Source organism: Phacochoerus africanus, chromosome 1 (genome assembly GCF_016906955.1).
Source record: "Phacochoerus africanus isolate WHEZ1 chromosome 1, ROS_Pafr_v1, whole genome shotgun sequence".
Taxonomy (NCBI): domain Eukaryota; kingdom Metazoa; phylum Chordata; class Mammalia; order Artiodactyla; family Suidae; genus Phacochoerus; species Phacochoerus africanus.
This window is the reverse complement of record NC_062544.1, coordinates 264,947,706-266,101,138: the sequence shown is the minus strand read 5'-3', so window position 1 is coordinate 266,101,138 and position 1,153,433 is coordinate 264,947,706. Positions and strand designations below refer to the sequence as shown.

The 1,153,433-nt window shown below is 34.9% G+C and overlaps 1 protein-coding gene and 1 pseudogene across 3 annotated transcripts; both read right to left on the bottom strand.

Moving 5' to 3' along the window:
* Window positions 1-315,332: 315,332 nt before the first annotated feature.
* Window positions 315,333-809,537, bottom strand: NCAM2 (neural cell adhesion molecule 2). Of its 3 annotated transcripts, XM_047756284.1 has the most exons (18): window positions 809,245-809,537; window positions 526,138-526,212; window positions 521,794-522,000; window positions 519,631-519,774; window positions 512,965-513,102; window positions 479,272-479,389; window positions 475,006-475,166; window positions 471,869-472,014; window positions 446,248-446,398; window positions 421,892-422,079; window positions 417,367-417,463; window positions 402,093-402,266; window positions 365,830-365,949; window positions 363,022-363,143; window positions 350,165-350,345; window positions 322,673-322,877; window positions 319,301-319,420; window positions 315,333-316,291 (listed from the first exon to the last, which is right to left on the bottom strand). In XM_047756284.1, the coding sequence occupies exons 1-18, from the start codon at window positions 809,519-809,521 to the stop codon at window positions 316,180-316,182; spliced, it is 2,736 nt and encodes a 911-aa protein (XP_047612240.1). In that variant the 5' UTR covers window positions 809,522-809,537; the 3' UTR covers window positions 315,333-316,179. The 3 variants fall into 3 exon arrangements, with proteins under 3 accessions (XP_047612240.1, XP_047612258.1, XP_047612248.1); XM_047756292.1 differs by lacking the exons at window positions 315,333-316,291; window positions 319,301-319,420; window positions 322,673-322,877 and adding an exon at window positions 342,885-343,507 and having other exon boundaries at window positions 809,245-809,451; XM_047756302.1 differs by lacking the exons at window positions 519,631-519,774; window positions 521,794-522,000; window positions 526,138-526,212 and having other exon boundaries at window positions 315,816-316,291; window positions 809,245-809,479.
* Window positions 809,538-1,012,511: 202,974 nt separating this feature from the next.
* On the bottom strand, window positions 1,012,512-1,015,557 carry LOC125111360 (ribosomal protein S6 kinase beta-1-like; annotated as a pseudogene).
* Between the last annotated feature and the right edge of the window lie 137,876 nt (window positions 1,015,558-1,153,433).

Sequence of the window (1,153,433 nt, the reverse complement as noted above, 5' to 3'; positions counted from 1 at the left end):
CTGGTGAAGTTGAGCCTGTGCAGGGCAAGAAAGAAAAACAAACAGAAAAAAAAAAAAAAAGAAGGCTAAGAAAATGTCAAAGTTAAGAACTCTAAAAAGCAACTCACATAGAGTTGGGCAGCAAAGAAATATACCTTCAGTTTGTGTGACTGTATCCATGAAACAAAAAAGAGCAGGAGAATATCTTGACTAGCACTAGGTTGAAAGAAAAAAAAAAATTGTCTTCTCAGAAACTATAACAAGTTAGCCCTACATGGATTTTGAACTGAATTCATTCTACTTACAGATCTGAAAATATAAAGTGAAGAACTAAAATGTTAGGTGGTTGATAACACTTCTGGCAAGAGGCAGAAAAGGATATTCTATTTTGAGGGACAGTTTTAATTCACACCTTAAGTAACTGCCAAAAGCAGTGGCTCTAGAAAAAAAAATCAACATGAGTTTAAAAATTACCAAATAACAAAATATAAAGATGTAAAGAATCTTAATTACCAAGGGATAAAACAGACATCATTATTAAACCCACGAAGTTTTCAGAATTCAGGTTTATTAGAAATAAAATGTAAAATAAAAATTTAATCCATTTTAAAGGATAATTATTAGCTTTGAACATATGGAGAAAGAACTATTTCTACAAAAAATAAAACAACAATTTTAAAAATAAATAACGCAATTTTGAAAGAATAATTGCAAAATTAAAAATCCAAGATATAGTGAATTGGTTAGTCAGCATGTTAAATATTATTGAAGAAATTACTGACCTTAAAGATAGTACATTTGTACTTCAAAAAGGACATACAATCTATTCTGCTTATGTAAAAAAGATAAAATTAATTACCAGGAAATTTGTAGACAAGTAACTATTAAAACCATGGGTTATTGGTTGTGGGTTAGTGAAAGTGAATAAATATAGACTGTGTTAATTAGGTACATTAAAATATAAGACAAAGAATAGAGTTCCTGTTTTGGCACAGCAGAAAGAAATCTAACTAGAATCCATTAGAATGTGGGATCGATACCTGGCCTCGCTTAGTGGGTTGGTGATTCGGCATTGCCATGAGCTGTAGTGTAGGTCACAGACGTGGCTCAGATCCTGCATTGCTGTGGCTGCAGCTATAGCTGTGGCCAGCAGCTGCAGCTCTGATTTGACCCCTAGCCTGGGAACTTCCATATGCCATGGGTGCAGCCCTAAAAAAGCAAATGTATGTATTCGTCATATATATGACAAATAAGACACAAGAAGACAAATACAATATTAGAAATAAGCCCCAATAGATAAGTAATTGCAATAAAAGTTATTAGATTAAACATTAAAAAATCATAAATCATAATAAATAAACTAAACACGAAAGCCAAAGATTTTCAGAATGTAAACAAAAAGAAAATTCAGCTAAGCTTGCGAAGGAAACATTCCTGAGTTAAAGAATTTTAAAGCAAGTTTTCAAGGTATTCTTGAAGTCCAACCTCACTCCCAGAAACTAGGGAATATTAAACTTTCCATTCTGAAGATAAAAATTTCAGGGTCTTATTTATACATGAGAACAACCTAATACTCTCTCCAAAAATGTCCTTTAGGCAACAGCTGAGGAAGGAACTTATGATATTTAGGCAGGAAAGGTGAGAATTCTGGGAATTCAACACATTATTAGATCCTGTTTTTATTTACAATTGGATATTTTCTTCATGATAGATTTTTGTATTACTCTTCATTTTTAAAAATATATGGCATTCAAATGTTATTTACCTAGTTAAATAATGTATCTAAACTTTTAGGCATTCTCTTAAATTTTGCACCCAACACTCAGACCACACTTGTCCCACCCTACCCCTGCCTGGCTTCTGGACACAGCTAGCCCACTCTTAATCTCTAGGCTGAAGCTATCACAGATGGTAGTGATTGTGACATATGAATGGCTTTCAAAGCTTTCACAGTCTCAGGTAGTAAGTATCATTGACGTGATGAAGAGTTAAGCAAGTTTTTTTTTGCTGATGGTGGGTCTAATATGGTTGTTGTTGATACTCCTCCTGATTCAGGGTGCAGGGCAGACTTATATGAGTATCCAATATATTTCACTGCTCTATTCTGCCATGGGGATGCATGAAGGAATGCCAAAGGGTCTAGCCCACCTGTGGGCAAGGAGTTTACTGTATTTCATGTATGTAATTCCTTTGCATGAATTCAGTCCTCCAGCCATAATGATTAGTGTTAAGGTGGAGTACAGTGTTAGTGTATCAGATAGGAAGTATGCTAAAAGGATTTTGGTATTTTGTGATTTCTTGACAATAAGATAAAAACTTAAACTGAAGTGGGTAAGAGGCCTCCAAATTCAGTTTTACTCTGTTACTTGCACAGATTTCTTCATATTGAAAATAGCACAAGCAAGGCAACATAAGACATGAGAATATCTATTAACTATGAGACCCCTGTCCTCTCTACTATATATTGTATAAAAGAGCCACACAAAACATGGAATGAAGAAACGTTAGATACAAAAGACTAAAGAAGATTTTAGTGAGCAATTACCAACATAAAAGCAAGAATAAACATACCACTTTTCTTAAAGATGATAATAAAATGTTATCAATCACCACTGAAATAATGTGTGTTTGTACCTTTTAGACTTTAAAATATTTTACTGTTTCTCTTTAGAAAATCTTTCAATGACAACACACCCAAACACAATGTCAAAGGCATTCAATAGTACATATATATTTAGCTCATGAGTCTATATGTCAGTTATTTAACTTGGCTTGATCGTGTAGAATTTCTGATCTCAAATTTGTTTGCTCTTATAACTCATCATCAGCTAACTGCCAGCTGGTCTGAGTAGTCTTACCAAAATGTTTCCAAAAGATTAGCCAGGGCATTATCTCAGTAGATGGCGAACAGCAAGCACAAATAATGAAGCACTGTTCAAGTTCATGTCATGTTTGCTAAAAGTCCATTGATCAAAGAAGACAAAGGTCAGATTCAAATGGGAGGGCACTGTGAGGTATTATAAGGTACACAACAAAGAGTGTGGACTCAGGGAGAGATGAAGATTCAGTGTTATAATGCATCCAATCTACAGCAGTTATATAAAGCACCTACAAGAGAAAACCAATAAGTTCTCCGTTGTGTGCAGATATTTTAACATATTCTCTAAGTAATTGTTAGATCCAACAGAAAAAAATAATAAATGAAATATTTGTATTCCTCATTTGTTCGGACATTTGTAGAACGTGGAAACATTTACATTCTTACCCAGAAAACATGAAATATTTACCCAAAATTCACATATGTGAGGCCATGAAGCAAACCTAAACAGAGTTCAAATAATGCTGTCTACAAGTCTATAATAAATTTAGAAATGTACAAAAATATAATTAACTATACTGAGTAGGTTGAGTTTTTTTTTTTTAATGCGCTCCAACTCATTTATGGTTTAAAGAAAAATTCACAATGGAAATTAGACATTACTTAGAACTGGCATTCAAAATTTATCATGTCAAATCATAGGAGTTGGAACCAATGTGTACTTAGCAGAAAATTTCACTTTAAGATTTAATTTAGAGAAGAATGACTCAAAATTAATTCACAGAATAATTAAAAGCTTAGAAAAGGATCAAAGTAAATACTCAAAAGAAGAAAGAAGAAAAGGAATAACCAACTAAAAACCTAAAAAAAGGGGGGATATTAAGAGAGAAAACACAAACGCATTAAAAGAAACCAGAGAAGTATAAAACATTAAAATTCAATTATTTGAAAAAATGAACAAAGATTAATCTCTAGATAAATTAAGAAAATTATACATATATATTAAAAGTAATATATGCAGAAGAGATTTTAAAAAGTGGACACTACATAAATTTTATGCAAAGAAATTTGAAAAGTGTTGAAATACATAGATTCTTAGAAAATGAAAACTACCAAAATCAGACTCAGTATGAATTAAATAGCGTAAAAATTTTTGATAATTTAGGAGTACTAAAGCTGATTTCAAATATTCCATGAGGGGAAACAAACAAATAAACAAACAAAACCCACCACATTCAGTCTGACGTTTTTGCACCAGAGTTTTACTTAATGTTCATAGAATTGCTAATTCCAATCATAAACAAACTCTTCCAGAAATTAGTCAGAGTTTGTCCCTAGAAACCTGGCATGAATCTGGTATACACTTGAGACTGAAAGGAAATGTGTATGTTTTCCTCAAAATACTAAATCAAAGGAAAAAATGTTCTAGGTTAATTGCACTCCAAGCTGGGTGACTCTACCTACCTGTGTAGATCTTTTTTTTTTTTCTAGTTCTTCAAGCAAAGACAGCCTGGCAAGCAGTCTGTCTGGGTTTCTATTTCCTGAGTATTCACCCTATTGTTTATTCTTTTCTTATAGCCTAAGGGGGAAAAAGCATAGACATTAAGCTTAATGGCCCCACATTTATTCTAGCAAGTTTTATATCATAAAAACAGATTATTAAGAATCTGGCACATTGTTTATGTTATAGTAAGTATTTTTATATGTTTTAGTTTTTAAAGTATATTGACAAATTTATTAATATAAAATGCTATATTAAACTTACGTATTTTAAACTCTATCTTATTTACATGTGAACACATATTTTTTTACAGTATTTGAAGTCTTTACAAATATTTCAGATTTAATAGTAATTTGGTGTTATTCATATCTACAGAAACATCCTAATATGAACTGACCATGACACAGTAAATATTGCTATTTTAGATATTTACTGATTTCATTGTTTTGATAGTTAGTCTTTATGGTATAATTCTATTTAAATAATCAAAGAGATAATCTGAATTTTTAAACTGATTATACTCTGTCTATTTTCAATTTCTTAGGTAGATCATTTGTCCATTTTAAATGAGTCAAGGGTTGCCACTAAGAATATGTTTACTCAACAGATAGAAAAGTAGAGCTTGAAATTACTTGGTTAGCTGACAATCGATAGAATACAAGCATTAAAGTGAATTGAGGATGAAGGCGGTGCTAAATTGTCTGTTTGGTTATGGGTATTGATCATGTTAATAACATAGCTGCAGAATCCCTACTTCCTTCTCTAATATACACATTCAATTCCAAAGGTTTTTAGTTAATTTCCTCCTTCAAGAGATGTGCAAAGGCTATGTGATGATCACTTTCTCTTCAAAAATTGTGTATCCCTGAGAAGCATCGTAAGATTTTATTTGTTCTTTTCTGTTTTACGCTTACTTCAGGAGTGACTCATTGTTCAAGACTCCATTTTTCTACTTTTTTTTCCCCACTTCTTTTTCCCACTTCTTGATTTAGTAATTCCTTTTCTATTTTGACCCCTTACCTTGTTTGCCTTGATTTCTCTTATGGTGTCCTCATGGTTTTCACACTATACTGAAGCCCTTTCCCATTCTCAGTAATTCCTGTTTGTTGGGACCCCATCACAAAGAAAGTGAAGGGGCATTGCTATTTTGGCTACGACTAAGACCCACCACATGATTAAGGCAAAGCTAGCGATTTCTTTGAAAATGCAGATCTCTTCACTCTTGCTATATTCTACATTTGTAACAGGGAAAATCAAAATCTCCTAACACTTGATTAAAATGGAACTTAGTTTCCTAGTTGAAACAAAAGTTCTCTGTGACTCATGATTAACTTACATGCGAGTCCTGTGATACTATACTCTACATCTACTCTGTGACTGCAATTTTCAACTTTTTGTGATATATATATATACATATATATCACATATATATATATATATGTTTTAATTTTGCCACACTGCTCCCCAAATACCAAAGAACAGAGAAGCTTTATATTTCCTCTGCCTTCTGATTTATTAGAAGGTTGATGAATATAAGCTTGGGGAAATAAAACTACAGTGAACGGAAAAGTCCCCTGGCATGTTTTCAACTTTAGAAATTTTAACGTTTAAGTCAACCTTTCTTTATTTCTATACCACCAGGTTGAATCCCTTATGTTTCTTCACCCACATGGAATTAGAGCATAAGGTATTTTAAGAGCCTTGTAATTTATTTACAGATGTTATGTTAACAAAGGAAGAATGTTCTTTCACTTGGTTCATAAATAGGTGGTGTCCTTTTTTTAAACAAATTTTAACACGTGTTACAGTAAAAATGACATGTCAATCACAAAATTAAGAGAATATGGGGAATATGCTTATTTTCGTAGAAAAACATTCTCAAACATCTAATATAATGGTGGTATATAAATCTCTAAAAATCTCTAACTCTTAGGGGTAGAATATTTTATTCACATATTAAATGATGCATTAAAATAAGCCTTGAGTCTTTAATTTTTTTTTTTGGTCTTTTTAAGGACTTAAGAATATATTTACATGAAGGTAGAAAAAGCAATATATTAGAACTTATCTGAACCAACCCTTACAGCTTAACAAGATATTATATTTTCCTTGAGAAAGCATGCACTTAGCAGAACTGGATATTCTTGAGTTCACTTTTTCCCATTATATCCTGAAGACGTTATCTTCATTATAATATAATTCATACATAAATGTATGAGTTTCCTTAAATCCTTTTCCAGAGTTCTGCTATGTAGAATGCAGAATGTATGTGGAACACAGGTTCTTGCTCTATAAAAACCAGTTGTCATTGTTTTTTTTTAATTATAGTTTTTAATGGAGCAAGAATCTGTATCTCTTGGTTTAATTAAAACCTGGATCATAGTGGGCTATTAATACCTTGGCCAAAATGAGGTTCACCACTGCTGTCTAACCTTCAGAGTGAGTGATTATGTCACATGCTCCTCAAATGTTCAGTCTCTGGTGACCAAGGCAATTACTCCTCTTCAACTGAATCAAGTGACAATTGCTATAACTTCTTTCTCTAATCTTTACGGAATTTTCCACTTACATCCCCACAAATTTGAACATAGACTTAACCATCCATGTGTGCAAACCTCAGTTCTTACACTTCTTAGTTATGGTAATGAGGGAAGTTGATGTTTGTTTAACTTCCCTCAGTTTTACAAGTCTGCATAAAAAGAAGGAAAAGAAGAAAATCAATGTGTAGGAAAAGAAATTGATATGAAGAAGAAGATTGCAATATTTAAATTGCTAAATTTCTAATCTCTCCAAATAATGTATCATTTTGTGTACTAGGAAGAATTAGAAACATCATCGTGTTTATTTGCCATAATGCTGTGCAAGATACAGTTAAATAAAAAATGTATAAGCAGGCTATGATAGTTTAGGCATGAGCAAATTATAATTAAATGCATTTATTCTGCTTTATGTTTTCCCTGAGGAGGTAAGTCCTTTAGAGATTTTACTTAATTATTTAGGTCATAACTTTCTATTTTGATTTATAATTGAGAAAATTAAGCCAAGGCCATATGTAATGACAGAACTGTTATTCTTAGAAAGATTGAATAGTTACCAAAATATCCCCACCAAAGTTGACCCTCTGTTATTGCTATGATTATAGAATCAAGTCATTTAATTCTAGACTGAGATAAGAACCTCACAGTAATGCTTCTGCTGTGCTCAAGTTGGAAGGTCTTTACAGATGAATAAGTTATAAAAATTAATAGGTGCACTTGAACTTCTTTGGACATTGACTAGCATTTTCTCCTTTGGTTTTAAAATTAATATTTGAAAAGTTTTTTTAGGATGTATATGTAAAATATTTGATTATATGGCAAATGCTGTGTGATTATGTTTGTGAAATATAATTTTGGAATTTTTCTCTTAGTATAAAATTGAGACTAAGATCATAAATTCCTTTTGTAGGGAACTCACAATGAATATCCTCAGACAGCAGATTAAAAACTATTTCAGAGATCTGATCTCCTTGATTGCAGGTCTACAAGACAAAACTCACCTTAAGTTTGAAAATTGTGGTTGGAGCAATGCAATTTTTGGTCAATAAATATTAATATCGCATTATAATAGCCTATTAAAAAGTCTGCTTATTTCATCAAGTGTAGTTATTATGGAGATTTAAATTTTATATTTAAAAAAAAAATCAGTAACTCAGAGAGTGCTTTACTCAGTGAGGTTATAAAAACCTAAAAGTGTGAAAGATTCTATACCACAGGAAAAACTACAGTGCTCCATATTATACAATGCAGTACAAAAGATTTTAGTAGAGTAATAAAGTTATAGTTTTACAAACCAACACAAATGGTTGTGGTAAAAGGATGTCTACATGACTCAGAAATACTGTAACTTTTACTTTGTTAAGTTAATGAATATCAATGAGGAAATGTATCTTTTACCACTTACTGAAATATATTGATGATTTTAATTAAAATTGACACTAACATTTGGTTAGTGTCAAACAAGATATTTAGCCAAAAATTGGAAATTGAAGGAAAGATGTGAATGTTATACCACCAGTATTTTTACACTGTATTATTTTTGCTTTATAAGACATCAGAGGAACTCTGTGATTTTTTCTTTATTGTATACTTTCACAGCCATCTTGAATTTATCAGAGGATATGACAACATCTGATGATTTTGATCTGTTCCGCCTGAGTAGAAATATGCAGGACACAGTTTTCTAATAGCCATTTAAAACTATTATAATTTAAAAACAAGTTATTTTATAATTGAGTGCTAGTAAATGTTTACTCTATTTTCTTTACTATTTGTATTACCTTAAAAATTAACTCTTACAGAAAAAAATAATGAATTAAATGATTTATTATTTTAATGATTTATTTAAACTTGTAACCAACTTGTTGCAAGATGGTATGTTCTTACTCATTTTTACATGCATAAGAAAATTCTCTTTTCTTTCTCTTAATAAAATTATTTTAGAAATTTCTCTTTGTTTATTTTTTATTAGTTTTTCACTTGATGAAATGCAGCCCTATGTAGAAGAAAGAACATGGGTCTTGGGGACAAAAAAGTTGAGTTAATTAAACTCAATATTTATTACTAAGTAATTGTGTGGTTCTATGCAAATCATGTAAACAAAACAGGCAAATATGGGATCTTACTGAATGTTAAATAAATAATGTAGATGAATATAATTTATAAAATTAAAAGCCATTACAAAATTTTTGTTATTAAATTCAGAAAGAAATGTACTTGTTTTAGGGTTATAAAAAAAAGCTAATTAATATGGTATAATTTTAACAATTAACTTAAATTCCCAACACATCTACCCTAAGTACTCTCAGTGCTTTGATGTATTAGTCAATTAGACTTTGATTTTTAAGCACTACTCAACCAAGAACTCTGCCATATTTATGAAGGATGATTTCTGGTGTATACTTTTTTATTTGTGCAATTATTGCAATCCAGCGTCAATGTTGAGACCAACAAACCCAAATGTTTATAATAATTTTAATCTAGTTGTAAGGGTTGGAAAACTTTCTGTCAAGGGCCAAAGAGTAAATTCCTTAAGTTGCAAAGAATCTACCTAATATATGCAAAGATAGTAAATATCTTTGCTAGCTTATAGTTTCTATCACATAGTCTTCTTAATATTTATGTGTTTGCTCATTTATTTTATTTTATTTTATTTGTCTTTTCAGGGCTGCAACTGTAGCATATGGAGGTTCCCAGGCTAGGTGTCTAATCGGAGCTGTAGCCACCAGCCTACGCCAGAGCCACAGCAATGTCAGATCCGAGCCATGGCTACGACCTACACCACAGCTCACGGCAACGCTGGATCCTTAACCAACTGAGCAAGGCCAGGGATTGAACCTGCAACCTCATGGTTCCCAGTCAGATTCTTTTTCTCTGTGCCATGACAGAAACTCCTCATTTATTTTTTACAGCTATTTAAGATAACAAAACAGAACAACTTTAGTGCAAGTGCAGTTAAAGAGCAAGTGAGCTGGATTTGACCTGGGGCCATAGTTTGCCAATCCCTTGTCTAGCAGAGCTAATGCCATTTGGAGCTTCACCACCTTAAATTCACAGGAAAGAAATTACATTATACATAAGCAAGTCTGACCTGCTTATCCAAGGGCAGAATATCATTTCAAAGACCAGGTCTAATCCATTTCTCTGGGTGAACACTTATTTTAGAAAACAATTTTTTAATTTGAAAATTATATTTGAAATAAAAAATTCAGGAACCAGAGAAAATGAGATCAAATTAATGTCAATTGTTGCAAGAATATAACAATAGATTTCATAAGGCAGTAATCTAAGATTTGTATACGAGTCAATTGCCACATTTGAATATATACAAAAGTGTTTTCTCATTCCAATTTCAAGTGTTTTTAACAATATCATCCTGACAGAAGTGAGGTATATTTTTTCTGCATGCATGAGAAAGAACTAAAAGGATTCCATGCAGTGTCACCAAAGAGAAAAATAGCAAAAGTTGGAGGAGAACATGTTGTGAAATCCAGATTATACCTGGATTTAACTGTCCATCGATGCTAATTTTCAACTATATCCCAGATGGTGGTTAAATCAATAAAATCTTTCATGTGTATTTTAGAACATCAGAGAAACCATCTGGCTATTGACTGTCACCTTAATTTTTAGTGTCTCTATTGTGAATTTTACAGTCCAGAGTACCATTTTAATGCCAGGGAATGTTTTATCATCCATATTTAATTATTAAGTGCTTAAAAGCATTGCCATTTTGAAACCAGATATGATAAGACTGATTAAGATCATGTGCATACGTGACAAAGAGTGTGTCAGAAAATTCTTTGCAATTCAAGCCAAAAGACTATTGGCCTAAAATAGGCAGGTATCTTAGTTGGAAGTACTATGCAATTTGTATTATATCTCTGAGTGTGACAATTCTCCAATTCACTGTGTGCATGTAAACTAAGTTATAATATATTGTTAAGTGGCTTTCATAAAAATTCATGAGCAATAATTGTTGTATAGAAAGTATAATAGATATACTCAGGAATAAGAACTGAGAAAATGTCCTGACGAATACAAGTTTGTTATTTGAGGGTACAATATAGATAATGAAGAAGTCATCTGATGCTATTGCTATGCTCAAAAACTTAAGAATGCGATATGCTTTGGATACTAATTAAAATGTAAAGTCTGTCCTTGGCTGTAGTTTATGATTCTTATTTTTATTCGAGAACTGAGGAAAATATTTTAAAAAAGCATCTTCCCTACACAGACACAAGGTTAAGAAGTATAATTCTTTAGTCAATATCCAGAAGGGAATACAGCAGTTGGGAAATTCATTGTCACAATTTTAATTTCTATTTTGTTTATATAAAAATACCATTATTTTTGTGGTTTTTAGCATTTGTTAAGAAACCTGGTGATTTTATTGATTTATTACATAAAGAAAGCATATCAAAAAGAAACTTGTTTACAGTGATATATGCAAAAAAGCAAAGTCTGTTTTACCATTTAGAGCCTAATAACATCTACTTTTAGTCAGAGAACATGCTGTCAATACTGTGGAGAATTTACAAGAGGGAATCAGTATAAAATAAGTCACTGAAGATCTTTTGGAGAGACCAAAGTCTAGGGCCTATTTTTGCTAACCTATAAAAATTCCTGTACTCTAGAATGTCCACAATGGATCTCTGTAGATCATCCAATGGAAAAGGTGAGTGCTGGAGCAGGCTGAGGTAGAACAATAGTGAAATCATTAGTACTATTAAATAGCACTTACATTGATTTTCAATTTCATTTCTTCCACCCAAAGAAATGAATAGGTCCTTAAGGGCCGGAGTGGTATTTTACTAGTCCCTGTTTCCCCGATAATTAACACCACCCTGTGTATACTTCTAAAAGCTTAACAATCCTTGGTGAACTAGCATTTGTAATGTCTGACAACTTCCATCATGCCAGTCATCCTACCACAGCTAGTTTAAGTTATCAGTGGACATCGAAGGGCTTGTAAAATTCTTGAAAATTGAATGATTAGCTCTAGAAATTCAGTGCCAGCGAGGACCAGGACATCCAAGGCTGGGTTAAGATCAAGGAATATTGAGTTTCTGCTTATGGGACAAGTAATTACAAGAAAAAGCAAATAGATCCCAATATCTTTTGGGCATTGAATTTACAGATGATCCAAATTTCTGCGTAGAATTAGAGCAAGGATCTGAATTATTACTAACCCATATCTTTGATGGAAAAAATTTAACATTAAGACCAAAATTAAACAGAAAGAGGGATACCAAGACCACAAACATCTCTTGCCATACCATGAAGCTTAGGCAAATACTGGCAAGTAGCTGATGATTATTTATTTATTTATTTATTTATTTATTTATTTATTTTATTCTATTTTCCCACTGTACAGCAAGGGGGTCAGGTTATCCTTACATGTATACATTACAATTACATTTTTCCCCCACCCTTTCTTCTGTTGCAACATGAGTATCTAGACAAAGTTCTCAATGCTATTCAGCAGGATCTCCTTGTCAATCTATTCTAAGTTGTGTCTGATAAGCCCAAGCTCCCGATCCCTCCCACTCCCTCCCCCAAACCCTCCCATCAGGCAGCCACAAGTCTCTTCTCCAAGTCCATGATTTTCTTTTCTGAGGAGATGTTCATTTGTGCTGGATATTAGATTCCAGTTATAAGTGATATCATATGGTATTTGTCTTTGTCTTTCTGGCTCATTTCACTCAGTATGAGATTCTCTAGCTCCATCCATGTTGCTGCAAATGGCATGATGTCATTCTTTTTTATGGCTGAGTAGTATTCCATTGTGTCTATATACCACCTCTTCCGAATCCAATCCTCTGTCGATGGACATTTGGGTTGTCTCCATGTCTTGCCTATTGTGAATAGTGCTGCAATGAACATGCGGGTGCACGTGTCTCTTTTAAGGAGAGTTTTGTCTGGATAGATGCCCAAGAGTGGGATTGCGGGGTCATATGGAAGGTCTATGTATAGATTTCTAAGGTATCTCCAAACTGTTCTCCATAGTGGCTGTACCAGTTGACATTCCCACCAACAGTGCAGGAGGGTTCCCTTTTCTCCACAGCCCCTCCAGCACTTGTTATTTGTGGATTTATTAATGATGGCCATTCTGACTGGTGTGAGGTGGTATCTCATGGTAGTTTTGATTTGCATTTCTCTTATAACCAGCGATGTTGAGCATTTCTTCATGTGTTTGTTGGCCATCTGTATATCTTCTTTGGAGAAATGTCTATTCAGGTCTTTTGCCCATTTTTCCATTGATTGATTGTTTTTTTTTGATGTTGGGTTGTATAAGTTGTTTATATATTCTAGAGATTAAGCCCTTGTCGGTTGCATCATTTGAACCTGTTTTCTCCCATTCTGAAAGTTGTCTTTTTGTTTTCTTTTGGGTTTCCTTTGCTGTGCAAAAGCTTTTCAGTTTGATGAGGTCCCATGGGTTTATTTTTGCTCTCATTTCTATTGCTTTGGGAGACTGACCTGAGAACATATTCATGATGTTGATGTCAGAGAGTGTTTTGCCTATGTTTTCTTCTAGGAGTTTGATGGTGTCCTGTCGTATATTTAAGTCTTTCAGCCATTTGGAGTTTATTTTTGTGCATGGTGCGAGGGTGTGTTCTAGTTTCTTTGCTTTGCATGCAGCTGTCCAGGTTTCCCAGCAATGCTTGCTGAATAGACTTTCTTTGTCCCATTTTATGTTCTTGCCTCCCTTGTCAACGATTAATTGACCCTAGGTGTCAGGGTTTATTTCCGGGTTCTCTATTCTGTTCCATTGGTCTGTCTGTTTTGATCCCAGTACCACACTGTTTTGATGACTGTGGCTTTGTAGTATTTCTTGAAGTCTGGGAGAGTGATGCCTCCTGCTTGGTTTTTGTTTCTCAGGATTGCTTTGGCGATTCTGGGTCTTTTGTGGTTCCATAGAAATGTTTGGATTGTTTGTTCTAGTTCTGTGAAAACTGTCCTGGGTAATTTGATAGGGATTGCATTGAATCTTTAGATTGCTTTGGGTAGTATGGCCATTTTTACAATATTGATTTTTCCAGTCCAGGAACATGGAATATCTTTCCATTTCTTTCCATCTTCTTTGATTTCTTTGATTAAAGTTTTATAGTTCTCGGCATATAGGTCCTTTACCTCCTTGGTCAGGTGTATTCCGAGGTATTTGATTTTGTGAGGTGCCATTTTAAAAGGTATCGTGTTTTTGTATTCCTTTTCTAATGTTTCATTGCTGGTATAGAGAAATGCAACTGACTTCTGAATGTTAATCTTATATCCTGCTACCTTGCTGAATTTATGAATCGGTTCAAAGAGTTTTGGGGTTGAGTCCTTAGGGTTTTCTATGTATAGCATCATGTCATCTGCATACAGTGACAGTTTTATCTCTTCTCTTCCTATATGGATGCCTTTTATTTCTTTGGTTTGTCTAATTGCTGTGGCTAGGACTTCCAAAACTATGTTGAAGAGCAGTGGTGAGAGTGGGCATCCCTGTCTTGTTCCAGATTTGAGGGAGAAGGCTTTCAGTTTTTCCCCATTGAGGATTATATTTGCTGTGGGTTTCTCATAAATGGCTTTGATTATATTCAGGAATGTTCCCTCTATACCCACTTTGGCGAGGGTCTTGATCATGAATGGATGTTGGACTTTGCCAAATGCTTTTTCTGCGTCTATTGAGATGATCATATGATTTTTGACTTTTCTTTTGTTAATGTGGTGTATGATGCTGATTGATTTGCATATGTTGAACCATCCTTGTGAACCTGGGATGAACCCCACCTGGTCATGGTGTATAATTTCTTTGGTATGTTGTTGGATTCGGTTGGCTAAGATTTTGTTGAGAATTTTTGCAATATAATTCATCAGTGATATTGGGCTATAGTTTTCTTTTTTGGTGGTATCTCTGTGTGGTTTTGGAATGAGGGTGATGGTGGCATCATAGAATGTCTTTGGGAGTATTCCTTCTTCTTCAACCTTTTGAAAGAGTTTCAGGAGGATGGGCACCAATTCCTCTTTATATGTTTGATAGAATTCACCTGTGAAGCCATCTGGTCCTGGACTTTTATTTGTAGGGAGTGATTTTATGACCTCTTCAATTTCATTTCTAGTGATCGGTCTGTTCAGTTGGTCTTTTTCTACTTGATTCAGTTCTGGCAGGCTGTAAGATTCTAGAAAATTGTCCATTTCTTCCAGATTGTCAAACTTGTTGCCGTAGAGTTGTTCATAGTATTCTCTTATGGTTTTTTGTATTTCTGCTGTATCCGTTGTGACTTCTCCTTTTTCATTTATAATTTTGGTGATTTGGGTTCTTTCTCTCCTCTTTTTAGTGAGTCTGGCCACGGGTTTGTCAATTTTGTTCACCTTTTCAAAGAACCAGCTCTTGGTTTTATTCATTATCTCTATTGTTTTTTGAGTCTCTATTTTATGGATTTCTTCTTTGATCTTTATAATTTCCTTCCTTCTGCTGACTTTAGGCCTTTTTGTTCTTCTTTTTCTAATTCATTTAGGTGGAGGGTTACGTTGTCAACTTGGGGTCTTTCTTCTTTTTGGAGAAAAGCCTGTATTGCTATAAATTTCCCTCTGAGCACTGCTTTCGCAGCATCCCATAGATTTTGAGCAGTTGTGTCTTCATTATCATTTGTTTCAAGGTAGTTTTTAATTTCCTTCTTGATTTCCTCATTGACCCATTGGTTTTTTAGTAGCATGTTGTTTAGTCTCCATGCAGTAGGTTTTTTCTCTTTCCTTTTCCCATGGTTGGTTTCTAATTTCATGGCATTGTGGTCAGAGAAGATACTTGAGATAATTTCTAGGCTCCTAAATTTATTGAGATGAGCTTTGTGTCCCAATATGTGGTCGATTCTTGAGAATGTTCCATGAGCATTTGAGAAGAATGTGTACTCTGCTTTTTTTGGATGTAGTGTCCTGAAGATATCAATGAAGTCTAACTTTTCTATGGTTTCCTTTAGGATCTCTGTTGCTTTATTGGTTTTCTGTCTAGAGGATCTGTCCATTGATGTGAGGGGGGTATTAAGGTCTCCTACTATGATTGTATTCTATCTCCCTTTATGTCTGTTAATATTTGTTGTATGTACTTGGGTGCTCCTGTATTTGGGGCATATATGTTGACGATAGTAACATCCTCTCCTTGGATGGATCCCTTAATCATTAAGTAGTGTCCTTCTTTGTCTTTCTTTATGTCTTTTGTTTTAAAGTCTATTTTGTCTGATATGAGCATTGCGACTCCTGCTTTTCTGTCATGTCTATTGGCATGAAATATTTTTCCCCACCCTTTCACTTTCAATCTATACGTATCCTTTGTCCTAAGGTGAGTTTCTTGTAGGCAGCATATTGAAGGTTTTTGCCTTTGTATCCACTCAGCCACTCTGTGTCTTTTGATTGGGGCGTTCAGTCCATTGACATTTAAGGTGATAATTGATAGATGATTATTTATTGCCATTTGAACCTCGTGTTCCAGTTGATTCTATGGTTCTCCATTCTTCCTTTCTTTTTTTCTTTTTCTTTTTTTGGTTGGATGGTCTCCTATTATTATCTGCTTGAGTGTATTTTTTTTTCATTTTTTGCAAATGCAATATTTGGTTTTGGCTTGTGGTTGCCCTGTTTTTTAAGTATGCTAACCCCTTCCCATAATTGTGTATTTTAGCCTGATGATCCTGTAAGTTCAAACCCTTCATTACTATATTAAAATTCAGAAGAGAAACATACAAACAAACAAACAAACAAAAAGGGTTATTTACTTCCTAACTTCCCTTGCCCACATTTTATGGTTTTGATGACTCTTTTTTATTTTTTTCTTTTTAATTTTATTTTGTTTGAGGCCTGTTCATGATTAAATCTGTCTGCTGGCTTATTTGAGTGACTGCTCTCTGATTGCCGTTTCCTCAGTCCTAGTTCTTCCTCTTCTTCTTTTTTTTTTCTTTTCTTTTTTCTTCCCTTTCCTTCCTTTCTTTTTGGCTTAGAGAAGCCCTTTCAATATTTCCTTTAACCTGGGTTTTGTGTTGCAGTATTCTTTAAGTTTTTGTTTGTTGGAAAAAATTTTTATTTCCCCTTCTATTTTGAATGATATTCCTGCTGGATAGAGTATTCTAGGTTGCATATTTTTTCCTTTGAGCACTTTAAATATCTCTTGCCATTCCCTCCTGGCCTGTAGTGTTTCTGTAGAGAAGTCAGCTGATATTCTTATGGGGGTTCCCTTGTAGGTAACATTCTGTTTTTCTCTTGCTGCCTTTAGGATCCTCTCTTTATCACTGACTTTTGCCATTTTTATTATGATGTGTCTTGCTGTGGGTCTATTTGGGTTCAGTTTGTTTGGGGCCCTCTGTGCTTCTTGTATCTTGAACCCAGCATCCTTTAGATTTGGGAAGTTTCCAGCGATAATTTCTTCAAATATATTTTCCATCCCCTTATCTTTTTCTACTCCTTCTGGAATTCCTATGATGCGTAGGTTGGCCCACTTTATATTATCCCCTAGGTCTCTTATATTGCTTTCCAGTTTTTTGATTCGGTTTTCTGTCTGTTGACCGGATTGAGTGATTTCCATTATTCTATCTTCCATATCACTGATTCGTTCTTCTGCATTATTCATTCTGGTTTTTACTGACCTTAGTTCAGTTTGCCTCTCTGCAAATGAGTGTTCTAGTTTTTCTTGGCTCCTCCTTATATTTTCTAGTTCCTTTCTGAGGGTATCTGCATTACTGTTCCATATCTTCTCTTAATTCCTTCAGTATTTTCACTATTTCTCATTTGCACTCCAGGTCTGTCAGACTGCCGAGATCTGTTTCATTGTTGACTGTTTTAGGTGAGTTCTCCTGTTGGTTTGACTGCAGGTGGTTTCTCAGCTTCTTCATCTTGCTTGTTGTTTTCTTTCTCCTGAGGGAGTAGTACTCTCCATTATCGGGCAGTGTTTGCCTTGTCACTGCCGTGGAATATTTCCTGAGGGCTGGCGTTGTTGGTCAATCTTTTTTGAGGCAGTGTGGCTTTTCTGGAGTGTTGATGGGGCTAACAGGGTTTCTCTGAAGCAAAGGAGGACTTCCTGAGGGCAGACAGGACTGGGAGGTCCACACCACGATGGTAGCAGATTTCACTTGGTCATGCAGAGCTTGCTCTGGTGTTTTTAGGCTGTGGGGTTCTTGCAGGGGGCTGGTGGTGTTGGGCAGCTGTTCCTCAGGAGTGCAGCACCCCCTGGGGGCTGGAGCAGCTATCTGGGTCACTGAGAACCTAAGAGGCTCTTCCCTAGGGCAGCCCAAGTCAGAAGGATGGCCTGAGAATGTAAGCAGATCTTTTCACTGTCTGGCCAAGCTTGTTGCAGCTTTTCTGGGCTGCAGGGGCTCTTCTAGGGGGCTGGTGGTGCTGAGCAGCTATTCTGTGGGAGTGGGGCACCCCCTGGGGGCTTGGGCGGGTAGCAGGGCCACTGGAAACCCAAGAGGCTCCTCCCCAGGGCAACCCGACTCAGAAAGACTGTCTGAGATCTTCTCCTGGCTTGGCCAGGCTTGTTGCAGCTTTTCTGGGCTGCAGGGGGTCCTGCCTGGAGCTGGCAGTCCTATGCAGCTGGTCCTCTATAGCTTGGCACCCCTGGGGGCTTGGGTGGGTAGCAGGGCTGTTGGAAACCCAAGAGGCTCCTCCCCGGGGCAGCCCGACTCAGAAAAACCATCCGAGAACTTGGCAGATCTATTCACTGCCTGGCTAGGCTTGTTCTAGCTTTTTTGGGCTGCAGGCCTTTTCTCGGGGGCTGGTGGTGTTTGGTGCTACTCTGCGGAAGTGTAGCCCCTCCAAAGGGCAAGCAGGCCTGTGCAGGGACAGCCCCTATGGTGGTAGGCTTCAGGCAATTGTTGAGGCCAGCCCTCCTGGATGGCAGGCAGCCCCAGGTTTGGCGAGAGCGTAGGGGGTGGGGGGGGTGGGAGGAGGGGATGCACTGGGAAGCACAGCTTTCAGCTAGGTAGCGGGCCTACAAGCTTGCTGTGGCGAGGGGGGTATTCTATGGGGACCCACCCCTTCTTCTCTCCCCTCCCCAGCATGGGTGCAGACCAGGCTCTTCTCCCAGGTTCCCTCTGATGCGGCTTTCCACTTCCCCACTCCTAGAGTATTGCTCCCTTCCTCTGTGACAGCTTTGTTTTCTAGTCTCCCAGGCAGTCTCTGCCCGGTCAAATGGTTTCTAGACCTCCCAAGCAGTTTCCGCTCCGCCCCGCCCTCCCAGCCCGGGGACTAACCTCTGGAGCTGAGGATTCGGTGCCCAGCCCCCACCCAGGCGTCTCAATTTTTGGTGACTGTGCCCGTAGTTCAGATGGTCCGTTCGGTTCTTGATGGGCTTTTCCGTACTCCAACTTACTGCTACACTCTTCTCTGCATCTGGAGATTCCTCCAGTCTGTTTGATCTTTCCCCTGTGCAGGTGACTTTCCAGGGTGCAGGATCCCTTTCTCCTCCACAGTTCCCTTTCGGGAGCGCCGGTCCCGCTCGGATTCACCTTCTCTCACTCTCCTCCTTTCTCCCGTTCTGCCCCGTAATGTCACGAACTTCTTGCCTTTATTGGAGTTTAGGTTCTTCTGCCAGCGATTGGTTGCTGTTCTGTGCGAGTCATTTATTCTGTAGATGTGCTTTTTTTGTTGTGTTTGTGGGAGAGGGCGAGTGTGTCCCTCTACTCCTTCGCCATCTTTTTGTCTCTCCAGCTGATGATTATTTAAAATGAACCAAATAAAAATCAACATTCCTATAATTTTTCCCTCTTCAATAAATCATGGGGCCCCAGAAATAGTTATAAATATGAGAAAAATATGTTCCCTAAAATCTTCATTCTCTAGGGATTTGTTTGTTTTGTTTTGCTTTTTTAACAAAAAATTTACCATCCAATAAAACTCTGAGCTAAAATTTATTTTCCTAGTAATGAGTATATATTTGGGGAAGGAACATAAGTTTACTTATTTTATTTACTATCTACGAAAAATGTTCATTCTCTTTCTTCTTCTTGATAAAAAAACAAAACTGGGGACATCATGCTCCCTGATTTCAAACTATATTATAAATCATAGTAATTAAATAGTATGGCATTGGCATAAAAACAAACACATAGATCACTGGAATGTAATAGCCCAGAAAAAAACCAGACACTTATGTTCAATTAACTTATTACAAAAGAGACAAGAATATACAATGGAGAAAAGACAATGTCTTCAATAAATAGTGTTGGAAAAACTGGATAGGCACTTGAGAAAGAATGAAACATTCTATTACATCATATACAAAATAAACTCAAAATGTATTAAAACTTGAACATAAGACCTGAAACAGTAAAACTCCTAGGAGAAAATATAGGCAGTGTTGTTCCTCGATATAGGTCTTGGCAATGATTTTTTTGAACCTGACATTAAAAGGCAACAAATAGCAAAAATAAATAAATGGGACTACATACTAGAAAGCTTTTTCATAGAAAAGGAAACCATCAACAAATGAATGGCCAAAAAATATTTGCAAAACGTATATATGGTAAGAAGCTAATATCCAATGTATGTAAAAGACTCATACAACTCAATAGCAAAACAAACAAACAAAAAATCCAATTAAAAAGTGAGCAGGTGTAAAGACATTTTTCCAAAGAAGACCTATTAATGGCCAGCAGATACATGAAAAGATGCTTGACATTGTTAATCATCAGGGAAATGTAAATTAAAACCACAGTGAGAAATTGCTTCACATCTGTTAGGATGGCCATTATCAAAAATAAAAGAAATAACAAATAATGGTGAACATGTGGGAGACCTCTGTGCACTCTTGGTGTGGACATAAATGTGTGCAGCCACTATGGAAAACAAGATGGTGTTTCCCAAAAAATTAAAAATAGAACTACCAAATGATCCAGCAATTCCACTTTAGGGTATTTATTTAAAAAACACAAACAAACACTAACTCAATAAGTATATGCACCCCTATGTTCATTGCAGAATTATTTATGATAGTAAATATCAAAATTACCTATGTGTCCATGGAAGAAAGGATAATGAAATTGTAGGATACACACACACACACACACACATATACACATACACATATATATATACACACACACATATGTATACATGTATTGAATGGATGCATTTATGATTAATTGCTTCATAAAGTCATGCTTGTGGATAAGGGAAATGTTCAGGTGTGTCAGGAAAACCGCTTGTATGTCTGAACTGGGGAACCTCAAGAAATAGGCTGGATCCTATTCATTAGATTTCTTCCTTTGCACTCTCAAAACTAACACTTAGGCTTTGTTCACTAGAGATTATTTTATAATTATCTCCATTAAAAATCATATCAATTTCTAGATATTATTTTCCAGAGGTTAAGAGAATGGCACATGCCCCTTAAGTGCCTCTTCTGAAGGGTATTTGGTAGAATTCTGAATAAAATTAATTTCCAAAGGTAGTTTATTAAGTCAGGAAGTATTTGAAGATATTTTCTAAGTCCTGTAATGTTAGAGGTAAAGAATATTCCTTTTTTTGCATCATTGAAAATCAAGGGTTATTTACTTATTTATTGTAATTATAAAAAAAACCAACAAAGTATGAATCCTCTTTGTTTTTAAAACTTAGAATGAAAAAATTGCTTTCTTTGATTAGGCCAACTTACTCTATGGGGAAATCTAAACATCAGTATGGCATGGATTGCTGAAAGTTTTTATCAGATATAACTTATCTTTGACATAATGATAAAACTTGGTCAATTTACATATTCCAAAACAATGTTGAAGCTCTCTAATAATACCATATGGAACTTATTTTGGTTTTATATGATTATTTACAATCATTTCCATCTTACCATGGTACTTGGTTACCATCATTATCATGTTATTTTTTAAAACAATTTGTATTAAAACTTTCAACATTTGATAAATGTCTAACAGAGACTTCTATGGGGTTGTTATTTATAAAACGGAACAGGAGTAAACATGATTTTCAAGTCTATAATTGTTTTTCATTTGTTATGCATTTCTAAGGTAAACTGAATTATCCCTGACTTGTCAGATGCATTATGTAATTTAGGATGACATAATACATATCATCAGGGAAATATATTTATCACATTTAATTACATTGTCTCCCATTGTTTGGAGACAGCATTAACTAGAACCAATTATTGAAAATACATATGGAAATTATGTTACAGTGTACACAGGATTAAATCTTTCAGCCAAATTACTATATTTTGTTGTATTACATTTGTTTTTAGCTAATTGTATGGTTTTCTCATTGTTGTAGCTATCTATATAGAGCAATCCCATTGTAAAGTTCTAAAAACACACGCAGATATTCAGTGTGGAGAGTAAAAATATCATTTGTCATTCTTTTTGGTGGTCCAAAACATTTAGAACTGCTTCCTGGGTTGGTGAAATATCATTGACCATATTGAGAGTCTGCTGCTCCCCAGAATCTAGCAGGGCCTTCTGTTAGGATGTATTCGGCTATGTGACATGAGCCCCAGCAATTAGAAATGTAACTTGAGCCTTATATTTGTTAGAGACACCAAATAATGGCAGTGCTAGAGTTCCTATTGTGGCTCAGTGGTAACAAATCTGACTATCCACGTATCCATGAGGACTCAATGTTTCTTCCTGGCCTTGTTCGGTGGGATAAGGATCTGGCATTGCTGTGCGCTGTGCTGTAGGTCACAGATGAACATCAGATGAGTGTCACTGTGATGGTGGTGGTGTAAACCAGCAGCTGAAGCTCGGATTAGAGAACTTCCATATGCTGCCAGTGTGGCCCTAAAAGCAAAAAAAAAAAAAGAAAGAAAGAAAGAATGAAAAAAAAAAAAGAAATGGCAGCCCTTCCAGCTATGCCTCTTCAGGGTCAGTGGAAACAAACAGAGCTTCCAAAGGCTACATGCTCTGAATAGTGTCTGTGACAAAATCTGTGGTGTTTCTGCCCAGTAGCATCAGAAGTGATGGATTTGAAAAATGGTTCTGCCATATGGTTTGAGTGTAACCTCTGGTTGTATAAATTCCAAAAAATTATTCTTTTCGAGATGAGAAATCAAATATTTTTCCATACATTTATGCTCTCTCTAAGCCAAGTTTTTGTTGTTTTAATTTTTTTAATTACCAAAAAGTGAAATAAAATAGTGTTTAAACAGATTTACAACAGAGTTTTCAAACTGATGGCTCATGAAATCAATTTATGAAGTCATGGCTAGATTTATTTTTAGTAAAATAGAACAGAAACAGAGTCATATGTAATCATAACATAATTTCATGAAGCATTTATTTCATGTATACCGGTTTATATACAATATAGATTTTGTATATGAGTATGAATATATGGGAATGCATATATTCATTAATATATGTATGTATTTGTATATATATTCAGACACACCTCCATTTTATACGTCCTAGATCTCAAGTAAAATATTTTTTACTGAACTTGAGGGGGAAGAATGGCCACTGGAAAAATATATTTTGGATGAACATTTCGGGTGGTATAGCATACTTTTTAAAGGAATTTTGAAATGAAGTATTATGCAATTGTTATATAATAATCTCCAGATGAAACCTTCATATCTTTATCTCTGCCTCAAGTGATATATGGCTATACCTAAATTACAGAGCAAAACAAAGCATTCTTAGCAAATCATTGCAGATTTTAACTTTAAAACAAAATATATCACCATGCCCCATATCCAAGTAATTCCATTCTTCCTATTGTCATAATGACTTTTTCTCTTTCCAGTAGTACCTAAAAATATGTAATTGTGTTTATTCTAAAACCATGGTTTCATCTCCCGGCATGATCTTTGCTTTTACTTTATCTCAAGGTAGGAAGTTTTTAGAATTCTCTCTCGGAATGATAAGAAAATGTTGTATATCATTATATAAAAGTATCAAGAGATTCCTTCCATGAAAAGGTCATATCCAACTTGTTTAAATGAGTTCATTTTATAAAATTCAATAGTTCCTTTAATTGGTTGGGCTCTGTGGTTCTTTCTGTTTGTGAAAAAATGTCTTGACAACCATAACTACGTGACAATATTTCCTGCAGACCAAGTTCCAAGGATCTTCATATCTAGAAAAGATGCTGTCTGATGGGATGTAAATACCAGTTACAAGCATCAAAATAACAACAGCAGCCACTGAAGGAAAAAAAATTAAAGAAAACACAGACTAAACCTCAACCAGCTCATTCAGTCTGAACAGAAAATGTATGATTGAAATATAATTAGTTTTAATTAGTTAATTTGTGTTTTAGACTAAGACATAATTATGATATGGAAGTGCATTTGCAATGAGGGAGATCAGTATTATTGATTTTGACTTCTTGGGGTTATTTTATTAAAGGGAAAAAATACTAGCCTAGAAAAAATAGAATATGAGAAAATAAAATGTGTTATTGGTTCACATTTGTTTATTTCTCCCTTACTCTTGGCATGCTTCATTGAAGGAGTATTTTCTCTGCCCCATTGAGTTTGGATTTGGTCAAATAACTTGATTTGCTCAATGGTATGTGGATATACATGACATAAGTTACATTCTAATTAGAGCTGTAAGTGTATTTTTATGGTTCAGGTCTGCTTCCCCCACCCCTGCCCTTCCAGCTTCTGCTGTCAATCACAATAACTCTCTCAATATAGAAGCTGCTCCTTCATCTAAGGTTCTAGAAAGAAAAGATAAAAATACCTTGGCCCGGCCCCACACAAAGCTGCAGATGAAACATTTCTCTAACTTAATATGAATAAGAATATAATGATATCTACTGAGTTTTAAAGGTTCTTTATTGTTGAACCAAAAGCTTATTACTATAGGATATGAAGTAGTGAATATCTCCTTAGATGTTTGTCTTGTCCATAAAAAGAAAATTTTAGAAATGTAAATCACAGGGAAAACACACAAAAATTTTAAAACATCTTTGACAATTGAGAGCAGCTACTGAACCATTAGCTATTTTAGAAGCACTTGTGATCTAGATAAAGAAAAAATATCTTAGTAAAGGGAGAAACTTGAACCTGGATTTTGCTTTTCGAAAGTTTTTTTTGACCCACAAAATGATGTGCTTGCTCTACCACCTTGATTTTAACCATTTATCCTGTCAATAGGAGACAAATATTAAGTAATTTAATCTGTTGCTTGAAAGGACTAAATAGCTGTAAAATTTTAGAGTCTCCTCTTCCTAAACTGTTAAATTGGGGAAATACTATTGGTCTTAGAATTTCTTTTAGTTTAGGATCAAATGAGAAAATGTACCTGGAGCAAGGTTATAATGGACCATTTCCAATCACTATTCTGTTTTGATAATAATCCAAAAAAGTAATATTGGTAGAGAGCATTTGAGGTTCTGAATTATCTCTGATTTTCATAGTCATATATTTAACATTTTACTTGGCACTTGTAGATACACACATAATCTGAATCTCAAACATCATGTGTTCCTCATGACTCTTATCCAGGAAGCCCACTCGTACAGTCTGTAACATCTCAACTATTGCTCACTCCACTATTATATTTGCTGAAGGTGCAGACCTTGGCGCCATCCTTGACTCTTCTTTTTCTCACACATGTCCAGTTTTCAGTGAATCAGTTTGACTTTATCCTCAAAAAATACTCTAAACTTGATAACAGCTCATCAGCTCAATTGTCACCATCTCCGTACAAGTGACATTATCTCTCACTAAGATTATTACAGGGGTCTGATAACTGTTGTCTCTATTCTGGCTCTTGCCCTCTTTAGAGTAGTTACAACACAGTAATTGTAGTCACCATAGTAAAACATAAACAGAATCATTTCCAACTTTTGCCCCAGTAGCCTCATGTCTCATTCAGGGTAAAAATCTGAGTCTTTCTTAGAGCCCATGAGGCCTCCTAATGGCATAGGGTACATATGTACCCTCACCACTCTCCTCTCTATCTTCTTAACCCACCTCATTCTACACCTTGACCCTGTCTTGTGCAAAATTCCTTGAACTTCCAAGGATGTTCGCACCTCAGGGCACTTTAAACATGCTGATCATTCTGGCCAGAAAAATCTTCTCCCTTATCACCCAGGCTCATTTGCTCTCCTTATTAGGTCAAAAGTAGTCCCAGGTAGTCAAAAGTAATGCTTTTAGGGTGGAGTCCTGCCCTGGACACACCTATCTAAAATTTCAACTCCCCCTACTCATGCAAATATACTTCATATCATCTTTCCTGCTTATTTCTCCTCCTCAGCACTCATCAGCATGTAACACAGTATTATTTAATTTTTAGTTTTGTCCTCTCTAAGCTCAAAGAAGGAATAATTTGATTTCTCTTTTGTTTTCAAGTATATTCCCAGTGCCTACAGGTATCAGGAACTCAAAAAAAATAATAATAATTAATTGCCTAAAGGATGAAGCCAAAATCCTATATAGGATTTGCCAAAAAATACTAAGAAACTGTGTTCTCATCCTTAAGACCATCATGAAAGTAAAAATAAATAAGGAGCAAGAGGCTTACAGAAGGAGGGAGGGTAGTGTGGGGGAGGGGCTCTATCAATGTGCTAGATCAGAAAACCTTGGCAGAAGGAAGATTGTATTCACCTAGCTTTGGGAAAAATAGCTTCCTTATTGAGAGGTTATTAGCTGGATTTTCAGGGGATGAGGGATCCAAGAAAGCTATGAAAGGCAATGTAAGAGAAAGAACCAGATGTAATTACCCACTAAGCCAAGGCCAGCTCCTACAGCACCTGCCATATAAACGTGTAATTTCTTCTCATGCTCCGTCCATGGACCCAGCATTTGGAGAAGTGGGAACACTGGTAAATTTGTGTGTGTGTGTGTGTGTGTTTGTGTGTGCGCACGCATGCTGTTTTGGTGAGTAGGGCTAGTATATCTAGGATGGAGGTCAGAAGCTAACCATGCCTATTGTTCCATTTCTCCATCCCCAGGCTAAAGCACTAGCAGGGATGGAAAATGATATGCAATCTCTGACTTACAGAAGATGCTTTAATTCTATTTCTGAGAAAGCTGTTAATACTACCCAGGAGAAGTACAAACAGTATGTACTACAGTTGAGAAAAAATATATTGGCATTAGCTAGCAAGAGCATGAGAGAGGTTTAATGGAGAAAGATAGGGCATTGTCACTGATAAGCCAGATAGGAAGGGAGGAGTTTGGGTTTCAACGGAGAGGAATGGGGATTAAGAGGACTGGGCTAGTTTCTGTAAAATGTACAGTCACAGAAGAAAGAAAAATGTGTTTGGGGTGGACCTAGAACTTTGATGCATTTGCTCTGAATATCTGGCGACTATGTTCAACTGTCTCATAAATTGAAAACCCAAGTGTTTGCAGTTGTCATATTTGAAACAAACAAACAAAAAATCAGTAAATCAATGTTAAGTTCACAGCCCCAACAATATTAGTGATGCTGGTAAAAAGAGTCCTTGTTGATTCACAAGGATCTGTGTGCTGAGACTGGCTAGCAGTTATTATGCATCTTATGTCAGACTTTTGATGTGTAAAAGTTATGATTTAATCTCAACTGCAATCACCAGTAGCACTAAAGTGTTGTTGTTATTGTTTATATGATGGGATTTACTTTACATTTTTTTTCTGCTTATAAAACTCGCTTCCGAGTTGAAGTAACAAAAGCAATCTCTAAGTATCATTAGCTCATACTGAGGAGCCAAAATTAATGGTCATTTGTGATCATTCACAAAATAATCAGTTGAACAAGAATGTTTTCTTTTTAATGTCCCTATATAGTAATATATGCCGAAATGTAATTAATCTCTGTAGGTTTACCTGGGAGTCATACACCAGTTTTCTATAAGAGAAAGACTCTTTCTAGCTTAGTACATGAGAAAAACAAGTACGCTAGTTAGAAATAAATTAAGCCCCTTAAGTTTTATATTTTATCAACAATACTATCACATTTAAAAATGCTAAAAATTGGAAAACCCATCTTACAAAACAATAGAAATAAGAGCTAGTTTCCTAACTTTATGAATATTGTCTTAAATACATTATTAATATACCTTGAAATAAGTTGAACCCCTTTACATGTTTATGATGAAATGCCCTTTTGTATTTTTACTTATCTCTATGGATTGTTAAACATATATTGCACACAAATAATCTTGATAAAAATTTTATGAGGAACTCACATTGTGTGCTTGTGATTGAACAAAAGCTGGTTACTTACTTAAGTCTTGTCCCACAATAGTAATTTTATCTAAGTCAGGGAAGAAGCCTTGAAACCCTAGGTTATTATACCTGCAGAAAACTGCTCTCACATCTGTATATTAATAATAAAAAGTAGAAATGTAAAATTTGAATGTGCAACTATAACTCTCAAAATGATAATAGAATTAAACATGAAGGCATTATGCTCCTGCATATTTAACATTAAGCACTAGGTATGCACTGTCTCCTCAATTCTGCAGGCATATTTGCATATTAAATTCTTCTTAGAACTAGTTCACAAAGACATCACAGGATGTGATGCAGCAGTTGCTGTAACACCACAAATCACATTACCATAGAATTCCTTGACAGAGAGTATTGCTGACTCTCTAAATTTCTTTTTATTTGATTCTTTGTGGTCTTACTCTTCAGCAACTAAACTAGTTTGTTCATCGGTACAAACCATAGCATGCTACGATGGCAATTGTTCAGATCCTCTCCGCAGGTGTATCTCTGAGGAATGCACACACATTCTCATGTTTACCGCGAGGACAGTGAGTTATTTTCTGTGCCTACTTCTTGTCAGTTCCCATGACAGCAGGTAGGTGATGAAGCTCACTCTAGGGCCTGACACCCAAGCAGAAAGAACATTTCTTTGGACATTACTGAGTATGACAAGTATTTTCTATGAAACACACACACACACACACACACAGTTGATTTCCTTCTGCAGTTAGTTTGGGAATCCAGCAGAGGCAACAACACAGTTGCAATCATTCTACATCCTCTATAAATTAACCATCCTTAAATAGATTCATTCATGGTTACATAATGGGATTCTGCATCTTTCGGGAATTGCAATATTGATTGCATATCTTACAATATAAATACTACCTTAAAATTATGAATGCCTTTTATCTATCAGGAAGATAGTGCACATTCCAATTGTTATGGAATTTTTGAAGAGGATATGATGAACTGATTAAGTTGGTTAAAAGTAAGTTTAAGAAATTCTTAGAAAACTCTGGTGCTGATACTAGTTATGTTTGAGTTTTAATGATTGAGGTACATATTTTGGGGACTGAAGAGAACTATCTTTTGCAGAATTACTTAATTTTAAAATAAGATCTTGGGAGTTCCCATCATGGCTCAGTGGAAATGAATCCGACTGGCATCCATGAGGAAGCAGGTTTGATCCCTACCCTTGCTCAGTGGGTTAAGGATCCAGGGTTGCCATGAGTTGTGGTGTAGGTCAAAGATGCAGCCAAGATCCCTCAATGCTGTGGCTTTGGCATATAGGCCAGTGGCTACATCTTTGATTGGACCCCTAGCCTGGGAACCTCCATATGCCACAGGTGTGGCACTAAATAAATGAACAAATAAATAAATATTTTGACATTTTCAAAATAGCCTTCATACAATATTGAGATATGGATTTTTATTTTAATGAAGATACAAAAGTGCCCAGATCTTGAAGTACTAAAAAGCTTATTATATATCTATCCTTGTTTCTCAAATAACTAAGGTCAACAGGAAGAGATTTTCTTTTAGTTTAGACATCTTAGTCATCACCTTCAAATATAAGGTGATACAGCATGTCTAGCATAGTATCTAGGAATCTGAATTTTTTTTTGTCTTTTATCCTTTATTTTAGGGCTGCACCCAAAGTACATGGGGGTTCCCAGAGTAGGGGTCTAATTGGATATGTTGCTGCTGACCTACAGCAGAGCCCCAGCAACGCCAGATCCAAGCCATGTCTGTGACCTACACCACAGCTCATGGCAATGCCCGATCCTTAACCCACTGAGTGAGGCCAGGGATCAAACCCCAAACCTCATGGTTCCTAGTCGGATTTGTTTCCGCTGCACCATAATGGGAACTCTGGAATCTGAATTTTTAACCTCAGTGAATTAGTATCCAGGTGCTCACAAATTAAAAACTCCAATGAGGAGTATACTACAGAACATTCTATTCTCCCTTAAGTTAATAGAAACTGGAAAATGTACAATGTATAAATATATAATATATTTTTTATGTTAAAAATTGGACAAACATAAACAGGAAGATTATAATCCTACGAGGCATGTCCAGGATAGGCATCAATTAGTATGTATTTTCTCACATGTTTTTATGTCAGTGCACTTTTGGCTGCAAGTAGCAGAAAACCCTACTTGTCTGGCTTAAAACATAAGAAATAAAATATCCTGCAATCAAACAAGAGGCTAGGGATAGAAGGCTCCAGGATATAAATTTAGCTACCAACATATTTCATTAAGAACTAATGGACCTTTAAAAATCTGTGCTGCCACCCTTAGCACGTTGGCTTGTTCAGAAGCCAGTTTTTTTCAGGCCAAAGGAAATCTGCAGTGATCCCAGCCAACACATCCAGAAATGAAACAGGCCAGTGTATGTGAAGGAAAGATTTTTTTCCTTAAAGATGATAGAAACCTATCCTAGAGATTCCTGGGAAACAGACTTTTTTATCTATTTGGCAAGAATTGCTTCACAAGTCAATGTGTAAATCTATCATTAGGAATAAGAATAGGGTCTGAATAGCTGGTTCAAACAGATCAAGTATGAAACCAGAACCTGGGGATAGGTGACTGTTGAGGTGGTGAAGGATGAATACAAAATTTTGATATAGCCAAAAAAGAAGTAAATATGTGTGGTCAGGCAACCAAAAGTTTCCACTAGTGGTTATCAAGCTTTTCTTCAATTTCTAAAAATTGTATCTCTTTACACCTTGGTCCTTTCAAGCGTTAATAAACCACCTGTCCATTTTGTTCTGCTTGGGTTTTTGGATGAATAAGGCAGATATGCTTAGAGTATGAGTACAGTTCCTGTGTTCAGTTGGACTATTTTTGTTATATCATCATTTGTAAAGTCTAGTTTGAGGGATTTTTATGTTCTTTAAGAGAAAAACTTGCATTTGTCCTAAGAGTGTGTAATGTGAGTCCAGAATGCACTTTTTGTTTTTCCTGCATCACTGTTACTGTGCTGGGAGAAGAGGAAATAACTGACGAAGGCAAGAATGATGCATTATATAAGATAAAGTAATAAGGCTTTCTATTTTTAATATAATATTTCTTAGTCCCACTAGTTGCCCCATATATCAGTATTGTCTTTATGCCATTAGTCTCAAAGGATATTAAAACACTAGTTCATCACATTGCCTCTTGTCACCCCTGAAAAAATCAGCATGAATTTCACACTGCACTGGACTAGCGTGATAATAACGTGGAATCAAGGAACCTTTGGATGGTATGCTTTGTCACTTAATACCCATGACTGATGCTGTGGTTGCTAACATGGAAGTCATTCTTGCTCCCATTAACATAAGGCAACTGGAACAGAAAACTGAAGGAATATTAAAGTGGTAAATAAGCCTGTCATCTGAAAACTACACCTTTCTCTAAAATCTATTCCTAGTTTAATACACATTGTTAAGTCACAGTGATTATGAGGGTCAGCATGGTACACTAAGATTTCTCTTAATCTGCGTGTTTAGATTGACTAAGATTGGGTCAAGAACACATTGAATTAATTTTATCTGTTAAGAATACTATTTGGGTAAGAGTACCAAGGAGCTCCAAAATATGGTTTTTGAATTTTTATAGGAAATTAAAAAAAAAATCTGGGACAAATGTTGTGGCTTCAACATGTTTTCAAAGCAAACCAGTCCCTTCTGAAATCATTTGTTTCCATCCTTTTGTTTGAGCCCAATTTTTACGTTTGCAAGATGGCTGCCAGAGATCCAGCCATTAAGCTGGAATTTCCTGAAGTAAAAAGGCAAAACACACACACACAAAAGGGAAAACATAAGGGAAGTTTACATTGAATTAACCCTTAATGTCTTCCCAGTAACTTCTGCTTTTGTCACATTGATAGTAACTATATTACCTGACAACAAGAGCTGCAAAGGAAGTTGGAGAAAGTTTAGGGGGAAGAGGTTGGAGGAAGTTAACCTACAACTAAAGTAGGTTCTATAATTAGAAGAGAGGAGAGAATGGATATTGGGGAGAAACTAGCTGTTTGTCACATTTATCAGAGTGAGAGAGGCATGCTTTTAGCAACTTGCTTAACTGTTCAAAAAGGAATTACACAGAAAAAATAAAGGTTAGAATCAAGCAGAATTTGTCTGGGATCCTGATAAAATTATAGCCAGAAAAGGGGGAAGGAGTGGAAAACACCTCCCAGTCTCTCCTCCACTAGAACCTCATATAGTTCCATAGTTTCATCTATTTTTTTTCCTCAGCATTGATAACTCTCAAATATGCACATCAAAATTTTCCTTCTCTGCATCCATTATCTTATGGACAAAGATATCTAAATACCTTACTCCTAACTAATTTAAATCAAGGTGTTCCAAACTGAACCTGTTTTTTTTTTCTGATTTCCTAACTTCTGTTAATGACTTGACCATTGTCCCTCAAGCAAGATTAAAACTCTACAGTTAATTTTTATTATGTATTGCCTTTCACTTATCTCATACAATTAGCTCCCAGTCCTATAGGTCATATCCCTAAATTTCTTTAAATAACCCCTCTATCTGTCCTTACTGACATCATCTTCATTCTCATCCTGGATTTATCAAGAGCAACCTATTTTACCAGCTTTTTTCTCTTTCTTTTCTACAACAAATGGACATATGTTTCAAAAACTTGTGCATTAGTCAGGGTTCCCCAGAAAAACAGCTAATATCATTTATCTATCTATCTATCTATCTATCTATCTATCTATCTATCTATCTATCTATCTATCTATCTATGTCATCTGAAAGCAGAAGACCCAGGAGAGCCAGAGATGTAGTTCCCCCAGAGTCTGAAGGCCTGAGAGCTGGGGGAACAGATGGTGTAAATCTCAGTCAAGGACAGAAGATCAATGTTCCAGGTCAAGCAGGCAAGCATGAAACAAAAGGGGGCGAGATTTTTTCTCCTTCCCCTTTCTTTCTGTTCAAGACCTCAACAGACTGGCCAATGCCCACCCACAGTGGGTAGAACAATCTACATTACTCAGTCCACCCATTCAAATACTAATCTCATCCTCCAGAAATACCCTCACAGACACACCCAAAAAAATCTTTAATCTGGGCTTCTTTGGCCCGGTCAAGATTATACATAAAATTAACCTTCACTCCTTATGACAATCACATTGGTTCCGTAAAGAAAGTCATTGAAGAATCACAATACCTAATAAAGTAAAATCATCTCAAACTAGGTTTCTAACCTTTTCATAATATCACCCTATTTCACTTTGCCTGTCTTAATCTTTAACCTCTGGTCATGTGATACATTTCAAGTAACAAAGCTGATGATTCATTCACTGAAAAATGCCTTTCTCCCACATCTTGACTAATACTCATACTCTAACCGTTTGCCTGGGAAACAAGTTCCTAGCTATATCTGTTGACATTTTATTCTTCTTCAACTCAGGTTCCGACAAATTTTCCCCATAATTATGTTTATTTTCCATGTCATTGTAATTTTTTTAAAAGATTTTGGAGGTTAGTAGTTATTTGATTTTTTAAAATCTCTTTTAAGGCATTTAACTTAGTGTTCCTATTATTCAAGTGATTAGATAGAGTTTTATACTCTCTTCTGGATGGTATATTTCAGAATAAGTATTTATTATTAATACTAATTAAAGTCTAGAAATATAGAAATATGACTCACATATATGCCCACAAAATATACAGACATTTCTGTATTGTGAAACATGTCCCTGAAATGTTCACAGGAGCCAACTTCAATATCAGAGGCCAATATTTATCTTCAGACTAGAAGATTACCTCTGCTACAACATGAACATAGACATCCGTGTTATTCCAGCTTTAAAGTCCATATGAGTCCTTTGGGAATTTTATTTAAAACATGGATTCTAATTCAGTAATCTTTGTCAGGGCCCAAGATTCTGCATTTCTTACAAGCTTCCCTGCAATGGGGATTCTGCAGGCCCTCTAAACATACTGAATAGCAAGAGCAATAAAAAAAGGAACACTTCAGGTGAGGAACAATTGAAAGATTGTGTGTGTGTGTGTGTCTGTCAAAATCTACACGGTTATAAATGGTACACTAATAAAAATAGTGTTTTGAGCTATTGATCAGGTATTGAATTAAATTATGGCTAAGAAAATGTTTTAGAAACATCATTGCATTATTCCTTTACTCACATATCAGTGTTGAAATAGGTATATATGTTCTTCAGAGAACTGAAATTACATATTTTTAAAAAGTAAATATGGGGAGTTCCCGTCGTGGCGTAGTGGTTAACGAATCCGACTAAGAACCATGAGGTTGTGGGTTCGGTCCCTGCCCTTGCTCAGTGGGTCAAGGTTCCGGCGTTGCCTTGAGCTGTGGTGTAGGTCGCAGACGCGGCTCGGATCCTGCGTTGCTGTGACTCTGGCATAGGCTGGCAGCTACAGCTCCGATTGGACCCCTAGCCTGGGAACCTCCATATGCCGTGGGAGCGCCCCAAGAAATGGCAAAAAAGACCAAAAAATAAAATAAAAATAAAATAAATGTCCAACTGGGGACTGGGGAAATAAATTTAAAAAAAAGTAAATACGGAAGTTGATAAATCACATATATATATTTAATTGTAACCATTTAAAAATGATATTCTACTATTAGTTGGAAAAACCCCTAAAGATTTTTCTACTTTGACATTTTGATTCAATTTTTCGCATCTGAAGTCCCTACAAAGATATGATTGAATCTGTTTAGAACTGTGGATCCTGAACACATAGTTCCTAAACTATTTTAAATTATTCTATAAATTTCTATTTTATATAAGCTTTGGAAAAACTTAGGAAACTCACACTCAATACAGAGTAAGATACTTGTAGCTAAAAAGAGGATTTCTATCTACGTGGAAGCATTGTCAGTGTGTCAAACTAGCCAAGCCATTTTACAATTAGCACTCATAGGAGTTCCCCTCGTGGGGCAGTGGTTAACGAATCCAACTAGGAACCATGAGGTTGCGGGTTCCGTCCCTGCCCTTGCTCAGTGGGTTAACGATCCGGCGTTGCCAAGAGCTGTGGTGTAGGTTGCAGATGCGGCTCGGATCCTGCGTTGCAGTGGCTCTGGTAGGATGGCGACTACAGCTCAGATTAGACCCCTAGCCTGGGAGCCTCCATATGCCGCGGGAGCGGCCCAAGAAATGGCAAAAAGACAAAGAAAAAAAAAAGAAAGAAACAATTAGCACTCATAGTTACAAACTGACAACTGAATCCAGAATCAGGTTCCTCTCCTTAAATAGTACAATTGTTTATACCGATTCATGGCTTAGTCATAAACCAGGTGCTCTGAGCTTTACATATGAATTCATTTCCTGAAATTAAATCTGGAAATGTAATGAAAAAAACTGACTGTAATTGCAAAGGACACATTACATCATGACAATCGCCAATTGTAAATTATTCAAAACAGCAATTGAATGTGCCTCTAACTTACTTGACATAGATAGTGAAAAGAAATTTTTTTTTTTGTCTTTTCTAGGGCCGCACCCATGGCATATGGAGATTCCCAGGTTAGGGGTCTAATCAGAGCTGTAGCCGCAGGCCTTCAGCGCAGCCACAGCAACATGGGATCTGACCTCCGTGTCTTCGTCCTACACCACTGCTCATGGCAATGCCAGATCCTTAACCCACTGAGTGAGGCCAGGAATCGAACCCACAACCTCATGGTTCCTAGTCGGATTCACGAACCACTGAGTCACAATGGGTACTCCAGGAAGTGAGAAGAAATTTCTTTAGCTCAATGTACTCTTAGTATTTTACAGACGCATTTCTCAAAAGTATAGAGCCCACTTCCATGGCTAAAAGGCCAAAAGATTTTCTCTGTATAACAGTCCATTGCACTGCCTAACCTCAGCAGAGGTAAGTATTTTTAGTATTTAAAAATAAAAATTTCAAGATACTTTTCCAACATTACAATGAAAATTGCAGTAATTGTTGGTAAAGATGATTTCTATTTTACTTTTTCACTAAATTGAATGTTTATTTGTAGCCCAGCATGTTGGCTTTTGTAATCTTTTCAAGGTAAAATGAGTGTTTTATTGTAATTAGAGTGTTTATTTTTTAAGATAAATGGATCCAATTGATAGAATTGTGGTAAGAAATTAATTCGTCCAAATAATTAAGAAGTTATTTTGTCCTGCTTTGCACCAAAGGAATTTCATGCTTTAGAAACATATTCCTCTAAAATGTTTTATTTATATGTGTTTTAAATAAATTAAGGCATATACAACATTGGCTTATATAATTAAAAAATTACATACTTGATAACTTGATGAGTGAAAAAAATTGCTAGTGCTAAGTTTAGGTTGATAGGTTAATGCTGAGGAAAAGTCCATCCATGTTGCGACAAATGGCATTATTTTATTTATTTTTATTTTATTATTTTTTTTTTTTGGTCTTTTTGCCATTTCTTGGACCACCCCCGTGGCATATGGAGGTTCCCAGGCTAGGGGTCCATTCGGAGCTATAGTCGCCAGCCTACACCAGAGCCACAGCAATGTAGGATCCAAGCCGCGTCTGCGACCTACACCACAGCTCAAGGCAACGCCGGAACCTTGACCCACTGAGCAAGGGCAGGGACCGAACCCACAACCTCATGGTTCCTAGTCGGATTCATTAACCACTGCGCCACGACGGGAACTCCAAGATTTTTTTAGTTTTAATTCTATAATTTGTAAGATGAGAATTAAGACACACATTTAAAAAAATGTTTTTTTTTTCAAATAACTACTTCACGTAAAATATTTAGTATAGCTTTTAACACTAGGAGGCATCCAATTTACAGCTTAATGGATTCATTCATTAATTCATTCAAAAAATACTTACTGAGCACTTGCCATGTGCCAGGTATTTTTCTGGGCACAAGTAACATGCAACAAGGACAAAATATACCTATACTTCATAGTTGTATTTCACACCTTACATGAGGTATGCATTGGAGACAGGAATATCATAAAGATACAATATAATCTTAGAGGCCTATTTGGAGTATATTTCAATTTTGATTAGAATTTAGCAATGCAATAAATTAAAGTCATCCAAAATCCATGTCATGATACCCATGTATTTGTTTGAATTGGGTGGTGATGGTTTTTCCATAGCCACCACAAAAATGGAATACTCATTACTTAATTCATAGTGTTTGTAAAATGAAAACACCCTTATGTTTGAGGAGAAAATACCTAGGACTTAGTTAAATTTTCCTAAGTTTGCATATTAATGTTATAAGCAATACCTTTAAATTATGCCAGTAAGGTGTTTCCTGATGGTTCAGTGGGTTAAGCATCCAGCTTTGTCACTGCCTTGGTGAGGGTTTGATCCCTGGCCTGGAAACTTCTACATACTGCAGGCATGGCCAAAAAAAAGAAAAAGAAAAAAAAAAGGTGTAAAAAAGAAACTCAGGGCAAATCATTTTAGAGGTGTGCTAGGCAGCAAATTAATTTTAAAAAATTACAATGGTGAATTTCATATGTGAATTCTTATGATGCAGCTGAACATACTACACATTTGAGTAAAAAGGATTCCAAAAGGATCTTACTCTGAACGAGTGTACAGAGCTCTGTGGCTAAAAATTGAGGACCTGTGGGTCATAGTCCTCTTGAAACTTTTTTGACTTATTTAAAAGGTTTAGAATGAACCTCCAAAACTTGAATCTCTAGGGACATTAACTTAATGTCTTCTTTCTAAAAGATTTCAAACTTCTTTTAATAAAAATGGAAGATATGATAGCACCTAATATTCATTTCTTCCTAGCAACTTCCTGAAGTACCTGCTATTTCTTTAAATAAATTATCCAGTTTGTGTTTCATAAAATGGTCTTACACTCTGCCTGCTTTCCTGTTGGAATCTTGCAGAAACTGAAGGTAAAGTTTCCCCACTTTATCTATGGAAATGCTTTAGCGGTGTAAGAGGAAGATTTTGGCTTTTTATTTTTCAAAATTGCTCTTATACATTTTTTTTTTAACTTTTGGATAAGACGAGGAAGCACAAATTTGAGCTTATTCATTCAGTCAGGTAACTTATCCACATTATCAAATAGCTTAAGTGGATAAATGAACAGATGATCTCCATTCTGGGTTACCAGTCTTTGAAATTGGAATACAGGTTTCTTAAGACAGACTGATTCATCCCATAACTAAATATAACTCTGCTGTGATCTGAAAGTTTGTGTTACCCCCAAATTTATATATTAAAATCCTAAAATCCAAAGATGATGGTATTAGGAGGAGATGCCTTTGGAAGGTGCTTAAGTCATGAGGAACCTGTCATAAATGAGATTAGTACCTTGTAAAAGAGGCTCCAGAGATATTTCTAGGATTTCCTATTGCGGCTCAGCAGGCTAAGGACTAAACATAGTCTCTGAGAGGATGTGGGTTCTCTCCCTGGCCTCGCTCAATTGGTTAAGTAACCGGCATTGCTGAAAGCTGCGGTGTAGGTTGAGGATTGGCTCAGATCTGGCATTGGTGTGGCTGTGGCATAGGCCAGCACTCCAGCTCTGACTCGAACCCTAGCCCAGGAGATCTCAGGCACCAACCTGGAGGTTCCATGTACCACAGGTGCAGCCCTAAAAAGGGAAAAAAAAAAGGAAAAACATATGTTTTTCAGATGTATCTAACCCCTTCCAACATGGGAGGACACAGAGCGAAGGGAGAAGGTGAGCTCTCACCAGAACAAGGCCATGCAGAAATCTTGATCTTGGACTTCCCAGCCTCCAGAATTGTGAGAAATAAATTTTTTTTATATTAGCTACTAGATCTGTGGTATTTTGTTATAACAGCCTGAGTGGCTTAAGAAATACCATGTCAGTGCATTAACACAAAAAATAGAAGAGTTTATGTCTTCATGGATTTTACATTTTGGTGGTGAGACCAAATAAATTAGTAAAAAAGATGTGCTTCTAATTTAACAAGTGTTATTTTAAAAAATTAAAGGTAGTAACAGAAAATGGTGGGGCATGGGGGAATATGTATTTTCAAAGGACAAAGAAAGTCCTCTCCAATGACAGGACATAAAAGTAGTGGCATATAAGGGGTAAGTTTTGACATATGACAGTGTCTGTCACAGGCAGAGTTTTCAGGGCAACTTAATACTATGCAGATAAAGGCCCAATAATGCTACCAAAAATTATGTTGTCTTCAGAACCTTCACACAATGTGGCAGAGTGTATAAACACAAATCATTGATGGAAATGGTATGCCTGAGTCCTGCCTGCTTCTCATACAGAATATGTAGAGTTATTATAATTATGCAAGGAGGGAATTGTCATAATATTTTGGAAGGGACTAGTCACCAAGTTAATACATTAGTACATGATTTGGAAGATGTCACTCATTAAAACTGGTTACATCACACTCTGGAATTGACAACAATTGATATCAGCCAAGCAGGATGGCAGATGGAAAATGGTAAATGCTAAGGAATATGAACACAAATTATTTCACGGTGTTGACAAGTGGAAAGTCTAGACATCAGGACATATAGTATGAAATCTGGGTTTATATTTATTCATTATTTCAATGGATATTAATTGAAATACGTTTATGCGTGATGGTCCCAAACCTTAGAGGGGATGGAGAAAGAAATGAAGGGGATAATATCCAACTTTCTGTCTTTGGTAACTTGAGGGTACCAGTCAGGAAATTCAGAAGGAGGAACAGGGGAAAAGATGTGTGAACAAACCATTACCCGGCTTTGCTGGATACACTTTTCCTGCTGTTGGCTTAATGGGGGACAGAATGATAGCTTTCTAGTAAGAGTTTACCCACAAAAAAAGATATTTCAATTGGAGCTTCCTTAATGATAGATTAGGGTAGAAGAATATGAACTTCCAAAATGTTTTTGGCAGCTATTTGATTTAATGTATAAATCAGGCAAGTGAGATTTGTCCTCTGAGAGGGATGCCAGATGTGTAGGATGCAACATAATTGCCTGATAACCTGTACAATCCCACAGGTGAAGAAATGAATGCCTTCAAGTGTTCCTTCCAATCACACGAGAGGTTATGAGAATTAAAAAATTCATTTTTTTTGCATGATCATTTCAAGTCCATTTCAAAGCTCAAAGAAAATAACATATTAAATTATAATAATTTCATTCAGCACTCATGGCCTGAAACACAAATACGACATCTTAAAATATAATTTAATAATTTGTAGTGAATTTGTTATATGATAAGAAAGCAGAACACCAAAACTACAATATGTGGCATGCCCCCTTATTTTAAACTTGGTGGTAATTTATGGAACATAATATTTACATCAGCTTCAGCCATGTAACATAAGTTTCACTAGAGACTCTTTTGCAAAACCGCCTAATGCAGTGGCCAAATGCAGAATTAGTTAATGTATTAAAATAAAATACCAGCTCATCTAGCTCTTCAAGATGTGTTTTTGAGAGAAAGAAACCAAAATATGATGTTTGGTCAAATGTAGCTTTATATGTTGTTGAAAGATATGCATTTTTCTTCATAAAATTGTGCTGTGCCTTTAATAAATATTATAATATAGAGAGACATGTAATCCTTGATTGAATGCTAAGAGGAGAGATTTTAGACTTGGGCATAACTTAATATTTAATTATTCCAAAATTATCATGAATTTTCAGTCACTGAAAACTTGAGAAAACTAAAAAGTCAACTTTATAAGATCTTTATCATACTTCTGCAATTTTTAGACCTAAAATAATCTGCAGTTTTATTTGGTGTATATGCTTTCATACAATCAAAAACATTTGTTGGATTTCACTTAAGTATTCTGACTTTAAATTAAAACCACTATATATCTGAGAAAACAAGCTAGCATGTAATAATATACTTTTCATACAATTTCTGGGGAAACAATATGGCATAAAATTGAAAGTTGACTACATGTGTCAATCAATAACCTGTAAGTACTTTATTTACCCGATTGTTTCTTTTCTTCTAATTACTTTTGTAGAACCTTAAAAATAGTTGGTATTTCATCCTATAGTAATAAATAATAAGCCCTACCTTAGTTCTAAATATTTTTAATTATCCCAAATAATATATCTTATTACATAATGTTTCTTATGGGTGTTTTATAAGACTTCAACATTTTCTACATAAAATGCATTATAATACACTTTTCCAAAATTGATTTTTCTCTCTGACATAAAATAAAGTCTATTATTTTTGTAAGAATGTTAACATATGGTACTCTGCCTTATTCAGCTTTTTTTTTTGAATCTCCTATCTCCTAGGTTAATGCATTTATAAAAACATAAATTATAATGAAAAATTGCATATACCTAAAACTAGATATAATACAGGGTCAAATAAAACATGTTTATTGACTGGTACTAGTTATCAGACCTTCCTCTTTTGAATAATTGATATCTAGGTGTACAAGTCTTGTAAAGAAAGAAACTGAGACAAATGTGTCTGATTTTATAATGATCTGTCTAATCGTGGAAAGGTACCTGATCTTGGAAGAATGTCAAATTCCTATTGAAAATCTCTTTCATAAATTGTCTCCTGATTTTTTCTTTTTTATGAACATTATTTGGGTGATATATGTTCTCTTTTTCTATAAAATAAAATAAACATCTATTTCTTATAGGAATAAATTTTTTTCAATGTTTAGTAATGCTTTATTTAGATAGTATCATATTTACAGAAAAGCATCAAAAAAGTATAATGTTCCCCAATCTCTTGCACCCCACTTATCTCATTGCTAATATCTTAATAAGGTAAATTAGTCACACCTTATAAACCAATATGAATACATTGTATTAACTAAAGTACATAGTTATTCTATTATCTTATTTTGTACCTCATGTCCTTTTTCTGATCCAGGATATCATACAGGATACCACATTATATTTAGTTGTCATATGTCTTTAGAATTCTCTTGCCTACTTCTGTTCCTTGTTTTTTTTAATGACTTTGGCAGTTTTGAGCAGACCTATGTAGTATTTTCTAGACTGTCTATCATTTTTTTTTTTTTTGTCTAATATCTTCCTTACAGTTAGACTGGACTTGCAGGTTTGGGGGAGAAAGCCATAGAGGTAAACTGCCATTTTCATTACATAATTTCAAGTATTTATGGTATGAACATGATTTACCACTGATAATGTTAATAGAATTTGTTTATTTATTATTTTTTTAAATTAATCAATGAATTTTATTACATTTATAGTTGTACAACAATCATCACAACCAAATTTTATAGCATTTCCATCCCAAACCCCCAGCGTATCCCCCACCCTACAACCTGTCTCATTTGGAAACCAAAAGTTTTGCAAGGTATGTGAGTCAACAGCTGTTCTGTTTCTGCTGTGCAGAAACTTTCAAGTTTAATTAACTCCCATTTTTTTATTTTTGTTTTTATTGTCATTACTATAAGAGGTGGCTCTGAGAAGATATTGCTGTGGTTTATGTTTGAGAGTGTTTGGCCTGTTTTCCTCTAAGAGTTTTATAGTTTCTGGTCTTATATTCAGGTCTTTAATCTATTTTGAGTTTATATTTATGTATGGTGTTAGGAAGTGTTCTAATTTCATTCTTTTACATGTGGCTGTCCAGTTTTCCCAGCACAACTTATGGAAGGGGCTGTCTTTCTCCACTGTGTATTCTTGCCTTCTTTGTCATAGATCATATGATTGTAGTTGCATGGTTTTAATTCTGGGCTTTCTATACTGTTCCACTGATCTATATTTCTGTCTTTGTGCCAATACCATACAGTTTTGATGACCTGTAGCTTTGTAAGTATAGTCTGAAGTCAGGGGGCCTGATTCCTCCAGCTCCATTTTCTTCCTCAGGATGGCTCTGGCTATTCTGGGTCTTTTTTGCTTCCAAAAAAAACTTTAAAATATTTTGTTCTAGTTCTGTGAAAAATGTCCTCAGTAATTTGATAGGGGTTGCATTGAATCTGTAGATTGCCTTGGGCAGTAGAGTCATTTTGATAATATTGATTCTTTCATTCCAAGACCATGGTTTGTCTTTCTATTTGTTTGTGTTATCTTTGATTTCTTTCATTAGCATCTTATAGTTTTCAGAGTACAGGTCTTTTGTCTCTTTAGGTAGGTTTATTCCTCAGTATTTTATTTTTTTTGATGTGATGGTAAATGGGATAGTTTCCCTAATTTCTCTTTCTGATCTTTTGTTGTTAGTATATAGAAATGCAGTCAATTTCTGTGTATTAATTTTGTATCCTGTGACTTTGCAAAATTCATTGATGGCACCAATAGTTTTCTGGTAGCATCTTTAGGATTTTCTAGGTATAGTGTCACATCATCTGCAAACAGTGATAGTTTTACTCCTTCTTTTCCAATTTGGATTCCATTTATCTTTTTTCATCTCTGATTGTCATGACTAGGACTTCCAAAACTATGTTGAATAGTAGTGGCAAGAGTCAATATCCTTGTCTTATTCCTGATCTCAGCATGAATTATTTCAGCTTTTCACCATTGAGAATGATGTTAGCTCTGGGTTTGTCATATATGGCCTTTATTATGTTGAGGTAGATTGTCTCTATGCCCACATTCTGAAGGGCTTTTTATCAGAAATAGGTATTGGATTTTGTCAAAGACTTTTTCTGCATCTATTGAGAGGATCATATGTTTTTAATTCTTCAGTTTGTTAATGTGGTGTATCACACATTGATTTGTGGATATTGAAGAATCCTTGCATCCCTGAGATAAATTTAAGCTTGGATAAAAGTTCAAATAAACAACCTAACTTTACATCTAAAGCAGCTAGAGAGGGAAGAAACGACAAGACCTAAAGTTAGCAGAAGGAAAGAAATCATAAAGATCAGAGCAGAAATAAATGAAATAGAAATGAAGAAAACCGTAGAAAATATCAATGAAACTAAGCTGGTTCTTTGAAAAGACTGACAAAATTGATAAGCCCTTAGCCAGACATATCAAGAAAAAAAGTGTGAGGACTCAAATCAATAAAATTAGAAATGAAAAAGGAGAAGTTACAACAGACATCACAGAAAGACAAAGGACCATAAAAGACAACTACATACAACTATATGGCAATAAAGTGGAAAACCTAGAAGAAATGGACAAATTCTTAGAAAAGTATAATCTTCCAAGATTAAACTAAGATGAAATAGAAAAAAATGAATGGACCAATCACAAGTACTGAAGTTGAAATGTGATTATAAAACTTCCAACAAACAAAACTCCAGGACCAGATGGCTTCACAGGTGAATTTAATCAAACATTTAGAGAAGAGCCAATTCCTATCCTTCTGAAACTATTCCAAAAAATTGCAGACGGAGAAACACTCCCAAACTCATTCTATGAGGCCACCATCACCCCTATATCAAAACCAGACAAAGATGCCACGAATAAAGAAAACTACAGGCCAATTTCACTGATGAACATTGATGCAAAAATTCTCTACAAAATACTAGCAAACCAAATCCAACAATACGTTGTACATCATGATCAAATAGAATTTATTTTTATAATATTTACAGTTCCATGTTGTAAAAATTTGAAATATATTTTTAACTGACATATAGTGACTTAAAAGATAATTTCAGCCTACTAAGAGGAGATGCACATCTCAGGGAAAATGATTTTTTTCAAGTATAGAGGCTATAATAAAGCAATGATGTCATTTTACTTAAAATGAACGAGAAAAGTTTTTTGTTTATTTGTTTGTTGTTTTTTAGGGCCACAACTGTGGCATATGGAAGTTCCCAGGCTACAACTACAGCATCACAGGATCCAACTACAGCATCACAGGATCTAAGCAAACTCTATGACCTACACCATAGCTCATGGCGATGCCGGATCCTTAACCCACTGAGCAAGGCCAGGGATCAAATCCGCGTCCTCATTGATACTATTTGGGTTCATTTCTACTGAGCCATGATGGTAATTCCCAAGAAAAGTTTTTCATGTGTAAGTATACATGCATACGTGGCATTAACCAGCTCATTAGTTTTTACAGTATATGTGGATAATCAGATCACACTCAGTAGGTTATTGGTGATCATAAAACAAAGACGTGTAAACAAATTAAATATTAAGGAAAAAACGATAGAGGAGAACTGGATGTTTCCTTATCTGCCTTAAAAAGGACAGTGGAATAATTGAAGTCTCTTGTTTCAAGTCTTCTGAGTAGTGTTTGGATGGGTTTTAATCCAATTTTGCTGTATTAATGCAACATTGTGACACAAGTTTCAGTGGCTTACAATTGCCATCATTTATTTCACACTCACATACCTGTAGGTTGGCTGTGGAGGTTCTTATTCAGATATGAGGTGAATTTGGACCTAATTCTCTTGTTCTCTCATTTCAGATCTTGGGATATTGACACAGTGACACTTGAACTATTTTCTTCTTATGGTAGGGGGAAGAGATTCAAGAGACAAAGTCAAGCACTGAAAACCATTTACATAATATATTTGGATGTAAAGTGTGTTATTCTTGTTCACATATCGTTGGTCAAGGCAAGCTACATTGTCAAACTCAACATTTGTAAGTGGAAAAGTATACTCTTCCCCCAGAGGGCAAGGAGGTAGTGAATATTCGATGAAAAATTATTCAGTCTACCAGAAATGAATACTTACATTCTCCTATGCTTCTTTTGTTTCCATCGTCAAAGGGTGCATAATCAAGCATATTATTTACTTAGTTTTGCTTTCTGTTCCTCTGTGCTAGTGTATCAAACCAGGTCTTAACTACTTTTGTGCAGGTTTGAGAAGCATTTTATTTTTTAAAAAATGTCAGAAACATTATGCATCATAAAAGCTTATGTTTCTCAACTCAAGTTTTTGGGTTGAATAGTGCCTAATTGTATCTCCCAAGAATTAAAACTTGTGGTCATATCATTATACTTTTAAGATATATATTTATTCCCTCTGTCACATGTAAAGCAATTTCAAAGTCAAGATATATTCAACAATTACAAGGTAAATAAATATAATATGAAATTTATGGACCAAAAGTCACATTGTGTCACACGTCTTACATTATCTCTAAGTAAAATAACTGACTTCATTACCCAAATGTGACTTATACAACAAAATAATTTTAAATTTATGATTACTAAAAAGTTGTGCCTATTTTATTGAAAATAAGAGTAAAGATTAATATATAATTCACTGTGAATAAGTTGTCAGCTTAAAACTAGAATTTCTATGAGAATAAAAAATACATGTACATATATTTATATGTATATACTAATAAATACATTTATAGGTTCTATGTTAAAAACTCAATGGGTTGGTTAAAATGCTTATTAAATGTAGCTGAATTGAAAATTAATGATCTGGAAGAATGAGTCAAATTGCACAAAATGCTGCATAGATACCTAAAGATGTGAAATTAAAATAGAAATTAAGAAATATATAATATTAAATGAAAATGTCTAATGTACATAAAATTGCAGTGCTAGATGTATGACATATTTAACCTGGTTGGATATGTGGCTGTATCTGCTTCTTTCCAGCTCATTAAATGTCAATTTTATCCAAGTCATAACACCAGCCAGAAACGCCATCGCTACTTTTTTTCCAACCTCTGCTCAGAATAGGAAACACATTTTAGACCTTGATTTCAAGTAGTCAGTAAGGTCTCACATCTCAGGTCCTCCCCTTTCATTCCTATTACTCTGAAAAGAATCTTCTGTTTCTCCTTCTCTGCTTGTTTTCTGATGCTGAAGCTAGCAATCCTGCATATTTAAGCCCATGAGTTGCTTTTTGTTTATAATCTATTTCTTTTCACAAAAGTATTTTAGAATAAATTGAGTGAGAAGTTCCTGATTTATTCAAAAATAAAATTTGTTTGAAAATAAATAAAAATGAAGTGTTTTTCTAGCATAGAAAAGCTGAAATAAGTTATTATCACTATATGAATTACAAAAGATATTAAAGAAAATTTGTCAGGCAGAAAGAAGATGATACCAGATGAAAATATGGACTTACATCCAAGGAATGTAGAGCACTTGAAATTATAACTGCAGGGGAACATATATGAGATGCATTTATATTTATTTAGATTACTTTAAAATTAACTGGCTGCTTAAAATAAAAATATATTATAGAATATATAACATTCATACATACACATATATACATATGAATGCACAAACTGATGTGTAATATAAAAATACATACAGATATATAACAACATTTTTATAAACACTAGAAAGGAAAAATAAATTATTCTCTTTTATCGTTCTTATAAACTATATAGAGTGGTATCATATGTCTTGAAATTAAATGGTAATAAGTTAAAGTGGTTGCTAAAATACAACAGAGATAAAATGCATATATAACAATGCTCGATCAAGAAAAATGCAGAGAAAGAGGGAAAAGATCAACAAATAAAAGATGAAGCAAACAAAACAGAGTAATATGATATAAATCTTAATGTATCAATAGCATATTACATTTAATTGTCTAAATAGTTCAATTAAAAGGCAAAGATTTTCAGATTGGAATAAAAACAAAATATATACTACTAATGAGGAAAAAAATGCAACTCTAAAACTCTAAGTATTCTAAATGCAAAGAGATTGAAAACCACACAAACACTATTCAAAAGGAAGGTGGAATTACTATATTACTAGTAAACAACATCAAATTCAGATCAAAGAACACTACTAAGCATGAGGAAGACCACCTCATAATAATAAAAGTGTCAATTCATCAAAAAGAGATAGTAGTCATAAATGTTTATGCACCTAAACACAGACCTTTAAAGAATATGAAAGTAAAGCCAATAGAGTACAAGGAGAAATAGAAAATTCTGCAAATACAGTTAGAAATTTCAATTCCCCTCTTCCAACAACTGAGAACAAACCAAAAAATCAATAAGGATAGAAAAGGCTTGAACAACATTATCAACCAACCTGACCTAGTTGACAGAGAACATACCAACCAACAACAGGAACCTACACATTGTTTTTAAGTACATGTGAAACATTTACCAAGTTGCACATAAATCAATGTCCAACTCAATAAATTGAAGGAGATTGCAATCAAATGAAGTATTATTTCTGACTACAGAGGAATTAAGTTAAAAGCAAATGATGTAAATATTTATGGAAAGTACTCAAAATATATGGGAAAAATAACACTTCTAAATAACCTATGTGTCAAAGAAATCAGAGGTATTATTAGAAGGTATTTTTGACAGGATGAAAATAAAAGTAGTACATCTATCTTAATTAGCAGGATGCTGTTAAAGCAATTCTAAACAGAATATTCATGGCAACAAAGAAAATAATCTTAAATCAGTGTACTCAGCCTTGACTTCAATATACCAGAATAAGAAGAATACGTGAAATTCCCATAAAAAGTAATAGGATGGAAATAATAATGATTACAATAGAATTCAATAAATAGAAGACACAAATGGAGAAATATCTATAAAATTAAACTGGTTCTATTAGAAAACAACTACAATCAATAAATCTCTAGCCAGACCACTCAGAAAAAAAAAAAGAAAGAAAGAAATCACAGATCATTATAAGGAATCAGGAATGTAACAAAACTCTGGCTGCTATTAGATAATTATGGAGTATCATGAATGACTTTATTCTAATAAACTTTATTTATAAATTTGAAATTCAATATTTTAAATTCCTTGAGTGACAAACAAGGACCAAAGTTCACTGAGGTAGTAATAGACTTAAAAATAAAATATATCTGAAAAAAATTGTTTCATGTATACTGAATATTCTATATCATTTTATTTCCCAGAACAATATAAAAGCAGTAAGAGATGTTACTAATTTTGAGTAAGAGAGATAAACTGTATGGTTAAATTAAATGAAAAGTCTAAGCATTAAAACCTGCAATTAGTGGGAGTTCTCATCGTGGCACAGCGGAAACAAATCTGACTAGGAACCATGAGGTTGTGGGTTTGATCCCTGGCCTTGCTCAGTGGGTTAAGGAACCGGCATTGCTGTGAGCTGTGGTGTAGGTCACAGATGTGGCTTGAATCTGGAGTTGCTGTGGTGTGGCCAGCAGCTGTAGCTCTGATTAGACCCCTAGCCTGGAAACCTCCACATGCCACAGGTGCACCCTAAAAGGACAAAAGACAAAACAAAAACATGCAATTAGTGATAATGAGGAACAACATTTTTGAAAGATTTGAACATGTATCCCAAACTTTAACCAGAGAAAATAGATATTAAATCCACGTCTGAATTTTAAAAATCATAAAATAATTTTAAATGCCTATGAAAATTAAACTATAAAATCATAATTTTGAATGGGCCAGATAAAAATGAAAGTGGAAATTATTTCATGAAATTAGCATATTTAAAATAAACTTTCAAAATTAACATATAAAGTTTTAGAAAAACAGAAAGACAGGTCATAACCAAGAACAAGTACAAATGTCAGGAGTCCATAAATACAGTGTTAGGGGACCGAAAGTTTAAAATATAACTTGCAAAAAAGCAGAGGACAGACACAGAATGTCTTGGCTATATTTAGAAGAAAAAAACAAACAGAGAAGACATAAATGTGATGCTTAGAAAAAAATGGTCAAAAATTACTGAAACCTAACAAGAAAATGTCCTCTTTTTTGGGGGGGGGGGCACACTTATGGCATGTAGAAGTTCCCAGGCTAAGGATGGATTCAGGGCTGTAGCCTAGACCACAGCCATAGCAACTTTAGATCTGAGCTGAACCTGTGAACTTGCCACAGTGCCAGATCCTTAAGCCACTGAGCAAGACCAGGGATTTAACCCACATCCTCATGGACACTATGCCAGGTTAACTTGCTGAGCCAAAACAGGAACTCCTCAGTGGGTTAAGGATCCGGCGTTGCCGTGAGCTGTGGTGTAGATTGCAGACGCGGCTCGGATCCCGAGTTGCCGTGGCTCTGGTGTAGGCCTGCGGCTACAGCTCCGATTGGACCCCTAGCCTGGGAACCTCCATATGCCGCAGGAGCGGCCCAAGAAAAGGCAAAAAGATAAATAAATAAATAAATAAATAAATAAATAAATAAATAAATAAATAAAATAAACTTGGATCATCAGTCACTGGAGACATTTATGAAGGGTGCTAGAATCATGGAAGCAACACAACTGCCAAACTTAAGGCTTTCTTCCAACTCTGAGGTTATGAGTGATGGATGTATGCTGATAGCCAGTGATACTGTGTTAATCTAGGCAACTTGGAGAGAAAAAAGTAAAATCTGCATATTTGTTACCATTACTTGACACCCGGTTATAAATATTAAAAAAAAAAAAAGGCTTTACTCTAGCCATGGAGCCACTTATGCAGAGCTATAGATTATGTCATTTAAAACTGGGGAAAATCCTGAAAATATACTGTAGGGAATGCCCTGAATGTCAAGGTGATGATCTAGATGACCCAATAGTTTTAACCTACCTGTGATTTCTTCGGCACCGTAAAAAATAATCGGCACAAATAAAATATGTAGTCCATCACCCTAAATATCTATTATAGTCATCACATTGCCAAATGCAATACATTCTTTCCCATTTAATCTGTAAATCTCCATAATTAAGATCCTATTCATTACAGAAGCTATGTGTCATATATCATCTAAGGATTAAGTAGCAAAATTCTCAAGGATAATTGCTTCATCTATCTATAAAACAGCACTGTACATCTTTACTTATGAAATGTTTTCTCTCAATAAGTAAAATAACATAATGCCATCATTTATGTATATATGGAGGTTTATAATAGTAACATTTTTACTTAGAAAGTGGTAGCCAATAAACAATAATCCAAGGATAACAGTTTGACTTTAGCCATTCTGTCTCACTCTAAGCATATAATAATATTAGAAAAATTATAAAATATTCAAAGGAATAATCTAAGTTCAAAACAAACATCTTTTAGGACTAGACAAAATACAAATATAAAGCAAGTAGTAGATTTTTTTTTCATTTTTAAAGTTTTATTGTAGTTTATTTACAATGTCACGATAATTTCTGCAGTACAACAAAGTGATACAGTTATACAAGTACACAACATCCATTCTTTTTCAGATTCTTTACCCATATAGAATATCTTAGAATATTGGATAGAATATTTCCCTTCCAATACAGCTGACCCCTGTTGGCCAGTCATTCCATATACCTTAGTGTACATACGCCAATCCCAAACCCTCAGTCCATCCCTCACCCCCTCACCTGTCCCCTTTGGTAACCGTAAGTTTTTCAAAGTATGTGAGTCTATTTCTGTTCTGCGAATAAATCTATTTGTAGCATTTTTTAAGATTCTACAACAAGTGGGTTTAAATATGCAGGACTGCTAGTTTCAGAGCCAGGAAATAAACAGAGGAAAAAGGAAGCCATGTATCTTAGGGGGTAATCGGAATTAAAATTGTTCCCTTCAATGCTGGACCTGGTAACTCTTTTTTTTTTTTTTTTTGTCCTTAGGGCTGCATCTGTGGCATGTGGAGGTTACCAGGCTAGGGGTCAAATCAGAGCTGCAGTGCTGGCCTATGCCACAGCCATAGCAACACTAAGTCTGAGCTATATCTGCAACCTACACCACAGGTCACAGCCACACTGGATCCTTAACCCACTGAGTAAGGCCAGGGATCAAATCTGCATCCTCATGGATACTAGTCAGATTCGTTTCCGCTGAGCCACCACAGGAAAACCAAGACCTGGTTACTCTTTGAAACATAAATATTATATTGGTTTCCTACTCTGAATGGAGATGGGAAAAAACTGTTGTGACAAATCTGCCTAGTGTTACAACATAAGTTAGCACCTAAGGAGGTGGAAAGAATGAGGAAGATACAGCCATGCAGGCAACTATGTTTGATAAGTTCCGTCGGGATATCGCCATGGGGCAGGAACTCCAAAGTCACTATGGTTCTGCTTCTCATTGTGAGAAATATAATTATGACACACAAAATCACATTATAAAAAAGGCTGAGTACACACACAGAAAAGAGAAAAATAAAAACAACCCCTACATACTATGAACTTGCAAGCCAGAATTTGGAAATTCAAAATGATGCTAAGAAAGCTAGCAAACTGAATAATTGGAAGATAAATTTACATTACATACAATTAAAATAATAGAGAAAAATGAAAATGACTTTATAATGTAAATGTTTTAGACAATCTTAGGCATAAAAATAGAAGAGCCTCAGTAAAGAGAAAAAATAATAAAAAAGGAGAAAGTAAATTATACATATATGTGTGGATTTCAAATTAAGTTATTAGATATCTTGAAAACAAGAAGATACGGCCATTAAATTTTTTTAAAAAATGAGTGAGTAGAATCAACTATAAGCCACAAATAATTTTTAAAAATTAATGTAGCATAAGACAGTTCTGAGGAATGTGCCCAGAAAACAAATGAATGAGAGGGCCTGAAAGAAAAAGGGATAAATAAGGGTAATCAAGATTTAGAAATAGCAACACATGTCTAATAGGATTTTCAGAGGATGAAAATAGAGGAAATGTCAAAGAAATAGTATGCGATGATATAAGGAACATAGAATTTTCTCTGATTTTAAATTCTAAGAAATCTCAGATTGAGAATATATATTGAGTACTGAGCATGACAAATACAAGTAAAATAGACAAAGATCCTTTGCAGCAAAATTGAAAACCATCAACAATAAGGAGAAAAGGTGTAAGAACTGACAGTATAAAAAGAAAGAAAATCCTGGGAAAGAAATGATAATTAGATTGACAGTAAGCTTTTCCTCATCAATATATGCCAGAAGTCAGTGGAGTAAAATCTTTAAACTTATGACAAAAAAAAAAAAAAACTACCAAACATTTTCCATTCAGGGGCAATATCAACCAGAATTGGGGGCAAAATAAAGACATTTTTCGAATGTATAACTATAAAGAATGCTCCCATACAACGTACTTCTCACCTTAAAATATGCTAAAGGATAGATGTGTCAGATGTGAACTCATATGAAAGGAGCGAGATGCCCAAAAAGTGAAGAGACAGACAAAAGGAGCCCAAACATATAAAAAATTTAACTACTATGTGCAAAAACAATAATCATGACCCATGTTTATCATTAAAACACCAGAAATTAATTTCTAAATAGAACCAGTAGGGAAAGTGTGGAAAAAGCTGCCTGTTTCCTCTTGGAGTTTTGCTAAGTTTTTTTCTTTTTATAGCCCAAGGCTAGAGATATTATAAAAAATATTTACTTAAGTATGTAGTTTATAGGTAGCCACTAAGAGATTGCAAATGCAATGCTTAAATTTGAAGCCATCAGAAGAAACAATTGTTCTGAGTTTTGCATAATAAGGAGTGATGGTAGAGAAACATACCGAGAAACATACCGTAGGATAAGAAGATAATGAATTTAAAAATTAGCAAAATTAATCCCACCAAAATTACACTGGAATTTGGAGAAATTAAAGACATTGGCAAATGAATATGGCTCTTAAGCTCTGCTTTGCAGTTGGTTTATACTTGATATTTATCATTTCAAATACTTAGTGATCCTCCCAACACAACCAGTTCCATCTACCATTTATCTAACTATCTTACACACATGTGTGTCTATACATATACATAATTGTTGAAATATATATTTAAATCTAGGCTCATTTTCTTGGAAAAGTCAGCTTTTACCATTTTAAAACATAATTCCGCAGGTATTTTATCACCTTTCTGTTTACATGTCAGAATACAAAAAAAAAAACCTGCTGGTAGTGGCTACCTCTAGAGCAGTGACTAGAATACTGGTAATGGGGACAGAACATAGACATTTTCCTTTGAATTCCTTACCAGGAGAATGTTTTACTTGCTATGTAGTGATCCTCCTGTTTGCTACTTTGCATTCATCTGCTCTGTCATCTGGCCCGTGGGGCTGACTCAGTTATCATTATCTGTGGGTTCCCTTGTGCTCTGCTGTCCTAGTTGGGCTCAGTGAGTGAGGTGCTCTGAGGGGCAGCAGGGAGGGGTCAGCCTATTCACACCTTTGGTCCCTCCCTCTGAGTTAGCTTTGAACGGGCTGTGTATCTTAATTGAATGTCATTCTTCCTCTCAAGGGATCCTCTAGGGTACAGTCCTTGCCTATCAAGTTCTTGTCAGGGCTTTTCTCTTTTTCTATCTTAAGGTCGTGGTATGGTGATTGCTCCATTGCTACCAGGCCCAGGTCACTGTATTGTCACTTCATCCACATCCGAGTAAATAAATATAACTCAGGGTCTCCTGATTTGACTGTCTCATCTGGTTCTTAGAAAAACCTTCACAGGTACACTGTTGAACAAATATATATTTTAAATGGCTATAGTCTTCATATACTAAATGCAAATACGTAACCATTTATAAGTAGAGAGGTGGAGACTTAAGGAAACTATAGAAGATGAGAAGCCATCGCCCTCCTTTATTTTATTTATTTTTTGATAGGCAAGAAATAAATTTATTAGGATGGGATGCTTATGAGAGATACAAATGGGTAGGTAAAGAAACACGGCCCCAAGGATTCCGTGGGCTACATTTTTATAATCCAAGGAAAATGAGGAGGTTATGCCCTCCGTTAAAACCTCTCTCCATAGCTCTTTCAACAGCTTAACCGAAAGGACTACTTACAATATGGTATATTAACATATAATGGGAGATACTGTCCTTCTAGCAGCAATTTTTATCCTCATTATTTCTTCTTACAAAGCAAACAACAACAACAAATCTTCCATGACAGAGGCTGAAGATTGTTGAAGTTTGACTTCCCAAACTACCTGCAGAGAGATGTGATCAAGCAGCTCAGTTCTCACCTAAGATTTGTGAGAGATGACTGTTTGGGGTGAAAAACATTTGGAGAAAAGATTTTCACTTCAATAAATGTGGTGGTTGAAAGAAGGCAATGTCTGGGCTTATCTAAATGTGCAGGCACTCACCTCTCATTCATAATACAAACTTTTCCCCTCTCCAGCACGAAAATCCTCAATTAAAATAGTAACTAAATATACATGAAAATATGATAATGTTCAGCAAGTTCCATTTGTTACATAGATAATTTATTCATATTTACATTTATGGCATATTATACTATTTAATATGTTAGAGTTTATTTTCACCATCTTATTTGGTCTTTTGATTTGCCCCATATTTATAACATTCTTTATCTTTTAGAATACACATAGCGACAAGATGCTTCATTTTGGAATTTACTTTTGTCTTTATTTAATTGCACTTGAGGGAAAAGAAACTCCAGAAGAAGCTTAAAGTTCATTTCAGTAAGAAAATGCATTTTTAACACAAAGATGAAAAAGAATCTGTATATGTTAAACTGGATAAAGCACCTTAAAAAAATTAATTCTAAAGTATGATCTCAAGTTATTTGACCAAAAGACTTGGAGATAATTATAAATTTCTGAGAAATACTTTATGTTTGGGCATGTGCTTTAATCATTTTTAAAAAGTTAATGTCTCAAAAGATTTATTTTGTCATGGAATAAATAGTAAAATTGAAGAAGTATTACTATAGCAGCAATTGCCACATATGAAGTCCTTACTCGAACAAAAACAGAGTGGTCAGGACACTACATCCACTCCCTCGCTTACATTCATCAGGACTTTGGGCATATACATTGTTATCTCTATGTTACACACAAGGAATCTGAGGTCTCCATATACTCAGCATTATTGACAGAACCACAGAAAGTGCCCAAGTTATTCTAAAGCATACGGTTTTCATGGCAGGAAAACTAAAGCTTAATGGAAGAAGATGCAGTTGAAATTATTTCCTGAGGCAAAAAAATATAAGATGTTTTCAAGTGTTTAATACTAATCGTAGCATGTTGCTCTATATTGATAGAGTTCTGTAAAGAAGATACTATAATTTTAAAAAGCATCTCAACTTTAACATCTATAAAATTTCAGCAGAGATTATCTTCATTGACTCATAAATATCCCTGTCAATCTCGATTTGGGATATATTTTTCATATCTATTTATTGACCTATTTGCCAAAATTTACTCTGCTTCATCATGAAATCTTCATGTGTTTATAAATTGAACTGTATAATTGTGTTGGAATGGGATAAATGTTTCTCACATCCTGGTATGCTTTATTTGAACACCACCGTCTCTACATAACTTGAGGCCAAAGCACTATAAACAAATATTGACAAAACATGAAATAAGCATAATGTTTCAGAGCAAAGAGCAATGCATTTACTCAGAAAACTTTGAGCTTTTCATTTATTTAGGACTAGACTTTTAAACTCTCAAGGCCTCAGTATTTTTTTCCGCTATGAGCATAACACTGTCTCCACATTCTTCATTGCTGTTGCAAAGGTCAAAGGAAATCAGGATAAAATGTTGGAGAAACTGTCAAGTGCTATGCAGATAAAGAAAAATTAGACTTGTGGTTGCTCAGGGAGAGAGGAAGGGAGTGGGAGGGATTGGGAGCTTGGGGTCAACGGATGCAAACTATTGCTCTTGGAATGGATTAACAATGAGATCCCGGAGTTCCCGTCGTGGTGCGGTAGTTAACGAATCTTACTAGGAACCATGAGGTTGCGGGTTCGGTCCCTGCCCTTGCTCAGTGGGTTAACGATCCAGCGTTGTCGTGAGCTGTGGTGTAGGTTGCAGACGTGGCTGGGATCCTGCATTGCTGTGGCTCTGGCGTAGGCTGGTGGCTACGGCTCCGATTCAACCCCTAGCCTGGGAACCTCCATATGCCACGGGAGCGGCCCAAGAAATAGCAAAAAGACAAAAAAAAAAAAAAATGAGATCCTGCTGTGTAGCCCTGAGAACTATGTCTAGATACTTTCAACGCAGCACGACAATGGGAGAAAAAATTTTGTGTACATGTATGTGTAACTGGGTCCCCATGCCATACAGTGGGGAAAAAAACAATAAAAAATAAATTAAAAAAATAAAATTAAATAAAATTAAAATTTTAAAAAAAGAAAAATTAAGGTATTATTGTTAACAAAGTTACAATTTACCAGAACCTACCATTTATACTCCCCTCTAATACAGCACCTCTCACATTATCTCCCCAGTAGAATTCTTACTAAAATTTCTGGTTATTTCAGTTTTGATCCCAAAGATCCCTTCAGTTTCCTAAAACCCTGGAAATTCTTTAATTGCTTAACCTCCAATGGTTTTGCCTTTCAGTCACTCATTCTGTTTTAATGTCCCAGGCTTATTATTTCCAGCAATCACAACTCTTCCTTAATATCAGCTTTAACCATTCCATTCTCTAGCCACCACCTCTTATCTTTTCAACCACAATCTTTATTACGACAATTCCAAAAATATATTTTTTTCCACTTGAACCTCCTTCAATCCTTTGACCGACTATTGTTTTTCACCCCCAGCACGTCTTTATTTCCTTCATTACCTTACAATTTATTTCTCCCTCTCCCCTTTCTTTCTGGATTCCACTCCTTTTGAAAAACCCCAACCTTGATTAAATCTAACTCTCTACCTGTTCTGTGCCTGCACTGAGCAAATCAAAGTCACTGGAGGGAAGCTCATACCCATAGTGATTGATGTCGCTTTTAAGTCATGACCAGTAACCTCAGTTTCCTTCTTGCTCAGAGATCCTCTCAATGCTCCTTGCCTATTAACTCTCCAATTCTAATCTCAAGGATTATATCACACCATCCTTTCTTCTCAGATATCACTGGAAAAGTACAATGAATAAAAAGTAAAATACAACAAAATTCTTTGATCAATCTACCATCTACCTCTATTCACTCATATTCTAATTTTCCTCCTGGTTTAAAGTTCTTCTTAGCTAACTACAGCCAAAGCCAAATCCTACACTTCTGCAATGTAGTGATTCCCTCTCAAATCATGTTGCTGCATACTTTCTTTGTATTTTTACTATGTAAATGCACTGCTAGTTTAAAAAGCTAAATATACAGTATATTCAGAAATGTTAGGACCACATGTTCTCTGTGATATCACCAACAACATTGCCCTCCCCTGCCCTTTGCAGAACGCTCTCAAGAGTTGTCTGTATTTTGCGTACCCAGTTTATCACCTTCTGTTCTCTTTTAAACTCAGCCATGTTAGATAACTCAGTTATAGCTAAGTCCCCAATGAAATTTAGTTGTTAAATTAACTGGACAATTATTTGCCCTCATCTTGCTTGACTGTCACTGCCAATCACTTCCTTTATAGAAACAGATTTTTTTTTTTATTTTCTGTCCAAGACCCATGCCCTCCTAATTTTCACCCCGGCCCATCTTTCAGTTACTTTTGCTGATTCCTTTTCTACATTTAATAAGGCACAAATCAGTCTTCATTTCTCCAATTATATCACTCTCCCAGTGATGCCATCTAGTTTCATAGCTTTAAAAATCATATGAGTTGAAAACTTCATTTTTTTTCCCTTAGCTGAATCTCTCATCTCAAATATACCTACTCAAAATATTCACTTTTGTGCCTCTCTGGGTCATCACAAACATAGCATATCAAAATCTGCAGAATTATTTTAACTTTTCCCAAACTTACTTCTTCTTCAGTTCTGTTTATTTCAGTAACTCACAACTCCATTTTCCTGTTGCTCATTCTGAGATCTTGGACTCATCATGAACTCATATTTTTCAGTTTCATTCCATTATTAATAGCAAAAACTAATAATTATTACTATGTGATTATACTCTCCTAGCTGGTACACACATATCCGCACACATATCAACAATGGATGTTTACAATAATTAAGATGGGTAATACACTGATTCATTTTTGTACAGAGAAGGTTTTACAGTAAGTTTAAAGAGTACCTGGCTGGATAACAAACAGGCAGTTTTGGGATTTAAACCAAAGTAATTCGATGCCAGTGTACAAAATACGCTTTGAAAATAATCTGACTCCTATCAGTTCTCAAGCCTTTCGTAGTTACTGACTGTGACCCTAAGCCATCACTGTTTCTTAACTATAGCACTGCAGCCTCCTGCGAAGTAATCTCCAGATTTTACCCTTTATATTTCAAATTCCAAGTGCATTGTTTTGTTTTTAAATATCCAAATACTATCCTATGTCTCTTAAACCTTTTCATGTACTTAAATCCCTTTATGTACTTCCCATATTTCTGTCTCTCAAAAAAAAAAAAAAAAAAAAAGCAAACCACAGGAGTTTGCCTGAACGCTTTGCTGGATCTGTCCCCAAAGACCCTCTCTTTCCCTTCTGACTTCACACTCTCTCCAGCCTCCAAGCATCCTTGCCAGGTTCACTCCTGCCTTGCATTTGCTATTTACTGTTTTGTGGGTTTTTTTTTTTTCAGATGTGAATGTCCTTTCCCTAGAAGCCTGCTTGTCTTGCTCTCTCTCCTCCATCAGGTCTGTTCAAATGTCTCCTTACTTGAAAAGATGTCCCTGATCACCTTGTGGAAAATAACACCCATCTTTCTCCTTATTATGTGACCTTGTTTTCTTTGTAGCTGAGTGCTCTGTTAGATCATGGTGAGTTTTAATCTGAGCTGGTTTTCTTTTTCTTTTTCTTTTTTTTCCCAGGAGGAAAAAATACTTTTTTTTAATTACTAGACCAGTACTACATATTACTCGATACTTAAATATTTATTGAATAAAGTAAACAGTCCATGCATATAATGAAAATTTTCTAATTTTTCCAAATGCCTTAGTAGTTGAGCTAAAGTTTAAGCTAAGCAAAAATCATACTGCCCACGGTATATTTTAAATGGAAATTGACATTAACTGCTTATCTGAGTGATAAAATGCTGAATATTTTGATGTGAAGTCTTCTGGAACTTGATTGCCATATGCTCTCCAAAGATAAAGGCAGAACAGAATAACTAGTCCACATCCATGGCAACTCTGGAATTAGTCAGCGTCCTAATTTCTAAAAGCTGATTTGCTTCTAAGACAGTTTGGAAGTCTCCAGACACCATTTCAAAGGCTTGACCTGGAGTTACTGTTGTGACACAAAGGAAACAAATCTAAGAAACACTTGGTTGCACGTTCAATCCCTGGCCTCACTCAGTGGGTTAAGGATCCGGTGTTGCCATGAGCTGTGGTGTAGGTCACAGATGCAGCTCGTATCCTGCATTGCTGTGGCTGTGGCATAGGCTGGCAGCTGTAGCTCTGATTCGACCCCTATCCTGGGAACCTCCATATGCCACAGGTGCGGCCCTAGAAAAAAAGGCTTGACCTAAAAATGACACCATCTCAAAGGAGGGCTTGGTTGTAGAAAATTTTTTATCTGTAGTCTCCAATGTAATTGTCTTCAAAGTGAGGTGTATTTAGTATCACAGGATTTGAGCCAAATAATCCATTGGGATGTAAGAAGAAAATATAGTAAATTATACTTAAGCATAAAGAAATAAATTCTACTAATATTTAATATATAGGTGAATAGTGACCTTTTTACTCCATTCCAACAACAGATGGAGGATTGTCCCACATGACATAAAATGTTCCTTCAGGGAAGGACAGGAGTTCAACCAGAAGGATGGATTTACAGTGACACACTTCATTTTATCCCTTAACAGGATGTCATGCGCTGTGATGTGCCTATTTCAGGGTCAGTGAATTTCTGGATAGCATTATCTATTTTAAAAAAAACTAAGTCATAAAATGGACAGGCAGCTGAAAAATATCCCTGCAAAGAGCCACGGATTATATCTTCACTTTGCACAAGCAAACTAAAAATAGCAGAGTGTATACTTTTCTTACTTAGCAAAGTACTTGGATAAGCACTTCATCAACAACTACAGAATAACAACAATGTCAACATAAAATTTAAAGAGAAGATGACAAAAATTAAAGTAGTCAGAAAACAATTGGAAGAGCGCATTTAATCCTCATCTAAATATGTATTATGCCTGGAGGTAATTGTTAATGATAGTGTTAAGCCATCCCGGTTAACTAAACTGTTATGAACTAAGTGCAAATAAAAGTTTCAACTTTTATGGAGCAGTAAATATTAATAATTATTTCATTGAGAGTTTTCTGTGTCAACAAATAATTGATAAGATATTAAATCACACAGAATTATTGCATATTTAGTATTCTGATTTCTAAACTTCTATTTTTAAATTTCTACTTTGTGGATATTTTATAAAACATATACATAAATATCAGTATAAATATATAAACTATACACAAATAATTATCATATACTTGGAGTAAACTCAAAAATTGTAATAATAGATGTGCATGTTTAAAATGGTTTGGCAATAACTCTTAAAATATGAATGGCCCATTGTATTCATACAAATCTAAAATCACTAATGGAATTTGTTTATTCAAGCAACTGGTTAATTTGATAAGTATTTAAAATACATTAAACAGACTGTCACCATAGAGAAAAATAAAATGTTGCATTAATGCTAAAAGGCCTGTATTAAAAAATGAGAATTTGAGTAATATTTCAGCTAGTTTTTCTTACAACATATAGTTAAATTAGGCTAGTTCATCACATTATGTGGACATGAGCATAGGTTTCCAAATACAATGTGAAGAAAAGACTTCCAAAAAATAAGAAATAAAAAAAATAAAAATAAAAAAGTGTACCAGTAGTTAAAACAAATTAAAAAAAAAATAAGAGCTGTGCCTGCATTAATGAATTTATAAGGCCTTGCAACTCAAAAAGCTCATTTTCTGTATAAAAAATTGGTATATTTGACATAAACACACTATATAGTTGATACTATATATAACTAAATATTAAATATTTTAAACAAAAATGGTTTTGAATTGTAATTGTCCCCGATTAATAGAAAATACAAACATGTTTTACAGAAATGCAACTGTATATCTGTTATGAATAATATTGTTCCTTGATTATAAAATATATAAACCTGAAATAAAATAATAGTGTGTATTTTAAAATTTATACACATGCTAAATATTCATAGTTCAGGTTTTTAAATATAAGATTAGTTAATAATTCCAAGAAAATTAGCTAGGTTTTGTATTCCACTTGAAGTTAAATTTTCAAAATGATTTTAAGATGGGTTTTCTGAGAAATAATTTGTTCTTACATGCTTATTTAAATATTAATGGCATGTTAAAAAGAACTGAAAAAATAGCAACATGGATAGTAAATTATACAATCACACATTCTAAATTGTATTTGCCTAAAAATTATTTAAATCCTCAATTAGAATCAAAGTCTTTATTGTTATTTTTGATATCCTTTAAATGAAAAGAATAAAATAGAGCTATTGTACTTCAGAAATATCAAACTTTTAAAAAAAGTCTTAGAAAAATTCTTATACCAGGCTAATATATAATACTTAAATTACAATTTTAATTATTTACTTGGATAATAATGTTATGCTTTATTTGCCATTTTTTTCCTTTTAAGGCTGCACCCATGGCCTATGGAAGTTTCCAGTATTGAAGGCTTGGTGTTGAATTGGAGCTGTAGCAGCAGGCCTATTTTATAGCCACAGCAAAGTGAGATCCAAGCCACATCTGTAACCTACACTGCAGCTTGTGGCATGCTGGATACTTAACCCACTGTGTGAGGCCAGATATCGAACCCAAATCCTCATGGATGCTATCTTGGGTTCTTAACCAGCTGAATCACAATGGGAACTCTTTATTTGCTGATTTTTATTTTAATATGTGGGGAATATTGGGAAAGAAACTTTAGGGGAAAATATTTTTCTCTGAGAAATTGTAGAATTTTATTAAGTCCACTTTATTTTTTTCCCTTTAATATAGAAACTAAAGAGTAGAAGGAAACAAAAAGGAAGAAACTTCTAGTCTCAAAGAAAAACTGCTTCAAACATAGAGACATACACAATAGTTTTATTTCCAACTTCCCAGCTCAAATGGTATTTCAATTAAATATGAGGTAGTCAAGTAGGCTAGTCAAATAAATGTAAGATAATGAAAAGATGAAGTCCTCTTAATATAATCATCTTCAATTTAGTGTGCAGACAATAAAGTGAGCTGATGACAAACCCAAATGCAAAGCAGTCTAGGCATTAATATTTATCATGTTCAAGGGAAATTCAACAACTGAAGTAACATATAAGTAGGGTGAAATTTTTTAATATCTTGGAGACACAAATAGCACTCCTGTAAAAATGTTTGCATTATCTAATAATCAGGAGCAATTATAATTCACATGGTTATAAGCATTTGACCCTGAGAGGAAACTTAGCAAAAAGAAGATGCTGTGCTTTGGGTATTAAGACATAACACATCCCACACCTAAAATGCCAATTCAAGGGGTCAGTTTTACCTCCAAAACATCTGTCTCCATATCTTGCCTGTCTTTCCCATCTGCAGTACACTGTGGTTCCAATTAGGTGAAACCAGATTTCTCAACTTCTCTTTTAAAATATCCCCTTTATTTTTAATCTTGGGTTCAATTAGCCACCACTGATGCAAACTAAGTTTTACTCCTTAAAAACAAGCAAACAAAAAAAGCTACTGGCATTTTCTATTTCAAATAAGAAAAATCACCAGTAGCAAGCAGGTAAACATGTCCAAGTAAACTTCTGTTAGCTACCTGTTGCCTACCAGATAAACATATGATCCTGGCTCCTTAAATTTCTTCGAAAGGTACTACCTAATTTCCCCAAGACTAATTATTTAAGATTCATCATACTCAAAGGTCATTCTCCTCCCAGAGCATCCTATGATCGTGTTACTCTAAACTCTTTGATTGTGACTCCTAGAAACATTTGACCTGTTCAATACACTTGAACTTTATAGATTTAAAGCTTAAAGAAGTATCCAAGAAAGAGATTTTTTTAATACAATCTAAAAAGATATGGCGTTTCCTGGTGGCTCAGCAGGTTAAGGATCCGGTGTCATCACTGTTGCATCTTGGGTTGCTGCTGTGGCGTGGGTTTGATCCCTCGCCCAGAAGCTTCCGCATGCTTCAGGTACAGCCAATATATGTGCATAAAAAATATATTTCTATTCATGTGGTAGTTTTAACTTGTGTCTTCATGTTTGTTGATATTGCTCCTAGGAACTGGAGCTTAAATTCTCTTCCCAATGACCTTTAATGATGAATTCAGCTTTTGCACAGACAAATTTAGAAGCTTATGGACATTTACAGGAAGTCCAGGTGTATTTGTGAAGAGAAAAGCTTCACCAGACCTTGAACTTCCTAGAATGTTCTAAAACTGTCTATTTGATTTGAGTAAATTCAGGTTTTCCTATTTAATTTATAAAAGATAAAATCATAAAGTGAGCTGTAAAATTTATTGAAAATGCTTTTGGTTAATAATATATTTTTAAAGACTGAACTTTGAATTTTTATTTGCAGCAAGATAAAAAAGCAAAGCAATTAATAAACTTATTTTTCTTTTCTCCCAAATTTAAATTATACTTTATAGAGAGACCATTAATTTTCTGAAAAGCATAGTGGGAGAAACAGTCACATTATTTTACATTAATTTTCAGAACAAACCTATGAAATTAAGTTAAGAAACTTCCAAATTTATTTAAATCATAGACCCATAAGCACATCTAGTTCCCCTCCCTAACCTCATGAGTAACCAGGGAACATATACAGATGCTCATGGATCCAAAAGACAGTCCTGTGGAAAGTTATACAAGCTAGTATGCTGTATTGTAAGCTATATAATAGCATTTTTGTATCAAATTCTAGAGGGTTTTTTTTTTTCTCCATTTGTATCTGCAAATAAAACTACAACTGTATCAAAGTCTATTTCCTATAGTGTAGCCATCGAGGATGTAGAAAACTGCCTCTCCCTCCTAATTACTCTATGTTTGAATCATGTATATAATCAGATAGAATGTGTCCTTCTTTTCTCAAAGCTATACTTTCTCTAAATCTAATTCATTTAGTTTCTATTTGCCAAAGGTTAATTATCATTGCTTCTCTATCTCTTGTTCTTCCATTTTTTTTTTTAACTTTTTAAAATTCAGTATCTAAGCCTAGACACAGTTATAGAATCCTGATCGAGGTAGAACAGTTAAGACTATTTTTCTCTTCTTCTAAAGTTCTCCTTCTTTCTTTCTTTTTTTTTTTTTTTAATGGATGCATCCATAGCACATGGAAGTTCTCAGGCCAGGAATTGCATCTGAGCTGCAGCTGCGAGCTGAGCTGCAGCTGCGAGCTATGCCACAGCTGCAGCAATGCCAGATCCTTCAACCCACTGCTCTGGGATGGGTATCAAACCTGCACCTTCACAGTGATTCAAGCAGCTGAAATCAGACCCCTAACCCACTGCACTAGAGTGGAAACTCCTTCTATAATTATTTCATTTAATATTTCTTAGTGTCGTATTGAATTATTTTTGTCATAGTACTTCACTGCAAATATCACTGTAGATATCACCATAGATGCTCCCTTCAGCAAACTTTTTTTCTTCTAAATATTATAACATTTCCCCCAGAAATTCTTTTCTCAATTCATTCATACATTAACTGTGTCACCTACCTCTGTATCTACCCTCTCCAATTCATCTGTCTTAAGCCATCAGATTAACCATCCTAAAGTAAAATTGCTTCATTACACCCCATGGGTAATCACTCCATTAATTGTCACATTAACCCTTCTCTCTACTTTCAAGATTCCTTTATTACATCCCTGGACATGAAGGTGGGCTGGCTATACTAGGCTATAGAATTATCCCTGATAATTTCTTTTATAACACTATCTCCCTCCTCTACCATAGTATGTATAAATACTTTTTTGTAATTTTCTATTTGACTATTTGTCTTCCCTGTCCTACATCCCTGTCTAAATTCACGGAGAATTTTGAATTTGTAATGCACTATTTATCTTGACAGCCTAAGCCTAGTATTTTATCAACACTAAGACAGCCTACAATTTTTGTTACAGCATAAATTTATAAATGAATTAGCAAACATATAGCATTACAAAATTATTAAATCAATGTATTTTTAAATACTTTCATGTATATAATTTCTCTGTAGCTCATTAGACATGTCTGAATGTAAATTCTTTTTTTATTATAATTATTTTTATTTTTTCCATTATAGTTGGTCTGCAGTGTTCTGTCAATTTTTTACTGTACAACAAAGTGACATTCTTGGCGATCCTACAGAAAGGGCAAGGGTGCATGTCATCTTAGGAGTAGCCTGAGACAAAGCAGTAGCTTCTGGGTAAAGAAGCTCCTGGGTATAGAGAAGAAGAAGGAAGGGGGAGGGAGGTCGGACTTGAGGTTCCTGAACACTCACTTGGGTTACAGCTTCATCAAGAAGGTACCACAAAACTACAAAATGCTTCTAAATAAAGGACAATTTTGAGTCCAGCAGGGCTTTTGTTTATCTTCTCCTTAGGGATTCTGGACCACCTTGAAGAGAACCCTGTTCCCTATATATGCTTTTAGGAGAGGAGAAATGGTGTTTGATTTATTTAATGCCAGAGAGGTGTTTGAGTATTCCTCTTGCACCCAAGTCAATTCTTGGGTACTATGGAGAGATGGTTGAGACCCAGTATGTCTGCTGTATTGAGAGAGGATGCTGGCCCCATGGCAAAGGCTACACTTAAAAAGCCTAGGACTAGTAATGAATGAAGGACAAGTTGGAGGCCCCAGGGTTCAACAGTGCCAGCAAGAGCAGAGGTGGAGATGTGTCCACAAGGAGGACCCAGCAGGCTCTGACAATGGCCAGGACACAGATGAGTTTTCTCAGCCACAGCTTGTATCATAAATGGACACCTAGTGTTAAAGAACATCAATGCATGAGAACCCAGAAGACAGAAGTATCTCATACAGAGCTTAAGCTCAAGCTTGTCATGATGAGGAAGACTGAGCATCTCGCTAAAGCAGACTATTTTAAAATGAAGATAATGGAAAAAATTAAAATCATTAAAAAAGATAAACAGATAAAATTAATAAATACATTTGTTTAAAAAAAAAAAAAAGAGTCTCAACTTTTAACTCCAATTGTTTAAAGTTCCACTGTCCTCAGCAGAAATGGAAACTTTTGAGCCTAATGAAAAGGCTCATAACAAATAGCACTAATGGAGTTCCCTGGTGGCCTTGTGGTTAATGATACAGCATCATCACGCTCTGGCTCAGGTTACTGCTGTGGCTAGGGTCAGATCTCTGGCTCAGGAACTCCCACAGGCCTTCTGTGGGCTTTGCCAAAAAGACAAAAACAAAACAAAACACTAATGTCTTTTCTAGTGTACTGAAGGGGTGCTATGAAGAGGTTCTACACAATAACAGATAAATGGAAGGACCATTTGCTCCATTGTCACTGGGGTGTACCTATGGGAATTTCTTGCCCCTTCACAAACTCTGAATAAGCTGCATATGAAGTTAGGGTGTAAAACCTTCCCACAAACTCCAGCTCAAATTTATGGGGTGCAGGTCTCTCATCCACTTGGCCTTAATATCTATATCCCCCCACTATGGGTGGAATTGTATCCTCCCAAAAATTCTAGGTTGAGATCATACTCCCAATGCAACTGTATTTGGAGGTTGGGCTTTTAAGAAGGTAATTAAGGTTAAATGGGATGATAAGGGTTAGTCCTTAATCCAATAGCATTGACATCCTTATAAAAAGAGCAAGAGACACCAAAACACTCTTCCCTTCCACACAGAGAAGGGGTCATGTGGGCACACAGGGAAGAGGTGGCAGTCTATTAGCCAGCTCGAGAGATCTCATTAGGAACCAAATGTTCCAGCACCTTAACCTTGAACTTCTTGCTACTAGAACAATGAGAAAATTAATTTCTGGTGTCTACGCCATCTGACCTGTAATATTTTGTTATGGCAAACTGAATAGACTAATATACCACTCTAAATAATTTTTTGTAGGCCTATCGATGTCTTCACTGTGTTGCATAGTTTCCCATTTTTGTGCATTTATTCATGAATCATCTCACCTTCTTCATTTTTTTTTCTTTTCCTGCTAGTACTGATCTTTAAAAACCAGGTCAGCTTCTGCCTTCTAGGTCTGAGCACACATTCTTCTCTCTCTTATGCTAGGATCTTGGATCGGCACAATTTAGGTCTTAATTGAATCTGTATTGCTCATGTTTATTTATTAGACTGTGTTCAGCAATTAGAATTTGAATTTCTTGGGAAAGGAGGCAATGTTTACACTTCTTAAATAAATCCTAGTAGGTCAAGCAGTACATTTGATTAATGAGTACATTCTTTCATTTTATGGTCAAGGTGGAACTTCCAGGATAATTTCATTTGTAGTTTTGTGAGGTTATTTTATTACCATATATTTTAATTCCCTACTAATAATGAATTTCCTTTTAATTAATGTACAATAGTTGTTTAGACAAATTTATGGTTTTCATTTAATTTTTGCCTGTTTTTTTTTTTTTTTTTAAGATTTATCATGTGGCCACTTATTCGAAGTAGCTCTATCTCATATCTGAATATAATCATAATATGCATAAAATATTTTAGAAAAGTAAAAGGATGTGTTAGAAGACAATTAGATAATGACCTCTTTTTTTCTGCATATTTTAGCACTCTCTTAAAAAATAATAACCAGAAAAACTTGTGAAAATGTTTTTAAACCGTGAAGAACAATAAAAATATATTATCTTTCGGAAAGATCAGAAATTTTAAAATTTAAATTCTCACTAATTTAAAACACTTTATAAATACTCTAAAGCAAAATGCTGCATCATATTTTGTGTACTATCGCAAATGTCAAAGGTTTGTCAAATTCACTAATCATATGTTTACCTGTTAAAGATATAATTAATCTTTCAATATCCATGAGTCTACAGGTTCGATCCCTGGCCTCACTCAGTGTGTTAGGGATCCAGCGTTGTATTGAACGCTGGTGTAGGTCACAGATGTGCCTCGGATCCTGAGTTGCTGTGGCAGTGGCGTAGGCCATAGTTTTTAGCACCAATTCAACCCCTAGCCTGAGAACTTGCATATGCCACACATGTGGCCCTGAAAAGCAAAACAAAAAAACAAACTTTCAAGTGCTTCAATTAGCATGGCAATTCTATTGATAGCTTTGATACAATTATTTTCAAGTAAATTTGCTGTATAAGCAGTATCTGACTTTTGGTACTTACACAGTCATCATCGTCACTTTTTACTGCCACTGAATCTGTGAATTTAATTTTACTGCTTCTCTATGTCTTCCTTTGAAACAAAAGGACTGTGTGAGGCTTGAAAGAGGAAGAAGCTGTTAGAATGTGTTTGATAATGGCATAAAGAGCAAAATCAAATTTACATAATAACTTTGCCTGTGCTCCATAGGAAGACAGTTTGAATGGCTCAAAAAGAGGTAATGAGTCTCCAGGGAAACCACCACTGCCTCTGGTTGGGGCATGAAAGAATATGTTTACACAGATACACAGGAACATAAGCACACACACACACACACACACACACACACACACACACTCAATGGCTTATTTTCCCCATGTATGCAATATGCATATATGCAATATGTACTCTATTGTACTCTGAGCAAGTGCCCAAAGAGATCATTTACTCTGCCACCTGCTACTAGCCACCACCCTTCACAACTTGCAAATGTTACCAAAAAAAATTCTTGCCCTAAAAGTATCTTGTATCTCAAACTTGATTTACACATTTCCATTTCATAAACATCCTCAAATAATCATCTAAACAAGAGAAAATTTCATTATATATAAGATTCATTATATTATGTTGCCCTTTCCTTTTTTTGTTTTTTAACATCTGAAGAGTGTCTACTTTTTATAACAAAAACATTTTTTATCAGAATTAGATATTGATATGTTGGTCATAGAATACAAAAAAAAAAACCTTATTATTAAAGGTAATTACAAAGTGTAAGTAATTTCTATCTGGCTATTACATTTCTAATCAATACGAAAGTAGCCAGGAAGCATAGGAGGTAATCTATTCTCTAACAAACTGTAAACAAAACTCTGTGATTTGTTATATTTTTAGAATTTAATGTGCACATAAATATTTCAATTTTCTCACTTCAAATATATTCAGAAACATACTAATAGATATTTGGATAACCAAATAACCATAAGTCATGAGTTCTGAGGTTTTAAAATTGAATTATTATATTAAATAACCAGTGATGGAGGGCTATTTTTCTTATGAAGTATCAGACTCTCTAGTTTCAATCATCTTTTCCTCAAATAGATTTTCCCCACTATCTCCAGTGTCCTGAGTCCTACAAATGCAGAATATAGAGTTGTTTGCATCTTTAATTTTCCAAACTACTTTACTTGCATCTATTTTGTTGCTTACCACTTCCTATCTGAATTGTACGCATGTATCCATATACTGCTGTCCTATATTAGAGTCTATAAATGGTATTTGAGGATATAATATGTTTATTATCATCTATATTCTGTAGAATCTGGTACAATGTAAATATTTAATAATATTCCTGACTAGTAAATCTGTAACAGCTTGTTAAAAGAAAGTTTCCTAACTCAGTTTTATCTGAGAAATAAAATTAATAGATATTACATTCCAAAGTAGCTTGAAAGACATCCCTCCAAGGAGACATTTTATAGTAGGTGACTGAGAACAGGTTAGAGGAGTCACCCATATCTAACAGATAAACGGGTCATATTTGTCTGTAAAATTTTATGAGTAGGGTGTAATTGAAAAGAGCTGTTCCAAAATTTCAACCTGCAACATGGTGGAGAACGCAGACCCCTATTCCACACCTTCAGGATGCTGCAACACTTGAAAGTTTACCATCATTCCCCTGCCATTGGAAACTTTGGGAACTGATGTCTGACCCATGCCTGACAAATATGAGGGTGAGGGCCTGACAAGAGTGGGATTGTGGGAATAAACCACTGCTCTTCTCTCAAGCTGGTCAAAGATATTTGAATGCTACAAGGTTTCTAGTTTCTGATGAATTCTGCCAGAGATCATGATGTCCTCAGAAGAAGGAGATGGGGTCAGTCTTCAGATGTCAAAGTAGAAGGGGGTTTGGAAGTATGCAGGTAAAAGCTGGGCACAGTCAGCATTGAGAGAGCTGTGATTGAAGGGCCAGGCATAGGACATGGGACCACAGACCACAAAAGCCCAAAGACGATTTAAGATGATACCTGTTCACTAAAATCTTTTGAGTTTTCTTTCCCTTCCTCCCTTCTCTAAGACCATCTCTGGAAAGGCCAAGAATCTTGTTTTGGGAAGAGAAGGTGAGATAGAAGAGTGCAGAAAACCCCCAACAAACATCTAAAAATGTAGTTTCTCACTTGCAGCAGTTCTCAGCAGAAGTTGAGGAGACAACATAATAGTCTTTTTGTTTGTTTGTTTTTTGGCTTTTTGGCTTTTTAGGGCTGCACCTCGGCATATGGAGGTGCAGACCCCCAGGCCAGGGGTCTAATCAGAGCTATAACCACTGGCCTATGCTACAGTCACAGCAACTACAGATCCAAGCTGCGTCTGCGACCTACCCCACCGCTCACGGTAACGCCGCATCCTTAACATACTGAGCAAGGCCAGGGATCAAACCCACAACCTCATGACTCCTAGTCAGACTCGTTTCCACTGCGCCACAACTGGAACTCCAATAACATTGTTTTAAATAGCTTGCTTACTTGCTCCTTTCTTCTTTCCTTCCTTCCTTCCTTCCTTTTTTCCTTCCTTCCTTCTTTCTTTCTGTGGAAGTCCCAAGGCCAGGGATCAAACCCATGCCATGGCAACCCCAGCCACTGCAGTGGCAAAGCTGGATCATTAACCCACTGAACCACAAGAGATCTCCTTTAAGAGATTTCTTGATATTTAATTGGCATAAAGTAAACTGCACGAGTGAAAAGTGTAGCATTTAATAAGCTTGATAAATACATGCCTCTGTGAGAACATACTGTAATTAAGATGGTGAACATGTCATTACCTCCCCAGATTTTCTCTTGCTACTTTGAAATCCCTTCTTCCTTCTTATCTCCACCTCACCTTACCATCCCCAAATAACCGCTAATCTACTATTACCAGAGATTATTTTACACTTTCTTGGGTTTTATATAAATGGAATAAATTTTGACATAAATAGAATCTATTCTTTTGTGGAAGAGGAGAAGTCTGGTATATTGAATTGAACAAAATTATTTTGAGATTTATCTATGGCATTTACAATATCAATAGCACAATAATTTTACATTTATTATATTTTATTCTACTAACCAATTATCTATAAATTCCCCCCCAAACTATAAGCTAACTTGGCTCATAAAATCTCCTATAGATTGATTCAATAAACTTTTTTCAGTATTACTTTTTAAATTGTGGTATGAGGGCGGTGACTCTGACAAGCAACCACAAGATATTTCCAGTTTGATAAATTCAAGTCCTTTGGCATTACATTAGACCTTTTGCATTATTGATCTAATGAGGATGAGGCCTATAAGAATGATGATTCAGTATTAACCCTCAAAGGTAAGGCTTCAGCAGCAACCTTGCTGTCAGTCTGCCTGGATGATGGTAATAAATTGGAAGGAAATATCACTGTAATAACTCTCCTCCTAATAAAAGACAAAATGGTCACAAAGAAGTTTCTCTTTCCAATGTCCACATACACTAAGAAAGCTTAGTTCATTATTTATAGAATTTTCAATTTTTACGTTGAGAGATGAACATGCTAGTAAAGAAAAACGAATCCCAATAGTTATAATGTTTTCAGAATTGTTCAGCAGATTTCATCAGCAAATTATTCAAAAGTAAGGGTAAGATGGACGACTTTTGTTAGGTGGAAATCTAAGACATACAAGCTGATACTTCCAATTCCACACTGGAAGATCTACTGTAGTACCCCCATCCTTTTCTGTACTGTTATTCCCTTTTCCATCAGCAAATCACCTTGCTACAATTGTCCACAATATATAATCTCATTTGTCAGTCTTGGAATACATAAAAAATGCTTTTAAACTTACTAAATCACACCAATACAGAAATCTTGCTAACTAGATTTCAGAACCTTAAATTATTTTTTGTCTTTATACTGAAGGCGTGATAGACAAAATACTGTGATAACATATTTACAAGTTACTTGGGTTATTTCTTTGTTCCCCTCCTCATTCTGATTGTACAATTTGTTTGAAATAGAGGAGTTAGGTTAATTTGTTTTCCATTTTAAAGATTTTTCTCCAACCTCATTTATTTTATTTTATTGACTATATAAAACCTTAATGTGCATCTAAATGTAAAAACTATACCAAAAGAAAGGAAAGTTGAGAAGTTTTAGAACCACCATTCTTAGGTTTTGATTTTTAAAAGGTAAATCATTTCCTATTTCCTCTTCTTTCTTATGCAAATGATAGCATGCAGTATACATTCTGCTGTTTTATTTTTTCTCACCTAATATTACTAGTTGAAATCCTTTCTCATCAATTAATATACATCTTCCTCCGTTTTTCTAATAACTGCATAGAGTCCAAAGGGTGATTATATCATACTTTATTCAGCCACGGTCCTATGTTTGTGAAAATATTTTCCTCTGGTGTCTTGTACTTGTAAACAATGCAGCAATAATCTAGTGCATGCTTATTTTCATATAGTTTGAGTTTTTTTGTTCTAAAAAGCGACATTTATGGAGTTCCTGTCATGGCACGGTGGAAACAAATCCAACTAGGAACCATAAGGTTGCAGTTTCCATCCCTGGCCTCGCTCAGTGGTTTGAGGATCTGGCATTGCCATGAGCTGTGGTGAGGTTGCAGACACGACTAAGATCTAGCATTGCTGTGGCTGTGGCCTAGGCCAGCAGCTACAGCTCCGATTAGACCCCCAGCCTGGGAACCTCCATATCCTGCAGGTGTGACCCTAAAAAGACAAAAGACAATGAATAAATAAATAAATAAATAATGAAATTTCTGAATCCATATGTAAATGGATATTTGTTTTAACTTATATTAAAACATTTCTTTTGTAGGAGTTCTAAAATGTTGTATTCTTGTCAGCAATGTTTGAATATTTTGTTTCAGAGAGGGAGAGAGAGATCTGTTTCAGATATTTGACCTCTGCACTAATTTTAGACCCTATCTAAAACTAGTTAAGCAATATCTATAAATCTGTTTTCTGTGTGTCTGATGCTGGATCTTGAGGTACACAGGGGCAGGCAGCAGGGAGGGGAGGATAGATGTCAGGGTGAAAGCAAGAACTAAGTGGAACGCAAGGCACAAGCCCATGAGGAGAAGCTAACATTTATATCATTTGCTGTTGTCTCTGCCCTCAGTGACATGAATCTTCTACAGAAGCTGGGCTCTATCACAGAGCTAACACACTCACTTAGCAATTGGTGAAACCAGAGAAGGAATGAGGGGAAGATGAAGCCATTGCAGGCTTGACCAAGGCCTTACATGAAAGAGAGGAGTTAGAAGATCAGCAACAAGATATGAGGACTACACAGCAGCTGCCACTTCACTGCCATCCTCCAAATCTCTCACAAGAGTCTCTCCTGTAACCCACCCTCACCAGAAATATATAGGAAAGGAAATCACAGAAAATGTACTTTATCACAGCCAAGTTGATACATCACGAAGCCATTTTCTTTTTCAATCTCTTGAGTTCTCAGGTTCTGTGTTATATGATTATCAGAGGAAGAAGATCAGTGATGTCTCTCCACGACTTCTTTAGTAGAAGCTGACCATGTCCAGGCAAATGAAGACACTGCATTTTCAAAGAATTATAATATCTAGTGTGGTGCTTAGCACAATGCCAAAAAGCAGACGCTCAATAAGTACATATTAAATGAATGACTAGATTGGGGAAAATGGAGAAAGGGGGAGAAACAGCCTTTTGTTTTTGGTTTTTTGTTTTTGTTTTTTTTTTTGAGAAACAGTCTTAATGGATATGAGAGCAGGAGTGCATGGTGCCAGAAACTTGATGGGGAACCAAAAGAATGTCTAAAAACCAAATATTCTGCAGTGATAGTTAAAAACCTCGTGAATCAAACTCCAGATTTTCACATGGTACTTATAATATGCCAAATAGATTGTCTTTTTTGTTGTTCATTTTAAACTTCCTTTTATATTGTTACATTAACAGAGATGTTACAGAATGTTCTGTGGATTTAGTGTTTTCTGAAATACGCAGTGGAAAATTCTTGTCTTTGTTTTCTATGTCACTCATTTGCACAGAAATACTTGAATTAGTCAAGATGTTCAATTTTTTCTATTCAGTAAACATCATGAAGCAAGCAACTGTCCTTTAGCTCTATTGTTTTAAGAGCAAAGAAAATATATTTTATGGAGAATTTTGAGTATGTTGTTAAACCTTTAATTTTCTTTGGCCCATATTTTCTTTAAAATCTTTTTTTTTTTTTTTTTAGAAATTGCCCAAATATCACAGTTTGTCAAAGGAGACTTTTAGTACAAATGAGAGCTGATAATTCTTAAAATTTTATCATTAATATTAGATTAGCAAAAGAGGCCAGTAGAAATGATCAGAGGCCATTAATTGTTCTAACAGAAAATACTATGAGCTATCATTTTGACCTGGATTTCTGTTTTGATGAAGCATAAAAACATCCTGCATCAGAGCAAAGTTGTTTTAAAATCAATAGTGATAAGTGATGGATGAAAAGTGCAATTCTATCTTTGTGAGCAATGGAGTTTTTAATGGAACTAACCTAGATGGTCAAGAGAATAGCACATATCCCAGTACGAGTTCATGCAAGGTAAAAGGTGGGAATTAGTTTTTCAAAAAGGACGAAGAAAAAAATGAAAAGCTAGTCATTTTTTACCTTAAATACCATGGAGTATTCTATTCATTAGCCTTTGAAGTTTCCTGTTTTCCCATTGATTATTCAGTGTAATTATAACCAAGCATTAAACAAGGTCACCTAGGACATAACTGAATATAGTAAGCTTGAATTTTAGTTTTGGAGCCTTGCTCTAAAATGGAAATGAATGTGGTTACTTAGAGAAATAATTCTCAGACCAATTAACGTATTCCCATTGTTTCCTTTCTGATGCAAATTGCCATTAAAACACTGTGCAAAATTTTACTGCACATCACATAATGAAATAGAAAAATTCTTGCCATCTAACTTTAAGATGCAGAAGGCTTATCATTATAAGTGTTTCTAGCGTTCTGAATTGTACCTTAAACATTTCTCACCAAGTGAAAAAAATAAACAAATTAGAGGTGCCAAGTCATCCTATTATGTCTAATATGTTATTTCCACAAGGTGAAATAGGAGCATAGTTACTCAAAAATACATATAGTACACATCAACTTTTTGATCCTATTTCTTCATTCACTGAGAACTTGGACACTTACTTGAAAGACTTTCTCACTTCAATTGTCCTTATTCTGGAATACCAAATTCCATGTGGACTGTCTGTCCAATATTAGGACTTTAATTTTATGTCAGTGACCAAAACTCATTTCACTGCTAAAATCTTATTATCATGTGGAATGTTCACCCCTAAAATTTTCACTTTACAATCCATAGAATGGGATAAAATATATGCAAATTAATTGAATGACAAGGAGTAAATTTCCTAAATATACAAACAACTCATACAGCTCAACATAAAAAAAAAACGCAATGCAATAAAAAATGAGAAGATTTAAATAGACATTTCTGAAATGAAGACAGACAGCCATAAAATGTATGAAAAAATGCTCAACATCACTAATTATTAAGTAAGTACGAATCAAAACTACCATGAGGTATCACTTCACACTGGTCAGAATGACCATCATCCAAAAAATTTACAAACAATAAATGCTGGAGAGGCTGCACAGAAAAAGAAACCCTCCTACATTATTGGCGGAAATGTAAATTAGTACAACCACTATGGAAAAAAACTTGGAAGGTCCTCAAAAAACTAAAAATAAAACTACTATATGACCTAGCAATCCCATTTCTGGGCATATATTTGGAGAAAACCGTAATTCCAAAAGATATGTGCACCCCAATGTTAATTGCATCATTATTTACAATAGCCAAAACATAGAATAAATCTAAAGGTCCATTGACAGAGGAGTAGATAAAGAAAAAGTGGTATATATATATATATATTATTTCTTTTTCTTGCCTAATTGTGCTGCTAGGACTTTCAGAGCTCTGTTGAGTAGAAGTTGGAAGAATGGGCATCCTTGTCATGTTTCCAATCTTAGGGGGAAATCTCACAGCTTTTCATCATTGATTATGATATTAGCTGTGAATTTGTCTTATATAAACTTTCTTTTGTTGGGATACATTTCCTCTATACCCACTTTGTTGAGCCTTTTTATGAGATATTGAATTTTGTCAGATGCCTCTTTCTGCATCTATTGAGATGGTCATATAATTTTTATCTTTCATTTGTTAAAGTGGTGTATCATATTTATTGATTTGCATTTGTTGAAGCATCTTTGCATCTTGGAAATGAATTTCCTTTAATCATGATGAATGGTCCTTTGGATGTGCTGTTGAATTTGCTTTGCTAATATTTTTGAGGAATATATATATATATATATATTCCTCAGGGAAATTAGCCTGAAGTTTTCTTTTCATGTGGTGCTTTTATCTGGCTTTATTACCAGGGTGATGCTGACCCTGCAAAATGTGTTTGAAAGCATTCCCTCTTCTTTTCAGGAAGTTTTTTTAAAATTACTTTTATTTTTTCCATTATAGTTGTTTTACGGTGTTCTGTCAATTTTCTACTATACAGAAATGTGACCCAGTCACACATACATATATACATTATTTTTCTCACATTATCCTCCATAATGCTCCTTCACAAGTGACTAGATATAGTTTCCATTGCTATATAACAGGATCTCATTGCTTATCCATTTCAAATGCAATAGTTTGCATCTTAAGGAAGATTTTTAGAAGGATTTGTTTTAGTCTTTCTTGAAATGTTTGATAGAATTCACCTGCAAAGCCTTTTGTTCCTAAAATTCTCTTTCCTGTGAAGTTTTTGGTTATTGATTCAATCTCCTTACTCATAATAGCTCTTTGGAGATTTTCTGTTTCTTCACGATTCAGTCTTCATAGGTTGTATTTTTCTATGAGTATATCCATTTCCTCTAGGTTATCCAATTTGTTAGTGTATAATGTTCATAGTAATTTCTTATGATTCTTAGTATTTTTTTTGCATCATTGTTAATGTCCCATCTTTCATTTCTGATTTTATTTATTTGCTTTTTTTCCCCTATTTTGTTCTTGTTAGTCTAACTAAAGAGTCATACATTTTACCTTAAAAAAAAACTAAGCTGTCAGTTTCACTGATATTTTCTATTGTTTTATCTCTATTTCATTTATATCTTCTCTGAAATCTGTAACTTCCTTTCTTCTATATACTTTTCACCTAGATTGATCTTCTTTTTTTATAATTCCTTGAAGTACAAAGTTAAATTATTTATCTGAGACTTTTATGAGTATGTTTATCATTATAAACTTTCCTCTTAGAATTGCTTTTGCTGCATCCCATAAGTTTGGCATATGGTGTTTCCATTTTAATTTCTCTAAAGTTATTTTTTGTTATCACTTTTGATTGCTCTTTGAATCACTGGGTTGTTCAGGAGCATGTTGTTTAGTGCCTGCATATTTGTGGATTTTCCATTTTTCCTATTATTGATTTCTAGTTTCACAATATCATCATTGGAAAAGATATTTGATATGATTTAGGTATTCTTTAATTGTCTAATACTTTTGTGGCCTGACATATGATCTATCCTGGAGAATATTCCATGTGTACTTGAGAACAGTATAAATTCTGCTGCTGTTGGATGGAGTGTTACATGTACATTTGTAGGACATGTACACAGAGCTGCCTGAGGTGCTCACACGCACATTTAAAAACTGCCTCTTTGTTAACCATGGCCTGGTGGATCTTGTGAGTGCCAAGCCCATTGGCTCTTAGAGGTAAGTAAGATGGAAGTACATTCCTCTGGTGGCGGCCTTGTAAGTTAGGATGCTAGATATGAGAGAAAGTTCCTTCCAGGGAGAAACTAGTTACCTAGTTTTATTGTTATATCAAGATAGGTAGAAGGCAAGGGAAGCACTCACCAATTTATCTTTCAGTCTGCCAGGAACATCCTAACCAGCTCTCAGATGTAGGCTATTTAGAAGCTGGACCCTCAGGCAGGTGCTCATAAAGTTGCCAACAACTTCCATGGGAAAACTAGGAGATGGACATTTTTGCTTTCTCCCTCTCTCCACATTGATCCTGGAGGGGATAGTTACTGGAATGACTTCTGTGCACACTTGAAATCTGCTGCTTTGTTTACTATTGGCTCTCAGAGCTGGGTGTTTTGGGAGCCCATACCTCAAGTGAGATCCTTAAAATTTTGGCTTCCAAACTTATGTTTACCAAAGGGGAAACTTGGGGGAGGGAAAGATTAGGGGGTTGGAATTGATATATACACACTACTATATATAGAAAAGATGAGTAATGGGGACTACAATGCATATAGCACGTGGAAATTTACTCAGCATTATGTGGTAACCTATATGGGAAAAGAATCTGAAAAGGAATGGATTCACTTTGCTATACACATGAAATTAATACAACTTGGTAAGTCAGCTATATTTGAATCAAGTTTTTTTAAAAAGGTGTGATAAAAATAAGTTTGATTTCTACATGTGTTGTCCAAACTTTTTATTCCTCAGGGAGAAATGGAGTTTTAGATTCCCTCCCAATTGTAAGGGTCTACACCCAACGTGTTGTTTATGACCAGATTGTACCTCAGCTCTGATCTGCTTCAGTGTGGGTATGTTCTCTGTCAACTGATGTATAAAAGCCATTCAGTTATTTTCCGGATTTCTCTCAGGGAGATTGATCGACGTGTACTTGTAGGTTCAGCAGATCTGTAGGAAGAGGAAAACTTAGGTACCTCCTATTCTGTCATGTTGGACCACGCCCAAAACAAAACTTCCCCTCTAATTTCCCATTTCCTTTGTGAGTGCCTTCCCACTGTGTTTGATTTGGCCATGACACTTGCTGATGAAGTAGTAACAAATGTGATACAAGTAGAGTTTTCTAATTGCGCTTGGAACTCCCTCTTTAGACAGAAAAATTTTGACTATTCTATCACGTGTAAACAAAATTAGAATAGCTTATTAGAGAATGAGAAGCATGTGAACCAGTCTTCCCTCTTACCTTCACTAACAGCCCACCAATCTCCACACAAATGAGAAAGACCATTCAAGATAATCCATTCTCCAGCCAATGCTCTAACCGATGGAAAATACATAGGAAAGCACGGACCACACACACACACACACACACACACACACACACACACACACACACAAAACAGACAGACACATAAATTTGGGAGAAAAATGGTAGGCTGTGGTTTTAATCCACTAAATTTGGGGATGTATTTTATGAAGCAAAATCTGACAATTATATCAGAGGTGTTTCCTTTACCATCTCACTAGAATACTCTCCCCATCACTCTTTAAAATATGACTTCATTTTAAATTCTCTTCACTGCCTTTGTAACCATCTGATTTTTACTTGTTTATTTTTTTTCTGCATTTCCTCCCCTCTGGTGTAATCTCTTAGAGAGCATGTCTCACCTGACTTCACTCATTACCCCAGAGTCTATAACCTTTTAGACAGATAAGAATTCAATGACTATTGTTTGAAATAATAAAGAAATGAAAAGTGTATCTGTAATCATAGCTTCACTGTCAATACCATTCTTTAACATATTTGCTCACTCTTTATGAATTTTTCTGGAAACAATTATGAATCTTGCCAGACATAATTTAAGGTGTTTGATACATATTATCATCTTTATTCTTTGGAAGATTAATCCATTTTTGTTTGAAGCTCAATTTTACCATGTAGTGAACACTACAGATCTTTTAATTTATAGCATCTTGAGCCTCTGCATTTTAAATAAGACTAAAGGAGACTAAATATATTTGGGCAGTATGAGGTATTAAAAAGATATATTTACTACCGTTCATTTATCTTCCATTGTTCAAGCATCATCTGAGGAGTTCCTTTTTATACCCAATCTTTGGATATAAATCAGTGTCAGTCTCAGAAGCATCCTTCAGCTTCTGCCATTAAATGCTCTCCCTCTCTCTCTCTCTCTCTATGCCCCACATCTCCCTCCCTCCTCCCATTCTACCTCTCTTCTATCTCTCCTTGTTTTGAGACACGCTAGAACTGCAGAAAGTTAGAAAATTCGACAGGGCTGTCTTGGACTTTATCCCCTCCCCAGTTTTACTTTGCTTTACAGAGAAACTTATTTTACTTCCTAAGAAGTCATGCTGCTGGGATGTACAGAAAATTTATAAAATCTAAGAACTTTAAGGAAACTGAGTAACAATTTCTACCCTATTCACTTGAGCCAGGACTATGTAAGCAAAATCTCTAGGATCATGATATCACCTTGGGTATAAATCTGTCCTGAGTTTCACTTTCCTTTAAGTTTCCCAGTTTCAATTATTCCCTTCCAGGCTCAGCCTTGTGAATAAAGCTTAGGGACAATCTTCCTTGCCTAACACTTCCATTTTTTCCTATAAATTTCCCCTTCTTCACTTAGTCCTGAGGCAAGTCAGATTCTCTCTCTCTTTTTTTAATCCAATATTGTGAACACAAAGTAAATAGACCCAAATTGCCAAATATTTTTATTTTTTAACATATAGATACATATCAAAGGTGAAAATCAGGATCAAGTCAAAGAACTTTCCTCAACAGATTACTAAGTCTTCAATCAACTCAACCCCTCCAAAAATCAGCATAAATGTATTTTAGCATATCATCCAATCTAAGTGACTCTCAGTAACAAGGCATCGTAGAAATTTATAGTTATGTGTGTTGGAAATCACAGATACTATCAGTGTTTCTTGAGTACAATTCCTGATTCACCTGTAATCACCTGCCTGTGATTTAATAATGCAGACTCCTGACTCACACCCCAGAACTACTTAAGGAGAATCACAAGGGTAAAGGAAAAGGGATCTGATTCTGAATGCACTTTAAAAATGAATGCGTTTTTAAAAAGCAATGTATTTAATTCTTTTGGTGACACATTAAAAAAAAGCACTGTAAAATGTACATAAGAGAAATATTTTTTAAATGTCTAGAGGGTGCAAGTAGCCCACCATCAATTACACGTATACTTGAAGTTGTTTACATGTTGTATAAATAACTCAAGTCTATCCTTTCCTTCAAGGTAGACCATTTGCTTGCTCTAAGAAAAATGCCATCTAGGTGTCAAGAATGCAATAACCAGAGTAGAGAGATGCAGTGAAGCCTTCCAGACATTTGAACATAATATCATATTGCTATTGCTCTAAGGAATTTGGAATTTCAGACACTATTGATTATATCTGAATAATTCAGTTTACCTAATATGAGAGTTCTTATTATTAGCGTGTTTGGTTAGCTTCAAAATCTTGACTTGTTTTACTACCCTGGATTTCATGTCTTAGAAACAGATCTAATTAAAAACCTGTTTTAAACAAATCTGTGCTTGAAGTAACTCCTAAAATGGCTAAACAACTAATTCTTAATGTAATTAGGTTAATTGATCTGTTGAGATTACCAAATATTCAGTATTTTTCAACAGAATTTTTACATAATTTCAGACAAAATTGAACATTCGAAAGCATCTTATAAACTAAAGAAAGTGGTTTTTTTTTCCATGTTGGTTATCATCTGTAATGTTTTATGCTTGACTAGTTAAAAAATTGTGTTAGTCAAGGCATTACTGAATAATGCTGTTAATCAGAATATACTAATACAATTATTTATGCTTTTTTGTATGGATTAAAAAAAATGTACTTGCAACAACTCCCTGAACAATTGAATCAGCATCATTTTATTTCTGAAATGGTTTTACCCCTGTGAAACTCAGACAAAATTCTTTGAAAAAAAGGAGACATTAGAGTAGACATAAAAATGTTTATTGAGCTGCAGTGTTAATTATTTAGCCCCATTACAGTTTCTAGTTGCCCTTCATAGCAAGCCATTAGGAAATAAGTTTTGGATTCAGACTTCCTGGATGCAGACTAGCCACGTCACAATATTAAACTTTGGTAATTCTCAATTCCTAATACAGATGGTTTGAGGACAAAATAAGTTATTAGGGAAACACAGAGTTAATGTATACTAAATGATGGCTATTATTAGACCCTGGAGGTGTTTTCTTAGTTATAGTCTTTATATATTCCAAAGTAGCTAAACGTAATTTTTAATGTGGATACTTGTAGCTTTGGCATTACATGTGCATCACACATATGTCTGAGCTTTCATTGACTGTGTTCCCTTCATTTGATGTACTAAGAAACCAAAATGATGAAGATGTAATGATTTTTCAAAGGACAGAAGAGACTGTTTTAAGCCTGTTACATTAAGTTATTTTAAGGACACAATGATTATCTCTTACTGGGAATATAAGCATCATTTATAATTATTTAGGTACTTTAAAACATCTAAAAAAAAAACCTCTCTTTGCTTCAGTTTCCATTTTACAAATGAGTATCTTATCAAATAAACAATATATTTTATAAGCACATAGAGACCCAGATCATCACATCTGTGGTGACAGAGCGAACAGACACATTGGGCTACTCTGTTATCATGTAATAGGTGAAAAAAAAATCTAAAAGGTGTAATTCATCTACCTTCCATTCCGAAGTACTGGTGTGTTTTAATAAAGAACATGAGAAAGAACTATGAAATCTCCTTCTTATTAACTACATTAAAGAGAGAGAATTATAATATCAGGTAACAAGAAGGAAAAATATGATGTTCTTCAGTGAATTGTATAAAATGTAGTAGTACATATTATAATGTGAATGAGATAATTTTTTTTAACAGAGAAAAATGTAGACTTCTAATTTTGTCACTTGTGACTTTAGTGTAAAAGAAATCCTATTTTTCATTTTCCTCAGGCTATTTCAACTAACTTCTTCTTTTAATTTACCAGCCAAATTGGTTTCCCAAATTCAAATGTCTGCCTATGCTAATAGAATCTATACAGTAATGTAATTACTTAATCCATTCATTATATGGGATAAGGAGAGTATAGTTAAAATGTCAAATAGAATCAAGGCTATCTGAATGAGAAATATTTTCAATTGTAATTTTTCCTTTCCCAAAAGAGACATGAAGGTATAATTTCCTGCATGCATGAAGTATTTTATATTAGCTTCTGAAAATATAAGTCTTAGGAACCATTTCAAAATATGAAGTACTTCATATCCGTGAACTTGGACATGTTACCTAATCTTTCAGGGACTCAGTTTCCTCATCTCCAATGTGAAAATTATGATCTAAATGTCTCCTCACTACTTTATTAAATAACAGTTTTATAAGTTCAGAAAACAATCAATTTTTAAGGTAGGACAGAATTTAGTGGGATTTATCAAATTAATGGGATTGAAGCAATTACAATATTACATTGACACTGAAAGCTGAAATTTAATTAAAAAGTGTTTTAAGGTAAAAATTAAAACACAGTAAATTTATATTTTGCCTTCATATGCTTAAAGAAACTCCTCTTCCATCTCCCTCAGAAACCATGTGTTTCTGGGAAAGGATATGATCCAAAAGCAAGGAGAAGTCAAAGGGAAACAGCTGTCCAGAATCCATTCTAATTATTCTGTGAAAGTTTTCGGTGACAATATATCCATCCAGGATGGAAAGTGAGAACAAGAGAGAAAAATGAATCAATATTTTATTTGCCAAACACACACAAACGTACACACATGCACATAAAAACACAAAATAGATGTGATTTTGCCTGTCTCCATAGGCCTAATGTAAAACAATTTTCTGTAAAGCCCATCTTATGTGGAGAATCTGAAGATAAGAACCTAAATTTTGAAGGGCATATAGTATTCATTCTTTCAACAGATAACTTTAAGTGTTTAATATATTAGATGATTGGCATGTATCTGTGAACAAAACAGCAAAGATCCCAGCTCCTGTAAGGATGCACATTCTAGGATAGAAGGTAGAAATAAACAGTAGTTAGAGTATAAAAATTGTATATAAATTTAAAAGCAAATAGGTGCTTGGAAAATAGAGACAGAGACAGAGAAAGAGAAGAATGGGAGAGAAAGTGAGCATGCATAGATGAAGGGGATTGAGAATATACTCTCCAACCACAGTAAGCTGCATGCAGTATAGACATGGAACAGTCAGGGAGGTAAATTTAAACAGGCTTTTCAAAATTGGTATGTGAAACTACAAAGGGAACATTATCTAAGGATATGGGCAAAGGATGATTTTCATGGCTGATGATATGATTAAAACTAGTAAGCAAGACAGAGAAATCATCAAAGTGGTAAAGAACAGTTTAAAAAAAGATTGTGTAAAATCCATGAAATATATATTTGATGGGTCAAAGAATGACTTAAATAGGAGAATAAGAGAGAAAAGATTTATTCAAAACCTGGATCTTTACATGAAATTAAGCTTGCAGATATTGGTTATGTATAACATAATAAAGATTCTTATCTAAAGATTCTAAAACATAAAATTGTATTTCTATAAAAGAAGCAAAAACAATAACAAAATAATGTAATAGTGTTGAGTATTTTTATTAGGAAAAAATAAAATTATTAAAATCATGTCAAATGGAACCCGACACATGATGTAAACATCTTAGTATATCGTTTGCAGGTTGACATTCATCACTGTGATGACATTGGAAGTTTACATTTGGTTCCCTTACTTATATTGGCTGGCATTTTGCAGCTATGGAAACAAAGGCACAAATAAAGAAATAGCTTAGGAGTTCCCGTCGTGGCGCAGTGGTTAATGAATACGACTAGGAACCATGAGGTTGCGGGTTCGGTCCCTGCCCTTGCTCAGTGGGTTAACGATCCGGCGTTTCCGTGAGCTGTGGTGTAGGTTGCAGACACGGCTCGGATCCCGTGTTGCTGTGGCTCTGGCGTAGGCTGGTGGCCACAGCTCCGATTAGACCCCTAGCCTGGGAACCTCCATATGCCGCAGGAGTGGCCCAAGAAATAGCAAAAAAAGACAAAAAAAAAGAAAAAAGAAAAAAGAAATAGCTTGCTGATAGAGGTCCCAGGACTTAGAGATTGCCTCCTGCTAGTGCTTTTCAGAAAAAATATAAATCCTCCCTGATAGACATGTTCAATCACATCTCTGTACCACTGTTTGAGAAGAGCAATGGACATAGGAAAAATTAATAGTGATGTCTAATGATAGTTTTCCTATGCAGCTTATTTAAACTATTATTCATATAACCTATTAATTATATATAATATTTAGATACATATCAAAAATAAATCATAGGAAACTTGAGGGGATAAATTCTGAATATATTATTGTTGCTTATTTTGGTTGAAGGAGGAACTCTCAAACACCTTGAAATTGACATTTGATTAATTGCATTTTTGCCAATCTCCATAATGAAAAGTATAATTTTCTTATAACAAAGATGTCATCGATTGCTTTCCTGACAGATGCAATGGTGTCCAACTTCATGCAGTCCTGACACCCTCATTGACTAAAACACAATATATCATTTTCAAATTTTACTATAATGAAAATCCTGCAATTTTTTTTTCTTTCTGTAATGAGCTAAGTAGAGAAACTATTTTATCTCCTAATCTATAGTGAGTTTGCAATTAAAAGAATAAAGGCTAATACTGGACCTTCTGATTGAAATGCAGTTTAACTTTAGTGTCATGTTTTGAAACATACTAAAATCTTAAGCTAGAATTGATATAACTACATATTTTTTATTCAGCCCAGTAATTTTAAAAATAAAAACCAGACTTTTCCATGAATTTCAAAAAAAAAATACTAAAGTCATCAATGACAAGGTTAACATTTCAGGGCATTCAATCTGTCTTTTGAATATGCATTGTCAGACAAACCCTAGATACCACCAAAATATGTTTTCCTAACAGTAAATCATCATCACGATTGCCATTATTGATCTGTAGAGTCAGTAACTGAATCTATCCATGAGATCCAGCACCATCTATCAAGATATTATATAGCTCCATCATCCTGCCTAAACCCATTAAACTGTCATCTGTGGGTTTACATCATTTTTATTTGAGGGGCCAAGTGAAACTTTGCACTTTACTTGTATTCTAAAACACTTATAAGACCGAACTATCTCATAAGGGAAGTTTCATTGTTTCCGGTTAATATGTGTTACCAACATTGGAGGTCATAATAATTTTAATGGGATATTACCATCATCACTGAACATAGCATGGCATATAGAGTGTGCATGTTTATGTTCATGTCTGTACATATACATAAATGAATGTATAATATGATGATAATTTAAACCTATTGGAGTATGGGAACTATTATGTAACAATATCTGTCTTGGGGTACATATAAAATCAATTAAGAGTTAGTTAATACTACTTAAGGGCTGTTGCCTATCTCTCCAGAATAATTAAATAGTAATAAAGGAAAGACATTACATATAAATTATGTAGTTAATACATTTGCCTAGTGTTTAATTGAAGATATTATGGAAGTATGAAATCAGGGTTTTTAACCTGCCTTCATTTCCAAAGACTTTCAGGTTTTCATTAGTGGATATCAATGTTTGCATTATATCTTGATAATGCATGCAAAAGTTTTTATGTATGTGCCTCTCTGCTAATTGATGAGGAAAAGATCAATAGTTTTTGATATCTCAGGAGATATCATGATCTATAAATTATTAAGTGATATAGGATAAGTAGAAATAATATTTTAAATTTAAAGGATAATTATAAAAATCAATTTGCTGAAAATAAATGTGGCATACTCAATTTACACTCAAAACTTTGAAAGTAAACATCAACTATTGATTTAGTATCAAAATGAAACAACACTGTACATCTGTAGCTTAATGCTCATTGCATGAAATGTGTTGGATGTGTTCAGAGTAAACGCCTATTGCATAAAAAGAAGAAATGCATCTATACTTCTATATTGTCTATCTATGTAAAAGTTAGTATATACCCTTTGACTTATGAGTAACTTTTTATGGTTTTGCCTATGTTTTCTCTATTCCATAATTATAAATTATTTTTATACTATTATAAGTAGAGAAGTTGCTGCTACAATATAGTGCATTTGTCAACTGTATGTCATAGGTGATGAAAATTTAAATTTTTAAATCATAGAAATTGTGTGCAATTGAACATACTCTTTGTAATAATTGCTACAGATAACTGAAAATAATTATTCTCAAATTTGTTTAATATTTTCCCCACATTTATACCTTGAGAAAACTTGAGAAAACTTGCAATTAAAAGAATAAAGACTAATACTGGACCTACTGATTGAAATGCAGATAAAACAATCCTTTAACTTGATAGGAATGTCAACACTCAATCAGAGGGAAAACAGATTCTTTTCTGCCCTGATCACAAAGCTTCATCATTGTTCTCAAAACTCTAAGAGCCAAAGGGTAAAGTTTTTGCAATTTTTTTTTAAATTTCTTTAGGAAAATATAATCCTTTACACTACGGTAAATTTTCCAAAATTTGTGAAAGCACTAATAGAAGCAATGCATAAAGAAATTTAAATACACACATTGCACCTTCTTTAAGAAAATTCATGTGATATAGGGTGCTTTCCATTTATTTATAAATACATTCATCAATCATATAATTAATATACAATGCACTGGATTCTAGGAATCAGAGAGGGAAAATTATCAGTTTATCTTTTATGCCCATCTTCAAGAAACTCATACTCTGGCGAATTATATAATGAGTTCACTATAGTGATAAGATATACCCTAGGCAGTGTGAAAGTACATCAAGTGATATTTTCCTGATAGGAGCAGTGGGATGCTAGAAATATTTTTCAGGAAAAGTGGCAGCAACACTACAATGTCAACAGTTGCTTACTGATTTTCAATTTCACTATTCTGTGAGCTCTTTGTTCACAGTCACATTTTCTTGTACAACTGAATTTAATACACAGTAAATATATCACATGGCATACATCATACAGCATATATTCCTTGGCAAAGTACATTGTACACATTGGGTTTTTTATGAATACTTGAGAGTAAGTATAGCTAAGGTATGAAATATTTTATCATTTTTCAACACATTTAGGCCTAATTTATTTTTTAAACTAGACTTCACTTAAGGATTATTTGAAGATAGAAATTTAACATTAATGAAAATTATATATTAATATTTTTAAAATTTCTAAGATATTGGCCACTGAATATTATGTGTGTGTAAAGTGATGAGGAAACCGTAAAATGTGTAAACAATACAGCAAGAAATAGAAAGTTGAAAGGGATCTCAAGTTATTGGCTATAACCAGAATATAGCAAAAAGCATTTCAAGATAGGTGAGTCTTATGTATTTAAAATATATCTAAATATGTCATTAAACATTTCATGCTTAAACCATTTGAAATATTTTGTAACAAATATAAATGTGTTTTGCACCAATAGAATCCCAATTTAATACTTAAAAAACAAATCAAAAGTATTTACTGACAATGATGGATGCATTCTTCACACCAGAGATTTTGAAGAGAAACAAGAATGGCCCTAAAGCTGTGGACCTAGAAGATATCAGGAGTATTCTCAGATAAACAAGTATTTTTTGCCTAACTTAAAAAAAAAGGAACATATCACAGTAAAGTGATCATATATCATGATGGAGTGGGATTTATTCTAGGGACGCAAGGATTCTTCAATATCCACAAATCAGTGTGAAACACCATATTAACAAAATGAAGAGTAAAAACCATTTGATATTCTCAGTAGGTGCAGAAAATGCTTTAGATAAAATCTGACATGTATTTATGATTAAAAACTCTGTAGAAAGTGGGCATAGAGGAACTAACATCAACATAGTAAAGACAAACCCACAGCTAACATCATTCTCAATGGTGAAAAGCTAAAAGCATTTCTTCTAAGATCCATAACAAAACAAGGAGCTCCACTTTCTCCATTTTTACTCAACATGTTTTTATAAGTCTTAGTCAAAGCAATCAGAAGAAAAAGAAGTAAAAGAAATCCAAGCTGAAAAAGAAAACTGTCACTTTTTGCAGATGACATGATGCTATACATAGAAAATCCTGAAGATGCTACCAGAAAACCACTAGAGTTCATCAATGAATTCAGTAAAGTTGTAGGATACAAAATTAATATACAGAATATGTTGCATTTCTACACACTAACAATAAGCTAACCGAAGAGAAATTAAGGAAATAATCCCATTTACTATCACATCAAAAATAATGTAATAACTAGGAATAAACCTATCTAAGAAAGCAAAAGACCTGTATTCTGAAAACTGTAAGATGCTGATGAAAGAATTTGGAGATGATATGAACAGAAGAAAAGATATACTGTGTTCTTGGATTGGGAGAAGCAATATTGTTAAAATGATCAAAATACTCAAGGCAGTCTATATATTCATTGCAATCAGTATCAAATTAACAATGACATTTTCCCCAGAACAAGAACAAAAACAGTTTAAATTTGTGTGGAAACACAAAGACTTCAAATAGCCAAACAATTTTAAGAAAGAAGAATGGAACTAGAGAAATCATGCACCTTGACTTCAGACTATACTACAAAGCTACAGTAATTAAAAAGTATGATACTGACACAAAAACAGACATATGGATCAATAGAACAGGGTAGAAAGCTGTCAATCTATGACAGAAGAGGCAAGAATATACAATGGAAAAATAGAGTCTCAACTGGTGCTGAGAAAACTGGACAGCTACATGTAAAAGAATGAAATTCAAAGATTCTCTAACATAGCATATGAAAATAAACTCAAAATGGAACAAAGACCTAAATATAAGACTGGGTACTATAAAACTCCTAGAGGAAAACATAGGCAGAACACTTTCTTACAAAAACAGCAGAAATATATATTTTTGGATCCAACTCCTAGAGTAATGGGAATAAAAATAAAAATTAAAAAATGGGACCTAATTAATCTTAAAAGCTTTTGCACAGCAAAAGAAAACATAAACAAAATGAAAAGATAACCTATGGACTGGAAGAAAATATTTGCAAACAATGCAACCGACAAGGGATTAATTTTCAAAATATACAAACAGCTCATACAGCTTGATATCAAAAAAATAAAGAACCAAGTCAAAAAATAGGCAGAAGACCTAAATAAACATTTCTCCAAAGAAGACATACAGATGACCTATGGGCACATGAAAAAATGCTCAGTATCACTAATTGTTAGAAAAACGCAAATCAATCAACTCTGCAATGAGATATTACCACATACCAGTCAGAATGACCATCATTAAAATGTCTACAAATAACAAATGCCAGAGAGGGTGTGGAGAGAGGAAACCCTCCTACACTGTTGGTGGGAATGTAAATTGATACAACCTCTGTGGAAAATAGTAGGGAGATTCCTCAAAAAACTAAATGTAAAACTACCATATGATCCAATAATCCTATTTCTGGACAAGTATCTGGAGAAAACTATAATTAAAAAAGATACATGTGGAGTTCCTGTCATGGCTCAGTGGTTAACGAATCCGACTAGGAATCATGAGGTTGAGGGTTTGATCCCTGGCCTTGCTCAGTCGGTTGAGGATCCAGAGTTGCCATGGACTGTGGTGTAGCTCGCAGATGCAGCTCAGATCTCGCGTTGCTGTGGCTCTGGTGTAGGCCAGTGGCTACATCTTGGATTAGACCCCTAGCCTGGGAATTTCCATATGCCGCAGGAGTGGCCCTAGAAAAGGCAAAAAAACAAAAAACAAACAAACAAAAAAAGATACATGCACCCTTATGTTCACTGCAACACTATTCACAATAGCCAAGATATAGAAATAACATAAATGTCCATTGAAAGATGAACAGATAAAGATATGTGTGTGCGTTTATATGTGTGTGTGTGTATGTGTCTGTGTGTGTGTGTGTATAATATTACTCAGACATAAAAAAGAATGAAATGCCATTTGCAGAAACAGAGATGGAACTAGAAACTATCATATTATGTGAACTAAATCAGACAGAGAAAAACAAGTATTGTATGATGTCATTTATGTGTGAAATGTAAAAATAATTAACACAAATGACCTTAGTTAAATAGAAAAAGACTGGGAGTTCCCTAGAGGCCTAGTGGCTAAGGGTCTGGTGTTGTCACTGCTGTGGTGCATGCAGGTTTGATTCCTGGCCTGGGAACTTTCTCCATGCCATAGGAATGGCCAAAAAAAAACAAAACCAAAAAACATAAAGAGACTCGGACATAAAAAAATCAATTTATGATTACCTAAGAGGATAATGGAGAAGGGGAGTTTGGGATTAACATATACATACTACTGTATATAAAGAAGATGAACAACAAAGACCTATTGCATAGCACAAGGATTATAATAACCTATAAGGGTAAAAAATCTGAAAAAGAATATAAATATTATACATATATACATATACCATATATATGTTATATAGTAATTATATATTTACATATATATGTACATATACATAACATATACATGTAACAATCCCTTTGCTGTACACCTAAAACTAATACAACATTATAAATTAACTATACTTCAAATAATGTTAAAAAATAGTAATAAAAATAGGAGTAGAGTTCTCGTTGTGGCTCAGCATTAATGGAACCAACTAGTATCCATGAAGATGTAGGTTCGATCCCCGGCCTCATTCAGTGGGTTAAGGATCTGGCATTGCCATGAGCTGTGGCATAGGTTGCAGACATGGCTTTGATCCTGCGTTCTTGTGGCTGTATTGCAGGCTGGTGGCTGCAGCTCTGATTTGACCCCCTAGTCTGGGAACTTCCATATGCCATAGGTGTGTCCTTAAAAATAAAAAAATCAATCAATAAATAAAAAATTTAAGAAAAAGGAGCAATGTGTGCAAGGGCCCATAGATGCGAAAGACCCTGGGACATTGCAGACAGTGAGAGAGATTGTGAAGGGGAGTGAGTGGGGATTTGGGGTGTGTGGGGGGAGTCAGGAGAGCTTTTGTACCCCATTAAGGAACTGAAGGCATTATTCTAAAGGCAGAAGGAAACAACCACAGGATTTGTGCACAGAATCGTTTTACAAAATCTGGGTTTAGAGTGAGAAGTGGACTCAGCACACAAGAGACTAGAGACAACAGGGATTTTGCAAGGGCTGATGAGAGAGATAGTGGCTGCCCTGATTTAGCCTTTCCAAATTCTACAGTTAAAAACAAGAGCAGTCTTGCATATCCTCATTCAGTTGCATGCCAAGAGGGGGATAGTGAGAACAGTCTACTTTGAATAAAGGCAGTAAGAGTGTGGGTACTGTGGGGAAATTGAAAACAATAACAACAGTGACTCAAAGTCAGTCGGCTTTGTTTTATCACCATGACCCAACTATGCTAAACAATATCAGAAATTATTTTTTGTTAGCCTGGGTTCTAAACAACTACTGAGGTTAATTTCAGTAATATATCTTTAAGCTTCAACTTATTACATTTGTATTATTATCCTATAATAAACATTAATACAAAGAATTTCTACGTGAAAGGTAATACTGAGAAGTTGAAATTTTACAGACATGCCCCAGTACTGAGACTTAGCTACATGAGTTCATTCTGAGAGTAAGTTAGTAAAAATCATAATTATTTTACTTCAAGTGCATGTATATAATTCTTTTTGCAAGAGCTGTATGCAATTTTTCTTTTTATCAGTTATCTTTTTTCTCCCTATGTAAGTTTTAAATGAGGTTAATCAGAAGCAAAATATATTCACAAACAGCCAGAATCAGCCTTAAAAAATGCACAGTGAAAAACCAAGCTTTGAAATCATTCTTTGAAAACCAGTGCAGGGAAATTGTGCAGTAGGCCATTAATTATGCAACCACAAAAGTAAGGAAATGGAAGCCTCCAAAGAAAAGTAGATTCAAATTTCAAAGAAGAATGCATGGAGAACTGACAAAAGATGTCCATCTTATACTGCCAAAGACTTCAAAAGGGAAATATTTTATTTCTTTGACTATTTTCATCAAGAACTGCATACTCATTCTGAATTAACAAACCAATAATGTCAGTGTTCACTTTCATTTAGGCATTTTTAATAATTTTTTGTAGAGGAAAAATAACTTTGGAAGCTTTTAATAAACACAACTGAAATTGAGGAAGTATTTTGGTATTTTAAGATATTTTGGAGTTCTTGCTGTGGCACAGTGGGTTAAGGATCCAGGTTTTCTCTGGAGGAGCCAGTTCAAACCCTGACTGGCTGCAATGGGCAGACCCTGCTTGGATTTAGTCCCTGGCCCTGGGGTGGTAGAAAAAGAAAAATACAAAAAGATATTTCAGGAATAAAAAACATGATAATAGATTCCCGAGTAGGATTTTTATAATTTTTTATAAAACTTATATTTAAGACTTTTCTTAGCCATTTGTATATGTTATTCACGTGAAAGAATAATTTGAAAAATAAATGCAATTCAAAATTAAAGTTAATAGTAAAAACACACTCTTGACCAATAAGGAGAGAAAATAGATTGACAAATCTTCCTATAGTAGCTACTGGACATGAAGATCAATTTTAAACAAGTCAGTGACAAATTTGTATAAGTTAAGGCTCAAAACCAAAATTTTCAATGTTATTTATTAATTAATGCAAAGATCAATATAAAGGAATATGTTTTCCCTTCTTTCCAAAAATTATACTTAATGCAATTAAAAATTATTAATCCATTTTCCTTCTCTTTTAAATTGTTTTAAACATTTTCTGCCATAATTTCATACATATGAAGTTTGACAAAATTCTCATTTTGCATTTTTTCTGGCCATTATTGCTACTTGTTTCATCTTATTATTGTTCCCCAAAATAATTGTATAATGTAGATAAGGTGGGTATTAAAAAATGATTCACTCTGGCTATTGAATAAGCCAGGAATGCCAATGCCTTCATGAGACCCCCAAAAATCTCATTTTAAGTGTAATCTTGTGCTGACATCTGGGGAAATTTAAAGAAATTCTACGAAGAATTTATTGTATATATTCATACTAAGGAATTATAAATTTTGTAAGATATGCTAATGGCATTGAGATTATTTATGAAAATGACCATAATTTTTATAGTCACACAGTGAGCAAAAACTATGTTTGCTTAGAAATAATTCTTAATTTAAAAAGAAAAAGGAAAGGAGGGAAAAGGGAGAAATTGAAAAAAAATTTAAATTGTTAAGGTTAAACTGAATGATGCATGTTTAGAGGTCTATCATTCTATTCTCTCTGCCTGTAAAATTAATGGAAATGTCCATAATAAAAAATAGTCAAAGAAAGAGTTCATCTTGATATGTGGATTTGGATCGACACATATGTAATTATATTGTTCTGAGAGAAGCTGACCTCCAGCATGACTGAGTAAAAGAACAAAGTTTTACTTTGTTATACTTATTTCAAAGGTCAAAACTATGTGGTTGTCATTCCAGAAAAGGGATACAAACTTTGCTCTGTTGGTCTTTGCCTCTCTGTCTCTCTGTCCCTCCCCCCTCTCCCTCTTTCTCTCTTGCTCATCAATATCTTATTCTGCCTTCATTCAGAAATTTCACCTAAAAAATAAGCATATTTGAAAGTGGAAAAATACAGTAAGGGTGGTTGTAAGGCAAAATAAAAATTATGAATGAATTATTATTCATCAAGTCAGAGAGTCAATGAAATACTCAACGGAAGTAAGCAAAGAATCCAATTCAATATAGTAATATAGCACCAAAGATATGACTAGCCTCAACTAATTACTTTTTGGTTTTTGTGAATGTAAAGTTTGGTTTTTATTTGTGGATGCCCTCTTTTTAAAGTGTGTTAATCCCATCCTATATCCGATTGCTTTAGCCTGATGGTCATATAGGCTCAAACACATTATTAAAAAAAGAGCCTAGATTTTCATACTTTCCTTCCCCACAGTCTATGATTTTTAAGTGCTTTTTTAACATCTTCGTGTTTGTCCATTTTCTGTTCCTTGTGTTTATCGTCACTTTTACAGTAGGTTTTTGTTTGTTCGTTTTTCCTTTTAGATCTGTATACTGGCTTATTTAACTGATTGCTTTCCAACTGTGATTTCCTCTAACCTATTTCTTCTTTTTTATTTAGAGAAGCCCTTCCAGCATTTCTTTTAGAACGGGTTTAGTATTGCTGTATACTTTTAGCTTTTGTTTTTTGGGGGAAAATCTTTATTTCTCCTTCTATTTTAAATGATATACTTGCTGCATTTTTTTTCCCCCTTTTTAGGAACTTTGAATATATCTTGCCACTTTCTTCTGGCCTGTAGTGTTTTTGTAGAGAAATCAGCTGATAACCTTATAAAGTTTCCCTTATAATTAATGTTTTGTGTTTCTCTTGCTGCCTTTAGAATCCTCTCTTTAACTTTTGCCATTTTTATTATAATATATCTTGGTGTGGGCCTGTTAAGGTTTAACTTTTTTTGGGCCCTCTGTGCTTCCTGTATGTTGATATCTATTTTCTTTAAATTTGGAATGTTTTCTGACATAATTTCTTCAAATATATTTTCAATCCCCTTTTCTTCTTTTTCTCCTTCTGGAATTCCTATTATGTGTAGATTGGCCTGCTTTATACTATCCCATAGATCTCTTATATTACTTTCATGTTTTTTTAATTTGGTTTTCTGTCTGCTGTCCAGATTGGGTGATTTGCATTATTCTATCTTCCAAGTCACTAATTTGTTCCTCTGCATTATTAATTCTGCTCTTTAGTGCCTTAAGCTCAGTTTGCATCTCTGCAAATGAATTTTCTCATTTTTCTTGATTTCTCCTTACATTTTCTAGTTCCTTTCTAATGTAATCTGCATTACTGTTTATATCCACTCTTAATTCCTTATATTCACCCTCATTCCTTCAGTATTTTCACTATATCCCTTTTGAACTTGGTGTCTATTAGACTGCAGAGGCCTGTTTCATTATTTGCTGCTTGATGTGAATTCTCCTGTTCTTTTAACTAGGAATCGTTCCTGAGCATCTTCATCTTGCTTATATTTTTCTTTTTATGTGAGTTTAGGGAAACCAAACTGTAGTCTTGTAGGGCTATTTCCATGCAATAATGCCCCTTTGTATTTTGTGGAGGGTTACTACTTATTTTTGGCATGGGAGTTTGGATATTTGTTGTCTCTTTCTTCAGTGTGAGCATGCTGTTATCCCCAGGATGCTGAGTGTGTTTCCAGGGAGAAGGAGGCAATGGGTAGGACTAGTAGTCAGTGCCTGGTTGCTGGGATCTTGACAGTAGCAAGGACCTGCAGGAAGGTGTCACAGGCTACTCCTAGTTGCAGGGCCCTAGGAAGTGGTAATGAAACTTAGGCAGATTTAGGAAATGCCCAGAGCATCAGAGCATTTGGCTGTGGCAGTGGCAGGATATGAGTTCCCAGGGGAGTAAGAGCAAAACAGGTATTGTTTGGTTGCAATGCCCTCCTTTGTGGTGCCCTCTGAAGTGACTGGGGCCACAAGTGGTGCCTGTTCATGGAACCTAGTGGTGATGGGGGTCACAGATAACTGGTGGTTTGCCCCCACCACCTGTAAACCGTGCAAGAAGCACCCTGTCCTGCTTAGCCTATGCAGGAGGTGCTGCACAGTGTGCTCCTATTTGCAGGGTCCTGGGAATTGACAGTGATCACAGTGAGTAAGCATGTGTGGGTGCTGCCAGAGTGTTTGGCAGTGGCAGCAGCAAGGCAGGTTTTTTCCCACGGGAGTGAGAGCAACAAAGGGTGGTCTAGGTTGTAGTGCTTTCTTTTTTGCCAACTTTTGAGGTGACTGGGGTTGCAGTTGGAGACTGTTCACAGACCTCTAGTGGTGGCAGTCCATACCTCCTTCTGGTTTCTGAGATGATTGCGGTGGTTTGTCCCTGCAGCCTGTATATCACACAAGAGGCACCATATCACACTTAGCCCCCCACTGCCCTTAGCCCACACAAGAGGTGCTCAGCCACCAGTAGCCTGCACAAGAAATACCCAGGCTCCCATAGCCTGAACAGTGGCCTCTCACCAGCTGTAGCCTGTGCCAGAGATGTTCCACCTGCACCTGTACAGGGAAAGTGATTCATATGGCAGTCCAGCCCTCCTCCTCTCACCCTACCTAACAATGGTGCCGTGTTTCTCCTGCAGGCCCAGACTTCCCCCTGGGTTCCCTCAGCTGTGGTGTTCAGCTCCCCAGCCCATGGCACACCACTCTCTAGCCCCACAGGCTGTCTCCACACAGCTAATCTTAGTCCTCTCCCTGGACTGACCTCTGGAGCCTGTGTCTCAGTGCCCAGCCCTGCATAAGCATTGCAGGCTGTGGTGTCCAGGGTGATGGTACAGATGATCTGTGTAGCTCTCATTATGCTTTGCCCTCCTCAGTCCATTTGCTGTGCTTTTCCGGATAATGTTGCAGTTCCTCTGTCTCAGCTGATCTCCCCATCAGTTAGATGTCTTCCCAGGGTTCCTTTTCTCTTTCACAGCTCCCTCTTAGGAATGCTAGTCCCATTCTCACTCTCTTTCTCTCTCTCTCTCTCTCTCTCTCTCTCTTCTCTTTTCTTCTACCCAGTAATGTGGAGGATTTCCTGCCCTTTTGGGAGGTTTAATTTCTTCTGCCAGAGTTCAATAAATGTTCTGTTCAAATTATTCTACATGCAGATTTGTTTTTTTGATGTGTTCATGGGAGAAGATGAGTGTGGCATCTTATTCTTCTGCCATCTTGACCCTTCCCCTCAATTTATTACTTTCTGTAAATCAGGATGTCCACCAGCTGATTTGTGCATTCCATTTCTATTTCTAGCTCATGGAAAAAGTTAAGTAAAACCTCATTAATCTAAAGAAAGTAGACACAAAAATGTTAGCAATATGTTTGTAACATGAATGAAAACATCTGTAAAAAAAGTGAGACTATAGATTTGGAAACAGAAAGCGAGTGTCTTGAAATAAAGAAGCTGGACCCAATCACCTTATTCATCACCACAGAAAAATCAGGTCAAGCAGCAAAAATAACCTAAAATAGATAATATGTGGAATTCAGTTTAATGAAGTAACTATTTGAGTCATAAGGACAAGAGCCAATGATAGCATGAAAACAAGATGGAAATACTTTTGTATATAATTATTCAGGAACTGATCTGTGACACACAAAGCTAAATTACCCCTGTTTCTCTCCCTACCTTGTAGAAAGGTAAGATGGCATGATCAGGATATGGCCAGTAGAATGTAGACCAAAATCATGTACCTGTCTTCTAGTTCTATTGTTTAAATTTTCTTTTTTTCTCTCTCCTATTTAGGATCCACTTTCTGGATCAAGATGAAATTGATCCATGTATTTTTGAAGGAATTTTTGTTTGTTTTTATAAAGCCATACACCAGACACTTAGAGAGCCAATGCCAGTAAAAGTAGAGAGAGTTTATGCCCTTTTGTTCCAAGGAAATTATTAGCAATTCTCTGACTATTGCTACTTACAGAAGAAACTTATATTATTCTTAGATAAACTATATAAGCAAAAAAGAATCTACACTCCACAAAATGATACCATATAACCATATATGCAAATGTAGAACCTGGCTCTGAAATTATTTAATTATTAGGAACTTCTAGAGGATATTCATGAATAAGCTGCAGTTTGTTACTGTCATCCTGAAACTAAAATTCTAAGTACAAGTTATTTCTTTTTTCTGAAGAGCGGCGATAGGCCTTTCATAAAATTTTTAAATCAAAAGATCAAAAGTCACCATAAGAGTCCAGTTATATCCTTTTCCAAGTGAAGCATATGAAATGCAGACCAATGAAATGTTTTACGCAAAGTCTCAGAGGTAATTAGTTATAAAATTGAGACCAGAACAATGTTTCCTCATCTATAGCCCTTTATTCTTTCCCCTATATTATTTTTAGTATTGATACTATTCTCCAAAAAGTTGCAGAAACTATAAGAAATTTCAACTCTAATGATTTGCATATAGTTATACCAAGAGACGGGGAATGTCACATCCTCTTTTGTAAGCTCTTAAATCTTCTATTTTCTGTTGCCTCCTCTGTAAAGATGTTTGGAAACCATTCTAATAAGCATAACCTTTTATATGTTTGAGTATGGTTATTAAATCTGTCCAGGCCTTTCAGGCAAGATATTCCCAATTCTTCTACTCTTTCTTTACATATCATATTTTCCATCATTCTTGTATTTACTCTCTTATGAAAACTCTCCAAGTCTCTTCTATGCGTTTTTATGTTAAATCATCACAAAATAGAAGACAAAGTAAGCATTTTATTAAAATAGGCAATTCATGAAGCATTTTCTATTATTCTCTACTTCTATAGATATTTCAATCAAACGATTACTTCAATGTCTCTAAACTTGAAAAAAAAATGTGAAAATATTCAGATAGCTGAATACAATACTCCAAATATTTTAACACAGGTTTGTGTGAATTTTATGAATTTTTATAGCAGTGTGGTATAGTTAAAAAGAATAAGCTGGGAATTCTGTCATGGCTCAGCAGAAACAAATCCGACTGGTATCCATGAGGTTGTAGGTTTGATCCCTGGCCTTGCCCAGTGGGTTAAGGATCCAGTGTTGCCAGCAATTAATTAAATGTGTAACATTGATTATTTAGTTCTATGAGCCAACAAATTATTCTTAAAATGAAGATATTGATACAGAGATTGAAGATTTTTTAAACTAAATGTATTAAATTATTAAATGTAATGGATTTAAATTTCCTGGAATTCTTTGGAAAACTGTACTTTTTCACTAAAACTTAGTGTATCATTGAAATAAGTATTAGTATTTTTATTTAAGGCTATTCATTTATACCAAACGAAGGCACAACACTGGTGTTTAGATTTATTTTATCATTTTTTAGGCATCCTACATTTTCTTTTTTGCTAAGTTTTTATGTTAGTGTTGAATTCCACAAATAAATTACTTCAGTGTTATTCAGTCTTATTTAGCTGTGAAACTCCTGGTTCAGGGGGAATACCTGATGACTAAAATGTAATATAAACATCATTTTTATCATGTCATTTATCATTAATCATGGGTCGATAGTTCAGTATTTCATCTTCTCATTTTACCTTCCCAGCCCACTGCTATAACCCTCCACGTAATGAATTTATTCTACAAAACAGTTATTGGGGATATAACTCTTTATAGGAGGACTATGTCTGAAGTCTCTCTTAAATATAGATTTTATTTTCTACAATATTGTAATTTTTAAGATATAAAGTGTGTTTGTTCATGTGTGTATGTGTGTGTGTCTGTCTGTGTGTGGCTATGTGTCCATCTTCAACCCTAGCATACACAAATGATAATATTTACTCCCTATAACAAGTTATTTTCAGTTCCCATAACTCCTTATTATCCCATTTCCTTTGCCTAATAATTTACCTCTTAGGAATAAGTTTTTTAAAAGTTCGGGGAAGAGAAAGCAAAATGGTTTTCTACACGTATAATTGTGAATCCTTCTTCCCAGGCCTGAGGAACACAGATGATAAAGAACTGGAACACTGTTGTACAGTCTGTGCTTTGTGGAAATAACATATTCACATGTTCCAGAATCCCATTAACTTGCAACTCTTTGCTTATTTTTATTTATTGATTGCTTATTTTGCTTGTTTTCACAAGTTAATTTAAAATATGTTCACTAGTATATTATGAAGAATCCAAATAAATAATTGAAAGTACTAGTGTGGAAATAGATATATTTTGTAATCTGAAATATGCATATTACAACTTTTGCAGGAAATGAGAATACTATCTTTTCTAGATAAAGAATAGTAGTCACCTAAGTTAATGTATGAATTACAGTATGATATAGCACAAGGTAGCATAATATGTCTCAATAACAACACTGAGAAAAATGTACCACTGTGCTATAAACTTTGAATTTTTTATTGATAGCCTGGCATTGTAAGCAGGAGTATCTGGTTATAATTTAACATGAACAATGTTTCTGTAGGCATTTTAACAGTGGAACTTTTTATTGTTAGTCAAATCTAGGCTTATGCAAGGCAGATATATATAAAACAACAAAGTCATGTTATTTCGTAGTTTAGTGCCCAGTGTATTAAAAAAAATCCCAAATGCAAATAACTTCTGTGTTTGTTATGCCAAAAGAGATATAAATATTTGTCAATATTGAATTTAACAAGTGTTTTATCTTTTACATGTGATTTTTTCACTGTTGTGTAAGTGCATTGACTTTAATGATATACTTCATGCTTAAAAGATTATGTATATACATTTACATATATATTTGTATGTATTTTATTGAAAACATTCTGAATTATTTATTTTATTTTATTTTATTTATTTATTTATTTATTTTGTCTTTTTGCTATTTATTGGGCCACTCCCGCGGCATATGGAGGTTCCCAGGCTAGGAGTCGAATCGGAGCTGTAGCCACCAGCCTACGCCAGAGCCACAGCAACGCGGGATCCAAGCCGCGTCAGCAACCTACACCACAGCTCACGGCAACAAAGGATCGTTAACCCACTGACCAAGGGCAGGGACCAAACCCGCAACCTCATGGTTCCTAGTCGGATTCAGGGAACTCCCCTGAATTAGTTTTTTTTTAATGTGCTCGTTCTTGGAGGTGTATATATGTTTACACAAAGCAGTACCTAGCAAAGTGCCTGGACTCAGTAGAATTATTTCTGTCATTTTATTATTAATTTAAATTTATAATTTACATCCTATCCTTCAAAAACAATACTTTCATCTCCTGTCCCACAAATTACCAGTGCAAGTCAAAATTTCCTCCCTTATCTTCAAGTTTAAAAAATCCCTTATTCTTGGACAGTCTCATTCACTTGTCATCTCTAAGAAAATAGCTCACAAATTTTAAATGACACATATACATTTTTCATTTTCCACTTTAGTCACAAACATGCATAGCAGACATAGACTATGGTGGATATGGAGAACATAGTGTCAACAGTAAAAGTACATTTCCTGTCCTAATTGGTCTTATACTCTAGTGGAGGAATACAGAATATAAACAAATATATAACTAATAAAATTTCAGAGATTACTATGTGCTTTGAAAAACCACAGCAGAATTATTGATCAGCAAATGACAAGAGGCAAAGCTACTTGTGTAAGAAGCTGAGAAAAAAACTCTGAAGTGGGGGCAGGTCCTGAAATCTTATTGACAAGACACATAAAAATCTTGGGCAAAGACCATCCAGGCAAAGAAATAACAAGGATACCTTCTTGAGACTGGATACATGTTTGATTCGGCGAAGGAAAAGAAATCCTACAATCTTTAGTTTACATTACAGGAATGATTTTCTATTTCTATCTTGGTCATCCTACTTTCAGTTCTCTAAATAGCAGTGCTTGTTTAAAAACTTCACTGTATGCTTCACTTGTCTAATTAAAGAATCCCAGTAGTTTCTTTTCAAATGCAAAATAAATTCCATTCTGAATGGCTTACCTAGCCTGCATAGCCATATCAAACTGAATTCTGATTATCTGCAAAATATCTTCCATTGGTCTTCTCAACTCAACAAGTTTCACCCATATTGACTTGCTGGTGAAGGATAGATTGCAAGTACATATTTTTTGACCACTAAGATATGTATTGATAAAGGTGACAAGACATGGTTATATTTGAGATGTAATCATCTTATCTGCTACTCTATAGAGTTGCAAAAGAGAAAAAAAAAATCGAGTATGTGCCCAAGATTCTTGGTCTGAGAAACTAGATTAAGAGGCTTAGTGTAACGAAATATCACCTAGCTAAGCTAAATCTATTATTGACCTCCCAATCTGAAACATTTTGTCCATTACCAGGAAAGTAATTATTTGAAGTCTTTTTAGACTTTATTACCAACATTCTTCATATCTAATCAATAATCACATTCAGTTTCTTATAAGGTCTTAATGTTTTTAGTGTCTACTTTCCATACCAGCTGGTTTATAACCTTTCTTTCCATGAATTTTTTCTCTCTAAAATGCAAATCCCCTATGCCATGTCCTGCATTAAGTCTTTTGAAACATTCTACCACCTTAGATATCAAATTTAAACTTCATAGTGGGAAATATATACATCTATCCTAAGATTTTTGCTTTTACCTCCAATCTCTCCTTCACTATCAGACATCATTCTTCAGCTATTCTAAACTGGCTGTAGACCTTTAAATCTGAATGTTTCAAAGTGTTTTCTCCACTGTTTTTCTTTTAATATCCTCTGTCATTGGACACCTATTTGCCTTTGAAGACTCATTTTGAGAGTATTATCATAATGAATTTCACCAATCCCTTATTTATGGATCACAGTTTCCTTTGTAACCCATTTGCCATATGATACCCTTGTTTCTCTTTAGCGTTTTTGATTGCAAGAAATTGTGGTCAACTGGGGAGAGATGAGTATTATAAGAATACAGACAGTACAATAAAAAGGTAGTTTTCATGGGGATTTACATGATTCACAAAGCTTTCATGGAGATTAGCTGTATAGCTAGTTCTGGATTCAAGGCACTATGGCAAACTTAACAACATGATTTTTTTTCTGTTCATTCTCCATTGCTCTATATGATTCATTAACATTCTAAAACTCTCTATTTTATGGTTTTCTCAAAATTTTTCTTTATCTTCTTGGTAAAGCCCCCATAGCTTTGATAGACATAAAACTCATTAAGTCCTTCTCCAATTCCAGTGGTATTTGTGCAATCAGAAAATCGTATTTTTAGTTCAAATTTTAGAAAGACAATCTGAATAATCTAGCTAATCTTGGTATGAACCATGTCACAAAATCCATATGGGTCACAAAGAAACCTCTAAATTCTTTGCTTTTCATTATTTATTCTGGGTCTATAAGTTCATGGAATAAATCAAGGCCACCTACGTAAAATAGACTGTGAATCAAAAAAATTGGGTGTTAAGAAAGTATGAATGAAATGAGCAGAAGCCCAAAATCTGTCATCCTCTAATTATTATGCATGTCTCCATTTATCTGATACTCACAACATCAGCTATAATGATTTTGCTAAATGTGACCTAGTCATCTTAACATAACCACCATAATCATCCTCATAGCCATCTCACAAAAAACAATATCAGTAATATAACCTGTTATTAAACCTAGAGCTGAGGGGATAAAAAGACTTTTTAAAAGCACATTCTATTCTCTGAATCCAGGATTTTCAAACTGTGTTCCTTTTAATTTTCTCGTTCATGCACAACCCCATCCTGATACTATTTCCTGTGAATCACATGGAATAAACAGTAACTACAACCACAAACTTAAGTATGTTATTGAGATAAAGATGGAAAAACTGTAGTTGCAAGTCCCATTTATAAAAAGAATAAAAAAAAAATCCAGGATAGCACAATGTATAGTTGTTGGTTATTTCCATTGTTGCACACAAATATCATAAAACTTTGTGGACTAAGAGCACAGGATTTATTCATTTTGTTCATGTATCTAGTTTGGGAAGGATTTGGGAAAAGTTCAGCAAGGGGCTGAAGCAAGGTTCCACCGAAGCAATTTGCCTAGAGCAGGAGGATCTGCTTTCAAAATGGCAAATTCACATAGGTGGCAATTTTGTGATAGTTTATCAACTAGGACCTCATTCATACTGTCATCCAATACTCATGCATGGAGCCTTTCTATGGAGTCTGTATGTAATTTCAAGAGCAAGCATTGCAAGTGACCATGGTGAATGAGTGTGACATGTTTATGCAATATTTTGAGCAGTCATCAAGAGCCATTCACCTTCAAGGAGAACACAGATCCTCACATAAGTCACACTGTAGAAAGAACCCACAGAATGGAGATATTGTTGTACTCACCGTAGGAAAACTCAATATACAACAATGGGTTTTGACTACATACCTCACACTCCAAAATACATCACTGAAATTTCTGGCTTTCATTCTAAAGCAACCAACAATATGTTAGTGATAATGGATTTGATCAACTGTTTAATCACATGATAAATAACATCTTCATTTATTTCCTCATTTATAGCTGGTGTGATTTATAGTCATGCCTAGAAACGGCATGGTGAGAAGAGACTCAGTTTATATCTCCTATGAATGATCATCAGGCTTAAATTGTTTTGATAATTTAACTTTTCCCCAAACTAAGCCCATGTTCACCAAGATCATTAAGTCTTCCCAGACCTGTTTACTTGAATAATGGCATCAGTGAGGATTCTCTTGCTTAACAGTTTCCCAGGGCAACAAATCCCTGCTCACCCATCACAGTCCTCATATCCAACATGCATCAGGTACTAGTGGAAGTATTGTGCTCTCCCAATGCAGGGAAACATGGCCCATAATGCCTTCTCTAGCCTAATTCAATCTTACTGCCTTTAAGAAACTTCACCACTCAAGGTCTCTACATAGTCTTAATTCAAGTATCTATACAAGAAATTGCCCTAAGGAGTTCCCATTGTGCCTCAGTGGTAATGAATCCAACTAGTATCCATGAGGATTCAGGTTCCATTCCTGGACCCATTCAGCAGGTTAAGGATCTGGTATTGCCTTGAGCTGTGGTATAGGTCCCAGACTCAGCCCAGATCCTGCATTGCTGTGGCTGTGGCATAGGCCAGCAGCTGCAGCTTCTATTCAACCCCTAGCCCAGGAACTTCCATATGCAGCAAGAGCAGGCCTAAAAACCAAAAAAAGAAAAAAAGAAAAGAAATTGTTCTTAGGTAGTATAATCATTTTATCATTATAAGCCCATTTTTCATAGACTGTGGGTGATGTAAATTGAGTGCTTTAGTGATGTATCAACTTCCTGATGGAATCACCATGACCCTGAAATGGAAGGTCTGGGTCACATAGCATGAAGCTTGACCAATGGGGCAGATGAAGCTGGAAGGAATACAAGGTAGAGAAGAGGTAGAAACAGGAAGATTCAGCTGCAAAAGCATATGGTGAGCATACAGAATCTTTAATAAAGTTTGAAATACCCAGAATGACATAATGAAATTTGCATTTGCAATATCTGGTTTATTATATTGCATCTCTTTTGTATTCAGGGTACACTCCTGATTTATACTGAGTAGCAGGGCTGCCACATAGCAATACTCTACTAATGTTTATATATACATATATATGACAGAATAAAGGAATCAAAAGTTTATATTCTTTATTATGGCCACTATGACACTGGAAGGTTATTATAAATAGAGTTCATGTCAACTCTTATTGACAATAATATGAATCTACTCTATATAGAGTGAAAAGTAGGACAATTTTCAAGCACAAAGTCAGGCACTTTCTACACAGTGGAAAATAAATGATCTATGAAACAATTTGCTCCTATGTTTAGTTAATCAATTATTTAAATCTATCCTATTATACATAATATCGGGTGATATGAGTGCTCTCCTGCTTACTAAAGAAAGTATTTCAAGCTTAATATCTATTCAGGAGCCAGACATAACGCTTGTAAGTGCTTGCTTATTTAATGAATAACATAAATTCTCCTATATGAAACACTGAAAGACTCATATGTGAATTCCAAAAAATTAATATTTTGGAAATGTTTTGTTCAATTTGTACATACTCTAAACATTTTAAAAAGTATCACATAGCTATCTTAATTATATATGAAGTTGGAAGCACAGAGGAGTGAAAAAAGCAGGGCAGGAGAAGCTGATGGAGACAAAATGATACGGTTTTTGTGAGGAGTGTTTATTTTGTGTAGTTATATCTAAAAGGGAATATACACAATATTAGAATATTAAGAATCAAAAATTTTCTGACAAAAATGATGCACAAAACATTATGTATTTTTTTCTGTTATTTTTCAGTAAATAGCTTTCTCTAAGTAGAACCAAAAGAGTCATTGAATACAAATTATAATTTGCAGTAATGTTTCTTATAAAGATTGGAATTCTGTCCAAAGTTCGGATTTATGCAATTGGATGGTGGACATGCAGTAGAAATCCTGACCCACCACACTGTAATTGTAGAGACAATGTAGAACTAGTGCTTCTAAAAGAAGGCATGAACAGCTTCAACTTGATGGTTTTAGTTTTGTAGATATTGACCTTCCATTGAAACTTAACTTTAGCAACACAGTATTTCCACTGGTACAACACCTTCATAAGTCCCCGAGTCATCTAATTGCAGTCATAACTACTGTCCATCCCAAAGCCAGAAAGAGCCTGTGCTTTTCTCATTGTCAAGTGATACAGTGTGTTGTAAGCACTGACACTCAAGAAATGTTTGTTACTTGGTGTACCCATGAATGTGATCATTCTACTAAAATTAAGTCATCTCTGGAAAGACTTGGAGAGATGGAAGCACTTGCCTTCCTACAGAGAATTTCACATTGATCCATTAAACTTACTGTAACAAAAACACAATGTGTGAGATCATTATAACCCTGGCTTGGAATTTTCATGTTTCATGCAAATCTGTGATAGTCAACAATTCAAAAGAGAAATACCTATTTACTTCCAGATAAGGTCTCTGTCTCAGTGCCTTCAAGCACTGGGAAAATATATACACATACAAACACACACACATGTACACGTGTGTATTTTAAAAATTTGTATGTGTTACCTAGGATATTTTACATTAGTTGCTTAGCTTGAAAGTCAATGCAGCTTTCAATGTGGTATTCAACTAAGGTATGCATATATTAAAAAACACATCTAATGTAGATACTCTAAATATGACTCAGGAAGAACGATGTTTATCCGTTTGTTGTTAGAAATCCCTCTTGACTATTAATTCTTGTTATGATCTTTTATAATAGAAAGTTGAATTCTCATTCTCTTCCTAGCAATTTGATGGATGTAGTATTTGGAACATTTTTAAAAGCATTGCTCTATTAGTGTTTTCTAGAACTAAATTATGCATGTTGGTCCAGAATGTGTCAAAGTGGAGGCTTTAAAAAGATTTAGATATGACCTATTGCTATATCTCATTGTCCCAGGGTTGGGGTGGGGGACTTTCAATAATTGCCATCTCCTGGTGTTCACACCTGTGTGTATTCTCCCCTTTCTTTGTATGTGGATGCGACTTGTGACTTGCTTCTAACAAGTAGAATATGGCAAGGAATGCTATTCCCATGATAAGGTTACATAATATGGCAATGGTGATATGATTGCACTCCCATGTTTTAATCGGGCTGAAGAGAAAGATCATTCCTGGATTTAAAAGTAAGCTGCCATTTCTGAGAAAGCCTATGGAGAGGATCATGTGGCAAGAAAATAAAGGCAGCATCTAGGAACTGAGAGGAGTCCCCAGTTGGCAGCCAGCTAGAAAATAGGAAGTTCACTCCTACAAATGCAAGGAGATATATCCTGCCAACAACCTGAGACGTCTTGTCCTAGCAGAGCCCTGATGAAAATGCACCTGGAGTATGGCTTGGGTGAGATCCTGATTATAGAAAATCCAGTTTCTCTGTAGCAGGATTTCTGATTTATAGAAACTGTGAGATACTTAATGTTGTTTTAAAACACTAATTTTGTGGTAATCTGTTATCCAGTGTAGTTATTAATACACTCATACTTTAAAGTGCCTACAGCTTCAGTAGAATACTATAGTATATCTGAACCATATCAAATCACCATGATTTTTTTAAAAACTTTCAAATTTAATAATTATTTAACATTTTAAGGAGAAATATTTACCAAGGAAATTATTTCATTTCTATATGTGTGCCCTCAATCCATTACAACTAACACCAGCATAGTCAGGAGAAAAAGAACTGTTCTCCTCTGACTTAACAGTTCTCAAATGCTGTAGCTCTAAAACAGTCTTGTAAATCAGAATCACCTGTGAAAATTATTCAAAAGCTACAATAATAATTAAAACTGATTCTCAACCCTTTAATATTTGAGATGACTAAACAGGTATCTCCATGTTCTCTAGCTTGAGAAACATTGGCAAGTTAGCAAAGTAAGATCTGGTATCTTTCCTCAAATGGGAGTAGCATTTTTAAAGACAATAAAGGCAAATCTGATGTACACCCCTAATTAACAACCACTACTTTAATGGCCTTCTGGTTTCTGCAAGACAAATACGATCTGACATTCAAGGCTATTCACAAAGGGAATCCAATTACCATCCTAACATCCTGTCCTTCATTCCAGATACACCAGCTCTTTAATCAGGTGATGTAATCTAATGTTATTTGGTCTATGATCTACCTGTAATGCCCTTTCCTACCTTGTCGTCTAGCCAGTTTTTTCAGTTCCTTTCAGCATGACTCCTTATGCCCATATGAATGAAAACTCCTTTCATGCTTCAATCATGCCACAGAATTCATAATTCTTTTAGAACCAAAACATTATTCTATGATTTGTACGTATGTTTATCTTTTTCATTAGACAACAAGTCTTTGATCTCAGGGTCAATGAATCATTCATCTTTAAATAGACAATGCTTTAAATGTATATACTATATAGTTATACATTAAGTATATATGCAATAAGTACTCTATAGAGTACATCAATATATTTAACTTAAAAATATCTTTACAGGAAACAATGAGTCCTTCTGATGAAGTTTTTATTCCATAATAAGTTCCATAAATGGGAAGGTTAACTTTACATATTAATATGGATAAGCTATAATACCAAGTTCTTTAATTATACGCTAGTCTAGATTTTTTTACATAGGTAGTTAGGTATGCTACTAAAATTTACACTCGGTTGACTTAAAGTAAAGCAGATTACCTTCCATAGTATGGGTGGGCCTCATCCAATTAGTTGTAGGTCTTAAGAGAAAAGGCTGAAGTTTCCTGAAGAAGAAGAAGCAATTCTTCCTCAATACTGCAACATATAAACCTTGCCTGAGTTTCCAAACTGCTGGTTCACCCAAAGATATTGGATTTAAGACTGCAACATCAACTCTTACATAAATTTCCAGCCTGCTAGCCAATACTGCAAACTTCAGACATACGAACCCCCAAAATTACTTGAGCCTATTGCTTAAAATAAACCTTCCTTCAGATAGATATACAGATGATAGGTGGATAGATGGATGGCTATATAGATAGGCAAATAGATATATAGACAGAGAGAAGAGCTATCTCTCTTAATAGTTCTATTTCTCTGTGGAACTCTAACAATGAATAAATTTTTTATTAATGATGGCTTACTATTTACTTAAAAATGGTCAACTCGACAGGAAATGTCAAGGAACGTTCCTAATCGCTTTATTGTGAATCTTAAATAAGGTTTTGAATCTTAAATAGGATTTAGCCTTTGAAATATTTTTTAAAAATTCTATTGTCAGTGAAAACAAAGTGAGAAAAAGTGTCAGATCTATAAAGTTTGCCACGGTTAAAAGAGGAAAGCTAAAAAGCCAAGATAAATTTTACATCTTAACTTTCCTTATGTATCTATGTTAATGTGTAAATCTAAGCCTTGTTTAGACAGATGATTAAATGATTTAAGGCTGTCATAATGAGATAATCTTCTTTAAAAAAGGTTTTTGATTGATATATGGACAGGAATTTATTATGACTTTACCTGTTTTTTGGCAGGCTACCTTTATGACATGAAAATAATTATTTCTTTTAATAGATGCATGTCCCGTGGAAATACTCAGAGCAGTAGAAGTTGCAGTGTGCAGAGTAAAGTCTCCTGGTCCCCCCCCCGCTGAAAAAAATGTTCACATTCTAATTACCAGAATTTGTCATTATGTTATTCTCTATGAAAAAAAAAGATGTTGCAAATGTGATTAAGTTAGGGGTTTTGAGATATTCAGATTAGGCTGGGCCCAATTTAGTCACATGAATCCTTAAAAATAAAGACCATTTCCCATCTGTGATCAGGAGACATGCTAGGGAAGGATGATCAGGCAAATGCAAAGGCACTGGCTTTGAAGATGAAGAAGTTGCCCAGGAGCCAAGGAATGTGGGTGGCTTCTAGAAGCTGGAAAAGATAAACATATTCTCTCCACAGCCTCCAGAACAGAATACAGTAGGTGCTGACACCTAAATTTTAGGACAGTGAGACCCAGGTCAGACTTCAACAGAAATGCAGGGTAAGAAGTATGTGTTGTTTTTCGCCAACAAGTTTGGAAAAATGTATCGCGGCAGCACTAGAAAATCATAGAGACGTTTCCAAAATAATTATGATGTGAGAACATATTCATAAAATTCCAATACAAAATAAAGAAACACGGGGTTGATTTTGAATATCTTTTCCATGTTTTGCAATGTTGAACCTTATTAGCGCAATATAGGAAATTTATTTTTTATATTAATAGTTTACCTAGAACTTCCTTTCTTTGCACAGTTCAAATAAGGCCATCCAGCACTTGAGAAAGTGTTTGGTCACACCAGTGATGGTTTACGCCCAGCAGGCAATTGTGAGCATAATTCAGATGATTTAGCTTGTGACTGTGCACAGCTACAAATTCCATATTATTTTCACAAAGTAGATCTCAGTTCAGAGCTTTCGTCAACATATTCAAGATAAGGGACATGATTTGAGGAAATTAGAAATTTTGGACTTCATAATACTGCTCTCCTTCCTAGCCCACTGCAGAGTTAAATTCTTGTCTTTTACTTTTCGAGGAAGTAGCTTTGCAATGGCCTGTCTCCAGTGGGCCACATATGTAATATTGAAAGTAAAATGATAGCTTAAAAAGGCACAGTGAATTCATGGAGAAAGACAGGTAGCATGTGGTACTCCAAAAGAACAATATTGAGGGCAGCAGGTTTTTCAAAAGCATTTTGATTTTGTGAAAATAAGATAGAAATTTCTAGACTCTGTTGAATGAATGACTGAACTATGAGTAAGGCAAGGAAGAAATGTTGCCCTAAGCTGGCCATTCCCTAACTAGAGATAAATGAGTCAAAGAAAGTTAAAGATGAAATGGAGACAATGTCTGCCCTATTACAAAGGTTTATTATGAGGATAAAACTAGACAAAGAAAAAATGTTTGAAATAAATATATATGCAAAGACAAGGCTTAATTAAAAACAACAAAGCTGCTAAAGAGAATCAGAGATGAAAAAAATATTATCTCCTTTTCTAATGATAATTTATTAGAAAATTAAAAAGATTCAATAGAAAAAATCTTTAAAGCACTTTCTTCTTAAAAAAGTTTTTAGTCCAATCTTTAAAAAAAAAGTTGAGAGTTTGAAAACAATTAATGGCCGTCATGCTGTATGCATTACTATTCTTTGATGTTCTTTAATGCCCAAGTGCTTTGAAACTGGCATGTTCTATGAGAACAAAATATTAAATATGTATTTAATTTAAATTTTCTAGTAGCTGCATTAAAGGGAAAAAAGATAAAATTAATGCAAATAATATATTTCAGCTAATCTAATATATCCAACATATTATTTCAACATGGAATCAATAGTAAAATTACTATTAATGTATTTTACCTTTTCTTTTTACCATGTCCATAAAATATGGTTTGCAGAATGCATTTTAAACTAGCCACATTTCAAGTTCCTAAACCACATGTGGCTAGTGGTTAATCTATTAGAAAGATTTCTAAATACAATGCTTTTACCATCATTGGTTAAAAATGGCCATCCAGTGCAAAGGTTTATCCACTTGATTTCTCAGAAAATAACTTGATATGTTGTTATACAGTGACCATCAATCTGTGGTTGGAGATATTGACAGTTGTGAGCTACTGACCTCCCTTCACAGCTTCACAGCTTCAACTAGAGTCATTCCAGTTTATTCTAATTTGTCTTCTTATGTTTCTATGTCATTCTTTTTAAACAAACTTTTCTTGATTAAAAAAATCTCAAATCACAATGCTTTAAGGCACTGATCACAAAACATAGTGCATAAACAGAGAGAAACATGGATATCATATACTTTGGGCCTCTACAATATTTTCATGATTATTTTTCATCAACAGCTACATTTGTAGCTTCTTTAAAAAATGATATATTCTGTGCATGCATGCGCCTCAGTCATTTATATGTCCTCTGCACCTAGTATCTTATAGAAACCATCAATATTTGATTGTGCCATCTATCAAGTTACTGCAGAAAATTAAATTTTTAATTTCTGCTCTAACTAATTTAATTAGAGGTTGCCTCCAAGACCAAACTCCCAGAATATCTGCTCATATAAGTCAGCAATTACTCTTTATCCTGGTACTTTAACAGCTATTGGTCCAGAAATCTCCCATTTTATCCCAACCAAACACAAAACCCTTGCTAGATAATTGTGATAGTTGGGCAAAAAATAGTAATCTAGTTATAAGTATCAGATCTTAAACGAACACTGTCACTTACCATCTAGTATTATTTGACAAACTGAATTGATAAATTCTAAGAAAAAAATCATTGTTACACCAATGTGATTTAATAGTAGAAAGGCCCCTATATAGCTGAGAAAGTCTAGCCAGCTGATTAGGAAGGAAAACTTACACTTCTGACCATGGGAGATTAACAACGAAAGGATTTGCTCTCACCTGAAAAATCTAAAAATCAGAACAAAGTTAAGGAAAAGGTGTTTTTAATACCACTGGACATTAGGCAATGAAGGACAGCAAATGTGAGATTTAGAAACAACTAGAAGAGCAGTGCTATTGTCCTAAATCACCACCTTGAGCAGGACTCTCTTCAAGTCCAGGAAAACAGCACAGTTGCACAGAGTACGATACTTGGTGCATGTCTACTGTCACAGACTTGAGATTCCTAGTAATATTTGAGCCAGGGCTCTTGCACCTTCCTTTTGCATGAGGCTTGCAAATTAGGTCACTGGTTCAGGCTTCAGACTTTCCGTATTACAGCACAAATGGAGGGGTCCTAGTGGAATTTAGTGGCTTCCCTATTTTGAGAAGGTGGAGTTGAGAATGCAGGGAAGCAGAGGCAGCTAGAATTGAGAAAGCAGAATACCGGAGAGGAGAGGTACGCATGGACAGAGAACTCCAGAAAATCACAGATGGTCTCAATTGAGTATTTCGCAGACAGGTGAAAAAACTGCAGGAGGCTCAAGAAGGAAAAACTGAAAGAATCAGAGGAAATGGTGATCTGTTTCAGAACAGTGACAGTTCCCACCCTCCAGAGATGAAATCATCATAATTTATGTGGCTTCAGGTTGAACTCTCAGAAGAATGCTGCTCCGGTCCAAGCCAAAAAAAAAGAAAGAAAGAAAAGAAATGAAAAGTAAACCCCCAAAAGATCAGACTGTTTTCAGCTAACTTGAATGAATCTCAAAACAAAGTAAAACATTGCTTAAAGGAGTAGGAAAAATAAACTGTACAGTGCCTGGTACAGCTTCCAGGAAAATAAACTGTACAGTGCCTGGTATTCAATTAAAAATTACCAGGTATTTCCAAAATACACAAACAGCTCATACACCTCAACAACAAAAAAACAAAGAACCCAACCAAAAAATGGGCAGAAGATCTAAATAGACATTTCTCCAAAGAAGAAATATAGATGACCAACAGGCATATGAAAAGATGCTCAGTATCACTAATTATTAGAGAAATGCAAATCAAAACTAAAGTGAAGTATGACAGCACACCAGTCAGAATGGCCATCATTAAAAAGTCTACAAATAGCAAATGCTGGAGAGGGTGTGGAGAAAATGCTCTTGGTGGGAATGTAAATTGGCACAAGTATATCTCTTTGTTTGTTTTTTAGTTTCTTTGGGCGTGTTTGTTTTTAAAATTTTACTGAAGTATAGCTGACTTACAATGTTGTGTTAGTTTCAGGTGTACAGAAAAGTGAGTCATTATGTGTGAGTATATATATATCCATTGTTTCTGAGATTCCCATATAGGTATAGGATATTGAGTAGATTTCCCTGTGCTATATGGTAGGTCCTTGTTACTATCTATTTTATCTTATCTATTTTTTTATATAGTAGTGTATATATGCCAATTTCAACCTACCATTTTATCCCTCCCCCCAGTGTTTTCCCCTTCGGTAACCATAAGTTTGCTTTCAAAATAGTTGATTCTGTTTCTGTTTTGTGAATAAGTTCTTTCGTACTATTTTTTATTAGATTCCACATATTAGTGATCTCATGTGATGTTTGTCTTTCTCTGACTTACTTCACCTATTATGATCATCTGTAAGTCTATCCACATTGCGGCAAATGGTATTGTTTCATTCTTAAGTTTACATCTCCATCTATACTCTTTTTTTTTTTTTGGTCTTTTTGCCTTTTCTAGGGCTGCTCCCTCGGCATATGGAGGTTCCCAGGCTAGGGGTCGAATCGGAGCTGTAGATTCTGGCCTATGCCAGAGCCACAGCAACGCAGGATCCGAGCCGCGTCTGCAACCTACACCACAGCTCATGGCAACGCCGGATCCTTAACCCACTGAGCAAGGCCAGGGACCGAACCCGTAACCTTATGGTTCCTAGTCGGATTCGTTAACCACTGCACCACGATGGGAACTCCTCCATCTATACTCTTCATCCTAAAATCTCTCATAGCCTTCAAGACATTCATTCTGTTATCATTCCTTTTCTTATATTTTCAAATTTTTTTCTCTATATATTCTTTTTTTGGCACAGTTTTATCCACATTACATATCTGTTCCCTATCTAGGAAATGACACTCTTATCTATAAGGATGAATACCCAACTGTGCTGCACTTTGCGCAAACCTGGGAATTACAGCTGCTGTCAAAGATTCTGAATTAATTGGAATGGTTGTAACTGTACACCAAGAATCTTAAAAGTGGTTTCCAGATGGCTTCTATAAACATAAGTTTGAGAAAAACTGATCTTTATGATTTCTTAGCAGAATCTGATTTATCCTTTAGTCTCTAACTACACCATTCACATACAATTAACAACAATAAAAAATGCTGTTAATTTTACTTGTTGACTCCAGTTACTTCCTCTATACATGTACACTCCTATGTGCTTACTTGAGAAACTCATCATTTCTAAAGACTATTTTATTAATAAAACTAATCTTACTAATTTTGATCTGCTTTCTGTCAGTAAACCCTGCAAACTATTATCCAACTACTCTTTATAAAGCACAAAGCAGATATTTCACAGCTGGTCCAAAAACATTTGGAAATTCACTCTTACGTTCAGCATGAAGTACAAAATGGTTTAGCAGGATATTTGAAACTCTACTTAATCTTGTACCTACCTAGCTATTCAGTCATCTGCTATGGCATATTCCCTCCACCCCCTGCTTTGTCAACCTAATCCCTATGCTCTATCTAAGTGTAAATTCTTGGATTTTAACATTCAGCTTTTTGTAAAAAAAGCTCTTCTATTCAGTTATTCTATTTTTCAACTTTTTAACTTTCCACTACATACTCAACTGAAGTAGAACTGTTATCCTCTGCTTTTTTCCATAAATATACTTGTCTTTTTTGCATAAGATCTGTAAGTTTTTTTTTGCAATACTTGCCTACAGGTTTCATTTCATTCTCTAGATTTTAACCCCCTAAAGCCATAGATCATCATTCATCTTTGTATTATGCTATGTCCATTGAAATGGTCGTAATTGTATGAATAGCCACTATACCCTCCAAATTATTAATCCCATTTAAGAAGAGAAAATAAAATAGAAAGTAATGATTTTCTAATGAGTAAATTTCAGCTATCAGGAAATATTTTATCAATGACATCCTCAAATTAAATGACAGTTTGCCCTCATTCATGCATGTGTAAATAGCACCTATATTTCATTCAGTAAGTCTGTGTAATAACCTTCTTGGGTTCCTTCACATATATGATTTAGACCACTATTCTCAAAGTGTGATCCCTCCACCAGCAGCATCTCTTCCACCTGGGAATTTGTTTAGACATGCAATTTATTGGGGCTTCTCCCCAGGTCTTACTTAATCAGAACTTCTGGGGAAGGCCCAGCAACTCCTGTTTTAAGGAGTCCCATTTCTGACATCCCAAAGTTTGAGAACCACTATCCAGGTTAGAGAAAGGGCTAGAGTTCATTGCTTGAATTATTTTTATTCTTTTACATCATGCATGGTGATTGGAAAAGCAAGGTCGAAATGTGAATTGTAGCTAGCATGCATCATTTAGGTAGCATGAGGAAGTGGCTTAATCTTTTGACCTAAATTTTTTCATTTATGTGATGGGGTAAAATATTGCCTACCTCTAGAGGTGCTCTGAATATTAAATAAGCTAACCCATAGAAAATACCTAACACATTTCATGGAAAAAATGCTTAGCACAATGCTTGCTCAAAAATTTTAGGTGTTTTTTTTTCTTTTGATATTATTGCTACTATTTCTACTATTACTATTATTGCAATAGTATTATTTATTTTTAATATCAATATTATCATAATTATTAGTTTTACAGTTCTTAAAAAATAGCCTTGAGGTGTTATACTTAGTCTCATACTAGAGAGGTGGAAACAGGCTATAAGGGGTTGTTTAGGAAAAATCACCCAGCAATTACAATATGAAACCAGGATTAAATAATAATTAGGTCTGACAAAAAGAAAGAACACAATTTTCATAGTAAATATTACTACTTAATTTGCATTTCAAGTGAAGATGTAATAGTTATTTTAATAAATGTTTAGTACTTAAATGAAAATGAAGTTTGATCATTTTGATAAAAACTGCAGATCCTGGGTGTTCCCTGGTGGCTCAGTAGATTAAGGATCCAGCATTATCACTGCTGTGGTGCAGGTTAAATCCCTGGCCTGGGAACTTCCTCATGCCATGGGTGCAGCAAATTAAAAAAACACAACCCTGCAGATCCTGTTAAATAATGCCAGGTAAGTGGCCTTTCAAAAAGTAGTAACTTGATATGTCAAAGTAGAAACACAGTTAAAATATGGCAAGACATATACAATCCTTAAAGGGCTGTTGATTTTTTTCTTTCGACGTTTGTAGGTATGAATGTCACCACAAATTCAAGTGTATAAAAGAAATAGGATGTTTTTCCCGATGATTCAACTTAATTTCTATTTTGAATGGCCATAGCACTGAGGTTGATGACTTTAGTTCAATCTGGGGTTTTTACCCAGTGCCTAGATGTTGATATCAGTTAACCCTTGATGTAATATCTCAATATGGGAATTCTGAGATTTTCTTCATCCCATCTGTCCTTTAGTCATTCATTCAGGTCATCATTGAAATATTCTTCGTTCACATCTGCTGACTTTATTCAGATTCTATTGTTCTTGCTGCTGTTTTTACACCAACCCGAAAGCCATATGCACCTCCTCTGGCTTCTTTGTCACCCCAAGGAATAGAAACCCTGACCCTTATCTGCTAAATGCTAAAAACTTTCATTCCCAATTATGCTGGACACAGAACAGCATAAACACTTTGGCATGACAGTGAACTACAGAAAGAAGAACAACAACAAAATCAATATTTATCACATGCAAAAAAAAACTTTTAGCCACAGTTTTTATGCATAGATTATTTTCTGTAATATTGCAAGGCTTAAATCATGTCCTTAAATTCACCTTCAGTTTGTGGTCACCTAAACACTTTCCTTTGCAAAACAAATGGATGAGTAACCACTTAGCTTGTAACCTAATTCAGTTCACTGAGACATGAACTACACACAGTTTTAATATCTGTAATTTGTTTGGCAACAATGAGAAAAGTTTGTATGCACTAGCACAGACGTTAAATTTTTTACCCTGAAGAAAGATGAGAAGAAACATATGGTATTTACAATGTTAGTGATTAAATCTCAAGACTCTTAGAAAAGCAACATTAAATATTCCTACAAGATGGAATTAAAGAACATCACCAGTGGTTCTTACATTCAGGAGGAATTACACGGAAAAAATGGGTTTAACAAGAAAAAGTGAGTTGAAATTTACAGACATATCCCAAATGCCAGAAATAACTTCAAAATGCCATCAAGCCCAAGACAGCTGTTAGTTCTGAAGAACTGGCTTATAATACAATATAATAATCGGCTTGAGGTCCCCTCACACTCACCAAACATACACATACACAAAGCCATGCACACATGCTTTAGTTTTTGATAGATGATTGTAACTAAATTTAAGTCAAAGACCAGTTTTAATTATGTAGGCTCAATTTATTGCTCCAAATAATTTATTCTTTTATTTCAAATGTGTCAATAACGAAGTTGATATTTTCCTCATCTGGGTAAATGAAGTGATAGTTCATCAGATTGAACAAGCCGACTTCATGATCTGAAACTCGAATATCTGATCCCAGTGTTAAGCTGACTCATAAGACTGTACTGATTGACCCAGAAAGAAAACAGATACTTTCACAGAATTGATACTTAATGCCTATTTATTCTTAATGCATAAATGTAAAAATAATGAGGAAAGAAGAAAGGGAGAGAAGAAGGAACAAAGGAAATGAAGGAAGGGAGGGGGAGGCAGGGAGGAAAGTTGGAAAGGAGGGAAAAAAGGAGATAAAGAAGTAATGAAAAAGAATTTTCAGAAAATCCAGTGATAAATATGCAAAACTACTTCTGATATTGTCCTTATTAGTACAATTAGTAATTTCTTCCTTCAACTTAAAACTTTGTACTGTGGTTATCAGTCATTCAGAGTAGAGATGGAAAATCTTGTTCTTTTCAATATTACCATATTCTTCCATTTACTTTAGTCCCAGAAAGTATTTTTCTTTTATTTATTTATTTATGTATGTATGTATGTATGTATTTGCTAGCACCCGTGGCATGTGGAAGTTCTTGGGCCAGGTATTGAACCTGGGGTACAACCTGAGCCACAGAAGGGACAATGCCAGATCTTTAACACACTGAGCCACAGGGAAACTCCCCCAGAAACTATTTTTTAAAAGTCATATATCTTTGACATACATTTCAATAGCCCCTTATGAACAATTGATACGATCTTCTAAAGCATCCATGATTCTTTTGTGTCTGACTCTACCACCATATTTAGATTGTTATCTCAAACCTTAATGATTTCCAGACATTAGATTCTGTAGACCAACCCAAAAGGCATTTAAAAACCATAAGATTGATTTCCCTAAATGCTATCTGTTTGCTCTTACTCTTTTCAACAGCTCTTCATTTTCTACAAAATTATGTTCAAATTTGTACCTACAAACCCTTCACAATCTTCTTCTCAATTACATTTCCAAAGCTAGCTCCCACAATCCCTAGGCCTAAAAATCCTTATCTCTATCCCAGTGGACCCCTAAACTCTTTTTCCTTTCTTTTTTCTTTCTTTTTTACAGCCACACCTGCAGCATATAGAAGTTCCCAGGCTTGAGGTTGAATCAGAGCTGCAGCTGCTGGCCTACACCACAACCACAGCAACGTGGGATCTGAGCACGTGTGCAAAATATACCGTAGCTTGTGGCAACACCAGATCTTTAACCCACTGAGTGAGGCCAGGGAATAAACCCATATCCTCATGGGGACAATGTAGGGTTCTTAAGCTGCTGAACCATAATAGGAACCCCTAAAGAATTTTTTTGTGTTCCCACTTTACCTTCTTCATTTCAGAAATTCCCTAAATGGAATAGCCCAAGTACCCTTTCCTCTCACCTTCCCTTTATGAATATTATCTCCATTTCTGAGACAAGCTTTATTTACCCAGTCTAGCCCCACAGGGCTGCCTGTGTGCTGACCACAGCTACTGTCAGCACAATTATCCACCACATGTCACTCAGTGTTCAGTGTTTTTAGTTAACATTTCCCAGAAGATAGCTATCCCATCCTTACTTTAGGTGACAGTGGCAAACAAGTTTAGCAGACAGGCAGTATGGTACAGTGGTTGAGAGCATGGATACTGAAACCAGACCGAAGTGTACAGATTCTGGTTCATCACTTACAGTCAGGGGCAATTTACTTCGAAATTCTGGGTCTCAATTTTTTAACCTGTCAAATGGAATAGTTGCCATATTGACATGATAGTTGTGTTGTGAAGAGTAAATGTATTAATATGTGTAAAGCTCTGAACAGCGATGGGTCCTAGTAAATGATATATCAAGATTGACTATTATAATACTACTATAATATATGATTATTATTATCCTTATTTGAAAAATATTCACATTTTCTGAGAAATTAAGCATGATATAAACCATATGTGTGTGTGTGTATATATATATATATATATATATATATATATATATAAATAGCATTTATATAGGTATTTAACAGCATTTTATGGCTTTTAACATTCATAAACCCATTTTATTTAAAAGAAAAAAAACACCCAGGAAAGTGAATAATATTTTCTATGACACACTAATGTTAGGGGTGAAATTCAAATCCATCTCCATCTCACTTTCAAGTTCCGTTAGTAGCCCCTATGCTGCAGAGACTTGGCATCAGCTCTCAATTTTTTTTTGTTTTTTTTTTAACCAATTTTATCATCTTTTAGTAAATAATACTTAGTATAGTAGAAGACAAATTTTAAGACTCTTCCTAGTGTTTGATTTCCATAGCCCAACAATTGTTTGAGGGCTAGTTATTTTCCAAGTCAGACTATTTCTGTGACTCTCCACTATATCGTTTCCAGTTTATCAGGTCTTTTCAAGATTATTTATCCTCCCAGCATTATGTTCATCTCCGTCTATGTTGAATTCTTTCTAAAGTAGAAGCGTAAACTAATAAAGTGCATTGAAATAGTTGGATTACAAGGCAACATAAAACTAAGTTAAATATACAACTAGCAGAAATTTGCTTTATAGAAAAAAAAAATTCCAGAATTTGTCAGATAAAGATATTGATGGGTACTGGACTAAGCTTTCTGTGGGTAAAGAGGGACAAGAGTAAAATGTGATCCTAAGTACACTGCTCTTTATGCATTATGTATGACATCTTTTCTATGAAGGCATCCTTGTGTTGATGTGTAAATCCAAGGTGAGATCAGGTCTACAAAATGCAGTGATCATTACTGTTCTGTCGTTATGTAACTTCAGAGATATAAACTATTCAAATATAGCTAGACAACCTCAAGAAATGAGACCATTTTGTGTATAAAGTGGAAAAGCACAGTATATAATTTGAGAAGATTTAAAATACTTATAACATCTGTTGTCTTTGAAAGTAATATTTTATCTAAATTATTATAGTTTGAACTATTTCAAAAAGAACTTTTACTAAACCAACTGCAAAAATTACAAAACATGTTTTAAAAGACTACATTTTCTTTGGTCGTTCAATATTGTTTTATTTCTTGTCACAAAGGAATAGTAATGGTTTTACATACCATTTTCCCCTGATTTTAGCATGCATTGGGCCTTTGAAATACTTTAAACATTTGTTTTCAGCAGCATTTGTTTTCAGATAAATATATTTGTTAAAATCTTTTTATCAGTCATCATGATCCTTCCATTTTTTTCAAACAATCTGGCTCCAATCTTTTTTTTTTTTTTTCCTTTTTAGGGCCACACCTGAGTCATATGGGGGTCGAATTGGAGTTGCAGCTGCTGGCCTAGGCCATAGCCACAGCAACACCAGATCTGAGCTGCATCCGGGACCTATGCCACAGCTTGTGGCAACACAGGCTTCTTTAACTCACTGAGTGAGGCCAAGGATCGAACCTGCCTCCTCATGGATACTAGTCAGGTTCTTAAACCGTTGAGCCACAATGGGAACTCCCGTAACTTCTTGATATACTTTCAAATTGAAAACTTACTATATGTAACCATTCTCATTTTCTTCCTCACACCACTTCAACATGGCTGCTGCTTCCCAAGTTTTCGAAAAAAATGTTTTTACTACGATGACTCATTACCTCATTGGTATATTAATCAACAAAACTATTGCTTATTCAGTTTTATGTCTGGAAGGATTTCTAGAAATGAGGAAAGCAGAGAAAGCAAATACTGCTTCATATTTTTCCCCCAAGAAATGGGGGCTATGAGTAAAAGTTTTGCATATGCTGTGTTTGAATTGTCAAAAATTATGCTATTCAAATGGAAGTATATCTGAAATAAAAAAAAATGATATGTGGGACTACACACTAGCCCAGAAATCAGAAGAGAAAATTATAATTCAAATACTACAGGTGTTATTTAAACCAAGAGAGTAAAAATAATAATATTAATAATAATTACAATTATATATTACAATAAGGTTTTTTTGCTTTTTAGGGCAGCACTTGCAGCATATAGAGATTCCCAGGCTAGGGATCAAATTGGAGCTGCAGCTGCTGGCCTACACCACAGTTCATGGCAACACTGAACACTTAACCCACTGAGTGAGGCCAGGAATCGAACCTGCCTCCTCATAGATACTAGTCAGGTTTGTTAACACTGAGCCACAATGGGAATTCCAATCTGGCTCCAATCTTAACTTCTCCATATCCTGCTGGTGTCTTAATTTTGCAATTAATGAAAAATCGAATAAAGATACACAATTTCTAGTGCACAACTTACAAATATTTATGTTTTATCATGCATTTGATTCTAACTGCCCTAAACAGATAGTTTACTTTCCAAAGAAAATATCTTTATTCTCCCTTTCATTTAGATTAATAACTAAAGGATACATTTCTCAATGATTTTTAAAAATTTGATTAGGATAAGAATTCCATCATTCTCCTTCATGTTTAAGTAGTATAATAATAAATAGCATAGACAATACCTAAAGAGACAATATCTGACTTGAAATTTATCTCCAATCTACAATGTGTGGAAGTTATAAAAGACTTTTTCACATTTAAACTGTATGCTGAATGCAATGGGAAACTGAAATATTTGTATTTCAAATGGAAGTTTCTAAAGAAATTGTTAATCACAATTATACTTAGTTTATAATATCTCCAAATAGACTGTATTTACTGTCTCATGTATTAACTGTACATATATAAATATACATAACTATATATAAATATATATTTCTGTATGTAAGTATATATATTATATATATTTTAATTTTCCATATTCCTGATGCTCTGGCACTGACTATCCAGGGTTAGCTATTTCCTGGAAATATCAGTTTCCAGGAGTGCACTTTTCTCATGCAAACCAATCCAAAGCCCACACTCCTCTCCCCCCATATCCACTATCTAGATCTCACTCTCTCTGCCCTAATTGCTCTTGGGACAAGAACCCCAGAGCCTGCAGAAATTATTCAAAGTAGCCAATCCTAAACCTGCTTACCCCACCTTGCCCATTCCTTCCCATGGAAACTGCAGTAAAGGACCTGGCCAGGTTCTCCCCCCAACTCTCCCCCACCTCCTTTCTGAACTTGGCGTTTCCCTTTATTCATGCCCCTCTCCTCATTTTGGGAACTGTGTTTGACAATCTCATTTTTTTAGCATATGGAAGTTCCCAGGCTAGGGGTCTAATCAGAACTACAGCTGCTGGCCTATATCACAGCCATAGCAAATGGGATCTGAGCCACATCTGTGCCCTACACCAGAGCTCATGGCAATGCCAGACCCCCCAGCCCACTGAGCACTGAGCAAGGCCAGGGATCAAACCTATATCCTCATGCATACTACTTGGATTCATTTCTGCTGTGCCACAACAGAAACACATGACAATGTTTTTAATGATTATTAATTCTCTCCTGATCTGTTGGCCTCACCATACCTGAATTATAGTGACACATACATTAAAAAACAGCAAAAACAATAACAAAATGGTGCATTGAACAGAGTGGTTTGGTCTTAGAAAGGAATAATACACCACCGTATTGCTCTTGGCTTATACTGAGACTTAGATGGGTTTTGGTTGCAGATTTGTTTTTTGATTGGACTGCGATTTTACATTTTGGGAAAAAAGCAGAAGATTAATTCCCTTTTTCTATAGATAAAGTTTAATGCAGATCACATGGTGCTATTTAAAAAGCAATTTATAAATTACCACAAACTATAAATTATTCTGCATAAAATTTAAAAAATTCTCAGAAAGCATTTTGGTTAGCCATCATTTGAAAACACAAATAAACGAGGACTCATTGTTATAAAACATATAAATGTAGATAGTGTTTTTAGTTTTAATTATTTGTAGTAACACTTGCTTATTAAAATTGTTTATATCTAAGTAAAAAAACACATTTCAAAATTTTCATGAAATTTGTCACTTGATATTCTGGTACTTTGTATACATTAGGACAATTTTTATTTAAATCAAATGACCTGACTAAAGCTCAGATAGAATCTTGTTTCATCTAGAATCAAAGACAGGGCCTGGATGAATGAGAATAAGTAATCTATTTATGAACATAAATTTCTAATTTTTTTAGCCCCTTAATAAAAAACAATTATATTATAAATATAAAATGTTTTTTTTGTAAAATTTTATTTATATTCATCTAAAATGTATGAGTACAAATTAAATATATGCTTGTCCTTCACCTACCAACATCGCATTTTTAATTTTTGCAATATTTGATTTATCTCCCTTTATCTAAATGAACATACACAGAAGCACATGTACACTTTAAACACACACAGTAGCATACATAGTACATTGAAATATGTGAAAATAACTTATAGAACTTCTCCCAGAATACTCATGTCTGCACTATGAATTAAAACAAAGTTTTCATATTTCTTAAAGATATTAATATTTTTGAGTTCAGGCCAGACACCTTACATGTGGAAGTAAATAAAGACCACACAAATTAGAATGAGCAAAGTCTGTTTATGCAAAGAAGTGAGTCTGCATTGTTTGTGTATTGGCAGAGTCAAAGGCAGACAGAGGAGTAGAAAGCTTTATAGTACAAAAAGAGAGAGAGCTCAGATATGCCTTGACTGGAGGCTGTTAGCTTGGGGAAACTGTTAGGGGAGCTAAGTGTAAGCGGAATACCCTGTGTGCTTTGTTAGAGGAGGCAAATATTTGGCTTTCTCCACTTGGCCCTATGTTAAGTGGGGAGGCAAAAATTGTGGAAGCTGCCATTATTAACCTAGTCCTGGACATTTGGAGTTGTTACAGGGGTTATTGTTTGGCTTCCTAAATTAATTGCTAGAGAAGTGTTCTGATATATTACAAGTCTTGTGGAGAGATAGTAGACTGACTTTCTGGACTGGATGTCATACTGTTGTTAACAATTTGATTTTCTGGGCTGGTTGCTGCCGATTGTGGGTGAAGGCGCTAATTTTAATTATGGTCTCGTCTGTGAACTGGGAAGAAAAAAAAAAAAAAAGCACAATGTGAAAGCTATGAGTTCAGTTTTATTTGGGGCTTATTGAAGACAATAGCCCAAGACAGCCTCTGAAATAGCTCTGAGGAACTGCTCTAAAGAGACTGGTGAGGGAGTCAGTATACACGATTCTGGTAAAGGGGGTACTTGCAATCAAGCACCTATCTTGGTTGAAGATTGCTGTTAGTCATGAGAAGCAGATATCTCCATTAGTGATTTTATTGCTTTTCTAGGTGTGAGAAGATGCAAGAAATTGGTTTCATAAAATTTTCTCCTGAAAAATATCCAACTATCTAAAGGCCTATTCTGCCAGATTTTCCTGGAGCACAGAGTGCTTCATTCCTGATCTCTGCCCTGAACCCCTTCTAGTGTGTGTTACAGGTTGGCAACTGCAGTGGCTAGTGACTTCTTTCTTGTAGAAACAGATGGTGAGTGACATTCTTTAGTTTGTAGGTCTAACCATGGTTGACTTATATAATTACTCCCTAAAATGGAATATCACACAATCTGGATATGTGTAATCTTTCCTCATGACTAAAACGAGATGAAATTTTGTTGCAAAAAACATTACAGAGGGATGTGTATTTTTAAGGCTCTGTATACATAGGTACATAAAGTCAGTGTGTCTCATTATTTGAGTACCAGGTTGAAACACTTGGGATGGTATTGCTCTTGGGTGGTTGTGGGGTGAAAACGTTAAACCCTAACCACTTGATAGAGGTACCTAGTACTTGTCAATTTGGAGAAGGAATTTGGCAAAGAGCCTGAGACTAGTGAGGCAATTAAGTGCTTATTAAGAGAGAAGAAAGGTGCTGAGAAAGCACAGGCAGGCTTTGGGGTGGGGTGGGGGGCGGGGGAGGCAGAGACAGAGACAGAGATAGAAACAGAAAAAGGAAGAAAGAGAGTGACACATGCTTTGGAGGTAGTTTAAAATCTCTTGTATGGGGGCGGTCCTTCCAGGCTGTCTTTGGCCAATCATCTTGCTTTATCTGGCTTTGAACCCATATTTGGCTCTACACAGGACCGTCCCCTGTGTGTGTGGGCATCTTTTAGGTGGATTCTATTGCCAGAGTTTCTGGGAAGTTGATGGGATGTAGTATGGTCTGGTGCCCCTCCATTCTCTGACCCCTTGAGGAACCTTTCTGTGAGTGCGTTGTTCCAGAGGTCTACTTGACCTCAAGAATGATAAATAGGTGGTCTCTATCTTTTATCCAAGCAGGATGCAGCTCCTTTTTTCTCTTGCTATAATCTTTATCTTGAATTATGTCTTACATGGAACAGATTACTGTTGCTCAGCCTGGGACGCATCTATCTCCTGCTTCAGTACTGCCAAACAGATTTACTGATTGTAAAAAGTCTTGTACTCTGCCATCAGTAAATCATGTGTAAGGTGATACTTCGAGATGCTATAAATATCTTATAGATATTCTCTTCACCAACAACATTTTACCCAATCATTTACCCTCATTGATGAGGTAACAGGGGTAGCAAGATAGTGATCTTTCCAATCCTCTCATTCTTTCTCTGCATATTAGCTCTCATTGTTCAGCAAAGAAGAACTTTTTCTTTACCCTCATCCCCTCTTTGTTAAAACATCATTGTAGATCCCCAAAAACTTTTGTTATTTGAATTTGTATAATATATTACAGTCAATCATTTTCTTCTTTTTTTTCTTTCTTTTTTAATACACAATTTTTCTCAAATTTGGCCCATGGGAACACCTTTCAACCTGGTTCTTATCCTTTGCACATTCACAACAGAATTTGAACACATCTTTGCCTTCTGGAAAAATATATTATATAAATGTTATTAAATTTCTTTGGTAGAATATATCAGTTAAGAATTGAAAGGGACAATTTTTGTTAAGTCAGATGTTTCCTTACCAGGGATCTTTTGCAATATAGTAGTAAATAAAAATAACAATATCAGACTTTCTTTCAAATTTTTGGATGTGGGAAAAAATGCAAAAGAAGGAAAAAGTAAAGTATATGTAAACGTTTTGAACTACTTCAGGTAGAGAAAACATTGCTATTAATCATAATGAGACTCTTGGATTTAATAAGATACAAAATATTTTTTATATAAAACAAAAGATTATAAAATAACTAGATTAATTTATTTCTCTCACTACTCTGTGTAAGAATGATGTAGGATGACCTAAACAATAAACGTTTTTGTACTTTGATAAATGAGATAAAATTTAAATAATGTATAACATTTAATATCCTTGGGAGAGAAATACAGCATTACTTGGAAGAAAGTTCAGAAATCAACTAAAAATTGAGCAACTCATTAAAATAATTTTGCAATTTAAATGTGACTTTTTATCCATTATATCAAACAGATCATATATTTTGAACATATTGGACTATCAATATTACTCATGTAATATTCCTCCTAATCACATAAAAAATTCTGCTAAAGCAATAAATTATTGGGTTGCTATGAAATGAGGTTGCAATAATTTCATTGGCTTAAAGGAATTGACTTCATTTATGTTAAAATAATTATTTACTATGAGAGTTTTCTACATTATTTCCAAGTTTTACATTCCCTTTTAAAAGAAAGACTCTTTAAAAACATTGTTGAGGGAGTTGCTCCCATTGTAGCACAGAAGAAACAAATCCAACTAGTATACACGAGGATGCCGGTTTGATCCCTGGCCTTATTCAGTGGGTTGGGGATCTGGCATTGCCATGAGCTGTGGTGTTGGTGGCAGATGAGGCTTGGATCCCTCGTGGCTGTGGCTGTGGCAGCAGCTGCAGCTCCAATTCAACCCCTAGCTTAGGAACTTTCATATGCTGCAGGTATGCCCCTAAAAAGTAAAAATATATATATATATATATAGTTGAGGGTCATCATCAAAACAGCATTGACTCCAGAAATTAAATGTATGCATTTTCTTTATTTATTTTTCTTTTCTTTATTTATTTTTCTTTTCTTTCTTTATTTAATTTATTTTTTTTCTTTATTTTTTCATTTTCTTTATTTTTAAAGTTAATCCTGATTTTACTGCTAAAGTCATAAACGTGTTATATGCATTAAAATGTAAGATCAAATAACATAGGTGGTCTTCAAATTGATGTATAAAGAAAAAGAATTAAAAATTCATTTAGACTTGTTTTAATATCTGTCTGGCACATGTTAATTGATTTGAGAAAACTCTATTTCTAGTATATACTGAAAATGGAGTTGGAGGAACATCAAAGTGTGTTAATAAGAAGAATTGCACTGCACATTTACTATGTCCCTGACACACTTGTGTTTGACTAACCCGTCGATCCTTCCAACAACCCTACAAGAGACATACCACTACTGGCACATTTTGTAGAAGAGAAAACTGAAGCTCAAGTTAATAATTCATTTGTGGTCATTTAATCTTGAAGGATGGTGCTGAGGTCCAACATAGGTGATATTATTCCACAGTCTCTTATTCTAATTCATGAAGTAATAACCCTTAAAAATAGGCTCAGAAAAAAATATTTTAGAAGGAGATAGATGCAAATTATAATATTGGAATGCTTACAAATTTTAACAGAAGATATTGTGTTTGAAACTTAGAGAAAGTAATACTAACTTTTAAATTTAAGTGATAGGCAAAAAAATCCAGAAAGAATTGGGATTGCTAACAGATTCAGATTTTCTGAAATGAAATTCAGTTTTATTTTTGTAAGGACATAAACCCTATTAATAAAATAATTAGAATTCTGACTGATGAAATTAAAAGAGAAAAGATATAATAATAAACTCATAAATAATGCTTATTTTCTGTTCTCCACTTTCCTAAGTACTATGTATTTTAATATATATGATCCACAGAATAACCATGTGAAATAAGTTATTATTGCTCTTACTTTTGCAATGAAGAAACTAAGGTACAAAAAAGAATAAATATACTTCTAAAGGTCACAAAACTGTTCATTAGCAAATCCAGGATTCAAACACATGAAGTTTGGATCCAGAGTTCCTGCTTTTATGTGCAATTAAAAACCTGCATTTCAGTTTTATGTCTGGAAAGATTTTTTTCTTTTTTCTTTTTAGGACATCACCTGTGTGGCATAATGTAAGTTCCCAAACTAGGAGCCGAATCAGAGCTGCAGCTGCCAGCTTACACCACAGCCATAGCAGCTCTAGGTCTGAGCTGCATCTTCGACCTACACTGCAGCTTGTGGCAAGGCCAGATCCTTAACCCACTGAGTGAGGCCAGGGATCACATCCTCATCTTTGTGGGTACTAGCCAGGTTCTTAACCCACTAAACCACAATGGGAACTCCTCTGGAAGGATTTCTATTGCAGAAATGAGGAGAGCAGAGAAAGCAAATTCTGTCTCATATTTTTCCCCTTAAAAATGAGGGCTATGAGTAAAAGTTTTATGTTTTCCGTTTGAACTATGAAAAAGTGTGCTCTACAAATGGAAATACATCTGAAATAAAAAATAACATGTGGGACTAAACCCTAGCCCAGAAATCTGAAGAGAAAATTATCAAATACTATGGGTGTTATTTAAACTGAGAGAGTAGAAATAATATTAATGATAATAATTATCACAATTATATATCACAATAATTCATTTTTTATTCATGTTGTAGTTTACAGCTAGAGTTCTTGTCATACATATTACTTTATTTAAACTCATGCATTATGAAATTTAATGTCAGAGATAAAGTTCCATACAGAGCAGAGAAGAATTTCAAGTCAACTCAGGAAGAAATGTCAGTCAAGGAAGGCAAATGGTTGTGGAGATGAGAAGTGATCCAAATATAAACCAGACTTCGAGTTTCAGTAGTGAGTGGATGAGGAGCTGGTGAAAGTTACAAGGTGTTCTGCACTTTCAAGAGGTTTTCAGAGGAAAAAAGGAGAGAGTTTAAAGTGTTGGTCAGAACTAAAGAAAAAAATTACTTTTAGTAATTTAGGATAGGACAAACAAGAACATATTTAGATACAGGGACGAAAGAATTAATGGAGAAAAAGTGCAGAAGTAGGGAAGGGGGAGTTCACATTGTGGCTCAGTGGTAAGGAACTTGGCTAGTACCCATGAGGTTGCGGGGTTGGATCCCTGATCTCTCTAGGGGGTCATGGATCCAACATTGTGGTGAGCTGTGGAGTAGGTCGCAGCCACAGCTTAGATCCCGTGTTGCTGGCTTTGGAACAGGCCAGCCGCTGCAGCTCAGATTCAACCCCTAACCTGGGAACTTCCATATGCTTTAGGTGAGGACGTTAAAAAAATAAATAAATAAATAAAAGTAGGCAAGGGGAGTTCCCGTTATGGCGCAGAGGAAAGGAATCCGACTAGGAACCATGAGGTTCCCAGTTTGATCCCTGGCCTCGCTCAGTGGGTTAAGGATGGGGCGTGGCCGTGAGCTGTGATGTAGGTTGCAGGTGCGGCTCAGATCCTTGATGTTGTGGCTCTGGCTTAGGCCGGTAGCAACAGCTCCGATTAGACCTCTAGCCTGGAAACCTCCAGATGCCGCGGGTGCAGCTCTAAAAAGACAAAAATAAAACAAAAACAAACAAAAAAAAAGGTAGGGAAGTCATAGTGAGTAAATAGTATTCGTTGAGACATTAGAGAATGAGATCAGGAAACCCCATCTTTTCATTACAGATCACAGATACGCTAGCAGATAAGGGAGGTTTTCAAAGGAAATATAGGATAGGGAGCTAAAATATTTTGACCTGGATGGATTCAGAAAGGTAGTCAATAAATCACTACATTGAGAATAAGGAATGGGAACAGAGTATTGAGAAGGAAAAAATGGCTTAGACTCATAGGGACATGTGTTAGGGGATCAAGAAGAGAAACATTTTCAAAGTAGTCTCTGGCATCTACTGGTCAACTTCATCTCAAGCACTTTTAGTAAGAATACTGTTCTTAATCACTTCCAATTTTTCGAATTATAAAAGCTCATATTTCACTGTCGTAATATGATGATTAGAAGTTCCTTTTATTGTTGTGCTAAGTATGAGTCAACAGTAAAATCTAAGAAAGACTGAAAGAATTCTCAGGTGGGCCAATAAAGGATTTCTGTCGTAATAAAATGTTAAATGGAAAAAGATTCTTAATAGTAATTACCATAATCTACATTGGAGCTCGGAGAAGGCAGTAAAGTCAATCACTAAATGATTTATCACCAATTAATGTTTCAGTGTCCAAAGGGATGTCACTGTTACTACATCAAATATTGGAAGTTATGTGTGTAACAAATTAACTTTTAGAAATCTCATTTAATCTTGCTAATTATTTTAGTTCTCTTTATTTTATTCTTCAGCTTGTGAAGCTATTTTTCACCTCCTTGAGTGTCCAAAATATGCTACACAGATCCTGAGGGAAAACAAAATAGGAAAATCATTAAAAAATCAGGAAAAACAACTGAATACTTCCCTGTAACATCTAATTTCTTTATGAATTCTGGGTTTCATATGAAAAGTACTAGAAAAATGTAGGCCTGCGATTTTCTTTTTTTAATTTCTATGGAGTCTAGATTTTCTGTAGTGCTTATAAAAACATGTTTCTGTAATCGCCTAAAATGTTCTAGAACCATCTAGATCCAAATCCTGTACAAGAAACAAAGAGATGAGATGAAGAGGAATATCACCAGATATTCTGTGCCAGAATCACAGATGCATTATCCTTGTGCAGCAACAATCATTTTGGTTACTGCTTCAATATAGAATCATTCTATATACTGGATAGTCAGCCGGAATACGCATGAGGATTCTTTATCAAAGGTTTACCTGAGTATTATCTAAAAAACTAAGGTAACAAAGTAAAAGAACTCTTTAAAATCAAAATAAAAAATAATTCTCTAAATATAATATGGCTCTCAAGGGCAAAGTTCACAGTGGTCAATTATACAGGATGCAGCTTTTAGACAGTTTCTTATGTCTGCTATAACACATTATCACACACTTCATGGCTTAATGCAATAGAAATTTATTGTCTTACAATAGAGGTGTTTAAAGTCAATTTTACTGGGCTGAAAACAAGATGTTCACCTGGCTGAGTTCCCTGTGGAATAATTAAGGGAGAATTTGCTTCTTCTTTTCCAGCTTCTAGAGCTGTATTCTTTGACTCATGGACAAGGAATTATCAAAGTCAGCAGCATAGTTCCTTTTCTCTCTTATTCTGCTTCCCTTTAGTTTGTTCTCATAGTTTTCTTCTGTAATCTGTGTCAGATGTCTCTTATATAAGGATATACATAACAGAATTTAAAGTCCAGCTAGATAATTTAAAATAAGCTTCTTATCTCAAAATCATTATTAACTTAATAATACCTGAAAGGTCTCGGTTGCCATAAATGGTAATGTTCACATGTTCCATGGATTAGGATGTGGATATTTTGGGGGGATCCTTTATTCAACCTATCACACCATAAGGCATACAATAATCTATAATATGGTTCTAATATGTTTTCACTGTATCTGATGTATGAAAAGGAGACTGTGGGTAAAACCCTTAATAACTGAGAATGTGCATAAAGAAAGGAGCATATGGTGTCAGAAAATCATGCTTCTATAAATCCTTGGAAAGCAAAGGCTGAGTTCCAACTGTAAGAGCTCACCCACAAATCTACAAGAACTGATAACTGTGAAGACATCTCCAAGTCACAATGCTGTTCTGTCAAAAACTCTACCAAGCAAGTGTTTCCCCATGGACAAAAGAGTAGAAATATAGCAATGAAGGCAGAATATCATGATATCAGATGAAAATCCCAGTACTAGGTATATATAAAATGCAGTGAGAATAATGTTTGGAAAAAATAAAGAATACTAGAAATTGGTAGAGAAAAATTTATATATATATATATATATATATATATATATATATATATATATACATTTAGACAGTTGATAGAAATTTATATATATATATAATTTATGCACAAATTATATATTTGTATACACATGATTGTGATTGATCACATTACAAGTAAGTGTTACATGAGTGGATTAATGGTGTTGACAGTAGTATTGGCAGACAGCAATGCAGAAAATGTAAATACAGTTTACATTAAATATTTTGTTAAAATCATAGATCACTAAGAGCAGGTGACATATACATAGCTTTAATTTCAAATGATAAAGGGCAAATGTGTGTTAGCAGAGAGACCTAGACATATTAAGACATGGCTTATTGTTGCATGACAGCTGCGCAAATTCAGATCTTTACAAGTTCCTAATCAAAACATGAGACCACTAATTGGGCTATTAAATGCTGTTATATTTGTTAGTTAACTCTTCATATGTTTATATCATATCTCTGCAACTGGAATTTCCACCCATCATGGGATAGAGCATAGTTTGGGCAGAAGACATAAGCATGCCTAGCAAAAAATATTCTAAGAAAATATTGTTTGCTTTTTGACAATGACAAACCCAGGAGTTCAAAGTTAATTGTGTTCTAAAGTCACTCTTACAAAGTTTTTCATGTATATTGAGTAGACCTCGTTAGTATAACTTGTAAAAAATAATCCATACCCAGCTAAATAATTTTTTTTTCAAAATGAGCCAAAAAAAAAAAAGTAGTGCTAAGCATCAGGAAATTCTTAGCCAAATAAAACATTGTCATGTTTTTCTTTGGGAAAATAATAAGATTCAGCCATGATTTGAAGAATACACCCTCCTCATTTCTCCTCTAGCCTTCAGATTAATGACTTGAATTCATAGACATTTCTCAGATGATTTACCAGGGCTGACGATAGCTTCTCACAATGAAGGAAGGACGGTGGATATTATTACAGAGACTGTGCTGGGCACATGGCCAACCAAAATAAAAATTACATTGGTTAGTCTAGTTTTTAGGTAGGTATAGTTTTGACACTAAATTCAGAAGCCTGAAACATAAGTATGCATAACCTTTGCAACCACTCAAATGTATAAGAAATGATCAAACCCACCTCTTTTTTCCCCCTTCCTTTCTGCTGGTTGGGATGTGTACATAACAATTATAGCTGGAGAGGCCATCCTGGAGCATAAGAAATCCTTCTGAATGGAAACTATCATGGGTTAAGTCCGTGAGGCAGGCACTTAAATGGAGATTGCCATGCATGATGTTTATGATCATCCACAGTAGAAATTAAGAGAAGGAAACAGGAGACAGAGGGAGAAACTGAACTCAGATGGAGCTTCCACAATAACTTCCAGAAAATCATGAAAACTTTGGAGCTAGAATTGCCTTCAAAATAGTCCTATGGTGGGTTAAAGTGGTCATGACTTTATATTCCTGTATTAATCAGTCACTGGCTGTGGGTAACTCTGGGATGGCATAAAACCTTGGGTGAGGCACTTCTTTGCAGCTAAAGCAACTCTTCAGGAGTTGACAACTGTGTGCTCACAGCTCACCCACAATTGAGAAGACAAATCCTTCAATGGTGGCTGTCTGAAATTTTATCGTATTGTTCAACACAGTGTCCATGTCCATTAGGTAATAAAATAAAGAAGTATTATGAGTCCTGGAGTCCTGACAGAACTTTCCAGTCTTGGAATGTTAACTTCTGGACTTTGAAATGAGAGAAAAAATTCAAATTTACTCACTACAGTATCTGCTCACTAGCATAATTTTTATTACTGTCTCTAAGACTTTGGCATCCCAAATTTTATCTATCTAAATCAAGTACAAGTATTATACAGTATATGAATTAATTAACCTTTCCAATTGAACATGACTGTATATTTACTTCAACTTGGCCAAACTGAAGTAAATATCACCCCTCACCAAACAAAATTATTTTGCACTACCAGTCTCAGTATATGGCACAAAAATCCATGTAGATGTTCTCATTTCACAGTCCAAATTCTTAGCTAAGGAAGAAATTCATGAGTTAATTTGTTTATATCATCTTATGGCATCCCATCATCTATTCAAAACCCCTTTAGTTTTACCACAGGGCTATTTTCTCTTTATTCGCTAATGCTTTGTCCACACAATTTCCTCTTTCTATACTCTTATGTCCTTCTTCCCTCCAATGAACTGTTTGTAAATCAACTGTATTTGTAGTTACATATCTCCAAATAGAACATCATAATCACATTTTATTATTGTGTCTCCAGCACCTGTAAAATGCCTGGCCCACAGTGGGTCTGTATTAATACTGAATGGATGAGTGAATGCATACATGGATGAAAGAAACCCTGGTTTTGTCTCCCCTTTCCTATCACAGTCCAGTTTTCACAGATTATAATAGTGATGAAAATAAACTTGAAAAAATATTAAAATCAAACAACAGACAATGACAAATAAAGAAAAAATAAATTGGACGTAATTTATTAACCAGTATGGAGCCACTGAAAAATTATAAGAAGTCTTCAGGCAAAACCATGAGTTTTAAATTCTGGGCTCTAGTCAATTGGAGATAACCAGAATGATCATTTCATTAATTGAATTCTTACTAGAAGTGTATGGTCAGTGTTAAGCTGTGGATAACTTAACGGACTGAAATCTGAAATCAAGATGGTAGAATGTTGACTGTACTCATTATCTCTTCAGATAACATTAAAGAGGAGGAGGGGTAAAGAAAGTGATTTAAAACTAAGGGACTATGATATCGTTTTAAAGGGACCTCCAAGAGTATAAAAATTCATTAAAAAATGAATTTTTTCACAGAAAAAATTCATTAAAAAATGAATTTTTTCACAGAAAAAATTCATTAAAAAATGAATTTTTTCACAGAAAAAATTCATTAAAAAATGAATTTTTTCACAGAAAAAATTCATTAAAAATAAGATGGGGGAAATATACCTGAAGAGGGAAAATAATTTTTAAAATGTAAAAGTACAAGATGTGCAAATGTGGCAGATACATAACTACGTGTCATAGGAGATAACAAACTAATGACAATGGGTGATGCAGCTCCACGGAAAGCAAATACAGTGCTGAATTCTAAGTAGAAACAGTGCACCCAGAGAATAGGTACTGATTCTCTAATCACATTCTCAGTGTTTTGTCTGTTTTTTTCTTTTTAAATTTTTTTAACACTGCAATCAAGGGACTTTGTGAAAATGTAGGGCAAATTCTCAGAAAGGAAATATAACCTGTTAAATGGTTAAGTGATAAGTTCAATAGAGGAAGAAGAAATTAGAAGTGACCTACTGAAGGTGACTATGAGTTACATTCTGTGAAAGGTGGTTCCCAGGCCATTTCCACCAAGCTTTATAGTTTGAAAGGAATTGAGAGCTAAGAGTAACATGACCAACCTCATATGAAGGATGATTTCCTAATACTCAAAAAATAACAGTATAAATTGCTATAAAGACAAAAATAAAAATTGATTACAACATTCCTTGAGGGATTTAAATAAAATTCTACTGAAAAGGACATGATGCCTTAAATATCTTTTTGAGTAACCTTTATCTATTATAAACATTTTGATGCTATCATTCTCATCGGTTGGGCACATGGATGAAAAAGTATTATTCAGTGTATATATTTATAGTAGAGAAAATGACAGTGGTGTGGAGAAAGAGAGAGGCTAATACAGAGGCTGACGCAGTAGAATGAATGCTAGTCTCACAAGTGACCTTGAAAATAGTGATGATGGGTGTTATCATTGATTCATGATTTCTCTGCGGGGACCCATGCTGATCGCATTCTGGGATTAGTCACACTGAATTCTCATGATATTATTGATATGATTATCAATCTCAACTTAAAAAGGGGAAATTTGGTTTAACTAGATTAAGCCCACCATGCACTGGAATAAATATGTATCCTATTCCATGTTTGCTGGACACCAAAACATTATGTTCTTAACCATAAATAACACTGAAGTATTAGTCTCAAGAAAACAAGAGTCAGATTTTTTTGTGTATCCTCAGTGTGAGGCATATGGTATTTACTTACATAATGGTTGTAATAATGTTATAAATGGAAATTTTTGGAATATAATCTGAGATAAAATGGAGATGCTAAAGAATCTACATAAAGATTGTAACACATTCCTCAGTGATTGTAAGTGGGTGGTATGTGAACTGAATTGTATTTCTCCAAGATGTGTATGTTAAATCTCTAACCCTCAATGTGATTATATATGGGGATGCACCCTTCAGGGCATAATTTAAATGAGGTCATAAATTTGGGGCCTTAATCCAATAGCACTAGTGCCCTTATAAGAAGAGGTAGAGGCATCAGAGATCTTTCTCTCCCCATAAGCCCAGAGCAAAAAGGTCATACAAGGATATACCAAGAAGGTGATCACTTGCAAGCCAGGAAGAGAGTTTTCAGCAGAACCTGAACCTTGCCAGAGTGTTGATCTTGGATTATCCAGCCTCTAAAACTATGCAAAATTTAATTTTGTTATTTAAGTCACAGGTCAGTCATATTTTGTTACGGCAATTGAAAAAGACAAGGACAATGGCTTTAATTTAAAAGGACTGTACTAAAAACCATATAGTTTATAATGTCAGGTTAATAGGCTGGAGCTCAAGTACAGAGCTTGGCACCATAAAGGATGAAGTAAGACAATGGGTGATGCAGATACCAGCTGTTCGCAAGAGAGTATGACTTTGGTATTCACCTGTTAAAGGACCAGACAGAGAGATTTGTTGTTGCCATTATTACAGCTGCTATGCTGTTGTTTGTTTAAATCTGGGATAGGCATAATTCTGAATTATTTCCTTTCTTTTTATTTTGGATACATTGTCTTCCACTGGTATTAAACAGATCCGATTTTTCAATATTCATGTAATATGTATCATAATTGCACATTTTCAGGAAAAAACAGCTTAGAATTGGGACCAATAGAATATCTATTGGGGTAGAAACACTAAGAAAATCCTCTTACAAAATATTTTCGGTGTCATTGTTTTAATATTTTTTTTTCATTTCTAATATCATTTCAGCCAATGGCCTTAGTTGATATCATAAGCTCTTAGTTTTAAGAGACTAACCTGACATCTTATTTTTTTTTATGATTCAGTGCTCAATATGGAATTCAATTAATACATTTTTTTAAAAGATGAATTGGCTGTGTTTAATTAAAATTATAAACTCACCTGCAAACTGGAAAACACAAACACATTGTAATTTCATTTCCTTGATTTGCCTTTTGAGTTACTCACCTTCAGTTGCAAAAAGTTTGAATGAGTGCCCTAAATAAACAAATCACATTGAAGTTCTTTTTAAAAAGGCATTGAATGGTTAGGAGTGATTAGAGATAAAAAACATGGTCATGGACTACCTAAAAAAATCTCTCTCCAAAATATAAACTTTTGTTGACACTTAGTCTTACATTCTAATCTATTATTTGATCATCTGTATTCCTCATACATGATTTATTTTCTAAGGAGAAGCTTTATATTATGATGATCTAATATTTTAAAAAGTATTCTTCATCATTTCCTGCAGAAATAGGGTGAGAAAAAGCTGTTAAATCACTGGGAATATAGGCCTTACTAATTATAACTACAACAAAGAATATTTGATTATGAATTTTTTATTATGACTTTTTGAAATGTAATTCCCCCTACAAATACCATTCTAATTTAATTCTTATTTAATAATATTTGAAAATTTTACTGTTTTCTGACTTTAAGTGTTAAGCTTCCTTAAACCTAATTACCTTATCTATATTTTGAAAAGAAAATTTGCACCAATAAGGCAGACAGAACTGACATCGAAGCTCTTCTTCTGTTCAAACACATAAAAATCTTCATAAAAAGAACATATTTTAATTCATAACAAAGTTTTCAACACATAGCTACACAATATTTGCAATTTCACTTCAAGAGTAATAAAACATGTGCTATTTATCCTTAGATATAACATTAATTTCCATTTCAGCTTATTTGGTTTAAAATATTTCAAATATATTTCAAGTATATTCAAAGAATAGTGGGCATTTGAAGATTAAGATGCAAAAGTACATCCATTAAACCATAAAATTTATATTATGTTCTCAAAAATGGAGATAAATTTTAATAATTTCATTTTAGGATAAGGGATTATACAGAGATTCCGTACTTTATCAGAAAACTATTAGGGACATATAAAGCCTAAAATATCATTTTTAGGAGTTCCCGTCGTGGCGCAGTGGTTAACGAATCTGACTAGGAACCATGAGGTTGAGGGTTCGGTCCCTGCCCTTGCTCAGTGGGTTAACGATCCGGTGTTGCCGTGAGCTCTGGTGTAGGTTGCAGACGCGGCTCGGATGCCGCGTTGCTGTGGCTCTGGCGTAAGCCGGTGGCTACAGCTCCGATTCGACTCCTAGCCTGGGAACCTCCATATGCCGCGGGAGCGGCCCAAGAAATAGCAACAACAAAGACAAAAAAAAAATAAAATAAAATATCATTTTTAGAGTCCAAGTAAGATATCAGTGTAAAATAATTTTAAGTAGCACACTATGCTACATTCATAGGCTAAGACCATATTAATTTTTTATTAGCTATGTAGCCTATGCAAATTGATAGCTGTTTTAAAAATGTCATTTTCAAAGTGAAAATTTTTTTGCTAATTTCAAACCACAACAGCCAAATTGTTACTCAGCAACTAATCATATTTGTAGCAAATTCCATTTTTGAAATGTGCATCTGATAGAACCCCTGCAGTTGAATTTTTCTGAAGTTTTGGAACCCTTATGTTGCGTTACTTGAGTTTCTGAATCTTAATAAGCTTTTACAGACACATTTTTTTGCTGTTTGAGTCACACTCTCCATCAGTGTTAATGAATATTTTTACAACATAACTTGTAAAGAACCATTCTGTCCATTAAATTAAATGGAAGTTTTAGCATCATCTTCAAAAAAAGATGCATCAGCTGTTTCCAAGCACTTTAAAATAACAGATATATAACTTCTAGACTACAAAATGGAGCTGGCAGAATTCATATAAAAATAGGCTTGATAGTCTCATGCAGGATTTTCTAAGACCAGTGTCAATGGAGAGGGCAAATGTTAAATGAAAAAGGAAATATTTAAAAACTGAGGAAAAATACGAAGTAGCACTTAGTAAATATGTCTATAGACAGAATGTGTGGAAAATCATATTGAGCATATCTGTTTAAAGGATGAAGTCAGGTTTAGCATAAATACAAACACTTTGGGCAAACAGAGGTAAATGGATTTAAAATATGTGCTAATGCATACCTTTGATAAAGTTTTGCACTGCCTTTTCTTTCCAAGAACTTGAGGAATATTAAGGAGAGCTTTAAATATAACTAAATCTGAGAATTTTTCTTGCTGAATTGAAAGGGCTCTGGGGAATAAGTTTATGTAACTTGAAGAAAAAAAATCTGTTAACAGTTCCTGTTGTGTAAGAAAATGACATCTTTAGGTATTTTTTATAAAAAAGATAATTTTTGGTGGAAGTTTTCATTGCTACAATATTAATAAAAATAATGTATTTGAAAAAAATAAATATAATTGACATGATTCAACATTTAGCAAATCAAACTGATGGAAAAAATAGAGTAAATGCTTCATCATACCACATTTAAGTCTACCTTCCAAATATTTATTTTTATTTTATTTTATTATTATTATTATTATTATTTTGTCTTTTTGCCTATTCTAGGGCCTCTCCCACAGCATATGGTGATTCCCAGGCTAGGGGTCGAATCGGAGCTGTAGTCACCAGCCTACGCCAGAGCCACAGCAACGCAGGATCGGTGCCGCGTCTGCGACCTACACCACAGTTCACGGCAACACCAGCTCCTTAACCCACTGAGCAAGGCCAGGGGTCGAACCTGCAACCTCATGGTTCCTAGTCTGATTCGTTTGCCACGATGGGAACTCCGACCTTCCAAATATTTAAATTTAGTTACAATATAGCCCATTACATAAACAACTGAACTTACGTAATAGGCAGGTTCTTTTCCTCAATAAAACTAATGGCAAGTGAATTATGTTTTTGTGAAAGCAACTGAAGTGTCTCTGTTTCAGAAGATTCAGAATAATACATCAGAAAAGTCATGGAAAACAAGTATCTCCTGTACCATGAAGTTATGGCAACATAAAATACATGGTGAAGTCATCCTTGGGCATCAACAAAAAAATACATCAAAATGTCTGTATGTGTTTTATGTTCTTAATTCTGCCAGAAACACTTTCTACTATAAACCACCAAAATGTGAACAAGTTTTAATTAAGCATGTCTTATATTTTATGTACATTTCATTATTCAACTGGTGCTTAGATGCAAATTAGGAATAGTCAATATATTCTTCCCAAATATGTCTATCTTAAAACCTAAGATCAGATAAAACTCTGAAAAACTTAAGTTTTGTATATGGTTAGTCTCATTTTAGACTTGACAATTAATTGTCCAGTATTTTCAAAGTATTTTTATTCTAAAAACTAAATTTCTTTCTAATTCATCAAGCAATCTGACTTCACCAGATATCAAGCCAGCACAAGATATTCCTGTGAAATTAGATTGTTATAATCACTAAAAATTTTCTTTAATTTTAAAAAAATTAAAAAAAAAGATATTGGGCATTAATTTAAGGACTTATTCCACAAAGAACATTTTAATTCTTTTATTAAACTGTTCTTAAATTAAGTGACTATATTTGTGGTAACCAAAATAAAATAGATGATAAAGATTCATAATAATTTATCTGTTATTACACAAACCTCTGAAATTTGAAAATATTTTTATAACTCAATGAGCAATAATTTTTGATCTTCTTTGTATTCATTTAGTAAATGTATAAATTTAAGGTTACTTGTAGTTATTTTTTCCCACTTAGTAGAATATTGATATGTTTCTGTAAACATAAAATTATGTCTGATTTCATATACCACTAGCAGTATTATAGACACAGTATATGTGCATATTTTTCTCCAAAATATCTCCAAAATTCTAAATCCTACAAAATATCTGGTTTCATGATTTTCAGAAAGGAGACTACGGATGTGTATGAATATCGAAGGGCATTTTGATTTACATATTTCGAAATAGCTTTGCATCCAGAGATAAATCCTATTTGGTCATGGTGTATGATGTTTTTATTGTTCCATTGAATTCAGCGTGCAAGCATTTTATCGGGGATTTTTGCACCTATGTTCATCAGGGATATTGGCCTGTAGTTTTATTTACTTATTGTGTCTTTATCTCATTCTGGTATCATGGTGATTCCAACCTCATAAAATGAATAGGAAGGGTTTCCTCTTCTTATATTCTTTGAGGAGTTTAAGAAGGATTGGTATTAATTCTTCTTTGAATGTTGGGTAGAATGCACCAGTGAAGCCATGGGCACATGGGCTTTTTTTGTTAGGGTGTTTTGATTACTGATTTAAATTCTTTATTTGTTATTGGTCTGTTCAAGCTTTCCATTTCTTCTTAATTCTGAAACATCACACACACACACACACACACACACACACACACACAGGAATATTATTCAGCCCTACAAAAGAAATACATCTTGCCATTTCTAAAAACATGAATAAACCCGGAAGGTATTATACTAAGTGAAATAAACCAGATTCAAAAAGACAAATACTGCATGATCTCATTTATATGTAATCAAAATAGTCAAAAATACAAATGCAAAGAGTAGAATGGTAATTTCTAGGGAAGGGGGGGTGGGGAAATGTTGTCCAGGGCTATAAATTTTCAGTTAAGCAAATGAATACATTCTAAAGATCAACATTGTAAGTACAGTTAACCATACTGTGTTGCATACTTGAAATTTACTAAGTGAGTATATCTTACATTTTCTTACTACAAAATGAAAATAGTAAATATGTGAGATAATATTATGTTAATTGGCTTGATTGTGATGATTATTTCACAATTTGTATGCTTACCCAATCATCAAGTGGTATACTTTATACATTTATGTAAACTTTTAATTGTCAATTATACTTCAAAAAGAAAAAAAAAATCTGTAAGGACACTATTCTAGAGTAGGTGAATAAAAGGAGCCTAAAATTTTCCTTATGGTCTCCATTCTGAGCTCTTTGTACCAAGATCAGAGATATGAAGAACCCGTCTGATTTTGGACAAGCACAACTACAACTACTACTCCTACTGTCCTCCTAGGAAGTCATATCTATTTGGATTTCATTGTATGCAGTGAAGTCCTCTTTTCTTTTTTGGCTGTGTCCTTATCCAAATTTGGAACCCAGGATGTCAGCGGTGCCCTCTCTTCTGTATAAGTGAATGTTAAGTGCCCTCACATTCTGTCATTCCTGTTGTAAAAATGAGCTCTTCTGCTATAATTTGTTGGAAGGAAGAGTTGCTTTGCCTCCATAGTCAGAACTCTCCATAAAATGCAGTACCTGTTCTGACCACCCTAACCTGAACTTGGGTTACTGCAGGAGCCACCAGACTGGTCAAACTTTGTTAACTTTTGTGACTTTATGTTCTTTTCGTAATAAAGCTGTCGATGTAAGGCATGCCATTCTTTTGCTTAAAACATTGTGGTGCTTCTCCTTTCCACCCAGAGTAAAATGTGAATTCTGTCTGATGATTCAAAGGCACTTTCTGTACTGACTCACCCATCGCTCCTCTGGACTCCTTTCCTGTGACTCACTCCCTCATCCTCTCGGCTCCAGCCACACTGCCCTCTGAAGGGCTGCTTTTCTCACATAGCTAAAGAATTTTGCTCTGACTATTTCCTCTGCCTGCAGTGTTGTTCCCCAAAATGTACACCTGGTGAATTTCCTCACCTCTTTCAACTCTTTGCTAAAATATCAGCTTTTAAAAGAAAGCTTTGGCTACCCATGCCAAATTTCAAAAGTCCCCAGATTCATTCTCTGAACTCTAAATCCCTCTTAAACTTTTCCATTTCTTTTCTATTTTTTTTGGGGGGGGTGGCTTTTTAGGGCCACACCCATGGCATATGGATGTTCCCAGGCTGGGGTCAAATGGAGCTGTAGCCGCTGGTCTACACCACATCTCACAGCAACGCCAGATCCTTAACCCACTGAGCAAGGCCAGGGATCAAACATGTGTCCTCATGGATACTAGTCAGATTTGTTTCCACTAAGCCACGATGGGAACTCCTTCATTTCTTTTTCTGAGGTACATATAATCATTTTACACACCATATAATTTATTTATTTAATCATCACAATGATAATAGGAAATTGTGCCAAATTAATATAATAATTTTTGTTATACAATAGACATCCACTAAATATTTGTTCTATGAATGAATGGATGATTAAAATATGGTATTGGCATTAGCTTAATCCAGTTCTAAATTTGGAACTTGTTGGATTTTCAGAAAAAACGCTGGATAAAGAATAGGAGATCTAGGGTTCTGCTTATTGCTCAGTTTGTAATTGACTGGCTTTGGTCAAGTTACTTAGTATGGGCTTCAGTGATATCACCTGCTATAGCAATAACATAAAAGAGGGAATTAAACTAATGAATTTCTTTTTTTCATCCTCTTCTAGGAGTGTTCCATAATTTCCCATTAAAAACCTGGGAAAATGTTCCCAACAATCAATCAACCTACAAATATTTGCAATTCATGGCATGTAGCAGGGACTGAATATATAGCTGTTGAATAAATGAATATATGGATGGATGAAAATTGTTGTGTGTATCATTTTAAATATTCAAACGTTAAGCTTATGAGTGTGGAAAGTAGTTCTGGGACTTCATGGAGATTGGAGAGGCACTGCCAACTCTCCCACTGTATGAGCAGAGAAAAGGGGACAACAACAATATAAAAGTCATTGATGGATCGCATTCTACTAAGTGCAGTGACCAATGATCCTTGTGGGGGTGTGGAAAGGATACTTATGGAAGTGTGCCATGCCTGGGAAATTCTTTCTTAGTCTGAAAAGTGCCTCTGTAGTTAGAAATGGGTAATGACTTTAAAGAAATAAAAGATGACCTAAGCTTTCACAATCTTGTTCTGATGAGAGTAAGATACTAGTCTAAGCAGATATGTTGCCAACAATTAATCCATGTGCTATATTTCTGAAAATGTTGCAATTTCTATCTTTAAAATAGATGATGATGTAGTAGTACATTAATTTGTACTTTCACTACAAGCTGAAAAATTATTTAATTCTACATGCCAACAATTCATAACATCCTTGAAAATTTAGGCAAATGTTATTTGAGTCATATTGATAAAGGATTTAAAATTAATTGGATTTGTCTGAATCTTATAATCAGACATATCTTGATTTTGAATTAGTGGTTTTGCGCTAATATTAATATTCTTTCTATGGGTTAAAAAATCACTAGAGATAAATTCATTTAAGTGTATTAAATCCAGCCACATAAGAGCAATGTGTTGCACTGAGAAAAACCAGAGTAAAGTTTAAAATAATGACTTAAGTGTAAGTAGGTGTTGGGACAACAACAGAGCAGCAGTGGGGGGCTGTTAGATTGAGACAGGGAAGGAGGAAAGTTACAGCACATGATGAACAATTAATATTGTTATTGCTATGAGCATCTGGAAACAGAACCTTCTAGAAAACCTCTGAAGAACTGTGTGGAATAGACTTTAGAATTGTCCTGAAAAATAAAGCTAGGACATTTTATCCATTGACTCCCAGCCCTAGTAGACAAAGTTGTTCCCAGTAGTCTTAATGTCCTTGAATTTCTTTGAGGCACATTCAGGAGGGCTAAGCGGCCCAGCTCAACTTTAGAAAAAGGCATCAGGCAGAAAGAGAAATATCACATAGCACTTTTCAGATGGAACAGTTAGCCTACAAAGTGTCTCTACCAAGGCTGGGATGAAAATAGAAGTGTGCAGAGATGATGGGATATGGCGCATAAAAAAATATGCTACCATAGGCTAGCTCATAATACTGTATTTTAAAAATATTATAAAACCATGTTAATAAAAACATAATCTTGGTAAATTAAATGCTCAATAATATAAAATGCAAATAAATGATGGACTTTGAAGTGTGCTTCTTTATGTTCTTTTATGTAAAGCATGTTTCATAAATTTGAAGTACATTTGTTCCTTAATTTATTCACTCCCTCAACTTATATGTTTTTTAGGATAACTATAGCCAGGCACTGTTCCAGGCAAAGAGGAAAATTTTAGAAACAAGACAGATAAGGAACTGTCTTCCTTATCTAGGCTTTTATTTGATGAGAAAGGGGGTCCCAGGTCGTATATCATGCAAGAGCTAAGGAGAAGCTGGGTTTTAACCATTAATGTAATCTAGTCAATATTCACAGACTGGCAAGGCTATACAAAATTCAGTTTTCCTAAATAAAAGTTAATATGTCTCATGTTAAAATGTCTATATTCACCTATAAATAAAGAACAATGTGTGGGCAGACCATGAAATTATATTTGTTAGGTTGCAATTCATTTGATTTTACCTATCCTATAGAGTATATCAAATTAAATGTAACACATCTTATGCCAAAAGTTTGAAGGCAATTGAATGAAGGCTTCTTTAGTTTAAGTTGGAATATCAATTGTACTGGCAATAACAGCATCACCAACTGACTGCACTTATTCTACACACAGCTAGGATAAGAGAATTGATATATTGAGAACTTTGAAAGAGGTTAGATGAAATGAGAGCAGAAAAAAAGTTTAAATTAATAATGAGATTTAAAAATTGATCTGTAAAGCATAACTCCTTACTTAGACTGACATATTATATCACAAATTCCCTATACAGAACTGAGTATCTGTTGCCCTGAAATAATTTCATGAACAAAGAACTTAGTTTGGGAGTTAGACATCATAAAATCTGGGGTGCAGAGGGGCTCCCTCCCTCCAGGATGGTAATTAAGGGGGAGTCATTTTTTATGTCTCAGTTGCTTCATTAAGTAAGCAAAATGTATGCACTCAAAACAATTTCAACAGTTTTGCAATTAAAATGTTCTCCAGAAATTCCCTGTTTCTGTGAAGAATTCTCAAAAACAAAAACTTGTCAAATTGTGGCTTATATTGGTGGGATTTTGTTGGTATTTCTATAAGGTTCAAAATCAGTTTTAGAGAGCAGCAGATGATATAATTTTTAACTCTAAAGATATGACTTTATCCTTTACTTAATTATTTGTGCAATGCTAATGGATCGAGAATTAAATAGAGGTGATATTAGAAATCCTCCTGATATGCACATCAGAACTGGTCAATCAATGTGGCTTCTATTAAAATGTATAAATTTTTGCATGGTGAGCAACACTGTCGTATCTTACAAGTATTGGAAAATACAAAAAGGGCAAAACACACTTTTAACATAATTCTATCTTTATAGTTGTGAAGGGAGAAAAACAATATCTAAGTTTATATACAGCTTATGTGCCCCAAAAAAACAGGTTTTGAAAAATATAATGAATAGTTTCATGCCTTCTGAGGCTTTAATAATTCTTCATCTTGGAAGAAGTATTTTTACCTTTAATTTCAATAATGGAATTTTATGGTTCATTGTTTGAGTCACCAAAAGATGATGCCATTGTTTTAACTCCAAATACAGGACGTTCTTCTGGCCTTTGTTTTATGGTATTGGGACTGGCATCTCAGCAAGTCCTTCCTTTCTTTCTGACTTTCTACTAATTCTCTTAATAGAGAGGACCAGATGGAGATGAGAAGACAGGAGAGTCAAAAACGGACATAATCTGTTTCGTTTGCATGCTGTTTTGAACAGCTTCTCCCCACAAATTAACATTCTGCCTGGCAATAGCAGAGCAGTTGCTGGTTCCAGCTCCAGCTTCTTTCAGTCCTCCCAGGGCTAACCTCATGTGCTCTGCTCCCAGGGGTACCAGCTGCAGCCAGAGAAACCTCTCTCCAGAGTGGTATCGGCCCCATTGCCAAGGGCTCCCTCTCCACCTGTCTAGGTTGCCCTAACTCCGGCTTCCTCCAACATGCTATATATGCTACCTGAGTCTTCCTCGTTTGATATGCCAACCTCCCAACAACCGTATAGCAAACTACTCTACACGAAATTACCTCTGTTGAAACACCTAATTTGGGATTTCTGTTTTCCTGAATGAATCTCTCCTGATAAAAGATATTTTCAATAACATAATTTCCTAGCGTACTTTGTCTGCATCAGTGAATTTAACAAACATAAAGAATATTCACAAATTAAAAGTTAAGATTAAATCATGGTGACTGTTGTATAGATCCTAAATATTTAGTTTTCCATGACTTAATGTGGAAAAAAAAAAACAGACTAAAAATGGTATGTGAAGATATAAAAATAATTCCAGATATTTTGGTTGTTTTGGTGTATGGCACCTCTATGGTTGTTGATTATCAAGTTATTTAAGAAGTTCGTCGATTAACATATTAATTATGAACAAGTATACATGCACATTCACAGAAACATACTTAAACTACACATAGTAAGATGATTTTTCTATTGGCTCAAAAATATATTTGGTTATAACAGTCACAAGTATTGGTTTGTAATGCTCTTTAATAAAAATAATTTATCCAGGTACAAGTATGTTATCAGTTACTTTTTAGTATTTTAATAGAAGAAAAGTAGGAATTCGCTAGTGGCCCAGCAGTCAAGGATTCATCATTGTCTCTGTTGTGGACTGGGTTCAATTCCTGGCTTGGCAACTTCTGCATGCCGTGGGTGTGTTCAAAAAAATTAGAAGAAAAATACTAGTTACTTAATTTTCAGAAGAGTATGTATGCTTTTTAGGGCCGCAACTGCGGCATAAGGAAGTTCTCAGGCCAGGGGTCAAATCAGAGCTACAGCTGCAGGTCTATACCACAGCCACAGCAACATGGTATCCAACCTGCATCTGCGACCTACACCACAGCTCATAGCAACCCTGGATCCTTATCCCACTGAGCGAGACCAGGGATTGAATCCTCATTGATACTAGTCAGGCTTGTTACTGCTGAGCTACGACAGGAACTTCCACACACAAATGTGTTTTGAGTAGGCCAGATAATTTTGAATTTCCAGGTGAAATATGCAGAATAGTTTTTGTGATTTTTAAAACAACCATTATAAGATATTCTATGGAGAAAATAAGGAATGTATGAATCTAAATTGTGCTCTTTACTTTCTAAAATAGGAGAAACTGTCAGCATTTTGCTGATGGGTGGGGATGTGGAAGACCTACAAACAGAGACCACATCACATATTCACATTGTAATAGAAAAAATAAGTTATTTTAAAATGTTTTGTGAAAACCAAATCAAATCAGATAAACTACTACATATTATTGCCATTGGGCAATCTTTTATCAACCACTGCAGGCAAATAATTACAATAGGGATAATATAAATATTATATAAGTAATTCTTACAGAAACATCTCTTATGATATTGGGAAATTGTGTTGGAATTATAATAGAGATTTGCAGCCAAACAACTAGAAATAAATGTTATGGGAAAATGTACACGTCATTGAATGATCCTAAAATACTACGTTTTTCAAAAGTACTGGAGTTCCTGTCGTGGCACAGTGGTTAACGAATCCGACTAGGAACCATGAGGTTGCGGGTTCGATCCCTGCCCTTGCTCAGTGGGTCAAGGTTCCGGCGTTGCCGTGAGCTGTGGTGTAGGTTGCAGACACGGCTCGGATCCTGCGTTGCTGTGGCTCTGGCGTAGGCTGGCAGCTACAGCTCTGATTCGACCCCTAGCCCGGGAACCTCCATATGCCGCAGGAGCAGCCGAAGAAATGGCAAAAAGACAAAAAAAAAAAAGTGCTAAGGTAATGTAAGGTATTTGCTGGAAGGAAGAACTCTCTCCAAGATTTCTTAAGAAGGCTTTAGATGAGCAGAATCCAATTGCATGTACTTGTGGGTATACACTGTGAGATGGGCAATGGACACAGAATACTGTAGTCTAAGAAGAGGGAATGGTTGAATAGAATATAGTTGATACTATATAGCGTATTTCTTATATATTGATATGAATATATAAAATATTCAATTTAGTTTGCTTTTGAGTTTTCTGAGATCTAGTGTCAAAATGGAAATTCCTCTATAACATTCTTTCCATATATATTTAACTTGCTTTTGCTTTTGGAGAAAAATCCATATATATTAATAATAATTCAAAAATTATAAATGTTTTATAAGCAAGAAATTGGTAACTACTGTTTGATTTAGTTTAATCATGCCTTTTCCTTAAAAAAGTATAGGTAGAGTGCTTATTGAACACATTTTCAATAATATATCTAGAAAATAGTTGAACATTTAGATTTATGATATCTAATTCATGAAAAAGTGTCAAGGCAACTTTTCATTGTATCTCGTTGATAGCATTTTCAGTTCAAATAACCAGGTAAGTTCACTGTATGTCATATTATAAGTGCTCAAAATGAAGAGATATAAAAATCTGCCAACAAATGCTCTTCTAGTGTAAAAAAAATATGAAATAAATCAGAGATGTTACCATTATTTTTCCATTAAATCTCAGAGGATTTCTTTTCCTCCCCATCATAGAAAATAAGGAATGCTAAGAAATAGAGGAAGAACAGCATGACAAGCAAGAGGAAACAAGATAAGGAGGAGAAGAACAGGGGGAGGGAGAGGAAAAGTGAAGGAGAGGAGCAGGAAAGAGAGGAAGAGAAAGAGAATCTTGAACATCATCTCCCCCTTTTGCTAACCAATGTTAAAAACTGTCTTTCTTCCTACATACACTCTTCATTTTGAAAGATGCAACACTTTTTTATTTAACTTGAAATTTTCAGTCTAAAAATTTTATATCAGATAGTATGAAAAGCATTTCAATTTTCTCACAATATTTTAGCCATAAATCTGGACCTTTAGACTTTTACCCTTTGCGATAATCAGGTTGAGAGCCATGATTATTTCCAAAGTGTTTCAAAGATGAAATCTACATGTGCATTAGGAAAATTAGAAAAATGATAACACTAATGGGTTTTAGCAGTCATAGCACATGTCCAAGGCAATTTATGAAGTGAGGGTTGAGAATTTGGGGTGTAAATCAGACCCACAGAATCTCTAGGGAAATTTATTCTTCTCAATCTATCTCATTCCACCAAATTTTTTTTCAACAGAATTACTTGTTTGGAGGATGAGGGCAACATTTAATTTTAAAATAGTATAATCTTATTATATGTGATATAAGAAAAATTTTGAATGCTTGAGGTATTACTTGAATGCTGGACTTATGTATTCTTTTAATAAATATTTATTGCATACCCATAATCTGAAGGGCACTTTAACAAGTGCCATGAAGGAAGAATTTTTTTTTTTTCTTTTTAGGGCCGCCCTTTCAGCATATGGAAGTGCCCAGGCTAGGGATGCAATGAGATCTACAGCTGCTGGCCTAAGCCACAACCACAGCAACTCAGGATCCCAGCCACATCTGCAACCTACACCATAGCTTGTGGCAATGCCAGATCCTTAACCCAGGGAGGGATACAACCTGCATCTCACTTAACCCACACTGAACAAGGCCAGGAATCAAACCCATATCCTCATGGACACTATGGTAGGTTCTTAACCCACAGAGCCGCAACAGGAATTCCTGAAGGAAGAACTTTTAAAAATGCATGAATAACCCAATGCAAAATTATTTTACCTAAATAAAGCATACATACACACACATATATATATATACACACATACACTTTTTCTTTTTGTCAAGTTTTTTTTTTTCTTTCTCTTTCTTTCTTCCTTTCTTTCTGCATGCCTCTGCTTCAATTGCTACATAATCCACATCAGCACCTGGAAAGAAAATACTGAAGCAGCAGATCCAGCATCTAGTCTCAATTTTGAAAAGGCAATGGCATCCCCAGGAAAGACAAAGTCGGGTGAGCTGCTCTACACTCCTCACACACATGGTTACTGTAGGCTTCCTGGCAAACATGTTAGTGGCTTTTGCCAAACATGGCTTTCTGGGAAATGTCATGTGAACTTGTGACCATCTGAGAACATGGAGTTTGTTTGTGACAGATGGATTTTTGTGGTATTATTTATGTGGCCACAGACATTGCTTGGTAATTTCCCATTTTAACTGTGCCACAACAAACTAGAGGCCATAAGAAAGCATTAGGTGAGCGATGTTTCTATGCCTGATATCTCCCTGCATTGTTTGCACCTTGTGCTTGGTTGTATCCTTGTAATTATTAGAAAATGATAATTTTGAGTTGTTTCTAATTTTGTGAACCTGATTTCACAGTCTGATGCTTTGGGTTATTGCATCAATTTGTATTAGGCAGTGTTCTCCAGAGAACGAGAACTAATGGGAGATATATAGTATGATAAGGAATTGGCTAATGCAGTTACATAGGGAGGCTGATAAGTTCTGAAATCTGCACTCAGCAAGCTGGGACCCAGGATATCTATGCTGTAGAATCCTTTCCAGTCTGAATGTCAGCTGGGCTCAAGACCTAATTTGTGTTCACTGGCAGGAAAGAATCAATGTCCTGGCTCAATGCGGTCAGGTAGGGGAGTTCCCTCCCACTCTTGGAAAGGTCAGACTTTTTGTTCTATTAAGGCCTTCAACTGACTAGGGGAGGCCTATTCACTTTGGGGAGGGCTATCTACTTTACTCAGTCTACCAATTCCAATACTAATCTCATCTATACCTACATAATAATGTTTGACCGAATGTCTGGGCATCTCAGGCCTCAGTCAAGTTAACATATAAAATTAACCATCACACTTAATATTCAATCTCCTTTTTGTTTTTAATCTTGAAAAAAAAATACAACTTTTTCCTGAACCCTGCAAAATGACTTAAAGAATTCTCTCAACTAAACTGAAACAGTATGGATTTCTTCTTTTTAATGGCATTATAATTTTCCAAGGTGTATATATTTCCATGCTATGATTATGCTATATTTTATATGTATATTTTCTTATTGATGACAAAAACTCTAATTTTATTTTGACTTCGTTCTTCCTTTTCCTACCAAATTAATTCTTTGGTAGCTGAGGTATGTATTATTTATATTTTTTACTCTATATTATAAGAAAAATTACCAGAGGGTTCAAACAATTCACTGTATAATTGATTATTAAAATATTACCCCATTTATATTTGTCCTGAGGACAGGCCATAGAACATGTGTGTGTGTGTGTGTGTAATGTTTACATTAATACATTAAGAAAATATATTAGGAAATAACCTTTAAAGTCTTCACACTCTTTGAAGACCTTGAAATTTTTGAAAATCTTTAAGTATGTACACATATAGTTTAGAATACTTTCTTGGTATATACCATACATTTTATAAATGCTATTATTATATCCTAAAGAAGGTATCTTTAAACAGTGTAAAAACATCATACATAAATTAGTAGTTCTTATTTTTGTATCCTTTTCTTTTTTTATTGTTATTTACCCAATACAGTTTTTTTCTACTCTACAGCATGGTGACCCAATTACACATACATGTACACATTCTATTTTCTCACATTATCATGCACCATCATTTTCTTTAGTGTTCAAGTTTCCTTTGCATGAAAACCATTTTCAATTTTGTTTTCATTAATGAGATTTTACTATGTTCAATATTTAATTTGGGGGGCCCTGTGTCCATATTCAACACAAGGACTCTGAAAATATATGGAGGCATTACATTTTAAACAAAATTGGAGCTGTGGTATGGCTCACACAAATAATGATCTAGAATTGGATAAATTTTACCACAAACGATTTTGTCTTCATGACCTGTTAAAGATTCATATCTGCAGCATTTTAGATATATAGTGTTATAAGAAAATAGAAGGGTTATTTATATAATATTCTCCAGAGAAATGGAACCAATGTGTATATGCACATATAAGCATATATATGTATACACACATATGTATATATGTATTAAACATATATATGTATCATTCAGTTCCATTTCTCTGGAGAATATATATTCTTAGAATGAGCGGAGAGATCTATTATAAGAAATTGGCTCACATGTTTATAGAACTTAAGAAAACCCACAGTCAGCCTTCTGCTAGCTAGAGACCCAGGCTGTCTAATAGTGAATGTCTGAGAGCCAGGGAGCTGATGATTCACATTCCAGTTGTGGTTGGAAGACTGGAGACCCAAGAGCCTGGAGGGCAGGAGAAGAGCGATGTCCAAGCTCACTCAGTAAGAGAGCAAATTCAACCTTCCTCCACTTTTCTGTCCTGTCCAGGCCCTCAGCAGATGGGATAATTCCCACCCACACTGGGGAGGGCCATCTGCTTCTCTCAAACCACCAATTCAAATGCTAAACTCTCCCAGAAACACCCTCACAGACACACCCAGGAATACTAACCACATATGTAGGCGTCCTGTGGCCCAGTCAACTAGACATAAAAAATTAATCATCACAGGTCCCAAAAATCTTCTTTATCAGCCCAAGGTCATTCAGCGAAGACTTGAACATAGTAGAATTTTGGTTCGTAATCAGAACTGTAAGTATTTGGTCTATCTGTTATTTCTAGATAGCCAGCCTTCTAGACTCCTGGTTTTTATTTTTGTTTTTGTTTTCCCTCTTCTTCTTCTCATATTTTCTAAATTCCACAAAATGACTTATAAACACCGGACATAATGTCCTAAATTTCAATTCTGATTTCTACTTCCACCTGCTAAAATTGCAGCTGGGCACTAAATTAAAGATTGATGCAGGTTAGAGCGATTCAGTTTACCACAGATAGGGTTTTGTTTAATTATATAGGAAAAGAATAATTTGGTCCACTTTTGAATTTCAATCCATTATAAACATAGCTATAGAAATTTTTTAAAGGCTCATGGATTTATTTACTTAGCTAAATTTTAAACAACTCACAAATACACATCACATCATTGACATATTTTTATCTTCCCATTTAAGATTAAGACATTTGACATTACTTTTTACTGTCTTTTATCAGGTCAACTACAGTTGTTAGGAACTGTATCTGTTCTAAAAATTAAAATTGCATTAATGTTTATTAGGATGGAATTCCCGTCATGGCTCAGTAATTGACTAATACAGCTAGGAACCATGAGGTTGTGGATTCCATCCCTGGCCCTGCTCAGTGGGTCAAGGATCTGGCGTTGCCCTGAGCTGTGGTGTAGGTTGCAGACAGGGCTTGGATCCCGCGTTGCTGTGGCTCTGGCGTAGGCCAGTGGCTGCAGCTCTGATTGGACCCCTAACCTGGGAACCTCCATATGCTGCAGGAGCAGCCCTAGAAAAGGCAAAAAGACAGGAAAAAAAATGTATTTATCAGGATGACTTTATTGCTGCTATTTTCTGATATGTTTTTATGAAAGTAATATTTTTTTATTCTGTAGTACATTACTGGTATAAGCCTAGCCTAAACTGGGATTCAAAACTATCTGATGGGGAGGGGAGGATGAAAATTTAAATTTCTGATAAGAGAATGAGAAAAATCCTAGGACAAACTCATTGTAAGAGATAAAAAAGCTGGATATAATGAGCCATCCCTGAAAAAGGCATTGGAAGAAATGGTCATAATTTCTGTTCTCAGATTCTTCTCTAAGTCCTGGAGGAAATTTAACTAAATTCAGAACCATTTCTTTAAAACTATTCTAAGATATTAAGGCTGAAACAGCATTACGTCAGTATATTTTAAGCCAGAATAAATGATCCAGTTTGTCAAAGGCAGCTGAGGTTTCCAACATGATAAAGACTAAAAAGTAATTTTTGGATTTAGAGAAAAGTAATTTTTGGATTTAGATTTTTGACCCTAAAATATACCCCTTTAGAATAGAGCAAGTATTCAGAGGAAGGAAATGGTGACACTCTTTCAAAAATTTTTGTGCAAAATACAGGAGATGTATCCTCAGAGGTACTGAATACAGAGAAATCTCTGCTAAGTTTTGTTGAATGTGTGCCTGCTTGTTTCAACAATGGGTGGGAATTGAGCCATGTTAAATAAACAAAGAATTAAATAGTAGAAAGAAGGAAGTCAAAGATTTTGTAGAGAAGCAGTTAAATGGCAGAGTGAAGTGCCAGGAAGGAATCTAGGAATAAAAAACATATCAGATGTGGAAGATTTAGCTTTTGTCAGGAACAGAGCCTTCCGCATGTGACAGGAGAGAAGGAGAAACTGATGACTACAGATGCAGAAATTTTTATAGAATGAGCTGTCAAAATTTGAGGTTGAATGTTCTCTGTAAAGTAAGAAGTGAGTGCATTTAGTAGAGTTATGGTGTACACATGAGGAAGGAAGCACAGTGAGGCATATAAATTTGAAAGAAATAGTGAATAGTTGGAAAATATTGTCTGGAAGACACAACAGCATCTTCTGTGTCACAGTCTCTAACACTGTGGCCTTCTCACTCATCAAGAATTGAACTCCATGTCTCAACCTTCCAGAATCTAGTGACTGCTTCCACCAATAACATGCAGCTGGAACAATTTGGTGCCAGTTCCAGATATAGCCTTTCACTGGGCTCCAGATTCTGTCCTTAAAAGAAGTATAGCTTTTTAAAATATAAAAAGGCATTTTTATTAAAATATAAGGAAAGCATTTTGTCTTCTGAGGTAGCTTAGTTGCTAGAATTTATCCCCTTCCACTTTATAACACAGTCCCATGGGTATTCAGATTTGCTTTTTTTATTTTTATAATTGGGAATTAGGCAAGTTCACTTTTATATTCTCTCTTCATTTTCGGATTCTGTCCTTAAAAGAAGTATAGCTGTCCTGAGTCCATCATGCCCTTGAGAAGGCAAAGCCATGAGGAGGAGCCATAAGGGATACCATGGAGGGAGCTACAGGGAAAGAAACATCTGGGTAAGACATCTAATTTGAATGCACAGAACTCTTAAGAATTCAGACTGCTTTATCCTCAGACATTATCTATCTGCAGCCAAAAGAGACAACTACTTATCTGAGCAGAGGCAATCCACAAATTTAGAGACCTATGAATGATACCTTATTGATTTAAACCCTTAAGTTGTGCGGTGGTTTGTTCCAGAGCAACAGACAATTGGAAAATAATGCCGACCATGTTGTTTTGGCAAGTGCCAAAGTTAATCAGAGCAATATATTAGGATATATCAAGCAGTGTTGAATGCCCAAATAAGGTATTTAAATTAACTTATTTTGGTAAACTTATGTGCAGTTGAGTAACTGTATTCAGCAACAGTCATGAGCTAAGTAGGAGCCCTGACCATAAAGAAAAATACTTGGGTTCAACCTAAGGTTAAGGTTCAGCCAGGACAGGTTCAAGAAAATGAAAATCCATTAAGAGAGTAGGAGATCATGATGAATAATTATTTAAATTAGTATTTCATACAAAAGTAAATATTACATTGTCTGTGACTCTTTTTACCATTTGTCCTCAAGCTGTTCTGGAGCGCCCTGCATCTCCACCATCATCGTTATCAACATCATTATCCTATCACCTCAAAATATGCTCTTTCATTGAATCTGACCATTATTTCTCTCCATAAAAATAGTGGGTGGAAATTCCAGACTTTTTTTCTTTTGGCTGCTATATATAGTTTCTAATCTTTCTCAAATGATTGGCATTAATTATAGATCATTATTCCTGGGAGGATGCTTGCTTTTCAGCCGTCTGATTTGGCACTGGATTTTTTCTGTTCTTCCTCAAGTCGCAGCTTATAATTTAAAATCTAGAATTTTGTTTAAAAATCTTGACATAGCAGGCAGGCCATCTTAAGCAGCATTTTTCACCCGAACGAATTTCTTTTTTAGTGTTTTATTTATTTATTTTAAGAAACACATTTTATATTGTGTTACTTGGAATTATACCTGAAGACTTTATCAGAGAGTAGAGAAACAATCTGGAACAATAAAAGAAGTTCCTATAGGTTTGCTTTTTTATTTATTTATTTTTTGAGCTGTCTTGAATACATGAAATTATTGATAGTCTTAAGCAAACAACTTTATAATGATAAGTCACACATATGTCACACCTATGTTTTCACTACTCTCCTGCACTGTGAGTCACAGTTACAACTGCCAAGAAAAGAGAGCACTTTAAGTTTTAATAACTGACTTGCCCTTTTTTCTGTTTTTCTGGCTGCCAGAGAGGAATGGCTGGTCCTTTTTTATGCCAATGGAAACCAAAATAGAATGAGACTCCTTTACAATGATTATGCCAAAGGGGATGGATGTGAGAAGCTGATATAAGTGAAGTTGAAATGTTCTTTCCAGTTTTATTTATCCCTAGAAAAAAGGATTTTCCTAAGAATGCAAGAATCACACAGCAGTAATCATTTTACATTAACTTTAAAAAATGAATTAAAAATTGAATTGGCTGTAAACTCATTTTCTGTATTCTTCAATAATATGCAGTGGCAAATACTCAGTGAAAAAAATTTAACACAGCCATTCAAAAAAGTATGTAGGACCATAGGCACCCATTGGCCAAAAAATATGTGACCCTCCTTGTCCTATTTAGTCATGCAGCCTATGCAATTCTTTAGTTTGGCCATTCTACTAAGAAGTGCAGACATATCCAAGAAAGAATAAAATATAAGGAAGGCATTTTGTCTTCTGAGGTAGCTTAGTTGCTGGAATTTATCCCCTTCCATTTTATAGCACAGTCCCATGGATATTCAGATTTACTTTTTTTATTTTTATAATTGGGAATTAGGCTAGCCTGCTTATACATGGTCTCTTCATTTTCAAATGCCCTATTTAGTCAACTGTTATTGTGTAGTATTTTCCGTAAAACAAGGATCTCATACAATCATTATTTTGTGATTTCAGTACTGCTCTCTATCCTAGAACTCATGAAGAGTTTCATTCACAGATAGAAAACAAGAAGCCCATACTCTCTGCGTTGTAGTAAAACCAGAGATGCTTGACATTTCATTCCTTTCTGTCTTAGTAAACTACTTTGAAAAAGTTTAAACAAATAGATGGGCATACACATTGATACTGATTACCTTCCATTTCAAGGATACCACCACCCAGACCTGTACTGATTCATTAAAATTCCAGTTTTTGTCCATTGAGTGTGATTGAGCTTCTATTTGAACAACAAACTCTCTCTCCTAAGTTTGGGACATTGCTCAAATAGAGGTTCTCTGCCTCTGACAATTGAGTAAGAGTCGCATCTGCTACCCATAATTGTTCTCCATTCCATAATCAAGACAAGAGCGAGGCAGATGGAGGCTGTCACTGTGATTCCTATGGCGTTTTCTTTTGCTACTTAAAATTATTTCACCATCACTTAATACAAAATAGCTCTTTGGGGATTCTGCTCACCTGCATTCTTCACATAAAATCATCTCCACTTTGTTGAATAACCACAGTTTACATACAGGCAGAATTATTACATGTCACTTTTTATCAGTGAATTTGCCAACCACTGAAGTGCCATACCCAGAGGTAAAACTCCAGACACTTTGGGAAAAGCCAAGGTATTAATGTCTGGAACTGGGTTACAGGGTAGCACTGTCTTAAAGATCTCAATGTTGAATGGAGTTGGATGTCACATTGGTAATATACTCTTTCAAATTCACATATTCCCAATAAACCACAGTAGATAGTATGATCCCAGCATTTTATAATTACTCAGAACTTGAGCCCAGAGGGTGAGAGGATTTGCATAGAGCAGATAAATACGAGAATTGGGATTCAGGCTCAGTCAAGGCCATAACCATATGCCTCCATGGACAGAGAAGTAGAAAGGGAGAGAGAGTATAAAAAGAAAATTAATTTTATCCTTTTCAAAAGAAGGGAGTTAAAATTGATTTTTAATGTAGGTAGATACATGTAATAAATGATATATGGTTAAAGATGAGCTGCTCCGTTTTAGTCAACTGAAGGATTTTCTTTCATATACATTAATTATTTTACAGTAAAAACTTTTGAAATTTCCTTTTTTTTGACAATAAAAGACATGAATATGACCAAGGCATTCTCCTTTCTAAACCTGTACAAGTTGCTTTGTTTTTTCCAATTGAGCTTTGATTTTCTTATGAGAGTATAATTTACTGATTAACAAAGTCTCCTCTTAAATGATGCAGAACTTCTGTCAGATGAAACTTAGGAGAAAATGTTAAACATGGGATATTTTTTAAATGAGCCAATATTAAATATTTAAGCATAATCTTGTAGCATTAGGGTATTATAACTCACAGTGATTCTCTAAAATACAATAACACTTTCCCAGTTAAAATTTTGATTATGCATAATAACCATCAATCATTCCAAAAATAACATTTAACAAAAGATTTTTTTTGTTTTGTTTTGTTTTTCTTTTTAGGGCCACACCCATGGCATAACAAATGTATTTTTTATTGCACTGAATCTAATCAATGAAACGAGAACATTCAGGGAATTACGCTCAGAGTGTTGTATTTGGACTTTTGAATTTATTTTTTTTAATCTCTCTGTAGTACACACTGCTAGCTAAATAAGTAATTTGTTGTATTTGTTAATTTCATAATAGCTTAGATACTATAACCAGTTATAATCATTCACATATTTAAAATCAACCATAGTTTTACGTTAAAGCTAATTTTTAAAGAGCCTTTAGTAGTATCATTAACTTGCTATCTTATTATCTCGAACAGTGCCACACAGTAGAAACATAATGCAAGTGATATGTGTAATTTTAAGTTTTCTAGTAGCTATATTAAAAAAAATATAATAGGGAAAAATTACTCAGTTATTTTATATAAACCAATATATTTAAAATATTATTTCAACATATAATTGGTATATTATAAAATAGATATTTTACATTTTTTTTTGCTGTATATGAAATTCATTGTGTGTTTATATCCCAATTTGAATTAACCACATTTCAAGTGACTAGTGTTCATAAAAGACTAGTAGATGTCATATTGGACAGGCAACTCTGGAGAGCAGAAGTAGTGTCTTTAAATTGCTACAAATAAATGCATAAAAAGTTGCTTAACAATAAAACCAAAAGCTCAAGTACTCTTACTTTGCCTAAATATTAACATTGTTCTTATGGAAAATGTTCCAACAAATTAAAAAGTAGATTCCTATGATATAGTGAATCCCTTGTGTTCATCACTTGGCTTCTAGAGTTACCAACTTAAGGTCTTATTTCATCTCAATTCATATTGTATCTTTATCTCCACCCACTCCCATTCCCTATTTTTATTATAAAACAAATCAGAGATTTTAAAACACTTCATTCATGTCATTAAGTATGTATTTATAAAAAGTAAGGGTTTTAAAAAGATAATTGTGGTATTATTAATATACCTAAAATATGTGTTAATACTTTAATATCCCATATTGGGTGTCAGTGTTCAAAACATTTCATAATTTCTTAACAATGCTTTAAATGATGTTTGTCAGTTTGTGTGTGCATGTATTTCTTTTCCTCTACAAACTCATTCATTGTCTTTTTTTCTTTCTGTCTCTTCCCCTCTTCCCCATTCTTTCCTTTCATTCATTTGTGGAATAAACTATTTTTATTTTTTGTGTTATTTCCATTTTGTTTTGTCTTAAAATTTTTCTTTCTTTAGCATTTCCCACATTTTGGAATTTGCTGATAGTATGGTTGTGGAGTAAAGAAACAGCTTTCTCTGTTCACCCTATGTATTGGTAGAATAAGCTAGATTCAGTTTTGATTATTTTGGACAAGATTTTTTATAGCATTTCTGTGTGCTGTTCTGTCTTTTCAATAGAAGACACATAATTCTCATCAGGCAATGCATACCTTCCATTTGTCTTTTTATGATATTAGCAGCTATATTACATCATTGAGAACTGCAAAAGAAAAATTTGAATCCAATTGTTCATTTTTCATGTATTACTTGTAAATTTTCTATAAAAAGAAATTCCCTATCATTCCATGCATGATTACCCAGCAGTACATACAATTTCTAAGGGAAAGACTTAAATTCTGTTTTCGCTTTTTTTTTTTTTTGTCTTTATTAGATTTCGACACAGTTTTTTCCTCAAGCATAAAAAATATTTTTAAAATGTAATTAACTTATGGGTTTAAGTGTATTTGATGAATTTGTGTGTGTGTATGTATGATGTCAAGCATAAGCCAGTTTTGGCTAGTGAAAGCTCTTTCTAATACCTTCCTCTGTCCTTTTAACAGGATCCTTAGATCCTTACACTATTGAAAGCTTTTTGCTTTCTGATATAGGATATTGCAAACTCTTCTTGAGCATTACCTTGTCCATAACTAGAATGAGACATTTCTCCTCCATATCCTGGATCATTTTTGTGGAAGGCCTGTCTGTGACTAACTAGAGATGCTATGGCTAGAGGACAGACCATTATTTTGAGAGTTTTTTTAAGTAGAAAGTGCTAGGAAAATTTTGTTGTCTGCTTGCACATAATGAGTTCACTACAATATTTTTTAAATAAAATGCAAATCATGGAATTTTTACTTAATCTGTTTTACCTTTATTTGTATCACTTTTACTCATGCCAAGACGCTCTTTTCTTAAGAACATTGAGAATGAAAAAATTACTCAGTTTTTTATACTTAACAACAAATACAGCCATCTCCAAAATTAAAATGATACACCACTTAAAGCAATATAATTGTTTTAAATCAAAACTTTTGCAATACTTATTTTCATTCCACTATAAATTTATAGTCAAATTACTGTGTTTTAAATCCATTTGGCATAATTTTACCTGTGTGTGTATAAACAATGGTGTTCATATTTATATGCATTTGTTATATTTTACTTTTGATTGTATTGTTTTGGATTTTTTAGTAATTTAGAAATTATTAATTTTGTTTAATAATTATATAAAATATTTTCATGGTTCTATAGTAAAATTTACATGTAAAAGCTAAAGTAAAATATACAAAACAAAGACTATTGAAAGAAGCCTAATTTTTAAGGTAAGACAGTCCTCTCTCTCTTATTTCTTTAATTATAAATAACCTTTATTTTTATTTCATTGAATATTCTTTCATGATTTGTTTATTACAAGCAGATTTTTTCTTGTCATCTTCCTTAGATAAACTGATAGTGTAAATCACTTCATAACAATATATAGACATGAAGTGTATGATTTTTTAATATGGAAATATTTTAAGAAAAAATATAACTTTTTGTGTAAAATGAAGGAGTAAGAAACTATCTTTTGTATTTTGCATTGCCTATTGTAAACTTTCTGAAATAAAGACTTCACAGATTCAAAAAAATAAGATCTTTATCATCTCCTTATGCAAGGAATGCTACATTTTTTAAATATATTATATGCTTTTACTGGGGTATATATTTGAACTCAGAGCAGTCTTGCAGAGAAGGGAACAAAGATATGCCATAGTTGGTTGTCACTTAGAGGTGGAAGAAAATGGCCATTGCGTCTGCTTTGTTTTGAAAAATAGAGCATGGTTTCTAAAAACCTCTTATTTTTTTGAGTTTAAAAATATATCCTTCCCAGTAGGCCGTAAATATTATTTTCAGCAAAATGAAGCTATCATCTGTGAGTATCTTGCATTCAATTAAGTTCTGCTTTTTCAAGTAGTATTTATTAATATGTCTCATTGTATGGATGATAAATAAATCTAAGTGAGAACATTTTTCTTTAAGTAATGTAAACCCGTTCAGAACAGCTATTAAGTTATGATTTTGAATTGCTCCAGTCATGGCTAATTACCAAAGAACTAGTTTTGAATTCTCTCCATTTGTCTTCTCTTCTAAATTTAGAAAGAAAAAAGATGTTGATGGCTGAGGTAGTGTGTGATTTGCTCCAATCAGAGAATTTTGTCAGGTGTTCATACTTACCCTCTGCAGTGAAAGTTTGTATGTCCAAAATGTCTGGAAACAATTTTCATGTCGCCTTGAATACACATGTGGGAATTTTAAGTGTGTTCGCTTCAACTGAAATTAATATATTAAAAAAAAATAAAAAAGCACTAATTCTTGTTATAACTCATCATGAGGTTAGAAATAGCTTGATTGCTTGTATACATGCAATATATATGTTTAAAAATCAAATATCCAGCTAACTAGAATATACTTTTTTAAAAATAAATACCTAATAAATCAATTCTCCCTCAAATTTATACTCTTTTATTTGCATTTTTGTACTTCAGAATCCAAACAAGACATATCTGTTAAAAATAAAGGAAAACTCTCACCACAGGAGTGTTTCATGCCTGTGATAGGAGCACACATGAGCAGAGCATCACAGTGTGGAAGAGGAGAATGTTCTGAAAGAGAAATTAAAGGCATACAAAATGCAGCTTTTCTTTACATACAGATAATATTTATCTCCAGTGAGTAGTCTATCCTCAACTCAGAGTTACACGTTGCATTCAATTAAACCATCTTTACAAAACATTGATATCTTCAATCAGAGACCAAAAGATGGCACAGACAATGATGAATCGTGTTTTAGAAAATCCCATGAGCTTATATTGCTTTTGAGGTAAGCTGCTTTTCTGATGGCTTGATTTGGGAAAATTCAATTAAAGAAGTGAGGTTCAAGGCAATTAGGAGTCAGGTACAAAAATCAAAGAAATTATTAGTGGAAAGTGCATGTGCAGGATAGGCAATTGAATGTTGAGCAGAGTCTCTGTATTGGACTTTACTGCAAAAAAAATATATATATATATATTTACTGATTCCCTCCATATTATAGTTTTAAATTACACGCCGCTAATTTCTTCCCTTACTATGGGTAACTCAGAGCTGAGTCTAATTTAACTCTTTTTTTACATGTACCAGTAAATGATTAATTAAAGATTTTATGATATCCAAGAAAAAATACCTCAAGGCTTAAGGATAATTATAACAAAGGAAATCCATTGAAATTGGGGCAAAATGCATGAGTCAAATATCTTATTCCTCCACATTCTCACTTGTACATTGCCCTTCTAGCAATTAAGCTCCTTTTCATTCAGCTTTTGCAGATACTGAATTCTAAATATTGAAGAAGCCACATTTCATTGAAAAATGCAACACTTTCATTTTGGAATAAAAGATTTAGTTTATAAGAGATGAAACTCGAATGTGAATTTCCCTTTAAAGAGTATTGCATTTCATTATCTGGAAGCCTTATAAAATGGGAAAGATAGATTATTTTTTCCAAACTCAGGCTGTTTAGAGATTCCCTTCAAAAAATGTTAATTTACTTTTTAGATATGGAGATTTGGTTTTTGAATTGCTGCACTGTTATTTTAAGCTGGAAATTGTGTATCAGTCAACCTAATGTTCCTTTGTACATCTTCAAATGAGTTATCTCCTTTTTTCTCAGCCATTATTTCCAGATGTGTGATAGATGGCTAAATTCCTTTTTGTAGAAACTTTATGATACCTCATCTAAGGAATACAGGATCATTGACAATTGTCTTCACTGTTTTAGCTCCTAACCTTGTCTATTAAGAAACGTATTGAGGAGTTTCCTGTTGACCAAAAAAAGAAAAAAGAGAGAGAGAGAGAAGTTCATTAGTGACCCAACTCTCCCTATCTACACTGTCTTAAGTTTCAAGATAAGAGGAAAATATAATTTTAGTCAAGACACTCCATTAAACTTGCATTTGTATATCTCTGAATTAAGTGCTTACAAAAAGTACAACCCTAATTTTTAAATTACTGTTAACAGAGAAGCACAGATCTAATTATTTTCACTTTACAAATAAGGAAACTCAAGTCAAAGAAGAGTCATAAAATAATACTCAAAAATAAACAACTGATAAGATAGAAAAAAGGATTTAACATGTCTCTGGCTCCACATTTTGGGTATTTTGAACCGCAATCTCCTTGAACAAGACGTGAGGACCAGGCTTAGTAAAATGTGAATGCCTTGAAGGACACTTTGACAATTAATCTCTCTTTCCATTTTTTTTCTCCTAGTGTTGAGCATCCTGGGATTAACCCTTAGTTCATTTTTTCATGCCTATACACATTCATTCCCTTAGGCACCCATCCCTCTTCTAGTGACATCAAAAATGTTTTTAAACTTATTTGTAATAAATAAATCTGTACTTTGGCCTTGTCTTCTCTTAAAATGTTGTTTTACATCTCATGTCTCACCCTATCACATATCTCCATACAGATCTCCTGCTAATGTCTCAAAAAGATTTTTTCTTTGCTTTTTAGGGCTGCACCTGTAGCATATGGAAGTTCTGAGGCTAGGAGTCTAATTGGAGCTGCAGCTGACAGCCTACACCATGGCCACAGCAACAAGGGATCTGAGCCTTGTCGGCAACCTACACCACAGCTCACGGCAATGCCAGATCCCTAACCCACTGAGGGAGGCCAAGGATCAAACCTGCATCTTCATGGATACTAGTCTGGTTCATAACTTGCTGAACCACACAGGGAACTCCTTCAAAATATTTTAATTTTTATTTTTCTTCCCAGTTTCCCTACAATAGCCAGTAATTCTGCCATCGCCATTAAACTTTTCTGATTGTCCTTTACCCTGAACATCCTAGATATGCCAGCGTCTAGGGCTATAGGCCTTGTTAATCTTTTTCCACCATTGCCATCCTATGCTAGCACTTCAGAAAACATGTGAGATAAGAAATAGAGACCTTGGAGTTCCCGTCATGGCGCAGTCGTTAACGAATCCGACTAGGAACCATGAGGTTAAGGGTTCGATCCCTGGCCTTGCTCAGTGGGTTAACAATCCGGCGTTGCCATGAGCTGTGGTGTAGGTCGCAGACTTGGCTCGGATCCCGCATTGCTGTGGCTCTGGCATAGGCCGGTGGCTACAGCTCTGTTTAGACCCCTAGCCTGGGAACCTCCATATGCCGAGGGAGCGGTCCTAGAAAAGGCAAAAAGACCAAATAAATAAATAACTAAATAAATAGAGACCTTAACCACAATGATAAAAATACATATGAAATCAAATCAAGCATGACCCTACGGTGCTCCTTGGCACAGAAGTCTTCTTGTGTCCCTCATTTCTTGTTTGTAGGAAACAGACTTCTTCAGCCTCCACCCTCTTCCCTGAGTTTCAAAGGGCAGGTTCAAACCGCTTATCAGGAAAGGGAGGGAATGCAGAAAGAAGGCACAGTCAAGAAACAATAGTGCAGCCTTGGGGCAGGTTCCCCCTCAAGGGATACACATAACAATATCTTTGAGCTCTTCTGCAGAACTGAAACCCCCAACAAATGGAAGATGTTAACTACCTGATGAAGTAGTGTTCATTCCAGAAGAAGGTCATGGTTCAATAACCCCAAAGAACACCAGAACCCATTCTGGGACCACCTGATGCCAGCTTTGAAGAAGAATACAAGCTTGTACCCACCCAGATCTTTATCTGTGGCCCAATTTTCCACTCCTAAACTATAGGACCCTCTTCCTATTCTTTCTCAAAAGAGGGCAATTTTTAGGGCATTCGTCTACTGTGGTCATTCCAAACTATGTCTTCAAGTTTCTATTTGGCACCAGTGAACAGAGATGAGTTTTACATTAAAAGTAACTTTGAAAAACAATAAATATTTTCTTGAAAAAATGTATGCCAAACAAGTTATGAAAAATTGTCTTATTCTACCAAAAAAAAAAAGAAAGAAAAACTATGATGGTCTAACTGAACATACTGCTGATGCAATTGGACTTCTTGAAAGATTATTTCTCTGTAAGATTGTCTCTAGATCTTTCAGATTCCTCAGATGGCCAGATCACACATGGCACTTCCTAAGATGAGACGAGAACTCCTAAAGACCTTTTTTAAAAACAGCTACTCTTTTTTTTTTTTTTAAACAAAAAACAAGCAGGAAAGAAAAGGAGTTTAAGCAATTTAATTCATTTCGGATACATTCACAATTTTCATCACTCATTTTGTGTATTTTACTATTTTCATTAGAATCATTTCTTATCATCATCATTAGATAGACCTGTTAAAAAATGCCCAATTTTTAAATGTTATAAAATGACATTATAGTCAATAGTTGATTTTGCTTCATTTCAATTTTAGATAATCTTTCTTAATACTATATTCTTTTGACCAATGATCTGTGTAGATATCTTCAATAAATATTTATTGCCTTATAGACATATTTTATCATAATATTAGTCATGGAAGAAGAAAGAAGAAAACAGGAAGAGAAGAAAGAAAACTTATAATCTCTAGCCATGAAGTTATTCAGCTATGAGACTAGCAGTTAAAGAGAGCTCTCTTCCCACTCTTAAACATGAAAATGATAGTGGCTTAGTTTCTACCCAAGCATTATATCCAGTTTAAAGGACCTTCGAGAATCTAATAAACAGGAAAAAAAGGAATCACATGCTCAATTTGACCTTTTGTGTGGTTTATCTACAAAATCTGTGGACTAGAATAAAAGAAAAATATAGTTCCAAGGACAATGAAGATGAAGAAATTCCTTACTCAAACTGATCTTCCAAAGGTCTGTAACAGTAGTATCTGAATAACTGGGTTCACTACCATACTTAGTTCCGGGAAACCTGGGGTAGAAAACAATTTATCATGCACATTTTCTTTTGTACAAAGGGTAGGACTTACATTATTCATCTTCCTCAAGGAAGCATGATAATATCAACTGAGTCTTTAGAAACCAACACTCACAGGTGGCACAATGGATGACGCACCTCCATGAGTAATGATGTAGCCAGAATTAAATAAATGGTGTCAAGGAACTGGGAGGAAAGGCAATATATATAGTTTTAACGCAAACATGTTCTGAAGATCCATTGCTTTTGTACTGTCCTTTTTCAATGTATATTACATGAAATTAGCCAATACTAATTAACCAATTAGTATTGTCAACTATGTGATTGACAATAAAATACACACACACACACACACACACACACACACGCACTCACAGATAGTCCCTATACCAGTATAGGAAAAGATAGTACCTGGACACTGGAAAAATCTTCACAGTCCCTGAATAAATAAATTAACAAGGAGGCCAGGGCCTGTTTTCTATTTACTATATATATTTTTTTTGGATTTTGTGTGTGTGTACGTGCCTCATTAATGGCATATGGAAGTTCCCGGTCTAGGGGCTGAATCAGAGCAGCAGCTGTTGGCCTATACCACAGCCACAGCAATGCAGGATTCTACCTGCATCTGAGATCTGCACAACAGCTCATGACAACAATAGATCCTTAACCTACTCAATGAGGCCAGGGATTAAACCCATATCCTCATGGATTCTAGTTGGGTTCATTATGACTGAGCCACAAGAGGAACTCCACCTATTCATTATTTTAAATCTTCATTAATAAATCACTATAACTCACTTTGGTCACACTTTTTGTTGTTTGTTTGTTTTTTGGCCTCCCTGTGGTATATGGAATTCCTAAACCAGATCCGAGTGGCAGCTGCCATCTGAGTCAATGCTGTGGCTATGCTGGATCCTTAATCCACTGTGCCTGGCCAAGTATCTAACCTATGTCCTGACACTCCCAACACTTCCCAGATCTTTTTGAACCACAGCACAAACACCCGGTCATGCATTTTTTTAATAGACTTTATAGTCAAATTGTTTATATAGATTGGGCCCATAAAATATTTCCCTTGCCCTGTATACACTGTATATGACCTTGACCTACTTTCAGGTATGATCTTCTACTCTTATAGATAGTTAGCTCCATAAGGGAAAATATTAACACAGCAAGTTCAGCAGCAGAAAGTGGCACAACATTGTAAATCAACGATACTTCAATAGTAAAAATAAAAGATATCAGGTTCAAACTAAAACCATCTTTAGCCAAAAGCTCACTGTTTACATTGTTAAATTAATTGACTAATTAAAAACCTATGTCAAGTTAATTTTTACTATTCCAGGAAATTTCTCACCCAGAAAGATGAAGTTGCAAATAACACTTTTTTTTGGCCACACTCATGGCATGTGGAAATTCCCAGGCCAGAGATCAAACCTGAGCCACAGCAGTGGCCTGAGCCATAGTGGTAACAGTGCTGAGTCCTTAAGCTCTAGGCCACGAGGGAACTCCCAAATAGCATTATTTTAGGAATTTTCCAAATATCATTCTACCCAACATTAGTCTATTAAAATTTTCAGGGTAGTAGAACTCTTCTTAGAGCAATTGATTGTTATACTGTTTAAAATTCACTTCAAAACTCTCAACTTACTCTGAACACTATAAACTTTTTTCAACAAACCCTGATTAGGAATCTAATTTGAAAAATCCACCTTAAACCAATCCCAAATTAATAAATATTCTGCTTTTGACCTTTATTGCTCATATGCTATTAAAACCCTACAATGTAGTATCACTTCTTACTGCTTACTGCAATAAACTTGGGGTGATTTTAGTGGTGTCTTTGGAAAACTGCTGTTGACATACGCTCATAGCTAAAATTCTTGAATAAAAATGTGAATGAATAGTTCAGGAAATATTTATCGTCTTTGAAAGAAGAAAATTGTAAGACATACTAATAATATATTTAAACCATATTTTACAATATTTATTAGAGACTTATTACCATAAATGAGTTAATGAAGGGTCTTTGCATTTTAAAGACATTATTTATGAGGGAGGTATTCTATGTGAGTTCTCGCTCCATAATCTATATGTAAAAATAGCACTGCTACAAGGAAAGAAGCACTCTGAAAAATTTACTGCCAAATAACCACAGAAAAGTCAGTCCTAAAGTGCATATATTAATTTTTAAAAGATTATTTACTGCATAATATAAAAAGCCCCTTTTAATGCATACCAAATATTTTCAAACTGTTTCTTCTTCTTTGAAGCTATTTTAAGAAATGATTTCTAAATTTCATCTTGTTAGTTTAAAGTCATGGTAATTAACATCTTAAAATGTAGAGCTTTCAAAACATCACTTCTTCAATATTAATTTTTCCTTCCAGTAGACTTTCTAACTTAAAATATCCCAGTGTTCCTATTTTTCAGATTGACATGATTTGGTCTGTCAAATATATGTGAAATGTCCAGTCTCACTTTTGCCCACAGAAAACTGTGTAGCATCCATAATTTTTAGACTGAGGCTTTGGAAACCAGTGTGGATATAAGTAGGAATGAAACTCATTCTGTGCCCTAAAGAAACTTACGCTCAAATAGAATTCCAGAAAGGTAAACAGGAAATCATAATACAGTCTACTAAGTGTAACAATTAAAATTGATATTTAGAACTGGAAGAGCAACACTTATCCAAGACTTGAGATGCAAGGTAGACTCCTCCTTAAAAAATTTCTAGGAAACTGGATATCTTTGGACCATATTGTGCCATATGGGAGTTTATTTTGTGGACAACTGAAATATTTTCTGTCCGCCCAGTAATGACGAAAAACCTCTCCTCCAAAATCAGCAGAACATTGTGATACCTGTGACTAAATCATCAAAATACATCTTTAACAATTTTTACTTCTTCAATGGTAGATTTTTTTTAATTTTCTTCTTATAAATCACTGGGACTCACTTTGTTTTCAAATATATATTTAAATCTCAGATGTATACTTAACCTTTATCGATCTCCTCCTTTAAAAAAATAAATATTTAAGGTTTTTTTTTCAGGTGTAGATTTACTGTTTCTTTCTTCCTCCTCTCTTTCCAAAATATATAGTTAAATCATTTTCCAAGCATTTCAAGTATACACTATTATGCATTGGAATTTCCTTTATTTTTGTGTGCCAGGGCTCATCCTCCCCCTTCAAATCTCAAAATTATAATTGGAAATGTGAAACAATTTTGAATCACCCTCATAACACTGATGTGCTATAACCAGTATGTTCATCTGTTTCTGGCTGATGGTCAACGTTCCTTATTCCTTCCTGCAGAAGATTCTGACTAAACACTAAAATATATGCTTCAGAACATGAGCTCTCATTTCTTTCATAGCTTCAGTTTTATTTCTTTAAGCCCTGACTATATTAGGGGAAATTTCAGCCTCCTAAATTCCATCAACTCAAGATTGATTTAAAAAAACAAAACAAAACAAAACAAAAAAAACTAATTAATATCAGCCTCTGTCAAGATTCAGATTTACAGCATCAGTTTACCACCAATCAGATGAACTTACAAGATACTTCGATTTAGAAAAAAAGAAGCATATGTTCAACTTTGAGAAGTGGTAGTGATTGTGAGATTGAGTCCTTTCCTGTATCAGCTTCTGTGACTCTGGAAGCTTCTGCTAGAGCTTAGTGGGGGCAGCAGGAGCTGGAGTGGATTCCATAGCAGCCTGATATGCATTTCAGGAAGATTTGTTTCAAGCCTGGCTCTCCAGTCCTCTCAGTAGCTCCAAAGACTATCAAGCAAAAACAAAAAACAAAAATAAAAACCTCTTTTTCTGCTTAATCAGTAAGCATTGCATGCATTCCAAACAAAATCAATTATTATATGAATGGCTTCTGAATGGTTAAATCATAAAACCTCTGTGACACAGCAAGCTTATCTTTTAAACTATCCTTGCATTCAGAGAAGCGTAAGTTGAGAAGCACCAAGAAGTCATCACAAAAGCAAGAAGTTCTAGTTGTGTGTCAGTTATCAATGACTGAATAACACATTGCCACCAAATTTTGCAGTTAATGCAACACATGCTTCCCATATTACAGTTTCTGTAGGTATGTTGGGACAATCCAAGATTGTCCCAACAGATCCCTCTATTTCACAGTCTCCCAAAAGGGTGTAATCAAGATGCAAATCCAGGTTGTATGCTCTCACCAAAATTCTCAATTCAGGAAGAAAGCATTTACAAGCTCATCAGTGAACATTCAGTTCCTTGCAGAAAATTGCTGTTGGAATTTTGTTGAAATTTTGTTAGAATTGCAGGGCATTGGCCTACGGCCCTCAGTTCTTTGTCGGATGTTGGCCTGAGGCTTCTTGAAGTCCATACCATGAGGGTCTCTCTCATGGCAGCTTGCTTCATTAATGCATGCAAGTTGAGAAAGTAATTTGGAGAGTATGCTAGCAATACAGAAGTCAGTCTTTTGTAAAATAATCTGAAAAGTGTCATCTCCTCAACTCTGCCGTGTTCTATAGGCTAGAAACAAGGATCTCAAGGGGAAGTTATTACTCAAGGCCATGGATATTGGGAAGAGAGAAAACTGGGGCACTTTTGAAATATGCCTTTGGAGTTCCCATTGTGGCTCAGTGGTAATGAACCCAACAATTACCCATGAGGATGTGGGTTCTATCTCTGGCCTTTCTCAGTGGGTTAAGTATCTGGCATTGCCATGAGCTGTGAAGTAGGTCAAAGATGCGGCTTGGACCCTGCCTTACTGTGGCAGATGCGGTTCCCATTCAACCCTAGCCTGGAACGTCCACATGCTGAGGGTGTGGCACAGAGAAAGAAAGAAGGAAGGAGGAAAGAAAAGAAACCTGCCTAATGTGATGAAACTTTATACCAATAATCTTTCTTATGCTTAGGCAAAAAAAAGTTGAAAAATAAATCCTTAAGTTGAAAGCTGTGAAAAGTATTGACAGATAGGTAAGGTAATTCCATCTGTTAAGGTACATGAATACAGCATTCATTTGAGAGATTTAAACTTCAGGTATTTGTGTGGATTGGACAATTAGAAATTAACAACCTAGGATATATGACATGAAATTTTAAAAAATTAAATCTGTGTCATAGGAGAGGGAAAAAGATGGTTATGAAGTGAACCTTGGAAACTTCAGAAGGTATCCTGACAAACACTCTTTAATTACTGATAGAGAGAAATTACTATTCAATTGTGGACTACTGCGAATAATATCTGTCTAAAAAGAGTTTGCCTTGTTAAAAATGAGGCCAAAAGAAGAAATCCTACAAAATAAAAGGGAAAGTAATATACCCAGGGAAGGATATGATCACAAGTAGGGAAAAATTTAAGGTTGTATGTTATTTGAGTTACAAAGTTTTTTTTTTTTTTTAAGCATATGACATAGAAAATGTAGATTTTTGACTTCCCAGGAGACCATCAGAAGAGCCTATTGATCAATCAAAGCTGAGTTTATTACCTGTTGTGTTAAGGGAAATTGTCATTCTGACAGAGTTACAGTATTGCCTGGGAAAAGGGAAAATAGAACAAATCTTAAAATCTTCAGCAATAGGACTTATTTCTTCCTAGGAAACAAAGGTGAAAATCTTACTAAATAATTAAAGGATTGCTAGAAAGTGTTTTTCATTCCTAGGAAAAAACTATGTATAAACTCAGAATTTGATAAACAGATGAAAGGAAATTAGAATTCAACTCCATGAAAGTCTTAAATCACTATTAAATTTAGAGAGATTTCCGAGTGAAGTGTCAAGGGATTTCAGGGGAAAAAGCTATGCCTGAAAAGGGAGTATTGAACAGAAACCATAAAGGATCTCATTTCTCTCTTGTTGGGACTTCCAGGACTGCTGGTTATAGATATCCAAGAGTTCATCAGAGTTGACCATCAGAGTTGAGTTCATCATCCACTACAGCAAGACATCCATTTGATTAAGTCTTGGTGGTGTAGCTATGGGACAAGTAGCAACAGATTTTTAGTGTTGGGAGGGGTTAAGGTGCGCCTTTCAATGTGGGGATCTGATGCAAATGTGCAAAATTTATTTATTTTTTTTAGGATTAGGACACACTGAGAGTCTTGAAAATTAGTGTGAATAAATAAAAGGTTGTTTCTAAAGTGCATGATCTGAGACAATTTAAACAAGGGGAGTTTTTGGAGTTCCCTCATGGCTCAACAGGTTAAGGATCTGACATCGTCTCTGTTGTGGCTCTGGTAATCCCTAGCCCAGTAACTTTCGAATGCTTTGAAGGTGGCCAAGATAAATAAATAAATAAATAAGAGGACTTTTTCTCCTGAAATGGGGGCTTTTGGTTCATATGAGGTAACTCCTATTCTGAGAAGGGGGTGGCTTGAACAGGTTAGTCTTCAGATAAGTTGATTGCTGAGAAGTTCCAGAAGAAATTATTTACTGATATACAGACTTGTCTTCCAGAGAAAGAATTTCCTGGAACAAATAGAAAAAATCCAGTCAGCTCTAATTCTTAGTTCTAAACATCAGGCTATGTGTATGCGGGTAGTGTTAGTTCTCAGGACGGTTATTTCCCACAATTTCAAATAAGAGAAAATTAAGCTTTTGAGAGTTTAGTAAGTTTCCACCACATATTCTAGAATAAGGCCAAAGAGAAACAGATAAGAAAAAAATAAAACTTTAATTACTGTCAGCAGAAAGATTATTCTGAAAGTGAGATGGCATCTATTTTTCCAGCCATGAGTAGACATTTTATATATGATGCACATTTAGGTTGGTCATGAGAAAGGGAATAGAAAAACAAGAGTTTGATTTGGTGGGGGATGATGGTAAGGCAAAATGAGTTCACAGTTCTCAGGAGCACATGCCCTAGGGGTAAATCAATGGGAAATAAGTACAATCTAAGGATTGCATTGATCGATGGGTCGTTTAGTCCCCATGCTTGCAACTTTTGCAACATAAGCTTTTCAGAAAGCATCTTAATTATTTGCATCACCCAAAGTTATACAATTAACAATTGGCAGAATCTAACCAATCTCAAACACTCTTAAAAAATCTATGCTTTTAGATCATGTCATCTTATAGATTCTTATTTTAAACACACACACACATATAATAGATGATTGACATATATTTAATAGATACTTGGTGAGTAAATAAATATGCTATGATGTCTCCAGTTACACACTCTGATGAATTTTCACTATTTTTGTTGTTGTAGCCATCTATTATGTATATATGAATACATGTGTCGAGGTAAACATATGACCACGTATTTTATGTTGTGATATTCAGAAGAATGTGTGATCATGGATACATATGCTGATGATATAAAATTATTTTCCATGTCCAATCCTTTTTCTTAATAAGGAGAAATTAGATTAATTTATTATTTTCCTTAAAAAAAGAGTGTGCCTTGAACATATGTTCTACTTATTTCTTATTTAACATTATTTAAATGTTACTAGTTATATACATCAATTGAAAATTTGTATAGCCATAAATAAGAGTGAAGTACTATAGGGCAGGAGGAACTAACAGACAAAACACATTCATCTACTGATTATTTTTTCAATATATATTAAAGCTTTTCATGTGCCAGATGCTATTGAAAACAATTCATTTTATTTTTTAATTATTATTACTATTTTTTGTATTTTCTAGGGCCACACCTGTGGCATATAGAGGTTCCCAGGCTAGGAGTCCAATCAGAGCTGTAGCCGCTGGCCCACACCACAGCCGCAGCAACGCGGGATCCCAGCCACGTCTGCGATCTACACCACAGCTCACGGCAATACTGGATCCTTAACCCACTGACATGGCCAGGGATCCACCCGTAACCTCATGGTTTCTAGTTGGATTTGTTTACCACTGAGCCACGACAGGAACGCCCAACAATTTAAATCTCAAGAACTTGATTGGCTTAATGCCAATAGATACAATGTTAGATAAAGCAAGTTACACGACAACAATATATAAATACGCGTGCTGCGATTTAATATATATATGTAAATATGTACACATACTTACATGTCTATACATAAATACATAGATATACATAATCTGTCTTTCATTAATAAGTCTAGGAAATACCCTTTACATTTGAGTGCTAGTATTTGAAAAAGGGCGGAAATTATTTATGTTGTTTTCCTCACTGAGAATATTTGAATTTGTTGTACTTTGACAACAAGCATATATTACCCTATAATAAAAAAATTAAATATTTTCATTGAGGAAAGTCCTTATTTGGCAAAAGGATACTTTAAAAAAAAAGGTGTTAAAAACACTAAAATAATGATACAAATGAATTTATTTATAAAACAGAAATAGACTCACAGACATAGAAAACCAATTAATGGCTACCAAAAGAAGTAATAGAGGGAGAGATAAATTATATATTACTAATTTTTAAATTAAATAATCTTAAACAAGTAATTGCTTTTGAAATATTTTCTAGACATATCTCTTCATGTGTAAAATGTATTTCCTAGACAGGTTCTTCATGTGTAAAATGAGGCATTTATTTACTTCATTATAAGTGTCCTTTCTACTTCTAATGCACTCTGATTCTAAACAATAATCAATCATATATTCTTGAGAGAAAACTAGAGTAGGGAGGATGCAAAATTAATTGATAGCATTATGGTCAATGGTCACTAATGAAAGTTTACATGCAAAAGCAAGGATCCTCAGATTTAAATGTATGCCTTCATTTTTCTCCATGATTGTACAAAATTTATTGTCTGCCAATTATAATTTACATGACCCTAGAGAAAAGAGAATCTCTCAGGTGAGGGATCCAACTTAAATCCTAAAATTGTTTTTCTTAAACCTTGATCTTTGGAAAATTAGAAATAGAATAATTAGAAGGAGTTTATTAAACATGCAGATCCCTGGGCTGCACCCTAGATCTATTGAATTAGAAACTTACGGCAGATCCCAATAATGCACATTTTTAATAATGCAATTAACCTATTACTTCTCTTTTGTACTTGTTATTGGCTACTATTTTTCTAATTCTTTTTTTGTTTGTTTTGTTTTTGCTTTTTAGGGACACACCCTCGGCACATGGAGGTTCCCAGATTAGGTGTCCAGTCGGAGCTACATCTGCTAGCCTATGCCACAGCCACAGCAATGCAAGATCAGAGTCGCGTCTGCAACCTACACCACAGCTCAGGGCAACACCGGATCCTTAACCCACTGAGTGAGGCCAGGGATCGAACCCAAAACCTCATTGTTCCTAGTCTGATTGTTTCTGCTGAGCCACAATGGGAACTCCTATTTTTCTGATTCTAATTCTTGGTGATTTTCAGATATTTTCTGTTATAAGAATAACTGGAGAAACTTATTAAAAATGAGCATTATTGGGATCTGCCATAAGTTCATCACATCTGAATTAATACTTTTTTTAATGAATCTGCTGAGTTTGCTATTCTGTATCTGGATGACCACTGATTCCAAGTTATAGGATTATGAGTTGATAACCCTGGAAAGAATACAGCAGTAGTATGACTGGAATGAAGTTAATGAGAGATTTTCAGGGTAATAAAGAGCTAGATTTTAGGCAATGTTAGCCTCTCTATGGCAGAGCAGTGGTTTGAAAGGGATCTAAAGAAACTCCACAAGTTATAACCATTAAAATAGCAACTGATATAAAATTCTCAAAGATAGTGCAGTTATGATGACTTTCTATATACTGACTTGGGGGAAAGCATGGCTGCCCCACCACATTTCCAGAGAAGCTTTTAAAGGACAAATTGGGTATTCCCAAATGCCCCATAGTGTCTGATGAAGGGATGATTTACTATCCCCTTAAGCAGAAGTGACACAAGTACAAATGCAAAATGTGAAACTTTTAACAACTTTTGCTTAGCCACCATTTAAAGCAAACTAGTCCAAAAGATTTCATGTCAATAAACACGCTCAGCAATTTGAAGAGACACAAGTGAGTTAGATAATTGTATTTGGTGGTGGTGGGGAATATTGAGAAGAATATTACTATTCTTTTATTGGAGCAATACATTTACAATGTTTTTGGTGGTATCACTGTTTCACAAATGCTTCAAATGTCTTTTGAAATAGTGACTATATCTTTAGCAAAGTCAAAAGCTTGAGAATATGATTAAAATTTGGACTTCTCTGGAGTTCCCGTCGTGGCTCAGTGGTTAGCGAATCTGACTAGGAACCATGAGGTTGCGGGTTCAACCCCTGGCCTTGCTCAGTGGGTTAAGGATCCGGCGTTGCCATGAACTGTGGTGTAGGTCCAGACGCAGCTCGGATTCCCGCATTGCTGTGACTCTGACGTAGGCCGGTGGCTACAGCTCCGACTCGACCCCTAGCCTGGGAATCTCCATATGCTGTGGGAGCAGCCCAAGAAATGGCAAAAAGACAAAAAATAAATAAAATAAAATTTGGACTACTCACAAGCAAAGTGTGCATACACCGAGCATTACCATGTTTTCCAGACTCTCTTGGAATCTCATTCATGGATACTGAATTTTTACTTTATCGGATGTTTCTGTGAACATCGTTTAATAAGGTAACAAATATAAATTGATCTAATTAAACATTGCACTTTTCAAAGTTGGAAAAGTGAAAGGTGCATTATGATTTTTTTTTTAACTGTCAATCACACCACAGCATTGGGTAGGTTGTTCTATATATTAGTCATTTAATTTTATCTGTCAAAATGGAAAATATGTGGGTAGTCACTTGAAAGTTCAAGCAAATTTAAATGAATTAAAGGTTCAAATAAGTAATTACTGTCATTGGATAAAAGGTTACTTAGGACTAAACCTGACCACTCCATCTATTTTATAGTCTCCAGTCAATTTAGCTGGCTATATATCACTGCCATTATTTTAAAAAAGCTGACATAGGCATTAGTATGCTGACATTGAAACTAATTTTACAAGATATTTTGAATGAAACTAAGCATGATACCTGAGGTCTGAAGATACCCTATTGCTTTTTAATTCTAAGGATGAATCTCTGACAGGTGAAGTGCTGTAAATATCTTATAGACGCTGTCATGAGTGCCTTCAAATGACACTCGGTGTCCCCAAAATGCTGTCAAAGAGGAAAGATCAATTATAGGTAAACAAAAAGGGAAAGTAGCAAGAAAATAAAATTTTCAAAGAATTGTAATGGTGATTTAGTCATACTAGTCAAAATCCCCAAAGAATTAGTGATAGTTCATAAGGTCAGTTATAAGCTCTAAACCTTTGACAGAAAAATATTAAAAATGAAAATAATATTATAAATTTAAGGAAACATAAGTTATATCAAGCTTATATAGGTTATGAATAAAAATAATAGTTTGTTGAGCATCTATGTGCTAAGTATATTTTATCTATCATGTATAATGATCTCCAATTGGACAGAGTTGTATTCTCAGTTTTTTCTTACATTCAAACTAAGGAGCAGGAAAGTTAGTAAGACCGAGGTATTACACATAAGCAGAATGTGTCATGGTATTTGTTCAGATACAAAGCCAGGTCTTGCTGGTTTCAAAACATGTCTTTTCTAATAAAACAGAGATTTAGTCCAAAATTAGTTACTATTCAGATTATGTTATTAATATTGTTACTAAATTAATCTGAATGGTGTTTATATCAGTTAACCTTTGCTCCTTCACAGTGTGCACCTTCTCAAAAAATCAATTTTTTGTTTGGTCCAGTGGCTTGTTTGGTCCAGGCTGGGTGGTCTAGGATAGCTTCATTCCCATGTCTGAGGCATGTCTTGTCTTCATGTGGCCTCTCATGCTCTAAAATGCTAGCTTGGGTTTGTTCACACAGTGGCAAGAGTGAGCAAGTCCCAGTGGGCAAGCCCTTGTCAAGACTTGGGTTAACTTACTTACCTTTGCTCCCACTGGCTAAAGCAAGTCACATAGCCAAACCCAGGTCCAAACAGTGAAGAAATAGATGACATCTCTTGTTTAGAAGTGAAGCAGATTATTTTGCCTTAAACAAACAAACAAAACAACACAGGATTTCCTGTGGCTCAGTGGCTTAAGGATCCAGCTTTGTCAATGCAGTGCTCAGATTGATTCCATAGAGAGGGTTTGATCCCTGGCCGGGGAAACTTCTCTGTGCCACAGGTACAACCAAAAAAAAAGAAACCAACAACAGCAAGAATTATCTAGTAAATTTTTTACATGCTTTTATACCCAGTAAGATGGGAAGATAATCACCAAATCTTCAGTTCTGCCTGGGTCAAGATTTGAAAACTGTTTGTTTGAAATACAGGAAATTATATATTTAACATCATAAATATTGTATTTGACATATGCTTGGGTTGCATGGTATTTTGCTAACATTTAAATACGCTATTTGAAACCCATCATGATCATGTGAAAGCAGGAATGGTAGAAAATTGCTTCCCGTATTGAACAAAGAATAGCTAGGAAATATTGAATTTTAATGAACTACTTAAAGTCACAGTAATTTAAGACGGGAATCAGTTGTTGGTTTTCCTTCCAGTTCTGTGTCCAATACAACTCTCTGGAAAAAACTGAATTAATACTATGACTATGTTTTAAAGTCCCTTTAAAAAGTTCTGCTAGGGAGTTCCAGTGGTGGCTCAGTGGTTAACAAATCCGACCAAGAACCATGAAGTTGTGGGTTCTATTCCTGGCCTCTCTCAGTGGGTTAAGGATCTGGCGTTGCTTTGAGCTGTGGTGTTGGTTGCAGATGTGGCTCACATCCCAGTACACTGAATGTGGAAGGAGTGCCCCTACTCCCAACCCAGAAGAAAGCATCAAGGTGAATTGGGATACAGGCTGTTTATAAAGGCTGAGGGTGGACTTTGAGTACAACTCTCAGGAATATTACTTGAATGATTTTACAATCCAGCCCACTAATATAACTTTTAATATGTTCTTGTTCTGCTCACCAAAATCTGCACCAATTGCAGTCATATATTTTTATTTATATTAATAGACACATTTATAGGAGAAACTAACTTGATACTTAAGATACAAATTAACATTTTTCCAGATAATTATTAAATTAATTCATAAATTAAATAAAACATGATTCAACTTAATGCCACATGGTCTTTTAAAAAAAATTGTCTTGACTCAAATACCTATATCTGGGTCTTAACAAGCAAAAGCATATTGTAGTACTAACTGGATCATCTGCCAATATTTTGAGTTTAATTAGTTTTACCTAGATTTTTAGTGGCCCAAGAATTCATGCATGTCAGTAATAATCATTTGCTTTTAATTCCATTATCATCTGTAGTTTATTAAATCCCTGCTATATTTACTACCTCTATATGTGCACAACTACATATATAATTCTGCCTACACAACAATAAAGCTGTCTTATACTCAAACTGTTACAAAGAGTGCATATTAAAACACATTGCATGCTCAAATTCACATTTGTTATTAGAAAGGGTCTTCATTTACATATGTTCTGTGATAGTTAATATGAAAGAGTAACTAGAATTATGGCAATATTTCTGTAAAAATGAGTCAGCAATGAAATGAACAGTAGTTTGGGGGGGGGGAATGCTGTGTAACATTCAGAGAGAGAATTTTGTTCTTGTCTTTTTTGGTTACCCACAAGCATTGAAATTGTTAAATTTCATTTGCTGTTTCTGTGTCTACATATTCTTCCTCCTGAGGAACATATTAAAAGTTATATTAGTGGGCTGGATTGTAAAATCATTCAAGTAATATTCCCGAGAGTTGTACTCAAAGTCCACCCTCAGCCTTTATAAACAGCCTGTATCCCAATTCACCTTGATGCTTTCTTCTGGGTTGGGAGTGCGGGTACTCCTTCCACATTCAGTGTACTGTCCAGGGTATTAAGAGAAGGTTCTTGTTGTCCATGTCTTCCTGGTATTCTAGGATTTAAGTGTTTACTGTCAGTCTTGTCATGTGGAGTCACATGTTTTCCATGAGTTTCATCAGCCTCTCAAGCAAGTTCATGATTTTAATTGACTAAGACCTATGGAGAAATGGCTGAAATCACAGAAGTTCTGCAAATTGGGCTTCTTCTGGAGCTCTTACCATGTAAGTTGTAGAAAATGTACTTTGGGCTATTTATTTATTTTATTTAAAGACATGTAATTTATATTTATTTAATAGTATACATTATAAAAATTAGCTTAAAATACCTTTTAAAGACATGATCCTGTTGCAGGCCGACAGTGGCTGAAACTATTTGCATTGTGATATGCATGAAGATTTTGAATAACATTAACAGAATAACTAGTTAATGAAGTAACTGACACCTTGGCACTACTGCATCTAAGTTTATGAGTCTGATTCTCAGATGGTCAATTAGCCTCACTCTATCCTGTCCTCCAACTGCCACACTAAAGTCAAGCAGGCATTTTATAAATGATTTCATAACAACCATCCATCCTGCGGGGGAGAAACTCCAAAACTGGTGAGTTTTGGAAGTAATTCTGCCATATTTTAATATACAGCACTCATGCTAGAGATATTGGCTTATAGATACCATATATATTACACTTACAAAGAAGCTTAATTGGATGTTCCACTGATTAATGGAAGTTGAGAACAAGAAAATATTTATCATGACAAAATAATTCAATCAAAACACCTCCTTTAGTCAAAAGTTTATAATAAATATTATTTGAGCTTGGGTAAACACACACACACTTGCACACAAAAATGAGGAGTTTATTAAACCTAATTGGGGGGAATTCACTTTTCTGTGAGATTAGATGGATGGCCAAAATTGATCTCTAGTTTAGCGGTGGAATTAAATCACAGTTTAGATCATCTGATTTAGTCCTTATTTAAATTTGCGAATACGAAGGAAAATCAGGTATCTTGCAAAGGGTATCTCCTACCATTTAAGAAACTGCTAACATAAATTAAGCAAGATGAGTATATTAAAATCTCTATGTGTATCAATAACAGCACAGCTTCACTGGACCTTGGAAAACATGTTCACTTCGCTGAGGAATGAACATCAGGCTTTCACTGGGAAAATTAAAATGAATCTTACTCTCTACATTTCTAAGGATAAAGTAGTTTTCTCTAATTATAGAAATGCCAAAAGTTAATCAAATTTGCAAAGATGAAAATGGCGATACTATTGTAATATTACAGAGATTTTTTCACATTATACAATTAAAGCTTAACTTTCACACATATATAGCATGTATAAGTGTAAATTCTCCATATTAGATTTGCAAGGAAACCTTTGCGGAGTAAATGAGGACTGGGGGAAAGGGAACAATAAATGTGTGAAACAAAATACTGGTTAATACCTCAAAATACTATCCCATGGCACATGGTGTCTTTTGAGAAATGATTTACGCTATGAATTATAATTTAAAATAGATTAATGCATTCCATTAGTGATATAAACCAAAAGATACTTCACATTTTAAATGACTAATTAATAGAGTATGCATTAATATGGTTTTTTTTTTTTTTTTAGCTGCCCCGAAGCATATGGAGCTTCTAGGCCAGGGATCAGATCCAACTGCAATTGCAACCTATGTCACAGCTATAGAAATTCTAGGCCCTTTAACCCACTGCGCTGGCCAGGGATAGAACCTGCATAGGAGTTTAGCAGGACCTCCTAAAATTTTTTTTAAGCAGCATGCTTCTGAACAAGGCAGAAGAGAAGGAGAGAGAAAGCATATCCCATCAACACAGGAACTAGTAGATCTGTGATGTAGGGTTCTTTACAGTGTGCTCCCATTCTCATACTTGAGCTAAAAGATTATATGTCCCAGGACTGTGGACTATTTAAAAGAATTCTGGAGTTCCCGTCGTGGCACAGTGGTTAACAAATCCGACTAGGGACCATGAGGTTGCGGGTTCCGTCCCTGCCCTTGCTCAGTGGGTTAACGATCCGGCATTGCCATGAGCTGTGGTGTAGGTTGCAGACGCGGCTTGGATCCCCCGTTGCTGTGGCTCTGGCGTAGGCCGGTGGCTACAGCTCCGATTCAACCCCTAGCCTGGGAACCTCCATATGCCGCCAGAGCGGCCCAAGAAATAGCAACAACAACAACAACAACAAAAAAGACAAAAGACAAAAAAAAAAAAAAGAATTCTGTGAGGTGGCAACAAAACTGAACATTTATACTTAAAAATCAGGTAGTTGGGTAAATGAACTTGAGATTCACAAGATTAAGATGAATTTATACTATTCTGGATATCCATGGGTGTTTGTATATTTGCACATGGTTCTAAGATTAAAAATCACACAGTATCAAATCTGAGGCCTTCAATGAAAGACAAAATTTCACATCTTTTGTTGCTCCTCATTTGTATTAGGTTGTTTTTTTTTTTTTTTTTTTTTTTTTTTTTGCCACAGCCTCAGCATATGGAAGGTCCCAGGTTGGGGTCAAATTGGAGCTGCAGCTGCTGGCCTACACCACAGTAATTGCAGATCTGAGTCACATCTGCAAACTACACCACAGCTCATGGCAATGCCAGATCCTCAACCCACTGAGTGAGGCCAGGCATCAAACCTGCATCCTCATGGGTCCTCCTTGGATTCGTTTCTTCTGAGCCACAACAAAAACTCCAATTAGTCTACTTTTAAACTCAAGAACAATTGATCATCTTTAGTGGTCTGCTGAGAGGCAGAGAAGATTTACATTAAGGAGAAAATAGAAATTTCAGACAAAGAGAGAGAAGAAATACACAACTTTGAGTCTTCATTTATCCAACACATATCTGTTGAAGTGCCTCTCCACCATGCACACTGATTCCACATGCAGAATATTATCAGTCTCTGCCCTCGTAGAACCCACATTCAAGTGGGGAGGTGGGGGGCAACAAACATGAGCTAAATCAATAGAATGTTCACGGGTGACAGTTTTGTAGAGAATAAATAAAAGAGCATAGGAGGAAAGGCAATAGGGAGTGGAGGCAGAAGGTGCAGTAACCATTTGATATGGGCGTGAGAGGAAGCCTTTTTAATAAGGTAAAAAATGGAGCATGTAAAAAATGTCAGTATAGTGTGTGTGCAAGTTCATCCAAGCAGGTGGAAAGCAAATGCAAAGATTCTGAGCTGGGAACAAGTTTGGAATGGTTGCAAAAATTCAGAGGCCAGTAAGATGGATCAGAGTGGCTGAGGGTAGGGGTCAGAGGAGATAGGCAGGCTTTCCTCTAATCTCAGGGGACCCAGAACAAGAATACAAATGCAGCTAGTATTTCATGTCTAAATATGTAGATATATCAATCAACCCACAAACTTCTAAAGAATAACTTCTTACATTGACAGATGTATTTTACCAACAACCAACAAGGCCATTTGCACAGACAGAGAGAGCCTGCTAGGAAGACCAGTTAGGACCTGCTGCAGCCATCCACTTAAGATACTGATGTTACAGGCCTGGTTATATTGATAAATAGTAATACATGTTAAGATTCTGTTATACTGATTGGTTATATTGATAAATAGTAATACATGTTAAAATTCCATAGGATTTAATGATGGACAAAATCCCTGACATGAGGTTAAAAACAGGGGCCTTGGATGGATGCAAGATTTATAACATAAGGAATTAGAAGAATAACATTGTCCACTTTTATTTTTTCTTGTAGCATAAGGATTAGAAAGCTTTTTTGGGCACACTAATTTTTAGATGCCTCTTGGACATCCTAGTGGATATTGCAAGTAGGCTTCCAGATATATTAGCCTAGAGTTCAGGAGAAAGTTCAGGGCTAGAGTTAAGGGCTTGGGAGTGCTCTGCCGGGGGAACAAGTGGTATTTAAAGCTGGTGTACTCACCCTGTGAGCAAGTGGGTGCTCAGAGTCATGGAAGTTCTCTTTTAGATCTCTCTATTCAGTGAAATAGTAAGCAAAATCATTTTCTGTGAGCAAGGAGGATGATGAAGCTTAGGAGAATGCTTGAGGAGAGCAGGCAAAGTAGGAAATCACCCACCAGCATGGGCCAGAGAAGGGAATAGGGAGATGTGGAATTCCCACATAGCTTTAGGTGCTCCAATCCACAAATACACATCTCTCCCTGAGAACATAGATTATCTGTTAACACCCTTTGTGAACACACAACTTTGGTAGAGTGTCTAGAGCATAACATTTATTAAGATTTCACTGAATAAAACCAAAGGAAAATGAATATTGCATCATTGTGACTTATCCCTGACTTAATATATGATGTCTCTATCTGAGGTATGCATTTATCATAGGGAGAAAGTCTTTATATTTGATGCCTTGATTCCTCTTCACCGCTGATGCCGTCTTAGATTGAGTCCTGGTGTTTCACGCGTTGCACACCCTGATACATAATTTTTCTTGTATTTGTTGCTACCAGGTCTCAGGGAGGGATTTGCAAGCTTAGAGTCAGGGAGGCGTGTCCTGGCTTGAGTCCCCTCCGTGGGGTGGGAGTCAACTGAGGCGATTCTAGGAAAGAAAGCTCAGCAATTATCAAGCATTTCCTTTCAGAGGTTTTTTTTTTTTTTTTTTCCTGTGATTGCACCATTGGCCTCAATCCCTCCAGCCCTTTTTAATCACTCTACTTTCTCTTCCCTCTTTAAAGTGTGCTTTCTCTCCAAATCTCCTTGAAAACCCGCAACGTTCCACTTCTATAGAATATGTCAGTTGAGAGACAGAAAAAAAATAAATAAATAAAGGCTCCTCCATTTCTGTCTCTCCCTCCCTTTTTTTGCTTCCTCCTTCATTTCACCTCAAGGACTCATTTTATGGCATCAGAAACCTAAGAGCAGCCTGCCTAGGGGTCAGGGTATAATAATTATCCTTTATTTGTACCTCTGGGATTTTTTTTTTTTCCTGAGAACCTCTGGTGATGCTAGCTCATGACCATTGAATCAAACTGAATTGTAATTTGAAATGTCACACAGACCCTAATTTAATGTGGTAATTAAAATGACTTACAGCTTAATCATTTTTCACTAGTCAATTTAGATACCCTCCCTCACTCTCGCTCTTACTGAATGCCTTACACACTGCACTGTGCTTAGCAGAGAGGAGGACAATATTGAAATCATCCTCCTCATATAAGATTCTTTTCCTCAGGACATTTACAGTGTTAATAGGGAGACAAGAAATGTATGCTTAAGATTTTTTAAAAAAAAACCTCTGTCAAATTTCTGTCTAATATTAAACTCCAGAGAATTACATTTTTGGTATCAATGAGTTTAGTTTAAAGGGTGTCAGTTAAATGATGTCAGATGATGGAAATGCATTCAAATGGAAAAGTCCTGCAGGCAGTTGAAAATGCAGGACCTATGCTCAGAGAATGGTGAAAAGAAGAGATAAAGGTGAACTCTTCTGTTGCATAGAAGTTGGTGGATTTTAAAGAAGCTCATCTATGTAGGAAAAAAAAAAAACTAGTAGAGAATTGAGACGACAGCATATTTGAGAATTTTGAGTCAAAGAATGGATTAGAACCTGGCTCTTCATCCTTCACCTGCGTGTTATGGTACAAATCACTTGCGTTCTCTGAGACTCCAGTTCTTTATGATGTGGTAATATGAAATATATATACCCGTGCAGTGTATAAAATAGATGAAAGTTGTCAAGCTATAACACAAGTATTGGTTGCTAACACTATTAGAAGAGCAACAGAATAATCTATCAATCAAGCAAAGTTTACTGCTTCCTACTATAATAAGAGTCTTAACAGTCTTTGCTGTGTCTCGGAAGGGGATGGTCAGAGAAGGATATTGGTAAGATTTGGGGTCTGCCATAAAGCAGATTATTTCAGGTCTCTCAAAGAGGGAAATTAATTGGGTTTGGGAAAATATCGTGACATAATTTGAGACCAATGGATACAGTGAGATGAGGTGTTTTGTTTTGTTTTGTTTTACTTTGTTTTACTTTGTTTCATTTTGGGTTTTTTGGCAGTTCCTGCAGCATATGGAAGTTGTCAAGCCAGAGATGGAAACTACTCCACAGCAGCTATGCAGGCCACTGCAGCAACAATGCCAGATACTTAACCCACTGCACCACAAGGGAACTCCAAGATAGGGATCTTGATAAGTAAAATCTAGTTTAACATTGACCCGATTAGCAATCTGTTGTCTGACCGGAGACTTGTTTGCCCAAAAGAGATAACTATTTGCTTGGGAAAATACAGCTTGTAAGAATTTCCTGAAAAAAAGTACATTTGTTTATTGCTTATTTTCTTGAGTAAAAATTTCTGCACCAAACAGATAATCCATGCATTTTGGCTTTAGTTCAGTGAAACTGAATTTGGACTTCTGACCTCCAGAAATGTAAAATAATACATTTGGGTTGTTTTAAGCCACTACATCCACGAAAACTTCTTATAGCAGCAATAGTAAAGTAAAGTAAACAACTTCTAAGTTCTTCATGTTTCAGAGCTGAAACCAGAAGTCCCAGAATGGGTTTTATTTCTCTCCATGTTGGGTACACTTAGCTCTCACAGAGGAAGGAAAGTGTCTGGGATTAGGATGGACGCATTTCTACAAGCATTTTTCAAATCTAACTGCACATTAGAATTACTCAGAAAAACCTAAAGCTGAATACAGTAGGCAGACAAAATTCTTAAAATACCCAAAATTCCAGTGCCTTGGTTATTCAATCAAATACTAATCTGGTACTGCTGTAAAAGTAAGTTTGTAGGTGAAGTTATGGTTGCCGATTAACTCACCCTGAAATAAAGAGATGGCCTTGGATTAACTAGGTAAGTCCAGTGTAATCACATGGGCCTTCTGATTAGAAGAGGAAGGAGGAGAGTCAGAAGGATGTGGAAGTAGAGGCAGGAGAGATGAGGCAGAGGGTAAGTCAGAGAGATTCATTAGAGAGATTCAGCCCAGCATGGTGACCTTTGACACTAGAGTCAGTGGGTAAAAAACCAGGGGATATGGGTGGACTCCAGGATCTGGGGACAGTCCATAGTTTACCATCCACAAGGATGAGAGGACCTCAGTCCTACATCTGCAAGGAATTGAATTCTCCCGCAACCTAAACAAGCATGGGAGTTGTTTCCAAAACTTCCAGGTACAAACAGATACCAGCTCACCTTGCTTTTGGTCTCACATACACACACATACACATATAGATTGTACTTCAAAGTAACCTGATACCAGTAAATGTATCCTTAGCATGAAAATGATAAATATATATATTTAAAAGTTTACATGTTTACATGCTGAAACAAAATTCAGACGAAAAAAATCACGTCGATATAATTAATGTATCACATTGATGATGTTGAACTATATACTCTAAATAAAATTTTTAAAAAAGTAAGGTCTACAAGTGTGTACTGTTGTAATTTTTCCATTTTAAAATGATAATAAGGAGTTCCCTTCGTGGCTCAGTGATTAACGATCCTGACTAGGATCCATAAGGATGCGGGTTCGATCCCTGGCCTCGCTCATTGGGTTATGAATCTGGCATTGCCATGAGCTGTGGTGTAGGTCACAGACATGGTTCGGATCCCGCATTGCTGTGGCTGTGGCATGGGCCGGCAGCTGCAGCTCTGAGGATTTGACCCCTAGCCTGGGAATTTCCATATACCATGGGCGTGGCCCTAAAAAGCAAAAGAAAATTAAAAAATAAAATAAAATGAAATGATGATAACTAGTACTAGAAAGTCAAGTTGTTTTTGCTAAAACCACCAAATAAAACTTTGATTAGAGGAATTATAGGTACCAAAATTAGTACACTGGAGCTTCAATTTTCTTTGGGTATAACTTAAGCTATTCTTCCCCCATTGTGTTTCAGCTAGGTCACAATATTCAACAGTATTTTACACAAAAGTCCTTAAGGCAGAATATATGCATCAAAAGTGGTTACATTTCTTATTAAATAGTAACATTTTCAAATTTCTGTTCTATTTGTATATTTTATGCTTACGCTTTGAAAAAGTGAAACTCGAGGTTAGGAATTATATTCGTCTTTATGTCACATTCTTCTTCATGTATAAATAAATGATCATTTTGGCTAAATTGATTTTTAGCTCAGGGAAATATAAATATAGAATGGATATGAATATCCTGTATTATTTTTACTAAAATCTCCCTCAACCTCAATTTAGACTGACTAAATCTTGTCTTTTTAAAATCAACTTCCAAAAATACCTCAAATTTTCTTTTTTTTTTCTTTTTGAAGGACGTTTTTATTACAAATTTAAACAAGTACTTTCTGAACATTTCAAGAGTTTTTTTTTTTTTTTTATTTTCTTCCCATCTTACGGAACATCATGTAAAGTTAATATCATCTGATCAAGATGGTTCACACTTCTAACCACTCTCTAAATTTAGTATTTTATATTAAGTTGAATTTCCCATGCGTGTTTCCACAATGACATGTTCAAATGACCTGAAAATGTTTGATTTGCTCATTGTGATCAGCTTGGTCAAATTGCAAGACTGAATCTAATATGAATAAATTGGACTTTGTTAACCCTATTCCCCTTATTTTAAAAGCAGGGCTTATGAGATTTTGAAACAAGGAAATATAAAGTCACTCATACTGGTGACCTCTATGTGTTATGCCCTTGAAAAATCTTGAGTGTGGTGGAACCTCTGACTTGATGCTGCCAGTAGAATGTGGTGACCATGAAAGGATGGCCGTGCCTATGACTATATTCTGTTACATTAGACCCCCTTCTTAGCAGAGCAGAGCCAGAGTCTGCTAGTCTTTTTTTCTTTTATTCCTTTCTTTTTTTTTTTTTTTTTTTAATGGCTGCACCCACAGTATATGGAAGTTCCCTGGTCAGGGACTGAATCCAAGCTACAGTGGCAATGCTTGACCCACTGCACAGGGCCAGAGAGCAAACCCATGCCTCCACAGTGACTGGAGCTGCTGGAGTCAGATTCTTAACCCACTGTGCCACAGCAGGAGACCCCAGTCTGCCAGTGTTGAAGTAAACTGTCACGCTGTCAGAGGTCCGTGCAAGAGCCTGGGAGAGGGCCACATGACAGGAAACCATGGGTGGTCTCTGGGCACTAAAAGCAGCTCCCACTGGACAGCCATCAAGTAAAGCAGGACCACACTGGTATATAGCAAGGAGATAAACTCTACCAATAATTATACAACCATGAGAGATAATCCCAACCATGAGAGATAATCCCCACTTGGAAGAACATCTCTACCTCCAGAAAGGAATTTATCCATACTGACACCCTGATTGTGAGATCAACCCTGAGCTTGGGACTGGACTCAGCCATGCCATGCCTGGACTACTGACACACAGAAGCTATGAAATTATACACCTTCACCAACTATAGATTTTTTTATTTCACCCAACTATTATGTATAATATGGTGTCTTGCTATTTTAATTTGCATTTCTCCATGTATAAATGAGATTCGACATCTTCTATATAATTATAAGGACTTTTAATTGAAATTTGTACTGACATACTTGCAGATTCAAAGGTAATTATCAGACATTTGATGCCCAATACTTATGTTTCAAGCCAAACATGATAGCTTTATGTTGCTCTTATTTTTATAGTGTTTTATTAGTGTTTTTGTAGTGTTTTAATATTAATAAAGATAGGCTTATTTATTTGGAGAGTAAACGCACTGAAAAGAAAATAATTAAAAACTCTACTCACACAACACTGAATATGTTATGCTGAGATTTCTTTTCATAAGCACCAGTATTTGGTGACCATCTTTCCTTGATATATATACAGATCGATGGATAGCAAGAGAGAGAGAGATGATATAAATTATACCAAGCTCTCTGGTGGCAAGCAATAGAAATCAAAGTAGGATACATTAACCACACAAACAATCTTAAGTATATGGACTGTCTCATAGAATTTATAGAACAACTTAAGAACCATATCATTTTTAGAACAGAAACGGAATGAAGTCTGAGGACAGAGACCTCAGGACAGTCAATTTTAGGTGCTTTAAGATGAATCAGCTCTAACCTACATGTGTCCATGTTGCTCCACTCAAGATCCAGAAGAAGGCAGGGAGCCTTGACACTTCCCATCAGGACCCTGTTCATTACGTGTGTGGCAGTGAAGCCAGTGATAATTCTCAAAGGCTAATTAGTATGACTACCCAGAAAAAAAGATCACATGGATGTGGTTCCAGGGTCTACAACAGACATCCACTACATCTGTAATGTTATTTTAATGGCTTAGTAGTATTCCATTTAATAGATCACTTAATCGATCACATTTTTGGACATTAACTGCCTTCTAATTTCTGTCACGGTGTAAAGCATGGTGATTGACACACTAGTAGCTAAGGCTTTTGAAGACACCTCCAATGTGCTGGTTCAATAGAATGGAAATTTTTTTCAGCTAATGGTTCATCAGAAAGTTTATATAAATTTAAACTTCAACCAGTAGTTCAAGAGATTATCCATTATCTAAACATATTAGACACCTGTTTTACTTCATTACTATTGAATTTGCAGTTCTTGGACCACCAGTTAGATAAAAAATTTGGATATACTGGGGTTCCTTCTGTGGCACAATGGATTCGGTGGCATCTCTACAGCACCAGGACCTATGTTTAATCCCAAGGTTCAATCTTTGGCCTAGCACAGTGGGTTACATGATTCAACATTGCTGCTCAAATTTGATCCCTGGCCTTGGAACTCCATATGCTGTAGGGTGGCCAATTAAAAAAAAAAAAAAAAGGAAAAGAAAAGAATTTGATATACTAGTCATAATGAGTTTTTCTATTATATACTATCTGGCCTAATCATAGACAAATTTTTCCACTAGAAAGATGTCTTTTAGTGATTTATAACAGGTCTTTCAATATTTTGGTTAACTCTTCGTATTGTATATACATTGCAATTATTTGTAAGAATTTGTTGCTTCCTGTTTACCACTTTTTTTATAGTACAGTACATTACATAGGTTTTACATTTATACAAAGTCAAACTATTAAGCTTTGCTTTTGTAATTTCTGCCTTTTGTTGTTGTTGTTGCCTAATATGTTTTCTGGAAGAAATAAAGTAGGTCTCTTTTTTTATTTGTTTGTTTTTGTTTTTCTAATCATTAATTGGTTATGTCTGTGTGATCAATCCATGCTAACATTATTTAGTTGAGATAGTATATTCATCCCGTTTCATTTTTAATGTATATACCTGGCTGGCATTGGCAATGAAGAAAATCAGATAGTTTAACACTGATAGGATCCAGAATATTCACACTGGAACGCCCTCCTCTTCCTGAATTGTCAAAAAGAGGTCTTTTCCCCTGGTATGTCTTTATGTGAAATTGCCCTCAACTGCCATGTAGCAGCTCCTTTTTACCATCCCAGTGAGATGCAGAGGAGCACTGACTCTTTACCTCCTCTTTAACTTATTACTTGAATTACTCAGACGTTGCCACGTGGTGATCTAATAGGCATTTCAAACTCAAATGTCCCAAATGGAACTCGTGAGTCACTAACAGCACTCTCCCCACAAACCTCTTCCATTCATTCCAAAAATATTTGTCAATGAACCATTTCCATAGTTCTCTGCCTAATTCTGTAAGCCATAAGATAAACCTGAAATGCGATTTTGATTTAATCAAAGGCATTTTGATTTCCCTACAATAATATCTTCATATTCCAGACTTCCTATTCAAATTGGAGCTTGAAATTAGATAACATGTAATAATAATAAATTAATAGTGCCCCCTCCAAATTTGGACTAATTTATGTAATATCAAAACTCTCCATGATACTTTATTTAAAATCTACTACTCTCAACCCTTAGCCTGGGAACATCCATATGCTGCAGGTGCAACCCTAAAAAAACAAAAAAAAATATATCTATTTCTCTGGAGGTCCCTAGTTAGACGTTCATTGGTTTAAGGATCTGATGTTGTCACTGAGGTGGCTCTGGTTGATGCTGTGGCAGAACTAGGTTTGGGTCCAGGCCCAGGAATTTTGTATGCCTCGGGCACAGCCAAAAAATAAAGTAAAAAAAATAATAAAATAAAATAAAAATCTACTTCTCTTAAGTGTTCACGCCATGGCAACCTGGGTTAAGAATCTGACTACAGTGGCTGGGTTTCTTCCGAGGTACAAGTTTGATCCCTGGCCCAGGAACTTCCCTAAGCCATGAGTGTCATTAAAAAAAAAAAAAAAGAAGGTTGTTGGAGTTCCTGTCATGGCTCAGCAGCAACGAACCCAACTAGTATCCATGAGGACATGGGTTCTATCTCTAGCTTCACTCAGGGGGTTAAGCTATGAGCTGTGGTGTAAGCCACAGAACAAGGCTCAGATACTGCATTGCTATGGCCGTCATGCGGCCCACTTCAATTTGACCCCTAGGCTGAAAACTTCCATATGCTGCAGGTGCAACCCTAAAAATGCAAAAACAAAACAAAACAAAACAAACCCTACTTCTCTTAATATTTAAATACAAACGTAAAATTGACTTTTGCAGGCTACACATTAACTGAAAAAATTGTGGGTTTTTTTCTCTCGATTATATATTTAAAGGGAAAGTAGATCAGAAGTTTAAAATGACCATAACAGATACTATTTTGCAATGAGATAAAAATAGCCATTCTTTTTCGTGTTACAGAAAAGACTATATTTTGACACATTATCCATATAAACTTAGCTGAATATAGATATCCCACAAGGAAGTTCTACAAAATAGCATATCCGTTACCTGAAGGTAAGATGCTAAGAGTACTTTTGTCAAGGCAAACTGCCTTCTAGAACTGATTTGTGGAGGTTTAAAAGTACTTGAAACACAATAACCACAGTCAAACCAACAATATGAATTCCTTCGAATAGTTAGCTACTTAAAAAAATTGGTTGTAATAATTTTCATTGTCGAAATATAACAGAAATCCTGACTTTTAAATGTTAATGGGGAGTTCCTATATAGAGTTGGGCTTTGTCTGGCAGGCCTACAAGTTCTGTACTTGCTCACCTTCAAGACCAAAGAAAGAGCCTGCTGTCAGCAACAGAGACATCCATAGTTTAATAGATGGGGAATCTTGCAGGTATGAAGCAAGGTCCTGGAGCAATACTCCCCCTTGTGTAGGGGACAATGGCCAACAGGCAGGACATGGTGGCAATCTTCAAATCCAAGATGGGGGATGCTGCCAGTTATGGGGTGGGGGGGGCATCGGGTTGGCTCTCTAGTCACCAGGGAAACCAGCAGAAGGGCCATCCCCCTCACAGCCCCTTTGAAAAGGCAATCATCGGCTAGGGCCTGGAGCAAGTATATACGAAGGACAGATTTGTGAGTAGGACGCAAGTGAAGCAGGCAGGAGATGGACACAGAACAAGAGAACAGCGCTCACTCTCTCTCCCTAACCCTAACCCTAACCCTAACCCCTAACCCTAACCCTAACCTTAACCCCTAACCCTAACCCCTAACCCTAACCCTAACCCTGACTGTATAAGAGTTTAGGCACAGGATATGGAATCCCCCCAAAATTCAATTTTTAATTTACTCTTGATATTTTTAATATAAAAATAATAGGCAGTATTTTAAAATATTTACTCCTAAAAAGATAATTTTAAAATAGTAAGTTGGGAATTACTAAAAATATCATTTCAGTAGTTCCCATTGTGGCTCAGTGGAAATGAATCTGACTAGCAACCATGAGAACACAGGTCCTTGGCCTCGCTGAGTGGGTTAAGTATCTGGCGTTGCTGTGAGCTGTACTGTAGATCACAAACACAGCTCGGATCTGGCATTGCTGTGGCCGTGGTATAGGCCAGAGGCTACAGCTCTGATTCGACCCCTAGCCTGGGAACTGCCATATGCCACAGATGTGGCCCTAAAAAGACTATATAGTTAGCCAAATTCATCCAAAATATATAATTTTCATACAATTTGTGTGGACACGAAGGCATAATATTTCTTATACATCTACATTAATGCAACATAATGCAACATACATTTTTAAAAAGAAACGTGCTCTCATTTATTCCTCTGATATACATATCAATATTTATATAAATATCGATATTTATCTATATTTATATTTATATCTTATATCTATATTTTCTTATATCCTAGGAAATTCATTATGTAGGTCAGGCTTTTCCTGTAGCTAATGGTTGTCTTTTCCTTTTGTGATTTCCTATAGTTGTAACAGCAATGATATTTTTTCAGGCTACACTCCAGTCTTGATAACAACAAAGGACTTTTTAAAGAAAAAATTCTTAAGCATTCTTGTCTTCTTTTACTCTCACATAACAAAACATCATTTGATTCAGAGTGAGAACTGTGAAGCAGCAAGTGAACCAGTTTTGGAATCAGAAGGTCTTGATTTATGCTCCAGCACTCTTTACTAAAGAAGTGACCTATGGGGAAAGGAGTAAGGGACAGTGAATTGAGCCAGGGCTTTGCAGGCAGCAGGAATGCATTCAAACCCAAGTCATGTCACTTTATAGCTATATAAACTTGGCAGGTTACTGCATCTCCTTGAACCTTGGTTGTTTTTCTCCAAAACAGTGATTAATATTTTATGTGTATTGTTGCTCTGCATCTTCACCTGGAAAACTTTCTAAAAGATCAGACCCCCAAAAAACAGTTCTTGGAGTTCCCGTCCTGGCATAGTGGAAAGGAATCTGACTAGGAACCATGCAGGTTCTATCCCTGATCTTGCTCAGTGGGTTAAGGATCCGTGTTGCCGTGAGCTGTGGCGTAGGTTGAAGACGTGGCTTGGATCCCGTATTGCTGTGGCTCTGGTGTAGGCTGGAAGCTACAGCTCTGATTAGACCCTTAGCCTGGGAACCTCCACATGCATGGGTGTGGCCCTAAAAAGCAAAAAGACAAAAAAAAAATGTGTGTGTGTGTGTGTGTGTGTGTGTGTGTGTGTTTCTCCCTTTCCTCACTCCTGCACTTCAATGGCACTTCTAGCCTTGACCTTGTGTTTTATGTCACTATAACCAAATGCCCAGTTTTATCCTCTCTAGCATAGGCAGTGCCTCTTGAAATCTCGTTTTATAAAAAGGAGATGTTTGTGTTTCTGTCTTCTCCACCCTCGACCGCCTTCTCCCAATTGCAGCTTTCAGACTCAGCAGGCTGTGCTCTCATTTCTAGCCCATCAAGTTTGCTAAGGTTTATATTGCATACTAAAACCACAGTTATGTTTACTGGATTGTGTACATGAAGTGATTCTGAAAAATGAATACCAACCACAGACACACACTTTTCCTATGACTATGAATACTCCCCTGAGTTGATCAGAGGGCGAGTGTGAATTTTACATGTTACCTTTTGTGTCCAATGTCACAGCGCCTGTGTCACTCATGGAAAATGTTTGTGACACCAAGTTTAAGTTATACCTCAGCTTTGTACACCCCACACATTCCTATGATTAATCCTCAAAATTCTCAGGGTACTCAGCCATATATCCTCTCCATCAACGCTCTATTTTTACCAAGAAACCTTAGTTCAAATTGAGACATTCAGGATCATTTCTGCTCTACTTTCCTGGTTGTTCCCCTTATTCCTCTATTTATTATTTCTATTTCCTTTATAAATTCTTTAGTCCTCTCTTATGAACTTTTTCTTTTGAAAATGAAGCATGAGGTTTTTTTTTTAATTTGTATTGAAATTTAGTTCATTTACAATGTTATGCTAGTTTCAGATGTTTTTCAAAGTGACTCAGTTATACATATAGGTGTATTCTTTTCTGGATTCTTTTCCATTATTGGTAATTATTATTAGATATTGCATATAATTCCCTGTGCTGTACAGTAGGTTCTTATGAACTCTATCTAGTCTCTCACTGGATCATTTGGAGGGATCTTGAGATGCTTTGCTCCACTCTCTTCTAATCTTTGATGTTACTGATAAAATATGTGACAACAATATGATTATTCTCATTATTTTTGGGTCTTTGGTTTACCATCTGCATGCTGTATATGTCATCTATCTATCATTAAGTAGTTGGAAATTTCACAATGTTATGCATTGACTAGGTGTTTTTGTTGTTGTTTCAGTAACTTTTGAACAATCAATGGCCCATTTCCATCAGAGGCTTATACCCTAATTCAGCCATGGAAAAAACTCTTCTATTAATTCTTGGTGATTTTCCATCCTCTGCTTTCTAATTTTTCATTTGAGGAAATCCAAGTCTGATGTGGAATCCCTTTATTTGATCTCTGTGTGTCGGTTCTTTTATCTTCTACTTTTCATCTTTTATTTCCCCTATATCTAGGAGAGTTTCTTGGCTTTCTCTTCCAACTCATTTGTTTATTGTTATTATTAATTTTAGTGAAATGAAAATGGCCTTTGGTGTTCCCTGGTGGCACAGCAGGTTAAAGGATGGGCATTGTCACTTCAGGGGCTTGGATTGCTGCCTTGGCACAGGTTTGATTCCTGGCCCTGGAACTTCCATAGGCTGCAGGCAAGGCAAAGAAAAGAAAAAAAGAAAGAAAGAAAAAGAAAATGTCCTTTGCTGCCATTGGTCCTTATGTTGAACAGTGATGTTTTCGATTCATGGATGCACAATCTTCCTCAGTCTTTCTCATGGTAGAATTAAGTTTTCTTTTTCTTAGTATCCTTTGCTTTTCAATTTTTCAAATAACACTAAAGTACAATGTCCCCTCTTTATTCTTTCTGGTATTTCTCTTTCATGTTGTAAAATATTTATGCCTTTTGTTTACCTCTTCACATTTTAAAGTAAGTTTATAGAAGGTCTGCTGTTGGTGGAAGGTTAGGTAAGTGGATAGAGAGCTAAATATCTTTCTGAGGGACCTTTACTCTTCTGGAGGATTCAAGGAGGAAATAGTAGAGATAAATGCTCCATTTACAATTTTTCCATTAATTCCTATGATTTTGTCCTACCTTCTCACTACTGCTATGCATGGCATTTGCTTCCGTTTCATCCAGAATGTCCCCAAGATTTTGCTGGCAGAGTCTCCCTCTTCCAAACATACCTCCCCCCGTATCTGAGCCTATTCAAGCTACAGCTTCATTTTCTCTTTCATCTTCATTTTCGGTTGACATTCTTCTGCCTCCTCTTAATTTCTTTTATTGCTTTAAAATCTCTTATATGTTATTCCCTAGGCCATGTATTGATGCCATAGCTGTATTTTGCTTACTCCTTTGCTGTCATTTTAATGAATCTTAGGAAAAGAAGATAAATGCAGGTTTTCAGTGCAACATCCTGACTTAGTCATCTAAGAATTTAGAAACAAATTTTAAATTTTGGCTGATGTTTTTTTTTCTTTTTTTTTTTTGTCTTTTTTGCTATTTCTTGGGCTGCTCCTGCGGCATATGGAGGTTCCCAGGCTAGGGGATGAATCGGAGCTGTAGCCACCAGCCTACGCCAGAGCCTCAGCAACGCCGGATCCGAGCCGCGTCTGCAACCTACACCATAGCTCATGGCAACGCCAGATCGTTAACCCACTGAGCAAGGGCAGGGACCGAACCCGCAACCTCATGGTTCCTAGTCGGATTTGTTAACCACTGTGCCACGACGGGAACTCCCTGATGTTTTCATTTGGGCCCAGCATTCACAGTTGGATCCTCTGCAGTGATATTCCCTGAAAGACGAGATCCTATCTCAAATGCATGGAAAACTTATACACCACACAAAGATCTAGCTCCTCCTTGCTTTTATTATGCCTTCTGAGGGAAGGCAAGCCACGATTTCCAGAGAGTGGACGCTGAGTAGTTTTTGAATTAAAGCAAAATAAGGCTTGTCCTGGGGCCTCAAATAACAAACTTGAAAATCACTGAATACAAAGATTATTTCATTTTATCTGCTCAGTCAAATCTTATCTAAATACATTCAAGTCCTCCACTGCTTTCTCCATTGTTTAGCCTGTTGGCACTTTTTCAGAGTTCTAATATCAAATGGCAGGAGCTTTGTTGAAAACGGGGTGTTCAATATTTATGCTACCTCCGTTCCAGTGTGCCCCAATCAGAGAACTACTTGTTGAAAATTAGCCTACTTGCTAGTTCTGATTAAGAAACGTTGTAGTGAATCTACCACATATCTTGTTTCCCTTGCTTCCATATTGAAATCTATAACATATCTTACTATTAAGAAAACGAATGTTTAAAAACCACATTTTTATTCTAGAAATATTCTATGAAACTCTCTGATATCAAAATGGTGGTGAAAGAGCATCCCTCTTCATACGTGTAGAAATTCGCAAAAGACCAAGCCAGCAGTGAGCTGCCACATAAACATTTTAGAAACACTACATATAGATTGTTTACAAACTTGGAAACAAGAGAGCAGTAATTCTGAATACCTGGACCCATGTTAAGTTGAAATGCTAAAACTGGATGAGAATGGGAGGCCCAGCCAGGGAGAGGAGGAGTCAGGTGTATCAATAATGACGGGGGAAGGTATGAATGTTGAAAGGGGGCTCTTTGACACCAGCCTCTTTGGTCCTCTCTCATATTTTAGTAGATGAATATTTGACATCTTTTTTTCTTTTTTGTTTTGTTTTGTTTTGTTTTGTTTTGTCTTTTTGCCTTTTCTAATGCTGCTCCCATGGCATATGGAGGTTCCCAGGCTAGGGGTCTAATTGGAACTGTAGCCACCGGCCTACGCCACAGCCACAGCAATGCTGGATCCTCAATCTAGTGAGCAAGGCCAGGGATGGAACCCACAACCCCATGGTTCCTAGTCAGATTCATTAACCACTGTGCCACAATGGGAACTCCGAGTATTTGACATCTTGATCAAATCATGAGTTTATCCTGAACTATGACACTTTGTTTTGATGCTTTCTTTGCTCTCCTCTATCATAATCCCTTAAAAAACAAACAAACAAACAAACAAAAACTATGTTTTAAGGCCTGTTTCTCTTTTACTCTGTAAAACCTCACTCGGTGATTTTAATACACAAATATCAGTCCTCTTAACTCCTATAACTCTTATTAAGCCCTGAGTGTAAATTATGTGTTTTTGTGTGTGATATTTTTAGAATCATATATGCTTACTCCTCCAAACAGAATAATAGATTCACTAAGAAGAGGTCATTTTCAATGTGTGTTAGTAGTTAACATGTATAATATGGAATGCTAAATATTGAAAACTCATGGATGCCTGAAATCCAAGGCCTGGTTCTCTTCTTTTCCATCATAAAATTAAGTGCTTGATTAGCTGTAGTTGCTATAAACACTGAGAATCCAACCTTAAAGCTTTTCCATTTTATCTTTCCAAAAACTCTTTCAATGTTCTGATTCTGTTTGCATTCAATGCTTTACTTCATGGAATGTCAAAACCCCTGACTCTATGCATAGTTTAGACTAATTTAGTGAAAGATGAAGAAGAATGTGGACTTTGGAAACTTGCACAGAGTAAGGGAAATGCACAGTGACGCCTAAATTAAGGCTTGTCTGTCCTTGGCCTTCTGTTCATTTCTCTCCATGCCCAGTGTAGGAGCGAACACAGATTTTTCCAGTCTCTAGCTCTGACTTCTTGGCCCATATACACCCAACTCCACATCTATATCACTACTTCCTCCTGAAAAATTTTATACCCCCAGCTGCTTCAGGTTGTGTATATTGTTTCAATGTCATATAAATGTAAAATAAAATTTACTATCCTCACATTAGCTGCCTAGCTTTCTTCCTTTTCTTTCTGTTCATTTAATTATTGTTATATAATTAAAAAGAGAGACATAAAACTTGAATAATATTTTAATCCTTTATTTTGTTTTTTTCTAATAAGATCCTTCACATACTCTCTTGTGAAATACTTAAGCATATACCTAAATAGAAAGAACAGCCTGGATTAAAAGTACAATAAACTTGGAGTTCCTGCTGTGGCGCAGTGGTTGACGAATCTGACTAGGAACCATGAGGTTGCAGGTTCGATCCCTGGCCTTGCTCAGTGGGTTAAGGACCCAGCGTTGGCGTGAGCTGTGGTGCAGGTTGCAGACACGGCTAGGATCCCGTGTTGCTGTGGCTCTCTCTAGTGTAGGCTTGTGGCTACAGATCCGATTGGACCCCTAGCCTGGGAACCTCCATATGCCGCAGGAGCGGCCCAAGAAATGGCAAAAAGACAAAAAGAAGAAAAAGAAATAGTACAATAAAATCCCACTTTTGCCAATTTTTATTTTTTATTTTTTTCCCACTTCTCACCTCCTGGCCCATGGACTGTGTAAGTTGGTTTATGATTCTTAAATTCCAACTCTGGCTCTAACTAATAATCCCTAGGTGAGCTGCCACATCTACCTGCATTCATAAATTATGCTTGCCTAATTTTCCAGTAGGTAAAAGCCTAGATAGATTGTTATAGCAGGCCCAACATTCCACTTACCATATCTGATGATGACAAAGAGATCAAGGAGATTTGGTCATTTGCCTATAACCAATCAGACAAGAGTGTAGATAGACACACCCTAAAATAAACCAAGGGAAATTGAATATAAAAGTAGGGGTTCATTACCTATCTTATACAGGCTCCTAGGTTCCAACACTAGTCTCCCTGGACACTACTGTCATCATTTTCTATTCTAGTCCATTCCACACATTCTCTACCAACATATTTCTATCCAAGTATAAATGCCTTTGGGTTCCAGTCCCCACTTTATTATATTAATATATTTTTGCTACCATCCAGTCAGCTTTAGTCAGGCTAGAACTTTCCTCTGACACACATATACTGGAAACAGCAAATGGAGAGAGTGGTGGCTTTAAATTTATCTTAAGTTCCTTAGAAGGTGTTGACGTTATTTAAAAATTATATGAAGAATCTTTATCTTCATATGAAATATTTTATAGGATTTCAACAATAGATGAGGGAAATTATCAGCAAGATTAGAATTTCAGCATTACTGGACAGTGGAAACAAATATGCACTGTGGAAAGCAGATATTTTACATGTGTAAGTGTTTAAAAATTATCTTTTCACAGATTCCATATAATTTCCTTTTATTTTTATGACCTTCTTGACCAAAAAACATTTATACAAGTGTGCCAGCTCCTTTGTTTCATCTCGTTTCTTTTTAACCCAGCTATGCTGGCAACATCGATAGCTGCATCAATTGGACAAAAAATGGTGATTGAGTAAATGTGTTGATACAACCAAAAACATATTTTAATACATCAACACCAAATTGACACAAATTTCTTAGACAATTAGTAAATGCTTAATAATTCACCTTCATTTAAATTTTTTTCAAGGAAGAAAATCACACCATCATTAATCTTAATTATGTAAAGGCTTAAGCCCATCAGTAAAAGAACATTCAGGTTGTCTTTTCAAATACAATTTTAAATTTACAGCATTTCTCTCTTGCTGGAATGATTTCTAATTTCATAGCAACCATGTTCTGCTCTGTAACTTTCCGCCTTTGAATCACTCAAAGCAAAATTGCTACAGCGGAAAGAATTTTGTTTATCTTTCTAACATTGTTCTCTCCCGCTTTAGGTCATGTTTAATTTCTTCACAGCACTGTTTGAAAAATCAGCTTCCGACTTCAAGGGTAGAAGAACAACCCAGAAGGATTCTGTTTGCTTTATAGCTGTGTAAGACATGTTTAATCTCAGATTCCTACAAGTTCAAGATGACAATGAAGTGTAAAACACAAGGCTTTTAGGTCTTAATAAGAGCATTTGATTTCACAAAATCTTTGTTTTGCTCAATAACATGAAATATTTATTAAAATCAGATTTTTCTTTTTGTATCAGCCATGTGTTTCTACAAGATAGAGTTTCCAGAACAAATTTATCTTCTCATTTATTCTCTTTTCCCAGAGGCAGCTCATGAAAAACTGCTCTGCCCTTAGAAGTCAGCCTACATAATTGGAGACAAGTGGTGTAAATAATTTGCCCTGCAAAAGTAAAACTAAAAGATAGCATGTTAAATCTTTTTAGTTCCAATTACTAGCTAACACTGCTATTAAATTATGGAGCTCAAGGTTTCCGAAATAAATTTAGAATTACATTTGGTATGCAATACCGTTTTTGAAATGTGAAATTTAAATCATTATTCTGTCAAAATGTAGGTTTAGTGTTTGAACATGTGTGTGATCAATTTCTTGCTCTGATTGAACTTCAACCTTATAAGAACTATGGCATTGACTCAGATTTCTCCTAGAAATACAGTGTGAGAATTTAGGCCAAAATTAATAATCACCCTCATTTTTAACTTCTCCATGGAGGCATCCGTCTCATTTATTCATGAAATACTCTTTAACTTCAATGTATATTCAAAGTTCAGAAAAGATATATGGGTGCACAAAAAAGGATTACAGGAGATGTGATGGCATGCTGTGTTAATGCAACATCCGAATTAAAATAACTTTTCTTTTTTCCTTTTCAAAAATACCTTGACATATCCATATTTATTTAAAAAAAGAGAAAGGTGAGATACATGAACAAATGTAGATTTTGTTTAAAAGTTGTTTGGTGAAATTATTGAGCATAGGATTCAGATTGAAGCAAACCTACATGGATGTATCTTGTTATTTATCAATATACAGAGAAAATATTTATGTAATAGTATTTCTAATATCCCATTTCTCTATTAGAGATGAATTAATAGACCAAATTATAGATCAGTAGAAGAGAATGGATTCTGAAGTCAAACATGGTCTTGATTATTGGATTCATCAATACTAGTGTTTTATATAGCATATAATTTGCATTTTTGCTTTTGCTTAAACATCTTTGAACTAACCTTTCTCAGGTAGAGTTAAAACATAATTCACATGCATTCTAGAAATGATAAGTTTTCAGTATAAATTATGAACTATTTCCTGCTAAACCCTCATTTGGTGAATAACAATTGCCAGTTACCAATGAAGCAGGTAGGCTAATAATACACCCAAAAATCAGTTGCAGAGTCCTACTGAGAATCTGCCTTTGAATGACTTACAAGTACATTCCGATCCTGGACATCAGCAGTCCCTACTGTGTGCCTGGTCTTAAATACGAACATGACTCATTCTTTAGCCCTGAAGCTCACAATAAAACAGTTGTTAGTATTTTGTGATCTGACCATCTCTGGAATGGGATAGCAAGCCAAAAGCAAGGAGTTCTAGAAAACAACAACAACAACAACAACAACAAAACATTGGCTGGCTATCTTTTAACTAAAAATATGTATCTCACTGCTTGTATTAAATATTGTCATGCAGGCATTTATTTCTTAAATATTTTGAAGAACAATAAAATACCAATGTATAAAAAAGATGTCATTCTAAGAGTAAGTAGATACATGTTTAAGAGGGCAGAGGATTTGCTTATTTCCTGGTATGATACTCAGCAAGTGTTGATTGACCACCTGGTTCAAGAACCAAAATGCTGATGAATGCTTTTTTTTGGCGGGGGGAGGGCTGTACCCACAGCATATGGAAGTTCCAGCCTAGGGATCGAATCAGAGCTACAGCTACCAGCCTATGCCTTAGTCACATAACACAAGAGCCAAGCCTCATCTGCAACCCACACCACAGCTCATGGCAATGCCAGATCCCTAGCCCACTGAGCGGGGTCAGGGATCCAACCCACATCCTCATGGATACTAGTCGGATCTGTTTCCACTGTGCCACAATAGGAACCCCTGAGATGGATGCTTTTGATGATGAAAGAGTTCTGGCAAAATGCTTTTCTGATTGTGTTTTCAGTATTAGTAAATTTCCACAGCGTCTATCTCTGCTAGCCTTTTTTACAGACACAATATTGTATTAAAGGCTTGTAAACTCCTCTTTCCTGTGCCTAGAGCTTCTCTCACGTGAACATAAAGTCCCAAGTTTGGAACTCGCAGCCATCATGATTCTACTGACTCATCAACTTTATTCTAACTTGGTTAAGATTATGGTTTCTTAAATACCAGAGAAGCACCAAAACCCTAATCCAACGAGTGGATAAATTTGACTGATCTTCAAGTAAAATATCTAAAACAATTGTCACTGCTGGAAATCAACAAAGCATTGGGGGATGGTGGGTGATAGTTCTCAAGGAAGAGATAATTGCTGGTTTTCTGTCCAAAGATAATGCATTTTGTTTTCCTTTTTCCTCAAGACTGATTTCAACTTTCAAAAATCTAATAACCCATTGCATCACCCACAACTTCAAATTTTTGATGAAGGCTCTGCTTGCCAGACCCCTTTTTCCCTGCTACCAGAACACCTCTGTCAAAAATACATGCCTCATGGAGTTGTGATGTTTAAATAGTATAAAGTAGGTAAAGTTCTTAGCCCAGAACCCAGCATATAATAAATAAATGCTAGGTAAATCTGTTAATTATTAGTTCATAATACACATAGAAAATTGAAAATTTAATTTCTTTCAGATTGCCACTCACATGGCTGTTTTCTTTAACACGTGATATCATGGCCTGGATTTTTCATGATAAATATATCACGAGTTTAAGATAGATATGATACATTTGCTTAAAATTTTAAATGGTCATCTAATATGCCTTCAACTGTGGTCGAGGTCATGGGACAGGGAAACTAACTCTTTACTTTAGAAATGGACCTTGGAGCTTTGCTTTCATCAGCTCTTTGCAACTATCACTTGACGGTTTAAAAAAAAAACAAAAAAAAACACACAGCTGATGTTTAAAATTGCCCTAGATGAAAGGCATCAGGGTGGGCAAGGTGAAAATCAAGAGCTTATGAATACATTATAGGCTGAAAGCATTTTTGGAAACTATTTCTAAATATGTATAATGCACAATTTCTAAAATGAATAAAAGTTTGAAATAAGGTTTAAACAAGATGTTGAGGAGATGTAAGAAGTGCAGCTACTTTAATCTTAATCAATGCAACTTGTGATGAGGTAATGAAGAGCAAGCAATCAGTCAGAACCCAATCTACCCAAATGAAATCTCAAACAACAACAGAGGATTTTTTTTTTTTTTTACTTTAGTTTGTGTTAAGAGAAATGGGCAATGTAAGTGCTATGCAGATTTAATGTGCTAATGAAATCAATTCATCAAGTTTTGAATTATGAGGGAAATTAAAATAAGAAACTGTTCCGTACACAAAAGAGGCTATGTTCCCAGGAGAAACACCAGTCTTGTTAAAGAACAGCCCTAACAAATTTTAGATAAGCTTTTTAAAAAAATGTTATATATCAGCTGCATTTAAAGATTTTCTCTTTTTTTTTAAAAAAAAAGTTCCCCAGTGCATCTTCAGAATTTCTATTTAAAAAGAACCTAGGAATGGCAATCTGGAAGAAACAGCCAAGAGATCCAATGTGAAGTTGTTTGCTAGTTTATTGTTCCTCCCATCAGGGGTCTGCCCCCTGGCTTCTGGGTTCCGTAGAGGTATCTGGAGGCCTTCAAGGTTATGTGAATACAGATAATTTAGGGGAATTAATTTTCAAAGCAATGAGAGTTATTTTTGTTTAGTATTAAATCTTTGCTAGGAGCTTTTGATGGAGCTTTGGGTCCTAATTTTCTACCACCGTGTAATAAACTCCAAGTTTTAAAAGTAAAATCCTTCTCACCCAGCACTAAACTTAAGAGTTCTGATTGTTCCAGAATATCACTCATCTATGAGGCATGACTAGAGAGATCAATCAAAATATAGTTATTGGTTTTGAGAAAATAAAGAATTGTAATGACAAGGTAAAAATAGAATTGAACAATCAATGGTTTTCAACTATCTGTTTTCAGCAAAATTGGACTATCTACTTGAATTGTGAGCTGATAGGACATATAAAGAGGATATTTGTTGAAGAGATAGAATAAGACTTCTGCATACATCCTAAAAGGAGTTCAAATAATTCAATGACATTGCTAGAATAACATTCGTATTCCCCATCTACTTACCTATTTGAGCAGAGTATTTCAGTACCTATATGTATAAAGGTGAACTAAGGAGTTCCTACTGTGGCACAGTGGGTGAAGAATTTGAGTTCAGTGACTCAGGTTGCTATGGAGGCATGGGTTTGATGCCCAGCCCGGCACAGTAGGTTAAAGGATCAGCATTGCCACAGCTGCAGAGTAGGTCTCAGGTGCAACTTGGATTCCATACCTGACCCAGGAACTTCCATATGCTGCAGGTGTGGTCGCAAAAAATAAATATATAAAAAATAAAGATGAACTAAAAAAATAGAATTTATACTAAATCTGTCTCATTACAATAATAAGTAATCTGTTTATAGCTATTATATTCAATACAGTAAAAAAAAGTCCAGTACATTTCATAAAGAGATATGTTTACCATGCATATCATTTGTATAAATTATTATGTAAATTAAATAGATTAAATATCGATGGGGGTCTTGGGCATGTCTATGGAAATTTGAAGGCTTGGAAGGGCTCACCATTGGAAATGTCTATTTCTCCATTATGAAATAGATTTTTTCATTATAACTCACCTTTCAGCAAAATATTCAAAGTCAAAACTGTACTTTTTTTTTTTTTTTTAAGATTTTTAGGGCCACACCTTAGGCATATGGAAGTTCCCAGTCTATGGCTCAAAATCGAAGCTACAGCTGCCAGCCTACATCATAGCCACAGCCACAGCAACACAGGATCAGAGTCACATCTGTGACCCACACCACAGCTCACCACAACGCTGGATCTGCAGCTCACCGAACGAGGCCAGGGATCAAACCCGCAACCTAATGGATACTAGTCAGATTCATTTCCACTGCGCCACAACTAGAGCTCCAGTATTCATTTATATAATACGCTACTTTTTAGAAAATTATTGAGTACCATGTATTTTTTATGGATTATCTCATTTAAACTCTCAATAGCCCTGTGACAGCATTATACTCATTTCTGGTTTAGACATGGAGACACTAACATTTAGAATGGGAAAGTGATGTTTCCATGATCATCTAACTGAAGTGGAGGGGCTGAAATTCAAATCAAAGGACTGACTGTCACCAGGAGTTATGCTCATATCTTTTAGTTTTTGTGCTTTAGAATTTCTCAGTTTCTCAGACAGGAAGAGAAAAAAGATCTACCCATCTTTATTGGACATTTCTACTTATGAATAATATATAATAGAATGACTATACAATTAAAAGGTAGAATTGGTCATCCTTCCATTATGCTGCGATAATTTTCTTATATGTTTAAGGAAAACTATTGTCTAGATGAAAATTATGCTCATTTATTTTGTAGCTTGATGCATTGGAAAATATTTATCTTCTAAATAAAAATAATATAAATATGTCCTTTTATGATAAGTGCAGATTACTTATATCTCTAATAAGTAGAAATATATATAAAAATGATTTAGAGTGAAAAAACTAGTGAAATTATACATGTTAAGAAAAGAACTATTTTTCACTTAAATTTTTCTTAAGAAGAGTATTTAAAATAGTTATTGAATTGAGAAATTGTATTAAATTTCTGTGAAATCCTTATTACATTGCAAAGATCTTACTTTTCACAAAATTGTTTTGTGAAGACAAATGCCAATACAATGTGATATGTAACTTCATTTGCTTAAATTTATCACGCACCCTGTTGATGAATGATAAAAATTTGAACAGAGTTCACACGGATAACTTTCGAACATTGCAAATTGTCAGCACAAAAGACTGATAGGTTCATCAAGAATTAAACCTTTCATAAGTCAAGGAAGATCTATATTGTCAACACAGGTAAATAACAGGAAACTTAAATAACTTCAGATATTTTTGTTAACCACAGGTTTTTACTCTTGCTCATTAATTACATACACACGCACATAACACAGACTTAAAGATACACACATACACACGTGCCTGCCTGCTCCTAGGGCAATAAAATAGTAAAACAATGAAAGTGATATGCCTCCCCACCCGCTCCAAATTCACATGTTGAAATCCTGACCTCTCCTGTGATTGTATTGAAGACAGGGTCTGGCAGAGGTAACTAAATCATAAGAGTAGAGCCTTTATGAATGGGATTAATACCCCATAGAGAAACTCGAGAGCTCTCTCACCTGCTTTCCATCATTCTAAGGATACAATGGGAAGGTAACACTCTACAACCTGCAAGAGGGAGGGCTCTCATCCAAACCTGACCATGCTGGCACCCTGATCTTGACTTCAAGCCTCTTGAACCATGAGAAATAAATGTCTGTTATTTAGAAATTCACCCAGTCTCCTATGGTGCTATGTTAGAACAGCCAGAACTAAGACAGTACTAATATAAAAAGAAACATTACAGACAGGATCAAAACTTTTGTGATTTCCAGTCTTTGGTTTAACAATTGCCTTGTCATAGAACTCTAGTTTGTTCTCATTTTGCTTTCTTAATATGAGATACTCAAACAGTTTTTTTTTACAAATGTGGATGTTAGGAGTGCTAATTTGGGTCAAATAATTTACTAAAGATGACTTGGAAATTTTTGAATCTAGAAAATAGACTCACAATGTCTGCCTTACCATTTGTAATTTCAACTATCATCAGAGAAAAGAAAAAAGTATAGAATAGGGAGTTCCCGTCGTGGCGCAGTGGTTAACGAATCCGACTAGGAACCATGAGGTTGCGGGTTCGGTCCCTGCCCTTGCTCAGTGGGTTAACGATGCGGCGTTGCCGTGAGCTGTGGTGTAGGTTGCAGACACGGCTCGGATCCCGCGTTGCTGTGGCTCTGGCGTAGGCCCGTGGCTACAGCTCTGATTCGACCCCTAGACTGGAAACCTCCATAGGGTGCGGGAGCGGCCCAAGAAATAGCAAAAAGACAAAAAAAAAATTAATAAATTTTGGTCTGTTAAAGAGAATAATTTCTAGATCACTGTATATTAGGTGTATATATGCAAGTGCATGTATGTGTATCTAAGTGTGCCTATATCTGTATATATATACACACACATGCACACTCTTTCACACACATAACACATAGTGGCTAATTGATGACAGAGTGTACTATAATTTTCTTAAACATCTCTAAAGAGAGATGCATTAAATCTAACTGGGAATAGTTTCTTTGGCAAAGGACAAATGGCCTTCCTAATTGCTCAAAATTCCTACCCTCCTACTCACCACTTATCCTATTAGCCACCAAGCACCATACTGAAAATTATCTGCTATCCAAACCCCCTTTTAATTTCTATCACTGCTTACTAAGCTCAGGGCCTTAACATTACCTCAACACCCCTAAAGCCAGATCTTACCCAGACTTTTCACGCTTGCCAGATATTTTTCTAGCATAAATCTGATAACAGCATTCAACATTACATGTTTAATTCACTACCTATTGTCATTGACATCATACTGTTAAACATTCACTCCATATGAGAATATAGAAAAATAATTAGAAGGAAAGAAGCAAAAATGAATTTAGAGAAACCAGTTGATGGATGACTGCTGTAGTCTAGTAAGAAGCTGCAATAACATGAACCAGGAAAGAAGTGAAAGATACAGAAAATGTTTAACATGGTCTAAAGATATTTAATGAATAAAATAAATAGGACTGAAAAATCAAGTTTATATGGAAAGTAAGGAAGAGAATGGTTAGGAGAGCCTGGCTTTTCTGAACTGGGCCATTGGAAGATCAGTGATAATATGTGAAATCTGTGCTGGAAAAATTGTAGATGAGGCTTATAGGTCACTTTTGTGAGAGTCTAATTTAAGGTGCCTTTGGAGTTCCCTGATGTCTTAGTGGTTAAGGATCCTGCATGGTCACTTCTCTAGCTTGGGTCATTGCTATGGCATATGTTTGACTCCTGGCCTAAGAACTAACTTTGGAAAACAAACCTGGAGATATAAAGTGGGCATTTGAACATGTGAATATGGATATTCAAAGAGAAATCAAAGCTGGGAATCAGATGTAGAGGATGAAAAGGAGACTGTCACTATGGGAAAATTGCTTTGAAAATAGTACATAATTAACAAATTAAAGGACTGTACTTTAAGAAATATGAATAGTTGATGTCCACATAGAGGTGAATGATACTGGATAGGAGAAGGTGGAGTAATGGCAGGGAAACTGGGAGAAATGTGTTGTAAGAAAAGCCAAGAGAAAGAGTATTTTCAAGGAGAATTTTAGCCAAGATCCAAATGAGATCCTACCTCCGGTGATTGCTACCAACTGTGATAGCCCTTTCTGCAGATTAATGAGAATGTAATCCAGACTAAAAGAGCATAGTTAGAATGGAGGATGTTTTAAAAAATGAGAAGGTAAAGAAGATGAGAAAGACCAGGGCATATGTCACTATCAGTTATAAAGAGCTGGTTAAGATGCTGGAGTCCTCATGGTCAAAATTGAAATAAGTAATTACTAAGCTTTCAACAGTAGATCAAATTTCACCCTCCCTATATTTTCTTTCTAGTCTCACCTTTCAATTTTAGTTGAAGTTTATGAAATACATCTGCATGTCCTTAAAATGCGTAGAGCACCCTCAGCCTCCTGTTGTAGGATGGAAAGGCCATTAATGAATATTGGTGTGTAAATGCAAATACCTCAAAGCAAATAGAATGTAGCCACAACACAAAGATTGGAAACATTTTGCTTCATTTTTGTAGAATCACTGTCAAGTACAGAACCTTCCCAACCTAGGTATGGTTCAATATATATATATACACATACACACATATATATATGTATATATATATATATACACACACATATATATATATGTGTATATATATACACACATATATATGTATATATGCGCACATATATATGTATATACATATACACACATATATATATGTATATATATATAAACTTTATGTTGATGCAAGAGCGATATGGATTCAGTAGGAACTATACTATAATTTTTGGATTTTAATCATTTCCCAGATTAGCTATATGCAGTCCAATCCTCTATAGTGATGCTGGGCAGCTACAAAAGCCACAGCTCACACTCAGCCACTGGATCATGAGGATAAGCAACCTATACACTTAACCATTCTGCACCCATAAAATCGCTCTGGTTTTCACTTTCAGTACAGTATTTAATACATTACATGAGATACCTACCACTTTATGTTTTGTGTCAGATTATTTTGCCCAAATTTAGGCTAATGTAAGTGTTCTCAACACACATAAGGCAGACTAGGCTAAGCTATGATGTTGGGTAAGTTAGATGTATTAAGGGCATTTTCAACTTATTGATAATTTTAAATTATGGTAGGTTCATCAAGACTTAAACCTTTCATAAGTCGAGGAAGATCTATATTGTCAACACAGGTAAATAACAGGAAACTTAAATAACTTCAGATATTTTTGTTAACCACAGGTTTTTACTCTTGCTCATTAATTACATACACGCACATAACACAGACTTAAAGATACACACATACACACGTGCCTGCCTGCTCCTAGGGCAATAAAATAGTAAAACAATGAAAGTGATACATAAGCACATTAAAAAACAGGTTTCAGTAACGTGTGACATTTATATTCAAACATTCATTCTAAAAGATTGGTATGTTCTTTACATAATGTATGCATAGCAGGTGTTTCAGCCTCTAAAAAGAAGCTCCACTGAGGTGGAAATAAAGTAATTTTTCTGCTTCAGCAACTAGGAATATTTTTATTTAAGAAAGGAAGAGTAATTTTTGCAACCAAAGTAGAAATGAGGCGGCAAGATAGAGTCAGTCTTATCTTAATTATTGATAATGGACCCAAGAGGTTAACTTTCCAAGGCCTGTACAGTTTGCAAGAGTCATTTAATTAATATTAGCATGTAAAGTTAAAAGAAAGAGAGATTGTCATTTGAATGTGTTAAAATATATATTTAAACTTAAATATAAAAAATTCCAGATGATTGTCTGAATCACCAATTTATTATCTGCGTATTAGCTTGTATTTTATTTTGTTGAGACTGTAATTCCTAGTGAGAAAAAAATCAGAGGTTAGCAAAATAATATAAAATATTAAGTTATAACCTGTTTTATTTTATTTAAATGATCATTTGGATATTGCAAATGAATTATGATAGTGAAACATATTCAGATTTGTGAAGGACTAGAGTCAATAATAATGTATTTTGTATTGATCATGTTATTCTATATACTTAAAACTAAGATTTTTTTTTAAATTGCAAGAAAAATAAATGTTATCAGGGTTCAACTGATTTTACCAAGCATGAAACTCAGAATCTTCACTGAAGCAGATATAAAATGTGCTATTTGGAGTTTAGGAGTTCAGATATTGCTATATTTACAAATCCATGGAAAAAAGAAAAACATTGTTTTAAAGCCGCTTAATAAAGATGATTTTAAGATTACGTATACATTAACCATAAAGAACAACATATAAGCTTAACAAAAAATGCTGTCTTTCCATGTTTTTTTTTAATGGTCCATAAACCTGAACAAATATAAAAGAAAATAGAATGATTATACTAGTTACCTTGAATCTTAGGATAACAATAAATATTAGATGAAGGAAACCTATTTCTCTCTCCTTGATTTGAAACAGTGAATCTGTAAAATAGCTTTTACCCCAAGATTTTCAAATTATGACAAGCATCCTTTGGGTTAATATGTAAATACAGATTATTCTCTTTATTCATGGTAGGTATGTTTTAAACACTGATTTAAACACTGATTTAACAAGTGTTGCACATTGCTCCTGCAGAAAAATGCAGAGTTGTGTTGCTTTAAGACTCTGGTCACAACATTTTCATCCACCTTGCACATAACCTTGTTTTATGTGTTTCTGTTTAAAGACACTTTATTTAATGTAAATTGCTGATTCATTAATATTGAACTCACGGCCAAGAGCCATATATCTCATTCCCGAATGAGCTTATCTAATACACATATTTTCTCAGGAAGGCCCATCACAGTCTTCTCGAACTTAGGAAAATTAGACAGCACTTTAACATGATGCTCGGGGGTGATTTTAAACAGAGAAATCAATGACACACACAAAAAAAAGAAAAGATTCAGAAAATGTGGCACTAAGTAGACCTCAAAAAGAATACTTGTTTACAATTTAAAAGCTAAAACTAGAAGACAGAATGTGGCCTTGTTCCACGTCAGCTGGGAAGGTGCAGGTAAACAACTCAAATTTTTTTTTTTTTTAACTGCCCAGAGCATGTCTGTGAATGGCCTTGAAAATGCTGGGAATATGGAATTAAGGGTTTCATATACATTTTAGCAAGTAGGCAAAATTGTAAACACAAAATTTATGAATAACAAAGTTTGTATCTTTCCCTTTATGCTGCCAGTCCCTGATAACAGAGCTCTGATAGTCACCAAACCAAACCTGGGGTCTGCTCACCCCTTCACAGTAAAGCCATCCTACTGACCAGGGTTGTGGTAAAGGAAAGTGCAGTGTTTATGGCAAGGCCAGGCAAGGAGCATGGATGGCTAATGCTCAAAAGATCCAAACTCCTGGATGAATTTCAAGGAAAGTTTTTTAAAGGTAAGGTGAAGGAGAAAGTTGCAGGGTGTGTGATCTACTTGGGCACAACTGTGATTGGTTGATGATGAGGTAATCGGGTGATATCACAGGGATTAGCATCATAAATTTTCAGTGTCCAGACAGTCTGGGTTGTATGTACATGGTCATCATACTGTTGCTTCTTCTATTTGGTGGAGGTTTTAGCATCTGTAAACAACTCAGGAATGTTATCTATGTCCCACAGAGAGGAACTAAAGAGCTTGTGACTCTACTATGTGACTGATCTATTGTTGAAATTGTTACCAGTTCTCTTGGCCCACCTACTTTCTTTTGTTACTACGTGTTCACATTCTTCCAATCGTTTGTGACTCAGGAGAGGCCTGGGAGAATAAAGCTTTTCTACAAGCAAGAGGCAGGCAAAGTACATAGGGGGGTCTATTCCTAAAATGCACCATAGGGTCCTCTTAGTTATACAATGAGCATGGCCAGTTACAATTTATAAATTTGTCAAAAGCACTTGAAAAGCTTATAATTTTAAAAAATGAAATATATCCAGGTTAAGAGTAACTTACTGAGAGTTATGTCATTAATAAAGATATAAAAGTCATTAGCAACTAAAACTAAGCTACACATCTGTAAGCTTATGTCCTATCTAAATTAGATATGAGTTGGTTGTTGTGTTTTTCTTTTTTTTTTTTTTTTGCATTTGTTGGGGGGCAGGAAATGGAAGGGTTATGAAAGCATTGACCTAAGACTTGTATTGCTGGCCCATAGTAATCTGTGGGTGAAATTAATAACTATGGTACTGAATTGGGGCCACCATCTCTACCAGATGGATAGTGAAGCTGTTTGGTAGAGTGAGACCATCAAGGAGACTGTAAAAATGCTTTGGAACCTATCATTGCTCAAAGTGGCAACAGCTAAAGTTGTAATATGCTTATAGTCTTCCAGTGTGAATGTTTCCTAAGAGCATATGCCTATTAACTTATTAAGTTACCTGTGTATATTTACAGGCCACTGGTTTTAAAAGAGATTCTTAAAGTGTAAGCATCATTCTGTAATCAGTTTTCAAAGTGATTGATGGACCCTTATATGTGACTATAAAACAAGTCAGGGACATTACTAAAACCTGTTAGCAGAAGCCTGGGGACCTGAAAATCATTTCTGGGTTATTTATAATCCTTAATAAATATTTAGGAAATGCAGGGACTCTGGGGATTGTAAGTGGTGAATTAAAGGGGCAAAAATAAGTCCATGTGGGGATAACACTAAAAACGAAGAAATGACTGTAAAAGAAAAAAAAATCCTTTTAAAAAATGTTTCAAAGATTCTTTGAAGAAAAATATCTTTTCATATTCCAAAGAGAATATGGAATATAAAATTCGGAGATACAATGGCAGGAACAAAGGAGATGAAAGTGAATGGGGGAATTTCCAGATAATCAAGGTAGTTTGACCACATGCAGTGTTCTCCTCTCTAATTCAACACTGAAATATAGAAAAGAAGCTTTCAAAAAGTGAAAGTCGACATGTACAAATCCTAATGGGATTTCAACATGTTTTTTGAAGTCACCTGACTTAGCAGAGGAAGAGAGGAAACACCTTAAGTGCGAACTTCCCATCGAAGCCCAAAGAGGTTCAAAGCTTGTGGACATCAGGTACCTTGAAAACAGGGGACCTGAAGATGAAATTGGAAAGAAAAGATGAAGGGATCTAGCAGGCTCAAGAAAGAAAATTGAAATTGATAGTTACCTGATATATTTGAGCATATGGAGAATAATCCTACAAAGTGTTTGACAGGCTTGATGTAATAGATAAGTGAAAAAGAAAATGAATCATAATTAAAGGTCTATGTGACTTATTGGGGAACAGCATTGGCATGGTGTAATTATTTACATAGTCTAAGTAAATAATGACTCATAATTTGACCAAAATTTAAGGTTTGATTTGAGGAAAAGTAGAGGTAGGTGGCAAGGATTGATCCTCAAGTAACCTGACAGCAAGACAACAGATGTATGAAATTGATCATTTAAAATGAGATGGCATAAACATATTATTCAGAAATGTGGATAATATATGAGAAAAAAGTGGAAATATTAGAAAGTAATTTTTTCTACTGCTAGAATTCTTGGGTTGAGTTAAACAAAAGTGGAAAATGTGGAAAAAGCCAGTGTTTTACCATAAGACAAGTAAGGTGCTTTACTATAGGACTAGTAACATTTAATTTTTTAAAATGCACTTGCATGTGTTGCTTTGCTAAAACAAACATGAAACAAAAACAATGATGTTGGTGGCCGGTGGGGGGCACGGATTTGAATAATTGCCTGTTAATACTTCATGATATCATTGGTATAATTTTATAGGTCCAGTGGTAGGACAAAACCCAGTCTTCATATATATGTACACACACACGTTAGGGTTCTTTTATTAATTTCAATTCTGTTTTCCATTGTTTAGCTATAAGTGCTCCTAAAGCTATCTACCAACTGCTATGTCTACTAAATCAAGCCCCTCCCATTTTGGAAAACTACATCTATTTTCCTATATGAAGTCTATGTTATACAAAATTGGATTTAAAACTTTCCAATGTGGATTCTTCCCTCTGAATGTGCCATCTCGAACATTTTTTTCATCTTTTTCTCTTAATTGTATCTTAAACAGCATTCAGGATCCTATTTAAATCATTCCAAGAAGCCCCCTTCCACCATTTCAATCCTCAAGTTACTACTCCTCCAGCATGGATCAGGATTCTTTGAGTAGCTAACATCATGAATCCAATTCAAACAGGTTTAAGGATAAAAGGGATTCATCAGCTAACATCCCTGGAAAAGTCCAATAGTGGAAGAGACTATTGGCATAGCTGGATCCAGGAATACCTCTCTCTGCACCTCTCAATCCTGCTTCCTTCAGTCTTAACTTTATTCTCAGAAGGCTCTTCTTTATTGAGTGGCAAAGATGGGCACAAGGACTTATATAATCTGCCCAAAACTAGTTCCATTAACATAGTATCCTTTTTTTTTTTTTTTAGATTCCACCTACATCATATGATATTTGTCTCTCACCATCTGACTAACTTCACTTAGTATGATAATTGTTCCAGTAAATTAGGAAGCAGATTTTCATTGGGCCAGCTTGAAGCAGTGTGGCTTGGGAGAAGGATGTGATAATTAACCAGACAGGAGTCAATTACACACCACTGGACTTGGGGGTTTGTTGGGCTCTTATTTAACCACATGGGCTGAAGGGGAAGAAGTACATTCCCAAAGGAAAACTGAGCTGGAAAAAAAAAAAAGAGGTTTTTACCATAGGTCCTTGAGCCTCCTATATTTCTGGTCTATAGCATCTAATAGTTAGTGCTTACCTTATATCACTATAACTACTCTGTACCCATCCATATGTGTTTAAGAATGCATATGTGTTTTCTCATCTAGACCAGTAAGCTCTATTTTAGAGTTATTGTTTATATCCAGCAAGAGTCCAGTGATATGTGCATAATAAGAGTTCAAAAAACATTTGTGGGTAATGCAGAATTATAGGGAGGATGTCTAGTAATTAATCAGCATATGCTATGCCAACTGTGTATGAAAGCCTATGATAGGGAGGTTATTTAATACATATCACATAACTTAATATAAGAATCCCTCATGAAGAAATGTTGTGTACAGGAAGTGTAACCTATTATGCTATGGCTCTATTCTCTTAAAGACCAAAAATTGATTTAGTTTGTCAAACTGCATGAAAACAGGCAGAAAATAATTCTGACCTTATGCAACAACAGCGAATGGTATTTGTGAAACCAAAAAGTTTTAAAGAAACACATTGTCTAATAAACTGGAAACGGTGGTGACATTTTGTAGCTTAAATGTGAAATGAAAGGGCATTTCATCGACATTCATGACGTTCTAAAAACAAAGGAAATTACACTGTATAAACTGCATTAAGTAGCCAACCCGTGTTTCACTACATTGCCGATTATTCATGAAGCCTCTGGATGGATCTCAGATGGCTCATAAACTGCCCTGCCCTTCTCAACTCCACACCCTGCTCAGTAGCCTCCTCTCTCTTAATCATATCAAAGCGGCCGACCTCATCCTCTAGCTTGACCTGGACCACCTCAGCCTGCTCACAGCTCAGAATGCTCTGGCTCTGCCTTTGGCTAAGACTCAGGTTACCTCGTTCAGGTTCTGCTGTATATAGATGAGCTGGGACTGTGGTATGGGCAGAAAGCTCTTAGGTTCTATGGCCTGTTCTCTCCCATTTCAATCCAAGGCAGAATATGCCTGCAGGAAAGATAACAATGTACCTGGAGGAGACAGAGGTACAGAAGTGGTCTAGTAGGAATTGATGATCCAGCTGAAAGATAATTGGGAGGAAGTATGAAAGCCACCACCAAAGGGAGGCTGTGAGGCAGTTGAGCGGAAGAATTAGGACAACAATGCATGGAGTAGCTTCATGGCATATAGTATGCAGCCAAGGTTCTCTAAGTGTGGACTAGGAACCTTGGTTGTTCCACGCCCCTTGAATTGGCATCTGAGGTCAAGCCTATGCATTTTTGTAATAATAGTAAGTCATTGTGTGCCCTTTTCCCACTTAATCTCTCTGGAATATACAAAGCAGTTTTGGGCCTCATGGAGATGCTGTCATTCATTGGGAGACTAATGGATGGTGTGCTTATGCGTCTTGGGCTTTAAAATCTCTCAGTTCAAAAATCTAATATAGCAATCAGCTAGAGATGTAAGCTACATAAACAAAAACTCTTTGGGTCCCTCAGTCTAGGCATTTTTTGCTTGTATGGTTCTGATATTCATGAGTTCAAAGTAAGAGTTTCCTGTAATTTTAAAAGTGTAAAGGCGTCTTTAGACAAAGTCAGTAATGAAAAAATGAATCGTTCTGGGTGACTCTATGATCCTACAAAATTTATTTGAATGTTCTCTTGTTCCCTGATATAAAGAGGGTCTAAGGATCTCTGTTCAGTCTATCTCATAGATTAATTATGGGTGTTGAACCATTAAGATCATAGAAATGGAAAAAAGTTAACAAGGGTAAATCCTAATGATAAACTACCACTAAAAATAGCTAACATGTGGGTACTCCTTACATGATAAGCACAGTTCTAAGCAAGTGATGCCTACTAATTGATTTAGCCTCACTTTATCAAATAGATATGATTATTAATCACATTTCATATTTAACAAAATTGCAATTGAAAGAGGCTAAGTAACTTTTTAAAAAATCAATAACTTTACATTTTAGAGCAATCTTAGATTCATAGAAAAAATTGCCAGAAAGTATAGAGAGTTCCCATATACCCCCAGCACCCACCCCCAACAACCCCAACTATCAACATTCCCCATCAGAGTGGTATATTTTGTTCAAAAAAATGAACTTAAATTGGCACATCATCACCCAATGCCCATAGTTTTACATTTGGGTTCACCACTGGTGTTGTACATTCTAAGGGTTTTGTCAGATGTATAAGGACATGTACCCACCACTGAAATACATAGTATAGTTTCACTACACTGAAAATCCTCTGTATTCTGCCTATCCATCCCTTCCTCCCCTCTAGTCCCTATAAACCACTAATCTTTTTACCTCCTCCACAGTTTTGGCCTTTTAGAATGTCATATAGCTGGAACTGTACAGTATATAGCCTTTTCAGACTGGCTTTTTCCAGTTAGTAAAACTCATTTACATTTCCTCTATATCTTTTTATGCCTTGATAGCTCATTTCTTTTCAACACTGAATAAAATTCTGTTATCTGAATGTGCTACAGAGTATTTGTCGACTCACCCACTGAAAGTCCTCTTGCTGCTTCCAAGTTTTGACAATTATGAGTAAAGCTGCTATAAATATCCATCTTTAGGTTTTTGTGTGGACATAAGTTTTCAATTCATTTGGGTAGGTAAACACCAAGGAGGTTGACTGCTGGCTGAATCATATGGTAAGAGTATACTTAGCTTTGTCAGAAACTGCCAAACCATCTTCCAAAGTAGTGGTGCCATTGTGTATTCCCACTAGCTATGAAAACAGTTTTTGTTAAATAACTTTTTAAGTTGTCCTGTGTTACAAGCTAATAAGTGTCTGATGCAGGGTTTGAATCTAGTAGATTGATTGGCCTCAAACTTTAAAGGAAAAAAAAACAAACGAAAACATATCCTTAGTGCCCACCCCCACCCCCAATGCACATACATAAATGCAGAACTGACTCATACTCAGAGCTTCAGAGCTTTCTGACAATTTTGAAACTGCTGCTTTGCCCAGTTAGAATATACCAGAACACTCTGTAATTATATACCAGGAACAGGGTAAGAGATATTGCCTGGAAAAAGCCACTAAAACAATCCATTTATTCATGTGCAATATATTTACAAATACCCAGGAAAAAAAAGATCACAGCTTCAAAATTTCCATTAATTACATAAAATAGATTTATTTTATATGATTGTATTAGTAATCAAGGAGAAAGTTGACATAAAGTAACTTTAAGAAAGAACTTCCACCACCTAAATGTCCATTAATAGATGAACATATAAAGAAGACATTGTGTGTGTGTATACAAAATTGAATATTACTCAGCCATAAAGAAGAATGAAATAATGCCATTTGCATCAATATAGTTGGACTTAGAAATTATCATATTAAATGAAGTCAGTTAGAGAAAGATAAATATCATATGGTATCATATATGTGATTACCAAAGGGGAAAGGGAGGAAGAGATAACTTAGGAATTTGGGCTTAACATAGATACACTACTTTATATAGATAGATAATCAAAAATACTGTATAGCACAGGGAGCTATATTCAACATTTTGCAATAACCTACAATGGAAAAGAATCTGGAAAAGTATAAGCGTGTGTATATACATAGATATACATATATATATGAAAAGCTGAATTACTTTGCTATACACCTGAAACACTGTACATCAACTATATTTGAATAAAGAATAAAGAAAGAGCTTCAAATACATAACAATGATCCATGGTTTTGTATGAAAAAGAGATTGAAAGCAATGAGAGTGAGTGGCAACATTCAGACTGCCTCTCTTTGGTCTATGAAGTAAGAATTATGCATTTTATGAAGATGTCATAAAGTATTTTTGAGTCTATATACTATACATAAATATTTTATATAGCTTTTTGCTCACTTTCATTTTGTTCATTTTGTATTTTTATGTTTTTGACTTGTAGGTAATATATTCACTCCATGACAATTGAAAAGAACTATACAAATGGTTCTTGTCTTCTCTCTTTTCTTCTCTCTCCCAACATGAACATATAAATAAAATCTGCAAGAGAAAAAAAAATAGCTGCATTTCTGTTATGATGTTTGAGGAAACAATACATTTAAAGGTAGCCCCATTGTTCCCCCACTCATCAATCACCCTCCATTCCAACACAGAAAAAGCACTAAAATTTGGAGGACTCTTTGAAAATGTATTTAATATAATATGATTGTTGATATCTAATGGCCTTTTCCAGCTTGTGCTAGATGACTGAGTGCTATACCAGCTGCTCATTTTCTGTAAGACCTGGAAGTAAAAGATAATGCCTCATTCCCAAGATTTCCTTCTCACCCTAGGAAGTTTGCCTGGGCCACTTCTGGCTTCTGTCTTTTCCCTCAGAGTTTACTCTCTATTTTTCACTTTTTAATGAAGCAGTTTTATTAGTGGTTGTATTAAATAAGTTAGAAGATTTTCATAGAGTTTCACTTGCATTCCAATTCCTGCCGGAATCTTCTTCAGTGCTATGTTATGTACAGTGAATGAACAAAGTTGACCAGTGGTTGAATTTCATCGTGATCAGCAAAAACCTATCACTTTTTTCCCAGAAGTTTCCGGTGGCAGAAAATCTAAGGCTTCCTTTTTAAGGTGGGGAAATGTACAATTGCTTATAAATTGTCAAGAAACACAGTACCAAACAGATTTAAACAGGCAAGGAAGACTTTTTTCAGGACTATTCAAAGAGGGAAGAGAGGTTGAACATAAATCCATTGAAGCAAAAAGCAGGAAACTTTGTTTTTGTTTTGTTTTGTTTTTTCTAATTTTTTGGCCACACCCATAGCATGCAAAATTTCCTGCACCGCAACAGCAACCCAAGCTACAGCAGTGAAAACATCATATCCTTAATCCACTATGCCACCAGAAAATGCCCAAAAAGAACTTTTCTAGGCACTGGTGTAAACTAATGGAAAAGTACTGGAGGGAATTAGGGAACTGGTGGCATCAGTGTTTGCTAACAGTCCCTTATCATAAATTAAGATCCTACTCTCCCAGAGAGACTGAGTTAGGGGCACTATCATTCTTGATGGTTCCATTTCAAAGGAATGGCTCCCAGGTTTTTGAGAAAAATATTTCTGGGTTGTTAAAACTGGCAAGAGGCTGGGAGCAGATTTACATCTCAAAGGGACAGGGATAAAAATACAGTAGAAATATTCCTCCAGTAAATACTCTAAAAAGAGGTAGGTCAGAGGCTTAAAGTCAAGAAGAAAACCTGTCCCAAGTTTAGGCAAACTGAAGGGCCATTTTGTTCAAAATAAACATACCTGTAGACAGTAGTGGCTAGGAATAGCTAAAGCCCTTTATTCTGTCTTAGCAGAGGGAAAAGTGTGCTTTGCTACTTCCCTTGCTGGTCCCTTAGTATAGCAGCTAGTTGTATTGTTGCTTATGGCCCAGACATTGACAAGCTGCCAGACTACCAATCAATGAGGTCAGTAAGAATCATGACAAATTACAGGTTAGCTATATGTGAAACAAGTGTGGCAAATGCTACAGTGCAGTATGTAGCATTTATAGAGTAATTCATATACTCTTGATGCAAATGTTAACTGAAAATTTGATTTCTCAGTTTTCATGTCTCAAAAAAGTTCAAGGTGGTATTCCCATGGGGTTCAGTGGATTAAGTATCCAGTGTTGTCACTTCAGTGGCATGGGTTTGATCCCCGAGCCCAGAACGTTTTCTGATTTCAAACAAATCTAAAAATTATATTCAGAAATTGAAACTAATATTTAAAGCCATCATAACAATGCTGATATTTTAGCAAATTAATTTGTTTTAGAAAATGTTTTTAAAACTGGGAAGACTGCCAAAAAATGTATAAGGAGAGGATACAGTGTTGAACGTAGGGGAATATCTCACAGTAACACCAAAATATTTTATTGAAAAATATAGCTATTATGTACATAGGACTGGCTATATGCCAATTACTATTATAAATTATTTAAAATTAATTTGTTTTTTTCCTCAAAGCTTCATTCTCTACTATTTATCATGTGCAAAGAAACCAAGACCCAGAAAGGGTAAGCAACTTGCCCAAGGTCACACAGAAAGAGTCAGTTGATTTGAACACATGCAGAGTAGGACCACAATTTATGCTATTGCTCACTATACTAAAATGTCTATCACAGAAAAGAAAATAAATGAAATTAAAGTGTTTCGCCCCAGAATGAGAAAAAAAAAGTTAATGATAAAATTTTTCTCAAACAGGCTTTTATAATAATGTCTTATGCACAGTCATTAATTTCGACATATCAGGAATATTTTTCCATAGAAAAGCCAGTAACAATAGCCACAATTTAGGAGCAATTGCAATGTACCAGTTTCTCTACCAGATGCTTTCATGAGATGATATAATGTAATTTCTATTCCACTGTCTAGGAAGATATTGTCACTCTCTTGTTCTGAATGAGTAAAATCAGCAAATGTGGTAATTGTCTGTAAGTTGTATGTAAATTGCAGGGTCATGACAGTAATCCAGGTTAGCCCTCTCCTGCTTGTGTTACTTTTACACTATATTGTCCTTCCTTCAACATACACTCTGATATCAGATTCAGCCTCCTGGTGGCCTTCATTCAGCTTTGAATATGTGTAGCGATGCATATTCCTCATGCTTACTTTTCTAATATTTAGGGCTCTGCTACATGCTGATTCTAAACCCTCCTAGTGGTCCAGATAGCCTTTAATTCCCAGTATTTATTTATTTAAAGAGAAAGGAAAAGTAAACAGCAAATGTTGAACTATGTAATTGGAAAACCCTAGAATGAAAAGTTGGCTTAATGTCAAAGCCCAATAATTCTCAGTGTAAGAACCCTAATTAAATCATTGATTGTCAAGTAGCGTTTTTCTAAACCTTTCTAGGATGCACATTTTTCCCCCTGTGGAAAGAATCATCTAATTTCTCAGTGTCGTTCCCATTGTTGCAAAGGCCGTCAAAGTTTCCGATGGTGGCTTTTAGGGAAACCGATGCCATCCTCCTCTTCATTGCTGTGGCCCCGACATGACTGAGACATTAGAATCCATCACTACTTTAAAAGGGCAGTGGGTGTTCCAGGAAAGAGATTTGAGGGATCATCAACACATCATACCTGTAGTTAGTAAACGATCAACTTTGAAGCATATCCTTGAATTCACTTTAGATTCTTTTGACTATTTTTCTACATGAAAGGCATATTCAAAATTTATACTCCAGTATATAAATTTAATGAGTATAAGTTGAAATATGACTTTGATAACCAAGATAATAAGCACATGGGAATAGGATTGCTATGTGCTGTTTTCTTTAAAAATGTGCATTTAGAGAGTTCCCATTGTGGCTCAGTGGCTAATGAATCCAGCTAGGAACCATGAGGTTGCAGGTTTGATCTCTGGCCTTGCTCAGTGGGTTAAGCATCCAGTGTTGCTGTGAGCTGTGGTGTAGGATGTGGCTCAGATCCTGTGTTGCTGTGGCTCTGGCATAGGCCAGCAGCTACAGCTCCGATTAGACCCCTAGCCTGGGAACCTCCATGTGCCATGGGTGCAGCCCTAAAAAGACAAAAATACAAAAAGAAAATGTGCATTAGAATATCGATCAGTAACAGCTTGTAAAAATGTCTCCATCTCTCTCTGCTCAAACTACACACCTCTAGGCTCCTGACCAAAAGCAATAGTGAGAGTTTGCACGAAGTGAGAGTTTGTAAGAAGTGTTGTTCCTTCTCTATACCGTGGTCAGTTTAATAGTGTTTGACGTGGTCTCAGTACATAAACCTCACACCTTGCACTTGTATAATGAGAAGGTGAATCTAAAGCTCAATTCGAATGCTGAGTGAGTGTACCAATATTCCAAGACAGTTCATGATTGAAGTTTGTTGTGCCTCTCTTGATGACCTCAGATAAAGATAAAGATTACCTGAGATTTAAAATTCTAACACTAACTAGAGAGTTCCCATCATGGCTCAGTGGAAATGAACCTGACTAGTATCCTTGAGGTTGCGGGTTCCATACCTGGCCTTGCTCATAGAGTTAAGGATCTGGTGTTGCCATGAGCTGTGGTGTAGGTCGCATAAATGGTTTGGATCCCAAGTTGCTGTGGCTGTGGTGTAAGCTGGCAGCTATGGTTCCAATTCTACCCCTAGCCTGGGAACCTCTATATGCCATGGGTGCAGTCCTAAAATGACCGCCCCCCAAAAATACCAAACAAACAAACAAACAAAGCTTGCAGTGTTCTACTGCTAAAATAAAGTCTGCAATACAATTTTCTGGAAGACGGTATATCAACTGCTAATTCAGGGAATTAGAAATATAAAAACTTTGCCCAATTGGCTTATATGTGTCACCATCAGGAGCCCACACCTCTTGACTCATTTCATTCTAAGCCAAGAAACCACAGCCATTACAAAATGAAATGACATTACAAGGGACTCATTCAAAAATTACTAAGAGTTTCAAGACAGCAAGAGCCCAACATAAAACCATGAACAGGGCCCTCTAAGTTTCCACAGGTTATAAATCATGAAGCCTACGCATTTTGACCAGAGAAAGTTTTGTATAATATTTTAAATTATAGTTATTTGAATCTATTTAAAATAGGATTTTCCTATTTGGATGAAATATAAAAGAGTCTTTGGTAAACAAATAAAATCAACCATTCAAGCACACTTCTTTATTGAGAGCCATGTCCCTGAAAATCATGCAGAAAGACATGAACCATATCATGCATCTTGGAGCTGGCACGGCACGGTGTTGACAATGAACTTGAAGGAGAATGAGGTCGTTTATCAGCCAGCTTTGGCAAATTGCCTCTTTAAAATTCTTAGCTCCTTAACTGCAATAAATAGCCAGGTTTTCCATCTCTGGAACTGTAAAAGAGAGTTGTAGCCCACTGGAGGTGATTTCTTTGTTAAAAGTAAGGTAAATTGTAGATAGCCCTCTCAGGAATAAAACCCTGGCTACTAAAACGAGTAGAATGACCACTGCTTGTTCCAGCAGGGTCATTGTATATTTTGGAAGCAACAGTGTCAATAGAGACTTTAATTAATCTAAAGTCATTTCTCTTCCAGTAGATGTCCAGGTAGAGAGAGCATTGCCACAAGAAGATTCTACATGTGCTTAATAACCAGGAAGAGTATAAAAAAATCTTTATTGTGTTCTTGGATAAGTAGTATTCAACACTTATTTTCTTTGTTTTTGTAGGTAATATAGTGTCCATAATAAATAATAAATTATGTATATAAATATATGGTTTTATAAAATAAATAGAAAATATATGTAAGTATAGTTAATCTTACTTAACAACTTTTCTTTTTTTTTATTTAGTCTTTTGTCTTTTTAGGACTGCACCTGTGGCATATGGAGGTTCCAAGGTTAGAGGTCTAATCAGAGCTACAGCTGCCAGCCTACATCACAGCTCATGGCAATGCCAGATCCTTAACCCACTGAGCAAAGTCAGGGATCAAACCCAGAACCTCGGGTTCCTAGTCAAATTTGTTTCCACTGCACCACGAGGGGAACTCCTGCTATTTTTAAATTAAATCAAATAATACATTATAGAGTAATATCAAAGTATAGCTATAACTAAGCAGTGTTCAAATCATGAAAGATTTGTACCCTCAGACCAGTCTCCATGAGCAGTAAATTAATACTGTGGAACACTGCATTAAATTAACTTGATAATGTTATGCAATTATTATAGGCATTTTGCTATTTCCAAGAAGATACCAAACTGCTAAAGTTATAGTCTCTGACCTCAAGGAACGAATGCTTAACTGGATGAGGAAGAAAATATAGGAGAGTATATGAGGTTTATATCAATGTATATAACCAGTTGTAATGCATGTTAATATTGATATGCATAATAGTAATCACAGATAAAATGTTCTGGTAGAAAACATAGAAGTGATGCAGAATTCATTATGAATAAGAGAATCAGGGTAAGTCTCACAATGAGTTTGGTGTTGAAAGATAACGAAAATTTAGACAAGGAAAAAGGAAAACAAATTCTAAACAAAGAAAAGAGCTGATTTATGGCACAGATATGAAAATGTTTGACACATATGGAAATTATACACACAAATTTAAGGACTATGGCAGTTTTGCTACAGGCATGTATGGGTTATTGTGACTCTTCTCCTCTTACTCCTTCCTTATTTCTCACAGTCATTGTATGATTCATTCTGAATGAAAAAGACATAAAGAAATCTAAGGAGAAGGCAAAAAAATAATTGGTTGATGAAATGGATCTCTCTGGGATGAGCATGTGAATTTCTAATTCAGCTTACATTGTTTAAAGCTGGATTTCTCTTTATCAGATGCTCAAGGGGTAAAGGTCATTTAACACAGAGTAGTTAGCTACAATGACTTTTTAAATTATTCATTAATCAAACCATTTAAGATGCTTTAAAATATGTTCTTTGGCAATTATATGCTTTCATTCTTGTGAAATCTATTGTTTCCATTTATTCATTCTCCAGGGCCATTTAAAAACAATGTAAAGGGACCTCAGGAAGAATCACTTAAGAACTGGTTCCAGAAGTTCAAACACACTGCCTCTGAGTAGAGTTTTATTTAATTCGTTTTTTTGTACTTAGTTATCCTAATATATTCTATAAGAACTTATGAATAAAGGCTCTAAGATTTAAGATATTTGTTTTTTCTTTTATTTTTGACCATGCCCATGGCAGCTGGAAGTTCCTGGGCCAGGGATCAAACCTGTGCCACAGAAATCATAAGAGCCATAGCTCTTGACAACACCAGATCCTTAATGCACTGAGTCACCAGAGATCTCCAAGATATTTGAAAATCTTAATAAAACTTTTGGACATGAACCAACTCCTATTTATTCAAGTGCAAAGTTTGGACTCTCATTTTACACATCTTTAGTAACATCTTTAGGTTTCAGCTCGTTTGTGCCTTAGAGAATCAAATTAATGTTTATTTATGGTAAGTAAATCTTTTCTATGAAGGGAATTATCACTTCTTTCTTCTTTTGACTAGTAAGCCATTTTTTTTTCTTTTATTGTTTTTTATGGCCACACCCACAGCATATGGAGGTTCCCAGGCTAGGGGACCAGTCAGAGCTACAGCTGCTGGCCTACACCACAGCCACAGCAACACCAGATCCAAGCCGCATCTGCGACCTACACCACAGCTCACGGCAACGCCAGATCCCTAACCCACTGAGTGAGGCCAGGGATCAAACCCACAATCTCATGGTTCCTGGTCAGATTCATTTCTGCTGCACCATGGCGAGAACTCTGTAAGCCAGTTTTGAATGAAGTTCTGGATGTGGAAACCTGAGTTTTTGTTTGTTTGTTTGTATTCATCAGTTTTATTTTGTTAGTTTTCTCGGAAACTTGAGTTTTATCACCACTAATTCAATAAGTGCTGGAAAAAAAGAGGAATTTAGAATTTTAGGTTGAGCAACTCATGAGGCTATCTTTAATAGAGATAAGGGAAACTGAAAGGGAAGTGAATTGACAGTATATTGTATTCAGGCTTTTGAGGAAACACCAGATTGGAAATACTAAAGAGATAAAGCTGAAAAGGATGCTTGATTAATACTTTTTACATAAGTATGTATATGACTAAATGAGTAAATGATTAACTACAGTTTTAGATCTCAGGACACACCTCCTTGACCTCAGTATGAAGATCATGGTTGAGACTGTAAGATTAGATCATCAGGCAGATAATGAAAAGAGAGATGAGAAGACTAACAAAATCAAATCTGAAGATACCAGCAGATTCTGGTGTGTAAGAGGAATCAGAGTCAGCAATTGATCCTGAAAATGAATAGCCAGAAAGGAAGAAGGACAAAGTAAGGATGGTTCAGAAGCCGAGCGGCATCAAATAATATGAGAATATAAAAGTCACTGAGTTCAGCCCTTATAAGATGTCTAATTGATCTCAGCCTTAAAATACTGGAAATTTTTAAAAAAATCATTTTATTTTGAGACATATTTACTTTTACTCATGATGTGAAATTTTAAAAAAAAGATGTATATGACATGTCCTATTATTTGACATTTCTATTTTATTTGTTCTAATCATCTCTTGCTCTATCCATGTCCATCTTTTCCCAGCCAAACCTAACCTACTATTCCAGCTGCCCATGGCCCAAGTCCTGGTCCAAATCTGAGGGCTGACTTACAAATAGGCAGAGACACAGAGAAATGCTTAACTTTGAGCATATGTAGGCAACTGGAACTTAGTTTTAAGCTATCTACCAGCAATATTTATGTTTCCACAACTTATTAAGGACCCAGGAAGACTAAGAATTGTATAATTAATGATTATGGTCCTTAAATTTATCCTGTGGTTGCTGCCATGAGAATTGCCAGGAAAGTTTTGACTAAACATTGAGTCTGTAAATTCAAACAGACAAATCCAATTAGAGGCGGCTCTAGAAAATGTGCTGACAAGGAGAAATCACACATTATTTGTTCAAGTTTTCAGTTCACCACTTAGGAGTGATGTAGATCAATTTTGTTGCCAAGCCTAAATTCCCTTATATGTGATACAAGGATAACAGTACCTTACCCACCAACCTTACACAGCTGCTGAAAAGCGAAATGTATGGTGTATTATTTCAGCATACTGAGAACTTCTCTGGGGTATGAGCAGTCTGTTAAATTTATATCTGCGGACCATGAATATCCTCAAAGTTTAGTGGTTTTCAAGTGCATGGTAATTTATTTTCTGTATGACAATGTAACAAGTTTACCATTTTTAGGCAAAAAAAAAATGTCAAGACAATTCTGATTAAAAGTTTCTCTTGCAGAGCAAAAAAGATTACATATGAAAATTCAAGCCCTGACTCTTGCATAGAAACATCCAAAAAACAATCATATATTAGCAGTACTAAACTTACAAGATCTCCGGAAAACAGCTGAATGTCTCTACAGCAATTAAGCAAATGCTGAATCAAGAAAAAGTCACCTTCAAAACAGTAGGAAATTTTATATCATTTTTACCCACCTTGCCCCACAGATATTTGCACATTGGAATTCAAAGTAACATTTTTCACAAGAGCCAAAAAGTAGAAACAACCCTAATGCTCATAAGCAGATGAATAGATAAAACAATGTGGTACATATATACAATCAAATATTAGGCAATACAATTCCCACCCCCAACTTTTTGCAGGCCATGCCTGAGGCATACAAGAATTCCCAGTCTAGTAACTGAGTCAGAGCTGCAGCTGCTGGCTTATGCCACAGCCACAGCAACATGGAATCTTGAGCCTTGTCTGTGGCTTATGCTGAGACTTGTGGCAACTGCAGCATCCTTAACCCAATGAGGAAGCCCAAGTATCACACCTGCATCCTCATGGATGCTATGTCTGCTTCTTTTTTTGGCCACCCCTGGGGCATATGATGTTCCCAGGCCAGGGGTCAGATCATACATACAGCTGTGGCAATGCCAGATTCTTAGCCCATTGTGCTGGGCTGGGGGTAGAACCTTAGTCCCAGGGCTCCAAAGACCTGTGATCCCATTACACCATAGTGGGAACTCCTTTTTTGGGTTCTTAACCTGCTGAGCCACAACAGGAACTCCAGCATTATAATTCTGCCACATGGATTTCACTCAATGTGAAATAAGCCATACACAAAATATTTTATGATTCCATTTACAGGAGATACCAAAAACAGTCAAATCTGTAGAACCAAAGTATAATAGAGATTACCAATACCTGAGGGAGGAGGAAATGAAAAGTTTTTGTTTAATGGGTACATGGTTTCAGTTTGGGGATGATGACAGTGGTAAGATAAATCCACAATGTAAATGCACTCAATAAGACAATTTTATACTGAAAGTGTTTAAATGGTCAGTTTTAGGTTGTGTATATTTTATCGCACAAAAATCTTCCTAGCCTACTTTTTCTTTTAAGGTGTTAATGCTCCCTCTCATAGAATACTAGGAGTTAAACTTGTAGACCTATTATTAACCAGAGGGAAAGAAGCCATCAATCATTCTGAATCCACTGAGTAGGTATTAGTTATTTCTGCTGAAAGGAATTTCAACATCTCTCAATATATTCTATTAGAGAAAATGAAAGTGTGGGAGTATATCAATGTTTTGTTTTTTTAATAAAAACAGCCTTTGAATCTAGTTTTGGATTATTTAGATGTTATCCTTTAGCTTTATAAATTAATATTCATGAACTATCCAAGCACAAAAACTTGATTTATTCTAAAGATTTTTAAGTTTAACTTAGAAATACTATTCTGTTTTTAAATCTGGCATGTTTTAACCTTTAGTGTATTTCCAAATCCTGGACACATTTTCTTAACAATGGAAATTCCTTCAGTATTATAAATGCAACTAATAGTTATATCAAACTAAAGCAAATTATGCTAATTGAAGACTGTTCAGATATATATATATATATTTTTTTGTCTTTTTTTGTCTTCTCTAGGGTCGCTCCCACAGCATATGGAGATTCCTAGGCTAGGGGTCCAATCAGAGCTGGACTGCAGCAACACGGGATCTGAGCCGCTTATGCAACCTGCACCACAGCTCACGGCAACGTCGGATCCTTGACCAACTGAGCAAGGCCAGGGATTGAACCCGCAACCTCATGGTTCCTAGTCGGATTCGTTAACCACTGAGCCACAACGGGAACTCTGTTCAGATATTTTAAAGTAATTTTTAAGAGTACAACCATGGCCAGATAGGAACTGTGGACCTCATATGATTACATGAAATAAAAAATTTATGATTAAGTAGTAACCTAAAAAGTTATTAGTGTTTTTATCTTGTATTACTCTGGTTGTTCAAAATTTATTTGAACAAATTTTGATAATTAGAACATTCTTTTCAACAAACTTGTTTTTAAAAAACTAGTTAGAGTGGAAAGTAGGATTTAAAATATTATGAAAATATTGCCATAAAATAGAGATATAATTGACTGACAATATATTTAAAATTTTAAATGATAAATTTGACTGTATTAGAAAAATAACTTAAAAAGCTTATGATAAATTAAAGTACACTAATTTCTTCAGTCAATTAAAAGGTGCCATTAAATAAAAGGGCACACATTTGGAGTATTCTATTTTGACCAATTTGTTATTTTCATCAATTTATTTTCAACCAAAATATTTTCTACAAATTTAGTTTCCACCAATTTTCTGGAGCTGGTAGGTGCTGAAAGGTTAGTGGTGGTGGGATGGTTGGAGCTGAGCCATCTCATAACTAAGAGTTTTTTTCTTAGTGAGGTAGTCTTTAAGATTATCTGAGGTGAGGGGTGAGGATTGAAGAAAGCGATTTTAAGGACTTGAAGATTTGAACCTACCTTCATGAAATTAAGATAGAACTGAAAAAAAAAAAAAAGGATATTTTCAAGTGGGATCTGCAACCTTACGAGCAGCAGTACAATTAGGTAATAGTGTGACCTTTTTCAGAATTCTTCTAACCTAAATCCATGACCCAAAGAGTGCAGATTTTGACACTTGCTCTTTTCTTCCCTCTTCAAAAAACCTTAGGTATAAACATGTATCTATTTTGTACCATATCAAACATACCAAGTCTCTGTAGAGGGAAATTCTAGAATAATATCACTATTAGTTGATTACTGAGTTTGGGGAATTAAAAAGCACAAAGGTAGCCAAATTGGAATTACCAGATCAAGAAAACTCAGACTTGGACATAACCAGATCCTCTTGGGAAAAAAAAATCTAATTTATTTCCATAAATATAGACAAATAAGATTACCAGATATCCGTTTACTATAGTTCTAGACATTGTTCAGTGGACCTTCAAGGGTTATCTGATTTTATGTGTGTTTTCTCTTTTGATTTCCTTTCAATTGAATGGAGAGGATGTTAAAAACAATGTATATAGATGAAAAACTGGAAATCTATGGTACAGCATAATATTTACAGTTAACGATATAATATTCTATATTTATAAATTTTCTGAGAGAGTAGCTCTATGTTAAGTGTTTTTTTAATCACAAAAAATACAATACAATAAAATAAAAAGAGTGGTAGGAGACTTTTTAAGTGAAGAATATGTTTATGGCATTCATTGCAGTGATGGTTTCACAGATGTACGCTTATTCCCAACTCATCAAGGTACATATGTTAAATACATACACTCTTTGTTTTTATATCATACCCCAGTGGAGCATTTTTAAAGGAAAAAATGTACATAGAAATGAATTGTCAGAAAACATTATATTTAAATCAAGAAAATATAGAGTGTTAAGTGTTCATACTGGTTCGATGAAAATATATGTAATAATAAACATGAACCAGGCACTGGTTTCCATGGAAATTTTTACTGATCCATAAACATTTTTCCAATTTTATTGAGCAATAATTGGCATACATCTCTGTATAAGTCTAAGGCATACTGCATGATGGCTTGATTTACAAGCATTGTGAAATGATTACCACAATAATTTCAGGAAATATCCATCTTCTGATATAGATGCATTAAAAAGGAAAGAAAAGAAAAATTCTTCTTATGATAAGAACTCTTAGTATTCACTCTCTTAACGATTTTACTATATATCATATCTAGGTAGCTAGAGTCATGATATTGTATATGACTACTTCATTAGTATTTTTCTTATAACTGGAAGGTTGAACCTTTTGACCATCTTCTTCCAATTCCCCCTTCCCCTACTCGCTGTCTGTGGTAATCACAAGTCTAATATCTTTTCCTATGAGTTCATCTGCCCGTTTATTTTAATTTTCACATATAACTCATATCATACACTATGTATGGTTGGCTTATTTCACTTAGCATAATGCCTTCAAGATATATCCATGTTGTTGCAAATGGTAGGATTTCCTCACTTTTTATAACTGAATAATATTTATTGTGTGTGTGTCCCTCACACCTTCTTTACACACTCATCCAACAATGGACGCTTAGGTTGTTTCCATGCCTTGGCTGTCTATATATTGCTGCTTTGAACAGAGGATGAAGAAATTTTTGAGTTATTGAGTTTTTGTTTCCTTTGAATAAATTTCTAAAAATGGAATTATAATTCTATTATAATGAATATTATAATTCTATTTTTAATCTTTTGAGTCTCCTTCATACTGTTTCCATAGGGGCTGGACAAATTTGCAATTTGACCAACACTGCGCAATGTTCCATTTTCTCCATTATCTATATCAGCATTCGTCTTGTCTTGTCTTTTTGATGAAGGCCATTCTAACATGTATGAGGTGATATCCACTGTGGTTCTGATTTACATTTTACTAGTGATGTTGAGCACCTTTTCTTGTATCTGTTGCCCTTTCTATATTTTCTTTGGAGAAATATTTATTCAGCTACTTTGCTCTTTTTCAGATTTGGTTATTTGGTTTTTTTGTTTGTTTCTTTGTTTTTTGCTATTGAGTTGAATGAGCTCTTTATATATTGTGTATATTAACCCTTTATCAAATTTATGGATTGCAATATGTTTTCCTACTCCATAGGTTGTCTTCACTTTGTTGAAAAGTGAAAAGCTTATGCAGAAGCTTTTTAGTTCGATGGGGTCCCACTTGTTTATTTTTCATTTCATTTCTTGTGCTTTAGATATCATATATAGAACATCATTGCCAAGATCCATGTCAAGGAGTTTTAATCAAATATGTTACATATTCATATATTCTATTGGCAGTTGAATACTCTCTGTGGCAGGCGGAAGTTCTTGGGTCAGGGATCAGACCATGCCACAGCAGTGACCCAAGCTCCTGCATGGCAATGCCAGATCCTTAACTCCCTGTGCCATAAGGAAACTGCCACTATATTTCTCAATCACATATTCTTCTGGCAGTTTTATAGCTATAAATTTTACAAGGAAGTCTTTCATGCATTTTGAGTTAATTTTTGTGCATGGTTTAAAGTATGGGTCCAGTTTCATTCTTTTGCATGTGAATAGCCATCTATCTCAGCAAAATTTATTAAAGAGACTATCTTTTCTCAATTGAGTAGTCCTGGATCCCTTGTCAAATATTAATTGAACATGTAGGCTTGGGTTTATTTCTGAGCTCTCAATTCCATTCCTTTGGTCTATTTGTTTTTATGCTAGGACCATACTGTTTTGATGACTGTAGATTTATACTGTAGCTTGAAATCGAAGTGTAATGCCTCTTGTTCTGCCCTTTCTCAGGATTTTCTTGACTATTAGTGATCATTTGTGGTTCTACATACATTTCAGGAGTTTTTTTTAAATATGTAATTCTGTAAAAAATGCTATCGTAATCTTTTTTTTTAAATTATAACTGATTTACAGTGTGTCAGTTTCTTTTGTACAGCATAGTGACCCAGTCATATGTATATATATATCCATATATATGTATATATTCATATGTATGTATATATTGTATGTATGTGTATTTTCATATGTGTGTGTGTGTATATATATATTCTTTTGCTCATGCTATCTTCCCTTTGAGCAAGGTCAGGGATTGAACCTATGTCCTCATGGATACTTGTTGGGTTTGTTACCGCTGAGCCACAGTGGGAATTCCATTAGTGCATATTTTAGATTCTACAACTAAGTGATATCATTCGGTATTTGTCTTTCTCTAACTTACTTCACTTAGTATGAGAATCTTTCATTGCATCCATGTTGCTGCAAATGGCATTATTTGTCTTTTTTATGGCTAAGTAGTATTCCATCATATGTGTACCACATCTTATCTTTTAAATTTTTTAAATTTAATTTAATTTATTTATGTTTCTGTTTGTTTTCTTTTTAGGGCTGCACATAAGTTCCCCAGGCTAGGGGTCAAGTTGGAGCTACAGTTGCCGGCCACAGTCACAGCCACAGCAACACTGGATCCTCCAAGCCATGTCTGTAAACCAAACTACAACACAGCTCATAGCAATGCCAGATCCCCAACCCACTGAGTGAGGCCAGGTATAGAACCCACATCCTCATGGATACTAGTTGGATTTGTTTCTGCTGAACCGTGACAAGAAGTCCCACCACATCTTCTTAATCCATTCATCTGTCAATGGACATTTAGGTTGTTTCCATGTCTTGGCTACTAAGAACAGTGGTGCAATGAATATATGGGTGCACGTATTTTTTGAATAAAATTTTTGTCCAGATATACGCCCAGGAGAGGGACTGATGGATCATGTGGTAGTTCTGTACTTAGTTTTCTGAGGAAACTCCATACAGTCTTCCGTAGTGGTTGGAATCTTGATAGAGATTGCTTTTAATCTACAGATGACTTTTAATAATAAGGATATCTTAACAGCATTATTTTTTTCAGCCGCACCCATGGCATGTAGAAGTTCCTGGGCCAGGGATTGAACCTGTGCCACACCAGTGACCCAATCTACTGCACCACTAAGGAAATCCAACATTAATTATTTTAAACCATGAATAACTAATATTTTTCCATTTATTTTTGTCTTCAATTTATTTGATCAATGTCTTATAGTTTTTAGAACAGAGGTTTTTTTCCCCTCCTTAGTTAAATTTATTCCTAGGTGTTTTACTCTTTTTGATGCCACTGTAAATGGGATCAGTTTCTTTATTTCTTTTTCAGAAAATTCATTGTTAATGTATAGAACAATATACATGTTTGCATGTTAATTTTGTATTCTATAGATTTACTGAATTACTTGATTAGATCTAACAGTTTTTGGTTGGTAGAAAATTATGTTCTCTGAAAATCGAGATAAGTTTGTGTCTTTTTTTCTTATTCTTAAAACTTTAATATTTTTTCTTACCCAATCACTCCAGCTAGGGCTTCTAGCACTTTGTTGAACAGGAGTGATAAGCGTGGGCACTGTTCTTTCGTTCCTCACTTGTTCACCACTGTCTTATGTTAGCTGTGGTCTTGTCATTTATGGTCTTTACTATGTTGAGAAAATTTCCTTCTAAGCCTAATTTTTTAAGTGTTTTTATCATATATGGATTTGAATTTTATCAAAAGCTTTTCTGCACTTTTAGACATGATCAGAAGATTCTTTTTTTCATTATATTAATGTGATATATCACATTGATTTATTTGCATATGTGGAGCCATCTTTGCCTCTCAGATAAATCCCACGTGGTCATGATGCATGTTCCTCTTAATGTGCTACTAGATTTAGGTTGCTGGTATTTTATTGAGACTTTTTGCATCTATATTCATCAGGGATATTGGCCTGTAGTTTTCTCTTTTAGTAGTTTCCTTTTCTGGTTTTAATTTTAAGATAATACTTGCCTTATGAGTTTGAGAGAGTTCCTTTCTCTTTGATTATTTTGTTCAATTTTTGGAATTGTATTCATTTCTTTTGGTGGTGCCATACTTGCCAATTTTTTTTATGATGCTTGATTCCTTATATTGGTATCTGTGCATTTGAGGAACCGGGCTCCATTTCTAGACTTTACAGGTTTGCTTTGGAAGGGATGGTTTTTCTCCAATATGCTCAGTTTGGATTTTTGGATATGTCTATGGGTAATGTCCTAATGGAGGTGGGGCTAGCTGTTATGTTCTGTTTTAGGGTGAGAAAACAATTTGAGCTCTGAATTCGAGGATGAGGTTGTACCACTGGTTGAGAAGAGTTAGAAGGAATTGTTGGCTTGATTCCCTACCTGGGTGATGCTCTGTGATGGGCTCTGTGGTTGCCTGTATTCTCTGGTCAGGCTTATGGATAGTCAGGACTGGGAACTCTATTTACTAATAGGTGGAACTGTGAATTAACTTCCCTGCCCTGACAGGACAGCAGGATCAGACCCAGGGTCTGGATACCTCATTATTTGGGGACCCAGATCAGGCAGAATGTGCACTGAATTCTCTGATCAGGAGAGACCACAGATTTTGTCTGCAGATGGGGAAGTTACTGGCTGTGCTTTCTGTTCAAGTGACACTGTGTGTAGGGCTGTTGATTGAGATATGTAGCTTTCTGTGTGCTCTGGTTAGGTTCCCTGGCTGGACAGGCTGAAAGCTGCACTCAGTGATGAGCTGGGCTATGAACTAAATTCCCTGCCTGGGCCCAGTAGGAGAAGCTGCTCTATAGCTGGTCAAGCTCTTTGTTCGTTGTCTTAACTCATCCTGTTCCCTGACTGAACAGGATCACTTACTTTACTCTGACCACCTATCCCTGCATGCCCACCTGTCTGCTTCAGTAATGGGGGCTGCACAGCTCCCATGAGTTGTCTCCAGCCCTTCTGGTCAGGTAGAGCTGGAAAACACTCTCCACAGCAAGTGAAGCTGTGATTCAATTCCTTGCCTGAGTGTGAGATAACAAGGCTTTAGAGATAACAAAACTCACTTGAGGCTCTGAATCAGAGAGAGTGGCACCCCACAAATCCCCTGGTCAGAGTAGGCCCTTGACTTGATTCCACGGATGAACAAAGCCACGGGTGGGGATTTGGGCACCACAGGTATGAACTCTGTCTGCCGAGATTCCTGTGCTTGTTCTCACAAGCCCCTTCTTTCTCACTCATAGTCAGATCCCTGGTGGTTGAGCCCCAAAGATTGCCCTGCAATTCCAGTGGGGAGGGATCAGAATAGGAACTCCCCCAAATTGACCCACCATGCTGGGGTATCTGGTTGTCCCACCCCAAATTCTCGTCTACCACGGGAGGAACAGGAGCCTCCAGGAAGACGTCTCTGAATGGTGCTGGGCTGGGGGAGGGGCAATGTGGCCGACATGGAGCCACTCCTCTTACCTTCTAATGCAGTCTGTTTTGGTTCCTGAGTTGTAGGGGGGTACATCACCCTCACCCCCATACTCTAGGATCTCATCAATGTCTTGTTCTTGAAGAATTGTTAGTTATTCTTCTTGTAAAGGGGAGCAAAATCAGGAACCTATATTTCCATCTTAGTGATGTCACTAATCTATACAAATTTGACAATCTAACCATATCAACAAAAATATTAAAAGCCATACATTAAGAACAGAAAAACCTGGGTATTTATATACACATATCTTGTTAAAATAATAAAGAAAGCATTTTCAATTGTCCAATATGAGTAGTTATATATTTTAAATATATTGTTTACTCATTCGTCTACTCAATAAATGTCATCATTAAACCAATAAATGAATAACAGTAAAATACGACATAATATTCACATCTGTTTATTCACTGAAAAATAGTTACCACTTATAGCACCTTAACATTACTAAAATCATATGCTAGGATTTCCCATGCGGTACAGTGGAAACGAATCTGACTAGTACCCATGAGGATACGGGTTGGATCCCTGGCCTCACTCAGTGGGTTAAGGATCCTGTGTTTCTGTGGTGTGGAGTAGTCCAGCAGCTGCAGCTCTGACTCTATCCCTAGCCTGGGAATTTCCATATGCCACAAGTGTGGCCCTTAAAAGCAAAAATAGTAATAATTAAAAAAAATAAAATCATATGCTATCACATTCAATGCTATTTTGAAATAATTCTATAGTTTTTAATTAACCAGTGAAGTAAATAATAATAATAATAGATAATGCATTTTTAATAAGAAGGGAATTAGATGTACAGAATGTTTTAAATATGATTTTAGAGACCATGAAATATGAGCCTGGTAACTGGTTTTGAACCAGTCTTTTTGGCATAAAATCACCAGTAAAGGTGAGAATTAAACCTGTAACATGCTATTAAATTATCACATCTATTTGAATTGGGCTGGAATAAGAGTCTTTATTGTGAGTCTGTGGTTGCTGCAAAATTTTATGTTTTCTGCCAGTTCTAGTTACCTTTCTGGAGATAATGACACTTTTGTGTCTTTCATGAACTAGAGACTGCTTTAAAACACATTTTGAAAAGCTTTGCAGGGACGATGGCCATACACTTGAGTTTGGAGTGGAATTACTCAGGCTGGCCTTTCACTTTGTTCTCCCCACTCCACTTCACACTCGGCTCAGGCCCCATGGACCCATTTTGTTAGGTGCAGAGAACAAGCAGTAAATTATCTTTCCAAATAATTTTTTAAAAATAACAATGCTAGAGGTGTAAATTAGGTTAAACTCCTAGGATAATTACTTACAGAAGGAGAGGGATGGTATTTTTCTTAGTTATTTCTTTAACAGTTTCAAGTTCTCAGTAACAGTAACTTTTTTTTTTCTTTTTAGATCTGCACCTGCAGCAATGGAAGTTCCCTGGCTAGGAGTCGAAACAGAGCTATAGATGACAGCCTACACCACAAAGCCAGATCCGAGCTGCATCTGCGATCTACACCGCAGTTCACCGCAAGATCCTTTAACCCACTGAGTGAGGCCACTGATCCAACCAGAATCCTCATGGATACTAGCCAGGCTCGTTACCACTGAGCCACAATGGGAACTTCCACCAATAACTCTTGTTTACTTTTATTATCTTACCTTGGATAGTCTAACAAGATTTCAGCCTTAACATCCAATTCAATAATTCTTCTAATTTTTTATATTCTTGTATTCCACAGTTTTGACATTACAGGGCCTTCACCTGTATTTCTGAAATCCACAAAACTCTAAACACTAAAATATTTTTAATACCTCATTTAGAGCCAAACGTGACCTAAACTGATATGAATTTTAAAGACTTAATTTATTGTACTTAACGTGAATATTTATTTGTTTTGTTTCAAAATAATGTATCACCCTAGAACTTGCTAGAACTACAAAATATACCATATACACTCCCTAAATAATAATAATAACAATAACTTCCAAAAGTCTGAAAAATTCTCTATTCTACACACATCTGGTACTAAGAGTTTGAATACAAGTTTATGGAGCTCTCTTGGCTATTCCCTTTTTATCTCTGTAATTGCATAAGCTAAAAAATTACCTCTTTTGGCTCTTATTTCTTTTACTTTTTGCTGATTACACTTTCTCTGTTATCTAATGGAATCCTCTCCTGCATCAACCCTCCGTGTGATGTCTGCACCCCTTCCCCTGTATGTGTTAGCTACTGCTGCATAACTAACACAGAACTCAGGGTGGGTAAAGCAGCACTCACTTGTCATCATTCACACATCTGCAGTTTGGTTGGGTGCTCAGTAGACTTCTCCTGGTCTCTGCTTCTCACTGCAACTCTGTGAATAGAATAGAGAAGCCCAGATTCTGACTGCAGTGGGTGAGTTCCTAGGTCCTTCATCTTCCTCTGGGAATCAATAGGTTATTCTCCCAATCCTTTTTCATGGTGATACAGAAGTGCAAAAGAAGCAAAGATTTATAGATAAGCTAGAGGGAGGAGAAAATGGGTGTCAAAAAGAAAGAAGAGTAGAGATGAAAGGAGAAAATGACTGGATCTGACAGATTTTTTAACTACTAAATTTCTTTTGTTAAGTAATTATTATTATTAATTTTTTTTGGCTGCATCCATAGCACATGGAAGTTCCTGGGCTAGGGGCTGAATTAGAGCTACAGCTGAGGGCTACCTCACAGCCACAGCAACGCTAGATCCCAGCTGCATCTGTGACTTATGTAGCAGCTTGCAGCAATGCTGGATTCTTAACCCACTAAGCAAGGCCAGGGATAGAACCCGCATCCTCATAGAGACAACATCAGGTCTTTAACCTGCTGAGCCACAATTGGAACTCATTACTTTTTTTTTTTTCTTTTTAGGGCTGCACCTGTGGCATATGGAGGTTCTCAGGCTAGGGGTCTAATCTGAGCTACAGCTGCCACCCACGCCACATCCACAGCAATGTCAGAACTAAGACACATCTGCAACCTACCCTACAGCTCATGGCAATGCTGAATCCTTAACCCACTGAGTGAGGCCAGGGATCAAACCTCAACCTCGTTGTTCCTAGTTGGATTTGTTTCTGCTGCACCATGATGGGAACTCATTAAATATGAAATTTCTGCTGTTGCGTTCTCTTCCACCCATCCTTATATCTCTCTGAGTGTAGAGGAGATCATTAAATATGAAATTTCTGCTGTTGCGTTCTCTTCCACCCATCCTTATATCTCTCTGAGTGTAGAGGAGATCATAATGGTTTATGGCCTCTTGTTAGGAGACGATGAGCATTGAAACATAAGTAAAAACTGAAGAATAAATGACTCTATCTCATTATAATCTTCACCATTGGAAATAAAGACATAATGAAATTTTTACCATCTAAATAAATACTTCCTAATATGACCATTGTAACAGTTACTCCCAAACTTACACTTTGGAAACTTATTTTTCATTAAAATTTTTCCAAGTGGCAAACAAGTATTGATTGCATTCTGAGAGTCAACTTTCTATATTATACTCAGATTTGATGTAAGAACACAGTCATTGGATACATGGAAAAATTCCTTTTTTGAATGTCTCATTTTTCCGTCTATGTTAAATGTATTTCAATGTTCTATCTATTTAAATGTCACTCAGTATTCACAGGTCTATGAAATTCAGTCTTTGTATTTGAAAGTGCAAAGTCATAAACACTCTCAATTAGAATTATTCAGGAACTATGTAACAGTTATTTGGCATGGGGAAAAAATCTGCCTTTGTTTTTGAGCCATTCAAGGATTACTTCTTCAGGTTTTGAAAAGTAAAGCTCCGTTTTAATTCACTGGATTTCAAAATTACATTTCTTTAAATGAAATTCCCCAACTATTAACTTGGAGCATTTGTTAAAAGTAGAGATGCCCAGGTGATCTTATGTGGTGCATTGGGGTAAGGATCAGGCATTGTCACAGCAGCAGCTTAGGTCCTGCTGTGACATGGGTTCCATCCCTGGCCTGGGGAACTTCCACATGCTATGGACATGGCTCTCTTCTCCAAGGCCCTGTAGAGGAATTTCTAATGGTGAAAATGGGTGTTCTTTACTTTCATGAGTACTTTGGTGACTCTTAATTGAATTAATGTTAGAAGCTTTGTAATGCAAAGTATTTTTGCTCAATGCTACAATGTTTGCTGGATGAAATAAATGCACCATTGGTGTTCAAATAAAACATGCTGATTAAATCAAGGCAAGAATGAAAATTACCTTTCTCCAAATATATTTATAATTGTAATAAGAATAAAATGAGAATTAAGTAATCAATTCTATCATCATAATATACTACAGCTGTGTCTACAAAAGTTGTCAGTCATTCAGAGGAGTTTTGCTTTAGCTGGGAGCAACTAGTCCAAGTTTGGGCCAAAACACAAAGATGTTAAAAACTACATAAGAACAAAAAGGGAGTTCCTATTGTGGCGCAGTGGAAACAAATCTGACTAAGAACCATGAGGTTGCGGGTTTGATCCCTGGCCTTGCTAAGTGGGTTGAGGATCTGGCATTGCCGTGAGCTGTGGTGTAGTTCGCAGATGTGGCTTGGATCTGGCATTGCTGTGGCTGTGGTGTAGGCTGGCAGATGTAGCTCAGATTAGACCCCTAGCCTGAGAACCTCCATATGTCATGGGTGCATCCCTAAAAAGAGACCAAAAAAAAAAGAAGGGAAAAAATTCTCTTTTTATCTTAATATCTTTTCTTTTTTATATAGAGAAAAACTTCTCAATAGCAATTTTAAGAAGGGGGAAAAAAGACTACTGATTTTCAGTAATTAAATTGGCACCTGTGATAGTTATTTTATGTAAAATTATAATACTAATTCAGAAAAGGCATCCATGTTCAACTCTGATTTGGAAAAATAGGTAATATTAAAAATGTTAGGTAAGTAATGGTGCTGATACTTTTTCCATTTAGGACACATGGATTAGTCATTTCCACAATAATGGCAAAATGATTAAGAACAATTGTTTAAAGAAAACCTTAAGAAAATGGGTTTAACCTATAGTATAGCCTTGGGGACAACTATAAATAATGGTTTCCGCTATTTGGTTAATTACAGTGAAACATGACCATCAGTTTTTGTTTTCACCATCTTTTCAGAGGAAAATCAAGAATAATCCTTTTCCTCTTAATTGCTTTCCTTATTTTCTTTTTCACTTGAAACAGCAAAAACTTGCTATCAGAAAATCTTTAATAATTTTCACAGATGATATTAAAGTTTTACTATGGATTGTTTTAGGTCTACTATTATTGCATTGTGGAAATTATGTGTTTGAATCACTTCCTATTAGAAACATCAACTAAAATATTTTTAAATTAAAGAAATAGAATATCCAGCAGTTCCCATTATGGTTCAGCGGTAACAAGCCAGATTAGTACCCGTGAGCACATGCGCTTGGTCCCTGGCCTTGATAAGTGGGTTAGGGATCCAGCCATGTCATGAACTGTGGTGGGGGTTGCCAATGCAGCTCTGGTCCCATGGCTATGGCATAGGCCAGCAGCTGCAGTGCCAATTTGAGCCTTAGCCTGGGAACTTCCATATGCCACGGGCTGTTGCCAAATAATGCATGTAAAATTAAAGGGGTTACTTTCTGGTACAAATTGTAGTAGAATGATGGATATGTGAATGGGTATTAACTTTTATCTTTCCTCAGGAATTTCCTTTTTCCTGAACTGAAGTCCAAGTCTGAGACTATTGAAATTCTGAAACAAAATATGATTGTCAGTGAATGCAGAAACAAAGACAAAGGAACTCAGGGAATGTGTTTGAAGTTATAGCACAGCTCTCATCTTTCAGAAAAGAATTCAGTGACCTGGAAATTTGGTTTCACTTATATTTTGCTTGTTCTGCAGAAGCTAAACATGAGAGATAGTAAGTAAAAAAAAAAATTTGAGATATAACTAAAGAAGTTAATAACTTTTCAAGTATCTCTTTTCTTTTGCTGTAATTTATTTTTTAAAAGACACATTAATATTCACTGTAGTGTTTTCACATGATTTCTAAAGTGTAAAAACTGAGCAATGCACTGAAATTTGCCATTATAGAGATCTTGCTGTTATCTTATATGACAATGGGTATGTGTTAGGATGTAGCAGAAATTGACAAATTTGAGGTAAATGCAATCTAAATGTTACATTTTCAAAAACATACAATGATAAAAGAGTAAGCAATACATATTATCAAACATGTGGTGGCTTCTGGTTTCACTGGAAAAATGGGGATGTGGTGGTGATTGTATGTCTCTTCATTGTAAATAACAGTTTGGAACATAATTGATAGTCCAATTTATTTCTTTAGGAAATCAGTAATTATAGACCAGAGAGATAACTTGAACAATTGTGTGAAATTCTTATGTTTTCAATTTCATCATTTTAATTATTTTTATTTCATTCTTTTACATAATGATTAGCAGAGATATTCTCAAAATATTGACCTGGAGACTTCCTTCCTTTAATGGCAGCAAATAGCAGCAAGAAGTCTTAAGTCTAAAAGAACACTAAGAGGAGTTCCCACTGTGGCAGAGTGGGTTAAAAATCCCAGTGCTGCAGAGGCCATCCCAGACCAGTGGTATATTCAAGGATCAGGCCTTGCCACAGCTGCAGTATAGGTTGTAGCTAAGGCTCAGATTCAGTCTCTGGACTGGGAACTTCCATATGCCATGGGTGCAACCGTAAAAAAATAAATTAGGAGTTCCCATCGTGGCGCAGTGGTTAACGAATCCGACTAGGAACCATGAGGTTGCGGGTTCTGTCCCTGCCCTTGCTCAGTGGGGTAACGATCCGGTGTTGCCCTGAGCTGTGGAGTAGGTTGCAGACGAGGCTCGGATCCTGCGTTGCTGTGGCTCTGGTGTAGGCCGGTGGCTACAGCTCCGATTGGACCTCTAGCCTGGGAACCTCCATATGCCGAGGGAGCGGCCCAAGAAATAGCAACAACAACAACAACAACAAAAGACAAAAGACAAAAAAAAATAAATAAAATAAATTAATAAAAATAAGAAAAATAAAAGAACACCAAGAATTGGGCAATAGCAGTTTTGAAGAGAAAATGATAAACACCAGAGACCTGGGGGCCTGCTGCAAAGACAAAATGAATTTATAGGGATTTGTTCTCCAATGGCTCAGAGGGTTAATGATCTGGCATTGTCACTATTGTGACTCTGATTACAGCTGTGGTGCAGGTTTGATTCCTGGCCCAGGAATTTCCACATGCTATAGGTACAGCCAGAAAGTCAGTTAATTAAATAGTGATTTCTTGTCCTTTTTTTTTCTTTTTTCTTTTTTAAATAAGAATGTATGGGCAGCAATTTGAACCCAAGACTTATTCTGCCTGTGAAGAGCAGAAAGTGTCCTTTGAACATGTTCTGTCACTCAATTCATGCATTTTTCTTTCTAGGGCTCAACACCTTCATTTTCTATCTAACAAGCAAATGATTGAGAGAGTTTTATAGTATAGAAGACTCTTATAAGGAAAGAAGGGAGGGAGGAAAGAATGAAGGATTGACTTTAAACAGACTGCCAGTTATTTTTCCAGCAAAAATGGGTTTGCTCAGGATCAGTAAAGAATTGCAATTCAGAGTCTGCAACCATGGCAAGCCACATGCAATTCTGCCATAAGATAAAGGGAAGTCTTGTAAAGAGGGGAAAAAGAGGTTGGGAGGTCATTGCCTACAAAGAGTGCTTTGGAAGAATTGAATGTTTGAAGTATGGTGGCTTTTCATTGGCTGAATTGAGTGGGTCTCATCAGCTGAGCTCTTGCCAGGGAAGAAGAGTCTTCCTTCTTTCCATTGGGCTCTGCTATTGTCTTAGGATATGTGCATTCTTTCTTCTGCCCTCTTGAAGAAGTTTCTCTTCATTAATTTTTACCTAAGGAAGGGAGAAAGCAAGAAAGAAAGAGGTAACACCGGTGTCATAATTAGTCATAAAGATCCTGTGGCATAGAGTTGAGTTGAAGTCAGGAGTTAAAAACTCTTGGCCCTATGGGTAAGTAAGCCACTTAATTTTTTGTAACTCAATTTTTTCATTTTAAATGAGGCTGACTAATTTTCTCTATATGTTTAAAATTTGAACATTCTCTATTGTCCTTCAATTTTAGTGCCAACACTCCCTCTACATAGCTGTCTAGCCTCAGATACAAGAGACTAACCCTTTTTAGTTGTTGGTTTCTTCTTCTATAAAAATAGATTGAGTTGTCCATTATCAAGATGTTAGATCACCGGAATCACTCAAGGTAGTGGTTAGAAATACTGATTCCTTGACCCAGGGCTACATTTGAAACATGCTTTTAGAAGTCAGAAAATCTTGAGACTCTTAACTTTTTCTTTGCATACAAATTCTAGTCTCCACACAGCAACATCATAGTCCCATCAGAAGATAGGCCCATTTAAAACATGTATTTATGGTATTCACCTTAGATCCACTCAATCTTCACCTCCTAAAATGATACCAAAGGTTTGTCTTTAACAAATGTTACAGTTCCAAGGGGAAGTAAGAAATAGAAATCATTTTTTAATGCTTCCTGAGCTATAATCATGACAAAAAGATAATTTCCAGGGTACTCAATGCTATTTTATTTTGGAGCAATATTTGTCTTTAGTAAATAAGGGTGAAGCTCTCAGACATTTTCAGCATTGATCTGGGCTAACACCAGATGCTCATAACTTGATTCTTTTTCCCTTCCTCATTATTTATGGAAGAGACCACTGAGGTGAGGGATAGGAAGAAAAGAATGTCTGGAATTATGTGAGACCAAGTGGGTGATCACTATTAAGGCTTCAGATATTTTTGGTTCTCCTTTTGGAACACAATAGGATAGGCTTTTTCTACATGAAATTAGGTAGGGCCAAATGATTTGCTTTAGACAATGTAATCAGAAATGGTGTATTGTGGTGCCCACATGGGGGTATGTGTTTCCTGTGCTGATTTGAGGAATCAGTATTCACTTCAACTCTAATTAGAAACGGGGTGATTGCTGAGACCAGCTCAGCAGGATGGGGCTGAAGAATAGTTGCTGTGAAACATAAGGAAAAAAGTCAACCTAAAGCAAGACACAGAGACATTTATCTTAAGTAAAGGTGGGAACCACAGGGGGAACCAAGGTCTCAGGGACCAAGAGCCCTGCCTCAAGAAACCACACTGCTTTTATTGTGTGTTTTAGGATTATGACCATCAAGTGAGAAGGGGGTATAGGTGCAGGATATAGGGTTTTTTAAGTTATTTTAAAAGTCACATAGCCAGTTGCTGATTAAGCTTTTATTCTGACCTTTAGGCATTTAACAATCATTAGCATTTGAGAAAGCTAGGTGTCAGCTATCTATGCATAGCAGCTAGAGAATCACCATTGTGCTTCTGCAGACTGAGTGCCTATCTGCACCAACCCTGTGTGCCTAGTTTTGCACCTCATTCTCTTGGCTGATGCATATCCTGCTAAAGACCCCTCATCAACCCCTTGGGGCCATGAGGCTCCTCTTTCTCTTATTCTTAAGAGGACATATCATGCTGTGCAAATGGAGTGCCAATCTGCACAGGTCTGGCATGCCTAGACCAACACATTATGTCCTTATTCAGCTGACCCTATGAATAACTTGTGCCTTTAAGTCTTTGTGCCTAAGCTTAAGTCATTCACCAGCACTGCGACTTTTTTTCAAGCAGGAAGATGGTGTAAAGTAAAGCAGGACAAGATAGAGTTTTCAGCAAAGAGGCTAAGAAAATATTATAGAAACGTGTCTCGCAACAGGTGATAAATCAAGGCTAATATTTTCTGTTGTCATTACTGCTTATAGTAACTAAGGGCTTTTCTAGAGAAAAAAACTTTTCTATGCAAGTTCAAAAGTCTTGGACCTCAGACCTCTGGCACAGTGCCTGTGAAAGGCCAGTAGAAAGAAAATCCCCCTCTTGGAAGAGGCGACACCCCAAATCACTCACGAGAAGCGGTCTTGATGCAAACAGCAAGAGGACTTTTATTCCAAGCGCGCTGGGGCCCACAGTCGTACACCACGCAGGGGTAGAGGACTGCGGCCCTGAGTGCGGAGTCAGGATAGTTTTTATGGGATTCACAACAAAGCCCGGGGTTCACAGCAAAGCCCGCGCTTCACAAACCAATCATTTTAAAATATCACAAACCAATCATTTTAAAACTTCACGAACCCGTGCTTCGTGGACCAATTAGTTTTAATTTGTTCTGGAGTTACGTATTTGGGCTTGTACCTGGGAGGGGGAGACATATTGTCGCCAAGGTATGTTTACCAGGATTTTCAACATTTTATGGCACAGCCGATCTTACTGGGGTCGGTTTAGCGATTAACTTCCCCTCCTTTCATCTTATGCAAGCAGCTTTACAGAAGCCAAACAAGCAGTTAGGGACCCTTCTCCCTGTTATCTCAAGCAGTTTCAAGAAGTTTCATGCCTAGAGGCACGTACTCAGGGGCCTGTTTTCTCTTCTTTTTTTCCTCCACATAGTTTTGTACAGAACAGAAAGCAAGCCCTAAAACAGCAAGAAGTATGGTCTTTTACCTATAGGGAACAGGGTCTGGAATTCGAGGGCATTTAGAGCTTTTTATTAACTTTCTGGGTTCTGGGAGGGTTAGGTCGCATTTTCATCCTTTCACCTGCAATACCTTAGTATATTTGAATCATCATGCACATATTGAGCTTTGGCAAAATTAGCCATGTGAAATCAGAAAAATATACAAACATATTCGCTTAGAGAGAAAGGATTGATCTACATTAGAAGTTTCCTAGAGTGAATGTGAAATAGAATAAGAGGGGTTTCTTCTTCTCTCAGTTATTTATTTACTCATTAATTCCAAAATATTTATTAAGTGGGGCATATCCTAGCTTGCCGAAATCACTGCTGTACCAAATTAATATTCCCTGCCTCAGGGAGCTTACATTCTAGTTGAGGGAGACACAATAAATAGTAAATCTAATAAATAAGTAAATTAGGTAGCATGTTAAAACTGATGAGTGGTATTGAAAAATAGGAAAAGTGGAGCAGAATGAGGGGAAAAGAAGAGAATGATCCTGTAGTTGAAGAGTAAGTTGCAGCATTAAATCTGTGGTTTAGGTTGACTCCGGAGAAGTAATCTGAGAAAAAACATGAAAGAGGTAAGAACATGTCTTTGGAGATAGTGTTCCATGGAGAAACAGTATCTAAAACAAACACCCCAGAGTATTCTCTTGCATTTCTGATCAGTAGATAAGGCCAAAGAATTAACAGTGAATCTTAGGACCTAATATGAAGTGTATTTGCTACTCTGAATTTGGAATTGATTGCAAGCTTTTAAGCAGAAAAATGACAGAATTGAACAAATATTTGAAGAACTAATGGCAATTTGAAATAAAATAGATTATACAAGGAAAGGTCAGAGCAGGGAGACCATTTGTCAAGCAATTGCAGTAATACAAGTAAGAGATTACAGTGGCTGCAACCAGGGAGCTAATGGTGGAATGGAGTTAAGCATGGCTCACTTTCTTTCTTCTTTGCCTTGGAAGAAAAAGTGAGAGATAGAAAACAAAATAGCAATCACTGCTATGCAATCCATATTTTTAACTATAAAAATGTTTTGGAGCTGGAAAGCTTTAGAGAAAAATAAAATACATCTGAGCCCATCTGAGAGATAAAATATTCCAGAATCTTATGAAGTCTTCTGTACACCTACCACTGCTCCCAGAAATAACCATTTTTGCTATTTATAAATGCATCTATGGAGTTCCCCTTGTGGCTCAGCAGGTTAAGAACTTGACATATCCATGAGGGTACATGTTTGATACATGGCCTTGCTCAGTGGGTTGAGGATGCGGGGTTACTCCAAGCTGCAGTGAAGTTCAGGGATGTGGCTCAGATCTGGTGTCACTGTGGCTGTGGCATAGACTGGCAGGTGCAGCTCTGATTGAAGCCCCCCAGCCTGGGAACGTCCATACACCCTGGCTGCAGCCCTAAAAAGACTAAATAAATAAATAAATCCATACACCATGCATAGGCTTGATTTGCCTATATTTAGATTTTTATATAAGCGGTATCCCACTAACTAGCAAGTAGGACATGTAAATATAAGATACATTTTTAACCAATGCCGAGACCAGCTCAGCAGGATGGGGCTGAAGAACAGGTGCTGTGAAACTTAAGGAAAAAAGTTAACATAAAACAAGACAGAGAGACATTTATCTTAAGTAAAGGTGGGAACCAGGGGACTCAAGGTTTCAGGGACCAAGAGCCCTGCCTCAAGAAACCACACTGCTTTTATTGTGTTTTTTAGGATTATGACCATCAAGTGAGAAGGGGGTTATAGGTGCAGGATATAGGGTTTTTTAAGTTATTTTAAAAGTCACATAGCCAGTTGCTGATTAAGCTTTTATTCTGACCTTTAGGCATTTAACAATCATTAGCATTTGAGAAAGCTAGGTGTCAGCTATCTGTGCATAGCAGCTAGAGAATCACCATTGTGCTTCTGCAGACTGAGTGCCTATCTGCAGCAACCCTCTGTGCCTAGTTTTGCACCTCTGTTCTTCTTTGCTAATGCATATCCTGCTAAAGACCCCTCATCAACCCCTTGGGGACATGGGGCTCCTCTTTTATTCTTAAGAGGACGTATCATGCTGTTCAAATGGAATGCCAATCTTCACAGGTCCGAGTGCCTAGACCAATGCATTAAGTCCTCATTCAGCTGACTCTATGAATAACTTATGCCTTTAGGTCTTTGTGCCTAAGCTTAATCATTCACCAGCACTGTGACTGTTTTTCAAGCAGGAAGATGGGGTAAAGTAAAGTAGGACAAGATAAGAGTTTTCAGCAAAGAGGCTAAGAAAATATTGTAGAAACATGTCTCGCGACAACCAACATTTTAATTTTTAAGATTCTCCATGTAGATAATGTAGATCTAGTTCCTTTGTTTTATTTACACTGTTTTATTTTTTTTCCATAGTATGAATGAAATGCAACTATTCTTGTGATCATCAACTAGAAAATATCACTGGAATGAAGGGAAATTAACATTAAAACCATAAAAATCCACAATGAGTGCTCATATTGCATTTTGTGAAAAGTTTTTAAAATTAAGATGTTAAAAATTTAGCAAGAGTTAAAATCTACTAATACTAAACATGGAGTATTAAATTGTGGTGACTATCATTACCATTGGGTGGAAATACAAATTGCTACAGCTACTTAAGACAACATTTGGCGTAATCTGTAAACTTGAAGATTTACATATTACATAATTCCATATCTGCTTATACATTTGTGTGTATATTTATGTACATATGTGTGTGTGTGTGTGTGTATTTGGTTTTAAGTGATGCCAACATTTTAAACTCAAATTATCCCACTGTCCTCAAACTGTGACAAGTTAAAATACCCTAAACAAATAGTGACAGTGCAGGTCAAAGGGGATTGACCTGAAGTACATTCTCTAAAACTGGCTACCGGGCAGAACTCACAATGCCGTCATGTCAGGATGTCAGGGGCCTTCTCTGCAAACATAATGAGGTGGGGAAAAAGACTCTTGTTTGGGCAGGAGTTCTTCTCTTCAAGCCTCATGACTGGTCAACTATGGAGCAAGAGACCTTGGCCAAGGCCAGTGTCAGCTCCTGTCCCCAGGGAAGCAGCTCATAAAGATTTCCCTTGAAAGAAAAGAGAGATTTGCAGGAGTCGCTGTCCCATTTCTTGCTGCCTCTCATGGGGACAGAACTCCGCCCATAGTTCCCTGATGGTGGAGTACATACAGAGTGTGGATGTGTCTGAAGTGGGCAGTGTGTTCCCACTGGAACAGGTAGAGCACAGGGAGTTAAGAGAACAGCCACCTCCACCAATGGGCACAGGACAGACCTGGTGGGAGCCATCACATCTTCTACCAAGGCTCCATCCAGTAAGCCAGACAGGGCTAGGCAACAGCAGAGCAACATAGAATGTGTGTGCGTGGGTGCACACACTCACATATATACATATGTACATGTGTGTGTGTGTGTGTGTATGTGCATATATATACACATATCTATCATATATATAATATATATTTCCAATTAGGCTCTTGCATATACACACATGAAGACATATACAAGATTGTCCACTGCAGTTTGTTAGAGCAAACTCTTAGAACTCTTCTAAGTGTCTATTGACAGAGAATTCCATTTACAATAGTCTTAAAGATGGAATTTAAAGGTGGAAATATCACCAAAAGGTATGTCTCACAGGGAGAAGAAATAGAGTGAGCAAACGCATAAATTAGGAAAATACATAAATTAGGAATGTCTTGGAAAAAATCTACATCAGCTGGAATGTGAGATGTTTAAAGGACTTAATATGTGACGTTTCTAAAAAGGCTGATTAACAACAAATACTGGAAGGCTTTGTATAGCATCACATGTTTTGTCTATGGACAGTGGATAATAAAAACAGTGAGTCCAAAAACAATCATAGGCAGTAAGAAGACATATCTATTCACATCTTAAAGCCAGAAGAACCATAACAAATACTAGTGAACAAGTACTTTTGCTATTTAGTGTCACATTAAGATCAGTAGTACAAAACCAAGAAGGAATTAGTATTGTGACAACCAAAATGATTTGCAAATTTTATGCAATGATCTGGAAAGTAAAAGAAATTAAAGCAATTTTAAAGAGCACATGGTGAGGCTGGTGGATGAGCAGATGAACTCTCAGAGAATAATGGCTAAAATCCTGGGGCTTCTGACCTTGTAATTAGCATATTGCTCCTGGTGTCACAGACTTGTTTCTCTAGCTTGAGCATCTCCTGCTTAGAAAGAAGTAAATGGTCTCGTATCAGAGACATCTGCTGAAATCATAAATACCTGGTTTCCTAAACTCAGTAACAGGAAAAGCATGCTGTAACTCAGCTGTTATTGTGCTGCCATAATTAGAAAATAATATCTGATTTCATGGGAAATCAAGAAAACAACAGCAGCATGAAATACCAAAATGAAAGTCTCAACAAAGTGTGAGTTCAACATAATTGTTCTCATCCTCTCTCTCTTATTCAAAAAACAAAAGGGTCATAATCAGAGAGGTGGATACAGTTTCTATTTTCTTAGGAACAAAGTAGTTTAGATCTGAGTGGAAATATTATGCCAACACTAAACTTCATCAAAAACAGTATTAAACATCGAGAAACATCTGCTAACATATTCCCAATATGTTTTAAAATATTTTCTTTGACATTTAGCCAAATATGTCTTTCTCTGATTTACTATTTTTTGCAAGCTAGATCAGAGCCAATATTCACATAATCAACAAATATGTTCCCATATGCTTTTCAAAGTGCTGTTTCTTTAATAGAATGTAATTTGAATTTAATAATATTAAACATGACTTAAGAAGGTATAAATCACTATCATGGCTATTGCTAAAAGCCATTTATTAAGTTTCCCTCCACACGGCTTCTCTCCTGTGCACTGCATGAATTGGCACTAAGCTCCTTTACGTTTAACAACTGAAGATCAATAACCATAAAACAAACAACCCCCCCAAAAAGAGGCAGTCCATCTTGGCAAAAAGGTATATAAAGGTAATGATATTAAACTATATTGAAAGTCAGTGTCTTTATACAATAATTAAATTTAATTTTCACCAACTTCTGATGTGTTTAGCACCACTCTCCTTTGTGTCAAGGCAGAGAAACTATAGCTTATAAAACTAACAACACAGCCTGTGCAGTTAGTAGAGGATGCAAATCCAGATCTCTTTGACTCAAAACTTTGGCACTTTACATCAATGTCAAAATACGTCAATCTAGAGATGCTGGAAGCTCTCTGTGCCTTTGAGTCCACAGTCTAGAGACTATTTCTTAGGTTTGGGACTTTGAACAAGCATCTTCCCACATCCATTCTCTTCATTTATCTGACTTATATTCTTAGAGTGTTGTTTCTACGTGCAGATCGATGAATAAAAAGCCACTTTTTTCTCCCAGTAGCTATAGAACAGGACAACAATTTACCATGTTCAATCACCAGGTGGTAACGCTAACGCAGAATAACCTATGAATCAAATTTGGAAAACACTGCTTTTTATCAGGAGCCTTCTTTGATCTCTTAACCCTAGCAAAGCCATCCCTTTTGTATTTTCATATATCACTCTCTCTGAGTATTATTTATTGCTAATTCCCATCTCACTATTACTGTGATTATCCATTGACTCATCAGCTCCCTTGACCAGGTTTCAATATTCTGTGAGGCAAAGATTTATGCTATTAGTCTTTGATGACCCAGCAGTCAATTCAGTTCTTGGGGTAGAGTAGATGACAAATATTGGATGATAAATAACTAATAAATATTATTTACAAATGTCATTGATAAATGGCTGGCTAAATAAAAGAATGAAGGTCTCTAGGTTTCTATCAATTCTATCAGTCAGGTTCTTTGTTGTAAACTATAGAATCAACACAATGGTTGAAGAAGAAACATAACTAAAAGTATATTAGATATCATATAGTATCATGATGAGATCTAGAAAAACAGAGCTGAGACTCATCTAGGAATAAGATGTGGAAAAAACAGTTCTGTGAAAAAACTGTTGATGTTGCTCCTTCAACAACCCAGCACTTAATGCAAAGAACGTCATTGCTCTGCAACTACAACTGCCCCACAGGGATGGTACTTCTGTGTCAAGAACTTGACCTTTAGCACTGCTGTTCCCTAACAGTTCTACATGGCTTGCTCCAGAAAAAGGATGGCTTATGCAGATCTGTGTTTTCAAATTTCTCCCTTCAACAGAAATCTCATGACTGGGCGAACTTAGGTTGCATGCCCACATCATGGCTGTGAGGAAGGCTGGAATTTTGAATTATTTCTCTTCTATGTTGAATAACGCAGGGACTTGGACCAAAGATAAGAAGGCTAATCAGGAGTTCCCATCATGACTCAGCAGTAACAAACTTGACTAGTATCTTTGAGGTCTTGGGTTGGATCCCTGGCCCTGCTCAGTGGGTTAAGGATCTAGTGTTGCTCTGAGGTATGGTATAGGTCACAGACGCAGCTCAGATCCCATGCGGCTGTGGCATAGGCTGGCAGCTGCAGCTACCATTAGACCCCTAGCCTGGGAACTTCCATTTGCCACAGGTGCAGCCCTAGAAAAAAGCAAAAAAAAAAAGCTAATCAAAAGATGATAGGCTGATGGCATATATCTACTGCATCAGTCAAGTATTTTTTCACATCTATTATGTGTAAGATGTTGCACCAAACTGGAGGTAGATGAGAGGAATCCTCTTTACATTCAAAGGCTCAGGATCCACTCAGTTCCATAATTGCAGAGGCTTTAATGCAGTCTCCATGGTGCTGAATTTTAGAACACCTATATGTTAATGAATTGATGCATTTAGATAATCATAAGAGAAAATAAATCCTTCAAAAGTTTTGGATTAACTTTAGGAAATAAATTTGACTGGCAAGTTGGTATATAAGGGTAAAGCTCTTTCTTGTCTCCTGATAGTATTCATAAAAAGGTGAAAATAAAAACTTGGAAAGACTGATAATAAAATTTTATTGCTAGAATGAACTTATTGATATGGAAATGAAAGTTAGGTGAAAGTTATTTAAAATGAGGACAAGTGGAATACCAGATCTTCTCAAGGACAAGAAAATGCCCCAAACCTAATGCACAGAGCATGCATAACATTCTCTGAGAATTTCTGAATAAAATTTAAAATGCAGTCACAGAAATGATGCATAATTTCTTATGTTATATTTTAGTTCACACACGCACATCAATATGTTATATATTAGATTGATATGTAATACATTCCTAAATATCTCTGCCAATATTCACAAAGGTAAGAAGATTCACTGTCTATTGCTGAGTTCAATATTTTTCTAACTTTTTTTACAGTAAAATACTTATGAAATTTACCATTCTGACCATTTTAAGTATAAGCAGGGGGATTAAGTACATTCACATTGTTATGCAACTATCACCACTATCCATCTCCAGAACTTTTTTATCCTCCACAATTGAAAACCTCTGCATTAAACACTAATACCCATTCCCTCTTCCCCCCAGTGCCTGGCAACCACCATACTACTCTCCTCCTTCATGAATTTGAGTACTTTAAATAATCTCACATAAATGGAATCATACAAGTCATTTTCTGACTGGCTTATTCCACTTGGCATAATGTCTTCAAGATTCAGCCCTGTTGTAGTATGTGTCCTGAGTTGAATTCTCCCCAACAGAATCTATTCTTATTTTCCTAGGGCCATGGGTATATTCAAAATAAAAGACACGCTCCATTTTTAACAAAGCTACAAGTCATGCTTGACATATATATGCTTTTTGAATTCTTATTTGCAATCAACTGCCTTGCATCATTCTACTCAAATAACAAACTGTGTATAATAATGTGTATATATTAATTTATTTCATCAAATGATTTAGACATGTGTAGAATAAAAATTATTTTAAATCATATGTAATTAATAACAATAATTAAAATTTTAATCTCATCTTCATTGGTCCCACATTAGTACTAATCAACAAAATCTTTTATTTCTGCTTCTACGATAACATTTTAATTTCATTTTTCCTTTCTAATCTCCTCAGTCATCTCCACAAAGCAGCCACAGCAATCTTTTAAAAATAAATTGGATTATATTACAGCTTCTATGGAAAACAGTAGGGGAATTCCTCAAAAAAATTAAAAATAAATGGGGATACTGCTGTATAGCACTGAAAACTCTACCCAATATTCTGTGATAACCTATGTGGGAAAATAATCTGAAAGAGAATGGATGTGTGTATATGTATGACTGAATCACTTTGTTGTAGAGCAGAAATTATCATAAACTTGTATATCAAATATACTTCAGTAAAACTTAAAAAATAACCAAAAAAACCCCCAAAAAACTAAAAATAGAACTACTGTATGATCCAGCAATTTCACTTCTGGATATTTACTCTAAGAAAATAAGAACATAAATTCAAAAAGTTGTGCACACCAATGTTCACTGCAGCACTATTTCAAATAGTAAAGATATGGTAGTTACCTATGTGGGCACTGATAAGTGAATGGAGAGAGAAGGCATGGTGTATAAATACTATGGAATATCACTCAGCCATAAAAAATATGGGTACTATGCTAAGTGAAATAAATTAGACAAATACAAATACCATACGATCTCACTTATATTTGGAGCGGAAATACTAAACAAACAAAACGGAATGATAACAGACTCACAGATATAGAGAAGAAATTGGTAGTTACCAAAGGGAAGGGTGTAGGAATGAAGGAAATAGTTGAAAGGGATATAGAGGTAGAAACTTCCAGTTATAAAATAAACCACAGGGAGTTAACATCTGTCATAAAGTATATCATCTCTAATATTGCAGTAACTCTGTGTGGGGACAGATGGTTACTAGATTTATAGTGGTGATGATTTTAAAATGAATGCAAATATCAAATCACCATGTAGTACACCTAAAAGTAACACACTCCTGTATGTCAACTATTATTCAGTTTTTTTTTAAGTTGGATTCGCTTAATCCTCAAATTAAATCTAGGTTTCTCTATTCTCTAGGAATAAAACAGAGCTCCTTACCTTGGTCTGCAAGGCTCTTTATACCCTAGCTTCTTCTCCCCTCCCCACATTTATCTCTGGGCACTTCCAGGTTCATTCACTTCCCTCTGACAGCCCCTCAGGGCTGTAAGCCCTCACCCATCTCTCAGACATACCTCTTATATTTCTCTGGCATGTTCTTCCCAAGATTCTATCTAAATCCATGCCCCTCTTTCTTCCCTTACACAGCACCTGGTGTTCTTTTCCATGATAACATTCATCGCAATTTCACATTTCATACTTGTGAGTTAGTTTGTTTAAAACTATGTGCCAGGCACCATGTCGGTTTTGTTTACTACTGTATAGCCAGGTCTTAGCATGGTACCCGGAAGGTGACAGGTGCTCTGTGAATATTGGTTAAACGGATGAAGAATGTCATGCTATGGAGTTGAAGAAAAATTTTTTCTCTTACACACATACCGCACAATTGGTGAGGAAAATCTCATGTAGTTACTGAAATTTTGAGTCATCTCAGGCTGCAAACTACTTTAACTTGTTCATCTGAGAAATCAAGATGTGTGCATTTCCCGTTATCCCGGCCTTAACGTTGTTTTCAGTCATGGGTGAAGATGTCCTAACTGTCCACAAATTTGCTACCATTGGAAATCAGGTTCAGAAGCTTCCATCACTCTCTTTTATGCCATAAAGTTAAACCGTGAGTCAAATAAGTTACCTGGTATCAACTGATAGACAGAAGAAGAAAGGGGATAGTAAAAAGATTCATATCTTAAAAAAAAAATCTGATAAAGTCAAATTTGTTTTGGTCAAGAAATGACAAGGATTTTTAGGTAAGAATTTAATTCCAACTATGATTTTTTTTTTTTTTAAGGGCCGCACCCAGAGCATACAGAAGTTCCCAGGCTGGGGGTCTAATCTGAGCTGCAGCTCTGGGTCTACACCATAGCCACAGCAACACAGGATCTGACTTGTGTCTGTGACCTTCACCGCAGCTTATAAGAAAGGCTGGATCCTTAACCCACTGAGCGAGGCCAAGGATCAAACCCACACCCTCATGGATACTAATTGGGTTGTCACCACTGAGTCACAACAGGAACTCCCAAATCTGATTTTTTTTTTTTTTGTCGTTTTAAGACCGCACCCTTGGCATATGGAGATTCCCAGGCTAGGGGTCAAATCTGAGCTGTAGCTGCTGGCTTACACCAGTCACGGCCACAGCAACTCCAGATCCGTGCCACAAATATGACCTACACCACAGATCACAGCAACACCATATTCTTAACCCACTGAGTGAGGTCAGGGATTGAACCTTCATCCTCATGGGTACTAGTCAGATTTGTTTCAGCTGAGCCACAACAGGAACTCCTCAAATATGATTCTTAACCATAGTAAAAGTAGACATTATTCTTTGTGATTTTGCTGTCTTGAATATTAAATAAAACTATAATTTTTGCTGGAGTTATCTCCCTGGATTGTTGAGCATTAAAACAAAAACAGCATTTTACACACTTGAAAGTGCTTTGCAAATATATTATGATAATATATCTGAGTGGATGTGTTTAAGTGCTAAGTTCCTATGGGATGATAGCAGTGTAATATACTGCATACTTAAATCACAATTGCTTTTTGGCTAACATCTAGGAAACTTAAAGAAAGACTTTAGAGATTGAGATTTTTAAAATAATAGCATTGTCAAATAACGGAAATCTTACAGGTTTGTTAAAGAGGTAAATAGGCCATTTCACCGATTCTGCTGTCGAATTATTTCAGAGATAGTAGCTGAAAGCAATGGCCACATTGTGTTTTGCATGCTCTATTTCACAATATAATTCCCAGTTTTCCACTTCTACTGAGAGTTATAAAAGACTGTTTTTCATTAAAATCATGGCATATTTTGATTTTCCACTTCAGTTTTCCAGAGAGAGCATAGCTCTGAGACCAGCTGCACTCCCCTTGAGAAGCACCACTATTAATTGGAACAAAAATGTTTGAAGAGCAAATGTCACTGAATCTCTCAGGATGTCTTAAGCTTCTGCAGCTATGAGAAAACATAAAGCAAGTCATGGCTGCATTATCTGGAAAAGCTAAGGAAACAGGAGGAATCTTAAATTTTGCCAATGTGTCACAAATGGCCTGAGCACTTTGAATTCACCAGTTAACAACATGGGATACAGATCTTTCACGTGTCAGGCATTTAACCTAGTTATAAGGATACAAAGATGAGCAAGAAATCCCCATCCCTGTGGGAAATATGGTCCACAGAGGAAGAACGACAATATCAAGTCAAAGAATAATGTGATGAGTGGCAAAGGAAGAATACAATGTGCTGTTGGGCACAGCAGAGGGAATAAATCTGCATTAAGGAATTAGGACATGGACTAAATAGCTCTTGCTGTGAAAAGAATCACTCCAAAATTTAGTGGCTTAAATCAATAGGATTTATTTAGCTCTCAAATTTGCAAAACAGCTGGCAAGTGGCCTTGCTGTGGTGTCTGGGAGGAGGTGTGCTAATGCTAATGTGTCTATCACATACCTGGGGGCCTCAGTTGAGAAACTGAGTTGGCTCAATTCTGTCTGGTCCGTGTGGTCCCATATCCATCAGCCTGTTAGCTCAGACTTGTTTACAGGGCAGTCCCACAAGGGGGCACACGGAGAATCAGAAATGTGAAAGGACTCTTGAAACCTAGACATGGAACTGGCATTGTGTCAAGTCCACAAGACCCTATCTGTGAAACTGTTACCCAAAGTAGTGTCTGGCTGCTTGAAAGCCAAGACTTGAGAGGCAAGGTTGGTGGAAAGGAAAAATCACTTTATTTCAGAGGCCAGCAAGCAGGGGAGAGGGTGGACTCATGTCCAAAGGCTGACTCCTCCTTGACAACAGTGGGCAAGAGTTTTTAAAGGCAAGTTTCAGGGGGTGCACAGGCAGAGGGTGGGGGCTACATGCCGAAACAGCAGAGTCAGTTCTGACAATGATCTTGAAATTGTCATACAGTGGTCTGATTAGCATCATCTTGACTATCTTAAATATAGTTAATCCTTTTTTCCAGGGTCAGTTTGTTCCCTTTTCTTTGTGTCCAGTTCTCAAAATTGTGTCAGCCTATGTCATAGCTACAGTCTGGTCATCGCAAAATTAGTTTCTTCCGCCTGATGGGGGTTTCAGTATCTACAAAACAGCTCAAAGGATATGGCTCAGAATATCATCTACAACCCTTGAAGAAGAACTGAAAGTCCTTGACCTTTTTAATGAATAAACTATTATGTGGTTGTGTTAGACTGTTTTCCTTTGTTTCTGCATTTTCTCTGATTAAATTTTTCTTTGACTAATTTTTTTTTTTTTTATACAGACAAAAGGTAGATGGAGGACGTGGTGGGGAAGAACCATAGGGTCTTGCTCTATTTTAAAAGCATGTTTGAGGTCCAGCTCAGACATGAAGGGGTAGGAAAAAGGACTCTATCTCTTGATGGGAAGAGGTGCACATGTTGCAAATGAGCATGGATACAGGGGAGGAAAATTATAGCCATTTTTGAAAACAGTCTGCTATAACCGATAATAAATAACAAGTGATTTTGATCTCCATCTTGAAATTTGTCTATAACTTAGAGAGAAGAATATGCCTTAATATTACTAAGGATAGGGACCATCATAAGTTTAATATATTTTATAGATTCTTTCTTTTCTTCATCACACCCACACCATTAAGACTGCACAGATACAGAATCTGAAACTCAGAAAAAAAAATAAGTTACTTAAGAGAATCTGTACAGACAGGAAATTGTGAATAGTAAATTGACACAAGTTGGGTGACTGTTCCAAAACTGATACCATTTCAACTTTACTGCACCATCTCTTTACAAACATTATAAAGAATATCCCCAAATGTAATATGGTCCATATTGTTTGTTCTAAAGCTTCCTTTCCTGCTTTTTTTTTTTTTTTTTTAAACTTGTACCTCAGCTGCCACCCAAACAACTGCAGTGACAACACTGGATCCTAACCCACTGGGCCATAAGATAATTCCCTTTTTGAGGGTGTTTATTAATTTTCTTCTTCTTAGGCGTTTTTAGTTATTTATCCACTTATTCATCATTTTATTTGTCCACTTTGCATATTTGCTTATTATATATACATGGCATATGTATTTATTGTACAAGAAAATGTCAACAGCCCTCCTAGACTTTTTTTTCCTTCCTGAAGGAAACTATAATTTGTTCCTCATGTGACCCCATATCTCATGTGACTCAGGGGCTCCATCTTTAGCTGCAAAGGTTTATCTTGCTTTCTCTAAGCCAATCAATGCATGATGCTCTGATAATGACTCTGTGGTTCAAGGGAAGTCACATGACCTAAACTGAATGAATCTGGCTGAAGGCATGATATTTGGAATCTTGCCGTTTAGTAGAGCCATACAACATGTAGTTATGATTGCAACGAGCATTCATTTTGTGACAAAGGAGAAACCCAACAGATGATTGCTCCCTTGTAGGATGGGTAGAGGAATGAAAGTAATCTGATCCTTTATGATATCACTAAGTAATTGCTCTCACTTCCATGCTACCTCTCCTCAGAATTTCTAAAACGAAGACTTTTTTTGTTATAAAAATTGTTTAGTCCAGTTTTGTTATTATTGTTACTATCTGTTTGTTATTACTTGCAGCCAAAGATCTGCTGACCTAGATCTTGAAAGGTCTATTTTACCATCTCCTATTCTCTACCTCCACCACCACAAAAGACTTGTTTTATTTCCTATGGTATTCCTTTCCAAAAAAATTGACTCTTCTGATTTAATCTATTACTGACCCAAATTCATTCAGGGTCATTGCTTTTTTATTTACATTATTCAAGGCTTTGATAACCTACTCAATATCTTCCTAGAAATTCAACTTTTTTATTTATTTATTTATTTATTTATTTTGTCTTTTTAGGGCCACACTCAGGGCACATGGAGGTTCCCAGGCTAGGGGTCAAATGGGAGCTGTAGCTACTGGCCTACACAGCCACAACAACTCAGATCTGAGCCACATCTACAACTTATACCACAGCTCATTGAAATGCTGAATCCTTAACCCACTGAGCAAGTCCAGTGATCTACCCGGTGTCCTCAAGAATACTAGTCAGATTCATCACCACTGAGCCAGACAGGAACTCCCAGAAATTCAGCTTCTGATATAGCCTAGAATTGATTTCCCAAGACACAATTCAGAGCTCCCTCCTAGTAGTATTAGCATTAGAGGGATGCTAAGCAAGTTAGAAAGAAATATCAGCAAGATTAGATTAGTAAATTCAAGCTAATTTGTGAAAGGCCTTGTTTAACATTGTAAGGAATTTTTACCTCTTTCTGAAAGAGATTTTAGCACCATTATTATTAATGTGGATACAAAGAGGAAATATGATCTGACAGTGGAATAAAATTTACAATCACTGGAAAGGCAGAAGAAAAAAAAACACATTGTAGCAGCAGAGAACTGTCAGTTTGCTTCAAAGAGATAACTAGAAATGTTGACTGATGGCATCCAGAATGTAGATGATATCCTAGTCTGAGATAAGATGATCAAGAAGTAAAATATAACAGTGAAAATGGAAATAAGGAAAGAGATGTGTTTGTTGTTAGTTTCTTGTAAAATGAAGGAACTTCATAAAACTGAAATAACATACGTATGCTTTAGCTTACTTTATGTATATCAAAAGCTGTTATATCAAATCAAAACTTTCCAAAATAAATTCCATTGGATATTTTCAGTCAAATGTAAGATGACAACAAAGCTTAGATTCATGATTTATATCCTATGCAAATTGTTTATCATTACATAAATTGTCATTCAAATAAAATTTTTACCTGATATGACAAAAAGGTTCCATTTACTGCCTCTGACTTTATATATTACACATTTGTTTTCTATAATCAAGGATCAAAACTAACCATCTAGGGAGTTCCCGTCATGGCTCAGCAGAAACGAATCCAACTAGTATCCATGAGGATGCAGACTCCATCTCTGGGTTAAGAATCTGGCACTGCCATGAGGTGTGGTGTAAATCGCAGATGTGACTCCGATCCTGCATTGCTGAAGCTGTGGCATAGGCTAGAGGATACAGCTCAGACTCAACCCCTAGCCTGGGACCCTCCATATGTACTGAGTGAGGTCCTAAAAAAAAAATAATAAAAATAAACCTAACCATCTAATTACATTACATTAACAATGATACAATTTGGAGTCCCCGTCGTGGCGCAGTGGTTAACGAATCCGACTAGGAACCATGAGGTTGCGGGTTCGGTCCCTGCCCTTGCTCAGTGGGTTAACAATCCAGCGTTGCCGTGAGCTGTGGTGTAGGTTGCAGACGCGGCTTGGATCCTGCGTTGCTGTGGCTCTGGCGTAGGCTGGAGACTACAGCTCCGATTAGACCCCTAGCCTGGGAACCTCCATATGCCGCCAGAGCGGCCCAAAGAAATAGCAAAAAAAAAAACAAAAACAACGATACAATTTAACATTAACATTATGACTTCTTTAAAAAATCCTGATTAATTTGCCTACCACATATTGCAATATTATAATTAGTCAATTTAAATTTGATGAATAAAAGTGATTCTTATGTAGTGAACAACAGTGGTCAATAAATATTTTTATACACAAAACTTCAGAAATTTATAGTTTATAAATCAGGAAAAATTTAAACTAATACAAACACCAAAAAATTTATTTTATTTATTTTATTGTCACAAAAGCAATATAATTTGTAATAAATTACATTCATAAAACAAGTACAATATTATTAAAATGGGCAGTATAATCATGACAAATTTTAAATTACATATTTAAAATATCCTGGAGACTTATAATTGTTTTCCTTTAATAGTAATTAATATATTAAGTCAAACTGTGTTTCAAAAATAAATACACTGACTTAAAAATAATAATCAAGGATTCCTGTACAAAAATCTGTTTTTCAGTGGATCCAAATGTCACTCTGTTTTACAGACTTGTTTTGAAAAGAAGCTTATCAAGAATTCTCTACTTTAATTAAATTTGCATACATTTTTAAAAGCATATTCAAGCATAATACATCATTTTCAGAATTAAGTCTTACTTTTGGGCAAAGAATAATTAAAAATTAGGAGAACTGATTACAAATAACTTTAAGAAAGTGAAATATATTTCAGTAAGAAGGGAGCAAATTAAAGAAACATGACTAACATACACAAATGTTTGAATATATAAATATATGGAAAGAAGCTTAGGCTCCTTTGGAGAATAGTTGACTACGACAAGAATGCTTTGTCAGCTAAATCAATGATTTATTTAAATAATGTCTCGGAGTTTGCTTGTGGCTCAATGGGTTAAGGATCCAGTCTTGTCACTGTTGCAGCTCGGGTCACCTGCTGTGTCTCCTGGGAATGTCCACATGCCACCAACATGACCAAAAGAAAAAGGAAAAAAGAATAAAGAAGAGAAACAAAATGTTTCTTAAACATCTATTATGTTACAGCCCATGATCTCTTTTCTAGTTGGAGAGGCAGATAGACTTTACTCTTCTGCATAATACATTCTCTGAATAATAATTTTTAAGTGGAATTCCCTTATGGCTCAGAGAGTTAAGGATTTGATGTTGTCACAGCTGTGGCTCAGGTTCGATCCCTGGCCCAGGAACTTCTACATGTGTGGGCACAGCCAAAAAAGAATAAAAATATTAATTTTTAAAGTGATGTAGCAGTGAATAGGGTCAAATCCAAGGTAGTGCATGTGTAAGAAGATACATGAAGCATTTAAACATAAATTAGGGGTTAACCATAACTGAAACAAATGAAAACAATAAAATGGTTTTGCTAACATAATTAAATAACAGAATGAACCACTGGGCATTCACTTCAAGAAGAAGTCTCCTTAACTTCAAATTGACAGAATAATCATTATTCACTAATTGTCAATAAATGCTTTTGAATATATTCACAAGTGATTATAGGAATGAATATATAAGTATAATCTGATATTCTGTCATATATGACCAGGAGAAGGAGGAGCATGTAATTTCTTAAAACAGGACATCAATATATCTGTCTGCTTGTCTGCTTCAGAGCCATGACACTTCCCTAGCTTTTTAAAAGTAAATGACATAAAACTCCCAAGGAAGGAGTTCCTTGATAGACTAGTGGTTAAGGATCTCGCATTGTCACTGCTGTGGCATGGGTTCTATCTATGGCCCAGAAATCTCTGTATGCCACGGGCATTGCCAAAAAAATTTAAAAGTAACTTCCCCAGGGAAGACAAATATTCAGTATCTATATCTATCTATCTATCTATATATTTATATATGCATATATCTATATGGGCTTTTGCCAAAAACTACAAAAAAAACAAAACAAACAAACAAACAAACAAAACTGCATTCAGGAAGAAGATAGTCATTAAAAAGCAGAAGGATAAAACCAGAAGGCTACTTCACACCTTTTCTTAACACAGCACTGTTACAGGCCTTCATTTTATAAATCGGTAAAAGCCAAGCTACCTTAATGACTTCTTACTCGGCTAAGTCATTTTGGGGTCCACAGGGAAAGAATTATTACTCATAAATACACAAATTTAAAAGGATTGGCCAATAATATATACTTTAAAAATGACTGAAGTAGATACAGTTTAACAACATGAGACGCACCAGGAAATAAAATCGAATGCATATGGGTTTTCTAAAGATATTTAATATATACATTTATATATACATTTTGCAAAGATGACAGAATAAGTCAGGTCAAATATGCATTTTAAAGTGTATTGAAGGACATGCTTTGAAAACAAGGCAGTTAAATACTGTGAAACTTACATTAATTAAAGAAAAAATCATAAGTGTGTGAAAAGGAGATCCATGGTATTCGTTCAAAAGAACAAATGAGAGTTTAACATTAAGGGAGAAAAACAGAGTATCTGCTAGCAGAAATTTACATTGTTAGAATCTGCAACATAAGCGTCTACTGATTGTTGAGGAATTTAAGTATTCCTCATCATTCTTTTCTTTGTGTATACGTAAATCCACACATTTATAGCACATTCTGATTAGGCTATAATAACCCTGGATTTGGACTGAATTACACTGTCTTCCAACACTGCCTATCAGGAGCTTCAGCTTGCAGACAGAAGAGCCTGAGATTTCTCAACCTCCATAATGTTGTGTATAAATTCCTTATAATAAATCTCTTCATATATATATATATATATATACACATATCCTATTGGTTCTGTTTCTGTAAACAACCCTGAGTAATTCAGAGGTTGATCATTAGACCACCTTCATTGATTCTGGTTATTCCATCTAGTTCATCTAACAGAAGACTACAGCTCCTACATTAATATTTTAATTTTTTCCCTTTAACCCTAAACATTTTCACTTAAAGGTCTTAAAATTGTCTTTTTAGGTTTTAATTAATTAGATATATTTACATAATTTTAGTTTTTCTGTTTTTTGGGGTTTTGGTGGTTTTGCGTTTTTTTGTTTTTTTTTTCTTTTGCTTTTTAGGGCCACACTTGTGGCATACGGAAGTTCCCAGCCTAGGGGTTGAATTGGAGCTGCAGCTGCCATTCTCAGCCACAGCCACAGCCACAGCAACGTGGGATCCAAGCCATGTCTGCGACTTACACCACAGCTCACAGCATTGAGGATCCTTAACCCACTGAGCAAGGTCAGGGATGGAACCCGAGTCCTCATGGATTCTAATTGGGTTCATTATCTCTGAGCTACAACAGGAAATCTTAGGTTTTAATTAGATATATTTCACATGATATACTATAGTCACAGAGTTGTACAATCATCACAACAATTTAAGTTTTTTTTTCCTTTTTCTCTGTGTCTGCAGCATGTGGAAATTCCAAGGCCAGGAATCAGTGCCTTGTAATTGTAGTGACCAGATTCACAGTAGTGATGATGCTAGCTCCTTAACCCAATGGGCCACCAGGGAACTCCAAAAATCTAATTTTAGAATATATTTATCACTAGAACATGAAACATCATACTCATTAGCAGTGGCTCCCTGTTTTCCCTCTGTTCCCTGAAAATACTTAGCCCTAGGAAATCACCAGTCTACCTCCTATCTCTATAAACTCGCCTACTCCGAACATTTCAAGTAAGTTAAATCATACAATAAGTGGTCTTCTGTGACTAGATTCTTTTACTAATGTTTTAGGGTTCATTCTTGTTGTAGCCTCTATCTGTACTTTCTTTTTATTGATAAATAATACCCTTGTATGTCTAGACCAGATTTTGTTTATCCATTTACAAATTGATGCAAATCTGGGTTGTTTCCACTTTTGGGCCATTATGAATTCATGTACAGGTTTTTGTGTGGACATGTTTTTGCGTCTCTTGGATTTACTTAGGTCAAATAGTAACTCTGTTTAACCATGTGAAGAACTGCCAAAATGTTTTCTAAAACCCTTTGATTCTCAAAGATTTTTTTACATTCACACAAGGAATGAATGAGGCTAACAATTTCTCCGCATACTCACCAATACTTGTTATTATCTGTCTTTGATTATAAACATCTTAGCATACATAAAATATAAAATACCATCTCAAAGAGGTTTTGATTTACATTTCGCTGTTGATTAATAATATTGAATGGTTTCTTATATGCTTATTGACTATTTGTATGCTTTCTTTGGGGAAAATTCTATTAAGATATTTTGTCAATTTTTAATTGGTTTATATTCCTACTATTGAGTTGTATACATTCTTTATATTCTGGATACAAATTCCTTCTCAAATATATGAATTTTAAAGAATTTCTCCTCTTTTGTGGGTTGCTTTTTCAATTCTTTGACAGATTCATTTGAAGCACAAAATTTTATAACTGTGATAAAGAATAGTTTATCTTTTTTTTTTCTTTTGTCACTTTGTGCTTTTGGTGTCATAGCTAAGAAATAATTGCTTAACTCAAGGTCAAGGATATTTACTCCTAAGTTTTTTCCTAAGATATCTGTAATTTTAACTTCTTACATTTAATTCTGAAACATATTTTAGGTGTAAAAAAAAACTTTCAATATCTTTATTTGCTGTGTATATATCCAGTTGTCACAACATTTTTTTTTTTTCTTTTTAAGGCCGAACCCATGGCATATGGAAGTTCCTAGGCTAGGGCTGGAATCAGGGCTGTGGTTGCCAGCCTACACTACAGCCACAGCAAGGCAGGATCCCAGCCCTGTATGTGAATTACACCACAGCTCACAGCAATGCCAAATCCTTAACCCATTGAGCGAGGCCAGGGATCTAACCTGCATCCTAATGGATACTAGTTGGGTTCATTACTACTGTGCTAGTATGGGAATTCCTCAATATTATATTTTGAAAAGACTATTAGTACCTGCCACAAAACATGTTTCTACAATATTTTCTTAGCCTCTTTGCTGAAAACTCCATCTTGTCCTGCTTTACTCTACCCCATCTTCCTGCTTGGAAAACAGTCGCAGTGCTGGTGAATGACTTAAGCTTAGGCACAAAGACCTAAAGGCATAGGGTCAGCTGAATGAGGACATAATGCGTTGGTCTAGGCACGCCAGACCTGTGCAGATTGACCATCCATTTGCACAGCATGATATGATGAGGGGTCATTAGCAGGATATGCATTAGCAAGAAGAACCGAGGTGCAAACCTAGGTTGCTGCAGATAGTCTGCAGAAGCACAATGGTGATTCTCTAGATGCTATGTATAGATAGCTGAGCCAAACTTCCTCAAATGCTAATGATTGTTAAATGCCTAAAAGTCAGAATAAAAGCTTAATCAGCAACCAGCTATGTGACTCTTAAAATAACTTAAAAAACCCTATATCCTGCACCTACAACCCCCTTCTCACTTGACATAATCCTAAAGAACACAATAAAAGCAGTGTGGTTTCTTGAGGCGGTGCTTTTGGTCCCTGAGGCCTTGAGTCCCCCGGTTCCCACCTTTACTTAAGATAAATGTCTCTGTGTCTTGTTTTATGTTAACTTTTTTCCTTAAGTTTCACAGCACCTGTTCTTCAGCCCCATCCTGCTGAGCTGGTCCCAGCAATCACCCTGTTGAAGGACTTGGCACCCTTGTCAACAATCAAATGACCAGGAATATAAGGGCTCATTTCTGTACAATTCTATTTCATTGATGTACATCTTTACTCCATACTAGTACCACACTCTCTTGAATATTGCGGCTTTGCAGTAAGTTCTAAAATCTAGATGCTAGACTCTAAGATCAAGACGTCAGCAGCTTTCGTTCCTTTCGAAATCTTCCTCATTTGCTGGCGGATGGCCATCTTCTCCCTGTGGCTTCACATCGTCTTCTCTTGATGTCTGTTTGGGGTCACATTTTTTCGTCTCATAAAAACTCCATTCATATTGATTCAGTGTCCACCTTAATGATTTCATTTTAACTAAATTACCCCTTTAAAGACCCTCTCTCTAAATACAGTCACATTCTGAGATACTGAGGCTAAGACTCCAGCATATGAATTTAGGGGGGATATAATTTATTCCATAACACTTACATAACCATTTGAATTTTAGGATCAATCTGTCTCAAAATAAAAGGACACCTGAGATTTTTATATGGATTGTGTCGAATCTGTACATAAATCTCGGAATATTGACATCTTAATATTATTTTATGATCCAAAGCACAGCATATATTGTCATTTATTTAGATCGACCTATAATTTCTTTTAACAATGATTTATAGGAGTTCCCATAGTGGCTCAGTGGTTAATGAATCCTACTAGGAACTATGAGGTTGCAGGTTTGATCCCTGGCCTCGCTCAGGGGGTTAAGGATTTGGCATTGCCATGAGCTGTGGTGTAATTCGCATATGGGGGCTTGGATCCCAAATTGCTATGGCTGTGGTGTAGGCTGGTGGCTACAGCTCTGATTAGACCCCTAGCCTTGGATCCTCTATCCACCACAGGTGCAGCCCTAGAAAAGACAAAAATAAAAATAAAGTAATGATTTATAGTTTCCAGGACACAAGTCTTCAGCTTGTTTTGTTAAATATAAGTATTTTATTCTTTTTGATGCTATTTAACATGATACTGTTGTCTTTCTTTGTAAATATTTTATTGCTGGTCTATATAAATAAAATTAATTTTGTATATTAATCTTGTATTCTGTAACCTCACAGAGATTATTTATGTTCTCATTTGTGTGCATGCATGTATGTGTGTGTGTTTACAAGTGTTTATTGTTTAGAATGTATAAGGTCATGTCATATACAAGTAGAAATAGTTTTAATTCTTTCTTTTCAATTCGAACATCTTTTATTTCACTACCTTGCCTAATTTCATTGAAGAATAGTATAATGTTGAATAAAAGTGGTGAGAGCAGATGTCCTTGACTTGTTCCTGATCTTTGGAGGAAACTAGTCTGTCTTGGAACTTTCACCCTAAGTGTGAGCTTTGTCAGGGTGATTGGAGCCCGACATTTTTGGCCTGCCCTATTTTTTGTGGGCTTTGTGGAGGAAGTGAACCCTGGTCCTCTTAATTGAGTTTGCTGTTATAGATCTTCTGGAACAGAGCTTCTTAGTATAAGAGTTGCTGCTATACTGTCTCTTCCAGGGTAACACTGTAGCCCTAAGCCTAGGAGCTATGTAGATAAAGAATCCTCATCTTCTTGGCTATAGAAGCATGGTCCAGAACTTCCATCACACTAAGCTTTGGGTGGATGGGTCACATTGTGGTCAAGCACCACACACACACTGTCTGTTTTTACTATGACATGGTAGACTTTCTTTCCTTTTAAAATTTTTATTTATTTTCTTGGGGGGGGGGTTCTGTGGATTGCAGCAGCTTGATGTGGGATCTCAGTTCCCAGAACAGGGATTGAACCTGGGATGCAGCAGTGAAAGTGTGATTCCTAATCACTAGACCACCAGGAAACCCTCAGGAAGATTTTCTTGATTAACTGTTTCTCTATTTGATGTATATTCTAAGTGACATTTCTAGAGACTTCAAAGTGTTATTTTTTAAAATAATTTTTATTTTTTCCATCATATCTGGTTTAAAGTGTTTTGTCAACTTTCTACTGTACATCAAGCTGACCCAGTCACCCATACATACATAAATTCTTTTTCTCACATTATCATGCTCCATCATAAATGACTAGATATAGTTCCCAAGATTTTATACTGTTAAATGACTGTTTACCTTAGAGAATGTCAACTAAGCTCCTGATAGGGCTATTCTGCCATTCTGGAACTTCTGGCCCCATAAAAAAATACAAATGTAATGTCTTTGAACATGATACAATTTCACTCTTCTTCTATAATTATAGGATCATAATTTATTTATTTATTTATTTATTTGCTTTTTAGGGCAGCACCTACAGCATATGTAAGTTGCCAGACTAGGGTCAAATCAGAGCTGCAGATGCTAAGCTACACCACAGCCACAGCAATGTAGGATACGAGACGCATCTGAGACCCACACCATAGCTCATTTCAGCACCAGATCCTTAACCATCGAAGCAAGGGCAGGGATTGAACCCACATCCTCAGGGTTACTGGTCAGGTTCATTACTGCTGAGCCCAACAGGAACTCCATGATCATAATATTTTTTAAAGATACTTAAAATTATGTCCTTTAGATTTCAGGATATTGGAGTTCACATTGTGGCTCAGTGGTTAAGAAATCTGACTAACATCCATGAGGATGCAATTTTGATCCCTGGCCTTGCCCACTGGGTTAAGGACCTGGCATCGCCATGAGCTGTGGTGTAGGTCACAAATACAGTTCAGGTCTGTGTTGCTGTGGCTGTGGTATAGGCCAGCAGCTACAGCTCAGATGTGACTCCTAGGCTGGGAAACTCCATATGCCATGGGTGCGGCCCTAAAAATAAAAAAAAAAAAAAGAAGAAGAAGAAGAAGAAAAAGACAGAAAAGACTTTCGGATAGCTTGACTGTTTTTATGGTCCAATAAATTTGTTCCAAATCAGTAGATATGAACAATGCTTTCTTTTTTATTTACATTTACTAAGTTTTGCGATCATTTTTGTATAATAAACTAGACAGTGATTTAAAAATAACTGATGAGAAAGACTCAACTGGATTCATTCCATTATCTTCATGAACATGTTGGCTAACAGTTTTATGTGTGTTTCCTTATGGAATCACAATTTTTTTCATTGTCACTGTAACTTAGACAAATTCAGTCAATATTCTTTTCATCTAAAATTTTCCAATGTGGTGCAGTGGAAACGAATCCAACTAAGAACCATGAGGTTGCAAGTTCAATCCGTGTCCTGGCTCAATGGATTAAGGATCCGGTATTGCCCTGAGCTTTGGTGTAGGTCACAGATGAGGCTCGGATCTGGTGTTGCTATGGCTGTGGTGTAGGCCAGTAGCTGTAGCTCTGATTTGATCCCTAGCCTGGGAACCTCCATACGCTGCACGTGTGGCCCTAAAAGGCAAATAAATAAATAAATAATATATAAAATAAAATTAAATAGTCTCCACTTAGCCAATATGACCATTTGTTGGCATAGTGTCTGGGTGTTTGATAGGAACCAATTAAATTTGAAAGTTATTTTGCTCTCTGACATATAAATGCATTTTAAGCTTACTTTGGACCTTTAAACTCCAAACATGATGAATTCATTTCTGCAAGGGACCATGATTCCATTTAGCAGAAAAACAATATTGAAGAATAAGAATCTGGAATGTTTGGATTAATCTGTGGTTAAAACTGCTCCTGGAACTTTTCAATGGGTATACCTAGAAAAATATTATTTTTAATTTAATTTTAACTTGTAATGTAAAACTGACATTTATAATAAAAGTAAAAGGACATTATTCTGCTTAAATTCTTGAGTCTTTAGTTATACTTCTCCTCAAAGTCAATTTTAAAATAAATTCATTTGAGTGATAAAAAAAATGAAAAAAAAAAATCCAGGGATTTCCCCACATCTCAGCAGCTGGTAGATAAAGCACATTTACTGTAATAAAAAATAAATAAATAAAATAAAATAGATGTGGGAAAGCAAGAGGTAACTTTTGCTGTGGATTTACTTATTAAGGAAAATCATCTTTTCATGTTGTAGAGGTTCACTATCCAATATTAATTATTCCAGTGAAAGTCATAGAAATAAAGGCTGAAAACGGATTTTCAACAGTTTCAGATTAACAAAAGAGCCTAGCACAGATTATTAAATAAATCTAATACAGTTCTTCAAGAATTCTTAAAGCGAATTACTAGACCACTGTACTTTTCTTCATGATGAGTATACAATCATCGTCCAATCTTTTTTGTGTGATTGAAATCTTTCCTGAGAAAATATGACTAAAGAAGTTTACAAATACTAAAAGGAAAAACTTGTGCAAAAGCAGAAGCATTGATAAAGTATTTGACAGAGATGTTTATCAATTGTGAGCATCTATCACTAGCATTTCACAGTTTAAATCAAGATAATTTATTTGGGAAAAGAACACTTTAAAAATCAAATTAAATTGTGGTAATTTACCTTGAACATCCATGTAAAACTAAAATGAAGATCTGTAGTAGTAGAGGAAATGATTATTAAAGTGATTGCTCTTTCTTCTTGTTGTATTTTGTGATAAGAATTTGCCTCAATTGTTGTTTGATAGAGGCTGCACCAGATGTACTCCTGGAGGTTCTTAAAGCATATGAGGTTCCTGGGGGTTAATTTCTGCTTCCATGGAAACTACCCTGGCGTGCCCCAGTTTTAAATGACTTCCTGCAGGCTGACACCTGGAGGCACCTGCTCGAAGAAACACCTTTCTTAGGGCTGGAGCAATATGCAAAATGAGAGAAAAGTTTTATGTTTACCATCCTTTGCATTAAATATACCTGTTAACATTTTCAATTTTTAGAAAATGTTTTCTTCAGAATATACTTCATTATGATTAATTTAAACGTTCACTTTAAGTGCTTAGCAGCCCTGGCAGTTTAAGAACTTTTCTTCGGACATGTAAGAGATGTGGGCTGCACACTGATAAAAGAATCACCAATGGGTCATTTGTTCACTAATTACTTTGGTAAGTGTTGATTTGATATGCTTACAGGATAAGAAGTAATTAAGACACAGAAGCTGACCCCAAGAATCAGGCAATCCACTTGGAAAACAGACCTACAAAAAGGAATCTTCTGAGACAATCTGGGAAGTTCAATGAGTGCTAAGTATACAGGGTAATTTGCAGATGTGAGTACTTAGAAAGTATCTGTTATCAAGCATGGGAGAAGCACCAGTCAGGGAGACCTTTTAAGAGCAGGTTAGCAGTGAAAGGAAACGTGACAGAATAAACTAATGATGGAGAAGAGAGAGAAAACATTTTGGATATATGGAGGGTATAGCAAATTATCTGAAAGAGTAGATATAAAAACTGCAATGGAGGGAGTTTAAAAGGTGCCTGAAGATACAGATAAAGTGGAGGGTTACATAGTCCTTCTATTATGGCTTTTAGCCCATATTTTCAAGGTGAAGGGAAGCCATTGGACGCTTTACAGAAGAAAAGGAACAGTCAGATTTGATTTTTAAGTAGGTCTCTCTGGTGGCCATGTTGCAAATCGCTGTGAGACACGGAAATAGGGGATAGGAGGGGGTGCTACTGTAGGGTTCTAGACCAGCAACCACAAAAGCCTAAAATATCATAATGAATAGAGGGACAGAGAGGAGAAAAGATTAAATAGCTACATGACAAATAATCAAAAGGACTTGTTAAAGGTTTTATAGTAAGTAAGAAGTATCTACTAAAACCATGCATTCTAGGAGGTCACTGGCTATTCTAACAAACTGGCCCAGTACTGGATATGATGAGTTTGAGATGCCTGGGGATTACCCAGGTAGAGAGGGCCAGTAGGAAGGTCTGTATCTGTGTCTGATATGTGGGGATACTACTGAGCTAGATAAGGAGTCTTGGAGCTCTCCCACCTATAGGCAGTTACTAAATTAAAGCAACAAGTACAGTCACCCAGCATAAGTGATTAGACAAAGACAGCCAAGAATAAGGATGTTGAAATAGCCGTCCTGCTCCACCTTATGGAGGAAGTCAGTACAAACAGGAAAGCCCGGTGTCAAACTTTTGGTGAAAAAACATGGAATAATTGAGAGTTCAGTGGCAACAAGAGGGTTTGGGATTATCATAGTTTAGAAGTAATAGATAATATATGCATGAAAATTAAAAAGTTCTTGTCCTTCATTCTATCTTTAATCTAAATTCATAGCAGTGATTTATGTTAATGGTATTGGTTTTTATTAACTCTAGCGGATAATTTTTATGACTATTCTTCCATTTCTTAAAGGTTAACATATAACCTTAGTCAGGATGCACTAATATCCCCCTATAAAAGATGACTAAATTAGCACGTGAGTCTCTTTTTTCTGTTCTTATACTTCCAATTTTTATATTTTATGTTCTAAAATGTTTTTATATCCTATTCTAAAACTATAAGAGTCCACTTGCCAAGTTCCCTGGTGGCTCAGTGGGTTAAGGATTCGACATTGTCACTGCTGTGGCTCAGGTTCAACCCCTAGCCCTGGAACTTCCACATGCTGCAAACATAGCCAAGAAAGTAAATAAAGTCAAACACACACACACACACACACACACACGAGTCTATTCTCACCAGTAGATTGTTTCTAACATCAAAAGACATATCACTGGCATTACAACACTGGAGTTATGTAGATATTTATTATTTTAAAATCAGACTGTAGGATGAGAGCTACAGTAAAGGCAATGCAAACGTTAAACCTATATCAGTGTCACACAGAGGAAAATATTTCTTATGTATTTAAAATGGAGTCAGTTTCATTTTATGCGATATGGAAGAGTGACACAAATCAGAAATGTCAATTTTATTTTTAATTCATTATTCTTATTATTTTCCCTTAGCACACTTCTTCTTAATATTTACTCTGAATTGACATGTTTTCTAGTTTTGCCTGGAAAAGAATTACTCTTACTTTCATTGTCTGTGCCACAGTTGATCTAACAGTATCATTTCTTTCAATTCCCATTTTCCTCAACATTTCTAAATGTTGGGTTTAGCATCCTATAACAGACATGTAAGATTGTTGCACTAAGTGCAAAAGCCGACACTCTCTACTGTGCCTTATTGGGCTGTAGAGGCAGGAAAGTTAGAAACAGAACAAAACCAACAAAAACCTCACTTTTCTAAGTTCCCTTGTAATTTGGCTTCTACAAATCATGTTTCTATGTGAGCTGATTAGGAAAGATAGGATGGGTGGTCAAGGATTCATTTGCTGGTGAGAGCTGTAGCATAGACATATGTGCTCTGAAGCCCTCGGTTTCTAGTAGAAATCTCAGAACCCCTGGATCATAGCAAGAGAGTGTGGGCCTGAGATCAATAGGCAATAGTTGTTACATGGAATTTTTGCAGTTTTGGAGTTGACTAGAGACTCAATCTGAAGCCTAATTTTCTAGACCTTCCAACATTTTTCTGGTTACCAAATTCTCTGTATTAGATATTTTCTGCTTAAAGTACACAATATGATTTTTGGGATCTGCAAATAAACTTTGCCTGGCATACATTCTGTATTTTTTCAATGAAGTAAAAAATATAATTATATCATATATATATATTTAAAATGTTTAGTACAATTTTTTTGTTATTTCGATGAAACTTTAGGAATTCTGACATTTAATGAGACCTTGAGTAGGAAAGTAGATACCTGTATTCAGTAGAATATATTATCTATAAATATTCATCTTTTATTAATAATTATAAAACATATAGAGCTAAAATATATATATACACATATATTACTATGAGCAATTACACATTTTTTTACATTCTTTGCATGATATGGATTTAATATTTTTTAAACATGTGTCCCATGTATTTATCACTATGAAATCAATGTTGAAATTATGATAGAATTTGACAGGAAATATCAACTTTTGTACACACAGCCTGAGACTAATAGTTTATACTCTGTTTTAAATTTTACCCTTTAGACTATGAAGAACCTAGGTTCCCATTGTGAAAATTATTCATCACTTAAATACAGTATCTTGACAGTTTTTGGAGGATATGCAAGATCCATGACCATCTTGATTAAATGCTAATCAGTAATACTGTGTAGAAACTCAGGTCAAATAGGTTGAAAGGTGCAATTTGCTAAAAAGTTTCCTTGGACACTATCAATACCATTCTTACAAAAACATCATCTGCTCTATGGTGTATTTTTTTTCCTTACTTTTGCCAATATCAAATTTGGATTTAGAGAATATCGTTCAATATGAAAATCTTACTACCTGGAAAAGAAACACGTGAGAGATTCCCAAGGTTGTACATAATTTCACTTAATATTAATTTTGAGGTAGGCACAAGAACATATCCTAACAAGTTTCAGAAGTTGTAACAGCACAATTGGAGACATAATAAAGCATTTGGCAAGAGCTTGGAATGGAAGCTAATTCTTGTTAATGATTATTTCTGGCACTCAGTGCTTTGGTTTCAAGTTTAGCATAACAAGGTGACTATTTAGTGCTGATGCATCGATGAAATATGTGTATACACAATGCAAAACAGCATCTAGGAGGCTCCGTTTTCTGCCTAAATGAAAATTAAGTCCTTTATATTAAAATACATTCACTAAGTTTTATGAATTCCTATTTTAAAGTATATACGCTAGGGAAATAGTGCTTCAAAAAATAATGCTTGTGCTCAAAGGGACATAAAACTTAGTAGATGAAGGCATTGTAAAAATCTGTGTCAGATAAGCAGAGCCACACTTAATATTTTTAATGTTTATTTCTTCCACCAGTTTGGGTACGGTAAAAGCTATGAAATGTGGGAGGAAAAACCTGGAGGTAAAAAGCTGCTTTTTGGGAATGGGATTGCTAAAAACGAAATACTTCAATTAAAAGGTGCTCTGTCTGCGTTAGACTTGCTTATTCTTTGCCCCGTTTCAGGCTTAAACTATTTATGAATAAAAGAATGGTGGCTGGCAGCTCCCATTGTGGTGCACCGGAAATAAATCTGACTAGTAACTATGAAGATATGGGTTTGATCCCTGGCTTCACTCACTGGGTTAAGGATCTGGTGTTGCCGGTGAGCTGTGATGTGGTGTAGGTCACAGATGTGGCTTGGATCTAGTGTTGTTGTGGCTGTGGTGTAGGCTGGTGGCTGGAGTCATGTCATAATAATATAAGCCCTTTTGGAACACATCCATGGCCAAACCGGGATTGCAATTGTCTCCATCATAGGAACCACGTCAGAAAAATAAATTAAATATATTCAAATAGAAGGGAGTAGGAATAGGTGTGTGGTGTGTGTACTTTGGGCAGGAGGGTAGGTAGAGACTGGACAATGGGTGTGAGGAGAGTGGGATGGACAAGTGGAAAGGGAGGAAAGTCCAGATAACTCCACAATATGCTACTACCTTCACTTATCAGAAAGCCCTGAATATCCTCATCAAAATGAGACTGAAAAAATTCTTCTCAGCGCCCTGAAGGCCTTAATGAAACATAACACTGGTGAAGCAATCGTGGTCTTAAGAACTAAGATGAGCTACTCTTTCCAAATTAAACCAGCTTGCAGTTGAACCATCATTAAAATGAAGGACACTGATCAAGCAGCCTTATTATATCAAATACTAGTTTCAATCCTGATTATACACAATTAAATACAACCACACATGGCATTTTTCTTCCAAAATCATGAGAAGAAGTCATTTCCGGAATAAAGCACATTTAAAGGTCACATATCCTCCAAAAGAAGAATGCATAATTTAAATCTGCCTGGGAGCAGCTGGAACTTGCCCTCTAGCTATATAAACATATTTTCATTTTACTATTTATGCAAGTATTCATTATACATGGTTAATCCCCCATTTAATCTCCCCTCCCTTAAAAATTGTCGCACACCATGCCTGAAAACACTGAGTGGTACTATTTCGAAGAGTGAGATTTATGAAGATTTTACTATTGAAAGAGAGTAGAGAGGGAAAAAATTACTTTTAAGTGATTGAACATTTGAATTTTCAGTTTTCATATGAGTGTCTATGTTAATTAAATTAGCATGCATGTGTTATAGTTGAGTAATAAATGCTTTATGTCAACAGATAGTCTAAAAGACTTAATTTTTCCTTTAATTTTTTTCAGTGAATAATCTTCCCAGACTTGTGGAAAAATTTGCAAATATAGCACTGAGTGAAACTGAAAGTGGGTAATATTGTGGTGTAGGCATTTAAACTGACTGCCAAAGGAAAAAATTCAGCATGAAAAATGAACAATGACCCGAAAAACTATTGAACCGACTTTCACTGAGCATTTACTATGAAGCAGATTCTGTGCTATACAATTTCCGTAAAATAATCCTGTTTAATCTTGGCAGAACTCTATGAGATCAACTCTAATGACCCTGTTTTAAGGGGCTGAAGAAACTGGAACGTGGAGAGTCTAACTGATGCGTCTGTGGTCACACAGCTAAATTACTTTTGCTCACCATATCTGCTCTCTCTGCTTCTAGGTTTTGGGATCACTCCCAAGACTTTCTGGAGGTTCTTGGGATCATGTGACTATCCCAAAGGGCGGTAGCCAAAGTAATATGTGTCCCTTCTAGTGGCCCTTGTGAGTTACCCCCTTTCTCACTCACCACTGAGGCCATAAGATGACACAGCAACGCTTTAAGACTAAAGTGGCCTCCGACCCTGAGACATAACAGACTGCTATAGACATCCACGCCACAGCAGTGAGTGAATGAGGATGTGAACACCTGCTTTGTGAGCCACTGGAACTTCAGAGCATCCTGGTTAATCAAACAGCCTTGTCTGTCTTGAGTTAAAAAGGGAATCAGTACCTATTCCTGGTATTATTAAATAACAAGAAAGATCATCTTACAGAGCAAGTATATTTCAAATGCAACGTCACACCCTGCACTGAATAACAGAGTAGCAACTTGCTTCCCATAGCAATTTAAGCTTGAATTAATTAAAATTACAAAATTTAAATGTTATGTAGCCACATGAGTCACATTACAAGTGTTCAATAGTCACTCTTGGCTAGCGGTTCCTCCACTGGAGAGCATAGAACAGTCCCAGTATCACTGACAAAGTAAAATATCATAGGAGCTGATACTGTATTTGCTACATCATTCTAGATACAGGCAGTGACTCCAATATTAAGCAGACATTGAAACAGATGGCTTCTGAAATTCTTTCTCATCATGAATTCTTTGAAAAAGAACTAAATACAACATTAAAAATAAAGTTATTTGGGGGAAAAAAATAAAAAGCCTCATGGACTCTCTTTCCAAATATCCCCTGCCTTTTTGAAAACATAAGTTTATGGTAAATAAAATGAATATCCTGATATGAATCTAACTAGAATTTATAGAGCCTCCCAAGTAATACCAAACTACTAAATTACTAGTTGGTGGTACACATGCCTTCAAATGTCCACCAGCATCTCCAGTAATAGAATTTTACTTCAGTAGAAAGAAAAATAGTAAGCAGACATAGCTATTTTTAATTAAAGTAAAATCTCAAAAGATCTGTTTCTTATTACTGCTCCTAAATCTAAGTGACTCTTTTTCTCATGTGAAAAAAAAAGGGGGGAAAACAATTGAAAACGAGAAAGGAGGTAACATAAATGGAGAATGAGAAACTTTCTGAGTCAAAACAAAGCTAACAAATCCAAATTAATAATTTGGATCATTGAGCCACTTTGAGATGCTGTCTTGCCAAAGAATCAAGCATCTTTTCTTTTCTTTTTTACCTAACTCTCCATCTCAGTAACGAACTAAGAAACTTTAAGAAATTATCATCTTGGTGTTTGCTTATGACACAGCTGGTTAAAGATCCAGAGGTGTCACTGCAGGTCCTCAGATGGCTGCCATGGTATGGGTTCAATTCCTGGCAGTGGAAGTTCCATATGCCATGGGCTTGGCAAAAAAAAAAAGAAAGCAAAAAGAAAAATAAAAGATTTTTAATTTCCTGGAAAAGTTTTCTCAGTGCTCCAGCTTCAAGTTTCACAACTATCCATCTTTATCATGAAAAACTGGAGTACTATGAAATCCATTTAAGTAATACCTGAGGAAATACCAGCAACTCTTTCCTCCTCAACCCATGAGAGTAGAAAGGAGAAAAGAACTAACGTTGGGCCCACAGGATCCCCTTTTGTTCTATGAACAAACTTTTTTTTTTTTTTTGGTCTTTTAGGGTCAAACCCTCGGCATATGGAAGTTCCCAGGCTAGGGGTGGCATCTAAGCTATGTCTGCGACCTACACCACAGACCACAGCAATGCCAGATACTTAACACACTGAGCAAGGCCAAGGATCAAACTTGCATCCTCATGGATAGTAGTCAGGTTCATTACCACTGAGCAACAGCGGGAACTCTCAAATGCATGCTTTCGCCAGCAAGAATCAGCTTCATTTTTGATTCTGATCAGTGACATGCAAAGGGGGGGAAGGCCATGGGAACATCTGCCCTTTCTCCAGGACTATTTTATCACTGACATTGTTTGGCATTGTCAGTATATATAATGAAGACAAAAAATAGAACATGTTTTATTTTATTTGTTTGTTTTGGCCACCCCTGCTGCATGAAGAAGCTCCCAGGCCAGGGATCACAGTGGTGCCGCAGCAGCAACCGGAGCCATAGCAGTGGCAACACCAGATCCTTAACCTGCTGTGCCACCTAGAACATGTTTTAGTTGGCTGTTTTTTTTCATTACCAGTGGAAAACTTGTCCCCTACTTGCCTATACCACAGGCAGATCATTCTCATTGACCCACCCACATCTTGGTAGCTTCTCAAGCTGTTCTCAGGCACATGTTAGTGACATAAGTCAGAAAATGTCAGTGGAGGCCAAATATTTACTTTTTCTGTAGTGAAACCCTGATCGTATGAAAATTCAACAGCGTTCTTCTATTATAAGATACCTCTTTTCTCAAGTTATAAATTATGAAATTTATTTCCATTTTTTTAAATTCCCAATTTAGTCTCAAATATAATATAATTTTTTTTTTTTGTCTATTCATTACCTACTTTGTTGTTCATTTTATCACTTTGGATTAGCCCAATATTCTTCCAGGGATAGTTGGTATAAATCAGGCCAACCAAAGTAAGGATACGTTATAAGTCAGTGTCCATACATTTTAAAGGAATGAATTTTCTAACTTGAAAAATAAAATGGCTCAGGCTGAGGGTGATATAAAAACAAAATAAACCAAGAGTTCCCATTGTGGTGCAGTGGAAATAAATCCAATCAGGAACCATGAGGTTTCGGGTTCACTCCCTGGCCTCGATCAGTGGGTTAAGGATTTGGTGTTGCTGTGAGCTGTGGTGTAGGTTGCAGATGTGGCTGGGATCCCACATCGTTGTGGCGGTACATAGGCCAGCAGCTACATTTCCTATTAGACCCCTTGCCCGGGAACCTCCATATGCCATGGTACAGTCCTAAAAGGCAAAAAGTAAAAAATAAAAATAAAAACAAAATAAACCAAAACCTTTGAAACCCTAATATTTACCCTGAGGCTATCTAGAAACATCATATTAGATCATTATAGGTAAAAAAGTAGCTAATATGATCTTTATTTCAACAGAACATATACTGAAGTTCAGAAAAAAATGGGATTTTATTTAGGTCATTTTTTTTTGTCTTTTTGTCTTTTTTAGGGCCCCACTTGCAGCCAGATTCTTTTCTGCTACACCACAACAGGAACTTCAATTATTTTTTGTTAATGAGAAAAATAGATTAGAGGAAAAACTAATGATGGAAAAATATACAACAGTAATTCACTTTAAATTGAAAAGGTCACAGGTAGGAGTGTTCAGTTATTTTACATTAAATATGAGGTATCAAATTGAATGCCATTGAGATCAAATATTATCTCATCTATTTTTTTTCCTGTCTTTATTACAGCTTTCTCATTGCAGCCATGCTATTCGAAATTCACCATTATAGTTCTAACAGTCTAAACACAGAGAAAAATGCAGTCAAAATAAAGACAGCAGAGTCCCCTCTGTGGCTCAACAGGGTCAGCAGCATCTCTGTAGGGCTGAGACACAGGTTGGATCCTGGTCCCGCACAGTGGGTTAAGGATCTGGTGCTACTGCAGCTGCAGTGTAGGTTGCCACTTCATCCGGAATCTAATTTCTGGCCTGGGAAATCCAAATGCTGCCGGGCAGCCAAAAAATAATAAGTAAATAAATAAAATAGATTAAAAAATAAAGACACAGATGGAGGTACAGACTGACTGACAAATACTGAATAAAAGAGAAGAACTCATAGAATGTTGTGCTCTTTGAAAAGAGAAAAGTTTGGTGCAGTGATTAGTCACAAGGTGTGATGATTATTCAACAGGTGAATAATCAAAAGTTTATGGTACACAATCATCTTCTTCCCAGTTTCAAATTTTCCTCACCCTCTACTTCTACTCTTTGTCAGGAAATCCACAATCCTTTTACTCATTACCACATCTATAAAGCACACTGATTTCAGGGAACTTATTATTTATCTCAGGCCTTTCTTTCGGGTTCAACACAAAAATGTTATAAACTAGAGCATCGCAGGGGAAAAAGAGAAGGAAATAACTGAGATGTACAGAATTGCTGAGGTTCTTGTTTTTGTTTTTTTGAGATGTTGTTGCAGACATAAGTAAGGGCTCTTGGAAAGATTTTGATCCATTTTATCTTAGGAATTTAGTATAATATTTGCAAATATTTGGTGGCTTATAGATAATGCTGAGTGCAATGTTTATTAAAGTACTGAAATAAGCATTCCTGAGTATATATCAGAATAGATAACAGGAGAAAACGATCAGCAGAACAGTGACTGAGAGAATAAATGCCACAGTGTCAGATAGAATTGACTCTGAATCCTAGCTTTGCTGATTATTATTTTGTGATGCTGTTACATATTTGACTCTTTCAAATCTTTATTTCAGAGTCTGTAATGTGAAGATATCATTATGTCTCATGGGATTTTACTGAACATTTAACTTATTAATGTTCCCAAAGTGACATATGTCTAAAATGTTTTAGGAATCTATAAATTTCTAACATATGTTTAGTTACAGTTTTTGAATTGCACAGTAATCTTTTAAAATGAGTGTCAAAATATTCTTTGTTAGATTAGATGTAACCTCTATAAGCAAACCTGATTTTTATATTTATATGCTGCTGCATATGAGCCTGTGTGGAACAAGTAAAAGTAAAATCAGATTATGTTTCACTTTGTTTTATATTAAAAAAAAAAGGGAAACACGTAAGAGATTTAAGTTATCCTGAAGTACAAGCAAGTATAGACATAATGACCTAAAACAAAACAAAACACACAAAAAAGCAGGCCACAAAAATTTGCATTTCAAGTAGACTATTACCTGATTATAGTTTTCTTACTCACTAACTTGCAACTGTTCTTTGGAAGTAGTAAATAATGCATAAATATTGCATTTGGTTAGTGTATTATTTGATTGATTGTTCCCTTAAAATACTGGGAACTGATAAAAAGAAATTAGTTAGCTGCTTTAAAAGATATACAATCATAGCCATGACAGAGGCATCTCAAGGAGGAATATATTACATACTGAATAACAAGGACCAAGGAAGAAAGTGAAAAGCAAAACCTGCTCCTCATTGCCAAACTCAACATCAGCAGTGAGGTTTTAATACGTCAACACCATCTATCACTTTATTATAATCTTATTCAGTCAAAGTCAAATTTTATTGACATTGTAATATTATTTGTGATTAATGCATTTGTTGGGCTATGTGGATCGGAACCTTAAACCTATCAAATTTTTATTCCGTGTATTCTGTGGCTGTGAAAATAACATTGCATAAAAATATTAACTCTTAGAGTTCTCTTGTGGCAGAGCGAGTTAAGGATCCAGTGTTGTCACTGCAGTGGCTTGGGTCACTGCTGCAGTGCAGGTTCAGTCCCTGGCCCAGGTTTCCATATGCCATGGGTGCAGCCAAAAAAATAAAAATAAAAATATGAACTTGAATATTTTCAAGACTTCTGTATACAGATGAATCACTTTTTAATCATTGATACTGAAGCAACTACACAACACCGTAATTGAGTTGTAGCACATTGGAAAACTATGTAATGTGAGAATTTTAAGCATTTATATTTGTTGGTTTTTGTTTAGGTTAATAAGATTCATCTCTCTGTCACAATGTTTTTCTCAGCATGCATTTTTGTGGCATAAAGTTCATTTATTGCCCACAGATTTCCAAACCCACGGGATAAAATCTAGGATCAAGTAAAAGGAAAAAGGAAAAAGAAGCATACTTCCCTTGTTAGGGATAAAAAATAGGATTTATAACATTTACTTACCTTTTGGATAATTTGGTAGAGGGACGAAATGATATTGTGTAATGAGATGTTTATTGCATCTTCAGGTTGTAAAAGAAGAGGAAGCAGAAGGGCCTTTTCAACAATTATAGCGTGAGATGCACTTACAATTTAGGAAAAATGCACACTGACAGGAAGAAAAGGAGATCCTTAGGGAGCTAAAAAAGAGATGTTGGAAACAGGGCAGAGCACAGAGGATGTTTCAAGATTTGTTGGGTAAAAAGAAATTAGAGAAGAGAGAGAAGGTTATGGGAGAAAGGAATCCAGGAGGGACCAGAAGGAAAGAAAAAAACATTCATTTATTTTTTCTTTCATTCATTCACTCAGTAGTGTCATAAGATATACTAGTTTACATAAACATATTGAACTATGGTTATGTAGCAGCTCTGAGTTAGATATTAGGTATGTAGTAGGGAAAAAAATGGAACACTGCTTACAGTAGGATAGATAAACAAATGAACAAAAAACAAATAAATATATCATTAATTTAAATCACTATAAAAGAAAACAAAAAAAAAGAGGGGCATCTACTCTTATAACACCTGCTCACTACAGCTAAGTTTGAATCATCAGGTAAGAAGGCATAGAAAACCATGCCTTAGAGTTTGTCGAAGTTTATTCTGCAATCACACAAGTAAAGCAGTTTATTATTTTCTACACTCACATCCTGAGATTTTTTTTTTTTTTGCCTTTATCTAGGGCCGCTCCCGCGGCATATGGAGGTTCCCAGGCTAGGGGTTCAATCAGAGCTGTAGCCGCCAGCCTATACCACAGCCATAGCAACGCCAGATCTGAGCCTCATCTGTGACCTACACTACAGCTCATGGAAATGCCAGATCCTTAACCCTCTGAGCAAGGACAGGGATCGAACCCGCAATCTCATGGTTCCTAGTCGGATTTGTTAGCCACTGCGCCACGTCAGGAACTCCGAGTTAGTTTTTTTTTTTTTAGTTTGTTTTCAGTTAGTGACGGAAACAGATGGATTAATCATTTAATTGCCGATGAAATGTATTTTACATGCTGATACTCTTCTGCATTTTCCTTTGAATCTTTCAAATTGCAATACCAAGCATTAAGCAAAGGGTATAGGATGGCTGATTTTATTTTAAATGGCAAAGTTTATAGTTGGACTACAGTTTTAGTTTTTTTCTTTGAGTGTTAATTCATGCTATCATTTTTGAAAGTCAAATTTGGGACTAGTAATAATATAATTTTATGGTCATTTTATTATCAAATTAAATAAAGTATTAAAATCTACTTTGATCTTTGTAGAAATGTTACCCAATAAAAACTTAAGATGTGCAACAATATAAATGTATTTAATGCCACAGAAACTTTCACTTTAAATGGATAAAATGGTAAATTTAACTTTATATGTATTTTACCACAAAAGAAAAAAGAAAAAAAAACATTCTAAGAAATATGTGAAAATATAACAGGATTTTCCTATGATTCCTTGATCTTCAGCTTCCTTTACTAATCCCTCAGAGCTGTGGTCCTCAGCTTCCATTGCATATGGGGCAAGGATGTTTTTCTTTATGTATATAAGCAAACATACACCGCATTTTGCAAAATTTCATAGGTTTCATAGACAAATTTTAGCACATATTTGAGCCTCAGAAAGGGATTACCCCCAGAATAATCTCAGAACAATTTTGGTTTTTCGTTTTTGCTTTTGTTTTGCTTTTTGCACCTGAGGCATATGGAAGTTCCCAGGCCATCAACTGGATTCATTTCTGCAGTGCCACAACAGGAACTTCCTCAGAACAATGTTTAATTCATTGAATCACTAAAGAGAGATTTCTTGGAGTTCCTTCTTGGTACAACAGATTAAGGATCTCACTGCAGCAGCTCAGGTCACTGCTGGGGCATGGATTATTCATATGCTGCGGGCGTGGCCAAAAATAAAGAAATAACAAATGTTTCTTATGGAAAAAGACTAAACAAGTTGTCAAACAAAACCATGCCATTCAAAATGAACAACTCAGAGTTCCCACGGTGGCTCAGTGGAAACGAATCTGCCTAGTATCCATGAGGATGCAGGTTGGATCCCTGGCCTCACTCAGTGGGTTAAGGATCCAGCCTTGCCATGAGCTGGGGTGTAGGTAACAGACATGACTTGGGTCTGGCATTGCCATGGCTGTGGCGTAGGCCAGCAGCTACAGCTCCAATTCGACCCCTAGCCTGGGAAGCTCCATATGCCGTAGATGTGGCCCTATAAAAAGATTAAAAAAAAAAAAAAAAAAAACTTCCTCTTCTTTACCAGTTTTGTTTGTTACAGAAGCAGAGCCAAATAAATAAGATAAAGGTAGGGGTGGATGGGTTACTATGCGAGTAGAAGGAAGTGACTGAGGCAAGACAGGAAGTGACCGAAGCTAAAATATGAGTCAGATCATCCAGAAAGGAAAGGAGCTTTACAGACAGAAAAGAGAGGGAAAACATTTTGACCACAGCAGGTTTGTAAGAGGGTCAGTGGTTACAGGCCGTGAGAACAAGGAGTCCTTCGTGAATGGAACACACAGAAATTAGGACAGTGGACAGGAGGGGATTTAACAGCTTTGTATGTATCAGCTTGTGGTGAATGGAGCCCATCAAGGAGGTCACCACAAAAAGGGATGGAAATGGACAGTCTGATTATTGTCCTTGGCATGGAACTGAATCTCTTCCAAGTGAGCTCATTGCTGGCAAAAGAAATAATGTGCTTGGTTTGCTATTGAGCACATCTGCAGGATAACCACCATGGGAAATGTGTGTGATCATTCAGTTCCTCCATGAAAAAAAAAGTCCTGTCACCAGGTTTGACGCTGCTCTGGTTGTGTGACAGTATGGAGACACATACAGTGTGAGAACACATAGGTATTTGGTTTTATTGGTGACCTATCTAATAATCTACAAGCACTATCCATTTAAAAACTTATAACGGCAGCCAGAAAGCAGCCATATGAGTTTTTAAAACATCTTTTTGTTATTTTAGAATTGCAAATCTGGAAAAGGTAAGAATTTAAATAGCATAATTATCTTTTAAATGCCTCGATTTTTTTTTTTTTGTCTTTTTGCTATTTCTTTGGGCCGCTCTGGCAGCATATGGAGGTTCCCAGGCTAGGGGGTGAATCGGAGCTGTAGCCACCGGCCTACGCCAGAGCCACAGCAACGCGGGATCCGAGCCACGTCTGCAACCTACACCACAGCTCACGGCAACGCCGGATCGTTAACCCACTGAGCAAGGGCAGGGACCGAACCCTCAACCTCATGGTTCCTAGTCGGATTCGTTAACCACTGCACCACGACGGGAACTCCGAATATAGACTCTTTAAACTTTAATCTACCATGGAAAATATTCATCGAATAATGAGTTAAATAAATGTGAAAGCACATCGAAATTATTGTGTTACTTAGGAATATTTACGACAAGGATGATAAAAAAAAAAAAAAAAAACCCTCACTCAAACTGGCTTATATGCCTTAGGAAATGTGTTAACTTCTGTAATAGAAAATTCCAGAGGAGGAGATGGCTCTGATACAGTTTCTTTTAGAGGTTCAAATAATGTTGAATTTGTTGTGTCTTCATCACTTGACTCTGTTTCTCTGAGTTACTTCCTTTTCAGAGAGGAAACTCCAGGGGTTGTAAGATTGATGCCCAACTTTTGGGATTCCATCCACATTTAACAGGAGAGAGTACTTAGTCTGACATTCCCCACCAAAATCCAAGTACAGCTCACTGAGCAGAATTTTATCTCATGCTCGGCCTTGAAAATAGAGCAGTGTTCTCAGCAGTGTAAAAACAGATTTTATTTTATTTTTTTTCTCCTGGCTCACATGCTGCATATGTGCTAAAAGAAGAGAAAATAGAAAAGCGACCAGAGTAAGAAAAAGTAACCAATTACAACAATAATAAAATACAGTTAAAACAAAACACTGATGTGACTGACGTCAGTAGTGGAGAGTTTAGCCATCAGAGTCAATTAAAAAGCCAATGCTTTCATTTATCTGGTTACTTATTTTTTGGCCATGCCCAAGGCATGGGGGAGTTCCCAGGCCAGGGATCAAACCTGAGCCACAACACTGCAAACACAGAGTCCTTAACCAGTAGGCCACTAGGGGACTCTAAGGAAATGCATTTAAAAGTTATAAAACCAGGAGTACTCTGTGGTGCAGGGGTTTAAGGATTTGTTGTCACTGCAGAAACTTGTATCGCTGCTGTGGCACAGGGTCAATCCCTGGCCCAGAAACGTCCTTATGTCATGGGTATGGCCAAAAACAAACAAAAAAAATCATAAAACCATATGTATTTTTTAAAAAGAAATCTTATAAAGGTATATATTTTTTTCACTAATATTTTCATCTAGACAACTTTTTTTTTTTTTTGGTCATCTTTTTAGGGCCACACCCATAGCATATGGAAGTTGCCAGGCTAGGGTCGAATCAGAGCTGCAGCTGCCAGTCTATGGAAAGAGCTCTTGATTTTAGTGTCTGAGACAGGGGGCTAGCTGGTCCCAATCAAACAATTTATATATGTATGGACTATCTTGAAGAAGGACACTCTTTCAGGAAGATAGGGGTGTTGGCCTATTTCCCCTTTTTTATAAGTGGAGAAAATGTTTTCCTTCTTCTTCCCCTATGACAGACATATCTAGGCACTCACGTCAGAAAAATTCCCAGTGGCTCTCATCTTCCACCCTCAGATGCAGGTAAAGTTCCCTAGGGGGCAAATCGCTTATTATGCACTCTGATGTTTTTTAATAAGAACTCTGTCACTCATTCAGAAACTTGTTTATGAATTATTAAAATTATTTAAATAGATACTAAAGACCCTCTATTCATATAACCTTTCTTCTTAATCTTGCATGGGGTCACATGACCCACCATGATGACTATTAGATCTGAATTATGTAAACTGTCCATAATAATTTGAGGTACAAGTTCCCATTGTGGCACAGTGGAAACAAATCCAACTAGTGTCCATGAGGATGCAGGTTCCATCCCAGGTCTTGCTCAGTGGGCCAGGGATCCAGCGTTGCCGTGAGCTGTGGTGTAGGTCGCAGAAGCAGCTTGAATCCTGCGTTGCTGTGGCTCTGGTATAGGCTGGCAGCTGTAGCTCTGATTTGACCCCTAGCCTGGTAAGTTCCAAATCTGTGGGTGGGGTCCTAAAAAGAGAAAAAAATTAAAAAATATTAATAATTTGAGGTACAACCCTGTAGCTCACAAAACTTCTATAACTGCTTTGACTTCCAAGGAGTAGTACAGTTCTCAAGGATTTCTGAGATGCTCTTTCTGAGTTATAATTCTCAATTTTATCTTGAATAAGAGTTTCCATTTTTTTCTTAAATCGACTGAGTAATTTTTCTTTGATATTATATGTCATGTACAAGAACACTGTAAATAAAGTGAGACCTTAATGTTACTTTCAAAGCAATCAAGTTAAAATATTTTTTTCTTTTCTTTTCTATTTTGTTTGTTTGTTTGTTTTTGGTTTTTAGGGCTGCACCCACCACCTGTGGAACTTCCCAGGATAGAGGTGAATCAGAGCTACAGCTGCCAGCCTACCCATGCCACAGCCACAGCAATGTGGGATCTGAGCAGCATTTGCGATGTGCATCACAGCTCACGCAATGCCAGATCCTTAACCCATTGAGCAGGTATCCAGCCCTCAGGGATACTAGTCAGATTTGTTTCCACTGCACCACAACAGAAACTCCCTAAAATAATTTGTCTTAATTTTGATACTCTCTCCCTGCATTTTTACCCTTGTTTCCTTCACACATTTTGACATCAACTTTTTAAACCCCAAGGTCCCACTAAGGGGAGTTAGAATTCATTAACAAAAACCTACCTATCTCAGTGATAAGGTATTTGAAGCTCTAAATGTTTCTTTTCCTTTTCCAAACATCGCTACAGCTTTTTTTTTTTAATATATAATGATTTTTATTTTTTCCATTATAGCTTGTTTACAGTGTTCTGTCAATTTCCTACTATACAGCACGGTGACCCAGTTACACATACATGTATACAATCTTTTTTCTCAGATTATCATGCTCCATCATAAGTGACTAGACATAGGTCCCAGTGCTACACAGCAGGATCTCATTGCCAATGCATTCCAAGGGCAATAATCTGCATCAATTAACCCCGAGAACCCCATCCATCCCACTTCCTCCCTGTCCCGCTTGGCAACCACATGTCTATTCTCCAAGTCCATGATTTTCTTAATCAGTAATCTCCAAATCTTGTTGTTTATCAGCATGACTTAGCTTTTAGGAAATTCTGTCATGATTCAGCAGGTTACAAACCCAACTAGTACCCACGAGGATGCGGGTTTGATCCCTGGCTTTGCTCATTGGGATAAGGATCTGGCACTGCCATACACTGCAGTGTAGGTTACAGACAATGCTAGGATCTGGTGTTGCTGTGGTTGTGGTGCAGACCAGTAGCTGCAGGACTGATTCAGTCCCTAGCTTGGAAACTTCCATATGGGTAGGTGTGGCCCTAAAAAGCAAAAATAAATAAATAATTATAAAAATAAATAAATAGCTTTTAATTGGAGGAGGTCACATCCCATACCAACTAAGTCAGAATTTTGGTGGGTGATATTTTAGGTGAGATTCAATTATTACAACTGTTAATTTTTTTTGAGAGTTTCAAATGTGTAGCCTAGCCAAGACTGAGAACCAGTGATCTAAGTGATTATTTACAAACGCTGGTAATCTTTTGTTGAAGAACTTCTCTGTGTTGATTTAGCATATGGACACTTAGAACTGGAGGGGACTATCTGTATAAACATATACGAAAAAAAAATGATTGAGGAAAACGTGATCAATAAGACATATCATCACTTATTTCAAGAATAGTCATTTCTAAATTTTGGAGATTTAACTTTTGTGGTAATCATTTCCCAAACAGCTGTGACCTCTCAGCCATCTGTGACTTAACCTGGAATGTTAAGTGTCAAGTTACTCTGTAGCATTAAAATAAACTTTAAAAATAAAATTACTTAGAAAAATCCCAGTGAATCAGAAACATATGTGATACTTTTGGACCATGACTGCCTGCATTCCTTCCGTTTCTTCTTTGTGCTCTCATTTCTACTTGTGTTAACAATCATTGAACATTTGATGAGCATCTGTCAAATTGTGCTTTTAATAATATATTTTTTTGGATAATTTATTTACTTCTTTTATTTTGATTCAAGTTCTCTCTGTATTTTCACTTTTATTAAGGTAAAATTTTTACACAGAGCAAGGAATGCATAGCTCTTAACAGTAAAATTGGGTATCAATGGGTCTAACATCATCCAAATGAAACATTTGAATCGTCTTAGAAAGTTTTCTTATTCCTTCATTCAGCCAATGCAGTAGGATGAGTTCGCTGGTGGCTCAGCCGGTAAAGGATCTGACATTGTCGCTGCTGTGGCTCTGGTTGCTGCTGTGGCATGAGTGAGTTTTCGAGTTTTGTCCCTGGCTTGGAAACTTCCACATGTCATGGGAATGAGGGGGAAAAAAGCCACATCTGTATTCACTTCTATCACCATTTACTTGTTTGGCTTGTAAACTTCTCATACATTAAATCGTACGTTATGTACTCATTCGTGTCTATCTTTCTGACTCAGAATAGTAAGGGTGAGATTCATTCATTTCTCTGTGTATCTTAGCAGTTCATTTTGTTGTATTGCTGAATGTATTCTATTTGAATATAACCTAAATATTTTGTCTATTTTCATATTCATGCACACTTGAGTTATTTTTAGGTTTTGGCTGATATAAATAAAGCTGCTACAAACACTCTTGTACAAGTCTTTTTATGGACATATGTTTTCATTTCTCTTGGGTGCATTTTCTCCCACGAGGGCAATGCTGTGTCATACTTTAAAAATGATGTTTTAAGTTGACAGTGCATTTTTAAATTCCAAGAAAGAATGTATAAAAGGGAACCATACAACACAGATAGGGATGTGAACCCACCCCAAACCCAGATTGGGACTTGAATTCACTGTCTTTTAATTACCATACACTTGGTCTGAGGACTTACTGAAGTTCGGGTTCTTTATGTTTCAGTGCAGGAGGAATTCAGCAAGTGGCAACATGATAGGTAAGAAGTAGATTTTTTGAGAGGGGTGGATTGTGGGCCATCTCAGAAGATGAGAGGCCCCAAAATATGGGGTGGTGTGTTTTTAATGGGCTGGGTAATTTCAAAGGTTAATGAATAGAATGATTTTTCCATCCATTTCAGGGAAGAGGTAGGGACTTTCAAGAACTGAGTCACTGCCCACTTTTTGTCCTTTTATAGTTGGCCTCAGAAATGTCATGGCACCTGTGGGTGTGTCACTTGGCATGCTAATGTATTACAGTGAGTACATAATGAAGCTCAAAGTCCATTGGAAGTCAAGTCATCCTTGCTCCTGGACCTAGTTGGTTCTAAGCAGTTTTACTGTATCCTCAAAGGATATATCATTCTTTTAAAAGTTGAGCCCTGCCCCCTTTCCTCCTGCTTCAAAAGTATTAGTAGCTCTATTCTTACTAACATGTGGTTTGGTTAGTTTTCTCATTGTAACCTTTCTTGTGGGTTTGAAGTAGTAAGGTTTACTATTTGCAGAATTACTTTTCAATATGATGAAAAAATTATTTATTTATTTATTTATTTATTTATTTTTCTTCCTAGGGTGGCACCCATGACATATGGAGTTTCCCAGGCTAGGGGTCAAATAGGAGCTACAGCTGCAGGCCTACACTACAGCCATAGCAATGCCAGATTCAAGCTGCCTCTGCAATCTACACTACAGCTCACAGCAATGCCAGATCCTTAATCCACTGAGCAAGGCCAGGGAATCGAACCTGCAACATCATGGTTCCTAGCTGGATTCGTTTCTTCTGTGCCACCTCAGGAACTCCACAAAAAAACTTTCTACTTTTGAGACAAGCAATTTAATTTTGAATTTTATATTTAAGTTTTATAAAGAAAATATACATCTCTTTGTAAAAAATGTGATTTTTTGAGTTTATGAGAAGTTAATATCATTGTACCTTGCTTTCTCTCTAACTTGTCTCCTGAATATGTTGAGATTTCATTTTATTCTTTTTTGTATGTCTTTTTTTTTTTTTTTTTAGGGTCACACCCGTGGCATATGAAGGTTCCCAGTTTAGAGGTGGAATCTGAGCTATAGCTGCTGGCCTATACCACAGACACAGCAATGCCAGATCTGAGCCACATCTGTGACCTACACCACAGCTCATGGCAATGCTGGATCCTTAACCCACTGAGGCAGGCCAGGGATTGAATCTTTGTCCTCTTGGATGCTATTCAGATTCGTTTCCACTGAGCCACAGTGGAAACTGCCCCCCCGACTTTTTTTTAAATAAATACTGTCACAGAATTTGACCCTTTGTTTCTGGATCATTTTACTCAGAGAAATAATTTTAAGAATCATCTCCGTATAAATCTTTTTTCTAAAATTCAGATATAAATGATATATAACATTGTGTAACTATAAAATATACCGAGTGCTGATTTGACCCATTTATATATCGCAATGTGATTACCACTGTAGCATTAGTTAACACCTCCTTCAGTTAATGTAGTTATTATTTCATTTTGTGGCGAGAACATGTAAGATCTAGCTTCTTGGCAATGTGGCCATACATAATACGGTACTGTTGACTCTGACCATAATCCTCTGCATTAGCTCCCTAGAACTTATTCGTATTCTAGCTGCAAGTTTGTGTTTTGAACAACATATTCCCAGTTTCCCCACCTCCCCCCCAGCCCCCAGTAGCACTATTCTACTTTCTGTTTCTAAAAGTTCAGCTTTTTTTAGATCCCGTTTATAAATGATATCATGCAGTATTTGTCTTTCTAGGTCTGACTTATTTCACTTAGTGTAATGCCCTCATGGTTTATCCATGTTGTTGAAAACGGCAGAATATTTTTCTTTCTTATAGTTGAATAATGTTCCATCATGTGTGTACATCTGTTTGTACACTCATCTTTGTTATCCCATCATCTACTGACAGACACTTAGGTTGCTTCCATATATTGGCTCATATAACTCAATGACAAAAATAAAAATCTGATTTAAAAATGACAATAGAACTGAACACACATTTCTCCAATGAAAACATACAAATGTGCAAATGGCCAACAGGTACATGAAAAGATATCTAATATCACCTATAGTCAGGGAAATGCAAATCAAAACCAAAATGTGATATCACCTCACGCTTATTAGAATGGCTATCATCAAGAAGAGAAGAGACAGCAGGTTTTGGTAAGAATATGGAGAATAAGAAACCCTTGCGCACTCATTGGTGGGAATGTAAATTGATACAACTGCTATGAAAATTTAAAGATTCCTCAAAAAAATAAAACTACCTTATGATCCATCCGTTCCACATCTAGGCATATATCCAAAGGAAATTAAAATAGCATTGAAAATATATGTGCACTCCCATGTTTATTGCAGCCTTATTCACCATAGTTCATCTATTATATTGGTAGTGATGGCAATGGTTGTGTTAATATCAGGCAAAGCAGATTTCAGAACAGAGTTTTACCAGGGATAAGTAGGGTCTTCTCATAGTGATAAAGAGAGCAGTTCATCTGGAAGACGTAATAATCCTAAACATTTCTATATCTAATAATGAGCTTCAAAACAAAAGCAGCAGAAACTGATAGAATTTCAAGAAAAAATAGATGAATTCACAGCTACAGTTGCAGATTTTAACACTATTCTCTGAATAATTGATAGATTCAGGAGGCAGAAAATCAGTAAAGATATAGAATATTTAAATAGCATTATAAACCAAATTGACATAATTCGCATTCATAGAACACTCCACAAACTGCAGCAGAAAACACATCCTTTGAAAATTCAAATAGAACATTTGCCAAGATAGAAGATATTCTGGCTCATAAAGCAAATCTTAATAAATTGAAAAGTATTCATGTTATACAAAATGAGTTTTTTAACATAAATTGTTTATTCATTCACCTGCTGATGTACAATTAAAATCACAAATTACAAGTTATAATAAGTTATAAGGCATAGGATATTTAAACATCTGGATAAATGATAAAGTGCCTAATTTGAAATTCCTGAGAAACATAGATTTTTATAAACTTGTGTCTTTAGATCAGTGATTTATGAATAATGACTTTTAGTAAAAGGACATCAAATAAAGATAGTAAAAACAGACAATTCTACTGCTTTAAAAGTTATCTGTTTTATGTTTAAAAGTTATGAAGTTTTCATACATTCTTATACTGAAGATTTACAATTTGAATGTTCCTTACCACTGTGAAGTGAAAACAAATAAATGATTATCCCAACTGATTTTACTTGAGGCTGATAAATTATCTGATTTTTAAATAATAATACATTAATATATGTTCTATAATGTTCCCTATATTTTTATATATGCATTTTAAATTGAGTTTTATTTCTCAATTAAATATATCATGATCAAGTATATTTTTAAGTGATGTAGTGATTCTAATAATATTTCTTTATCACCAAGTCCAATGTATATATGGAGAGTATATTAAACCAGTTATATTCTGAGATTACTTTTAAATGTGTTATTAATTTATATTGTCTGTTTATATGTGATGCTTAATGAAAAATAATGAATAAGGGGAATTTCCTTGTAGCCTAATGGTTAAGGAACTATTGTTCTCACTTCCATGACAAGGGTTTAATCCCTGGCCTGGGAACTTCCACATGCTACAGGCTCAGAAAATAATAATAATAATAATAATAATTGATCATTTTTAGTTCCCATTGTGACTCAGTGGGTTAAGAACCCAACACAGTGTCCCTGAGGATGTGGATTCAATCCCTAGCCTTGCTCAATGGGTTAAGGTTCCAGTGTTGCTGCAAACCACAGTGTAGGTTGCAAATGTGGCTCAAATCAGGCATTGCTGTGGCTGTGTTGTAGGCCTCAGCTACAGTTCCAATTCATCCCCCAGCCCATGACTTTCATATGCCACAGGTATGGCTATAAAAAGAAAAAAATTGAATAAAGTTGATTGATGTGAAATTAAATCTTATTTCTGACATTTTCCAAATTTATAAATGAAGAAAAATTATTTCATCCTTCTTAGACTCACTCAGCAATTAATGTTCCAGTATTTTATCCTATTTGAAATAACCCAGATAGACAATGAGTTTAAACTTAGACTATAGACACTATTTTATTTTTTAATTAATTTATTTTTTTGCTGCACCTATGGCATGCAGAAGTTTCTACACCAGAGACTGAACCCACACCACAAGCAGTAACAATGCCAGTCCTTAACTTGTTAAGGGAACTTCTCAGGGAACTCCTATAGAGACTGTTTTAGATAGATAGTCCCAAAACACAGCTATGCGTATAGAGTTTAGCTAAAAGCTCTTATCTCATTAAATTTACTTAAAGTGTCATCATATGAAGTTATTTTCCTTGCTAACAAATTTGTAACATATATACTAAGGTCTAATCTGATTTCTATTAAATCTAGGTACAACAGAAATACTATACTTAATATTGATGACTCTAAAGACATGTTTATGTTAATCAAACCAACAAGCTTAAACTACTTTCAACACCATATCTGGCATTGAATATTTCCCAGACCACCTAAACCTAAAATTGATTTTGGTCAGGTTTCTAAATATTTAAATTTAATTCATAAGCACTTTCTTTCAAGTCAATTAAATAAAGCTCATTTACAAGTTATTTTTTACTGAAAGAATAAGATATCTTAGAGTCTGAATTTTTTAAAAAAAGCCTCCACCTGCCCTTCTTTTTTCTTCAGTCTCAGTAATTAGAGATGGTATTGATAAGCTAAGTGTTTTTGAGAGCTGGAATAGAACATCTCAAAGCAAAGTGCAAGAGAAATACCAATTATTTTTTCCAGGGTAGCTGAAGATCTTCTAGTTTTGCAAAAATACCCTAAGAGGACTAAAAGATGGAACAGAGCTCTGGTCACCCACACTTAATTATTCATGGCCAAATAACAAATCAATACAATGCAGAAAGATCTCTCAGGGTTGTAGTTCCCCAGCCCCAGAAAGGGAAATTTTCAACCAGTGCTCCATCAGAGAAGAAGCTGAATGAATGACCAAGGCTAGTCCAAAAGGGGAAATCCCAACCAATGCCCCACAACAGGTGAGTCAATGCAATAGGAAAAGATACTCTGGTGTAGTTATATATGAGGCATCTTATTCACTAAGACGCCTCAGCTAAACTCTGATATACACATGTATAAACAACAAACATGGTCCCACAAACAATAGATTTGACAAGGTTGTGACCTGGAGTTTGGCACTTGCCATCAGCCTCTACATGGATTAAATCATGAGCCACTGAAACTGCTGACTCACAGCTCCCCCAGAGCCAAGCTCAGGGTAGAGATCAAGAATGAGGCACTCTGTGCTCTGGGAAAACTGGAAGAACAGCTCTTCAGATAGATAGTTTTAGGAGAAGATTATATGAGCCCAATTCCTTCATCTCCTCATATCTAGAAAAACACTAAAATCCTTCCTGATAATGGATTTCTGTGACTAGTAAAACCTTCATGAGACCAGCATCAAAGTTCTGTGAAATGTGTACATGGCTGCATGCACCTCCCCCTTCAGATATCCTGATAGTCTCCTTTTCTTCTTTGGGGTGGTATTTCAGACAACTCTATTCTTTTTAAAATGCAAAAGATGTCCCAGTAATCTGTGAGTGCAACCACTCCAAGGGTGAGCTGGTGAGACTTGAGGGAACTCAGGAGACACATAATGTTGAGGCACATATCAAAGGAGTGATTCCATAAGCCCAGACCTTTGCATCTTCCCATAGAAGTGCACTGAATTCCTTAACTTGAGACATCTGGTTTTCTGTAAATCTTTTTTTCCTATTCCTTGCCCTTTGTTTAAAAAGCTCATATACATCCTAGTTCTCACCTCACCATTCACCTCCTCAGAGTGCTTTTCTCAGGGCTACCTAAGATGCTGTCTTCAGACTTACATCCTAATCTTTCCACAAATGAGACTTAACTCTCAACTTTAAGGTTGCTTTTGTTTGTTTGTTCGTTTGTTTGTTTGTTTGAAGTAGACAAGGTGTAACCCCAAAGTCCACTCCTAATCCCAGATGGAGGACTCCAAGTGGCTCACAGTTTAAGTAGGCAGAATTTTCCCATCCTGCACAGGCTGGAATGGCTCACCCAGTGACACATGAAACATAAACAACACATAAGTTATGGTCACACAGAAAGAAATTCTACTTCTATTTCCAGACAGAAGCCTCCAAACAGATTGGCACAGTTCTCTAAAGAAAAAAAATATACTCAACCCAAAATTTGAGAGTTAAGTTATTTGGAGCAAAATGGGGAGTATAGCTATGGAAGAAGCATATCAGATATCTCTGAAAAACTCTTCCAAAGAGGTAGGGCCAAATGGGGGAGGTACATATAATCAAACACACATTTTGCAGAAGTTTGCTGCTAGTCTCATGAAGGTTACTGCTATTCAAGAGGGGCAGTCAAAAACATGAAGGATTTTAGTGTTTTCTAGATACAAGGAGATACAAGAATTGGGCTTATACAATAGTCTTCTGAAAATATCTAACTGTCTGGAGACCTGTTCTGTCAGTTTTCCCAGAGCACTGAGTGCCTCACTCCTGATATCTACCCTCAGCTCCTTTCAGGGGGTGTTGAGGCCCAGCAGCTGCAGTGGCACAAGATTCAATCTGTGTAAAGGCAGATAGCAAGTGCCATACTCCAGTTCACACAATGAACCCGGATTTGGCCCTCAGAGCCCAGAGTGGCTCAATTCCCTAAAGGGAGTGAACCTATAGTGGCTAACTGGACGAAATGGAGAGAATCCCAGCTTGAACAAGCTAGAGAGACTTACCCTCAAGACACTGAATGTGGACTCTAGCATTTAGGGTCCTGCTCAGTTTCATCAACTATACTCTGGAAACTTCTTATAGTAGTCTCAGCTAAGACACTCCAGAAGACTTCTATCTAACACAGTCTTGCTGACAGCTTGATTTTAGCCCTGTGAAGTCCATATCAGACTGACTTTAAGAGCTATAAAACAATAAATTTTTGTTTTTTAAGTCATTCACCTCATGCACTTTCTTGCAGCAGCAATCAGAAATTAATACTAACAAAACATAGAAAGCTGAAACAGAAATTGATATACCACAAGTGAACTGCCATTGTAACAAAAACCTAAAATTTCTGTCTTTGGCTTTCAGACTGGGTAGGAGATGGGCTCCTGAATGAGGTAAGGAGGCTGCTGGTGAAGTCTGCTGGAACAGTGAGAAAATTGCTAGCAGAGACCAGAGACAAAGAAAACCATGTTTTGTAAATGGGAGAACAATTAGGAAATCTGTTGCATGTGATAAATTGGAAAGCAGAAAAAATAACAAGTGACTTTGTGAATCAGTCAGATTCAGAGGCAGCATATTAAGAGTGCTGTCCTTTTTTCTTCTCAGGTATAATAAAGTGTTTCAAGAGAGAGATGTGCTAAAGAGATTTTTAAGCAGATTCTAGAGGGATATTTTTCTTTCACAAGGTTTTTTCTCTCATTATCACATTTTCAAGCTGTCGAAAGTGACTTAAGGATAAAGATCAAAGTCAGGGTGTTACTAGTAAAACACAGTCCAGATATGAAAAATCAAATCAAGGGTATTTTGGGTTTAGGTTACAGAAATTTAAGGAAGTGCCTTGTAGAGTTTCTTAACTAGACAGATGAACTTTTAGTAATCTTAAGGGAATTATGCAATTCATCTCTTTTTGTATCCCAGTCCAGAGAGGGCTATATTAAAGAGATTTGAAAGTGTGAATCTGTCTAATGTAGTGGATTGCAATTTAATACATACACAACTCACACTGCTTTTAAAGAACTTGTATCAGCTTGAACTTAATAAGCTAAGGTGTGTTGACTTAAAAAAAAAAAAAAAAAAGCACTACATGAAAGTTGAGAGTCAAATTTTATTTGAGGCAAAGTTAGGACTTAAGCCTGGGAGACAGCATCTCAGGTATCCCTGAGAAAACCTGCTCTGAAGAGGTGATGGGGGAGCTAGGATATATGAGTTTTTGTAATAGAAGAAAACAAAAGACTTGTAGGAACAAAAGACTTACAGAAAACCAGATATATACAGTTAAGGAATTCAGGGCATTTCTATGGGAAGATGTAAAGATCTGGGATTGCTGGAATCACTCCTTTGATATGTACCTCAGCTATTGGGACCACTATTCCTGTTTTTTTCCTGCATTCCCTTAGGGCTCACTGGCTCACCCTTGAGAATGGCTGTACTCACAGATGACTGTGACATCTTTTTTTTTTTTTTTTTTTTTAAGAATAGTTACAGTGGCAGGATTTCAGACTGCTCTGAGGAAAGGGGGAATATCAGGATATATGCGATAAAGCTGAAGGGGGAGGTGGATGCAGCCATGTACACATTTCACAGAACTTTGATGCTGGTCTCATGAAGGTTTTACTAGTCACAGAAATCCATTATCGGGAAGGATTTTAGTGTTTTTCTAGATATGAGGAGATGAAGGAATTGGGCTCATATAATCTTCTCCTAAAACTATCTGAAGAGCTGTTCTTCCAATTTTCCCAGAGCACAGAGTGCCTCATTCTTGATCTCTACCCTGAGCTTGACTCTAGTGGTGCTATGAGTCAGCAGTTTCAGTGGCTCATGATTTAATCCATGTAGAGGCTGATGTTAAACTCCAATTCACAGAGAGTTAAAAAGAAAATAGGTTTCAGACTTCTGATTGTGACTCCGTGGATTGAGAACCTAACTAGTATCCATGAGGATGCAGGTTTGATCCCTGCCCTCACTCAGTAGGTTAAAGTTCTGGCATTGCTACAAGCTGTGATGTATTTCAAAGATGTGGCTTGCACCTTGCTTTGCTGTGGCTGTGGCATAGGCCAGAAGCTGCAGCTCTAATTCAGCCCTTAGACTGGGAACTTCCATATACTGCAGGTGTGGCCATAAAAAGAAAAAAAAAATTAAAAAGGAAAATAAGTTTCTGGTTAATAAATACATCTAATTAGGAAGTAGGGCAAGAAATTTACTAATAAAATCACACATCATTTCCTATAGAAAATCACCTTAAGAGCCACTAAGAAGAATGAATTTTAGTAACAACTACCAAAGAGTGGAATCGGATCCAAATCAAGGAAAATCCCATATGGTGGAGGATGAAGGAACTACAAACCCTCTTGGAGTTCTCATGAGCTTAGGTCTTAATAACTCATTGTAAGTCAAAAACATAAGTTGAAAATGCATTTAATACACCTAAACCACCAAACAGCTAGCTTAGCCTAGCCTACCTTAAATGTGCTCAGAATATTTATTTACATTAGCCTACACTTGGACAAAGTCATACAACATACAGCCTATTTTGTGATAAAGTTTTGAGTATTTTGTGCCATTTACTGAATACTGTACTGAGAGTTAAATAAAATGGTTGTGTGGGTGCAGAACCATTGTAAGTGTGTTGGTTGTATACTCTTGTGATCATGTGGCTGAGTGTGAGCTGTGCCTCTTGCAGCTGCCCAGGATCATGAAAAAGTATTGCACTGCATGTTGCCAGCCTGGGAAAAGATCAATATTCAAAACTGAATGTACGGTAGATACTGAATCTCTACCTCTTTTGCACAAACATAAGGTCAAAAAATCTTAAGTCAAACCATAGTGAGGTGGAGACTGCCTATAGTAACTTTTGATTTGCTGGGTTTCAAAGTTTCTACAAACAAGTAATTGTCAAATGCCCCCATTTCCTCCTTCGCTATTTTTACTTTTTAAAAATTTTTGGACACATCCACAGCAGGTGGAAGTTTCTGGCCAAGGGATTGAACCCATGCACAGCATTGAACCAAGCCACAGCAGTGACAACATCAGATCCACAACCTGCTGAGCCATTGGGGAACTCCTCCTTCCTTATTTTTTGAATGGTCAATTAGTCCATTGTTATTTTCCTGCCACTATCTCACAAAGGGTTTGCAGGGGTTTCTGGAAGCAGTTGAATTATCTTTTTAGTGCCCAGAACTTTGTAGCAAAAAAGTACACCCAAAGTATACAACCGGAAGAGAATTATTAGCGTCTGAAATTCATTTAATTGAATAAATTTTGAAATTTAAATCTGAGCCTGATAACATCAGGAAGTAAGATTTTAGAAGTCTTAGAAGGGGGTGCATGAATCTTGCACATGGAAAAGATGTGACATATTAGAAGACAAAATGAGGATGGTGCCATACAATACATAACATGGGTGGAATTCAATAAATCCTACCCTTGTTTGCATCCTCTATGCTCACACTCTAATTATGTGTATACTCACATGACTTTAATCAGTTGGACATTGCAAGTATCATGAAAAAAATCTTGGTAAGTGTACACATTGGGGCTTCCATTTTTAAGAGCCTGTTTTTGAAGCCAGTAGGCACATAAACTAGCTCAATTATACCATGTGGAACAAAATAATTGCCAAGCTAATAATCATGAAAAATATTACATTGTTGATCTTTTAAGCCACCAGATTTTCATTTGATTTGTTATTCAGCAAATGATAATTAAAACAGAAATAGAAGTAATAAAATGGAAAACCATTCTTTCTACTTTTTCACACTCAAATTTAGCCTATTAAATAATTTATGAAATTATGTATTAAAAAACCATTGACTTTTTTTTTTCCATATGCACCTGCATCATATGAAATTTCCCAGGCTAGGGGTTGAATTGGAGCTGCAGCTCTGGCCTATACTGGATCCTTAACCCAGTGAATGAGGCCAGGGCTCAAACCCATATCCTCATTGGCACTCTGTTGGGTTCTTACTCCACTGAGCCACAATGAGAACTCTGAAACCACTGACTTTATTTACAGCTTGTCTCTAAAGGATTTGGAATGGCAGCCTAACACAATTTTACAGAATCACTGTTGAAATATAGCAGGTATAGAGATAATCATGGCTACCATTTTTTTGGTATTTTGTGTGGCATATACTACCTAGAAAACTTCATAAACATTATCTCAATAAATCTTTACATAAACTCTTGGAGATAGATATTAGTAACTTTAGAATTATTATTGTATTGATGAGAAAGTCGGGGTTTAAATTTTACTTAAATTATTCAATTTTGGAGCTAGAAATTTGTGGTAGGAATTGAGATGAGAGCTTGGGTCTCTTCTAATTCCAATACTGAGGCTCTTACCTATTTCTTACTAATACTTCTGTGATCACAGTTCTATTCTCACTGCAACCTTATGGGAAATTCCTTTCTTCTTGTTTTTTTTTTTTTTTTTTTTTTCTGGTGAGTAAAAATGAATTTCTTAGGTTTTGAGTTAGTGAAAATTACATTTATGATCTTCAGTATGTTCCTCCATTAGAATTAGTAGGGAAGCTTCACACAGTTAGACTTAATGATAAAACTTCTGCAACCTTCATTGAGTGGTCTTTAGTATATATTTCATCCCCTTCTACAATGTTTGGGTCCTTGATTACAAAAAATATGACTATTTACTTCTCCCAGTCAATGACCCCAAGTATAAAGAAATCTGCAGGTTTCCTCTAAAACTCTCCATGTATAAGTAACTCTTCTCTTCTAAGAGAATTTGCAATAACTTGATTCCAGATGTGATAGCATACAAATATTTTGGATTGATTATTGATTTTGGTAATGTCTTTTTCTATGTATTCTTTCTTCAGTCTTATCAGTCTGTTTCAGATATTGATCATGCTTATGACAGGTGAAAGGAAGGTCCAGTAGGGAATATGAAAATTGGAGATGGAGGAGGAGACATTGAGGAGAACAGTTATCAAGTTAATCTTTACCCCAAATTCTAAAATGCCTTAATACTAGGCACATCTGCCTTATTGCCTTCTGGATTAATAAAAATTCACAGTAAATTAAATTTTGATTAGACATAATATTATTTTAGCATAGTAGTACAGTTTTCTCTCCCATACCAAACAAAACAAAATAAAACAAAACCAAAAACAAATGCTTTGTATGGAAGATGAGTTAAATTATCCAGGAAAGTTGCAATACTCAAATGTATGCATTTCGTTTTGGAGAGCAAAATTATGCTGAGAATAAGGGTATATAGAAGACACTTCACATAGAGGATATTATTTTTTGTTTTGAGAACATTCTAAGTTATGATTTGAAAAATCATTCAGAAAAAAATAAATTTAAAAAGAAGTTTAAAATCCTGATTTCATATATGAAATGAATCTTAGGAGAGATACATTCATGACCTGTACGACAAATGAAAAGGGTTTATGGCAGAAAATGGTTTCAGTTAGGAAAGTATAGAAGAAATTTTAAAATATTAACAGGATGAATTAGTCAATGTCCTTCATGTACCAGTGACTTAGTTTTGGCTTATTTTTCATGACATTTTCTACATTTCACTATAATCATTCTTTTAATTAAATATATTAAGAGAACAAACACAATATATAAATGTTCCCATTTTTCCATCTTTCATGTCCTATTTAATAGTATTTTTAATCTATCTATGTATTTGGTGGAATCTGTAAAGCTTATATTGAAAATTGCCCCCTTGTGAGAATTTAACTTTTTTTTTTTTCCATTTGAAGAATGAGTTATATTTACACTGGTGATAAAAATAAAAGGAATGAAAAATGAAAACACCTTGCAAAAGCTTTTGAGAAATGATCAGCTCCCCACACAACCCTAAGAGAAGATAATCTATGTAATAATGAGAAATAAAATTCCAATATGAACTGGAAGTGAGTTCTAACTCATCATTAAAGAGGGCCTCCCACCCAGCGTACATCATATTTTTGCGTGCATCAGATTTACCAGAAAGTCTTGCACAAAGACTGACTCCTGGGTCCCTCTCCCAGGTTACTCTGATCTACTTGGTCTGTGGTGGGGTCCAGAACTTTACATTTCTAACAAGTTCTCTGGTGGTGCAGCTGTTGCTGGTCTAGGGACCAGATATTGAGAACCACTGATCTTACCAGCTGCTTATTCATTAAATTCTCTGGGCAGAGTGTAAAAGACAAAAGATTGTGACTCCGGTGAGGCAAAATGACAGGAAGCATTCTCTTCTTTTGAATGTATAGCGATAGACTTGGAATTTTTTTTTTTTTTTTTTTTAGGGCCACACCCTTGGTATATGGAAGTTCCCAGGCTAGGGCTGAATCTGAGCATCAGCCACCAGTCTATGCTGCAGCCGCAATAACACAGGATCCAAGCCAAGTCTGTAACCTATATACCACAGCTCATGGCAACACTGGATCCTTAACCCACTGAGTAGGGCCAGCGATCGAACCTGCATCTCCATGGATACTAGTCAGGTTCATAACCGCGTGAGCCACAAAGGGAACACCTCTGGAAATTTAAAGAAAAACAAAAAATATTTGTCAAGACATAAGCTCACTCATTATAGAGATATTATTCAAAATAAACATAAATGCAACACTTTATTAAAGTAAAAGTATTTTTACTATTAATATACAAATGGTGAAGAGTGACAATTTTGATATACTGTAAGCCATACTTTCAATGTCTCTCATAAATACAAAACTTCAACATTTGCAGTATAATTTTTACAGTTTAGACATATATATACAGCATTTCATAGGGACATACTATATTGAAACAATAAGAAAACTTTGTGGTTGCTAACTTAAGAAATATAGAATTTGAATGGCATATATAATTTAAAGAAAATTAAAAAAACCAGCATGTTTTAATGCATACTGAACACAGCATAGAATTCACATACCAAAAAATAAGATTTTTTTTTTAACCTTTATTTCTAAGTTCACATACGCCTAACAGAGTTTAGAGGCAAATGCTAAACCATGAACATTCCTTTAAGAACTGGAACAGATATGTTTCCTCTTAACAGTACTCTTATCTTATACACTGTTTGCTGTTCTCTGAAAAAATCCTATTTGCAAAACTGAATCATAAGTTCTATGTTAACATTCTCCTCTGGATTTCTCTAAGTTTTCTCCTGTGAATCAGCATAATTGGCATTTATTTTTATCTATGCAAACTTCCTTGTCCCTGCCACAGCACTTCTGACACTAAGGTCCTTCTTACCTATTCCAAACTTCAGGTTAAGTTTAGCTTTCTGCATTCCTTCAGTTCTTTATTCCTCTCTTCCCCTATGCCTGGTTGTGATTTGAAATGCTCAAATAGACATTGCTTTACTAATTTTTTTCCAAGGAAGGCTAAAACCAGACACTAAAAGATATGTGTTTTAATTTTAGGTAAACAAAATGAGTGGTGAAATTAAAATTGTACAATTTTATATTAATTATAATTATTACTTACTAATTATGAACATCATGTAGTCAAAATCCTGAAAATTTTATAAAAAAATTAAAGTGGTGGTACCAAGGTTGTACTCAACAACTAAGATTGTTAAGTTACTGATAAAATTCTATAGTGAATAATAAGCTATTTTTCTAAGAATATTAAATGTTATCAAATAAATATAAGCATTTCATATAATATGAGTCCATGAGGAGAAATAATTAATCTATTAGCATTCAAATAATGTTGTTAAATAGCTGCATTAAAATGGAAAACTGTAATTTGTAACAAAAGGAGAGAAGAGACTTAGAAGGAAATTATGTGTTCAGCAATACTACATCTAGACTCTTCTATAACTTTGTCAGTTACACATGTAATCATTTCATCTCAGGACATTATTAAGTCTGTGAGTAGAATACTTTTTGGAGATATTTTCATTTTAGGATTGAAGTACTTCTTTTCTATGAGCTTCCACAGTTGAATTTTGGCATATGCTAATACATTCATATGCAATTTCAATGTGAAAGGCAATGTAATAACTCTTCAAAGGGTTAAAAAGAAGATGAAAATATTTTCTCCCTAAAGATAAATAATGCAAACCATCTCATTTAAAAAACATATATTCATCTACTCTTGAAGTCTGTTGAGTAAGCATTCTAGATATAATTATGTTAAAAAATGAGGGATTGAAATTGAGCATTTACATTATTCTCCATGAAAAAAGAACGTTGGACATTTAATGAATATTTGCAATATGCTATTGCAATATTTCTTCAATTGAGAAGTGAGGATGTTTCTTTTTACCACTTCAGTTGTAGATATTTTCATCAGTAATTATCCAATCTCACAATAAAGGATGATTTTTGATCCCAAATCAAATATAGGAATAATGTAAACCCGAGTGACACTATAGTAGCTCACCTAGTTTTTAAAAAGGCTTCTGTTGTCTGTCTTTGTCTTACAACTAATAAAACTCAATGTCAACAATGTCTAGAATGTATTTATTATCTAGAACAACAATATACAAAAAATTAAGTATATTTTGTGTGGGCATTAAAAGAGCTTTGTCATGAGTGGAGATAAGTTATACAGTATAATTTTTTTTACTGAGATTTGTATTCAAGCTGAAGTAGTTTGAACTGAGCTTAATCACTAAAATAAATAAGATAGTCATTCAAGTAAAATATATCAATAAAGATTGCAGTTATGTTGTTTATTTTTTCTTTTGATAAAGCAGAATTTCATGCTAATCCAAAGGCACAAATGCATCTTAATTATTTAAAAGAAGAAGCATAAAATTAAGGTAAGATTATAAAGTTACAATTAATTATTTGCACTCAAATAAATAATTTGATTAATAAAAACATTCTATTTATATAAATGTTTAATTCAAAGACTAAGATTCATGTAAACTTTGCTGGATCAAATAGTCTTTGAAAAATGCTTTTACAGATATTAAAAGTAAAAAATAAAGGAAAAATTGAGAAACACTACATTAATGTTAGATATTTGTATCAATAGAATGGCCATATATCAACCCACAAAAATAATAAATAAATCTTTAGAAATCAAATGTCTTAAATTTCTTTGCAGGTCATCCTAAAATATGTTGACACAATTCTTGCCAGTTTTAAAAACAAAACGTGCTACAATGCTGATATTACTGTTCCCTCTTATATATTATTGAATATAGATTGTCATTGCCTAATTGCACATAACCTGTCAAGAAATATCAATATTTTCAGTGATGTCATTCCTTCTTTGTTTAAAGTAGCATAGGGTTCTGATTATTTAACACTAGTATATTCAGTCAACTTTTTTGACATTTTATATGAAGATTTAAGAGTACTCTTAGACAGCAAAAATAACCTTTATACAGTTGTGTGGATATGTTTAGTCTAGAATAATAATGAAAAATAAGAAACAGATTATTTCAGTTCTACTCATATTTTACAATTTACTACAAGCCAGCTCTTATTTGGAAACTTTTACAAGTAGAGTTATTTGGCGCATTCCATTGAAATGCTAAAAAAAAAAAAAAAAGTTTATCACAGTACTCTAGGGCAGAGAGTTCAAGGACAAGAAATAAGGACCACTCAGACAATTGAAACAATGCACTTGAAACAGTGTGTTTACAATTAGTTTTGGATTATCTGTGAACTTCAGATCTTGACTCCACATTAGTGGCAAGAAATTTAACAGCATATATATGTATATATATAGAAAGAGAGACATAAAAGTAATATTTAAAGGTTTTACATGGAAAGTTCATAGAAATGAGAGAAGCAGAACTTTCAAACTGAAGAAACAAAATTCTTTGTTCCTAGGATTTCTCTGCTCTTGAAGTTTGTCATGGATTTAACAGTAGTAAACATGCTAAATTGCTTTCTCAGTTTTGCTAATTCTTTACCATAATTACATTAAATCCTCATAGCCTTATCCAGGAAAAAAATAGCATCCATACCTATTGCTTCATGAACACTTTGCAAAGCCCATTTACTCTGCGCAAACAAATTCAAGTATTTTGATTAGTTTTAGCACATTGGTACAAAGGGAAAAAATACAGTAAGTAAAATAAAGCAAACAAATGATCAAACATAATTTAAACAACAGTCAAATCCATCAAAAGACCAGTTGGATAATTCCTACTCAAGTTCCTACATAGGCACAGGAATTTTTTTTCCCCCCGGAATATGCCTGAAAGGATAGCAAGGAGAGATTCCTGCATCATATAACCCTGTAAATTACGGCAAGGACACTGGAGATCTAGTCCCCAAGCATGCAGTTGGGCACAATCTATCCTCTGACAACCAGTTTGGGAGAAATTGTTACTTGTCTCTCCTTGACTGACAGTTTCAAGCACTTTGTAAATAAAAGTGTTCATGAGTGACATTAATACTATATTTAATGTTCATCAAATTATCTCCATAGAGAGACACCCTAGAGAAAGTCATTCTGCACTGTTAAGACTTTAATGTTCTGTTGGTATGCATTTCCTAACCAGTCAATATTTGAGCTATGATACCACCTGAAACATGAAAGGTTTTGAATGTGATGGGGCCTAAAGAAACCTTTGGCTCTCTAGGGTAAGAAATAATCTAAAACCTGCTCCCAATTGGTATGTATATTTATCATCATAAATACCTTTTTTCAAAATCTTACTTATAAGTGAATATCATGTTTCAGCCTTTTACCTCTGGGAGCTTGCATAGCTTGGAAAGTTAATAAGTATTTTATTCTGGTATATATTACTAACAAGTAATAATAGAAAGTTTGTGTTGAATAGTTCAGCAATTTCTTCAACCAAAGTTGTTTATCAAAATCTTAAAATGACTTCTAGCTACAGCATCCAGAATAAAAACAGAGAGTGGCCATTCAATTGTTAATCATTGACACTGTTATGGCAATGTTTAAACATCAATTTCTCCATAATTTAATCACCAAAGATTTTAATTTCTATTAGCCAATTACATATAATGATTGACCTATAATACTGGGAAAGTGAATTTTTAAACAAAGCTTATCTAAAGCAATGGGAAAAAATGTATCTGAGGATATAATTTGAAGAATTTGAACACTAAAGACCTGTTTTTTGATAAAATTGTTAAAAGGAAAAGATAATCATATATTTATAAATATATCGACAACATTGATATTGTTCCCATTTCAATTTACTTTATTTGAAGCTGAGGGCAGATGTCAATATTATTTTTACTTGTAGTACATTTACTTTGTGTGTAATCCATTGTGAGTGAATATGGCATATATAAAGAGATAGAGATTTATGGAATCTTTCTAATCTAATTTTACACGCAACTAATAGTCATTCAAATGGGTAACAATTTTGACCTGGCACTTCAATCTATCAAAGATCAACATTGAACTATCACTGTAATTATAACTTAAAAAAGAGTTGTCCAAAGTTTCTCTCAATATTGAACTGCAAAAGATAACTGTCTCCTTCAAGCCTAGGTTCCCTGAAATTCTCTGGATGAAAAGTGTACCCTTCATTAAGTGTTTTCATTTTAACTGAAATCCACTTTAATAATCTATCTGCCCAAGATTGGATGAAAAAACATGCAGGGCTTCCACATAAATTAGCTCACAAAGCTTCTGTCTTGTTTTGTTTTGTCTTTGCTTAAATTCCTATTCATGGAGAGGTTATGGTATGAAATACAGTTCTTAAGACACAGAGCGCTTTAGCCATATTTATAACAAATTGCAGTACTTCGAACACAGAGTCAAATTGATACCCAAGAGTTGGTGCCAGTCAGGTCTCTATATTGAAATTCATAACAAAATGAACAACAACAGTAACAACAACAACAACAAAAGGAAATGGATCATGGGCAGGAGTATTTGATCATATGTATATGTGTACAAGCTATTCCAAGCTAGAAGTTTCCCAAGAAATTAAGGTCAATAGAATAGTTTTGGTCATAGGGTCACTGCAATCCAAATGCTCTTTGTAGCGTTGTTCAAGACTCTGTAATCTTGGTGTTATGCTTTGCTGTCATCTTCTTTTGATTGAATGATGTCATTAGAAACCTTAATTTCTATAGTTTCTGGATTTAGGACTTCTTTCCCATTTTCTTCTTTTAAAGGCAATTTTCTGGAAGAGAATATGAAATATAAACTTCATTAGCTAAGGCACTTTAAGGAGACATTTAAGTTATTGTTTTTAGAGGGAAGTAAGGAATACTTTTTAGAATGAAAAAGTGAGATTTGCTAAAGTGATATCAAATTGACAGAAAAATAAACTAAAAGAGAGTAATACAATATTGTCTATTGTAAAAACATGGTGTAATGAATGAATGAAACAAGACATTTGCAGATTTAGATGGATGAAATTGTTCATTATAGGGTAGCTTATATTTAATAGCAGCTGACATATTAAAAAATATAATGGAGTATTTTGAAATGTGAAAAAGCCAAAATAATTTTATATGTTAACTAGATGATTTACTCCATCTTAAGTTTTTCAGGTAGAAACAATAAATAGTTGCTGCCATATTCTGTTACATAAACTTCAAAAGTTGGGAGAATTAGGAATAGCCTTTGGAATTTAATGCAAATAAATATATTTCAGGACTTTCTAACCTTTTTATATTAACTATATATGTTATCTTTAATTAGTCCATTTTCTCTTTTATTATTATGCATTTATTTATTTATTTATTTTTGGCTGAGCTGCAGGCATGTGGAAGTTCTGGGGCCAGGGATTGGATCTGTGCCACGGCAATGACAATGCTGACCCTCAACTCATTGAGCCACCAGGGAACTCCTATGAGTACATTTTTGAGAGTTGTTTTCAATTGTAACCTATGAAGCAAAAGCAATCTTTATTTCTTAAGACAGCTTTGCAAACATACTATGACAACAAAAATATCAAGATTTTTTTTGAGTTTTTTCTACGTCTTTAATTCGTTGATTTATTGTTGCAGTTCGTTCATATGGCTTTGAAGACAATATTTTCTTTCTTGACAAAATAATTTTTAATCTTTTACATAAAAAAAAAATTAGGTTCAATTCCAATTCACCTCTGTGACTTTTTTTGGTAGGACTCTGTGACTTTAACCTCACACCTAACCATTTTATAGAGTAGCGGATGCTACTATGCTAGTTCCTCTGAAATTTATTTGTAATTTCTTTTGTATTTCTGAATGAGAAGAGAAATCCACTGTATTCTGAACGTCAAAGCTACTGTGTGAAAACTAACCAATCAGTGGTAAGTAATTCATTGATGGGAATGAAGCATCATCTACTTTGTACCTCTTCGGGCAGGCTCCCTTTTATGCATATTATAAATAGTGCATTCACAGTTTTTCTATTCTCCCATTACCAAGTACTGAAAACATTGATAGTAAAGGATTATAAAACAATGGGTTATTTCTAGCATCAAAATGTACAGAAATTTAGAGATTGAATGGGAGGTCAGGATAATGCTTAATATATTTCCAATTCACAGAACTATGTATTGAATTTGTAATTAACCAGTGTTTTCAACTCAGATGGTATATTTTTGCATATATATTTTTTCACTACTTATGTTTATATTAAATCACATTTTAAAAGATTACTGTTAATTCTATTATTTTTATGTTGAGTATTTCTTTTCTTTGAGAACCAGAAAAGTTATTAAATCATCTTGTTTTGGGAGTTCCCATGGTGGTTCAGCATAAAAATGAGCCCAACTAGTTTCCATGAGGATGTGAGTTTGATCCTTGGCCTTGCTCAGTGGGTTAAGGATCCAGTGTTGCTGTGAGCTATGGTATAACTCGGATCTTGCATTGCTGTGGCTGTGGTGTAGGCTGGCAACTATAGCTCTGATTGGGCCCCTAGCCTGGGAATTTCCATAAACTGTGGTAACGAAAAATCATCTTGTTTTCAAATATACAGTCCCATTCTATGTAAGGGCATTTTCTTAACTAGTTTTTATACACACCAGTATGTCATAGTAAGTATTAATTCATAGCTAGGAATTTGTTTTGTTGTGTAGTATTTTGCTTCATTGAAAAGGCTTCTGATTTCTGAAGGGGAACGTATAGAATCCACCTTGTGAAAGCTGCCTTTACAAGAGTTAACGTCAAACTAAAATGTAATAATCTTTAAATGCAGTCAATAAAAAGGGCCTGAGGATTTAAACCAAAATTTAAGCTACAGAGGCGTGCTATGTATTTGTCTAATTATTAATCATTTCAACCCCTTGAGAGCAGATGAAGGGGATTTCTGAAACAAGCTATTTTCTTCACCTGTGACTATACTCGGTCTTTGATTTAGGATGGGATGCCTCAATCAAATTTCTCTGCAAGAGAATCCTATAATAAAGAAAAATGAATTTTTTTTGAAAAACTTGATTTAAATAAAATTTAAAATATAATTTAAAAGTCATTTTGGTGAGTAGTAAAGAATAATGTGATTGTCATATTTTTTTATTATCAAATATAGATGCTACAGAATACTTATATGATTATTTCCTAATAATGCCTTTGGTTTTACTCATTTAAATCTTCGTATTCATAAACATCTTCTTTGCAGGTTTAGTTGACATACTTATGGTTTTATTGGAGCTCTGATAGATGCAGAAAGAAGTAAATAACAAAATCTTGAATAAAGACTAAACATTAATTGTAGAGATTAAAATGATAGTTTAACAAAATTTCTTCTTCTTGATAAATACATATATATTTTATTTTTAGAATAGATTTGTGTTTATTTCACACTATTTTTTGCCTGTCATATTCATTTTCAAAGCAATGACTAATTTTCTGACACATTTTTATTTCAGTAAGAATCAATCACATTTTGAAAGCATTATTTTAAACAGTAAGATTAGTGTAGGAAAATCCAACTTTGTAACATGCTTCCATCATTTCAATATTTTTGCATAATGTTACAAATGTGTGTTTGGGTAGTAGACTTTCTCTGACAATGATACAAAATCTTCATGTGAAATATCTCAATAGAAAATGAATTTTAGATATTCACACTCTCTTTCATTGAAGAAGGAACATTGTTTTACAAATGATGTTATTTGTCAATATTGCTACAAATAATGATAATGTGTTAATCACTTTACAAATACTTATCCAAAAATAATTAAGCATTTCAAGGTACATACTCAGGCTCTGTTAGTGGTGTGGTTTCATTCGGCTCATTTACTGGGCTCCCATCTTCATGATTAGTAATTCTTTCATCCTCTGTTCTCATCTCCACTATTGGTTCTTTTGATCCATCTTTCCTGGAAAATAAAGAAAAAAAGCTTACCTTTGAAATGTAAAAATAGTTTCATTATGGAGCATAGTTAGAAATCTCCACACAATCCAAATATCTCAAATAAATCCAGCACAGTCAGACTAGGAGTACCATTAAGATTTTTTTTTTTTTAATTTAAATTCATCTAGTCATGTATTGTTCACTCAGAACAAATAGAAAGATGAAATTCCATTTTGCCTAGAATTCTTTTTCTCATCACCATTGTGTTATTTCACAATAATAATTCAAATTTTAAATTTGTGCAGTTTCAGGAAATAAAAAAAAATATTTTGTTAAATAAAAGTTATAGCATGAAGTAGCTCTTTGCCCCTGAATAGACATACACTTTAAAAAATATTCTTTGTTGTTTGAAAAATAACAACAGAAACTTCTTATTTATCCATTTGATTGTTTTCCAACCAAATTGTGTTTCCCATCAGAGTAACTAGATTATGGGAGGGACTGACTTGCTTTTCTTCATAGTTACATCTTTGGAGCTCAGATAGTGCCTGGTTATCTAGGTGTTCAATAAATATTTGCTCTTGCAAATTAATGCTTGGATAAATACAAGTATATATATGTGTGTATATATATATATATATAATTTGATAAACTAGGAATCATTAATCATTTTATAAGATAAACTGTGAGAATTCTAGATAAAATTTAATTTGTATTGAGCCCAATACTGGAATAATCTAGGACTTTACACAAATGCCATCCTTATACCATTGACTCTAATAATTTTTTTCCTACAATATAATATTTTTTTAAACAAAAATGCTTTAAGTGTGTAGTTAATGTGTTTTGTAACAAATCTACACAGTCTATAACTTGTGATAACATGAAAGGACTAGTCTCAGAACGTTTTGGGATCATGTTTAGAAATTAGTATAAATCCAATTAATCAAATTAGTTATATCCTATTTCTCATTGAGACTTTTTTCTTCTTTCTTTTTTTCTTTTTTCTTTTCTTTTCTTTTTTTTTTTTTTTTTTTGGCTTTTTAGGGCCACATTTGTGGCATGTGGAAGTTCCCAGGCTAGGGTTAGAAATGGAGCTGCAACTGCTGGCCACAGTAATGCAGGATCCAAGCAATGGATCCAAGCTCATAGCAATGCTAGATCCTTAACCCACTGAGTAAGGCCAGGGATCAAACCCACTTGTTCATGCATACTAGTTAGGTTCTTAACCCACTGAGTCACAGCAGGAACTCCCTCAGTGGTATTTTCTGTAATCTGTTTTTGCAGTTTGAACAGTGAAGGTTTGAAAGAGTTGAAAACTGTTTTTCTAAGGCAAGGGAAATTGTGATTTAAAAAGCTATTGGATAAAAATGTGGAATGAACCATGTGTTTTCATCTTTCCAAATCTTTAAGGTTAATTAAACTTAGCAAGAGTTACAAGCATAAGTGTTGGTGGATAAATTACCAATTAATAAAGTCAAGTGAAAACAAACATAGAACTTGGATGTACCTCATTGTTCTGCACGTGGTCACCAACATCACTCTGGTAAATTAAGACAAAAAAGTGAAGGTTCTTTCGATTTCTCTTTTACCCCAAAGGTGAATCATTTAGCAGTGGTTCACTCCACCTTGACTCTGTCTGGATACTCTACATTTTTATATGCTTATAACACTACTAGCTTGGTAGAGAAGACCATCAGTCTCCATCTGGAGTATTCCAGTATTCTCCCTATCCAATACCCCTGACTCTAAATCTTTTCTTTATACCTATCAACCCTACAGTAATCCATTCTTCCCAAGTAGCTAAAAAATCTTAACAAAAACTTGTAGTCACTTTCTATTTGAAAAGTATTTCCTTACTTTGACCCAAGACAATGTAATGCTTTTATACTTAGATAATTCTTCCACCTGATAACTGGTATCAGTTTCTTTCCTGGCCTCACTCTAATCAGATCCATTTAACATAGTAAGTTCATTCTTGTCCTAATGGCCTTTTCATTTATTATTACATGTGCTTAGAATGTTCCTCTCCTGATCGATGTATATCTGGTTCTTTGTCACTTACTCTGCAGCTTAAGTTTCACCTCCCTTGAGAAATCTTTAATGACCCAACTTCTAGTAATAATTTATCATTCTGTTTTCCATTTTTCTTAGTGCTTATCACTGACAGACATCTTGACTTTTAGTGTTTATTATCTGCCTTGCTTCATTAAAGCATGAATTCCCTGTGAACAAATTTCATTTTTGTTTGTTCACCACATTAATCCCTAGGTTGTATAGCAGTGCCTGTCACCTAGTATTTATTCTCTTTAGTCAGTAGTTGAGCAAGAATGAAGAGACATAAAATTCAGTTTTGAATCATGTGTGCATATATGTATCATCATATGTATATATGTAAAATTATGTTGATTTAAAAGTACAGCAAGTTATTAGGAAGCACAATATGTTCCTCTAAGGAAAGCAGGAAATAGTGAAGAGTGAATCATTCCTACAATACTTACTATGTCATACATTAATATTTCTCTCAAGCATATAGATCCTGATTTCGATTCATTTTTTACTATGTGCTATGTCCAACAAGTAAGCAGGTGATATTCTGACGAGATATTTAACCTAATTTTTTTAGATGAAAATGTATGCTACCTAATTTATCATCCTATGAAGTGAAAATATTCCTTACAGACTATCCATGAGAAATGGCCATAGCCAAATTGCCTAGTACAATGGAAATAGGCTTGGAGATTAAAAATAAACAAACAAAAATTTTAAAAAAGCAATGAAGCCATGCAAAATGGATTCTCATATATCCCTAAGCCTAGAAAAGAATGTATATGAGAACATGCATGCCTAAATGCATCAAAAAATGGATGCATTTTTTACAAATTTTCTTGGGAAAAGTACTCTAGAATATGACAATAAAATGAAATAAATTGCTAATACACAGAATGCCATGAACAAATTCTGAAATATTATGATGAGTGAAATAAGCCAAATGTAAAAAAGTACACATTGTAGGAAACTATTTATATCAAGTTTTAACAGCTAAAAATTATCTATGATGAAAAAAAATTTGTTGCCTGGGGCAAGAGGAATTGCCTGGAGGAGTGTGGGTTGACTAGGTAGGAACAGGAGAGAACATTTGAGGGTGATGCTATCATGAAATACATTTTGTGTTTCACTCTAAGTTTTGCCTAAAGCAAACATAAGTAAATTTGGAACTCTTTGTGGTGATATACAGAAAGCATACCATAATTAGATGCAGACGTCTGATACTCACAGGTATGCAGCTTTTCCTTCTTCAAGTTCTTTACTTTTACCACTGGAGCCACTCTTCTTCCCACATATTCTCCTGGTGATGCACATCAATAACCCACATTGTCGAATAAAGAAGCAGCTGACGTCTGTTACCACAAGGATTAGCAAGAGTGCAGCAACTCCCAGACCAATGACTGCTCCAAGTCCAAGACCATTAAAAAGTGTGTCTTAAAAGATAAAAAAAAAATATTAAACACAAATTTATAGAAGATTATATTTTTTGAAAGAAATCATCTTATGTAGAAATAGTCAACTAGAGAGACAGGAAGAAATATCTTCACTGGCAGACTTCGATTTCAAGATTGTTGACAGCTATTCTCTGGTTTTCAAATAATGTTTTAAGCAACTGACATGTTAAAGATTTGAATTATTTCTTACAAATTTTCTTAGGAAAAACACTCTAAGTAATTAACTCTTCTTTCCAATATATTTCTTGATTCCCTTTGGGGAAGATAATGAATATGCTCATAACCCTACCTATATTCTATCAGAAAGTCACAGCCATAAACAGCTCCTCTCTTTGTTAAAAGGAAAAATGTAGTCAAAACTTCTGTAAGAGAAGCGTTAAATAAATGTTCTATATGGAATTGTTTTAGCTTTAAGACTTAGAATTGCAAATGATGGCTCTAGCACTTTGCTTTAATACAGAATACACTTTAAAATATCTTCCTACAAATATTTTTAAAATCTTCATTTTAGAATAAAGAGTTAGTTGTATTTTCCAGTTACTATTTTAGCAAACCATATTAGACTACAGGCAAACTTTAGGGGTCATATGGTACTTATGACCTTTCTGAGGTTATATCATGAAAAAGTAGGGGAAGAAGGGAGTCAATTTTCCTTGGCATGTGGTTGCAGGATATTCCAAAAGTCGTACAGAAGGTATCCATAAAGTGGTGATTGAGAATAGGGTAGAATATGTTTACTGACAAAGAAGAAAAGGGCTAGTATGGCAAAAATAATCAAATGCTATATGTCTGTAGTTGGAATATGAGGGTAGATTATGCAATTACGACAGTGTAGGCAGGAAAATGAGCTCAATGGAAACACAGGATTAAAGTGGTGATACTGTTCGATCTAGAGGGAAAAAAAAGAGAACTGTATAAGATAATTTTATAGAATTATTCAAAATGACTCAACATGATTATTTTAAAACTTGTTCACATAACATTATAAAATTATAATTATTATTATTTTTTTGGCTGGGCCTGCAGCATGCCGAAGTTCCTGGGCCAGGAGTTAAATCTGAGCCACAGCAGTGACCCTGGCTGCTGCAGTGACAACTCTGGATACTTAACCTGCTGCACCACAAGCAAACTCCTATAATTGCTCTTTTTAATAATGAAATACATTTATCACTCAGCATCATATTAGATGCTCAATCTGTGCATGATGTGAAATGCAAGTGACAGAGGGACGAATGCAAATTTGGGTTTTGAGAAAATCACTTCTGAAAAAAATATATGTAAAACAAAGGTTTTCTAAGTCATAGTTTAAAAATTAGGTCTAATATACTTTAATAATAACTGAAGAAATAATTTTGATACAAATGAATCAATATAATTGTTCTTTCTTTGATTTCTCTACAAAAAGTCCAGTCTTGAATATTTCACAACTGTCTGAATCCTAGTTTATATTTCTGAGTTTCATGTCTAAATTTATGTTATTTTTTCCAGGAAATACATGATATTTATATTTCTTAACACTCTTAACATTTCTTAACACTTGTGACATGGTGCCTGGCACTTACCCAAGCAACTTTGAATCCTGTGCTAAGATTCAGATTTCTACAGTGTCCTTGGGATGTTGCAAATAAGAATTCTTTAAGCACTGAATCAACAAACTTGGAACTCATATGCCCAAGAAAATTTTGATTATACTTATTTTGTTCGTGATGATGAGAAGCAAGTAATAAACACACAACAGTGTTGGAAGAAAAAAAAATTTCATTCCATTTTCAGAATCTCCTCTTATCAAAGTTTACCATTTTATTAAATGCTTTCAGTGTAGAAAAAACTGCTTAGCTCATATCCAGAGCAATTATTATCTTTCACAGAACTATTCTCTTATCACATGAACACACATTAGGAAAAGATTGGATAAACAAAAGTACTTTTTCAGACATAAGAATTTAGTGTCTTTTTTTGTTGTTGCAAATTTCCAATATGCAAATGGACAATGAGAGTTCAAATATTATTCATCATTTTTCAAAGATATATCTATATGCAGTATTTTTTTAAAAATTAATGCCTAATGTTACAAAATAATAGTTTGCATCAAGCAAACTATTATTTCTTTCAGTAACTTAAAAAATAATTTTATACATTTTCTTCCTTATTCTGTTTTCAAATGTAAATGATTCTCCTCTGAGTCTATTACAATATAATGTGGACAGTTCACCTATGTTTGATTATATATAAAGAAAAAAAATTTGAAGTCGAAAAGTAATCATTTTGGATGTATCTCAGACAATATAGTGGAAATATACTATCCAATTGGGTTTTAGCCCCTGTGAATATATTAACTCAAATAACATTCAAGCTTTAAATTAATCACTTCTTTTCTACTTCTCTAAGGTTCCACTCATTGCAGACAACCATCTAGACAATAACCCCACAGCTCAATGATGAAATATCTGGTCCATTATGTAAATCCCCATTTACCTTTTCCAATTGTGAAGACTTTTGCTTTCTATTCATATGCATGGTGTCAGAAAATCCTGGTTCTGTGACTTACTCCTATCCTTGGTTAAGTCATTTAACTTCTCTAAGGCTGAGCTGCCTCTTTATTGAAATAGGCACAACCAGGAAAACAACCACTACAACTTAAGTCATGAAGTCGTTGGAAAGCTTTTTGCGAATATAATAATGTATTTAACACCTTGAACATTTATTTCCCAGCATTAAGTAAAAATTTAACAAGTATTTGAACTATTGTTATATTTTATTGTTACAAAATTCTAGGGACATGAGGGTTTGGTGAAAAAAATATATATATTTAAGTTAAATTAGTCCAATAAATATATTTCTTCTTGATTATTCTCCTGAGAATACACTTTTTTTAAATGACCTAGGTTTAGCTAGTTTAGCTTTTAAATGATAAATATTTTATTTGTGACCTTTTAGCATTAAACCAGCATATTGATCGGCTTCATTCCTCAGTTAGAAAAGGCTCTTAGAAACTATTTGTAAAGCATCTTATGGTGAGGTAATATTGATGTTAAAATAGCTGTTTTTTCCCTAGAAATAAAATTACACCTTTTAAACTTAGGATTACAATGTTGGAAGTTTAAGTTATTTTTATGGAAAGACCAAATTTATTTTTTTGTCTTTGCAGAGGATAGGCATCAAATAGTTTTATGTTATAAATATTTAAGTTGTCTTTTTGAAAGTTGTGTTTTTTTTTTAAAAAAGATTCAGCTTAAGAATGTATTTAAATGCTTACACTTTCTCATATTCCATGAAGTTAGGCTATAATAACTATAAAAGCTAAATTTTCTCACATTTTTTTTTCTTCTGCTACCAATTTACTCTATTGTGAATGTTCACTCTTTTGTCTGTGTACGTTTCACAAATGAAGACATAATGATACGTAACATTGCATCACTAGGATCTGGGGACTAGCAAAAATTTATTTTCTTAGCAACATACAAAAACTTTATGTTAATTATGGTTTAATTACTGAGCAAATTGAAACTGAACATAATAATTATTTAAAAGATTTTGAATCCATCTTCTCTTATGTAGCTTCCCAGAATACTTACACATGTGCTTATGATATAATTTTTATTAAACTCAATTACCTAAAAAAAATATATGTTTTCAGGTTCTACCTTCTAGATAAGAAAAGTGAAGTCCAGGCAGTACAGTGAACTAAGTCACAGGATGGCCCTTATTATTAGATCTAAATATTAGAATTTAGTGTTAGTTCTGGAAAAATGAAAACTATGTAGTTTCAGTTTTATATTTTTATACTTATGTTCAAGTCAACATTTTGTATTATTCAGCATCAAATAATCAAAAAACAGCAATACAATATAGTAAATAAATTAAAATTTATAATTTGCTTATGTAAGAATGTCAATATCTATTTTTTCCTCTACTACTGGTAGAAAAACTGCTATTTAGATGAGGCGTAATTATGCATATTAGTATTTCTTGCTATTATGTATTCTTGAATTCTTGCTTTCAGCTTTTTAGTGATCTTTTTGTATTGCTCTTTTGAAAAGGGATTTTGTATTAGAATTGAATAAAAAAAATTTAGGAACAAAAAATTCAAACATCTATTTTTAGGTACATATTTTATTATTGAAGGCAAATACGAGTTAGTCTAAATGAGTTTTTACAATCTCCCTCCAAGCCGCATCTCTCACACCATAACATTTAGAAATTGCCTAAAATTGGCTAACTAACCCAATACATATCCCCAGACCTTTATGTAATTGCAGTTTAACTGACATCAAAATATAAAATCGAAGCACTAAATGAAGAAAAAAGAAAAAAACTTCATTTCAAATGTGTTTTATGCATGTCTTTTCATGTTTCTATTGTAAAAACTAACTCACTGATAAAACATGGAATTCATTTTCCATGAAAGTTAATGTATTTGATATTAGTTTTTCAAAAACCAGAATACTTTATTTATAAAACTGGCATTGCTTTTTTAAAAAAATTATTTCATCGAAGTACAGTTGTTTTCCAATCTTTTGTCATTGCCCTTTGACTCCTTAAACAGTTCAGTATTTAACTCTTTCTGTAGATTGAGAATTACTTTTAGATGTGGAAAGTTGTAATGAGATATGGAAAAAAATTTTTTTTTTAACTTAAAGGGTCCTAAAATGGAGATTTGGTGGTTGTTCCCTAATATTTTCATAAGGAATGTTGCTAAATATAGTAAGTTTAAGCATATAAAAGTCAACAAGAAAACCCTTTTGGGTGTACATCATGACATCACTGGATATTGTACCCTTCTACAGTAGAAGTAGGTCTATTTGTCTCCTGTTTGTATGTTCTTCCTTCATTCTTCCTAGTATAACACACTTTCAAATATCAAGTAATCTACAGATAATCTAGGTATAAATCTATACACGCAGATGTTTGATCCTATTTGGAAGGAGACAGAACAGGCAGCGTTCTACATTTGAGCTTCATCTAAGCCACAATGGTCAGCTAGCTATTCAGCTTTACGGACATCTGGATTATTTAAAGACTTTTGTGTCTACAAAGTTTTCAAAATTTTTTTAAAGGATCATTTATTCATTTACACTTCACGAACATTCATTGAGTGCTACAAAATTAGTGCAGAGTTAGAGGAGCTTCCTAATATGTACTAAGATAGAATAAAAATTAACACATCTTTAGGCTTATTATACATTTATTTAAGTGCCTTTTTTGCATGAAACATAAGTTTCCCAAATTTAATTTCATTCATTGGATTCCAAAAAACACAACAATGGAACAAGAGGGTAAGATTTTTAGATTAAGATGGGCATACAGTTAATAGTAACAGCTTTTTCTAGAATTACCATAATTCTGTTGCATTATAAAAGGTACACTCTTCGGTATTGAATGCTTTCCTTTATTTTTGTTATCTTTTTGTCTTTTTAGGGCCACACCTGCAGCATATGGAAGTTCCCAGGCTAGGGGCTAAATCTGAGTTGCAGCTTCAGGCCTATGCCAAATCCCCAGCAACTCCAGATCTGAGCCACATCTATGACCTACACCACAGCTTATAGCAATGCCTGAGCCTTAACCCACTGAGGGGGGCCAGGGATGGAACCCACATCCTCATGGATACTATGTTGGTTCTTAATCTGCTGAGCCACAACAGGAACTCCAATGCATGCTTTTAAATGAAAACATATTGCACTAATTTATAATCCAACTACTATCGTTAAAGATTTCACATAGCTTCTTGTGCTTGTTAAAGAGATATTTTCCCAAACTACCTGCCACTTGCATGCTTGGGAATTATTTTAAAATAATAAACTAATGTTCTGTGATATTTTTCTTAATATTCCCCAAATCAACAAGGAATAAGATGGAGTTCCTGTCGTGGCTCAGTGGTTAACAAATCTGACTAGGAACCATGAGGTTGTGGGTTTGATCCCTGGCCTTGCTCAGTGTGTTAAGGATCTGGCGTTGCCATGAGCTGTGGTGTAGGTTGCAGACGTGGCTCGGCTCCCACATTGCTGTGGCTCTGGCCTAGTCCGGCGGCTACACCTTCAATTCAACCCCTAGCCTGGTAACCTCCATATTCCATGGGATCAGCCCAAGAAATGGCAAAAAGACAAAAAAAAAAAAAGAATAAGAAAATAAAATAGAAAGAACCAAAGTGTAGAAATGAAACTAAGATCTAAACTGTGTTCACAGAAAAAAATGTATTTTTAAAAAATTTAAAAATTTAAAAAAATTGGTAAGCTTTACAGCTTCAAAAACAGTGAGGATATTGAAAATAAAGTATAATCACAGTATTCCTCCAGTATAGACAATGTTGCAGGCTTTGCATTTCTTGACATAACTCACTTGTCAAGACAGAAAATCATATTTTCCAACGCTAAGGATCTGTGTAGAGAAATGCCGCATTTATTAAGATTTTCCCTTCCCTACAGAGAATACCTGACCTGATAAACTGAACCTTAATTAGCTCTGATTTGTCTTTAGGTTTGACAGTCTTCTCTCAATTATTCTAAATAAGGAATTAGGCATACTCATAGAAATGCCATATTTATGTATTTTAGATATTTAGAAAAATGATGCCAAGAATCTACTTATTTTATATGTTTGAAACAATATGACTTTCAGATCACCTTTGCACATACCATCACAAAAAGGAAAAACAAAAAAGAATTTTGATTCATGTAAGTTATAAAATTCGTTATTAAAGAGGGAAACAACGAAACTACGGATAGTAACAATCTGGGCACAATGTCCCACTATTAACTATTTATCCAAATAACACATTTGTCTTCCACTTAATCATGACTATGGGTCTCCTGAATTAATGGTAACAGTTATTATCTTTGAGTGGATGGATCCATTCAACTTTGATTCAGTTTGAAACAAATGTTCGAACTTCTGAGGTTTTCAATGTCCGGTCAATACATCGAGAAGAACATTGCAAATAGCACATTGCAAACAGCAGAGCAGAAAATGGTTGTAAATAGAACCAGCAAGGATGATTCAAAATACAATTTCCATTTTTTTCCCCACCCTTTGTTCTTAATTCAAAATGTTTTAAAAATTCAAACAACAAACTCAAGAGCAACTATGACTTGAGTTAACATTCTTCCTCTAATCCAAGCTACTTTTTTATTGCTTCCTGATACACCTAGAGAAAAAAAAGAATACGTCTTCCAAAGATATGTATTTTTCTTTTAAGTTTTAAATGGGCAATATTTTATAATAAGTTATCCTTTGAAAAAAAATGCAATGTACAATTACAAAACAAAAATAAGAAATTAAAATGATATAAAATATTGATCAGAATTCTAATATTTTTTATATCCACCATGGTATTGTTCACTCATGTTGTGGCCTACACACTACAATTAGATATATCTAAATCATAATTATAATTGTATTCTGTTTCATTATTGATGAAATATGGACAGTAATCACCATGTATCCTAGCTAAAACATTCTCTGAGAATCACGTGTGAAGGTACTTTGGGAATTCCAAAACACTAAACAAATATGTTATCATTGCACGTCTATAACTATTACTTTGTGCTCAGGTTGTTTATAGCAACCTCTTATTACTAATTATTTGTTTATAATATCTTTTTTCTAAAATTAGATCTTACTTACTTTTACCCAAAACTTTCCTAGATTTTAGCAAGATAAAGATTTGAATATTGCTAGTGTTCATGAGCTGTGATACATAAAATTATATTACGTATTTATATTTTATGTGTTTTTAAAAAAGTTGATAAGCACTCTTTTTAAAGGCCTAAAGCTTAAGTATATTTTCATTCTTCTAGTTTGAATTATCCGTCTCATTATGAGCAGAACTCAAGAAGTTTTTAGTTTAATTATTTTTTCATTTATTCATTATTCAATAGTAAATTATCTTTTTGATCATCCCCTTCTGTATGTCAAATTAAAATCTTGATCTTTGATGTTAAAATGAATGAAAGCAAGATAATTATCAATAATGATGTCGTTGTCTCTGACAGATGACAATGACATTTGCTTGGATTGAGGACAAGAATATCTACTTTTCTTTTTCGTTGCATTCTCTTCTGTAATTCATTTTGTCCTCTTTAGTTGAGCATTACTTTTGGATTTTTGGCTTATCTTTATCATTGCTTCTATTGTTATGATTATTTTGTACAATATTATAAACATTCATTCATTGAAATAAAAAAATAGATTAAAACTCTCAAAAGTTTACTACAAAGTGAATCAAAGTCTCCTTTCTTTTTTTTTTCTTTCTTTTTTTTTTTTTTAATTTTAGGGTGGCACCTGCAAGGCATATCGAAATTCCCAGGCAAGGGGTCGAATCAGAGCTGCAGCTCCCAAGCTAGGGATCAAATCAGAGCTGTAGCTGCTGGCCTACAACATTGCCACAGCAACACAGGATCCAACCCTTGTCTCTGACCTACCTACACACAGCTCATGGCAATGCTGGATCCCGATTCACTGAGTGAGGCCAGGGCTTGAACCCACATCCTCATGCATGCTAGTTAGATTCGTTTCTGCTTGCCACAACAGGAACTCCAGAAAGTTTCCTTTGTAAATTAAGTTAGTACTTCCTTTGTGTTCTAATCTTTTACTTTGTCATCAGTTTCCTTTTGGACAACTCATGGTATTTATGAGATAAAGCATTTACCTCATTCAGCTTCCCAACAAAATGCACTCATCATTAGCAAATTTTTACTGCACTTGTGTTCATTTTATTCACATATTTAATTGCTCACCGAACTTGCTGTGTGAAAACTGTGAGTACAATTTGAAATCTCATGCATTTTTCTGTCAATGATTTAAAGGAAAAATACATAGTGCTAATAAATCTGTGATGGCTATGAAAAAAATACTGTCATCATTTAAGAGAAAACGAAAAAGAGTTTTTAGAAAAGATTGCATTTGGGGAAAATAATATATATATACTATAGGGGTATAATTGGAAGTGTAGCCACTGGTCTACACCAGAGCCACAGCAACGCAGGATCCCAGCCATATCTGCAACCTACACCACAGCTCACGGCAACGCTGGATCCTTATCCCACTGAGCGAGGCCAGGGATTGAACCCGCAACCTCATGGTTCCTAGTCAGATTCGTTAACCAACCACCTGAGCCACAACAGGAACTCTGGGAAAATAATATTTTTGTTACATCTTAAAAATATGGTTATGTCTTTTCTGCATGAACTCAGTTAAATAATGTTGATGTAGACATTTGCCTACTATCAAATTTATTTTCATACAACCCTGTTATTTGGGGGGTAAAGATTGTATTTCACATTACATATTCCCTATTACTCTGTCTCTGTTTAGTTAATTTGATTTTTCTGTCAAAGTGATATTACATGTATAACTGTTTTTAAAATATGAACTCAATATTAATCCAAATTTTCCCTTCAAGTCATTTCTCCTTATTAAGAGGTATTGTTTGAAAGGAGTCTGATAATTCAGCCCTCCCCCCGTTTTTTTTACAATGTATCTGATTTGGGGCAAGAAAAATTAGCTAATTGAGGCTATTTGGCTTAATAATAGGAAGGGAATTATAAATATGTGTATTACATAAGTGACATTTATAAATGTAAAACACTACACTTTTTTCTATACATGTCTGTCTTTTTCTATATATGTTTCTTTTTCTATACATGTTAGTTTACAAATGCAGAATTATAAATTAAATATCTTTTCAAAATTGCATCTATTCCTTTATATTGCAAAAGTGATCTTTTTGCCCAGGGATAAATTCATCATGGGCAGGGGATCACCTTTTAATTTATCACAATGTTATTAAACAACTTTATTAAGCAGTTGTGGGAATAAAATTTAAGAAAAGGCAAGGGACTCTCTTCCCTGGGAGTTCTTAATGTACTGAGAGAAGTGAGCGAGATATGTAATTTAGAAACTGAAAAACAGTGTAATTGGTGAAAAATAATGTGACCTGGGCAGATAGATGGAAAAAATCATGTAAGTGGATGTTAGTGGTCAAGGAAAGCATGAGTGAGAGGATAACTTTTGAGATGGTGTTGAAGAATTTTTCTGCATGTTGAGAGGCGCCATTCTGGTCAGAACATGATGTGAGCAAAGATGGAGATGTATGAAAATACACAGTATATTCTGAAATTAGCATATATGCCTGGATATTAGAGATATGATATTGGGCGTTATTGGAGGAAGATGTCTCTGATTAAGTGATAATTGATGAGGTTAAAGAGAATGGACCTTGCAATCGGTAAACAAATTAAATCAACCAAAACAAAATAAATAAACATCACTGCCAACAAAAACTGTGATGTTTTCATAAAAGATGGTAGGGAGTTGATAGACATAGATACACAGACAGGGAAATAGAGCATGTTGCAATGGTTAGGCGGGAGCTAGTAGATGCCTGGACTATGGCTATGAAATGTCTGTTCAGTTTTCCCTTCTCCAATTCCACGATTCCACACCTGTTGCCATGATACAGATAAGTATGTCAACCCCTACTGAAGAAGCAAGGAAGTAGCTGGGTTTTTTTTTTTTTTTTTTTTTTTAATTTGTGAGTAGCAATTGAATTAACATTCATTTATGTGTATTGTTTTGTTTGTTTTTTATTTTTTATTTTTTATTTTTAAGGCCACACCTGTGGCATATGGAAGTTCCGAGGCTAGGGGTAAAATTGGATCTGCAGCTGCTGACCTACACCACAGCCACAGCAACATCAGATCCAAGCCACGTCTGCAACCTACACCACAGCTCACAGCAATGCCGGATCCTTAACCAGCTGAGCGAGGCCAGGGATCAAACCTGAGTTCTAATGGTTACTAGCTGGGTTCATTACTGCTGAGCCAGAAGGGAACTCCAATTTATGTCTATTAATATATTTTATTTTACTTTTTGGGACAAGGGGCACACCTGTGGCATATGGAAGTTCTCAGGCTAGGTGTCAGAATCAGAGCTACAGCTGCTGACCTACACCACAGCCACAACAAGGTGGGATCGAAGCCGCATCTGTGAACTATACCACAGCTCATGGCAATGCTGGATCCTTAACCCACTGAGAGAGGCCAGGGATGGAACCTGCATCCTCATGAATACTAGTTGGGTCTATTTCTGCTGAACCACAATGGAATTCTGTTAATATATTTTAAAAATAGCCACTGTAAAAGACTAAATAAAAGTATAAAGTTATATATTTAATTATTCCGTATACTTTTAAATGAAGTGACATTTCAAATAGTGCATAACTTTTGCCCTTAAAAAAAATATTTACCCAGTTCCCATTAAAGTTTTAGTATTTACCTTTTAAGATAGTTCTCTATAAAAAGTGAATAATTTAAAATATAAAGTTATTATTCTTCTATGGGAATGTTATGGAAACGTCAAATTCTCAGTATGAGTTTTAATGGAAGAAAGAGAATCAAATAATTAAATAAAATAAACTGTGCTAATTTTATTTTTCTTTTAAGTCTTTCTTTTTCTTTTTCTTTTTTTTTTTTTTTTTTTTTTGGCCAACCCTCAGCCAAAAAAGTTGTGTAAGTTTCTGGCCCAAGGATATAACCTGTGCCACAGCAGTGACCCAGCTTCTGTGGTGACAAGGCCAGATCCTTAACCCACTGTATCACAAGGGAACTCCTAAAAAGTGTTAATTTTAAAAAATAATATCTGCCTAAAAAGAAATAGTAGAGAACAACACTTTTCTGATAAATGTTTCAAATAGCTAAATACTTTAGAAATAATTATTTTTAATAATTGTCATTACAAATCTGGTGCAACAATATATCATGAGAAATTGTGAAATTTCTAAAGTCATTGTACAATAGAATATCCATGCTCTTATCTAAACTGATATTTCAAATTGCAAAGTATATTGGAATGTAGGCCTCTTGCAACAAAACTCTGTTAAAAATGGAATAAAGATATAAAATTTTATTTATCATAATTATCCACCCAAACTTCTGCATTTCAAGTTTATTTTTACCCCACTAGTCCATAATTTCTTCATATACAATTTAAAAGTTATGGTATCTGTTCAGTTTGCTTTGTTGGAGTTTATTTAGTTATTTCCCATAAGATAATGAATGTCTTATTGGACACTAGAAAGGGAGCTTTTTAGACTGAAATGATTTTGATCAAAATAGATACCAGCTAGAGTTAAAAAAATTGAATGTTTTAATTTTTTTTACCCCCTGATTCAATCATTAATTGGCCTATTTCATTTTTTTCTGCTAATACTAAAAGGCTATTCCATATATGAAAAATGGAAATTAAATTTTCTTTGTACAAACAGAAAATATACTTTCTTAAAGACTATATTACAAAATTGAATCACACCCATATAATATTAAACTACAACTAATATTTATCAAATGGCTTGTTGAAAGTCCCAACAATTTAAATTTTTTATTATAAATCTTAAATATACATACCTATGAATTTTCCTAATGTATGAGAAAATAAATGGAAAATGTGAACAAATACATGGATAGTATTATTGTTTTCCAAGGAATTTATATTAAGTTTGCAAATTTCCCATTTTTACACATTCAGTTCATTGTGTCTCAGAGATCTCAATTTGTGCATTAGGGTTATATTAAAAAATCAAATTATATTATTAAAATTAAATACTCTAAACATGTAGGGGCACTTATGTATTATTACACAGTGCATTTGAATAAATATATGGTAGACGCTCAGCTATAAAATAACATATTGGGGTGGTTTGATTTCCTAAAATGAAAAAAATAGTTGCTGAAATGGAAATATCTATCTTGATTAGACAGTAAATAAAAATAGTATTTTATACTAATAGAAAAATAAACTATTTCTACCAAAAGTGTAAATAAGTCATCTTGTAAAATGTTTTCAGGAAATATACAAAATCAGAAAGTGATAAAATTTAGCTTGATATTCTGTTAAGACTATAAACTCAATATGAGTTTATTCTAATCATGGGAATGCAACTATATGTACCAGTTGAAGTGAGAAAGGTAACAGCTGCCTAAAAGAAGTGCCATTGTTACTGGGATAATGGTTGGTTAATACACAGCCTTTCCTTTGTCATAATGCCCCCCCACCCTCACATGGTCCAATTAAGAAATCAAAGGAATTAAGTCAAAGATATAAGACCATATAAGTGATATATGGGAGATTTAACTATGCCTTGATTGTATAATTTAATAAACTTAAAAGGAAAATTGAATATACGTTGCTCCACCATGTCAATGACTAGTCATTCTTCTGATACTTAGATTATTGATGTAATAAAATAATGATGTTTGATTAAAATATCAGAATAAACTTTCTCAAATCTCTTTAGTTTCCTCACAGTGGCTCAAAACAGTATGGTGATATGTTAATAAATTAAAATAAAATTATTGTGAAACTCACTAAAAAATATCCAAGACCTCCCAGATACTTCCCACTTGATACAATCTCATTGTTAATGGTGTCAGGAAAAGGAGAACTGAGAACAGCTTAACTGTCTCTCCTAATATATAGAACTTTTGTAGCTATTGCATCAACTGAAAAGTTCAATATTACAACAAAATTAGGTATTATATAAAAACTTTCACTTTAAAATGGTGTGAAAACATTTTTAACAGGTGGTATATGTTAAGATAGACATCTGAGAGTGGACTATCCTAGAGTAAAAAAGACTAAGTGTACCTTAAAATAATATAAATCTTGAAAATGAATATTTTCTCTTTTGTAATTTCTACACTATTTGTTTTTTATCTGGCAATGCAACACTTGACTATGTTTGTATAAGGGGAATACATATTCATGTCTAAACCAGATGTTATTTTTTCCACTTTATAGAAACTAATTGAATAATTTACATATTAAAAAATATCATGTGAACCCAGGTTCAGTGCTAAAACAAACAAACAAAAAGTAACAGAATGTTTTAGAAAGAGCACTGGAATTGGGTTCTAACTGTGACTCTTTACTATATAAATTCCTCAATCTCTTTAGTTCTCACTCTTCTCATCTTAACTATTAGAGACACGGTACTTAAGAGTAAACAAAATATTGCACTTAAGGCATTAACCATGCAGTGTGTAACAAAGTACATGTTAAAAAAGAGAAGCTGCTCTGGTTTTGTATTATTACTGTTATTTGAAAACTTCTGAAGCCATTTTTGTTTCATACCTTGACTGTGGATGAATCAAGAACTTAATGATTTTCTATAACTTTATTCTCAGGGTGCTCAAACTGAGTTATAGTACTATACTAACCAAAGGAAATGGAGAAAAGTCACTTTAAGCAATTATGTCTGCTTTTATAAATTTTTGCTGGCAATGGACACTACTCTCTAATCATTATATTATTTAAATTATAACCATATTCATGTATTTCATTAAGACACCCTCTGATTATTTTGGCCTCCCACTAGTAATAAAAGTTTCTAAGAAGATCATAGAGCTAGCTTACTATGAAAGTAATAGTATATGATATTGTTCCTAAATTATTTTTGCCACTTGGGTCTGCAGATGATGTATTATTTATACCCAAAGAGAAATCACTCAATGATCATACATTTATTACACTTGGATATTGAATTTGATCAAGTTAGAAATGAAAACACACAACGAAGACAGAAAAGGTTTGTACCAGTAATAAAGAAAACACATATAACAAAGCTTTTCGTCAGTTTTCTTTATTACAACAATGGAGACACAGAGGTACAGAAAATAAAATGACATTTAATATACTATGAAACTCATGCATAGGATTACACATAGTGCTGGATATTATGTCAGGGGTTTTAAATAAGAAATGATACTGAGGACAATACATATATAACATACATTTTTCCCCAAGAAAATAAGTTATGATGAAAACAAATGCAATTAAAATGATCAGAAATAGTCACTTTAAAAACAGAAGTGTTATACATAGAATCAATGTAAGATGTGAGATAAAAATATTTTTGAAAGAAGTTCATGAATTGTGGATGTTATTTTAAACAGTAATTTTTAATTGCTTGCCTTTAGAAAAAAAATGATTTTCTAGAGATTTATTTCATAGTGTCATTTAGTACATAGATAAAATAAAATAAATATGGTATATTTTAAAACTTATGCTACCTCTTAGTATTATGCAATGTGTAACTATATGCCTATTACCTAAAGTGGAGTGATGAAGAATACTTGAATTTAACTTTAATTTACACAAATTAAGAAATTTTGCAATATCTAGACTTAACACAAACAACATTGGACTAGTTCGCACTTAAAATTTAATTACACTTGTATGAGCATACTTTTAAAAACTAGCTCAAATAATTATCTACCAACAAAGACATGAGGACATCAGCTGCAGTTCAGATCACCTCAGATATACTAATAGAATTTTGAATATATGTGTTTTCCTTGGCTAGTATGTATTTCAATTTTTCTAAACATTTTATAAGATAACCCTCTTTTTCTGTAACATTTAGGGACAGATATTTTAGGCTTTCAATTAGTTAATAACTATGAAGAAGGGGTGGATTACAACCAGAGATGTCTATCAAGTTCATAATCTTAAAATAAGGAAACCAGAGGTACTTGGAAAAAAATTATTGATATTAAACTCCCATCTCCATTTTATTTCAGAACAATTAAATTTGATTTATACTTACTGACTCCTTTCCTTCATATAAATGTTGGATGGAAAATTTCACTTTAATAATTTTCATGCATTATATCAAATTTTTAAGTAGCATGAAATAATAAAATAATATACAACTTTACATTCAAAATTAAAAATGTTAACTCTAGAAAAATACTCTTGTTTATATGGTAACTTGGAAACGAATATGTTCATTAGATGTTAGAAAGATTGTTTCCTTCAGTTAGCACCTAAAATTTACTGTTAATATTTTCTGAATTCTAAGATTAACTATCAAGTATTAATAGGATGAAATAATACTCCCATTTTAAATGACAAAATCAGCTTATTTAAATACAGACTTTTTACCAATTTTGACTTATATGGAAATAATTTCAGAGCTATTTGAAGAAATTTGTATTTTCAATAATTTAAAATATATAAATTTAAGCTATCCATTCAATGCATTAGCCTTGTTAAAGGCTTTATGACATATACACACACCACAAATTCCAAAATTTTAAAATTTAACAGTGATTTACAAAAAAGTACAGAAGAAATTAACACTATTTATTCATGACCAGATTTTGAGATGGAGAATAGAGAGGAAGGGAGGGAGAGAGAAAATATTAGACAGAAAAAAATTAAAAGGAAGAATTAAAGGAAATAAAACCAAATAAGAAAAAGCATACTTAAATAGTACTTATTCAAAGGTGGTTTAAAGGATATTACATAATGCCTTACAGATTTGAGCCATAATAAAATACATAAAATGACATTTAGTTCTGAACTTCATGATTTTGTATCTTTAATTATTGAGCAGAATCATAATACATAGGGCTAAAATAATTATAAAAGATAATATTAAATTTAGGTAGTGTCATAAGAGGTTATTTATTTAAAGCTCTTAATCCTGCAAATATCATTATCAAGAACAAATGGGCAGAAATTTTCAGATAATTTTACATGACTAGAGATATTTCTTAATTAACTATTATGAACTGGAAATATTAAATATGATACTAGCTATTTCTGAAAGCTAAATCCAAATATACTTAACTAATATATTTGTGGTATAAGTATCCATCTTGAATTACTAAAATCATTTGTAATCTTATTTCTTCATTCTTAGTGTAGGTATATTACGTTAATAAATAAAATACTTTCCATGTATCTGAAAGTACTCATCAATATCCAAAATACATGGTCTAATTTTCCCTTGCACACTCTATTTTGTTCAATATAACTGAGTAATCATGAATCCAGCTGTCCAGACTTAAAAATATTGTGGAATTTTCATTATTTTAATTTTAATTAAATATAATTAGTGGGAATTCTTATATAGAAAATGGTGGTATAATGATTTCTAAATTAACCCAAATTGTAAAAGCTATGAACTACTATGCATACTTGTAATTTTAACTATTAATTTTATTTTTATTCTCTTCTCTCTTTTTTTCTTTTTGGCCACACCTATGACATGTGGAAGTTCCCAGGCCAGGGTTTGAACCCGAACCACAGTAGCAACCGAAGCTGCAACAATGACAGTGCTGGACCTTTAACCTACTCACCCACAAGAGAACTCCAATTTTAACTATTAATTTTAAAGGAAATGATGACTACTTAAAAAGTCAAAATTATCTGCAATAAAGTTGTGCAACTATTTGTTTTATACATATTATTGACATATACAATGATAAGCCAATGTCTAGAATTTGTTTATTCATTCATTTATTTAAAATTGTTAAACACCTGAGATGCTTTAGGCTAAGAAAAAGAAAAAATACTAAGAAAAATGAACAAAATAATTAAGAATTTCAATGCTGATCATTTCTGCCAGTAATGAACGAACATCTGGACAGTTGCATAATGGTTTGGGAAAGAATATGGGTAGAGTTTATAAAATGCCTTTATTCCCAATGAATATTAGTATTAAGACAGAGAGGATTAAAAATGACAATTTATGTAAGGTTCTCCCTGTGAGAAAAAAATTCATAGGAAAGAGGCTTTTATTGCTACCTCCTAAGCATAATCTGTTAGCCTATCTGAAATGTGGTCTGATAAGGCCTTATATCTAGCTGAGAAATAATCAGACTTTGAATTGGGGTAGAGAGACAGGATGATAAATGCAAGAAAGAAGATAGAACTGCAAAAGGATTGGAAGAAGAAAGGACACATTCAAGTTTACATTAAAAACTAATCCTGGTACTCCATATGCACATATGCATAAGCAAATCAACCTAACTTTATAAATGGTATAAAACAGTCAAGACAAACTTTTAGAATGATTTAACATTTGATGATAAAATATATACATAAATAAACATGGGCACATATTTCTGATTATATATAGTGAATAACATAAAACTCACCTTACACACAAGTTCATATTTCTACATTTCAGACACAGAATTTTATTTCAAAATCCACTGGATGAAAAAAAGTCATTAGATGACACTAGGGAAATTTTTCATGACTTGTTTACCAATAATCACATTTACTTAGACTTACAGCAGATACTCATTAGGCAAAAATGAACTGTCAGTTACACTTTATGATTGCATATAACAAAAGTAAAGATCAGGTAAGAAAAAGATAATTCAGCAACACTTACATATTATTAAGATGTAAATAAATATCCAAGAAGTAATTTACAATCTCTAATATCTCATGTTTTGAAATGCAATAGCTCCATTGTTTACAGTTTTCTGCTTTCCTTTCCTTATAAATGTAAAGCAAAGCAGAGAGTCTATTATTTTAAGATGTTTGATAATTTTTTTTAGTTTATGTATACCTTAGAACTATTAAAATTATTCATCTAAGAAAGGACATTTGGCCAAATGATAAATAGACAGCTCATTAATTTTAGCATTAATATCTTGATTTGTACTTAGATATTTAGAAAATCTAAATGAAAAAATCATTAAATGTAAATAATTCTAAGATATTAGAATTTTAATTTTAAGTTCTTTTCTGAACTATCCAAAGTAAGTCTAGGTATCATGTAAACCAGACTGAATATTCTTCATATCATTTTTTGGTGACTTTCATTTACAGAACATATAATTTCCAAAAAAAAAAAAAATCAACACTATTATCTTACTAAAGACATGGTCTAGGAGTTCCCGTCGTGGTGCAGTGGTTAATGAATCCGACTAGGAACCATGAGGTTGCGGGTTTGATCCCTGGCCTTGCTCAGTGGGTTAAGGATCTGGCATTGCCGTGAGCTGTGGTGTAGGTCACAGATGCAGCTTGGATCTCGTGTTGCTGTGGCTCTGGCGTAGGCCAGTGGCTACAGCTCTGATTCAACCCCTGGCCTGGGAACCTCCATATGCCATGGGAGTGGCCCTATAAAAGGCAAAAAGACCAAAAAAAAAGAAAAAAAAAAGACATGGTCTACATTCTCAACAAAACTATCATGTAATTATATACTAAATCAAGACAATTTCTATGAGTTTCTCATGGAAATATTTACAACTCATTGGAGAGATCCAGTCAGGTTATAATGAATGAGAAAAACTGTTTTTGGAAGTTCTTTCTTTCCCAGTACTTGTTACATATTAGTAATCAACATACCTACAGGTCTTATCCAAACCCATGGAATGTAATATGCAATCATGGAGTGTAATGTGCAATTATAATTAGTTCTTTAATCAACAGAACACTGATTATTTTAATTTTAAAATTAAATCATTCCCAATAAATAGATTAAATTCCCATACTGCAGGAATTGAATTGGGAAATCCCTTTGTCTCAGCAGGGGAGAGAGAAGACATGCATAAGTATGTTTACCCTGTGGAAGAGTCACCTCTGCACTGAAGTACAGCAGTCAATAGCAAAGAGTTTGGAAAAGATAAATTAAAGAAAACAGACTACCAAATGCAGGTCTACCTTTAGACCTTATATGAATAATGTATAGGTATTTCTTTTAAAAAATAAAATACTTTCATGCAACAAAATAGTTTTGATGAAGGAATCTCAAAGCCCAGAACTCAATAATTTGATTTACCATGTAAATTATGGTCATTTTTGTTAATAGATGTAAATTTGATTGCTTCCTAATTGTCCTCAATGAGTAAAAAGAATCACTTTCTAGGGTGTGATTGGTGGTAAAACCACAAAACACTCTTTTCTCATTTTGTAATGAATGGAAATGTGAATATAAAAAACATTACTCATGCTACTCCCTCAAATCAAGCCTCCTCTGAAGGCTGGAATCTAGTAACCTCATTCTCATCTCAATTTCAGTGTCTTAAAAGTAGTAGCTAAAATATTTACTTATCTCTTTGATCCTTCCAAAGCAATTGACTCAGGTGTCCAGGAAAAAAGCAATAAAAAGAGCCTATGTTGTTAGACTAGGAATATGTGATGCCCCCTCAAAACACAATTCAAATCTAGTGCACAGGGTCACAAGTCATTAGGTTTATGATTTATATAAATGGTAAACACTATGAAATAGTATAAACATTTATAAAGTTGGAAACATACATTGAAAAGAATAACAATTGGAAGTAATATTAAAAGATCCACAATTCTACGTAATAAATTTTCTATTTATACAATGTATGGTCATGAATACTGAGTTATATATTCAAAATAATCAAATGAAAGTTAGATGTAGTAAATGCTTAAGTTCCAAGTGAAGGTGATATGATACTTAATATCATAAATTTTAGAAATTAAAGTTTAGAATGAAGCAAGTTATACTGTGAACTGGTACCTGGAAGAAACAATCCTGGTTCAGCTTCCTTCAGCAATTTTCTGGCAAATTATCTACACTAATATTCAACAAATTGGGAATGAAAAAAGGCTAATTGTTCATGGGTGAGGATACATGCATAATTAGTTGAACCTTAGAAAATATTTTATTATAATTTTAGATCAGCCTTGTAAATTTGCAGGGCATAAAAGGAAATATCATATGATATAATGACATTAAAACATGCAAGACAAACTTATGGCTATAATGAAAGAAAACCCAGCAGCATTCAGCTGCCATGACTGGCTTCCATTTTCGCCTTTATTCGCTTCACAGCATTTATCTGCATGTTGAAAATTATTTTTGAAAGTAGAATAAGAATAAAATAATTAAGGAAAAAAGAGTAGAATTATAAATATGAAAATAAAGGAAAAGAAAAAAGTGACAGTAGGAAAGGAAAAAAAAGAGAAAATAATTAATACAAGATTTACATAAAGCCATCACCAATTATCTGCAAAAATTACTTTGATATAAGACAAAAATAAAAAAATCTACTATAAAATACTTCTACATAATTTGCACATATTAAAAACATAATTGAGGCTCAATAGCAATAAAGATTATTTCACATAACTCAGACATTAGTTCTACTATTGATTCCTTAAATGCGAACTCAATATTATTTACTTAAGACAAAATGTATTAGAGAAGGGTCATTAATCATTCTACTATGTTACTGGTAAATTCACATTGCTACTTAAATATGAGTGCATCATATTCTGCTACGTTTAGTGACAGATTTTTGCTACCATATTTTTTAGAAAACATATTTAATAAAAGTAGTTGTATTTTTAATATGAGTACAGTACCAAGAAATGTAATTATAAATTATAAGTTTATACAATGAAACTTTGCAATAAGGAGAGAAGCAAGAAAGATTAACTCAACTGGTCATAGGTATCCTCTACATATATGTTATTTTTCCTCATTTAAAATAAATTTGGGAAGCTAGGATCATGAAAATAATTCATAGACTTACTTTTGCATTATATGCTAAATCAAATAAATACTGTTTTGAATGTATCATTGAAATCTAGATTTGACTGTGATTTCCAAGTATTAAAATGAAGTATTTACCCATTAATTGAACTTCAATTTCACCAATGTTTTAGAATTTCTTCAATTTGTATTCTAAAATAATCTTAAATTTAACCTTAAGAGAATATTTAAGTATTTGCCATACACCTGAATGATTTGTTTTCTGTCCATGTTGAATTATTTAGAGGTGAACAGGTATACTAGCTTTGTTGGAACTAGAATGAATTCCATCAAAATAATTTTATTCTACAGTTCATTACAAGTACAATCAAAAGCCCATGAAAATACAAATTAACCAAAAAAATTTAGCAATATATTTATTTGTGGTGATATGTGTCATTTCTTCATTAGTTTTAAACTTGAAGGGACTTTCATGGTTGTAGTACATGCTTGATTTCAGATGCCAGAATTATTTTACTATCATATCTTGAGACCTGATGGAATTATTTGCCACCAAATTACATTGAGAGTCAATGTTAAAATTAAATGTCTTCAAATCATAGTAATAAGAGGAAAAAAAGGAAGCGGTTACTAAAAGATAGTCAAGCCTTTTTTGGTTAAAACCAACAATATCGAACACGTTGTAAGCCAAAAGAAATAGTGCATTTCTTTCTCAGAATAAGTTTATCTACAAGAATTTTTTAAAGCGATAAATTATGTTCATTCCACCATGTTAGAAATAGTCATTAAAATTACAGAACAAATCAATAAAAAGTGTTTTATCAGCCCCTAGTTCCATGGATAGTTTTATAAATATTTTCATAAGAATAAATTTGTCATCACCATGAAACATATTTATTATTTAGAAAATAAAATGGATGGAATTATGCTGTATGAATATCCCAAAAGGGAACATGATTGTGATTTTTGCACAATCTATTTCTGTGTGAATCAAAAAACATAGCTTTCCAAATAAACACATCTTTAATAAGTGAAAATAAGAAAATATTATTAATCACCAAATACTTTTAAATTAGAATCATAAACTATGGAGAATGTGGTATCAACTAAGATACATACATAGAAAAGCTATCATTATCAATTGAATATATTACATATGAATGTGAGGTAAGCCTATAGTTAAAAAATAGTTCCTCAGTCCAACAAATAAATGTTCCCTAGATTTAGCCTGTTGCTTACAAGAAATTAATTATATCTGAATGCACATAAGTAACTGATTTTTAAATTCAAAGTCGGTAAACTTTATTTGGACAGTTTATAATGCATGCTATTTAAAAATTAAAACAAAATTAATTTTTAAACTCCATATCTTCTCCAAATTAGAGACTTAAGATTTGCTAGCTTATATGTGTATATGCATGCACATATACATATATGTGTGTATACGTATATACATGTAATTAATTTCAAATATGTTTGTTTATAATATTTATTTTAAATGTAATAGGCTATATAACTACAAGAGTAATTATGATGAAAGCATATGAAGGACATTTGTTTTTTTGCTTTTTAGGGCTGTGCCTGTGGTATGTGGAACTTCCCAGGCTAAGGGTCGAATTGGAGCTGTAGCTTCTGGTCTACACCACAGCCACAGCAATGCCAGATCTGAACCACATCTGCAACCCACACCACAGCTCACAGCAATGCTGGATCCTTAACCCACAGAGCAAGGCCAGGAATCGAACCCATGTCTTCATGGTTACTATTTGGGTTCGTCACAACTTTTAGAATTGCCCCCAAGGAACCTCCTAGAACTTAAATCAAACAGTTCTTGAAGTATAAGGGCCTGTCTTTGACCTGGCTTTCCATAAGACCTTAGCACGTTGTAGATTCAGTTACAGTAAATTAGGTATTATTTTGTGATATTTTTATAGATAAAATAAATCTTTTATTTTTCCCCCTCTTCCAGTAAGCTGCTCTGGTTTTGTATCAGCTATACAGTTTAGAGAGGATGAATTCTATTTCCTACCTTCTCAGGTAGCTTTGTCTGGACATTTGTGTCTGACATTTCCTTGACTGCTTGATCTGCTTCATCAGCTTTGAAACAGGCTCTAGTTTTTTTCATCATAAAAGTCCTAACACTGACTTTTTTTATCCCCCTCTGCTCACCTTTATAGTAAAGCTTCTTAGAAGCATTAAATTAACATAGAGTCTAAACCTGCTAACCTCTCATACAATCCTCAGCCTATTCCTACCTAATTTCTCTCCCAACCACTTCAGCAAAGCCATATGTAATAGGCACACTTCTCATCTCTTTTTAACTTAATTACGTTGACTTCTTAGCAGCATCTGAAAGGTCAAATGTGGTTGACAAATTTTATTCTGGAAATATGACTGTCTCTTAACTTTCAATATATTAGTCTTATGTTTTTCCAGGAACTCTACATCTTAGTCTCATGAGGGGTGGTGATTTCCTCTTTCTGTATAATATTACAGTTCCTTGGGACACAGTTTTAATACTCTTTAGTAACTCAACAAGCACCCCTTGAACACTGATGCTGTGCCAGTCACCCTTCTAGGTAGTGGGAAACATCTCTGAATTTCACATTCATCAACTTCTTTTCATAGAGCTTAGTCATTACTCACTGTGTGGTTATATCCCCACTCAGGCTTTAAATACCAATCACCCATTAAGTCTGACAATATCATAATGTATGTTTCTAAGCTGTGGCTCTCTTCTCATCCATTCTTCTCACATATATCTAACATCTATTTGACACTTTAAGCTTAGCAAATACCAAACTGATATTACATTTGATCCTCCTTCTCCAAATCCTGCTGTTTATAAGATTATTTATCCTGAAGAATTATGTCAACAATGTTCCAGCTGCCCAAGCAAGAAACTCAAAAGTCATCAATGTCTACTGAATCCAATGGTTATGCAGGCAGGTTAATCTACACCATGTAGGGAATGTATTCATTGTTTTTGTTTTCTACTGTTATCACATTGTTCAAGCATTCATGGTCATCCATCTCTTGGTTCTACCCAGATGAGCAAGATTAGTCTGTCTACAATGTCTATCTATTCATATATTTTCCCTACTTCAAAAGAGTTCTTATTACTTTTAGGCTCTGTTTTTAAATTATTTACATAGTTTCCAGAAGACCTTGGATTCTATGGGTCACAGTTCCCTCTCTATCCTTATTTTTGTTCATACATCTTCAGTTTCTCTTCCAGCCCTTCTTTTTCTTGTTCCTAAAGCAAACAAAATTCTTTTTCTCTCAATGACTTCTTCCATATTAGACTTTCCCTGGAAGTCTCATTCCCTACAGATTTCTTTTAGGAAATCACTTTCCAAGGGAATCTTTTCTTAATGCCCACCTACCACCATAAGTTATGTACACGTGCCAAAGTGTCTCATGGCAGCATACTGCCCCAGCATATCTCTAAATTGTAATTACTTGGTTGTTATTCTCTCATTTAATCCCTACTAGATTATACAATCTTCAAGTGCAGGAACCAGTTCTGTACTTTTCATAGATCATTCCTCTGTATTTATCACAGTACTTTTCACAAATCAAGCCCCCAATAAATAAATGGAATGAATGAAACAACTTTGCAGAAGCAGAAGAAACAAGTTTAAATGTTAGGAAATACAGGTCAAGAGTAGTTAAATGATAAGCACAAAGCTGAAATTAAAGAAAAAAAAATTTTTTCTAGTTACTACACACAAGCTGACTTTTCAAAATTGAAACAAAGCATATTCACAGTAAATGCATATTTTAGTTATTTTGTGCCTTCATATGTGCATATGTTTCTGTATTTATTTTACCTTTTGGTTTATACCTATCATTGGTTTTGCTAACAAGAGTTTCTAATAATAATAGCACAGCAGGAGCTCTGGGAATACAATATAAAGCAACCTGCTTAAAATCTATTTTTTTAAAGTTTGTGTCTTATCTATTAAGTGTAACTAAAACAGTTACCAAAGGGTACAGGTTGGGGGAGTGGACTGGGGGTTTGGGATGGAAATGTTCTAAAATTAAGTTGTGATGATGGTGTAAATATAATAAAATTCGTCAAATTTTAAAAAATAAAATATAACCAAAATATTGTCTTCTACTTCACAAATATTAATTTTTAATCTCGATAAAAATTATTATTCCTTCCAAGTATATGAGCTAAATTAAAGATGTAGAAGGATGAAGTTTACTCTTGCAGTCCTCCTTTGAAGATTCTGACCCAGATTAAGAATCATATTGACATCATGTTGTTGATATCTGCATGTAGGATAATTACTACAAACACAATGCATTATAATTGTAGAAGCACTTGTTGATGTTTAAAACTTCTAGAAACAATGAACTTAGTGGCTTATTCAACCATTCTTCTTACTTAGGTGTATGTATTATCCTGTAAGGGGCATGGGGTTTGTCATATGATTTAAAGTAGTTCTGACCTTGAACAATAATTTAATTGCTCAAAATTGTATCCGTAAAATGAGGATAACTCTTCCTTACTCGACTCAGATCCAAGAATAAAATGAGATAATAAATGCAGACAGAAGTACTTTGTAAATTTTAAAAAGTGCCAGCACAATATAAGATATCCAGATATCCATATTATTTTAGAAACTTCCAACTTTCTAATTTAAAATTATAATTGGGAGCATTTATTAATTGATACTAGCAATACAAAGTTATGATATCCATTATTTTAAACCATATAATCAATAGTAATTATTTTTTAATAGAAATATTAATTGCATAAATTTGCTTTCAATTTAAAAAAATATATGATATAACAAAGTCATAATGATGACATTAATATCAATTTGAAATTAAAAGAGGTTAACTAGCATGACTGAACTGAAATTATTTTTTCCTCAGGTTTTTTCTATTCTTTATTATTATTACTCCTTTTTGGCCATGCCTGCAGCATTTGGAAGTTCCTGGGCCAGGAATTGAATCCATACCACAGTTGTGAGCTGCACTATAGCTATGTTAACTTGGGATCTTTAACCTGTTCACCACAGGGAATCTTCCTGAACTGACAAATTTTATTTTTTTCTAGTCTCAAAAATATTATGTAACAATACTGATATGCTATTATAATATGACTTAAGTCATGTTTATGGATATGTAGCTTGCATAGCTCTCTCCACATATACATATATATATATATAAAGATTATATGTGTATAATACACATATTATAAAATTTACCATTTAATAGTAAATATGATACATCAAGGAAAATTAATGTTAAAATGTGACCAGTATGACAACTTACTAACACTTAACCGACTGAATCAGGAAAAATTCTTGCATCTTTACCTCTATAGCATGTATCAGAAAATAATTTTAATATCCCTTCTTTGGACTTTGGTAGTATTACTAGCATAAAATGATGTAAGCACTATTAGCCAACAAAGGTAGAAGCCACCAGTATGATGTGACTGCCAATGATGAGTGTCATGACAACTTTCTGAGATTCTTTGAAACTCTCATCCTAGTTCTTTCTGGGGCTATATTTATGGTTGTTTATGACTCGATGTATGACAGACTTTATCTTTTCAAACTCAACATCCTTGGTCAGGCATGAATAGGTTTATTATCTCTGGCTACATCTCCCCAGAATTGGAGAACCAACTCCCATGTCTTAGTCAGAAAAGTTGTCCTCTTTGCAAACGTCTTTTCTAGTCTGGATGACATTTTTTCAAGTTGATTTTCAACAGTCTCTTACTCTCCACCCTCCCCCTCTGCTCTTCTCTCCTGACCATTTCAACCACTTAAGTTGTGAAAGTGCATTTACATATGAACAAATCTTCCATGGCAAGAGAGATTGAGAAATCTCAATTAGGACATGTAAATAATCAGGATTAGCACTAAAATTTACACTTTAATAAAACTATATTTTCAATATTAAGAAAAATCCAGAGGGGTTATAAAAGATAATACCACATTTATTTTCAGCCTAAGAGAGCATATATGTTGCTTACCTTTAATAATGTTGGGCTTTGGTGGCATGTTGAACTCATAGACTGTTGGTTCTGAATATCCCAATCTATTGGCAGCTGTAATTTGAACTTCATACCCCATTGTCCACTGTAGATGCTCCAAAATAATATGGTCTTTATTTCCTTGCACTTTTTTCTCTAGCCACTGGTCTTCTTTATCTTTCTGTTAAGGCATTACAAATATATTTTAAATATCCATGCTCTAAATTTGTGATCTTTAAAAATATTAATTTATCTTGAAATGGATCAAGTGGGTTTAGTGAATCAAAAAAGAATATTTTCTCATCCACTGGGATAAATGAAGCTGTATACAGATGAAGTCATTTCTAAGATTTTTCCACAAAAAATGTAATGCTTTTAAAATTAGCTGAAGAGCAATGATTTCATAATTAATCCTTGATGATTCAGCAATTGACAATTTATCTCCATTAAGATTTTTTAAATTTCACATACATCAGTCTTCTGTCTATCCACTTTGTTGACTATTAATAGTCATGTAAATATGGAAAATAAAATATTATATATAGAAAAAGCCTAATATATCCATTAAAATAACTGCCAGAGACTGTAGTTTAAGGCTTGGAGTGGGGTAGGGGAGGTAGGTAGTAAAGTTTCTTGCAAATAAATTCTGGATTTTTTAAATAGATTTAAATTACTATGATGCTTTAGACTTATAATGAAACAACATAGAAGAAAAATTATTAGCTGTTAAATAGGTTATTAGCAGAAAAAACTAAAAAATGCTATCCTGTCTTTGGATATTCTGCACTTAAATTCTGATTCTTTTTCTAAAATAAATGTTTTGGACAGCATTATAAATGAATTATCCTTCATTTGAAAAAATACTATGAGTACAGTTACAAATAATTGATATAATTTTATGGACAGTAACTATACTAAACAATGTGAACATTCAGCTCCACCTATGTTAGCCATTTAAGCGCAGGTAAGTGTTTAAATGGCAAGTTCTCTGTGCCTCATCTCTGTTGCAGAAGTGAAGGTCGTAGCTGCCTTTGTTAGCTTTCCCGAGGGAGCAAGGAGCAAAACTAAGTAAATTGAGTATTCCAGGGCATTAAGAATCATAACCACTTAACGAGTGATAGGTATTAAAGAGAAAGTATTTTCATAATAACTATATAGAAATGAAATGATATTTTCTCTGAAATCACATATATAATAATCCATCACTCCAAATACAAATCTCAATTTCCCAGATGTGTATTATAAATAAATTGTAACCAAGTCATAGTGACAGACGGGTAAACAGACAGAATGATCAATTGATTGATTTATCAATCTGTTTAACCTCAGTGCCCAGCCCAGAATTACTTTATGTTGAGCCAATATTTTACAATATTTATTTGATTAGAAAGAGTAACTGTTTTCTACATTTACGGTGAAAATTGAGGATTTATTATCTAAAGTCAAATTGTGGAAGTTAAATTCATGATTGCATTAAACTGAAGCTATACAAATATGAAGTGTCCTTCAAAAGGAGACAAGATGGCATTAGTTTTGATACCATACTATAGCTCTGCTTAATTATTTTTGATTTCATACAATTTTATTACAAAAGAAATATGTTGTCCTGTCTTGCTGTTTCATATAAAACTGAAGATATTACTACCCCCTCTCAATGAAGCTATTGGTTTTGGACAAGCACCTAAAGTTACCATATAAATAAGAGGTATATGCCCTTGCTTTTTGAAACTTTTAAATAGGCTTATTTATCATATTGGACTTGTGCACAATATTATTTAAGGTGTTATGAAGTTACTGGAAAAGACATTGGAAAACAATGATATGAACCAGAAACCTTATAACTTGTCTAAATTACTAAATGACTAGTAAAGTTAAGAAAGGAACCCAGGTGGACTTTTGAAATGCCTAGGACAGTAGTATCATTAGCTATAATTGTCCCAACACCCTCTTTCTTCATCAATTCATTCAGTTATTCAGTCTCTAGTGGGTACTGAGACTTCTCTAGAACTTTGAATACAATAGTGAAAAAGATATGTACAATACCTCATTTCGGAGTTTATAAACCAGCACATAATAAAGACATGAGCTCTTTGAGAAATAAAAGAATGCTTTGGGAACATGCAACAGGGAGAACTAATAGAATCCTGGAGCCAGGAAAGTTTCCTCTGGGGAAGTAATGTCAACTTTACTGGAAATAAGAAACTCCAGTTCCATTTTTCTTTATATTTGTCCTCACCTAGTTAATGAAAAGGTGATTCTTCTGAGAAGTTTAAATCCAAAAAAATAGGTACAATGTTTGAAAGTCTCAGAAAGGTACACAATCACTAAGAGATGTAAAGACAAACACTGTTGTTTACTGTTTTAAGTAAATGTAAAAACACTTTACAGGTGTTAACCAAAACAATAAAGCTTAAAAAAAATCTACTAAAAAATAATCTCAGATCATATATGACATGGTACATATATACAAAAATACATCATATATATATATATTATTTTGTCTACAGACAAAATGGAATACACACACAGAGAGAAAGACAGGGATGAAGGGTGGGAAGATTGAAGGGTTAGATAAGGACAAAGCCTACACAAAGCAGTAGTTGCCTTTGTAGCTGTCCTCTTGCCCCAATAATTCAGTAAGTTCTATTTAATTACCAATCTTTTTTTTTTTTTGCTTTTTAGGGCCACACCTGCAGCACATGGAGGTGCCCAGGCTAGGGGTCGAATTGGAGCTGTAGCCGCCAGCCTACACCACAGCCACAGCAACACCAGATCCAGGCCATGTCTGTGACTGGATCCTTAACCCACTGAGCAAGGCCAGTGATCAAACCCACAACCTCATGGTTACTAGTCAGATTTGTTTCTACTGCATCACAATGGGAACTCCTTAACTATCACTCTTGAGCAGAGTGAATATTTGTGTGAAAATCCAGAGCTGAGTTTTTCTTTGTATCTGAGTGGATGTGTGGGGGAAAGAGCCAGAAAATAAGCCAACAGCTGATACCCGAATTACCCCAGGATAAAATGTATTATTTGGAGGTACAAAAAGACTTTGCATCCTTCTGGTAATCCTCTCAAAAATACTATTTAGGAGAATCGAATATTTAAAGTCAAAGTTCCTGACAAGTCCAAGACATGCAGAGTCTCTTCTGAATTACCAATCACTTAATTCTTAATTGTTGAAGATCTTAGCACAATAAATAAAAAGCCTCTCCATAATTTCAGACTGTTGGACTCATGGCATAAGGAACCAAACGGAATTCTAATATTTTCCCCAATTTAAATTAATTTGATTTTCTATTCACCATTAGGCAAGGAGGATTTTGAATCCTTTAATTACTATTTCTAGGGTATAGAAAAAAAATAAAGTGGGTGTTACCAAATGCTCCCTTAGGGATAAAAATCTCAATTATGCATTTGTAGAGGGCCTAATTTACAGAATTTAAATGCCGAGGGAACAATTTAAGATAATCTGGTTGCAAAATGTTCCCTTAGGTAACTTAATGAGATGATTTGCTGAATAGGCCTAGTATTAATAAGCCAATTAAAAGTTAAAGGACAGCCACAGACAAAAAAAAAAAGAAAAAAAAATGTCATTTTGCTTTGATACAGTTTCTCGTAAGCAATTCTTTTCATCAAAATGTTGGTAGCAAGGCCATATGACAATTAAGAGGACTCCTTAAAAGTTATTCTAAATCATATCAGCATATAAGGAAATGTTTGCTATCATCTGTAGGGAGAAGAGTGGAGGAGGGAGGGAGAGAGTTTTGGTTTTCTTATCTGTAAAGGGCACCTTCACTGCTTTTATTCAAAATAAGAAGACATTCACTAACTTTCTTTACAAAGTCTCAGGGTATATATGGTCAACATCATCTTAAATAAAAACTAAATAATTATAAAAAGAGAAGACAACAGAGGAGGTGGGCTTGTACTAACTTGATTAATTTTAAGGTTCTTGTGAATCCAGTGTGCTATGATATAAGATTTTGTGTTCCCATATAAGGCAGTTCCTGGTTCCTGGGTTTCCTGGGTTTCACTACTTACATGAACTTACAGAAATCCCCAGAATTCTCTAAAGCTCCGTTTGCTTCTCTGAATATGAGACGGAGTGATTTAGCAATCCAGACAATTTACATACACATACACCCACTCTCCACTGTACATTTTTTATATCATTATAGCCTATTCAAAGTGCCTTTGTTCTAGGTCCTGAAGCCTGGTAAAAATTTTTAAACTGGACTCTATTTTATCTATTCCTTGTCTTCAAGACCCAAGTATTTCTTTAGGGGAAAATAAGGGCTAATTTTTCCTATCTATCACTTTCTGTGCTCTCACAACCTATAAAAATGAACACGGTACAAGTTTTTTCCCTTGTATTTATTATTCCTTGTATACATGTATTAATCTAGTTACAGGCCATTTATAATTGCACAACATAGATCAACTTATTCATCAAGTCATTTATACATTTATTTATTCAGACAACAATTAGAATGTTTTATGATATCAAAACAAGAATGAATAAAAATCATCATTTTCACTAGCAGCAAGGAAAACACACCAAAAAGTTTAGGAATCTTTAAGGATCATAATTATCCAATGTTGGAACATATTTCAAAACTTGAACCATAAAAGAGCCAAAATTGCCAAAGCAATCCTGAGGAAAAAAAACCAAACAGGAGGCAGAACTCTCCCAGACTGCAGACAATATCACAAAGCTACAGAAACCAAGACGGTTTGGTACTGGTACAAAAGCAGACATACAGACCAATGGAACAAAATAAAGAATGCAGAAATGTAAACCTAGACTGCAATGGTCAATTAATCTTCATCAAAGGAGCCAAGAATACAGAATGGGAAAAAGACAGTCTCTTCAGCAAGTGGTGCTGGGAAAACTAGACAGATGCTAGTGAATCAATGAAACTGGAACACACCCACATAACATGAACAACAACAACAAAAAACTCAAAATGGTTTAAAGACTTAAACATAAAACAAGACACCATAAAACTCCTTGGACAGAACATAGGTAAAACATTTTCTGACATCAACCATACAAATGTTTTCTTAGGCCAGTCTCCCAAGGCAATAGAAATGAAAACAAAATTAAATATTGGGACCTAATCAAACTGACAAGCTTTTGCATAGCAAAGGAAACCATTTTAAAAAAGACAATCTATGGAATGGGAGAAAATAGATTCAAATGATGAAGCGGCTTAGTCTCTAAAATATAAAAACAGCTGATACGACCCAACAGCCATAAAACAAACAAACCAATTGAAAAATGGGCAGAAAACCTGAATAGACATTTCTCCAAAGGAGACATATAGATGGCCAAAAGGCACATAAAAAAATGATCAACATCACTAATTATCAGAGAAATGAAAATCAAAACTACAATGAGGTACCACTTCACACTGGTCAGAATGGCTATCATTAGTAAGTCTACAAATAGCAAATGCTGGAGAAGGTGTGGAGCAAAGGGAACCCTCCTACACTGTTGGTGGGAATGTAAACTGGTACAACCACTATGGAAAACAGTATAGAGGCACCTCAGAAAACTAACTGCAGAACTAACATATGATCCAGAAATCCCCTGGATATATATCCAGACAAAACTGTCAGTGAAAAAGATTCACACACCTCTATGTTCATAGCAGAACTATTCAAAATAGCCAAGACACAGAAACAACCTAATGTGCATCAACAAATGAATGGATTAATAAGCAGTGGTACATCTACACGATGGGATACTGCTCAGCCATAAAAAGAATAATGCGTTTGCAGCAACATGAATGGAACTAGAGACTCTCATACAAAGTGAAGTAAGTCAGAAAGAGAAAAACAAATACCATATGCTGTTTATGAGGGGTCGTTACCAGGAATGGAACTAGAGACTCGCATACAAAGTGAAGTAAGTCAGAAAGAGAAAGACAAATACCACATGCTGTTTACGAGGGATCATTAGCAAGATATGCATCAGCAAAGAGAATGAGGTGCAAACCTAGGCATGCTGGGTTGCTGCAGATAGGCACTCAGTCTGCAGAAGCACAGTGGTGATTCTCCAGATGCTATGCATAGATACCTGAGGCCAAGTTTCCTCAATGCTAATGATTGTTAAATGCCTAAAGGTCAGAATAAAGGCTTAACCAGCTACCAGCTATGTGACTTTTAAAATAATAAAAAACTATATCCTGCCCCTATAGCCTCCTCCTCACATGACGTAATCCTAAAGAGCACAATAAAAGCAGTGTGGTTTCTTGAGGCGGTGCTCTTGGTCCCTGAGACCTTGAGCCCCCTGGTTCCCCTTTTGATTAAGATAAATGTCTCTGTGTCTTGTTTTATGTTAACTTCTTCTTAAATTCCACAGCACCTGTTCTTCAGCCCTCACCTGCTGAGCTGGTCTCGGCAGTATCACTTACATCTGGGATCTAATATGGTACAAATAAACCTATCTGGGATCTAATATGGTACAAATAAACCTATCTACAGAAAATAAACTCATGGACAGGGAGAACAGACTTGTGGTTGCCAAGGGGGAGGGGGAGGAATTGGAATAGATTTGTAATTTGGGGTTAGTAGGTGCAAACTATTGCACTTGGAGTGGATAATCAATGAGATCCTGCTGTATAGCGCATGGAACTATATCTAATCACTTGTGATGGGACATGATGGAGGATAATGTGTATGGAGTTATATGATGGAGTTATATATGTATGATGCATGATGGAGTTATATATGTATAACTGGGTCACCTTGCTGTACAGCAGAAATTGAGGGGACATTGTAAATCAACTATAATAAAATTTAAAAAATAAATTATCAAAAAATGTTATATGTGGAATATAAAATATGACACAAATGATCCTATCTACAAAACAGAAACAAATCATGGACATGGAGAACAAACTTGTGGTTGCCAGCGGGGAGGGAGTGGGATGGACTGGGAGTTTGGGGTTGGTAGAAGCAAACTATTACACTTAGAATGCATAAGCAATGAGGTCCTATTGTACATCACAGTAAACTATATCCAATCTCTTGGGGTAGAACATGATAAAAGATAGTATGAGACAAATACTGTATATGATTGGGTCACCATGCTGCACAGAAGAAATTGTCACAACACTGTAAATCAACTATACTCTAGTAAAAATATATATAATTCTATTGACACTACAGTACAAAGTCAGTGAAAATATTCTGTACATAAAATAACTTTTAATTTTTCCATTTGCATTTTGAGATTAATGTTTGTCTTTATTCTCCAAATACATGGCTTAATCTCAATGACTTATTAGAGATGTTAACTTTCATAAAGGGTCCATGGTGCCATCTAATTCTGCTTTTACTACTCCAGTTCTGTTCTCATAAATTCTATCTTCTTAATAGGCAACTGAACAAAGTTGTGCGCTCTATTTACTACAAGATAGCATAGAATAATATGTGTTTCCTGATTCAGAATCTATAGAAAGATACATGTTCTCTACATTATGATATGATTAGTCTCTTTTCCAGTGAAATCCTGGTTTAAATACTTAGATTCAATGTCTTCTACAAATCAATACTCACATAAGGAATATATCATCTCAATTTTGTTGTTTCTAGCTTATAAAACATATAGTCCTGTTCACAGGGGAGTCAAAAGATAGGGTGGAAGAAGAATCAAGTAGGACATTTCATGAGGCTGTTCCTTACTTTCTGAATTTACATATCTTATTCCCATAAAGGATATCCAATTAAAAAATGAGTTGCATATAGCTAAATAAATTTTCAAGTTATTCAATAACACTTTACTCCATTGTGGAATTCATACAATTTGAGGAATAATAGATGGAGTGGCTTGGAGTCAGACAATGAAAATAGATAATTAAGAATTTTTTTGAAATAGTTTTTGTTATTTCAATAGAAGGGCAAACACGAAGGCAAATGCCATTATAAATATTTAGCCACCAAATTTTGAGTATGCAAGTTTTTTTTTTTAAATGTGAACTAGTAACTTAAGAAAGAAACTGTAGAGAAAATTATTCCCTCCCAAGAGGGGCTATTTATTGTTTGATCACATGAATATCACTTTATACTGAATCATGGAATTGCAGTTGGACCTGCAGAGCATGATGTTTGCATGATGGAGGAGTTAATAAAGGGAGGGAAAGGGAAACAAAGGAAGATGGAGATTGTTTTAGTGTGTTGGAGTACAAGGTATTTCATTAAATGATATAGTAAGGAAGTGGATGGATGATGGCTGTATTTGGAGACACAGGAGCTATATTTGGAGAGTGGTTGAGGAGTCAATATAATCTCAGCAGGCAAATTTTACTTCAGCCCTTACCACTAAAAATTTTTTTTTAGATGACAAAATCTTATTTCTGTTCCCTAGCTCCACCCATGACCAAGTCACCCAAACTGTGTAAGGCTCAGTTTGGTTCAGTTTGTCCATTAAAAAGTGAGAAAATAACACTTCATGTACATTTTTTCTCCCTTCAAGAGTGAGCAATACCTCCCTTGAAATACAAAGGCTGTAAGAAATTACTTTTACAGGAGTTCCTGTCGTGGTGCAGCGGTTAATGCATCCGACTAGGACCCATGAGGTTGCGGGTTCGGTCCCTGCCCTTGCTCAGTGGGTTAACGATCCGGCGTTGCCGTGAGCTGTGGTGTAGGTTGCAGACGCGGCACGGATCCCGCGTTGCTGTGGCTCTGGCGTAGGCTGGTGGCTACAGCTCCGATTCAACCCCTAGCCTGGGAATCTCCATATGCCGCGGGAGCGGCCCAAGAAATAGCAAAAAAGACAAAAAAAAATTACTTTTACAGCTCTTACCATAGCCTAAAGTTCTACTAATAGCCGTAGGGAGAGTCCCCTTTGTGGCTCAGCAGTTAAGGAACCCAACTAGGATCCATGAGGATGAGGGTTCGATCCCTGACCTCGCCTGGTGGGTTGGGGATCTGGTGTTGCCATGAGCTGTGGTGTAGGGCACAGATGCAGCTGGGATTCCATGTTGCTGTGGCTGTGGTGTAGGCCAGAGGCTGTAGCTCCGATTCAACCCCTAGCCTGGGAACTTCCATATGCCTCAGGTGTGGCCCTAAAAAGCAAAAAAAGTAAAATAAAATAAAATGCCAGTAGGCTTTATAGAAACACAGTAATTTATTATCTGTCAGTTATAACTATGTTTGAATTATGCAACCATTTTCATTATGCTATTTAAAAAGAGATTCTCTAGTAATTTTTGCAGTTAGAAAAAGCTGGATATTGGAATGAAAAGAAGACGTATGGCAACACAAATGAGATGAGATGAAATTGAGGAGGAAATACGCAAAACTAGGGCACTGCTACCATTAGATTTATTGGGGTTATGATGGGGAGAAGAAAGGCAAAACAATGGAAGCCAGAGATTTACTGAAAACAAAACTTGTCCTTGTTTAAATTTTAATGTGAAATTGAGACATGTTAACTAAGTATAGAGGTAAAATATATTGATGACTACTATTATTTGAATCCACAAAATTTTCTAATTTTATTACACTTAACATTTTATTTGTCTCTATGTTTCACACATAACTTCTCATAAAATATTAATTTTAACCCACATTAAAGAAACCAAAATAAATTTGGTCAGCATCTTAAATGCAGTTAATGTTTTCAAATATATACATATAAATGTAATTTCCCCTTGAATGTCTTTTCCATTTTATGAATCTATTTCACTCTAAACAGATGTACTGATATGCTAGTGAACATTTCTGGTTTCAACAGTGACTGAAATCACTACTCGTAATATGGGTAGGGGGTGAGAAATACTAAACGTACTGTATTGAGTGGCTGATTCCTGGTTGGCCCACTATTATACCACCCAAAATGCCAAAGTGTGCCTTTATAGATACACAAGATTCACGACAGATAATATTATTCTGGACTAATTTGTGTACACTCCCTCAGATTAATATTAAAGTTCTCACCTCCAATGTAATTCTATTAGAAGGTATGATATATTTAAGGAGGTATCTAAGGTTACAGGAGATCCTTTAGATAGAGCCCTAGTCAAATAATACTTATATTTTCACAAGAAGAAGAAGAAACACCAGAGATGTGTGTGCACAGATAAAAAGGCCATGTGAGGACACAGCAAGAAGGTAGCCATCTATAAGCCAAGGAGAGAGGCCTTAGGAGAAACCAAACCTGCTGACGCTTTTGTCTTGGTCTACCAGCCTCCATAACTGTGAGGAAACATATTTGTGTTGTTTAAGACACTTCATCTGTAGTATTCTGTTATGGTAGTCCTGGAAAACTAAGTCAGTCTTTACAATAATATAGGCAATTCCTTTAACAATATGTTGGAGACCCCATTATTTAGCTGACCCAAATCCCAACTATAAGACCTTTCCTTTAATGGTAGTCAAATGAGACATATTCTATCTAATGAGACATAATTCAAATTCTGCTTGGTGGGGTTTTTTAAAAAAGTATACAGCATTGCTGGAAAAATAGACAAATTCAGCTTAAACAGCCTATTGTTTCTTTTGTTCTTTTCACTCTCTTTACATTTTGAATGTAGATGTGAGGGCAACAACTTAGGAACATGAGATAATCTATATGAAGACAAAAGCCAACTTGCTAAGGATGAAAGAACATAAGGAAAAATAATTTGGATTCCTGACTCTATAGCTGAACAAAGTCACATCATTTCTAAAATATACATGCTATATTAATAAAACCCACTGATGGATAAAGATACAATACGAAATTATAAATGTTTTCCATTATCAATTGAAATGAATGATTCTTGTTAAACTCAATATAACATTTGTATTATTTCCAATATCAACTCTTTAGAAGGTCAAGTCAAACATAGCTTTTAGTTTTAGATAGAAACTATCATATAAAGGGTATAATGTTAGATATATTTTTACAATTCATCATTGAAGTTCAGTGTTCACTATGGAATTTTGTTGGAATTACCTACAGATTCTTACCATCCATTTGTATTTTGTATCATAAATTCTTCCAGGTGTAATCTTGGTCCGCAATCTGCACACAAGTTCTTTTCTCCCAGGTCATTCCCATTAATTTGCATTAAGCTTACGACCCTTATAGAGACCCTTTCCCATTGAAAGAGTTTCCAAATGGTCAAATAAGAATGGTTGAGAAACTTGACCTGACCACTAAGACACCATCAGATTCACAGAGAGACAAATGAGCCTTTCAGAGTTGCTTTGGAAGGGAGGTATGAAACCTTCGTAGAAGTTTAGCCATAAGACACACAGCTGTCCATCATCTCCAGCATGAAACCTGCAACAAAGGGGGGTCCTTGGAAGGGGACATCAGTCTTAAATTTAAAAGACTAAACTGGTATCTAAAATTAATTACTGAGGTTTGCTGCTCAAAATTAAACTCCTTTTTTTCAAACCATCCTCCAAAATTTAGATATTTGAATTTAAAAGCATCAATGTTATAATTTAGAAAATTGTAGATTTATGGGAAGATAGGTAAAATCATTTACATTCTATTAAGAAGCAATTGCACTATTTTCTAAATAGATTAAACTTGGAAAATATCCACAAATGTTCATGAAACATAAGTATGGAACTGACACACTATTATAAGGATAATCATAAATATTAGTAAAACAAAAGGTTAAAAATATTTAAATTAAAAACAAGAAAATCACCTAAATTTCCCAGGGTTACAGGTTTAACCAATATGGAGAGAACGGTAATATTTTTCAATTTGGTTAAGGCCACCATTACATTGACATGATAACACACACACACAAAAAAAATTATGATAACTAGAAGTCATAGAAATTTTAAAAGTTGGTGTTCCATTTCAAAAATTGTAAGGAATGACTAAGTGTTAGAATACAAAAAGGTGTATGTGAATGAAAGATGATAATGGCATGTATTTTTGCTGAGGAAACACATTAAGGGAATATATGCATTAAGGTGAATCCTTGAGATATGAAAAAGAAAAATAAAATTAAAATGAATAAAATTGACATGGTATCATGGGGATAATAATAATTAGTAAATAAACTTTTCAAAATTAAATTTAAAATTGTGTGTCACTTTTAACACATCCTGCAGCAGACACAAATACTCATTGGTACTTATGGCAGAGCTGTTAACAGAAATCACTTGTAGTGGATGTTGGCATCATTTTCAGCTGAAGGCAAAGTCTTTCAGGTCACTTTCTTCATCTGCAACCAGAGGACATCCTTCATCCCCTACACAGATGACAAGTCTCAAAGCAGCTTTGGGCTGTCCAAAATCCCATGTTAGCGCTAATTAAGCTTGAAAAAATCTATTCTCTCTCTCTCAAGTTCCATGTGGCCATTTTTTGTTAGATGTTGATTCGAGTGATTTCTTTTTATAAAGTCATATTAAATAATAAATTTATTTCAAGTCATTGATAACTTAATAATTCATAAAAATAAATAATAAGGTCATTTTTGAGGTGTGATTTGCTACTCCTACCTACAGTAACTAAAATTGAGAAGACTTAAAGTTACTAAAATTGAGCAGAATGGAAGGTGAAATATCCTGCTAAACTTATCAGAAAAACAGGGAAAATGACATTTCATTTCTGAAATGTTGCCAAGTTTAGAAATCACCAGGTAGAAACTGTGGCATCATTTTAATGATCTATGTTTAAATTTTACAAAAACAAACCAATAAGCACATATTTTGGAGTTTATAATGATAAATTTCAGCAACGGAAAAATGTCACGAATTCCTATGAGAACCATTTATCATTATTGTTATTTAATTTGTAGTTATGCATTCACTTCTGACATTTCTATGAATTTAATTCAAATCTAATGCAACCTAAAAACACTGCACAAAACGGTAATAAACAGGGCACTTACACTTCTATATTTCACGATGTATTCCAAAATAGGGGCCCCTCCATCATCCTGTTTGGTGATACTGAGTTTAAAGCTTTTCCCACTGCTTGGCTGTCCATGAATGGATGGAGGACTTGGTTCACCTAAATATGCAACACAACATTCTTGGGATTTGTACATACATTATATATATAAAGAAACTGCATTTTTATAAAAACAACACCACATATAATCAAAATGTATGATGTTATTCTGGGCTTACTACTTTCTATTTGCCCTTTATTGCGATATAATCTCTGATCCTCATTTTCTCCATCTGAGAAACAGCAATATTCAGAACACTAGACATATGCCAAAATTATGAAACCTCAGGACCAAATATATGGTCTATATTGATGTGCAAATTCTGCGAGAATAGTACTCACTGCATTATACAAGCATACAACTTTATTTCTTGTAGTAATAGTGGACAACCATTTATTTTACTAGTGTCAATTCATTTTGTAAATGCTTTGTAAATATGTAATAATATAAACATATTAAGTCATCAAACTATATGCGAAGATAGTATTTTAGTAAATCATCAAACTATATGGGAAAATAACGTCTTAGCAATTAGCTATCTGCTTTAATGAGCATTTATAAGTAGATGAAGATTTGAATAAAGAAATTTTGTAGTATCCAAGTTATAGATGGGTTTAATTTTTTTTTTAAATAAATTCTAGCTTCGTGAAAATACTTCCTTTGGTGTTATGCTTCATATGGAGCTGGTCTTATAAGAAAGACACTAATATTTTTCCTATGAAAAGGGATCTACTGAAGGGTCAGGGTTTTTTATGTGAAGGATGCCATCACTGCTGGGCCCCTTGGAATGGGAATCCCTGCTGTGTGTCACTTATGTGACGTCAATGGGCATGCAGTGGTGACCTCTGCCTCTGTTTCCTCCAATTCCCTATGGATATGGAGACAGATAAGGTCATACTAAGAAACTCTAAGAGGACTCACTTCCATTTGCAAGGTTCTACAAACTTATAGTACCTCAGCAACTCAGAGGAATGCTGAGATGATCCAAGCAGAATACAGTGCTGAGGTTAGCACCTTTCCCAAACTAGAGAAGCTGGACTTTTTTCTGCAGGTAATCTTTATGTCTAATCTCAGGTTTATAACTTTAATCAAGCGAGTATTTTATCTCAGAAAAGGCAAATCATTAAAGAAATATGACAATTGGGCATGTTGGCAAATAGTAAAATAACCTTGTGTGTATTGCACAGCCATAAAGAAATAAATAAAGAAAATGGAGTTCCCGTTGTGGCTCAGCAGGTTAAGAACCAGACTAGTTTCAATACGGATGCAGATTCAACTGCTGGCCTCACTCAGTGGGTTAAGGATCTGGCTTTGCCACAGCTGAAGAAAAGGTCACAGATGTGGCTCAGATCTGGCATTGCTGTGGCTGTGGTGTAGGCTGGCAGCTGCAGCTCCGATTAGACCCTGAACCTGGGAACTTCCATATGCCATAGGTGTGGCCCTAAAAAATAAATAAATAGAGAAAGTATACAAAGATTGTTCATAAAATTTAATTCAGTTAGTGTCAGATATTATGACTCACATGACCTATATGCAATATAATCTATTTTCAATAAATGAATTAAAACTTCTGCAAAAACCAGTTCAGTAATATCTAAAAGGAATTCAATAAGAGATTATGGGAAAAACTAAATATGAAGGGTTGTTAAGGATTATAAGCAGAAAAGGGTACATCTCTATTTAAATTACAGCAAAGTAATTGTAGAATCATTTTAGTCTGGAGGTAGGATTATAAGTCAATATGTTCTTGCAGTCATCCTGTTGAAAAAAATAAAGAAGGACTGAAAAAAACACTGGCATCCAGAATGGAGAAAAGAGAGTACACCTGACATTTTATGAGAACCAACAGAAAAGAACTGGTAACAAATTAGCTTAATTATTGCAGTCAATTTGACTTCCCTAAATATAATTACGTAATAGACAGGATTATGCATAGGTTATATGATAGTGTTTGTTTAGTCATACTCAAATTTTCTCACATTTTTCAACACTTTATTCAACATAAAGGAAATTTACACTGTTTTAAATGTATCTTAATTTGATGTAAATGCAGTTGACTTAAAATACACCAAGGCATGATGGCAATGAGGAGGCTGTAATTATTCTTCTTCATCTGGAATCACCTTGCAATAGATTAATTCAGTGGTGACTTTTTCTCACACTTAAGGCCTATATAATTCATGGGATAAAAGCAATGATCATGCCTCAGCAAAGGAATTATCTATGTAGATATTTTTCTACTCATGGAATATAGTCTGAGCACTACAATCTAATTAATAAGACTATGAATAAGTAGGACATCTTCCTTATAGAAACAATTTCCTTAGATGAATTTTACAATTTTTAGATTTCAGTGCATTTTTACTTTTCTCTTGCTCCAGAACAAAGTTATTTTTATAAAATCGAGATGCCATCGTCTTCAGAAATCACTTCTGACACAACTTAGAATAGATTTACAAGGAGATCCTGCTGAATAGCATTGAGAACTATGTCTAGATACTCATGTTGCAACAGAAGAAAGGGTGGGGGAAAAATGTAATTGTAATGTATACATGTAAGGATAACCTGACCCCCTTGCTGTACAGTGGGAAAAAGAAAAAATTAAAAAAAAAAAAAACAAGTCACTTCTACAAAGGTAATTCACTTCCTTAAAGTGTTGAAATGTCTCCCTGCATTTTAAAATCCTATTTAAATTTGCAAGTGAAGAGAACAGCAACAGAGAGCAAAACAGAGAGGATTACTTACGAACTGGTAATGTTTGGAAAATTTCTATTTTACTGTAGTCTCCTTGACCTTTTCCATTTACAGCTGCAACCCTGATTTCATAAGTCGTATTTGGTTCTAGGTTGCTCAAAACAACCATTGCTAAAAGAAAAAAATATGTCTATGATTAATACATTTTAATAAGTAAAAAGAAAAGCAATCTACTTTAAAGCTGAATGAATAATATCACTGTAAATCTTTCCATGAACTATCTAAAATAAAGAAATATACATAAGAGAATGATTTGTGAACTTCATCTCTATTTTAGCTTTCTAATCACATGCATTACCCTTCAAAGAAAATTAATAATTTATTTTGTGATATTTACACTCACAAAATAGAAAGTAAAATATTTTTTCATCGTTTTAATGTTTAAGAAATAGGGAGGATTTAAATAAACATCTTTACTGAATGAAATCCCAAACACTTTGTCTTCTCTAAATTGACTGTTCTATAGAATTATTGGAGATATGGAATTGAGTATCTAGAACTCTAGCCTCTAGTATAAGGTGCTTGAGTCATGCCAAAGAAATTTCACTAGGTTGACTACTGCAAAAGTGGATTATTTATTCAATAATCTCAAATGAAATTATTTTTCAAGCTAGCTTGAAACGTCATCTTTTATATTTTCTCTCAATTTCTTCTCAAAGATATACCATACCAAGCCTGGATTAAACATGATACAAAGGAAAAGAAAGAATCTGAAAAAGTTCAGGGATATAAAAGTTTTTAGAAAAATCTACTGGGTCATATCAGCCCCTTTAATTTTCCAGAGATATTAAAATACAATTGCAGATTTCAAAAATTAGCATTTTTACAAATTTCTTTGGTGAAACTAACAAAATTCCATAGTTGCTCTACCCTTACTGCTTTTGCTAAACAGAGCAAAAAATTAAGTAGTATAAATGGCCTTGATGAACAAAGGGAAATTATGTCCCATTTACATAACAACTTCAAGTCAAATAATCAATTCATAATAGAAGATATAATCAATCATAAAAGATTAAATCATACATAATTGGGATCATATTTGTAGGGCTATTAACAAGAATTATGACTATAGAATGTACATGTTTAATAAAATCCCATATAATTTATAAACATAGTTCTGATTCCTTTATGATATATATTCACTAGGTAAAATTTATTATTCCCTTCATGAAAATACTTAATAAATTTGTTTTGATATTTCCTTGCACTCCCTTCTTCTCCTCAATATTGCCATATATACTAGATAAATATTAATACCAAAAATATCAACCAGTCTTTAATTCAGTATGGATAATTCAAAATGATTAGAAAGGATAAATTTCCTATTAGTGAAATTTACATTTGTATTTCTCCATCTTTCTACTTTGAAAGAAGACTGAACTTGCTCTTGAGAGCTCATTGTCTTGTCAAAAGACTCAGGTGAAAACACATGGTCTCAAAGTTAAGGGAGGCCAACTGGGAAAGACTGATTAGCAGGGAAATCCAACTGATTAGAAGAAGCTGCAAGGATATATCAGAAAATCAAGACTTGAGTTCAATTATTTCTGATAGGCCAACCACCTGTGAGATTTTTCAGGAAACCCAAACTCAGGTGGCTAGTGACCTGGATGGAATTAGTGAGATATATAATATAAGCCCAAGAAATAAATTACCACTACAATGGAGAGACAGTGCACAGATAAAGTTGGTCATGAAGAGTCCAGAAAGGGAGAAGAAATCAAACTAAGTTAGGAAGTTAAAATGTTAAGAAGTTGAAATCTTACTGACCTTAGGAGAGAAAGCTTCTACTCAAGGTTAGGAATTCGAGAGATAAAAAATTTATCATATTTTATAATTTAATAAATTATAAATATAGCACATTTAAAACCAAAGTGAGAGATTAATGCTTTATAAAAGTATTTATTCTTAAGGCCTTGTAACAAAAATGCTTGGGCCTTTGGACAATAAATACCTTCATGTGGTAGTTTATGTTTGATTACCATCTTCTTTACTCTAATGAAGAATGACGTAATGCAGCGTGGGGACATATGAGAGACTCTGGCAGGACTAGTCAGACTGCAACAACCTTTGTAACAAGACATTTATTGATGCATGCTTTAAGACTCAAGAAAGCAGTCATGTTGCTCTGGGCCAGATTCCACCATTGACTGAGATTCAATCAAGTCTTGGGCTGAGTTGGTCTCTCAACTTTTAAATAAAGACACTTTTATTAAATGTCATAGAAACAAAAGTATAAAATTAAGTTGAAGGAAGTTATATACATCAATTATCAATGCAAATGGGAATATTATATCCAGATTGTGAAATAATACAGAATAATGATAATCTAAAATTTATTCATCTTTGTCTCTTTTTAATGGAAATATACTTTATGTTTACAGGCAAAAGAGCGATACTTTAGTCATTAACATGTACACAGATAATCTACATAGAGAGTATGCTACACAAGAATTATGAGAGATTGACATAGATGTTTTTATTCCTACAGCCAACTTTGCTATATGATATGGCTCTCCATATTTTATGATGTAAAGATGCAGCTGCTAATATCGTTTTAAGATTGGAGATAGACTGTCGCTCAGCTATGTAGGTGAGAGCAACTGGTAATGCTTATATTCAATTGTTTGTCTTGATACTATCAAACAAGGAAAGCAACGGAATTTGAAGCGCACAATTCCAATCGTAAATAAAATTCTTCATTTCATCAGAAGTCTGGAGATCAGATTTTTCATCCTTTCAGGTTAAAAATTGATAACAAGAAAGCTATCAAAGTATCAGAGCATATAAAATCAGGGAAAATTGAGGATATTACTTGGACTGGATTAAACAAAAAAAACAACACTCCCCCCCGCCCCACACCATACACATACATAAAGAATAGCAGTTCCACATTTTACTTGAATTATCTGAGTAACTCTAGTGAAAGCTCTTTCTGGCTTGGATTGTCAGCATTCCTCTTTCTCTAACATTTCATAGGGATGGTAAAAAGGTTTGTGTGTCCCTCTGCCTCTACCAAGGGGAAATTTCTTTAATTACATTATGATCAATTAATTCAGAGTTGATCCCCCTCCCCGCTTTGCTCTTATATTTCTGTTCAAGACTCTTCCCTAGGGATTGAATTTCACAGCATAGAAGTTTATGGAGGAGAGGAGAAAAGAGGATAAAATGATGGCTGAACTGTTATTACAACATTGGACTAAAACACCCAGAGGTAAAGTCGATGGAGGAGGCCTTATAGAGGAGCTTTCAAATTATAGGGGAGAGGCATGGAAGTAAACCTATTAATGCCAGTCTTACAAGGCTTATATACAAGCAGTAGGTCTGTTTTTGAGTTTTGAGGCTCAAGGTTTTGGTACAATAACCCTTATTAGGAAGCTTATTAACATTCTGTGAACATAAAGATTACTGTGTGAAATAGAAAGAACTCTATAAATCAGGACCAATTTAATGAGTGGGAAAGGAAAAGATCAGGGGAGGCAGAGCCTGCATCTGTAATTTGACTTGCCTTTCTTAAATGAGAATATATATGCATTAAAATATCCATAATTTACTGGCATATTACCAAACATAGGGTTTCTGAATAGATGAGGTAGGGCTTGAAAGCAAACCACCACTTGAAATATGAAGGCTGTGGATGCTATAATAGAGCACCTCAAATTATGAAGTTAGCTAATGAAAGACTTTCTTTCTCCAAATGTGTCCATACAATAGAACAACAGAACCACAAACTAAGGTGTGGGATGAGTTCTTTCTCTATAATTTATTGGAAATTCAAACTCAAAAATTAGGTGAAAGTAGGTCTAGATTACAAGCCACTAAACGTTCTCTGAGGACAAATGGCCCACATTAAGGTCTTTTATAGTTATTTTCAATCAGCATGATTTAGAAACCACAATGTAATTCTTCTGAAAATTATAAACAATCATGGATTTTTGTCATGGCAACAGGAATAGGTTCTAAAAAGAATCTGGTTTCCCTAATTTAATGTTTCTGCCTGATTTAAATATACCTGGGCTTCATAAATGACCATTTTGTCACCTTGCAATACATGTAAATAGGACAGCAAAATATTGAAATACAAAAAAAAAAGGAACTTTTAACTGGCAAATGAAAGGAAAACATGAGCTTTTTTAAGTATTATTTTTACAAATATGCAAATGATATTACTAGAGAGAAAACTCTGAAGTTGTAGTCTCTCTTTAAGAAGGACATTGGACGTTATTAAAAGAAGTCGAACAAGAGTTTTGTTTGTTAAATAATGGATTGTAAATTCCTTACTTTGGCTGTCAAGACAAGCAGAGGCTAAAGAATATTTACAACGCTTGGAGCAAAATAAATTACATATTTTGCCAACTAATTAGGCTGAGCAAAGGTCTAAAGTGAGATTAAATTTAGCCATGCTCTCTTCACTCTTTTAAAACCCAGATCTCTCTATGGGTTTTTCCTGTCATTCAGTGTAAGCAGATAAGCACTCCCATGATATAGAAGAGCTGTATTAACCCCCAAAATGGAACTGCTCAGGTTGTAGAGAACTGTGAAACAGGTCAGACAGCTAGAAGAAATCAAACAGCTTAGCTAGGATAGAACTGATCACTCAAAATTACACTTTCTGTTGACTTTCTCAGATGAATCTAAAAAGATAATGAAATCCCTGAAGTTTCTCACCTAATATTCAGCTTTTGTTCTTTAAAAAATAAATCAAAAATGAAGTTTTTGTTTATTTTTTTTTTGTCTTTCTACAGCCACACCCGTGGCATATGGAAGTTCTGTGACTAGGGGTCCAATTGGAGCTGCAGCTGCCAGCCACAGCCATGGGCACAGCAACACCAGATCCTTAACCCACCGAGCAAGGCTAAGAATCGAATCCGCATCCTTATAGATAGTAGAGTCCATTACCGCTGAGACATAAGGGGAACTCCTTGTTTTGTTTTGGTTTTTTTTTGACAGATAATTCTCTGACTCATTTCTGCAGAAGTTTGCAATAAGCTGAAAAAAATTTTTTTTTTTATTTTTCTTATCCAGAATGCAGCACTTTTTAACACTTGTACTCCAATTATCCTTTACATCCTTAAGAGTGACTTCAGGAATAATTTCATTCTTAATGCAAAGTGTCTTTAAGTTTTCTTAGGACGTTTATGTAAGTAATCATCTCGGTTCAATTATACTTTCATTTACTTTTGAGAATATAAATTTGTATTTTTGTACAAATAATGTGTATGAAGATTCTATTAGCTGCAGAAGAATAGGATCTTATATTTTTAAGAGTACCTTACAGACTTAAATTTATGGATAGATTCTTTGTAATAAATAATTTATATAGATATTTATTTTAATAAACAGTAGGAAGAAAAATTAATTAAATGAGTATGTGCTGCTTATGTGGGGCTTTTTCTCAAAATAGTATATTGATGACACCTTATAAAAATCACAGCTCCTCATTTCTGAATTTTCAAACTTTTCTCTTTTATATTCTTTTATCATCATGAGTATAAACTATGCACAAAAACAATAAAACAATTTAAAAACAGTTTTAACTGATGTAAGATTTTACTCAAGAAGTACTTGTCACTTGAAATTAAATGGGTTCTCCTTGAAATATACTCTCTTTGTAAAAGTCTTGATTTAAAAATAGAAATGTTCCATCCAAAATTTTTTCATGTACTATTCATACTTGTTTCATTTCAATATAATGTTTCTTAGCATTTAGAAATTATTCATCCAGAAAGAATTCAACAGATTTTTTTAGGATCCACTTAATATGTAAAATATTATAGATATATAATTCCCCAAATTTTCTTCTGTAGTCTAAAACAATAGATTTTTATAAACTACTCAGGAAATCACTTGATGATTAAAAGTGATCATAATATTATTTTTCACTCACAAATATGCTAATTTCCAAAATGTCTATATTGACTAACTGCTTTTTTCATGTTATAAACCTACTTTTCCTTCTTTTTTGGGGGCAGGAATTGGAAGCATAAGTTAAGCTTTTGTAATTGAATCCTTGCTCCTCCCTGCACCATGGCAATAAAAACTGCAAGCCTCCTCTTAGCTATTTAACCTCCTAATAACACTTATAAATATTTTGTCTTTTTTCGTTTTGGCTGTGCCTGTGACAGTTCCGGGACCAGGGATTGGACCTGCTGCACAACAGTGACCCAAGCCACGGCAGTGACAATACCGGATCCTTAACCCTCTGAACCACCGGGGAACTCCTATACATATTTTTTCTGTTATTGATTATGACTCCAGTTTTTGTATTTGGATGTTTTATTACAAGAAGCTTTTAGTCGTAACAATCTTATGAGCAGAACATATATCACACATGACATATATACTGTCTTCAGCCCTTACAGAGCTTATATATTTTCAATGCAGAATAAGAATTTAATAAAGAGTTTTTGAGTTGACATTTTAAAAAAATATGTCAAATAAAACATGACTTTCAAAATACTGTCCCAGAAAGGACATTTGCTAAATCTATTGTTGTTATCCTTTATCATTAATTTATTGACTCTATTCCTGTGTTGCCAAACATTTAAAGTACATTTTACTTCCCCCAGTAGGACTATTTGTTGAGCGAAAAATCTAATATTGAAATCCAATTTTATGGTATTTCACATAATACTTAGAGTAGTTTGGATGTAGTCTCCATTTCATAGATAAATAAATGGAGGCTCAGAAAATTAACTAGCCAAGAAGTAGCAAAGCTTGGATTCTGTCTTAAACTTTGCATTGTCTCACAATTGTATCCTGGCCTGTACAGAAAATCATTTGTAAACAGGATTCTAAAGAGTCCTGAATGTAAGGAAAATGTATTCTTTCTTCCCAAAGACATTAATTATATGGAAAAAGAAAAATGGCAAATTAATAAAAATGATAATTCTGTATACGCTTTTCAAGATTTAAGTCAAGCTATTAAAGGGCACAGTCTCTTTCTCAGAATATTTTACTTAATTGTGTGCTTCTGGATTCTCATTAGAATGAACAATGTGAATCCATGCTGATGATCTTCATAAACTCCCAGCACTATAAGATAGATACAACTCAGCAATTTTTCCTATAGTTCATAGGGACACATAATCGCAGAAAGACGCAACAATGAGAAATTCAGAGCAAAGTCAAATTAAACTATATGATTATCAAGAGTTCTGATTCTTAAGACTTTTATTGTAGAAAAGAGGCATTTACCAGCTACTTTTGCCTACAGTGCATTTTGGCCAGTTTATTCTGTCATTTTAATACTAAATCAAACATTTTGTTTTATAGATCCCATTCAAGGTTCTTAGCCACATTTCCAAATAAAAAGGAATGAACTTGTCATGCTGTATCATTTATGTTCTCTATTATGCAACACACCAAACCATAAAGACAGCCCAGAAATTCCCTTAGAATATGAGTAAGGTTCTGAACTAATGCACCAAATGCAAGCTGGGCAGTTTATTTTTTTTTTCCCCATAGTTTTCAGTTTCTCTATTTTTTTTTTCTCTCCTTGTTTTTAAGAATGGTATATGCTATGTTGTTAAACTCATTAGTACTCAAAATTTCTTGTAGAGGCCACAATTTTCTCTACAGTGAACTCAGATATCTGCTCTAGTTCTAACAGTTTGCTATTTCCAGTGAATTTCAGGACATAGAAACATTTTATTTTCTCTAGGTATTTGGGAACATGTGTGTTCCTTTCTGTATCTTGTTGTTTAAGCATTTCAAATTAATATGAATGATTGCCATTCATATTTTAGGGATTTTCATACCCCTAAAAGCCTAGTGACAAAAATTCATCTACCAATAATATTTTCAGCCTTTTCTAAAAATATTACATCATTTTCTATATAGCTATTTTAAAACATATTAAACTATTTGACTTAGGCCATGTAAAAATATGTTTTTGGAAAATTTAAATTATAATGCAGATAATTATATGGTTAAGCTTTCATTTGCATAATTCATTTTCTTATGAGTACATCATACAAACTGAGGATGCTCACTTGAACAATTCCATTGGAATCCCTCATAATTTTTTAAAAAAATACTCTGAATCTTAACCTTTAAAGTACAAAGAATGTCTACAAATGAAAATTTCAACGAATACTAAGAAATGCATATGTTAAGGGAGGAGTCTAGGAAGGTGATAGAGTAGGAAGCACCAGGAAGCTGGTTCCCCACCTAGACAACAACTGTACTGAAAGAATCTGTTTGATGTAAATATTTTAGAATTCTGGAGCCTATGAGAGGCTTGCAACTTCCAAAGGAAGACGTGGACAGTACATTATGGTAAATTTTGGTCATTTCAGCTGTTAGCAGCCACCATATCCACCTCAACCAAGTAGTAGGCACCTTACACATATTCCTGGAGCAACCTGCACAGAGCTTGTGGGAACCAGGGTGGGTAAAAAACCAGCACATCAGCACATCTTCCAAATATCTGGGCTCTTGCTCTGATCTTTGATTGTGGCTTTGGATCACAGAGTGCAAAGAAGTGCGTAGCCATAGTTGTTGCACCTCCCTCATAACTGCTGCTCCTCCTCCTCTGGCTGAAATGACTTTCTGGGGATTTAAAAAACTGGGCACCCTGAGAAGATCTTATATTTACATCTTAGTCTGATCCTTGGCAGAGACACAGACTAAAATAGTAATTTTTAAAAAATCAAAACAATAAAGAGTAATGATACTAAAAATTGTTAGGTTAACCCAGGGGAAAAGAAAGAATCTGATTTCTAGAGTTACCACATGATTAGATTCAAATGTCAGTTTTTAACATAAAGTTACAAGGCATTGTAATTTAAAAAAAATTTAATTTCTAAATTGTAATTAAAAAATTACATTTGTAATTAAAAAAATTAAAGAAACAGGAAATCATGGTCCAAAGGAAAAAAAAAAAACGATATCAACAGAAACTTCCCTGAAAAAGACCTCATGATAGATATACTAGACAAACACTTTGCAACAACTGTGTTAAAGATGCTTAAATAACTAAATAAAGATGTGGACAAAGTAAAAAAAAAAAAAAAAAAAAAACAGTGTAAGACCAAAACGGAAATACCAATAAAGAGAGAAAACTTAAAAAGATATAAAGACATAATTATGAAGTTTAAAACTGCAATAACACAACGAAAGATTCATTAGAGGTATTCACAAGCAGATATGAAAGAATCTAAAAATTTAAAGATAGGACAATGGAAATTCTTTAATCTGAGGAAGAGAAAAATGAAAGATTGAACAAAGACTAAGGGACCAGTGGACAGGACACAACCAGTGGGCCAACAGCACACTGTAAGAGTTCCAGAAAGAAAAGAGAGAGACAGGGACAGAGAGAACACTGAAGATATAACACCTGAAAACTTAAGCTCTGAATATAAACATTCAAGAAGCTCAATAAATATCAAGGTAGATGAACTCAAGGAATCCCATACTAAGACACCTATAATCAAATTTTCAAGAGAAAAATGAAAGGAGAGTATCATCAAAGCAGCAAGAAAGGAGTGACTCATCACATAGAGAGGATCTTCAATAAACTTATCAGTATATTTCCCATCACAAACTCTAGAGAACAAAAGACAATGAAACAATTTATTTAAAGCACTTAAAGGAAAAATCTGTCCTATATCTGGCAAACTTGTCTTTCAAAAAAGTGGGGGAAATTAAGACAATCCATGTAAACAAAAGCTGAGGAAGTTTGTTACCACTTAATTTACCCTGCAAAAATGCTCAAGGGAGTCCTGTGAGGTGAAATGAAAGGGCACTAAACAGTAATTACAGACATATGAACAAATAAAGATCTCAGTAAAGATAAATACATAGGCAATTATAAAAGCTAGTCCTGCTGTAGCAATGGTTTTTAAGTGCACTGTTTCTTTTTGACATTAAAAGACTAATACATTAAAAATATTATTCTAAAAGCTAGCATTATTATAACTTTGTTCTATACTCCAAATTTTGTTTTCTACGTAATTTAAGAGACTAATGTATCCATGTTTGGGAACACAGTGTATAAAGGTGCAAAGTTGTGATATAAACAACCAAGAGAATAGGGATGGATCTGTAAAGGAACAGATTTTTGTACGTTACTGAGGTTAGAGTGGTATGGATTCAAATCAGAATGCTACAGTTTTAGAATATGAAATGAATTCCACTATAACCAATTAGAAAATTACTATGGGATATAAACAAAAGGAAATGAGAAAATAATTTACACATCTCACTTAAAAAAAAAAAATTGACTAAGCACAAAAGAAGACAGCAATGCAGAAAATGAGGGCCAAAAAAGCTATAAGGTACATAGAAAAAAGTAGCAAAATGAAACTCCCTCTTTATTAGTAATTATTTTAAATGTTAGTGGATCAAACTCTCCAATCAAATGACAGACTAGGCATAATGACTGAAATCATATTATCCAACTGTAAGCTACCTAGATAAGAGACTCATTTTAGATTCAAAGACTAAAGTGAGACTGGGTTGAAAATGAAAAAATGGAAAAAGGTGATCCATGCAAATAACAACCAAAAGAGAGTAGGTATGGGTATATTAATATCAGAAAATATAGACTTTAAATCCAAAAATGTTACAAGAGACAAGGACATTGTGCGTTAATAAAAATTATAATTCAGCAAGAAGATATAACTATCATTTGCACACCACTGAAAGACCATAATACGTGGAACGAAACTTGACAGAAATGAAGAGAGAAATCATTTACAGTAACAGTTGGAGACTTCAGTATACTTTCAATAATAAAATAACCAGACAGATGATAAGTTAGGAAATAGAGGACTTAACAAAATACCAACTAGATCTAACAGACAGATATGGAACACTGTCCCCAAACAATAGCAAAACATTATCCTTAAGAGCACAAGGGGCATTTTTCAAGATAGGTCATATGTCAGGCCACAAATTAAGACTCAATAAATTTAAAAAGATAAACATGATAAAAAGTACTTTCTATGACCACAACAAAATCTCTAAAATACACAAAATAGTGGAAATTAAACACCATGTCCTGAAACAGCTGATGAAGAAGAAATCATAAAAATAGAAAATACTTAGAAATGAATGAAAATGAAAACACCATATACCAAAAACTTGTGGAACACAGGAAAAGCAGAGCTAAGGAGGAAACTTATAGCTATAAATGTTTACTTAAAAACAAACAAAAACAAAACCAAGAAAGATTTCAAACCAACAACCTACCTTTACAACAAAAAGGAACTGGAAGTTCCCACTATGGCTCAGTGGGTTACTAATCTGACTAGTATCCATGAGGATAAGGGTTCAATCTCTGGCCTGGCTCAGTGGGTTAAGTATCCAGCATTGCCATGAGCTGTGGTGTAGACTTCAGGCACAGCTTGGATATGGCACTGCTATGGCTGCGGTTTAGGTTGGCAGCTGCAGCTCCCTTTTGACCCCTAGTCAGGAAACATCCATATGCTGCAGGTGTGCCCCTCCACCAAAAAAAAGCAAAGTAACAAATAGACAAAAAACAAAATAGAACTGACTAAATGAAGCTAGCAGAATTAAGGAAAATATAAAGATTAGAAAAGAGAAATAGAATAGAAAGATGGAACAGAAAAATGACAGAATATCAATGAAAAACTGGTTCTTCAAAAAGATTAACAAAAGTTGAGAAACCTTTAGCTACAAAGACTATAACAAAACAAAATCAAATACTAAGATTAAAAATTAAAGTGGGAGTTCCCGTCATGGCTCAATTGTTAATGAACCCGACTAGTATCCATGAGAACTAGTGGGTTAGATCCTTGGCCTTGCTCAGTGAGTTAGGGATCCGGCATTGCTGTGAGCTGTGGTGTAGGTTGCAGACGTGGCTGGGATCCCATGCTGCTATGGCTGTGACGTAGGCCAGCAGCTACAGCTCTGATTCATCCTCTAGCATGGGAACCTCCATATGCCATGGATGCAGCCCTAAAAATACAAAAAAAAAAAATTAAAGTGGATACGTTATGATTGATTCTACAGAAATAATAATGATGATAACAGAGTACTGTGAACAACTATATGCCAACCAATTGGATAACCTAGTTGAGATGGACAAATTCCTAGAAACACAAAATCTACCAAGACTAAATTGTGAGGTAATAGAAAATGTGAGAAAACCTATTGCTAGGGATATAGTTGAGTAAGTAATCAAAAATTTCACGTCAAAGGAAAAATCCTGGACTCCATGGCATCACTGAAATTCTATCAAATATTTAAAGAATGATAGATACCAAATTTTTTTTGGTAAATTTTCTTTAAAAATTGAGAGGAAGAAACACTTCCTAACTCATTCTGAGGCCAGCATTAACCTGATGCCAAGATCAAACAAAGATGCTACCGAAATAAAACTGCAGGCCACTATTCTTTATAAACATTAATGAAGAAATTCTCGACAAAGTGCTAGCAAATCAAATTCAGCAGCACATTAAAAGGACTGTATAAAATGACCCAGCAGAATTTATTTCTGGAATGCAAGAATGTTTCCACACACAAAAATTAATCAATATAATATGCCACAATTTTAGAATGAAGAGAAAAAAACACATAATCATCTCAATTGATGCAGAAAAAGCATTTGACAAAATTCAACATTCAAAATTCAACAGAAACACTCAAAAAATTAGAAATAGAAATTACCTCAAACCAATAACAGCCATATATTTACTTCCTTGGTTAATTCCTAAATATTTAATCTCTTGATGCTATTAAAATAGAATTATTCTTGGACTTCCCGTCATGGCTCAGCAGAAACAAATCTGACTAGTATCCGTGAGGACACAGGTTCGATCTGGCTTCGCTTACCTAACTCCATATGCAAAAACTAATTCAAAATGTATTGAAGGCCTAAATTTAAAATCTAAAGCTATAAAAGTTTTAGAAGAAAACAGGGAAGAATTTTTATAACATTAGGTTTGCCACCAAAAGTCTTAGATATGACATAAAATGTATAAGTAATAAAACAGGAATAGATAAACAGAAAATTTAAAACTTCGTGAAAATTTCAACTTTTATTTCACAAAAGACACTACTGACAGAGTAAAAGACAATCACAGAACTGGAGAAAATATTTGCAAATCATGCGTCTGATAATGTATTAATATTGAATGCATAAAGAACTCCTAACACTTAAATACAAAGAAATTTAATTTCAAACAATACAATTCAAAAATGGGCAAAGGACTTGCATAGACATTTCTCAAAAAAGATACACAAATGGTCAATAAGGCATATTAAAAGATGCGTAACATCACTAATCATTAGGGAAATGAGAGTCAAAAACACAATGAAATACCACCTTATAGCCATTAGGATGGCTACTTAAAAAAGAAAAGGAAAGAAACGAACAAGTATTCGTGAGGAGGTGAAGAAATTTCATCCCTGAGCATTGCTGGTGAAATGTAAAAGGGTACAGCTTCTGTGAGAAACTGAATGGAGATTCCTCAAAAAATTGATTGTAAAATTGCCGTTTAATCCAGTAATTCCAGTTCTGGGTAAACACCCAAAAGAACTGAAAGCAGGATCTCCAAGAGATATTGGTTCGCTCGTATTCATAGCAGCATTATTCATAGTAGCTAAAATGTGGAAGCAACCCAAATGTCCATCAACAGAGGAATGGATAAGCCAAATATAAATACATCAATGAAAAAAAATATATTTGCCTTAAAAATTAAGGAAATTCTGCAATATGCTATACTGTGGATGAACCTTAAGGACATTACACTAAATGAAACAAGCCAGTCACAAAAATACAAATACTTAATTTGTCCTTAATGACAAGGACTCTTAATATGAAGTGCTTAGAGTATCCAAATCTTAGAGACAGAAAGTAGAATGGTGAATACCAGGGGCTGTGGGAAAGGGTAAATGAGTTATTCTGCAATTCACAGATAGTTTCTGTTTTACTATTTGAAAATTTAGAGGTGGCTGGTGTTGATGGCTGTAAAACACTATGTACATATTTAAATACACAATGAACCGAACAGTAAACTGTACATTTTAAAATAGTTTTAAGATGGTATAATTGATACCGTGTGTATTATTTTTATTGTGTGTTATGTGTAAAATAGAAAAGGTGAAAAATTTTCAGATAGAAAATTTAAAAATAATGAAATATTTCCTTCCCCAAAACATGATTTAGGTGATTCTAGCTATAGTAAGTCATCAACACAGGAAAAATAAAATGTTTCTTTTAAAAAAACACTGATCTGGTGGAAGATCATGTTGGAATTTCTGGAAGAAGTAATGCAATCTAATTTGTTGTATTAACATATAAAGTCAGAAATAAAAAATATATGTAATCTTCTCTTGCAAAATTCATTTGTGTTTAGTAAAGCTTAATAAATTATAAAGGGGAATGAATTGCTAATTTTGATTGATATACTTAGGATAATTTGTAATAATTTCCCTACATATTTAGAGATAAAAAATGTATATTAGCTTTTAAAAATGCAAATAATGGCAATAACCACCTGCTTATTATTAAAGGCAGGTGGAACCTGTATCTTTTATACAATTTTTTTCTATTTCTTTATTAAAAGGAATTTGAATACTTGATATTTATGCAAAAGTGCAGGTGTGCTCTTAAAACTGTTAAGATTTAAAGCTGCTGGAGTTTAGAAGATGGAATAGACTAATCCATTTTCGACAGATCCATCTGAATACCTACATTTTTTTGAAGCTATCTTGACATGTTTTTTCCCCTTAAGTTTTTAATTAAACATCCAAATTGATATAATTGACAAATGAAGTCATATAAATTTAAAATATACAGCATAATGATTTTATATTGTAAAGTGATTCCCTTTGAATGTATTTTTTAACTTAGGCCTACCAAAGTTTAGTTTTAATAAAATTACTATCTTTTAAGAGAAGGCCAAATTCAAGGATTTTAAAAACAAAATTCAAAATGTATTACATAATTACAACTTAAAGAATGAAATTATATCTTAAATTCATCACAAAGAATAATAAAACAAATGGGGAAAATAGCTGATGGGATGTGGTATCCAAAAAGTATTCATTGAATTTATCTGGTTTAGTTCAGCTGGCAGAAAATAAAATCCTTTTTTGTCTTTTTGCGTTTTCTAGGGCTGCTCCTGCAGCGTATGGAGGTTCCCAGGCTAGGGGTCCAATCGGAGCTATAGCCACCAGCCTAGGCCACAGCCACAGCAACGGGGGATCTGAGCTGCGTCTGCAACCTACACCACAAGTCACTGCAACACCGGGTCCTTAAGCGGTTAAGCAAGGCCAGGGATTGAACCAGCAACCTCATGGTTTCTAGTCGGATTCGTTAACCACTGCTCCATGACGGGAACTCCTACTCTCACTACTTTGTACAATGTAATTGGCCTATCATTGCCACTAGTCATTTAATAAATGAAAAAAAAATGTCACTCTATAAATTAAGGATTAACACATCAAAAGTATGACTTCTGTTTGTGTGTTTGTATTATGAAAGGGAATTTGGCCCTATTTGTACAAAATAAGATCAATGAATTTCCACAGTGTGTTGGTAGAGAAACTTAGACATCATGGCAAGTTAGACCTCACCTCATCATACCATTTAAAAATTAAAAAAAAAAAAAAAAATCCATCAAAAAGGGAGAAAATATAACAATAAGTATCTCTTTATATTTTAAAGAGTAATTTGAGAAAACATAGAACAGAGAAACAAATGTTAATATGTTAAGATCTAATGAAAATTGGGGATTTAAAAATAGAACAAAAATATCCAATTATTCTAGAAAAAGAAAAAATTTATATAAAGTGGCACAATACACTGTGTTCTATATCTTTGCTAAAAATATATAATAAAAGGAAACGTTTTACTTTTTTAACACAAGAATTTTATTTCATGTAATAAAGGAAAATTTGAGAAAGTTTCTTCCTTAATCACAGGGACTTTTAGTAATGCCAGAATCCAAAAATAACCTCACCAGTACTGCTTTAAAAAGATTACTTATGGGACTTTCAAAGACTTCCCATATCATTAAGAATAAAATGCAAAATCCTATGCAAGGTCTACAGGGCCCCACTGGATTTGGGCCTTGGCTATTTGTCTATCACGGCTTCATTTAATTCTAATGTCTAATCATGCATTCCAGCCAGAATGGCCTTTTAACTAACTTCTGCCCTGGCCAGACATCACCAGATTTTTGTGTTATCACTCCCTGCTTCCTTTAGAGCTCTGCACAAAGGGCTCCTTGCTTTCATTCATGACTCTTCAGAGCTCAGCCCTGACCACTCTTTCAAAAAGTGCCCTGGACTTCCACCTCTAGTCACCTTCCATTTTCTTGCTTTGTTTTATTTTTCTTTGTACTTTATATCATTGTCTTTTTTTTTATACCAAATATACTACAGAGAGAGATTAAATGTTATACAATATAATATACCATACTATACTATACTATGTTATTTACTAAATATGGCTTTTGCCATTAGAATATAAACTCCATGATGACAAAGACTACTGTTCTGTTCACTGTAGTATTTCTAGCACCTAAAATCTCTAGCATTGCTGTATGTCTATCACCTAAATACTCCCTAGATATAGTTGGTATATTCAATTTTTTGTCATACTAAATGAATGGGCATTTTTATTTCAATTAAGATGATCAAGTAGGGAGTCATTTATGTTCACTAGAATGTGTGTGTATATATATGTTTCAGAGGGAATGATTAACCTGCTCCAAATAATAAAGTCATAATGGATGAAGTCATTACTAAGCTACTATTTTATAAAATGAAGGGAGTGAGGTGTTCACTAATTTGTTTTTTTATAATTTTAGCATTAAGTAATAGCGAATATAGAACATATATTTGTAAGATTAAGTAAGAATCATTGGTTGAGGCAAGGAGTGAAAGATAGAGAATATAGGATGAGTGGATCCACCTATAGATGGGAGGACCAGACAGTGCTACCCTGGACAGAGGATCCCACGCCTTGAACCTCAAATGTAAAGTTCTTTCCACAGTAGCTGGACCAATTTACATTCCCATTGATAGTATATGAGGGTTCCCTTTTAACTACATCTTCAAAAACTTTTATTTATTTGTGTTCTTTCTGATGAAAGCCATTCTGACAGATGTGAGATGATGTCTCTTTGTGGTTCTGATTTCCCAGATGTTTAGCGTTGTTGAGAATTTTTCCATATGCCTGTTGGCCATGTGCATTTTCTCTTTGGAAAAATTTCTATTCAGTTATTTTGCACATGTTTTAATCAGGTTGCTTGTTTGTTTGGCCATGACCATGACATGTGGATGTTCCCAGGCCAGGGATCAAACCTGCACCACAGTAATAACCAGAGCCAGAGCAGTGACAATGCCAGATCCTTAAGCTACTGAACCGCCACAGAATTCTTGTTTGTTCTTTTTATGTTGAGTTGTATGAGCTATTTCTATATGTTGGATAGTAATTCCTCATCAATCAGGTCATCCGCAAATATTTTCCCCCATTCAGTATGTCGTCATTTTTTTTTTTTGTCAATGGTTTTTCTTTTTTTGAATTTTATCATTTTATTTATCTATTTATTTTTTTTATTTATTTTTTTTCGGTCTTTGTTGTTGTTGTTGTTGTTGTTGTTGTTGTTGCTATTTCTTGGGCCGCTCCCAAGGCATATGGAGGTTCCCAGGCTAGGGGTCGAATCGGAGCTGGAGTCACAGGCCTACGCCAGAGCCACAGCAACGCAGGATCCGAGCCGCGTCTGCGACCTACACCACAGCTCACGGCAACGCCGGATCATCAACCAACTGAGCAAGGGCAGGGACCGAACCCGCAACCTCATCGTTCCTAGTCAGATTCGTTAACCACTGCTCCACGACAGGAACTCCCTTTATTTTTAATTTTTATTTTTTGTTATTTCCCCAATACGATTTTTTTTCCTACTGTACAGCATGGTGATCCAGTTACACATACATGTACACATTCTATTTTCATACCTGAATAGACATTTTTCCAAGGAAGATGTACAAATGGCCAACAAGCACATGAAAAAATTCTCAACATCATTGATTATTAGAGAAATGCAAATCAAAACTACCACAAGATACTACCTCACACCAGTCAGAATGGCCATCATTAATAAGTCCACAAATAACAAATGCTGGAGGGAGTGTGGAGAAAAGGGAACCCTCCTGCACTGGTGGTGGGAATGTAAGCTGGTACAACCACTATGGAGAACAGTATGGAGGCACCTTAGAAATCTATACATAGAACAGTATGGAGGCACCATAGAAATCTATACATACTCTTGGGCATATATCTGGACAAAACTTTCCTTAAAAAAGACACATGCACCCACATGTTCATTGAAGCTCTATTCACAATAGCCAAGACATGGAAACAACCCAAATGTCCATTGACAGACGATTGGATTAGGAAGAAGTGGTATATATACACAATGGAATACTACTCGGCCATAAAAAAGAACAAAATAATGCCATTTACAGCAACATGGATGGAACTAGAGACTCTCATACTGAGTGAAGTAAGTCAGAATGGCTTCTTTTTCTATGCAAAAGCATTTCAGTTTAATGAGGTCTCATTTGTTTGTTTTTATTTCCTTTATGAGACAGATCCCAAAAAATGTTGTTAAAGTTTATGTCAAAGAATGTTGTGTCTCTGTTTTCTTCTAGGAATTTTATAGTATTTTGGTTTTACATTGAGGTATTTAATCTATATTGAGTTTATCTTTGTACATAATGTTAGAGAGTGTTTTAATGTTATTATTTTACATGTAGCTGTCCAATTTTCCAGAGCCACTTATTGAAGAGACTATCTTTTCTCCATTGTATATTCCTGCCTCCTTTGTCATAGATTAATTTACTGTAAGTGTGTAAGTTTATTTCAAGGTTTTCTATTCTGTTCTGTTGGTCTATATGTCTGTTTTTTGTGTCAGTACGACAGTGTTTTGATTACTGGATTTTTCTCAAAAACTAAAAATAGAACTACCATAGGACCCAGTAATTCCAATACTGGATCTATAGCTGAAAAAAAAAAAAAAGACACTAATTTTAAAAAGATACATGCACCCCCAAACTCATAGCAGTATTACTTACAATTGCAAAGATATGGAAGAAACCTAAGCGTACATATATATACACAACAGAATACTACTCAGCCATAAAAATCAATAAAATTGAAAAGAATGGATGGGTGTATATATATATAACTGAATCACTTTGTTGTACAGCAGAAATTATCACAACATTGAAAGTCAACTAAACATCAATAAAACTTTGAAATTATTATTTTTTTTTTGCAGCAACATGAATAGACTTGGAGGGTATTATAATAAGTGAATTAGTCAGAGAAAGTATACTGTAGGATATTACTTATAAGAGGAATCTAAGAAACAAGTGAATAGAAGAAAAAAAGAAGCAGACTTACAGATATAGAGAACAAACTAGTAGTTATTAGTGGGTAGACGGAAGGGGGAAATATAGAGGTAGGGGATTAAGACATACACACTGCTACATATAAAACAAGCTATAAGGATATATTGTAAACCACAGGGAATGTAGCCAATGTTTTATAAAAAATATAAATGGAGTATAACCTTTAAAATCTGTGAATCACTATAATGCACACCTTTAACTTATACTGTATATATTTATATAATGTACATATATGCAGTATAAGTTATATGTGTAAGTTATACTTACATAACTTATACTGTACATATACCTGCTTCAATTTAAAAAAATGTTCTATGTATTCTTGTGTCACAATCATACCTAGTTGTGGGGATTAAGACCTCTGGCAGAAAATTGCAAAGCGAAGCATCTTTATGAAGCACATTCATTTTTCCGTCACGTGAGAAATAAGCTGTCCATTGACCTATCCTAATCACCAGAATTGCACAGACATGATCTATCACCTAAGGAGCTTCTTCCCATCCTTTAATTTTAAGTGATCCAGTAGCAGCAGCCCATGTCATACAGTAGATGAATGATACATTTGAATATGAATAGTAGGGGGGAAATAAGAGTGATTAAGACTATTTTAGGGGAAGATCAACAGCTAGCTCTATTTTCTAAATAGTCTGTTTAGGTTTAGATTTACAATACTTTTAAATGTTATAATATATATTTTAAATATCTTAGTAGGAGGCTTATTCATATAAATAGAATTTGGTTTTATGTGGCAGATAATTGCATTGCATTAGTTCCCAGAAAAGCTTGTGGAATCTCTGGAAACTCCAAAGAAAGAAGAAAATGACCAACTTGCTTAGACAGTTTTATTTAATTTAGCTTGTTCAGATGATAATTCACAAATGTTTGGAAATAGTTAATAACACGATTTTATTTGAACATAAACAGACTTACTAATTAAGTGATGCATTAATTTATCTCAGGTCTATACAATATGGTACACAGATTCTCAGATGTACAGAAAAGATGGAGAGATACGACTCAGGTCTTAATAATTTTTTTTGGCCTTTTTAGGGCTGCACTTGTGGCATATGGAAGTTCCCAGGCTAGGGGTCCAATTGGAACTGCAGCTGCTGGCCTACGCCACAGCTGCTGGCCTACACCACAGCAATACCAGATCCCAGCCATGTCTGCAACCTAACCACAGCTTACAGTAATGCTAGATCCTTAACCCACTGAGCGAGGCCATGGATTGAACCCACATCCTCAGGGATAATACTTGGGTTCATAACCCACTGAGCCATGATGGGAATTCTCCCATTCTTAATACTTATATTATGATGTGAGAAGCTGGTGAAGACTAGTAAAAGCAATATTTACTAAAGAGTTGCAGAATAATGTAAATATTTCTACTAAAATATAATCATATAAATTTTTACAAAGAAGCTCAAATTTATATTGGGTCTTGAAGGGTGGATAAAAAGGAGTGGAAGGAGTAGCAAAAACTCAAGCATGGCTAGAAGACAGGAGAATGTATATTTGACTGGACTGGTTTTGACATGTCCAGTGTTTATTTAGGGGAATGTTATGAGGTGAAGAAGAAAATGAAGCACACACACATAAATATATATTTGCATAAACCTATATGCATACTTAGTATTATCAATCATTTGTTAAATGTGATTATTGGAATCCTAATTAATATCATTTGATTAGAGAATTGGAATTATTTTCAGCTTACCTTTACGCCCCTTAATGGCTGATCTTTTACTTCTTGAAATATGAGAATCTTTTTAAAATATCACTTCTGTATGCCATAGTGATTTTTTAAAAGGAAAGTAACAAAAATCAAAGCAACATGCTATTAGTTTAAAATGTTAATCAGATCTTAACGTGTAGAAAAAGAAGGAGCATATGAGATAGCAATGGTCAGAAAAAGTTAGAATGGTTCTCTCCATGGTCCATATATGATATTAAAGAGCTGAGAAGCACAGTGGTGCCAGTCTCCGAAGTCACTTCTCCTCCTGCCAGTCCAACGTGTTCACCTCCCCTCATGGCATGGCATTATTGAAGAAGGCATTGAAACCTTTCTCATGAGAGAATCTTGAGCCATTTAGTGTATAAAGGAGAAGCTTTATACTCGCTCTTTAAGCTAGGAGTATATTTATACATATAATAATAGATAAATCTTGTTCATAATAATGAACTTTAATCATAAAATCAAATAATTTTTACTACAGTGAATATTATTATCATGATTTCCAAAATTTCAGGGAAACAAAATTTAAATATGTCTTCTCAATTTCCCTATCAGTTAAATTCACTATCCAAATAATGACAGTCTGCCCACAGTGCTTCCTCACTGGAATTAAGAAGTTCTAAGCTCTATTCCAGCAAAAACTATATTTACACTGACTTTTAAAGTCTCTGGAAAAATGCATGTTTGATCAGTGAGATGTGTTCTTCTTATCTGGGGGGAGGGCATGCCCACAGCATACAGAAGTTTCTGGGGTCAGGGATCCAACCTGCTCTGGATTCCCCTAACCTGCTGTGCCACAAGTGAACTACAGAGTTTTATTTTATTTTTTAAGTTTCTAGGAACTATGCATACTTTCTTCCTCCTGAGGATTAAATTCCTATAAAACACTAGTGAAATATTCATATTTATTTTCTCACTCTTCATAAACATCTTTCCTATATAAATTAATTACTTCATACCATTTATTTCTGTGACTCATAAAGTTACAACTACACAGAAAAGCTCACTAATTTTGCTGAAAAAATTAAAAAACTTATTTGCATAAAAGTTTTATCATTATATCAGAGAAGTGGTTGAATACATAATTTTAGATGAATTTGTGTCTTCATCTTGATGTATGTGGTGAAGTTTCCAGCAGACAAGTAATTTAAGACTGCTATTTGCAATTTTCCTCTTGGCTTACTTAGTTTCCTGTATACTTTGTTATATACAGTTTAAATTCATTAAGATTATAATTATATATAAATTTCTAATTTAGTTCAGGTTCTTTTTTTGGACAAGATGGAAACAGTCCAAGATATTCTTGTCTTGAATTTTTAAGATACAGCATTCTTTCCACCACATGCAAATTAGAAGATTTCCTTTAACTTAAATATGAAATTATGTGAGTTATGTTTTTATCTTTTTTTTGCAATTCATAAGAGTTTATTTCACTGCCATTTAACATAGACAAATTACTTTTGCAGCCGGTTTCTCTTTAACCTTTCACCATGTGAAATATAGCAATTTAGAAATAGTAGCTATTTTTCTTCAGCCATATTTATGTTGGAAATAGTATAATCATAAAAAATTTCTCGTAGTTAATCTCAAAAAATTGGAACATTAAATTTTTAAAAATTTGTAGCAATTTAGAGCTAATGCTATATAATGATTTTTTTTCCTACTATACAGCATGGTGACCCAGTCAAACATACACGTACACATCCAGACAAAACTTTCCTTAAAAGAGACATATACATCCACGTGTTCATTGCAGCACTATTCGCAATAGCCAAGACGTGGCAATAATGATTACTTTAAATTGTTTCTAACATTGCGAAGTTGACTAGTATGATATGTAGAAGGAAATCCAGTTTCACTCAGGCAACTGTAAGTAGCATGGATTAAAAGAAACACAGGAATAAAAATCTTAAAAATGTAATTTGAAATGATGCTGCAATAACTTTAGCTATTTGGAGACTACAAGATTATTTTTAAAAATAAGCATACAAACCAAAAGACCCTTTTAGACTCATTTCATCACAATTGGTAACCAAAGACGTTTGTTGGAAAATTGTATATTACAGCATTTCAAACATGGAATAGCTTTCACAGATTCATATCATCGGACCACATGACTCCTTTACTGATTGTTTACAAAATACACATGCTAATATATCACAAAACAAATTAAAATGTATACAATATGTGTTTTGAGAACACACACTAAAGGATAAATGCAAAGGTAAGAGAAAAAGAGAAAAAAAGGATATTTGTTTTTAAAGTTAAACAATTGTGTGTGTGGTCTGAAAGGAGTGGAGAGAGAAAAAACCTCAAATTTGATAATATTATACATTATACAGCGATATCTTCTGAAATGAATTTCCAAAAAAAATTTAAAAGGCAGTTTTTAAATAGCATAAAACATTATTATTTAATTTTTATTGACACTATAAAACAACATAAAACTTTCCCACAAATGTAGCAAACTCACAATTTGTATAAAATCATTATATGACAAAACATGTTTGAAGAAATATTTGTATGGGTTTACTCTAACTTTAGTAGAATCATGATGCTCATTTTCATTATTTTTACTCCATATTTTAAATAATCTCTGGACTCCTTTTTTTTTTTTTTTTTTTTTTTTGCTATTTCTTGAGCCCTCCCGCTGCATAGGGAGGTTACCAGGCTAGGGGTCTAATCAGAGCTGTAGCCGCCGGCCTACACCAGAGCCACAGCAACGCGGGATCCGAGCCGTGTCTGCAACCTACACCACAGCTCAGGGCAACGCAGGATCGTTAACCCACTGAGCAAGGGCAGGGACGGAACCTGCAACCTCATGGTTCCTAGTTGGATTTGTTAACCACTGCGCCACGATGGGAACTCCCTGGACTCCTTTTTAAACACTAGCAAAAGCAAAAAGGTTTCATACTCAATGATTGTGGAAGAAACATTTATAGGCAAAAACTTCAAGAAAATGTTTCCACTGGAGTCCCTGTTGTAGCTCAGCAGAAACAAATCTGACTAGCATCCATGAATTCCTGGCCTCGCTCATTGATCTGGTGTTGCTGTGAGCTGTGGTGTAGGGAGGCTGCTATAGCTCTGATTTGACCCTAGCCTTTGAACCTCCATGTGCCATGGGTGTGGCCCTAAAAAGACAAAAAAAAAAAAAAAAGGAAAGAAAAAGAAAATATTTCCACTAATAATTACTTTCTTTTTGAGTTTTATAATTCAGATTAAAAGACGATATATCTGGTATACATTCATTAAAAATTGACAATTTAATAGAAAAACGGCCTCTTACATTGCTATGTATTCTATTTATAGACATAGCACTGTACATATAAAATATCTTCCTCAATTCCCAATGAAGAATCCAGGCGCTGTTGCATAAACTGAAATCTATTGCAATAATGAGTTGATTTTTAAATAAAAATTTGAGGTAAATATAAAATAGCATGCTTCCCAGTGTAGAACTGGTTAGATTAAATTACCCTGTGGATTGTAAATGGTCCTTTTATGTAATGTAAAGGTAATCTCCCAACTGGCAGAGCTCCTAATGAGTAATTTCAATGGGTACCATGTACCTCATAATATATGCAAATAGCTATTCTTATAGTTCCATATTATATAATATAAGCAACCCTACTCTATGTCCATATTCAATCACCTTTGTTGGGAAAAACTGTCAAGTTTTGAAGCTTAAATTCACATTTATAATTTCCAGTGAGCATGCATATGGGCTCAGCCAGTTTCCAAGATAAATGTGAATGTTTTATCCTCACAAGCCATACAACAAAGCAGGGAATTAAGCTTAGGTACTAATCATTACTAAGAAATACTGACATGCTCATTTTTCTAAAAGTAGCTGTCAATATTATAGCCATCAATATATTAATATATTATTTTATTTAATATTGTCTGTGCTTCAAAAAATTGAAAAAGCTCAAATATAAAAATATGTTATTACATAAAAATTAATAAATATCTGTATGCAATGATGAGGTAGCAAGTGGAGGTAAATTGATTAGACCTGCAGAACTCAGGAAAATCTCAGAAATTCTAAGTCCAAAACATGGGAACAACAACGACAAAAAAGATAATCAACAAACATTAAACAACTGTACTCTCCTGTTCTCTTCTCAGATTGAAGGGAAGATGAATTCCTCTCTCTCATCTAAACAGAATATGGAAAGTCTATGATCTGGATAAACTGGACTGTGAGGTTATAAATGTGAGAGAGTGTGGAGCTGATGAGCTGGACAAAAATTTGCAGGGTACCATTTGACACAAACTCCTTTTCCACAGAGCCCTGAGAGCCTAGTATGTTGAAAATAACTAAAAAGCTTCAAAAAGATACCCACACACTGCTGACATTTTGCAAACCATTGTTGACGGGGAAGTTATAAACCCATTTGACCACATGGCGTGAGAAGCCCTGCATTTGCAAACAGAACCCACTGCTCTTTTCTTCTCACATCCAAATAAGGATCACCAAATACTTGAGGAAAATTTCCAATGAGAATGACAGAGAATAAAATCAATAAAAATAACAGTAACAAAATAAACCTAGGGGAAAAAAAATCGGAGAGCAGAAAAAACTTTGAAAAAAGACTGTCATTATAATTATCAGAGAGAGAATATAATGTAGTCATGAAATAAGAAACAATCAGAGAATGAAAACTTTATAGATTTTAAAATTTATAGATATATTGAAAAATATAAATGTTTAAATGAAAAAATTAGGGCAAAATAGTAGCAATCTTCAGTCTATATGAATGTATGCTTCTATTCAAAATTAGTGTGCTGATCTATTGGATACAGACATATATTTTATAAATCCAAACACAAACTTCAAAGTAACCTTGTAAAAGTTGCTTATTGAATGTTACTTTAACAAAAAAATGAAAATTGCCTTTGCTACCATATAAATTGATTTTTCTTTCAAATTGTAATAAATGAGATCTTTTGCTAAAATTAAAATCTGGATGAAAAGTTTTGAATTATATGTAATACCAAAGCCTGCACATAATCTTAACTTCATAGTTTTTACAAACTAAATACTATAATGTTAAAATTATCATCTATAAATTTAAATATACATACTGAAATTGCATCCTGCAAAACCACAGCAAAGGTTCAGTGGAACTATTCAATGAAGGACTGAAAAATCCAACTGTATATTTATTCCCAAATTGTAGTCAATTATTCCATCACTTAATTAGTGAAAATGGCAAAAATTTGCTAAAATAAGAGTTTCCAATGACATTTTATTTAGAAAATGTTCTTATTTTCAAAGAAAGATTATCTCCCTTATTTTCAAGAAGAAAGGAAATTCTATTATCAGCTTAGAGTATATAAATAAAGTAGAGTATATAATAATTTTTGTTGACATTGGAAGGACTTCTATGTATGATTCTAGCTGGCTAAACATTTCACAAATCGTAAGAAATTGATTATGCTATTTGAGAAAACTCTTTCATGCTCTGCTAAAAAGAACTTGATATTTTAAAATACTAAATTTAATTTTGAGTTTGAAGACTGAAAAATGAGTAGCTTTCCTGCATGATTATTATTTTCTCTTCATTTGTGCCCAATGAGGTGTATAGAGCACACTTACAAAGTGTTAAATGATATGATAATGAATATGTCATGTAGCCCTCCCAAAAAGTCTTGCTATACCTGTGATACATGTTTTCACTCAAAATTAAATGTCAGAGTGACTCATATTCTGTATTCAAATATTTCAAGCTTTTGATATATCTGATTTGTTCCATGTCTTGAAAATACTTTTATGTCACATCAGTGTTTAGGATGAACAGTAAGGCTTCAGCTAAGCCTTGAAAAAGAACATAATCATAGGTCTAGGCTTCAGTTGCCCCCTAAGTTTAGGACCAGGTGCAGAGTGAACAAATGAAATTCATAGGAAATAATTAGTAGTCATTTAGAATCAGAATCTAGTAACAGGAAAAACCTATGCTAAAATTTTCCTGCTGAATGGCTTTATAGTCAAGCAAGAGCTGATATTTATTTCCAGATCATGATATCAGCAATTAGAAGCAGATACATGAATAGTATATAACAAATTATATATGTTTATGAGCAAGTAAAAGTAACTAAACATCCACTATACTAACATAAATTAGAAAAAATGAAGTCACCCTGAGAACAAGAAAAAAAAAGTTGTAGCTGAAATACTCATGACCATATGCATCTGCCTTTTCATAGGGGAACACAAATCTATCATCTAACAAATGCCTCAAAGGCACTGAGTATAATTATGTTTATAAAAATCTCTTAAATTTTAAGATGAACACAAATTATAAACAAATACATAAAATATACATTTTTTCACTCTTCAAAAATATATGTATGCTTTAAAATATATTTCCAGATTTTCAGCATAGGGTTATCTACATACTCAGAAAAATCAAGTTTTATATGTACAATTACAGATTATACATACCATTTAAAAAATATGTTTAAATGTACATATTTTCCACAGAGAAAACAGATTAACTCTAAACCCTCAAAAATGAAGTGGATGTGGATATATGAAGCTAGAGGTACAGTCATGGAACTGCATTTCTATCAATTACTGCAGTCTTATTGAAAACATCACTGGTACTCATACAACGGAGAATTTTCACACAGACTGGGTTTGGACATCACTAAGGAAAGAAGATACAAGAGGGTGATTGGAGGCTGAGATCGCTGCATGGAGCCTGCAACCTTTAAGTTCTTGGATAGAGCTAAAAGCCCGAGCAACAAAACACACACTTGCAGAAGACTACAGGCAACTAAAAATTATCTTATTTGGCCTTGAACTAAATTCTAGTTTGAAGGTGGGGGGGTGGGGAGGGAGAGGTAGGGGAGCGTGGTAACAAATATTAATTTGAAAATCAGTATCTACAAACATGCTATCATAGTACTCTCATAGAATATCTCAACTTGAGGAATGAATTTAGGGTGCTCTGGTGCTTCCAGCTTTGTAATGCTAAAAAGGGCAACTACCAGAGGCAAAGGAATATTTTCTGTGGAAGGATATACCCAAAACCAAGCCCTTGCATGATTCCCAGTAAATAAAATAAGCAAGATATGAGATCACAACTTAAAGCCATACAATATTCTAGTAAATAGGCCATTATGAGTAAGAATCTGCTGAAACAATCCAATGAACTAGTAGATTTCATGTAAATTAAAAGCATGATCATTGAATTAAAAACTGAATAGAGAGAGTGGATGGCACATTAAACATAAGTGAACAAAGAATTAGTGATGTAGTAGACAGATCTAAATAACATAATAAAAGAATGAAACATAATAAAGAGCTATAATATTCTAAGATCCCAAGTAACAAGTTTAGCATATAATTTAGATTTTTCAGAATAAAAGAATAGAGAGAATGGGAAAAGATACAATTTTCAAAAAAAGAATGATATAACATTTTCCCAAACTAATGAAAGATACAGATTTTCAGATTCAGAAATCAAAATCAACCCCAAGCAGAACAAACACAGAAATCCACATTAAGACATGTAATATTTATAATAAGTTACATTACATTAAGACATGTAATATTTATAATAGCAGACTTCAAAACATTACAATGCAAACCAGAAGAGAGTAAAATAGATTTTGGTAAAATAGGTTACCAAAGGAAAGTAACTATCCAGCTTGAATTGTACACTCAGCTAAACTCTAATTTGAAAACAAAGTTGAAATAAAAACATTAAGAGGATCTTCTGAGAAATGAATGAAAGCTATGTATCTTCTCTCCAGTATAGGTACATACAGACAATTATGAAGTTGCAACAATTTCTGAGATTCTCATTGTCTCTGAAGTTTGTTTGCTGTTCCAGATTATCTAACTTTCACCCTTAAATCAAGCTACACCAGAGAGTGTGTACTTAAGCCTCATTCTTTAGCTCCATTATGGTAAATTACCCTGATTCTTATGCCTTTGAAATGCACTGAAGACCTATAGAAAGAAGCTACTATGTAATTATTTTTCTGTCAGTTGAGATCCTTTTGAAATCATATAATCATATGCATCATATAATCACAAAACTCACATACACATAACATATATCATATATTTCCTGGACTTTACTGTCATGCTAAAATTCTAGTCAACTATCAATATGTGGGTTGGAATAAACAAACATGTTTAAAATATCTGCCTTTCTAATTCATATTTAACTCTTTTAGGTAAATTACCCCCAAATTCTCTACACAACTCCCTCCCACTAGCTATCTAAAACACGTTATAACAGTGGCATACATACACACAATTACACATACACATACACTTCATAAATATGTGTGAGTGTGTGTGTATGTATATACACATATATATCTGGGTCTTATTCATACGCCAAAGGCATTAATTTGTGACCCACTTTCTCAACTCTTAACTGAATAAAAATGTCCTTAGCAGTTAATAGTATAGACTACGGAATCATATTTCCTATCTGGGTTTGAATTTTTTTGTTTCATTATTATTTACCCACATGACCTTAGGGAAAAGACAGTACACTTTTTAGTCTCACTTTTTTTCTTTATATTGATTGCTCTCAGCTTCATCCTCTGTAAACACAGGATTTTTGTTTTTGTTTCGTTTTTTTTTCTTTTGTCTTTTTGTCTTTTTGTATTTTCTAGGGCCACACCCACGGCATGTGGAAGTTCCCAGGCTAGGGGTCTAATCGGAGCTGTAGCTACCGCCCTTCACCAGGGCCCCAGCAACGCCAGATCCGAGCTGTGTCTGAGACCTACACCAAAGCTCATGGCAACGCTGGATCCTTAACCCACTGAGTGAGACCAGGGATTGAACCTGCAACCTCATAGTTCCTAGTTGGATTCATTAACCACTGAGTCACGACGGGAATTCCTAAACAGAGGATATTGATCCTCCCAATTTGTTTTCAGTTTTTATTCAAAGTCTATTGACAAAATTTATTTTCATTTAACACAGTGACTGCGATAGAATGAATATTTGGGATGGAACTGTGTGCCACCCCCACCCCACCCCAACTTTATATGTTGAAGCCCTCATGTGACTCCACCCCTTTGGAGGTGGAGCCTTTGGGAGATAACAAGGTTTAGATGAGGTCATGAGGGTGGAGTCCCATGATGAGATTAGTGTTCTTATAGGAAGAGGACTGGAAATCTCAGTACTCCGCATGCTTTCCACCCACCCCTCCACACCCCATCTCTATCTCTCCTTTCCCTCTCCTTCTCCCTCTCCCTGCCTCTCCCCTGTCAGGACATGGTGAGAAAGAGGCCACTGGCAGGCCAGAAATAGAGTCCTCACAGGAATTAAATCATATGGCACCTTGATCTTGGATATCCCAGTCTTCAGTACCTGTTGTTTAAGCCACCCAACCTAAGACATTTTGTTGTAGTACCCGTAGCTAAGACAAAAATGTTAGCTATCTTTAATGAAATCTTAACTGCCTGATCACTGATATTTTGCCTCAGCAAGGAAGAACATTGCCATTCTAGAGGACTATCTACATGGAGTGTGAGGTGAAATGAATAAATTTTAAGAGCAGTTTCACTGAAAACATAATACATAATCAACAAATCTTCATGTCCTAGATGGGGATTTGCTCACTTATTCATGTATACTATTTTGTTTTTTGAATCAGGTAATAGATGGCTTGGAAAATATTCTGTAAGACATCTTGAGGAGAAAAACAGTATGTTTAAATGGGTTTTGAAGATTTATTTAATAAGCAGATGTTGCAACAAAAAATGAAAAATAGTGCTAAATAAATGAAGATAATTTTTAATAGTTTTTTCTTTCCTTTCTTTTTATAGCAGCACCTGCAGCTTATAGAAGCTCCTGGGCTAGTGGTCAAATAGAAGCTGCAGCTGCCAGCCAATGCCACAGCCACAGCAACACCAGACCTGAGTTGCATCTGTGACATATGCTGCAGCTTGTGGCAATGCCAGGATCCTTAACCCACTGAGTGAGGCCAGGGATTGAACCTGCATCCTCACGGACACTATGAAGGAGTCTTAACCTACTGAGCCACAACAGGAACTCCAATGAATGAAGATCATAAATTCTGAGGTTTGTGTATATACATATTCATAACTATACATAGATACATGCATTGCTGAGTTTATTATATCTCACAATTCAAATTTTACCAAGATTTTGAGGTCTATAAGATTAGATCAGCTTATTGGATTTTATTTAAAGTAGATACATACTAAACATGATAAATATGGAGATTTCAGCTAAGATCCCATTTGGGAATAATTCAGTCAGCAGAGGATTAGGGTGAGCCTCAGGTGCAGAGAGGTGTCTCTAACAGAGTTGTACTCTGACAAGCTTGTACCCAGAGAAGCTTGCAACTGAGTAAAGGAGAAAGCAGGGGTATGGTTCAAGCAGCCTTGCCACTTGGCTTTATGATTGATTCAGTGAGCCTAATACTGTTCGATACATTAGAGATGGGAAGAAATGTATGAAATTTGTGGTCATCCCTAGGGGAGAATCATAATGAAGTCCCCTGGTTTCATGAGAAAATAATACTATATTCAGTGCAGAATTATATACTTTTAAAAAATAACTCCTGACATGCCACTGAGTAAGAAGAAGTGACTGACTAGAGGATCATGATGGACCATGTGGCCACGTAATGGAGCTGCCCATCAGGACCTGGCTACTGACCCACAACGTATATGGTCATGCTGCACAATAACAATCTGTCGTAAGGGTTGGTCCATCCAAAACGGACAGTGTTCTATCGAGAGTTCCTCATCCAGTCGGGCTTTGTGATCTGAGGTTTTGTGGAGTCTGCTTTGCAGTGTATTTACCCATTTTCCCCATTTTGTTCCATCCCTCTCTTTTCAAAGAGGTCGATCCCTAAAAAACACCTGGTTGTTTCTGTGGTCACATATGTATTGAAAGGGGGATATAAAACAAATTTGCGTTATAAAGACTCAGTCATAAGGTGCTATAAAATAATCCTTTCCATTCTTCCACTTGTACCAAATTTCATCATTCCCTCTACTCTCATATACTTTTGGCATTTGAAATACTGAAATGAATGGGCATACTAGTTCCACCATGGAATTTACAAGCTAAGAGAGAAAATGAGTTAGAGATTTAAAATATAAGAAATATGATACATTAGGAGTTTCCATCATGACTCAGTGGTAACGAACTTGACTAGTTAGACATGGGTTCACTCCCTGGCCTTGTTCAGTGGGTTAAGGATCTGTTGTTGCCACGTGCTGTGGTGTAAGTCACAAATGTGGCTTGGATCCCACAGCATTGCTATGGCTGTAGCATAGGATGGCAGCTGCAGCTCCAATTGGACCCCTAGCCTAGAACTTCCACATGCCACAGGGGCAGCCCTAAAAAGAAGAAAGAAAGAAAGAAAGAGAGAGAGAGAGAGAGGAAGGGAGGGAGGGGAGGAAGGAAGGAAGGAAGGAGAGAGAGAGAAAGAAAGAAGGAAGGAAAGAAAGAAAGGAAGGAAGGAAGGAAGGAAGGAAGAAAGAAAGGAAAAAAAAGAAAGAAAGGGAGAAAGCAAGGAAGAAATATGATATATTAAAATATAAAATATTATAAGAAATAAGTTGTTTCCTGCTGGCCACTAATTCTGGGGGAAGACAGAATTTTAGTGTGAAAGAACTGGAAGGAGTGACTGTGAGAGCACACCAGAGGTTGGCCAGAGTAAAAAAGTAATTCTAGGCATTGTTTAAAGGACTTAAGGTTGTCTAGTGGGAAAAATATGAGCCAAGTTAAAGTATCACTTTTAAAAGAAAGTAGTGACTCAGTGAAAATATATGTGCTTAAGGTAGGAAGTTTAAGTCTAAACAATGTTATATACTCTAAACAATAAATTATTACTGTAAATCTTACAGTAAATATAACCATGATTATACATTCCACATTTCATATTTCTATCAGGATAAATCATTTGTTATTCTGATAAATATCTTTACTACGTCTTTACAAAAATAGTACATCTCTTTGCTAAGGATAGAGCAAATGCCAGACACACATATTCTAGATTATTAGGACTGGTCCCAATGGGGTTGTGTCCTGGCATTTATGTTTTTCTTAGTTCCACATTTATATTCATGCCTATTATTCAAACATTAGGGCTACTTGATGGAACACTTGAGTTTTTATACACAAAATGAGATCACCTCGTCATTTGAGATATAAAGTATAAATTCAACATTAAACAAATCAGATTACTGATGTGCATTTAATCACCAGGAGGAAGAACAGCACCAGTCTAGCAACAAGAAGTTGTGTGGAAAATGAATGGCCTTGCCTCTGTTGTCTTGGAATTTCCAACTGGGATAGTTCATAAAGAGAAGAAAGCAATGGCAAATACTAAACACATGAGAAAATGTTAGGTATCCCCTGCAGAGCTGAATAAGAAGAGGCTGAACTGGCTCTGGAACCTTAGTTGCAGTACACACCTCCCCCGCTTACGACCTTCCACTCTGTAAAAGCAGAAGACTACAGGGAGACAAATATCCTATCATTGGAGTTATGTGCCCTCCACCTGCTGAGGCAGGTGAGGATAGGGCAAATGCTGAAGAGATCCATTGGATGTGTCAGCAAAAGGTGGGGGTGGAGGGGTTCTGGAATTTCCATTCCCATTTGGAATTCTTGTTTTTATAGAACATTAATCTGTCTTCTGAAAGTGGAAAGCTGCGAGGCAGTTTAGGCTCTTATATTTCAGCTTAATAAAGATGTAGAACTTTTCCCCAGGTCAGATGAATAATCCATAAAGTTGGTGGACTATAGTTACACTCAAAGCAAAACCTACCGAGGATAAGGATGAGGGGGTCAAGCTGATCCATGTTCTATCTGAGGAAACTATCTCTCCAAAAAGTTTTCTGGTGTGCTTGCATGCCACCCATGCATCCCCAGGAGAGAGGTACTTAGATGTCTGCCTCACAGGGAACACAGGTGGCAGGGACAGCTCAACAAGAATTACAGAACCAGAAAAATAAGAGGTATTTGAATCCTTTCCTCTTCCCAGGAGAAGATGTTCACGCCACCTCCCCACTCTTAGCTCCCTAGGATAAGATCCAGCTGTATGAGGTTCAGAGAATATGTGAGTGCTAAATTGGACTTCCTAAGTTTTAAATTGTATAGGATTTAGCTGAATGTATTTGTATTTGAAAATGACCACAAATCTATAGTATCTGCTAAAGATGTTATATAACAGAAAATGAGGTTCAAAAAATTGCATTAAAAATTCTTTGTACTATACTGAGTTGAGATTATGCAGTGGTTTTGTTACATGTTTGTAACTTGATTCAAGGAACTTTTTAACATATCTGTGAAAGAAGAGTAAGCCACGAAAAAGAAAAAAGAAAATTATTAGTGCAGGTATTTTCCTCATGTAAAAGGGAGAAAACACCAGCCACAGGACATTAAGTAGTTTGGTTTTATCAGCAAGTTTTAAGCTGTCCCAGTCTGAAGCTATAAAATGCCATATTCGAGTAACTTCACTTACTGACATTAGAGACTCACCAAACGCATTTCTGACTCACATTTTCTTTCTTACATAAAATGCACACAGGTAAAGAATGTACTTACCACATGTAGACTCTGAAAGCCTCATTTCTGGGACAGTGATTTCTCATTGTAAATTAAAAAATGTTCTTTATTATTATATATCACTGTTATAAGCATGAAAATTTGTTTCTGAGAGATGTATGCATGGGGTACAAAATCAGGTTTTGAACTTGAATAACTTGGACAGTCCAAGGCCATTATAAATTCTCTGTGGTATTTTGTAAGAAGTCTTGGGAAAATCTATTAACCTTCTGTCTCTAATGCAGGCAGTAGCATTCTGCCAAGTGTAAATTCTATAATTTTCCGACTTCACATTTCTTCATGTTTGTGTTTGAGTACCCATTCTGAGTGTTATGCAATGTTAGAAATACTTTATTTTCTCTTTATGTTTCTTACCTTTCACCTTCTCTTGTTTTCTCTCTCTTAAAAATATTATTCCTGCATTTAGAATAATTATTTATTTTATATGTCCTTGAACTCACTCACTCATTCTTTTTGTGCATGGTCTCTATACATCTTCTCTCCTGAACCACATAGCACATGCGCAAAAATATTAACTATCCCAAATCTCTCATTTTTAGAAGAAATGAGAAGAGCTGACCTGTTTGGGGGCATTAATCTGAAGAATGTGATAAATGGTTGGTTATTGACTAAGCACATTTCCAACAGTTCTATCAAAAACCTCTAGTTACTCTTAGGCAAACTGAACATGCAGGTGCCAACAAAGGTGAGCCTAGAAGGACTGTATCTGTTCTGTCTTCATTGTCCACTAGGACAATTCTTAGAAGAGCTCACTCCTTTTATAGAACCATGTATGTGAGGGTCAAGGCAGGGCCAGCAGAGGAGGAACAATATGCAGCAATGCTTTGCTTATCATTCTGTACCACCCTTTTGGACTACTTAATGCAGTTAGTTCTATGGTCCTGCATTAGAGGAACTGATAAAGGCCCACTCTGATAATTTATTATTATTCTCTAATTTAGTTTCTTCTAATAATGGAGGAAAAAACCACATTTCCACAACAGGATGAAATTCTGAGTAAGTGTTATAAATTGTTTTAACTTCTCAGAAATCGCCAATTCTGTTATACAAAGTGCCATGATTTGCAGTAAAAACTTGAATTTTCAAAAGAAACTTGAAGTACATTTTAGTATGCAAGGTCAGTTTTCATAGATGGCTTCATTAATACATACAAGACATCTACATTTATAGCGTGGTTTTCACACCTACTTATGAATAAAATATTTTTAATAAATGAAAACCAAGCACACATTTGATAATATTCAGCCATCAAATGTAACATGTCAGCAATTTGTTTTCCAACACCAAAATTTTAAATCCTAGCTTTTTTCCCCTGGAATTAAACTTTGATATGTTGCTACATTTTAAAAATCTTTACTAAAGATGGAAATTTTCTCCTCCATTAAAGCTATTCTCAAGAAAGACAGTGAAAATGTCTTCCTCATCCTATCTTATTAAAAGAAAAATAAAAAACACATTTTGAAGGAAAATAAAAAGCTAATCACACAGGTATATTGAAGATCAGCTGGAGTTAACCAACGCTCTTTGAAATCACTGACTTACTTTGAACTCCATGGGAGCGTACTATTTTCCAGGTTTCTGATGCCACCTCTTTGACGTCCACTTGATAGTGATGAATAGGCACACCTCCATGGGAGTCCGGCTTGCTGAAAGAAACCTTGGCTGTGGTCTGCGACAGCTCTATAATCTTCACTCCATAGGGACTGGATGGCACATCTACAAAGGAATGAAAACAAAGGATATATATACCCAGGTAATGTGGATGGCCATTATTGAGACTTCTGGTGCCCTGAAAATAAAGAAAAAATTGATGCCTGTATCATTTCATATATTTGAACTACAAAGCTTGCATAAATTGCCAAATGATCTCTTCAAATTGTTGGAACGTATACATTAGTCATTCTTTATTTACGATAGAAGACAGTAAACTATTCAGTATCAAATTTCATTTATTCAGGGAATAATTTTACTTCTGAATTTATTATGCAATATAAGCATTTTATTTGCATTCAAGAAAAACAGGCTTATAAGTGCATGAATGAGTGTGTGTTTGTGTGTTTGGGCCTGTGAGAGAGAATGTGGGTACGAATAAAATATAAGAAAAAATAAGACTTTGTTGAACATCAGCATAAATATATTTTATGAAAATGTGAGATTTATTTTACTTTTGTTCATTGAATTATATTAATAATTTGAGGACAGCATTAAATTTAGAGAAATAGTCATTATGAACTAAACAAAACTGTAAGATATCTTTTAAAATTGTATTTATGGAGTTCCTGTTGTGGCTCAGCGGTAATGATCCCGACTAGTATCCATGAGGACATGGGTTCAATCCCTGGCCCTGATCAGTAGGTTAAGGTTCCAGAGTTGCCAAGAGCTGTGGTGTACGTCACAGATGCGGCTCAAATTTGGCATAGCTGAAACTCTGATTTTGACCCCCTAGCCTGAGAACTTCCATATACTGCTGCTGCAGCCCTTAAAAATAAAATAAAATTTATAAATTATTTAATTTAAATAAAATTGGATTTAAAAATTTTAATCCTTTAGTTGAGATACTTGTTTTCACCCCTGTACTTAAAAATGATAGCTATAAAATCTTTTTTTCTGAGTGGTTTTTTTTTTTAATTAATCCATTACTCACATTATTTCAAACTCAAGAAGATATCTTTGGTGAAACTTCATTTTATTTTGTAGTACACAAAGGGAGAATTATCTGAAAAGCCAAACAGGCAGCAGGAGAAAATAAGAGAGAAAAAGGTGTTGATGAGGAAATCAATAAAACCTCTGTTCTAGAAACATGAATAATCAGAGGCCTGTTAAACAGTAAAGGAATTTCTCTCTGTTCTTTCTGCTTTTCAATCTCTCTTTGCAGTATGAAATTTGAAAAAAAAATCAAAGATTCAAAATTTACACATGATTTACATAAATTACATGCATGTGTTATGTAAATATATAACTAAACATATAGTTTCATCTCTGGAATTAACTTTACGAAACCAAAAAAAGGAAAAGCACTGGATTGAAAATAATGCAGTGAATGTAAATTTCTGTTCCATACAATCATTAGAGATGAAAATCTCTAATGGCTGTCAAAAGTCAAATGTGCCTTATTTGCTAGAGTTAAAAGAGAATACTACAGATCACATAAAAATGTCCTTATAAATGGTACTGGGCCAAGAGAGCTGGTTTATGGCCTTTGGGAAATGAATATTGTAAAGAAATTCAATACTGTACATTTCAGCTCTAATTAGTAACTGTAAAGTATTTGGAGAGCCTATGAAGTATATTATGCTATAACTCTAAGGTTCAGAAATAAATGTGCAGAATACTGATGCATTTCCATGTCATATTGCTATTAAAATCATATTTGGAAATAAACATTTTAAATTATTTTTGCAATTTATTTAAGCTGTCATACATAATCATTATCATAGTTTTACAAGTTTCTTAATCCCTGGATTATAATTGTAGGTTCTTTTCATCTGTAGGTTTGATCTAAAGTTTGCAGAGGAGGAGAAACAAACACACGCACATTGATTGTTCTAAATAAGACTGCCAATTCTTCACCTCATGCTGAGTGACTTGCTTATGTCAACTAGGTCTAAGGTGGACATCGCAGCAATGATAACCTTTAGTTTGAGGGCACATTTCAAAAGGAAAGGTTTTAAGTACTAGGGAAGGAAGGAGAAATGTGATTTTTCTGGGCTCCCACGTTTGACCATACAGCTTCTGGGTTCTTACATGGTTCTAGGTTCTTACCCTGGGTGCATAAATATGCATCACTTGCTAGGCTGTACTCCCCGAAATGCTACATCATCTGAGAAATAGGAGCCTTTATTATTTGTACAAAAGTACCATCCCATTTTTCTAGCCATATATTTTCAGACCTGCTGACTCTTACCATGATTTTTCACTTATATTCACTTTTTTGTTGGCCTCTTCTTTCTGTTACCTGACTAAAAAGAAAAGTATGCTTATAAATTGCAGCTCTAGAATCTTCCTAAACATTTTTTTTTTTACATTCTGATTTTATGTCCAACCACCCACTGACTACCAAATTATGAATTTCTTGAGGGAAGGGGCAAAATATTTGATATACACAATTATAACATTCACGCATACATATATGCACACATATATACATACATCATTGAAAAAAGTGACTGGAATATAACCACTCCTTAGGAAATGCATGATAAAAATTTTCAGTAATTAAAAATCATATAGAAAGATAAAGAATATCTCCAAGTTAATAGTGCCTGATATGTCAGAACAAACATCTCTAATTCTTTCTTTGCTTTCTTAATTGTTTTATAATCCCATTCATCCTTGATCCTACCTCTGAGATAGCATCAAAATTAGTTGCAAAGTTAGTTTCATCTTCCCTGCATCATAATTCCTATATCCCTTTTTACCTTCCTGTTCCCACTGTTAACTTCCAAACCCAGGCATTATCAGCTTCTGCCTGCAATGTCATTAGTGGCTTTCAGCTTCCTCTTCTATTGGATGGCTTACTAATTTCAATCTATATGGCATGTAAATGAAAAATCAATCTTTCTAAAGTACCGCTATGATCACATCACTTCCCTGAGGTGGATATTCAGGAGCTTCCTCATCTTTAGAACAGGAAACCTAAGAGTTTTCAGCCCAGCTTTCAAAATCCTTATCTAAACTCACTGCGTACATGAGAACAGAAGATCATATTGTAAAAGATTATGAAACACAGCCCAATGTTTAAAATGGGTCTTGTGGATGTTGAATTCCTTACACAATGTTTCCATCATTGTTAGCATATTTTTCTAAATTACTTTTCAGCAACTTACATCTCAATAATTAATGAATGCCATCTATCACAAAATGAAGAAACAGAACAACTGCAAACATATATTTATTTACTCTTTCTTTTGACCACTAATAGTAACAACATAGTCTTGAATGAAGAACCTGAATGTATATCATCAGAATCTATGGATCCAAAGTCTTGCTTTACTACTTTTGCCAGCTATAATCTCGGAGATGTGCCTTCATCTTTGCAACATGCAGCATTTTCTTCTTTATAGTAGAGACTAGAATAATATCCACTGCTAGGTTTGCTATGAATATTAAGAAATGTAGGATACTTAAAGCAGAACCAGTAATATACTAAGCATTAGTAAATGTTAGTCATCATAGTTTTTCCTATTATTCCCTGATAACCGTCCTCTTACTATTATTTATTTTGTATATATTGATACCTTTCAATGTTCTAGTCAAATGGTAGATAAATTGACACAATATTGAGATTCGGCTTAGAAATGTTTGCAGTGTATAATAGTACAGAGTTGGTGCTAGGAGTCAGATAGGAACAGTCCCTGGAGTTGCTATACAACTTTGGGCAAATTAAACTTATTATTGAGTACCAGTTTTCTTATAAGTAAAATGTTAATAAGAATAACAATATTAAACTTACTGTTGTGAGGGTAAGTTTTTATACATACATATATAACAGGACATTTACAAATATTATTCTTACCCTTTCTTTAGAACAGTTCTCAGTGTATAAATAACACTGATAAACATTTTAATATTTAAACATATGCCTGAAGTCATAGTTCGATCAAAGTATAAATGAGAAAACCTTTAAAAAGTCTTGCTTAGTGATTATCTTATCTTGTAACATGTAAAGGAATAATAAGAATTGTTCCTCTGACTCGAATTCTGATAAAGGAATACAATTAAAAAAAGAAAAAAAAATTAAGTGAAATGATGTTGTATAAAGTATACAACAGTATGAGAAGTATAAGAAATATACTTAAGAAGTATGTATAAGAAGCTTTATGAAAGTATAAGAAGCTTTATGAAAAAGGAAGAGGGCAATAAGCTGATATAACATGGGTGTTTGGAAACATATTCAAAATAATACATCAAATAGTTATGTACCCCTGCATAACCAAAAAAAAAAAATCCAATATGAAGATATTCTCTATAAAGTAAAAATCTGAAAGCGTATGTCCAAAGATACTCATGTAGAAGAAAAGACAGTTGAAGAATATAATGTATTTGCAAAGATATATTGGATGAGTAAACTTTTAAAACATATTTTCAAATTGAAGATGAATCATGGGATTACAACACAGTATTTCTGCAGTATTCAGCAAAAGACAAGAGTCAAAAATGTTGAATACAACGGGAATTAATAAGATGAACTGTGGATGTATATACATGTGTGTTTGTTTTAGATCTTCAAACTCTCTTCTTCAATTGTATCTTCATTTCTCCAAAGATAAACAGACACCAATATCAAAAGTTAAAAATAGAACTCACCAAGCAATTTCATTTAAATTGTACCCTATCACTTCTGGATTAATCTATAATGGGAAGTCTGTCTTCCTCTTTCCCAAGGCTAAACCTCCATCTCTGAAAGACATTTATTTTGATTTTCTGCAGAATGCCGTATCATCAGGTGGCTCTTTTCTTCTTTTTTCTTCTCTTTTCGACTTTCTTTTTTGTCTTATTACCATGAATATAATGATCTCACAAATGACAAACTTTCTTCAGCTCTACTCTCTTCTCAAGCAACAAACTCTTCTTTTGCTTCCTTGTCATACTGTATGAATAGGTTGTTCCTAATTTCTGACCCAACATCTTTATTTCTGGAAATTTGATTTTCTAGAAGGCTGGGATGCTAGCTCTTTCCTTACAGGTGAGGATGTGGAATTTCTGAGATTAGAGTAATTAGAAGAGTTTGATATCTGCCCACTACCTTAAGTGAAAGTACTTAGGTGTATAATTTTCCAGAAAAGAATGTGAAATATTATTTTAAATATTTTTAATGATACTCCATGTCTATTTTTATCATCTGTGCTACTCTCCTTTATCATGAGGTATGAAAGGAAGACTAAAATATTTATTTCCCAGACTCATTTGCTGCTATCTATGGCATGAGCTGCAAGTCTTAATGGTTTTACACACTGAAGAAGTGTGAGTGCCATCTGCATTCTTCTGTAGAGGTGCATGTGGACAAGAGGATCTACAGATGTGGATGATGGAAGCAGCTGGACTCCCTATTCCATAGTCTCTTCACATTGCCCAGTGCTGGGAGCTGTGATATCATCAGAGGTGTAGCTTGCTGCAGGGCTTCCTGACCTCTGGTTAGCACATGCATAGTTGATCTTGGACCTTGCTCGAAGTATATTATAACCTTGGAGCTTGAAGATTGTTGGCTATTTCAGATCTTACCTCTCCAATTATTTTAGAACCAGCCAACTCTCTATATTAAATTCTTTTTTCCTTGGTTTGTTCATCAGTTTCCACCTGATAAAAGGCCTAAATATTAAGAGAACTATCATGCAAAGAATTAAACTTTCTAGATTTAGCAATACCCTAATGTGCAAACTGCTGCTATCAACTGCATGCAATTCAGGGATGATGCTGAGATGGGTTCCATCTGCCTCTGCTCTGAAGGGCCACTTTATATCCAATAAATTTCATATATATTTTCCTATTTCAGTTGCGAGCTTAATCTAACATTATAGCCAATCTGTAACATATCTGAAACCCTGCAAATCCCTTGCCATTTCATTACTCATCTGATTTTCCCCACATGCCAAATCAAATCATTATCCTATTTATCTTTTCATAGAATTTGATCACATATGTTTAAAAATTTCTCCTCACAGTTACACTAACTCTCTTAATAATTATTTTCAATTTTATTTATTCACATACTTTTATTTTTTATTTTTATTTTTACTTTATTGTCTATTTAGGGCCACCTGTGGCATATGGAGGTTCTCAGGCTAGAGGTTTAATTAGAGCTGTAGCTGCTGGCCTACGCCACAACCATAGCAACACAAAATCTGAGCCACATCTTCAACCTACACCACAGCTCATGGCAATGGCGGATCCCCAACCCACTGAGTAAGGCCAGGGATTGAACCTATGTCCTCATGGATACTAGTCAGATTCCTTTCCACTGAGCCATGATAGGAACACCCACATACTTTTAAATGCATCAACTAAACTGAGGTACTTCAAGGATGCCCTCTTATATTCACCATTTATTCCCAAGTTATTAATGGAAATTATTTCCTCAAATATACCAATGTCTTGACCCTTGTCACAAGTCATGGAGTCCCACATTCCATTATTAATTGGGCATTTCTACTATGACTCATAAGCAAATCAAATAAAACACACTGAATTCTTTATACATTCAGTAATTCACCTAAATCTACTATAAGCCAGGCAATTTTCTATATTTTGGGATAAAAATTGAGATAGTCATCACTTGTTATAGAGATTATATGCTAAGTATATAAAAATAATTAACATATACAAACATATGGTTTATTGTAAATACTATCTTCAAAAATTAAGCAGGCAAGAGAGCTACTACAGGTGGGATTAGGGAGCATCACTGGAGTGAGTGTTCTAACTTTAAATTGTGTGGACTGAAATGTCTTTGTTAAAAAAGTAATATTTGATAAGGACTTAAAGGATAAGAAAATTACTCATGAAAATGCTAGGGAGAGAAAATTGTCAGCACAAAGACGAAATGTGCCTTGAGTGTTTAAAGAAGGAGGGTAGTCTGTGGAGAGCAGGATGACCAAGGTATGGGGAAAGGAGATGGAATTCACAGAAGGCCAGTGAGGGTGGGATGGAGGGAAAGCTTGTGAAGCCTGATAGGTCTTTATAATCACTATGGCTTTATCTCTAAACAACACAGGAAGCCACTGAAATGCTTTCAGCAGAAGACATTTATTTACTTATTTAATAATAATAACACCTCGATCTTTTATTTAGGCTACAATCTAGGGGGTCATAGGACAGACAGGAAAGCCAGTTTAAGAATTTATGCAAAAATCTACATTAAAAGCAAAACCAAACCAAACAAACCAAAACAACTAGAATATACAAATTGATTTCAAGAGAACAACATGACACTGTAAATAAACTATAATCAAAAATTAAAGAAAAAAGAAATTAATAAATGTCATAAATAGTTTTGAAGGCAAATAAAAGTTTGGCCTTACAGGCACTATTGGAAAAAAAGAGCATGATGTAGATTTTCCAGGCTAGATAATAAAACTGATCATGTGAGAAAAACCTAGTTTTATATTCAGCTGAAGAAAGTGTGTTTTCAAAGGAACCAATTTTGATCTGCTTTCAAGTTTTACTGAATAAGGGTCTGGATAAAATGTGGTCCAGGTACAAGGGCAAGTAGATTGGCTATAATTCCATATCTATAGAACCCTGTTCAATTGATCCAGCTTAACCTATGAGCAGGTCCCTATTCTCAAAAATGACTTGTATAGGCTTACCCATGACATGGGTGAAAATACAGATGACTGCTTCATGATATTTATGACTTAAATCAATCTTAGAAAGAGAGCAGAAATATTGAATTTGACAGGGTCTCAGCAGGTTAAAATGATGTGCTCAAATGGACAAGATGAGACTAATAGGGGTAAGTATAGAGTACTGAACTGAGGTTAAAAAAATCAATTGTGAAGCATAGCACAGGAGACCTCACTTAATAGCAGTTTGTGTGAAAAAGACCTAGGAAAAAACACTAGAAGGAAAAAAGTGGCAAAATCAAATGAAATTTTGTCTTTTTTAATAAAATACAATCTCCAGAATAAACAAGGTCATTATCCTATCATCAGATTTTACTGTGCTTTTATCTATGAAGTCTGGATCTATGATGTTTGGCTATAATGGTAACTTGGTAACTGGTCAACATTTGTTGAGTACACACTATATGCTGGTGTTTTCACTGCATTTCCTCACTTAGTCCTAACAATAGTCTTATCAAGTCAGTTTTGGAAGGCTCTTGTAGCACACTGAAACTCCCTTCAGGATTGAGGCACCCTCTCCCCAATGCTCAAGCTTAGAGAAGAGTCCTTCCCCTAAAACTGCCCAGAAGGGTACTTGATCAGAAAAGCATGTCGATCAATGAAGCAATGGTGAGATCATCATATTACAGTTTAATACAACGCTTACAGCTAAAAGTTAATTTTTACAGTGATGAAAATTACAAATAAAATCATTTGATGAAATTTAAAAAAGTAAAAGTCAAGAAAAACTCTTAAAAATACACAAATAAGTATACAGAATGGCTTTTTTTTTGTCTTTTGTCTTTTTAGGGCTGCACCCGTGGCATATGGAGGTTCCCAGGCTAGGGGTCTAATCGGAGCTACAGCAACACCAAATCTGAGCCACATCTGCGACCTACACCATAGCTCACGGCAATGCCAGATTCTTAACCCACTGAGCAAGGCCAGGGAAGGCAACCTCATGGATACTAGTCGGATTCGTTTCCACTGCACCAGGACAGGAACTCCAGAATGACTTGTTTCTATTGTTTCTATTGGAAGTAGAAAACTATAAGAAAGGAATGATAATTGTGATCGATTGATTGATTGATTGTCTTTTTAGGGCCATACTGGCAGCATATGGAGGTTCCCAGGCTAGGGGTTGAATCAGAGCAGTAGCTGCTGGCCTATGCCACAGCCACAGCAACATCAGATCTGAGCTGCGTCTGTGACCTACACCACACAAGGCAATGCTGGATCCTTAACCCACTGAGCAAGGCCAGGGATCAAACCCACAACTTCATGGTTCCTAATCAGATTCGTTTCCACTGGGCCAGGATGGGAACTCTCTGATAATTATTAATTATATGGTTTCAAGTTTATTAACTCTTACGTGTTCTACATTTTAAATTTGCTCCAAGATAGGTGTTTGAATCGATAAATAAGGTATGTGTCCATTAGAGTTTCCATCATGGCTTAGTGATTAAGGAACCTAACTAATATCCATGAGGATGTGGGTTCACTTCCTGGCCTTGCTCAGTGAATTAAGGATCTGGTGTTGCCATAAGCCGTGGCATGGAATCCGTATTGCTGTGGCCAGCAGCTACAGCTCTGATTCCACCCCTAGTCTGGGAACTTCCATATGTGCTGGGTGTGACCCTAAAAAGATTAAAAAAAAAAAAAAGTATGCTTCATGGCTAGAAAGTAAGATCGTTACCAGGAGGTACATTTTCTTAAAAATTCATGTTGAAATGCTTAAAAAAAATGTTCTGTCTTGGTCTCTCTAATTTTATTTGTACTTGGCATTTTGATAAAAAAAGTTAATATAACAAAATTAGTTATCTAACACATGTGAAAATATTGTTTCCCATAAAATTATATAAAAAAGTATATATGTCAGTTTTCTGAAGATGGGAACTAGACTAAAGAGGACTAGACCAACCCTTGCCAATGAATATGAATTCAGTTTAACAGAAAGACCTTGCCCTCATTTTTTGTTTCCATATTTTCCTCTGATTTAATCAAAGCACAGTAAAATATATTTTATTTGAGAAAAAAAGTCTAGAAATGAACAATCATAGGTTCCTTGATATTAGTTGTGAAACTGTAAAAATAAAAACGGGCTAAAGATGAGAACTTGACCCATGAAGATCCTATGTAGGAAAGGCTGCCATAAAAAAAATGCTGTCTTCTGGAGCACTTTGAGCTAGCCAATATTTTAAGCCTACTCATTATTTAAATCACTATAATAATAGATATAATAACAACAAACTATGTTTTTATATATTACTTCCCAATTAGTGAATGTAACTTTGTTCTATAAAATAGGTATAAATAATATTTTATGCACCTCATTCAACTACTATGAGATTTATGAAGATGAGTACTCATGATTCAATTTAGGTAATCACTCCTTTATCTTCTTACTAGAACTTTATCAAGCTATATTTTCCCAGCAGAGATAATGGCAAAATAAGTGGAAAGCATGGAGGTGGACTATTCAGCTCATGAATATGAGTAGCACCCATATGCCTACTTCTATACCCTGCTGTAATTTCACTATTACTATCTTCATTGCTAAGAACAACACTATCATCATACTTAAGATATTTAAGAGATGTCTTAATAAATTGCTGTATTTTAGTGTGAAAATTATACCTGCATATTTGAAAACACTAGTGGTGTGTAAATAAATATTTGATATAAAAATGTGCTTTCTAATATTTTAAAATCATTTACAGGATTATATATCAAAGTATGTATGTACACACACTGAAGATGTGGATGATATTTTTTAAGGTAGTAATTTAAGATCAAAAGTTACATTGCTTTTCTAAAGTGGGTCTATCTTATGTATATTTGTTTATTGGTCTAATTGCTTTCTTTTTTATTCTTTTTTCTTTTAACATAAATTTATATTTATAAAAAATTTGCAAGAATAGCACATGGAAATTTTCTTTTTAATCTGAACCATATAGAATAAGTTGACATGCTGCTAGCTTTAGGGTTTATTTACAACACAACATTCTCCTATATAAGATCTATGAAACCATTAAATTGCCATATAACACAAAGACCACAACCAAATTTTACCCTTATCTCAATAATGCCCTTTATAACAATCAGATGCATGCACAAAATTTGTTATTTGTCTTTACTATCCTTTAGTCTGTAAAGTTTCCTTAATCATTCCTTGCTTTTCATGGCTTTGACACTTCAAAGACTAGTCATTTTGTTGAGGGTACCTCAATTTGGATTTGTCCTATGTTTACTCATACTAGATTCTGATTGTGCATTTTTGGCAAGACTATCACAGTTGTCATTCTGTGATCTTCCCATTGCCTCTTTCCGGTAGTACACAAGTTTAATTTTCTCATTTCTAGTATATTAACTTGGATCATGTTAAGTGTGATCTGCTAGTTTTATCAACTGTAAAGGTACTGTTTTTCCTTTTGTAATTAATAATTTGAGAGTAGGTTTTTTAAGACTATTTTTATTTTATTTTTCCTCATCTAACTCCTACATATCTGCTTTAGCAAGCATTGATGTTCCTAAGTTAAATTAATTTATATTATGATATTTGTTAATGTTGGATAATGGATTTTATAACATACATCCTTTAAAACATTTTTCTTTGCTTTATGGTACACCATATTGTTCCAGGCTTATCTTGTATTTTACCTGTTCCACCCCTCTTGTACTTTATCTGTTCAGTCATTTTCACAAAGAGTCTTGATTGCTCAGTGAAGAATGGTACTTAGAAAGCAAGATCTGAATTCCAAGTGTGCTTTTTGTTATTGGGATTTTTTTTTTTTGTCTTTTCTAGGGCTGCTTCCCGTGGCATATGGAGGTTCCCAGGCTAGGGGTCTAATCGGGGCTGTAGCTGCTGGCCTATGCCAGAGCCACAGCAATGTGGGATCCGAGCTGCGTCTGCGACCTACATACATCACAGCTCACAGCAATGCCAGATCGTTAACCCACTGAGCAAGGCCAGGGATTGAACCCACAACCTCATGGGTCCTAGTCAGATCCGTTAACCACTGCCCCACTGCGGGAACTCCTGTTATTGGGATATTGAAGCTCCCAAGTCCTCTCAGTGGGTAGAGCTATATCAGAAACTGTTTTCTAAATAACATCGTCGCAAAAGGAAGCACCTTGTAGAAGTGGTTGAACACACATATACACACACGCACAGAACCCTTGCTTCTTTTCTCTTTATCTATGTACATAAAAACTTAGTGCCCCCAATACCCAATCATGAGCCCAGAATCATTCTAATGTTTGCCCTTTCCCTATATATGACTCTCTTCTCCAAACGAGAAATAACTGTATTAGCTATGTTAGCTGTGCTAACCCTAAAACGTTTGCAGAAATGAATCATCCATCACTGCTTCCACTCCTGTATTTGGAATCCTATTACTCTGATCAGGTTCCAACACTCCACTCTGAGTTGCTGTTTGTATTCTGAAACATAGACATCTTTTTCACTCATCTTGGGCCCCAACATGTCACAATGAACCAGTGAAGACACTTTCATTCCATTCTTTCTGTTCAGGATCTAACACCCCACGCCAGGCTGCTGTGCCCCATCCCATCCACATACAAACACCTTCCTTGCTCAGATGTAAGACTTAATTATTCAGGAAGAAAAAAAAAATGAAAGAAAGTAGGAGGAAAGAGAGGAAGAAAGGAAATATTTTGAAATCAAAATTAAAAAATAGCTTTTCTTTTTTTTCCCAATGTATACATAGCACAAATTTCATGCTAAATTTTGATTAATTTATTACTCTTTGGAAACAAAGTAATATGTTGCAGTGTAAAATACCATAGGTTAAATGATCTTGACCTTTTATTAGGTCAAATAGTCTATGAAATATTGAACTATGGTATTAATATATGTTTTGAAATATTTTAATTTTTATATAATATTTCTTACTCTATTTAAAAATCACATTACACTTTCAGCATTTGAACTCTGTACCAAAGATTGAATTTTATAAGCAATAAATAAAGGAGTCTCATTGAAGGAATCATATTAATAAATATTTATATTTAAATGCATTTTTCCCACCTAAGACACAGTGTCTAATTCTTTTTTTATATCTTCGTAACAATTTCAGTTGAATGTATGTTTTTCCAGAACAAAGTTTTTGCCTCTATTTGTCACAATATTTTGGAATATGAGGGCAACTTCAGTCTTTGAGAAATATTTCCAATAACATATTAATGCTTATCTTGAATGCATATTTTCTACTTTTTTATTATGGTTGGAAAGAGAGAAACTCACTAATTTCAAATCACCATTAGAAGCATATGTATAAAATATGTTTTTAATGAAAAATATTACAAGTAATGTGAAATATGAGGGCACATAGATATTAATTTTCTGTGATATTAACAAGATTTTTTAAAAAAATTTTTGGGAGGAGGGGGCCCACACATGTGGCATATGGAAGTTCCCAGGCTAGGGGGCAAATCAGAGCTGCAGCTGCCAGCCTATGCCACAACCACAGCAATGAGGGATCTGAATCACATCTGTGACCTGCGCCACAGCTCACAGCAAAACCCAATCCTTAACTCACTGAGCAAGGTCAGGGATCGAACCCACATCCTCATGGATACTAGTTGGGTTCGTTTCTGCTGAGCCACAAAGAGAACTACTTAACAGATTATTTAAATCTCATCAGTATAATGTTCTATTTTTCACATTTTTCTGGAATTACAAACTCTTAAAAACTAAAAAAAAAAAAAAGCCTATTCATCCAGTTTTACTTTATAGGAAAATGGGTCACTTATTAAAAAGACAACACCTAGTGGCAAATCAGTATTAATATAAATATATATAAACACATATACTAATTACATGTCTAGTTATTATTTATTACAAGTTCTACCAATTACAAGGACATTTGCCTAATTTCCTAAGGCTTAGGATTAATATGAGTACTGAATGCTTCTCAATATTACAGTTGATGCTACAATTTATTATGAATGAATTTGATATGACTTACTACATTTCATTTTCCTAGAATTTAATTTGCTTGTATAATGGTTTATCCATATGCCTGAAGGATAGAGTCTACTTTAAATGATTTTCAGGAGATAAGTTTTCTAATGATTTCCTGGTAGAAAATACATATTGGTTTATTTCCTTCCTTATTTCATCCCTTCTGCATCCTTTCCCTTCTACCTTAAATCCATCTCATCTTAACTTTTTCTTTCTTGTTTACTTCCCTAAAGCCCTCTCACACACTCCCTCTCTCCCTTTTCCCCCAGTGTAGTAAAATAAAACTTGAATTGGAGAATAGCAGGTTTTATAGTTACATAAATTTGATTCTTATTAGGTTTGTAAACTTTTAAATTGTGATCCTTACAAATAATGACTTTATTTTGAGATATATTTACATATAAAAAGAAATGAATTTCATTCATAACAATATAAAATTACAATTACATATTTGAACTCAAAAGTCAAAATATTTTCATGAAAGTGATTTATTCTGTTAAAACATAATATGACAATCATTTTCTGCTATTTCTTTACCAGGACTTAGAAGGCAATAAAACACATTTTTGCATCATCTGAGCTATGCAAAGCATTTGAAAAACAGATATTTACAGATTTCTAATCAGTTTTGTAAAATATAATGTCAAATTCTATGATTATATGTGTGTATATATATATTTATATCCATGTGTATATACACCCACATAAATATAAATAAAACATAGCTGGATTTCTAGTTAAAGTGAAATTCATTCTACATATTATTTCTATATTTTAAGCTTTAGAGGAAGAACTAAAATGTTTTATATGCACACAATTGAACATATTTCAGCAAAAATTATATAACTAAATTTTCTATTTACCTTAAAAATAGGGTTACCATTCTTTCAAATTTAGAATTTAAAAATATATTAATTTCATTTTCTCTAAAGATTTATTTTTATGTTTTGATAAGATTCTTATTTTACATGAAATATAATTTGATTTCTTAAGGCATATCTTTCCTAATTCTTTCATACATATGTCACATATAAAGTTGGCAGAATCAGAATCAGGATTAAAATTCATCTTTGTTTTGTTTTGTCTTTTTAGGGTTGTACCCGTGGCATATGGAAGTACCCAGGCTAGGAGTCCAGTCGGAGATACAGCTGCCAGGCTACACCACAGCCACAGTATTGTGGGATCCAAGGCACGTGCATGTGCAACCTATACCACAGCTCACAGCACCACCAGATCCTTAACCCACTGAGCGAGGCCAGGGATCAAACATACATCCTCATGGATGCTAGTCAGATTCAGTTCTGCTGAGCCATGATGGAAACTCCAAAATTTGTCTTTTTTAGTGAATACAGTTTAACTCCTTACTATATGTCAGATACAACTGTTCCAAAATTTTAAGCATCAGTTGTTTCTTTATAATAATAATCTGTATCAGACTTATTAAATTGTAAAAGCTATTTGCTTCTGGAAATACATTATGAGATCTCAGAAATCACTGTGCTGTACTTACCAGCCAAAGCAAGAATATATTCTTGAAATCTTGTTCCTATACGGTTAGTGGCTGTGCAATTATATCGTCCAAAGTCATTGTCAGATGTGGGTGCAATCTAAAATAATTATAACAAAAAAAGTTTAAAAACTTTAAAACATCCTAAGAGTTTTAAAATAGCCTCTAGTATGCCTACTATCTTTACACATAGTTATTCTCAGGTCCTTGCCATAGTTCTTTTTTCTGTATCAAGTGAACATTCATTCCCTCCTTTTAAGATGTAACCTCTGGACTTGTATTACCCATAGTACCAGGTAAAATATGATTTGTCTATCAATTTATTAAGTATATAAATGCCACCATTTTGTTACACCTATAAATAGGGAAAAATCACTAGATATTTATATAGTAAAGTTCATAAATTAGTACACAGTTTGAAAAATATACATTCTGCAATCATTGCAGACTTGACTTTAAAATAGGAATTTTATACAAAAGCATCAATTCTTTGTTTTCTATGTTGTAGCCTAAGCTCAGGCAGATTTAAAGTTCAAGAAAGGCTTGAATTATGTCAGTTTTCTCTTCCTCTTATGATTTTATGGAACATAAAATATTAGCAAAGGACAGGAACCCATTTAAAAGAAAAATCTTTTCAGGAAGATATTTTGCAAGGAAATATTGCCCTTGTGTAGCAATCCCTGTAGAAAGGCATATCATCTTGACATCTAATAACAGTATCTTGCCTCCGTTTCTGTTCAATTCCTATCATTCTCTTCCATTTTAGGTAGAAAATAGCTGACCTCAATCCTTACACATTTGAAATCCATAATTAAGTTAACCTTCTGGGATTCTATTGCTGAACCATGGGACCAACCCTGTAATTCTAATGTACTGGAATTCTGAAGTACCAATTCAGAAAGGAGATTTGATGGTAGTAATAGATACAATTTTCAATCGCAGTAACTATTATTAAGAGGGAATATGCTTACAACAAGAGTTGCTGTTAATTTCAACTCCATCCCATAAGGGGGAAAATGATTTTGTGATAATGGGAGGCGATTAACTAAAAGTGCAATTTTGAGGTCCATTGAAGATGATAATTCTGAACGAGTACAAAAAAGCTGGCCATTCATCTTTTAGTCAGCTGTCCATCTAGGAATAGATTTAAGGACTAGCAGCTTGAAAAGCTCTTATATAAGTACTTTCTAAGTGATTAAATATTCATTTTCTTACATGCAGGCTTTAATAAATTAAGCTAATTTGACTCTATAAAATAATTTTACTAATAAGAAAGGAATTTGACAAAAAAAAAAAAAAAAGCCTATTCCACAGGCTATGAGAAAGCCACTTGTGGGAGTTCCCGTCGTGGAGCAGTGGTTAACGAATCCGACTAGGAACCATGAGGTTGCGGGTTCGGTCCCTGCCCTTGCTCAGTGGGTTAACGATCCGGCATTGCCGTGAGCTGTGGTGTAGGTTGCAGACGCGGCTCGGATCCCGCGTTGCTGTGGCTCTGGCGTAGGCCGGTGGCAGCAGCTCCGATTCAACCCCTAGCCTGGGAACCTCCATATGCCGCGGGAGCGGCCCAAGAAATAGCAACAACAACAATGACAAAAAAGACAAAAAAAAAAAAGAAAGCCACTTGTATATGTCATACAGAAGAATGTGTACTGAATCAATACATCGCAAGACAGGATGGCCATGACGAGAATCCCTACTATTTTACAGCTCCTGAAGATTAATAAAGTACCTCAAATGTACCTATTTTCACTGAAACAATTTTTAATGGGCTCAATTAGGTTTTGTTTTGTTTTTCTATCCGTGGGAATTCATCTATCAAAAGAAAATATTTATAGTTCTATCTAAAATAAATAATTCCTTTATCACAATGTACCATTAACAAATACAGAAACTACCACTAGTTGCATAAACGTAAAAAAAACCCCACAGATCTAGACAACTGGGTCAAATAATTTGCCCTTAAGCATAACTGCAGTAAAGTTCAATAGAGGCTTTATACCCAATCCCAGCACAGTGAAATAACAGATAATTTTTCAAAATACAAAATATATATGCAACACAGATACATGATAGAATTTACTTTTAAAGTATTTAAATGTTTATAATAAGCAAATTATTGTTGATATTTATCCAGGAAGAACTAGAAACATCCACTTATGACACTACTTCTTCATATTTCAATATGCAGTTAAAATAGTTCCAAGTTTACTTAACTTTTTGGGCTTTGATAGAATATAACAGATTAACAAATGTAGTTTTGAACACCGAAATATAAGTACAATCAATGCTGATAAAGGAGTTTGCAAGTCTTTCTACTAAACTTCCAAAAACCTGATTTCCTCTTTTTATATATTCTAGGGTGATAAAATCATTTATTTAAGAGTTAGCTTTCTTGGGGCAAAGAAGAACAATACAAATGATCTAGAGCAGAATATCATTCCAATCAACCTATTATTGAACATAAAATATTAGCAAAGGACAAGAATCCATTTAAAAGAAAAATCTTTCCAATCTTTTACAAGGTATTTTGCAAAATACTTCTTGCATCAAATGTTCCTCCTATATTGAAATGTGTCCTATTTCTTTATAGGCGTGTTCAGGAAGAACAAGCAAACTTGTTGACTTTTAGAAGTGCATTTATTGGCAGTAACCCAAAATATTTATAGAATATTTTGTTTTAAAATTCACAAATTAAAAAAATGAATATATATTTGATCAAAGAAAAAGGAAAACAAATTAATTCAAGAAATAAATTATTGACTGATTTGTTATTAATTGTAAACTTGATTTTTTTATAGGTTTTGTTTGTTTGTTTGTCTTTTTAGAGAATTGGAGCTGTAGCTTCCAGCCTACACCACAGCCACAGCAATGTGTGATCTGAGCTGCATCTATGACCTACACCACAGCTTATGGCAGTGCAGGATCCTTAACCCACTGAGCGAGGCCAGAGATCAGACCCGAGTCCTCATGGATTCTAGTTGGGTTTTTTAACCGCTGAGCCACAATGGGAACTCTGATTTTTTATAGTTTTTATATGTTCTTAAGAATAAGCAATTCCATGACTATTATAATAATTCCTAAACAAAATAATCATAATGTACTATCCTAAAGAACTATGTATGTAACTAATTCAAAATTAGTAATGACTATTATTGCTTTTTATTGTTGTTATATTGTTTGTTTTGTCAAGTTGTATTAGTTATACATCTATATTATTTATTCAGGATATAAATTTAATCTTTGAAAATGGTATACATATACAAAGTTAATGCTCAAGGTCAATGCTTTAACCAATAGATTACCTGGCTAGGTATAAAGCAAACAGAAATTCCTTGGTTTTCACTTTAGGGTGGGGAGGAATGCCATTTAGGTAGGTTAAACGACAGGAGAGCTTTATATGAATAAAGTACTTAAATGTCAATTTATAAAATGTTGCTTGACATTGATTATGGAGAATTATGAGCTATTTCAGAAACTGAAAAGTGGCAAGATGAAGTAAAGCAGAAATTACAGAGTAGTCTGTCATTTAAACAAGAACTTAAATCTACCTGTTACGGACTGAATCATGTTCCCCCACAAAATTCAAATGTTGAGAAGCTAATGTCTAATGTGACTGTATCTGGAGACAGGGTCTTTAAGACGGTGACTAAGGTTAAATGAGATCCTAAGACTGCGGCGAGAGGTCACCATGTGCAAATCAAGGAGAGAAGTTTCACCAGAAACCAACCCCTCTGACATCTTTATATTGGACGTCTAGCCTCCATAAGTATGTTAAAAAAAAAAAAAAAAAAAAGGTTCTGGAGTTTGCATTGCAGCTCAGTGGGTTAATGACCTGACTTTGTCTCTGTGAGGATGCACGTTCGATCCCTGGCTCTGCTCAGTAGGTTAAGGATCCAACAGTGCTGCAAGCTGTGGTGTAGGTCATAGATGCAAATCAGACCTGGTGTTGCTGAGGCTATGGTGTAGGCGAGCAGTTGCAGCTCCAATTCAACCCCTAGCTCTGGAGCTTCAATATGCCACAGGCCATAAAAAGAAAAAAAAAATGATTTCTGATTTTTAAGCCACCTTGTCTTCAGTATTTTGTTATGGAAGACCTAGTACACTAATATACTACCCCAAACTGAAAGTTATGTTTAACCTCAATTTTCCACTATGGTTAAATACTTAAAATTTAGATTAAATGTGGATAAAAGTTTTTGTTAAGTTGATCTCCCTGTCAATTTGCTAATAGACAGTTCTTCTAATACAGATACCATTTTTTTAAAGTTGAAATCGATTTAGACAAATTGGCATAATTACCAGTTAGACATCCAAAAATTTGGGGAAAGTGATAGCTAAATAGTTCTATCAACCAAATGTTTTACTAAGAACAATTACTGGGTAGAAGAGTTAATATAGCACCAATGAGAATACCTTTAAGTTAATTCAAATGTTATCCCAAAGCATGCATTTCTAAAATTTATGCATATTGAATCAGCAGAGAAAATGTAGCATAATGCAATTTGTTGATATACACATGCAGACTTACCTCTAATATCATTTTTCTCCCTGCACTATATGTCTTTAAATTAGTGGTGTTTTTAGCTGGCAAGACTAATTTCTCTCTTCTCCAATGTACTGATGCTGGTGGATTAGATTTCACATCACAGCTTATATTGATTGGATTTCCTTCCCAAGAGTAATAAATTGTTTGGTTTGATACGAACTTGGGAGCGTCTGTAAAGCAATATAATATAACATTACAGACCTTTCCTTTAAAACAGTCATTTAATTAGTACAAATAATAGTAATTGTTCTTGATTACAATAGGAAGCCACAATTCTAATATCAAAACTCAATGAAATATACATATACATATATTAAAATTTTTCCAAATAGTAAAATATGAAATATTAACCCTCAGAGTTGTTTGCTTTTAATAATCTGAAAAAAATTTCCATCTAGTAAATTAATGGCTCTCTACATAGGCGAAGTATATTTCTGAAACAGCCACATTACAAAGTGAGAGTTTAGGATAAAACAATAAAATCAGTGGTCTTGGGTCATTTTTTAATCTTGTCTTAGTCCTATAATTTCTTCTATAAGATATTTTAAAGCAAGTATAAAATGTAACTTGAAATGGCAATATCATTTCACAAGTAAACAACACATTTTCCTGAAAATCACTTCCTGTTTTTAATAACCAGGTATGTTTTAATTTAATCAACAATAATTAATTTAAACATTAATCAGTTCCTATAATACCATGTCAATATTCAGGCCCCAACACCAGATCTCTATAATAACAGGTAAGAGAAAATAGAAAAAACACATTACATTGTTCCACTGAAAATACCTAATTGTGAAGACACGACATGGTCCTTAGTCTTGTTTCATTCTACAACTATGATGTAGCCCAAATGCCAATCAGCCATCACTTCTCTGAGTCTCATTATCTTGACTGTATAATTAAGAGGGTTCATTTTACAAACTTTCACATAAAAACACAATACTAAATGAAGTGGTAGCTAAGATGTTGCTGGTATTTTTAGTCGTTATTGTTTGTTACTAATAACTATTTAGAATTTAATATACCTCATAAATTATCAGCTTCAAATTGTTTAAATTAAATGTTTGTTTTGCTTAAAAATGACTTCCTCCCAATTTTGTTATATTTACAGAATATATAATACAAAAGTCATAATCTCTAGTATAAATGCATAAAAAATTAAATATTCTTGTCCTATGTGTTTTACACTATGTTTTGAGTGTCTGTCTCATGTAAGTATGAAGTGTTTATTGAATGCTTTCTGTATGACACTATGCTTATACACTATATTCCATTTCATCTTCCTCATGAGGAAGGTTTTACTCCATTAAAAACATGTGGAACCAGGAGTAAGAGCTATCAAGCTTATTCTTGTACCAAGTTGCAGGTCTGGGATGTGACTCTGGGGCAATTTTAAAAAGGGTGCATTGAATTTCTATTTAACCCAGGAATTTTTTTTTTTTTTTTTTTTTTTTGTCTTTTGTCTTTGTTGTTGTGGTTGTTGTTGCTATTTCTTGGGCCGCTCCCGCGGCATATGGAGGTTCCCAGGCTAGGGGTTGAATCGGAGCTGCTGCCACCGGCCTACGCCGGAGCCACAGCAACGCGGGATCCGAGCCACGTCTGCAACCTACACCACAGCTCACGGCAATGCCGGATCGTTAACTCACTGAGCAAGGGCAGGGACCCAACCCGCAACCTCATGGTTCCTAGTCGGATTCGTTAACCACTGCGCCACGAGGGGAACTCCTAACCCAGGAATTTCTATTTAACCCAGTACTAGCAACATTTTGGTGACACAGACTATTATCATAGATTATTGAGGGGAATATAACTGGAACAATTCCCCAGGAACATAAAGCCTTAAACAAAACTTTATAATTTCGATTCTGCAATCCAGTCTTAGATATGTCTCTGGAGAAAATAAGTGGACATATTATCAAATGATAATATAAAGGACTTCTAGGGCATCGTTATTTTAACTACAAAGTAAGGCCCTACAAAAGAGGATTGACTAAATAGTTGCACATATTGGCACTAAGGGATGCTAAATATCACAGACATATCTGGCTATGGTTTTCCCTCAGTTTGTGGTGTGCCTGCCCATGGTTCCACCTGGCTGCCTTCAAAACCTCCACACCAATGTAATACAGCCTTTCCACAAACTTCAATTGCAGGTGAGGCTCCCTACTTTGCTTTCCCACAGAGTCTGTGCTCTCTCTCAGCATGATCATAGAAATTGAAATGATCCATATGACTGCTTCTCCACAAAATGATCCGAATCTTTTGGGTTTAATGAATATAAAAGATATGGTGAAATATAAGTCAGCCATAAAATGGAATGAAATCTTGCCATTTGCGACAACATAATGCCTGGAGGGTATTATGCTTCGTGAAATAAGATAGAGAAAGAAAACTATCATACGCTTTCACTTACAAGTGAAATCTAAAAAACAAGCAAACATAACAAAACAGAAACAGACTCCTGGACACAGAGAACAAACTGCTAGCTGCCACAGGGGGAATTAGGGGATGGGCAAAATAAGAGAAGGGGATTAAGAGGTACCAACTTCCAGTTATAAAATGAGTAAGTCTCAAGGATACAATGTATGGATGGCCTGAGATATATATCAGTAATATAGTGATAGCTTTGTATGGTTGACGACTAACTAGACTTATCGTGGTGATCACTTCATAATGTAGAAAAACATCAAATCACGATATTGTACACCTGAAAGTAATATAATACTAAAAGTCAAATAATACTTCAATTAAATAAAAGAAGATTTGGTCACAATATATCTCTGATGGATTACTATAATGTAAAATGCTTACTTGGTTCTCAAAAATTGTACATCAAATTTAGTGGACATAATACTATCGATTTTTAAGTCAATGGTTCAGTTAAATGGAACTGAAGATAATTTCAAGGAGAAAAAAATAACAAACTTTTTCAAGGCCTGGGAAGACCATGTGAAAAATCTAAGAACATATAATTAATTAGGGGTACAACTGTAAGAGAAGCCAAACTTTTCGATATTCAGATTCAAAAGCTAAGCTATACATAAATCCATCTCTAACTCTAGTTCTAGCTGTAAAATATTTTATTACTGTTTAATATATATTAAATATAATCTCTTCAGCATTATACTATTCTAGGGAGAGATTTATGAATATTGTATTTCCATGTAAATAGAGCATGATATGAATATCACATATTAATGTAACTATTAATACCTGACTCATAGTCTATTCTGACCACAATATGGCACCTGGGTGTATGTGTATTATATTATTATAATTTAACCATAAACTTAGGGCATGATTTGGCTTTTCTATAAAAGCAAGCAATTGCCACTAATTGCTTGCCTGATGATCTCAGTGGGAATTTAATTTGGAATTACGGATGCTGAATGCAAATGTGCCACAGGCAATACGTGTTATACCGAAGGCCACATTAAAAAAATATATTTGTGATGTGAGGCACGAAAATATCAACTCCCATCTACAACAACACATAAACTAAAATCCTGTACATTCTATACTTTGTAAATATAAAAACAGCGGCAAGGCAGCAATATTCACCGGCACAAGACTGTTATGCTAAATGAAATCAAACAATTTGTATTGGGCTGCAGTTTGAAAAAGGATGTCACTCTGGCAGAGACAACATGTGAAGGCTTCAGGCTAAGAAAAAGGTAGCTGTATCTCATGGTCATAAACCCAAAATTGTAATTTCCAGAAAGTTAGCTCTGTTCAGAAAAGTAGGGCTTTCGCATCATGAAAGTTTTCAAATGTTGTAGCGAGAAAGTGAATTTTGGCAGTTAAAAAAAAGAGGCGAGAAGAGGGATATGCCATAAGTAGAACTTTGGAAAGACCAGAACTGATGACATGTGTTAAATGATAGGAAGACAGGCATGGACAAATTTATTTAATTAATAAAGTAAATGTGTAATGCAGATTAGAATGATTTTGTTGAAAAAAAAAAAGAGTGCATATTTGTATACTTATTTTCAGATGATGCCAAAGAAAAAAATCTATTTTGGGGAACTTCAATCATTTTCCCCACTATGGATTTTTGTGGCTAGAACCATGTTTCAGTAACCTACTTTTGAATAAACAGTGCTTAGATAAAATTGAGGAAAATTAATTTTACATATGCAAAAAATAAACTAAAATTGGTGTGAGGAAAAGAACAAGAACAAGAAGGTAATAAAATATATTTGACTTTTTTTTTTTTTGCATATGGAAGTTCCCAGATATGTTCATATCAATATCAGCAATGAGACTAAAAAGCTGAAATAGTAAACCATAAGTTCAAGATTTTAAACAGAGAGATAACATAAATATCCTGTTTCTATATCAAGAAGTCAAAGACAATGTCTTGGATTTCAGAGTTACAGCTGCCAACCTATGTATGCCACAGCAATACTGGATCTCTGACACACTGAGTGAGGCCAGGGATCGAACCTGCATCCTCGTGGTACTAGTCAGATTCATTTCCACTGCGCCACAATGGGAACTCCCAAAATATATTTGACTTTGTACAGAATTTATATTTTTACACAATTTCTGGGTTTCATCCTGTGTTCTCTCTTCTGGGTATTGGGGGTTGAACACTGAATATGAAAGACAAGATCCCCCCACCAACTTGGAGTTTTTGCTCTATTATGCATGTTCTCTCAAGATTATTTATTTTATAATTGAAGATAACTTGAGACAACTCATAGATATGTTCATATCAATATAAGCAATGAGACTAAAAAGCTGAAATAGTAAACCGTAAGTTCAAGATTTTAAACAGAGAGATAACATAAATATCCTGTTTCTATATCAAGAAGTCAAAGACAATTTCTTGGATTACAGTTTGGGAACTTTAATGTAGCACCTATTGTAAATTAATAAGAAATATAAAGTAGCGTATAAAATTGGTTTGGGAGTTCCCATTGTGGCTCAGATGTAACAGACCCAACTGGTATCCATGAGGACACAGGTTCAATCCCTGGCCTCCCTCAGTAGGTTAATGATCCCCTGTTGCTGTGGCTGTGGTAATAAGGTGGCAGCTGCAGCTCGATCATACCCCTAGTCTGGGAACTTCCATACATAGCAGGTGAAGCCCTAAAAAGAACAAAAGAAAAAATTGATTTGGTTACTGCTTATAGTATTTGTATTTCAAAGACAATTTTAAAATAGTGCTGTCTAGCCTTTTTGTGATTAAGAAATTATGAATATGCTAACTTATAGTACTTTTGCTCTTGATCATGATAAAGAATAAATTTCATGCCCAAATGAGCATATTTAGTAATATCTTAAAATAAAATTGCTTTTTAAAACATTTGTAATTATATTTTATTTAAAATGCATTTACTATGTAATTTTTATATCAGGAAAATTCACTGGAATTTCCCAAGTAAAGCTTAATACTCAACTTTCTATTACAATACTGATAAATTAATTAGGTTGCTATCTGACTCCAAATCACTGTTGAAACATTAAGATATGAAAGTATATTATATTGCTTGAATCATTGTTTAACATGTGCTGCATAATCGACAGTTTTAGTAAGATGCCCTCATATTTGAACCTGAAAATTAGAGTTTATAGGTATTTTATTAAATTACATTTCACGTGTATTTTTCTTGGGTATATGCTACCTCTAATAAAAATACTCTAAAATATAATCAGGACTAAGGATTTTGCTAAGAAAAATACCATACATAGGATATAGCGAAAATTATTAAACATAACTGCAAAATTACCTTCCATTTTCTAAAAATAGAAAACATAAATATTGGTATCATTCTCATTCTGTACCTTTCTCAACTGCAAAATTCTAATTTTTATGCTTTCACATATATATGAATTCATTCTATAGTTAACACATACATGCATAATTTCAGGGGAGTTTCAAGTTATCTGTTCTGTTTGAACAATATTAATACTTTAGAATTAAATTGTAAGCACCTTAATTTTTACTTTTTTTGAAATTTTAAGTCACTTCACATGAAGTAATATCTTTGGGAGTTAAATTTTATATATATATATTATATTTCTTATAGTCTCAAGAGAGCAAAATTCATCTTCAAATCTTCAATATAATGGTATCAGATATTGTACTTGATCCTCCGAACAATGGCCTTATTTTTATTTGAAGATCTAAGTTGGATCCATGTTACCATGAAAAGAGGGATACAATTCTGTTTTTTCTACACACCCTAGTCCTACAGTAACTTGCTTAAAAACTAAGTATACTCTGTGAAATATTGGGAATAATTAACAGTTCATTTATATTTTTGGTTGCATTTGGTTTGATATTTTAACTGTTTATATGTTTTTTCATTTACTTTATCATCCATTTCAAAGATGCCTTACTAAACAAAATATTAAAATTTTCTAAACATTCATAGTTGAATGGGTTACATTTCTCTAAAATAATATCAAAGTTTATGTCTACTGACACTAAACCATTAGCAAATGCTAGATATAATTGTTTAGATATAAAAGTTTTGTCACCCTGGCTATTCCTAAACATCCTATTTTGAGCTTGTAGGGGAAAAGAATCAAATTTTACAATAAGAATGTGAACACTCACACGCACAATAGTGGATGAACTACACTGGAAAACAGAAATTTGCAGCTGCTCTTTGTAAGTATATAATGTATCATAAATAGCTTCAGGAACAAATTTTTAGAAGATAGAGGTTATATTTACCTCATATAAAGAGGCAATGATTCATATAAAAGGTGACATTTGTTTTTGGCTAGAATTATATAACTCTCTTATGTAATGGTAGTTGTTTCATGTTTTTAAAAGCCTCTGGTTAGTAGTTTACTATATACACACGCATATGTACTCAGGTGAATATATATATTTATACATATATATGTATGTGTGTATATTGAATATATATTGACTAATATATAATGAAAATGAAGAATAATCCCTCTTTAATAAATATCCTTTTAACAAATTAGCATCTTTAAAATCATAGTATCCACAAAATAAAATAATACAAGAGGTCCTAGGTGGTGAAAATACTGAAACGTAGACTATCTTAAGGCTCTCATAATTCTATTTAATGGTTATATGATTAATAAAAATGTATATGTATGTGTGTGTGTGTATATATATAACTACATAGACCATAAGAAGAGATTTTATAAAACTGGATGCAAAGTGAATACAGACTTTAAAAATCAAGGAACTATGGGAGTTCCCTTTGTGGCTCCTGGTAACAAACCTGACTAGTTTCCATGAGGATGCGGGTTCAATCCCTGGCCTTGCTCAGTAGGTTAAGGAGTTGGCATTGCAGTGAGCTGTGGTGTAGGTCACAGATGTGGCTCAAATCCTGCAATGCTGAGTCTGTGGTGTAGGTGGGCAGCTGCAGCTCCAATTCAACCCCTAGCCTGGGACCTTCCATTTGCTGCAGTTGTGGCCCTAAAAAGAAAAAAAAAAAAAAATCAGAGAACTATGTTTTACTATGTATTATCACAATGGGAAGATCTCTATGGGGACATTATTTAGATTTAATTAAATGGGAGCTGTACAGTCAGAAGGCTGAGCTAGAACATTTTGACAGTACTTATATCTATGACCTAGAATAATCTCTGATTTAAAATTCCCAGCCTAAGAAGAAATAGCAAAACTTTCCAGGAACTAAATCTGTCACTTCCTCAAAAGCAGAATCAGGAAAAGCATATTCCATGCATATCAGGAGATATTTAAACTTTTAATACTGGCTCCAGGTTTGGTGCCAAGTTACTCCTGTTTTGATAAATGTTCTATTTTATTTTAATTATATTTTTTATTCATTTCCTTTCCTTTACCTTTCTTCCTTCCTTTCACCTCTTTTCCCTCCCTTTCTTCCTTTCCTCTCTTCCTTCCTTCACCCCTACCTCTTTCCTTCTTCCTTCCCTTCTTTCTTTCTTTCTCCTTCATTTTCTTTTCTTTTCTTTTTCTTCCTTATAACTGAGACTTCGAACTAAACAAGTAACCAGCAATCATCACTGCATTTCTATCACTGAACAGGAATTCCTGACTTGATTACTTTTTTTTTTAACTTAGTTTAATGGTGGTCAGTACATGTGACCTGAGTATAGTCATACTTCTTGCTGAGTGGTGGCCTGAATTCCTGAATTCTTCCTGCTAATGAGAATGCTGAAACTGATCACAAAATACAACACAGGCTGACAGAACTGAAACAGAAAAATCTTTGACTTGAATTTTTACAAGTTCATGATTAATAAAATCAGGCATCTCACTATACAACTTCACTGTATACAGTACTATCCATTTTGTAAACAAAATTGAAAAGCATTCTTCAGGTAAGCTTTACAATCAATGGAAAATAAATTTAAGACTTTAAAGTCATACTGATAACCTAATATGTACTGTCTTTGAAAAACAGTACTGGGATTATAGCAAATTTGCCTTGCATGCTCTCCAAATAATTTATATTGAGGTGAAATACTGTATTCTCTTCTAGGCATCATACTCCATGACATAAAATTTTCAAATTTTTCTTTAATATTAGATTTTAAAACCACAGATACTAAGAAAACAATTTTATCATGTAATAGTATATTCTATTTTAAGAGATTTAACATTCATTCCTCACCATAAATCACAGTATATAAAGATGCCCTTTGCTTTTCTCCATTGCCAATTAGATCACCCATTGCCGTACTCATTACCTGGTCAATTTTACAAGTTCCCTCCTTACTGGCATACTGGCCTATCAGTTTCTATTTTAAGATAACGTTACTGTCCTTGAATTTTCCAAAAGATCCTCTTCACACTTCTTAAATCAAAAACTTTAATGGGGATTTATAAAGTTCGACATTAGCTGGTATATGCCTAATTCTGTGACCTTGTCTTCATCCAGGTTAACTTTGTTCCTTAACTTTAACCATCCCTAACTCTTCCCAGCTTGCAGTCCTTTGCACTATCTTTCCCATCTGTCTAATTACTTTTTTTTTTTCTTTTTAGGGATGCACCTGAGGCATATGGAAATTCCCAGAATAGGAGTTGAATAGGAGCTGCAGCTGCCAGCCTAAGCCACAGTAGCACTAGATCCAAGCCACATCTTTGACCTAGACTAGAGCTTGCAGCAATGCTGTTTCCTCAACCCACTGAGCAAGGGTAGGGATAGAACCCACGTCCTCATGGATACTAGTCAAGTTCTTAATCTTCTGAGCCACAATGGGAACTCTCTGTCTAATCACTTTTTTATATACTTTACCTTAATGTAGTTTTGTGTGTTCCATCCCCCTTTATTAAAACATAAGTTCAATGATAGCAAAATTGATGTTACTTTTCTCACCGTTCTGTACAGCACCGAATTTTTATTTGACACTCAGTAGGTACTCAGTACTAATAGTTGACTGAATGAAAACGCAGGGCAAGTATATTTTCTAGATTCTATCACTCCATTTAACAGAGGAAGAAAAGTACACTGGCGTTTGCTTGACTTTCCTAAAATCACAGAACTTAGTACTTCAATCCCGTATTAATTCTAAAGTAATACATTGTCTTACACAGACTCATATTGCCTATTTTGTGAAGAAGCCCACCCTTTAAATTAGCTAAGAATTAACTGCGCATTTTCTTAAGCATCTAAAACACTGACTTTTTTTCAGTCATTGAATTTTCTCATTTGATTTAGGCTGAGGGAAACTACCAAGGGAATAAAAACTAATATATCCTTTGGCACATTTGGACTATAATTCAATTAATAATTTCATAGATCCATTTCTACTGTATGTTCACTCAGATGCAGAATCAGCTATGGAAATTAACTGGATTCAGTCCATGTATCATGGGAATTCTAATGGCTACACAGAATACTAAATTAGATGTGTGCTTATTGCCAACTAATCACAGCAGTGGGTGTGCATTTTCTATACTAAATTTGGACGGCCAAGTTATGCATAAATCTCAGCAGGTTTTAGAACCCTGCAGTCACAAGCAATGATTTATACTAAGATATGCCTATATATGACTTCTTAGCATATGCTGTGTTTCTCTTTAATTTGATTGTTATTAGAGACAAATATTATTGATCATAAGAAAAGTTTGATTATATATAAAATGAATTATTCCTCTTCCTACTACTATTATTCTTTCTCTTCACCTAATCTCTCTCCTCTTAAATCATACAGATATTAATAAAAATATTGTACTACCTATGGCTATTCTGGCCTTTATTGTTGCTTTATATAACTGAATTTTCCAGAAAAGCCTACAATATTTTAAAGACAATGATAGTATTACTAGTATTATTCACATATAAATTTAGGATAAAAAGCTCTTTCATAAAAATTCTTGGACTATTGAATGAAGGATGATTGATCATACAGATATAGCAGTGTTAAAAGTTGTTTGATGAAAAACAATAATATTAGTTTCTTCAGAATCTGATTTAACAGTTGCATATTCTGTAATGAGTGTAATTTGTGCTTATTAATGTCAAACAACATTTTTTATATGATTTTTTTTTTTTTTGCTTTTTAGGGCCAAACCTATAGCATATGGAAGTTCCCAGGCTAGGGATTGAATCAGAGCTGTAGCTGCTGGCCGGCCACAGCCACAGCCATAGCAATGCAGGATCCGAGCTGCACCTGCCATCTACACCACAGCTCACAGATCCTTAACACACTGAGCAAGGCCAGGGATCGAACCCACATCTCATGGATCCTAGTACGATTTGTTACCACGAGCAACAATGGGAATTCGTCAAAAAACTTTAAAGTTTGCCACAATTATTAAAATTCATAAGAAAACTATCAAATAAAATGTCAATTGCTTATCCAGTGATTTAATTTGATGTCTAGGTCATTAATTTTACATGTGGTGAAAAAGAGCTACACAATTTAATTCATTTCCTAAACTCCTCGGATCTATGACTTAAAAGTCAAAAGCAAATTAAAACATTTCCACTACTATGTCTTGAAGCCCTTGGTTGTGCACTCCAGAATGTTGCTAATTTTATGCATAATGGAATGACTGGGTCAAAATAATGCAAAACAAAAAGGAAAAACTCAGTATTACTGCCACCATCATCATCATCATCATAAAACAACATTGGAAACACTGATGATGATAATAGCTAACATGGTGCCTATGACTTGTCTGTCATTATTTTAAGCCTGTTATATACTTAGAAAATTTAATCTCTATTGCTTTACTTTAAGTGTCATTATTATCACCATTTCATCTTTACATATTTATCCCTTTTTAACTGAAAGAATAAAATGTAAGGGATTACATAATCATTTTCTACCTCCTTTTAAACCTCTTAAATGCAAACTGAAAACTGGTAACAAATTGTTACATATTTATAACTTTCAAAGAACTGCAGTATTATTTAATTAAACAGATTACAATTTCTTTCCGCTTAACTACTGTTTATGTTGACACATATTTTATATTTTAATGCGTACTTAATTAGAACAAATTTTTGCTTAAAGAGGTGATAAACTATCATCAAAATTTAATTCTTTTAACATAATAGAGCAAAATAATTTGAGCCAGATGGAATAAATAGAGCAATTCAAGTTATGATTAGAAATGAATCATATGTGATACATATTCAAAGCCATGAATCATAGTAAACAAACCCCAGAAATGTACAGCTTCTCCTAAAATAATAGTTTGTTGATATGAGTTTTTCCTTTTAGACAGTATTTTTGAACTGAAAACTGTGTACTCTAACACATTGTAAATGAACTACACTTCAATAAAACTTTTAAAAATGGAAAAATAATGTGTACTCTTTACTTTTGTTTGCTTGGGATGAATATACTGCCTCACATATTTTAAGCATTAATAAATATTAATTTAGCGAATGAATATTGTAAAAGTGCTTTGATTTTACTTTCTGAAAATAAAACTCTAAATTTAGGAAACAAAATAAATATTTTAGGATATCTATTATCTGCAAAAATAATTTTGGGATTTCCCAGAGAGTCTCTGAAAAGTCACAAATATGTCTCTCTTTTTTTCTTTAGCAAAAGAGGGATGTTAGAAAAAAGTAGGTTTGTTTCTGTTGACATTACATCATAGTGGAAAGTTTTTACTTGTTCTAGGAAAGAGAATCTAATAGTGCAAAATCAAAACATTTTAAACAAAACTTTAAAATAAATGCATATATATTCAAGTGAAATTGTTATATTGGTTTATTAGGATATGCTCTTGAATTTTCACATATCTAATACTTATTATTGCGTAAAGATCTAAAATAAAGTATTTTTAAAATAATTAAATAAGCAATCATAATGAGAAATATTGCTCAAAGCAAGTAAAAGCTTTAAATTAATTGTTTTAGCACTGATGACTCAAGAGTACAGGGAATAAAAGTTCATACTATGAAATCTGAGAAAATAACAGAAAAATATAAAAAGTATCAAAAATAGTATATATTTTATCCTGGACTGACTGCATTGATAGTTTTTCGTATTAGCTTAGGAGACTTTTTAGCAGGCCCAAGAAAAATGAAAATGTCCTAAACAAAGAGTTTTTGTATCCATTCGAATTCCTGCTACTTACAAAGCATCTTGAGATACACATTGTGCTAAAAATAATTATTTAAAGAGGTAAACTGTTCTTATCCGGCCTTCCTCTTCATCACAGGCATAGAAATGGTTTATCTTGTCAGCAATAACAAAGGAAAGACCTAGCTGAATAAATATACTAAGTCAAACGGGCCATACACAGGTTTTAAACTTGTATGGATACTAAATCAATATTATCTGATTTTTAGGTTCCATTTCTTGAAGATAATGTAATTTTACATTTTTGAGAAAATTTTTTTTCTCTATTACTGCTCAGTTATATAATCTATATGACACATGTTTAATTATAAGTGTGTTGAATTATATGTTATTTTATACTTTCTAAGCTGTTCCATATATGTAGATTTGGGCTTCCTAGATGTATTACAATATTTTGTGTCCTTTCAATCATTTTGCATATTTGAAAAGCACTAATAATACTTTATTTCTGGTGTTATACAATAAATATTATGAAACCAAGATGATATAATGAAGGTTCTTAAATGAAAATACAAATACATTCATTTCTTTAATGTCTTTAAAACAATTTATTGAAGAACACGTCAGTTTTTCTCATTCAAATATGTGATGATTAGTAAGTGAGTCTAAAGTAATTTAGAGAAAAATGTAAATATACCTATTTTCATTACTTACTATTTTAAAATTAACTACCTGAATACAAGTACACTTGTATTCAATACAGGATGCATGTACAGACATAGCTAATTTTATTCAGCGAACATTCATCCCACAGCCCTCGCAACAGAAGAGGAGTGCATTTCCCTGATGGATTGATGTCAGGCTTGAATGTGACTTTTAGAACATGACATAATCAAACACGTGAAATTTGTTTTCACTGCTGAGTTTTTTTCTTGTGCTTCTGCCACTACCATGATATAGCTTCCTTCTTGTAGTTATAGCTCCTTCAGCCTGGTTCCAAGTGTTACTGGACCCATAACATGGAACTAAGTATAGCTGCATGAAGCGGAGCTCCCTATTCTGAGACTGCCTGGATCAGCTGATTCTAGTTGAGCATGAGCAGTATTAGTATGTCCTGAGTTTTGGAGTGTTTACTATATATATTTACTGTGACATTAGCTGATAATGTATCTCACTGCACTGCTTTATTTTTTTTTTCTCTTTAGCCATTTCACTGATTCTCATATTATATATTTTGCTATTTTGTTTTACTTTTGGTTTTTCTTTTTAGAATGTAAGGTCCATAAAGTCAAGGTTTTTGCTTGCTTTATTATAGTTCTACATACTCAATACCCAGAAAAGTGCTTGGTGTGTATTACCTAATACATGCCTAATAAATATTGTTGAATTAAAGAAGTAATTAATATATTAACTTCCTACATGCCTAAAAAATATTATTGAATGGGAGTTCCCATCGTGGCGCAGTGGTTAACGAATCCGACTAGGAACCATGAGGTTGCGGGTTCGGTCCCTGCCCTTGCTCAGTGGATTAACGATCCGGCATTGCCGTGAGCTGTGATGTAGGTTGCAGACGCGGCTCGGATCCTGCATTGCTGTGCCTCTGGCATAGGCTGGTGGCTACAGCTCCGATTAGACCCCTAGCCTGGGAATCTCCATATGCCGCGGGGGCGGCCCAAGAAATGCCAAAAAAAAAGACAAAAAAAATTATTGAATGAAAAGAAATAATTAATATACTAACTTCAGTATACATAAATTCAAAAATAAGTTTAGATCCATCGCCTCCTCTTTACACATCAGGAAACTGAAGCTTGGTTATTTTAAATGGCTTGACCAACAACCTAGGATTAGATCCAGCAGATTCATTAAAATCTAAGAATAACTGCTAATACAATGACATTTAAATATTATTTTAGTAAAGCCCAATACATAAAAAAAACTTGCCTGTCTAGTTTAAATCATCACATATTGTGAGCTGGTTTAAATCTGTGGATAGGTATCAACAACCCATGGAAAATATTAGGAAAAGCTTGTGCTTGTCTTTGCTCCTCTGAAGTCAGATAACAAAATTCAGAGTATTTGAGGATTTATGGCCCCAGAGTTCTGGCTGATTGGATTCAAGGTATTGAATTAGTCTTTTTCATGAATTGAGTACGTTAACTTTTGATGTTCATGCTATTCTGGACTAAGGTGTCAGTTGAAAATCCAGTAAGGTAAACCTTGGCACCAGGTGGATGAGCACTGTTATGGACTGAATGTGTTGCAATGTGATGATATTAGGAGGTGTGGATTTTGAGAGGTGATTAGGATTAGGTGAGGTCAAAAGGCAGAGATCCATGAATGGGATCAGGGTCCTGATGTGTTAGGAGAAGGCTTTTTCCTCCGCTGTCCTCTCCATCATATGAGGACAAAACCAGGAGATGGCAGTTTATACCTGAAAAAGGCCCTAATCAGAACCGAACCATGCTGGCTCCCTGATCTCAGACTTCCAGTCTCTAGAACTGTGAGAAATTAAATTTTCTTGTTTATAAGTCACCTAGTCTATGATACTTTGTTATGGCAGCCCAAACATACTAAGGCTGTAAGCAGTCTGCCGCAAGGTCTGAGCATGTTTTTCAGGATCTTCCAAATGACAAAATTGTGATGTCAGTGAAGGCAGGATATGCTGGGATCTCAACGTGCAGCCTCACCCTGTGAAGTTCTTCACTAGTTCCATCTGTGAAGTGGTCTTTTCCACCAGATCCATTCATTCCTATGAAGGAATTTTGTTACTTCCCCTAAATTGATATGTTGAACCCTAATCCTCAATTTGATGTTATTTTAGAAGCAGGGGTTGTGGAAAGAATTAATTTTAGATGAAGTCATGAGGATGGAATCCCCATTGTGAGATTAATGCCCTTAAAGAGAGAGGAAGGAAGAGGAGGTGCCTCTAAAAGGCCATGTGAAGACATATCAACAAAAGGGCCCTCACCCAGAGCCTGACCAGTCGAGCGTCCTGATCTTGGCCTTCCGGCCTCCAGAACCATGAGAAATAACTGTTATGTTTAAGCCACCCAATCTGCAATATTTTGTTACAGCTGCCCAAGCTAAGTACGACATTCAATATACTAGATAGAACTGGGATCTCTGGGACGAGGTCTTCATTCCAGGAAGGGCAGAAAGCTGAGGCAAATTGGAAATTTGCTGTTTCTGGACAATTAAGTAGATGCCAAGAGGTCATGATAAATCCACTAGCCACATAAAATGACTACTGTGTTTCTTTGATATTTGTTCATTTGATATTTATCCTCTCAAGAGTTACATATTTCCTAAAATTCCTTAACAACTTTTCATCATCATATTCTCTGAGGCACACTTCAACAAGACAATCTGAATCAGATGATATCTGACAAAGGTAGATGAAAATGTTATCAAACTAGAGAAAATGACAGTATCTGCACATATGAAGAATATATTTCAAATTTTTCCAGAGAGTCCATGTCAAGTTGGGTTAAAAAAATACAGCTGAGTAGTGAAAGATTTTTTTATCTTTCCCTTTTAACATTCTCTTCCTATTTTCTGGATGTAGACATAAACTTCCTATTTCCTTCAGATACTGTCCTTGGAACTATCATACTGGATATAAAATCTAAATGGTTGCTAGCATTAGAACCAATTTACTTCTGCAAATGAGCCATCTTCCTTAAAGTGAGAAGTCTATTATGGTGAGTGTATAAGATAGGTTCATAAGATAAGATTTTAATCGCAGATATAAAGTGTCTGTGCTATGAATAAGGAGTTTTTTCTAACTTCTAAGTCTTTATTGAGATACTCTTTTAAGTTTTAAAATCATGGTCACATCTTACCTACTCATCCTGTACAAGCAGCAGAACATGTTATTGAAATTAGTTATTTCAAGAGAGTGCAAAAATTGAGGAAATAATTATGTGTTAAAAATTGTATTAATTCTATGGAGACTATGTAAGTATGGAAGTAACATGAATCCATGTTATACGAGTAATTAATATTTCTATATCCTTAAAAGGTTTCTGATATTACTAACGACTTTTATGTCACAGTAGAAAATGCATTTTAATATTGCTATTATCTCTAACAAGGAAGAAAGGCAGGTGCAGAGAACTCAATGGGGAAAAAATGCAAATGAAAACTTCAATATTTCTTAACAGGCATTGCTATCATGTAACTGTTAAATTAAATTTATTACATAAAATAATTAAGTCTAATTAATAGGTAGTAGTAATGACTACCTAGTCATAAAACTAAATGATATTCTAATTGTAATCAAACATACTATGTAATCGGTGCTTATTGCATTAAACTACATATGACATGCCTGTTATCGCCTTTGTTTTATAAATTGGAACTTTAGTTCAACTCATGCTCCTTAGAAAAGGTAATGCCTTTGAATTGTTGAAAATGAACTGGCAAGATGCCAAGGGATCTGCTTAAACTGAAATACAAAAGAGGTTTTGAGCAAAAAGAAGGCATAATCTCCTAAACGCCTTAGGTTTGGTGCTATTATAATAAATGTAGTTAGTACCAAATTATAAATGGCTCAATTCTTTTCAACTCGTTCTTAGCAATATTATACTGTAGTTTCTTCAATCACATAGTAAAGATGATTCTGGTAAATTGTTTGTGATGTATAATTTCCTTGTAATGTTCAAAATTTCTATGCCATTTTGAATCAAAGGTGGAGAATAAAAATATCCTTACCATTTCTAACATACAAATATTAATTTACAACAATAATTTTTCATGGCATTCCATTCCATTTCTTTAATTACCAAGAAAAAAGCTTATTTGATAGCTTTGGCACTTATCATGGGTGTTTTGTTGCACCTATCCAACCAAAATTTCTACAATCCTCATATGAGAATATCAGATTTATTACAAATAGTGGTACTGCAGGTATAAAGAAGTATTTCAACTTTCATAACACAATGACACTAACTTACAAGGAAGTTACTTAAAAGTGAAATTACTTTTAAGTTTACTTACAAGTAAAAAGGAAGAGCAGGCTAAATTTTAAACTATGACTATGGTTACATATTTCAAATGATTATTTAACCTCATACCTCAAAATAATAATTACTAGAGACAGATGATAACAGTGGCATTTTCTCTGTTGTTACCACATGAATAAAAATCTGAATTTTAGCAATTAGTAATATTAAGATGAATGGCAATTTTATTTTCTACTGAAATATAAATGTATCTTTTACTAGCATATTTATGTAACTTACCATAAGTAAGTTTTTGCCATTGTATTTTTCCACTTTAAACATTTTTTACATGATTAAGTTTTATTAAATTATAGTAAGAACCCAGAAGGTAATAATCTCATATACATACAATGCAGTGAAGGTTAGGTACACATATGGGCAGGTTTATATCTTGTAAAAGCTAAAATTTACACTTAAGTATAGTATAAGGTTTGAAAGGTGAGCTGGGTTCCCAAAGTATTTAGTATTGTCCTAGAATTCATGAGTAAATTTTAATGTGAAAAATATTTTAATTAAGGCATATGAAGAAATATGTATGAATCTGGGTTAATCAAAAAGGAAGCTAGGCTTCCAGAGACTTACAAGTCACTTGTAATAGACATTTTAAAAATATTCATCATGATGAGAAAACAAGAGCTGACAGATGAAATATAGGGTTCACATGTAGGTTAGATTCGCAGGAGACATTCCTTTATTTGGAGTTTTTTTTTTTTTTTAAGGAAATATATCAAAAAATATGATTAAAATTTGATAGTGTTTTTATTAATTTTTTTTTTAGGGCCACACCTATGGCATATGAAAGTTCCCAGGCTAGGAGCTGAATCAGAGCTGCAGCAGCTGGCCTACAACACAGCCACAGCCATGTGGGATCTGAGCCATGTCTGGAACCTACATCACAGCTCACAGCAACACCAGATCCTTAACCCACTGATCAAGGATCAGACCCACATCCTCACGGATTCTAGTGGGGCTCTTAATCTGCTGAGCCAAGATGAGAACTATATCAATAAAATGTTATGATTAAAGTTTGATAGTGTGTTTATTAATCTTAAAATATAAAATATTTTGCTTTACATGAAACTCAGCTTATATCATGAATTTTATCCCCTTTATAGGTAAAGGATACCAGTAAAAATCTGAACATCTAACTCTAAACCTCAGCTAAATTCTTCTTATCTCTCAATTTGAAATTTGAAGTGATTTACACATCTACAACTTACTATACTTTCCAGGAAGATTAAGTTTGAGTATAGATAAAAATTGACAGAAGATGATAAAATGAAGAGGAAAAAAGAAGCTCAACCTCTCAGGACTTTAAACTTGAACGATCTTTTGATCAGGGTAGTGTTTTATTTGAGGATATATTATTATGAAAAATAAAAATAAAATTGGAAAAAATGTAGGGAAATAATAAATTTAAAACGGATGAATACCAAAACTAAAACCTTCATGGTTTTGGTTTAGGAACCAGGAAAACCAAAAATTTTATGACTTAGAGTTTTCTGTTTATAATGGCAGTGTAAGTCTGTGATAGCCCAACTCCCCTACTGGTAACAATTAAAAGGACTAGAAATCAAACAAACAAAAAACCAACTACTTAAAGCTTGTATAAACAAAACTGGGACTTGTGGAAGGGAATGAAAACTAGTTTCCAGTTTTTTTTTCTTCATTGCTTTGTCTAGAGGACAGGCACTAGAAAAGGATCTTCAATGCAATTCTGAATATAAAACTCATTGACAAATACAGAGGTACCCTGGAAAGCAGACAACACAGGTTGGACAGTATAGGAGTAATCTCAGACAGGAGTCAGATGAAGAGATATTATAATTCTGTGTATAAAACCACAGAAATCTCAGCCTAAACCCTGAACTTTGCATGCCTAGAACAAATACAAAATGTATATCAAAGGCTTTAAGAAATCAACTAAGATTTGACTCACTGTCACAGGAGACCATACAGAAGTTAGGGGTGATTATATACTTAAAAACACTTTTTCCAGATGGTTGTCAAAAGACCCAGAGTCTGCACAATATGGTATTTACAGTATCTAGGGCACAATGCAATATTTCTCAACATTCAATACACCAAGAGAATATGACGAATTCTAAAGCAAAAGACAATTAACTTATGCACATGCTAAGAAGACTCAGATGTTGAATCCATTGGATACAGATTTTAGAGCAGTTTATTTAACTACATTCTATAAGATAAAAATATACATAAAATGAATTAATATATAAGAAATGTCAGTAAACAAAAAATATAAAATGTAACACAATTAGTAATTTAGATCTAAAAAAAAAAGATAATACCTTAAACACAACAAAACCTCACTGGATGGACTCAGTAGCAGAAAGAAGATGATGCAGCAAAGAATCAATTAACTTGAAGAGAAAACCACAGAAATAATTTAATCTGCAGAAGAGTGATAAATAAGATACATAAAACTGAACAGTGTCTCAGAGATCTTTGAGCCAAAAGGGCTCACATGTGTGAAAATAGAGTCCTAGATATAGGAAAGAGATTAGGACAGGACAAATATTTGAAGAAACATGGTGAAACATTATCAATTTCTCCAAAGAAGATATTCAGATGGCCAACAGGCACATGAAAAAATGCTCAGCATCACTAATTATTAGAGAAATGCAAAGCAAAACTACTATGACATCCCACCTCACACTGGTCAGAATGGCCATCATTAATAAGTCAACAAATAACAAATGCAGGAGAGGATGTGGAGAAAGGGGTACCCTCCCATACTGTTGGTAGGAATGTAAATTGGTACAACCACTAAAGAAGACAGTATGGAAGTACCTCAGAAAACTAAATATAGAAATACCAAATAATCCAGCAATCCCACTCTTGGGCATATAGGAAAAAATTTCCTTGAAAAGATATATGCACCTATATGTTCACTGTAGCACTATTCACAATAGCCAAGACATGGAAACAACCTAAATGTCCATCAACAGATGAATGGATTAAGAAGACATGAATATGTACAATGGAATATTATTAAGCCATAAAAAAGGAAATAATGCCATTTGCAGCAACATGGATGGAACCAAGACTCTCATACCAAGTGAAGTAAGCAAGAAAGAGAAAGCCAAATACCATATGATATCACTTATACATGGAATCTAATATATGGCACTACTGAACTTTTCCAAAGAAAAGAAACTCATGGACTTAAAGAACACAAGGGGGAGAGAAAAGGAGTAGGCTGGATTGAGAGTTTGGGGTTAATAGATGCAAACTATTGCATTTGGAGTGGATAAGCAAGGAGATCCTGCTGTATGGTACTGGGACTATATCAAGTCACTTATGATGGAACATGATAGAGAATGTGAGAAAAAGAATGTGTATGTATGTGTGTGACTGGGTCACTTTGCTGTACAGGAGAAATTGACAGAACACTGTAAACCAACTACAATGGAAAAAATAAAAACCATTAAAATAAATAAATTATTACCAAAAAAACTGTCAGAAATACTGACATATATAAATTTACAAATTCAAGAAATCTGGTACACTCCAAACAGGATGAACTCAAAGAAAACTACACCTAGACAAATCCTAGTTAAAGCTATGAATAACAAAGATGTTGAAAATACTTGAAAGCAGCTTTAGAAAAATGGCACATGACATACAAGATATAAACAGTTCAAATTACATGGATTTATAATCAGGAACTAAGAAGGATAGAAGACAAAGGAACCACATCTTTAAAGAAATGCCAACTCAGAATTATTTCCAGGGGGTTAAAAAAAAAAAAAAAAAAAGGGTAGACTCAATCCCCAACAGCTATTCTCTACATGAAATGGGAAAGAAATTTATTTAGGCTGGAAGACAGTAGTATCAGAGGAAAAACTGGATCTTTAAAGATGAAAGAGATGAAAAAAAATGGTAAAGATGGGAATAAGTAACATGTTTTTCATTTTCAGTTCTTTACTATATTTATAATTCTTTAAAATAAAAAATTATCATTTCTGGTAAGATTTTTAATTGACTATGAATGTAGATATAATATATATGACATCAATAAGAAAAACAGATCAGTGTGGAACACTTATAAAGATACCTATATGGTTGCAAGGTTTTTATATTTAGTGTAAAGTGTCAGATTATTAACTCTATGTAGACTGTGAAATGTTAAGTTTGTATATTATAATCTCTAAACAAATCACATAAGCAAAACAAAATAAAAACAAAAAGTAAAGAGATATCAACACACAAATTAAAATAAAACATTAAAATTTTCAAATATTGTAAAAGAAGGTAGGGAAACGGTAAGACAATAGGGAAAAACAGTGTGTTAAAGCAGAAAAAAAAATAAATTGTGGACCTAAATGAAACTATATCAATAATTGCATTAAGCTTAATAGACTAAACCTAAATGGTTGGCAAACTATGGCCCATAGGCAAAATACAGCTAAAGAACCTGTTATTGGGTTTTAAAAATTTTGATGTTTTGTAAAGGAAACATATCAACAAGGCTTTAAATGGTTTGTATGTGACAAAGACCAAATAAGGTCCAGAAAAATCTAAAATATGTATTATTTGAACAATTTATTGCTGATCCCTGGTTTAAACACTCCAATTACTATTTTTATTTTTTTGGCTACACCCATGGCATGTAGAAATTCCTGGACAAGGGATTGAATCCGTGCTACAGCAAGGGCCTGAGCCACTGCAATACTGGGTCCTTAACCCACTGCACTGCCAGGAAACTCCTAAACACTCCAATTTTTATAAGAGAGAGATTGACAGATTGACAGAGTGCATTAAAAAGGCAGCATTTTATCATATGCTGACTAAAAAGATACATTTTAATTTTGCATTAAAAATACAACTAGTTAGAAAGTAAATTAATGGAAAAAGGTATACAAAGAGTAAGAACATGAGGGAGTTCCTGTTGTGGCTCAACAAGTTAAGGACCCAACGATGTCACTATGAGGATGCAGGTTCAATATCTGGCCTCTCTCAGTGGGTTAAGGATCCAGCATTACCACAAACTGGTGTAAGTTCCAGATGCAGCTCAGATTTGATGTTGCTGTGGCTGTGATATAGGCTGCGGCTATAGCTTGGATTTGGCCCCAGGCCCAGGAACATCCATATGCCACAGGTGTGACCATAAAAAGAATAAGATAAAATAAAACATTACTAATTTATTTCTTTAAAAGTAAGCACAGGAGAGCTTGAATAGCTATTTGAGTATTATATAAAACACATCAAGTCAGAGATTAATGGAGAAAATGAATGATTTATGAGGAGGACACATATGGGAAAGAGGACAATAAATCCCAAAGATATTCACATCGCAATCTCCAGAACATGCAAGCATGTTACTTCACGTGGGAAAAGCAACTTGCATCTGTGACTAAATTAAGAATGTTTAGAAGATTGCACTGGATTATCCAGTGTAGGCCCAATGTAACGGCAGGGGAGTCAGATATAGAGAAAATCTGAGGAAGGAAGCAGTCAGTGATGTGATGTGAAAGAGATTCAATCTGCTATTGCTGGCTTTGAAGATGGAAAGAGACTGCAAGCCAAGAAAGGCAGGCAGATTCTAGAAACTGAAAAAGACAAGAAAAGGAATCTTTCATAGAGCTTCCACAAAGGAACATAACACCAAGGACACCTGATTTGATCCCAGTGAGAATCATTTCCAAATTTTGACCTTAAGAACTATAAAACAATATAGTTGCGTTGTTTACAGCAATTAAATTTGTGGTCATTGGTTACAGCAGCAATAGAAAACTAAGAGAAGATACAAACTATAGATGTGTATTACGTCACTGAGCTTCAAAATACACGATGGCAAAACCAAACAGATTAAAGAGAGGAAAAAGTTTATGATGATGGTAGAGGATTTTAACAACCCTCACTCTAATAGAACATAACAAATTAAGCAGACATAGAAGATTTAACCAACACTATCACCCACCTTGATCTAATGTATATTTATAGAACACAACACTGTATGACTGCAGAAGACATACATTTTCAAGTATTCATTATATATTTACTAGATAGATCATACGCTGGGACCTAGGACAAACCTCAATAATTATAAAAATGATCAAAATTATAAAAAGGGTACTTTCTGAGCATAACTGAATTAAACTAGAAATAACAGCAAAATATCTATGAAAACACTGAAAGTTAGATATATTCTTAAAAGTAATTATAGACTAATGATTAAATCTCAGGGAAAAATAGAAAATATTTTCAACTGAAAGCTAAAAGAAACAAAAATCACTATTTGCAGTATGCATTTAAAGTACTGCTTAGAGAGAAATTTCAGAAAAATTAAACAAGTTGAATAAACCCCTATCCAAGCTTAAAGCAAAGGAAGACTTCATTTGTTATCAAAATGAACTTGTACTCTAACAATCAGTCCTTGAAAAATAGAGTGTATGAAGTACCATGTTTAAAGTGCTGTATAATAACTTATAAAGGTATAAAATAATTCAACAAAACAACCTGAATGAGAAATGAAATCCTCATGACATATGTGAAACATTAATATTATTTTAAAAAGATAAAAATTAAGAGTTGTTGATCAATTATTGATAGCTAATATAGTTCAGTTTATATGTTTTTTGATTAAATGTTGCATAATAAAGGTCATAATTTTCAGAATAAGCAATATTAAAAACCATTAAGTATACAGCGCTATGAAATCTCCCATAACCTTCACTAGAGGTCTCTAATAAGTGACTCTGGTTACACTCTTTCTGAAGTTATACATTAAATACTGCAACATGAACTACATCTGTACTTTAGTTTTCCTACAAAAAAAGCATGGTTTTCAAAACAGAAAAATGTTGTCAATAAAAATACAAAATGAAAATGACTTACATTCAATATCAAGGTACATGCTCTTTTGGTGCCCTCCAATTCGACTTGCAGCTTCACAGTCATATCTCCCTGAATCGGACAACACCACATCTTTAATATGCAGTGATGAACTTCCATGCTGCCCTTTGACTTCAATACGGCCATCTGGGCTCTGTTTGCATTGATTCAGGAAAAAGAAAGATTTTATGCTTGTTTTGTATAAAATGATAGTGCAACATACAGCATTTATCAGAATAAATAAACGAAACAATAAATGAAAACACTCTTACCTGTATTCATTTATTTTTCAAGAAAATAGTGTTTCTATATGTACACTTTACTGTTTTTAGCTTATCCATTTTGCTTGCCCAATTGCTTACAGAAAACTCTAAGTACGTAGTAAAAACTGAAAACATATGTTTGCTCAGCCTCTTTTATTTAGCATGTGCTTTGCTTTGTATAAAGCCAGTGTGTTTTTCTAAGTGTCCCTTGCAAACACAACAAAACAATGGCAATGCCTAATCAATTTCAGCTAAAATCTTCAAGTGAAAATGTTATTCCTGGTGCACTTGAGTTTCACATTTCAACACATGAGGGAAATTAAGATGTATGACAATTAAATCCTTTAAGAAGAATTTATAGTTTTCATTTTTGAGTGAATATAATTTTGCACTAGCATAACTGGTACCACATACATCATAGATACATTATTAAAAACGCAGCACTACATAAGTCATTCTTAGGAAGTCATTGGAAATGATACGGCAATGATTAATCACTTGCTCCACAAAGAGGACTCAAATCAAGGACTTGTGTATATTCCTATAGTCTATAGATTATATTTCAAATAAGAATTATTGTATGCAACATAATTAGCATACCTTGAATTGTTTTCTTAAATAATTTAAATAACTTTATAGCACACATATTAAGATAGAGATAGTTTATTCATTGATTTTTACTATGTACTATCAGGAAATACAGTGAACCTTTATTTAGCACTTTATAACTCAATTGAAACATGTGCTCTATTATTATTGAATTGATTCTTTTTAATTTTTGAGGTTTTAGTGTTCAATAAAATATGGCATGTCATACATTTAAATGAAATATGCCTGTTATAAATATATAATGGATGTTTAATTTTCTATATGTCTGAGATTCAAATAAATTTCAATACATAGGCGTACTTTGTATTATTAAAGCTTGGTGTTTATTTTCCTATATTAATATCAAAAGTCCCTTTTAAAGCTCCTTTTCAAACATGCAGTTGATTGGAACACAATAGGATTACATTTTTTGCTTTTTACTTTATAAAAAAATGCAATCATATAATCCTATCAGTCACTCATAATTTATTTACTATCCAAAAAATAATCTCCAAAAACAAAGAAACAAACGAAAGCATATTAGGGGTATATTATGCAACTCAGATCAAGATTTCTAGGTCAAAAATATGTTTTCCAACTCCTAAGTACTGCTAAAGGTGAGATTTTCAAACAGAAGGGCATTTTCTTCTGCCAATTTTTAAGTTGTTCAGCTGCCAAACTTGTTGACTTAATTGAGAGAAAAGAAAAAAAGATGCAAAAATTCACAGAAGTTAACATCAGAACCCCAAAATAAAACAGTCCATTTGTTATACAAGGTAGCTAACTGTCGCTTAATAACTAAATGGGTATTCTTTGTTCCTTACCTTACTGCACCTCTGTTCACTATTAAATCCTACTGAAGGATCATTTCCTTCTTTTGTGCTGACCTCCCTTGGCTTTCAGGACACACATGATTCTGATTTTTCTCCCAGGGTCACCTCTATGACTAGTCTCTGGTTTTGGATGCAGCCTCTTCTCTCCCTGGAGGCCTCTATATTCAGTCCTGGACCGTAGCCTCTTTTTCTTAGGTAGGCACTCTTATCTCTGCCCACATCTCCATGATGGTCTCTAGTCACTCTTTCTCCACCCAGGATGCCTCTTTCCCTAGAGGTTCAGAACTAGATCTATCACATGCAGGGCAAGTCCATTTGATGTCCAAATCAGCACGTGGAGATAAATGCACACCCTTATGCAGGATCATCTGCCCATCTCCTAGTTGTCTTTTGTCTTTCTTTCCATGAATGATACTAATTCAAGCCCATGCCCCATACTGTATGACAGCCTCAGTCTTGGATCAGTTTCTTTCTTCCTTCCTTCCACTTTTTCTTTCTTCCTTCCTTCCTTCCTTCCACTTTTTCTTTCTTTCTTCCTTCCTTCCACTTTTTCTTTCTTCCTTCCTTCCACTCTTCCTTCCTTCCTTTCTTTCTTTCATCTTGCCTGTGCCTGAAGCATGCAGAAGTTCCCAGGCCAGATCCTTAACCCACTGTTTCTGAATCTTTCTTTATCTATTTATATTCTAAATGATAAGAAGTCTCAGCTTATCATCTTGCTCGACACTATCGTTTCCATTTTCCAGCCACTGTGCTTCCATATACATAGCTGCTCTCTGCCTCTCCATTTACAGTCTTAGTTGTGCTGCTGAGTTGGAAGGATATTGACAGGCGTCTCTGGATTTCAGGCAGAACAATCACACTCAGGCTGAATGTGACCAAAAAAGACACCCTGACTCTGCAAAATCCTTCAACATTATGTTATTTCTATGTTTCTCCAGGAAAAAAAAAAAAAAAAAAGCATTCCAGCTGCAGATATTATTTCTTCTGTAACCACGAATAAGTTTTCTTTTTAAAATGCAAACTTTAAATTCTCATAACAACTTTATGAAGGTTTTACATCTCTCATGCTCTGGAATTATAAATAACATTGTATTGCCTCTGAAATTAAACCCCAAATTTATCGGCCTGATGTTTAAGGACTTCCATATGGCATTAACTTTCTTGTTAAGCAAGCTCTACAATTTGGACACCATTAATTTGGATTCAAATTAATTTGAATTAATTGTGCTATTATGAATATCCACTGCTTTCTCTAAGCAGCCTTCACCTGTCTCAAATATTTCTCGTTTTATCTTCATTATTTACATGGCAAGATTCTACCATCATTCTTTTAATTTCTTAGCCAAATATCAATTTATATTCAAAATAGTCACAGGTTGACAAATATATAAGCATATATATATATATATTTATATTTATATTCTTTGAACTCCATGATTTTCTTAAGACACATTGCTTTTTCTAGTTTCATTGGAACTTCAGAATTTACCTGTAGGGTGATTTTTTTTTTTAACAGCTGCACCTGTGCATATGGAAATTCCCAGAACAGGGGTGAAATCAGAGCTATAGCTGCGGCCTGTACTACAGCCAGGGCAACACCAGATCTGAGCTTCATCTGCGACCTACACCACAGCTTGCAGCAAAGCTGCATCCTTAATCCACTAGTGAGGTCAGGAATCAAACCTGAATCCTCACAGGGACCATGTTGGGTCCTTAACCTGCTGAACCACAGTGGGACACACTCATATTATAGTTGAACAAAAATGAGAATATTTTTATGGTGCTTCATGTGAAAGCTACCTGGACTAGTAACTAGAACAGAACCATTACAGTCTAAAATTTTCATAAAGTAAATTAAATCATGGTAAAATGTACATGTAATTGAGTTAAGGCAATGTAGTCCTTCAGCTATTACTTACTATGGGTTAAAATCTTGCTTTGATATCTTTATTAGAATGCAGTAAGATGCATTACTAATGATGCAAAGAAAATTATTCTTTCTTACATTAGGGAAAAATATTGTTCTTTTGCATAATGAAATGTAAATTTACCCACCTTAAAAATAAACAATGACCCCTAGCCTGGGAACTTCCATATGCCGTGGTATGACCCTAAAAAAATAAATAAATAAATAAAAATAAAAATAAACAGGTCCTTTTGTTTTTACTTGTTATAAATTACATGGCTTTTGACTTGTAGAAAACTATTGGTGTGCATAAAGTTAGCATGCTATTAGCAAAAATGTTCATATTTAAAAGTTACTAACAATATATCTGAACTTAAAAGGAATTCTGGAAGAATAGAGTATCTCCTGGAAGGTGTGTAACTTTCCCTGGCAAATTATAAGTCATTTTCAGAGTTGGCATTGGCTCTGTAAAAATGCACGATATGCATTTGACTAGAAAACTAAAGTCATATCTTCTCATATCTGACATTCCAAAGGACATCTTTTTTGTGCTACGAAAAGGCATTAAACACTTTTGAAAGAAAATTCATTTATATCTTGGCTTAGATTCCTACCTACCGATGATTCATTTAAGACATCCAATATTTCATTGAGACAGGTTAATGGGTATATTAGTTGTCTATCTAGTATTTTCCATTTCTATCACTGCACTAAGATGATTCGAAAGTAAAGTATCTGACTATACATTCATGTTTCAATCCTTTACCGAAGGACACGCTCTGAAATTTGACTTGATACTGTATCTTTCGTGTTTCTGGAAGGTTGGTTTAAGAAGTGTTTATTTGAATAGTATTTCACTATTTTTATAAAATGATTATTTATAGAGGTTTTTGTCCTTTTAACAATACCTTAATCAGATATCTATGTGATAACTACCTTCTTGAGTTCTATTTTTTTTGTAATTTTAATTGTTGTACATTTGGACTTGTGTTTTTATGGCTTTACCTGAAAAGAGACTTATTGCCAAATTTAGGATCCAGCTGCAGTGGACAACACATCTGAAGTGGCCAGGATTCTCTAGTTTTCTTCAATGACTCATGTCATTGAACCTAGAATCATTGACCCTTTCGGCCTTTTGAAAAAACTGCAGATCACGTCATATGTTTACTTGAGAATTGTTTTTATGTTTTTTGCTTTGTGTGTGTGTGTGTGTGTGTGTGTGTGTGTGTGTGTGTGTGTGTGTGTGTGTTTGTCGTTGTTCGTTTGTTTGTTTGTTTTGCCACACCCAGAACATGTGGAAGTTTCCAGGCCAGGGATTAAACCTATACCACAGCAGTGACAACAACACCAGATCCTTAACCTGCTGAACCACACAGGAACTCCACTTGAGAATTGTTTTTTGTGCAGTTGTTCTACAATAAGCATCCAGGCACTGGAGATACATGCTGGGCAAAATAAATAATTTCTACTTTCAGTGGAAGTAAAGTTTAACATAAAAGGCAGAGAGTACTTTAAAAATGTAATACAAACAAACTGAAATATACTATGTAGGAACACCAAGGTTTCACTTTGGGGGTGTTAGTGGAGGGGTACATAAAAGTCAGAAGTTTATGCTTTAATAAACTGAAGTGTGGACTGGGAACTGAAAATGGTGAAAGAGGAGCAGTGTTGTAGAGAAGTTTCTGGTTAAAGGCCACCAGGTGGCTTATGCAAGAACTGAGAGAGTTAGCAGATGCAGAGAAGACACTGAAGGCACATGGGAGCTCCTGATACTGGACAGGCTAGTAGAGGACACATGCAGAACTCAAGACACATGCAGACATACAACAAATCTGCACCCCTGAATTGTGTACTCTTTTTTTTTTTCTCATTGTATGCTAAGCAGTTTTTTTGAGAGGGTATTTTTTTATTATATATTCTCTTTGTCTTGTTTATAATGGCATTAATTCTTTATTGAATATAAATTACACTCAGCTCCAAATACTTAGAGGTAAAAGCAAGTCATAACTGCCAAGTGTATAAAAAGAAAACAGACTCTCTTCAAAGATTAATGGTATTAATTTACCCAAACTGACTTCTCAAAATCATGTAAACATTGTGGTAAACTGACTAATCTATGCAGATATTTAAACAGAAAGACTGTCTTGCTTCTTTATAAGATTCCTAATTTACTCTTAGTATTAATGTCTTTTTCCTCTGGGTTTGATCTCACCCTCCTAATTTTCTACCTCTTTTGAGGTCATGAAATGAATTTTTGTACAATTACTCTTCCTCCTCACAGTGTAAATTGATAGGATAAAGAGTAGGATGTATAATAAAACTTTTTAACTTAGTTTCCTCACTAGGTTCTAGGGCCCTTTTCTTTTCTTTCCACATATAGTCAATAATCTCTTCAATAAATAAGAACTGAATAGAATACTGGCTAAGTGCTAACACATAAAATAAATAATAAACTATTCTAAATATTTTATACTTATTAGTTCACTTAATCTTAATAATACTGCTATGAGATGGGGACTATAGCATCCACATTTTAAACATGAGAAAATTTCATGAGAAACATATAAATGGTCCAAATCTCACACAGTTTATGAGTGACGGCAGTGGATTGTCCAAGCTGTCTGGCCCTGGAGTTCATGTTCTGAATTAATTTTCCCACGTGGCTTACCATCTGAGCCATAGCTATGTGTCTAAACTATATATTGTACCATAGCTATGTGACCAGCACTGTGCTGGGTTCTAAGGACAAAGAGATGGTACGAAAGACAAAGCCATTAGTCTAATAGGTTAAAAGGCTTAGAGGCAAATCATAGATTTCATTGGGTATAGATGAAATTAAAGAATATCTAATAGTCTACAGAGGTAAGGAAAAATTACTTGTAGATATGTCTGTCTAAACTAGGACCTAAAGGATGAGTAAGGCACCAAACTGGCTGCATAACTGGCAGAGCTCACTGAAACTGAGATGTGAGGTCTCTTGTTCAAAAGTTACCATGAATTTTAAACAAGCACAACAGAGCTTTAAACCCAACACAGAATCCTTCTGAGTGTTGCGCTCTATGCAGTTGTGCATGTGACACACCCATGATATCATCCCTAGCTAATCAAATAGGAGAGAAAGTTAGGAAGGAAATGGGAACTACATGGGCCTGGGCTAGAGGGAGAAACGGCATGATCAAAGAATTGAAAGAAACTCGCTGAAGCTGGCATATCCAATATAAGGTGGAGAAAGACAAGATGTGAAGTGGCTGGAGAGACAGACACAAAGAGCCAAAAAGAGCCTCAAAAGTCAAGAGAAGGCTGATAAAAACATGAAGGGATGTACAACATCATTAGCTGTCATTAGCCATCAGCATACCACTTCATGCCTTCTGGGATGACTAGAAACAAAAACACACTTACTAACAAGCATTGTCTAGGATGTGGAGAAAATGAAACCCTAGTGCACACGTAGTAGGAATGTAGAACATTACAGTGCTTTTGATAAAACGTCTGACAGTTAACTCAAAATGTTAAGCACAAACTATGACTCAGCAATTACACTCCTAGGAGAATTAAAGATATATGTCCATACAACAACTCATACATAAATGTCCATAAGATCATGATAAATCCAAAAAGTGAAAGCAACACAAATGTCTAACTACTAATGCATGGATTTAAAAAAGTGCTATCTCTGTATATTATTTGTTAATAAAAAATATGAAGTACTGACACAAGCTACAACATAGAGGTACCCTGAAAACACCATTCTAAGGGAAAAGTGCTGGTAACAAAATCCGTATTTTGAATAGTGCTAAGGGGACTGGGGAGTGATGACCAAGAGGAGTGGGATTTCTTTTTGAGGTGATGAAAATGTCCCAAAATTTATTGTGTTGATGACTGTACAACTCTGTGGAAAAACTAGAGGAAACTTATGTAATTTTACCCTTCTGTGGTTACCCTGTGTGAATAGATTTTCATTTTCTTTCAAAGTATGCTTTTATTTTTCTTTTAATGAGATAGGATTCAGAAGACATTTTCACTGTCCTGTTCTTCTTGAGAACAACTTTAACAGAGTAGAAAATTTCCATCTTTAGTAAAGATTTTAAAAATGTAGCAAAGTCATCAAAGTTTAATTCCGGGGGGGGGGGGATATCAGTATTTAAAATTTTGGTGTTGGAAAACAAATTACTGAAATATTACATTTGATGGCTGAATATTATCAAATGTGTGCTTGGTTTTCATTTATTAATAATATTTTATTCATAAGTAGGTGTGAAAGTCATACTATAAAATGTAGATGTTTTGTATGTATTCATGAAGCCATCCATGAAATTGACCTTGCATACTAAAATTTAATTCAAATTTCTTTTGAAAATTCAAATTTTTACTGCAAATCATGGCACTTTGAATAATAGAATTGGCAATTTCTGAGAAGTTAAAACAATTCATAACACCTATGTAGAATTTCATCATGTTGTGAAAAATGTGATTTTTGTCCCCATTATAAGAAGCTAAATTAGAGAATAATAATAAATTATCAGAGTGGGCCTTTATCAGTTCCTCTAATGCAGGACCATAGAACTAACTTCATTATTAAAGACCATCATTAAATGGTCCAAAAAGGTGGTACAGAATGATAAGCAAAGCATTGCTGCATAGTGTTCCTCCTCTGCTGGCCCTGCCTTGACCCTCACATACATGGTTCTATAAAAGGAATGAGCCCTTCTAAGAAGAATTGTCCTAGTGGACAATGGAGACAGAACAGATACAACCTTTCTAGGCTCACCTTTGTTGGCACCTGCATGTTCAGTTTGCCTAAGAGTAACTAGAGGTTTTTGCTAGAAGTGTTGGAAAAATGATTAGTCAACCATCAATCATTTATTGCATTCTTCAAATTAATGCTTTGGGACCTGGAGTTAACCAATTACTTTATTATACCTTGGTTTTCCTCTCTGTAAAATGGGTATAAAAACATAGCTTTATAGTATTGTGAAGGATATTAAATGATTTAAATATTTGAAAAGATCTCAGCACCTGTTAAGTACTTGATAAATATACTGGCGCAAAATGTTGAAAACCAGGTCTAAGTTGATAAATATATGAGTTTATACAATATCTATTTCATCATGATGTCCGAAGGCATTTCATTCCAAAGGGAAGTAACAACTCTTCTATCTTCTTCTTACTCAACAGTGCATTATTGCTGCTGTGCTCTTCTCATGATCCCACAAACCACATGCCAATTATTTGTAATATTTTGTGAATGAAAATATGTAAGATATTCAGTAAAAGACAAAATTGAAATTGGGATGAAAAACCACTCTAAGACAGCAAAATCACTAAAAAATAAAGGATAAAATATGTCATAAAATGATTAAATGGGCAAATAATGAGATTTATATTTTATTGCATCCTTAATTTTACTAATAAAACCCTAGATAGTGAATTTATCAATAATTGCCATTACATTTGTGGATGGCTTGGTTGTATCCTTGACTCTTTATCAGGACAACCTTCCCTGCTCCAATGCCATGACTTTGGTGTCAAAGGTCCCATCTTGTAGGCTTTATACAGACCTAAGCTCTTTGTTACTATTTAATGGTTTTAAATTGTGTATTGTAATGATTATGCACCACATTCTCAAAATTTATGTATTAGTTAAACCATATTAAATATCCCAACCCCATATTTATCACTAGTATTTATTCTGGTCATTCATTGAGATTGAATTTATAAGCAAATAAATTACAATGAGAGGGATGTGCTTATATTATGGCTGATCATAATTTTGGCATGACTGTTAATGACACTGAATGACATGATAACTTTTTTTTTGTTTGTGAGTGTAAGTGCAATTTTAATCAAATATAAAGACAACAAAACAAAATATTTGCTTTTAGGGTTGTTCAGAAAATTCAGAATCTGGAAATTCAAGCCACCCTGTGTATGGGGTTAGTGAAGAAAAGCCTGTAGTAAAATCTCATGGATTCAAGTTGGCAATCCATTTCAAAATGTCATTGCTTTCTCCAAAGTTAAGAAACCATGAAAAATAGGATGATCACTATTGTTTTTGAATTTCCAACGTTCCTGTACATCCTTCATAATATAACATAAGCAAATTGAGAACAACTGCTTATTAAAAAATCATTAAGGGATAAAGAATCCAAGAAGTTACTGAAATCTAAAAATTAAATCCTACCTTGAGATAAAATTTAGTTTCATGGCACACAACAATGAGAAAATAGAAGAGATCTGAAAGAATGAGGGATATTATACACTGAAATCCCTCGTATTAAACATAAGATGTATGTGTAATTATGTGTTAGATGTACAGTGATTTATGCACATATTTGAACTTACCTTGTGAATATTGATATCACATTATTACATCACACTGCTCTAAAAGTAATGTAATGACTAAAAATATAAACTCCATTGTTTCAAGGCTTTGACTAAGTCAGAGGTTTGATTTGAAGTTTTTTTCTTTTAAATCCAAATTTTATTTCATTTTATTTTATTTTACTCTATTTATTTTTCGCCTTTTCCTTTTTAGGGCCACACTTACTACCTATGGCAGTTCCCAGGCTAGGGGTCATATCTGAGCTTCAGCTGCTGGCCTACACCACAGCCACAGCAATGCAGGATCTGAGCCTTGTCTGCAACCTATACCACAGCTCATGAAAATGCCAGATCCTTAACACACTGAGTGAAGTCAGGGATTTTACCCATATCCTCATGGGTCCTAGCCGGGTTCCTTAACCACTCAGCCATGAAAGGAACTGCCTAAACCCAAATTTAAAACTTTTTCTCTATAAACATAAACATAGCCTATTGGAAAAACAGAGGAAGTGCAACACAAAATAATATTAGAATTGGAATGGCATAATATTGATAATGACTTAGCTAAGGGATAGAATGTGGGGTATCATTATACCTTTTTTTAGTCTTTGTTTTAAATATACATCACGCATTTTATCATGGGAATTTTTAAACAGCATAATCAAGATTGGAGGTGTTCCTTTATTCCAGATTATTAATTGTTAGAATATATAGAGCAGAACAGAACCCAAAGTAAAGTCTAGAGCATGCTGCTGCAACCTACTTACCAACCCACAGATTTATGTATTGAAAGCCACTGAGATTTTGGTGTCATTGTTTTGCAGAGTTATCACAGTACTACTTGGCAAAGTTATTAAGGCAAATAACCCATAGGATAAAGAGAGTTGGAAATTTTTTTTTAAGTTTTAATTTTTTTTAATTTAAAAAAAAATTAAAAAGTTTACTGGGAATATTGATGAACTATTTTTTACTAAAAGCAAAAAGATGTGTAGTATTGATAAATGATTTTATGAAATCATTTATCATTATGTTACAGTGACTTTCTATCAATGGATATATTTTTCTACTATTTAGATCAACTATACATTAATAAAAATGTTTTAAAATGAAAATAAAATAACATATAATACAAATCTAACAGGATTTACAAATATTGAACTTTCAGTTCCAAAATAAATGAGTCATGGGTATGAAATACACAGTGTGGGGAAGAGAGTTATACCCACATATCCTTTATAAATATATATATATATATATATATATATATATATATATATGCCTGTGCAAATATGTAGACAGATAGATACCTACCACATTTAAATTCCACATTGCATCTGACCTTTATCCTTTATTCATAACAAAATCCCTAGAAAATATTGTTTAATATTGTTCACTCTAATTTTATCCTCAGATTTTCTCTTGAATATACTCCAGTTAGGCTTTGCCCGTATCACTCCACTGAAACTCTTTGGAAAACTTACTAAAAATATTCATTTTTCTGAACTTAATGGTAAATTCGCAATGCTATTTTTTCTTTTCTGCCTGAGAGAGGCATTGATCCAATTAAATATGTTCTACTTATTGCATGGTCTTTGGCTTGTTGTATACTTTCCTTTTTTTGCTCTTATCAGTCTTTGTCTTCTCATTGACCTCTAAATAATCAAGGGCCCTCATTTGGGGTCCGTTCTTGGATTTCCTTCTAATTTTACTTCCCTGACTTATTCATCTAGTCTCATGGATTTAATTACCAATTAGATTCAGTAAAATCCAGATTTTAAACATGGGCCTCTTCACTAAATCTTAGTTGTCTACGTCCAGAGGTATACCAGGTACTTCTTTTGAATATTAAATAAATATTTTAAAGTGAAATTGTCCAGTCCAACTCTGGACATTATCTCTACCTTTGCTTCTCCCTCAGTCATTCCAACCTCATTAAATGGTGATTCCTTCCTTCCCACAGTATTTTCTAAAATTCCTGTCATAATCTTTGACTCTTACATGTTATTATACCCACATTCAATATTTGTAAATCCTGTTACTGATCTTTATGATTTATTTTGTTCTGCTGAATTCAGTTTTGTTTTTTCCTATTTTGCTACTTTCATTAAAGAAAGGTTAGGTTTCTTGAGATTCTTCTTGTTTCCTGAGGTAGGCTTGTATTGTTATAAACTTCTCTCTTAAACTGCTTTTGTTTCATCCCATGAATTTTGAATTGCTATGTTTTCATTTTCAAATTTATTTCATTTTGTTTCTTGAATTTAGTTACTCTTTTCCACTATAAAGTCACATAAATCAAAATTAAATTTACCAGACAATTTGTTATTTTTTGTTTATTAAAATTCACTGATATCTCAATATTTCTTTGTAGCTATGTGATTTTATATTTTTCTCAGGGGTAGTAGTAGATTTCTTCATAAGAAGAAGTAAATATCATATGAAGCCTATTATAGAGTATGGCATTCCAAGAAAAAAAAATATATTTTCTGCTACATAGCCAAAAAATATCACTTTCAGTATGTAAATAATATTTTTTTCCCACAATTCTGGGAAAATTGTGAACTACTATCATATCATTCTACGAATAAGATTACAGTTTTTTTCCATTGGAAATACTTATAATATATTTAAAATTAGTAGTTCAATAATAAATTATACGTATATTCTTTCCTGTTTAGGGCCACATGGAAGCATATGGAAGTTCCCAGGCTAGGGGTCAAATTGGAGCTGTAGCTGCCAGCCTACACTACAGTGATAGCAATACCAAATCTGAGCCATGTCTGTCACCTACACCACAGCTCATGGCAATGCTGAATCCTTAACCCACTGAGCAGGGCCAAGGATCGAACCTGCACCATCACGGATACTAGGCAGGTTCGTTACTGTCGAGTCACAGTGAGAAATCCCAATAAATGAAATTTAAAAAAACAATAATAATACTTTTCTTTTTAAAACATTTTCAGAATTTTCTCAAAAATGTTTTTAAAATTACATTTTAAATGTATGACTATGCTTCTTTGATAATTTTTATTCGAGCTCTGGGCTGGAAAATGAATTTCAAAAAGTTATAAATGACTGAAAATCCACCTCTCAGCAAGCTCAGAAGCATCCAGGAAGATTTCCAACATGCCTAATTATATTTTACCACCTACATCAGATGAAGAATAGAAGTATCCATTTTGCCTATTGCCCAGCAGGGATCTATAATATTGCTCTCAGAACACTAGTATGAAAAAATATATTAGGAAGACCTTAAAAATATCATTCAAATACAAAATTCTTCAGAAAAGGCCATTATTTCTGGAAAGAAAAAAAAAATAAGGCTTTAAATTCTACAGGTTCCAGAAGTATGCTCTTTAGCATTCTTCTCTATAATCAGAAATTAACTTTTTTTCCCAATGTAAGACATTACCAAAGTAATATTATTTTTTCTTATAATTGGGTTATATAGAAAAGCTATATAGAAGAAGAAAATTACAAACATACTGCCTTACTATATGAAGTTATCAGAAAATCATGAACTGAAAATTAGTAAATACCTGAATATAAAAAAAGGTTAGCATGGGACTAAAAATGGCATCTTAAAATATGTGATAATCTACTAAACCAATAAAAGCTGTATAGAATAAGGAAATGTTAAGAGTTTGAAGACAACTCATTTTATCAATGATGGAACTAGAAAATACATTAACTTACCTGACATCACAGAGCAGACAAAAATAAAAAAAAAAAGAATTGTTGTTACAACTAATACAATATCATAACCTCAATTCATTAAGCTCTGTTTTATATGAACTGGATAGACCAATGTTAACATGATTAGAAATCCATCAGTTGTATAAACAAATTCCTTTAACATATCTTATTCTATGTACAGCTATACTGGATATGGAGATCATAAGGAGTGTTGTGTATTTTTAATGTGCATGTGTAGGAGGGTTTGTAATGAAAGGCACATAGTAATTTTCCCACACTCTTTTTTTTTTCTTCTTCTTTTTGGGGCCACATCTGTGGCACATGGAAGTTCCTGGGGTAGAGCTGCAGCTGCCACCCTACACCACAGCTCACAGTAATGATGGATCCTTAACCCACTGAGTGAGGCCAGAGATCAAACCCACATCCTCATGGATACTAGCAGGGTTCTTAACCAGCTGAGCCATGATGGGAACTCCAAGACACATAGTAAATTTAAATGTAGAGAATCTCTCTAGGATATACACACAAAAACAATTTTGGGGGATTTCCAAAATATAGCTCTTCAATCCCTGTCAAAGATACTGGCTACAAATATCTAGGAGTGAGGCACAGTTAAAACCCTGGAAGAGAGGCTCAATCATTTCCCAGGAAGTAAGGCTCAGTCAGGTATATGTGTGCATAGCTTCTTATGTGATTCTAATACACAACATTGTCTCAGCACCACTCACTCTGTTCCCTGAATATTAACTCAAAGATTTAACTTAACAGCAAGGCGGAATATCAGAGTAACAAAGATTATTCAAGATTTTCTGATATACATCACATCAAATTAAATAATTTTCTTCTAGACACTGATTAGCTTATAAATTTTGATGGAGATAGTCACAGGACTAGACATTCTGTCATTTAGAATTTAATATATTGCATTGTTTATAATCCCTAATTCTTGGAAGTCTCTGCATTTTTGTAATTTCCACCCTTGAAATACTATCACCCACAGTAAGCAATGTCTACTTTAACTGTACATATGATTCTCTTTAAAATATTTGAAAAAACATTATTTTTCCTTCAGTTATTTACTAAAATATTATAATTGGTTTAATTTGTTCCCAGTTGTTGTTGTTGTTCTTTTTTATCAATCTTACTCTCAGGCACTAAGAATTGCTTATATTTGCATCCCAGAATGTACCTACAGGGTTTGGTAAAGAGGTATAAATAAGATTCCTTATAAAAGCACAAAAATACGGCTGTAAAAATTTTGCCCAGCAGAATAACTACTTACACAGATATATATATAAGTATACATAAGTATATATAAGACTGTACATAAAGACAGTACTTATTCTTAAAGATGATGCTATAAATATGCCATTATAGTTCAGTTTTTCATTTTACTGCATTTTTTATAATAAAGATATTTGAAATACTCTAGTTTTTCTTTCTTAAATCAGTAATTGTGGATTTATTTGATTTTGTAACTTCTATTTAAAAAAGAAAAAGGAAGCTGAAAAATCTTAAGATGTCATCTATAAAAAAAGGTATTGCCAATTACACAACTAAATATTTTAAGTTGTTTTTTTAATCAGAATCTAATCAATTTTCATCAGCTAAGAGCAAATTAAGAGGAGATATTCTAATGAGAGTAGATATATTTTCCAAAATGCACCAACATGGAGGTCTATGAGAAGAATAAGTTGAACTGGGTCTGTGATGGTGCAGAAAAATATGCTAAAGCTAAACAATTCAAGATAGCCACAACGGGTGGTATGCAGAGATGCTGTGCCTAGCACTGCAATCTGGAACCCTGAGCATCACAGCTACACTTGACCCACAAAAGCTCTACATACTCCCCCCACTGATGAGAACCCAATAATGGTTTTTGAGAGCCTGGACTCTACAGCAGGAGCTGGTATTATTCCATTCTTTGATCCATGAGTAAAGCTTTCTTTTGGTTCTCAGTCTTATTCTACTGATGCAAGTGACACAATACAGAAGGAATAACACAGCAGGCATGTACTGATATCATCAAATAATCCACTGAGCCAAGAAAGCATTAACAGAAGGGCTTTTGGGACAAGATGGCAGAGTAGGAGGATTTAAGCTCCTCTCATGAAAACGCCAAAATCACAACTAATTGTGTTATTGAATAATCATTGACAAAAAAGAGTGGAACCTACCAAAAAACATAAAGACAACGAAGAAGCCACAACAAAATGGTAGAAGGGGTGCTTTTGTGGTATAGTTAAATTCTAAACCTGCCAAGTGGGGAACTCACAAACTAGAAAATAACTGTATCACAGTAGTTCTCCCAGAGGAAGTGAGAGTTTTGAGCCCCATGTCAGGTTCTCCAGCCTGGGAGTCTGGCACCAAGAGGAGGAGCCTCCAGGGCATTTAGCATCGAAGGCCAGTAGTGCTTGAGTGAAGGAACTCTACAGGATTGGACGAAAGAGAGACCCAATTTTGGAAGGCAGATACAAAGTTTACATTTACTAGGATCCAGGGCAAAGCAATGACTCCACAGAAGCCTGGGCCACAACTATCTGCATATCTTGGAGGGTCTCCTAGGGAGGTGGAGTTGGCTGTGGCTCACTGTGGGTGCAAGGACACTGGTAGCAGAACCCCAAAGGAATACTCATCAAAGCTCTCCTGACAGTCGTGAGTTTGGCTCTGAGACATGCCCCTACCCAACAGTCTGAAGGTTCCAGTGCTGGGAAGCCTCAGGCCAAGCAATCAACAGGGTTGAAACTCATACCCATCCATCAGCAGAGAGGTTGTCTAAAGTTTTCCTGAGCCCACAGCCACCTCTAAACATACCCCTTGACATGACTCTTCCACCAGAGGGACAAGACCCAGATCCACCTACCAGTGGGTAGGCACCAGTCTCTCCCACCAGGAAACCTGTACAGCCCCTGTACCAAGCTTTCCCACCAGGGTACAGACACCAGAAGCAAGAAGGACCACATTCAATCTTGCACCCTATGAAACAGACTGCATAAACACAGAAATTTAGATAAAATGAGCTGGTGGAGAAATATTTTCCAGACTAAGGAACAAGATAAAATCCCTGAACAACTAGATGAAGTGCAGGTAGGCAATTTGCCTGAAAAAGAATTCAGAGTAGTAACAGTAAGGATGATCTAAGATCTTGAGGGAAAAAAATGGAGTAACAACTGAGAAGATACAAGAAATACTTAAGAACTTTATCTGGAGATAAAAACTCTCCAGAAAGTGAGCACAGAGAGAACCCACCTCAACATAATAAAGACAATATATGACAAACCCACAGCTTATAGTGGGTTTAACCCAATAGTGAAAATATGAAAGTTTTCCTCCAAGATCAGGAACATAAAAAGAATGTCTACTTTCTTGCTTTTATTCAACATAGCCATGGCAATCAGAGAAGAAAAATAAAAGGAAGGCAATTTGGAAAAGAAGTGACTCTGTTTGAAGACAATATGATACTATACATTGAGAATCCTAAGTATTCTATGAGAAATTTATGAGAACTCATCAATAAATATGGTAAAATTTCAGGATACAAAATTAATACACAGAAATCTATTTCATTTCCATACACTAACAGCAAAAGTTCAGAAAGAGAAATCAGGGAAACAATTCCATTTTCCATTGCATCAGACAGAATAAAGTACCTAGGAATAAGCCTACCTAAGGAGAAAACAGACCAATACTCTTAAAACTATGAGACACTGATGAAAGAAATCAAAGGTGATGCAAACATATGGAAAGATATACCATGTTCTTGGATTGGAAGAATCACTATTTTTAAATGACTATACTACCCAAGGCAAGCTATAGATTCAATGCAATCCCTATCAAATTACCAATGGCATTTATACAGAACTAGGACAAAAAATATTTAAATTTGTGTGAAAACATAAAATACCCAGAATATATAATACAATCCTGAGAAAGAAAAACAGAGCTGGAGGAATCAGGCTTTCTGACTTCAGACCATACTACAATGTGGCAGTCATCAAAACAGTATGGTACTGGCACAAAACAGAAATATTGATCAATGGAAGAGGATTGAAAGCCCAGAAAAAAACCCACACACCTATGTCAAGTAATCTATGACAATGAGGCAAGAAAATACAAAGCAGAAAAGACAGCCTCTTCAATAATACATTATGGTAAAACTGGACAGATACATGTAAAAGAATGAAATTAGAACATTCTTTAACACCATACACAAAAATAAACTCAAAATGGATTAAAGACCTAAACATAGGCTGGATACTATAAATTTCTTAGAGGAAAACATAGGTAGACATTCTTTGATGTAAACTATAGCAACATCTTTTTGGATTCACCTCCTGGAGCAGTGAAAATAAAAATAAAACAATGGGGCCTAAATAAACTCAAAAGCTTTTGCACAGCAAAGGAAAACATCGACAAAATGAAAACACAATCCATAGAATCGTAGAAAATCTTTGCAAAGTAACCAATGAGGGATTAACCTCCAAAATACACAAAGAGCTAATATAGCTCAATATCAAAAACCAACCAAACAAAAAACAATCCTATGGAAGAGTATGCAGATCTAAAGAGACATTTCCCCGAAGAAGACAAATAAATGCTAGAGAGGGTGTGAAGAAAGGGAACCCTCTTACATTACTGATAGGAATGTAAGTTGGTATGCACCACTTGCAGCAATATGTTTGGACCTAGAGAATATCATACTAAGCAAAGCAGGTCAGACAGAAAAAATAACTATCATATGATTTCACTTATATGTGGAATCTAAAATAAAAGAAACAAATTAACTTATTTGCAGAACAGAAATGGAATCACAGACTTTGAAAACAAACTCACAAAAAAATCAAAGGGGAAAGGTGGAGGGGGATGAAATAGGGTTTGGGGATTAGCATATATATAAAACAATTAACCAAAAGAACCCACTGTATAAGCACAGGAAACGCTATTCAATATTCTATAATACACTATATGGGAAAATAACCTTAAAAAGAATGGATGTATGCACATAATAACTGAATCTATTTGCTGTATACCTGAAAGTAAAACATTTGATATTTTGAATATTAAATTTTATATTTCAAAATTGCATATTCATAAGGAAAATACCGGTGATTTTAAATTTGCTTTGATCTCATCTCCTTTCCTAAGGTTTATGAAAAATAAAGCAGAAACTTTTCTTTACCCTGCCATACTCTTTGTACATAGAATAGTACTGCAAACCTAAAAGGCCTCAATAGCATTTATTGATAGTTCCTAATTAAACTTGGGCAAATGATAAAGGAAACATTAGTCACAAAAATTCCTGTTACTTTAAAAATTATTTTACTGCTTATATTTTATTAATTTAATTTTTAATAACTTGTATTTGGTTTAGAATTATTTTGAAAAAGGGAAATACAAAAAAGGCTAATGCAATCATCAGAGTTTATATCTCAAAATTATCTAAGAAGGTTTAGCGGAGATTTTCATGTGATGTGAAAAATTCACTCCTTTATTCTCTTCTCTCCATTAAAAGTGATTTAAATAAATTATTTTAAAGCACGAAATTTCTTTAAGCCCAAAGCTGTACCTACACAAAAAATTAATATCCTAGAGCATAAAATAACAATTTAATAATTAATATAGAAGTGTAGCTATAAAATATTTTTACACTAAGGATTTAATTTGTCATACATTTAAACCATCCTATTTTATTCAGGTAGTTGTGTCAAAAAACTGCCTAACTTTATTCATCTCTCTCTCTCTCTCTCTCTCTCTTTTTTTTTTTTTTTTTTTGCTTTTTAGGGCTCCACCTGTGACATATGGAAGTTCCCAGGCTAGGGGTAGAACCAGAGCTGCACTTGCCAGTCTATACCACAGCCACAGCCATGTGTGATCCAAGCTGCATCTGTGACCTACACCCACAGCTCACTGCAACACTGGATCCTTAACCCACTGGGGGAGGCCAGGAATCCAGGGAGGCCACACCCTCATGGATACTAGTGGGATTTGTTTTTGCTATGCCACAAGGGGAACTCCTAGAAGTCTCTTTTGTCTGGGTAGTTTATGCTGTAAGAGCATTTGAAGTAAGTATTGTCCAGATCATAGTGTCTCAATACATGGAGAAAAGTATTTGCCATTTCTATACAATTTAAAATAGAAAGAACTATGAGTTCTGTATACAAATGCAAAACTAAATGTTAAAGTAGACTCTTCATACTTTGTACTACTTTTTTTTTCAATCGAATTTCTATTTAAACACATCTATTTATTTCAAGGAATAGGAAGCAAAATGGAGCTACAGTAGTCAAGTCAATGTTGAATCAGTAGGGTTGTTTTCTTTAACACATAAAAGCACATTTTTTTTCCCCCAAATGAATGTAATAAACAGAAAGTCCTGTTGTTTTAATCATAAAGTTTGAGTTGATGTAACCTCAGACCATGCCAGCATTTTATATTTTAATTCAGCAAAATATGAAGAAATTGTTTTTGAAGTTAATCACTAAGATTTATTTATTGAGTTTATTAGAATCATATTAAAAGGACCATTTAGTGTTAGAGTGAAATTAAGTGGGGTTTTTTTGTAACTAAGATTTGTGAACTTTCTACTCATTAATTAATAATGTAGCATCCTTCTTTACTGGAGGGAAGTGCTTAACCCCACAAATAGAAGAAAGCATAATGGAGTCTGTACTCAAGATTTTGTAGCTAAACTCTGTATCATGTTAATTCAATTATGTCTGAAAATAAATAAAAGCTGTGTTTTTTAAAGTATGGTGTATGTACCAGTGATAGTACACAGGCTGAGTTTACATATTACTTTAAAAACAAAATTTATTTTGTAGTATTACATTTACTTTGATGTGCATTTTAAAACGTACCTGATATGTTTGGGTAAGATTAGAATAAACAATAGATAAATTTAATTTAAAGAAAAAAATAAGTGATTAACAGTCCAGGCAGCACATGAACATGGAAAAGAAATGAAACTGATGGTCAGATGACTCAAGTTTGAGAAATTCTGGTTTAAAACAGTTAGGACTTATTGCTATATACATCAAATACTTCTTATTCAATGTAAGTGGGATTAATTTCTAGTGGAGATAGGCCTATAATTTACTCTGTAGGACAAGTATAACAGAAATAAAATCATTATAGATTCTGTATCTTAAGAGTAGATACATGCCTCATGTGAGATGTCACCCACCAAATGATATTATAAGCAATTTAGAATTATTATATAAAGCAATCTATTTACATAGATGAGATCGTTTACTGTTATATTTACATTTTTGTAAGAACTTTAGAAATAAAAATCACTCCCTATAGATCTTTTACTTCCATTTACTCCTAAAAAGACAAGCAATAACATTTCTTTAAGAAGGTTCAAAGTAAACTTTAATAAAATTTTTTCCTATGAATATGAAATCATATTTTGAAAACTGATGAAGAATAGGCATTCTTAAGCAACTTGGCTTTGTGGTGCATAGTATTTCTTTCTTCCTACCTTCATGACTTCTTTAAGTATTTAGAATGTGGAAGGGTCTATTCCAAATCAATATTTTTTGCTATGTAATATGGGGAGGGGAAAAAGGACAAAAAGGAGGGGAAAAGGACAAAAAGGAAGAAAAAGGAAGATGACTTTCTAGAGAGGAGAAAAATGGGAGGAGAATGGGAAAAGATAGATCTTGAAGAGAGAGAAAAAGATGATAAGGTAAGAAATCTGTGGTGTTTATAGTCCTGATTTTGTGTCTCACAGGAGTAAAGATAACGCTTTATCACCCAGAGTCTTAGAGCCCTCACTTGCACTTCCCTGCCAGGGTGGGGACTGACACCAAACATACAGTGACTAAGATGACACTTAAATGTAAATTCCCAACACTGTCAGTTTCCAAGTGGAATGCAGTATGGGGTTACAAGATTTGGAATTTAGTGTGCTAAGACAAGTTCATATCTGAGTAACTGAAATAATACTCTTAAAGATTATTTTATAGTAAACTTCTATATATAGCTGTATCAAAAGAAGCACAATCCACAACAAATATATTGTTCTATTGTTTTGTGGATGTTATTATTCTCACGACACATAGGACTATGCTCATACACATTTTTAACTGCTTTCTTTGTGGCAGTAGTTGTTGATAGAATTAACATGATCATTTTCTCATGTATAAAATATATAAAGACTAAATAGCTCTAAGCAATAGAGAAAATAACACATTTAGGTTCAATTTGTGTCTGGAATATTGTTATGCATGCTCTCATTTCATCTTAGAAACTGTTCCAGATAGGTTTTATCATCACTACCCTTATAGACATGCAGAAACTGACATGAGAATTAACATGGTAAATGATACACCAAAGAGACAAATTTGGGACTAAGTTTTGATTCGTGTGACACTTCATGACTTCCCATACTAGTTTATCAATACCTATAATCATACATTTACTAATATTTATTGATCAATAAGAATGATAATAAGAGATGATTTAAAGAAAATGATTCAAACTAGATGACAGGTGTTCATGCCAGGGACTTGAAAACACTTTAGCCATATAATCTCACATAATCCTCAAATCAGCCTGTTCAAGAAGTGGTTTTATTTAAAATATAAAGATTTTCAATGTTAAAAATTAGATTTCTTAGTTTTTTGGTTTTTTTCTTTTTTTCTTTTTTAGGGCCACACCCGTGGCATATGGAGGTTCCCAGGCTAGTGGTCAAATGGAAGCTGGCCTACACCACTGCCACAGCAATGTCAGATCCGAGCCGTGTCTGTGACCTACAGCACAGTTCATGGCAACACCAGATCCTTAACCTGCTGAGTGAGGCCAGGGATCAAATCTTCATCCTCATAGATGCTAATCAGATTCGTTTCCTCTGAGCCATGATGGGAACTCCAGATTTCTTGGTTTTTAAATTGCAAAACATTCACAACTTTTGTGTCATAGCTGAATTAAACTCATCCCAAAATAATAGCTTTAGTTCTGTCTTAAAACTTTACTGTGTACATTTAACTATTATTACAGTTAAGAATATATTATCTATTAATGAAGAGGCCAAGGGTTTCTAGTTTATACACCCAAAGCATTTTAAGACATCAAAAAGTAATGTACTAAAATTAAGCCATCAATTTAATAAATTTTTTGATAACCCTAATCCAAATGGAAATGGATAATGGGAAAGTATCTTACTTATCACTAATATAAATCACCTCAATTTTTTCAATATATGGATGACAAAAAGTTAATGAGTAGAAACTGTGAAATACTTAAAACAATAAAATAAATAACAAAATGTTATCCTGACAATGGATATTAAGAAAATATTTCTAAAGCAAGTGAATACTGTATTTTCTTACATATTATGTGTAGTTTTGAATTTTTCAGAAGAGTTTTCAAAATTACATATATTATCTTCAATATAGGGAAGATGCATTAAATTATAGAAAAAAATACTAATCAGCTTAAAAGCGTTTTTAAGCACCATATTTTTTTTTTGTTGTTTCTGAAGATAACCTATTAGGCAAGGATATTTTAAGGTTCATCAATAACATGCACAGTTCAGTAGTTCTCCAGAACTACAGCTGCAGAACATATCTACATGTGAATACATTAAGTGAGACCTCCTCCTTCAAAAATCTACAGTGACAAACATATTTACTGAATACATTTTCACCATTTTCACTTTTTTTTTTCTTTTTATGGTTGCACCTGTGGCATGTGGAAGTTCCTGGGCCGGGGGCTGAATCAGAGCTGTGGCTGCTGGCCTGTGCCACAGCCACAGCAATGTCAGACCTGAGCCACACCTGCAACCTACACAACAGCTTGCAGCAACACTGGATCCTTAAATCACTGAGCAAGGCCAGGAATCAAACCCGCATCCTCATAGATACTCTGTCGGGTTCTTAGCCTGCTGAGTCACAATGGGAACACCTATTTTTATTGTTGAATGGAGTACTTAGTTTGAAGTATATTGCATTGATGATATCCCACTGTCTGTGACTTATGCAATTATCATTTTCATTGATAGTGATGAAAAGTTATTTTATTTTATTCTCTAATTCCCAAGTCCCCATCAAGGTGCCAAGTAATCTGTCAACAGTGTTTTTCTGTTGAATGGATCAGTCGTTAAATGTCATTTACCTTAGAGGTTGAGAATTGTTTTCCAACGTATGAATGGCTTGAAGATCATCCATATGACACCAACTGATGAGTTTATTAAATATGTACTCCTAGGTCCTGTGCTAGACATACTAAATCAACCTCAGGAAATGGGATTCTAGAATCTGAATTTTAACAAGCTTTCAATTGATTCTTATGGCAAATTTGACACCATGCTACTCTTCATGGCAAGAGAGATATAATCAGAATACACTCTACGATAGTGTTTAATCAAATTTTAGGTATCGGACTTTATTTAAAAATGAACCAAATAAGAAAACAAAAGATATATACTTTAATAGACATAGCCCTCAGCAAGCAAAAACTAGGTGATTATTTATCACAACTATTATAAAATATGTTTCTGTATGTAGTTTTAGATGTCTTGGGTCATAGAATAAAATATGGTCTTCTGGTTACTTGATAACTATTTATTGAAAAATAATAATATATCTTTCATTATTGGTATGTACAAAATGAAACATCTATTAAATGAAGAGTAAAAGCTATGTTTGAGAAGAGAATTTTTGGGAAATTTACGGTACAAAAAATAATAAAAGCATGAGTTAGGAATATGAAGGTATAATTAATTATGGCTTAACAACATGAAAATTATTATTCTTTAGTGACCTAGTCAAAAGAAATATACTTACTTGACACAAAAATATTTTTATATATCTACTTTTGGACAATTTTAAATAATTTTATGGAAATATAAATCCTTTCAGATTTGGCGGTGTATCATAGTAATATCTATGATTATCTGTCAGGAAAATTTTAAAGCAAACTCTATATCATTTATCTGGATTGCTAGAAGAATGCAAATATCATTCACATTATATAAATTTGAGCTTCAACTTACATAGTATATTAAAATGCTATAATTTATTGCCAAAAAAGATACACTCTTAAAAACGCCATCATGAGGAAGAAATGGAGCCAAGAGGGTGATATACAGGAATACTTTCTTTCAAAAGATAAATAGTAAGTGGCCAGGGAGAAGCCTGTTTTGTCAATCTATGGAACATGTTACGTGATAATGTAGAGGGATAGAAAGTGTAATTGATTTAAATTAATGAAAGAGGTTTAAAGGAGGTTGCTCTTTAACACTGAGAAAAGAAATCTAACTTTAATTTTATAATTTTTATTTGTGTGAGAATTCCATTTCCTTCATATCATTAATTCACTACCTTTTCCTTTCTGTTTCAATTTGCCTGTACTTGGAGTTTTATATACATTGTTACAAGAAATAACAATGTAAATCTATGGAGTATAGTAAAACATATGATAATGTTTACTTGATTTCTTAGGAACTTGAGTGCATTCTGATGAAAGTTCATCAATTTACATGGGAATGACATTTACCAAAATGCTCTTATTTTGTTGTGTTTGTACTTTCGTTATAAACTACTGCATTACAAATTATTAAGTTATAAATTATATAAAGGCAGAAATCTCCTGTCCTATTGCCTAAAGACAATTCTATAGAGTTAAGAGTTAAATGACAGCTAGAATTTTGTGAGTTTACATAATTTTCATTGTACAGCACAAGTTGGGAGGGGGGTTGCATTTGCAGTAAGATATTGTACAGATTCAGTGTTTATGAAATGTTTGCACGTAGACAAACATAAGAAACAATGCCAAGAATCTAAGATTGTGTGGCTTAATGAAAGACATCTTTAAATATTACAATTTGACTTTTTTCTCCTCTGAATTTATTTTTAGGCTGTCTGTGGTAGTTACCTTTTTAATAATTAAACCGTTTACTTCATTCCTACAAATTATTTGGTAAATTGGAGTCCAATGTGAGATTCAATTAACATGCAAAATTCTGAAAATACAATGGTTTTGAAAAACACTACATATTAAATTACTGTTACCTTATCGCCTTCGGAAAAAGTGATGCCATCCACTGCTCTTTTCCAAGTGATTTCTGGAATAGGCTCTCCTTCTGCTTCACAGATCAGTGTGACATAACCATTCTCATATGTAGTCTCATTTTTAAGCTGTATTATGTGAGGCTGTACTGTAAAAAATATATACATTACTCATCTCTACTGGAGAAAATATTACTATTCAAGGTGAGCATTTAAGGACACATCAGCATAGCATGGAATTATTAAGACTGCATCAGTTACAGTGTCATGTTCTACTTTACAAAAGTGCCAGAAGAATGGCAAAGCACAGGAGAAAAAAAACTTTAGAAAAATAATGTCATTGATTACCTTTATATAAATAATTTGAAGTGGTTTAGAAACCAACATAAAAATTATAATTCCTCCCCAAATTTTACCAATTAAAAGTTACTTTATCATTTTTTCCTCTTAAAGCTACTTAATTAAAATTCCTCTTTTAAAGTCACATGTGTTCTTATATGTTGGTGTATGACATCCCCTTATGCAGTGATTATCTTTTAAACTTTTAAAACAATTACACCAAAAAGGGAAAATCATGACTGTGAATATATAGTAAGTATAATTCTGTACAATATTTAAAATATTCATCAAGTAAATTCTTTCAACCTTTATTATTCAGGTTGGTACATCTTGACCTCAGATTATCTTAATATTAGATTAATTATAGCTAATTATTTACTTGTCCTTATGACATCTATAAAAAGCAAAACATTATGTCTACTAACTTAATGTTAAAAATTATGAACCTCTACAAATTTACACATACCAAAGAGCTTTAAATTTTAAAACTCTGTATTATGGAATTTCTTAAAATTTTACTTGTTTGAACATAAAAGTGATAAAGGCCACCACTTGTTATTTCAGAACAAGTAACAGCTTTGTAAAAATCATTATGAAATATAAATAAGGTGTTCTTAATCTTAGAAAATTATATTCCTTATATGAGAAACATGGTATAAATATTTTGTAACAATCCAGTGTTTATTCCTTTGTCTTTAATGGAAATAGCCTTATTTGCATTATAAACACATGATTTTGTATCAAACACAATATAAATCTGTTCAGTGTTACTATACAAAGTGATTACGACAATAATGTAGCTTCTCATATTTCATTCATTATTTTCTATTTAAAAAAATGAAAATATTAGTAACCTTTTATTTATCTCTTTGTTATTACTGTCACCTTAATTTTTTTAAAAATAGTAAGCGATATTTCATTTGAGTCTCTTGAGATAATCTACACTTTGGTATTATCCCAGACACTAACATTTCTAATTTTTATTAATTTATTTTTATACTAAGTCATATTTAGCATTGTACATTTTAAATAGAACATTTTGTTACAGTGGGAGACAAGTTAGATGCTTTCTATACTTTCTAATCATTTGAAGTGTGTTTATTCTTTGCTCTATGTGAACAATTTTCCATCGGTTCACAGCTTTGTTGATTCCTCATGGTTAAAGATTTTTGTGCAAGCACATCTAAATATTACTCTTCTGAGTAATTTTCCAACACCACACTATCCAAAATAATTGCCCTTTTTACCCAGCCCTAGCTGAGAGATCCAGTTTCGCTTCCTTCTTAGAGCATCTTATACCAATTTTCTTTATTTTAATATGCTTCGATATACTCTATTATCTGTCTTACTCTGCTAGAATATAAGATTTATGGGAATCGCCTTCGTACAGAAAACATTTCTATTACAGCTGCTGTAAGACGAGCTGGCAAAGTTTGTGTCCATTTATGTTTTGGATAAAGTAGTACTGCTGCATCCACAGCCTGCAACCACTGGTCCTTCGGACTCTTACAGAGTTTGTCCTCCTTCCTCCTCCTCTCTTTGTTGTGACCGTGTTTTGATAATAATGTTTTTAAAAATGGAGAAAACATACTATATATTAGTAGTGCATATAACTTTAAGTGTTTACTGTGGTTGTAGCATAATAATGTTTTTAAAAATGGAGAAAACATACTATATATTAGTAGTGCATATAACTTTAAGTGTTTTTTGTGGTTGTAGCATATGGAGGTTCCCAGGATAGGGATTGAAACTAACCTACTACCGCTGGCTTACTTACACCTCAGCTACAGCAACTTGGGATCCGAGCCCTCTTCTGCGACCTACACCACAGCTCACAGCAGTGCTGGATCCTTAACCCACTGAGCGAGGCCAGGGATCGAACCTGTGTCCTCATGGATACTAGTCAGATTCATTTCCGCAGAGCCATGACAGGAATTCCCACTTTTTTAAACAGAATAATTATATTCTAAATAGTCACCAGCGGAGTTCCCGTCGTGGCAAGGCGGAAGCGAACCTGACTAGGAAACATGAGGTTGCAGGTTGGATCCCTGACCTCGCTCAGTGGATTAAGGATGTGGCATTACCTGTGAACTGTGGTATGGGTCACAGACCCAGCTCGGATCTGATGTTGCTGTGGCTGTGGCATAGACTGGCAGCTGTATCTCCAATTAGACCCCTAGCTTGGGAACCTGAATATGCCTTGCAGGTGAGACCCTAAAAAGCCAAAAATAGTCACAAGCAAAATGGAAGCTAAATCAATAATTAAAAAAAAAAACAAAACTAGTTTTTCTTTTCTCTGTAAGTTCCCCAAAGAAGGCAATATGGCTTTTGGTAAATATGGAAGATATGTATATAATATTTTCTTTTAATAAAATGAAAAGGGAATATTTAATTATGGTTAAAGGTCAAAGTTTCCTAATCATAGCCTCAGAGATAAACTCTTTTTGAAGAATATTAAAAGTAAAACTGACCCCAACATATGTCATTTAAAGATTTATGAAGATCAGCTCATATATAATTATTCATACATATTAATATGTATATATATAATAGAAACCAGTATGTGTAATTTAAATGAATATTCTAGCAGCCTCAAATATTTTACAAAAAATTGCATGTATAATTTTATGTAATTATGAAAATAATTCTATCTTGTAGCTTCAATTTTAAAACACATTTAAGACATGAGAAAAATGAGATTTAAGTTTGGAAATTTAAACAGCTCATATAAGTGACAGCAGAATTTCATTCAGACCTCCCTCTAGACCTCATGGTTTTAACTACTATGCTATAATACTTACCAAAGACTTGGAGAAGTGCCTGCTTTTCATCTTCTCCTGCCTTATTTGTGGCTCTGCATACATAAGGGCCTGCATCACTATTGATTATGTTCCTGACAGTGAGTTCTGTATTGCTCCCTTTCAATACGTACTTTTCATTTTCTTCAATGGATTTGCCATTCCTGAAGAAGAAAACAGAGGTTGATTTTTAAAAATCTAACTTCATAGCTCAGGAGCAGATCATACTCAACGTTTTGACCTGTAATGGTCAATCATTTCATGGCTATTGTTATTGATAGACAAGGCTATATCCCAATTAAAAGTGTACTTTTATTAGCTCAATAAAACTTAATGCATGAATAGTAAAATAGACTTGAAAGTTGTTTTCACTTTAGAGACAAGGATAATATTTGAGCTGTGTTGAAATATTGCCACTATTTTGAGGAAAACACATTTTTGCTCAATCTGTACTTTGATTATAAGCAATTATAAAAGGGAGAATAAATCCACTTTTGACCTCTCACTTTAAACAGCACAAACACTGGACACAGGTTAAATAACAGTTCTCAATCGATGGTCAACAAGTGGCACACAACAGTGATATCTGAGGACCACCACTGCTCACTACGTGAAGACAGTTACCAGGCTGAGGCTCTAAGAGGAAGAACCCAAACAGAACCAGGTGGTGATCTGTGTTGGAAGTCAGAATTCTTGGTTGGGGAAATTTAAAGTGGCTAACATTTGCCTATAAGACAATGTGAGAAGAAGGCACAAGAAAAAGAATTACAGAGATTTGCGGAGGTTTTCCAACCCATCTTTAATTGAGTACTAATCGGCAATTGTTCACCAGTAAGGCTTTCCCAAACTAAGTAAAGAACCATTGGAAAAGATGAAGCACAGCAATCCCAGGAACTCACAAAAGACCAGGGATAATTTGTACCCCTACCATCCAGAGTAGAAAAACATCCTAAAACACGAGGCATTAAATTACTTCCTTATAAGAATACTTCTTCAGTAAGGAAGACAAATTAACCTTAGATTGGTTTTTGGCTCTTTCTGCTTTTACTTCCACTTTTGTTTCCATGTCAGCAAGTGTTCCTGGCTCTCTTTGTGACTATTTCTTATTTTTTTCTCAATGTTTGGTCTTCATCTTCTTTATTGGCTTCTCTCATAACCCTTGGAGATATTACTTCTATGCAATGGGTAGTGTCTGGATCTTTCTCTTTGAGCTGCTGCCCTAATACTTATTGGAGTTTTTTTTTTCCACAAAGATAACATGCCTACATCTACCAGTAAATATGTCAGAATAAAACTTCCTTGTAATAATATTAGTTTTATCTCTATCAAGGTCAATATTACATACTCCCAATCTCCCACATTATATATTATATATCCAGCGACTAGACTAATCATTATTTTATTCCATACAAAGGATGAAACTAATTCTATATGAAAAAAGGGAGGTGCAAAATTATGTATTTAAATTACTCAGTTATATTAGCGTACAAATCTGAGTTATTCTAGTCTGTATGATAATTATACTTTCACTCACATATAAGAATTTTGAACAAATATTAAACTTTAAGGAAAGAATTCTAAACTGAAAGTCATTCTCTCTGGAAAGATAAAATGATGAGAATAAGATTCCAGAACAATATCTGTGCATTGTAATGAAAGATCGAGGAGCTTTATTTTGTGATGTGATTAGATCTAATACTGACTGTTAAGGATACACACTAGAAGCCAGAAGTCTCTGAGATACAGGATAATTATCTGGGTGAATATGTTAATGCTTGAGGCATAATCCCTTTAAAAATACCAATAGTGTATGTGAACTGAAGTTTGGCACTTGCCATCAGCCACTACATGGAGTAAAACATGAGCCACTGCAGCTACAAACTCTTGGCACCCCCTGAATGCAGCTCAGGGTGGAAACCAGGAGTGAGACACTCTCTGCTCTGGGAAAACGGGAACAGGGCTTCAGATGATCAGATATTTTTAGGAGGAGATTTTATGTGCCCAATTCTTGCATCTCCTCATATCTAGAAAAACGCTAAAATCTTTCATGGTGATGTCTGCTCCTTGTGACTGGTAGTAACCTTCAGGAGATCAGCAACAAACTTTTGTAAGATGTGTGTGTGTTGCATGCACTTCCCCCTCACCGTTACCATATCTTGATATTCCGCATTTTCCTCCTTGGGTGGTATTTCAACCTGGTCTGTAGTTAAGGATAAAAAATGTCAAGGTCATCTGTAAATGCAGTCACCTCCAAGAGTGAGAGCCAGTGAGTCCTGCAGCCTCTGAATACTCAGGATTCTAGCCCCTATAGCTGATGTGCATATAAAAAGAATGATTTCAGTGAGCCCAGCCCTCTTTTGTTCCTGCTTCCTGCCCTTTGTTGCAAAAACTCCTATATATCCTAGCTCTTCCCGTACTGCCTTGGAGAAGTTTATTGGGGCTGCCTCAGAGGAGGTCTCCCAGGCTTAAGTCCTAATTTCACCCCAAATATAATTTAAGACTCCACTTTCAGGCTGTGGGTTTTTTTAGTCAACATGTATCAAAAAGGAATTATTGTCTGCAAAGAACTTCTAAGAAAAAAATCTGTCCGAAGAAATATCTTGTTTATTGCTACCTGCTATGCTAAATGGATAAGTCAAGATTTGAAACTCAAAGATAACATCAGTAAATGCTCAGAAAGTAATAAAAAGCAGTTTTGAATTTCAATTATTTTCCTTAAATCCATTTCTAAAAACCTAATCCTTATTATGGACACATTTGATAGGGATGGAGTAGGCACAGTTAGATTTAGAAGTCCTAATAAATAACCACAGATAATGAGAGAAACTTAGGGGATACTGGGAGATCACCATAAGTAAATAAATTGCTCAAAAAAGCCATCAGAACAAGGCAGGCTTGCTTGACAAGTGCAAGTGTGAGAATTGCCTCAGGTCATTGGGTGGGGGATGGGATTAGGCCTGAATTCAGACCTAGGGTAAGAGTTTGCCCTTCTGCTGATTTGAATACACACTTTTTGAGCTACCAAGGAGGAACTGCTACTACCAGAAAGGAAGAGGCAGGCTTTTCCAACCTCCACTCCCTTTGAAGGATAAAACTGTAGCCCACCTGATCCTAGAGGCAGAGCTTCCTTGCCTGCCTGCTTGCATCTCTAACAAGACTCCTAATGTAATAAATTTATTTCTTGCCTATCACCTTGTCTCTCTCTGAATTCCTTCTGTGCAGAGGCATAAAGAACTTGAACATCAGTAAGGCCAGACATTGGGTGAGTGCTAATTTAAAACGTGGGTTCAAGTCCCTATCAGGTTTAGGCTGGGTTTGAGTCCCGGCAAGTGGGTTTAAGTCTCAAGCTGGATTTTGTACACGGTCAAGTTCCGGCACGTGGGTTCAAGTCCCAGTCTGGGTTTTGGCCAGGTTCGAGTCCCAGCAGTGGGTTTACATCCCAATCTGTGTTCTGGCTAGGTTCAGGCTGTTAATGCTGTCAGTTACACATTTGCCAAATTGAATATATATTTTTTAACTGTTTTCTTGTTATTATCCTTATACTGTATGATTTATGAAGTATGAAAATGATTCTATAAATATTTGTAGCTTTGCTTAAGCAACCTGAAAACTAATACATATTTTAAAGATTGTCCATTTTTAAACATTCTTTGTCTCCCTTTTAACAGTGCGAGCCACAGCTTAAAAGAATGGAATATTTTGATACCTGTTTGATGTTAATACCAATCGAATGGCATTTAAAAACTCAAAAAAATATATAAAAGTAAACTATAAAATGATAGATTTAGAACCGAGAACTGATTTCTTTGAACTTTTTTATATAACATTAGATTTACTGGAATTTAACTCAACAATTAGTTTTTTCTTAATAATATGGTACATAAATAATAAAATATAAATTATATTTAATAAAATATAGCTGTGCACATGTACAATGGTGGTGCCATCCACAGCACAATTTCCACTTCTAGAGAGTCTCTAGCAGTAACAATAAAATGTTTGGGCCCAGGACCCATTTTGGCCAGCAACATGTTTTTTTTAGACAGAATGACCATGGCTCTGTGTGCAGGCTTTGATTTGTGATCGATCACTCTGTAACTCTCTTTAAAAATTTAATTTAACCAACTGAACTGAAAACAGAAGTATCATCATTTTTCACTGCAGTTCAAAAACAATGTCTTCCTTCTGGACAAAATAATAAGATTGTAAATATTTCTCCAGAAGCTTAAACATGGACACAAGCCAGAGGGATGAAGGTGTGAAACCTACCTGTACCAGGAGATGCTGGGCTCAGGAGAGCCAGAGGCCCTGCAGAAAAATGTCATCTCTTCTCCTCTCTCTGCTGTGGCATTAAAGGATTTCTGAGGCATCGTGATGGCTGGCGGCACTGAAAAACAGGCGAATATAGATGACACTGAGACGAAAACCATTTTATCAATACCATTGAGATGTTATTTTACCTTTTTTTTTTTTAATGCTAAGCTTTAACTCTTGATAGTTAATTTCTATGCTTGTATCTAGGACTGATTTGACTCCATAGTAAAACGACTTTAAAATTATAGATCGGCCTTCTATTGTATGATTCAATTATTTGCTATAAATGTCATTTTACTATATTTAATCTATTAAACTAAATGATAAATTATATATTTTAGCAAATGTGCATTTATATTTACATATACACATACTTTATGAACTATTTCTGACAAAAAGACAGACAATACCACCCTGACTTACATCAATACTGAGATCCACTTGGAGCATAAGCAGATTTCCTATTTAAGTTCTCATTGCTGTATGTAATTCTATAAGCAATCACTCACTGCTTCAAGACAGGGCTTTCAAATTAAGTGTCGAACCAAAATGCTCTTTCTGATTAACTACATTTAATTTCTTCAAACAACTATAGAACATTTTATGAAGAGAAACTGCTTAATTGAGAGTATGCAATAGATTTTCATGAACAATTCGATTTTAAAATTAGGCTTCCCCAATTTGTAACTAATTACATTGCAAAAACTGTATATGCTGCACTTTTTCTTTCAACATGTTGAAACTGTTACTTAAATGTACTGTTTGCATAAACAAATCAATGCTATCCATAACAGAAGCTAGGTTTCAAAGTAAAGAATAAATTTTTATTTAATGTACAATTTTATTATTTTGAATCGCACAAAACAATATTCATACAATTAATTATTTAATATATTTGATTTTAACATATCCTAAACAACATGACCAGACCAGCACTTTAAAGTGTGATTACAATTAAATATCTCTACAATAGTATTCAGGTCAGCATTAATGCGGCATTATTGCAATTGATGGTGGGGCAGGAACTGATATGTGTTTTAGTAATTAAGCACAATAAAGTTTCTGCCTTTATGAATTTAGACACAAGGCATAGGACCTGATATGTTATCTGCAAAGTAAAATAATAATTACTAGTAATATCTTTCAGATATTACCTCTGCATTTTACATCATTGAAACTTGACTTTCTGTATCCTATTTTCCTTCTCGTATAATTATGGAATAAAATATTTTAAATGACATGTATTGCTTTTTCTTTTATTATTTATAAATGTATCTTAAGAATACTATTTTTATTATAACAATAAAGAGGGTTTTCTTTTGGCAGAAGTTCCTGGATCAGAGATCAAATCTGTACCACAGTAGTGAGTCCAGCCAGATCTGGATATAATAAAAATAGTATTCTTAAGCTATGAAGCTTAATATCCATTTTATGATGTTAACTCTACTAAAGATATATATGTTCTTATCTGTAGTGTAGATTAGCAGAAAAATTTTATATTGTATATGTAGATCTACTTTGAGGTACACTTTGAAGAGTAATTCCAGAACTATTCTACAGAATAATAGTATCAAAATCTGCAAAGGTTTTCACTAGTTCAGATGTCGAGATGTTCAGTTTGTTAGCCATGGTTAAAAGCTATTACAATTACGTTTTATTCAAATGTATTTTTCTTTTGCAAGAAAAACTTCTACTCTTTTAACTTTTTAAAATGCTATTTTTTTGGCATTGACTGTATCAGAAACATCTAGTTTTATTCATTGTACCAAGATTCATATTCTATATATGTTAAGTAGTTAATGCTTTCTGGTAAGTTTTGGTTTTCACACTTTTGCTTCAAGAAGTTTACATGGTGGCTTTTGTTCATCTTCAAGTTATAATTTCCCTCATTGGCTGTTTAGGCACCAAAGACATCACTAATTTAAAATCTTAATTCTCCTTCACCAATAGTGGCATGCGGTAATTCTATGTATCTTCTATATCATGCAGTCTTTTCCTCTACCTGTTCTCTTGAAATATTTCTTGGTGGATAAAGAACATGGAACAAACCATAAATTACTTGTATGGTTCTGGTTAACCAATACCAACAATCTCTCCAAATTTATTCAAGATAAGGATAACAAAATCCACTCTACTAATGTTAGAAAAGCAACTCTTCTGTAATTCATATTCAGATCTGGCCTAAATATAGATCATCATATATATTCACATTTACCTTTCCCTTGCTTTCACTTTTAAGGTTGTATAACAGACATTCACATAAGAGAGGACTTAGAGGAGACAGAGTAGGAAGCACCAGGCATCTGTCTCCATACCTACACAACAATTGCACTGGTAGAACCTGTCTCAAGTAATTATCTTAGAACTATGGAATCTATTGAATCCTTGAAACTTCCAGGAAAAGACATGGACAATAAATTGTGATTCATAGTGGTCAATTTCACCTGTTAGTGCAGTAGCAGCTACCGATCCACCTCCCCATCTGAGGCAGGCAGGTATGCACATATTACTGGGGTAGGTTGCACACAGAAAGCCAGGACAGGCAGAAAGGACTTTGTCATACTGATATCAAGGATCTGTGCATTGATGTTTTTGATCACAGGGGTACAGGTGAAGAGATAGTACCACTGATGTTGTACCCCCTCAATTGTGAGATCCAGGGGCTTTAAAAGGCTGCTACTTTCATTTTTCTCTTTTCACCATTTTGGGAGCCAGACATTAAAGTTCAGGATATTCAAAAAACAACAGCATATGAGTTCCTACTGTGACTCAGCAGGTTAAGAACCTGACTTAGAGTCCATGAGAGGTGGTTTTGATCCCTGACCTTGCTCAGTGGGTTAAGGACACAGTGTTGCTGCAATCTGTGGAGTAGGTTGCAGATGCATCTCAGATCTGGTGTTGCTGTGGCTGTAGTGTAAGCCTGCAACTGCAGTTCCAATTGGACCCCTAGCCTCCATTCGCCACAGGTGTGGCCCTAAAAAAAAAAATACATGTACTGTACATATTAGAAAGTGACCTTGCATGTGCATAGAAAGATGCAGGTTTAGAAAATACCTGAGGATAACTTAAGTTTACACCTCAGATTGATCTTTGGCACAGAGATAGACTACAATAAAAGAAAGTAATAATAATCAATAGCAATAAAACCTAGGATTGCAAGTCTGTAACCACTTAACAGGTTCAAATGCCCAATTTTTAGCAAAAAGTCACAAGGTACACAAAAAATATTGAGTATGGCCCATTCAAAAGAAAAAATAATAAATCAACAGAAACTGTTCCTCAAAAAGACCTTAGGAAAGATATGCCAGATAAAGACTTTAAAACAATTATCTTAAAGATGTTCAAAGAACCAAAAGAAGAAGTGAAGAAACTCAAGGAAACAATGTGTGAAGAAAATGTAAGTATTTATAAAGATTTAGAAAACCTAAAAAGAAGACAAAAAGAAATACTGGAACTTACAAGTACAATAACTGAAAAAAAGAATTCATTATAGGGATTCACAGGCAGATTTGAGCAAGCAGAAGAATACTGAGCACAAAATAAGGCAATGAAAATGCTTGAATATGAGGAACAGAGAGACAAAAGATTCAAGAAAAATGAATACAGCCTAAGAGATCACTAGGATGCAATCAAGATGGCCAATAATCACATAGTGGGAGTCCCAGAAGAAAAGTGAAAAAGAAAGGGATAGAGTGCATAGCTGAATAAATTATGGTTGAAAATTGTATCCACAAATATAAACACCCAAGAAACTAAAAAAACTACAAATAATATGAATTCCAAGAGGATGGGGCCAAGACACATTAAGGGAAAACTTTCAAAGCCAAAGGCAGAGAGAAAATCTTGGAAAGCAGCAAGAGAGGAATGATTCATCACATACAAGGAATCCTCAATAATCATCAGCAGATGTTGCATCAAAAACTTTGGAGGACAGATTGCAGTAGGTCAATATATTCAAAGTGCTAAAAGAAAAAAAGAAACAAAAAACAAAAACTTTTCAACCAAGAAACTTATATCCTAGAAAAATTGCCTTTAAACAGTGAGTGAGAAATTAAGATATTCCAGATAAGTAAAAGCTGAGGGAATTTGTTACCACTAGACCTGCTCTGCAAGAAATGCTCAAGGGAGTCCTGCAAGATGAAATGTATGCTATTACAATTAAGCTGATATAAATTCAAATCAGACTGTTATAACTTTAGGATGTTAAGTGCAGTACCACCAATATACACAAGGAAAACAGATATTGAATAGACATAAAAAGGAATGAGAAAATAGTTTTAAAATTTCATTATAAAAAAATCTACTAAACAAAAGAATAGTGATATACAAAATGAGAGGCAAAAAAATCTGTAAGAAATTTAGAAAACAGTGAAATGATAGAAGTCCTTCCTTATAAAAAATTATTTTAAATAGATTAAACTTTCCAATAAATAGACAAGAGATTTACAGAATGGCTAAAAATACATGACAAATTTATATCCTATTTGCAGGAGACTCACTGTAGATACAAAGAAACAAATAGATTGAAAATTAAAAAGAAAGCTATAATAATCAAAAAAGTGTGACTGTACAAATAGGCAAAACAGACTTTAAAACAAAAAATTTACAAGAGGAAAAAAAGCATTATATATTAATAAATGTTTCAATACATCACAAAAATATAATTTTAAACAGTTCTGCTCTTAAAAATAGACCAAAAATATATGAAGCAAAAATTGACAGAACTGAAGAAAGATATGGTTCTAATTACAATTGGAGATATTGAAGTCTTGATAATGGATTGAATGAGCAGATAGAAGATAAGTAAGGAAATAGAGGCCTTATATAACACAATACCCCAAGTTTTCACACATGTATAGAACACTCTACTGAAACACATTCTTTTCAAGTGCATATAGACATTTTCCAGGATAGTCCATATATTATGCCACAAATTAAACTTAATCTAAGGAACTGGAATTAAAGAGTAAACTCAATCAAATCTAGTGGAAGGAAGTTAAACTATTAGAACAATTTTTTTAAAAAATGAGGATAGACCAAAAAAAAGGAATGAATCAGGAGTTCCCATCGTAGCGCAGTGGTTAACAAATCCGACTAGGAACCATGAGGTTGCAGGTTCAATCCCTGGCCTTGCTCAGTGGGTTAAGGATCCAGCATTGCTGTGAGCTGTGGTGTAGGTCACAGACGTGGCTTGGATCCTGCGTTGCTGTGGCTATGATGTAGGCCAGCGGCTACAGCTCTGATTCGACCCCTAGCCTGGGAACCTCCATATGCTGAGGGAAGCGGCCCTAGAAAAGGCAAAAAGACAAAAATAATAATAATAATAATGAAACAAAAAATTGGTATATTAAAAAGTTCAGCACAATTGATGGAATTTAGCTAGATAGACTAAAACTAAAAAAGAGAAAAGTCAAATTATTAAAATCACAAATGAATATAATATTATTAAAAATTCTGAAGGAATAAAAACAAAGGATTATAAGAAGACACTATTAGTAATTGGATACCCTAGAAGAAATGGACAAATTCCTAGAAACACAAAACATATCAAAAATGATTCATGAAGAAATTGAAATTCAGAGTAGACATGTAACTAGTAAGGAGACTGAATCAGTAATCAAAAATTGACAAACTAAAGCCCTAGACCTAATGGCTTAATTTGTGAATTCTAACAAACATTTAAAGAAGAACTAATGCCAATCCTTCTCAAACTTTTTCAAAAATTAAAGAGAACATACTCCCTAAGCCATTCTATTTAGGCCAGCATTACTCTGATGACAAAACCAGAAAAAAAGATACCACAAAAAATAAAACTACAAGCAGTATCTTTTATAAACATTGATACAAAAACCCTTCAAAAATATAAGCAAACTGAATTCAGCAGTACATTAAAATGATTTTACAGCATGATCAATAGGATTTATTCCTGGAATCCAAGATAGTTCAATATGTAAAAATCAATGAATGTAATATCTCACATTAACAGAATGAGGGAAAAAAGAAGAAAAATTATGATAATTTCAATGCAGAAAAAGTATTTGACAACATTCAATACTTTGCATGTAAAATACTAAAAAAAATAGGATTAGAACGAAATTACATCTACATAGTAAAAGCTATATATGAAAAGGCCACAAAAAACCATGATAATGCTGAAAACCTGAATGTGTTTCCTCTAAGATTGGGAACAAGGAGATGATACCTACTTTATCATTTCTACTCAACATGGTCCTAGAAATTCTATTAAAGACAACCACGTTGGAAAGGAAGAAGTTAAGTTATATCTCTTTACAGATGATATAATCTTGTATGTAGAAAAACCTGAGAATTCCACAAAAAAAAAATTTAGAAATAAAAATTAATTCAGTAAAGCAGATTATAAAAAATGAATTCAGTAAAGTAGAAGATTAAACCACACAAAATCAACTGCATTTCTACACATTTATAATGAACAGTCTGAAATTTAATATACAAAAAAATTCCATTTACAATAGCATCCAAAAGAATAATATACTTAGGAATTAACCAAGGAAGCTAAACTTGCACAGTGACAACTAAAAAACACTGCTGAAAGAAATTAAAGACATAAAGCATACAAATATATCCCATGTTCACTGATTGGAAGATTTAATAGTATTAAGATGTTAATACTACCCAACGTTATCTACAAATTCAGTGCAATCCATATCCAAATTGAATGTTATTTTTTGAGGAAATAGAAAAAAACATTCTAAATTTCATATGAAATCTCAAGAGACTTCAATTAGTCAAAGCAATCTTTCAAAGAAGTATAAAGCTGGAGGACTTAGACTTTCTGATTTTAGAACTTATTACAAAGCTACAGTGATCAAAACAATGTGGTATTGACATAAAGACAGATATATAGATCAATAAGATAATAGATGAATAAAATAAATAAAAGTCCCAGAAATAAATAGTCATATGTATTGTCAAATGTTTTTTGACAAGGGTTCCAAGATTATTGCATGTGGGAAAAAAAGTCTTTTCAACAAACGGTTCTGGGAATACTAGAAATCCACAAGCAAAAGAAAGTAGGACCATTATCTAACACCATATACAAAAATGAATTTAAAAGGTATCAGATCTAAAAACTACAAAACACTTTGAAAAAAAAAATACAGGGCAAGAGCTTCAGGATACTGGATCTGGCAAAGCTTTCTTGAATATGATACAAAGTTTTAGGCAAAAAAAAAAAGTGAAAATAGAGTAATAAAGGTAACACACAGTATGGTGGAGATATTTATAAATTGCATATCTTATAATGGATTAATATCCAGAATATGAGAACTCCTAAAACTCAACAAAAAATACACAACTCAAAAAATGAGCAAGAGGATTCAAGTATACATTTCTCTAAAGTAGATGCACAAATGGACAATAAGCATATAAAAGATGCTCAACATCATCCTTGGAGAACTGCAAGTGATAACTACAATGAAATACCACCTCACATCTACTAAAAAGACTACCATTTAAAAACTAATAATAAAATAGCAAATGTTAGTGCGGATATGTAGAAATTGGAATTTTTGAATTGTTGGTAGAATGGAATATGGAAAACAGTATGCTAGTTTCTCAAAAACTTAAAAACACAATTGTCATGTGATTCAGCAATTTCACTTGTGGGTATATAGCTAAAAGAATTGCAAGCAAAGTCTCAGAGCTATTTGTACATCCATGTTCATGGCAGCATTATTCATAATATTTAAAAAGTGGAAGAAACTCAAATGTCCATTGATTAATGAATAGATAAGCACAATTTTTCATGTGCCCATAAACTGGAATATTATTCGGCCTTTAAAAAGAAGGAAAATTCTGACATATGCTACAACATGAATGAAACTTGAAGACACTATGCTAAGTGAAATAAATCAGCTACATAAAGACAAATGCTCTATAATTCCATTTTTTATGCACTTAGAGAAGTCAAAATCATAGATACAAAAAGTGGAATGGTGGTTGCTAGAGAATGGAGGGAGAGGGGAATGGAAGTTATTGTCAAATGTGTATAGTGTTTCAGTTTTGCAAGATTAAAAGAGTTAAGGAGATAGGTGGTGGTGAATGTTGCACGTTGTAAGAGTATATAACACCACATAACTGTACACTTAAAATGGTTACAGTGGGAGTTCCCGTCATGGCACAGCAGAAACAAATCCAAGTAGGAACCATGAGGTTGCGGGTTCAATCCCTGGTCTTGCTCAGTAGGTTAAGGATCCGGCATTGCCATGAGCTGTGGTGTAGGTTGCAATGCGTCTTGGATCTGGTTTGGCTGTGGCTGTGGCCTAGGCCAGCAGCTGGAGCTCTGACTGGACCCCTAGCCTGGAAACCTCCATATGCCCTGGGTGTGGCCCTAAAAAAAAAAACAAAAAAAAAACAAAGCCCCAAAAATGGTTAAAGTGGTTAATTTTATGTTATGAATATTTCACCACGAAATTGAAGGATTAAAAAAGGAAAAAAGTGTAAGATATCTCAATCCTTGGCCAAGAGACTTAAATGAACCAGGTTAACACAAAAGTACCTTGTTGCTTTAACATTCTATAGTGTTATTCTAAGTATATATGGACAACAATAAACTTAGTTTATTTCCTCAATTCTTTCCATACCTTTATCAATGAAGTTATTACTATTTCCCTTGCATATAAACATGAAGAGGGAACTAAACAACTGGGAAACCACATTTGCAAAGTTGATTCATATAACACAAGGATGCTAGAAAACTGCAGTATTTTCAAAATAATTCTAAGACTCCTCCTTTGACAAGGAAGTAAGTATCTTTGTTTTGTAACTTACTTCTTCAGCAATTTTTCACATACTCAATTGCTTATAGTATCATTTTGAAAAAGATTGGTGTTCTAATATCACATAGACACTGCTTATACAAAAATATATTTAAATTATGAAAAATGAATTCCCATCATGATTTTGATGTTTTTCTATTTCCAATGGTCATATCAGGCATCAATGATTTCACATGTACCTTTTTTCTTCATTTAATTATGCAGCTCTTTATTGCTGCTGCATAGGCTATTACATCATCTAACATCCCTCAATTTTCATTAATATTTGTTCTGGTTACTTGCATTAATCTTTCATTCCACATTTATGGAGCTGGTCAATTTAAAGTACTATTTAATAGGAATAGGTTTTTTTTGGAACTCAAAACACATAAAATTTAACACATGCAAAATATCAAATGATTGACACAAAAACAAATTAATTGTATAATTTATTCTTTTTGGTCTTTTATACGTTAGGCTCGCACCAGCAGCATAGGGAGGTTTCCAGGCTAGGGGTTGAATCAGCTGTAGCTGCTGCCTATGCCACAGCCACAGCAACTCGAGATCCAAGCCGCTTCTGTGACCTATGCCACAGCTCACAACAATGCTGAATGCTTAACCCACTGAGTGAGGCCCAGGATCGAATCTGAGTCCTCATGGATGCTAGTCAGATTTGTTTCTGCCTAGCCAAGGAACGGGAACTCCTATATAATTACATTTTGAACGAAAGTATAGCTCATTGGTTAAAGTAAACTAAATGCATGTAATTAGTTCTTTTCATGTAAATATGATTAGTCTTTTTCTAATCTTGAGTGTTAGCCTACTTAGTATCACTGCCTTGCTACAGAATTTAATCAATATTTTTATGTACTTGATTGAGAATTAGTAACAAATTGGTAGGCATTTTCCACATATTTGTTCCTAATTTGTGAGTACAATAAAGTGGTAACATGATTACTATTATCTGATAAGCACTGAATTTTAAAATCATATCCATCTGAGGAAAGCAGAGTTTTGTTTGATACCATCAGATTATAAAACAGTGAGGATCAAACTGGCCTATTATGTTGCTTTCAAAAAATTCAAGGGAAAAATTTCCATTGCCATTTCAAGTTCAATTCTTAGTGAACCATAATACAAAAGACCTGAGAAATTCAGGCAAATAAATATTACTTTCAGTGAACAATAAGTACAAAAGAATGAGAAAGTATTAATTGAAATTTTGCTCCATTCTTGCCATAATGTTTTTCTTTATTTTTCAAGTTTTTACCAAATAAATCTGATTTTTGTGTTCTTTTAATTTGACTTTTAAACTAGATCACAGCTTAAAAAGTGCAATGAAATAGATAGAAATAGAATTATTGACCTAACCCTTTTCTTCATAAATCACTTTATTAATTACTTCTATTTCTTTATGAAAATATTAACACACATTTTCATGTTTCCTTCTTTTTACAAACTATATCCTTCATACTTTTATTCTCAAGTTAATGATACATGTAAGGAATATATTCATGTCACTATGTAGAAAATGTCTTTACTCTTGTTCAAATTACACAGACATCTGCCCTGTACATAAACTATTGGTCACCCAAATGTATGGTCAAATAGTTATTTATGACAATCTTTACTGCATTCAATGCTACAATCAATTATCATGGAAACTGATATGTCAAGAGTAAATATATAATTTTGATTGAAGAAGACTAAGTTAGATATTCCAAATTGCCCTTGGTGGTAATTATGCAATCCTCTATTTCAACAGTGGATTATTTTTATAAAAAATAAATAAATAAATGAGCAAATAAGAAAATACAGCAAGGAAAACTAAAATTAATCATTTTCATAGAAGAAAGTTAATTTATAGCTGAATGCTTACAAGAAAAATAATTCCCAAATAAAATCTTCTTTAAGAAAATTCAGGTAAAAAATTACAGTTGAAAGCATGGAAAACATTGCTTTCATTTTCTTTTGTTTCTCCAGTAAGAGATAAATCATTAAGTAAAAGGCCAACATTAAATAAAAGGCCAGTATGGACGATCCATTAAGTCAAAAAATTCTGAAGCTTTTAGACATCTTGAGGGAAAATTTCACTTTAGAGTCAACTATTTTTATCCTTTTGCAGAGCACATCTTGTGATTAACAATATGAAAGTTTCAGAACATTACTAGAGAATTATGCCTTTTAAAAGGCAACATAATAATGTTTTGTTAGATCATCTGTGACAGCAAAAAGGAAGAAGAGTTGCAGTCTCTTTTCTTTTTTTCCCTATAAATCTTTTAATTTTGCCCCATCAATTAAATTAGATATATTTTATCTTAAATATACTACTGTCAAAGTCAATAAATAGACTGAGCTTATCCTACAAAGTGAGCTAAAGTCATTCTGGAGTGATAGAGTAATAATCAAAAATGAGCTGCTACACATCTTTTCAGTTAATGTCTCTATTAATTCTTTAGAGTTAAAAAATGAGAAACAAACCTATGATTTCATACATGTCAACAAGTTTAAAGACAATATTACAGAGTTTTAGCTCTGGGTAAACTGGAGTAACCTCGTTTCTTGCCTCTGTCACTCGTTTGTCTATAACACTTAGACAAAATATATGGAAAATTGGTTTGAGGATTCTGAAATAGAAATAGTAGCAGGCATATTGATAGTAGGAAAAACAGTGAATTATATCTAGTCACATATGATGGAACACGACGGAGGATAATGTGAGAAAAATAATGTATATATATATAAAGAATGTACATGTATATGTGTGGGGGAGTCACTTTGCCATACAGTAGAAATTGACAGAACACTGAATACAACTATAATGGAAAAAATAAAAATCATTAACAAAAGAAGAATATCTGAATTTGAAATACTAGGAGACAATCTATCAGAAAACTTTTTTTTTCTTCAGAACCCCCTGGACTGAAGGCAGCTCAAAAACAGAAGTAGAAATCAACATGCCCTGAAAGGGGTCCAAGAGATGTCTTGTCTTCTAGCTCAGGTGAAAGAAGCAGGAAGGAGTTTATCTGGCCATGATAATTGGGGTGGAGGTGGGAGCCTTGCAAGTGTCTGAGAGGGAGCAAAATCTTCTTGTTTATTTGAAAGTGTTATGATCCCAAGAGAGAAAGCAAGAACCTACTGCTTTTCCCCTTTTCTTTCCTCTGGCTAGTTGACCCTGAATGAGGTCATATGTGTGGCAGAGAGGGGATTAAACCGTAGCTTTCTGATTAGAAGACTAAAAAGTGAAGACTCAAAGAATAGGCAATTAGGTGAGAGAGCAAAAAGTAGGAAGAGATTGGAAAAGGAACCACATCAAGTTATTTATGAAATACTGAGCTCAGCCCTAAGCTGCGGATATAATCTTAAACAGTTCTAAGACTTAAAGAATTGAACTAAGAGATAGCCTATTACACAGGTCCTGTTATGGCCACTAATTCACATGTGAGTCAGATGTGAAAATTACTGCAAAAGCTTTGAAAGTGAAACTGATTTTTAATCTACAAAACACAGAAGGCTGGTCAAAATAAGTGGCCTGAATGTAAATAAATTGATTACCTATGAAAATAATATCACCATTCTCCAAAGGACTGAAATAAAACTCAGAATCTCATAACATAATATTCAAAATCCAAGATATAATCTAAAAATATTTGGTCTATAAGGAACTAGGAAAATCTTATGTTAATGTTAAATGTCAATGATATGTTGATATATTTTTTATCTAAAAATTATTTTCAAGCAACTATTTTAAACATTTTCTAAAGAATAAGGGAGATCCTTTTTGAAATAAATGGAAATATAATCTTTGTAAAATACTGCAATGTATTAAAAATAAATGACTAAATATTAGGACTAACTTTATAATAACAAAAATTATTAGAATTAACTTTATAATAACAAAGAGATTACTGGATGTGCTGAATGGATATGACAGAGGAATTTCTGAACTTGAAGAATTACCAAGAAGAATTGTTCAATGTTTAAAACAGAAGGAGAAAATATTAAATAAAAAAATTAACAGAGCTTTATCAGTGAGACAATATCAAGATATCATCAAATCTAGGCAGGAAGGAGTTCCCATCATGGCTCAGCTGTTAGCAAACCTGACTAAAATCCATGAGGATGAAGATTCGATCCCTGGCCTCGCTCAGTGAGTTAAGGATCTGGTATTTCCATGAGCTGTGGTGCACGTCACAGACACAGCTTGGATCCAGCGTTGTGTGGCCAAAGCATAGGCAGGTGACTACAGCTCTGATTGGACCCCTAGCCTGGAAACCTCCATATTATGTGGCTGCAGCCCTAAAGGACAAAAAGACCAAAAAAAAAAAAAAATCTAGGAAGGAAAGGAGAATAACCATCATAAACATACCTATACACTTATCGTTGTGTCTATAGAATTAGCATCTGACAACTTCCCAAACTGGCAAACTGCAGATTCAAAACCAGTTATAGTCTTGAAACCCAAATGGGATAAACACAAAGAAGCTCATGTTGCAGGCCTATCATAATCAAACTGCTAAATGAGTGTTATTTGTGGGAGAAAATAATTCAAATAACTGTGGATTTCTTATCAGAAACCATGGCGGCCAAAAGAAGGTGAAATAGTATTTTTGAAGTGCCACAAAAAGATATGTCAAAATAAAGCTCTATGGTCAGCAAAAATATCATTCAGAAATGAAGGTAAAGACCTTATCATTATCAGATAAAGAAAAAATAATACAATTTCAGCAAGTAAACCTGATGTAAAAGAATAGCTAAAGGAATCTCTTCAAAGGAGAAACTCACGCAAGAGAGAAATTTTATCAGAAAAAACATCAAACTTCAGGGACAAAGAAAGAGCAAGAGAAATGTTAAGTATCTGGGTAAATATTATAGACTATTCTCCTTTTGAGTTCTTTAAAATATATTTAATAATTGACATAACATATTTAACACTGCCTATGGGGTTTTCAATAACTGTAGACATATAACATAGAAGACAACTAAGACATCAAAACGAGAAGGATATTAGGGGCTATATGGTGCTACAGTTTCTACAGTCTAATGAAAATGGTAAAATACCAGTCCTAATTTAAATAGGCACATCATATTCACAATCTTAAAAAATGCAGACAACTGTACAGTCAGAAACACAGTAGGTAAAATAGAACACCAAAAAAATATATTCATTTATCCCAGAAGAAGGCAAGAAAGGGAAATAGAAGGATAGAAAATAGAACAAAGTGAAAACAAATCAAAACAAAAATTGGTGATCTAAATTTAGTGTAAATGGTCTAATCTCATGAATTAAAAACATATATACTCTCAGAATGAATAAAAATAACTATTTCAACTATATGTTCTCTACAAGAAAGCTACTTAACATATAAAAAATATAGATAGATTAAAAATAAAAGAATGGGGAGTTCCTGTTGTGGCTAAGTAGTTAAGAATCTGACTAGTATCCATGAGGATGCAGGTTCGATTCCTGACTTCATTTAATGGGTTAAGAATCTGGGTTGCTGCAAGCTGCGGTAGGCCAAAGATGTTGCTTGGATCTGGCATTGCTGTAACTGTGGCATAGGCTGGAAGCTGCAGCTCTGGTTCGACCCCCTAGCCTGGGGACTTCCATATGCTTCAGGTGGGGCCCTAAAAAGAAAAAAAAAAGTATAAAAATAAAATAATGGATAAATATACATCATGCAAACACTAATCCAAAGAAAGCTGGATTGGCTATGTTAATATCAAAGAAAGATTTCAGAGCAAATAAAATTACAAGACATAAAGGGGAGCATTACATAATGATAAAAGAATCAATTTACCCAAAAAGAAAATGATAATCTTACATATACATTCACCTCACAAAGAAGCTTCAAAACATATAGAACAAAAACTGACAGAGTGGAAACAAGAATCAGATGGATTCACAATTACTCATTGTGACCTCAAAGCTGAGAAACTAGAAAAAGAGTATAAAAAACCCAAATCCTTATCAAGCAGAAGGAAAAAATACTACAAATACGAACATATATCAATGAAATAGAAAACAGAAAACAAAACAAAAACAAACCAAAACAAAACAACAGAAACAAACCACAAATTCAGAGAAACCAACAAAGATTTTTTTTAAAAGATCAATATAATTAATAAAATCTAGTAAAACTCACCAGTATAAAAAGAGATAGCAGATTGCCAATATCACGAATCAAGAAGGGATTTCACTGCAGATTCCACATACGGTAAAAGGATTTTTTAAAAAGAATAATACAAACTGACATACAAATTCGACAATTGTTGAAGAGATGGAAAAATTCCTTAAAAATCACAAACCTCTGAAAGTGACTCAATATGAAACAAGTAACTCAAATAGTTTTGTAACTGTTAAAGGAATATGTCCTTAAAAGCTTTCAGAAAAAAAAAAAAAAATCTCTAGAACCAGACGGTTTATCTAGTGAACTTTACTAAAAAGAAAAAATATAATTTCTAAACAATCTCTTTAAAAAATGCAAAAAGGGAATATGTCTTGACTTAGTTTAAGGTCCCAGCATTACAATGATTACTTAACTGGTCATAGACTGTACAGGAGAAGAAAACTACAAACTAGTATCTCTCATTTAAATAAGCATAAATATATTCAATGAAAATTTAGAAAATAAAATCCAGCAATACATATTTCAAAAAAATATTACCATCAAGTGAGGATTATTCTGTGAATTGTAAAACTGGCACAATACTGAAAGATCAATTAATATAATCCAACTTATTAACAATTTAAAGAAGAAAAATTATTCAATAATGTGAATTGATGCTTAAAAAGCATTTGACAAAACTCAACATCCATTAAGGATAAAATTCTTAGCAAAAGACTTCTTTAACTTGATAAAAGATATCTTGTCTAAATCTTCTAGCTAACAGGCAAAATTCAGGTAAAAGAATGAATACTTTATTTCTAACACTGCGAATAAGTAAGGAAGGCCCCACCAAACACTTCTATTTAGCATCACACTAGAAGGCCACATAGTACTAAGCAAGACATAAGACTAAACAGCATACAACTGGAAAAGAAGAAATAAGTATGATGCAATTTGTAGATGTATTGCTTTCTTCATTGAAAACACAAGAATCTACAAAGATGACCTATAAAAATGTATGCAACATAGTCACAGAATATAAGAAAAATCATATTTCTATATACATACTTGCAAAAAACAACTGAAACCAAAACTTTTTTTTTTTTTTTGCTTTTCTAGGGCCACACCTGTGGTATATGGAGGTTCCCAGGCTAGGCATCCAATGGGAGCGATAGCCACCAGTCTCTGCCAGAGCCACAGCAACTGGAGATTGGAGCTGCGTCTGCAACCCACACCACAGCTCACAGCAATGCCAGATCCTTAACCCACTGAGTGAGGCCAGGGATTGAACCTGCAACTTCATGGTTCCCAGTTGGATTCGTTAACCACTGCGCCACAATGGGAAATTCCAAACCAAAGTTTTTAAAAAATATCAATAGCTCCAAAATGATAATGATAAATATTAATCAAACAAAACTCACATATGGTATTTGAAAGCTGAAAACTACAAAAAGCCAGTTGAAGAAGTTTAATAAAAGAACACATACATAAATGGAGAGATATACTCTATTCATGTACTTGTCAAATTAACATAAATGGTCAAATTTTCCAAAATTTATATTAAGACATTCTCAAAATGTTACATGTTAGATGATTCCATCTATAAGACATTCTTGAAAAGACAAAACTATAGTGGCAGGAAAAGGAGTGGTGGTTGTTAATGACATAGAGGTTTCAGGAAGATGGACTATAAAGGAAAAACATAAAAGAATATTCCAGCGTTATGAAACAATTCTGTATACTGATTACAGTAGTGGTTATAGGAATATATGCATAAATTGAAATTCATAGAACTGTCCAGTAAAATTTTTAAAAGTGGCTTTTACTGTATGCTAATTTAAAAATAAACTTATTCAAACTCAATATATATATCCTATGAAGTTTATTCAAAAAATTATATTGTTTTATAATAGCTATGCATCAGATTCATTCAGCTGATACACTAAAACAGTGCACAATTCCTAGTGACGCCAGATGCTCATAGTTCTAAGGCAGAAAAATCTCCAAAATTTCCCTATCTGAGGGAGTCTTGATTCATGTTCAAAAAATGTCTTTTTCTACTTCAGTTCATCAAATTTACTGCCTTTAACTCACTGCTCTGATCTGAGCCATGTATTTTGAAAATCCTTTTGCTTCTTGATGCCTGTTTTTATCTACCATGAATTGCAGATTCCACTGAGTCTATATTGATGTTTCTAAGACATCTAGGACATTGGCCATATTTTAGTTCATTGCTTTAGTTCTTTCAAGGTAACCTTGTAATACCCTGCTGTCAATAACCCAGTGTCAAAACTGGAATGTGATTAATTAATTGATTAAAAAATAAATGAATTTAATTGCAAAACAAAATGTGTGGGCAAAATAGGCATAAAGAAAAATTTAGACATAAATGTATTACAAAGATCAGAAATTATTTAAATTTGGTAAAGAATGATAGTCGGAAATATTTTGGGGTCAGGATTTGCGTATAAGTAAGCAACATCACATTAATCAAAACATATCAGCATAATAAATTATTCAAAACCTCAGAATACTATATGTAATATTGTTTACTACATGATATATATATATATAACAATAATTTCATGCAAGAAATAGAAATAGCTACTTGATTTATCCTACCACCTAAAACAACTAAAAAGTCAGACACATTGTATAAAGGAACAGTTTTCGAGATATTATCAATAGGTCAATGAAATAAATCAACAGTGATCCCTGAAATATGAAAGGTTTGTAAACCATTGTATAGGGAGGAAAAGCCCAGTTGATTTCTAAAAGTCTCCCTGAGTTGAGGAGGCAGGACTGATAGTCCAGGGAAGCAAAGGTGGCTGTAACTCACAGGGTAGAGTGCCAGACAGTACAAGGGTGCACAATGAGGACTTCCTGAAATCTGCGGTGAGTTCCCTTGAGGGCCACATGAGTACAGATGAGTGTGTCCAAGAGAGGAAATTATTGAAGCCAGGGTAAGAACTACCCAAATTAGAGGAAATATTTTCTAATGTTCAAATGGAGCAAAGGACATTTTCTATTCCCATGATCCATAATAACGATCATTTTAAAAACTCATAATGCATATTATATAGTATTCCGAAAGATTCTATCTCATAAGTGAAGCAAAATAAGCTCTGGACTATTTTGATCCCAGCTAACAAACCGTAAAGGCATGAACTGAAAGAATTAAACTATTTCCGAATAACTTATCTGGATTCCTGGACAAAGATCTAAAATATTTAAAGGAATACAAAAATATTCAGTACATTAAAGATGTGAAGATCCAACATCTGGCATCCAATTTAAAATTACTAACTATGCAAAGAAGCAGGAAATGTGAAAATAATTGTGGGGGGATACAATCAACCAAAATTGACCCAGAAATGACATGGATGATAAAATAAGACAAAAGCTTTCAAGTAGTTATTATAACTGCATTCCATATGTTTAAAAATTTATAGAAAAAATTATCATGTTTAGAGACTTAGAATATATTTTAAAAACAAAATTTGTGCATATTAAAAATACAGTGTTAGAAATCAGAAATACATGAGCTAGGATTAATAGTAGATTAAACATTGCAGAAGAAAAAAGGTTAGTGAACAGAGACTATCCAAAAATTAATACAAGTTGAAAAAAAAAAAAACTAAAAGAAAATAACATTGGAGAACGTGGAATAGGTTCAAGTGGCTTCATATATGTGAAAATGGAGTCCTAAAGGAATGTATGGCAGAAAACAATATTTGAAGAACTAATAACTGAAACAATATGAAATTTGGTGAAAATTATAATTTGAGTTTGCCAACAAAATCCAAGTACGAGAATAATGAAGAAAATTACACCAAGGTATATGTATCCAAATTGCTTAAAACAAGTTATAAAGAATACTGAAGAATCTGGGAGGACAAAGTGAGTGGTACACTTTATGTATACAGCACATTTTAAGAATGAGAATAGACTTTTCACCTGAAATAATTCAGGGCAAAAAATAATGGCTCAGGATTTTTAAGGGACTGAAAGAAAAAAAATTGTCAACTTAGAATTCTACAGTTAGCAAACATTCATTTCAAATATGAAGGAGAAACAAAGACTTTCTCAGACTATAGTAGGTGAGGTTAGTCATCCCCAGAAGATCTGCACTGTAAGAAATGCTAAAGGAAGTTATTCAGTCATTTGGGAACCAATACCAGGTGGAAATCTGGATATACAAAAGAAATGAAGAGCCATGGAAATACCATGTGGATAGCTACAAAAGCCTTGTTTTCTTTATTAATTAAGTCATATCAAGAGCTAATTGAAAATTTAAAGCAGAAAAACAAAAAAAAAACCATACAGTGTGAAGATATGGTAAAGAAAATAATGCCCCCATCCACTGCAAGGATGTCAAGGCCCTCAGCACAGCCATCTATGAACACATTAAGCTGCATAGATAGCAAAGGGGAATTTGCAGATGTAATTAAGATCATAGACAGTGAAATGGAAAAGTATTCTGTATAATGCAATCAGTGAGCCCTTAAAAACAGGCAACTCCAACTTAAGAAGTCAGGAAATGCAGCAGAGGGAAAAGTCAGAAATATTCAAAGACTGAGAAGAATTTAAGGCACTGTTGTTGAAAGAAGTCCAGAGGCCTCTGAAAGCTAAGTGCAGCCTCATCCACTCATCCACATGATAACCAGCAAGGAAACAGGACTCCCATTCTACAGTGGAAGAGGAAGAGTTCTTCCAATAACCTAAGTTATATTAGAAGAACTTCTTCCCCAGAGCCTACAGCAAGGAACACAATCTCGCCAACACCTTGATTTTCTAAAAATTATAAAATTAATTATAACATTATTATATTTTTATAATACCCTGAGCAGATTCCAGCTGAGACTACTTAGATTTCTGACCTATAGAAACTGGGAAATAATATATTTGTGTTATGTTTGTATATTTCAAGCCACCAAATTTGTGGTAATTTATTACAATAGAAATGGAAAACTAATGCAGGGCTTATAATTTATATGGAAATAAAATATTTGATGACAACAGCACAAAGAATGGAATAGAGTATTGTTATTCAATATGTGAAATAGTATAATCACTTGAAATATGATTGTGAAAATCAACTACTAAAATAATCTAACAATGAATTTAATTAATGCGCTAAAATGGAAAATCAATTGTTTTATTAAAAATACTCTCAGAGTTCCTGTTGTGGCTCAGTGGTTAATGAACCCAACTAGTATCCATGAGGATATGGATTTGATCCCTGGCCTCACTCCGTGGGTTAAGAATCTGGCCAGGTTATGAGCTGTGGTGTAGATGGCAAACTCAGTTTAGATCCCATGTTGTAGTGGCTATGGTGAAGGCCAGAAACTGCAGCTCCATTTCGACCCTAGGAACATCTATATGCTGCGAGAGCAGCCCTAAAAAGACAAAAAAACAAAACAAACCAACAAAAAACCTCTCAAATCTAAGTAAGGCAGAAATAGAAGAAAAAGAGAACAACAAATCAATAAGAAAAAACAGGAAACAAATAGCAAAATGTAAATCCAACTAAACCAATAAGTTCTTTAATGTAAATTGCGTGAACATTCCAATAAAAAGGTACGAACTATTAAAATTAATACATAAAAACAAAAATACCCAATGATACACTGTCCTTGAGAAACAATTAGATTAAGTTAAAATGGAGGCAAAATATATACCATGCAAATACCTACTTAAAGAAAGCTGGGTTAGGAGTTCCCATCATGGCTCAGCGGTAATGAACCCAACCAGTATCCATGAGGATGCAGGTTTGGTACCTGGCCTGGCACAGTGGGTTAAGGATTGGCATTGCTGTGAGCTGTAGTATAGGTTGCAGATGCTGCTTGGATCCAGTGTTCCTGTGGCTGTGGCAGAGGCCAGCAGCTACAGCTCGGATTCAACCCATAGCCTGGGAACTTCCATATGCTACTGGTGCAGCCCTAAAAAGACAAAAAAAAAAAAATGATGTTAGTTGTGGGTTTGTCATATATGGCTTTTATTATATGAGGTAGATTCCCTCTATGCTGACTTTTTGGAGAATTTTTATCAGAAATGGGTGTTTGGAGTTCCCGTCATGGCGCAGTGGTTAACGAATCCAACTAGGAACCATGAGGTTGTGGGTTCGGTCCCTGCCCTTGCTCAGTGGGTTAACGATCCGGCGTTGCCTTGAGCTGTGGTGTAGGTTGCAGATGTGGCTCGGATCCCGCGTTGCTGTGGCTCTGGCGTAGGCTGGTGGCTACAGCTCTGGTTCGACCCCTAGCCTGGGAACCTCCATATGCCGCGGGAGCGGCCCAAGAAATAGCAAAAAGACAAAAAAAAAAAAAGAAATGGGTGTTGAATTTTGTTAAAAGCTTTATTGGCATCTATTGAGATGATCATATGGTTTTAATTTTTCAGTTTGCTGATGTGGTGTATCACACTGATTGATTTGCAGACACTGAAGAATCCTTGCATCCTTGGGATGAATCCCATTTGATCATGGTATATAATTCTTTTAATATATTTTTCCAAAGAAGACATGTGGATTTCCTAATATTTTTCCAAAGAAGACATGCAGATTGCCAGGAGGCACATGAAAAAATGCTCAACATTACTAATTATTAGAGAAATGCTAATCAAAATTACAATGAGGAACCATTTCACACCAATCAGAATGACCATCATTAACAAGTCTACAAATGATAAATGCTGGAAAGGGTGTGGAGAAAAGGGCACCTTCCTACACTCTTGGTTGGAGTGTAAATTGGTACAACCACTATGGAAAACAGTATGTAGGTACCTCAGAAAACTAAATATAGAACCAAAATATGACCTAGCAATTCCACTCCTGGTCATATATCTGGACAAAACTTTCATTGAAAAAGATTCATGCACCCCTATGTTTATAGCAGCACTATTCACAATAGCCAAGACATGGAAACAATGTAAATGTCCATTGACAGCTGAATGGAATAAGATGTGGTACATATATACAATGGAATACTACTCAGCCATAAAAAGGACAAAATAATGCCATTTGTAGCAACATGGACACAACTGGAAACTCTCGAATTAAGTGCAGTAAGTCAGAAAGAGAAAGGCAAGTACCATATGATATTACATGTGGAATCTAAAATATGGCACAAATGAATCTATCTACAAAACAGAAACAGGCTCACAGACATAGAAAAAAGATTTGCAGTTGCCAAGGGGATGGGGAAGGAATGGGATGGATAGGGATTTTGGGGTTGGTAGGTACAAACTATTATATTTAGAAAGGATAAGCAATGAGGCCCTACTGTATGGTGCAGGTAACTATATCCAGTCTCTTGAGATAGACCATGATGTAAGATAATATGAGAAAAAGAATGGATAGATAGACAGACACACATAGTGACTGGGTCACTATACTGAACATCAGAAATTGACACAACACTGTAAATCAACTATACTCTGATAAAATAAATAATGACAATGAATCTGTTTCTTTGAAAGACCAATATAAATGATAAAACTCTGGCCACACTGATCAGAAAATAGGGAGTAAAGGACAGCAAAAACCTAACAGACCAAGAGGGCAAGAGAGAGTAGGAGAATGAGAGAGTGAGAGTGAGAGAAACAGAGACAGGAGGAATACACATTACTCAAACTGGAAGTGAGAAAATCAACATGATAAGGTATTAGCATTCCAAGGTATTAGCAGGATTAGAAGGAAATGTTGTAAATAATTTTATGCCAACAAAGTCAGCAACACAGATGAAATGTACATATTAATTTCAAGTTTTAAACTCGCAATTTCATGTAAGAAATAGATGACTTTCTGCCATCTATTTAAAGACTATTAAAAGACTGAAATAGTCCTTTAAAATCTTCTCACAATGTACACTCTAGACTCAGTTATAATGATGAATTCTACTAAATATTAAAAAAAAAAATCCAAAACTAAGCACTACATTTCCCAATATAAAAAAGGGAGTTATGTTCATCTCATTCAATGTGGGCATTAACACTTAGATACCAATATCAGACAAAGGCAAAATAAAAGAAAAAAGCTGCAGACCACTACACAGATGCAAAATTTCTCAAAATTTTAGGAAATTAAATCCAACAATATATTAAAGAATAAGACATCATAGCCAAATAGGAATAAAAGGTTGGTTAACATTAAACAATTAGATAATACATTCCAGTAAATCAATTGGTTAACAAAGGTAAATCACATTATAATCTCAGCAGATTTGAAGAGAAGTATTCGAAAAATCCAAAATTGATTCTTAAGATTTCTTTACTAATCTAGGAAAAGACTATTTGATAAAGTCCCCAATAAAGAACATCTCCAAAAAGCCTACAGAAAATAACATACATGATTAAAAGAATAAATATTTGCCTCCCCAAAGATTAGGGTCAAGGCAAGGGTGGTCACTAGTATCACATTTATTCAACATTTTACTGGATCTTCTAGTCAGTATAGTAAGGCGGGGAGTGGAAAAAAGGCAGACATCTAGATTAAAAAGGAAGAAGTAAAACTGTCTAATTCACTGGTTATTATGTATGTAGAGAATCCCACAGACTCTAATAACATAAGCTACCATAACTAATAAGTAAATTTCATGTTTCAGAATATAATGTAAATATACAAAGACTGTGAAAAACAAGCGACAAAAATTAGAAATTAAAATTTAAAAATAATGTGGTTTACAATAACATCAAAATACATATACAAATACAATTTTTAGAAATAAATTTGAAGAAAGACTTATGGTTCCTCACAAGACTTCAGTATTCTGATGACAGAAACTAAAGAATACCAAAATATAGACCTACTCTTCATGGAATTATGGCTGTGTATGTGTGAGCAGGCACACAAGTATGCATGTGAAAACTGATAGGTTGGCTCTAAAGTTAATATGGAAATGAAAAGACCATAGAATATTTTATTATGAGACTACCCTTTTATAAAAAGAAGAGCGAAGCTGGATGACTTAACAAAATATTTTATTCCAATTTATTATAAAGCTACAGAAATCAAGACAGTTTGATATTGGTATGGACAACCAGATCGGTGGAACTGAATAAAGTCCTGAAATATGTATATTATTAATTTATTTTGAATCATACAAAGGCAAATCAGCTAATAAAGTAAAGCCTCTCAACCAATGATGCATTAAATCTAAAGGGCTCATAGATATAAATGTAAAGCCAAAAATTATAAAACTTCTAAAAGATTAGGAAAATCTTACTGTATAGTGGTCCCTCCTTATGTGCATCATGGGGGTTGTGGGGGGGCAGTGGTTCCAGGAGCACATACCACCCCACAAGACAACCAAAATCCAAGGACGATTAAGTCCCTTACATAAAATGACTTCTGCAGTAACAGCAAATACAGGCCACCCCTCCCTATCAACAGGTTTCACATCTGCAGATAAGGCGGGCCAACCACATGTAGGTTAGACAATGATTCCTTAGATTTTACATACACTGGCATGATTGAAAGAAGGAGGGAAGGAAGGAAGGAAGGGAAAGGAAGGAAGAGGAAGGGAGGGAAGGATAAAGAAAATTGGACTTCATCAAAATAAATTTTGCTCCTTAAAAGTCAGTGTGAAAATAATGAAAAGACAAGTCACAAATTGGGTGAAAATATTTCCAAAGCACCTATATGATGAAGGAATTGTATGTAAAATTGTACATAAAAATATGTAATTTCAAAATCTCAGTAATAAGGAGTCAGTTAAAAAAAAAGAGAGAGATTTGAAAAAAGACTTAGCCAAAAAAAAAGAAGATAAAAGAGTAAACAAGGATTTGAAAAGATACTCAACATCCATAGCCATTAGAGAAATGGAAATTAATCTTCCGTTGAACCCCCTAAGCCTTTATTAGAAGTCTAAACATAAATGTCTGACCATATCAAGGCCTTAATAAGGATGTGGAGCAAGTGGAATCCCTATACACTGAATGGAAATGTAAAATAATACAACCATTTTGGAAAACAATTTGGTGGCTTTGTTTTGTTTGGTTTTGTTTTATTAAAAACTGAAGAAATCATTCCAAAAGTCATAGACTGTCTTCTATATACAAAACTAAGATATTCCTTGAGTCTATACAATATTACCTTTGTTCTTGAATCATTAATGGTCTAGCCTGTGAGATAATTTCACACATCGATGTATAATTTCAAGTCAGTGTGAAAGGGGCACAGACGGAAATATTTTATAGCTCTATAGATCTATAGATGTTTTATAGATGGAGATGTTTTATAGCTCTGCTAGAAAAGTTCTAAAATATCTCTGGGGATTCTTGGATGTCTGTCAAAAACTTTCAGCCAAATAAAGACTTTGGAATTTACGATGAACCAGAAACTCCCCCTAGCAATCTCCCAGGCGTTTTCTGCGCTGATAGTTTGCATCTGCATTAACCAATTTGTTAAACCTGCTTTGATTACTTAAGATAACATAAGCTCTTAATTACTGAGAGCCTCTTTGAGATTCCTCACTCATACCTTGGTGGTTCAAGCAGAAGACCCAGCAACAGTCTTGTGTGGGAAAGGCCCTTGGAAATCTTGCACATAGTATTTTCTCTTGACAGCCTGATGCATGCTTGCCTTCCTTTACTCTTGCTACACCATATATTTTTCTTTAAAATAAAACCTGTACGTGAGCATACTCCGTGGAATCTGGTGAGTCATTTTCAACATCTGAACTTGAGAGAATTTTATAGAGATGAAACCAGAGTTACGAAATATCATGGAGGAGGGGACCTCATGTAATAAGGCAGGTGAAATTGAAACGGTTTGATAGAAATGATGCTTGAACTAAAAAGTCTTTTAGGCAACTGGAAATCAGTCAGGTTAAAAGACAAAGACAGAGACAGAGAGGACAGTTTAGATAGAAAATTTTCACTCTTTCATCCTAGTAAAACTGACTATGTCTGCATAAAGAAAAAAATTATACTGTATTTAAAAATGTATTTGCATTAATACAAAGAACGGTACCTATATGACCAAGAGGGGAGTGCAATCTAGGAGACAGATAAATTCAGACTGGGGCTCTGATTCAAACAATGAGAAAATTGTCTCCTTTTTAAATCAGAATTTGAAAATAATATGTTATAAAATAAAAACATACATCTCTATAGCCTTTAAAATATGGCAATATTCCCCTTTAAATATACTTAGGAATTTCTGGGTAGAAGAGAAATACATGTTGAAGAAAAGGTAACAAACTATATTAATTATTTACACCAATTAATTATGTTGAGGAGAAAGACAAAGGTGTGCCTAGATCTTTGCAGGTGATCCATCAATCTATCTAATTTTCTATCACTGGAAAATTGCCAAAATAATGGTTGCATAAGTATTAAGGAGAATATATATATTTTATACATATATATATAATATATATATTCTTTATACTCTCATATATATATGTATGTGTGTGTATGTGTGTGTATATATATATATATATTCCTTATATTCCCAGACTGCTAATCTTTAAAATCTAATGGGATAATTCAGAAGAAAAAATATTTAATAAAATTAGAAAATGTTGTGGTTAATAAATGCTTACTTATTGACCCTTTAGTGAAAGGGTAGTAGTAAATTACAATTCGTTGTGTAGTAAATTACAAATTCCCTCATAATTTGCTGTAACCAAACTGACTTAAACTATATCTCTGCATGGTTGATTCAATTATGTTATTGATATTCAAGAAGCTAATTTTATGTCTTCTATGCTTTTAGATATGTTTTGCATCATATAATATTCCATAAAAGTTAAGGAGAAAAATTCTGACTTTTCATTTTTTATGAAAATATTTTTCCTAATTTTCTTAACTTTAAGAAATAGCTAGAAATAGCTAGGAATACAAAATCACTGCCTGAGGGTCACTGCAGTAACAAAGTGCACTATACATTCAGATAACTACTTGCACAAATGTCTCTGGTCATTGTCATCACTGTTGATTTTAATGTTCGAAGGAAGACTAAGGACACAATTGCTTTAAAATTATACTACTATGTGTTTTTCATTCACTCTCAATTGTTCCTGCTTCCATTATCCCAAGTTTGAACCAGCAGTTAGCAAATCATTCTTCACGAATTTACAAAAGATTCAGAAAATTATGAATCATTACACCTTAAAAGAACATTTTATAAAAATAACCCTCTGTTGGCTATATTTTAAATTTAAAAGTTATTTTCAGGTCTTTCATCACTTTCCGAGTAGTTTTGGTGAGCATTTTATTTAAGAAAGGGCTAAGAATCTGATGGTGGGAGGCTAGGTATGGCTTAAAACAAGAGAAGTAATTTTCATCTTTAATGTTTTAAAGAACATACTCATAATTTGTGTACAAATGTGTATGTGGGTATGTGTGTATGTTTGTAGTATATCTGACAAAAGGAGTTCAAAATGTATGGAAAAAGGTGGCCAGCAAATTCAAAAAATATATAATAAAAATGAAATAAGATATAATAATAAAAGAAAGGCAGCCACTGAGAGGTTAATGAAAATAAAAGTTTAGGCATTTGGAAGACCAGTAAACAACCAGTAGAAACACATATAAATATGTGGAAAAATACTGGAGAAATATCTGAAGTACCTCAATATTGGTAGTTGAGAGAAGACAGTGATTGGAAATTGAATATTGAAGTTGTGTGGCAATAATTCTCTCGAATTATCAATCAGACACACCTGTAAATTAATCCACATCCTCATCCATTTTGATTCATTTTTTCCAGGTTCAGCATAAAACACATCCTCTTTATGTCCAAGTTAACGTTTCCTTACAAATGTACTAATGTGCCAGTTACTTCCTCTAGTCCTTAACTCAACTTTATAATGTTTTCCACAAGCTGAGGTAATAAGTGCTGTACCTACAATACCTTTCTTCTTCAGTGAATGTATATGGACATTTATTCTTTAAGTCATTGCACTCTAGGTGTTACCTAGGCCATGCAAATGATATTGTTCACCCTAATGCCTCTCGTACCCTCAGAATTGCCCAATTTGCCAGATACATTTCACTTCCCTTCTTATTGGTCACTTTTACTTGCATTTACAATACTGGAAGCCTAGAACCCACATTAGAAATTACTCCCTGATTGCTCTTGCCTATGTGACACACTTGTAAACATCATGGCTTTCTTTCAAACACTACCTGATTATATACCTTCTTCTTCATTTCTTTGCCTATTAGCAGTGGCCTTATTTATCTCTGACTTGAACTTGTTCCCACTCCTTGCTTCTATCCTTCTCTCTCTAGGTACCATGCTCCTCAATGATAGCTCGTCTTTGTCTCCCAGAAATAAGTCCATAGTTCTCCACGAGCCAGCCCCTCCTGCTTTGCAGCTGCATCTCATGTAATTCCTAAACCAACAAATACAACCATCACTCCCTCTGAAAATATCATATTCCAGTAGGAGTTAAATTACTGGATCTTTTTTCATATCCTAAACTCTTTTTGCTTCTGCAGATGCTGTTCCATCTCTCTGTCTGCAATATATTTCCCTTTTCTTTATTCTACAAATCATAGTTTTTAATCAATAGATTTATCCCAAATACCAAGTCTCTTCTTCAGCCACATTAGGTGCTCCTTTTTATTATAAAATAGACTGTGAATATCTATAAAAATCACACTTATTAATTACATGCTTTTGTACTCAGCTATTCCATAAACAATAAGGGATTTTAGTAAAGTTGATTATTGTAAGTTACTTGAGATAAAACTATAAGTCTTTTGAGGGAAAGAGTGCTCTATTAGGCCTGTTAGTATTCTGAGCATAACACAGTGTGAAAAATACAGCCAGCACTTCTCACCTACTTATTGAATAAATATATGTGTGATATAAAATAATATTGAAACTCTGTCAAAAATCTTTAGTTGAATTCCCAATATACTGATAAGGTAAGAAAAACTCTATAAGAAATGATCACCATCAGAGGAAAGTGGAATTCTAAGATGTCTGAGGCACAGTCGTGGAAGTAATTTCAGACATACTCCTAAGTCAGACAGTATTTAAATTGCTTAAGAAGGAAAAAGCCACTGTTCTGGCATTTGTCTTCTTTTCTGTGATAATAAATGACCGTAAAATTTCAGGGCTTAGGAGTTCCCACTGTGGCACAGCAGACACGAATCCGACTAAGAGCCTTGAGGTTGCGGGTTTGATCCCTGGCCTCGCTCAGTGGGTTAAGGATCTGGCGTTGCCATGAGCTGTGGGGTAGGTCACAGACATGGCTTGAATCCAGCGTTGCTGTGGCTCTGGCGTAGCCCAGCAGCAATAGCTCCTATTCGACCCCTAGACTGGGAACCTCCATATGCCGCAGGTATGGCCCTAAAAAGACAACGACAAAAAGAAAAAACAAAATTTCAGGGCTTAAAAAAGGGTTTTACTTCTTATTTATGTTATGTGTTTGCACCTGCAGATCAACTGAGACTCTGGTCCATGTGTCATCGCCCTGATGCTCAAGGGAAAGAAGTCTGTCTTAGGATCATACAGGCTTCATGGCAGCAGCAAAGCACAAGAGAAGTAACATGTGATTCTTCTTGAAGCTTGATTTCACCCATAGTATATATTATGTTTTCTTATATGCCAATGGCCAGAGGAAATCACATCTCCAATTGGTGGGGATACATAATCCTCCCACTGGAAACACTGCATTTCAAGTGGTAATGAGCAGTGATGCATAACCCGTTAAGGGGGGCGGAGATAGATATTTGTGTAAAAATTATACAAGGCATTGAGAAATATCGAAGGAAAGTCATAGAGGGAGTTAAGAAAAAGAGATCCTTAACATTTAGTATCACTGATGCTATAGAGGAAACTAACAAGGGTATCTTTCAAGTAATTGCTGAAAAAATAGACTATGTATTGGAAGAAAGGAAATGTGAGGGAAAAGCTTCAAAAAGCAAACAATAGACAAAGGAGAATAGCTTCTTTCAGAGCCGGGATTTGGCAAGAAAACAGAGAATGTGAAGAAACAGTTGACTGGAATATTTGATTGGGACTTCAATACACTTTGAGGTGGAAGGAGTTGAAAGAGGTCCAAGATAAAGTCCACATTAGTAAGACTAAACAGTAGTAGCAAATAAGAGAGAGGGGTGCACTATAAAAAGGGGGAGAAAAGTATATAAGTTAAATATTGTACTTGAAGTAAAATAAGATCATGTGAATAAAAGCAGTGATTTTATTTTGCTAAAAATAAAATTATTTTATTTTTTAAAACTAAGGTCAACTTTTACAACCTCAGAGTTTTCATTAAGCCATCTTCAAGAGGTTTTGTAAGAGAGAAATAACAAAGGCTACTTTTAGAGAGAGTTCAAGACTTAAAAAGTGCTGGTAAGCAGGGCAAGAGTCAATAAGGCTGTAGCAGAATGATTTTTCTGACCAAAGTAAAGCCAAAATGTGAGAAAAAAAGCACACGTGTCTGGTGGCATTAGTCAATGCATCCCCTTGACAGGGTCCAACTGCATCATCCAGAAGGGGAATAAATCAATGGTTGATTTTGCGAACACTGCTATTTTGAAGAAAATTGGTTAGCAATGCTAAGGTGTGAGAGTTTGTGACCATACCAGGGAAATGTGACTAATAAGCTGAACTGGAGATAAAGCAGTGTTCAAGTAAAGAAGGTCAGATTAGGATGTGTAGTTGCTTAGGATGTACAGTTGGAGGAAAAGTGGGACGTGGAAAGAGGCTTCTTTGCTTTGAGGAAGGCCAGTTAGCTTCAGTCACAACAGGGCATTAAATATTTGATGGCTACGAGTTGCATAAAAGAACACATTCCAGAGTTTAGCCCCTTAAGAACCTTGAAATAGTAAGTATAAATATGGAAGTAAATATTTTAGTGTGAATGCAGACCATGATGGACTTGTAGATTCAAACTTCGTTAATTGAGCACATTCATACCCAAATAATCCTTCCTTGGAAGTAAATGTAATCACATTTAAACACTCATAGATGATCCAGTGTGGAAGTAGATTAGCACATGCTACAAATGTATTAGAGTAGAAATTACAAAAGAAGGATGGATAATAAAAGCTTAATATTCTACGTCTGCCAGATGGCATTTCCTTTTTAATATCAGACTCGAATATTTTTAATGTTTTCCAAATATATGCATAATTTTACATACATATATATAACATATAGTAAGTGTATATATCTACTTGGTATAAATTTATTTCTTTTTTAAAAAAACTTTACGTGTGTTAAGAAATATTATACTCCCATTTTCATAACAGCATACTGAGCACAAGGCCTTGCCCATGATAAAATGCACATATATTTCCTACCTTAAATTCTTTTGGAAACAAAACAACATGGACAATTGATAATAACTAAGAAACTAAATAGCCACTGTAAGTTACCTTTGTTTATTTTATATATTAGAGAAAGATATTAGAGTTGTCTATAGCTATAGATAGGAAAATAGATATAGCTATTTAGATATAGATACATAGTACTTGTGTCCATAATTGCACCTATTCTTCATGCACTAAAGCATTTCTCTTGTCTTGAAGGAAAAAAATCTCCACTGACTATGGAACTGTTAGTAAATACCAGACTCTGCACACAGAAGAATTTCTCAGAAAAATCTTCTCTCAGAAGACCTGACAGTTTGGCTTCTTCCCCCATGAACAAGTGCAATTTCTACCAGCCTGCCTAGTTTATACTGCTCTGTTCCATTATATTTTCCACAAAAACCAATTAATTATTGACTTAAACAAGGAGAGAAAAAAATTCTCAGTGATTTAATATTCTCTTTCTGCATGGACTTTGTGGTTAAACTAACTCTGCTCCAGGAAAGGAAAAATCAAATAATTCTTGATCTATATGATGTTCCTTGTGCTGTTCTTCAGTCTCTTCAAGAAACTGCAGCCATTGCTCCTGGTGGGAGGGGCTCAAGATATGGAAAAAGATACTGATTTTTTTCCCTGCCCCAGCCCTAGCACATAGAAAATGCACAGCTTTCTATTTAAATTCATATTTTGCTTAATCCAAAAAGAAAAAAAAGTTACATTCTGCTTAAAGAATCCTGTGATTATAGTTATTTCATTTCTAACTTATTTTAAAACAGAAAAAAAAGTACATCTGTACAGTATTACTACTAGGTTTCCATATGGCTGCAGCATGGGTTACTCATGGCTGAATGCTTGGAGAAGATGGCTGGTGATCACACAAGTCATCCCATGCCATAAAAAAGTGGTTTTGATTTTGTATTGAAGATAATGGGACACATTGACAATTTCAAAGTTTGAAAGCCTTGGTGGATAGAAAATTGGAATTGTGAGATTGAGAGTAAACAACTCATAGCTATTCAAGAAAAATCTAAGAAAACAATTAGAAAGGACAGCATTCTTATGGAGAGTATGACAGAGAAAATGAGTATATTTGATAGATGTAAAGAAATAAAGTGCGGAGTTACCATCGTGGCTCAGTGGTTAACAAACCCTGCTAGTATCTATGAGGACGTGGGTTCAATCCCTGTGCTTGCTCAGTGGGTTAAGGATCTGGCACTGCTATGAGCCGTGGTGTAGGTTGCAATCATGGCTCAGATCCCACCTTGCTGTGGCACAGGCTAGCTGCTGTGGCTCCAATTAGACCCCTAGCCTGTGAACCTCCACATGCCTTGGGTGTGTTGGGTGCAGCCCTTAAAATACAAAAGAGAAAAAAAAAAAAGGAAATACAATGGTCCGACTAGGAACCATGAGGTTGCGTGTTCGATCCTGGCCTTGCTCAGTGGGTTAAGGATCCTGCGTTGCTGTGAGCTATGATATAGGTTGCAGAGATCGCTTGGGTCCCCTAGCCTGAGAACCTACATGTGCTGGAGTGTGGCCCTAAATAGCAAAAAAGACAAAAAAAAAAAAAAAGGTCATTTCGGTAATACAATAGATTACCAAAGTATAGATAACTTGGATATGCTTAATTTATCTTATGGCTTCATAGAATATCATATTAATCCAGGCAGGAAATATCATAAAAGGATCCAAGTTTGCAGAAAGAGATGTCATCTTGAGGTCATAAGCTTAGTGTTAGCATCCACGAATTGGATCCAAATGGTAGCAATATATTCAATTATTAAATTTGGGAAAACCTGCAAAAACTGTTAGATTAGATTAAGCAAGTAGTTCATGTAATTTAAAAGTAAAATCTAGTATCTTTTTTTTTACTAGTATTGTTCTTTTTTATTATTATTATTCAATGAATTTCTCACATCTGTAGTTGTATAATGATCATCACAATCCAATTTCACAGGATTTCCATCCCACAACCCAATCACATCCCCCCACTCCCCAAACTGTCTCCTCCGGAGACCAAAAGTTTTTCAATGTCTGTGAGTCAGCATCTGTTCTGCAAAGAAGTTCAGTCTGTCCTTTTTTCAGATTCCACATGTCAGTGAAAGCATTTGATGTTGGTGTCTCATTGTATGGCTGACTTCTAGCATGATAATTTCTAGGTCCACTTCTAGCATGATAATTTCTAGGTCTGTCATGTTTTATTTGGCATTCTTTCAACAACTACAAAGCCAGCAAAGGGCAACTTCTCCTCTATAGACTCTTTGTAAACGAGGATGACTAGGTTAAATAAGTCAGGGAAACTGCCCTTGAGGCTGAAGTACAATGTAACTGATGCTGTTGAAGAGGTGAGATTTCCTCTAGGTATAGAGGAGGCTTATTAGAGAAGTTGTGAATGCTGAGTTTACATGGTTGCCCTTTTAATAAAAACATGGCTGAGATGCAACAATATGTATAAATTATTCTCTGCTTACCATTGACAATAACGATGATATCACGGAAGTCAATTTCTCCTCTAGCCTCTACTCTTCCTTCACACCTGTATATACCTTCATCACTTTTATTGATGTTGAGAATCTGCAGATTATTGTTGGCTAACATAGCAAACCGATCTGGAAAGTAAGCAAAGAGAAGGAAATGATATCAGTAATTGAAAGCAGGGTCCAGCGTGCTCTAAATTGCTATGAGTTAAAATATGGCACTTGTCTGACACTATCAAACTTTTCATCAACAAACAAATTCAAATTTGAAAGTAAAATGTAATTTCATGACTTCAATTTTTCTACTCCACACTGCCGTGTTACATCTTTTTTCAAAAATACATTCAAGACTTTATTTCTACATAAAATGGTTAGGCTATTATTTTCCCCTTGGTACTTTGAATGCAAAAATGATACGCGAAAGAACAAAGCTGAGGGATGAGATATTACAGACATGAAGACATACTGACTGCAAATATGTAGTGACTTGGGTATGGAAAAGGGTTAGAAAATTAATTGAATATCCTTCTTCACACAATAATTAAATTAATAATTGCACATAACCCGAGGAAGAACTAAACAATATAATATTCGAGTCACATAGAGGACATAGAAATTGGTCATATCTCAAATATATTTGAAAGATTTTTTTTCAATATGCAAGATAATCCACATTAGGAAAGAATAGTTTAGACTTCATTAATTTTATTTCAAGGTTTCATTTTATGTGTGAGTGTATGCACATCCATATACACAAAAATGAGCTGTTATAGGGCATGCATTAGCTGATTGTTTAAAACAGTCTGGCTAGCCTAAGCAGCATCTCAGCGTGATGATGTTTTCCATAATGTATGCCCTTAGTTTTTAATCATTACAATTGTGTTGCAATGTTAAGACCTTTTCCTTCCTTACTAAGTAAAGAATGCTCTTACATCCTGTACTCTTTTGAAACGCGTCATAAATGCAATATCCTAAATATCATTAATTAATTCATCCATAGATATCATTGAACATCATATATTTGCTAGGTACTATATTTGGATACATTGAAGAATAAGAGAAACGCATTCTTGACTCCTTAAACCTTTTCAATTGAAGGTACCCATTTCTGGATATCTACCGTTAAAGGCTACTTTCTGGAACTGCTCCAATATTCACTAATAATTTTCCCCTATCCTCTGGCTTAATAGAGAGGTAAGGACAAACACAGAGTCCTCATGGGAAAATGGTCCAGCCTCCCTCAATCTGGATCACTAAATGGATGCAGGGATAGAATCCTGCCTCTACCCATGCCACCCAACTGGATTTTGCAGGAATGAGAAATACATTGCTCATACAAAATGGGGAAAAAAAAAAAAAGAAATACATTGCTTTGCTATCACCTTCAGCCATCCATATTTGGTGTTCATTTATCATAGCAATTTCTTAAATCAAAGTAGAAATTTTGGTTTTAAACACATACACAGAATTCCCACTGTGTCACAACGTGTTAGGATCTGGTATTGCTGCAGCTGTGACTTAGGTCACACACAACTCTGGCTTGGATTTGATCCTTAGCAGGAGAATTTCCATATGCCACGGGGCATCCAAAAATAGAAAATTAATACACACATACATACATACAAATACTGAAGTTATCAGACCATAGAAGGCCATTAAAACAGGTAAGCATGTGGTTATTGGTTGTGTAAGATTGTTATAAGGGATGAAAATGTCTAGATTCTGAGGCTACCTCAGAGAGAAAATACTGATTATAAAGCTACAGATACATAATTTGCAGCCCAGGAGATATAAAATTTCCCCAAATATTTACTTCCTCTTTAGATTCACCCCATGAAGAGATACAAAAATATTTATGCAGATGCTTTCCCCTGGTAAATTTGGTAAATTTTCTCACCAAAGAAGAGACTGGAGAGAAAGAAAGACAATCTTCAAGAAATTTTAAAGTATAACTCACAACAAGTCCTCAAGTAACTCAAAACTCCTAAAAATGCAAGGTATTTCAAAATAAATGAAAATAATTCATTCAAGTGTGTTGCTAGAAATTAGAATGAGAAGCAATTACAGTGGACTCTTGAACAAGATGGGTGTGAACTGTACAGATCCACTTATACAGGAATTTTTTTCACTAGTAAATATGGTGCTATAGAATCTACAAGTGATTGAATCCTAGGATGCAGAACTGGACCACAGATAAGGAGGAACCTTGGATAAGGAAGACCAAGTATAAATTATGCTTGAATTTTTGCCTGCTTGACAAGTTCAACACCCCGAACTTTGTATTGCTTATAGGTCAACTGTAGAAATAAAAGTTCAAATTTAGAGAAGGATGCAATAAGTCATACCTAAGTCTTAGTAATATTGCATTTTCCAACTTAACAAATTATTGTCATCCTTTAACTATAATTCTAAAACTCCAAGTATATGGGTAAAGTCCATGAAATGATGTTAGCAAACTATCAATCCAAAAAGCATTATTAATGTTTACAAAAATATTTGAAGAAAGCACTACTTCAATTAATCCACATAAATATAAATACAAGAACTATTTAACTCTTAGAGATAATCTATTTATTTCAGATTTATAGACATCCAAATTTTCATTATTGCTATAAGAAAAAGAAATGCAATCAGATGATACTCAACAAGGTTTCTGCTTTAAGCTTCTTTAAGAGGGAATTTTTCTAAATCCCTTTTTCTTCTTATTCCACAGCCACTGAATGGTTTGCCTCATCTACTCTTATATTTTCAATCCATATTTTGATGATTCTTAATTTTTCTTCACACCAAATGATTCCTGTGATTCTGGAATTGTTTAAGAGTAAACCAGATGTACGTACTTAGGAAGAGTTTTAAATACTCCAATCTCAACATGTTTAAAATTTAGCTCACTATCTCCACCTGAAATGTCTATGGTACTCTCTAGTTCTGCCCTCACAGGTTTTTACATTGAATGATTTGCCCAAGGCAAACTTCTTGAGTCATCTTTGACTTCCCCATCTCCCTTAGCCCTCATATCCAATCAAACCCATACCCTATCACTTCTCCCTTTATCATTCTTAGTCCAAAATCTCCGTTTCCCTCAGCAATTACTTCATTAGACTCAAACTGTTCTCACTGCCTCGACGCCCATCCAGTTCACTCTCCTCACTGAAGCATTTATATCTTTCTTGATACGTATTAGATCATGTCACTACCTTAATTAAAACCATTTAGTGACATCACCTTGGCTAGATTCTAAATGCAACAGAGATGTCTAGGCCATGCTGACTTGGCTCAACCTTCTTTTCCAGATTCCTTTACTATTAGTCCTTTATTTCCAAATCCTAGATATGTTTATCGGTTATCATAAGTATTCTAGTTTTACCTATAATCTAGTTATAATAAACTTATTTCAATTTCTGGAAGGTAATAAATTATTTTGCTTCTGAGCCATTGCATATGGTATTTTCTCCTCTTGAAATGTCTCTACCACTCTCTAGCTAGCTAATCCCTTTTCATGTTTAAAGGTCACTTTCCTCTATCAGCAGACATGTGAACACTCTCCTTTGTCTTAATTAGTACAGATGTTCTTTCTTAATCACCCCCTACCACTGCACTTTGCTTATCACAGACCTCAAAATACCTTGTTTTCACTGATTTATGTATTGATTGTTCCCACTAGATTATTAATATTTTGAAGGCAGTGGACTTGTTTATCACTTTAACCATGAATCACCACCATCTAGCACAGTAGATAAAATATACTAGATGTTCAATAACTGTTGAATGAATTTTTATACTGGAAGTATATTTCATAACATTTTTTTATTGAGCAAGACGATTTTAACCATAGATTTTTGATGCAGAAAGGGTAGTTCATTAGAAAAAGCTCAATGCATTTAGGGAGTTTTTTTGGTTGTTAGTTTTTGCTTTTGCTTTTTTAGGGCCGAACCTGCAGCATATGGAAGTTCCAAAGCCATGAGTCAAATAGGAGCTGCAGCCGCCAGCCTACATCACAGCCATAGCAACGCGGGATTCGAGTCACATCTGTGACCTACAGCACAGCTCATGGCTATATCAGACCCTTAATCCACTGAGCGAGGTCAGGGATCAAACCCGCATCCTCATGGACACTAGTCAGGTTTGTTACTCCTGAGCCATGGCAGGAACTCCTGCATTTAGGGAGTTTTTGAGATAACTTCCTTTTTTTATTTTTTTTCAGAGTATAGTTGACTTGCAATGTTTTATTAGTTTCAGGTGTAATGAAAAGTGGATAAGTTATACATATAAATATATCCATTCTTTTTTCCATATAGATTATTAAAAACATTGAGTAGTAATTCTTGTGCTACACAGTAGGTTCTTATCCATCATCCACGGAGTGTATATATTATTCCCACCTTCCTAGTTCCTCTCTCCATGGCTGAGGTTGAACAGGCATCTGCAATAGCATATCCCTCCATCAGGGATTAAAAGTCAGGATAGTCAATTTTTATAATAAAATACTCCTCAAATACTTGGATTTTTTAGCATACGAATCTCCTTTCAACAAACAACATGGAAAACCTCCACTTCAAGTAGTATGTTAGAATATTAATTCTGAATATCTGTCACACAGCTGCTACCAAAAGCATGACTAATAAGACGGTCCTATCCAAACTTTCTTTGTTTCATATGGAGCCTCTAAACTTTACTTCTGTGCCCCATTAAGGCTTTAAAAAGTTACCTAGACACTCTGTATTATTCTAAATCCCCTTACATGTTCTTTTCATGGTTATAAACCTAATCTTATTTCATTAGTTTTAATAAAAGAATCATATAAGTTATAATCACTTGGAGAATATTACTTCTTATAAATCCATTATGAATGCACCAATTGTTCAATAATGAAGTACATGGCAATTTTCTCAAATATTAAAGGTCAGAAAAGCTTGTCCTTCTGCACAAAAGTTTGTCCAACCTGCATCCTTCATATCCCAAAGCAAAACCAAATTTTATGTCCTTTTAAAAATTTCTATTTCATCTGCCATGCAATTCAGTGCTGTTTCTATGTTTAACTGATCCAAAAAATTGAAAGCTCAGTAAGAAGGAATAAGAAAAGGAAATGCTGAGACTCTAAAATATAGTATTGTATTCATTACTTAATACACAATTATTATAGGCCTGTCATTTAAAACACAAACCCTCTTTTAAAATGCAGATGATAATTTATTATTTACAGATGAAGAATCTGAATTGGGTACAGAGCAGTGAGAAAACTTTTTCAAAGCTTCAGGGCCAAGGAAATGAGTAGAGCCAGTTTCACACCATCTCATTTTGAAATACTGAGGGAAAATGTGTAAATTGTAGCATAGAAGCATCACTCCTCCTTCAGCACTCCACTGGACCATGAATCTTTGCTTTGAGGCCTTTTTTTCTATGCGTCTCTTTTAAAATATAACTTACTCCCAAACCTTGCAATTAAGGTTTACAATAAACCAGATGTACACTTGAAGCCTAATATTAGTAACTTTTTGAAAACATTTGAGACATTGTCATTTAAACTACTATAAAAGTAGTAGCCTTTTCTTCATTACTGAAAGGAAGAAAGCAGACTACCATTTACTCATGCAATTTATTAGCAAAATTAAAATCAGTTATCCAAAAATAAAATAAGAGTAAATAAAGTATAGTTTATCATTAATTTATTATTATAGAAAAGAGTTTTAGTCAATGATTGACAAGCACTGAAAATGCCAAGTCCAGAGAAATTCTCTCAAAATTAAAAAATGACTATTAAACACGATCATGATACTTTCTCTGAACATATTTAAAAATAGAAACTATTTCTTTTATGTTATAGAAGTTTCATCTCCTAGAAACACAAAACAAAATCATCCAAGATAGAAAGTATTTTAAAAGATTCAATTATTTTGTACCTCTCTGCAATGCAGGTGCAATGAAATATTCTAAATTGAAAATGCTCCCAATTCACAATGGTGAAGTAGCATAATGTAAGCAAATTATGCATTCAATTCCAAATGTCATATTATTCTGGAATTTTAGCTCAGTCTGAATCAAAATCATGAAGACAGTTGGAATGAATATACTTTTCTCTCTTATCCATATGCATCTTACCATAATATTTAGAACATATAGATGTCTTTGAAAGACGAGTGCTAGAATAATAAACAGGATTCATATAGGTATTATTTTAAGTTTACATATAGTGAGCCCATGGGATCATGTTTGAATTATAATATGCAGGATTTCAAAGGATCAGAATTGATTCCTTTATTTATTCAGTATCCTTGAACCATTAGTATATAGTTTTTTCTTGACTATAACATGGTTCAGCAAGCTTCTTCTGTAAATATCTAAGTAATGATTGTAGGCTTTGTAGGCCAAACCATTTGTGTCACAGCTGTTCAACTTTGTTCCCAAAGCAGCCATAAGTGATACATAATGAACAGGTTTAGGTGTAGGCTCATAACACCTTACAAAAACAGTGGAAGGGCTGAATTTACCCTGAGGCCACAGTTTGCCAACCCCTGGTTTGTAGTTTGAGGTTCTCAAAACAGTTTTTTGACACTTCAGGTCAAAAAATCCAATTGCTATATTTGCTCAGGTAGATTGAGTCTTTTTAAAAATTGCGATATTGTTAGAACATATAACTTAGAGAGTTACCAAAATACTAACTGTCGGAAATAGCGGTGACTTCCTCATTATGATACAACCAGCTGACGACAGGTGCAGGTGAACTGCTGACTCGGCAAACCACTTCTGCATTCTCTCCTTGTTTGAATTCTTGAGGAGACACCACTTCTCTGAAAGTGAGTTTTTCTGTATCAAGAAAGTAAAACAAACCATAGAAGTATTATTGCTTACTTCTCCCAATAACATATTTCAGAATCTGTGCTTATAGATGCCATGATAAAATAATTAGGTAAATCTACGTCCTTTAAAACCTTAAACCAGGTCATCTAATTCATCGAATTCTCCTACCTGATAAATGCTCACCTCGCTGAGAATATAATCCAAAATCCTTATAATGCCATACCAGATTCTATCTGAACTGGAGTCTGCCCCAATATTCTAATACAATTTTTTTCTCCTTCCTCCTAGTCTCTACTCTGGGCAGTTCCTTGAGCACTCCAGATTCATTCTCCTTATGGGGTATTTGCACAATTTTAAATTCCTCCCAATTTCTGCCCAACCTCCACATAGAAAATAACCATCTCCCTATATCTCTAAACTACTTAATCCCTTTCCTATATAATCCTATGTCATATGTATCTAGCATTTATGCATTACTTTCAGCTCACTTTTTGTATGTCTCTACCAACTAAAATATTGGCACCAAGTAGCCAGTGACATTTTCTTTTTCAGTCACTGATGAATCTCTAGGAATTAGAATATCATCTGTCACATAGTGAGCATCCAATATGTGTACTGAATGAATGCATGAACATGGATATTTATACTTGAGAAATTTTTTTTTAAAAAAGTATTTCATTGTTCTTGTTAAGGAAAAAAATTGTTTACCTTCACAAATAAGACACCAGGGGTCTTCCTTTGTATCATTTCAAATGAAACATCTTTCCAGATACTATGTCTATGAAATTACCATTAAGTTAAATTTTTTGCTACAATAGATAGTCATATAAATAAGTACAATCTCTTTCCTTGAGCATCTTAGCAACTAATGGGGGAAAAATAGGTCAAATTAGGAAAAATGAGAGCAACAATTTTCCAACAAATTGTTCTGGTCATCGAAGAGGAAGTCTTGCTATATTTTTGCCTTTCCCCCCCATCCCACTTCTAGAATAACAAAAACAAAGCTATAAGGAAGAAATGCCTTATGAGCCAGTATTCTAAAACTTTTCATAACTTTTCAATAGTAGGAATGCTAACTACCACTAATTAATTGAGACACCACTCCAAGCACTTTATGTATGAATTAATGTAGTCCTCAAAGCAATTCTATGTATGATGTGGGTACTATTATTATACCCATTTTACAGATGAGGAAACTGTAGACAGAGAGTTACACAATTGCTCAAGGCCACAGGAGTAAGTGATAGCGTCTTGTTTCAAACCTGGGGAGTCAATGAACTTCAGTGTTCCTAAACAAATTAACAATTCCTAAAAAGAAGGGGAAGGACATGTAGGAAGCAATCAATCTCAAGTCATAAAATACAGTGTATGCGTAGAAAGCCTTGTTACTGCAAATGTCTGGAGGTGAAGAATCTGGATATATATTATTCTTCACTACATGAGTTTTCAGTTTTTTCTCTGTCCAAATACTGTTCACGGATCCTTCCCCAATTTTCATTCTGTACTGGTCATTGCTATCACATATGTAATTTGATTTGTTCTAATCATGACCTTTACCTTAGAGTGAAAAAAGTACTCCCCAAATTTTATAGCATCAAATGAACTATTGTTTTCTACTTAATAGTTTCTGCATGGCCTCAAAAAATTAAAACATTTTTATCTGTATTAGTTAACCAACATAATTGGCACCATCCATATATTTATAGTTTGTCTTTTTGCTATTGCTTTGGGCCTCTCCCGCGGCATATGGAGGGTCCCAGGCTAGGGGTTGAATCGGAGCTGTAGCCACCGGCCTACGCCAGAGCCACAGCAACGCGGGATCCGAGCCGCGTCTGCAACCTTATTTCATTTTAGAGATGCACTATGGAAAATAAAAATAAGCTGATATCTGTAAAGGTTTTAGCACATTGTCTAGTACAGTCTTAATGAATGTTAGTTTTTATTGTTAAATATATTTTAATTTGTTTGAATTTTTTAGAAAAATGTACAATTTCAATCAATACAACTTATAAGTACACGACTTACGGTATATTTCCAAAACAACTGTCGCTTCTTGTGTCTGTCCTTTGGCATCTGTCGCTTGACAACGATATATCCCTGCATCTTCTATATTTGCGTTGTAGATGGTTAATCTTGACCTAATACCTTCCTTTTGCACTGCTACCCTCTGTGTTGAAATTATCTTCTCTCCTTGAGGATTATACCAATCTATACTCTCAGGTTCACCAATTGCTGCATGGGAAGAAATGTTTGAAAATATGTTTCCAGTGTTTGTTTTGACATTGCCATTTACTATTATGTAAGATTGTTAACAATTTAGAAAAAAATGTAAACAGAAGACTGGAAATCTGAAAATCTTACAAAATTGAAAGTAAACACAAATGCTTCCACACATGTTCACTCTTATTTATCCAACATTGAGGATTCAGCCTTGTTTGAGTGAGTAAAACTCACAGGAAATTTCCAGTATGGTATTTAAACTAGGATAGTTTAAACTTTACCAAGGTAATCTATGGATTATTACTACACTGAGGAATTCAGAGTGCCCTGGTAACTGTGTCCAACGTAAATTCCACTTAACAGACATATCTAAACAGAAACACTATTGCTGACATGATTTCACCTGCTCAACTCCTTTTGCTAGGGCCAGGAGATAGCACTTTCTTGCCTGATACAGCAGAGCTCATAAAAATGTAAATTTTTATACAAAATAAACTTTAGTTTTTGCTAATACAAAAATGTGAATTAATTTCCTGAGTTGTTAAACTTGTATATATAAGGCCAATGACTTTTTTTTTTTTTTGTCTTTTTGCTATTTCTTTGGGCCTCTCCCGCGGCATATGGAGGGTCCCAGGCTAGGGGTCGAGTCGGAGCTGTAGCCACCGGCCTACGCCAGAGCCACAGCAACGCGGGATCCCAGCCGCGTCTGCAACCTACACCAAAGGTCGGGGCAACACCGGATCGTTAACCCACTGAGCAAGGGCAGGGACCGAACCCACAACCTCATGGTTCCTAGTCGGATTCGTTAATCACTGCGCCACGACGGGAACTCCGTCTTTTTTTTTTTTTTTTTTTTTTTTTTAATGGAGCTAATCTCTTTTCTCAACCAAAATGAGTAGTTTCATCATTTTAATCTAAAACAGTGTTAACTATTTAATCATATGATAATTAGAATACATTGAAATGATACTTATAGTGCTAGGCAATTACAACCAAATCACTACAAGGTAAACATTTATTTAAGTGTTCCAGTTCAGAATCTAGGTTATTATCCTCTTCGTAAAAGCTCAAGTTTCCTGTGTGTGCTTTTAGTTACCAAAAGGATGTATTTCACCTGATTACTTGAGAGATAATTTGTGGAAGCAGCATACACTATTGACTCAAAAGTATTGGAGGAAAATACATAAAGTTAAGTAAATCTTCAAATCCTTTTTGAAGAAAATAGTCCCTTCTCATTTTTTTTTTTTTCCCCAATAGATGGCTTTAGGAACAAACTGTCTTCCTTCCTATCTCAAATTAGAAGTATGAAATAAGTTCAGTTAAATCTTAAGTGGATTCAGTTATGTTATCTTCTGACTTTCTGAACAGAACTATGAAACCATAGTTGTGACAGGGTAACTCATTTGGGGGAGTTATTTGTTTTAATTCCCTCCTCCATCAAGAAGTCACAAAAGAAAAATTTAAATGTGCATGACTTCAAATTTGAGCAATATAAAACCACAGTTTATATTATATAGGATATTCTGTGAAATATTATGGACATTTTCATTCTTAATGATATGGAATAAAATTTCACTATGGACAGTTTATTCTGAATTTTCATAAAGCAGTCATAATTCTCTTTTTTTTTTCCTGGCAATTCTAACGAATAACAATTTCCAGTAAAACTTTCCATGTCATTTTACTGATAAGACTGGGCTATTGGATAAATTAATAAATAGCAGTAAATTTATTTTCTTGGAAATATAGTATAAAAATTCATTTACTATACATGACACATTCTTGTTTAGTTCTGTGGGGTTTTGACTAAGATAGGCTGGGAGCTGGGACCTGTGACACTTTCCTGCAGTGCTTGCACCTGAACAAAAGTCTCCTTGAGCAACAGAATACAAAAAACTATAAGGGACTAATGATAACTGGATGCATGTGCATTTTTGGGCAAATTATGAACAACAAGATACAAAAAGGCCAAAACCCAACTGCCATTTCTGAGGTTCTAGGAGCACTAGCAGGGTATTATGCATGATCCTTGCAAATAGTAGCACCACCAAAGTGGTGGGACGGACAACCTAAGTCACCCTTCTGGCCTGACCCACGGATCTGCCCCCTACCCCCAACACATCAAAGGGATCAACTTGCCCCTCAGGAAGTGAACGAGGGCACCTATTCCAGTTTGCACTCACTCATGCTGCTGCATGAGTTCCAATAAAGCATTGCCTGAATTCCTCTTCTGGCCTCTCAAAATTTCTACTGATTAAAGCATCCAAGATCCCAGGTGGGTAACTTGACCATCTTCTAGCTTAATTGTAAGACATACTTATTTTTTTGCGTTTTCGATGTCTATGTCCAGGAAACTTTAGAATCCTATCAGTATAGGCACCATTGTAATAGAAAAATACTTGCAACCATTTTTGCATAGATTTCCCACATCTTTATTTTTAGAATTTTATTTTAGTACTATATTTAACTTAAATAAGGCCATGTCAATTGTTGGTTATAGGTATTTATTTATTTATTTATTTATTTATTGCTTTTTAGGACCGCACCCGGGGCATATGGAAGTTCCCAGGCTAGGGTAGAATCGGAGCTACAGCTGCCTGTGTATCCCACAGGTACAGCAACTCCTGATCCAAACTGTATCTTCAACCTCCATCACAGCTCATGGCAACACCGGATCCCTGACGTACTTAGTGAGGAAAAGGATCGAACCCACATCCTCATGGGCACTAGCTGGATTCATTTCTGCTGTGCCACAATGGGAATTCCCTATATGTATTTACATAAAAGGAAAAATAATTATTTTTAAGAGCAAATTCAGCACTGAATATGATGAGTTCATACTTTTAAATTATGTCTTAATTTGACCTTATGAACTACATACAGAGGCAATTATATCATATAATATATATCATAAAGATATGTAAATCCAAGAAAATATTACAATGTCTTTTTATTTTTAATATCATTTTTAAACTATTCCATTATTCTGTGATTATATAAATAGATTGAGCTGTGTATACATTTGAGCATTTGTGCATATAAAATATGGATTAGATTTAGAAACAATGACCTATATTCTTAGGCCAAAGCTGTGCTGATGTAATAAATTACGTTGAACCAATTGTTCTCCTACTCTTGGCTTTTCCATTTGCCAATATACAAAAACAAGTATCAATATACCTATCAATTCAGACCTTTCAGAAGGCAAACTCTGATATGCTTTTCAGATATGTTATTATAGCTTCTATTTCTATTAATTTTAATAATAATTTAAATAAGCATGCCATTCTCAAGAAAACTTTTATAATGAGTTTTAGGTCAGAAATGCCTGTTTAATATGGTTTGGAATTGCTTAAGTACAATCAAGAATGGAAACAATTTTAAATATATTAAAAAAACAATTTGGGCACTGAAAGAATACTTTTTAAAACTTTAGATACGAAGGCTTATATGCATAAAAATAAACACAATGATGCCTAATAGAAGTAGAATGTGCTCATATGTGAGTTTTAGAATATTTTGAATAACAACTTGATACTTAATTTGTTAATATCTTCTGAAAGAATTCTACATGTGTATGAATAAACTACATAAAGTTTATATAATTTCCCATGGCATTATGAGATATAATATTTCTGATAGTAATCACAAAAATCTTGCAAAAACTTTTATGATTAAATATCTATTTAAATAATTAATTTTTCATAAGGATATATTTGATTTTCTTTGTCCTAAAATTTTTATTCAAGTATAACTATAATGTGGTATGCCATATCTAATTTATTCATTGCATATTTACAAAAATGGTTCAGTTATAATATTTACATTCATCTTAATATTACTATTTAGAAAGAAATAATGTTTAAATTGATTTAAAAGTTACTGTGCATACATTATATTTGATAAGTTATTTTCAAAATGAATGATCTAGTTTGGCAGTCAAAATTAGTAACTTGAAAATAACAGAAATAAAATCCATGGTGTTTGATATGTAAAACATACTTATTAAGAATGTTCTAATCATCATAAACCCAATACAATTTTATTTTTAGAGAATTGACTTTTTGACTAATTAAATTTAGCTTACATATTATATTCCTAATTAAAGCATGAAATGAGTTATCTGAAAATATTTGTAGGAATACATACCTGTACATGTGAAGAATTTAGATTCACCCACACTAAGCTCTACTTTGCTAAGTGAAATTGTCACTTGAAGAAGAGCTGAAAAACATATTTAAGCAAAATTAATGACAGTTTTAAACATGAATGCTAAGATTTAAATACATGGTGTCTATACCACATGATCTAAACAGTATTTACCCCCTTGTGGTTTAATTACCTGTGAAATCAAAGTTTTGTAAAGTACAATCTAATAATATCATGTCTATTATATAATGCACTTTAGAACTAGACCAAATAAAAGACTTATTCAAGCTATGTTGAAATTTTAAGCTAAGAGAATGAGCAAATTCATACTCAGGCAGCTGTTTCATATTCATAGGCTAGGCCTTATGTATGCTACCAGATTGGGATATAGCTAAAGAAAATTTTTGTTCAAAATTTGGAAACTTGCTTAAAAAAGAGTAAGTCCTATTCTATTATTACAACAATTAAAAATATGTTCACATTTTGACTACCTGTTAAAATACTTCCATGAAAGGAGAGATGCACAGGGAAGAGAGGGAACAGTGCTTAAGGAAAGGTGAACGTGCATTTATTTTCTCAAGATAAAATAAGTGAAATAACTGGGGCAATAACAACAAGACAGAGAGGAAGTTCAAAACGTTTGTTGTCAAATTTGAAATAAAACAGCTGAATATCCTTAAATTTCATAAGATAATTAAAATTAGGTTTTAACATGAATTAAAGATTTATATTTCTAATAAGATGGTGGACAAGATAGTGTGACCACTCCCCAAAAACCTGTCCTGCCATCCTATTCTCCCAGAAATGCATCTCTAATCTTTCAGGAAAGTAATGGTGCCTCAAGGGAAAAAATAAAGCAAACAAACAAAAACAGAAAAATCTTAAAACTAGAGTCTAAGTCTATATGGGGAATTTGTGGATGCTAGTAACTAAAAGGCTCACAAATGCAAAGAATGGATCCAAGCTTGGCTGGAAGAGGGGGTGGAATGAAAGACCACATAACACTGGATCAGAAGAAGATTCACCCTAATATAAGAAGGGAATAGAATAAAGCAGCCCAACAACAATGAGAATTGTTGCTCCTGGCCTGTGTAAGGGAAAAATTTTTCTCCTTAAACAAATTAACCATGGTTTGGGATATTAATTATAAATACATTTTCTTTGGGAAACCACAGTCTGTAAATTAAGTATAAAAAACAGTCTCGGAGTTCTCCTGTGTCCAGTGGTAACAAACCCAGCAAGTATCAATGAGAACTCAGGTTCAATCCCTGGCCCTGCTCCAGTAGGTTAAGGATCTGATGTTGCCATGAAGTGTGGTGTAGGCTGCAGACAAGGCTAGGATCCCACATTGCTGTGGCTGTGGCCGCTTTAGTTCTGATTCAGCACCTAGCCTGAGAACTTCCATATGTTACAGGTATGGCCCTAAAATAAAAAAAGTTTCATATGTAGGGCCCACAGCTAAGCGGCAGATGCAAACATAAAATCCCTTCAGAAGAGCTACATAGTTAGTTTGCCCAGGCTTCCCAAGATTTACATAAAGGAACCTCTCTTTAACCTCAACTCACATTCCAACATTATAAAACACATGCTGAAATAAGACACCGTGACCAAGAATCAGTTGAAATAACCTAGAGGAGAAACAGACTCACGCCCTTTCAAAAAATGGAATTAGACTAAGAATGTAAAGTATCTATCCATGTTGGCAAGATACAGGAAATAAAATGTGAAATCAAAAACATGAGACTGGAAGAAAATATTTATCCAGAAAAACTTGTCAGTTCCTCATTTTAGTATTTTTGATCCAGAGACACTCACTAAACAAATGATATATATGTTGTTTATAATGATATTCACTTCCCTACTATATTTAATGTACATTTCTGGAAGTGAAAGCTCATCACCCTCATTTGTTTCTTCTAAAGTGATAATATATAAATACATGACAGAGTAGTAATCAAACACTTACCAAGAGTTTACTGTACACTGGGTACAGAATATTGGCAACACTGACAATACAAAATTTTGGAATTACTTTATTGGCTTAAATTGAATTTAAGGATATCAGATATTTTGAGAAACATCTGCCAATTATTACTTAAGTCCCACCTTTGACCTTTGGAGTTTATAGAAAAGGCAAACGTGAAAGATATAGGTACTTTCAAAGTCAAATAAAGTTCTGAAAAATTTTACACAGATTTGCTGATGGGTGTAATAAATAACTTACATTCATTGTAATAAAATGAAATTAAGCTTGAAATTAATTACTTAATTTATATTAAAATACTTGGTTAATTTTTTATTCAGTACAAACTATCAATTCACCCATTAATCAAGACCATAATTTTATGGACATTTTGGTGACTGGGCACATGGCTATATAAATCAGGGATTAAAAGTATATAATAAAAAGAAAAAGCATAATTCTCTAGTTTAATACACTCCCCTAAGGCTCAATTTGTTCTAATTTGACCCCTATGATACATTAGAACATGTGCATATTAGGAAGAACTTAAAGAACCAAAATTTAAGGTCATGCTTTAATCATTCCTCTAGTGATTTAACATTAAGTGTTTCTTATGGTCATTCTTGACCTGTGACCACCTCCAAAGGACACATTTTGGATCCAAATGTCAGAAGAAAATTAAATAGTTTCCTAATTCCAAAGTTGTGGTCAGAGAAGCTGGACAGACTGATATATTTATATCTATCCAGTTAATCTCCCTTTCATTTCTAATGTTTCAATTTAGGCACAAAAATGAAAGTGGATAGTGATATGAGGACTTTATGTCATTTAGGGAAAAAAGATATTAAATGCTTCTAATAAAATTTCTACTTAGGATTGGATGGAATTTGAAAAATAAAACGGCATTCACTAATGCTGAGAAATATAAATTTGATTTTTTTACACTCCTCAGGTGTTTGGAAGAGATACAATAACTTTGAAGGAACTTGACAAAGGTACAATGTTACATAGATTGATTCACTTGATATTAGCAACATTATTGATTAATTGATGACATTACTTAAAGCCAATAAATAAATTAAATTTTTGCATTAGAATTGGGGTTGAATAGTCAATAATGCAAATATCTTCACAAGAGATTCTCATTTAAAGTAAGAGAATATTTTAAACCTGCAGAATGAAAAGTGGAGCCATAATAAATCTGTCATTTCTGAACTAGTCTCAAAGAAATACATGTAGTAGCAATCTTAAAATGTAGAGCTGGAAAAACAAAATATTTACAAAAATCGGTAAGCATTTATTGAATATACGTGTTTTGCAAATCACTCTTCCCAATGCTATGGTATATAAAAATAATAAGTTCTAGTTCCCAATGTCAAAGTATTTCTAATTTATTTGGTGAGGCAACAGTCCTACATAAAAAAATGAATGATAAAACAAGATGATGTATATCAATAATGACCATTATGAGATTTATGACCATGAAGGTGGTACAGAGGGTAATAAATCTTGAAAGAAAAGAAAACAAATTTGGGATAGATATTGCAATAAAAGGAGAGAGGGAAGACACTTAAGGTAAGGAATATATGTTAGTGGGCTTTCCAGGTAAGGCAAAAATATTCAAGGACCATTCAGGGAATAATTAGTAGATCAATAAAGATGAGGATCATCTTGGAGTTCCCTTCATGGCTCAGTGGTTAACACATCTGACTAGGATCCATAAGGATGAGGGTTCGATCCCTGGCCGTGAGCTGTGGTGTCAGTCGCAGACGTGTCTCAGATTCTGTGTTGCTGTGGCTATGTTGTAGGCTAGCAACTACAGCTCCGATTTGACCCCTAGCCTGGGAACCTCCATATGCAGAGGGTGCGGCCTTAAAAAGACAAATAAATAAATAAATAAAGATCTCATTCGAATATTGGTAATATCATTGGAGCAATAGTTTTGAAAATACACCAGAGGATCTCAAAACCACAGTAACATTTTTGGATTTAAATTTTTGTCCAATTATTTTAAGTAGAAACTAAAATGACAAAATTGGCATTTAGCAAAGATTAGGCAGAAAATAGAATGACTGACAAATTAAATTTAGGGGGAAAGGGCTTTAGGGTATGCTATGGTGAGTATCTGGGTTGGCTGGTGGCAAAGAATATGAAAAGGTGAGAATAGATGGAACAAGACAATTCAAATAGGAGCTATCTCTGGATCAATTAGAACATTACTGAAAATCGTAAAAAGTTGAAGATGTTAGGATTTTCTTTATCAGTGAAACATTATCAACATAAAAATGAACTTTAGGAGAATTGCTAATGGAAGGAAAAATATGAGGCCATAATTTATATCATACATGCAAATTACTTCTTAAGACAGAACACAGACAACATTTTAACAAAGATAACTGCTATCATAACAAGGCTTAAATTAATATTTATAATTTAAGTAAGCATACAGATTGAAAAGCATATATATTCAATGGGGACTTCCTTAATTTACAAGAATATAAATATAATGAAGTCACTGGCATTTCTAAATTTCACCAGGGGACCAAGAAAGCCTGTTGCAATTTGATACAACATTTAACAGTGGCATTTAACATGGCAAGTTTATCACCCACAGAAATTTTAAAGCTGACAACTCAATTAGTATACTACATGCCTGACAAAAAGCAGAGTTGGGTTCACTTAAAATTCCAACATAAATGAACAGATAACTTAAGACATTGATTTATCTTGGTACGACAACTTGCAATATTTTTCAAGCAAGCAATTTCTTCCTTTGGTGTCCACATTAAGGGAGTTAAGAGAACTGAGATACATAATAATTATAAAAACTCTCAAGAAGTCTTACTCATAGAAGATCCTTAAAAATTACTGATTAAATTAAATGAATACGATTTCCTGAGTTTTTTCATTGAAAATAAATTCTTAAACTGTACCTACTTCAAGAGAATTGTGTATGTGATTTACTTTATTCATTTTTACTATTAAATTTTCAAGTTAAATATTAAAACAATAATTGATTTTTTAATTTCTACAATGTTTGAGAGGATTCTTAACTTTTCAAACATTTAAGAGATAAATACTCCATCATCAAATATTTTAGGAATTCTGATGGCTGTGAACATTTGATCAAAACTATTTTTTAAATAAATTGTTTCACCTAAGTTTAAAAAGAAAAAGTTAATTTTTTAGTGTAATTCCTTTTCAATTTTTAGCTTTATTTATTTGAACTCAATCTTCTTCAGTTTTCCCATTCTAAGTTAGGAAAATAAGTGTCTCAGTTGCTAGATCACCTGGGTCCTTTTAAGAACAACTGGTCTACCTCCTAATGTTCTCTTTCTTTGGACCCCTTTCTGTCAATCTATAAACACAACAGCTTCCATTCTAAAACAAATCAAATAATAATAAATGAAACAAACAAGAAAGAAAACAAAACAACCAAATAATATGAAAAGAAAAAATCATCCTTCCCCTTCTTTTTTTATCAAATTACTACTCTGGTAATTCTACTTTTCTTTATTACATTACTATTCAAAAAAAAAAGGAAAAAAAATACACTGCAGGGTCCCCCAACATTTTTTTTTCTTTTTAGGGCTATACCTGCAGCATATGGAAGTTCTCAGGATAGAGGCTGAATGCTGCCTACACCACAGCCACAGCAATGTGGAATCCCAGCCACATCTGCGACCTACACCACAGTTCGCGGCAATGCCAGATCCCTAACTCACTGAGCGAGGCCAGGGATCAAACCTGCATCCTCACAGATACTAGTTGGGTTTGTTACTGCTGAGTCACCATGGGAACTCCTCAGCTTTCTTTATTATTTAATTTAATGAAATATGAGATACTGGGATTTTTCTGTTCTTTAACTATCACACTGTTGACCTCCTACGTATTTATTCTCCTTTCATTTTCCTAATTACTGTGTTTCTACTTTTTTTTTTTTGGCCATGCCCATGGCATATGGAAGTTCTCAGGCCAGAGGCTGAACCTGTACCACAGAAGCCACTCAAGTTGCTGCAGTGACAATGCCAGATCCTTAACCCACTGTTCCACAAAATAACTCTCTATACTTCTATTTCGGTCTTTTCAGTTCAGTCTCTTTTTCCACAAATGCTTTAAATATTTGTGTTTCTCAGTAATGTCTATTTTATTTTCTTGGAATTCTTTATATATTCTACTGAAAACATATATAATGCTATTTTCTCTTTGTGGACCATTGTTTTACGCAGAATATATTCAATAACATCTTTTTTTTTCTATTTTTTTTTCCTTTTTGCTTAGTCTAGTTTCACCTGCTCATAGGGTACACTGTGCAGAGGTCTTATACCTGGCCAGAATTCTTAGTGTGAAATTGCTGCAGCTTACACTTCAGTTTGGCTGACCCTGTGCAGAAATGCTACACCCAAAAATCTGTAGTGTCCTGAACAACACAACTGAACCCAACAGTCAAGAACTCTATTTCCTCCCCAGCTAAGAATTCTATAAAGCAGTCCTATCAATGGCCTTTTGGAGAGAGTGTGTTCTTGAGAGCACACACTCATGCCTCTCTTTGATACTTTGATCAAAGAATGAAACTTTCCTTTGCTTCTGAACTGAACTTGGTCTCTTCTACTGGCACAAGCAACACCAAGAAGAAGGATTCTTGTTGGAACTGACTCATTGGAGGTTTGTGGAGGGGGTTGGTAACACATTTTTGGCAACCAAGGTGGGTCTTACTGTGGCCCTTATGCTTTCACCCACCCACCAGGCTCCAGACTTGCTCAGGTTCCAGTGGGAGGATGGCTGAGGTTTTGGCTGAGGCTCCCTTAACACACCAAGGGGGTAAGTAACTAGAGTGGCTAAGCTGCGATTGCCCTGAAATGGTCCATCTAAACTCTGGTGGGATATTCTGACTGATAAAGGTCTAACTATGTCAAGCACAGGCTGTTAGAAATTCAAGGACGACCCCCTCCAGTTATATGGGAGTCCATGGCACTTGGGTGCCCCCTGTTTGGTCCTTTGAGGAATTCATTAAGAGCTTAGTTCTGGTTCAAAATTTCCCAAACTGGAAATCTTATTTGGATTAAGTCTTGCAGTGTGTGAGTGCCTACTAATCACTCCAACTGTTCTATTTTGGATTTGTTTCCAACTACCATCCAGGGAATAGGGAACCGCATATCCACCATTCTGAAGAAGAGCCTATTATGGCATATCCAGCAGAACTGGAAGTTTGTCAGGTATCATCTGACCCCAAAACATTTAATCCTTCTATTTAATACAGCCTGGCCCAAATACCTGCTCGGAGATGAGGAAAATTGGCCCATCAAAGGATCTCTAAATAACCACATCATTTTACAAGTGGATTTGCTATGCCAGAGATATGATAAATAGGATGAAATGCCCTGTGTCTAGTTTTTCTTTTTAATTATTTTTATTTTTTCCATTATAGTTGGTTTATAGTGTCTGTCAATTTTCTACTGTACAGCAAAGGGATCCAGGCACACATACATATATTCATTCTTTTCTACACATTATTCTCCATCATGCTCCGTCACAAGTGACTAGACATAGTTCCCAGTGCCATATAGCAGGAGCTCATTGCGTATCCATTCCAAATGCAATAGTTTGCATCTATATCTAGTTTTTTTTTTTTTTTTTTTTTTACAGTCTTAAATCAGAATGCAAGCTTTTGAAAGAGATGTGGGCTTGCCTTCACTGATAAGAGCACAGGAGACTAAGCCTTCTACCAGTCTTTGACTCACACCTAAGGGCTTTCTGGATCTCCTCCCTAGCCCTCCTACTACTGCTCCCTTCATAACTCCTTCCACAATACCTACTGATTTTGGCCACAGCCCAAGGGGTCCTGTCCAGACTAACCCCTCTCTCCTAGAACCCAGTCAAGTAAGTACATGAAGCAGGACTAATTACCAGCCAGGGTCCAACAACCTACCAGAAAATACCCCCTTATATATATAATGGGAATACTCCATTCCAGCAGGTCCCAGATGGAGGAGGGCTCATTGAGGTACAGGTCCTACTGACCATTTCTGATCTGTATAACTAGAAGAGTCATAGTAAGGGGCTGAGGGAAGATCCAAAGGGTTCCTCAATCTGATTAAAGCAATCTTTCAGACCTAGGACCCTACCCGGACTGAGATCCAGAGCCTCCTCAATGTACTCCCAGTGAGGGAAGAAAAGGCTATGATCTTTCAAAAGCCCAAGAGGAAGCAGAAATAGGGAGTAGAAACAATGCAGGTCATGCTGTTTTCAGACCAGGAAATTAAGCAGTTGCAGACAATGAACCCAAGTGGGACCACTGAAACAATAAAGGCGGTAGAAGACAAAGACTGACCAATTACAAAAATATGATCCTAAACAGAATCTAGGCAGCAGGAAGAAAAATCTGTCAACTATAATAAGAAAGAGGAAATCAGAGCCAACAGAAAATTCTTTGGCATTCCTAGAGAGCCTCAGGGAATACCTTTAGATCTATACTACCATTGGCCAGGAGTCACTGGAAAGGAATGGAATCCTGAGGTTGTATTTCATTTTATCTCCTACATATAAATCATGAGGTCTGGGCCCAGAGACAGGTGGGATGAACTTTAGGAACCAGTCCTGTGATAGTCCATCTAAAACCTGGAGATATATGGCCCAGTAGAAAACAGTACACTATCCATTGACAGGCCATGTTGGGCATTGCCCTGTTATACAGGGCCTAATTGACCAGGGCCTTATTGGAGCACGCCAATCATCCTGTAATACTCCCATTCTCCCCATAAAAACTCAATGGGGAATACTGGGTGGTACAACACCTCAGGACAATCAATAAGCCACCATTGTCACCACTTGAAATATATGTTAAACAGTCCCTAATCCCTACATCCTGCTTGTCACTCTACTGTCCACCAGGACCTGTCATTCTATATTAGATTTAACAGATGTTTTCTTCTATATTGCATTAACTCCAGAAAGAAAAGAATTTTTGTTTGTTTTTGAGTGGCCAAACGTGCGATAAAAACAATATTGCTGAACAGTCTGCTCTGAACCACTGGGCTGATAAAGGATTTAAGGTGCCCAAGAACAAGACCAAATACCACACACTAGGGTGACTCACCTAGGCTTCATTCTCATAGAAGCTCAGAGAAATCTATACCAGGAAAGGAAAGAAGATATTGCAGCCTTATCCCTCCTAAAGTAGAATACAGCTTATGTATTCCCTGGGGATGGCCAGTTTTGCTGCATCTGGATCCCTAACTATGATCTAATAGCTATAGGCCGCTATATGAAAAGTTGAAAATAAGGATGAGGGAGGTGGAACAAGATGGCAGAGGAGTAAAAGGTCACACACTCCTTCTCCCACAAACACATCTAAAAAACACATCTACATGTAATACTACTCATGCAGAACATTGACTGAATGCTGGCAGAAGAACTTAAACCCTCCAAAAAGGGCAAGAAACTCTTGACATAACTGGTTAGAACAAAAGAAAAAAAAGAGAGAAAAGGAATCAGGACAGGACTAGCATTCCCGAGAGGCAGCTATGAAGGAGAAAAGGAACCCACCTCCTGGGAAGCCACCTAATTGATGAAAGATTGGCTGAGTTGGCGGGACCTGGAAGTCGCTGAAAAAAATGAAGCAGCTGGACTGAGAACAGCAAAGCAAAGTGAGAACTGCACAGATCATCTGAACCATCGGCCTGGACACCACAACCAGAGATGCTTGGGCGGGGGCTGGGCGCTAAGACTCAGGTTCCAGAGGTCAATCCCAGGGAGAGAACTGGGGATGGCATGAGAGTCTAAGGAGCAGTTCGCCATGGGCTAAGGAGGGGAACACCACAGCGGAGGGTACCCAAACCCAGGAGAAGGTCCGGACCAGTAGGAGAGGCAAGGAGCCATTGCTGGGGAGGGGAGAGGAGGAGGGGCAGCCACCATAGGAAACTCCCTGTGCTGGAGCATGCGCACGCCTGCAGGCTTAGAGGGTGGTGCAGCTCGGTGGAGGCTACAGGCAGCGAGAAGCCTCTTGCTCTTTAAGGGAGATTAGGTGCTTCTTGTGCAGGCTACTGGTGGCCAGGCAACTATCGTGTGGGCCAAGGGCATAAGGGGGCTAAGTGTGATGTGGTGTCTCTTGCACGATCTACAGGTGGCAGGGACAGACTGCGGTGGTCATCTCAGAGGCCAGAGGGAGGTGTGGCTTGCCACCACTGGGGGCCTATGAGTGGGCTCCACCATCGGGCTCCACCATTGATACCTCAGGGGTTGCTAAAAAAGAAAAAAAGGAGGGCATTGCAACAAAGCACCATACACTGTTGCTCCCACTCCCGAGGGAACACACCCATCATGCAGCTGCCACTGCCAAACGCTCTGGGCGACCTGCAGACACTTGGTCACTGTCCATTCCCAAGACCCTACAACTAGGAGCAACTGGTGCAGAACTTTCTGCATGGGCTAAGTGGGACAGGGTGCTTCTTGCGTGGTCTGGAGGGGGCAGGACAAACTGCCACAGGTATCTCTGATTCCAGAGGTGGGTGTGGCCCACTGCCATTGGAGATAGCTGAACAAAAATCACTTCCAGCCCCATTCACCTAAAGGGAACCACAGCATTATGACCGAACACCAACTGTTGGTGCTCTCACACCCCCAGGAACACACCTGCCCTGCTGTTGCCACTTCCAAACGTTCCAGGAAGTACCCACATGCCTGATCTCTGTCACTTCCCAGGATCCTGCAACTAGGAGCACCCTTTACAACACCTCATCTATGGGCTAAGTGAGATGGGTTGCTTCATGCATGGTCTACAGGTGGTGGGGGCAAACCAACACAGTTATCTCTGACTCTAGAGATGGTCATAGCCTGCTCCCAATAGGGGTCCCTGCACAGGCACCACCTGCGGTTCCAATCACCTCAGAGGCGGGCACTGCAATCAAACACAAGCTGTTGTTGCTCTCAGTCCCCTGGGAACTCACGCACCCTGCTCTTGCTACTGCCAAATGCTCTGGTCACCTTGAAGATCTGCCTAGAGCTTATTACCACTTCCCAGGGCCCTGCAACTAGGAGTAGCCTGTGCCACCTTCCTGCAGGTCCTTGCTGCTATTGAGACTGCAATGAACAGGCACTGACTGCTGGCTCTACCCATTGCCTCCTTCTCCTTGAAAACACGCTGAGCATCCTGGGAATAACAGCCTGCTCACACAGAAGAAAGAGACAGCAAATATTCAAAGTCTCAAACCAAAAATAAAGAGTGACCCCCCCCAAAAAATACAAAGGAGTATTCTTGCATAGAAGTAGCCTTAGAAGACTAGTTTGGCTTCTCTGAACTCACAGAAAAAGAAAAACACAAGCAAGATGAAGAAGCACAGAAACCATTTCCAGTTAAAGGAACACCTTCACCTAAAGCAGACAATAATGAAACGAACCTCTGTAGTCTGACAGACATCGAGTTCAAAAGGGAGGAATTGAAAATACTGAAGGAATTAAGAGAGGATATCAACAGTAATGCAGATTCATTTAGAAAGGAACTAGAAAATATAGGAGGAGCCAAGAAAAACTAGAAAATTCATTTGCAGAGATACAAACTGAGCTTAACACAATAAAGAGCAGAATGAATAATGCAGAAGAACAAATTAGTGATGGAGAAGATAAAATAATGGAAATAGCCCAATCAGGACAGCAGACAGAAAACCAAATGAAAAAACATGAAAGCAATATAAGAGAACTATGAGATAATATAAAGCAGGCCAATCAATGCATAATAGGAATTCCAGAAGGAAAAGAAGAAGAAAATGGGATTGAAAATATATTTGAAGAAATTATGGCTGAAAATTTTCCAAATCTAAATCTACTGATATCAAGATACAGGAGGCACAGAGGGCCCCAAACAAGCTGAACCCAAACAGGCCCACACCAAAAAATATTACAATAAAATTGGAAAAGTTAAAGATAAAGAGAGGATTCTAAAGGCAGCAAGAAAAAAGCAAAGCATTAATTATAAGGGAACCCCCCCATAAGGCTATCAGCTGATTTCTCTACAGAAACACTACAGGCCAGAAGGGAGTGGCAAGATATATTTAAAGTGCTGAAAGGAAAAAAATCCGCAACCCAGAATACTCTACCAGCAAGAATATTATTTAAAATAGAAGGGGAAATAAAGAATTTCTCCAACAAACAAAAGCTAAAAGAGTACAGCAATACTAAACCCATTCTAAAAGAAATACTGAAAGGGCTTCTCTAAATTAAAAAAAGAAAAAAAAGAAAAAAAAAGAGAGAGAGAGAGAGAAAGAGAAAAAAAAAGAATTAGGATGGAGGAAACCACAACGAGAAAGTAATCACTTAAATAAGCCAGCATACAGATCTAAACATGAAGATGTTAAAAAAAAAAAAAAGCATCAAAATCATACAATGTCTGAACCTATATGACTATCAGGCAAAAGAAAGCAGATATAGGAAGGGCTTAACGTGCTTAAAAAATAGGCAGCCACAAATCAAAACCAAATGTTACAGTCACAAAAAGTGAAAAGAAAAGTACTCAAGCCTAAAATAAATGGAAGCCATCCAACCCAAAAAAGAAAAGAAGAAAAGAGAAACATAGAATCAACTGGAAAACAAGGTTTAAAATGGCAATAAATACATATCTATCAATAATTACCTTAAATGTCAATGGACTAAATGCTTCAATCAAAAGTCACAGAGTAGAAGCTTGGATAAAACAAGAAAAAACCTTCAATCTGCTGCCTACAAGAAACTCACCTTAGAGCAGAGGACACATATAGATTGAAAGTGAGGGGATGAGAAAAGATATTTCATGCCAATGGACAAGACAAGAAAGCAGGAGCTGCAATACTCATATCAAACAAAATAGACTTTAAAAGAAAGCCCATAAAGAAAGACAAAGAAGGACACTATTTAATGATAAAAGGATCCATTGAAGAAGAGGATATTATAATCGTGAATACATATGCCCCTAATATAGGAGCACCCAGATACATACAACAGATACTAACAGACATAAAAGGAGCAATCAATGAGAATACAATCATAGTAGGAGACTTTGACACCCCACTCACATCAATGGACAGATCCTCTAGACAGAAAATCAATAAGGCAACAGAGATCATAAAGGACACAATAGAAAAGTTAGACAACATTTTCAGGACATTACATCCAAAAAATCAGAATATACATTCTTTTCAAGTGCACATGGAACATTCTCAAGAATTGATCACATACTGGGGCACAAAGCTAACCTCAACAAATTTAAGAATACAGAAATTATTTCAAGAATCTTCTCTGACCACAATGGTATGAAACTAGAAATCAACCAAAGGGAAAAAAAATGAGAAAAAACTTACTACATGGAGACTAAACAACATGCTACTAAAAGAAAAAACAATGGGTGAAAGGGGAAATCAAGGAGGAAATTAAAAAATACCTCAAGACAAATGATAATGAAGACACAACCACTCAAAATCTATGGGATGCCACAAAAGCAGTGCTCAGAGGGAAATTCATAGCAATACAGGCCTTCCTCAAAAAAGAAGAAAAATCTCAAATCAATAACTTAACCCACCGCCTAAATGAATTAGAAAAAGAAGAACAAAAAAAACCTAAAGTCAGCAGAAGGAAGGAAATCATAAAGATCAAAGAGGAAATCAATAAAATAGAGATTGAAAAAACAATAGAAGAAATCAATAAAACCAAGAGCTGGTTCTTTGAAAAGGTAAACAAAATTGACAAACCTCTGGCTGGACTCACCAAGAAGAGGAGAGAAAAAACCCAAATAAACAAAATCAGAAATGAAAAAGAAGTCACAACGGATACTACAGAAATACAAAAAAACATGAGAGAATACTATGAACATTTTTATGCCAACAAATTTGACAACCTGGAAGAAATGGACAACTTTCTAGAGACTTACAGCCTGCCAAAACTGAATCAAGAAGAAGTAGATCAACTGAACAGACTGATCACTTGAAATGAAATTGAATATGTCATAAAAAACACTCCCTACAAATAAAAGTCCAAGACCAGATGGCTTTACAGGTGACTTCTAACAAACATACAAAGAGGAACTTATACCCAACCTCCTTAAACTTTTTCCAAAGGTTGAAGAAGAGACACTCCCAAAGACATTCTATGACACCACCATCACCCTAATTCAAAACCAAAGACACCACCAAAAAAGAAAACTATAGGCCAATAACTTTGATGAATTTAGATGCAAAAATTCTCAAAAAAATTTTAGTCAGTTGAACCCAACAACATATAAAAAAGATCATACACCACGACAAGGTGGGATTCATCCGAGGTGCACAAAGATGGTTCAACACATGCAAATCAATCAACGTCATGTACAACATTAACAAAAAAAAAGTCAAAAACCACACGATCATCTCAATAGATGCAGAAAAAGCATTTGACGAAGTCCAACATCCATTCATGATCAACTCTTACCAAAGTGGGTATAGAGGGAACATACCATAACATAACCAAAACCATTCATGACAAACCCACAGCAAATATAGTACTCAATGGAGAAAAGCTGAAAGCCTTCCAGCCAAAATCTGGAACAAGACAAGGATATCTACTCTCACCTCTGTTATTGAACATAGTACTGGAAGTCCTAGCCACAGCAATCAGACAAACAAAAGAAATAAAAGGCATCCAAATAGGAAGAGAAGAGGTAAAACTGTCACTGTATGCAGAAGACATACTATATTTAGAATACCCTAAGGACACAACCCAAAAACTACTTGAACTGATCAACAAATTCAGCAAAGTAGCAGGATATAAGATTAGCATTCATAAATCAGTTGCATTTCTGTATACTAACAATGAAATATTAGAAAAGAAATACGAATATACAAAACCTTTTAAAATTGCACACCAAAAAACCAAATACCTGGGAATACACCTGACCAAGGAGGTAAAGGACTTACATGCCGAGAACTATAAAACATTAATCAAGGAAATTAAAGGAGATGTAAAGAAATGGAAAGATATTCCATGCTCCTGGGTTGGAAAACTTAATATTATAAAAATGGCCATACTACCCAAAGCTATCTACAGATTCAATGCAATCCCTATCAAATTACCCAGAACATTTTTCACAGAACTAGAACAAACAATTAAAAAATGTATATGGAACCACAAAAGACCCAGAATTGCCAAAGCAATTCTGAGGAACAAAAACCAAGCAGGAGGCATAACTCTCCCAGACGTCAAGCAATATTACAAAGCCACAGTCATCAAGACAGTGTGGTACTGGTACCAAAACAGACATACAGACCAATGGAACAGAATAGAGAACCCAGAAATAAACCCAGATATGTATGTCAATTAATCTTTGACAAAGGAGGCAAGAACATAAAATGGGATAAAAACAGTCATTTCAGCAAGCATTGCTGGGAAACTTGGACAGCTGCATGCAAAGCAATGAAACTAGAACACACCACCACAATATGCACTAAAATAAACTCAAAATGGCTTAAAGACTTAAAGACAAGACACCATCAAACTCCTGAAAGAGAACATATGCAAAACATTCTCCAACATAACCTTATGAATGTTTTCTCAGGTCAGTCTCCCAAAGCAACAGAAATATGAGCAAAAATAAACCAATAGGACCTAATCAAACTGACAAGCTTTTGCACAGCAAAGGAAACCAAAAAGAAACCAAAAAGACAGCTTACAGAATGGGAGAAAATAGTTTCAAATGATGCAATGGACAAGGGCTTAATCCCTAGAATATATAAGCAACTTATACAACTCAACAGCAAAAAAGCCAACAACTCAATGGAAAAATGGGCAAAAGACCTGAATAGACATTTCTCCAAGGAAGATATACAGATGGCCAACAAGCACATGAAAAAATGCTCAACACCACTGATTATTAGAGAAATGCAAATCAAAACTACCATGATATACCACCTCATACCTGTCAGCATGGCCATCACTAATCTGTCCACAAACAACAAACGCTGGAGGGGGTGTGGAGAAAAGGGAACCCTCCTGCACTGTTGTTGGAAATGTAAGCTGGTACAACCACTATGGAGATCAGTATGGAGATACCTTAGAAATCTATACATAGAACTACTGTATGACCCAGTAATTCCATTCTTGGGCATATATCCAGACAAAACTTTCCTTAAAAAAGACACATGCACCCATACGTTCATTGCAACATTATTCACAATAGCTAAGACATGGAAACAACCCAAATGTCCATCAATAGATGATTGAATTAGGAAGATGTGATATATATACACATTACTACATGAATACTACTCAGCTATAAAAAAGAATGAAATAATGCCATTTGCAGCCACTTGGATGGAACTAGAGACTCTCATACTGAGTGAAGTAAGTCAGAAAGAGAAAGACAGATACTCTACGATATCACTTAAATATGCAATCTAATATAAGGCACAAATGAACTTTTCCACAGAAAAGAAAATCATGGGCTTGCAGAATAGACTTGTGGTTGCAAAGGGGGAGAGAGAGGGAGTGGGGTGGTTGGGGAGCTTGGGGTTAATAGATACAAACTATTGCATTTGGAATGGATTGGCAATGAGATCCTGCTGTGTAGCATTTGGAACTATGTCTAGTCACTTATGATGGAGCATGATAATGTGCAAAAATAGAATGTGTACATGTATGTGTAACTGGGTCACCATGTTGTATAGCAGAAAAAAAATTATATTGGGGAATAACTATTTAAAATAATAATAATAAACAGATTGAAAAAAAAGAAAATAAGGATGATCATCCTTTTGAATGGAATTCACAATGTGAAGGGGCCTTCAAGAATTAAAAAAAAGGGGGATTCCTGCTGTGGCACAGTGAGTTAGGAATCTGACTGCAGCAGGCTTAGATCACTACAGAGGCACGGGTTTGAGCCCCAGCCCGGCACAGTAGGTTGAAGGATATGGCATTGCAGCAGCTGTGGTGTAGGTTTCAAGTCCCTGCCCTGTCCTTTCCAGATTTAGCTAAACTATTTGACCTTTATATACATGAGAGAAGATTACTTGCTCTGGGGGTAACTAGGACTCCCTAAATGGGGAGCTGCTTATTTCTCCAAACAATTAGATCAAACTGCTAAGGGATGGCCTCCTTACCTGCAGGCAGTAGGAACTACTACAAGCCTGCTAAAGGGGATGAAAAGTTAAACTTTGTTCAGCCAGTTACTATATGGACTCCATATCAGGAGGCTTTAGTAAATTCTAAGGGAACAAAATGGCTATCCCATAGAAGTTTGATTCAAGTTCAAGCTATGCTGTTAGATAACCCAGTAGTAGTCACAATAAGAACATGTCACATGCTAAATCTTGCCACCTTGCTACCCACACAAATGGGGCATGAAATCATAGAAAGGACCTATTCCAATTACCCTGACCTAGGAAGGGATCCTCTCCCAAATACTGAAGAGGTATGGTTCACAGACAAGAGCAGTTTTACCAGAGAAAGAAAAGGCTGGCAGGACACACAGTAACCTCCCAGACCTACTTCATGGAGGCACAAAGCCTACCCCAGGGACTTCTGCCCCAAAGGTAGAGCTTATAGCCCTTACTCAAGCGTTAAAGATTTTTTTTTTTGTCTTTTTAGGGCAGCATCCGTGGCATATGGAGGTTCCCAATCTAGGGGTCAAATTGGAGCTACAGGCAGGATCCGAGCCGTGTCTGCTCATGGCAATGCCAGATCCTTAACCCAATGAATAAGGCCAGGAATCAAACCCACATCTTCATGGATACTAGTCGGTTTCATTGCCGCTGACCCATGATGGGCACTCCAATGCCTTAAAGCTTGAGGCAAGGGAAGTCTTAAATGTCTATACAGACATGAGTATGCCATCTTACATACACACAAGGCTATTTGGAACCAAGGAATTATAGTTACCACAGAAAATAACACAGGTGAAACACAGCTTAAACATACTGGGACTCCTAGAAACAGGGCAGCTTCCCAAAATCATGGGAGTGATTCACTTCAAGGGTCATAAAAAAGGGAACACAGAGGTAATAAAGGGAAAGTACAAAGGGAACACAATTGCCAAAATGTGGCCTAAGGTAACTTGGCAACTACTCCTCATACCGAAGAAGCCAGATCCATCCAATCACTCCCTAGTCTATAGAAAACAAGAATTAGACAAAGTCTAGAAATGTGGCTTCAGTAGAAGATCTAGGAGGTTTTGGGTGCCTAGTAAATTAACGCGGACAATATTTCTTTCCTCAAAGTGCAACTTGTCAAGACATCAGGGAGGCTGGAACTCACCCTGGGAGGGAAGCTTGATACAATTGATCAAGGTAACTCCTGGAATGAAAAGTATAAGCAGCTGGATAGTTGAGAGATGCCCCAGCAGCACAGTGAACACCCGCAAAACCAGATCCGTCCAAGAGCCCCCAGATAAGTCTCATTCAGAACAGAGACATATCCTAGGGAAGAGTGGCAGACTGATTCCACCGCCATGTAGAGGACATTGGGCAACTTTCCGGGTATCTCTTGGTGCTAGTGAACACATTTTCAAGGTGGACAGAAGCATTCCCCATAAGAACTGAAACAGCCGTCGGAGTGGCTAGAGTTTATTAAAAGAGGCAATCCCCAGGTTTGCGTTCCCAGGATCCCTACAAAGTAGTAACAGCCCAGCACTCATGTCTCACGTGACAAAAGGGAAAAGTTCCTTGGGCCTAAAATAGATCTTGTGCTCAGCCTGGGGACCCCAGTCATTGAAGAAAGTAGAGAGATCTAATGAGACCTTAAAACAAATCTTAGCCAGGCTATGCCAGGAGACTTGAGAAAACTGGATTAACTTACTCTCAATTGCTGTGTTCCATATGGGATTAGCTCTAAGAGATAAAGTTAAGTGCATCTGAACTTAGGTATGGTAGACCCATTCCCCAGGACCCAGAATAGGGACACCTTAGCGCCCTTGAAATGGAACAACTCAAATGTGCCCTCCAGCTATGAGAGACCATGAAAGCTCTCAAGGAATACAGTGACCAGGTGCTGTCTGAAACCACTGACCTAACCCCTACCTGCCAGGAGATTGAGTGCACCTAGAAACCAGCCATTGCAGGATCAGCTCTCTCAGAAGAGAGAGTACCCCACCTGGTGACCCTAAATACTCATTCTTCCCTGAAGTTGTAGGAGATCGCTCTGTGGGCACATCAATATTGAAGGAAGCAGTCTCCAAGCCCCAAACTCCAGAAAGCCAACCTGGGGCAATGGATGCCTTTGACTACTCCTCTGACCATCTCTCTGACCTGAAGCTTTTCTTCTTAAAAATAAGCAGAATATGACCAGGGAGGCAGTGAGCCTCCAACCAGGGCATACTTCCCCACGGGCAAAAGACTTAGGTATCTGTTTTTTTAGAAAAAACTGACTTGTGACCACTACTTTTGCTAACTTTTGGGCCACATATTCTAAATCATCTGGTGTCCTTCGTCTCCAAAAGGTTAGACACATGGTGGTCATTCAGGCATTGAAACAGCTAGGGTTGAGGCCTGATGACCATCGAATGCCTCTAAAGGCAGCTGGGGAAAGTTCTGTTCCTCTGCCTGGGGTTATGACAATGCCTGGAATCAGGAGGACGCAATGACAGAAAACAAGGAGGAGGAGCAGGACAAAAGACAGAGACAGGAATTTTCATCAGCAGAGCCCATTAACAATTCCAGGGGAATAAAAAGAGAATCTGGGTAGTAAAAATAAAGTCTGACCTTTCCTTTGGGCTTAGTCTAGTTTTCCTTGCTCACAAGGGCCACGTGCAGGGGCCTCAAATTCAGCCCTTCAGACCAGAATTCCTCCAGTAAAACGGCTGTATAGACACCTCAGTTTGGGACCCTGTGCAGAAGCACCATTCAGAATACTCAAGCCAAGATGGCAGGGCCTGTGCAGAGAAGCTGCACATGGCACTGTGTCCTGGAGACGGAGTGGTATAGCTGCATCAGCCATCAAACACCCCCCTATATCCCCCAGAAAGTCCTATAAAGCAGCCCCGCCCATAGCCCGTCAGGGAGAGCATGCAGCATGCCTCTTAGGGCAGGACTGTCAGCCTCTCTGTTCTCTGATCAGAGAAGAAGGCTTTCTTTTGCTTCTGAACCAAACTTTGTTTTCTTCTCCTGGCTTTGGTGCCAGCAACACCAGGTGGAAAAACCCCGTTGAGCACCAATTTGGAAGGTCCATAACATATATACTCTTGGAAAAAGGGAGCATATCTTATCCATCTTAGTTGGTCCACCCAGAAGAGGGTCTGGAAGAGAGTGCATGCTAAAATATGTGAATATAAATGAAGTGATACTATAGTAAACTCAAACAAAAAAAAAAGAGAAAAATTTCTCATTCATATCACTCCATGAATGCTTCAGTTGGTTGCAGCTAATAAAAAGCACTTTTAACTCAGTTTTATTCTCTGTAGACTATTCTATTTTTGAGAATGTGTATCGTGCAAAATTTATAAAAATTAGCATAAATTAGATTAGTAACATATTAAGTGACTTCTGGGTAAAAATTTTTGCTACAATGGATTGTTCAGTAATTGTGTGTGTGTTTGAAATTCAAATATGCATTTCACATGTGAACATAAAATATATAATAATGTCATCCAAATGATTGGTATGCAAAAACTGATATTCAAACGAGGCCATGTGAGTGAAAATAAAGGGCAAATAAGGTTAAAAAAAGAAGAGGAAACTAAAAGTGAAGGTGAAAAGTTTTAGAAGGAAAGGTCAATAAATGACGAGCTTGAGAAGACCGTAATGCTGGGACAATATAGTTTCTGATCATTATTCCCTCACCTGTCACTCAACCACAGCAATGGGTAGAAATCAATCACTTACACATTGAGATGCTCCCACATATCAAGCACCTAACATCCTGGGTTTACTAATAAATCAAAATGAGTGAATGGAGAGGAAATGGTTATGAAGCATGCTGATTTGAATATAATTTTGTTTGTTTTTTGCCTTTTTTTTTGTCTTTTGGCTATTTCTTGGGCCACTCCTGCGGCATATGGAGGTTCCCAGGCTAGGGGTCTAATCGGAGCCGTAGCCACCAGCCTACACCAGAGCCACAGCAACACGGGATCCGAGCTGAGTCTGCAACCTGCACCACAGCTCACGGCAATGCCGGATCCTTAACCCACTGAGCAAGGACAGGGACCGAACCCGCAACGTCATGGTTCTTAGTCGGATTCGTTAACCACTGCGCCACGATGGGAACTCCTGTTTTTTGTCTTTTAAGGGCTGCACTTGTGGCATATGGAGGTTCCCAGGCTAGAGGTTGAGTCGAAGCTGCAGCTGCCAGCCCACACCACAGCCACAGCAATGCCAGATCTGAGCCGAGTCTGCAACCTAGACTGAAGCTCATGGCAACGCTGGATCCTTAACCCACTGAGTGAGACCAGGGATTGAACCTGCATCCTCATGGATGCTAGTCAGATTTGTCTCCTCTGAGCCATGACAGGAATGCCTATAATTTTGTTTTGAAAGCAGACAAATGATTTTTGTTCTTAAATGTATTGTTTGACATTAAATAACATGCCATGAATTGAAGAAGAAAATGTAGAACTTGAAACTCAAACCTAATTTAAATAATTTCTATTGCATAGAAATGCTCAGCAAAATTGTTTATTAATAAAAGCAGAATAATTATACACAGTATTTGAATATTTACAAAACAGGAAGCAATAAGACCATCTGCCTCATATTTTAAAGTCAATCATTTTCATTAATCCACTGAAAGTAAATAAGAGTAGAAAAAATTCCCTTATGTCAATCAGGCTGGAGAATGTCCTCTGAATGATGAGTGAAGCAATCTGGCTCACATAGCAGTGGAGCCTGGTGTCCATTAGAAGACCAGGAACAGCTCACTCATCACTTATTTTGAGTGTGACACTTAATTAAAACTAAAATATTGTGAAGTGGCAGTGAAGTCCATGTTTTATATCCAATCCAAGTTTATTTCAACAGACACCACTTAGACATGTAAGTTATTAGCTGCCTGATGAAACCAGCATAGAACATCATGTGAATTTTGAATCACTCCCAAAACTATGCAGTGATAAATTAAATTAAGGGAGAGTGTTTGCATTGCGCTTAATTCCTAAGTCTCTGGATGCCTGTATGAGGGGTTTGACTACTCCAAACATGTGGAGTTTCTCTCCAGACTAAGGCCAACCTAAACCTTATTTATAAGCTTGACAAATCAGAACTCAAACATCTGTCATACAACAGTTCAGCCAGAATGCTTTGCCTTCCTTTCTTTCCTGAATGGTATTATAGCTAGCTATTCAACACTTATATTGCTTACCAGCATACAATGTCAGAAAATGTGAAACACATCAGCCTATTGCAAATGCTACTATGTAATAGTGCAGAAAAGAAGAAACACATCATCCCCAGCTTTAGGAAGAAAAATGTTTTAAAGTAGAAGCACTAAAGTGAGAAACCAACAACATATGTCACCCTTAGTAATTACTAATTTCCTCCTCTCAGTGCAAATTATAAAACTTCTATAACATGAGCACATTATGTAATAGAGTCCAAAATATTTCATTGGAATACTCCTTTAAAATAAAAACAATTTTGAAAGAATATTTCAAGGCATGAACCATATTTTTTTTAAGATTCAGTAGCTTTTGGTAAAAATGATTATAGGAATAATGTTGACATTTAGGATTCAAAGATATATGCAAAGATTTATTTATTTAGTTATTCACTCAAATAACCAGGAATGAAATCACAGGTTTGCTTGAACACATATACAAAGTTTGCTCTTATGTAACTACAGGAAAAATATTTCACTAGGTTGAAAAATTCCCACTTTAATGAAATTTATATGTTTTAAAAAGCCAACAGCAGTTCTATTTCTTAGGCTTCCAAGTCAATTAGTGGATAACTTTATATTATGGCCAGGTGCATTTATGTGTAATATTAAGTATTACTAAAAGAAAGCATATTTTACAAATTATTTATTCAAATGCATTCATTAAAATATGGATGGAATGCCAGAAAAATTTAAAAAGGAAAATTAGTTTTGATGGTTAAATGTAGAGAGGCTTCCCTCCCACCAAGTAAAAGCATTTTAGGCATCTTAGAATCTTCTATTGCTATACCCTGAAGGTGTCTATTGGACTTCTGGTACGGCAATCTCAGGTTATAGGTAAGAAAAAGGACCAGAATGTTTATCTGTTTCTGAAGCCCTCAAGACAATGCAGAAGTGGATCTATGCTTAGACTATTAATCCTGAGTTTGAACAAACTTTAGATCTCCAAAACTCTTAGTGCTTTTTTTTTGAAGAATTTGAATGATGGAGTAGAGTGGGTACCTCTTCAGAATGGAGGAAAAGTTGACTTGGGGAATCATAGATAGGAAGACAGCAGATAAACTACTCCTCCTCCCATGTTGCTGAGCAAATCAGAAGAGAGATGAAAATTATGGAGTTGCCTGGATGCATAGTTATGCAGCATGGGTTCCTAGTTTGGAAGAATATTTCAAGGAATGAACCACATTTTTTTTAAGATTCAGTAGCTTTTGGCAAAAATGATTATAAGAATAACATTGACATTTATGATTCAAAGATATATGCAATGGTTTATTTATTAATGGAGTTATTCACTCATTTAATGATAGAGTGAGAGGTTTTCCACAGGTTGAAAGGAAGGCTAAAATTGGATAAATTAGACCTCACAATTACATGTGCCCTCTGTCTGAACACGGGCAAGCAACTCTATAGGTAAAGATGATGCATCAACCTAAGGCAGCAAAGAAAAAAGGTAGCAAAGAAAAAAAATCAATGTGGCACAGTACGAGAGACCCAGAGTTATTGTTGCCCCATTGTCCCTGATTCTTGTGAGGTGTGGGGAGTTGTAATGCCTGGACACACACATGACTCATCAGCAAAATGTAGCTACAGCCATTAGGTTTGCTGTGGGGGCTCCTTGCTGAGAGGTCAATCCAGGACTAGGACAAAAAATGTAGGTTAACTCTGAAGAGTCATCAGCAACGAAGATGGAGCTGAGGCCGCATGAGAGAGCCCCTTGTTCCTGACCAAGAGAAGAGTACAAACCACGGAGTCACTAGCAGTTTCTCTAAAGACACTGCCAAAAAACCAAACAAAACCCCAGACAAAAGAATTGTGGCTGAAACGAGTATCAGAGGATGAGCATGTACGTCAGAGCCCCCCACGATAGCTACAAGTTTGCTTTCCTTTCCCATGAGACACATGGATGCTATCTGGGGAAGGTATTATTAAAGACTAAGAACTTACCTGAAAGATTATTGAATTAACTGTAATTAATTACTGTAATAAATTATTACTATAATAAATTACTGTGATAAATTAATATACTGGAATAAACCAAGGTTCTGTCTCAGGTACTTTCTTATATATAATGGGGGTATAATAATAATAGTAGCTCCATTATATTTGTGAGGATTAAGTGTGAAGCATTTGTTACATGAATGTCTGATACAAAGTAAATACATAGTAAATATTAACCGTTGTAATTGTAATCCCTCTTCTGAATTAGCTCTAGAGGTACTCATAAAGACAAATTTGTTATCTCTGTTTTTTACATAAAAGAACAGCTCTATGTTGAGTACACCACTGAGTTAAGTTCGCCTTTCAAAACTGTATTTATAGTTTTATTATCAAATAAACTGAAAAACTCTACTCAACCCAAATTTAACTGGAATATATCTAAGCAAAAGTCGTTCACTTCTGTCTTAGTCCATGTGGGCTGCTAAAATAAAATACCATAAATTGTGTGGCTTCTAAACAACAAGTATTTATTTCCTAGTTCTGGAGCCTGAAAGTCCAAGGTCATGGACAACAGCATGGTCCAATAAGGTGAAGGCCCTCTCTCAGGCTACAGATGGCCTACCTCCTATTGTATCTTTATATGGCAGAAAGAGTGAGAGAGCTCTTTTATTTTTCTTTTTGTTTGTTTGTTTTTTTAGGGCCACACGAGTGGCATATGGAAGTCTCCAGGCTAGGGGTAAAATCAGAGCTACAGCTTCTAGCCCACACCACAACCAGTGCAATACTGGATCCGAACTGCGTCTGCAACCTGCAATACAGCTCATGGCAATGCTGGATCCCCTACACACTGAGTGAGGCCAAGGATCGAACTCGCATCCTCATGGATACATACTAGTTGGATTTGTTTCCACTGTACCACAACAGGAATTCCTGAGGTCCCTTTTATAAGGGCACTGATCTGTCATTCTCATGAGAGCTCCATTCTCATAACCTAAAGGTCTTAATGACCTTTTTTTGTCTTTTGTCTTCTTAGGGCCGTACCTGAAGCATATGGAGGTTGCTACAGCTGCTGGCCTACACCAGAGCCACAGCAACTCCAGATCTGAGCCACGTCTGCGACCTACACCACAGCTCACGGCAACACTGGATCCTTAAGTGAAGCCAGGGATCAAACCCGCAACTTCATGGTTCCTAGTCAGATTCGTTTCTGCTGCACCACGATGGTAACTCCTTTATGAGCTTTTTTGTTTTTTTGGGGGGGTTTTTTTGGTACCCCAGTTGGGACCCAAAGACTCCACTTTCTAACCCCATTAAATGGGGTATTAGGATTCTAACATGTAAATTTGCGGGGGGGGGAGGCAAACATTCAGACAATATTATCCTCCCCTCAATGATGCTGACATACGTGCTGAAATTTCTAACTCTACCTGGGAAGTTTGTATAATAGGCTTTAGACAAATGAAACAATAATTTCTCGTGTTCATTTTGATCATAATCTATATCCCTGGTGAGAGGTAAGAAACAGTGAAATTTTTCAAGTTTTATTTTCATAAAAAAAGGCTATTGCTTAAGTCACTATTTACAGAAAATTGTGGACTAGATAAAGCTTATTATAGTATAATAAATATACACCTGAACTATCAAAATTTCTAAATCAATGCTAAGAAAAGTTATATCAAAGTGATTCATTTCTGTCAAACTAGTATGGTACAAACACAAATTATAAGTATTTCATGTGCTTCCAATTCTGTCACATGAAGTATGACTCCTTCTCAAACTGGTCCCCCTGGAGAGCTGTTATTTATACACCAGTAATCTATACACAAGTAATCTCAAACCTTGTTTCACACAGCCCTTCTTCTCCAACATGGTAAGTTGACAAGCCACTATTCCCTACCTTCTCTTTGATCTTCCAGAATTAGGCTGTTTTCCTTTCTTTCCCTTTCTTTGCATCCATTCCTCCTTGAGCATACCGCTCTAATTTACCATGTATGCAAGGTAATTATTTGTTTATATAGTCACATCTCTAATTAGAACATGATTTGTGCTGAGAAAGAACAATTCCTTACTCAATTTATTAAGCCACATGGACTATTGCAGGTGTCTATTACATTTCTAAAATAATGAATGAATACATGAGTTGTCAACAACTTTTTTAGATCACTATATTTAAAACTAAATTTTCCAAATAAAAAAAAGATGCAAATCCATTTTTTACTCCTGTTTCCAGGCAGGACAGGGTACTTATTTTGCTAATATGTTTTAAAGATTTCCTAGAATAGACAATTGTACTTAAATATCAAGTAAATAATGAAAGAAAGGAATGAAACAGAATACATGCTATTTGACTGGCTGGTTGATTGCAAAGAAAGATGATCATTACTGTGTCAGTGAGTTCTGTGGTAGACATCAAAACCAAAATAACACCTTCGCTATTTATTAATCCTCTTCATTCAAATCTACTACATCTCAAGCAACGGAGTTAGTTAGTTGTGTGAATGATACACATCTTTCCTTTTGATATTTTATGACCTAGCTTAGCACCTTATCAGAAGTGAAGAAAGATCACTATTAGTATATACTGAATATATATATTTAAATAGAATGTTAACAGTAAGAAATACACATTCTATAACTCATAAATAATGTTCAACTTTCACTACCTAAGTTGCTTGTCAACATAATTCGATTATGTGAAAATGCCTTATGATTGTGCTTTTAAAACCCACCCATTAGTTGCTTTAGACACCAGTGCAAGGAGTAGGAAACTGACCAGAGCCCCAAACATGCAGCCAAATCAAAAGCCAGAGGATGATCCATATTTCTATGCCACCTCCTTCCAAATAACTGGGAGTTTACATAAGTGGCTTCCTTCTCCCCATCACACATGTGTGAGTGTAGTGGGCTCATAAAAAGCAAGAGCTACATGTTCTTTCTGTTACATCTCTAGTTCCTGGATTCTTGATTTAATTTTCTGTACCATACTATTTGGTTTGTTAAAAGTGTATATGACATCACTAGATTTCTGGGCTCCTTACAGTCTCAGATGGCCAACAATCTGCTATAAATACACCATGCACCATGTGGATTCCACAGGGCATATTCTCTGGTTTCCAAGGTTCCTGAAGTTTCTGAAGCCCACACAGAATAGGGGATAAAATCATGTAAACAGTTTACCTCACTCTCCACTTAACTGGCAGAAGGGAGTACTTGGCTGTCAGTTCTGTGACTACTCCAGTGACTAGCTTTTATTGCGAACCTCCAGAGAAATTTGGTTGTATTCCAACCTAATCTATCACTTAGTTTTACAAGCCAAAGTTTGCACAGTTTAATTGCAATCCAAAGCAAGCGGTTTCTTTTTTTTTCATGACTTGTTGATCTGTAATACTGGAAGAGTGCAAAGTTCTCTTCTTACATACAGAATGCTTATAATAACGACTCCTAGGACTGGACATTCTAAATCATGGCAGAGTTCCATTCCCTTTAGCAGCTTGATTAAAAAGACGAATAGTTGCAGGTTCAATTCAGAAAGGCCAAAAGAGGGAATGCACAATGACCTCTTCAAAGATTAGCCTTGGCAAAGAAAAGAGGACTGTTCCTTTTCTAGTGTTAATGAGTACACACTATTCAAGGTCACTACCCTTTCTGTAATGTTTCATGAAATTGGATTTCCAGGGTATTCATATCTCCTCTCGATGTGATGGCAGGTACTTCCAAAACACAGAAATGACTTCCTCTAGATTTTTTTTTAACAAGTTAATATCAAATCTCTAGTCTGAGTAATTACATATACTTGAAATATTATACTTTTTTTCTTTATTTTGGATCTGTGCTAGCCTCTGGTCTCTGCATTTGGAACTATGGCACTCCTTAAGAAAGGCCTGTGATTGTATAGATGTGTCTATATTATCAACAAATGAAGAAAGGATTCTATCTCAGTGTCCAAGTGTGGGTGACTCTCCAATCATCAAGGGTATCCAACAGTTCATTGTGTTTGCAAGATGATAAAAGCAGTTCACCACCAATTTTGCACAATCCAGGTAAAATAATTTAGCTCTATATGCCAGGAAAGCAACTAGTCTAGTCCCTGGTTATATCTACGGTATTCTAGTAATTGAAAATATTATTTCTGCCCCCCTATTTGTCTATTTGGCAATGGACTGAATACATGCCCACCCTTCCCCAGCCAATATTTAGGTATTAAAATTCTGATTCCCAATATGGTGGTAGTAGGAAGTTGAGCTTTTGGTAGGTATTAGGTCATAAGAGTGGAGCCCTTACAGTGAGATTAGTGACTTTATAAAATAGATCCCAAAGGGCTCTTCTCCCTTTTTTTTCTGTCACATGAAGATACAATAAGTGGCAGGTAGTTTTCAGTCTGGTAGTTTGTGCTCATCAGACCCGACCATGCTGACATCCTGATCTTGGACTTTGGGCCTACACAATGGTGTGGAATAAACATTTGCTGTTCAAGCCATCCAATATATGGTAATTTTGTTATAGCGGCCAACACTGACATACCCCAGCCCAGTGAACCTACATTATTGAAAAGTTGGCTTCAAACATAGGCAAAGATAGGGCTGCATCCCTACATTAAACAAGCAGTTACCTTAGTGCTTCCTTAGCTACCGTGTCAGTCACAACCAAAGGCTTTGTTTAAGAGCACATTTTTCCATATTCTGAGGGAAAGACAACTGCGGAAGGAGTCTGGCGTCCTGGAATATTTAGGCTCCATCCTATAGCCTGGAATAGGCAGGGCAGAGCTCAGCCTATGCCAAATATAATGGGCACAGCAAGCATTTATGGGAACCAGCTATATGCCTAGTATAAAAAGAAAGAAAGCAGAAATACCTTGACAGAATGTTTAGAGTCAAATGCTTCAAAAAGGTATCCTATCCAATAAGCTGACCCACCATCAGCTGAAGGATACAACATAATGTTAGCAGCAGACTACTTCCTCCTGGCCACAGTGCTAAAGGTGCGAAAGTAAGTGAAGATGGCTTAGAAGGTTCATATCATAGTGAGTCCCTGCTTGATTAAAACAGCCAGGTTTAGATATTGGGAGGACAAGTCTTTAATAAAGAGCAACCCTAGACACTGTGTTCAGTCTCTTCAATAATTAGGGCATACTTCACAAGGAGTCCTGGGAGCTACTGAGAAGCTATACCATGTTGCAGTATAGGAATGCATCTGATAGTCTGATACCAGTGCTAAGACCAAGTCCAGTTCCAAAAGGCATAAGAAGATGTTACCTTCTCAACCTTAATATTACTGTAGGATACCAGTGCTAAGACCAAGTCCATTTCCAAAAGGCATAAGAAGATGTTACCAACTCAACCTTAGAATTACTGTAGGATACCCTCTAACCCTAACCCTCCAAAGTAAGCCACATGTCCTCGCCATGTTGTTGATTTCATTCTGATAGCGTGGAGTTTATTCTATCTAATATTTGACTTGCAACCAAACTTTTGATGTAAAAACATTCTTGAAACTCCTAATATGTATGCTAGCTCCTACCAAGGGTAAGGGTGAAGGCACAAATTTTGGGAATAACATCCGTCTCTTTTCATAGCACATATACAAAGCCAACCTTATCGCAGATGGAAGATCGATAACCCTAAGTCCACTGAAATCCTGGAAGGGGTCCTCTCATTCCAACACCCCTGCACACACTTATGCATGTTTATCCTGCCTTATAGATATCTTGCTCTAAACTCCAAACTTAGACTCAACAACTAAAGAGGTGAAGTATAGTATATAGTAGAAAAGGGCAAACTTCAGCAATTGGCATGATAAGAGGGCTATAGCCCAGATGACTGGTTATGGCATAGTCTTTAAAACCAAACTGTTTCCAAAAGATCCTCCAAAGTAAGGAACATTAGGAAAAGGATATTGGTCAACATGCCATTTTCTGATCATCAACATCTATGACCTAGCTGGTAAATAAAAATCCAAGCCACAAATGACAGCTTCAATTACGTCAGGCAATTGGCCTAGATTCTTGAGGCAGAGTTACAAGTGATGGGGGTTTAGATTTTGGCATCAGACTTGAACAAGACTTCCTAGCTAACAGCAAAAATAAACACAATAAATAATATGAAATGAAAATTTAGACTGCTTTGGTTTCACAACTCTTACAGCTGAACCCTTGTTTTGGTACTTGTGTCTGATCAAAAACTTTTGGTGTGGCTAATCTTTATATTCTTCTTTTTCACTCTAAGACTTGGGCATCCTGCAAAGGTACTGGATTGTATAATACCTGTTTTGAAATTTCTGACATCCTCAGATGATAATCAAGATAGCTCTCTGAGGTCTGATGTTAAAGCTTGAGTTCATAATCACTAATAACTGTCTCAGAAGTCTCAGCCAATGGCCCAGAACCCCAGTGTTTAAACTGATTCCCAAATATCTATAAGTTCAAAAATGTACTAGTTTTAAGTTTTTCTTTTATTTTTCTTTCTTTATTTTTGAATGTGCCTGTGGTATATAGAAATTATGTAGAAGTTCCCTGGTTAGGGAGTCAAACCTTTGCCATAGCAGTGACTTGAGCTGCTGCAATGACAATGCCAGATCCTTAACTCACTGTGCCATAAGGGAACTCCTTAATTTTGAATAATTTTCTGCTATAAAAACACAGAAGTTTTTTAAAGACTGTTTGATTTTAGGATGATTATATTAAATTTATTTATTGAGGACTTACCATGTAAAAACTAAATTGTCCTAGGTACTGTTAGGATTACAAAAGTTAACCAGCTTGAATGTGAATTACATAATTGGCATTAGTTCACCAATCTCATCATTGATAAGTAGAGGATACCATCACAGAATGAAAAATTTACACTCCACTAGGAACCTTTGTAAAACAATACCACAAATAGATTCTTTACTACTCAATGTTTCTGGACATTCTGTTTGATAACAAAAATAAGTTATTTAAAAAGAGGAAAAAAAGATAGGATAATGCTTAATCTAATTTAGCTGAGAACATGAGACATACTTACCAATATTGATATTTAAGAAAAAACTTAGGAGGAGATGGCAAAAAAAAAGATCGTAAGATAAGTGCCTAATCAAAGTAGAAAATAGTATAAAGAGGGTAACAATACTGATAGTACTATGGAATAACTTTCGAAGGAGTCCAATAATCTAGTTATTCAGCAATGAGCACTGGAGAGAAGGGAAAAATACCTTTATGACATGGAAAAAACACAATCAAGAATGCAAGGAAGAGTAGGAAAAAGTCCGTTTTCAAGTGGAATTTGGTACTGGGAGATTTGACACTTTAGAGCCAGACTGTGGCAATGTTTCTAATGCCATCAATAGGCTGAGTATCAGTAAACATGTGTGAGCTTAGGTGGAAGTCTTGGACCTGGCCACGTGCCAGGAAAATAATATTCCAACAGGGATAAGGAGGGAAAAGAGAGGAGAAGAGAGTTGGGAAGGAGAGAAAAACGAAAAAGTTTTGGGAGTTTGACAGAAGATGGCTTCATTTTCACTTTAATTAATTTTGGCCACTAGTTTACCCAGTATAATTTCACAAGTGTTTATGAATACAATTAGAGTGTATGGGAATGGAAATTTGTTTAATTGCTTGATATTGAAATTGCATACTTAAGCGATTATTCATGTCACTCTTCCTTTGTTTTATTTTGATGTCATTTTTGAAGGATTTTCCTGTGTGGCTATCTTGTGTTTGTTCTGGCATCTTCTATAAGTTTTCTGTTCTGCTTTGTTTTCTCTAAAGAACATATTTGGATAGCTGGTAAAGCCAAGATAGAGTCAGCAGTAGACAAAATTATATTGTTAAGAATACTTCTAGCTAGTGTATATTAGAAAAAGAGCATTTAACTTTTTTAAATGACATATAATGAAAAGAAAAAAATCACACTGAATAAATTATTTTCCATGAGATAGAATAGTTGAGTCAGGTGTTAAAAGGAATCATGCACCTAGTTTAATCTAGTTCTGCTCTCATGAAGAATGTATTATTTCATAAATAATAACCAATTATAATCATGTATTATTAGGACAACTGAGAAAAAATCTATGAAAATTTTTTTGTGAATGAAATATAGCCTGACCAGAAAGGGATTTTATTAGTTACTCACACAGCATATAAAATAATCCCTACAATTATGGTGGATGAAATTTAATATACTTAACATATTCCCAAAATAATAAAAATTTGGGGTTGAAATTTTCTTTTCCTTTTTCTTTTCTTTCTTTTTTTTTGCTGCAAATATCAGTAGTTTATTGTTTATTCAGTATAAACTGGTACTCTATGGATATAGCATGGCCATTATTTTAAAAACTGAATTAGAACGTTTTCTGAGGAGTCATTCACATTCATGTTTGCAGAGGGTCTCTCTTTTTCTTCACTACTGTAGTTACCTGCCAGGGTCTGTATAAATATCAAACTTGCTGACCCAAGTGTTTTATATCTTGATAATACGTTTGCTTATTTCTTTTTCTTTGTTGGAAAATATAAAAAAGAAAAAGATTGAACATTATTTTACATTTTTAAATCATTGTTTCCATTAAATATAAACCTTTAAAATATATAGCCTATGATGTCATGCTATATACAAAGCCAACTGAATTTTTCCCCCAGTTTGCTAATAAGCAATGTCAGTAAAACTCCGAGGTAAAGCAAAGAATTCTCTAGGCAGCCTGCACTGATCAGAACCAAAGTGCTTATATCAAGTTTGATGAAAAGATAATTTTTCCTAGCATCCATTTAGACTTTTGGCAACTCCAAGTATACCTTATTCCTTATAAGCTTTGTCTTGCCCAATTAACTTTCAATGGTGCTTGAAATTCCCACTTGAAATGCCTTATGTTGACCTGTCCATTTTAATCAAGTTAAATACTACCTGGGAGGAAGATATATTAGCTATCACTTAGGCACAAATTAGTCTATCTGATCCTATTACTGCACATTATCAACCAGCACAAAAGAGGGCCTTAGAGTACTGGTTCTTAAAATCATTCAAAGGCCAGACCACAGAGACCCATGATACACTAGGTATAAAACCAGGTAATATTAATCCACTAACTCTTACAACCAATAAATATATATGGTTAAATTTGATGTCACTTTATTCTGTAGTCCAATGCAGTAGGAGAAATCATAGACTTAAAGAATTTAATAGAAGAAAAAATATCAATTATGACTATCTCACCCAATTTAAATTTGAACAACTGTTATAACACATTTACCCAACAGAAAAAAATTCATATTTCTTTCAAGGACACTCTATGATAGTCCTTAAGAATGGGGGGGGGGGTAAGTCTGTAAGGGGGCATTGATGAGGTGCCAAAGTACTCAATTTCCTTGATTCTACTAAAACATTTTTGTAAGACAGTATATCATCTTAGTAAAAATTAATGAAGAAACGAGAATACTACTTTACTGAATGTTCATATTGACTGTAAGGCACATTCCAATATCAGAAGTGTGAAAAATATTTATTTTAAAATTGAAGATAGAGTTCTTAATGTGGTGGCATATGGAAGTTCCCAGGCTAGGGGTCAAATCAGAGTTGTAGCTGCCAGACTACACCACAGCCACAGCAACTTGAGATCCAAGCCACGTTTTCAACTTACACCACAGCTCATAACGACACCCTGGATCTTTAATCCACTGAGAGAGGCCAGAGATGGAACCTGCATCCTCATGGATACCAGCTGCATTTGTTACTGCTGAGCTATGATGGGAACTCCCATTAATGAGGTGTTCTAATTATTTGCTTTGGTTGGATAAATAAGAAGGGAGGTGGGGAAGGCAGATACTTTTTCATTATCTTGGGAGTAGAGCAGCTCTTCTGAAACATAGTTCTAGGGAGAATTAAGCTCATACCCTAAGGCACTGCATGCAATGTATTAACTTCTCATTTATTCATCAAGAATGGTATTAACTACACAGCATAGTAATTGAGAGAATTACTCAAATAATGTTCTATGAAACTTAATTCTCTTGTAAAATCCCAGCTGAAAAGGTTGGAGCATTGGGTTATTGAAGAAAAATTGTCCCCAGGTATAGAAAATAATCTACATTTTAAAACAGTTACCTCCTAGGTAACACTATCAGTTTGCATCATCATTATTATTATTACCATTCTTTACCATGTAATTGGTAAAGATAAAGGGAGTTAGAAGATGATGAGAAAATAAAGGCTTTCTCTGAAATGGCCCTTATCTAAACTTCTAGATACATATCTATTCACACATTCAACCAACCCAGTAGATATCTAGACCATTTATTTAATTAATTAATTAATTTATTTATTTATTTTTGTCTTTTTGTCTTTTTAAGGCTGCTCCTGCGGCACATAGAGGTTCCCAGGGTAAGGGTCTAATCGGAGCTGTAGCTGCTGGCCTAGGCCACAGCCACAGCAATGCCAGATCCGAGCCGCATCTGCGACCTACACCACAGCTCATGGCAATGCCAGATCCTTAACCCACTGAGCGAGGCCAGAGATCAAACACACAACCTCATGGTCCTAGCCGGATTCATTTCTGCTGCGCCACAATGGGGACTCCCTTATTTTATTTATTTTTAATATATTTTATTTTTATTTTTTATTATACTTGATTATGAATACTTTCTAATCAATTATTAGAAATTGATGTTCTGTCAATTTCTGCTATACAGCAAACTGACTGAGTTATACATACATTTATATTCTTTTTCTCACATAATCTTCTACCATGTTCCATCACAAGTGATTAGATATAGTTCCCTGTGCTATGCAGCAGGATCTCATCGCTCATCCACTCCAAATGCTATAGTTTGCATCTACTAACCCCAAACTCTCAATCCATCCCATCCCCTCACCCCTCCCCCTTGGCAGCCACAAGTCTGTTCTCCGTGTCCATGAGTTTCTTTTCTGAGGAAAGGTTCATTTGTGCCATATATTAGATTCCAGATATAAGTGATGTCATATGGTATTTGTCTTTCTCTTTCTGACTTACTTCATTTAGCATGAGAGTCTCTAGTTCCATCCATGTTGCTTTAAATGGCATTATTTTGTTCTTTTTATGGCTGAGTAGTATTCCATTGTGTATATGTACAACATCTTCTTAATCCATTCATCTGTAGATAGACATTAAGGTTGTTTCAATGTCTTGGCTATTGTGAATAGTGTTGCAATGAACGTATGGGTGCATGTATCCTTCTAAATGAAAGTTTTGTCCGGATATGCGCCCAGGAGTGGGACTGCTGGATCATAAGGTAGGTCTTTATTTAATTTTCTGAGGTACTTCCATTCTGTTTTCCACAGTGGTTGCAGCAAATCACATTCCCACCAACAATTCTCCACACCCTCTCTAGCATTTGTCAACTGTAGACCTACTATTGATGCCATTTTGACCGGTGTGAGGTGGTACATCATTGCAGTTTTGATTTGAATTTCTGTAATAATTAGTGATGTTGAACATTCTTTCATGAGCCTATTGCCCATCCTATGTCTTCTTGAGAGAAATGTCTATTCAGGGTTCTGCCCATTTTTCTTTTTCTTTCTTTCTTTTTTTTGGATATTGAGTTGTATGAGTTGTTTGTATATTTTGGAGATAAAGCCCTTGCTGGTTGCATCGTTTGAAACTATTTTCTCCCATTTTGCAGGTTCTCTTTTTGCTTTGTTTTCTTTTTATGACTTCCTTTGCTGTGCAAAAGCTTGTAAATTTGACTAGGTCCTGTTGATTTATTTTTGTTTTTATTCCTATTGCTTTGTGAGACTAACCTAAGAAAACTTGTGTATGGTTGATGTCAAAGACTGTTTTGCCTATATTCTTTTCTAGGAGTTTTATGGTGTCTTGTCTTATGTTTAAGTCTTTAAGTCATTTTGAGTTTATATTCATGTATGGTATGATGGTATATTCTAGTTTCATTGATTTATATGTGGCTGTCCAATTTTCCCAGCACCACTTGCTGAAGAGACTATTTCCCATTTTATATTCTTGCCTCCTTTGTCAAAGATTAATTGACCATAGGTGCCTGGGTTTATTCCTGGGTTCTCTATTTCATTCCATTGGTCTGTATGTCTGTTTTTGTACAAGTACCAACTGTCTTGATTACTGCAGCTCTATAATATTGTCTGAAGTCTGGGAGAGTTATGCCTCTGGCTTTATTCCCCCCACTCAGGATTGCTTTAGCAATTCTTAGTCTTTTATGGTTCCATATAAATTTTTGGATTATTTGTTCTAGATCTGTGAAAAACACCATGGGTAATTTGATAGGAATTGCATTGAATCTGTAGATTGCTTTGGGTAGTATGTGCCTTTTAAAAATATTAATTCTTCCAATCCAGGAGCATGGAAAATCCTTTGATCTCTTTGCATCCTCTTTAATTTCCTTGATTAATGTTTTATAGTTCTCAGTATATTTCTGTCACCTCCTTGGTCAGGTTTATTCCTAGGTATTTATTTTTTGGGGAGGGGTGATTTTAAAAGGTATTGAATTTTTAAATTCCTTCTCTAATATTTCATTGTTAGTATACAGAAATGCAACAAATTTCTGAATGCTAATCTTGTATCCTGCTAATCTGCTGAATTCATTGATCAGTTCAAGTAGTTTTTGTATAGAATCCTTAGGGTTTTCTATATATCAATATATATCAATGTCATCTGCACAGAGTGACAATGTCATCTGCACAGAGCGACAATTTCACTACTTCTCTTCCAGTGCAGGTATCATTTATTTCTTGCATTTGTCTGAGTGCTGTGTCTAGGACTTCAAATACTATGTTGAATAAAAGTGGTGAGAGCGGACATCCTTGTCTTCTTCCAGATTTTAGCAGGAAGGCTTTTAGCTTTCCTCTATTGAGTATTATACTGGCTGTGGGTTTGTCATAGCTTTTATTATGTTAAGGTATATTCCCTCTGTACCTATTTTGGTAAGTGTTTTTATCATGAATGGATGTTGGATTTTGTCAAATGCTTTTTCTGCATCAATTGAGATGATAATGAGGTTTTTGACTTTTCTTGTTAATGTGGTGTATGACATTGATTGATTTGCGTATGTTGAATTATCCTTGCGAACCTGGGATAAATTCCACTTGTGATCCTTGTGGTGTATGATCTTTTTTATATGTTGTTGGGTTCAGCTGGCTAAAATTTATTGAGACTTTTTGCATCTATATTCATCAAAGATATTGGCCTATCATTTTCTTTTTTGGTGGTATCTTTTGTTTTGGTATTAGGGTGATGGTGGTGTCATAGAATGTCTTTAGGAGTGTTCCTTCCTTTTCAACTTTTGGGAGAAGTTCAAGAAGGATGGGTATAAGCTCTTCTTTGTATGTTTGGTAGAATTTCACTGCGAAGCCCTCTGGTCCTGGACTTTTGTCTGTAGGGTGTGTTTTTATTACATATTCAATTTCTTTCTAGTGATCAGTATGTTCTATTGATCTATTTCTTCTTGATTCAGTTTTGGTGGCTTGTATGTCTCTAGAAAGTTGTCTATTTCTTCTAGATTGTCAAATTTGCTGGCATATAATTGTTCATTGTATTCTCTTATGATTTTCCGTATATTCTGCAGCATCTGTTGAGAGTTTTCCTTTTTCATTTTTTAATTTTCTTTATTTGGTTTTTTCTCTCCTCTTCTTGGTGAGTCTGGTCAGAGGTTTGTCAATTCTGTTTATCTCTTCAAAGAACCAGCTCTTGGTTTTACTGATTTTTTCAATCTCTATTTTATTGATTTCTTCTCTGATCTTTATGATTTCCTTCCTTCTGCTGACTTTAGGAGTTTTTTTGGTTCTTCTTTTTCTAATTCTTTTTGGTGGTGGGTTAAGTTGTCGATCTGAGTTTTTTCTTCCTTTTTGTGGAAGGCCTGTATTGCTATGAACTTCCCTGCAAGCGGCATCCCATAGATTTTGAATCCCATAGATTTTGAATGGTTGTGTTTTCATTATCATTTGTCTCGAGATATTTTTTAATTTGCATTTTGATTTCCTCTTTGACCCATTGGTTTTTTAGTAGCATGTTGTTTAGTCTCCATGTAGTTAGTTTTTTCTCATTTCTTTTCCTATGGTTGATTTCTAATTTCATGCCATTGTGGTCAGAGAAGATACTTGATATAATTTCTATATTCTTAAATTTGTTGAGGTTAATCTTGTGCCCCAATATGTGGTCAATCCTTGATAATGTTCCATGTGCACTTGAAAAGAATGTGTATTATGATTTTTTTGGATGTAATGTCCTGAAGATATCAATGGAGTCTAACTTTTCTATTGTGTCATTTAGGATCTCTGTTGCCTTACTGATTTTCTGCCTAGAGAATCTGTCCATCCATGTGAGTGGGGTGTTAAAGTCTCCTACTATTATTGTATTCCCATCAATTTCTCCTTTTATGTCTGTTAATATTTGTTGTATGTATCTGAGTGCTCCTATATTAAGGGCATATATATTGACTGGTGTAATATACTTTTCTTGAAGTGATCCTTTTATCATAAAATAGTGTCCTTCTTTGTCTTTCTCTACGGCCTTCGTTTTAATCTATTTTGTCTGATGTGATATTGCAACTCCTGCTTTCCTGTCTTTTCCATTTGCATGAAGTAACTTTTTCTATTCCCTCACTTTCAATTTATATATGTGTCCTTTGCCCTAAGGTGAGTCTCTTATACCCATCATATTGTAGGCTCTTGTTTTTTATCCAGGCTGCCACTCAATGTCTTTTGATTGAGGCATTCATCCATTGGCATTTAAGGTAATTACTGACAATTATGTATTTATTTCCATTTTAAACCATTTTTTTCCCAGTTGATTCTATGTTTCTCCTTTGTTCCTTTCTTTTTTTTTTGGTTGGATGATTTCTTTTTATTTTGTATTTTTGTCTTCTTTTTAGTTTTTGTGAATGTATTGTTTGTTTTTTTGTGGTTGACCTGTTTTCAAGTATGTCAACTCCTTCTTATATCTGCTTGATTGAGCCTGATAATCATATAGACTGAAACATACTATTAAAAAAAGAGTCTAGATTTTCTTACTTTTGTTCCCTACATTTTATAATTTTGATGCTCTTTTTTAAAATCCTCATGTTTACCCTTTTGCTGTTCCTTGTGTTTATCATTGCTTTTACTATATATGTGTGTGTGTGTATTCCTTTTAGTTCTCTATACTGGCTTATTTAAATGATTACTTTCCAATTGTGATTGTCCACACTATTTCTTTTTAATTTTTTTATTCAGAAGATCCCTTTCATTATTTTGTTTGTTGGAGAAATACTCTATTTCTCCTATTTCAAATGATATTTTGCTGGGTAGATTATTCTAGGCTGCAAATGTTTTCCTTTTAGAACTTTGAATATATCTTGCCACTCTCTTCTGGCCTGTAGTGTTTTTATAGAGAAATCAGCTGATAGCCTTATGGGGGTTCCCTTATACTTAATTATTTATTTTTCTCTTGTTGCCTTTAGAATTTTCTCCTTATCTTTTGCCATTTTTATTATAATATGTCTTGGTGTGGGCCTGTTTAGGTTCAACTTGATTGGGGTCTTCCATGCTTCCTGTATCTTGATATCTGCTTCTTGTAGATTTGGAATGTTTTCAGCCATAATTTCTTCAAATATACTTTAATCCCCTTTTCTTTCTTTCTTTTTTTTCCCTCCTTCTGGAATCTATATTATGTGTAGATTGGCCCACTTTATATTATCCCATAGATCTCATATTGCTTTCATGTTTTTTTCATTTGGTATTCTGTCTGCTGTCCTGATTGGGTTATTTACATCATTCTATCTTCCAAGTCTCTAATTTCTTCCCCTGCATCATTCATTGTTTTCTTCAGGTCCTTAAACTCAGTTTGCAACTCCATAAATGAATTTTCTAATTTTTCTTGGCTCCTCCTTATATTCTCTAGTTCTGGTAATCTGCATTAATGTTCATTTCCACTCTTAATTCTTTCACATTCACCCTTATTTCCTTTGGTATGTTCACTATAGCCTTTTTGAACTCTGTGTCTGTTAGACTGCAGAGGTCTGTTTCATTGTTTGCTCTTTCGTGAATTCTCATATTTTTTTAACTGGGAATGAAACTGAGCTGCTTCATATTGTATATGTTTTTCTTATTTTCTGGAGCCTGAGTCTCAGCACCCAGCTCCCTTCCGAGTGTCTGTGGCTTTGGTGTGCTGGGAGGTGGTGCCGATGGTCTGTGCAGCTCTCGCTGCTATACCCTCCTCAGTCCAGCTGCTCTTCTGTTCTCTGAAGCTTTCTGGTCCCTCCATCTCAGCTGACCTCCCTGTCAGTTAGGTAGCTTCCCAGGGCATGGGTTCCTTTCCTCTTTCACAGCTCCCTCACAGGATTGTTGGTCTCATCCTGATTCCTTTCTCTCCCTCTCTCTCTTTTTTTTTAATCCAGTTATGTGGAGGGTTTCTTGCCATTTTTGGAAGTTTAAGGTTGACTGCCAGCTGCCAGCATTCAGTAGATGTTCTGTGCAAATCATTCTACATGTAGTGTTTTTTTTTTTTTTATGTGTTTGTGGGAGAAGGTAAGCTTCATAGCTTCATTTCTTTCTCCTTCACCATCTTGATCCCACCTCTAGACATTTATTTTAGTACAAGTAGAAGTACAAGTTTAATCAAAATCTTATATTTCTAATTTAAGAGCAAAGCTTTCTGGTAAATGAAGTAAACCATAATCTTAGCAGATGCTATACATTCATAAGTGAGCAAGGACTCTTAAGCATGACAATTTGTCCTGTGAATCAGGAAACCTTTAAAAGAGCAATGAAAGATTATAAAAGGGAAAAGTAAAGTTACTCAAACCAAAATAATATTCTTTAAGTGTAAAGGGATATTAACAACTAATGCATTAAATGGGCAGAAGGAAAAATGACTTAGAGATCATTATTTTGGCTACCATTACATATCCCCTTAGTCAAAAGAAAGATTGCTGTTTTATGAGATTTAGAAGTCAAAAAGCTCAGAGAAGAACTACATATGGATTAGAAAGTAAATTAGATTCTCACCTCCTAAGGATTTATACTCTAAAATGGAAATAATAATGCCTTTCTTTACCTCAGGGAAATCCATACAAACATGAGGGAATAATAATTTCTATTCAGTTGCATTCACAAAAACTCAAGATGTCCCTCCCTTTTCTCTTATACACACATGCCTTTTCTTTCTCTTTATCCCATTCTGTCATCCCTCTGTCTATCCTTTCCTCCCTTAACTCTTGGAATTTAAAGGCAGTTTAAACTCATAGTAACAAAAAAGAAAAAGAAAAAAAAAGGGGGGGACCTATTGTGCAGTAATGAGCATTTGTAGCAAAAAATTCTCCTTGAAGTTAATAAAATTGAACTGGACAATTGAAGAAAAGCAGGTATGAATATGAATGAATTTGCATTTATCCTACTTTATACTTTAACACTGTAATTACATGGCAGTATGAAACTACATGGAGCAAGCATTGGTTATGATAAACAATATGATTATATGGTTACTCATTTCATTCAACACAGAGTTCCTCAGGGGATAAAAAATAATTCATCATAAATTACAGGGTAGTTATAGTTCACTTTCACAGCAATTATTTTAGGAATACCTAGATAGATTTTCATTCATCAAAAGCTCAGTTAGTGAAATGCAGATGTTCCAGAATGAAATGGATTTTAACTTTCAAATTAAATTAGAAGATTCATTTTGAATATTCTTCTTGTCTGCAATGGATTTCTCTAAAAGAGTTGAACAACCAACCAAAGTCTCTCTGTTTAATTAACATACTTTAACATATTGAACTCTGCTATAGTGACAGAGCACTGGAAAGCTAACCCATTATTCAAAGACTAAACATATACTAGCTTCACGGCCTTAGAGTCTAGCCAAGAATAAAGTCTGCATTCATTGCACTCAAAAAGAGAGTAGTCAAGACATACAGCTTTCAAGTATATAAAATTTTAATGCACATATTTCATGTTTAAATCAATGGCATTAACAAACGCTGTAGCGTCTGAATGTAGTGGGAATGATAAAATAGAGGGATTGAATGATTCAGTTACAGAAATGCTAATATTAGGCAGAGTGGCTCACGTGGTTGAAAATGGAGGTATAACTAAATGTACAAGCTGTTAAAAATACTGTGATATTTCCAGTCATCCAAAAGTTTAAAAAATTTATTTTTGAAATTAAAAAAATTGAACCAAATATGGAATAAGGAAATTACGTTGTACCAATTTTTTTATTCATTCTGTTTCTTTTAATTTGGTTTAATTATTGTGAAAATCCAGACAGGGTTAGGAAGTACAAAATAGGTGAAAATAGGAAAAATCTTGCAGATGTGTATGAAATTGGTTATTAGCAAAAAATTACACCTATAGTACAACTAATTTGTATAAAAAGATAGCTACAGTTCTATCATGACATATTTATAAATTTATAAGCATACTTCTATAATAATGTATGTTTCTATTTGCAAAGCTGTATCTTTATTTCTACCATACTTACCTATTATCCATCAATTTATCTCTCTCCTACTGTATTAGCTATTGTTCCATATCAAAGAAACCAAACATAATAGCTTAAAACCACAGATGTTTGTCTAACAGTTTCTGGGTTCAAGATTACAGGGTCATGTTGGCCAAGATCTTTCATGAGGTTGTATTCAGGATGTCACCCTGGATAAGTCACCTCCAAGAGCATTTACTTACATGGCTGGAGGCAAGAACTGATTACATGAGGCCCTTCATAGGCTGCTTATATGCCCCAATATTCTGGCAACTAGTTCCCCCCAGAAAGAGCAAGTTAGGAGGAAGTCTAAGCACCTTCTGCTGCCAGTTTTCAAACAAACACATTGTCTTTTCAGCTCTATCTTGTTTGCTATAAGTGAGTCATTAAGTACAAGCCACTCAAAAAGAGAATGAGGATCTGTCACTGGAATATCAAAAAAAAAAAACGTATAGGTATGTTTTAAAGGCCTCACCTCTACCTCACCTCTATCATCTACTCCTACCCTCTACCTACTTGAAGTCATTCCTTTCTTATGTGTCAAGAACTATCACCTTTTACTTCTCTGTCCATCTTACTATCTCTCACCTACTATTCCCCTTAACTTACTCTCTCTCTGCCTTCCTCTCTCTCACCCTCTCTCCCTCTTCCTTTCTGTCTCTGAAAAGAGAAAGGAAGAATGCAACTGAGGGTTTCATAGGAAAAATAGCTGAGAAATAAAACTATAAACTAAATAATCTATGATCTCTGATATTTGCAACCTAATTTTGGGCAAGTGGTGAAGTGAAACATCTAGGCAAATGTTTAAAGAGGGAACTTCTGGTCATTTGGGACAAAGGGAAAAAGTAAGTTGACCCATACTATTTTCATGTCTCTTCCTAATAATTGTACTAAAGAGACGGTATATTTGGCCACTGGAGCTTTATGCCATTTATATGTCTCTCTGGGTGATGAAGTAAATTCTCACATACACCCAACAACAAAGAAAAACATACAATTATGTCAAAGGAAAGGATGCATTCATGTTCTCAAATAACTTACAAAAATATAACAAAAACAAGAAGGTTCAGACACTTAACATATATGCCATCACTCTTAAATAAACAAAGTGTGATAAAACTGTGAAAGTTCATGGAAGCACAAAGGAGTTAGTCAATTATCTTGGCCATGAAAGTGGGGAGTGCAATACACGGAGAAGGGGTCATATGGTTTTAATATTTGATCTCTGAATGAAGAATGAGTGATACAGGGAGGGAAAAAGTATCAAAGCAGAGAGACATGCATGTCCATGGAATGTGGTGGTGATGAACGGTATTGCTGGCACATAGAAAAGTGGACAGACATGCTAAGACGTGGTCTAAGCTGTTTCTCAACACTCTTTCCATCTCTAGGTCATTGTCTTTGCAAGCTGTACCTTCCTTAGATACTTGGTATTTTCAATTTATTTGAGATGGTGACTGAAGAATTTTGACTTCTTCTGGCTCTGCCTGTCACTGAGAGACATGTTACTTGTCATGGATTAAATACAAAAGAGAAGTAATTAATAAAGTAAACAGATAATCATAATGAAATCCTGTGATAGAGCATGTCCTTTTTTGTGACATTTATATATAATTTTGGAATTTCATATAGAGGTTATATGTAATTGAACTCAAAACAAAATTTTATTTTATTTTTTTTAATTTTATGATTTTTTCCATTATAGTTGATTTACAGTATTCTGTCAATTTCTATTGTATAACAAAATGACCCAGTCATACACATATATATATATATGTATATATATATATATATATATATATATATATATATGAATATATATATTCTTCTTCAGATATTTTCCCCTCAAAAATTCTTATGGCTCATAACAAAATCCCATCTTCTTCATAGAAGTAAAAGCAGCAAAGTGCTTGAGAGTTTACGGCAGGGTACTAGAATATGCCCAAATTGTGTATTTTTCTAACTTCAACTTGTCAATGTAAATTAACCAAATATTTCCAATCACAATGTTTTTTGGTATTTCTATTCCTTTCAAAACATTTTTATTTCCTTACCAGTAGAAATAAAAAGTTCTTTTCATATTGAAAGGAATTTATTTATTTTTTTTTGATCGACTAGCCAAAGGCGTTAAAATTGCAGAAAATAGGTTATTCTGTGGCCTCTAAATTCTTTTTTTAAATATTAAAGTATAGTAGATTTATAATGTAGTGCTAATTTCTGTTGTACAGCAAAGTTTACACACACACACACACACACACACACATAGATATACATTCTTTTTCTTACACTATCTTCCATCATGGTCTATCCCAAGAGGCTGGATATGGTTCCCTGTGCTCTACAGTAGACCTCACTGCTAATCCATTCTAAATTTAACAGTTTGCATCTACTAAGCCATAACTCCCAGTCCATCCAACTCCCTCCCTGCTCCTTCTTGGCAACTACAATTCTGTTCTCTGAAATATACCAGCACCGAGGTCTCATTTCAGAACAACTAGGACAGAAATTGGGGAGGGTATATATATACATTAAAAATGATTCCCCAGGTGGTTCACTAGTACCACCATTGCTCTGTATCTTTCTTGATGCTCTTTTGTTTACATGGTAAACTCTTATTTACTTTGAATAGAAACTATCCCTTCTTCTCTATCCTTCTGTTACTAGCCTGCCAAACACATGCCTGTGCTTTATTACGTTCTAGGGAACAAGCAATGTCTTTTGCCAGCTATTTATATTTCTATCCTCTAATCAGCATCTGAGGGCTGGCAAACGGGCCTAGACTTCTTAAAAAAAATGGTCTCAGGTATTTCTTGAGTTAGATGGTCCTATGACTGCACCACTGCGACCATTAATGTCAGGACCAGGTGTCAGGACCAAAGCCAAAGCTAGCCAACCATAATACGGAGAATAGCTTTGAAGAATTACCTTAACAGGGAAATAAATTTTCATAAATTGGTTAGCTCAAGCATGTCTGTACTTCTTAAAATTCAAAAAAGGGTAATACAGCACCAAACACATTTCAATCAGTAGTACTTGAACCTCTTCTAAACTTTATGAGCTATAATATTTCCCCTACAAAGAATTAATAGTATTTTATGATATTTTTAAAGTGTAACTGTATTTCTCAGATGGCCTGGAACATATCTATGCATTCTAAATTATTTCTTCCTGTAGTTCTTTAGCTTTTGCTCCTTATTAATAGAAATATTAAACCTCTGGGATACTGAGTTTCATGAAACCATGGCCTGCACTGATATTAGATTTTTTTTCCTTTGGTTTTTAAAATCTTGGAAGCAACTGATTTATGGGTTTTCTGTATCTCTGTTAAGATTCCCTGCTTTATCTCTGTATTTGAAGATATACTTCTGTGTATGAAGTAATAAGTTAGGTATTTATAACATCTTAGCTGATAATTCATCTGGTATTATTCCCTTATTTATTTACTTATTTAAATAAGAGGATTAAAACTACACAGAGAAAATTATCTTTCTATATATTTTGTTTTCAATCACTTCTGCTACTGTTACTCTTCTCTGAAATTGGCAAAGTATCACATACTTCGTATATTTCCCTTGGTGATGATTACAAAAGGCTTAACCCTTACTTAAATATTAATAACAAAGCAATATAGGAGTTCCTGTCGTGGCGCAGTGGTTAACGAATCCAACTAGGAACCATGAGGTTGTGGGTTCGGTCCCTGCCCTTGCTCAGTGGGTTAACGATCCGGCGTTGCCGTGAGCTGTGGTGTAGGTTGCAGATGTGGCTCGGATCCCACGTTGCTGTGGCTCTGGTGTAGGCCGGTGGCCACAGCTCCGATTCAACCCCTAGCCTGGGATCCTCCATATGCCGCGGGAGCGGCCCAAGAAATAGCAACAACAAAAGACAAAAAAAAAAAAGCAATATACTTTGACAAGCAATATACTCATCAATATACACTTCTTACAATTTGTCTCTAGATTCCCACCACCCAATATAATTCCAGAATTCAATGTGTATACAATAGTTGTAGTATAATGACTGAGTGAGTGAATGAGTGAATTTCTACAGTCTTTTTCTGAGATCTATTATTTTAATAATTTCTGAATCTTAATTGATGATATTAGCCTTAAAGTTCTCAACCTAGATACCTAGATGAACTTTAGTTTTACAATTAGCAATAGTTTTTATTCTTCCTTCCTACATCAATTAATGTACATGCAACCAAGTCATGAAGTCAAGTTTTTGAACCCTCAGGGCCAAACTTTATTGATCACAAATACAACACACACTAAGCAGATATTAATCAACAGGATACTCAAAAGTAGTTAAGTTTTTCTACCAAAACATAGTTTATGTTTGAAAAATTAAATCAGAGCCTCTATTTCAGTTCCTTAAATTACCTGGAATAAATGCTCTACAACCTGGCACATGCTTCACATGATTGGAGCCGGCAAGATTTCCCAGACAGCTTGTCCTTAGAGGCCTACCCACCATCTGCCCTAGTGCAGTGGGGTAAAGCACAGGCAACTTGGACTGAATAAATCTGGGTTTCAGCTTGAACTCTCTCACACATCCTCCATGAACTTGGCCAAATTAATTAGCATATATGCATTTTAATTCTGTAATTTACAAACTATGAAAAGACACATCTATATGCTCTACACTTCATAGGAGAACTTAATAGTTTAAGTAAACAAGACCAACATCTATAAACTGTGAAAATAACCGCACAATATTTTTTATCATTGTTTCAAAAGTTGTAGTTAAGGTCTTCTCTCACAGGAATGCCATGAAGAACCTATGACTATTTTATAAATTGTTTTGTAAATAATTTCCAAAAGCACAATATAGTTTTTAAAAGTCATTTTTTGTTGTTGCCATTGTCTTTCTGACATTTTAAAAGTCAGGTGACATTTTCTTTTTAACTGAGTTTTTTGAGACACATAATACTGCAAAATGTAGTCTGAATTGATTAAGAATACTATAATACAGAGGGTATTGTGGTTATCAAAATACTTCTATATCCTTTATTATAGTTTGTTTTCATCACATTGCTATCATACAGTTATATGAGATCAAGTCCCAGGAAATTTGACTGTATCATGATAATACTAGTAATAATGCCATTTATAACAACAATGATAATTTAATAAGGGTGGGCATGGCTCCTAGTGCACAGCTGTCAGCATGTGACTTTTAGCATGGGATGCTTAGAGATCCCACTCAGCCCGCAGTGGTTCTTGGGACAGAATTCAGAGGATCGAGTGGATCATAACCTCCAGGCCCTCTGGCCTCAGGTGGCAGGTAAATGGGTGGAGAGAGGAAGGCTGGAAATTGGCAGCTTCCATTTGCATAGCCTCCCTCTCTGCTGCTGGAGCCTGAGGGGTGGCCTGCCCTGTAGTCCCAGCTACTCCGGAGGTTGAGGCAGGAGAATAGTCTGAACCCAGGGGTTCTGGCCTGTCATGTGCTATGCCCATCCAGTGTCCACACTAAGTTGGGCATCAATATGGTGACTTCTGGGAAGTAGTTAACCAGTACGTTGCCTAAGGAGGGATCTCAAAGGTTGACCCTCATGGTTCCTCCTTCTCCTTTAAAGGCCAGTTTATGCTGGCTCCCTGGGATGAAAAGAGAGCAACATTTATTCTCTGTTCTGCAACATTCTCCATTGCAGAACAGAGAATAACATTTGCTTTGAAGGAGGTTTACAGGAACATTGTGACCTTACTGTGACCTACATGGACAACAATAAGAACAAAGGATCCAACAGCAGGAAGTTTGCAACAACTGACCACACCCCTCCTTCACCTTTCCCATAAAAGGCCTTTGTTGAAATCCTTTGAGGAATTCAGGTTTTTAAGGAATGAGCCACCCCTCTCCTTGTACAGCCCTGCAATATTCCTTTTCCTGCTCTCAACTCGAACATTTTAGTATTGTTTGGCCTCACTGTGTGAGGCATGTGGACTTGCATTCAGTAGCAATAATAATAATTGTGATATTTATTTGGTACTTATTTGTGCCAAGGGCTGTTATAAAAATTTTATAAATATTAACTCAACTCATCCTCACAACATGGTTGAGTAAATACAATTATTCCCGTCTTTTCAGATGAGAATTGAGACATAGAAGATAGATAACTTGCCCCAATTCACTATAAACTGTTAACAAGTCATGATATTTTACTGGATTAGCTGATCCTTAGTGATAAGAGGATTTCCTGATATGTCACAGGATTGAGGTGGGAAAATATGAAATGGTAGATATATAGATATAAATTTATATGTTGTTATAAATAGCACAATTTTCCAGAAGAATACATTGTTATGCAAATAAGTTAGGAAATTACCCCAGTGATTTAGATAATTAGTGACAGAACCTGAAACAGAATCCAAATAAAGTACTTTCCACCACATCAGTCTGACTCTCAGGCAAAGAAGAAAAATAAGATAATAAGATAGCCTTTGCAATGGCTGGATATGCAATAGCATACTATAAAAATCTTTTGGGGGAGGAATTCATGCAGAAGACAAGGTTTTACTTTTTAGAGAATATTTTAGCAAATTAATTTATTATATTTTTTAGGCTAATATCATTTTAGCAGTTAAAAATTCCTAAACTCTTGGGAGACGACAGTTAAACTTTTGAACGTTACTTTTTACATATGTATGCTACCACCAATGGGAATAGTTTACAATTCATAAATGGCTGAAATAAATCTGTCAGGCTCTTGATGTAGTCCCTTTTAAAACAGCTTTAATTTTAATTTTGCTTTTAACCCTTCTTCAGTAGAGGCATTTTGCAACATTAAAAATATATATTTGGCTCAAACATGGTATCTTGTAGAAGAAACAGAATGTAGGCTATGGTATCATTTTTTAGGTGATAGTATCATTTTTGTGTGTTGCTGTTTGTGTCTGTGTGACAAACAGAAAGAGGGAAACATAGCTATAGATTTTTCTTAAGACAATTGCTCTTTGGAAGGAAAAAAACATGAGTTTGCCTAATATAATTAGCACATATATATGTGTGTGTGTATATACAAATGATTTAAAAGTATATACATTTTAAATCTTACATGTATATGATTTTAAAATATCTACAACTTTAATCTTTAAAATATTATCCCATAAAATGTATTTAAATTAAATTAGATGATCTGTGTGATATCAGCAAATTCAATGCTTAAAAACAGAAAGCTTTGCATTTTGCTAATACCACCCTAACACTGAACAATCATAACAATGAATGTTACCAAGAATATCAGTAATTTCTTCAAAGAGAGATAAGTGTTTTAATTTTTTTTAATTTTTTTGCTTTTTAGTGTCGCACTCGTGGCATATGGAGGTTCCCAGGCTAGAGGTCAAAATAAAGCTACAGCCGCCAGCCTATGCCACAGCCACAGCAATGCAGGCCCTGAGCCTCGCCTGTGACCTACACGACAGCTCACAACAGCTCCTGGCAACGCCAGATCCTTAACCCACTGAGAGAGGCCAGGGATTGAATCTGCAACCTCATGGTTACTAGTTGGATTAGTTTCCACTGAGCCACATTGGGAACTCCCAAAGGGACATAATTTTTATGAACTCCAGCTGGTTGCAAAGCATAATACCCTGGATTATGAGTAACAGACTGTTTGCCTACTGTTTTCCTCCTCAACCACATTTTTCCCCTCTTAAAATTTTCTGCTCCAGATGTCTCCTTGGAATAGCATCGCCTTGAAGATGGCTGTGGTGGTGTGCACTCTCTTCCTTTTTGTACAGAAAGATTTTAATTTTTTTTTTTTTGAAAATGGTTTACAAATGCCTCAGGGAAAAAATCCTCACCAACCCTTTTAGCATTGGGCTTGCCCAACATCTGAATTTACAGTTTGCACAAATGTTTAATTTGAAGAACAAACATTCTAGAGGCAAAGCTAAAGGAAATGAGAAAGCTCTATGTATCTCTCTTTTGTACAATGTCAACCCCCCCAGTTTATTGGTCAATAAATGCTGACAACATTAGGAAATATTCTCATATGAAGGAAATTGGGAATCTAATTTCATTTAGCCCAATAATGCTTCCATTATCTGCTGTAATGACTCACCAAGGGGAATTGCTCTGAGAAGATTACGCCATGCCATTGAAGCCTTTATCAGTATTGTAATACATATCTGAAGATCTGCCACTTTGTAACCCTAGGAAATTGAGGTAAACAACTCTCTGAACTTCCAGTTGATTATGTCAGGGGAAAATGGCTATGTCATTACAACGCTTGTTACAAGAAAGAATATTGCCCTAATGTTTGTACTCAAATCACTAAAGGTTCAAATTTTACATGTTTTTACCCTCTTTAAAAGTGCTTTGATGTGAGCATGAGTTAACAAATGCTTATGTTGAGGAGAAAAAATAGTGAAATGCCCATATTTCATTCAATTAAAAACAAAAACTTCCTTCTAAAATTAACTCTACAACTCAAAACGAAAATGTTTCTGATTATAAATATTTTAAAATGTTTTTATGATTTCACCTTGACCTGCTTTTTTTTTTTTTCTTTTCAGGATCAAACCCAACTACAGCAGTAATGATGCTGGGTCCTTAATCCACTGAACCACCAGGGAACTCCTTGATCTGCTTTCTTATTTTCTCTGCCTTTTTTTTCTTTCTTTTTTTCTTTTCTTTTTCTTTTTTTTTTTTTTTTTGTCTTTTTAGGGCTACATCCGTGGAATATGGAGGTTCCCAGGCTAGGAGTTGAATCCGAGCCACAGCTGCTGGCCTACTCCACAGCAACAACAAAGTGGGATCCAAGCTGCATCTGTGACCTACACCACAGCTCATGGCAACACTGGATACTTAACTCACTGAGCAAGGCCAGGGATGGAACCCATATCCTCATGGATGCCAGTCAGGTTTGTTAACCACTGAGCCACAATGGAAACATCCTTATTTTCATATATGTATTATCTTCTCATATATGGTCTTCTTTTATAATATTTACATTCAAAAGTAAATTCTAATCCATAATTAAAAGGTAATTTGCAAAATTTCTAGTGAAAAATGTCAAAAGAATACTTCTTGGCTAAGAAAAAATGAACTTAAGTATAATTTTGAAGAAAAAATAATGATTTAAATCCAAATGGTTTTCTTAACATTTTGTCTCAATGATGAATTTTTATGGCAAACTGTTAAACAAATGAAGGAAATTGATACCCATTTTGTAAATTTATTATGGTGATGTGGTTTTTAGTTTTAAGGATTAAAATGCATTGAATAAATATTTCAAACTATTTTAAAGAGATGAAAGGTTTTTCAAAGGCCCTATTCTATTCTCTTAGTATCTGTACTTCAGCATTTAATACTGTCTAAAGCTTCCAAACAACACTAAATATGATCCTTAACCCACTTTGTGAGGCCAGGGATTGAACTTGTGTCCTCATGGATGCTAGTCAGATTCATTTCCACTGAGCCGCGACAGGAACTCCAATGCTGAGTTTTATGTTCCACCTTACCTATCACCATAGTTTATTATAGAAAATAGAACTTTTCTTCAGAAGATAAAATAATATGAAACTTTAAAAAAATCAAAACCATAGTGACAGTATGAGCTGGTCCCTCAGGGCTCTCTGCAGGGTTAAATTCTGTATGAAATGGGATGCCTGGCTGATGAAAGGATTATGGAATTAGGTATCATGCCCATTACAGCTCTATTATTTCTCATCATTCTCCTGAAAATAGCAACCATGTGCCTCCAGGAATAAGATTAAATACCAATCAGTAATTAATGACTCAGAAAGCAGAGAAACCAGGGATAGAAGCATAAACGATGAGCATAACCCTCAGAATAACAGGGTTGGCCTTAAGGAAATCAAACCAAACCAAACCAAACATAAAAGAAAGGCAGAATCACTGAATATGAATAAATATGACAGAGAAATTGTGTCAAAATAGGATTGTTTGTTTAACTGTAATTTTCTATCCTAAAGCTGCAAATCTGACAAAGTACCTACATTAAAGATTCTGTTGTAGTTCCAATATTATGGTTTATACGGAAAACATGAAAGGCTCAACATTTGATTTGTAAAATGCAAACACACACACACACACACACACACACAAACAGATGCAGAAATGGAGTGATACCTGTGGATATTATTTGAACCTGAGAGTCTGCTATTATGCACATTAGGTCATCTGATACACTGTAACTGAAGGAATACTGAACAGTTTTATAAATACTACCGTGTCATAAGATTAAATCCAAAGTTACCCAGTTTAATAGATTTTAATTTGAAAATGCCTACAAAAGTAGAAAAAATTTATCTTTCAATAGTTTCTATCAGTAACTACCTTCCTGACCACAGTACGCAGATAAAATTATACTTTAAGTTATAATTAAATTCCCAAGTTTCATAAGTGAAGGTAAAACTATTAAGTGAAAAGATATAAATTATTTTGAAAATAGTTTTCTCTCATTTATTAAATCAATAATTTTACCTATTAATAATGATACATATTTTTAGATATTAAAAATCTTCTACAAAATATATTTTTATAAAGGACCACTGTCAAAACATAGAGAATCATTTTCTTGTATCTTATTAGGTTTAGTAACCACTTGTTTTGCATCTATTATCTACCCAAACCTTCATTTTTAGATCTTACATATCTACTGATTTTATTGAGATTCAATCTCTTGGAAAAGAGAACTTATGAAGTTGCCCAATACCTATCTTTGCATGAAATACTAGGAATAATATGAGAATTGAGCTCATCTAACTCCATTTTATTTACATGTGGATATGAGGATACCATTATGTAACAAAAATTTATTTATTCTTTTAGAGGATAATTTTTTTTAAAGCAAGCACTTCTTTATATTGTTTAATTTGTACAAATTTGATTATGACTTTGTAGAGTGCCAACTGCCCAAATCTCTTTCATATTTACAAAGAAATATTAATAGTGAAAAATTTAAACCTTCAAATAATGTATTTATTTGCTGTATTTATTAATTCATTTAATACATTTACTAATTCAAATATATTTGTTGATAGCCATGTATTTGCCATCATGCAAAACTGACAGAGGACACAGTTCACGCTCTTCGAATTAAATGATTCGGCAGAGAATACAACACACGTGCACAAATAGCTAGACTATATATGACTATCACCAATGCCAATAGAAAGAGAAATATCTTTCCAGGTTTCTTTCTTTGTTTTCCTTTTTTTTTTGGCTGGGGGTTAGGGGATGGGGATATATCTTTATTTTCAGTAAATTCCAACTAAACCTTAGCAATTGGTTTTCAATTTATTATAGTTGATTTACATTGTTCTGTCAATATTTTTCCAGGTTCAAACACGGAGAAGACTTTTTTTTTTTTTTTTGTGGACAATCAGGGACGTTTTATGAAGAAGGACAGAGTTTCATCAGAGAAGATGCAAAGAAACACTAAAGTCCAAGAGAAAGTAACAGAGTATTTATGTTCATGATCACTTATGTGTTAAGCATAGTGATAGATGCTTGATTTCATTTAAATGTTCATTAACTCAATAAGTGCAGATTGCATGCCTATGATATCTCAAGCAAGAAAATAAGTATAAACCCTCACAATAAGTACATTATTATTACTAACAAACATAATTTAAAAAACAATGGAGGCTGCTATGAGAACACATAACAAGGGTACTAGATCTAGTCCTGTAAAGATAAAATTTGGTGATGGATAGTCTTCAGTGGTATGTAACTTTGAGCTGAGTTCCGAATATAGAGTAGAAATGAACTAAGCAAAATAATTGTGGGCAGATGGAAGGGTAAATTTTCTTCTGAGTTTGACCTACTGAATTAAAGCTATATCTACATTCAATCACCTCACTATACTTAATAGGTGAGTCAATTCTATTCATTACATAACAGATTTATTTGAATTTTGTTTCATTAGCTATAAAGGGCATATTGGAGAGTTTCTGTTGTGGCTCAGTGGTAAAGACCTGACTAGTATCCATGAGGATGTGGATTTGATCCCTGACCTCACACAGTGAGTTAAGGATTAGGTGTTGCTTTGAGCTGTGGTGTAGTCCAGCAGCTGCAGCTTGGATTTGACTCCTATACTGGGAACTTCCATATTCCAAAGGTGTTATCCTATAAAAATAAAAAAATAAAAGAGTGTATTGACCACTAGACTTACTCCTTTAAATTTTATAATTTTAGATCTCTCTAGAGAGTTTCATGATCAATAAATTTAATATAATAGCACTTTGAGAAATAATAAAGTGACCTAGGTGCATGTACTGATGTTATTTTTAAATACTCATCAATTTAATTTATATATAAAATAATATATACTTTAAATATTATTCAATCAGAGAAGAAATAAACTAAATTATGGGTTTAATTTCCTTGAAAACTTCTGGAATATTTCAATCCCAGGTATTTCTTACTTGTCAGAACCTAAAATATAAAATGCAGAAACATATTGTATTAAGTAAAATAAATATTTAAATTGGTATAAAAAAGCTATTTTTATCTCCGCTATCAAAGTATTTCAATACTTCTTTTTTTTCCCTGTGTATACTTGTCATAAGATTATCTAAGACTAAAGATGATTCAATAATTGGATTTGATGTCTTATTTTGATACCAGATGGGTATGTGGAAACGACCTAAAAACTGTTTTGCTATAATACTTCACTTTTAAAATTGGAAGATATTAAAGGGGATGTTATGTCATTATAAATGTAGATATTATAGAAGTAAAATATGGAACTGAAATGCCATTAACTGCAGTTAACTTAATGCTGAATATCTATTTGAATTGGAAAATAATCTGCTCAACTGTTTATTTATTTATCATTCATTTAAATTCTCAGCACAATAACAGCAAAACAACCTCTTGGTCAGACATTTCCTGTAAGGTAGTGATCTTTAAGATCAAGGGTTCTTAACTCTGCTTAAAAGCTCCTACTTCTCCAGACACTCATTAACCATTAGGGAAAGCTTGGGCTAAGAGGTCATTAATGTTGCAGAAAACAAGTGCACATATAGTTCACACCATGGGTAATGTGTAAATGAGAAATGTCATCATGAACAGAGTTATTCTAAAATTGAAAGTCAGCATCTTCACATAGTGTTTTAACAGAAAAAGTTCCCCTTGGTGGGGGGGCAGAAATTAATACTTCAAACTTCCTAAGAAAAATAGTTCATTCAAATTCAAATTTAAATTTCTTTCATATGCATATGCCCATTTAAAAAAGATGTCTCTGCATATTATTTTTTTCTTGTAGTCTTCCCTGCCTCCAAACTAAGTTTGTTACTTCCATTAGGTATTCACATAGTGTCTTGTTCTTTTTCCTATCATTACACTTTTTAGCCCATTTTTTATGCTTGTTTTCCCTGTTAGACTGCAAGGATTTCTTTTATGTTTTTTTGTTTTGTTTTGTTTTGTTTTGTTTCCTTTTTAGGGCCACACCTGTTACATACGGATCACTATTCAAAACTGCATCTATAGTTTTATTTATCAAATAAACTGAAAAACTCTTTACTCAATCCACGTTTAATTGGAATTTTTTTAATTCACTCTTTAAATTTTAAGATTGCACCTGGGGCATATGGAAGTTTCCAGGCCAGCAAAAGCCACAGCAACACCAGATCCAAGCAGCATCTGCAACCACACTGCAGCTTGTGGCTTGTGGAAGTGCCAGATCCTTAACCCACCGAGCAAGGCCAGAGATCAAACCTGCATCCTCGCAGACACTGTGTAGGGTTCCTGATCTGCTGAGCAATAATGGGAACTCCTAGGTTGCAAGTTTCCTGAGGGAAGGGGTCTTCCCTTATTCCTGCACTCTTCCTTGTAACTACCAGGCAAGGTGTTTTTCTGCTATACAGTAGAAAAGAAATGCACAGATAATTTTCTAGGAATGCCCAATATACATTTTACTCAACTGGTGATTGTTAATTTTCCCAATATTAAGATTGCTTTGGGCTAATATTAGTAATACCTTCATGACTATTTTACAAAATTATATAATACTCCTTTTCATAACTAAGGGCTCTATGTCAGTTGAACATAATTAACACCAAAACTTTAAATTTAAAATGAAGTAATGAACACATAATGTTCTACAATGTTAAACTTACACATAATGTAATCAGAATTTCTAATATTTTTTCAAAGTGTATGTAAAAATTATGAACCTATGTGTGTGCTATTAAATATAGCTTAGACTTTTCACTATCCTATGTAGAAATCATACCATATTTTAGAAAGTGGGTATGTATATTGACGATGATATTCAGTGTGATCACCAGATTTAACTTCTATTATTGAATATCAAAAAAACCCCAGTAACTTATTTTCAGTAGCTATTCCCACATAGCAAAGAGAATATGTATCATGACTCAAGTTACTAATTTCATGATAAAAGTAAAATCTATTGTTTTTTGTGGTGTTACATTTTATTCTTGTTATCTTGGCTGATGATGTCAAAACTTCCTTTGCATGCACAAAGTACATTAAAACAATTCCAATTTCAATGTAAGTGCACTTGATATCAGCGCCCTGATAGCAATAAATAAATAAATAAATAAATAAATAAATAAATACCAAACCAAAACCAAACCTTAATGTGCTGATTTTTATCCATACAATATAAATATTTTAGTACCCTATATGAATTGATCATTTCAGGAATTAATTTGATTAAAATGTATATGCAGAAAGAAAATAACATGTTAAAATAGTTTAAATTGATTCCAAGGAGATAAGAAAAAACGTATTTTTAACTAACAAAAATTCTGAACCCATATCCTGGGAACTCAGGTTTGAATGATATTAAACTGAAAAGGAATGTAAACTGGAATTTTATGGGAAATAGAAGAATGGTAGAACACCTTTTGTTATTGGAGCTAGTGGTAGAAAATTTCCATAGTAATGAAAGTCAGCTTTCTTCCTGACTGAGCAATATGTCATAGAGACTGCACAGATGATAAGGGAGAAGGGATTAAAGTCAAAACTAAGTCTAGAAGGAAGTCACAGGAAAAACCAACAACTACTTCTCACACTTAACTGAAACCAGAAAAAAAAAAAAAAGTTCCCAGAAAACAAAACTGGTTAATATTTTAGGATTATCACCTAAGTAAGACTTTGAACCTAATTAGAAAAGTAGGTATATAAGAATTTTCAAAGAAATTCCAGGAATCCTAAGAGTATGGAAGTTTCCAGGTCTGCAAGAACTAACATACATGAAACAATTATATCATCATAGATACCAAAGCCTTCTTGAGTGTTTTAAGTCTAAGTTGAATTATGGCACATAAATAACTTGGCTGTAGCGTTAATGATGAAAAGGATCATATGTAAAATTGAAACACACATTAATGAATGATTTTAAAAGCTAAAATCTTTTAAAATCTGTTTTAAATATAATGCTAACATTGTATTAAAAAACTGCAGCTTGTGACATGGGAGTAAATATTTTTAAACCACATACCTGATAAAAGGTTAATACCCCAAATATACAAGGATCTTATACAACTTACTAGCAAAGACACACACACACACACACACACACACACACACACACAGAACTAATAATCCAATTAAAAATGGGCAAAAGACCTAAATGTGCATTTTTCCAAAGAAGACATAAAAATGGCCAACAAATACATGAAACAGTTCTCAGCATCACTAATCACCAGAAAAATGCATATCACACCAAAATGTAATATCACCACCATCTGTAAAGATGTCTATTATCAAAAAGATAAGAGCTAACAAATGTTGGTGAGGATGTGGAAAACACGTGTATATTGTTGGTGGGGATGTAAATTGTATAGCCATTATGGAAAACAGTATAAAAGTTCCTCAAGAGGAATTCCCGTCGTGGTGCAGTGGTTAACGAATTCGACTAGGAACTATGAGGTTGCGGGTTCGATCCCTGCTCTTGCTCAGTGGGTTAAGGATCCGGCGTTGCCGTGAGCTGTGGTGTAGGTTGCAGATGCGGTTCGGATCCCGCATGGCTGTGGCTCTGGCATAGGGCCAGTGGCTACAGCTCCGATTGGACCCCTAGCCTGGGAATCTCCATATGCCGTGGGAGCGGCCCAAGAAATAGCAAAAAAAAAAAAAAAAGACAAAAAATAAAAAAAAAAATTAAAGTTCCTCAAGAGATTAAAAATAAAACTGTAACATGATCCAGCAATTCCACTTCTGGGCATATACCAAAAGGAAATGAAATAATTATTTCAAAGCGATATCTGCAATTCCTTGTTTGTAGAAGTATTATTTGTAATAGCCAAGTTATGGAAACAACCTAAGTGTCCCTGGATTGATGAATGGAAAAAGAAGAATGTGCAATATAGATTAAAAATATATATATACTTGTGTGTATATCTATATATACACAATGGAATACTATTCAGCCTTTAAAGAGAAGGAAAGCCTGTCATTCATTACAACACAGATGAACCTGGAGTGCATTGTGCTAAATGAAATAAACCAGGCAGAAAAAGACAAATACTATGTGATCGCATTTATATGTGTAACCATAAATAGAAACAGTAGAATGGTAGTTGTTAATGGCCAGAGATAGGAGAAATAGGGAGGGATTGGTAAAAGCTACAAACTTTCAGTTTTAAGATAAATAAAATCTGAGGATCTCATGTATAATAAATGGCTATATTTGCTAACACTCAATATATTATTGAAATTTGTTAAGATAGTAGAATTTAAATATTCTCCCCAAAAAGGTAATATGTGAGGTGATAATTAACTCAATGGAGAGAATCCTTTCACAATGTATACCTAAATAACTAGGTTGTATACTTTATTTATTTATTTATTTTGTCCTTTTGCCTTTTCTAGGGCTGCTCCCATGGCATATGGAGGTTCTCAGGCTAGGGGTCTAATCGGAACTGGAGCCGCCAGCCTACACCAGAGCCACAGCAACATGGGATCCAAGCCATGTCTACAACCTACACCACAGCCCACGCAACGCCGGATCCTTAACCCACTGAGTAAGGCCAGGGATTGAACCCACAACCTCATGGTTCCTAGTCAGATTCGTTAACCACTGAGCCACGACGGGAACTCCTCACTTTGTATACTTTAAATATCTTACAATTTCGTCAATTATACCTCCATAAAGCTGGGAGAAAATATGCATATTATATGTACTTACATATATAGCAATAATTAGTCCTGTCAATAGATATGTTTTCCCCATAACAAGTTTCATTTGCCTAAGATCATTGACTATTTATAAATAATCTTAACCCCATTCACCAGAAACAAAACAAAAAACAAAAAAACTGCCCTTCTGATACCAACACATGACTGCCACCAAGTGGCAACTCAGGCAATATTCAAATATTTCTGTAGAGTTCATGCACAGCAATAATTACCCACTGATTCTCTTAACAGGTATACGAAAGTATTTAGTTCAGAGACTTTATAATTAGATTGTTAACATTAATTTTATAATGAATACATTTATTGTTCTTAAGTCATTAATCTCAGCTTGTTTTCCAGTGATGACATAAATACAAATGTGCATCTGCATATGTTTTCTTTTCATTAATTATTTTTCACATTTATGTCACATAATGTGAATGTAACAAACATTTCAAATATACACGGCTGGTTTACATTTAAATAATACTAGTATTACTTGGATGATTGGAATCTAGTACCCTCAGCCATCTAAAAACTCCTTGTAAACCTCTCTATGAATCAAGTAGCAACACAGAAATTACACACTAGTGCAAGGTGAGTGGGGAGAAATAGCTTACAATTATCTCTTAAATTAAGCTTATAATAAGAATGATGTAGGTACGCAGAGCAATATTCCTCAGTGAGAAGCTAAAAAAACTGAGAGTCCTGAGGGAAACACAGTCAAGTTTAAAAGAAGAAATGAACTTAGTTGGTTTTCATAATAACCACAAGAACAGTGATGACGACATTCAGTTTATGCCATTTAGGTAGGCATATACATACAAATGCATTTAAAATGTTTATGGAAATAGTGCTTATATACTCTTCCAATAAAGTTAGACACTTAGACAGATATCAGGTGTTTTTGTTTGTTTGTAAATCTTTACCCTCTACTAGATAGAAAAGACATAAAGACAAGATCTTTTTGGTTGGAAACAGTATGAGCCAATAATATCAATAAGTAATATTATCTCATGATAGCTCCACAAATCAAGCAAAACGATTGTATATGAGATTTACTTCAGTGGGTAAATGTTTAGAGAAACACGATATGTTAAACAAATATTCCTCTAAATTTTGTCCCTATAATAATTTCTAACAATGGTTAAGCCTTGAAAACTATCTGTAAATAAAGTGAAGTAGATAGTTATTAATTAGCAATAGTTCATAATAATATGAATTCATGCTGTAGTATAACATTGCAGTTAAAATAATCCAAGTCTTTTTGCACTTATAATGAATTTTATAGTCTGCTACTTTTTCCAAAAGTGCATATCTCGTACTGTTTTTGCAGGAAGTAGATGATAATGATACATATATCCCTGTAAGTTTTTTGTCAGAACTTTGCCCATTAAATTATAAAAGGGAGAACTGTCCTATAAATTCTAAAGTAGTTCAATTTATTAGGCAATATTTTGGATGTTCCATGAACATCTCTGTTTTATGAAAAGTTCTGTTAAATTTACTGCCCCCTCATCTACTAAATCAGCTCTATTGCTTCAAAAGTTAGGCAGCCAGGTACTTTTGTCATTGTACTTTTAAATGTTTCTTAGTGCAAATCAATACACTACTTTTAGGTTTTTAGCAATGATTAATTTTCAATCACTACTCTTGCCATTATTCTTAATTGCTTGCCAATTTTGTGAGTATGTCAAAATTTTAACATCCAGAACACATTGGAGTAATGTCTCCAACATATTTTATAATCACACAAATAATTACTGCACATATCTTTCATTTCTTTTGATGTAATGAAATATTCCATTCACCTACAATTATGTACGTAAAGCGAGGATGTGGGCCCTGTCCATGGTTCTGCTCTTTATAAGGTCTTATCAGGAATGTCACTGAACCAACAGCTAAGTACATTAAATGTACTATTTATACTCTTAAATTATAACCCCAAAACAAAAGATTTCATTAAAGTTATGATTTTCCAATTTTCTGGTTATAATATCACCAGGGACATTTTGGAGGATAACACAATTCATGGTTGGCATAATTCTTAAAGGTATATTATGGCTAAACACCTTATTGGCCACACAAATTATGCAAGGATGAATAAGATGAACTTGGGAATTTTTAAGAGTGAGATGAGGTGAGAGTGGGAAAGGAAGGAATAGATAGGAAAGAAGAAATATTACAGAATAATATTTCTAATTTTAGGATCAAAGCACATTGTGATTTGGTGGTGCTTTGATATTTTTAGGTCTCAGGCTTGGATTTCATGGTCTAGTAGAATCAAACGATGGGAATAAATAACAGAAAGAGAGAGAGAAATTGTTTTAAAACATCTTTTAAAAGGTATATAGATGACATAATCATAATGGATATTCTTTTTTTATTAATTATACCTTAATAAGAATAAACTGAAATATAACATGTTATTATCATTGTTATTTTGCAAATAATGACACGTGATGATTACAAATAGAGCCCAATTTATTCACTCAAATCTGGAACTTCATAGCACTTAGACAAATTAACTAATAAATGGAGATAAAAATTATGTCGTACTTGTGTATATGTATGTGTTTCAATCAAATTAATAGAGATAACGATTTTAGAACAGTTCCCTGGCATATATTTTATGCTCCATAATACAAGATATATCAATTTTTGTTGTTGTTATACACAATTTGATAGGATTTCCAAAAACCCAACCATGTGATTATTCAGCTAAGTTTAAATACCTTGATTTATAAAAACATCTGAGATACTTTATTATTTGGAGGGCATTAAAAATACTTATCACTTTCATATCCCCAGCACAAGAACAGTGACTGATAGAGGAAAGCATTCACTATTTACTGAACTAGTGCATATATAACATAAACAAAGAGATTCATATGCAGATTAAATGAGATAAGAGCTTTTCTCTGAAGACAGACTATAAGAGTGCAAGTGCTAGATGTACCACTTCACAGCTATGTGTCCTTGACACTCTTAAGCGTTTTTTCATCTGTAGGGCTGTGGCACAGGGCTTTATGAGGGTTAAATAAATTTATACATGCAAAGTACTTAGAAATGTCCATAGAACAAAAAAATATAATAGAAAAGTATATATTAGTATTCTAATGCCTAAAATGTCAGGCAGTCAATGTTTTTTGGTGAAAAGGATAGCTTCTTCTTTTTTCTTTTTTTTTTTCCTTTTTTTTTGACCCCACCTGCAGCACATAGGAGTTTGAATTGGAGCTACAGCCAGGGCCTATGACACAGACACAGCAACACCTGATCTAGTCAAGATCAGCAACATGTATGGCAATGCCAGTTCCTTAATCCATTGAGTGAGGCCAGCGATCGAACCCAGATACTCACAGAGACTATGTTGGGTATAAACCCTCTGAGCCACAATGGGAACTCCAAGGATAGCTTCTTAAAAAGCTAGTTTATAGTTTGCTATCTATTACCCAATGGTATATCTGGCATAATTTTGACATGAACAAAATCATTAGTTACATTGAAAATGTGTCTATAAGTTTAAATTATTAGGAAGATTTATAGTAACCAGCCTAGCTAATCAAACATAGGTTATTAAGATAGTAAAATAATAATGAATTTGAGAATGCATTAAAGTATATTTTTAAATTAACTTGCATTTTAAAATCCCCTCAAATATCACACTAATTCCTCTAAGCAGGTTCAATATGATTTATGGACAGCAAGTGGTAAAAAAAGTGATAAAAGAAGTAAAAATACACCATTGTCATTAACCTAAGCCTTTTCACAACACACACACTAATACTGCACACACATATTCTGAAATCTTTATATCATGATTCAGGAAGATATGCTTCAGTCATTTTCAATGGTAAATAGTATTGCCTCATGGGAATAAACCATAATTATTTACCTATTCCCTACCTGAAGGATACTTAATTTAATATCATTTTGTTGCTATTAAAAGCAGGGCAATTACAATCAACAAAAACCTATATATCCAAGAATTTCCGCAGAGTAGACATCAACCAGGAAATGTTGAGGTATTGGAAATGTGAATCTTCAATTTTCTAGGTTTAATAAATTGCAGGGCTTTTTATTAATATTGGTCATGCCTCACCATTCCTGTTTTCTGAAATTTCCTCCTGCATTGGATGCTATTAGACTCACATGTTTTTGCCAGTCTCCTTAGTGTAAAATAGTATCATTGTCAAAATGTACATTTGCTTCACTACTGGTGATAAAATAATTGTTCATTTAGTTTTCTTTTTCTAGGGAATTCTCTTTTGAATTCAGTTGAAAATTTTGTATTAGATTTTTTTTTACATTTGTTACTAACTTGTGGCTTTTATATACTCTATCAGTCCTTAATCAGTAACATTTCAATGTATCCTCCCCTTGCAAATGATTCATCTTTACTCTTAATTTTTATAGTTTCCTTAATATTATAAGTTTTATAACTTAGGAAATCTAATTTAGTAAGTCTTTGGTTGTATTGTTTTAGCTTGGTTATCTTTCTCTTACCTAAATATAAAGAAATAATATATTTTTCTAAGTTTTATAGTTTTCCTATCCACATTATTTATTTGATTTGTTGGGGAAGATTTTTCATTTTATTTTATTTTTTAGATCCCTCATTTTTCCTTTTTATTTATTTTATTTCATTTTTTTAAAAGATTTATTGAAGTATAGTTGATTTACAAGGTTGTGATAATGTCTGCTGTACAACAAAGAGATTCAGTTATATATGTATACACATGCATTCTCTTTCACATTCTTTTCCCACATAGATTATCACAGAATTTTATTTTTACAGAATAAAATACATATATTTAAACAATTACATTCAGACAGATTATTATATCATGGATCTTAAGAAACAGATTAAGTGTCTCCCTCTGGAGAAGTGGAATGGAAAATACGCTGAGACAAATAGGAAATTTATTCTATGCTTTATCCCATTTTGTATGGCTTTCATCTTTACTATTTAGTATTATCTATTACATTTCAATTTTTCTCTAAAAATTAGCATTATATTAAAATTGTGTATATTATGCAACTAAAATTTATAAAGAAGAAAGCCTTATATACCATTAAATATTTTATATAGCATAATAAAAAGAATAACTTAACTGGTAAGAATAACAGAAATAATACACCCTCTGAAAATAAGTAAAATATAAAATGTATAAATTGGTTAAAAACCAGTGTAACTATATAAACATGTCCTCTCAATTTGTTACATCTTATTGATTCTTCAATATAGGCATTACACCATTCTAGGTGATGTTATAAACAAGACATTACAGACCTTACATTGTACCATGGAGAGAAATGGTTATTAATAATACAATGGTAGAACTGTATTACTTAATTGTACAGTTGCATTATTTAATTATAATTATCATAAATGCTTTGATGGAGAAGAAATCAGAATCAGATGTAAGAGACTTCAGCCTTCCAAGAATGATGTCAAATGACCCCCTTCATGGTGGATTATGCACTTATTTACTATGAGATATATTTCTTCTCCAGAGATTCCTTGTTTGTGTATCAATTGTAGATTTTTGGTTTGCAGTTATTCTAAAGTTTTGATATGAGTCTATATGTATATGAGATTGTTTTAAGTTGTTGTTCTCTTAATTGCAAGTTCATCTCCAGTGTCCTGCATTTGTACCCACCTCTTCTCAGGATTTCTGATTTTGGTGGTATAATTGTGCATGGATGATTTTGTATCTTTACTGTATATATACCTTTACTGGTGAGCCTTGTCATTTGTGGAATTTTTGTTTCCTGTTGCTGTCTTTTCTTTTCTGCCTAGAGAAGTTTCTTTCGTATTTGTTGTAAAGCTGGTTTAGTGGTGCTGAATTCTCTTAGCTTTTGCTTATCTGTGAAGCTTTTGATTTCTCCTTCAAATCTGAATGAGAGCCTTGCTGGGTAAAGTAATCTTGGTTGGAGGTTTTTTCCTTTCATCATGTTAAGTACATCATGCCACTCCCTTCTGGCCTGCAGAGTTTCTGCTGAAAAATCTGCTGATAACCTTATTGGGGTTCCCTTGTATGTTACTTGTTTCTTTTCCCTAGCTGCTTTCAAGATTTTCTCTTTGTCTTTAATTTTGGTCAGTTTGATTAATATGTGTCTCAGTGTATTCCTCCTTGGGTTTATTTCATATGGTACACGTTGTGCTTCCTGGATTTGAGTGAGTGGTTCCTTTCACATGTGAGGGAAGTTTTCGGCTATTATCTCTCGGAATATTTTTTCTGACCCCTTCTCTCTCTTCTCCTTTTGGCACCCCTATAATATGGATGTTGGAGCATTTAGCGTTGTCCCAGAGTTCTCTGAGACTCTCTTCATTTGTTTTCAATCTTTTTTCGCTTTTCTGTTCTGCATCCATAATTTCCACTAATCTGTCCTCCACCTCGCTTATTGGTTCTTCTGCCTCCTGTATTCTGCTGTTAGCTGCTTCTAGTGAATTTTTTATTTCAGTTATTGTATTTTGCATCTCTCCTTGTTTAAGTTTTATATCTTGTATCTCTTTGGTCAGTGTTTCCTGTAAGTTATCCATTTTTGCCTCCAGTTTATTTCCAATGTCTTGCATCATCTTCAGAGCATCAACAATCTAAAGTCTTTTTCCTGGAGGCTAAGAATCTCCTCCTTGCTTAGCTGATTTTCTGGGGTTTTTCCTTTCTCCCTCATCTGAGTTATAGTTCTCTGTCTTTTCATTTTGATAGGTTTTTGGTGTGGTGACCTTTTTACAGATAAAAGGGTTGTAGCCTCTCTTACTTCTGGTGTCTGACCCCCTTGTGTCTGAAGTCTGTATGGGGGCTTGCTGTAGGCTTCCTGATGGGAGGGGCTGATGCCTGCCTACTGGTAGGTGGAGCCGATTCTGATCCCTCTGGTGGGTGGGGCTTAGTCTCTGGGGGATTAGAGTCAGCTGTGTGCCTGAGGGGTCTTTAGGTAGACTGTTTACTGAGGGGTGGGGCTGTGATCCCTCCAGGATTGTTGTTTGCCCTGGGGCTTCTCAGCACTGACAGATTTGTGGGGACAGATTTTCCTAAAATGGCCATTTCCAGAGAAAGGCAGGTGCTGAATAATCCTGAGAGCTTTGCCTTCAATGTCCCTCACTCACAACAAGCCACATTCACCCCTGTTTTCCCAGGATGTCCTCTAAGAACTGCAGTCAGGTTTGACCCAGATTCCTATGGAGACCTCGCTCTGCCCTGGGATCCAGTGCACGTGAAAGTCCATGTGCGCCTTTTAAGAATGGGGTCTCCATTTCCCCCAGGTCCTGTGGACTCCCTGCGCACGAGCCCCACTGGCTTCAATGCCAGATGCTCCAGGGGTTCTTTAGCCTAGTGCCAGATCCCAGCAGATGAGGGTTTGATGTGCGGCTCAGAACTCTCACTCCTGTAGGTGAGTCTCTGTGAGCCAGTTAGTTTTCAGTCTGTGGAGCTTCCCACCTGGGAGGTATGGGGTTGTTTATATCATGAAATTGCCCCTCCTACCTCTTGATGTGGCCTCCTCTTTTTCTTCTGGAGTAGGGTATCTTTTTTAAGGTTTCTGGTCCATTTGGGGGGAGACTGCTCAGCTTTTAGTTGTGAATTTTGTTGTTTTTAGGAGAGAAGTTGAGCTCCAGTCCTTCTATTCCACCATCTTAAGCCTCGCTCTCAGATTTTTCATTTTAAAGCATCATATGGGGCAGGAATACACCATTCGTTTTTCCATTCAGAAAGCCAATTTTCTTGGAACTATTAACTGAATTATTTACTCCAAATTTAGAATGGCACACCAAATTACTACAGCTATTAATCAGTCTTAATACCTACTAGGGAAAGTCCCTGACTTTGTTTTATTTTCTAAAATTATCTTTGCTGTGCTTGAGGTTTATAGTTTCAAATGAATTTCAGGTTCAGAAATTCATATCATTGAAAAATATTTTTGAATTGTTTGGAATTGCACAGGATTGATAAATTATTTTAAGAAATAATTCTTCATTATGTTACAGTAACTTTATCACAATGAATATATTTTTCTACTATTCCAATCTTAGGAGCTCCAATTATGTTTTACACATCTCTATTTAGCACTTGCACATTTGTGTTTCTAAATCCCATATTTATTATTTCAAAGGATATCTTCTGATTTGAGATTACAATTTCTTTCTTAAAAAAAAATTTTGGCTGTATAGTAACTATGGTTTCTGTATTTGAAATAAATATTAAGAGATCTAGCTGAACTCTTTTACCAACCTTAATAGCTTGCCTATAGATTCATAGCCAGCTGTCATGTTGTAAATGCTTTATGAAGAAGCCCATGTGACAAGAAAGTGTGAGACGCCCCTGACCAACAGCTGGTGAGGATCAAAGGATCTTAGCCCAACTGCTCAGGAGGAACTGAATCTTGTCAACAAATACTTGAGTGAGCTTAGAAGCAGATCCTACCCCAGGTGAGTCTTGAGATTAGAGAACAGATCTGGTTAACACCTTGACCGCAGTCTTTTGAAAGACTGAGCCAGAGGACTAGGCTAAATTATGCCCACATTCCTGACCCACACAAACAGTGAGATGATTAAATATGTATTGTCTTAAGTTGCTGAATTTTGAAGTTATCTGTTACATGGCGGCAATAGATAAATAATGAAATTCTACTGTATGAGTAAAACAATGTACTGACTCACTTCTTGGTAAGTATCAGTGTTACTCATTTTTTTTTTTTGGCTATTACAAAGTATTATGTGATGCACATTCTCGTTCCTCTTTCCTTGAGAGCATGTGCAATAGAATACGTGCAGTAGTGTTTATTTATTCCAAAGGGAAGATTTGTTGGGTTCAAGTAAATGTGCAACTCCATCCTTAAAAGGTACACTCAATTTCTTTTTCTAATCAAATTGCTTTTGCTGTTTTGCACTCCCATCCAAATCGTGTGAGAGTGACTCTTTCTTTAAAGACTTACCAACACTTGAGTGAGCTTAGAAGCAGATCCCAACCCAGATGAGTCTTGAAATGGGAGAACAGATCTGGTTAACACATTGACTGCAGGTTTATACTCATTTCTATATATATATATATATATATATATATATATATATATATATATATATATATATAAACTCCTGAAATGATGTCTCTGTTGTAAGCTGCACTTCCCTGATCATGACAAGGCTGATTATCTTTCAAAATATTCACTAAATAATAGCCATTCTATGGTCATGTTATCTGGTACTTCCTTTTTCATTTGTTTCCTTTTTTCTTTACAATAAACTAATGGAGCAGAACAAATGGACAGCACAAATTGTGGTAGAATGGAGTATATGGAATGGTGAAATATGTATCGGTCCCATAAGGGGTAGGGAAATTACTTGAGAAATATATAGTTTGATAATTTTCATGATCTTTTTTCCTCTATTTCTTTCCCAAAGGACATGTAAAGTATCATAAAATTCCAATGAGTTTACCTTGAAATGATATTTAGAAACTGACCACTCCATAACATGTCCACTGCTATCATACGCTTATAAGCCAATTCTCTCTCACTCCTGGGAATTTGCCATAATATCCTAATTGGTTTTCCTATTTGAATTGATTCCTTTTTAATAAAGAAGCAAATTGGGTCACTTAAAAGTAGAAATTCAATCAATACAGCAGCAAAAATATTTACTTAAAATTGATCACTTTAAAACATGTTAGATCTCATCATATATCTGATCAAAATTTGTCAATGGCTCCACTATTTACTAGAGTGAAAATCAAAGCACTACTCTCAGTCCAGCAGCAAGACTAGATGACTTTATCTCCTTTGGTGACTCTCACTCTAGCACACTCCATTTTGCTTAATTTTCAATGACACTTTTATTTCAATAACCATACCAGCTTTTCACATATTGTACAACTTACTGGCTTATCCTCATTCTTTCACTATTCTAAGCATAATAGATGCTCCATGAGTACAAGTATTTTATCTGTTTTTCACCAAGATATATCCAGAGTAATATGCCCTAAATGAAAACCTGTTGAATAAAATAATGACCACACATAATTTTAACTAGTGGTCTTCCGATTTTTTTGGTAAAGAGGTAAAAATGATAAGAGGACAATAAAAGAGAATATCTTAGTTAGATCAACTCCCTATACCCTCAAAATTCCATTAGGTAAATTTTGCACTTTGTAAATATTGCTAAGTGACCATATCCAAAAACAGCAGCTATCACTCAAGGTTTACAAAATTTAAATAGGTTCAACTTCTTGGAAGTGAAAATACAAAGAGTTGCTCAATCTTACTAGCTGATGTGGCCCTGAACCAGTCCTAAGTTTGGGAGCACAAGAAGGTCTGGATTTTACATCCTGCTGGCTTTCCCTTGCCAAGATGAGTTGTAAGGACACGACTTATACAACTGGCAGCCAAGCAGAAAGCTCTTTCAGACACTGGCTGGCTAGCATGGTTGTGTTATTACTTGGAAATGTTATAAAAATATGAGGCTAGAAGATAAAGATACCACGAGATAGCTTATACTGGATGGAAAGTATAAGGATAGCCTTAAGAAATATCATTGAAATGGATGAAGAACGTTCTGGAATCTGCAAATTCATATCAAAATGTCCAAGTCTATCTGACAAAAAAGTGTAATTTAGTTGCTGAATTATAAGATTGCTATTTCTAAAATAATTGCACTATATTTTGCAGAGTTCCAAACACTATTGTTTATTATTTTCATATATATATATACATATATATATATATATACACATATATATACATACATATGTATGCATGTATATATATTTTTTTGAGCAGGCTTTTATTTTTCAATTATAAAAATGGATAGCTCCCAATGGTCTTAGGCAAATTCAGTTAATTTCATCACGGCATTTCCTTCTGGCTATTCTCAAGGTAGAATGGAACTTTATATATCTTTATTTCTGGGATATATACAGTAATCTTTGTAGCATTTAGTGCAGCAAAACTACCTGTCCCATAATTCTCATGCTCTTTTATCTTTTACACTTTACAGTCAGAAATACATCAGGAATTTCTAAGTGTAATTCGGAATTGTATTTAGTCAGAATTAAGTCTGAGGCAATGTATATTAACATATCTGATGGACGCCTGTTTCTCATTTTCTCTGTGTGTTGCCTATTCTGAAATCCTAGACTCAAGATACTTTAAACGTCACTATGGTCACAGTAGATAAATATCTTTATAAATTATTAAGTGTTTTGATCTTATTAGAAATCAACATTGGAATATTGTTATTGGAAACTAACAACATTGAGGTTCAATTCAATTTTCATTTCCTGTATATTTTATAATTCTAATTTTAGATGAAGTTTAATGGTAAAGATTTAAAAAATAAACAGAATATATTGTGAAAAGGGATTTTAAAGAAAATAAATGGACTTATAGCTAATGTTAGTGTTATAATATGCCTATATATTCTAACACCTGTAACAGATTGCTAAAATCATTTTAATTAATACACTAAGGTGAAAAAGGCCAACTATGACTTTAATAATGTGAGCTTGAGTGAGTCTATAAACTTTCTTATATGTGAATTTCATCACCTTCAAAGTAGGTAGTACATGCTAGATTATGCTAAGTACTTTCCAGAATTTTTAAAATTATTCGACCTGTTGTGTAAAGGAGCTGGCCTTTCATTGATACTACTATAATACAGAATGAAATGGAGTTCTTCTTATATTTCTATTGTAGTTGATAATGTTTCATCATTTTAATTTAAAGATAATGTGCAAGGAACTTTTCTAATTAATCATCAGTTTTAATCACTTTAAATATCTTGAATAAATGATATTATTGACAATATTTCATATATAGGATTAAAATTATTAATTTTTTAAGAAGCTTCCCAAGATAAGGGCATCTGCACAGGTTCAGTCTTTGCCCTACTAATCACATAATAAAAATGGGATTTATCCAAATGCTGTTTCTGTGTAAATACTAAACTTCTTTAAATTTTTATCTTTTGGATTTAATTAAAGTTTAAAATATAAAGTGAAGAATCTATGGCTAAAGTTATATATTATCTCTGAAACACATTTAGCACATATTTATATGTGTTTCTTCAAATATCACAAGTATTTGTACAATAAATTATTTAAAATATTTCTTTGGTGAAGGACATCTATTTGAAAAATGTGAACTCTATATAAAAGAATAGTATCTAAATATGTGCTTATGGTCTGCTTAGATTATCTTTAAATATCCTGAATATGCAGGTACAAATAAACTATCTTAAGCACAAGGGAAATACAGTGAAATCTGATGTAGAGAGGAAGGAGACAATCTCTGCAAGCTAGAATAAGTAGGAATGCTTTTCTCTTTAGGAGAAATTCATTTTCTATTCACAGACGAGTACAAATGTATAAAACCCTCAAGTCGTAAGGCTTTGCGGTATTTGATGACACCCATGGTGGTGGTGGTGGGGGGTCTTGTCTGACTCTGTGCTGACTCTCCAATTGCTGCACATTTATGTGGCTGAACTGAGAACTCAGTGTCAGTGGCTTCCTAGGAAAGCACTTAAAGAGCTCCACTATGATACTAAATGTTCTAGAGAGCTCTGAACTTCCCACATCTCCAGCCCTGTCATGCACTGTTTCAGTGATTGTTTTCTCATTCTTATGGATTATATTTCAGATCTCTCCAATTTTGTTTGAAATGTGATGATTGCAAATGCTTTTTCTGCTTTATTTTCTCTTTCTAGATCATGCTTCATTCTCCTTAAGCTTGTCACTTTATCTCTATTTACATTGTATTTAGTTTGGCAGTGTTTTGAGATAAGGCATTGGTTTCTGAATCTTATTAATAAAACAATTTTCTCTTTCAAACATAATGCCTCATTCAAACTCTACTCTGAAAGCAGCTTTCAAAGCAATACCGTTTCCAAGGCACTGACAAAATTTGCTATATATCATATAACACCACATGGCACATTAATTCAAGCTTTATGTTTTCCTGTTTTATAAATTCTTTAGCGGTACTGCATGGCTCACAAAAATCTAATACCAGCGTTCTCCAGGCTGGCTATTACTGATCTGAAGACAAGTACACTTGGTTTGAGAAGGAGAAGGACAATATTTTCCTCTCCAGTTCTTCACCATTTCCTTTTATATATCTTAAAATGGTGAGCTTTGTTGACAGAGGAGAAAATAAGTATATTCTTTTAGAGAATATAGTTTGATGATCACTGCATTTAAAAGTGCAATATTGATCATGCCTAATGGTTTTCATTGACCTAAAATGAAAAAAAAAAAAAAAGAACAATAAAAATTTTTTGAACTAGTAAATGTTACTCAATGTCTTTACTGCTCAGGTATTTTTATGATTTTAGAAATTTGCTAACTAATTTTACATATTTATATAATAATCATAAACAGTGGGTTAGGTTACATAAAGGTGATTAAATACAAGTAAGGTCTAATTAAGGCAGTTTAGTGAATAGCAGAGGAACTAAGATTACACACAGTTAATGCACATATGCATGTTTGTAAGATGAAAGGAAAATTAAGATAAGTTCTAGGAAAGCTACCAGTAGAGTATGTAAAAATAAAAAGTATGATGGAAGACAGAATCTCTCTAGAAGGATCACTGATAAATTTAATTATAGGAAGAAATTTATTTAGTCTTTGAAGAATGAGTTTGATATAAAGAGTAGACAGAATAGACAATGTTTACTTGGAAGATAAGTTTCAGAAGGATTCTCAAATAAATCTAACATCTTAATAGTTAATTATAGGATTTTTCATATAGCAAGGAATAGTCATTGACCATTTTGGAAATTATGTGTTAAGATAAGGCATATATGAGTTCCTGTTGTGGGTCAGCAGTTAATGAACCCAACTATCACCCATGAGGATTTGGGTTTGATCCCTGGCCTTGCTTAGCGGGTTAAGGATCTGGTGTTGCAGTGAGCTGCTGTGTAGGTGGCAGACACGGCTCGGATCCCATTTTGCTGTGGCTATGGTGTAGGCCTGCAGCTACAGCTCAGATTGGACTCCTAGCCTGAGAACCTCCATATGCTGGGGGTGTGGCCCTAAAAAGACAAAAAAAAAAAAGAAAGAAAGAAAGAAAGAAAAAAAAGGCGTATGCATTAAGAAGAAATTTTGAGAACAGAGTCTAGAGTTGACATAAAATGAAGGAAACTGAGCAGAGATGAATGCAATAGTCAGCAGCTGTGAGGAAGGGAGAGGAGTACCTAGAGAATAAAAACAAAATAGTTATGGGTCATCAAAAAAAAATTGTCTTTTTAGGGCCACACCCACTGCATATGGAGGTTCCCAGGCTAGGGATCTAATTGGAACTGTTGCCACTGGCCTACCCCAGAGCCACAGCAATGTCAGACACTAGCCGTGTCTGCGCCTACACCACAGCTCATGGCAATGCCCGATCCTTAACCCACTGAGTGAGGCCAGGGATCGAACCCACAACCTCATGGTTCCTAGTCGGATTCATTTCCGCTGTGCCACAACGGGAACTCCATCAAAAATATTTAGTATGGATTAAATGTACAGCCGAAATAATGTGGAAGGAGAAATGGATTTAGTGGCAGAACTTCAGAAAAAAACACACATCTGTGGCCACAATTTCAAAAAGAAATTAATAAGGTAATGCAACTGAATTTTGAAGGGTGATATGAACTACACCAGGGTGCTTTACAAATCCATTATCCATTTACTCTTCATAACAGCCCTGAAAGAGAGGCGCTATAATTATTCACTGATGAGAAAACATGGTTCAGAAGGAGGTTATTTGCCCAATATTACAAGATTCTAATCCAGGTCTATGTCTATAATTCATTCCCATTTTATCACACACACTACAAAATGATGAGATTGGCAGGGGGGAGGGGGGAGGGAAACCAAGGGGATATAGGATCATAGAATGTTTAAAATGAAGTAGGGATTCCAGAATATAAAATAAGACAAAAAAAATCTTGGATTTGGTGATATTCAGATGTTGGCAATATTTAAATGAATAATGTCAGTAGCATAGTAGAAGCAAATGCCATATTGAAGAGGAAAAGACAGCTGTCATGTGAAAAAGTACTGTGGGATGCTGCAGTGCAGGCTTTATATTCAGACAGTCTGGCATATGAATTCTGACTACATTTAAAGAAATTAGAGTTGCTTAGCAGCTTTGAACATCGGTGAATTTATTAATAATGAGGCAAATAATGCCTACCTACTGAGTTGTTTTATATATTGAGATAACTTTATGAATCACTAGGCACAGTTATCACTAGGCATCAGGATATACGGAATAGTCTTCAAACTAATAATCTGAGAGAAAGACATGTATGTATGTATATACATTTGTATACCTGCATGAATGTATTTATTACATCAACAATAGGATACAAACACGTCACATATATGTGTTAGTATTGGCACTAATGATTATTTATTACACAAAAACAATTATAAAGTCATTGTCTTTAATTACAGCCATGTGGAAAATGAACTATTTTCCCTGTTTTATAGATTAGCCTTCCGGAAGTCTGAGAGATTAAGTCATAGTTACTGACTGCCAGAAGGACTTAAATTCACATTTGCCAAGCACGTTTCTTTTTTTCTTGCCTCACTATTGCAGCAATGACATCACAAATCAATTGAGGAAAAAGAGTTTATTGCTAAATGTTAATAGATTTTGGTCAAAAAGAATAAGAAAGAGATATTCAGAGTGTCCAGAAACTTAAAAACATACTTTTCTTTATGATGATATTGAAAAAGCATGGGATTCTGGCTGCATGTGTTTAACATGAAGTTTTGATTTAAAAATTTTTGAAGCTTTTCCATTTAAAAATATTTTAGCTTCATTTTGCTGATCATTTGCATACCAATTAGTTCACTATATTTTCCTGGTACTGTATTCACTCAATTAGTTTTTGTGCAATTGGTATTAATGAAAAGGGTTTCATGATGTATTTTAATAGGCATTAGCAGGACATAAAGAAATTTAATGTGTTAGTGGATTAAATTATATAATTATTCATATATACATATTAACTGATTCACTACTACAAAATCATACTTTAGTGAAGTCAAAGTATTAAACATAAGAAAACCAAAGTGAGTAGAAACACCCCAATGTAATAAAAGAACAACACAAAGTTGAAAATAAAATACACTAAATATATTAATAGGAGACCAAATATATGAAGAGTTAGTTGATAACTATAGTAACACTATATCAAAAATAAATGTATTATATAGGCCACTGAACACTATATGTTATAGTCAAAATGTTTAAATGAGGAGACAAGAAGTTTTAGACTTGTTTAGTGAGCTGAAATTGTACTATGTGGTTCTCCTCTAAGCTGAGAGGGTGCCTCTCACCTGGACTATGATTTCTTTATGTACACTGTGGAGTATATCAAAGTGACATATTTTTTAGAATCTCTCTTTATTCTATACTGCCTAACTGATAAATTACCAAAAATATGATTTTTACCAATAATTCTCCAATAATATTAAATTTGTAATAGGTTTGTTTCCAAAGCATGTATTAATTTACCAAAATATATGTTAATATAATTGAGTTTAATTTTATTATCACACTAGCTCAATGATTTAGAGAATGGAAGAATAGAATTATGTCTTCTCCAAGTGCATACATAAAGTTGTATATATATATATACACACCCACCCACCCCCACACGCACACTTGGCTAGGCTTTGGTGCCAGGTGTTTGATAAAACACTAGTCTTGATGTTTCTGTGAAGGTAATTTTCATATTTAATTAAAATTTACAATTAGTTGATTTAAGTAAAGGAGATTACCTTTCATGATGTGGGTGGGCCTCATCCAGTCAGTTGAAGGTTTAAGAGTAAAAACTGAAGTTCTCTGAAAAGACAGAATTCTGCCTGAAGACCATAACACAGAAATCTTGTCTGGGAGTTCCCATCATGGCTCAGTGGTTAACGAATCTAACTTGGAACCATGAGGTTGTGGGTTCGATTCCTGGCCTTGCTCAGTGAGTTAAGGATCCAGGATTGCCATGAGCTGTGGTGTAGGTCGCAGATGTGGCTTGCATCCCATGTTGCTGCGGCTCTGGCGTAGGCCAGTGGCTACAGCTCTGATTTGATCCCTAGCCTGGGAACCTCCATATGCCACAGGAGCGGCCCAAGAAATGGCAAAAAGACAAAAAAAAAAAAAGAAACTTGTCTGAATTTCCAGCTTGAGAGCCTGTCATATAAATTTCAGATTTCAGCCTCTATAATCATATGAGCTAATTCCTTAAAATAAATCTCTTTTATTTATACACACATACATCCTATTGATTCTGTCTGTGGAACCATGACTAACACAATATGTGTATATGTGTGTGTATGTACCTAAGATGTTCACAATTTTGGTTCTCAGTAGAAAAAAATATATATATATATTTGCCATTTTAGGACCACACCTGGCTAGGAGGTCAAATTGAAGCTGTAGCTGCCAGCCTACACAGCAACATGGGATCCAAGCTGTGTCTATGACCTACATCATAGCTCACAGTAACAACAGATCCTTTAATGATCTGAGCGAGGGCAGGGATCAAACCTGTGACCTCAGGGATACTAGTTGCGTTCATTACTGTTGAGCCACAATGGGAACCCCATATACATACATTAAAAACCTCCAGTGTTTCAAGTACCAGTTGAAAAATAATCACTTTTCTGAAAGAAAAGAAGTAATGAAAAATAGAAGTAATGAAAACAGCCAGACTTCACATGGATAAATAAGCATTGTATCCCCCAAAGAAATGGTGTGGAAAAAGTGAGAAAGCAAATTAAAGAGTATATAATATTTTCTTTGGTTTTTTTCTCCTAAAATGAAAGGGGATTGGTGGGGGGGGGGAATTCCTTTCAGTAGAGGAAGAATACAATTTGTCCAGCTCACTGATAAAATACAGTCTTAAAAGCTTAATATTCTTCCAATCTTCTACAAATATGAATGGAATTAAGAATAGAGAAGAATTGAAAGCCTAAAATGAGGAGAATGGACAAAACACATGTAGTTACATATAAATAATCCCAGGTCACCATATTCCTCCTGAAGACATGAACCTATAATAATTTTCCAAAAGAAAACAGGTTATATTTTTCTAATTTTATTTCACCCATACTTAGTAATCAGTGTTTATTCATTGGAAAATTCCTCTGTAGGATATTTCTATAGATCATACTCAGATATTCAGTGAAACTCTCATGATCTTAACCAATAAATAATGTTTTTATTATTTTTAGAGCTCATATATTAATTTAGGAAAAGAAACAAGAAGTTCTATAAAGAAAAGCCTGGATATGTGTGTAATAGCTGGCTTACTTTACTCAATCTCTACTAAAATAGCAGGAGGATGGTTTGAGCATCTAGCAATTTGAAATACATTAAGAGGAAATGTGAAGTACCAGCAGAAAGAGAAGTGATCTGTGAGTTAACAAATTAGAGTACATGAGTTTCTAGACAAGTGCTGAATAGAAATACTAGGCAAGCCACAGCTGTGAGCCATATACATTATTTTAAAATTTCTAGTAGCTATATTAATACATTTTTTAAAAAGAAATAGTTTTAAGAACATATTTTATTTGACCCAATATATCCAAATTATTATCATTTCAATATGTAATCAATGTAAAATTGCAAAGGAGCTGTTTTAAATGTGTTTCCACATTAAGCCTTTGTAACTTGGTGTGTTTTTACATTTACGGAACATCTCAATTCTAACTACGCTTATGTCAAATGCTCAATATTCACATGTGGCTGGTGGTTACTGCACTGGACAGTGCAGTTCCAGACCAACAAACCTCAACCTTGACATGACAGAGTGCTAGGATTACCTGGAGAACTTTTAAAAAATTATCAATGCTTTAAGCCTACCAGCAGAGAGTCCACTTTAGTTGGCCTGGGAGGAGGCTTAAACACTGATTTTTAAAAGACACTTTGATGATCAGAAACCATGGTGTGATGCACACCGGTCTATTTAGATCATTTCTTGGAATCACTGGGAAGTTACTGTTTCTTTCACCACCATCTAACTATAGCTCTTCTTAGATATAATGACTATGTGTGAAGATGAATGCTGACTTTCAAAGGGAAGTGGTGATCTTTGCACTTAGTCATAATAGCAAACACATTCAATTGTAATCTGCACTGAATTCTGGTGAGCACATCAATTAAAAAGGAACGATGCAAGAGAAATTTCATGTTCCAGGACATATCTCGAAAGACCAATCACCAGTTATCAAAAGGTTTGTTTTATAAACAATTCAGAAAAGTATCCCCTCCACCACACTTCCTCTTACTACTGTGGGTACTTTGTAGAACAATGCTTTGGAGATTTCCATAGGCAACCTAAAACTGACAATTTACTTAACATCTCAAAATACATTTTTTTCCTTCTCAAAATGGGAGTGTTTCTAGCTTAAATAAGAATCTTCCAATTTTAAGCTTTGAGCATTAGTATTTTACACACACACACACACACACACACACGGAGGTAGAGAGAATCCAGTTCTTTACAAAATATGAGAGATAATTGTAAGACTCAATTGGCAGACTCAATGATTCAGAGAAACAAAAAAATTATCTGTGGACCGACAGCTTGTTACAAATGCGTAACTGAAGGCATCACCCTGGACCGTGTCAGCACCTACACTTTAACATGATGAGACGGCAACTCCTGTGCACATTATATTTTGAGAGGCACAAGGAAGTGGTTTCAAAGGATCACTGATTGGAAATAGATTTGGGAGGTAGAACTGAATAGAATCAAAGAAAGGTTGAAGTGATATGATAGGAAATAAAATTGTTTGAAGGGACTTCAGAAAGTAAATGCTTTAAATTGAGTAGGGCCAAATTAATAACACGAAACAATTCATTTCTATATTAGCTTTCTATTTGCTACCATAAGAAATTATCACAAGCTTGGTGGTTTTAAACAAGAAAAATTTACTGTTGCTAAGTCAGAATTCAAACACAGGTCTTCCTGGGCTAAAAGTAAGGTGTCAGTAGGACTTTGTTTCTTTATGAAAGTTCTGGGGAGAATCCATTTCCTTGCCTTTCCCACTTTCTAGAGGCCTTCTCCCATCTTGAAAGCTGGCAACCTGCATCTCTCCCTGCATTTCTTCCGTGGGCACTTCTCCCTCTGACTATTTTAAGGTTCCTGGTGATTATATTAGGCCCTTCCATTTATCATCAAGGGTAATTGTTCTATTTTAAGGTCAGGTGATTAGCAACCTTAATTCCATCTGCAATTTTATTTCCCCTTTGCCATGTAACATAACATATTCATAAGTTCCAGGGACAGAGACATCTCCGTGGGGGGAAGAGGGTGTCATTTGTCTGCCCAATACAACCATTAACTTAACCATTCACTTTCCAGTGTGCAACCCATGTTGCCCAATGAAAAACTGTCCTCTGCTACCTCTTAGGGCAGAAGAAAAAGTAGAAGACTCTGTGTCCTTTACAGGAGTCATTTCTCTTGATTTCCAGCAGGACAAAGTTATAGAATTAAAATCTACGCATATTTGTTAAGGGGCATTCTATTTACAAGCTACTACATAAAAATCATCATCATCACAGCTAGTATTTGCAAATAGACATATTTTTGCTTATGAGCCATCCATGCAAATGTTGTTACTCCCTCTTTTTAAGATAGTGTGTAGACCAATTTAGTGACTATTACAGTGGCTAAAACATCAAAAAGAAATCTTCATGATGCTGATCTTGGGTGAGTCACTTATAATTTTTGACCCTCAGTGGCTCAGAAATTATAACTGGTAGTTAATAACAGAATCTTCAAAGGTCCCCCTCAACGCCCCTCTTTAAAAGCTTATGGCATGTGGTATCAAACGCAATGGTTTTCCTGTAAAGATCTTCCTCTCAGCTTTCTTTGCATATCAATGAGTCTAATGCTTCCAAAATTTGCCCATAATCTGAAATACTGACATGCTGGTGTATGTTTGGGAAAGGAGAGCAAATTATAACAGAAATAACACACAGCATGATTCTTAATGTCATCCACTGTTGTTTTGAATTTTCAATTGTTAAATCCCTGGAAACATCTTTTTACTTTCAAAACCATACTATATATTTTAGGTAGTATTAGGATAGCTTTGCGCCCTTCTTCTAAACACAAATTAAACAGTGAGTGAGGTCACACACCTGAGCCAGTCTACCCTGCAGACTAGGATGGAGTCACATATTCAGTTGATTTACATACAAAAACTAGCCCTTGAATATCCTTTCAAAGAGGAAATCCACAATCTGAAAATCTAAACAGCAATGAACTAGAACCCCAAAAGGGGTTTCTGAAAGTGTACTTTGCTGCAGACCTCTAAAATAAGGAATAATTCTCTAATTATTACTATTTAAATTTCTGTACATGGACTTGTCTTGGTTCAGCAAACTGACCATGCTTACAAGCACACATAGGTCCCACATAAGAGAATATTCTAAATGTATTTGTGCAATGTATTAAGTTTCTATTGTAGCTATAACAAATGACCACCAACTTAAGGGCTTAAAGAGCACCCATTTAGTACCGCACATTTTCTGTGCTTCAGAAGTGTTAGCAAAACATTCAAGAGCTGATTTTCTGCATGAATCCAAGGTCAAGATATGAGCAAGACAGTAGCCCTTTCTGAGATTCTAGGGTTGTTTATGGAATTCAGTTCCATGTGGTTATAGAACCGAGTTTTCCATTTTCTCTCTGGCTTTAAGGCTAGGGTTGTTGTCATCTTCTGGAGGAAGCTTGCGTTCCTTGCCTTTAGTTCCTTTCTTCCATCTTCCATGCCAGGAAACATGGCTGAATCTCTTCATGCTTGAATCTCTGACATCTTTTGCCCTATCTCTTCTCTGTTTCTCTCTCTCTCTTTTTTTTTTCCGTCTTTTTGTCTTTTCTAGGGCCACACCTGCCGCATGTGGAGGTTCCCAGGCTAGGGGTCCAATCGGAGCTGTAGCTGCCAGCCTATGCCAGAGCCACGGCAACACAAGATCTGAGCCGCATTTGCAAACCTGCACCACGGATCACACATGATAATGACAGATTCCCCAACACACTGAGCGAGGCCAGGGATCAAACCCGCAACCTCATGGTTACTAGTCAGATTCGTTAACCACTGAGTCACGACGGGAACTCCTGTCTCTTTTTTCATGTTGCATCTCTCTAACCCACACTTCCATCATCTTCTGCTTTTAAAGGTTGATATGATTACATTAGATCCAGGATAATCTTCCTGTTTAAGATCAGCTGATACATTTTCTTACTTTCATCTACAAAATCTCTTCCAAGTAGTACACAGACTTGGGTTTGAATGAATAACCATAAGATGGGCATCTTGGGGGATTATTTTTAGAATGTTTCCTCCCATTTGTAGGAAAATATGACTTCCTACATACTGCTAAGATTTTATTTTAAGATTTTATTTTCATTTTTACAGTGCCTCACAAACTCGCTTCTGCAACAGGGAAATGATAAAATAAATCAGAGAAATAAAAATGTACACCTAAATACTCATTTGTCATCAGTAGCATAGACACAGTTGGGGATCTTTATTTTTATGCTCCAAAGCCAAATGGTTGTTTTCCACATTCCTGTGTTCGGACTTTGTGCTCTAGGGCTTGTGCACAGACTTAGACCACTGTACATAATTTACCTCAGCATTGACTTTCCTCCAACTGCTGCTTGTATGGGGCTTTCAATATCCTGGTGGCAGGTTACATTATTATTATGGTCACTGGGTATCAGATAGATCCTTCTCCACCCCTTTAACTCTTGTCTGTCTGTATTTACATTCTTCACCCTGTGACAGCAGATGCTGTATTTTCTATCCAGAAGAAAACCACTGGGCAACCTTAGCATTTACCCTGCACTATGGACACCCTCTTACATCTTCCATTGTCACACTGATGATTCTTCTAACTTTGAAGTGACAGTTTTAATTATTTGGGGAATTTCTGCTTGTTGAGATGATCGTTTATCTTGCATTCATGGATCAAACTTAAGCCAAGGTTTTTGAAGTGCCTCTTTGACCAGTAGATCCTTGCTGAATACCTTCAAATTCATTTCTTTTCTACTTTGGCTCGTGTATCTCTGGCCCATGTTATCCAGGTTTTTCCTAGATGTGCCTCACAGAGAGAAGCCTAAAGCAACCCTGTTCACATTTCCGGAGAAAAGGAACTCCCATTCCAGTCCTCAGAAAAGTTATGTCTTGAAAAGATCAGCTTAACTTTCTTCTCAACCCCCTTATACACTCTCACCAAGACAGGACAGGCAGGATAAAAGTGATAAGCTAGTGATAAGGAACTGGGCAAGTGTGGCTAAACCTCTAGCTGGGAAGAATAGTACATTCTGCTATGTTTTCAAATCCTACAGAAATCCTACCGGGGCAAGCCTATAGCTTGGGATAAATAAGTTTACCTCAGAGAACAAGTGTTAGGAAGCCAGATTGTGGTCACATGTAGAGGTCATGTCCTCCAAACCAGTTTTAGCAGTAATAGAACTAAAGTTTTTTGCTTTTTTTTTTTTCTCCATCTGCTTAATTCTGTTCCTATTTTCAGTTTGTTAGTAACTAACAAGGGAAGAAAAACAGTGATAAATTATGACCTCTCGGAATCTAGTAGTATTTACATATGCTGTTTTTTATCCACCACATTCCCCCACATATACCATTTATTCAGTTTATGTTTCTGTTATTTTTTTTTCTTTCCCAGGTGTTATAAATGCCTACTACCTGATAATGAAATGTCTGCCTTTTTGACCACCTGATATTTTCCTGATGCTTAGCACAGTGCCTGGCACACAGTCAAAATCCACTACATATTTCTTGACTGTCTCCATTACATTTGCAAGTTAAAGTTGTTTTGGGTTAGCAGGCCTGAGACCAGAGGCCTGGGAAATGGACAATATCTGTTTATGTTACCAAAGGAATTATTTTATTAGTCTTCTATCTCAACATAGTTTGAATTTTAGTTCTCTTCTTGCAAAACTATTTTAATTTCTTCCCATCCAGGTGAACAAGTGAAAAGAGGCAGGAATTTGGTTCAAACATCTGACAACTCTTGATCTCTATATATTATATTGATTTATTAGAGCAATATTTAAGAAACACTAACTTTATTTAATGAACTGTCTGCTTTAAAAAGTAATCTTTATGTGTGTTCTTGAAATACCTCCTTAGAGTGATATTGCTTTAATGTGAGTCCATCTCTATGGCTCTGTTCCATATGACACTGCCAAAATCATTTTATTTTGGAAGTTCTTGATACAGCATGCATTACTCTTTGTAGAAAAATGAAGAAATGAACATATAAAGAATACTAAGCATATAACTTCAGTAGATTATGAGGTTTCTCTTGGTATATCCTTAACTTTTGAGGCTGTTTCTATCAAACACTCCTATCAACCCACCATCTCCCCATCATCCAACTTTTTGGGTTTGTTTGATTGTCTGTTTGGGCTTTGATCATCATTGAATGCAATGATCAGTAAAACTTCAGTACCAGTTTTTCATGTTTAAATGTTTTTTATGTTTAAATGTATTCAAAAGACTTCTGAAATCAGCATGTTTCGAGAATTGCATTTACTCCTCGTGCCAAGAGTTTCTTTTAATGCTACTTCAAGGTAAAATTAATTATATCAGAGTTTAAGCCCCTCCAATAAGCCAATCCTAATTTCATTTTTTTCTTCTCTTTACAAGTTTGTTTCCTTTATTTGAGGCAGTCATTATTTTGTTGATCCCTTTTCATCCTCATATCCAAATATATGTCAAGATCTAAAACCTGATTGTAAGTATTTCTCTTTTCTCAGAATGCCTTAACCCAATAGCATATCTTGCATTTTCTCAAATAATTATATTCCTTAGGAATTTCTCAGGAGTTAAAAATAATCCTTTGCACTGGAGAGAAGCAGCTCAAATTTTAAGACATTGTAGTTAAATAACCAGTCATCCCAGTATCCATATTAAAAATGGGACTTTACTCAAATAAACCTTATACAACATGTTGCATAATTTATAACTGTTTAACAGATATGAAATATCACAGAAAGAAAATTGGAGGTGGATACTCCGAAATAGTGAAATTACTAAAAAATGCAAAGTATGGGCAATTACCATACTTATTTCAACAATCTGGATGCTACAAACATTTTTCATGAAATGCTTTACTTGGAAAGACTGTAATTCTCAAAAATTGGAGAGGTACATAAAAATAAGTGGAAAGCACAAAAGAAACCACCCACATGGCACCATGATCTTCCTTTCCTACACATCTTTAGTGTAAGTAAAATTCATTCACAGAAGCAAGGAAAATAAAACAAACATTTAGAATTTTAGTGGAAACTGTTTTTTTAGATATTGTCCTCAAAAATGAATCATAAAGATTTCAGGGTCATATGTGTATTTAGTGGCAGCTTTCAAAATGTCATTGCTAATTATTCAGTTTTGTTGATCTGATCAAGAGGTTTATTTGCTGAATATCTGAAATGTCCTTCAAGCAATCACTCTCAGTATTGTGTGTATGTTTACATTAGGTATTTTTTAAATAAAGGATATCACTTTAATATGCACTCTGATTGCAGAGAGTTCAACTTTATGACTTTACATTCACTTTATCACTTTAATATGCACTCTTTGATTACATAGAATTCAACTTGTTATTTTATGTTTTCAGTTTATGTTAAATATGTTCACTGATGTGATAATGTAACATCATGCTTATATGAAACCTGAAGCTTCACAGGATGTTTTTCAAATGGAAATGAGCCCATGGAGAACCTTAGACAGAGAACAAGACTCTTCTTAGGTAAAAGGTATAAATATTCCATCATGTGAGCAACATCAGGATGTTGCTAATAATATTGCCTCAATGTTTTTCTCCTAAATGTTCCTCATAAGGCATGCAATATTCAGAGATTGAGCAATATGGTTTCCTACTATATTGCATAAGAGATCATGTAGTATATACAATATTTTAAATGAGGTAACAGTATTAAAATCTTATTTATTAATCAGTTGAAGTCAGGGAAGAGTTTACAAAAAAATTGTGACTTTAGCTTTAAAGTAGTTAAAATTCTAGTTTAACCTTTTGTCAGCAATTGGCAACTTAAATTTAGTATGAAAGTTATGTGTTAGATATACTAAACCCATGCCATTGACATTAGAAGAACGCTTGTTTTTCTATTTGCTATATGTATGAAAGTACACAGGGAGTCTAAAGTCATGAATAAGCAAGTTAAAAAGAAGGCAAGATAGATCAACATGCAGCTAGAAATTTTAAACTTATTTATCTGTTTATTCATTCATTGGACAGTTTAGTTATCTACATTTTTAAGTTGAGATTTTAATTGAGATTATTGAAGATCCACATGAAAATGTAGGAAGTAATACACAGATATACCATGTACACATTGCTTAATTTTCCCCAATGTAACATGTTTAAAAATTATTACAATAAGGATATTTTCATTGCTATGAACCACGTCTTATTCAGACTTCCTCAATTTAGCTTGCACTCATTTGTGCATGTATGTTTATTAAGCTTGCTATAATTTAGTCATTTGTTTAAATGTACACATCCACCACTACACCAGGATAACAACACTGAGTGCTTCCAACACAAGAATCTGTCATAAAGGCAAGAGCCTTTTATGCTCAAACACACTTTCCTCTCACTTGCACCCAACAACTTCCCTAACTCTGATGACCAATGGTCTGTTCTCCATTTCTAAATGTTGCCATTGCAAAAAATTTAGATCAATGGCATTATACAGCATAGGATATTTTTTTTTTTTGATTGGCTTTTTTCATTCTGCACAAGTTCTTAAAATTCATCCAAATTGTTGCAAGTTGAGTCATTCCTTTTTTATTACTAAGGAGTATTCCACAGCATGTATGTTACAGAGCTTATTTAACTATTCACCTGTTGAAAGATAGCTGAGCTGATTCCAGTTTTTGGCCATTACAAATAAGGCTGTTATGGACATGCTGATACACGTTTTATATGAATATAAGTTTTTATTTCTCTGGAATATATGCCCAAGAGTGAAACTGTTGGGCCATATGGGTAACTGCATGTTCCATTTATTTAGATACTACAAAACTAATTTTGAGAATGGCTGTATCATTGGTATATTCCCACCAACTATGTACAGTTGCTCTAGTTTCCGTGAATCTTCACCAGTATTTGGTATAAGGAATGGAGACTGAGAAGGGAAGAGAACTTAACGATCTCCATGCTCAGGGGCTTATAATCTAGCCAGACCAGCATCTTTCCAGTTGTAATTCTACTATGTGGAAAGAGCAAAGGAAGTCCATTTTTAGAGAGACAATGAAGGAGACATAAGGAAAGAAGCAGTAGAAAAGAAATGAACAACACTTTGTTCTTGGACCCAGGGACTCTTTCTGAAAATGTGTGCCCTTCCCTTTCTGTAATATGGATTCTATGAGATATTTCAGTATATTGCCCCCTCTTTACCTAGTTAGTGCCCATAGCTAAAAACAAAACAAATATTCCTTCCTAATACACTAAGTGGTAACAAAGAATGTAACTGGATTAAGGTACCTAAATCAAAGCTATTTCCTGAAAAACATTAATAGACACCGAGGTGCCAAGGCCTCTAGGTCAGGCAGATTTGCACTGGATTCAAACTGTGGTCTTTAATATGTATAAACTCACCTATAGTTATTATAGGATTAAATGAAACTTCTTCCTAAGTGATTTATCACAATTCCTATTGAATGTAACAAAATCTGATTTTTAATAGTAAAAATGCTTTTCAAGAAATCAGATGTGCTATTGTTAAATAAGAAGTTTTCATGCCTCTTGGATGAAATTACCCATCAGCTTTTAAGTGTACGTTCGGGAAAATATGGCACTGACCTTGGAGCTGGAACCCCCCCCCCATATCACTCAAAAACAGCATTTAATATTTTACTTTATAGGAGCTCCCATTGTGGCATAGTCTCTGTGAGGATGGTTTCTCAGGATTCTCTACTTCCACCTTTCTGCCATGATATAATGCTGCTTTTTTTGAGGTGGGGATGATGAGGGAGCAGAAGTGTGGCAAGCCCTATTTTGTTTGAGTACAGATGGCCTCTTACGTCTGCCACTGCTCCTTCTCCTCCATATTCCAGTGAAGGGATCCCTTCAGCCCTCACTGTTTCAACTCCTGTGTGATAGATACACATTCATTGAATTTTTTCAACACAGAACAGACATCCAGAGCTTTTACGATAACAGGTTACAACAAAACAGAACAGAAAGACAAAACCTCTGCCATGACCTCATACATCTATAAATGGGACCATTTCCATGTCTGGCTGCCTGCTTCACGTGACAAAGACCAGTTTCCCCATCACCTGATATATCACCATGCTTTACAATCCAATCCAAATCCATCATGGGAATCAATTCCTCATGCTTGCCCATTATCATTTCATGTTCTCAAATGTACCTCCTAATCAGGTACTGAGAGAGGAAACATCAAGGTGTCAATAAAGGAATCACATAGAAGTACCACATCAGTAGATTTCAGAGAGTCAGGATTATTTTTATATTAAATCACAACATAGACAAGTCATCAGTGTATCAATACGGCTTTTTAAACAAATTGTTCAGCTCCTGCTTTTAAGAGTAAAATATCATATAGTCCAATTTCAGCAAGATTTGCCTCACTAAACATGCACAACAGTGAAAGAAAACATGTTTATGAATGTTAGCAGAGGAGTTCCCATCATGGCTCAGTGGAAACAAATCTGACTAGCATCCATGAAGACATAAGTTCGATCCCTAGCCTCACTCAATGCGTTAAGGATCTGGCGTTGCAGTGAGCTGTGGTTTAGGTCCCTGATGCTCCTTGGATCTGGCGTTGCTGTGGCTGTGGTGTAGGCCAGCAGCTGTAGCTCCAATTCGACCCCTAGCCTGGGAACTTCCATATGCAGGGGGGTTGTGGCCCTGAAAAAAAAAAAAAGACAAAAAAAGGTAAGTAGATAATTTTAGTTGAATATAAAACTTACTGGGCATGAGATAAACTGATGCAATCTATGTTGGGAATTTTAAGAACCTGAATAGTCACTTATTGTTTTATGTTTATCTTTGCCCATAAGCTAAGTAAGTACAAAGCGTGACTATTTCAAGATTTTTTTTTTCCTTAAGGCCTCTTCCATAAAAATCTCCCTGCATGCAGTACCTCTTTTAAAGCATTCATATTATTTTACATCAAAATATGATCTATTGTTAAATGCACCTATTGTTTAAAAAGCTGAAATTTACATGCTTTTTATTAAAAAAAAAGTTTAAAAAAGATGCTAAGTATTTTACTAGCGGTCATCCTAATTAAAAAATGGACTAGGAATAAAAAAAAATGATATTTCGTAGACCTCTGCATGACTGAGCTCTTAATATTGCAGTCTTTTAATTGGTATTAATATTACAGCAGAGATGTCAATTCTATCCTCCCCTGCTGCCTAGTACAGATTGTATTTTATTAGTCTAAAGACATTGAAATGATTTGAAGTGAAAATTAAAATGTTTCTTTAGTAAGTCCTACTTTATTCCTTTTCAGCTGATTCAAGGTCGCATGCCACTGTCCAGTGTTACATTCCATACTGTAAATACTCTTCTACTCCAGTTTGTACCTTGGAAATATTTATGGCTTATTATATTTTCAATACACCTCAGGAAATTCTTTCTAGCAACTAATTGTAATTAACTTCAAGTCAGCTTATGATCTAACACAGCATTTCCATCAATTTGGTAACTCAAGTTCGCTATCATGAAAGATTAATAATGTATTAAATAGAGTTATTTCATAATTCAGAGGCACAGTTTTACGGTATTTTACTTGGAAAAATGGCAGTCATGTCTTTCTTTAGGAACATATTAAATAGTACAACTAACTGGATGTATTATGGTTTTTGGTTTAATTTTTCTTGGCAAAGTATATGAAAAAGAAGAGACTAAATCTGTGTATCTCCTTAATGATATGCACTTTAACTGTAATAATTCTTCCTTCATCCAATTTCTATGCACATGAGTTGTTTGATCTTTTATCATTTGGGGAGGGTCTTCTTGTACTAATAGGATTAGCTTTCTGCCCTTAATCTCCCACCAGCTGGCAAATTCTCATGCTATCCTTGATTTTGGAATAGGAATCTGGAAAGTGAATAAGCCTACATAATCTGCCGCTCAAGTGTACACTGCAGGTTAGAGTTATTTGTGGATTAATAATGACTTTGTGTCCTGCTCTAATTAACAGGTTTTTTTTATCGAGTTCCCTATGGGCAAGCCCTACTTGACAATCTAGTTCACATTACTGGTTCTGGTTTCATTCCTTTGTGCTAGCTAGATACCCTGCCTGGCATGACAGATTCAACAGAATGGCTTTAATTTTCACCAGCATTGTAGTTCTATCTCTGAACTACTGTCCAGGTCAGGGATTGAACCTGCACCTTTGCAGACACCTGAGGTGCTGCAATCAGATCCTTGATCCTCTGTGCCAGAGCAGAAAACCCCACAATTTAAAACATCATTTAAAAGGTGAAATATAACTGTCATTCTAGATCATCTCTTCGAGACAGTCATTCATTTGATCAATAGTTGTTAGTTATCTATCATGTCAAAGAAAGCATAGTAAGTATTTTAGGTGACATTATTAAAGCAGGCAGATAGCTAGATGTGAGAAGAGAAAAGAGACGGCATGGGCCAGGTGGCAGGAAAACTTGCATTTAATTTATAGACTCTCAAGTTAACATTGGTGTATTTTTAAGTACTGTAGTTTACTAACAAGGGACCTTGAAAGTATTTCCTTTATAATCCTACTACATTATACTATCTAAACTCCAGATACAGACCCTGCAGTCTTGTGAACAATGGGGGTCCTTGGGCAAACAAAAAAAGGAGGAACCTTTGGGCTGATAAGCAGCCATACTTCTTGTGGTGACAGGCCTAGAGGCAGAGAAAGGGGGGAATCTCTGGCATCTGAATGGAATGTAACCTTTTACTCATTATGCCCTCATTACGATAAAAATCAGTCTTGCAATAAGAAGTACTCATCATGAACCAACACCATGATACTTCTCTGATCAAGACTAAATAAGGACAAAAATCCCTCCTCCCCTCAGGAAGGCGGAGCTGGGATGAAAATTGAGAAACAGAACTCAAATCTCCTCCCTCCTCAGTGAATATTCTGCCCAACCATTTTCACACCTCACATAACCAGCTTGCCAAAAATCTCAGGGCAGGCACTCATCTGAGCCTGCCCACTATCCACCTGTAAGTTTACTGTCACTTAATATATCCCCACTTTGTTTTCGTGACCTCCACGGCTCCTCCCTGAATTCTTTCCATGATAAGACAAGAATCTACTTTTTGGTAACAACATGAAATTGGATCAGTGGCTAAGAGTACTCTTAAAGTTACATAAAACTTTAAACTTTCCATAAAAACTAAGGATCCTGGAAATTCCTTCTGAGTAATCAAAAATATAAATACAGGTAATTATAGTGTTGATTACATTTCATTTTAAATTTTTAAAAAGTGTAGGTCTTATCACATTATTATTTATGCAAAAGTATCTAAACTTAAAACAAGATTAAAAAAATGAGCATATATACAACTTGCATAAAAAGCAGTAGGTTTCAAGAAAGTTAAGGCACATCAGAACAATCTGAGAAAATTAAAAGAAATCACATGTGTAGGTGATATTCCAACATATTCTGATTCACAGGTCTGCAGTGAGGTTCAAGCACTAATATAAATTAAAATGTAATTTTAAAGGCCTGCAGTTAATTCTGACATGGTATTTACAATGCTCAGTTGTAAATCTCTGAACACAGATTTATAAGAAAATTATAATTTAAAGTCTAAAGGTATATACAGAAAAAAAAAAACTCATGTTCGGTTTTAATATTAAAATATATTCATTTTTTCAGCAAGAAAAATATTATAAAATTCACACAATTAATGGTAGCTTAAGTGAAAAATAAATGTTTGCCCATCGTAATTTTTAGTGTATGTGTGTACATATACCATACATATATATATATATACACACAGGGATATACACACATGTATATGCATACCTATAAGCATATAATTTTTGTAGGAATTGCCTTCAAATATCTCACGTCTTACAATGATACATATGCCTATGAAAAGGACAGTCAAAATTAAACAAAGGGGATAAAAGAAAGATGGAATGGGGAAGCAGCTATTATCAGAGAACAAGTTACATATTAATGTAGAAATTGTAGTCGGGGAGCTATAGCAGTGCCTTGCTGTGCATGGCACCCCAAAAAGCAATTAAGAAAAATATCTGCCAGATGGCTATATGCAATGCTATGAATAAACTGGCAACAAGCCAATTTTTCTAAAATGTTTTCCTGTATGTTAGAGTTCAGAAGTATCACCAGTTTGACAAAGGTTATTTCAAATAAAGTGGACAATTTAATTTTGATCTACACTAATATTCATGGCAGAACCTATGGGGTCCATTTTAACCTTACTACCAAGGGTAGATAAGTTTTTATCAGAGTATTGGCTACAATCCAGATGTGTTTGCCAGTGTGGCCTTCTTTTGAGCCATAAAAATTATCCTAGGTTTGAAAATGCTGTTTTAAAGAGAAAAAAATGAAGAAAACAAGCCTCCAAATAAACATTTTTGTCTTAATTGATTTATATAAATTAGGTAGCACAAGGTTATAGAGTATGTGTTTATTATGAAATATAACAAAGCTACTGGAAATCTCAAAGATAAAATATGTCCATAAAAATAATTTCAGTAGCAACTATTTGGGGCACCATAAATATCCACTTTATATTTTCATTATGCTGGCATGGCCCTCTGTAAATACCTGGCATACTTTAATGCTAGTAATAGTAGAATTCAAGGTCAGAGCTTAAAGCTATTACAGTAAGAATCAAGAAAAACAAGAGTAGACTCACTTATGATAGTTCTGACCCAATAAATACACCCATTTCAAAACAGAAGATGGAGTATAGGTAGCAATGAGAAATTAAAGTAACCAAGTATATCAGGAGATACTTGTTGATACTTATAGACACTTATTGAATGAATGAATGACTTTTAGTGTTAAAGCATGGACAAAAATTTTGTGATATTATCAAAATCTTCTTTTGGATTAAGAAGAATAAATACAAAAAAAATTAAAAAGTATGAGTAAATTGACTTTAAATTGGTATAGTCCAAAGGAAGGACTCAAAATAAATGCTTGGTGGACTAATTTATCAATAAGCCTCTATATTTATAAACTGACCAATTCTTAATCAAAGTGATAGAATGATAACCAATTTCTCAATAACAACATATATGCAGAAGTAATCAAGAAGACCTTTAAATTCTATTTGTCTTAAATTCTGAGAGTTATGCTTAACAGTAGTTACCTGTGGAAATTTCACACCATTATTTAGCCCAGGCTTTCCATGCCAAAAACAATACCACTTCAAGTGTTTTATTCCTTCATTCATCAAATATCAGTTGCACACCTACCATGTGCTAAAAGTGCTCTACACCTGTGAGTTCTGGAATAACTAACACAAAATTTGTACCCTATAGCAAAGCACATGACTGGGAAGATTTACAGTCAATTTGAAACAAAAACTTACTCTACGGTCAGTACTTTATGTATGAAATGATACCCTAAAAGAATTTGACAAAAAAAAAAAAAGCAACAACAACAACAACAACAACAAAAGACAAAAGACAAAAAAAAAGCAACAACAACAACAATAACAACAACAAAAAAAGACAAAAGACAAAAAAAAAGAATTTGAGACTGGCAAAATACATGTCACTAAATCCATGTGTTAAAAGTTCGTGCAGTTGGCTCTTCTGAGATTTCAAAAAATTATATAGAGGTTATTTTTTTCAGATTCTTAGGTGAAATATGCATGAACAAGTAAATAAACAAATAAGCAGATCCAGAGCTAGTTATTAATGAAGAAGAGACAAGAAAACAAAGATAAGACAAAACAAAAGACTCTATCTTTAAGAAGCCAATTAATTTAAAAATCAAATTACCTTTACACAGGAGTTCTTAATCTTTTCAATTTTCTTTATTTTAAAATTTTCTGTCAATAACTTACTTGAGAGTCTGATAACCTGTCTCAAAATTATATCTTAAATAAAATATAAGTAGGAACTATAAATATATGTATAATACAATACTACATTATACAAATATGTATTTATATATATATAATAAAATAGGTAAATAAATATAATATTCAATATAAAATAAAATAAGTCTCAAAATTCCAGTTATATTTAAGTTAGAGTTCAATCCATAAAATAATTGGTGTTCTTGTACCCCACTGGCATTTTATAATGACCAGCAAGGGGGTGTAGTTCAGTGGTAAAGTGTGTGCTTTGCATAATGATGATCAAAGAAGCAAACAATTAAATCCAACGTACTCTCATAAAACGGTGGGAAAACGTACATTTTAGAAAGCTATCTTTCTCAAACTGATGGAGAGCTGCTGCTCTCAACCAATGGAAACAGACAATCTGAGGTCAGGTATATAAGGGATTAAAATGTGCATCCAGGGTTGGGAACAACTGATTTACACCAACTACTTCATTGTAATTTCTAGAAAGACTTTTTAAAAATGTAAACTGGGAATAATTGGGGGCTAACTACCCTGTGTATGCAGCTTAAGGATCATGGATATCCATTAAGTGGATATTGAAACTCCTGCGTCTTCCAGCTTGTCTTTCTCCTGAATGTTGCTTTTCTTTGCATTAATTGAATGTAGAAAGATACCACTATTGAATTTTTACTGTCAGAAAATGGTATGTGGTCATTTATTATTACTGAGGTGTATATAGATTACCCGAGCTAGAATTCTTAGTTTTATAAGTGTCCTGTTCTATAATTCTGTCCTTCACCCACTAATCACTGGGGTTCACACCTATGTCATTAAGAGGTGTTTCTTACTAAAAGATGATAGAATCAGCATCATTCAAGACAAAGGGAATGGGAACAGCATCATTCAAGATCATTAAGCTGTGAAGGGTCTTGTCTTTAGGTACTGATCAACAATTTCACTGAGCCCCAAAACAAGTTCCTTGGAACCAGGAGCAATAATCACATCCATAGCGTTACTTCTCACATCTCTTAATATCAACTCATAAGATGAACTATAAATACATGTTAAAGAAATGGCATGAAAAATGGGAAAATTGTTTTACTATGGAGATGGGGTTAATTTTCTTCACCTTATAGTATAAGCAAGTATCAGTAAGGTCTCTGTCATTTTACTCCATATTCATTATGTTATTCCAAAAAACTGCTTAGGAGGTGAAAGTGCACATTAAAATAATAAATATGTATTCTTAAATCATTTACTCATTACTAGACAATCTGATACAAGTAGAGAAAAGGTTACAACAATTATCACTGCACCCAAGATATTACAGTCCGAGGTTAGGCGAGTATAAGATAACACACACACACACACACACACACACACACACGCACGCACGCACGCACACACACACTTAAAAGATTGATATCGTTCCTCAGAGATGAAACCAGTGTTGTTGAAAGTATTGAGGTTCAAAGATGTGAAGGAGACACTAATTAGAAAAAAATTTAGAGTCTTGTCACTAATTTATCTAAATCATGACCTGATAAATTGAAGACAGCATTATAAGTTAAACAGAAAATACATTTTAAAAATGTCAGCTGCATTTCCTATGCATTTGAGTCCCTGTTCCATAGTGACCAGGAAGTTACAGGGCTTTATAAATTATACCTGACAGCTTTATCTAGCCACCATCTTGTTTTGTTTTGTTTTTAATCTCTTAGGGCTTTAAAACACAATAGCCAGAAAAACTACTAATGAAAGACAATGAAGATTTCGATGTTCTTACTGGTATGGTGTTTTCTTATGTGGAATTCTCAGAATCTACTCTAGAGGGTTGATTGGCTACATGATTCATGCCACTTCTGAGAACAATTATGCAGTGTTTCCTGATATGAAGTAAGTGTTGACTTCAATATAAGGTCATTTCATTATTATCCACAGTACAGCATGCTTTTTCACAGGACATTTTCTATTCATCTTTTCATGGCACTGTTACTAGGGGTCAAGTCAGGATTTCATGGGGATAGTGGATCTGTCAGCTAAGTTAGACTAGTTTCAATTTTGCCTTGGTTTGTAATTCTTTTCCCTTTCTTTTTAGGTTTGCTTACATGAAGGTTAAAAAAGTAAAATAAAAAATTGAGACATTTTCTGTTGGAAACCCCGCAGTGTTTGGAGGGCAGTCTTGATGTAGCAGCAAGGAAATAAACTGAGTTAATATGTACACCAGTAAGATATGAATAACTGAATCATCCTGGTTTGATTTTCTCTTTCAATGGTCATTTGTTAGAGTGTATAAGTTACTGTATAAATGCATGTGGTATTCAAAATAAGAGCTTCCAGGCTCTCACTTAAAGTCTTTTGTCTACTAGGAGACATACGACATAAGATCACATACAGAATCATTTTATAGGAATTTTAGACAATTTTATAAAACGAAACCGGTTGATAAAGCTTTTACAAACATACTTTATTCTATTATATGGAAAAAATCTCTATGTGGTAGTATATATGCATTTCTTGCAGTTTTATTTTATTATCTTATTCTCTATTGAGGTCATGAATAAGCTCATCCACAGCTGGTTAACTCTATATTCTGAATGAAGTCACACAGCTCAAGGTTAGAGGTAGAATGTTAATTTTCTATTTATTTTTGCATTTCTTTTGTTTTATCCTGAGGTGATAACAATAACACTTTTTAATGCTCCATTCTGGTCTCTGACATTTACATTCACTAAGAAATTATGTATCAGGTATCTATTTTGTGCCAAGCTCTGTGCTGTTGATTTTGGGTACATTGTATTTTAATATAGCGAGAAGCACAGGCAAGTTTTATACCCATATTGGGCAGGAACCTTGAAGAACATAATGCATTTTTCTGCTCCTATATCCCTAGACCAGTAGATATTATTAACAGACTTTGAGAAGAAAGTTAATCTTGAGGACAAGAGTCAGAGAGGTAAAAATTATTTTTTTCCTCCATTGCTAGCCTTGGATACCCAACATTTAATTTTATTAAGTGAATCAGCAGGTTTCCTCACAACTTTCAAAGCATTTTAATTTATCCTCTATAAGGTCATTCCCTCTTCATGTTATGAAGGTACTAATTCAATGCATTTTTGATATAGTTTTCTTTCTAGTAAAATATATTCTGGCCAAATGGAAAAAAAAATGTTTTTCTATTCTGCATGGTTATTCTAAATCAAAGTAAATGAAAAAGATAAACTTATCCTAACTTTCATTTATTAAAATGCAAATGTTTTGAATAAACCAAAATGAAAATTAATAAAACAGACTCCCAAAGGGATATATATAGTTAAAATTTTAAATAGATTTCTCTGGGTAGATGAGAAGTTACAAACATAACCGATAAAATATTTTCTTATATATTACATCCCATAGTCCTCACAAGAATTATATAAACCAGAGCACAAGACCATGGCATGGAAAGTACCAGTTATATCCTAGTTATAGGAAGTGTGGAGACAACCTTTGGACCCCATCTTTTGTCACAGATTATGCAATGCTTTCCACTTCATCATACTGACTGGTATTTTAGTTCCAAGTTAAGTGAGTTCAAGAGAGCTTTTATTTTCCCCTCAGCATTTTCCTGGAAAAATTTTCAGCTAAATCTACTTTGAGTTTCCTATTGACCACAGTCATTTCTACACTGATAACTGCTTTGTCATGGAGTTGGAAGGAAATTGGCAAATGTGTTTCCCCACTGTGAAAAAGTGCAGAAATAATTTACATTAGACTTGGTATGGTCATACTTAAGTTAGAAAATGTAATATTTTAATCAGAGTTTAAGTTTTGAAAGCCCTGCGTATTGCTTGATTTCTAGTCCCCTTCCTCTGCCACACATGGCTTTATATCTGAAGATTTGGCAAAAAAAAAGTGAGTCTTCCTTTTCGATTCTAAAACATATTTAGTTTATCTCACCACATTTTGATTGAATTTGATTTGTTTAGAGGAGGCTTGCGCTGTCCAGTTTTTTATCCCTAGAGTATCACTGCCACACTCTCTATTATTTGTTACTTCGATTGATCCACTCATTAAGACACCCACTTTTCTCCTGCTATGGACTGAAGGTTTGTGCTCCCCAAAAATGCATATATTGAAATTCTAGTGCCCAATCTGATGGAGTTAGATGGTGAGACTTTGGGGAGGTGATTAGGTCACGAGACTGAAACCCTCATGAATGAATTTATAGTTTGTAAATGTGATCCCACAGAGCCCCCTGCCCTCCTGCCGTGTTAGTCTGCTCATATCACTGTGCTGTCACCCTGACCTTGGACTTCCAGCTTCCATAACTATAAGCAATGACTTTCTGCTGTGTAAGCCATCCAGTCTGTGGCATTTTGTTATAGCAGCCTAAACAGACTGAAACAAGTCCTATAGAGTTTGATCTCATGACCCCAGGGCCTAGATGGTAAATTTGTCAAGCTCCCTACTTCTGATATCATAACTTGGATTCTCTGTGAAGCAGACTCCAAGAGATATTTAGTGCTTAGGCAGCAACCTCTTTGGAAGGGATGTAAGGGATACAGGCTCGGGTGGAGGGAAAAACATCAACTGCAAGCAGAACAAAGACCCAATGGGTTCAGTAATCCTCAGAGGGAGCTATGGAAGTGAAATGGTCCATCAGAGTTAGCTTGTAGAAGGCTGGAAAGCTTAGCCTTCTTATTCCCACCCCAATCAGTTATTAGATGCAGGCTGTCCTTAAGTAAGTAAGGAGACTCTCTGCAGTTGAGGCAATCTCTCAGAGGGCTGACAGCTGACACCTGTCTCCTGACCAAATCCCCAGAAGCAGGAGCACCAGGTCTTTCTTGAGGGGCATCTGAGTGTTGTTTCTTCACATTCATCACACAACATAACCTGACTCAAGCCACAGTGTGTTTGGTTAGAATCTAGACTGACCGGGTTCACAAAATCTTCACATTCTCATCTAGTTTAAGATGATTTGGGAATGTTAAACAGGTATTTTAGAAGTCAAATTATTTTAATATGTTGAACTTAGATATTAATCAATCCTATCAAAATGTAAAGTCTCTTCAACCCTACCCTAAGTATAGAAGGTAAATTTAGCTTACGCAGTTGTATTTCACATTCACTTCCTTCATAGGTTTGGCATATCTGGTGGTATAAAACTGAGAAAATATTACTGGAGTCTGTAGTATTTCACCATCACACTTTCCATTGGTATTGCCGTTATAGCAATAATATCTGCAACACTGCACATATGGTAAAAACACATGTTGAAGAGTTAGTTGATCAAATACACATGAGAATAATTTTTATCATTTTTTTTATGAAACACAAAGTGCCTTCAAGGTTGATTCTAGATCTTTTTTATGTCATCTATAAAAATCTAGTTCCTGTTAATGATGCTCTATTAATGTTAACTTTTATAATTCCATGCCTTTGAGATGATTTACTACAGCGTCCCATGCCATAATAGAAGAAAAATACAGTTATTTTGAAAAGAAAATATGCATAGTCGCCTAATTAGTCTGCTTTTTCCTTTTGGCTTTGTTTTTTTAACTGAATATGTTAAGATCTTTTGCATGCAGTTCTGTATGGACCTTTAAGAATAAGATAAATAATTGAAACCTTTTCTCTTTTTTTCCAGGAATTTTTTTTTTTTTTTTGGTCTTTTTAAGACCACACCCATGGCATATGGAAGTTCCCAGGCTAGGATCGAATCACAGTTGCAGTTGCCAGCTTACACCACAGTCACAGCGATGCCAAATCCTTAACCCACTGAGTGGGGCCAGGGATCAAACACATGTCCTCATGGATACTAGTTGCGTTTGTTACCGCTGAGCCACAATAGGAACTCCACCTGAAACCTTTTCTGTAGAACAATTTCATTTAAAGACATACATATGGAATATTTTTAAATTCATTTTTATTATTTTTTCTTTTATTCTATGCTTTAGGACACTAAGTTAAGTGTTATCATTCCTACATAACACATATACATTCTACAAGTAGTTTCTTTGTTTTCATTTGTTTTCTTACTGAAATATGGCAATAAAAATGCAGGTCATTTGCTGATGTTTTCCATTTCTTCATTATCCAAGTGGTTGCTGTAAAACATATCCCCTCACCCTAAACTTGCAATATCATCTCTTTCCCTTTTATTACCATCCCTTTTATTGAGTCTCAGTTTTCTTATCTTCAACATGGAGTTCAGTTCTAGTTAATTATTAACCTTCTATAACATTGAAATCTATTGTATATAAACTTGTATTTCTTATTTTAGCCTTGTAAATTCTCAACTCCATAACTTCCAGTAAGATTTACCATGGCTCTTGCGCTCTGGAGAAACATAGGCTTATACAATAGAGTAGTTAGAATGATACCGAGTTTGCCACTCATTATCTAAATTACTTTGGACAAGTTAATTAAACTCTTTGTCTCTCTATCTCAGCTTTATCTCCAAATTGAGAAATAAACCCACTCATTATGAATAATTAATAGATGTAAAGAGATTAAGTCAAGTCCTTGTATATCATCAGAACCTAAAAGCTCTGATTATAAATGGCACCATATGTATAAAGGCCATACACACACATCCAAGTCACTCTAGCCAAGAATGTTTCACTAATAAATTAGAGAAATAACAAACAATATGGTATGTACAATAAAACCATATTCCAATTAAAATTATGGTTTTAATAAAAATAAATTAGAGTTATTCATGAAGGTAAGAATTAGACTTTTTATAGGTCAAATTTATATAATGCTAAACTGTCTCAAATGATGCAATTAAATTTGGGTTGTTTTTGTTGTCATATATTATTATCATCTCTCTTTTAATAGGTTTTCGTAAAATTGTGATCTTCTCATTTGAAAGAGAAACCTGTATTTCTTCATATGTAACATAATGTACTGCAAAATGATCACTAGCAAAAATAAAGACATTTTAAATTCAATTCCAATTTAATTGAGAAAACTCTATTTTTCTTTAAATTTTAAATAATAACTCGAGAATTTCAGTATACTGGACTTCTAAGTAGAACTATGATATTGTCATGAAAATAAATAGTATAGTCATTTTTTCTACTTATTTTAGGCCTCCCTTTGAAGTTTCTTATTTTGTCTTCATTTTCATGGCCATAGTTATCCCCAGGACAGACTGTACCTTACTTAATTATTCTGCCAGTTATGAATAAAGAAAAGCTTTATCTTTTTCTTCTTAGTATGGCTCAAACAGGCTAGGTTAGATTTTACAGAAAAACTTATTATAAATAATAAAGGAAGACATAATAAAATGTCACTCATTTATCTAAAATCCATTCATTTATATAATTGAATTTTTTTCTTTTTGGTCATGCCCACAGTATGTAGTAGTTCCCAGACCAGGGATCTGTTCCATACCACAACAATAACCCAAGCTTCAGCAATGACAATCCCAGATCCTTAACTTGCTGAGCCACAAGGGAACTCCTAATTGAAACTTAAGTGATCATTATGGACCCAGACTAACCTGGTCATAAATGATACAGAGCTAGTTCTGTTAGGATGGACTAGAATGAAAGAGAGAGATGGGGATAGCATTAATATTTTAGTTACCTTTTGTAATCAAGAAAAGGAAGTTAAGTTTAAGGCAATATCTATTTAATACAAAACTATATATTTTAAATAGACAAACTCTTCTGAAGTAGAAACAGAAGTAATCCCTATTTATAAGTATGTAAAACATTTATTGTATATTCCTTAAAGTTGTGACCTTGGTCTAGTCCATTACTCTACTAGCCCCATAACATTATGATATATATATATATATATATATATATATATATATATATATATATATATACTGAGTTTCTACTTTGGCTCAGTGAGTTAGGTACCTAACACTGTCTTTGTGAGGATGTGGGTTTGACCCCTGCCTTTGCTCAGTGGGCTTGGGACCCAAGTTTCCATGAGCTGTGGTGCAGGCCACAGCAGCAGTTCTGATTTGACCGCTGGTCTGGGAATTTCCATATGCCATGGGCATGGCAATAAAAAGAAAAAAAAAAGATGTACAGATACAATTTCAAGGCAGTTAGCAAACAGTTGGTCTATCTAAAATCCCTATAAGATATTTGGTCCATGCAAAAACATCCTTGATATTTGCAGGACCATTTGGTCCTGTCTGAAATGTCCATGAAGATATTTTGTCCATGTCAAAAGGCCCTAGATTTTCATTCCTTTCCAAAACCATGTGGAATGGCCAAAATATGCTTACAGACATGTTTGGCATGGATCAAATGTCTTATAGACAAAAAGTCTCATGGACATTCTGGACAGAACCAAATGTCCCGTAAAGTCTTGAGGATGATGCTCTGGCTCTTAAGGACTCTTCCACTTCAAGTCTTCTCATTAGATTTTTATTGTTAATATAAACCTGCAATTTCATTATGTACGCCTCCCATTCTAGAACTGCATCTTGTTTATGATGGGGGTTTCTCACCTGAACTGTAATTTCAGCCCTCTGTGTGTCATTCTGTCAATGCTCTAATATCGTCTGTCTTTGAAACTTTTGTAGGTTTATGTACTGTCTCCATGTCTCTCTCTCAATTGACTGAATTACAATCTTTTGACAATATTGTGTTAGTTTCAGGTGTACAGAAACGTGATTCAGTTATACATATTTCAGATTACTTTCCATTATAGGTCATTACAAGTTATTTATTATAGTTCCCTGTGCTATATAGCAAATCCTTGCTACTTATCTATTTTATGTATAGTAGTTTATATCTGCTAATATTATATACTAATTTATCCCTCTCTTCTGCCCTTCCTAAAAAAGAAAACCTACAGAATGGGAAAAAATATTTACAAATGATTCAACCAACAAGGGGTTACTATCAGAAATTTACAGATCCTACAACTCAATAGCAAAATAATGAAAATAAAAAACTTGATCAAAAAATGGGCAAAGGGAGTTCCCATTGTGGCTCAGCAGTAATGATCCCAACTAGTATCCATGAGGACACAGGTTCAATCCCTGGCCTCCCTCAGTGGGTCAGGAATCCAGCGTTACCCTGAGCTGTGGTGTAGGTTGCAGATGTGGCTCAGATCCTGCGTTGCTGTGGCTGTGGTGTAGGCCAGCAGCTACAGCTTCAATTCAGCCCCTAGCCTGGGAACTTCCATATGTCGCAGCTGTGGCCCTAAAAAGACACACACACACACACAAAAAAAAAAAAAAATGGGCAGAAGACCTAAATAGACATTTCGACAAAGAAGACATACAGATAACCAACAGGCACATGAAAAGATGCTAAATATCACTATTACAGAAACATAACTCGAAGCCACAATGAGGTACAATCTCACACTGATAAGAATGGCCATCATCAAAACTACAAACAATAAATGCTGGAGAAGATGTAGAGAAATGGGGACCCTCCTATACTTTTGGTGGGAATGTAAATCAGTATAGCCACATTCTGTGGAGAACAATATGAAGTTTCCTTTAAAAAACTGAAAATCCTGTGAAATCAGATTGTTATGATCATTATACAACTACAGATGTGATAAATTCATTTGAGTAATAAAAAAAAGAAAAAAAGAAAATAAATAAATAAAAAATAAAAATAAATAAAAACTGAAAATAGAGCTAACATATGATCCTACAATCCACTTCCGGGCACATTTCAGAGAAAAGTATAATTTGAAAAGATACATGCACTCCAATGTTCACTACAGATCAATTTACAATAGCCAAGACATGTGAACAACCCAAGTGCCCAGAAACAGGTGAATGGTTTAAAAATATGGGATATTAGTTATAAAAAAAGAGTAAAGCATTGCCATTTGAAGCCAAGTCAAACCTAGAGAGATTATCCTACTAAGAGAAGTCAGTCAAAGATTATATAATATCAATTATATGTGGCAAATAAAAAACAATACAAATGAATCTAGATACAAAACAGAAACAGACTCACAGACATAGAAAACAAACATAGCTTCCATTTTTCTTTTTTGATTCACTCCTAAATCCTATTCAATTTGGGTTCAACCTCCTCCATTGTAATGAACAGGATCTGTCAAGTTTTTCAAGAACCTTCATGTTTCTACATCATACACAACATATCAGTGCCTTTCTATATCCATTAGCTCTACCTCCTTTTGGAAACAGTCTCTGCTACACTGTCTTAGAAAAAGCTCATGATTTCCATCCCATTTCACTTGTTTCTCTCTCTCTCAGTCTCATTGTTTCTTCTCTTCTCAATCAGTCATCTATTCATCTTTCCCCAGGTGAACTAATCTGTGTCTTCTAAATGCCCACAGGTCTCAAGTATAAGACTGTAGATGGTCTGTCCCCAAACTAGGTTGTAAGCATCATGAACACCGTGCTGATCTATTTTGTTTACCTTTGTATCTCCAGTGCCTGCTTTTATGCACACAACACATTTTGAGAATTACTTAATTACTTATTAATATAAGAAATGTTAAAATAACGAAAACAAACAAATGCCAATATCCTTTACACGGATGCATCTAAAGAAGCGCTGATGCAGAGCTTCTAAATCCTACCGAAACCAAGAGAAATTAGGTAATTCTTAAAACTGCTTTCATCGTACATTTGTTTAAATAAATAAAGAGCGTACTATGAGGGCTGAAGCATACTAAAAGGATTGATTCAAAGTAAAACATGTAGGCTTATCCTAAAAAAGAAATATATATTTAAATATATCACTATAAAACTTTTAGTTGTTTCTGAAAACACTTCTACATGCTTGAATATGAAAAGGTCACAACAGGATTAGAGAACTTTCAGTAAAGAAGTTAAGGAAATCCATCATTGGTCTTACAGCCTGTAATTAGAACATCATTACAAGCCAAATGAGCATAATTTGTCACTTTGAAAATTCTCAGGTTGAGAATCGGGTCATTTCAAATACCAGTTTTCACAGGGCAAACAGGTCATACAGTCCACCTGTTCTGTATATTTCTCCTAAATAACTTTCAAAGCAGCTGACTCTCTATAAACTATAGTTCATTGTTAAAGGGACCTCTTGACATTTCCCTTCACATGGCTTCCATTTATATGTAGCTTTTTCTTTTAAATCTGGAGAGTTATTTGTAAATGGGTTTTTAGAGCACGGTTTGATAGTTTCTAATAAATTTATAAATATGCATGACCTTTGATCTAACATTGTCAGTAATAAGAACCAGTTTATCAGAACTATCATTTATAACAATATTAGGAATGATAAATAATTTTATGGAAATTCAAATGTATTGAGAATTGTTCATTTATTCCTTAAATGCCCCCCCCACCTCAGGTAAGTACTACTGTTAGATATATTTTACAGAGGGGTAAACTAATCAACAAGAAGTTAAATAAGTCACCAGAGGGTCACAGCTTTGGTAAGTAGTAGAGCTACAACTGGATCCCAATCAGTCTTGAGTTAGAGTCTGGCTTCTTAACTTCCTGCTCTAAGCTGTCCCAAGACACACACACACCGAATTTAGGCAGTAGAAGAAAATCATGAAGCTTTATGAAGTTAACTAAGAATGTAGACTTAATTCTACTCCCAAATGTATTGTTAGTATCAATGGTAAATTTGTATATAAATAACCAGAATAATGAAGAAGCAGGATTCAGGCGCTATCATAAGAGAAAATTAATTTTTCTCCCATGGACTCATTTCATATTTGTTTAGGGAGGAAATTGCTTCTCTTGTCCCTGGATTAAACCTTGAGGTTTGGAGATAGGTGGGTAGATATGAGAAGTAAACCATGCTTTCATTTGATTGATAGTCTCTGAAGACAGTCCTGTGCTTTCTGGAACTGGGGAGATATTTCAAGCTAATACATTTGTTCACAGCACACCCTTGCAGTTATTTGGAGACCTCTTCTCAGTTTCAGTACATTTTCCATCTGGTGCCCATTCAGTTAATATCAGAGAATCCAACAGTCTCATTCTAGCTTCTGTCTGGTGAGATTTCATTGCTCAGTTGAATAGAATCTAAATCAATCCTTCTTTTCCCCAGTGCATGTCTTCTGCATGACCCAAATCTGGTCAGTATTAACACATATGCATGCTGGGTATGTGGATATTATTCTTTTGGATAATTCTGGAAATTGAGAATCACTACATTTTTTAAATTTTATTTTTTATTAGAATACAGATGATCTATAGGGCTGTGTCAATTTCTGCTGCACAGTACAGTGACCCAGTTACACACATACAAACATTCTTTTCCTTATATTATCCTCCATCATGATCCATCCGAAGAGACTGGATACTGTTCCCTGTGCTGCGTAGCAGGACCTCATTGCTTATCCATTCTAAACATAATAGCTTGCATCAAGAATGACTGCATTTTAGCAGCCACTTCCTTTGTTCCATCTTCAAAAAAACCAACTTGCCCATCCTTCTGCCTGTAGACTAGTCAGGAAGTAGGCAGACACTATTTTACTTGTTCCTCTGACTGCAGGGAGTACATCTCCAAAGTGGTTCATGTAAAGGCTGATCAGAGAAGACAGGATGTCAGTCCACCTCCTTGCTTTGGCTCACAGAGAAGTGAATTCCTAGCAGTTTTCTCCAAGGAAATTTACTTTGAAAATACCCTTCCACCACAACATTGAATGATTCATCACTTTTTATATCATCTAGTGGGCAAGGATTCAAGAGTAATTGAAAAGAACTGGGTTTAAAATAATTGTTTTGAAAATGCAAATCCTACTTAACTTTGGTTTATGACATCCCTAAATCTTAAGGCTTCAGTCAAATCTGGAAACTTCAACATCTAATACTCAGCCTTGACACCCACATTTTCACAAATTTTAAATCTTATCTCAAAGTACAGAAGTTTTATGTTTTCAGTCATTATTAACTTCAAAGCTACTTCTTAAGAGATGACCCAATTTATTCTTATTTTTATCACATATTTAAAACTCCCCTTAAAAGTAAATGCTACTCAAATAGGGACTAATTGAGCAAACCTTTAAGAACTAGGTGGTTTTAATACCCTTGATTTTGGTTACAGAAGACATAGGTCTGACTGCTTCGTGGGGGATTAAAAGCAAACCCCCAAACCTGCCAAAATGTAAAATGTCATTTATACAGTAACGGAGTGGGGCTAGATAAATGCTCAAGTTGTATTGGCTCTAACACTGTATAATCTAAAATGCACGTGTTCTGCAAAATACTTGGGATCCCTGGAGGTACTCTTAAGTTTCCGGGCTAGCTTCCAAGACACCTGCCCCAGTTTAAATAGCCTTCTTTTTATACTTTGTATACCATGGGACTCTACATAAAATTGCACTTGACAAAATGGTTCTGTAGTTTGAAGGTAGTTTTTTTTTTTTTTAAACTATGGCACAAGGGACATATCTAGCTCTTTATACCCTGTTTTTCAAATGGAGAAAACCATACACTGTTGGATGGAACCTTTCATCAGCTGTCATGTATCTCTTGTGACCCACGGGTCTCCATAAGACATGGCATCATCAGGTCTGCCCTTTCCTACAATTCACTGGCTTTATTTACTTTTGCCATTGGCAAATTACTTAAATGTGGATACTGCTTCACAATGAAAATCCAAGGGCTATTTAGAAATTGTTTGTGAAACAATTGTTTTAATCCGAACTTTTACCTGATTAGATTAGTAATGGGGCATCTCTAACCGGAATTAGAGCGTGCTTCTTTAAAATAAAAGCTTCCTTTAGAGATAGACACAATGAAATGAGAATGCTGGACTGCCTTTTTAAAATAAACTATACCCAGTTGTAGAAAAGGCTTAATCTTATATGAAATAACATATTTCATATTTTAAAATAAATTTGTTAAAGAACTTAAATGAGTAGTAATTATACCTTTGCAGTATTTTGAATATAAAGAATAATTATCTCCAAACTTTGTTCTGATTTCCAGACACTACTGAAATTTCTAAGACCCACAACTAATTATTGTATATTAACAGCTAGACTAGCCAATATTTGAAGAGATATTTCCTTCATGTTTTGCTTTTTTTTTTACTATTGAAAGTTTAGCGCTCACTTTCAAGTCCCTTACTTGTGCTTCTTTATGAGGAATAGACTTGAACTACTTCAAACATATGATGTGAAAATTTGAAAAGAAAGAAAGAAGAAAGAAAGGAAGAAAGGAAGAAAAGAGGGAAAGCAACTTAAATCACTTGTAACCAAGCTGTGTAAAGTTATAATCACTTAATTTTAACCCTGTAAGACACTCAAAACTAGTTAAGTAAATGAATTACATTTTTGCAAAAGTATCTTATTCTTAATAATAGTGAAAATTACATGCATCATATGTGTTTAAAGTTATGATGAAATAGCCTAGAAATACATTTTTATAAACTTTGAGGTCTAGAAGTTCAGAAATACTACCCTTCTGACCTTGCTAACAGGATCTCCCCTGTGAATTTCTAGTCTCATGATAATTTGAGGTGTTACCTCACTAATGTGCTCATTCACAAGAGATTCAGATTTAATGAATACCCAAGGCACTGCAATTACACCAACTCATATGGCATAATCCCAAGGAAGGAATAAAAACTTTAGTAACTAGAGCCACTTTTGTCATGACCTTCAATTTTCTTGGTTTATGTCAGATAATAGTTATATTTGGCTCAAAATAATTTATTTAACACTTTAACATAGCATTGTTTCAAAAAAGTAGAGAAAAGAGAGCATAAATGAAGGTTTCTCATTTCAAAGCCTTCTATGACCCATAGGCTCCATATTACTGGAAATGGATGTTTGCAAAAATCAGTAGATAAATAAGCTCCTTTTTTTTTTTTTTTTTGGTCAGATGAGTACAATATAGGTTGGAAATCTTGTCTCCTCAGGGCAATAAATATTATAAAGATACAGCATGACTACTTAAGCATAGTATTAAAATGCAGTTACCTGGAAAAATGAAATAGAGTTCTCTTAAATCAGTTATGAATACATAGTCATAGGTGTATACATTTATATAAGTGAAAAAGAGATATAACAATTCTGTTTTCCTTTCTGAATTTTAATTTTTATCAGTTTTTAAACCCAAATGAATCAATTTATAGATTTAGGTTGAAAATGTCATCTCACCTACATTTCTGTTCTGGGCAGGCATTTTAAAGAAAATTACATTTCTGTCCTTTTTTTTAGACTTACTTCACAAAGATACACTAGATCATAAGCCTTATTCATAACTATACCACAAAGATAATATTTTATATATGAAGGGATGCAAAACACAGGAAATAATAAGTACAGCATCTATTCATACATGTCAATATTTTCCAAGAAGTTATCCTTTTTTCACATTATAATCTTATATTAGAAATGAAAGTATATTCAAAATTCTTACTATCAATGTAATTTTTTTTTCTTTTTTTCTTTTTACTGCTGTACATGTGGCATATGGAAGTTCCCAGGTTAGGGGTCTAATGTTGGATCTGAGCTGCACCTGTGACCAACACCTCAGCTTCTGGCAATGCAGCATCCTTAACCCACTGAGGGATGCCAGGGACAGAACCCACATCCTCACAGATACTATTTTGGGTTCTTATCATCCTGCTGAGCCACAGCAGGAACTCCTTGCAATGTAATTTCTTGAAGTTCACATTTATATGATTTGTATAGATCAAAGACAGGAGAAATGAATTATTTCCACTAACTGAATAGTTTCTTAAATATTAGCAGTGTTAGATATCATGGTTTAATGTGGTTTTTAATTTATAAATTTGAAATTATTCCTGAGATTGTGAAATACTGTGTCATAAAATTCAGAATTTTATTATCTTTTTATTTTGTTGGATTGTACTAAATTCAAACATAATCTTGACATTTTTAATAGCCATCACGTTCTATAAACTCCTGGCCAATCTGGGCACAAATTTCAAGTTAATCAGACCAGGAAATGCACACAAAAAAATTAGAAGACATAAATTCTGGTCATTATTTAAACAGTTATTACACTTGTGACCCTTGGAAAGTCACTTATCCTCCCATTTGAGTTTTATTTTATATTTCTTTATTTGGCCACACCAACAGCATTTGCAAATTCCTAGGCCAGGGATCCAACCAGAGCCACAGCAGTGATGATACTGAATCCTATACCACTAAGCTGCCAGGGAACTCCCCCACTTGGTTTTAATACACTTCACTTTACAGTGGGACTAATAATAACTCGTTTTGCATACTCCTCAAAGTTTCTCTAAAACCAATACATTTGAGGGCAGTACAATAAAAAATGATGAACATATAGAAAAATGTATTTTTTAACCTCATAGAACATGTTACTAGTGTTTCATGTAGCTGTCCTCCCATCCAAGTACTAACCAGGCCCAACCCTGCTTAGCTTTGAAGATTAGAGAAAATTAGGCATATAAAGGGTGTATGGCCATAGACTTGCATGGCTGTCCTTAAAAAGGGCAGCATTAGTAGACTTTTACAAACATTTAATCAGTGTTAACAAACACAAACACACACTATATAATAACTAAAGTTTAACAATGCCTAATAACAATGTTTCCTCATTTCCACAGCTATTAATAACAAACCATGTCCCTCCCACCCTATCACACCTAGTTATGGAACCAGATCTGTTTCAGAGTGAAGGGGGTTAATACTGAAGAAATCATATTCAAATAGGGTCCATAAAATTTTGCTTATAAAAACATATTGCCAGTATATTAAAAACATTAAATAGCTATAAACTTTTGTCAAAATTATTGTAAAAGTTCTTCTTAAAGTAGACGATGTGTTAGAGACAACTTTAGGAGTAAGAGCTAGAACAAATCTCATCATTTTACAATAAGTATTAAATACAAAATATAAGGATTTCTTGCACAGCAGGTAAATGGAAAAAGAATGAGTGAAAATAAGATAAGACAATATGAGAAGGTGAATTGATGGAGCTCAACTGTCTTTTCATTATGATGACTTAAAACAATTACCAAAAAGTCATAAATGTTTAAATAAATTACATGTAACTTAAATGTAAATATTTTCATGATATTAAAATTTTATTTTGAAATTGTCACTTAACTCAGTCACACACACATGCATACACAAACATTTTCCTAAGAATGTTATGCTCTGAAATCCTGAAAATATATTGGGAATAATAATAATACAAGACATATTTTATATTTGAGACAATAGGAATAGTTGAATTTTCAGGAAAGGTGTTAAAGCCAGAAGTTTCTAGTCATAATATTATTTATGTGCATAATTACCATGCATAAGAACCTCTTCAATTGTCAATTTTTTTTAAAAAAAAGTACATTTAAATGGCACTATGCCTTTATAAGGCTGTCACATGTCTCTTTATAAAGACAATATGTTTTGCTAGGATTAGCTATTTCTGGGTAATTCTCTAGACAAGATATATAAATAACAAATGGGCAATTCTGTGATGCATGAAAAGCAAGTAATAACTCTACTACTTGAATTAATTATCATGATTTACCCTTTTAAAGGACAGTGATAATAAGACTGAATTTAAAAATCAGGAACACATTTATTTTTCTCATACTAAGAGTTTTAAGATTGTAATAATATTAATTTCCATTTACTCCTTTTTATAATTTCTTGATTACATAATGTACAAACTACCTGAATTAGTTACTAAGATACTGAAATTGAAATAAAAATAAGCACTATATTTTCTCAAAGAAAACTTATTTTCCATAATTCATAACCAATTCCAACAAGTAAGTATTCCTATTTACCAACCACACACACACACACACACACACACACACACACACACACACACACACGATACATAAGCTGCAAAGTTTAAGGAACATATCAGAAGGAAATGGCAGGATAACTGTAGACCTAGAATAAATCTTAGTCTCCTGCTGTTACACCTAAATGGCTAAAACTCCCATTAGAGTATTAGTTCAAATATCACAAATATAAAAAAAAAAAAATCAAGGGAGTAGTTGCTTTTTAACTTATAAAAATATTGATGTTTTAAAACATCCAGAAATATACTTTGCCCTCATGGTAATTACAAATTCCACCTTTTTGTGTGTATTCTCAATTATTTTTAAGAAAATGCAAAAAGGGAAAATAAGAAAATAAGTTATCCATTACATTTGGTATAATTTTGGATTTTTTAACATTTGATTAAAGTATAATAGGTATGGATAAAAACACATGCATTGTAAAGCTATGTCTTTACGAATTTCCACAAATGAAAATATCTAGTCTAGGTCAAGGAAGACAATGATATATGTGCCCCAGGATGACCTCTTGTATTGTCTGGTAGTCGCTATCATTGCAAACTGCTGAGACCACCATGATCTGATCTTCTAAAATAATATCTTAGTTTTGGTTGTATTTTCACTGTTTATTAATATAATCGGGTATTATGTACTTTTTATTTTGTCTCATTCCTTTTCCTCAATAGGATATGTAGAAAACTCACCCATATTATGCCTGTGACTCTAGATCTTTATATCTCATTGCTATAATTATATTGTGAATATACCACAGTGCTCTTTTCCATTTAATAATAATAAAAACAAATAATAATAATAAAAAAATACTAATTGGTAGATAACATAGTTTCCAGCTTGGTGCTAATTGGAATAGTGGTGCTATGAACATATCATTTTCATTTCTATTGTCAATATTTACGTAAGAATAGAAAAATTGAATAATTGTACAACACAAGTAAAGACTTGGAACATAAGGCCAAACAAAGTGTCTGTGTGGCAAACTTTTAAGGAGAAAATAAGATGATAAAGGTTGACAATCACATTCCCATGAAGAGTTAGTGAATATAAAGGAAAACGCGATTTTCTATAAGTAGAAAAAATTCTGGAATGAAGAAAGCAATTTTAAGAATCAAAAAGATATGCTTGCAATTTAATATAAGGGGCAAATTGGTCAAGGATGGAGGTTACTATGTGAATATTAGGCAGGCATTCTTATTGAGTTATATGCATAAACCTAAAACCAAAACAGTGATGGTGCATATTGGTATAAATAAGTGTTTAAGTGTTAGGCTTCACAAATGTAGAAGTTCAAGCTGTCATTTTAACTTGCTCCAGGGAATCACATTTCTGGAAAAGACAGACATTATTCTTTTGCCTATGCATGTTACTACTGAGAATATGGTGTCATTGGCCCACACTGACTAAATTAGTACTGACTCCTTTATCACCTCTGAAAAATGAATCTGTAAGTGTAGTCTATTTACAGTTATCCCTCTTGCTGCAAATCATAAGCTCCTTTTGTAAAAATAGGCTATAAAAGTGCTAAATGACAGTATTTGGTGAGGTTTTCCAAAGAATACATTTCATTTGCTCTTCCTAGAAACAGCCTAGGCTTTTTAATATTGATTCATTTTATTAGAAGTACCTTGGGAAAAGGAAAAAAGTTCTTTAAATATCAACACTCTAGGTATTTCTAGAATGAAAATTTGGCAAAATATCGGGACGTGACAGGGATGCTGTTATTTCAATATTAACTCTTTCCAAACATAATCATCCTAGATGTATGTTGTTACAGAGCCCTGGATTATTTATTATCTGCAATGGTTGTGCATTAGAACAACCTGGGAACTTGAAAAAAATACACTCATGCCCATGTCTGCATCCAGGACCAATTAAATCTTAATCTTAAGGAGGCGCCCCAGACGTCAGTTCTGTTTTGTTTTGTTTGGCTTTGCTTTATTGCAATATCCATTTTATTGAGATGGTCTGGAGCCAAACCTGAAATATTACCAAGGTATACTTGTACTGTATTACATATTTGAAAGTTGCTAAGAGAGTAAATCTTAAAAGTTCTCATAACAAGAAAAAAAACTGTCTGTAACTATGTATGGTTAAGGATGTTAATTAGACTTACTGCATTAATCATTTCACAATATACACAAATCTTGAATTGTTATGTTCTACCCTTGAAACTACTATACTGTTGTATGTCAATTATACCTCAATAAAAAAAGAAAAAGGAAACAAAGTCTGCTACAGAAAGTGGTTCCATAGTTAGTAGAATATCTACCTATCCACTTACTTACTCAGAAACTTAACCATCTACTTAACTGTTTTCCACTTCTCTTCATGCCCCATATATGTATGGGAAAAGATACAGATCATAAACCTTATTCTCTGCCTAGTTCTAAAAGTTTGGTAAGAAACAATCACCCTAACTAGTTTTGTTCACAGGAAAGTTCAGTTTTTAAAGCATTCCTGCAGTGATTTGAAGAAGCAGCCCATTTGAGAACCAGTTTGAATGCTGTCACCCTTTCAAGTGCCAAGATCTACCCTCCAGTAAAAGCAGAGAATAACTAGGTACTCTTTCAAGTTAGTATAAAAGCAACTTCTTTGTTGTTCCTTTCTTTTTTTTTTAAAAAATTCAAAATTTAAAGCATTCCTTTGATACACAAAGCTATTATGATTTCCCATATCTCATAGATAGAAACTCATTTCCTGGTTTCATTCTTTTCTCCCCAAATCTCTAACCTTGGCTGTATGTTCCTGCCAGCAGGGCTACCCCAATAAACTAAATTATCTCTCTTAAAAGTATTGTAAATAAAAGAGACAAAAATTGCCCAATGATAGCAAAATCCTTCCAGAGCACTGAAAAGAAAATACTGACGCACCTTTCTTTATAGTATTTTTATGGTTATGTATATATTGGACATTGAGTATTTTTCTCCTTTCTCATATTTTAATATCTTAGCTAATTAATATATGGCAAATTCTTAATATGTTATAAATTTTAAATTTAGTGATTAGTATTCAATTTTATGTCTAATAATTTTTGCATCATTAAAATGAAGATGTGATAGTCTCTAATGATCCTTTGTATTTCTGTGGTGTCTGTTGTAATTTCTTCTTTTTCATTTATAATTTTATTATTTGAGCCCTGTCTGTTTTTTTCTTGATGAGTTAGTAAATCTATGACAAAAGACACAAGACTATGCAATGAAGAAAAGACAATATCTTATCAATATGTGGTACTGGGAAAACTTGACAGCTGCATGTAAAAGAATGAAACTAGAACATTCTTTAATACCACACACCAAAATAAATTCAAAAGGGATTAAAGACCTAAACATTATGCCAGATACTATAAAACTTTTAGGGAAAAACATAAGCAGAACACTGACATAAACTGCAACAATATCTTCTTTGATCTATCTCCTAGAGTAACAAAAATAAAAACAAAAATAAACAAATGGGACCTAATTAAACTGAGAAGTTTTTGCACAGTAAAGAAAATGATAAACAAAACAAAAAGACAGTCCATAGAATGGAACAAAATCTTTGCAAACAAAGTGACCAACAAGGAATTAATCTCCAAAATATGCAAACATCTTATGCAGCTTCATCTTAAAAAAACAAGCAACCCAATCAAAAATAGTCAGAAGACCTAAATAGACATTTCTCCAAAGAAGACAGACAGATAAGCCAAAAACACAAGAAAAAAAAAATGCTCAACATCACTAATTTTTAGAGAAGTGAAAATCAAAACTACAGTGAGGTTCCACCTCACACCCATCATCAAATTTCCTACAAACAATAAACGCTGGAGAGGGTGTGGAAAAAATGGAACCCTCCTATACTGTTGGTGGGAATGTAAACTGGTGCAACCACTATGGAAAATGTGGTTCCTAAATATGGAAAAAGAGTTTCCTTAAAAACTAAATATAGAACTATTATATGGTCCAGAAATCCCACTTCTGGGCATATATCTACAGAAAACAATAACTTGAAAAGATATATGCACCCCAGTGTTCACTGCAGCACTATTTACAATAGTCAAGGTACAGAAGCCATCTAATTGTCCACTGCAACTCTATTTACAATAGCCAAGACACAGAAGCCATCTAAATATTCATCCACAGAGGAATGGATAAAGAAGATTTGGTACATACACAGAATGGAATATTACTCAGTCATAAATTAAAAAGAAGAGTGAAATAATGCCATCTGCAGCAACATGAATGAACCTTGAGGTTATCATACTAAGTGAAGTAAGTTGCACAGAGAAAAACAAATATAATATGATGTCACCTATTTGTGGAATCTAAAAAATTGATGCCAAAGACCTTCTTTACAAAACAGACTCAAAGTTTTTGAAATCAAATGTATGGTTATGAAAGGGAAATTGTGGGAGGGAAGGATACATTAGTAGGTTGGGATTAACATATATACACTACTCTACATACAAGGACCTACTGTAGAGCACAGGGAAATCTACTCAATATTCTGTAATAACCTAGATGGGAAAAGAATTTGAAAAATATGGATATATATATTTTTTGGATATATAAAACTGATTCACTTTGCTCTACACCTAAAACTAACAAAACATTGTAAATCAACCACATTCCAATAAAATTAAATAAATAAATAAATAAATAAATAAATAAATAAATAAATAAATAAATAAAAATGTGAGATTGCAGAGTTCATAGGATTTACTTTGGTTTTTACTCTTGTTACTTTTCCGATTTAGTCTCATTATGGTAAACTGGACTTTGACACCTAAGACTTCTTAGTAAAGTGTTAGATACAACAGATTAAGAATATTGCTATTGGAATGGATTAGTAATGAGATCCTGCTGTATAGCACTGGGAACTATGTCTGGTCACTTATGATGGAGCATGATAATGTGAGAAAAAAGAATGTATACATGTATGTGTGACTGGGTCACCATGCTGTACAGTAGATAATTGACAGAACACTGTAAACCACCTATAATGGAAAAAAATTAAAATTATTATATATAAAAAATAAGAATATGACATGGCCTAGAATAAGGACTCTCAGCTCATCCACATATGATCCACATAAAATTCTCAAAAAAGAATCCTCCAGATCCCACACTTCAAACTTTTCAGCTTTTGCTTAGATGTCACATCTGTTAAGTGTCTTCCCTTTCAAAGTCTTGCCATGGCCCAAGTTGTGGAATATTATGGTAAAAATATAAGGTCTATTCTCACAATGTTTTCTGGATTTCTTTCTTACCTAAGCTCCTTTAGCTGACTGTTCCAATGTGTGTTCACCTCATGGCATCCTCTACTTACCCTTCCCATAAAAGTTACTTCATGGTAAAGAGAGATGCTTGTTTTTCTCTCTGATAGACAATAACTTCAGTGGCTCTGTCATTGACAGTTACGTGGGAGGCAGCACAACACAGTGAGTAAGAGACTGACTTCTGAAGACAAGCCATAAGAATTTTCATCCTGGCTTCATTATTTATCAGTTACATGACCCAGGCAAATTATTTAACCTTGGTGTCCCTGCAATTGGATATTATAAATTAGTGCCTGTCTCATAAGGTTGGAGTACAGGGAGCATAAAATAATTTATATGAAGTAACAGCACTGTGCCTAAGATATAGTAACTTCTTAAGAACTACTATCTAACAGTCCTATTGTTAGCATGGAGTGTATCATGGGATATATGCACAGTTAATGCTGGGTGGATGAATTATATATTGCACTATTTAATGTAAATACCATAAAAGTACATTTTAAAAATTTGATTTTAAAGATGATTTTAAAAATCATCTATTTCATCTAGACTATTTCCTTTATTTCACAGAAGAGCAAATGTTCTGTAAAACACTTTGAGCAAGTGACTAAAGTGATTTGGACAAGGCATACATACATCTTAATAGGAATAATACTGCCCCAGCCTGTCAAGTTGTCAAGTGCCAATCTCTATCAAAATCATAAGTATGTTTTTACAAAGATACTGGCTTTCCAGCACATTAGGAGTATGATAGCAATTGTGTGTGAAGTAATATTCTAAATTGAACAGCTAAAATAAAATTGGATTGGTGAAGATCTCTAATATAAATTTCATCAAAGCCAATTCAACATGAGCAAAGCACTAATGAATATTTTAAAACAGACACATAACACAATTTATAGATATTATTCAGGATCATGAAACACATCAATGACTGATATAATGGGGAGGAATATCCAAATTAAAGCTACTGTGTCTACAATCCAAAACCAGAGTAAAACTATGGGGATTTATGTCATCTGAAAATATGTGTTCTGGGCTTACTATGAAAATAATTATTACACTAAATCTTAATCAAATGTTAAAACGCTTTTAAACCATTCAAAGACATCATGTTAAAGACGCTTGTTATTTATTGAGATGCGTCAAAGTACAAACTAATATAAATCTCCCATTGTTGTTGGGAACCTCAACTTGTCATAAAGTTACTAAATAATCCTCTAAAAGAACCAACATGGGAAGGTATATATCAATACCAGTTAAGATGTAGTTGTCAAACAAATATTTATTAATATTCATGCTGAGTTGTCATTTCCTCAGTAATGCTGCATTCATTCATTCAAAAAGATTTCTACATGACTACTACATATCAGTAGCTATTCTAGGTGCTGGGAATACAGTTACGAATTTTAATAAAATTAATAAAATCTCCTATTGTCACAGTGATTACGTCTACTGGTGTATAAATACAGCACGTTGATAAATGTATATATAATCTGTCTTACGATGATAAACATGGTGTAAAAAATTACGGAAGGAGATAAGACATATTTAAAGCTTTGGCAGGTCGTCAGAGAAGATAACATCAGAATAAGAACGTGTTCCTGAGTTATCCACAGCTTTGCTACATTTTGAGACTTGAGCCATGTATAAATTTCTCTAAGAGACATGCTTTCTGTTTCCTAGGATAATGGCTGCCTTCTTTGTATTGCTGTTTGTGACATTATTTTGGAGTGTTTTTATCACAAGCTCCAAAAATATGTTAATCTTTGGCAAGACAAGGGAAGAAAATGAGTAAATGAATAAGCAAAAATACATCTTAAATATTCAACACCTACAAGATTTTCAATTCAGCAAGCAAGTAATGAAATTTGTTCAATAAATAAATTGTATTCATTTATTCATAGTCAAGGGGAAGCAAATCTTTCTTACCACGATTTCATCTCACAAACTCTTTCAAAAAATTTAATGTGTCAAGAGTGACACTGTGCAACTTCGAGGTCTGAGTATTAAGAAGTGCACAGCTTTTTTCATTACCCATTGGATTATTCCTTATTAGAACCCAGCCATCACACTGAGAGGAAGCTCAAGTAGTGATGAGAGAAAGCCAACATGGAGGACAAATAAAGTCCCTACCCAAAGCTCTAGCTGATCTCTCAGCAGTGGTACCAACAGTCAAGCATTTAAGTGAAATATTTGGGACCTTGTAGGCTTCCTCATGCCCCATTTTGACAATGAAAGAGAAGGACTGCCAATCAGTCAAAAGACTTATGATGAATAATAATTTGTTTTTCTTACTAGCTATGAAATTTTTGTCTTGTTTTAATACATGAATAGATAGCTGAAACAACAGATGAATGGTTCCCTCTCTAGTCAGTAATTTGCTGCTTTCTGGGGATAGGTCTGACATGGAAGTTTATACTGGCGTTTAGTCCATAATGTCCTACAACTGCAAAGCCAGACTGGGTATAAAACAATCTCACATTCTTCATGAAAATGACATGTATAATGACGAGAGTTACTTATTTCTAAAGTGAAATAAATACACATTCTGGTTTTAATAATATAGTCAAGATACACCATAATAAGCTGAAACCATAAGGATGGCTTTTTGACAAATGTCACACATAAAAGAAGACAACAGCTGTTGGGATTAATTACAATTCACACCCACAGCATGTTGGGAGAATGTCATTTTGAATTCACTAAAATTTCTCATTAGTATTTTCCTGCTAAAAAAAATAATTCTTAAGGCAAAGGTATTCATGAGAGGAGGAAAAGAGGAATTTACATGACACATCCAATCTTCTTCAGGTGTACATGATTTTGCACTGCTTTCAAATAACAATCTAAGAAATATATCAGGTAAACTATCAGAAAACATTAATTTAATAGTGCAATCAGCAGCTGTAGTTATTAGCATATTTTGCAAGAAGCCATGTACAAACATCAAGTTAAAGCTGTTAATGACTGTTTCTATAAAAGACATTTCAAACCATACTTTCATTAAAAGATTTGATAAGAATTCACAGGCAGCCTTGAGAAGCACTCATCAAGTCACACGTGAGCCCCTCAAGATTGAACGATGTTCAAATATTGTGGTGCCTCACCTCTGAGTCTGCTCTCACCAATTCCAAGACTGCTAGTACATATTTATGATATACACACTACCTTGGTGACAAATTCTCATCCTGCTCTATGCAAATATCTGACACAGATCCTTAGCCAAAATGTCTATTCTCCTTAAGCCTGTGCTCTAAGCATAAGAAGGCTATTTCACAGGTAATGACAACAGCTAAAACTTTATAAAGAAAATTTAAAATATTATAAATACATTATTTGAAACAATGATTAAAATATTATTCTTTTTAAGTGAACTCTCCTACTGTCTAATAATTACATAAATCTAGATTAAGAGTTTAAGCAATTACGTGATATAATGCAGGTAGACGTAAATTATAAATCATAACACACTTTAAAAATACACACTTGGAAATCCTGGAGTATGAAGTCAGCAAACATGTCTCATCCATATTTTTAAGCCCCAGTGACTGTCTTAAACTATGCATGCTCATATAATATTATCATGTGTTAAAGTTCTTTCATAGACAATGTCACTCTAACAAAAAATCAGAAAATGAAAGTTTTGATAAACTTGCTAAACTTATAAAATTATATGAGTTGCAGTTGTATAGGGAATGATGGAACAAACATAAATTAACTTAATAAATATAAATCTTTAAAGTAAAAAGGAAACAATGTTTACTATATTTGACTCTTGCCATAAACTGAACTAGCCCTCCTGCATCCCATCTGTCCACATTCCTGGTTTCACTTTTTCAAAAAAAAAAAAAAAATCAGGGGCATTAACCACATTCAGGGTTATAACTGTTCCACCAGAAATTAAAATAAAGGTGGAATAATCATCCAGAAATAATTACTTGCTTTGGCAAAGAAAACTTCATGTGAATCATTTATCAGCACAAGAAGGCAGCAATAAAATGAATTTATTATGTAATTTATTTGCTAATATCCTTATGTTCAAATTAATAAGACCAAAATATTGATTTTTAACTTAAACTATTAAGTTCATAACAACGACTTAAAATTGTTAGAGCTCAATTTCTAATCTATCAAAATATAATATAAACACATAAAACATGCTTTCCCCAAATGTATGCCAGGTATTATCAAGAAAAATTTCTCTTTTTAAATTACGAACTTACCTATCAGTAATATTATCCGATGGCAAAAGCGGTGATGATCAAAACGACAAGGAAGATGGAGTATTATTCATTTCATTGAGGGGAAAATGTCCCATTTCATTGTTGAAAGGAAGGAAATAAAGGGAGGGAGGGAGAAAGGAAAGAAGCGAGGAAAAGAGTAAGGAAGAAAAGGAGGATGGGTAGGCAAGAGAGAGAGAAAAAAAGAGAGAGAAAGGGATAAAGAGAAAGAGAAAGAAAACAGAAAAGAATACAGGTTAATATGCTATATCAATATATGCTATGTTAATACATGTTATACCAAATACGTTCTTCATAAAAACAGTAATATATGGTTTCCTTTCATTTCATTGGCTTTACATACGTATTTAATATACATGGTAGATAACTGCTATAAAAAATGACATAAAAAACTCCACAATTCACTTACTATCATTGTTATTATTTATTGCTCATGTGAAATGGTAATAAGCATTTTAAGGTATTTAGTAACCCTAATTAATAAATATTTTTAAAACTGTCTATGAAAATCCATTGAAGGATATAATAAATTTCTAAATATTCTATAAAGTTATTCCTAGACATCATGAATAAATACAGGTTTGAATCAGATATATGATGGATGAAACCTTTAAGCAAACATATAACTGATATTTAAAAGTAGCTATAGGCATACAAAGGAAAAATATACAGGGCTTAATGCTTAATAAAGCTAAAGATAAAAAAGGGAAAAGAAAAAGAAAGTTGTTTACAAGTTAATTTTCATCATAAATCCTATAATATGTAACCAATCCATCGCTCTCTATCTCTGTCTGTCTCTCTCTCTTAATGCGGTCAGCATTGTCTTACTAGAATACATTACAGTTGTGCCAATAACTAGAAATATGTTAAGTAAATGGGCAATAACAGAACACAGATTAGATATTCTATTTACATGTAATTTTTGGTTGTAATAGATGAAGATGTTGAGAAGATTTTAATTGCTAAGATTTGTTATGGCTTCTTTGTTGACCTTTTTATTATTCCATCAACAAACAGCTCTATAATCTTGAGTCATAAATATCTAGTACAGTAATTATCTAGTACAGATAGAAGTTGATTATGTAAAGAAAAATACATCATGGTAATCTGGCTGTTTTAGCAGAAACCGTGGTTTACTATAATTTCATGATGTTATGAAACCTAAAAGATAAATTATCTAATATTTTCATTTAGCAAAGAAATTATCACAAAGTTCATAAATACATACATTATATGTAAAATTTCAAACATTCTTTACGGTAAGTAAAATTCTGAAAAAATGACATTTAATTTTCAATTGAAAAACATCTCTCACAACTATCTTAAACATATTATTATTTTCCTCCTCTAAACATGTTTGCTTATATTTTTGGTCATTTTAAAATTTTATATTGTTTAACAAAAGACAACAGGCCACAAGCTGAGTTGTTTATGCTAAACCCTACATCACCAAATATCTTAACTGCAGTTTGACTCTCCCAGAAATGTAATTTTAAACCAGGAATTACCTGATTAACACTAGTTAAGTAACTTGCCTTATAGATTCCCTCCATCCCCTAAAGTAACCTTGCAATAACCAACTTACTTTTTTGCTTAGTATAATTTCCTGTTTCTGCTCTTTCCTGCCTATACAAATCTTTCACTTTGTACAGCCGCTCAGAACTCCGAGCTCCTTTCTTTCTACTAGATTGGATGCTGCCCAATTCAAATGGAGTTCTGCTCAAATAAATCCTTAAAATTGTTAATATATTTCAGTTTATCTTTTAACACTATGTAACCATTATCAAAATGGATTAAGTATCCATTTATATTTTCATAGAAAAAGTCCAGATTCGATTTTTCTAAAGACCAGATTGATATCTCTCACGAATTTATTAGAAAATCAGATTAGCAAATGGATGTGAAAGACAGATGGTTAATAATGAAATTCAATTATGGTTATCCATCATCATTAGAAGGATATTTCAACTACAGATATATGTTTGAAATGACACTCTCATTTCTCAATATTTATGGTTACAGAAGTTTCTCTGAATTATTCTGATGATAACTTTTAGTCAAATAAACTGGAAATGCCACTGGAGTCATCAATAAAGACATAAAGTATGATTAATCTGATCTAAGAGCTCTAGTGGAATGATTCAGAAAAAGGGAATAGAGTAACACAAACAGCCCAGTTCTTCAAAATCAAATAATTCACAGATGTTATCTCTTAAGTGAGAAAACTAGGCTTTCCTAAATGTGTCCACAGTTACTTTAATGCTCTTTTCTTAGAATGTCATGTACTGTCTAAACATGTTGCATGCTACTGAAATTTAAGGGAAAGTTAAGTTTTATATATTTCTGTTTTAAACCAAACTTTTTATAAGAAATTAGTCTTCTAGGAGATGAGATAAAAACAAAAAAGTTAAGTAAGTAAAATGCATTACTTTGTCAAGTGGAAACATTGGGCTATTCCATTCTAGGAATGAATCAAAAAATAATCGGAGACCAATGGAACAGAATAGAGACCAATGGAACAGAATAGAGAACCCGGAAATAAACCCTGACACCTATGGTCAATTAATCTTTGACAAGGGAGGCAAGAACATAAAATGGGAAAAAGAAAGTCTATTCAGCAAGCATTGCTGGGAAACCTGGACAGCTGCATGCAAGCTTTTTTTCCAAGCACTTTTCCTTTCTGAGTAAACACTGTTACTATTCCTAGCTAGAGTGATGATGTAAGCAGCTCTTTGCCCCATTCCTGTTTGCATATTTCTGGTCCCCTCAAACCTTAATTATAAAAAATGAGACCGCTTGGTAGCATTTCACCTAACTCCTGAATTATGCTCTACTAGATGCACAAAATACCTTACTTAACCTGTGGATTCTTTTCCTATTTAAAAAGAAGTAAGAATGAAGAATTTAGTTAAAGCATGACTCTCTACCCTGAGCAGCCCCCTTTATCAATCCTGCAGGCAGACCACACAGGCAAGATAACATCTGAAGGCAGATCATGAGGAGTGAGCCAGCCTGTAAGCAATGGAAGATGACATAGTACCTAACTTCCCGCCTCAATGGTTAACTAGATTACTTCCTAGATTTCCCTTTAAAAATTGTCATGGGCTGAGCAGAATCTTTGGAGTTGGTTTTGGGACATGAGTCCACCTTCTCTCCAGTTTGCCAGGCTTCTGATTAAAGTAGCTTTCCTTTCTATCAACACCTGTCTCTTGAGTTTTGGCTTTTGGGTATTAAGCAGCCAAATCTGAGTTCATTAATGCTGACTTATACTTTATTTTCATTTTCTGTTAGTTATAACACCTAAGCCATTAACAGGTCCTTCATTCCCTCATTGCTACTCCCAAAGCAAACTTTAAATTCCTCTATTTCTTGCCATCTTTATTACTACCACTCTGGTTTCTCAGGTCTGCCATCACCTCCCTCTAATCCACACTTGGATGTCTACATCTGCATCTGAAACTGTCTCCCAGTTTCTATTCTTTCCTCTCGGATTTATTCTCTCTGTGTTACTCAAAGACATTTGTAAATATAAACCAAGTGTTATTTTTCTGCTTTAAGCCATCCAATGGCTTTTGCAATGGGGTAAAAAGAATTTGGGGTTAGTAGATGCAAACTATTACATTTAGGACGGATAACAACAATGTCCTACTGCATAGCACAGGGAACTACATCTAATCTCCTGGGATAGACCTGGAAAAATGTATTTAAAAAGATGTATTATATATGTATAATTGAGTCACTTTGTTGTACAGCAGAAATTGGCACAACATTGTAAAGCAAGTATAGAAAAGGCAAGGCAAGGCAAGGAAAGAAAAAAGGAAAAGGAAAGAAAAGAAAAAAGAAAATAAAAAGAAAGGGAAAGGAAAAAAGCATCCCAGTTCTTATTACATCTTGCAAGTACCTATTTTAATTTTTCTATAAAACTTTTCACTACATTCCAGAAATAAATTTCCTTTACATTCCACATTGTCTTTTCTGGTTTTAGAACACCACTATGTATAGAACTACCACTATGGAAGGTCCCAGGCTAGGGGTCTTCTGAGCTGTAGCTGCCAGCCTACACCACAGCCATAGCAACGCTGGATCTTAAACCCAATGAGCAAGGCCAGTCAGATTTGGTACAACTGCGCCATGATGGGAACTTCTCCCTAGTACTTCTTGTATCAAGTCTTGGTATGACTAATTTAGGTCATTCTTAATCTTTAGGCCTCAGTGAAAAGACAGCCTCCTCAGCTAGCCCTTTCCTGGCTGCTCTGTTTAAAGATAGCCTTCCTTTCTCATGCATTACTGTTTTATTTATTTCAAAACATATTTCTCCACATAATTATTTTATTGATATATTTTGTTTATTATCTCTCTCCTAGCTAAACTGTTCTCTCCCTAAATTCAATATTCTATTTTTCATTGCCAAGAATCATATAGAATCCTTTACATCCAAGAAACACTCAATAAATGCTTTAATAAATTAAGTAAAAAATGAAATCCATGCTTGTTTCCTTCCAGAAATATAGTCTTGTAGGAAGTTCATTATCCCTTAGACAGTACTGATCATGTAGCATAAATGATGGCCATTCTTGTCTGCCTCTAGATGTCTCCAATATAGGGCTGCCAGGTTAAATATAGAACACACAGATAAACTTAACTTTTAGATAAAAACTGATTTTTTAAAGTATAACTATGTCCCAAATATTACATAGGAGATACCTATAGTATGAGAATATTCATTGTTTATCTGAAAATCAAATTTAATTAGTCATTCAGTATTTTCATTTGCTGTATCTGGCAATCTAATGACAGAACAGACTGTATACAGGGGGTGGATGGCTGGCTCTTTAAGGATAAGCTTTCTTGTAACCTCTAATTTTCAAAATTATATGTCAACCCTAGGTGTGGTGACTTTTAAAGCCTAAAAATATGGTACTTATCAACTACAAGTATCCTTATGATCTAGGCTTGTTAAAGAATATAACACTTAACGGACAAAAGAATGAAATAATGCCATCTGCAGCAACCTGGACCTAGAGAGTATCATACTAAGTGAAAGAAGTCAGAGAACAAATATCATATGTTATCACTGCTATGTGGAATGTAATAAAATCATACAAAGGAACTTATTTAAAAAGCAGTTACAAATTCACAGATTTCAAAACCAATCTTATGGTTACCATAGGTGAAACCATCAGGGGGAGGGAAGAATTGGGAGAGTGGGGATAACGTATACACACTGCTATATAAAATAGATGATTATGAGAACATATTGCATAGCACAGGAAAATCTACTGAATAGTTTTTAATAACCTATATGGGAAAAAAGAATGGATATATTTATATGTATGAATGATTCATTTTGCTATACAAATGAAACATAACCACATTGTAAATCAACTATACTTCAATAAAAGTACAAATAATTTTCATCAGAAGTTGGATTGATAAAAATGAAATTTATGAAAGATAGTTTGAAAGGTATCTGTGGTATTTATTTCTTCTAATCACTATTATAAGGATGCAGAAAGATAAAGGATTAAATATTCCAGGAAGGATATTAATGTATTTGTGTCAAATGGCCTTGGCTTCTTACAAAAGTTTCATGGCATTGTCTTTGGCCATATATTCCTCTAAGGAAACCTGAAGAAACAAATAAAACCAACTCAGCATGGTTCACAGTAATATTCTTCAGGTCAATCTCTACTGATTCACTCAATATTCATTACATAAACATCTATAGAATGCATTATTTCTGACCTCACTGCCATGGCACACATCTAACTGAATACCACGCTCATTGCCACTGACAACCTTGCAAACTGAAAGAAAATGGGTTCTGTTAATACATTTCTGAGAAAGTTAGTGTTACCCTGCTTCGTTGCTACTCCTTGTTGCTACTGTATAACTCTACATTACATTGTCATATTTAATTCATTGAACTTTGTCCACTTTCTTTCCACTGAATAGCAAACAATTAGCACCTGAGTATAAACATTTCTCCTCTGGGATATATTTCTACATCAAGAGAGAAATTTTCTTGTATGTTAATAAATGCAAAAAATGGCATCATTTTTGTAAATAATTTGTACAACTTTTGAAGACCCTCTCTGCTCCAGGCATTTGTGCTACATTAATTATTTACCTTACTCGGCACTTTCAAATCCCCATGCAAGAAAGCAAAGTGAAGATACATTTTACACTGTAACCATTAGTCAAGTGAACTATTATTGAGTCTCATAAATAATATTACAGGGTAAAAATCGAAGGCAGCAAGGATCAAATAGAACAGAATTAAGCAAATATATTTCATTTTGACTATTTCTTTATTTCTTCTCCATAAACTATGCATTTGGAAAATAATCTATGAGATATATATGAAAAAAGAGATTTCAAATGACTGTGAATTTTAAGAAAAATCTCTGCCAATAGCATGTTTGAAACAGTTTATGTCTTCAGTTTTTAGTTAGATAAATATTTTAACTGTCACATATTCACCTGCTAAAGTATTAATGAATTGCCTGCAGCTTTAGATGAAACTGACAGTGTCATTTAGTTAGTGAGAGGAAATACTTTGCCTACTTAAATGTTGAAATACTTTTAAACCATTACACTTTCTTCTCCTATATAATTATGCCAAACATTATAAATGGCAACAAACTGATTATATATTTATATATAACTACAAGTGTGCAATATGGAATGAACACTGGAAATATATATTAAGAAGAAATGGTTTTATTTGTACCTTTTTATGGGAGAATTTTCCATGCTGACAATTAAGGTATTACTAGAAATAAAAAGTTAAAAACAATTTATTTAAAATTTTCTCCCAAAGATTAAAATCAAGTTAGATCAAAATGACAAAGATATATCTAAGAAAAAAATTATTTTATTATTTAGCAGTTTCTAAGACATCACAAACTATTATGATAGTCTTAAGTAAGGGTCTTTTGGTGTCTAACAATTTTTTTTAACTTTAGCTTGAGGCTCCAGCATGTGGAAATCTGTTATATTTTTTCCTCATTTACCAAACTGATGACTTTGTCACTATTCTGTCCAAAAACAATTGGAAACAAATGCAAGCTTGCTAAAAAGTTTAAATAGGGCACTATGCTAGGGCGAAAAAATCATCTATATTTGGTGAACCAAAAAATAAATAAAAATGTGAAAAACCCACATTCTGTGTTTGCTATGCTGGTTTATTAAGATTACTGGGGAATAAAAGACATAAATTTGATCCTCTTGCTTATAATGATCAGGCTTTTTAAAACATGAGTAGAATTTCTCGAAACATAGAAATACAGTGTATAAACCTACTGGTACACTAATTAGGACAATCTCGTTTATTCTACAGCCATCAAAATAGTATTGTGCCGATTGGACTTTCTTTCAACCCACATTAGCATTCTCAGGTAAAATAGTTTATCTCATGTTTAATTCAATCAACTCTATAGAAAATATTTCTGAGATATTCCTTGTTTTGTTTTGTTCCTCTTTACATATCAGTCTTCTCAGATGGCTACTGACCTATAATATGGTACAATTAAACATTCCCTTTTAAGACTCAAGACGTGAGTCAAGTAAAAATCAAGAGTGATCACAAGAGGCAATTAAAAGTGGGAGACAACATGGTACAAGGCAGCTCTCCGGAAATAAGACCACTTCCAACAATTTCTATCTGTGTGATTTGAGCAATTTACCCCTGAGTGTCTCACAATTTCCTTAATGCCAAAATGGGATAAAATATACCCTACCAAACAGGAATACTGGTGGATAAAGCATGATTATTAATATGATATCTCTTAGCACCAGTGTCTGTTATACAGTGTGCTCACTACGGTTTGATTTTTATTGCTATTTTACTATTACTAATGCCTCACCACTTACCAGGCATGGCAGAACGGGCATTTGTAATTTGAAATAGTCCCCTAAGAGAACATACTAGAGTCTTAGTCTTCCTCCAGTTTAGAATCCCTTCCAAACAGTAATAATCCCATGATCATTACTAAGTGTGCTTTCTCAGCCAATGTTTAATGCATGGTAATTAATCACCAGGGGCTGAAAGTGTCACATTATAAATGTATTACCACACCCTTATCTAATTGACCATGTAATCTATTACAATATCAAAGATTAAAGCTGAAATATGTGTCCAATTGCTCTTAAATTAAAAGAAAGAAGGTTGAAACTGATCTCATAAGATTTTTAAACACATAAAATTTATTTTAGAGCAATTTTAGGTTCACAGCAAAAATGAGTGGAAAGTATGGGGAGTTCCCTTATAACCCTTGTTCTGAAACACACACAACCTCCCCTGATGTCAGTCAACATCTTCCAACACAGAATATGTTTGTATCAATGAACCTACATAGACACATCCTCATACAATGTCCACAGTTTACATTAGCATTCACTTTTGGTGAATGACAATGTCTTGGTGAATGACAAATGATAGGCACCCACCCTTATAATACTACATGGAATAATTTCACTGAAGTGTCCTAAAAATTCTCAGTGATATGCCTATATTTCCCCTCTTCCCTTAACCCCTGGACCACAAATTTTCCTAAAATATCCATAGTTTTCTTTTTTCCAGAGTATCATGAAACTGGCATAATTACAGTATTTAGCCTTTTCAGATTTCTTTCTTTCACTCACATTTAGCATTTCTTCCATGTCTTTCCATGGTTTTACAGTTCACTTATTTTTAGCACTGAATTATATTCCACTGTCTGGAGGTATGACATTTTACTCATCTATTCATCTACTGAAGGACACTGGTTGCTTCTAATGGGCAATCATGAATAAAGCTGCTATAAAAACCCATGTGCAATTTTCTGTGTGAACATAAATTTCAATTCATTTGGCTAAGCATCAAGGAGTGTGATATCTGGATCATATGGCAAGGCTATGTTTAGTTTTGCAAAAAGCTGCCAAACCGACTTCCAAAGTGTCTGTACCATCCTGTATTTCCACCAGCAATGAATGTAAATGAGAATTCCAGTTGCTCCTCATCCTCGCCAGCATCTGGTGTTTGTCAGTATTTTGGATTTGGCCTCTGTAATAGGTGAATTGTAGTATCTCATTTTTTTTTTTTAATTTGCAATTTCCTAATGACACATGAGGTTGAATATCTGCATCTGTATATCTTCTTTGGTGAGGATTCTTTCTATGTCTTCTGTCCATTTTTTTTTTTTTTTAATCAGGTTGCTCATTTTCTTATTACTGAGTTTTAAGAGTTCTTTGGGTATTTTGGATAACAGTCCTTTGCCAATTGTGTCCTTTGCAAATATATTCTCCCAATCTGTTCCTTGTCTTCTCATTTCTTTGACGGTGTAGTTCATAAATCAAAACTTAAAATTTTAATGAATTTTAGTTTATTAATTCTTCCCTTCAAGAATTGTGCTTTGGTATTGAATCTAAAATTGCATTGCCATACCCAAAGTCATATAGGCTTTTTTCTATTTTACCTTCTAGGAGTTTTATAGTTTTGCATTTTCCATTACACATTTAAGACTATGATTCATTTGCTTTAATTTTTAGAAAGGTATAAGGTCTGTGCCTAGATTCATTTTCTGTGTGCATGTATCTGTGCATATTGATGTCTGGTTGCTGTTACAACATTTGTGAGAAAGGTTCTATTTGTTCAATTGTACTGCTCATGCTCCTATGTCTATGAACAGCTGACTCTATTCATGTGGGTCTATTTCTGGTCTCTTTATTCTGTTCCACTGGTCTATTTGTGTCTCCTTCTACCAATACCAAACTGTCTTGATTACTGTAGCTTTGTGGTAAGTATTAGAAGTTGGGTTGTGTCAGTCCTCAAGCTTTGTTCTTTTTCTGCAGTTAGTTGGCTCTTCCAGATCAACCTGGGAAGAAATGGCATCTTGATAAAACTGAATCTTACCACTCATGAATCTAGAATATCTCCATTTATTTAACTCTTCTCTGATATCTTCAACTTCAACAGTGATGGGATTTATTTTAAAATCCTGAACAAATTTTGAATATCTAGGATAACTACCAATCAATCATGGTATATAATTCTGTTTATACATTGTTGGATTCAACTTTCTAGTATTTTTTTGAGAATTTTTACATCTATATTAGCAAAATATACTAGTTTGTAATTTTATTTTCTTACAATTACTTTGGTTTTAGTAATATGGGCCCAAGAGTATGAGTTAGTAGGCACTGCCTATGATTCCATATCCTGGAGGAGATGGTTGAGAAGTTGTATATTTGCTTCCTTAAATGTCTGCTAGAATTCACCAGTGAACTAATCTAGGCCTGGTGCTTTCTGTTCTATAACTTTATTAAATATTGATTCAATGTCTTCACTAGATACATGCCTATTCAGTTTGTCTATTTCTTCTTATGTGAGTTTGGAAAGACTGTGTCTTTCAAGGAATTTGTCCATTTCATCTTTTAAACTTGTGATTATAGAATTGTTCATAGTATTATTTTATTACCTTTTTAATGTCTATGGGATCTCAGTGAGGATCACTCTTTCATTTCTTACTAATTTGTGTTTTCTCTCTTTTTTCTCAGCTAGACTATAGGCTTATCAATTTTTTTGATTTAAAAAAAAACAGCTTTTGGTCTTACTCATCTCTATTGATTTTCTGCTTTTAATCTCCTTGATTTTTTATCTATTTTTTTTATTATTTCTCTTCATCTGCTTACTTTTGATTAATCTGTTCTTTTTCTAGTTTTCAAAAGTGGAAGCTCATAAGATTTTTAAGGATCATATACTTAAAATGCTGTATCTTTCTTTTAAATTATTGAACTAAAACAAAGATTCATGTGTCATGTGAAATTAAATCCTATATCCTTTGGGATATGCCTTTTCTCCATTTCAAAATCTATATTTAATCACGCTTAAAGGTGTTTTTTTTAAAAATAATCCAATTATAAAGCACAACAGATTTATAGAGGAGAGTATGAGAGAGAGAGAATACTATGGCTGTTGTAGGTAAAATTAGCAGGCCTCTCTGGAAACTAGCAAAGAATATTCACTTAAATTCCATTCATCCCATCCATAAGTCTCCTTTCCCGCCATATCCCACCCTCTCCAAATGAAAATCTTTCTGTAGATATTAGTTGGGTATGAAAAAAGAACATGAAAGAAGAAAAAAGAACAGTAAAACTTAGAATACTAGTGAAAAATAAAACAATAATTAGAGCAGAGTACTTCACAGTTTATGACAAAGGTTGTAAATATTATTTCACACAGGTATGGATACGATTTTATGAGATAGAAATCAAGTATGAATATTTTAAATAACCAGAAAGATTCTATTTCATCAAACAACACTGAGAAAGAGATGTAGTATGGTGAAGGATAAACAACTGCTTGGAAAAAATAAAGCATTAAGGGAAAGCAACAAAAAATGACTTTGTTGTATGGATTTTGATACTTAAAAAAGACTAATGGAGTTCCCGTTGTGGCGCAGTGGTTAACAAATCCGACTAGGAACCATGAGGTTGCCGGTTCGATCCCTGGCCTTGCTCAGTGGGTTAAGGATCTGGCGTTGCCGTGAGCTATGGTGTAGGTTGCAGACGCGGCTTGGATCCCGCAAACTGTGGCTCTGGCGTAGGCCAACAGCTATGGCTCTGATTCGACCCCTAGCCTGGGAACCTCCATATGCCACGGGAGCGTCCCAAGAAATGGCAAAAAGACAAAACAAAACAAAACAAACAAACAAAAAAAAACTAACAAGATCATTGAAACACATCACTAAAAGAAGATCAAGTTATGTGTCTCCAAAGCTATTTTTTCAATGAGAGCACACTGACTACTTAGGTTAATTTAGTACATCTTTCTTATCCTCAACTCCTAATATCTTTTACCCTGCTATATTTCCACATTACTTGCATCTATAATATATAATTTGCTTGCCTGTTATATTTATTGTCAGTCTCACAAATAGAATATAAAAGCTGTAAGGACAGAGTTTTCCTTGCTTGATTTTTCACTGATATATCTCCAGCATCTCCATGTGCTCTGAATTTTACTTCCAAAATTTAACTCAAAGTCACATCTTATTGCAGTAGTAACTGTTATCCTACCCAGAATAACGATACCTACTTTCATACATAGTCTCTTTTTTCCAACCATAATCTAACACTTAGAAAGTGTTGTATTCTTTGTGAAAAGTAAATATCATCACATCATTCTATAATTCCTTACTCATAAAAATTTAGAAAGCTATTCATAATCTGGCCCTGACTATTTCTTAAATTTCAACTCCTGCCTGTGACTAAGACAGAGTGACTGGCTTTGTTCCCCCACTAACTTGGAACCCAGAAACAACTGAATCATGGCCAATCTTAATGATACTTATCCATAATACACATGGTTCTGCTGGGAAATCATAGCAAATATATTCTGTAATTTGGACTGATTTTTCTGTGTGCGAAGGAAATATAAACACAATACTAAACATAGATGCTTAGAAAAATTTGATTGTTTTACTATAAGAGAGCCTAAACCAGGGCCGGGAAGGTGTACATACACGTAAAATTTTAATACAGCAGGCCTGGGTTATTCTAACCCTTCAGACTCCAGAGAAAGAGCATGGCTGGTTCTTGAATGATAACCATCTATCTTTTGGAATAATCTTCCTGGTAAGAGGGTTTTAGTACATCTGAGGCCTTAAGTCATGGGGTACCAGTTTAGACAAAGCATGTGATTTATGCTGAATGTCTGTGTTTGCTCTTGGAAGAATCTGGAGTCTGAGTAGCTGAGGTCAGCATGAGGGTTCTGCATGCCTATCGGAGTGGCCCCAGTGAACTTTCTGGACACCAAGGCTTGGATGAACTTCCGACATTAGTAGCACTTTACAGGTGCTGCCACACACCCTTGCTGGAAGAATTAAGTTTGCCCCATGTGACAACAATGAGAAGAGATATTTTGAAACTTACGCCTGGCTTCTCCTGGACGTTGTCCAATGCACCATTCCCCATTTCCAACTTCTATCTATATTTTTTCACTATAATGGACTGTAACACAAACAAAACAGCTTTTCTGATCCCTCCGAGTCCATCTAGTGAATTATCAGGCCTGAGGGTAACTGAAAGGAAACACAATCTAGCTAGCAAGGTTGTTATAAGAATCAAATAAAATGGTGCATAAAAAGTACTTAAAATAATGCCTGTCACATGACAAAGACTTAGTGATTTTACTTTAACTACTACTATCTCAAATCTTTCTCTCTTGCATTCCGAGGATTTAACATAGTCTATAATCACAATGTTTATTTATCTGGGACTGTCTGTTCCCCCCATTACAGTGGAAGGACACAATGGCAGGGTTTTGTCTGTTTGACTCAACATTTAATACCTCACATCTCACATAGTTCCAGGTGTAAGGAACAATTAATATTTCTTCAAAAACTATATTTATTAATAAATATAAGCATGAATACAAAGCAAAGGAATTGTGATAAATTAGCTTGGGAAATAACTCTAAAAGAGCATATATTTTATTTAAATATCTGGAGAAAAGTTGGATTAGACTGGCCTTATTTGATCTTATAATACCCTGTCAAGTTAGAACTAGAAAATATTTTTTTAATTATAAAAATATAGATTTTGGCTTAATTTTTAAAAAGCACTTTCTGTCATCTGACCAAAGTTGGATACGTGGTCTTTGAGGGTTGTGCCCCTCATTAGCAAGGTCCAGGAAATATCTCTACTTTGTTTTCACAGGGCTTATTGTAAGGGGAATTTAATCATTCCATGTATTTAGAATTACAGCTATTAAACTTCCTTGCAACTCCCAGATTCTGTTTCAAAAAGCCAAATATAGTTTTCCCTAGAACTTTGTAGTCATCCATAAAATGTTAATATTCTCCTTCAAGTGTTCAATTTCAAATCAAAATATACAATACTCCATCATAACATGTGTAGTTCAAAAAAATCCCAATATGGTAAACTAGAGGATTGTAAAAATGATAAGGCTGAACTGGCCTGGGGACTCGGGGATGCAAGATTATCCCTTTCTGATTGTATTTGGTGCCACCTGGTGGTAACTGTCCACTGCTGCTTAAACATAAGTAGAGACTTCTCTGGATTATGGGGTATAGGCTGAACTTTGAGTACACCTGCAGCAATTCCAGGAATAATTATTGTGTTTATTCACTGGTCCAGTTCCATGGAGATTGGACCAGGAGAACACGGGGATCATCATGACCCCATCTGGTCCCATTGCAATAATGAAAAGCTAGGTCACAAAATGCTGGGAGCAGAACGTCAGGTTCATATCTCAGTCCTACTACTTATTAGGTATGAAATTTTTTATTTACCTAAATTTATTTGGCCTCAGTTTATCTCATAAAGTGGTAGTAATGGTATTAATTCCTCCATAGGTTGAACGATTAGATGATCCATTTAAGTCCCTATAAGCATTCCTGACCCTTAACAAACCAAAAATGAAGTTATTATTGACATGTCATGTTGGTAACTCTATAGATCCTATAAAAAATACTAGTAGTTAGTACATGTATATTATACAAAGAAACACACGTATCAACAGAGGAAAATAGAGCATGACTTGAATTGTTTTGAATATATGAATAAGTAATATTCTAAGCAAAGAAAAAAGCAAACTAATGATATGTGAGGCCATTGAGGTAGAATGTGTGTGTTATATTTTTGAGAATTGTATGTTTGTGAGAAAGACATTCAAACCTTAAGGTATCATTTTTCGTGATAAAATTTCTTTAAGAGAGAAGAGTTCTGATTAACCCAAAACATTCAGCATAGTAAAGAGAGCCAGATAGATGGGCTGCATTTGTAACAATGAAGAAGCTTTATTCTTTCTCCCTTCATATCCCTCTCCAGTTTCCACTCTATAGTAAGCTGCCTTTGAAGTATTTCAATCATGCTCACTCCTACAGGTAATCACTGACCTCGGTTTTGGCTGTCACCACTGAAAATAATGCATTTATCTTTATTTTTTATTGGAGTGTAAGCTTCTTCAGGGGAATGGCTGAGTTTATTTCCCAGTCTTACATCATTAAATTCAATGCCATACCTCAAGGACAGAAATATATGATTACATAAATGCCTCTTTTTGCTTCAACATTACTATTTAGGAAAGGGGATGAAAGAAAATGCTAATCGGACACTTCATTATTTTAAGCACAAGGATGGAGTAAGCAACTGGGACTTCCCTTTTTTATCTATTCATAAAAGCAGTTTAATCTCCTCACAGGAACTGCCAAATTTCTTCCAAGCGACAAACTTAAACTACTTATTCATGATACTTTTTGACAGATTAAACGTCAACCTGGTTTCTTAACAAATAAAGGATATATTTCCAATCAGTGTTGATGCTGGTAACATTTAGGAATAACGATTACTTGGTTCCTTGGGTTTTGGGTAATCCGACAGGATTTTTACAGGCTTTCATCTGTATCTTGGTACATGCCAATCATTACCAAGAATTTTTTTCTGCTTTTTATGCCCGTAATCATTTAAGTACATATGTCAAATGTAAGACTGGAATAGAGTAATGCAAAATTGGGGCATTTTTACCAAATGTGAAGAGACAAAATTATATGAACTTGAGAGGACCTTTCTATTTCATACAGAATTCCTGCTGATCTAAATATATTCCAGTCCCCTTAACTGCCTACAGTCATATGTAAATTGTGATATTTTATGCTACTAATTTTCTAAACTGGTATTTAAACAAAGTTTTAAGCATAACCGCTCATAAAAATTTACAATCTGGTGAATCAGCAAACATTTATCTCTATGTTTTATGTATATTTTTAAGACACATGACCCATTTTATTTTTCTATTTTGCGGGAGGAATATTCTTCTTAATTTAGGTGTAGAGTTGTCATTCATTATATGTAATAATTCTGAAATCATGTCCTAGAATTGTATTTTGTTAAAATATGATAACATTTCAAATGTGTTACAGATGAATATTTGTGTGGAATAAATCATTTTTCTGAATTTATTTCTGAATTGGATGTGGGATAATAGAGTTTTCTTAAAGTAGTTTAAGGTGCATCTGAAGATGCAAATATGAATAATGTAATAAGTATCTCTAAATACATTATCATAATTTCAGTGAGACAATGTGTTTCTAGTCATAGAATTCCTTCTGCCAAAATCTCCTTCATTTTTGAGAGATATAATGGAGAATGTGAATGAGAAGCAAATAAGAAATGAAGTATTTTTAACTCATTATAGAACATCATGATATCTCACGAACCAATTTATTCCAAAACTGTCTAAACCGTGCCCAAGCACTCCATACACACATATACATATTCTTGTACATACAGCTTTGATTTCATATATGATACAAATGGTAGATGTTGTATACTAAAACATTTGGCTAGCCTCATCCGTGGTTACTGGGATTGTAACTCCTTGTTATTTCACAATTAATAGGGTGTATTTACTATTTATGAGTTCCTTGGATCATATCTGATAGTTTATGTTAACAAATTGTTCACTGATAAGCCCCTAGACGTGCAGGATGGGGGCTGATGATGTCAAAAAGACCAACCATGTGATTAGAAGATGAGGGCTTTGAGCCAGGCCAGCCTTCACGGGAGAGGGGGAGGGTGAATACTGAATTCAGTCCCATCGCCAATGATTTAATCAGTCATGAAATTCACTTCAGCCATTGTATAACAAAGTACTTAGCAGAAACTAAATTTTGTAAAATCTTGCCTATAAGGGAGTTCCCGTCGTGGCGCAGTGGTTAACGAATCCGACTGGGAACCATGAGGTTGCGGGTTCGGTCCCTGCCCTTGCTCAGTGGGCTAAGGATCCAGCGTTGCCGTGAGCTGTGGTGTAGATTGCAGACGTGGCTGGGATCCCGCGTTGCTGTGGCTCTGGCGTAGGCCGGTGGCTACAGCTCCGATTGGACCCCTAGCCTGGGAACCTCCATATGCCACGGGAGCAGCCCAAGAAATAGCAAAAAGACAAAAAAAAAATCTTGCCTATAAGAACCATAGATTTACATATTTATATATTTTTTGCTATATAGAAATTATATTTATACCAAATTGTATATCATGGAAGTAGATGGATCAGTGATATTACTAAGTAAAAGCTATTGCCTCTTTAGGCTTATTTTTAACTTTTATACACTGTCTTTTTTTTTTTTTTTCTTTCACATGATGATACCAAATACATTGTAAAAATTAAATAAAATACAATAACAATTTAATCTGATAGAAAATTTACACCACGCATATAGTTAAGGACCTTAATAAGAAATGGTGAAGCAAAATCTCAGTAGTATAACTAGGGTATATGAAGGCACAATATATTTGGGAACATGATAAGCATAAAGTGACTTTTCTCAATTGTTCCTTACTTCAATAACAATAAATGCCTGCCTTTAGAAGCTCCTTCTTCTCCTAAATATGTAGCTCATTCAATCATCCAGTTCAACTCCAATGTTAGAGTCAATATTATGGTATATATATGTTACTTTATGATAAAATATTTGCATTGTAAAAATTAAATAGGATATTATAAGAAATGTATACAACATGCAGACACAATGTGCACACATATTTGCTTTGAGTGTGTATGTAAAATGATGTGAATGAGCTTTAAAATATAATTAACTTTAGATTAACACAAAAAGACAAGAAAATCCAAATTATATTCAGTATACAATGTATTCCATATATTTTATCGATTGTTCTAAATGCATTATTATTTTAATTCTTATAAGCCAAGAAGGTAGGCTTGCCTGTATTTTATGCTTATGCCTAACATAGTTCAACAGTTTGTTTCTTTTTCTTTGTTTATTTTTTAAGCAAACTAATGTATGAGAAATCACTGAGGTTAATTTTCCAAAGATTCGATGGCTAATACGTTGTATTTTCTTGTTTTGTTTTGTTGTCTTTTCGAGGGCCGCATGTAGGGCATATCGAGGTTCCCATGCTAGGGGTCCAATCAGAGCTGTAGCCGCCGGCCTACGCCAGAGCCACAGCAACGCGGGATCCCAGCCGCGTCTGCAACCTACAGCACAGCTCATGGCAACGACGGATCCTTAACCTACTGAGCAAAGCCAGGGATCGAACCTACACCTCATGGTTCCTAGTTGGATTTGTTAACCACTGAGCCACACTGGGAACTCCAATGGCTCATAAGTTTTAAAGGTGAGATTCAACTCTCGATCAACCTAAGTTCAGAGTCCAGAACTTTCTTCTAAATGTCTCCCTTCTATGAAATGCAAGTATCTTCTTTGTCAGAGAGAATGAGGAACACATCAAAGTTCTATGTTTCTGCAGTTGGATAAAGAAGTTGCTAAAAGATGTTCAAAATCAAGGAATAAGAATGACAACAAAACTTCACAGATTTCAAAGTTTTTCCTAGAATGGGTCCTTCACCTGGTTTGGTACAAATAGAAACTGTGTACTCAAATATTTCTGTCTTGCAGCTGCAAGTACAGGCAGCTGTTCTTTGCATGTTTTATGAAGATCCTTTTTAAAAACGCAGATGATTCCATATAAAGGAAGTTTTCACTCTCGAGATTTTATAACAGGGCACACATCATAAAGTGCAATGCAGTTAATTCTCTCCCTTCATTTACTTAACAATGTGCAAATATGATGAAAGTACACATATGGTGATAATGTGATTACTTTCTAAATTTTTAAACATATAATTGCTTTAACAATCATAAACCTACATGGTATCCTAAAGACTTTCAGGACTCTCCCGTGTTGAAAAGAATTTGTGAAGGTAACAAAAGTGGCATTTTCACCAATTCTTAAAACTACCGACATCCATAACACTGAGTGTAAAATGTAGTTAAGATTAAAACCTACAACGAGGCAGCTAGGGAAATATGGCCAGTGGGATTGCATAGACACAACAAGGTGTTCATATTTCCTACCAGAGTGGATGCTAATTTCAGCACAGATTCAAGCAGTGAATTACTCTCCTTGCCAAAATTCATGGCAAGATACAATTTCTTTCTATTAATGCAGCAGTGAGTAACACATTAATTGAATGAAAGATACAGCCATGAGTCCACAGGTGAACACTGAAGACATTCCATGGAAACAAAGAACACATGGCAGGCATATTAGAGAAAAGTTTTTAAAAAACGTTGGGATACATCTGCTCCTCTGTAGTAAATTCAACAACTGAGGGAGTAGAAATTTGGAATACCAGTAATAATTTGAATTTCAATACAAACAAGAGTTATTAGGCCACTATGAGTGAAGACAGAGGTGGAGTTTAGACAATGAATGAAGTCCTTATTAGAGCAGATGCAGTTTTCTTAGCCAACTTGACATCAGATTTTCTCCAGTATCTTTGTCAGGAGATAAATTATAACTGCATCATATTTATAGCTTGGTATACAGTTATGGTTGAGGTTTCTGGAAGAAATGTTTCTCCCCTTTGTAAATGTTCCGTTATTCTCACTTCATTTTCTCAGTTTCTGGAAAATACCAGTGAATGAATATCATCTAGATAATACAAAATTTATCTATAACTATAGCCTTATCAATATTTATACCTAAATTTATGTACCTATGTATCTGTATGACAACAGCTGACTCCATAGTTGTGACTTAGTTTTTATTATAGGCAAAGATTTCCATCATTAAATGATCTAGAATCACTTTCATAGGATTATTAAGCAGTTCTTGACTAGCTTTATTACATTTGTATCATCATAGATACTCCACATATCCAGACCAAATATGGATTGTTCTGGATTGTAAATATTCATTACAAAATAACTTAATTTAAAAATATTGTTGTTCTTGATGAATACATTCCTTTCATATATTCAAATATCGAAGATATTTGCATGTGGAGTTCCCATTGCGGCTCAGCCGTTAACGAACTTAACTAGTATCCATGAGGATGTAGATTCAATCCCTGGCCTCACTCAGTGTGTTAAGGATCTGATGTTGCCGTGAGCTGTGGCACAGGTTGCAGACACAGCTCAGATCCCACATTGCTGTGGCTGTGGTGTGGGCTGGCTGCTACAACTCCGATTTGACCCCTAAGCTGGGACCCTCCAGCTTAAATTGTGTTGTAACCATAAAACTTTTGTTTAAATGATCTGCAATTGTTCAGCATATTTTGTGTATTACAATAATTTCTACTAAAATTTTATTCACTTAAAGATCTTATTTCAAAAAAGGATCTCATATCATACATTAAAGCCAAAGCAAACCCCCAGATTTCATCATATAATTAGTGAATCATTTATTTAATAAGAAGTTGTAAAATAGAGTAATATGCAATATGATAATCATACTGATGTGATGAATAATTTAGGTTAACTAACACAAGACTAGACTGCCCTTATAATATTTTTAAGGGAAAAGAAAGTACAAAATATCCATAAGACACAGACAAACATAAATAATTTTAACCTTTTAACGAGTTGCTATTAAAATGTCAAAATTTAAATGAATACAATTTTTAAATATATTCAAGTCAAAACATTGCAATACTGGTATTAAGCAGACTCAAAAAGCAGAGCGTGTTGAAGAGATAATGGGGTGTCACTCACTGTTCTGAGGGTACGAATCATAAATTCTGAAGCTCCTTTTCTTTAATGTACTATCTTACAATTAGATCACATCCATCATATTTGCTCCTAAGGCTACCTTCATTTTCTGTTTGCTATTTTGGTTGATAAAACCTTGATTTCAAAGTTGATTTGTTCCCCTCTCTTAACTCTATAAACTCAAAACTATTCCCAGTTCTATGGATTTTACCAATACAATGGTGCATCCTGCACATTTCCTTTCCTCATTATTTTTATTTTCATTATCATCATGAAAGCCCCCCCCCACACACACCATATATTTCCAGAAGTTTGTATGGCTTCTATATCTAAAATATAATCTATTTCCAACTACAAAAATTACTGATGGCTCCAAGATGTCTGTTTTTGGTCTTCTAATTATATATTCCATCCTACAGGAATTTTATACAATTTACAGGTAAAAGAATCATACACACACACACACACACATATATACCTACATATATACATGTATGTACATATACATATATATATTTCTCCAAAATCTAACTTTTAATCAAGAATTTTACTTTAAATTGCACACTTAAATTTTTAATATCATAGAAATTGTTAAGCATAAACAAAGGTAAAAATTGTGACTTCAAGAATAATCATTCATCTTCCAATTTTGTTGTATCTTCCTCCCTTATTGATTTATGCTATAATATTTTAAAGCAAATCTCAGATATTATACCATTTGATCTATAAACTCATTATGTATCACATACTGACACATATGTCTTTTCTAGTGGAACCAGTTATGCCATATATCTAATTATATTGAAATACTCTTTCATATCATGTAAAACACCATTGATATTCAATTTCCCCAAGAAACATCTTTAAAAGTCAGTTTGTGCAAAACATCAAATAACATTATATATAGCATTGTTGTCAAAGTGCATAAAAATTATGTTCAATAACATATCTATTATATATATTTACTATCTGTATTAGATGGATAGATAATAGATATGCTAGGTAAAATTAGTCATTTGATTTATATAATCCCTCATGTTAAATTGAATAATTGCTTCTTTACACTGTTACATACCTTTTGGTTCCATACCCTATACTTTTTTTAGCTGGAGAACCCAAATCCAATCGGCAATAAGACATATTTACTCAAACTGGAAGCTGGCATATCCAAACTTAACATGCTAAAAATTATTTAACCTCTTCCCCCAACTTTTGTTGCATTGTGTGGTTTCTATCTCAGTTAAAAGCATATCCAGATATTCAGGAAAGCAAAATAAAAACCGAGAATATACTTTGAACATTCCACCTCCCTCACTCCCTCCCATTTCTTTGAACACTATCCTGACCTCACTACTGGACCAACTTCTCACTGAGCTTGCCTCTTCTCCATCTGCACCACTATCAGAAATATCAGAACCTGTCAGTATCTTGCTGGTAAATTTTTGATGAGTTAAATACATTTTTTGAAATATCATAGTGTTATTTAATATCCTTCATGTTTAGCCCCAAATTATATTAATATTCACTTCTATGTTTTCAAATGTTCAAATTTATGTGCCTTTTTTCATGAGGTCCCTTATGTCTATTATAGGCATGTGTCTCCCTCCCATTCTATATTGCACACATACAGGCATGTCTTATAAAGGTCATGATGTTTTCTTCTCAGTTGAAATTGATTTCTTTTTCCTCTAAACTTGAATTTAATTATTCACATTTCTAGGGATAAATATTCCATACCTTTCCATTATAATACTTTGAGCATACTCAACAATTATGCATATAAACAAGTCAATGGCAAATAAACATGATAGTATAGTATAGGCACAGATGGAGAAAGCACAGAATACTACAGCAGCAAATATAACGGATATATGGGCATGCAGATATCAGGGACCTCCCTAGGAAAAAACAATTAAAATGACATTTAAACTAAAACCTGAAGGAGTTACACAAAACGACAAGGGAATTGTGTTCCAGATTGCAAGAATAAGGTTTTGTAAAGGCTTCCAATAAGAAATATGCTGTTAAAAAGAAAAAAAAAATAGACTTTTCATTGTTGGCCATGGTGGTATAATTGGCTCCAGACAAGTCCTCTCATCTAATAACTTAAAAACAGAAAACCATATTTTTAAACACATTCTTTTCAATTTGCAACAGGCAATATAGAATATTTATCCTTGAGAAATGAGAAATAATTTGATGAAACTTAAGATCACTCTGATTTTCTGCCTGAAGGCATCTATTAGGCACAGTGGGTATGGGCAGAGTACAATGGTTTCTATGATCTATGGAGACAAAGTCAAGCTCAGAGGAGTTAGGCTGGCTAAAATCTGTGTAAGAGTTTTGGTGAGGAGGAAGCTATACAGACAAAGAACTCTAGAAAACTACATACGCCACTTTGAGTCATTTGTTAAATACTAAGTTAATTTTTCAGAGGAAAAGAACAACCACTAGGGAATGATAAGCCTAAAAACAACAATTTACAAAGCTGAGAGATTTCCAGGTTCGAATGGGGGGCAGCATAGAGTTATGCATTGAGTAAATGGGGCATTTGGTAGGGACTTTGAAAAGGCCAAGACTTTGAAGTTGAGCTATGCTAGTTCTAAAGTCCTGCCCCCTCAACATCCCCTCCCCAAAATTCTTTAAAATAGGGCTTACACAGATCAATTTAATCCTCAAATAAATTACTTATCATCAAAAAAACACCATCTTCTTTAGAGAGAAACACTAACATTTAGAAATTCAACAATGTGGTATTCACAAGGACCATGAAAATGACAACAAAAAAAGAATAAGGAAGAATCATGGACCCATAATCAGGAGAAAAATATATCAATAAAAATAGATACAAATGACAAATAAAATGGAATTAGCAGACATGTTCAATGATTTAAAGGGAAATATAAACTGCAATAAAGAGATAACTGGGTTTATTTCCGGGTTCTCTATTCTGTTCCATTGGTCTGTCTGTCTGTTTTGATAGCAGTACCACACTGTTTTGATGACTGTGGCTTTGTAGTATTTCTTGAAGTCTGGGAGAGTTATGCCACCTGCTTGGTTTTTGTCTCTCAGGATTGCTTTGGCGATTCTGGGTCTTTTGTTGTTCCATATAAATTTTTGGATTGTTTGTTCCAGTTCTATGAAAAATGTCATGGGTAATTTGATAGGTAGATTGCTTTGGGTAGTATGGCCATTTTTACAATATTGATTTTCCCAATCCAGGAACATGGACTCTCTTTCCATTTCTTTACATCTTCTTTGATTTCTTTGATTAAAGTTTTATAGTTCTTCTGCACTGTTGGTGGGAATGTAAACTGGTACAGCCACTATGGAGAACAGTTTGGAGATACCTTAGAAATCTATACATAGAATTTGCATATGACCCCACAATCCCACTCCTGGGCATCTATCCGGACAAAACTCTACTTAAAAGAGACACATGCACCCGCATGTTCATTGCAGCACTATTCACCATAGCCAGGACATGGAAACAACCCAAATGTCCATCCACAGATGACTGGATTCAGAAGAACTGGTATATATACACAATGGAATACTACTCAGCCATTAAAAAAGAATGACATCATGCCATTTGCAGCAACATGGATGGAGCTAGAGAATCTCATCCTGAGTGAAATGAGCCAGAAAGACAAAGACAAATACCATATGATATCACTTATAACTGGAATCTAATATCCAGCACAAATGAACATCTCCTCAGAAAGGAAAATCATGGACTTGGAGAAAAGACCTGTGGCTGCCTGATGGGAGAGGGAGGGAGTGGGAGGGATCGGGAGCTTGGGTTTATCAGACACAACTTAGAATAGATTTACAAGGAGATCCTGCTGAATAGCATTGAGAACTATGTCCAGACACTCATGTTGCAACAGAACAAAGGGTGGGGAAAAAAATGTAATTGTAATGTATACATGTAAGGATAACTTGATCCCCTTGCTGTACAGTGGGAAAATAAAATAAAATAAAATAGATGAAAATGAAAAAAAAAGAGAGATAACTGGAATCATAGGAAAAGAAATCAAGAAATCAAATGGAACTTTAGAGCTCTAACCAAAATATATAAAATTAAATATCCAGTGGGTGAGCTTAACATCAGATTAGAAACTGCAGAAAAATACACAATAAAAAGATTAACAAGATGGAAGATATGGCAATAGAGATTATTTAAACTGAATTACAGAAAATAAATAAATAAATAAAGTATAAGTGTTCTGTGGGTTCATATCAAGAAGTCCAATATACATGAAGTTAAAGTTCCAGAAAAGCGGGCACAGCACATTTGAAATAGTACTTTTTTTTTTCCAAATTTTATACAAATCAACTAATTCAAAAAGTTCTGCAAACTCTAAGTAGGATACACATTCAAAAACCACACAGAGGTACATCGTAACAATATTGCTGAAAATAAATGATAAAGATAAGACCATAAGAACAGCTAAAGTAAAAAAGATTACTTTATGCATGAGGGAACAAATATAAAAGTACCAGTGATATTGCTTCAGGAAAAAAGTGCAAACAAGAAAACGGTGGAAACGCACATTCAAAAATATGTGTCCAGGAGAAGAAGCTTCTACCCTCTTCCTGCTTGAGTTTTTTTGGCTGGTCTAATAATTAAATTGACCCAAGACACACTGATATGAGGGAAAAAAACAATTTAATACCTAGAGGTCTCATAGAAATGAGATCCCCAGAGTGACAAGTAGGCTGTTTATATATCATTTTTAGACAAAGAAACACTTATTTGTGAAGAATTTAGCCAAAAAAAAAAAAATGGGGCGTGTGTTTAGGGTAGGAGACTAATGAAAAAGTAACCAACTTTCTTCTAAACAAAACAATTAATTAGAAGATGGCAGGAAAGGTTGTGTTAGTATCAGGCAAAACCAAGTTTAGTACAAGGTTGCTACAATATAATAAAAGGGTAATGTCACAGGAGGGACATATAGATTATTTTTGTGTACGCCGCTCATAACAGAGCTTCAACAAAATGAGGAACCGAAAGGAAACGCCTGACAGAACTGAAAGGAACAAATCCACAATTATTAAAGATTTCAACATTCCTTTTTTGAGTAATTTAAACAAGGAGACCAAAATAGGAAAAGATTTGGAAGATGTGAATGACATTATTAATAAAGCTGATATAATAAACATTAACAGCACTCTATAACCAATCATCATTAAATATATCTTTTAAGGTACATATTGAATATTCTCTAAGCTATATGACATTCTAGGTCATAAAATAAATCTTAGTTTAATATAAGTAAATCATCAAAAGTATATTCTCTAAAAATAAGGCTATGAAATTAGAAATGAATAAAAAGATATTTTTTATATTCTAAATATTTTAAAGTTAAATAACCACCTCAAAATAACCCATATATCAGAAAAAATTAGAAAATATTTGAGTTAATGAAACAGCAAAATTTATCAGATGCAGAATTTTTTTTATAAATTTGGCTTAAGTGATAATATTAGAAAATAAAGACGTAAACTTAATTATCCTAGTTCCTTGAAAGAGTATGCCTACCAAAACTGGCACAAGAATAATATCAATTAAATAAACTTGTAACTACTAAAGAAATACAAATACTTTAAAAGTCTCCCCACATTTACAAGTATTGCATAATACAGAGAATATTGTCAATATTAAACAACAAAACAAAACTTCCCACAAAGGAAGGTCCAGATCAAGATGACTTTGCCGATAAATTTTATCCACTATTTAAGAAAGAAATAATATTGAATTCATATAAACTCTTTCAGGAAACACACACACAGAGAATACTTCACAATTAATTTATAAAAAAGTGTTACTCATATCAAATGCAGAATAAGATAATACTAGAAAACAATAGAAGTGTCATGAATGTGGACATGCCAATCAAAAAGAAAACATTAACAAGTCAAACACAACAATGTACTAAAGAGAATAATATACCATGACCAAGTAAAATTTATCTCAAGAATGGAAATAAAACACATTCATAGAATAAAGGAGAAAACGATCATTTGTGTAGATGCCAAAAAAGATTTTGATACAATTCAACATTCATTAATGATAAAATAGCTCATCAAACTAAGAAGAAAAGAACACTTCCACAATCTAACAGAGGACATCTATAAAATACCTACATGTAACATTACAGCTAATGGTAAAAGCCTAAACACTATCTCCATAAAATCAGGGACGAACACGGATGTCTATTCTCACCACTTCTATTCAACATTGTTCTGGCATTACCATTACCGAGCAGTGGAACAGGGAAGAACACAAAGAGAAAACTATACAGATTAGTAAGAAATAAAACTAATTCACAGATGATTTGTAACCATTTTATAGAAACGATAAAAACTATGAAAATGAATAAGTAAATATGTTTGCAGAGCTTAGGTCAATATACAAAGGAAAAAAAAGTCTATGTATCAGTAAAGAATAGACCTTTGGTATACAAACAATACCCTTTATGGTAAAATAAAAACATGAGGTATTTAGGGAGAAGATTAAAAAAATACATATGTAAAAATTTAATAAACAGAAACCTCAGATAGAGTTGGGACACCAGAAGGCAGAGCCCTGAAGATTTCTCTTGGTTCCAGGCAGTGACTCTGCCAATGAGAAGCCATGTCCTCTTTGTTGTTTTATTGCCCTCTGAACTTCCTTTTCTTCTCTATAAAACTCCTCTCTCTCACTTGACATTGGGGACTCACACTATGCTTGCCATGGTTGCACATCCCAAATTGCAATTCTTTGATACTCCTGAATAATCGCATCTTTAATAGAGAAATATCTGGCAGTATATTTGTTTCACATCAACATATGTGAGACATGAATATCAAAAAAGTGGGAACAATTTCTTAGGTGAATTAAAGAATACCTAAATAAATAGAGATTGTTGATCTACACATTCAATGCAATCCTCCCCAAATTCCCTACACACATTTTTTAAATTCCCAATAAATTTCCAAATTTATATGAAAAAGGGAGATCTAAAATAACCAAAACAATTTTGAAAACAGAACAAAGACAACATGCACTGCCTAATTTCAAGAACTTATATAAATACATAGAAAATGAGACAGTTTGGTGTTGGAATAATAGTAATATAAATATAGATCAATGAAAAATAATAGAGACCAGAGATAACCACACATATATATGGTCAACTGATTTCTACAATGGCTCTTTGATGTTAAATCCATAAAGAGATATTTTCAATAAATATTACTGTGAGAACTGGATACGTATTTGAGACAAGCAAGGATAGCTAGCTATTCATCCATTATTAGTAAAATAAATACAAACAGTAAATACTGTACAAGCTATATAACTTAGAATCACAGGTCCTTTATTTCTACTCCATTAACTATTTGCAGATTAGTAAATAAATTCAAGCCACTTGTATGCAAAGATTCAGACATCAACTGAACATACTGGGAAGTGTAAAGAAAATTCTCAGAACTATTAATAACTATGACAACTTAAGCACATGTGAATACTTCTCACTGCAGTTACCAAAAAAGCTTCCCACTAAGAAAACTGCAGGCCAGAATTTTTTACTTTTAAAGATTCCAAAGGGAAAAAAAGACAGTTTTTCATATTAAATATTGCATATTTACTTTCTTTTAAATTTGTTAAAAATATCCATTTTAAACAATATCCTCTGCTTACAGCAGAAATGATTTTTTTCCAGAGCATCTATCTGAATAGAAAGCAAAGCAAAGAGAAGCATCTCCCAGTGAAAGCTATTTGGTAATCTGCCTTCTTGCCAAACCATGATGTACAGTGTTTCTGTCCAACAATACAGAAAACAGAAAAAAATCTCTGCTTTCGTGGTTGTAGTATTTAAACACAAACTCTTTAAGTAATTTCAATATACATGGGGTACTTAGGATCACCAAAGAAGACTGAAACATCTACACAAAAGAATCAGATCCTATCCCTGTCAGAGAGACTATTAGCTTTTTAGAACATTTGTCAGTGTAAACCGAAACAACCACCTTGAGTATAAACTAAAGGTAAAGTAAGGCTGTGATATCACCTGCAGATATAGCTTATCTTTCTAAAATAATGGAGAATAATATTAAAACTATTTTATTCATTGAAAATATTATGAATGTTTTAAATAATCACATATTCTAATTCCTGCATTTAAAAATAATTTTATAATAGTATATAGTGATAGAAATTATTCAACTCATATTTTCAGTTTATTCATTATTACTGTCAAAAACTGTAGAAAAAAAAAGTGCCTCTGCAAACATTTCCAGACCCAACTGCTATTTAAAGATACTGCCATCTTCACTGTCTACAAGCCAGCTCCTCTGTGAAGACTTACTGGTTCTGCTTCCCTCAGGCAAATATAATCACATTCTTCACTCACTACTTGAACAAACTCCTTATGAACACTGCTATTGTTAAACACCTAACACTTCACCTGAGTCATTGCCTATCTTTCCTATTAAACTATGAAATTCTTAGGTTAAAAAAAAACCTACTTATTCATCTTTTAATCTTATGTGTCTTGAATAGCTCCAGGAATATTGGAGATCATAAACCTCTTACGGAGAAATCTTTAATTTATCACTTCTCTTATATTAGTCATATTTTACTATCCATACTTCCCTTTTGCAATAATCCTCTTACCCCTTTTCTGGTTTGCTTTGTTTGTAGCATAGAGATTTATAAACTACCCTAAACAACTAGAGAATAACAAGACTAAAATTATATTACATAACAAAATCATTATGCATGGTCATTTGTCATGAGCATCTAACAGTTTTCATCAATACTGCAGAAAATGCACTGCATTGTTACATGGAAAAAAAGCTCATAAAAATTGTTTTCATCATTGTAATTGTACATATAAATTTCTGTAAATTGATAATTTATATTTCATTTCATATTAACTATTCAATTTAAAAATATCTGAGTAATGGTCAAGATGGTGAAAATATTAAAACAAAAGCAAATAAATACAATTAAAAACTTCCATTGTTGTTTCTCTTGTTATATTGAATGAAGCCATTGTAAAAATAATTTGCAATTCATATTAGCATGAGCTTCAAAGACTTCATTCTGCTTTAACTTCTTCATTATCAAAAGATTTATTGTTTTTCAATGATGAAGAAACTTGGAAAAATTTGGTGGAGTTATCAAAAAGCGAAAATGACTTTGATGTATCAAAGTGCATTTGTTATCACCTTGAATTCTCTGCTAGGATTTCATTCTTGTAGAAAGTAATATTGCTTGATGGATATTCTTATCAGTGACAATAAAGTTATTCACTCCTCAGCAATCATTCCTTAACTTATCATACATTGGTTAGGTTTTCATATGCATGAAGACCCTTGGCTTTTTTTGCTGTTTTTTATGGTCACACCTGCAGCATGTGGAGGTTCCCAGGCTAGGGGTCTAATTGAAGCTACAGCTGCTGGCCTACACCACAGCCACAGCAATGTGGGATCAAAGCCACATTGGTGACCTACACCACAGCTCACAGTGTAGGTCACTGGATCCTTATCAAACCTGCATCCTCGTGGATACTAGTCAGATTCAATTACCACTGAGCCACAATGTGAACTCCAATCCTTGACTTTTTAAAGATAAAAATGTTGCCTGTGTTTTTCTATTTATTGATTAGTCAACTCATCAATCAAGAGGCCTTAGATTTGCTAGTCTTGGTTCTTTTGTCTATAGTTAAATCTACGAATGTAAAAAGAGGGAGGAAGGAAGGATGGAGGCACATGTTAGGCATTTGTTGGGCATTTAGAAGCGGGGGTGTTTGATCTAACCAGGGGAAGATTTTTCTTGCATTACACGATGCTGGGACAAAAGAAGTTCAAAGATGTGTCATGCATGGAAATCCTAAATTAAAAAGTATATGAATGAAAATTGGGATGTAATGGAATATAGATCACTTTGGGAAGAAATGCCACCTGTTCTATGTCTTCCAAACCATGATCAGGGTGTGTGTCTCCATGCATTTGGATCATACTTGATTTCTCTCATCAATGTTCTTTGGTTTGCCGTGTATAGGTCTTGAATTTATTTATTAATATATCATTTTTATTTTTTGGGGGGGCTGCACCTGCAGCACACAGAGGTACCCAGGCTAGTGGTTGAATTGGAGCTGCAGCTGCCAGCCTGCACCACAGCTCACAGCAACGCCAGATCCTTAACCCACTGGGCGAGGCCAGAGATTGAACCTGAAACTTCATGTTTCCTAGTCAGAGTTATTTCCACTGCACCACGAAGGGAACACAAATATATCATTTTCAAACATTATTTTAAATTCCTTTTCAAATTTTTTGACTTTGATTTGTTTTGCTTTTCAACTGCATAATGCTGGTTTATAACAAAACAATTTTAAATTATTAAAAAGTGACCATAGAAAGGCACGAAGAGACATAGAGAAATAGTAAAAAAATAGCATATTCTTGGTAAGAAAGACCTCAACTCATAAAGATGTTGCTTCTCTATAAGCTCATTTAAATATTTATAGAAATGCCAGTAAAATCACAATTATTTTTTATTACTTAAAGCATGAGAATATGATTAAAATGTTCATTTGGAAGAAAATGTACAAGTAATAATTAGCCAAAATATCCTGAGGAAAAACAAAATGAGCAAAAAAGAGGAAAAGTTATAAGGCATCAAACATTTTAAACAATTAAAAATGTGTTTTGAGTGAAAGAATAGATGAAAAAAACTAAGGGGCCAAAAGAGAAAAATGGAGTATTAGAAAAGTAAGGAAAAATGTATTTTTAAATAAGTGGTTAGAATAACTGGAGACCCTAGAAAAGAGATAAAATTGTATCTGTTCATCACATGCTACATGGATAAATTCCAAAATGACTAGAGATTTAAATGTAAAAAGGTAAGACAATATGCAAAACAGAAGAAAACTTGGTTTCCTTTTCTAAAAGTGGGATAGGAAAAATATTTTTAAGCAATAATTCAAAAATCCAGAAGCAAGAAGAAAAGTGTTAGATAAATTTGATTACATTGAAAAAGTTTCATGACAAAATAAAAACACCAATAAAGAGACAAATGTCAAATTAAAAAAAAAAAATCCTCAACTTAAAATATCCAAGGGTTAATACCCTAAATAAAGACCATGGAAAATAAGAGAACAGACACATATTTCATAGAAAAAGAAATGGAAAGAATCCAAAACCTGAAACACCATTTTTTTCACCTCTCACATTGGCAAAAAGCCAAATTTAGCAACATATTTAGCTAAATGGAGAGCAGCTAAATATTAACCTTCATACTTTTGCTGGTGTGATGAAAATATGATACAATCATTGTGAATAGTAATTTGGCAGATATGATAAACTTTGTTAATCATTCACCCTCTGGCACAGCAATATAACATCTAGGAATATATCTAAAATATACACTGGAAAAATATTTTTAAAGTAATATTTTTGAAAACTAAGCAAATGATTGCAGCATTCTATGTGATTAAGTGTGGGAACCACCTCTTCCCCCCCAAAAAAAAAATTAAAAGAAAATTTGAAAATCCAAAATTCTCCCAATGATGATCGTGATGAATAATCACAGCTCTACAAAAGAATAATGAAAGCTCTGGTATATAACCATGATTTGATACTCATATAAATGAAAAAAGTGGAGAAAAGTGTTACAGATGTATGCATATGTACACATACAATGCTACACATCTATCTATACTATACACAATTTTCTTTACCTGGAATTTTGACCCAAACACCCACACAGAATATTTTATATTGCTATCTAAGACTGTTTTCATGTGCACTGTGGAGTAAAGCAAATGTTAATCTAAGCCAGTGATTCCTAATGTTGTTGAAAATCAGAAAAAAATAAGTAAAGATGTAAAATGAACAGATAACGCAAAAACCCTTAACAGGGTTTGAATCTAAATTAGAAAATTCACAACACCTCTTGATGTATTTCATCTATGTTATCTGGCTATCATTTATCTGTTTTTCTAACCTGTTTTCTGAAATGTATAGAAAAAAGGGTTCAGTGCAATAGTAGTAAGCATAACTAGCACCCAGATTATGCTATGTAGACACAATTTGCTACTAAAAGTAATTAGTTACCTTGAGAGAAATGATTGATTCTGGTCTGTGGCAGAAGAGCAATACTTAAGCCTGGAATAATAATATGCCAGAAAACCTGAAAACTGCCAGTGACTCCCGGGGCTGTGCTAAAAGTACTTAGTGAAACTGAAGAGGCTCTGATGAGTAAGAGTTGAAAACGTTTGAGCAAGAATAACTTGAGTGTGTTGAAATCCATCCAGTTAATGTATATCTGAGTTAATAATGATGTTTATATAAAATTATTAATTAGTCATTGATGAAGATTCAGGGAAGCGAATCTTTATTTTGAAAACCAGTTAATTGATGAAAAAGAATCAAGCATTTATCCTGTCCTTTTGATACCAGCGGCAACTATGAAGATGATGAGGGGATGCTTTTACTTTAAAAACTTCTAATAAGTAAGGAAAGAATGATGGAACTAAGATAGTACCTTTTTTTTTTTTTTTTCCTGTGAGTCACATCTGTGACTTACACTACAGCTCACAGCAATGCCGGATTCCTGACCCACTGAGCAAGGCCAGGGATTAAATCTGCATGGATGCTGGTCGTATTCGTTTCCACTGAACCACAATGGGAACTCCAAGACAGTACCATTTTTAACTGCTGGTGAATTAATGCATCTAGGCAAAGATCACTAACAGCTGCTAATGCCATGAAAAGAGACACCAGAACGCCTGCGCCCCCTGTGGAAGAAACATTTACAGGAAACAGACGATAGTGTTTAACTCTACCACACCATCTTTATGTACACATACTTGTAGCCACGCTACAGATCGAGTAATAAAGCCTGAAAAATATTTTTACCTAAGTTCTGAAATTCCAATTTTTTCAGAAAAAAAAAGTTGCAAAAATATATAAATATGGGAAGATATTTCTTGTTTAAGATACAATCTCTCCCTCCATGGAAAGAATCTGCCGCCTCCGGTACTATAAGGTGCATAGTTCATTTTGATAGCTATAGAGGCCTTCATGGCAAAGCACATGTCAGAGCAGGGTTAAATTAAGACATCAGTTTCTCTCTATTCTTGCTGTTCAATATAAACCTTCCCAGAGCACCCTCTGCAGCCCAGCCGCCCAGCAATATGCACAGATTATTATTAACCAACTAAGTTGACTCCTTAAAGTTGCATTAGGGATCATTTTTGAAAAGCAATATGTGAATTCAGGATTGTAACTTGTTAAAGATAATGAAAAATAGATCAAGTGATTTTTTCCAAGATTTTCTGCACTGCAGTTTGAACAAAAGTGAGAGGGAGGGAAAAAAAAGAATGTTAGAGAATAATGTAATCTCTTACTGAGCTCCTCTGAGTAAAATAACAGCTGTAAATCAGAGGACAAGATTCCAGATCCTAGAGATCCTACTAAGAGAAAGTCGTTGATGAGACTTAGACTGAAGAAAAATCTGACAATCTCATGTGATTTTTATTCTATATTTTCAAAGTTATACTTCGCTTGTGAACATAAGTAGGATAATTTACTGATGTCCCAAAGGATAAATAACACTAATGGTGGAATGAATATTACCATGTTTTTGTAAAACAGTTTTATTTTCACTAAGAACTATTTACTGAAGGTATGGCTTACTGGAAGTATCTGCTGTGCCCAGAGGTCCAAATGGGAGTTTTCAGATGCTCCAGCCAACATTACTGAAGTAGAAACTTTTAGCTTTAATGCCCAAGGGTGAGCAATAATTTGTCTTTATATCCCACAAAACTGTGTTTAAATTTTCAGTACTGCATACTTTTCAAAATGCTTTTTCTTATACTTATCCTATGACTTTTGAAATTAATACAAAGTCATTATATTATACTAATTCTAATGATTTAAAAGTGGACTTTAGCATTGTCTCACTTTCTAAATAGTAATCTGATGACTTATTCTAGGCATAGGGAAGTACCCTAGAGAGAAATTCTAGATAAAACTTAGAAGCCATCATTACTGTTTCTGATCCTAAATTCTTAGAGATACCATTTTCATCAGTAAGTAAATTGTTCACTGAAATACTTTCTAATAGGCGAAGTTACCAGTATATCTCCAACAAAGCAAATCTTTATAACATAGGGATTGTAAATAATTTTAGATTTATTTGTGCTAGATAACTAAATTTTAATAATTACCAATCTGAGCAAACTGTTTAGCAAAAAAGGGTACCTAGTAGTTTTCACACATAGTAACAAACAGTCACGTATGTCTTTGGCATTTTAAATATTTTGCTGTTCCAATATAGGCATCTATGTGTTATTGACAACTCTTTATAAATTTATAGTGTATTCATCTTTTCTGTATATATATTTTCAAAATAACCTTATTTTGTCTGATATCTTGAAATTCTAAAAATAGGAATTAAAATAACCACTTGACTATATATCCTACAACAAATGTAAACAGAAAATGAAATAAAAACATTTATTGATTGTTCCAATTATGTGTGTGTGTGTGTGTGTGTGTATAAAACCACATTATCTTATATATTAATTTCCTTCTTATATTCTACAGACAAAACTAAATGGCTCAAGGGTGTTTATGAAAAATCATTCTAGATCTTCAGGAACAGGTGCCAAGAACTAGAGACAATTAACTAATCTATAGTAGTTTTCTGAGGCTGCCATAATGAATTACCAACAACTTGGTGGCGTAAAACAACAGAAATGTATTCTCTCACAGTTCTTAAGACTAGAAATCTGAAACTTGGCAGGACCACACTCCCTCTAAGACTCTACGGTAAAATGTATTCCTTGATTCTTCCACCTTGTGGTGGTTGTTTGCATTCTTTGATTTGTGGCTACGTCACTCCAAACTGCCCCTGTGGTCTACTGCCTCTTTCTTTTCTGTGGGTCTTAATTCCCTCTCTATTTATTTCCTAAAAGGACAGTAAATCCATGTGTCATTGGATTTAGGACCCACACAGGTAATCTCCATATGTCCCTGAAAAATTCCTATGTTGAAGGCCTAATCCTTGGTACCTCAGAAAGTAACTACATTTGGAAATAGGAACTTTAAAAAGGAAGGTAAAACAAGACCATGAGATTGGATCCTGACACAACCTAACTGATGCCCTTATAAGAAGAGGAAATCTGTATACACAAAGAAACACCAGGGATGTGCATGCACAGAGGAAAAACCTCATGAAAGAAGGTACAAGCCTTCTCATCATCAAACCAAGAAGAATGACCTCAGAAGAGACCAAAACGGATGGTATCTTGATCTTGGACTTCTAGCCTGCAGAACTAGGGGTAGATAAACTTCTTAGTCATCCAATCTGTGATATTTTGTCATGGCAGCCTCAGAAAATTAAAAAATATGCAAAGAACTTTTTCCAAAGAAGGTAACTGTCATAGGTTCTGGAGAAAGCCACAATCTAACTCATCATGTTATATAACTATTCTTTATTGGGAAAATATCCTATCACATACAAAGTAATGAATAAGTAAGACCAAAAAATTACTACAATGACTGCAGTGGAAATGCCAAGTTATTTAATGTACCTTAGGTTAATCACTACAATGTCAAATCAATGGCCAAACACTGAAACATGAAACATCTTTTTGGTATTAAAATGCTTAGTTATAAAATTGTGCTTTAGTTATTGAGAATATTTTTCAATATATCAAAATGTTGAAACTAAAACATTATCAAAAGTTTACCAATATTTAATATGTCTATGTCACTACTAAAGCAATTATCTGGTGGAGTCTAATGGTCATATGGACAGGTCACCTGCTGTTTATATCATTGCTGAAAATCTAGGTGGTGATGACATGAAAAATATGCAATCCTTATTCTCATGCAATTTATAAAATGGTGATGACGGCACCAAGTCAACTGCTATAAACAGATTTTAAAAAATTGATTCCGGAGTTCCCGTCGTGGCGCAGTGGTTAATGAATCCGACTAGGAACCATGAGGTTGCGGGTTCGGTCCCTGCCCTTGCTCAGTGGGTTAATGATCCGGCGTTGCCGTGAGCTGTGGTGTAGGTTGCAGACGCGGCTCGGATCCTGCGTTGCTGTGGCTCTGGTGTAGGCTGGCGGCCACAGCTCCGGTTAGACCCCTAGCCTGGGAACCTCCATATGCCGCAGGAGCGGCCCAAGAAAATAGCAAAAAGACCAAAAAAAAAAAAAAAAAATTGATTCCTGCCATGTTTTAGGCAAATGAAGACACTAAACAGAAGACAGAGCTTAAGATTTGGGAATTACGATTATCATCATCTTCAGTTTACATATAATGAAAATGAGGTGTAGAAAAGATAAGTCAAACACATCTGTCTTGTTCTAAGGCCCCTGTTTGGGGTTTTTCATTTGTTTGATTTGTTTTGTTTTTCTAGTATCAAACCAAAGTGGACTGGAGAGAAATGGAGTATCTAGGTCAAGGTATACTGGTGTAGGGGTGAAGAGCGGATCTTACTTCTATGTTTGAGGCCAACAATTAATGGAGTCTGTGCTTGTGTACATAGGGAATATGAAATACAGCTGTTCCCAAGAAAGGGTTTTAGCATGTGGCAAGATTTGCTTTTTGAAAGGCCTTGATCAGACTTGGAAGTGAGACAAAACTTGTGTTTCTCTGTCTAGGGGGATAAACACTAGAGGAGAAAGCAATAAGCTGGTTCCTGGAGTGAGCTGAGTTTAAGGAAACATTGTAATACAAAGGAAAAAATTATAGCAAGATATATTTGCTCTTGGATAACATAATTATCCATGTAGAAAATGTAAAAAAATCAGCGAAAACAAAGGAAAAAACCCTGCTCTAACTAACCCAAGCTATGGTGGTAAGGTTGAAGGACACAGGTTAGAAGACAAATGTCAACTGCTTTCCCATATGTCAACAATGAACAACTGGAATTTTAAATTAAAAATATAATACCAATTTTATCAAAACTACTTAGGTACAAATCTATTAAAAATGTACAAAATTTATATGAGGAAAACTACAATATTATGATAAATTAAGTCAAAGAATAACTAAATAACTGGAGAAATATTTCATATTCATGGATAGGAAGATTCTATGCTATTAAAATGTGAGTTCTCAACTTGATTTATAGTTTCAATGCAATTCCAATCAATCTCCCAGCAGGTTATAATGTGGATATCAACAAACTGACTTTGCAGTTTATATGGAGAATTAAGAGACCCAGAATAGCCAGTACGATTTCAAAAGAGAAAGACAAAGTTGGAGGATTGATGCTACCTTACTTTAAGGGTTACTATAACAACACAATAATCCATTCAGTGTGGAACTGGCAAAAGAAGAAATAAGTAGATCATTGACACAGTATAGAGAACTTAGAAATAGAGCCACATTAGCAGGGATGACTATTCTTTGACACAGAAGCAAAGGTAGTACTATGGAGCAAAGACAGTCTTTTCAACAAATGGTGCTGAAACAACCGGATATCAACTTGCCCCTCCAAAAAAATAGATACATACCTTTAAAAAATTAACTGGCAATGGATCATAGACCTAAAGGTAAAATGCGAAACTATAAAATCCTGAAAACATAACATAGGAGAAAACCTGTATAACCTTAAGTATGGTGGTGGCTTTTTAGATACAACATCAACAACACGATCTAAGAAAGGAAAAACATACAAGCTAGATCTCATTAAAATATTAAAATGAAAAATAACTGCGCTGCCTAAAACTGTCAAAAGAATGAGAAGACAAACCACATGCAGGGAGACATTACTTGCAAAGAAACAATTAACTTAGGATTGTGTTCCAAAACATAGAAAGAACTCTTAAAATTCAACAATACATAAACAACCCAACTGAAAAATGGGCCAAAGACATAAGAGATACACAGGTGGCAGATAAGCATATGAAAAGATGTTCCTCAACACATGTCCTAAGGGAAATTCAAATTAATATGACAATGAAATGCCAACACACACCTATTAGAATGGCCAAAGTCAAGAATACTGACAACATGGGATACTAGCAAGAAGAGAGTCCAGCTGAAATTCTCATACACTGCTGGTGAGAATGAAAAACAGTATAGCTACTGTGGAAGAAAGCTTAGTAGTTTCTTATAATACCAAACATACTATTACCAAAAGATCCAGCAGTCGTGCTCCTTGATAATTATCCAAAGGAGTTGACATCTTACATCCACACAAAAACCTGCACTCTGATATCCATAGCAGCTTTTTAATTGCTCTAGCTTGAAATCAACCAAGATGCCCTTCAGTAGGTGATTAGATAAATAATCTGTTACATTCAGACAACAGAATATTTTTTAACATTGAAATGAGCTATCAAGCCATGAAAATATGTGGAGGAACCTAAAATACATATTACTAAGTGAAAGAAGGCAACCTGAAAAGCCTATATACTGTACAATTCTAACTATCTCACATTCTGGAAAAGGCAAAAATATGGAGAGAATAAAAGATCAGTGGTGTAATTACTCTGTGTGGTATTATAACCGTAAGATATGTCATTACGCATTTGTTCAAGCCCACAGAATGTGCAACATCAAGCGAGAACCCTAAAATAAACTACAGTCTTTGGGTGAAAATGCTGTATCAATGAAAGTCCATCTATTGTAACAAATGTACCAGTCTGATAAGTGATGTTGATAATGGGGGAGGCTATGCACGTATGGGGGTAAAGGGGATATGAGAAATCTCTGTACTTTGTTAAATTTTTCCTCTCAATTTTGCTATGAATCTGAAACTGCTCTATAAAAGTAAAGCCTTTAAAAACACATTTTCAACTGGTTTTGATTTAATAAGGTAATATTTTTAAAAATACCACAGCAATTTGGTGATTCACATGCAAGCAAAGTTATAGCACATAGTAAGCAAATAAAATTAAAGTATTTCCTCAGATAATGATGATATTCAATGGCAATGAAATCTTAAAATGTCAAATTAATATACCATAATAATTTATCTCTATGGATTATCCCCTGCAGATTATCAATAAACAATTGGGATTAGTTATAATTATAAATATAATTACATATATTTCTTTTTTATACATTATATTGAGGCTTTTATATTGATGAAAATTTAAAAAGAGACAATTATACAACCAAATAATAGTTTGGGGCACCAAGGCACATAAACTTATACTTTATACACATTTTAGAGGGCTGCTAATATTGACTAAAATCATTTAACATAAGAAGCATTCAGTAAATATTTTATTAAGCATCTTTAATAAAATCCTGTTGAAAATATTTTTCCAGATGAACAGGATAACTTTTGCATGATTTCCACAGTACAAAGCCTTGAGTTAACAAGGTGCTAAATAATGACAAATTATAACGTCAGCATTATTCCAAGGAGCACTAAATTATAAGAAACAATCCAAAAGATATTTCATATACATTTTCTTGTTTAAAATATAAGTCAGAAAGATAAAGACAAATACCATATGATATCACTCATATGTGGAATCTAAAGTATGGAACAAATGAATCTATCTACAATATAGATGTTCTCTGTGAACACAGAGAAGAGACTTGTGGTTGCCAAGGGGGAGGGAAGATGAAGTAGGATGGATGGGGTGTTTGGGGTTGGTAGATGCAAATTATTACACTAAGAATAATAAGCAATAAGGTCCTATGGCACAGCACAGGGAACTATATCCAGTCTCTTGGGGTAGAATATGATGGAATATAGCATGAGAAAAACAATGTAAATATATACATGACGGGGTCATTAAGCTGTGCAGCAGAAATTGACTCAGCACTGTAAATCAACTATAAAAAATAAAATTAAAAATACTGTGTATTTGGACCATATTAACCATCTTTTTTTTTACTTTTTTCTTTATTTTCCGATTCTTCCTTAAAGTTCTTATAAGTGTGCATATGCAAAAGAACAAGAAGAGAGCTCCCTACCTAGCATGACTTATTTATTCTTCTAAGGGTATTGGTTTCATGGTCCTATTTAAATAAAATGATGTTTCTTCAAGTAATATCTCAGACAAAACCTCATTTATCCTTGTGTAATGATGGCATTTTCTAAGTCAAAATCCTTGCATGTCCCAACATCAATACCACTAGAAGCGGCACAGTGGATTCTTATAAAATTACATGTATTCATCATACAATGAATTAATCGAACTTAAAATCACTTCTTATACTGAACTTTCTACTGCCTACAGAGCATAAGCAGCTTCAAATTTGGATGGACTAGTTAAATCATTATTCCTACTTTCTTCTTTGCTCAAATTAATATGGCATTTGATAAGAAAAAATCTGTATAGTAACTAAGCTAATTTATTTTCATTCTGCTAATTTTAAGAGATTGTTAAAATTAATATATAAATATTTACATGACAATAAATTTCCTTAAACATGCATACATAAACTAATATATGTTAATTTCTTTACCTAGAAAATTTATGATTGTTATTCAATTAGTACTTTAAAAACATTTTACATTTTAATATGTTACTTGTTGTGGTCTTTGTTACATTTGTTTTAAAATCTTTCCTACCAATTATTTCTTCTTTGATTACTTTACTTTGGTCTTGCACATGTAACAGCTACTAACATTTCTTTAATCCTTCTAAAATTTTCTTACCGCTTGTGTTATTTCTGAAACAATTCTGATTTGCTTTTGCACAGCAGTAATGATGTTCTTTACTACTTTAAAACTTTAAAAGTAGATTTAATTTAGTTACTGGTTTTTGATTTCATTATTATCTTGTTATGTCAAACCACATTTTTCCTTGAAATATACTTTTCAACTTTTTTTTTTTTTTGTCTTTTTAGGACTGCATCCACAGCACATGGAAGTTCCCAGGCTAGGGGTCGAATAGGAGCTGTAGCTGCTGGCCTACACCAGAGCCATGCAACACCAGATCTAAACCACAGCTGTGACCTACACCACAGCTCATGACAACACCACATCTTTAACCCACTGAGCAAGGCCAGGGATCATGAAAGGCCATGTCCTCATGAAAACTAGTCAGGTTCATTACTGCTGAGCCACAATGGGAACTCCATCAACTCATTTTTATTTTTTGCCTCACAAAGTCCAAATATTTGTATTTTAAGCTTAAATTTTATTTTATATTTAATTCAGAATCAGCTCAAATGATGTTTATAAAGGATATATAAATTACTGTAATGCACTACTTTTGCTGTTTCTAAAGGATTTCTTATAAATTCCAGTTTTTATATATGGTAACATTTAGAATGCTCAATTTTGATTTTCCCTCAATCTTAATTTTTCATTTGCCTTAATAAACAATTAAGGAATCTTGATCTTTTCAGTACATGTTATATGAAAGTTTGCAGTATCAATTACTGTCTCTCCATTTGTATTCTGATGAAGTTCCTCATCAGATGCTAAATTGGAAGGCAAGGTGATGTGTGTGTAACACTTAGATAAATTTCCTGTTAATACCAGGCACACATGCATTTTAATTCTGAACTAAAGAGAGGATTTATCTTACTCTCATGGCCTTGTCCTTGATACATTAAAAAAAAGAAGAAGAAGAAGAAGAAATCTAATTCATTTTGTATTTCTTCTCTGACCAGCACAAACAAGCAACCACAAATAAGCAATCCATATTAACCACAGTCAACCATACACAGTGTATTTTCTCTCTGATTTCACCATCTCTGAAGCTCATATCCCAGATGTAATATGAAGGGTGGTCACACTACTTCCCTCCTGGTTCCTGTTTTTCATTGAAGAGACGATGATAAATAGTAAGATGGAGAGGCAAATATCCCACACTTGTCATCACAAAATACCCATCCCATTAGTGAGCTGGGTGCCAGCCACATCTCCAGGTGTGAATATCATCGTGTGCTCGCTAGTGGAAGTTCGACAGTTTAGCACATAAAATAAATGTTTAGAGAGATGTAGATATTATTAACATATTTCCATTTAAATGTTTAAATAAAAACACAAATTACTGACTATACTTGCAAATGTTTCATTTTAGCATTTATCTTCTGTTTGAAGATATCTGTTTACTAAAACTTATTTCTCTCTATATATATTACACATTAAAGTATACATTTTATACTTGTGCTTAATATAGAAAACTAAATAAAAATAATGTTAAATTATAAAGTTAATATATTGTGACTGGTTCTAATTACCTTTTAATAATGATAAAATTATAATGCAATAAAGTATAATCAATTATTTTTGAAATATATTATTATAAAAATACTTCAAAGAGTAAAATGTAGATGTAGTTTTATGTATTTTTTTTATTTCTAGAAGGCAAAATCACTACTATGATGAAGCATTTGTATTTATGTTTAAAATGTTCTTTTAACTAGCAATGACAAGGACTGTTTAAAATACATGTAGCCCTGCGAACTATGTCTAGTCATTTCTGATGGAGCATGATAATGTGAGAAAATAGAATGTGTACATGTATGTAACTGGGTCACCATGCTGTAGAGTAGGAAAAAAAAAAGTGTATTGGGGAAATAATTTAAAATACATAAATAAATAAATTTATATCTACATTAAAAAATAAAATGCATGTTAGTTTAAAAAGTAACATTGAGAATGAAAAAATATATTTTTGTTTGTTTTTCAACATTACTACTAAGCAAATTGATACCTAATTACTAATATTTCTATTATGAGAGCATTAATTTTATAAGGTTTATAATATTTATATTGCTTTGCATATTAAGAAGAGCTCCTCTTTCCATGGAAACTGTCACCGGAATTTCACTTTACTTGTAAGGTTGTATTATTTGTGCTTCAACAAATACACCAAATACATGATTTTCCGTAAATTATACACATACACAACCACAAAACACACACACACACACACACACACACACACACACACCTCCCACAGGAGCATGCATGTGAATTGGTATTGAAGATATTTACAAATATGTTGATGTTTTAGTTATTGTATTACTGTGACAGAAAGTAAACATATACATCAAAGAATAGGGAAAAAAAAACATCCATTTTATTTAAAGTACTTGCATATATGTGTGTGCATGTGTGTATATGTATGTTTAGCCCTACTGAATAAACTAATCTATTTGTTTACTTAGATTACTGAATAAACTTAACTAATGTATTTTACATTTTAAACAATCTGGGAAGGGAACTATACTAATATACCTTCACTAGGTTATTTTAATTCAGATAAAATTTTTCTATACAAATAGTTTTAACATCCCATGATAGCACCAAAAATGGAACTCAAGTCCTGCCCCAATTCTTCTTAGCATTTATCCCACTCAAAATTCCCTCACTAAACTCTGTCAAAAACAATTATTTTATTATGTTTTGCTAAGAAAAACACCCTTTATAATGAAACTAATAGAATATTCTTATTAGGAAACATAATTGGATATAGCCAGTTTCAAAAGCATGTTAAGTAAATATTACAACATTATGAGCAGCTTAGGGATTCTTTGGCATAAACAGAATATATGCTCAAGTGAAAGCTTTACACAGGATATTGGGTTGGGTAAATTTGCTACACCGGTGAAGAAAGGAGTGAGGTATTGGATTGTCCCCTTCTATTATTTATTTCCATTAAATCTGAAAATTAATTGAACATGAAGTTTAGTCAAATTTTGTAACATCTTCTACAATAGGATGCATGTTAACTTTATTAACCAGATCATGGAGTGTAGGATTTAGAGTGAAGAAAGGAGGAAGAGAAATCAAGTATGTGTTAAAGGAGAAAAAAAGTAGATGCTATTTATGATTTATTTTTCAAATAGACATTTTTAAAAGCAATTTTAGGTTCAAAGCAATAGCGGACAGAATAGAGAGATATCTCATATATTCTCAAACCCTACACATGCAATAACTCCCCCGTTATGGACATCCTTCATCAGAGTGCTACACTTGCTAAAAATCAATGAACCTACATTGACACATCATTACAATTCAAAGTCTCTAGTTTGCTTCAGGGTTCACTCTTCATGTCATACATTATTGGGGTTAGAACAGATATGTAATGACATATATCCACCATCATAGTATCACACAGAACAGTTTCACTGCCCTAAAATTCCTCTGTGTTCCACCTATTCATTCTCCCTTCCCTCCTAACCTCTGTCAACTACTTAGTTATTTTTAATGGTTGTACCGACGGCATATGGAAGTTTCTGGGACAAAGACTGAATCTGAGCTGCAGCTATGACTTGTGCATCAGGTGTAGCAATGACAGATCCTTTAACCCACTGCACTGGGCCAGGGATTAAACCTGCCCCTCCACAGCGACTCGAGCTATTGCGGTCAGATTCTTAGCCCACCATGCCACAGTGGGAACTCCAACCTCTGTCAACCACTGATCTTTACTGCATTAAAACTTGCTTTTTCCTTAATGTCATATACTTGGACTCATACAGTATGTAGCCTTTGCAGATTGCATTCTCTCAGTTATGCATTTACAGTCCCTTTATAACTTTTTATAGCAGGACAGTGCATTTCCTTTTTAAAGCTGAATAATACTCCATTATCTCTATGTGTCACACTTTATCCATTTACTCACTTAAGCATTGAAGGACATTTTGATTGCTTTCAAGTAATGGCAACTGTGAATACATCTATTATAAATGTATGTGTGCAGGTTTCTGTGTGGACATAAATTTTCAACTCCTTCGCATAAAGATCCAGCCACCTTCCATTCAACCTATTGACTAGCTACAAATTCCTGGGCAAGCCCAGCCCAGATTAACCACTGGGGGCTCAGATCAAAACCACTCAGCCAATCTACAAAATTCTAAGAAATAATAGTTGTATTCCAGTAATTACTGGGATAGCTTTTTGCCTAGCATTCTTGTGGACATTCACAACTTATACAAGGAGAAATGCATTGAGGAAAAAAGTATTCAACACTATTTTCCATCTGCCTGTTACTAAAATTCGGTTTCTAGATTGCATGTCTCAGGAAACTCAGGCTTTATATAGTATGTAAAGTACCTGGGTCTTTTTTTTTTCCTTATGGAACTATGTGTAATTCCATATTATCATCTTATCAGATTATGTTAAGAAGTTAATTAATTATAAAATGCATCATCATGCATTAAATTATTATTAAATTATGCATGGACAATCAGAGGACAAAATTTCTCTGACTAAAATATAGACTCTAATTTCTTTTCCTAGCCTAACAGTGTTTGATGCTTCTGGTATATAACTTCATAGCTTCTAAGCATTACCAGATTTCCATTAAAAATATTAATTGATTTTAGTTCCTTCTAAAACTCCAGGCAGCCAAATCCTCATCAGAATGTACTGTTTATTCCTTTTTTACAGCCCACGACCTTACATTTCACAGTTGTTCTTTGGAAAAGGTAGAATAATTTTTTGGATTCAGCTCAATGAACCATCTTTTTCCCTTCAACATGTCTCATCACTTCTTCTGAAGCTATGTGGATCTGTGGCCTGAAGCTGGGTATTAGCTTCCTGATTTATCATGTACTCTCATCATGACAGTGGCAGCAGACCCATTGGTGGGTCACTTGAACAGGATGATTCTGGCAGGCATTCCTGAAGGCTCATCCTATATATAGCCTTTTCCATCAGTCCTCCAAACACTTCAGTGAGCAAGCTATAATCCATGATAAATCTTTCTTTTTTTCTGTTTAAACTGGTTAGAGTGGATTCTCTTTTCTTTAACTAAGAGCCCTGAACATAAAAGATGGGTAACAAATGTGCTTTGTATCCTTGATAATATCTGGATACATCAAATTGCTTAATAAAGATAGAAGATTAAATGCTCATAACTTTACTATTCATAATTACAGCCCAACTCAAAGTTATTAAAAAATTTAGTGATAATATATACAACCAAATGGAAAATTATGAAACAAAAAAATTCTTCCATTATTTGGTGTTTATATCAAATAGTAAATATCAAGTGGGACTACTAATTTCATCCAACCTTTCCTTAATATCAATTAATGTACTCAGAAGTTTATAGTGTTATCTTAAAGGAAATTTAAAGAATAATTCTTGATAAAGGGCTTAAAGACAAAAAAGGGTGCAGGTCAGAGAAAAGGAGGAAGAATCTATGATGTTCACTCATGAGATGTTGAAATTAACACTGTCAGAATGTAGTCAGTTATACTTTTGTAAGAAGAAACTTCCATATTTCAGAGAAATTTCTGAAATATTAAAAATAATATAATAATGATCACATGAAATATTAATGAACTACAGAGAAATCCAACAGGCATATAAAAGAAAAAAATAACTCAGTAAAATGCTTTATATATATGAATAATCAATTTCTTTCAAAACTTTAATTGCCTTAAAGATGCCATTATGTTCCCTCTTAATGTTGGATCAACCTGGACTTTTCCCCATCTTGTAGAACTCACTCCTTGTTATTGCAGGGACTCTGAATAGGAAGCTTCCATTGATTCTAAATACACAACATCACAGGCCACCTACCCTTACATTATGCTTCCTATATCATCTTAAAACCATGTGCTAGGGAAATACACACAGACACACACACATATACACACTTGCACAGAATTCCACTACAGAAATTCATTTTCTATCATCATATTAATATTATTTTCTTCTTCATTGAGTATTTTTGAATTTTTAATGAATATAGCATATAATTATGGCCAAGATTCAAGTGACATCATTTTCTTTTCCACCTTCTCATTTTAGTAATTGATTTTTTTTTCTTTCTTTTTTTTTTTTTTTTTTTGCTTTTTAGAGCCACACCCATGGCATATGGAGGTTCCCAGGCTAGGGGTCTAAACAGAGCCACAGCTGCTGGCCTATGCCACAGCTCATGGCAACGGTGGATCCTTAACCCACTGCGTGAGGTCAGGCATCAAACCTGCAACCTCATGGTTCCTAGTTGGATTTGTTTCTGCTGTGCCACAATGGGAACTCCTCCATCTTCTCATTTTAAATAAAATCCTAGGAATTCTTAAATTTATCTGTGTCATTATCCTTACAAAGCACTGATAATGCTATTGATCTCAACAAAATGCATGTATTTAGAAAATGCGTTATTATCCCCCCACTAATAAAATGATGACATCTAAGAAAGTATCTCCCATTTTTCAAGCCCACAAAGAAAACTTTAAGATAGTATATTAAAGCAACTATCAGAACAATGATGGAGCTTCAAAATAATCATCACTACTAACCAGGCAACAAATCAAACACTGAGGTAACAGAGAAAACTCAGTGCTTAGGGACCAAAGCAGATTAAGGTCACAATGGGACTTTGCAAAAAGTTAAGTCAAAGTAAAAAGGTTGTTCTTGAACACAGGAATACTTTTTTTCAATAACCAACTCTATTAATGTTTTGAGATCCAAAATTCTCAATGAAGTAAATATAAACATTATTATGTATATATTCATAAGCTACATTTAGAGTTATTTATGCTTTCTAAAAGTTTAGATATAGTGTTAATAAGATGTCTCTAGGGAAAGTCTTTTTCTTTGGTTCATAGACATTACTATGAAAGAAAAAACTGAGTGCACAAACAAATCTCCTTGAGGCTTCTAAGAAACTTGCATTATTTTCTATATTGGCTTATTAAACAGGACAGTAATAAAATAGAACTGTTATTTTAAAACCCATCTGATTAGTTTTTGGTGTATTTTATACCATTTTATAATCTATGAATGATTCTAGCAATATCAAAAATATATTAGCTGCTTAGCAATTATTGCTTAATATGCAACTTAAGGCCAGGAAACAATACCACAGTTCTTTTAAAATCGAATACCTAATAGAATAGCAGAAAATCCTTCATTAAAACACTAATTTCTTCTTATTGATGGAGGCACAAAATAGCTGTATGCCTATCATAACCACCAGAAATCTGAGCTTATAGTCAGCTAATTTAAGAAACAAGATATGAAATTAGTACCCTGGGGCTGAACACAAGCACTAAGAATTGAGACGTGACATTAATTAAAGTAAGGAAAGAGCTATAATATTACTGTGAAGTAATCATTATGCTAAGGAGACCATATAAAAAGAATTGGAACTGAAGGATAATGTCCAATTATCTTGCTCTGACTGAAGTTCAAATGCAATATACCATGATCTTCCAAATGAAAAATTACAGTCGAACTTTCTAAAAAATAATCCCCAGTGTATGCACAATGAAATAAAATGACAAACAAGGAAACAAACACAGAAACCATAACATGAAACGAAATAGAAAAAAAAATGAGCGTGACTATAGTAACCTTACATTGGTGCCTATGTGTCCAAAAAGCTAGGCATGGACGTAAAATGTAGAATCTTCACCACAAACATGATTGTGTTCTTGCCAACACTGTCTTCGAGAAGCATTGAGGAGGGACTCTTACTGTTTTATATTCGAAGTTAGGAAGGGTGGAGAAAGTGCCAGTGAGCTATCTCAAACGTCTTAAACCCACTGATGCAAAAGAGATTGGATGTTGGGGTGTAGATGGAGAAAGGATATGAATCGGTGAAAATGCGGGGAAGGGAAGGAGAAGGATGAGATGGAAGAAGAAAATGAGAAGAAATAAGATGAATGAAGAGATGAGAGAATGAATAAAAGAATGACGGCAAGAAAGAAAAAGAAAAAAATAAAGCAAAAGCCTTTGTTCCAGCCTTTACACGAATGAGCATGGCTGCTGATCCGTTCCGATTGTACACAGTAATAGAAAAGGGAGTGTTCTTCCTCACTGATCTTGTTCCACATACAATATCCCTCACCCCTTCCCCTTAGCTTGTCTGAACTGGCTGAGCCTTCGAGACTTGGTTCAGATTGCCCACTCTGTAAGAAGACAGGATGACCTCTCCCATTCTTGTACCATTTCAGGTACTTGGGTTTCAACTTATTGTGAGACTGAATCCTATTTTTCCCTCCATTATGTCTTGGTGGTTGTAACAAATACTGTGTTAGAAGAGATAGTCAGGCGTATACAATGATGACTTGAATGCCATTCTCGCTGAAAGAGTGATCCATTTCACCAATCAAGGGTATTGAGCAAGTGGAAGGAAGGTGATGGATCCTCATTTTGAAAAACATCCCAGAGTATCAAACAGCATCACCATAAGAACTTTTTGGCTTATTTGTTGTTCAAAGTCTTGGTAGGTACATTCACAAGTACACACTTCAACAAAAGAAAACTGGGGATTTTTCTCCAGTGGAGCATTTCTGAGAGATTTTTTTCCATTAAGTTTGAAAAGTTACTCTTAAAAAAAATTGCAGTCATTTCTATTTCTATCAGTGAAATAAAAATGCATGAATACTATACAACATAATGTCATTCATCTATTCATGATTCCAATCATAAAACAGAATTGGAATTAGTTTTTGGATGTGCCTAACGCTGAACCATATCCTTATTTTAACGGTCAATTAAATGAAACACAGGTTTTATCTTCTTAGAACTTGAAATCAAGTGAGGAATACCACCATTAATCGTGGAAACACATATAAATATGGGTTTACAAATGAGGACTCACAAAGCATACTCACAAAATATGACACATTCTTGGAAGACTAATGACCAATTTCATTAATCCTCAGTAAGTCTTCACAGAATGAATCAAGTTATGATAGAGCACAGTGTGTACAAACACTACCAGCAAATGGTAGTTTTCACTTTTCCTTCAAAGACTACTGCCTTGCAATTTTCAATTATTTCTGTGATTGATTCATTTATTCATGTATTTGTTGAGTCAATCAATGAACAAGTATTATTTCTTGAGCACTCACTATGCTAATGGGTCAAACAGGTGCTAAAGACAGTGAACTAAACTGACATGGCCCTAAGCAAAATTTATAGACCCGTAAATGTGAAAGGCATGAAATCAACAATTGCCCTATTGGTCCAAAAGTGATAGAATAAAACATACAGAGGGACTTGAAGCAGTTAGGAAAATCTAGGAAGATTCTTCAAGATTCCTTGAAGAAATGATCTGAGAAGACTAGTGAAGGATAAGTTGGATAGACACATAATAGGAGTGTCTCAGATAAGTAGGCTCAACATCGCAAATTTTTTGTTGTTGTTGTTTGTCTTTTTAGGGCCACATCCACAGAATATGGAAGTTCCCAGGTTAGGGGTTGAATTGGAGCTATACCTGCTGCCCCACACCACAGCCACAGCAATGACAGATCTGAACCATGTATGCAACCTACACTACAACTCATGGCATTGCCGGATCCTTAACCCACTGAGCAAGGCCAGGGATCAAATCCCCGCCCTCATGGATACTCATCCGTTTCGGGACCGCTGAGCCACAATGGGAATTCTCTTTTTAATTTTATTTTTTAAGGTTCTTAATGTTAAAAGAAACTGAATGAAGCCTGAATTAAATGAAGTTTGTCTGAACAACTTCACCAGCCCCATCTAGTGATCATTTGCTATGTATACATATCAAATATATGTGTATAAATATATCACATCATATATATATATAAAATCTCTCACACAATCTAATAATGTGAAGAAAACAGTTATCTTCCCTTTTAATACAATACTTGTCTAAGTCAGTGGGTTCCCCAGATGATTCATCCAAACCATGATGACATTGCGTTCATACAGAGCATATGACTCATTTCTGACAACTAAGATATTTGCTGGGAGCATCTTAAAATTGATGAATTGATACTCAGGTAAAAAAAAATGCAAGAAATCCATTATTTCTTCCCTCAGACAATGTTCTGTCTGTAAATGATACCTAGAATTGCTGCATCCAAATCGGAAATGGTTGAACTCTTGAACCTATGATAAAGGTGATCTGGGAAAAGTCATGTTAGGGAAGATCTTCTTAAAATACTCTGTAATCAGAATTATTTAAATTCAGGGACATTACATGCCCTACGCATAGAAGCTGGTACAGATCTTAGTTACTTCTGAGAACAGAAGTTTTAACCACTGGCCATTCGGACCAGAACGAACCTAATAGTCTCACGTCTAAGAGAGATGCAGTGAAGATTTACATGGAGAGAGGAAATGAAAATAAATGTGAAGTTTTCAATGCTGTCATTTAACTTAACTAATTCCTAAAGAATTTTTACCCCAGGTCTCTAGTTTACAGTAAATAAACAATAAGGGTGCCACATGGTGACTGAGCATTCATTAATTCAGACTTCCTTACAGTTTTTTTTTTTTTCACATTTTTTCCTGCAAGATAATTTGGTCTCCAGATGAAAACAAAAGACAAAATACATAAAGTAGGTATTGGGGTATTCTGGTTGAAGGAGAGGAGGCCATGGAAAGCCCTCAGGTTTGGTCTGACAGTGTTCCACTCTTCCCCTAAGAAGCCACTACTCTGCAGTTCATTAGGACAGCTTTTGGTAAATCACTTTTCAGTTTTGTTGGCATCATTAAGATAGGCTAAGCTGCATCTTCTGCCATGCTCTCTAGATTTAAGAATCAGCTTCAGGCACACATGGTACCTCCACTTTTGTTACTAACCTGTTCCTACAACAGAGCATTAACACCGACCCTTGTAAACTAAGGGTTATATCCCAAGAGATCCATTAGCACATGATTATACTTGTATTCCCAAACAATTTTAGAAACACAGCCATGCAAAGCCAACTGCAATTTACAAATGATATTTTTAAACATACCATGTAGTAAAATAATATATTGCTTATAATAGCCAACATCCTGTTTAAAGAATGAGGTTTTATACAGAATAGAGAACTTTTAAAAAATAATACCCGAAGAAGAAGAAGAGACCAGATGTTTTCTGTTACTTTAAGTTTGTATATGCCTGGAGATTCTCTAGGGAAACTTGCCACACTCTTCTCCCAAAACCTGTGTGGAGAATAAGGATCTTGGGGAATAAAGTATAATCTAAAAGGCATACTTAAAGTATTTTTCATTTCTCTAATAAATATTATGGAATATAAACTGGGAGCTCTTTTGATTTATAGATATTTATGGACTACATACTTAGAATATATTACAGAAGCACAGATTCAAAGAGGAAGAGAAATGAGGGCTAAAAAATCTTAGTAAAGTTCTCTAACTTATCTGAGTGATTATAACTAAATGGTGAACTCAGAGAATTATGTGGTAGCTTTATACTACCTCAACTCTAAAATAAGGCACTCAGTATGAAGTTGAGGACATATAAATTGAAATGAAGACTATCTAATAATATTATTGTCCATAGTAAAAACCAGCACTAATATTGAATTGACAGAAGTTCAATCAAAGTAAAAGAGGCATTAAGTTCCAAGATCTTAGATTAATAACTGGAGAAAAAAATTCACTTCAAATATTTATAGTGCAGTATAATTCTCACTATTTTGGATCAATTGATTAAAAACACAAATTGCATAAATTATAAAAATACTGTCAGCAGTTTCCTTGAAGTGACATGTACTTTGTGCATTTTGGGAAAAAAAAATGAGTCTGCTTAAAGATCCGAATCGGAATATTATTATTATATCAGTAATTTTCCAAGTAGGAATAATGTTCTATATTAAAAACCAAAAAGCTAGTTTTGTCCCCAACTCAAATAATCAACCCTTCTTCCTCAAGATAATTATTATATCTTTGCAGCAGAAATGCTTTGTATGCAGTTTCAGCTTTGTCATACTGAATATTGAAAAGATGAGTAGTCAAGTGTTGAAATGCAAAACAACACTGTATTTTACTGCTTCTTGAAGGACCTTCTTTAATGAAATTGGCTTTCTTCTCCCTGAGATTATGTGATAGAGAAGAACTAAGTAATCCCTAGCACCATCTCATGCCACTGTTGGATTCCTGCGAAGGGGCACCGGTTTTACCCATCACTGCTTTGCACCACTGGTGCAAAAATCGACACCTTGAAAAGGTCCAATTACTGTCTTAGCATTACATAAAAACAGCTTCCCTGAATCACAGATCCCCTGAAAGTTTTAGCCCATGGATCTAGAGGATATTCTCACTTGGAGAACCACTGGTATAGCTCTTCAATTCTAAAAGCCCCAATACCTTCTGCTAACTTTTAGCAAAGAAGTTTTGTGGAAAAGTGGTCATGTGCAGGGAAGCAACACGTGTCCCATGTTCAGGACCACATGTAGGAAAGAAACAGAATACACGAAATTCTTGCTAATCCTGTGAAGCCTAGTCTCAGCCTAAGCAGTTTAAAGAAGCCTGAAGACAGATTTTTACTAAACCCTGTTATTGATTCTAGAGATAAAGATGAATCCTGGGCAACTTGTTCAATCTTTCTGGCCAATCTCCTATAATAATTTGCTCTGGGGCATTCTTTATGATCTTCGCTATTTGTTTAGCTTGACCACTTGCTTGTGGGTGATAAGGTCTGATGGTGACAGACTGATAAAGTTTTCTCTTCATACATTTCTTACATGGAGTTATCAGGACCCATATCATCTGGCAATCAGTGTCACAAAAATAACTGCCAGAGATCAGGCACTGCAGGCGTTGATGTATGAGAAGCAACTAAGACATCTCAATTCACTTTGAGATGTATTTAAAGTACACCCTGGCTGCCTGTTATAGTTCAATTTTATTTCAAACAAGAAATCAACACTACTGCTAGAAGCTGTAATAGAAACAACTGAGTAAGAGAAAAAATGAGAAGGATGGGTCAGACCTTCAAAGAAACTGTCACTTTTCTCAAGCTGCTTCTTCATTCTCCACAATCAAAACAAAATCTAAATATAAAAACACAGAACAAAATGTAAGGGAAAAAAAGCAAAAGATACAGTAGGGCAAAAAGAAAGGAAAATAAAGATAGTAAGGGAAAAAGTGTGGCAATGTAAAAATAAAACGCAAGGAATCATTACATAATATTATGTCTCAAAAAAAAAAAAGCCAAAGAAACGTCAAATGTTAAAAATCCAGTATTTTGCTTTAACAGAGAAAGTTAAAAAAAATAAATTTTTGTATGACATGGTATTATGGTAAATCAAATGATAATGGAGTGTCCACTAAACTAAAATTTTGTTGAACTATTTAAAACATTAATAAAACAGGCTTGAATACACAATATGTGATTCTTTAAAGTAATTGTTCAGTAATTCACAAATACGCATTAACTGACTAAGCCAGAAGACATCTATCCCACTTTGTACCCAGTGGTTACAAGGCTCAGGTTTTGCTCTGGAAAATGCACAGGCTAATGAGATGACAGAGAACCTCCTTAGTCCACGTGAACTCAAGTCTTCCAACAGAATGGATTTCCCCACACCTTCCTCAGAACTTAAACAACTCTTCCCATCTCCTTGCAATCTTCAGATGAATGGGCCTCTAATATTGTAAAAACAAACAGTAAAATCAGAAGAAAACTTTCACCTTCCCCATCCACTAAGTCTGTGGCTTCTGCATTAATTTCTGTAACCACCTACTTTGGTTTTCTTGTTCCAGTGAGTGGTATTCCTGCTTGGTATCTGATCCACACTGATCTATAACATAACCAATAATTAATTTCTCCTTCCTTCCCCCCCCCCCACAGGCCCTTGACATGCAAAAGATGTGGAAGTTCCTGGGCCAGGGATTAAACCTGCACCATAGCAGTGGCCTGAGCCATAGCAGTGACAATGTTGGATCCTTAACCTGTTGAACCATCCAGGAATTCCAAAATTTTCCCTCCAAAGTCACTTTTTGCTCTTGGCTTTTATAGCAACCCTCTCTTGTGTCTCCATCTCAGTCTTTAGTCTCCTTGTGAAATTATCCTCATCTTCCAGACCTCCAAATCCTTGGATGTTCTGACATTTAGCCTGGGATTCACTTCTGCCATCCACTTCTTTCTCTAGTGCATCATCTCCAAACCCATAGCTTTAAATAACATCTCTGTGCTTTTAATTCTCAGTGCACAATTCTAGTCCTGATTTCTCTATGGAAATATGGATTTGTATTTTAAAAGAGCAATTATGTATGAAAAGAAAAATAAAATAGAATAATAAACACTTGCAAAAACATAGTCATAGCAACTTATTATTTAATTTAGATTTGAACTTCTTCAACATATAAAAAGATTCACTAGAAAGGAAAAAATGATGCATATTATAATTTCTTTTTTTCAGATGAAACTAAGCATACTCTTTTGTTTGGGGAATAATCCTTTGCCTGGAACAGTATTCTATGAAGAATTAATTTTGTTGCCTTTTACACAAAGAACAGTACACAGAGTGTTTCCTGAAATAACAAATATTTGCATGTGATTTTAATTTTGTGTAGTATTTTGAAATATCCCTTTATTCAGCTGTTGTTATTAAATATATACTATACTCAGACATTTTTTTCTTCTAACTCTTTGGTAATCTCATTGGTTCTGTGACTTGGAATATCTGTGGTATGTGTTCAAATAGGAACTGAGGCTACTAGTTTAAGGGACGAAGTTTGCTCTATCTATAAACAATAGAGCAAGTAATCAGTCACAAAGGAAAGTGTTCAATGACAGTTTGTAGTAGAAAAACATTGTCTCCAAATAAATGTCTTAATAAAATCTTAGGATAGAATATTTTCAAAAAAGGAGTTCCCGTCGTGGCGCAGTGGTTAACGAATCCGACTAGGAACCATGAGGTTGCGGATTCCGTCCCTGCCCTTGCTCAGTGGGTTAACGATCCGGGATCCGGTGTTGCCGTGAGCTGTGGTGTAGATTGCAGACACGGCTCGGATCCCGAGTTGCTGTGGCTCTGGCGTAGGCTGGTGGCTACAGCTCCGATTAGACCCCTAGCCTGGGAACCTCCATATGCCGCGGGAGCGGCCCAAGAAATAGCAACAACAACAACAACAAAAGACAAAAAAAAAAAAAAGAATATTTTCAAAAAATACCTCACAGAAGGCATTCTCTGATACTTTCATGAAAAGTCCAGATTCATAATAATTTGGTGTGTTTATATGACATACCACAACTTGCAAAACATAGTGAAAATTATTTTTCATTATACCTGACTTCACAGAGTGATTGTGTGTTTATTTCATACTTAATTTGAATTTTAGACAGGACGTATATATTCTATTTCTCTTTTACCTAACCTGACTGGCCTTGATGTTTAAGGTTTTTTCTCTTTGAATATTAAGCAAGATGCTACCACATGCTAAATACTGTGTTAACAGTTGGAGAATAAAAAGATTAATTCCCCTGTCCCCAAAAAGTTGAGAAATAGCAAACAAACATAATAACATGGTTGAATCAAAATATTGACTATATATTTATCATGAAGTTCAAGTAAGATATTTAGAAGTTCGAGTCTTATAGTAATGTGAAAAATGAGATGAACTATAATTCAGTGGAAGAAGTATTTTCACTGAACTTAATCATTCTATTTCAACTAACACTAAAATAAAGTAAAAGGACATGGAACAGAGCGTTAGAAATAGTGATAGAAAATAGTTACTATAATTTGCCTCTGTGTAGGAAAAAGTTCACTTTTATTCTATGAAAATTAATTCATTAATTTAGCAACTTCTAAATTACAAATATCTGTTAATAATGTATGTTTATACATTTATATGTGTGTGTGTATATATATATCAATGCATGTCAATGCTTGTCCAGCATTTGACTTGCTTTTTTCAAGTTTCCAAGACTAGAACCATATTTAACTGTCCATTTAAATCATTAATCATAAACAGTAGAATAATCTTATATCAGGCTTATCCTTCTAAAACCATTTTAAAGGCAAGAGGTTTTCTTTCCGATTAAATCTAAATACACATTCCAGCCATTGCAAAAGCATTTTTATCTTTTTTTTTTGTCTTTTTATATTTTTAGGGCCGTACTTGCAGTGTATGGAAGTTCCCAGGCTAGGGTCAAAGACACAGCAATGCCAGATCTATGCCGCATCTATGACCTACACCACCTCTCACGGCAACATCAGATCCCAGACCCACTGAGAGAGGCCAGGGATTAAAAAACCTGCATCTTCATGGATACTACTCACGGATGCTACTTCATTTCCTCTGAGACACGACAGGAACTCTCAGCATTATTCTTTTTATAGGCAGTAAGCCTACCAACTAAACAACCTTTGCATATATGTTATTTTCACAATCATCTAGTCACCAGAAATATATACTAAAAATAAAACTAGAAAAATATTACCATAGCCAAAGACACTCAGTTCCTATCACAACTTTTGGTGATATCTGAGAGTTAATAATAACACTGATGTATCCTGTATTTGCTGATGTGTGATCTGATTTAGATAAGGAAAGTATATAGTTTCTGAGTTTGACCGAAAGTTTCTGAAATTTAATATTTTGTGTACTAGATAATTTTCCAAATCCAACTGAAAACAATAAAATTCAAGGGCTATGCCAGTAACAAATTTTAGATCCAGGTAGAAATGTCCTTATTTCAAATTCTATGCCATCTTTACAACAAATTAGAAACTGAAAAATCTGTCTACTGTATGACTTTCAAATTTTAGCCCATTCTTACAACTTGATAATTCAAGTCACCTTATAATTCATGTTTTTTATACAGTTCTTATCTCTGCTTGCTAAAAACTGCAACACTTAATTTCTTAGCCAGAGCTTTTCAATTAGCATACTCATTTTTGACAGCCATTTGGATGGCAGTGTGACAGCTTCAGTATAGCTTCAAAATTAAAAGTGCCATTGATGGCCAAATGTATTCTAGATTGCTGTTTTTCAAGTTTTACAAGAGAAATTAAACTGGGAAAGTAATTCAGTTGTCTGAAAATAAGCCCTCACTTTGCAGAATTCCTAAGTGAAACTTAAAGCTTGCACACAGTATATTTTAATAGCGTTCATTTAAAAAAATCTAGAATTTATGAGCCAAATTACATTTTAAAAGCTTTTGATTATGAATGATTTGAACAATTTGGCATTTCAAACATAAATCTGTGTTTTGTGAATAATGCACAAAAACAATGAGCAAAACAAACAAGACTTAAATAGGCTACATGCTTATTCATAGTCTGCAGGTGCTTTATTTAGTGAACATATATTTCTACTCACTATGTACAATTTAGGTATTATACATCCCTATAATGCATAGTGGAAGCATTCAAATGTTTGTTAAAAATATGAATGAACAGTAAAACAATACTAGATAATATCTAAGTGGTACATAATGAATAAGCCTCTGAAGTGACCAGATTAAAGAAGAGAAATATACAATTCTTACTGCAATAAATATATATTTAAATCTTAGCAAAGACACCAAGGTTGAAGCAAAGTCAGTTCACATCATATGCACTGGGTAGTTCAGAAGAGATAAGAACCAAAATGTCAATAATGAATGCACTCGATTAAGAGTTTATATGTCTTTCTGCTCAGCATTTTCTGTAAAGTGCCTTATATCCCCAATCACCTTTGTAACCTCCTTTAGGAATACAGTCCTGCCTTAAATGCTTACATGAAGCAGATACAATATATTGGGACTTTTATAAAATTATTTTAACACCGAGCTAATGAAATAAATGGATGCAAAACAAAAACTAAATAGAAAATATGGCAACTGACATAATTATTACATAGGGAGAGATAGGTAGGTTGAGAAACTTGGGTAGAAAGTCCCTTTAAGACAGGATTTTCTGTCCCTATTCAACCAAGAAATCAAATGGGATACTTTGGAAATGATTTAAATAAGTATACAAGCCTAGGATGATTAAAAAAAAAATCTGATACCCTTTTGAAAGACAGTATTTAATTGTTGGTTCTGGATTTTTTTTCTTGCTCCATTAGTTACTAGATTTTAATGCTGGAGAAGTCATTTAACATTTCTGAGCCTCAGCTGTCTTATTTTCCAAGTGAAAATCTTTAATCAAAGTTATGCCATATTGTGGTAAGGATAAAAAGAAAGAAACACCCCATGTGAACAAAGCACAAATAAGACTACTAACTACAAAAGTAATACACTATTATAGGACTGTTTTTGCCAGATATTTTAAGACCTCCAACAACCCCTAAACAAGATAGATTACTATAAAATAAATATGGAGAGAAGAAATGTCTTCCCAATTTTAGATTTTTTCCTGAGTAACTTTCTAAAGCTAAAATTATAAAGCAGTATTTTAATGGATAAGATTTTCTTACTATTACTACCTCAGAGCTTAAATAAACTAAAATTCAATGTGAGAATAATTTTTGAGAAAGAGTTTTTAATCCAACCAAATTATCTCGCAAAGATTGACTCAGAACAAAAACGTTTTAGCAATTGCTATGGAATATTTGTGGAAAGCCCATGATTTACTTGAAAACCAGGGAATTTGATATCTACGAAAATCTGTAGTAAATAATTATTCTTTTATCTATGCCCTGATATTTTATTTTAATGGTCAATCCTGTTTTACTTATTTTCTTATTATTCTTATTATATTTTTTCTGTTCTAATTAAAACCAATAAAAGGAAAGAAAGTTTTCTAAAGACCTAAAAAAGTAAACAGAAATAGAGTACTAAGTATCCAAAATTATTATGAGGAATATATTTCTATAAAATAGCTAGTGCAATAGTTACTTTTTTTAACTCCATGAATTTTATTACATTTATAGTTGTACTACAATCATTACAACCCAATTTTATAGCATTTCCATCCCCAACCCCCAGGCCATCCTTCTCACTCCCCAAATGGTCTCCTTTGGAAACCACAGTTTTTCAAAGTCTGTGAGTCAGTTTCTGTTTTGCAAAGAAGTTCATTTTATCCATTTTTTTAGATTCCACATATAAGTGATAGCATATGACATTGGTGTCTCACTGTCTGACCACCTTTACTTAGCATGATAATTTCTAGGTTCACCCATGTTGCTGCAAATGCCATTATTTCATTCATTTTTATGGCTGAGTAAAATCGTGTATATGTACCACATCTTCTTTATCTACTTCTCTGTCGATGGACATTTAGGTTGTTTCCATGTCTTGGCTATTGTATATAGTGCTGCAAAGAACAGTGGGGTACATGAATCTTTTCAAGTCATGGTTTTCTCTGGGTAGATGACTAGGAGTAGGATTGCTGGATCAAATGGTAATTCTATTTTTAGTTTTTTGAGGAATCTCCATACTGTTTTTCATAGTGGTTGTACCATTTTACATTCCTACCAAAAGTGTAATAGGGTTCCTTTTCCCCACACCCTTCCCACCATCTATTGTTTGTAGACTTTTTGATGATAACCATTCTAACTGGTATAAAGTGGTACTTATAGTAGTTTTGATTTGCATTTCTCATATAATTAGTGATATAGAACATCTTTTCATGTGTTTTTTGGCCATCTATTTGTCTTCCTTGGAGAATTGTCTATGTAGTTCTTCTGCCCATTTTTTTTTTTTTCTTGGTATTTTTGGTATTGAGCTGTAAAAGGTACGTATAAATTCTGGAGATTAATCCCTTGTCAGTCACTTCATTTGCAAATATTTTCTCTCATTCTGTGGGTTGTCTTCTTGTTTTGTTTAGGGTTTCCTTCACTGCAGAAAACTTTTAAGTTTAATTAGGTCCCATTTGTTTATTTTTGCTTTTATTGTCCTTATTTTAGGAGCGGGATCCGAGAAGATATTGCTGTGGTTTATGTCAGACAGTGTTCAGTCTGTGTTTTACTCTAAGAGTTTTATAGTGTCCAGTCTTACATTTAGGTATTTAATCCATTTTTAGTTTATTTTTGTATATGGTGTTAGTAAGTATCCTAATTTCATTCTTTTACATCTTTCTATCCAGATTTCCCAGCACTGCTTATTGAAATTACAGTTACTTTGTAGTTACTTGTTATAATAGGAAATCATGATATAGGTAATATTGTTAAATATTTCTTCAGTTTTTTCTTTCAATTTTTACATTTTTTAATCATTGTGGATTTTTTTATTTTAAAAATAATATGTCAGACCAAAGGCTTAATCCATCAAAGAAGAAAGAAGTGATAAATGGACTTTGCTAAGATTAAAACTTTTCTGCAGAAGCCAGTGTCAAAAGAATGAACAGAAAAGTCAGAGGTTGAGAGAAATAATTTGCAAAAGACACATGTGATAAAAGATTGTTAACTGAACTCTTAAAACTCAATAAGAAAGTGAATAGCGCAACTAAAATGTGGGACAAACACCTTAACAAATGCCTCATCAAAGAAAATATGCAGATGGAAAATGAGCATATAAAAAGTTCTCCACCTTATAGGTCTCCAGGGAAATACAAATTAAAACAAGGAGATACTGCTACACACCTATTAAAATGGTCAAAATCCAAAACATTGACAACACCAAGTGCTAGAGAGAATGAATAAGGAGCAATAGGAATTCATTGCTTGTGGCATTGCAGAAGGGTATAGCCAATTTGGAGACTTTTTTTTTTTGTCTTTTTGCCATTTCTTGGGCCGCTCCCGTGGCATACGGAGGCTCCCAGGCTAGGGGTGGAATCGGAGCTGTAGCTGCCAGCCTACACCAGAGCCACAGCAACGCCACATCCTTAACCCACTGAGCAAGGCCAGGCATCGAACCCGCAACCTCATGGTTCCTAGTCGGATTCATTAGCCATTGAGCCACGACGGGAACTCCAGGGTATAGCCAATTTGGAAGATATTTTGGATTTTTTTAAAGAATTAAACATACTCTTACCATTTGGTCTAGCAATTAAATCCCTGATATTCATACAATGAAGTTTAAAACATGTGACCACACAAAAAGTTGCATGAGAATATTTACAGCAGCTTTACATATAATTACCAAAACTTGAAAGCAACTAACATGTCCTTCATCTGGTAAATGGATGAACTATTGCACATCCAGCAAGTGGAGTATTATTCAGTGCTAAAAAGAAGAGAGCTAACAAGTAAAGAAAAGTCATAGAGGAAACTTTAATACATGTTCTTAAGTGAAAGAAGGCAATCTGAAGAGGTTACATACTGTATGATCCCACAATATGATATTCTGGAAAAGGCAAAACTATGGAGACAAGAAAAAGTTCGGTGGTTGCCAGTGCTTAGTGGGGAGGGAAAGATGAGTACATAGAGCAAAGAGGATTTGTATGATACTATTATGGTGGATACACGTCACTACATATTTTTCCAAACCCACAGAATGTACAAAATCAAAAGTGAACTCCTTAGGTAATTGACTTTGGGTGATAATTCAGTGTAGTAGGTTCAATGGGAACTAGTGCACCATGCTGATGAGGGATGTTGATAATGAAGGACGGTATATTGTGGAGACAAGGGATAGTGAATATGGGAAACCTTGGCGCCTTCTGCTCAATTTTGCTGTGAACCTAAAATTTCTCTAAAAATATAATGCCTATTAAAAACACATCTTAACCTGCTATCATAAAAGTGTGTTCTAAAAGCAAAAAAGCTGAAGAAAATAAAAATCATTTCCAAATCCACTATTTAGAACTATTCGTAATTGCTAAACATCCTTCCAAATGGTTCCCCCCCAATTCTCTCTCTCTCACACTTGCTCACACATACACATACACACACCCCCGTCATGAGAATATGGCATGGATGCATATAGTTTTACATACATGAATTCATAATACACACAACATGTTGAAACCTTTCACTCATTATACCATAAATATGATCCATGATGTATAACATGGAGACTCTATAAACTCCAAATTTTCACCAATATAAATAACTTTGCAATGAACAATGAGTGTTCACTAATAATGCAAATATTTCTTTGGTGTAAATTCCTAGAAGTGGAGTCCCTGGAACAAAGTGTATGGACTTCAAAGACTAGCTCCAGGGAGTTGATAGCAATTTAGACTGATAGCTACAATAAATGAGAGTAGATAGTTTTCCAGTCTTGCCAATGAAGAGTTTCAATGGTCTTTTTAAATCTGTAATATGAAAAAAATATGTCATTACTCTTGAATTTTTTTTTCTTTTGCCACCAGTGACGAGATTGAGTGTCTCTTTAGATGTATTTTGGTCATTTGTTAATTCATTAGTTATTTGACTTTTATTCTTCTCATTGATTTTAAGTACTCATGTATATTGAGGGTATTCCCCAACTTTAGACTTTATTGCCTGTTCTATCTCCTTCTGTAGAGCACGTAGCTGTACTTGTCTCTGTCTTTTCTGTTCTAATCTAATCAGTGTCTCATGCACATTGATTACTGGATTATTCCTATTAACTCAACATCCTGATTAAATTGTATGGACTTCCAAACTCCTGTTTCCTAAGAGTCACTATTTATTTAGAGCAAAGTCAAATCACTTTGTGTATATATTTCAAAATTTCAAATCGCTCAGTAACTTAAGCTTGTTTAATAACAGACAAATTTCAAACTCTGTGAGGTCCTACATTGCATCACTTTATTTCTAACCACTCTCATTTTGTATATTCATTATTTATTGCTAATCAAAAAGTATCCCCAAACATGGGATCTTTTTTTTTTTCCTTCAAATTTTCTATATTCTTGTTGACTTTAAATTGGGGTATAGTTGATTTTTCAAAGGTGGGCTCGAAAGACAATAGACAGTTTTTATTTCACTCTATTTTTGAAGGCTGGAATCTGGGAGGAGTTTGGCTAAGAAGCTCCGGCTCAGGGTCTTTAATAAAGTTTCAGTCAAGCTGTTGGCTAGGGTTGCAATCTCAGAAGAGGTTTGGGGGTAGAGAGCCTACTCAAAGTTCCCTCACATGGTTTTTGGTAGGTGTCTTTACTTCCTCTCCACTTAAGCATCTCCTCTGGCTGCTCATAAAATAGTTATTACCCCCAGAGCAAAGGATCCAAGAGAAAGAAAAAAACAGTGACCAAGAAAGAAGTCACAGCATCTTTTATAACTTAATCTCAGAAGTAATATACCCTTAATCATGCCATATTCTAATAGACGAGCCAATCCCTGCATGATGGGGGAACAGATGACACAAGCAGGGATCATTACAGTCCCAATGGAGGTTTGTTAGCACCCCTTGCTAACTATATTAGAGTCACAGAACCTTCTTTCTATCCCTATGTATCCCAACCACCGTCTGTTCTTAGGAACTGGGAATTATCTGTTCTTTTGCCTGAAACAATTTTCCCCAGGTCATACATAGCATGGTCGATTGTAATGTGTCACTCAGTTCTTAGTGCCAATGCAACCTCCTTGAAAAATATTTTCACCACTCTAATTTTGTTTACTTATTAGCTTCTAATTATCTCTTCTTCACTAGAACATATGCTTCAGGAGAGCACTACTGTCTAAAAGAAATGGTTGGTAAAAAGTAAGGATTTCTATAAAAGCATATATACATACCCTCTTTTATATATAAAAGTACATCTATGTACACACACACACACACACACTATGAGAAAAACAGATGATAGGAAATCTTTTCATGTAACATGAAGTCAAATAGTTTCCTTGTTTTTATTTTTCCATCTTATTTATTTTGCATTTGAGATGCAGATATACATAAAATATTAACTACCTAATAGATATGTTTGTACCTGTCACATTATAATTACTGCTTGAAAAGGACTTACTTAAGTCTCTATGTAAATGGGGAGAATGGATGATAATATTTACTGAAAACTTAAGATAGCATCTCCTTTAAAAAAAACAAACACTGCTGAATAGCATTGAGAACTTTGTCTAGATACTCATTTTGCAACAGAACAAATGGTGGGGGAAAAATGTAATTGTAATGTATACATGTAAGGATAACCTGACCCCCTTGCTGTATAGTGGGAAAATAAAAAAATTATAAACAAACAAACAAACAAACAAACAAAAAACCTTTCCTAAATCCTTCTGAGGTTTATAATATCTGTATGTTTCACATAAATAAACTGAGTTTCAGAGAAGTTAATTAACTTTCCCAAAGTCCCAGGAATAATACTGAAAACAATTTTTGACTTAGAGTTGCTGGATGTCAAAGACATTCCTCTTTGTTGTTTTACTGCATTTTAGCCAGCATGCGTCAACATGCTAAAAATTCCGTAAGCATGTTCATTTCCTCAGCTGCTATTTTTCCTGTCAGGGGAACAGTTCTAAAATTTAACTTTTTATTCTTAAACTGAGCTTGTTTCCCATCAAGATCTATTAATAATGAAGGAGTCATTAATGCACAAAAATAAAATGACTTAACATTAGGCAGTCTTCATTTAATTAAAAAAAACCTTAAATTTTCCCAGGAAAGCAAAATGCACATTCATCTTCTACAACAGCATGGTAACATGAGACACAGGTACACATTTCTACAAGCACTGTTCCATTGTGTGCTGCTCTTAGCATCTAAAAGAGGACATAACCAACAAACTGAGTGTGCTAGACAAATGTATAAAAGTAACATAGAATTATTTTTCTCTTGATAGAAATTTTGAAGCTCATTTAGCTCAAGCTCTTAATTTCATGGAGAGAAAGTGATTATTTCATGTACTGTTAGTTTTCATATTTTATACTTTGACTTACATATTTCTTTGGGATGTATATATATATATATATATATATATATATATATATATATACACATACCTTGCTATTATACTGTGCATAATATATACACATACATTGCTATTATATTGTGTATGATATATACACATACATTGCTATTATACTGTCTTATTATTCTCTTTGTGTTTACTGGATTTGTATTTTTTTCCCGTGTTTGTTTGATGACCATTCCCTTCAAAGAATCAGCCTTTTATTAAGTTTCCTGAGTTTGTTTGCAGTTCCACACAGATCAGACAAAGGAAAGTCTCCAAATCTGGGTTTTGTTCATTTTTTTTTTATTCTTGTAAAAAAATGGCTAATCATAAATACTGTGCAAGTATTTCTTAGACTAAATTTTAAAATAAGGTGAGATTGTAAGGAATGATGGTTCCTTGGAAGATTTTACCCCCAATAATAGCTGTTTTGTAAAACTTGGACTTTCTACAGCTGCTGAATTTTTGAGTTTCCTAGGAGACTGTAAGCTAGCGTCACTTTCTTAAAAACGATGAAAGCTCTCTTTGGTCTGGGTCTATGCCTTGTTGGTTCACAAGAATGAATCCTTTGATAAAAAGACTAGACAAGAATGCATTCCTTGGATGATGGGACTTAAAATTATTTATGACAGAAATTATATAGAATAGTGAAAAATCACAAAAGACATTTGGATATATTATGTAACCATATATGAGATTTTTAAATTTTCCTTAATCAATACCTTTCAGGAAAATAACAACATAGAATGGTGCAATTCTTTCCCTTTCTCTTTTTACCTTTCCCTCTTTTTCTTTCTTTAATTTTCTCATATTCAATAAACACCCAAACCAAAGACAGGCTGATTCACAGAAAGCCCTTTTCAAACTGTTTCACAATTCATTAGTGATAGTTTCTATTGGAAATCTTGTAAATCAGCATCACTAAGTTAGAAAATCATCTGAATATTTCATTTCAAGAGTTTTCATTTATTTTTCCCTTAAAGATTTATCACAGTTCTTTATACATGCTTGACACTTGACAAATGTTCCCGAATTTCATCAATTTTTATTTTAATTGTTTTGCTTCATACTCACAAGTCATTAGCTAAGTACCAAAGAATCTTATTAAATGACCAATTCACCTCCCCTGAACATGGCTGCTCTGTTTAAAGCTTACTGTACTACACTGGAGACAAGGCATAGACAAACTACTGCCTGAGAAGTACTAACTACAGTTTGAGAAATTAAAAAATTAAATCAGATTAAATTGTCAAGTTCTTTTAAATTGAAAATTCAGGCAAATTGTGTATCTAATGAAAAGTGGTCTAATACATTATTTTTTTATAATTTTAAAAGTAAAAATAAATGTAAACAACAATTCAAATTCTAAGTAAATATTGTGACAGTCAAGTTTAGTTACTTACAACCCCAGAGTGTCATAGTCTAACACAAGGGTTTGTTCCGCTTTTGCTTCCTGTCCAATGAAGGGCAGCAGGGGGCGCTCTCATCATAGTCATGCTGAGACTCAGGATGGTGTAAAGTTCCCCTTGACCAGTGCTTCCACAATCAAAGCAGTGCAAATGAAAAAGGGAGGCAATTATCAATCCTCACATTTCATTGATCAAAATGTGTCACACGCCAGGTTACCTTCCAAGGCCAGCAAATACAACCCTCACACATATTCAAAAGAGATGAGAGCTAGAAATATTTGGTTATTAATACCACAGAGAATTCTCAAAGTGTGGAAGCTACGGTATCAGTAAACTCAGAAATAAACACGTGATTACAAAACTAAGGATCTTAAATTTTCTCTTTTGTTAATTCAATTATTTGTGTAAGAAACTAAATTCATTCTTCATTTCCTGCCGTTTTTATTCTTCTAGTTACATCAAAATTCAGAAAACACTACTCTGACTTTTTTGAAAATGATTACATTGAAATATATTACATGTCAACATTAACTAGTGCGCCATAGATAACTTTGACCTGCCCCAAAATAGCGTCATATTTTAGTCATATTTACAGATTGGAAATAAAGGACATTTGTAAAATTGTAAATATCTGTAACAAGAATAATCATAAAAACCTCAAATTATATGCTTACTAGGGGTTTCATGTTACCTGTTTAATCTTCACAATACTATAAATAATATACTTTATCATCATTTTTCAGATTAAGAAACCGAGGCATGGAGAGCAGAAGCAGCTTTCCTAGAGTCAAAGAGCTGGTAAACAATGAAGATGGCTTTCATACATGGGCAATCTTACTCTAGAGTTAGAAAACCAGGAATTACACTGAGTTCATCTAGATTTTTCTGAGAACATGTATGTTTCAACAGACGTAGGCTAGTGTGCATTGCTTATGCTTCCAAAAATAAAAAAGTGGTATCTAAGTAATGGTAATCACAGAATGAAAAACACAAAGGAAATAAGGCACAGTTTCTATTTTATAATTAGATAGGATTATGTGTTTGTTACATTTTTCATACACATTTTCCCATGTTCAATCAACATACACTTATTGTCTATTATCTGTACAGCTTATTGCTATGTTTTCTTCTGTATGTTCTATTTTAGGGAAAACTAACTTAACACTGTTTATCTTCATAATTCTAAGGTTAAAATGAGATGTGTGTGAAAACGTTATTTTTAAAGGTAGATACTATATATGCGTATTAGATAACTATCATTATTCTGTTATTTCTTCAAAAAATGACTGTATTGTACATTACACACATAGCATGCCCTCACATTCCACCATGTGATTCAGATTTCATTGAAGGTTACTATTAGGAATATTTAGGGCAAGGTCAGTAAGTCAGTGTCACAGATCAAAATCATAGAATCTAAGGGACCAGCTAATTGGCTCCTAGGGAAAGATGTCTGATACATTAAGACAGACGAAGAGGCAGAGAGATTCCTAAAAGAAACGTGCTCCCAAGAATTTGCATGTATAAATGTGCAGGCCTTGCATAAGTGAGGAGGAGGACAGGAGCAGAGGTACTGGGAGAAGTCATAAGCCAAGAAACCCAACAAGGAAAGGGAAAAGAGGCTGTGTAAGCAGAATGAAAGGCCAAGCATATCAAAAGTCCATACTCGGGGGAACTAAAGTTGAGAATTGGAAAAATTATTTCTATTAACTAGACATATTATCTTTTGTGAGATTCCTTTCTGCCTGAGAACAGCAAGCTTAATAGAGGTAAACACAGGTTAACCCAGTCACCTCCAGGTTCTTGTGTTTGATACAGAATGTTCCTCCTCCTTTTTCTACATGGCATCCTGGTTTTGGGGGTAAACACCTCCTTCTTCTGGATTTGTCACTCAGTGCTGGCAGCCACTGAGAAATGCCTTGTCTTACCTCTTGGAAGGTCACAGACATCTATCCTTGCTGCTGCTGCTGCTGCCACACCTACAGCTCCATTATAGTTTCTGCTCTTCAGTGAATACATTCTGCAAACTCCTGATCTCTGTGTTATCTCCCTGACTCAATGTCTAGATTTCTTTGGGGCTTCTCTTTTTGTTGATCAAACATAAAACACACAAACTTTTCCTTTCTAAGAAGCACGGCCTTATAACTCAAAAAATCTTTTCAAATGCGGTCTCCGCCATGAATTTTAAAAAATTCTTTTTTTACACTTGAAAGCTAACCATTTACTATTTTGTTCTTTGTATCTGGATGTGGATGCCCAACCCTGAGGCAAAAACCATTGATCAGTTTTGATATGAGAAAGGCTCAAAGGGTAAAATGGAGGAAAGAAGAAATGACGGAAAGAGGAAAATATAAGGAAGGAAGGAAGGAAAAAAATCAAATAATAAAGCATTGCTTAATTCCTTAATCTGTGCTAGTGGTCAGAAGGCACAGCATGCTACAAGTCACAGAATGCTAGAAGCAAGTCACAGCCACAGCAAAAGGATGAAGTTGGAATAAAGGTGGCTAGGGGCTAGAGAAATTTTTTTTTTTTTTAAGAAAGAAAGAGAGGAGGGAGAGAAGGGAAGGGAGAAGGGAGGAAAGAAGAGGAAAAAAGTGGCAGGATAAGCAAAGGTGTCATGACTAAGGTAGCCAGATGTATAAAAGTAAAGATGGTATGTATGGCAGGGTGGCTGGCTGAACTTTGAGGGCTATTACAAATGTTGGTTCATGGAAAGAACAGAAGAGGGGAAGCACTGCCAGGATCGCTTCTGGCACTTGAAAACAATCTCAATCTAGCAACCTTCATGTTTCTCTTAGGGCACACCTCATTGTTTTCACTTAATACCATGAATGTAGCTTGGCTGTGCCAGGTTACCCCAAACTAAGGATCAATAAAAGCAAAACATATAATTTACCACCATTCAAGGCATCAGCCAGGATCTACCTTTTCTACGCAGTAGGATTCTGATTACTGACCCTGGAGTGTGACTTCTTTCTTACTCACTGTTTGCTTCAGTTCCCTCCCCACCCTCAACAATGGCTCTCAGAATAACAAGTACTACCTAACAAGTTGTCTAAAAAAATAGCAGCTCATCAACACTTATCTATTGACACCGAGTGAACAAATGAATCCTCTGGTGGTCACCTCACCTGGCTTGGGTTCCCCAATTAGAGTCTAAGAGTTCCTTAAGGAATTTCCCCAAACCCCACCCCCTAGATCATCCAAGGACTGGCCATTTCAGGCAGGAAATTATCCCTTCAACAGTCTCTCATTATTGGTTGCTTAAAATCAGTGCCCTAGATGAGTTACACTTTAGGCCTCTGAGTAACACAATTAAAAAAAAGCTTTCCCTACTGATGCGAATGGCAAAGATGTTCCTTTCTGTTGATCTTTACATCCCAATCAAGTATAGTTAGTGAACATTCAGAGAAAGTTATCTGTGCATTCCTTGATATCTGTGCATGTCGCACACAATATTTCCGCTTTGGAATTAAATGGAACTAATTCCTCAGTCCAATCCACTGAGTCTCAGTTTACATGTCTATGAAATGGGATGATAATACCTCCCTGATAGAGCTAATATGAGCAATAAATGTGCTAATAGATTTAAAGTGTTTAGTGCAATACCTAACATATGGTAACATGGTAAGAAATAGATGGTACTCCTTTTGTTCTGGAATCCATTTGAGTACTTTTAATAAAATATTCTAAGAACAATAAGAGTTGTTCTATAAAGATACACAAAAAATGCATCATATTACCAAACAGTTCTATTACGAAGATAGATATAGGAAAAAGCTAAAAAGCCTCAATAGTTTAAAAATATAGTGATATTATTGAAATTATGACATTACATATCTTCAAACTTGCATTTACATAATAATGGTATCAATGCACATCTTTAAAAACAGATTTACAAAAGCTGACTTCAATATTGCAAAAGCCAAAAAAACTACAAAACCCAAAATATCAAAATGAAAATGCTTAGGAAAAATTTTATTCATATGAAACTAACAAAGATAGTTTATTACTACTTGATGCAATGTGGACCTTCTATTTTATAAATTTAAAGGTCTATAATATAAATATCAAGCTATTTTTGCTACATTCATAATAATTTATGTTTGCATGGCTGAAAGATATTATACTCCCTGAACTCAGTCTTTTCATTGCATTTTGCCATAGTATTAAGGAAACATTAAGAATTTGCTTAATATTTACTTTATCTTTGTTATTTGAATAAATCAGGTTTTAAAATGTTACAATTACAATAAATGTAGAAATAATGAGTATAAACTTATATACATTATAATGTAACCATTATTACTTGAATTTTGTTTGGAGTGTGTTTATGTGAGGCCAATGTCATACACAAGAAGATTTATGTTGGCCTTAGAAAAACATAATACTGTTGTGATTCCAATTAAGAAAACTGTATTCCATTTTTATTATTAAAACTATCTATTGAATAATGTTTAATATTGCATTTGACTGATAAAGTACTTACTGCCCCCTGAAAATATATGTGAAATAAGAAAAATTCCAGAGTTCATAACGCTCAGGGATATAAAGGAACATTCTGAGACTATAAATACCATTTTCATCAAGAATTTCTCTTTAGCTTACATTTAAAATATAACATTTAATTAGATAATATCTTGGTAATTAAATCTTTATGAAATAAAATAAAAATGACAATAAGAATTCTCATTTTACAAATAAACTTAATGTCACAAATATTTTGTAGGCTTTTTAAAAATTTTAAGACCATATATTGGCTATATTCCATCATTTGCACCTGCATAAAGATAATAGTTTTAAGCAGTCAAAATACTTTGTATATTGTTTAAAATTACCAAGAAAAGTTATATTGTTCTATGTGCTCTTAACTGTTTCCATGTTGAGAAGCCAAATAAAAATAATCTATAACAATATTAAAGATTAATTGCATCTGTCATAGTGCCATCTGTCTAGCAGATGATAAATATCTTAAATTACTTTCCTTACTTTTAGAATTAGGCATGTCTGAAAATTCACCATTACTTTCAGATCTCAATGCACAGTAGAGTAATAAAATATCTTTTTCCTGGGACTGATTATAATACTTCTCTATCTGGGTAAATCTTACTACAGAGATTCTCATTTCTTTTGTACTTATGTTTAAAAGCAAAAGGAAAGTCAAAAAATTATAAAATGGCCTTATAAAACTTGAAATATACTATATTTTATAATAAGTATTTCTCACATACTTATTGATTATAAGAATTTAGAGTTTAGGGTATAGTTATGATTAAATTCTTTCAGGATATCCAGTTATAATAACTAGTAAATTCAACTAGAATAAATAATCTATTCTATTTAATGAGTATTATTAGTTCATTGAATAGGTATTTAAATGAAAGAATGTACTATAAGATGAACAACAGAAGAGGAATCAAGAGTGACAAAGGTTAACATCTGCTGTAGAATTATACTCATGGAAACGTATTTAGGGCGCATGGCAAATGCATACTTGGTAAAGTATAATCTGATTAATTATAGCCAACATGAATTCAGTCAGGAGAGGTCATGCTTAACAAACCTATTACAATACTTTGAAGTTATCACTGAAAAATACATTCAAATTCAATTCATAAAGTATAGTTAAACTTTAAGAAAGCTATAGATGAAATTTCTCATCTGATATTAATAGATAAATCAAATAACTATCGAATAGGAAGTAGAATGAGCTAGAATAGGAAGATATATTTACAAAAGAAAGCAATAACACCAAGATATAAATATTTCACATTGAAAAAGAAATTCATAACAGAGGTAAAAACTCTATCAAATTCTCATGTTCTCATTGATCATAATGAAAGATGAATGTGATTAACTAGGAATAATATATTGCCATGACTAAATTACAAGCCAGATATTGGGAAAAATAAAGGATAGAGAAACACTAGAATCACGTAATTAGAAGCCCATATTTTGAGGAATAGATATTTTGGATAATGATTATTCTACTTGCAGGAGTATTGCTCATTTAACAAAAGAAAGACAGAAAAATGGATATATGGCCCATCACTTATGATGAAAAAATATAAAGTTATATTACAGCTATCTAAAAGACTTGTTTCCTCAAGATATCTTAATAATCGAGAAGTACTAACATAAAGCACAAATGAATGTAATTTTTCTTTTTTTTATAATTAATTTTATTTATTTATTTATTTATTTTTGTCTTTTTTTTGCTATTTCTTGGGCCGCTCCCTCTGCATATGGAGGTTCCCAGGCTAGGGGTTAAATCGGAGCTGAAGGCACCGGCCTACGCCAGAGCCACAGCATGTGGTGTAGGTTGCAGACGCGGGATCTGAGCCTCGTCTGCAACCTACACCACAGCTCACGGGCAACACCGGATCGTCAACCCACTGAGCAAGGGCAGGGACCGAACCCGCAACCTCATGGTTCCTAGTCAGATTCGTTAACCACTGCACCACGACGGGAACTCCTAATTTTTCTTTTATTTACACAGAAGTCTAGTTAATCCAATTATATTTAGGAATAATTTCCATACTAAAATATTTTAAAATACATATCTAAAAGTAAAATTGATCAGTCAATAAACCTATATCCATATAACCTATAAAACTCTATGGTTTATAGAACACCTGTAGTTAATTGGCACCATAATGGGAATACAGATACACATACTTGTATTAAACCTTAATAATTATATATTAAATTCCATTTAATATCCACATATTATAATTTACTTTTCTATTACATCTAAATCAATTAAAAAATAATACAATAGTTTAATCATCTATTAGCTAAGAAAACAGCTCCTATTTTTTTGCCAAAATGTGAGAAAAAGCCTCCCAAAGTAAAGAAAGTAATAATAATTAAAACAGCACACAAAGACATACACAATGGATATAATTAGCCACTTATAAAAGTAAACTAAAAAGATACAGTATGTAAATATGTTCATGATGAAATATAAATATGTTGGTGATGAAACTGGGCTGTGTTTCAACTCTGTCAACAGTCCTATGTGGATTCCTAGGAAAACATGCCTTCATTTGGCTGATGTAAAGAAAGAGTAATCTGAACTAATTATACAGCAACATGTCTGGAAAGAATAAATGACTGTAAGAAAACAAAAACGCAAAAGAGTTCAAGAGATAGAGTATGTTTAAGGTATTTCTTATATCAATCAACACAACAATAATAACTAACATAAAGTGCTGAACTAAATGTCAGGCAAATATCTAAGTGTTTAATACTTACTAACTTATTTAAATTTACCTTTACTCTTATTTTCTCCATCTGCCAGATCAGAAGCTGAGGAACAGAGGTTTTAAGTGACAGATCCAGTGTCACCCCAGTGCATTTTGGAACTGGGATTTGAGCCTAGGAGTTACAGATCTGAAGCAGTGCTGCCTAATAACATGATGTGGGTCACATGACATAATCTTAAGTTTTTTGTAGCCACACTGGAAAAAGTAAAAAGAAACAGGTGAAATTTCTTTTAATATTTTGTTTAAACCAATATATTCAAACAGCACCATTTCGACATAAGAGCAATTCGAACATTACTAAGGAATTTTTACATTATTTTCATTGCAGTCTTCGAAATTCAGCATGTGTTTTACACCTACAACAGATCCTAACTTGGACTAACCACATTCGAGTGCTCAATAACCATATGCAGCTAACAGCTACCATATTGGAAGGCACTGTTTTAGAATATGTGCTTTCACGTATTAGGCATAATGCCTCTCAAGGGCTCTAGTCAATGGCAATATGTACTCATTTTCTCTAATTCTAGTTCCTGGTCCAAGTCCACTAAGCGATCAAGTGAAAGCAGGGCTGAGCTTTCTATCTGGGAAAGAGGGTATTATAAATCTGCTGTGACAATCTCCATCCAATTCATGGTTATATTCATGATTATCAATTCAAATGCTTTATTTGGCTTTTTAATTGCTTCCTTGTTCTTTTGGTTAGATGGTTCAACTCCAGAGGTCTGGTAAACAATGAAAGTTCTGGTATAACACGGTTTCTGGACCTGAAAAGGCAGCCAGTGATTGTGGCTGGCTTGAAACAGCCAGATAGACTTTTTTTCTGTTTACTCAACTGATACATATTTTGTGTCCAAGTTAGTACAATATAAATAGGCCCATCTATTGAAATCTACATGTCATTTAAAACACAGAAGGTCTATATTTAAAATATTAACCATATAAGAGGTTGCAAGTGATATCTCATTGTTAAAAAAATGGATAATTTTATATATGTGTCCACACAAATAATAAAATAATCAATATTCACACCAAATACACTGCAAGTAGTCTTTACACAGTTACAAGGTGTATGCATTTGGTCACCTATGGCTAATTAAATAATATCAAACCCCCACTCCATGGTTCAGGGTGTATTGCTACTGTGATATATTGGCTGTTGCATAAGTACATACTTGGGTGCTAGTTTGCATGTATGTAAGTTACTGTGTAAATAACATAAGTATATCATGACCACTGAGTGGCTAGAAATATTACTTCTTTCATAGTCTTTTAATGATTGGTCACTGGGAATCTGTTTAGTTTATGCAGTAAGAGTAACACCAATGATTATATCACCTCTCTGCCTCTCAGTGATAAATTCCATGATGTTTAACAAACACAGATAACAAAAATGCAGGTTAACGGAAGACATTAAAAGTGATAATGCTGAGAAGTGAAATTCAAGTCAAAGGGTTAAAGAAGAAATAACTGACTTGAGAATGTTGACTCTGCCACCCTTTAAGAGGCTCTAGATATAAAGCTAAAATAACTCAGTTTGGGTAAAAATTAGCACATATGAAGAAATTGTTTATGACAACAAGAATGAAGATATTCCAGAGGAAATATGTCAACAAAAACTTATTTTAAAAAATCTCTTGGAGGTATTTCATAATATTGAAAGAGCAAAGAACAAAATGTCAAGCACTGATTCAAACTTTGAAAGAAATAGGACAATCTGCCAAGAGATAGAAAAGATGCTTTCTTATGATATTAACCATAAATTATACAAGAAGGCAAGTACTGCTTAAACAACTCTGGGTAAGTATTTTACCAAAGAAAGATCACTTTAATTTTCAATCTGCCTAAAGCGTTACACTGCAGTGTAGTAAATAAATATGTTTTACCATTTGACATCTTTACACACTTATGATCAAGGATAAGGGATGTTCAGTGATTTGACTAAGACGTCACAGAACAATCCTACGTTTTCCATTGACTTACTTGCATAGTTTCAGCATGTGCTGTCATTTTTAAGATCCTGCACTACCAAGCAAAATGAGGGCTGCATAAATGTACTTTAAAAGATCATTACTTTTGGATTCGGGAAAAAGGTAAAAAGAAATTCACACTAAGCACTTGGGAATATAAGAAGTAAATTAAAACATTTAAAGTCACCATCTTTATTCTGAGATGAATAGAATCGGAACTTGGCAAGCACCCTTGTTGAAAAGAATTTGTGGCCTTGTTTTCCAATGTATTAAATAAAATTAACAGTAATAGGTAAGGAGCTTTCCGTATGACAAAGACAAAGTGCAAGGGGAAATGAAGAGCCCCCAGGGATATTCCCAACGGATAGTTAAGGTTTTTTTCTCTTTCTCATAAACAGACGTTCTGTTCCTATTGCCTTTGCATATCTGCCTCATTAGTTTCTTCTCTGTCTCTCACTTCCCATTTATTTACAAAAGTATATCTGTGAATTTCTGATGGAAAAGTGTACTATTCAACAGTCAACCCTTAATTATTTCCACTATACGTCAGATACTGTTCTAAATCGAAGTAAAGCTAAATAAATCACACCTCTCTGAAAGATACTATAGGAAAGCTGAAACTGGCATGAAATCTGAGACAAAGAATAAAACCTAACATGATTTTCTTTAATACTTAAGTATTTAATGTTTTCCTATTTACTGATATTTTTCTTTATAACATTTATTTTATTTACATTTTCAAAAGCACACAATATATACATTCTTTATAGAAATAGGCATATTTGAAAAGTTTCTTATCAGCCGTTCTTCCTTAAAAACTTATTTAGCTGCACTCTACTTTTAATTCTGTGTTTAGTTTTTGAACATAAACTCCTTATCCATATATTTCAAAATTTACTCCTCTTATTTTTTTAAATGTTGAAGTTAGCTGTGAAACAGATAAATACATGATTTTGAAAAATATTTAGAATATTTTATTTACAACATAATCAATAATTAGTTACACTAATGTTTCAATTTGAGCAACAGTCTTATGTATTTATGTATTCATTCACTTTTTTTACTGTGACTAATGGGCCACTCATGATTTGCACACCAAAAATGTATCCCCTCCAAATGAAAAGATTAAATTGGGACATACACGTATAATTATTAACAATGAAATTGCACTTTCATTTTAGAACTGGTATATATTTTACTTTTTTTTTTTTGTCTTTTTGCTGTTTCTTTGGGCTGCTTCCGCGGCATATGGAGGTTCTCAGGCTAGGGGTCTAGTCGGAGCTGTAACCACCGGCCTACGCCACAGCCACAGCAACGCGGGATCTGAGCCGCGTCAGCAACCTACACCACAGCTCACGGCAACGCCGGATCGTTAACCCACTGAGCAAGAGCAGGGACTGAACCCTCAACCTCATGGTTCCTAGTCGGATTCGTTAACCACTGCGCCACGACGGGAACTCCAGAACTGGTATATATTTTACTTTTAAAAATACATTCCCATTGTGGCTCAGCAGTAACGAACCCGACTAATATCCATGAGGATGTGGATTCCAACCCTGGCCTTGCTTGGTGGGTTAAGAATCTCATGTTGCTACAAGCTGTGGTGTAGGTCTCAGACGTAGCTCGGATCCTGTGTTGCCAAAGTTGTGGCTGTGGTGTAGGTCAGCAGCTGCAGCTCTGATTCGACCCCTAGCCTGGAAACTTCCATACGCCACAAGTATAGCCCTAAAAAGCAATAATAATAATAATGTAAAATGAAATACAGACATAACCTGAATTGAAGTAACTTTATATTTCTCAAGACATGTAAGACGATAGCACTACTTCAAGAAAGTTATTACATTTAACTAATCAACCATTAATTAATAAATCTATATAGAGAAAGCTAATGAAGTAATTCCTTTTTAATAGTGAATATCAATGCTCAGAGAAACTTTAAACTCTTTTAGAAGTCAACAATTATTCCTCTAATATGTACCAATATTCTTCATTATTCACTGATTAAGATTAATGTCCCTGTGGAAATTTTGCCAGTTAGAAGTGTTTAATATGAATTTTCTTAAGTCTTTATAGTTAATCCACCCTTTGAGAATTGTCTTTAAACATGTTCAGTAAAATCTATACATAAGCATTTAAATAATGCCATACCTAATATCCTTGCAGAAATCTACCCCGTAATATGCATGATTTTTAAAGTTCCAAACAAAACACTACATCCATTTATGCTGAAACCATATTCAGAAACTCTGAAATAAGTGAAATTTGTAAAAAAACTTAAAATGTTATTTTATCCATACAAGTCTCAATTTCTTAAAATACATTTGAAATTCTAAATAGTAGTTTATTTAGAAGAGTTATACTTAATGACAGAGCATGTTCTTTATCTTTCAGGTAACAAAATATGCCCTAGGTTTAGAATTATCTTTATATTACTCATCCTGAATGCCTTTTTAGGCATACCATTTCCATATTCTTCCTGAATACAATTTCTTTTCCAACAATCTGGTTGATGATTTATTTTCTTTGTTGTCTGCATGCTTTTAAAGCAATTCAATTTCTCTATAAATTACCTTCAAATGTATATTTGCATACGTGTTTCACAATGAATATTTCAATTTCATTGTTATCTATCAATAAATTTCAATTTTTAAGTTGTGATTTTTTTTCATTAGTCAACTTACACAGCCAGGCACGATGCTAGGGTCAAGTATATAAACTGTGGAAAAAGAAGGCACTGAATCCTGCTCTCAGAGTTGACAAACATAAGCAGGAATGTAAACATACCTCTGAAAATAGAGACACAAAGGAAAAGTACAGGATGGAATGAGAGTTTAGAGAAGTCTCTGACCCAATTAGAGAAATGTCCTTGAGAGAAAGGTCTCCTTAAGGAAATTATACTGCAAATAAAATGGAGATGTAAAGAGGCAAGGTAAGAACATTCTAGGCAAAGTGAAAATGGTGAAATCACAAAGAACTGAAATAAAGACAGCAATTGTGAACCTAGAGACCAACATCAGTCACAGAGGAAGGTACTGCTGTGTGGAGAGTTTAGATAAAGATGAGACCATGGAGAAGCAGATCATAATAAAGGAATTATCACTGCCATCACAGTGTTTATATTTCACCCCCAAATTAATAAGTCACTAAATTAATTCTAAGCAACAAAAAGGTGGTACAATCATAAGCCCAATTTTACAAAAAGGTGGTACAATCATAAGCCCAATTTTAAAAGGATGCTCTTTCTAGGAGAGGGACTAGAATGAATGAGAACAATTATCATGTGATTACAGCATGATATCTTGATCCATGATGGAGGTTGTGAAGACAGAAAGTGGTGGAGGACATCCAAGATAATTTTATTCAAATGGTCAAATCTGCATGATTTGTCAATAGATTGTGTTTAGGTGGGGACATGAATAGGAGATGATTTCAAGATCCCTGTTAGAGCAATGGACAAATGACAGTGCTATTCACAGACAAAATATTAGAAGATGGGAGGTTTGGGGATGGGATTATAATGAGTTCTGACTCAGAAAAAGCCATCTGATTAACAACCACAAGTGGAGCCAAAGAAAAGGGACAAGCAAGCCAAGCATACCTCCCCCATAGTGAAGTGGGGCCCCTGAAAAGTTGTACACCCCAAGGATTGCTAGTGCCTTATTGGAAATTTTCCAAGTTCTCCCTTGTTTCTTAAGACTGGGAAGAGCCAGGAATGCATTTGGATGAGCTCCTCTGAGCTAAGATCAAGACTCAATGTGAGTCTCATTCACACATTTTTTTCTGTATTATGATGCTCTCTTCCAACCTGTTGGAAGGGGTTGGTCTTATGCCCTGAAGATCTCCGAAACATGTGCCTCTGGGATCTTCTAGGCACCCAGAATTAGGAAAGGTTTCAGGAGGATGGCTTAATGAGCTCCTCACTCTCACTGGCCAGTGTTGAGATTATTTTGTGAAATTGTGAAAGACTGGTCCACCAGAATTGCCCTGATGAGCTGATTTTGGGTGACTCAAATTATCCATATAGACAAAGACACTGCAAAATATTTGCCCAGGTTTCCTTTTCCTCCACATCCTTGGGGTGGCCCTAAAGTCACGACCATTGGGATACTTTCTGACTCAGAGAAAGATCCATAAGTGCAGCCAAAGGGGAAAGAATATTAATAAGAGAGTTTGACTGCTAGCCTGGAAGGAAAGAGGCACATATTGAACCAAAATGTTAAACAACCAATTCCTAAATCATGGTTAGAAGCTAAACTAGATCTGTTCAAAAGATAAGCATTAAAGACCTTGATGGATTAAGACCTAAGTAGAGGACAAATTTCAATCATGTCTGTCTCCTTTTAATCTTCTTCCAAGGTCCTGCTAAACCAAGAGAGAGTTCTGAAAGAAGCCACTTTCTCTGAAAAGTTGGGATTCCAGATCTGAAACTTAATATGATGATTCATTAACTGAATGAGCTGGGACATGATTTATTGAAAATAAAATACTGTGGGCATTTTTGTTTCATTATACCTGATAGTGGATACTAAACTTGATGCTTTCTAGCATCCTTTCAGCCTTAAATTTCAATTTCCTATATTATGTTTGTTTCCTGTTTCCTCAGTATCTTAAACTGTGGTTTCAGTACAGCCCATCCTAATGTACAATCTGGCCTCAAATAGCATTTGTAAAATATTTTCTTGCCACAGAACATGCATTAGTCAGAAGACTGGCTGAGAATTGAAGACTATACCTTGTTTTATCCTAAACAAGAATTATTGGCTCATGTAACCTCATCATAGGAAAGAAAGAGTGAAACTGTGCATTAATGGGGCAGAAATCTGAATGCTGTCAGGAACTTTATTATACTTTTTGTTTGTTTCTCTTGAAAGGTCATCTCCAGAGCCTTTCACATTCACAGCCTTCTGAGTCCATGATCCAAAGAGGTACAGGGTCCTCTCCACTTGGAAATATCTTCAGCAATGACTATGAGTTTATAGCACATGCCCATTTCTGGAATCATTAACAATGTCCAAAAGCATCTGTCACTTAGATCCCCAACTAGGGAAGGTAGAGGGCCAGTTCCCAAAAGAAAGATATGCTATTGCAGAGGAAGAGAGAGTGAAGAGACAAAATGCTATCAGGAGACAACTGGGAGAATCTTAGCCTACTTTTCATTTGTACCCTATGCCTGAACTCAAACAACACTCCATTTAAACCTTGACCCAATTAATTAACCCTATTGATTCCTTTTCTTGGATACAACCAATTGTCCTCGATTTAATTCCTGTACTTCCTGATATCTCTGGGCCTTGTAATCTTATGAAAAGTTATTAAAAAGTTATGAAAGCTACAGGTGATATAAAGTCATTGATATTCTACTCATTGCTACAAAAATTCTGTGGAATACTGGTAACTAATACCATTATTTTTGTTTCAACATTTTGTAAAAATATTAAATAAAACCACATATTTATAAAGGATATAAATAATCATTTTATATGATACACTGTTAAGTATCAGTTCAATAAAATTTGAAGCAGCATTTCAACAATATGTAATTATAAATTATAAATATATTTACATGTAATTATAAATATGTAATTATAAATTATAAATTTGAAGCAGTATGTCAACAATATGTAATTATATATTTATATTATACACTGTTAAGTATCAGTTCAATAAATTTAAAGAAGAATGTCAACAATATATAAATTATAAATTATAAGCAATATGTACATACAAGTCTTGGGCGAAAAATCAAGCAATTCAAATTCTTATCCCAATTTATATTATTCCCTTGTCCTCATTTTTTTTAACTTATAAAAGAAATATTATGTCAACTGGCTGATGTTCATTTGACCTAATGTCTCTATTAGTATTCTGAGATAACCTAATGTCTCTGTTAGTATTCTGAGAAACGTTATGCATTTAGTGTCAAAGTGGGCAGCTATTGTGAGTTGTCATTATTTGTAAAATATATTTAACTATACATACTAATGGATATTTCTATTAAAATTGAAAGGTAAAATTAATTAAATGGTTAGTTCAGTAAATGCTATGTTTAATCAAATATTTTGTAGTATGTAAGGGTAAAATAGATATGTAAATTGTCTAATATTTAAATTGAAATTCAACTCAAAAGAAGTTATCATTAAGAAAAAAAAAAAAACTATGAAATTTCCTAAGTACTACATTTCCTAATGTACTAAAGTACATCAAGTGATAATCCAGAATTTTCCTCCCTGTCATATTTGTGTGTGTGTGTGTGTGTGTGTGTGTACAACAATGGAAATATTTAACAATGCTCCGAAGAGTACATTTTAGTTAACTTTTAGTCAAGAGACATCCTAACCAACTACCTACTCCATTTTATATAGAAAGCATCAACATCCCTTATCATTGCAGGCAGGTTCCTTACCTATCAGTGAACTTTTATTTTATTCACAAACCAATATGTCTAAGATAAATTCAATTTTAGTTTATTCATTTATTAATTACCAAATATTTACTGAGCATCTAGTTTGTTAGGCCCTCTTTCATGTATTAAAAACCAATTTATGTATCTAAAACCAATTCTCTAATTAATGGAGAGTGCATAAATGAATATTAATTTTTAAGATATTCCTGTGTATCTATTCACAACATTTTATGAAAAGAAAAAAAAAACAGTAAAGGTTCTTTTAAAAAAAAAAATTCTTGAACACTGAGACTTAATTATGGTAATGAGTTGCATTCTCTATTTTAAGACATTCATCGAGAATAAGATTTTTCAGTGTCAGATAATCGTGAGGCTAACTAGTGCTCTTGAGGAAAAACACAGCTTCAAATCTCTTTCTTAAAATGATAACTGAGCAGTACTTGGAATCATATTTATTATTCTCAGTAAAATGTTTCAAGAAGCAGTTATATAAAATCATTTGCATTGCCATTTTGATTTAGGAAAAAAGTCCTTTCCTAAGGATAACTGAAATTTTTACAATATACTGTGTGAGATTTTCCATTTTCTTTCTTTTTCTTGTTCTTTTTATAGCCACACCTGTGGCATATGGAAGTTCCAGGGCTAGGGGTCCAAATGGAGCTCAGATGCAGGCCTATGTCACAGCCATGTAAATACTGGATCCATAACCCACTGAGTGAGGGCAGGGATCTAACCCACATCCTCATGGACACTATATTGGGTTCTTAACCCACTGAGGCACAAGGAGAACTTGTTCTAGTTTATTTTAAATTGTATTTCTTGCTTTCTTTTTTAAAAATTATTATAGTTGATATACAATGTTCAAATCAAATAAGGTACAGTTCAATTATTTAGTTTAGAATAGCTGTTGATAATTAATGGTTAGCATTCACAATTTAAGATAATTTTATTCAAGTAGATGTTTGATGAAAGGTACTACCGACACGTTTGGAAGTAAGGTAACATAGGTGTAAAATGTTCAGGATGGCAGAGCAGTAAATAGCCCACAGATATATGGTATATCTGAAAACCTATAGAATACAAAAGACTCTACTCATAAGATATAGCTTATATTATACACACATATATACAAAATCACCCTCAATTTTATGCTACTGCCAAACAAGCCAAAGTGTCCAGATGAGTCAGTAGTGTCACATAACTTTTAAGCGACGATGAATCCATTCACGCCATACCTACTATTAAGGACCTACTATATATCTGCCAAGTATTTTGCTCAGGTTGGGGATACAGTTTGAACAAAAGACCAAACATGCCTTCTTTCACAGAACTAAGACTTAAGTGGTGAGAGACAGGAAACGGGCCTACTGATTTCTTCCAGTTTTCATCAGAGAAGTCCTGATTTTAAAAATGACATTTGGGTCGGCCCTGGGGAAGAGGAAGAAGAAGCCATGCACATATTTGAGTTGAGAACATAAGACATTTTCTAGCTGGTTAAAGCAATAAGAACTGGACATAAATTTTAAAGAGAGAAACTGGAGCCTTTCAAAAACTTGCAAGGTGCTGGCTTTTATTCCTAAGTAATACAGGAGCCCTTGGAAACACTGATAGTTTGGCTCTGAAAGGGTCACTGTAGCTGCTGCATAAAAATAACACAGTGGGGTGGAGTGGAGAGAGCAGGCAGAAGTATAGGTAAAGTGAACTAGGGGCATTTATTAAGAACTAAATCAGGCTGGGCATATTTACTGATGACAAGAATTGACTTTTTTTTTAACCATGAGTAGTTTTGCTTAGATATTTAGATATCACTGTTTCCTGAAAAATACAAAATTAAGGCTGCCAGATTCACTGGCTGCATATTTTAGAATAGTTTGCAAACTGATAGCCTCCCAGACCTAATGGTATTTTCAGTTGGTATTGTTGCTCCAGAAAATGTAAAAAAAAAAAAAAAAAAAAAAAAAAAAAGTAAAAAAAGAAACAAAAAATTCAAGTGACTGGAGAATAGATGGGAAGACAGAAATAAAAAAAGAAAAGCAGTGCTTCTGAACCTTTAATGTGTATACATATCACATAGGAAGTTGCGAATGAATGGCAAATTCTAATTGTGTAGATTTGGAGTATGACCTGAGATTCTGCATTTCAGACAAACTTCCAGTGGCTGCTGAGGCTGCAGGTGCTCAGATGAGATCTTGAGCAGAAAGGTGCTAGGGGAGCAGGAGCAATTTACACCCCTTCCTCCAATCCTCACACCTCTGCCAGTTCATTGTTGTTGCTTGTGTTGTTTTTATTGCATTGACCTTTACTGGCTTGTGTTTATTCTATTTCAAAAGATGGTCTCTTGATTGAAATATGTAAATAGGATAGACATTTTTAAACTAGGAGTTGCAATTTAATGCACACAGGGGATTACATACAAATCCAAAAGAAGAAATGTCATCATGTTTTACCATTCAAATATAGTAAGTGGGCTTTCAGAAATACATGATCTAGCTTAAACACACTATGCAAAAAACAGTGATAGGTCTCAGGAGAGGATGCGATGGGGAGGGATAAGGGCACAATAACTAAAGGACATAAACACAGGGGAAAAAAAGACAAGAAAATAGAAAAGAGTTGTTTTAGATGTCATAGGCATCCATGCTTAAATTCCAGTTTCAGACCAATTCTTTCTGGCAGAGGCCTCTAGCTTCAGTTAGAAATTGATGTTTACAGAAATATTCAGCCCTGCTGCATTAATATCTGTAGAGAGAGCAACTCAGGGAACTAGCAGAAAAAATGTGGTGGTTTTTAATGTGATTCTTTATTACGGGTTTGATTGCCACTAATAGCCAGCAGATGGGATAGATGCTTTAGGGAGAGAAAAAACTCATAGAAGTTTTCTGGCCAAAATAAGCAGTTATACTCTAAATTGCATCATAACTTTGAGAATAGCAAAATTCTAGTACGGAAAGTTTCTTAGCAAACAAAATTATTTTAAAAGGGAGGTTTCATTACTAATAGTAATTGTTCCCAAATACTTCTATTAGAGTAATTTTTAAATCGTATTTTCAAATAAAGATTGTATTTTCTTACAAAACATAATTTCTCTAATTATAAAATCTTTGTATTGGAGTTCCTGCTGTGGCACAGTGGGTTAAGGATCCAGCATTGCTGAAGCTGTGGCATAGGCTGCAAGGCAGCACTGAATGGATCCCTGGTCAGGGAACTTCATGTGCTACAGGTGTGCCCAAAATAAATAAATAAAATCCTTGGAAAAAAAAGGATTTGCAATGGAAAATTTGCAATGGCTGGTTTTTGCTGAAAAGCAAAATAAAGCAAAAACTCACAAAGACTATCATTATATGGCTATCTAAACCTATGATCCCTGAAGCCTAAAAACCACTATATATGAAAGTCTGTGGCTGTTAACAATGTGTTCAATAAACAGTTTTGTCAAACACTGACTGTTAAAATTATAAATAAGCCCTGGAGATCAAATGCAGTGTAGTGACAAAAGTCAACAACACTATATTATAATCAAAGTTTCTAAGAGATTAGATCATAAGTGTTCTCATCATGAAAAAAGTAATGATAATTCTTCGATATACTAGAGGTGTCAGCTAACACCACGGTGATCATCATATTGCAGTTTATAAATGCATCAAATCAGCACATTGTACACCTTAAACTGACCAGATACTAATTAAATCTCAACTAAAAATATCCTCAAAGCTGATACTCAATCTCAACTAAAAATATCCTCAAAGCTGATACTCAAGAAAAATCTAATCATAAAATGAACCTCTGGGATATAGGACTAACCAAAATTCATCTACATACAACATAATTGATCATGGGGGTTGTTATATTTGATTAAGAGTTTTCCTCTCATGAAAGTTTGAGGTAACGACATTGATATTCTGTTTTTAATTCATTCTCAAAATGTGAAGAATTCTGACAAAACTTTTTATTTACAAAAAGAAAATCTGTATTCAAAGAATAATCTTTGAAGGTGAATTCACTTAAAATCATGGATATTAATACACTAAGTGATTCAATATGAATAATAATTTTGGCATAATCTCATATATATTATTCTGGCTTTGCATTATTTAAAATTTTATTGACACTTCCAAGGCTTGAAAAGAATGTAATGCTTCCCTTAAAGTGATCTGGGTAACATACTTTTTTAATATTTATATTGATTGCTAATTTAACTATTCGAAAGCTATTAATTTCACATACAATGTAAAAGCACTTCATTATTATTTAATATAGTGTCATATTCTTGCTATAATACCATTACAGTTCCACATCACTCTACAGGATTTCAACATAAAAAACAAATGAGATATTTATTACAAGATAAATTTAGAGAGCTTACATAAATTTGAAAAGTGACACTCAGATAGTAAGAATACATTTAATGACATGACTAATTTCTGATATAGTAAGATTGAGCTCTGTAACCACACAACTATTGATCACACAAAAGGTCAGATTTGCCAGAAATGATGCCAAAGCAGGTTATTTCAGCCTTGCAAAGGTCAAAAACAAAGCTAAACTGATGCCTCTCCTCTGAACTCTAAGGGCAGAATCCAAATTCGTACTCCTTTTGTAATAATCTCACCATCTCCTCCCAACTAGATTCCCAGTTCTGTCTGCACTCTGCACAATGTGTCTCCCCGTGGTTCCCAGAAGATACAGATGGTACACTCAAATTAAGATAACACCTTATTTACAAAGAGATTAATTACAAAGTTGTGGGTGAGGCAAAGGGGGACCACAAAGGAGAGTTCAGGGACCAGGGCTGAACTGTTTTCATCAGTTGGAACAAGGGACCCATGGAAGGAGAGGTTATGGGGTACAGTTTTGGAAACAGTGGCATCAGGGCAGGATACAGCCTCAAGGAAAAAGCCAGGGGAATAAATAATCAGACCTCCAGAGTTTCTCACTCGCTGATTCCCAACTGACTAAAGTATGCGTCAGCTTCTGGAACAAAAGCAGAGTGCAGAGTAGAGCAGAGGGGATCTGAAAGGGCAAATGAAAGATATCCAGCATAAACCCTCAATGGAATATGGAAAGTAGGCTTTGATTCTTTCCAAACCAGAAATTTCCTTTCCAATGTGAGCAATTATCAGCAAAAGATTTAAGGAGAAAAGCAATGAGACAACCTAAAGTCTCAGGTAATTCTTGTCATCTTTCAAGGAAGACATGTTACAATGTTGCCATTATGTCCACAAAATGGTAAGTGCCATTATTAAAAGGATGGACTACTTCCGTATGTGAAAAAAAATAATTCAAATTGAAAAAAAAATAAAATAAGACACCAGCACCCTGAATTCAATTACTAAGGATTAAATACAGGAAGAAAATTATACACTCTCATGAACACACTTGAAGTGGGAAAATGTTGAGACATAAACTGTTAAGTTTTAACACAAATAAAACTGCTCTGTTCACATATTCTAGTTAAATTAACTGTCCATTTTATTTAGGACTCACGTTTAAGCACCATCACAACCACTATTACACATCTTGTTATTGAAAATCTTTCAACTTGTATAATGACATAGTTTCTAAGGTGGTGACATTTTGCTACACTGAAGTACCCTCATTGCTCTTTGATGGTCCTTTTCCTTGCAGCACTTCAAAATTAACATTATGTAGCCAATCCCTGTTTTATACACAAATTAAATGGTGTAGGGAGAGGAGATAAACTTGCTCTGACTTTGTAAGATAAAGCATATATTTGGAACATCTGTCTACTGTGTGCATGCAATTCTGCCGACTATACATTTCCTTACAAGTAGAATATAAAGTGAGTAATTGTATTTATCTACTGATTTAATAGACCTTCATATCTGCAAAATGAGTTTTTGAATCAAAAGAGGAAACATGCTTCGGCAAATGTTTCTTTCTTTTGTTTTCCCTCTCTATCACTGAAGTCCTCTTTTATTCTGTTTTGATATTCTCTTTCACATGCCATGGTCATGGAAGAGCATCCTCTGATACTGCAATACCAGTAAAACCATGTGTCACTTCAATGTCCATATCTTCATTCGCTTCTTATTTCATTTATACAGTAAACATGTTGATTGACTACAAACACCATTTTATTTCATTTAAAGAATTCATCCTCACATTTTTATCTTTGGGTCATATAAAAAAGGCTTCAGTGTTTTCCTATAAGGAGGTCATTCTGCAAAAGAATATTTAACCCCCCCTTAATATTTTCCTTTAAATAAACCTAGCCACATTAAATTAAATCTGAAGATTTTATATTTATATGTATTTTTGAAATCAGAATTACTTTTACTTTTTAATTTTTTTTTTTTCCTTTTTAGCCATACCCTCAACATGTGGAAGTTCCGGGGCCAGGGATTGAACCTGTGCCACAAGAGTTACCAGAGCCACAGCAGCAACAATGCTGGATCCTTAAGCCAGTAGGCCACTGGAGAACTTCCTATTTCATATAGTTTTCATAAACTTCATGATACATGAATTTCAACAATGAAGTGTGTACACTAAGAGATCTGTTCCCAGATTTAAATCAGAGCTGCCTCTAACGTACAAGAAAATGGCCATAAAAAATTAGAAACTAACCTTCATTCATCACACTAGGAATCCTCAGAGCTTCCTTCAGGTTCCTACCATCCTACCATTAGAAATACATCCTCTCCCACACCTTAGCAGAAAAAGCACATCGGTGTTCTGCATCAGAGGACCCCAACTCTCCAGCCATGATTCTCATGTGGTGGTGAAAATTTGATGAGAAAAGATCCTATCTAGTGATTGGCCAGCATCCTGTTTATAAGCCCAGTTAGAAGTAGAAGAGGTGAAGCAAATGGAAACCAGATAGAATACGGGCTGAAACTGGCAAATGAGAAGCCAACATAAGCTGAGGAATCCAGCCAGTGGAGAGAGACCCAGAACAGATGTGCAAAGGGAGAAAGTCCATACAGAGGGTGGAAGGAAAGAGTGACCACATCTGAAAGTGCCCAGATAGTAAGCTCTTTAACCAAGGTTCCTGAAAACTTGTAATCATTCAAGAAACCCCTTTTTGCATGAAGTTAAATTAAGAGACTCTATTCCTTGTAAATAAAAGACCTCCAGTTAGAACAAGCAAAATGGCTGACTAAAAAATTACATAGCACATGTATTTTATAGGCTTAACTTAACCCAATATATTTTAAATAGAGAAACTCACCTTTAGGCTTTCAGAATCTATTATAATAGAAGAACTTCAACCATTGATAGAAGAGAGTAACTGAGTAGTAGAAATGGAAATAGGAGGAGGGGTGCATAAATTTCTCTAGCACCTGTAAAGTCATACCAGAACAATGACCAACTATTGCAACACAATATAAAAATATTTTATTTACCTGAGTGATGGTTATCAAACATAAAAAGGGTACTTTTTTTCACTATAAATCCAGAGCATAGAGCTCGATACTTTTTTTTTTCTCTCTCTCTTTTTTTTTTTTTTTTTAGGGCCTTACCTACGACATATGGAGGTTCCCAGGCTAGGAGTTGAATTGGAACTGTAGCTGCAGGCCTACACCACAGCACAGCAGCACTGGATCCAAGCTGCATCTGGGACCTACACAACAGCTCACAGCAATGCTGGATCCTCAACACACTGAGCGAGGCCAGGGAGCTCCATAATTTTAAATACAAAAAGTAATGTATTTATTGATTTAGGCAAATATTATTGAGTGCTAACTACATTAACAGTGCTGAAAAGACAGCCGAAAACAGCAGAACCAGGAGAGAATGGCATAGACCCTGCCTTCATGACAGGGAAAGGAAGTGTCCAAATGTGAGTCTCCTAATGAATGATATGTATGATATGCACAAATGAAAGTGAATTATTATTATTAATAATGTTATTATTACTACTACTTTATTGCATTACTGCAATATTTTAAGTTGGAAGAAATTTAAAAGATTACATGGTATATAATACCACTTATACAGCAGTTTTTTGTTTGTTTTATGGCTGTACCCACGGAAGTTTCTGGGCCAGGGACTGAATCTGAGTGATAGCTGTGACCTACATAGCAGCTGTAGCAATGCCAGATCCTTTAGCTCACTCTGCTGGACTGAGGATCTAACCCGTGCCTCTGCAGCAACCCTAGCCACTGCAGCCAGAATCTTAACACACTGTACCAAAGTGGGAACTCCTATATAGCAGTTTTGGAGTAATAAAATGTTAGAAATGGAGGACAGATTACTGACTGCCAGGAAGTAGGACTGAGGGGAGGAGGGAGGGAAGTAGGCCTGGTTATGAAAGGTCAATATGAGGGATTCTCCTGGTGATGGAACTATTCAGTGTCCTAATTGTGGTGATTGACACAGGAACCTAATCAGGAAATAAAACTGTATAGTATTGATACCCCAAATACACACACATGCACGCAAATGAGACAAAAGTAAAAATAGGGGAAATCTGACTAAGATAAATGTGTCCATGTCAATATCATACGATGGTATTTTACCACAGTTTTGCAAAATCTTACCACTGGGGGAAACTGGGTAAAGGGTACAAGGAATTTCTCTGAATAATTTCTTATAACTACATGAGTGATGGTTAATTTTATGTCTTACTTGAATGGGTTATGGGATGCCTAGATGGCTGGTTAAACACTATTTCTAGGTGTGTCTTAGAGGATGTTTCTAGAGGAGATTAGCATTTGAATTGGTGGACTGAGTAAAGCAAATGGCCCCTCCTCAGTGAGGGTGGGCACCACCCAATCCTTCCAGTGTCTGAATAGGAGGAGAGCAGAGAAAGGCTTGATTCACTCTCTACAGTTTGGCCTGAGACATCAATTTCCTTCTGCCCTCAGGTTCCTGGTCTTAGCTCTTTGACTTGGACTAGAATCAACACCACTGGCTCCCCAGCTCTCTGGATTTTAAATTTTACAACTGGTTTTCATAGGTTTCCAGGTGGCGGTACCCAGTTCATGAGATTTTCCAGCCTCAAAACTGTGTGAGCCAACAGCTTACAATAAATCTCTTTCTGGATGTATCTACCTCTCTGCCTATCTATCTATCTATCTCTCATCTATCTGCTTATCTATATGCATATCTTCTATTGGTTTCTCTTCTCTGGAAAACCCTCACTGATATTACATGTGAATCTACAATTGTCTTAATAAAAAAATTCCATTAAATAAAAAAATAAGATGAACCTCAGTGTTCACTGGGGTCAATTCCAAGCTCTGTGTACATGTCTGTGGAGAAATACTTTCAACTATCTAAACTTCGGTTTTCTATAAAATAAAGATGATAAATATACAAAGGTATTACTTTATTCATTCATTCATTCATTTATCCATTCAAATGCCAGGCATGCACTGAGTTCCAAGTGCTATACTAACGAGCTGTGAATACAAATGCTATACTATTAGCACTACTACAACTGCTAGTGTTATTTTTACAACTACTTCTGCTACTGCTACACTGACTACTACTAATTATAATGGAAATTCTTGACCTCAACAAATAAACAAGCCATAAGAGTACCAAATTAAGAGATACTTTGTTTTGACATGTGAATCAGAAGAGGCTAGGCAAGTTTCTAGAGATTTCTACAGGAGGTTTAGATATTTGCCCTCAATCCTCAAATTGCACAGAGGTTCAGAGAAGTGGAAGGTGCAAAGGTGCAAAGGCTCAAAAACTTAAGAAACTTGGTGAATTTGTGAAAATCTAAGGTATCTAATACAACTCTAATATACAGTAAGGTGTGAAAAAGCTGTAATTCTACTACAATGACACACATGACATAAGGATGACCATAACAAATTAATCTGGTAAAGCCTTCAGTTGACATCAAAGATTCAGGTAAGATCTAAAAGTACAGTACATGGAAAATATAAAGCACTTTAGCTATTATTAGTTGTAATACCATTAGGTATAATAGCGGGGGTTATAAGGGCAAAAGTAGCAATAATATTTAGTATCATTTTTAACAGTCTTTATAAAACCTGACTTTCAGCAAACTAGCAACTTTTCAAAATAAATTTAATTGCCATCAAGGTAGCAAGATTGCTTATTCTGTGACACAACACATTAAGTGCCACGTTTCAATGGTCAGATGGTGATCCACATATTTTTTGGCAACACCTACAGCACGCGGAGGTTCCCAGGGCAGGGATTGAAGCCGTGACGCAGCCTGTGGCATGCAGGAGTTCCCAGGCCAGGGATCAAACCCAAGCCACAGCAGTGACAATGAATTCTTAACCAGGATAACCTTAGCCAGGGAACTCAGAAAACCAAAATTTGATTAGAGGAGTCTCTAAATGAACATTTACTGTCATACCTTATCAATACCTTATTTTAAAGGGATAGGTGCAACTGAGCCCATGAAAGTCATATTACAATTTTATCACTAAATCAAGTGAGTAAAACGGTGTTCTAGTAAATGAACAAAAGTGTGCCATAAAATATTTACCTATGGTCGGTTTTTTCACAAACTATTTAAAATACAACTGTAACTCCTTTGCAATGGAATCAGTGAAAGTTCATCTCAAATTCATCTTAATATTTTGAGTTACTGCTTCTTTACATGTTTGAACTATTTTATTTCCTCATATTTATAGGAGAAATATAATTTTTATTCCGTTCCTCTTTTCATTTTTACCTACAAATTTTAAATTTAAAATATGAAAGTAAATGTTCTGGGTTACTTTTTAGTATATCATCATTTACACCTTGAGCCTCATGAATATGAAATTGAGAAAGAAGATGGAGAAATAGGAATTTTTGGTTTTTATTTTTGTGCAATGACTTATGGATAATTCTTTATCAATAATCTTTTATTTATCTTTCAAAGGGAATTGAGGATCTATCCTATTAAGAAATAGAAAAAAAAAATAAATAGAAAGACCCAGCATTGTCACTGTTGTGGCTCAGGTCACTGCTATAGCGTGAGTTCAATGCCTGGCTCAGGGACTTCCACATACCTTGGTTGAGGCCAAAAAGGAAAAGAAAAGAAAAGAAAAGAAAACAATCCAAATCCAATATCTACAAGAGAAGAAAGGATGTTTTCTTTTCTAGGCTAAATCATCTAATGTGGGGATACTGGGATAGAGTAAAACAGTCATTCTGATGCTACATATGTTACCTTCAATTATCATCACCTGGGTTGCAAATGCTAGCATCACTAATCAATGAATAGCACTTCATCCAAAATATCTTGTCATAAAGTTCTCTTGAAAAACAAATGTTATCCTCCTTTTTCCTAAATAAAAATCTGAAGCTAAGAGAATTTAAATAACTTGCCACAAAGAACAAATCTTATATACAGTGGAAAATGACTCACCATCTTATTTTCCTGACCCCCCCTACTCAACAGACTGCCTCCTTTTCGCTGATAAACAATCTCTGATAATAGAAAGAAATCAGCCTCAGCAATTTGGCCAAGGTTGCAATCACCTCACATTCTATGTCAATGTACTCTGTTGAAAGAAAGAAAGAAAGAAAGAAAGAAAGAAAGGAAGGAAGGAAGGAAGGAAGGAAGGAAGGAAGGAAGGAAGGAAGGAAGGAAGGAAGAAAGAAAGAAAGAAAGAAAGAAAGAAAGAAAGAAAGAAAAAGAAAGGAAGGAAGGAAGGAAGGAAGGAAGATAGATAGGAAAAAAAAAAAGTGTTTTTCAATTCTCTGAGCCACCCCTGCCAGACGAAGGACGAAAGCTGAAAAGGGTTTGTGCCTTATGGGATTCTTTTCATTTTGCTCCAGGAAAAAGGGCTAGTTTGAGCAGAATTATGTTTTTTTTTTCATTGGACAAGAGAAAATAACCAAGCAGAAACCTATACAGCTTTTCATACACATATACTTTGCTGTGAGAACTCTAAGAACTGTATTTTGCGAATTATATGCAATACCGAATGTCGGGGAGCTTCTTTATTTTGTACTCAATATAATCTTCCAAAAGGAAGGAAATGAAATCAAAGTAGACTGACCCAGTTTTAAAACAAATGATAGTTAGGGAAGAAACAAAGGAAGGAAGAGGGAATGACAAGTCTCAAACTTAACTGACAGAGCTATAAAGATCTTTAAAAGAGAAAACTAGACAAAGCGAAATGTGCACAAAAGAAAACAGTAAAAAAAAAATTTAAATGACTCTAATTTTCTAACAATTTTTTGCAAGTATAAGCCTGAAATAATTACTTAGCAAAGCATTCAAATAGATCAGAACAGAATCTAAAGACATCCTTTTTGTATAAGTTTATTTTTTTAGTAAATTATAAGGGTCCAAGTTTCATTATGTGCTACATTAAATGCAAAGTCAGCTTTTAAAAAATCCCATAAAAGCACTATAGAAGAATGTTTTCAATTCATTTCCCTTGTAATAAAAGCTATACTTTTATCAAATTTCTTTTGAAAATGCTAATCTTAGTGATCACGTTATTAAACTATATTATCGTAAACAATAAAGTTTTTCATTTTTTTAAACAAAAGTTCTCAGTTTCTCTTTAGAGAAGGTTTGCATTTTTTTAAAAAACAAAACCAAGTTTTTCTCATTTTATATATCTGTATTGAATCAGGTTCAAATGGAATTTAAAGATTGAATATGCCACTAAAATACAGTCAACAAATATTTAAAATATGACCAATTATTGTGACTTCAGGACAAATTAGAAGTTTACTTGAATAGGATGCTGAAGATTCAAGGAACTGCCATGAATATCCACTAAAATTCCTCTACTCTGTAGCGAAGTCAGGGTTATCTTTAAGCCCCTGATTTCATCTAGGCATTAATAAACACAGGTGGATACAAAGGAGCTGCACTTAGACCTGATTATGAATTAATAGTATCTGTCTTTGAATAAGTCCTTGCTTTTTTTCACTTTCTTGTGATCATGGCTAATACAAAATGATTGTGTCTCGTAGGCTTTAAACCTATCCATGTAATCCTGATGAGTATTCACTTATATTAACTGAATACCATCCATCGGCTACTGGGTTCCCTAATATATCCATCTCAACAAACATTTCTGAAATTGACCTTTTAAATATCTCTCAGAGCACACCTCAGCATACAATGAATCTGTCCCTAATACAGGCACTGAAGCCTGACTCAGGTAAGAGAATGCAGCTCTGTTAGCAACTGTTAAAAAGAAAAATTGAGTCTCACATACAAGTAATATCTACACATAAAACATCAACACAGACATGACTCTAGTAGTTTCCCTGAATGACCTAGATTATAAAATTAAATCTGATTAATTATAATGCAGATTAAATCAGCCTTCTATCTGATACTGAATATTAAAGCACATCTTCAAAGTATCACTGTATTTATCATTTATCATATGAATCCATTTATTTTAAATACATTACAATAGCTTAAATAATATATTGCATCTTTCTATAATCAAATTGATTAATTAATATAATTCCATTTCTTTATATATATCACACCTTGGACAGGAATATGGCATACTTGGAGATTTTTTCTAAGGAGATAAGGTATTAAACGTGGTTTTAATAGTGACAATTTCAACACACAACTATGGAAGTGTAGTTTTATCAAACCAAGGCTAAGGAAATAAACTTGTAATAAATGTAATACATTAGAAACTACCAAGAACACTGTAATGCGAAAGTGTTGGGGTAGAGAATCAGGACATCTTATTTCTAGTCCTGGCTCTGACAAAAGTTTTGACACTCAGCAAGTCATTTAAATCCTCAATCAAGAGTTTCAAATCCCTTTCCTATAAAGTGAGAGATGAATCTGCGTGACATACATCATGATCACACAGACCAGAAATATAGGCACATATTTGACTTGATCATATTAAATGACCTATAAATGTCTGCACTTGACAAGCTAGGGGAAGGTCATCTGGAGTGGTTCCAACAAAATAATGCACTACTTCATTATGCCAGAGGAGGAGAGAACTGTTGCACGATGATTTTCAGAACTGGACCGGACAATGTGAAATTTGTGAAAGTTCCCAAATATGAATCCATTAATTACTTCATCTCAGGTATACTGAAGGTGCAGTGAAAATCAGAGTCACTATCTGTTAATGGTGCACGAGATGACATGGACAGAGTCTTATGAGGATGCAGGTTCAATCCCTGGCCTCGCTCAGTGGGTTAAGGAGCACGAGATGTTAGTGGTGCACAAGATGACATGGACAGAGTCTTATGGAAATGCTGGGTCACTGTATAATATTTATCCTGACTTTGCATGATATACTGAGATATTCATTATAACTGAGGAACAACATACAGAATGTAACATACTATAACATGATGTCAAATATAAAACTTTACAACTTTATAGTCATCTTATGACTTTATAAATGACCATCTCCAAGAAATATACAAAAGCAAAAAATACCTGATTAAATATTGCCATCTCTGTCTTAGACTATTCTCAATTCCTTTTAGCTATGGATTTATAATAGTATATTATCAACTATAAAATTTAATGACTTGAACACCTTTACAGTTAGAATGGTTAAAAAGCGGTAGAAATGAAAACCTCACGTAATTTAAAAGGGAAGTCTTGATGAATAAAATTTTAAAATAAATCCATCAACAGACGAATTTATAAATAAAATTTGCACATACATTCAATGAAATATTAGTCTTTTTTTTGTCTTTTTAGGGCTGCACTTGAGGCATATGGAGGCTCCCAGACTAGGGTTCGAATAGAAGCTGTAGCCTCCAGCCTACGCCACAGCCACAGTAATGCAGGATCCAAGCAGTGTCTTGGACCTACACCACAGCCCATGGCAGCACCGGTTCCTTAGCCCACTGAGCGAGGCCAGGGATTGAACCTGCATCCTCATGGGTATGAGTTGGGTTCATTAACCACTGAGCCACAATGGGAACTCCTGAAATATTAGTTTTAAAAAATGAAGAGAATTCTGACATGGGCTACAACATGAACTTGGAAGACATTGAGCGAAGGGAAATAAGCCAGTCACAAAGGACAGATATTGTCTGATTCCACTTATATAAGGTACATACAATAGTCAAATTCAGAGACAGAAGATACAGCAATGGTTGCCAGGGGTCAGGGGCAGGAGAGAACTGGAAGTTAGTGATTGATGTAGAAATAATTTCAGTTTGATAAGATAAAAAAAGTTCTGGAGACAAATGGTGATTGCCCAATGAATAAGGCCATTGAACTATACAAGTAAAAATTGTTAAAATGGTAAATTTTATATTAGGTACATTTGCCATAATAAAAAGGTCATAAATAAATCTAAGAAGCACCTGTAGTCTTACAGTTATTAAAATTAAATGAAAAGCAGTATATATATTTCTTTAATTTTTTATTATAGCAGATTTATAATGTTCTGTCAATTTCTGCTATATAGCAAAGTGACCCCTATTATCTTCCATCATGTTCCATCAATAGTGATTAGATATAGTTCCCTATGCCATACAGCAGGACCTCATTGCTTATCTACGCCCAATGTGATAGTTTATTTACTAAACCCAAATAAAAAGTCAGAATATTAAAATAAAGATGATACAAGTCAATTTTATGCAACCTAAATTAGTAGTAATGAATACTCAACAATTTAAAAATATTTAATGGCTTCTTTATATACAACATGAAGACCATATTTATTACTGCAAAATTTTAGACCAAAATATGGACATATTTCTCCATTCATCTTTAACTATTCACTACATAATTACATTTACTCATTTTTTGTCCCCATTTTACCATCCCCAATCCCACTGCTTCATCCCTATCTCTATATATCATTGCTGCCTACTACTCCTTCAGTAGTTACTGTCTCTAATATTTATTTATCCATTCAATTTCATAGCACTTTGAAATTTTTTTCTGGAAAATTTTTTGCTTTGTTCTTTAACATTGTATCCACTTATATCTCCTATTCTCACCAGAATTTTATGTAACTATATGTATGGCTCTCAGAATAGGACATTTTATTGTTCATTATTATTATTGATATGAATTATCAATAGGATGGCTATTTTTTTCAGACAATTAAAACTCAGGATTTGGGGAATGGTACTGAAATTAATAAGACTGTAGGAGTAACTAGACTCTAACACATATAAAGAGGTAAAATAATTCTCTTTTAGCCTGGATAACTATCTCATGAACCAATGGATGCTTTTCCTAGCTCATTTTCACGTAGAGGAATACATATCAAGTAACTCTTAGTATTTTTCTCCCCCAAATTTTTATAACTCTGTTTTTCTCTTTCATTGTTTGACATTTGATATTTGAATGTGTTTGGGATTTTTTTTTTTTAATTCTCCCAGTTTCCATGAAATTAAATGTCATCATATTTTCTTATAGCAGAAAAACAACTCTACTGTTCACTTTGGCAGTGGTGCTTTTGTGATATTTTTAATATCCAAAAGAATCTTTTTATGCCACTTCATACACACACACACACACACACACACACACAAACACATACACTCACCCCCCTCCTACCCACCACACGCAATGGCCAGAATTCACAATGTATGTGAAAAAGGTAACTGCAGGACAATGTGTTTTAACAGCAACATGAAAAAGATAAGGAAGGTACGGGATACCATAAATACAGAGAGTGGTCAACTCCATCTTAGGATAGCAGAGAAGGTCCATAGGGATCAGAAAATTCTACAGGTAGACACAGAGAGGAGCTCAAAATAGGAAAAATAAAATTTGATCCAAATTTTCTTCTTTATCTATTATCTACTCCTGAAGCGCTTATCTTTTCACCTATCAGTTCCCTGCCTTCAAGAGTAGGCAGAAATGTGGGATTTACCTAATTCCAAATTTTTGTTTCTTACATTTAATTTCTAGAATTCCTTAAAACACTGTTGAAAAGATGCATATGTAGAGAAGTGTTTGAGTGGGTATACAGGTAAAAAAATTCCTGTCACTAAGAGGAATCATTATACTATAGCCAGACTAAGAAAGGAAACATTCTCTTTATGAGGAGGAAGAGACTAAAACCCCTTTTAGGTTTGCAATTTTTACTCTGGTAAGTGTTTAAGAAAGGAGATAATGTTGACAGCTAGAGGATCTTTAACCATAAGCGTCTTTTGATAATTGTCAAGGTTAAATAAATATTTTATGCATCTATAATGTATATTCTCTTTGTTCCCAGAAAGTGATCTGACACAATTCACAATTAAAAGACACATCAGTAAGTAGTAATAAATCACTCCAACTTATCTTAGATGTGAATGAGTGAATTCAACGGTTTCAGATGACATTGTTACATGGGAGATACATCACTCAAAGTGTGAGAAACTTTCCTGGGTTTTAATGAGTTTCTGAACATTCTCCATAGTTAATATTGTTGCAATTGTGTTTTAACCATGTGCAATTTAGAGTATGTCATCACCTGAAACTAGTTTTTAAAAAGTCAGATAAAAGTGCACCCACCTTTGAAATGACAAGCATCCATTTAGTGGAGTGATTTGGGGCTGGTATTTGGTCACAAAAATATGATAGTACTTTTAACTTTTATTGTAACTACATGTTTAAACTAGCAATGAAAGGAATGATGAATGGTGTGAAAATGAATGTTTTAGAAATATATAAAGCTAAGTTACTTCACACAATTAAACACCAAAACTTTAAGAAGTTTTGCAGCCCCAATTACCCAGATGATACAAAAGAGGACTGCAATAAAACTAAGTTATTTGTTCATTAAATTAAATGAAATATCATGACTATTACAGGACACTTCTGTTGTTTTGGAAGTAAATAACGACTTAATCTTTATTTGGTCATGTATATTTTCTTCTGGTTTATGTACCTTTATGATGTGAACTATGAGCTATGTCCTTTTCCTCATTGCATCTACACCTTTGAGTACTCTGCTCTGCACCATGATTGCCAAATAAAAAAAGCAACAAATCAATATCCATCATATCAAGGTGAAATGTCTCAAATATTCAAAATAGTTTCTAATACTGAGCTTTAAATCATAACTAAATCCATTCAATCCCTTTCCACTTTTCCAACATCTTTATTTTTAGGACTAGTTCAACTCCTACGTATATTTACATTTGCACTTAAAAATTTGGTACACAAAACCTATTACAATATTTTCAATTCTATAAATATTTTATAGGAGGGGTTCTGCTTCTGGATGAAATAGCTGAAAGGAATGAGCATTTACAATGGAGGTCATTTAAATTGATACAGTGAAAATCAATCAATCAATCAATCTCATGTATTTGCCTGGGTGTTTCTTCATCCATTCTAGCTCAGCACCACTGATCCTTTCATTCAACATGTAACTGAGCATATATTTTCCAGCTTAAGTCATAAAAATAATTATGACATAATACACATGTTTACTTGCTTTTTTGCATAGTACCCTATTTTGATCACCTCCTTTAACTGAATAGAAGAAAGCATATTGATTACCTTTGTCAGGATCAACTATAAAGGTATTGTTAAAAATTAAAGTAAAAATAAATCATATTTGTTACAACCAATCATATTCCTTTATTTTTTGAGAAGTAGGTGCTTTGGAATCAATCACGAATTCACAATTCTCATCTCCCAAGAGGGAACTGATCTTATAAATTCTAAATATTTCCTTTCATGTCCTCTCCACCTATTTCTTCACCAAAATATTAAGGTTCTTGGTCCAAACCAAGTCTGTGATGATTTACAATTTTTAGTGTATTCCTAATAAAAACATCCCCATGTGGCATTAATAAAATAAAATGTTCTAATATTGGGACATATCATAACATGATTTCACTAAAGGTCAAATATAAATTTTTCGTGTAGTTCTTGAAATGTGTCAGCAAAACCTTTTCTACATTATTTTCATCATTACTTAAAGTTAAGGACTTAAATTAACAAGGTAATCAGTACTTATCTAGGTATTTATATATAAGTACCATTATAATTTATACATCTCATTCTTCAATTAATAATGCATATTAAGGAAAGTAAAGTTACTATTGCCAAAACAAGAGGACATGTCATTGAAAAGGTTGTCAAATTTACTCATATTGACCTTAAAATTCAGATAGTTGTTGACCCCTTGGGAAGGTTATCACAAATCAACTTCTACTTGAACAAAGGGAAACAAATCAATGACTTTTAGAGATGTCTTTACATATTGCCTATGTAAACTCCTGATGACAATTCTTACCCCATTTTAACCATCTTGAAAGTAAAGCACAGTGTGTGGATGATGGAAATACACATTTTCTTCTTGCTAGGATTTAGCCAAGAAACTTATACTAAGAATCTACTTTTTTTTCTTTACCATGGGAAAGGGGAAGTCTGAATATGTGTACATATTTTTTCTTTTTTTTTTTTTTTTAGGGCCACACCTGAGGCATACGTAAGTTCCCAGGCTAAGGACTGAATCAGAGCTGTGGCTGCAGGCCTCCACTACAGCCACAGCAACACCAGATCCAAGCCACATCTGTGACCTATGCCTCACATTGCAACAATACCAGATCCTTTAACCCGCTGAGAAAGTACAGGGATTGAACCCGCATCCTAGTGGATACTAGTCAGATTTTTAACCCACTGAGCCACCATGGGTACTCCCTGTGCAGACATTTTTATAGAAGTTTATATCCTGAAAAGTTAGAGGAAGATAGCATATACATTAAAATCAAGTTCTTCAGCTAGAAGGTTTTTTTTTTTTTTTTCAGAACGTGATTTTTACCAATATAGCATATTTTCGAAGACAAGAAATTAATCTGTCCCCTGTGTACCTACAACATGACACAGTTCTTCAACCCAATATACATAATCCTAGCACCCTATTAGAACCAATATTAACAAGCTGATGTGTTACAGTCCACAATTCCCATGATCATACAAATGCAAACAAAACAAATACAAATACATATACTAATTTTGTGTCTATCAAAACAGATTTTGCAGATATAGTAATTTCACTTGTTTTTCTCCTATATCATGATCATTTTCTCAAGTAACTTGCAGATGTCTATTTTTTTTGCTTCCAAGTAATTTAAGATATTTTATATAATTAATGTCAGTAGGAAAATAAGGTGAGATTTAAACAAAGAAGGGTTTACCGGCATTTGACAAGTGGCCTGTGAGCAGCAGTGAGCTCAGGGTCCTTCTACGCTTCCATCTTAACTCTCCTACACTGTTGGTGGGAATGCAAATTGGTGCAGCCACAAGAGAGACCAGTATGGAGGTTCCTTAAAAAACTAAAAATAGAGTTGCCATATGTTCCAGAAATCCCACTCCTGGGCATATGTCTGGAGAAAACTTAAATTTGAACAAATACATGCACCTCAAAGTTCACTGCAGCACTATTTACAATAGCCAAGACATGGGAGCAACCTAAATGCCCATTGACAGATGAATGCATAAGGAAAATGTAGTATATATTATATTAAAGGAATATTACTCAGCCATAAAAGGAATGAAATAATGCCATTTGCAGCAACATGGATGGACCAAGAGATTATCATACTAAGTGAAATAAGCCAAAGAAAAATATCGTATGATATTGCTTATTTGTGGAATCTAAAAAAATGACATAACTGAACTTATTTACAAAACAGATATCAACTCAAAGACAGAAAAAAAGAACCTTATGGTTACCAAGCAGAAAGGTGGGGAGGCATAACTTAGGAACTTGGGGTTGACATGTACACACTACTAAAAATAAAACAGATGACCAACAAGGACCAGGGACTAAACACTCAGTATTTTGTAATAATCTATAAGAATCTGAAAAAAGAATACACACATGCACACACATATATGTATAATTGAGTCACTTTGCTCTACACCAGAAACTAACACAACATTATAAAGCAACAGTAATTCAATTTAAAAAAGAGGAAACAAGTAAAACAAAAGGCAATTGATAAGAGTAACACTTAAAAAAATAACAACCCTACTTTAAGTAGGTTAAAATATCTGAACCATGAAAAATAAATAGAAAAAAATATCCTGCAGAAAGGTATTATGATGAAAAGGAGTATTACAGAATGTTTTGGATTTTAATTTTTGAATGAAATCAGGGTTTGGATTTTCCTAAAATTTTCTATACATTTTGAGACGAATGAAATAGTATTGGAAAATCTTCATTCTCAAAATAATCTCCATCATTCAAATGTCCGTGTCAGAAATATGATATAAAGTTTATAATATTCATTTACTTAGTTTTCATATTTTATATGTAAATATGGTACACATTTCCCTTATGATATATGCTTATCAAGAGTTTCTCTGTTCCTATAAGAGTATTTTTCTGTTGCACTTTAAATATTATTTTCCCGCTCATGCCAGCTTTAAAGGTAGATAATTACATCCAATAATTAAGTTTTATATTCATATTGCTTAGTAAAATACATACTGCCCAGTAAGGTTTCATATTTAAATGATTCTTTATTTAATAAATATATTATAAAATGTAATAATTTTTGCAGATAACTCCTTTCTTGAGAATTTATATTCAAAAATGTGTATAACCTTACTTAACTGGATGCACACATTTTTAAAGGTTTCCACTTGCAAGGAAACATTTAGATAGCATTAATATAATGTCTCAATAGATAAGGCATCTATAATACACGCTACACGTATATCCTAGTTCTCTCAAAGTGCTAAGATCAAATGAGAACTTTTAATTAATACAAATCTGAGATTCCATAGAAATATTAAGACCACCCAACAATGCAGTGAGTACATTAAATATTTATCAAATTTTAGCTTCCTTTTCATCCATTTGTTATAGCTTTCAACTGAATATCTTTAAAATGTACCTGATTCTAAATCATGCTAAATTCCTAAGTAATTTTAAGGAAAAGACTCAGAATAGGAAAGTCAACAATATAAAACACACCATTAAAAGTTAATTTTATAGTTTACTTTCCACCTTCATTGAATTTTTCTGTCTACAGAGGCACCTTCAGTAGCATGACAAAAGGTCAAACAATGGTTTAGCAGCTACATTATTTCCTAGCTGACAGAAAGCTATGCTGTCAATAACAACAGTAGAGGCAACAACAACAGCAACAATAAACAAATATTTTTTTTAATTAGACACCTTAAAAACACATACATGTTATGGGGGAAAAATGTCTTCCAAGTCATGAGTACTACATATGAAATAAATCAAGTCAGAGTCATGTAGTGTGCTAATATTTACAAAAATGAACCTAAAAAAAGAATCCCCTTTTCCAGTGAAGTGTATCCTAATGAAAATAACATAATCAGAGGTTGAAATTTGATTATAAAAACAAGCATTTATTGACTTGTAAAGAAGAGGATAAACTCATCAGACAAAAAACGAATCTTTTTTAACATTTTGAATTTTGCGTAACTGCATAGAGAATATCCCATGAGGAAATATTGTCCTTGTGTCCCTAATCTGAAATTCACTCACTGATCATAGGGACACTGAAACAAGGACACTCCCTGCTCAGTAAATCTGGAGGCAGGTCGTGGAGGCATCTGTTCTCCATATACCTATTTAATGAGGTCATTTGGTACACATGCCATGCATTGGGGAGCGCTTAATTTTTATTAGTAGCATTAATCTAGCTAAGAGTTAGTGAATTAAAATTATCTTTGAAATGAAAGAGAACACTCCTTTGTCTAATTTGCTCCAATTTATTGCCATGTGACCCCTATATATAAACTATTTTTCGGATGGCTAAATAAATATATTAGTCTTAGTAAACATTTCCATAAAATTACCAAGCAATTTGGTGACCTTGAACTATAATTAGAACTCAACAGATTTTGAAGTATGAATCCTGAATTGCCAAGTAATAGCCATCCTTAGTGATTTGGGAATCTGAAAACCCTGCTGTATACTGATTATAGGAACAACCTTTCAAGCCATCATTTTTAATAACAAGGGATGTTTACATGAGTAGAAACACTGTAAAGAAGAGTCACTTATTCAAAAATGAAGAGAATTAAAAGTTTATGCAATGCCATCAGGCTTATGATGTTTTGACTATGGACTTTGGTAAAGTATTTGTGGTTTTTTTCTTTTTAGAAGGCTTTTGTGATCAATCAGATATAAATGGAAACGGTAAACCTTGAATCCTTTAAGCCTGGTGTTCATCTGATTATACTGAAAAAAAGCAAGGGTAATATGACTTGGGGTTTTCAAGTTAATATTTGCATTAAACAGAACTCAGGGAACAGAAGCACTGTTGGGCTACAATTTCTATGATTTTCTATTATTTGGAAGTGAGACTTCACCCTAGAAAAGAGGTGACAGTAGAGTAATTAGGAATCCACTGACCAAATTCTTATCTGATCTGATGTCTACTTTAACATATGGGAAAATACAGTAAGAGCCCCACCACTACACAAAGTTCCAATAAACTAAAAGCCATGTCTGGAGACCTGAGATTAATGTTTCTCAGTTTTGTGGAACCCAATGCAGGATGTTATTACCAGAAACTCTTGGTTAGAATTTCTAGGAAACTAGCAATCAAAGTGACAGAAAACTGCGCTTCTCAGACAATTCTGAACCCACAGTAATTCCTAGAATGACTGGTATGGTTGATGCCACTTACAGGCGGGAGGCAGGTGGAGAAAAAAGAAATAAATGAAAATACACTATAATGGGGGAGGGTGGCATCAACACATCAATCAAATAAAATAAGCGCAATTCTTAATGAGTGCTGTGATGGAGAAACTTTGGAGAAAGGATATCCAAGAAGCTTTCTGTGTAGCACATTCCATAAAATCCTGGCCAGTCCTTTAGAGTATCCAGAATAAAGATTACCACTGTTCTTCAAGACATCTGGCCTGGATCTCCTCTTATTTTTATTTTTTATTTTTTTGGCCTTTTTATTTTATTTTATTTTTGTCTTTCTGCCATTTCTAGGGCCGCTCCCCAGGGCATATGGAGGTTCCCAGGCTAGGGGTCTAATCAGAGGTGTAGCCGCCGGCCTACACCAGGCCACAGCAACGCGGGATCCGAACCATGTCTGCAACCTACACCACAGCTCATGGTAATGCCAGATCCTTAACCCATTGAGCAAGGACAGGGATCGTACCTGCAACCTCATGGTTCCTAGTCGGATTTATTAACCACTGAGCCACGACGGGAATTCCTGGATCTCCTTGTATTACCCTGGTGATTAGACTGAGAATTCAAGGTTATGTACTCGATTAACTTCACGATTGTTAACATGCCCTTTAGGGGCAGGTTCAGTCTTACCCCATCTGTGTCTCCAGCCTCCTACACTCCACATTCGTGATGCTGTAATCACACTGACATTATTTTATTTCCAGCAGGTACTAAAATTTCAGAACGTGGGGCCTGCATCAGTGCTATTCCTTCTACTAAGATTTGTGTCCCCTCAAATTCTTTGCCAGCAATCTCCTAGCATCTTTCAGGTCTCAGAGAACATCCTGGATGTCCAAACCCTCCACATTACCCCTGTTTCATCTCTCTTGATTTCCTTTCATTTTGCTTTCTTCCTGGCTGATATCAAAATATAATCATTTGTGCAAATATCCCATGCCTATAAACAAACAGGTAATTCCACTGATGTAAAAAGCCTCTTACTTTTTTATTATTTTATCCCTCAAATGTAGCAACGTGCTTCAAATGAAGCTTTTAATAAACCTAAAGAAAAAGAAACAAGTATATATTAATTAGAATATCTTAATACTAATTTAATATTAAGCCACTAATAAATACTATGAAAAGCATTGATATTTGTTTACCAAACACATATTTTACTAAATGAGATTTGATTTATGTTTGTTTCTTAGAGGTATTTTCCCTTTTCTTTAAAGTATCTCACGCACGTTAAGGTAGGTATTCTTTTAACTGGGGGCTTTATTCTTTCCTATGATACTTAAGTTTGTATACATTTTTAAAACTTTATTTCTATGGTGCTAAGACTAAAAATAAGTAGATTTCTGACTTGAGGAGCAAGTGTAAGATTCAACACTGATTTCCAGATTTTAAATCTACCTACCTCTACTACAGTACTGGTTTTGCCGGCACGAGATAAAAGAAAATAGCAAAGTGAACTATGGACTAAGAAAAAAGCACTATAATTCTTTATTTTAAGTTTTGTTCATGTTTCCTTTTGGAGCTTTTTTTCAGTGTAGGTTTCATTACATGAAAATATAAGATTAATGTTCACTGCAAAAATTCTGGATATACAAATGCTTCATACTTTGAGAACCCATACCAATGTCTTACTTTGTTCATATGTATTTCTTCACTTGTATTTTATTTATGATCATCTTTCTCATTGTTTAACAGAACACATTTTTAAAATGCTGATAAATTTATGAAGATTTATTTGGAAAAAGGATTATATTAAATGATTATTTTCTGTCACAGATGTGAGGGTTTTCTTTTGGAGGCAAGCTATAATTGACCTCTTTATCAGTATAAAATTGAAAACAAACAATACATTTTTGCATTTTAAAACACTTAACAGTTAATGCATTAGTTTGCTAGGGCTGTCATTCTGCAATATCACAAATGTGATGACATAAACAACAAAAACTTGTCTCCTAGTTCTGGAGGCTAGAAGTCTGAGATCAAGGTGTCAGGAGGGTTGGGTTCTTTTCAGGGCTGTAAGGGAGAGTCTGTTCCACGTGTGTTCCCAAGCTTCCAGTGGTCTGCTAGCCGTCGTCATCTTTGGCATCCATTGGCTGCCTGCCAAATCCTCCACCTCTACCTTCATCTCCACGTGGCTTTCTCCTTGTGTGCCAGTCTGTCTCTAAATTCCTCCCTTTTATAAGGACACCATTCACATTGGATTGAGCCCACTCTAACGACCTCATTTTTACCTAATTACCTCTGTAAACATCTTATCTCCAAATCAAGTCAAATCCTGAGGTACTGGTGGTTAGGACCTAACATATGAAACTGGAAGATATAAATCAATATAGAGTAGTGTTGGGATAGTGACAGATCCTGCTGCATTACAAGACATCACATAACTTTACAGACCATCTATCAGAATGTGCAGAACAATCAAGAAAAATGTTCTAAGTAAATTAATTAACAATGCATTTTAAAGATACTGCAAGTTAATATTAGAGAAAAGTAAATGAGAGCATTATCAAAGAATTTCCAAAAAAAAATTGTTCTCAATTGATAGGCCTATATAATACTTCTAAGATAAATATCACTTCCTTGGGTAAAATATGTTAAAATATATTTACATATGTTTAAATACGATGAAAGCTCTAAAAGGATACTGGCTGTGCAATCAGAAATGAAAGAGTTTTTAGGGTTTGGGAGGGTTTTTTTTTCGGTCTTTTTGTCTTTTTTTTTTTTTAGGGCTGCACCCACGGCATGTGGAGGTTCCCAGCCTAGGGGTCTAATTGGAGCTGTTGCTGGCAGCCTACGCCAGAGCCACAGCAATATCAGATCCGAGCCGTGTCTGCAACCTACACCACAGCTTGGGGCAACACCAGATCCTTTAACCCACTGAGCGAGGCCAGGGATCAAACCCACAACCTCATGGTTCCTAGTCGGATTTGTTTCCGCTGTGCCACGACAGGAACTCCAGAGACGAAAGAGTTTTGAATGTCAATTCTACTTTTTATGAGCCTAACAACCTAGATGGGAGCCAGTTTTTCAAATCTCAATTTCCCTGTAAATAAACTAAGAAAAATATAATCTCTGCTCCTATTCACCACAGTGTTCTAATCGTTTAGGTATTTATTTGTCTCCTTTTTCTTCTTCCTTAGTTACTGAATCCTGAAAGAACAGGTGGACTATTCCCCTGATTGCCTAAGACACGGTGTTTAGCAGATACTGACATTTGCTGGGTATATACTGTAGCAGGATAACAGAAGTGTGTTTAAGTTGTGATTTACTATTCAAATGTTATATTTTTATGATTTTATTAGTGTGGTTAAAATACATGTTCCGTGACTAAGATGTTCTACATGGAGATGACCATGTCTGTATACTTAAAGGAAAGATCTAAAAAGCAAACAAAATACTTTGAGTTGCTGCCATTAATCAGCTTTTTGCAGGTGGAGCTCATTTTGTGTCGACCCAACTACTACCCTTCATCTTTGTTGACACTTACCTATACGCTGAAAGTAAAAACAAAATATTTTTCTCCTTTAAGACAGTTTACTCACTTAAAGCCCTTCTTCCTCCAAATTAAATGCTATAACTTTACACATAACCACTTCTAATAACCAAGTAAACAGATGAGTGATACTTCACTTTATCATTTAAGTCAGGAGAACTGGACTGTTATCTGGATTACAGGTGCCCAGACAACCTATGTTTTGTAAAATCTCTTCTACCCTACCCATTCTGTTGTGTCTTCTTTCCAATATAACATACATAATGCATACTATTGTTGCATTACAGTACTGGTAATATTTCTGTGATAGGACAAAAATAGAATATCAGAACACTTTAAATAATGATTATTTTAAAAATTCATCATTAATATTTAATAGCAGAGGAATTAATATAATTAAATAATAGCAGTCCAAACCTGTAAATAGATGACCTTTAAGACACAACCATATGTCCAACCAAATTTACATTTTAGACATCCAGTGAATCTCAATAACTATTTGATTTCTATTACTATGCCACAGTACATATTTCAAAATAAATTGAAGTTAAAAGAATAGATTTTATGATTCAAGAATAAGCGGTAACATCTGCCTTAAACTCTAACTCATCACTGAATGAATGAATTAAATGTTCCATTCAGATTATCTATTGAGAGGTTCACTTTTTTAATGTAGAGCTCTCTCTCTCTCCTTTCATACAAGAAAGCGATCATGTATGCTTATCAAGTGTATAGCATAAAATGCCTCTAAATCTAAGTGGTCTTGTTCCTTATCTTTAAAGTAGGAAAAAAGTAAAAGCACACCTTACAATAGAAAAAATAATGTGTTCAGTATCTATAACCGTGGTTGTTAACAGCAGCCAGCTAATAACCAACTCAAGCTTCAGCAATAACTTGAAATGACACCTCAACAATATTTTCAAGAACACTTTGAAAGAGACTGTTTAATATTTAATATGGCCTTTAACTCTCTTTTAGAATAGAAATATCAAAGTGCCTGCAGATTATGTAGATTGGTACTATTCAGGTGAACTCTTTAGCATTCCAACTGATGTCCACAGCTGGCTTCTTTGCTCTAATAGCTACTCTGAACCTTCACATCTTTTCAAAGCTGGTGTGATCCTTACTCCTGTCCGCCCAGTGGAAAGAGAAATATCCCAGCTGAGAAGATCCTCTATATACACACTTAATTGGGGGCCCATCTTCCCTTGGATTCTTACCTTCCCCTCTAGCACTTCTGGTTTCATGCATACTGCATGTATGAGAAATCCATTTACTTCAGTCCTGTATAATTTGCTCTCCATTCATGGACATCTCCATTCAGTTCCTCATCACCTACTACTTCTGCTCTACTTGCTGTCATGTTCCGACTTGTCACATTAAAATATACCAAAAAAAGAAAAAAGGCAAAAAACCTTCTTTTCCTTGCCAGTAAGTAGATAGCTACATAGATAGATAGATAGATAGATAGATAGATAGATAGATAGATAGATAGATAGATAGAAAGATGGATACAGTTATATATAGATATAAACACACATATATAAACATGTATAATATACATATATATATGCATATATATACCCAATAAGGCCATGATTATTGAAAAAAGACATATATCAGTATCTCAATTTTGTCATTTTTCTACTTCTGCTTAATATGGTATGACAGATTTAGGCCTTGTCATGACGGACAATTTTAATTAGCATGTAATATTATTAATGTCCCCATATGACTTAAAACTCTTATTTCTGATAACCCTTTGATGCCTAAACTTGACTGCTTAAGAATATATTTAAATATTTGTATAAAAAAATTAAAAGGGACAAATATATATCAACTAACAATTCTTTCATCAAATAAAATATGTTTTAAAGAAAATATCCCAAAGTCTTGAGAATTTAGACTACGAAAACACAGGCAAAAATATACAGATATTATTATGCATTTATAACATATTTACGTATCACTGAATGCTAGAATGGGTATTAAGATGGTTCAACTATCGGTGATTACTTTCACTGATGTATTGTTTTTCAATAACACAGTAAGTTGAAATGTGTCAAAATATCACTATATTAAACTGGGTATTACACATAAGAAATTATGTTAAATTTAGTAGCAATAGAATAAATCCACTGTTACTAGCATATACACAGTAGCCTTCATTTACAAACATATGTCAAACATGTACAAACACAACTCTCACCTTATACTTAATTAATTCTATAATCGATAATCTGATTAGATTAATTCAGACATGTGAATGGCATATTTCACACAATTAATTTCAATTGTACAGAATCCATGTAGTTGGGTATTTTCACATCAGAACAATTATAAAAATAATTGTTCAGCCATTACAACCTTTTTACTTCTACAGCAGAATTTCTCAGTTTAGCTCCTACTGACAATCGGTACTAGATGATTCTCCACTGATGGCCATGGTGTTGTGATGTAGGAAGGTTAACAGCATCCTTGGTCTCTACCCCCTGAGTGTAGCACCCCCCACACTCATGAATAGTTGTGACAACCAAAAATATCCCAGACACTCCCAGATATCTTCTATGGAATAAAACATCGCCATTGAGAACCACTATTTTAGAGATTGAGACTACATATTGATTTAAAATCAAAGAGCACACTGTGCAGAACCATTTTCAACTTGTCGATAAAATGTGGCTTCTAAGAGAAATTCTCTGTAAAAGATAAAGGCTACATTAATACACACAACAGGCTTTTGTATTCTAAATATGAAAAGGTTCTTAGGTTAACATGGTCCCTAAATAGTGCAATTTAGCCCATCATTCCTATTTATAAAACATCCGGTGTATACGACGTTAACGGATAGAGTCTAGAAAAAAACACTCATTTCATTGAAATTAATCTTTTAAAAATTTTCATTTTACTGTTTTAAGAACACTGAACATGATATCTAACCTCTTAAAATGTTTGTGTCTACAATACAGTGTTGTTTACTACAGGTACAGTATTGTACATTAGATCTCTCAAACTTAATTTGTTAGCTGTAAATGAAACATCATGCTCCGTGTTTACTAACCACTCCCCATTTCCCTCCACCCTCCGCTCCTGGAACTATCATTCTGTTTTCTGACTCTATGAATGTGACTATTTTAGATACTTTATATAATTGGAATGACAGTATTTGTCTTTCTGTGACTGGCTTACTTCATAAGGTCCTTCAAATTCATCCTTGTTGACTCACTGTGCAGCATTTGCTTCCTTAGGGGTGGATAATATTCCATTTCATGTATATACCATTTTTTTATCCATTCATCTGTTAAGGGACATTAAGGATGCTTCCACATCTTGGGAATAATGCTACAATGAATATGTGAGTGCTAATATCTTTTTGAGATCCTAATAGCAAGTCTTTTGGAGAAATACCCAGAAGTGAGATTGCTAGGTCAAATGGTGGTTTCATATTTAATTTTTTGAGCAACCTCCATATAGTTTTCCATAGTAGCAGCACAGTTTTTCATCCTCACCAACAGTGTACAAGGTGTACAATTTCTGCACATCATTGCCAAAGATCATTATCTTTTTTTTAAAAAAATATAGCCATCCTGACAAATATGAAGTGATATCCCATTGTGGTTTTAAATCATGTCCTCTGAAATTGTGAAACACTCTCTCTCTGCCTGCACTGTCTTCATCCAATACCATGTCCCATTAATGCCCCCAAATCTCTGACATATTTAGCTTCATACCTTGGCTTTAAATACTCTCTTACGATCAAGTGACACAGTATAAGGAAGAATCTTTCCCTGGTTTAAACCTGGCGTTTTCCCTCCCATCATCAACATTTATTTTATATTTAAAATAATATACATTAGATAAAAATACAAAAATGCAAAGAAGTTGATATATACTAGACAGAGGGATTTAATTTCAAAGATTAAAAAAAAATCAAACATGTGACATAGTAAATGAAATAGCTAAGGAAAACTAAAGTTACTTTAAAAGAAATAATGTCCATATCTTAGGAAGGGAGAGAGAAAAACTCCTACCCACAAATATTAAACTCAGTTCTAAGTATCATGTTTTAAGCAGCTATTGAAAACTGAAGACCATAGATGGCCCTTCTAACAGGGCACTAGAAAAGTCTGAGAACTGTGTAATGCAAATAAATGTGGAGACAACTATATTTGCTTGGCTGCAATAAGAAATGCACTGAAGAGTAAAAAACTATTTTCACATACTGAAAAAGTGAACTCTGAGGGGACAAAAAAACATATTTTTTTCTTTGTTTAGGCCCATGGAAAACATGACCCAATGGGTCAATGTACAACTGAAATGAAAAAGAGAAAAAAAATTCTGCATGAATTTAAATGTAAGGCTGTTTCCACAAATACCTGAATGTATGATTAACCAAAGTATTTCAAAATCCCTGTAAATCTTATCCTTGACATAACATACTTCTGACTCTGTAGCAATTCACTGTATGACCTTTTTATTTTTCTTTGAGTGTATTAGCAAACGTTTGGTGATGCCTTTAACATAAATTGACAATAAAGTATTGGTTGTTATATTATAAAGTAGATGTGTATTTCAGGTGATCCCATCATAGTAAATGTGAAAAATGCTCTTAGCTATCCATGACTACAACGAAATAACATCACACAACACACGTGCGTACACACACACATGAACACAGCAACTGTCTCGGTATTTTTGAAAAATTACTGAGAAGTGGGAATAAACTGCTATTTAACCTTTTTTTTCCCATTTGTTTTTTAGTGTAAGAGCTATTTTTTTGTACATTCTTTTTGGTAAGTATATGCTACCAATCCACAAGAGTTCCTAGCATTACTGATCATCAGTGCAGGTGATTTCTTGATGAAGTGTTAAGCATTATGTCCAATTACATAGAAGTCATTTTGATTGGGAGCAAGAAATTCTCTGCAGGAATATCATGCTCTTTATCCCCAGGGGCTGAGTGTCTGAAAGACTTGGGAATTGGACCTTCTGGTCTTGGGAAGGAAAGGTTAACATCTGAGGGGTATCTGATAAAGAAGGAGAGCATCTGAGGAGAGAAATGGCTATTAAAGGACTCCGGTCCTGAAGCCTCTAGGAACAGAGGCAACTGATACCAAGTTTTAGATAATCAATGATAATTAATGTTAGATAATCATTATTTTTTTCCAGCCCTTATGAAGAATCTTTTAAAACTGACTATTTTAAAAATGCTTTGGTGAAATGTGAGAGTTTCAATTACATGGAGAAGTTCCCAGGAAGATCAGTTATGTTTGAGTACAAATTATAAGAAAGACCAGTTGAGAGATGACAAGCCAGAGTCAGGAAGGATTTGTAGAATGTATAAGGATGTAACCTGATGGAAATCTCTTATACTTGCAGAACGTAAGTGTTCAGACACTGGGCAATGAAAGCAGGGGGTTACTCCTCTGAAGTCTGGAAATCTTGAGAATAATAGTTATATACATGATATCTTAACATCAACTTGCCTTATATGGTTAAATAATTTCAGGCTGTGAAAGCAGAATATATAACTGGCTCGTTCATTGAAAAATAATTGTATCTCTTTATTACATCTCAGTAGTTTCAATGTACTTGTTGCAATCACTTCTCTCCTTCCTGATAATCTTCCAACTTTCATGTAATTGCTGCTGTGAATTCTTTATAATAGTTTCATCAAGGTTTAAAAGGCAATATTTGCAGTGTTTACAAAGGAAGCATTTTAATTCCTTCTAGAAGTATGCTTTTAAATCTGAATTTAGACACCTGGATCTCCCCTTCAATACGATAAGCTAAAGTTTAATATTATAAATTTTGCTCTTTGAATATATTCTCATTAAAAAGGTATTTTTAAACAGCAGTTGGGTTAATGCATAAAAAATATCCATTCCAATATATTATTAAAGAGGTAATATAATGCCCCAAAAATAGACGGGGGAGAAAGAAATAGTACAAAGAGTTAACAGTTTCATTCCTTTTCTCCTACGTGATTTCAGCTCTAACTATTGAAGGATATCCTTTCCAAATCCACAGGTTCCCCTTGACCTTTTCATTATGATATATTTATCTGCCTCTGTTTATTCTCGATTTATTTATTTTTATTTATTTATTTTGTCTTTTCTAGAGCTGCACCCACGGCAAAAGGAGGTTCCCAGGCTAGGGGTCTAATTGAAACTGTTTTCACCGGCCTACCAGAGCCACAGCAATTCGGGATCAGAGCTGTGTCTGCAATCTACACCACGGCAACGCTGGATCCTTAACCCACTGAGCAAGGCCAGGGATCTAACCCGCAACCTCCTGGTTCCTAGTCAGATTCGCTAACCACTTAGCCATGATGGGAACTCCTGTTCTGGTTTTTAAAATGTTTAAATTGCAACTACATTCAGAGTTTCAGTAAGGATTCAGTGAATTAAGTAACCTGGACTGACCCCTTCCTTGTCTTTCAGGTGATTTTTTTTTTTTCATTTAGGAGACATAACAATAGGTCTTTGGTGAAAAAGAGACACATTTCTTTGTCTCTTGGCCCTCCACTGGCAATTATCCATTTATTTTAGTATGTCTCTTGAGGAATTTTTTCAACTCGATAAATGAGCTAGAAGAATGGGATACATAATTAAACATACGTAAAATAAAAATTACACCATAGGGGGAAAAAAAGAGAAAAAAGAAAAGGCAAATAAAATAGATTCCCTCATTAATTTCCATTGGAATTCCACAATGTTCTTGCCATTTTTGCTCAAAATGATATTCCACACAGGTTGTTAATCAAGGTGTATATGACTGGAAAGTTTCATGAATAAACATGACAATCTGAGTCCATGTTTAGTTCTTAAAATGAATCCCGTCAATACTCTGCACCATTTCTAATATACAAATGCACATTGGCTTTTGTTCTCAAATGACTTGTTACTATGTGCACAGACAATAGTTGATTCGGTGCAAAGAAAACACTTAAGCTAGAATTTCTATCCCCAGAGAGAAAACAGTTTATTGGATAGCAAGCTATTGCTAAAATGAGATACTTTAAGAACAGGTGTTTTTTAAAAAAGAAGAATGGCTACACTATTTTATCTTTATTCATCTTAATGGATTTTAGTCCCATGGAAATGTGTACTATATATGTAAATGTGATAACAATGGTGACCCAAGCCAATTATTATCTAGACTGGGAGGTACCAGGCATTGTAATACCAGGGATTTTCTCTTTCAATTCTTACATCAAGTCTGTGAATTAGCCCCCATGATTGTTATGATTTTACAAATGAGGAGATTAAGGCTTAGCAAGTGTAGATAACAGCTACAGAGGGATGAGGTTATTTGTCTAGTCCCGTGTGTGGTGCTCCTGGGCCTTCTCCTAACCATTAACCTCTACCAGCACTTCCCCCAGTGCTTTCCATTTTGTTCTGAGATGTGATATGCTTTTGTACTCATATATCACTAAGGAACTGTTCATGCTTCTGAGAGTTCATTACACCTCAAATAAATGAGCACAGACTAAAAGAACAGTGGTCAGACAGAACTGCTCTCAGAGTGTTTCAGGTTCTCCACTACCCTCTATCTAAAAAGTGTCTTATTAATATATTAAAAGTATCATTATTTTTAGCAAAGGAAATCATCAATGCGGTTTCCTGTTCATGACTGGATACTATCTTGCCCAATCGAGGCAGATGGTAAAGTTATTCTCAAACTATCCTTCCAAGTAGTTTGATGGGTATAATCATACACACACACACACACACACACACACACACACACACACACACATACAGAGGCAAATGATTTCAAAGGATGATCACATCATCAATGCCTAGCGCTCTGAAGGTCATTTAACTGATTTTACCAGCATCTCTGTTTTTACCTCTTTTCTCAGTTTATCCAGCAATATCAAATATATACCAATACTCAACAAGCAAAGAAGTCTGGTTGTCCAAAAATTAAGAGATGTTAGATAAAGAAATACCATACACGTACTTCATTCCTCCAGCTAATATTATATATTATTTTCTGTAAAGTATTTGTGACATACATTCTTTCCTGTAAATATCAAAATAAATAAAATGGTCCTCACTTAAGGACTTAAGCAAAAATTTCATTTCTGCATTTAAGAAATTTCATTATAAGAAAAGTGTTTAACAGTAAAGATTTATGAGGAAGTAACAATATCATGGGTTATTTCCTCAGGACTAGCAGAGATGTATGTGAGAAGTTAAAGGTGCACCTTTTAGGCTTTTTTCATGCTTTTCTCACACTCACAGTTCTCTTCAGGAAAAGCATTCAGAATATAAATTTAACAGGCTGAGGTATATTAATTGTTACAAAAATATATGAAGTCAATTTTTCAATTAATTTTCTCTCCTAACAATTTAGAGCAGAGCTGAATATGATTCTTTTGGAACCAATTTATTTGCTTTTGAAATTACTACCATAAGAGTCACCAGCTATAAACTAGCCTGGAAAAAGTACTTTCTCCCATATTTTGAAACTTAGCATCAATATTTATTTCATTCATGCACATACTTGCAGGTGGAACTGTTAAATTGTCTAATAATTCATTAAAATAATTAATGAACATCTGAAGTATTAACACGCATTTTATTTCAATATGATGTGTGTAATACCAATATTTAGACAATTACTCCTTGGTAGTATATCTTTAAAGGTACTGTCTATGATTATAAACCATGATTCTAAATTTTATTATAAACTCCGTGAGCTAGTGTACGCATAGTATATCTTCATGTATTGAATCAAAGTTATAACCTTAACCATTTAATCTATAAAGTTAGACTAAAGGATTAAATTATTAGTAGGATCTTCAAATTAAAGCGAAAATGTTGAAATAAATTTTTAAAGCAAACTGTCTCTCTGATTACTATACATCTTGTAGAGTATTGCAATGCTGACTAAAGTATACTCAACAATGACTATGTATTTATGCTTAGACTCCTAGTATATTACCCCAAAAATTTTAATTCAGATTTGCAATGTCACAAAATGGTAAAAGGTTTCTGCAATGACATTTGACCAGGTAGGAATAATCTGTGCTTTATAGTGTTTATTTTATCAAAATTGAGTTTCTAATTGTTCGGTCTAACCATTGAAAATATAAAATTTCATTCTAGCTATTTGGTTAAGCTGAGTAACTGGTATTTCCAGGAATCATTTTCTAAACCTACATGGAAATCAAAACTAAGATATCAAATTATACAAAAATACAGAGGTGAAAAAAAGGAATAGTTCTGACCCATGGGAAGAACTACAATTTTACTCAGAAGAATTTTCAAGAGTAAAAGTTTTATAATTAAAAAGGAATACATATATGTGTATATACAAACTCATAAACATTTACAACAAGATAGTGAGGGATGAAATAAATTTAAACAAATTTAAGAGAGGACTATGAAAAAATTAAACAGAAAACAAAATCACAAAAAGATAGAAAGGGGATAAATATAGCCATTACTTGATAAAAACTTTAAATGTATTATTCAATAAAAATATTGAATTACCATATTCCATACCTGAAATAGTATAATTTTGTAAATCTACTTTTTTTTTTTTTTAGGGCCACACCTGCAGCATATAGGGTCAAATTGGAGTTATAGCTGCTGGCCTATGTCGCAGCCACAGCAATGCTGGATCCAAGCTGCATCTGTGACCTATACCACAGCTCACGACAATGCCATATCCTTAACCCACTGAGAGAGGCCAGGGATCAGACCCATATGCTCATGGATACTAGTTGGGTTCATTACTGCCGATCTACAATGGGAACTCAACTATTCTTCAATAAAAATTTTAAATAATAAAAGCTAGGTATTTTTAAAATTAATATATTTATGATGAAAATAGAGACAAATGTACAGCACGGGAATGATATAAAGGAACATAAGCGTATATATGGAAATTAATACATTTCATAAAATAATATAACATGCAAATAAATAACAAAAATTGAAGTTAGAAAAAACAATAGATTTTTTGAAAATAAATGTCATCTATAAGGTTGCTCTCTAGGCTTCTGAAAATTTAAGTAGGTAAAAATATATAAAAATATAAAATTAATAAAAGTTAACTATTTAAAATGCTATCTTGTCCATATGCTTCATGGATGAGTTTCATCAGAATTTTAACAAAAAGGCAAGTATTTTAATATAAATAAGTACAAAATAATATGCCACATTCATGTAATAAAATACATGGAAGTTTTCAAGATAAAATATTATTGGAAATGAAGAATAAGAAAGAATGGGTAAAAGTTACCAACCATATTCCCATACCTATCTTCAACTTTTAAATTGCAAACTCATTTTCCCTTTCAACATTTAAATGTATAGTCATCCTATAAGTACTCAGAAATAAATTTTTAAACTTTAAAGAAGTCTATAAATATAATTTGTTAATTTTATAGAATTAATATAATTGGTTCTCAACATCTTCCCAATTGAACGCAGACACACAAAAATCCTATTTTTACTACTATTAGTAAATAGTAGTCTGCTCTTCATAAAATAAATTATATATACAAATCCTTAAGTGGTAATGAGAACAATAAAGCATGTCAAAATACAAACAAAGGCACACACAATAAAACCTTAGAATTGACTATTTTCAGGCTTATGAACTCTTTATTTTCTCTAAATTTCCTTAAAAGTCCAAGAGTTATAATTATAATGCAAACCCAGCTGGAGCCTAAACTGAGTTCCTTATAAGGTTTCTAACCTGTCTGAACTTGTCTGGTTGGCAGGATTACAGTGTGGGCCACCAGAGGTCTATATGCCTAAGGGACTGAGAGTCTTCTGGAGAAAGAATTCATTCTAAGGAAGATGGAGTTTCTGGATTTAAGGGAAGGGATGATTTTCAATGCTCAGTGTTTGGACAATGCCTTACACTCTTGTCCATCATAAGCCCCATAGAATCTTTACCATGTGCTACAAATCACACTTGAAACAGAACCTATGCTAAAATCTCTGGAATGCATTGAAGAAAAAGACATCATGCAGTTGAGTCCCCAGTTACAGATTTACTCAGATCATGGCTGAAAGAGTCTGTCCTTCCATTGGAGAATTTAAACTGGTATCAGCAGTAATAGTGATGGACAAATCAACTGCTTCACAGTTGATTAGCTGAGCTGCTACTTCTTTTACATAGAGACCTTAGCCATGGAGAGCAGCAAAACTGGAAACCAGTTAGCAATTGTTCTGCAGTAACCGAGGTAAGGATAGTCCCACACTGCTGTGAGAATCCATAAAGTTGGCTTGGAAGAACAGGAGTGTGCAACTCGGAAAGTGTGAAATAGCAAATGTTACACAATTACAGAAACATTCTGCCTGCCCCTTCACGCAACAGCAATGGCCTCCATGCCAAAGCGATAATGCTGAGCCAAAACACCTATTATGACGAATTTCATCCCCATCTTAATACAGCCTAGGAAACCTGAGTTGCAAATAATTTGGATTGTCAGATGGAGTTTTTCTAGTTCATTCTTCAGCTCAATATGAAATCCATTTATCAAACACCCACTATATGAAAAGCTAGAGGGGTATATTAGTCTCCCAGGCTGGGTTTCCTGGAAACAGCCTCTGAGGTGATTTAGCATGTAGGATATTTATTATGCAGTGCTCTTAGGATCCCAATGCCTTTGAAAGGGGATGGAAAGATGCAGGACTGGGAAGACAGAGAAATTGAACCGCAAGAGATCCAATGACACCCTCAGGGAGCCAACCCATAGGGAGCTCAGGAGTTAGAAGGGTGCTTTAGAATTTTTCTGAGATGCATGAGACCATCTAGAACTAAAGCGATTCCTGAAGAGACTGAAATGTGTGATTAACAGCCCTCTCTGAAGCCTGTACAGATGCCCTTTTCATCTGTGCCATACATCACAATGGACACCAAGCAACCAGGCTCCTTGGTCTACAAGTGGCAAGTTTAAAGTATCTTCATGAAAAGAAATTGTCAAAATGTTACCAAGGAAATATTGAACAATCTCCATAGATAAATTAATTTTTATACCTCTATCAAGTTTCCTAAACCTCAGGAAAAGACTACTTATGATAACTAACAATAGTTTGCCTTCTTTTGTCTATAAGTGCCAAGCACTGACTTTGGAGGATTAATTCATTTAACTCTCACAGTCACACAGAGATTTAGGCACTAAATTCATTTGCATTTCCCAGACCAAGAGAGTATAGCACTAGAAAGTAATAACCCTAACACAAAAAGTTCAGGCCCTTTGCTAAACTAATGATGGGACTTTTGGGAAATCCAAAAACAAATAAGACATAGTTTCTGACTTCTGACATTTTTAATTCTGGTAGGACAAACAAAAATGTTATACATTCAAAACTGAAGAACAATACTAAATGGAGTTGGCATTACATAATGCTGAGAAAAAATAAGGAATCAAAAGAGGTCAATATAGAAAACAGCAAGCAATATGGAACCCAATGCATCAGCTTTGTTTTGACCAAAATGGTGGTCTTGAGACATGAGAGTTCTGTCAACACTCATAATGTCTTTAACCCCCCCAATTAAAAAAAACAAAACAAAACAAAAAACAAACAAAAGTCATATGAGTGGTATATAATCTTGGACTTAACTCCTGCTAAAAGGAAGTTTTGTTATAATTACACTAAATAGATTTTAAAATGATTGTTTCTCCAGTGTATACTTAAGGGAATTTATGCCTTTCACTTTTTTAAATCTCTTATAAATTGGGAGAGTTTTTGTGAAATACAAATTAAGGAGTAGATCATATTAAAATGGATTCACGAGGAATAAAGCCACCTTTGCATTTTAGAATACTTAATGTGAACTGTATAAACTTCCAAATTTCACAAGTTCTAATTAGTGGCCATTTGATCAGTTACTTTAACAGAGGCACATTGTAGGATTACTGTGTGGATGGAGCGCGTTGTCTTCAAATGTCCCTACCGCAATGATAAAATTTCTGCTTGCATACTATGAGCGTTTTCAGAAGCCCACAAATATACTAATCTATGTAACAGTAATAATAATAGTAAATGAAAACCTTGGCATACAAATTCCTTATGGTAACCTGCAGAGAAAGAAGTGGGTCTGACACTCAGTGGGTGATTCCAATTCTCATGCTCTTTTTATTAGGCAATTCATAAGGGTCTTTGCCATCAATTAGGAATCCATTAAAAAGAATCAAACATGTAATTAGAAGCCTAATGTAGTGCTATTTTATGGACATGAAAAATTACGTTCAAATTCGATCATTATAGGCTATTTAATCTGTACAGTTTAGCTGCAACAGCATATAAATGTAAAGATAAAGGAAAATATAAACCCAATACAGCACAATTTCCTCAATGACTGTAGAGATAAATTATGGAATAAACTATGATTAATTCAACTCCATTACTCCCAATAGGGGTTCTGTATTTAGATGCGGGGGGCGGGGGGTAAAGGATAACTATCTGATTTCACTAGCTCACGTAAGGTAAAATTCAGAAAAAAAGCTGTGATTTCTACTTTGGTGAAAATCACAGAGAAATAAGTAAAATTAAAACATATAATTAATAAAATGTAGTGCTTAAGGGCCCATAAATGGAATACAATTGCACAAGAGGACTTGTAAAAACTTTTATTAAGGTAGAAGCCAAACACCTTGCTTCTTTGAAAATTTTCACTTAGACCAAAATATAAGAATTCTCTTATCTGAAAATTAGTTTTAAACAACAGGTCAAAAAAAGAAAGTGAAGAAACAGTACTTTCAAATGGAAAAGGCATTTGAAAACTGCCATTTCCCCCTTAATATAAAGCAAACTCATTCAAAATATTTCCAAATGTTTTATTATTAAAGATATATATAAATTGTCTAATGTTTTGTGATCATGAGAGATGTACAGTATAGAAGAAAACTCAGGTCAGTAAAATTGAACCCAAGATGGAAGAATTCATGATTATAGAGAAATTGAAAACCAAAACAAAAAGCCACAAAATTTCCTAACCTAGTACACGAGCAGCAAAATAGCCATTAGTATGGTAATGAGGTACAAATGAGGATTAAAAATTGAAAAATATATTAAATATATTAGTGGCATTTGTTTCAATAACTTTATTGCTGCTATTTGTGTATCACTCTGATTTATCTCTACATTTGTATAAATATTTCTTTATTGGCCACACTGGAGGCCCATGGAAGTTCTCAGGCCAGGGATTCAATTCCAGCTGTAGCTGCAACCTACGCCACAACAGTGGCAATGCCAGATCCTTTAATTCACTGCATCAAGCCAGGGATTAAATTCACATCTTTGCAGTGACCCGAGCTGCTATAGTCAGATTCTTAATACACTGCACCACAGAGGGAACTCCAAAATTACAATTTTTTTCTAAAATACTTAATGTAAGCTTCCTCACCATATTCAATTCTATTATTATAACGTATTTCCATTAAGTCCCATCAAATTAGATACTTTTTAGTTGTTTTGTCTCATCAACCACATCTATACCTTTAGTCAGTATGAAATAAACAAGCAAACAATCCTGTCTACTCATTTTTGTTGCTCATTAAACATCTGCTCATTAGCCACCTCCTGGTTAATGAATACTTAGAATCAAATGGCAACACATTAGCAAAACTAATTCTGTTTTCAAGCATATTTTTCTATTTTTCAAATAATTATTACTTCAAAAACTATGTATTTAGCCAAAATTCACTTAATCACGTCAAAAAAAATCACTGAAGAATTACAGGAATTGTCTTCAATACACCAGTAAAAACTGAAATGTCTTTAGTGCATTTTAAAGTATATAACCATTATCATTTAAAGCAAACCTAACTAATCTATTTCATTATTAGTTGCATACCTTCTCTAACCTCTACAGAATCACATATCACAAACCATTTCTAAGAAAGGCTTTAAGTTGTTTCATAATGTGTCTATATAAATTTAGGCAGATACTTTTTCTTTTCAAATAGTATTTAGGAAGTTGTAATATGTGCTAGCAGCATATACTAAATTTATTCTTTTAGAGATGACTTTCATAAAATAAAGCAGATGCATAAATTAGGAAGAGGAAAATCACTAAATAAATAGCACTTAGAGAAAAAGTTTTCACTCTAACAAACTAATTATTAATTTTTCTTAGAAGTGTAATTATTATTTGTTGCTTGTAGTTTTCCCTCATATATTCTTCTTTGTACAGTTTAGTATCTTTACTTTGCTTATGCCCTTGTAGATATTGCCTGTAATCAAACTGGAAAAAAAAATCAATAAAGTTTCCCTGAACTGCAATGTCAATGCAGACATGGAACTGAGAAATGAGCTACAAGCACTTTTAGGTGCTAGAAAGAAAATCTACCCCAGGAGATGAAGCAGAAATAGTTGCTAAGAAAAAAATCTATGCAATAACAAATGGCAGTATGCTAATAAGGGTTCACAGGAGTAAGAAGTTATTTTAAAAGCTGCTTTAGGAGAAAATTTATTTATATATTTTCTCCATTTAATCATATATACATAATTTATAATTATATTTTTGTATTTATATGTGCAATCATCTATATGATCTCACATATAATCTATATATCTATATCTATATCTACATATATGTAATGCATAATTAATTATATATAATTCCCTTGAGAAAATCCAAGATTTAATGTTTGGATTTGTGAAAAGAGACTACAATTGCATTATAAACACCTATAAAGAGGCCATCTAAATTCAAGAAAATTCTTTTAAAATTAAGTATATAATGGGTGTTCCCATCAGTGACTCAGTGGAAACAAATCTGACAAGTATCCATGAGGGTGCGGGCTCCATCTCTGGCCTCACTCCATGGGTTAAGAACCCGGCATTGCTGTGAGCTGTGGTATAGGTTGGAGACGTGGCTCAGATCTGGTGTTGCTGTGACATAGGCCAGCATCTACAGCTCTGATTCAACCCCTAGCCTGGGAACTTCCATATGCCATGGGTGTGCCTATAAAAAGATTAAAAAAAAAATAAAAAAATAAAAAGATAAACTATGTATATAACGACAATCAAAATAGTAATCCTCCGCTATTCCCTTGACATTAGGATAGCACTAAAGTGTATAAAGACATGTAAGGACGTTTTCCTCACCATCAGGGAGTTCAGTTTCCCATAGAAGACAGACATACAGAATAGTATCATGAGATATAACTATCTATGATGTAGAAAACCTAAGTATCAGATATGGTGCTATCCAATTTATCTATATTATCTCAATTAACTGTGGAAAATATCCCATGGGATAGATATTATAATTATCCTTATTTCACAGATGATTATTCATCTTTGATTTGATTCTACCCTATGTTACTAGAATTCTATATTAGCTTTATTGTCCAGAGCTCCGGTTCTTAACCATGGAACTACATCTCCTATACAGACCCAATTACTGTTTGTGATAACAGCGTGGGATTAAACATAGTCCTCTGCAGAGTGCGTGGAGCAGGGAAAGGAATAATTTAAGATCCCTTACATCTGTCTATACTGTTATATACAAATGTTTACATGGCTACAGTTCACATTTATAAATTAGTTCCAAATGGATGTGTTTTTTAACTGTTAAAATAATTAAACAAGAAGGCCAGCAGACTGAAGTAGCTCTCATGTTTTGTAGCCTGCTCAGCAAGCCAAAACCAAAGCCAGAATCAATGAACCCAAATCCCAGAAAAGGAAATATAAGACCAACCAATCACAACAGCCAATGGGGCTTTCCCAAAGAAGGCAACTGTTCAAGCTATGGCCAATAAAATAATTTCCTTGTTTTGCTTCTGCATCTTTTCTACAAAAAACCCTCCTTTAGCTCCTATTAGGTTAGGAGTGCTCCCAACCACTCTAGCTTTGGCTGCTGCCCTGTTTAAACCAATGTCTAAGCAACTCTTAAAATTTTTAATGTGCCTCAAGTATCTTTTAACAAAAAAGAACATCTCCCATGTCTTAGTCTAATGATTTAATAAGCCCAAATGATGGGTAAATTATGTTGACAGTACAAGCTACCATAAAGTTGAAAATAGACATTGATGTTGGGATTTCAAGCATTGTATTTTGTTTCTCTGGACATCTTAATAACACATTCAAAGAGATAACATATAGTAATGTGTCCTCTAAAAAAATGTGTGTTGTTATTTAAACCTCCTGATCAAGGACATCTCTTTCAGAAAATAAGATTTCTATTAAATCCTGCATTTTTGTTTACCTAGCCAACTCTGTTCTTCATTATTTTAGAACCACTAGTCCATTTCAGATGCCTAACATCAACCTTGTATAACAGTTGCTATGGGAAATGAAGGGTATGAAAAGAGTAATTCACACTTCATTTTTTAGTTGGCACATTCCTCATTTATACATGGAAAATTCAAGCTCAAAGAATTTAAGATACATGAAAAGAAGAATCCCTGAGTTTTTTGCATATTAACACTTTTCTAACTTTAGAAACATGACTCTTACCTCTCTGTTAGATCAATTCCTAGAAATATAAATTGCTTGCCCCAGAAAGTGAGGAAAGATGTACATTTCTTTAACCCACACAGCAATCTATTTATGTACAGTCAGACCAAACAATCTTTAGAAACCCTCTAAATTTTATATTCTTAATTCTGTTTAGGTAGCATAATCTTTACCTTTTGTATGTGGTATTACTTAAGAAAAATATAGAACTGTTAGTAAAACTGGTAAAAGTTAATATAATCATTTAACCTGTTATCCTGTACACATTCCTCCACATTACCCATAATGTGTCTAATAAATGCTGAGCTCAAATTCAGATATACCAGGTTTATTGAATTTCCCTATGGATTATTCCAATGAGCAGCCACAAATTTTAGCAAGATTTGAACAATCACTTCTTCATCCTCTTGCATCTTATGTGTTTATTAGTACACACACACACACACACACACACACACACGTATACTCTCTAATATATTCTGAAGCCTTTCTCAGGATCAGTCAAGTTCACAAATCTATATCTATACTATGCTGGATGTACTTTGTGAAAAACTTAGAAGTTGACGTATTTACAGCAACACCAATCTGTTTTTTGCCACTTCAAAGATTTTATACTGAAATGTCCTTACCTAGGTTCAGGTAGTACTTTGTGATATAATCTACTTGGAATAAGGAAGATGAAAACTACTTAGAAGAGAATGTTATTTTCCTAAAGACTCCTCACTAACTCTACTTTCGGTGCTCCTGAACTATCTCATCTGAAAATTATTCTCATAGAATTGACAAAGAATTATGGACCCACCTTCTCTTTGATATTAGCAAACCATAGAGTTGTTTATTTTTTTTCAAAGATTTACCAAATTCATGGGTAAGAGCATGTTTTCACATTACACAAAGGTTTCCACATGTTATTTTTTATTGTTGTCAACATTTTCCAAAAGCCTCATCTTATTCTTGGCTGTTACAGTTTTATAATATTCTTATAGAAAAAGAACATTGTTTTGTGGTCTTCATTGGTTCTCTGTTACTCTTATGGCCCTTTGCAAATGTAAGCCTATCAGAAAACCCATTTTCAATTGAAAATGTCATGTTTCTTATCTTTATGGGGTTTTTTTAGCCTGAAAAAATTACATTATCTTTGTGAGATACTGCAGAATCATGCAGTACTTCCACAGTAGATGCTTCCATTGGTTTAAAGCAAAACAATACATTGAGACCAGAAAAGTAAATTTGTGTGTGTGTGAAGCTAACACAGTAAATCGAGACAGAAAGAGAGACAAAGAGACAGGGAGAATGAATGAACAGGATGTCAGAGTAAAACAAATCAGTTGTGTGATTTTAAATCAGCAAGTTAAACACTTTCTCTGGGCCAGAGCATAGTAAGTCCCCTGTGATAAAAAGGCATCAGTATCTTCACCAGGAAAATAAAGATTCAGATAAGATATCCTGCATAGCCCCCCCTCACCCTTCCTTAAATTCTATAAGTCTATAAAAATGTACTTGGCTGGCAGCTGTTGGCTTGGTAAAGGGAGTAAATAACGTTGTGGTGTGACAAGAATTAAAATGCAGGACTGCAAGAGAATTACGATGTCGCACTAAGGTTGCCCTTAACAGTAATAACTGGCAATGTGTAGCCTCCTTACCGGTGTGAAATATCTGCAGACACTCATCACAGAGTCCCCTCTCTAGGAAGCTGTCAGAATAAAAAATACTCCTAACTGTTTTGAAATATAATAACTCTAGTTAATATGCTTCCCTGATCTGACAAGTGCTGATTTATGATGTTAACTGAGGATTAGATATCAACAAGCAATCCTAACGTTTTTAGTGCTGCACTTGAGAGAGAATCACAGAAGTGACCCTCTGGCAACGTCAGTGATTTGCATACGTCCAAAGCAGCAAGTTTATGGGATTGCTGAGAAAATGTTCTCATTTTAATTTTTAATGTTTTCACACATCAAAAATCAAAATGATTATTAAAATATTAATTTAAAATATGCATACATTTGAATATAGTCCTGCTTTTTCCCCCTCGAGTTTCATTATTTTTTTGACAAGATTTGCTGCTCCCTCTGAAAAAGATAGCCCTTATTAATCCACTATTGTCAAAGAACAAATTTATATTAATGCACCTGTTACATTTACTTTCTTAATTAACTGAAGTGTCGGAAACTGTAAAGGATAAGTGAAGGATATGTATTTATCTATGGAGATTATTAATGGGATGAACAAACTTCATAGTTATAGGACTTAGTTTCTCTGACCAAAAGCTGCATCCCTGGGTGGTGTGGTTGCAAAGGTGAATGGTCCCATTTCCATTCCAAGATGAAGTATATTGAAAGAACGTCTTCTGGTAGAAGAAAGAGGTTCTGCCTTGTTTGAGTTTTCCCTATGCGGAGCCATCCTAATTGAAACCTGCAGAGCATGAAGACTGACTGTGCATTCAGTTGACAGTCAAAATGGGATTAAATAAATCAGTAAATTTCCAGAGTGACAGTAGAAAATCAGGATTTGGGTTTTTAGCAAAGAATAATTTATAGTTTTTATATCTTTTGGAGAATCAAACCAATTAAATAGCTAATTAACTATGGATTTTTCTTTTGTATATGAAAGTTTAAGCTACAGTATTTCTATAGATTTAAATATATTCTTTGGGGGAGATATGACAAAACCATTCTTAGTAGGCCTAGTAATTTGTTTCTTAATCTCTGTATCTCAATAAGAATCAATACTGCCAGTCATTAAAACATGTTCAGATTTGGATCATGGCTATTGGTAATTTAAAACTAGCAGCAGGAGGGAGTTTCTGTCAGAAATGAATCCAACTAGTATCCATGTGGATACAGGTTTGAAGCAACTCAAAGTAAACTACAAATAAAGGCTAGAAAAGAGAACATCTTCAATATCTTTTTCTGCCATTTTTCAAAATCTCTTGAGCAGATGAAGCAGAAGAGTTAATTTAATAAGATATTTCAAAACAAATGATATTATCTGCATTAATATGTAATTAAAAGGGGCATTCTCTCTGAAACAGAAAATGTCTGCTATCACACTATCAAATTTATAAAAAAATTGAATCCTTCTACTCCATAGTTTCCAATTTTAATCAAGTAAATATAAAATATCAACTTTAAACATATGGTGTATAAAGGAAATATACGTCAAAATGATTCGGTCCATTCAAACCAAAATTATTTTTCTCCACCCATCCCACTTTTAGGCTTTGGATATTTTAATTATCAAAATCTGAATTCCAGGAATATCTCTATAATGTTACATTATGCTTTCATTTATGGCGAGCATAGAACCCTAACAATTAGTCTTAGGCTGAAAATAAGCAAATTACTGCTTATCTGTAGTCACTTACTAAACATGTACTCTAATATAGAGCCTATAAATACAATAAATGCCTTGCATTCTTAAGAATTACATCAAATAGAAACAACTTTAAGTTAATAATCAATTATAAATCATTGAGTATCACTCATATTGAAGAGTTTAAATAACATCCGCAGAATCTTTTGTCTTCTTGGAAACCCTTAACTGGATTAGTAGCTTTTAGGAGAATAACGACATACAAAAGGATAGGAAAAAAAAAAAGGACAATCACTGAAAAATATGTTTTATAATCAATATCATTCCCTATCTAAGAAAAGCAAACATTTTTAGACACCATGATTTCAGCAATAGTCAGTCACTGAACACTTTATCACCCCATGTCCATGAACACAATGTGAAAACAATATGAATTTTGTGTAAAAACCTGAAATGATGTGCTCTTTGAAATTTGACTTACTACCAGAAACAAAACCCAATAGCATTTCGCCAAGGTGTTTGCATAAATTTATAAATACATTTTATGAAAAAGAGATTCAGGTCACACAAAAGTACTGGTAAGTTTGTGCCTCATAACCAATACCCATTAATTTACCTTATGAAAAAGGTAGCATTATGTCTCTGGCTAGTCTATTGTTTGAGTAAATTAGTACTTGAACACTTCCGCAAAACAGCAGTTTGTTATAGATTCATAATGCACTATAATTATTTTCCTTAAAAACCACTGAGAATGAATCTATGTTTTAGAATTAAAGCAAAATGAAGAATGTAGATGGGAAAACACTGAGACACTTATTTTGATTTGCTGTATGTCAACACATATTTTTCTTTTCAAACCGAGCTAACATAGACATTAGGATTATTTGCTGATGGTGTTTCGGGCAATTACAATACATTTTCTAGTGTTAATGTATAGCCACTCTGTAATTTATAGACAAATGCCAGTGCTTTTTCTGAAGAAAGGACTCATAGGGACTGATTAGCCCACATGGCAAAGGAAATCTCACGGAAAACTTAAAAATTTTAAAATAGCTATTTTACATATTGTTCTTAGGTAAACATAGCTTGTAATTTCATTTATTTACTAAATGATAAATAAACTATTTTAACCCCTGTAGCTTTATTTTCTTTTCTATAATCACTGACTATAGCATGCTGCTACTATGCGGAAATCACTTCCTCAGGAAAACTATCTATGGAGTTATTCAGAATGGAACTGGATTTATAAGAAATAATTTTAAAATTTTACTCAAAGAAGATAGGTATTTTTCCTAGTATGTTCACTAGCACATCAATATCACATCAAAGACGCTGAGGGACAATCTCTGTTAAGCTTAAAAATATCTCTTCGATATTGAAGTCTGTCAAACCACATGTGCCTTGGCGTTCTTCAAACAATAGACTAGTCCGAGATACAATGCTACATTTTTCATAAGGTAAATTAATGGTTATTGGTTATGAGGCACAAACTCATCAATACTTTTGTGGACCCAGACACAGTTCCTTTGGAGCAGGAGTCCCATGACCCAGGAAGCAGGCCAGGTTCTATTACTAATCAGTTGTATGACTTTAGGGAATTTACCAAAACTCCCCACATCTCATGGATGACATTTTGTTTATGAGGATTAATACACTAGCCAATCTCTAAAAATTATTACAGCAGGTTATGAATTGACTCAACATCAAATAGCAAATTCAAATTTTAAAATGGTAGAAAAAAATTGCAAAATCAATGATACATCTTAGTTACCAGGCCTTAAAAAAGAGAATTATGTTTATCAAGCTGTTTTAAAAGCATCAGTTCTATTACCTCCAAGATTAATGTGGAATCAAATAGGAACACAGATTGAAAAAAAATTACAAAGAATAAGTTAGGCAATTAAATATTACTTAATGTAGGTGTTTTTCATTCCATGAAACATTGAAAAAAAGACTTTATCCACTTTAATCTTGGTCATTATCTTCTTAGACTGTCAAATTCATAAATGTATTAATATAAATTAAAAATATTGTGATGAGTTCCTTGTCATACAATTTATACAGCTTTTAAAGTCCACTACATCAATTTACTTCCGTATTATTTAACTTGTAAACAATGTTAGTTGCTGAGTTTGAACATACTACCATTTGTCTGACTAAGCAATTAATAATGAATCATCCCTTTTGAGTTCCTCACAGAGAATAAAACATTCATCAACTTATCTCTTTCAATAGCGCACGTGCTGAAAGAAAATGCATTGCCAAGAGTCAGTTGGTGGAATATACTTGTGATAGAAAGAATGATGCCCCTGGAACATGTCCACATCTTAATCCCAGAACCTGTGAATGTTCCTTGACATGGCAAAGGAGACTTTGCAGAAATGATCAAGAATCTTAAGATGAGGAGAGAGCTTTGCAGGCTCATTACGATGGCAAGGGCCCTTATAAAGAAAAGGTAGACAGATTCAGATGGAGATGTGATAGAAGAAGATGAGAAAAGGTAGACAGATTCAGATGGAGATGTGATAGAAGAAGATGAGATGACAGAGAGAGAGATAATTGAAAACCCTACACTGCTGGCTTTGAGGATGAAGGAAGAGCCGTGAGCCAAGGAACTGTAGATGACCTTTAGGAACTGGGAAAGGACTCTCAGTTAGACCCTCAAGAAAGAAGATGTGACACATGCATAAAATGGGACAGTACTCAGCCATTAAAAAAAAAAATTGAAAAAAGAACAAAATAATGCCATTTGCAGCAACATGGATGGATTTAGAGATTATCCCACTATGTGAAGTAAGACAAATATCATATGACATCACTTATATGTGGAATCTAAAAAAAAATAAAAGAACTTATTTATTAAAAAAAACAAATTCATAGATTTTAAAACCAAATTTATGGTTACTAGAGGGGAAAGGTAGAGGGGAAAGATAACTCAGGAGGATGGGATTAACACATACATACTACTGTATATAAAATAGATAATAACAAGGACTTGCAGTATAGCACAAAGAAATCTACTCAATATTCTATAATAACCTACATGAGAAAAAATGACAGATATATGTATATGTATAAATGATTCACATTGTACACGTGAAGCTAATACAACATTGTAAGTCAACTATACTCCAATAAATTTTTTTTTAAAAAAGAACACAGCCCCATCAACATCCTGATTTCAGCCCAGTGAGACTCCTAACTTCTAGAACAGTGATATAATAAACTAGTATCTTTTATGTCACTAATTTTATACTAATTTGTTACAGCAGCAATAGAATAATAACACAGTAGTGGTCAAAGATAGGCCCTTTGAAGTCAGGCTGCTTTGTCCTGAAACTCAGAAAAGTGAGGTAAAGTTTCTGAGCATTGCTTTCATCATCTGTAACATGGCTCAGAATAACAGTATTTACCTTATAAAGTTATGCTTAGGCTCAAGCAAGATAATATATGCCGAATGCTTAGCACAGTGTCTGGGATAGTAAATGTTCAAAAAACTTGATAATATTTTCATGGACTTTCTTCCAGATATTCAATATCACTCACACCCTTGCCTCCATGATCATGAGGGTGGTAGGATATGAGAGTTGAAGTCATTGGTACAAAGAGTCAAGTTTATGCGCAGTCCTATGAACAAGGACTTTAAAAGTAGAAAATCACGGTTTCTGAATTCCAGATTCTTCACTCATCAATTGGACAATCCTGGTCAAATGATTTACCTTCTCTGAGAGTAAGTTTCTTAATGGGTGATTTATATGAAACGAAAGCCTTCATAGATTTTCTACGAGGTTTCATTCAAAATGTCTAACACAACTGGTGCTTGTAGGACAGAGTTGGTAGTGCTCATTAAGTGTGAATTTTCTTACCTTCCATTCTTATTCATGCCTATTCATTTGAATAGCTCAAAGCAGGAACCAAGGTATACTGAAATTACATAGATGAAGATATTGAAACCCAGAGAGACGAAGTCAATGCTTGATTTTAATTCTATTTTCAATCCGAAAGTTGTTTTAACTAATCATCCAAAGAATTAAGGGAAATCAGTTAACAAGTGCTCGTAAATGTTGCTGAATTTTACCTCCTGCTAAAAACTGGAGCATTTTACAAATTCTAATACCATGAATAATTATGTAACATAACGTCTAACAGATTTTAAAAAAATACCATCAGTTTTACATGAAATTTATTGAAGATTTCAATTAAAAACAGGACAGTTTAAAACCGCAAACATGATGCCAGGAAGTTTTAATTGAGGAAGATAATTATTTGTTTTCTAATTCTGAAAGCTAGCACTATTGTTAAAAATGCATTAAATACAAATCCACTGTCCTATATTCTTCTGCCCCTACATTTGTTTTGAGCTGACAACCTCAAAAGTTAATCGTAGACATAGTTTTGGCAGGCATCCCAGCACAGAAAAAAGGATGTATGGATTAAAACTACTTTGCATTCTGGTCACAAACAGCACACTAGCAACATGACAACTACGAATTTTACATCAGAAAGAATCTATTGTTCTCTGAATTGCATTAAATTTTGTGAAATCAAAGTAGACTTTGACCACTGTCACAATTTCATTTGAAAAATACAACAATTAAAATTTGGGCAATGTAGGAAGTCAAACAGAAGAAAAATGAAAACTGTAAATATGTGTGTAAAAGCACACCTTTGTTAATGAAAAAAATGTTTTTTACATGAAAGGGTATAGACTTGAATTTATAGATTAGAATATAACCTTTATACAGAAGCTTCATTTTACTTATTTCACTGTAGTTCTAAGTCCATGCTTCAAGATAATCACACAACAGCTATATTTTGATTCAAATGAATACTCTCAGAAATTCATTTAATGCTAACTGAATGTTAATACTGAGACTAATTTTAAACACTCATATGTATGAAAAATATGGATTATATAGCTCTTATGGTATATTATATAATTTAAAAAAATTTTATTGTAACCTTAAACATCACCCCCCCCACCCTCTCCACACACACATTCACATACACACACACACTTGTTTTGTTTCCCTACACTCCAACAGAATATTAAATACAGTCAGGTAGACTCATACAAAAACATTCATTTATATACAACAGGATAAGTATAGATACGTCATGCATATGTTATGTATTTGTACCGCAAAATATAGAAGACTATTTGGGCATTTTGTGTAAAGTTGAGTATGACTGTCATGCATAAGTCTGCATATTGCACTGCACTGCCTCATTTTAATTCAGTTAAGGTAGTCTATGCTGCAGTTGTCTGTCCCTGATTACATGCAGGCTGCACACCAAAGTTTTCTGGCAATAACGATGAGATGCTGGGAAGATTAAGTACAATGGTAACAACAAAGTGACCTCAAATATGACTCAAAATCATTTAGATTGAAGGTCTGCCTGGGAAATGTGAATCACTGAGTTTAGTTTTCACTCAAAAGAGCTGGTTGGGCCTCATTAAAGAATCTGATAAGTAAATACGTCTCACACAAAATAAATTTTTGAACTGGATTATGATTTTAATGTTATTTGTTCAATAACGAGGTGATTGGAATTGGGAGGTTTGCATCATTTCTAATAAGAGCCAGAACAACGAATTCAATATATGTGAAAAATGTCAAAATTGTAAAGCAATCAAAAAGCCAGTGAGAATAAGAAATACTTTGGCAAAGACTTTATTCACTCTAAAACTTAAGAAATAAATACAATCTGGAGAAAAGGCCATCATAAGGTTTGGCTATAATTAGAGTATTTTATTATAAGAGTCTGCTTAAGTGTTTTCTCCAGCAAAGACTTAAAGTTCATTGAGGGAAAAGATAAAGTTTTGTTTATCTATGTGAACCTGATTTATAGCACAGGGCTTATCAAAATAACTGGTTAACAGTTGATTCTCCAAAGATGTCCTAAAATAAGTAAATACTTAAGTGAATTCACCTTATCTAAAAATGGGAAGTATAAACTATACTTCCCCTAGACTTCCTGTGGTCATTTCAAAAATTAGAACTTAAGAAATAGGAAAGTTGTCATGACTAAACATTGCCATAGAATGAATGCTTGGACCTCCCCTCTTAAATTCTTTTGTTAAAATCCTAATCCTCCATGTGATAACATCAGGAAGTGAGACTTTGAGGGTGATTAGATCATGAGGGTGCTGCCCTCCTTAAGGGGATTAGTGCCCTCATAAAAGAGGGTCCAGTGAGCTTCCTAGACCCTAACAATGAGGACACACCAAGAAGACAGCTGTCTATGAACCAGGAAGCAAGTTTTCATCAGACACTGAATCTGATAGTGCCCTGATCTTGGATTTTCTGAGATTTCAAGAGAATTTTCCATTCTGAGCATTTAATCTCACACTTTAAAATGCCTGTACACCTTCTTCTCTGATCTCCTCCTTTTCTCAAACAAACCCTAGCTATCTCCAGATTACTCTTCTTCCATTTACCTTTAATACAATGTTAGAAAATAATCGCTCTGAACCTTGCTCACTTCTAAGTATCACGTTAGTTCCTCTCTTCACCACCCTCACCATCCTTCTGGGATAAGTCCACTGTTATACCAACACTTTCCAATTTCTCAGTACTCCCATCAAACTGATTTCTGGACTTCAATCTTTTAAATGACTCTAGATAGAAAATTCCTTATTCGCTGTCTGCTGCTATTACCTACAACTTAAAAAAAAAAAAATCTTTGAACTTACTCAACTTTATCTTCACCTCATTTGCCCAAAGGTATTATTAACTTGCTCAACACTCTTTGGCCAAGACTTTGCATACACTTGTGGATATAGTTTGCAAATCAGTTCCCCTGGACCCATGCTTTCATTCTGGTTTATAACAGTTCATACCTCCAGGATACCCAGTGCATTACTTTCAACCTATCAACACTGCATGCTTTGTCCTGGAAGTGTGGAGGTTATTTCTATTATTTTGCTTTTTTTAAATGGCCCCACTTTATAGGAAAATAAACATTCATACTGTAGAGCAAATTCCTGGAGAATAAAACATACCAGTTTGATTGCAAGTAAAATATACATGCTTACTTCAGATGTATTAAAGACCCTTTTCTTTATAACAGTGAGTTCGGTGTTTAAAAAGCCAGCAACAGAATTCCTTCAATTAATCACAAACTATTAAAAAAACAGTGGCACATTCAGTTTCTCGGAAATATCCTCTCTGATATAAAATGTATTGTCACTCCTGGAGAGAGAGAACATACTAAAACAGTTCTACTCTTTAATTTTTTAATACTTTCCCTTTGGAATAAAAAACTATAATGGATATTTGGATAAAATATTGGAGAGAATATGTGGCAGATTTAAAATAATTTTCAATTCTGACCCAACATGAAACTACATCCCCAACATGAACTATTTAAGATTTTTCTACTTCAAAAAAGTTGATTTAGACCAAGCCATGTTACTTGATAGCTGTGAATAACTGAACAAGTCAACTTATCATTTTAAGGGACTTTTTTCTAAATTAGGATCTTGATTATAAAGATATGTTCCAAGTTCTTCTTCTTTTTTTTTTAAGGGATTCTTGGATCACACAAAACCCTACCATTTTCTTTGCTCCAGGGGAAAAGTGTGTGAGTAACAGCAAGGTGTCTGACCCCAGCAGTCGTGGTATCATAAAGGAACTGTTATATCGTAGATGGTGAAAATCTACAAAACTGGTAGATTTTCTAGCTCTTCCTGAGTCAGAGCTTCATTTTCAATGTGTTGTTTCAATTGAATTCTCAGTACTTCGTGCACACCCATATAATCAACTTGCATTCACAGGCTGATATCACATTTTATCACTTATATGGAAATATCACGTATTCTTTGTAATATTGCTTTGGGAGTAAGTGTATTAATGCTGATAGTAGATGGTAAATCCCTTGAGAAAATGATCCAGGGTTTATATTATTTTATTACTCAGGGGGTTCAATGGCTGCACAAAGCAAGGATTTGACAAATAGGAATGAGTGAATGAAACGGAAGCCCAAATTTTCAAGGATACTTTGTGCATTTTTCTTTTTTATTCATCACTTTTAAATGATGTTTTAACATTTTGTTTTAATGTAAAATATGTCACTGAACCATCTAAAATATATACACTAAATCATGAACACTAAAAAAATTACTTATCTCTTTTATTTGTGTATGTACATATATGTAAATGATATTATAGATTAATACATATGCTTTGCATCAGGCTCTTTCCAAAAATGGCTATAAGAAATAGACTTATCAGGGAGTTCCCGTTGTGGCTCAGTGGTTAATGAATCCGACTAGGAACCATGGGGTTGTGAGTTCAATCCCTGGCCTTGCTCATTGGGTTAAGGATCCGGCCTTGCCGTGAGTTGTGGTGTAGGTCGCAGACATGGCTTGGATCCCATGTTGCTGTGGCCCTGGCGTAGACCAGCGGCTACAGCTCCAATTAGACCCCTAGCCTGGGAACCTCCATATGCCACAGAAGCGCCCCAAAAAATGGCAAAAAGACCAAAAAAAAAAAAAAGAAAGAAATAGTCCTATCAAAAAAAGTTCTGGATCTTTCCTAAAACTAGTGAGAAAGCCATCACCTATTAAAGCTGTTTAACATAATGTGATGTGAAATGCCACAAAATAAATTAATTTTAACCTTCCTTCTAAATGAAGAGTATGGTTTCCACATTTGATAATAAAAATTATATCTCCCATCTTCCTTTTTTTCCTTATATCCAGTAAACTCTGAAGTAAATATAACTTTAAAAGGAGAAACATAGCTAGTTTAGATTTTTATATCATTATCTTTTCTGTCTTACATATTCTTATTTAGATTTTTAAGAGTACTGCTACACATATATATCTTTCATAGTATGATTACAAATAAATTTTCACATTTGCAGACTAAAAATCTTAACCCCTTCTAAAGGAAATTATATTTTATCTTAAATTAGACATTTTATGATGGTTGACCTCTATTTTAACTTTTATATACTTCCTTTATTGCTATTTTAGTTAAACTGATAAACGAGAGTTGTAGGATTTGTTTCATCAGGTGAAACATTAAAATTAATCAATAATAGATTACTCATAAAGTATTCATACTCTATAATATCACATGAACACAAATGCACTATTTAAAAGAGAGGATGCTAAGTTTTGCAATTGTTTTAAACTGTGTTATATATATATAATAGAGTATTCTTTAGACACAAAATTCTCAATAAATTAACTGTGGTAAGCTAATTTATTAACTAATATAATAGTTTAGTAACAAAATAAATCAAATAGCATTTATCTGGATAGTGCCATTTGAAAAGTCAGTCCATAGTTTTATAACGGAAATTGATTTTGCTACAGAGCATTTAGAGTCAGGAAAAACTGGATGAATTTAAGTAGGCAGGCATGTATATAACTAACCTATATATGCAAGGACCAACTTCTGGGATTTTTACTATTACCTTTTCTTGCTATCTTACCTGAAAATTCTGAAGAAAGATTATTGACAAGGTGAAATGTAAATATTCCTTACTAAGTTGCCAATAAACTACTGAGCTAAGAAAAGTAAAGAAAAACACAGTTTAATTTATTTTTAGATATATATTTTCAAAGTTGAAGGCAAATCTGATAATTTAATTTATATTTTCACCAAAACTATTCTAATCAGATGAATGTATAAGTTCATTTTCAAGATTTTAAGAGTAAGTATTCTATAACTTTTATAAGTACAATTAGCTTTTTTATAATAGCCCCCATAGCCAGATGTTTATCTATTTTTTAACTCAAATTCCTTTCATTGGGTTTAAATTCTGCTTCTATTCTAAATACATTTAGCAACATCAGAGCATCATTTTTTTTTCAGTAACTGTTTACTGAACACCCTCTATGAGCACCACATACCATAAAACATTTTTTTAATTAGAATCTGATTTAAAAGACAAGATTAATGAAATTAAAACACTAAAAATAACCCAGGACTATATGAGATTACATGTCAAAATAAGCAGTACTAACCCAAATTCTAATGGTTTATACCAGACCAAGAAAGATGATTTGGGGTAATTATGAAAGGTTTCAAATAATAGTCTGTGTCAAGATACCTCATTAAAGCTACAGGGGAAAAAGACACAAAGATTTCAAAAATAGAGTTTGAGCTTCATCTTATATGATAAACTAAGCAGAGAGAATGTTAAAATGACAGCTTGTGAAGGGTCTAGCAGGCTACCTCTAAAAATTAGTCTGGAATTTCAAGTGGGGTATCAAATCAATCATTCTACTTTTTTTTAAACATAGTAATCACTATCCCAATTTTTTCTCCTCTTTCACGAGTATTTCCATTTCTTTCTTATATGTCTGCTCATTTAGTCCTTATCACCTTGCAGATCTCTAAACCTTGCTGTGTGTCAGTTTCCACCCAGTGAGCTGAGCCAGTCATCCACTGTTTGCCTGGATGGCAAGAGTTGAGAATCCAAAAGTCATCATCAGCTGTGATTTTTCAAACAGCACTTTTAAATAGAACATGGCAGAATGGATAGTCTGGAATGCCTAAAATTTTATAGTCAAAATTCAGTCTCCTTGAAAAAAAGGAGAATTCTCATAACAACTACATATTTAAATATTAACTAGTGGCTTAGAGCAACGACTTTATAAGAAATGATCACTAAGGGAAAATGAAAAAAGAATGAACCTGCTATAAGAATAGTTTCTCATTTTCAAAAAAGGAGAAAATTCATCCAGTTGTTGGAAAGGATAAAAACAGGAGACTCTTAAGTACCTCGTAGAGGGGTCCCTTTTCCTTCTTTGTGTTATAGTTCTTGGCAGGACCTAGAAGTCCTAGAAGGCAGTTGGGCATCTTGCCCTGTCATCTGACCGCCATGATCTCTACTACCACCACTACAGACAGCTTTGAGAGCACTGTCTACAAGCATGGAAGGAACATCAGAATGACAGACTCTAGTAAGAAACCAAAGTTCTCGAATTCCACCAAACATACAAAAAGGAAATTATACCCAACCTCCTTAAACCTTTTTAAAAGGTGGAAGAAGAAGGACACTCCCAAAGTCATTCTATGATGCCACCATCACCCTAATTCCAAAACCAAAGATGCCACCAAAAAAGAAAACTATTGGCCAATATCTTTTTGATGAATTTAGACACAAAAATTGTCAACAACATTTTAGCCAACTGAATCCAACAACATATAAAAAAGATCATACACTGAAGACCAGGTGGGATTCATCCCAGGTGCACAAGGATGGTTCAACATATGCAAATCAATCAATCTCATACACCGCATTAACAAAAGAAAAGTCAAAAACCACACGATGATCTCAATAGATGCAGAAAAAACATTTGACAAAGTCCAATATCCATTCATAATCAAAACTCTTACCAAAGTGGGTATAGAGGGAACATACCTTAACATAATTAAAGCCATTTATGACAAACCCACAGCAAATATAATACTATATGGAGAAAATCTGATAGTCTTCCCACTAAAATCTGGAACAAGACAAGGATGCCCACCCTCACCACTGTATTGGAAGTCCTAGCCACAGGCAATCAAACAAACAAAAGAAATCAAAGGCACCCAAATAAGAAGAAAAGAGGAAAAACTGTCAGTATATGCAGATGACATGATTGTATATATAGAAAACCCTAAGGACTCAACCCAAAAACTACTTGAACTGATCAACAAATTCAGCAAAGTAGGAAGATGCAAGATTAATATTCAGAAATCAGTCAGATTTCTGTATACTAACAAAAAATATTAGAAAAGGAATACAAATATACAAAACCTTTTAAAATTACACCCCCCCAAAAATCAAATACCTGGGAATACACCCAAATAAGGAGGTAAAGGACCTATATGTTGAGAACTATAAAACATTAAACAAGGAAATTAAAGAAGATGTAAAAATTAGAAAGATATTCCATGCTTCTGGGTTGGAAAAATTAATATTGTAAAAATGGCTATATTACCCAAAGCAATCTGCAGATTCAATGCAATCCCTATCAAATTACCCAGAACATTTTTCACAGAACTAGAACAAACAATCCAAAATTTTATATGGAACCACAAAATTGCCAAAGCAATTCTGAGGAACAAAAACGAACAAGGAGGCATAACTCTCCCAGACTTCAGGCAATTTTACAAAGCCACAGTCATCAAGAGAGTGTGGTACTGGTACCAAAACAGACATACAGACCAACGGAACAGGATAGAGAACCCAGAAATAAACCCAGACACTTATGGTCAACTCATCTTTGACAAGGAAGCAAGAACATAAAATGGAAAAAAGAGTTTTTTTCAGCAAGTATTGCTGGGAAACCTGGACAGCTGCATGCAAATCAATGAAACTAGAACACACCCTTACACCATGCACAAAAATAAACTCCAAATGGCTTAAAGACTTAAATATAAGACAAGACACCATCAAACTACTGGAAGAGAACATAGGCAAAACATTCTCTGACATCAATCTTACAAATATTTTCTCAGGTCAGTCTCCCAAGCAACAGAAATAAGAGCAAAAATAAACCCATGGGACCTCATCAAACTAAAAAGCTTTTGCACAGCAAAGGAAACCAAAAAGGAAACAAAAAGACAACTTACAGAATGGGAGAAGATAGTTTCAAATGATGCAACGGACAAGGGCTTAATCTCTAAATTATACAAACAACTTATACAACTCAACACCAAAAAAGCCAACAACCCAATGGAAAAATGGGCAAAAGACCTGAATAGACATTTCTCCAAGAAAGATATACAGATGGCCAACAAGCACATGAAGAAATACTCAACATCACTGATTATTAGAGAAATGCAAATCAAAACTACCATGAGATACCACTTAATACCAGTCAGAATGGCCATCATTAATAAGTCGACAAATAAAAAGTGCTGGAGGGGGTGTGGAGAAAAGGGAATCCTCCTGCACTGTTGGTGGGAAGGTAAGCTGGTACAGCCACTATGGAGGACAGTATGGAGGTACCTTAGAAAACTATACATAGAACTACCATATAACCCAGCAGTCCCACTCTTGGGCATATATCTGGACAAAACTTTCCTAAAAAAGACACATGCACCCGCATATTCATTGCAGCACTATTCACAATAGCCAAGACATGGAATCAACCCAAATATCCATTGACAGATGATTGGATTAGGAAGATGTTTTATATATACACAATGGAATACAACTCAGCCATAAAAAGAACAAAAGAATGCCATTTGCAGCAGCAGGGATGGAACTAGAGACTCTCACACTGAGTGAAGTAAGTCAGAAAGAGAAAGACAAATACTATATGATATCACTTATATCTGGAATCTAATATATGGCACAAATGAATCTTTCCACAGAAAAGAAAATCATGGACTTGGAGAATAGACCTGCGATGCCAAGGGGGAGGGGGAGGGAATGGGATGGATGGGTAGCTTGGGGTTAACAGATGCAGACTATTGCCTTTGGAATGGATTAGCTATGAGATCCTGCTGTGTAGCACTGGGAACTACGTCTGGTCACTTATGATGGAGCATGATAATGTGAGAAAAAAGAATGTGTACATGTATGCGTAACTGGGTCATCATGCTGTATAGTAGAAAATTGGCAGAATGCTGTAAACAAACTATAGTGGGAAAAAATAAAATTATTATATAAAGAAAATAAAAAAATAAAAATAAGTAAAAATAAACCATTTGAATTAAAAGAAAAAAGTCTAGTTGACCACAAAGGACCCAAGTCATATCAGTCCCCCAAGTCTTCACTGACTACTGCAACATAGTAGTGATTTAACAAGCACTCTTACAATTCCATAATTATGACGTAGATATTAAAGAAGAATAAATCGTCACTGAACCACCTTGGTCCTTGAAGAGTCTGCTACAGAACTAAAAGCTTATACTAGGAAACTTGGTAACATGGGCTATAAATTGGGAACATCACCAGTCAGCCCATGAAAGAGGAACTGCTAATCCTCTGAGCATAACTGGAGCCAGTGAGAGCTTTGGTGGAAACTTATTCAGTAGTGTGGGAAGCACTATGCATTGATGACACTGTGGAAATGGGCCATAGCAATGCTGAGAGTACAGACACTGAAAAGTCCAGGTGGAAACAAGAACTTGACAAGAATGGAGGAAAACAACAAGGACTTAAGGTGAAACCTAAACCCAAACAAGAGTCTGAGTAGAGTTGGGAGAAGGAGAGGGGAGTCTTTAAGAATGGAGGACACCCCAGAGAGGGAGACTGAATTTATACCTGATTCAGGATTTAAACTGAATAATTACTCTTAATTCCTCATTCTGCCTCAGCTCTGAAGCCTTGTCTCAAGATGGCAAACAGCTAGAAAGAAGAGCACAAATCCCGAATACCATCACATCCTAAAATGCCAGACTTTCCAACTGCCATGTGCTCTAAGCAAAATGTAGGAAAACTTAACAGAATGTAATCAATGGCAATGTGATAATGCAGCTTTCCAAAAGTAATGACTACCTCAAAATGAATATTCTCACACCTTACCAGAGCATTGTTTTTCATAAAGCTAAATTCCATTTGGAAACTTTTCAAAGAAGCTTAGTTAATAAATTATCAAAACTCTGTAATTATAAATCAGCTCTACAGCATTATTAATGATGACAGCTAATATTAAGTGAACAGTTACTATAAGAGCAGCACTGCTATCCCCCTTTTACAGGTGAGAATATTAAGGAATGGAGAAATTAATCACTTGCTCAAGATCCAGATGAGCAATGGCTCATCAAACAAGTGGGTGAGCAGGATTTAGATGCAAATCGGCCAGATTTCAGACTCTGCTCTTAACCATCATACAGCCTCTAGCACAGAAGCATATTTTAAAGGTTCAAAGTGTTTGCATACCCACACCAAAATAGAACTTTTTGCAAATAAAACTATTGAAAAAATTTGCTCTGAAGTCAAAGGGGATGTAAAGATATTTAGATATTTAGTTATAAGTAGAGATCTGGGCTTCACTGAGTGTGGAACAGAGTTGGAAATAAAACAAAGATGTTCGGTTATTCCTTGAAGACACCACTTGGACCACAGGATCCAAATTTCTTCACAGGAAATCACTAGGAACTTGTGCAAGGGAAAGAGTTTCGCCCCAGCACTCAGCAGCCCCTTGGCCTCAATGCCTGGAACTGCCATGTGCTGTCATGAATCCATTTAGTAGCCAACTATTCAGCTAGAACACTTAACAACCAGCCAGCCACATGATGTGAATTCTGAACACTCTAGAAACAGTTTTGACTGGTGTCAAACCAAACCATAAGGAATAAAAAAAAAGTCAAAGAGATCTTTAAAAACGAGGCCATTCAATATCATTTATAGAAAAAGGAAAGCTCCTCTCAAAATACTTTTTATTTCCATAAAACCACAAGCCAGCCGATGATAAAAATAATGGAAACCATCTAATTTGAACACTATTACTCTACTACAAATAAGGGAGCTCAGTTGTCTTGAATACGTGTAAATATGCATATGCTTTATATGAAAAACATTATCAACATATCTAACAAAAGCTTTTTACACAAATGAATTTGTTCTGTCATCAAAATAGAGCAGATTATCTACTTAGAAATCCTCAAAAGGGACACAGCAATCAACCACTGAGATACAAGAGAATTTGTAGCTACAATTTTATGATCTAATCCTTATTGTGATATTACAAAATAGGCAGGCAGTTTTTTCAGCAGTTTTGTAACATGAAATGTTTTAACTTAGTTGTGCGATGTTATAACGCTGTTAGAAACTTAGCGGCCATCCTCTCTTCAATTACAAATTGGGGAAAATGAAAATGAAGCATTCAAGTCTGTGCATGCATTTCAATCACAGTCCCTGGGCTCCCATGCCAATTTTATCTATATTCAGGGAATATGTTCTGATGAAAAACATCATAAATTATGAATACTCGAGTGCTGGGAGTTTTTCTTAAAAAAAAAAATAAGGTGAGAGAGGTGTTTAGCTGTTCACTTTGTGAAACAGAAAGACAACAGATATTGTTTTGCAATCTTGAGAAATTAAATAGTGGCTAATTAGTCTTCAGTTATACAAAGTGTGAATAATAACTCCAATATTTTATCATAGAGTACATTTTCTCCCTTGAGGCAAAACAAAACAAAACAAAACAAAATCATTTAAAAGATCTGTGAATTTCAGCAATGATGAAAGTAATGAAAGAAATATAGCAAACATTTTTACACAGCATAAAATAATGGGATGCTTTTCCAAAAATTGTATATATATATATATGTATATGTGTGTACACACACACACACTCCTTACATACAGCTGTATAACACTGTTTTGATGAGAGTACCTGGTATAGATTAAAAAAAAGAATGGCTACATAAGAAATAGTAATTATAGAGCAGGCAAAGATTTTTTTTAAGTTTTATTGAAACAGTCGATCTACAACTATACTTCTGATAATTTCTGCTGTACAACAAAGAGATTCAGTTATACATATACACACATCCATTCTTTCTGAGATTCTTTAAATTTAACAATTCTGTAAAAGGATGACCAATGTTAAGTTTCCTTGTATGGTAGCCTGGTAAGAAAAGATTACTCTCTTGCCAGCCAGCCTGGGTTCCAATGCCAACTTTGCCAGTGAGCTGCTTTGTGAGTTTGACAAGGGTCCTTTAAACACTTCAAAATCTACTCACATCCCCTTCTCTATATATTTTTATGATACTTATTTTTTACATTATAGTCTATTTACAATATTCTGTCAATTTCTACTGTACAGCAAGGTGACCCATCTCTGTGTGTATATATATATATATATATATATATATATATATATATACACACATTCTTTTTCTCACATTATCCTCCATCATGTTCCATCACTAGTGACTGGATATAGTTCTCTGTGCTATACAGCGGGAGCTCATTGCTCTTCCACTCCAAATGCAATCGTTTGCATCTATTTACCCCAGACTCCCAGTCCAACCAACTCCTTCTCCCTCTCTCTCTCCCTTGGCAACTATCCTTCTCTAAACAAAATCAACCTCTTAAGAAAGTCTGAAAAATTAAATTAGATCACACACACAAAGCACAGAAACATGGAACACTGTAAGTGCTAGATACTGACTTTTAATACTGTTTGTATTCCTTATCAAAAAGGGCCCTTTCAGGTTAGCAGATGAAAACTATTGCATTTAGAATGGATAAGCAATTAGATCCTATTGTATAGCACAGGGAACTACATCTAATCTCTTGGGATAGAGCATGATGGAAGATAACATAAGAGAAAGAATGTGTGTGTGTATATGTTTAAAGTGTGGGTCACTTTACTGTACAGCAGACACAACATTGTAAATCAACTATACTTTAATAAAAAAAAATAGGAAAAAAATACTTTTCAACAACCCCATGGCAGACACATTCGACTATCTACCATATACTATGTTCCTCCCTCATTCTTCGGATCTCCCCTCAGCAACAAAAAGGAGTTGATTAGCCAAGGGAAACCAGGAATGTATCATTCTCACCACTGATTGGTTTAGGGAATTTCACATGAAAGAATGCTAGCCAATGAGAATTGAGGGAAATCTGCCAAATGACATGGGGGGATTTTTCTTTTACTATTAAAACAAGGCCTCTCAAATGAGTGTTTATTTTGCTTTTCTAAGTTCAGATTTCAATGTCTAAGAATGTGATGCCTAAAGCTGTTGCAGTGATGTTTCTTCAAGGAAATCATAGGGGAAAAGCCAAAATGGAGGAGAAACATGAAATCCAAACTTACTTCCAGATAGCTCTTCATATGGTTTAATAGGTGTTTATTTTTAAGACATTTTTAATGTGTTCTTCTTCTTTGCCTCTAAAAGCATCCTAAACTCTTATAATTTCATTATGAAAGTACTCAATAAGTCAACCACAAATTGATGACTTACTCAATTATTAATAATTACAGTGTTTCACAATAAGAGAAGCCATTTAAAAAATACAGCTGATATTTAAATATTAATGTCATACAATCCTTAATGAATTATACTAACCTGAACAATAGAACTGCCCCACCCAGACCCCAATATTCTAAATCCTGTTGATTCTCCATGCCCATTAATCTTTTATGTCAGTGAAAGATTGACTCATTTACTGATTGGTGGTTACTTACTTAGAGTTTAACCATTCAAAAGAAATGGCCAGAAAGAATGTAGCTGAAACTAGAGCTACACCTAATGCTTTCTTTCTCCCTTCAGCAATTCTTCACTACTTAAAAAGAACCCAGCTTCATTCAGCGGAATGAGTAAAGTTTTAGGAACAAATATTAACTGCATTTGAATTTGAAATCCTGTACTTATTAAATACTACTCCTCTGTTATGAAATTCATTCAGAACTCTTAGATATAGAGCAAATGTGAAAACAAGGCAACTCATATGAAACTATCCTGCAGGGTGACTGACTCATCTCCTTCTGAGAAAGATTCTCTCCTTGACCAAACTCTAGCCAGGCTCCACTGAGCCCTCTTCTCAACGAGACCCCAACCTAATGATTTGATCAAAACACTATCATGATTTTTTATAATGATTTTTATTTTCCATTATGATGGCTTATAGTGTTCTGTCAATTTTCTACTATATAGCAAAGTGACCCAGTCTCTCTCTCTCTCTCACACACACACACACACATACACACATTCTTTTTCTCACATTATCCTCCATCATGCTCCATCACAAGTGACCAGATCCAGTTCCCAGTGCTATACAGCAGGATCTCATTGCTTATCCATTCCAAATGCACTAGTTTGCATCTATTAACCCCAGATTCCCAGTCCATCCCACACCCTTCCCCTTCACCTTGGCAACCACAACTCAAGGTCACATCCTAAGGATGTCTCTCATCCCCCTTAAAGTGCCTACCTGAGAAAACATGACTATCAAGAGAATTTACTATTTGTTCCAGCCAGTACCTGGAGATAGGACCCCTGTCTCCTAGCCCCCCTGGGAGGATGGAAGCCTCATTTTTCTAAGAACCAGTTAACAAACCCAGATGGGATGCAGTGGCACCAATCTGCCTCTTTTTTGGCTCTCACAATTTTTTATATCCCTCCCCCTCTGGAGCTGCCACTCACCCCCTCCCTACACACATTCTCCACACAAAAATTCCCAGTCACCTCTGTACAAAAAAGGTGAGTTCTGTTCACACTAGGCTCTTTATCCTATTGAATATAACAATGCACTCTTCCCAATATAGTATATTATTGATTAAAATCTGTCCCTATCATGATAACTATTGTCTGCATATGGTTATCTCTGACACTTCCTTCCTCAGTTAATTCATCAAATACTTACAAATAGCACTGCTGAGGAAAGAAAGTTACCATGTTTTCTTGCGTATCTCCTTCTCCCATTATATGTATATAACTATGTCAGACTTTATCCCATCTCTTCAAAGTCTGACCCCACCACACACTTCCCTATTCCCTTTCAGCTGATGAATTATCCTTCTTGAAACAAAACAGCGATTAACCTGTACTAGGAGTGTTTACTTCCCTTTCTCAGTCAAAGGCCCTTGCATTCGCTTCTGCTCAGTTAGAATATATTCTAGAGTCACAATCAGTAATGACACCTTACCTCTTTTTTTTTTCTTTTTGTCTTTTTGCTGTTTCTTGGGCCGCTCCCGCGGCATATGGAGGTTCCCAGGCTAGGGGTCTAATCGGAGCTGTAGCCACTGACCTATACCAGAGCCACAGCAACGCAGGATCCGAGCCGCGTCTGCAACCTGCACCACAGCTCACGGCAACTCCGGATCTTTAACCCACTGAGCAAGGGCAGGGATCGAACCCGCAACCTCATGGTTCCTAGTCAGATTCGTTAACCACTGCGCCACGACGGGAACTCCCGACACCTTACTTCTTAGGACAACTTCTCCTCTCCCATCACATATCCATATCCACATACACAGCCTGAGATACTGAGACTTTTCAACTGGTATAGGAGTTAGAGGCAGCCAAACGGGAAGAGACAAGTGAAAATTCACTACTGAATAAAGTCTTGTCTCCACTGTAGCCTATAAATTAAATCCTTTGATTTTCCCAGCAAGTAGGAGACATATTCTACTTAAAGAAGTCACCATTTATCAAGCAATCCGTTTATTAATTAATGTACAGTGCAGGAATAAGGGTATTTTTAATAAAATGTTTCCTTAAAAGAGAAATAAAACAGGGACTTGAAAGAGAAAATATATTAGCAATTTAGGGTAGTTCATAATTTCTCAGGATTCTGTATTAAGTTTTATCTTAATATCATGAGAATACTAAAGTTGAATATTTCATATTCGGTTTGAATATGGTTGTGCAAGTTTTCAGGAAGGCATAGAAGATAGGATAATATCATTTAATAACCTATGCTGAGTTTTCTTTCTAAATTGCAGACCACATGCGATCCCCATAAAGGTAAAATGCATTAGCATGGGGCTTCTGTGTGGGCTTTGAAATAAAATGTCTCATGTAGATAACAAATTAAGGTGATTATAAATCATGAAGTTTGAGGGGGAAAGGGGAGTAAAAATAGGTGAATTGGAAGCAGTAGTAATAACTTTAATTGCAAACTGTGTTTCAAGTTCCAGGCTTACACAATAATGGTAACATTAGTGGATAAATGGTAGACAGACAAATAAGTAGGTGATAAAGACATTTTGGAGTACCCGAAAATGTATTGTCCCATTAATTGAAGCACTTTTATCACTAAAGTCATACCTAGAGAACATCAAAAAATCATGACAAAACATGGCTACCAGAATTTCATTAAAAAAAGATTTTAAAAAATCCAAGTGCTTATGAAACAATTAGGTAAAAATAACTCTTCTCTTACTTGTCTTTCCACACAATTTAGAATAGGCTTCCAATATCATTGATTGAATAATCAACTTTTAATTAACCCCAGGGGATTATCTCTAGTTTTCAGGACTTAAATACCTGCTCTATTGACATATCAGACATTTACTATTGACAATATCTCATCTATTTAATTATATCATTATCAACATATTATATCTCCCACATTTATTTCAATATACTGAAGACCCTGAAACTCCAACTAGATAACCATGTCCTATGCCTCAGATAAAGCTTCAGAAGAACAAATCTTACAGCAAGATTTAAGTCTGTTTTACTCCCAGTCTAATTAATTTTCAGTACAGGAGATAAGATCAGGGACAAGGCAGACCATCTTTCCTGTTCTTCCTGAATTAAATAATCACTGTAACAATTATTTTATTGGTGCTCATGTATTTATTAAAAGCCTATCACGCTCATGGCAATGATATAAATACCAGAACATTAATACTTCCCAACAAACCAAATCATTATCCGAAATCAAGGAAAAAATTATATATATATTTATATCAAGTTGTTTTACTTCTGGGTAATATTTAAATATATATATATTTCTGGGTAATATTTAAATATATATATAAATATAAATCTCATGTTGTTTCACTTCTGGGTAATATTTAAATATTAACTCAGCATATATTTGCTAAGCATCTATTATGTTCCAGGAAAACACATGAATTTACAACTCTCTAATTTATGGGGAGCCAGCATAAAAGGGTATTCTTGCTTTCAGGGAGTTCACATGGAAGGTGACAGTAGAATATGGCAAAGTCTGGCATGCAGAATTCAGCGTGCCTTGCACATTGACTAGTAAGTCACAGGCAATTTACAGGAAATATGTAAAACACACACAGGGACCAAGTCTGGGAATTCCAGGAATGGTGTAATAGCAGCATGCACAGTAACAAGCAATGGGGCTGAGAGAATAGGATTGTGCAAATAAATAAAAGGCAGAAGTCTTAACAGTTCTAAGTCAGGAACTAACAAATAATTCAATTGAAAAATAAACTTCTAATTAAAATTAACTTCATGTGTCCCATAAACATAGTCCAAAAGTAACTTTAAAGAGCACAGTGGTATAAAATATGTACTGTATTAAGAAGGGATTTTTGAGAACTGCTTCATAGGTATCAGTGAAGCATACTTTAGGTAAAAACAGAGATATTACAACAGGAAAATGTGCTGTATTTAGGGTAAAATATTTACAGCAAGCCCTGGTCTTACCATGTTTTAAATGGTTCTACATGGGTAACTAATTTTACCTTTTTGAGGTTCATTTGCATATTTTTCTAAATCAGGAATAGTATTTACCTTTCAGGATAACTGTGGGACTTCAAATAAGCAAGTTAAAGTTGACCACAAAAGTTCTCATCAGTTACTGTGTCTGAGTGTGTTCTTATGTAGATTTTGAAATATTAAATTTAATAACATAACTCTAACTCTTTGATAATTAAAAAGTTCAACTTGGTAGGAAGTATTAGTATAAAATCTAGAATAGGAAGTGTGAAGCCAGTTGTTCTATGACAAAGATGATGATAAAGAAGTAAACAAGACTGAAAATGTGTTTAGTTTCAGTTGGTTTTGGAAAGCTAGAAGTAGTTTACCTAAGTAAATAAAGTTAAATCAGAAACAAGTAAATATCACAGATCAGTACTTTGATAAAATTTATGGCATATTCCTCATGTTATACATTTTAACCTTCACATAATCTGTGTATAACATTTCTCTCATAAATGACCCAAAGTTAATGCTATAATATAAAAGTGTAACTTCTCTACTCAGGCAATATTGAACATCCATGATCAGTAAAATATAATAATCAGAGAGAAATTAAGTAGGACAATAAATATAAGTATAATCAGAACATCGCTATTAAAATCACTATAAAACTGGTTGAGAATGGATAAGTTAGAATAACAGAAAAACTGTCCACAAGGTTTCTCATTAATACTTAAAACAAAGTACAATGTGCTTATTTTCTTAAATTGGGACCTATTCTTTTATACTATAATATAGGTATTAGTCATATTACATTAGTTTCCTTTACAAGCAGTGACATGTGTTTCTGCTATAACACCATATTTGCATCCTTGAAAAATGCTGGTGTCTGCAAAACTGCACAGTAAAAAATATGAAGGCTTATGGAAAAAGACAGGATCAGAGGTCAGAACATTTGAAACCTACAGAAATTTAAAACAAGTCACTAACAAAACCGGTAACTATCTTAATTAAAATCCCAGCACAGTCAAATCTCTAGTAGTATTTGTATCTAGCTTTTGTATCTTCTTTCAAAATGCACGCCTGAAGGACATTCGCTTTAAAATGAAAAGTATGATCCAGGGTATAGTCGTTTTAAAAAAAAGACAACAAACAAGTAAACAAATACATTTTTTTTCATACAGGGGAAAATGATTTTCCAGTTTCTCCAAATGCACACTTAGTGTCGCCAGATATATACTGTAGGGGAAATCAAAATGATACTTAAACTCGCTACACAAACTAAGAGTTGCATATTTCATATTTTTCTAATTGTTTCTTAATATCTTCAAGGATGGCCAAGGCTTTCTCTGCAATTGTGAGAAAGCTTGCTCTTGGTCACTTAAAAATGTATGACCTGAAAAAATCATATGGATCAACACAATTTCTACAGCATCCCCCATTTACCAATTGTGTATGAGTTAATATGCATGAAACACACACTGAAGCAGAAAAGGCTAAATTTTACCTTAAAAGCATTTTATGCTCTTGGCTCTAAATTTGGTGTCAGCAAACAGAACATACTTAATAGCTCTAGGCAAATCAGACACTTCCAATTTCAAAACATCATCTATCAAATGTGGTTTTATCAGGATTAAATGAGATAATGAGTGAAAATGACCAGCTGTAGCTCCCTAGTATAGAGTATATTATTTCCTTTGGACACTAACAGAATAGAATTCAGCTCTACAAATTAATATCAAAATTTCTTTCTTTAGTTTCTTGGGTTTCTTTTTTTTTTCCTATTTTGTCACATGTTGTTTTGTTTAACAATAATAATAAAAATATGGCTAAAGACAGGGAAAATGAATTAAGAATATACAAGAAAATCAAATTTGACTTAGATGCTTGTGAGATTTTATCCAAAATTCCGGGCATACTAAATAATATTAGAGTACAAGCAGTGATGGAAGAGAGGAATAGAGATAGAAGTCAATGAAAGGAGAGAAAAGTCTGAAGAAGTGACAAAGATCAGCAGTCTGTATTTCCCGATTTAATACTGACATTTCTATCTAAGTGTTCATGAATTCCTGAACTTACCATACAATTTTAAAAATTACAAAGAAGCAAAAAAAAAAAACCTCTAATTTAATATCAGCAATTTTCTTTACTTGCTTTCCTATTTCTGATAAGATAGAACCATTCTGTCAAACAGACTTAAAACTTCAGATGCCACCTTCCTCCCAATTTCCCGGATTGAATGTGTCATTTAAATCCATTAATTCTTCCACAGAAACATGTCATGTCCATTCACTCCTTTTTCATTTTCCTCTGGTCCACTGACACGTGGCCAGTAGACATAAAGACAAATGAAAATTTTAATCATGTTATTTTTCTGCCCAAACAATGGCCCCCACAGATCTTCACAAGAGTCAAACTCAGCTTGGCCTCAAGGCCTGACTGCCTCCCAGTCCCACAAATACTTCCCATAATTAAGTCCCATAACTCACCTTTCCAAACCCTTAAAAAAATTAAACTGGATTATTTCTGTCCTCTGAACATTCGTCTCCTTCCCTACAACTTGGTTCCCCTATTTTTTTTTCTCCTTGTATTATTTTCCCTGCTTAGTCTCACCATGCCAATGTCCCCTCTGCTTCATAAGTGACAAGGTGATATCCTGGTAACGATGAGGCCTTCCCAGAATAGACCCTCAACCCATTTCCTCTGTCTGCCTCTTTGTCTGTAGAAAAACTTTACTCAAAGAATCAATTTAATCAGAGAAGTGAGAAAATGCAGAAAGAAAGAAAAAAAGCAGTCAAGCAACACAAAATAATAATAGTTTAGCTATTCAACAAAGTCAAAGACTTTTAGTTCTTCTTCAAAGACTACAGATAAAAGTTGTTTTACAGGTGCTGAAGCCTCCACAGGTTCTAATAAGTCAACTGTATGCTGCCCCTAAGCATGCAGACCCCAGACAGGTTGGAACCAGAAGTTTGATGATGCTGGCTCCCAATTACCTCCCCACCCAGCAATCAGAAGAATGTCCATGAGCTGATCAAGCCCCACTCTTTGAACACCATAAGGCTCCCCGATACCTGCTCCAGGACAGGACACAAAGTTTTGAGGGCACTAGTCTGCAGTGGCCCCCTTTGCCTGGCAAAGCAATAAAGCTACTCTTTTCTATTTTACCTCAAACTCTGTCTCCATGATTCAATTCAGTGCCAGTGTACAGAGGCAGAGTTTTGGCAAGAAAGAGGCAACTCTTTGTACATGTCTTGAGTTCAAATCTTTGTTTCCTATCTGTGCAATCTTAGTTCCTTAAACTTCTATGACTCACGGACCTCGAGTGTAAAAAGGGAATACAATACGATGATAATTAGAGGATTTTTGTCTATATTATGCTAGTTAGTACATGTAAAGCCAGGTAAGTAATGAACACTGAACAAGTTTTAGCTCTCTCTAGGTGCTGAATTTGTAAGGACTATTGAAGCCATTTAATTTGTAATTAGTTATATGGTGTTCATTGTAATTTTGCAACATTTAGTTGAGCAGCTTATTGATTTCTCATACGCTGCTTTGGCTTTTTGAACCTATATGTTTTGTCTTCGCAACTATAAACCTTGAATTCTATACACCACTACTCCCTTTCCACTCACAAATTTTCAAACAAATACAAATTAAAGACATTTAAAAATACAGGCATTGAACTAGAAGTGGGAAAACCGAATCCTAATTCCAGATAACTACTAACTATAATTGATACAGGAAAATCAGATAGTTCCTCTAAATCTGTTCATTCATAAAATAATTATTCTCTTGGATTCTTGATGATCTTTAGCTATAGGTGGTTGAAAGCACTTTGAACAAGAGGTTTGTACTGTTATAAGATGCTGAGGTTATAGTCATTGTATGGCCTCAACAAGTAATTGTTATTTGATTTACTGACAAAATGGCACAGAATTTAAGTAATTACTTTGAACTGAAGAACTTTTAATTAATTTATTTTATCTATGCAGAAGTTTGAATTAAGAGTTTAGAGACCAGAGCTCTAGTTATTAACCTGCTTACTTTTCTCTTTGACCTTTAGTATGTCACTTATCCTAATTGAATGCCATCCTAATCCTCCTGGTGACTAATAACAGCCTGATGTCGACCAATGGAAGAGATTTCTGATACAAAAAAAAGACACATTCCTCAAGACGATTTACTGCCCTCTGCTGGAAAACTGTGAAAATAAATATGTGTTCTACCAGGATGACTATGTTAGCGCCCCCTAAGGTTGTTCATCACACAGCTTTTATAATCATTCAGATGAATGCTGCCTAATAAGACGTCTGAGACACTGTATGTAATGAATGTTTGATGAATGAGCCATTCTCATCAATGAATTTAGCTCTGCCCACTCAATACCTTTTTCTAATCACTGAGCAGCTTATGATATTTTTTAAAAAATAACAAATGTTTTTAAACCATAGACAGATTTATATACATATATGTATGTATGTATATTATACAGAAATATAAACAATGTGTGTATAGTAGGGCTGACATTTTATAAGATGCCCACCCATGCTTCTTATGACAGTTGCTCAAGCAGCACAGCAAAGCTAACTAGCCAGATATTTTTCTATCAGATTCTCAAATAAATAATGGCTCTTTGAGATGAAGTTACTTCTTCAAAGTCAAAAAGACTTTTCATAAGTCTTCTGATTCCAAATCCAGTGTTTTTTCTCCATTTCTGCCCAGAAAACTTTCATTAATTGCCCTGAAATTCTTCAAAGGATCATTTGCTGATTGATATGCTTATAAATACTCTCAAAATTGTCTCATTCGCCTCTTAACTGTTTAAAGTTAGGCAAGTTTATTTCCTTACATCATAGCTTTCTAATATCTCTCATAATGTTTGATGAATTGTTAGTGGCACAAATGAATAAGTGAAACTAGGAAGTATGTTGATAGCTATTGGAGTTCAGCAATATTATTATAATTGTAAATAGCTAGAAGGTATTAAAATATTTAAAAGAGTGCCATACAGAACCACTTTTATTTGCTGAACAATTAAAGATAACTTGGCTCTCTGAAGCGCAGGAATATTACATTTTATAAAAGCATAAAAGCACTGGTTGCATCTTAAAGTGTTCTCATATCACACAGTTTGGAAAATTAAAACAAATTTATAATCTTTTAAATAGTCCTAGCTTCAATATAATTGGGATAGTATAAAGGGCACAAGGAATTTAGAATCTAGATCAATAATCATTGAAAAACAAAGACATTCTTTTTATTCAGAATATTAAAATTATAAATTATTAAATTAATTTTGCATACACCCAATCCTAGAGGATTAATTTTATTTCAGATCACAAAAAAAAAAAGCAAGTCAGACTAGCTCTACAACTTATGGAGCACTTTATTCATGCTCTTGAAAGTTCGCTGCTGTGAGAGAGGACCCTGAAAATAGATGAATTAAAATCATTTCCCAAATGTCAAAGCCAGAGAAAGCAGCAAGAGGAGTTCCAGGGTCTTCTGGACTGACCACCCTATTTCCATTCTCATTGCTCCCTTACAAGGAAACAAGCAGAAAACAAATGAGACTGTTCAGCTCAGTTACTAGCCTCAATCTCTGCAGCTCATTTCTCAGTCTCATTACAAATTAGGTCCCTGTTTGAAAAAAAAAAAAATCCATTTTATTTACAGGACAATATGAAGTTGAGAATTTCTTCTTGGTCAGCCCGAGGTTCTTTTGTTCCACATATCGCTTCTTTAATAGGGCGTTACCTCTGACAGACCATTAGCCCTGTGTCATTGAAAAGATTCCAGGAACACTCAGGACCCAACTTCCCTTCTTGTTCTATGAACTCCCAATCAGCTTTAGAAACTAGACCAAAGGCTCTGCGTAATCCCTTTGACATAAAGCAGTGGAAAGAAACCCTTTGGTTATTCATGAAGAATAATGATATTAATTTACATAGCCTATCCTCTCTAAGTGCAAATGAATATGGAGTTGATTCAATTAGAAACCTTACCAAAAAAGAGGCTGACATCAAAGAATTAGAGCCAAGAAGATAAGAGAGGCTGTGTCTGCTTAACACCCTACCCAGAAGATAGGTTTGTGGAGACCTCCCGGTAGACCTGAAGTTAGCAGATACCCATGCACCTGTGCTTTATTTTTACAGATACACTTCTCTACAAACCATATCTTACTAGCACTTTCCCAGAAAGAGTAATCATAAGCAGATGCCTGTGAGCTTAACTAATTAACTGGGCAATTCATCCCTCCTCTCCCCATGATTTTGGCTTAGGTGAGTGTTCTATGTATGTATCTTGTACTGGATTATAAGAGAGATGAATAGCTCTCTTCTGGCTTTATATTTTTGTACAACAATGCTTCTAATTTATGTATGTGAACACTGAGTAATAGATGTTTATGAATCACACTTAGGTAATTTGTATAAGAAGAAAACTATTTTAAAAATTAAAAAAGATTCAGGAAAGCCACCCATACTTACTACAATTTGGGAATCCAAATTTACATAGATTCAAACAGCACATGTCCTGTGAATCACAGATTCAAGTTACCACTTGAGACTGACAATGAAGAGGCTGTGACCAAGTTTTAAATACAAAGGAAAGATAATTGCAAAAGTTAGAGTTATGGAATCTCTGTTCCACTGACAATTCAATTCAGACTCCCTGACAATTAAATCCCAACCTCACTTCATTAGATATGAATCTTGCAGTGGAAATGAGAGGCTTTTAAAGGAGCTTTTCTGCTACAATTAAAAAAAAAAAAAAAAAAAAAGGCTCTCGCTACAGTAGAACAATAACGTTGTGTTGAAAGTTAGAACTAGAACTATTAGGCCTTGTTACCTAATTATGGTATTGGCATCCACTTAAGGTAGTCGGTTTTTCACTTCTGTCATTTCCTCCTGTTCAACTGCTGCAGTTCAAAACGTTTTGACTACTTAAAAGGGAATACATCATCGTTGCCTTTCCCCAGTCTAACTGCACACCACTTTCCAAAGCAATAGCTTCAATCATGCTTCATAAAATCCCCTGCAAGTATATTGTTGGAAACATAAATCAGCAAGCTGGGATTTTAGTATTTCTAAGGCAAGCCCAGGGATCACTGATTGGTGGCTTTTCCATGGCCCCATTTATAAAAGAATAAACAAAATTATGAGTTACACTAGATGCATTTTTTTCAAACTGCTCCCAGTGGTGCTTCTGATATTTGCTGCTGCATCCTTAATTGGAGAACAAAACACTGGCTGAGAGGAATTGGACCCCAGGATCAGGATTGCTGTTTCCAAGCATCTGACTTCATTAGGACACACGGCACAGAAATACCACATGCTCTGTTTCACAAAAGCTAGGGCTCTCTGCTATGCATCTCTGCTCTGTGAGTGCCATGAATTTTTAAATTCTGCTAGATAGATCATTAGAACGATGCTCCCCTCCTTCCCTGTTTCATTACAGTGAATATGGGCTCCCCTTCAGGCATGCTTCAGTCTTAGAGCCCCTTTTTATAACCACCCCGCATCCTGAATTATAAATGATGTAAATCGCAGTTCCAGGGACATGTTACATATACAGACTCCAACTGTATGTATTTGTATATACTATTTCAACGTTCCTAGACTTCCCTTGTATCTCCCAAATTCCAACACACTCAATGCCCACAATGGTAAATTCACAGACTCCACAATTAAGACATTTTTCTTCTCCAAACCAGTCACAATGTAATCCTAAATCTGGATAAACTTCCTTCCTAATGTGCCCCCATCTTACTCCACACTTTCTACACTTGGTTAATTGCAGTGATATTTTAACTGCAATCTTCAGGTTCTGCTTCTCAGTATTCAGAAATACCTGTCTATGTTATAAATGAACAGTTAAACAATCAGCAGCTCTCCAAAAATTAAAGCAGCACATCTGCAGGGCATAAAGTGTATGTTGATCTTTGCTATAATAATGATTCAACTAACTGGCTGGGGCAATATTAGCTTCAGAGAAACACATCTGCAATTTTGCTATGACTAAAATTTTGCATACTCTATGTTAGTAAGGAAAAATGAGGAGCATCTTAGCAAGACACTTCACAAACTATAGCAACATCCAGTGTTTGCATTCTGATTACTGAACATAAAATCTGCATCCAAAGTGTTTCTTCAGCCACTAACACTATAGCTTTAGGGAGGAGAAGGGCAGAGAAAGGAAGGATTCACATCCAAAATGTCAAGCCCTGCTGAAGAATGATAGAAGGACCTAGTGAGTGTGGAAGAGCACAACCACCATTTCTGGGCTAAAAATGGAGTTCTACCACCCCCTGCTGGACCAAATGAGGAACATAGAAGAGGCTAAAAGCTTAGAATTGAATATAGGGGAAATATTTTAACTTGGGCTGTAATTCATTTTTTCAAAAAACAATTTCATGTCACACTAATAATATAAGATTCTCTGCGAATATCACACATCACAAAAATTACTGCTATATTATTTTTCTTTGAAGACTTCCAACAATACATGTTTTAGCATTTTCTGTCTCCAATTAAATGTCCAAACTTGTCTGGACAGTTGAAAATGCCTCCATTTATTATCAATATATTTTCTGTAAGTGTAAACTAAATAAAGCAAGATAAATTCACATTTATCTCTATAAAGGTAAACAGAGGTAGCTTTCCCAAATTCTCTCAGGTTATTCTCGTAAGCTATTCATTTTTTTTTTTTTCTTAAGGGAAAAAAAAAATCCCACTAGTTCTTCACAAGCTAAAACATGCCTACAGGTATAATTACAATCTGATGTTATAAAAATGTTCAATCTTGCTATATTAACAGGGCGGGGGGGGGCTGAAAATGAATGACTGCAACACATCCCTAGTTTTATCCATTTGCCTTCTTACACACAACATCCATGGCCCCTCTTAGTTCTCAACAGAAATAAGCCATCATCGTTCACTTCACTCAGGAATTGGGGTCTTGAGAAAGAAAAAGGAAAAAAAAAAGTCTAAATTTCTTGCACACAACAGAGACATTTCACAAACGAGTTTAATGCTGATAGTTTTTGCTGCTTCCCTTTCCTTCCGCAACCTCAGATATTTAACTGTTAACACACATCAACATACTCATCCAATTTTTGATAACGAAAATCAGAGAAAGCCAAGATCCCAGAAAAAGATGCAGTTTGCCTCGATCTCCTGCTCAATGATGCCCGTCTCCCATTCTGTATTTTTCTCTTAAGGGTCTCCACAGAACAGATAGAATTTTTAGCGGCAGCTAAAATAAAGAGGGGAAATAACAATAACAACAACAATAACTATAACTTTAGTTATGTCATTTAAGTCTTCTTGTGCCTCCTCTGCCTCTCTCGGTTGGGTAGAAGGGGGAGGGAAAGTAAATGCAATAAAGCACCACACTCCTACCTTGCCCGCTACTGACAAGCAACCCGAGCAGGTAGAAGGAGAGGAGGAGGCTCATGTTCAGGACGTGACACTGGTGGACAGTTCCAAAGTTATTAAGTCCAGCCCCGGAGAGAGAACCTTTCGCTGTCACGGCCGCCTCTGCTAGAGCCGCCGCCGTTGCTGGGGTGCCCCAGCCGCCCGCAGCCCGCGCGCTCCTCCTTGCAAAGTGACTGCAAGCTCCGCTCCTTGCCGCACTATATCCAGGCAGCGGCGGCGGCGGCGGCGGCAGCAGCAGCATCAGCGGCCGCCGCGGCGGCAGCAGAGCCGGGCGGGGAGAGAGACGGGGGCGGAGGCGCGGGCGCAAGGAGGGGAGGGGAGGCACGGCCGAGGCGTATCCCTCCGCGCCGCACGACGGCCGCTTGTCAGAAGGCGCGCTGCCCCAGGATTCGTCCGCAGTCGAGCTCGGAGACGCGAGTTCGGTTCCCGATGCCTTCAGCTAGAGGGGCTGGGGAGATTCCGCCAGCACGAGCGCGTCCGCAAGTGGCGGCCACACTCTCAGTCTGACGGCGATCTGCACGTTGACGGAGAACCCCGGGCGGAGAAGGGAGTGCAGCCTGGTTCACAGGCAGCGGCCAGTTCGCGGAAGCGGAACTGCTGGAAATGGTGCTGATGCTGCAGGCGGTCGCGGGCCCCCGCGCTCCAAGCGCTTCTGGGTTTAGCCCGAGCGGGACATCTGGGGGCAGGCCATGTATTCGGCAGCTCTCACTCCTCCACGGGCGTGGGATGGGGTGGAGAGATTCTCCTTCTCCCAGGCCCTCCCATTCGCTCAAATCTTCTGGAGGCTGCCCGCTTCCCACGCTTTCCACCCTGCCGTGGCAGAGAGAAAGCAGCCGTCCTTTAGTGTCTACACCGCCTGTCTCCTCGGGCTCTAGAGGGAAGGCGAAAAGGTGTGCACGGTGTTTCTTACCCACTGATGTTAACAACAAATACCCGAAGGAAGAGAGACTGGGAAGGGCACGAGATGTTAGAGGAGCTGCGTTAAAGTCGGCTGTCAGCATTTACTGCGTCCTTGGAAAAGTCCAAAGTCTCGAGAGACACACTTAGAGGGCTCTGCCCTAGGTCCCGAGCGCACAGCGCTCCCCACGAAGGTTGAGATGCAGGAGGTCTTTGAAGTGTGCGAAGATGAGTTGCGAGGGGCTTTCTCCAGGACACCTCCGCCCATACACACACAGGCGTGTGCCCGCTCCTAAATCGAATGATGGGGCCGTGACAAGCGTCCAGAACTAACCCTCCTCCTGTGAAGGTTGGGATACATCCTCCTTTCTTCTGGAAAGACAGGAAAAGGTGTATCATTTTGATGTCAGACCTGCGGCAAAGCAAGCAAGAGGCAGAATACCCTACCCCAGGGCCCTTGTAGGTCTCCCAGGGTCAGAGCAGCCAGCTGGAACTGACAATGGATCCTTTTTTCCCTACATTCCTTCTGGTCCCTTACGGTGCCCAGCAGCCTCACCCCTGACCCAGCAAGGCCCTTGGCTGTTTCTTTATCAGCGAGGACACGGACATAGAAGGGATTAGAAAGAGTGTAGAGCTCAGAATCCAGCTCCCACTTTCTCCCCTCAGGATGCTGAAATGGAGGTTTCCTTGCTTCAGAGAAGGCAAGGGGTAAGAGGGAAAATAAGCTAACATAAGATAGGAGAGATTATCGCCCACAATTGGTGTTCCCCAGGCGGAACACTTTAACACAGTCTTCACACAGAAGATTCACTTCCTTGGCATCCAGTGATTGGGGTTACTGCGGGGAGTGGAGGAGGGGCAAAGACTGTTTGCCACACAGACCTCGGCTGAATGCTCTAACCCCTGCCCCTCTCAACATCCCACAGCTTGAGAACTTCTTCTTCCCCGTTGATGAGCTAGTGGCATATTTAGAACAATATATTTAGGGAGCTGTTTTGCCAAGTCTCCCTGCCCACACTTTCTCCTCATGCTGGGAAGTGCCAAGGGTATCTGAGTAAGCTCACAGTCAGCTCTTTGCAAGGACTGAGGCGGGGCGGGGGGGGGGGGAGCAGAAAGAGTACATTCATACCTGTGAAAGGCAGATGAGTCCTCTATTCCACCAATTCTTCATTTCTCCAGGGAATCAAAAAAATGCTACACACACACAAAATCACAAAGCTGTCAAAAAGATACTACCTATGCCAAATAGCCTTTTCATCACAAAGCTTGCATTTTTTTTCAGCGTGACACCAAGAGTGGCCAAATGCCTATCTCACATGCGCCCCCCCTCCCCCACACACACAGAGTCTGGTAATCTTGGCAATTGGATTTTCCTCTTTATCAAATTACTTTTATCTCAGCAAAGGGTTGAACTATGCCAGAGGACAATTTGACCCATTCCCTCTGAGGTAATTTTGACATTAACTCTTCTTACAGTAGGATTGGAGGAGAAATAAGGGTAGCAGGAGTCTATCGGATAGGAGGTTTCTATCATAAGACTGTGTACAAGCTGTGTGTGTGTGTGTGTGTGTGTGTGTTTGTGTGTGTGAGAGAGAGAAGGAGAGAACCCAAGTGTATGGAAACAATAAAGGAACAAAGCATTGGCACTTTTTTTGTCTTTCTTTTTAGGGCCGCACTGGCTGCATATGAAGGTTCCCAGGCTAGGGATCCAATCGGAGCTGTAGCTTCTGGCCTACACCACAGCTCACAGCAACATTGGATCCTTAACCCACTGAGCAAGACCATGGATCAAACCCACAACCTCATGGTTCCCAGTCGGGTTCATTAACCACTGAGCCACGACTGGGAACTCAGAGCCTTCTCACTTAAGTATATACAAAGACTATACAAAGATGCTACAGCTACAGATCCTGCCTTCCAATTGCTGATAGTATTGTTGAAGAGATCAGGCATAAATATAATATATTTGATGTTATCAATCAGGTTGTAAAAATGTCCTAAGAAAAGTGAAAACAAACTGCTCTAGTGACAGAAGAGGAAAGGATCATTTCTGAATAGGGGATTAAGAAAGGCTTCAGGAAGCTTTAAAGAAAATGGAGAAATTAGATAGGTAGAGACGTGGGCAAAGCACTGAGGAGCTTAAGCAAAGCCTGGAGGTGTGAAAGCACACAGCTTGTGTGGAGAACAGAGAGAAGTCACATTTGAAAGAAGTACAGAGTGTAAAATATAAAGACCGAATGGGGTTGGAAAAGGGGTTTTGCCCCCCCAAAAAGAAAAAGGAGCTACTATTTACCTCCTCGGAGTACAGAAGTCTAAATGTACATACTCAAGAAGAGTCAGAATAAATGTCTCTTTTCCCGAGGTTATGGCCAGATTGCAAGTTATAACCCATGGGGAGGTGAGCAACAAAGGTTTCCCACAGTTATCCTAAGTTTATCTTGCTTTGAGGTCTCAATAGCAGGGTGGCACATATTCAGAGAAAGCCTTCTCCACTTTCCTAAACTGCTTCTTAGCCAAAGGTAGACATGCCACTCCAAGGCTCCATCAGAAGCACATTCTTTCCCCATTGCAGTGAGGAAGTGATCCACAGCCTGACATTTGCCTTGGTCAATTCCATTTCACAGCACATTGATGGTATAAGGACACCATGTAGACAGAATGCCTTTGCCATAGTTCCCCTCCCCACTTCAAAAGCACATTCCCTCCTGTTGTACAGACGCTGAGTCCTATTAACAAATGTGTGCCAAATCTCTGAACCTAACTAAGCCATGTACACTGGATGGAATAAAAGAGATATAGAAAATGCATCCTCCCTCATGTAACAGGCAACTCATAATTTACATTTAAGACAACTGATCATCATTTCCATCTACCTGAGGAAGTGTTTCAAAGGCTTAGTTGGAGCTTTAGTGTTTTTCATTTATAAAAAGAATAGAAAGTTGAATAGGACCCAGGAATCTATGAAAAGCTGAGTAGCAGTAAACACCAACAGGACTGGATGCATGGCTAAATGAAAGCAGATAAATTTGTTTTAAAAGGATCAATAAAATGAACATGAAGGAGTAGCAGAGAGATGGAAAATTATAAGGAGCATTATGTGTGGAAATTATCTTCTCAGAGAGATTCTGCCTCTCCCATCTGCAGAACGTTCTTGCAAAAAGCATGCGGGTATCCAATCCACACATACATCTCGGGCATGAATGGTGTGTGGTTGGCAGGAGTTAAGCATTATTTTTATTTTTTGTATTTCCAATGTTATTTTGTGTTTAGTCTCTCTTGACGGAATTCCTGTGTGTTAAGACCAGACTATTAGGGAATAGGATAGTCTATGTGTTCATTTATATTTTTTAAAATGTCACCAATCATTATACCTATTCATTTACTTGTCTAGAAAATTGCCTGTTTTGACTTTTTTTATTACCACAAAGGAAGAAAAATATCCACTGCATATATAGGCAGATAGCCTGAAACCGCTATAAATAGATGATCCAACTACTGCCTTTCCTTCGCCATTAATGCCACTCTCTCTAATGATCATGTCTTTGAAAATAATTTCAACTTTCTTGATACAACACTTTAGACGTTTTACCAGCCTATTTGTGAGCATCTGACAGTAGCTGCCTTAGTGGTAGAATTTAGATTCTAACAACTTCCTTTGTAAATGCTTTACTTGCTTAGCCATTTTACTAGAAATTAAGAAACAGAAGAGAGAGATTTACGGTACTGAAGCACCCTAATTGTCACAGATTCTTACTTTTTAATTTCTTTCAAGATACATGGGGTCATTTTCCTTCATGGCTACTTCATGTTCCCTCTGGGCAAATAACTGCTCACTTCACTCTGAAATTAGGCAATAACTGCCTATAATTTGCCACTTGCCTGAAATAATATTTTCTTAACTGTAAAGGATACTAATTTTTCTTCACCAAGACTTCGCTGGCAAATAGGATGGCCAGAGCAGAAAAGGTAACGAACCTGTAACACATTGACTAAGCAGTGATGGACACAACTTTAAGAATACATTTTGGACAATATGAGATGAGAAAAAGGAGTCAAGCAGTGGCCAGCAATGAACTTATTTGATATGACAAGGACCATGATGTGAAGTGCAGTTTGCTCAAATATTGATCACAGCACTCAGAAATCATGTTTTTGTCCATGGATAGTATTGACCAAGGTGATGTCCACACAAATCCTATCATATGGAGGGAGTTATTACATACTAGATAACAGCACATCCTTTCTATCTGACAAGTGATCCCATATAAGTACAGGTTTGGGAGGAAATGTTAAGGAAATGCATTTTTTCAGAACAATACAATCAGTAATTAAATTTTAAAAATCCCTTATTACATAAGATCATTTGTTTCTTTCCTTAATAGAGTTATGTTACTATTAATTTCCATACTAGACAAGCAATTCTATGACTAATATGCAAACTTGTGGTAACAATGAGCTTCCCTCATATATCCACAAACCATAACAATTTTGTCTAATAATCAACTAGTACACATTATTGACTATTACACAGTCATTTCTGGAAGGTACATTACCTCGGTTAAAAAGGCTTGTATATTTCACATTTGCATGAGATACTCCTCACTCAATTAAAGGAAAATAAAAATTTTTTCCTGCCACTTTTTAAAATTAGTCCTCATGTTTAAATAAGTATGCATTTAATACCTGTTACTGGATTTGACGACCTTCCTAAAACCAAGGAACTTGACATCTACAGAAAAAAATTGACCTGAAAATAGTTATTAAACAGCTGGTATATCTAAAAAGTATTGAAATGGCTACATGAAACAGAATATCTATACATATTTTATTATAAATAATTTATTATTCTCAAATTCCTGTATTCTAGCAATAAAAGAATAGAAATGCCTAAACTCTATCAACCAGACAGAGACTACCCCTTGAATATTTTGGCATATTTTCTCCAATATTTCACATACATTTTTTTCCTTACTATGGTTTGAGATAATATCAACATATTTATCTTGTTTTATATTGGAAAATAATATTTTACTCTGTCACTAATATTTGAAAATATAAATTTAATACTATGTGATTACATGGATCGGTCACTAATACACTTAACATTTTTCTACGCTAAGACACTAAGTGATTTTAGGTAATTTTTATTGTTATGAATAATACTGCAATATGAATATCTTTGTCCATAAAGCTTTGAACATATTGTAAATTGCATCCTTAGGCTAGTAGAAGTTAAACACATGGTTTAAAAATACGACCATTTGTAGGTACCGAATTCATAAATTGTTCATAAATGCCTAATTTTTTTAAAAAATGTATAATTTAGCCTGTAATCAGAAGACATAAAAACACTTCACTCACATTAGCATTGAATTTTTATTTTACATGTTGTGTGTGAATTTCCTGAGAGTTCCTATTCTGTGGTTTTTTCCTTTAATCATCTTCAACTGAAATGCCAGACTCTAGAAAATGTGTGTATTGATACTTGTGAAATGTTAGGTTTACTTAAATAGTTTTGCTTCTTAATATCTTCGGTCTTTTTTTAAGCCTATACTTCTACTCTAGGATCCAGAAATTGTCATTATATTTATTAAGATGTTGAAAAATTGTGGTAAGTGACCAAATGTTCTGAATTGCTCTAGTTCACCAGCATCAAACTTTGCCTTTTATTTCCACACTATATCCACACAAATAAACAGTAGTCTTAGTATCCCAATGCATTTGCTACTAGGGATATCTAAGGATACCTGAGGAAAGCTGGCATGTTTCACACCAGATCGAGTACGTGCTTGTCATTTCAACCTCATCTCTGTTCTACTCCCTGAAGGTTAACTCTTTGCCATCTTATAAATGACTACCCATGGATAGGTGAAGAAAGAAGATTTGGGGGGCAGTGAAACAAATGTTATATTATATTATAATGATGGAGATATGTCATTATACATTTGTCTAACCTACTAACAGTACACCTTCAGGAGTGAATCCTTAGGTAAATTATGGACTTTGGTGATTACGACATGTCAATGCAGGATCACCCTTCCTAAAAAAGAGCCATTCTGATGAGTAATATTTTTACAGGCTATGCATGTATGGGGGCAGGGATGTATGGAAAATCTCTTTACCTCTTCCTCTCAATTTTGGTGTCAAACTAAAACTGTTCTATAAAAGGAAATCTCTGAAAATATAGATACCAGTTTTCTTAGAGACCTTGGGTACTTCTCCTTCTCCTCAACATTGAGTCCTCTTAATGGATTTCCTAGCTAAGTGTCATAATTTTTAGGTACCAGTGACCTTCCCAAGAAGCATTTCTCAAATCCAGTCATTCACTGCTGAAGACTAATTTGTCCCCCCAGAAAATATTAGGCCGTGTCTGGAGACATGGTTTGATTGCCATGACTGGGAGGATGGTGCTGCTGACCTCCAGTGAGGAGACGGCAGAGATGCCACTCAGCTGCCTACTTTGCACAGCCTGCTCTCCCCAGTGAATACTTATCCAGAATGTCAGGTGGAGAAATTCTGTGTTAAATTATTTTTCTCATTGTAAGACTAGGAACCACTCCCTAGGTCCTTAGAAAAGGAGCAGTTTGTTTGCTTCTCAAAAGCAAAGACTGCCCCATTTTTCTCAGAAGTATTTTTTTTTTCTTTTTGGGGCCACACCCACAGTACATGGAAGTTCCCAGGCCAGCTGCAGCTGCTGGCCTATGCCACAGCCATAGCAAGGCCAGAACCGAGCCACCTCTGCGACCTATACCACAGTTCGCGGCAACGCTGGATCCCCAACCCACTAAGTGAGTCCAGAGTTTGAATCCGAATCCTCATGCATACCAGTTGGGTTCATTACCACTGAGCCACAAAACAGGAATTCCTCTCAGAAGTATTTTTAATTGCACTCATCTTCCAGAATAAGATCTGACACTACTAAGTATATGGTGTGATCTCTTGCAGGCCAGAAAAGGCAATGCTTACATGAAAATTAATTTTCTAAAGTGTGTTTTCTCAATTTAAATGATAACAGACAAAATGAAAAATGTAAGACCAGTGAACTTCCATGTCCTTTACTGTATATATTTTTGGCAGCCCCTGTGGCATGCGGAGGTTCCTGGGCCAGGGATCAAAACCCATGCCAGAGCAGTGACCCAAGCTGCTATAGTGACGATGCTTAACCTGCTGCACCACAAGAGAGCTCTAAAGTGTATTTATAAAGTGTAAACCTACAAGTAGAACAACCTATGAGAAGATCAGTCTCCCCGGTCCCATTGCTCTGACAAACTATCACATATCTCTTTATAAATAAGTGTTTGGGAATGGCATGGTTTGGGGAAAGAGATAGACAAGACAAACCTTAAGAACCAGCTGTTGTTTTAAAGCGAGTAAGTCTATCTTCATTAAATAAAAAAGTTGTATATCTAGAAAGATATAGCCTTGCTAATCATACACACAATTTATGGTTCAAACTGATGTCTAACATTTAAGGTGCAAACTGCTACACACAGAGAACTTCATTAGGGCAAAGATAACTCAGAAAAAAAAATGGGTGAATATATGCCTCATATCTCCATATTAAAATGGACTTATCAGGCAAATCCTTCCAAGAACAAAAGCATGACTGATTCAAACTCAAAAATTGCAGAAATTCTTAACAGTCTCCTCAAATGGCTGCTTATAAAACACTAAGACCTGTTCAGCAAACTGCTCTATGTCCAAAGTGCTAAATTAATTTCACCAGTGTATTTTACTTCAACTTTTAAATCATTGAGCAAAAGTTCATAAATAAAAAAAAAAAACACCAAGAAAGAATAAAAACCTGGGTAGATTTACAGAAGGACTAATAAGAGACATATCTGTGTATATAAAGGATGAGGAAATACTTTATTTTTGTCATTGCTAAATTTCCAATGCCTACAACAGCACCTGAAGGATAATGAGGATTGAATAAATATCTGTTGAATGATGTGTAAAATTAAAAACACAGAAGAGGGCTGATAACTTAAGGGAAGGACAATGAAAATAAGTGTTTCTTATATTATTTGCTGCCTTTTGACTGAAATCCACATTTAAGATCAATCCAGAAATTAATATTTATTTAAATCATCTTTTGGAGAAATGCTATTTTTCTACAAGGAATTGTTGCTTAAATAGTGTTTTACTATTAAATAATATGTGCCCTGTCTCAATATACTTAATATGTTATTATCTAATTAATAAAACAGAGGATATGTTATTCATACTGACTTGTAGGCAAGAAGTTTCAGCAATTATAGCCATCCTATCCTCATTAAAAATGAGTTCCTGTTGTGGAGCAGCGGAAACGAATCCAACTATTATCCATGAGGATGCACGTTCTATCCATGGCCTCACTCATTAGGTCGGGGATCTAGCGTTGCTGTGAGCTGTCATGTAGGTCACAGACTTGGCTTGGACCCCACGTTGCTATGGATGTGGCTGTGGCCTGGAGCTATAGCTCCAATTCAACCCCTAGCCTGGGAATTTCCATATGCCATGGTGAAGCCCTAATGGAAAAAAAAAAAAAATCTACCCAGGTTTTAGAGTTCCTGCTAAAGTGGGATCTGCAGTAGCTCTGTAGCTCCAGGACACAGGTTTGATCCCTGGCCCAGCACAGGCACAGTGGGTTAAAAGATCCAGCCTTGATGCAGCTGCAGCATAGGTCACAACAGGGACTAGAATCTGATCCCTTGCCTGGGACCCTCTATAGGTCAGCCAAAAAAAAAAAAAATCAAAACCAAAAAATGTACCCAGGTAGGTCAGAATGAGGGCATGCATGACTATCTCTGACCCAGCCATGGGATTTTTTCCAAACTCACCTAAACTTCAATGTCTTCCTTATTATTTCTGTCTTCCTTGGCTTCTCCACCCCATTATTATTTTTTTTAATGGCTGAACCTGCAACATATGGAAGTTCCCAGTCAAGGACTGAATCTGAGCTGCAACTGACTCCTGCTTCCTTAAGCACTGCACAGGGACAAGGATCAAACCGGCCCCTCTGCAGAGATCGAGCCTCTACAGTTGGATCCTTAATCCACTGTGCCCTGTTTTTCGGCTTTATATCTTGGTTACCCATTTCCTTTCAGAAGGTTAGACTTGCAGGCCAGTTTTGTACTGTCTTTCTCAGCTTCAATATTGACCCCATACCTTTCTAACTACTTCAGATCATGTTTTCTGATATTTCACAATGACCTCATTCCAACTCCCATGACAAATGCCCTCTGCCTGCCTCCTATACCAATTTAGGACTGGATCCCTCCCTTTCTCTTGTAGCTGTTTCCATAATAACACTAATAAGTAAACATTGAGACCAGCTCCCAGAATTGTGAACCTAGTAATGTTGCTAACTAGCACTGAAGAGCTGGGAGTAATTCTGAAATGAATTGTATAGCTACTTAATTCACCAGAGTTAAAGCAGCATTGTCTCAAACACTTTAAGGATCTGTTTTTAACTTATCTTTGAAATAGAGTATTGGAGTTCCCGTCCTGGCGCAGTGGTTAACGAATGCAACTGGGAACCATGAGGTTGCAGGTTCGATCCCTGTCCTTTCTCAGTGGGCTAAGGATCCGGCGTTGCCATGAGCTGTGGTCTAGGTTACAGATGTGGCTTGGATCCCGCATTGCTGTGGCTGTGGTGTAGGCTGGAGGCTACAGCTCCGATTCCACCCCTGGCCTTGGAACCTCTCATGCAGCAGGTGCAGCCCTAAACACACACACACACACAAAAAAATAATTTTCATACAAGAAATAAAATCAACGTTCAGAAAAGTTAACCATTAAGTATATCATCTTCTAATTACAGGTGGTAACTCAAGAAAATATCACATTAACACCTAAGTCTAGTAACATTAAGTTCACTTAATATCAGAAAGGCCAAAGTTTGTCTAATTCACGTTTCTGTCTTAACTCTGTTTACTTGAAGATATTAGTTAGATTTGCAGGAAGACTTTTTTCTTTCTTGAAATCAAAAATCATAGTAATCATAATTATTTATTAGCCCCTTAAGCCTGGGTCTCCTTGTACCTAAAATCAAACATCCAGTAGTAAACATTTTGTTCTCTGTCCATCATCATCAATAATTCATAGTCAATAGTCAAAGGAATGAGAGGTTTTAGATATAACTATATGAGTCTTACTCTCTATATTTGCAAATTAAAAAAAAATGATGCTGAGAAAGATTAAATGACCTGCCCATTTCAGTGAGCTAAAAGACCAAAATTATAACCTGAATCTGGAGTAATAGTTTTGGTGCTACAGAATGCTTAAAAATGGAAAAATGCAAGATCAATTTCCTAATCACTACATAATATAATTCTATAATTTATTTCCTAAATGAAATGTGAGAGTATTGCCTGTTAAGATATTTTTTTAAAAGTTGAATTCTATTCGAATGATTTCAGAGGAGCGGTTTTATTTATTGGTGACTCTAATGCCATTATTATATATTAATGGATTTCTATCTTCTTAATTCAGCTTTCATCTCTAATTACCAAAGTGACTATAGCTAGAATGCCAAAAACTGATTTAAAAGTGCAAAACCAAGCCAAATCAACACAGGCTGACAGCTTATTGGCTAAAACTCCCAATAACTAGTTTATATATTTTTTTCTAAATGTGTCTTATCAACAAAATAGACACTCAATAAATAACAAGTAATTGGCTCTAATCAATTCTTTAAGCATAAGGCAAAGAGAGAAAAAATGAGTCAGATTTAATGTAGTTAGGTAGTCAGAAAGCATTATATTACCAATTTTCTATAATAGATTTATTTTTTTCTGTGTTTTTTGTAACATATGCAATTACTTTTCTTTTCTTTTTTTTTAGGGCCATGCATATGGAAGTTCCTAGGCTAAGGGTGGAATCAGAGCTGCAACTCTGGATCTGAGCCATGTCTGCAACTTACACCACAGCTCAGGGCAACGCTGGATCCTTTACCCACTGAGCTAGGGCTTTCATATCCACAGCCACATGGATACTAGTCTGGTTTGTTACTGCTGAGCCATGATGGAAACTCCTGGAATTACTTTCTGGGTTGTAGATGCTTACTGGATGTCTATTGTAAAGAAAAATTAGGAGTTCCCATCGTGGCGTTGTGGTTAACAAATTTGACTAGGAACCATGAGCCCTAGAAAAGGCAAAAAGACAAAAAAAAAGAAAAATTAAATTATTGTAGCCCATAATGGAAATGACTAGGCTCTTACCTTGATGGCTATTATATAATAAATAAAAACAATATGGGGTGAAAATTTATTGATGGAAAATATCTGTTAAATGTCATCATGTTTTATCATATAATATAAAGTATATGCCATATCTAAGGAGATCTGAAACCAGTGCCTATACACGGAAGATAAGAAGAGACAATTGTCTGAAGAAAGTGGCAGACCAGTCCAGACCGGTAAATGCCAGGTTTAACAAGCAAAGTAACTTACATATGAAACTTACAAGAAAACTTACTTTTCCTTGGGCAACTGCCAGAGGAGTAGCCCTTTCCACCAGCTAGCTAGAATCCTAAAAAGTTCATTTAGTGGCAGTAACTGGGTTTGGTCAGGAGTACAGTACAGATGGTCTCAACAAGACCTTCCTCTCTCAAGGCTGATTCCTTCAAAACGGCTCCCACTGTAAGCTCAGAGGACTGAGGTACATTCCCAGGTCAGGAGGGGTGAGGGGCTTCAATTGCCCAGGTTACAGCTCCAGGGTCAGCCAGCGGTATTGTCTTCTTGATGACCTCCTCCAACAACGCTCATTAGCAACTTGGTACATTTCTAACAGCTAATGCAAGCTATGTACTAAGTCCTTTGTACACATCATCCAATTTATTTTTCAGAGAAATTTGATGAAACACATTGTTATTCCCATGTCTTAGATGTGAAACACAAGGACAAAGAGCTCTAGCAACTGGATGAGGTCACAGAGTCCTGGGTCCTCCAAGCAGAGCTGTGTTTTGGAACAAGCATCCTTGACTGCAAACACAGGTAAGTCAATCACTTTAAAACATCTCTTTTACATATAATGAATGCACTTAAAAAGCCACTTACTAAAGGCTCTTAGGGAAACAAAGATGTTTTTAAAAGGGAAAATGGAAAAATTAGAAAAAACTTCCCTACAGTTTACAATTTTGATATACTTAGATGACCTAAATGAGAAAACTGTCAATTAACATTTTAAATGTATAACTTAATATTAAAAGGTTCACAATATTAGTCTGTTGATCCCAGATAGTTATCAAGTTTTGAAACATCAATTATGATATCAGTATATACAATGTGTAACTTCATAACCAATTATGTAAAATTCACAATTTTAGAAACTTTTATCTTATTGTGAAGGACATAAGCCTGGGCCTTGTTGACATTCCACAGAGCCTGTGTAAAGCAATCAGCCTGGTACCTAAGTCTCCGGCCACAGCCCCCTTTTCTTAGAAGAACAAAGTTAGCTGATAAGGGGAACTGCAGATGCTACAAGGTTACCCATCTAATTGCCTCCCTAGTGCTGACATAAGCTGCTTGCTTAAAGTTAGAAGATATGAATCTTACTATAAATCATTATTGTAAACCTAAACACTCTCACTCGTTAAGATTTAAAGTATTTTAACCGCCAGTTTGTTTTTTGCACCCCTACTTATGCATGCGCACCCCCTCCCAACCTGAATGTAAGTTTGCCTTTATAAACACAGGCCATTTCTTTGTTTGGGGCTTCACACTCAAGCTGCTTTTAGGCAGAGTGTGGCGCTGGCCAGTAATCAAGACTCCTAATTTGTTTCTTCTCAGTTGGAGTGGTCTCTGTTCTTTCATGGGCACAACAATTGGTTGTCATCAGTTAGAAAGAATTAAAAGAATGTACAAATAAATGATAATACCCAAAGTACTGTTAAATAAGTATTAATGGCAGTATATCCTTACATATAGAAAGATGACATTTAATGCTTTTATTTTATTTTTTATTTTTTATTTTATTTTATTTGCTTTTTAGGGCCTCAGCCGTGGCGTATGGAGGTTCCCAGGCTAGGGGTCTAATCTGAGCTACAGCTGCTGGCCTACACCAAAGCCACAGCCCTACACCACAGCCACAGCAATGCCAGATCCGAGCCACGTCTGCAACCTATAACACAGGTCACAGCAACACAGGATCCTTAACCCAATGAGTGAGGCCAGGGATTGAAACCACAACCTCATGGTTCCTAGTAGGATTTGTTTCCCCTGCACCATGACCGGAACTCCGAATGCTCTTATTTTGTTCTTTTTGGATTTACTTATCACTTATAAGTATCTTAGCATGCATTTAATTGCCCCAAAGTTATAACATTTATAATTTTTTTTAGTGTATGGCATGATAAATTGTACACATAAAAAAGTAAAATAACTGGCTCCTTCACGAAGAAAGAAGCTCTTATAAACAACTTAAAGGCATAAAAATGCTTAGAAGAGTTTCTTAAAATATTCTGGTGGAAGAAGGATGAAAGAAGTACTTATTTATACTCTGTAGGTCTGAGTGTTTGTAGGAAATTCTCTTCTTGCAACGTTTTGAGTAATTTTCTGAAGTGTTCATGAGCCAAATTACTGATCTTCATGAAGATGAGTAATTATCCAAACAGAATGCTTCCTTGTGAATACTAGGAAACACAATTAAAGAGGCACTAACATAAATTATGCCAGCATGTACCACTTTTTTTTTTCAGTTAGTAAAGAAATCTTGAATATGGCCACAGAATGTATTATTGGTACTATTTTAGTTCTAATATCTTTAAAAAGCAGTTGCATTCAGGAGAAATTTGTCCTGATAATAAAGTAGCAGAAGCTGTGCTGCTACTACATAGTACCACCTTCAGGCTTGATTCATTCTCCTAGATGACCGCTGTGTTTGGGAAAGCTGTCTATTTTTGTGTTGGCTTGATTTACCTGTCTAATTTGGATCATAATTATGCCCACTGGGTGGGGAATGTGACAGGCTTTGTGTCCCAACAGCACCTGGTACTCCGTTGGATTTTCACTGCGTTGAATAGTTATCCACCGAAATCAATTTAATAATAGCAAAATATGTCTTTATGCAGTTATTTTTTTCCTTTTTTTTCTTTTTACAGCCACATCTGTGGCATATGGAATTTCCCAGCCTAGGGGTCAAATGGGAGCTGCAGCTGCTGGCCTGTGCCACAGCAATGGCAACACTGGATCTGAGCTGCATCTGCAAACTAAGCAGCGGCTTGTGAAAATGCAGGATCCTTAATCCACTGAGCAAGGCCAGGGATTGAATCTGAATCCTCATGGAGTTTACACTGGGTCCTTAACCACTGAGCCACAATGGGAACTCCCTGCACTGATTTTTTTTTTTTTTTATCTCTAGGAATTATTGGAAAAAATTCTAGCTTAGGCAAGAATGGGCTATACTTGGGGGGGTCACCCTGTCCTATAGGAATATGCCTCTTGTCTCCAGAGTGCATTTTTGTGGTAGACAAGAATAAAGCAGTAAACTCTGAATGAATGAAATGCAAACAGAATAGGGAAAAAGCATGGTCCAGGAGCCATACTCTTTTGGTGTGTTCTCTGAAAAGGCTGGCATAGATGTTTAGGAAGCAGATGCAGCCCTTTAGGCAATCCGTGGGCCATGAGCTGGCCTTTTATACCACACAGCTGATGAGAGTACATAAAGAGCACGCCCCAGGATCATAGGATTCTAAAGCTGCAAGCCCTTTCAGCAGAACTGATCCAAGCCTGTGAGCTTGAAACTGAAGCCCAGATATATTAAGTGGCATACTCGGAGTCATGCATAAATTAAGTTGTGCCTTTTTCACTATGCTACCCTCACCCAAACCAAAAAAAAAAAAAGAAAGAAAGAAACATATTTCTGTCTCCAGCATAAAAAGAAAGCTCTGTGCTTAAAGTGATATTTTAGGAGTTCCCATCATGGTTCAGTGGTTAACGAACCCGAGTAGCATCCAAGAGGATGTGGGTTCAATCCCTAGCCTCACTCAGTGGGTTGGGGATCTGGCATTGCTATGAGCTGTGGTGTAGGTTGCAGATTTGGCTTGGATCCTGCATTGCTATGGCTGTGGTGTAGGCTGGAGGCTACAGCTTCAATTGGACCCCTAGCCTGGAAACCTCGATATGCTGTGGTTCAGCCCTAGAAAGACAAAAAGACAAAAATAAATAAATAAAGTGATATTTTATACATTGCTCATCACTGTCCACATGTATATTTAGTGAGGTAGGAGATAGATCAAACAAATACTGCTACATCACTGGGTTTTTTTTCCTGTGTGTGTGTGTGTGTGTGTGTGTGTGTTTGTTTTTGCCTTTTTAGGGCCCCACCTGAAGCATATGGATGTTCCCAGGCTAGAGGTCAGATCAGAGCTGTAGCTACTGTCCTACACCACAGCTGTAGCAAAGCCAGATCCAAGCTGTGGTCTGTGATCCACACCACAGCTCGTGGCAATGCAGCATCCTTGACTCACCCAGCAAGGCCAGGGATCAAACTCATACCCTCATGGATATTAGTCTGATTTGTTTCTGCTGTGCCAGAACAGGAACTCCTACATCACTGTTTTTTTAAGTTTTACTGGAGTATAGTTAATTCACAAGGCTCTGATAATTTCTGCTGTACAACAAAGTGACCCAGTCATATATACATATACACATATCCATTCTCTCTCAGATTCTTTTCCCCATAGATTATTACAGAATAGTGGGTAGACTTCTCTGTGCTCTTCTGCAGGTCTCCATTGCCCAGTCATTCCATATTCCTCAGAGTGCATCACTGTTAACTGTGGAAATTAATGGAATGGTGCTATTAGTTACTGGATACCATTCTATTGTGTGTTAGAAAATCTGGTATTTTGTTGTGATTTCCATGTACCTATTTTTTTTTCCTTGCTTTTTTGAACAATTGTTTGAGGCAGTTTCTATCCTCCATTCTTCCCAATGGGATTTTTTTTATATAATTTTTTTTATTTTCCCACTGTACAGCAAGGGGATCAAGTTATCCTTACATGTATACATTACAATTACATTTTTTCCCCACCCTTTCTTCTGTTGCAACATGAGTATCTAGACAAAGTTCTCAATGCTATTCAGCAGGATCTCCTTGTAAATCTATTCTAAGTTGTGTCTGATAAGCCCAAGCTCCCGATCCCTCCCACTCCCTCCCTCTCCCATCAGGCAGCCACAGGTCTTTTCTCCAAGTCCATGATTTTCCTTTCTGAGGAGATGTTCATTTGTGCTGGATATTAGATTCCAGTTATAAGTGATAGCATATGGTATTTGTCTTTGTCTTTCTGGCTCATTTCACTCAGTATGAGATTCTCTGGTTCCATCCATGTTGCTGCAAATGGCATTATGTCGTTCTTTTTTATGGCTGAGTAGTATTCCATTGTGTATATATACCAGTTCTTCCGAATCCAATCCTCTGTCGATGGACATTTGGGTTGTTTCCACGTCCTGGCTATTGTGAATAGTGCTGCAATGAACATGCAGGTGCACGTGTCTCTTTTAAGTAGAGTTTTGTCCGGACAGATGCCCAAGAGTGGGATTGTGGGGTCATATGGAAGTTCTATGGATAGATTTCTAAGGTATCTCCAAACTGTTCTCCATAGTGGCTGTACCAGTTGACATTCCCACCAACAGTGCAGGAGGGTTCCCTTTTCTCCACAGCCCCTCCAGCACTTGTTATTTGTGGATTTATTAATGATGGCCATTCTGACTGGTGTGAGGTGGTATCTCATGGTAGTTTTGATTTGCATTTCTCTTATAATCAGCGATGTTGAGCATTTTTTCATGTGTTTGTTGGCCATCTGTATATCTTCTTTGGAGAAATGTCTATTCAGGTCTTTTGCCCATTTTTCCATTGATTGATTGGTTTTTTTGCTGTTGGGTTGTATAAGTTGTTTATATATTCTAGAGATTAAGCCCTTGTCAGTTGCATTATTTGAACCTGTTTTCTCCCATTCTGTAAGTTGTCTTTTTGTTTTCTTTTGGGTTTCCTTTGCTGTGCCAAAGCTTTTCAGTTTGATGAGGTCCCATGGGTTTATTTTTGTTCTAGTTTCTATTGCTTTGGGAGACTGACCTGAGCAAATATTCATGATGTTGATGTCAGAGAGTGTTTTGCCTATGTTTTCTTCTAGGAGTGTGGTGGTGTCCCGTCGTATATTTAAGTCTTTCAGCCATTTGGAGTTTATTTGTGTGCATGGTGTGAGGGTGTGTTCTAGTTTCATTGCTTTGCATGCAGCTGTCCAGGTTTCCCAGCAATGCTTGCTGAATAGACTTTCTTTTTCCCCAATGGGATTTTGATTGCCCATCCAAGCTACTAATTGATTTAGTTCTCTAGACCCATTCCTCTGATATATGAAATATCAGGATGATAGATAGATCATTGGATGCACTAAAAACAGCATTTCACCATGTCTGTCTCTGAGTATTTTGGTCTATTCTGTAATATTATAATGGCCAATATATCTTTTCTTCATTTTTCAATAATACCATGATAGAAATGAAATAATATCATTTTAAAACCTTGATGATCATACACACTGAAAGCCATTCCTTTTGTGTTATTCTCTGTGCTGATTGCTAGATTATAGGTAACACTTTAGAATAAACAATTGAACATGATTTTATAGTTTTGGATCATATATGAATTTTTAGGATTGTGTGGAGATGAGGGTTTATCTACTTAGAAATAAAAATGCATTACCGTTTACCACTCATTTGCCTTACACAACTGCTGGACCTTTTCTTATGTAACTTCAAAATAAAAATAAATAATTAGCAGTGCCTGAATCATGGCCTCTATTACTATATCCATGGAGTTATACATATCTTCCTCTAAATGAACATGCCATTGAGTATTAATACAAGAGGATTTATTAAACTTAACAAACATTATTTTGTCTTTATTTTGCACTTTTTCTCTTCTTGAACTTAGAGAAAATGCATCAACAGAGTTTATATTAAACTTCTTACTTCTACCTTGAAATGTGTTTATACCTGATAAAAAGCAGTTAGTTTGTGGCTGAATAGAATTACAAAATAAAAATTAAACTAGAAACATGAAGTAATATTATAATGACAGTTACTAAAAATAATACATACAATTGGATTCCCCATTGTGGCGCAGTGGAAATGAATCCAACTAGTCACCATGGGTTATGGTTCAATCCATGCCTCGCTCAGTGGATTAAGGATTCGGTATTGCCTTGAGCTGTGGTGTAGGTCACAGATGTGGCACAGATCCTGTGTTGCTGTGGCTGTGGTGTAAGCCGGCAGCTATAGCTCTAATGGAGCCCTAGCCTGGGAACCTCCATATGCCGTGGATGTGGCCCTAAGAAAATGCAGAAAAATTTAAAAATACAAAAATAAGTTATTTACATCAATTAAATATAGTATATTTCAAATTCATAATTTACGGTTTTTTTCAGAGAAGTAAACAATAAGTGCTATATTTATGTCAAAATCTAGATGGCCTAGAGCATGAGAAGCACCTTTGACTTCTGCCCAAATGGTGGTTTCTTGCTAACAGTCAGGGAAACCTATTTCTGTATTCATATTCCTGTCTCTCACATCTGGATGTGGGCGAAGTATTGTTACGTTGTTCTCTTTCACTCTTGTCTTTCCTCTGGTTATTCAGCATGGTAACCTAGAGGAAAATTAAAAATTATTTATCTGTGGTCCATGAAAGATGAGTAAATTACTTTCCCTTTCTTTCCCTTCCCTGAGACCCCAATGCCCTATGTAACTACTCTAGTTTAAAAACATGAAAAAATTGAGTCCAGGTACATAAAGTTGTTTACTGTAGCTTCAGACTTCAAGTGAGCCAAAGAACGTGTGCAAATTCGAGATTAGAATTTGCAGCTCTAACAAAGAAGATTCTTTTTACCATAAAAGGGTAAAGCTTTTAGAGCTAGGCTTTTAAAAAGGATTGCTTCACCAGCTAGGCTCTCCCTCTTTCCAAATCTCTCTTTTTTCAAATCTCTCAGTATAATCTCCCTGTCAAGTGGAACACCTCAGATTTCCTCCTGATGCTAAAAAGAGCTCCTCTTTGTTCAATATGTGCTTCTATTCCTAGAGAGAGATGGTGGCTGGAGTCCTAGGAAAGGAGATGTTGGACTCACTTATTCTTCCCACTAAGAGATCTGGAGATGATTTTCTTGCTAGTTGACCTAAGAAGCAAACATGTTTTTATAAGAAAACTTGTATTCTTTTCATAGATAATTACATTCTCTCAAAAGAAGAAAAGACAGTCCTCTTGTGTTTTTTTCTTTTATTTTTAAGCAGGTTTTCCAAAAGGCAGCAGAGAACTACAATAAGGACCCCCCCCTTTTTTTCCCTAAGGTGCTTTTAATTTCTGTCTTGGCCAGGAATATTATATTTTACAAGAATTGGCATAAGCTCAGATTCTACCTTTTTTTAAATTCCAAATTTCCTTTAACCTTAATTAGAGGATTTATGAATCATTTCTATTATAGGAAACTGTTTTTGTATATGTTTAACACTTTTAATATGGCAACCAAGTGAATTATCCAACATCATGTGATGTAATTCCAAAATATTAGTAGAAGGCATGCATTTATATGTGAAACTCATATCTTTTATTAGGGTCCATGAGTGCTTTGTGGTTTCCCCCCAGGACCAGATTGGTCAATTTCAGGCCAAAAGGGCAGGGTTGGGGTAAGTTATACTGTGTCTTATCTCGGGGGCATATTTGGAGATGGTCCTGGGAGGCAGGGGAGATGGCTAATCATGAGGGCTGGTTAAGAGGTTATATCAACTCATCATATTATATCACATGATATATTAACTTAACCTTTATATCATGTTATATCAACTTAAACTTGATATCCTATCAATATCATATTAACTAAAACTTTGCCTCTGACTGCAGGCTGTTGTCTAGTACAGGAGCTTGGATGAGTGGCTAGTGTCAATTTAAGGTCACTGCAAGACGCTTGGCAAAACAAAATTAATACCAAGACAGCAGTATCATGGAGTAGCTTAGCTAAACTCTAGACAGTCATCATTCAATCAGTGCTTTCTGTTTTTTTTTTTTAATATTTATCTTTTATTTACTTTCTACTTTGGGGTTGGGTTATTATGTAAGTAATGATGATCTGATTCTTACAAGAGCGTTATATTTAATACTAGAAAATTATATTTGAATTCAGAAAATTATACTTTGTTTCCTGTATTTTTTTCCAACTGTAATTATTTACTTTCAAAGTAGCACTGCATGGGCAATAATCACATATAAGAAAAATTAGTGGATACTTTTATATTACATAGAATTTTTATGTATAATTTGTAGGAAAATTGCTTATTATATAAGGGTACATTATTATATATAAATATATAATCCTATAAATACATGAATTATATTAAATATGTGTTTATAATTACATACTACATACAAATGGAGCAAAAAGTCCTAGCACTGTGTAACTGGTAAATTAAAATTTTGAACATTTCTTAAAGATTAAATGTATGGGAGTATGTTTTTATGGGAACAATGAAAGGGATGAAACTTCATAATCTACTACCAGGAGTTTGATTAGATACTTTTTTTTTTTTGCTTTTTAGGGCTGCACCTGTGACATATGGAAGTTCCCATGCTAGGGATCAAATCAGAGCTGCAACTGCTGGTGCCACAGCTATAGCAATGCGGAATCCCAGCTGCATCTGCAACCTATGCTACAGCTTCACTGCAATGCCAGATCCTTAACCTACTGAGTGAGGCCAGGGATCAAACCCAAGTTCTCATGAACACTAGTTGGGTTTGTAAGTGCTGAGCCACACCACGAACTCCCTATGTACATATTTTAATTTACAAAAATTTTAAAAAATAAATATTGAGCAAAATGTATTTCCGTGTCTACGACCTGGATTATCAAATGTTGTTGAGATGTTCATAACTGATTCCACAGCATTAATATAACAGAGTCAGTAGATTTAAGTGTACTCATTCACCCCACAGAGCTAATGAAGAAATCAAAGTGAAATATCAGGAAATAGACTGTCTTGCATGTAATTATGATCTGTCACCTATTTTATTTATTACCTTCCTTATATCACGTAACAGCATTTTACAAAGTTTATAAAACCTGTAAAACTTGTGAATTTTCTAGTTTCTTGAAATTTTCTTTATACTTAAATGTAGGCTTTTGGGGGCACAAATATGGTTCAACATAGTATGATTTTTTTTGTACAAATAGTTTTGATTTAATACAATTGATAGTAACACTAATGAGCTTAACTATTAAATAATAATTTTGGCACTCTTTTAACAATAACATATTTCTGCAGAGTTTAGAGACTGAATGGCAACATTTCTAAGGATCATTCCAAAATTACATTTGTCTTATGATCTTGTTGCCAGCAAACAACCGTCTTAATATTAAATGTCTATCATAAGAAGGGCCATTTTCTCGTTTCAAGTTAATTTAAAAGTTGTTCTCAAATCTTATGGAAGGCTATATAAAATGTAAGTTATTCTTGCTATTTTTGTGATAGTTTTTATTAAAGAAGTTGATATGTTAAAGGTTTGATTTTTTTTTCTTTTTTTAATCTTTTAGCTACTGCAAAAGGGACTAGGCAGACACCAGAGGGAGCCCAAGTTACCTAACCCTTTTCTCAGGAGCTGAAGTGACATCATTTGTCATCCTATTTAGAAGCAGTAGATTTAATATTCAGAGTTAACACACCTAAGAATAGAAGAAAAACAAATAGCTTAACTTATTGAGGTTCATATATTTAAAAAAATTACTGCAACATAGTCACCATTTAACAATAACATTTTTTTAAACTACTTAGAATATATCTAACAGAATGAAAAATAGTTGGAGCAAATTTTAAACAAGTTGAAATCTAGAGCCAGAAAATGAGATGTGAGGTGAGGGGTAATGTAAAATCCTTTAGGATTTGAAGTTTAGTGTGGTTGGAATGCATGGTCTATCTCCCCACTGCAGCTGTAAGACCATACAGATGTGTAGTATTCATAATCTAACATTTTGCTTTACTGCTTTATAGGTAATGAAACTGCTCTTAAGAGTCTTCCACTTCCGCCTCCTCAATCCTCAGACTTTATTTTTTCCCTTGAAAAGAGTACATGTAAAAAACAAACAAACAAACAAACAAACAAAAAAAACAATATCTAACGCTAAGGCGATTCACTTTTTCTCGGAGCCTTTGGCAATAACAAAATAGAGATTGCAATATTTCATCATACTCATAATTTAGTGATACAGAGGCTCTTTGAAACAAGCACACCAAGCAAAAGACAGGGAGAGACTGTGTTTGGGTTGATGTTTGCGGGCTACCTTCAGTCTTTGAACAGCAGAAATAATTGCTAAATTTCCTCTTACAGCTTCTCAAAACTGTTTATTGATTCCATTTAAAATAATTCTAATGCCACATCATATGAAAATAATATTCTATTTGTCACGAATGTTTATTTTTTATGTGTTTGTTTTGCTTGTTTGATGTATTCTGTCAGAACAAATGGACAGTGTTTTTCATAGCAGTATAGAAAAAAAAATCTGGCTTCTTTACAATTAATCTAGTCATGAAACTCTCAGAATCTTTTTTGAAAATGGTTATTCCATTCTTAACTTTTAATCACTGTTGTTAAATCTTCATTTAAAAAATATTTTGTGAGTGATTTTATATTGTTTGAAAATACCTTTCAAAAATCAATTTATTTTATTTTCTTTTTTTTTGGCCATGCCTGCAGCGTGCAGAAGTTCCAGAGCCACAGCAGTGACAACACGGAATCCTTAACTGCCAGGACACCAGGAACTCCCACACATCAATTTTATAGTAATTATAATGCATATCTCTGATTTCACCCACTTTCCCTTCTGGTATTTCTGTCCCTGATACAATGTATCTTAATTACTGAGAGCCTCCTTTTACTGCACCGTTTTCCCCTTGTAATGTGGTGAGTTTTTTTCTACTTTTCCTTCCTCAGTGACACCAGTCCTTTCTTCCTCTCTGAAAAGAAGCTTCTGGGGTGTTCCCGTCGTGGCTCAGTGGTTAACGGATCCGACTAGGAACTATGAGGTTGCGGGTTCAATCCCTGGCCTCACTCAGCAGGTTAAGGATCTGGCGTTGCCATGAGCTGTAGTTTAGGTCTCAGACACGGCTCGGATCCCATGGTGTGTGGCTCTGGTGTAGGCTGGCAGCTACAGCTCTGATTAGATTCATAGCCTGGGAACTTCCATATGCCATGGGTGGGGCTCTAGAAAAGACAAAAAAATACAATAAAATAAAGAAGCTCCTGGAATAAAAGGAATATATATCAGCTGTTGCACTGGATAGCAAATTAAATCCGTGTGTTTGCAATCTAAGGAATATTTTCATTTCTCTGAAGGTCACATTTTAAAACTGATTAAGCCATTATCTAGTAGGAGGAAAGGATCTTTGCACGAAGATGTTACTTCTTGACTGCACTTGACATTTTATTTTGGACAAATATTTGTCCACCTGGAAGGAGCAATACCTTGTCACCAAAATTTGTACACTCACTATCAGTATAGCTAGTGTATACTAAAAAAAAATCTGTATGGCCTTCTCAGAATTATTCATTTTGGAAATATCTGCAGGTGTAATTTCAAAATAAAAATCAGCCTGGCTTTTTTTTTTTTTTTTAACTAAGGAGCTACAGCAATATACAAAAACTTTGAAGTTTTATTAGGCTAATGGCAAGTGGGATGATATTTGTAAACAAAAAGAGATCAGAGATCATCATATATCCTGGCACCACTTGCTCTTAACCATGTGATCTTGATCCCATTTCTTAGATCCTTTTATTCTTAGTTTCCATGTTTGTAAAGTTCTGAAAATGTTATGCATCTTGTTAAAATGTCACCAGAATGTAGTGAGTAATCTATATGAAACACTTAGTATACTATATTTATTAGTAGCCCCCGAGTAAATACGAGATATCTTTATAAATTTTCTCCAAAGTAATAATGAAGTTATATTGGAAGTAAATTTTCACCTTCATATTTTTTTTTCCTCCAGTGTATGGTATTGAACTTTTACCAAAATAGATGATGGATGGATAGATAGATACTTAGAGGTATTATATTGAAATCAGTGATGTACCAAAGAAGATATAATCAGTTCCAAAATGTATATTAAAGACTTTTGGGGATGGAGCGAACTGTCCCCAAAGTCTTTCACGTATCTTTGTTTTTCCTTGGTAGTAAAGGAATAGGGAGCAAATGCCTTTGTAATTTAGTAGAGATGTTAAATCTACTTATAGTCTGAAAAATACATTTAATGTTAAATTCTGGGTTTCTATTTTGTATCTCTGACTACAGTCCACCTGTCATATCCTGCCCCTCCCCTGACCTCTCTCCTCACATTACTCTGTGTTTCACATACAACAGTCTTACCTACATTCTGGAGTTTCTGTTTGTTACACTGATTTTTTTTTTTTTTAAAGCAAAAGCCAAAATCAGGAGTGCATCAAACGTGCTTCCCTTTGTATTCCACTCCCTTTGAGTAGGAAAGAAAAGCCCTCACGTGGGACTTCAGATCCAGAAGCCGCAATGACATACTTGGTCCTAGTTCTGCTTTTATTTTTAGCACAGATAGCACATGGCCAGTTTGGCATCTGAGCACTCCTTTTCAGCTTAGAGCACCTTTCCCAATATATCCAATCTAAATTCATAAGCATTTTCTGATAACTTATTTGGGATTTAGAACTACATCCATAAAAATATTCAGTGGAATGCTCAAAAACATATGTCATAGAATTGTTAAAGAGGATTACTAGTTTCTGTTGGCAGCAGATGTCTTAGTTTAAATACTCGATGAATAAATATGTCCTTTAAGCACCAAGAGTGTTGAATATATAACCAAAGTGAAAAACATTGAATATTAGCTAGAAAAAATTCTAGGCACATAGTGGGTATGTAATAAATACAGAAAATCACTGATATTAGTTGTAATATACTGAAAAAACTCATACTTATTCACCATAACTCAGATACAAGATAACAGGAACAAAAGCATATCTTTAATTTTTAAAATGCATTAGCTTCCTCATATTAACCATTGTACATACTTGGAAAAAGAGCTGCTTACTTCAAATAATCGGTTTTGAACATAATCATAATTTGAAAATGAATTTGATAATACTCTATTTTAAAAATCCTATGGAAAAATTATTTGTCCATTCTAACTGTTTTTCGAAAGGTGTGACAAACTCCAAGCAAAGAGGCATTTCTGTGTCTTCGTGACATACAGGTGGTGCATCTGCTACATACTGATTTAGAGACAGGACATTCAATTACATGGAAGGGAGCTGGATATCCAATTCCCTCTGCATAGGTTGTGCTAGGAGTTTCCTCTGCTCCTGTTCTCTCGATCATTCAGACAGAGCAGGTGGTTTCCACGGGCAGCAAAATATTAGGGGAAGCAAGATCATTTAGTGACTGCTGATTGTGTGAGCCACTGCAGTCCTTGAGGACCTGAGTTGCTGCGTTTACTTTCAGAATGAAAATTCTAGAACTATTTATGCCTGAACTGGAGAGGGCTCGCTTTCCAAAAAATTCTTTAAAAACATTTTTTCCACCTTGGAAAATTTTAGCCACCTTCTTCAGTGTTAGTGAAAAACAACTCATTTGGAGGCTTTCATTAACACAGAATTAACAAATATGTTAGTAAGGGGAAATCATGATATAGACACTAGAGTTTTCTTTCTCTCTTTATTTAGTGAGTTTTATTATGCTTTCCAGTATACTCACATAAAAGAGTTTGTCAAAAAATAGCTAATTTAATTTTCCATGTAAGAGATTGCATTTCTTTTCAATTGTTTTGACTGATAAACACTGACTCCAAAATAGTATTCAGTAAAATATTCAGTAAAATTTCACTTATCAGAAGAAATGGAATATGGAGTGCAACCAGGACATGGATAATCCAAAGTGATGAATAATGTAAAAATCTTTATTTTTAATTTAATTTAGCCTTGCATTTACAATTGAATAAATAATCTAGCCTTTTTTTTTTTTTTTTTTTCCTTTTTAGGGCCACACCCTTGGCATATGGAAGTTCCCAGGTTAGGGGCTGAATCACAGGTACAGCTGCTAGCCTACACCACAGTCACAGCAACACCACTTCCAGGCTGTGTCTGCGACCTACACCATAGCTCAAGGCAACACCAGATCCCCCACCCACTGAGTAAGGCCAGGAATGGAACCTGAATCCTCATGGATACTAGTTGGATTCATTTCCACTGTGCTTCAATGGGAACTCCCTAACCTAGCATAATTTAACTATTAGTAATTTATATCTTATAAAATGAAGTGATTTTAACAACTGTTTTGAATTTTGTAAACATTATGAATTTTATACCACATTTAATATTTCAGACACATATACGTACACATATGCACGTTTACTTGCATGTTCCTAAAATATTTTCCAACAACATTACAACCTTCTTCAGTCACTTTTTAGAAGGCACAGTCTTTAGGGCATTGGCCTCGTATGGCTTCCTTTGCCTAGGAAACCAACAAAACCATTTTTTTATCCTTTTTCCTCCCCCTAAAAATCACTTTTTGTCCCACCTACCCCAACAAGAAAGCTTCATGAAATATTTTAAAAATACTTTCCATGCCTCACTATATGTCTACTCTAATTTAGTAGGAAAAAAATTACATAAAGAAACAAAACTATAAAAGATGATGTAGGTATCTCAAATACAGCCTGGAATAATTATTAGTATTTTTGTTTTATGTATTACATACAGTATTACTATATATTATATAATGTCTAAAATGTATGTTATATATTATATAATATATAGGCTATGTGTTCAAATGATATTTGAATCCACATCAAATCTCCAGATGCTCTCAGCCGTAGATCTGTTTAGAATTATTAGCTAATATTAAAGTAAGACATTTTCCAGTACTAGTGAATGAATCTGATATGCTTCCAATTAAAATGTTTTCCACTTTGAAACAAACGATGGGCCCAAACATAAATATGTAGCATCTGTGGGGTTTCTTTTGAGGCTTTCCATCATACAATCCAGTGACTGAAGCTGATGACATGTGGGCATTTGACATAATTGAAAAATGCATATCCAAAAAAAAAAAAAGTCATGAGTTTAGAGAACATCAAAAAGAATGATAAAAATATATAAAACATTAAAGTTTAACAAAATTTGAGTTTACTGTCATCATCTTTACTTATAAAATTTCTGTACCAATGGATAAATTTAAATCTAAAGCTTATATATTTCTTAATATAATTTATCTTTTGACGATTACAGCCCGCACACTGAGAGTTCTAACTTCTTTGGTTTACAAACAAATATGGGGGATAATTATACATGTTTTTTAAATGTCTCCTCACATAGATAAAGAAATTTAGTTTGTTTTTATGTTGCACAGACTCTAGAAGAAAAAAATTGTGGAGGAGATTCAAATATATGAGGTCATAATCCTTTGTGATATACTTGGATTAAAATATAAATTAATAGCAAAATTAAGAATACAAAAAAATTAAACTTTATCAAAAGCACATAGAAAATCATAGAACAAAAATGTAGAGAATTTGCTGAAAAGAGAAAAGAGCATTTGGATTGCAAAAATAAAGCAAAGATGAAAATATTAAGAAGAATTAATTTATTAAGAATTGAGTATGTGGTGTGAGTTATGACTGCCATCTAGAAAATAGATTAAATCTGAAAAGCAGGAGTATATAAGTGAAGGCAGGTCAAAATTTTTAATAATGATTCAGACTGGAGTTCCCATCGTGGCTCAGTGGTTAACGAATACAACTAGGAACCATGAGGTTGCGGGTTCCATCCCTGGCCTTGCTTAGTGGGTTAAGGATCCAGTGATGCTGTGAGCTGTGGTGTAGATTGCAGACACGGTTCGGATCCCACATTGCTGTGGCTCTGGTGTAGGCTGGTGGCTATGGCTCCGATTAGATCCCTAGCCTGGGAACCTCCATATGCCGCGTTGGAGCGGCCCTAGAAAAGACCCCCCCCCAAAAAAAAAAAACCCTCAGACTATTTTAAGAGCAGTTAAGATTCATTAAAATATAAAATTTGAAAACAAAATAGTGCATAGAATAATGAAAATTTTAATGACAGAAATGAAAACATTTGCAATAAAAGTCAACCAATATAAAAGGATTATGCAAAAGTGTATTTCTCTGCTGAGTGAGAAAGTCTCTGAGTTTCAGATGGAAAACAAATTTAAAGACTGTTGGGTTTATTGATGCTAAAGTCTACTTTCTAAAAAATGTGAATCCAGGTCTAATGGGAAACATGCCATACTGAATTATATCTGTAAAAGATTCAGTATTACACTGGGTACCAAATCTTATTTGCTGTGGCGGGTGTCTCTGTAAACCCGCAGTCATCCTCTGTTCATTAACTCTACGTAGATCTCAGAGGTCCCATGCCTGTGGGATCTCTAGGACATATTACACTTTCATTCAGGTCATCACAGAGCTCAGATATACCATTAAAAATTAATCAGTTGTGACACCCAGGCATTTAGTCATTTATTTGGAAGATGATTTCATACTGGGAAACATTGTGTAACATCCTTTTCTGTTCTAGCCTTTGGCCAAGAACTTGGGGATCCTTCAGTGCATCAAAGGGAGATGCTAAGGCAAGTGCCCTTCCGAAACATTCTTTGCTTGACAGGCAAGCAGGTCCCCACTCACCTTGTAAAAAAGAATGGAGGATAAGAATTGGCTTGGATCCTTCTTAAGTGATTCAGAGGGTTCAGTATCCATTATTGTTTTGGCATGAAGAATTTATGCTTTCCAACCACAGTTTTAAAAGACTAGAAGTGACAGGATTTCAAAAATGTGTCAATTCCCTGTTCATAAAACCTTGGTAGCAATAGGAATTGATTATTCCATCATTCCATTTTTTTATTTTTAGGAAACATTTTGGTGTTTTATTCCATGATATCTTTCCTTTCTTTCTTTCCTTCTTTCCTTCTTTCCTTCTTTCTTTCTTTCTTTCTTCTTTCTTTCTTCTTTCTTTCTTTCTTTCTTTCTTTCTTTCTTTCTTTCTTTCTTTCTTTCTTTCTGTCTTTCTTTCTGTCTTTCTTTCTTTCTTTCTTTCTTTCTTTCTTTCTTTCTTTCTTTCTTTCTTTTTCTTTCTTTCTTTTTCTTTCTTTCCTTCTTTCTTCTTCTTTCTTCTTTTTTTTAACTGTAGTGAGTGTACTGCACATCTATGATTATCAGATAACTGCTGAAAGATTTTTGAATCTTAATTTTGTCAAATGCGGAGTTCCTGTCATGACGCAGTGGTTAATGAATCTAACTAGAAACTGTGAGGTTGAGGGTTCAACCCCTGGCCTTGCTCAGTGGGTTGAGGATCCGGCATTGCTGTGGGCTGTGATGTGGGTTGCAGACGTGGCTCGGATCCTGCGTTGCTGTGTCTCTGGCATAGGCTGGCAGCAACAGCTCCGACTGACCCCTAGCCTGGGAACCTCTATATGCCGCGGGAGTGGCCCTAGAAAAGGCAAAAAGACAAAAAAAATTGTCAAATGCATATCAACTATTCGTATACATATAACAAAGTGCTATCAACACAGAGATTAAACAGTGCCCTTTCATAAGGATGTTAAAAATGTCAACTTCTCTGCCTAGATTTAGGAAACAAGCAAATGAAATGATACTTTATTTATAGAGAAAATAAGTTTTTTTAACTTCATGGCACTTTTTGTGCTTTATGTGGACTACTCATTCAATTAATTCAATTGTCCTAATAAATCTTTAAAGCAAGTACTGTATTAATTCCTGTTTATAGATGAGGAACTTAAGTATTACAAATATTAAATGTTTTTCCTAGAGTCACATATATATTAAATTGTGGAAGCAAGATTCTATGGACTGGAGTTCCTGTTGTGGCTCAATGGGTTAAGGACCCAGCGTTTTGTCTCTTTGACGATGTTGGTTCCATCCCTGGCCTTGCTCACTGTGTCAAGGATCTCATATTGCCACAAGCTGTGGCATGGGTCTCAGATGCAGCTCTGATCTGGTGTTGCCATGGCTGTGGTGTAAGCTGCAGCAGCAGCTCCAATTGGGTACCTAGCCTGGGTACCCAATCAGAGCTGCACAGGTGCAGCGGTAAGAAGAAAAGAAAAGAAAAAGATTCTTTGCTCTGCATTCTTCACTACAATTCCATAGTGTATAATAATAAATTTAGTAGGTGATTTTCATAACAGGTTAATGTCAATATTGAAATCAGTCCAAGAATGAGATCTAATAGCTCATGTCAAGTGAACACGAATTAGTGGAGTGATTTAATCCTCGTTGATAATAAACTTTTTTGAACAATACAAAAAAGTTAGTTATATTTACAAAATCTATAGCTTTTCCTTTTCTCTTCTATACTAAGGGCATGTTAAAATTTTTATATAAGGTGAATTGTTTTGAAGTCAGATCAAACTTTTATAAGCCAAGAATTTGAAATTAATAAGAAACATTATGCACAATATATTAAAGAAATTATCATCAGGCTGAATTGTATACCACCTAAAAGTATAATAGTTGCAAATAAAGCATCCCATATATCAAGGTGCAGATTTGAGGTCACCACTGGTTTTATCCCTGCTGAATTCCTACCTCATCCTGTATTCTTGCTCTCTGTACCCTCAGTTACATGCTGTGATACCTGGGCATGTGGACCCCAAGATCTCCCCAAAGCTCTTGGTTGTAAAGGATAAAGTCAAGTGCTGCAACTGGCTGCTTAAAAAGATGCCAGGATTGAGCCTTCTCTTAGCCACAGCTACACGGAACATCAGGTTTTGGATTTTCCTACAGTTTGTATTGTCTTCAGGGTCTGGAGAAGTGCAACCTCAGATCTTGCTCCTTAGGGACCATTCTTTAAGACTCAAATGAGATTAGGTGTGATTAGCATCAATAAGCCCATCATCCCTGGCTGCCCCAGGCTCCACTGGGATGTCCTATAAGCTGAAAGAATCAATTCTCATGAATTCCACCCTTAATATCAGTTAGGTCACATCAAAATTCCAAAGCCTATCATTTAGAAAGTTCCTCCCTTGAGCATTTCCTAGAGTCCCTTTGTTAGTCTGACTTCTCTTAATGAAAAACCAAAATCAGTAAAGAATACAGGGTAATTAATATCTGATGTGGCATAAAACTTAGGATAAAATTTATCTTATAACGTATTAGCAGTTTTTTTAAGTAACGCCTATGTGTGTTCAACTTGATATTATTATCAGGCATTACTATTTAATTTGTGAAAACGATAGAAAAAATTTTGAACTCCATTGGAAAACTATGCATTGTCTATACTCCTGAGTTATTAGATTCTAGTCCTTTTTTTTATCCTTGAGTACTATACAACTATAATTTATAGGTAATTGATTAACATGCAAATTCCAGCCTTTCCATTTAATTTCAATCGACTTTTCTTTCCCACCTGGTGGAAAAACCCAACTTTGCCTCCATGTATATTATTTATCCCTGATCTATAAATATGTCTACATTTTGTATTCTCTTTTGAACCAAACCTAACATTGCCTGGGCCCTTCATTAAATTGCTCATTTTTATATATTTTAGTCTGAAGATTATTCCACCTTTTTCTGAAATTATCTTTTAACAAAAATGACCAAAAGCTTCCTTTACTGCTATCTTACAACCTATATAAACCAAATTAAATAGTAATGCCTGATAATAATATCAAGTTGAACACACATAGGTGTTACTTTAAAAAACTGCCAATACGTTATAAAATTTAAATAAGATAATAAACATTAAAATGCTTTTCCAACTCTGAAACACTTTAAAATCATAACAGAATTTATTACAACAAAAATTAGAGGGATATAAGAAATACATTATTGGAGACAAATCTAGAATTTTCACTCGAAAGGAAATGAAACTTTTTATTTTCTGTCAGAATAAATTCAGATACACTGAAAATAAGAGAAAAAGCTGATCAGAGTTGAGAAAACAGGGCTTTCAGAGCGTGATGAGTTGTTTAAAGAAAATCAACTTGGATCGCAGTAAGACAGCCTCACCTGACAAACCTGATGGTATTTGGCTTGATAAAATAATACAGTTGTCAGAGAAAATTGGGGACATAATTTTCCTACAGTACAACTCTTTCCCTCAATGACCAGATAGATAACTAAATCTACAAGGTCAGCCGTTATGGAGAGATGTGGAAGACAGCTACTTGGATAAAGAACTGTCTTGAAGAATGAAGACAAATGATAACAAGATAAGAAAAACCTCAGTATGGATGGAAGTGACAAGGGTGATGTATCAAGGACCCATATTAGTTCCATTTGTAGAAAGTTAGACACCAGTGATGTGAAAGGCAGAATACTCAACAATGTAAACAGTGTTCATTTGAAACAACTTTGTGTCTAAAGTCAGGAATTTATTTAAGGATTAAGGTCACCAACTTTTAAAGATTTTTCAAGACTATGTTAGACAGCATCAATGTAGTGACTTAAATGTTATCTAGTCCTTGTGAAAGACTAGGACAATCAAGCCTCTGACAAAGAAGGAGTAGATAATTTTAAATTCTTCAAGGTCATAACATATTAAAATAAAAAGAAAAATTGCTTGAGCATGCATTGTGTGTGCATGCACATACTTGTTTGTGCAAGGAAACAATCTTTATTCCTTTCTTTATGCAAGGAAGTCGTCATTATGCTGTTTTTCGTACCCTTTGCTCCTCACCTAAGTGAGAAGAGCTGACAGCATATCATCATCTCGAATCTCAAGAAAAAGTTGCCTATTCGTCTTAGCATATTAGGCATATTAATAAAAAATAGTGCTGAAATCATCATGAATGAAGCAATGAGCAGCCACACTGAAATCGCTGTGCAGCTTCAGTGTCTGGGGTTTTGAAGAGAGAATTTCTGAGTATGGAAATGTCTTTACTTAGACGATTATTATGCTACTTGAAGCAGTTCAATAATTGAAGAGTTGTAGAGAAATGCTAAAACTAATGAATTAAAATATCTTTATTCTTTGATTCCATAAGGAGGAAATGGTGGCAGAGGAAAAACTGTAGGGAGAATATTACATAATCCTTTCAAATTAACTTACATCGTTTTGCTTTTCTAAGTTTAATGCATGAATATTATGAAAATACAGTGAAGCACAGAAAAAAAAAACTCTCTTTTTTAAAGAATGGATATTTGACATTTAACTGGCCATATATGTAATGTTATTTTCATGAGATTTTGTAGTTGTTTGATTCCTTTAAAATTCAAAAAGATAAAATAATTCTTGAGTGATGGCATTTTATTAATCATGCCTCTAGGCATTTTTTATGTAAACTATCAATCTCAGTTTTTAGAAAATACTGTTGGTAATCCATTTATACTGTATTTCATGCACATAGAGAACAATGGAGCCTATGATTTTACATGTAGTAATATAAATATCTCATACTTTTTTCACCTTTTTTTAAGCACAATGCACAATGTAAAGTACCACTAAAAGAGTAGAAATTTAAGTTACTAAGATTTTAAAAACTAAGAATCTGTATGAGACTGTTACAGTTTTGTCACATGAAAACTGAATGAAAATGATATACATTGCATGTTTATATACCTCTTTCTTAAAAAAAACTAGACCAGTTCTGTCTATCAGAACTTCCTGCAATAATATAAATGTTCTATAATTGGTGCCAGTACCATAGACACTAGCCACAAGCAGCTATTAAATATTTGAAAATGTAGCCAGGGCAGCAAGTAACTTGTTTTTACATTTCACTTAATTTTCAAAGCTTAAAATTTAAATAACCACGTGTAACTAGTGGCTACCATACTGGACAAAGCATATCTGGGCAACTATATTTTTTCCCAAGATAAGGATATATATATTTTTTGTGTTTAATAAAGCTACCCACATGGAGAGGAGATAAACACTCATGGATAATTTTATGACACCCAGGAAGTGATCAGATCCTTAATATCTGTGTTCTCAAAAATAACCCTGCTCCCTCTACACAAATTCTTATACTTGTACTCATGTTAATTTCTATAAATGTTTATTAGCGCCTTTGACTAGACTTGTAAAAATGAAAAAAAAAAAAATAGATGGACCTGAGCTTAAAAAGAGAATGTGCAAAATATCAGAAAGAAAAGACGGTCATGAAAATTGCTAATGTCACATTGTTTGCCAAGCTTGTTTGTTTTCCTTCTGTAGCTCAGCTCAGCTTGAATGCATTGAATATATTCTAATAGATATCTTTTTGCTGAGTTCTAGGTAGAGATACAAATTTAATGGGATATACTTCCTTTCTAGCATGGATGTCTTGTGAAGTACAGTTTAGCCACTCTCCTTATTTCATTTCCAACTCATTTTTGTTAGTATTTTTAGTAACCTTTTAGATTCTGGCAATTAAATGTGGGATATGTGGTACTCAAAATAGTTGGAACTTATCTTCTCTCAAGATATTCACAGGACAGGCGGCAGGTCATGTAAATACAGAACTATAATGAAAATGCCAACTTAGTTTGTAGAATATTTGGGGATCTAGAAAAAAACATTTACATTTTTAGCCTGCTTTGAAATTCATTATGTAGTGATTCAAGTAAAACCTTAACCAGTGAGAAAACTGAGACTCCAAGGAATTAACTGATGACTGACTAAGCAAGGACTTGAACACCGTTGCCCAGATTTTTAAAAATTTTATTATAGTTGATTTGCAATGTGCTGTCAATTTCTGCTCTACAGCTAAGCAACCCAGTTATATATTTATATACATTCTTTTTTTCATATTTCCTCCATCATATTCCATCACAAGTGACTAGATATATTTTCCTGTGCTATACAGCAAGATCTCATTGCTTACCCGTTCCAAAGGCAATAGTTTGCATCTACTAACCCCAAACTCCCAGTCCATCCCACTCCCTCCCCTTCCCTATTGGCAACCACAAGTCTGTTCTCCATGTCTATGACTGTGTTTCTTTTCTGAAGTTAGGTTCATTTGTGCCATATATTAGATTTCAGATATAAGTGATATCATATGGTGTTTGCCTTTCTCTTCCTGACTTATTTCACTTAGTATGAGTCTTTAGTTCCATCCATGTTTCTGCAAATGGTGTTATTCTGTTCTTTTTATGGCTGAGTAGTATTCAATTGTATATATGTACCACATCTTCTTAATCAATTCATCTGCCATTAGACATTTAGATTGTTTCCATGTTTCAGCTGTTGTGAATAGTGCTACAATGAACATAAGAGTGAACATATCTTTTTCAATAGAAGCTTGTCTGGATATATGCCCAGGAGAGGGATTGCCAGATCATATGGTAGTTCTATATTTAGTTTTCTGAGGTACCTCCATACTGTTTTCCATAGTGGTTGTGCCAATTTACATTCCCACCAACAGTGTGGGAGGGTTCCCTTTTCTCTACACCCTGTCCAGCATTAGTTATTTGTAGATTTATTAATGATGGCCATTCTGAGTGGTGGTGGTGGTACCTCATTGCAGTTTTGATTTGCATTTCTGTGATAATTAGTGATGTTGAGCATTTGTTCATGTGCCTGTTGGCCATCCATATGTCTTCTTTGAAGAAAAGTCTATTTAGGTCTTATGTCTTTTTTTTTTTTTTTTGGCTGTTGAGTTGTGTGAATTATTTGTGTATTTTGGAGTTTAAGTCCTTGTTGGTTACATAGTTTGAAACTATTTTCTTCCATTCTATAGATTGTCTTTTTGTGTTTTTTTTTTTAATGGTTTCCTTTGCTGTGCAAAAGCTCTTAAGCATGAAATCTGCAATTCATTCCATTGCACGAAATACAGTTAACCCAGAGGTAAGAGCACCATCACTGCACTAGAGGGCCCATGTTTGAGTGATGTTAAATTATTACACAGTCATCTCAGAGACAGTTAAAAATATTCAGATAAAGTGTGACACATGAAAATAAACTCTAAATATTAATGGTTCAAATGGAAAATACATTTTTAAAATCAGTGAGGATTAGCTTTATGGGCTGACCTGAAGTTTCTACACATTTGCAAGTCCTCAAAGACTTGTTTTCATATGTTGTTTCTAAATATAATATATAAATCACCTTACAAGTGCTTTCAGGTTGACTTGTTAGATGATTTCAAGATGGTGTATATTATTCATAATCAATCATATGAATGTTTGCAATAAAAGTATTTGAGTAAATAAAAATTAAAAGTCTAGGGCCTTAATCCTCCAATTCATGGGTTCAAGGAAAAGTCTAAATGTGTTAAGGACATCAGGATTAGACATCGGAGAAATAGTAAATTTTTCTGAATCTGAGCTCTTGTTTCACCAGCACAGATCATTAAAAATTTGTGTAAAGCAGCATTACCCAAAGTGTGTTTTGTAATACAATAGGTTCATTATTTTTTGCATTAAAATAAATAAAAATTTGTTCATTATAATGACCACTGGATTAGACCAATTTGAATGGTATTATTTACTTCAGAATATCTCTAGTCCCTTAAAATAGAGGCAAAGGATGAAGAGGGATGTCAAAGAAAACCACAGGATATATGTTAATGTGGTCAAAGCAGATGTTACTCAGAAAAAACTATTGCAATCGGGGAAAGCGACCTCAGCATTGAACTAGTTTCCATTCCCAATACAGCATTAGAAAGTGGGAATTTATCCTCAAGAAGCAGGTTGTGGGTCAGTGGATGGAAAGCTTACTAAGAGGAAACTTTAGGGGTCAGGAGGGATTCTGGCTATATTGATTTACCAGGAATTTTGCTAAAAATAAGCCAGGGTAATCAGATGCCAAGGGTGTGAGGGATGAGAAATCTGATCAGATCCTGAAGGTGGAAATTCTTGTTAAATTGACAGCAGGATTCTTGCTAGAACTGGAATCTATAAGGAAAGACACAGAAGCCCAAAGAGGAGCCTAGTCTAAAAGAAATCTTTGAAGATCTTGGTCAAAATTTTGCAAAGGAGAAAATCTTGTCAAGAATAACTTCTGTTTTCTAAACCTTTTAGCTGGGAAAGGTGTTGTCACTGTTTTTTATTAAAGCTCTCATAGGATTTGATGTCACTTGGAACATACATTGAGAAATATAGTTGATGTAGCATCATTTCAGTCCATATTTCTTAGACTTGGGTTCTCTAGTTTTAGCACTAAAGGCAATAATTGGATGTCTTAGTGACTTTCGCTGTTAACGTCATGATGGGATAGCAAAGAAAAAAGACAACATATTAAAAGAATTGAGTTATAGATCTAACTATGATATTATCTACTATCATTACCCTGTGCAAATGATTTAAACACCCCAGTCATCAGTATGTTTATGTATAAAATACAGGGAAGAAGTTGTTGATAGCAAATTTATTTCCTCCAGGACCTCATATTTGACTCTCTTTTGCTCACTTTTAAAATTTATATTTGACTGAGGCATTTTCCTGTTACTTTGAAGGCTATTTCCATTGACTTCTTATTCTTTATCTGTCTAGTTTTTCACACAGCTGTCTACACCCTACTAGGATAAAATGAAGGCAGTGGAATCCTTTGACTTCATCTTACTATCAGTTTTCATCTTTTACAAAATCAGGAAAATCATATTCTAGCAACAATCTGATCTTCAATTTCCAAGTGCTGTTCTAAAGGGTTAAAGAGTATTTCACAGCTAATAGGCTTAAATTGCTGCTCCTGAAATTAACTGAAAACTCTGTGGTTCATCCCAGAACAATCCAAGTTACTAAGTCTCTGAATGTAAAAACTTTACCAGAGAACAATTGTCCAATTTTTTAAAAATATCCACTGTTACATATTTTATATTTCATTGCAATTTTCACACTATATAACATATAGGGGATAAAGGAGATAAAACAAAATTTAAATAGTTGAAGTATAAGACAGAGAGGTAAGGGATGAATGTTAAGAACTGTTCATTTTTAGGCAACATGCTAGGGACAGTATACTAAAAACTCTTGACATCTCTCCCTCAAAATACTCTTATAGGTCACATTCTGTATCTTGCTTTTATTGATGGAAAAAACAAAGGTTCAGATCTTATTCAAGAATACTTATCTAATTACTTGGAGAAACAGGATTCAAACAAAATCTTCCCTGAGTAGTCCACATACTTTAAACGCAGAATTTTATGCCACATTGGAAAATAAGAACAAGCAGAGATAATTTTGAAAACAGCAGTAGGGGAGTTCCCATTGTGGCTCAATGGTTCAAGAACCCCACATTGTCTCTGTAAGGATGCAAGTTTGATCCCTGGCCTCTCAGTGGGTTAAGGATCCAGTGTTGCCTAAAGCTAAAGAGTACCCCGCAGATGTGGCTCAGATTCAGTGTTGCCATGGCTCTGATGTAAGCTGCAGCTCTGATTCAACCCCTAGCCTGAGAACTTCCATGTCACCATGCCACAGGTGTGTCAGTAAAAAGAAAAAAAAGGGAAAAAAAAAACCAAAAAAACAGGATTAGGGGACTGAGAGAGAGGGAGTGAGGTAAGGGGAGAAAGAGAGAGAGATTTTACTAATTGGAAAAATAAATTCAGGGCTATAACTGAATAGCATACACATGTGAGTGGGTTCCTTCAGAAGCGACATCAGAAACATTTCTATTACAGTGATTTTTTTTTGTGGAATCCCAGAAAGAAGGAATTTGACAACGCTAGGTTGGCGAATCTAAGGCTCAATCCTCAGATTATACCATCAATTTCTAAATCACTTCAAAATAAAAGCAGAAGCTTAATGTGTGGTTCTCAAGTCATGGTCAGACAAATTGTATTTCTATTAAGTCAAGATAATAAAATGTCCTAAGTTAATAAATACACAGAACAATACCATCCTGCCTTGTGAAACAAATAAACAAACAAAAGAAGGGCATCGTGGTTAGAAAATGCTACAATTCTAGACCCTTAAAGTACTTTTGAAATAATTAATTAAATACCTTCAATAAGTGTATTCTATACTTTTCTTATTATTTCTATCTTATTAGGATAAATATAGGAAGAGAGAAAATGAGTGTTTCTTTGGATGGCTTTGCATTCTAGAACATAAATAAAACCTAAGTTTGTTGTAAATATTTGCAAGTTTACAGTGGAAATATCCTATTTCTTCATCTTTTATTAAACGTATTATTTCCTTGTGATAAATTTAAATGTCTCTAAAGGTTTCAGTAAAGGGAGAATCCTTTGTGTCAAAAGATGCTAACTCACATATTTTTATTGTTTGTAAAAGTTAAAGCAATTGGGTTTCTTGTTTCCTTTTCCAAAATAATAAAATATAAATAATCCTATAGACTATGAAAAAGGCAAACTTCTAGAAATTGGATGCAAATCCTATCTTGAAATTCCAATCAGAAATTCTCTGAAACTGAGGAAATGAGACATATACTTCGAGAGACAATTCTATTTCAATATTTCATATTTCAAAATAGGATAAAAACTTCCTGTCCCAAGCTGATTGAAAATTAGAACAAATAAAGGGAATTTATCTAGGCCAAAAATTAGGACAATTACTCAAATGGGGCCTGGAGGTACGAGTTAGCATAAATCTACAGAATTTTCTAACGTTTATTAGCAGAGTTAATGTCATTGATTCATGTGATGGAAATAATATCTCTTGTTAATAAATGAGCTGACTGGATGTTTTTTACATAGAACAAATGACAAAAAATTTCTATCTGTGTAGTTTTACCTAAAGCATTAATTAAAACTGAAACTTTTCTTTTTCCTGTCTTCTGTGATATCTGCTTATGGTCACCTGTCTTTCTTATATTGTACACATACAGAAGAATAATGTAGTAGGAAAAAAATGAAAAAAAGAGGGAGGTATAAAAACAAATATTTACCAGGACATTAACCTAGTTATTTTTATTCTAAAAAAGAAAATCAATTTTTAGTTTTTGGTCTCACAAAATATATTTTGTCACATCAGAGATGTGCTATGGATCTTCATTGCCATTTTGACTAGTAATTAATGCTTTTGTCTTGGATAAGTTATAGAAAAAACTTGAGGCAATTCCTGCAGAGAAGAAATAAATTGAATGAGCATGATAACCTATTAAAGTTGAAAGAAACTGAGGCTTTACATATAAATGTGCAGGCAAAATTTTCATCATCTTTACAGTCTTTGTGGTCTTTTCACGTTTAACATAGCAAATGAATAAATGTCACGTGAAAGTAAATTGAAGTAAATTCTTTTTCACAGTCAGTGTGATCTTCAATTCTTTCACTATAAGATACTGTTTATCACTTTGCTGTAGGAAGTCATTTACAATTTGTAAAAGAGTTAGAAAATGACTTTAATTAACCTACTTGTAATACCAATAACAGATACACTATCACACTTTCACCTTCACTTACTAAGGATTTAAAGTGCAAACATTTTTTAAAGAAAAGTTATAAGGAACATGATATTATCTGAATAGATTAGGCAGTTTTTCTATATATTCATAATAACAAGAGAGATAATTGGCACAGTCAGGGACCAGAAATGAAAGATAAAATTAGAATCTGACACAAATCCAGATATATTCAGATTTTAAGGTAAGAAAGAACTTTAGAATATTGAATCATTTTTTTATCTCAAGTTGTTGGAAAAGTCAGCTTGAAACCTTCCTCTGGCTGATAATGGAGATCACAAATTATTAGCAATGACCGTGTGGTCTTTAGCTACATTTTTCTTAAAAAAAAAAAAAAATCCTTTAGTTTTTAAAAATACAAATTAGGGTGTTCCCATCATGGCTCAGTGGAAACTAATCTGACCAGCACCCATGAAGTTGCAGATTCGACCCCTGACCCTGCTCAGTGGGTTAATGATCTGGCGCTGCCATGAACTGTGGTATAGGTTGCAGGTGCAGATCGGATCTGACCTTGCTGTGGCTGTGGTATAGGGCAGCAGATACAGCTCCAATTCAATCCCAGTCTGGGAACTTCCATATACCGTGGGTGCGGTCCTAAAAAGAAAATAAATAAACAAACAAACAAATAAATAAATTAGAACTTCATAATACAAGGAATCAGTTTTTCAACATTAAATATGGAAAACAAACTTCTACCACCACAACTGTTAGAAAGAGTACCCTCTTTGCCACTCTCATATTGCAAAATTCTAGAATTTCCATCACAGCTAAGTTCAGGATAATCACTCATGTAATATAAACGCAATAAGCTATACTACTGATCAATAGGTCATATACATTTAGAAATTTACAGTATTTGGTTGAAGTACATACTGCATACAAATTAATTATTTTAGAGGCATAGGAAAATTCTTACTGTTGAAAACAATTTGGCTAAATCAATAGAAATCACAAAGAATTAATTAAACACGCACTATCCAATCCTTGATGGGTGTTGAGAAAGATAACTTGTATAAGGAAAAGTAAAACTGTTTTGGAGAGCATAAATTTACTAAGAATACAAATAATAAATATAAGAATTTAAAAGTATTCCTTACCTATTTGTCTAAATCTTTGCCTAGCTAATTTGAAACTTGAGAGGAAAATTAGGTCTTAGCTATACTTGGATTTCAAAATAAATACATTTCTTGGGCCTTATTCTTAATCCCTTTTTGCTTCTTTCCCTGCCTTTTTTCTGACAACCATTTTCCATTAATTATTTTTCTTCTAAGCTTCTGGAAGAGGATTCAGAGAGAAGTTTCATCTCTGGTCCCTGGTGATCATTAATTTTAGACAGTAATCATTAAATCTTAAAGCACTTGTGAGGTGAATAAATTTTTTGAAAGCAAGTTTGTATTCAAAGGAAAAACAATGAATTAACATAATTAACATAATAAGGTGGTTGCCAGAGGGAATGGGAGTGGGTAGATAAAATAGGTGAAAGTTATTAAGAGGTGTAAGTTTCCAGTTATAAACTAAATGAGTCATGATGATACAATACACATCATAAGGAATATGATCTATAATATTGTGGTAATTTTAATGGGGACAGGTGGTTACTGGACTTACTGTGGTGATCATTTCACAATGTGCGCAAATGTCAAATCACTATGTAGAACATCTGTAACTAACCTAATAGGGTACATCAACCCTATCTCAATAAGAAAGCAAAAGAAAAACAGACAGAAAACCCCCAAATGTCCAGGAATAATGAAAGATATGTAGGATATATACAATGAAAACAGCAAAATGCCATTTGAATAGAATCAAGTTAGACTATGAAATAATGGAAGCAGAGGGACAGAGAAATAGAGGAGGCACAAAAGATTTTTATGGCAGTGTGATGCTATAATGATGGATATCACATTTGCCTATATCCTTAGAATACATAGCATCATGAGTAAACCATAAGGTAAACTATTGACTTTGTGTGATTATAATGTGTTCATATAGGTTCATTAATTTTAACAAATGTACAACTCTTATAATGGTTATTGATAATGGGGCAGAATATGCATGTGTTGGACCGGGGGAATATGAAAATCTCAGTATTTTTGTCTCAGTTTTACTATGAACCTAAAATTGCTCTAAAATATCTCTAAATTATAAATAAATAAACAACAGAGAGATCAGGAAACTTAATCATGTAAACCTATCTGCTTTCCATAAATGAATACGTAGACTGAATAATGGCTTAGTTAACATTCTAGTTGGTTTTGTATTGCCTGTGTGTATCTGTATATACATAAGCAAGATGAATCTAAATGTATATGGATCTGCTAAGGCCAAGGAAATACAAAACAATCTTGAAGAAGCAATGAACTGAGAAATTACTTATAAAATTCTAGTTATTGAGACAGCTTAGTAGGCTCCGTGATAGACAAATGAACTAACTAAACTAGAACATAATGCAGGACCAGATCCCTAAGCAGCCTCTGACCCTGACAGTGGTGACCCTATGGTATAGTAGGTCAGGTATATTCTCTCAGTAAATGAAAGTGATATATTGGATATTTACATGGAAAATAAAATTTTCCTGAGCTCTACTTCCCACTATACTACCTCCTTTCTCCTAAAGTATTTGGTGAATTTTAGATCTAAATGTAAACACGAGAAGTGCTAAATTAGACAGGAAAAGGGAAAGTGTTTCCATCAAAATTAAGTATTTTTATTTCTCAAAAGTCAAATATAAAAGAGTGAAGATGAAAGTCACTTTGTGAGAGAAACTATTTGTTGTATATATGTACAGTAAAAGGTATATATACAAAAGGAACTCTGACAATCCAATAAGAAAAAATACTTAAGAATATAAATTGGGAGTTCCCATCACGGCACAGTGGAAACGAATCTGACCAGGAACCATGAAGTTGCGGGTTCGATCCCTGGCCTTGCTCAGTGAGTTAAGGATCCGGTGTTGCCATGAGCTGTGGGGTAGGTTGCAGACTCGACTTGGATCTGGTGTTGCTGTGGCTCTGGTGTAGGCTGGCAGCTGTAGCTCCCATTAGACCCCTAGCCTGGGAACCTCCATATGCCGTGGGTGCAGCCCTAAAAAGACAAAAGACAAAAAAAAAAAGGAATATAAATTGGTATCCCCTTTTAGAAAATTATTTGCCATCATCTACTAAAGCTATATAAAAATGTGTAAATTTTATGATATAGCAGATTCACTCCTAGATATACAGCAAAAATTCACACATGTTCACAAAAAATAAGATATGTGAAATAATATTATAGGAGGTCCTGTCATAGCTCAGTGGAAATGAACCCAACTGGTATCCATGTGGATGAAGGTTCGATTCCTGACCCCGTTCAGTGAGTTAAGGATCCAGTTTTGCTGCGAGCTATGGTGTAGGTCACAGATGTGGCTTGGATTTGTCGTTGCTGTGGCTGTGGCATAGGCCAGGAGCTACATTTCGGATTCTACCCCTAGCCTGGGAACTTCCATATGCCATACCTGTTGCCCCTAAAACAATGAATAAAATAAAATATTAAATTTAAATTAAATTAAATTAAAAAAATAAAATAATGTTATGCCTAACAACCCAACACTGGAAACTACCAAAAATTCCCCTTAACTGTCAAGTCGATAATCTGTGGTATATTTATAAAATGAAATACCATTAAACAGTGATAATGAATGAACTACTGCTACGTGGGAATAAATGAATTTCCTCAATGTAATGTTGAGTAAAGGGAGCTTAACATAAAATGTTTACAGTGAATGATTGTAACCATATAGAATTTGAAAATATGCAAAATTCCTCTCTAGTGTTAATTGGGATCTGTCTCAGTGTGTGGTGGTTGGAAGGTGGCATGGAAGGAGTTCCTATAATGCTCGAACTCTTCTGTTATTTAATGTGACCGATTGTTACCCGGTTGTTAGATTAGTCTTCTGTTTCTGTGCAAAAAATTCTGACAAACTTAGTGGCTTAAAACAAAGTAGATTTATCACAGTGCCTGTGGGTCAGAAGTCCAGGCATGAGCAGGGTCCACATTTCAAGGTCTCACAAGACTGCAATCTAAGTGTTAGAGGGGCTGTGCTCCCTTTCTGGAGCTCAGGGTCCCCTTCCCAGGTAACATGGATGTTGGCAGCATTCAGTTCCTTGGAGAAGGAGCACTGAGTCTGTGTTCCTGCTGTCTGAGGGTTATTCCTGGCTCCTAGGGGCTGCCCACCTGGTCTTCCAGAGGCCCCATAACAATGTGATTATTTGACTCTTTAAAGCAGTAGGAAAATCTCTCTGACTTCAGGTCTCTCCCTTCAAGGGAAAATCTAGACCATCTTTAAAGGGCCCCTTGGTTCAGTTATCCAACCCATATAATCTTCTTTAGATGAATTCAAAGTTAACTTATTTTGGAATTAGTAATAGCAGTTTTACCGCACGATAGTGACTTAATCAATGGAGAGGATCCCATCAAATTCACTAGTCTTTCTCACACTCAAGAAAAAGGGATTGTACAAGGCATATTCACTAGAGATGGGAATCTTGGAAGCCAACTTAAATCTGGGACACCATAGGTATGTTCACTGTGAAAATTCTTCAAGCTATATATTTATGATATTTGAAAATGTCTGTCTATATGTTTTACCTTAAAGAAAGAAAAATAAAATAAAATGGAAAATAAAGTAGTAAGGCCGGGCAGAAGATGAAGCTAAATAATGAAGCAGATGCCATGGGATAACTGTGAGAATATATTCGTAAGAGATACTGCATACTAGAGATACTAAGATGAGGACAATATGAGGAAGGGGATTATTAAGAAAAAAAGTAGTTTTAGGGTGACAAAATTTTGAGGCAATATTTTATTATGGTCAGAATCATATTGTTTGCTTTCTTTTCAAAGAGAGAGCAATCCCATAATTTAAGAGGTAAAAAAGTATGTAATTGCATATACACATATGTAAATAAGCTATGCATACTTAGAGCAGATATTAACCACTGACTAGTCTCATAGAAACCAAAAGAGTAGAAAGATCCAAAAAGGTGAATTGAGTGGAAACAGTTCTCCAGAGAAGCCAGTTAAATTGGGGTTTCAAGAAAAGAGATATTTAATTTGTCTCAAATAATTTATTGGTAATCTTTGCAATGACAGATTCAATTAAATATTGAATGAATAAACTTATTTAAAAGAACTTTTACTGGTAATTTTGAAATAGCAGATGAAGATTTAGACAGTAGTTAATATTTCTACTATTTTAAAATGCCAACGTTGAAAAAAATAGACAAAAATCTTCCAATAACTGAAAAGTGATACCTTAGACTATGGTACATGTGTAGAATGAAATATTATACATTAAATTTTAGAAAGATTTTTTTCTTTTAGCCTCTCTCATTGCATATGAAAATTCCCTGGTCAGAGATTGAACCTGCAGTTGCAACTTACACTACAGCTGCAATGCCAGATCCTGAACCCACTGAGTCGAGCTGGGTATTGAACCCTTGCTGCCATGAAGACAACGATGGATCCTTAACACACAGCACCACAGCAGAAACTCTGAAAGATTATTTTTGAAATCATATGATAGTTACCATTGACAAAGTGATAGTGGATATCCACAGATTTAAGAATTTTAATCATGAAGAAAGATACTAAATTGCACAGAACATGAGGGAAACACTTTAATTGTGTATTTTTATTATTTCAAAAATGTTTTTAAATCACAGCTAAGTGTAATTTAAGGGAGAAATAAATAAATGTATAAAACATAAAATTCAGGCATCAAGAGAATAGATTGTACAGTCCTTAGAAACTGAGAGAAGAGTTACAACAGAAAGTGATCAGACAAAGAGTAAGGTGTCCGCACTATGGCTCATTGGGTTAAGAACCTGACATAGCGTCCAGGAGGCTATGAGTTTGATCCTTGGCCTCACTCAGTGGGTTAAGGATCTGGCTTTGACACAAACTGCTGTGTAGGTCGCACTAGCAGCTCTGATCTGGTGTTGCCCTGGCTGTGGTGTAGGCTTGTAGCCGCAGCTCCAGTTTGACCTCTGGCCCAGGAACTTCCATATGCCCCAGATATGGCCATAAAAAGAAGCAGGAAAAAAAGTGATCAGAGAACAAACTGAACACACATTGTCAATAGCCAGTGAGGATGTTTCTCTGGTCATCAGAAAAGAAAAAGGAATCAATGGGTTTCCAACTCCATCATTTAGTCATTGAGAATATGTCTGTATAATATTTAAAAAGTTGTAGAGTAGGAAAAATGCCTTCAATTTCTAGCTATTTTTAAACTTGAAAATGCTTCTTTCACAAATATCTGGCCTCTGTCCATTATCAGCCCTAACAAATAAGAACAGTGAAGCAGCCTTTTGGACACCTCATATTTTTAGGTGGCATATTCCTAACTACACAAGTTAAAAAAAAAAAATTCAACACAGCTTTATGCCATTTTATACTTCACTAGTCTCCTGATTTATAACAATTAAGATCATGTTGTTACTTCTTGAAAGTGATCCTGTTTTTAATATTTTGATAGAAGAATGGGTCATTGTGACTCTAATTTTCTACTTTGATGTTTCTCGCTAGCATGAGGCTCACATTCCCGCAGATTCTGTTATCTCGGTAACCTGAACTTATGATGAATCCACTGTTCACAGAGAGATTTCTCGCAATGTTTCAAAGGATGGCTTACCAATTCCTTTGGAGAATAATGCAGTCATGGATTATTTTTAACTTTTCCTGAACTTTATTTTATTCCCCTTCCTCTTGATATGAAGTATTGAGGATGAACTTAATCTGCATATGAAAAACATGTCAGATGAATTTTGTTTAAATTAATAGTGGTATTGTGGATAGAGGGGGAAGTGTGGTTGCTACTCGGTATGTGGAAAAAAGTGATTAATTATCTAGCTAATCAAGGAATATATTAGAGACTGCATGGGCTTAAATCTGCCTAGGGAATTGCAATAGCTTTGGATACTTTTGCATGCCTAAGTACTAAAAATAAGGAACTTTCATCAAATGCCTATCATTTAATAGACATCAGGAAATAGAAATCTGAATAATGACCCATCAGGAAATAGAATTCAAACTCAAACTTAGACAGCTTAAGTCAGCATAATCATCAACATTTTCTTAATTTGCTAAAAATAATAATGATTTTAATTGAGCTAGTTCTTTATGCAGGAAGAAACAGTTCAAAGGAAAATAGGTTTTCTTTATCCTTCATTTTGTAGCTCAGTTCAACTCAGAAATTAAATAGGAGTAGATCAAAAACAGAAAGGATACTTCTTTCCTCAAATCAGAGTCACTTGATTGATTAGAGAGACTTGCCATGGGTTATAAAATCTTTCATCTCTTTGTCACTAGTCCATACACCATCAAGATTAGTCATGACTAAAAGATGCTATAATCTGATGGATATTAAGTGACTCATGAGAATCTGCTGGTGGTATGATTCCAAGTTCTGGAAGGCAGCGACTGCCATATCTCTAACCCATGTTCAGGACAGTTATTCATTTAATGCATCCAGCTTTATTAAATATTTTTTGGAGTGAACTGTCTATCCTCAATAAGGTATATTCTACACAAATTGTATTAGGGATTTATGTCCTTGCACATTTTCTTGCATGAATAAACACATCATTCTGATTTGCCTTGATTTGAATAGTATTTAAAGTGTTTTTTTATTTTAATACCTAATCAAATAAAATAGGGCCAATGTATTATTAAAAGCAATAGATGAATGTTTCCATTAACTTGTTTGTACATGCTGGGATTAGAAGATAGACCAGTGGGAGGTTTGGCACCATTTTTATTCCTTAGCTGAAAGTATCAGAGCAAGCTAAACATCTTGACATAGCCATTTAACCTCTGCTTTGTCTCTAAAAGCTGAACATTTATCAACCTCCACAGCCTTGGCTCTTTGAATTGCTTAGAGTGAGCATCTGTATTCAAACATATGCTGTGGGTAACTACTCAGATATTTTAGCCCATTTGGTTCAGTAGCTCTTCTGGAAAAGTGAGATGAGTAATTTAATAAGCACCTCTCCTTGACTCTGATACTCTTCCTTCAGTGTATACTAGCCTCAGCGAGAAACACAGCCTAAAAAGTGTTCATGGCTTGTGAGACATAAAAACAGAATAATGATTTATGCAAAGGACCATCTTCCCGGAGCTGACAAGTGCATACAAGTCATCACTGCCACTCTAAAGAGAACAGATGGCTCTGCACACATGACTAAAAAGAAGGAATTCTGCACCAATGGCGTGAAACTTTGCTACTGTTTGTTATACTGTTGTATAACCGAGTAATAAAAAAAAAGTGCCAAAATGCAGCAAATAAGAGCCTTGGTCTCACTCCTAGGAAACCATAACTTAGGTTAACAATATTTTGAGATGAGGACAAACTACATTATATGTTAATTCTGTATTAAACCAAATAGTCTCATAATTCGAAACCAAAGCAAATACTTTGATGTATTTGAAAATGAGGACTATGAAGCCATGAGTATAAGACCAAATTCTGGGTTAAATATCCCATGTTCTTAGAACTTATTTAAAATGCTACAGAATTTTAGGTGTTCCCATCGTGGCACAGCAGAAACAAATCCGACTAGGAACCATGAGGTTTCAGATTGGATCCCTGGCCTCATTCAGTGGGTTAAGGATGTGGCGATGTCGTGAGCTGTGGTGTAGGTCACAGATGTGGCTCAGATCTGGCATTGCTGTGGCTCTGGCATGGGCCAGCAGCCGTGGCTCCAATTCGAACCCTAGCCTGGGAACCTCCATATGCCGCGGGTGCGGCCCTCAAAAGACAAAAAGACAAAAGAAAAAAATTGCTGCAGTTTTTTTTAAATAGTTATTTCCCCAATACAATTTTTTCTTCCACCGTACAGCATGGTGACCCAGTTACACATACATGTACACATTCTATTTTTGCACATTATCATGCTCCATCATTAGTGACTAGACATAGTTCCCAGTGCTACACAGCAGGATCTCATTGCTTATCCGTTCCAAAGGCAATAGTTTGTATCTATTAACCCCAAACTACCCAACCACCCCACTCTCTTCCCCTCCCCCTTGGCAACCAAAGGTCTGTTCTGCAAGTCTGTGATTTTCTTTTCTGTGGAAAGGTTCATTTATGCCATATATTAGATTCCAGATATAACTGATATCATATGGTATTTGTCTTTCTCTTTTTGACTGACCTCAGTCAGGATGAGAGTCTCTAGTTCAATCCATGCTGCTGCAAATGGCATTATTTTGTTCTTTTTTATGGCTGAGAATTATTTTGTTCTTTTTTTATGGCTGAGTAGTATTCCATTGTGTACATATAACACATCTTCCTAATCCAATCATCTGTCGATGGACATTTGGGTTGATTCCATGTCTTGGCTATTGTGAATAGTGCTGCAATGAACATGTGGGTGCATGTGTCTTTTTTAAGGAAAGTTTTGTCTGGATACATGCCCAAGAGTGGGATTACTGGGTCATATGGTAGTTCTATGTAGTTTTCTAAGGTTCCTCCATACTGTTCTCCATAGTGGTTGTACCAGCTTACCTTCCCACCAACAGTGCAGGAGGGTTCCCTTTTCTCCACACCCCCTCCAGCACTTTTTATTTGTGAACTTATTAATGATGGCCATTGTGACTGGTTTGAGGTGGTATCTCATGGTAGTTTTGATTTTCATTTCTCTAATAATCATGGATGTTGAGCATTTTTTCATGTGCTTGTTGGCCATCTGTATATCTTCTTGCAGAAATGTCTATTCAACTCTTATGCTGATTTTTCCATTGGGTTGTTGGCTTTTTTTGGTGTTGAGTTGTGTAAGTTGTTTGTATATTCTAGAGATGAAGCCCTTGAGGAAAAAGCAAAAAGCTACAGAATTTTAACCAGTTAAAAATGAATGCAAGTTGAATATTTTAGAAAATATTTTTAAAGAGAAAACAATAGACAACATCTTGTTTAGTAATTTTTGCTGATCTTTCATGTAAAGTTTCCACCTAATGATTATTCAGGGAGTATAGTCCCCTATCAGTTCCCCAACAGACTGTGCTTCTGTTATGGTGCATCAGTCAATTCCCACTATATTATTATTGCACAGCAAATTCAGTGCTTTGGGTTTATAATAGATCCCAAAATTCATAGTTAGGTTAATTCCAAAAGTGTATTCAGCCACCAATGGACCCTTGATAAATGAATGCAGATAACATAAATGATCATGGATTAATTTGGCAAACCATCTTAAACCTTCCTTGGAAAAATAACCACAGCATATCTGCAATAGTAAATTTTCTTTTTCACATAGTTCACAAGAAGGTTGGGCATTTTAGTCTTGGATAAGATTGTGAAATTTTGCTGAGTTTGCAGTCTTGGCTCCCATATCTTCTGGACCTGAGACTGCAATATATATCACATGCAATATCAGCTTAGGCATTCTCTAGGAGATTTTCAGAAATACATAGTTCCAGGACCAAGCGATGCCTACACAAGCAGAATCTGCATTTTAGCAAGATATTCAGGTGATTTACATGCACATGACAATTTTGGAAGCACTGATTTAGCCCCATGGTTCTCAACCGTGACTCCATGTTAGAAGAATGTGATGAGCTTTGAAAAATGAGCCATTACTGGGAAGCAGGCCCAGGCCAATTACATCAGTCTGCGAGACAAGTGTGAATAATACAGCTCATCCCACTTATCCTTTTAGGAATACATTCTAGTATTTTTACCGCTAGGTGCACATAAGTCCCATAAACAGAGGGGAGACAAAAACTGATAATCTTTGGATAATACCAATAAATGTAGTTAATGCTAAAATTTCAAAAGTCAAACAGCTTTGTTGAAAATATGAAGCATTGTTTGATTTGGGTCATGATCTCTTTTTACTGAACAAAGCACTCTCAAAAGCAATCCATTCTCTGCCTACTTAACAATAAAAAGAAACCCAATTTCAGATTTCTGAGGCACAAATTGATCCATATGCCATTGTTTCTCCAGTCCATATCTTTATCAGTATGTGAAAACATGCTTTTCCCTCTCTTTGTGACATGCTTAGGTATGGGTCGTGTAGAGTAAACACAGAGAAGGCTTCATCAAGCCAGATAAGAAAACCAACCAGAAACCTAGAACAGAACAGAGACAAAACCTCATAAACACCAAGGGAACTGAAGAGGAGTCCTGAAGTATGATTGACACAATCTGAAATAACTAGATTTTTAACTCCAGATACATTGTACAGATTCATGGCAGTCTGAGCCAGAGTGCTTAATAATGAAAGTGCCATCTGCTATGAAAACATGTCTTTTATTTGAAATCCAACCACTGTTGTTCATGTAAAATTAAGTAAATTACAGGATCAATTTCATGGCATTGTGGGATGTTGGCGCCAGTAACATTTAAAATATGGGTATTTCTGAATATGAATATGTGTGTGTGTGTGAGAATATATACATATGTATAAATATATATGCATATTAATATATATGCATATATGTGAATTTTATAGAACAACAAAGCAGGAGCAATATTTTACCTATATCTTGGAACAGAAATTTTATAACGGGAGCAATTGTTATAATTAGTTCTTAACGTTTGTGTGCAGAACTACTATTCATTCTTTTCTCACTTCAATCACTGACATATATATCCTAAAAATCATTTTAGATAGATGTTTATGCTAGTTGGAACTCTTTGTGAAAAGAAAAAAAAAACAAAAAAATTGATTTTTCAGCATCATCCATACTGCTGAAATCTTCCAGAGCAGGGCTTATTTTCAGTCCTGACAACTTCAAGAGTCCTGCCATCACCTCTTCAATGTAATAATAGAGTGCCTCGTCACCTGGAGCCTTCACTGACCTGCTTTTCATTTCATAACACCACTAGTTCATGAGTGCTGTTTTTCCCTTCCTCAGTCCTAGGCAATATTTGGTGATTTAATTTCTGGTTGTAAATATAACCTTACCTGGTATGAATGTTCCCTTCTTGTAGATAAACTGGAGGAGAGCAGTCACATCCGAGTGGGCCAGGGCAGACAAATTGCTGACAAGGCCCCCTTAGACCCTGCTATAATACAAGTTGGGTGGGAGCTGACAAAGTTTTCCACCCCCAGAATTTATTTATTCCCTTGTCAGGAAGGGTTGATTTAGCACAGGGCCAAACTTTCTCATGTATCCTTAAATAGGTTTGAGTCACAAGATGGAAAGGGTTGATGGATACTGAACTCCAATGTCACGTTCAGATGATGTATTTGTGACAGAAAAGGCCCTTGGCGTTTGGAAGCAAGTAACTTTTAAGTGGTTAGACAAGAGTATAGTGATCGTGTTCAAAGACCTAGAAGAGACATGCGATTTACCATCTTGCCCTATTATAAAAGAGAAGACTATTTGAAACAGGATTTTTCTAAAATCTGATATTATAAAAGATCGTGCTGTTCAAAACAATGAATGTCTAGGTGACTCATGCTGACTTGCTCACTCTTGGGAAGCTGATGATGGTCAGGGCTTCTGTCAATACCGTTAACCTTATTTCATTAGAGAAAGTTCATGACAAGATGCTAAACTCCTCAAAGCCATGGCTTTTTCTAGGCCATAATATATCTCCATCCTAGAATTGTCTCTGGAACAAAATAGTCACTCACTATTTACTGAATAATATATCATTATGTGTTCCTGTTATGGATTCTATATCAGCTTCTGACAGGTCCTTTAAATAAAATTATGTTTTGTATCTTCCAGACTCTCAAAGAGCATAGGAGGTTAGAATCTTTGGACTTTCATAAGAGTGAAAGAGTTCAGTTGTGCAGTGTGCCAATATCATACTTGGTCTTGTAAAAAATGCTAGTTCTCAATTTATCCACAAAAGGAGAATAAGGTGCCTGAGTTCACAAACAACAGTTAATCAGCTGCCAGTGTGGCAGGCTCTCCTGACGACTTGAATTTTAATATTCCATGTTTTTTCAGGCAAATGCAAGCCACTTTATACGGGTAACCATAGATAAATTCCAACATTTTCACAAAGGATTGGCCCACACAGAAAAGAAAGGACAAACTGGTGATAAATTATGGAATCTAAACCCAAACAGGAGAAACCAGTAAAATGAGAGGACAAAATAAGAGAGCATGCTGTACTTAGAAACATTTTTGGTCATTTACTCTACTGCAAAGAATACCTATTATTTTAACTTATTTGTTATTCTGCATACACGTTGGCCAAAATGCTTAAGATCTGTCAGATTAATTTTTGTCAATCCCAGTTATATGTCTGTGGTGAAAAAAAGGATAACAGTAGTCCAAGATAATTTTTTTTTCCTGAAAGTTCATTTCATATTCTTTGAAGAAATGGTACTGGGTGAAATCTAAGTCCTTAGACCAATCTGAAAACAGCAATAAATAACATGTTGTGCTTGGATTATTGTTGCCAATTCAAGTTTATTGGTTTAATATTGTAATTAACAGAATATAAAATGTTCTAGCTCCCATGGCAATAACTTTTTAAAATCTGGATGTTTCAGTTCCTAAATGCCATCGTGTGTGTGTGTGTGTGTGTGTAAAACACTTCATAATTGTACTCTGATGTGTCTGAATATGTACTTAGCATACCCCTAGCGATCCAGTTAAAGAAGTGTGCACTGTGCTAAATTGTAAGATATCCCTTTGCTATGTTGATTGTTACTTCAGTAACAATCTACTGAACATTTTTAAGAACATCTACTATGTGTTGCTAGTCTAGAGAGCATCACCCCATCACGCACACAGTAGAATGAAATGAGGGAGTATGCTTTCACGCCATTTTCTGTTAAGAGGTTCTATTGCCTCTTACTTGGGATCCTTTCTGAGATATTTGATGAGTAAAAGACATGTCAAAAAATGAGTTAAGATCTGTTACAATGCTCTGTCTTTATCAGATCTCTGATGTGAGACATCAGAGTGATAATGCATTTTCTGCAAAGGTCACTTTCACTAGAAAATAAAAGCTTTCCCAATAGGTTAATCAGTTACATGTGTAGCTGATTTTCAGTTATGCTTCAGAAAACCATACTTAACATTGAGTTTCCTTGAACTCAATTCTATATTCTTTCATATCATATGGCATTATTATTTTTTAATTTTTGATTTTTTATTAAAGTATAGTTGATTTACTGTGCTGTGCCAATTTTTGCTGTACAGCACAGTGACCCAGTTAGTCATTTGTGTGTGTCTGTGTGTGTGCATTTATACTATTTTTCTCCTACTATCTTCCATCATGTTCTATCCCCAGAAACAACATGACATTACTTTTATAGGTGTTTTTGGCTTGTTCATATATTTATATTTCTCAGATGATTTATACATTTTCACCACCGCTACTGCTTTACTTCTAAGAATATTTCCTATTTTATCTTTGGTAAGTTCTAGCAATAGGAATCATGTATACATCTCTGTGTAGGAATGTCTATTGGTAGCTAAGCCCGTTTCCTAACCTCTTCTTTGCTTTTCCATGGGAACTCAGGAAAAATCTCTTTAGGAGGGTTCTAGATTAGATTCTGCTGAGGAAAGCATTGAAAAGTCATTACTCTTCAGTGGGTTCTGCCAATGGGCATATGGAAGCGTGCACCCATTATATATGAGGTTTTGCGATGTCTTCGTATGTGCAGATTATTCATTTCAGTTCTACAAGAAGGTGAGACACCAAGACAGAGTATCTTTCAGATCTTGGGACCCCAGCCTTTCCAAAATACTATGTAAATTAAACGTTTCATGCATTATATTCTCTCCTGTTAAAGATACCCAAAGTATGCTTTTTTCTGTTCTACACACAGTTTTAAATTTACATATGATATTGAGATATACTATCTAATTGTCCTTCATATTAATATGAAGCAGGCAGGAATGTTTGTCACCTGATCTTCCAATTTATGACCCAAGTTTCTATGGCTGGCTATGACATCTCTACCAATGGGAAAATCATCAAATGCTGGTGATATAATGCTTAAATTCAATCCTTCCAGCCTGTGTTTTAACTGTGGAGCCTATATCCATTATGATCATCTAAAATGAGTGATCAACATGCAAAGTTTTAAAGGAAATGTCTAAATTTATTTTCTGATTCTGCAAAATCCCTTTCTAATTCAGATAAAATTTTAAAAATAAGGGTTTTGAGGAAGATATTTTGCAGCAAAATATACTATTAGTTCTGTTCCATCTTCCATGAAAGAGAAATGAGTGCTGCCCCTCCTGCAGCTCAAGGTTAAGGGGCAGAGGGCAAAGTTCCTGTCGTGGCACAGCAGGAACTAATCCTACTAGGAACCATGAGGTTGTGGTTTGATCACTGGCCTTGCTCAGTGGGTGAAGGATCTGGCGTTGCCGTGAGCTGTGGTGTAGGTTGCAGATGTGCTCAAATCCTGCATTTCTGTGACAGTGGTATAGGCTGGCAGTTGTAGCTCTGATTAGACCCTTGCCCTGGAACCTCCATATGCCACAGTTGCGGCCCTAAAAAGCCAAAAAAAAGAAAAAAAAAAAGAGCTCCAGCTCTTCCACCTGCCTACCTGCACTGGGGTCACTCTGACCCTGTGGGCTTCTGTAGGGCAGAGGCAAGACAGTACTAAACACATAAGACTTACTTGGTACCCCAGAGTGTTGGAGCAAAGGGTGTGTGTTTTCCATGATTCAGAGGTATGCCATGTTGGGGAGAATGCCCTGATGAGCAATTGTTTTGTGTCCTATCCAAGAAGGCTGCCCAGATGCGTGGAAAATCTCAGTCAAAAGAAGCTGCAAGTAACCACCAGATACCTAGAGCTAAGGAAATTTGCAAGAAAGCGGCCATTTTTATTAAGGATGTAGAGATGCCTCCATCCAAAAGGAGATAACTACATGAGAAAGGATTCAAAGCACGAAACTGTCAAAGAAACATTTGCCAGAGCCAGGGAGGGGGAAGTCAGCTCATAATGGCATCTATTCAAAAGAAACATTCCTACCTGTCCTTGCCCCACCCCCACTCACCTAACACCTTATTCACCCCATACACCTAGCTCCAATTCATAGAACTAGCCAGTTAGTGTTGTGAAGGAAAGAGCAGAGAGGAAAGTCAATACAAAGAAGCTGAATGTGAAGTGCTGACTTTCAAGTCTGCCTACATCACTCAGCAGTCTCCCACCGTCAATCAAACAAGCGCTAGTCTCAAAGGGAGAAAGATTTTATACTAAATCAAGTTCATAGTTTTGATTATTATCTTGGGGTGAAGATTCCATTTCCTGAATTAAGTTCTGCTAAAACAATGAGAAGTCACATGTGCATCCTTTATGAGTGAGCAGAGAAGCTAAGACATCTGCAGGAATTTCCATGCAAGAGCAAGTCAGATTACGCCCACTAAATATCTGCTTAAAGAAATGACAAGAGTTCCCATTGTGGTTCAGCAGAAACCACATGAGGACAGAGTTTCTATCCTTGGCCTTTCTCAGTGGGTTAAGGATACATCATTGCCATGAGCTTTGGTATAGGTTGCAGACTCGGTTTGGATCCTGCATTGCTGTGGCTGTAGTGTAGGCCAGCAGCTACAGCTCCAATTCAACCCTTAGCCTGGGAACATCCATATGCCATAGGTGTCACCCTAAAAAGACAAAAAAATAAAAAGAAAAAAGAAATAAATAACGGTATACAAGGTTGATTTAGCATTTGGTCACCATTCATGTGTCATGGAGGTACAACTTAATTATTTTATATACACAATGACAAACAGTAGCATATTGACAATAGATTGGGTAAGTATAAATTTCAGGTAATTATCAGAATTCTCTCTTACACCTTGATTTAATATATTTGATTTTTTTTTTCATAAGAGGAGAGCTTAATCAGTTCTATTTGAGAGGAGTTTCTCTTTCAAAGCATGTTGGACAGTTTTTCTTAATGTCATCTTATAAGGAGCAGCTTCTTGGACAGTAGTTTAATAAGATGAAGCTTTCTCTCTCTCTCTCTTTCTTTTTAATAGAGAACAATAAATCAGTAGCTTTGGAATCAGACAGACAACTTTGAGATTGATTCAATAATTAACTTTTTAGACTTCCACTTTCCTGAATTTAAACTAAAATACAGAAAGGAGAGAAAGAGACTATACCAATATCTATCTCATAGGGAATCATCACAAGAGTTAAATTAGGCAATGTTTGTAAATTTCTCAAAGTCAAAATAAATTTTGAGTTCTTCTTTATCTTACCTTCACATAGAAACAAACCGACAATGAAGTTTCTTCTGATTCAAATTGAGCACTTCACCTTCTGGTACAATTTAACATTTAGATAGGAATATATCCCCATCTATCCTCAATGCAGGGAAAATAAAACATTTTAAGTAGCTGGATGTCGAATTCCCTGGAAGATCATTGGACTACAGATCACTTCATGTTTTGTAAAAAAAAAAAAAAAAAAAAAAAAAGAATTTATCCTCAGAACTAAATTGAACATACATTAAAAATTTTATATGTCAAAGAATTTAATTCCTGATGTAAAAGTAATGATTCTCCATATAAAGGTCATATTAATATACTTACTAAGGTTTAATATTGATAACAATTCTTACTACTGTCCTCTAATCACTGAGGATTCATCTTTCCTCTTTTCTTTCTGCCTTAAATAAATGGAGCTGGAGCCTTTTAAAAAATTTTATTGAGTTAAAGTTAATATATAATATATTATTTTCAGGTATATAGCATAGCAATTCAATAGTTTTATGCATGATGAAATGATCACTAGAAGACACATCATCACATCACCATATGAAGTTGTTGAAATATTATTGACTATTTGCCTTATTTGTACCTTATATCCCCATGACTTGCATATTTTACACCTGGAAGGATGAAATAGATTGAGACTGAGAAATATACACATCCTACTGTCTTTTCCCAATTGTCAGCAAAAGAAGCCACTAAATGCCCCAAACTTTAAAACACAGCATTTAAAATGTAACTTTTACTTAAAAACCCCATATCCCTTTTTTGAAACTTTGATGGGAAAAAAAATCCTGTTTAGAACTCAGCTGAATGAGTTGTGCCTCCTTAGAAAACTATTGATTAATTCTCAGAATACTGTATTCTTTTAATCTTGAAGGTTCCACTGAGATCACCATTTCTCTTTGCCTGGTTGAAGCAGAATTTTGAGAGTGGGTGGGTATGAACATTGATTTTTGAAACTGGCAGCTGAGGTCAGCTTTTAATTTTTCTTACTTTGATCTTTTACTATTAGAATATAATCCATAGCCCTACAGGGTAAGGGAGTTTGCAGATACATCTTCTAAAGCTCACAGCACTGGTTCATTTTATCTGTGAGTTTGGGATTTCTCCTGTGTGAACTTAAAACAGGTTCATAAGAGTGTATTTGGGTTCCAGTTTCCCCAGTTTAGTAAAAACAGGTTATTCATTTAGTCATTATAGGGCATATATTTGGTTATTTATGGGAAGTGCAAGGATAAATCCAAGTGGGAGCCCAGGAGAAGCATACAATTAAAATACTGTGGAATTTCCCCAGGTGTAGATAGAAGTGCTGCTGGGACATAGGATGGGTTTAGAATCAGAAAACATGGAATAAATATTGAACTCTTCCCTTACTTAGCTCTTCAAAGGATACCATCTAGGTGTTTACGATTTAACAGACACTGAGGGAAGAATTGAGGCTCCCTTGAGGAATAAAAGAAAGCTTGTCTTTTGAGAGCAGTCTTAGTGTAGTGGCCTCTTGGTCCTGGTTCCTAACCTGTAAGCTAGGAATAATCCTCAGAGTTCCCATTTCTTAGGTTGATTGTAAGTCTTCAAAGAGATGATTCCTGTAAAATGCTGTCTGTACTGCCAAGCATTCTATATATCAGGGGTCTATTCTGCGAGTGTTGTAGGTGACCTGAGATTGTTCTATGAATGATCAATGTGTGAGGAGCTTGCCAACACTCACCCTCCACGTATCAAGCTCTATATACTTTATGTGAGCATTAAACATCTGAAAATAATATTTGGTCCATTAGACCTAACATTTTCATAATTTGGCACTAAGATAAAATCTTGGCCCATGGGTTAAACATCTTGTACACTCTCAGAGTCATCATTATGAACACCCGTGAGCACTGATTTCATGGTGCTATCAATGTAGATGGTGAGAAAGCTGAGCCAAATCTGTGTTGAATTCAACTTCCTTTTAAAAATAAATCACAATTGGTATTTTTTGCTTATAATGCATGTCTTTCTTACAAAACGAACTGGAAAAGTGAGAGGGATTATCCACTTAGTTTCATATTCAATGGGAAATTTACATCATCTTTTATATAACTCGACCCACTTTACACATGCACACACACACATCACTTATTTCCAGATTACCTTGTGATTCAAAAAGAAAGGTATCTTTGTCAGAGAGATGAGCTGGTATAACAAACAGCCCTGAATATCAACACGTTCACATAATTTAAGTTTAATTTTCTGTCCTGTATGGATGTCTTGGTCATACAACTCTCCTGGGCCACTCTCCTTCTAGAGGTAAATTAGGGAAAAAAAATCTTTAAATTTTCTTGGTTTTATAGCCACTTGAATCTTGTGATCCTGCCATGGACAATAAAGGATAAAGTGGAAGCATGTATAATGTTTTAGGGCCAGGAGTGGAAGGGCACTACAGCATTTCTGCCTGTATTCCATTGCACATAACTTGTCTCTTGGCCCCATCTAGTTGATAAGGGACTGAAGAAATGGAGTCCTTCCATGCCCCCTGGGTGAAAATGAAAGCAGTCCAATCAAAGTATAGCATTGTTTTTATTGAGGAAGCCAACTGCCATGACCGTATAGGGAATTTTAGAAAAGTGCACACTATTTGTCATTATAAATAACTGAGATAGTCTCTAAAAGAATACCTCATATTTGCTGACTATGTACTTATAAAAGTAAGGGAATAGATAACTAGAATTTGTGATTAAAAGATTCCTTTGCCAGGTGTTAATCTTAGAATTTAATAAGTGGGAAGTGCTAATTACTAAAGATAAATTGCTACATTTCCCTTTATTCACGATTTTTGGTAGAGTGCACAAAATAATTATATTCTCTAAATAACTTTCCACCTACCCTTAGTCTTGAAAACAAGACTTATATATCAGAGGTATGTTTTTATATAACTAATATGATTTCATTTTGTTTCACTGAAATTGAAAAAATACAACTGCATGGAAAACCTTTTTCTTTTTCTTTTCAACCATAACAAATTTGAATGAACATAACATTCAGGCTTCTCAGTGGTGATTCTTTTCCTGACATGGTGAATAAAATATATTTCATTGTGATCTAAGTAAAAATTCATGAGGTGAAGCTTATTACACAGTAAACACACACATGAATATTATTGAGTGCTTTTAAGTTGTTATCGATTTCTATACCTGAGGTAGTCCATGAAAAGGCAGTATAGAAAATTTTCACATTATCTTAAAGTTGATTACTGATAAACTGTTGGACATGTAAGGAAGGGTTTTATATATATAAGTGTTATATATATTTGGCATTAAGATATCATTTTAAATGGAGTTGCTATTGTGGCTCAGTGGGTTAAGGACCTGATGTTGTCTCTGTGAGGATGCAGATTTGACCTCTGGCCTTCCTCAGTGGGTTAAGGATCCAGCATTGCCACAAGCTGCTGTGTAGGTTGCAGATGCAGCTCAGATCTGATGTTGCTGTGGCTGTGGCTTAGGCTGAAGCTGCAGCTCCCATTCAACCCCTGGCCTGGGAAACTTCAATATATCACAGGTGCAGCTGTAAAAATAAAAATAAATAAATAGAGATAATTTTAAGTTTGTGTTTGATAACACGTCTCATCTCAACATTAAAACTAGAGCAATGACACCGTGTAACATCAGGTTATCTATCTCAGAGTCTACTTCACATGTAATAGAATAATATCAACTTTATGCTTTTTCAAAGAATGTTGTTATGACAGATAATTAGCAGGCAATGATGTTTAAATACTTAATCAAGTATGTGTCATGTATAATAGACATATGTCTGATAGTGTTGTGATGACAGATTCATTTCTGCCAAGGGCTTTCATTAGAAAATCCTTGGCAAAAATGAATTGAATACAATTTTATTTGGATTGTCGGCCTTGGGTAATCACAGAAAAATTCTAGTTATCCCCAGTTAATATGTCTGTTAATCTAGTCAAGAAATTAGATCATTTAAGTTGGAACAGAAGTATACATAATAAAGGATTGAGATATAAATAATAATCAGTCCCTAATCATTACCATAATTTTAGTTTAGTAATATATCCTCCAAGAAGCTAGGAGTCACTTCTTAGGAGCTGTATAGGTACACCATTTTTCTCTTTGTTTTAACATAGTTTCAAACTTAGCAAAACATTTCAGCAACAGTGTAAAGCAGCCCCCCAAATCCTTCACGGAGTTATCCTGTTGAAATTCACCAACTGTCCCAGTAATGGCCTATTGGGAAAAAAAAATCTAATCTTTCATCATTCCTTGCATTGATCACCATGTTTCTCTAGTCTTCCTCATTCTGAAATAATTCCTCAGGGCTTCTTTGATCTTCCTGGCCTTAAATTTTTGAAGATACAGTCATTTTGTAAAATGCTGCTCAATTTGAGCTTGTCCGATATTTCCTTATGATCAGATTATGGTAAATATTTTTGGCAAGAATATTTTAGAAGGGATGCTGTGTCCTTCTCATTGCATGTCAATCTATCACATTCCTGGGGATTTTGACTTTGATCATTCAGTTAAGCTTGTGTGCTGGCTTTAGCTAGCGCAACATTACGCTCCCCTCTCTTTATAGTTAATACAAATTCTGCTGGGAAGTACTTTGAGGCTATGCAATTATCCCATCACTCATCTAACTTTTACATACTAGTTTTAGCATGCATTGATATTTGAGTTAATCATTACTATGGTGATTGACAAATGGAGATTTACTTTTTCAATCATTCCTTCTACACTTATTAGTCAACATTCAATTTTGAGGAAGTACTTCCCTCTCTCTCGGTTTTTAATTAACTTGTCTATTCGCATTGGTATAAGCTCACAGATTCCTATTTTATTCAAAAGGATGTGATTCGTTACTATCAATATGTTGATGCTCAAGTTGTCCCCAAAGACATAACTTTTAGGGCTAAGCAGCATGGGGAGTTGTTCACAAATGGTAAATTCATGGGGACAGTTCAATATAGACTATACTGGATTTTGGAAAGACAATGTATCCCTGAATGAATAACACCTGAAAAAATCATTTTGAACAGTATTGTACTTCCTATTTTACACTACTAAATAATTGCTTTTGATAATCCCAGGGTTATTTTATTCTAACCACTCAAAAAGATTCAAGAATGAGACCCCAAAATTCAAAATTTCTTAATTTTCTAAGGCAAAACTCCATTTACTTCTACCATGTGGAATATGTCAGTGAAAATGTGTTAAAATACACCTGATAATCTGTGGAGGCTCATTAAAACAGTAATATTCAAATACCTGTTCCCATCACCAGGTAGTAAGCTCCTCTATACTTTGCTCACACCACTGTATGTTGTATAAAATTTCACATGTAAGTTAATCATTTGTAAAACTTTAGCCATGAAGCAATTTTCCATAAACATATGAGACTGATAGGGCTTAAACTCAACATGCTGCAAGAATGCTATGTCTTGACTTAGCCAAATTCTACCTAAATGAAGCACTCTGTAAACCAATCTGAATTTCCACTTTGATGAATTGAGATAATTACCAATAAAAGATGATCCCAAAATGAATTGCTGAGTATCCACAAAATGACATTTAAAATATAGCTATGCAGAAGTAACTAAAATTAACCATTAAATGTGTACTTCAGCTCTTTATTTTGCAGTCTTATTCACTTTGGCCATTGAATTTACTAAATCTTTTGAGGAGAGATTTTCATAAACATTCCTAAATACTTTTCGAACTAAAATTTAATACTTGGCATCTTTGAATCACAGAGATTTGAGAGGATATATTAGATGAAAAGTGAACTATCTACTAAGAAAACTGGAAAACTAAAGTTTATTTCTAAATTATACAGCATTGTACTTCAAAGTGAACACTAAGTTATTAGAGTGTTATATACCTTATAATCAAAACTATGGGTGTGTTAGAAATGTTTATTTAATTGTGGTTCATTTTATTATAATAATTAAACAAATTAAAATATTTCATTTGAAGAACTTATTTTCTTTTTAGATAGATTCTTTAGAAGAGAAAGGAAATTTATATTGCAAATGTGGCCATGGACATTCCACCAATTGCTTACCATAAAGAAAATCTCACAAAAAAAGCAACAAGCATCTTGGGAGAAGTAAAGACAATTTGGAACAGGTTGTAGAATTTGAGTGAGAAAGTGGCACACAGTGATAGCCTTGACCTTGTACCATAATAAGTTTAGTATAAAACAATTTCATTACTATCTCTACCTTCAAAATTAGTTTTGAAAGTAACTCAATGAGTATTAAAGTGTGAAATATAAGTCGGTAACTTTTACATAAAGATGTACACAAAGAAAAATAAATTGGGTTGTTTTTTCATTCAACATGTAGAGATATCAGTTATACACTCTTAGATTGGAGAATATTCTTCATTGATTATAACCGAAGAAAGAAACTCCCCAAGAGCTTAATCCGAAGGAATATCTTCTATTAAAATTTATATCAAGATAATTTTCTACCTGTATTTTATAGATGGAATCTTTATGAAGTTACTGTGTTATCATGTTATGGTGTTAAAACATGTTAATACTCACGTTAAAATCAGTATTAATATTTGTTAATACTCATTGCTGATGGATATAGCAGAAAGGTTATTACACACACATACGCATGCCATGTACATATATACAGTATACCTGTGTTTTAATTTTCTATCCATTTTCATTATATAAAAGTTTTATAAATATTCAACTTGTAATTTTACATTTATTTTTATATATTATTCCTTTTTTATTTTCTGATACTAAGATTAAAATATTTAAAATGTCTTTATTAGGTTTAATGTATAAACTAATAAAATTGTTGATACTTTACCTCATCATCTTCTTTTAGGCATCTTGACTCAATCAATAGGAAATCCCACCTTTCTATGCTAAAAATCTATGTATGTGGTTCATAGCTTACTAAACTTCTTGCTGTTAAATCTGCACATATATTAAAAACTGCCATTGTACAGAACTCCTTCAAGAATACTGACATTTACCCACTGTTTCTCTCTAGGCTGAACTATTTTTAAACAATATCTAAAAGAAGGGCATTACTTCCTATGATGTTTCCCACAATCAGTGCTTAATTGTTCCATCTAACCTGCATTTGCTGCCTATTTCCTCAACTATCACTCCTACTACTTCTTATTTACCCTTTCTTTCCAATATATATTTTCTGGAATGATTGTAATTCAACTAATTCTCAAAACTCTAGCACTTTACCTTGAATTTTAATGCCTTAAATATTTTATTTGCTTTAAAATAATTGATGTTTGTAAGGATTCTCATCAAAGTGAATACCTCAGCTTGTCCAAAGGGAAATTCTCATGTCTACTTCTTTTAAAAAATCTCTTGTCTAATGTGTATGTTGACTTACACAATAAATAATAACCATTGTAATAATAATATGCCTAGCACATAACTGGCATTCAATAAGCATTGAATACCTATTTGTGGAACAGATAGGTATAAATTAGCCTCTAATTTATATAACCTCCATTTTTAGTTGCTCACACACTCGGTATATTGGCAGTGATAGATATACACATATCAATATTGTGTATTGGTGTATATTGATGTAGTATTGTTATCACCACTCTTAGATGAAGAAATCAAAGTGAAAGGGTCAGATAAGGATTTCATCATACACCTGGCAAAATTATGTGGACTCATAAGCTATGAACTTTCCATCACCTCAATTCCTTCCATACTATTTATAATACTAATACTATTGTATATACTAATACTATTGCTTATCCCGTGGATCTTTACCTCTACTGAAGTATCCTTGTGAAAGTAAGGCCCTGAGAAAGGACTTTATACTTCCAAGTGTAAATAAAAAAGAAGTCCAGAGCTTCCACTGTGGCACAGTGGGTTAAGGATCCAGCATTGCCAGAGCTGTAGCATAGGTCACAGCTGTGGCTCGGATTCCATCCCTAGCCCAGGAGCTTCTATGTGCTGCAGTTGTGGCTGAAAAAGAAAAAATCATACAAGTCTATATGTCAAACACAAATCCGTTTTCTGAGAAAATGACGCAGTATATATTCTAAGAAGCATAGAACTCAATTTATAAAATGAATCAGAGAAGTAAATCTTAGGGAAGTTACCTCAGTTACTTTTAAGTATGCCCTTGAAACAATGTATTTATGAAGTATGTTTTGGTTTTAGCTTTAGCCTCATCCAGTTGATTTCCCATCTGATACAGATTTTGAGTTCCTTTTTATCTTTACTTTACAAATAAATCAGTGATGTGAAGAGAACTCGATCATAGGAGGAAAATATTTTCACAGCTGTCTGCCTTTCAGTAATTAACACTTGCTTCTCAGTATACAAAATACTGGGCTCACACATGCACATGTTTATAAAATATTTCTTAGGTGAATAATAAATATAGTTCTCCTAACACGTTACATCTGAGACCAGTACACTTTATAATAATTCACTTGGCGTGGGAAGTAAAAGAACACAGCCTTCAAACACATCACCAAAAGCAATGACAGATCTTCCTGGTCTTACAATGAGGTTATGTCCTAATAAAATCCATTGTAAGTTGAAAAGATCCTAAATCAAAAATGCATTTAATACACTAACCTACCAAATCTCGTAGCTTAGCTTAGCCTGCCTTAAATGTGCTCAGCACACTTACATTAACCTACTGTTGGGCAAAATCATCTAACATTTTATGATAAAACATTGGACACCTCAGATGATTTATTGAATTTTGTAATGAAAGTGAAAAACATAATGGTTATTGGTACAGAATGATTGTAAGTGTATATATAGGTCATTTACCCTCATCATCATGTGAGGTCATTTACCTCATCATCATGTGATCATCATGGAGCTATGGCTCACTGACCCCCCTGCCCAATGTTGAGAGAGTATGTTTTTTTTTTTTTTTTTTGCTTTTTAGGGCTGCAACACCACTTCCAGGCTGTGTCTGCGACCTACACCACAGCTCATGGCAACACTGAATCTTTAACCCACTGAGCGAGGCCAAGGATCAAAACCAACCTTATGTATCCTGGTCGGGTTTGTTAACTGCTGAGCCATGAAGGCAACTCCTGAGAGAGTATCTTACTGCTTATTATTAGCCTTGGAAAAGATCAAAATTCAAAATATGGTTTCTATGGAATGTATATAGCTTTCACACTATGGCAAAGTTGGAAAATCACAAGTCCAGTTATTTTAAGTTGGAAACCTATAATTGCTTATTGTAGAACAATATATTTACATCAAGAATGAAAAACAAATGGTTAAAAAATACATGCATTAGGAGATAGGTCATTTGATGTAAGGAAGATTTAATGATTTTTCTCCCGCTTGAGTAGTAAAGAATCATTTCAATTTAGGGAATTTATAGCTAACCTCTGTGGCAGAGGTCTATCTTGTAAGGGCCAACTCTGAAATTCCACGAAAACTTGAGCTATTAAAATGGCTTTAAAAGGTTTTTATATTGTATTTTAACCTTGAAATAGCAAGATGTAAAGTCTTCGGCACTCAAGTGTTTGCTCAAATGATGGATGCATCGTTACTCACTACAAAAAATATTCTTAGGAATGTGGGTTTTTTTCACCTGATTGTTATTGTCTGTCAGTTGATGGAGAACTTCAGCATTGCTTTCTCCAATCCTGGCTCTAATTTCTTATGCTTAAACATCCACTGCTTAACGGATGTCTGAGCTTTCAGGTTCAGCTCTTCCCTGCCACCTGTCTGAGGGTCTCTGACAGGTGAACCTCACCAGATTATAAGTGCTTGGTTGCATCCTCTGGGTAGTGAGTCAGCCCTGAGATCCAGAGGTCAGCATGCTTACCTTCCTCTCCCATGTTTCAAAGTGATTCTTGTTCTCCTTAAGTGAATCCAACATCTGCAGTTGCTGTTTTTTCCTGTGTTTCAATTTGCGTGTTAATTTCTAGGGCTAAAGCAAGTGAAAATGTTAGGAACATAATTTTGTTAAAATTAAATGCATAAAATATCATCAAATGATAATCTCTACATCACTTTTCATTAGCAATCAATTTAGAAAAAAAAAGTGAAATGATCTGTAAAATCTTTAGACAACTTTTCCTGATTTTAAGAAGACAACAGTAAAGTTTGAAAGTTCGGAAATGATGTATTATGACAACACTTCTTCCCACCTCAGGGACAGGTGTTTTGAAGTTCTCATCTCGGACCCTAACTACTCAGTTTTTCCGCACTACCAAACCAATCCTATCATTCTTTCATGTTTTTTTCAAGAGATATTTTATGTGCATGCAAGGAGAGCTAATTAGCTAGATATTTATATTTTTGTATAAAATTACTACCATACAGAATAGTCTTTAACATTTGCCACTAACTATATTTTTGGAGGTGATCTCTTCCAATTTTCTCTTCATTTCCCTCTGTCTTTTCTGGGGCCCTATGCAGCTTATGCCTAAATCCATGAGACTTTGTCTTGACTTTTATTGATGTGCTCATATGTCATTTCAAAATATACTTGAACTAAACACTCCACAATGGTGGTTTACTGATTTAATGGGCATTTGTTATTCTAAGAGATAAACTATTGGAGAAGATAAAATATCTGCCTACAATGCATTTTGCCCACAGTGCACCTTGCAATCCCACCAGCAGTGTATGGCAGCGTCTCCTATTCTCCATCCCATTAACACTGGCATCTTTGCCCATCTGACAAGGAAATCATACCGCAGTGCTTTTTTTCATTTATGCATTTGTTATCAGAAGGCCTAGCATCTTTTTATTTTTTTTATTTTTATTTTTTATTTTTGTCTTTTTGCTATTTCTTAGGACGCTCCCACGGCCTATAGAGATTCCCAGGCTAGGGGTCTAATCGGAGCCGTAGCCACCGGCCTACGCCAGAGCCACAGCAACACGGGACCAGAGCCGCGCCTGCAACCTACACCACAGCTCACGGCATCGCTGGATCCTTAACCCACTGAGCAAGGCCAGGGATGGAACCCGCAACCGCATGGTTCCCAGTTGGAGTCGGGAACTCCGCCTCTTTTTATTTTTAAGTGCTACTTATATCTGCTTTCTTTTCTGTGAACTCTTTATTTATCCTTTTGCTTTTTCTACCATGCCATTTGTTTTCTTTGAAATAGATTTTTATACTCATAAAAATTTGTCTCAGTCAATGTGCTATAAATATTTTCCCCTGTTGGACGAAATGTCTTCTAGTAGTGGTTTGATTTCTTTTCTAGAGAATTTTTTTTTGTGGGGGATCAAACATTTACCTGTAGGTAAGTAGGTCTTTTTCAATTTCATATAATTTGGTCATATTTAGGTAGGTCTCACCTACTAAGTGTTGGAAAAGCAATCTTCATGTGTTTTTTTTTTTTTGTCATTTTTATATATCTGTTTTCTGGCTTTAAAGTTGTTTTTCATTTGAAATGAATATGGATTAAAGTTTATTTTTTCACCCAATAACTATCTTTGATTTATCAGATTTACCTCCTGATCTCTACCATACACTAAATTTTTATAATATTTAGGTGCATTCCTGGACATTCCATTGTTTTATGTTTACCTTTCTGCCTTCTATCGTATTTTTTTCTAATTATTTTTATTCTGGAAATATTCATCTATTCATATTATATTAATGATTATAGTTAATTATGGATAGATATTATCTATTTAGCATCTATTTATTTCTTGGTTGATTTATATTGTTTTAGTGTCAATTTTTTTAATTATTGGAATATAGTTGACTTACAGAGTTGTGTTGATTTCAGGTGTGCAGCATAGGTCTATACCTTTTCAGATTCTTTTCCCGTATAGGTTATTATACAGTACTGAGTAAATATCCCTGTGCTATACAGTAGGTCCTTGTTACCCATCTATTTTATGTATAAGTGTGTGTTTATGTCAATCCCAACCCCCTAATCTAGCCCTCCACCTCTACGTTTCCCCTTTAGTAACCCTAAGTTTGGTTTGGAAATCTTTGAGTCTGTTTCTGTTTTGTATGTTCTTCTGTATCATTTTTATTAAATTCTTATTTATTATTTGTTACCTATGTCAATTTTTTGTTTTTTTTGGCCATGCCTATGGCATGCAGGAATTTTCTTGCCGGGGATCAAACCTACGCCACAGCAGTGACCTGAGCCACAGCAGTGACAATGCTGGATCCTTAAAAACTGCTAGGCACCCAAGGAACTCCTCTATGTCTAGTTTTATTCTAGAATATATATATTTTTTCTAGAATAGAATAGTTCTGTTTATTGCAGAGTGTATTTTGTATTATTTCTTATTTTTGGAATTTATTGAAATTTTCTCTGTGGAGTTAGATAATCATCATTCAAATATTTCATTGTTTAAGTGCTCCATGTACAAAAGAATGTCAGATCTCTCCTTTCAAAAAACATAATATGATACATCGGAATTAGATTTGTATGCAGTTCAGTGTTTGTATATTCTTTATCTTACTTGCTTTGACTTAAAATGATGGGATATATTAAAATGATTCTTCTTATGCTTGATCTCTATCTATTTTTCTCAGTTGCCCATGTGGTTGTTGTTATGGATGCAGATGCTATGATTTTTTGATTCCTAACATAGGCATTTGTATGATACTTTAATCTGAATTTTAAATGTCTTCTTTATTTCATGGTCCCACCTATGGCATATGGAAGTTCCCATGCTGTGGGTCAAACTGGAGCTACAGCTGTCAACCTACACCACAGCCATAGCAATGTCAGATCTGAGCTGCATCTGGACCCACACCACAGCTCCTGCCAACACTGGATCTTTAAACCACTGAGCAAGGCCATCCCTTGGCAAACCCACATTCTTATGGATGGATTCGCCTCTGCTGCACCACAATGGGAATTCCCTGAATTTTAAGCATTTGAGGAAAACTTTATTTTTAAAAAACTGTATTGTTTTTTAAGTTATTCGGAATACTTCCCAGCACCACCCCCACCATCTCTGCCAAGTGCAAAGGATATTGTAATCTTTATGTTTTGCTGATAAGCTGGATATATAGTGATAATTCATTGTGAATTCAGTTTTCATTTCCTTGACCAACAAGAATATTAACACAACTTTTGACGTTATATGTTGAAAGGTCATTTGGTTTTACTATTTGCAATTTTTTATGTTTTTCTTTTCATATGTCAGCTTGAGGTTAATTTTGTAATCAATTGGCATGTTTTCTTACAGTAGAAATAGTAACCTTTTATTTGATATCCAAGTTCAAACACTCTTCCACTTTATTTTTATGTCCTAACTTTGTTGTATCTTTTGTCTTACAACATTTATCTATTCTATATAGCCAAATATGATATATTTTTCCCTTTATAGTTTCTAGGTTTCCTGTGTTAATTAGAAAAGTGAAACCTTCTAATTGTTTTTAGGGGATTATATATCTATTGTAACAGTTTTTAGAAATTTTTGTAAGTGAATATGCCCAGCTGATACAGTCCTCTCCTCAACTCAAGCTCTGGAAGAATATTGATTTGAACTCTAAATTCTGTAGACCTTTAGTGAAAAACCGAAGGCTTGCAATACAGCCCTGGCATAGCCCCTCCATATGCATGCTAAGGTATGTTTTTAATACTTGGTTCAACATATGGAAAATTCTAGAATATATTATATAGCTTTATGAAACAAAAATTGTATGGAAAGCATTTCTATGTTAAGAAGAGCTTTCTAAGCTAATTTTATTCCTTAAAGCATAATATTTATAATAAATAACACACATAACATATAAGCACAGTGTACAACACATCACAATGGAAATACTGTATAAAATAAAATTTACATGGATGTCTGCCGCTAAAGGAAGTTTATTGATAGCTTCCTTTGGAAAAATACAAAGATGCTCTTTCTCAGTGTAAACACCTAACTTGCTAACTGTTGAATAGATTCCATAAGAAAAAAATTTGTTCTTTTTCTGGCACAAATGAACAGATAATTAGGAACTGCAATATTAAAGGACATAGACTCCTTGAACTTATGTCTTATGTGAAAATTGGAAAGCATAAAAATGACAAATAACTGTCCTGTATTGAATATTCCTTCTTCCATAAATTGAACTTAATTTGACTCTTTCTGGCTATACTAATCAAATACTATTTGCTGCTACACAGAAGTTTGATGTAAAAGGCATGTGGGACATTCCAAAAAAAGTCATCTCATTTTCTTCATTATTTATGGTGTGCTTAGCACAAAATCTTACACACAATTGAGCAATTAAATGTTAAGTGAATAAGTGTGTTAATGGATAAGTGAATGGACAAAATAAAAATATTTAATATGTGCATAATACATATTACTATTCTTTGCTATGGAATATTTCTCAAGTCCCATGGTTGGTTACACAAAGCTTTTTAATGTATCTTCTCTCTCTTTCTTTCTCTCACATTTATGTGTGTACAAACCCACTACTGCCATACACCATCTTATATAGTCCTCAATAAAAACAAATATTGCTTTGATTGCAGAATTTCAAGAATGATTTCCACATCCAAATGCCTCCCTCCCTCAGACTGAAGCATTTCTTGGGGCCCCTGGGGAGCTGACTGGGAGGATTGGAAGAACTAGTGTCACTTTAATTTCTAAATCTCTCAGCTCTCCTACAATTCATTGTCTTTCCCCCTCATTTGACTCTTCAAATTTATACAGCTTGATGCTGGTGTAAATTGTTTTATTTCTATGAGCTTTATATCCTTTCTAAAAGCGTAAATAAACCTAATTGCAAGAAGGTAATAAGTAGAATGTTCTACTTATTAAGTACATAATTTGATTGTTCAGAAGTCTTGAAAATGCAACAAAAGGTACTTTCAAAGTCAAAGACAGGACCAAGCTGGCCAAAGTGTCATATATAGAACTATGAAATTCTCATCATTTCCCCTATAGCTACGTACTTGTTCCTGACATATGAGTGGCACCTAAATTTCTTCAAGAACTCTCTAGTCTCGTGAAAAAATGTGTCTTGAACTATTTAGCACACTGCAGAACTGTCTGCCAGCTCAGGTCTCAACTTTTATCTTCCACTCTGAAATCCAAAACTTTGCATTTGGAATTTTTTTAAATAACTCTTTTGAACAGCAAAATATGATTGCAATGATCATGTAGGTTTTCTGTGTGCTATTGTTACTGTTTTTAATTGCAATTAATGTGTTTTGTTTAATCCATTTTATTTTAACATGTTACTGTCAAGACACTCCTAAAGTGTTAAGTGATAAACCATATCTGTATCAATCTATCTTTCTAGAATATGAAAAATTTGAATTTTGAAACACATCTGGCCCCAAAGATTTGAGCAAGGTACTGAAAAACCATAATGTTTATTGAGTGCTATGTTTTGTGCCATGCTTTCCCAAACAGTACATATGCAAGCAATTGATTCTTAAAAATAAGCAAATTCTATTGTATCAAAGATTTGAAAACCAAACTCACTTTTATCAAAGGGGAAACATGGGAGAAAGGATAAATTAAGGTTCTGGGATTGGTATATATACACTACTATATGTAGTAGAGGATAACAGAGACCTATTGCCTAGCACAGGGAAATTTACACAATACAGTGTGATAACCTATGTGGGAAGATAATTTTAAAAGGAAAGAATGTATGTGTATGTATAACTGATTTACTTTGCTATACACCTGAAATTAACACAACTTTGTAAGTCAAATATATTCCAACATTTTTTAAATAAAGTAAATAAAATCTATAATAAATTGGACTGAAATAATTGCTGCATGGTAAATATGAAACTCCTCTGTTGAAAATGGAAAAGATTTTTTCAGGTTCAGTAGTTTAATATGAATTCTCACAATAAAAGCATTCTTCTAAATAATTCAGATTATCTAGAGTATGTTTCTGTGGAGCAAAGAAAATGTATGATGAGAAAAATAATCCATATAATATTTCCTGCATCTTGTTTGTGTTCTCATATTGGTAATTCATTTTGAGAGTTTGCACAGTTTATTAATATTTAGCACACATAACTCAGTGTTTTGGACATTGACTTGAAAATATAAATAAATTTAAATAACAACCTAAATTAAAACAAAATTAGAAAATACTTTAAAAGTACACACAGTAAAAATAATTTTATAATGCTCATTAAATAGAGAATATTAAGAATATTATTTTAAAAATAGTTAAAATATAAATATTTAGGTTCATATAACTCAACTCAATGACTTTTAAATCCATTGCATTTATAGCCAAATTTTCAATACTTATTATTTCATTATATATACCCTCTTCATTGTTCTTTGCAATGCCCATGCCATGCTTGAGAAAGGGAAGGGGGGTATGTGTGTATGGGAGAGGGAGAGGGAGGTTACATTTGCTCTCTTCATGAATAAGGTCTTTATATTTGACTAAAAATTGAATTATATGACTGACTTCAAAAAGTCAATCAAGAGACTTCAGTGTGAGTATAGGGGCAATTTGTTTCTGATTCTTCCTGTTTTCTTCCTTTAAGCCATACAGAATAATTTGAAGAAACAGAAAAACAAATCCTTATAAACTGAGCTTTAAGGGTAGAGAGTATTCACATAATTCACATTATATGTAAGTTATGATAGACCAGCTCAGCAGAGCAGAGCTCTCTGGGAAGACAGAAGTTGTGACCAAAGAAAAAAGGAAGAAGAGGAAGGGTTAGGGACCTTTTCAGTGACAAGTCTCAGAAAAAGCCAGCAAAAACATATTTCTAGAAGGAAAGTGCCTGACCCAAAGGGGGAACTGCATGAAGAGGGCCAAGATCAACCAGAGTAGGAACACTAACCAAGGTAGAGGGAAAAGGCTCATAAAGTACTCGGGTAGCCTGGAGGTGGAAAATTTCAGAATGTATCAGCAAATCTATCCATCCTAAAGATAGGTATGGTCTGTGCCTTGAAGTCAGTAGCCAGTGAGGTCATGGGTAACTCAGGGCTAGACTTAGAAGCTATCCTTAACCAAATGATGTGTGTAGAAAAAGAGGAAGCAGACAACAAAGAGCTATCATCATTTATTGAAACAGTCAAACTGAGTAGCAACAGAGAGGGAAGCACTGATTTATAAACCCAAAGTCCACCTGGTCCCTTCTAACTCCATTTCTCCAAACATGCTACAAATACGAGGACAGATAAATCCAACAACTGAAACATAAAGTATTGAAAAGGAATTGTTACATCATCCATACAAATGTACTCCAAAATTTTGAAGGTAGAAAATAGCCAAATATTCCCACAAGTGAAACAACAACAAAACCCAAAACAGGAGGGAAAGTAGAACATTTGGCCTTAGGTAGAAGGATTAGAAAATACAGAAGGATAACTTGGAATAGATATAGAACTTTCATTTGAAAAGTAGGAATGTGAATGAACAAGGGCAAATAAAACATAATTGCTTGGTGACGGGAAAGGCTCACTTGAGTTTTACAACTATTAAATAGAAATGAGGCCAATCAGCCTGTGCTAAAAGTACATTTTTCTCAAGTCCAGTGATTGATCCAAACTATGGCATAATATTTGCATGCAAAAGAGATCATGTTTGGACTATGAAATGAAACAAAGCCTCCATTTTAGATGATTTGATAGTTATCATTTATAGTTAGATAAAGGACAACTAAGTAAAAACTATTGTTTTAAAGACAACTTTATTATTAAGACTTAAAATGTAAAAACTTCACTGTCCTGAAAGACAAATAATAATTAGAACAAACTATATTTTTAATATAAACTGTAGTATACGGTAACATAAAATAGGAAAAAAAAGTTAAAATTATAGTAGATTAAGAGTTCCCATTGTTGTGCAGTGGAAATTAATCCAACTAGTATCCATGAGGATGCAGGCTTGATCCCTGGCCTCACTCAGTGGGTCAGGTATCCAGCATTGCTGTGAGCTGTGGTGTAGGTCACAGACAGGGCTCGGTTCCTGAGTTGCTTTGGCTGTGTGTAAGCTGGGAGCTGTAGCTCCAATTTGACCCTTAGCCTGGGAAACTCCATTTGTCACAGATGCAGCCCTAAAAAGCAATGTATGTATATAATAATTAATATATTATATATTAATTATAATATGTAGTAGAAAAAGTAATTTAATATTGTGATGAAAATATGAAGAAAATTCTATTCATAGTAAAATAATCATAACCCTTTAAAAAGTATTTCCATTGTTATCCATATAAACGATTAATATAATATTACCAAAAAGAACTATTTCCCACTGTTTTTTTCTGACTAATGAAAAATGTGAAGTTGTTCTTTACTGGTCAGCATAAAGAATTATTTGAATGGGGAGTTCCCGTCGTGGCGCAGTGGTTAACGAATCCGACTAGGAACCATGAGGTTGCGGGTTCGGTCCCTGCCCTTGCTCAGTGGGTTAACGATCCGGCGTTGCCGTGAGCTGTGGTGTAGGTTGCAGACGCGGCTCGGATCCCGCGTTGCTGTGGCTCTGGCGCAGGCCGGTGGCTTCAGCTCCGATTCAACCCCTAGTCTGGGAACCTCCATATGCCGCGGGAGCGGCCCAAGAAATAGCAACAGCAACAACAACCACAAAAGACAAAAAAAAAAAAAGAATTATTTGAATGGGAAATAATTTCTTTTATGTTCTAAATCACTGAGGAAGAGAAGATATACAATAAAGGTAAATCATGTTTCATATCATACATTTGATAATATTTTCTCTCCTTTATCATTGCTCTCAGTCAATAAAGATTTCTTCTTTATCAAATACTAAATACATTTCTTATACATTGGCTAGTTTGGAAATCAATAGCTTGTTCTTGCATGATATATTTCACTTTCTACTGGCAGTGGTATCTAGCCCTTGAAGAGGGAAGTGGGAAAAGTGATGATTGAGCCCTAGAAATTATGGCCTTTGGGAAAAAGCAACAGATATATTTGCCAATGGATAGGGTAAATAGAATTACAAGGAAACACTATGTCCAAGGTTGCTACCAGCTTTCCAGATCAACTAAGATAATTCAAGGCAGATGTATTGCTGGAGATAACATGTTTCCCTTGGGTGTGAACCAGGGAGTTGAGTGAATTCTGGTTATTTCCCATGAGAACCTCAGGACCACTGTAGTAGAATGACTACTTGGCAAGCTAATGCCAAGAATTCAAAGATTACTTCCTGTGACTCTCTTTCTAATGCAGTACAATAAAGTAAGCATACCAATAGTCTGAGGTTGCAACCAGATCCGTTTACTGAATGCACAAGCATAAAGGACAAGTTGGAAATTGCTCCTTCTTTCATTCCACACTTTGTACTCTGCCCCAGGGTAAGAGGCTCTCTCAGGCCATCTTTAGTTGTATGTGGCTTATAGGTAATGTGACTAATTTTTCCTGTTTGTCAGTAGAGTATTGTTTAAGTCTGTTTTCCTGGCATCTTTATCAATAGCATCTGTTTGAATTCTTCCAGTGGCATGGTTTGGATAATAAATTGCAAAACTGACCTCCTTGCAGAAGGTGTAGGTATCTGTTTTGTATCTTTGTTTCTTTCCTGTCTGTGGATGGGAAAAGGAATAGAGGCTCTCATTGTATTATTCTGAAACAGTACTTCAAAACTAGAAGCAAATTCGATTCCCAAAAGACATTTGGCAATTACTGGAGATTTTTTTTTTCTTTTTCTTTTTTATTACTCACATGAATTTATCACATCTATAGTTGCATAATGATTATACCAATCCAATTTCACAGGATTTCCATCCCATGGAGATTTTTTAAAATTGTCACAAATTGGGAGTGAGGAGGAGGCTGTTGTTACTTATATAAAGTGGGGAAAGACCAGAAATGCATCTAAACATTCTAGAGTGAACAGGACAGCCCCTCAGCAAGGAATCATCTTGCCTAAAGTGTCAATTGTGCCAAAGTTAAGAAGGCTGGGTTTTTTATTTGTTTGTTTGTTTATTTGTTTTCAGCCATGCCTGAGGCATGAAGAAGTTCTGGGACCAGGTATTGAATATGTGCCATCGCAGTGACCCAAGGTGCTACAGTGAAAACGACAGATCCTTAACCCAGAGCCAAAAAGAAATTCCAAGAAGGTGGTTTCTTTTGTTTTTTTCTTCATTAATAAATTTAATTATTATTATTTTTTCAATTTTATTGGAGTGTAATTAACTTGTGATATTGTATTAGTTTCAGGTATACAGCAAAGTGAATCAATTATGCATATACATATACCCATTCTTTTTCCCATGTAAATTATTACAAACTACTGAGTAGATTTCCCTGTTCCACACAGTAGGTTCTTGTTAATTATCTATTTTATACAGTAGTGTGTATATGTTATGTGCATTCTCCTAATTCCACCTGCCACCCTGCCATGGTTCCCCCTACTGTAGCATTATTTACAGTAGCCAAGACATGGAAGCAACTTAAATGTCCACTGATAGAGAATAAAGAAGATGTGGTATACATGTATACAATGGGATGTTTCTCAGGCATAAAAAAGAATGAAATAATGCCTTTTGCAGCAACATGGATGGACCTAGAGATTATCATACTAAGAAAAGTAAGTTAGAAAGAGAAAGACAAATACCATATGATATCACCTGTATGTGAAATCTGATAAAAATGACATAAAAGAATTTATTTATAAAACAGAAAGAAGCTCATAGATTTCAAAACCAGTCTTACAGTTACCATAGTAGAATGCTGTTTTCATGGGATGGACATTATATTAACTACAGCAACCCCTCCTGCCACCAGGAAACAGACCTCTCCTTATGGATGCTTCTCTCCTACTGTCTGTCCCTTAGAGCAAAGTCAGCTTTCACTGGTTCCTTTCTTCCTAGGACGCCCCCTAGGACTGGCTATATAAATGGCCAGGACTTAAGGGAAAGTGAAAATGCAGGGCCTATTTCAAAAATCATTATGAATTTCAGGATAGCAATAGAAAGTACTAAAACAAGCTCAGGATGCCATCTGACTGCCTATTTTGTTCACCCATAAATTGGGTCCTGATGCCCCATGAGCATTAGAAGATTAATTTATATTTGTCTTAATTTTATGAATACCCAATTGGATGGTTTAATGCCTAATTTTCTTTATTTCTGTGGGAGTGATTTTTAGAGAGATGACTTTGTAAATTTAAAATATTCTGCTGATGAGTCAACTGGACCAGTTATATATTATTTTTTGATTTATAAATATGGCTGAAACATTTTGACAACTAAAATCATTAACATGAGTTTTCCTTCTCCTTTTAAGTAGAGGAAAACTACTAATAAACAAACAGAGGCTTGCTTCATTGTCTTATCTGGTCCATCAGGGTTAGGGCATCTCAAAGAGACCATTAAGAACATTCTTTGGCATCATTTATGCTAGTGCTCCACTGAGGGGTTGTTAGAATAGTGATAGTTAGAAATAACTGATGTTTTCATTCTCTTTCACATCCCAAGGCATATCTATATTAGCTAGTGGATGTGAATCTTTACTATCTAGAACATTAAGCTTAAGATGTTGGGTTATGGGCTCATCAAGTTTTTTGTTTTTGTTTTTTTTTTTTATCTTCATAGTATTTATAACCAGGGTATGCTCGCCACCAGTACCATCTATTTCAAAGATCTACTTTTGTTCCTTCTCTCATTAACATTGCACCCATCCAACCTTATCTAATCATAAAGGGTGGCCTCTTTGCAAATATACTTTATTTACATTTGGTTTATAGCAGTATTTCAGATTTTTTCAGCCTTACCACTGAATCATAATTTGGTCACAGAGCAAAAGCCATGTAATCATTTGTTTTTTCAGCATAGATCTGCAAAGATTTTAGATAGAGATACAATTTTGTTATAAAAATTATGTAGACATCTGAGCACAGATACAACAAGGTTTTGGGGAGAAGACAAGTGTTTTCATATTCCATATAGCAACTTTTCTTACTGAAAAGGTAGGAAGCAGCTTCATTTTTGATTCCTTTAAACAGGGGTTTTTCAACCTCTTGGACTGAATAATTATGGAAAGGCTGTTCTCTGCACTGATGGATGTTCATCAGCATCCCTGGCTGCCTTCCCTTAAATGACAGTAACACCTTCCCAGTTGTGATAACTGAAAATATTTCAGACAGGACAAAATGTACCCTGGAGGGAAAAGTCAGCCCTGGTGGAGAACCACTGCTTTAAAACAAATCTAAAACAAATATATCAGATTTTCAGGTTGAATTTTCCTTTATATTTCCCAAAGGAGCTCTGTAAATTGTCATGCAATGATCTATAAAGCTACCCAGACAAAGCATATTAGATGATTGAAATAGAGATTCTGTTTTATTGATATAATAACATCTTTTCAATACAATGAATGTGTTTATTTTTATATTAAATTTTAAAAGAAAATGATGTGACCTGGAGTTGTGCCTTGGCATGTTAAACTTGAATATTACCGCCATTGTCATTGCACTAATATCCCAGATAGTACTAAGGTCAAAATGTGCTCTTCTTATTCAGCAAAACAGGGGAACAAAGGCAGCATTGTCTTTGGAACTGAATGTTCATTCACTTCTCACACATATTCACATAATCACGTCACTTTAGGCTGTCTCTACTTAACAATATAACCATCTGAACAAAGAAAAAAAAGCAAACAACTCATAAAAGATGAACCATGACTATTTTCACTGATTTTTTTTTTTTACTGTCTATTTGCACAGATTCCCTGGCTCTTTTATGTTTATGATTTTCTTTACTTTCAAAAGTGAAACAATCTCACTGTCGTATTTGAATAGTAGATAAAGGATGAATCAACTGGTCATTTGGATGGATTCCATTCAACTTATTGACCTAGAAAAATGTGCTTAAATATATTTCAGTGATGGTTGAATTATGCACATTGACAGAGTTATGTTCTCTATTTTTAAAAATATCTTTATAATTAGCCTTTATTTAGCATTTCCCTATTTTCTGCCATTCCAGATACATTTATCTGAAAACTGAATTCCAGAAAACTCAAAAGCACACATATATGCACAGTGGGCAATGTAGACTAGAGCAGGACAGATGATCATAAATTTAACACTATTTCTATACATTGCCCATGAACGGAAACTAAGAAAATGATTAAAAAAGAAAATGATCAGTAGTTGTTTTGACAAGAGACTAGTTAGCTTAACTTACTAAACTAGTAAAGTTAAACCTAAAGTTTGCTTTTTAAGAATCAACTACTTTAAAGATTATTTTACTGATTTTTTAGGTTGGTTTCTTTGTTTTCCCCCTTAAATTAGAAATGAGAAGTGAGACATGTTTAAATTATCAATGAAAACATTATTGCTCTATCTTGACTTATATTGCATGATTATTTATTTGCATCATACTGTAATTAAAATTTGAGGGGAAGTAGCAAGAGTTTACTAAGCATGTTAATAGTTTACTAAGTACAAGCTTTGCTTTTAAATGATGTTTATGTTTCAGGGAGGGTCTGGAGTAAGATTCAGTAAAAGTGTTTGTTTTCCAGTATTACTGAAAGAAGATCACGAAGCTCTGTTGAAAGAGGGGCTCCCTTAAAATCTTATAATCATATAGCAACCAGAAATGCCTCCACTTTGTAATCTGAAATGGAAAAGGATTAGAGTATGCAAATATGAGAAACCTCAAGCATGCAGATTTCTGAGTCACTCTCGGTATTATAGTTCTACCATTTAAAAGTGAATTATTTCAGAAAAATATTGCAATCAAGACATAAAATATAATAGACAATCAATATGCAGAATGCCAGCAAAACATCATATAAACTATGCATTTTTCCTTGTTAAAGTCTTATGTGAGCCATGAATTATGCAAACAACCAAGAGATCCTATTAAAAAGGTGATATATCTTCAGGATCCTAAGACATGAAAGACCATTTGAGCTTTCCTCTTAAAGTTATTACAGAGTTATCAGAAATCCTCAGAGTCTGAAAATTTTAAATGGAGTAGGGTAGTGAAGATGTATGGCAAATTATATGCTGGTGGAAGAAAAACACTACAGAAAAATAACAATTTTGATGAATTAATCAAAATCATTTATTTAGCAGGTCACTCATTTGTTCAAAAGCACAATTTACAAAGTAATAGCCTGACTACAGCAGTGACATCATTGGTTAGAAAATTTGAAGAAGTTTCCATTAATGTACACAACATATCACCCAATAAAAATTTATATTCACTTGTTTGGCAGAACCATTGTACTTTTTAGGTGCCTCATTTAATGCTTTAAAATATTGGAATAAGTAGTAATAACACAGCCACAGAAGCATGACTAGGGGACTCTAAATAATTATGAAAAAGCATAGAAGAGTAGGTGCAAATGTAATGTTATGGGCAAGATTATGGATCTAACACTTAAAACTGGTGCTCTGTTGGTAAGCCACCCAAACTTTTGGATCAGATGTAGAAAAGCTGGATAGTCAGCTAGTTGCTTTCTTCACATAATCATCACAAGTTTATTAGTTGTCCCCTTTAATAACTAATTATTTTGGCAAAACAAAGGCTAATGAATTTGTCAGATGTATTTACAGAAGAAAAAGAGTAGATAATTTGGTTAATCAATGAAAGGAATGACAAAATGCCTTTGGCACATTTAAATAATATACCTTTTACCTCACTGGATGTCTAATTTCAATAATCTATTACAGGCTGTTAAAACCCTTCAAACAAATAAACCCAAAGCAGTTTCAATTTGTATAAATACATAACAGTAACTGCAGCACATACAAAACATAGGGTTAGAAAGAAACAAAGCATAGGATTACATGAGATAATGCTATTTCAAACACTTGGTATCACTTGATTTAATTAGATCGATTTGGGAATACAGTCCCTAGGTAACTGCGGTATTGATTAACGGATCCCAGAGGGCACCAAAGCTAATGCTCAGATCTCTGACATAAAATGGTGTAGTATTTGCATAAAATCTGTGCATGCCTCTTAACATACTTTATTTTATTTAAAAAAATATTTTTATTTTTATTTCCCCAATACAATTTTTTTTCTACTGTACAGTATGTTGACCCAGTTACACATGCATTTATACATTCTTTTTTCTCCCATTATCTTGCTCCACCATAAGTGATTAGACATAGTTCTCAGTGCTACACAGCAGGATCTCATTGCTAATCCATTCCAAAAGCAATAGTTTGCATCTAACCTCAAGCTACCAATCCATCCCACTCCCACCCACCTCCCATTGGCAATCACAAGTCTATTCTCCAAGACTATAATTTTATTTTTTGTGGAAAGGTTCATTTGTGCCTTATATTAGATTCCAGATATAAGTGATATCATACAGTATTTGTCTTTCTCTTCCTGACTTACTTCACTCAGTATGAGAGTCTCTAGTTCCATCCATGTTGCTGCAAAGGGCATTATTTTGTTCATTTTTATGGCTGAGTAGTATTCCACTGTGTATATAAACCACATCTTCTTAATCTAATCATCTGTTGATGGACATTTGGGTTGATTCCATGTCTTGGTTTTTGCGAATTGTGCTGCAATGAACATGTGGGTGCATGTGTCTTTTTTAAGGAAAGTTTTGTCTGGATATATGCCCATGAGTGGGATTGCTGGGTCATATGGTAGTTCTATGTATAGATTTCTAAGGTATCTCCATACTGTTCTCCATAGTGGTTGTGCCAGCTTACCTTCCCACCAACAGTGCAGGAGGGTTCCCTTTTCTCCATACCCCCTCTAGCACTTGTTATTTGTGAACTTATTAATGATGGCCATTGTGACTGGTTTGAGGTGGTATCTCATGGTAGTTTTGATCTGCATTTCTCTAATAATCAGTGATGCTGAGCTTTTTTCATGTGCTTGTTGGCCATCTATATATATATCTTCTTTGGAGAAATGTCTATTCAGGTCTTTTGCCCATTTTTCCATTGGGTTGTTGGCTTTTTTGCTGTTGAGTTGTATAAGTTGTTTATATATTCTAGAGATTAAGCCCTTGTCCATTGCATCATTTGAAACTATTTTCTCCCATTCTGTAAGACAGTCTTTTCAGTAAGCATTGCTGGAAAACCTGGACAGCTGCATGCAAATCAATGAAACTAGAACACACCCTCACACCATGCGTGAAAATAAACTCAAAATAGCTTAAAGACATATATAAGACAAGACACCATCAAACTCCTGGAAGAGAACATAGGCAAACCATTCTCTGACATCAGCCTTACAAATATTTTCTCAGGAAAGTCTCCCAAAGGAACAGAAATAAAAGCAAAAATAAACCAATAGGACCTAATCAAACTGACAAGGTTTTGCACAGCAAAGGAAACCAAAAAGGCAGCTTACCGGATGTTCTCTTACATAAGTTAAATCATCTCTGGATTACTTTAATACCTAATACAATGCAAAAGCTTTGAAAATAATTGGAAGTATACATACACAAATTCAAGTTTTGCTTTTTGGAGTATTCTGGAATTTTTTTCTGGGATATTTCTGATCTGAGAATTGTTGAATCTATGGATGTGAAATCCATGGTTAGATGGCCAACTGCAGATATATTCTGGAGTTCCATGTCAATTTCCCCTACACCCCTCCAACATTCTTCAGAAGCTTGATACTCTATGTTGCCATTAGCATTGTGTTATTATTGTGTTCTTTGTCATAGCCCAAATTTTCACCGAAATTGTGAAAGCATTAGCAAAGGAAAGCTAACATCCATTAACAAATTACTCTATCAACTTTCAGTTATCCTGTAGCTTTTCAACCAAGAGTCTGCACAGCTGTTGCTTAAAGCAGGGATTTTTGGAGCCATAACTAGCTGTGACCTCAGATGAGAAGCTCAACTTATCTGAGTGAGCCTCCTTCTTATCTTCTGTTTAGAACAGGCATAAGAAGACAGTGTGATGAGAAAATAAGTGGGGTTGTTATGATGCGTGGCCTCCCTGTGCTTTCAGTTGTTCTGCTTTGTATCTCAAAGGGCTCTACTCCTGCAGGCTGTGCTTACAATCACCAAGTCGACAAAGGTATTCACCAATGGGAGGCAAAGATGGGGGGCTTTGGGACTGAGGAAAGAAGCCAGAGTATACCCCTAGCCTCTTTGTATTAGTTTGCTAGAGACGTCTTCTTTTTTTTTCTTCATTACTCAATGTATTTATTACATTTATAGTAGAGATGTCTTAACAAAATACCATTGACTAGCTGGCTTAAATAACAGAAGTTGCTTTTTCTCATAGTTCTTCTGGTTAGAAGTCCAAGATCCAGGTGTCCACAGGTTCTTTTCTCTGAGGCTTTTCTCCCAGCTTGCACAGTGCTGCCTTTTTTATGATCTTTCTTCTGTGTGTATGAATCTTTGGTGTCTCTTTCCTGTGTCCTCTTCTAAGGACACCAGTCAGATTGAATTAGGGCCCACGCATATGATTTCATAATCACTTCCTTCATGTCGCTTTCTCCAAAGAGTCACATTCTGAGGCACTGGGAAATCAGGGCTTCGACATATGAATTTGGCAGGGGACACAATTCAGTCCATTACACACTCTCTCTCTGTTTCTGCCAGCTTCCCTAACAGCAACTATGTACCCTCTATGATTTCATCCCCCTGATGTCTGCAGCTCCTCAGGGACTGTGACTCTATCTAATACTGAATAGATCCTCTGTTGCTGTAATTTTTTGGGGGGTGACATGAGCCCTGAACTCTGGCAATCCCCACTCCTCTCCTTTTTATCTCCACTGGAAAGTGGAAACCAGCTTCTGCTCTTGCAAACTAGGATGTCTCACTTTGTTTGGTGGCTCAGCTTTTCGTCTATAATAAATTCCCTGTATTAAATTCTCTGTGGGTTTTTTTATGCATTCATTTATTTATTTGGCTGCACCCATGGCATGCAGAAGTTCCCAGGCCAGGGATAAAAACTGCACCACAGTAGTGACTTGAGCCATAGCAGTGACAATACTGGATCCTTAATCGCTAGGCTACCAGGGAACTCCAAATTCTCTTTAAGTACAAGATTGAATCTCTCTTCCTGTAAAAGAAAGAGTAAATAAATACATATACAGAAAGAGTAAATGGATCGATGTTTTAAAAGTCAGGAGAACAGAACTCTTTGTGGGGTAAGCAGCATGCATGCGTTTAAATAAGTGAACAGCGTTTTTTATTCTGTGAACATTCTCTAAACAACTGTTTTGCCTCACAGGAAATTACTTTATAGTTTCAAAGTTGCTCTACTCAAGCTCTTTGCTTTTACTTTTAAAGTTCCTGAAAAGTGAAGGTTTGGAGTAAAACTTGAGAGTTTTGGTAGATATGTAAAATTTTGTTTTGTTTTTCAAAATGCAAAGCAAGAATGAATAGAACAGGTTTTCGGGATTAAGTTATAGTCTTAATTCTGTCACATCTAAAGGGTTTTCTCTCTTTTATGGTGATGAATGGACTAATATGAAGGTATTTAATTTTAATTTATATTCTTAAAATCTGTGTTCTAATTCTGGCTGTGTCTCTTTATACATGTATTAGTCACCATTTTCTCATCTATAGTTTATTTTATCTTATTTTATTATTTTATTTTACGTTTTTGTCTTTGCCACACCTACAGCATATGGAGGTTCCCAAGCTAGGGGTTGAATCAGAGCTGTAGCCTCTGGCTTACACCACAGCAACATGGGATTTGAGCCACGTCTGCAGCCTAAACCACAGCTCATGGCAATGCCAGGTCCTTAACCCACTGATTGAGGTCAGGGATTGGACCCATGTCCTCATGGATGTTAGTCATGTTTCTTAACCACTGAGCTACAATGGGAACTCCCTCATCTATAGTTTAGAGGGAGTGACATCTAATGAAAATGTTACGTAAAGATTAAATATGAGCTGCTGCTTCAATCTCGTGCTTTACTTGATTTTTTTTCCCATCACCATATTACTGTAACTTGAATAAATTTGTCCCCATCCTGGACCCATTACTCTTTCCATAATGTCCCCAGAATTATGCCATTCTTCTAAATTTCAAATTTAACTTTACCCCCTACTATTTAAAATGTTGGTAAAAGGAGAATTATACCACAAAGAGATGTTCTTTTACTACAGCTTTTCTATACTTCACTTCCTAATTTCCGCTGTGTAACCTGGCTGCTGCTGCTGTTGCAGCTACACACATGCACGCACACAAATACACTCTCACCCCCCCCCAATAATTCTCAAAACTGGAGCACCTCCTCATTCTTTCTTCCCTTCCCCTAGCCTTCCAAAAGTTTTAATGTCTTTATCAGTATGTTTGCTAGTGAAAAAATCACCTGTTTAGTTTCTCTCCTTCTTTATAGTTTTTTTTTTTCTCGCAACACATGTTCTTTCCAAACATGAATATAGAAACAAAGGAACATAAGACCAGCAAGACACACTATTACAGATGTTCCTTAATGTTTTGTCCCTATTGAGCAGGTATACCCATTTTCTCCCAGCATAACAAACATCAACAAGCAAGCAAAGAAAACACACTAGCGCGCGCACACACACACACACACACACAGCCCTTATGTTTTTGCTTCTATGATTCCATACTTTAACCTGTTATCACCAAATGTCTCTTTTGCTTTATTATCAGACTTTTTGAGGCAGTAGTCTATTTTCATGGTTCCTTTTCTCCTATTAATTATTTTGACCTCAACTCCATGAATTCAGGTTCTTTCCCTCAAAATTTATTTTATTTTTTGTCTTTTTAGCTCTAAAAATACTTTAAATCTGTTAAAAAACATTTAATCATCATGTTGACAAAACTAATTTTTACATATTGTAGTGTTACAAATATATTAGGTTCCTTTTACATTGCCTGGAGTGGACGTCTTTGAAATAGACTGAATTTCATTGTATTATACATAAATTTGAATATCTGTTAATGGGAAATAACCTAATTGTTTCCATTACACAGATGAATAAACTGAGATACAGAGAGTAAATCTCCCAAGGTTATATAGAGAGTGAGCAGTTAACCCAAAAAATGAACTTAGACATTCCCTCCCAAATTCAGCCTAAATCTCTACCATCAAGAATCTCTTCTGTATTGTCAAATTTGCCGTATTCTTCAGTCTGGCACATCCTGGGACTTGATTTCTTTAGGACATTTTGAAACTATGCATTCTTAGTGATAGATATATATGAATGAGTTTCATATCAGAAAGTCATTTCTTACCAAAAAAAGAGGTATAATTGCCACACAGAGGGAAATGTTTATCTAGTCCTAACACTACTTTTTTTATCCTACCTCATCATAATTAAAATTTCTTTGATCAGCATGACATAGTAATGAAAATAATTAAAGGAACAAAATATTGAATGGCTTCCATATCCATAAAGGATGTGGTCTTGAATATGGGAATGGATTCTTGACAGTTATGTGCCTTTAACTCCTTGCATAACCCTTAATGATATAATTAAACTTAGCAGCAGAACTAGAACAATCAAAAACAATTTGGCTAAGATTCGCCACTCCCATAGACAGTTCCTTGATTAAAACTGTACACATGTGATTCTATGATCCTTATGTATCTTTTTTAAAATTTTTTATTTTTGTCTTTTGTCTTTTTAGGGCTGCACCTATGGCATATGTAAGTTCCCAGGATAGGGGTCAAATCGGAGCCACAGTTGCCTGCCTATGCCACAGCTACAGCAACACGGGATCTGAGACGAGTCTGTGACCTACACCACAGCTCATGGCAACCCTGGATCCTTAACACACTGAGTGAGGCCAGGCATCGAACCTGCAACCTTATGATTACTCGTTGGGTTTGTTAACCACTGAGCCATAATGGGAACTCCATCGTTATCTATCTTAATTTTTCCATTGGCCAGCCTCTCTTCTGAGTAGCCCTTGTAGATTTGAAACTTTAATTCAGTAAATTGTTGCTTATATCTTCAGGATTTTCAGCCATTGTTTCTTTGTGAATTTGCTCATCACTCAAAAGGCAATGTTCACCTCACCTTAAATTTCTTAGGGAAACCTCAGTGTCACCTTTCTTGTCCCAATACAAACCTCCACTGCCCTTATTTCTAATCATCTCTTAGACATCTTTCCAGTTAGAGTGAAAGCCTCAGGTGTGTGGAGAATGTGCCATGTTCATCTTTGTAACTTTAGTTTGTAGCATGGCATGGGGGAGACTGAAAAATACTTAATATGTTATTCTGAATGAAATAATATGTTTGAAGGGATTTCACCAATTGCAGAATGTATACTGACTTAAGATATTAACATTATGAAGTTTGTTGTTTAAAATCTACTTTCAGAATTTAAAGGTAATTTAAACTTTGTTTGTCAAAGAGCAAATTATTAGAAAAAGTTTTTTGTTCTTTATTTTTTATGCATTTCCATAGTGCTAGCTCCCAAGAACTCAATAAGGTAAATTATCATTTTGAGCTCTGAGATAAGAGGCAGAAGATAAATGCATATTATTTCAGCACTTCACACTTCAAAATTGCTCCTAAAATGCATTCTGAAAAAAACATGAATACTCAATTGCCTTATTTGGCATATCTAAGGATGAACAAACTGAGGAAAATATATGACTGATTTGAAATATCTCTACTGAGGTAATAACTTATTTCCACTATTGCATCATAAATATGCCATGCAATCTTATTAACCGATTCAGTCTAATTAGTGTCAAAGGCAAGGTGCATGTCCTGAATGAAAGATTGCACTCAACAATAACTATTAGGGCCAAGATATACGTAATGGGACACATTTCTCAAAGAAGTGCTTTCGTTGTGAGAACTTCTAAAAAGATTTTATGGGACTCTAGCTTAGTTTAATCCAACAAATATTTCCTGGACATTTATCATGTACACTATGCTATGTACTAAGTTCTATCTAGTCAAGCACAAATTAATTGAAAGCAAGCTCATCAAAAAGTTTACAGTAGGAAAATTAGATATTCAAAAAGAAAATTCTAATTACCTGTAACAAGTGCAATGATAAGAGTTTCAAAGGCTTTACAGAAGAAAAGAGAGGATATGTAACATTGCCTTGATGATGGGAGTGGGGATAGTGACTAGAAATATGGCAGCTCCTTGGGTTTGGTGATGTCTAAGCGAAATGCTCAAGACTGATTCCAGGAGAATGGGAAAGAAAATATTTTATCAAACCAAGGAACTCGTGAATTTGCAGAGATGTGAAACTACTTCACATTTTATTCTCTAACTTTGAGGATCTACTTTTGGTTCCCAGACCTACCAACTAGTTTCATGTCTCTGCAATATCACAAGCAGGTCTGGAAATCCAAAGCAGATCCTCAAATTTGGAGAATAAAATATATTGAGACTAGCGGAAGATTACATCATTTTTCAGTGGCAGAAAGCATTCATGTCATGGAAGCCCTTGTCTGCAGGGATCAAGAGTACCAGCTGGAAGTTACAGATAGTTTTTTGTACAAAGGAAATATTCTACGCATGCCTTTGCCTTATTATAAGTCATAAGAGCATTTAGTAATAGAAACATAAGGATACAGTTAGAACCCATTTAATTTGCTTTTAATTAGTTATCTAATGTGAACTCACTTCGATATTTAAATTATATTGAATTTAGTAAAGTGTGGTAGAAAATACTTGAACTTAAATAATGTAGAATCAGTGGAACTTTCTGCATCTGTCATTAGGCCAGCTCTTACTGGTGGGCTACATTTGCATCCTATTATTTTATAAAGTATATCCTTCTGAGCCTGGTTAAAACTGTAACTGGTCTAACATGCAGGCTATCAGGCAGTCTGTAAACTAAAGTTAGAAAAATAAGGTTACATGTCATATGTTAAAATCAAAAGATCTTTCTTTTTTTTTTTTTTTTTAATTTTTGGCCACACCCATGACATGTAGAAGTTTTTGGGCCAGGGACTGAACTATGCCACAGCTGTAAACAGGGCCACAGCAGTGACAGTGACAGATCCTTAACCTGCTGAGCCACCAGGGAGCTCTGAAAGATCTTTCTAATGCCCTCTAGTTGAAACAAATCTCACACTGAATATTGCAATTGCCTCCTTAATTTGCCATCGATTTTTGTACAGTTCTTCCCAGGCTTTTCATTCCAAACTGCAGTCAAAATACTCTTTTCAAAATTGGAGTTTTTTCTGCACTTTTACACTCAGTTCATAATCCTTTAATGGACTAGCCCTGTATTTAAGATTAAAAATTAAATATTAAATATGGCCTATCAGGCTCTGCAAATTTCGTTTCCTTTAAGAATCTGTAGCCTCAAATTTTGCTCCTGGGATCCCCTTGCTCCTTAAAAATCAGTTCCATTGTCCTGTTTTTATTTGTTGCATCACTAAATCATTGTATGAGTAGTTCTCTCTACCCAAAATGGCTTTTTGCTAACTCTCCCCAAACTCCATTCTTCTTTCATGAAGATCATTTTGATATCAACGTTCAGACCTCAGCTAAATGGTTACTTACTCAGATAAACCTCCCCCACCCTCTTTACTGATCCAGTTGGATGTAGATTATGCCTCACAGCACCATTGAATTCTTCCCTTCCAAGCACTTACCATAATTGTAGTTTTACGCTTTATTTTTATTAATACTGTTATCATTATCATTTAAATAATGTCTAATTTCCCTTCTAGATATTATGCTCCATGAGGACAGGTGCTGAGACCAGCTCAGCAGGATGGGGCTGAAGAACGTGTGCAGTGAAAGTTAAGGAAAAAAGTTAACCTAAAACAAGACACAGAGACATTTATCTTAAGTAAAGGTGGGAACCGGGGGACTCAAAGTCTCGGGGACCAAGAGCACCGCCTCAAGAAACCACTCTGCTTTTATTGTGTTCTTTAGGATTATGTCAAGTGAGAAGGGGGTTGTAGGTGCAGGATATAGGTTTTTTTTAAGTTATTTTAAAAGTCACATAGCTGGTTGCTGATTAAGCTTTTGCTCTGACCTTTAGGCATTTAACAATCATTAGCATTTGAGGAAGCTTGGTGTCAGCTATCTATACATAGCATCTAGAGAATCACCATTGTGCTTCTGCAGAGGGCATGCCTATCTGCAGCAACCTGGCATGCCTAGGTTTGCACCTCGGTTCTCCTTGCTAATGCATATCCTGCCAAAGACCCCTCATAAACCCCTTGGGGCCATGAGGCTCCTCTTTTATTCTTAAGAAGACGTATCATGCTGTGCAAACGGCTTGCCAATCTGCACAGGTCCCAAGTGCCTAGACCAAACACATTAAATCCTCATTCAACTGACCCTATGAATAATTTATGCCTTTAGGTCTTTGTGCTTAAGCTTAAGTCATTCACCAGCACTGCAACTGTTTTCCAAGAAGAAAAATGGGGTAAAGTAAAGCAGGACAAAATGGAGTCTTCAGCAAAGAGTCTGAGAAAATATTGTAGAAACACGTCTCGCGACAGACAGGGATCATATCTCCTTTTGCTCACTGTTGCTTCCCCATGGCGATGCCTAATATATGGCTGTAATCAGAAGTTCAACACAGTCTTTCAGCTGAGCAATGAAAGTACAGAGTTTTTTTGTTTTTAATTTTTTATTACTCAAATGAATTTATCACATCTGTAGTTGTATAATGATCATAACAATCTGATTTCACAGGATTTCCATCCCACAGCCCAAGCACATCCCCCCACCCCCCAAACTGTCTCCTCCAGAGACCATAAGTTTTTCAATGTCTGTGAGTCAGCATCTGTTCTGCAAAGAAGTTCCGTCTGCCCTTTTTTTCAGATTCCACATGTCAGTGAAAGCACTGGATGTTGGTGTCTCATTGTACAGCTGACTTCACTTAGCGTGATAGTTTCTAGGTCCATCCATGTTGCAAAAAATGCTGGTATTTTTTCTTTTTAATGGCTGAGTAATATTCCATTGTGTATATGTACTACACTTTCTTGATCCATTCCTCTGTTGATGGACATTTGGGTTGTTTCCATGTTTTGGCTATTGTAAATAGTGCTGCAATGAACATTGGAGTACATGTGTCTTTGTGGGTCATGGTTTTCTGATAGATGCCCAGGAGTGGGATTGCTGGATCAAATGGTAGTTCTATGTTTAGTTTTCTGAGGAATCTCCATACTGCTTTCCACAGTGGTTGCACCAATTTACAATCCCACCCAACAGTGTACTAGATCCACCTATCAGAGAATTGACAAAAAAAAACAAAAATAAACAAATGGGACCTACTCAAACTTCAAAGTTTCTGCACAGCAAAGGAAACCCTAAACAACACAAAGAGACAACCCACAGAATGGGAGAAAATCTTTGCAAGTGAATCGACTGACAAGGGATTAATCTCCAAAATTTATAAACACCTTCTGCAGCTCCATACCAAAAAAAAAAACAAACAAGCCTATCAAAAAATGGGCAGAAGATGTAAACAGACAGTTTTCCAAAGAAGACATACAGATGGCCAAGAAACACATGAAAAGATGTTCAACATCCATCATCTCATAGAGAGATGCAAATCAAAACCACTCTGAGGTACCACCTTACACCAGCCAGAATGGCCATCATCTAAAAGGCTACAAACGATAAGTGCTGGAGAGGGTGTGGAGAAAAAGGAACACTAGTACACTGTTGGTGGGATTGTAAATTGGTGAAAGTACAGAGTTTTTTGCATCTGTGATGTAAACTGTTTGAGGGGGTGGATATTGAAGATTTGCTTTTGTTTTTGGCCACACCCCTGGCATGTGGAAGTTCCCACAGGGATTGAACACATGCTGCAGTTGCATGAAGAAATATTTTTGGGCCATATTTTTAGGAAGTACTTTGTGTCTTAACCTATTCACTGACAAAACAAGTGGTGTTAGGGGGTTCTTTCTCTAACTTCATGTTTCATTAGACAGCTTTCATCTAAGTCATTTCTAGAGCTTATTATGTATTTTATGTAGTTGGAAGGGCACAGAGAATTAGATTCTGACTCACACTTGAGAAATGTAGAGATGAATGGCATCAGCATGGAGGGCTAAAATTTGGAAGGTACTAGCCATAACAGTGGACCCAAGTTGCATCATCCAGCCTAGAACTAGATAAGGCAACCACCATAGGGAAATTAGTCCAAGAGGCAATCTGCCAGTTTTATTGGACACAGCAGTTGGAAGTTGCTCCACAGGCAGGATGTGCTGAAAATCTGGAGTGGCTGATTCAAAGAAAACCCACGTCCATATCAGGACAATCAAGTGACCCAGCAGTGGACTCAAAAAGGATCTGTGAAGAAATAAGCCTTCAACATTTACTACTCAAGAGAATGCAAAGCCATCCTACTCTGTACCAATCAGTTAACTCTTTCTTATTTCCTCACCTCTTATCTCTCCAACCACTTTCTTATTAATGGAGTTAAAAATAGCAGAAAGAGAAAGGTAAATTGATGATAACTGAAAGTCAAAGGACCATAGCTCTACCTCAAGGCAACTGGCAAGCCATTACAGTGGCCTGTTGCTGGGAGAAAAAGAAATCTTATAATTGAATGACTATTATAGTGTTGTTTAATGTATTGGAAGTTTTTAATCACTGAATTGAGACTATTTTCATTCTAAAGTGACTATTGGATTTTCTATTATGTAATAGTGATAAAAAAAATAAATGTCATGGAGAGTTCCCGCTGTGGCTCAGCTGTTAATGACCCTGACTTCCATGCATGAGGACGTGGGTTCGATACCCTGGCCTTGATCAGTGGGTCAAGGATCCAACATTGCCATGAGCTGTTGTGTTGCATTGCGGTGAGCTGTCGTGTAGGTCGAAGACGTGGCTCAGATCCCACGTTGCTGTGGTTGTGGCATAGGCTAGCAGCTACAGCTCCAATTGGACCCCTGGCCTCAGAACTCCATACGCTGGGGATGCGGCCTTAAAGAGACAAAAAAGATACACACACACACACACACACACACACACACACACACACAAAGTCATGTAGTTATTGTAGCTTCTTAAGTGGAATTAAGGGGAGGAATAGCCACATTGAGATAGTGTTTAAAAAAAAGAAGGAAAAAATAAAGTTAATTTTATGATTACACCTAATGAGTACTACCAATTTAATATACCTTTTACAGAGTATTTAATGCAATTTGTTGAATGAGTGACTGCATTTTCCTCTTACCTTTTACTAATAAGCTGCACAACCTCAGAAAATGTCTAATAAAATTGGCCTCAAGTGTAAAAGTAAGAAATTCCGCTGGAGCTCATACTCCATTTCTAATCCTGAGTATGTACTATCCTTCGGTAATTGTAACTGCTTGGGAGTCACTTTCTGGAAAGTTTAGAATATGTAAATGTTCCCAAATATAACTATTTTACATTTTTAATACATAGATACCAAATGCTATGTATGCCTGGCAGTCACAGAACTGAACATTTAGCTGAAGAGACAAAAAATAGACAATTGCAGCATATATATATATGTGTCTTTTTGTCTTTTTAGGGCTGCACCTGCAGCATACGGAGGTTCCCAGGCTAGGGTTTTAATTGGAGATGTTGCTGCTGGCCTACCCCAGAGCCACAGGAACGCAGAGCCATAACAATGCCAGATCCTAGCCACGTCTGAGACCTACATCACAGCTCACTGGAATGCTGGAACCTTAACCCACTGAGTGAGGCCAGGGATTGAACTGGCAACATGGTTCCTAGTCGGGTTTGTTTCTGCTGTGCCACACGGGAACAGCTGCAATATATTTTATAAGTGTAATGACAGAGCATGGTATCCAAGGATATCATGTGAGACATACTTAGTTCCTTTAAAAAATAGATGATGGCTCTTTATATGCATGAACTTAAAACCAGAATTATATCTAAATTTGAAAACAAATAAATACCTTAGTCTATTTAAACCCAGAAAGTGCTATTTTAGCAACAAATTTTATGAAATAGATTTGTTCCTTTGTTTGATTTCATGAATTGCTTTGTTTGTGTGGACAACTGTAGCTTAATAACATGTTTTTTTTTTTTTCCCCTAGCATCTGTGAATGCTTGAGCAATTTAATCTTCAAGTATATGGATTCAGCTCATAAAGGAAGGGCATGGTGTGAAATGCCTAGTTAACTGTACAGGGAAGTGTGTCATGAGTACATTGGGAATGATATAAACTGCATATCTTGCATTTGCTTCTGAGAAAATAGAAACATTCGGTATCTATTTTTTTGCTTACAGTCACAAAATTTGAAGTTTTATTTGGGGTCATTCTTTTCACATTTTCAGTCATCTTATAGATGTATATGAATCACATTATAAAATGTTAATTATGAGAATAGAAGTAAAGTGTTCAGTAGTTTTATATTACGAGAGAATTTTATTAAAATATTTTGAAAAAAAATCTAACAAGATTAAACTTTGAAAAATGCGATATAATCACTATCTTGGGAAAATAATATAACAGATTTTCAGTGGGAGGGAACAACCTGGAATATTATAGTGCCAGAAGATACCTAATAGTCACAGACAGTGAATTAGACATTAGACATAATGTGAAAGTTAAAAAAAAAAGCCTTAAACATTAATGTCTTGAATTTTCTATTCTCATTTATTTTGAAGCATGTAAAATTTTAAGATCAACTCCATGAGTTTGTTTAGCACAAAGAGATATGTCATAAATCTCTTATTAAAAAAAGTGATAATTCAAACCCTGTGACCCAAATGAAGATACCCATTCAAACTGAGAAAAAAAAAAAAGCACACAAAATTCAAATTATCTGTTTTATCATAGCTTAAAATATTTTTTATTTGAAACACAGAACTTCATTTTAAACTTTAGTAAAATTAAGGATATTCAATTAACTTCAAAAATATTTACAATATTTCAGAACATTTAGTCCTAAGCACTTTGAGATATAAGAGTAGTTTTGTGAATAATACATATCACATTCGACATACTTTTGGGTACAAATTTAAATCTTGATTAACTATATAGAGCACTGTTCTCATTAAAATTTCAGAATGACTGTAACAAATCAAACTTTTAAGAAGTTTGGCAACTGAGAATCAAAAGGAAATGGATAAGATTTTTTTTCTAATAGATTCAATTGGCATTGGGTAGAGTAGGAAAAATTAAGCCTAAGTAAAACAGTAGGTCAAGGAGATCAAAACAACAGATAACACTGGTAAGATAAAAGTTTGGTCACAACAAATTCTTCTCTGTCCAACATATTCTTTCTCTAGAAAGTCCCTCTATATACCAAGAAGAAAATATTTTTATAATATACTACACATTTCTCAGTATACTTCGAGTCTCTCTTCCACGTACTTTGTAAGAGTCTATGTAATTCTTTGGACATTGATCAAATACAAGATGGATATCATCTAATAAATGGTCATATATTTAGGCTCCACCAGAGCTTATAATTTATTTAATGAGAACATCTGGCAGGGTTTAAAATTAGTCAGTAATAAGAGGAGCACTCATTGTGTATGAGGAAGTCTTGCTTTCTGTCAGTTTATAATTTGTCAGCATACATTAAGTTCAGTAGGACTATATCACCAATCTACTTTCTTTTTTTTTTTTTCTTTTTGCATTTCTAGGGCAGCTCCTGCGGTATGTGGAGGTTGCCAGGCTAGGGGTTGAATCGGAGCTGTTGCTGCCAGCCTATGCCAGAGACACAGCAACGCAGGATCCGAGCAGCATCTGCGACCTACACAACAGCTCAGGGCAACGCCGGATCCTTAACCCACTGAGCAAGGGCAGGGACGGAACCCGCAACCTCATGGTTCCTACTCGGATTCGTTAACCACTGTGCCACAACGGGAACTCCATACTTTCTATATTCTTTAAATTAACTATATTGGATATTCTTTGGTTGAGAAGAGCTGTTTCTTAATGAAGAAAATAATTAATACTATAATTAATACATACTACTACTATGCTGAAATTGTCAAGTCTTTCAAAATATGTCTAATTTGACTACCACAGCTGTTCTTTCAAGTAGGTGTGGAAGAAAAATGATGCCTAGAGAAATTAAGGATCTCATATAATATCACAAAACTATACACTTTCTTTTATTTGGCCTGCCCACTCATTTCCTTTGTCAATAATAAAAATGATTTATAGATATTAAAGTGGTTTAAAGATTGATATTTTCCTTGCAAGAAAACAAGGCTCACTCCACACAATGGATAATTTCAAGAGGAAAAAATAAATCCCTGATATTCATTCTCTCTGAAATATTTTTGAGAGTCTCAAATATGCAATCAGAGGCAATAACATATGGCAACCCCTCCCCTCATGTAGATTACATTCCAGAGTAGGGAAACAGGAAATAAACAATGAAACAAGTCAAACTGGGGGTGTGTGATATGGAGAATTATAAATCCTCTAGCAGAAAGCGAAAGTTTCAGAGTGACAAAACTGGTTTGTCTTAGTAGAATGCCAAAGCTGACAATAGGCACAGTTCAGGCAGCTTGCACTACTGGCACGACTGCAGTGGTTGCTGGAAGATGCAACCCCATGTCTGGAAATTCAGCATGGTTCCTCATTTTTCATATCAATATTTCCAGTTGAAAATATGGGACAAGTGTAACCAAGTGTTGGGTTTAGTCATGTGACTCTCCTCTAGCCATATCATATCAAGTCTGAAATGGTGAAGATTCTGTGCTTTTATTCTACTTACAAACTAACAAATTGGTCTGCCATAAAAAGTCAAGAGCATGCTGCCATGACGAGTCCATTCTGATGAGTGTTCAGACTGGAATAATGAAAACATAACTCCCAAGGCTAATTAAATATATATGCCTCCTTGGACTAAACTATTTTTCACTCTTATAGTGGTTCCCTACACATCAATTCCCACAAGGCAGCACCATGACAACAGGGGATTATCTTCACATGTAGTGGGGGCACATTATAGGAAATTAAAAAACTAGAAAGCCTGGGTCTTATGTAGGACTGTTCACGACCTGTCTATCCTCTTCTTCAAGAGCAAGAAAAAACATTGTCTTTACTCTGGAATTTAAGCAAATATCTCTGGGGGTTGAAGGGGAAACCATCTCTATGCTTATTATCCTTGGATTTAGCAAATTTATTTCAAAAAATGGAAAAAAGATTTAAATATACAGAAATGTCTTCATCAACAAAAAATTGGCTGTAAATGCATTTGCTCTAGGGACTCCAGCTGTGTAGGAATGCAAGAAATCCATAGAAAAATGTCTCCCAAAACAAAGAAGCCTAGAAAAAATAATAGGCTTTTTCAGTTATGCTGGTGAGTTTTAGTTTCTGTTTCAAAAGGCAGATAATTCTGCAGACATATAAGGCACGTGAGTAATTGGATGGACAAGAGAAGTTCTAGATGACTGTTAAAATCTACCTTAATTGTGGCTGATTCATTGGCTCCATAATGTAGACAGAAACTTAATTTCTTCTCATGTCTTCCTTCTTCCATATTTGGTTGATTACATCCTCAAACTGTTAAAAATATAGTAACAGTAGTGCCAGAAATCATATAAAATCATATAAAAATTTAGCATCAACAAAGACCACAGCATCAATAATAATAATAAAAATGCATTTTAAAACAAAGAGACACTGTATTTTCCTGTGTCTCCATTTTGTGAAAGAAGAAACCTGTATTCGAAGGCGTCCATCAGAATTTGTTTCTGGCTCTACTGTCTGGTATTGGATCACATGACTTTCTGAAACTGCCCCTAGAGTAAAGATTACGAATTAATCAGAATTTAAATCAGCTAAGGCGGATATGGAAATGACCACCAGAGGGTGCAGCAGGAATGGCAACTGACCTGGATTTGGCGAATCAAGAAACTGATCCTGAAATATCAGGCTGGTAGGTTAAGTAAGAACTAAATATTTGGTGGGAGTGGAAGAAAGTTTTCTAGGAGAAAATCCGGCATAGGAAAAGAGTGGGGACAGGTATAGAGTTTTTCCAAGAACAGAAGGGAATTCAATTTAAATGGAACTTTTATTTCAATAATGTAGTTACCAGAAATAAGACCAAAGAAGTGAATAAAGTTTAATCATGAAGAGCCAAGTATTAATAATATTTAAATTTTCCTTAGGGTTATGTATGTACATGATACTGTAGAACAATTCCAGCAAAATTTACTCTATAATTCCATACAACATGTTTCCTACACTAATATTAATTTGAAGATTTGGAACTACTTTCATAAAATTGATTCATATTTATTGCTTGAAAAATCAGTTTTCTGTCTCAACTGAGAACATGTTTTTATTATTGCATAGAATCTTACAAGAGACTAAAATTCAAGATGAGACCAATGTTTACAGGTAATGCCAGAATGGTGTATACTAATCATGATAAAACAGAAATGTTGAGAGGGAAAATAACCTAGTAATTCTTCAGTAAATTTGTAACCTGAAGTTTTTATTCCCTCTATAGTATATTTCATAATTCTTTCTCTTTCAAATACACCTAAGGCTCTTAGAGAAATTTTGTTTTTTATTTGCTGAGCAATTATTTTGAGTTTCTGATTGTTTTTTACCCCATTTGGAGCACTTGTCCCCACTTGTGGGGATAACAGGCAGGACAGTGCAAAAGAATGTTAAAGGTAAACATTTTTGGCCCTGGTTATATTGTCAAGATGGTTTTAATAGACTGCTCTGCAGGTGAGGTCCTTTGGTGTTTATTCTCATAAGTAACAAATGAATGAAGTATTTGGTCCAGATTATAAGATATGCTGTTCTTCCTTCATTTTTATCCCATGATGAGGCAGTAGGATGATAGGCTTCATGATAAATCTGATCTCATTGACAGTATCAGAATGAGAAACATTTCTCAGAAGAAACCCCTTGAATCAGAATGAATAAGTGAACAGTATCTTAAAACACACACAGTTAAATTAAAAGTTATTTTCACATGAATTTGACTTTTAGAGGGAGAAACTTTTCTTCTCCGAAAAGAACGTCAGTTCTATGGGTTTGGGAGAAATTTCTATTTTGAAAAGACCTGCTTAGGGGGCACCGTAGCATTAAGTGATTTGATTAGCCTTCAAGGAGGAGAAAGATCATTTTAATTTCTTAGGTTTAAGGAAGTAACAGGAATGAACTATTCTGTTTATTTACCCTTGGTTGGCCTGCCCTATTCAACTTAGTATTATGGAAATCGAGTATTCATAATAGATACTCCAAGTAAGAAAAAAAATACAATTTTAAACTGGATCATTCAGAACCCAACTGTAGGAAAATTAGAAGGTGAGTATAGAGCAAACACAGGAACTGAAAATATGCTGCTCTCTCAATGTCATCACCTCTTCCTGTTTCATTTGGCATCAGTAATGAGTGTTTGGGACTTTTGAAGGGAGAGAGAGAGCAGAAACAGAGCCCAGCAAACCCTTCTAAGGCATTAGAAAGTAATGGAGTTATAACTAGAAAGTATTGAGAACATCTTACTAATATATTCACCAAAACCAAAATTTTTTTTCCCATTCAAAATAAGCATCAGATATGAAAAATTAAAAGCAGATTGTGATGTATATTTTTGGAAGTGAAAATCAGCAGTTTCATTATTTTATTTTGTGGCTTTTAGTCCTTTGATAACTTCATAACATTATTGCCACTTCCACAATTTTCTTCATTATTGTTCCTTTACCTCTGAAACTAAAATTCTGAAATAGAGTGAGCAGTTGGGTGGGAAGGTAAAACTGGAATAGAAAGTATGGAGAGTATTCATGACCCATAAGGGAAATGATTAATTTTTTCATTCCTGTCCATATCTAATTCTCATTCTAAATTTCTTATAAAATGATACTTAAAATAGCATTTATACTTAAGTATTTGTAGCATATAAATTGCTTGTGTCCCAGAAGAAAGTATACAGACTTTGTTAGGTAATGTTCAGCTTGTTCCAATATATGCAAAATAGAATAAATTCGTAGGTGCATAGAACCACTGGGAAAGATGTCATGAGAATTTTGCAAGATTTGTGTTTTATTATCTCCAATTTCCCTCCCTTGATAAGTTGTATTCAATTACCCATTCATTTATTCTTAGCACATATGTTCTCAATTTGCACTGTATCAATTTGCATTTATTTGTAGATTGCTTTTGCTAAAACACTTCTTAATGTCGTATGAATGTACATTTATTTTTCTGTCTCTAAAACTGGATTGAAATTTCGTGCAGGACAAGCACTTAATTGACTCTCTCCTCTCTTTGCCCCTAAGCTAGGACAAGTGCTCAATAAAAGTTTATTGAAAATGAAAACTCTTGCTTCAAAACCACTCTTTGCCACCAAACACAGAAACTATAAAAGAAAGATTGCCTGATTGCACCTTACAAACATTTTAACTTCTGGGCATTAAATAATACTGCTGAATAAGCGAATTTGAAAAGTAAGTAAAAACTGGTAAAACACAGGCAGCATTTATCACATACAAAGCTTTAATCTTTAATAAAGTGGTTAGTTTAAATAAATAGTAAAAAATTGATTAGTCAAATTTACTTGGAAAGGGGTTGTGATCATGCAATTTTCAGGGAAGATGACGAATGGATACCTACATATGTATATAGATGGATACATATGTATATAGATATATATTGCTATATTAAAATATACTGAAGTCAATACTAATTTAAGAAAATATAATTTAAGCTAATGTAAAATACTTCTTAAATTGATATAGAATCTATCTAGAAATAATAATGCTGAATATTAATTAGTTTGTGTAGGAATCAGGAACACTTTTAACCTTGTGGTGCCACATAATATTTACTTTCTGGAAGGAGTTTTCACTATTTGAATCATATATTTAAATATATATTCAAATTTTGGCCCTTAATTCTACATAAATTCTACAGAGAATTCATCGTAAGAAAACACTGAATCTATTTAATAATATAAAATGGAGAGAATTATGTTCATTATCTTAAAAGTGTAAGGTTTTCAGAAAATTAGTGATAAACTTAAAAAGCGTATTTGTCAACAGATGGCTAGCTCTCACATTGCATAAACATATTCCATAAGACAGATTTGAATTTCATTTAAATAGTGAAATATATAGTCTATCAAAATGGCTAATTTTCGCACTTTAAATTTTTGTTCAAATAATTACTTTGCAATATTTCTTTTACCTGTAACTTAGATTCTGCTAACTTTAACCAAAAAACAATGATTATCCAAAGACAATCTAAATAAGATAGACAATCCCCTAAAAAGATTATAGAGTGTATAAAATTTTTCATATTTGTGTTTACGGATGTTTAAAAAAAAAACTGTGTTCAGGATTTTAATCTCAGCCAATTTCAGGAATTAGGTAATATCAAATGCAGTATATAGTTTTTCTCTTGAAAGAATAACTGATATTCAATGATCATGTTTACAGCAACTCAATTCCAAATTTACATATTCTTCCATATTAGCTGGTTGTGTCACAGAAAGTCAGCCATTGATACAAAACTGGGGTTTGAAGGACCTCAACACAACAGAGAGAAACAATTTTTCTATATGCTAAGTAATCAGTCAGCAACTGCCCTAGGAATATAGGAGCTACATAAATAACTCCCTTTGAGAATAATCGCCCTTAGTGGATTAGAGAAAGTGGTGCTAACTGGGTGTTGTATTTATTGTTGCTTTTCTTGGTCTAGCATATTTTCAAAATATTTCCATGACATAAACATCTGTTTGCTTTGCTTGTGATTTTAATACCAACAGAAAGAAGCTGGACAGATGTATACAATTTGTTGGTTATATTTTTCCAAATGCAAAGAAAAAGTAATAATAAAACTAGTATTCATATTAAAGTAGCATAAAATATAAAACCTTAAAAAATTAAAGGGTCTCACATGAACCAGAATGGCTGTGGCCAATTCAAGTGGGAAGTTCCAGGCTGTATTGGAAAACATCTCCAGGAATTAATGGAGCATACATCTTAGGAAAAATATTATGGCTGATCATAATACTTAACATACGTTCTCATGAAAAGGATGGATTTGAAAGTAAATCTAAAAGCCTGATTTACTTATGTGTACTTGTTCCTATCCATAATCCCTAATTCTGATTCTCCATTGTGATTTTCCAGCAATAATTTTGATTAGATTTATGGCTATTTTTTTTCAATTTTTGTTCTCCTTGGGGAAAGCAGCTAATGTTTTCAACTGCAGTTGAAGTATCTCTTGAAGGTAAAGGGGAACAATTGAATAGTTGGGAATAACATTTGCCGCAGAAAAAAGAAAGTTTCTTCTGCCAATTGTAGTTTTGTACAGTGGCTCCTACCAAGACTCCAAAGACACAGCCTGAGGGGCTAACTTTACAGTCTGAGATAAATTGCAGCACTCCTGAAGTCTCTGAGCACCTGTGATAGCAACCTTGGCAATTAAGAATGTGGGAATGAGCTTCAACTATATAACATTCTGGAAAAAGCAAAACTATAGAGACAGTAAGAAGATTAGGTGTTGACAAGTGTTCTGGGGATGGGGTTGGGGAGAGAAGGATGGGATGAATAAGTAAAGCAGAGAGGATTTTTAGGGCAGTAAAACTCTTCTGTATGATATTACAGTGGTGGATGCATGTTTTTACGTGTCAAAACCCATAAAATGTGCAGCACAAAAATTATGCATTTGTCAAAACCCATATAATGTCCAATACAACATATAATGTGAACTATGGACTTAAAAATGTGTCAATATCGGTTGCTCAATTGTAATAAATGTACCACACTAATGGAAGGGTGCTGACAGTGTCTCTTCAAGTTCATCTTTTATTCCACTCAAATTCACTTGTGTCTCACAATAAATTTTCTCTGTGCTGACAATGCTTCTTCATGATGGTGGCAAGGCATAATTTCAGAAGAAAAAAAAGGAACAATGGTGGAATAATCTATACTAGGCATTGCTTCCATTGGTACTGAAGCTACAAATAATATTTATCATATTCTTCTTCTACCATGTGGTCAGGTCCAGGTTGCTCTCCTTATGGGATAGTTCATAGACCTTCATTCTCAAGGGACTCAGACTGTAGTTATCATCCATGCTCTTTTCAAACTATGGCTACTTTTTTTTTTTGCTTTTTTTAGGGCCTCATCCACAGCATATGGATGTTTCCAGGCTAGTGGTCCAATCGCAGCTGTAGCTGCTGGGCTAGGCACTAAGTGAGGCCAGGGATTGAACCTGTGTCCTCATGGATACTAGTCAGATTCATTTCCAGTGCACCACAAAGGAACTCCTTCCCCCTCCAAGGAGATAAAACTCAAAGCCTCTGGCCAAGATAAGAATCACCAGACCCTTATTTCCCTACCTGTCTCATTGTAATGCCCACCACACCCTCTTGAGACATTTGAAATACTCCTTTTAACCCTCTACTAGGAAAGGTATGTGGCCCACTCCTCACCCCACCCCATAGAGGCCTTATAAGCCCCCAACCAACTGGCAAGTGTATCCTAAGACCTCTCCTCTCCCTGGGCTATAAAAAACATACATGACTATGCACTCACGATCAGCTCTCCCTGATCATAAGGAAGTTGTCCCACTGTGCTAGCAGCACCTCTCGTCTCAATAAACTTATCTTTCTTTTCACCCCATTATGAGTCTGGAATTTCTTTCTCCAACCCATACATGGACCACAACATTACCTAAAATAGATGTAACAAGAAGTGACCCAAACTATTAGCATGGGTCCAACCATACTCTTTCTTGTTCCTGTTGTGTTACAATTACCCACACTACTGTGAAAATAAGTCAGTCATCTCTGCTAGAATGGTGTTTGCTAGTTTACTGTCAGGTGGAGACCAAAAGTCAAAATAGCTCCATTAAGGTTATATATCCTGAAACCCTAAAAAAAAGGTACAATTGACCAAGGGTGGGCTTGTTTCAGAGATTCTGCTTGGCCAGGCTCTGAGGTTGGAGATTAGGCTCAGGAGTTCTTTTAATATGGTCAGCCTGGAACTCAAGCTGAAGTGAAAATGCCCAAAATATTATAAAAGCATAAAAGGTGAGCCAAAACACACAGGCACATTAATGATCTCTGCCCCCATCAAATGCTTATATTTTTGAGAGTAAACAGGTCCATCCATTTGCCAAAGTAAGTCTCTGGTCCCAGCCCAGACTCAGTGGGGCAGGGTAATAAACTCATCCATAATGAATGTAGGTGGAAATAAATATTTGTTGGACAAAATTTATCCAAATTATCTTGGAACCTTCTACAATTGTTAGATAATTAAATTAATGTCTTAACACTTATGACAGCTCCTGGCCCCAAACACATACTATATACAAATTTGCAAAATAAAAATACATGCATATACAATCCAGTAATCACTTGATAAATCAAATAATTTATACAGTAATATATATTCCTGGTATTAAAATTAGTGAATTTATTGCTGTAACTCTTTTATCAAACCATCAGAAATAACTAACCAGATGTCAACTTCATAGAATTATAATAGGAAAGCCTTATCTTTATGGGATATGACTATTATATTCTGGTAGGAAGGAACTCTAAATAATACCAAATCCTTAAATTTATTTTTCTTAAATAAAAATCCTTAAGAATACAGCATTATTCAAGTTCAGTTCAGCTTCCCTAAAAGGAGTTAAGTTCATTGTAGAAAAAGTTTTATTGAGGCAGTAAGATGAAAATCCCAATTAAAAAAGCAATTGTCTATGAGAGAGTGTTTGCAAAGAATCCAAATTAAAAGGCTGCACTGCTATTACTAACATTGAGTGATACTATATCAAAAGCATCATTTATGTTTAAGATAATGTTTAGAGTTTATCTTTGGAATCCAAAGTTAGTGTGTTGAAAATAAGAAAAAGAATTAAGGTAAACTCCAAATCTTGTACTCTTCCTGTGATGACAACCTTTAATCCGAAAGTGTATCTTTTAAAAACTAAGGTATATAATAGAGTGTATTTTTTTTTCTCTTTAATCATTTTTAGAGAGCCTGTTATTCTATGTTTTGTATCTTTAAATAAAAGAGTTATCTCTCTGAGAGAAGGGTCATGAGTGATTTTCTAATGTGCTATCATCCATAAGCTGGTTGCTATATGTGACAAAATCAACAAGACTATAGAAACACAGAATGGAAAGATGTATTTTTTCCTCTAGGTTTGAAATTAAACTAGAACTATGAAAGTCATCTGCATCTAAGCCCTTCCCACTATCTATTACTTCTGCACACATTATCCATCCTTCCAACTGAGAGCCATACGGTGGAATGACATTTAGAACATAGAAAGGAGCAAAAATACAACCAGCTATGGACTTCCCCTGTGGGCTATGGCATAACTACACAGCTTTGTCTCTACAAAGACTATGTTTTGATCCTTGAATCTGGAACTTCCGCCTGCTGCAAGTGTGGCCACATTTTGAAGGAAAAGAAAGAAAAAAAGAAAGAAAGAGAGAAAGAAATGAAGGAATGTATGAAGGAAGGAAGGAAGGAAAAAAGAACAGGAAGTTACTGGTGGGCTTTGGGCTTTGTACCCAGTAGGTGCTGCTCTTGAACAATGTGAATAGGAAACATCTTCCAAGAGAAAAGTAACAGATCGACTCTTCATTTTAATGGATCATGAGATGAAAAAATATGCCTAGACATTAGCCTAAGATTTTAGCAATTGAGACTTTCACAATATATTATTACATTTTATCCTATTGCCACAAATCCCATGGTAACCCATATGCTATTTAAAATACTTTCCAAAGATTTGTTGAGCTTACTGGATATGCAAATTAATATTTTCACCAAATCTGGGCAATTTTCAGCTATTATACATCAAATATTTTTCCTATCCTAACCTCTCTCTTCTCTTATTCTAGGACTCCATTTACATTGTCCATTGATTTTTGAAATGCTTCAATCCTTTTTTATTTCTTTGTTCTTCATTTTGGATAATTTCTTTTGAACTTTTTAGAGTTCGGTGATTCTTCTACCATCTCAAATGTGATATTTAGTTCATCTAGTGAAATTTCCTTTTCTATCTTTATACTTTTCACTCTTTATTTCTCTTTTTATGTGATGCTTATTTATGTATGTGTTTGTTTTAAAATTTTTATTGGAGTATATAGTTAAGCAGGATAAATACAATGAAAACCACAGATAGTTAACATATTAGAGTCAAACTGCTGAAAACCAAAAAAAAAAAAAGAAAAATCTAAAAAATAAAATAAAATACTTTACAGAGATTTATTAGGAAAAAATACAGTTTTTTAAATAGGAATACTTGGATTTCCTGTTGTAGCTTAGCAGTAATGAATGCAAAAAGTATCCATGAGGATGCATGTTCTATCCCTGGTCTCACTCAGTGGGTTAAGGATCCAGCATTGCCGTGAGCTGTGGCATAGGTTTCAGATGCGACTTGGATCCCATATTTCTATGGGTGTGGTATAGGCCAGCAGCTACAGCTCTGATTGACCCCCTAGCCTGTGAACTCCCATATGCCACGGGTACAGCGCTAAAAAAACTATATATATATATATATATATATACACATATATATAACATATAACATATAATAGTATGAGCAAGTATACTTCAATTAAAAAAGAATTAGGATTTGATGCTCCATTTTGCTGTTTTCTCAATGCACTACTAGTAAGAACAGAAAGTTCTTAATCAAAAACCTATCATTCTATATTTTTAACTGAGATAAATATGCAAGTTGATGACTCTTTAAATTTAATATTAAGCTAAAATAAGAAAACAAGAAAATTAACTGGAAAATATCTGGATTCAATCACATACATGTTTGACTATTTTCTCCTGACCTCAGAGTCATTTGAAGGATATTTGTGTTTCTCTTGGACATTATTATATCTATAAATATCTTACTAGACATTATGTCATTTTGGTATGCCAGCATTGTGATGATATTGGATTCCTCTTTTTGCTCCATTTTAAAGTCTGCTACAAGATTGAAAAGAGTGAGGATTTGTGATATCATTTGTGAAATGAAGTCATGTAAACTAATTTCAAAAATAAGTTGATCAGGTAAAACACTATATGCTGAATAACCACCTTAAGTTACTAACCAATGGTTTTTGTCAAAGCAGAAGAAAAATTTTTGAAGACTAGAAAATTGGTATCATTATATTATGCTCATATATAAAACATATATGTCATGTGTCATATTTGTACATATATGCATTGATAGATATGTTTCATGACACATTCTCTATAATATAAATAGCATAATAGGTATTTAAAACATTGAGTAGAGAACATAAATCCAAACGCTTTCTCATATGGCTTGAATTTTGTCCCACTCCTAAAATATGTTAATGTGTTCACCCCTATACCTCTTTACAGACGTAATTAAGGTAAAATTATGTCATTAGTCTGGACTCTAGTTCAGAATGTCTGGAATACTTATAAAAAAGAAAATTTTGGACATGGGGACAGACAAAACAGATGGAAGACAAAATGAAGCAAAAGAGGGAGAAGATGACATGAGACTGGAATGAGATATCTACAAGCTGTAAAAGAACAAGGACTGAATGCAAATACCAGAAGTCAGGAAAGACAGAAGGTCTTTCCCCTAGAGTTGTCAGAGAGAATATGACCCTGACAACATCTTGATGTCAGACCTCCAGAACTATAAGAAAATTACTTGCTGTTTTAAGCCACTTAGTTTTTGGTGTTTCAGTAAGTAAGGCAGCCCTAGGAAACTAATACACCTTTCTGGGCATTAAAAAAAAAAATAACTATACTGGCCAATGCAAATGCTTACATTGATAAAACATAGCCCTCGAGACTTTGCTTTGCACCCTTAAGCATAGATATATTTTAATCAAATTTGTGGTAAACCCAAATGAAATTGTGACTTAATAACATGGATGACAGCAGTAAGATTAGAATTATCTCAATACCCTGGAAACATGGGTTGAAACCAAGAGCTATCATCTAATGGGGATCAATGAAGTGTGAAAATGCACAAACTCCAATTGGTTAAAAATCGTGGAGAGTTTGCTAGTCACAAATTGAGGTAACAAGGACTTACATTGCTAAAAAAATTTACAAAATTTTGGAAGACTACATCAAACATATTTCAATCATTAGAACTATTATTATTCCAGGCTACATGGAATAATATATGGAAAACATATCTAATTAGAAATGTCACATTTTAACCAAGATTATACAGACTCCAGTTATCAGGGGAAAGGCTATGTAGAGCAATAGCAACAAGCACTACGATGAGTTAACTAACCTACATTTTAACATACACTTGGCTTAAAAGTACCTATATAATTTAAAACAATTCACTCATCCTCTTCTGCTCAGTATCATATTCAAATAAAGAGTTTATGTGATGTACTTGTTCTCTAGGAACATTTGGAGGTATAAGATATATTCATTCATTCATTCATATAAGAGGTCTTTATTGAACACCTACTATAAGCTGAGATCAATATAAGATATTTCTGAAAGGGAAAAATAAAAATTGAAAGGATTAAAAATAAAAATGGAATACTAGGAATTCCTTCATGGTAATTTGACAGGATATTATATCAAAATTCCAATACTGAGAATGGCATTTTCTTATATTTACTATGATTTCCAATAACATAAGCAATACTGTTTCATAAATTTGAATGGTAGGCTAATCACTTTGGAAAATACCTGAGAAAGGACGCCAAAACAATAGAGGCTTGCATTAACCTGACAGGGTAACATAATTACTCTAAATGTATATTTTACCTAAAGGAATGTGTGTGTGTGCGCGCCTGCGCATGCATGCTCATGTGCATGTGGCCGGCCTCCCTTAAAGCTATATTTAGTTGTTCAATCAAATTTTGGTGGTAGATGATTAAAAAAAGAATGGGAAGTGTATTGGAAAAACAGAGTATCAACTGTTTCAGAATGAAGATATTATGGACAGGGGATTTGGGAATGGAGTGTTCCAGAAAGGAAGGTAAGCAGAGTGTCCTGTCTATCAGTATTGTGTTGAAAGTAGGCTCTCTTTCTTCTATCTCCTTGATACTCTGGGACTCTAATACATTCTCCCTCCAGAAATGTCAGATTCAGAAGTTTAATGGTGTGATAGAGAGACTGAGGAGAAAAAAATCCAAGTAATAACATACCTGCTACATCTTAATTTTAGGTTTACCCAAATATGGTTTGGACATAGCTTCAAAGATTAATTCTGAATATCTGATTCAAAATCTTCAAAACATTTGTTTCTTACACTTAATTTTGAAATTATTTATGTCACTACATCATATTTTTAACCAATATTGCTGTGTTTTATTCTTATTTCTATGTCCCAATGCCTCAGAGGCCATTTCTTATAGTCTCATCAGCTCAGTAATCCATTTATAAATGGATACAATATTTAAAATAGACTCAAGGAGACACGGTAAATTTAATACATTTTTGCATGGTACACTAAGATTTTTGCTTACTGCCTCATTTAAGAAAAAAATAATCTCAGCCTAGGAATATCTGAATGACAGAATTATACAAGAAAACTTAAGTTTCAGCTCTGTCCCAGTAATTTTTCAGAACAAATAGATAACTGATTTTGGGCCAGACATTTTAAACCAAGTATGTCCAATATCCTTTGATGAATTATAACTCAAAGCAGACAAACAATTGTTTACAAAAAGTGTGGTATAGCTGATCTGAGTTGCTGGATATTCTTCCTTGGTTTCTTGAGAAAAGTCAGAATATACATACCATGAGGTTACTACAATTTATAGTTTGATGGAAAATCAGTGGAACATACAAGATAGTGGGTAACCCATGGCCATGGCAAATAGGTGGATATGTATTTGAAATGAACACATCTCAGTAATGCAGTGGAGAGTTTTGGACAGTAATTATATTACTGACTGAAAGACTGCAATTACCAGGATTGATAATAGCATTGGGCTTCATAGAAGGGTTAGAATTTTCTTCTGTTTTTTTGCATATTTCATTGGAAAAAAAATGCTTAAATAAAGGAGGAATATAACACCTTTTCCTAATTGCATTTTAAAAAAGGAGAAAGGAGAGTGAGTCTCATCAAAATAGTGACGTAGGAGACTTCTGAATTCCTCTCCTTCACTGAAGTTATAGAATGCAGAGATATATCTGGAGCAATTCACTCTGAGAAAAATCCAGGAACTATATTTGATTGAATCCTACACATTGAACAACTGAGAAAATACTCACGTGGAAATAAGTAGGAATGGCTGAGATACAATTTCCCTAAAAGCCCACCCCAGGCACAGCGTCTTCAAATGGGAAAGGAAACCTCAACTCCCAGCTCCTCTCTGGAAACAAAGGATCTGGACCACACTTAAGTGCCCCAATTTTTAAGGCTGTTACCAAATGAGTGCCTAAATCACCTAGCTCTGATAGCCAATAAGTCCTGCATTCATGGTGCCCACAGGACTACAGAAAACAAAGAAGTTTTTTTTTTTTTGTCTTTTTCTAGGGCCACACCCACAGCATATGGAGGTTCCTAGGCTAGGGGTCTAGTCAGAGCTACAGCTGCTGGCCTACGCCAGAGCTACAGGAAGGCCAGATCCGAGCTGCGTCTGCGACCTACACCACAGCTCACGGCAATGCCAGATCCTTAACCCACTGAGCAAGGCTAGGGATCAAACTCGCAACCTCGTCATTCCTAGTTGGATTCATTAACCACTGAGCCATGACGGGAACTCCAAAGAAGCATTTTTTAAATGAGATTCCCTCCCTCTCCCCGGTTTGGTGCAAGGAAACAGACAAAATATCCATCTTCCATTTTTCCTGAAACGATTTGACTACATGATGCACTAGCTACTAACACAGATCCAACTCCTAATTACGCTGTGTCTAGGTCCTCACTAGAACCCTCCCTGGAGCCCAAAAGATCCAGGAGGCATTTTCCTACATCCTTCTTCTGGATTGTCCCAACAATAAAACTAAATCTCCAGGTTCTCCTTAGAAGGAATTTGTCCATACATCTAATGACCCAACATTAATAGCTGTCACCTGAAGGATGGGCACCCAAACCATCCACTTTTCAATCTTTCTTTCTTGTTTTCTTGCTTGCTTTTTTAGGGCCATATCTGTAGCATATGGAAGTTCCTGGGCTAAGGGTCAAATCGGAGGTGTAGCTGCCAGCCTATGCCACAGCCACAGCAAGGCCAGATGCAAACTGTGTCTGTGACCTACACTGCAGCTCATGGCAACATTATACATTGGATCTTTAACCCAACGAGAGCCAGGGATCAAACCCTCATCCTTGTGGATACTAGTTGGTTTATTAACCTGCTAAGCCATGGCAGGAACTTCCACCCATTTTTAAAAGATAATAGGGCTTGAATTCATAAATCACAGAGAACAATAGCAAACAAAAAGTAGTTTCTAAGTGGATACAGGAAAAATCCCTGCAGTTACATAACTGAGCTCAGTGAGGAGAGCACAGGCAAAAATGCCCACTATCCATTTTCTCTCTGGAAAGCAGTTGACTGCATACCTTCCCATCTGCTGGCAGAAGTTCCAATTTCTAATCAGCCTATTTGGGAGACTTGAATGGGACCTTCCAGGGAGTCTGGAGGAGCTGTTTACCCTGTTCTCTGCTATCTCCCCCTGATTTCTCCAATAGTAAAACCAAGTCTCCAGCTTCTTTCTTAAAGGAGCTTGTCCACTTTTACAGTACCCATAATTCTGTGGCTTCAACCAGAGGGACAGGCTCCCAAACCACCTAGCTCTGGGTGTTGATGGGGCTTTGTAATCACAAGTTCCCCAGGGTCACGTAAAGCAAAGAGGTGGTTCTAATAGGTCTAACACATATTTACAACAACTGTTTCCCCTGCCTCAGCATAGAGTAAGTGAGAAAATACCAGTTCCAGTTTCTCCCTAGTAGATGCTAGACTTGATATCTAATGTTCTGGCTTTCCCAGCAGCTGCCTGAAGATTGGGCTTCCAAATAGCCTACATTGGGGAGCTGAAGGGAGGAGGAATTTAGTAGTTTTCTGGGATCATTAACAGGTATATGATCACTGTCTAAACCTTTGGGAGACAGATGAGTCTTGGCACACTCTAAATTAAAACCAAATATGGTGGCTTAGACAATCACAAAGTTTGAGAGGCAACAAGTTGCTCAGGCCAGGCTGATTGATGAAATGTATCTCCTACACAATGCCACTCTATCAATACTAAAAGTGGCTGTTTTATCAAATGCACAGAAACTATCACAGAGAATCAAGGAGAATAAACAAGGATATATGTTCCAAACGAAAGAACAAGATAATCTTCTAGAAACTGACATTAATGAAATGGAGATATTTAAGTGATTTACTCAATAAAGAGTTCAAAATAAAGGTCATAAAGATGCCCACTGAGGTCAGGAGAGCAATGCATGAATGAGTGAGAATTTCAACACAGAAATAGAAAATACAAAAAGCACCAAAAATCATAGAGTTGAAGAATATGAGAACTGAACTGAAAAATTCAATGAGGAGTTCAACAGCAGACTAGATCAAGCAGAAGAAAAGATCAGTTAACTCAAATACAAGGCAGTGGAAACCATGTTATCCTATTGTTAACATGATAGAAGAAAAGGAGTTCAGATTTTTTTCCTTTTTTCCTCTATTGGTAATTGATATTTGTTGATCAAATAAAGTAAACCAATTTTAAACTCTAATAATTGTTATCTGTATCTTACTCCTCTATCATCTCCCAATAGCACATTTAAACTTCTCTATTATTTTAAAGGAATGTAGAAGACTTCTTTGAACATGTGTACCCAAGTACTTCCCTCTGATTGTAATATCTTTTTCTCAGTGTGCTCCTAATGGTCTTCATAAGGAAATATAAATTATTTTTTGTTCTTTTTGGTCATGCCCACAGCATGTGGAACTTCTTGGGCCAGGAACTGGACCCACGCCACAGCAGTAAACCTTTGGTCTTTAACCTTTGGAGCCACAGAAGAATTCCTACATATTCTTTGTAGTAGGCCATAGAAGGGTATTTATTTTCTTGCTTCTAACGTCCACTAGAAGATGTTCTCTTACCACTTCTATGTGTTATATCTGCTTGTTATTCTGTGAATGATTAGGTATTGCTGGAATTCTCTTTATTTCCTACCTGCATGCTATCGTTTGTGATGTTCCACCTGCCTGGAATGCCCTACATGTCACCTCCCACCCTGACCCCACCACTTTAACATGTGTACATGTGTATGCACACACACACACACACACACACACACACACACACACACACACACACACACACACACACACACACACACATGATTTAGGCTAGTTTTTCCCAGAGGCAGATCATGAGAAAGAGATATAGTACTAGCAGTTTATTTGTGTTCCCAAGAAGAACACAATGCCTGTGGTATAATAGATGCAGTATCCCATGCATTTATGGACCAAAGAATGATAGCTTATGATGAAATGTAATAAATTGTTAATATTTGCTTAATCTGCTTACATAAATAACATGTTTTTATCTCTCCCAGCTGGACTCAATTTCCACGTTTTTCTAAATAAAACCAATAAGCAACGAACAAAAATTTAGTCTTAATATTTTGGAAATTTAAAGCTCTGCAGCTTTGTTCAAGAATCCTAGAGATGCTTGGTAACCTTGTAAAAGAAGAACCTAATTAACTTTAGTCTTTGTACAGTATTGTACTCTACAGGATGGATTTTGCAAAACCAGTAAAATCCCATCTTTACCCCAAGTTGCTTAATAGAGAAAATCATCTCCATAAGACCCTACAGTGTCTGCTCTCAATTTCTATTTAAACCATTGATACTGTGTCTTCTAACCCAGTGGTTGAGGTGCAATTTTCTTGACAATTCACTCACTAGCATTTTTACTCTGATTTGCCTCCTAATCATTTTGTGTATAGCTAATCCCCAAATGATAGACTATAATGGCTAAAATGGATTTGGGAGACTACCAGTTATAATTTCTTTTTTCACTACTGAAGCTGAGAGAGGGTTAGCTTGCCCAAAGTCACCGAACAGAGGAGGGATAATGTTAAAAATATTTAACTCACACAGCTGAAAATCAACCAAAGTGGGTCATCCATCAATCAGAATGGGCACTTGTCACTGAGGGCTGCCAGTCTAGCTTATGGCGAATAAATACCAGTCCTTCAGCCAAGACTGTACCACATCTCAGCAGCTCATATGTTTCCCCACCACAGCTGGTCTTCTGCCTACCCCTCTTGGGCATATTTGCATTTTAAATAGCACTGACGCCTTTAACATGGGAACTCACAGTTTTACTTTTTCCTTCTTAGTCAGATAATCTGAGATCAACTTACGCATAAGTCTGTGTATACAAGTTGAACATGGTAAACTGAGGAGTGTGAAAAGATACTTGTTGTTCAGAACTGGTACCCCTCTGAGTCATTACCAAAGAACATTCCTAACTAAATCTAATAGTTCTTTTTTTTTTTTTGCTTTATAAAATTATTTATTTATTTATTTATTTTTTATTTTCCTACTGTACAGCAAGGGGATCAGGTTATCCTTACATGTATACATTACAATTACATTTTTCCCCCACCCTTTGTTCTGTTGCAACATGAGTATCTAGACAAAGTTCTCAATGCTATTCAGCAGGATCTCCTTGTAAATCTATTCTAAGTTGTGTCTGATAAGTCCAAGCTCCCGATCCCTCCCACTCCCTCCTCCTCCTCCCATCAGGCAGCCACAAGTCTCTTCTCCAAGTCCATGATTTTCTTTTCTGAGGAGATGTTCATTTGTGCTGGATATTAGATTCCAGTTATAAGTGATATCACATGGTATTTGTCTTTTGATTTTCTGGCTCATTTCACTCAGTATGAGAGTCTCTAGTTCCATCCATGTTGCTGTAAATGGCATTATGTCATTCTTTTTTATGGCTGAGTAGTATTCCATTGTGTATATATACCACCTCTTCTGAATCCAATCATCTGTCGATGGACATTTGGGTTGTTTCCATGTCCTGGCTATTGTGAATAGTGCTGCAATGAACATGCGGGTGCACGTGCCTCTTTGAAGTAGAGTTTTGTCTGGATAGATGCCCAAGAGTGGGATTGTGGGGTCATATGGAAGGTCTATGTATAGATTTCTAAGGTATGTCCAAACTGTTCTCCATAGTGGCTGTACCAGTTTACATTCCCACCAACAGTGCAGGAGGGTTCCCTTTTCTCCACAGCCCCTCCAGCACTTGTTATTTGTGGATTTATTAATGATGGCCATTCTGACTGGTGTGAGGTGATATCTCATGGTAGTTTTGATTTGCATTTCTCTTATAACCAGTGATGTTGAGCATTTTTTCATGTGTTTGTTGGCCATCTGTATATCTTCTTTGGAGAAATGTCTATTCAGGTCTTTTGCCCATTTTTCCATTGATTGATTGTTTTTTTTGCTGTTGGGTTGTATAAGTTGTTTATATATTCTAGAGATTAAGCCCTTGTCGGTTGCATCATTTGAACCTGTTTTCTCCCATTCTGTAAGTTGTCTTTTTGTTTTCTTTTGGGTTTCCTTTGCTGTGCAAAAGCTTTTCAGTTTGATGAGGTCCCATGGGTTTATTTTTGCTCTAATTTCGGTTGCTTTGGGAGACTGACCTGAGCAAATATTCATGATGTTGATGTCAGAGAGTGTTTTGCCTATGTTTTCTTCTAGGAGTGTGATGGTGTCCTGTCGTATATTTAAGTCTTTCAGCCATATTGTGGTTATTTTTGTGCCTGGTGTGAGAGTGTGTTCTCGTTTCATTGCTTTGCATGCAGCTGTCCAGGTTTCCCAGCAATGCTTGCTGGATAGACTTTCTTTTTCCCATTTTATGTTCTTGCCTCCTTTGTCAAAGATTAATTGACCCTAGGTGTCAGGGTTTATTTCCGGGTTCTCTCTTCTGTTCCATTGGTCTGTCTGTCTGTTTTGATACCAGTACCACACTGTTTTGATGACTGTGGCTTTGTAGTATTTCTTGAAGTCTGGGAGAGTGATGCCTCCTGCTTGGTTTTGGTTTCTCAGGATTGCTTTGGCGATTCTGGGTCTTTTGTGGTTCCATATACATGTTTGGATTGTTTGTTCTAGTTCTGTGAAAAATGTCATGGGTCATTTGATAGGGATTGCAGTGAATCTGTAGATTGCTTTGGGTAGTATGGCCATTTTTACAATATTGATTTTCCCAATCCAGGAACATGGAATATCTTTCCATTTCTTTACATCTTCTTTGATTTCTTTGATGAAAGTTTTATAGTTCTCGGCATATAGGTCCTTTACCTCCTTGGTCAGGTGTATTCCGAGGTATTTGATTTTGTGAGGTGCAATTTTAAAAGGTGTTATATTTTTGTATTCCTTTTCTAATGTTTCATTGCTGGTATACAGAAATGCAACTGACTTCTGAATGTTACTCTTATATCCTGCTACTTTGCTGAATTTATGAATCAGTTCAAGTAGTTTTGGGGTTGAGTCCTTAGGGTTTTCTATGTATTGTAGCATGTCATCTGCATACAGTGACAGTTTGATCTCTTCTCTTCCTATATGGATGCCTTTTATTTCTTTGGTTTGTCTAATTGCTGTGGCTAGGACTTCCAAAACTATGCTGAAGAGCAGTGGTGAGAGTGGGCATCCCTGTCTTGTTCCAGATTGGAGTGAGAAGGCTTTCAGTTTTTCCCCATTGAGGATTATATTTGCTGTGGGTTTCTCATAAATGGCTTTGATTCTATTCAGGAATGTTCCCTCTATACCCACTTTGGCGAGGGTCTTGATCATGAATGGATGTTGGACTTTGTCAAATGCTTTTTCTGTGTCTATTGAGATGATCATATGATTTTTGACTTTTTTTTGGTTAATGTGGTGTATGATGCTGATTGATTTGCATATGTTGAACCATCCTTGTGAACGTGGGATGAACCCAACCTGGTCATGGTGTATAATTTTTTTGAGATGTTGTTGGATTCGGTTGGCTAAGATTTTGTTGAGAATTTTTGCATCTCTATTCATCAATGATATTGGGCGACAGTTTTCTTTTTTGGTGGTATCTCTGTCTGATTTTGGAATGAGGGTGATGGTGGCATCATAGAATGTCTTTGGGAGTATTCCTTCTTCTTCCACCTTTTGAAAGAGTTTCAGGAGGATGGGCACCAATTCCTCTTTATATGTTTGATGAAATTCACCTGTGAAGCCATCTGGTCCTGGACTTTTATTTGTAGGGAGTGATTTTATGACCTCTTCAATTTCATTTCTAGTGATGGGTCTGTTCAGTTGGTCTGTTTCTACTTGATTCAGTTTTGGCAGGCTGTAAGATTCTAGAAAATTGTCCATTTCTTCCAGATTGTCAAACTTGTTGCCAAAGAGTTGTTCATAGTATTCTTTGTATTTCTGCTGTATCCGTTGTGATTTCTCCTTTTTCATTTATAATTTTGGTTATTTGGGTTCTTTCTCTCCTCTTTTTAGTGAGTCTGGCCAGGGGTTTGTCAATTTTGTTCACCTTTTCAAAGAACCAGCTCTTGGTTTTATTCATTTTCTCTACTGTTTTTTGAGTCTCTATTTTATTGATTTCTTCTTTGATCTTTATAATTTCCTTCCTTCTGCTGACTTTAGGACTTTTTTGTTCTTCTTTTTCTAGTTCGTTTAGGTGGAGGGTGAAGTTGTCAATTTGGGATCTTTCTTCTTTTTGGAGAAAGGCCTGTATTGCTATTAATTTCCCTCTGAGCACTGGTTTCGCAGCATCCCATAGGTTTTGAGCGGTTGTGTCTTCATTATCATTTGTTTCAAGGTAGTTTTTAATTTCCTTCTTGATTTCCTCATTGACCTATTGGTTTTTTAGTAGCATGCTGTTTAGTCTCCATGTAGTAGGTTTTTTCTCTCTCCTTTTCCCATGGTTGGTTTCTAATTTCATGGCATTGTGGTCAGAGAAGATACTTGAGATAATTTCTATGCTCCTAAATTTATTGAGATTAGCTTTGTGTCCCAATATGTGGTCGATTCTTGAGAATGTTCCATGAACATTTGAGAAGAATGTGTATTCTGCTTTTTTTGGATGTAGGGTCCTGAAGATATCAATGAAGTCTAACTTTTCTATTGTTTCCTTTAGGATCTCTGTTGCTTTATTGGTTTTCTGTCTAGAGGATCTGTCCATTGATGTGAGGGGGGTATTAAGGTCTCCTACTATGATTGTCTTCTCATCAATCTCTCCCTTTATGTCTGTTAATATTTGTTGTATGTATCTGGGTGCTCCTGTATTTGGGGCATATATGTTGACGATAGTAACATCCTCTCCTTGGATGGATCCCTTAATCATTAAGTAGTGTCCTTCTTTGTCTTTCTTTATGTCTCTTGTTTTAAAGTCTATTTTGTCTGATATGAGCATTGCGACTCTTGCTTTTCTGTCGTGTTTATTGGCGTGAAATATTTTTCCCCACCCTTTCACTTTCAATCTATATGTATCTTTTGTCCTAAGGTGAGTTTCTTGTAGGCAGCATATTGAAGGTTTTTGCCTTTTTATCCACTCAGCCACTCTGTGTCTTTTGATTGGGGCATTCAGTCCATTGACATTTAAGGTGATAATTGATAGATGATTATTTATTGCCATTTGAACCTCGTGTTCCAGTTGATTCTATGGTTCTCCTTTCTTCCTTCCTTTCTTTCTTTTTTTTTTTTTTGGTTGGATGGTCTCCTGTTATTATCTGCTTGAGTGTATTTTTTTTCATTTTTTGCAAATGCAATATTTGGTTTTGGCTTGTGGTTGCCCTGTTTTTTAAGTATGCTAACCCCTTCCCATAATTGTGTGTTTTAGCCTGATGGTCCTGTAAGTTCAAACACTTCATTACTATATTAAAATTAAGAAGAGAAACATACAAACAAACAAAAAGGGTTATTTACTTCCTAATATCCCTTGCCCACATTTTATGGTTTTGATGACTCTTTTTTCTTTTTTTCTTTTTAATTTTATTTTGTTTGAAGCATGGTCATGATTAAATCTGTATGCTGGCTTATTTGAGTGACTGCTCTCTGATTGCAGTTTCCTCAGTCCTAGTTCTTCCTCTTCTTTTTTTTTTTTCTTTTCTTTTTCCTTCCCTTTCCTTCCTTTCTTTTTGGTTTAGAGAAGCCCTTTCAATATTTCCTTTAACCTGGGTTTTGTGTTGCAGTATTCTTTAAGTTTTTGTTTGTTGGAAAAAATTTTTATTTCCCCTTCTATTTTAAATGATATTCTTGCTGGATAGCGTATTCTAGGTTGCATATTTTTTCCTTTGAGCACTTTAAATATCTCTTGCCATTCCCTCCTGACCTGTAGTGTTTCTGTAGAGAAGTCAGTTGATATTCTTATGGGGATTCCCTTGTAGGTAACATTCTGTTTTTCTCTTGCTGCCTTTAGGATCCTCTCTTTATCACTAACTTTTGCCATTTTTATTACGATGTGTCTTGCTGTGGGTCTATTTGGGTTCAGTTCGTTTGGGGCCCTCTGTGCTTCTTGTATCTTGAACCCAGCATCCTTTAGATTTGGGAAGTTTCCAGCGATAATTTCTTCAAATATATTTTCCATCCCCTTATCTTTTTCTACTCCTTCTGGAGTTCCTATTATGCATAGATTGGCCCGCTTTATATTATCCCATAGGTCTCTTATATTGCTTTCCAGTTTTTTGATTTGGTTTTCTGTCTGTTGACCGAATTGAGTGATTTCCATTATTCTATCTTCCATATCACTGATTCGTTCTTATGCATTATTCATTCTGATTTTTACTGAGCTTAGTTCAGTTTGCATCTCTGCAAATGAATGTTCTAGTTTTTCTTGGCTCCTTTATATTTTCTAGTTCCTTTCTGAGGGTATCTGCATTACTGTTCATATCTTCTCTTAATTCCTTCAGTATTTTCACTATTTCTCTTTTGAACTCCAGGTCTGTCAGACTGCAGAGATCTGTTTCATTGTTGACTGTTTTAGGTGAGTTCTCCTATTGGTTTGACTGGGGGTGGTTTCTCAGCTTCTTCATCTTGCTTGTTGTTTTCTTTCTCCTGAGGATGTTGTACTCTCCGTTATCGGGCAGTGTTTGCCTTGTCACTGCCGTGGAATACTTCCTGAGGGCTGGCGTTGTTGGTCAATCTTTTTTGAGGCAGTGTGGCTTTTCTGGAGTGTTGATGGGGCTAACAGTGTTTCTTTGAAGCAAAGGAGGACTTCCTGAGGGCAGACATGACTGGGAGGTCCACACCATGATGGTAGCAGATTTCACTTGGTCATTCAGAGCTTGCTCTGGTGTTTTTAGGCTGTGGGGTTCTTGCAGGGGGTTGGCGGTGTTGGTCAGCTGTTCCTCAGGAGTGCAGCACCCCCTGGGGGCTGGAGCAGCTATCTGGGTCCCTGAGAACCTAAGAGGCTCTTCCCTAGGGCTGCCCAACTCAGAAGGCTGGCCTGACAATGTAGGCAGATCTTTTCACAGTCTGGCCAAGCTTGTTGCAGCTTTTCTGGGCTGCAGGGGCTCTTCTAGGGGGCTGGTGGTGCTAAGCAGCTATTCCGTGGGAGTGGGGCACCCCCTAGGGGCTTGGGCGGGTAGCAGGGCCACTGGAAACCCAAGAGGCTCCTCCCCGGGGCAGCCTGACTCAGAAAGACCGTCTGAGATCTTTTCCCGGCTTGGCCAGGCTTGTTGCAGCTTTTCTGGGCTGCAGGGGGTCCTGCCTGGAGCTGGCAGTCCTATGCAGCTGATCCACTAGGGCACCCCCTGGGGGCTTGGGCGGGTAGCAGGGCCTTTGGAAACCGAAGAGGCTCCTCCCCAGGGCAGCCCGACTCAGAAAAACTGTCCGGGAATTAGGCAGATCTATTCACTGCCTGGCTAGGCTTGTTCTAGCTTTTCTGGGCTGCAGGCCTTTTCTCATGGGCTGTTGGTGTTTGGTGCTGCTCTGCGGAAGTGTAGCCCCTCCAAAGGGCAAGCAGGCCTGTGCAAGGACAGCCCCTGCGGTGGTAGGCTTCAGGCAATTGTTGACGCCAGCCCTCCTGGATGGCAGGCAGCCCCAGGTTCAGCGAGAGCGTAGGGGGTGGTGGGGGTGGGGGGAGGGGATGCACTGGGAAGCACAGCTTTCAGGTAGCTAGAGAGCCTGTAAGCTTGCTGTGGCATGGGGGGTATTCTATGGGGACCCACCCCTTCTTCTCTCCCCTCCCCAGCATGGGCGCAGACCAGGCTCTTTTCCCAGGTTCCCTCTGATGCGGCTTTCCACTTCCCCACCCCTAGAGTATTGCTCCCTTCCTCTGCAGCAGCTTCGTTTTCTAGTCTCCCAGGCAGTCTTTGCCCCGTCAAATGGTTTCTAGACCTCCCAAGCAGTTTCCGCTCCGCCCCGCCCCCCCCAGCCCGGGGACTATCCTCTGGAGCCGAGGTCTCGGTGCCCAGCCCCCACCCAGGCATCCCCCAGGCCCTTTCTCAGGGACTAACCTTCAGAGGTGAGGTCTCGGTGCCCAGCCCCCACCCAGGGGTCTCAATTTTTGGTGACTGTGCCCGTAGTTCAGATGGTCCGTTCGGTTCTTGATCGGCTTTTCTGTACTCCAACTTACTGCTACACTCTTCTCTGCATCTGGAGATTCCTCTGTTTCGTTTGATCTTTCCCCCGTGTAGGTGACTTTCCAGGGTGTGGGATCCCTTTCTCCTCCGCAGTTCCCTTTCGGGAGCGCCCGTCCCGCTCGGATTCACCTTCTCTCACTCTCCTCTTTTCTCCCGTTCTGCCCTGTAATGTCACGAACTTCTTGCCACTATTGGAGTTTAGGTTCTTCTGCCAGCGATTGGTTGCTGTTCTGTGCGAGTCATTTATTCTGTAGATGTGCTTTTTTTTTGTTGTGTTTGTGGGAGAGGGCGAGCGTGTCCCTCTACTCCTCCGCCATCTTGTCCTCTCAATCTAATAGTTCTTTAAAGCAGAAATAAAGACAAAAGAAAAAAAAGAGAATAAGAGCTGAAACAATGGTGTTTAAGACAAAGAAAATTTACTAGCATTTTGTTCTCTTAACCAATTAAAGAAGCCAATGGCATTTTTAGTTTTATTTTGTCTGTGTTTTCCACAGGTATATCCCCGTTGATTCGTTTGTGCCCTTTTTAACTACCATTTCCAATTTTTTTCAATATAAGGAAAGATGTGAAAAACGTTATAATCAGAGTACATTATGATATGAAATCTCACATCAAAAGATGTCTAAAATAATGACTAGCAATGAACATGGTTGCCTTGTATCAATAATGGGAATTATATCCTGTTTCTGGAATTCTTTGAAATAATAACAAAATAAAATTTTATTTTATTTACTTGAAATACCTCTGAAGATTTCTGAGAGGTAAGCCACACTGTGATCTTAATCTTGATATAGATTAATTTCTCTAAACATCTTCCAACCCTATAAAATTGTTTTTAAAAAATAAGGGAAATACATCACAGTCTATTTTTGCATTAATGCTATGAGAGTTTTAACTTGAAACTTAATGTGTAATTCTTTATTTTAATGCACCAATATTATTTTTTGAGAAGATCATTTTTTGGAGCTCTCATTGGAACATTAGTTTTCATAGAGTTCTATATTATCACATTTGTTAGCAGGAAATCCAGCCCAATGTAGCTTTAAAACAGTGATTACTTTCTGACAGGAAATAAGGTTGATTGTATTTAGAAGTGATTCCTTCCCAATAGTGATTCTTTATCGTAGCAACCCCAATTACAGACTGAATGCTAAGGCCTTGTTTTCTTTAAGAAAGTTATACTGACTTTTTAAATGCTGATATTGAGTTTGATTGAGTTCTCATTTTTCTCTTAGGTTAATATAGTTGGACATACTGATTTTATTAAAATTAGTAAAAAGCAATTACTTTTTAAGTTCATGTAAACATTTCTACATATACACACGTAGCATGTAAACTGCATTTTTCAACAGGCAAATGTGAAATGATTAGCTAGGAGGTCACTAAAATATTTAAGGCATCATAATGAGAGACGATTTGAATTGGTAGCATCCTTTTTTTATTTGTAATCAACCTACCTAGTTAAATGATAGGCTTTTGAAGTCTGAGAGGTCTGTCATGGTTTCACTATCACTTGGTTTCCCCTGTACCTGGCAGAGTGGCTTACATGTTGAAAGATTTTCAACAATAGTATCGTGATTGAAATTATTGAGGTTGTTTAGCAAACAGGATTCTTCTATGAAAATTAGAGATAGCACATGCCAAATTCTCACACAGTGATGCGGTTTATAATGGAGACTATTATTATTAATAACAACTGGTTGCATTCTGTGGTATAGAAATGTTGTTACTATTCCAACACATGTAAAAATGATGAATAAGGAGTTTGTGTCCTGGCGCAGTGGTTAACGAATCCGACTAGGAACCATGAGGTTGCGGGTTCCGTCCCTGCCCTTGCTCAGTGGGTTAACGATCCGGCGTTGCCGTGACCTGTGGTGTAGGTTGCAGATGTGGCTCGGATCCCACGTTGCTGTGGCTCTGGCGTAGGCCGGCGGCTACAGCTCCAATTCGACCCCTAGCCAGGGAACCTCAATATGCCGCGGGAGTGGCCCTAGAAAAGGCAAAAAGACAGAAAAAAAAATGATGAATAAAAGTCACTCCACATAGAAATTCTAAATATATTGTGTGATAGAGAATTATATTTGAAATAGATCAGGAGTTCCCGTCGTGGCGCAGTGGTTAACGAATCCGACTGGGAACCATGAGGTTGCGGGTTTGATCCCTGGCCTTGCTCAGTGGGTTAACGATCCGGCGTTGCCGTGAGCTGTGGTGTAGGTTGCAGACGCGGCTCGGATCCCGCGTTGCTGTGGCTCTGGCGTAGGCCTGTGGCTACAGCTCCAATTTGACCCCTAGCCTGGGAAACTCCATATGCCGTGGGAGAAGCCCAAGAAATTTAAAAAAAAAAATGAAATAGATCAATTTTTTTCATGTAATAGTGGATATAGTTATGAATTTTGTACAAAATGTATCTTGGCATTGTTGGAAGAACAATGTATATCACTGAAGGATTCTTAGCATTATTTATTTTTCATTACTATGCATATTAAAGTGTAGCCTTGTAGAACAATAATCAATAGTATTGTCCCATCCATATTTTTAATGCATATCAGGGTGCCTGGAAATATGTTTTATTTAATAGTGTACAGAAGTTAACAATGGATGATATGTATAAATATGTTTATCTGGGATTTATATTTAGCTTGTGCTTGAATTTCAGCATAATCAAGCAGTTTAACTTGGCAAAATACACAATTTCTCTAAGAATGTAGAATAGAAAAATGTCTTACTCTTCTTAAACACCGTCTTATGGGGGTGTGACAGAAGACATAGAAGTTTCTACGAAAAAATTCTCAGCTTGGTGCTCTTCCTTCTCCTTATTTTCACATATCAATTTTTTTATCACAAAGTTTATATTTTTATATCCCAGGCACTTCGTATGGTTTTTTAAATCAGTAAAATAAAGAACAATAATGAAAAGTAGAAACATGAAAATGAAGTAGGGACTAGAAAAAACTCTAATGAATGACACATAAGCATGACTGATGGGATGTGTCTGCTCAAGGTCTATTAAAGGACTTTCAGCTTTGAGGGATGACTAGCACATTGTCCGCACCTTTAAAATATTGAACAGTGCTGACAATTTAGGTTCAGAATTGGTGGGAAAGTGAGAAACAGGTAAAAGTTAAATGAAAAACTTGATAAAGCTTGAGTGTAAACTAGGTAAGATGAATTTCTATAAAGGAACTTAATTTTTAAAAGAAACAGTGTTTCTCTTCCTCACTCCTCTCTTTCTCTATCACACGCAACAATTTTGGTGAAAAAAAGAAGAAGAAAAAAACCCCTAGAATTAGTTTTAGTTCTTGGTCAAATAAATGGATGACTAACAATTGAGTAAACTTCCTGAAGTTTTTATACAAAATTAGCTTTTAAAGCTGCATATTAAAAATATTTTTCTTTATTTTAGAATATGTACACACACATAAGGAATTACAAATATAGGTCAATACACACACATACATACATAGTGTGTACATTTTTATCCAAGATATTACATTTAGACACGGAAAGTTCTTAGCCTTCATCTCTACCCTATATTTTATCCTTGATCCAAGTTTTATGACTGAGCATGAAAGACTGGGCTTTATAATAGGGAATCTGACAGAACTTTAATTATCCTGGTCTTATTTGAGTGCTACTGTGGTTAATTCTCTCATATATGGATAACAACAGCAGCAAGGACTTGTAACCTGCAGCTAGCACATTTTTCATTAACTCCTACCATTTTGATGTTTTGTTATAGATTTCGACACCTTATTTTGCCTGACTCCTTGTATGTACTGAATCTTGATTTACTTCAATACGTTGAGAAGGGATATTTTCTATTTAATTTATATTACTTCTTTTTCCTTTCTTCCCCTATAGAAACATTGTTTTTACTGAGTGAGTGATATCTTCAGATAGAAAAGTCAAAATCAATCCAGTTGGTTAGGTTTACACCACATGATTACAACTTGGAAGCTTGTGAGATCACCAGCTGTCTCTGACATTTCCCCATCATATTATCATTTATAATAGTTTTAATAATGAATATTTAAACTTATCAAAGTACTAACTAAATGCCAAATTTTGGATAGAACTCTATTAAAAATCTCTCTCAAACTAGTTTCAAATTTATAAATTTCAAGTACATATCATGCTTGTACTACAATGTGTACAAAGATTACACCTTAATTGATAAGGACAGAACCCTGTCAAAGTTTAATAATCATGAACCTTGTTCAAATTTGATTTGTTAAAAGTAGGAGCAAGAGTTCATCTAAATGTATACAATGATTTAGAAGGCAGATTTTGGTGGTGATCACAAGTAACTATTTTGGTTTAGTTATGGAAGTTACTCATATAAAAATGTTCGCATATATATAAAATCCCTATCTTACTCACTAGTCTTATGTTGCTAACTCAATAACCCCCACAACTCTGACATACAGTTTCATCATTCAGTCTTTTTTCCTGTTACTTTCAGGCTACTGTCTGCATTTCTAAGCATCATTTTCAAGCTTAGAGTCTAAGATCTGGCCCTTCCTCCCTTTCTGGTCCATTTCCAAATATCTGTCCAGCCAAACTTATCCAAAGGTAGCATTTGAATCTCTTTCCCTTGCTGTGTTTAATTTACTTGGTGAGGAAATACATAAAGTAACACATTTATAAAAATCCAACAGAATAAAACTCAAATGCCACCTCTTCAAGATATTTTCCTCACCCCATTAAAGAGAGTAGAATTTTCCTGCTTTGTTATTCATTTCACTGAGATGATCTAATAAATCCTCACTGCAGGAATTTGAATCATGCCTTCATCAGGCAGCAGCTGTGAACCCTTATTCACTTTGTTTCAGCTTCTTCCTCATAAAGTTGGGTTGTGGCGTTATTGCAAGTTCATAAGCCCTTATCCAATTCTGAAATCCAGAACTCTTTTGAAAATAAACAGTTAAAAGAACAAAATGAGGTAACAAATGATTAACCCAGATGGATGCAAATTCAGCTGACCTAAGCTCTTTCAGAAGCAAAAGCTGACTAGAATTGACCTTATAGTCTTTCATACTTCATGTGAATATGCATGTTGTACTCCAGAAGTACTAGTGTATTTTGTTGCAAGTTGCTGTCCTTGATTCTCCTGGTCATGTTAAAAGAAATCTTTTTTTCAACCTTAATAAATAAAATCTTCAGAAGCCAATGAACTGCAGCCCTTAACAAGTAGGTGGTGATCAGTCCCAGGCAAGCTTAATTGTATATATCCAGCATAAGACTTCCACCCATTTCTGCCCTGCATTTTCCAGAACTTATGCATTAAATTTAAAATGAATGCCTGGATTAGGTACTCACCATCTTGGTAAATATGCCTTAATAACAATCTTGAGGAAAAGCAGATCTATTTAAGGACAAATACAGCATATGGAAAGTGGTGTTCGCTATTAAAAAGGTTTTTCAAGTAGAGGGGGAAAAATTGAGTAGAAATAGGTACATAATTCAAATAAATATTAGGAAGTTCCAAGTTGAGTTTAGTTTTGAAAAAAAATCTCTTTTTTAAATTTGGAACACATATTTTGCTACAATTCTGATTATACTTTTATTTTTTAAGATCTCCTAAATATTCTTTCATATCTTATTAAAATCTCCCCTGTTTTGTCTTATACAAGACAGATGGCATTTATATTGAGCCCATCCTAGTTTCCACACATCAATCAACTCATAAGAGGGACACAGGGGAAGTCTAAATTGGGTCACGATTATCCAAAAACATACACATAGCATATGGCCCTTTACAAACTTGGGGACTGTAGGGCAGTAGTACATTCAGCCTTTTCATCCAAAGAGTTGAGGGCTTAGTTCCATAATTAGAGAACTCTTAAATGAAGAGGCAGATAGAATAGAAAATAAGAGTTCCTATCCCCCTTAAGCATCAACATTTGAAAGTACTCAGCATCATGGAGACTCCCATATACTTAGAAAAATATATATAGCAAGTATATTAATCTACTCAAGATGCCGTAAAAAAATACTACAGACTTGGTTGGCTAACCAACAAAAATTTACTTTCTCACAGTTCTGGAGGTTAGAAGTTCAAGATCCAGATGCCTGTAGGGTTGGTTTCTGGTGGGAACCCTTTACCTGGTTCATAGACATCCTCCTTCAAAGCTTCCCATTGTGTCCTCCTATGGCTTTTCTTTCTTTTTTATTATTTTTAAAAATTAAAGTACAGTTGATTTAAGTGTTTCTTCACTTTCTGTTTCACAGCAATATGACCCAATCACATACAGTTTCCTGTGCTGTACAGTATGCCTCACTGCCCATTCATTCCAAATGTAACAGTTTGCATCCAAAACATCCAAAATCTACATCCATCCCACTCCCTCCCCCTCTCCCCTCTGGGAACCACAAGTCTGTTCTCCTTGGCCATGATCTGCTTCTGTTTTCTAGATTGGATCATCTATGCCATATTTTAGATTCCACAAATAAGTGATATTATATGGTATTTGTCTTTTTATTTCTGGCTTACTTCAATTAGTATGACAATCTCTAGTTACATCCATGTTGCTGCAAATGGCATTGGTTTGTCTTTTTGTGGCTGAGTAGTATTGCATTGTATATACATACCACATTTTCTTAATCCATTCATCTGTCAATGGACATTCAGGTTGTTTCCATGCCTTGGCTGTTTTGAATATGTCATGAACATAGGGGTGCATTGATCTTTTTGAATGAATGTTTTGTCTGAATATATTCACAGGAGTGGGATTGCTGGGTCATATGGTAGTTCTATATTTAGTTTTCTGAGGTACCTCCATATTGTTTTCCACAGTGGTTGTACCAATTTACATTCCCACAAACAGTGAAAGAGGGTAACCTTTTCTCTACACCCTCCCCAGTATTTGTTATTTGTTGACTTTTTAATGATGGCCATTCTGACTGGTGTGAGGTGGTAACCTCTAGCATTTCTCTAATAATTAGTGATGTTGAACATTTTTCATGTACCTGTTGGCCATCTGTATGTCCTCTTTGGAGAAATGTCTATTTTTAGGTCTTCTGCCCATTTTTCAATTTTTTTTTTGTTGTTGTTGTTGAGTTGTATGAGTTTGTATATCTTGGAGATTAGGCCCTTATCCGTTGCATCATTTGCAATTATTTTCTCCCATTCTGTAGGTGTCCATATGTTGTCTTTCTGTTTTTTTTTTATAATGATTTTTATTTTTTCCATTATAGCTGGTTTACAGTGTTCTATCAATTTTCTACTGTACAGAAAGGTGACCCAGTTACACATACATGTATACATTTTTTTTCTCACATTATCATGCTCCATCATAAGTGGCTAGACATGGAAACAACCTAAATGTCCATCGACAGATGAACGGATTAAGAATATGTGGTGTATATACAAAATGGAATATTACGCAGGCATAGAAAATAACAAACTAACACTACTTGCAGCAACATGGATGGAACTAGAAACTCTCATACTAAGTGAAGCAAGTCAGGAAGAGAAGGACAAATACCATATGATATCACTTATATCTGGAATCTAATATACAGCACAAATGAACTTTTTCACAGAAAAGAAAATCATGGACTTTTTTTTTTTAATGGTTTCATTTGCTGTGCAAAAGCTTGTCAGTTTAATTAGGTCCCATTGATTTATTTTTGTCTTTATTGCTATTATTCTAGGAAAAGGATCAAACAAGATACTGCTGTGATTTATATCAAAGATGGTTCTGCCTATGTTTTCCTCTAGGAGTTTTATAGTATCTGGCCTTATATTTAGGTCTTTAATCCATTTTGAGTTTATTTGTGTATATGGCGTTAGAGAGTGTTCTAATTTCATTCTTTTGCTTGTACTTTCCACTTTTCCTAGCATCACTTATTGAAGAGACTATGTTTCTTCCACTGTATGTTCTTACCTCCTTTGTCATGGACTAGTTGACCATAGGTGCTTGGGTTCATTTCTGGGTTTCTGTCCTGTTCCATTGATCTATATATCTGTTTTTGTCCTAGTACCACACTGTTTTGATAACTGTAGCTTTGTAATGTTTTCTGAAATCAGTGAACCTGATTTCTCCATTTCTGTTTTTTCTTTTTCAATATTTCTTTGGCTATCAGGGTCTTTTGTGTTTCCATACAAATTTTAAAATATTCTTTTCAGTTCTGTGAAGAATGTCCTTGGTGACTTGATAGGGATTGCATTGAATCTGTAGATTGCCTTGGGTAGTATAATCATTTTGACAGTATTGACTCTTCCAATTCAACAGCATGGTATATCTTTCTATCTGTTTGTGCCATCTTTGATTTATTTCATCAGCATCTTTTAGTTTTCAGAGTATGTGTCTTTTCTCTCTTTAGTTGGGTTTATGACGAGTTATTTTATTTTTTGATGCAATGGTAAATGGGATGGTTTCTATGATTTCTCTGTCTCACCTTTCATTGTTAGTATATAGAAATGCAATCGATTTCTGTATATTAATTTTGTATCCTGCAACTTCGCCAAATTTATTGATGAGTTCTAACACTTTTCTGGTAGTGTCTTCTCTGTGTGCACAGAAAGTAAGGCATTTATGCTGTCTCTTCCTCTTCTTATAAGGACACCAATCCTATTTGATTATGGTTCCACCCTCATGACCTCACTTCACTGTCATAACCTGAAAATACAGTCACATTGAAGGTTAGAACTTTAAAATGTCAATTTAGGGGGGAAACATTTCAGCCCACAGGCTGAAGGGAAAGATAACTTGAAAGACACTGGTGATTTCTTAAAGATATACATTTTTTTCTCTCTATCATAAAGAACATATTCAGGAATTCCTGCCTACGTTGTTCATCATGCACTTATGCCCCAACAAAAGCTGATATGATTCTAAATTTCAGGGTTTGACTGGATCGACTTTAGATATAAGAACAATGTATTTATTATCCAAACTGTGAAAATGTTAAGTTTGAAAGGTGGCACTATTTAATTATGAGAGAATGACAAGTAACAACACTTTCAACACTTTGGTAGTAACTGTAATTTAAGGTTACTGTCTGTCATGTTTAGTTTAGGAACTGGCCTATGTTCCAGTTTGTGATGGGTTGTTATAAAGGTATTTGCTGAGGGCTTTAGGAAATTCCTTTCTTATTATCCACTTTTAGACAATGTCTTCTGTCATATAAAACTTTTAACATGACAGCTGCTACTATTTTGTTACCAAGGAAGTAAATAGCCCTGGAGGTACTCACCAAAAAACCAGAAGGACCACTACCAACCGATAGGCATAGCTGGCAAATGGATGCTTTGACACAGGGATACCCCTTTCCCCTAGAGTCATTACAACCACTTCCCTTTTGGGTAAGAGCCCTGAGAAATCATTGTGGGATTGCTTTTAATCAGTTTTGTACCATTTTTGTACCTCATGAAGTAGAAGCTCTTGCAAATTCTCATCACACTCAACATTTCTTGGCCAGTAACCTCATCTTATATGAATTCTTTTTGTTAACTGTGCCTCACATAACCATTTAATTTTTCATCTACTTTTCTCCCTTACATTACCATCCATGACCTACAAAGTCCCACATCACCTCACTCTTTGTGATAATCTACAGAAAATTATGTTGGTTAAGGTAACATCTCAATAGTTCTCATTTAAAATGTGACAGTAAAAAATATTGTGCCATTACCAACCTTTTTGATATTGTTGAGGCAGCACCTTCACCCATGGAACACTCAGCCAAAAGGGTTTGTACAATTTTACAAGTGTTTGTACTTTAGCCAACTAAAAAACTGCCAATATTGGTATGGATAGTAGACATGTTTTCAGAGGAGCTCATGATTTTGAAATGTTGGCACAGCAATGTGGCTTCCTTATGTCCAGTGGAAATAAAATTTAAAATGGCCCCTCTGTTTAGGGTGCCTTGTTGGATTCGATATATAAACCTGTTGCTTCAGCTATATTAAGAGTCCAAGGCATTCTAAACTTGACTTTCTGGACATTAAGGGAAATCATCTTGGTGATATTTTTGCAAGGAACGCTGCCCTCAAAGGAACCAATAGCAGCCAAACCTATATTTTACCCAAAAATAACTTAGAAATATTGGCTCAAGAAGTTCAGTAATTTGCCTCAGAAAAGGAAAAACAAGATTGGAAATTCAACAATTATTGGTTTCATGAAAAAAATGATCTCTGGTTTGAACAAAAATAGCATTTAGAGTCCTACTGAAGACTCTAAATTTCCCACTCCTTACCACCATACCTGCATTAAACTATTGGTCTACTGACAAAATGGATTGCCTTAATTAACAAATATTGGTGGAGAAACATTAACAGAACCATAAAAAGTGCCTACCTCTCTTGTCCCACTTGTCTAAATACAAACCAGGATGCCTATTCATAATGCTGCTGAATGTTTTAAACTGCCTGATGGACCACTCAAGATCTAGCAAATGGGTTTCTTATAACTTCTTCTAATGGATGTAAATATGTTTTAGTCATCAACTGTGTATTTTCACACAGGACTAAAAACTTCCCTGGAAGACAGGCTATTGCCTCTTCTGTGACTAAAATCTTTTTGGATAAGATTATTCCTACTTGGGGAAGTCTTCTTAAACATCATAGTGATCAAGGAACCCACTTTACAGGCTAGGTGCTTTGACAATTTCATGCTGTTTAGCTGGTTTTATAACACACTGGGCTTACCACCCTCAATTCTCTTAGTTAAGCACATTAATAGCATTATTAAGACTCAACTGGAAAAACTGGTAGAGGCCTTCCAAATTCCTAAGCCAAAAGCATTGTCACCGGTCCTCCTAAATCTCAGAACCACCCCTTCTGGAATTCAAAATATCTTACCTTTCAGGATAGTAACTGGATGCCCAGTGCACTTGGCTTCTGATCTTTTGACCCACAACCGATAAAAGAAGTGCTCCAATACTGCAATGGCCTAATTGCTTCTACTCAAAGTAACTGTGCTTTTGTAATCTTTGCACCATGAGTTTTTGGGAGATAAAGACCTTAAGAATCATACCTTGTAACCTGGAGTTTTCATCTACTGGAAAAGAAAATTCCAGAAAAACTCTCTTAAAACTCACTGAAAAGGCCCCTTCAGGTCCTGCTAACCAACCCTTATTCTGCCAAATTCCAAGGAACAAAATCTCAGATTCATGTGACACACAAAAGAAATTGTGGAATACTGACTGCACCTACATAACATCTGGTGACTTGAGAGCAAAGATTTTCCAGAATTTAGGCAAATGACATCTTAAGAGACAGCTTTCTCAAATATCCAGACCAGGCCTGTTGGCAGTTTGTCGCCAAACCTTTGGTGATGGCTTGATACCGCAGATGAATTCTAGTGTCTATGATCTTGATAATATATAGACTTTAGATAAACAGTGCCTGTGAGTTATTACTCCTATCCCTCTATGTTACTGGAATGATACCTTAACAGATTTCCAGTTTGTGCACTTTCCTTACAACATGGGACATTACATCCAAGGAAGTTCCTTCCTTATACTGAACGACAAAAACCTGCTGAATCTAGAAAACATGACTCTCGATCAGAGATGCCTTCAGAGAAAGATCTTGATCAAAAGGGGGAAATATGCCAAGAACTATAAAACATTAATCAGGGAAATTAAAGAAGATGTAAAGAAATTGAAAGATATTCCATGCTCCAGTGTTAGAAAAATTAATATTGTAAAAATGGCTATACTACCCAAAGCTATCTACAGATTCAATGCAATCCCTATAAAATTACCCATGACATTTTCCACAGAACTAGTACAATCCAAAAATTTATATGGAACCACAAAAGACCCAGAATTGCCAAAGCAATTCTGAGGAACAAAAACCAAGCAGGAGGCATAACTCTCCCAGACTTCAGGCAGTATTACAAAGCCACAGTCATCAAGACAGTGTGGTACTGGTACTAAAACAGACATACAGACCAATGGAATAGAATAGAGAACCCAGAAATAAATCCAGATATCTATGATCAATTAATCTTGGACAAAGGAGGCAAGAACACAAAATGGGAAAGAGACAATCTTTTCAGCAAGTATTGCTGGGAAACCTGGAGAGCTGCATGCCAATCAATGAAACTAGAACACACCCTCACACCAGGCACCAAAAAGACCTCAAAATGGCTGAAAGACTTAAATATAAGACAAGACACCATCAAACTCCTGGAAGAGAATATAGGAAAAACATTCTCTGACATCAACATCATGAATATTTTCTCAGGTCAGACTCCCAAAGCAACAGAAATAAGAGCAAGAATAAACCAATGGGACCTAATCAAATGGACAAGTTTTGCACAGCAAAGGAAACCCAAAAGAAAACAAAAAGACAACTTACAGAATGGGAGAAAATAGTTTCAAATGATGCAATGGACAAGGGCCTAATCTCTAGAATATACAAGCAACTTATACAACTCAACAGCAAAAAGGCCAACATCCCAATGGAAAAATGGGCAAAAGATCTGAATAATAGATTTTTTCCAAGGAATATGTACAGATGGCCAACAATCATATGAAGAAATGCTCAACATTGCTGATTATTAGAGAAATGAAAATCAAAACTACCATGAGATACCACTTAACACCAGTCAGATTGGCCATGATTAATAAGTCCACAAATAACAAATGCTGGAGGGGGTGTGGAGAAAAGGGAACCCTCCTGCACTGTTGGTGGGAAGGTAAGCTGGTACAACCACTATGGAGATCAGTATGGAGATACCTTAGCAATCTATACATAGAACTACCATATGACCCAGCAATCCCACTCTTGGACATATATCCAGGCAAATCTTTCCCTAAAAAAGACACGTGCACCTGCATGTTCATGGCAGCTTTATTCACAATAGCCGAGACATGGAAATAACCCAATGTCCACCGACAGACGACTGGATTAGTAAGGTGTGGTATATATATACAATAGAATACTACTCATCCATAAAAAAGAATGACATAATGCCATTTGCAGCAACACGGATGGAACTAGAGACTCTCATACTGAGTGAAGTAAGTCAGAAAGAGAAAGACAAATACTGTATGATATCACTTATATCTGGAATCCAGTATACAGCACAAATGAACCCTTCCGCAGAAAAGAAAATCATGGACTTGGGAGAATAGACTTGCATTTGCTGGGCGGGGGGGGAGTGGGGTGGATTGGGAGCTGGGGGTTAATGGATGCAAACTATTGCCTTTGGAATGGATTAGCAATGAGATCCTGTTATATTTATTGGTCTTTGTCTCTGTTCCTGGCACAGAGTTCCTAAAATTCTTAAAATTTCCCAAGTGAGGGAGTTCCCTTGTGGTGCAGCAAAAACTAATCCAACTAGTAGCCATGAGGGTGTGGGTTCAATCCCTGGCCTCGCTCAGTGGTTCAGGAATCCAGCACTGCTGTGAGCTGTGGTGTAGGGCACAGATATGGCTTGGATCCTATGTTTCTGTGTCTGTAGTATAGGCCAGCAACTATAGCTCCTATTCGACCCCTAGCCTGTGAACTTCCATATGCTGCTGGTATAGTCCTAAAAAGAAAAAAACAATTTCCCAAGTGATGAAAGCAATAAAAGTGTCTCTTGTTATGTTAATAAGATGACTTTGGACCTTACCCAAGGATGGGAGCTGGTTGCCAGGAGAACCAACTGAAAGATCATAGGGGCGGCAATTTTAGTCCTATCCTCCTGAGCTCTAGTCAAAAGAGAGAGGCTGGAAGTTGAATTAAAAAATCAGTAGCCAATGATTTAATAAATCAATCATTATATGCCTAGATAATGAAGCCTGCATACAAACCAAAAAGGATGAGGTTTGGAGAACCGGGTTGATGAACAAGTGGAGGCCCTGGGAGAGTGTCCTACTTGGGGAGAGCATGAAAGCTCCCCATCCTTCCTTTTGCCTTCTGCTTCTCTTCTATGTGGCTCTTCCTGAGTTACAGCCTTTTATAACAAACCAATAATGTAGTAAGTGAAATGTTTCTCTGAGTTCTGTGAGCCACTCTAGCAAGTTAATCAAACTCATAGAGGAGGTTGTAGAAAGCTGCAATCTCTAGCCAGTTGTTGAGAAGTACATCCTGGATTTGTGATTGTTATCTGAGGGGCAGTCCTGTGGGGTTGAGCTTTTAACTTGTGGGATCTGACATGATGGCCAGGTATAGTGTGAGCACTGAGTTGAATTATGAATCACTCAGCTGGTGTCTGAGAATTACTGTTTCGAACAGGGGCACAGAATATTAAAGAGGTAACCCATTCTCCCTTTTCCTTGCTGTGGACCGGCATTAGAATATGACTGGATTCATTCTTAGTGATGGATTATTGTCTGTGTGATGGAGGAACAAGCTGGACCCTTGATTGACTTTGTGGAGCAGTGCTGAAATACCAACTGTTTTTTATCAGCTGCAAGATTTTTTTTTTTTAAACCAGGTTAGCAGCCTTCAGTCTAGCTTATATACTCAGCATTATTCATTGCCATTTTAGTGCAAATATTCAAATGTTTGCAAATGGTAAACAAATCATGCCTTTACCCTTATACTTTAATTTTGTACCTCCAACATAAGATGAAATGCAGTCTTTACTAAAATATGAATCCCAAAAATTGGCCTAAGGACATACACATACATGCTCAAAGCACACAGCCACACACACACACACACACACACACGAAAAGAATACAAGAAATAATTTAACTATTTTCATTTTCATAGAAAAATTTTACTTTATTAACTACATCTAATAATAATTTTCTCCATTAAGTCTTCCTGTAAGACAACTTTGTTTCTACAATTATGAGGCACGGGGCACTAACAGAGATCTCCTTTACCGCGGGGTGTATGAAGACCTGATTTATTCATTTATTTCCAGGATAGGCTTTCCAAAATCCAAATTGCAATGAAGCTTCCAAAAGTATTTAACCTTCATGAGGCATCTGAAAATAAGTGCTTATGATAATGAAAAGCTTGGCACCCTCCAGAAGTACTATATCAACTCTCATAGTCATTCTCTCCATTTTCATGTTCACATGAAATTCTTAGGCAACAAAATCTCCAGTTACTGATGGACAACAGTGATATATGCATGTGGAAACATGATCAAGCTGCACTTAAAAACTTGAATCTCAATATCCATACTGAGTTAAAAGAAAACATTAGATTACAAAGAAAAAAAATTTCATTAATTTTATAGAGCATGACAATTTCTCACATATTTCATCCTACTGAATACATTTTTTCATTAGCACAAAAATTATAATTCATGAAATACTCATCTAGGTGAGTACTCAATTTTTATGTGCAGTTATGGTGCATTTTAAAATGTATTTAACATTTTAAATATGAGTTTCACTATTCCTTGATTTCTTCTGTCACTTGGAGGCCACACAAAGATCAAGGATATGCTAGGTATCCTCATTTAACAAGAACAAATACATATTCAGGTTGGAAAAATTACATAGTTACAGATGAGTTTATATACAAACACATATGCATGCATATGCATGTATATGTCTGTAACTATACATGGATATGTTTATACATGTATATATATATGTATTACCTATGCAATCAATAAAATACACGAAGTTACTTATCTATGTATATGCCTAGTTGCATGTTATCAAATCCATGAGCCATGCAACAACATTCATGGAAGGAAAAAAAATATTATTTTTCTTAAAATTCTAAGCTTCTTCAAAATGTCAACTATTGTGATAGTCTGCTAGTGTTTCTGATATAAAATAAATTATCTTTGTCTTCAAAGATATTTTTAAATTTTCAATGGCATTTAAATTTAAATCAGCACGTTAAAATTTTTTTACTCAGGAGTTCCTGTCGTAGCTCAGTGGTAACGAATTTGACTAGTACCCATATGGATACAGGTTCCATCCCTGGCCCTGCTCAGTGGATTGAGGATCAGGCGTTGCAGTGAACTGTGGTGTAGGTCGAATATGTGGCTCAGTTCCTGAGGTGCTGAGGCTGGGATACAGGCTGGCTGCTGCAGCTCCGATTCAACCCCTAGCAAAAAAAATTTATAACTCAATATAATAACTTTTATCATATTGATAAATACTGGGAATTATGAAGTTTCCAGTAAGATGCTCCTAACAAAGCCTGTTGTGGGAGAGAATGGAAGAGGTAAGATTTTTAAAGTGGGTAAATTTTGAGATTGTCTTGAATTGCAAAGAGAAGATGGAGAAATACATACCCCACTATTTCAACATATAAAAGAAATTTCTGTATGGAAGACAGAGCAAAAATGGGGGTTACAGGTAGATTGACATGTGTGAAGAATACTGTCCTGGTCATTAGATTATTTTGATCTTGGTCATTTTGGGGACCAGATGTTCCTATTCAACCCCCAGGATCTTTCAGTTTCCATCCTCACAACAAATTTTGATCATACAAATAGCCAGCATAATTAAGAGGCTCATTTTATATTTTAAAAAGTGAAAAAAATCACTTTAAATGAGAATTTGATGAGGGACAGGGATGGGGAGAATAGCATAAAGTTTTTAATAGGAAGTATATGCTCCTCAATAAATATTTTACTTGTTCAATGTTTCCTAATTATGATAGCGCCAGTATAGAGAGATACATGTATCTTTTACTTTGAGGATATGTCAGATTCAGAAAAGTTTCTTAGTAAAATCATGCATTTAAGTCTTTCCTATGATTTTTCTTTTTAAATTTCATTGGGGTATAGTTGAGTTAAAATGTATTATTTTCAGGCGTACAGCAGTGAACCAGTTACTCATATAAATACATCCATTTTTTTTCCCATATGGGTTATAACATACTATTGAGTAGAATTTCTTGTGCTATACAGTAGCATGTAAATCATCTGTCTTATACGGTCATGTGTATATGTTATTCCCCTCCTCCCAATTCCTCTCTCCACCCAGTGGTTTCACCTATGGTAACTGTAAGATTCGTTCTGAAATCTGTGAGTTTGTTTCTGTTTTACAAATAAGTTCTTTTGCATATTGTTTATTATTTTCCACATATAAGTGATATCATATGATATTCTTCTTTACCTGGCTTACTTCACTCAGTATGATAATCTCTAGGTCCATCCGTGTTGTTGCTATTTTATTTTCTCCTTCGCCGCCTAGTGTGTAAAACATAGAGATATGAATTCCATAAATGTTTATTCTGAGAGTATTTGAAATTCACTGACATCTCCATTGCAAGCTATAAATACAATTTCCACTTTAAATTGAAAAGTATTTTTCTTAAGTAATGATTTTCCCCTAGTCTATTATCCCATTCATAAGTTTTGCTTTCAATGCCACTCCAGAGAATTGCCCTTTCAGCCTAAAAATTTGGTTGAACTTAAATATAATTTAAGTTTTGTATTTATAGATTAAATGTCATATGGCAGTATACTATAACTGAAATGAGCAGTTTTCAGTTTTATTGCTCATATTTGTAAATATTATTTGTCTTGCAATTCAACCCACATGTAGCAAATTGACTCTTAATAGTCTACCTTACAAACAGGTGTAATGTTCAGAGTTACAGAGATTTTTTAATAACTTTGCCTCTGGCATCTTTTTGCAAAGAATGAATTGTACTGCAGTTTAATTATTTTTTTTTAAAGTTAGGTATTGCAGGTATCCAGGTTTTCTGTAAGTTTAAAATAACTAAAAATAAGAATCATAAGTGTAATTTTTGTTATCTCCATTAAAGCAACAATAACCAATGCTATACCTAAAAATAAAATGATTTTGAGTCAAATGTCAAAATAATGTCATATGCAGGAAAGTTAAGTGACCTAGGCACATTCTACCAAGGACTTCCCATGTGGCTCACAACACTTTTATTCTTTTTGGATTTTACTTCTGTCATGAGAAATGCTTGACTGTCAGTTGATTGCTTTGAACAGTAAGGATAGGTAGAAACATAGTAACAGAGTTGCCCCCAATCTTAGTATAGTTTTACATTTAATAACATTAAAAATAAAAGTTGACATGTAATTTTCTTGAATATTCTTTTTTGTTAATTTTAATAACAAAATTGTATTTCATAATTATTAATTTTTGTTTAGAGACCTCAGATTTGAAGATAATGGCATCTGGCTGTGGCACACATTTTATGAAAAAATTATATTAAAAAATCTAAAACTTCCCATTTTTATCTTTTACAACCTAGAGACCTAGATTTGGATCTTAATTCTTTTTTATTTGTGAGAATTTGGAGAAAACACCAGTTATCTCAGAAGAAAAAAAATAAACTAGTAATACTACTTTGTAGGGTTCCTGTGAAAATTAATAAAAATATTCATCCAATTTCTATAATGGGACCTAAAACTTGGTAGATGCTTAACTCTAGGCATTATAATTATTTCTGCAAATTATTCATTTGACTTTCTTTTATTTAAAATATAATAGATCATTAGAACCAACAAGAGTTCTGATAGTAACCAGTAAGTGGAACCCAAAATGAAAGAGATTAGTCAATTAATATGACATTATTTTATTTTTTTAAATTATTTTTTAACAGTTATTTCCCCAATACAATTTTTTTTATACTGTACAGTATGGTGACCCAGTTACACATACATGTACACATTCTATTTTCACACATTATCATGCTCCATCATAAGTGACTAGACATAGCTCCCAGTGCTACACAGAAGGATCTCATTGCTAATCCATTCCAAAGGCAATAGTTTGTACCTATTAACCTCAAGCTCCCCAACCACCCCACCCCCTCCCCCTCCCCCTTGGCAAACACAAGTCTATTCTCCAAGTTCATGATTTTCTTTTCTGTGGAAGGGTTCATTTGTGCCTTATATTAGATTCCAGATATGTGATATCATATGGTATTTATCTTTCTCTTTCTGACTTACTTCACTCAGTATGAGTCTCTAGTTCCATACAAGTTGCTGCAAATGGCGTTATTTCATTCTTTGTTATGGCATTATTTCATTCTTTTTTATATTCCATTGTGTACATAAACCACTTCCTCCTAATCCAATCATCTGTCGATGGACATTTGGGTTGCTTCCATGTCTTGGCTATTGTGAATAGTGCTGCCATGAACATGCAGGTGCGTGTGTCTTTTTTAAGGAAAGTTTTGTCCAGATGTACACCCAAGAGTGGGATTGCTGGGTCATATGGTAGTTCTATGTATAGATTTCTAAGGTGGTTGTACCAGCTTTCCTTCTCACCAACAGTGCAGAAGGGTTCCCTTTTCTCCACACCCCCTCCAGCACTTTTTATTTGTGGACTTATTAATGATGGCCATTCTGAATGGTGTTAAGTGGTATCTCATGGTAGTTTTGATTTACATTTCTCTAATAATCAGCAATGTTTGTGTTCTTGCCTCCTTGTCCAAGATTAATTGACCATAGGTGTCTGGGTTTATTTCTGGGTTCTCTATTCTGTTCCATTGGTCTGTATGTCTGTTTTGGTACCAGTACCACACTGTCTTGATGACTGTGGCTTTGTAATACTGCCTTAAGTCTGGGAGGACTATGTCTCCTGCTTGGACATTTCTAATTATAGATCACACTTAAGTTTTCTTAAGCACAGCCCATCTTTTGATATGTAAAATAATACTGAGGCAATAAATTTAACTTCTCCTGTACTCCTCATCACAACTGAACATATTACAGAAAAGTGATTAGGATCCTGGTTTGGGGATCAGGCAAAACTGAGTCTCATTCTTTGATCTAACAATAACTGTGTGTCTCTGGGCAATTTTCTTAATCCACAATCACCAAATCTCAATTCCTTCACCTGTAGTTTATGGGTGGGTCAAACTTAACTCAAAACCTTTATGCAATCCAAAGCTTTTCAGTTTGGAAGAAAGTATATCTATCAGTCAAATCCACATTTGGTGTCAAGTCCAAGGCCCTTCACAGTCTTTCCACATATTCCCAAGATGTAAAGTTACTTCTATATTCTGTTCCAAGAAAATGCTGTGTCTCTTGCATCCAGAACATAATCACTCAGAAAGCACAGGCTTTTTCTGTTCTGTTGGCTACTATAATTCCAGTGTCCCAAACTGTAAATCAATTATACAGTTGTTGTTGCATGATTTAATTAATAGACTTATTTAAATTCTCTGCTGTTCAAAATAAAAATAATCATTACAGAGGTTGTCACCTTTTAACAGTATATCTGGCAAAGGATATAAAATCACAATGTGGAGTTCCCATCATGGTGCGGCGGAAACGAATCCGACTAGGAACCATGAGGTGGCAGATTTGACCCCTGGCCTCGTTCAGTGGGTTCAGGATCTAGCATTGAGGTGAGCTGTGGTATAGGTCGCAGACATGGCTTGGATCTGAAGTTGCTGTGGCTGTGGCGTAGGCCAGCCCCTACACCTCTGATTCAACCCCTAGCCTGGGAACCTCCATATGCTGTGGGTGCAGCCCTAAAAAAAAAAAAAAAAATCAAGCTGAACTATTCCACAAATGACCAATCCTTATAAAAATAACTATAAAAGTTGGTAAATAATTGCTCTCCATCTGTTGCTAATCATAATGGAGACCAGAAGTCATTCACACAATAGCAGTGAACCACAGTTAGAAAAGCACTGCTTGTTTAACTATTTCCTAGAGTTCTTTTTGCTTTTGTGTGGGACAGTAAAACATCAATTACTCTTTATAAAATGTGTTTAAAATGCTAACATAGAAATTTTAGTATCTTTTAGCCTTCTACATGAAGGTTTCTCAACCTTTGTTCTACCTGTTTCTCCCCCTTCTTTAAAAATTCCAAGTCAAATCTGAAAGCAGTTATTGATATGAGCAAAAAAATTTTGAACAGAAGAAGACTGGACTTAGGTTAAAAAATAAGATCACATCATCTCCTCATCTTCTTAGAACAAGTTTCTTTTGGGCTGGGTCATCACTTTTTGTGGGGGGGGGCTGTCTGCTGCATTGTAGGATGTTTAGCAATACCCTGGGCCCCCACCTGATATATGCCGGTAGCACCTCCTCTTTTGTGACAAAAGAAAATGTCTCCAAAAATATTGGCAAATGTCCTTGGGGGAACAAAATGGCAAATGTGTGTGTTTAGGTGATGAATCGAGACATGATCCTGGATGACTTTTATAATTAGATGTGTGTTGGGATAATCAGAAAAACTTCAAATATCCCCAGCTGGGCTCCACATTGGGACGTTCTGATGGCACGGGTCTGCTGTGGGTCCAGGCAGTCACTTTTATTCTCATCCCCAGGTGATTCCAGCACACACAAAAGACTGAGAAATACCACCATGGAGAACAGGGAACATACGGCTCTGCCATTACAGGGACACAAAAATAGACCCTCTCCCGTAAAAGCATCATAAGAAGTCTGCCTTGGTTGCTCCACATTATCAAGGACACATGAGCTTGGGAGATATTTGAGTCACCAAAGGAGCAGGACTATTGATGTATACCCTAATGAGGACAGGCAATAAAAATAAGCTGTCTCGTCTACTCTCAGAGAACACATTTCAGGATGGACCCCGTATTGGGACATAGAATCCCTAGGAATGAGGGTTACAAAAGATCAGACAAGATTTCACATTTAGGGCTTTATTCTTTTTCCATTAACATGAAGGCAGAATGACATTTGGTCAAGCGCTGGAAACTTAACACTATTTGATTTCTCTATCATTTCCCTAGCTGAATAACTTTACAGAGGTTACTTGATCCCTCTCTGGACTTCAGTTTTCTCACTTCTTTATAAAATGAGAATTATAGATATCTGTGGTTAACAGAATAAAGTTCCCTCAAATGTTTCAATGTCTGAATCCCCAGAACCTGTGAATATGGTACTTCAAATGGTAAAAGAGACTTGGCACATGTGACTAAAAAGCTTCAGATGGGGAGATTATACTGGGTTATTTGGGTAGGTCCAATGCAATCACAAGCATTCTCAGAAGAGGGAGAGTTGACTGCAGAAAAGGGGAAAGTGATGTGACAAAGGAAGCAAAGGAAGGACAGTACCCTCTAGGAGGTGGAAGACACAAGGAGGGGCTTCTTTCCTGGAACCTCCAGGAGGAGATGGCCTTGCAGACTCTTGATTTTAACTTCATAAGACTTAAAGTTTCTGACCTCTAGAGCTGTAGGAGAATAAATTTGTGTTATTTTCAGGCATTAAGATTATGGGGATTTGTTAGAGCAGCAACAGGGAACTCATAAATTGTCGCTTAGAGTTGCTATAAAGATTGAGTTAATACATGCAAAGCATTTAGAAGATTCTGCCGCTCAAAGCATCAGTGTGTTTGTTCTTATTTTCTATTATATAATGTATGTCTCTAAATCACAACTTTGTACTAAGTAATTTATAATTGCTAACACATTCCCTAATGGTTTCCTAATAAACATATCAATGATTTGCATGGAGGAACAGATACAGTCGTATATGTTCTAGTGATCCTAGAGCTTCCAGATTGGAAAAACCTTCATCCAAATTGTATTATGCCCACTTTCCATTAAATGGAAATAGTTTCCCTGTGAAGCAGTAGGATGCCATTGTATAAGAGGTGTAGGACCACACATGACCAAAACTCTAAATTTATTGATGAAATCCCCATTTATACTGTTGGGTTCCTAATTCCAAACTATAAGATTAAATTCACTATGTAGATTCTTCTTGTTTTTTTTTTTTTTGTCTTTTGTCTTTTGTTGTTGTTGCTATTTCTTGGGCCGCTCCCGCGGCATATGGAGGTTCCCAGGCTAGGGGTTGAATCGGAGCTGTAGCCACCGGCCTACGCCAGAGCCACAGCAATGCGGGATCCGAGCCGCGTCTGCAACCCACACCACAGCTCACGGCAACGCCGGATCGTTAACCCACTGAGCAAAGGCAGGGACCGAACCCGCAACCTCATGGTTCCTAGTCGGGTTCGTTAACCACTGTGCCACAACGGGAACGCCGATTCTTCTTGTTTTGCTTGAATTTTATAGCTGATTAAAATTGACATTGAAAACATTTTCTTTCTTAAAATTTGTACTATGCTTCGTCTTTCAGAAACAAATAGCCATGTAAACAAGTCACATGCATTGTAAATAAAAACAAGGTGTCTAACTACTTACCCTCCTGTCTATACAAAGAAGACTTCTTAATTTATGATATTTGAAATTCTAGACCTTCCTAGGCCCATAAAATAGTTCAACTAACATCTTTATAATATGCTCAATAAAAAATTTGCCTACAGTATTTTATTTGCATCATATCTGTGAAGTAGGTAAGGAATGTACTTCCTCTTAGTCCCATTTCACACATAAGAAAATTTAGGCTAAAGGATTTTAATGATTTTCCTCATGCCACCTCTTCACTCAATATAGGGAAAAGGTTACACATCTGATTATCTGGCTGCTAATAATAATTTTTAATATTGTTGGTATAATTGGTTAGAATTTCAGGTCCAAGAGGAATAGGCATTTGGGATAACTTGTAGGACTTAGTGCAGGAAACAGAGACAGAATGTAGAAGAAGATGCATAGCTTTAGTGGCACCCTCAACATGGTTCCCAAACTCAAACTATGAACAAGAAAGGACTTCACAAAGCACCAGGGAAGCTTTTTATAGCTGCCTGTGACAGAAGCCTGTGCTGACCCCCCAGTACCGTTTTACCTTACCTATGTTCTTTATGCAAAGAATTTCCAGTGACATTTTCTGGTGCCCTTTATTCTCCCAACCACAGCCTGAAAACATAGCTCTGATGGTGCTCAGGCCTTAGCTTGTCACCTCTGGGCTGGTGTCTGTCCCCAGGACAACTGATTGTGGCTTTGGCAGTAGACAGCCTTGTTTTCAGACTTCTGATTCTATTAGACCTCTAATGAGGGCCATTTGCCAAGGGGGACACTGTATGGGTCCATGGTGCCTGTGCATGGCAAGCATCAAGGATGAAAGCACACTTACTTCACTCTGCTCAGATCTTTACTGTTTTACACCCTGCTGTCAATTTATGATACCTAAATACACTCATTCTCAGATGAAAGGAAAATGAGAATGATGTTATTCTGTTTTCGACTATGCATTATTTGCCATTCAATATATGATTAGGCAGTGTATTTTTAAAGCTTTTCATACAAGATAAATGAACTTTAAAAATGGGGTGAAAACGCTGTTCCTAATCCATAAGGATGTCAGATTTAATGTGTAACCTTTCCGACTTTCTAATAACTGTGTCATGTCTACTGCTAGGAATTATCAAATAAAGTGAAGATCTTACTTAACCTTCTTAACATAATTATGGAAACAAAATGACACCTATGTCAGGAGATCTATTACTTGATAGTTCACACCCTCACGTTTTTTAAAGCAACCTTCAAAGGGGAATTTGATGTTCCTCTTTTTTTTTGGTTCTTACTTTTTGGTTTAATCATAACAATGTACATCAGAAGGATTTTGCATTTTTCAAGAGAAGTATTAAATATTCATTGAGAGAATTTTCTTCATTTATAAAGGATTACTCAATACACTGTCATGACAATTTCACAGAATGAAAAGACATCAGACATGGCTTTAATCAAACTCTGTCATCAAGTACCAGCGTTTCAGAGTTTGCCCCCTTTATCTCATCCTTTCTCACTCATTCCCCTCTCCCTCCCTGGTGGCAGTCCTTTAAATATATAATTCAGAAGCCTGTGTTCAGGCTGTTAATGCCCTCTCTGGGAAATTCTGCCATCAGTTATTCCTTTCCCCTCTTCTATTTTGAATCCCTCATCCCATTGCCTTCCTAGTCTCAACTGAAGAACAAAATCACCCTTTGGCTTTCTCTGTTTCTCAAGGGACATACCTCCAACATCAACTGTAGGAGTCAGAGTTAACAGTCATGGGATAAACATTGGACCATGTGAATATCAGTTATCTTTGCCTCATTCTTACATTTCATTTAAAAGCTGGTTCACTTTAAACTCTACCTAGAAAAGGAAAGAAAAAAATTTACTTATTTTTTTTTCTGTTTTAGATGTTCCTGAGCCTGCCTGCCATATTTTGCGAACTTTTGAGTTTTCCACCATAAAAGGAAATATTTTTCACCTGATGCATACTAAGTTTTTACAAAAACATCCATGATCAAGCTATACTTTGATACTGAGTTATGGTTATATACGCAGAATATTCGGAAACTTCTTTTCTTACATCTTTGTTATTAGAGTCAGTGCAGCATAGTGCTTAAGGGCTTGGACTCTGGGGAAATATGACTGAGTTCATATTCTTCCTCTAATGATGGACTAGCTGCCTGACCTCAAACCTGTTGCTTAACATTTCAGAGATATCATTTGCATCTCAGAGATAATATCTGCAGTTGAATTCAGCAAATATGTACTTTAAAACAGAAGCACAATATAATCCTAATTAAGTGAATATCAATTTTTTTGGCCAGGCCCATGGGATGTGGAAGTTCCTGGGCCAAGGATCGAACCCATGCCACAGCAGTGACAACACTGGATCCTTAACCACTAGGCCACAAGTGAACTCCCAAGTGAATACTGTTTTAAGTAAGCTTGGCTAAAGGAATGTTTGCTTAAGTGAGAGCTGTAGATTTATGAAGTTTGGGTGTAAAATAACAAGTTGGAATTTCCTGTGAGATTTCTCAATGCCTTAGAGTCCAAATTCACATGAAATATTTTGAATTATAAATGTCATAATAAATTAGCAGTTGTTCTTCATTTCAATACGTCTATAAAATTAACACTTGGAATCCATTTCATATTAGATATATCTTTAGATATATCTTTTCAGGCATTTTTTTCAAGGAACTAGAAATACTTACCTGCTTAAATTATTCTACTATCATTTTTTCAACTAAACTGGTTTCCAAAAATGTGATTTTTTTTTTGACAATAAGCACCTGATACATAAATAAAGAAAATATTCTTTAGACTCTATGATCTTCAATACTGTTGCAAAAGATATTAGTAATTTGTGATACATTTTGTTTTTCTTAATGAATTTGTTTTACTAATACATTCTTAGGAGGCTACCTTCCCATAGATACCTGAATATGCATACAAATTAACTGAGAACCTGCTGTAATAAAGACAAATTTAAATGGGTTTTGGTCCTGTTTTATTTATCTTTTCTCTTTAGGCCACACTCATGGCATATGGAAGTTCCTGGGCCAGGGATCAAATCCAAGGCCCAGCTGTGGCAATACTGGATTCTTAATCCACTATGCCAGGCCAGGGATCAAACCAAAGCTGCCAGAGATAATGTTGGATCCTTAACCCTCCGTGCCATGGCAGGAACTCCTGTCCAATTTTTTAATATATTTATTTATTTATTTACTTTTGTCTTTTTTTTATCCTTTTAGGACCACACCAGCAGCATATGGAGGTTCTCAGGCTAGGGGTCTAATCAGGGCTGTAGCCACAAGCTTACAACAGAGCCACAGCAATGCCAGATCTGAGCCGTTTGTGAACTACACCACAGCTAAGGGCAATGCTGGATCCTGAACCCACTGAGCGAGGCCAGGGATTGAACCCAGAACCCCATGGTTCCTAGTCAGATTTGTTTCTGCTGTGCCATAATGGGAGCTCCCTATTTTATTTTTTACGCTAACATAATGCATTTCTATAAGAAAAGGTAGTTAATGATTTTCATCATTTGCAGTGATGAATCAATATCTATAGCAGTTTTGCTAGAAGTAGTTCTTGAAATTATAGATTTTTTGAAGTGGAGGAAATTTTGCTAATTAAAAAAATCTGACTCCTTAGGCCTATAGATTGAAATAGTAAAGCTTAGAGAATTAGAATTTCCCAGAATCAAACTCTATTCTAGACTTGGTCTGAGATCTGAATGTATCATCATTTTCTAACTCTCTCTCCCTCTCTCTCTTTTAACAGATTTTGCTCCAATATTTCTACATGTTCTTCCACTCTAAATAATTTATTTCCTCTAGAGAATAATACTTAATTTCTGCTGCTTGAGTACATCGCAAGTTATCCATTGTGAAAATGGATTTAAGAAAACTTCGTTCTCATAAAAAGTACTTAATGAATGCAGTCTTCCAAGTCACTTTGATACTAGCAGCCTAAAACTGACATCAACCAGATTTACTGTTACTCAGAAAGAAGTGGGGGGAAGCCTCTCAAATTTAAAGTGCTGCTCTTATAGATTTCAAAAATGCTGTCTCTGCTGCCAAGAATTTTTAGATTTCGGATGATTTACCTTTGAGAACAACTGAGGATCAATAAGAGGGCTGAAGGAGAAGAGAATGAGGAGAATAGGAAAGAAAAGAACTCTGAAAGAAGCATTATAGAAAAACAAAAATATGTGTAGTATGGGAAAAAAATAAATCACAGACAGATAAGAGAGGATTTAAATACCAGAGGTGAGAGACTTGTTTTTTCGTATTAAAAAAAGAAAAGACAAATATGAACTAAGGGAACAACTCATATTTTCTTCACCATGAAAAACAAGTCATGACATTTTCAGGCGAGTTATGAAGTGAAGAAATCTCCAAAATGATAATGTAAGCATATATGCGGTCCAGATAGCAGAACCCGTAAAGAGATAAACAGCTGTAGCCAGGGAATGGTAGGCAGTTCCCTAGGCACCAATACTGCATTTTTTTTTTTTTTTTCTTTCTCACCACACTCCCAACAACTTTCTCAGATGGACCATTTCAAAAGTAGCTCCTTTTAAAAAAGTGAAAATCCCAAAGGTGGGCATAGCGCCATCATTCATAATGTGTCCATTCTAACGTCTGCCTCAGAAACATTTCCAGACCAGTAATACTTGGAGTACTGCTTCTGGGATTTCGTCTCCCTATCCTTACTTTCATTGTATTAGCCTTTATTTGAATCAAACAAAGGCTAAGAAAACAAAGGTTCAACATATAATTTTACAAATTGGAACAACATGGAGGTACAATTGCTCAGTCATGTCGGAATTTTTTTTTTTTTTTGTCTTTTTGCCATTTCTATGGCCGCTTCCACGACATATGGAGGTTCCCAGGCTAGGGTTCTAATTGGAGCTGTAGCCGCCGGCCTACACCAGAGTCACAGCAATGTGGGATCCGAGCCGCGTCTGTAACCTACACCACAGTTCAGGGCAATGCCTGAACCTTAACCCACTGAGCAAGGCCAGGGATCGAACACGAAATCTCGTGGTTCCTAGTCGGATTCGTTAACCACTGAGCCACCACGGGAACTCCGGAAATATTTTTAAATATGACAAAATCTGTGTTTTGTCAGTGCAGGAAACAGGTATCATGAACTACTGGCAGATAAATCCCTACACTTTTCTGAAGGATATTTGTTATACCTTCTAAATTAACTTCATTAAAAAAAATTATATCAAATTTGTGTGTATACATTTGCTAGGTAAGCTCATGCCTTGAATCTACATAATGATGCTATAAATGCACAGATCGATAGAACAAAATTAAAATGAGAATATAGAAAGATAACCTTATCAGACTTAAAAACAAATAGACATTTCCAGAGTTTAGCGATGGGACCAGTTGGAGAACTATCAGTGGGACTAGAACCACACACCTGCTTGACTTTGAATTTGAAAACAGGCACTGGCAGTCAGGAATGGGGTAGAGATTGCTGTGGGAGGAGACACAAAGAAGCCAAAGTTCAAGAAGAGCTAAAAAGAGAACGACTGGCAACAACTGCATCTCTTGTTTTCCTGCAGGCATCTTTGATTAGGTTCATTTCACAGATAAAGGGTAACATGTTCAAGTGAAAGCAGTAAAACTACTTCTCTTTTTTCTTTTGCTGGGAAATGGGGGTGCTATTTATAGTAGTTAAAAACTGCCTGCCAAACTTTTACTTTAGTCTACAACCAAATTTAAATTTGGAGTGACATGTTGAGAGAGTTTTGTGGGTTTTTTTGTTTTTTGGTTTTGTTTTGGTTTCTTTCTTTCTTTCTTTCTTTCTTTCTTTTTTGGCTGTGCCCATGGCATGCAGCAGTTCTGGGCCCAAGGACTGAACCTGCTCCACAGCAATGACCCAAGCCACAGGCATGACAACATTGGATCCTTAACTCACTAAGTCATCAAGAAATGTCATTTTGCTATTATTTTTTAAAGTGAAGTAAAATAGATTAAATACAGTGTCATATAGTATCTTACCAAGTTTAGCACTTATATGCATAACATTTAAGTGATCACTTCTGGTTATTTTCTCCCTCCATAAATAACAAATAAAAGTACATATTTTCAATTGGATTCTACTCTATTTCATAACAAAAACATAAAAACACTATGACATGAATAGCAATAGATTGAGAGGCAATATCTAAATAAATCATAGGTCAGTGATTTCAGAAGATTCACAAAGAGTGTGCTGGTAAAACACTATGCCCATTAATCTCTCACAGAATTGAGAGAATTGTTATTTACGGAATTGTGTAATGGGCACAAAAACACATTAGCTTAACTCTTAAGTAATCCTTATGATTCCAATTTATGAAATACCATCCACATTTGATCCAAACTAAAGCACTTATGAAATACAGTCCTTATTGAAAAGAATAGCCCTTCAAGTCAGCACGTGTTTTTATCAAGAATTTAGCTATCACTAACAACGAAATGGAGGAAATGTTTTTTACAAAAAGTGAAGTTCTTTTAAAGATGAATATGTTCTAAGGATGAATAAGAGGTATTTTTCTATCATTACAAATTACATTTTAAGGTATCTAGTGTTCTGGGTAATTGATGACCAAGCTGAATTGTAGAGAAAATGTTTATAGTAAAATAGCAAAAAAAAATGTTCCTATACCACACATTGTATTTTTTCTCTGATTATATTATATGATATTATGTGATATTTTGAGTTAGTCTGTCACCATGATCAATGTTTCATTTTTTCCAAATTGCTGCTATATGAAAATAACTAAAATGAACTAGAAAGTGGTTTGGATAATGCTTTTCAAATTTAAGCCATTAAAATAATGGCATTAATACCTGCAAAATGTCTTTTATGTCAGTTGTGTATATATATATACAGTATAAAGAGAATTTCTACACTGAAAACTGTAGAAGATTTCTTATGAAAAGCAGTGGTTTCTGCCACCCAATCCCTATTTTCCTCTCTTCTAAGGTCTCCTTTCAGTTAAGTCTTTTTTTTTTTTTTTTTTTTTTAGGGCTGCCTCTGTGGCGCATTGAAGTTCCCAGAATAGGGGTCAAATCAGAGCTGCAGCTGCCAGCCTACACCACAGTCATAGCAACACCAAATCCTTAACCCACCTGATCAGAGCCAATTTCTTTGCTTTCCTTTTTATCACCTACTTGAAATGCCCTCATTCTCCCAATTTGGTTACATGGTAATTTTGGTTAGATCAATGTTTACTATATGAAAACAATGCAAGTGGTATGCATACCTAACTCTGCAGTTGTTGCCAGTTTTTCTCTTTTTAGCTCTTCCGTAGGGTTCATTACTGCTGAGCCACAATGGGAACTCCAACTCACTATTGTTTAACTTAACTTTTTAAGGCTAAATTACGTGATTATATTTTTTTATTTTTTAAGTTAAACATCATTGATTTCCCAACATAAAAGATGAGTTAAATTTCTCTGCTTCTCTTTTTGTCATTTACTTGAATGCCCTCATCCTCCCAATTTGGTTACATAGTAATTTTGGTTATATCAATGTTTACTTTATAAATGCAATGCAAGTGACATGCATACCTAATTCTGCAGTAAACTATGATTAATTTTTATTTTTACTAGAATTTTCCTTATTAGTCCTTTAATTCCAAGTTGGGGGTGTTGGTTTATTTGCTGTTTTCAGTGTATACTTTCAACTACATTCATTCATGTCTTGGACTTCCTGTGTGTCTCATTCATGTCTAAATCTCTTATAAAAACATGGAGACCCATTATATATTCTATGAGTTTCATTTTTCTAAAGATTACTCCTGGAATTAGAGCTCCTCTAGTCTGGACTCTTTGCCCTTTTTGCCAGTTTGAATTGCTGTCTTGAGATTCTGATTAATAATTTTCTGAGGACTCCCACCAGATCTCTAGTTTATCCTAGGTTGGTTTCTTCCAATTTTTGCTCCTCAGTTTTAGTGGAGAACCCTTGATGGAACCATCTGAAATAGGGCAAATGGAAGAAAAATGTTTGAGAATGTTAAATACAAATATATTTATTTTTTTTCCTGACACTTGACTGTTTGGGTTCAAATAATATTCAAAGAGAAAATAATTTTGATTCAAAATGTTGAAGGTATCATCCCATTGCTTTTGGCTTCCAATGCTAACTCTGAGAAAACTGAAGTCATTGTGTTTCTTTATTTGTATGTGTCTATGTCTTTCCATCAAATTTTATAGAATTTTTTTCTTTGTACACACTGTTCTCAAATTTCATGTGACTTGGTGTGATTCTACTTTCACACATTGTGCTAAGCATGTCAAATTATGTTCTTGTATTTGGGGACATTTTGTTTTAATTATTTTCTGTATGATATTACCTTCTCTGTTTTCTCTATTCTTTTTTTCAGGTAGTAGGTTTCCTAAAACAGACTACTAGTTATCATATCGTCTCTCCTTATTTTTCTTATCTTTCTCATTTTGCTCTTTCAATTTTATATTCTAATATATCAAATTCACTAATTCTACCATCCTTCCTTTAATTTACTATAGCTCAATTACCAGAGTGTCCTTTTATCTTTTGTATAGTAATTTTTCTTTACACGGTTGCAATATAATATCTTTTAACTGATATTACTAATGCTGGTTTTTTTTAAGCTTTTCTACTCTTAACATAACTTCTGCCTTGTTGAAATTTTTTTCCTTGTTTTAGTTCCTTACCGTTAGAATTTTCCCTCAGATGCCTGCTAATCCTTCACTGCTTGTCCTAAAAGTGGGGACTGAAAAGTTGACTTTAAACTTTGGGCTCTTGGATGCAAATTGTCTCCTGTGATGTGGTTGGCCTATTTAGTCAAAAAACTTATCTATCATGCTCTTTTTGTCTTTTGAACTCATTAGATATCCCCATAGAGAATCTGGCAATTTCCTATCTGTAGAGAAAAGACATTTTTCCTAGCAATTGGGGAATTGTGTAGAACAACTCTGGATATCTCAGAAAATAGAAAACTTAATTAAATACTTCATCCTGCTGTGTCAATAAGAGTCTAATTAGGAGACATGAATCACATAGTAGTTTGAACAGGGAACGTTCATATATATACATATATATACACACATACATACACTAAGAATTATTACGTACAAAGCATAAAGAAAATTCCAAAGGATATCCTTTAGCAGATGGAAACTCCCATAAAAAAGGAACGAACTTGGAAAGAAGGCCCCATTTTCAAGGCTGAAGTTCAGATCTCTTTGCAGAAGATGTGGTTACAGCCCTAGTAGACTCTGGTGAATTTGGTTTGGTCTAGGCCAAAGCTAGTTCACAGTTGCTGGGTAAAACAGAAAACACACATCGGGGATGTAGATGCTGAGGCTGGTGGACACCATAGCCAGGACTGGCACATTAGTAACAGCCTTTCTGTGTACAGATGAGCAGGAAACTGAGGCCTAGTGAAGCAAAGAGGAAGCACCCCTTTAAAGAGCAGAGGAGTTGAAGCAGTGAAAATGATCCCTGAGGATCACTGCAATGGACTCAACCAGAACCCACCTAAGGGAGTACTGCTGAAACTTACTGGGAAGCTAGTCACAGTGGTGCTGCTGAAACTTGATTGGCTGTGAGCATCACTGAATGTCTACCTTATGAGAGCCACTGGCAGCTGTACTTCAAGAGAAAAAAATGAAGCAGCTGGAAACACATCAGGGCCAGAAAACAATTTGCTCCTCCAAGGCTCCCTGAAATGTCCTCTACTGATACGTTTAAAATTGTGCCTGCTGCAAAGGATAAATGTTAATAGAGTTTAGCCCTATTATCACAGATCATGAAGTATGGATTCAGAACTAAAGGCAATGAATTAAAAACTGGCACACTTAAATACTTGCAGTTTTGATACTTCTCACTTCTATCTACTATCTTGCTAATTTTCTTAGTCCAGAGACTTTCCATTTCCTTACTCTCCAGAAAATAAAACCACAGTCATTTGCTAGGTTAGGAAGGGGAATCTACAGTAGTGGCTGTCTGCATTGACAGAGAGACATGAACTAGTGTTCTGGTTGCTACTTTAACAAAATACGTACATATTTTTATGATTTTAGAACTTCCCAAAGCACCAACCCTTTAGCTCTGTTGATCCTAATACCTCAGCCACTTATGGGTATGACACAGATTTATTTGATTCTCATTTTCCCATACTTCCCACGCTCAGATTTAGTTTTCTTATATTTGCCAAATCATACGCTCAAGTCCAGTTGCACAATTTTCAGGTCACAGCACAAAATGAAAATGTGGGGCTCATTGTTCCAAAATCATTAAAAATGACAAGATGTTGACTCCAACCCATTAAACCAACTGCACGGCAGGTCTCTCCATGGAGACCTACATGACTACACTGGTTGTCCACTGGCCCTGCATTTACTAACCCTCTATTTGTTTTCAAAGATTGTCTCTATTTTTTTTCTTTTAAACTTTAATATCCTTATAACATTATGCTTTAAAATGTACATCCCTATAAACTCTTCTTTCTTAGGATTCCAAGAGAATATGAGAATAGATATATCTGTCTACTCTGCCATCTTTACCTGAAACTTTGGTTTTTTTACAAACCTACTGTAATACAGAGTTTGCTATTTCTCACTTCAATTGAACCTCTCAAGTTCTGATTTAAGATATACAGGCATGAAAATATAAATTTTAAATTGATGTTAAATTTGATGTTTTTACAAACCTACTGTAATACAGAGTTTTCTATTTCTCACTTCAACTGAAACTCTCAAGTTTTGGTGTTTTTACAAACCTACTGTAATACAGAGTTTGCTATTTCTCACTTCAACTGAAACTTTCAAGTTCTGATTTAAGATATAGAGGCATGAAAATATAAATTTTAAACTGATGTTAAACTTTAAGGAAAATATCAACCATTCACTACAGAAATTTGAGAACAGAGACTTACCTTAATTAGTTTCTATTCCTATAGAAGTGTCTGATACATCACGACAAAGAGAATAAAAGAGAGGGAGTTCCCATTGTGGCTCAGTGGGTTACAAACCCAACTAGTATCCATGAGGATGTGGGTTCAACCCTTGGCCTGGGTCAGTGGATTAAGGATCTGGTGTTGCTGTGAGCTGTCGTGTAGGTCACAGATGCAGCTCAGATCCCATGCTGCTATGGCTATGGTTTAGGCCAGCAGCTCCAACTCTGGATTTGAACATTAGCCTGGGAACTTGCATATATGTCACACACACACACACACACACACACACACAGATGGAAGAGAAATATGAAGTTCTATTTTTCCTTAATTTCACCATAATTTTTCGTATTCCTTCCCTTGCCAACCTCCCTCCCTTCTTCTTTCCCTCTCTTTCTTCTTTCATTCCTTTCTTCTTTCCTTGCTTCCTTCCTACTTTCTTTTTTTTTGTCCTAGTCTTAGAAATGACACAGTGGGAAATTATGGTAAGCAAGTACATGCTCTAGAAAATGGAATTCAACAAATCTGTGTAAACTCATCTGTGAAATACATAGCACCTTATTTTATTTCTAAAACTCAATTTCCATTTTGAGAGTCACCTATTTTTCAGGGTGATGGAAAATAGAAACTTAGTAATTCCCAAAGATTTTCTACATTCTTAGGTATTTTCCAACTCCTCTTCTAAGTATTTTAATTTTGATTAAACTCACTGTCTTACCATATGAGTTGCAAAACCTCAGTGGTTCAAGACAATGTAAACTCTTGCTCATGAAAGTTCAAAATGAATATTCTTCATTGATAGGCTGATCGACTCCAAGTGGTCATTAAATGCTTGAGTTCCTCCTATAATTATAGCTACACCATCTTTAAAGCCTGTCTGTCTTCCAAGGTCATGATGGAAGGGGGATGGACCTGGATGAGAGTCTGTGAGAAGTTTATTGTTGTGCATCATATCAGTTCCCATACTATTGGCAAGAACTTAACCATATTATTCCCTTAACTGCAAGAGAAGTTGGGAAACAGTTTAACTGTGTGTCCAGAATGAAGAGAAAATGTGTTTGGTGGTTAGCAAGCAATCTATCACACCTGGATTTTGTAAAAGTTATTGGATCTTTGATCTCAGACATCATTGAAAACTGCTCAATTTTAATTTTTTTGTATTTTTAGGACCTCACCCATGGAATGTGGAAATTCCTGGGCTCGGGCTAGAATCAGAGCTGTAGCTGCTGGCCTACACCAGTCACAACAAAGCAGGCCCTGGGCCGCATTTGTGAACATACCACAGCTATATCCAGCAACAACTTAACCCACTGAGCAAGGCCAGGGATCAAACCCGAGTCCTCATGGATACTAATTGGGTTCATTACCATTGCAGCATGATGGGAACTCCCTGAATCTATAATATTTCTTGATTCGAGTTTATGAAGTGTTATGATCTAGAAATAAGAAAATATATCACTGTTTCTCTCAACTATATAGTTCACATAAAAACAAATTATTACATTATCAATAGAACTTTGACTCTGAGTATACATATGATGTTATGATAAAGTCAATTTTATGTTAAACACTATCTCTCAATACTGTGACACAGACTTTAAGGGAAATTGTTGGGTTGAATGAGAAAAATAAACTGCAAATCTCATTCTGTTGCCTCTCAGCCACTTTGTTACCAAAACCATTAATTTTTCCACAAAGAGAAAATTGATGCTGAGTATCCAGTCACAACAGGCCTGATGAAATGATTTATTTTCATGAGTATTCATCAATACTCATGTGGTACAAAGCTTCGAGTGGCTAATATCACAGGCAAACCAAAGAGAGTAGTGTTGGTGCAAGGAGCACTAGTGCCTAGGAACCCATCAGATAAAAATGAGAATTAATGAGACAGCAAATTGGGAATCCCTGGAAATCACATCTCCATGATTTTGTATCAAGGAAATAGGGGTTAGTGTCAGTCACATCTTCTTCAGTAAAGAAAAGGGAGAAACCGTTTATTTAGCCGTTTCTGACCAAGGGGTTGAATTTCTGCTTCTCCTTAGAGAAAGAGCACTGTGGTTTCCATTAATGTTCTAGTTGACTGAATATTTCATCTTTTAAAGAAAAAGAGGTAAATAAAATCGTCCTAAAATATCGCTGCTGATTGAATGCTGTAGAGGCAAAATTAGATTGAAAAACCATATTTCCTCAAAATTTGCATTGTAAAGTTTTGCAGAAAAAATTCTTCATCTGCAAAAACAAATCAGCATAAAGGTACAAAATGTAAATATGGGTATCAAATTTTTAACAAGTTTCTTTCACTTACAATTAGATATTAGAATAATCAAATGCTAAAAATATACATATTTAATATTTTTCTCTTCTATGAATGTAGTCTTTGAGCAATCCTTGCATTTTTATTGGAAAATAATAATTATACAGTGATAATCTAAAGATGTGATCTTTTCTGATGGCTCTAGGACTTAGTCTCAACAGGAATCCATTTTATTGTCTTGTATGTGTATTATGGGGCCACTTGATCTTTAATGATTCTTTCAAGCAAAAAGAATCATTAAATTGTCACACTTTATTGATCATTGTCTGGGGTCTCTTTTTCCTACTTCTCTTTCTTCTAATGAAAATTACATACACATCCCAGACGAGATTTTGGAAATATCTCTTTAATCACCTTTATCATTGCTGATCCAAGAATCCTCAATGACCTCTTCTTGATTAAAACATTAATCTATTCAAGGTCTTCATAATTCAATGTCATTATTAATAAAGCCAATAGATGTCAGATTAGTCTCCTCATTGATCCACGAGAACAACATATTTATCCCTACAGTCATGGCTTTTTCATGCCATTTCTAGGGCCAGAAATGCCCTAATTATTTTCCCTGACGATTTATATGTATTCCTCCCAAGTCATGGTTACGTTTTTTTAAGTTTCATAGGGACTTCTAAGGCTTCTGCAGGTCACTACCTTCTATTCAATCTCTTTGCTTCTGCTGCAATGATCTTTATGCTTTTGTTGCACTCTTGGGTACTCCATTATAATAGTACAATGTTAAATTGCCAAATGTTTTTAATATTAAAAATTAGAGCATGGAAAATGTTATGGTACATTTAAAAATGCATGCAATTTGTTGGGAGGTCATTTAAATTGATTAGAATTTTTACAGTGCATGGAGTTCCTGTCGTGGCTCAGTGGAAATGAATCTGACTAGGAACCCTGAGGTTGCAGGTTCCATCCCTGACCTTGCTCAGTGGGTTAAGGACCTGGAGTTGCAATGAGCTGTGGTGTAGGTCACAGACACGGCTTGGATCCCACATTGCTGTGGCTCTGACATAGGCCAGCAGCAGCAGCTCCAATTAAACCCCTAGCCTGGGAATCTCCATATGCCATGAGTGTGGCCCTCAAAAACCAAAAAAAAAAAAAAAAGAATTTTTACTGTATCAATCTGACAATTTCCATCATGAGTAATATCCAGGAAACAATCAATTCATGAAAATCCATCCTATTTTTCTGCATGCTGTTAAACATCTGAAACTCAAAGGACTTAATGTCATTCAGCAGAATATCTCTTATACAGCAAATACTTTATTTCTCCAATATGTTATGAGCTTTTAAAATTAATAAAGGACAGACCAACAATGTGATTTTTACATTTGGCAAGTATGTGAACAGATAGTTCATAGAAAAGCAAATAAAATGACTCAGACTTCTTTTTAAAAAATTGCAAACAAACAACATCTTAATTCAACATTAACAGAATTACTGCAAACCAAAACTGAAGTAAAACAGGACTTTTTTCAGTGATTAAATTAGCAAATATCTTAACCTTTATTAACATTCTGTAGATGGAATAACGTGTGGAAAGAAGCACTCATGTTAGCCAGTGTTGAGTACACAGGGTCATATGTAAAACAAAAAATAGACACACTCTAGCATTTGCATAAAAATATTTATCAATAAGGTTAATGCAGAGGATAATTTCAGTTCCTTATTCATATACTCTATACATCTTTACAAGAAGGCAACTTCATGTGAACATCTATATTCTATTTCTGAGTGTTTTTTTTTTCCTAGCCATAAGAGTAAGCTATTCACAGAGAAAACCAAAAGTGCTAAAAAGCTGAAGTCCTTGCAAACAGTTAGCAACTAGTGATGGGTGGGGATTTACCAGTTAAATGCTCTAACTTCCTGTCCCCTGAGATGGAACAACTAAGACATGTTCTATACTATGACCCAAAGCTCTCCAGCAAGACTGAGCACTCCAGTGGCCCACAGTGGCAATTTTCTCTTCTTTTCCTTTCTTTTTTTTCCTTCATCTGCAGTCTACACCACAGCCAGGGCAGCACCAGATCTGAGCCACATCTGTGACCTACACAGCAGCTTGTTCAATGCCAGATCTGAAACACAATGAGGGAGGCCAGGGATTAAACCCACATCCCACAGAGACTACGTGGGGTCCTTAACCCACAGAAACACAGCAGGAACTCCATGCAGTTTTCTTAAAACTGAATTCTTTCTTGGATTCTCTCCTTTCCCTGTATCTCTTTCCTCAACCCCTTTCCTATGTGTCTGGGATCTCTACAAAATAAATTATTTGTACCCAAGATTTTTAATCCAGATTCTGCTTCTGGTGAAACCCAAATTCAGATAGCCATCCACTGCAAACTTGTCTGTGAAAAGAAAGAATTTGGGAAGATATTTAAATGCTTATCTATAATGATAGGCTGAACACATCAAAGTGTATCCTTTAACTGGAATGGTAGGTTTCCTTTAAAACAAATGAGGACTTTTTTCAGTGATTAAATTAGCAAATATCTTAACCTTTATTAACATTCTGTAGATGGAATAACGTGTGGAAAGAAGCATTTGTGTACAGTTACAACAAATGATACCTAAGCTATGATACTAGGTTTAAAAAAGCATATGAAATAAGAAAGCTTTAAGGCATATGTTTATATAAGCATATCATACCTCAGGTAAAATAAAGAGGTAATAAAAGTTCTCTGATATTAGAACCTGGAGGCTGTAGGATATAGATGAGGGAAATTCACCATTTTAATTCTGTGTTCATTTGTACCTGTTCAGATACTGAAGCATAAAATTTCAAAAAATGGAGTAGGTAACCTTCTGTTGAGGCAGTTGTAGGTTAAATCGCACTTGTTAGTAAGGCCTTAAGAAAACTGACCTTGATAGAAGCTTAAATATCTACTTCAAGCCTTTGTGCTAAAATTCTATTATTACTTATTAAACCTCTATCTGCAGTTTTATATGTAAGAGATATTTCATATACATGCAGGATGGACCATGAAGACAAACAAAAACAAAACACAACAAAATGAATTTCTAACCTGAAAAATCTCACATTGTGAATGTGTATAAATCCTTGAAGGATGTGAGTTATGTTTTCTAAGAATGGCACATGAATTGGACAAGAATATGAAGAACATTCAGTGAATGTTGAAAAGGTCAAATTGTGCAATATGCAAAAAAAAAAAATCCAAAAATCTTGTATGTAAAAGGATCCTGAAACCTGCCTGTGAAATGGGAGTGTTATTTTCATGTGTTCTTATATTTTTAATAGAACTATTATGTTCATGATTTCCAGTCAGGAAAAAAAACATTATAGGCAAAAAAACCCCTCACTGCAATAAACTATTCCTTACTTGATAAAAAACAGTATATCATTTATTGCTTCCAAATTAAAACATTAAAACTCCACATTAGATCCTTCTCTGTAAAGTCCATAATTTCCTTGCCTCCTTCCTTCCTTCCCCACCTTTGTCTTTTCTTTGTCATAAGTTTCTGGGTGTTCACTTTGTTCAATAATTAAGCATTTTTCCTAAGAAAAATGAACCTTTACCATTTTGGCCAGTCTAGCAATCTTCAGGAAAATCAAATAAGACTTGCTCTCATAAGGAGCTATAAAATACATTTGAAAATGAAGTTTAATTGCAGTTAGCATTTCTTAGACCACTGCTCTTTTTTTTTTTTATGAAACAAAAATTAGGTTTAATATAATCATATACACAGATTTATGATACATTTTCTAGTTTATATATACAAGTGATTATTAAAATCACTGAAGAGATTTTGAGTAAAAAATATTTGAATGATTTTGCCACAAGGTAAGTTACTTGAACATATCATGAAATCTTACTGGGAAATCTCTCAAGATTTTCTATTATACATTAATAACAGCTTGCCTCTTTTTTTTTCCTTTTTTTTATTACTCAAATGAATTTATCACATCTGTACTTGTATAATGATCATAACAATCTGATTTCACAGGATTTCCAGACCACTGCTCTTAAGATCAGTCTCACAAGGGTGACAAGAGCATGTGGAGTGGAGACTCTGGCGTGTGGTAACACATTTTCTAATACCAATTTCTCTATATGCTCTTCTTGAGTATAAAAGAAAAGCGATGCTATTAGATGGGAGGACATTTTTAAAGTGACGATTACACATTAAACCAGAGAAAAAATTGTTTAAAGATTCTTTTTTGGCCTAATCATGTATTAGTGCCAGTAACTATATACATATACTTTAAAACAAGAGATTTAATCTTAATTTTCATGAAATATGCTTACTTGGTATTTTTCTAGATATGTGTAGCTAGTATGAAGTAGGTATTTTTTAACCAAATGGACAAGATAGTAAATACTTAATTGAATTGTTGAATTAGAGTGAGATAAATAAAAGGCAACATAACCAGTCAGGCATTCAGAAAGTAATTTTCTAAGACAGAGTTGCAGATCAGGACCATTCAAATGAAAACTGTAAGTGCCATATCTAACAGTTTCACCTGAAGAGACATTGTCATGCCTCCTCACCTTGTGCTTTTCAAAAGAAAGCTCCGTTTTGGAGAGGACTGCCCTCATTTACTACATCAAAATCTATCCCGTTAGAATGCAAAAGGGGAAGTTATAACTCCTCTTTACTATGGAAAATCAGGAGTTCCATTATGGCGCCCGCCGCAGAGATGAATCCATTATCCATGAGGATGCAGATTCAATCCTTGGCTTTGTTCAGTGGAAGGATCCAGCATTGCCATGAGCTGTGGTGTAGGTCACAGATGAGGCTCAGATCCCATGTTGCTGTGGCTCTGGTGTAGGTTGGTAGCTGTAGCTCCAATTCGACCCCTAACCTGAGAACTTCCATATGCATCAGGTGTGGCCCTAAGAAGCAAAAACAATAATTATATATATATATATATATATATATATATATATGTGTGTGTGTGTATAAACATTTCTAAATTGTAAGAAAGATGCAATTCAAATTACAACTGTCATGGATCTTGTTAAATATAAGAAAGAAAACTAACATGAGCCATCTTGAAAACACCGAGCCTGAAATGATTTTGATGGGAAAAAATCTACAATAAATTCTCATAGTACCTCCTTTGCCAACATTATACAAGATAAAGACAACTAAAACTAAAACAGGATCTGTGTTGAGCCATCTTAAAAACTTCTATTGAAGAAATTAACATAGTGCATGATATCTCTATACTTTAAGAGTTAATTCCAAAATACTAAGAGGAAAGAGTACACGATGAATGCCACAACACAGAACCTAGAGGCTCACTGAAGATAATTTAATCTGGCTGAATTATGCTTGCTCTTTAGCAGCATTTTTCAATCTGGAATGTTTATTGAGTTTCACTTTGTTAGGGTCTACGCATTTAAAACAATTTTTAAGACACAAATAATAGATCTTTAAGTATGGAGACATGTCTCCCAAATGTGTATATGTATGTATGATTCTATACATATTTTATCATACATATATAGAATCATATATAGAATATATATAGAATCATATGTAGAATATATATAGAATCATATATAGAATATGTATAGAATCATATATACATATAATAAATCCATATATATATTCATATATATATGAACCAGATGGAGAAGATAGCAAAGAAGATATTATATATAATAGAATTCAGTCTGAATCTGAAGGCCTAGGAACTGTGGGGAATTCATGGTATAAATCCCAATCTGAGGGCAGAGAAGATGCAATAAGTTGTCCCACCTCAATTAATAAAGCAGGAGAAAGAGCAAAGCTTCCTCCCTAAGCTTTCGGCTCTACCCAGGCCCTCCATGGACTGGATGACGCCCAGCTACATGGGGAAGGTCATCTACTTTACTGAGTCCACTGATTCAAATGCAAATCTTATCCTGAAAGATTCTCAGAGAAACCCAGAAATAGTGTTTAATCCGGGCATCCTGTAACCAGTCAAGTTGACACATAAAATGAACCACCCCAAGGAGTGAGTGAGAGAGAGTTTGTGGGTGGGTGTGTGTGTGTGTGTTTGTGTGTGTGGTTGAGCAGGAAGATTGTTTCTTTAAACTTTCGGCAAAAGCCTGTTTTCACAGAACTCTGTGAGTTCTTGGATTCTTGTTTTTCCTGCCTAGAGAAAATGTTACTATGTTATTGCAGATTTACATATAAGGTTTGTTGGGCAGCAAAATGTGAACTCTTTTTTATTTTTTTCTTTTTAGGGCTGTACCTGCGGCATATGGATATTCGTGTGCAAGGGGTGAGTCTGAGCTGCAGCTGCTGGCCTGTGCCATAGCCACAGAAACAATGGATCTGAGCCACATCTGCCTGGCAACTACAGTACTTAACCCACTGAACGAGGCCAGGGCTTGAACTCACATTCTTACAGACACTATGTCGTGTTCTTAACCCACTAAGCCACAATGGAAACCCCCAAAATATGAACTCTTGGGGAAAATGAAATAAAGGTAAATATCCCCCTTAGCTGAGATCAATAGTCTGCTCTCCAAAAAGCAAAATCTACTAAATACCTTTGCATTTACTGCAAATATGACTTTGGGCAAATTGCATATCTTTTTTCCATTTTATCATCTGTATACCTTATATAGTTTTATTAAAGATTAAACAAAAATTAAGTTAAAAGTTTTAGGTAAAATGTTTAGAAAAAGTTCCCGGTAGACATTAGATGTTCAACAAATGTTAGCTATTACCATTCCCACAACTATTAGTCTTGATGTTTCTTTTATTGTTAGTTTGCTATTTTATACTCACTAAAATGTAAATAGAGCTGAATAAAATGGTTATGAGCAAGTGCTCTGGAGTCAGGCTGTCCAGCTTGGTATTTTCATTATGATATTTTATTGATCGAAATATTTTAGTCTGTTCTTTCCTTAAGGTTTTAGTATTAATATTTTATCCTAATTTTTGCTGGATTTTATAGGAGATAGTTGGTATTTACCTTAGAAAAAATAATCGCATGAGGATTTCTAAAGGAAATATACATTAAATTCCCATAGGTTTAAAAATTATGTTACCGTTCAGTATAATAGTAAAAGGAAGAGTGTTATTCTAGAAATATAAATTTATAGCTCCAATTATATAACATAGGAGAAACAAATGTGTGTAGCACTTTGGGTAAATTATAACTTAATGTTCTAATCATTCTGAGAAACATGGATAACGTTAAAAGTAAGACAAACAAATAAAGGCCCTCCACACTACATATGTGCATTGAAGAGTCTTCTGCTTCCCTCAGGTAGCTCTACGATATATATTCGCAGAGTGAATGGAGCCAAATTAGTATTAACATCAGAATATAATGTGTCCTATAGTTGGAAGAGAAAAAGATCTTAGTATTAACATCAGAATATAATGTGTCCTATAGTTGGAAGAGAAAAAGATCTTAGATATAACCCTATTTTATAAGCATTGTAGGGTAGACAGTACACATAGGACAGGGTAGTATGTTGGAAGGAAAGAGTGAACAAATCTCTAATTTCAAAAACAATTAGAATACAGGTGACCTATTGTCAACAATATGGTGCAGGGCAGTGTTGCTGTTCTATAGTAGTTTACATTACCTAAAGAGGTCAGTTAATCAGTTAGAGCCATTGGTATAAAGAAAATGTGATACACACACACACAATGGAATACTTCTCAGCCATAAAAATAATGAAATAATGCTATTTCAATGTGGCAACATGGATGGACCTAGTTATTATCATACTAAGTGAAGTAAGTCAGAGAGAAAGACAAATATCCTATGTTATCACTTATGCGTGAAATCTAAAATATAATACAAATGCACTTATTCATAAAACAGAAGCAGACTTAAAGACATAGAAAGCAAAATCATTGTTAGCAAAGGGGAAAGAGAGTGGGGGAGGGATACATTAGGAGTTTGGGCTTAGCAGCTACAAATTCTATGTATAAACATATAACCAACAAGGTCCTATTGCGTAGCATGGGGAATCATATTCAATAGCCTGTAATAAACCATAATAGAAAATAGAAAAAAAACACTTTTTTTCCATTTAGGGTAAGATATTCCAAAAGCTCATAGCAGTTAGAACTCTTAGAAATAAGTGCCAATTCCACATCTTTCTTGGATAAATCAATACAGGTATTACTGGGTTCCCTAAGGTAGACTGGAATACTTGGTGGTATGATGGATTTGAAAGATTTTATCACTCCACCAAGATAATGTTTTCACTAGCTAGCATTCAGACAAAGGCCATTACATCCAGTTAAAACCCAAACCACTTCAGTTTTAAAACAACAAAAAAAGCAACAATAACAGAGAAAAAAAAAGAATAGTAAGAAGAAACAATAAGCATAAGCTTATCAACTCAAGGACCAGTAGGGAATGGTACATGTTGAGAGAACAACTAGCCAATGTTTGTTTGGGTAATTTTGAACCATTATGTTTAAAGCATCGACTTACCTAATTGTCTTCCTTAAATCAGGGAGGAAGAAGAGAGGGGAATGATGGTATCAATTGTCCACAGGATATTTATTGGGTTAAAACTCCCTTCCCTAAGCTACTGATCCAAAAAAAAAGAAAGGAAACAAACTAGGAAATGGGGCAATAGGGATTACAAAGGACTGATGCTATTTGAGAAACTGGAGCAATTTGTACTTTGAAAGGTGATACCAGCTGGCATCAATTATGGACAAAGTAGTTGCCTTAAACATTTACAATAAAAGCTTTAGGAAATTACCAAGATTATGATCTGGAATTCAAATGAGTTCAGTTTTAGGGCTAGTTTACTTCAATCACAATTGTAAAACACTATTAAGTTTTGACTAATTTCATCACTAAGAGCATAAACAGGCAGTAGATAATGCAGCTTTTGCTATTATTTTATTTTTCTTGAATTTTTGTATATTTTGTGCAATGACAGTGCTTGGATCATAGTAGGTACTCCCTAAGTATTGGTGGATTGTACTCATGTGTCTGTATGTTCATAGTACTATTTTCTTTCTTTTTTTTTTTTTTTGGCTTTTGTCTTTTAGGGCCGCACCTGCAGCATACGGAGGTTCACAGGCTAGGGGTCTAATGAGAGCTGTAGCCACCAGCCTATGCGACAGCCACAGCAACGCCTGATCCAAACCACGTCTGAGACCTGGACCACAGCTCACAGGAACACCAGATCCTTAACCCACTGAGCGAGGCCAGGGATCAAACCTGCAACCTCATGGTTCCTAGTTGGATTAGTTTTTGCTGCGCCACGACGGGAACTCCTGTTATAATTTTAGAACCATGTAGTTGATGAAGAAGGGCACCGGCAGATTTCATTTAGTTTCATAAGTTCTAGAAAATGTTTACTTAAATTTGGTAGTGGTAAAATTACCAACAATTAAATCAGGAAGGATCATTCTTACTGAAGTCGTTTTGTTTTACTTTGCTTTTTTCGCCACACTTGCAGGGCCTCACAGCTGGATGTCCCCTGAGCTAATTACCCCAAAGAAAGCAGAATGTATAAATACTGATAGAAGTGCCTTTTAATACAGTCTTCATTTCCAAATGTACTGTACTTGTGCTTGTGATTCACTGTGATTGTGAAAAAGATATTAATTTTGTGTATGTAAGTCATTAACATGTTTCTAACTATAGGGATTATTTTGAAGTTGGAAACAATTTGGGTTTGTCTGTATTTCTGAACCAAGTTTCAATCTGATGAGTTCAGAAATTAATTGTTTGATAGTTCCTTAAATACATAATTTAATTGATTAAAAGATTACCCTTGCAGAGCTTATAATATGAAAAGACTTATTAGATAATGATCACCTTGCTGATGCCTAGCAGGGACCTCAAAAAGCAGAATGATCCTAGCAGAGTTGTACATAATACCCACAGAAAATTAGTGGTGGTCTTTGCTGTCTTTTTTATGCATTTTAGATGCATTTATATTCACAGAATGTAAGAAAGTTGGGCTTAGAAATTATCGAAAGATCATTGCTTCTACATTTCCATGTGTGTTTAATTTTTTTTTAATGAAGAGCTAAAATAAAATAAAATGAATATGTTTTAACAGTTCTCTCCTCTCATGGGACCTCTTAAGTAAGGCATGTGTTAATTCGCGTAACCTCTTTTCCTTAGCATCCTTTGGTTGTGATTTCTACTTTCATAAGAAAGGGCATTAATAGGAGAAGGAATTTAAAATATCAGTTCAAAATTTTACAGCTTGAACTAGCTCATCCTTCAATAATTAAGTCAATAAAACTAAATTCAATTTAAACATGATGCTGTTTTTTAGGCCTTGTGGAGTCACTACAATTAGTAATTCATAATTAGTATTTTATTGATGTCCATGCACTCACTGTGTTGTCAAGCATAATCAAGACCCTATGACAACTGGTCGTTCTTTGATAAACATTCAGAAGCATTGCATTAATTATGTGCCTCCCAATTACATTTGAAGTTAATGAATGTATGTGAATATTGTGAAGATGAATTTAAAGGACAGCTCAACCTTAATTATAAGATGGTTTTTTTTCTAATATTCTAATTATAACTTTCCTAGTTATCAGCTCTCAGACAAAATGAAGCTTATCTAAAATATTAAATTTGAATATTGTTCATACATAACAATATTTTCTAAAATAGTTATTGATTCAAAACAGCATTCAATGGAATTTCTGAACAATATGATGAATAAAGAAGCTATAAAGGAGTTCCCATCATGGCGCAGCAGAAACAAATCCGACTAGGAACCATGAGGTTATAGGTTAGATCCCTGGCCTCGCTCAGTGGGTTAAGCATCTGAATTTGCCATGAGTTGTGGTGTAGGTTGCAGACATGGCTTGGATCGTGCGTTGCTCTGGCTGTGGCATAGGCCAGGCAGCTGTAGCTCTGACCGGACCCCTAGCCTGGGAACCTCCATGTGACGCAGGTGTGGCCCTCCCAAGAAAACTATAAAGCATCTTTGAGATGGAGCTAAAAGCAGGGAAATCATCCACAAATATGATGAGTAGAAAACATTACATGATTTCATTTATCTTTGCTTCTGTGTTGAATATCAAACTTTATAGAAGTTGTGTTAAATATACACATATTTTCAATTAGGGTGAGAATGAGAATCTATGATAACGTCTACAGAATTCAGATTCTGTATCTTATTGGAGCACTATCTATAGAGTTTCAAAAACAGAAATTGTGAGTTAAGGCTCTCAGCTCACTGGTCACCATCCAAGATGCAGCTGATACCCTTGCTTTTGAACACTTCCTGCTGTTTCCTTATACTGCCCAAATCCCTGAGATTGAAGGGCCACTGCTCAAATAATCCAGAGTCTTCACAGTCTTGAAAATATGGGGAATATTGTGAAAATGGAGTAAGGAGTAAAAGGTAAAATATGAATGAGAAAGAGGAGGAGAGAGAGATAGAAATAGAGAGAGAGAGAGAGGAGGAAAAGCAACTGAACACTGGGGAAAAAAAAAATTCCAGGAAGCTATTTTTCCAAAAGTTTTAAAAAAAGAAAAAAAAGTTATTTTCTAATATACAAATAGAACAAGAGTCATAAATTACTAACTGGGCTTTATTAATTTTCCAAGTTTACTTTAGTGGATGGTAATAGGCCTGGGAATTGGGGGGTGTGCTTTCTTAACCAGATATTATAACCATCTAGATGTGTGGTTTTTAAACAGACCATTGAACTTTCTCTCAAATTAGGGTCTGGAATTGATAGGCTATGAAGTGCCATACTAGCTCCAAAATTCAATGCCTATGAAAACATCACCATCATCAAACACCATGTTTTAGGATTGGAATAACTTGTTATTCTTGCACTGATGAAACTTAAGCAATATATTGCAAATGATCATTGTTAAAAAGAGAAAACAACAACAGCGAGTGAAATTTTACTGTATTACTGAGTCATAAATTTTGGTGATCACTCTGAGCAGGTATATTTTTCAAAATTATTTATGTATTTTTTATGTTTAATATACAAATTTTGTTTTTATCTATGTTTTGGGTTTTTAATTTATTTTAAAATGTGTTTATATCTAAGTAATATGTTAGACTTATTATTTTAAAAGTAAACCTCGCTTATATACTGTTAGTGTCCTAGGGTTGCTGTAATAAACTACCACAAATGAGGTGACTAAAAATAAAAGAAATTCATTCTCTCACAATTGAGGAGACCAGAAGTCTGAATGCAAGGTGTTAGCAAGGTTGGTTCATATCAGCGTTTATCCCATAAGGCTGTTATAAGAATTAAATAAGAATATAGTGATAAAGTGTTTAGAGCTATGCCCAGAAATACTATACAAGTATTTGTCAAAATAAAAGGAAAATGGATGCATCTATTTATTCATTAAACAGCTATACACTGAACCTATTATACATCAGGTGGTGTTTGAGGTGCTGAGCATACAGCAGTAGATAATGGACTATAGACTGCGAAAGCAGGTTCTTATTATTTATTGATAATATGGACACTGTAACTGGACATATCGTGAAGAAATTACCTCAACAGATCTTTTATTGCATCAAATTTTGGACTTTGTACCTTCATACAGTTTCACTTCAATGGTATTTATATAAACGGAAAAGAACCTTCAAAGTATTTTTTATTTCATCATTTCTATCATTTCATAATACATGCGTACAGGTATATATGTATGTGTATATGCACAAAACGTTTAATTACAACAGCCTCACAAAATTTGCCTAATCTAAAAGCAAACAGATCAGGTGCATTGGAAGCCAGCAGAGTAAGACATTGTAATCACACAAGGGAGAAGACCCAGAGATCGGATCCAAATTTTAAGCTAAAATTCCAGGCAAAATTTTAAAGTTTTTCATGGCTCCTCCCTTCATTGTCACTTCATGCTCTTAGCTAATTCACTTCGATCACTACCAGCCACTGAGCACTTAACAGTTTGGAATCTAATGTTCACTCTGAGTGTACTTAATATTATGAGACCTTAAAAATATTCAGGAGTTCACATTGTGGCTCAGTGGTTTAAGAACCTGACATAGTGTCCGTCAGGATGTGGGTTCGATTTCTCGCTCAAGGCTAAAGGATCCAGCATTGCTGTAAGCTGCAGAGTAGGTGGCAGATGAGGCCTGATCTGGTATTATTGCTATGTCTGTGGCGTAAGCCAGCAGCTGGAGCTATGATTCAACCCCTCACCCAGGAACTTCCATATGTCTCAGGTGTGGCCATAAACAAAATAAAATAACGAATTTTAAAATATTAAGATTTTCTTATGTCATCTGCTTGTGGAAAATTTCTTCAGTTTGGTTGTGGTGATGAAGATACTGGTAATGGTAATACTAGCAGAAAAAGAAATTTTTAATTATGATTTTTATTATTGCTATGACATTATTATTAGTACTACAACATATGGCAGCCAAAAATTCAATCTATATATCAACTCAATCCCAATTACGTCACTTTTAAGTGTCAGCTTCAACAACTGCAAATATATAAATTATTATTATTATTTTAACCTTTTTATACATTGTTTTACCATCAGAATATCCATTCGTTCATCCTGGATAGTGAATAAGTAGTTTCTTTGCTTCCACGTACAATTTTGCTATAGTTTCTATTCCTTCAAGCTTCTCTAGTTGAACAAAGTTTTGAAATGGTGATCTGTTTTTTTATTTTTATTTTTATTACTACTATTTGCTTTTTAGGGCCGCTCCTACAGCATATGGAGGTTCCCAGGCTAGGGGTTGAATCGGAGCTGTAGCCACCGTCCTATGCCACAGCCAAAGCAATGCCAGATTCGAGCTGTGTCTGTGACCTACACCACAGCTCATGGCAATGCTGGATCCTTAACCTGCTGAACGAGACCAGGGATCAAACCTGCATCCTCATGGACACTAGAGATATTCATTTCCACTGAGCCACGATGGGAATGCCTGCTCTGGTTTTTTAAAAGGATATCTCTTAATATATCAAATGTTTCTATGTCACTAAAGTAATAGGCATTCCCCTCATCTCTCTGTAGCCAGAGAATTCTTGTATTTGTTGCATAGAAGCCCCAGTGCCATCCATAGACATAGCCAATGGGAACCTACTATTATGATGGAAAATCCAATCAAGGAATCCATAAGGAAGCCTTTTAGAAAGACTTGTGCAGAGCAGGCTGTGTCTACCCTGGCCTCATGAGGAAACTGGCTGTATGTAGCAATTTTAGGTTATACATTCAATCCTTTATTAATGATTTAATAAGTTTGTAGGCAGAAAGATAACATGACAAGAAAGTAACAGAAGTCATTCTCTTAGTGATTTAGGCTTGTGCAAGACTTTGATGCTACAAATAGACTGAAAAGTGTTTAAACACAAGCACTTACCATAACATCAGTAAAAGACATTATTGAGAAGTTTAGCTAATAATATATTTGGAAGTAGGCTGTTTAAAAGCAATACCTATATTTGTGTAATCCAAAATTGTGAATATAATACATCTAGAACTCCTCTTATTACTGCAATTGCTATTTGTGAGGTAAATATAAGTGTTTAAGAGCAGTATTCTATCTCTGTTTTTCCATTTGATTAAACTAAAAACAAAAATTGAAGCTTTTCTTTCAATTTCAAATGCTTGAGAAAGTATTGTTTTTTTCTACAGCTGTTCTAGTCTCTGTAGGAAAACCTGTATTAAAAGTACTCTACTTAAAAGAGACACGTGCACCTGCATGTTCATTGCAGCACTATTCACAATAGCCAGGACATGGAAACAACCCAAATGTCCATTGACAGATGATTGGATTCGGAAGATGTGGTATATATACACAATGGAATACTACTTAGCCATAAAAAAGAATGACATAATGCCATGGATGGAACTAGAGACTCTCATACTGAGTGAAATGAGCCAGAAAGACAAAGACAAATACCATATTATATCACTTATAACTGGAATCTAATATCCAGCACAAATGAACATCTCCACAGAAAAGAAAATCATGGACTTGTAAAATAGACTTGTGGCTGCCTGATGGGAGAGGGAGGGAGTGGGAGGGATTGGGAGCTTGGGCTTATCAGACACAATTTAGAATAGATTTACAAGGAGATCCTGCTGAATAGCATTGAGAACTTTGTCTAGATACTCATGTTGCAACAGAAGAAAGGGTGGGGGAAAAATGTAATTGTAATGTATACATGTAAGGGTAACCTGACCCCCTTGATGTACAGTGGGAAAATAAAAAAATTATTAAAAAAAGTAATAATTTTGCCCTAAAACAGTTACTATCATTTTGTAGGACTCAGAGTGTTTTAAAAGTGTCCAGAAAAGAAATTTTTTTTGTAATTACTTTTTTAAAAAAATTTTATTGAAATATATTTGATTTACAGTGTTGTGTTAGCTTCAGGTGTACGGCAAAGTGATTCAGTTACACACACACACATAATTCTTTTCTGAGATTCTTTTCCATTGCAGGTTATTATAGGATTTTTATTTTTTCTCTTTTTTGTAGGGGTGCTCCCACAGCATATGGAAGTTCTCAGGCTAGGGGTCAAATCTGAGCTAATGATGTTTTAAAAATATCTCAAAATATACCCAATGATTACTATTTGGACCAAAGCCTGAGTATGACACGAATGCCTTATGTGCAAGTCATCCACGCTCTCTCAAATTGCTAAATTACAGTATGATATAGTGGGTGCTGGGAGTTTCCTCCCCAGAGTTGGCCTGTGGAGGAAGGCTGATTATTCAACCCAGTGATGAAAGTGGCTCTGCCATCCCTAATGCTAGTGCAAATTGCTTCCCACACAGAATGGGAACTTTGAAGTCTTAGTACTTCAGTCCTTAAGTTTCCATGTCTCAGTCCCAAAAACAAAATATAGGAAAAAAAAAAAAAATGGCAGCTGCATGAGAGAATCTCCACGAATAGCCTGAGTCAGTAGAGAGCGAACAGGTGTTCTGTTGGACATATTGATTCAGCTTGTAATTTTCCCATGGCTTCTTAAAAACTGGAATGCACTTAGATCCTTCTCTGTATAGCACAATATGCCATTGATCTTTTCAGGAAAAAATGTTGGTTCAGAAGGTTCAGAATATCCATCCACTGGAGCTTTTACAGTGGGCATTGTTGGTTCCAAAAGCAAAGCTTAATCGAGATCTCTGCAGAGTTTTAGTGAATGGACGTGAATGAAAGGGATGCAACGAACAGGAAATTATTCCTACCAGATTTCCAAGGTCATACCATGTAAATGTGAATCTGACCAAGATGAGAGGTAAACTGCTACTTGTAAATCCAGCCATGTTCCCTTAGGATAATATACTCCATCACTGTCTCAGAAACTTTCCTGTTAATGGTTAGTACTCCTGCTACAAAGACTCCTTAGCCCATTTGCATTGCTTAAATATAGCATTTATTAGAAAAAAAAAAGAATTAGTATAGTGACAAGAGATAGAAAAGAAAGCTTCAGAAAATAAATAATATTTGAGGAACTGCCATTTTCACTCACAAATGAAAAGAAGTATGTACTGAGTGACTACTCTGTGCTTTATATGTTTGGGTTTGGTGGGGGTGTGAAGGGAGAGTATAAAGATGGTTAACATATTTCCAATGTTGCAAACATTTAACACATTTAAGTGAATATAAAAATGCAAACGAGATTTAAATTGGAAAAGAGCATAAGGAATGCAACAAGGATGCATGAGGTTAAAATTATAATCATATGTAAGAGAATTGTGAGGACATATAAGCATAAAAGTGTTCAGAAAAGGCCTGTGAGGGTGGACAGAGATGCTAAATAGAAAAATGACAGGGATGAGAGAAGGCAGGGGGGTTTGAGAAACCGTATTTCAGGCAGATAAAACACTGTATACAAGCACATTGAGGAATACAATGAATAGAATTTTTTGGGAAACTTTTAATACATTATCTTGGCTAGAAAGAAGCATTCGAAAAGCATTTGGGAAAATCAGTAGTTGGGTAGTAATATTACTGTGATAGTTGAGATCTCTGTGATTGAAAGAGAGTATCAAGTAAGGCTTTTTGCAGATACCAGATATGCTGGGCCTTTGCCCAAAATAATGTCTTGTGTTACTTGGACTATCTTTTTGTTTTGTTTCTTTTTTTTTTTTTTTTAAGAAAACTTTTCATGAGTTTTCTTTATTTTGGGAAAAAAAAAAACAAAACTCATTGTAGAGTTCAGTAAAAATGATTACTTCTGAGGACCTGAAAATTGTACCTCTATCCTCGCTTCTTCAGTTCTTAATTTTGAACACAGTGGGGGTGGCTTTTTGCCAGGATCAGTGTGATCAAACCCAAGGAACATCCTAGATGTTTCTACCATCTACCATCCTAGAAGAGCTACAGGGGAGAAAATGTGGTTTCTGTATTTTTTGGTAAACTTTTTAAATTAGTTCTCAAATGGGGCATAGTTTTAACATTTGTAATATTTTAACATTAAATTAACTGCTGTTCTTGTGTTGCTAAGTTAATTTTCAATGAATTTGTACATTTAAGTAGGTAGATTTAGGATTCCTATTAAAGACCTAGAACTTGTATTCACTTGAACTGAGATACTGTAAATTTCTCACAGCTATCCAGTGAGTATTTTGTAAAGATTAGGCAAATCCACACAATTTCAATATCTAACTCATGTTAGAGAGCTGTTGGCTATACATCCAATGACTAAATTGTCTAGTTATTTTAAGAAGTGATCCTATTCTAAAAGTAATATGAGTGTTGAAGCCATATTTAAAGAAAATAAAATATTTTCTATGTCAAATATATCATTTAAAAATCTGAAAAATATCAGACTGTGAGTTTTCACTGAATTAATATTCTTATAGAATGGTATAAAAAATCTGTTCTGATGGGATGTATAGACTATACATCTTTGCCATTAGCCAAAATTTCTCTTTGAATTGGAGAGGAAAATAAAACAAACAAATGTACCTTAAATATCTCGTAACAGAAAAATACAAAAATCAAGCGGAAAAAAATTTGAGTTAGAAATTTTAGGTTTTGGTGCTTTTTGCTGTTGCTGTTTTGTTTTACTATGTGTAAATGAACTAAAATATATACCTGAGGGGTTTCCCCTTGTGGCTCAGTGGTTGACGAAACCTGCTGGTATCCATGAGGACGCAGGCTTGATCCCTGGCCTTGCTCAGTGGGTTAAGGATCTGGCAATGCTGTGAACCATGGTGCAAGTTGCAGACACATCTTGGACCCCACATTGTTGTGGCTGTGGTGTAGACCGGCAGCTACAGCTCTTATTCAACCCCTAGCCTAGGAACTTCCATATGCCACAAGTGCGGCACTCAAAAGACAAAAAGACAAAAAACAAAAAAAATAAAACTATATACATGATACTTCTCATAATTAGGACTGGTAACTACTTCAACATTTGTAAATTGCCCATATGAAATTTCCCTCATGCCTCCACCATGCAGACTGTTGAGACTGAGAGAACTCAATGTGCCAGCAATGTTGACACTCCTGCTATAGTTCTGGTATTATGTATGAAATCCATGACGTGTGTAAAACAGAAGCAGGACATTCAGAGTATCAGGAAACAGCCAGGCTTCAGTACAAATCAGTCTTCCTGAGACCAGTCTGCCTGTCCTGGAGGGTCAGTCATGTTCTAAGCATGTGTGGGTGATTAATATATCCAGAATGGATAGTATATCTGAGCTGTTAGTCTTTTCAGAGGAGTCTCTCCACCCAGACTTTGAGTGAGAATAGAGTCCTCAAAAACTGCACATTGCCCAGAGGGTGTGAAAAATCTTTATGTTTTCCTTGCACCTTCTACTAGGCCTGGAAATAGCCTCCTTGTTTTGGCTTGAATTTGACCAAAAGTTGAAAGTGAGTGAAAAGACTAATTGCTAGGAAACTTACAAGAGCCTCCTAAATCTCAAAGACAGGGTATCTGCTCTTATCCCAGCTCTGCCAAAGACCAGTTTCTACCTTCTCCTCAGTAAGGATGCTCCACAGGCAGGGAGTGGGGATACCTGGATGGGTGAAGACAAAGCTTAACTTAGGCTCTGGATGAAAAGCGTCTACCCTCTTACCCCACCTCCCAGCCCTTCACTCGCATCCCTCTTGGTGTCTTAACTGCACCCAAGGTCTCTGTCTTCTCTCCCAGGATCTTTGCATAATAAGGGCTGATGTGATGAAAAGAGCTAATTGATTTAGCTAATTGATTGCATGGCTTGAGCTGTCTGTTATACCTTAGTGTCTGTGTGAATTTGGGTAATTTAATTATCCAGACTAACTGTATTTCCTCATGAGTAAAAAGGAGTTAAGAAGAGAATGAATCTATATCATAGTTCCACATGAAAATTAAATAAGAAAAATCCATGTAACAAAGCACCTGTCACACAATGAAAGCTATCAGTAAAATGCGCACTTATGTTCTTAACTACAAAGTGCTTAGGCCTGTTTCCCAAAGTTTACCAGACATGGTTTTCAACTAATACGTGGATGTTTGGTGATTGACTTCTATGTTATTTAAATCTCCCCTCTGGACTTTGGGAATCAGTGAAACCAAACTCATATGGAACCTGGGGAAATGGAGCTACTGTTTCCTCAGAGAGTTTATTGAGCAATGCAGCATCTATCAACCACTGGTCTAGTGTGTCAGGAAAATACCAGTGAGCCAAAGTGTTAATGGTTTTAGCTTTATGGAGATTACTATCCAGGAGGAGAGACAGACATTAAACAAACAGCTGAACATAAAGGTAAAATTTTAACTTGCCCTACTGCAGCAAATGAAAAGTACATAGCATTACAAGAACATGTAACATGGAAATTTGGCCTAGATTAGGGCATCACGAGATTTATGCAAAGAAATGTCCTTTGGACAGCATAACAATCGCAAGTGTGGAATCAGGGGCCAGGGTGCTTGGGTTCAAATCATGACTTTGCTCCAAGGTGGAAGAGTGATCTGGGAAGTTGCTTAACCTCACTGACCCTCAGGTCCCTCATGAATCAAATTCAGAGAATGATAGTGTTTATCAAGGGGTTATAATGGGAAGCTAATGAGTCAATTTTTGTAAATTCCTTAGGACTGGCATGTAGTAGAAAATTACTATTTTTAATGATTTTAGTGCTATGATTATTACTTGCTATGATTTGTAGATTTTTATGGGTTAAAGAATGAAGTGAAGGACTTGGACTGGGAGAGAGTTTATGAAACAGGAGACAGGGTCCTAGGGAATGGAGAGCAAGGGAAATGTTATAAGAGGAGAGATTAAAAGGGAGAACACAGGAATTCCCTGGTGGTTCAGTGGGTTAAGGATCTGGCATTACTACAGCTGTGGCCCTGGTTGGTTGCAGCAGTGGCTTGGGTTCAAACTTCCACATGCCTTGGTCGAGGCCTAAAAAAATAAATAAATGAAAGGGAGAGCAGAGGGGAGGCATCACTGGCCAGCATTCAGGATTCCCATCCTTCTTATTCTATGGAGATGAGACTGCAGAGGGCAAGGGAGGAGGAAAGAAGGAGGGGATGGAGGCTCTTGAAATGATTCAGTTGAGAAAAAAATATCAGACGCTATGAAAGCAGTGGTTGAAATAGGTGCACAGCTCATTTACTTCTCTTAACCTCACATGAAATTAGGTGTGGGGAATGGAATATGAACCGTGACACTTTCAAGTCTAGATCATAAAAACTCTCTCACCTGATTCTTAACTCTCTCTCTTTCTTTTTTTTTTCTTTTTCTTTTTTTTTTTTTTTTTTTTTGCCACTCCTGCGGCACGTAGAAGTTCTGGGGCTAGCAATCAAACCCAAGCCACAGTGACAATGCTGGATCCTTAAGCCATTGAGCCACAGAGAACTCTCATTATTTTCACTTTTTAAAAAATGTATCTTTTTATGGCCACACCTGCGGCATATGGAGTTCCTAGGCTAATGTTTGCATATGAGTCACAGCTGAGGTCCACACCACAGCCATGACGGCACCGGGTCCCAGCTGCATCTATGACTTATGCCACAGCTTGCAGCGATGTCAGTATTTAACCCAGTGAACAAGGCTAGGGATCAAACCTGCATCCTCATGGAGACAACATTGTGTCCTTGAACCACTGAGCCACAACAGGAACTCCTAATTAAACAGGTTAGATGGAAAAAAAAAATTGAGAACTCAAAGGGGAAAAAAAAGGTGGAAAATCCTGAGTTCCTAACATTAAGTATGCATTATGTTAATAAAAGAGGTTGATAAATACCTGTTTACCATTCACTTTGATTCATCAACTATTAACATTTTATCATTCACTCTCTCTGTGATCGATAGGGACAAAGTTATATAGACACAGATTTATATAAATATAATATATGGGATGTAGTCATTGGAGTACTTCTTTCCTAAGTACTTCAGTATGACTTTCCCAAGCACAAGGATAGTTTCTTTTCAGAACAGAAGAGCAATATCACAACAAATTTAAAATTACTCAGAGACCATGTCTAATTTTCCTCAGTTTTTTTCAAAATACCTGTTATGTTTTTCCTATGCTCTCCTCCTAAGGAGAATCCAGTCCAGGTGCCTGCATTAGATTTATCTGTTGTCATTTTCCGGTGTCCCACTCCAAAGCGTTTTCCCTCCTGCCTCTAGGCATTGTAACATGGAATTCATGAACAAGTTTCAGCTGACTCCCTTGATAGAGTTGTGTTATATGACAGTGTTTGCTAGAGCTTTGGGGTAAAACAAACCTGGATTCTGAACCTCTGTACCACTTCCTGGCTGTACAGCATTTATCAATTCAGTCAATCTCTCTAAGTTACTATTTCCTTCCCAGTAAAATGAGACTAATGATAATAATAATAATAACAACAACAATAATAATAATGAGGCCTAATTCATAGGGAAGTTTTGAAGATTAAAGTATATAAAATATGAAACAAATTACTCCAAAACTGAATTCAAGAAACATAAGACATGATGAAGATGATGATGTGATGATGAGATTACGGCTAGTGTAACTTTCATTGCTAGCACCACTGCCGAGGCCCAGATGCTCTGCTCCTCTAAGGTACCAGTTTGCACAAACAATTCCCCCTCATTATCTCTACATATAGCACCCCTTTAGTCCTGCCTTCTTATCTCTGCATATAGCACCCCTTTAGTCCTGCCTTCTTTTCTCTGCATATAGCACCCCTTTAGTCTTACCTTATCTCTGCATATAGCACCCCTTTAGTCTTACCTTCTTATCTCTGCATATCGCACCCCTTTAGTCTCAAAATCATCCCAGCTGGAACAATGAATTATACTTAACTGTCTTTATCTCCCTGCTAAAAAGGAACTCCTGGTTGATTTGCCAGTTTCCTGGCTCTCTTGCTCAGATGTCCAACACGTCACATCACCAATGGAGCCAACCTGACAATGTCCCTGCACTTCCCCCCACACATATCTTTTCTTCTTTCTCCTCAGGAAGGCAGTCCTTTGAGAAGAGAGTCCAGACTTTGTTCTTTTATTTTCTTTAGGCTTTATCTACCCATTTCATTGTTATTTGTCTTTGTTGTAGTTTTGGTATCACTGGTGACTTACCATAATAACTTGAAACATTTTATTTGTTTAGCAATGTCCTTATAAATTCCTGTAGACAGCCTCCGAACCACCTATCTGTCTAACTCTATCCCCACTCCTCTGCAAACACTTCGATTTCTGTTTACATTCTCTCTCTGCTTCCCCGTTGTCCAGACCTTTACAGTCAAGACAGTCAAGTGAAGCGAGAAGAGCATTATGTACTAAAGGAAAAAAAAAAAAAACTAACACTAACAACAGCAACAATAAAAGGCAGACTTATCCACCACCACAGTGATAAAGGAAGCAGTTCTCTTGGGGCACAGTGGGTTAAGCATCCAGCATTGTCACTGAAGCTTCTTGAGTTGCTGCTGTAGCACGGGTTCAATCCCTGGTCCAGGAACTTCACATGCTGTGGGTGTGGCCACAAATTGAAGCACACAGAAATTGGTCCAACTCAGGCTTAATGAGTCTCCATCTCCTTGTGACTATGCAAGGCCTGATTCTGAGCATCCAGACAAATCTGGTTTTAAACTACATTATCTTCCCTCTCTCTCATAGCTAACTCTCACATGCTTTCTAGAGCAAAAATAGCAATTCCTGTTTGGGTAATTATCTTGTTCCAGGAAATTGAGTGTACCCATATGATGCTCTAGATTCCCCTAAGCTTTAAAACTTTCTACTGTTTTGTTTTCATTTCTCTTTCTTTTCCTTATGCGCATAGATGGTGGTGCTAAAATTAGGAATAGGGACCAAGACAAATTGAGAAGTCACCACAGCAATATAACATGCTTATCCTGAGCGCTTGGCTTTTACAAAGAAAGATATATTTTATTCATGTCAGGAAAAGCTATAATCAATAGGTGATATTCCTAACAATTATTCTTAGTGATTTGACAACCCACAAGTCTAAGTTTGGACATTGCTTTAATTTCCAATCTTCCTTAATGTACATGGGTGTCGGTGGACAACACTGGGGAGTAGATGTGGCTGGACTGAGCCTTGTCTTCTGGTGTCATGAGCCCTTTGCCTCACTAGTTTCCCTCCCTGTGGTCTGTCCCTGCATTCTCACTCCAGAGAACTTATATTTCCTACCCCTTACCCCAATATACCTACCTAGTACCTATTATTTTAGGAATGAGACAAAAATTACATGGTCATTATAGTTATATAGGTAAATAATCTTGGGGAACCAAAGGGGGCTGCAAATGTCATGCTTTTTCCATTAACTCCATGAATGTTAATTTTTGTCAAGATATATAAAATGATAAAGCAATCTATGTGTACACACACACACACACACACACATATATATATATATTCACCATCTATGCACATATTCAGCCAAATAATTGGACTTATCATGTTGGCACAGACACATTAGACATTTAGTTTATTGCCTTATTTGAATAGCATCTGGGATGTTCCTGCTGTGGCTCAATGGGTTACAAACCCAGCTAATATCTGTGAGGATGGGTTTGATCCCTGGCCTCAGTGGGTTAAGGATCCTGCAATGTCATGAGCTGTGTGGCTGTGATGTAGGCCAGCCACTGCATCTTGAATTCATCTTGAATTCAGTCCCAAGCCTGGGAACTTCCATTTGCCACAGGTGCAGACCTAAAAAGCCAAAAAAAAAAAAAAAAAAGAAAGAAAAGAATAGCACCTAAATTCAGGTAGCTCAATCTCATAACATATCAAGATTTTAATTTCATTTCCTATAAAAATGAGACCATTGGAGTTAGAAACTTCCTTCTGACCAGCTTTGGTGGATGAAAGCCTAAGCAGCCATTGTAGTCACTTAATCTTTTATTTATTTGTAACAGATTGTGTCAATTTTAATCAATTAAAATTATGACATGTTATTATTTAGAACATCAACATAAAGTTGGAGATGTAAAGTTTTTGCCTGCATAGAAAGTTAATTACATATTTAAACTTACCTTAAGTATATACAGTCTTATAATTTGTTATAGCCTAACAATTAGGTACTCTAAAAGTGCAAGGCAACCTTAATTTAAAATTATTGCAGCTCTTTAATCTGATATTGGTTTTCAAGGGGAAGGATAATTAACAAAGGGCAGAAACTTTCCTAATATCCTATCATAGATTCTGAACATATCTATTCATTTCTATGCAGGTTAATATCATTAAATCAAATCTCAAGGAACTTAAAATTGATCATTTCTTCTTCAACTGTGTTCAATATATGTGTAGTTCAACTAAAGGATTAAAAAAAAAAAAAACCCAGCTGAGCTGAAAGTTAATAGCATTTTTTTTTTTTAAGGAGCAAATAACAGATTTGACAAAGTGAAAGATAGAAAAATGAATTTCTTGACAGGAGAGGTTGTTAAATATCTGAACCAGCTCCTAAAGGAGTTTGTAGAGCTGGAGGACTTTACTAACAGGAAGTATCTTCCTATCTATTCTACAGATGATGGCTGGATGAGATTATGACTAAAGAGAAAAAATTAGCAGGTCTGATAAATACAAAAGGAATTTGCTAACACTGTGGGTTTTAGATTTATTTTGAAGGTTTTGATAAAACCAGATTTAAGGAGTTCACATCGTGGCTCAGTGGTTAACGAATCCGATTAGGGACCACGAGGTTGAGGGTTCCATCCCTGGCCTCGCTCAGTGGGTTAAGGATCCGGCATTGTGGTGAGCTGTGGTGTAGGTTGCAGATGTGGCTTGGATCCTGGGTTGCTGTGGCTGTGGTATAGGCCGGCGGCTACAGCTCCGATTAGACCCCTAGCCTGGGAACCTCCAATATGCCGCAGGTGCAGCGCTAGAAAATACAACAAACAAACAAAAACCAGATTTAAGTCACACCCCATTATACAATCCAACTAGAGAAGAAATTTGATTGTGAGATATTTTGGAATAAGAAAATGAAAAGAAATCATTGTCTACTTCATGTTAATACACTCAATCTCTACTGTATACAAAAGAGTATTATATTCCTGTGATGTTTGTGAAATATTGTGGAGAAAGATCAAGTTTATGTAGCTGGAAGACAAAAATAGGAACTGACAATCAAATTCCTCTTATAGAGAAAGACAGTCTTCGTTTAGTTAAATATTTTGTTGGTCCATTTTGATTGTAGAAATTTAACCCAACTGAATGTTCCCTGATGGGCCAGGAGCCAGGAAAGTATACAGACTCTCAGAAAGAATTTGTTGACTTGACTGCAAAAATGAGCAAAAAAAAAAAAAAAAAAAAAAAGAGGGATAGAAAAGAAAAGTAACTCCGAACAATTATAATCCAGGATCAGGGACACAGGTGCTCTGCCCCAGCCCTGGTCTCAGCCTCTTGCCCCTTCCTTGAAATATTGTAAGGTCTCCTCCAGTGGCCGAGACCATCCAGGGACTGTAGTTATATCTATGCAGCATCATGAGCCCTGAGGAGGATCTCTATAGGTCGAGGGTCCTTTTCCTCCTTTCATAGCCTCCCTAACACTTGTACAACCCCCTCAGTGGGATAGACCAGAATCCCAGAGGGCTGAGCTCCATGCAGTCATGTGGAGCAGCTGTGCATGGCTGGGTTCCGGGAGCGTGGCATAGTCTGCCAATCACTCTCTCTGTATTTTTGTTCTGATCAGAACTGTATTTTTCCACAGGATCAGTAGAGATGAGGTCACCCAAATGGGCGACTCTGATCATGTAGGTGACTCAGAATGCAGGGTTTGGTCCGTAGACTTTCAACTCCTGTTTTTTGGCATGAGCAGTGAGTGAGGGGATGAGGGCATGTGTTTACCTCAGCACTGCCTCTGGTCTACAGCACCGGGGAGCTGCAGGGGTGGTGGTAAACATACCTTACCTGTGTGCCATGCTCTGTGGGCACCCAGGCAGTCACTCTGCTATAGCTACAAGCTCCTGGTCACCTATTTACCTGTGTGGTTGTGTCATGCATCACTCATCAGGGGTGGCTGCATCTATGTCCTCTGAATTTTTGAGACCATTGCACCAAGGTAAAGGGGACCTAACATGTCACAGATGTGGGTAAGGGTCAGATACCTCTCCTAGCCTTTCCTCCCCACTGGTGATGGCAAGTGGAAGATGCCTATGTGGTGAATATTGAAAGAGATCAAATTCTGGAAATACACTGATTATGGCCTAAAGGGTTCAAGAGAAGTTACAGATGAAAACGGGCTCTTTAAAATACTGCTCTAAAATTCAGTGTGGTATACTTAACATGACCCAAAAATAAATTGTCATTTTCACTTTCCTGAATAATCTTCGTGAGACTTCTCTTTGTCATCATCCTCAAAGCCCATAAGCAGCTTTTGAAGGAGTCATTCAGGTCAGTGCTCAAGGATGGCACAACAGATGATGCAGCATCATGCGTACCTGCGAAGCCAACAGTAAGTAAATGGTTTTAGGGAGCTGCGGGGGTAAGAAGATTTATATCGTCTCAGTACAAATCACTTCTAAGGAATCACAGGAATGTGGGTAGTAGCTGTCACATTTTCTTATCATCTTTTTCTGTTGTAGTGGATATAAAGTTAGACAGTGTGGTAGGCAGCATTCTTAGATAGACCCCCTAAAACTCCTGCCCTTGTATTATCACCTCCCTTTCTTTCTTTATAGGGCTGCCCCTGAGGCAAATGGTGGATTCCAGGCTAGAGGTCAAATCAGAGCTGCAGCTGCCAGCCTACGCCACAGCCACAGCGATGCCAGATTTGAGCCGCAACTGCAACCTATGCTACAGCTTGTGGCAACACAGGATCCTTAACCCTCTGAACGAGACCAGGTGTCAAACCTGCATCCTCATAGATATTAGTCGGGTTCTTAATCCATTGAGAAACAATAGGAATGCCATCCCCTTCCTTTTGCATGTGTGTGGAGCCTGGGAATGTAAAGAGAGATCAATTCTGTGATGATGTTACATTATATGGCAGAAGGGAAATTGCCCTGGGTAGGCTTGATAAGTGAATCCTTTAAAAACTGAATGTTTTATCCAGCTGGGGGAAGAAGTGGATGTCAGGCAGCAGTGCTTTGGCTACTCAGGAAGAAAGAAAACATCTATTTTATAATTTGTCTATGGGAACCATGTGGCAGTGAACTCCATCCAGGTGGTCTCTAAGAGCTAGGAGTACTCTGTAGCCAACATTCAGCAGGAAAACAGGGATCTCAGTCTGACAACCACAGAGACATGATTCTGCCATCATTATTCCTTGGAAGAGGATCTTGGGCCCAGATGAGAACCACAGTTCCTGACCACACCTTGTTTCAGCCCATGGAGACCTTCAGCAGAGAATCCAGTCATTCTGTCTTGACCTCTGACCTTTGGAAACTGAGAGATAATACATTTGAGTTGTTTCAAGCTGTTGTGTAGCAATTTTGTAGCAATAGAAAACTAACACACCCAGGAATAGCACAAACGACAATAAAGTCCATGAAGGGATGGTTGCTGGCCTTGCACAGAAGAGATTTTTGCCTAAACATGAAAACAAAATTTCAAGTGCTCTCTTTAGACAATGAACAAATAAATATGTCCCTTCACTCTCAGTGTAAACATTCATCAATAAGCACATAACTCACATTGGCCAGATATTATAACCAATTTATTTATCTATTTATTTACTGCTTTTTTAGGGCCTCATCTGCAGCACGTGGAAATTCTCAGGCTAGGGGTCGAATTGGAGCTGTAGCTGCCGGCCTACACTACAGCCACAGCAATGCAGTATCCGAGTCATGTCTGCAAAGTACACAACAGCTCATGGCAACACTGGATCCTTAACCCACTGGACAAGGTCAGGGATCCAACACACATCCTCATGGGTATTAGTTGTTTTCATTACTACTGAGCCACAAAAGGAACTCCCTATTTTAACGTATTTTTTAAAAAAACAAATTGTTCATTTTGACAGGGTACCTACCAAAAATATTTGCTCAGGACTATCCACAGCCTATGGTTGTCACTGCACCTTGAACATGTATTTCTTGTTCTGAGGTTATACTTTTTTATCAAGACACAACTTAAGCTTTACGTTACCTGCAGTTAAAAGTATATTAAATGAAACACCAATATTATTTAAAGTAGGGTACCATAGATGACTTAACTCTCAATTTTGCTGATATGAATATTCAATCAATGATCAACTATATTTTTGTTTTGATTTCTTTTTTCTCTCTAGCTGAGGCTATAATGATTTTACCATGGTGATTGAATTATCTGTGATGCCAGCTAGACACTTGTAGGGATTGTGGTTCTGTTTATATATCATCTGAGACATTTGAAAAAAAAATCCTCTTACTTTGTCAAAGCATCGCATCTTTAGTTCTTAAAATCACCTCCTAGTATCTTAGAATCGATAGCATATAATTTAGACAGTAGATTTCTGTCAAATCCTAAGGACAATGGGGTCCAAAATAGTTAGGCCCTCATTATCACAGACAAGTGAGTGAAAGACCAGGTCAGATTCTTTAAAATTCTTCCCATTAAGTTGTATGTCTAAATATTAGATTTTTCCTTAAGACATTCATGTTGGAAATAATGAGAATATTTCTTTCAAGATCACACATGATTTAGCTCCTTTTATTGTTGCCTGTAATAATATACGTAGTTTTTTTTTAGATGCAATTGGATAAAATGTGTTAATGGGGTCCCTGAACTTTGGATGGAAACCTCCAAGATTCTGAGGTAAGCAAGCACTTCACAATGAGCCAAAATTGGAGTAAAATGAGATACAAGAAATTGCTTTCTTTAAATTTGTTTATCTAGTTATATAAACGAAAACATTGTATATATTAAATTATTTTCTGTTATACACTGAACATGTACTAAACATATTTTCATATTACAGATGATTAATAAAAAATGTGGGGCTCATTGTGTGTTTCTACATGTGTGTAACATAACAAACTATTGTATACTCATGTACATATAATAGAGAATGAAATAAAAAATGGAAGAGGATCAGGTAAATATGAAATATACTCTCTTCAAAATATTTGACTTTATAATTGTGATAAAACCAGCTTGTTCTTCTAAATATATTACTAAATCATAATATTAATTATGAATTTGCCAATTAATGAATGGATGATAATCTGTTTTTCTGAGACTAATATATTTAAGTATGCTTTATAGCCAGTATATTTGTAAAAGCTGGTTTAAGAAATTGTGATATAGAGAGTAAAAAATCAGATTCTAAATTCAGATTATGTGGGTATTTTGCCTGAACATCTATGATCGTTTAAACTGCTGGCTGTCCATGGTAAAGCAGGACATTTATTTTTAAACCATAAAAAGTTTGCCAAAGGTTTTGGTTGTAATTTAACTAGGAAATTTTCATCTTTCTTAATGTCCAGCTACTCTTAATAGATAATTATATAAATTATTTTACTATTTCATATTTGTCTTTCACATTTATAGTTCTGTATTTTTATAAATGCATGTAAGATGCTTTGACACTCTTAAAACACTAGAATTTCCAGCAGCCTATATGATATGATTTTAAATATTTCCTTTTCATAAATGACAATTTTAATAAGTGACACTTTTACCACAATCATTTTCAATAATGAAATACATAGAAAGAAAATTTTTCAAATTCTAGTTTCAAAATAAACTCTCTATAGCATAAATCTCTCAGAGATGTTTCTTCTTCAGTTATTGTCAAAGCATTATTTGTATATTGAAGAAAACTTTTTTTTTTTTTTTTTTGCTTTTTAGGGCCGCACTTGCGGCATATGGAAGTTCCCAGGTTAGGAATCAGAGATACAGCTGCGGGCCTACACCACAGCTCACAGCAACACGGGATCCTAACCCGCTGAGCGAGGCCAGGGATCGAACCTGCAACCTCATGGTTCCTAGTCAGATTTGTTTCTGCTGTGCCACAACAGGAACTCCTGAAAAAAGCATATTTAAGTAAAATTGCTACTTTTCAGGTTTCTGAGAGCCCTTTGTCATCATAATAAGAATTAGCAAATAGGGAAAATATTTTTTCCTAAAAATGTGTTACTCATAATTACATCTCATAAATTCTTCCTCATTAACAGCTCCAGATTCCAGGCTCAAAACTGCATTTTCTCCCAGTCAAGTGACTATGAGTGTTTTTCCAATCTATATGCCAATTGATTAATATTTATTTATCAGCATTTAATTAGCTTATGTATTTATTAATTGACTTGGCCAGGCACTTACCATCTCATCTGTGAGTTATCTGGGGAATGTTTATGTAGTTTTTAATTTTTAAAGAACTTATAGTTAAATTAATGCTGTGTCATATAGTTAAGTTTGTGCTGTCATATCTTCTAATTTATATTTCATTTTCTGAAAATTAGATCTAAATTATATATCACTAAAATTTCTTCAGTGACCTTACCAGAGCTTATCTGCATCCTAAATATGCATGATATGACTAATTTATTTGGAAAATTTCAAAGCAGGCCTCCATTATTGCTCTTATGTGCTGAACATCGTGCTAAGCAAGGAGTATTTATATAATACAAGGGCCTGATCCTTCTGAGGTCAGAATCTAGTAAGGAGCACAATACATTTAGGTACAAAAATAAGTGAATAAATAAAAATGATACAAGTTAGCATGACAGGGTCTCCTTATGAAATACCTGGTTATGAGTTCCAATCACATTTTAGAAAATAAATCATGTGAGTTTGTGATGAATAAGCACACAGAAATCATCAGAAATGTGCTCTGACAAAGACTGGAAGTGGACTTTAAATACAGAAGGAGTACAGAGAATTGCAGAGAAGGAGAAAAGACATTTCAAATGGACCAAATGTCATGATGAGAAACAATGAATGATGAAGCATCAAATAAAAGGTAGTAAGGAACCATATGGAAATGCAGAGACTGTGAGAGTTAGCTGCTGAAAAGTGTGCAGATGCTGGTGTCAGAAGACTTGTTGAAGCTGAGCCCAGAGTTTTGACTTGAAGACTCTATAATGAGAGACTAGAGATGAATTATTTCAAAACCTTGAAATGCTCAAGCTTTCCTGCCTCAGAGGTGCCTCACTGGGATATGGGGGCAACAGAAAAATGTTCGGGGAGATTTTGTTGGAGAACCAGATCAACACCAATGTAACAAAGATGTAGTCAATATCAGAGTTTATTATTTCAAAAGCTTAACTGAACTCATGACTATTTTTGGCATTATCACAATGTTTTCCAATTGTGTGGCTCATATGTGCTTCATTTGTACTCAAAGTGAAGACTTGAGTTAAGAAGACTTGTTCACTCTTACAAGACATGGACTAATTCAATGTGTAACCAACATGCTAATTTGCTGTGTATTCTAAAGCTCAAATTTCTTGTATTACCTCTTTCTTTATTCTTTAGGTAAAACTGGCTTAAATCAACTATCAATACATAATGAGGGTGGGGAGAAAGAATGTATTTCCAATATACTTAGAGGTTCCCAGAGATTTGCAGGAAGGGCTGTCCACGTGTTTCTCTTAAGGGTCTTGAGCTTTAATGTTTTACTTCTGTTTCTCTATCTCTCTTCTGGATTTGTTTACTCCTGTGCCTATAGTCTGTTTTCTACATGGTGTCACTTTTCGGAAGTCAATCCTCTCAATTCTCTCACAAGCCATCTCCTTTCAGGGACATGAGCTCAAGGCTGTGTATATGCCAGACTTTCCTGAACATGCAGGCAGGAGAGGAGTTTATCAAGAGCAACAATCTAATGCTAAATATTTAAGAATATGTTCTTAAAATTCCCTCAAATGTTTCTGCCTCTACGAAATTTTCCCCGAACATCTCTTTAAGTTCCAACCTCACACCAATACTATTAGTACAGTTTCTACTAATAATAGTCAATATTTATGGAGCACTAGCACTAGTATAATAATAAAAATAATTACTAGTCATTCCATACGGGTGATCAGTGTTCACACCATACTTATGAGGTACCCATTGTTTATATATCCATTTCGAAGAGGAAAAAAGAAGTCCAAAGAGATTACTTTTTCCAAAATCTCATAGCAATGGAGCATGGAGTGGAAGTTAGAAAGCAGATTCCAGATCATGTGATTGTGTTGACGATATTGCAGTTACCATATATCTGAGCAGTGCTTACCTAAGAGTATACAGAGCTGTGAGCAAATATTTCTTGTGGAAACCCTATATACACATAAACAATTTGATTTTTAAAAATGTGTTAAAAATGTATGGGCCTATGTGGGGCAGAGTGATTTATTCATGAATAATTAAAATAATGAGTAGGAGAGTTCTTGTCATGACTCAGCAGAGACCAATCTGACTAGCATCCATGAGGATATAGGTTAGATTCCTGGCCTTGCTCACTGGGCTAAGGATCCAGTATTGCCGTGAGCTGCAGTGTAGGTCACAGGCACTGCTTGGATCCTGTGTTGCTGTGGCTGTGCTGTAGGCCAGTGGCAACAGCTCCAATTTGACCTCTAGCCTGGGAACTTCCATATGCCACGGGTGCCACCCTACAAATAAAATAAAATAAAATAAAATAAAATAAAATAAAATAAAATAGTAGAAAGATTCTTTATAGTATATTGAAGTTTTTGTTATTTAGGCCCATGGACAATCTGTTTTTTTATCATCAAATATTTCATTTCTTGCTAATTTTATAATTCCTGCCCTGATAAAAAGCAGCTGTACTGCTATTACCCATAGTGATAAGACTTTTCTCAGTCTATTTGAATTGAAACAATGTGGACCTTTGTGGCTTTATGGTTCCTTAATAACATTTATTTAATGCTGCATCGTTCATTGTACCACGCATGAATTCTGACTTCAAGACTCCTCAAAGGATGTGTCTGTGCTTCACTTTTAGTGACCACAAATGCAGTCTTGTTCAGGAGATGTAGGGAAATTTGACTGATAAATAATTTTATGGTCATGCTCTATTTATCACTGGAAGTTCATTGTATAAATATATTAACTATTCTCTTATAACACTTAAGGCAATAACCTTGTTTGTAAATTATAGCTTCTTTCAGCACTGACAATGCACACTACTTTTCAGCACATCATTGAGGAGGGGGATGAGGAACTAGATGAGGGACTCAGAGTACTAAAAAGATGGTCCCATTCATCCATGTAATATTCGTCCCTTCTCTAACTCAGCTTATGACCTGGGAAAGCATGACATCATTTTTTTTTTTTTTTTTTTGCCCTTTAGGGCCACACTGGAGGCACATGGAGGTTCCCAGGCTAGGGGTCCAATTGGAGCAATGGCTGCTGTCCTACACCAGAGCCACAGCAACATGGGATTGGAGCCGCATCTTCAACCTACACCACAGCTCATGGCAATGCCAGATCCTCAACCCACTGAGCGAGGCCAAGGATTGAACCCTCAACCTCATGGTTACTGATCAGATTCATTTCCACTGTGTCACGAAGGGAACTCCAAGCATGACATCATATTGATCAGAAGCAAGATATGACCTTGTTTGAAAGAGCCCATGGGTGTTGGAGAGCAACAAGGACTGCCTGACAGGCGTCCAAGTGCCCATGGTGGGGATGGCTGAACTGTCCTCATTGACAGTGCTGGGAATGCCCAGGGTAAAGGGCTTCAGCCACCTCCTCAGCCACCCTTGGGTGCTGTAGTCAAAGGCAGCACTTTAGCTGGAACACAAACGAGCAAAAACTGTCATGTAAGCCTACACATGCAACTCAAGCCCCAGGGTCAGTGGATAATTGGTAATCCAGAGCCCTGCATTTCTTCTGTGAGTGAGTCGCTCAAAATCAGCAGCATTTTGTGCTCAGGCAAGAGGCACTGTGATTAGGAAACAAAGCTCCCAACAAGTTTCTCTAAGGAGACAATGATTATTCTCTAGTAGACTCAGGTTTTGCTACCATCTGAATGTATTCTGTTAAAGATAAGTAACTAATAAAATTAAAAAAAAAATCTGCCCTGCCAAAACCCCTCAGAATTAGATCATATTCCATCATAAAAATATGTTAAAATAGTTGCCTATTTACAACAATAATGGATAAAAGATGAGTAGGAAATAAATGCAGAAGTACACCTGGATTCAAAAGTTTTCTAATTTCCACTCTAAATCTCTGTGAAGTAATCTATATTGCACATATCTGTGTTTCTTCTAATGCTCAGTGACAAAAGACAATACATAATTGAGTCTTTTTACTAATTCTGATGGAATCCTATCTAGCCTCAACTGTCTACCACATTTGCCATTTTTCAGTCACACTGTGAGCAATTATTCTGTTATATCAATATCTTTATTTTTATTTTCCACAATACAATGTCACTTCTTCATATAAATTTAGATTTGCATTAACAAATTATTGTGCCCTTATGTCATCATTATACTCCATTGTGGGTGGGGTAAATGGAGGAGGAAACTAACTAGGATCCCTGAGGGTATTTTTGATGTTAACAAAGATAAACACTTGGCTAGTATCAAGAGTTTTATTTTTAATTTTCCACTTACAAGTTACTTCTGCTGGCAGAGAGACAACGTCCTTGAATTCTATTTAAATAGAACATAGGTCTTCTAAATTCATAGCTTTTTCTTTTTTTTTTTTTTAGATTTATAGCTGGTGGATTCTGCTAAAAACAGATTTGTGTGTTCTCTTTATCAGTTATTTTCCCCCTAGATATTGAGAGGAATGGTTAAAAAAAAATGCTTCAAGGAGAACTTTCTCATTAAATAAATAATAATATTCATTAAATCAAATGTATCTTCTACTGAAATAAACATTAAAATGTGTCGAGGATTTGGGAAGTAAATATATCTTAATCATCTTTTAGCTAATACACTAGACAGGCACAAGGTAAGCACATAATGGACCACTGGGTCATAGTTGCTAGATGACTTAACAGGTAACAAAATGTTCAGATGGTTTCTGTAACACATTGAACTTTTTGTTTTAAATATCATTTTCTTAGCAAAAATTAAAATTCCTCCAGTTATATATTTTTCTTTTCTTCCTTTTTACTTTTTTTCTGTTTCTTTCTTTTTCTCTCTTCTTTTACTTTCTCCCTTTCTCTTTTTTCCTTTCTTTCTTTTCTTCTCTTTTATTGAAGATTTTGTGATGATTTACTTTAAGCGTATACATTATTATGAAAAGTTGATAGGAGAATAACATTTATGTGCTTACTTCAAGAAAGCTAGTAATCAGTCTCCATTAATCCAGAAATATGAACCTAGGTAAAAAATTAAGTACCTTTTTTCTAATTTTTTTTGGAAACTCTCAAATATAAATTTTAGAAAACGCCAAACTAAATGCTCATAAAGAAGTACAACTGGAACTACCTTTCAAATGTACCACTGAAAACATTTCAAAAGGCATACTCTTCTGCTTATAATAAACATACTCAGTTGTTCTCATGCCTATCATTCTATGAAAATTAAAATAACATCCTAACTCAGTGCAATGTAGATATGCAGGAGATTCTTTTAGCAATTTTACCAACAAAAAGATTTCTATCTTACTATTTTTGTTTGTTTGTTTGTTTGTTTTTGTCTTTTTGCCATTTCTAGGGCCACTCCCGCCGCATATGGAGGTTCCCAGGCTAGGGATCTAATTGGAGCTGTAGCTGCAGGCCTACACCTCAGCCATAGCAACATGGAATCCAAGCCTGGTCTGTGACCTACACCACAGCTCCCTACAATGCCGGATCCTTAACCCACTGAGCAAGGCCAGGGATCGAATCTTGCGGTTCCTAGTCAGATTCGTTAACCACTGAGCCATGATGGGAACTCCTACCTTATTATTCTTTGATTCAGCCAATATCAAGCTTCAGGTCCAGGAGTGAATCATAATCAGTGATTTGCCAGTGATTGGTTATGTCATGGCATTCTACATATTAGGATGCTTTATCTGGAGATATTCAACTCTCTCATATCCATGGGGTATTCCAGAAATACACTAGGAATAACAGAGCAGAAAGAGGAAATGGACTCAAGTCTTTAATAATGTCATTGATCAGGTAAATTAACCAATAGAAAAGCCACCCTTCCATGGATCATTCTAGTTACTTGAAATAATCTATATTCTTACAGTTTTATCCACTTTTTTTGTTTTTCTTTTCTGCAATGTAAATGTGAAATCATCTTCATTTATAAAAACATATCTATTAAGAAAAATTATTGTTCCCACTGCTGAAATCTTCAATGAATGGCTTATTAATGTAACCAAGCTAGTGTGCTGTGTGGCTCCTAGGCACACAAGCCTTTCTGCATCCCCATTGCATGTTTTTAGGGAATAAACTTTAGCTTCTATGACCTTCCCTGGGCTCCAAAGGGCAGGTTCAAACAGTTGCTAATCAGGGATGCAGAGACCAGAGAGAAGAGGAACAATCAAGAAACAATAGTGCAGCTTTCAGGGCAGGGTCTTGGTCTCTCCTCAAGGAATATGGGTAACAATATATTTGAGTTCTGATACAGAAGTAGACACCCCAACAAGTGGAAGGTGTTAATGAAGCATTCTTTATTTTGGAAAGAAGACCACTAGACCACTGAATACCAGCTTTGAAAACAATGCAGGCTTGCCTCTACCCTGATCCTTTTCTGCAGCCCTATTCTTCACTCTCAAAACTACAAAACCACCACCCAGTCTCTCCTAAGGGGGCACAGTCTTTGACGCACTATCTTGCTATGACCCTCCTTTGCCTTGCAAAGCAATAAAGCTACTTGTTCACCTTCACCCAAAACTCTGTCTCCACGTTTCTTTTCAGCACTGGTGAGCAGAGGCCAAGTTCCAGCAAAATTAATAATGAGCTAATGGAGGAATCAAATTATGGACAGAGTAAAACAGTGGTTGATTTAAGACTGCTTTATCACTTATGTATTTCTATAAAATCCACTAAACCTGTATCATGTGTTACACATTATATGAAATACTTTAAATCACAAAAGGTTACAAAAGAAATAATCTCTACCTAAATACATGATTAAGTGAGGTTGTAAAATTACCAACAATGTGCACTTGAGCCATGGGTAAACTTGAAAAGAACATATACATTTAAAATTCTCTGCAAATGGATTCTTTTCAAGCTTTGTCTACATGCAGTTACTTACCTGAATTGAATATTCAGTCAACTTATTTTCCAGACAGCATCTATTTCCACACCTGTTGCTTGGGAACTCTACAGGCAGCTTTTGAAGAATACAAAGAATATATATTCCAAAGTAAAAAATCTATCAGAGATGATGCTGCAAAATAAATGCATAAAGAAAAATAAGGGAAAAATTAGATTGAATCTACTGAGTTGTCCAGGAAATTACCAATTATAAATCAAATTTAATACTGGAAATATTATTACTTATGGCTCCAGAGATCTAGGTTAGTCCTGAAATTGCTTTGTGGTTTTATCAAATAATTCCTTCAGGTAGTCTTAATTTTACTCAAATCAAATCAAACAATTAGAGTTCTGATAAGAGTCTCTTGGAAATCTTTCCTTGAAGAAACTTATATAAAGAGGTAACTAGAACTCACCAGGGTATTTTGAGGACATATGTCTCTACATCATAAGAAACTCCTTAGAGGCATATTAGTATCAGGAAAACAAACAAGCAAGCAAATAAACAAATTTTACTCCCCCTTTGCAAGTGGTTTCTTTTTAGCTTAAATGAATTAAGAATCTCAAAATCAAACATATTTATTCTTTCAATTTAGCCACCAAGAACCTAATGAGATCAATTAGTAACCTCTATTCCGTTCTCTTCCCTTCCCACCCCACCCCCCTGCTTTATTAAGCTATAATTAACATATAACATTGTGTAAGGTGCACAAGTTGATGATTTGATACACTTACATACTGCAAAATTTTACCACAATAAGGTTAATTAAGGTCTTTTGGCACACAAAATTACAATTTTGTACAATTTCGTTGTTGTTGTTACAGTGAGAACAATAAGAGTTTACTCTCATGGCAACTTTTGAGTTTAGGATACAATATTATTAATCTTAGTCACCATACTATTATTTCCCTTATAACTGAAAGTTTGCACTCTTCATCTATCACCTTCAGATTCCCCCACCCCTCAGCCTGTGGAAACTGCCATTTTAACTTCTATTTGACCAATAACAGCAGGTAAATACTCCTGGGTTTATATTACCTCTAACTATCATATTCTTCTTTCTTCTACACCTCAGCAACCTCATCTATATATTCTCAACTCATGGACTGTATCTATTTTTGTTAGTATTTGTGAGTGGATTGATGCCCGAGTTTCCTTAACTACATATCAAGAAAATGTGCATAGAGGAGCTGAGTGATATCTTTGAATTTTTAATGTTCCATTTATCTGTTTCTTCCTTCATTTAAAATGATGCCAGTAAGTTGTGACATGTATTTATTGATATTGATATTTCAAAGGAAGCCACTTTAGCCTTAAAAAATTACATGCATCAAAGAGGATATTTTGAAAATAAAAAGATTAGTTCTAGTGATCCAAACTTGTCATTAATAAAGGTAATTAAGAAATTATCCAGTTTAAAAAATCCAAGTGTATACTTTATGTGTGTTTATATATAAATATAGTTAATAAGCATATATTTATCAGCATTAGCTTTTCTTTCTTGTCTGCAAAACTAATGGTTATTGCAACCCAGCATATTTATTTTTCTAAATATAGTGATATTTTATAAAAGGTAATAATTACAACTTGTCCTGTTCTGATTTTTCTAATGGCAAACTTTTAAAGAATTATTTAGGCATGGGCAATTTCATTTCCTTAATCATGTTCATATATCAATGATGCATGCAATATTGTGCACCTCTTACATGTTAAAGGACAGTATTGTTCTAAAGAATGTTCCACATGGATAAAATGAAATGCCCCTTTATAACTAAAACACAGGCAAATAAAACTAGACTCAGAAAATCTTCAATATAAAATTAAACTTCAGGAGAGGCAGGGATCATAGTGCTGTAGCTACAAGCCAAGAAAGCCAAAGATTGCTAGGAGCCAGAAGAAACTAGGAGAAAGCATGGATTTCTTCTCCCTCAGAGCCTCCAGAAAGAAACCATCTTGTACCAACCCCAGATGGGATTAAGACGGCAGACTAGAAGGACCAGAGCTCAACTTCTCTCCTAAAAACAACAAAATTCACAACTAAAGAATGAGCAATCTCCACCAAAATGGACCAGAAACCTTAAAAAAGATACCCTACTCCAGAAGAAAAAGAGGAGGTCACATCAAGAGGTAGGAGGAGCGATTTCACGATATAAACAACCCCATACCTCCCCGGTGGGAAGCTCCACAGACTGAAAACTAACTGGTTCGCAGAGACTCACCTACAGGAGTGAGAGTTCTGAGCCCCACATCAAACCCTCACGTGCGGGGATCTGGCACAGGGAGAAAGAGCCCCTGGAGCATCTGGCATTGAAGGCCAGTGGGGCTTGTGTGCAGGAGCTCCACAGGAATGGGGGAAACAGAAACCCCATTCTTAAAAGGCGCACATGGACTTTCACGTGCACTGAGTCCCAGGGCAGAGCGAGGTCTCCATAGAAATCTGGGTCAAACCTGACTGTAGTTCTTAGAGGACATCCTGGGAAAACAAGGGTGAATGTGGCTTGTTGTGAGGGAAGGACATTGAAGGCAAAGCTCTCGGGAATATTCAACAGCCATGCCTTACTCTGGAGATGGTCATTTAGGGAAAATCTGGCCCCACTCATCAGTCAGCACTGAGAAGCCCCAGGGCAAACAACAACCCAGGTGGGATCACAGCCCCACCCCTCAGTAAACAGGCTACCTAAAGACCCCTCAGGCACACAGCTGCCTCTAATCCCAGCCAGAGACAAAGCCCCACCCACTAACAGGATTAGAATCAGCTCCACCAACCAGTGGGCAGGCATCAGGCCCTCCCATCAGGAAGCCTTTAGCAAGCCCCCAACTTCAGCCACAACGGGTCAGATACCAAAAGTAAGAGAGGCTACAACCCTTTTATCTGTAAAAAGGTCACCACACCAAAAACCTATCAAAATGAAAAGACAGAGAACTATAACTCAGATGAGGGAGAAAGGAAAAACCCCAGAAAATCAGCTAAGCAAGGAGGAGATTCTTAGCCTCCAGGAAAAAGACTTTAGATTGTTGATGCTGAAGATGATGCAAGACATTGGAAATAAACTGGAGGCAAAAATGGATAACTTACAGGAAACACTGACCAAAGAGATACAAGATATAAAACTTAAACAAGGAGAGATGCAAAATACAATAACTGAAATAAAAAATTCACTAGAAGCAGCTAACAGCAGAATACAGGAGGCAGAAGAACCAATAAGCGAGGTGGAGGACAGATTAGTGGAAATTATGGATGCAGAACAGAAAAGCGAAAAAAGATTGAAAACAAATGAAGAGAGTCTCAGAGAACTCTGGGACAACGCTAAATGCTCCAACATCCATATTATAGGGGTGCCAAAAGGAGAAGAGAGAGAAGGGGTCAGAAAAAATATTCCGAGAGATAATAGCTGAAAACTTCCCTCACATGTGAAAGGAACCACTCACTCAAATCCAGGAAGCACAACGTGTACCATATGAAATAAACCCAAGGAGGAATACACTGAGACACATATTAATCAAACTGACCAAAATTAAAGACAAAGAGAAAATCTTGAAAGCAGCTAGGGAAAAGAAACAAGTAACATACAAGGGAACCCCAATAAGGTTATCAGCAGATTTTTCAGCAGAAACTCTGCAGGCCAGAAGGGAGTGGCATGATGTACTTAACATGATGAAAGGAAAAAACCTCCAACCAAGATTACTTTACCCAGCAAGGCTCTCATTCAGATTTGAAGGAGAAATCAAAAGCTTCACAGATAAGCAAAAGCTAAGAGAATTCAGCACCACTAAACCAGCTTTACAACAAATACGAAAGAAACTTCTCTAGGCAGAAAAGAAAAGACAGCAACAGGAAACAAAAATTCCACAAATGACAAGGCTCACCAGTAAAGGTATATATACAGTAAAGATACAAAATCATCCATGCACAATTATACCACCAAAATCAGAAATCCTGAGAAGAGGTGGGTACAAATGCAGGACACTGGAGATGAACTTGCAATTAAGAGAACAACAACTTAAAACAATCTCATATACATATAGACTCATATCAAAACTTTAGAATAACTGCAAACCAAAAATCTACAATTGATACACAAACAAGGAATCTCTGGAGAAGAAATATATCTCATAGTAAATAAGTGCATAATCCACCATGAAGGGGGTCATTTGACATCATTCTTGGAAGGCTGAAGTCTTTAGATCTGATTCTGATTTCCTTTCCATCAAAGAATTTATGATAGCTATAATTAAATAATGCAACTGTACAGTTAAATAATACAGTTCTACAATTGTATTATTAATAACCATTTCTCTCCATGGTACAATGTAAGGTCTATAACGTTTTGTTTATCACATCACCTAGAATGGTTTAATGCCTGTATTGAAGAATCAATAAAATGTAACAAATTGTGAGGACATATTTATATAGTTACACTGTTTTTTATCCAATTTATGCATTTTATATTTTACTTATTTTCAGAGAGTGTATTATTTTTGTTATTCTTACCAGTTGTTATTCTTTTTATTATGCTATATAAAATATTTAATGGTAAAAAAAATTAAACTGCAGGAGTTCCCTGGTGGCCTAGCTGGTTAAGGATCTGGCATTTTCACTGTTATGGGGCCAGCTATCCAAGGCCAGGAAACTTCTACATGCTGCAGGTGCAGCCAATAAATACGTAAATAAATTAAATTAAACTGCCCCCGGTGTCCATTTAGGAGATTTTCTTCCACATTCTTATTCCGCTTCAATATCCTTCAGAATCCATTTCAACTGTGAATATCAAGTTCACCAAAATAGAGAAATACATTGGTATAATTGTATAAGGTAACATTTAACTCTAAAAATTCAAATAGCATATTTCTAATCTCTTTGACTTTTAGTAATAGGACTAAGAATAAGAATTAGAAAGAACTGTTATTTTATGTAATACAAATCCTAATACTTTTGATTTTTGTTTTCTCATAGACCAAAGTAGGGGCGGTGATTAGTTTAGGCTCAGGAAAATTGGAACATATGGCACAATGTTCCTATTACACAGCCATTCCTCCTTGTCTGCAGCTGAAATGCAGGCAAAATTTGGCTTCCGAGTCTATTACACTTGCTGTACCCATGTCTTCCCCTCATTTGCCAATTAGTTTATTATCTAAATTTCCACTTCATCGTTATATAAGTAATATTTTGTAACTAGCAGAATATTTTTATATTCTTAGAACACCCATTGTGTTCTTAGTTTGATATATTTGAAGATTTTCATTATTCTGATTTAAAATATTTTTGCATAATTTTTAAAAGCTGCACACAAATTATTGTTGTTATCTTGATTTTTGTCCAGTATTGTTACATCCATATAACAGAAATGATTAAAATGCACTTTTGTTTCACTTTTAAAGCATATCCTGAATCGTGAGGGTTGCACCCAGGGCATTTGGTGTAGTTGACCCCTTTAGCAAAGCAGCAGGTTTGAAATCCAGGTTTAGACAAAAAAGAAATACTTCAAATTCCTAAAGAGCCAGTCTGAAGGATTCAGAGATGAGAATTGTAACATGGAGTGAAGGCTTTGCCAGTCAGTCAAGCTAAATGATGTTGGTTCTTTAGTAAAGGGTTATGTGACATGGTAAAAAATAATGCCTTTCCTTCTGGTATGGATTAAGAAAAAAAAAAAATCAAAGAGACAGAGGGAAGGTAAAGTGACCAAAATTGTTATTTCCTTCCTTCCATCTCTTCGTTTGGTGTAATTTGTCCTAAAGATAAAAGTTTAGGGATTGTGGAAAATGGCACAACTGTGCATATGGATGTGATAACTCTTCAGGAAAGTCCTGCAGGGAGGCTCAGTAGCTGGAATCAATTAATTGATGTGCCTAAGAGTTTTGAAATACCATTTTGTTTAAGTTCTTTTGCACCTTTGATTGATTTTTTTTAAATCCACATTTATTTTTCCTCTATCCAAGTGTTTTATGTAACAACACTGACTCTTCAAAACTCTCACTGTGAGTGTTCTTATGTTACCTTGTATGAAGCTCGCACATTCCTTCCCCACCTTTTTTCTTAAATTCATTCAAAGCATTACTCTGTCACAGATTCATATGCAGGTACTCTGGCTGTTTGGAGATCATGAGAAAATCTTGCTTTTATTTTATTTTATTTAATTTATTTATTCATTTATTTATTCATTGTCTTTTTAGGGCCGCACCCACAGCATATGGAGGTTCCAAGGCTAGGGGTCAAATCAGATCTCTAAGCCACATCTTCAACCTACACCACAGCTCATGGCAAAGCCAGATCCTTAACCCACTGAGCGAGGCCATGGATCGAACCCACGTCCTCATGGATGCTAGTCGTGTTCGTTAACCGCTGAGCCACGACGGGAACTCCAACAAACCTTGTTTTTATGTGGCTGGGAATGTCATATTGTAAGTGGGGCTGAAGCTGCCCCACTCATGGTCATGGTCCACTAGTTTCCATTGGATATCTCACAGCTGTCTGAGGATTTGTTGCCCTGGCAGAAACACTTCTTCCCCAGAAATCCACAGGAGAAAATTTGACTAGGCTAACAGGTGTTCATAGGCTACTGATACATACTAGAGGTGCCCAGATTTTTGGTTCAAAGAAAAACTTTTCTTTCACTTTTTTAATACAGATGGAGCCATACATGCAGCATCCAGAAAGACCTGGTTGGCAATTTCACTGAGAGATGAGTCATCTGGGCTGCAAATAGATGTCTGACATGTAAACTTTGTATCAAAGTGACTCACATCCTCTTCAGATGGCAGCAGAGGTTTAAAGGGGAGGTCCCCCTTCCAAGCCTGTAGCTCTTCTCAGTTAATATGTCAGAAGAATGGATGAGCTTGAATTTCTCCAGCATTCCCAGGACTGGCTCCAAGATGAGAAGCAGAAGTTCTTTTCAGCAGCTCTTCATTTATTTTTTATTTTTTAATTTTTTTGTCTTTTTGTCTTTTCGAGGGCCATACCTGTGGCATATGGCGATTCCCAGGCTAGGGGCCTAATCAGAGCTGTAGCTGCCGGCCTATACCACAGCCACAGCAATGCGGGATCCAAGCTGCTTCTGCGAGCTACACCACAGCTCATGGCAATGCCGGATCCTTAACCCACTGAGCAAGGCCAGGGATTGAACCTGCAACCTCATGGTTCCTAGTCAGATTCGTTGACCGCTGAGCCACAATGGGAACTCCTTCAGCAGCTTTTTAAAGATCTCTGGCATCTTGTGTGAGGTAGGGGGGCAATGAAGTTCATGACAGGATTTTGGCAGTTGTTTTCTTTCTCTTCTCTACTCAGTGAAAGGGGGTGCTCCTGTCAACATATCCTACAGTAATGCTTCCCAACTCCACCAATCCCTAGAAGTCACTTCACATCAAGATTTCAGGGGCCATGTATTCTATTATTTCACAAAATGTGTGTGTGTGACTGTCCTATCAGGAATAGATTGTATAGCCCAAAATCTGTTAGTTTCACATGATTTGGTGATTAAGCATGACTTTGTCTACCTTCCGGTCTCTGTAGATAATTTTTGATGTAAATGTTTCAAAGCCATGGAGATTTCTGCCAAGAAAAAGCAGGCTGTGTCTTCCATTAATATTTCTTCTCTTTATAGAGAAATGCAAATGCCATATGATATCACTTACATGTGGAATCTGAAATATGGCACAAATGAACCTATCTACAAAACAGAAACAGACTCACACATAGAGTACAGACAGTGATTACCAAGAGCAAGCAGGGAGGGAGTGGGACAGACAGGGAGGATGGGTTAATAGATGCAAACTATTCCATCTCTAATGGATAGGCAATGAGGTCCTACTGTACCACACAGGGAACTATATCCAATCTCTTAGGATAGACCAAGAAGGAAGATAAAAGAAATATAAATGATGAGGTCACTTTGCTATACAGCAGAAATTGGCATATCTAGTTTGATTAAGCAAAAAATGAAAACACGCCACATCACTAGAAAATGATTGGTAATATACTGACATATTAAAATAAGCTTTTGACTTAGTATTATAGCCTGTAGCTGTTGAGTATGGTGGTAAAAGTACTATTCTACATACTTTATGTATAGTAACCTGTGTTATCCTTACAACAAGCTTATGGAGTAGGAATCATTATTAATCACTTTTTCAGATGAGAAAAACTGCAGTGCCATGTAGTGAAATAAACTTAGGACACAGTTGATAAACATTGGGGCCAGATTTCAAATCTACGACATCTGTCTTCAGAGCTCACACACATAAATATCATGTTAGTTTGCTTTTCTACTTTTAATAATCTTACTCAAATAAAAAGAACTATAAAGACATATGTAAAAGATATTTGCATAAGCAATTTTTAAAATAGTTAAAGCTTTCTTATGAAGTAGGTGTCTGAACAGGAGAATTTTGCCTAGAATGTTTACATTGCTCTAAATTGGCAGTGATTACTCTTTGCTCCTGGCTGGTGATTAAACACATTCATGCTCTTCACTTCAGAGATCTTCAGTAAATGACAAAACTCATGTTCCAAAAATGTCTGATCTGTAGCTTTTTTTTTTTTTTTTAAATGAACAGCATTTTGGCAAATTCTTGGCAGTACCAAGGAGGTAGGCTATAGGAAGGATAGAGTGTTCAAATCACTGGACTTTCTAAATGTCCTACTTTCAACTGTCCTTATTATGTTACCTAGACAGTCAGAATATTCCATCTCAATGTTCTAATTCTGTGTTGTTTTTTATTTAGAAAGTGTATTGTCGTTTAGTCATTAAAGGGAGGCCTTATAGACTGAGCCTGTTTGTCTGCCTGGTCTCTGTGTTACACTTACTTCCTTTCAGAGGATAAACAGATAATAGATAGATAGACAGATGATAGTTGAAGTGGCTGGTGATGGCTGCCTTGGTAGTTCTGGCTGCGGTGGGTCCATGCCCTTGAGGTGATTGAAGAGGGTGGGGTGGTTTCTACCCAGCAGAGGACTTCTGCTATAGGGGAGCTGAGGATATGGGTAGTGTTTGATGTAGACCTGGAGCAGCCAGAGGAGGTGGGCTCTGAGGATTCGCTGGAGGAAGGAGGCCAGGTAGATGAAAACTTGGACCTTGGCAGAGTTGGACCATATGACCTTGGCATGGAGCATTGTGAAAAATGGCATGGCATGTTTTGATTCTTTTTTGAACATGGGTGTTTTAAAGAAACAGCTTTAAAACACTTTACAAAGCTGTAAAACTTTGTAAATTAGTAATAATGTATAAGCATTCATAAAATAAATGACAAGTATTTTGAGAGCACTTTCTTCTACAATTTTTTCTGATGCTTTATTTTGGTCATGTAGTTTATACCATATATTTTTTCTTTATAATCTCTCTTTTCCTTTATGATATCAATTTTGTGCTTTGATATAATCTGATCGCAAACCCAAAAATAGATTATCTTATATCTAGCTTCATTGTTCACAATTAATGTGTTCACATTAATCTTTCGGAATTTACACCATAACGTAACATGAGACTGGGGTATATCTGGATTTTAAGCTTTCTAAGTAGTTAACCTGTTATGTCAAGCCTCTGACATTTTAGGAAATCATTATCATTTTTTTCTATCTCATTCAGACTGTCCCATTAAATTGTCTACCAATTCAATCTGCTAGTTCTCAAGTCAAAATAGCAGACTTTTTTTTTTTTGCAACTTTATGTAAATTGATAAGCATAGGGGAATAATTTTTTCTTTTTTTTTTCTTTCCACTTACTTTTATATTCCCTCCCTTACAAGAGTGTGAGTATATGTTCCAGTCTTGTCCATTTTCTTATCTGAAATAAAGCCTTCTAGAGGATTTCTGAAAAGGTATACCTTCCTGATTAAATAAAAAGGAGAAGGACAAAAAAAAAAAAAAAGAAACAAAAGAAAAAAGAAAAACATCAGAGATAAGTAAACAGAAAGCCACCTTCTTCTGTCCTAGTTTGGACCTGGTTATGTGAGCATGTGATGCTGGATCTATAGAACAGCCATCTGGTGAACAAGCAAACAGCAGGAATGTGACCTAGAATCTAGGCATGGTTGAGAAGCTGAATTATAAAACCCTTGAACTACCTGCTCCAGACATATTTTAATACTGAATACTTAAAGTCAATAATAATAATTCCTACTCCTAAAACATTCTAGCTGATATATTTTCTTTAGTGGTATCACTGAATTGAAATTTCTTTATGAAATCAGTTGTCAATTTGATTTCCTAGCCAGCAAAAACCAAAATCCTAAGGTCAACAGAAAAAATTCCTTACGATCTCTCCCCTATATTTCTTTCAGCCTCATCTCAGGCTACTTATGAATGTAGCTATATATTCAAATACCCTTTCTCTCCCCTAGATTATAGCTTCATGTGCTGTCCAATCAATTCTAGCTAGAACATCTTCCCTACCCATGCCTTTTAATTGAAATTCTTTCTTGTCCTTAAGAACAGTCATGGATTCCAACAGAATTATGAACATGCTTTCTCTCATCACAACTGAAATATGATGCCTCTTTACTCTGAACAAGCAACAACAGTTGGCTTATATCATTTAAATGGCAATTTTCCACAAGAGAATTGAAACCATTTACAGCCACACAGCTTGTTGTCTACACTAACATGAATTTAATATTCTACTGCCTGCAATTAACACGAATTTAATTCTCCAGAAAATTTTTACCCAGAGAAATGAAGTTATAATAACTTTATGTATTATTTTAGGAACTTACTGAATATCCATTTATCTCAACCATAGAGTACTTTACTTATCCATAGCTCCTTTTCAGAATAATAATGTTTGATTCAGCTGAACAAACAAATCTTTACTCTTTAAGTCTCACTTGAAACCCTTCTCTTGGGAGTTTTCTGGTGGTCTAGTGTTAGAACTCAGTGCTTTTTCTCCCAAAGGGAGGGTTCTTATCTCCTCGCAGAAGGTATTCAGAAATGAGGCAGAAATTGAGAAAGAAAATTGAGGCTTTATTTGAGAAATTAATAATAATTCATCTTTACCTTAAGTGAGAAACTTATTAAAGAGGTGTATTTACCTCTTAAAGAGAGACAGGCAGAGAGGCAAACAGCTGCCCTGTGTTTCTCTGGCACACTCGTTATAAGGGGCATTCAACTGCATGGGCAGAATATTCACTGGGAAGGAGAGATTTGGGGGTCTTATTCCCTGATTTTCTTTCCAGCTCCACTTTCCCAAAGGGAGGAGGGATTTTTTGTCCTTATTTAGCTTGGATTGAAAGTATCATGGCACTGTTGCATAATGGGTACTTCTTATCTGCATAGCTAATTTTATTATAATTTTATTGTAAAGAGGGCAATAATGAGCAACAGTTTATAATAGGACACTGGAGATTCTGGCCCTTTTCCACCTTTCTTTGTCTGACTCCAGGGTACTTATCACCCCAAAATGTGTGGTTTCCTGTCAGTTTGGAGGTTGCTGCTTTTCTTTATCTGCCCATGGACCTTGATGTTTGCATGATGCATGGTTTTCTGCCATTTGGTTCCATGGTTCCATGGTTCTCCTCATGCCTGGCTATCTATCTACTGTAATACTTTCATCATTTTCACAGCTGTGGCCCAGGTTCAACCCCTGATCTGGGAACGGAGATCCCAAATCAAGCTGCTGAATACATAGCCAAAAGAAAGAAAGAAATCTCCCTGTGCCCATCAATCCTAAACTATTACAGCACAAACTTTGCCCCAGTCCCAAACAGGCCCCCTGTAATGGAAGTGTACTGGAAATATAATTGCAAACAAGGTCTCTCAACTCAGAAATTCTTTCCACAAAGATAGTAGAGAAAGAGAACATTTTCATTATTGAACAAACATTAATTAAACCAGAATGTGATATGCATTACAAGCAATTTGCTAAGAGATTTCAGAGACAGAAATAAATCTCTTTTATGCACCTATGAAGATACAACCCATTTCTTATGTATTTTCAAAATAGGTGATAACTAGTCCTCAAATCAGAGGATTTAACAGCATTATTTGTCACACATAATTCATCTTTACATTATTATTAGGGTGTCCATTTGTATGAGTTAATTGGTTTTATCCAGAGGAAAACCAAATTTCTCCCATGTTTATCATGGGAAGTAGTTTTGCACCTTGGAGGAAAATGCCCACAGAATTAGGCTTCTACCCTCCCACAGAGACTAGAAGTTAGGGGTGCTGCCTCTCTTGATACTTGTATTTCAAAGAAATAGTCTCTAAGTCCTTGAGAAAGACTTTCCTAAGCCATAAACTAACAAGATGCCAATATAGTCTTCAAAAGGATTTATACACATTTCAAAGAGAGGAGAAAGTACTTAAAATTACAAATTTCTAAAGTAAATGCTCAAAGAAAATGAGATCTCCGAAACTTTCTGAATGTATTGCCATTGATGTCTCCCTTCTGAGACCCTACTAAGATTCTGTCAATACAGTGTTTTTCCTACTGAAGTAATGAACTTGGCTTTGTCTTATCCACAGTTCATCTTGGTGATGGCACTTTTGGGGATATGACAAGTGATACCCATGATACTAGTTTTTGAATCTACCGCTTATCCTCACTAGAGTATAAGCTACCAAAATGTAAAAAAAAAAAAAAACCAAAAAACTTATGTAAATTTATATTTCCTTTTTATTTTCTCTGTGGCTAGTATAAGAGCCTATAGTTGTTTGAATATTCAATGAAATAAAAGATTTTATTTCATAGTCTCAACAATATCCTGTCCATGTTTTGTGATGTAAGTAGGACAAAATGAACTGGTTTTCCCCTGAAGATAATTTATATAATTTTCTCCTTCCTCTGAATACAATTTAATCACAAATTCCAATGTAATAATAACATCTATCCTTTAATGTAAATAGAAAAATGACTGAAACAATCAATTAGAAAAAACCTGCCATAAAATAGTATTATTTTTTCATATCAACAATAAGATGCATGCAAATAGCACTATTTTAACAGACAAAAAATTTCTAGATTTCTTAATAGATTTTTTTTGTCCCTTTGCTTTTTTTTAGTGCAGCACCTGTGGCATATGGAGGTTCCCAGGCTAGGGGGGGAATCAGTGCTGTAGCCTGTAGCCGCTGGCTTATACCACAGCCATAGCAACACAGGGTCTGAGCCACATTTGTGACCTGCAACACAGCTCACAAGAACGCCGGATCCTTAACCCACTGAGTGAGGCCAGGGGTGGAAACCTGCATCCTCATAGATGCTAGTCTGATTCACTTCTGCTGAGCCACAACAGGAATTCCAAAGAGTGTTTTGTTTTTTGGTGTTTTTTTTTTCTTTTTTTTTTCCTAATGGATTTTTGTACAATTATTTCTTATTCATTAATGTATCCCTTCTAGTTCTGATCTTTATGATTTTTGGCTGGTTCTCCATTTTTAAAAAGACTATGCTTTATAAAAAGCACTTCGGAGATGCATAAATGAGATGCTTTCTGAAAATGACCTCCCTAAAGAGATCTGCTTTGAGAGAAATTTTAAGCCTTTTCATTTCTAATTAACCCCCTACTCAGGCATTGTACAGTTTCTCAATCATCCTAAAAGCCACAGATTTCTTTTCTTTAAACATTCCGTAGCACAATGGCTCCTGCTGTGACTAGACAAAGGCAGTCAATACAACATTAGTTAGCCATGACCTTTTTTTTTCTCTACCAGAGTCATCAGGCAGTATCTACTTCAAAATCGCAGATGAAATAGCAACATTCAAAATGGTAATAAAAAAGTTCTATTCTAATTAGAATGAAAAAAACTGATTTTGCAATTTCTTATTTGATACTTTCATTTAACTTGCAGAAAGCCTGCTGAAAGAGCTGGAAAACATATTAGGGAGTTTATTTGACCTATGCATTGCAATTACCAAATATGTGCCTGGATAGGCAATTAAAGTGGGCAAATAAAGAGCTTGCATTCAATGAAAATATCATTCCCAAGTGGAGTAAGACATTTACATAATTCTGAAAATGCTCCGGAGAGTTAATCAGATTTCTTTTCTAAGTGCTAGACCTTCTCCTGAGTTACGTTTATTTTTGTAATTCTAGAATTTAGCATTCTTTTCATTTCAGCTATAGACACCTCTCCTCCAATTTAGTAACTGCTATCAGAGGAATTAATTATGTATGCTACTCTTCACAGATTTAAATAAGAAAGAACTGGCAAACATAATATGCTATCCTATGTAATAGTTTTAAAGACAAATACACAAATTAAGATTAGAGTATAAATATTAGACAGAGACATTCATCTTTTTTAGAGAGTATATAGCAGGGGCATCTAAGCTAGTCTGAGAATTTAGGAAAAAATTCATAGCAAACATGATTTTGGTCTTGAGAAATGAAGATTCAGCTGATGTTGGTTGAGCAAAGGGGAATAGGGGAAAAATGTTCCAGCATTTAGAAGCTCTGTGATGTGTGAATATTTTAAGGAACCCAAATAAGATCAAAGGGACTGAACATAGATGTATGGTGTGGATTTCATCTGGAGAGTGATCCAAATATTAATTTAAAGGAGTTTCTGTTGTGGCTCAGGGATAATGAAACAAACTGGTATCCATAAGGGTGTGGGTTTGATTCCTGGCCTCGCTCAGTGGGTTAAGGATCCAGCTTTGCCGTAAACTCTGGTGTAGGTCTCAGACGTGGCTAGGATCCTGTGTTGCTGTGGCTGTGGCTGTGGCCAGCAGCTGTGGCTGATTTGACACCTAAACTGGGAACTTCCATATGCCATAAGTGTGGTCCTTAAAAAGAAAAAGAAAAAAAAAAATCTGAGGTTATATGGGGGCTATAATACATGCTACAACCCAAGGAAAAACTTTAAAGGGTCTAAAAATAACACTCAAAAAGTACTAAAGTATCTGACATGTGTTTTAATAAGGTTATAATTTCAAAATTTGCAAGGATGCAGACACTAAATAGAGATACTAATACTTGGAGTTCCATACACTTCCTACAAGGAAAACAGGAGTGAGCAGTTATTGAGGAGATGCAGAGAGGAATTCTCTTAATCATAGGGCTAGTTTTCTGGAAACATATCTATTTTGAGCCAGGAGGGGCTTTTGTAGGTCTCCTGAAAACTTTAATGCCCACTTTTTCTGTTGTGCTATTATGGAATGCAAATTATAAATTAGAGTACCCTGTCAATTAAGCCAGTTGGGTTATATTTTCAACTTACAATGTCTAGATAAATATTCTAAAATTAATTTTAATGCATAACTATGTAAATATGAGATTTAATGTTCAAGTACAATGGCTGGTTTTCAAATACAGCTTGCTAAGCCAGTATCAAATTTACAGTGTACACAGAGAAAGGAAATATGAATGGCTTCTTTTCCTATAAAGTAATATCTTAATGAAAGGAAGGGATGTCACTCAATCGGGACTAAAATAAAGAAAATCATTAAATTGAATCAATGAACCCTGGATTATGAATTGAACTACATTGTTAAATACTTTTAATATCTGATAATGTTAAAACTCTTGTTTGTGGCAATGAATAAAATTCCCCTTTTGGAAGATGAGTTCAATCACCTACTGACATAGGGAGTTCACTGGTTAAATAAAACTAACATAAATTTCACCATTGCAGACCACTTTCCATCCATGAAAGATAAAACAAAATGAACTGTATTGAAAAAAATCACTGAAAATCATCAATTTTCAGAAAGGGAACAAGAAAAATTGCTACAAGACTCATCTGTCGTTTTGAAATAAACTCATGTCCCCAAAACGCTGGCTCTGATGACATTAAGATTGAAAGAAATGTCACAGAAGACTCTACCCTTCTGACCACAGGACATTGGGTCACATAGTTCAAAGATAACTTTTCTCAGTTGCTGACAGTTTTATTCTTACTGAATGATATACCACTATTTTTATGTATATATATATATATATATATACATACAGTTACATACGGTTAAAAAATTTTATGAAAATTTTTTTATGAAAAAAGTTTAACCAAATGTTTAAAAATTCAGTTAAAATATAGAGATAACTGAAATGATTTTTTTTACCATTTTATTATTTTTCTAAATTCAGATTAGTTTTGTGAACAATTCCTAAGGATATGAATTCAGAGTCAATGAAAGTTTAAAAGATTTTACCTTATCAAATATTTAAATATGTTCCGACAAACCATAATATGAAAGTGAAAATCCTGGAAATAGACTTGCTTTTCTAGCTCCTGTCTTGGGACATTTAGGAGCACTCTGAGAGGAAGCATATCTCAGCATATTCACAAGGCATTTAGTCAACAGAAGCTAGAAACAGGTGATCCCTAGCAGCATAGGCTGTGTTAATCCACTATGTCATTCAGAAAGCCCCAGAGATGATGAATCTTATCAAGTGGCCCAGAATGTCAGTCCATTTCTCAAGCAGGTGGTTCTGTGCTCTTTCTCCAACAAGCTAGTTTTATTCCTGATACCTCACCTTGCAATTGCTCTATCTTTTCTTCAAATATATTTTGCTTCATCCTCTTGTTATCCAGACGCCAAATCTCTATGATATGGCATTAAATCTCATGGGTATATATGAAGTTTTGCCTGATTATTTTTGTTCTTTATTGCAATAGGAAATTTCATTTTACCACAGTAAAATTGATTCCCTATGTTGGCTAAAGGTAGGCTATAGGTCACTTTTGGGTTAATTGAGCTCATCTGAATTAGGTTGGACATGACTGGACTCAAATTGGCTCCATGCATCATCTAGTCGCAGAACACACTGTGAAGGATTAACTAACATCTGGGATATGTTGTTTTTAAGAAAGAATTTGAAATAAATTACATAGATGTACCCAAAGATTCCACTTGAACTCTTGTCTTGCATGTCATGTCTACTCTCATTTCCTTGCCTAAAACAAATCATTTACACATGCCTTACACTGGGGAGGAAAGTGCAATTTACTTTCTGGGATACAAGTTTATATAACACTCTTAGAGGGGAGAGAGCAGATATCCAAACAATAATACCAATTATTCCAATCTGTGCCCTTGATGGCATATAATTGACTTTCCTCCTGCGTGAAAAATGCACTCAATACTTCTCCTAGGAATAAAGCAAATGCCTTCAATTAAGGCATAAAATGCAAAGTCCTACATTTCATGATCACAATCAGGTCCAGATGCAGTTCCTTTTGATCTGGAAACATATGAACAATATAATAAACGTAGTCCCATCCGTACTCAATATTTTATGGTGAAACAGGGATACTCTAAACCAAATAAACATACCCATTCAGACAGGAAAAAAAAAAAAAAAAGAGAGACATTCAGAGTCACTTCTGCATGGCAATTAATCCCTGTGTCACAATAGTAAAGGTCCATCATCGCAGAACTTAAGGAATACCCCCTAATTAAACTCCAATTTAACTTCTTCCTATGTAGATTAGCGATGATCAAAACTTGTTTCTCATAATTTGGACTCTGCCTTCCTGGAGACCCTTCTGTTGCCATCACCCTCCTCAGGGACATGGGAAAGGTACATGGGAGAAAGTGAGCATCATGAGAGCTGAGTAACGTCCTGTTTCTGCCATTGGAAAATTGAGAGCCTTAAGGATTGTTTTGTATATGAGTCTCTTTTACACCAAGCTGATGGCACTTTCGGAAATAAAACTTGTTGGCATTTAGCTATTTGATTTCACCGAGCCTTTGTGCCAGTAGTCACACCCACAATTCTTTGTGAGACACATCTCTCTTCTAGACTTCTTGATAGGTATTTTGATCTCAGGCTTTTGGGGAACTGCACACTTGGTCTCTTTCCTCTGGTCATAAGTCAGCGAGAGGCATCATTAGCAAACAGCTTGATGATTACGTCTCCTTCTATTCCTTGATGTAGTGTTTTCCTCAAGGCTTTGTCTTCCCTGGCCTTTGTGGCTCACACCTTTCTTCAAGTTTATGTTGTACTGATTGTAGTTGAGTGCATCTTTCAAAACTGCAAGTGCAAAATTATGTGAATTCCTTTTTGTCTGTTTCATCTCCGATTGCCAACAGCCTAACTTTGTCTTGACCTTATCTTTTTACTGTAGCACTGTAGGAAACACAGTTAATAACAGAGGTAGCGTGCACATTTATTACTTTTATATGTAATGTACCTATAAATAAATCATTTTACCAAGTATTTCAGCTGAAATAACATTAGCATGTCCTTCATCTAAACTTTATTACTGGTGTCCACACTGGCTGGCACTTGGCCTGCATTCAGTAGCACACAATTTTCATTTTCTTTATGCTGTAATAGTGCTCTGACTCTAGTGTTAATTTTTTTTGTAAGTCCTACAATAAAAACAGTGTCAAAATATCAGTACTTTATAATAATAACGATTATGTATGTCTCATGTTACAACGAGGACATGTTGGCAGCTGACTTGCTCTGCTCTGCTCTCCATGCCTTCTCAGTCTGAGACTGAATGAAGCAACTTCTATTTGGAACATGGTATTCTTTCCTGGATCAAAAGTACCAAAATAAGAGACGGACTGAGCAAGACCATGCAATCACATTAAAGTTTTTGTTTTCACAAAATAAATATCACATTCTCTCATGTTAGCATACTTCATGGTCAAGTTCAAAACGAAGGAAGGGTGTAATTTCTAGCACCAGAACTTCTGAGTAACTCTTGATGATGAACAAGGAATCTATAAAGCAGTTATGATGGGAAATAAATAGTTGGAAAGCAACGTATCCTATTACTGTTCCCTTTAATGACATCACTTTAAACTCCTTAACATGTCATATTCTTTTTTATAAGCTTTTGTTTCAGGTTAGTAAATACTGAATTTCCAAATAGATTATAAACAATATGATGCTAATTCTTTTTTTTTTCTTTTTTAAAATTAAAGTTTAATTGAGTTACAATGTTGTGTCCATTTGTGCTGTTTAGCAAAGTTACCCAGTCATACATATATACATACATACATATATATTCCTTTTCTTATATTTTATTCCATCACGGTCTATCCCAAGAGATTGAACATAGTTCCCTATACTATGCAGTAGAACCACATTGCTTTATCACAACTGTCAATATATTTCTGAGGGTACAATATTTATTGATTGATCATGAGTCCATATCAACCCATCCACGTTTGTAGGTGAGTTTAATCCCTCTGCAGTATTTCTACTTATATATGGGGTAGACAACTGTTTCTCAAATATTTTGATTCCTGGTATGCTAGAATCACTTATATACTTATCAGTTCCATAGGAATAGAAGTGAAATAACAGCTAATCTATCTTTTTAATAAGGCTTGTATGTACACTTTTAAAAGAAAAATAATTCTACTTTTTTTTTAAACAGTCTACTTTTTAGGGGATGTAAACTATATTCTGTAAAGTGTTTGAAAATATATGTGAGAAAAATAAATATCCATAAGAACAGAGGAAAAAAAAATGTAAAATGCTACCTGTATGCCCCCCAAATTTTATCCTCAATGTCAATTGTATGCATTCCTATTATAAGAGAATATTAGTTTGGAATTACAGAAAAGCTTTGAGCTGGAGAAAAGTCTATTAGAGAGATTATGAGTCATAGAAGATTCTCTGAGCAGTTCTATTGCCCTTGGGAAACTTCTAGAACTCTCAAAGTTTAGTTTGGGGAGTTGTACAGATTTTTTTCAATGACATATCCTATTCCAACTCCTATGTATGTGGATTTGTCACACATGACTTGTTATTATTGGTAAAAAATTTCATATTAATTCAAATAAATTATTATTATTAACATATTTTGTGCATGAAATATATTGATCATATATGGATAAAAAGGGTACTTATATTTCATGGTTTAATTATCTAGAAAAGAAGTTTTATAATTCAAAATATAAATGTGAAGGCAGGTTGCTAAATATGGAATTGAAATATTACAAAAATAATACAGAGAACCCAGGAGATCTGGCCTAAAGTTACCTGCCTGAGGCAATAAGAGAAAGTTTAATCGAGGAATTTATTTCTAAGTTATATTTTGAAAGATGAGTAAAAGTTCAGTGGCAAAAAGAGAATAGTCATTCCAAGGAAGATAAAATTTTATAAAAAAAAAAGAAATATAAAATATCATAATGGATTCTGGGAATTATAATCAATTTGAATTGCCAGTAAATGAAGAATAAAGTGGGATATAAAATAAATAAGTGTGGAAAGCAAGGAAAGATACAGATCACGATGGTCTTGGAGTATCAGGTTTTGGAACTTAAATCAACCATATGGGAAGCGGTGTTAAACACATGTAGCCTTTATTCTTCAAAATGTAGATCTTTCTAGTGCTGATATACGATGATATAGTTTTAGTCCCGGTCCTCATCACTGATAGATTTTTGTTGTCATTAAGCCAATGAAAATAGAGACATTTGTGAAATCTTTATTAAAGAATCTGAGTATGTAAGAATTTGAGAAAGTTTAAGTTAGTAATATATGTCTGATATATTTATGTGATCAATGGTCAATCAGAGCCAAAGAACCCAAAATTGGAACACAGCTGTTTATAAAATTTTTCAGATGGTTCTTAAATTCATAAGCCACACCCCCCCACCAAATCTTAAGGATATGCCATCAGTTTTGAGGCAAAAATGTTCCCTTAATCATCTGTACTTGAATCTAAAGCACACATATAGGAGAGAAACTTTAAAACTCACACATATCCTAAGGAGGTTTTTCTCACCTGAATCAGGAATCACTTTTGAAATTGTGACATTATCACCAACAAATTGCTCAGCAATACTTGAAGTCATGATTTTACTGAGTTGAAGGCATTTTAGCCACAGAGAATTAGGAAAAGCTGAACCTACCTACAGCACAGTCAGGTCTAAAAATTGCAGCTTGCCAATCCCATGAACCAGCTCAGCAAAGCAGTTTCTCTCTGAATATGCAAGTTCATTGGGCTCATATCTGCTGTCCCAGAATAAATTGCACCTATGTTAACCACGACCAAAGAGCTTTTAAATGTATTAACTAACAAAATTACCTGACATACCAACTCGGTAAAATTTCCAACACCTATATTAAAGTAAATCTCCATAATCACCTTGAATTTTTCCTTAAGATGATTTTTAAGAGCATGGATGCCAAAATATCTCTTGCTTTTTATTTTTAAAATTTAGAGCCACAGGTATGACATATGGAAGTTTCAAGGCTAGGGGTCAAATTAGAGCTGCAACTGCCGGCCTACGCCACAGCCACAGCAACCTCAGATCCAAGTGCATCTGCAACCTACACCACAGCTCTGGGTGATGCCGGATCCTTAACACACTGAGTGGGGCCAGGGATCAAACCTGCATCCTCATGGATACTAATTGGGTTCATTTCTACTGAGCCGCAATAGGAGCTCCCACCTCCTGAATTTTAAATGTATTTCCCACATCTAGCAGTGAATCTGATTTACAAACATAGAGCACAGACTTCCATATATAGTGGATGTTGGTAACTTACACTTTTGAATATTTGAGTATTCATGAAAGGAGATCTCAAATTTATATTATGCACTTAAAAGTGGTTGAGACACCTCATCAGATAAACTAGTTCATCATTTCTCTTAAAATAGGAAACAGGTAGAACATAGTGATAGTGCAGATTAAATTACTTTAAGGAATATCTGTTAGATAAGTTCATCTTGCCCTTGGAAGAATGAAAGAGGTTGCCCAGTGATCCTTTACTGTCATCCAAGGGACTTGAAAATAAATTCAAAAATTTTGCAAATGAACTTAGTTACAAAACAGAAAAAGACCCAACTTCCAGTTAGCAAAGAGGAAGGATGGTGGGAGAGGGATGAATTTGGGGTTTGACGTTGGCAAAATCCATACATTTATATAAGGAATGGATGGTCAACGGGGAACTGCTGTATAGCACAGAGAAATCTACTCAATGTTCAGTGATAATCTATATGGAAATGGATGAGTGCATATGTATGACTGAATCACCTTCCTGTGAAGCAGAAATTAACATAACACTGTAAATAACTATACTTAAATAAAATAAAATTAGAAAGTAAGTTCTCTATAATCTAGAATGGTTGTTATTCAGTGGTTTGTGCTTTTACTGTTAGTTTTAGACATACTTCCTTGAAGTTCATTTCTGCATATTAATAAAACATATCCATTTTCTATTATTTATAAGGGAAGTTTTAAACCTTTAATTTTAAGATAATGCATTATTTCTTTTCAAAGACTACCACAAAATTTTTTTTTAATAAGTTGCTTAATTCAATACCTTTTATTTCTAAATTAGATATTTTAATTGGTTATAAGAGATATACAATGGGCATATTTATTTTATAAACATCTATTAATTCAAATTTAGAGAAAGCACTCAGATGATCTAATCGGTAGGGAGTTCATTAAAAGTAAAGATGGGGAAAATGATGCTTTTAAATTACAGGAAACTGAAAAACAGGTATGTGATAAATTAAGTGATTAAAAAATTTTATTTCCTCAGTTACCAGTTACTGGGTCAGAAACCAATCGTATCTTTATCTTCTTTAATAGCTTTTCATCCTAATACCTTAGTTGAATAGATCTATTTTTTAAAATAATTACCTGCTCAACAATTCAGCTAGATAAAACACAAAGGTAAAAGCCTCATCACTATAACAAATCTTTAGCAATAGAATCATATACAATATTCCAGTAATTTCTCTAGTCTAGCATCTAATTATGTACACACCTATTATTTATTTTCCACAAGAGCATGTCAAGCTAACTAGGATTTTTATTAGGTTCTTCATCCATATAGAAAAGAAATAAATTCCGGTCAGATTTCTGAGTAAACTGAAAGGCTACCTTACGTGGATAAATGTATTCTAAGCTATTATTATCTGAAAGCGTTGCTGCCATAGTGCAAATCTTTTCAATAACTCTATTAACCTACAACTCCACGCGCTCTTTCAACTCCTTCATCACTTATGATGGTGAAGATGTACAGATTTGAAGAAATCAGCAAGTTCTCTGTGCTCCTGGCAATTCTCTTTCTTCTCTCTCTTTACAAGGTCACAACTACAATAAGCCTTGAAGAGCATGGACATGAACTTCATTTTGCCCTTTGTCTTTGTGCATCAGGAATCATAAGATACTCAGAGAGCCTAGATCGTGCCTTATTTCCTGGAAACACATCACAATCTGGATCTGTATGTTGTTTCGTCTGATCCTATCTGCCATCCTCCCCAACTTCTAAAATACTTCTCTTGTGTCTCCTAAATCACTTGATCCATTATCAGTAAAAGACTTTGACCCCAAACTCTCCTCTCATCATTTTCCCGACCTTTTTGCTTCAAATAATAACAGGGTTTTCTCCTGAAATCACTGCTCTTACATGCACCTCTCAGAAAACTAAATCTGAAGGTGGACAATTATCTTATTCCTCATTTCCTCATATTGAACCCACCCCTTCATTTCTGCTTTAAAACACTTCTTATCTGATTTTTATACTCATTCTTCATCCTTTTTTCCCACTCATTTATAGTTTCATCTACCTTTCCATTCTTTTAAGATTTGACCTCTTCACTCACTGAAACTCACTTTGACACTGATCCTATCACATGCTTCCTTGATATCAGTATATATCCAGATGATTCGTCCACTGCGTGTGACAAGAATCAGTGGTGCTACCAAATATTCTGATTGTCTCCTGTTCAGGTAGGATTTCACTCTCCTTGCTGGGTGGGGCCATTTGCCTAGCGCTGGCCAGTGAATTCTGGGTAGAAGTGATATGTGGGTCCTTTGAAGCTGAAGTAATTAATCAAATGGAGACTCTCCAGAGACTGACTACAACCAGCAATCCTTCCCTGCTAATGACTATGACGGACCTGTAACATAAGCAAGACATAAACTTGAATTGTTTTAAGCTAGTGAGTATTATTTATTTTATTTTCTGCAGCATAAACTAGCACAGCTGATACATCTGGTCTCGCTATTCCCTTCAGCCTAATAGCAAAAGGCCTATTTTGGTTAAATTCTATTAGCTATTATAATTAAAAGCATGAAGCTGAATGTAGCAGAAAAAGTGTAATCTCCCTTGCTAACTGGCCTAACTTTAAATTCAAGACCTCTAATAGCATGTGAGCCCTGCCTGATTGCTGTCCTGTAAGCCAGCCATATATTCTTAGTCCATCTAAGCTTCCACTCAAGAGCAACTCCTCTTCCCTAATATATTTTATGAGTAAAAACTGTAGTAGAAAAAATAGTGTTAATCCATTAATAGTAGATACTAACCAGAGTTTGCAATTACTGTTTATATAATGACTTAGTAAATATGTTTGGGATACAGAAATGTGAAAGTTAAAACACATACTCCTCAGTCTCTTATTTGCTGATTTTATCTCTGCCTTTTTTATTTTTAATTTAAAATAACTATTTATTTGTTAAATGGCTGCTGAGTGCCAGGCAATGTGTTATGTACTTTACAGGTAATGGCTCATTTAATTTTCCAAATTTTGGGGAGTTTAGATATGCCTTGTTTTTCTCTAAATTTGCCACTTCTTATTTGACTTCAATTTATCTTGATTCTTTTATTGCAAAATATGAAATAGTAATTCTATACAACATCATTGAGTTATAGTGATAATTAGATGGTACATGGGTGAGGAGCTCTATAACATGTTGCCCTCTCTGAGACTTAAGTGAGTTTGGGACATGCTGGCTAGGCTGGTCAATGCTATTAAACTGTCTCCTAAGGATGACCAAATGGATTTCTGGGCAAGCAAATCTCCTTATCAGTATCAAATGCTTAATATTGTTCTAAGCTTGTATCTAACCACTTCCCCCAGATCTGGAAGTTCCCAGGCTGGGGCCGAATTGGAGCTGCAGCTTCCAGCCTACACCACAGCCACAGCAATGTGGGATCCAAGCCATGTTTGCGACCTACAGCACAGCTCACAGCAATGCCAGATCCTTAACCCACTGAGTGGGCATGGGATCAAACCCAAGTCCTCATGGATACTAGTTGGGTTGGTTAATCACTGAGCCATAACAGGAACTCCACTTCCCCAGATTTATAGTCACAGATTCCCATGGAACATAGAAAAGAGAGACTCAAATCCATCTGGAAAAATGGTGGTAGAATAGAATGCCGTAAAACATAGATTACTGAAAAGATAATGAGATACCTTAGAGAAAAAATATGCCCATTAATGAGAAATGACTCTGGTGTGGGAGGGTGAGACTGACCAGGGCCTATGTGGGAGAGGTGAATAGCCATCTTGGGTAGAATGTAAGCTATTGAATGAACTTAACCTCTCAACATTCTCATCCATGGCCTTTTTGCAAGGAGAAGACTACATAAGACTGAATCAATGGGGGTGCAAATATTTCTGCTTTGTAATCTTTTTTTACATGAGTTAGGACTGCCAAAGGAATATATTCTCCTCTCTTCCTAGGAGAGAGAGAGAGAGAGAGAGAAACTATAGAAGTAGGCAGAGATGGTAATGAATCCAAAGTAGTGACTGTAAAGGGAATTATTTCCCCAGGTTTGTCAGAGGTCAAGTAACACTGCTAGAGGAAAGCACCATTCACACAGCAGACCATGGCAGGTGGGTCAATGCATACTACAGGTGATGCAGACCAAAAAGCAAAGGCATAGTAAGGAAAAAACTCGGTCAGATACCTCTAGGCCACCAGGCAGTAATTTAGATTTTTGCGAAACACTTCTACTTTGGGGATTCCAAGAATCACAAGGAAAATAATGACCTAAGGCTTTTATCTTTGGTGGGTAATATCCAGTGATCCAAGAAACGAGGGACGAACTATTCAAATGCCTTTTCTGTGATCCTTCAGCTAATAGGTTTTAGGGCACATTTTTTTTACACCAAAATATTGTTATCATGAAATGCTGGTTTCTTCCCTGACAATTCCATAACTCATTCAGTAAAAGCAGGAAAACAGTTTAGAGTGCCAATTTTTATTGACAGGAGTTTTTATATTATATAATATATATTTAGGGTGAGAGGCAGAAATAAATCTTGGCTGTTTAATATAACCTCTACATTTTCCCACTAAAAACCAGATTTCTATTCAGCTAACCAAACTAATTAAATTTCCAAGATGTTTTTATAAATCCTTGTTTGCTTACAGGTAGTCCAAATGTGCTAAAAATTGCCAACTTTCTACCTTCTTTTGTTGCAATAAACTTGTCCTAGAAAGTGAATTTAGGGATTATTATACTTTTCCATTACAAGCTCTTTGTGTAAACCCTTTCCCCATTGTCAAAATGAAGACTTTATTGAAAGAAAGTGAAATAGAAAAGGACTAAAAAAAAAAAAAAAAAAACTTGATGGATTAGCTCAGTATTTCCCAGCAGAAATTTTTTATTCTCTTGTTTGGTAGTTTCTTATCTCGGTGGACTACACCTCTACTTTTTATCAATTACCTGAGGGGCACTTCTCCGCAAATACTCACAATTCTATAGACTCTTCTAGCAGACCTCCCTGTTACCTTTGGCTCTTTATCTCTGGATTCTATCAAATGCTTTCAAGAGAACTATTCTGCAGCCAGCTCTCAGAACCTGAGCACTAGATGGTTTCAGATCTTTTTTTTTTTTTTTTCTGTGAAATAGCTAAAATAGCAAGCATCATTGTGTAAAAGCAGAAAACCCTCTTTGATTCACTCATGATAAGAATTTTTTCTATAAATTTTACTCTTCTTAATTGGTATTCTTTTGCAAAGTGACAGAGGAAGACAGAGACAGAGACAGGGAGACAGAGTGAAGGTATTTATTCATTGTTGACTAATTTTTTTAAAAAATATTCTCTGCTATTAAATATGAGGAGCATTTGAAAAAATATATATTTCTATTAAAGCAGAGATCCTTAAGTTTGTATCTTCAGTCAGTCCAGAGCTTCATGGAAATATGAAATCCATGAGCTTATAAAAAATATTACACATTTGTTTTCATCAGTCTTTTACTGAAATTTAGCCTTTTTTATTATTATTTTTTAATTTAGAAGTGTGGATAAAAAATCACAGCAGTGGAGTTCCCATCGTGGCGCAGTGGTTAACGAATCCGACTGGGAACCATGAGGTTGCGGGTTCGGTCCCTGCCCTTGCTCAGTGGGTTAACGATCCGGCGTTACTGTGAGCTGTGGTGTAGGTTGCAGACGCGGCTCGGATCCTGCGTTGCTGTGGCTCTTGCATAGGCCGGTGGCTACAGCTCCGATTCAACCCCTAGCCTGGGAACCTCCACATGCCACGTGAGCGACCCAAGAAATAGCAAAAAGACAAAAAAAAAAAAAATCACAGCAGTATTTGAAATACTTTGTTATCCGCAGAAATCACACGATTTTCTTTTCCTTTCCCATTAGAGATATTGTATACATGTTTACTTTTACATTCAGCACTACTTCGTAACCATAATTATTAGATTCCTTCCTGCTAAACATATTAATGCATTTAATAATGAGGCACTCATCTTAGCACACCAAACAATTTTAAGTCTTTTATAACTTTATTTCTGCATATCTGTGTTTCTTTTTGCTTGGAACATTTTATTTTAAGGATTTAAAAATGTCCTGAGAAAGAAATGGAAAGTGTCATACAATTTAAAAGATCTCATAAATAAATAAATAAATAAATAAATATGATCACCCAGGAAAAACTTTGAAAGTCTAAGGAATCTAACTTAGATTCTTGATATTCTTTTAAAAAGGTGTAATGTAAATTACAATTTTTTGTATAGTGAATCCAGTTCCAAAATACTTCTCTCTCTCTCTCTCTTTTTTTTTTAAATGGCCCCATCCATAGCATATAGACGTTCCTGGGCCAGGGATTGAATCCAAGCTGCACAACTGCAGCAACACTGGATCCTTTAACCCACTGCGCTAGGTTGGGGATTGAATCTGCTCCTCCAGAGCCACCAAGCCCCTGCAGACTTACACTGGAATTAACCCATTGTGCCACAGCAGGAACTTGAAGAAAAACTTTTTATTTGTTGTTATTCATTCCATAAATATTCATTAGGCATCTGCCAATTGTCTAGCATGGTTCTAGTGTCTAGAAAAAAATTATGGTGAACAAAATAGACACAGACTCTATTGACTTTGCAATTCTGATTTTTGTATTTTAGTATAAGAAACAAAAATACTATAATAAAGTTGAAGGACTCACATTAATTGATTCCAACTCTTATAAAGCTGCAATAATTAAGACACATGGAATTATCAAAAAGACTAAAACTTAGATTAATGGAACAGAATAAAGATTCTATAAATATGCCCATCCATACAGAGCCAACAATTTTACAAAAGCAATGCAAATGGAGAAACAATATCTTTTCAACAGAGGGAGCTAAGACAATTCGATACCATATACAATAAAATAAAATAAATATAAAACCATTAATCCAAAGTAGGTCATAGACAAATTTAAATGGTGAAAGTTTAAAATTTTTAGAAGAAAACATATGATATAATCGTTGTGCATTTGCATATATAATGATATCATTGCAATTTTAACTTGCAATTTCCTATGGCTAATGTTACTGAACTTCCTTTTATAACTCATTTGCCATTTATATGTCTTCTTTCATCAATTGTCTGTTCAAGACTTTTGTCCATTTTAAACTGGATCATTTTGTATCTTATTATAGAGTTTTGAGAATATTTGATATATTTTGGATATAAGTCCATGATGAGATTAGTGTTTTATAAGTATTTTTCCTCCAGTCAATGATCTGTCATTTTATTTTATTTTATTTTAATTTTTGTCCTTTTGCCTTTTCTAGGGCAGCTTCCTGCGGCACATGGAGGTTCCCAGGCTAGGGGTCTAATTGGAGCTATAGCCGCTGGCCTACCAGAGCCACAGCAATGCAGGATCTGAGCCGCATCTGTGACCTACACCAGATCCCTAAACCACTGAACAAGGCCAGGGATCGAACCTGCAACATCATGGTTCCTAGTCAGATTCATTAACCACTGTGCCATGACAGGATATTTATTCTCTTCAGGTTGATTTGCTTATTCTAGTTCCATTCCTTTTCTAGATCAAAGTTAAAATTATTTTTTTTGATTTCAAAAAACAAACAAAAAAATAAATGGAACAAACCTGTATTTTTATTGGATTTGCATTTAATCTATAGAACCGCTCTCTTAACATTATTGAATCTTCCAATCTATAACAAGGTTTTACTTAGATATTCTTTGATTTTCTCATCTGTATTTTGTACTGTATGATTTCTAAATGAGAGCACTAGGCATGGAAATATTTGCTTTTTTCCTGATCTTTGTAGGGAGGTATTTAATCTTTCATTGTTAGATGTAATCTAAGTTGTATGTTTGTGGTAGACTCTTTTGGCTTTTTATTAAGTTAATTCTGGTATTAAAAAATTAATTGAACAGTGGCTCCTTTGCTTTTATTTTCTGGAGGGTTTTTGGCATTTATATTCCATCTGGGCCTAGAGATATCTTCGTTAGAGATAATGGTTAATAATTATTCACATTTTGTAATAGATTTAGGACTACTCAGCCACATCTATTTCTTCTTGAATATGCTTCTTGAATAATGTTTGCCTTTCAATTAATTTGCCATTCCACCTTAGTTGTCAAAGTTAGGGCCATACAATTATTCTAATAGTCTATTTTTAATCCTTTAGATGTCTTGATGACCTGTAATAATGGCTTCTTTTATACCTGATATTGATAATTTATGTATGTTCTTTTCTCTCGTTGGTTGGATTATATGATTATTAATTTTATTTATCTTTACAAATAACTAAATTTTGGTTTCATTTTCTCTATTTTTATTTTCCTATTTTTTATTTCTTCTTTTTTCTACATTATTTTAATACTTCCACTTGATTCAGATTTAATTTTTTCTTCTTAAAATTTCTTAAAGCAGATATAAAAATCTTCTTAAAATTTCTTACAGTGGACATAAAAATCTTTATTTAAATTCTAATTATGTAGCCTTAATGATATAAACCTAAGTATTGTCTTTCTGACCCATGTAATTTAACAATGAATTGTTCAATTTATATTTTTTTCAAGAATTTTCAGATCTTTCTGATTTTAATCTCGTTTAATTCTGTTATAATTAGACTACTACTTGACATTATTTTAATTATTTTCAAATTTTAGAAGCTTCTTAATATTTGGCCAAGAATACATCTACCTTGTTGAAACTGATCTGTGCACCTAAAATGAATATATATTCTGATGTTTTCAGTGAGTGTTTTATAAATATTCATTAGGCCAAACTGGTTGAGAATTTTGGTGGATCTTCCGTATTCTTACTGATGTTTTTTCTACTTGTTCTATCAATTACTGAAGGAGAGGTATTCAAGTCTTCAACTATAATTGCATATTTGTCCATTTCTCTTTTTTTCCTTTTAATGATTTTTTTTTCCATTATATCTGGTTTATAGTGTTTTATCAATTTTCTACTGTGCAGCAAGGTGACCCAGTCACACATACATATATACATTCTTTTTTCTCACATTATCATGCTTCATCATAAGTGACTAGATATAGTTCCCAGTTCTATAGAGCAGGATCTCATTGCTTATCCATTCCAAAGACAATAGTTTTCATCTATTAACCCCAAATTTCCAGTCCATCCCACTCCCTCCACCTCCACCTTGGCAAATACAAGTCTGTTCTCCATGTCCATGATTTTCTTTTCTGTGGAAAGGTTCATTTGTGCCATATATTAGATTCCAGATATAAGTGATATCATACAGTATTTGTCTTTCTCTTTCTGACTTACTTCATTTAGTATGAGAGTCTCTAGTTACATCCATTTTGTTGACATTGTTTTGTTCTTTTTTATGACTGAGAATATTCCATTGTGTGTATGTACCACATCTTCTTAATCCATTCATCTGTCAGTGGACATTTAGGTTGTTCCCATGTCTCGACTGTTGTGAATAGTGCTACAATGAACATGCCAGTGCATGTGTCTTTTTCAAGGAAAGTTTTGTCCAGATATATGTCCAAGAGTGGGATTGCTGGGTCATATGATAGTTCTATGTATAGTTTTCTAAGGTACTTCCATGCTGTTTTCCATAGTGGTTGTACCAATTTACAGTCCCACCAACAGTGAAGGAGGGCTCCCTTTTCTCTACACCCTCTTCAGTATTTGTTCTTTGTGGACTTTTTCATGATGGCCATTCTGACTGGTGTGAGATGGTACCTCATAGTAATTTTGATTTACATTTATCTAATAACCAGTGATGTTGAGCATTTTTTTTTTTTTATGTGTTTGTTGGCCATCTGTATATCTTCCTTGGAGAAATGTCTGTTCAGGTTTTTTTCCATTGGGTTGTTGGCTTTTTTTTGCTGTTGAGTTGTGTAAGTTGCTTGTATATTCTAGAGATTAAGCCCTTGTCAGTTGCATCGTTTGAAACTATTTTCTCCCATTCCGTAAGTTGTCTTTTTTTTTATGGTTTCCTTTGCTGTGCAAAAGCTTGTCAGTTTGAATAGGTCCCATTGGTTTATTTTTGCTTTTATTTCTGTTGCCTTGGGAGACTGATGTGAGAAAACATTCTTAAGATTGATGTCAGAGAATGTCTTGCCTATGTTCTCTTCTAGGAGTTTGATGGTATCTTATGTTTAAGTTTTTAAGCCATTTTGAGTTTAATTTTTGTGCATGGTGTGAGGGTTTGAATTTCATTGATTTACATGTGACTGTCCAGTTTTCCCAGCACTAGTTGCTGAAAAGACCTTTTCCTATTTTATATTCTTGCCTCCCTTTGTTGAAGATTAATTGACTGTAGGTGTCTGGGTTTATTCCTGGGTTCTCTATTCTGTTCCTTTGGTCTGTATATATGTTTTGGTACCAGTACCACACTGTCTTTATTAATGCAGCTGAATTTGAATTACATGTATGTTGACTATATATTCTTGTCCCAGAGTGCTATCTTTAGTAGTGTTTCTTTCCCCCCTAGTGTTTCCATGTTATCTTTTCTCTACCTCTGTCCAAATTCTGCATTTATTTTCCACATTCCACTAGGCAAGTTTACCATATTAATGATCATTGTTTCATATCATCTCTCTGGGTCATCTCAGTCTGGTCCTATTGAATGCTTTGTCTTTTGGTATTATTTTTCCCCTTATTTCTTTCATGAGTTTTATAGCTTGTGATTCAGTCTTTGAACTTTCCATGCTGAACAGTGGAAGTTGAGTTACAGGCTTAAGAAAAGCTTTGCTTTTTTACTATATCTGGATTTTTATTGTTGTCTAAGTGGGGGTGATGGTCTTCCCAGCTTTCCACATCCTAGAAGATGTTGAATGAGAAAGCCATTTTGAGCATTGTAGTGACAGGTTCTGATTTATCTTTGTTAAAAGACATCTTGTGCTGCTTTATGGAAACTGTCAAGTAGAAACTCAAAAAATAAGTCAGCAGTATATTTCAATAGTTCAGACAATGGTTCAGTTGTGGAAAGGTGTCAAATTCATGATATAATTAAAAACTGAGAGTATTTTCCCATGATTAAGATTGATTGTATGAGATTAGAGTAAAGGAAATTCCCAGGCAAATGTCCTGACTAATTAGATAGATTGTGGTGACATTTACTGAGATAGGAGATAATGGGTAAGGAAAAAATATTTCCCAGGAGCAAGAGGAGAGGAAGAGTGAAGAATCCATTCATTCATTCGCCAAATAATTGTTAAAATTTAATTTTATTTGAAGTGTTAGGGACCACCTAAGTGAATCAGAAATATGGTTCTTATCCTTAAAGCATGAATATTATAGGACTATAAGGATTAAATCATAAATGTGACAAATTATAAGATAGACCTAAATTAGTGTATTATGATAACATGCAGGAGGATCACAGTTCTTATTAGAGTCTAAGTGTTGTTCCTACAAGGTGTAAGGAATCAAACTACAGATAGGAAATTTAAAAAGTTCATTCAAATACTTAAATTTTAAATATAAAATTAAAATTAAGGGTGATATTTTTCTACTTCTCATTTTCAAAGATTTGAATATCTTACTATTAACACATCTCTTTTCCTGATATGACCTCTTTTTACTTTTATACTTCAAATCTACAAAATTTTACTCTTCTCTCTTCTACATTTTGTCATACGATATATTCTCTAGTAAAAGTTGATCCTTTTCTTCTATCCCCATTTCCGAGAACCAGCTGGTAATTTATGACTCAATCTAAAATAATCAACTCAGTTTTGATCTCTCATAGAAGCTTTTTTGCAACACTGCAGAAAGAATTGCCATATCTTCCTATTTTTCTTCTTTCATTTTCTTTTTCTTCATCTTCTTTTTTTTTTTTTCTTTTGCTGCATATGGAAGTTCCCAGGCTAAGTTGAGTCGAATTGGAGCTACAGCTGCCAGCCACAGCCACAGCCACAGCAGGATCCAAGCCATGTCTGAGAACTACACTAGAGCTCATGGCAATGAGGGATCCCCAACCCACTGATCAAGGCCAGGAATTGAACCCTCATCTTCCCGGATACTAGTTGGATTTGTTTACACTGCACCACAGCAGAAATTCCTTTCATTTTCTTATACTGGTTTTCTAACCTTTTTTTTTTTCTTTGTATCGGTTAACATTCCCTCATTCTGGAGTTCCTGTCATGGCTCAGTGATTAACGAATCCGACTAGGAACTATGAGGTTGCGGGTTCGATCCCTGGCCTTGCTCAGTGGGTTAAGGATCCGGTGTTGCCATGAGCTGTGGTATATGTTGCAGACAGGCTTGGATCCTGTGTTGCTGTGGCTGTGACGAAGGCCAGCAGCAACAGCTCCGACTAGACCCCAAGCCTGGGAACCTCCATGTGCCGGGGGAGCAGCCCTAGAAAAGGCAAAAAGACAAAAAAAAAAAATTCCCTCATTCTTATAAATGAATGACCTAGATTACTTAGAATCAAAGGGACTACCATGGACATATTGGCTTTCACATGCTTGGTACAATGAATATTGCTCTATAAGCATCCTACCATGTCACATGTATGAGAAAGTGTTTGCGTGTGTGTCTATCAGTGTGAGTTGCCAGGAAGAAGAGTGAAAATGTTGGCAAGTAGGGAATATATGTTTGTAAGGGAAGGACAGTAGCATAGGGAACGTGAAAGTAAGACTGAATTTCTTGAGGTAAAGTTTTGATGATTTTTGTATTCCTAGAGTCTGACCCAGAAACAGATTCCCTAAAAAAGGTTACAGTTGACTTTCATATTTCTTAGTACTGCCAATGCAAAATATTATTTTTCCACCATCTATCAACTTTAAGATTTTACTTTACATTAGTTATACATTACTAGAATAAATAGCTATATAGAGACTTTCATAGCAATAATGCATTTACCTCTTAGCATGTCACAGATATTCAGTTTTGCTCTGGTAGTAAAATTATCCATTATTTTATTAGTGCTTGAATATGAAAAACATGTTATTATCTTCTGACACTCTCTATATCACAATATTCAACTAAAATTTTTAAAAAGAAAATCTAATGCCATATTTTTTCATTTTATGGCTGCACTCCCAGCATATGAAAGTTCCTAAGCCGGGCATAGAATCCGTACCTCAGTTGCGACCAACAACACAGTTGCAGTAATCAATGCCTGTTCCTTTAAGCCACCGAGCCTGGCTGGGGATTAAAACCTGCACCTCCACAGTGACCCAAGTCAATGCAGTCAGGTTCTTAACCCACTGTGCCACAGTGGGAACTCCTCTAATGTCATTTTAATGTGTGAAAATTATGCCACGAAATTCCTTAAGCAAGATTCCATAGGAAATTTAAACTCTTAAAATAAAATGTATAATTAGTAAGTAATAATATATATATTATCAAGGATAAATATTTGAAAAAAGAAGGATTTTAATTTAATTATAATTTCCTAAAATATTTCCAAAAGTACTTCTGGAGATTTAAATAATTGTGTAATCAAATTGAATCTGAGCCACAGAAAACTTTCTCAGACTTTTCTTTTTCTTCTTTCTGGTTCTCAAGCTGAAAAATGGTAATTTTCCAACTGGAAAACTATAGTGTAATAGCCTCTTAAAGAACGTTGTCTTTTCCTTTGAAAACTGGTAGTTTTAGCTGATTATGTTTCTTTTTTTTTTCCTCCTATGGATTCACCCATGGCATTTGGAAGTTCCCGGTTAGGGGTCAAATGGGAACTAAAGTTGCAAGCCTATGCCACAGCCACAGCAATGTGGGGACCAAGCCATATCTGTGATCTATATCACAGCTTGAGACAACACCAGAATCCTTAGCCCACTGAGTGAGGCTAGGGATCAAATCTGCATCCTCATGGATTCTAGCTGTGTTCTTAACCAGCTGAGCCACAGCAGGGACTCCTAGCCCATTTTTTAAAACATGTGTCTTGAAAAACTCATTTTAGAAATAGGAATTGAGGAATATTACATCAATTATTTTTAGATTGTAGTTTTGTGTATTGTGAACTTAAACTTGTGGGCCAGCTAAAGCATATGAACACCTTCATAAAACAAAACAGAAACTTAACAAACCTGTATTGACCAAGTTATTCTATATTTATTTGTTGTCCTGGGTTTTTTCTTTTAAGATTTTCTGTCAATATTTGTTATTTTCCTGTGCTACAAAACTAGATCTTTAAGGAATTTCAGTAATTAGCTTTTATTACTTGTGGGGGAAAAAAGTGTGTGTGTGTGTGAATATGTATTGAGGGAGAGACAGAGACAAGAGGCAGAGACAGAGGGAATGTGTGTGGTAACCATGAGCTGGTTCAAAGATTCATTTATAATGGACAAACAAAATTTTTTGATTTATGGTACCTTTTCAAGTTTTAATAAAGCATCCAAGTTTTAGAAACCTCTGACTGTTCCAAATTCCTCATCATTATAATGATTCATAACTTGACCACAGGGGACAGATTGTTGTATTCTCTTTCCCTTTCTGTATGATTTTGGTGTGGTGGGGGGGCTACAATGAGACAGTTTTCCTGGGTTAAAATGAAAGACCATAAAATGATAGTTTGTTGTGTAATGCAGGTAAACATATACAAATTTCTGTTTTTTCAAAATTGTCGTTACCTTTGAATTTGGGAATGGATAAGGGGAATTTAAAAATTAACAGATATTTATTCCTTCAATAAAATAAAATTACATCAGATACTCATTATTTAAAAATCAGTGTTGACTTGTTCCCACTTGGTTGTGTATGTGTGCTTTTGTTTATGTGTGTCTTGTGCATTATTTTTGCTGTAGCTCTAGATTTTCCTTTTCATGATACAGACATATTCCAGCAGTATTTTGATATCCATCCCACAGAAAAGCACATGTAATAGAAGGATTATGTATGTGTTTACTTAAAATCATCATCAACAACAACAAATCTTCAGGGAAATGTAGTTTCCACAGGGCATTAACCTTGTTCACAGTGTCATACTGAATGGTAAATTTTGTCCCTTTGCTGAACTGAATTGCTACTGAAATACTATTTTCATGATTCTCAATTTTTCAAATTTATGCAGGTGTTGTACTGCATGAGAAAACCTGCATTTAGTATGCAAACTGGAATTGCCAAAGGAGGATGGCTGCTCTCCTGCTAACTCTAAATAAGTCATGTCACAAATCACATGGAAGCCTTATAAAATATTAATACCAGGAGACATTGAAACAAATCAGGATTACCATTAACCTCAGAGAAGATCTTCCAAGTATATATCTGAACTAAACAAAGTAAAACTGAACAAAAGTTTTAGTTTTAAAACCAAGTTTATGAAATGTTTTCCTAAACTTTATATCATTATTAGGAAGGTGACTCAAACAATAGAGAAAAATATGAAGCTTGTGTGTTTTCCAGGAACTCTTCCTGCACTTTGCTTTCTTGTAACCACGGATTGGGAAATCTTCAGGCAGTAAACAACTCCCAAATTTAAAAAGGATGTGATGGGAGTTTTCTTTGTAGCTCAGTGGGTTAAGAGCCTTACTAGTAGAGGATGCGGGTTCAGTCACTGGCCTCGCTCGGTGGGTTAAGGATCTGGCATCACCAGGATGTGTGGTGTGGTTTGTGGATATGGCTCAGATCTGGCTTTGCTGTGACTGTAGTATAGCTCAGAAGCTCAAATTTGATCCCTGGCCTGAGAACCTTCATATGCCATATGTGTGGCCCTAAAAAATAAGTAAGTAAATAAATAAATAAATAAAATGATGGGATGGTGTAGAGAGCATATTATCAACTTTTATTTCAGGCTTCATTTTTCCTTTTTCTTTGTTCAGGTATTAAAGCTTGTTTTCAAACACATAATGGGGCCTACACAAAAACCTCTTGTGTTTATGACAGTGTAGCTGTCTTTTTGAAGAGGGTGCTGAATATAGGTTAAGAAAAATTAGGGAGTAAACCATACAGTGGCAATTAGTTGGTTTTATTTTTCTTCATTTGCTTATGTTCTATAATGAAAAGGATAAATTGTCAAGAAAATATGGATAGAACTGTAACTCAGTATCTGAACTTAGTCTGTCCTCTTTGCTAATTAGTAGAAAAAAAGTGAAAAGAGGGAAGATGTAGGGAATTCTGTTTTAGTGACTAAACCTAATATTCAGGAGAGAAAGAGAGTCCAGTGTCAGCCTTCTAATTTAAACTATAACCAAGCTAGTGTACTAACAGTCTAGGTTTCATAAAAATAAATGGATACATTGATGATAGATAGACAGATTTATAGATAATAGATATGTAGATACATACATACTTAGACAGATATAGATAGAATGAGTGAGCAATAAAAACTTCTTTTATCTAATTAGCTGTTACTCTGAATTCAGCCCTCTTTCCCCAGCCCCTAACAACCAGCAATGTACTTTGTTTCTATGTATTTCCTTATTCTGGATATTTGATATAAATTAAATCGAATAATAGATGAAAACACTCCTTTTGTCTAAAATAGATTTATTGGTAGCCCACTATATTATATTATTATATATTATGCATATTATGTGCTGGATAATATACAGAAAACTAAGATATAATCTTTGCCTTCAAGGAAAATATAGTCTTGTCAGGAAGGTAAGCCATATTTGTAGATAAATTCAGTAGACAGATTATGTGAGAATCTTGAAATTTAGGCTTAGAATTTTGAACTTGATTCTTAGGGCAAAAGAGGGCCATCAACGCTTATGAACAGGATTGGCAATTAAACTGATTCATTTTTGAAAAAAGAATCTATAAACTTCAATTTTCAAATGTGAGGACCATTTTGCAGTGATATTCACTGAAAGATTCAAATACAGTAGATCCTGCCCGTCATTTCCTCTTTGAAATGCTCTGTCTCTTATTTTTGGTGCCCAGGATTTGGCTTATTCTCCTCAAATCTCTTTGACCATCATTTCTCATCCAGCTTTATGAGCACTTCTTTTTCTTTGCAATATTGAAATTTCATTGCAATATTAATATTTCATAGCATTCTTCCCTCAATTAAAGGCTCTTATTCATCTTGTTCTCCATAGCTGACTGTGTAAAATTACCTGAACTCACACATGAAATGCTGACACCTTTCAACTAAGTCTCTGGCTTCTCTCATTTCAGCTTCATATTCACCTATTGAACCACATGCACATCTTCACTTGGAGATCACAAAAACATTATGTTCAATACCAAATTCCTCTTTTCTCAGACAGTGAGCATTCATTGTATCTTGACTGCCCAAAATGAATTTGCCCTTCTTGACAGCATATCAGTTTTATTATGGAGAAATACCTCAGTTTCATTTGAGTGAGTTCTTGTCAGGCCAGGGGTTCTGCTCACTCTCTCTGCAGAAGGCAAAGGAATTTTTGGACACTGTAAAAGGCTGTCTTTGCTAGATCATTTCTTTTACCATCCTGTGTGGTTTAAGAATGAGTACATGGCCAAAATAATAGACAATTGAATTATCTCTCTTTGATTTTGAAAGTTGTAGTGGAAGGACTGAAAACCCAAAGTCTATATTTATATAAATGGTTGTATCCTTCTTTCATGATTGTGTATTCTGCCAGCCTCAGTTTCTTCCCTGGTTTCTGTCCAATTTGCATGCCTCCTATTGCAAATAATGTTGTTGGCAGTGGGTAGGGGGTGTGTATCATAAAGCTTAACTGGGACAGGTAAATCCAATTCCCAGTTCAGGCATGTGCTATTGATGGACCGCTTAATGTCTGTTTCTAAGCTTGCTCCACAAATCTCTCCTTGGGATCTTCTCACAACATGGCAATTTGTTTTTGCCAGGGGGAAACTGATCATCATCCAAGATGGAGCAAGAGAGAGAGAGTATCCAGGGTGAAAACTATAGTCTTTTTATAGCCTAATCTCTCATCATTTCTGCTTTATTGTACTTATGACAAGTGAATCAACAAATCCAGCCCTCACTCAAGAGGATGAATGAGGCAAAGGGGAGGAGATCATCTGCAGCATCTTAGAGGCCATCTACGACACCTTTTAATACATTTCCTTTCCACCTAGGATAGCCAAGTTTGCCTGCTATTGCTTGTAGCTCTTGTCTCTACTACATCAGTGTTACCCTTCTCCTATATTGCTGTATTTTTTGGTACCTCCATGGGCCACCCAGGCACCCAGTGGGTAAATCTTGGGTTAAAATTTCCCTCTTCACACTCGCTGTATTCCTGGATTCCTAGATACCAATTCATGCCCTCCCTTCAGTTTCCCAAACCACTTTAGTTGAGAGGACTTCCATGCCTGTACCTTTCCTCCTTTATTATCTTAATCTTCTGCCTCTAGAATTTATTTTTCTACTTCTGCTTTTAATTCACTGAACACCTTACACTATGCTAATTTTCTTTTTCTTTCTTTCTGTCTGTCTTTCTGTCTTTCAGTTCATGTGGTTTTCACAGATAGAAACCCTTCCCCCCCATTTTTCCAGCTTAACACTAGATTATTCTACCAGCTCTACTTTTAGATCGAGCTTAGTGGGCACCTTACCTAGAAAACCATCTCTCATGTCCCAAGTCTGAGTAAAGCATTTTCATTGTGAATCCACAATGCTACTTGAATATCTGTTCTTGTGCTTTTCACATGTTATTAAAATGATCTGATAAGTGTCTGTCTTCCTCAGAACACTGTGGAAAGTAATTAGTTTTTATATTAATTTTGGAATCTTAATTCTTTCACATGTCTATCTTACATAATAGTCTCAAAATATGATATATTATAAACAAATTCTACATCAACAAGCTGGATGATTCAATAAAGCCAGTTACATTGAACCATAACTAAAATTAAATAAAGTGAGGATCTGTGGGGAATAAACCATTGAAAATATCACTATACTCTGTTAAGGTAGAGCACACATTGCATTGGCAAGTTACGTATTCAGAAGTCCACTTGGAAATAAAAGTAGAGAACTGGAGCAATTATAGATATTTTTTCCATGATTATACATACAACTTATCAATGAAGTAGCTTTATATGAATTACCCTAAGTGTTTCAAGCTAGTGAAAGACCTGAATATTAGTAGATGTTCACAGAGCAAAATGAAGTAGTTGCAATTTTTGATAATTAGAAATGTTGACATTCAGTGTGTAAAGTTATATTAAAAACTCAATTTTGGGGAAAGTTTCATATCAACACAACACAGACTTAAAGCAGAGACAGAGGACTCTGTGATAGTAAAAGTGTTGTATAGGAGTCTCCACTGTAGCTCAGTGGGTTAAGGACCCGACGTCTCTCTGAGGATGTGGGTTCAATCTCTGGCCTCACTCAGAGGGTTAAGGATCTGGTGTTGCCACAAACTGTGATGTAGGTCACAGATGTGGCTTGGATCTGGTGTTGCTGTGGCATGGCAATGGCCAGCAGCCACAGCTCAGATTCAACCCCTAGCCTGGGAACTTCCATAGGCCCCAGGTGAGATCATTTAAAAAAAAAAAGCGATTTGTATCATTACTAGGAATTTTGAGATCTGTAGAGCATGACTTCTGAGTGACGTAATGGCCAAGAGACTTGACTTTGCCTCTTTTTGTTTTTTTCGTTTAAAACACCTCCCTTTCACTGACTATCCATTTTTGTTATTCTCCACCAAGAAATAATGTTCTTAGTCTCAATTAAAGTATAAGACACTCAGAAATTATACTTTAGTGGCAGCATTAAGGCTAGCTTTCTGTCGACTCTTTGAGAATTGATTAAGTATTGTAGTCTTTGCCTAAACATGTCTTCCTCCCAAAGAAAAAGGATTATTATATTAAAATTTGAAAATCCAATGTCTTCAGAGTAGATTTTATCAATATACATATTTATATTGCCCCATCTTTCTTGAAAAACCTACCTGCAAATTAGTGTTTCTTATCTTTTACATAACCCATTATTTTAAATTATAAAATAAGAAATGAGCCTTGATCATTTTCCTGCCAAAGTATTATTTTTAGCATCCTTTCTGGAAATAACATTGAAGCCCACAAAATACTTTTTTAATTTAGTATTTAAAATATTTATACTTATATAATATCTATTTAATTTGAAATGAAAATAGTTTTCTAAAAAGTCCAAAAATGGCAATAGACTTTTCTCATCTGAGAATATGTATCATTAAAAAGAATCACAGCTATTCTTAGACTATGTTTAGATTTCAAAATCTAAATCATTAAAGAGAATCACTTTCATGTTTATACATATTTGTCCATTTTCATTGATTTACACTCTTGGTTTTGAAAATGTGATATAGTTTATTTATGGAGTAAAGCTGGACTTCTCCACCTCTACTTATTGTCATCACTTGAAACATTGGCTGTTTTTATGGGAGTTCACAGCATAAAAATGGACAACACTTTTATTCTTAGAATTTCCTATTTTACCTTTGAAACTGATAATGTTATTCAACCAGGCATCCAGATTTTTATACTATTTGGCATATTCTTTCCAGAGCTATAAAAATCTGCTCTTTGCATAATAAGACTTCCTTTAATATCCATTTAAAAACCTACAGAGATTATATTCTTCAGATAGGTGAGTAACTCAGGGTAATTTATAGCTTCGAGAACACCCAGTATACTTACATTGCTGTGTGTGTATATGTGTGTGTGTAACTGATTTACAGTTCAATAGTCTGCCTTTGTTAAGCCATCTTTAATACTTCCTGAATAGATATTTGTTTCAGTGGTCCAGTTTTCAAGAATTTCCCACAGAGCTGTAAACTAAACTGTGCTCAACATTTCTATTCAAATTCTGGTGCTGACATTTAAAATATATAAAAATCATGTTGCGAATGTTTTCTATTTAAAATAATCATTTATAAAATATAAGAAAAAATTGTATAAATTTAACCCTTTATGCATATGAAGCTAATTGGTTCATCACAATAAAGACAATGGGCTCAATTTTAAGGCATGTCTTGTGAATATTTCTATATGTTATTAGAATGTGTTTTAATAAAGAAAATTTAAAACATAGATACTTTTTAAAACATTAAATATGCATGTAAGATACTTCCTTATCTGTTTCCCAAGAATTTTTCTCTCTTTACTTTCTTCCTTCTTTTTCATCCATACATTCCAAATTCTGAGCATTTTGTGTTGTTCAGCATGCAATGTCCTTCTATGACTCTGAATTTTACTGCACAGGAACTTCCATATGCCACATGTGTGGCCCTAAAAAGAAAAAGAAAAAAACAAAAAACAATCACACTAGGCCTGTTACCCTAAAACCAAACCCCTGGCTTCCTAATTATCTTCCTTTGTCTATATTGACTTCCGGAAAGAATAAATGGAGAATCATGTTACCTAAGTGCTTCTGAGATAGTTCTTTTCCCATGCCTAAACCAAATATTGAAATAATCACCCTTTGATATGGAGGTGTCTACAAACAGAGGAGATAAAATCTTAATCCCTGGCAGGAAGTTTGATAAACTAGGGAATTAGCAGTTTAGCCAAGCTGGGGAGAGTATGGAAAGAGTGTCCACAGGAGCACTTGATATATATCATCTTTTAGGGGGTAGGACTATGACCACAGAGCATGGTGCCTACTTCTTTGCTGGAGACATCTGAGCAGGAAACATTGCTTTAATCAGCCCTAACCACCAGAATGAAAAGGGTTCATCATCAAACTTAGTTATTAACAGTCTGGAAGAGGCAGAAATAGAAGATCTTGGGAAGTCTCTGAATTTTCTTATTTAAGAAAACACTCCAGAACATTTTCCCTGTGGATGTGTTGTTGTTCATAAATATTTTCTTACAGAAAATATAAAAGATATTTTCAATTGTTTTTGCGAATGTATTCTTCACATGTATCTTGTTCTGCACTTATTAAAAATGTATTTGGTTAATATATTCTAATTCTATTTTTGACAAATATAGTCAAAATATATCCTTATATTCCAATAACACATTTATTAAATACACTTGTTGACTTTATATTAAATAATGTATTTAAATCCTTTTTTAAAGATCCCTCTTATTGGTACATTTTTTTCCGAATACTCACTTTCTAGCAATTAGATTTTTCTCTTTATGAAGCCTCATTTCTCTTTGCTTATTATCAAAGCTAGCATCATTATCACATCCTAATCTTTAATAATTACAATATTTTTGCGGTCACAATGTCATCACTTAGGATATCTTTACAGAATCTTTGTTATCTTGGTCTCCCTACTTCTTATCACAGTTGTTAGCACATATTAATTCAAATCTCCAAGCAATATTGTCTGATTGCTATGTTCTAGGCACTTGGTGATACACAAATCAAAAAATAAAGTATCTCTTATAGAGTGAAGAAGACAGGAATATTTTTAGAAAACTTTAATAGAATAGATGCTTAGGGAATATGATTGTTAAGAAGAAAGGTTTACCCAAACAAGCAGCAATAACCCAATTTCAGCATGCAGCATGCACATTTCTCATATTTCTTGTAAAAATAATACACATATCAATCTTGAACAAAAGTAGGGATTAGACAGCTGAAAAAGTAAAGGATATTTTAGGTCAGGGATTGACTGATATTTTCTGTAAAGGAAGGGACAGATAGAAAATACCTTAGGTTTTGAAGGTCATATTGTCTCTGTTGCAGCTACACAACTCTGCCATTGTGATGTGAAGGCAGACATAGACAATGTTCCAAGGAAATTACCAAAACAGGTAAAACACTGACCTTTGTTTTAGGCAAAGACATTGCTATGTATATGTAGATAAATACGGTTTGCAGAGGGGTCTAAAAATAGTTGTCTATTAATGGTAAGTATTGTTGAAGTTTAAGAAGTAATGAGAGTTAAGAATTTCACAGAGAAGGAAGAAGAGGATAAGACTTATTTGTTTTGTCACTTCGAGCAGTTTGCACTTTTGCCAATCAATCAGGGTAAGGTGAGGAAGAATAGGTAAAAGGCATGGGATCATGACTGAAGCAGAATCACCTAGGAGAATTTCCAAAGGAATAACTTTTAACACTATGATATACTAAAGGGAAAGGGGGTGAGGTAGATTTGAAATACTGCTGGTAACCTTTTTCCCTGGCTAAGCTTCTCCATTTAAAAGCTACTACAAGGTGTTCCAGGATGAAAGTGAGGAGTTTCAGTCTGGGTTATGGCATGGGCACATTTTCTTTGAGGTGTATTATTCTTGAGAGCTTATGGAAATTTATTTAAGGGAGTCAAATGGAGGAAGAAAATTATGAGATGGTCCAAGTGAAAGACAATAAGAAATTTGATAGGGTACTGAGGGTGAGGATGTTGAGAACAAGCAAAAACGATTGTTTTGGAGACAAATTTTGCTGAATAGGTAATTCATAATTAGTAAGAAAGATTGAAACAGCACTGCATGATCTCTGTGTTTTAACTGGAGCTAATTATTGGATACTCAAGAGGTTAAAAAAATCAGGAGTAGAGTAAATTGGGTATCTATGTGTGCAGAAAACTCAATTATTTCATAGTTGGAAACATTGATTTTTTTCATACCAATTAGACAAATTAAAGACAAATAACAATAAAATCAATGTTCATCAGTAGGAAGAATGTGTTTTTCTTCATTTTCTGCTTGAATTACAAATTGGATTTTCCTGTGAACTCTTGATCTGTCAAGTAAAGAATTAATGTTGATGATCCCACTGTGCTCATATAATAATTGTATATTTTCTGTCTGAAGAAATTATAGAACTCTTTGGGGGAAATGTCATTGTTGAATTATCAGTCACTTCCCATGCAGAGATAAATGTTACATCCCATCTAAATTATGACATGTCTTTCTCTAGCAAGACAGAGAGAGAAGAGAAGAGAAAAGAGAGAGAGAGAGAGAGAGAGAGAGTGAAGAAGATAGAGAAACTACAAGGGTATTGAGTCAAACATATTTGAACAATGACTTTAGCCATATTCCCATGTGGCTAGTTGTAAATTTTCAGGGAGTAGAAATTTGACAATACCTTTAATAAATCCTGTGATTTTGTACATAACAATTTTGACATATGCCTCTAGGTCGATGTCACTAAAACATTGGTTTCTTCCTTCCTTGGCAGTACACAGCTATTTAGTGCTAAGTATGACAAGAGTGATTGGTAGAGGGTCTTTCAAAGGATTTAGAGCCATCACTGTGGGAAGAAGGAAAAGGAAATGCCATTTATAAGATCCCAAGAAGAACAAAATCCCCATTAAGAATTGAGAGTTGACCATCACTTATCAGTGTCTCCTATCTAGTCTCATATATCACTTGAAATTTATTGAAAATCAGGTACAAAGTGAGAGAGGGTGAGATTAAAGGTCTAACAGCCTTACATAGCTTTTGTAGAATGTGTTTCCAGGGAGGATAACTAAGATCACGATTCATCTTGATTTTTCTTTGTAGTTATTATTTTGGGGAAATGCAAATCATACAAGTATTCACATTGTGCTTGTTATTTGCTCGAAAGCATGATCTACACTGAGGATAGCTAAAAAATCCCAGGACAATGTCAGAGTCTAGTATGGGTAAACTTTTCTATCTCAGTCAATTATCATCAGTCATTGAAAGCAGAAACAATGTTGGATACTTTCTGCATACTGTATTATCATTGCTTCTGCATTTTTCATGGTTTAGATAATAGGACATTTATCACTTCTTTTCCTTTAGTGTGTTTATCTTGAAGATTAAAAAGAAAAAGTTGTAATCCTTATCCATAGCAGTGATATCACGTGAATTATAAATTTGTTTCTAACCATTTTACATATTTATAATTTAGAAGAGGGTTACACATATAAAATTACACACAACTTAAAAAAAAGAACTATTTTCTAATATCAGGGTAACTGAAAATTCATGAAGTTAGTCTAATATAGATTTAAATCTATAAATCTAGGAATATATAATCAGTGATAAGGAAAGGAAAGAAAGTATATAGCACAAGATAAAGCACATGATTAATTTAGCTTGGGTGTCAGGGTTTAAATTCCTGACATATCCCAAGATCAGAACTTGAGTAAGCTTTGCACTTGAGTTATTTTACCTTTCTCTGCCCTGGGTTACTCATTTATATAATTAGCTACTTCCCATTAATGTAATGTAGATTTAATGAGTTTTTGAACATAAATCACTTAGAAAAGTATAGAGTATATATTAAGTAATGACTATAAGTTAGCTATTTTCAACAATTAGCTGTTAATGTTTTCTCATAAAAATTAATTTTGAAAAATACACTTATATATTCTTCCATTGTTTACAATGGCATAAAAACATAATAGAGCTTATGAAAGTGACTAGTGTATGCATAGATATTAAATTTCATATTTAATGCTCTAATATAGAAAGCATTGTTTCAGAGGGAAATTAACCTAGACTGTTTTCATGCTAACTTTCATGTAATGATTGATGTTTCTATTCAAAATAAAATGAAGAGTTGACATATTTTCATGGCTAATAGAGTCTCAAATCTTTACACTAAAAGTAAAATCTTTATATTGCCTCTAGCTTTCGCTCTTGTTAGAAGTTATCTAGATTTAGAGTAGTCACTGTTAAAAAATAGATATATCTACTACATATCCATTCAGATAAGTATTTAGGCACATAGATATCTGTAATTATGTACATGTTTGGAAGCTTCAGTCTTTGGTTGAAGCTACGTACATACACGTTATCTCTCCTGTCTTCTCCCATGTGTATATATGTATGTGTATACACACACACACACACACACACACACACATTTATACACATATATATACATATATATAAAGCTAAGTGTATATGTATATATATATATACACACATATATACTATATATATGTGTATCAAATTTATATGTATTTGATAGACTATTATCCTAACTACACCTCAGTATTCAGGGAAAAAGTAACAGAAAATTACTGAAAATATCTTTTATTTTTAAGACCAAGGAACAATCTATAATTTCCCAAACTAAAAAGAGAGCATCTGTTTGTTTTGTTTTAACATTGAGGTACACATGGCAGCTGTGTTGTTGTTGCTACATTTCAAATTCTATAGCTAAGGTGACATCAATGTCATTTACTGCATGTTGGCTTTCTTTGCAGTGTGACTGGACACATCTTCAGTGTATAAGCCTAAACAGAACTCTCAATACACCATACTTAATAATGACAGAGTTGGAGCCATTGTTCTGCACAGATTGAGGAATCATCTCTATCTGTGGATGGGAATGAATGGAATTAATTTGGCATTAGACTATTTTTAAATCTCTCTTAGACTTACTGACCTTCCCAGAGAAGCTCTGAGCCTCTGGATCAACCAGAAGATAGACGTATAACTCTTCTCTCAATGACTTCGCATTGCCATGATAACCCAGTTAACGTGAGGGGAAAGGGACCCAGCTATTGACATAAACAGCGTGACCTTTCCTCTATAATTTTTAAATAGACCCCTCTCTGAAGTATTTCCCATCTTATTAGAAATACCTGGTGAGAGGTGTTTCCATGTTTTTTTTTAATTATTATTTTCATTTTTTAAGGATGAAAGAAATCTGGTCCAACAAGAACCTATACCAGATGAAGTCTTTCGTAACAGTATGCAATGTAAGACTACTCCTAAGGAAGGAATTAGAATAGACATCTAGAAAGTTAGGCTGATGGGTTTATAATAGAATAACAAAAAGTATTTTTGCTTTCTCTTTAGTAAAGATCATGAAAAATATGGCTAAATTATTAAAACCCCTTTGCAATAGCCTAAGTGCTTACAACTTTATACCAATGTAGCTCCGTTACAATACTGGTGTAAAAGCATTTATCTCATGTAAAAGATTGGATGACTATAGTTTTACAGCAGATATACAATTATTAATATTTATGCCAATAATAGTTTAACAGTGCATGTATTAATATATGAAGAGAAAATGCATATAGACAGATGTGTAAAACTAGAAAACAAATATATATAACAAAAGATACATATATTGAACAGACAGTACATACATGCACATCAAACAAGTAGCAGTTTTAGTGACTATAATATTTTATTTCTCATTTTAAAATTGGAAACTTTAGTGACAACTGGAAATGGCAATGAACAATGTAGCTAATAGGCAAACAGTTTCAAAAAAAAAGTCTAAAAATAAAGACTATGTACAAAGTGTATTTCTTTCTGCTTTTAATCTTAAATGGCAGAAATTAACACACTTAAGTAACCATCTGTTTTCTTCAAGTAGAAATCATTCTAATTTCTCACTTTCTTATTCTGAGAACAGCTGTCAGCCAGGAGGGCAGAGCTGAAATTTATTGCTCACATCACATGCCGGGTGGGACAAACTCCACTTCTTACTCCTCAAGACTCAAAACTTTGCCTCTCACAAAGTGGCCTTTGTTATCATCCCTTTCCTTTCTTCTCTGCTATTTATTTTGTTTTTTCTTTTCTCATCCCTTTCCTGATAATAACCAAATCTGTACATGACTATGTTCTATCTTAGTTATGACAATTCTCTCAAGAACTATTTCAATGCTAAGTCACTTACTTTTAAAAAAAATATTTGCAGGCCATTTCTAACATTTTATTTATGCATTTATATATAGATATGGTATATATATATAGATAGATATGGTGCATATATATATATATATACATAGTATACTGCAAATAATTTTTACAAACTGAACATATCCATGAAACCAGAATTTATATCAAAAATACAAATATTGTCAACATTCCAGAAGTTCCCATCATGTTCCATTTGGGTCACTATCTGACTTTTTGAAATGTAACCCCCGTTTTTAATCTTAAGACTTTAGGTTAACTTCTATGCTAGTATTTTGCTGTATTTTTAGTTTTGGTTTTTGGGTTTTGTTGTTCACTGTGATTTAGCTTTTTCCTTAACCCTAGATAATATATTTTGAAATTGAGTTAAAACCGATACATCATTGAAATGTAAAAATGTACACATATTAAGTGTACAGTAAAATGTAATCAACACCTCAATAGAGATAAAATAATCTAAGGAAAAATTTTGTGCCCTCTTCCAATCCACACAAACCACCAAAGCTATTCTGATTTCTTTTTCCTTTTTTTTTTTTTTTGGTCTTTTGTCTTTTTAAGGTTGCACCCAGGCACATAGAGGTTCCCAGGCTAGCAGTCTAATCAGAGCTGTTGCTGCGGGCCTACACCATGGCCACAACAACGCCAGACCCAAATTGCGTCTGTGACCTTTACCACAGCAATGCCTGATCCTCAACCTACTGAGCGAGGCCAGGGATCGGACCCACAACCTCATGATTCCTAGTCAGATTCTTTTCTGCTGCTCCACGATGGGAACTCCTATTCTGATTTCTGTCACTTTAAATTTACTTTGCCTGGCTTCAGAATTTCTTATATATGGGATGACACAGTATGCATGTATATCTTTGCCTAGCTTCTCTCTTAATCAACATATCATAATTTAAATTCACCCATATTGCTTTATAAGTCACAGATGCCAGTTAACTGATTAAGATGGTTTGTAGAGCACCAGCCTTAACATGATAAGCCTGAATATCTAAAGCAGAGTGTGAAGCAGAGACACAGCAGCTTAATAAATGGCACAAGCAAAAAAGGTGAGTATGAAGGCTGTTGTAATAATTGATAATTAAAAAGGGAAAGAATGGAAGAGAAAATAAAGTATGCATTAAACAAAGTAATTTCTGACTTCCAAATAGACTAAGATCAGAAGCTAATTGAAAATAAAAGGATAAGTAAATAAGTGAAAGAATGAATGAAATGAAATACAAAATCACCAGAGTGGAAACCTGATAGCTGATAGAAAGCTTTGGAAGTATTTCCACAAACTGCTGGGACACTTGAACCTGATTGAGAAAGGTAATAACAGACTGACTTCTACTTTACTCAAGAAATTGAGCTCACTCATCACCGAAAACATAGAAACTTCATTTATTTCCAACCTCAAAGTCTGACCCAGAGACTCATGTCTCTACTAACTGAAAAACTGGATAGATACCATTATGTCGTACAGTTGATACATGCTGAAGAGGGTTTTGTACTCTTGCCCATAGTTTTACAGCATTTTGGGGATTGCAATTCTAAGAAATCAATGAAGTAGGGAGTCAGAAAGATGGAAAGTGGTATAGAAGTATACAGCATTGCAACCTAGAAGCATTTTCATCCCAAATAAAGCACTTGCAGCAGAGTGGATATGAGAATATTCCTGGAAATAGCACATTTTCAGCATCCTGTTATCCTTTATTTTAGATAATCCAAAAACTAAGCAATGGCCTTAGGTGGAGCTCAGTACAGGAAATCTGTATTCTAAGGATGCAGTTGTCTTGCAGGAATAGGGCAGACAGACAAATCTATAAACCAAAGTTCATGTCTAGATATGGGGAGGAGGTACAACCACTGCTTCTGCAAAAAGTGTTTAGGAATATTCTCACACCTTGATTGATGAAAATAATGAGTCTGAACAAAATTTTTTTGCTTAATAAAATAATAAAGAAATTAAAGGAGTTCCCACTGTGGTGCAGTGGATTACTGATACAGGGTTGTCTCTGTGGTGGCTCAGGTTTTATCCCTGGCCTGGCTCAGTGGGTTAATGGATCCAGTGTTACTGTAGCTGCAGCATAGGTTACAGTTCCAGCTCAGATTCAATCATTGACCTGGGAATTTCCATATGCTGTGGGTTTGGCCAAAAAAAAATTAAAAAAAAAAAGCAAAAATTCCTATGAAATTTTGATATCTGGTGAAGTAAAGGAAATATTACCATAAAAATATAAAAAGCAAGCATCTGAAAATTATCTACTGCAGAAGAAACCCAAAGAAAATTATGAATATATCTTTCATAGACAAAAGTAGTCTTTTATTTTAAAAAAAGAACATAACTTAGTAAGCAGAAAATAGGTAGCTTTCCTATGTTGAAGACACTTGGGTTCTAAGAAATAGAAATCTATTTCTACCAAGATCAAGCAGGAAAAACAAAAAAAAAGAAAAAGAAAAAGAAAAAAAGGAAACATAAGGGGAGATTCTATGAAAGAATCAAGGCTGTGCTAGAAAATTTAAGTATTACAAGTCCTCAAAAGGGATTCTGCCGGACAATGAAAAATATTTGGAAACCTGGAGCGTTAACGGTCACTCCACTTGTCCTAGAGGCATATGTCTTCATATTTTCCTACTTTTCTTTCCCCAGAGCACTTTTCCATGCAATGCAAACCTGTTAATACTTTGGCCAATAGAATTGGAGCTCTGGAGTAATTCTCACTCACCAGAGAGCAGTGGTTCTCTCTCAGGCCTCTGTATTTCCAGTCACTGGATATAGGTTTCCTGAGTAGCATATGACTGACAAGAAGGCAGTGCTCTGTAGCTGAGACAAGGCACAAAGGAGGTAATAGCCCAAGTGTCAGCTGATTGCACTCCATGAAGTGGAGCAGCAAGTGTTTTGTTTCATTTTTTTAATTATTACTATTTTTTTGGATTTTTAGGGCTGCACCTGTGGCATATAGAAGTTCCCAAGCTAAGGGTCAAATCCAAGCTACAGCTGCTGGCCTATGCCACAGCTACAGCAACACAAGATCTCAGCTGAGTCTGCGACCTACCCAGAGCTCACAGCAACACCAGATACCTAATCCAATGAGTGAGGCCAGGGATAAAACCCGCATCCTCATGGATACCAGTCAGAATCTCATTACGACTGAACCACAATGGCAACTCTCCAGCAAGTGTTTTCCTAAAGGAGAAACTGGAGGGATTATGTCTGTGGCCACTACTGTAACCACCCACTGTGCCTCTTGGATGTAGTTCTCCATACACTTTCCTTCATCAGTTCCTACATGAATTCATGGAGCTCTTCCTGAAGGGACTCTCAGAAAAAAGAAGCCCATTGGACTGACTACAGCACCAATGCTGTATCTATTCTTAAAGCCCAACTGATACTCATACTCTTTCCTCCACCTTTCAGTCTGTTTCACATTCATCCTCAGCTACCACCTCTGCTGGCCTTGGGGATGACTTAGTAATTAGGACCAGACCCTCACCCTGAGACCCTGCCATCCTGATCATCATAGCTTCCCAAGGCAGTTTTCTGTATCTGTCTTTTCATGTCACAATTGTGTAAGGAATTACCAAGAGGCAACGAGCTGGATTACCTGGCCTCTGCAGATCTTCTTCACTATCTTACCTTTTCAGGATGGTCAAGAAAAATTACCATGGCCAAAATAATGACTTCACTTGTTTTCTGCTTATTCCTACCACAAGAAGTCCAATGCATATGGGTGGTAGGTATATTTAGAGATAAGTGGAATACCTGCTATTTGCCGTGGCAAAAATCCAACTCTTTTAGAACTGAACTGTCTACTCTAAAGACCTTGGAATGGGAAGTACAAAGACACTTAGAAGGGTCATTGAAACAATAACAAGTGAATTTCTAGCTGCCTCCAGTCCTTGTATGGTAGAGCCATTTATTCTTTTTTTTGGGATACAGAGTCATACAAAATCTTTGATTCAATATACATGCTATCTCCTAGGGGATGGCACCCCATTTTCAAAGAATGCTACGTCTAAACTGATGACTCATGTATACATCAGTCATTGCTTCCATTGCACATCAGGTAATCAGATCCTGAGTGATAGAGTATGTGATCTGACTAGGGCATCTCATGATCATGGGCCTACTGATATGCTCTAAAATAGACCCCTTGGTCCCAGGTGATATTAGGTGGGATCCAGGTCATCAGATTAAATAATCTGCAAACACAAATAATCTGCAAATACTCAAATAGTGGTGCTTGTTGAGGGTCTGAGGGTAAAAGAGATAAATTCATATCCAGAATCTCTTTCTGTGAGATCAAACTTCTGGCCATTCCAATATGGAAAGGGGTTAATATCGAAATCTTGCCAGTGAGTGGCTGGATTATCTCCTAGAGGAACTGTGCTATACTGGGGCCTCGGTATTGTTCTTTGTTTCTAGCAAGATGGCCATTTGACAATGACAATAGCTGGATCAGGCTTGATCAGCAAAGGTCCAACCTGTTGGGCCCAGGCATGTTCTCCACCTTTGCCAGATTTCACACTCCTTTCCTGGGCCTATTGTACTTGTGCTGGCTTGGCCAAAGGCTGGGAAATATCCTACCCAGTAGTTTTGTTCTCTTTGGTTGTTGAATTCAATATATATGGCAGAATATCCTTTAGTGGATGTTAACATGTGACAGATGGATCTTACCTTTGTGGTATTCCAATGTCCATCTTCATGCTTCTTCCCCTGAACTCTTTGCTTCTCCTACTGATTTTCTTTCCAAGCCAAACCTACCGGATGGGCCATTTGCAACTGCCTGTTATACCATATATCCAATAACCTTAGGTTCACTTTGTTCCACACAAAGCAGATAATGCTCCTGAAACTCTACCCATTGGGAGCATTTTTACTAAGCTCTATCTTTCAAGATCACCCCTGAAAGAAGCATAAGGCAGCCACCATCCACCAGTTTTTACTTTTAATCACCTAGCAAGCCAGGTCACTTATAAACCAAATGGGCATTTTTTTTCTTTTCTTTTTTCTTAAAATGCTTCAGTAAGAAGGATGTATTTCTGGGCAGAAGTTTAAGAAAGAACACTGGGGAGTTCCCGTCGTGGCGCAGTGGTTAACGAATCTGACTAGGAACCATGAGGTTGCGGGTTCGGTCCCTGCCCTTGCTCAGTGGGTTAACGATCCAGCGTTGCCGTGAGCTGTGGTGTAGGTTACAGACGCGGCTCGGATCCCGCATTGCTGTGGCTCTGGCGTAGGCCAGCGGCTACAGCTCCGATTGGACCCCTAGCCTGGGAACCTCCATATGCCGCGGGAGTGGCCCAAGAAATAGCAAAAAAAAAAGAAAGAACACTGGTGCAGCAACATTAGGAGCCATGGAACTATGGCCTACCTGCTTGTGCATCTTGTTTCTGCCTTATAGTCTTGCTCCAGCTCAATCCCAAATATACTATTTCCTTGTTAAAAAATGGCTGATGGTGAGTCCATCTGACTTTTTGACCTGGTGATTCTTATAGGACCTGGTTAATAATAGGCAGCTCTGGTCTTAGCTAACATGGTATTACATGGTATTCTTCATTTACTTGAGTCTAGTTCAAGTACAGGATTTGTTTTTCATAAGGTTTACAATTTCCTGCTGCTGATAACATTATCTTTCTCTGGAATTCCAGGGCCTGCATTATGATTTCCTCACTCAGTCTTAACACATACTCCACATGTTTCCACTGATACCTCTTATATTATAGTATCTGTTGGATCAAATGGGCTTCATGTCAGTGCTGCTTCCTCTGAAGCCTAAATAACCTACAGACCCTTTTCCATCTCTAAACCCCACTTAAAGGTGGCAACCTTTCACATCAAAGGTATGTTAACCATAAAAATATTCACAGGTATGTCATGCATTGCCTCCAAAACTCAAAAGACCTAATAGACATTGTATTTCCTTCTTAAGAGTAGGACTTGCAAGATGTAACTCTTTATCTTTTACACTGGAAGGTATGTCTTTGACCACTATACTTCTAAATTTTACTTACATAATAAGCCATTGAATATTCACGTGTGTCCTACCAAGCTCATCAGTGTATTCCTCACTCAGCCCAATAAGCATGATCTTATCAATATGATGGATCAATATAATATTCCACAAGAGTTGCAAATGACATATCACTTCAGACAATATTATGACAGAGGTGTGGAAGTTAGTATAACTCTAAATGTATATTGTTTGTGTAGCAGGATAGTTCTGGATTACATACACTGACATACAGTTTGGAGTATAAGATATTCATCAGGGGTCAGTATTTTTGAAAGGAAAGGAGAGGGATAGAATTGTGAAGAGGGAAACATTCAACAACAACAACAGAAATGCTGGCTCACCAAAGCTTTGGCAAATGCTGGCGCAAATATTGCTCATGAAATCTGTTTGCCTTTGAGTTGACATAGCTCAGCATCTACATGCCTATGACACTGTCAGCAGAGGTAGCCTGTTCCAGGAAAATCATGACCTGGAACAAGACAGCTTTTGCAGTTGGGGCTGACCCTGACGCAGTTGACAGCTGGAGGCTGAATGATACCTCTCATTCTTGAAGGTGAATAGTATGTTCCTCTTGCAGTATGATCTAATCAGCATTTCCATTGTCTACCACAGAGGGCTATAATTTTAGAAAAGAAGGCATTTGAAAATTGGGCAGATACCCCCAAATGTGTTTGAAACAGAACTAAAACAAAAATCATACAAGAGGAGATACAAAGGAAGATGGGTAAAATAAGATAGGATTGCAAAAATCTTTAAGTAAATTGATTTAAAAAGAGAATAGGCCAAGAATATTAAATTATAGGACACACTGATGCACTCTGCCCAAACTGAAGGCAAATCTAAAGTGATGAAGGAAAAACAGATATTTATAAATATTAAGTCAAAAAAAAAAAAAAAGACAGCCAAGGTAAGAGCTATAGCTATTTTAGTTAGAAAAGAGAAAAAAAAATAGAACAAAGTAAAAATTCAAGAAACACTGTATGTAAACAATTCTAATATCTTTTTTTTTTCTGCTTCTTAATATTTTTGAAATAAGGAAGACACAAAAATGTCATAATTTAATTGGCAGGACTTTTACTTTCATAGTAAAATAAAAAATAATGGTATGTTGCACTTCTGTTGGGGATATAAAAATGATAAAACTGAGTAACTAAAGGAAAAAAAAATCCACTGAGTTCCCACTGTGGCTCAGTCCATTAAGAGCCCAACTCTGATGTTGTTTCTTTGAGGATGCGGGTCCAATCCCTGGCTTTGCTCAGTGGGTAAAAGATCCAGCATTACCATAAGCTGTGGCGTAGGCTGCAGATGTAGTTCAGATCCAGTGTCACTATGGCTTGTCATAGACTGCTGCTGCAGCTCCAATTGGACCCCTAGCCCAGGACACTTCTTGTGCCACAGGTGTGGCCATAAAAAGGAAAAAAAAAAAAAAAGGAAAGAGTAAAATCAAAAAGACTGACTTTTCAATCTGAATACAGATTGAAGGGAATCCTCACAGTGAGAAAAGACCAGTGCCTAGAATTTAAGCTCCATGAAGTCAGGGACGTTTTTTACTGCAGTATTCACAGCTTCAAGAACATTGCCAGGTAATTAGTAGACACAAATAAAATTATTCAATTAAATGAATAAATTCTGACACAGATTAAATTATACAAATAAAGAAAAAGTGTATATGCTGCCAAGCAGTTTAACTTACGTTTTAAGAGTACTCTGGAACTAAGCATTCTGGGCATGAAATGCTGGTTCTGACATTGCGGAAGATACTTGTGAAGATTACTTATAACAAATTATCATCTTCTCCAGATCATATGACAGGATTATCTCCTATCACCATACTTACAATTAGACAGGGCCACGTGGCTAGTTCTGGTGCATAAGACTGGCTGGTGTATGTAACTTAATTGTTTGAGTTTTTTAATTGCCAGTTTCAAGACCCTTTTGCATTTTCTTTCCCAATAGCTTTGGGCATAGAAGTACAGTTGGGCCATCAGATCATGTAGTTGAATTGAGTCAACACAAGGAGCATAGCTAACTTGAAAAGTTGCCTGACTCTGTACAAGACTTTTATTAAAGAGTAACCTTTTGGAGTTCCCGTCATGGCTCAGTGGTTAACGAATCTGACTAGGAACCATGAGGTTGCAGGTTCGATCCCTGGCCTTGCTCAGTGGGTTGGGGAGCCAGCATTGCTATGAGCTGTGGTGTAGGTTGCAGACAGATGCAGCTCGGATCCCCACGTTGCTGTGGCTGTGGCGTAGGCCAGTGCCTACAGCTCTAATTTGACCTCTAGCCTGGGAACCTCCATATGCTGTGGGAGCTGCCCAAGAAATGGCAAAAAGACAAAAAAAAAATAATAATAATAAAGAGTAAACTTTTATGGATTCCTAGAGTTGTTAACTTCAGCATAATTTAGCCATCTTGACTAATAAGGCACTGAAATGTTGAGTGATATTATGTAAGAAAATTATTCTAATATGACTCAGTTTTTTTTTAATTTATTACAGTTGATCCACAATGTGCTCTCAATTTCTGCTGTACAGCAAAGTGACCCAGTCATACATATATTTACATTATTTTTCTCATATTATCTTCTATCATGTTCTATCACAAGTGATTAGATATAGTTCCCTGTTCTTTAGTTCCCCGTGTGTATAGCACAGGGAACTAAAGATTTGTTTTTTTTTGTTTTGTTTTTAATCTGGAAAATGGTTAATTATTGTACTTACTTCCGTGTTTTTTCAAGGATTACATATGCTAATGTAATGAAGTTCTGAAAACTCCTTACTGATAGAGTTTATCAAGATAAAGGAAAATAAAAAGGCAAAGTTATTCACATGGGAGAAATACTATATTGACCATAGTTTCAAAATGTATTGGAGTAATGTATTCAGAATTAAGAAGGAAATGATCTGCTTCCTTGGTCATTATGTAACTCATGAAATTGGCCTTCATATGTGAAGGTAACAAAAATACTCTCATATATAAGAACACAGGCATTATAGACACTTTGAAAAATTACTTGAAGATGGATCCTAGACAAAAGCACAGAGATTATCAAGATTTAAAACTCAAGGTTGAGAGAAAAAAGATAAAAATATCTTATTTAGATTTCTCTTACCTGGTTTGAACCCAAGTCTAATAAATCCAGGCAGGTGGAATCTAGTAAGTATTGCTGCTGGATTCCACATCTGTGGAGTAACCTAGGCACTACCTGACTTTTCACACAATTTCTTGTTCTTTTTCTCCTCCTCCATCACCTCTTCTTCAAGGAAATAATAATATGAAAAGAGTAAAGACATATTTCTGAGCAGTTATCAATACTAAATGAAAATATTTTTGATTAGGAAGAACTTAGAAAGCTAAAAGTGTTCCATGTGTTTGGTAAATTGAAACTGCTGGCTGCCTGAAATGTCCAGATCCTAATCCCCAGAACCTGTGGCTTTTATCCTTAGAAAGCAAAAGTAAATTTGCAGATGTGTACTAGTTAAAAATTTTGAGATTGTAAAATTACCCTCGATTATCTAAGTAGACCTACTCTAACTACAGCAGTCCATGTAAAAGGACACAGGAGAAGTTCAAGTCAGACAGAAGGCAATATAACTACTGAAGCTAAGGGAAAGAAAATGAGATTTGAAGAAGCTACACTTCCAGCTTTGAAGTCAGAGGAAGACAGCCAGGAGCCAAGGAATGTTAAGTGGCTTCTAGAAACTGGAAATGGTGAAGGGACTGGAATCTCCCCTAGACCCTCAGAGAACACAGGCCTGCTGACCTATTTTAGACATGTAACTTCCAGAATGAATATGGGTTGTTTTAAGCCACTAAATTTGGGTCAATCTGTTACAGTAATAAGAAACAAATGCATATCATTTTTGAAGATGATTTTTGCAAAGTCACTGCATTTTTTTTAAACAACTGGCATCTGAGCTTCTTGATTGGTATCAATCTTGTATCACTGAAATATTTTTGAATATTCAATTGTCAGCAAGATAAGTCTTGTCATATTTTTGGCCATTTTCCAAACTAAGCATAAAATGAAGAATAACATAATAATTTGCTGAAGAGGAATATATTATTCCTTTAGTGCTTAAACTTATTTGTTTTTTCATCTTCATGAGAAAAAATAATCATATGCAGGTAATATATTTATACTTCTTTAAATTATATGCATGTGTGACTATATGACATAATTATACTCATGTAATGCTAAAAAATATATTTAACAGATTCAAAATGAAAATAAATTGGAAGAGATAGAACACACATGAATGGAATATTACATCTTCCTTGAGCACCTCACTGGACTATATTTGGACCCCCTACAATCTTGCTCCCTTCATTAGAAGCTTCTGTATTAGATAACCAACACAGATCACTTATCACTGTTAAATGATTATCTTCTTTTTCTACTTTGAGCTGCTAATGCCAAATGTAGTACAGATTTAGTTTGATGCTATGGGGTATGATATTGAATAAGCAATGTGACTAATCCTCATTGTGTATTCCCAAACTGACTCTTAGTACTCTATTTTCATGTCTCTTGAGCACTATAGCTTATTAAAACTGTCTATGTCTGCAGTGTTTCAGTGAAAGGTATTATGATGCCATGTATTTTCTTTCTCAACTTGCAAAGGTGATGAACTAAAATTATATGATCATTTAACTAATGACATTAATTTATCTGTGTGAATATATATTTTTTTAAAAAATCACACGCTATTATGGCAGGAAATAAGATTAAGTTTCTCACATTTTGAAAAATCAGATAATGTACATGTCACAACTAAAAAGACATTTTGTTGAATGAGTCTATTTTAATCTCAGTATGATGGTGCCAATCTCGTATTTTTTCATATTAGAGTAAAATGTAGAACAGAGCTTTTCTATTTCTAAAAAATCCTGGGTTTCTTTCAAAGTTTCTGGCCTCCAGACATCTAAAGTGACCTAGCCTATCATTACAATGGCCATAATTTACATGAAAGAGGAAAAACAACCCATAGATACTGCCATTAATGAGATGGCTCCAACTATCTGCCCACATTGAATAATTTAAGTGCAAAAATGACTTAAAAAGCACTGTGGTGTTTTGAAATTTAAAACATCTGCTAAAATTTGTTTTTCACAAAGGACCATCCTAACCTCTTGTAGAATGACCAAATTCCTGTCCCTAATTTTAAGGTCGGTAAGATCAAAGACAGAAATAACAGATAATCCTCATTAATGCATCTTTGTTTTAAACATTTTTTTTTTCTTTACAATGAGTTATTTTTACTACTCAGGGATCAAATTATGTCTGCAGAATATACAAGTTCCATCTTGCAATCAAACCAATACTCAGAATCATTCCTCTTGCATATGAGTGAGGCAGATGTTGATTATCAATCACAAAGTACTATATCTAACTGATAGAAGAAGTAGGATTTTCTGAAAATGACCCTGAATGTTTACCATGGGCTGCACGGACAGTTATCCAAGGGGATCTTGGGGAGGGGAATAGTTCCACTATGGTGTCCTGGCTGCCGCCTTTCTTCCCAGGGTGTAAGCCTTTAAGGAAGTGCTGCTGCAATACCTCTTGAATGCCCACTTTACCTGTGTGGACATAGTTATATTTAATACAATGGTTATATTATAGCTATGATTCATTAAAAATTTCTCAAGCTTTTTTTCCAAAGCAATGCCCTAACACACATTTTTTATTACATAAAAGTGGATTTACAAGGAGATCCTGCTGAATAGCATTGAGAACTTTGTCTAGATACTCATGTTGCAACAGAAGAAAGGGTGGGGGAAAAATGTAATTGTAATGTATACATGTAAGGATAACCTGACCCCCTTGCTGTACAGTGGGAAAATAAAAAAAAAAAAGTATGTAATACTTTTGTAAAAAATATGTATCTAAATCATATGTATCTATGTAGACTGAGGGAAAGGCTTGAAGCATTGTTGCCTGAGGCTTAGAAGACTAATCCCTCTGATCAAGAGATGATGCAAGGCTTATGAGGCATCACCTTGTGAACTAGAGATTGGTACTTGTCACCTGCCTCTACAAGGCTTGAATCATGAGCCACAGCAACTGCTGACCCTCAACACCCCCTGAAAGGAGCTCAGGGTGGAGATCAGGAGTGAGGCACTCTGTGTTCTGGGAAAACTGGCAGAGCAGGTCTTCAGAGAGTTAGATATTTTCAGGAGAAGATTTTATGTGCCCAATTATTGCATATCCTCATATCCAGAAAAAGCACTAAAATCCTTCATGGTGATGTCTGTTCCTTGTGACGGGCAGTAACCTTCAGGAGACTAGCAGCAATCTTCTGCAAAATGGTTCTTGGTTGCATGTGCATTCCCCTTCACTTAAATCACATATGTCCTGATGTCCCCACCTGACTCTTTGGAGTAGTTCTTCAGAGCTATCTGAAATGTTGTCTCCTGGGCTATAGCCTTCCTTTTGACCTAAATAAAACTTATCTCTCAACTTTCAGGTTGTGCATGTTTTTTAAGTCAACAACCTCAAGGCCATCTCCTATTGAACTGAGAAAGATTCAATTTCTGAGATGCCCCTATTTTCAGACAACTCTTGAGAGCAGCCAGTAGCCAATCCAGACAGCCTGGCACCCAAATCTGTAACTTGTGGGTGTTTCTCTGTGGATCAGATTGCTTACTGTGAGAAAGTCCCTTTCTTGGATTGCAAACCCATCTTGTGTGCCCAAGCCTGTCCCCCTTATGTCCCTCTGAGGGATGACAAGATGAGCAAAACATTCATTTTCTTCCTTTGCTGAATCTTAGCTTCTAAAATTCTCCTTTAAGTCCATTTCATGGAAATTATGGAAATTTTTCTGACACCTAATGTATGAGAACTAGTGACCTTGATGACCTGGATGTTTCAGAACACTAATATTTAAGAAAACATGCTGATATGGGTAAACTGCCTCCTTGTAAAATTCATATGTTGCAACCCTAACCTTATGTAACTCATATGATTATGACTATTTGGAGATAGGGCTTCAAGAGGTAATTAAGGGGAAATGAAGTGATATGCATGGGCCCTAATCCAATGTGATTGGTGTTCATGTAAGAAGAGGAACTTCAGACACACAAGGAGACAGCAAAGGAATGTGTGCACTGAGGACCAACATGTGAAGAGGCAGCAAGAGGGAAGCCATCTGTAAACCAAGGAGAGAGACCTCAGAATAAATCAAAACTGGAGGCACCTTAATCTCAAAAGTCTAGCCTTTAGAACTGTGAGAAAATGAATTTCTGTTTAGGCCACTCAGTGTATGGTATTGTGTTATGGTGGCCTTGGCAAAAACTAAAAGGCATGCTAAATAGGAAAGAATATGATGGTAGCTAAAATTACAAATGCATTGGAATGAAAGGAGTCATGTTCATGGGAATTCTTCATGTAAATGCCAGTTTCCATTTGCCTTCATATTGGAAGACTTAATTTGCATAGTGTAGATGACACCAGGAGCTAGAAGTGTGATGAATTAACAGCTGTTGACACTTTTTTTAGGTTAGAGACTTGCTGCTTTAGTCCAATAGCTGGCTCTTGGCCACACAACCTCAGCCCTTGAACATAATAGTCATACTTTCAATTTATGGATCATTTGAAATCTGACAATGGTAGGCTTTTGTCGCAAAAACCGCTTAACAGTGAATGATTTTCAAGATATTCGATGGATCTTCCATGCTTTTTAACATTTATAGATATCTGGTATTTTGGCACACTAGAAATATCTTCTAAAAAAGATGTAAAATGTTTTGACTGCCAGTGTACCTCTTTTTTGTTCACATAGGAAGTTGAAAGGGATAATTCACTTGCAAGTGCTTCCTAGGTAATGATCAGGAAGAACAAGTTAGGAATTATACACACCCACTTCAAATTCCTGTCCTCACCATTCTTGGATATGATGCTTCATTCTTTTCCCTAAGAGCAACCCCAGGTCTGCCTGATTGGTATATACTAAGTAACATAGATTTTCATGTTAAAGCAGCATAGTCTTGGATCATAAAAGTAATGACCACTTGGTTGATCATACTATCATGGGCCATGAAGGCCCCAGTGAGGAACACATAGATTCTCCTTAGTTCAATATAAATGCCCTCAACTCTCATGTACCTGACACAGTGTCTCGGTGCAAGATAATTAGAAAATAGGTAAAGCTGTATCTACTGAAATGGGACACACTGATGTTGTGACAGTAAAGGGAAAGTGACACTCCAAGAACCTGATGGACCAAATAACAAGTATATCAAATCCTGAGAGGGGTTAGGGATGGACAGACGTCGGTGATGTTCCTATTTCAGCACTTCTCTTGGAGCCTTTCTCATGAAAGAACACCCTGGTGAAGTTGCCCAAAACTTGCAAGTCTTTTCCATTTAACTGAATGTTGGGTTTATTATGCCCACCAAACCTTTCTGTCCACAATTTGATCACTACTCTTCATAAACTTATAAATAAAATCTATGTAAAACAGAGGAGTAAATGCTCCTGCTCTTGCATTTCCCAAGCAAAACACCTATCCACACAGTTGTACCATCTTCTTCATTCCCGTTTCCACAGCTGTCACTGTCATTCCACATGGAGAGGACTGCTACTTGGCTGACAGTTTAGACAGTATAAATTGAATTTAATGCCCATAGCAGACCCTCTAAATACAAGGACTAACCCAACTGTTCAAACTAAACTAACTTCTGACTATAATTATTGAGTAGAAGCCAGGTATTAATCCACCTCCTTTTCAAAAATATGGTGACTCACTCATTCAATATGCTTGTAAGTGACGCTTGAGTGTGTAAGAAAATAATGCTCTGGCCCTGGAAAACTTTCAGATCATCCTCAACTTACTGTCCTGTTTTGAATTCAGATATGCCCTAGAATTCTTTTTTTGTGCAAAGATGGAGTCTGTGTAATTTGTAATGTACTGGATCCATGCCACAGGCCAAGGGGAATGGCAAATTTAGACACCTAAGGAGAACAGCATTTCCTATGTTTTATGGGATTTGATCAGCCAGTTGAGACCAGGATGCCAGGGCATGTTTGAAATCTGCAGGCAGGCCTCATTCTGCTGCTTGGAGTCATGCTGATAACAGCCTAAGTTAGATGCTAGATGAGATAAATGGTACTACTTGGTCCCAGCCACTGATTATCATGTTAACCACAATAGTCAATGGAGAGGTGTTCTAATGAGGAAATTTCTCAGAAGTCAAGATTGTAAAATATGAGGACCAGGAATTGTTGGGAGACAATCTTTTATGGATCTCTTATCTTCCTGTACATCTTGGTTGATTAATTTCAATGATGTTTACACAGCAAAGAGACTTGGAAGACAGAAACATTATCTCCCTTCAACATAAAAGGAAGATTTATTTACTGTCCAGTGTAACAAAATAGTGGCTATCTGGGACAAAGGGAAACCTGTTTAGTATATGAAGGAACAAAGGGAAATTATGCTTATTATCTTTTGAGATTAGGGTTCCTAAATTCAGAGGTTCTCTCCTATTAAACAATCTGCTTGTGTGCAGGCTTCATCTGGCCAACTTTGCTTTGCCTGTGGGAACTTTAGCTTGGAACCTGCTCGAGAAAATGCTGATATTCTAGCTACTGGAATTGTGATTAATAATGTTATTTGACCCAGAAGTGTCATACCTTCAGCTAGCATCTGTAAAACAGTGGCAGGTTCACTTGTTATCTGGCAAGGAGGATAAAAATCTAAGACTATTCCAGGTACTTGTCCCCCTGAGACATGTGAGTCCAGATACCCCTGTTATTATTCTTTAAAAAAAGGAGAAAAGAAATTATTAATAAGCCAACATAGATGATACCTAGTCATTACTTATTAACCCAAGCAGAAAATTAAAAGAAACTTGCTTAAAAATCCCTATGAATAAGGCTGTCTTTGGAGTTTTTTAAAATTATTATTCTTTCTTTGACACTTTTATATAAAAGGGCCATTTAATTAATTTAGTGCAAAGCATGGAGAAAGGAATATCACTTGTTCTTTGGGAAATAAGCCTATAGAAAATTGAATAAAAACAGAGTTCCTATCGTGGTGCAGTGGTTAACGAATCCGACTAGGAACCATGAGGTTGCGGGTTTAATCCCTGGCCTTTTGCTCAGTGGGTTAACAATCCAGCGTTGCCATGAGCTGTGGTGTAGGTCGCAGATGCAGCTCGGATCTCGCATTGCTGTGGCTCTGGCATAGGCTGGCAGCTACAGCTCCAATTAGACCCCTAGCCTGGGAACCTCCATATGCCCTGGGAGCGGCCCAAGAAATGACAAAAAGACAAAAAAAAAAAAGAAAATTGAGTAAAAGCATTATTGAATAATACAATAGAAAGAGAAGGAATTCAATTCATCTGAAGAACTCTGGAAACTAGAGCAAAGGGAAAAAGCTCCCAAACATCTCTCTACCTCATATTAATGGTTCTCTTCATGTTCAAGTACACATCTCCAGGATTAATATTCATCCTGGTGCATGGGTATAGCTGTAGACATGGGGAATACATTATATGAGCTAGATAAAGCTGCTACCCCAACCCTTAAGTACCATATGTTTGGACTGGGTACCCTTGTTTCTGTCTTGGTATGATGGACTTCTAACCATCCACAGTTAAGCCTTTCTTCCCTTCCCTGGTATCCACCATCAAGGGAGACTCTAGGACCCTACTCCAGGGAATTAGCCAGCATCTACCTTGATAACAATAGCCTTGGCTATATCAGTTATTAAATACGTTGAATATGACAACTTAACAGTTATTCATTTATAGATCATACTGAACTTTCAGATAATATATCGAAAACCAATATCCTTATCTTTCGTCCAAAACATAGTCCTCCTCCTTCATATTTTGCCTCAGAGAAAATCATCTTTAAATGCAATGAGCCTGTTGCCCTGGAAATCTTTTCTATTTCTCTCATTCTTCTCCACATCCAAATTCTTTCTATTCGACTTGTTATCCCTGTAATATATTTCTTACTTCCTCTTTATCCCCTCTATCACTGCCTCATTTCTCTCTGCCTGTTGCTTCACCTTCCTCTGATTCATCCATGTTTAAGCCAGCTGTTGGGATAATCTTTCCAAAACACAATCTTTTGTGGTTACTGTCATTTAACTTATTCAATAGTTTCTGTATGAATCTTTCCACCTGGCATTTTGAGATCTGGTCTCAGATGAGCTAGTTAACCCATTCTTCCCAGTCCAGTACTCACATTGCTCCAGCCATAGCAGACTATTTATTAGTCTATGGTTGGTCCAGTCTCCTAATGCCTCTATAGCTTTATCAACAGAAGCTATTCCTCCATCTCTTTTCCATGTAATTTCTGCTCAACCTTTAAGGATGAGGTGAATAAATATTACTTCTGACCTGTATCATACCAATTGCATATTTAATTTTGTATTTGTTGTTTGGTTTCCCTTGTAGCTCTTCCAGTTCTTTTTATTGTTGATCATGACACATTATAAAACCTCAGTAAATATTGGTTGAATGGACACATTTATTCCTGCTAAAATGTCTTAAAAGTCAATTGTGGGCATGTGTCAATTTTTAAAACTATATGTGATAAAGTGTTAGGTACCCCTAAATCTTGAAATCTTGATAAAGAAAGCAGCTATCAAATTTTCATCATGTCAAAGAATAATCATATAATAGGATACAAATAGAATATTAAAGACCGGAAAGGGAAGATCCTATGAGAACTCCAGGAAAATGTTATAATAAAGCACCCTTGCAGTATTGTAGATACATTCCCCCAGTCTCCACATCCTCATCCTAAAATGTTAATTTGTGAAAGGCCTATAAAAATTAATGAAAACTTTTCATATGAAAATGAGGCTATATCCCAATAAATTATTTTTCTTAAGTTAGGTTAGAAAAATGCTTACTCATTCCATAAATTCTTTTAGTTTAACAATAACAATTTTAAAGACAGAGAAACCTAAAGAATAATTGTTCTAGAATGAAAGAGTGTTTGACTATGCCTGTAGAAACTAGTTGCTGATTTCTCTCAAATGCTTAAAAGTATGTCATTTACCCTAACTAGTATGTTTTAAACTTTTGTTTATATTTAAATTCAATGGAGCTCAAAATGTAGTTATAGAGTGGATCTTGGATAACTAGCCATCCCAGGCTTTAATAAGAATTGTTTCTTTTTCTGCTTAGAGAATGGGCAATTCCAATTATATATTTATGTTTCAAGGACATCTGCATATGTTTTCATAATATTTTTTCACAGGGAATAATTTGAAAGTTCATGGTAGGTGCAGAATATGATGCAGACATCTGTGGAAACCTTCGACAGTTCATCCAGGGAATCTCTGGGTGAGCAAGCACGGTCTTGGTAGATTATAAAAACTTTTCCTGTCTAGATGTGTTGGTGAATAATATGAAATTAAGGTGAAAGAAACTCTATTCTAGTGAGGTTTTAAGCTACACAATGCTGTTATCCGGAGATTATTATAGTGTTGTTCAAATATCATGGTACTAAGCATTTTTTAATTCTTTTCCTTCCTGGCATCTAAATTTAATCTCGTTGGGTTAGGAAAGAAATTTACCCATAAGGTTCAAAAAGAGAAACACTCTTCCGTGTTACAGCTTTCTGTCTGGTTATCTAGACTTTATGTTTTTTGCAGTTAAGTTTCATTGTCTGTCTTATATTTAAACATGATGATGATGTTGGTTTCATCATTGTTATTCTCTGTGGTTGTTCCAGGATGACTTGGTCTCAACTTTTCTTAGTGGAAGAGAGAGATGCTGGTATTTAAAATATTGCTACTTGGTTTTGTTCAGTCAAAGCCCATCCCAGAGTGTACATGGACTCAGAGAAATAAGTCAATTAATTTTCTATTAGTTTGAAAGTACATTCAAGTTCAGTTGTCCTGGATGTGTCTCTGGACCTAAAGAAGCAAAGAGCTTCCACAATGAATTATTTCTCACCCCCAAATTAATGTCAATAACTATTAACTCTGACACAGCTTCTAGGAAGCTTGACTCCTTCCTCTCTGAAGATATATCCCGTTCTTAGAGAGTTGCATTAACAGTATGTCAGGCAGAAAAAAATGCCATAATCTCCGATTTCATATGGCTTAGAGTATTCCTTCTGGTCAGTTTTCCTTCAGGTTCCCTCTATACTAATTTTCTTTTTTTTAAATATAATTTAATTTTTAAATTTAGTTTTTGGTCATACCTGAAGCATGCGGAAGTGTCTGGATCTGGGATCAAACCCATACCATAGCAGTGATAATGCCAGATCCTTAATCACTAGACTACTAGGGAACTACTAAACTAATATTCTGATTCCAGAAGTGGAAACTTTTTATGATCATCATCATTCCAGAAACTGCCATTAAGTTCTGTTAACTTTAAATTGTGATATGTGGCATAGACCCTGGATTTTGACCAGTGAACTTCCTGACCACAGCAAATATCTTACACAATACATATATATGTTCCTCATCATGGGGAATTCTCTCTTGTTTCTCTGCTTTAAAGACCTGGAACTTGGGGAAGAGAGGAAGATTCTTTAAAAGGTAATAATTAGGTCCCAGTCTTTTTCTTGAGGTTTGTTTTCCATTGCTACTACTATTTCTGATTGGATTGTGCTATTCATCTGTATTTAATTTTAAAAAACACTTTCAGATGTAACTTTAACCTAATAAAATTTTGCTAACAACATTGTTAGAATAACCTATAAGCATATTGTTTTACAAATTTGATACATATTCTTTCACATGTTATCTGGCAGTTTTTCCCCACAGCCTAGATTATAGACTGACCTACAAATTTTCTACCCAATTAGCACTCCAAACACTACTTTTGATGATATGTGGACTGAATGATGATTATCAGGATACTTAAGATCACATAATTTAGGACAGGACTCAAAAAATATCTCTCTATATTCTCTAGGCGGGAAACTTAAATGGATGAAGCTACTAGAATGCAGCACTGAAGGCCATAGGGTTCTCAGAAAATTATGGCATTGGTTTTGTCAAATTTCTAATAATTCAAAAAAGTTAACATTACCTTTTTTATATAACATCTTTCAATTTTAAAACATTGACTTTTTAAAAAAATTTCATACATCAAAACAAAAAATGTCTAAGGGCTACATTTTGTCCTTAAGCTACCAGAATCCCCTAATTTAGATTTAGGGATTACATTTTTGTTCTCTCTCACTCTTTCTTTTCCTTTTTTTTTTGGATGAGTCACAACTCCCAAATATAATCTAAGAATGTTTGTTAAGGAAAACAATTAATAATAAGGAAATCATTCTGTGATTCATATAATATTAGCAAAGAAGAATATTTAAAAGCATATTTTTCCTGTGAGTTCCTGTTGTGGCTCAGTGGTTAATGAACCTGACTAGTACCCATGAGGACGCAGGTACGATCCTTGGCCTTGCTCAGTGAGTTAAGGATCCAGCATTTCCATGAGCTGTGGTGTAGGTCACAAATGCAGCTCAGAACTGGTGTGGCTGTGGCTGTGGTGTAGTCTGGCAGCTACAGCTCGGGTTCAACCGCTAGCCTGGGAATCTCCATATGCAATAGGTTCGGTCCTAAAAAGCAAAAAATAAATAAATAAATAAATAAGAAGTATATTTTCACAAAATGTTGAAAAACTAAAGCTAGATCTTATCAATACATCAAACTCCTTTGCCACTTAATCATATATATTTACAATGTTTAAAAAGTAATATTTATCTATGAATGAGGCTGACTGCATTTACTGAAAACACTTTATTATTTTTAAAAAAGTGTAATGGGTTATTCTGGAGAGCTTCCCAAGATGTGTGTTTAGTATAAACTCATGCCATAAATAGATTACTGTCATCCGTTTAAGGATTACTTCAATGGAAAAGACATAGGTCTCTCAACTACGTTCAACTACATCTTTTCAAGGATGGGTACAAATTGGAATAATGTGAGGCAATTTAAAAAATTCATTTGAAAGAAATCCATCTGGAATTATTTTGATTTCAGTTATCTGGACTATCTCTTCACAGTTAATAGAAAATTCACTCAAGGAAAGACAAAAAAATTCTGAACATCACAATAACACAGGAACTACTTAACATAGGTGGAACATTCATCCAACAGCAGCAGAATTTATTTTCTTTTCACATGCACATGTAATGTTCATAAAAATCAACCATGTGGTGAACTATAAGAACGATTCAAAAAATTAAAATATTTAAACCATTTGAAATTTTAAAATGTGTGAAATAATTCAAAGTATGTTTTCTAATGATGGAAATCAGTAATCAAGCTATACTAGAAGAAAGGGTATTGCCTGAAAAGTAAATAATATATTCCTAAACAACTCATGGATCATGGAATAAATCAGCATGGAAATCAGAAAATTATTTAGTTGTATTCTAATAAAATATAACAGATAAAAACATGTGGAATATAATAATGTTTAAAGAAAAACTTATCATCACACATGCATATATGAGAAAGAAAAATGAGTAAATCAACAAGCTGAATTTGTATCTTAAGAAAAAAGATTATGGAAAAAAGAAAGCAATTAAAAAAAACAAAAATGAAAGAAATTTTTAAAATACCATAGAATAGGATAAATAACAAAGTCAAAAGTTAGAACTTTGAAATGATTGAAAATATTAATCAATTTGATATTCTTTAACAAGACTGACAAAGGCAAAAGAGAGGGAAAACAATAACGAAAATAAAAAAATGAAAAAGCTGGCATAACTATAGATCTATAATATACATAACGAAAGAACATCATGAACAACTCTGAGCAAAAGAATTTGATAATTTAGTTAAAATGAACAAATGCCTCCGCAAATACAATTTACTGAATTTAAAAGGTGACATATAAAATCTTGGTAGTGAAGCATCTGTCAAAGAAATTAAATTTGTTATTTTAAAAAAGTTCCCACAGGAAACTCTGGAACCAGATGGCTTTAATAGTAAAATTTTCCAACTATTTAAAAAAGAAATAACACTAATCTTGCACAAAATCTTCTGAAAAACAGAAAAAAACTGAAAATGACCTTTCTTATCTACTTTTATGAGGCTAACAAGACCATGAATTCTAAATTCTGTCAAGAACAGTCAAGAAGAAAAAACAAAATCATATCAACAAAGGCCAAAAAAGCATTTGACTAAAATTTGACACCCATTTATGAAAAGTCTTTTGGTAAACTAGGACAAAAAATGAAAATTTTTAAATGACAGAAATATCTACAGAAAGCACAGAGGGTATACATTCAGTAATTTAAAAAAAAAGTTGGTGGTAAATTTATTTCATAGAGGGGAAAAAGGAAGAGGAAACCCACTATTCCTATTTTGTATTTTAATAGAGAGTGAACATTTCAGCAAGTCAAGAAAAAAAAAGAGACCTAAGAAGATGCACATTGAAAATAAACAAAACTGTTATTTTCTTGATGATAAAATAAGAGCTAAAAACTCTAAAGTATTCTATGAATTATTTTATTAAATTAATAAATGTGCTATCATCACTGGATTCAAGGTCAATATGAAAAAAATTGTTTTTCTTCAGGAAAAGAACAGCACAGCTGGAAATTTAAGAGGTGATAGCATTTATAAGGCCACAAAAATAATAACATATCCAAGAATAAATCCAACAAAAGTTTGACTTCATGTTAAAATATATAAAAATATTATTAAAAGAAATTACTAATGACCAAAATAAATAACATGCTTACTTAAGAAGACTCAGTATTATAGATAGTAATTTTTCCTCAAATCTGTTCATATATTGGCAATACCAATAAAAATATACATAGGCTTTTTTCTCAGAAGTTAATAAACAAATTATAAATTCATATGGATATGCAAAGTGCCAAAAAAGGCAAGTAATCTAGTAGAATAACAAAACTAGGGATATTATAATACCAAATATAATTCTATGCTAAGCTATAAAGCTATGTTTATATATTGTGTTCAGACAAAAGGATAAAAGAAAAACCAGTATGGACAGGACATAGTTTCTGGGAGTATATCAAAATATATAATGTCACCTAATTTATAACAGTGGCGATACTTCAGTGAAGTGTGAAATGATTGTCAATACATGTCAACTGAGGATCTATGTATGAAAAAGAAGTATCTTTATTGCTACCTCACACTATACACAAAAATCCAGATGGATTTCAGACCTAATTTAAAAGAAAAAAATTGTAAAGTTTTGAGAAGGAGATAACAAAGAATAATTTTTGATCATGGAGCAGACAATTTTTTTTTTAAACAGAACATAAAATTTTCAAAAAATGCAAGATAAGCCATGTTAAAATTAAGAACTTTGGTTCCTAAAAAGGCACCAATAAGAGAGTGAAAACTTAAATGACAAAGTACAAGGTGGAAAATTGTACTCATGATTCATATATCTAATAAAGATATCCTAGCCAAATAATAAATAATTTATACAAATCAAAGAAAACCAGATAACCAGATTAATTTTAATGGGCAAAATACTTAATAATCACTTTGCAAAAGAGACCAATGAACATTAGAAATATGGTTCAAACTTATGAGTCATCAGGGAAATACACATTAAAGCCACAGGTTGAAACTACTATTCAACTAAATGATTAAACTGAAAAATATAGACAGTGTCAATTATCAGTGAAGATGTAGAGTACCAAGAACTCAAATACAACATAAAGTGGGGATATACTTAAAAATCATTTTAGATAAATTTATGGTGGTATGATCATTCTATCTATCATCAGTCTAACTGTCCATCCATCCATCCGTCTATCTCTCTTATATATGTTCAACTTGTTCCACATGGTTACTATGTATGTGTAGAGCCCAGATCTCACAGATTCAGGGCTCAGTCCTGCAAGACCACTCTTACTTTACCCAGGTGTAAATAGGTTCCCCAGGCTATTCACACTGCTATCTGGCCAACTACACACTTGAGGATTTCCAGGACCTATTCCTTAGGATTGACAATTCTCTAGAACAATTTACAGAACTCAGGAAAGTGCTCTACTTTCAGTCATTGGTTTATCATAAAGGATACAACTCAGGAAGAAGGCAAACTTCCTGTGCACAGGATTCCTGTGCAAAGCTTCCAGCCAGCACTACACCTTCCCAGCACATTGATGTATTCACCAACCCAGAAACTCTTCATATCTCATTGGTCAGGAGTTGTTTATTCATGTGTTTGTTTTCTTTTCTTTTCTTTTTTTTTTTTTTAAAGTGCTGTACCTGCAGCATATGGAAGTTCCTGGCTAGGGGTGGAATTGGAGCTGCAAATGCAGGCCTATACCACAGCCACAGTGACTCTGGCAGAGCCGCATCTACAACCTATGTTGCAGCTTGTAGCAACACAGGATCCTCAACTCACTAAGTGAGGCCAGGGATCAAACCTACATCCTCACAGACACTATGTCAGGTTCTTAATCCACTGAGCCACAACTGGAACTCTGAAGAATTTTTATACTCCATACCTAGTCCCGCTGTCCTCTCCAGAGGTCAGAGGGTGGGGTTGAAAGTTCCAGCCCTCTAATTATGTGATGGTCTTCAAGGTGACCAGCCCAAACCCAGAAGCTACTTGGGGTCCCACCATGAATTAATCTCTGTAGCATGAACTCAGATTTGTAAAGTGCTCTTTATCAATAATGCAAGATGTTTCTATCATTCAGGGAATTCCAAGGGTTTTAGGAGCTCTGGGTCAGGAACCAAGAAGAAAGACAAAACACATATTTTTTTAATACTGTCGTGCCCTAGAAAGAAGATTCTCTAGATATGAAAAGGCTGCAAGACTCTCCTGAGATTTTTATTTTTCTAAATGTCTTTGGAGACATTTAGTGTATGTACCCTAAATCAGATTTTACTATTAAATCATTTTGGAAAATAAAACACTATCCACTCCTTGTGATGGTATGCACAAAAATATATTTTAGGCTTTTCCATATCTGCCCTTAGGAAACCTGTGTAATTTTGTTTGACCTGGTATTTTACACCTATTTAAACATAAAATCTTTTTGTGTGCTTGTGAAGTGCCTTTTAAATAACCCAGGGAAACTACAGTTTCAAGGAAGATAGTTTCGGAAAACTGTCATTTTCATTTTTTAATATCTTTTCTACATAATGCTAGGAAAGTGTTTTCCCAGAAAAAATAAACAGTAAAATTTCCATTCAAGCATTTTATGTAAAATCCATAGATAAAGCAAACCTAAATCCGAAGTACCTCAAGTTTTCTCTGAGTCTATAATGTATTTGTCTATCTGAATTTATGTTTTATGAGCTCATTCCTAATTCAAATTTCACTAGCAGTGTGAATATTTATGTATTTTTATCTGTTGTTCATGTTTGGGGATATAGTTACATCTATATTAACGTGTTAGGGTAGTTGTTCCTTTGCGTCTCTGAGATTCTGCCTCTTCCATTCAAATAATAAATACTCTTTCTTCTATTTAACTTAGACACAATGGCAGTTCTCATGGTCCTCATCACAGTGCCCTTATCACAGGTGTGGAGAAGGGATTTGCTATGCCTGAAGTAGCAGCTATATGATCCCCATTGCTGGTTCTTCCACCTCCATTTCCTCAAAGTTTAACTCTCAAATGCAATCTTGGCAGGACCGGACAAGTGCTAAACTGTGCATAGTTGTCATCAGAAGTCCCAGTAAATTTCCTCCTAGGCAGTCCTATAGTTGACTGACTTTATGTAGTTGAGTAATCACTTGAAAGCTCCAACTATGATTTCTACTCATACTTTTATGGAGGTCCATAATTATATGAAAATTGACTTTCTGGCAGGAACTGGTGGTTTATATCTACCTGTGACTCTCAGATTTCATACTAATACTTGACATCCAGTTTTAATTCCTTGGCAGAGAATGTGTGTGTGTTTATGAATAAATGTGTGTATGCACATTTTCATATTTATGTGAGTGTATGCATAGATATAATTCATTTTTATGCTGCCAAGGCTGTTAAACTGGCATGCCACTTGGAAAAAGTTCCTGTATGTGTCATTTATCCCTATGTGGTCATTACAGCATTCTCCCTCTTGAATATGAAGAAATAACTAAATAAGTTAGTGTTTCCAATTGTTATGATTCTGAGTGATTGGTGAAGAAAATATTCGTGGCAGCTTTGCTGACTGCTCTGTTCTGGACTGAAAATGTCCTATTGAATAAATTTCTATTAAATGCCTTATTTAGGAATATCTTTGATAATGACTGAAGATCATCCTTGGATTTTTTATTTCATCAATTTGAATACTTCCCAAAATAACAATCTCAACATTGTTTTTTCTGTTTGGAACTCAGAATAGAGAATCCAATAGTAGAGAACATATTTTTTTCTCCACTGTCCATGATCTTCATTCACAGCCTTAATCATGAAAGATCTCTGAGGCTATCATTCCCTGCCACAAGTATAGGGCATTGTACCATCTTATGGTATCTATTAATTAGAGAAAAGTATTCCATTCCAAGACCAGGGTGTAAAAGTTTATAAACTGTTATCACAATAGCATTTTCCCATCCTCTCTTTTCTATGTTGCAACTTTCAACCTCCTCATTGAGTTCTGGGCCAACTTCCTACATGCATCTGTGATGGTGGTAGAAGGTGAAGTTAGCAATGTCCTGCTACTAACATAACAATTTGCTACTAACATAACAATTTGCTTTGCCCAGTTTAGTGTGAACTGGAGTCAACACACCATCTTAATGCTATAAATAGGGGTGTGTGGGGGTTGGTAGGATGGATGGATATTTGTGTGTTATGACTTTCTCTTTTTCCACTTGAATTAATTATAAAAATAAAGGAAAATCTTGATTGGAGGGAATCTCTCAGGATCCTTGAAAGTCCTGTGTTGAGGCTAAAATAAACCCAATTTATTCACCTGGTAAGATGAGTGCCAGCTACGTGTTCTTGGCCATTGTCTGGCTTGCTGAGTATCATTCCTTGGCCTTCCTCTGCACTGACTCTGGCAAATAGTATTTTCATATTATTACAAAGCTAAAATTCTTTTCAACTTCTTATGCCAGATGGTCTTACACTCCACATATGTCTCATTGGCAATTTCTCTGCTGTCAAACTCTTTATCGAATGCCAGTAACCAGTCAAGTTCCAGTAATGTTGCAGTCTTGGCTTTCACTCCAGGCACCACCTCAAGAGTAGGCTCCCAAAGCCTACATTAACCGTCAGTGTTTCTCAAGCTCTCAGAAATGTTATGCTGTAATGTTTCTTTCTTACATTCAGTGCACCATTCAAACACTTCATCTTTCAGCACTTACTTTTCTTCCCCTATAGAATGGCTTAGTTTTCTCTACTTGGTACAATCTTGATTGGACTAGATGTAGCAAAAGCTAACATAGCAACCTGAGATTGCTATTCTTCAAGATGTCTGTTTGCAAGATTGGCCTTTGGCTGGTATCTGAGATTTACAGAGGGTTCCCATCATTCCCCAAACTAATATGTAAACTTCATGGTTTCTGCTAAACACCTGCTTTACTTCTGTGAGTCTAGGATTTGGGGACCTTCTAAGCAGAGGGTGCCTACATGATCAGCTCCCAATTAAAATCCTGGGTACTAGGACTCTAAAGAAGTTTTCTGTCCTAATTCTAGGCAAGCCCACTGCCACAGTAAATGTGAATAAATTTTCTTCTATGAAAATAATTAGGTTTGAGGAAATATTATTGTTTCAAATAATATTTAAATCTCCTCTTACTAATATGGTTGTATCATTTCTACAACACCCTAAATTAAAAAATTATTTTGAATATAAAGAAAAGAATCCATAAAAACTATTACAATCCCTTAGAATTAATTAGTTATTAACTCTTAGTCCAAAGGTATTTCATTTTGTGTAGCACATCAGGGGAAAAATATACCAATATTGAAAACATCTTCTTTAGAGGTAAAATTCTTGGGCTGAAGCACATTAGTTCAGGAAAGAGTAAGTATAGTATTAAGCTGCTATATATGCTTTTTTTCCACCCCGTTTTCATCTCATGTAATTTCCCAAAACAATTTCTTTTTCTGTAAATACTTAAGGAGAAGGCAGTTGGTGCTCTTACCTGAGGCTTTACTTGAAAACAAATGATGCCACTTACTTTTCTTCTCCGCCCTCGCTTCCACCACCACCATCTCACTTGGTGTGGTCTAAAGGAGCAACTAGATTCTCACTGAGGCCAATAGGAGAATCACCTAAGAAGACTGAACGAGGGCAGTTTCTCTCCAGAACAAGGGAGGTCACTCAGCTGTTACAGGAGTGTTGCAAAATCTCACTTTATCAAAGGAAAAGCAAATTTCCCTTGGGTCAGGTTGTATAACCCCACCATCATGATAAATTACCAGTGGTGGTTTCAAGGCAGGAATTTAGCCTCTCACATAACACAGTCAGCAAAGGTGAAACAACCTTAATATCCACCAGCAGCTAGCAAAATATGAATGCTAGGATTTTCACTGATTGTGGCTCTTCTCAAATAAAACTGTATAAAAATGTATCCACAAATAGGTCAACGTTCTCATTTTTCTGTTATCTTTTTGACTTAGAAAGAGTTATGACAGTACTCTGTCAGTGAATTTCTCTCTCATACTAATGATGAAGCAGCTGTCTGTTCATTTATAAATTCACAGAGAGGGTACATAAGTATACTCAGTATATACTTAGCCATACACTTTAAGACCCAACCATTCACCACATTTGGCTGTTGTGGACTGGGAGGTAGCCTGGTCTATACAGAAGAAATTGACAGCAACTCCACAGCTAGACCAGATGTCTGTGATGTGGGATGGAATAGATGCTTTCCCATGGGCCTAGGCAACGTGGTGAATTGGAGAAAAATGGGATCTAAACTGTGATGCTGTTGCTTATTGTAGGTGACCTTGGGCAAATTCTTGAAGTGACACTTTTATCAATTTGATTTATCTTAAAACTGGGCTAATTAAACTTAAATTTTGTGGTACTTGTGACAAAAATACTGTTTCTGGCACGTGGAAAGACATGGGATATATATGCTGGTTTACGAAGACCCAGTCATCATGATGGGTATCAAAAGAGTCATTTGACCACAAGTAAAAAGGTCAGTGTAATAACAGAATTGTTGTTAAAAAATGATAAAGTAGTGAATGTACTTGGCAAGTACCTAAATGAGAAAACTGAGACTCTGGAAGATGATTGATTCCTCTCCATAAGATTTTTTTTTAAAGTATAAGTAATTTGGTACGTTTCACTTCTTAAATATTCTATATACTTCTCCCAGAGACTCTGAGTTGGACAAGATTTTTCCTATAAATTGTTAATAGTACCTAGTGAAAAAAGCCTTTTCAAAACTGTCCAGATGCCACCTTTGAATTTCTAAGGCATTTTTAATGTTCTTAAATAATAAATGGTTATTTAAAAGAATTAGCAACTATAGATAATAAATAATATGAAAAGCCACCTGTAATCACTCTACTCAGAGATAATGATTATATTTTCCTTTTTTTGCAATTAGAAAATATAAAATTCATGTAAAAATCATTACATATTAAAAAATAAAATAGCAATGAAAATTTTATGGTGAACTGAAGAAAAAAAATACAATATCATTAATATATTATAAAATTTTAAATTCAGTTCTGGGTCTCTGTTCTTGCCATTTTGAATAATATTCTTTGTTTCAGAAATTATGGAGTTCCCATTGTGGCTCAGTGTGTTAAGGGCCTGACATTGTCTCTGTGAAGATGCAGGTTCAATCCCTGGCCTCACTCAGTGGGTTAAGTATCTGGCATTGCCATGGCTGCGGCATAGGCTGCATCTGCAGCTCTAATTCAACCCCTAGCCCTGGAATTTCCATATGCACAGGTGCAGCCATAAAACAAACAAACAAAAAAAATAGGATATAATGGAAAATATAATGACTACAACAGAAAAACACCGAATGAGTAAAATGTATAAATTTACATAATAAAATTACTATTATAATAATAACAATAATGACGCAATTTTGAAATATATATGTGAAATAAAAGAAGCACCTCTTTGAGTGGAAATGGTGGCATCAATTTTCATAAACAGAATTAATATAACGTATTTATCAAAGAGTGCTTAGTTATTAGCCCAATGAAAAATAACAGAATGCTGTAAGATTTGGGAAGAACTTTTTCCAAAACAGCTGGAAGTTCTGCTTAAGTTAAAGTAATTATTTCAGGTTAATTAAGCCTGTGTTCTAGAGGAGCTGGGGAAACAAAAGGAATTGGTAACTTAACGAGATTAAGGAGTTATGCTGGCTTTATACTTATGCTAGTAACAGTCTACGGGTTAGAAGGTAAGAGCCATACCGTTTATTGCAAACTGCTTCTGAGTGTCTCACTCTGTGCCTGGATGCTTATCTGATTATTTAGTTAAGGCTCAGAAGTAAGAGTTTGCAAAGACCGGTGCTGTGCAAAGACGGCTTCTTCTGGGTCACTAATCTTTCCTCTGTGGAGATTCTGGCTGAATTCAACAAAGTTCTATTTGCAAGGCCAGGTCAGCAAAAAGAAGAGAAAGCTGAAGTTTTCTTGCTCCCCCCACAGAAAGAATTATCAGAGACTGGGTGCTTGGGCATAAAGGGTGACTTATGTTCTAGTAGAGGAACACTGGCTTCTCTTATTCTTCATTATGTGGAGCAAGTGTGAGAAAGTCATCCTGAGAACTGGGAAAACAAAGAGCGTTTGGTCCCAGGCAGTCTGGAATTCTGATGCCAGCTATTGACAGAATCAATATCAGTGGCATAGCACCTGGAGAGCTTGATGCCCATGGGATGTCACATCCTCTCTTGTCAAGGAACAGCTAAAATTTGTCCCATGGGAAACTGGGACTCAGTGTAGCCCCATCTGATGAGAGAAGATGGGGCTGAGATGGCAAACTCCCAACTATCTTAACCAGCTCCTTAACCAGGAAACTCAGAATGAATTTCCATGGACATTTTTGAACAATTCTATTCATGTCACTATAAAATGACATGGCATTTAAACCACAAAGGAGGCATTTAGACCAAGCCAAGGTTTTCATTGGGAAAATTCACAGTAGGGTATCCTCTTTCCTTTGAAGTTTATTCAGAATAATTAGAGCAAGCAGTCCTTTAAAGAGATGGCTGTCCTTGGGAAGTTATGAATGAAGATGAAATTTTAAGCTTTAATGTTGCTTCTATGTTTTGAAAACACAGAGGCAATAAATAATCAGTTAAAAAAAAGAGTTAGGGCAAATATTTTGTTCTAGGTACAGAGCAGACTTGAAGCAAATCTGAAACAATGTCAGAGATACTCAGAAGTCTGCTAAAACTAGATGAAAAAGCAAGGGCTTAATTCTGGCCAGGTTTGGAGAGCCATGGCTGCATACTGCAGATTACTTCAAATAGACCACAATGAGAGAGAGTACATATAACGCAGTTTACATGGGGGTGATGCAAATACGTGAAACAGCTTTGGCCATCATTGATTTGTGGAATCAGATTAAGAGGGATCTTAATCCTCTTAATCTGATTCTCTTACAGCTGGCTACCAGAAGTAAACTTCACCCCTGATTCTCCTCTTTTTTTTTTTTTTTTTAATTTTACAACTGCACCTGCAGCATATGAAAGTTCCCAGACTAGGAGTCAAATCAGAGCTTCAGCTGACGACCTATACCACAGCCACAGCAATGCATGATCTGAGCCACATCTGTGACCTATATCACAGCTTGCAGCAACACCAGATCCTTAACCCTCTGAGCAAGTTCAAGGATCAAACTCACATCCTCAATGACACTATTATAGATTCTTAACCCACCAAGCCACAGTGGCAACTCCTGATTTCTCCTTCTTAAAAATAATGATTGAAATGCTGTAAGGGATGATCATGGAGTTGAATTATCAAACTTAGTTATGATTTAACTTCAATTCTGGTTTCTTTATTTGTAAAGCCATTATAACTTTTGTCCTAACCAAAAATCTAGTGTGGGATACATAACACATGTGAATGTATACTGAAAAGCTTTCACTTCTCCTGTTTTAATTATTAGGTAGAAATTTTATCAGTTGTCAGAACTTGATGAAAATAAGTATACACAGTTTATAATACCTGGGTCTTTGTGGTAAAATTTTAGAAATGTTAATTGATTTGGATGAGACCAATGCATTGGAAATCAGCATTTTTCCCAAATGATCTCTGCATAATCTCATATGATCTATGATATCCTTGAATGACATACACTTTTAGGTCTTTAGAAAGCTTTTTGTTGTTGCTGTTTTTCTCATTTCTACTGGGTAGATGCTTCACTATCATTTTCATCCTCACTAATCAATTAAAAATTATACAGCACTTTCTGTCCTAAAATCAAATATTCTTTAGTGAAAATGACAATTTATTTCCAATTTTACCCTTTTTAACTGGATCAGCAGGAATTATATTGAAAGGTAGATGCTTTCATTATGCTTTCAATAGGACTTCTCAGGAGGCGTTGTTCCATCAAGAATAAAAAATTTCACATTTTATTCAGTATAAGTGAACATAAAATTCATGCACTTATTACTAAATTCCATAAATATGATGCACCTTCTCTTCTTTGTTCTGGCTTATAGGATGAAATAATCTTGGAAACCATTGCTTGAAGATTTTTTCCATCAGTTTGTGACCCCTGAAGACTTACCTAAATTCTCAACTAAGATTGCTACATACACCTCTTTTTGACAAGATTTTATTAGGGGGGACTTACTTGTTACAGTAGCAATCAATATCCAATTTGTGCACAAAGAAAGAAACAATTTGTGGATTGAAGAATAGATGAGTAATTTGACATGGCTAGAATATTGTGGTGCTTTATAACTAATGGTAGTAGGATAGAGAAGTATATCAGAGCTTAATCTGGGAAGATAGATTATGGCAATTTTATTTGAAATTTTCATCTTCCCCCCATAACATCTAATATACAAATGCATATATAAAATAGGTCTAATTAAAAGTCATTAAGAGTGTGGGTTCTTGTATGTAATGGTCTTCATTTGAATCCTAGCTTGACCATTAACTAGCTGTGTATCTTTGGGCATGATATATGTTTACACTGAGTTTAACGTCTCTGCCATCACTATGCATTTTATAATTTATATTGTCTTAAAATTGATGTCATGATTGAGAACATTCATGGTATAATTATCACTGCCTGTACATTTTGGAACAGTATATAACCATCTTGAAAAGTTGTAGAATGGATCCAGAAACATGAAAGATAACCTGAATGATACCCCTAGAATGTCCTTTTTATCCTCAGGATTGACTTAGTTTGCAGCATGTTTCAGGCAGTTTGTGAATCAAATATGTAGAGCAATAATCTCAGACTGGTGTTTTGACAAAGTTAGTTTAAGAGCACACCATCAGTAGATTTTGGATAGTTCATAAATTTTTTAAAGAAATGTCACAAACTTTTAATGACTCAAAGGACAATATTATCAATATTGTCAATGAGAAATCTGGATGAAAAATGATTAATTGTTGGATTCTCAATGTTAATACATTTTAGGAGTATCTGATCTAATTAATTTAACATGTTTATACTTATATATGTACAGTTATAATGGCAGATTAATAAAATCTGTATCTAATTTTTCTAAAAAGCTGAAAGTTATACTAAGAAATTGTCAAAATTTAATTTAATTTAATTTAATTTAATTTAATTTAATTTAATTTATTTATATGTCCACACCCATGGCATCTAGAAGTTCCTTGGCCAGGGATCTATTCTGAGCCTCTGGATCTTTTAACAGAGGTCATAGCTGTGGTAACACTGGATCCTTTAACTAGCTGTGCAGGACCAGGGATCGAACTGCACCTCTGCAGCAACCCGAGTTGCTACAGCAGATCCTTAACCACCTGTGCCACAGTAGGAACTCTGGATATTATGTAAAATTAATCAGCATTTTTCTCTTTTTTTCTCAATAATCTTTCTTAGCATCTTATTTTTTTATGTAAAATAGTGACAATAAATGCCCAAGAAAGAAAATTAAATTAATAAATCCATGAAAAATGGCCTAAAGAATAGAAAGTTTCCTAAAATGTGTTATTACTTAGTGTCAATAGAAAACTTTGGACAGAGACCATAAGTAATAATCTTATGATATAAATTATTTTAAAGTTTTCATTGCTTTATCCAATGCTTATTGCTTTAGCATTAAAAACAACAACAACAAAAATAAGTTGTTATTGACCCAAATTACAAGTCCTCTACTCCCAGGAGCATTTGAAAAAATTAAAGCTATGACTTTTAAGCCAGTATAAAGATAGAAAATGAGGCAGTCTTGATTATGAAGGAAAAGAAAAATCAACATGGAGCAGAGTAAGTTTATTCTATCTCCCGAAAGAGTTCTGGTGTTTTGTTTGTTTGTTTGTTTGTTTGTTAAACATACCTCCTGGTGTAGCCATGAGTGATAATAACCACCAGCTGCAATGCTCTTCCCCTGAGATCCTATTAGTTCTTTTGTGCTTGACCTTCCCTGATCTGGCAGTTTTATTGGCCAGTTCTTCTGGGAAACTTGGTGTATTTGTGAAGCAAAAGAGACATTCTCAAGTCCCACAACTATTTTGTTCAAAGACAGTGCTTTGTTGCTACAGTACTACCCAGTAGACGGTAGTCATCAAGGATTTGTTAAAACAAGTCACATGCAGCTCGAGTTCAGCCTCCAAGTGCAGACTGATCTCTGTAGAACTGGCATGAGGAAGGAAAGGCATGGAAGTCTTGTCACATCCCTCTAGGACTCTTATTTAAATTTTATTTTTGAATGACCAAGACATCTCTTACAGACACCACTATTTTTCAGTGTACTACATTTTTCTTCCCTTTAGATAAGAGTACCTATTATTTTAAGATCAATCAATTTTATTTTATTTACAGGCTTACATAATACATCAAGTAAGTTTTCAGACTGAGGAAATATGGATACTACTAAATATTCATTGGGAGTGAATGTGGCAGTATGTCTTTGTTAATGTGGTCTTCTGGGTTTAGTTTTGTGACTTATTTAGCTAAATTCACTTGAACTTAATTGATTTAGCAAAGCCAGGCATAAAATATAGAGAAATGGAGTGCCTATGAGAGAACAAGGCAGTTATGAATTCATAAGTAGAGACAGTTATAAGAATTATAAATAAGATCAAGGATGTAGAATATAAAACTTAAGGGGATAAACATGGAAGAGTTTATGACAATTTTGCTTCAATCAATCTATTTTCATCTCTCTAAAGATATTTAACTTGTGCATCTCAGCAGAAGATTAATTTTGACCCTTCCTCCCATATTCTGCTCTTAATTGCATCATTTTGTTTCTAAAATCAGAGCTAATGTTTCATGATGCTTATCTGGAGGCACAGGATGCTTTAGTATAATTCAAACATTGATTCTATTTCCAGGAGCAGAATTATTTAATTTATTCATTCATTCAAAAATATATTTTGCATCTCTGCTATCTGCTGGATACAGATTGCCCCTGACCAAAACTAGAGGAAGAGAGAAAAAGGAAACAAGCACAGAATCAGGAATTCTGGCATGAACAAATGACCCTATTATCTGAGATGAGAAAAAAATCTAAAGCAAGTTTGAATCTGAAGTGACAGAGATTATCATCTCTATTTTGAATAGGATGAATCTGAATTACCTGTGGGACATATCATTGAAAATAAAAATTATGCAATTGGATACATGGGTGAGAGGCTCAGAAAAACTACCTCACCTGGAGAAAACATTTTGATTTATTGTTTAATGATTTTTCTAAACTAATACTGTAAGGTCTGTATTTTCTGTCGTATATGGCTACTGATGTCTCTATTCCATTAGCTTGGTAGTCAGCTAATGGTTGGACAGAATTTCCTTAAACTCCTTGAACATAAAATAATCTTCTAGCATTTGCTGACTGGTTCTGTGCAGGCTTGGGTGTATCTCTGGCACCTAGTCAGGCAGGTTACAACTTGGCCTTGGCCTTAACTTCCTGCTTTCACATGGATTAAGGGTTAGTCAGTCTAGCACTGAGAACCTAGCTCAGGTCCTTCCTGAGCATGTGCACAGCTCTGGCCTATGCATGGACTTCATATTTCTCAGGAATATATTAGAGCTTTTCAAAGTCTTTATGAATATCTCTTTGACCACCCAGTTCTCCCAAACTTTTAAGTTAGTCCCTGTTTTCCCCAATTGTAATCTATTACCACTAGCAACTGTAACTAAAACATTGTCTTATAAATGCTTTTGACAAATGACCCATGGAAGCAACTTTAGCTTTGGGTCAATTTGGAATCAAGTGAAATAAAGGCAAGTTTTTTTGGCTTGTTATTTGTTTGTTTTTGTCTTTTTAGGGCTGCACTTGCAGCATATGGAGGTTCCCAGGCTAGGGGGTTGAATCTGAGCTGTAGCTGCTGGCCTACACCACAGCCACAGCGATGTAGGATCCGAGCCTCATCTGTGACCTACACCACAGCTCACAGCAATGCTGGATTCTTAACCCACTGAGCAAGGCCAGGGATGGAACTTGCATCCTCATGGATACTAGTCAGGTTCATTTTCGCTGAGCCACAACAGGAACTCCCAAGGAAAGACTTTTGAGCTGGTGTTCCAAGGTTTAAAGAACCGTAAGTATTACAGTAATTTGAAAATGAGGTCTGTAGTGTTCACTACAGTACTGGGAAAGCTGGCTGCTATTTTCATGGCTATGGCTGAACGACAGAAGGAGGATCAAAATGGCATAAGTTAAAATATTACACAGCTCACTGTACTTACTGACAGTCCAGCTGCTTTTCTTGACCAAGCACTCTCTGCTAGTCTTTAGCTAATATCTATAAATATAGAATAATCAAAGAATTCATTCTGACCCTTTTTTTCCAGTTTTTTCATTTCTTTTTTAGAAGGGTGGAGTTTTGAGTTTCTTAGTTTTCTATTTTTGGGTATGTTTCCTCCAGCACTCCTTTAAAACTTCTAAATTGTGTTCAGTTACATAATGGCCAGCAATCTTTAGAATCTTCCTGGAATTATGACAAAATATCAGAGAGGGTTGAAATTCCAAATGTGAATTTCTTGTATATGGCATATATTCTGGGTATGCTTTTTTGTTCCAATGAGGCTAGTATTGCTTCTTTAAATGGGATGTTATATTGTTTACATATAAAGGGATTGTTAATATTGTAGCATTTAAATCTACAACTCTATTGCCTCTGTTTACTAGTAGTATTACTTTCTTTGTTCCCTTTCTCTTCTTTTTGGTGGTGCGGTCAGAATTTCTGTGTCTTTATTAATTTTATGTCTAATTTTCCTATCAAAAACTTTCTTCTTTGTGGATTCTAATTACATTATGTTAGAGTGTTTGATATTGTCCTACAGATTTGAAAAATATTTTTTCCAGTATTTTTCTCATTGTTTTTGGATAATTTCCATTGACATATTTTCAAACCTACTTTTGAGATGGTTGGAGAAGTTCTTTACTGCTGATATCATGCTTTTGATTCTACAATTTCAATTTGATCCTTCCTTATAAATTCCCCTCTTTGCTTAAAGACTCATCTCTTCCCCTATGTTATCTACCTTTTCTAGTAAGTCTTTTAACATATTAATCATGATAAATTTAGCTCCTAGACAGGTTTCCCTTGGCCATATGACTTTATTAAAACATCTAGTTGGTTTTTTCAAGAGTTTTTCTTTATTTTATTTATTTATTCAATTGTGTTTATTACTTTAACTAGATTTAACTTCCATCAGGGTAATACCTCTGCCTATTTTGCTCAAAATACTATTTATATATATTTTTCACTGTACCGGCATAAGATATAATTGATTAAGGGAAAATACATATATATCGTTAAATAATTACTAAATTGATTAACAGTGATGTTACTATACTCCCTCAGAGTGTGTTTAGTTGCTTACAAAGGTGTGACAGCCTTCTTTGAAAAAACTTCTGTGAGACTCCATAATCTAAGGAAATTTTCTATAAAAAGGGCTCCATAAAACACAGCTAATTCTCTTGAAATGGTTTGGTGGATTGAAGAGGGTGGTATGAAGCCTGAGATATCTATAGTTACCTTGAGATTTCTCCTTAAGCTTATAGGATTTGGTATTTCAACCCTCTTTTTGATTTTGTGTCATCATTTCAGGAGATCCTAAAGATTCCTGGCCATTACACAGCTGAACACAATTTAGTAGCTTTAAAGAAGTTTTTCATTTTTTTAGGAGGGGGGGAGATTTTCTGCCTATTTAGTGGGAGACCAAATAGCACATAGACAGGGGTATCTCATCTCTGTTCAATTTATGGCATCACACTTACAAATGGTATGTCTTGAAGCAGATTATTTAACTCACTAATGTATCACCTATACAATGAAAGAAAAAACTAATAATATATACTTCACTGTGATATTGTGCAAATTAAATAAGAAATGATCTATGTTATTCACAGTACCCGAAGCATTCTTAAAATAGTGAAATTTTTGCTGTTGCTAACATTAGTGTAAATATCACCTTTAGAGTTTGGGCTTCGTTGCATAAACATCCTCCCCAAGTATTACTTTTAGGACTTTTGAAATTCGCATCAAAAAATATCATTTTTTTTTCATTTGCAGAAGAAATGTGGCCATGAATTGATTCTGTTAATTGGTCTTTGCCTACAGAATTTATTGGTGTATGAGTTTTCCATAAGCATTCTTTGAATTAAAATCCTGTTTATGTATATAAAGCAGTTTTATATGTAGGAAGAACTCATTAAATATGTCTTGAATAATTACAAATTGGGTTTTCCTATAAGGTACTTGTTTCAAACTGTAATTTGGAAAGAGAAAATAGACTATTTTATTTTCTTGCATTAGAGGGCTCAAATTTTAGCATTCATAATATTTACTGAGAAGTTTTTAAAAAGGAGATTCCTGGGCTTCATCTGAAATTAGCTGAGCCTGAACCTCTGAATGGATCCTGATCCACCAAGCAAATGGCTCCAAATCTGTTCCTTTATAAATACTACCCTAGATTGTTATCTTGCTAATTTTCAATCAAACACAAGGAAGAGAATGAAGTGCATTCTAACTTAATTAAGAGAAAGCACAGACAAGTTATTACATTAATCTCTTTCCATAAGCTTAACAACAGCATGAGCAGCAAGCCATGTAATGATTGAATCTGGAAGAAAACCGTATGTACCTAATGGCACAATGGTAATTGAAATACGTGCTTAACATTTTTCAGTTAAAGGTGCAGCCTTAAATTTACTTATGAGGAAGTCTGAACAATAATCTATAATGGTTCACAAAGGTTAGAAAAAACTATTCTTAGTGGAAGTAGCACATAATTTATGCCTGAAAATATGTTTACAAGTACTTTGTGTCATTTTTTAGTATTTTAGATACATCAATTCAGAAATATATAAAGCAACACTAACCACTTACTGAAATGGACAAAAAGAGGAGACATTTAGTTTAACCTGTGATATGCGTAATATTTATTGATGTTGATGCATATTATAAACATGTATGAGTGGGTCTCACAATTGAATATTGTTCCTTTTTATACTGAATTGCAACTATTATTTTTGTTACAAATAAATGATTTTAAAATCAAACAATATTCTTCAATTAATAACAGAGTAAATTAAAGAAAAATGTAACTGTCCACCCTATAATATGCTTTCATTTCCTTATATTTCTAGTAATTACAATTTTAATATTAATATTTTGAAATCCCATATTATTAAAACTATTGTCTTCATATACTGCTCAAATTAGAAAATTATCTTTTTCATACACACAAACATACACACATATGCACACAGATATTTCCTAACAACACTGTGGAAGCTGCACTTTTGAAAAGGTGAATCTATTATTTATGTTTCAGTAAACTAATATTGCTGCTCTCAAATGAAAAACATTCCGTTAGTCAAATAAAATTGCAATAAATGATAACATAGATCAAGAAACAGAGAAGTTATTTAAATTAATTCATCATGTCCTAATTTATAGCTTGAAAAATTGAAGGCTGAAGAAATTTTGATGAAGATCCTGAAGTCACTCTCATCTAATCAGTGGAATAAAGGCTGAAATCGATGGCTTCTTCTTAGTTCAGTGTTTGTTTTGCGAAAATTTTTTGCCCCATCAAGGAATTTGGCAGCTAAAGTAGTGATTGATAGGGCCATGGGAACATATTTGTCCTACTGTTTATTTGTTTTTCTTTTTTTTCCTTTAATTAATGGACTTTGTTTCTTAGAGAAGGTTAAGTTTACAGAAAAATTTAACAGAACATTCCGAGAGCTTCTGTATACTCCCTTTCCCCAAGCCCACAGTTTGTCCAATCCTTAACACCTTTCACTGGTGTATATTTGTCACAACTGATGACCCAATACTGATACATTATTATTAATCAGAGTCCACAGTTTACAGTAGGGGTCACTTCTTCTGTTGTAGAGTTCTATGGTTTTTAACAAATGTTTCTCATGTTTCGACCATAACTGTATCATACGCAATAATTTCCCTGTCAACCCCTCCCAAAAAAAAAACCTCTGCTCCACAATTTCATCCCTCTCCCACCGCTCCCTCTGTATACTCTAAGAACACTAGCTTGTCTTTTCCAGAATGTCCCATAGTTGAACTCATACAGTATGAAGATTTTTTTCTGATTGCCTTCTTTCACTTAGCAATATTCAAGTTCCATCTATGTTTTGTTTTGCCTTGCTAGCTCATTTGTGTTTCGCACTGAATAATATTTCAGTGCATGTATGTGCCACAGTTTGTTTATTCATTGGAGGGCATCTTGGTTGGGTCAATTTTTGGCAATTGTGAATGAAGGCTGCCATAAACATTTCAGGTGTATTTGTATGGACATAAGTGTTCAACCCATCTGGGTAAATACCTTGGTTGTGATTATTGGGTTGCATGGTAAAAACATATTAACTTTATAAACCACCAAACAGTCTTTTTTTTTGTCTTTTTTTTTGCTATTTCTTTGTGCCTCTCCCTCGGCATATGGAGGTTCCTAAGCTAGGGGTTGAATCGGAGCTGTAGCCACTGGCCTATGCCAGGGCCACAGCAACGCGGGATCCGAGCCGCGTCTGCAACCTACACCACAGCTCACGGCAATGCCGGATCCTTAACTCACTGAGCAAAGGCAGGGACCAAACCCGCAACCTCATGGTTCCCAGTCAGATTCGTTAACCACTGCACCACGACAGGAACTCCAACCAAACAGTCTTTCAAAGTGGTTGTACCATTTTGCATTCCCTCTAGAAATGAATGAGGGTTTTTCTTGCTCAGTAGCCTCACCAGCATCTGGTATTGTCAATGTTCCAGTTTTGGCCATTCTAATAGCTATATAGTGCTGTCTCATTGTTTGTGTGTGTATTTTTTTTTTAATTTGCATTTCCCTGATGACATATGTTATGGAACATTTTTTCATATTATTATTTGCCATCTGTATATCTTCTTTGGTGAGATGTCTGTTAATTTCTTCTGTCCATTTTTAAATAGGGTTTCTGGATTTTTTTTTTTTTTTAGGGCTACACCTGTGGCATCTTATCTTTTTTTATTATTAAGACATTATTGACTTGTAACATTGTATAAGTTTAAGATGTACAGTGTAATGATTTGATGTATTCTGAAATGATGGCCACAATACCAAATCCTTTTTCACATTCACTGATGGTGTGAATGCAAAATGGTACAACAGTGAGAGACCATGATATATTTTTCAGAATAATTCAAACACCCAAATACAGACAATACAAATGCAGGAGCATTAGGAACTCATTCATGGTTTATACATTTTTTACTTTGTAATCCTCTAATTATGTGTGATATGGATGATGTTTTCATATGCTTCTTTTCCATCTGAATATCTTCTTTGGTGAGGTATCTGTTCAGATTTTTTACCGCTATGCTCTAGTTTTATAAAATGAAATTTCAGAAAAAAAAAAAACATTATGCAAGCAGATGAACAAAAATTATTCCTGTAATAAAAAATACTTACTTTATAAAAAATTAACCATAGTTCAGAGAAGTGCTTTAAAATATTCTAAATATTGTCACATTTATGCAAATTTAAAGGTATCAGTTGCACAAAACAAAATATGTTATAAACTTTGATAGAATGATCAGAAAACATGTAATTTCCCAGAAAGTATGTTTATTAATTTTGTTTGATATTTGATATACTAATATAACTCTGCATTTAATATTTACAAAGAAAACCACTTTGACTGACTGTCCTGTTCTGGTTTGGGTATCTCCCTTTAGGGAAACATGGAGATAAGATGCTTACATTCATGCTTTCTCAGTGGCAAGGATCAACTGGTTTTCTTATGTGAAGATCCCATCTCAAGTCACTACTAATAGTAAACTTAAGAGTGGAAAGTTGAAGAAAAACACATAATATTTATCATCTTAACTGTTTTTAAGTTAAAGACCGCGGTGGTGTTAAATACATCACAACCACCCACCTCCATATCTCTTTCATCCTGTAAAACAGAAACTCTACACACATTAATGCCTCCACATTCCCTCTTCCCTCAACCCTTGGCAACCACCATTCTAGTGAAATCATACAGAATTTGTCTTTCTATGACTGGCTTATTCAACATAGTTTAATGACCTCAAGGTCCATCCATCCATGCTATATCATATGTCAGAGCCCCTTCTTTTTAATGATAAATGATATTTCTTTGCGTGTATATACTACATTTTACTTGTGCACTCGTCCATTGATGGACAATTGAGTTGCCCCCACATTTCAGCTATTGTGTCCATTTTTGATGCATTTCAATGAACTGGTCAATGTTGATGTATGCATTTACCTTTATGTCTGTGTGTATATACACAATGAAATAATTGGAAAAACAAAACAAAAAACAAAAAAAAATCAATAAACACATCCACTAAAATACCTTCCAAATGAAAAACATCAGAAGCCCAGAATTCCAGTTTATGGCAGTTTATATGAATGAAATCACATATTAAGTTCCTTTTTCTTACTGGCTTTTTCACCCAGTATGTTTATGGGACTCCTGCATTACCTATATTAGTTTGTTCATTTTCATTCCTCTATGTTATATATACCACTGCTTATAAATTTTGCTATTGATGGAAATGAATTTCCACAATTTGGCTATTGCAAGTTATGCTGCTATTAGTATTTAAGTCATGATTTTGTGCACATTTCTATGAGGCATATACCTAGGAATTATATTGCTATATTATGTGGTGTGTCTATGTTCAGGTTTTGTAGTTAATGTCAATGAGTTTTCCAAAGTCTTTGTCCTAATATATCTTCCTTCTGGCAAGGAGAGTTTCAATTGCTGTACATATTCAGCAGCATTCAGTGTTAATCAGGCTTAAAATTGTTCAGATATGTAAGTAGATATGCAGTGCTGTCTCATAGTTCTAATTTGATTTTCTCTGGAAAATAATAAGATTTTGCACTTGCTCATCCATTGATGGGATATGTGAATATCCTCTTGGGGCTTTAAGATTTTTTATCCCCTTTTAAGCTTGACTTGTATATTTCTTATTATTTATGGATTGATTCTATATATTTGAGACTAGATTTTTGATAATTAAGTAGGAGGGAAAATGTATCCTAACTCTGTGTCTTGAATTTCATGTGTTAATGGATGCTATTAATGAATATAATTTCCTGAATAAATATTGTATAATTTCTTCACAGGACTTTTTACCTTTTTCAAGAAATCATACTCTATTCTAAGTGCATGAAAGTTTTCTATTAAATTATCTGCTGGAAGCTTAATGGTTTTCTCTTATGGAGTTAAATCCTCCACCTCCATCCTCCACATAGATTGATTTTTTTGTGTGTATGATTTAAGATAGAGTTATGATTTATGATTATTGGTCTGTAGTACCCTTGTATCATAATTAAAGGGCCTATGAGTGTAGAATTTTTTCTGAACTTTTCTATTCCACTGAATTAATTTTCTTAATTAACTATGCTATTTAAACTAGTATAAATTTATAATAAATCATATCATCTTATAGTGTTAGTCCCTCAACTTCGGTTATCCTTTTTGTTTACAAAACAATTTTAGAATCAATATGTACTATTTTACACATATGCTTTCACATATACATGAAAATGATGCCAGGATTTTTTCAGGGGTTATAGTGTCTTCATGTATAGATTTGAGTAGAAATAATATCCTAAAATACTGAGTATTTTAATATATTTGTCCATGAACAAAATCTGTATCTAATTATTTTGGACTTTAATTGTTCTCAATTATTTTTTAATACTTTTATATACTTTTTAGAATTATCTCTAGCTTTTAGGTGATTGTTGATGTTATTGTAAATAATAAATTTGTGTCATTTTCTGATATTCTGCTGATGATAATATGGAAATAAAATTAATGCTTATAAGGTGACCATGAATTCAAAGATTTCTCTATCTAATTAATCTCACCCTTTTATCCATTACATTGTAATTTACTCCTCTTTGATTTTAACCTTGCTACTTCCTAAAAGGAATGCTCTTGTTTTTAATCCTAAATAAGTACTCTTCATACTCATGGTGATCTCAATTACTTCAACACTCTCACTGTTTTTCTTTGAGAATAGATTTCCTCTTGAATTCAGTCTTCATGATAGCTCCTTTCTTATCATCAAGAGTAAGTGTGTGTGTGTATATATATTTATGTGTGTGTGTGTGTATGTTTATATATATATATGTGTGTGTTTATATATATATGTTTATACATATATATATATATAAACACACACAAATAAACATGGGTATAAGTATACTTATTATGCTTATACCTGATATACTTATTATTAGGAACTGGCTCATGCAATTAATTACAGAGTCTAAGAAACCTCAGGATCTGCCATCGCAAGATGAGTCCAGAAGAGCCAACAGCATAAGTTCCAGGTTGAGCCTGAATACAGGAGACAAACATCCCAGCTAAAAGATAATTAGATAGAAAGACCAAATTCTCCTTTACTCTACTTTTTGTTCTATTCAAGAGGTCATGTGATTGGATGAGGTCCACCCTAATTAGAGAGGGCTATTTGTTTTACTCAGTCTACTGATTTGAATGTTAATCTCATCCAGAAACACCCTTACAAACACATCAAGAATAATATTTAATCAAATATATGGGCACCTCATTGCCCAGTTAAGTTGATATAAAATTAAATGTCACAGATGTCTACAATAATATCACACAATTTTGTTATTTCCGCTATAAAACAGGCTAATGGGCTGCTGAAAAGTAAGCCATGGGCTACCTGCACAGGAAAATATGGAAATAGATATGTGGAGAGCAAATCTCCTTCTTTTATATTCCTCTTCAAGGAGCAGAATGACCTGGCTTATTTATTTATTTATTTATTTGTCTTTTTAGGGCCGCACCAGGGCATGTGGAAGTTATGGGGTCAAATCGGAGCTGTAGCTGCACCACTGGCCTACACCACCGCCCTAACATCAGATCCAGGCTGCATCTGTGACCTACACCACAGCTCACAGCAACACGGGATCCTTAACTCACTGAGCAAGGCCAGGGATAGAACCTGAGTCCTCATGGATGCTAGTCAGATTCATTTCCGATGAGTCACAACGGGAACTCCTGGTTTATTGTTTTGTCACAGTTATGGAGGGGAAATCATGATCACCATCTAGCTTTGTTTGAGGTTGAAGGCAATCCATTGACAAGATACGGACTGTAGTGTCCTAGAAGACTCCTAGTGTGCGCGCACACACACACACACACACACACACACACACACACTAATATAAAATTGACCACTCATTTCAAAGGACTGTATATTAGAGAAAGTTCAATATGTAGAAATAAATAATAAGGCCAGCAAAATGAAGCTGCTAGAAAAGATGGACCATGACAAACAAAATGCAACACAGTTACTCATTCGCAACATTAAATAACTTTCTAAAGTGAAATAGTAACTTGCCTTTAAAGAAAAAATTATCAGAAAGCGGAAAAAAGTTCAGGGAACAATATTCACATTTCCTTCACTGGAAGCTAGAAATCAGTGGGAGGAGGCTCTAAAGAATACTGAGTGAAAGGACTATAATTCATGGTCTACATGGCTATGAAAATACAAGTTACCTATGAGAGAGAACTCATGAGTAACAAATCATGATATTTGAACTTAAGCAAGGATTTAAACAACATTGCTTTGCAACCTATGTCAGAAAAACGTGAGATGTGATTCAACTACCCCACAAAAGAATGAGGACACATGTTCAGAATCAGAAAATATGAAAAATCAGTGGTGAAGAGTATAATAAATGAACACTAACTTAAATATTAAATACCTAGAATCCTAAAACACAAAGAACATACTTAGGGATAATTACAATAATAATTGTGAATAAAGACTTAAAGGATTTCAGCAAAGGACAGAAAATAGAGTTTGGGTTGGAGATGGGGAATGAAAAGTAAATAAAGCTTTTACCAAGTTCTCATAGTGGTGAGAGGGAAGAGTAATGGAATGAAAATAAATAGAATAAGGCAAAACATGCATTTGAAATTTTGGATAAGTATTTATTCAAGGAGGAATTAGGAGGATAAGGCTGTCAAAATATTTATCAGGTTTTCTGATTTATTTTTATTTTATTTTCTTATTAAAAAAGAATTCTTTGATGAGGAAGGCAGGGTAAGGGAAAATGGTATTACTAAAACAAAAACTCAATATATTGTCTTAATGATTAAAGGAAAATAACAAAGTGTATTTTTATCAAATGAGCTAAATGCAAAGAGAAAGGAAAGCAGCAATGTGAAATAACTATTAAACATAGAAAACAGAGAAAGTGATGAGAAATAAGTGCATTAATTAATTACAAATAATTTAAAATGGAATAAATTGTCTTTAAAAGACAGATTTAAAATAAAATGTTACATTTTTCAATAAATACACTTAAAACATCTAAAGATGATAAATACAGAGATAGAAAAAGATACTAGGTAAATTCAAATTTTTGAAAAACTGCCAGTGTCAAAATGGAATTTAAAATAAAATTAGTCAAAATAAAATGAAACATTTTAATGGTAAAATGAATACTTTGTGAGAAAAATGTAATAATCATAAATGCACAAAATAAAAAATCAGCTAAATACTCAATGTGATTATTAAAATTCCAAGAACTTAACTTAGATTCAATTTGATTATGACATTTTATAAACTACTTTCAAAATTGGGCAATGTTAACATTAAAAATAAGTTAATTAATTATAATAGGAACTTAATGAATACACTTAATGAAAAGGGAACATCTTTCAAAAAATTCTCTATGTTCTTAAAACTTTAACAGTTTACACAAAAAAAGCTTTAGAAATTCCAAAAGGTAAAGTATTATAGATAGGCATCTTTGAATAAAATCCAATAAAGTTAAAAATAAATTTTAAAAGGTCACAGAACTAAACTACCTTAACCACCTGGAACTTAATATTGAATTGAGTGAATTAAAGATAAAAGCTAAAATTAATGAAATAGAAAAAAATGAATAAAGGTTTTTTTTAAAAAAAAAACTAGTTCTGGGAAAAAATTCAAAAACTCTCTCATAAGCTTAATGAAAAAGTATGTGTACATGTGTGGTTAGGGGTAGAAAATATAAAAAATAATAAATGAGAAAGGAGATATAGCCATATATAGAGGAAAACTTGATAGAAAAATATATACAAATAACATCTACATCTTTTCTGCAACAGATTTGAAAAACAATAGAAAATTAAAAACTTTCTAACAAATTATAAAATTTATATCTTGATAATCAGAAAAATATAAATCAAAACAACAAAGTAAGACAGGTTGACATTTTTTATACTTTTCATATAACCTATTATTTCAAGTTCATGTATAGTACTTTGTGCTATGGAATAAAACATGAAGTATTCCCCTTTATTTTGCAAAACCCAAACCTTTAAAACCAAAGTGTGAAAAATCCTTAGTTCAAAACTAATTTTAAGTAAATATGATATGTAAATAGTGTTTCAAGTATTTAATATGTATTTCCTATTTCAGACAAAACTCTCAGTGGATGTCCTGTGTTTTTATAAATTTTCTCCTCAGGTTTTATGCCTTGAGAGTTTCATAGATGCCTCATGTGCTCTTTGCCCATCTAGACAGTAAGCTAACCACTGCCCTTGGGACAATGGGCCATACTGTCTGTTCCACTGGAAAGCAGGTGTGCTCATTTGTTTACTGTGTATTGTCTGTGGCTGGGTTTCTCCCAAAGGCAGACTTGAGCAATTGCAAGCAGGACTATATGGCCTGCGAAGTTAAAATATTTTCTATATGACTCCTTAGAGAAAAGTGGGTCCTTGGCCTACATGGGTCTATATCCAATTTTCTTTGCCAACTGTTACAGTCTTTAAGTTCACCTTGTATGTCACTTCCTCAGGTAGACTTTATATGGCTAACTAATTATGATCTCTTTCCATGTCAAAATATATAGTTCTTTATGGATTTGTGTAATGTCTTCTCCCCTAACTGCATACTTCATAAGGGTTAGGAACCAGTCTTATTTGTTCATTTCAGTATAGCATTTGGTTTCTGACACAGTCCTTAAAGTACAGTATTCATTTGATAAATATTTATTGAATTAATAAATGGATAAAAAATGAGTGAGTGAATAATCTAAAGCAGTAAATTTTCTCTTGGATAATTAGTTTAATCTAATTGTTTATTTTTATTAAAATACAAATGAAAACTAACTGAAAACAATCAAATAAGCTCAATTATGGGCCTTAATAGGATGCTGATATCAGAGACAGTAAAACCATGAGGTCAGTGGTGGTAAAACCAGTTGACCTACAACAATGTCACCTGACATCTCAGCCAACTGTGTCTGTGAGGTGTCCTCAGACTTGCTTCTTACCACTGAGCCGTCTCCCCCTTAGCTTTTATCTCTTAGTTTCACTAAGATTCCCATCCATTCTGTGATCTTTCTATTATCTTTCCAATGATTTTGTTTTCTACACAAGTTAGATGGAGTCCATTAATCTTTAAAATAAGATATTTTGACTGATAATAGCATTTATTTATTCATTTATTTATCTATCCATTCATATATCCATCATTTTTAAGGAGCCGTTAGCTGTGTGCCAGGCACCGTACCAGCTACATAACATCTGCTCTATGTAATTACACGTAACACTAACGGACTTACTTTTCTCCATTTGCTTGGGCAAGATTTCAATTTGTGAATCTGTTTCTACCAGTCAGGAGAACTATTTCTGAGAGTGATGTAGAAAATTTCCTTGTAGAATTCTGGATGCTTGACATCTTTGTGATACTACTTGATTTCATTATTGCTAATTATACAAAATAACTAGTTATTTAAGCCAACTTTTCATTCATTCTCTCAGCTTCTGACTTTCATCTTTGGCATAGTTAATGAAAGCAAAAGTAATATGTTTTTAGGAAGGAGGTTTTCTCCTGTTACAGTTGGTATTTTTGAGAGAAAATGTGCTTGGATTGAAAGCTAATGGCTACTGAAAACAAATTAGAGGGCAGGTATACAAGCAAGATTTCTTGGCCAAAAAAAAAAAAAAATACTGCATGGCTTCATTGCTACATGTCACCTGCATTATGACTCCTTAAAAATATCTTTTCAAGTTATCAACAGCCACTTGGTCCAGAAGGTTTATGCCACAGCAATAGAGAGCACTAATGTCAGGAGAAAGAGAAATTTCTAAGGCCTTAAAATTTGGTTTTTAAACAGAGAACTCTGATTTGCTGATCATGTTTAATTGTCTATAATTAGCACACTGCTTTAAAACCAAGATAGTTAGACATATAGTGAAACTACTGAAATTAAAAGAGCAGTGTCTACATGCACATTTGTTAGCATTCCTAGGGGTACCCTTGTTGTAGTCATGTTAGAAGTCTAACCTTGCTGAAAGACACAAATCCAGCACCACTTTCACTGGGAATCTCCCAAACTCTTAGCATCTTTGGTCAAGAGGTCAAGCTTGTGTTCAACCTGCATCTGAAATTATCCACTAAACAGCATGGGCTCCACTACTGCTTTCCTGTTTTCTACTGGCGAATCACTCCTAGAGTTGCAGAATTCCAAAATGTGCTATTTTTAGTGGAATAAGGTTAAGGCCCAAGCCATGCCAATCTCATCTTGGCAGCTTGTTCTAAAACTCCATCTCTGTAGGGCCTACTGCTCATAACTTGGGCTTCATGTTGGGTCAGCATCATCATATTTTCCCCATTTTCCTGCCTTTGCACCATCCCTTCACCTGCCAAAACCAAAATCAAACAGCTACTTGAAAATCAACTTCTCTTGATGCTACCCTACTAAGATTTCAAATGTACCCAGGTACAATAAAACCCTCTCAGGGACACACTCCAGCCTCGGAATCCTGCTACACCTACAGCCACTCTGCAGGGAACTGTTATTGCTATAATGTAAGTGAAACACAGAGAGATACAGTGACTTATTCAAAGTCACAGACCTAATGTGTATCATGGCTGGGTTTCAAATAACTATAAATGGTCACAAATCTGAGTTCTACATATCCCCTGACCATCATCTTTATTTATTTATTTATTTATTTTTGTCTTTTTTTTTTAGGACCACACCTGTGGCATGTGGTGGTTCCCAGGCTAGGGGTGTAATCACAGCTGTAGCCGCCGGCCTACTCTAGAGCCACAGCAACACCAGATCTGAGCTGCGTCTGCAACCTACACTACAGCTCACGGCAATGCCGGATCCTTAATCCACTGAGCAAGGCTGGGGATCGTACCCGCAACCTCATGTTTCCTAGTCGGATTCGTTTCCGTTGCACTACGGCGGGAACTTCTCCCATCATCTTTATTTTTGTTGGTAGAGACATTTTTTATAGGTAAGTTGGGTCTTAGGAATTCCATTTTGGAGGAGGGGTATGTTCTTTGGGTTAGGGATAGACTAATGCAGTTCAGTGTAGGGGGGGAAAGAAGAGCAATTTTTATCTGACTATTTCAAGAAGGAAATATATTTCCTTCCTTGTGTTCCAAGAAATGCATTCTGGCAAACTACAAAATGCAGACAGTACATGAACTATGAATGTATTGCCACTTTCCTAGTCTCCCTACTGGCACTAGAGGAAGGAATTAGGGACTAGCTTGGAAGGAGAAACCAGGCATATGTGTGGGATTTGTGTTTGCATAACAAGATCATTGTCTCTATGCTTTTGTGAGATCTATATTTTTTCCCTCCGTTGCACAGAAATGACTTAATTGTAATTTAGTTTCATGGCATTCTCAATCATTCGTTCATGTTTTATCTATTATACCTATTAGCAGACGCCTATTTTAGTTTGTTTAAAACAATTGTTATTAAGAAGGCAGTGTATAAATTAAATCTGGAGTTCCTGTTATGGCTCAGCAGATTCAGAACATGACTAGTATCCATGAGGAGGCAAGTCTAGCTCCTGGCCTTGCTTAGGGGTTTAAGGATCTGGCATTTCCTCAAGCTGCAGTGTGGGTCACGGATGTGGCTCAGATCCCATATTGCTGTGATTGTGGTATAGGCCGGCAGCTACAGCTCCTATTTGATCCCTGGCCCCAGAACTTCCATATGCTGTGGATGTGGCCCTAAAATGAAAAAAGAAAAAAAAACAAAAAACAAATCTGAATCATGCATCCCAACAAAATTGACATCGCACTACAGAATCCCCATTGCCTCCTTTTTAATTTTATTTTATTTTTACATTTTTTTGTCTTTTTCTAGGGCTGCATGCCCATGGCATATGGAGGTTCCCAAGCTAGGGGCTAATCAGAACTGTAGCTGCCAGCCTTCACCACAGCCACGGCAACTCAGGATCTGAGCCGAGTCTGCAAACTATACCACTGCTCAGGGCAGCACCAGATCCTTAACCCACTGAGTGAGGCCAGAGATTGAACCCTCAACCTCATGGTTCCTAGTCTGAATCATTGACCACTGAGCCACTAAAGACACTCCCCCATTGCCTTCTTAACCTTTCCCTCTCTCCTTGCCTCCGTCTCAGATGCTCTTTTTCTACGATGTTGGATGTGACCATAAAAGTGGTAAGTTTTTCAATAATTTTCACTTAAATCTAATTGAAATGTTAGCTTCTAATAACTTTTAAAATTCTTCTGAAAATTTAAACTAATTTTGAAAATATTACATCTTTCAAAATGTTCTTATAAAATACTTGGCATATTATATATATATATATATATATATATGTATATATATATATATATATTTTAATTCAAGGTGATTTTTACTGGCAGAGCTAAAGACTGTGAGAAACCAATGCCAAGCACACAAGAGTAAGTCCTCCCTTGGTAGCAACACTGTCACTCCAGTGCTTAAATAGCATTTGTTTTCTACATTTTTAAAATTAATTTTGTTTTTTTTTTATAGCTGCACTTGCTGAAGTGCCAGGAAGTAGCATGGAAGTCCCAGGGCCAGGGGCTGAATCAGAGTTGCAGCTGTAGGTCTATGCCACAGCCACAGCAAAACCATACTCAAGCTGCATCTATGACCTACACCTCAGCTTATGGCAATGCCAGACCCTTAACTCACAGAGCAAAGCCAGGGATGGAACCCACATGGTCACAGAGACTATGTCAGGTCCTTAATCCACTGAGTCGCAATGGGAACTCCTTAAATAACATTTATATTATCCCACCATGACTCCCCCTGCAACACCCCAAGTGCTGCTATAAAACTTAGCCACTTTTCATTCTCTTTGGGCTCTAAGATTGTTTTCTGATTTAAAGTTCCCCCGCATTTGGGTGAAGGATTTGGACATAGCAAAATTCCATTTTTGGATTATTGTGTTTGAAGTAGTGCTACTTTTAAAATACGGAGAAATCACATAGAAATTGGAATTTTGAGCTTTGAAAGAATTTCAGAATATTTAGAAAATTCTGATCCCTAACGGAAGCAGCTATCTTGGGCTTGGAAGTGGCTGACATCTTTAGGAGGGCAAGTCTCCTTCAGTTCCTCCTCACTCAACCCAAACAAACCTCTGCCTGTGTAGCTGTTTGACCCCTGTTGGAACTGGCATTTTCAATCCCTAAAACACACAGAATTAAGAACTACCTCTATAATCAGATTGCCTGGGACTGAGACTTTGAGCCTGATACTTTCCAGACTGAGACTTGGGGGATTTCACAGTGCAACTCTAATCTTTATTTTTTAAATTTATTTTTAATTAATTAATTAATTAATTTTTAAAATGTTTTATTGTAGTTGATTTAAAATGTTCTGTCAATTTCTGCTGTACAGCAAAGCAACCCAGTTACACTGTACATGCATTCTTTTTTTCACATTATTCTCCATTATGTTCCCTCATGAGTGCTTAGATATAGTTCCCTCTGCTATACACAAGGATCTCATTGCTTATTCACTCCAAATGCAACAGTTTTCATGAACTAACCCTGTACTCCAGTTCATACCACTCCCTACACCTCCCCCTTGACAACCACAAGTCTGATCTCCATGTTCATGAGTTTGTTTCTTTTCTGTAGATAGGTTCATTTTGTGCTATATATTAGACTCCAGATATAAGTGATATCATATGGTATTTGTCTTTCTCTTTCTTAGTTCACTTAGTATGAGAGTCTCTAGTTCCACTGATATAAAATGGATTAAGAGGTTGTAGTACATATACACAATGGAATACTATTCAGCCATAAAAAAGAACAGAATAATGCCATTTGCAGCAACTCTAATCTTTTCAAGAGAAGTGGAATTGGAAATAACTTTGCAGGGAGATATGTGAATTTGTAACTTCCTCATAATACTTGTTTACACATTGTGATTGTTTAATAAAGATATTTGCCCTTCATTTTTCACAGGTGAATTTCTGAGATACTTTGGGGGAAAAAAATTGTAAACATCAAAGACAACACCAAGTTGTTATACCAATAAAAATGTAGCATGGCCTCAGTTGCTTCTCTCCTATCACTTTTAACTTAAGGCAATTGTAAACTCGGACCCAAGTCCTGTAACCAGCTTGTATCCAGATGCCAGGATTGACACAGCTGAGTCAGGGTGTTCCACTGGGCCACCTTCACATCCCTAGATTCTCCCCTACATTGTCTGGGCTGCTCATCGGTTGGCTTTGCCTGCCTCTTATCAAGTATGCTCTCAAGCACAGGGCAAATCTAAATCAAGTTCCTTTGGGTGTTTCTGGGGGTTATATATCCTTGACTTTGCAATCATGTGGTCCTGTATCATCCTCTATAACACTTTCTTTTGTGGCCAATATTACCCTAGGAAATGCAGAGCACCTGACTGAAAGTGAGTTCTGGAGTGTTTCCAGTTCCCCTAAAAGGGTGGTTGATAATTTAGTCATAGCTAGCATTTTAAAATTTGTAATATAAGATAAAAAAATCAGTCTTTTGAAAACATGGGTCATATTAAGAGCAAATATTTCTAAGTACTTTCTATCTGCCAAGAACCATAATAAACGATTGCTGTCTTATTAGTTAATTCATACTACTACTCCTTGAGGTAGGTACCTGCAATTGTTGCAACTCTAGAAATTCACTTCCCCTCTTTGAATCTTGGTATATTAACCTGAAAAGTGATAATAAGTGAAATGTTATTATTGAGGACATGGAAATGCCATCATATTTAAGAGGAAAAACAATCCACTTTGTGTGTTTATGCATGTGCAAGTTTTAAGCCCTTGGCATTGACTTTATGAACTACAACAATAATGCTATGGATCCAATAACTGTACTTAGGCTTAACATCTAAGGGTTTGGTTTTCATTCTTTCCTTGCACCAATCCACAAAAACATGTTATAAACACACCTCCTATGGACACTTGTTTGAATGGTGACTGATGGGTAGGTAACTGTTGTCTATACGTGTGTCAACTTCAATGATATAATAGCCAGTTATTTTACCAGCAAAAGCAAGTTTATTCATGAATAGCCAAAGGAACCTCAGTTCAGGAGATGCAAGCTATAGCAGACCACAGGCTAATCCAGAGGACAAGGAGGGAGAACTTGCTTTTTCATAGGGTAAAGGTGGGGAGAACTGAGAGGGGCTGTGATAACCACAGAATTCACTGGAGGAAGCTGAGACCAAAGTTTGGAGACTTCTCATTGGTTGGGTTGCTAGTCCCTATTTATCTGGGCTGTCATGACGTATAAAGAAGTTTCTTTCCTTTGGCTGGATAGTAAAGAAGAGGCAACCTTCCTGTCACAGATGCAGGCCTTTGTCTCTTCCTATTTGGAGCAACTTGGTATGTACTGTGCATGTGAGAGCTCCCCCTACCGGCCTGTTCCCACTCCACTTTTAGCCCAGGTTTGTCTTTTTATTTTGTTGTATGTATTTTTAATTTTTTTTAATTTTATGATTTTTATTTTTTCCATATAGTTGATTTGCAGTATTCTGTCAATTTCTACTGTACAAAAAAGTGACCCAGTCATATACATATACATATATATATATGTATACATATAGATATATTATTTTTCTCACTTTATCCTCCATCATCAATGAGATCCTGCTGTATAGTGCACAGAACCATATCCAGTCACTTGTGATAGGACATGATGGAGAATAATGTTAACTGAGGTTTTTTAAAATTTATTTTACACAGGCGGAAGGTAGAGAAAAATAACGTTGGAGAAACTAACTCCCGTGCAGTTTGTTTTACCTTTTTCTCTTTTTTTTTATATGCCCTCACCCCTCATTGGGAGACCAGATAGAAAATAACACAATAGCTAAAACAACAGCTCTTTAGGGCTCTAGACCACAAGTGTGTTGTTTGGCCCTATACAATATTAACAGAGATTTTGGTCTGTTGGACTCCATGGCTTTCTTCTGGAGTTAATTACAGAGTGAGCTGAGGTTACAGAATGGATACTGCATTAAAATGTTTGTCCACATGATTGGGTTGACTTCTCACTACATGTAGGCCACTGCTGGTTCTTTCCTTAGCAGCAGCTGCTTCACTTTGTTCCCCTTAGAGCCCTCAGATAATTGCACTCAGCTCTGGAATAGTCCCATTTTCTCTCTGTGTTATTGCCCAATTTACTTTTTAACTGACTCATATCTTTGCTGCCAAAAGAAAAAAGAATGTTCTACACTCTAATAGTGAGATCTCCCTGAAAGAAACATACATACAAAGAAGTAAGCCACCAAAACCTTCTTGTTAATTGTTATTAAATGATTATAGGTTCACCCCATTGCTCCGTGACACTCTTATTAAATGGTGTAATAATATTATCAAGGATGCTCATAAAGACCAAAATTTCTCCAGCATAGAATCATAGCACCTCTTACACAATTATTAATCTCAAAGATTCCTTTAAAATTTTCTTACAGGATCAGTTACAGAAAATCCACTACTCTCCAGAGATAATGGTACAGAAAGAAATCATGCACAGTACATATAAAGGTATATTAAAATTACATGGCAGAAAAAAGGTGAATTTGGCAAGTAAATGTGACATTTAAAGTCCTTGTTATTATGGCTTTAAGAAACTCAATTATTTATGAACGTTCATTTTCAGTTCTCAGAGGAATAATGGCCCAGTTATTATTATGCTAGTTGAAGAAACTCTAGGGGTGTGACAAGAAAATAATTTGCTTTTAAAACTGCATGTATCTGTCATATTTTAGTGCTAGTAGAACAAATATTTCATAAAGTTTAAAAACTGTGAGGATGGAATGCCGTTGGATTTTATTATAAGAAAAAAATAAAAGAGCGAAGAACGGTTTATGTGGTATGTGGGCAGACCAGTGGGAGAGTTTAGTAGGTGAGTAATTCAGAAATGTAGCATCTTTGCTTGGTAAACTCTGTCAGTTCTTATTTAGGTACATGTATTGATTATCCGTATTACCAGAATTTATTCATAAATTAATTTATTAATGCAAAAATATTCCTCTTGGTTTTTTGCTGTTTTGTTTGACTAGAACTTTAATTCACATACAATGAATGAATGTTGCATACCCATTCTCATTTAATTTACTGAACATTGGTGTAATCAATTTACAGATGTAGAAAATAAGGCACAAAGGACTTAATAACTTACCTAGGTGACAAAACTAATGGCAATACTATTGATTCTGCAACCAACTGCAGAATCAGCATTGGGAGACTGCTTACTCTCAAAATCTGTAGTTTAGAGCTTCGAGATTTTTGCTATAGAATAGTATTCTATTCCTTTTTTTTTTGTTTGTTTGTCTTTTTGTCTTTTTAGGGTTGCACCCATGGCGTATGGAGAGTCCCAGGCCAGGGGTCTAATTGGAGCTGCAGCCGCCAGCCTACACCAGAGCCACAGCAACGCCAGATATGAGCTACATCTGTGACCTACACCACAGCTCACAGCAGCACCGGATCCTTAACCCACTGAGTGAGGCCAGGGATCGAACCCGCAACCTCATAGTTCCTAGTCAGATTCGTTTCCACTGGGCCACGATAGGAACTCCAGTATTCTATATTCTATATAATATTCTATGTTTTACAATTATTTTAAGAGTTAGATTCTCTATATAACTTTGGAATAAATATCTACTCATTTGCTACATTTTTTTTTGTCTTTTTTGCCATTTCTTGGGCTGCTCCTGCGGCATATGGAGGTTCCCAGGCTAGGGGTCGAATCGGAGCTGTAGCTGCTGGCCTATGCCACAGCCACAGCAATGTGGGATCCAAGACGCGTCTGCAACCTACACCACAGCTCATGGCAACGCCAGATCCTTAACCCACTGAGCAAGACCAGGGATCGAACCCACAACCTCATGGTTCCTAGTTTGATTCGTTAACCACTGAGCCACGATGGGAACTCCTCATTTGCTACATTTTGAGTGAGCAAACAAAAGCCTAAGCCACTTATTCCAGGTTTTTCTGTGTTGACAAAACTCATATCATATGTAATCCATAAAAACATTACTGGTTTTAGAGATGGAAGTATTACAGTTCCAGATGCTTAAATTCTAACAGACACCATTATTAAGTATTACAGTTCCAGATGCTTAAATACTAACAGACACCATTATGTGCGTGCGTGCGTGTGTGTGTGTGTGTGCGTGTGTGTGTGTGTGTGTGTGTGTGTGTGTGTATGCAACTCAGAACAAACAATAAACACAGCAGCCAAATTCATGCTTTTATTTAAAGAAGAACCTGTAAATACTTCACTTATAACTTGTAAGTGATTTTATAGAAATGTGCTTCGAAATTTCCAGGCACATTTCAAGCATCTCTGCCGTCTATCCAAAATGTTCTTTATGATGACAATATTGATTTTTTTTTTATTTTTAGAGCTGCACCTGCAGCATATGGAAGTTCTCAGGCTAGGGGTTGAGTAGGAGCTACAGCTGCCTGCCACAGCCATAGCCACAGAAAGGCCAGATCCAAGCCACATCTGCAACCTACACCACAGCTCACAGCAACACTGGACCCTTAACCCACTGAGAGAGGCCAGGGATCACACCCACAAGGATAGTAGCTGGGCTTGTTACTGCTGAGCCACAATGGAAAATTACTATTTTTAAATTTTACCTGTGTTTCTGAAAAACAGCAAAGGTTAAGAACAACCCCGCCACCCCAGCCCGTTTGTGTTCCATGTAAAGGTCTAGTCTGATGAACACTCTTCCCCACATGACTTTGATAAGAATTATGGCTGTTCCCTTTGTTTTCCTATAACAAAACCAGATCCACACCTTCCATATTCTCATCCTTTGCTTTATAAATTGGAAGCCAAACTGCTTGATCAATGAGAACAAAATGCTTTTAAAAAACAAGAGCAGGAGTTCCCATTGGGGCTCAGTAGGTTATGAACCCTACGAGTACCCATGAGCATCTGGGTTTGATCCTGGCCTTGGTCAGTGGGTTAAGAATCCCACTGTCGCTGCAAGCTGTGGTGGAGGACCCAGATGCAGCTCGGATCTGGTGTTGCTGTGGCTGTGGTGTAAGCCAGCAGCTGCGGCTCTGATTCAACCCCTAGCCTGGGAACTTCCATATGTCCCAGGTATGGCCTTAAAAAGAAAAAAAAAAAGAGCAAAACAAAACAACCTTGGTTAAGCTGCTTCTCTCCTTCCCCAGGTCCCTAACTTTGGCCAGCATGCAACTTTTCTTTAACAGCGCTTCCTCAGAATAGGCTGGCCTCAGAGGAAACATTCTCTGATCTCCTATCCGATCATGCTGCCCTTTCATCTAACTCCCCGACATGCGGTTTCTTTTAACCTTGTTCATTTCTCTCTAAAGAAAAACTCTTTTTGCCTAACCCTTGAGATGCTCAAAAACCTTATGATCAGAGTGTTCTCCATATTACAATACTTCCTGTCCCCTGTGGCAATAGTCCTTTTCACCCTTGTGATAATCCTTTCAAATACAATTTCTCCTAAGTAAATCCAGATTTGTTTTTGTTTGACAATGATGAAGAAAATGAAAATGCATCACATTCTTTCCCAATAGTCTGTAACCTCTATGATAAAGTATATGAAAAGAGGTATTATGTTAGTGCTAAAAAAGAAAATGAATAAAATCCGATGATTTTATTCAGATCAAAATTAGCAGATGTTATCTAAGCCTGGCTGTAATGGTGGGTACCAGAGCAAGGCAGGATGCTTCTCTTTCTTTTCTTGAATATAGCTAACAAGCTGGATGAACTTAAAAAGAGGATGGAGCTGGTAATAAAAGGTCATTTTAGTAAGATATTCTTTACCTGCTCAAAGATAGAATTATGGTTCCTGAACCACAACAGCTTAATAACTGCCTTGTGTCATTTGTGATGAATAGTTGGCAGGTGGCATTTATTGTTTGAACAAGCCTGAATACCTTTCTTAATAAAGTGAATTTGTTTTGAGAGCATCCTTTTCAAGGAATTTTACATCCAGATATAGAAATGAAAGGTACAGGATAATGTATTTTGTGGTAACTGGAAACATGGATGCTGTTAGGAAAACATTATTACCATGAACTGAGATAATGCCACCAAGCTACTCAGAAAATAATCTTTAACTGAATTTGGATTCAGTCAAAAAATTACGTCAAATTTGGAGACAAATGATCTGCCATCAGTCACTTTGTGTGCTCATAAGAAAGACAAGTCCAGACAATAGAAGCACTCCTTCATGCCAGGATGTACAGGCGTTTCCACCCTTCGATTTTCTGGTCATTCAGACATGAAGAGCTTCCTAGCAGTCATGGTCTCAAGGAAATCCTGAAGAGACTTCCATCCCAGACTTGGACTATCCCTGACACAAGATATGGCACATTGCATAAGTAAGAGACACTTCCTAGAACTGTCAGAGACTATGATTTGAGGGGCTTCTCAACAGTTCAAACATATTTGTTTGTTTTTTTTCAGTAGCAGGGAATTGCTTCGTGAATCAGAAATGTTTTTTTGATTCCAGATTAAAAATAAAATACTTGGTTAGGGGAGAAATACATAATTAATTCTATTTTAAATATTCTGCAGTGAAATTGATTTTCATTTCCATTTTAATTGGAGTATATTTGACATACAGCATTGTATACATTTCAGATGTACAACAGGTTGATTTGACACATCTAAATGTTGTTAATACGATGGCCATGGTACCAATAGTCAGCACCTTATCATATCACATCATCATTTCTTTTTCATGGAAGGAATAATTAAGATCTAGCCTTCACGTTTGATGATTACAATACAAACTTGCTGTCTATAGCCACCAAACTCAGCATTAGAAACTGATTTCCGAATCTTTGATTCCTCAGTATTCTCTTTGTGTTCTCTTTCCAGCATTCCAGGAATTTGGATGTTGGAACTTAGATGATTTTCCCAAATCTCCTACATCATGTTTACTGCACGGCCCCGTTTCACCTTGAGAGCACTTTTCAATTAACTACACATCCTTGCTAGTTTACTTTTCAGCAATATCCATCTTGCTATTTAGCCTATGTACTTAAGTTGTTTTCAAAAAACACCTATTTTTATTTTATGGTATTACTCTATCTGTGTGTGTGTGTTTAAAGCCATACTTTCTTTAAAATGCAACCTTATCATTTTGTTTCTTTGTGTCTAAACGTCTCTCTTCATTGAGCCTGCTGTTTTTCTGTTCTGGTGTCTGCTTTCCTGTCTTGCTTCATCAGTCTTGATGTTGTTTGTGGGGATTCCCTGCTGAGAACTGAGACTCCGTTGCACAGCTCACTGTCTACATTAACTTAGCATTACTTCTCTGCTGACTTCATCAACTCAATGTTGGTATTACAGACAACTCTTGCCCAAGAAGATAGAAATTACAAATAATTTTATTTTTCATCCCAAGAACTTACTCAAAAGTACCTGCGAAGACCCTTTATTACTTGCCTCAAAATTCCCTCCTTTCTGTATCCACAATCCTAAACCATTTTATTATGATTCTTACACAATCTTAACCAAGTCTTCACGTTACATGACCTGCCTTAAACCAGACTTTAAAATCTCAACGAAGACTTCCTCCCTCTGTGCTGAGGTAGTGTTCTCCGCTAACACAATAAGAAATGAATTCAGGTTTATCTCATCAACATGTTTTGGTGATATTTAGCAAGTCAGCATTCAGCATGGCTTATGACTGAACAAAAGTTTGGGCAACAAGGAAATATTGCCCAAACATTCAATGTGAATGCTTTGTGTTGTTTTCAGTGAAGGAATGGTCAAGTCAGCCCTGCTGCTGGGTGGGATTCCAGTCATTGAGAAATCTCCCTTCTTTCTTCAAGATACCAGCCCACAGGCTTGTCTTCCTCTCTATCTAATACCCCATTCCCACTGTTTTCTGATGAAAGTCGGGCAGCATTATAAAGGTTCACTCTCTGTCACTATAATAAATGTATACCTTACTGTGAATAAAGTCTAATTGACTTGATTTTTTTAAGGTGCAAATAACTGGGTATCAGGTCATTTTTTGACCTATAGACAAGGGAATGTGATAGAAACAGAAAAGGCCCAGACAGGAATTGCTAACAGAAAAGTAAATGATTCTGTCAGAAGATAAGCCTCAAGGAAGGCATCACCTTGGTTAAGGTGGGCCCAATTTATTTTAATTCCTTTGGGGAAAAAAGGTTCTGAAGTCTTCCATTAAAAATGACTCACTCATATAGCTGCTTTCATTATAATTACTTATTCTGTTTGAATAAAATGCTTTGGTTTTAAAGGGATTTGTTCTTTATGGAATCATTCTATTTTATACACTGATTTTTTCTGACTGAAATATTTTCTACAAATGTTATATATGTTATAAAATACTTAAGGTTTCACTTAGTAAATATGCATTGTAAAAAGGAAAAGCTAAACCAAAAAAACATCTTTTCTTTCCCTTTTCTAAAATTTCAAGTTTAACAAAAACAAACCAAAAAAAAAAAAAAACATGTAGTTCCCATCATGGCGCAGCGGAAACAAATCCAGCTAGGAACCATGAGGTTGCAGGTTCGATCCCTGGCCTTGCTCAGTGGGTTAAGGATCCAGCGTTGCCGTGAGCTGTGGTGTAGGTCACAGATGCAGCTTGGATCCCGCATTGCTGTGTCTGTGGCATAGGCCAGTGGCAACAGCTCCAATTAGACCCCTAGCCTGGAACCTCCATATGCTGCAGGTGCACCCCTAAAAAGACAAAAAGACAAAAAATAGAATAAATAAAATAAAATAAAATAAAATTTCAAGTTTGTAGTGACTTATTTCATTTATCAATTTACTGTCTCCTGAAGATATAAACAGCCTTAACAGAGCAGGAAAATTTGTGTTTAGTCTTAATTTTCCAAATCATAATTCTTTCTTAAAATAAAACATTATTTTTATTTTTTATGCTTAGTTTAATATAGCTAACATCCCGCATAGGCACCTATATATAACTTCAATCTTGAGTTCAGTCTTGAAATGTGACAGTTTTATATGGTATCTCCAAAGCTGAAAGACTTCGTTGTTTAGATCTAATTCTAAGAAGGTCAGAACAACCTGAAACCATCAGTTTTCATCACTGGTAATTCTTATACTTGAAAGCAGTTTTGATCTCGAACTTGTACTCTATTATAGCATTTTAATCCATATAATAGCATCATTTAAATACAGTTAGAATCCTTTAATGGAAATGAGAATTTTTTAAAAAACTGTCATTCACCCACTTTTACATCTATCTTCCCAACACATTCCAATAATTTCCTTACTTCATTTTTTCTACTGATGAATATTTTCATATTTGAAACATGATTAAATAGATGAAAAATATATAATGGCAACTTGATATTTCAAATCATTGGAGATAACAAGTAACTCAATTTTACCTATTCTTCTACAGTTTAAGTAACTTCTGAATAGTATAGCTTCATTTTATTGAGCGCAACCCACTGATGTAGTTAAAATCAATGATGTCATTTGCACTTTCCAGATGAGGAAATTAAGGCTGACAAAATTATGTGATTTTTTTAAAGATCAAATTGCTAATTGTCAAATTTGGAAATGATTCTTAGATGTTACCCTTTATCTTAAAATAATTCAATTAATGCCATTATACAAACACTGATATGTATATACATGCGTGTGTGTATAAAAAGCATTTCTTTACTCTTGATGTTCTGAAAATAGATTTTACTTCACTTTTCCTACTCATAGCTCACTATACTATTTCAATGTGAGAACACATTTTCAATATTTCTGGAAGAAAATGAAATCACTTTCCATTTGAATTTGGATTCTCTTCCTTATTTATTTTCCTCACCCTCTGGTGTTCCCTTGGATATATATCCAGGTTCTTATTCTGTCTACTTGTCTCAGTCATGATCTTTAAGCTCACTGTGATGTGTTCTTGGTATTTTCCTAAGATCTTTAGCGAAATAAATAACTAATGAATAGGTAACTAATTAACTCTCTATCTTTTTTTAATTTAAACATGGGTTTTACATATTTTTGGACTTGATGTATATTAAAAATGTTCTAGACTCATTATAAACTCTATTTCTTCTTTTCTCTATTTGAATCATGTGATTATATTTATTGTAAAATATGTTTCAAATTGCTCTAAATCTCCAAATTCTGGTTGTGAATTGTCCCTTTTATTCTGCAAATTCACTTTCAGAGGAAAAACTCATGTCCATGTTTTTCAGTTTTCTGGGTGAGCCCTTCTTTAAAGGAATTGTCTTCAGGAGTCTCCCATGTTCCCTGGGTTACAGAAGTCTTGATGGGGGATGGGAGTGTATTCATCTCTGTTGGAGCCTGTGAGGAATGGTCCAATGTCAATTTAGCATCAACCTCAATCCCCTTTTTTGTTGTTTTTTTTTTCCTGCATGGCAGAGAAGCAGGTTAGTTCCTTTACAGAATTCTGTTTCCTTCAAAATTCTGGGTTATAGTTTAGCAATAAAAGAACGCATGCAATATTTAAAAGGTGTCTTTTCCACACTTGTGGGTGGACTGAAGAATCTCTGCAGTTTCTCAGAAAGCAGGTGAGAAGCACCATTTTCCTGCTGCTGATTGAGTTAGTTGATAGGAACTTCCCATCCTTCAGTCCAGCCCCTGAGAACCACAGAGTCTACAGGTTAAGATGAACACTTTGAGGTTTGTATTTGTCTCTCACTTGAAACAGTCTTGTATTCATTGGCATTTCCTTTGACTATAGCTGCCCCAGCTCTTCCCACAATCAACTAATTCTAAAACATTTATTAAAGCAATGATTTTACCAAACTAACTTTGTTTTTCTTTTTGCTGGAATCAAGGTCCCTATAGAACCCCTTTAGGTCCGAACAATTTTTGTGTTAGTTCTTTAAAAAAAAGGATTTGTCACCCAAAAACTTTGGGGGTCAGGCTTAGGCTTCTGTTTGGTCAGAGGTGACACTCTTTGTACCTCAACATCTTTCATTTTAGTTTGCTTCCTGGTCATAGCACTCTTTCCTCACACATGATTAGGATCATTTATTTTGGTTTTGTTGTGGTGTATGTCCTTGTATCTATCATCACTTTATGGGCATCAAATACCCAGAAAATTTAGACTGCATATCCCTATATGTATAGTGACCATATATCTTTGCATCTAAACCAGAACACATTTGAGAGTATAAGGGGGTGATATTATTTAATCCAGATAATAAAGATATAATGGAATATTTCAGGAAAACTAGGTTACCTTATACACAAGCCACACAGCTTCCACCTCATTTCCTCATTTGCTGCTAGGGCATCTGGATATCTCCCTTTGTTAACGTCAAGCTTGGTTCTTTCACTCTCTCTCTTATTAATGTTATGAATTACATATATATTCATAAGTGTATATATAGCTATATATATGTGTGTGTGTGTATATATATATATATATACATAACATGTTATATGCAACATTTGCATGTCTCAGTAGCAGGAATAGCATTCTCTCATCTTAGCCAGATATCTGCTCCATGCTTTCTTTGCTAATGTATATTGCTTTTTCAAGGTAATAGTGGTAATCAACAAAAGAGATGTCCTTGGACAATTGCTCATAGCAAAATTTAAAGTCTACCACATCATTTACATTTTTAGTGGAAAATCTGAGTATGATACCCATGAAGAAAGCTCTAAACTTTCTTTAGAAGCCTAGATCCCATTTCTTAACTCTTCTTCTAATGAGCTATATAGTGGAAACAAGTTGCTACAGTCCTCAGTATTCTCCCCATTTATAAACTGTGGGTTTACTAATCATGAATATTGAATATCTCTTCCACTTTAAAGACCTGGGTCTATAATTCAAATAAGTATGCTATTTTTTGTAGGCACTGGAGAAAACATATTTCAGAGATGGTCTTGAGACTACAGGAAATGATATTTGCCTTTTAATTATTAAAATATGACCTCCATAGGGCTTTTGTTTTTTGCAGCATCAAATTCTTTCATGAGTCTGGAATATTTGCTGTGACAGCTATGTCAGTTTGCGAACTAGACTACAAAGCCAATCAAGGTTGAATGACTGACAAGAATGATACCTCAGACTTAGCTAAAGTCACTTTCACCTCAGTTTATGGCTGTCTTGGTAAATAATAAATATAATATAAAGAATATCCAAGATGGAGATGTGTAGGGTGGGGGGAATAGTCCTGGTACTTCCCAAGTGTCTTCCTGAGGGAAACTGAGGTAAATTTCATTGTTGACTAAATCCCATGAAATTTTTAAATTTAAACAGGTCAGAAGAAACAAAACAAAACAATTGGCTTTCTGTCTTCAGTAAATTTCAGCTAGCTTTGGGATTCTCTACTAAAAAGCAAAGTTTTCTTGCCAAAATTTCATACTTTAGTGAAATGTTCCCTTCTGAGCCATTTGGTACTAAAGTGGCCTTGATTGTAATCTACCATAGTTTTTTTGATAGTCAGACATTCATTTGCAAATATATGACATTTAATTTTATAAACAACTTAAGGATACATACGCTTTAAATTTTAGATGCAATGGCCTGGTTAGCTCTGAGTCTTGCTGGGTGATAGCTAACATAGTAATTATATTTTAAATTGTATTTTTTTATTTTATCAAACTAAAAGGGACTTGTTAAGCATGTGACAGTCTAGGATGACCTAAGGTAGTGGAAATAATGATAATTATAACAGTAATAAACTCCAATATTAGTAAATAATAGTTATAACTACATGAATGTTAGATGTTATAAACCATACTTATTAAAATACTAAGCAAGTTAGCCATAATTTAATAGATCAATCACAGCAATATTAACTATTTTAATTGAGTTTTTATTAATAAAATAGAGAAATACAGAGAAGATAAACTGTACCTGTCTTATACACAAAATGCGTCTTTAGGGTGTTCAAAATGGTTGAATTTATTCAAAGCCAATTATTCACAAAGATTCTTATGTATTTTGGAGCCACTTGAAAAGTTACATGCTCACATAAAATTGGAATGCACTTATTAGGAACACAGTTTGAGGAATAAAGAACTGAAATTAATGAATATTTCAAATATGCCTCAGTGATTTGCCATATAATCTGCCTTATGTACCTTTGTTAATATTTGTGAAAAATTAAAGCTGCTCACAAATTCTTTGATATTTTCCCACCTGGAGGTGGAGTTAATATGCTTTCTTCTTGAATAAATAGAGGGAATTCTATGACTGTTTTGGCAGATAGTAAATGTCGTAAGTAATGCCATGACAGGTTCTAGGCTCAGGCCTTAAAAAAGTGGCAATTCACACTTGCTGTCTTTTGGAATAATGTCTCTTAAAACCCAACCATTTCCTGGAAGAGCCCAAGATAGCTTCAAGGAGATGACCATTAGGAAAGGAGCTGAGATCCATGGCTGAAAACTCTGGCTGAGCTCACAGCCATATGCTGAAATCATCCTGTAAATAGATTCTCCACCCATAGTTAAGTCACACCAGGGACACTGTGGAGTAGAGGAGCCAACACACCCTCAGCCCTATGAGAACTGCAGACCTGTGGTCAAAGTAAATAGTGTTGTTTTAAGACACTAACTTTTGAGGTAGTTGTCTGCACAGCAATAGATAACCGGAACACTAATTTACAACATCTGACATTCCCTCATGTGTGATTAGTGCAATTCAGTGACATACGGACATTATTTTTGTTAACTTAGATTTTTTTCAGTATCTGTGACTGAGGTCTAGCTCAGAAATTTTTCATATATAATATATGTGATATAATATGTCTAATTAATGTTTGTCTATTATTTGATATATGGATGCTGAACATTTGCAAGGGTACATAGGATTCTTTACTCTGAAATGTAGGAAATATGTATATAGTTAAGATTTCTTTAAGAAGGAATTGGCAATATTTATCATATGATCCCAAATATCCATTTTAGGTGCAGAGAATTACACAGGAGAGTCAAGAGAACAAACAACAAAGTTCACACCTTTTTTGTTAATTTTGCCTAATCCTACTGTGTGCTGTTATGGTAAAGATAGGAGGCTGAACTTGGGAGAAACATGAATTTTTTTAAAAAATTATTTTCTGTCATGAGACATGCTTCTGTGAAAACTCCATCTTGTCCTTCTTTACTTTATCCCATCTTCTGCTTTACTTTATCCAATCTTCCTGCTTGGAAAAACAGCCACAGTGCTGGTAAATGACTTAAGCTTAAGAATTATGCCTAGGGAGTTCCCGTCGTCGTGGCGCAGTGGTTAACGAATCCAACTAGGAACCATGAGGTTGAGGGTTCGGTCCCTGCCCTTGCTCAGTGGGTTAACGATCCGGCGTTGCCGTGAGCTGTGGTGTAGGTTGCAGACGCAGCTCAGATCCCGCGTTCCTGTGGCTCTGGTGTAGGTCGGTGGCTACAGCTCCGATTCGACCCCTAACCTGGGAACCTCCATATGCAGCGAGAGCGGCCCAAAGAAAGAACAAAAAAAAAAAAAAAAAAGAATTATGCCTAAAGGTCAGAGTGAAAGCTTAACCTTTTACCAGCTAAGTGGCTTCTAAAATAGTAAAAGAACATATAATAGTAAACAAACCCTATATCATCCACCCATAGCCACTCCTCACTTGATCTCCTCTAAAGAGCACAATAAAAGCATGTGGTTTCTTGGCAGGGCTCTTGGTCCCTGAGACCTTGAGTCCCCCGGTTCCCACCTTAAGATAAATGTCTCTGTGTCTTGTTTTATGTTAACTTTTTTTCTTAAGTTCCACAGCACCCGTTCTTCAGCCCCATCCTGCTGAGCTGGTCTCGGCAATTTTCAAATGAAATGTATTCATTTCATCCAAGTTTCATTATTAAATGCTATTGAGATATCTTGAGGTAGATAAAATTTCCTGAAGGCCTATTGACCAGACACTTTGCTACTACACAAATTACTTTGGGAGTCCTACTCAACAGGTTTCACCTAAGACATAGAGAGAGAAATTAAAGAGGTATAGACATAAAGGCAGAGACAGAGCTAGAGGTAGAGACTGTGCCAGTACTAGAACTGATTTCCTAGCTGCAGAAAATAATTTACCTTATAAATGATTAATGTAGTTTTTGTGTGCATCATTTTTTTAAATGTGCCTGTATTCAGGCAAATCTCTCTGTCTCTGTATGTTTTGTATACACAAAAACAAATGCTGAATCCCTTCAGATTTTTTCAGATTGGCTTTTAGCCTAAAGAATCTATAAAACTTCTTTTCTACTGAGAAAGCATAGAAATTTGGAATCAGAAAATTCTGAACAAAAAACTCCTCGTAAAAACACCTTAAGACTTAAGTTACATTAAAGAGTTAATTTTACTCCAAACCCACCTCTTTTAGAAATTAATATTAAAACTGAGAGTTTCCCATGGCTTTTATCAAATGTTAATCATTATACATTTGAGGTACTCTTCCGTTAAGGCACTACAAAGTCCCTGTCCTGCTTTCAGATATTTATACCCTTGGAAGTAAACACAGCACAAGATTTTCCCTTGGAACAACATTATCTTCCATAGAACTTTGGAGGACATTCAGGGCTTCTAAATATTTCTTTTGGAGGACATTTCTTTCAAAGAACATATATTAAGATGCTTGAAAATATTGTGAGTTTCAACATTGTCATCATTCTTTTCAGTTAAATGTATCTCTATTTTTCCTTTTTGTTTCCAGCCCTTTCTATCTTCATCACTTCATTGTGGAACTAGCCAATGCTCTGGTTTTGTTTTCTGTTTTTCATTTGCTTATTACGCTTATTAAAAAAAAAAAAACTAAAAACAATAGAAAATAAATGAAAGCACTGTTTTCAGCTTACAGCTGGGATTTTGCACAGCATGTAATACTAACTACATCTGTGCAGAAAGTCCACCATATGGGTGGGAGGGGAATCATTTAATTTAGTTCACATGCATGAAGTAAGTGAAAAGTTGACTATATTTTAGATCTTGCCAAAGTCAGGCAACAGCAGAGCAAGGAACAGAATCCAAAAAGTTTCGTAATTAATCTTATGTTCTTCTTGATAAACTATACCATCATTTAAGGTTGTTCACTTTACACTCAAGTGATCTATTCTCTTACTTTGAAAATGCATCTTTAAATCTATTTTTATGCATATTAAACTGTATAAAGAGTATATTTTATTTACAAATTTCATCATTAAAGTTGTATATTTGAATTTCTTTATATAAGTGTCTTAAGTATGCAATTTAGAGGAAATTTTAAATGTATGTAATACTTGAAAATGACTTAATCATTTTTGGAAAGCAGTCCATATGTATTGAATGAATAAAGACATAATTTTAATCTAACTGTAGCTAATGTAATTTAGCTAATGTTAATGCTCTAAAGATTAAAAGAAGTTCATAAGAGCTGATACTGGGGAATGGGAAAGTATAGAGATTTTTTCATTTTGAATAAAAGGGCTGAGAGTATTGACTATGGGAAAAGACATCTGAAGAGTAGGAGCCATGGACCTAAAGAGAAAATTTACTGTCATCATTTTAAAAAACATCATTTAAAATATTCCACTCACTTTATAAAAATAAAATTTCTACAATTTATTTCCAAACTTATTTGAGTAAATAAACCTTCAAGTCCTCACATATGTATGGAGATAATGGCTACTAGGTGGCATATTAAATGAAAGTATAAACATTTATTTTATATCTTCTTGGAGAAAAAGCTTTTAGGCAAGTTTTTCACTATTTTTAAAATATTTTACCTATTACTATAGAAAAATGTCTCCTCTCTGAAGTCCTATTGTATTATACGAGAACAATCATAATCATGGACTCAATGTTTATTATGAAAACAATGGAACAGAGAGGAGAATATTTCTTGTGTACAAATAAGTACTATATTAATACATTTCCAAAGTAGATGTTGTACATGGTAGTAGTTATTTGTTATAAAATACTTCTCAACCAGGCTGCATTAAAGCAACTATTAGCAGGAGTTCCCAGTGTGGCTCAGTGGAAATGAATCCACCTAGCATCCACGAGGACGTGGGTTTGATTCCTGGCCTTGCTCAGTGGGTTAAAGATTTGGCATTGCCATGAGTCATGGTGTAGGTCACAGACATGGCTCAGATCCCACACTGCTGTGGCTGTGGTATAGGCCAGCAATCATAGTTCCAAGCAAGAGAAAAACCCCTATCCTGGGAACTTCCATATGCCACAGATGTGGCCCTAAAAAGACAAAAAAAAAGCAACTATTAGCATTAATCAACACTTTCCATTGCCATTTAGTTGTAATTAAGAACTTAATTTAAATGAATAATTAAGTAAACTAATCAAAAACGTTTCTGAAGAGTTATTTCTTCTATTGAAATTAAAGTAAGTGGTTATGGATGGATCACAATTGTCCAGGCCTGATAAACCCTAAGAACCCACATGGGCCTTGCCTGCACTGAAGTGAGGCTCCACAATAGGATCAGCAGAGGGTAGGAGGAGTCATCGATTTGCCATGAGTGACAATGAAGACTAGTTTTCAAAGAGGGCTGCCATGGCTGGCACTCACACAGGCAGCACATATCAGAGGCAGCCTAGACCAGTGTCTGTGGCCAGCTTGCCACAGCCTGTGCCATGTCATGAGCTGAGAGCCTGCACAGGACCCTTTCACTCCATTGATGCTCCCCTGTTGGGTGTGAGTCCTGGTGCTGGGAGAAGATAGAGCATACACTTAAAGAGAACAGAGTAAGTTCAAACTCAACCGTCAGGGCTTCTGCACCAGCTCTCAATAGAGCAGTGATGGCCATTAAGCATAGTGGAAGCCATACCTCACATCTGGCTCCAGCCCTAGCCATACCATCTCCAGCCCTACCTCCTACAAAGGTGATAGCTGCCAGCGATCTTGAGGAAGGACATGAGTTCTGTTCACGTCAAATCCCACTCTCCTGCCAAAGGCATAGGGAACACATACATTGTATAAGGAGGCTTTCACATAAGGGACACCCATTCAAGATAGCAATAAGTAACTCTTTCATCTAAATTCATAAAGATAGAGAAGAGTAAACAAAATGAAAACACAATGGAGCTGGTCTCAATTGGAAGAGCAAGGAAAAAACTCTGAAAAAACAAATAATAAAATAGAAATAAATGACTATCAGATAATCAAAGCATTAGTAAAAAGATGAACTAAATTATGGAAAAGAATAAATGAATGCAATGAGAATTTTAACAAAGAAGTATAAAATATAAAAAAGAGAACCAATCAGAACAAAAGACTGCAATAACTGAAACACACACACTAGAAGAAATAAACATCTGACTAGGTGATACAGAAGGGCACAAAAGTGATCAAAAAGACAGAATAATGGATATCACTCAATCAGAACAGCAAAAGGGAGACAAATTTTAAAAATGAGAAGTTTAAGAGACCTTTGGTATTACATCATATGTGCCAACACTTGTATTATAGTGGTACAAGAAAGAGAAGTGCCAAAAGTGTCAAAAGTGCATCTGATGAAATTATGGCTGAAAATGTCCCAAATCTAAAGAAGGAAACAGATATACAGGTACGGGAAGACTAGAAAGTCCTAAGCAAGATGAACCCAAACAGACTTATATTATAATTAAAATGGCAAAAATCAAAGATTAGGAGAAAATTCTAAAGGCAGCCAGTTAAAAAAACCAAGCACTCACATAAAAGGGAACCCCCATAATGCTATAAGTCAATTTTTCCGCAGAAACCTTAGAGTCCAGAAGAGGGTGTCATAATATATTCAAAGTGTAAAAGAAAAAAAAAAACTGCAACCAAGAATGCTCTATTTAGCAAGATAAAAATTTAGAACCAAAGGAGAGATAGAGAACCTCTCAGATAAGCAAAGAAAGGAAGAGTTCATCAGTACTAAACCTATTCTAATAGAAATGTTACAGGTTCTCCTCTAAATAGAAAAGAAAAAAAAATATAACAAGAACAATCTATAGGAAACATAAAATTCCACTAGGAAAGTCAGATATATAATAAGAGCTGAGGCTCAACCAATTAAATAAACTACAATAATTGTCCAGGCAACTATTACTATAATAAGAAGTGAAGGGATAAACATGAAAATGTAAAATGTGACATCAAAAAGGCAAAATGTGGGGGGGGAGTAAAAAAAAATATTTAAACTTAAATGGCTACCACTTTAACAACTATAGGTAAATGTCAACATATATAAATCTTATGATAACAAATCAAAACCCTACAATAACAAAAATTAGAAAGAAATGAACACAAGCATATCACTAAAGAAAACCATCAAACCACAAGAGAAGAAACAAACAAACAAAAAGGAATGAACAGGGAAGAACTACAAAAACAACCAGAAAACAAGTAATAAAACGTAATTGGACTAAATCCTCTAATCAAAAGACATAAAGCAGCTGATCATTGAAAAGTAGTAGTAATAAAATAAAACAACAAAAAATGATACCCAAATTTATGCTGCTTACAAAAGACCTAGTTCAGAACTAGACTCACACAGAATGAAAGTTAGTGGATGGAAGGAGATATTTCATGCAAACATAAATGACAAGAAGGCAAGAGTAGCAAGACTTACATTAGAAAAACTAGACTTTAAAACAAAGAAAAATGCCTACTCTCATCGCTTCTATTTAACATAGTGTTGAGTGTCCTAGCAGCATGAATCAAAAAAAAAAAAAAAAAAAGCATCCAAAGTGAATGGGAAGAAACAAAACCATCACTATTTGTAGATGACATAATACCATATAATACCATATATAGACCACTGAAGAGCAATTAGATCTAATAAGTGAATTCAGTAAAGTTTCAAGATACAGATTAATATACAGAAATCTGTCAATTTTCTATATGATAATGAACCATTAAAGCAATGAAAAATAAAACAAAAAGTCTATTTTAAAACAGCATCAAAATGAATAAACTTAACCAAGAAGGTAAAAGACCTATACTCTGAAAACTACAAAATATTGATAAAGTTGGAGTTCCCATCGTGGCGCAGTGGTTAACGAATCCAACTAGGAACCATGAGGTTGAGGGTTCGGTCCCTGCCCTTGCTCAGTGGGTTAACGATCTGGCATTGCCGTGAGCTGTGGTGTAGGTTGCAGATGCGGCTCGGATCCCGCGTTGCTGTGGCTCTGGTGTAGGCCGGTGGCTACAGCTCCGATTCAACCCCTAGCCTGGGAACCTCCATATGCCGCCGGAGCGGCCCAAGAAATAGCAACAACAACAACAACAACAACAAAAAGGACAAAAAAAAATATTGATAAAGTTGAACATGATTCAAATAAATAGCTATCCTATGTTCATTTGGAACTTCAATTGGAAGTTAAATATTGTTAAAATGACCATACTGTATAAAACAATCTATAGATTTAATGCACTTGCTATAAAATACCCATGACATTTCACAAAACTAGAACAAATAATCTTAGCAGTTATGTGGAACAACAAAAGACCCTGAATTGCAAAAGAAATCTTGAGGAAAAAAGAACAAACCTGGAGGTGTCACCTTCCCAGACTTCAGACTATATTATAAAGCTACAGTTTTAAAAAATATTGATGGACTAGGGGTCTGGGATTTTCACATACACACTGAGGTATATGGAATGATTGGCCAATGGGGACCTGCTGTAGAGCACAGAGACCTCTACCCAATATTTTGTGAAATATATGTAGAAAAAGAATCTGAAGGAAAATGGATGTGTATACATTTATAACTGAATCACTTCGTTGTATGGCCAAAACAATAACAACATTGTAAATCAACTATACTTCAATAAAACTTTAAAAAGTGAAAAAAAGTGTGGAGTGTGGTACTGGCACCAAAAACAAACATATAGATCAATGGAACAGAATAGAGAGCCCAGAAATAAACTCTTACACCAGTGGTCAATTAATCTCTGACAAAGGAGTCAAGAATATACAATGGCGAAAAGACAGTCTCATCAACAACTGGTACTGGAAATACTGGACAGCTACATGCAAAAGAACAAGATTAGAACATTTCCCCACACCATATACCAAATTAAAATCAAATCAGATAAAGACATATATGTAAATGTCCTAGGAGCTCTTATTTCACAAAGTATTTAGATCACACTTTGGGGATATATTTTGGATTTTTTGTTGCATTGTATATATTGGGAGGTAAAGCCGTATTGTATAATTATGCATTTCATTACACTCATACTAACAAAAAACTCAGTACAAAGAGAGGATAAGAGTTTAACATGGCAGTGTCTCACAGAATGAGTTAATATAAATCCAGAGCTTCAAAAATAAAGTTACCCATTACTGTTGTGCAATTGTCTTTCCCTAATCTAGGATGTAGAATCTATGTAATATAATAGTTGTCTATTTCATTAAGTTTGTAAGAGTAGTTAAATAACATCATTAATGTTTTCTAGTAACAATACCATAGTATTTGATCATACATATGAAATGTACTAAAGTACTGCTTTATTAATAACCTTGAACCCATTGTCTCACTTAATTCTCATAAATTCCTCTGAAGTAAGTCTTATTGTAATAATTTTGAAGGTGCTTCATTATTGCAAGGTGATACAAAAACTGTAGAGTGAGAAAAAATTTTAAAGTAATCACTTCTGAATTAGTAACATTGTAGAGGCAGGATGTTAATCATTTCATACAGAAGGAATTAGAAATGAGCAGAGGTTGTGAAATAGCACATTGAGAGAAGCACTTTTTATTTTCTAAGTTTTGATCAGAAAAATCTACACTTGAACTTCATGGGAGATGTCTGTCTTAGTTTCATAATGTGACAAGCATCGTAATGTCAAGGATGCCTAAGATTCTGCAAGCCAGAATAAATTTTATGTAGGTGTGACTATATAAGGCCCAAGATTTTACAGCTAAAGTGATCTTAGCAGCTTCAACTTCTGGTGATTTGAAGGAAACTCATCACAAGAGGCAGATTTTCTAATTCAATTTTTTGATGAGAAGAGAAATAATGGTCATGGCTTTATGTGGTGTGCTAGACACCATATTAGGGCTTTGCATATGTAATTTCACTTATTCTTCAAAACCACTTTGTGAGACAGATATTACTAAGCTCATTGTAAAGAAAAAATCCTTGAAATTCAGAAGGGTTTCATGGGGTCACATTATCAGGAAGGGTTAGAGGCAGAATATGTCCACAATACGTAATGAACCTGGCTTAAAATGTTTATAACTATTTTGCTGTTGGAGTAAGGAAATTAAGTGATCTCCCATCTTCTTCCTTTCCTATGAAATAAGGACCTTTGAGGAACTCAACTGAGAACAATTTGAAAGTCACATGTTGATTATAGGGTATGCTCAACTCACTCATAACAACCTAAGTGTTACTTCTCTTTTTAGTCTATTATATGTGTCAGTCACTTGAAACGGGCTGGGGATACAGCCCACAGAATCATTGCTTTCAAGGTCCCATAGTCTAGAAGAGAGAAACAGATACGAAAGCAACGAGATCCAATGCATCTCAAGTACCTTGCAAGAAACAGATATAAGTACCCCTGTATGGACAAAGGAAAAAAAAACTTTCAATTTATTCAGAAAGCTTAAAAGAGTCATCATAATATGGGGATCCTTCACAGATACTTTAAAAGAAGGAGTCTGGTGGAATTCTCAGAAGTTTTTCTTGGAGGGAAATAATATTTTCTGTGGCTTTCTTATAAATATCCAATCTCTTCCAATGACCTAAACATTTAATTAAAAGAAAAAAGTTTATTTATCCACTGTCCTTTGGCAAAAATATCAAAATTATTTCAGGTGAAGTTGGTGAATTTGGGGAGAATCTTTATTTTCTGAAAGATAGCAGAAGTTTTAATGATCATTTAGTTTAATAAGTCATATTTTATATTCAATTCATCTCAATCATTTATTGAGTAACAATCCATTTTTCTTTCTTTTCTTTTTTTTTTTTTTTGAGGGCCTCACCTTTGGCATATGGAGGTTCCCAGACTAGGGGTCTAATTAGAGCTACAGCTGCCACAGCTACAGCAGTGCCAGACCTGAGCTGTGTCTAAGACCTACAACACAGCTCATGGCAACACCGGATCCTTAACCCACTGAGTGAGGCCAGGGATTAAATTCCCAACCTCATGTTTCTGCCACACCATGACAGGAACTCCACAATCCATTTTTCCACTGGCCAGAACATTCTAGTACAGTTAACAAAGGCTGCCAGAACAGAGAAAGTAGAATACTAAGCATTTCAAAGTGGAAAAAAAAATGTACTCTGATTGCCTATGGAACTGACCATTTCACCAAGGAAAAAACTGTATCTTACTGAGATAAATGACTTGCCCAAGATGAAGCAACTAAACAAATGATAGATATGATCGACTTCCGGCCTTCTCTTTCAGTCTCAATGTTTTTACTCCTGAAGAGGGCCAGAGATTTTTGTCAGATTCTCATAAGCTGAGGTCTTGGATTGGATTCATAAACTGGAGCTTGGGTTACTATTTTCCCAAAGTTAACCTTCTTCTGAAAACACTGCATGTCACTAATGATTAAATGTTTAACTTTCAGGAAACCTATTCTTTGATCTTCCAACCTTATTTGATAAGTTGAGTCTTCTAGAGGCAGATTTTAAGATGGAGTCTGGAGTGCCAAATATTTAACAAGAAACCACATTTGTGAAAAGAAGGCAGACTCAGGATTTGGCAGGGGAAGGAATCAAACTGCACTCACAGGCCTGACAAAGACTGGGCCAATCCCATGGTAAGTTCTGTGGTGAAGATTGCTAGTCAGAAAGCCCGCATTGAGTTGAAATTGCCAAACCTTTATACCTCTACCTGAAAGACCACTGAATGCAAGCTTCTAGGAAGGATGTGGCCTTTAGAAAGTGGACACAAGGCCCTAAAGGAGCTGCCAGACAGACGCTGGAGTCTGTCTACTGGTTGTTTTCCCAGAGCTGTAAGTCTTTCCTTAAAGGGACAGCTGGGCACTGCATCTCTGTGTCTACCTCGCCATGCATGCTGGCAATGACCTTAATCCTCCTCTATTTCTTCAGAATATTTTAAATGTAAAATATTTGACCTTCTACTAGAGTAATTTCTCCCATTGCATTTTGCAACCACTCAGTCTCTCTAAAGACTCTGTAAAGATCAAAAGGAGCTCATTTTCCTCAAACCCTTCTCGAGTAGAATGCTCAAAATGTTTTCACAGCACATACCCATGATGGGGACCCCTGAGCAGGAAGGTCAACATGACCTACAGATGGCAGGTCCCTGGAACAGTGCCTTTGCTTTCTGTAGCTTCACAATCCCAAAGTGACCTAACTGTACTTCTTCCACCACATTAAGTCCTGCTTGTCGCTAAACTCTATGCATCCAAGTTCTTAGTCACACAGGTTCTCAGAGGAATTGAGCCTTTAACCTCCCCTGATGATGCCCCATATGGTCCTTTTTAACCACAACTGAACTACCACACCCTAGTGATTGCTCAGTCACATTTAGCCAAGACTAAAAATTCAACAAATCTAAGACCTTTGACTGGTATTCTAAAATCTCTTAGTTTATTACATTTTTCCCTGCAACTTTTCCCAGCTAATTCAGTGTCACAGCCAAATGCAACTCCGTCAAATACATAACCTACATCATTCTTTACCTCATTTATCTGGGGGGGAGCTGAGAAGAGCAAGTGAATAAGCAAGTGCTTGGTGTTATATTGTTATTATTATTATAAGTTATACACCTTTTGCAAATTACTTCACCTCATTCCATCTTTTGTTGCTGTGTTCATTTGAAAAGGGGGTTAATAATACCTGTAATGGAATACAATGTGAATATTAAATATGATACTATATGTAAACTTCTTGACGTATGTAAGCTCTCAAACACTTTGATTAGCTTTGGTTAACATTCCATTTCATTTTATTTTACATTCATCTAATTCAAGTATTCCCATTGTCACATCCTCTTATACACAGTCTTAGCTGTAATTTTAGATGGTGCTATGTGTCTTAGTGAAACGGTGGTTGAAAAAGTAGAAAACAAATTAAAATATCCCGCTTTATCCTATTCTTTTTAAATTTGGTCCTTTAATGCACGCCGTTGCGATTTATCTTTAGAGAAAATTCCCTAGAAAAAAGCCATCACAATTTTTCCTGTTTTTTTTTTTATTTATCCTCTCAAAAGTAGATTTCTCTCCATGTATCTCAGCCCTTTTATGGCACACAGCATATTCACTTATGATTTTGACATTTATCATTGATTGGACTTTACAAGCATTAAAATAATGATAAGTATTACAGTAAAAATGTCATTTTCTAGATACAGACTTCTGCCTACTTTTTAAATTTAACTTCCAATCTATAAGCAACGTGGACACCTAGAAAGATAAGAATGTTACAATTCAATTTTATTTAGACGCAGAAGGGATTACTTTCCATTTTTAAAAAGACTGATCTCTTCAGCTTTTATCTTCATTTTATTCAGATAGATAAATAGTAGTTTTGTAAAAAATAGCATCTCTTTGATACTATTTGATAGAGTTGAAGATACCTTTATATTAAATTTTGGAGAAACACACACAAACACACACACATGCATAACCTCACACATAAATATATACAGACACAAAAAATAGTGCTTATAGAGTTATAATGTATAGTTTTGGAGTGTGTCATATTCATACATTGTCAAACATCTCACTTGTTTAATTCAAAATTTTCATGAGGTAGAAAAAAACAAAACTAAATCTCACTTACTACTCTCATTTATAACTGATTTGATAAGTTCTTAGTTTAATTTTGTTCACATCAAACTTATCTTTTAGTAGATTATAACCTGTATATTTGTTTTGAAAAATTCTAATTGGCATTAGGGCCGGTTTATTGTTTGATTTAAACCCTGTTCTGATCAGAGAAATAAATATGTGTGTGTGTGTTGAAGTAAAACTCACATGAGGGATAAGACATGGGAAAAATTCCAAAGAGAATAATTCCATTACTTATTACTTTTATACTTAGGTGCGAATTACCTAAACTTTTACTGGAAAGTACTTTAAAAATTAACTTTGCAAAATTATTCAAATATTATTTGAATATTTACTTTTAGAAATAAAGTGGATGGTAGTGCTGTTTTTTATTGCTGTCCCAGCATCACAAAGGACTTAAACATTGAAAGCCTTTTTTTGAGTGAAAATCTCTGAGAAGAAAATGACTACACAGGATGAACTTACAGTGTTTTCCCCAAAACTTCAAACTGATGATTTTAATGACTTACATAACATTATTGTGCTAGAAGTCCATTTATTGCTTCATCCAATAAGTTTTTTAGTTATTTAATTATTTTTGTGGTAAATATATATAACATAAAATTTGCCGCTTCTGCTATTTTTAAGTTCATAGTTCAGTAGCATTAAGTACATTCATATTTTGTGCCACCATCACCACGCAGACCTTTTTCCAACTTCCCAAACTGAAACTATGTATTCATTAAATAATAACTCTTTATTCCTCATTTCTCCCAGCTTTTGGAAACCACCATTTTACTTCTCTCTCCCATGAATCTGCCAAGTCTAAGTAGCTTATATAAATGGATTAATACAGAGCTTTTCCTTTTGTAAGTCACTTATTTCACTTAGCATGATGTCTCAAAGATTCATCCATGCTTTAGCATGTTTAAAAGTCCCTTCCTTGATTTTAAAGGCTGAATAATATTATGTTGTGTGCATATATACCACATTTTGTTGATCCATTTATCCTTTCATGGATACTTAGGTTGTTTCCACCTTTTGGCAAAGGCAAATAATGCTCCTATGAATGTAGCTGCACAAATGTCTATTCATGTCCCTACATCCCTGCTTCCAGTTCTCTTGGGTATATACACAGAGGTGGAGTTGCTGGATCATATGGTAACTAAAATACTGTGTTGCTCAAAAATGATACTAAAATATTAATTTGAAAGTTAAAGCATTCAGTGTGATTATGAGTTACAACACTACTTCTTTAGGTACCCTAAGGTTAGGTACTGCTTTAGACAGCATAACGATATGTTCAGCTCTCTGAAATTAGTAGAACTAGAGCCAAGGAGACTATCCCTTAGGGAGAGAAATAAGGGTGAGGAGAGAGGTCATGAATGTTACTCACGGAATCCTTCCATGTGAAAACTTGAAGACATAGAAATGGGAATGTCTCTTCTTATCCCCAAGGTTTTCCTCTTTCACATTATTTTTTTTTTATTTTATAGCCACACCCACAGCATTTGGAAGTTATTAGGTAGGGGTCAAGTCAGAACTGCAGCTGAGGCCAATGCCATAGCCACAGCAACACCAGATCCAAGCTGCATCTCTGATCCATGCTGCAGCCTGAGGCAATGTCAGATCCTTAACCCACTGAGCAAGGCCAAGGATCAAGCCTGCATCCTCACAGAGACAATGTGGCATCCTTAACCCACTGAGCCACAAAGGAAACTCCCCTAAGCTTTTCCTATTTTAATGCACTGGGTTTAAGCAAGAAGCCCATGAGCCTTCAGGATGTAATAATCCACTGGTGGGCAGTTTAGTGTTTTTCCCCAAAGGCCCTTAAAAATGTTAAAACAACAACAACAAAAACAACAACAACAACAAAAATATGAATTAAGCTGACTTAGTGTTCTCAGGTACCCTAGGCTCAAATTTCATTTCTTCTTCATTTTATCTTCTCAAATTATGTTCAGCTTTTTTGTCTAATATTGTTCATCAGAAGTTTTACATTAAACAATGTAAAGACACATAGACCCCAATAATCATATCAATAATATAAGAAGAATGCTTCAAATTATTAGTCCCAAATGTCTGCACATAAGTCTAAAATTCTAATTCTGCTCATCATCAGCTGGTCAAATCTGTTTGCTGTGCCTTGGTGAATTGGGGTAAATTCAGCGCTTGTAGTATCTCTGGTCTTCTATTGGCAGTTTTGGCTTCTTCACTAGTTCAGAAATTCAACTTGTTTCACCCATTTTTTTTTATGTGCCTCAGTTTTTGGTTATTAATAGGACTTTACAGAACACACACGATCTTACCAGAATCAATCTACATGACCTGTATTTTAAAAATGACAGTAAACCAAACTCATTGCTCAATCCTAACCCTCAGTTTTGTTGCCAAAGACAATTGCAGAGGCTCTGTGTTCCACAAGGTAAAGATAAATGTAGTTTCCCCAGCATGCCAGTTCTCCTATGTGGGTTGTTCAGTAATCTCCAACTGTGTACTTGCTTTCCATCCAAAGTCCTTGCACATCAAGAGCAAATTACAACAGCATTATCTAATTACCAGGTAAGGGAGGAACGTCTCTTCTCTCAGAGAAAGGCATTTGCTACATCAGTGCCTTCCTGAAAAAGTCAACAAATCTGCAGCCAATCCAAATCCTTCCTTCTAACTTGTCCTTTCTCATGAAGCCCTGTCCTCCAGGCCCTTGGTGAATGACACAGTATCTCAACCCTCACTCCTTCTCTTGGGAGTAAGTATTTTAGGCTTTGTTTCTGCCTTTTAGCATTAGATCCCTAACCCTACGAAACCTACCTGTGTCAACACAAGTATTTGTTCAGCACACATGGAACATTCTCCATGATAGGCCATAGAGTAAGCTATAAATTAAGTCCTGGGAAATTTCAGAGGGCTGAAATCATATGAAGTATGTTCTTCAACCATCATGAAATCAAATTAGAAATCAATAGCAGAAGAAAATATGAGAAATTCACAAATAGCATAGAAATTGAGCACAGTTGAAGAATCTGCTTCTGCAGTTTCCTGACCTGAAACTTTTGGAGGCTGAGCCCTTGGAAGCCTGGAGAGGGAGATTCATTACCTTTGCACATGTCCTTTCCTAAAGCCTGGTCACTGCTGGGTTTTGAATTTTTTAAGCACTGAGTATATGTTCGCCTCTGACAGCAATGTCTACCAGAAGTTAAGGGACAATCTTTTATCTCCCTCTTCTATTATTCTCTGAATCATTTTAGGAGAGTTTGGTTAAGATGTTAGATTTAGATTCTTAACTGCTTCTTAGTTGCCTCTCTCTCTCTCTCTCTCTTTTTGGCTGCACACACAGCATATAGAAGTTCCTGGGCCAGAGGGGTCAGGAATCAAATTCAAGCTGCAGCTGCAACCTACACCAGAGCTGTGACGATGCTAGATTCTTAGCCCACTGAGCTAGCCTGGAGATCTAAACCCCGCACCTCAGCAGCTACTGGAGCCACTACAGAGACAATGCTGGATCCTTACCCACTGTGCCATAACAGGAACTCTTCAGTTGTCTCTTTATGAAAGCCTGGCAAATTTATTGGATATTAGTATTCCTTTTGTCTACTTTATCTTTGTTCTCATAGGTTTTTTTTTTTTTTTTTCCGTAACTCCATCCAGGAGTTGGTGTCTTGAAATGATATGTGATGAATTGCATAAACTCTCCCACTTCCTAGTCATGTGAAATTTTTATGACCGTGTTACCTCTGGTAAAGTGCAAAAAGCTGGATCGATCAAAATCCTTGATTTATTACACACTAACTTCACTGGTACAGACATGGACATTTATCACTAGTTTTTTTCTAAAGAATGTTTATTTGTGTGATAGGATGAACAGCCACAAACACATTGGCAAAGATGAGGATTAATTAAGGTCAATGGTGCTTGACAATTTGCTGGTCCTTCTCCTATTCTGTCACTCCCGCAAATAATCCCTACTTTGAATTTGACATTATCATAGCCTGCTTTATTTCATATTTATATACATCTATAATATTTTACTTATATTTTACAGTTGTCTCCTATTAATAGTCTTATGGAATTCCCTTTCTCGACACATTGTTACTGATATTCATGTAGGTGGTCCCTTCATTTTCACTGCTATGTAATTATTTAACTATGTGATATTCTATAATATGGCTAGACACTGGATTAGGGTCTGAGTCAGTTCCAGCATGCCACTAGAATACAATACTATTCAGCAGTGCTATCCTTTAGATGCCTCCAGGCACACAGACATTAAAGCTTTGCTTTAGTATGTATAAGGATGAAATTACAATCACATAAAGTATATAAAATAGTTTAACAGAAAAATACAAATCCAAGTTTTTTTAAGTAGTTTATACATTCAATATGAAGAAACCTCTTTTATCCATGCCATTCCAACTTTGTGTTCTCAGATTTTTTTAATTTAAAAAAAGTAATTAAGTTTAAAACAGTATTTTATTTTTATTTTCTTCTCTCATTCTTTTCCATTCTGATGCTAATAATGACACATTTAATTCAAATCACCCTAATTCTGTTTAATTTCTAAAGGAAAATTGATTTCAATATTATTATAGATGTGTCTTAAAATTTTCCTTTTAAGTCTTTGATGTGCAATAATTTAAACAAGTTATTTATCTATTTCTACCAAATAATATCACAATCTAGATGGGCCCCATTGCTTAAAGACTGTTTTCTGTTCATAAAGTTTACTACTTTTCCTTTCTGTGAGTGAAGAAAATTTTGATGTCCACTACCCAAAGCTGTATTCAGAATTTATGCAGCTAGACTACTAGAGAGCCATGTGGGTGCTGGAATTTTTTTTTTTAACCTAGGAAAAAAGCCACTCATATCCAAGAGGTTAGCTTATTCACAGCTCCTTCCTTCAGCCCTGTAAACCGTTAAATACAACATAGTGATTAAGTAAGTTTGGGGCTGCTTATGGCACAGCACTTGCCAGTACTGTAAGAAACCCCAAACTGAACACGGCTTTTTGCACTCCTCCTGAGAAACCAAGTCCATAGATATCTACGGGGCCTAGATACATAAAGATTCTCTCTTCTTTAGAATTGAATCCCTATTTCAGTGGTACCTGGTCAGAAATCATCGAAATCAGATTCACAAATTCTTGCCAAAGCAGCTGGTCCTTGCTCACCTAGAGACTATTTGCTCAGCAATTAAAACTAGTCCAACAATCATTAAGAAAAAAAAAAAAGTAAGTAGAAACTAACCATAAGCCACTGAGCTCAAATTTGTTTGGCACACATTTAGAACCAGCTCTTGTGATAGACACGGATCCTCAATCTTTATGTATAACACTATTCCCCAAATGTCATTTTCACAGTGCTTGGCTAATTCACCAAAATGTGGAGGTCTCTGCAAATCAATTAAATAAAGCCTATTCCTTCACTTCCACACATTGGGAGGAACTAAGAGTAAAGACTCTCCTCAGAGAAATGAAAAATCAGGGAAACGGGTAACTAGCAGATTAAGTGAATTTATTTGTCTTAAATATCAATCTCTTCTGAATTAAGCATGTGGTCTTGATAAAAGAAAAAAAAAGTGTCCTTAAGTCCTGAATTTCTCTTGAATCCAGGATTCCTTTATAAACAATAAAATCAAACCCTTGGGACTGAATGAGTCTTAGAAGAGAAACTAAACAATTCGTGGGAGAGTATAAAGAATCATGAATCACATTTTGAACCAGCACAAAATGAGGTCATCTCAGATACCTTGCTAAAAAGAAACATATTGTACTTATTTCTGGAGTAAGCTGTTCTGACCTAGACATTTCCTAAAATATAGGATGTAAAAACTTTAGCTTTCCGGGCCAAATTGAGATATCAAATCATCTTTGCTCTGGGGAAAGTAGAATTTACTTAGCCCTGGGAAAATCTGTGTTAAGAAAAAGGAAAATATATATATATATATATATATATATATATATATATATATATATATATTATAAACTCTTTTTTGAGCACATTCACTTCTTACAACCACTTTTCTTATCAATTTCTGTTTTTTTCCAGAACTTGAATTTATCAAATTAATTTCCTTTTGAAGACACAAAGGAAAGTTATTTTCCAAATTAAAGTTATCAAAATACATATATTGCATGGTTACAAGAATGATTTGCAACATTCAGTACCACTTTTCTTACAGGTCATGTTTTCTTTTTAAGAATTCTGCAAATAGTAAAGTAAAAATAGGTTGTTGCCTTGTACCTTCTGTGCTATTTTGGCACAAAAAGAAACAGAGGTAGAAGAAGACAAATGAGGAATATACTTGAATTTAAAAAGCAGGCTTTTATTTTTAATAGGAAGCATATTCCTTGCATTTTCAAAGGTACTTTCCTGATATCGTTGTTTTGGAAACTGATACTTTATTCTTCTTTTCAAGTAAAAATGGTAACTGCTTTTATCTCAGTTCATATATGGAAACTGTTCTGACAAATCCCTACCACTTTGCCTGATTTTAAAGATGTCATCAGTTATATATGAAAGGCCCACTAAATGAATCAATTGTTTTAGTTGATTTTTGGCAATAGCTCATAGCTATATCTACACATTTGAATTACCAGGAGTGCCTTAAAAAATATAGTGATGTGTGGATATCAGTGCATTTTAAAATCTCCCTCAGTTATAGAAATAAGCAGCCAGATTTGAAAAATACTACTTCAAGGAAGCCCTAGAAGAAATGTAACACTCAATCTGAAAATGTGGTATAGAAACAAACATACTTTTAACGACTCTTGTGAGAGTTTATTTTCTTTAGAACATCAAAGTATATATAGCAGCTAGAATTGGACTGGGCTTCACCTGAAAAAAAGAATAATAGGACTAGGAAGACAAATCTACATGTGGTAGTAAATAGTGAGTCAAGATGTAGAGGAGGCAGAGGGAGTCAGAGCAGTCACATAATTGCAGGCAAAAATGTCAAATAGTGGACCTCCGTTTTTAGTAACCTCTTATCTTACCTTTACAGACTTTTATGTTTTGCCCAGTTAATTTGTTTCCTCAAATTTCTTTTTGATTTAGTGAAATAGTTGTATAAAATCTATTCCTTGTCCAAATTCACATATGCTGGAAAAGTTTGTTTTCTTTTTTCCATCTCCATGCACTTATGATGCCTATGTTCTTCTATTTAACTCAGGGTGTTAGAGGAAAACAGGTAACTAAACCAAGCTGTACAAAACTTCAACTCCCATATTATTTATGTTAAAAATTGGACACACAGATTGGACACACAACTCAACATCCCCCCCCAAAAAAATTTCAAATATGACCAGAAGAACTGAGTAGATGTTTTTCCAAATAAAAATGATATATGGCCAACAGGCACATGAAAAAAATGCTAATTATCAGGGCAATGCAAATCAGAACCACAATGAGATGTCATGTCACCCTGATCAGGATGGCTATCATCAAAAAGAACACAAATAACAACTGTTGGCAAAGATGTGGAGCAAAGGGAATCTGGTACCCTAGAATGTAAATTGGTGCAGCAACAATGGAAAATTGTATGAAGGTTTCTCAAAAAACTGAAAATAGAAATACCATATGACCCATAAATTCCATTCCTGGGTGTGTATCCCAAAAAATACCAAAACACTAATTTGAAACGTTACAGACACTCCAGTGTTCATAGCAGCAGTCATTACAATTGTCAAGGTATGGAAGAACCCTAAGTGTCCATCAATAAATGAATGGATAAAGATTTCATATATATATATATATATATATATATGGAATGCTACCCAACTATTAAAAAATTAAATTTTGTCATTTGCAGCAATGTAGATGGACTTAAAGAGCATTATGCTAAGTGAAATACGTCAGACAGAGAAATCAAATATTTTATGATATCATTTAGGTGTGAATCTTAGAAATACAACAAACTAGTAAATAAAACAAAAAAGAAGCACACTCACAGATAAAAAAAGAATAAATTAGTGGTTACCAGTGGGGAAAGGGAAGAGAGGAGGGGCAATTTAGGGGTAGGGAAGGAAAAAGGTTATTATGAGATTATAGGAAATTATCTGTCTGAAATTTTTGAAAATTGAAAAGCACTATAGAAATTACAGAATCTTTTATTCAATAAAAATTAAAATTTAGAAAATTTCTTAAATCAAAATATAATTGATAATATTTGAGCTAAGGTGACCAAAGTAAAGAAAACTAGAATTTGAGTGGTTAGAAACCAGTTTGAGTAAAAAATATTTCTTAGTTAAAAAACATTTATTGACTACTAGCTATGCTCCAAATAGTAAAATACATAATAATACAAAAAATACATAGTATATTTTATACATAATAAAAAAGGATACAGAAATGAGTAGTCAAAGATTGCAATTTAGGAATAGTCTCTGAATTTAGGTTCCACAATTTGGGAAATTTGTAACTTAGTAGGAAAACTATGCAAGTAAATATGCAAGTAAATAGCTGAGTTGAATATAGTGTTATGAATTCTCTATGAAGATCTGTTAAAAATATTAACTATCACATAGGAACACCTCTCTATGGAGGAATTTCAAATAATTCAAAGGATCTTTTTATTACACCAGTTAGACAATGAACAAGTTTATTTCTACATATGGGTAAAATAAGTGGTATGCTTGTTTAAAGGAAAATGACTAATGAAGCAGAACAAATTTTCTGAATTAAATATTTTTGATAATCTGAGAATATGATTATTTTTACTCTCTTAATATGAGAAAGTAAAACTGAAATATCCAAAGTAATAAAGTAATGTTTAACACTGTGTGTTTGCCATCATTAAAGTTATTTCATGTTTCCTTTTATAATCCTATATCACATTTCTATTTTTAAACTTCATATGGACTAATTGGATGAAGTTGAAAGAGAAAGAGAGAAAAATGTGGAAATATTGAAGTGGGAGAATAAGATAATTTGATGATAGTGGATGATATGTACACATTTTAGAAGTGTAATTTATATTGAAAGAATGTATATATTTCAATAAATGTGTGCATAACCATCAAGTTAAAAGGTGAGTTGTTGAAATGAGAAAGAGGTAGAAAAATCTAAGGATTTTTTCCTACAGATAGAAAAATCTAAGAATTCAAATTAGCAATTATAATAATAAGTGGATTCCTTTCCTTTTTTTCTGAAGTTATTTCAAAATACTGTCTCGATCAAACATGGTGAATTTTTTGTTATATATATAAATATCATACATAAAATAACACATGTTTCTGGAGATATTTCTAACATAATCCTGTAATTGATTAGATTTTGGAGTTAATTCTCACTTTAAAAATTTTGTTCATTACATATAGTAAAATAAAGATTAATATTATGTTGGAGTTCCCATTGTGGCTCAGCGGTTAAGGAACCCAACTAGAATCCATGAGGTTGCAGGTTTGATCTCTGGCCTTGCTCAATGAGTTAAGCAGTTGGCATTGCTATGAGCTGTGGTGAGGTCGTAGACGCACCTTGGATCCCACATTGTGACTATGGCATAGGCTCCGCAGTTGTAGCTCTGATTCAACCCCTGGCCTAGGAACTTCCATGTGCCACAGGTGTGACCCTAAAAAGCAAAATAATAACAACAACAATAATAATAATAATGATAATATGTAGAAAATTCTGGTATTGGATAAATTTCAAGTTACATTCTTATTCTTTTTTTTATATGTGAATATCTATATCATTTTATTTTTTATTATATATATAATGATTTTTATTTTTCCCATTATAGCTGGTTTACAGTGTTCTGTCGATTTTCTACTGTACAGCAAAATGACCCAGTTACACACACACATGTATACATTCTTTTTTCTCACATTATCATGCTTCATCATAAGTGACTAGATATTGTTCCCAGTGCTATACAGCAGGGTCTCATATTTTCTCATAAATATTTTGACAATTCACTTTATTATATGGATTGTATTGTCTATAAGTAAAATCTGATTCCTTGGAGATTTTGCCTTATTGCATGTAACAGGTCTGTTATACTTCTTTAACTTTAACCACAGGACTCTCTTTAATCATTTCCTATCCTGTTTACATATTCAGACCTATTACATGCAATAAAGCAAAATGTCCAAGGAATCAGATTTACTTACAGACAATACAATCCATATAACAAAATTAATTATCAAAATATTTATGAGCAAATTTTATCAATGACAGCTTTTGTTAGCTCTGGTGAGGTGTTAGATATTAGCTGAGATGGTGTTCCCAACTGATCTTCTAATATAGCTCTGGAATATTGTTGAAGTTCAGAGAGGTATTTTTTCATTTAGTTTAGAGGAAAAAGTTTTATATAATCACTATTGTTTTATGACATATCAGAATTTTCACTTTAGGTAGGTCATGATACTATAACCCAATATTTGTCCAAAGTAAAGAAAAAGCAGTGTTTCTTTAGGAAGCTATAGTTTTGTACAGTATGCCACTTTTTTTCTTTTTTTTTGGTAATTGAAGTAAAATTTACATATGGGATACAATATGATGAGTTTCATTTTTGCACACCAGTACAAAGATAATAGACAATTTACATCATCTTAGATGGAGAAATCTCTCAGGTTCCTTCCCAGTCAACCCTCACTTTCACAATTCCTCAACCATTATTTGGATTTTTATCATGCCTGCATATCATGTAGACACAGCATATATTCCTTACTCTCTGCCTTTTCTGCTCAGTGTGTTTTTGACGATCACCTGTGTTGTTGCAAATATAGTTTTGTTTTCCCCTTTTGGATGATTCAGTAGGGTTCCATGGTATTGTTATAGCACAACTGGATTATCACTTACCCCTTATCCTTTCTGAATATTTGGATTGTTTTCAGCTTGGGCTATTATGAAAAACATTCTTTTCTATAAATCTTATTGTATAAGACTTTAATTCTTTTAGTCACATCTTGATTGCTTTTGGGGACATCATTATTTCCAATTTAAACAATTTACATAGGGGTTAAGAGCTCTCTCAATATGATTTTAATTTCCATTTCCCTGATAACCAGTTTCATATTTTAGAGTAATAAGTTAAAAAATACATGCTTAGCGATGTATGACAGATAAAGCCAGGCTAAGTTGTGGTGATTAAGCCCATCTTTTGGTGTTTCATCAATGTCCTTATGGTAGATATTTCTCTGATGCTGGCATTATAAGATTAGATAATATTTGGAATTCGTAACACCCAACCTATGAATGACAGAGAAAGGCCAGAACAGTAAAGTTACCCACAGCAATAACATTGCCCATCTGATGAATCTATTATAGGACAAATTACTCCTATATTTCTTACTAAATTATAAAATCAAACCCTAGTATGCACCTCACTTTCCACAGGTATTCTGGTACCTGACATTGAAAGACCTTTAACTTGGGGAGAAAAATGAGAAAGAGCAGCACTTGGAGAGGCTTCATAGTTTGAGGGAGGGAGTTAGAGCAAATAGAAGATTGACCGTAACGTATAAGAGCCAGATCAAGGACATCTCAACTACGGCAATGGGTTGAGAAGACAATGTTAGAAGTAGATGACATGATGTCCCCATCACATATATCTCCTGGATGAACATGTGGAAATATATTGACCAAGTATTAGCTGTTCCTCTGCCAATGTACTGATAGCACATTGACTTTTTCACAAGTTTTACCTACCATAGAAAGAAAAGTGGGATACCTACGTTAACTGAAAAAACTCTTATTAGACTATTCTTAAACTTAGCTAACAAACTGTTAGGAGTTGTCATTCATATTAGCATTAAGTTCAGGAGAAAATTTGAGTTGTATTTTGCACGTATTTGCATGTTCAGGTTTTTAATTGTTGTGGAGGTTCTCCTTTAGTTTCTTTAATGCCAACTCAAACAAGCCCTTAGATTTACTTCTTATCTCCAGATCCATCTAGAATGAGTTTGACTGAAATTAAATGCACTGGGTGTTGTAACTCAGATGCTATTGCATTTTTGATAGCATTATGAAAAATGCAAACTGCCAACACTGAGTTCTTACTTGGGATTCAAAGGCCAAAAGGCTCAGGTTTTACATTTTAAAAAAATAATGTAAATCCCCATATTGTCTTTAATATTATAGAGAAAGAATATCTTCTTTCAACTTACCTTTTCACGTGTGAATTTCTGCACTTAAAAATATAAAAACAGATTCCCTTTTTCAAATTGGAAATGGCTATTGCTAAGGATAGATTCTGACACATTCCCAGTAGTTCACAGTTGGCTTACATTAGACTGGCATTCTGCCCTTCGACTGCTTGTTACTAAGAAGCAAAGAGAAGACTGGAGTTAAACTACTTTTTAGTTTGGTTCTTGTTGCTTGGGTGTAGTTGTTTCTGGAGGAAGGAGGGAAGGAAGGAGGAAGGAAGGAAGGAAGGAAGGAAGGAAGGAAGGGAGGGGAGTTAGTTTTCTTTTTTATTTTTGTATTCTTTCTTTATTCGTTATTTGTCTGGTACTTTCTGTACGTCCTTTCCGGTACCGGCATCTCTCGCTAGGATTCTTCCGTTATTTTCTTGTCTTTATTCCTTACCTTCATCCATTAGTCCGTAATGCCTTCCTTTACTTCCTTCATTCCTTAATTTCAGTTAGTTCTTTCGTGTATGCTTCTGGCTTTACTTTCGTTCTTTCTTCTTTCTTTCTTTCTTTCTTTCTTTCCTTACTAAACAGAACTTTATTTTGATGGCACCTTGGATTATATGAAATTGTCAACTGACCCTTGAGTTATTCATGGTACAGATTCATCATCAATCAGCAGAGCATACACAAAAACTTCTGAACTAAGAACTCTGAGAAAGTCTGTTTGGAACTAACTTATTCATTGTCAAAGATGTATTTAAAATGGAGTGATGTCAATATGGAGTTGTATTTGTAAGGAAATCAATAAAATAGAGATTAAAAAAACAACAGGAAAATCAATAAAACTAAGAGCTGGTTCTTTGAAAAGGTAAACAAAATTGATAAACCTCTGGCTAGACTCACCAAGAAGAGGAGAGAAAAAACCCAAATAAAATCAGAAATGAAAAGGGATAAGTCACAAAGGATACTACAGAAATACAAAAAACCATGAGAGTATACTATGAACAATTGTATGCTAACAAATTTAACAACTTAGAAGGAATGGACAACTTTCTAGAGACTTACAGCCTACCAAAACCGAATCAAGAATAAATAGATCATCTGAACAGACTGATCACTAGAGATGAAATTGAATATGTCATAAAAACAATCCTTACAAATAAAAGTCCAGGACCAGATAGCTTTACAGGTGAATTCTACCAAACATACAAAGAGGAATTTATACCTATCCTCCTTAAACTTTTTTCAAAAGGTTGAAGAAGAAGGAACATTCCCAAATATATTCTATGATGCCATCACCCTAATTCCAAAACCAGACAAAGATACCACCAAAAAAGAAAACTATAGGCCAATATCCTTGATGAATATAGACACAAAAATTCTCAACAAAATTTTAGCCATCAGAATCCAACAACATACAAAAAAGATTGTACACCATGACCAGATAGGATTCATCCCAGTTTCACAAGGATGATTCAACATATGCAAATCAATCAACCTCATACACCACATTAACAAAAAAAGGTCAAAAACCACATGATCATCTCAATAGATGCAGAGAAAGCATCTGACAAAATCCAACATCCATTCATGATCAAAACTCTTCAATGTGCGTATTGAGGGAACATACCTTAACATAATAAAAGCCATTTATGATAAACCCACAGAAAATATAATACTCAATGGAGAAAAGCTGAAAGCCTACCCTCTAAAATCTGGAACAAGACAAGGAAGCCACTCTCACCACTATTATTCAACATAGTGCTGTATTTGTAATTAGAATTACATTTCCAAGGAAGATGTGTGATTATTTATTAGCAGCAATAGCAAGAACCCTAAAGATTTTCCAAACTATGTAATTTCTCTAATTTCATCTTTCTCCTTGCCGTTAGTGAAAATTTCCTCTCTGCCTTTTTTCTCACCTTCTTATTCTTTCTCTTTTTTCTTCTGATTTCTTTGGCAAACTTTTGTGTTTCACATACTTTCCTTAATGTCTTTATTTATTCTCCTTTATTTTGTTTCCCTTCTGAGTTTATCTTGCTCCTTAGTGAGTCATACTCTACAGAGCTGGAATCCAGAAAATGTATGTCCATAAATTAACATGTGCAGTCCTCTGATACATAAGGAATTACTTGGTCATGGCAATTATATAGTAGGAAATGTTCAAATAGAAAAACCAACTGATTATACAATATAAAAATAATTCCTATACCTATATCCTATGAATAGAAGTCCCGAGATATTCTGGAAATTAGCATGAGATAGAAAAAGAGGAAGAGATATATTAATAGTATTTTTACTATTAAATGTATAGTATATAAGATCATTTGTACAACAGAACCAGATTGTGTCCAAGAACAGGAAAAATTGGACTCAGAACCTAAAATAAAATGGAACTGTCTTCAAAATAAAGCAGAGTAGCAGTAAAACTATTTTCCTCAATGCTTGTCTACAGAATATACATTTCATTTAGTTTGTTCAGAAATAGTATCCATATATCAAAAATTACCACATGCCATTATTGGCTTTTAGAAGAGGATGGTGCCATAAAGAAATTATATGATAAGTTGAAATTGAAAAGGAATAGCAATTTGTACATAGAAGTGAAGACACTTAGAGGTATTTCAAATTCCCTATCATTCATCTCCTGGTATTCTCAGTTTGAGCAGGAGCTAAACTATTCCACTAGTTAGTTATGAAATAATAAATATTTTAAAATAAAATTACCAAATATTTACTAGTTATCTATAATTCTCAATATATTATAATAAGGGTTACAAGAAATTTAAAAAGTTGGGACTATTAAACATAAATAGATAACAATAATAATTTGATAGTATAGAAATTTCATTATGAGTATTTGTGACAGTGGTGATACCGAAAAGATGGGTTTTGATTTAAAAGCTGGAGAAATCACTGTAAACTGGCTGATGGGATATTTCACAACTGTTAAGCTTATCTTATTGATTATTTTTAATATTATCTTAATGAGACAAAAATGAGGTTACTTATCATAATTTGGGATGTCTCAGTTCAAGCAGAGGTTAATTCATACTTGCCAGTTATGTAATTTGGTCATCTAAGCATGGCACAAATCATTGACAAAGGGGGAGAAAAAAATTATACCACCTTTGAAATATAGTAACCAGGATGATTTACAATTATAACTTTTTTGGAATTTCAAAAGGAAAGTTAAAATTTAGGTGTTGTATATTTTGGTCTGAGTTTTGAAAAAAACAACCAAAAACCTCTATGTGGATTGGATGATCCATTTCTCAAGTATTCTGATTTCATCCATGAGAAGGGGTTTTCCTAAATCCTCTTGGCTGCTTCTACTACCCACCACTTCTCAATATTTCTTCAGAAGTAGGATATGTTAACTTGTAGGAATCAGAGCCTTCATCCAAATTTTTCAACTAGCTGAAGTAAGTTGTACTCTGCCACCCTACCACATGCATGCATGCGTGCGCGTGCACACACACACACACACACACACACACACTCACTCACCCCGAAAGAGTAGAAAGTAGCAACATGGGCAAATGATGTCTGTTCTACAATTTCAAACATTCCTTCGCATAGGCTCTCTGAAGAGTAACAAGGACTATGAAAGTCAAGCTTTTAATCTCAAATAAGCTAGCTCTCTTACTGGGTAAACAAAACAAAAGCATATGATAGTTCTATATCTGATAATTATTTGTTACTTTTCAACTGACACCAAACTTGGGAAAGAGTGATTCTCCACATTCATATTTTGATTCAAAATTATAATAAAATTTCAATCCACAGATTTAATTTCTCACAAGTTCCATTGAAATGCCAAAAAGAATCCTCGTTCTAAGTTTATCCCTTTTAATTACTTTTCCATTTAGAAGTCAAATACAAGTTTACAAAGTTAAATTGTAAATGTTTAATATCAGAAAGTTTATCATTATTTTCTGATTTTATCAGAAATAATTTCAGTTCCTACATAAAGGCTAGCATATTTATTATATACAAAATGACTTTATTTACTCTACTAATAAGGTTCATCTTGTACCAAATATCATCAGAAAAAAAAATACTGCATGAACTTAAATTTTGCTAAATAAAAGCAGATAAATGTATATAAAAGAGAAACTTTGAGAAATATTTCAAGGGACAATTGAAATGAGGCTACTGTTGAGGAAAGTGACTGGAGAGATAAAATTTACTTCTCCTTTACATCAGCAAGAGAAAACTGGAAGATCCTTGGTGGCTGAGTGGTTTAAGAATCTGGCCCTATCATTGCTGTATCCCTGGTTACTGCTGTGGCGTAGGTTTGATACCTGGCTTGAGAAGTTCTGCATGCTACAAAAAAAGGAGAAAACTATATATTTTTCATTTTAAAAAGTCAGGATTTTCATACCTGTGGCCCTAAAAACAAACAAAACAAAACAAAACAAAATAAAACAAAAAAACGAAAGTCAGGATTTTCCAATATATGTTGGGCTCTGTGTATGAAAGACAAAAATTTTCCTTTAAAAGAATCTAGAAATGGTTGTTTGCTCATGATGTGTATCATAATGATGATATATTAAATAATAACATCACAAAGTATCAATATAGTATTTTCAATTCATAAAATATATAATAACTGCAATTATGGCATCATTCTTTTGCATGATGCTTAAGCATTTTCCTTCTTTTCTTCCTTTTATCCCTTCCTCCATCTTTTCACTTAAACATGGAGATAATGAAACATGGGGTTATAGAAATATTTTGAAAATGAATTGGGAAGCTATATAGACATAGAACTTAGAATACAGTTGACTCTCAATAAATGGCCACTTACTACAACTATCTTAAGTAATACCACATTCTTGAGTCTATCATCATTTTAGTTATAAAAAACACAAAAGATGTTTATCTCTACAGAAATAAAATTCCACTAGGATATTTCTTACTGACTCTATATGGCAAATGTTCTAAATCACAAGAATTGACAGCCCTTGAGATTTTGCTCTAAACTGTGTATTGTAGGCAGTACACTTTGCATGTCCTTCTTCATCACCTTTTAATACAGCTGTGGAATATGTTTCCATTAAGTTTTCTTGGCACATTCTCATTCTCTTGTCTGTACACAATTATTTTTCAGGAAACTATGAAAATTAAAATTAAATTAAAATGTAATGAAAGTGAGTGGCTAAGTTTTTAACATGCTTATGATGCCACAGTGATGACATAAAATAATCTATAACCCTGTTTTGTTTTCCTTTCTTTAACATTGAGTATATAATTAGCCTACTGAGCCTTATCACGAAGTTGTAAAAGTCAGCATTTTAACCAAGCATTGTATTTTAATTTTTAATTGAGTTGAAGCAAAATATGGTAGGCATGTAAAAGTGGCATTAAATCTAACTGCATTTAAAATATTTTTTCACGATTTCAATATATGAAGTTGTGAACTGTCAGATTATTTTGCACACATCAGTAATTCTAATGAACTCAGTGGTTATTTATAAAATACTTAGAATAAGGTTAAAGAGAGGGAGGCTTAGGAACCCAAATGTATTTTAGAGAAATGTGTATTTTTCACATTACTGTTTAACGTGATGAAATGATGTAGCTAAACCAAGTAGCACAATAAAAATACTCCAAACTATTTAACACTCCTGAAATAAAATTTTAAGTTATTCTCTGCTTTGCTCTTTTTTCCCCCATTTCCTTCAAAATCAATTGTGCCATTTTAGATAAGTTTGAAGCAGGTATTATTATTATTATTATTATTATTATTATTATTATTATTATATCACAAATTGAAAAGTTGTGGTTGAAATGCATTTTCTTTCCCAAAGACAAACAGTAAATTAATGAAATAAAAAATGAAGAAAATATACTGAAGAACAGTTATTGCCTTAGTGCGATATCCTTTTCTTCATTCAGAGTCATTTCATGGGTTTAACTACTTGTTAATAAAACAGAGTGAATGAAAGAAACTCATAAAAATCCCTCATGACTCAGCCTAGAGAAAAAACTGAAAATACATTAAATTATTATTGGTAATATTATTATTAATTTAGTGTTGAAATTCCTTTATACATACAGAAGAGTAAGATTTACTTAAGTGACTTTAATTTTTTTTTTTTCATTTTAGGGCCACACCTGTGGCATATGGAAGTTCCCCAGCTAGGGGTCAAATCGGAGCTGAAGCTACCAACCTACACCCACAGCTACAGCAATACCAGATCCTTAACCCACTGAGGGAGGCCAGGGATCGAACTTGTGTCCTCATGGTTACTAGTAGAGTTCTTAACCCTCTGAGCCACAGTGGAACTCCCTGACTTTTATAGCTAAGATAATTCATATGCAATAAAACTATTTTTATTCAAAAAATTAAAAATAATTTGTCAATATAATATTTTTACAAATTAATAATTATACATAACATTCAAAATAAAATGATCTTGTTTTGATCTCTATGAATTCTATGCTCTCCACCCTTACAAAATAGAAGGTCACCTATAATTTCTCCTCTAGTGATGAGATTTTCTGTCACGCTGTACAACATGGTCATTCCTTTCTTGTTGATAACTCCTATCTGTGTTGGTATTTTGTTCCCTTTGCTACCTCGAATCCCCTCATCCTTCTCTTGTGTCTCTTTCTCCTCTTATTTCTTGTTAGTGGGTTATTTTCAACAACTCTTTGAAAATGTGGGGGATTCAACATTAGGTTCTGGGCCATCTGTTCTTACATTTTTGTACCATCCTTGAGAATGTATCTATTCTCACAGCTTTAGAAATCAGTTCTCTAGGGA

What these genes read in the sequence shown, in the direction of transcription:
- NCAM2 (XM_047756284.1), bottom strand. Translation starts at nt 809,521, where the DNA reads ATGCTGCTGCTGCCGCCGCCGCCGCCGCCGCTGCCTGGATATAGTGCG. An exon ending in TAAATTCTTCACATGTACAG is followed by an intron (nt 522,001 to 526,137) that starts GTATGTATTCCT and finishes CTTCCCATGCAG; the next exon opens with CAATTGGTGAACCTGAGAGT. An exon ending in CCCAGCATCTCCTGGTACAG is followed by an intron (nt 475,167 to 479,271) that starts GTAGGTTTCACA and finishes TTTCTTCTTCAG; the next exon opens with GAATGGCAAATCCATTGAAG.